General features: G+C 38.7%; 9 protein-coding genes, 1 non-coding gene and 1 pseudogene across 18 annotated transcripts in view; 8 read left to right on the top strand and 3 right to left on the bottom strand.

Moving 5' to 3' along the window:
- The first annotated feature begins 65,718 nt into the window (after positions 1 to 65,718).
- On the top strand, positions 65,719 to 65,883 carry LOC116486936. Its single transcript, XR_004253038.1, has one exon. It is a non-coding gene; the product is annotated as a U1 spliceosomal RNA (small nuclear RNA).
- An 81,153-nt stretch (positions 65,884 to 147,036) lies between these two features.
- Positions 147,037 to 788,833, top strand: CTNND2 (catenin delta 2). 7 transcript variants are annotated; one of them, XM_032182072.1, is made up of 24 exons: positions 147,040 to 147,246; positions 267,220 to 267,353; positions 395,395 to 395,507; positions 483,902 to 483,936; positions 484,417 to 484,533; positions 505,790 to 505,864; positions 506,814 to 506,986; positions 515,588 to 515,720; positions 536,022 to 536,216; positions 554,341 to 554,593; positions 622,316 to 622,448; positions 642,909 to 643,122; positions 658,782 to 658,965; positions 698,526 to 698,643; positions 702,631 to 702,816; positions 708,462 to 708,635; positions 719,088 to 719,238; positions 748,875 to 749,085; positions 752,438 to 752,522; positions 758,510 to 758,635; positions 773,856 to 773,982; positions 778,170 to 778,301; positions 785,480 to 785,553; positions 788,405 to 788,833. In XM_032182072.1, the coding sequence occupies exons 2-24, from the start codon at positions 267,225 to 267,227 to the stop codon at positions 788,663 to 788,665; spliced, it is 3,399 nt and encodes a 1,132-aa protein (XP_032037963.1). In that variant the 5' UTR covers positions 147,040 to 147,246; positions 267,220 to 267,224; the 3' UTR covers positions 788,666 to 788,833. The 7 variants fall into 7 exon arrangements, with proteins under 7 accessions (XP_032037964.1, XP_032037969.1, XP_032037963.1 ...); XM_032182073.1 differs by lacking the exon at positions 505,790 to 505,864 and having other exon boundaries at positions 147,037 to 147,246; XM_032182074.1 differs by lacking the exon at positions 758,510 to 758,635 and having other exon boundaries at positions 147,041 to 147,246.
- A 91,693-nt stretch (positions 788,834 to 880,526) lies between these two features.
- On the top strand, positions 880,527 to 925,955 carry DAP (death associated protein). The gene is made up of 4 exons (XM_032180957.1): positions 880,527 to 880,655; positions 886,729 to 886,825; positions 921,561 to 921,603; positions 923,313 to 925,955. Exons 1-4 carry the CDS (start codon positions 880,601 to 880,603, stop codon positions 923,430 to 923,432), a joined length of 315 nt encoding a protein of 104 aa, XP_032036848.1. The 5' UTR covers positions 880,527 to 880,600; the 3' UTR covers positions 923,433 to 925,955.
- A 14,931-nt stretch (positions 925,956 to 940,886) lies between these two features.
- Positions 940,887 to 980,429, bottom strand: ANKRD33B (ankyrin repeat domain 33B). The gene is made up of 4 exons (XM_032181099.1): positions 980,001 to 980,429; positions 953,625 to 953,754; positions 948,326 to 948,466; positions 940,887 to 943,203 (listed from the first exon to the last, which is right to left on the bottom strand). The coding sequence occupies exons 1-4, from the start codon at positions 980,427 to 980,429 to the stop codon at positions 942,353 to 942,355; spliced, it is 1,551 nt and encodes a 516-aa protein (XP_032036990.1). The 3' UTR covers positions 940,887 to 942,352.
- Positions 980,430 to 1,014,106: 33,677 nt separating this feature from the next.
- SNRNP48 (small nuclear ribonucleoprotein U11/U12 subunit 48) lies at positions 1,014,107 to 1,021,959 on the top strand. Of its 2 annotated transcripts, none has more exons than XM_032183197.1 (9): positions 1,014,107 to 1,014,245; positions 1,014,355 to 1,014,468; positions 1,014,665 to 1,014,725; positions 1,015,541 to 1,015,615; positions 1,017,155 to 1,017,343; positions 1,018,264 to 1,018,385; positions 1,018,765 to 1,018,880; positions 1,021,368 to 1,021,532; positions 1,021,662 to 1,021,959. In XM_032183197.1, the coding sequence occupies exons 1-9, from the start codon at positions 1,014,210 to 1,014,212 to the stop codon at positions 1,021,699 to 1,021,701; spliced, it is 918 nt and encodes a 305-aa protein (XP_032039088.1). In that variant the 5' UTR covers positions 1,014,107 to 1,014,209; the 3' UTR covers positions 1,021,702 to 1,021,959. The 2 variants fall into 2 exon arrangements, with proteins under 2 accessions (XP_032039088.1, XP_032039089.1); XM_032183198.1 differs by having other exon boundaries at positions 1,021,371 to 1,021,532.
- A 79-nt stretch (positions 1,021,960 to 1,022,038) lies between these two features.
- On the bottom strand, positions 1,022,039 to 1,030,059 carry ROPN1L (rhophilin associated tail protein 1 like). The gene is made up of 6 exons (XM_032183200.1): positions 1,030,011 to 1,030,059; positions 1,029,012 to 1,029,169; positions 1,026,185 to 1,026,308; positions 1,025,845 to 1,026,006; positions 1,023,328 to 1,023,503; positions 1,022,039 to 1,022,451 (listed from the first exon to the last, which is right to left on the bottom strand). The coding sequence occupies exons 2-6, from the start codon at positions 1,029,140 to 1,029,142 to the stop codon at positions 1,022,388 to 1,022,390; spliced, it is 657 nt and encodes a 218-aa protein (XP_032039091.1). The 5' UTR covers positions 1,029,143 to 1,029,169; positions 1,030,011 to 1,030,059; the 3' UTR covers positions 1,022,039 to 1,022,387.
- Positions 1,030,060 to 1,044,871: 14,812 nt separating this feature from the next.
- On the bottom strand, positions 1,044,872 to 1,091,964 carry MARCHF6 (membrane associated ring-CH-type finger 6). Of its 2 annotated transcripts, none has more exons than XM_032183365.1 (26): positions 1,091,909 to 1,091,964; positions 1,087,988 to 1,088,084; positions 1,087,036 to 1,087,109; positions 1,078,200 to 1,078,343; positions 1,076,651 to 1,076,723; positions 1,074,478 to 1,074,646; positions 1,073,730 to 1,073,922; positions 1,073,361 to 1,073,422; positions 1,070,817 to 1,070,849; positions 1,069,356 to 1,069,407; positions 1,066,311 to 1,066,369; positions 1,064,333 to 1,064,413; positions 1,063,836 to 1,063,904; positions 1,063,637 to 1,063,711; positions 1,062,684 to 1,062,818; positions 1,062,110 to 1,062,229; positions 1,059,853 to 1,059,953; positions 1,059,267 to 1,059,404; positions 1,057,484 to 1,057,685; positions 1,055,616 to 1,055,685; positions 1,054,253 to 1,054,434; positions 1,052,990 to 1,053,124; positions 1,052,558 to 1,052,647; positions 1,051,002 to 1,051,134; positions 1,049,896 to 1,050,031; positions 1,044,872 to 1,047,146 (listed from the first exon to the last, which is right to left on the bottom strand). In XM_032183365.1, the coding sequence occupies exons 1-26, from the start codon at positions 1,091,925 to 1,091,927 to the stop codon at positions 1,047,056 to 1,047,058; spliced, it is 2,733 nt and encodes a 910-aa protein (XP_032039256.1). In that variant the 5' UTR covers positions 1,091,928 to 1,091,964; the 3' UTR covers positions 1,044,872 to 1,047,055. The 2 variants fall into 2 exon arrangements, with proteins under 2 accessions (XP_032039256.1, XP_032039255.1); XM_032183364.1 differs by having other exon boundaries at positions 1,087,988 to 1,088,087; positions 1,091,909 to 1,091,963.
- Positions 1,091,241 to 1,114,308, top strand: LOC116486856 (carboxymethylenebutenolidase homolog). Its single transcript, XM_032183367.1, has 7 exons — positions 1,091,241 to 1,091,300; positions 1,105,716 to 1,105,886; positions 1,109,056 to 1,109,269; positions 1,109,904 to 1,110,011; positions 1,111,789 to 1,111,931; positions 1,112,353 to 1,112,444; positions 1,113,933 to 1,114,308. The coding sequence occupies exons 3-7, from the start codon at positions 1,109,064 to 1,109,066 to the stop codon at positions 1,114,110 to 1,114,112; spliced, it is 729 nt and encodes a 242-aa protein (XP_032039258.1). The 5' UTR covers positions 1,091,241 to 1,091,300; positions 1,105,716 to 1,105,886; positions 1,109,056 to 1,109,063; the 3' UTR covers positions 1,114,113 to 1,114,308.
- A 1,349-nt stretch (positions 1,114,309 to 1,115,657) lies between these two features.
- LOC116485607 lies at positions 1,115,658 to 1,125,380 on the top strand (annotated as a pseudogene).
- Positions 1,125,381 to 1,126,479: 1,099 nt separating this feature from the next.
- On the top strand, positions 1,126,480 to 1,134,054 carry LOC116486404 (carboxymethylenebutenolidase homolog). The gene is made up of 6 exons (XM_032182606.1): positions 1,126,480 to 1,126,528; positions 1,130,390 to 1,130,617; positions 1,131,393 to 1,131,500; positions 1,132,624 to 1,132,766; positions 1,133,458 to 1,133,549; positions 1,133,875 to 1,134,054. Exons 2-6 carry the CDS (start codon positions 1,130,403 to 1,130,405, stop codon positions 1,134,052 to 1,134,054), a joined length of 738 nt encoding a protein of 245 aa, XP_032038497.1. The 5' UTR covers positions 1,126,480 to 1,126,528; positions 1,130,390 to 1,130,402.
- Positions 1,134,055 to 1,146,932: 12,878 nt separating this feature from the next.
- Positions 1,146,933 to 1,153,433, top strand: part of LOC116485608 (serine/threonine-protein kinase SBK2-like) — a 12,610-nt gene continuing 6,109 nt past the window's right edge. The window contains 4 exon segments of the mRNA XM_032181100.1: positions 1,146,933 to 1,146,953; positions 1,149,820 to 1,149,843; positions 1,149,846 to 1,149,931; positions 1,149,933 to 1,149,999. Coding sequence (XP_032036991.1) covers positions 1,146,933 to 1,146,953; positions 1,149,820 to 1,149,843; positions 1,149,846 to 1,149,931; positions 1,149,933 to 1,149,999 — 198 coding nt within the window.

Here is a 1,153,433-nt window from a genome sequence, read left to right on the forward strand (position 1 = left end):
GCCAATTAATATACTTAGATTTCCTTCTCACACAGAATAATGTATGAGAAGAAAAACTAGAAAGCATTACTGCATTTGAAGACCTTTCTGGCTCTCACCAAAGACCTTTTTTAAAGATCAGTTTTTGTACAACAGTATTTTTTTAGATCAAATACCACCATCAGCTACATAAGCTTTCCAGAAGGGCTAGGGCTGGTAAATTACCATAGTAAATGACTGTATCAAGAGCTGTTTGATGGAAATTCAACAACTTCTTTATGTTATGCAACACTGAGTTAAAGACACATTCTAACTGAATGCAAACTTGGACTCCAGTACTGGTGTTCAATCATAGTTTTTCATATTGTAATTTTTTTGTTTTATTTCTGAGAGTCTTAAGCGGCTGGCTTCAGGAAGATCAGGAACAGCTCAGTGCAGAGTTGATCTTGCATAGTATTTAGTACTGTCTCCCGTATTAAATTAGCATATTTCACAGACTATACCCCAGGAAAGAGTAACTTGAAAAATACAGGCTATGATTTCTTGTTTTACATATATGCCACCCTTGTTACTTTTAGTTTCCTGTAAAATAAAATAATAATAATAATAGTATTTAAAAACAATAAAAAAAAAAAAAAACAACTCTGGTAAGTAAATAGAAGATATGCTAAGACAAGAGGAAATGTAGTGGGTTTATGTGGCAAGGTTTTGGTAGCAGGGGGTTATAGGGGTGGCTTCTGTGAGAAGGATCTAGAAGCTGCCCCATGTTTGGTAAGGGCCCCACTGCTCACCAGAGCCAAGCCAATATATGATGTTGTTTGCGCCTCTGTGAGAGTATATTTAACACAGCGGGGAAATAAAAAAAAAAAAAAAAAAAAAAACGCTGCACCAAACAGCAGCTGGGAGAGTGAGACAACCTTGCAGGCACCAAGGTCAGTGAAGAATGAGGGGGAGAGGTGCTACAAGAGCCAGAGCAGAAGTCCCCTGCGGCCTGTGGTGAGGACCATGGTGAAGCAGGATGTCCCCCTGCAGCCCGTGGAAGAGACCATCGTGGAGCAGGTGGACCTGCACTGACGGAGGCTGTGGCCTGTGGAGGACCCCCACCAGAGCAGATTCCAGGCCAGAGCTGTAGCCCATGGAGAGGAGACCACACAGGAGCAGGTGACCTGGCAGGAGCTGCTGCCCGTGGGGGGCCCAGGTTGGAGCAGTTTGCTCCTGAGAGATGGACCCCATGGTACGGACCCATATCTGGAGCAGTTCTTGAAGAGCTTCTGCATGTGGGAAACCCACGTCGGATCTGCATCCCATGGGAGGGACCCCACAACACAGGGGATGAAAGTGACCAAGAAAAAGCAGCGGAGAAAAAACGTTATAGACTGACCATAACCCCTGTTCCCCCATTCCTCTGCACCGCTCAGGGGGAGGAGGTGAAAGAGGGTGGATGGGGGGAAGGTGCTTTTGTTTTTTTTCCATTGTTTCTCCCTTCTCTAACTTGTTAGTAATAAGCAATAAATCTTACTATCTCCCTATGCTAAGTCTGTTTTGCCTGTCGCAATAATTACTGTACAATCTCCCTGTCCTTATCTCAACCCTTGAGCCCTTTTCATCGTATTTTCTCCCCGTTCCTCTTTGAGGAGGGGGAGTGAGAGAGCGATTGTGGTAGAGCTCGGCCACCCGCCTGAGTAAAACCATCACAGGCAAGAATAAGAACTGTTTTCATAATGTTCTAAGTTTACTTAAATGCATTTTTCTCTGAAATATTTTGAACATCCTGCAAACTGAATACTTTTATCCAGAGCTATTGTTTTTCCAACACACAGATTGCAATGTTTGTCATACAGCAAATAAAGACATTTTTGTCTGTGATCAGGCTTGATTTTCTCCAACTTTTCCTTGGAAAGGTAATAAAAAATTAATAGTTTGCTCCTTTTCACTGCTATAACTTATGTGGCTCTCATTTAGGACAGAGTTGTTTTGAGATTCCTGTACCACATTCAAACTCAGATGTTCTACTGAAGAACATCTGTGGAATTTCTACAGTTTTCTGATACTGTCACAAAAATTAGTTTAACTAAGATGGGGCTATGAACTACATGTATGTCACTGCAAGCACCAATAATCCTTAGAAAGAAAAGAAAAAAAAATCAAACATTCAGGGACTTCTCTGAACTGATATAGAATTCAGATAGTATTAAATTAAAAGCTAAAGTCATTTGTTGATTCAGGGAAATTATAGACATGTGATTACTCCTTAGTATGTAGGGTCTCTGACTGTATCAGAGGCAACCATGTTTTTATCAATCAGCATCTTCTTGAAGGTAAAGTCTGAAAACACAGAATAATGCATGATGTAAGGGACGTCAGGAGGTCATATATTCCAAAACTAAGGACTATTTGAACAAAATTCTGTGCTGGGGTTTCACTATTTTTCTTGACATTTCAAGAGTTCCACATGAAATTTCAGGAAAACTCACAATTTAAAGTTACTTACTTTCTAATATCTAATTTTAGATTAGATATTATGAAGCAATTATCTACCGTGTGTAGTGAGGCACTGGAACAGGTTGCCCAGAGAAGTTGTGGATACCCCATCCCTGGAGGTGTTCAAGGCTAGAATGGACGAAGCCCTGGGCAACCCGATAAAGTAGGTGGCATCCCTGCCCATGGCAGGGGGTTTGGAACTAGATACCTTCCAACCTATACCATTCTATGATTCTTTTCTTCCATGCGGTCTGGTTTTCTTCCATGTGATCTTCCATGTGTCATATATAATGTTAACTTTTAAAAGTGTAAAATCAGCTGGATATTTCTTGCTGAAAAAAGGATGTTAAAAAATTCCAGTCTTTTGGGAAGTTTCTCATATATCTATGGTCATGCTCGATGAAATCTGATGTTTATTCACTAGATAGAAAATTAGAATGTAATTGTACTCTTTCATTTTTGTGCCCAGTGTTCTCCAATATTTGATGATTCTAGTAGCTGTTCATTTTTTAAAATTCATTTATATTTTCCTTGGAAGATCTTATTTCAAACTTTTAAATGTTTTTAATTCTTACAAATAATATGAAAGATGTACTCAGGAAAAAAAAACAAAAACAAAAACAAAAACAAAAACAAACAAACAAACAAAAAAAACAAACAAAAAAAAACATAGACATTGCCTACTTTAAAAATAAATAATATTAAGGGAACTTTGCAGTACAGAGATCCGCATATATACCTTACTAAAGGACAGCCACTGCTGAGAGCCTAAAAAAAATACAAAATTAATTTAGATGTATGGAAGTAACGTTGTGCAACTAACATTAATATTTGTTTTCATATACTCTTTTCATAATCAGTGATACTGCACAGCTTCTCCTTTGTTAATATATTGGTTATCCTTCAAACAGGGGAGCAACAGCTACTGAGTTACTTATAGAGTTTGTTCAACTTCCTTTTTCAGGTTTGCTTCTTTCAGTTCTAACCTAAGACAAACCTGGAGCTATTAAGAACCTTATTGTTGTTGTTTTTGTTGTTTTTGTTGTTTTGTTTTGTTTTGTTTTTTTTCCTTTCTGTATCTACTCCCAAAGATCTTCTGGGGAAAAACTAAATAAATAATTAAATAAATGAATAAATAAATAAAATATGAGCTTCATAATAATGCCTAGGCCATAAAAGATGTCAAAGATTTCCTCAAACTCAGGTCTGGTGAGAAAGGGCAAGTTACATTCCCAAGTTAAATACAGGCAAGCTTCCAGAAGGATACAGTGTGAGCAAAAATTTATCTAAAGGAGGGATCAAAAGCATAGGAGAAGAGAAGATAATTTAAAATCTCAGGCTAACCTACTTCTTTACCTCTACTATTATTATCACCATGGAGCATCTCTGTAATGACTGAGATAAACATTTGATTGATATGTGTAGGATCCATAGGGTTTTGATGGCAAAATGACAGTAAGAAAAAAAAAATGGAGTCTGATGGGCTGTGGGATTATTATTATTATTTTTTTTAAATATTAAATTACAGGATGGGTAGAGAAGGATTATGGAAAAGGAGCCCTGAGCTATGAGAATATTAGTGCACCAGACAGTGGCCTTGTACATCACTGTGCTCCATGTGAGCTAATAGACACTGAAGCTCCCCACAAAACATATTATTTTCCAGTGAAGATGTCTGGCAGCAGCACAGTTTGTCTCAGAGCTCAGTGATGTAATGACATAACAGTGATGAAGCAAGACAGTACAGCTTTGCACTGCTATTCTTCTCTTGGATAGTAAGAAGCAGTTGCAGACATATTTTGCAAACCAAGTCAGCAATCATCCACTGCTATTTCCACTTTGTTCTCCATTGTCAGACCCTTCTATAAGTGCTGTCTCACTTTGCAGACCCTTCAGCAAATGGCATCTAAAAAGTAACTCACATGTTGCTTTTTTACTTTTCCTGACTTATATGTACATTGCCAACCCAGTACAGAATGCCTTTTCCTAACATAAATATAAATTCAGAAGGAATCATATACACAAACATACAAAATAATCTGATTCATGCAGTCACTTCTTATTTATTAAAATAAGAAGTTATTTCAGTCTGTTTTACCATAATGACTGTAGCATTTTTATTGGCATTTGCATCCTGAGTTACCATAAATTTGGGTCACTTCTACAAACAACTAATAGGTTGTTCAGGTATTGCGTGAAAAAAAAAATGCAAATTTTTGAATAAAACTTTCAAATCATTGTTTCACACAAAATTTCCTTGCTGTGGATTTAGAACTCGATGAAAATCTCTAGCTGAAATGCATAAAACTTTAGCTACATAATAACAGCTCTGAGTTCAAAAAGTATGGAAGTCTTTTTGTGTGTTTGTTTTGTTGTTGTTGTTGTTTTGTAATAAGAAAAAGATAGGAGTTTCCCTTAGGAACTGAGGAAATGGCTGAAGGTAAGAAAATGAAACTTTGGTGGAAGAGGATCAGATAAGGGACTACATAAGCAAACCTGGCATATATAAATACATAAACCCTGTTCTAATGCACTCACAAATGTTAAGGGAGCTGTCTGAAGTCTTTGAGAGGCCACTACTGGTAATCTTGAATGATCATTGCTACTGAGAGAAGAGCCTGAGGACTGGAGGAAAGCAAATGTCACTCCTGTTTTCAGGAAGGGTATGAAGGAGGACCCAGGAAAGTAGAGGCCAGTCAGCTTCACCTCGATCTCTGGCAATGTGATGGAGCAGCTAATCCCAGAAACTATTTTTCAAGCACACGAAGGACTACAAAATCATTAGGAGGAGTGAGAATTTATTCATCAAGGGAAAGCAATGCATGACTAACTTGATAACCTTCTATGATGACATTACTGGCTTGGTAGATGAGCAGTGGATATCATCTATCTAGACAGTAAGGTTTTCAACAGTCTCCCATAAGATCCTCATAGAGAAGCTGATGAAATATGGGCTGGATCAGCAGAGGTAGGGTGAGAACTGGCTGCTTGGCCAGGTCGAGTGGGTGGTGATCAGTGGCATGAAGTTTAGTTGGAGACCACTAATTAGTGGTGTATCCTAGGGGTCTGATCCTGTTTAATATCTTTATTAATAATCTGGATGAAGGACAGACTGTACCCTCAGCAAGTCTGCAGGAATGGCTGATATACCAGTCAACACTATACCAGTGTTGACATTCAGAGGGGCCTTAACAGACTGGAGAGATGGGTTTGCAGGAACCTTGTGAAGTTCAACAAGGCAAAGGGCAGTCCTGCACCTGGAGAGAAACAACTACATGCTATGGGCCTTGCAGCTGGAAAGTGGCTTGGCAGAAAAGGACCTGGGGTTTCTGACAGACACTAAGTTTACCCTGAGCCATCAATGACCACTTGCAGCAAAGAGGGTTGATGGTATCCTGGGCTGCCATCAGGTCAAGGGAAGTGATCCTTTCCCTCTACTCATCATTGCTGAGGCCATACCTGGAGAGTTGTATCTTGTTCTAGGCTCCCTGTCACAAGAAGGTTATAATACTGCTGGAAAGAGTTCAGTAAAGAGACATAAAGATGATGAAGAGACTGGAGAACCTCTCTCATGAGGAAAGGCTGAGAGAGATGGGACTGTTCAGCCTGGACAAGAGAAGGCTCAGGGGAGATCTTATCAATGTATAGGGTGTAAAGAAGAGGGAATAAGGTTCTTTTCATTGGTGCACATTGACAGGACAAGAGCCAATGGGTGCAAACTGAAACACAGGAAGTTAAGCCTGAATATCAGGAAACACTTTTACGTAAGGGTGACTGAAAAAAAGGCACAGCTTATCTAGAGAGGCTTTGGAGTCTCCCTCCTTGGAGTTATTGAAAAGTTTCCTGCTCTGGGTGGCATGGAGGTTTGACCACATATCTCCTAAGGTCTCTCCTGCCTTGGCCAATCCGTGATCCTTTGATTCTGTGACTGTTTTCTTGATTACATTCATTTAATTCCAATATTTTTCTTGGCATTCAATAGCAATTCTAGGAAGTAATAGATGCAGATAATCAAGTCAGAATATAGAGACTCCTTTTGTTACCTGAAACCTGTCCAAGGCTTTCTACATTAGGAGTGTCATTTCTAATGCATCTTGCTGCATGGCTCAATGGCACCTTGTAATCCTTTTTGTTTCAGGTCTGTGCCATCCATATGAGCATGTCATCTAATACAAACCCTGAAATTTGGATTGAATGAGTGCAATTCTGAATGGCACCTGCAATATTTATATGGAAGGTAGTTTTCGTGTTCTGTTTATTATCCTTTAACTTTTAGATTTTTAATTGCTTATTATCAACAAAATATGACAGCAATAACTGAAGACTTTAAAAGCTTTGAACAGGTATTTAAAAGTTCCATCTAGCATAATTTGCAACTGTTTTTAGAATTCTTAAAAATACTCTTAGTCTAGGGCAAGCCCAAGCAAGTTTGATTGACTTTGTAAGTTGTGTCTCATCTCAGACAATAAAAATCAGTATTAGTAATTTCAGTGTTCTGCTAACCTATCTGGCAGAAAGCAGAATTTCCATGTTTGAGTTCTCTAGAAGCAGTTATGACACTCTGCTATGATGCTGCTTGAGCAGAGGCGATGCATGAACTATAGCCATCAAAATGGATGAAATTAAGTTTATTTCTTTGCTGCTTTACTTTCTAATATATCTATGTATTTAAGTGGTATGCAAGGAAACAGATTCTCCTGATCCAAACACTGTTTTTAATGTTTTGTACATTACCAGAAAATTTCATTTCCCTACAGTGATAATTAGTACAAGTTACAGGGTAAACTTCATCTTATGTTGAGTAAACAATTCTTGGAGTAAACATCTGTTCATGCAATTATAAGTAAATGGGGTAGATGTTTGATACTGAGCTTTTCATTTTTTTGCTTTTTTTCCTCCTGATTCCAGAGATCATAGCAATTAGCAGTTAGGATCTTCCTTATGCTATTCCATTACTAAACAGTAATATTCTGGATGTACTAGAGGGAAATAAAGATTCAGAAATTAACTGGAAGACTGACTATTTACTTGAGGACAACTTTTTTTTTAACACTAAAACATGATTTATGCTGTTTCAAAAATACAAGGTTATTTTCTCCTATCAATTACAATCCTGAAAAATCCATCAGTGCGACAGTGGATGGTAAAGTTTATAGTCTTTAAACCTGTTTTACCTTTTCAAGGCTTGTCAGTAAGTCACAGGGAACAGCTGTATGCCTCTAAACCTTTCCCATTCTATAATATTCTCACTCCTCAGGGACTCCCTGCTTCCATTCCAGATGTATATTTAGACCCATGAAAAGTCAGAGATGTAGAGAGGTTAACACAACAAAAGCAGGTATGGAGACCTGGAGAGAAACATGATTTCAGTCTGTGATGCAGCAGTGATTAACAGAAAATATTCCTTTCACAATGCAATGTTAGAATGAGAAATAGTTTGTCTTGACTGAAAATCCCCTTGAAAACACGTTATCTCTTTCCACCCCACCCTGAATACTTATGAAGTTTTCTGGATCTTCAGTGGTAGATATAATAGCTATATACTCCAATATAACCAACAGCAAAGTACTTCTTGGTATTCTAGCTGGGAATATATTTGAGAAATGGGTCTTGTCCTAGATGATTTATTTGTTTATTCATTTATTTTTAGATTGAGTGTGAAAGAGAAATATACCGTGCTAAATGTGTGAAATGTGTTCTATGGGGAGTATTTCAAGAAATGACCAAACTTACGGAAATTTAGAACTGAAAATATAGACTAGTGGTTCCTGAGCTTTGGCTTGGGGACAAAGTTGCTTACAACATCTTTTGATGTTGTTAAAAGCCGTTGGAAATTAGGTTGAGGAATAGACTCTTTATGCTGTGAGATGTGTTTACACTTCAGTTCTCTTTTTTTGTTTTAAAGCAAGCCAGTGGGCTGACCTGGTCACTGGTAAATGGTGTACATTTCCACTCAAGTCAATGATGTTACAATCATATGGAATTTTCGTTATGTTGTTCAACCTCTGTGCAGTCATATACCTTGCTATGTCTTTGCACCAGGAGTTGCTATGGAAAATGGATATTCTGGAAACTATCTTACAGTGGGTAACATGGGGAAATCATTTTGTCCATTGCTTCTTATTTCATTGATTCTGTTCTTGCTGTGTGAACTATGAGTCTACTCTGAAAGAGCACAAGACAAGACTGGGATATTAACATCTAGCTGCTTTTATGACTGAAGGTCAGATGTTTACCAGCCAACAGGAATACTAACAAGGTTGGCAGTTGGTACTCCCTGCTCAGTACCAGGACTATTGTGTGGCTTGTGGCTGAAATGAATCTCTATATTGAAATAGAGCTTTTTACACCAGAGCAATTAATTTTGGCTATTGCATTGCTCTCTGTACTGTGGAGGATAGGTGTGACCTGCCTTTCTAGCATGTCACTCCCCCTGTCAGCATCTTGTATTCCACCTGGCCTATTTTGGGTGTAGCACCATGAAGTCCACGAGATACCAGTGACAGTAAAATTCTGGGTTTCTGCATACATGGTTGAACACAGATTTCTTCTAAGGATTTTTTTTTTTGTCTGTCTGTTTTCTTCAGATGCAATAATAGACTTTTTTGGGGCCAAGTTTGTTCCAAGTAATGAAAGAGTTGTGATGCACTACGTTGCTGTGATAAGTGCTGTCAAATAGCCAGGGAAGGAAGGTAAGAAAAATCAACACACCAACCCTGGAATGTGGTGTCTTGTTCAATTTATTTTCTTAGACACCTGGTTTCAATGTTAACCCAAAGTGCAGACTGTCATAATATTCCTCACAGTACCATTGTGGACCATGTGTTGTAAACTGACACTTTTTCAGATCAAGTTTTGGGTCAGCTCATTACAGTATCCCTACATCAGACAAACTTTTCCTGGCCATTGGTTGTTATCTTTGACCTTCATTCTACTAGCTTTAATTTCCTTTAAATGGCACTATCCTATGTGTCTGTCAGAAGTTACTCAACCATGTTTCTCCATGTGTTCCTACTGGGAAATTCTCCAGGCAACAACTCTTCTTCCAGCACAATCAGACCAGAAATTCATTTATTCCAGTCCCCAGGTTATCCTTCTGTGCTCCTAGGATTGGGATTACAACATCATTTTTTTCTTGAGTAGCAGCTGTAAGGAGTAATAAAATGCACTGCAGGACTAAATACCAGGAAGGTTGTTTCCCAGCATGCAAGACTTGAGTTTTTATAGCTGCTTAAAGCCTTGGGCTCACTAAGTTACAAGAAATTTTGGAAGAAAGCATTGCATGGCTCAGGTAGCAAAGGAATGTTGGAGTATGCAGGCTGTTTGTCGTTTATATTCTGTGGATAGTAGTGTAGAAACCAGTGTATCCTCTCATACATGATTATATTATTATATTTTTAATGTGCTAGGAAAGTGGGACGTTGTGTGATTTCCTTTCCTATCATGTGGTGCACACAATATGGGTCATCAGGTAATAACATACTCAGTAACTCAGGTACCATTCCTCAGTACACTTTCCAATGGCCCAGCTGACATTGGAAAATGCTTAACCAGCTAACCAATGTTGTTGTAAAATCACAGAAGAGATACAGGAAGATCAAAGAAGTGAAACAGAATTATCAACAGGAAAAGAGGGCATACTACACAGCACATGGTTTTAATAAGTTATGCTACATTTTTCAGCAACAAAGGTACAGATATTTCAGAGAACCATTGGGATTTCTCAAAAAGTATATATTATTATTTCAGTAAAACTTAGAATCATAGAATATTCCAAGTTGGAAGGGACACACAAAGGTCATTGAGTCCAACTCCTGTCTCCACACGGCACCACCCAAAAATCAAACCATATGTCTGATAGTTTTGTTCAAATGTTTCTTGAACTCCAGCGGGATTGGTGCCTGGGGAGTATGTTCCAGTGCCTGACCACCCTCTCAGTGAAGGACGTTTCCCTAATATACAGCCTGACCCTCCCCTGTCCCAGCTCCATGCCATTCACTTAGGTCCTATTGCTGGTCACCAAACAGCAGAGCTCAGCACTTGCCCCTCCTCTCCCTCGTGAGGGAGCTGCAGGCCGCTATGAGGCTTCCCTCAGCCTGCTCTGCTCAGGGCTGAACAAACCAAGGGACTTCAGCCATTCCTCATCTGTGTCCCCCTCTAGATACTTCACCATATTTGTAACCCTCCTCGAAAGTACACAAATGCCAAATGAGTTAATTGGTGCTGTAGTCTGTGGTAAATGGATTTCCCATACTACAAGATACAGTTAAAACATTATTAGGATTTTTATAAAATAGTAAAATGAGAAAGTATGACTGGCTAAATGGATTGTCTAAACAAAATTGTATTTAATGCAGAACATCATTCATTGAGCTTTACACATAAAGGTAGGCATAATCACTGATATCTGGCGGTCAATTTCAAAGAATGAATGAATCATAGTAGTCTGTGGAGACAGCATATGGGGGGTAATCTTTCTCCTGGAAAAGAAAGGTCACTACAACTCTTCAATGACAAAAGTAACAGAACAACACAGTGATGTGTGGCTGGAGGTGGTTTTAACTAGGTGATCTACAAGGTGACCAGCAAAACGACCTGAGGTAATGGCATGAAACTTCATCAGGGAAGGTTCACATTATGTATTAGGAAAAGGCTCTTCACCAAGAGGGTGATCAGGCACTGGAACAAGCTCCCTAGGGAAGTGGTCATGGCACCAAGCCTGTCAGAGTTCAGGAAGCATTTGGACAAAACTCTCAGAAATATGGTATGACTTTTGGGGGGTGCTGTGTAGAGCCGGGAGTGGGACTCGATGTTCCTTGTGGGTCCCTTCCAACTCGGGATATTCTATGATTCTACAATACAAGGTCTCCATGAAATCAAACACTCAGCAAGTATCTAGTGAGACAGGTAATATAAAACAATGACCCTTGCAAAAGTTGAGAGCAGAGCATGTTTTGGGGGGCTGCTTATATTATATATAATATAAGAGTGATAGTACTGGAATGACTTTAAAAAGGAAAAAAAATAAAATAAAATAAAAATAAAAATAAAAATAAAAATAAACTATTTGAAGCTATCATGCCTTCTAATCCAAAGTGTTTCATATTTGCTTAGAGTAAGGAAATATTGTAGTTGTTTTCCAACCTTGTTAAACATGCCAGCGTACAGAGATACACTGTAAATGCTAATGCTGGCAAGAAGCTCTGGCAGTAGCTTCAAGCCGATTTGGCACTACCTGTTTTGATGATGTTCAGCCTTCTGCATGCTTAATGTCTGCATAAATGTGTGAGAAGTACCCTCTTTAAGGAACCATGACTCCCTTGAGTCCCCCACATTCCCTAAGCATTCCCAACTGAGCTGTTTCATATCCATACAGCGGAGAAGCAGCTTTCTTTCAGATAAGACTGTAGAATATAACTGGAATTCTGGAAAGCGGAATCTTTCAACCTGGTGTAGACACTATCCCAGCTGTCAAACCAAAACAATGACGAAACAATACAGAATTTTGAAGAGTTCTGATGCTCATCCAGAAACCATGGCAGCTGGGTTATCAGTAAAACACAGCAACAGAATTACCTTATACAGTACTTCACTGTACTTGGTGTAAGGCCATGAATATCTGTTATGAAACAAACCCCATATTTTGCCAGTAGCAAATACCTTCTTTGAAGTTTCTGCAAAAATAGAGACTTAGTCTGACAACAGTTGGCAAGTTGCCGTCTTATCTCATAATACCTGCAGCTAAAATTAAGAGGATTGCAATTTCCAATTTTAGTGACATAGTGGACATTTTGGAGGGAAGGATAACTGTAGACTCTGGGAAACTCATCTAACATAAATAATAGTAAAATTGCTATGAAATTAGAAATACCTTAACACTTAAGTGACAATAATTGAGACAAATTCCTCTACACTCTGTATTTCCTCCAGACCACAGAAAAGCTAAATGGACAAAATTGAGAGGAATCCTAGTATATACACCTCTGTAAAGGGCGAATGAAAGTTCCTCATAATTTTTATTATTATTATCATCATCATCATCATCATCATCATTGTCATCATCATCATTATTTTAAACTTTGAAGCAGGAAAGTAAAGTTTCTTAAGTGCCAGATACACATGATTTTCTACAGGCCTTATTTGCTTTTACTCAAGCTCACTTCTCATGAATGAATGTGGCTTTGTCTGAAGGACAGCCACGAGATCCTCTGTTGAATGAATTTTCCTTAGTATTTTTCAAATCTTTGAAATCCAATAAAGCTGTTTGAAACACTACATGCATTGTCTGGACAGCCTTCATTTTTCTCCTTTTAGCAGTTGATTTTGTAGTAGATGACTTTATGCACTACTACCATTGATACATTTGTCAATGTATTTTGGCTGCAAGAAGCAGGAACCACTGTAAGTGAATAGCCAGTTCTACTTGAAAAAAACATAATATGCTCCATTACCCAAACTGATATATTCCACTTCAATATTCAAAATCCATGATCTGAGAGTATTTACTGGAATGGTGAAACTCTTCATCCCGCCTTCCTGTATAACTGAATTTTTGCATTTCAAATTTATTGCAATGAATGGTTATGAGAATTCTTTCCAGTGGCAGAAATATTTATCATACTTGCAAAACCTGAAAGTCTGTTGGAATTAAACAGTTTTCAGTAGAAGCTCTGGGATATTAATGAAGATGATTTTAAATCCAGTGCTCCCTTAAAAACATTAATTGCTTAGATTTCCATAATATCACAGACCTCAGATGGTTGTTGTTACAATACAGAATCATCTGGGCATTTAAATTATGTAACTTTTACTATACAGAAGAGTTTATTTTAACTATAGCAATCAGAAGAATGTTATATATAATGTGTTAAAAAATTCTGTGCAAGTCTCTCTCTTCCCCTGCAGCTGCATATTTTTGTCATTACAGTTGAATACAACCAAATTTGTAGAGCAAAGTATTAGCTCATGATCTTATTAGCTCATGATCTTACTGAAAAAAAAAAAAAAAAAAAAAAAACACCACCACAACAACAACAACAAAAAACAGAACTACCTTATTATATGTTATCAGACAAAACAGTAGTTATTAGACATAGTAGTTGGACAGAGAAAAAAAAATAGATAAATAAATAAAGCCAGAGGTAACTAGAAGCACATAAGAATTGGATGAAATCTGTATGGATAGGAAATGAAAACTTTACTTTGAGTAAAAAAATTGACACTGGATGTTACAGATTGAAGTCGATCAACCATTTCACATGTTCTTTATGAACTGATATGGCCAGAAAGTGCAATAAAAAGGGTAAAAGCCTTTTGGGAATGTATTGAAATTTAACATTTTCATCCCAAGTAGCTTATTATGCCACTTTCAAAACTTAAGTCTTAGTTTTCTAAATTATTCAGAATAGTTACCTACTAACTTAACCATGTACTACATGTTAATGTATGTTATATATATTAGCTTAAATTAAATATTAAGTAAATAAAATTATTGAACATATTAACTTAAATAATTTTTCAGTTATTATACAGTTACAGTATATAAGTTAAAACAAGTGAAAAAAAAATACCATTTTCAGAATTCTTTCTTACAAGAACAAATCCATGTTTAAAAATTATGGAATTTATATCACAATAAAGTTTTTCTCTTCTTTCCTCTTTTCATTGAACTTTTTCTGAAATTATTTAATTACAGTGCTCTGCATAAGGTTTGACATGTCTCTATCATTTTCTTACCATTCAGGAAAATAAAATGTTCTGACAACAAACCATATATTCCTTAAGGGTCTATTTAAAATACATCCGATAGTCATGGAGAAATTCATATTAAATTTAAATCACTATTTTATGTACGCACTGTAAGAAATTTAATTTTAGAGATAATATTATGTTACTGAATTCCAAAATAAAATGCAACCAGCTTTGACAACAGTTGCGTAAGAGTCACTTCCAAGTTATATTGATTATGTGTGACCCTTTGTATTATTTATTGGACAATGCACGTGGGCAGACAGAAAAACTGAATATCTTTGAAGGCACCTTTACTTTTAGAGTTTTTTTAAGCCTCAGCAAGCTCTATTAAACTCCTCTGAATGGGGAGGATTAGGGATTTCTGAACCAAAGGACTTATTTTAAACATACCATAATAGCATGCTGGAAGGCTTAGTTTCGAACAATTGTAATAGAGTTTGAAAGGTCTCCATGTCAGGTTTCTGCTTAGGAGAGTGTGCATACAATTCAGGTGATTTTGCAGTCTATCAAAGGATGCTGTAGAAGTTCCCGCTCTCACAAAATGACACCGGAATTACACAGCTTATCTCTTTTTGTTCTGAGTTCCTAAAAACACTGAAAAGTGCAACTAAAAGCTTTTACAGTCTGCCTTTGTACCTCGTTGGGACATGTATCTATGTGTATGGCCCTTGCTGCTGATTCCTCTTAGACTCCAGTCTTTCTCTGTTAAGAATGGACATCACTATACTTCAGATCCATCAATGCAATCCAATATTCCAGTACCTTTTTTGGTCCATGGGACATAAAATATGACAGACAGCTGCACTAATTCTGTTGCTTTTTTGATCCTCTGGTTATTAAGAAGTACATTTTTCTCCCTTCTCTGTCACCATTACCCCTTCCCTAAGGTTCCTTACATACTTAGATTCTCAAAGAACAAACTGCCTACAAAGTAAGCAAGCAAGCTTGCTTGGAAAGGAATTTCTCAGTCAATAATGTTTGAGTTCTGAAGCAGTTATGAGGTTCCCATTAGGCTGCTTCTATGAGAAGAGACACGGTTAGTGTCAATCTAGAGGAACTAAATACACGGCTGTAGCTTAGAAAGAGTAATTTCAGGGTTTGATGGTTTGAGGGTTTCATTCTTCTTTGTTCATAAAAGTACCCACTACTCAAAACAAAGGAATGTTCTCATTCAAAAATACAGCTTATGTCACAACACAAAAGGGGCTGAAAATCAGAACTGGGTCTGAAATACATCACTTTGACCATACAGCAAATTTAGTTAACTGTTTGGTGCAACACAATCTTCATTCCATCTGCTCCTTCAAACTTGTAGATGTATTTCACATTCCCTGTTTAAATTGTAATTTTTAAAGATCATGGTATAGTCAGAGGTGCTCAAAAATGAAAGACAGCTAAGCATTTTCCAAATAATAAACACAGGGTCCTTGGTGACTAAGAGTGAGAAAACATGTGTTGAAAGGATTGTTCTGTTATCAAATAGCCTATATTCTTAAAATTGTATGTTGCATATAAGATATAAGTCTTTGTAAAGATTATATTTATATGATAAAGAATGCACTCTTTTCAGGCTAGAGATACTACTTAGATTTGATTTTAACATCAGAATAGGAATGTTTGTTGAAATATCATGTGAAACCCACTGGTGAAAAGTAGGTTAACTATATATTTTAAATAATCTAGTATTAAAATGCTAAAACTCAGATTATCAATGCATTTTTTCTTTCAAATTACTTATGTCACTTATTCATGTTAGTGCTGTATAAGTCATTATATAATTTTGTGCTTAAACAAACAGCAGGCGATAAAGAAACACAAAATGGAAAGATTAAACCTCTTGCTGTCATCATTAAGTGCCGGTTTGCTTTTACTTTTGGTGAATCATGAATATTTTCCTCACTAGTGAGGACTACTAAAGGTGTGTATGCAACTTGTTTCAAATTGTTCTTACAAAGTCTACAGCCCATAAACTCCAGAAACAGATGTCAGATTTAAATATACTTGGTTATTATCTTGAATGAAAACAAAAGCTTTACTGAGACATAGAAAACTTATTCATCTAGACATCAGTGGAACTTATGTTTACATTTTGTCAGAATAAATATCTAACCAATAAGATGTGAGGGTAAATATTAGGTTGCTGTACATCATCACTGATCTTTGCATTCTCTTAGGGAAATGCTGAGCCCACTGAACGATTTAGTTGTTTATACTAACTTAATGCTAGCCCAAAATCTGACTTCAAAGATGCCTGAAGGTGAATTCAATGTATGCAATGTGGAGGTATTATATATAAACATCACAGAATTCAACATACTTGATAATGGGTAAAGAATGAAATTTTAAGAAGTTTTCTTGATTTAGGATGCTCCATCAGTTTCAAATGCATTGGAAAAGTCCTCCAAGATCATCTGGTCCAACCATCTCATACCACCAATATCACCCACTAAAACATGTCCCTAAGCACTATGTCCAACCTAATGTCCAACCTGAGGCCATTCCCTCTAGTAATCTGCTCCCCACACCTTCCTTTCAGGTAGTTGTAGAGAGCAATAAGGTCTCCCTGAGCCTCCTCTTCTCCAGACTAAACAACCCCAGCTCCTCAGCCACTCCTCATACGACTTGCAAATATGTGTTATTTAGGAAAGTGTATGATGAAAAGCTTACTTAGGTAGGCATGTCAAAACCTTAGCTGAACAGAAGACAAAAATTCAAGCTCTTTAAAATTTTAAAATCTTTAGAATTTAAAAGTTTGACATGCTATACAACAGTTCTGTGACAACTTTGAATCAACGTATGGCAGTGCTGAACTAAAAGTGGTCTCACTCTCATCCCCCTCCCTACTCCTTCATTTCTTTTCAGCTGCATGCTTTCTTCCTCTCTTTTGCTGGTGAAACTGTTTTTCAGCCAGCAACTTGCATCAGGGAATTTCTCCACTTCTGCTAAAGCTTTGCTATACTGCAGCAAAGAATCTCATTCACCTGGCCAGCAAGAGGTGAGAAGATTTGCTCATGAATGCTACATACCTTTCCTATTAAAGCACTCACACAGAGGGAGAGCCTGAGCTTTGCTCCTCTTCCCAGGCACCTGATGTACTGGATCCAGTGAGTGGTTTAACTCATGTTTGCCAGAGACCTGGCAAAGTAAGAACACAATCTTACTTGACTTAAGAAAATTCTCTTAATGAATCAATTTGTTAGTAGCAGTCTCTATTTTATTCACAATTTGAGCCATTAGAGCTTTTGTTTTGAATATAAACCCAAACCATGAGACAGGACCTTTACTTTACCATAAGTCAGCTAAAAACATGGTTAATGGTGTGGAATAAAATGTGAAACATGTTGTGTATTGAGAGAAAGAAAGAAAGAAAGAAAGAAAAAGAAAAAAGAAAGAAAGAAAGAAAAGAAAGAAAGAAAGAAAGAAAGAAAGAAGAAAGAAAGAAAGAAAGAAAGAGAAAGAAAGAAAGAAAGAAAGAAAGAAGAAAGAAAGAAAGAAAGAAAAAGAAAAAGAAAGAAAAGAAAGAAAGAAGAAAGAGAAAGAAAGAAAGAAAGAAAGAAAGAAAGAAAAGATTCCTTCTTCTGTTATTTTAATAATACTTCAGCCCCAATAGATTTTTCTTAAATTTAAAAATAAGTTTATTTTCTATTTAGGTTAAAGCCAAATATTTTTAATATCTTTTGTGATGTGAATGTATTTATTACACTTTGTTGATGACTAAAGAAATAGAAAATAAATGGCCTACATACAATGGCCTACATTACAGAGGCCTACAAGTTCCCAACTTAACTGCAGCAGAACCTGAGAGAAATATGTACATTTGAATGTACATATTCAAATATGTATATTTGAAACTCTACAGCTTTTCTGGTAAACAAAATTAATGTTTCTGAGGTGCCCAGCTTCTTCAAGTAAGATTACTTGTACTGCATGTATTCTAAATAACCACAGAAGGTTAACACTTGTAGAATCCCTGAGTAAAGGCTTCCTTTGTGTTTGTTTGTTTTGTTTGTTTGTTTTTTTACTTCAATTTTTAAATTAGATATTCAATTTAGATATCTATTCATTAGTAGAGTATAATAGGTAATGGAAGATGCAAATCTTTTTTGGTGTTATGTAAATAATGAAAAAATGATTTCCCTGCCATTGGTATATTTTTGATGAGTAGACTAAGGTAGTTTTCTTTACATTAATGTTTATTTATTGATTTATTTATTTATTTTTAAGAAGGCATTGAATAAGAAGGCATATTTCAATGAGACTGCAAAAGGTGATATGGAAATCTAGTTTTGTTTCACCTCAGTAGCAAAAGATACCTTTGCAGTGACAAATGTAGTGCAGAAAGCAAAGCCAGGCATTGTGCCAGTTTTACAAGAAGTACACAAAAGGTTTGTTGTCCTGTTCCATCGGTTTTCACTCTAGGCAAAATATTTTTGCTAAGCACTATACATTACAGTTGAGAAGGAAAACATAAACAAACAAAACAGGAGGCTAAAGAGTAAACTTTAACGTGATTTATTTTCTTTGTTATATAACTACAGCAAGTCTCTGAAGCATCTGAAGCATAACAGTCTCATTGAAATGACTGCACAAATAAGCAGGCTAGCAGAGAGAACATACTGGGTCCATATTGCTTTTTTTCACTGAAATATCCCAAAAGGGGATCTCAAAATGAAGAAAGGATAAGACATCTAAGTTTTCTTTACAGTACTCTTCTCTTATCTTGATCTTGTATTTTACTACACAGTACTGACAGTAGGATACAGCACAACCCATCTAAAAAAAAGATCCAGAATTTTGCCAAGTCTTACATTTTTTAATGCTGTTTTTTATCCATGATAAGAGAGACATAGGCTCCCTGAGCTCTGTTGAAGGTAGTCTCTGTAGTTCACATAGCTGCAGTTAATGAGGACAGTCTCACTGGGCAACTGATTTCTTTCTATTCTTCATATTTTACAATGCTCTAAGGGGTAAGATGACCCTTTCTCATCCCTGGTAGAACATAACTGTCTTTCTCCCTGTCACTAGCTACACAGAACATAAAATTATTTATAAATAATGTTTAATTCCAGGAGCACTTCAGAATTACCTGTGTTATAATGTTTTGTTCCAGGAGCACTCCAAAATTGCCTAGGCTTTAAGAAATGGACAAACATTTATCTCTTTGTTTGAATTTCTGATCCTTTCTAAAATGCCATATTCTTCAAATTCTTTCCATAATTGCTAGGTTTCTGTGAGTTTCCAGATCTGCTGCTCATTAGATTCTCACCACCAACACAAATGACAAAAATGTTTTTACTGCCACATGGAGGTTCTGTGGTATTTGCATTTTGTATCTACCTCAATTCAAGAAATCCCTCATTGTGTGTAACTGGCTGAGCTGTGGAAAACTCATATCCTAGGTTTAGTTATAAAAGATACAGCAATCACAGATATTGGTGCGCCTGCGCATGTATTACTGGAAGTATAACACCATTTCTGTTATCATTGCTTTTATGCAGAACTGATAAGAATTTAAACTGGATAGTACGGATGTGGTTTGATTGAGGGCAAGGAAGGGTGTACTGCTAGTTTTTATTGTTGTTACTTCTTTGTTTTATATTGCCAAAACTAGGTAAATACTTTGGCTCAAAATAGTTGAGAATACATAAGTGCACATAGAATTTCCATATATTTTCCCAAACCTTCAGATTCTATGGAAGTCCTGTTATTTGGGAATCTTATGGGCGTTTCTCTTTGATTACTTTTTTCTTTCTTTCTTTCTTGAAGTAGCTGGTCAAGGCTCTGTTTTTCTGGAAAAAGTTAATGATGTATGTTGTCCATGAAACAAACTCCTATATTTTTCTGCCAACCCAACATGAGACCTGTAATGCAATAAGGTACCTGTTGAGTCCAATATGATCTCATGGATTTGTATGAAACTCATTTACCTGAAATATTAATTTCAAGAAACTTTTTGCTTCAGTCTAATGAGTTATTTTGTCCAAATCTTGTTTTACAGATGTAAAGGATATTTTGCATCCAAATGTTTATTTTAATAGTATTAACCTCCTAATGTGTCTGATTTTTCAGTGTTAGCCTATGCAAGTTGGTGGTCCCTGCTAAATGATATATTTTTATAACTGAATAAAATGGCTAGTGTATTCTTTCTCTGTTTCCTATTGATGCTATCTTTTTTTTTTTTTCCTGCACAGAGAGCCAAATACACAGAAAAAATAAATTAAATAAATATATATATATATATATATATTATATTATATATCTGAGATAGCTGTTTAATGACTGACTACACAAAGTACATGATGGATTTCAAACCTTGATTTGAGATATTTTGTCACAGTATACCGAGAACACTTATTTTATTTGGATTAATGCTAGTTTAAGTTTAATGTGCTATTAACTTCTGTTTGTCCCTGGATACAGACAGACAAGCCAAGAAAAGGAGCACTTCTAAAATGAAGATGAAGCTGACTGTAGTAAGGCATATGAAAAGATCTGCAGTCAACAGTGTCTCTCTTTCAACCTCAACATTGAATGTAATGAGGAGCAGAGGGAGAGAAGAACAAAGTAGACACCTGCTGTTTCACTCAGCAGGCAGCAATGGGTAGGTGTCCAAGCTAGGTTTTAACCATTGAGAACTTAAAACTGTAGCCACAACAACCTCCATGGTGGCTAATTCTCCACTCTGAAGCAGACACTCTTTTTCCCATTGTAACACAGCAGATGGCTTAGGGAAGAAGTGAATAGTTGGTGATTCCCAGATTGAATTTGCTGACATTCACTTGGTATGCTTTGGTTAAAAATGGCACACAGGGCTGGTGATTAAAAGTGCCTCTTCTGAGTCATTCTTTCACATGGTACAATTTAAGTGAGCTAGGTAATGTATAAATAAATGCCTTGATGTTATCAAAAATTACATATGATCTTCTGCTCCACAATAGTTTGTTCTTTACGCAGTCTGTGTGCCCTGACCACAGGAGGCTATCTGAAAGCTACACTTGAAGGTAATATTTATGAAATTGATTTCTTTCCTGATTCCCACTAAGTAACCATATATAAAACTCAAGCAAAATTTGATTTACTTTTCAGTTTTTACAGAGACTTTGCTTAAGGTAAATTTCATTGTGATTTAACAACCCAAATACGTAAGTAGGAAATACATCTGGACCCAGAAATAACTGACTGAATTTCCTCTTCCCTGGTAGCAAAAATGTACTTTGAGAACTATGAAAGTAGTGTTACTTTGGAATAACAGCTAAGAGATACATAGCTGAAGTAGATCCAGAGGACATTTGCCAGGAAAATACACATGCTTCTCAGTTTGTACATTTTGAGCACCTTAAGTACTTGGCAAAATGCTCATAAAACAGAGCAGACAACATTCCAGATCCAAAATAAGAACTTTAAAGAAGACTGATTAATTTGTCATTCAAGCTTGTACTACATAATTGTATTTTCTCTTTACTATTTGATTAAAGAAATCAGTAAGCCATTTCAGCATTAGAATCATTAATAATACATGTATGTATGCTGTTTCTGGTGGAAACTTAATACTTCCTTCCATACAGACAGTGATACAATCACTTAGCTGATGGGAAATGACACTTTTCTCTTTTGACTCTGGTCTAAAGCAAAGCAACTTTGTCATGGACAGCTCACTGGGTGAAAGGGGCTGAGTCATCTCTGCAGATAGCCAGAAAAAAGAAGTCTCCTTCCACAAGTTCACTCCATTATGAAAGATTTATGCCACAGTTTTTTGCAGTCAACCGGAAAAAAATAAATAGGGGAAATAATTAATTCAAGACAAATAAGGAGATTTTAGCCAATGCAGAGGCCTATGACACCAATAAATTATAAATGGACTAATCAGGGTATAATTAGCATAAGCTTTACTATAATTATTAAGCTATTAAATACTATAATTAACAGCAGCATGCATTTATAACACTGAGATGGCATAGTCAGACACAATTTTTCTTAAGTGTGTGAATCACAAAATCACCAAAGAGGCAGAAAAAAGATAGGTTTATTTGCATATAAAAGGCATCCAGATAACTAAAGCTGCCAGACAAAGAGCAAGATAAGCACATGGGACTGTAAATGGGCAGGTCATCCTTCCACATAGACAAGAATGACTGGCAAGACAAAGAGAACAAGATACAATGTATGGGAGTGAAGGAAGGCTTTCCCAGTGCCTGCAATGGGAGGAGATAGTAGCATAAAAATATCAAGCACACAAGAGAGGAGAATTGGAGAACTGGAGGAAATGAAGGAAGATAAGCCCTCCTAATTTCTGACTTCTCTTTTTTGATGAACTCTCAAGCCTAATTGCTGGGACTTCTGCAACTAAGAACCATGAAGGCCCACACTCTAGTTCTAACTATATTGCATTTGCTCCATGGTATTATACATTTACAGCTAATTTAGAATATGGCTGTTAAAGTCAAATATTTTTGCATGTGTTAATGAGGATTAATATTAAAATCTGGAGTACAGCAAGAGTGAACAATCTGAATAAATGTTTAGTTTTCTAGTGGCCTGATTTACCACTCCTCTAAACCATTGTTTCACAGTGATGTAATAACATATATATATGTATATATATCATACACATACACGTTTATATAATTCATATATACACATATGTTCAGTGGCAATGAGGTTTTGTACCATAATAATAATTTTCCATAATAAGATCATTTATGCTTAAGATACAGAGCTGTGTGTTAATATTTGATATAGATATAGCACCATTTGCAAAGAACTTCCAAGTTCTTGCTAAACTTGCAACATCTAATTTTTAAATTACACACTGATTTAAATAACACAGTGGAATTTAAACCACAAAAGTATTACAGCTCCTCACCTGGAAAATGTAACTGAACTGTACTAATAATTTTTTCTGTAAGAGCACACAGAGAAGGCCTGATTGCCTCTGCCTATCCTTCACACCACTGTCAGAACACTCCCTTCTGCACCAGACAGGCTTCAAAGCAGGTATCTCATGGATCTCAGGAGCATTCCCCTAATTTACTTTCATTTTTATTCAGTAATTACTTAATGCAAATTGCAAAAGCAAGTTGCCTCATAATTACATTACAGACACAGGCTCTCATGACCTTTCTTATTCTGTCTGACACCATGAATCCTGAAAGGCCTTTCATACTCCTTCCTCAGTAGCAGAGCACCTACAATTATGAAGCAGGCAGACTATTCAGACCTCTCAGGAACCACAGGCAACATTTTGGAGAAGTGTGAGCTCAAACCCACTCAGACTTAGGTGAGAATAAGCCCTTTGGCAAGTGCTGTGGTATTTTTTTTCCAGCAATGTTAAAGGAGTTGTTACACATTTAGTGAGAGACCTACATGTATTTGTGGGTTTGTGACAAATGTATTCTGGTTCTATTCTTGGTCCAGGGCCTCGTTGGTCCACCATCTGCTGTCCCATGTGAAAAAGAGAGGACATTTCCTGTCAGGTGACAAACCATCCTCAGCAAGCAATGTGCAGAATGAGGAAAGTTAACACAGTGAAGTTTTAAGGCAAGCAGAAGCACAGCTGGGGACTGGTAGTTTTGGATATGGTATCTAAATCATGGTTTAGACGTGTTTTATTTTAACTCCATCCAAGGTGATTTGTTAAATTGCTTTCACTATGGAGAAAGAGGGATGCATGCTTTGCCACAGGGTAGCCTAGGATTTACACTCCTTTATCAATCCTTCATCATGCAAATAGTTACACGTAAGATAAACTGTTATTTACATGAGTAAAAATTTTTGAAAATGAGACCTGAACAGAATCAGCTTGCAATGAATTATATTATTTACTGAGGTAAATTCATCTTGTAAGTTTTTGTGGTTGGTTGGTTTTGTATTAAAGAGCATGAAACACATAAAACCATCAAGATGTAAAAATAAATCATTATTCAGAGCAATCATAAAACTGAGTCTCTGCCCTACACAGACCTTAAACAAAACTTCATTGACTAACTACTGTTTTCTAGTATGCTAAAATATAGATGGATTTTACTTGCATTTCAATACAAGTATTAAGAATTTGTCCATCTGGTTGAGGCATTCTAGTTTCTGTTTTCTGTTTCTATTCCATCATCAAGATTGCCACAGAAATGTTTTTAAGCTGCATAGCAATAGACACAAAAAACATATCACTTCATTTAGATTTGGGGCATGAAGTAGTAGTTGCTAGGTTAAAGGTTGGACTAGATGATCTTAGAGGTCTTTTCCAACTAAAAGGTTTTATGATTCTGTGATTCTATAAGTATCTTACAGGAATTTGAGAGATTAAAGCAGTTTTTAAAATTGCTATTTACAGTGCAGAGAATTTTAAATTTGGATCTAGGATTCTAGTGAAAGCCTTCAGAAGTCAGGGATTTATAAATCTTATTTAGAGCTTCAATTGAGATGTGCACACACCTTGACCGCTTTCTATTACCAATAAAGCTTTCCAACTCATGTTTTTATAAAAGCTTAATGATGTTGTAAGCCTCCCAAAATAAACATAAAAAATAATAATAATTAAAAACCAACAACAACAACAACAAAAAACTACATTCTATGAAATCACCAAAACAGAGAACTAAAATGATCAAATGATGTAGTGATTATTATCACTACAGTACCAATAGAGTGAAATGTGTCCTTAGCAGTAATCTTTTTAGTGAGAAGGTTAAGAGCACTCACTGATTTGTGATATCAGAATAAAATTTCAGACAATCATTATATCATTTTTTAAATAACCATATGATTATTTGCCTAACTTTAAAGTCAACAGTTCCTTAGAAACTTAGATCCTGATCTTACAACCATCTTACAAATGCATCTTTCCTTAGAATTGCCCATCAGATTGGATTTCATTGTATCTTAAAGGTTTGTCTTAAGCATATAAGAAAGTACAGCAGACTGGGATCCATACTTATAAAGAGCAATACTCAGTGAAAGCATCAAAACTGCTTTAAAGAATGAACACACTAGACATGGCATTAGGCTGAAGCCCAATCCTCCTTGATGTGCTGTCTGGAAAAATTACTAACAGGAAAATCAGATCTCTAGTGTTCTGATAGGAATCTGTCCTGCTTTTACTCATTAGCACAGGCTTGATTCAGAGATGTCTCACGTCTTGTCTGCATGCTTTGGCAGAAGCTGATTAATCACAACACCAATTTCATGGAGGTCTGTTCTCTCTCCTGTGTTGTCTTTGCTCTGGGAGTGCCCATAGCAGACGCTTGGGGGAAGAGTAGCCACTGTAGGGGGAACATAACTACTGGGGTACAAACATCTCCTGTCAACTGAGGGAAAAGTAGTATGTAGCTAACTAACTTTGCCTAGAGAGCAACGATAAGGAGGCAGGCTGTGGCAAGACAATATAGAAAAATAGCTCCTAGTGGGCCTTGAGGCTGAGGAGGAAGGGATACCCCCCATATACATTGTATGTCTCATGAAGAATTTGGGATGATGACTGCCTACTGTGTTACCCTTGGTCTTGCTCTTTCAGAAATGTGGTCACCTATTGATGATGTAGTAACCACAAGGATATTCCAAGAGTTAGCATAACTCTTGGCAAATAAAAGCAAATAAAAGGATATTTGGAAGATTTTTTTTTTATGTAACAGTTTAGGGATACTATTTTTAAATGAGGTTTTACTGTATTAATTTGGCTTATACGTGTCAGTAGTATTGTAACTAGTTTAATGATAAATAACTGATATGTTTTCATTGGACTATCAAGATTTTAAGTAGACTTGCAATGAATCCTGGCTTCATACTGGCCTGTTTCCCTTTGACAGCAAAATGATTTGAGTATAATGAAAGTATTTCCATCATTTCTACTGCCTGAGTGAATACCATACTTAAATAAATTAATGTTGAACCTAATCAGATTTTAACAAACTAACCAACAGAAGAAATTTAGGTAGGACATTCTGCTGGTTATAAAGGGTTTGCAATTGGATTCTCTCAGGAAACTAGACTGAGCTGTTGCAGTAGATCATGTCACTGGTAAGAATGGTAGTACTCAATGAATGGGCAGAAATGAGTAAACAAGATGGTAGAGATCAGTTGGCTTGAGAGTACTACAGTGAAACAATCAGCTGTACAAGAACTTGCCTCATAACCCCATCTTCCTGGTGTTCCAAAACTATTACGCTCTTATGGGTCTGCAAAACAAAGGAATGCCTAAAAGTGAGAATACCTAAAGCTAAGGTGTTCACAATCACCATCTAAAGACAGCAGTAGAAGTATACACTGCAAGTAGAAGTATATCACCCTGCCAGAGGCGAAGACAACCATCTGCCATCATGAAATACCACCCTTAAGAAGAAGGCGGCCTTCTGAGTGTGAACCTTCAAGAATGATGGCTTGGTCATTCCAAGTCTCCTAATGTTGCATCTCACCTTTAGTGACAATGCATCCTTATGGAGGAGATCTGACTTATTACATGACACTGATATTTTGTTGAGGTATAAAGATGTTTTTTTCTATTATCTTTAAACCAAGAAGAGTCAGTTCAAACTCATATTTACATATAACTTTAAAACAGCACAGGAACTGAAGAGAAGGATCTGAAATCTTGCTGTACAACCAAAAAAACTTGGCTAATGAATGTCACAGAGAACTGGTGAAACAAATCAATAGAACTGGAAGGCTGGTAACAAAGAAATAGTATATTCAGGAAGCATGAACAGGAAAAGAAAGAAAACCAATATTACACTGTAGATCAAGAACACTTTGAAGTCACTCTCTGAAACTGAGAAAGAGGTGAGGCAAATTTGTTGCATTTCTCTGGGTGAAGATAAAAGGAGAAAGAACAAAAGAAATGTCCTTATCAGAAAGTAGCAGTAGATGAAGTTTTTGATCACACAACAGCAGCAACCAAAGGATGACAGCAATAAGACACTAAGTACCTAATTATTTGCTGGAAAACAGTATGTAGGGCACAGTCCTACAAAACGTATGGAGGGCAACTTTGGGTAGGGTAAGTTAGAGAGGTTCAGTTGTGCAGAGAATGTTAAAATTCATCCTGGTATACTAAGTATTATATCTAAAGATCATATCTAAACTCTCCGTAATCGTTAAGGAGATTTTTTTCAGGAAGTTTATCTTCCCAAAGGAAACTTTATCAATAGAAGAAGGAGTATATGAAGACATAGACTTATTGCTTTCACTTCTTTTTTTTTCCTTTTTTTTTTTCTTTTTTTTTTTTTTCGAATCGAATAATCATTTTATAAGCAACTGAATGACAACAGCAGTAGAGAACACATATGATTTCTGATTGTTGCATTTGTTAAGAACAAACTATTTCCAAAAAATGCACTTTCTTTTTAACAAGATAACTGGCCTAGCAAATAAGCATAAAGCAGTACATGTGATATATTTTAACCTTAGTAAATTTTCTGTTACTGGCCTACCTGACATATATAACATTGGGAAGACCAGGTTAGATACTATGGCCATAAGCAAATTCCTGACTCAGTGGAACTACTTTCAGTACTACTTCTACTATTTCTTTTCAATAATAATTATTCACTGATTAGCTGGGAAGATATTTCAGGTGGATAACTGCAGGGATCCAGCCTGGGTCAACTTCTAGTAAATATATTCATTAATGGCTTGAAAGAAGGAATCGAGAAGATATGTATAACAATATAGAAAATTCCAGTCTAAGAGGAATCACTAGCTTAGAGAACAAGATGAGAATTCAAAATGCATTCAATAAGAGGGGAAAAAATGGTATGATACTCACAAGATGCAAATAAATAAAAAGCAACAAGTGCTCTGCTAGTAAGTAGACATTAGACAATCCATCAGAGAGGTAATATTCTGCTCTGTGGCAGGCAGTGAGCTTTATGGATTTCTGCACACAAGGACCTCTGTAATGCAAACAGCAAGAACACGTCCCCCTGCCAGTGAGGAGACAACCTTGCCAGTGCCCTCAGTGCCAATCCCAGCTGCAGTGACTGTGAACCCTTAGCAAAATCAAATACAGGAAGTAAAAATTAAAAACTTTTTATTGATTTGGGTATATTAAAAGATCACCTCTCCAGTAGAAGAAACTAGTAAGTTCATTTGGTAAATTTCTATGTGTTTTTGAGTTGTAAGGTCTCACTCTTCTTTTTCAGGGCTGGCTCCAACCGGGGGGGGGGGGGGGGGGGGGGGGTCTTTAAATTATAATAGAGTTCCTCTCACTATGCAAGGACAATGTGTATTTTTCTCTTATGGTGTGAGATCTTAAGGAGGACATATTTCAAGGCTGCTCTTTGGCTGAAAGAGTGTGTCTTTCAGTGTCACAGTAGAGCCATGTTTGGACTCTGGGGTCTGACTATAACTTTTGAATGCAAAGCAGAAATACATGGATATATAACAGCATATTTGCAGCTTTCATACTTTTCCCCTGCAATGGACTGTTTGTTTTGTCTAACACCACTGTATAGGATTGCTCAGAGTTGAAACTCCATCCCTTTTATCTGGAAAGAAAGTCCCAAGCCTAAAACAATGACCCCCCAAAATCTCAAATCTTAGGAAATAGAGTATCTGTTTCATTTCCACTTCCATTAAAGTAAGTTACAAAGCCAGCTCATTCACGTGGCTATCCTTCACTTTTTTTTTTTTTTTTTTTTTTTTTTTTTTTGCTAGAGATAAAATAACTCTCTTCATTAACAAAGTGGTTAAGAATGTAGCATTTGACAGCTACCAAACCCAGACTCTCAGTACAGTAGAACGATGAGCAGAAAGTATGTGCCTGTTGCAGACACAAATGTTTCTCTTTATGTCTGCTCTTTACCACTTACAGAAAGGCATGGGCTGAAAAAAAATCAATAATTAAAAAATAATAATAATTAAAAAAAAAAGGCTATAGAGTAGTGGGAGGCTGGAGAAAGCCCCAAAAGACTGGAGTTTATGGGTATGAAATTCTTTTTCTCTTAAACACAGCCAAGTAAGATCCAAATTACTGGTTTGCTATTAGCTGTTTAGCTATTTAGCTAGTTAACTAAATATAGTTGCGACATCTCTTACACACATGCTCCTGTATTACTTCAGTGTCTGATCTGCACTGAAGAGAGTACACAGTAGCACAGTTGTATGCATCTTTCTGAAGAGACAACGAACAGAGCAACTGAAGTTTCTCACTTTTTCATTAACTGTTGCATAACACATTTTCTTGCTGATAAGATCTTGGCTGCCAAAGAAAATAGTCAATTTGACTTAAGACTAGAGCTGTGTAATTACAGATTTGAGTTCACTGTTAATGATAACACACCACCAGAGTCTCCAGAGTACCCTTGGTCTCATAAAACAGACAGAAATACCAATTTAGATCCTTTAAATCCCAGATGCAATAGCTGGCCTGGGACAGGCCAGTGGGGAGATCACCATTAGATCACTGCTGGTTTTTATTAATACCTATTAGCTCGTATGGCCTGCTGATTGCCACAGACCTCTGCCTTGTGGTGTTAAAATTAAGTTTACAGTAAGAATCTTAAATTCTTTTTAGTGTGTCAGACATTTCCTTTTCCTTTCTTTCCTTCTCATTTCAATCCATTAGTATTCACACTAGATTATAAGAGATAGAGAGGTCATTCCTACTAACAGGAAACCATATTTCTCTACAGAATTTAGCGTGATACTCTACACAGTTGGATATTGTTCATTACTCTTTCTATCTGCGAAAACAGCTTTTTTGGAGGTGATTTCTTCTGTGAGGAAGTAAGAGATTCACATGGTCATAATCATTCCCTTACATCATTTCCTTTATGAATAAGATCCCTGTCACAATTTATCACGGGTTCTACCTAAGGTGAATAACTGACTTAGTACTAATCAAGTCTGATGGAATTAGGACATTAAACTTCTTTTCATTTGCACTAGTTTTACCATTCCAAGATAAAGTCATTTATTTATTTATTTATTATTTATTCTGTATAGGCTCGATCTCCAGGCTCATTGCAATTTCTAAATTGTTTTCTGTGTATCTGATACTGAAAAGACTTGTACAAAAATTGGACTTATGTGCAGTGAGAAAGCAATATAGATATTGTGTTTATTAGAACAGAAATAAGACACTTAAGATTTTCTCATTCTGCTTGGACTGGGTGATTAGATAATTTATGTCCAATAAGTTCCATGAACTTAGCAGATAAGGTCAACAGGGCAAAACAAAGCTTGCTAAAGAGGTATGTACTGAAAAGGCATGTACATGCCTTGTAAAGAGGCATGGCATGTATCTGCCATGCAAGAAAGTTTTTTAAGTAAGGAACACAAGTAAAATTCTTTGGATTTGCCTAAAATGCAGTAATAAGCAACTGTAAGAAAAGAACCTGATGTAGTCAATAACTTCACAGTAAGCTGCTCTCTGTCAGTTGCACAAGTCTCTTTTATTTATTTATTTATTTATTTATTTATTTATTTTAAATCTAAACTTCTGCTTTGGCTAACAGTTTGTAGTCTAGTTTTCCTTTGTTGGTAAAGGATAACACTTGATTAAGGGTATTAGATATCAAGCAGGAATAACCTCTAACTGAAAAAGGAGTTCATAGAATCATAGACTAGTTTAGGTTAAGGATCATTTAGTTCCAACACTCCTGCAATGGGCAGGGATGCCACCCATTAGATCAGGTTTCTCAGGGCCCCATCCGATGTGTCCTTGAACACCTGCAGGGATGGGGCATCCACAGCTTCTCTGGACAACCTGTTCTAGTGCCTCACTACCCTCTGAGTAAAGAATTTCTTCCCTATATCTAGGGAAGATTACACATTGGTAGGATTCACTCTATCTTAAATTCAAGGCAAGAAGTCTTGACTTTGAGCCATCAGTTCTTAAATCCTGAAGTAAAGCTGCAGTTAGAAGCTTAACCATAATAACTCTGGAGTAGGCGTATCTTTGAACTCAAGATTTATTATGACAGGCATGGTTTTATTATGTAATGAGCTCCTACAAAGAGGAACATAATGAAAATGGGAAGTGTTTCATAGTGTGAAGTGTTCTTTGCTTTTTCCATTATAATGACAGTTTTAAAAAATCTTAGTATTTTATACATGTCCGTATGAAGACAATATTAGTTTTTGTGAGTAGAGCTAAACTGAGTTTTAAATCAGAAATTTGTTCTGCTGATCTAGGAAAAAAGTTGAAAACCAAACTCCTTTCTGAGCACACTCCTTAACAATCTGGAAATCACAACTGTTGAAAACATTTGTATTTCAGTATAGCTTAGCTACTAGCTCATGCTTTGCATAATATGTGCAAGTTATACTCCTTTTTGAATTTCTGTTTCTCTGACTTCATTACATTCCTAGAAATATATTTGATTTCATAGTAAAGAACAGTTTTCTCACTACAAAAGATGCAGTACATCAAGATAATGACAGCTACAAGAATAAGTCATCACATTCTCTCAGCACATAATACATCCATCACAATGCGATTTTCATCTGTACAATTCTTTGTTTCTTCTCTAAAAGCACAGGACAGAGTCGTAAACCCTACTTTCAGCAAGTGCTGATGGAGAAGTTGGTATGTGGAAGAAGTGGCAGGTTTGAACATTAAACAGTCTTGCTATTTTCTTTTTATATTTAAAAAGTTAAACCTGATTTAAATGTTTGATTTTTTTTCCAGTTTGCTACAGCTTAACTGTAGGAATATTTAATGAGCTTTTGCTGACTTTCTATCTTTTTTTTGTTTGTTTGTTTACTTCTTTGATTACTTTCCTATTTCTTGTAAAACTTTCTTTTTTACTCATTATTTTCCACCATTCAATATTATGCATTTCACTTTGTCTTATTTTTATTTGTCAGAAAATTTGAAAATATCAAGCTGTAGTTGAAAGACTTGTATAAATAGGCGGAACCTAATGCTGCAGTTAAATAGAATGACTTCAACTGGACTTCATTTGGAGTGAAATCAATCATTCTGACACCATGAAAATCCTCACGCTTTTCCCATTTTTTTTTTCCAAAGATGTTCTTCTGTTTTCACAGCTGCTGTTAATTGCGCTATTGCTTTCCATTCACATCAAATTTTCCTTCTTTACACGCCGGATATAAGCTACATTTTTACCTTTATTCACACATTAGGTTTCATTGATTCATGCCAAAATTTAACCTTCCTAGATTTTGTATTTATACCTGAATTTTTCTTTTTGAATTAATAGCATGTTACTCTAACTTCTGACTTTTTAAGCTGTCTGTTGCCAAAACAAAAAACTGTGCATTTGCATAACACATTTATATGATGAGTATTTGATGTAACTGATGAAATTGATATTTGCATACACTTTATTCATATATTGTATTAGTATTTCATACACTGATGGCTGCCATTGTCCCCACAATTGTTTATAAATTTATAGTTTTCATAACATAAAACCAATCAGCAGCTTTATTATGCTTTGCAAAATAAATTCCAAAGGAATAGTGTCCTCTGCTTTTTAGATGTTTGAATGCTTGAGGTCAGCCTTGATTATATCCCATGTGCAAAAAGAATTTCAGGCCCACATATGAGAAAAAACAGGGATGAAACACCTGCTCATCAGATGCCCCCCTGCAATGTGTGCATTTAATAATTTAAAAAGCAGTTTAATAGTTACATAGTTTAGAAGTTAAATTCAACAGGGACCCATTCTCCCTGCTAACAAAATTCCCTGAGTAACATAGTTTCAATGGCTGGTTACTCTAGGCTCTCACTACCTTCAAACTTGCATACTTAGTTAAACCGAAGAAACCAGGAGAGGTCCTGAAGTGTAAACTGTTTCTTTGCATCCCTAGCACATTCATTTCATAAACCATCAAACATAGGAAAGCTATCACAAAACAACGCTTTGCTATTGAGAAGAAGTATATAATATGTTTGGAAAGAGAAACAAACCATTCTGAATGGCATCGGTATTGGTCTGTAATTCCGTTCTGTGCCAAGCCTTGAAAACAGCAGTGAGAACTGGTAAGGCAAACTTTGTACTTTGCATGACTCAGTGTGTTGACTGTCCCAGAAAATACCTGTCAAAGCACTTGTCCTTCCCAGTGTCCCTTAAAATAGACATATCCTACAGACACAAAGAATTGAAAACACTACACCATAATAATAAAGGTCCCATAAGTCAGTGATCAAGATAGGAAAGAGTAATCGTTAACCATTTAAGAAATACCAGATGGGAAGTTTAAATTCCTCATGCCTGTCTCAGAGTCTACCTAGAGCTCTCAGTCTTTTTGTCAAATGCACATATTAAAATCTCTCTTTGAAGCACAAAATGCTGAGAACATTTATACAAAAAGAATTAACAGAATGTGGTAGAATGGTTTTGATAAATGATGTGTATGAAAGCTAGGTGCCATAAAGCTGCTGGGAGCTTCAGGTACTGATGCTACAAAGATGATGGTTCCCCTTTCTAAGATCCACTGATGTGATGGATTGGGGCCAGCTGACAGCCAAAAAACCCATCCAGCTGCTTGCTCACTCCCAGCAGGACTGGGGAGAAAACGTGAAGAACAGGAATGAGAAAACCTCACAGAATGAACTAAAGACAGGGAGACTACTTACCAACTGCTACTGCAGGCAGAATAGACTCACCTTGGAGAAAAGTAATTTATTGCCAAAGGAATTTAAATATTAGTAATTACTAATTGGGGTAGTAGGAAATAAAAAGATAAACATTAAAATGGCAACCTTTTCTTCCCCCTTTCCAACTGCCATCTTTCACACCCACCTCCTCCCCTCCCAACCCTTCTTATCACCACAATTCACACCCAGTCCATTCAGTAAGGAAATGAACCAAAGGTGTGGACTATGGTCAGTATGTGGTGCTTTCTTTCTGCTGCCTCCCTTCTTCTCACACTTTTCCTCTGTTCCACATCGAGGATCTCTGCTCTCATGCCTGGAGCCACTCCTGCCCTCCTCCTCCTCAAACCTGAGGTGCCAGATGGGGTTGTTTCTCCCCTTTTCTTTCTCCTGGCTGCTGGGCACCATTTTACCCTCCCTTCCCCAGGCTGTCCCTGAAGCGAGGCACCACCATCTTGGCTGCTGGGCCCAGCCGTGCCCTTGCAGTGGGGCGTTGAGGCCAGCTGGAACTGTCTGGGGCCCGCAAGGGGCAGTTCCAGCATTGCTCCACGCAGCAAACTATGCAGGTGCCCCACTCCTAATGCCAAAACCTGCCACCTACACCTCATATAACCAGTAACAGATCGTTTTTCTCTTAGCATTTACAACCTACTTAGGGGACAGTATTCTATTCTTCAGGTGAGAAACCTAGAGTCTGTGCCTCTAGGCCTGATTTGTCTCAAGTCAAATCTCCAGATCAGTAAAATTCAAGATTTAAAATTCATGGTGTAATAGGAGAGAAAGAAAAACAACAACAACAACAACAACACCTTATTTGGAAAAACAGCAGGGAATTCTTATACCTACTTACAGACAATTTTCAGTTATGGATACCATATTGCAGTGCATCTGGGTAGAATACTGATGCTGAAAGACAATGTTGAGGGAACCTCATGAAGACATTCACATACCTTAACTGCTTACAGTTTCAGAAACCCAGCTATGCAGCTTTATGTTCTAAGGCCAAACTGTGTTTGGGCTGCAACAAATTTATGTTGCTGTTATGTTGCAGTAAACCATAAGCCCCAACCTGCAAATACACCAGGAACATTTTAGCTTTCACTTTCAACTTTCCACTGTGACTTCAGACTCTTCATTCAAATTATATACCATTTAAGGGACATACCATAAATCTGGGATTCTGCTTTTCCTATCTGTTATATCTGGAATAATCTATTTGTCTTTCTTTGCAATCAGTATAGATCTGCAGTAGCTTCATCTTCCTACAATTCTTCATGGCATATGGTTCTTATCAGAAGGATCACTGAAAAGAGGAAACACTTAACAAAGACAAACCCTTTTGCTGTTGAATTATCTATTTCCAAGCTCAACTTAGATGTCCTAAGGGAAAAACATTGAAGATCATGCAGCTCACTTGGTCCTCCTTTTTTCTCACAACAAAGCTTCCTTTCTGTAAAATGGTTCTTGAAAACTTCAAAGGGACTGTTTTATATACCTGTTTTGAAATATCAGAGGGGCAGCAGAGATGTCTGACACACTCCTACTCCATAACTCTTCATAGGTACAGGAGGGCTAAAGTACACAATTAGCTTTGTCCTAAGTATCTCTTCATAATTGTTGCATGTATGGTTAAGTAGAGTTAGATTTTTATCCATATTGTTTCCATTCTCTCTCTATATATATATTAATTTATTTTTTTTTTTTTTGGAACTGACACCTCCTTTACCTCACAAATTCAAATGTTTTATAAGATCTTCTAACCGTTCACAACAATCAAACACCTCTTGTTGAGTAGGGATTTCCTGGAAGCTGATCACTGGCTGAAGGAGTATTATTAGTGTTCCATATTTTCAATATGTGCTTGCCAATATTCTTATTTTCCTCTTAGTGCTTTCTCTCTACTCTTCTTTTTGTTTTGCTTTGTCAATTCCCTTTTTCTTCCTTACACTTTCACTTTATGGTCTGGCATCCTGCTGCTGACCTCTGCATTAGCCAAAGACATCCCTTCTTTCACAAAGTGCACAACAAAAGATTATTGGAGAAGGATATATAGATATATGATACATATGATACAATATATTGGAGAAAGATATATAGATATATAGAATATTTGGGATACATGTCCCTTGTGATGATAATAGATGAGTCTTGGAATGCTTATACTGATCATGTGCAGAGCCTGAATGAAAACTACTCAACTAGGCTACAAGATGGAACAAGATCAAGGCACCCATCACAGGATCATGGCTTATCTTCAACACTGTTCTGTACAGTAATACTTTTCTTCTACATCTTTTGCATTGCCATGTTTTTCTCCTAAATTTGTAACTTTCTGTTCAGCTTCTTCTCAAATTCTTCTTAGCTCTGTCCTTTACTTGTTGTGTCCTGTCCTATGCTATTTCAATTTCTACCCAAATCTTTCATTTTTTGCTCCTAAATTCAAATTTAAGTCAGCTGTTTTTCACACCACGTCACAAACAGCAAAATAATCTTTTTTACTCACTAGTATGTGCTGCCAAAAATGTGAAGCTTTAATTTTAGAATACCTTATTTTATAATATTCCACTAGTAGTGATACTGTTGGGTGAATTGCATGGGTTCTTTTTAAGGTTTTGCCAATGGAAGGCTGTTTTAAACCACTTTATTTTTATAATAAAACCAGATAAGTGCAACATAATGTATTTTCTTTGTGAATGGACCTTAGTGAGTTTTTTTTTCTTTTTTTGTTTTCTTTTGTCAGTGAGTCTCATGATCACATTCTGGATTGATTACTGGGTTCAGGAGCGGATAGGCTGTTATAGTACTTTGTGGGAGGGAAAAAAAAAAAAGTTTTGAATTCCTAAAATACAGGATTATTCTTTCCACATTACATATTTTTCCTCATACCCCTACCACCATCAGATTACTAAATTCATATAAATGTTAAAATTGGTTGCTAAACAACATGTAGGAATCAATTCTGAATGTGTGCAGGTGGCTCCTCAGGGGGCTTTTAGGAAGCAAAAGATCACTTTCACAGTCAATCAGTTAGAAGATGAAGAAAGTAGTCTTGCATGATTAATGTTTGATATTTTGTTAGGACAGCTTCAGTTGATGGGGTGGTATTTAGTTTGGACCTAGCCTAGGTGAACTGACTTGTGAGGCCACACAGTACAACCAAAAAAAAAAAAAAAAAGTAATATGAGTAATATATATACCGAAAGATTTATGAAAGATTTACTGTAATAGGAGAGGAAATCTTTAGAAAGATAGATATATATACTACAGGTCCCTTGTGCTAATACAGTTACAAAAATTGCACATATGAAAAGCAATCATATTGAAAAATACTGAAAATTCCAAGAGTAACAAGAAAAAAATATATATAGTATAGTTAAAGTGCTATAGAGTAACAATTCTGTAAAGTATTGCCATTGATATGACTAAATAGCTCCAAAATTAAGTAATGCAAGTAAGGAAATATTTATATGTTCTGAAGAATTCATTAGGAAAAAAAAAAAAAAAAAAAAAAAAAGCAGGAAGGATGTCTAGAGAAAGCTTTTAATTGAAATTTGATAATGAACATTAAAATTTGGATGCACGAACTAGAATGTGGGTGTATAAGGATGTATAAGGCAACATAAAAAAGCACAAGACAGACAGCGTTGAGATCTGATTTGTCACACCATCGAGCCTTAAAATTAAGGACAGACATTGTTGGTACTATATCATAGTCTATAACTTAGCAAAATCAATCACAATAGCAAGACACAGGATGTAGCACAGCAATTAATGTTTACTGGATGAGGTGTCTTTTAAGCTGCTCTTTCTTAGACCCCCTGTGTCTGCTGGGAGCAGTGTCGTTAGGTCAAAACAAGAGCAACATTTAGGCAGGACACGATGGACAGGAAGGGAGAAAGGTCAGTGTGCAGCTGTTATCACCTGCAGCTCACTGTCTCCTGCAGCCATTGTCTCCTGCATCCTTGCATGTTAATTGCCTGGCAGGTTCTTCAGAATCCACTAAATTATGAAAATGACATCGACCAAGCTTCCAAGCTGGAAGATATCAATTTACCCAAAAAGTTTTTGAAGTGGATCCAACAGTAGCAGGACAGTTGAGGCTTTCCTGCCTCCCTGTGTGGTTCAGGGGACATCTGCACTTTGACAGGCAAGGAAGGATGAGCAGTCTTGCCCTGGGCAAGGTAACTGCTTTGCTCACAGGCACAAGTTACAAGGTACAGAAGTTGTGAGTTAGACACTCATGAATTACTGAAGTGATGAGTTAGTGAAGTCACATTAGACTAGCCTATACAAAGGAGGCTGAACCCTTTTTTGATGTTTGTTTTCTTTATTTATGAGCTCATGGATTAAAGTTTAATTTAAAGAGTACATGTTCCTGTAAATTTGAGAGAATCAAACAGACCATGACACTTCCCCTAGCGCTTATTGTACTTGCTACAGTCCCAGACCATTCATTTGAAAGAAGTATCTATTTTTCAGGCTATAACTGCCAATTTTAGAAATTTAAAGTCCTATTTTCTTTTTTGCCTCCCTGGCTAGGACTAACTGTTTAAAGTATTCCTGCTGGAGGAGATAAGATTTGGACAGTGTTGCTTTAAAATAATTTTCACTTGCATGGTTTCACCATAAGGATGTGCTTTTACTGGCTCCCAACATTTTCCAGGCTTTTAAGGAGTATTCTCTAGTTCAGCAGTTTCCTTTTGGGCTTGTTGCTGACTGAATCCTCAGCTCTCTGTGTATCATTTATAGTACTAATTCAGTATGAAGTTTTTGGTATTATATGATCATAAAGCATCTGTCACACGGGGTATTGATTTCTCAAACACAAGAAGATTAAAAAATGAGAATTTACTCAGGTTCCTTGTAAATTGTACCAACTCTATTATTCTGCATTTAAATAATGTATCAGTAAAGAAAGCTTCTGTATCGAAGTAGGCCATTCACCTCCTTTTACAAATTTCATTTTGTGAAATGTGTTAATGTTATCTTTCTGAATTCCTTTATTTATAAGTGAAATCACCTCTTGAAATTTTACAAAAGACAACAACAACAAAAAATGCATTTCTTGTAGCAGCCATTTCTGAACTAGCAATTGGTTTCTCTTCTATATGTAGGGATTGGGGTTTTATTTAGGCAGCAACAGTAAACCACAGCTAAAACTAGATAATTCTACTGTCAAATGCTTATTCAATGCTATTTCTGTTCTGTGATAATAAAATAAAATTGATAATAGCAAGTATTGCATCCTACTGAGGATACCTAAGAGATTTTTAAATAACTGCGAATTCAGCCACAATAATCCTGTAAGGTACTACACACTTAACAGAAGACAGTTCCAGCATGTCATAGTGCATATTTGAACCAGAGCCAAATATGATAATTATTTATAGCTGATGAATATGAATTTCCTTCAATCTATAAAGTTTTTTTACTTGATTTGTATTTCTCATTTAAGATCAATTTAGAAACTTTTTCTTTTATTGTTTTGCTTTGTTTGTTTGTTTGTTTCCCCTGGTAGTACTGTTGTAAATAACATATCATAGAAAGGGTCACATACTTATTCTGACCTTAAGAGTTGATCAGACTATTATTTTTTTTCTATCAAATCATATAACTGTATAATTTTATCTCCATTTTAATCAGTTTAATATCAAAAATTTTACAGTCCATACCTGCAAATAAATAACAGAAGGTCTTTCAGAGAGTGAGGTAGCAAAAACTTGCCAAGCTCCCAAAATTTTAAAAATAAATTGATAAGCACCTCCCTTCCTCTCTCTATCACAGCAACCTTTTCTTTTGTACTCACCAAAAATCCAAGCAATATTTTTTTTTTTAATCTGAGCTTCAAATCTAGATTAAATTAAATGCACTTAGCAATGAAAATTCATTCCCAGTTTGACCTCTAATACACAGAGTTCTATCAATGTTCAGTAATAATATAAGGAAAAAGGATACCTGTGACAGTATCAGCAATATGATTAAATGACTGAACTGTCCTAATTTAGCTGTAAGCAAGTGCTTTCCCTGAATAATTAATGTTCAAACAGAAGTAAACACAAATACAAAAACAAGGAAGTGTGTGTGACATGATTGCAAATGATATTTTTAGGAATTACTTTTCTTGTTAGCATTTACCTATATAAAGCAAAAGCTCAAGTAAATATCTAGGTCTGCTAGTTAACAAGACTGAGCTACAAATACAATAGCTGTTCTAGCATCTTTGCTGTCTGCAGCTTTTTCCTAAGCTCTCTTTTTTGTTTGTTTTTTTGATTGTTTGGTGTGCTTTGATTTTGGTTTGGTTTGTTTTTCCTTCTTTTAATAGTTCTGGATGAGACAAGCAAGACAGAGCTTTTCTGTGGAATCCGTAGATACATGTAATTCACTAAGGTGCACAACCAAACAAAGGAATTTAGCAAGACATTGGCTGATAAGTGTGCTTTTCTATAAGTTGATTAGAATTTTATTAATTGTCATAGTTTAGAATCATGCTGGTTTATGTCTCACCTAATTATTTCTTAGAAGTTTTTGTTTGTTTGTTTGTTTTTGTTTTTTACTAGAAATGGTATTGAAGGATAAAGTATTCTCCCATACTTCGCATTTATTATTATAGTGGTATGTCACAGCCCATTCCAATGTACAGATTTCTGCTTCATCCACATCTTTGCCAGCAACAATACAACCAGTGGTGAATCTGCATGGCTATTTTTTTATTCTTATCTTTATTTTTATATTGTGTGTGACAAATAAACCAGTTTCCTTATTTTGTAAGAAATTGCAGGAGTTACACAATGGCAGTACAACATGAGGATTTATTAATGATGGATTATGTGCATCACTAGCTGAGAACATCAGCAGCGAATATGACATTACAGGACATGTTAGTGAGATGACAAAAGAATTTAGTTACCCATACTTGTCAATATGCAAGTCAAAAAAAAAAATCAGATATTTTTTTTCAAAGCCCTGTTGAGTTGTTGTAAATCTCAGGAAAAAGAAAATTTTTCATAGATATGTACCTGAATTCATAATTTGTATGTTCATTTGACACTTCAGAAACCTTTTCTCATAGAGGTTCCACAGTTACTGAACTACACTGTATGCATAGTGAAACACTTCAGGTACACATGGCTGAACAGCTCAGGATCTATATCATATTTAAGTATGAATGAATGACTAAATATGAAAGGGCAAATACATGAAAGCTAAGTAGTTCCTCATGCAGAAAATGGTGATAATGACTCCCTTTTCTAAGTGTAGAACAAAGACTAACAATTCATTTGTGTTTGGTCTCTGACCAAATAGACCTTGTATTAGCCATACAATGGCACAGATCCCATAAGATTGCTGTGGAAATATCTCCAGAACCAGAGAACCAGAATAGCTATATACTTGCAGTACTCTTGTAGAAAATAAGTGTAGGCTTGTATTTTCACTTAGGGGAAATATTTGAATTTAAATAATCTGCATGCACATGAGTGGCATTAGTAACATTAGGGGAGGGGTGGGAAGGGAAGGGGCAAGAAGGGAAGGGGCGAGAAGGGGCGGAAAGGGGAGAGGATGGGAGGGGAGGGGAGGGAAAGGGAGGGGAGGGGAGGGGAGGGGAGGGGAGGGGAGGGGAGGGGAGGGGAGGGGAGGGGAGGGGAGGGGAGGGGAGGGGGAGGGGGGGGGAGGGGAGGGGGGGGAGGGGGGGGGAGGGGGAGGGGGGGGGAGGGGGGGGGGCCAGGCCAGGCCAGGCCATCACTGGACTTAATGAAAGGAAGCAATCGGAAGGTGAGCCAAATACTTCTTCATTTGCAATAAACAAATATGTCCACAGAGTAAGGTTGTTTCATGTCTTGCTGCCCAGCTCAGCAATAAGAGTGAATCAAATGTTGTCAATTCACTTAGTTTTTATGGTTTTAATACTTGTCCATTATTGTCAACCACAACTCCCTGGCTAGTGCCAGAGTTATCCTTCATATATGAAGAGACTGGTACATTATGTCCAACATTAATGTGGGCATGAGAGCTATCTTTTTCGTTTTTGATATATTTCAACTACTTTAGATATCTATTTTGCCCTCATGTGAAATGAGGTGAATTTAGCTTTCTGCTCTCTAGTTACTTCTATTTTTCTTTTCTTTTTTTTTTTTTTTTTTTTTTTTTCATTTGTGACTGGGGCATTAAAGCACTGAATGGGCTCCTCATTTTATTTTTATGTAAGAATATAAATACATACTGCACCTGGGTCTCCTGGATGCACTGTTCAATGAAATGTTCAAGTGTTGTATTTTTTATATGACATTCAATTTTGTAAGCTAAGCAGTAGTGTAAAGTGTTCTGAAGGTCTGCTTGTTTTCAAAGATAATTGTAAATGTTCCTGAGACTTTTAAGAATTTTGATTTATCACATTAACATCTTTACTGGGCAGTTTATATTAAATTTATTAATGGAATATTCTGAGATAATGCAATTAATTGCTTGTGACAGAAGGATCATAAAGACAACGTTAGTGTTTGTGTTATGATGAAATGACAGCTTTCACTTCAGTGTATGTAGATTTCTACAAATTATAGTGTCACCTTTGCTTTGCTGTCAAAGTTTTTCCATTTGAAAAACATGTCCAGTTACCTCTGCAGCTCAGTAGAACAAGCATAATATTTTGGTTTCTGACAAAGGCAATAGAAAAATGCTATCTTCAACTTGCCACTTAAACATCTTTCTTTTTGCTTTGCTGGACACTTGTACATATGGAAAACAAGCCAACTATCAAAGTGGAGAAGAAAAAAATGCAAAAGTATTTACAGAGGTTATCCAGTGTAGTCAGCATAAACTAGTAAGACTATCCAGAAGTGAGCAGGGTGGAAGCTAATTTAAGATTGGGTGGAGATTAATGGGATTCAAAATGGCAAAACAGATGAAGGGTCTAGCTGAGCTGAAAATGGCTGGGGAAATGTTAGTCTCTATAGGGTTCCCAATATACTTTGCCTTTCTTCAATTCAAGTCTTCAGAAACAGTCTGTTAAAGAGAGAGCAGGGAAAGCAAAATGACTCAGGAACACCATGCCTAATTCCAAGTTGCAGGGGAGACTTCAGTATGTTGTTTCTGTTTGTGTTAAGTCACTTTTCAGGTGATCGAATTCCTGGTTCTTTGCCTTGTTTCTGCTCAGACATCCCTGGAAAGTACAATAATATCTGTAAGTGAATCTCCTTGCAAAACTCTGAATTTTGCCTATAAAGATAATAAGCAATTTACTCATTTGAGGAGGAAGCTCATATCTGATACTTTAATGAGGATATATGTTCAGTCATGTCAAGTGTTTCAACTGGTCAGTACAGAAGATGGAAGTTCTTTCTCACACCACAGACTGCTATTAAGACACAGTCTTTGTTTACTTTTATTTTTTTGTCTCCTGTATCTTGTGTGAACATGAAGTAATTCTATACCATGAAAACAACATTGTCCCTGGGGACAGGGATGGGGACAGGCCAAGGGCATGAGAGAGTTAGATGGTAGGTCTGAAAGACCCACAGACTGGAAACACTCTTCCCAAGGAGAGGAGATGGAAGGGGCAGCCATCAGCTGCAAATGCCTCTGAGTCAGCCCGAGCCCTGGCAGCCAAACCCAAGGCAAAAGAATGTGCTCAGGGCCCTGACACTTAATACAGTGCTACACAGCATCATGGAAAAGGCAACAGGAGCTGGGTCCAGTTCTTCACTGTATCAAAACAATGTCAGCAAACTCCTACTGCTGCTGACAGTACTGCCTCTCTCCTTTAAAAAAAAAAAAGAATGAAGAATTTCATTTTGCTTTCTGGTTCTAGGAATCTTTATTTTTATTTATTTTTATTTTTATTTTGTTTTTCTTCTTATTTTTTGCTCGTTTGATTTCAAAATCCGTTTTATTGGTGCTTATTTAATTATGTATTTTTGTTTGCTACCCTTGCAATGAACTTCTGAATTTGTATCCACAAGTTGTATAATAGGCTGATGAATGTCTTTCATTTCTTTGGAATATTTTCAAATACTATTTTCTGTAAACTTTAATGCTGAGCTTCCTTGTTCTGTAAGTATATTTGCCAGAATGAAATAAAAAAAAAAAAAAAATGTCTTGGATGATTGATATAATATTTTTAACCTCTAGAGCATTACAATCCTGATTCTCTATAAAGGAATGATTTGACAGTGGAGGGTGGAGAAAGAGGATGAGCTTTCCAACTCTGTTGTAAAAATCCTCTTTTATCTGTAAGAGGTATTCTTTCCCATAAAGGACTCTTTCTTCATAGATTTTTAAACAAAGTGCATATCTGTCCTCTGTCAAAGCAGATATAAAATCATTAGAATATAAGGAAGGAGATTCTTCCACTTCATTATTAATATCACAGACTAAGTTGAAAACATAACAATCATGAAGTTCAGTAACAAGTGTAGGGATATAGAACCTCAAAATAAATGAGTTGTGATTATGATAACAGCAATTTCATAATAAAATTGAGCTGGGCCCAATATCTGTGTCTTTGGCAGCTCTAGAGGACAAAGTTTGCTTCTTCTTTAGCTTGGAATGCTTCTGACACATTGCTATAAATGCGATACTCCACTGGGTTTAAATGAATTTAGCTTCAGTAGGGCTTCACTTTTTAATGTAATGGTACTCAAAGATCTGGTAAATCATTACCAAAACTTGCTACAAAATCTCTAACACAATGGTAAAGATGTCATGTTGTTCTAGGTGGAAATATGTAAACCAAAACTATAGAAAAAAGAGATTGGATAAATGTGCTACAGGCTATTCATCATTTCTTGTATTAAGTCTGCAGTTAAAATAACACTATAATAAAATAATGTTCTTTATTTATAACCAATGTGTTAAGGTAGCCATCAGTAGATAATAGTGTAGGTTGTCTAAGAAATAAATTATTGAAAAAATAATGTTTATTTGTACATAATATTTCTATTCTTATATGCTTTAACTTTACTTTTGTTGTTGTTGTTGTTGTTGTCTTTGCCCGGAAACCTGGTCTATGAAATTCTCTCCTCTCTGTTGTATGTATAAAGAAACAAAATGTTCTTTTCTTTGAACCCATTAATCTTCTTTTGGCCTAGACCACTTTTGTTGTGGCCAATACAGGCTTTGAAACAAAAATTATAGGCAAGCTTTTAAACCTTGTTCTTGGCTTCTATTTTAGCTGCTTCTTTTATCATTCAAAAACATTTAAATGGATTTAATCTTATGCTTGTAGTTCCAGCATTTAATTTCCCATTTCCTATTTCCTTTTTTTTTTTTTTTTTTTTTTTTTTTATGTCATTGTTTTGCCAATCGCTTTGCAGAAAAACTGGCTTATTGCTAAAGTTTCACTCCATCCCTACTTATACATTACAAAGAGACAGTTACTTACAAAGAACACCCACATCACAAGTGTCTTTGAAGATGGCTTAGAAAGAAGAGGAGAAGGTGTGAGAGAGGATATAAATGTGTATGTAGCTGTATAATTAAGAAGTCATAGGAGATTAGAAACTGATTAGGAAAGGCAAGGGAGAATACAGAGCAGTACAATTTGGATAAAATGTATTGTCTAGCTACTCCTCTCCTTATTTGTATTCAACATATGGAGGCCCAGAGAAAATATTATCATCTCTCTAATGAGCTGTTAACACTAGCTGGTATACCAATGAATAGAAAATAACATCTCTGTAACATTCGGGGTGAATTACACTGCACTATGTGTTAACACATATATGCATGTATGTGTATATGTACATACATACATATATGTATACATATTTATCTATATGTAGATAGACAGATAGACAGACATAAATATGTATTCATATACAAAGAAACGTGGCCAGCAGGTTGAGGGAGGTGATTCTCTCCCTCTACTCTGCTCTCGTGAGACCCCACCTTGAGCACTGCATTCAGCTCTGGGGCCCCCAGCACAAGAACATGGACCTGTTGGAGTGCATACAAAGAGAGCCACATCAAGGGGCTGGAGTGCCTCTCCTATGAAGACAGGTTGAGGGAGTTGGGGATGTTCAGCCTGGAGAAGAGAAGGCCTTCCAGGACCTTAAGGGGGTCCGCAGGAAAGCTGGGGAGGGACTCTTTTTCAGAAAGTATAATGATAGGACAAGGAGTAATGGCTTTAAACTGAAAAAGGGTAGATTTAGATTGGATACTAGGAAGAAATTATTTACTGTGAGGTTGTTGAGGCATTGGAACAGATTGCCCAGAGAAGCTGTAGATGCTCCATTCCTGGAAGTGTTTAAGGCCATGTTGGACAGGGTTTTGAGCAACCTGGTCTGGTGGCAGGTGTCCCTCCCAATGGGATGAGGGACAATAAAACTACAAGGCAATAAAACTACATGGAGGGGCACATAGAAATCAGTGTAGGAGAAGCTACAGGAGTATGTGGCCTTGTAAGAAGAAAAGTTGGAATTCAGACTTGCTCCTTGTAGTCAAGCAGTAGTACCACAAGGAGCTGGTTACAAGAACTGAAAGACAGAATTAGATGTGAGATAAGCAGGATATTGGCTAAATTTTTATGGGTTTAATAGCTGAATGAAATCTTTAAAATGCTTAATAGAGTTATGCACTTGTAGAGAAAAATATGATAGACAACTGGCATTCATGGGAGAAGAAGGTGGTAAGTGACCACATAAGTTGTAATGGCTGGAGGGAGGATTTCACAGAACTATTGGAATATTAAAAGTTCCCCACTGCATGCATGGCAAACTCAAAGACTTAGACACAGCCCTGACGTCAAAAATGCTGACAAAGAGTTTTTGCCAATTAATACATATTTAAACAACTTAGACAGGATTTTCAAATAAAGTTGTTTCTTTCATTCATTTTGGACTTGTACAGATCGGTTACTTGTATACCTGTGAATTGTATAAATGTGCAGGTAAGATTATACAAGTGTACAGGCCTGAAGAACCTATGAAAGTAATCTGGATAATTCATTTGAGTCTTTCAGAGACATGAACAAAGATTGTCATCCCAGTTTCTCAGCTACTCTGTAACTTTCAGCAGAAGTAAAACTCTTGCTTTTGAGATTATAAATGAAGTGAGTTTTAACTGCCTGTAAAGCCACAATTTCTGGCACAAAAGCTGTTAAGGTTTTAAGGAATGACACTCTGTGAAGCCATTTAAAAGAATCTTGGAATGTCACAGAATAATCAAACATCATGATAGAGCATACTGCCGTTGCTGTTTTTTAAAAGAAAATACTTTCAACTGAATTCCCAGCACCACTTTCTGGCACATCCTGCATGCTCTTTTGGGTCTCTGGTTCAATCAATTTTCTCCAGCGCAGTGAGGCTGGGAGGGCTTCAAGCTGGTATGATTATAGTTATGTGGCTAAGTCAACTGAAGCAAATAAAAGTTCATGGAATTTCTGTCTTGTTTAAACAAAGCTTAATTTCATGAAAGAAGCAGATGGCCATGATTTACAGACAAAGTTGGAAAGACAGAGAGGGAAGAGGAATTAGACTGCATATAGACATAATTGTAATTGTCTAGCTTTGAAGGCCTCACAAATTATCTACTTGTTCTGTACTTCATTTGCAAAGAAAGGATTTACAAATCTACTTATTTATTTTAGGATTTATTGGGATGATTTGTAAGTTAATCACAGGAATTACATATAGGAGGTAAGATTTATAAACCTTGGGGAGGATTATAAAGTATGAAGTAGGATTAGTAAGTCTATTGTATGGTATGTAAATATATTTCCAGACTTCTAAAGCTATTACATATGTTAGCTGAATCATATATTTAAATGAATAAGGCCTAAATCAAAACTGGGTAAAATACCATTTTTTTAGCTAGTGGCAACATAAGTTGATACTAAGTCTAAAAAAGGAATAGTAAGAAATAAAATTTATAGAATTAAGACAATATGGAGTATATTTTAGCAGTATAAGTGTATGGAAGGAAGAAGAGGCAGTACAACAGTAGGGACTTCCCAGAAGTAGTCACTGTCCAGCCAGAGAAAGTAGCAGTCTAAAAAATGTATTGAGTTGTCACAGACATGATGGCAAGAGAAAATATTAGATGATAACTGAATAGATCCAGGGAAGTATACATACAGTGTTTTGACTAAGTTGATTAGAATATCCAATTCTGGTGACAATTAAAAACAAAAAGGAAGTTACACTGCTAGTCTGAAAACAAACTTACCTTCCTTCCTCTGTAACTTTTGTTAGGATCTCTTCCCTTTTTTTCCTCCTCCTTAAGTGTTAGAACACGGGAAAGTTGGCTTGGTGAGCAGCTGGCACCAAGCCATTTAAGCCTAAGGAACTGATTTCACCTTCCAGATGGGCAAAATAACCTGTAATGATAGCATGAACAATTTAAGATTTTTAGTAACACAGCTTTATAGAAAGAAAAAAAAAAAAAAAAAAGAAAGAAAAAAGAAAAAACAAACAAACAAACAAACACACATACATTAACACAAAAGTGAGAGCTCTGTGGTAACTTGCAATCATTCTGTACAAGGTGCCACAACATAGCAGTTACACTCGGACTTAAAATTCAAAAGAAGAACAAGTGGCAGCATTATGAGAACAATCTGAGCTATTCGCATCTCACCATGAAAGTGTCTGAAATCTTCCTTGGCTGCCACTCAGATTGCATTTGCCAACTTGTAACAAGTTACTCAGTTTTGCTCTGTGTTTGTAAATACTCTACAGAATTTATTTTTATTCCATTACAAAATGTATTTTTATTCTGTTTCTAAATAGCCACATTATGTGAAGTCAAAGCAAAACTGAGACAGAAAGACATTTAAAGGAAGAAAGCAGAGGAGGAGGGCCTTTCTTATGTAGAAAGCTTAATGGTAGGACTTATAAACTCCATAATTAAATGAAAAGTATTGTCCATTTAGACTCCCACATGCAAAAAAGCTTAACCAAAGTTTTTGCATTAAACACATTAAACACATTATTTTGCATTAAACACATTAAAGTTAGGTGTTCAGCTCCATCCATATTTCATTAATTCAAAAAGAAAAATCTCAGGAAGAAGTGAAATTTTCTTGTATTTTAATAATGACTTTTGCACCATTTCTGATTTTTCTAAATTACTGTTGTAGTTGTCTCTCTGACTAAACAGACTATGATCATCTTCTAATTCCCGATCGTACTTCTGTGACCAGAACAGGACACGTTTCTAATATTTTTTATTCTGTGCTAAAGCTTACTTGTTAAAATGTTAACTTTCACTCCAGAAGTCCCTAACTCACACTCTCAGCCTTCAATGATTTCTACTCTGAGGCTATGTGTTTGCATAATGTGTTCATAGTTTGCACTATGTGTTTATCTTGTTTTTATTTTATTTTATTTTTTTCCTTTGCCTCTGTTTTTGATGACTCTCGGAGACAGACTATTTGGCTAGACAGATGCTTGGTCTGACCTCAGATAGTTATTCTCATCTATTTTTTAAGATTCTCACTGTTGGCTGTTTGTTTGCATTAGCCCCGACAAGTGCTTTTCACCACTATAATACAGTGTGAAAAACAATGTGTAAAATTAATCGTTAGCCAGACTGACAGGTTTACCTCTATATACCTCTATCTTTTGACTCTTTTTAACTCTTGAGGATGAGGTGTTATGAGATGAATACAGCTCCTTCCTTGCATTAAGGGAACAACTTAGTGAATTCAAGTAATGGACTCAATCACTTTTCTGCAAATCCATTCAATGGTCAGAGAGCAAATGGAGGAACAGTTCTTCCTTTAAATCACTTATAAGTTTTAAGATTCAAGGAAAAGTAGAAGTTGATCTTGAAGTTCCACAATGAACTTGCAGAGTAAAAGATAGGGGGAAATATTGTTCCTAACTAACAAGTAATTTCTGACTCAAGATAATTGAAACTGAAGGCTTAAAATGCCAATTTTGTAATTAAATTTAATAATTATTTATTCTTAAAAAAAAAAAAAAAAAAAAAAAAAGTGCAAGCAAAACAGAAAGAATGAAGGAACAAAAAATGCTTGAAACCAAAAGCCAAGCTGAGCTAACTTTTAAGTATAAACTAGGATGAAAGGTTAAAATTGTGATTCCTGATAGATATTTGCCTTCCCTCACTTTCCTACATAGCTCTTTGTGTAGTGCAGAGTGATGTATCTGAGAAGTATCATGTGACCCCACCCCAGTAATCTGGAATATTAAATTCTGCTTCATATTGCCATTTCGCAATAAACCATCCTGCAGCTTCAATATTTTCCTGTAGATGCAAATACCTTAAATTATTTCCATCATGTATCTTGCAACTCTGAAGTCCAGGAAGACCATCAGCAACCTCCATCCAGCAATAACCAGGCCAAAGCTCTTCCACAGTAAAAGCCCCACCACAAGGTGTTGATCTGATGGATGGGCCCACTTCTGCTCAAGTTTTTCTTCCTCACTGGCTGGGAAGACCTCACTAGTACCTATTCTTAAGTTGCAGATCTGGAGGTGAAACGGGAACTATTAGCCAAAAGCTGACAGCATTCTTTGTCTTGACAGGCTGCCTCTACGTCCACTGACCATGACTTCTGGTTCCTTTATTGCTTTGTATGGATCAAGCTCTCATCTCTGACAATTTTGTATCCAGTCAATCTCCTCCTGATGGTGTATGGCCTGTTTACCCCTTCCTTCAGGTTCATCACTGGGTGTCTTGGTGCCACAGTGTGTATCTTCTATAAGAGAGACCCTCAGCACCAGGGAAAGGCCCCAGACATTCCCCAAAGTCCCACAAGTAGGCAGTGGCATTCCTGTTGTGGAGCTCTGTTAGGGGTGAGACCCCCAAAGCACAAAGGAATTTGTACAGTACCTACAAAATATACCACTAAGCATTACAGCTAATTTTCCTATTTAAGCAGTTTTTGAGATGTCTGTCTTTGACACTCTTCTAACACAATCTAGAACTGACCAATTGTGGTTTAACCTGGCCGGCAGCTAAACACCACACAGCCGTTTGCTCACTCGCCCCCTCCTTCTCTGGGATGGGGGAGAGAAACAGGAAAGTGAAGCCTGTGAGCTGAGATAAAGACAATTTATTAAGACAGGAAAATAATAATAATAATAACAATAATGATGATAATAGTATTGCTAATAATAATGTGTACAAAACAAGTGATGCACAATGCAATTGCTCACCACCTGCTGACCAATGCCCAGCCTATCCCCAAGCAGCCAGTCCCCCCATCCCAGCTAGCCACCCCTATCTATTGTTTAGCATGACATCAGATGGTATAGAATACCCCTTTGGCCAGTTTGGGTCAGCTGTCCTGGGTCTGTCTCCTCCCAGCTCCTGCTGCACCCCCAGCCTACCTGCTGGCAGTACAGAGTAAGAAGCTGAAAAGTCCTTGGGTTGGTGTAAGCACTGCTCTGCAACAATTAAAACGTCAGCATGTTATCAGCACTCTTCTCATTCTAATCCAAAACATAGCACCCTACCAGCTACTAGGAGGAAAATTAACTCTGTCCTAACTGAAACCAGGACACCAATTTAAATAGCCATGTCTGTGCTATGCTCAACATTACTTCTGCCAACATACCACAGCAAAAAAAAAAAAAAAAAAAAAAAAAAAAAAAAAAAAAAACTAAGAAAACTGAGGTTCCAGACCTTAATTACTCACAATTGTATTTGTATTGATTTACTGAATTTACATTGTTCATGAACTCTTGTTGCAAGGATTACACTGTTTGTGATCTTTACCTTTTTCCTGACACTTACAAAGCAAACATTTATCTGAAAATCAAGAATGCATGTTTAAATTATGGTTGCAATCTTACAAAGTACACCTGTTATCCTCTCAATGGATCAGTTAAACCACTGATAGACTTTGGAAATTAGTTGCAAAAGGGAAATGGCTGTTATTTGAAGTAAAGTGAAACGTGAAATGTGGGAATGAAAACCTAAAAGTAAACAGCATGAAATATACTGTATGAACACGTGTCAAACTTATGCAGCTTTGTATTTGGATTAGCTAGTCTATTGATAGTAGTAAGCTATTTTTTTTTTTTTTTTCATGTCTTGTTTTCTTACCACCCAACAATGACAGTTCTTTCATCTGAACAATAAGGAGAGGCAGCCTTGTAAAGCACTAGCAGTAAAATCATAAACCATAACACAAGAATTGAAACTAAGAGGGTAAGAGAAAAGACCAAATGACCTAGGGTGAGAACAGCCATACCATCTCTTCTTAACAGATGCTTCTCCTTTCCTTTCTTAAAAATTCCTCACAACAGTCATTCCACACATTTCTCACAAAATTCGCCAATGTCTTAACATGTTTAACTTCAGAGGTTTTCTTTAGATCTAATAAAAATCCTATTTCCTCCTGCAGTTAAAGGTCGGTGCTATTTTCTACATTTTCTTTACAGTGAAAAGGGGCAACATTTTGGGAATGTTGGGGAAACAAAGTTTGTTTCCTTCCTCTGTGTGGCAACAAAGTACATTCAAAAGACATCACTCTGTGCAGAACTGGAAAATAAAATGGAAAAGACTCCATGAAAATAAGAATTTCAGTGTTAGGTCCCTTTGTTACATTTCAAACAGTAAAATAAAGAAGTTTATTCCGTGGTACCTTTTATGCAAGTCATTTTTCAATTTTTTCAGTTGAGAAACACTTTTCAGTATGTTAAATTTATTTGCTTTACAGTAAGTTTACTAAACCATTTTTAAGTATTTTTTTTTGATAGTGACCCTTTTCCACAAAACTGTTTGCTGACTTTTCCCCCAAAGTATTGTTATTTATTATTGAATTAAAATTAATTTAGTAATAGCTATCTATTAAAACAGCCTGGTGGCTATTCTTCATGATTTTGTACTTACTGTTTTTAATGATTTCATTGGGTCTGGGAGAGATGGAGTTAATTTTATTCATACCAGTCCCCATTGTTCTGCATTTTGGATTTGTGATTAAAACATTGTTTATAACAAAACAGTGCTTTGGCTATTGCTGAGCACTGTTTGCACAGCATTGAGGTTATCTTTTTCCTATTCTGCCCCCCACAGTGAGTAGAAATTGAAAGAAATTTTAGCTGACCTAAACTAACCAAAAGAACATTCCTTACCATGTGACATCATGCTCAGCAATAACACCTTGAGGAAAACAGAAGAAGGGGTGACACATTCGTGGTTATGTCATTTGTCTTTCCAAGTAACCTTTACATATAATGAAGTCCTGTGTTTTTAGTAATATTGAATGGCATATTTTTATTTTTTGCTTTTTCCCATTATTCTTTCCCCCACACTTCAAGTGCTATTACTGGGCAATTTAGAAATAAAAGAAGTGACATAATATACTTCATTCAGTGTGCTAGGTTCCCTCATGGTAGCTAGTGAAACTAGGCAATCAATATGCACCAGAACAAATACACGCAATTAGTAGTAAAGACATGCACCTGCCATTGAAGGGACGCTTCTCAAAAATCACCCTATTGACTCACCAGCATGCTTATTATGGAAAAGCCTAGAAATCCATCTCCCTCTTTGAGATTCCTCTTCAAGGTCCTTCACTGGGGCTCCCAATATAAAAATGGGGAAATGGCCTCAAGTTCCACCAGGGGAGGTTTATCTTGGATGTTAGGAGAAATATCTGAATTTACTGAAAGAGTTATACAACATTGGAACTGGCTGCCCAGGGAAGTGTTTGAGTCACCATCCCTGGATGTATTCAGAAAAGGTGTAGATTTAGAATTTAGTATCATGGTTGAGTGGTGGACTTGTCAGTACCAGGTTAAAGGTTGGACTAGATGATCTTAGAGGTCTTTTCCAACCTGAATGATTCTATGATTCTGTAATTCTGTAACTTTTACTGAGGATCTTTAAACTTCCCTCTACCTTGGGAAGGAGGCATATGTCCATTCAGTGAGCAGTCAGCAAAGCCCATCATTTTAACCTCTCAGTTACATTATCACGCCACTTTCCTGATGTGCTTTCCTTTACAGTCATCTACACTGAATTTAGGCTGACATTGTATTGCCTCTCAATTTTCCTTCTGCAATTTTTTTCAGGAAAGCCTCACATTTCATATCTCAACTAACCTGGTACCATTAGCAGATGTTTTTTTCCTCTATTTTTACTCTCTTCATGGGTATGTGAGACTATGCTAACTAGCATAGTTCATAGAATCATAGAATCGTTAAGGTTGGAAAAGGCCTCAAAGATCATCTGGTCCAATCATCCCCTTACAATCAGTATCACCCAATAAACTATGTCCTTAAGCATGATGTCCAACCTTTACTTAAACATTCCTAGGGACAAAGACTCCACTACCTCCCTGGACAACCTGTTTCAATGCCTATCCACTCTTTCTGAAAACTCTCCAGATTTCCAACCTAATACACACACACACACACCCCTCTATTTGAGGCCATTCCCTCTGGTCCTATCACTAGTTACCTGTGAGAAGAGGCCGACCCTCAGCTCTCCACACCTTCCTTTCAGGTAGTTGTAGAGAGCAATGAGGTCTCCCCTGAGCCTCCTCTTCTCCAGACTAAACAACCCCAGTTTCCTCAGACACTTCTCACAGGACTTGTGTCCAGGCCCTTCGCCAGCTTCATAGTCCTTCTCTGGACACACTCCAGGGCCTCAGTGGCCTTCTTGTACTGAGGGGACCAAAACTGAACACAGTACTCGAGTTGCAGCCTCACCAGAGCAGAGTACAGGGGAGAAGATCACCTCCCTTGTCCTGCTGGCTACACTATTCCTGATACAAGCCAGGATGCCATTGGCCTTCTTGGCCCTGTGGGCACACTGCTGGCTCATGTTCAGGCAAGTATTGACCAACACCCCCAGATCTTTTCCTTTGCACAGCTTTCCAGCCACTCTGCCCCAAGCCTGTAGCATTGCATGGGGTTGTTGTGACCAAAGTGCAGGACCCAACACTTAGCTATATTGAACCTCACCCCATTGGCCTCTGCCAACCCATCCTGTCCAGGTCATGCAGGGTCTTCCTACCCTCCGACAGGTCAAAACTTCTCCCCAACCTGGTGTCATCTGCAAACATATTGAGGGTGTACTTGATTCCATCATCCAAATTATCAACAAAGATAGTAAAGAGGATGGTCTCCAAAACCACTCATAACTGGTTGCCAGCTGGATTTAACTTCATTCACTACCACTTTTTGGACCCATCCATCCATCCAGTTTTTAACCCAGCAAAGGCTGTACCTGTTTAAGCCATGGGCTGCAGCTTCTCCAGAATACTGTGGGAGACCATGTCAAAGGCTTTGCTGAAGTCTGGGTAGACTACATCAACGTCCTTTCCCTCATCTACCAGACAGGTCACCTGGTCATAGAAGAAGATGAGGCTGGTCAGGCAGGACTTGCCTTTCATGAACCCATGCTGACTGGGCCTGATCCCCAGGTTGTCCCATACATGCTGTGTGATTACATTCAAGTTGACCTGTTCCATCACCTTTCCTGGCATGGAGGTCAGGCTGACAGGCAGAATTCCACTGCTGATTACTCTCCATTCTGAGAGCTGAATATTTCATTTAATTTCCTGTCTGCTGCTTTAGAAATAATTCTTGAACACACAAGTAGCTTTTCTCTTACTTCCTTCTTTCACATATTTACTTTCTTTGAAGGTCTTGCATGAAGGATTTTGCCAAAGCTTTTTTCTGAAAATTGTTTGAATTAAGACTCAAGGACTGTCTGGAGTATAGGCACCTAATAGTGTTCTTTCTACTATTAGTAGTTACATTATAAAATGAGAAAGCAGACTAGGATTTAAGACTAGCAACAATAAGTCACTGAAAAATACCAGTAATTAGGAACATATACTTGGCAGCCTGATGTAAAAACTTGCCCCTCAAGTACTAAGTTTCATAGTTCTACTGAATATCTAAAACCACAGATTCATTATAGATATTGGTTTTACAGCCTGTTGTAATCTTTTCCCCCTCCCCCACTTCTCTACATTGCAGAGACTAGAAACTACTTGTCTCTCTCCTTCCCTTAGGAGACTGATACCTTATCAGCTCTCAGAAATGGATTTTTTGAGAAATGGAAGTCACCTCCCAAAAATTCTTTCCACTTCACAGGTACTAGCTGCCTTATCTTTTGGAAATAGTCTAACTGATACATATCTAACTAAACTTCAATCACTTCTTCCAAATTTGCTTCTAGTTTTGGAGTTTGTTCCTTCTGTTCACTGACCTGAAGAAAGATTAGAGTGCCAGAAATCCTGTTTTTTTTTGTGTGTGTGCCTGAAAACCTTGTCTGACTTTCTGTAGCTATGGCAGTGGATGTAATAAAAGAAATGTTACTGCCACTTGTAAACTTTGTCTAACCTGCATCCTTAGATTGTCATTGCTGTAGTAACACTACCATTATATACAGGTTATCAGTTTAATTTGTTCAGCCAGAAGAAAACAAAGCTATCTTGTTTCTCCTTTAACTCAGAGATCATATACAGGATTACACAATAGAAAATCTTTTTCCTGAGCTCATAAATTCTGGAAAACTCTATGTGAAGAAATTCACCTTTTTATCTTCCATTTCCTTTATTTTTGTACAGATTTGTAGTCCTGTAATGCAGGTCTTTGTTATCGTTTTGCATATTAAATCAATTAATGTAATAATAAACATATGAGAAAAAGAATTTTAAAAAGTCTTTTTTTTTTTTTTTTTTTTTTTTTAACAAACCTTCAATAAAAAGCTCATTTTCTAGGTAAATATTAATACACCTTTTATATATATGTATATGCACTTTATATATTTATTTACATATATGTATATATAAAGTATATACACTTTATATTTTTTAATATTAATACACATTAATATTTTCCCTTTATTATGCCAGCAAAATAAATAATAATAATAGCAAAAATTAAAGCTCAATACTTTTAATAAACCTAAAATTCTCAGTGAAACCCATATGAGGTTCGGATAGCCAAGAACTGTAGGAAGACTAGAATCTGGCATTGTCAAAGGCATATGTCAGTGCATGGTGATCCTAATAAGTGTCACTGCTCTTGAGTTACATCTGCAACTCCCAATATACTGAATTGTAATTTCATTTTTAAAAAATCTCAAAAAAACAGTAATGGATTTTCAGCCGTTCCTTATGCTGTAGTTCTCACATATTCTGCATGATTAAAAAAGAATGGGAGACTCTCTTAATCTTTTTCATGACAGTAAGGTATGAGATGGACTCTGAATCTAATGAGCTAAGTTCTTATGGGATTATAAAATGTTTAATAATTGGTTTCACATTTATTTTGCAATAAGCTATTCTCTTTAGGAATGCCTATTTGCTCTACACAAGTTACTAAAAAAGACTTAGAACCTTGTCTGTATTTAAAACATTGTTGAGAGAGATAACAAAAAAATACTAGGAAAAAAATACAGCTACATACAATTTAATACTTTATTTAGTATCCCATTAATATGGTGTTCATCAGAAATCAGCAGGAAGAATCATCTCCAAAAACTGCAGCAAAATTACTGAATCTAATTACTGCACATAGCACACTGCCTGTCAGCTTTTACAGTGTACTCAGCTACCTTTGGGGTAAAAGAGCTATAGCATAAAAAAGGAATAGCTCAAATCTCAAACGCTTATCTCTTGATAAATGCAAATGTTTTTTTCTATGGATGAATTGAGTATGAACACCAGATGCTTTTATGCACACATTTCCTACATTTTTAATTTTGAGGCAAAGTACAATATAAGACAAGAAATGCTTTGTTTCCAGCATGTTGAAATCTCACATCTGATTTTCAAAAAATAGCAGTAAAATTTTTAGACAATTAAATATATTCAATTTTTCTAATAGAATCATAGAATCATTAAGGTTGGAAAAGACCTCAAAGATCATCTGGTCCAATCATCCCCTTACCATCAGTATCACCCAATAAACCATATCCTTAAGCACAACGTCCAACCTTTACTTAACCACCCCCAGGAACAGTGACTCGACTACCTCCCTGGAAAACCCATTCCAATGCATGACTACTCTTTCTGAAAAGAAATGTCTCCACTTTTCCAACCTAACACACATACAAACACACACACACACACACCGCTACTTGACCCAGCATTTAGCCATGTTGAGTCTCCTAATACTTAGGGAAAAAATAAAAATTAAAATTAAAAATAAATAAATAAATAAATAAAACACTAAGGCCAACATGACAGAATTTTCAAAATAACTTTAACACCTGACATTAATATTTTTTGCAATCTGGCTATTTCTTTGGACCCCTTCAACTGTTTTAAAAAGCTGCCCATTCATATATGCAATTTCTGTCTCTTGGGGGTTCAGAACCAAAGATAGGCCTGACTGAAATTTAGTACAGTTGAGCAGAATCTTAGTTGCTTCTGAACCAAGGGAATTCATCTCCAGCACTTTAGAGTTAACATCAGAATTTCATTCCCCTGTCAGAGGCAGGACTAATTTTCTCAAGATTTTGTGAGACATTAAGAGATACTAATTTTAGCTGATGTCGGATTCCTATTAATTTCTGACTTTCTAGGATAATGTTAAGACATTATTGACTCTGAAGAATTATTTGTCTGCATACCATGTTGTGTACTGCAGCACTTATTACATACAAGAGAATTTGAGGAGTAGTAATAGCCTGATATGTATAGGACCTCAAAATTAGTGACATCCTTGCACGGAATTAAAAACAGCATATTTGTCATATTACCCTAAGCCTCCATTGATATTTCCAAATGATTTAAAAATATAAAACCACCCAAGCAATAATTTTTAAATGCCTAGCTGTCTTGCTAATGTCTGCATTAAATTCACAGCAACAGATTTTACATTGTCTTCCATACTTAAACATTGCACATACAACCATTAAAACATAACTTTTCCCCCATTTAAAATACACTCCAAAAATCTGTAAGACTTAACTGGAATTTAACATTTTCACTCTTCTTTATGATTACCATGTGTTTTCCTTATATTTCTACTTGTATGAGTGTTTATGTAAGGTGAGAAACCTTGAAATTTTAAGATTGTTATAATTACAAACTTTCAATAATATAACAGGATATAAGATAAAAGCCACTTGAAGCTCTTTATAGCCTGAGGGACTATGTTGATTCCTTTCTGCACTCATTTCTCAGAGTATTAAAAATGCATTATTGGGAGTGCTCAGATAACTGCTTGCATGTCTATTTATTCAACTCTAAAATTGTTTATGTTAGAATTATGGACTTGGTTTTCTATTCAGACAGTTAGTTAGTTTGTCTGCTTGCTGAGTCTTGAAGCTATTTTAGTTCAAATTATATTAGAGAATCACATACAAAAGGATTCTTTGTTCACAGCCTATCCTACAAAATAGAGAGGGTTTCAGAGGCATCCATAGCTCCAGGGCCCAGTAAATTAGGTCTTGACTAGAAAAATAAAAGTGATAAAAATCGTCATATGTAAGAGAGTGGATTGGATGTGCTGTATTCCACTAAGAGCAAGGAAAGAATATTCTAAGTTGAAAGTGTGTTTAATTTACATACTTTTTTTTTCAAAACAAACAAACAAACAAAAATAACTACTAACTACAAAACACATGTTCTTAAATAATAGGATCAAAGATTTTAAAAGTCTGTTTTATACTTTTTCTGTGGCCTACTTTCCCATGACCAAAATGAGAGAAGGAGGAGAGAAGGAAGACAGACTAGAAACCTCCATAAAATTTACATTGTCCTGGTGGCTATCCATTTTTGTACAGATATGAAAAATGTTAAGGAGAGTGGCTCCAGAGCATCTAAATTTTGCAGCACCCTTAGCATTACTGATATATGCTTATTGTTGTACAGCAGTACATTCAGAAAACAGGATGCATTTGCAGAGAGTTTTCCAGAGTACAATGGTTTTTCTCTGTTCTTTCTCTGCTTCTATCCTTTTACAGAAGGCTGAAAATTAATTTCCAGTGAATATATCTGTTGAAGCAATCACTGAAAAATAACCTTAGATGGTCAGTGCCATGAAAATCCTGGTATCATCAAAATGTTACCTTTTGACCATTGTTTTTTAAAGCATCATAACTGATATCCTTTTAAATGTTATTTACAGAGTGGAACATATTTTGTTTGTGTCCTGTAGATGTCTTACTAGCTGTGTCATTTTCCCTAATACTTATATTTAGCTAGATGATACATACAAAGAAAAATAAAGTAATAAAATTAGTTTTATATACAGTTTTGACAGTTTGTTTTACATGGAACATTACTCTTCTGTTTTAGTAGATGCTGTATACAGTGGATTGTTGTTAGCAAAGTTCATTAACCCTTAATATTGCAGTGAGAAATAGGATGTAGTTTTAGTCACATCTACGTAGTACTGTTTGTAAATTCTACATTGTTTTAGAGGTATCTCCTTCAGATTTGCATTTTACATTTGTTCAGAGTTAATTTGCATGTAGGAGACTGTAGACATACAATTTTTTTAATTCCAGTAAATAATATTTAAATTTCTACTTTCTTCTATTCATTATTCCCACGGGTAAGAATCTATTTTAAGTTATATTTCAGGGCTCATTACAAAGGCATTCTGTTTAGAACACCTTGAAGTTCTTTAAAAGATCAGATCTCTGCATTTGATTTATATATTTGCAAAAAAGGAAGTAGGAATTAAGTCTTACTAGAAATATTGAAAAAATAATACTGTACTGAAAATATATCAGGTGCAGGCAGGATGAGAGAGGTGACTCTTCCCCGCCTGCTCTTGTGAGATACCACCTAGAGCACTGTATTCAGCTCTGGGGCCCTCAGCATGAGAAGGACATGGAAGTATTAAAGTCCAGAGGAGGGCCATGAGGATGATCAAAGGGCTGGAGCACCTCTCTCCTAGGAAGAGAAGCTGAGGGAGTTGGGATTGTTTAGCCTGGAGAAAAGAAGGCTTCAGGGAGACTTACAGTGGCCTTCCAGTGCCTAAAGGGGGCCTAGAGGTAAGCTGTGGAGGCACTCTGTCAGGGTCCTAGTGATAGGACAAGGAGTAATGGTTTTAAACCAAAAGAGGGTAGATTTAAATTAGATATAAGGAAGAAAGTCTTTACTATGAATGTGATGAGGCACTGGAAAAGGTTGCCTGGAGAAGTTGCAGATGCTCTATCCATGTAAGTATTCAAAGCCAGATTGGACGAAGCATTGAGCTGCCTGGTCTAGTGGGAGGTGTCCCTGCCCATGGCAGAGGGGGTGGAATTAGATGATCTTTAAAGTCCCATTCAACACAAACTATTCCATAATTCTATGATTCTATGAGCTAGAGGCTGTAACACAGCACCCATATTTAAAACAAGGTAAATGAAAATGTGAATCTTAAACTATTTAGTTGTACTAGTTAAATGATTACAGTGTGCATATGTAAAGATGACAGTACAAGCATAAATTTACTGAGGCCCAATTTCCTTCTTTGCCAGAATAGAATAACTAGCTTATTGGGTGGAAGGAATGACAACTAGGAATATTCTTCATTTCAGTAATATTTTGATGGGATGCTATCATTTTAAATTCTTATATGTGATTAGAATTTTATTCTAATAATAGAGAAATATATTCTAGAAGAATCTGTGATGAAGTATATGAACTATTAGTTACAAAAATTGCTAAGTAATTATCAAGCATTCATTTTTGTTGTTTGGGCCATACGTATACCTAAAGGTTCTGAGTACCTTGACTAGCCTCATCTGGGATCTCCACCCAGGCAGCCTCTTACCAAGAGATGGATGTAAGCTCAGAACTTTTGCCTTGATCCTTGCCTGATCTCCAGAGTGTGAATGCTGTGCTCTACCACTTACCTTATTGTTTTGACTTGACTTTGGACCTGTCTTGTAACTGCAAACATGTCTAGTGGCTGCTGGACTGTGGTTGACTATAGTTACCTTCACTGGACCTGCTCTGTTCACCCTGCACCGGTACTGTGGGACTGTGCTCCATGTCAGTGAAGTCTCCCTTGTCCTCCCAAACTCATGCCATTTGCTCTCTGATGATCAAAAATAAAAATAAAACACTGAAAGAGGCTGCCCAGAGAAGCTGTGAAGTTTCCAGTGTTAAAAGTTGCCCAGACTGAACTGGAAAAAAAAAAAACAGAAACAGGTAGCCTGGTTTGATATCACAGCTAACCCTCCTTTGGGGGTTTAGACAAGAAGCATTGTGATGTCCTAACCAATCAGAGTTATACTATGAACATATGACCAGCAGCTTTACATATCATTAGTGTTGTGGTTTAACCCAGCTAAGCACCACATAGCCATTCACTGATTCTCTCTCCCTTCTCCCTCTCTGGTATGGGGAAGAGAATCAGAAAAATGAATCCTTTGGGTTGAGATAAAGACAGTTTATTAGGACAGAAAATAAATGAAAATAATAATAATGTTTATAGTACTACTAATAATAATGTGCACAGAACAAGCGATGCACAATGCTGACCTCCAGCTGACTAATGCCCAGCCTATCCCCAAGCAGCCAGTCCCACCATCCCAGCCAGCCACCCCATATTAATTATTCAGCATGATGTCAGATAGTATGGAATACCCCTTTGGCCAGTTTGGGATCTGTCTTTGATCTGTCTCCTCTCAGCTCCTGCTGCACCCCCAGCTTGCCCACTGGCAGGACGGAGCAAAAAGCTGAAGAGTCCCTGGCTTAGTGTAAACACTGCTCTGCAACAATTAAAACATCAACATGTTATCAACATTATTCTCATCCTAAATCCAAAACACAGCACCATATGAGCTACCAGGAGGACAATTAACTCTATCCTAGCTGACACCAGGACATTGTTTAGCTGAGTTACACTAAACCTGGTCAAGGATTCCCCCCTGTTATTAAAAAAAAAAAAAAAAAAAAAAAAAAAAGGACTTCAACACACTCTTCTGTTTGGGCTTTCTCATTCATACTCATGCTTTACTCTCTTCCTTTCTTTTTTGGTCACTGCTGCTAAGAAAAAACTTTCAAAAAGACTTTCTCTATCAAAAGTAAAAATAGACCATTATAGACCATTTCTTTATACAGCTGCTTAACCTGCTTTTGACTTAAATGGAATTTTGATCAAAAATAATATGTATTGGATATGTCTCACATCTGTTCAGAGGGGGAAATCATTTTGGTGGGAGAAGGATATAATTCATGTTTCTTTCCTCACACTAAGGAAGCCCTTACTAATATGATATAGTGAATTATCAGAGTTGCATTAAATAATATATTAGAAATGAATTGATGATAGACTCTTATGACTCTGGGATTCCACAGTTCCAGAGGTGATCTCTGTGGCATCATGAACTGGAAGTGCATGCAAACTATGTTACAGTGACTGTAACAAGTTAATTTATTATATGTTTCTCTAGGATGAAGGCCCATTCTGTGATGACCTCCTGGTCTGCTTCTCCAAAATGTCAGTGAATTGGACGATAAGAATTTAGAGAAAACATGTTGTAGTACTTCCATATTCCTTCTGTGTGTGGTGACAATTTGATCAAACCTGCCAAAAAATAAAACTTGACTTGGAAATATATGAGTTGTTTATGTTCCAGGCATAACTATTCAAATTTGGCCAATTCTATAATTGAAATGGTCTCATCTGATCAGAGAGAAAAAAAATGCTCTAGCAAGGTGTAATTTTCCAGTTTTATTTCTCTTTTTACTATAATGTCTTATGCTTACATTTTGTGATCAAACTAATAATTGCAAGTAAATACAGGTAGCAATAAAAAAAAAAAAAAAAAGATAATAAGATATCAAATATATCTGTTTCCTCCTCAAAATTCATCCTTTCTCATTGAGAAAAATGAAGTTAAATTTAGCCTCATTTTTAGAAAAATGTCAGAATATTTTTAGTTGTTTAGAATTCTTCTCAGTAGAAGTTCGACTGTTACCAAAACAAATAGTGTTTTGTTTTGTTTTTTGTTTGTTTCTTGCTTAGATCTTATTTTTCAAAATAATTAAGTAATGTATCTATATCAATATGTACCTAATCCATATCTATATGATACTTCCTTAAGTAAGGCAGTAGATTTTCCTAAAATTTCCAACACCTAATGTTCTTGAAAAGCGAATCTCAAGGATGAAAAAAAGAAAGTTAAACAGTTCTAAATGTTTATACTGTGCATAATAATTTGTGCTGGGAATTGTAAATTAACTCTTGATAGAGTAGACGTGCAGAAAAGTATCATAATTCCATTTCTGACTCTTGTGAAAATTTGTCACTACTTGCTAGAATTGCCAATTTTTACTACCATCATGATTACATTGAAATAATCTCTCATTAGGCCTCCTGGCATTCATTATTCTCAGTGTATCATGTTCAAGTTGTGGCTCTCTAAGCTTTTGTCATGGCCATGACATAACTATTATGATTTAGAGGGTACAGACACTTCTGAATATAATGCTTGGTGGCTTTCACATGTTTTCATTACTAAATATTTGGAAGACTTTGATTGAACAAGATGGGTAAGTTTGACATGTTTATTGATACACATCAGATGTAATGATCTTGACCTTCAGATTCATAACTAAGATTTCTTTCAGATGCCAGATTTTTTCTTTATCAAACTTAGCTACTGTGACTGTGTGGATTTGCAGATGTTTCAATCCATTTGACCTTTTGATCAGAGAGGATAATTGTGCAGTAGAATGCTTCTATTTTAGTTTTTAAGGTACTGTAAAAAAAATATGCAAAAGATATATGACTTTCATGTATTTTAGGAACTTACAAAACTGAAGCTTCTAATTCTTCTCTTCCTAAAGACAGCTATTATAGCTAGTAGGTGTACAGTTCAAATTAAGGTGATCTTAATGCCATATATAACAATCTGCACAATATTTTCACATTTTCTATTACATTCAAAGATAAATACAATTCAAAGATAAATTCTTAAATGAATTATTTAAAAATATTTAAAGTAGCAAAAGCAATGAAAATCTATTATGAAATTGAAAAAACACTCAGGAAACTCAGGAAGCAGGTAACTAACAGTTAGTCAGTTAGTTAACAGTTAACAGTTAGTTAAATTGGGAGCTTAAAATTTTTCCCACAAAAATTTTTGATTGATTTTTTTCAGAAAAATTGAAATGTGGAATTAAATTGAGATGTGGTAAGATAGTCTTTGAAATGTCCAGACAGGTATCTAGTTGAAGGAACATTAAATAACATACAGTATAGAATAACATACAGTATAGAATACTATTATAGATTAATACATCATTATTTTGTTTCTTATAGTTGCCACCTATTACCTATATATCACAAAAATATTAAGAAACAGCACTGTTTTTAAGCAGTGAAAAGTTACTGGTCCTTAGAGGAATTCACTTAGAGGATCATAGTTCTCTTGTAATATGAAATTATCAGATATGTATAAATGTTTGGAAAGATTTTTCATTAGTTTAACAAACATGCCTGAAACTAACAAGTTATAATTAATTAATTTTTAATAAACTCATATAATTCTTAATAATAAATAAAAAAATTACAATGTACAGCAAAGCAACTGCTTTATAAAACTTAACAGATATGTGCATGCAATAAAGTGTTTTCAAAATCATGTGCAAAATCAACTGTGCCCATTCTCTGTCACCTGCACAGAAGTGTTTCCTGATGTTAGAAGGAACCTCCTCTGTTCTAGTCTGTGCCCATTGCCTCCTGTCCTGGCACTGGGCACCACCATAAAGAGCTTGGCTCCATCCTCTTTGCATCCTCTCTTCAGGTATTTATATAAATGGATGAGATCCCACCTCAGCCTTCTCTTCTCCAGACTGAACAATCTCATTTCTCTCAGCCTTTCCTCATAGGAAAGATGCACCAGACACTTGATCATCTTTGTGGCCCTACATTGGACTCTCTCCAGTATGGAGACACAGAAACTGGAGACACTACTCCAGGTACAGCCTCACCAAAGCTGAATAGACTATTAGTAAGTTATAAACAAATTAGTAATTATTACTAGTAATTATACTATACTAGTAATTATACTATAAATGCTATGTATATAAAGTATAAGTATAATAATAAAGTATAATAAGTATATAAATACTTACCTGGCACAGAAACACCATGATCAGGCAGGTGGTTTTCCTAGGGTAAGGATCATCCCCTGCATTCCGGGTGTGCTGAGCCCTGTGATTTTCCCAAATGCAGGAAACTCCACTGCATAATTTGTGTTAGCTGGGGACTGCATTAGGTTACAAAGCTGGTGAAGGGCCTGGAACACAAGTCCTATAAGGAGTGGCTGAGGGAACTGGGATTGTTTAGCCTGGAGAAGAGGAGGCTCAGGGGAGACCTTATTGCTCTCTACAACCACCTGAAAGGAAGGTGTGGGGAGCTGAGGGTCGGCCTCTTCTCACGGAAAACTAGTGACATGACTAGAGGGAATGGCCTCATATTGCATCAGGGGAGGTTTAGGTTGGAAGTTAGGAGACATTTATTCTCAGAAGAGTAGGCATGCATTGGAACGCATTGTCCAGGGAGGGGGTAGAGTCACCATCCCTGGGGATGGTTGAGGACCTGGTGCTTAGGGACATGGTTTATTGGGTGACATTGGTGGTAGGGAGATGGTTGGACCAGATGATCTTTGAGATCTTTTCCAACCTTAATAATTCTATGATTCTATTATTTATTAGTAAATTATATCCCTTTTTGTGTGTGTGATGCTCTCCACTGCATGCCTGAAATACTGTATCTAAAGCTAGCTGTTCTGTAAGTGTAACATAAATATTACTTCAAATTAAAAAAAAAAAAAAAGTAAAATAAAAAAAATAAAGTTTATTTGTTTAGCTTATGTCTAAGTTGTATATGCACTTCAAAAGCACTGAAAATAAGTAACTGCTGGATCTCTTTTGAAAATACAAATATGCATGCTAATAATGATTGCAAGTTTCCTGCAAGAATCATGGAGTTTAGGATGTCTAAAAAAACTTTTAACTCCATAAAGTTACCCTTACTGAGCACTGATCGATATAATGCCTTTTGATAGAAAGTCAAACATCAACATTTTTAAGAAAAAGTAAAACTTAAAAGAAATAGAAGCAAGATCATGCAATAAATTTAAAAAGAATTGCAAGTTAAAAATCCTTGCACAATTTTTACTTCTGCACTTTAGGGCACATACTATAATTTTCCACAGGATTATTATATGTATAGTCACATTTATGGATACAAAATTGCTAGAAAAGCTCATCATCCTGATGTGGTTGTATTTTTTGCTGCTGTGTTGACCAAGTTATTTTTATCATCATGCGTCATCTGTTTCCCAGGCTCATCAGAGCATATTCACCTCAAAAAAAGTTATCTGCCATTCTACTGACATGGGAATTGCTGATACACTTCATTGTTCATGCCCTCCTCCTCTTTTTGTGATATTTTACACTAAAGATCTTAATTTCTAAGGCATTGAAGCACTTTGTGATGCACTGTGTGTCAGTATGTCCCTTTCTAGATGAGATATTTATTAAATGGCTCACTGTAATCACAGCTGGATGGATCTGATGGGTCAGGAGATCTTTTTGAGTGCTATAGTCCTAAAAGTAAATGTAATTACATAAGGTGGGAAGTAGCAAAAGATATTTAATTACTAAATCACATAACCTATTATTCATGAAGACAGTGATGCATCATGAATAAGGCAGTGGAGCACATTGCTTTTATCCTCTCTTTTCAGTAAGCAAGGGCATCTGCATCATTCCTCTGTAGGCTGTTTATCCCGTCAATGGGGATTGCTCTCATGAATGTAGTACAAATGAGATTTTTACTTACTCTTCGGAACAAGACTGTGCTCTAAAATACATTGCCATACTTGTTGAAGCAAACATTTACATTCTTCTTAAGCACTTTTTTTTTTTCTGAAACTGATGTTTTAGGTTTATTAAAAGGCATCCTCTTCTGATGTTTTTTTGTTTGTTTGTTTGTTTGTTTGTTTGTTTTTGTTTTGTTTTGTTTTGTTTTGTTTTCATTCAGGCTATCTCCACTGTGCTGGGGTTACAGGCTGATGACTGTCTTGGCCTGGAGTTAAGCTAGTTCAATTGGACATGGAAAACTACTGGACCTGAGAAACTCCTGTACATAATAACATGGATGCACAAGAAACCAAAAAAATGTTACAGAAGTGCTATGAGGGATAGGTGGATTTCACAGGTGGTTCAGGTGCAGATATGCAAGAAACAGTCAGACTTCACAAAAGAAGAGTACAGAAGGCTTTTGGGAAGAAGCATCTTTCAAGGCTTAGGAAATCTTGGAAGCCATATCAGCAATACCATATGTGTTGAAATCACAGGCATAACAGTATCAGAAATATCAGAAATATCAAATTCAGGTACAGATGTACCAAAAAAGGACTGGGGAGGGGGAGGGGGCGAGAGGGTGTTTATTTGTTAGGGGATAGGCTAGTAGAAAGGAAATAAATAAATAAATAAATAAATACATAGGAGAGGAAAAGGGAATAGAAAGTATCAGCAGAGAATGTGATTGGAGCTATCTAGGTAGACTAGCCAGGCCATCTTGGTGCTTGATTACCATAGCTGGGCATGATGGCAAAGCAGAACCATTGTTCTTACCCCAGAAAATATTTTGAGCCTGCCTCTATCCTTAGGTGAACTTAGGTAGTCCAGCTGCCTTCACATACTATCAAGAGAATGCCCAGGATGGACAGATCAAGCCTCCTAGTGTGAACTTACCAGGACCCCTTCTGGGCCTCATGGTACCAGCACCTTCTCCACAGCTTCCCAGAACACTGCCAGCCTGACTGTAAGAGATACATGATTAAAAGCCTGGAACAAAATATGGGGGAGAAGTATTATCATGTGGCCTTAGAGTAGTTTCAGATGGGCACTTTTGCAAGTAAGAAGATACTAACATTGGGTCAGCTCCTAGAGAGCCAGAATGGGAAGATGGGAAATCTACTTGATATTATGTATTTAAACCTGTCTTCAAATCCTTTCTGGTAGTTTGCAATCCAAGCACAATGAAAAATTTTCAGACTTCACAAAGAAGTTTCTAAACAATGTCACTGAGTTTCAGACAATCGATTCATTATTTTCAAGAAGGATTTATTGAAAGCACTAGTCTATTTTACAGTAGTCTATACATTGGACAGATCCACAGATTTGAGATGAGATCTTTTATTTCTTATTCCTTGCAGTCTCCTCTTCTGCCTAACAAAAGTATTAAAATGAGCATGAAGCTTTTCTCTCTTGATAGTCTTTTAAGGGTTTATCCAAATGTCAATGGTTCAGTAATGAATGAATGAATGAACATAATGAATGAAATGGTTCACTAGAGAAGACATACAGTAACAAACCATTAAAAAAAAAAAAAAAAAAAAAAAAAAAAAAGATAGAAGGTGAAAATGTATTAAAATATCTTTTTTTTGAAGATGAAGTTAAAACAAACAAGAGCTAATATTATGTAAGTGTATTGAAAATACAAGCTTACAAATTCTAAACATTATAAATGGTTCATTCCAGTAAACTATGGTTGAGGCAAATGCTTAAAAAGAATTGTCTCATCTGTCCACTAATGAAAGCAAACATCAAGGTAAATTAGATTTTTTTGTGTGTTTTCCAGTGTAATGGCCAAATGCAGCTGGGTTGCTTTTAATCTGACTGCTCTGAAAGCATTGCAAGTAACGTAGTTGGATGCAAGCAGGACTCATGTAGCTGGTGTCTAGCCTGAAGTCAGTGGAGCGTGTCTGTCCTTCTCCAGGGCCAGATGTCAAAACAGGAAAACATTTTGTGAACAGGTGAAGGTAAAATGCAATAATCTGTTCTCAGGGTAGCAGTATCAGGGACAGGGACATGGCATGATTTCTGAAGTGAGGAATATTTTTACTTAGATATCATACTCCACTTTCCAGTGCCAACTCTAAGTATCCTTTTCCACGGAGTCCTTTATGGTTGCCTGAGTATGAAATGAATATAGTCATTTTTCAGCAGTCTCATTCGGTTTCATGATGATCTGGATAACACACCTAATTAATTAACTTCAGAAATAAGGTATAATTCACTGAGTAATTATTTAATTTCTGCCCACACAAACTGACTTTAGCTAACATCGTACATGTTTTCCTACAAAGTTAGCTGTGCTTCAGATAAACAATATTCACTTATGCACTGCACGGCTTTTTTGTTTCCCTTCCTACACATATTGAAATAGAGTTTAAATAGTATTGGATCAATCTTCACAGAATACATCTGGTAGAACGGGCATGTAAGTACACAGCATATAAATAATATGGAGACAATTCTGTCAAATACAGGTTGATACCTTTGCTGCATATATTGGAGAAGATGATTACAGTGATTTAATTAATACATGAAATCATTTCTTTGCACCTATTCTGTTACATTTCCTTTTTTAACACTGACACTTAAAATTTATACTGTACATTTTAGCAGGGTTTCTTTGGAACAATAGGATGTAATAGAGCAGAACACGATGAAAACAACTGTGCTACCTCTACCATTTACAAACAGTGAAACCTTTACAAATGCTATTCTAATTACATGACCAAGGGACCTTTATGTATTTTCAATATTGCTGCCTGAATTGGAAAGCAATCATTCGTAGTAGTAATCAATCTGCTTCAATGCTTCCTTATGTTTCTAGCTTCTCATAACAAGAATCTTCTTCTTTTATAATGCGAGAAAAAATTAAACTTTTCTCTATTTGCTTTGTAAATACTGTCTTTACTTGGAACATAGGTACCAAATACTGATATTGATACCAATATCAGTGTTTGGAGATATATAAAAACTTCACTTATCATTTCTTATTCGGTTTTGTTTGGCTGCTTGCTGAGGAATGGATTGTCTTTTTTTCTTTTTTTCCCTGAGCCTATTTTTAAGAAACAAATTTATGTCGTCTTTTCAAAGGAAAAAACTTATGTCATGATCTCTCCCTGGACTGATGTGCTAACTCTTCTACTTGTGCTGGTAAACAAAACACATATACATGGAAATTTTTTTTTCCAATGTTCTTTGGTTGTCCCAGTGAGAAGACTGTAAAATACATTTTTATCTTCTTCTTCCCTTTTCTTTCCAATTTATTTTGTCTCATAATATATATCAGTCTTTCAAAGACAGAACATTTTGCAAGGCAAAGATATGCCATCAGCAGATTAACAAGGATTATTATATATATATGAAAAAAAATTAAAAAGTGTGTATGTCTTACATGTAAATGCATGATTTATATCAAGAGTTACAGTAAAATTCTAGAGAGTCTATTACTTTACCTTTCACTGACGTGAGCATAACATAGTATTCAGCTCTTCACTGGGGTTTGTTTGTGAATAGAACTGTAGAATTTCAAGATTTTTTATTTACTGCTGAATGTTTGTTTTATTTGGTATTTTCCCACAAGTAAATAGTCTCCAGAAGTTAATCATACCTTGGGTTTCAGCTCTAATTAGGATAATTTAGAAAAATCTAAAGCATCAGTGTGCCCCACTGGAGTAAAAACATTCTTCCAGATGAACTTCTCCTAAAGGTTTTCTAGCAGAATACTAACAAGAGAGTATTAGGATATCTGGGGAGTATTTTCTCTGTGTCAGATGGAATAACGAGTCAGAAAAAAGGTTACTTTAGGGAAAAATGTGTCTCAACTTTTCACACAGCATGCTGTTGCCAATTAGCATTCCCATTCTTCTCCAGTATTGTCAAGAGATTTTTTCAAACCTACTGTCAGTAGGTTTTCAAATGTATTAGAAAAGTAGAATAAAACTTTCACATGTATATACTGAATTGATTTATTCAAAATTTTCACAATTTATCTGTTCTAATCTCCTTAATTATTTTGTCATCTCTTTTGAATTCTAAATTTATTTATGCAAAGTTTCATGATAAAATGTGTTAATCTATAAGTTTCCACTTTTTTTTTTTTTCTCTTTGATAAACCAATTTAATTCAGAGCATATATGCTTACAAAGCCCTAACTCCAGAATGGCGACACTAGCTAACATCTCGGAACTCGCAAGTTCTGTGTGCTAAGAAGCCTGAAACATCCCTTGTTTTGCCAACAGAAAATATGCTTGCACTAAACATTCCTGAAATAACTGAGAAAGGAGAGGACAGCAGTGGGAATAATTTTTTTTTTTTCAAAAATCAAGTTAATTACTTTTTTAAAACCTTCAAATTTTCAAATGAATTCAATAAACTTGATACCTTTTATTGGTTTTAACTATTGAAAATACAGGTAAAAGTGTATCTAAGTTTAATACTAACTGCATCTTAAATCACAAGTTTTCAACTTGACCATCCATAGGCATTTAGAAGAAAAAAAAATCCAGAAGGTGCCAGATGTTTTAAAGAGATCTTTATATTTAAAACAAATAAAAGTTTCTAAGCACAGCTTTGGTAACAAAAAGTCTGTACTTGTGTAAACATATATTTTTTTTGTTGATAAAACATTATATATTTCAATTGAGACAAAAAGATGGGGAACTGTACATGAAATTGTAAATCTAATTTCCCTTGTCCGTATTTAATGTTAAAAATATTTTTTTAAAAAATGTAGTTTTCTAAATACTTTAGCTAGAACAGGTTGAAAAAAACAATTAACAGAACAGCTTGCTTCTTGAATTAGATAAAGTCACTATGCTTTTGATACCTTCCTCCAGTCTAAGCCACTTCCATGAAGAACTGAAATAGAGAGAGCTAATGAATCTTGAAAAAAATAATTTTGATAATTATGTAAAATATGTTAGTACAGTTCCTTAACATGTTGGATGATTACTCTCATAGGATTCTACTGGGATGCTGTGTTGCTTTGACCTCAAATATAGCAATTACCCTCTTTCTTACTTTTTTCTTTCTGGTAATTGATTAGATGAGAAAACGGATATTTCTTTGATTGCTATCAGCCATGGATCTCAGAACGTAATTCCAAACACAGGGGAATAAATGGAAGGTAGCATTATCATTTATTGGCCAAAGGGGACGAGGGGATGGGAGTGTAAATAAATAAATAAATAAATGTTTATTTAGAATAAGGATATAAGATCTAAGATATAAAGATATAAACTCTAAGCTATTTCAGAAATAAATGAATAATTCAATCATTCTTTGGAGGTTTCTGCTTTGTTTCTGAGATGTAAAGGTAGTCTCAAGTACAAGGTTAATCTTGGTGCTTAAGTAAAGGTCAGTGAGATGGATCCAATTCTAAATCAGTGAATGTAAACCACTGATCCCAATGTTCTTTAGCTGGCTTCATTGCATTTGAAGTTGACAAACAGAACAGTATTTGTATACCACATTACAATTTTCTGATCATTATGGTTGCTATGGAAACTTAGCTCAATTTTTATCAATATGAACTCAAATAATTGAATTGTGGTTAAGCACAGTAGGAGACATAAGAGCTCGCACCACATCCTTATATTTCAAAGCAAGCAACTATGCATGCCAGAACTGGACCTTAGGGTACACCCATTGCTTGCATCAAGGTACAGCTGAACAGGAGTAAAGGCTAAAAAGGTGATGAATCTCAGTTGGTACATGCTATCAGTGAAGTACTGTGATGCCTTCTTTTGCCCTCTGTGCTTCACTGCAGGGTGAAAATCATACTTCTGAAGCCTTGTGATTTGCTGTAGGTACCCAGATACAGCTGCACTGTTAACCATTGTTCCATCTCAGTTACAGCCTTGCCCCTAAATGTAATGTTGACTGAATGTAATTTTGTGAGATTTAATTTACATAATTAGCTCTAATTATCAAATAAGTAAGTGCATAAATTCAATGTAAAAGAAATAAAAGAAATGTTAAACATTTCTAATATTTTGTATCTGTGAAAATGCACAACTTTTCAAGCTAGATGTAGAAGAATCCAGTGGAGTTAATTAATGATTTAGAACTGAATATAATCAGGAAAGAGTAATATCACTAACAATTAAAAAGCTTTTGGTTCTGCAGTAGTAGAATATGTTGTAAAGTTTCTCAAAGGAGCACAATAAAGACAAGAGATTATGATGTATTTGCCTTGGGATGATAATGTTTCCAGGTACAAAGGAATGAATACTTCAATACACAGCTCAGCTGTAGTACAGTGTTCAGTTATGGTCTTCTTACTTACAAAGGGAAACAACATATAAGGAGTAGACTCAGAAAGAGACAGTGTGAATCACTCAATGATATCTCCCTACATTTATGAAGAGTAAAAATGTATCAGTTTCAAACACAACAATGGATACCAGAAAAAGAAAAAAAAAAAAAGAAAAAAAAAAAAAAAAAGGAGAGAAGAAAAGTCAGAAAATGGTAAATTCCTTTTTTTTTTTTTTTTTTTTTTTTTGGGGGGGGGGAGACCAAAAAGGTGCAGTTAATCTGGCACTACTGTATGTAATTCACTGGAATAATTCCTATAATTCCTTGCCACAGAATGGCTCTGGGACTAAGTTTTTTGTAGAAAGCGGTGATGTTTCCATGCTTGGTGAGTACTCATAATTAAATTTTAGGCAGAATTCTGAAGTTGAAAGTTTGCAAACTGACTCTTCAGGACCAAAGGTGCATTTATCAAATGCCAGTTTTTCCAGACTTTTTTTTCTATATATTTCACACTGGTCAATACCAAACACAGCTTTACTAGATTACAGTTGGTGGTATAGTTAATTAGTAATAGTTTACAACCACTTCTCTAATTAACTCCTTTACTATCATCTCAAATCACAAAAATCCCTATGGTACTGTAATTATGTATTAAATTAATCTTCAACGATCACATGAAGAAAATAGATAAAAGAACACAGACAACATGATAGCATAAAACCTTTATTCTTAGGAAACCAGGATAAAAATAAACTCACATTATTATAACACCCAATAGACCTTCAGAGTTGCTCACAAGAAAGCTTCCATAATTACAGTACTATATTCCTAGGGCTGTTTGAAGATATATAATGGTTGTAACTGTTATTCTTGTCTGACTACGGGTAAAATTGCTGCATGTCACTCATACCTAATGGCTGTTTACCAATTATTATTGTTAAATATATGCTACAAACTGACAGTCACTGGAAGAAAATGAAGGGCAAGACAAAGCAAAAATCTCAGTATTCATTTAGGGACGTCTTCACTGAGATCTGTTGGTACACAACTCCAGTTTATTCAGCTGGGAACACGATGAGCCCTTATAAACTGTATAGGTGCAGTTCGACCCAAAAGAACTGAACCCTTGCAGGAAAGCTCTCATAAGAAAAGTCACTTGAAAATATTTAATGACATAGTCTTTTGAGAATCAAGCAAATACTTGATTCTGAAGTACATCAGGAAAGTTGAACCCTTTCTGGTCATTTAATGGAATACGAAACGTCATTAAAATAAACTACACTGCTCAAATTAATTTATTTACAGTCTGAAGTTGCTTACTTCAATGACTTCAATTTTTAAAATTCATCTTTGCTGCATTCTAATTGTTATTTTCGGTAAACAGATTGGCACTTATATAAAGTCAAAATAACATTTTCCTGTAAAAATAACCCATTCCAGTGGCATTATCAAGGTTATAATGTATGCAGCATTCAACAGAGTGAGTCACCTTTCTGGAAAGTTCTACATACTTGATTTAATTGTTTGCTATGAGAGATGAAAGCCCTGAGACAGCTCACCCAAATATGGATTTGTCTAGTGTTCTTGTAAAGGAACAGAAACCTCTACTGGAAGTTCAAATCTAAACTGAGTTGATGCATCACTCTCATGAACATTACAATTTGGGTCCCCAAACATTAAAGTTTGCATTACTGTGTCTTAATCCTGAACTGTATGTTTTTGATTAAATACTGATTATTGATTATTGAGTTTTCAATCTCATATTTTCAGTAGGCATACCCATAACATACAAAAGCACCAGGTCCTGTTCTTCTTTATGTTTAACAAGAGACTCCTACTGTCATCAGGTGTACATGCCTGAGGTTTATGATCTGTTTTCTTTTGTCTTGCAATTGTCAAGCTTAGAAAAACTGAGCTGTGAGGACATTAGTGGAAAGAAAAAGAAGAAAAAAAAAAAAAAGAGGAGAGGAGAGGAGAGGAGAGGAGAGGAGAGGAGAGGAGAGGAGAGGAGAGGAGAGGAGAGGAGAGGAGAGGAGAGGAGAGGAGAGGAGAGGAGAGGAGAGGAGAGGAGAATAAAAAGAAAGAAAAAGAAATAGTTAATCTAGTTAATCAAGTTCTCCATTTGCTTAAAATAGCATCAACCATTCTTATGTATTGATTTTATATTTTTTGCTGCTGTTGTTGTTTTTCATTCTTTTTAGTCCTGGAGCATGTCTGTTAGATTCAAAACTAAATTCTCTATCTTCTCTCAAAGAACCTGGTATATTGGCATTGCAACCTTACCTCTGTATAATGTTCTGTCTGTATCATCATATAGTGCTTTAGTTTCTCGCATAACAAATGACCAACAAACCAAAATATAGAACAAAGTTCTTTTACATCAGTGAAGAAGCCTTATTGTACCATAATTGATCCTCTGGGCAAAATCTAAAAATGATACAATATAGTTCAGTTGAACTGACATTTGAAACCAGACTTTAAAATTTGTCATTACATTGGTGTGCCTGATTACAGAGGAATTATATGTATTCTTGCATCTCACAACAACTTACACAGTTCAGATAGACTTTCTGAATGAGACTACTACTGCAAGAAAACAAGAGAGGAGATGCCACACCAGAAGTGGAGCAATTTTTCATGACTGCTTGTTTATCTATTTATTTATTTTAAATCGTATTTATTGCTTGTATGCATCCATTTGCTTCAATGGCATCTCAATGTTTTGTTTCTCTTAAAAGACCTTGGAGGGGAGATTTTCTTTTTGATGAAAGGCTGTTGAGAGCTTAGTGTTTTCATATCTTAAACCATTCCATGCTGAAAATATATGCCCTTTCCATCGCATGCCAGAAAGAAGACAATAAAACTGCCATAGTGAAATAGACTGCCAGGTAAGTAACTGTTTTCTAGTTCTTTAAGACAACTTGTAAAAAGAAAATGGGCAGTTTTTTATAACTGCAGTTGAAAGGCTTGATGTATTTATCTTGAAACCTGGAGGAATTTTTATATCATCAGTAAGTTCTGACCTATTGATCTGCCTTCCATCCGGTGACACCATTTATACTCATGCAGAGCACAATCAATGGTATAGAAAAACCATATTTTTCCCATATTACAGTGATATTTTAAGCGACAGCACAGTCAAGGGAGATGGCTTCGATAATAAAAAATAAAAATATGTATTTAAATAAGAAAAGTGTTTTGGGGTTTAATAGCCTGACCATATTGATTATTTACCAGGGTTATTTGCCATACTTTACTGTCAGAGGAGTTGTCATCTCATCTCTGCAAAAGCTCCCCCCACCCTTTTTTTCAATTAACTATTTTCAGTTGGATAAGCAAACAAGCATTCTTAGGGTTTAGTATGATTTTGTGAGTTACAGTTTCCTATCCCAGGGTTCTGGTAACTTTCTGCCCCATGTCCTCTGGTTTTTGGGGATCCGATAAGCTAAATGTTTTTCAAACATATGAAAAATTCCCATTTTTTTCCCCTAGTCTAAGTAGTATATACAATCATGTCCCAAACAAAAGACATTTCTAGACTCTGTGTTAGCCCCAGACTTGCAGAAAGCGTAAGGGAAAATAAGACACTCTTGTGTGATGCTCCAACAATGAATGGAAGCATTTTGAGAATGATAGGTTAAGATGTTGATCTCAGGCAACAACTTCTGCTCGGTGCTGCAGAGGAACATGAAAATAAATAAATAAATAAACAAAATAAAAAACCCAGTGTCTAAGCCAGTCTGAGCTGGAAGAAAATTCCTTATTCACTCCAAACCCAGCAATTAAAATTCCTCAGAGCATGTGTCATGGGGTAAAGTTTACCTGAAAGTACTGCTCAGATACATGAGATCTGACATATACACAGCTCTAACTGTCTAGATTAATCCAGTATACATTGGAAAATAAAAAAAGGACAGATAAACTTCAGTATTACGGTTGGCAATTTCACACCTTTGTAACCTGTTAGGGGGCAGGAGACTACACTGTGGTAGAAATACAGGTTAAAAATAAAAAATGCTAACTGATTTTCCATGTAAGGAAATTATTATTATTATTATTATTATTATTATTATTATTATTATTATTATTATTAATTATTATATTATATTATATAGAAGAAGAAGAAGAAGAAGAAGAAGAAGAAGAAGAAGAAGAAGAAGAAGAAGAAGAAGAAGAAGAAGAAGAAGAAGAAGAAGAAGAAGAATTATTAAGAATAAGAATAAGAATAAGAATATCAGCCTTACCTAATCTAATTTGGAAAGCAATACATAGTGAAAACAATAATCCCTTGGGGAGGAGCTGGGGGGCAAGGGGACAAAAGGAATGCTGTACATAGAAGTCTGACACTGTGAAGAAGACCAAGCCCAAGGTGGAACAGCTACACATTGGGGTCAGGCTACCAGCAAAGACTTGGACATGTTGATAAATTAGAAGATCATGTTTACACAGATCTGTGGTGCAGGTCACAGCTGAACTGGAGGGCCCTGAAAATTGTGAGTGAGAAGGCTGAGGGTGCTGTAGAATAGAGATCTCAGAACAGAAATTATTAGACATCTGCTAGACCTTATTTATTAAAATTAAGTTTATATGTCACTGAATAGTGTGGCTCTACTCATGTCCACCCGATTCAAATTCCCTCCATAGCAGCATATGACATACCATTTGCTAATCACAGAATCACAGAACTATAGGGGTTGGAAGGGACCTCGAAAGATCATTGGGTGTGATCTTAATATGGTGCTGTCTCTTCTGGGGTTCTGTGGCTTCATAGATCTGTTACTTCAGAGGAAGAGGGGAGAAAAAATAAACAGATTTTTAAAAAGTCCTGTTTCTGCAGTTATTTTCTATTTTCACAGACACTCCCATCAAAATCTTGTGTGTTATTCCCCTAAAAAAGTATCTGTGTTTGTCATCAAATATCAAGAAATAATAATAAGCCTTGAATTGCCTGTGTAGATGACATGAATGCAGCAATTCTGTATTATTCTTCTAATTATAGCCCACAGTATACACGTGTGGTTTTAACCATTTGTTGATGGGAGTTTGCAGCTCTCTGCTGAGGCACAGTGACTTCAAGCAACTCCAGAGAGGTTGTGCCTGTCAACACAGTGCCCCACCTCTCTTATTTTCTCCACTTTAAGAGCAAAGTCAGAAAAACTGCCAAGGAGTTCATCTCACACAAAGTAGCTTGATTCCCTCTGGATCCTAAAGCAATCAGCATCAAGTGGTGAAATTCTGCACTCCCCCCCTTCCCCCCAGTAAAAAAAAAAAAAAAAAAATAAGATAACTCAGATACAAAATGTACACCTTAAAAGTCAGGAAGAAAGAGAAAAGGATTGTAATAGTATATCTGATATTGTTCTAGCAGATGCTCTTTGGGAATTGTAAATTCCCTGTAAACTTCACAGAAAGAAGAGTTGAAAGACTATTCATCTGAAACCAGTGAATGAAGAAAAGCACAGCTGGAAGAGTGAAAAAGAAAAGCATTCACTGTACAGCATCAATAAATGTATTAACTCTTTGAAAGGAAAATAGCAGATGTTGTTGGTATTGTACTTCACACTGCACAAAGACAATTAAGGGAGGTGGGGCTGCTGAAAGCTTTGCAGAGGCCTAAATTAGGAAACAAAACTATTTTGGTTTTAATCGAAGGCCAGGCCAAGGCTTAAGCCACTGGGGACAATTCCTGCAAAAATGCACAAAAACAAGACACTCCTTATTCCAAAAGTGTTTGGTTTTATTTTGTGTTTCTAGGCTGGTTTTAGTCCTTTTGTCATTAAAAAAGAGTTGGAGCTACATGTAACAGCAAAATAAACATTTTTTGCCACAAAATAAACCTCATAAATAAGCACAATTTTATCTGGAAAAAAAAAAAAAAAAGGAAAAACAGTGATTTACCAGGTGTGATAAATATATTTAAATAACTGAAGAAAGCCTATGAATAATGTCTTGTGCATTACTGAATTGATCATTAAGCCAGAAACCTTCAGTGTCATCCAAATGAAAATGTCAGAATGTGTTTTCAGACTAATAAAGTGATTCTGACTTCTTTTGGATTAAAGAAAACAGGTACTAACATAGAGATCTTAATAATATTTACTTTAAAATGTATCTGGAAGAGTTTCCTAGAGTATGCATGGTCATGTTACCTTCTGCTGTGTGGGGAAAAAAATAAAAATAAATTTAAAAAAAAAAAAAAGTGACAAAAGTGTAAGGATCATTGGAATGCTTTGAAAATACCTGAAAAAAAAAAAAATACAGATTTATTTAAGAAAGATACAAGTATCTTTCTTAAGATACAATTACTTACAATTTCTTAAGATACAATTACTTACAATTTTAAGTAAGAAAGCTTGAAATGGTTATATCTTTTATCTCTCTGCATTTAAAAGCTCACCCTTTGGAAAGGTATTGGAACATTAATACTATGAAAATAGGAAGATGAGAATCACAGAATGGTTAAGGTTGGAAAGGACCTCTGGAGGTCATCTGATTGAACCCCCCTGCTCAAGCAGGGACGCCTACAGCAGGGACATGTCCAGACAGCTTTTGAAGACCTCTAAGGAGGAAGACTCCACAATGTCTCTGGACAACTGCTATGGTTTAACCCATCCAGCAGCTAAGCACTACTCAGCCATTCACTCACCCTCCTCCCCTCCCACTATGGGATGGGGGAGAAAATCAGAAAAAAAAAATGAAAGCCTGTGGGTTGAAATAAAGACAGTTTATTAGGACAAAAAAGAAAGGATGATTAATAACAATAATAACAATAATGACAATAATAACAATAATAACAATAATAACAACAATAATAACAATAATAATATGTACGAAACAAGTGATGCAGAATGCAATTGCTGACCTCTGGTTGACCAATGCCCAGCCTATCCCTAAGCAGCCGGTCCCCCCACCCTGGAGAGCCACCCCAATTGTTCAGCATGATGTCAGATGGTATGGAATACTCCTTTGGCCAGTTTGGGTCAGCTGTCCTGGATCTGTCTGCTCCCAGCTCCTACAGCAACCCCAGCCTGCCCACTGGCCGGGCAGTGTGAGAAGCCAGAAAGTCACTGGCTTAGTGTAAGCACTGCTCTGCAACAATTAAAACATCAGCATATCAACATTTTCCTCATCATAAATAGCCAACACAGCACCCTACTAGCTACTAGAAGGAAAATTAATGCTATCCTAGCTGAAACCAGGACAAAAACTGGTGCTGGTGCTCTATCACCTGCACAGAAGTGTTTCCTGATAATCAGAGGGAACTTCCTGTGTTCCAGTTTGTGGCCATTGCCTCCCGTCCTGGCACTGGGCACCACCATAAAGAGCCTTGCTCTGTCCTCTTTGCATTTTCTCTTCAGGTACATGTATATACATGGATGAGATCCCACCTGAGCCTTCTCTTCTCCAGACTGACTAGTCCCAGCTCTCTCATAAGAGAGATGCTCCAGGGCCTTGCTGATTTTGGTGGCTCTCCACTGGACTCCTTCCAGTATTTCTGCATGAACTACAGGAACTGTACATGACATGAGGCCCTAGAGTAAACCAGGAAGAGTTCTTCCATTATAATCAACGTTTAGATCCTGATATATTTTAATATAGTACGATTTGGAGTAAACTAAGTAGCTCATAATGATCTAAGGTCTTTTAATTTCACACTCCAATTTTACTTTGCCATAAATTTAGGCTTACCAGCTTCAATATAATGATCAGAACTGAAGTAAACTTCAAAATTTCAATTCCTTTGTTTATTTTCAGAAATAAAATTGAGAATTTTAGTATACTTCAGCCATATATCCTAACTGATGCTAAGATCTATTATTTCTGTTTTAAAGACTTTTAATTCCTGGGATATAGTAGAACCTGAGTACAAGGAATCTATTATCATATTCTCAACTTTAGTGGAGATTTATTTGAATCTATTTTGGACTGAATTCACAATGACTGACTAAGTTTATACATTCTGTTGATAGATATAAATGGCAATTATCAAGGCTCAAATAGAAGCTTTTCCCTGTATAATGACAACATCTCTCACAATGCTGATTATCTTCTCAGAAGCAACAGTTCAGGGAAAGAGTTGGGGACAAGATGACTATATGATGAACACATTAGCCAATAACATGATCCCATTTCATTATCTTCCCTCTGGGTGATTGATAATTTCCTCTTGTTCTGGTTCAGTGTGAACTTAAGCAGAGCAGAGTAGCAGACAAGATGCAGTGTCTTTCCACATCTATTTTTTTTTTTTTTTATAATTTTATAATTTTATTTTTTTTTACAATTTTGGGACTGTTTTTTACCTCTGGCACTTGCATGTCATTGTCTTATGCTTGTTTGAAAAAAAAAAACAATACTTACTGTTTTTTTCATGAATAGTTTTCTTCAGTTTGGTTGTTGGATATTTTTTTTAATATTCCTATTAAATCAATGTGTTGTTCAGGATGTGCCAAACAATTTCATAATTGTCACAAAGTAGTATATAAAATAATGTCTTTTAATCTGCATCTGGTCATCTTTAAAAGGTTTTTGACCAGTGGTGTTTAGTTAGATCTCATCTAAACTGCATAGACAAGACAATACTTACTGTTTTTTTCATGAATAGTTTTCTTCAGTTTGGTTGTTGGATATTTTTTTTAATATTCCTATTAAATCAATGTGTTGTTCAGGATGTGCCAAACAATTTCATAATTGTCACAAAGTAGTATATAAAATAATGTCTTTTAATCTGCATCTGGTCATCTTTAAAAGGTTTTTGACCAGTGGTGTTTAGTTAGATCTCATCTAAACCGCATAGACAAGACAACTGAAAGACAAGTTAATTTACAACAACAGCTTTACTAAGCTAAACTTCAATAGCTGCTTCTAGTCCCCTTAATCCTTGCTCAGGAAGATAACTATGATTGTCCATATCCAAGAACTGGATGACGACTAGGTTTTAAGATTAACGTGATTATGTTCCAGACCCCTTGTCTGCTTGCTATGTTATGAAAATGTTGAAATTTAAAATGTGAATTAGACTCTTCTCCAATTAGCTATTTCAGGAAATTATAGTAACTGGAAATAGAGATTGGAAGAGTGCTTTAAGCCAAGACAGAAACTTTTTAAAACTAAAAGTAGTTTAAAATTAAAAGGAATTGGATGAACCAAGAAATGAATACATTTTGATTATGCAGTTGTGTCCAGCGTTATCTTGGGAAATATGGTTTCCACATAAATGTATCTGGGGCTTGAAGTTTTCCTAACGCCCTTCTCTGTGTATTCCCTACTGTTTGGTAAGCGCTGAGGTCACACTGCAGACAGCAGCACGTCCTCTCCCCACTACTTAGCTGTCTGGTTTCACAACATGTCTAGGAACAGAATGGCTTGGACACAACTGCGCCTATGACCGAGTTCATTCAAGCTGGTGGACAAGGCAAAAGCTCTGGACAAGCGAAGGGGAGGGATGGATGGACATACAATATGATCATTTTAATCTCATTTCTCTAAGAATCCTTGCTGAGAAAACAAAACAAAACAGAATGGAACAGAACAGAACAAAACAGAACAGAACAGAACAAATGAAGCAAGCAGCTCGCTTGCTGGAGACATTGTCTGGGAAACAGTGAAAACACTTGCAGACAAAAAACGACAGAGAGCGGCCGTGGTGGAACTCGGCTGCCCACCCGATTCAGACCACCGCAGTTGCAAAGGACTGGAAAAGTGTTCTGTAGAAACAAGATGTTTAACAAGGAAGTGCATAGTTTCCTTATTAAGGCTTCCTGGATAATTGGGGTTATTTCATATGCCCAGCTCGGAGGAAGAGAATTGTTGATTTCACCTTCTTTTTTCTTACACGGAAATAAAAGGTGAACTGCTCTACAAGTACGGGCAACGTATCAGAATCAAGCTCTTTTTGTCTGTAATCCCTTCTCAAGGAAAAGATTGATCACACACCTTCCACAGATGTAGGGGAGCAGGGAATAATGTTTGAACTACTCTAATTAAAGTCAGTTTGGGCATAGTGGTACTTCTCTAGCTGTTTCTGAGACATACGCATTAGCAACAGAGAGTGTTGTGCCGTCATTGTGAGGCGCCTGTGGTGATGACTTCAGAAACAGAACTGAATTATGTCACCACAGCACTTTGGGAGCAGCTGCCTCTGTGCACGTTTAGCTGGGAGGGAAGAGAAGGGTGCTGGATGTGATGAAACCATGTGAGGATTTGTGGATCTCACCTTGAGGTGCACAGAGACGGCCCATGCCCTTCTGTAAGTGTTTTGATGCTTGCCTGAGGAAAACAATGCGGTTTTGTTGTGAATGCTTCATTTTAGTATTCTGTAGTTTGTGTCAAGTCCTTACAGAAGCATCAAGTTTGGTACTTTGCTCAATGATGGAGCTGCACAGAGCGAGAACAGACCCAATGTACGGGTGAGGGCCTCTGCACGTTCTCTTCTTCCTACAGACGATCAACAAATAAGGGTAGACAGAGAAGAGTGTGCTGTGGTCCTCCCATAGACCGCAAGTACTAAAGCATAAACAAGAGGCTTAAGAGTACCCCTGTCACGTTCAAATTCAGGACAGCAATGGACTTCATCACAGGGGCTGGCCTGACGACTAGTGTCTCAGGCTGTGGTGTATGAAGATGCACTCCATCTGCTTTCAGGGTAGCAATCGCAGTGGGCAAGCTGCCTGACATTAACATTTTTCATTTCATTTTTCACCAGAGTTTTGCTGGTTTCCCACGATTCATTCTTGGTCTAGGAAAAAAAAAAAAAAAAAAAGTGAATTCGGATCAAAATAAAAGGATTTCCTTTCCATTAGTTACGTGTTCTTAACTTGACAGATTTGATTATCGACTCAGAAGGCAAATATCTGGCCAGACTGCAAGACCTGTGCTCGCAGCATGGGACAGCTCTCGTAAAGGTGATTCAGGGTAGCTTCTGGAAAACAAGACATCAGATCTCCAAAACAGCTTTCTTTGTGCTAATGTAGGAAGGGCGAGCAAGAGTAAAGGTAAGAGTCCAGATACCGTAAGAAGCGGAAGGTGTGAAGGAAACTTCCTTCTGGCTGATACAGCTCCATATCTAGTTGTCAAGTATGAAGAGAGCAGTGCTAAGTTTCTTGGGGAGAGGAAAACAAAGAGACTGGGAGATTGTACAAAGAAAAAAATGGGATTAGCTATTTCAGGAAATCATAGTAACTGGAAATAGAGATTGGAAGAGTGCTTTAAGCCAAGACAGAAACTTTTTAAAACTAAAACCTAGCAGTTGGGTGAACCAAGAAATGAATACATTTTGATTATGCAGTTGTGTCCAGCGTTATCTTGGGAAATATGGTTTCCACATAAATGTATCTGGGGCTTGAAGTTTTCCTAACGCCCTTCTCTGTGTATTCCCTACTGTTTGGTAAGCGCTGAGGTCACACTGCAGACAGCAGCACGTCCTCTCCCCACTACTTAGCTGTCTGGTTTCACAACATGTCTAGGAACAGAATGGCTTGGACACAACTGCGCCTATGACCGAGTTCATTCAAGCTGGTGGACAAGGTAAAAGCGCTGGACAAGCAAAAGGGAGGGAGGGAGGGATGGATGGACATACAATATGATCACTTTAATCTCATTTCTCTAAGAACCCTTGCTGAGAAAACAAAACAAAACAGAACGGAACAGAACAAATGAAGCAAGCAGCTCGCTTGCTGGAGACATTGTCTGGGAAACAGTGAAAACACTTGCAGACAAAAAACATACCAAAGGACTAACTCTTTGAGCTTAATTCTACTCCAACAGCATAACCTCAAACTCCTGTTTCTGTTCGTAACAGGCTGGTACAGTAACATGTCACATTTGATGACTTTGCAGCATAGATGTCAGGAATGCAGCTTGGGATCACCTCCTTCTACTTAGAGTTCAGTTTGAAGGGATGAGCAAGTAATTTTTCTTGGGTTGACGGAAATCTAAAGTCTGTTTTCTAACACTCTTACAGACACTTCTCTGTCCATCGGCCTGTCCTGCCAACTCTGGTGTGAGTGTGAAGTTGTGGCAAGAGGGATTTCCCAGTCCTATTTGACCTGGTGGACACCAGCTTTCCTAGGAAATTGCTGATGTTGCTGAGGAGGCAGCAGTATCAAAGCCCTTGTTGATGAAGGTACAACAAGCTGGGGAGGCTTTGGCATTTCTGCACAATGCTGCTCCCTGATTGTCACTCAAGACTCAGATGCTGAAAGAAGCAAAGCAAGCTAGAGGAAAACTGTAAGTCCTGGTAATTTTCTTTCTTTTTATTTTTTCATTCTTCACTTGTAAGAAAATCTAAGTCTTTAAACCGTTTGTTTGAAAACACAGCTTAATGGAAATGCTCATGGGTGTGCTCCTTCACCTTGTTTGGAACCTGCTTAACCTCGCTTCAGCTATAGGACACCTATGCTCGAATTTATGCTTCCCATGATAAAGCGGTGTTCTTTCGGTATTCTCTTCTGTGATGGTTGCAGGTGAGGTTGAAAAGAGTTGTCAGTACGATTCTTCGTTTCCTTTGCAGTATCCAAAACTCCGTATTACAGCGGATCTTCTCCTCTGATCTGAAAAGCTTCACAGGCCAAAAGAGAATTGAGATGATGAAGGAAATAGAGAATGCTGACCAGTATTTCCAATTACCACCCGTAAGTTTTGTGAAAGAATCCGGTGCATTTCTGTAGTGGTAGAAAGTTAGTAAAATCATGATCGTGCACTTGAAGGCAAGCAACGCTATAAAAATGAAGAATGCAAGGCCCTGGTTAAGGACAATCTTCAGGCTGCTTCTAGATCAACAGCTCATTTGGTTCTTCCACAACCTCATCTCCACTTGCTTAGAAGTTGTGAAGGTCGGAAGCACACTCCGTCTTTTTCATCCCCTCTGTGTATCTTTTCCCTGACAGCAACTTCTGTCTTGGCTCTTCACATCCAGCCAGAGCAGTTTCTTTGCCTCCGCAACCTGCAGGCTGTCCTCTCGTGTGTACCTCTGGTGGACTGAGGGTAATGCTTGTAACGCACACAGATGCTGTATTCACTAGGACTTTTAGAAAAGAGAGCAAGAAGCTAACCTGCGCAGCAGTTTCTTAGGTTTCTGTATATCTATCCATCTATCTCTCTGCGTATAGATTTCATTACTTATTTACTTGTTTAAAGATCCTTTAAATACAGTAGATACTTTAAGAAAGCTTACTTGTTCTTCTCCTTTACTTGCTTTTAACGTTTACTTTTCTAACCAATCCTTAATGTTACAACATTGGATTTATTTAGTTCTCAGTCCTTAGAAGTTCTCAGAGCACATCAGGGATTTCTCTATTTCTCAATCTTTCCATCTGCATTGAGACCTCTTATCTGAATTTAGGTATTAGGTGAAGAAGAACACTGAAACCAGCTGAAGCCGTATTGGACACATGCTTCTGCTAGGAAGTAATTCAGAGTGATTCCACGGTGTACTTTAGACAGGTTTGCTCTGGTCCTCTGGACTCAGCATCCCCAAGGGATATTTCAAAGCTCTCTGAAGGACCTGTCATTATCTCTGACACTGCAGCCTCCATTAGGAACGGCTACATATTCCTTGCCCTTGTGGAAAGGAACTACTCAGTTAGCTCTTTCTAACCCAAATCTCTTTGTTGTCTTCTATTGACAGATACCACCCGGCTAGCCAAGCTAAACCATTGAAAAGGGAAGGAGTGGGACTACTTCAAAACGCTGCTGCTGCTTCTAAGCAGAACTGCGCTGTAGGTGGGGACACAGCAAGAGGACACGTCCAGGCCACGGTGGAACTGAAAGGCACCTGTCTGAGCCACAGAACGAAGTCAGCGATTCCCAGTTGGAGACTGTTGCTCACCTCCTGACACAGCAGCTGGAGCGCTTCTGGTTGCTGCTGATGGGTTCCCGTGAATCAGCCAGGGATAGGAGCTACGAGAACGGCTGAAGCGATTTGAAGCTACCTGAAAGAAAGAAGAGAGGAGAGAAGAAGACAAGAGGGGAGGGAAGGGGAGGGAATAAAGGGAAGGGAGGGGAGGGGAGGGGATTGGAGGGGAGGGGAGGGGATTGGAGGGAGGGGAGGGGATTGGAGGGAGGGGAGGGGATTGGAGGGAGGGGAGGGGAGGGGATTGGAGGGAGGGGAGGGGATTGGAGGGGAGGGATTTGGAGGGGAGGGGAGGGCAGGGGCAGATAGTGTAGGGGAGGTTAGGGGAGGGTAGGGTAGGATAGGGTAGTGTAGCATAGCGTAGTGTAGCGTAGCGTAGTAGAGGGGAGGGGAGCGTAGGAGAGTATAGGGTAGTGTAGGGGAGCAGAATTTAGGGGAGTGTAGGGTAGGATAGGGGAGGGGAGCGTACGGGAGCATAGGGGAGGGGAGCATAGGGTAATGTAGGGTAGTGTAGCGGAGTGTAGGGTAGTATAGGAGAGGGGATTATAGGGGTGTGCAGGGTAGTATAGGGGAGTGTAGGGTAGTATAGGGGAGGGGATTATAGGGGTGTGCAGGGTAGTATAGGGGAGGGGAGTGTAGGGGAGTGTAGGGTAGTATAGGGGAGGGGAGTGTAGGGTAGTATAGGGGAGGGGAGTGTAGGGGTGTGTAGGGTAGTATAGGGGAGGGGTGTGTAACAGAGTGTAGGGACAGGGAGCATAGGGGAGGGGAGCATAGGGTAATGTAGGGTAGTGTAGCGAAGGGGAGTGTAAGGTAGAATAGGGGAGGGGAGTGTAGGGGAGTGTAGGGTAGTATAGGGGAGGGGAGTGTAGGGGTGTGTAGGGTAGTATAGGGGAGGGGAGTGTAACAGAGTGTAGCGACAGGGAGCATAGGGGAGGGGAGTGGAGGGAAGGGAAAAGAGGGGATGGGAGGGGTGGGGAGTGCTACCATAAATAAAATTGCCAAATACATGACATTTTGGATCTGGAGCCAAATATTTGTGTTGCTGAAGGGACGCAAGACACAGACTCCTGATGGCTCTCGAACAGGAGGCGTTTATTGCCCTTTTTCACTACTACATGTCCTCTCCCCGTAGCCCCACGTGCTGTCCACGCGCCCAAATCCCAGTTGGTCAGAGACCCTCAGACACGCGCCTGGAGCCAGCCAGCAATTGCCCACTGCCCAAAGGTCCTCTTTAACACTGTAGCCAATTCTTGATCTCAGCCTTGCTCAAGGTTTTGTTTCTACCGCTTGTTTCCTCATTACCTCTAATTCAGGGACCTGCGAAACAGCGCGAAGCCACCTGAAAATTCCCTCCCCACGCATTGCCATTCATTCCACAACCTGATTTATCGCTGCCATCCACGCATTGCACAGTGCCATGAAAGGTTTGGCGTGCACAGAGGTGGCTGAGGATTTTCAGAAATAACTTTCCTTAAGAACTGCATCAAGACTTTTGCTGGAAGGCAAAAGATCGGGTGATTGATTAACATAGGGATGGCAGCTGAGCAAGGGAAGCATTTTCAAAACTTCCAAATATTTCCTGTCTACAGAACTACAACTCCTCTGCTGTCTGGTTAGGAGTTTCTGTCACCTGCTTAGGAAGCAGAAGCAGTAAAATGGGATTTAGAGGATCCAGCTGAAGCGTCAGTGCAAGTTAGAGGAAACCATCAATGTACGGGGTTTGAAGAGAGTTTGACCGGTTTTCCAAGGAACATGTACGAGTGCTGCATATATATGTATATAAATATCGATACACCTGGCTTGTATCAGACATAGAGTGGCCATCAGGACTAGGGAAGCGGTTGTCCCTCTGTGCTCGGCTCTGGTGAGGCCGCACCTCGAGCACTGTGTTCAGCGAAGACCTCGAGGTGCTGGAGCGTGTCCGGAGAAGGGCTCTGAAGCTTGTTAAGGGTTTAGAGAACAAGTCTGGTGAGGAGTGGCTGAGGGAGCTGGGGTCATTCAGCCTGGAGAAAAGGAGGCTCAGGGGAGACCTTCCTGTGCTCTACAGTAAGCTTAAAGGAGGCTCCAGAGAGGTGGGGATCGTTCTCTTCTCCCAAGCCCCAAGTGACAAGACAAGAACAAAAACCCTTAAGTTGTACCAGGGGAGGTTTTGGTTGGTTATTACGAAAAATTTCTTCACCAAAAGACTTGCTCTGGTGGGTTTACGTGGAAAGGTTTTGGTAGCAGGGGGACTGCAGGGATGGCCTCTGTGAGCAGAGCCCAGCAGCTGCCCCATGTTAGATAAGGGCTCCACTGCTGGCCAGAGCCAATAAAAAAATAACAAAGAAAAGCTGCTTCACAGGGAGAAAGAGAGGAGAAGCAGCCCTGCAGCCCCCCCAGGTGAGTGCAGCAGGAGGGCAGGGTCGCTCCAGGCAGGCAGCAGCAGTTCCCCTGTGGGCTGTGCAGGGAGAGGCCCCTGGTGGAGCAGGCTGTCCCCCATGGAGCAGATCTCCACGCTGCAGCCCCCCCGTGGGTGGAGGAGTCCCCGGTGGAGCAGGTGGATGTGGCCTGGAGGAGGCTGCAGTCCATGGAGAGCCCCCGCAGGAGCAGGCCCCGGGCCGGAGCTGCAGCCCATGGAGAGGAGCCCACGCAGGAGCAGGAGGTCTGGTGGGAGCTGCCGCCCAGCTATGGGGGGACCCATGCTGGAGCAGTTTGCTCCTGGGGGATGGATGGATGGACCCCGTGGGACGGAGTTGTGTGGGAGCAGTGCTTGAGGAGCTGCTGCCTGTGGGTAGCCCGTGTGGGATCAGCTGGGGAAGGACGGCATCCCGTGGGAGGAACCCCACGGGGAGCAGGGGCAGGGAGGGACCGTGAGGGAGCATCAGAGATGAAGCATCAAGGACTGACCACAGCCCCCATTCCTTGTTCCCCTGTGCCTCCTGGGGGGAGGACGTGGAGAAGGACGGATAGTGGGAAATTTTTTGCAGTTTGTTTTCTTTGTTTCTCACTGCTCTAACTTGTCAGTAATAGGCAAGGAATTTTATTAATCTTCCAACACTGAGTGTGTTTTGCCCATCATGATAATTGTTGAGTGATCGCCCTGTCCTTATCTTATTACCCTTGAGCCCTTTTCATCATATTTTCTACCCCTTTTCCTTTGAGGAGGAGGAGTGAGAGAGTGGTTGTGGTGGAGCTTAGCCGCCCAGCTGAGTAAAGCCACCACACCTTCTTCTTTATGCTCTGTCAAAAGGATTTACCTCACTAGTGCAAGGCATAGGAAAAGGGTGAGCTGTAAGAAAGGTGGCCTCCCAAAGTTGGGCCACACCCATGCAAGCACACACACACATACACACACCACTATATCTAACAGGACATGAAGAAAGGAATCAGGAAGCATATGTTCTGTGCCCACTCACAATACAAGGCAATGGCCTTCTCCCATTACTTAAATGATGAGATAGGGGCCTGGAAATCCTTCCATCCATATCTGTCTTGAAAGGAAGAAGGAGGGAGGTAGTTCCAAAAATGCACCTCCATGAAGCAGGTTAAAAGTTTCTGGCCAGCTCCCCTTTTAGTTCCTGGAAAGAACATCTCCTCCACCTTTGGAGCCAGGGCTGCCCAGTCTCATCTAACGGCAGAGAGTAACTATAGCCAGAGAAAAAGAAGGAAGGAGTGTGACCAGCAGGGTTCAAAGGGGAACACAGAGCCTGCTAAAACTACTGAGGAGTACCCAGCAGAACAGGGCAACATCCCTGACATCTTAGAGTCTCAGACCAACCATGCCACATGGAAGCTCTGTAAGGCAAGAGAAGGCTGTAATTGCAAGAAGGTAAATGTGCTAGGAATAGGTAGCAGAGGGGCTGGGATGGAAAATACGGGCCATATGTGCTCTGAATGCAAACAGTGCGGAGTATGTGGCCTGCACAACAGCTACCATCACCTGTGTTGAAGAGGCTTTTTTCCCTCTTGCCTGTCTGATTTTCAATGCTGTGGTAGTACCTGTTTCTGATTGCACCAAAACAGACATTCGTATGTTGTAAGATACAGTTAGGCATTATTTTGGACAGCATTTGGCAGCTCCTGGAAAACAAACAAACAAACAAAAAAGGGTTTTAAACCTAGATACAAAATGAAGCTAGTTGTATTTTCAAAGGGAAAAATGCTGAAATGTTTTTCGTTTTATATTTGAAAAACATCTTATCAGAGTGTACCAGTGGTTAATTTTCCTAACATTTATGTCTGTAGCACAAAGGGATGATAAAAAATTGGGAAAGGTAAAAACAATCAAAGATTGTTAGATAGACCATATGGTGAGGGCAGACCTTGAAGAACAATAAAGTCATCATCTTCTGGCCTTTAATGTTTATTTGTTTTCCTGTTAGTTTGTAATGTGTCCTGTGGCAACATTATAAATCTTCTTTGTGTGTAATAACTCTTATTGCTTTTTTTCTTGCAATTACAAAAGGTGTTTTATGTTTATCAACCATTCCAGACAACACAAAACCTATCTATTATATATCTGTAGCAGTAAAAAGATTGAGTGTATCAGTGCCTCATATAGTGTGATACATAAAATCATACATTAATAAAGGCTTTTGACAATCTCCATCTGCTTGATCTTCACACTTCCCCCTCCGCTTTTTTAAGAGATAAAGTCTTGAAATATTTTAGCATTTCCCCTAACTCATCTAGTCCGCCAATTTTTGTGAAGATCGGAAAATCTCAGCTTATGAGTCACATAGTCCTATGACCAGAGCAGAGAACAGTGTTTTTGTTGGGGTCACGAGTGTTCCTTCTGTGTCTCTGGAAAACATGCTGAAAATATTCTGGAGGACTTCTGAATTTGAGGATGAGTTGCTGCAAAGAGTTGACTGCAGGGTCATGGAAAGCTGTGGAAAGTGTGATTACATGTACTGAGATGTAAAGCGAAAAAAGATTGAGAAGCTCTTGAATAGAATATCCAGTTATAAGGCTCCACTTGTGCTGAAAATAGAATTACCATTTCACTGCTACAAGCATAAAATATCAGGTCATTTTTTCTTGAGGTAGCTTGTTAATGTCCATCCTAGCAGTTAAAGCACAGCAATTCTCTCTTCACACTTGTAGCCTTTTTTAATATAAATAAGGTCAAAAAAAATTAAAAGAAAGTATCTAAATTGATATTTTTGTCACTATATTTAGAACCCTTATTTAGAAACCACATTTCCTAGTTACACTGTCCCCCAGTTCAGAATTAAAGTCAGAATTTACCACATTAAAAATAGAGAAAATGGGAAGTATGAATCCATAGGCTGAAAATGATTATGTTTTCCTGTGTTCTAACTCTTGTTTTTTTCTGCATATTATTTACTGCTCTCCTGTAAGCACAAGCATTAGGCTACAGTCTCATGCTCTCAGTGAGTTTAATGTAGAGGAAATATATTTAAGATTCATAGAGGCAAAAAAAATATTAAAACTATATATTTTGATATGTGAGGAAATGGCATTGAGATTAAACATATCTCAAGAATTATCATGTAATACTGTAAAATACTTAAAACAATTCAACTCTTTTCTTGTACTTTTTTTTTTTTTTTTTTTTTTCATTTGATTAAAATAGCATTAATCTTGTATTTGGAAAGATGAAAAAACAGTAACCTGAAGTGTTTCACATCAAGTCGTAAGCAACAATTTAGCCTAGTTCCAACTTTTCTTCTTCGTAAAGATGTAATCTCATCTTCCACACAGAAAAACAAAACAAAACAAAACAAAATAAAACAAAACAAAAACAACACTCCAATTATTATACACTACTCTGCTCTTATAGTTGATGCCATACATGTCAAAATTTTTATTAATTTTAATTTTTATAGATCCTAATTTTGACATATTTTAGAAAGGGGAAATGTATTTAAATGATTAATAATATAAGTCTTAGAAAGTAACTATCTGTAGAATAAATGTATTAGGAAGTTCTTCTTATTTACTCAAATTGAAATTTCACAATGTAACATGCCACTTCTTAAGAGTGTCAATGCTAAGTAGCACCAAACTAAGCATTTGTCCTCTATTTATGAAGGAAGATCAAGCAGAAAATTTTAATTTTGTTAATATCCAGAAGGAAGAACCATTACCCTAAAACTGTAACCTACAGTTGAGTCAACAAAGCAGCTTAACAAAACATTTACTAGCAGACTATGTGTTCATGTTAGAGTAAGAAGCATTTTTTTCCTAAAATGTAAGCTTTGGACAAAGCCCAAAGCAGTATGGTCTGTTAAATTCATTGAGAATGAATTTGGGACTACATGGTCTCCCAAAGTTCTTTCCTAACTGAATAATCCTGTGGGTCTATGACCTCAATCTGTTTTTTAAGATGTTTATTTACAACCAAAAATCTAGCCATGAGTGTGGTAAAGTATTGTGGATCAAAACCTAGGAGCCTATAGTATTAACTGCTTTTGTCATGTTAGCTGAGTCCAACAGCAGCTTCTGGACCAGATGTGACTTATGGGATGATTCTGGCTGACTGCTGCTTACCTGGAGAAGAGTGAGCAACAGTTCAAGAAATCAATGCTGTCTAAGCATCCAAACACCCTCATTTGTATTTCAGTTTTCCTTCTTCTGTATAGCAGTTTCTCTCTCTTTTAATATGATCTTGTAAGATTTCTTTTGTTCTCAGGCTGCGGATTGCTTCGATATATTCTGCTCGGTCAAATTTCATTTACATGTTCTTCTACTTCAGGCTCATTTAAATTCTTTTATTCTTTAATGACTGAAAAAAAAATAATCTTAAAAAATATAGATTCCTATAATGCTGAAATATGGATTTTCTGTGCTAAACTATTGGACTGTATTCTGCTAGTGAAGCTAACATCCATTTTCCATGTAATGGATGTTCATCACTGGGGATGATCAAACTGCATTTTTTTTTTTTCTTAATTAATGTGTTCTACCACCTGTATTAAGCCACAAGAAATTTTCATGGTAGCATAATCATTTCACCAAAAGACAACCAAACCATCTAAGTGGCTCTCCCAACTGCTTTTGTTCATAATCCACCTGGATATTCCTCACTAATGAAAAGAAATAAAGAAAGACCTTGCATTGTTTTGGCAGGCTCTTCAGTGAGAGTAAATGGATGTGACAGCACATCAAAGGGACACTGCTTCTGTTGTCCTTGACACTTCTACCATCATGCACAGGGACTTTACTTTCCCAATGTGCTCATAATTATTTCTTTGCCTCTCATCTCTGCAGGTATCATTTTTCATTACCCTGAAAAAGGCCTCATACCCATATTTTTCCTTCCAGGCCTTTCCCAACAGATGGCACGGGATAACAGGTTGTTTTCCTTAGCCTCCTTCAGACAAAGCAAATTTGCCTCTCCAACGCTTTCCTCCCATTTTCTTGTAATTCCTAATTCCAGTGTTTAAGTGTTTATCAGAGGGTCCCATTTGTACTAGCATTCCTGAAAGAGCTTAGAGTATGAAGAAGAATACTGTTATAGGAGTATTCCTAATTTATCTGAAATTATTCACAGACTGATAAGCATATACAGATATGTGTGTGCATGTTTCTGCATGCATACACCCTGTATATGTCTGTGTATTTTGCATGTAAAGAAAATAGAATTTCCTTTCTTGTAGGAACTGCAATACTTCAAACTTCTTGAAAGTGGAGAAAACAGAAATATAAACAATTTTCTGTTGATAATAAACAATATGTAACAAAATAAACAATACTTTTTAGTTTATGAATGTTACCTTTTGTTCAGAAGTCTTACCTGCAACAAGACAGCCCCTGTCCTCCTAACTGCAAAACTCCTCTTCCTTATTAGAATCATAGAATCATAGAATATCCTGAGTTGGAAGGGACCCTTAAGGATCATCAAGTCCAACTCTTGACACCGCACAGGTCTACCCAAAAGTTCAGACCATGTGCCTAAGTTCACAGTCCAATCTCTTCTTAAATTCAGACAGGCTCGGTGCAGTGACCACTTCCCTGGGGAGCCTGTTCCAGTGTGCAACCACCCTCTCTGTGAAGAACCCCCTCCTAACGTCCAGCCTAAATTTCCCCTGCCTCAGCTTAACCCCGTTCCCGCGGGTCCTGTCACTAGTGTTAATGGAGAAAAGGTCTCCTGCCTCTTGACAACCCCTTACGAGGAAGTTGTAGACTGTGATGAGGTCTCCCCTCAGCCTCCTCTTCTCCAGGCTGAACAGGCCCAGTGACCTCAGCCGTTCCTCGTACGTCTTCCCCTCAAGGCCTTTCACCATCTTCGTAGCCCTCCTCTGGACACTTTCCAACAGTTTCATGTCCTTTTTATACTGTGGTGCCCAGAACTGCACACAGTACTCGAGGTGAGGCCTCGAGTACTGTGTGCATATTGTTAAGCTATAACAAAGACAAGGAACAAAAACAGTAGCTATCACAGTAGAGTTTTTCTAGGTTGTTTCTGTCAGCTCCCTCTGTATGTTTTCCAGTCTAAGAAGGCCTCTGTAGCATATTTCTGAAGGTATAATTTGAAATGCTACAAACACAAACACTACATAAATCTCTTTTGTGTTTAATCAGTTTTACGTTCATCTGAACTGTCCATTATAACATTAATTTGAGCCAGAATGATAAGTTTGAGGATTGCTATCCATGAATGAGTATATTCCTATAGTGCTGTCATGAGAGTGCACTGCTGAATCAAAGACCAGAATTCTTGTGGAAAATCAATATGTTGTTTAATATGAACTGAAATATCACCTTGTCTTCCATTTATGTGAACCTCAATGCTCTTTGGAGATTACTTTGCACAACTTTTATTTCAGAGTACGATGAAAAATTAATTCAAATTGGCTAAGCATTGTTAGGAGCCAAAATGTGGTTGAAGAATTTTATATATAGCAAGTAATAATGACAGGAAACTCATGGTATGAGAGTAGTTTGTCATACTGCAGACAATGATTTGACTTATTTTCAATTTACTTAAATCATTTAACTCGATCATAATTTGCAAGTACTGTGTACAGAACAATAGGGTAAAAATCAAACTTAGAGCTAACATATGACACTGAATATGGAGTTGGAGCTGTTTCTTGCTATTAAAGAATATAATACGGTTTGAACATTAGAGGCTGAAAACGTAAAAACTTTTTAATTAAGTAATTTTCATGATGGTTTAACAACATTAAGAAATGAAACTTTCATGGCCAGTTTGTATTTGCATTTTACAGTAAGACATGATTTCAGGAATATGAAACCAAATTGCCTCATAACATGAGTTTCAGAATAGAAATGTATTAGCAACTAAATATATCAGTGTCAGATGGTAAGGAAATATTGCACCTCCAGATTGTTAAAGGTCCAATAATCAATAGATTCTATCAATATAATCAATCAATGCTATTTCACTGTGATGAATGACGATTAAACAACTGGCTAATGGGACCCAACTTCAACAAAAAGCAATCTGTCAGAAAGCAGATATGTTTATTTAAATTCTGATTAACATAGGATATAAATAGTTTTGTCTCCTAAGGAGAAGACACACATAATATTCAATAAATAAAATATAGATACTACAATCAATGTATTAATATAAATTGATGTGCCATATTATACTGGGTGATTTTAAAAAAATAGACATGACATTTACGCAGTGATGCATCAGACTCAAAACTTTTAAACTTTAGCTGTGAAAATATAATTGAATACTTAAATTGTCATATGCCCTGGGATGAATTCTGTCCAAGTTAAAACCATAAGAATAAATGGTTCAATGGGGTAAGACTGTGACAAGAAATAGTGTAAAGACCTTGTCCTGAGAAGTGCATGATAATGCAAAAGAAAGGTGGGATAACTTCAATTATGCATTTAATAGGCAGTTGGGAGCGTGTCTAAGGAACAGAGGTTTGTAAATAATTCATGGAAAAATCACCTAAGCATTAACAAAATTATATAATTTCAGAATAATTTCACTTTAAGTTGTATTTATGCTGAGATCCCACTATAAAGTGAAGAGGCATTTTTGATATACCTTGGTAACCTTATCTAGTGAAAAACTGGGAAGCTCGATATCCTAAACTGTTATTTAAACAAGATTTGTAAAAGCCTTACTGTTTCATACTATTCGTATAAAGGTAGATCTACAATGTGTAGCTCTCCATAACTCATCCACCCCTATATCAAATTAAAATTTATCTGAAGCTGTTTTAGGGATATTTTTAGATAACATATTTCAGTTACATTCTCTATCACTAGTCATGAGGGAAGCCTAGTGTCTGTTGTTCACTGACACAGAAAAATGTGTTTATTCTGAGCAGCATTCATCAGTCATCAACAACTGTTTTGGCAAGGAAAACAAGGGCAAAAACCTTTTCAGAAATTGGCAAAAGTGGATTAGACAACAGCTGCTTGCAGTACGAATGCTGACCTTTGTCTCTGTGTAGTGGTCTGATGTCCTCTTATTTCTCACCTAAGACTCTGTTCTCTCCTCACTGCCACAGTCCATAAAGAGTGGTTTGTTCAGTGGCATGATTTAGCAGTTCTGAAGTCATATTGGATTTCTCAGTTATAAATGAGCTTCTGCACCACTACCTTTTATTCTAAAATGATAAATAAGCCTAATGAATTACCAACATTTATATTGCTATTCCATTATAACATTGTATCAGATGGGTTTTGGTAATGTTAATAGTAAATTGGTTTTAAGTAGCAATATCTCTACTTTCTTACAATTTCACAGAAACTAGGAAATACAAGTTAAAATAAGAAATATTGATTAAAAAATACCACCAACAATAAAAAACAAAAACAAAAAGCAAGAGTCAAATCTGGTTGCAAAACTGAAAACTATGGCTAAAAGCCATCAATGTCCTTTTTTTTTTTTTTTTTAATGTAAGAATCTATTACTATGATCAGAGGGCTGGAGCACCTCTCCTATGAAGAAAGGTTGAGGCAACTGGGCTTGTTTAGCATGGAGGAGAGAAGGCTATGGGGAGACCTCATTGCAGCCTTCTGGTACTTGAAGGGAGCGAATAAACAGGAGGGGGAACACGTGTTTACATGTGTTGGTAGTGATAGGACAAAGGGGAATGGTTCTAAACTAAGACAGGGGAGATTTAGTTTGGAAATTTGGAGAAAGTTTTTCACTCGGAAAGTGGTAAGGCACTGGAACGGGTTGCCCAGGGAGCTTGTGGATGACCCATCCCTATAGGCATTCAAGGCCAGGCTTGATGCAACTCTGGGCAGCCTGCTCTAGTGGTTAGCAACCCTGCCCAGAGCAGGGGGGTTGAAAATAGATGACATTTAAGGTCCTTTTTAACCCAGGCCACTCTATGATTCTATGATTAATTAAAATCTAATGTTGTCATATGAACATATGTCATGGAGAAAAAAAAAAATCTATTTCTGTCTTCAGTTCTTTGACAGGCAGTCATTCTCCTACTTTTTAAGAAAACAAAACCATACAGGGAAATAATGAAATCATAATGGTAGGAGAAGTATGATTTTTGGCTTGCTTTTTAGCATCCATGGCTGGTGCTCAGTTATAGTAGCTTCTATCACCAAAGTCTTTCTTCTGGATTCTTGGAAGATAAGAGGGAAGAGGACAGCCTCACATTAATCAGGAAGGGGTCTTTGCTAACTTTATAATTCGCTAATTTAGTAATATTCTTGGAGAAGTAAAAAAAAAAAAATGTTAGTGGCCTTCTCTATGTTTGGATTCCGTGTCCACTTGTTCCTCTCAAACTGCCTTTTTAAAGACCATAAAAAAGGCAGAAATTAAGGGTATTGAACAGACTACATTTCCAACACACCAATTTTGTTTCATTCATTTCTGTGATGCTTTTGTTTACCAAAGGTGGCTTCATTGCAGTCTTTTTATGGTGTCCATGGTCTGGTATTACTTGTTTTTAGATGTTTTCTCTCTCTTTTCTCTCTCGTTTGTACTTTTTCCCATCTGTTTAAGTTGTTAGGAGTTATGGAACACTTTATAAACTTTCACTGACTTTGCAGAACTTCAGCTAACAACTGGGATAGACCTCACGAACCTCAGTTATTACAGTTGTCAGAAATAGATCCGTTATTTTCTCAGTGTAAAGCTGATTCAATACTACTGTTAACAAAATTGAAAAAAATGAAAGCACTTGCTGCTACATCTCTGGGCTTGACATTTCTAAATAATCTTAGAGATTCCCTTGTCATTTCCACGGTTGCTCAAGGGCCCAGACTCTGGGAAGCTTAGTCAGGAAATTATTCCATTATGCAGGAGACTGAAATACTACAAGGGGTGAATAAGGGTCAAATCTGGACCAAAAGGAGCTTCTCATAAAAAGTGAAGATAGTTCATTGTATTTGTGGTATTGAATAAATATAAAACTTAATATTATATCTCATGAACCTAAACTTCTGTATTCGTTGATGACTAAACTCTTGAGTTAGAAATAGAACTTTAGGGAAACTCTAAAGTAATGCCTGACACTGTAAGTTTGTTAGGACTTAGCTAGATAATGGCCTCATCCCTTTTGGAAACAGAACTTCCTATGATTCATTGGCTTAGTCAGCATGTTGCTTCAGCAGAGAATCCCAGAGCACAAGCAGGTTGTTTGAAAATACTTATTACAGTTTGTGTGAGAGTCGACCAAGATACAAAAGAGAGGAAACACAGTTGTTATTTTTCTTGTGCTTGATCATAAAGTCTAGAAAGGCAAAATTTGCAGAAAAGTCAGTTTAAAAACTCATTAAGTCTTGCCTGACTAAGGCCTGTACAGTTAGCTCCATAATTGCTTAAATTGTCAGTTAAAGGAGACAACTAATTCTGAGATGTATTGCCTGACAAACAAGAGCTATGTAGAAGTAAAGAGACTTTTAAGGACTCTGTTCTGACAGAAATGGAGGCAGCCAGGGACAGGAATGTAAAAAAAAAAAAAAAAAAAAAGTAAGGTGAATTATGTCAAAGAGAGAACTGAAAACAGAATACTTGGGAAATAAATAAAAAACTCGTAGAAACATCACAAATCTGTGTAAGTTTTTGCTAGTGGGGACAGCTGTTAGAGAACTGACAGTCCTGAAGCCAAAGCAGAACTGGAGAATGGAAAACAGACTGCCTGACAGACAGAAGAAGAATAAAATGTGGATATAAGGAAAAATAATCTGATGGGAACAAATTCATGTCTACTAATTGGTATTATCTACTAATTGGTATTATCAAGGACAAATATTGCCAGTGAAAGGGCTTAAGTATGACTGAGCTAGACATTAAAAGGAGCAGAGGTCCTAGATTAATTTACTAGTCAAATTAATTTTGTGGGAGAATTGAAAAAAAATTAGCACCTCTGCAGAAACACTTGAAATACTCTCTAGATTCCAAGAATTGTAGTTTGCAGTTCTTAGGATTATAAATAAGTATTTGTGTTTGTTTACTTACCAGTTTTTTAATTTCCTACATATACATGATAGAAAAATTGTTAGTTAGAATAGCAAAATCACTGATTTGAGGTATATAAAGGTATTTAGGGAGGTCAGACTGGAAAGATCTGTATATTGAAAGCTTCGTAAAGGAAACATACACAGGCTACTTTGTTTTTGTACAAGGAAAATCACAAGGAAATTTCTGTAGGGGAGGCTATAAATGCAGCTGGATAGCTAGGCAGCTCAAACAGGATACTAAGAAATATATGGAAACTTGTACGGTTAAAACAAACAAAAAACAAAACCAAAACAAACCAAACAACAACAACAAGATACCTTGATCCTCAAGGAATCTTGTGAAAGAGATATTCCTTCTAATCTTCAGGGATGTATCTTTCCTAAGAAATACAATAATTAACCAAGTTCATCCTAATCAGTGAAGAAAGACTCAAATTTACTCTAGGTATAGTTCAAGCCTGAAGTAGTATTCTGCCTTTGTTTTCAGAAAGTCATTGCTGAATATGTGACAGGAATAAGAAGGCTCTGAGAATGTGGAAACTAACACATCTGAAATGACAGGAAAAACTGAGGATGTCTGTAATGGGTGGACTGTGTGATGGGATGGATTACCTCCAGTTTTCATCTTGCTTACTACAGAAATATGGGAAATCACAAATGAGTCTGGTAACAATGATTTCTTCTAAAAGTCCAGTGTTTGTATGCATGGAAACTTGTTCATGAAGTAGTAACTTTTCAGTAGGTAAAAGTTATCTAGACAGCTTCAGATAAATTACTTTGACCTCTGCAGTGTGCAAAACTTGGAATATATTGCCAAATAAAAAGTAATTAAGCCTAGAGAGGCAAATAGAAATTGATCTAAAATGAAAGGTCTTGCAAGTAAGAACTTTCTTCTATAAATGAAAGTTTCATGAAAAAGAAATGACACTGGAGGAGAAAAGCTTGAGTTCATAAAGATGTATTCAATTATCAGTGTGATGTGACCAAGAGAAAGGAAATAAAACTGAGGATATCAGAAGAATTTGTAGAATCATTAATGCGGGACCTTAGAAAATTATCATGAGTACTACATATATAGTGATCATCCACTTTCTAGAAGACCAAATTAGTATGAGAAGGAATACAGAGACTGTTCAGAGAAAGGGTAGATTTTTCTGTGAACAGTGACTAACAGAATACATGTATGTAGTAGTCTAACTAGATACTGAAGGAGACACTTTTGATTTCTCTGGGAGAGACCTTCACTTCCCTCTCTACTTTTCTAGAGGAAAAACTGTAAAGATGAACTAAAGCTGAAAGATAATATTGGCACACACACACACACAAAATCTAGGTTAGAACTAAGAAGGTATTTTTAACAAAATGAGACTCTGAACCATACTTCCAGTAGGAACTAGGGTGAAAAAACTCAACAGTTTTCAAAGTAGAATTCGCCTACTTTATGAAAGTATTCAACCCAACTTCTTGGCAGAGTTGAGGACTCCTTTTTTTTTTTTTTTTTTTTTTTTTGATATTTTTATAACCTGCTTTTTTCCTTTACCAGCAAATCATCTTTTTGATTTACTATCCAATTGAAATGGTCAAATATGGTGAGGTATTGCTTGCAATATTCATCCTTTTCATCTTATCACTAGCATTAGTTTATTTATCACTACTACTTATTTAAAGTTTCTATCTGAAATGTGATACTGGACACTATTAGATCTAGGGTGCTGTTCTGTCTAGATAAATTTGAAATGTTTATTCCCATGCTTCTCTATTCTTATTTGTAGAAGAAGCCTTTTAAAACTTTAAAACACTAATTTGAACAATGGGAGAGGAACAAACCCTCTGATAGTCACAGGTATATGACCTTCATGAATCAATTCATAAATAACTTCAAATACCTATTTTTATTCCAGTTGTCAGATTGTAGTGAAAGTTCACCAAAGTGTTAACTGAGTACATAAGTTTAAATAGGTCCCTGTTATATTTTAGAAAATGAAATGAGAGGGTACATAAATTGTTGAAGAGGTCATAATTTAGTGACAAGATGTAAATAACAAACATCTCTGGCAATATTAACATGTGTATATGACTACTATATATATGTATAAAATACTGACTGATATAAGTGTTTATAGGTATAGATATTAGCCTACTGACATGTATGCTAATTCTTTTGCTGAAGTGTGACATCAGGACTCACACATTTGTCTTAAAGATCCTTGTCTTAAAGATAGTCATAGAGAAAGGTCCATTCCAAGTTGGGATATTCTATGATTCTATGAAACTTCTTTTGGATCTAAGAATAAGAAAGGATTTCAAGGATCTTTTAGTCCAATGCCTGTCTCTGCATAGCACCACCCAAAAATCAAGCCATATGTCTGAGAGTTTTGTTCGAATGCTTCTTGAACTCCGTCAGGCTCGGTGCCATGACCTGAGAAGCCTGTTCCAGTGCCTGACCACCCTTTCAGGGAAGATCCTTTTCCTGATATTCAGCCTGAACCTCCCCAATGCAGCTTCTTAAGTCAGATGAGTTTTTAACCCAGGATACATTGAGATATGTATCTTTAGCTGCTCCAGGAGATAAATTCATGTAATGACAACCTTTAGGAAAGCTTTGAATATCTTTCAAGATGACTAAAGTACTAATGGAAACTTCCTGATCATACATGGAAACACAGTGCACTGCAAACAAGAAGAAGCACTTATAGAAACAGTTTTTGCACCATACAAGTGCCAGCATTTTATTTTATTTTATTTTATTTTATTTTATTTTATTTTATTTTATTTTATTTTATTTTATTTTATTTTAATTTTGGTGACTGTCCCTATCTGACTTAGATAGCTGGCTGGGATGTTTCATCTTTTATTAGGGAAAAATCTCTTTTAGTACCTTGAATAACCTCTCCATACAATCTCCACAGATGTGCCTTAATGATACCGTCTGGCTTGCAATAATTCAGTTTTCAAAGCCTCAATTTTGATTTAACAGTTGCTAATAATAGAATAGTCTCTATGCTATATTAAATACTTTTTCTACTGTTTCCCTTTTTTTACCATGTTGCATACTGGGGTGGTAAATTTTAATTTAACACATTTATCCATAATGAAGTATGGCATAAAGCCCCCAAACAGAGAGACATATCTATAAACATTTAGATAATATTTGCAAAGTACTTTGAAATGTGTTTTGCTAACTCCATGCTACATATCATCAACCTGAAATAATTAAATCATAAATAACTGGTATTCTTGTAATACTGCTTCACATTATGTACCCTGGCAAATTGTCAAAGAACAAGGTTGATTTCAGCTCTTCACCAAAGCATGGCAACTACCATTCAGCAGGAAATTGTTATATTTTTCACCAACAGGTGGTACTCTGAATTTCTATATTCCTTAAAATATTTATACTGCAATATATGGCTGGTGGATCTTACTCTTAGGAAGTACTTTAAGTAGTTACTTAGGAATTCAGTTTTTTTGTTAGGAACCTTAAACGAATGTGTACTCTTTAGTGAAGAAAAATTGCCCGTATATATAATGATTCTGAAAATTTAACTTATTTGTTAACATTTTGTGTTAGCCAAAATATTTTTTTTATATACTGTGAATTTCAGGTAGGTACTTTATCAGCAGCTAGCCATGATTAGGCATCAGTATATAATTTTTAATGTCTCCTCTTTTCCTCAGGCAATCACAACAATTCATTGTATATTTTGTGCCAGATTCATATAAATTCTGAGCCCTCCCTACTTTATTCAATTACAAAGTACCTACTGCCTGAAAATATCCAGATATTAAAAACTAGAAGAATATATTGTAGCTCAACTCAAAGCTCACAGTTCACACTCTTATTAAGTGCAACATACAGTGGGAAATAACAAGCAAAAAAGTAGGAGACAGAATATTGAGTAAAGGGTACAAGTAAGAATAAGCTGAATCTTAGTTTTGATATAAATTGACAGCAGAGAAAAAACATTCTGAATAATGATTTTCTGGAAAATGTCCGCTGTTTTATGTTACAAATTATGGAGGATTTGGAAATGCCAACAGTAATAAAATTATGCATGTACTGATAGTTTTATGCTGACAGATCAGTCATGAGTAAAAATCAAAACAAAACAACAACAAAAAAAATTAAATGGACCTTATCCAAAATAAAAAATCTTATAATTTGGGAAAGGAAATCATATTGTTTACTACATTTAAATTTAAAAGTTATTATGCTGCCTTGTTTCCATAGAATTGAGGATTAGAAAGTCAAATAGCTTGTTTATTGATTTCTGCTTCCACAGATTTTTGGAATTCAGGACCAGACAATCATTTATAGTCATAGAATGGTAAAGTTTACATCTTTTTTCCAGTCCTTCAGGCCACAGAGCAGCTTTTGGCTGAAGGTACCTCATATTTTAGAAGTGAAAAGACCGGGATGGAGAGAAATGAAGGAAAAAATAAATCACACTTTCTAGCGTTACAGTTTTGGTTTATTGCTACATTTAAAGACTATACCATATTTTATAAGTCATCATGTCATTGAGTAAATGATCAAACATGACTCTCAGTAGTTTTCTGTTTGTGAGACTTATTTTACTTCAGAAAGTCTTGGTGATTCATGGATTCTATCATAAATTTTAATGTACAAAATATATTTGTGCAAGAAATTTCTTTTTTAAGATTATTATGGTCATAATACTCTTGTTGAGCTATGCAATAATTATGATGCAACCTACAGCTTCACCATTAGCTCAAGTAGAAGAGCTTTCTGCCTTTGAATTCACAGGTTGTGGGTTCTCTTTTCAATGTACGTGTACTCACTGGCACTTGAATGCTTGTGCCTAAGGTTGCACGACAATAATTATAATAAAAATGTTATAATTATAAATAAAAATGTTAATACTTCCTTTCACTTCTTTTATGTCAGAAAGGGAATTTAGTTAACGCTAGAGCTATATTAACCTTTCAGAGATTAAAAATTAGAGGTAGTTAAATGTTCTTTTGGGGGCGATTTTACTAAGTCAGGGAATCAGGCTATATCTGCTCTATGCTTTTGTTTATTGAAGAACTTAGCAAAAGTTTGGGGCAATTTGTGGCAACTTTTTATGTTTCTAATGCAGTCATCATAAACTTAAACGTTAGACACTTTTACTACCTGAAGCATCTTCCCACAAAGCAGTTTAGGAAAGTGCAGTCTTGAAAAAAGGTCACTTTAAAATGTGTTTTATTTTGTTATCGAGCCATTCTTTTTCATGTTTGATTTTTTTTTTTTTTTTTGGGGGGGGGGGGAAATATGTTTGTATCTCTAAAAACAATAAGGAAACAACTGTAAAAAAATAAACATGATATAACACAACATTGATACTTCAATGAGCAAGGGAAAATATTAGATCACCTTTCTCTCATTGTTTCCTCTGTCCAAAATTTCTTTTCCTTCAGCAGGGTACAGATCAAAAAAAAATTACAGCTAGGTGTAGTCTGGCTCATTGATCTGAAGACATAGAGGGAGAAGAAATGGGTATTATTAGAGTGTACCTCACTGATCACTACTTTTAGCCATACAAGGAGCCAAACAAGGTAGTTAACTTTCCGTAAATTAGATGACTGCTTAGAAACCCTTTAGTTCTTTTCAGCACAGCTACTATGTTTTCTGCTAACATGTACACATTTTTCAGAGTTGTATCTGTACTATGCTCCATATAACAGACTATCCACTTGGAAATCACATGGTTAGCTGAATTTTTCCCTTGTTTAAAGTTTCCTGTTGCTATCTGCATTGCCAGATTTCATGAAGATACTGCAATTTTCAAGCTATTACTTGGTTTCTGATCTCTCAGTCTAAGCTGGCAGGCATCTAGCTTAACTGATGTTGCACAGAGGGAGATTTTCAAAGACAAACAGTAGCTGGGAATCAAGATTCCTTGCAACAGCGAAACCGTCATATCTAATTTCATGAATATCACGTGGAGGGCTTTAAAAAGAAAAGGAAAAGCACGCTTCAGTAGGGTGGTGACATCTAAATATCTCAGGTCCTGAATGAACTGGACAACAGAGGGTAAACTGAATCAGGGAAAGCACTGCTCTGATTATTTTTTCTTTTTCCCTTTTTCTTTTTCTCTTTCTTTTTCTCTTTCTCTTTCTCTTTCTTTTTCTTTTTCTTTTTCTTTTTCTTTTTCTTTTTCTTTTTCTTTTTCTTTTTCTTTTTCTTTTTCTTTCTCTTTTTCTTTCTCTTTCTCTTTCTCTTTTTCTTCTCTTTCTTTTTTTTTTTTTTTTTTTTTTTTTTTGTTGTGGTGGAAATATCCATCTAGTTTAGAACTTTTTGCTGAAATTACTTAATAGTTCCAATATTTTCCAGAAAATATGGAAAATTATCCATCAAAAAATACATGATAGCTTACTTCAATATTGGCTATGGTCTTTGAAAATATCTTAGATAGTTATAAGGGAAAAGAGGCAAATGTAATTATTGTAGTTATCAGCATGTTTGTACTAGATTGTCAGAATAATGTATCTTTAAAAAATAAATCACAGAATCACAGAATTTCTAGGTTGGAAGAGACCTCAAGATCATCGAGTCCAACCTCTGACCTAACGCTAACAGTCCCCACTAAACCATATCCCTAAGCTCTACATCTAAACATCTTTTGAAGACTTCCAGGGATGGTGACTCCACCACTTCCCTGGGCAGCCTGTTCCAATGCCTAACAACCCTTTCAGTAAAGAAGTTCTTCCTAACATCTAACCTAAAACTCCCCTGGCGCAACTTAAGCCCATTCCCCCTCATCCTGTCACCAGGCACGTGGGAGAACAGGCCAACCCCCACCTCGCTACAGCCTCCCTTGAGGTACCTATAGAGAGCGATAAGGTCGCCCCTGAGCCTTCTCCAGGCTGAACAAGCCCAGCTCCTCGTAGGACTTGTTCTCCAGGCCCCTCACCAGCTTTGTCGCCCTTCTCTGCACCCGCTCAAGCACTTCAATGTCCTTCTTGTAGCGAGGGGCCCAAAACTGAACACAGTACTCGAGGTGCGGCCTCACCAGAGCTGAGTACAGGGGGACGATCACCTCCCTAGCCCTGCTGGTCACACTGTTTCTGATACAAGTGATTTCTCATAGAAGAAATCTAATCCAGCGAATGTCATTGATCTAAGTTAAGCATACATGACTCCTATACAATTATAAAATAAGGTGGAAATTACAGAAATTGCCAGCCAATTGTGAAGCTGGTAAAAAAATGACTAAAGGAAGAGTTTAACATATGTCAGAAAGCAGGGTCTCTTGACAACACCATAGGAACTGTTCCTTTTTAATAGATGTAGTAATGCATCTATTAGAACACCAGGTAAGTAGTTAGCAGGTACTAAGCCACCAGGTAAGGAGTAGTTCATTTAATTGGGGAAAACAGGAAGCTGGAGCACTAAATGAGGAAGCAGCAGGAACAGAGTGATGTTAAACAATGAAAAGTCAGACACTGGAGGAGATTGAAACAACTGCTACAGACTTCTCAGTTGTCCAAATGGAAACCAAACAGGAGAAAAGGAATCTGTGGGTATGGTCAACTGGAGAAGGCCATTGAGCTGGCAGCACAATGTGTAAGAAGAGCTAATGGCAAAGCAGAGAAGCAGAGTTTGTCTGACAGACAGGCAGAGTTACCAGAACTGCTCTTTGAGACATTGGCAGGACTTCATCTCGAGTACCATATACAGCTTAGACTAGCCTTTGTACAGAAACAGAAATCTGAGCTGAAGACAGAAGGTAGTTCACAAAATAAATTAAGGGAGCAGAGTGTCTGTCTTAAGAAGTGAGATTAAGTGATTCTCTTCTTTAGCTTAGGTAAACAGAGTATGAGGCAGATGTCAGCACAGGTACCTGAGCTTTGACAGTTCTCAGCCTCTTGCAGTCCTTGTGGTGGTTATAATTACAGATTTCCATCTTCTATTAGCAATTGTATGATTACTAGATTATTCATAGCTTTCTGCAGACTACTCTTTTCTGTGAAACTTTCTGAACCTAATTATTCTGTTGCATAGCTGCTATGTTATAAGGGGGCAGTTGACCACTGAGGTGGTTCTTTCCAAATTTGTTTAAAATGTCAGGCAGTGCTTAGATAGGTGACAAAGTTTTTGACACATCATGAATTTCTTGTAGTTCGTGAGTCACACTGATGAGATTGCACAGCTTTGTTTTATAATAGCAAAAGAGCTGGTGTTCTTATAAATTTTTCATTGATAACAGTGGGGAATCATTAGAAATATTTATTTTAAATGGCTTTTCAGTATCTTGTAAGAAAAGTTATGTGCCTAATACTCCAAAGACTTCCAGTATTACAGTTTTATGATATTATATGAATATGAAATACCTTTATTGTACAATGTGGATCACTTCTGTAATACAAAGTATAACACCAGAGAAAAATAACCAAGTCACTGGAAAATTTTTGAGCAACTACCAATAGAGTAAATGCAAAGTCCCACAAAAAAAAAAAAAAAAAAAAAAAAAAAAAAGTGGTGGTGGAATTATTTAAAGTTCTGTAGTATTTAGGTATTTATACCTGTAGTTTCACATCTCTGCTACTTCAGCTCCTTGTTTTGATACCCTGAACAATTTGGATTTTTTTTTTTCCATACCAGATATTCTTGTTTCCATTATACTATCCCCACCTTTCTTACTTGATTGCATTATCGTCTCTTAATATTTAGGTGTACTTCATTATTTTTCTCCTGAATTTCATGTCAGTCTGCAGTACACTGTTTTTACCCATTTTGTTAGCTTCTCACTTTATGGCAAAAGAAAATGTGTCATTTTCTTTGTCTTTGCAAGATATAGGTCTAGCATAAGTTGTTGGTCTTTTTTAAATCTTTGAACTGCCAAGATGTAGTTCTATAATAACCATTTTTCTTTGTGCATGCTTTGTTGTTACTCCTATTCTTCATTTCTGTAACACTGTTTAATCATCCTAGGAAGTCTGTAGCCAGGCAGGGTTTTTTTGTTTGTTTGTGTTTGTTCCTCTCCACCCCCCCCCCAAAAAAAAAAAAAAAAAAAAAAAAAAAAAAAAGTACCAGGTTATGTCATTAACTGGGACACAATGGAATTCTGCATCCTCTTCAAGTTCATGTTCCTTAACTCATCATCTTAGGAAACCTTGCTAGAAATTTTCCAGTATTTCTTACAGTTTATTTTTCTGAAAATCCAAATCCATTGAACTCCTGACTTACTAATAGGAAATTTCCTGTCACTTCATCAAGATTTTTTGTCACTAAAAATAAAAGTAGGATCAATTTTTTTTATAACTTCTATTACATAAAGGAATATGGTGTTTATTAACATAACAAGGAATATGGTATCTGGTGTATCCATTTTTCTAGGTTTGGGAAATTAAACTTATATAATAAAGTTATAATATAATCCTTCCATCTTCACTGCTAATTATTCGTCTTACAATCTTATAAATTATTCTAGTCATCTCAAGACTCAGTCCTCCTTATCAGACCCCACATGGTAATTTTCACCACGTCTGTTTGTTTCACCAAAAAGACTTGTTTTGTTCAAGCCTTTTTGAGTTTTGTTTCAACACTTTACAATCATCAATTTAACCAAACTGTCCTTCTGCCTTTAGTTTCATTTATGTCTTTACAGAATAGCTATGTCCTATATTTTAATCATGATTTGTGCCACTGATCACTCTATTCCTGTAACATCCTTCTTCATGTCTTGCATGGAAGTTTGTTCCTCCATTTTGCTACCCAGACTTTTGATTTTTCTGAATCAGAATTTAAAAAAAAAAAAAAAAAAAGCAATATTAGTATTTACGGCTAAAAATCATCCTATTTATGCACTAGCTCATCCTTTCTCCAACATGTCTAATGTGTTTTCCTTTTTGTTTTGTTGCATCTTTATAAACTTTAGCGCTGCTCCTCTTTACATATATATATGGAGATTAGGCATAACTTTCAATTTTCTCACCTAATGCCCTAATCCCAAGCTTGTTTTGCTGTCATCTCAAGCTTGTTTTACTAGTCTCAACCCATCACCTGGGTTGAGACTGTATCTGAAGAGAAACAAGTCTGTGATAACTTCCAGGTAGTCAAACATACACAGCCTGATAGCATCACTTTGTGAACAACCTGCTAATCTTCAGAATCTTATTCTATTTCCATCCTACTTCTCTAGAGAGGAAGATCATCCCATTGAGGACTCAATTATTTGAAAAATCTCTTACCTCTTTTAATTTGATTGACTTGCTGAAGACCTCCACATCTCACAAAATGCTCCCATACATTTTATCAGTGGAAAGACCAATTGAATAAAGTAGGGTTCTATATAGGCATAGGATTTTGATATGCTGATGTGGAGATCTGCTGCCTGATCCTTTGTCCTGTCTTGGCTTCTTGAAGAACAGCAAACAACAAACAAACAACAAACCTGGCAAGATCATGGAGCAGATCTTCCTGGAAACTATACTAAGGTGCATGGAAAATAAGGAGGTGATTGACAACAGCCAATATGGCTTCACTAAGGGTAGATTGTGCCTGACAAATCTGATGGCCATCTGCAACAGCAATGGTGGATAGGAGAAGGGCAACTGACATCATGTATTTGTGCAAAGCATTTGACATGGTCCCACATGATATCCTTGTCTCTAAATCAGAGAGACAGAGATTTGACAAATGGACCGCTTAGTGGATAAGGAATTGTCTGGATATTCACACTCAAAGAGCTGCAGTCAACAGCTCAATGTCCAAGTGGATATCAGTAACGAGCAGTGTTCCTCAGGGGTCGGTATTGGGACTGCCATTGTTAAACATCTTTGCTGGTGACATGGACAGTGAGACTGAGTGACACAGCAAGTTTGCCAATGACACCAAGCTGTGTGGTGCAGTTGATGTGCTGAAGGGAAGGAATGCCATCCAGAGGGACCTGGACATGGAAGTATTAGCGTAAGTTCAGAGAAGGGCCATGAGGATGATCCAAAGGACTTGTCTCCTATGAAGACATGTTGAAGGGAAGTGGGACTATTCATCCTGGAGAAGAGAAGGCTCCAGGGAGACTTTATAGCACCCTTCTAGTACCTAAATGGGGCCTACAGGAAAGCTGGGGAGGGACACTTTGTCAGGGAGTGTATTGATAGGACAAGGAATAATGGTTTTAAACCAAAAGAGGGTAGATTTAGATTAGATATAAGGAGGAAAGTCTTTACTATGAGTGGTGAGGCACTGGAACAGGTTGCCCAGAGAAGCTGTGGATGCCCCATCTCTGGAAGTGTTTAAGGCCAGGTTGAACACTGAGCAACCTGGTCTGGTGGGAGGTGTCCCTGTTCATGATATGGGGTGACCTTAGATGATTTTTAAGGTCACTGCCAACCCAAACCATTCAGCAATTCTATGATTCTAAGTACTTTTTTTCTCAACATTACTTATTTAGGACTATCATTGCAATGTAAGGCAAGGTGCAAGTGCATGAAATAGACCACTCCTCATAAAGAGTGATATGAGACCAAAAAAAAAAAATGTAAACAAAACATTAAAAATCACATTATTTTTTCCTTATGTTGATTTCAATTTATTTATTTATTTATTTATTTATTTATTTATTATTGTTATTATTTTACTTAGTTGAGGCTGTTTACCTATATGTTTATTAAAAATCAACCTCAAATTCTTACAAAGTCCTGATTTTGCAGTGGCCAAAGGTAACCTAATTTTTAATTTATTAAAATAATTAGTATCAATATGTACTCATTGATCTATCTAATCTGTCTGCCCTAACACTGAACTCAGGTCTCTTTCTCCCTACATTTGTATCTCCTTTGCCACTGCTTCATTCCTAAAATTCACTCCTCTCTGCTTCTTTCCATCTCCATCTCCTATCTGTTTCTGCTGCTGTTTATTCTCATATAAATCCATTGACTTATTTGACCCCTGCTTTGTTCCACCATCTCCAGTGTAGTCCCAACATGTTTTGCTCTTCCCTCATAAGCTCTCAGAATTCATCAGTTTTCAGTTTGCATCCAGAAGGAATCTAGTGCTCACAACAAACATCTGAAAGCATTAAAAAGGAAGGAACACTTCATTATTTTGCCACTCTCCAAATTAAAAACAGCTTGCAGTGTTATAATCACTGAAATTTTATAATTGACTCATCTAAGTAAGAGATGCTGAACTCTAATGTCATTCTCCTTTAGGATGCACATTCTGTGGTACATTAATCTTGTGGGTCCTTGAGAACTCCAGACTATACATAAGGAGGGGTAAAAGTTAATTATTCAGCAACCTAAAAATACTTCTAACAACTGAAGGATAGGAAAATAAATTTTATGTAATTCATTATAGTTTTCTTTAACAACAAAGATTTTGCCTGTATTAGAAAGACAGAAGAGAATTAAAGTGACAAGAAACTATCACCATATAATAATTTATATAACTAATAAATAAGTGTATGACTAAACAAAGATACAAGAGTAGAGAAGATCATAATAAACTGCAAAATGACATATTCTAAATAAAATGTACATGAAATCTAAAGCACATAGCATACATACAGTGAAAAAAAGAAAGCTAATAAAATTATCAGTTTACATAAAGCTAATATAAAGCAGGGAGTGAAATTGATGTTTTTATTAAAGGAATCCTATGCCAGCCAGTGAAGAAAAGAGATAAGATAGAAAATAAATTGTTCAATTTACTGGGAATATCATATAGAGGCAGAGGAATTGTGTAGTTTGATTTTCAGTTTCCTCCATTTTCAGTTGGGGTTTTCAGTTATTGAAAGAAGGTGCTGAAATCAGTTCAGTTTGTCAAACAAATTTTTGCATACTTAAGCCCCGTACGGTTTACATTTAAAAAAATCAACAACACAGGAACTATGTCTCCTTTAAAAGCTATATTCTGTTTGCGTATAGCTGCACATTCATTGATGATATTTATTATAAAACATTTTAAAATAGAGTTTGTCAATGACTCTTTAGTTATCTGTATTATTCCTGCATAACTACTATTTGAAAAGTAGAAGGAATTAAAAAGAAACTCCACATTCGGGAACTGAGTAAATTTTCCCTTCTTTTTCATTTTAAAAATAATATTTGTCACTATTTCTGCTGCTCTTCAACTGGGATTGCTGTAAACAATATGTGTGTCCTTGTAAGTGCACATACATCCACAGTTTGCTTAACATAAGATAGCTGTATAATTGAAAATACCAACATTGCCATTGAATCTAGAAATCTGAAGCCTTCTGTTCTGCGTATGCATATCCAGTCCTTGCCTTATATATACACATGAAAAAATGCAACAGGCACTCTGTGCTGAAACTTGCAACTCCTGATAGCCTGCTGTGTCTGTCACCTCCTGTCTCATTTCACAGCACTTCTCCCTAGAGTGTGTAAATTAAACATTTAAACAATTAAACAATTTTTTGTTCTGTTCTCCTATTTCCACAGAGGAAAAAGGGTTCTTGAAGCAGGACAAAGGCAGCAGAAAGAGTGAGAAGAATGAGCATCACAGATAAAAACAGGTGAAAAATTAAGTTCAAGAAATCACATCATTGTCTAGGGTGAGAAAACATGGAAAAAGGTGCAGTTAATCACAGTGCGTGACTGGTTACAAATAACCTGCAAGCAATTTAGAAGGAATCTGTTATCTTTTGCAGGTGATGTCTAACAGTCTGATGTGACAGCGGAGGCTAACCCGTTGAAGTATGGAGCAGACTTTCAGACAAAATTACAGATTACAAACTAATCTCTGTCCTTTCCATGAAAGATAATTTTGTGGCAGAATCCTGGCCATCACCTTGATGCACGTCCTTGATGCACGTAAGGAGAATGAACTGGAATGGAGGAGGCAGGAGCTGGGACTGGCAAGCAAATGAGGAAGCCAGAGTGATGTGGTGGGGATGGAATGAAAATCCCAGACAGCCAAGTTCTTCCCAGGGCTTTCAGACAATGCACACTCCCTTCTCTCCCTCCCTTCAGCATGACACCCACAGCTGCACCTGGCCAAACAAAATCACATGTTGTGCATTTGATGAGCCAGTCTTGGTGGCTACACTGTGAAGCAAGGAACACACAGCATATGTTCTATTATCTTAGGACTGGTGTCATGTTAAATTTTTAATGACTTTCTTTTTAAAGGCTCAAAATAATCACTTGGCATGTGATCAGTGCTGGTGCTCACAGCCAAAAGTTTTATAACTGGTATTTTATGTATTTAGGTTTATTGAATAGATTTTTTTTCACTCCTGTTTTCCCCTGAATCATAGAATTCTATGATTCTTCTGTAAGAAACAGGGAGTTATTTAGGTACCTGAATATAATAGGTTCCTGTGCTATTTTAGCACAGGGTGGCATGTTTAGCTTACCGTTGCTATTATAGAAGAAAATCAGACCCTGTTCTTATACCTGTCTGTCCCACGCATATACCTCAGGGCACAGTAAGCACACAATGTTTATACTCACTGTGTTTAAACATCTAGTTACCTATGTCTAGGATAGGCTAAGATCATCTGTTAAATCTCACAGTACTTTGTCAAACAAAATGTGGATTTATTCAATGTTAATTTTGCCTGTCAAGAAGCAGAATTTTGATGATTGGGTTTCTCCTAGAATGTAGAACCTACTGGTAATACAGTTCCTTTGCAAAAACGTATATATACACAAGTATACCCATTTCACCCAGAGGTGACATCCAACATGGTTAGTCTACTGTGAAATAAGGAAGACCAATATCCTTTACAGGTCATGTAAATGTCAGGCTCAGCAGTTCCTTCTGTAATGAAATATACTGGGATGGATTTACTGCTCCAGTGGGATACTTCTGCAACGCTCAACTAGTGCAAAATAATCTACTACCAGTGGTATATCTGCAGATAACCCAGAATGGGAGATGCTCAACTTGCCCAGTGCTGATATTGCAGGGTGCTTTCCCTCTTTTCTGTTCCAGAATTCATGTAAGAATACCTTAGGGTTTATAGAATTTTAAAAAAAAAAAAAATCTGTCTCTTATGGAGCTGTGTCCCTTGTGCCTCTGCCATACAAGGCAGCATGGACCAAGTTTGTCCCTCTGCTGGGTAAGTCCCATATGATGCAGAGTATGCTTGTGCAGATTTTTTGACTATTTTTTGACTAGTCTGGGCATACTATACAAAGCAAAACAGTCCTCTGGTCCAACTAAAAACAGAACATGGAATAAGATGAGCAACTTGGCTGCAGTTTTCTTTTGCTACTAGCTTTCATTTCTTAATGTGATTTTAATTTTCTAAAAAGTTTGATTTGTTTTCTCCCTAATATCTTTTCATTTTCAGAAAAGGAATCTTCTCCCTTCAAGAGTTGTATTTTTACAATTCTCTCTGCTTCTTTATTTTATAGATACTGCCCAATCTGGCTTTTAAGATGTTGATCAATGAAATAATTCAACTGAATTTTCTCATGTCAGCACTTGCTTTCTGGCATTTCATAATCTCTTCATTCAGAATGTCACAATCTAATCAGTGTGTTTGCTGTGCAGAAGTAATAAAAATGTCTGTCTCTTCAATTTTATTCTTGGAAGTACTGACTCAAAGTTGTTACCTTTTCCAAGTGACATCTCTTTGTTGAGTCCAAGCAGTTTCAAAGCATTATCTGAGAAGAGGAACATACATTTGATGGAATTACAAGTTGGTGGGAAGGAACGGGCAGGTAACAAATTAATGAGCAATACATATCCATTCTTACTGTGAAATGAAAAATATCCATGAGAGAGGGCTTCTAATCTCATTACCTTAGTTCAGCTCAAAAACTGCAATGCTGGGTTTTACTGTGAAATTTCAGACTCTGCAGATCACAATATTCTAGCTTCTGAAGCTTGTAAATATTAGTACAACATTTTCCATTTATTTAGTGGACATTGAATGAACCCAGAAGCATCAGTTTGACCATCCAATCTAGCACATGCTTCATTCTCTACAGTCCCAAAGAAAGTGGGTTGCCCAACATAGTAGGGGAATGTGGAGAACTTGCCCATGTTTCTGTATTTTACTACTAGAAAGCTGAGGTGTATTGAGCTGCCCACCATTGCTAGTCACCTAGCAAAGCTTCTTTTACTTCAGGAGCTACACAGCCATGGGATTTCCTCAGTGCTGGGTAGAAAATGTGAAGGCATTGATAATGCTGCTCAGACTCTATTTGCACTCTGGGAGGTTTTCACCTGGGATGTACTATGCAGCATCTCATCTTTCAGCTTCAATCCTTCCCTATGCTGTTGTAATTTCTGCAGACTAGCTAAAGCCTGACACAGCTGTAAGTTGGTTGCAAGACTCATTTCCGTAGTTTTGCAGAGAATGAAACATAAATAGAGTTGCTATTGCTTCTCTTCCACATACCCCTGCCAAGTTTCACCAGTTTCAGCTTTACTTTGCCAAGAAAAGGATGAACTTAATCCTCTGTTTGTAAAATACAGCTAAATACAGCATTGGCAAAACAACTTGAAAACATGTACTTTTTGAAAGACCTTTTCTTCCATTAGGAGACATGCCATTTTGAACACTCTTTTGATGCAGCAGCTAAAGATAAGCAGGCCACAGGAAATGACTGAAAAGAGCTCATCACTGCATCTGCTAGTTCAAGGGAACACTGTACATAAAAGGGAGATGTGTATTGAAAGTTTTGGTGTAAAGCCGAATGGCTGTTAGATTTCAGAAATAGTTTTGTAAGGCTCCCAAGCAGTATTATTATGTGAATTAATTACTTAAAGAGGAAAATTCATTAACATGATAGCATAAAGAGTGTTTGCAGGGCAAAACAAACAAATTTATTTGTTCTATGTCAAGAAAATTGTTGCTACCTGGTTACTGGGTCTAGGTATGCTCTCTTCAGAAAGTTTTTTTGAGGTCTGATAGTATATTATGGAACAGTGTTATAGATGTTAGATATTGAAATAACTATACAGGCAGTGTAATGGGAACATGGATGACAGAACCTTATGGCAAGCTCTTATGGACCTTGATGTAGAATTGACTGGATCACATTTCAAAAATAACTTTTGAAGTATGTATTAATTTTTACCTTCCATTTTCTCTTCACTCAGGTTGTGATTGAAATAATTTCCTCAGTATATCTTCAAATGCTTTTATTTGCCATTTTTAGTAAATGTTCAATATTATAATTTCAAGATGGACTGAAATTTCCTTAATTTACTTTCCCAGTGTGTTCTGAGATAGACATTTAAAATCAGTGGTGGAGGCATTTTGAGGAAAATAATAATTTGTTGAATGTTTGTAAAGAATAGCCATAGTGTGATGTGAAAAGAGATCAGTTATCATTAAAAACAATGCTTGAAAGAGGATGCAAAAATGAGGATTAGGCAGTTATTTCCTCCTGCCCTTATTATAGGAACATATAACAAAGTTTTGCTAAGTGTCGTTTTCTTCAGAGGCCAAATTACAATCTGATATCATAGACATCTTTGCTAATTTTTAAGTTATATGCTCTTTTCCATTGCTTAGAACGTCTGAAAACCTATGCTCTTTTTCTGAAGACATAACAATCATAATACATTATCTCTACTTATGTATTTTATGCTTAACACATTAAAGGGATATAATTTTGTGCCTTTCATTAGACTCATTCTACATGACTATGAATCTGAAATTAATTCTGCTATTTTATTCAGTTTGGACAAATACAACATAACCGTGACTCCACACATTACTTTTCAATCTTTTACTGTAATTCCTTTTAGATATCACCTTTATTTTTTTCTGCATCCACATATAAAAGGAGGAGGAATTGGTTAGTTGAGAAAACAAAAGATTAAAATACTGTTTAGTAAAAAAGTTTTTGCTTTGGAGACAGTGATGCTTTTATGTTCTAAAAAGATCTTATAATGCAGACAAATATGTTGGGGTAAGGCTTTCTGCTATGTCACATGGGCTTAGCCATTTGACTTCAGACCTCTTCCATCAGAGATTCTCCTGTTTCTTCATGTTAACCTGGAACTCTAGGGCTAGGAATCCTAAAGCTGAGTTTTAACATGAATGAAAGATTCACATGGAGGATGAAGTAATGCCAAACTTCATGTAAGTCCTGAGAACCAATGTTGTTGACGTTGAAATTAGTGGTTAAGAGTACCATGCTTGCTTTTCATTGACTAATGAATAGCATGTATTATTTGACTTGGTTTTAAAACGTCTAAGTACATTCATAAAAACTCTACTCATTCTGATCCCGGAAGTTTTTTGTTTTGTTTTGTTTTTCTTTTTTTGTTCTTCTTTTTTTTTTTTTTTTTCTAACAGATGTAGAAAACACCTGTGTATTTCCAACAGAGAGGATTAAAAGCAACTTCCTATCCAACATACTTAGATATATGGGAATATTAAGAAGGAAAAAGATACCTGGTTACTCTGGAGTGATCAGACAAGAGGAGCCATAGACAAAGTATCATAAGAGAAACAAACTTAGATGACAAGACTTTTTTTTTATTTTTTATTTTTCATAGACTCTCAAATGTGAGAATTACAGGACTCCCCAGTTACCAGTAGATTATTTATCAGTTCATTTTTTTTAATTTACCTATTCACTTTTGGGGGTTCATTTTTCTTACAAATTTAATATATATATATACACACATTATATATATATATAATATAATATTTAATAACAATTATAATATATTTAAAATTATTAAACATAATTTAAATATATTAAAATATATTGAAATTATTAAAATTATATATATTAAAATTATAGTGTGTTATTATAATATATATTATATATATATATATATTGTGTGTATATATATATATATTTCTCTTTATATCTGTGTTCTCCATGCCCTTGTCTCATAAACACACAAAGGATCTACCTAAGTAGAAATACTGTTCACAGTTCTGCACTGATTATACCAGGGCATCTTTCCTTCTGCCCCTATTTATCTGTCGTCTTTGTGTTTTATTGTTTTGTAACGAGAATGTGTTTTGTCACATTCATGAATTGCAGATCAGTTTCTTATGAACTGGCAGGACTGATAGCAGTAGTTTTTCTTCTCAGCAGTCTATAATTCTACTTCTTTCTCATTGTTTGTCATTTATGTTTCTGCCTTATCTGTTTCTTTCTCCCCGTAGATGGGGAAAGCTGCCTGGAATACTAGTTGGCAATTACATTCTGCAGATGATTTCTGTAAATTGGTCTACTTTTCAAACACTTAAAAGCAAATTTATTTTAGCTGAGAGGAGATCAACTTAAGAAAAGGAAGAATAAAAGTATGCCTCATTTGCATGGTTGAATATACAGGCCCCAGATTAGACAGCATAAATACTATTTATATATATGCTAGATAATGCTCACCAGCTTTGTTCCTGAAAATTATTTTTTAACACTCCTATTCTTTCAAAGCATATTCTTTTAGATAATATATATATTTAAATATAGTTGTTGTCTGTGTGTTTGATATGCACTTAGTAATCTCATTTTTCCTCAAATTTAGCCTCAGTATGATAATATATGTCAAGAACAACTGAATTTAGTCATTGATAAATCTGAGAAAGGTTAGGCAAAAATGAGCACTTTAGGAAGTATTATTTGGAATGGTACCCTGTGTTTCATCCTAAAGAAACAAAAAAGTGTTGTGTTACAAACTAATATAATCATCACTTTACAGATCACTGAAATATAGCCACAGATGAGTGGAGTAAAATTAGGAGGGAAATAAAAAGTATCTAATTGAAATGATAGTGATATTTTCAACAATCACTGTCACCAATACATGTGTTGGATACTTTGGATCTTTTGAGGGTAAAATTAAGAATTCTGTTTTAAGTCCATTGAGAAGCTAAAAACTCATCAACATAATGCATTAAAGATCCACATTCTTATATCTTTAGAAATTGCTACAACTGCTTCTTGGGTTTCAAAATGGTAACATGTCATTTTTCCCTTTGGTCAGAAGACTCATCCCTCATCCCTCTTGAGCAAGCCTCCCTCCTAGCTAGAAGAACTGATCCCTCAGCTGTACTGACACAAGGATCAGACTCCACAATGCTCATCAGCTTTCATGACTGATCCACGGCAAAGATGACAGTCTGTTAGAATAGAAAGACTTTGACGGTCATCAAAATTAAAATGCTTATAATGTCAATGCCTTGGTTTGTAGATATTGCTGTTAGGTGTTGTTGTATCTTGCACAGGTTTCCTGCCTGCTTAGACACCAGTTGCTGTGAGGCAGCATATATTTCAGGAAGACTGAAATGGCACAGAGGTAAATCAGTGTTAGTTTAACCAATGCAGAGCACCATGGTGCCACAATTTAAACTCTTTCTGCAACCTGTCTGAAAAAGAGTTGAGCTCTTGAATGAGACACAAACACACAATGTGTGAAAGAAAATTTACTGTTGAACTTACAGAGTAGGGAGATTACACCCATGGGAGATAAAAGACTTCTGAACGTGTTTTTGTGTCAATATCTCTATCTAACTTCCTGACTTCTTGCCTTACAAATGCAAAAATGCCCAAGATCTCCATCCCTGATGCATACAGGAGTGAAGCAGTAAATGAGCATATTCATAACAAGACTAAAACGGAAAATTAAAAAAACTATGGGATGGAAAAGAAGAAAAAGATGAAGGACATATTACTTGGTTAACTTATATTAAATTGGCAGGGAATTTGAATTCCCCAACACATATTGATCTTTGATCAGTGTCTTTATAACACTAAATCTTATACAAGATAATAAGTGTTCAATTTACGCAATGCTTTCTGGTCAAGTAACATTTTCTGAATATGTGAGACATCTTTCCGAATTTGAATCACAATATTACTCCTGGATTTTTTACTTTCTATAAATGCAAAGTCTTTATTACATATTTATTTTATTATTTTATGTTATTTTTTAAATTTAAGCAGTGAGACGATTGCTAGTAGATACAAGAGTTGAGAGAAATGCTGTAAATCACTTTTCTCTGGTCATAGTGCAGGTTAGCAGCGGATTTGAAAAAAGACTGTTCTCCAAAGCCCATGCCTTTGCTCTTCTTTCACTCTGTCTACTCAGACAACTTGTACATTATGATGACAAGCACACCAGGTACTGACATACTGTAACATACATATTTGTTATTTTAAGTGTAATTATTCTCTCCTTTTAGAATTAAAATTTTGTAATATTCAGATATATTTGCTACATAAAATATCTAAAATAATGAGACCATTATAAAAAACATACTTCTAGAAACTCTAAGCAACTTAAATAAGCAGGCATTCAGCTTTTGCTAATAACAGTAGTCAACTGAAATAAATGTAAAGAGCATGAGCATCAGAGGAATTACTCTTTGACATTGAAATTCCAAGCCAGGAAAAGGACTAGGGAACCCTTTATTTCTGAAACTATAATATCACTTAATAATTTTCCTTAATATCTGAGACTATCAAAAATTGTTCAATACATAATAACTTGTTTGGAAAAAAATACATTAAATGACTTAGAATGAACAATATCATATTCCTATAGCTTAAAATTTTAAATTTTAAAAGTTTTCCTTAGTTCAGCCTTTTGTATAGTGTATTCTGAATTTGATGGATTGTCTCGGTTGATTAAGCCATTACTCATATATATTGTCCTAAATAACTTAGTAAAGTTGACAAACTTTTTTACCTCACTGCTTAGCTAATGACAAGATTGCTAATGACAAAGTTAAAAATCACTGAGTCAAGTGCAAATCTCTAAGAGATTATTCTGGCAGTCTTCCTCCATTGTACAATTTCTATGACTTTTCTCTCTCTTAATGAGTAACTTATTCATCCATTTTAGTCCCCTTTTCCAAAGTCATCTTTATCTCTTTTAGGACCCTTGGTTGTAGACATTTTTCAATGCCTTTTCAAAATCAAGGTGCACAATATTGTTCTGATTGCTCTAGTCAGGAGGTTTGCTGACTACTTCAGAGAACTGTATATTTGTGAGAAGTGGTATCCACTTGCTAAGTCATGTCGCTCTTCCCTGATAGTTCGTATTTATTCAGGTGCACATTAATTCAAATGTTCAGAGAGTTTCAACTACTTAACTGCAGCTACAACTGCAGACATTGACAGGTCAGTCTTTGGATTCCCCTCAATACAGCATTCTGAAATAATGGTGCCACACTGGTCACGTGTCAGTCCTCTGCCTCTACAGTGTGACTGAGGGAGAGACCTGCCTCATCCTCAAGTCTTCCTAGAGTCCAAAGGGAAAATACCAATCAGATGTGCAGATTTTTTACTTTCATATTACCTATCACTTCAATAACTTCTTCTTTTGCTGATGGTTGGATGTATCCTACTATGTGCCCACAGGGGGGAAAAAAAAAAAAAAAAAAAAAAAAAAAAAAAGTTCAGCTCAAAAATACCTTAAGTTACACATGTTGAGCAGAGATATAAATGATTTACTTTTCTTCTCTGCTATGGCTTCCTCTCCTATGTATGCTCTTTTCATGCCTTGATTCATTTTATTATTTTTTTTGTTTTTTTTTTTATATCTGCACCCTGTTTTGCAAACTCTTTCTTTGGTGCTGCCATTTTGCATTTTTACATATAACCAACACATTAGTGATTATTTTTCTTTCTAATATCCAAATTTCAACATAACTTAAGGTTCTTAATGAATTGCCTTGACTAATGATACCCCCTAGCTAACAGAATTTTCTCAAGTCTTTGCTGACAGGTTGTATTCCTTGGTGAAGCCATATGGTAGTATTAGATACTCGCTCTGCCACTGGGAATGATTAATCTCTTTAACCTTTTTCTAACAACTTTTCTCATTTATATGTGATTTCTTTTCTTAAATCAATCAGCGGTAGACCTTTTGATTTAGTAGCTTCAGGATTTTGGAATATAAGTGTCTTATGTTTATTCCTTATGCAGTGACTTGTAATGACATCATTTGAACAAATTTCTGCACAATGGCCTGGGCCAAACCTTTAAGAGTCTAGATATTTAATCCTAGAATCATCAACAGATGTGATGTTTACCTAGACTACAAGGGAACAGAAGCTTCACATTACTATTGTGTCTTTTATATTTCCTTTCAAATTTCAAAATATCCTTTAGTATTGTGATGCCACTGTCAACGTCATAGTCAGTTGAACTAATACAATCCCAAAAGTTTTCTTTTTTCTTTCTTTTTTTTTTTTTTAATTTGTTTTGCTTTGTTTCCTGATTGTGGTGGTTTCACCCTGATAGCCAAATAATATCAAGCAATACACTGCTCCTTCATTCCCCTTCCAAAAAAAAAAAAAAAAAAAAGAAAGAAAAAAGAAAAGTAAAAGGCCTGGGAGACAGGGAGATTGGTCACCAGTTACTATCACAGCCAAAACAAACTCACTGTAGGGAGAGTAATATAATTTATTCCCTGTTGCTAGCAAACTAAGGAAGGGAGAAACTAAGAGCAAACAACAACAAAAAATAACCTTTCCTCCATCCATCCTTCCCCTGAGCAGTGGAGTAGAACAGGGAATGGGGGCTGCGGTCAGTCCCTGACGCTTCATCTCTGCTCTGCCTTCACAGTCACTCTCTGCCCCTGCTCCCCATGGGGTCCCTCCCATGGGATGCCGTCCTTCCCGAACTGAGCCTGCGGGGGATGCCCACAGGCAGCAGCTCCTCAAGCACTACTCCCACACGGCTCCGTCCCATGGGGTCCATCCATCCATCCCCCAGGAGCAAACTGCTCCAGCACGGGTCCCCCACAGCTGGGCGGCAGCTCCCACCAGACCTCCTGCTCCTGCGTGGGCTCCTCTCCACGGGCTGCAGCTCTGGCCTGGGGCCTGCTCCTGCGGGGGCTCTCCATGGGCTGCAGCCTCCTCCAGGCCACATCCACCTGCTCCACCGGGGGCTCCTCCACCCACGGGGGGGCTGCAGCATGGAGATCTGCTCCATGGGGGACCCATGGGCTGCAGGGGGACAGCCTGCTCCACCGGGGTCCTCTCCCTGCACAGCCCACAGGGGAACTGCTGCTGCCTGCCTGGAGCGACCCTGCCCTCCTGCTGCACTCACCTGGGGGGGCTGCAGGGCTGCTTCTCCTCTCTTTCTCCCTGTGAAGCAGCTTTTTTTTGTTATTTTTTTTTCTCCTTTCTTAAATATGCTCTCACAGAGGAACAAACGACATAGTTTCTTGGCTTGGCTCTGGCAAGCAGTGGAGCCCTTATCTAACATGGGGCAGCTGCTGGGCTCTGCTCACAGAGGCCATCCCTGCAGTCCCCCTGCTACCAAAACCTTTCCACGTAAACCCACCAGAGCAAGTCTTTTGGTGAAGAAATTTTTCGTAATAACCAACTGAAACCTCCCCTGGTACAACTTAAGGGTTTTTGTTCTTGTCTTGTCACTTGGGGCTTGGGAGAAGAGAACGATCCCCACCTCTCTGGAGCCTCCTTTAAGCTTACTGTAGAGCACAGGAAGGTCTCCCTGAGCCTCCTTTTCTCCAGGCTGAACGACCCCAGCTCCCTCAGCCGCTCCTCACCAGACTTGTTCTCTAAACCCTTAACAAGCTTCAGAGCCCTTCTCCGGACACGCTCCAGCACCTCGAGGTCTTCGCTGAACACAGTGCTCGAGGCGCGGCCTCACCAGAGCCGAGCACAGAGGGACAACCGCTTCCCTAGTCCTGATGGCCACTCTATGTCTGATACAAGCCAGGTGTATCGATATTTATATACATATATATGCAGCACTAGTACATGTTCCTTGGAAAACCGGTCAAACTCTCTTCAAACCCCGTACATTGATGGTTTCCTCTAACTTGCACTGACGCTTCAGCTGGATCCTCTAAATCCCATTTTACTGCTTCTGCTTCCTAAGCAGGTGACAGAAACTCCTAACCAGACAGCAGAGGAGTTGTAGTTCTGTAGACAGGAAATATTTGGAAGTTTTGAAAATGCTTCCCTTGCTCAGCTGCCATCCCTATGTTAATCAATCACCCGATCTTTTGCCTTCCAGCAAAAGTCTTGATGCAGTTCTTAAGGAAAGTTATTTCTGAAAATCCTCAGCCACCTCTGTGCACGCCAAACCTTTCATGGCACTGTGCAATGCGTGGATGGCAGTGATAAATCAGGTTGTGGAATGAATGGCAACGCGTGGGGAGGGAATTTTCAGGTGGCTTCGCGCTGTTTCGCAGGTCCCTGAATTAGAGGTAATGAGGAAGCAAGCGGTAGAAACAAAACCTTGAGCAAGGCTGAGATCAAGAATTGGCTACAGTGTTAAAGAGGACCTTTGGGCAGTGGGCAATTGCTGGCTGGCTCCAGGCGCGTGTCTGAGGGTCTCTGACCAACTGGGATTTGGGCGCGTGGACAGCACGTGGGGCTACGGGGAGAGGACATGTAGTAGTGAAAAAGGGCAATAAACGCCTCCTGTTCGAGAGCCATCAGGAGTCTGTGTCTTGCGTCCCTTCAGCAACACAAATATTTAGCTCCAGATCCAAAATGTCATGTATTTGGCAATTTTATTTATGGTAGCACTCCCCACCCCTCCCATCCCCTCTTTTCCCTTCCCTCCACTCCCCTCCCCTATGCTCCCTGTCCCTACATTCTGTTACACTCCCCTCCCCTATACTACCCTACACTCCCCTACACTCCCCTCCCCTATACTACCCTACACACCCCTATAATCCCCTCCCCTATACTACCTTACACTCCCCTTCGCTACACTACCCTACATTACCCTATGCTCCCCTCCCCTATGCTCCCTGTCCCTACACTCTGTTACACTCCCCTCCCCTATACTACCCTACACACCCCTACACTCCCCTCCCCTATACTACCCTACACTCCCCTCCCCTATACTACCCTGCACACCCCTATAATCCCCTCCCCTATACTACCCTACACTCCCCTTCGCTACACTACCCTACATTACCCTATGCTCCCCTCCCCTATGCTCCCGTACGCTCCCCTCCCCTATCCTACCCTACACTCCCCTAAATTCTGCTCCCCTACACTACCCTATACTCTCCTACGCTCCCCTCCCATCTACTACGCTACGCTACGCTACACTACGCTATGCTACACTACGCTATGCTACACTACCCTATCCTACCCTCCCCTAACCTCCCCTACACTATCTCCCTCTCCCCTCCCCTCCCCTCCAATCCCCTCCCCTCCAATCTCCTCCCCTCCCCTCCCTCCAATCCCCTCCCCTCCCCTCCCCTCCCTCCAATCCCCTCCCCTCCCTCCAATCCCCTCCCCTCCCCTCCCCTCCAATCCCCTCCAATCCCCTCCCCTCCCCTCCCTTCCCTTTATTCCCTCCCCTTCCCTCCCCTCTTGTCTTCTTCTCTCCTCTCTTCTTTCTTTCAGGTAGCTTCAAATCGCTTCAGCCGTTCTCGTAGCTCCTATCCCTGGCTGATTCACGGGAACCCATCAGCAGCAACCAGAAGCGCTCCAGCTGCTGTGTCAGGAGGTGAGCAACAGTCTCCAACTGGGAATCGCTGACTTCGTTCTGTGGCTCAGACAGGTGCCTTTCAGTTCCACCGTGGCCTGGACGTGTCCTCTTGCTGTGTCCCCACCTACAGCGCAGTTCTGCTTAGAAGCAGCAGCAGCGTTTTGAAGTAGTCCCACTCCTTCCCTTTTCAATGGTTTAGCTTGGCTAGCCGGGTGGTATCTGTCAATAGAAGACAACAAAGAGATTTGGGTTAGAAAGAGCTAACTGAGTAGTTCCTTTCCACAAGGGCAAGGAATATGTAGCCGTTCCTAATGGAGGCTGCAGTGTCAGAGATAATGACAGGTCCTTCAGAGAGCTTTGAAATATCCCTTGGGGATGCTGAGTCCAGAGGACCAGAGCAAACCTGTCTAAAGTACACCGTGGAATCACTCTGAATTACTTCCTAGCAGAAGCATGTGTCCAATACGGCTTCAGCTGGTTTCAGTGTTCTTCTTCACCTAATACCTAAATTCAGATAAGAGGTCTCAATGCAGATGGAAAGATTGAGAAATAGAGAAATCCCTGATGTGCTCTGAGAACTTCTAAGGACTGAGAACTAAATAAATCCAATGTTGTAACATTAAGGATTGGTTAGAAAAGTAAACGTTAAAAGCAAGTAAAGGAGAAGAACAAGTAAGCTTTCTTAAAGTATCTACTGTATTTAAAGGATCTTTAAACAAGTAAATAAGTAATGAAATCTATACGCAGAGAGATAGATGGATAGATATACAGAAACCTAAGAAACTGCTGCGCAGGTTAGCTTCTTGCTCTCTTTTCTAAAAGTCCTAGTGAATACAGCATCTGTGTGCGTTACAAGCATTACCCTCAGTCCACCAGAGGTACACACGAGAGGACAGCCTGCAGGTTGCGGAGGCAAAGAAACTGCTCTGGCTGGATGTGAAGAGCCAAGACAGAAGTTGCTGTCAGGGAAAAGATACACAGAGGGGATGAAAAAGACGGAGTGTGCTTCCGACCTTCACAACTTCTAAGCAAGTGGAGATGAGGTTGTGGAAGAACCAAATGAGCTGTTGATCTAGAAGCAGCCTGAAGATTGTCCTTAACCAGGGCCTTGCATTCTTCATTTTTATAGCGTTGCTTGCCTTCAAGTGCACGATCATGATTTTACTAACTTTCTACCACTACAGAAATGCACCGGATTCTTTCACAAAACTTACGGGTGGTAATTGGAAATACTGGTCAGCATTCTCTATTTCCTTCATCATCTCAATTCTCTTTTGGCCTGTGAAGCTTTTCAGATCAGAGGAGAAGATCCGCTGTAATACGGAGTTTTGGATACTGCAAAGGAAACGAAGAATCGTACTGACAACTCTTTTCAACCTCACCTGCAACCATCACAGAAGAGAATACCGAAAGAACACCGCTTTATCATGGGAAGCATAAATTCGAGCATAGGTGTCCTATAGCTGAAGCGAGGTTAAGCAGGTTCCAAACAAGGTGAAGGAGCACACCCATGAGCATTTCCATTAAGCTGTGTTTTCAAACAAACGGTTTAAAGACTTAGATTTTCTTACAAGTGAAGAATGAAAAAATAAAAAGAAAGAAAATTACCAGGACTTACAGTTTTCCTCTAGCTTGCTTTGCTTCTTTCAGCATCTGAGTCTTGAGTGACAATCAGGGAGCAGCATTGTGCAGAAATGCCAAAGCCTCCCCAGCTTGTTGTACCTTCATCAACAAGGGCTTTGATACTGCTGCCTCCTCAGCAACATCAGCAATTTCCTAGGAAAGCTGGTGTCCACCAGGTCAAATAGGACTGGGAAATCCCTCTTGCCACAACTTCACACTCACACCAGAGTTGGCAGGACAGGCCGATGGACAGAGAAGTGTCTGTAAGAGTGTTAGAAAACAGACTTTAGATTTCCGTCAACCCAAGAAAAATTACTTGCTCATCCCTTCAAACTGAACTCTAAGTAGAAGGAGGTGATCCCAAGCTGCATTCCTGACATCTATGCTGCAAAGTCATCAAATGTGACATGTTACTGTACCAGCCTGTTACGAACAGAAACAGGAGTTTGAGGTTATGCTGTTGGAGTAGAATTAAGCTCAAAGAGTTAGTCCTTTGGTATGTTTTTTGTCTGCAAGTGTTTTCACTGTTTCCCAGACAATGTCTCCAGCAAGCGAGCTGCTTGCTTCATTTGTTCTGTTCCGTTCTGTTTTGTTTTGTTTTCTCAGCAAGGGTTCTTAGAGAAATGAGATTAAAGTGATCATATTGTATGTCCATCCATCCCACCCACCCACCCATTTTCTTTTCCAGCGCTTTTACCTTGTCCACCAGCTTGAATGAACTCGGTCATAGGCGCAGTTGTGTCCAAGCCATTCTGTTCCTAGACATGTTGTGAAACCAGACAGCTAAGTAGTGGGGAGAGGACGTGCTGCTGTCTGCAGTGTGACCTCAGCGCTTACCAAACAGTAGGGAATACACAGAGAAGGGCGTTAGGAAAACTTCAAGCCCCAGATACATTTATGTGGAAACCATATTTCCCAAGATAACGCTGGACACAACTGCATAATCAAAATGTATTCATTTCTTGGTTCACCCAACTGCTAGGTTTTAGTTTTAAAAAGTTTCTGTCTTGGCTTAAAGCACTCTTCCAATCTCTATTTCCAGTTACTATGATTTCCTGAAATAGCTAATCCCATTTTTTTCTTTGTACAATCTCCCAGTCTCTTTGTTTTCCTCTCCCCAAGAAACTTAGCACTGCTCTCTTCATACTTGACAACTAGATATGGAGCTGTATCAGCCAGAAGGAAGTTTCCTTCACACCTTCCGCTTCTTACGGTATCTGGACTCTTACCTTTACTCTTGCTCGCCCTTCCTACATTAGCACAAAGAAAGCTGTTTTGGAGATCTGATGTCTTGTTTTCCAGAAGCTACCCTGAATCACCTTTACGAGAGCTGTCCCATGCTGCGAGCACAGGTCTTGCAGTCTGGCCAGATATTTGCCTTCTGAGTCGATAATCAAATCTGTCAAGTTAAGAACACGTAACTAATGGAAAGGAAATCCTTTTATTTTGATCCGAATTCACTTTTTTTTTTTTTTTTTTTCCTAGACCAAGAATGAATCGTGGGAAACCAGCAAAACTCTGGTGAAAAATGAAATGAAAAATGTTAATGTCAGGCAGCTTGCCCACTGCGATTGCTACCCTGAAAGCAGATGGAGTGCATCTTCATACACCACAGCCTGAGACACTAGTCGTCAGGCCAGCCCCTGTGATGAAGTCCATTGCTGTCCTGAATTTGAACGTGACAGGGGTACTCTTAAGCCTCTTGTTTATGCTTTAGTACTTGCGGTCTATGGGAGGACCACAGCACACTCTTCTCTGTCTACCCTTATTTGTTGATCGTCTGTAGGAAGAAGAGAACGTGCAGAGGCCCTCACCCGTACATTGGGTCTGTTCTCGCTCTGTGCAGCTCCATCATTGAGCAAAGTACCAAACTTGATGCTTCTGTAAGGACTTGACACAAACTACAGAATACTAAAATGAAGCATTCACAACAAAACCGCATTGTTTTCCTCAGGCAAGCATCAAAACACTTACAGAAGGGCATGGGCCGTCTCTGTGCACCTCAAGGTGAGATCCACAAATCCTCACATGGTTTCATCACATCCAGCACCCTTCTCTTCCCTCCCAGCTAAACGTGCACAGAGGCAGCTGCTCCCAAAGTGCTGTGGTGACATAATTCAGTTCTGTTTCTGAAGTCATCACCACAGGCGCCTCACAATGACGGCACAACACTCTCTGTTGCTAATGCGTATGTCTCAGAAACAGCTAGAGAAGTACCACTATGCCCAAACTGACTTTAATTAGAGTAGTTCAAACATTATTCCCTGCTCCCCTACATCTGTGGAAGGTGTGTGATCAATCTTTTCCTTGAGAAGGGATTACAGACAAAAAGAGCTTGATTCTGATACGTTGCCCGTACTTGTAGAGCAGTTCACCTTTTATTTCCGTGTAAGAAAAAAGAAGGTGAAATCAACAATTCTCTTCCTCCGAGCTGGGCATATGAAATAACCCCAATTATCCAGGAAGCCTTAATAAGGAAACTATGCACTTCCTTGTTAAACATCTTGTTTCTTCGGAACACTTTTCCAGTCCTTTGCAACTGCGGTGGTCTGAATCGGGTGGGCAGCCGAGTTCCACCACGGCCGCTCTCTCACTCCCCCTCCTCAAAGGGAAAGGGGGAGAAAATACGATGCAAAGGGCTCAAGGGCTGAGATAAGGATGGGGAGATAGCTCAACAATTATCGTGACGGGCAAAGCAGACTCAGCATAGGGAGATAGTAAGAGTTATTGCCTACTACCAACAAACTAGACACGTGAGAAACAAAGGAAAGAAACCCAAAACGTCTTCTCCCCATCTGCCCTCTTCCACCTCCTCCTCCTGAGCAGCGCAGGGAAACAGGGGACTGAGGGCTGCGGTCAGTCCCTGAAGCTTTGTCTCCGCTGCTCCTTCTCGGTCCCTCCCTGCCCCTGCTCCCCGTGGGGTCCCTCCCACGGCATGCCGTCCTTCCCCAGCTGATCCCACACGGGCTGCCCACAGGCAGCAGCTCCTCAAGCACTGCTCCCACACGGCTCCGTCCCACGGGGTCCATCCATCCATCCCCCAGGAGCAAACTGCTCCAGCACGGGTCCCCCACAGCTGGGCGGCAGCTCCCACCAGACCTCCTGCTCCTGCGTGGGCTCCTCTCCACGGGCTGCAGCTCCGGCCTGGGGCCTGCTCCTGCGGGGGCTCTCCATGGGCTGCAGCCTCCTCCAGGCCACATCCACCTGCTCCACCGGGGGCTCCTCCACCCACGGGGGGGCTGCAGCATGGAGATCTGCTCCATGGGGGACCCATGGTCTGCAGGGGTACAGCCTGCTCCACCAGGGGCCTCTCCCTGCACAGCCCACAGGGGAACTGCTGCTGCCTGCCTGGAGCGACCCTGCCCTCCTGCTGCACTCACCTGGGGGGGCTGCAGGGCTGATTCTCACTCCTCTCTCCCAGCATCTGTAGCATCGCAGATTTTTTTCCTTTCTTCTGTCTGCTCTCCCAGAAGCCCAGGCAGCATAGCTCCCTGACTAGGCCATGGCCAGTATCAGGTCCCTTTTGGAGCTGGCTGAAGCTGGCTCTGATCTGACATGGGGCAGCTGCTGGGCTCTGCTCTCAGAAACCACCCCTTTAGCCCCTTGCTACCAAAGCCTTGCCACATGAACCTAACAGAGACTGGAATACAATATGGCAGACAACATAGCCACTACAAAAACCCAGGAGCACCACTTCTGCTGAATTTCCTGAAGGCAGACCAGTGAGTAGCTAGTGGTTAGTTTTCTCTGCAAGTTCGAGTGTATAACTAAGAAACATTAGAAATTAAATCTGTCCTTTTTTACTCTTAGACAATGCTTCTGGATGCTATATAAAGCTAAGCTTTGCAAATTTGAAATACATATTAAAATTCCAGTAATATAAGGTTTCTTCGTGTTCTTCTGAGCATGAAGAAAGCTTCATGAAGAGTGGTCTAGAGCTTGATAGAGAGCTGCTTTGTGCACTGACATGTTCTCCTGAAACAGTAAGGAAGTTCACACAAATAACTCAGGTGAGGCCAACAGGACAAGAATGCTATTACAGACCTTGAGACTAAAGATATAGTAAAAAATTGTTGGATCTAACCAAATGGTGTAGTATTATTGCAATTTCAGCGTGGAGCTCAGGACAAGGAGGTATGAATCCTCTCACCTGACCACATCACAGAAAAAATGGGAGGTCATTTGTGTCCTGGAAGCCTTTCTTCTCAGATAAAATGTGTCAATTCTACACAACCTGAGACATGATCGAGACATGCCTTCATGCATGTAGGAAAGCATAAACTTAAGATCTTTCATTTCCCTTACCTTGTATGTTATTTCCTAGATTTTGTTGTTGTTTTGGTTTTGTGGAGGGAAAAGCAATGTTTTTCCAAAATTAATAGAATATATTATAAATGACAAAGGCCCAAGATTCTGTGCCTTGCCAGATGTCATTTACTGTGTAAACACTGGGACTATTTAATACTTTCAGCATAGGGGAATCCACTGTTGTCCAGCAAAACTGAATTCTGCAATGTTAATTATAATAATTTGTATAGGCTGCAGTGACAGCTTCTAATAAGAGAACAGCTGATCTGCTGTAGATGCATCAGTTGCCAGACTGAGTCAACTTTCCAGCTATGATGAGCTGATGACTCCTGCTTGTGTGCATGTGTGTGTAAGTAACCAAAACAAAAACAGTCAGAAACACTTACAAATGGAAATGTCAGCATTGTTCGTATCTGCAAACTGCTGCTCATGTAGTGACTCTGTTGGTAATCTGTGAGGTGTTTCTAGGTCTTGTCAAATGCTAGCTAGTATAATTGACTAGTATTAGCACTGTTTGCAAAACAGAATTAATGAACTAGTTGTAGGGTTATAAAAAAGCCTTTCTAAAAAGAGATAATAGACAAAAAATGGGTTAGCTCTCTCCTATACAAGTTTATTTTATTAATATTAAAATATTTAATTGATAAACCCAAAAAATTCTAGTGAATCTGCATGCTATGTAAATAAGATGTATGGCTGATTAAGAAAAAGCCAACTAACTCTATTTTAGTAGCTATGTGTATGCTTCTGATTTATTTATTTTTTAATCCATCTTTTGTACTTTTGTTTAGGTTCACCTATTCCAAAAGGATTTCAAATTACTCTGACTTTTAAGCCAGAGTCATATTTTCACACAGTCTTACGGTGTACTGAAGAGGAAGGATAAGAAGCAATTGATTCAACTAATGAATTCTTCAGTTACTTCAAATAAAAGAAGAATCCAGGAAGTGAAGACTGAATTAGATTGCTAAGGATGAATGCAGAATAACAAAGGCAAGGATGTGGAAACAAATGACCAAGGCATAAACCCCATGAAAATAAAGACATATTACAATAACAAATGCATAGCATGCTAGCAGAGTAGAAAAAATAGTAGCTTGTTATCTAAAAGAGGAGAAAATTACCATGATCTAGGAAAACCCATGTGCTTCTTGCCCTTTTTGAATCTTGCCTCCCGCAAATTCTCCATCCACTAGTATTGGACTAGCATGATAGATCAATTCACAATAGTGGGAAAAGATCTCAGCCTAGAGCAACAAGAAAACAAGTGTGAATGTACATGTATGTAGACAAGGTAATTGTTTTGTGATCAGCTGCCCACAATAATTTTCCTTCTAAAAATACTTATGAAACTGGCTGAAATAAACACAGTCACTAGCTCTTATTTTTGAAAATTCATAGAGAAAAGAGGCAGCCTAAATGCAGACTAACCCTAAGAATGATAAAGCACAAGAGCATGGGGATTTTGCACATTATTTGGCTTCATTGTGAACATATGAAGTAACATTGATACAAATAAATAAACCGTTTTCAAGTAGTGAAGATACTGAAAGATTACAAGATTAATAGCAGCTAATGTGGATTTGTAAAAAAATTAAACATGTCAACTCAATATAATTTTATTCTGCAGAGAGGTAATGAGACTTGTGGATAGAATGGAAAAACAGGAACAGTAGAAACATATTTCATATCATGACACTAATATAACTTCTAATGATGTCCTGCATGATACTCTGATAAGCAGGTTAGGGAGATGTGATCTAAATGTAATTTATTATAGAACAATCTGGATAAAATCTCCAACAGTGTAGGTGTAAATCTTGTTGGAAAACCATTATCAGAAGGATAGCTATCAATGAATTAACTGCCCACAGTAGAAGAGGTCTGATCAGAATCCATTTTTACTTAAACCTTGTCATTAATGAATTTGATACTGATATAGAAAGCAAGCTTATTAAATGCACAGATGATGGAAAACCAGGTGAGGATGCTAGTATGTTGAAACATAACGTTACAATTCAAAATGACTTTGACAAATTGCAGAAATAACCTGACAAAACAACAAGTTTAGCAGTGAAAAATGCAGTGTGCAGTTGTGCAAGTAAAAGGTGAAAAGCAACCTGTTAGAAATGAGTCCTATGGGAAGAGATAAACAATGTGAGCATGAAAAGGCTACTCTCAGAGGATTGCTACTGAAAGACAGAACACTTCTAACCCATCCATGTGGCTATGATGTACACCTGCTATCTAGTACTGTTCTACATATACCAGGAAAGTCTGAGAAAATGCACTATCAACTGCAGGTTGAAACTGAATATTTTAAGCAAAATAAGACCTAATTTGCAATATTTACTTGAATTTAAACATGCAGGGAAAAGGATGAGATCTACTCTATGGAAAAATGATCCCAGAAGGTGTCAGAATAGCTATCAGGACAATAATAATTAGCTGGATTTTGAAAATATGTGAGAGAAACATACATTCTAAAATGTTGTCTCCAGACTCAAGTAGACCTGATGGATATCTTGATCTCTCAAATTTTTAGCACTTTGAGCTCCAGTCCCCCAAAACCATGGTTCAATCAAAATTATGATTGCCTCACAGTAAGGGAACAGCTTAGGTCTGTGTCACACAAAGACACAAAGGAAAGAGCAAACTGATTCAGGGAAGGAATGGAACATCTTGACAAATAGTGACCTGACTTTCTAGAGCAGGTCAAAAATTTTCACTCAAGATTGAGACAAAATTGTTCTAATTTTTTTTTTTTTTTTTTTTTTTTTTTTTTTCCCCTTCACATAATGGTGTGTGTTCATCAAGTATTCTCTTCTTGTAGAAAAAAAAAAAAAAAGTGAAAACTGAGCTTTTCAATAATTTCAGTTTCACAGCTGAAGAACATGATGTGAAATGAAGTCTTATGTGCAACTTCTCACATAAGGTACTACAGCAGTGAAATTGCCAAGAAACAGCTAAAGAAGATACTCTGGGAAACAGAGTGTTGCAGCTAAAATATTCTGGTTTTGATTTTTTTTTTTTCTTGAATACTCAGATCTCTGTGCAGAACACTCTTTACTCTCTTGGTTTCTATTGTAGAAAAGCTGCCAAAACAACTTCAAAGGCTTTAAAGATTATGGGGTATTTTAAAAGCACATAGTACTGATGTCTGTCTTGATTATTCATGTTAAGTTATGATATAATGCAAATGGCTAGTTATTTGTTGTTACCTGTTTTTCTTTTTTCTTTTAATAGAGCTGTTTTCTTTTAAGAGCTGTTTTTCTTTTAATATCAGTGCATGTCTTCTACCAGTAAAATACCATGTAAAAATCAAAATCTATTTCTGTAGTTGCTGCTCTCTTCAGAGTCTGCAAAATGTACATTGTATTGCTTAGAATACTGCATGTTGCTATCCTCAGAATCTTTTTAATAAATGTCCCAAAGAAAGAGGAGTGGCTTTATTTTCTGGTTATGGATCAATTTTCTTTAGCAGTTGAGCTCTAGTTGCCCAAACATTGGAGAATATTAATAAATACTGCAAGGATATGGAGAACATAAAAGCTATGTGAATTGTAGATACCTTACTGTAATGTAAGGATATTTCCTGAGAATATCTGGTTAATGGCTATCCTGCATAAAAACAAAAGGAGACAGAAAGTAATAAATCCCACCAAGGCACACAGACCCTAAGGGCAAGAGATAACAGAGACAATAGTAAAGATCAGATCTCCTGGGTTGATTATTAGTGAAACACAACTGAATGAATCACTAAAGGTCTTGGAAAGGTTCACTCAGCTTTTCCTAACTGATAACAAGGGTTGGGGATGGTAAACAAAAGTATCATGGGTGTCAGGAAAGCAAACTTATTCTGAGTGTCTTGAAGGGGCTTATGGGAATGTGTGAAACTTAATACAGGATGTTTAGGAGAGGAACCAAGTCAGAAAAAGGCTTAAAACCCTTCTTGTCTGGCTGAGCTCTGCACATGATCATTGCAGTCCATACTACTTTCATGAGCCCTGTTCCTAACCCTTTTCTGTGTGACCTTGCTCTCTGTGTGAAGGTAGGTGGAAGTAACTCACTAGAAAACTTCAGGCTGGACTACACAGTAAATTGGAGGAGCTCAGAATCTGGAAAGACCTAAATCTGGAGCTGGGTTAAATGGGACATGGTTTTGCAGGTGGATCCTGGGCAGACCCATCTGATCTAGGGACTTGTGAATGTAGGAGCAACTATGAACAGTGAAGATATGTGAATGTCCACCAGCAAACTGATCATCTGGACAGTGGGAACAGGTCTGGACTGTGTTGTTCATTCCTGCATGAATACTTTCAGTGCTTATGCAGGTGCCAGCAAAGGCACTGCATGTTACATCCATCTGTGTGGCCAGGCATGTGTGTTCTGTGGCAGTGTGTATATTGGGAAGGCACAGCAAGCCTGGCTACTGAATGATCCTATGAACTGGAATCAAAAACAGACTGGGTAGGAGAAACCCCTTAAACTTCACTGGGCCTTAAACTTCACTGGATTTGGCAACCCTTCATACATACCCAGGAATCCCACAAGTAATAGCTGTATTATAACTTCTGTTCAAGTGTGGTGAGGAGGAGTGGGAAGAAGCAACTCTTTCTAGTTCCCAGATGAATAATCTTGCATTCTCACCTTGTAATTACTTTTACAATTACAATTAATTTATCTTATTTCCATTAAGCCACTGTAGATTACTTACAGACAATGGACTGAATTATTGTCATGGGAGAAGAGAGCCAAGTCTAACTGTATTGCTAAGAAGTCATAGTTTGCAACATCTGCTTAAGGAAAATTGCAATGCTGGGATGCACAGAGGAGGAGAACAGAGTCCCTAAGAATAAACATGAAAGTCTTTGTAATCTTTTAGGATAAAGGAGTCAGTAGGGTACTGGAAATGAAATTTGACCTAAAAGTAACAAGTCTATACAGAGGTCAGTAGCACAGACAAAAACAGTTTGAAGGATGACAAAGGCAGGTGAGGTAGACAGTAACAGTGAAAATGATGATGATGGATCTACACAGAGAGGAAGTCAAGAGTAAAGAAGGCACCTGTGATAAAGAGCCTTCTCTATTAGTTCTGTAAGGCTAATAAAGCTCTACTCATCTGAAAGAGTAGTCAAGCTCTTGTAATGGTCATGAATATGACATTTTGGTCATTCTCCACAATAAAATATCTGCAAATTTCAGTATATGGTTGTGAATCTCTTCCTGTAACATCATGTTTCTTTCTAGTTACGCAGAAGAGGGAAGGCTGAGACCACCTGACAAAACAGTGGAAGAGAAGACTACCACAATGACAGCCATAGTCCGCGCAGTCTGCTTTTCATTGCATATCACATTGCGGTGGCTGTTTTACTTACCCACTCTGGAGTATGCTGTCTATATTAAGGCATTTTTTATTGTATCCTACATAATTATATGTTGCCCATTTTCCAAAGACCTCAATCTAGTCCACTAGTAAGTGTGATATCCCCATTTTTTAAAGTAAAAAGCAGAAAATTGTTGTACAGCAGTTAGCACGGACTCAGTGAACATCCATAACAGAGCATCCTGACCCTCGGTCATCTGTTCTAATGGCTGCATCATACATATATACAGCACAACATACTGATGGTCTGCTATCCCTACTGCTATAAAAATCTTGAAATTGTTAATAGATATATTAGAGTTACAGATAACATTTCTTGTAAAGGAGAGTAGCAATAAGATACCAAAAGAACAAATCACTAAACAGCTGATGAAATATCCTGTACATATTAAAATATTTTTCTTCACCATAATACAGTGACCATTACTTTTACACATGAAACAGAAGTGTTAAATAAAATTTATATATTGTTCAAATTATTATTTGCTATTCTTAATACTTATGAGCATATGTATTGTTTAAAGAGGAATTATTTTTTCTTTTGAGCTCTGTGTATGATAACAAAACCTGTAGCTTTTCAAAACTTTATTTTAGCCACTCATGTCACTAAAAGGACATGACAGAAAGATGATATCATTCACATTATGGACTTTTGTCTCAATAGATTTATTTATTTATTTCAAGAAATGGAGACACAGCTCCACAAACTGAAGGTCTATTTTAAACTTAAAATTCACAATTATGTATAAAGATGTATATATATGTATATATGTCTATACTGTGTCACACAATAGCTCAATGTAGTAGATTAAATTGGCAGCCCTCTTGTCACTGCAAAAAAATAAGAGGAACAAGAGTACAAAGATGGATAGTTGCTCACCAACACTTTTCTGCAGAAGATATTCAAACTTCCAAAAGCACAGTACTACTCTCTGCTGCTTTATATCAGCTGAAAAATCTGCCAGGCTTCACAAAATAACATAAACATAATCAAAGGTCACTAATATGATTTCCTGAATCAATGTCCTAGAGTGAAATAAATAAATAAAAATTGCCATCTGAACTCTGTGTCAATGGTAACTTATTTTAGGGTCCCAGTTGAGATGGGAAATGTCGAAGATTTTTTTGTACCTCGGTTAAAAGGTTTTACCAGTTTAAAGGTATTCTTGCTGTTGAGTTTATCAAAGCTGTCACAGCATACTTTTAACTTCTCTCCAAAAGGGCTGATTCTGGTACTGACCCTGTTTCTTTTGAAATCTACAGTTGCTTTGTGTGGTCATTGTAGAAGTAAGAAATCCAAAATCCAGACAAAAACAATGGCCAAATAAATTTAATGTAGATAAATTTTTAATAAGGCCTTGATTAAAAAAAAAAAAAAGAAAAAAAAAAAAAAAAAAGAAAGAGAGAGAGAGAGAAATGTTACAGTAGGATCCAGCAACAGCTTATTATGTGCCCTCTTAGTACTTATATTACTTAATTTCTTTTGACTTTTTTTTTTTCTCTTCTTGCATGAAAGGTATCACAGAATCACAGAATCAGATAGGCTCTAAGAGACCTCCAAGATCACCAAGTCCAACATCTGACGTAACACTAACCAGTCCTCCACTAAACCATATCACTAAGATCTACATCTAAACGTCTTTTAAAGACCTCCAGGGATGGTGACTCAACCACATCCCTGGGCAGCCCATTCCAATGCCTAACAACTCGTTTCAGTAAAGAAGTTTTTCTTAATATCCAACCTAAACCTCCCCTAGTGCAACTTTAGCCCATTCCCCCTCATCCTGTCACCAGGCACGTGGGAGAATAGACCAACCCCCACCTCACTACAAAATTAATCTTTTTCTTTTTAATTGAAGCAGTTGGTACTGATAAAGTATGTTTTTCTATTTTTCACTAGGTTGAAAATAACACAAGGTGGCCAGGTCTGCAGCAATATAGAGATTTAAATAACAGGATTAGACCAAAATAAGCAGTTACTTTTTCTGCTGAAAAAGCATAGGATAAGAAACTCATGTTTCCCTTCCCTTTCTCTTCCCTGAGATCAAAAGAGCAGAAGCAGAATAGAAGGAGGAAAAAAATCCTGCTCCGTGTGCTCCCCTTGTTTTCTTGATGTATTTAAAAGTAGTGCTGAAAGCTATCTTCAATACAGGTAACAAGTTGGACAAATTATAACTTTTTAAATGTTATTTATTTCAACTTGTCATTATTTTAATTTTTACAACAATATTGTTAAAACCTAATTTCTCAGGTAGAAAATCATAATGCTGAAAACTCTCTTAAGGAAAATTCAGTGTTCTACTTTTCATCCATAAGCATGTAATTGCCTACTCATCCATTTTACTCTTTGGTAAATGGCCATTTAAACTGCAGCAATTAATGCTCCTTCCTTGCTAAAATAATTCTTTCTAAAAAAAGTTAGTTCATGGAAGTGAGATTAAGACTGAAAAATCTATGGGATGATGACAAACATATCTCTCCACTACAGATCACATACAATACTACAGACATCCAGTTATGCAGGAGAACCTGTAGCAAAAAGTGTAAGACTAGCTAACCTGCATGAAGAAGACAGTTTGACACACTCCAAAATTTTCCTGAGACAAATGAATACTGGGGTTTCACCAAAGGAATTCTCAGGTCAAAGCAGGAAAAAATAGGCCTCTGTAGTGCATTCAGCTCTGGGGCCCCCAGCACAACAAGGACATAGGAGTATTAGAGCAAGTCCAGAGGAGGGCCACGAAGATGGTCAAAGGGCTGGAGCACCTCTCTTATGAAGACAGGATGAGGGAGTTGGGGTTGTTCAGCCTGAAGAAGAGAAGGCTCCAGGAAGAGCTCATTTCAGCCTTCCAGTAACTAAAGGGGCTCTACAGGAAAGCTGGAGAGGGACTGTCAGGGAAAGTCATGACAGGGCAAGGGGAAATTTCTTTAAATGAAAAGAGGATATGTTTAGATTAGATATAAGGAACAAATTCTTTACTACGAGGGTGGAGCACTGGCACAGGTTGCCCAGAGAACCTGTGGATGCCCCAGGCAAGGTTAGATGAGGCTTTGAGCACCTGGTCTAGTGGAGGTACCCCTCTGCCTATGGCAGGGGGGTTGGAATTAGGTGATCTTTAAGGTCTCTTCCAACCCAAACTATTCTATGATATGATTCTTTGATCTGTTTCAGAACTACAAAGTACAGAAGAGCTCAGCTGAGGAAAGAGATGAAAATAAGCACTTTTGTTTCTTGACACACTTGGCTGAAGCATCCTTTGTTCCAACAGGGAATATCTTCATTACTCACCAGTACAGTGCAAAGACTGGAAAACAGGTTGAGTTTTTTGACATCTGTTAAGGTTGCAGGACTCTATGCCCGCATTGCATCTACATCATCAATAAAGTCCACGGTAGTTGCTGGGCCTCAGTATGTATAGGGCATGTTAGAGCACCTTGGGTACATGTTGTAATCAGTGCCCTCCAGAATTACACATATCTGTGGGGCAACCACTTTGAATACATCAAATGCATAAGTGAGAAACTCTGGTACAGACATAAATATTATCAAGAGTTCTCCTGTACACTAAAACAATAATGCGCACGTAATGTAAGAAGACTAAACGAAAAGCTGTGAGGAGCAAGGAAGTTCTTGCAAGAAATACTTGCTAACCTGTAGACCTTCAGTGGTTTGTTTTTTCACAAAGACTGCTAGTGTAACTACTAAATGAACTTGAGGGTATGGATCTGTACAGGCATCATATGAGATGTGAGTTTTCTGCACACCGGGAAAACAGATTAACAGTCTCTGGGAACATAAACCATGCTGGATGGAAAAAGCAGAAGTGTGTGACTTTTGGAGAGTGCTGTTCATGGAGTTAACAGACAATTAAATTTAGCTTCATCTTTCCTGCTACTGATTAAATACATTAGAGAATAAATTAGGAAATACACTACATAATCGCAAGATATGCCAAAACATTCACTTCTCTTCCAGGGTAAGTAATATCTCAGTCTTCACTGAAGTCTAAATAGTTGCTGAATCTACTGTTTCCTTGAACTGTGACAGTATTTCCCGTCATAGAAAAATATGAACTAAAACTCACACATAACTGGATTAAATAAAAGCAAAAGCAGTATAATGATATTTCAGTAACTGCTATTCAAATAGAATCTGAATCTGTGGCAAGATTTCTACTTGGCCTTTTGCAGCATAGTCTCTACTTTTGAGATGGACTTATTCAATGCACTATGTGAACAGGTACCGTGTAAAGGAAAAAAGAATCTGAGAGTTACAATGCAGTTTTTTAAGTGTTAAACCTTAATCCTAAATGCTTTTGCAGCTCTAAGTGTATTAAGGAATACATTCTGAGAATAGCTTGGCATTTTAATTGACACTAATAGGGATAAACATGTTTTGAACTATTAAAACTAGACTTTAATTTTCAGCTGAGTTGACATCGCACTGCTCGTAAAACTGGTTCGTGGGAAGATAGATTGAGATTACTTTCTTTCACGAGATTAGGGTTTAGAAATTGTTTCAGAACATTCAGGTATTTGTATAACCTGTGCTCGTATAGGATATGAATCTTTAACAGTGAACTCTGTTTTTACCAGAACCTGGAAACCACAACTGTTACGTTACACTGAATTTTGTTTGAACTTCTGGCCTTCCATCTTCTGAAGAACAACTTACCAACAGTTTTTTAAGATAATTATACATAAAATCCTCAAACTCTCTTTAATTCATGTGCTTAATTGATAGAAATAATCAGTCACAATTTCTCTTCTCCCCTTAAGTGTTTTTTTTAGTATGTTTTTTCTTGGAGTTGTGTGAAATCCCAACTGTCCCATTAGTCAGGACTTCTTAGATAAAGTTTTGTTATTAAATAATTATTATTGAATAACATGGCTAATTATCTCTAACTGGGGCGGAAAACAGTGGTTTTTTAAACCTTTTTTATCATTTTACGTAAAGATCTGATATACTGAAAATGTCAAATTGCTTAGGTGATTAATGGAAGCTATTAGCTTCCATTAAGCTAATTCTTAAAATGATTTTTTAAAGTCCAGCAGATCCAAAAATAAAAATATAAAAAAGACTTTAATCCATCTGTTTTAATAGAAATTTTGTTCATAACTGTCTATTTGATTATCCCTGGATGAAGCTGGGACTTCAGTCAGGTCTCAGGAAACTGAGAGCTGTCTTCAGTACATACAATCCAACTTTTCCAATGCAAATATAAGTTCCTTTATAAAATCTGCAGGTACCGCAAAATCAATTGTATCTTCCTATTGCCAGTCAAGCTTAGCACTTCAACAGTAATTTACTCATAACCAGACTGAGTCAAAACCAGCTGTGTCTCAGAATAGAAAATACCCTGTAGTTCTTTCAAATACTACTGTTAAAAAATATTTCCATAGGATCAGGGCACAAGCTTATGCAAATGCAATCATGTAAACCTTCTCTTGTCATCTTTTTGTTTTATAGGAAGCTATTCTCATTCCAGGATTTACATGTACTTTGCTGTCAAGTAAGCAATTGTGTATATAATACCACACAACAATTTAGGAAAAATGGAAAACACAAATAATGTTACCATAATCCACTGTTGACTTGACTTATTAAAGATAATATCATAGTCAAATAGGAGAGAAGAAATTTGAATCAGCTGTTTAAATTCACTCCCACTTTGTTTTCATTAGGACACCATACTATAAGTCTCGAAAAACACATTCTTTCTTATCTGAAATGTTTATTTCAATGGATGCTTTCCATTTCTTTAAATAATTCCACCTTTAAATGATTTTTAGAAAGTGATAAAACAGTGATAAAAATAACTTCTTTAAAGTGTTAGTCTTAACTTGAAAAACTAGTTATGCTTAGATGATTTTTCAGTTGATTAAAAAGGGCGCACACAAAAAAAAAAAAAAAAAAACAAAAAAAAAAAAAAACAGCAACCTGTTTTCCTGATTTTATTCCACTCTTGCTAATGATTGCCTAATCTAGGTAACAGGTGAAAATAATCAATGACAGCTAGCTATAGTAACTCACAGCCTTTGAGACTAAGCTTAAACAATTTTTTTTGTTGTTATTGTTCAGGTGGGAAACTGTCTGAAAAAAAAAAATCTATTACTAGATTTAAATCTATTCATGTTACTACATTTTTTACATTTTTAAACTAAAAGTTTTACTTGCCATTATTTTAACCCAATAGAAACCCAAGGCCTCAAGGACCTTTGAAATTATTACAGGCATGTATAAATGACAAAGACTTTTTACAACGCCTGTGTATGAAAATCTTTGCTTTGATATGATCATCATTTCCTTTACTTTTTCCTTCTTTTTTTAAGGAAAAAAAAAAAAAAAAAAAAAGTTAACCAAGAATTAGGTCATATACACCATTCCCAAGGCACAGACCAAGTAACCCTGAGGCTTATTGCTTCCACCTGAGAAGGCTAGGATTGACCAAAAAAGCAAACAGCCTCCACCTGTCTGGGCTTTTGGCTTGTCCAAACAAGAGGCTTAGTCACTGGGTGAGAAGTAGGCAGACAGTAGCTACAATGGAGGGGGCTGTACCTTCTAAAAGTTGGTCCTACCCCTTTTAACCTTCATTATCTCCCTAGTGCTCTCCCTTACCCTTCCTCCACAGCAGACATAACTGGAGCAGCAATGCACTTCTGGAGATCTGGTTTGGTTACCTTGTCCAAGACCAAGCCCCTTCTCTGACCTCCCCATGGGGGATGAGGCATGGAAACCTTTAAAGGTGATGCAAGAAAACTCTGGGGAGGGAATCAGCAGGTGAAGGAGTAGCTCTGTGAATCCTGTTTTAAGGTGAGTGCTCTGTCATGGCAGATAGCGATGGGGAACCAGGCAATCTGAGAGAAAAGGGGGTGTCTTCAGGCACCTCTCAGATTCTTCCAAAACCCTTCTGCCTCCAGCCTTCCCCTACAGAGGGTCCTCATTGCTGTGTGTTTCTCCCCTCTCTTCTGTTCCTGTGGTGTATCCTTGATTAAATGAAAATAAGTGTACTTATTATGATGCCTGGTAAATGAGCTGACCTCAAGGCAGGAAGGCAGGGCGCACAAAAGCCTGGTTTTAATCCTTCTCCAGGTAAAAAGACAATAGTAAAAAAAAAAAAAAAAAAAAAAAAAAAAAAAAAGGGAATTTATATAATGAAAAAAAAAAAAAAAAAAAGGGTGAGTAAGCGCAGAGAACGAGTATTTCTACCGCGGGACGCGGCACGAAGGGAACAAGGGGTCTTGTAGCCGCCTCGGGGGGGATAACATCGCTCAGGGCCCAGCGAGGAGCAGGTTTTTGGCTGTCGGGCAGGGCTGGGGAGAGCTGTGGAGGCACCGGGCGGGAGGTGGCAGCAGGGAGTCGCTGTGCGAGCTGGCGGTGGCGCTCCTCGGCGCCTGCCTGCGGGATGCTCGGGCGACGCCGCAGGTGTTAGCGCAGCCCCGGGGGTGCTGCAAACGGCCTCCTGAAGCCATGGCGCTGTCACAACACTCCAGGTCTCCCCCCTGCCCCACCCAGAGGGCCCCTCACCCCCGGGGAAGATGATGTTTACAGCCTTGCCAAACCGGCCGCGGCTCCTGGGGCTGAACGGCAGAGGGTAGGCGTTGCCCCCCAACGTGTGTCCCCAAGCACAGCGGTCGCCCCGATGTGCAAGGTGATGGTGAGAGTCCCATAACAGCATCCCCGCCGCCTGCCTCGGGGGCTCCGCACGGTCGGGTAACGGGCCCGGTGGCACGGCAACTTGCAGGTGAAACCCCATTTCAGTAGCTTTTCCCGCAAGTTTCTCAGCAAAGGGTTAAGCGCCGGTGTGAGTAAACACGACTCCCACATCCCTGACCCTCTTCGCTCGCAAAGAGACTCCTGGTAGGTTTTTCTACCCGAGGATTCCTAAGGATGCAGAGCGAAAACTGACGGAGAAACGAGCTGGGGCGTTTAAAAAAAAAATAAAATAAAAATCCTGCCTCCTCTCCGCTTTTACCCTTTGTGCCGGCGGGCCTCAAGTTTTACCCACCCCACCCGGCCGGGTTGCAGTCTCCCACCCCACCTCCGCGCCCCTTGCCCAGCTCCAACAGCACCGGGGGGGCCCGGGCGCGGCCCCGCCCGCTCGGCCGCGCTCCTGCTGCCGGGGAGGGGAGCGGGGAAGGGGGGCGGGAGGCGGGAGGGAGGGGCGAGGGCGGGAGCGAGCGGCGGCGGCAGATGCTGCGGCGGAGCCCGGCTCTCCTTCGGCCACAGCCCGTGGCCGGTGCGCCCGCCAGGCGCGCTGCGCTACGGCGCCGCCGCGCAGCCCTCGCCAGCCCCAGCAGCACCAGGAGAAGCAGCGGCAGCAGCAGCAGTACCAGGAGTAGCAGTACCAGCAGCAGCACCACCAGCAGTCCTGCGCCTTGCCCCGCGGGGCGGTGGGGGCCGAGCCCCGCCGCTGTCCTGCGGCGGAGCCCCCCGGAGCCGGCTGGGCGCGCTCACGGGGGCGCACCGGGGAGGGGGGGGATGAAGCCGAAGGTGCTGCAGCTGGGCAAGGTCAGGACCTTGCGGTGAAGACCGGGGCCGTCGCTCGCCCCCCCTCCCCCCCTTTTTTTTCCTTTTCTATCCTTGGACTGAGGATTTGCTGTTGGGTTTTGGAGGCTGCTCGGGAGGAAGCAGGGGGAAGCGGCGCCGATCGGTGAGTACGGCAGGCACAGTAATGGTGCCAGGTCCTCCCCTCCTTCGTCTTCCTCCCTCTGCGCGGTTATTTCTTCTCGGTGCGGGCTCCTGCGCTGCTCCCCTCGGTGAGGCAGCCGGGCTGGGCTGGGCTGCGTTTGTGCCTTCAGCGGAGAGGTGACAAAGTGCCTTATTTCCCCTCGTTCCTCCCAGCCCTTTCCTCCCTTTCTTCATACGCTGCCCGTCGCTTATGTAGGGCATCCGCGGCACCGTGCCTCCCGACGCCCTGCACTAATGCACTCGTTACGGCAGCGGGCTGGGGGAGAGCGGCAGAAGCAGCAGCAGGAGGATGAGGAGGAGGAAGGCTCCCGGGGACCCGCGGGCGGGGGCAGCGCCCGGCCCTGCGCGGAGCCCGCTCGGGAGGTGCCGCCGCGATGGGCCTGGGGCGGCTGCGGGTGTCCGTGTGTCTGTCCGTCTGGGTGGCCGTGTGTCTCCTGAGCAGTGGTGGGGATGATGGAGAGGAGGGGGGTTCTCCTTTGAAGCCGGCGTGCCCGAAATCCTGCGCTCGAGGAGCGGGCGGAGGGGGTGGGGAAGGAAGCCGCGCTGTGCAGCGCGATGCTCCGTTGATCTATATTTAATGGCTGAAAGGAAAGGCGCTTTGCTTTTCTTTACCCTTACCTTACTCTTATTCTGGTGTGTAATGTGCTCGCATCGATCGGGCGAAGCGTGGCTTCAGCTGAATCAAGTCACCACAGAGGAGGTGCAGCAGCGGCGCAGGCAGTGCGTGTCGTACACAAATTCATCTGGCCGGGCATCTCAGAGAAAAAAAATATATGGAAAAACCCCGAGGAGAAATCATTTTAGAAACCATGTTAAATTTCCCCTGGAGGGACTCGAGGCATGGATATGTGAAAGACTAGAATACAGTGTCTTGTTGTGCTCAGACATTTTCTTTCTCACAGTTTAAGTGGTAGCGTGTGCTTTGTTCTGATTCAGGGTGGCACGATTAAGCATTATAGGGGAATAGCTGACACTTCTAGAAAAATAGGTTGAAATGCAGAGGCCCTTCATTAAACAGCCAGCTCTTAACTTTATTGGCTGCAGTGGCTGATATTTGTGCACCTAAAACCGTGTATGCCTGGTAATACCTACTGGTAGTAACACGATTAAAGTAAAAACTTCACGTTGCAGGCTTTTTCGCAGTCTGTATGTAGGTAGTCTGTATGTAAAGTGAAAATATGAAACCTCCCAAACTGTAGTTTGTAGCTCTGTGTGGAGATGTACAGCTGTACCTCAAGGTATTGGGAGGACTACCTGGGATTGCGTGGAGTTTATGTAAGTCTGTTGTGGGCTTTTGCTAAACCAAGAGAAGGAAGAATATCTGTGTCATCCTGTCTTTAAGGATGTGTTCATCCTGTCTTGAAAAATGAGCTGATAAAGTTATCTAACTCCCATAGGCCAGCCTGATGTTTTCCAAGCAGCTCAGTTAGTTGGTCAGCGTAGAAATGACGTGGCACGAAGGGAGTGAAGTGCGGGGCTGCAGGGAAAGCTGCTGCAGGCTCTACCTGTGGGCCTCAGACCCCAACAGCCCCAGAGCTTCTGTGAACCACTTTGCATAACTTACTTGGATGCAACCCTGACCCTAAAACTAAACCACCAAGGAAGGGTGTGATAAATAAGCAGGGCTCGTGCGTTCTGTGATCAATTGCATCCCGATTGTGCTGTTCAGAGATGGTTTTTGCAGGCTGTTATATAAGAGAAGCTTTGAGGAGGGGGGGGAGGAAGAGTAGAGAACTGTGCTGTGTATACGCACCAAAGGAAATACCTCTCAAAGCTGCCAGTAGGAAGCAAAGTATTTATTTCTGAATGCCAATTGCATGGCTCTTTGTGGACTGCAAGAAAGATGCTTTTGGGAGGGAACTCCAGCTACTGTGCTTGAGTTCAGTTTGTCAGGTACATTAGCTCATGTTGAGCAGTGATAGATAGCTCATCAGTGGTACTAGCTTTTGACTTCTGTTATGTGTTGTTTTCTTTTAAGTATGCTCCCAAAATAATTTTGTCCTCACATAATGAACTCTGACAGACAGCTGCACAAAATAGAAATAGTATCAACTAAAAAAAAAGTGTTTGCATAATTCTTATTTGCATAATTTACCTTTGCTGATGGATGGTATCAATTTAATGGCTGTGATTTGGTGTAATGTGTTTGTTTCTCAAGATGTGTAAAATCAACTTATGCTACAAAGGAAGTGGTGGAACAGCTTATTTTAAGGGTTTTAAGAAATATGCTTTTAAGTAGGTCTGTAGATCGGCATGTAAATGGAGCAGATAACAAAATCAGCAGAACCCATGAGTGTTAAATTTTGCACTAAATTTCAGATACATTTTCTATTTCATGGTTCAGTGTGATACGATTTTTAGAGCCTATCACTTGTGAAAATTCCAGCATATCTTTGTTAGGATTTCAGACATACTTTTCAACAATTCCTAGAAGCAACTGTTTTCAAGACTGTCAGCAAGATAAGGAAAACACATTTATTATGGCACTATTTTCTTAAATAAGAACCTGTAGTTTTGATTCTTATTGATTGCACTTGTAGGTTGTGAAGTTTGCTATTTCTGGTTACAGCTTGCTTTGACAAAAATTAAGTGGATTGCTTCTCTCATTTTTGAAGATCTCAGTAAGATCTTAGCACAGGATGTGTTTTGGTTGATTATTTAACTGCACAATATTAAATTTAGTAGTTTGATTATGCACAACATTAGTAATTGTAAGAGAGGCAGGATTTTTAAATATAATGTGTTTATTTTTTTTTTAATGACAGAATGACTCTCAAATAGCACTAAAATGCTTTTGCTTCTGAAAGAGAGGTTGACTTTTCTGACAAGTCAATATGCCTGCAAAAACATTGTTTTTCTGCCTTCTTTTTTAAGGGAGAATGTGATGGTAAAATGTTGAGCTTAGTGTATCTTATCTCAATATAAGTTCTCTGAGTAGGACAGCTATGCTCGTGTATTGCAAACCACGCAATCCTTTGGTTCGTGGCACTTCAGTAGTTAGGTTTACTTGGAAGGAGGCCTGAACGGAGAGTGACACTGAAATAATTTCTTATGTTATGTTCTTTGGGATGCGCTGACTTGGTGTTGTGAATGGGTTGTAAGAGCAGATTGCCTGACCAGATTCTCTGACAGTATTGTGGACATTATAAATATAAAGGAAATGTGGTATCTGTTTACATAGAAAATGATAGCTATGTTAATAGATTTTCTTTTTTCTTGTATGAGTTACTTGTTTGGTGTAAAACTAGGAAATGGGGAAACATTATCTACGACAGCAAGTATTTAATATTTGTTTAAATTGTTCTTGGCAAGAAAACTTCTAGTGCATCATATTGGCTCTTAATCTGCCTGTTCTGCTTTACAAAATTCAATTATAGTAATAAGCAATAACTTCAGGAGACATAAAGTGCAGAAGAGTATGTATTATCTTGTCCTTTAGTCACTCCCTATTTTGCTTAAGTTTTTGTTTTGTTTTTTTTTTTTTTTTTGGGGGGGGGGAGGGAGGGAAGTCTTCTAATGAAATTTTAAAACTTTATATTTCTCAAACCTACTAAGAATGCAGTAACCTCCTTAAAATCTCCATATATAATAACAATATTTGGTGTTACATTTGGTTGTTTTACTGCATTCACCATTATAGTTTCACAGTATAACAAACTATTATTTTTCACCTGTTTTCATTCATTTTTTGGGAGCCAGAAATATGCAGAGTCCACATCAAGTAGTAATATAAATTTAAAACATCTGAGAGCCAAAGGGGCTTTTCATCTAATGTTCTCTAGGGGAAGATTTTGCATTTTTTTTCTCTCCCCACCCCTTTTTTCTTACCAAGTTTGCAGTTGACTTCATCTCCTGAAATCTTCACAATACAGTACTTTTTGTCAACAGAACTTCTTTTGGAAACTGACAGTAAAACTTACTTTTGTCTGCTTAGTATATATGGACTCCCTTTTCAGCTGTAGGTACATTCTTCTGTCCTAACACAGTCAAGTATTGTTCAATTGAGCAACACCAGAATATACCTATAAGGCTGAATTCTTGAAGGGAACCAATGAAATTAGGCATGTAGCATAAACAGGAATTTTGACGAGCTTCTTAATACTTTTAAACATGCTGGATGAGACTTTTACATATTTGTTTATCTCATGTTAATTTCATTTAAATCGCTAAAATGTTTGGGGAAATAATAGGAAATAAGTTTCAGTGTGGCAGTGGAGAATTGTTTTACCTTCTAGCACCACTAGAATTACTTAAATTTGTAATCTGTGTCCTAGAAGGGCATGTATTTCATATTAAAACCAGCAAGCAGTAAGGAAGATTGACTGGCAAGATTCTCGGGGGGTGGCTTGAGGCTCTATATGCTACATTTTGAGGAATGTATTATCTTTTAAATCCTGTTTCCCTATAGAGTGCTACTTCCACAATATTTGAAGATGGATATCTACAAAACACCGTACTGTGTGTTGAATATGGAACATGTGAACCTTACAATTTTTGTTTATATTTTTCCAACAAAATACTGGAACTTGAGAACGTACATGTTACTGGCTTGCTAGCAGACTTTTTGTCGGTGGTGTTGATTTCCTTTTATATACACTTAAATGATTTTATATTTATCTGAGTTTAACTCATACCAATGAGTGCTGGTCTCTGAAAACAATGTGCACAATCATAGAATCATAGCAAGGTCTGGCATTCTGGTATCTTCTCCTAATGTTGTACCTGTCTGGGCAGTCATCAGATTTCTTCATTCATGAACATGCACTTTCTCAGAAAGTAGGTTGTCGTAAAAGTCAAACTTGCACATTTAAAAATAATCATCCTTCTTCCTAAGAGGTTGACTGTTACCTTACTTGTTTGGCATGGGGAAAGGCAAAAGCTTTTTTTTTGCATGAAAAATGGCATGACATTGAATATGGAGATGTCTGAAAAAAAGACTGACCCAGAAGGCTGGGTCAGAGAACAGTTATCTAAGGAAACAACAGCTTAAATGTTTCAGCAATGTAAATGGCTCAAGGTTAGAGAAATACAGAAAGGAAAGCCTGTCTGGGCAAGCCTTGTTGCTGTCTTTATGCCAGAATTTTCAGAGAAATAGAGCTTTTTAAATAAGCAGATACCTGAAGGCATTTTTGAAATCATCTCTGTCTCACTTACATTTCTTACAACAGCTAAACTTCACTGCAGCTTTTGAACATGCTTAATGGCATCATCTTATTTCAGAATGGTTTGGTACCTTTGAGAGGGAGATTGCATGGTCTGGAAGCTGAAGTTTCTTGAGGTGTGGGAATTGGACTCCTAAACAGTATAAGTGCTAGAATGGGTCCACAAAATTGATCATGTGGTGCATTCTTGCAAATCAGTCTGTCATTCTATGAGCGTTTTTAAAAATTGTCAAATATGATTAATCATTTTGTTAAATTGTCTGAATATTTCTGATGAAGTAACTGTTCAGGGTATCCTGACTTTCAGTTCAGTGTCTAATCTTGTCTGACCAACTCTGCTTGCAAAAGTAGTAAATAGAATGAACAAGCTTTGGATATTAAAAAAATAAATAAATAAATGGGGGGGGGGAAGCTTGTGCTGTAGTGAAGCAAGTTGACAGTAGTTGACGAATCATTATTCTTGCCATTCTTGCTGCAAATATTTCTGAAGCTTGAGTTACAAATAGCATGTGGCTTTATGTATGGATTTCTACTGCAATGCTGAAGTATGTTATCTGGCAGTGCATGGAAAAACTTGTATATGCGAAAGCATGTCTCTTCTGTGTCAGTGTCAATAATATAGAAGGCCAAAATACTTTCTCAGAATGATCATTATGAAGAAACAACTAAAGATGCTTGACATTTGGTTTCTTTGTTTATGTCATTAAATAAGTTTTATGGCATTTAAGCTAAACAGAAAGATTTAGAGTAGCAGTGTTGGAAGCCTTGCTTAGGGATCACCAAATTAATTCCCAAGTGCTTCTCTGCTATGTCTCTTTTTTTCTTTTTCCTTTTTTAAAGTGAAGTTTGGTTTGCTCTGGGAAAAACAGCATTTGTAAAATGGCACACACCTCATTAAGGATTGACTAGTACACATGCTTTTATTTTACTAATGACATATAGCATGCTATAATTGAATGCTATTTTAGATATGTAGTGTCATTTCCTCTTTTTTTTACCTGCATAAATACAATGATCCTATAAAGATTTTTATGGGATCAGAAATATGTATTTTTGGATGAAAGTCTGACAAGCTTGGCAAGAACAAGTACGCTATTGCGCAAAGCCTCAAGGGTCTTGGTGGACTCTGACATCATCACTTCAAAGAAGGATGAGCAGGTTGAACATAATTAGAAACATGCATGTCTAATCGAAGAGTAAGTTTAGAATCGCAGATTTTTAAAAAGTGGCATTAGAAGCACTCATCATACAAAAAAATCTTTCATATAAATGGCAGCATTGAACAGAGGCCATCAAGTATTTAAGAAGTTTAGTGCACTATTCTATAAAGCAACTGTTTAATACACTGAGGTAAATAAGTGTTTAAAATGTGCCATTACATTTCATGCAGTAAAAACAAATACTGAAGCACGCATTTCTGGTCAAATTAGGGAAGTTCGTTAGCTCCTATGTGCTTCCTCTGGGATACTACCCACTTAATTCTCAGTGCTGACTGTTATAATGAGCTATCAGAGGATGGATAATACTCCTCATTTCAAAAAGAAACAAGTGCTTCCTTATATTCTCTGTCACTTCAGGCCTGCCTGGGTCTGTGCAGCAGCTACACTCTGTGGATGGAATGTGGGAGTACGATGTGAAAACAACACTTACATCTCTTTGCCTTTCTGAGATTGAGTTTTGATCAGTTGTCCTAAATGCTCCCTCTCTGTAAATACCTTTTAATTAGTTTATAGGATTAAATTCTTACTTTTCTGTCTCTGTCTGGGAGGTACAGTGTGTGTGTAAGTTTCACTGCTTTTTTGTCCCCAGACAATTTGAAGAGACATAAATTTTTGGTGGTAAATAATAAATATTTTTTTTTTCTAGTTCTTTTGCATTAGTAAGTTCTTTTGCATTAGTATAAAAAGCTTTAAACTGAGAAGACTTAGAGTGGTAAAACCAAAATTCTATACTCTGATCATGTTTTATGCCTTTGTTTTAGTTTTGAATGGCTAAAGCTTTGCACAGTTAGATTAAGTAAGGCAATTTAACTTGATTTCCAGAGTAAGATTCATTTTATTATTTTTTTAATATTTTTTTTTTTACTCTTGGATAAGTGCAACATCAATGTTTGAGGAATATAGTATATCTGGCACTTAATACTAGCTAAATGCCAGATAATCTTGACCTTCTGTCAGAACTTTGGTATATTGTATATTTCAGATCTGGCATCTCTGACCTGAAGCTGCAGGTGCTATTGGAAAGTGTACTGGGCAAAGTCACATCAAAGAACCTGATTTTCCTTTTTGTGTGTGTAGAACTACCTATATTTTTGAAGGTGCTGTATAGTATAAGGGTGGAGGTCCCTTTATAGGGTCTTATGGCCAAAGGCAGACCCTGGTTGCTCTCTCAGCAGAAGGGCACTTAAACCAGAACCTTGTCTCAGCTGGCCTATGAGGAACAGGGGTTTCCTCTACAGTGTTTCTCTGTGCACTGGAGTCTTCAGGCTGGCATGGCTGATGGATTGTTCTTTGAGGCTCTCTCAGCATTGTCTCCCCTCTAAAAATATCCAGCAGGGAGCTGCTTGGCTTTTGATCAGCAGTGATGACAATATTTCAGGTCCCCGAATGACAGATTGGTGGAGGTCTATTGACAGAGCAGACTGGGAGCAGTGATGTTTGTCAAGTAGCCAAAGAATCTCTGCAATATAAATGGCTTTTGCATTTTTCCCTGTGTCACAAAAAAAAAAAAAAAAAAAAAAAAATGGTGGGGGAAGGAAGGTGAGGACAGAGAGGCTGAAAGTCAAAGTCATGCTTGCTGTACTGTCAGTGAAGTAAAAAGATGATGATTCAGTCCTTTAACATAGATAGTTGAGCCAATCTGATGATTTCTAGTAAACATCTTTAGAAATGTTTTCCAGAGTGTTTATTCGCAAAAATATACAAGTTATAACAGGACATTTGTGCAGATACTCCAAACCAAAACAGTTCAAACATGCTTAAGATCTGTGTGCATCAACACTACTTATATGCTATAAGCAAGTATGAAACTAGCTGCACCTGCATCAAATATTGAAATCCCTTTTGCATCTTTATTACATATCATGTGTACTAAGCTCCAAAGCTGTGCAATTTTGTTTCTCCCCCAAGAAAAAAACAATAATATTCTTATTGAATTAGGTAACAGAATTTCAACAGATTCAATGGGAGATCTATGCTTTACAAGATGAAGCTCTGTCAGAAATATTTTTCCTTCTTTAATTTTTTCACCAACTTGACTCTTCCATAACTCTGTAATATCATGTTTGTGATGATGTAAGGGTTTTTGTTTGATTTAAAGAAAATCACAGGTATTTGCAGTGGCATCATAAAACAGGCAGAATGAGTAATCTCAGTACTAGTTCATAATTTTTCTTATAGTTCATTATTTATAAGTCTTGCCATACTGGGTCAAATGATCATCTTCCAACTTTGACTAATGTGTAAGAGTTCTAGGAGGGGGATGATGATGGAGGTGTGGGAAGGAGAAAGAAAGAAAAAATCATTGGTAGCTTGTTTAACTAATTCACTTGACAGAGATATTCTTCCCCACCTCCAGAACGGTCAGGTTCTGAAAGTGCAAGGCTTGTTTACCCAATGTTGTAGAGTGCTTGTCAATAAACTGTATTACTTTCTAGAAAGTAATACAAAGACCTTTAAAACAAGTAACTAAATATATGGAAATGTGTTCTTGTAGGGAATAGTTACATTTATTAATAGCGTTTAAATACCTACATTTTTCAAATACTTTTCAAATAAATCTTTATTTAAATATGGTCTTTTGGTTCTACTGTGGGTTTAATCACTACCATATATTGACAAGTAGCTGAAAACGATTTGCTTTTTTCACCTGGTTTTATTTGTCTAATTTGTCTGCTGTGCAGTAGTCATATTTTTGGTTAATAAATGAGAATGAGTGGCTGGTGTGAAAAGCCTGAGTTGACCATAAAGGATGGTACTAGTAGAAAAGTGAAGCTGTACTTGAAACTGGAGTAAGAGGGAGAATGGAAAGGAGTAGTGATTGCTCTTGAGGTTACAGAGTTAAAAGTGCAGATCTTTGAATAACTGTTCTACATACCTGTTGATCCCCTTTCTGAAATGCATTAGTCCTACACTGTAGATTGTAAGGGTACAGGTGAATCCTTACTATAGTCTCTTGAGCTGTTTCTCTGGAGATGTATGTGCTCTGTTTCTTCCCTGATGCACATTCAAGGTGATTTTAGTTTGTTCTTTTGGGTTCTACTCTTCTTTCATACTTGCCTACCTATCCACCAAAACCATGTGCTAGTAAACTTGTTAATACAGGTTAGGATGTTGTCACCTTCCAAAGAACTTGTCAGCGTTTGCATTGAAAGTAGGATTAATGAGTTTCACACTTCAATGATGTGGTTTAGTCTTCAGATCTGGAATAAGCTATGATACAGGTTCAGCTTTTTTCTGTTCATCTGAAGATAGTACTGCAAGCTTTGGGTATTCAGAATACATTCAGAAATATTGAGTTTTTTGTATGTCTGTTGAATGCACTTATAAATGTGGAATATTGTTACTTGAATAAAGCTTTCAAATAAAAAGATGAGAGAAAATTGAACTCCTTAAATTTCCCTTCTTATCACTAGGAAGTGTGGTAACCATCTGCAACTCAGACTAGTAAGACCTGTTCATCTGCATAGAATGCCTATATAATTTTTCTGAGTCTGAATTGAGTGATGTTTTTAAAAACAACTCTGCTTCTATGTTTTTGTAGTTATTTTAAATTTGGTTGCCTTTGTTACCCTTTTCACAGGCATATTGTGTGAATTTCCCAGAGCAAGATCTAAAACTATAGAAATGTTTAAGCTGGATCTTACTTTCTAGAAATCAGAAAGTACCTGTGAAATGCCACTAAAATAGAAGGTCTTGTTTCTTTTGTTTTTCTGAATTTGGATGTTTTCTGAATCGTGCTTTCCAGAAGTCTTTATAAATTTTATCAACTTGCACTCAATCAAGTCTAGTAAGTAGCAAGAAGAGGTTATAAGCAAGCTTTTAATAAAGACACAGTAGCTGTCTCCATTCTCTCTTTGAGAGAGAGCCATACACATTTGAGTGATTGCTGTCTGAGAATTAAAGTAACTTTTGTTTTTCATATAGATGTTCTTTAATTTTCTTTCTTTTTAAAGTGAAAATATTAGTTTTCTTACAGTGAAACAACTGAAAAAGGCTAAAACCTTATTGTATGTTGTGAATCAACTAAATTAATTAGGTAGTAGAAGAGAGGCAAATGAATAAAATCATATATCAAGGTGGTGGAATATATGTAAAGGCAGAATTGTCTATGTGGAACTGTTGTAGTATGGGCTTTCAGTGGCTGTTCTGATTCAGAAGGGAAATCAACCTCAGCAGCAGTGGAAGCTACAGCATCTCAGATGCCTGTGTAATACATCAAGAACCTTACCTGTTGGAATAGTGTGAGCTGAGACTCATTTTTGGTTTTGGATTGGCTAAAGGAGGTAATATCAGTGCAATAAATCCTCAACTACTTCAATGGAGTTTGAGGATGACTAAAATAATTCTAGTTTTGTATTCTCTTCCCTTCAATGTGCAATTTACAGCAGCTTATGTGAAAGGGTTAGGCACTTGTGATTTATTTCACAATACCAGGTTCTAGATATAAAGTATTTTTCTGAAGCACAGCTATACATCTGCATTACACAAGAACAGTCAGAGAAAGGAAGGCCAGCACAAAGCCTTTTCTTCTTTGCACATAAATCACTTTATAGAGCTTCTTTCAAAATGTGGCTTACCCTGCTGAATGCATTTATAGGACATTACACGAAGTTTCTGATGTTTTAATCTTCGTCTCTTTTTTCATATACTTGTAGAGGAGAATAACAATAAGGGGCTTGTAATTTAAGGTCTGAGTATTTCTACATCCAAAAATTTTGAAGTTTGAACCTTTTTTTTTAAATAGCATTTTTAATACTGCTTAAACAAGACATTCAAATATTAACCAAAACTTAACAAACGTATAAAGCAGTACTGCTTCTCTACTGAAAAGGTTGTTAGGCATTGGAGTAGGCTGCCCGAATTGGTTGAGACATCCCTGGAGGTCTTCAAAATACATTTAGATGTAGAGCTTAGTGATACGGTTCAGTGGAGGACTGGTTAGTGTTGGGTCAGAGGTTGGACTGGGTGATCTTGGATGTCTCTTCCAACCTAGATGATTCAGTGATTCTATAATTCTTTTTCTGTAATTCTTTTTATTTCAGATTTCCTCTTTTATATAAGACTTCTTGGTTGGTTGTCTTGAAAGAGTCATTAATGGCTTATATAAAATATTATGGAAGATCGTGTTGCCTTGTGAACTCATTGCATTTTTGCATTTCAGACATCTGGGATCGCTCCTGCTCTCAGGAGGATGTGAGCCCTACCATTGTTTAACAAATGTGTGTTATATATTAACAGTTCATCATACTACTTGGTAGAAGTAAGGTTTACAGCTGAAATTATTTTATGGTGCAAAAGGTGTTGTTAAGGGGGCTGAAGTCCCTAACTTTATATGTAGGCTAGCTTGTGGTAGGCGGCCTTGAAAATTCCTTCAGTCATCCTGCTCACAGTTCTCATTTCAAACATTTTTTTAACCATTCTACAGATGTGGAACCAAAATTTGAGTTGAAGTGTATTTACCTATTATGACTGGATTTCAGTGAGCTAAATTTTTTATGAAAACAGATCTGAAATAAACAGTTGTTGAAACTAGTTGTGAGTATCCCAGCATTTCTCACCTTGAGTGAGCTCAACAACTGAGTTAATCCCTGACTTTTTACAATCTATGACAAACAAGTCAGAAAGAAGCTTCAGCAGTATCTTTGTAGGCACAGTGGCACATAACCCATTCAGTCCAACCATGTGTTTGGAAAAATCACGTGCAGTAAATTTGTTAATGGTTCCATATATGAAGGACCATATGCAAGAATGCAGATGGAGTAACAGACTGCAATGCTAATTTATCAATCATCTAAGCAATCAAACATAGTGGTGGCTTTTTGTGTTGTACTACAGCAGTGTTTTGACAACTGAATTTAGATCGCAACCCTGTTGAACTGGTGCTGTCCAAAACATTTTTACAGATGGTCCTTGTGCTGAAGAGTTCGAAAAACGTAGCTAACACAACTGCTGAAGGGAAAACATGTATAAAAAGGTTGAAAACAGGTCAGGTACAAGCATGAAAACAGGATCCTGGTTGCTTATGTACTGTCTCCCAGAACATGCATCTCTTTTAGTTTTGCTCAAGCAAAGACTTGTCTCTTGATATACTGCTAACAGTGCATGGATGGCATAAAACTAACTTTTGATTGACTTCATGTGAAATTTTCACAAGTAACATTTTTATCATATCCAGGAGGCTTTTTTCCAAAACAAAATATCATTACTCAGCTTCCCCCTTCCCCCCAGAATGAATAGGGGGGTAGAGGAAAAGAGGAAGAATGTAAAATGTACTGATATTCTCTCATGAGAAGTTTAAAAAACTAAATGAGAACTTTCTAAGTGAGAACTTTCTTTTGTGAGAATAATGAAGCTATATAAAGCTCTCGTGCTGGTCTGTAACTGTAATGTTGTATTAATGTGGAGTGTGTAAGGAGCAGCATTAAACTCGTTTGTGAGCAAGAGTCTTATGCTATTGTTTCATCATGTGTTGAGAGAGAAGTGGAAAGACAACATCAGGTTAAGCCTTGCCTTGGTACCAGTAGTAATTTCCTTCCAATCCTCATTTTATTTTTTTAGTTTTAAGCAAAAAGAAGCAAGTGGTCTACATCAGAAAGATTGGGGCAAATGTTTGAGATTTCTATATCCTTTTTTTTTTTTTCATCAAATGGAGGTCAAGCTGATGTTGAAGTAATTAAAGATTCTGTCAGCTAAATACTTGGTATAGGTAGACCTTAGAATATTTGGACAATCTCTCAGCTTTTTTTGCTTTTGCTCTAACAAAACATAAAATGCTATTCTTTGTGTTTTTGTTTTGTTTTGTTTTGTTTGTTTGTTTGTTTTCTTAAATGCCTCCAAGGTTTTAAGATTTCCTGGAACTGTTCTTTTCTTAGATTTTCTTAGTATTTTTGTTTGTTTGTTTGTTTGTTTGTTTTTGTGTGTGTGTGTGTGAATATAAGGTTAAAACCACATAGCAGCCTGGGCTCGTTGTTTTAGCTCAGTGGATTGGAACGTAACCAGTGACTTATTTTTCCCCTTCATTAGGGTATGTCATGTGTCATGAAATACATCATCTTGTCAAAGAAATTTAAGCTAATATCAGCTTCAGTAAGGATCTGAGGTATGAGAACCCTTTTTTTTTTTTTTTTTTTTCCCCTGCAACAATAACATACGGAAGTAAACTGAAAAGATTTTGGGGGAGGAAGAAAGAATATATTTCAAGGCTAACATGGTTACTCAAAATAACTGTTTCTCCAACAAGGTAAGACAACTTTTTAAAATCAGTGTCAGAATGTTATTACAAGACAATAAAATGTAGTTTGTGTATTAGGTAGCAGCTGACTTTATCATTTAAGGTGTTTAAAATGAAGTAAATGTCTCAACAAGTCTAGATTTGACTTTGCCAGGATTGTATAATCATGTTTTTGATATGGCTGGTGAACTATATTGTTCTGGAATAACTTAGTAACATAATACACAATTAAAAATCTATTTGATGCGGTATTCGTTTTTGAAAAATCAAACTTGTCAAACTTATGAAATCCATGGGGAAAAAAAAAAAAAGTTCTGGCTTTGTAGCTGGTGCTATTTTGCCTTAAAAAAATAAAATAAGTCTTGCTGAACAAAACAGTTATGTATGGAGAAATTTAACCTTCACAACTAAGATACATTGATATACTTGTAGTCACCCTTTAAAGTATGCTCTGTTGGAATGTGTTCTGAGTTTTAGAACATCTGTCCTCTAATGTTTCTAAATGTCACTATTCTAAATACATCTTCCTAAGGTGATTATGCTTGTATACATTTATATTCTGGATGTTGCTCAAAACATTTTTTTTCTATTCATTGTTCCTCTAGGTTGTCAGATCACAATTCACAAGATGTGTAGTTAATAAATGACTTACATCGCAAAAGGGTAAATATAATAAGAATGGTAATGGTATTGCCTAAAGATATAATCTGAAGTGAAATTTCAGTTTAAAAATCATAGTTTCCAGGTGATAAGTTTGCTTACCGATAGATGCAGATATTGCAGAGTGTTATCTCCTTTATCCATTCTATCCACTAATTATTTTCTGTGCTCAGAGGATGGATAGACTTTGATTCTTTTTTTTTCCACATTTTTTCTTCTTGTAGACTGTTGCACAGTTGTGCACCCTTCCCTGACATCACTCCATTTCCTGTTCTTACATATTTTGCTCCATAATTCAGTACTTCTGTATTTTCATTTACTAGCTCACTTATTTTGTATCCTGCTTTTTGCTGAGTTAGGGCTCAGGCTGCTCTAAGTCACAGAGAAACAGAATTTACTTCTCAAATTTATGGTAACTTGATATTTTGTGGTATCACATTATTGCCCTGGACATAGATAAAGCTATCTCGGGGAGGTTCTAGTAGGGCTTTTTCGTGTATCACAGCGTGGACTTGGATCCATTCTTGCACTGTAACAGACCAAATGCTAATAGAGAGTTGGCTTCAGAATCAGCCTGTAGGCAACAGTGTATTTCTCTGTTGAGGAGTGGAGGAGTCACAGAATCACAGTTGCAGAATGGTTTAGGTTGGAAGGACAGAGATGAGCACAACTGAAAATTGCTTGGCTCTGTCTTCTTTGCACCCTCCCTTCAAATGTTTATGTTAAGCCCTCCTGAGCCTCCTCTTCTCCAGGCTGCAGTCCCAGATCTTTCAGCATCTCCTCACAGGAGGGGTGCTCCAGTCCCTTCATCATCTTGGTGGCCCTCTGTTGGACTCTTTCCAATGTGTCAGTGCTTTTCAGTATGTCCATTTGCAAAAAGACATGCAGTTAATGTACTTCATCATGTTATCTGTGCATTAAAATTTCTACTTTAGTACAAGCTTTAGGAGATTTAAAGTCTCTAATTATCTGTGAAAGGTCGTGATGATCAGGGAAGTCCCCGAGGACTTGGGGAAAACAAATGTCACTCCTGTCATCAAGAAGGGCAAGAAGGAAGATGTGGAGAACTACAGGACAGCCAGCCTCACTTCAGACCACGGGAAAGTAATGGAGCAAATCCTCCTGTAAATCATTTCCAAACACATGAAGGGCGAAGAAGGTGATTGTAAGTAATCAGCATTGATTTGTGAAAGAGATAACATGGTTGACCAGACTTATAGTCTTCTACAATGAGATGACTGTGGTGGACAAGTGGAGAGCATTTATCTCAACTTTAGTAAGGCTTTTGACAGTATCACACATCATTGTGGTAGACAAGCTTTTGAAGTATGGGTTAGATAAATTGACAGTAACGTGGACTGAAAACTGTCTGAATCACTGGGCTCAAAGAGTAATGGTAAGCAGCATGAAGTCCAGCAGGAGGCTGCTAATGGTGTACTCCAGGGATCAATACTGGATCCTTTATTGTCTAATGCTGTTGTTAATAATCTGGGTTATGGGACACATACGCTGTCAGCAAGTTCCCAGATGATTCAAAACTGTGAAGACTGGTTTATATACCAGATAACTGTGCAGCTATTCAGAGAGGTGTTGACAAGATGGAGAAATGGGCTGACAGGAACCTCATGAAGTTCTAACAAAGGCAGAAAGCCAAGCTCTGCTTGTGGGTAGGAGTAACATCTTGAGCCTCCGTCTAGGACCCAGAGGTCCTAGTGGATAAGAAGTTGAACATGAGCCAGCAGTGTGCTCTTATGGCAAAGACAACCAACAGTCTCCTGGGTTGTATTAGGAAAAGCATCATTGGGATGTGGAGGGAAGTGGTTCTTCCCTCTGCTCAGTACTGATAGGGTCACATCTGGAGAGCTGTGCCCAGTTCTGATGCAATTTTAGGTAATCCTCAACTGTTCTTTAACTTCTTCTGCTTTGGTATCTGCCAAAGAGAAATTCAGGTATTAGTGGGCTGCAACATCTATTTAACTGTTACTTGATTTCAAATGAGGAACAAAGTTTTAAACTGGGAATAGAAGCTGTTTGGGGCTAGGGAAAGGGGATCGAGTATAGGCCTGATGTGTTCCATCAGATGCTTGCTTTTGACACAGTAGGCAATTCTCATTGCTCTGTGAACTTGAGTTCCAGTGTTAGTATTCAACACTGGATGCATTAATTGTCCCAAGGATGTCATATGCATTGGTTACTGTAGGCTGTCCTGTGTGCAGGAGAAATGTCTTGGTAGATAAATAGCAAAGTAGTGTTCCAATGCTACCTGAGAACTTGGATGTAACAGTTTGTAAAGGAGCTCAAAGCTTTGCATAGTTTCTAGTAGGGCCCAAATGCCAGCAGTAAGGCTGCCTGTGGGAGCATCATTCAGCCTTGCCTAAGACCAGCTCTTCTACGTTCAAGAACTAAATTCCTGAAATTCAAAATACACGATAGCTAGAGCTGGATCCCTGAGGAGCCATCATCAAGACATTTCAAGAATCTTATTACAGTTTTCTCTGAAGCAGATACTCTGATTTTATTAGTGATTGGTCTTCATTTGGTTTTACCTGTGACTGATAGGGCAGTCTGCTTTGAATAAAGTGATGTGTATGTCTCAAATTACTCTGATAGTGAAACTGGCAAAGTGTGTTTTGTACTCACTTTCTTCTGTTGCTGCTGTGATATTCTGAACACTAATCCAAGTGGTTTTGATTTGCTTTCCTAACAAAAGTAAGTATAAATATTTTTGGCAGAACATCAGTAGTGTGAGTTAGAAAGCTTTGCATTAATGGCTTGCAGTTTCAAACTATCCTAAAAATAAACATCTCACAGTTGGAACCTACATGTTTGTGCTATCACTGATGGTAGGAAATGTCTCTTTAATATTCAGATTTTTTTTCCTTTTTTCTGTTCATAATGAAGCATCTTAAATGAGCTATTGTTTTCTTCTTTATTTTGAGGAAGTTGCTCAAAGCAGCATAACGAGTTGAAACACCCTGTATTTTCAGACTTGTAGGATAATAACAGAAAATTAATGCTTTGTTTGAGCACATTTGTCTTGGACCCGGAGAGCATGATCCACCAAGATTCAAACAGACCGTTCATCAATATATGTTCTAAGAAGTTTCATCCTAGCATCAGTTTGATCAAAAAGTCAGGAAGCATCAAGTAGTTTTGTAGTAGAAAGTCCTTTTCCCCTTTGTATTTTGTATGGACAAGGTTTGGGAGGAAGTGGTGGGCAAAATGTCTGGATGAATGTAATAGCAGATTAAATGATTAATACTGTTTTTATTCAGAGAACATTCACAACATTTAAATTACACCTTATAAGAAATAAAAATCCAACAAAATCTGTGTGATGCTAAAGGTATGGAATTTTATTTTAAAGCATTGCATAGATGGATGATCTGTTATTTTGTTCATTGTCTTTGGTTTCTTTTCTCATTACATAAGTTAAACTCTGTAGTATTAGAAACTTTCATGTGATGGAAAAGAGGTTCCTCTTGATTTCCAACAGAAGAGTAATAGTAGCAATGTGTCTTTCTAGTTTTTGATTATATAGACCCAGTAGACCTGGTCTAATTGAATGGGGCAAGCAATCTGATTACACAGATTGAAAACAGAGTTGTTCTTCTGGTGCATTGCTTTTTCACTCTAGAACAAACCTTTTCGTATCAGTCTGCATTTGTTTAAGGCTGCAGTTTTGGATCTTAAACTCCCAGATTCTGTGAAAGTTAAGTTTCTTCTGAACTGTTCCTCTGTGGGAGCAAAACCTCTAGAGGGTGCCCCAAACCTGCTTTCGGTTAAAGAACTTCCTAGGTCCTCTGGTATTGATGTCAGAAGTGCATAATTGTAGGTCAGAGTTCAGTTCCTGAAAGGTCTTCCTGCTATACCAGTAATTCATGTGCCTTAAATGACTGTTCCTTTAATGTTGGTTCAGAAGTCTTTCTACTCTGTGATGATAGTCATTTTTGAGTGTGTTTTCTTTTTATAGTAGGCAATATCTGTATGGCTGACAGGTCCGGTTTTGGATTTTTTAAACATATTTAATTTTAGTTCATAATTTCTCCATACTGGAAGAGCACACGATGTTTCTAATGTCGCATAGATCACACATTAAGATACGGTTTATTTGACCAAGACTAGATGTCTACAAGTTATATATTTACCAATTCCTTTCTCACTTGTAATCTTGCCCTAGACTGTGAGCTTCATTGCCAGGTTTGTTTAAAAAAAAAAAAAAAAAAAAAAAACAAAAAAACAGGTACTTTTAACATTGTACCTGTTTAAATATAATTTTATATATGTATATATGTGTATGTATATATATATATATATATAAATTACATATATATATATATATATATATATATATATATATAGGTTTTAATGGTAAAGACAAAAGCTTAAGGAACAGTTTCATTAAATACTTATTCCTAATTGATTTCTTGACATGAAAGCATATTTCAAGAGAAAGGAGACAAGATTTTTAAGAAACACTGCTTAATAACTGTTAAACATATGAAATATGATGAAACCTTGCCAGCTGAACTGTGTATCAACAATGTCACTGCCAATCAGCTGCAGCTACTGGTGAAGAGGGCACCATCAGAAGCACAGCTTTAGAGGGCTAGTAACTGTTCCTGCTGCACACTCTGAGGGGCTGAATTTTGCATTATTTTTTTTTGTCTCTTTCCTTAGATGCATACCAAAAATATCTGGATATGTTCATATATTCATAGTTCAAAATAAATTCGCTAGACTTAAAATGGTTGTAGGCAGTAATGACATGTATTTAAAAGTAAGATGGTATATCAAAGATGGAGTCATCACATTAAGAACCTTCTTCTCCAGCTTTTAGGGGAGTTGTAGATATTTGGAAGCTTCTGCTGTGAAATATTCTTGTTTGGGGATTTTGTATATGACCTAGGAGTATTTCCTCTCCGTTCCAGTCTGAAGGTATGGGGAATCTTTGCATGCTGGTCAACATAATCAAATCCTGTTCATATTTACTCTCAAAATCCTGTTGACATCAGTGGGACTATTTACATGACTAAAAACCATTGGGATTTTTCCTGAACTGTATTATCTCCTAACTAATTTGGTAATTTATATGTATTAACACAGCATTTATAATGTTTATGATCTGAATTCATGTTTAGTCTACAGGAATTATACTGTATATACATTAATTACATGACACCCTAAAGAGGACTTCAAGAATACTGCATAAATAACCACCTGGAAAAAAAAAATCATACTAAAAAGAGGAAAAGTCAGCATAGTCATAATTGGTGTTTCTCATTTTGAATAGAGTGCTGGGGAAAATGGTGAGAGAAGGCTAGGTAAATAAAAAGATTGTCCCAGTTAAGTATAGAGTTAAGACATGTTAGCTAGCAAGTCTTAAGAATGCAGAGATTTGCTGTTCTTTCATCTTTTGAAGAAAGAACAAAAGATTGGAAATAAAAAAAAAAAAAAAAAAATCTTTCCAATTGGATATACTGGATCCCATTAATATATTGGATTAAAATTAGTAAACTAGTTCTAAAATAGCTTGAAAATAACTTGATTTGAGTATCCTTACCCTTTACAGCAATTAGCTGAGACATTGCAAGTGTATTGAGAAGGGTCTTAAGGCTTATGATCTAGAAAATACCTGGGCAAGATGATGAAGCTTAAGTTATCCTTTTTTTCTTTTTCTCTGGGGAGGAAGGCGACTGCAGCCTGCTCCTGCCTCACTGGGAATTGATTTTGGATGGACTTTTTAATTCTGTAGCAAATAAAACAATGAGGTTTGGAGTTGGTGGTGAATATTAAACAGTTTTATTTTTTTATTTAAAAGTTAGTTTAGATTTTTTGTACTGGTTATAGTTCACCATGGAAATAAAACACTCCCAAAAGACAGCAGTCTTAGTATATTTCTTAAATGTATTTCAAATATATATGTTTATAATAATATGTTTATAGTATATTTATAATAATATGTTTAAGAATCTATCTGTAATCAGATTTGTAAACTATTGTAAATTTCAAGTTGTTTTATTTGTGGATTTCAAGTTGTTATGTGGCTTCATATACATGAATTCATTGCTAAACTGATCCATTCCAGAGAACACTTTGTTCTCAGTTGCTGACCAGTGTTCTTCAATGTACTTGTTGTATATTCTGTTTTTTTAATACGATCAGTAGAGTTTCAGTAAGTATTTTGATATTTAGCAATACCTGAATATCTAACATCTAAATACATGATACATCAAATGATATATTGTGCTTTGTTAAGAAACAAATATATTAAAAAAAATATAAACAACTAGTGTTGCAAGGCTTAAGCTCCTCCATGTATCAACAAGGTATAGGCTTGGGTAACTGTATAGGATGCAAGTTTTGAACAGCCTTAAGGTGAGGTGATATAGAGCTTTGCAATTTAAGAGTAAGCATGTCACTTCTGAAAATATAACTGCTTATCTAACTGGTTCTTGTGATGCTTCTTGTGATGCTTTCAGGAATGCTAGTTAAACTAATTTAAATAGCTACTAATTTCACAAGGTTAAGATGCTAATAATAGCATCTTAACCTTGTGAAAGCAAGGAAGGTTTTCATTGTTTTAAGGTGGTGGTGGGGAATAGGTAGTTTTTTATTCTCAAAATCCAAAAGAAATATGCATCACTTACTACAGTTGCAGTGAAAACTACAGACAGCATGTATAAAATCCAACTGTCATGGACTAGTGAGCTTTTGGTTTTGTAACAACCTGGTTAGACACCTAGAAATTAGACTTTCATTCTTGGATTTTAAGGCTTCACCTTTCCAAGCCTTATATGTCTCATATTATACCAGTAGACTTTTATTTTCTGTGGGTAGGGTATATCTAGGGTTATTTGTATCAATTTTGATGCACAGAGAGAAATGTATTAGCAATACAAAGTGAAAACTCTTGTGATTTTTTTTTTTCTGCCGTATCAATCTAGTGTTAAATCCTTATATCCTGTTAACAGGTCCTGCTGGTGCTGATTAAAATGTAATATTTATTTTTTATCTACCTAGTAGTCCATTTCCCAGTGATTTTATCTAGTTGTGATTTTTCTTGTTGTCAAGAGTTAGTCTTGTTTTTTCTCTTTTTTTTTGGGGGGGGGAGGGGTTTCAGGGGGTGACAGGTACTTAAACACCTGGTATTACCATCACATAACTGCATCATAATGTCACTTACATTTGTATGAGAATTTAACAAACCTCTACAAACAGCATTTAGATTGGCATTGGGATTCGAATCACAGACCCTGACTTATAGTAGTGAACTCTCATTTATACTCAGCCTTTGTGAAACATTAAAGATTGCTTATCATATGTATAATGTCACTTTGTGCAAAAGTGAGCTAATAGTTTTATTAATAATATGACAGTAAGATGTTTATGGAATAAGAAAATGTGTAAACAGTGTTGACAGTGTCTTAGAACAGTTAAGGTGAAGACATTTTAATTTTACTAATTTCCCACAAATGTTTCCTTTGGCAAGAAACCTTATTGGTATTTACTTTAGTAAATACTTTTCTAAAGGAAACATTGTTGGAATTTAGTAAGAACTCAATAGTTAGAAATGTTCCTTGGGAAATTATAGTACCCATAATGAATAATGGGGAGAGCCTTTCAAATGTAATTTTGTAGCTTGTAGTGTTGTTTTATTTCTTCCTAAATAGAGGAGTCACATGGTCCTTTTGAGTGCCTCTGTCCAGCTCATTCCAAGGCAGTGCACATTAGCCTTTTGATTCCTAGTTTTCTCAAAATATGGTGGCAAATACTGATTTTCATCATCTCTGAAGAGTAATGGCCAATGTAACCCAAACACCTTTAAATGATGTAGAAATTATATGTTATGTGATGATATTTGGTTTAGAGGAAGGTGATTCTTCAAAGTGTTTAATGACCAAATATATCATTTTCTGTGGTTTTAATCATTTATACTTGTAAATTGAAATGGATCAGATAATAATGAGGCTTCAGTATTTTTTTCCTGTTATAATAGTGTCATATCTCTTCAGTGATCTAGGAGTTCAGAAATAGCATATCTCATAACTGAGAAAGAAATGCACATGCAAGTAGATGATGATTCTTGTGCATATTTTTATACCTAGTTTTTTAATAGCTGCATATTTCAATGTGTGGCTAATCAGAAGACTGCATTGAAGGCAGTGCTGCTTCTGGGGTTCTAAAAAGTACATTGAGCTATTTATCAGAAGAATCAAGTTCTGAGTCACTTTTTCACTCTGGATATCTTCATCCATTCTATAAGTAGCATTCCAGTGTGTGAGTGCTCCACTTTTGCCTGGAGAGATGTGCCATTGTCTTCTGTTGCATTACAGTTACTCAGGTGCTTTTTTTGTAGGATTTTATTTTTTTTAATGGGATGCAAATACAGTCCACTCTATCTGGAGCGGAAAGGTATTGGTCTCTTAAAATAAGTTCTTTGTGGATATTTTTTGTATTATTTATGTGGGCGCACACACACACACACCTCTCTCTCTATATATATTTACATAGAACTTAAGGAACCCATAGTCATGGTCTCTTCTCTGTTGGCTCCAGTCAAAAGTGAAATCTCAAAGTCCAGAAGTAACTTTACCCAGGGAGGTTGTGGGATCTCCTTCTCTCGAGATATTCAAGGCCTGTCTGGACGCCAACATGCTCTGTGGAACCTGCTTTGGCAGGGGGATGGACCCAATGATCTCTGGAGGTCCCTTCCAACCCCTAGAATTCTGTGATTCTGTGAACTTCCACTGTTTTCTGAAGGGCTTGGTACTGTTGTACCTTGAACAGCTACCTGCTAGTCAAGAAGTCAAACTCCTGTTCTCTGTTACTTCTTGCACTATTTTCTGAGGTCTTTGGGTAAAGCATCAAAGCTTCTCTCTTAAGCAGTGGATAAATTGTGAAGCCATTTAAACAGTGTGTAGCTTTTCTTGAGCCAGTTTGTGCTGTGCCAGGAGAGATGTGGGTTTTGTGTTGCTGTTGAGCTGTATGGTCTGGCTAAGTTGTGTCTTCTGAATTGTGGAAGGACCAGCTTTGCATTGCAGTCTGGGTCTAGAACTGTCACTCTGAGGGAGAAGCCACTGTGTTGAAGATAAGGCTTTACGAAAGGGGAACTAAAGATGCTTTCTTGATTTATACAAATCATGCTTGCAAGAGCAATTGCAATGTCAGGTGAAATAAATAGCATTATGTAAGGGGTCTTGAAACAACCCCAAGCTGAAGTAATCAGGACAAGATTCAGTCCAGTTTGCTGACAGTTTGCATTCTGCATCCTTCCTTATGGTAAATCTACTAAAATTAACAGAGGAGTTAGTGGATTTAGCAATTAAATGCTGGTGTTATAAGATTAGCTTTACCTCAGATTGAAATGGTACTTTTAACAATTTTTTTTTACAAATAAAATGTGTATCTTTCAAAAATACACTTGTGAGGGTATGAAATGTTAATCTGAGGTACAAAGATTTTGTTACAAAAAAATAATCTCAAGGAATAATGTAAACTTGTGAAATTTTGACTTACAGAAAAGATGAAATTGTTTTGTAGTTAGAAATAGTGACTGTTCAGCAACAAGCATATGAGGTATGCTTGTTCATATTCATATGTTCATATTCATATTCAACTTCATATTCAACTATGAAAAATAGTTGAATTATGTTTGAGATTGTTTAATCCAATTTCTAGTTCTAAATAAACGTTAATTAATATAACATCAGTGATTTTCAGTGAAGTTCAGAAAGGCATTTTCTTGTTTTTTTTTAGCTTTGTCTAAGGAAAAACTGTTTCTGTGTTCAAAATATTTAATACTTATGTCCTTGGTGCCCCAAGACACCTAATTGCACATAAGTAATTGCTGTGTACTGTTGCAAAATCATCGCATCTGATTTTTTTTTAAAGAGGTGCTAAACCTACCTCTTATTTGAATGGATTAAAAATAGGCAATATAACTCACACACAAAAAAAATGCTCAAGAGGGAATGGAAGAACAAAAATTCAAACATGATTTGAAATGATGTTAGAACTTTGATTTCACTTTTAGAATCTGGATTACAGAAACATGCTTTCATCTGTGCATTGATAGCCATTGACTTCAAGGGGGGGAAGCTTGATAAACATGGACAGAATCAGGTCCACAAGCAGTACCATCCTTTTTTCACTTACCAAAAAATACTGTCTCTCACGTGTTTCAAACATTTTTGTCATTTTTTTGAACCTGGTTTTGATGTGGATAATTAAGATTCATTGCTTACTTAGCAAATAGGGAAAAAAAATGTTTTGGTATTTTTATTGTGCATGGCCAGATGTCACATTATCATACTGCATTATTTTTCTTTGAGATTAATAGTGCTTTGTCTCCCAGATACATGCTGAACACCTGCCAGTTTAATATCTGTCTAGGTCACTGTTCTAGAGAGCCTCTTCATTATGTGTATGCTGTAAGAACATCTCCTGTAAAATGCCTGTTTTCAATCTTATGTTGCTTCTGTTTGAGAGACACATACAGAGGGTATTGATCTGTGGAAGCACAGGAAAATTCCTTAGGTTTTCCTCTCCTTTTCTGGTAGTGAGAGGTCTTTCTGTATTTTTCAAGCCCACTTTTACAGTGGTTATGAGAGCAGAAGCCTTTTTCTGGCTTGGCCAAAACTTCTATGCCAGTGCAGATGTTGGGAGTGAGAGTAATAGATCTGTCTCTTTCACCTACCAGTCCTGTCAGAAGAACAGAGAGGTGCAAATTTCCATTGCCATCCCTTTACCCTCTATGTGGTGTTTCTGGCATTCATCTAGCTCATGAATAACTTCACTGCTTGCTTCTGATGCTCTTCACAGGGTCTTGCCAACAGCAGAGCTGTGAAGTGAGCATGGTTCGTGCTAGGTGCCATGGCTCCCCACTGGGCTCTCAGTGGCAGCACCGAGTGATAATAACACGCTCTTTTTGTTTTCACTCTGCCACCGTTTAACAAGCCTCTGTGTAACCAGGGAGATTAATTCAGCTTTCTGTCTGCTGACTTGGGACAGCATTACAGCACTCTGCATTAGGAAGCTTAGGTTTGCTGTTATGTGATGTGGTAGGATTTATTATTTTTAGGAATAATTTGGCACAGAAAAGCTGTTAGGCTTCTTAGCTTGTTTTGGGAGGCACTACCCCTTGACAAATAGCAAAGTAAAATATAAATTTAGGAACCTTTGTGCTCTGTAGTCTGATCTGTGTTAAGTGTTTTGTCTGACTTCTACCAAGAGAATGCCTGCTTTAGTGGTAGCACTGATGATAAACCCTACTCAGTTTGGGATTTAGTCAGGAAAAAGCTAGACCTGTAAATCAACCTCATTTTCTTAAATAAAGCAACATCCATTACAACATTTAAATTAAGTAGTGAGGGTGTGATTGCTGCTGCTGGTCCGCAGGAAAAGAAAAAAGCCTGTGGTCTTTGTCTCTGTTTCCCTAGCTCTGTGCTCTCTACACAAGGCCACCAGCACTATTACTGCTGGTTTAGAGGAGGCTCTCCTTTCCCAGCTTCCCAGCCTCTTTCTAAGGTTTTCAGACACATTGTGGCCACATCGTCATCTCCTGGCGTTGCAGTATATTCCCCTTCTCAGTGGGAGGAAGGGTACAAAAGAAAAAAAGACTACAGGACTTTTTTTACAGCTGTTAGTAGATGTCTTGCTGAATAGTGGCTTCATCACTTTTGCTGTGCCTTTGAAGTGCACTGTGCTGATTGACCAAAAATCGCTATTTTCTGATATTTTAAGATGTGATTTGTTTTACAACCTCTGCAGAAAATCTTCAGTTCTGTTTTTATTTTTTAATCTCTCACAAAACAGGATTCATTCAAACCAGTTCATCCATTCATCCATCTCATGTACTTGAACTATAGATGGCAAGAAAGTCTCATGAAGAGGATTTTGTTTCCCAGTGTGGCCTGTGTTTTAGTGCTGTAGTGCTTTTCTAACATTTCACTATTCCTGCCCCCATTCGGGGGCTTTAATCACAGTGTGCTCTCCTGCCATGAAAGCAGAAAATTCTCCTCTTTAGCATGAGGTTATGGAAGAAAATGCATAAAATGCTTATTCTGCAGCAGAAAATAAGATAGGATCTTACTTTCAGTGCTGTGAGATCTGCCGAGCTGTGATGCTCCTATAGGATTTAGTTCTGCTTTAGTGCTGTCAACTGAAGTCCAAAGCCCAGGTTACCTGTCCTTGGAAAAAAATGAACATTTCACTGTGGTAGATGGAGAGGAAGATGCATGTGCAGATCTGAAATGTATGGATAGATCTGCTTATCTCCTTCCATAAAATGCTTTGGAAGTTGCTGTGGAAATGCAGTGTAAGAGAGAGATTTGCTCTAGCTGATGAAACCGGCATTTGTATTTGCTATGGTGGTGTTTATTGGGTTTGTTAATTAGTTTTAATATGTGATTGAGACTGCTTCTGGTACCTACAAGTAGATAGGGACTGAAGTTGCCAAAAATCAGTTGTCATTGCAGCTGCTTCCACTTTATGAAGATATGGAGTGTATTTTTCCAGTCTCAGATGAGAGTATCTGTGATACAGGAACAGCACTTATAGATGAAAGCCAACTATTTTTTCATTTGCATCCAGTTCAGACACTGCTCAGAAGTCAGTTAAAATTAGTCAAAATTAGTTCCTAAATGTTAAATTAAAATGTGTCCTTTCATCTAATGTCATATTTATATTGAAGCTTGAGGAAGAACATGAAGTTGTATGTTACTACAGGACTTTAGAAAGCTACTGCAGCTAATTCATGGGGGAAAAAAAATAAATCCATCTGCTTGCTGTTATTTAGAAGAGTATGATGCCTCAGGTGTCTGGGTGACAGAGCCAGGCTATTTTGGTGTGCACAGTGTAAACTTGCAATGTTCAAATGTCAATGTGAATTTTCAAGTATACACTTAAATTCATTCATTCTTAGACTTCAACCTTTACTAAATTGAAATGATCTTTAACAGATATTAACTTATATTTTGGTAGGCTTGCGTATTACAAGTACTGAAAAGGAATTAAATTTTATTTTAGGGACAAACTTCTGAGATGTAGGGTTCCTAAAATTTTAACAAAGCATGTTAAACAAACCATTTTGTTCCAATAATAGATAAAATATAATGCTTCCATTATGATTTTTAACAAAAAATATATCTTTTGGAACTTTGCTCCATGCTATGTTTCTTTCTTGAACATATTTCACTGAGATCCAGATTTTCCCCTTTTCCTAAGAATTAAATTGTGTTAGTATTCTTGCGCATATATATATATATATATATATATATATATATATCCAAGCCTAACAGTTGTGCTGCAAACAACTTATAATATTTTTGGAAAGTTTTTAAGAAGGTTAAGAAAAGGTCTGTAAGGATTAATATTCATCAAAGCAGCAAGCCTATTACATGGTCCATCAATGCAGTTAGGAGACTAAGCTGAAGTCAGCAAGCAAAGGCTGGCTCTGCATTTCTGTGTTTTGCTGGGCTTTTTGCTGATGTGAGGAGCTTGGGTTTCTGCTGTAGGTGTGAAATATGCTCTTTTCATATGTTCAGCAGAAAGTCTATGGATCATACAAATCCTAACTTGATAGTATTTTGAAGGCTTATTTGAAGCACAGGCTCTGTGCTGGGCCTACTAGCTGAAGTGTATTATGCTCTAACTATGCCAGGTGTCCTTATAGTAAGAAACTTTTTTTATGTCATATTGAAGGATACAGATATTCAGTGTGAACGGTATTCTTTGTTTTTATCTCATTACAAAAAAAATAGTACGTGCTTCAAAAGAAGAGAATGAGCCTTTTGTCTTCCTTGTTGGAAAAGCCCTGTTGGTCTGTACTCTCTTCAGATAAAGTCAGCTTTTCTCTGAGCTGGTGGTCTAATCTGTGGATCACACATCCTACTGTATTAGATTACAACCAGGTTTTAGAAGTACTTTGGCTTCTGTGACTGACTTCCCCTTGCATGTCCTGTTCTACCACAAATATTGCTGAAGTGTAAAGTGGAAGAATTTTGCCACTTGGTGGAATGAATGGCAAGTGTTTGCTGATGGTGGAAGCTATTTCTGCATTTAATTCTGTAACTCAGACACATACAATGTAAATCAGACCTGTTTTCGGTATGCTGCTGTCTGTGATGAATCCAGATGCCCTTGACTCACTCGTTATGCATAAAAGTAGGATGCAAAATGTGGAGTTGAAGGAATGTGACTGTGTTGACCATGTAGTTCTGAGCTGACAAGAACTTTGATCTACATTTCCCTACACCACCTTCTGTTATCTACAGAGAAGACTGGATGACTTTGACATTAAGAAAGCATCAAATTTTACTAGGAGGAAAGACACTTGGCTTAAAACTGTAAGCGAAGGGAGTAAGACAGGAATAAAAGAGAAAAAGGACAGTATATAAACTTTTTTTTTTTAATCCAGCTTTGTCCTGGCAGGGAAAATCCTTTTTGTCAAGTTTAGCTGTCATGGCAGCAAAATAAATAGTCCTATCTAATCTGGGGGAAACCTGCTGCAGTCTCTGAATCCTTCCACCAGATCAAGCTGCTTCTGTATCAAGTTATGAGCAAAATAAAAATTAAAATTCCAGAAGATACACACCTGTTGTAAGGATTGCCAGTATGGGGTAGTAATTGGTTATTACTACATGCTAATTAACAGTGTGAGTTAGCTCAGACAAGATAATAGGAGGTAAATAAGGATGAAACTTTTTGGATGTACTGCGAAATGTTATACTTAATTTTGATCTTGGTGTTTTAGCTATTTTTTTTCCTTTGTTTCACTCTTTTCAGCTTTAATGTATTGTATCTTTTTTCCTTGTTTGCAGTTGTTCATTTCTCCTTACAGCTTTGATGAACGAAGAGTGGCTGCTCATGATTCTTAGCATCTGTAAATATTCTTTCATTGTTTAAGTTAAAAAGAGATCTAATAGAGGAGTGACTGCATATATTGTCTAATGATCTCAAATACAAGTTTGATTATGGATGTTGCTATTTACTCTGTAAATATTTAAAAATCAGAAAAAATACATCATGAGGAAAAAGTACTCTGCATATTGATGCAATCACATTATGTTTGCTTTGAACATCCAAACATTAAAGTGACTTTGAAATGGTTGATGCAATGACCAGCTTCGTCAGCTAGTATGTACATTGATTATATTCTGTTTCCATTGTGAACTTAAGAAAAAATACTGTTTATTTGCCAATGATTTTCTTTGTGTGTTTCCAGTAGGTTCCCTTGGACAATAAATCTATGAAACTCTGCAATATGGGTATCATCAAGACTTAAATTTACTCTAACTTTTTGGCATGCATTTAAATTGAAATTTATACCATCATGACTAAGGACATGTTTAACAAATGTTAAGGTATTTTAAGAGTAATTTTACTATGATCGTGAGTCATAAAGCAAATATAGAATCCTTTGAACTAGTTTGTATGTTACATGATCTGTGTACAAAATATTTTCCCTTTACTCTTTTTTCTTCAAAAGGCGAACAAACAATAGCCAAGCACAAACCAAACAATTCCTTCATAGATGTCCAAAACCTCTTCTATATGGTTTTAGGCTATAGTGAAGTATTGTCTCTTGACTTCTATTATTGAGACAAGAGTGGAAAGATGAAATATGTTGTCTTTTTTTTTAATTTTAAATTAGTATTAAATGATAGTAAAATAGGAAGCCCTGCTCTCCACCCAACCTACCACTAAATCTACCTAATGAATGATACTGGAATGGCTGTAAAACCTGAACTCTGCTGAAAAATATAAGGTGAACTGTGATTTTTGAGGTGAGGAGTGGGAAGAAAAGGTATTATCAGTCAGGGTATTTCCCATCTAGTATGGGGGGAAAACCACATTATATAAAAGATGTTTGGCTGAAGATTTTCAAGATGTTTAAGCTTGATTTTTAAAAAACAGCAACAAACAAAACACTTGTTATTGCTTATGTATTGTAACACTTAAAGTCAAATTTATAGAACTAATGAATTCAGAGTGCTGCTTCCAGTTTTGTTTTGACTGGTTTTGTGTTGCCCTCTCTCTACTTTGAGCTATGGGCAGAATTAGCTAAGATTACAAAAATGAGTATAAAGTTTAGAATTGAAGTTCAGGTAGTTTATTTCTCTGAATCTGAACTAATAGTGTATGCAATTTTACGTGAGTGTTTGAATAGAACATGCCACACATCTGAGCTGATTTCTGGTCAGATCTGCGCACCTTTAGGGAAAAATCATGAGCTTGGTTATCCTGTCTCTCAAGTCTGTATGTGCTCCTTAAAGATAGGAGGGGGGGAAAAAATGTTTACTTAGTAAACTATGGTATTTCTTGAGCATGTTGGGCTTTACTTTGTAATATTATTCATACTGTCACTATGCCTAGGGCTTGGCTAAAGCTAATGAATAAATCCATCAGCTAGCTGCACAAGGAACCAGTTCAGCTGGAAGGATGATTCTGAATTACATCAAGGAATGCTTGGAGAAGAACCAAGCTAACCAAAATACCTACATGGTTAGGCGTTGTAATTTGCAGATGGTGATAAAACACTTACTTAAGAAGCAGCAGCTTTATATTATAATGCATTGTCCTGCATTTGGCTCTTTATTCCTCTAATGTATGGTAAGAAACAAAAGCAGTTAAGAGACTGCAAGCAGTGAATGCAGCAGTAGCCAGTTTTGTGTGCAGGGGAGGAGATTGTGGAAGTGCAGCCTCTTTTTGTGCTTGGCTGATGTCTTTCTGGAATGAAATAATGGGCAATAAAATGTTGGTGAACTCTATCAGTCCTTTATCAGCCTTATAACAAAGGCTGATTAATTTATTTCTGAGCCATAAGTAATTGGTGATAAACTTGTATTTTAAAAAATAAAAAATAAAATTTGGAGGACAAAAAGGTTACCAGGCCTTAAAAACCTTTAAATACAAGAAAATGGGGCCTCAGACAGAATTAAAGGAAAAAATTTACTCTTATACATTCAGATACAAATCTAAATATAAAGGGATTTAAAATATAATCTGTTAAAGGCTACTTGTTGCATCCTCACCTAGAATGAGTATTATCTGGCCAAGAATGAGTATTATCTTTTTCCAAAAGATACTCTCCCATAGTCTACTGTCCAAGCCATGGACTTGGAAGAACCAATTCCATTAATTTAGTCAATGAAAATAAATGAATTTAGTCGGTGCATTTTAACTCCCCCTGCTCCCTCGTATGTCTAGAGAACTGCAATAGTAGTCTGAAAGTTGGTCTGAATGGGAATATATTGGTGTTGAAGCCCCAGAAGGAATAACTTGCAACAAAGTGGCTCCAGGAATGAATGGGTCTAAAATGCAGCTTTTCTGGAGACCCAGGTCAAGAGGCAAACGGCTGATCAAGGCTTGAAGGCCTTCAGGGTGGAAAAAGCCTGATTGCTGGCAGCTCCTGAAGGCTGCAGGAAACAAACCCAGAGCCCCTCTCTGGGTGCTATCCAGAGAGGGGGAGTTACCTTCACCTATAAGATTACCTACAGTGATGCTGTGATAACGTAGCAGCATTTCCCACAGGCAGACCTGTTAATGTAAGGTTATTCTTTAACTTAGGTTGTTTCTTATTTACATATTTCAGGACATTCAGAGATGCTTTGCTTTGCCAAAATAAGCTGTAGTTGTTGCTTCACGCTGCAGAAGTTTCATAGTTCTGTACAGGAGTCATGATAGTGTTGTTCTACCTTTTCCTTAAGAAGCTGTTAAAGCTTTCCAGTCCTAGAATGATGAATTATACATTCCTTTCCGTCATGCATGGTCTCAGGTAAAAGATGTGGTAGATGCACTGTTCCCCAACACTGCTGAAGGATATGCAGTGGATGTACATGTTGGCGTAGTAAAGAAATCTGAGAGATTGCCTGGATGTTCCAAGTCAGTGATAGGATTAGACTGGAATGCTTGTTTAAGTTTTGTCTGCACATAGGCAGAACAGTTTTGCACCATAGATCAGTCTGGATGAGCAGAATTAAGTAACTAGCAGGAAAAAACAAAACAACAACAAAATTTATGTGAATTATGAGTTGATTTGATATAAAGAAAATCAACTTAAAAATTCAATTCCAGACAATTCTCCAGAAGTATTAAATGTATTTTCTCCAGTAGCAAACTGATCACTTGCTAGCCCGACTCTGGTCATCTGCTCTTCTAGCTGCAGGGTTGTTGACTTGACCTGTAGGAGTATTAGTAAATGAGATCATATATAAAACCATACCCTGGAATGGGGTGGGGGAGTTGTGGGGGGAAAACCATAAAAGCTCAATATTGGTTGTATGTACTTCTTGTTTGTTGTGGTTTTGTGCTTTTTTTGTTTTGTTTGCTTTACTTATTTAGAACCAATGAAGTTTTGTTTGTTTGTTTGTTTGTTTGTTTGTTTTTTGGAAACTGGCCAACCTCCTGATGAAATTCAAAGATAGCACTGGATTGTCAATCTATTTCTTTGTTGTAAAGGCTGAAATAAACATGGAAATATGTTTACTAAATGAATTTGATAACACCTAAATTAGTGAGTAGGAAACTAGTACAAAGTATAAGCATATTGTGGAAGTGGAGGAGGGATATGTTGCTTTGTGAGCACAGCTTTTTCTTCCTGAAGTGTTTTTCCTTTATTCTAAAAACGTTAATAATCATAAAATAATTTTGGAGAAATAATTCTCCAATAATTTTGGAGAAAACAAATACAATTCTTGTGCTTGCTTTGGTCAGACACTAACAGCTTTGGCCTTTTTAATTGGGGCAGAATTGTACATATGATTTAAAATAATTGTCTTTTTGATATTTAGAATATATAAACCCTTTCTACTTGTGACATTTATGTTTATGGACACACACATTGGCATCTTTAACTCTATCTTGCTTTTGATTCTTCCATACACTATCTTCTTTCTTTTGAACGCTCCAGGAAATCATTGCTGAAGTCTGAGTAGTAGTCACATGTTCCACAGGTACTGCCTTGATAATGCCGTCTGGTTTCTGTATCTGGAGCTGAGCTCATGGCTGCTGAGTTTGGGTATACCAGGTGGCTGTGGGGGCTGAATTGTTCTCATAGTTTATGTAGAATTCTTTGCTTCTTTGTTAATATTTTATCTTTCCTGTAAACTACCTGTTTTGTGTTAGGAAGGTCTGAATATGTGATCTGCCTGCAGAGGCAGAAAGCTACAGTCGCGTCTGTGTTGCTATGTGTTATCAGAATTCTTCCGTTTGTTCTCTAATTCCATGTTAGAAAACACTGAGCTCTGTTGGGGCTTTTTTTTTTTTTTTTTTTTTTTTTTTTTTTTTTTTTTTTAATGCTACGAATGTTGAGAGCTTTAATAATCTCTCCAACCTTTTTTGCACATAATCTTTTTTTTTCCTAACACTACAAATCTGCCAAATTTTAGGTCACTTCATTCTAAAACAATCCAAATGTTTGTAAATTGCCTGAAACACAGTTGGTATTCAAAAAAAAAAAAAAAAGTAATTATCTTTTCCTTTTACTGTCTAAAATAAACAACAAATGCTAAGAATCCTCTTATTGTAATTCTTCCATTTGTCTGTTTTGAAATTATTGAAATGTCAATTTCAAGGTCTTAACTCTACAAAACTGATATCTGATGTTTAAAAATGGTGTGATATCCATGCCTTTCCATTCAAACATGTCTTTAAGAATGGTGTGTGCTCTGTGCAGCAGAATAGCAACACTGAAAAGCATGAAAATCGTCTTATTTGATGCAAACTAATTGGTCATGTAGCCAGGCTTCAGTGGGGCTTTGAACTGAATCTTAAGTGGACATGGTGACCCAACTGCTGAGATGCTAACATACAGTATATCTGTATGGGTTGCTAGGTAATATTCTTGCCTAGTCTTAAAGAAATTTAAGATTCCTATCAAAACTTTATCCTATGTAGCAGTCCTATTGCAGTAATGTGTAAGGTGTTTGAAACTTACTCTCCTTTTGAATTTTTAATTGATAATTTCCAGTTATGCAACCTCACTCTAACGTGGGAAATCTGGGAGACCAAGGCAGAAGAGATTATGCAGCCCTGATTATATTCCAAATTACAGGATTTAAATCCCCAGAACAGTCATCACAAATGGAGATGGACAAGTGGTTGCTAGAGCTCTGTTAGGTCCCTGTTTGAACAGCTCAGAAGTTAAAACAAAAAGCACTGATGCTTAGGGAAACACATCCCTCACACTACAAATGATGTGCTAGGACCAGTTCTGTCTAAGCAGTCAAATGTCTCCTTGAGCTCTGCAGATGCTGAGCAGGAGGGAGTTTGCTGTTACCAACCAAGGCCGTTAATAAAATGGTATTGTTCTTGTCGAGTACCAGAATTTAGGATAGAGTAAAAAGATGTAGTATGACTGCAGTTAATAGCATGCAACATTGTGCTGGTGTTCAGTTGCTTCAAGAACAGTATTTTTAAAAGGGTGCATAATACTACTGTCACATATGGCATGCCTGTTCCCATGTTGCAGTCATTTAAACTTGATCACAGAGAATAGTATGGACTGACTATATGTACAATCAACATTTTCCTTAGTGGGAACCAGCGCTGGGTAAACCTGTTAAGCCTAGGAAGACAAGTCAGGCAGACTTCAAAGAACATCTCTGCACTGACTTTCTGCTAGAAACAATAGAATTAACTTCATATTTCTATCATGCAGTATAGGAAAATTGAGAGGGTATTGTACTGCTAATTCATGTCAAGGCTTTTGCGTGGTATGTTCTAATTTCTTGAATATGTGGTCGTAAAAGGCATCATTTTTGTACTTCCAAATACAACAGCAGCTTTAACACAAAATCTTTTCATTCATACTTAGAAAAGGCAGCTAAGGGTTATATTCCAATCTGTTAAAGAGAAATCTCATCTTAAATGCATGAGAGTTTCACTTCAGGTGGTTGTTTTTCTTGGTTTCTTTGTATGTTTTTAATCTCCTGTGCACATGTGGTATCCAAGCAGAACTTGCTTTGTAAATCTGTATTGTCCTCCTCCATTCAATCTGAGTACTGCTGCCACTGCCTGAAACCAAACTGCTAAGATGTCTTTATAATTTCCCATTCCCATAGAGCACATCAGCCTAGATAACCCCTGGGGAAAGCAAAATGAAGAAGACTAATAATTATGCGTAAGAGCATACTGTGTGTGACTTCTCAGTGTAGCTTGCTCTTTCACAAAATGGAAACCCCTAGAAATGTGAATTATTTTTCTTTATTTATTTTATATGCTGGAGTGTATAAATTATTTTAAATACAACTTGCACAACAGTACTGAATTGTGGGTTCCTGTGATAGAACAGAACTTCATTTGTGTAATTTCTTCCTCTCTTTTTTGAAGGTGGTTTCAGTAATTCCTTTCTGCTGGTGAATTGAAAAGTTTTGGTACTAAAAATGTAAGCCACTCTTCTCTCTGTAGGATTACTGAATAATTAGGTTATGTGGTAATTTTTTCTCTATATCAACATATGCCTTCCTATGTTATGTTAAAGAAAATCTCACAATATTTATTATTTACTATTTTTTTATATTTTTACAAAACTTATTTTGTAATTTTTCTTAGTGATACTTGTACTAGCTTCATACTTCCACCATATTATGGTAAAAATTAAAAAATATTTATGCTCTTCAAAGTCCTGAAATGGCAAATAAACCTTGTCATATCAGAAGTTCTTCCTCACACTTGAGTGTAACAAATGAATAGTAAGAATCTGTTGCAGTAGCGCTAGGATGATGCTGAGTCTGCCAGCTACAGGTTCCTTTTTTTTATTAATAGGTTTGTATCTGAACATTCAAACATGTCAGTAAATTACTTAGGAAGGGAAATGTATAGTAGAAATGAGATTTCTTTTAAAAGCCTAAAATTTTAATTTTCAATTAAATTTTTATACAATAAAGATTTAACAATGTAGTTTCAATAAACTGTATTTGTCACTACTTAAGGTATTGTTTTGTGTATTTCCCCTAGCTTAGGAAATTCCTGTGAATTTGTGCTGTATTCAGATTCTACCTACTGAAATTTGGTTTTACAAATTCTTTAATGAATATTTCTTTAAAATGGATAGAACTTTTTTCCTTTAGTCTGCTAGTTGTATTGATCTTAATCTTTGCAGTCTCTTTGCTGTATCTCGTACAATAGCTCCATAAAAAAACTGAAAAGCATGGGCACATCTGGTTGAGGGGGTTGAGTGGTTCACTCTTCGTTTGCAATGCTGTGTATGGGATGATGAAACCATGGTTCTCTACCTGCTCTTCCAGAGAGGCAGTCTTGTTTCTTAGGCTTTGGCTCCCTGCCTCTACCCCTCCAGAGGAAACCTTGCTCCTTAGACTGGTATCTGTAGGTCAGAGGTATTCATAGGTTAGATTGATCATGCCAACTATGAAAAGCTGATAACTGGAGTGTTAAGTTTATCATGGACAATGGTTTGAGTTCCCAACCTAGCAAGTAACTCCAGAAATGGTATTTTACATTTGCATAGTAGGATTTGCAAAACTTTCGCAACAAATGGGTGTTTTTCAGTCCCATGTAGCAGAGCTAGGAAATATACGTTGTTGTAATATAAGTGTGTATGGCTTTAAGCATATGTGAGATATATTAACCTTTTTTATGAGCTTTTTTGGAAGAGCGTGTGAACTAAGCAAGCAGGTATTTTCTCGATTTGTCTGTTGGAGTAGGTCCCTTATAAATGGGAAGATACTTCTGAAAGGAAGGCCTTGTGGGTGCCTCTGTGCTACTGTGTTGAAGAGCTGGGGGGATTAATAACATTAGTGAATCATAGTAGTTAGTAGCAGCTCATTAATGCCAGCCTCGAGAAGTAAGCTGCATCTAAAACTTTTTTTCCTGTGATGCGAATGATCTTAAAATATTTGGACACAATTTTGCTATAAAAACATTAACTTTTAACTGGTACTATATAAAAGTGGCACACATTGCAATACAATTTTTTAAAATTAACCTTTTTTTTTTTTTTTTAAATACTGGTGACATGATGTCAAGGTTTGTGTGAAAATATTTAATCACTTGATTTTTTTCAATTAAATACTTACATTTAAATTTGCTCTCATGATTTAAAAACTAACCTGATTGTAAATATTTAAATAACTTTAGAAAAAGCAAAATGAGTAACTTCTTAATTATGAATTTTAGCTTTCAGTGAAATGTGAGAAGTATATACACAGATGATGAATTTATCAATTGATTGCTATAAACTATCTATACTGGAGGATTCAGATGGAAAGGATTTCTTTAAATCTTTCAGGTATGTGAAAAAATGTCCTTGTTTATCTGTGGGTGCTAAGCTAATGTATTTCAGAGAAATAAAGCCTTTCACTTTTGTTTTCATTCTCTGCTGTTACAGAATTCTTGTTCGTTCTCTGTCATTGCCTTATTTCATCTGCCTGCTAAATGGTGGGTTGTGTTAGTGTTTGAGCCTTTGTATTTGGGTAAATAGTCATTTTGTTTTTGTAAATGGTAGAGAGATTGACAGTCGGTGTAGCTTATTTTCTGTTCTTAAAGAGAATGATATTTTGCAGTTGTTTGTGCCTGTGTTTTGGTACTGGTTTTCTTTCTGAAGGGTTAAATAGCTTGGGTCAATTAGTTCTCTACGTTCCTGCATGTCCATGAATGAGATTCTTCCTCTCTTTGGCCAGAATCCTCTTAATGTCATTATATTGATTTCTCATGGGAGAAACAGATTTAGTTCAGACTTTACTCAAAAAGTAGAACATGAAGGTTCTCACTTTCCTCCCTTCGTCTCTGCCGTCCCTCCACCCTCCCGTGTCTATCGAAGTACTTTATGTCTTTAGTTTGAGGAAAGTACCTGCATCCTTTCCTGATGTATGATACATTCTGATGCAGGCAATAGCAAATTTAAAAAAAAAAAAAAAAAAAAAAAAAAAAAAAAAAAAAAAAAAAAACTCTGCAAAATTACAATTTTTTTTATTGCACATGCTCTCGTGTCCTGGTCAAGTCTGGGAGGCAAGTGTCCTTCCAGAGAGATCTCCTTGAGTAAAATCCACATCTCTGCAGCTTTATTTGAATATGTCTTCTCAACTTTAGTAGGTTTGCAAATCTGTTACATAACTGTGTACACCTGTATTATGAAAAATTATGAATTCTCATTCATTTATGAAATTGAGTGAGAATTGGGCATCCAATATACTCTGTATTTAACAGACCCCCCCCCCCCCTTCCATTTCATACCAGAAAACTGAGCAATTTCAAAGTAGAAGACTTGCTTGTCATTATGTGATGAAGATTTTTGCTGGAGCTGCAGAGCTATTTGAGTGTGTGCTGCAAAGTCTGAAATACTGCTGGCTGTACAGCTAGCACAAGCTGTGCTGTTTATGGGTGCTGTTCCAAGGTCTCTTCCTTCAGAAATGAGGGCACTGCCTTGGTCAAAAATCCCGTGGTTGCTACTGGTCTATTCAGTATGCCAAGTTACAGTGCCATTACGCAATCCCAACAATGAGCATCCCAGCTAATGTTCTCCAGTTAGGTAGTAGCTGTCTGGCAGACGTGGCATGGGGGATGAGAGGTTAGGTGAGCGTCTCTGTCTGTGAGAAGAGAAAGACAGTGTTGCCTTTTCTCTGAGGGACTTGTTCATGACTCTGTTTCCCTTGCTTTTCCTTCCTTGAACTTTTTCAGCTAGCTGTAAATGGTAATTTGCTTACAGAAAAGATCCTGCTGATTGCAACTGCTTTGTGTTTTTGCTGAGACCTTGTAGTTTATAGTCAGCATTTCTACTATAGTGAAATTAATGTTTTATTGCTGCTTTATGTACAGGAAGTAAATTCTGTGTCAGAGTCGCTTGTTGCTTGCCACTTCTTAAAAATATTTTTTCTCTTCAACTTACTCTGTCATTCCCTGTAAAGAATGGTGTTTGTTCTCTGCTATTGTGAATTGTGAGACTCCCCATCCTGAACCATATTTCCTTCACATTTGTTTTGCAGCAAACGTTTTAGGTTGCCTGGCATGTTCCCCAGACCAATTAACATTAAAATCTGTCAAGAGCAGTTCAAGCAAAAGAACCTAGCCTCTAACGTGTCAGACTACAGTGAGCAATTGCATCTTTTTGACAAAATTTAAGACAAGCATCTTTGCTGTTTAAATTATTATTCTATTTAATTGTGATTTTCTTTTTCCACGCTGTTTACTGTCTGTCTGGCAAATATATTCCCTAAACAGGCAATTCTTGAGTACAATCTCTATCCCAAACACTTTAGAGCCTATAATATCCCCGATCAAATACCTATCAGAGCCAGAACTAAATTTCTATGATCTTATTTTCCTCATCACATGAACAGTAGAACTGCTCCTCCATCACTGTAGGAAAAACAAGAAGGTTTGTTCCATGGTGAGACAGGGGTTTTTATGCCTGTGATTTCTCCATCTGTCCCTAATCAACAAGTTCAGTTGTTCTCCACTGGTTCGGGCATGGTTATAGAAGGTGAACTGAGAAAGTGTTTCTCTCATATTCAAATGTTGTTTAGCCATGCAGGTAAGGAGAATTGTTCATTTGTCTTTACAATAGCAATTCCTACTGTGGTAGCACCTACAAAATCCAGTCAAGACAGTATTATAAACATGTAAGAAGTACCACCTCTCCCAAAGGAATGATGTGAAATTTCTCATCAGAGGTGGGCAAGAGACGAGGAAACTGTTTTTAAAGTTCAGTAGGCTTTTTAGCTTATGATCTTGCAGTTTACCCTGGCAGCAGTTGAGCCAACAGCATCCTGGGCTGTATTAGCATGTTGATGGAACGTTTAATTCCCCTCTCTCTCAGCACTCACTGCACTTGGATTATTGTGTCCAGGTACAGACACTCCCGATCCCCCTTGCCCAGTGCAAGAGAGACATCAGTTGACTCAGACGTTTTCAGTGGAGGGCCACCAAAGTAGTCAAAGGCTGGACTTATGTGTCCTCTAAGGAGAAGGTGAGGTAATGGGGCTTCTTCAGACTAGAGAAGAAGTTTCAATGTTGAGAGAACCTAACGACAACCTTCCAATACCTATGGGGATGTAATCAAGAAGCAGAGCCAGTCTGTTTACTGAAGTGCATGGCCAGAAGATGGGAAACAACGTACGTAAACCAAGAGGCTCTGACTTGAGGGAAAAATACCGCAAGAACAAAAACCATTCACTGTGAGGATAATTAAGCATTGGAAGAGAACTTGCCTAGACAATCTCTATCTTACGAGTTTTCAAGTGCTGCCTGGCAAAGCCCTGGGCAACCTGTTCTTAATTCATTGTTGACCATGCTTGGAGCAGGAGGTGGAAGTAGGTGACCTCCTAAGGCCTTTGATACATGAATTATACTATGATTCTGTTAACCAAGGAAGACACAGAGAAGGAGTTGAAGTGAATGTCTTCAGTCAAAATTCATGGACTTCCTTGTAGGTGATCAAGCAAAAAAAAAAAAAAAATTTTTGTGAGCCAACATGTCAGATTGGAGAGATTCATCTGACCGATCACTAGAATTATGCAGTGACACAAAATTATTGTAGAGATTAAAAATGCGCACAGAATGGGAAGAATTTTCAGAGTATGGTGCAGCTTTTCTGAGGGGTGGTTGGGACCTACAGTCTAGAGAAGGGATAGCTATTATCTCTTCCATTTGCAGACAGGTGGTTATCAAATGAAGCAACCAAGGAAACGGGTTGAAAATGTGAGAGAATGGTTCTCCCCTAAAAAGGGGAGTTAAGTGATACTGCTTGTTGTGGCTGTCAATTTAAACAAAATAATAAAATAAGTATTAGTTACATCAAATCATTGTGTTAAAAAGCACATGGAAAAATAATGGAAGAAGAACGTCCATTGAGAGCTGTTAAACACAATTTTTCCACTAGAGTTGAGGAGAACATATGAGAGAACTGGTTTTGGCCACTACTGGAGACAGAAGATGAAATTCTGACTATTGAAACTACCATGTTTTGCCTCAAGAAGCAACCTATTACCTAAATGTGGGTTGTACTCAGGATTTGCCACCTTTTCAAACCTTAACTGTATGATGTCATAATCTGACAGCCTGTCAGTGATCAGTTGTTGATTGATTCATACTGATCATCTAAGACACTGAAATGATTATAAAGGCATGAAACAAACAAACAAAAAAAACTGCTTACTGGAAAAGGGCACAGGTGATTTCTATCTGGCTTCTGGTTTTGTTGATTTTCAGTGGTAGTTCAGCATTCAATTTGGCACTAAATTCCTTCATTATTGTTTCTTGCCTACGGAATTGGTATCCTGTTCTGAGCTTACTCTTCTCTCATAAACAAAATAGTCCTTCAAAGACACTCAATCTTCATGAAGATGAAAGCATATGAAGGCATATCATATATGCCTAGGTATTTAGTTCAGTAACTTCATAAAGATACTTCTATGTAATAAGATCAGAAGGAAATGTTTCAGACTGAAAAAATTAGACTACTTTATACTTCAGATAAGTTGCCAAGTACAAGCAAGTGTCTGCATACAAAGTATTCAGTGTTTAATTAATTCAAACATATTCAAGATTCATCTCCTGCTGGACAACCTGAGTAGGTAACTGAAGTCCAAATGCCATTCAAATAATCATGTCAAGAAAGTGAGCTCCTTAAATTAGCAAACTTTTTTGTCCTGTGTGGTTGGTGGCAGTTTGTAATAGCCTGTAGAAAATATCCAGTACATAATTAATGGCATGTAATTTAACATAATGTGCTTTGAATGCAGCAAGTGAGCATAGGGTATGAGGATATTGTAACAAATTTATTCACTGTAACTTTTTTCAGTGTGTGTGGGATTTTTAATTATCACAACATGTTTCAAGAACTGCAGATAGAGAACAGCTATAACAGCTTCTTCATATTTGAATAAATTAATGCTAATAGCAAATATGTGATGACTGCAAGAGAGGTAGGAGCAGAACTCTAGAAATACTAATGAACTTACAGAGCTTTATGCACTTCTTTCCACTCCTGACTCAATGTATATTAAATCTGATCTGTGGGTATGGCATCCAGCAGACTTCTCTGGAAAGCATGTGGGTGGAATGAAGAGGACAATGAAAGGGATCTATAGACCTGACTGCATCTGCCAGAAACATTTTTATAAAACAAAAACTTGAAGCAGGGAATGTATTCCATAAAAAGCATTCCAAGTGAAGATAAGCTGCTTTGGCTTATTCTTTGTTGATGTTTGACACGTGATTCCCATCTTCCCTTCTGTTCTAAAACAAATGTTAGTAGTTACCATGTTTCGCCTGTGGCTGGAAGATGGTTGTCTCCCACTGTGTCCTTTGCATTGATATATATGAGAAGAAAGTGCACGATGGCTTTAAAAAGTGATGACTTTACATTTTGGTTGGTAGTCTTTGTCCAGTTAAATGCTCACAGACCATGTTAGAAAACACTTCGAAGTCTTATCAAGATATATATCCATATGAAACATACTTAATCAAAATTTCCAGGCTTCAGCATTAATATACTATTAACATATTTATACTGATAAATAAACACCAACATTTTTACAATCAAGGCTATTGTTAGTATTATCTTTACATGGTGTGGTGAAAAGCAATGTTAATATATTAAGCCAAACAAATAACACTTGAAAAAAACAAGAGCCCATGTATATGCTGTCAAGTCAAAGATGTGATGCAATTAAGCATGTACACTCCTTAGTTCAGCTGGCTTTGGTCTTAAATACTTACTTGCTCATTTAAAGGGGGGGAGAGGGAAGGTTTTTTTTAAAAAAAAAAAAAAAAAAGCTACAAAACTAGTCAATGACAGAGGACCATCTATCAATGGATCATAAGTATGATCCATTGTATGATCACAACCTAATGAAATCTGAGTTTTATATTCAGCTAAATACAGTTATTTCATTCTGTTCACCTTACACTTTCTCCTTGAAACACCTATAGTGAAAAAAAATGTTGAAGTTTATAACATACGTCGTACCAGGTTTTAAAAAAAGGGAAGAAATTTGTATAACCATGCTGTTTCCCAAAACAGAAAGCTAAGAAATTTGTGATCAACTGTGATTAATAAGTTAGTAAACACTGTACTCATTGCTAATTTTAGCATTCTTTATGCAACTGTATTATATAGAAAGCATTTAGACTTCTTTATGCCTATTTGTTGGAGGTCTCCATACCATACACAGTTATTGTTCTTTTGTCTGCTTCTGTGCAATAAACTTTTCTTGGTGGTCCCTTACATCTATGTGTAATGACATGTAGTTCAACTTAATGATCACTCTTATTTGTGTGTGTTAGTTAGAATTGTTTTTATCAAAACGAGAGCAAAAATAAGAATTTAAGTCACTTGAAATGGTATTATGAGAATTTGTAGGAAGATTCTGAAACCATTCAGAGAAAGAAAAGGATGTATTGTGAATAATGTAATGTTTTACATGCAAAGATTCTTCCTGTTCAATGATCAAATGCTTGTTTTAAAATACACTTGAAGATAACAAAATATTCTCACCAATGGAGTTTATGAGACAGGTTGATTTGACAGGTAGCTAACATCAAATTAAGATGTGCTTAGTGATAGTTCTTACTCTGTTCTAGAATACGGGAGAAAGCACACTGAAGCAATCGCTTATGGAAGGTGATAAGTCAGTGTAATAATTCTGTATGTGCTGATTGTCAAAAGTGTGACAGGCTTCAATAATTTAGCTAAAGTCACAGTTTTGCCAGAAGAAAATCTTAATTTTTGGAGCCTGTGATGATTTTTTTAATATGTGTTTTTTGGAAAGGTGTCAGTAAAAGAAGATAAAACAGTATCTACTGGGGCACTCATTAAATACTTTCTGTTGTCCATTTAGAAATTACTTGCCAGAGGACTCTGAGGAAATCTGCTTGCATTCAAAGCTAATAGATATCAGTGAGCTTTTTTGAAGTCCTAAGATGGTGTTGGTTGCTTTTAGCAACATGGTATATGCCATTCACAAGAACATGAGGACCCTGGTTGCTACTCGCATGCCTCTGCCAGAACCTCAGCTGATTGTTGGATGTGTTTAGGGCTGTTTTGAAAGAGGAACTAACAGATTTGAAAATGGAGGTGGCGGGGTTTGAAAATCCTTTCTTTGTTACCCTTTCAATTGTTGTTTTAGGATACATACAACCACCAGCTAAAAAAAAAAAAAAAAAAAAAGTTGATTTAAAAAAAAAAAACAGCTAGACATGATCATATCTCATTCTTTAACTTTCTGATACTTCAAACTTGTGCACAAGAAAATTTGTGGTTGACAGCAAGTGGAAGCTGCCATCATATCAGGGTTTCTATTTGTTCTTTGGCTTCCACCTTAATGTCAAATTTGACTGTGAAAGCAATGACTTAAGGAGACCATTGCACGCATATGGTTTGGGGAATGCTCACAGACTGCACAATCCTTCACTTGTCTTAACAATGGAAATGTTAATCTCCGTATTCTGTAGCTCTCATCTTGATCTTGGTGGTTACTTCTCTATTGCAGTGATAAGATGCATCCTGATACGACTAACCACTACTAAAAACTGGCATCCATCTAGCTCCCTAGCTATACCTCATGAAAGAATCTAGAAAATGTTACATTTATTTAGTTACTTTTGCTTCCATTGTAGCTTTATACAATGACTTTTCTTCATATCTTTTGTTTTTTTTTTTTTTTTTTTTTTTTCCCCAGGTGTTTCTTTGTTTCAAATTTCATTAAACCATGTTTGGAGAATTGATTTTATTAACTGAAAATCTGAAAAAAAATGTCATTGGAGTTAGCAGCATGAGAAAGACTTGCAGGAACATATCTTTTTAGTAGTACTATAAAGGAAAGTCTTGGAGATTCATATTTTGAAATCTAATTGGCTTCTTACTGTTGTGTACTTTTTCTTGCTAAGCACTAGGGAAAACTCTTGGTGTGTTTTTGTTTTGTTTTGTCAGTAAATACAGCTATTCTTCAGTGGTTTCTATTACCTGGATAATTATCATCATGTATTTTCTTGTCTGCGAAACAAGCTGCTGTGGATCTTGTGTCTTAATTAGAAACTAGTATTTCTAAGCTGCCAGTTACCACGTAGGACAAGAACTGAGCTGTGGCTAAGTGATTTTTCATCTACTTGACAGATGACACACTTACAGAATAAACAGAGGGTGGGGGTATAGTTAACAAAACAGATAAAATTTCAGAAATCCTTCAGTAATTACTGTTTTTGAGCTGAGTCAAACTTCTCAGAGTCCAAGAAAAGCTGCACAATGAGTAGGGGACTTCTGCTTTTGTTCTTTTAAAGACATTGCTGAGCTATTTTTTCTAGTAATACCAGTTTGTATAGCAGTTAAAAGAATTGTTTTCTCCACCTGGAAAATAATATTTTTTTTTTTGTGAAAGAATGGAAGAGCTTAAATTTCATAGTTGGAAAGTGAATATATAATTAATACTTCCCCATTGCAACTATAATAGAAATTAAATGGTAAAACAGCACACTTTATCTGTGAAATGTAGTTGTAGAGAAAAATCTGTGCTGTAGGACTGGCAGGTTGAGCATTTATGAGAAATTTCATCCTGGTAGCCTGTTTAGTGAACAAGATGGGTATTGCTAATGAGACATAACAAGAAAAAAATAACAGTCCTAAATTCTTATAAAATATCTTAGTCCAATGAAGTTGAATTTCCCAAGAGTTTTGCTACTTACTCAAGCTTAGAGTAGGTTACATTTTTGAGAAAATGCAAAGATACATAATGTCTCTTTATCATTCTTCTGGTGGAGAATTTGTCCTAGGAGTGTCCCTTTCTTGTTTCTTGGTTCTGGGAGATGTTTTTCTTTAGCAGAGATGTGCACATAGAGACTGACAGAGTATTTTTGAGATGTACCATTGCAGCAGTGCTTGGCGTGTTTCTGCTATCTGGTGATATGTAATTGGGGTGAGGATAGGAGTCAGGATATCCTAGGAGATAGAAATGGAGACCTAAAGGGGTAACTGCTTGCTTCCCTTTCCAAGACCTGATGAAATGAAAGGAAAATTTTTTGAAACACCTACTATGTGTGAGAGGCAGAGGGGAAAAAGGAACAGAAGGGGAGAGGAAATTTTATTTTATTAAAAAAGGCCACCAAGTTTATTAAATATGTTCTCAAATCCATGAGCCACTATGTGCTTCTGACCAAGTTGCTTGCTGATTGCAAATTGTGCCCTGTGAATGCACCTAAACCCCATGCTCCAATCTTAGCCTGTCTTTAGTATTAACCTTTACAGAATTATCCCATAGGTTTGAGAATAATTTTTATAAATGGGCAGAAGCCCATAATGACCAAGAAACAAGAGGTTGATCTGTCAGTAGAAGTAAGCATATTGCACTTTTCTGCATGTATCTGTTCTGAAGGGAGATGCACAACACTGGAAGTGCTCTACTTCATGGTTAAGACAGTATTATATGGAATGTGAGCTCCAGAGTTTTAGGTGTCTGTATTTACTTTCTCCATAGGAAAAAAATAAATAAATGATTGTCTTATATGCAAACATACTGCTTTCGTATGTGTAAATTTAATTTCTTTTTATTAAAAAAGATATTTTTGGAACTGTTATCACAGAGATAAAAATACATCATTCCTATATTTCTTTTACTATTTTAAGTACTCTATTTCTTCCTATGTTAAGACAGGAGGAAAAAAAAAAAAAAAAAAATCTCTAGGCAAGATCTGTTAATGTGGAGATCCATTGTTCAGGTCAGGGAATCCTCCAGTATGGTCCCAGCATGCCAGCCCACTGCAGTCCGCAGCTGCCTGCAGTAGGTTGAGCAGGAAGAAGCTATCTGCTGCAGACCTCACTGTCTTTTCAGCTTGATTTAACTGGATAAATATCCTCCATATGACTTTCAGGATCAGGGTTTCTTTCCTCTGTTTCTGTTCTGTTTTGTGAAATATGCACTTATTTATATTAAGGACTTCCTTACTTTAATTAAATTATTCAGTGTAGCATCTCTGATAATTGTCGCCTGGGTGAATTTGAGAGTAAGAATACTTACAGTATTACAGCAGGAATTAAGAAGTAGATACAAGTAGGAGTGAGGAAAGAGAGCAAACTCTGAAGTTAACAAATTTTTAAGGCCACCACAATACTTAGAAAAGTTCAGTTGGAAGGGAAGATCATCTAGCCCAACTGCCTGACCTCTTCAGGGCTAACCAGAAGTTAAAGCATCTTATTGAGGGCATTGTCCAAATACCTCTTGAACACTGACAGGCACAGGGCATCAACCACCTCGCTAGGAAGCCTGTGCCAGTGTTTGACCACCCTCATGATAAGAGATATTTTCCTCATGTCCTGCCTGACCCTCCCCTGGCACAGCTTTGCACTGTTCCCATTCTGCCATTGGTGACCAGGGAGCAGAGACCAGCGTGTCCATCTGCACTTACTTTCCCTCCTCAGGGACTTGCAGAGAGCCACAGGGTCACCTCTCAGCCTCCCCTTCTCTAGGTGAGACAACCAAAGTGTCCTCAGCCTCTTCTCACAGGACATGCCTTCCAGCCCTTTCACCAGCTTTTTTTTTTTTGCCTTCCTCTGGATGCTTTCAAGTACATTAGTATCCCTTTTATCTTGTGGAACTCAGAAGTATACACAATATTCAAGGTGAGGCCAGAACAACACTACATGTATCAGGAAAATCACCTCTTGTGACCATCTTGTTATGCTAAGTTTAATGCAGTCATCATTTTATGTTACTCCTTCCTTAAATAATGAATTTATTCTGTGTGACCTTTGCCTGAAATAAAAATACAAAGGAGCATTGGGAACGTTAAATAGTCCTTAAATCCTAGAGTTTGCCCTTTCCCCTGGGATTTCCAGCAGCACGGCCAGGAGGCAACCGTTGTCACTATTCGTGTTATTCTCTTCAGTTCATTTACCAAGAAGGTATCAAGAGAGAGGGCTGTCACTACTGTTCTCCCCTAGCAATTTAGGGAGCGAGAGCAGCCTAGAGGAGAGATGATACAGAGCCTGTCTCCTTCAGCCATTTCTGCAGCATGGCATTGAGGGCTGCTCAATCCATGCTGTAGTGCTAGATTTATGTTAAAGGATGATAATTTGCATTTAAGGGTTCATCTTGAAAAAAATGTAAGAGGTACTTACCAGCCTGCCTCAAATTGTGTCTAAGGAAAAGGCTTTTTACTACTCTTGTAGGAAAAAATGTATTTTAAAAGAAATCCAAGCAGCTTTGAGCTTCAGTCAATTTCACCATATGCAATAGTATGTAATTATCTTCATATTGTTTCTTTGTTCTCTCACACAGGCTTGTTATTTGGTTGCAACAGTAAAGCAATATAAAGCTTGTAAATTAAATGGTGAGAAAATACAGGTTTCAGTCACAATTGTACAATACTATTTCAGAGGTTTGGGGGCCCAAAAAAGGACTCATTTTATAATGACTTGCTGTACTATTTACAATCAGTAGTATTTCTGCCTTTCTTTTATAGTAGAATAAATGTGAATCTGTGGCTGTGTTGACTGAATTAAGCTAATTATAAGATAATCCTTGTCCCAATGAACTTAATTTTATTACATCAGCGTAGTCAACTGAGATTTCAGGTGGAAAAATATCTGATGGAAACCTGACTCACCATGATGAGCAAGATCTTGTCCTGCTAATCACCTACACCTGGGAAGATACTTAGGCAGGTGGTAGAAAGCAGGGGAGGTGAAGTGAGAACTAGGGATAAAATACTTGACCTGTAACTAGGAGTCTGACTGTCTCATTCCCTTTATTTCTTGTGTTTCATTTCTTCTAGCAGAGAGGATGCTTGAGTATGGTCAGCGTTGCTACAAGCCATCATACCATATGTAGAGTGCATTCAGTTCTCAGCTGCTCCTGGCAGTTCTTTTCATTATTTGAACTTGGTGTAGGTATGTATGTGGAGGAGGACAATTTTGAAAGTGCTTCAGGATTTGTCACCTCTTCCATAAGCCTCTACCTGTTTTGTGGATATACAAATTACTGTCTTGGGAAGATGGAATTTCATGTTGTGTACTCTTTGGCGTTGGTGTGATTTGGCTGCAAGCTGTATATAGGTTAACAATGGGTGAATTTGGAAGAACTCACTGTTGTTAGGGCAGGCCTTCTGTTGCAGTATGTGAAAAAGAGTAGGTACATCTCCAGTTTAAAAACAATAAGAACTGGAAATGTTTAAGGGTAGCATTCTCTGGTGTAGCAACTTGTTAAAATTGAGGTTATTTCTGAAATTCCAAGATAGATGATTCAGTTTTGGGGTTACTGCTTGATGCTATGCAAAATATTTCCCTGAACAAATACTGATTTTTAATTTGTGTTGCTGCTGTCTACAGAAGTGGGGGAGAGAAGGGGGAAATGACCTTGTCTTACACAGCTGTAAACTGAGCATTTTCCTTGATGATGATGATTTAAATTACCTGAGATAGAGCATGTTTTCTAGAACAGTCCTCTACTTTCACAATCAAAAATACTTTTCTTGAATTTTTTTGAAACTTCTCTTTATAGTTGTATTTAGATGACCATTCAGCAGATCAAGGAAGACCAGAATTTTAATACTTGCTACTCTTTTTTTCTATTTGTAGCTAAGACCAGAGTAATTTCAGTGTGTGAATGAACAGGCTGAATAAGCAGAAGTAAATTTAACTTATTTCAATGGTAACGTTAGGTAGTGGATATGCATGTTTTTGTTCGTTAAACAGATATGAGTGAAAGAAAATCATTAGTTCATACACAGAAGGATCGGTTTGTTCACATAAACTCAATCTGTGATGCAAAGGTCAAAAATGTTAATGGTTTCTGCAGTGAGAGATTTGATAGAGATTAAAAGTTACTTATTTGGCAGGCTGATCCCACTTATGTTACTGATTTCCTGCAATACAGGAAAGAATTAGTCTTCCTAAGCAAACATGATTTACTTGATCTCTTAAATTTTGTAATTCTATAAAGGAAACTTGAAAGGATGCAAGATAGAGTATTCTGTGAAAAAAAATAAATATATATATATATGATACTGACATAAAGGTGATTTCTGAAAGTTAATTTTCAATGTTATCAGTTTTTGTTGTTCATTTCAGTACTTGTTCATTCAAAATTGTGAAAATTCATATTTTGAACTTAAGAATACTCAATAGTATACATGTACTTAAAATTGTTAATGTGCTTGAATTGTGGGCTCTGCTGTGGGTTCTTGTATGTTTGTAAACCCTGTGTTCAGCAACTCTTTCTCTTCTAAATGGCTTGCCATGTAACTGCACAGGGACTGCTTATTTTACTTAGACCTTTATCACTTACGGTTAAAGCAAGTCTTTGCAGAGTCAGCATTAAGATGTAGCAAAGTAAGCTACTGCAAAGCTGTAGAAAATAGGTCACTGCAAAGTCAGTGTACAGCTATTGGAAATAACTCTCCTGACCCCTTCCTGACCCTTATTGATTTTTGCAGTTACATCTAAAGCAGATGTATGATCGTATAAAGTGTGTTTTGGCCAGCCCTGAATCCAGAGTTGTGGTGCTGACCATGGCCTGACGATAGCCTTCCTCTGGACAGCAGCTCTAGAGGGAGTCCAGAGGCACCCTGTAAGCCAGCTGCTGGCTGAGGAGAGGGTACTCTTAGGGAGAGGGCACTTAAGAGCAAATGCAAAGAAAATGGGCCTTCAAACTGGGGATGGATAACCCGCCAGAATATGTTATCTGGTGCTCCACATCCAGGCATATGGGGACTTCTCATTAGCCAAAGTTGCTTGGTGACAGCTCAGAAAGTCACTTCTTTGCCTTGAGGTGATGAACGGACCAGGCCAATTTGGGCATACAAAAGAAAGTCAAAATTTGAAGCACATGTTGCTGGGTTTGACATTTAAAATCTTTGATTGCACTCTAAACCTTTAACTTTAAAATGCCATTGATTTTCATTAGAAGGCTTTGTAATGTACTTCAGAATTACTCTTTCTCTCTCAAAAAAAAAAAAAAAAAATCTGTTAAGGAATTATACCAATTTCCTATTTTGGACTCTTTCCAGTCTTATAAATTGGGATTTAATCTGGCTACTGGACTGAAATAGATATAGAAAGTAACAACTCATTAATAAGATCTTTTGCTTAAATATGTCTCTAACTGCAGCACTGTACAAATGTAACAGAAGAAAAATCTTGCTAATTTCTTAGTGCTCTGACTTAATATTGACAAATATTTTAATATTTCTTTTTTGAGAGAAATATATGGGGAACATTATTCTAAATTTCTGAAAGCTTGTAGAACTAAATTTGGATTTAAGCCTTATTTCCCTAAGCAAATGTAGGTTAGAGTAAGAGGATAGTCGAGCATTAATATTGTTTTTTTCCAAATATCTGTCAATGTATCCGCATGTAGTGAGTTTGATTCATCAGTTTTGAACTCTAAATTGTTTTTAGAATAATTTACTTCAAGAAATTTTCAGTTATTGTTTAAAAAAAAAAAAAAAAAAAAAAAGTGTTTCTTCCTTTATTTGTTCCTGGGAATCAAAAAGCTTGCCCAGCTGTAGCATGAAAATGAGACAGAATCCTCAATCAAACATTTCTTTAAAAACTAAGGTTACTCTAAGTAGACTGTGATATTTTTTTCATAATGTTGTAGTCACCTTTCTGCCTCCATATCTCATGGAAATACTGGGAAAAATATTTGTCTGATAACTTCTATTCAAGCTTTCTTTAAGAAGCCTGACATAAGTCTCTGTACCAGCTATTCTCTGTATGTTTTCAGATTTCATTTGGAAAGGGGCCAGTTGAAAACATTTTCTCCTCTCCGTTTTGACAAGTTTGAAAATGAGAGATTGAGACTAGTCATAGTATGTTGCTGCATAGTTGCCTGTTACAGTAATATATCTTTGGCTGATTAACATAAGCACTGCTCATTACTGTATAATCACTAATCCTTGTGTAATGAGGTGGTTGTGCTACTGTTGCTCCTATGCCTCTGTCCTCCCTGCAAAACTGTCTCTTCTTAATTTCATGGTTTTCAAGGAAGTGACCACATCATCTCTGTGGACAAGAGTTTTCTTCCTTTGCTGTAAGTCCAGGGCTCATTTGGGGGGCTCTTGAACTTAAAAATAGTGTTCAGAGTGGTTCCAGGTTTGAGACCAATAAAAGTGTTGTTTTTAATTCACTTGGACAGCCTTCACCAATCATCTTGAGAGTAAACTCTATTCTGAGGTGGACATATAGTTGACATGACATTCCTCAGGGAAATGCAGCATTTTATTGATTAAAAAGCCTATTCTTCTTTTGATGCGTCACTTCATGAGCACAGCAGTGATATGGCTTTCAGTGTTAGTCTTTGTCTGTGAGCAAAGATGTATCCCAGGACATCATGGTCAGTGCATTGATGCAGTCAGAAAGTAGAGAAGTAGCTCACTTAAGCCTGTGTTCACAATAGCTACTGTACCAGTTAGCTGTACCAGACAGCAGCAAGAGCTCCCAAAGCTTGCTTAGACAGTGGTGCTCCAGGCATGTGCTGCAGCAGCTATAGAGCTGTTGGTCATGAGCAATCAGTGCAAAATTCAGTGCCAGCTCTGGCCATGTCTTCCATGTGTTAGAAAGACTCATATGTAGATGATGATTAAATACAGAATGACCACATGGAATTTGGCTTCCTTCATCTATTTGGGCTTGATAGTCAATATGTGGGTATCTTTTCCATTGTAATTTTGCAGTTACTGTAAAAGGATCAAATATGTTACAGCAGGCATTTAGTTCATATGTTCTACAGCTCTTCCTCCTATTTTCTGACACACACACACAACCAACCAAAAAAACAAGCAACAACAGAAAAAAGCTGGACTTTCTCCTTCTGAAGTAACAAGCGCAATTAAGATGCTAAACCTAATTAGCTCCCATCCTAGATGGCTTTATCATTCTGACTTGGAACTACTGTTCTTTGAAAGGAGGATAGAAGCTTTACTTAATTAGTTCACCATTTAACCACAAATTAGCCAGTAAATTTGTAAATGAATAACTTTAAATTCCAAATTACACTTATCGAAGGAGTATTTGCATTACTTTATGCAAGTGGAATAATTACCTTAGTTAACTAGCACTCAACTGTTTTTCAGTTTATATAAATCTTTCAATTTAAACAAACAAAAAAGCAGAGTGACAAAATCTTAAGTGTTCTTTAAACCTTTAATTTAAGGTCTCATGGTCTTAACTGAAATCTTCAGAATTCTTTGCATCTCCTCCCCACCCCCAGGGAAAGCAAAAATGTCTTTATAGTAAGTGAATAAGATCATCTCTTTTCCAAGAAAAAGTCGAGATTACCCTGATTTTTTCCAAGGGGTGTGTCCTCCTAGTCCATATGTTCTAACACTGAACCTATGTAAACCTTGTGAACATTAAGTGAAGAAAATAAATCTTGCTCTTAGGAGTAATTTTTTGGCTGCACATTGCAAGTGTAGCTAGAGAATATGTATTTACAATCAGTCACTTCTGCAGGGAGAGAAAAATAAAGGGTCAGTCATAGGTCAAAAATGATATTATTTTCCAGGGATTAAAACCCAGGTAAGGGTTGTTAGGGGGGTTGGGGACTATATGCTTCAATTAAAAGAAACGAGAGAAGAAAAAGAAAAAACTTAAATGATGTGCTGATTGCAGGAGTTAATGAACATCTGTAAATGAGTTGGAAAATTTTATCTCAGTCAGAACCTCACAGTTGTCTTTATCAGGATAACTCTTTAAATGCTTTAAGAAACTCTGAATCTTTGCCTGCTTTGTATGTGCCTTTATCATGCATAAAGCTTCTACTTGACAGGTAAGTTTTGTGTGAATATGTTTTTCTTCAGCTTATTTTCCTATAGTATCAGACCCTTTGAGATCCCCAAACCATAACTGAATAATAATAATAAAAAAAATGTTTTAACAAAACGTGTAATAGTTTAGGAATATGCACTATTGGTGTTATTTGTACAGTTTAATTCCCAATTTTCATCCTTTTTTCTTATTCCTCTGCATCTCCCCACCATGCTCCAAATCACAAGGCTGGAACAGGTTATCCATCATAAAATAAAACGTTTTTCCTATGTGATTGTCTCTGAAATTCACAAAATTTATGCAAATGAGAGACTGTTTAAAAATCAAGGCCCTGAATTTTATTTATGTTAGGAGGAAGGAAAAGAAAAGGCAAGGATATATATTACTGGCACAAAAGATATTCTGTATTTATTTTATGTATGGTGAAAACAAATTTATTTTTGGTGTGAGACAAACTCAAGGCAAAATGTTTCAATACAGCCATGCACCAAAAGTATTTGTGTGAGACCCTATCAAGGTTCAGTGGAAAGTATCAGAAGGTAGTACTTAGCCTTAGGCATGGCTTTCCTTCCTGTGGGAGCTTATTGAAATTGTTTTTATCAACCTTCCTTAATACTTCTTAACTGGTAGACAGATAGGTTTACATATTTATATCACAAGGGTCAGCGTGTTAGTTTTACTGAAATGTTTTTTACAAAGAGATGTTGAACAAGCTGTATATACTAGTACATTAAGAAGAAGAAGGTGGTTCTTTTTATGTATAGGGTTTCTAAGAGGCTTGAATCTAACTGTTGATACCTGTTTCTAAGTCCTGTGTTGTGACTTCGGAGCTCAAAAGGCTACCTGCTAAGGATATGCCTAAACTGTAAAAGGTTTGTGATGTTATGGTAGCAGTGGAATAGTGCTGGCAAATCTATAGACTGAAATTTAATTTCATATTCCTGTGTGGAATTAATTATGTTGGCAAAGTGGCAATTCTGCCAGTGTAACTGCTGCTGCAGTGGGGGGGGAGTTTGTTGATTGCAGCCTGTCAGTCAGTAGGAATAACTGTGGTGGTAAATGACATTAGCATAAACATACTCTGATTTGATTTAGGAACAGTTGACATATATTCTGGTAGTGAAACAGGGTTTGGTTTGGGGAAAAGAACCTGGTGCATATCCTCTGCTACTACAATGTATATCTGGTATGATATTCAGCTGAGGTTAGTGAGGAAGATGTCAGATTATTGACCTCCTCATGCATGCTTCTACTGAGACCTCACTTAAGCAAGTTGAATTTTTATCCCAAATAAAAAAATAAGTATTCTCCCTGCTCCAGCTTGGCCACTGGTCTGTTCCATTAATAGCCATAGTGATGGCAGACTCCATGAAGTCAAATTTCAAATGTTTTGGTGCTATCAGCACTGACCTGGAGACTGCACCTAAGAAGTTACTTCAGACAGTGAATGCAAGATTAATTTCCAGTACCACCCAGAGGAGAACTCTGTTACCTGTAGCAAGTTTATTACAGATTAAGAAAGCATATGAGTGTGGAATTTAATGATAAAGACAGTATTTTGAAGTGTTGTTAATCTGAAATCCTAAATTCTTTTGTGCTGATACTGCCTTTTAATGTGAAAAGTTGTATAATGTTTGACTGTATAGTTGTATAATGTTTGGGGTACTTAATTCTAAATTGTCTTTGCTAAAAGCTATTGAATATTGAATAACCCTGACATACATGTAAAATTGTAAACTCTGTAACGGGAAAAGATGCAAGAGGAATGAAACATGGAGGAAGCCAGAAAGTGACAAGTGAAGGCTGAGACTGATAGTTTGAACCAAACAGCAGAATAGAGAAGCAACTGAGAAGTTGCCCATGCACAGTGGTGAATTCTGTTTGGGCAAAACATGCCCTGTAGTTACTTCTGCAAACCAAGGCAGGGAGAGGAAGGCTGGCTGCCACTCTCCCTGAATATGAGTGCCTCTGAGGCCAAGAACTCCTGAAAGGGGTGGCAAGGAACAGTGAGGAAATGGCAGTGTTGCTTCTGTTACTCATCTGTATTGCGGGTGGGTTCAGGCCTTGCCTCAATTTGGAGTGGCCTTGCAGCTTGCTGCAGCTGCTTGCATTGATGGTTCCTTGATAGTTTTGCTGTTGCAGAACCTCTGGAGTATGGTACGTGTGTTCTTGATGGCAGGAGCACTCCTGAAATCTTCGTGAAGGATGTGTAGGAGTGTGTAAAATTTGGCACGCGTGGTTCAGTAGAATCGGGCTTCTAAATTTTTCTTGGAATGTGTCATGTTGAATTACACTTTGCTGCAAAATTTAATGCTGCCTTGTCTGTGCTGTTTAGGCTGTAAGTAGTACAGACCCACTGAAACTAGAACAGTTTTGCTATGTAGAAGAGGTGTAAGACTTGGATAGGTAACCTGGACTCAACAGTTTAATGAAACCTGGCTACTGTAGACCAGAGTAAACAGCAACGTTGCATGTATTGATTCATTCTCCTCCGCCCCTGAAGTGTTTGAGACCTCAGGCCTCAAGTAACTTCTTAATCTGCAAAGTGCACAGCATCTCAAAAGCACTATTATTTGGTGTCTTTCCACTGCAGAGGCAAGATAGCTATCACTGCCTATCTGGTTATCAGTGCTGATTCTACTCGAGAGGTAGTCATTCCTTGAAACACACAATGTGATCCTCTCACACATACAAACAAGTGTTACTTGAGGTCTGAGTCACTCTGCCTCCAGAGGCAATTTTTGAAAATTCACCCTCAAGATGCTGTTTCCTAGAATATAGAGCCCATTCCTTTTCGCTGTTCCACCTTGTTTTTCTTTTTCATCCTTTTTGAATATGCTCACTTCTAGGGTATCTGATGTAATCAGGGCTGACAGCCAAACTGATAACAATGGTTTACGGAGATCGGGGTGGCTGTAAGGGGAAAAGGGAAGCAGATCAGTGATAGTGGGGAGTGGAATTTGCTGGAAATGTGATGGTCTGCTCTTTTTTTTTTTTTTTTTTTTTTTTTTTTTTTTTTTTTTATTATTATTATGAATATTTTGGGGAAAATGTAGTAGGAATGTAGGAGAAGCAAAATCTCAGTGTTTCAGAGCTGTAATTTTCCTGATCCTGTTGAACCCAGACTGAGCTACCTTGAGCACTAGACTGAAATGTAGTGTTTTGGAGTTTTTAATTGTATAATAAGTATGCTTTTCTGTATAATTCTGACAGATTAATCCATACATTTCTAGGATTGCGTAGGACTGAGCTTTCACACCAGACTTGTTGATTTCATACTGGCATAAGAATTTGACTACTTCAGTCAATTTACAATATCTGAGATTTGCATCAGCCAAAAAGAAAAAAATAAAATACTTCAACAGGCATTTAGACGTTATTTTACTCCACTGAGTTGCAAGTACTATACATGTAAATATTTTCAAAACTATAAAACCATATTGGGTTGATGTGAATGTGGAAAGGGTGTTCTTTAGTTTCCCTTGATTGTGTGCAAATGCTACTAGCTAATACATCATGGTGAAGAATACAGTGTATCATTTCTATGATGATATGAATATTAGCTGTTACCCATTGCATTGTAATTTGGTTTGGTGTAACTTTTGTGTGTAATTCATAATTTACAAGATACACTGACTGTAAAACTTTTCAGTTTCTTCATGTAGAGATTAAATACTGATAAATAATTGTGGCTTAGCTGAAGGTGTTCTGAATTATTGAAAATGCTTTGATTTGACTAAGGAACATATCCTTCTTTCAAAATTCCCATGTCACAGAGGTTGAGTGTGAGAGGTTCCTGACAATCCCTTCACTTTTTTTTTTCCCTGTGCAGTCAAGTAGCTTGTTATCTCTTGGTGCAACTTCTAGTAGATAAAAGCATTTGCAAATGAGAGCTTTTGTAAACAAAGTAGATAGCAGAGGTGGGAAGGGACAAGTGCTGAACTGGAAATAACTCTTTATTTCTGTAATAGGCTAGGTATCAAATTCTATGTTGATTACAGACATCTAAAAGGGTTGGACAGTGGGTGTTTACTACATAGCAAATACACCAAATAATTAAATGGATTTTTCAAAAACATATGATGGAAAAGGAAGGTAGTGATTTGACAACAAAAAAAAAATATCAGCAGCAATGAGAATAATAAATACTGATATTAAATAGTAATCCCTCTTTATTTGGACACATTAACTATCACTACTTTGTGGGGGAAAATCACAGTGAAATAACACTGTTTAAAGCTAGTAAGTGCTCTCAAATATTTTTTTTTTTTTTTTGGTACTAGCCTCTTCAAATGTTGACTCTCGAAAACTGTCAGCTTGTTATTTGAATTAGCAGAACTTTGATTTTTTTTTTTTTTTTTTTTTTTTTTTTTGTCTTGAATCTAAGGATTTTAGCTAATAAGCTGAAATGGTTCACAGTGGATTTGCTTATAGTGAAAAACAACAACAATTATATCAGGAAATACTGGGTGAGAGTGTCCTGAAACAGTTAAATCCTCGTTGTTTCCTTCTGGTTTTGAATTATCTTTTGATTATTTAAAATTTACCAGAATTAGTCTTTTAAAAATAGTGTCAGCCTTCCAAGACCTTATATGGTATGGTATCTTTCAAAACTGCTTGAAATAATTGAGGAAGGAAGGATAAAGTCCATCTTGCTTATCTCAAATGGTGAGAAATCCAATTGCACTGTATCCTGCTCTGCCAGCGAAAGTAGTTTGACTAAATTGAAGAGGGTCATAAAAAGTGAGGAATGTGACAGACTGATGAGTAGGTTGAAAATGTTTATCCTGTATATGTAGGCTTGGTCATGAAGACCATCATCAATCTATAAAGCAAATGAGATAACTTGAGAAAAATGTGAGCTGAATGTGGCATAATTTAGTCATAAGAAGTAATTTTTGAAGGGTTCTCATTTTTTTCCACAAAATCATAATGTTGGTGTTGGGTTGAATAAATGACTTTCATATTGTGTTGTCAAAGATGGTTGTTGTAAGCATTCACTATAAAAATGTGGCTCTTCTGTCCTCATTGTTTCTTTTCGCTGCCTGAATATTATTTTAGGGTACAATGAGCAATATTTTGTATGGAAATTTATCTGTTGTGAGTTTTCTCAAGAAGAGCTGGAAATGTGAGGTGGGAAGGGTGGGGACTGAGGTGGAAATGGGGACTATAAGCAGGTGGGAAAGGTTGTGCAGAACCAGAGGTGCAAACTCATAGTTATATTTTTTTTCTTTACTGCCTTCTGTTTCATAAGGATATCCCAGAATTGCCGAAGGAGACCAGCTTCCTTATTATTACAGACAATAGCTGTATACAACCCCAGATCAGAATTTAGCAGACTTGTCTGTCTGGGGGATGCACCCTTCCTCTTGCCTGGAGAGTTGGGGCGGGGGGGGGGGGTCTTCATAAGACAAACCTTTACCGTTAGTTCCTTGTATAGTGACTAGGGAAATAGCATCAGTTACTGTTAGCTTTTGTGGGAGACATGGCTCTATTAATTGTAGTTACTTGAACATTTATCTAAATCAGCTCTATCAGCTGAATGTAAGAAACTAATTTTAATTGACTGCATTTAATGCAGTGTTACCTGAAGGTGTCTACATTGCTAAATTTAAACATAAGCAAAATGACTTACATAGCCCAAGAGGAACTTCAGTGTGCTTCTTTTCTGCTCTGCTTAGCAATTACAGAGCAAATCTCTCAAGATTAGCCAGGTGCAATATTCTACTACTCACTTCTCTGTGTAGCATCAGGTATTGGCCAGTGCTGGAGGCTGCCTGCCAGATTTCAGGGAAGCAACGTGATCTGCTCTGACAAATCCTATAAGTTCTTTTGGGGTGGTATGCTCTGCTTTGAACAATGATGCATTCTCTACAGGTCGTGTTTGTAGGGTTAGTGGCAAGTCAATTTTTCTACATCCCGTTTCATAGTGATTGCATTTCCTGCCCAAAGTGTTGACTAAGAAAATTTGTTGTATGTTAACATGTAAGCATGAAGGCACTTAGAAGGATGTAAGTATTTTGCAAGAAAACAGCAAGTCTAACAAATGTGCATGTATATGGACATCCTATTTAATGGGTAAAAATCAACCAGGACTTGCTGAAAGGTGTTTGGTGTGTAGATGTGTTTGGTCTGTAGATGTGATAGTACAGGTGTCTCCTGGCTACATAACCCACTGGTGGGAAAGACTGGAAAAGATAATTGGGGACATCCTTCCATGCAGCCTGCTCCTGGGAGAGGACTGCTGTCTGTGACCAGAGCAGGGAGCCCTGCTCTGCTTGGCTGCATAATGGTTGTGACCAAGTGACTGAAACCTTGCTAGCAGTCCTAACTTCAACCTATCTTTCCTGATCTTTTTTCCTACTCAGACAATCAAAACTGGCAGCTCTGTGCACTGTTTTAGTTAGCCAGGGGTTTTGTTCTGCCTATACATCCCTTTCCCTTTATGGTGTCTGACTTCATAGGTGGCAGAAATGAGGCTGCCTTGTGATTCTCAGGGCCTGAATAAGATTGGAAAAGTCAATGAAGAGATATCTGTGCTCTTTTGCATCTTTATAAATAATAAATGTATGTACTTGCTCTTAGCGGTAGGTGTTCCGTCCATCATGACTGCTAGTTGGACTTCTCCTTTTGGCAGGTGATAAAATTCGAACATTGAACAACATGAAATGCTTAATACAATGGCTCTCCTCCCACGCTCATTTTAATTAAGTAGCCATAACTGGGATGGAAAAAGCACATTAATGCGTCTCAGAATAGTGAAAGATGTAGGTTAACGTAATAGGTGGTCTTACTGTGCAATCATTCTTAGCGCTTTCTGAAATGTTTGAACGAAGATGTTATTAAGTGACAGGCAAAAGTCTGAAGTATATTTTCTGTTGTATTTTACTGATATTTCCTTCTGCTTGGCCATATTCCAAAGCTGTATTGCCAGAGAAGGTTCTACATAGTATTTTTAATTTGTAACACATTTTGTGTAAGGATTATTTGTCTCTTTATGACCCCAGTGTTGTGGAATAATTAGTAAGTTCAGGAAAGATTTACACAGCTGCTATCACTTCTAATTTTTTGGGGGAAGGCAATATTTGGTTTTACCTGAGATACCCTTTTGCTTACACTTTTAAGCACTTCTATAAGTTTTACATTTCAGGTGACAAGATGGGCTTAGAGAGTACTCTAGTATTGTAATGTAAAAAGTTGTAACACAGCAACCTTGACTTAAATTCTGTTTTATTCATTCTTTTGCCTTTTCTTTTTTTAGTGTGTTGGGGGCATAGTATTGTCTGCCATGGAACGTAAAACCAAGTAAAAAAAAAAAAAAATGCAGTTATAATCTGGCCTTAGAAGGGAAAATGCAGAGAGGATGGAGCCAGCCTCTTTTTACTGGTGCCCATTGGCAGAACAAAAGGCAATGGGCACAAACAAAAGCACAGGAGGTTCCCTCTGAACATCAGGAAATGTTGTGCTGTGCAGTTGATGAAGCACTAGCACAGATTGCACAGAGATGTGGAGGCTCCCTCTTTGGAGATCTTCAGAAGTCATCTGAATATGGTCCTGGGCAAACAGTTCTCAGTGGCCCTGCTTGAGCAGAAGAGTTGGACAAAATTACTTCTAGAGGTCCCTACCAGCCTCAACTGATCTGATTCTTTTTCTATGTTAATCATACTTCTGAGTAGCTGAAAGTGAATCTAAACAATTGTTGTTGTTGTATTTGTTTTTATTTCGTTTGCTTATTTCTGGAGAACTGGTAGAATTAGCATCAGAACTACTACTTCATTAACTTTCTGAAACTCACTCATCTTGGGACTTTACTATGATAACAAAACCAATAAAATTATCACATCATAGTATCATAAGAAAATTGTGTTGTGTTTTGTTTATGGAACAAAAATCTAATTTTTTTCCTTTTACAAAAAGGAGGGAGTAGACCAAATGGAACAGCAGCAAAGATGACAAAATGTTTGACAATCAGCCAAATTTCTAATGAATAATGAAAGGAAAAGAAGAGAAATGATATACAATGCAGTATTGAAGGCTATCTAACTCCGGAAAAAATGGAATAGGGACTCCAGTTTTGGGGAGGACTTTGAAAACCTTTCATTATGAATGTTTTCAGGACAATGCTTCAATGTTTTCAGAACTCTATGCTCTTTCTTTCAAAGAGGATGTTAAAAGAATTGTGCATGGGGATGGTGGAGATAGAAGTAAAGAATGAAATAATATAATGGCAATTCAAGGAACTTGGAAACATAAAGGCAGCCTGGAAGATAATTACAAGATAACAGGAATGATTCTGTATTAAAGATAAAACTTCCTTTTATGTGAGGAAGATTCAAATTCTAAGTGCTGGTTGCTGATATAGCCAGCATCATCTTGTACGATTTTCTTCCTTTTTTATATCTTCTACTGTTGCATTTGGAACCTTGTAGTTTCAAAACTTTTTTCCCCAACCAAATGAATGTTAAGTCAGATATCAATTTTTGGAGGCAAAAGGCTGCATTCCATATCTTGAATCATTGCCTCCATCAGTTGCTTGCAACAGTGGGTGAGTACTACTTATGCTTGCTCTAGTTTTGTTTCCAGAATTATATTCTCAAACTCAAATGCAAACAGCATAGGAGGTGGATTTTTTTTCCTTCTCATCTCTTTCTTGCCACACCCTGCAATTGAAACCAATTGTGGTTGGCTCTACAAATAAAATAAGTTTAAGTTAGAAAAATAATTAATTCTTAATCATTATGTAATCATTACGAGTTGTCACACATGGGTGTTGGATACCTATTTTGGGTACTACCTCCAGTTTCACTGGGTCAGCACCATATTTATTTTTTTTAAAGACAAGATATGTTGAATGTGAAAATGAAAATGTGTTGTTACCTCTTAAAGGATGATATGGAATGCAATAAGCATCAGAACAATGTCTGGGACTTTGTTATTCTTGCCTGAGGCTTAACACAGAACAATATGAAAGTCTCACACTTCTAATTAGTTATTAGAAAATAACAGGTGTCAGGGTTCATCCAGTAAAGACTGTATTGAGGTAAATGCTGAGGGACGGGGAGCAGGCCAAATTGATTTGTGGGTGTTATCACAGCCCTCTGTACTGGTTTCAGATGAGATGGTTAATTTTCTTCATAATCGCTGACATGGTGCTGTGTTTTGGATTTAGGATGAGAATAATGCTTATAATACACTGTTTCAGTTGTTGCAGAGCAGAGCTCACACAGCGCCAAGGTCTTTTCAGCTTTTGGTGCTGCCCTGCCAGTGAGGAGGTGAGCCAGCCTGGCTCAATGGATTTCCCCACCATGTAGGGTCATGCTCAGCAATAACAGCTGGGATCACTGGCTGGGACCCTGGGGCACTGTTCGGGGATGGGCTGGACATTAGTGAGCAGGTAGTGAGCAATTGCATTGTACATCACTTCTTTTGGGGTGTGTATGTATTTATAACGTATTATTATCCCTCCCTTTCTGTCTTATTAAACTGTCTTTATCTCAGCCCATGATTCCCCTTCCCCTGCCACGCACACACAAAGGGTGGGGTGAGCAAACAACTGGGTGGCACTGAGCTTCCTATGGGGTTACACCACAAAACTCCTAGAAATCCTTGGAGAAGTGTGTCAGGTTTTTGGGATTCTCCTATGTCTTTCTGAGTGCAGAAAGGTTCATGGAAGATTCCAGTTGACCAGCTTCTGCCATCTACTGTGCCCTGATAGCATCACAGAAATTAAGTGTTCATGGGGACGATTTAGAACTTTTCCATTTATTGGTTAAAACTAGGGAGTGAACTAGACTGCAAGCACAAATATCTTAACATGAATAGGATCTGTTTTAAATGTTCAGAATTACCCATGAATCAACAAGTTCAAGAAAAATGTAATGCTTTGTATTTCAGAGAAATTGTTGGGGTGTTGTCTGGCACCTTTCAGAGGGTTTGACTTAGAATTTATTGTGAAAAGAAACAAAAATGTTACTAGGTACTTCTTTTTTCCTTAAAACGCACCTAAATGTAAAAAAAAAAAAAAAAAAAAAAAAAAAAAAGGCAAATAACTACAAATTTCAGTGAAGAATATCTCTCTTTAAAATTTTTATAAATCATCTATATACATTTGAGGTTTTCCTGATTTTTTTCTCTAGCCTCCAAGATGGGCATTTATGGTTGTCAACGTATGTGGTTGAGTCCAACTAAGAGAACAGATAGCTAAAGTTGGTCAGAATCTGAATTGCAATACTGTTCAAAACCACATTCTAGATAAGTAAATTATCTGAAACACCTGGATTGAATGAGGGATCCATACTTAACAAAAAGTCCCAATACTGATTGAATAAATTTCCTTCTGTTTGATGTGTAGAAAGTGTCTTCATAATCTGCTCTCTCTGATGCAGGAATTATTTTAACGTATACTTGATTGGGTAAATAACACCAAAATACTTGTTTTCAGAGTAATGGATTGTTCTGTTCATTCAGGTGGTAGGTAAGGATGGAATCTGGAATGTATTTATTGTTGCTATTGTCTCTAGTCAGTATAGTCTCAGATATATTGAGGTATGCTTGTTTAAATAGATCTTAAAAAAAAAAAAAAAAAGCCTAAATCTAGCAACAAGAAAGGCATTTTGGAGCTGCTTTTTAACCTCCCATTTATCCCTAATCTCCTGTAATCAGCAGCTCAGATCTCCTCTAGACCAGACCACTACAGAGCGTATTGCAAACGTGGAGGTAGAATAAAAATAGATTTAGATGTAATCATTTTTACTTTTTTTTTCTTTCTTGTTTATTTTTAAAATTTCGGGATTTTTTTTCTACTTCTGTTGCTCAGCCATAATCAAAATAACCTGCAATCTTATAATTCTGATATTACTGCTTAGTACAAAAGAAGGGAACTATTTACTGTATTTTTCAATTTTTTTTTTTTATATCTCAGGGGGGAAAACAAAATTGAGCTCGAGTAATAGTGTCACCCTTCACTAAGATGCATTTATTTTGCCCAAAAATAGAGAGACTTGCTTGAGCAGAGGTGGATACGTGCATTCTAGTTCCTGCAAGGGCACTGCAGACACCCTAATTGTTGTAGCTTTGGGCATAGCCTCACTTGGTCCTTGCATTGGGGCTTTTCCCATAATGCAAATTATTCTAAAAGTCTGTAAATGAAGCAGAAAGATTGGGATGCTCTGTAGCCTAGCTTTTTTTTTACTGTGTATTAAAAAAAAAAAAAAAAAAGCTTTTTTTTACTGTGTAGTAATACCATAAATGCAATCTATACTGGAAAAACCTTTTGTGGGAGACAGTGTGTCTCCCACAAAGAGGGAACTCAGCACAGTTGATGTAGTTGTCCTTACCTGAAACATTCAGGAAAATTCTGACTTAGACAATATTAATACTTCAACGTGAGATGTTTCCTGCTGTACAAACATCCTTGTTTAGCTGCTGCTGCAGATGATTAGCCTCTTTGTTAAAAATTCAGAATGGATTCAAAGTAGCTATTTAGCTATTTTTGAGGTCCAGCTCTTAATCTATAAGATATTACAATTTCTATCCTATTTATCAGTTCCCATGTAGTTATACAGATCAAGATTTTCTATAACCTACTAGGTCATTGATTATTAACTTCGAAAGTAAGTCTGTACTCCTGTGTTCACTTTCAGTGCATCTTTTTACTATGGGTATCAGAAGTTAACACATTAACGTTGTGATTGGTATTGGATTATTAACTGTCTTTTTGTTCCTATTTCAGTTCATAGCTGCTACCTGTGTTCTTTCCCATAAATAGAAAATGCCACATCTGAATATACCTGTCAGTTCTATGTTCATTTAGTGTGTGCCACAGTGACTTTCTAGATCCATTTTCTTAGCATTTCAATGGACATGAAGGCCTGTGCCCATATAGAAGAACACCAACATAAGTATTACATTCAGGCAAGGAAAATTGTCCTTCTAGGTTTCATTCCTTACTTAATATAAAATGTTATCTTGATAGACACATAATTACTCTAATTATTTTATCAATAGAGCATTTACTGTGGGTATTCTTTTTATTCACTCTACTTAGTACCTTAAGAACAGTTCTCAGTAATTTCACTTGCATGGTAAAATTAAATCTATTCAGTGGAAAATGTTAAGTGGCATTGTACTCCATGCATATAAACTCATATGGCTGTTTATAGGTTTTCTTGATTGATGTATCATATAGAACAGGTATGCTGCACTGAGATTGCTTTGCATTAGAATTGCAGGTAGGAATTTAAATCTGCATTCAGGCTTACCTCAGGCAGCCTTCACTGTGAGAGTGTGACACTATTTGTCTTGTATTTCTGGGGTTTTAAGTTATATATTATTCTTCCCTTACTGCTAATTTTATTAATTTTTACATATGTAAATACTTATGTAAATCTGACATTATTCTATTTAATGTACCCTAAATCTGTGCATATTTAAGTTGAGTAATAACACTGTTTTAAAGAGACCATGTACTTTATTTCTGTATCCTGTTTTTCCTAAAAAACAAACAAACAAACAAACAAAAACCTTTCTAAATCAAAGGAACTCCCATTTTGACAAATGATCACAGTAGAAAGAGATGGTATTAAGATCTCAGAAAATTTTACTGCATATTCCATTTTAATGGTCAGCCAAAGCAGTGGGTGCTGCACGTATTGTGAATTGATCTATTTTTCTATTTACTATATAGAAAAAATGGTGAGAGTATATGTTCCCATAACTTTACTCCCTTATGTTGTGTTTGAAATCACAGGTGACTTTAATCACATTGTTGACAGTATGTAGAGTAAAGGGAGATCTCTGCATGTCCCAAACAACCCAGGAATATCCTTTTGCCTTCACATTCTCAACTCCTGCTCCAAATGAATATCAGTATTTTCAGATGTTGGTCATTCATGCTTGACATTTTGTTTTGTTTTTAAGGCACTGGAAGGATTCTCAGAAGTTAGTTCATGTGAAGAGATCTCTAACACAGCCTGATAGTGATTTTCAGCCTCAGTAGAAAAAGATGAGGGAAGAGTGGTAACTGAGTGGTAACTGAAGTAATAAATGTTCGTAATGATAAGATGTATTTATTTATTTTACTAAGTGTAGTAGATTACCTAATGATTTTTTAAGGGGATTTAGGTCTTGATGTGTTTTCATTTTTTTTTTTTTTGTTTGTTTATTCACTTTTTCATCACGGTACACAGTTTAGCTTCTGGGGAAATGTATTTTTAGCAAAGTAGATGAGCTAATGTATTTTTGGATCATTCAGATCTTGAGATGTGATTTTGTTCTCATATATGACTGGCAGCAAGGAATCGTGCAGATAACACAACTGAAAAACAGCAGGACTCTGGTTGACTTCTTCTCAAACTGCATGCATAACTATGCAGTGTTTTTCTTGCAAGATAACTTCTAAAATGAATGTTTTCCAAGTGTTTCTTCTCTCGCCACACTTGTAGCAACTTCAGCTTTGACTGGTTGCTCTACTGGCTGTTCAGGCTGTTGGTGAAGAAGGTTCACAGTGAGTTGGACACAGCACTCACTTGTATGGGACTATCTAGCGCAGTGAAATCTCCCTGGCAAAGAATTGTCAATATGTACATCTGTCTTCCAAATTCCCTTATATGTGGCGCTTCTAAAACTTTCCATGAAGTAATCCTGTAATAGTGACTGATCAGTGTTTCAACAAGAACTTCTAAATGTGGCATTACTTTTGATCAACAAAAAGTGAGTAGCTTTTAGCTGAAGGCTAAAATGAGTATTATTTGAATCAACAAAATAATGCCAAAGAACTTGTATAAGGACAAATTAAAGATTTTTTTTTTTTTTTTTTTTTTTTTTTGTCTGAGAACAGTAACTATCATGGTACAAATATCACCACAAATAATGAATCTAGCATGGTGTAGGACTCTTTTCTGGAGAAGAAGAAATTAGCAGTGAGAACAGTCAGGCAGAGGCTGAGCAGCCTCCATCCCCAGGGGTTTGTTTTTGAGCCACAGATGGATAAATCCCTAAGCCACCTGGTGTGATCTTGTAGATGGTCCTGCTTTGGGCAGGAGGTTGGCCTGGATGACTTTGAGGTCCCTTCCAATCTCATTTAGCTCATGATTCTATGAAATTCAGACTAGACCACCGACTACTACTGAAAATGAAATAATGGTGGTGCAGTGCATATAGCTCTCTTTATCAGTTGGACCATCTACAAAACATAGAAACAGTAGTGGAACAGAAGGAAGAGGAACATGGAAAAGATTTTTAAAAAAACAAAACAAAAAAAAAAAACAAGGTGTGGTGCTTAGTGCATGAAATCTTTCATAATTGAACATTTGGATCTTTCCAGTTGCCTTGTGATATCAGGTAATTATGGCAGCCTCAAAATGTTGCTGTTGATCAGGCAACTGTGGGGAGGTTATTGGTGATTGTATTGTGAAAAAGATGTGTTAGCTGGCCAAAGGTCAAAGTGGGGCAGTGTTATGAGCTTGATTTAGAAGTAGAAATTAATTAAATACTACCTTACTGTATAAACACCTAAGCTGGTAAATGTGTATTTTTGTTGGACTATCAATGTGTGAAAGACCAACTCTTAAAAGTATCTTTTAAGAACCTTTCTTCATCTCTTCATTGACTTACTTGGCCATTACTTAGTGTTTGTTTCTAACTGTGGTATGGGCAATAGTATATCCTCTTGGAAGTCTTGGTTTTAATGTAATTAATCTGCTTTTGCAAACATGGTTAGTACTCATCTACAAGAAATGTAAATACAATGCTTCTGTACTGGAAGTATAGTTTAGTATATTGTTCTCACCATGTGTAGGGGAGCTTACCACCAGAATACCTCAGTGGGGAACACTTTTTAAATATATAATTGTTTTTGTTTTGTGTTTTTAAGTTGCTTGAATTTAGCTAAGATGCTAAAATCCTCATAATATTATGCAGGCAATTGCAGCTTGTTTTTCATAACACTGCTTGTATATTATACGTGGTTCTTTTAACAGGTGCTTTTGTGCACCTGTTAGATTTAAAAGCAATGTGTATGTCTTTTTTTTTTTTGTTAACACTTTTATCTCTAGGCAGTAGTTAACTACTGTCAGGATGGTATGACAAGGTTAATCTGTGGCTTCATAGTAGAGTATTAAAAACTGAGTAAGTGAGAGAATGAGGAAAAAAGCTGTTCAAGCTCCTACATTTTGCAGTCCTCTGAAAAACGTGTGCTGTACTTGAAACAAGGAGGAACTGAGATATATCCAGAGGAGGAAGGTAATACATCTCTAGATACTAAGAAGAGATATACTACATTCAGAGAACTTCCTGCAGAATGCTGTCCAGAAAACCAAAAGAGGAGGAAGGGCCTAGAAAATCAATAGATGCATTTTTCACTTGATATGCATAGGGTTTTCTTTACAAGATCTTCAAATACTTTTTCGTCTGTGTGCAACACTTATAGCTTACTTTTTATTAGCTATCCAATCTAACACCAAGCATTTCTCTTGTAAACAGAGAGCAGACCCAGGCTGTAGAATATTTAGAATAGTGTAAAATCTTATTTAATTCCCCTTGGCAAGAATGGCAATATGAATGAATTCTTGCAAACAAATGGTTTTCACTACTTAAATGCCTAAGGCCATCTGCATACACAATGAAGAGTTCCTAGAGTGGCTTTTTTTCTCCTTTTTTCTATTGTTGTTTTGTTTCTTTTGTTGATCACTGTTGCCATATTTTTAATGCAAATTGTTCCTAATCTTAGTATAGCATCTACAATACCCCTAGACTAGTAGAACGTAAAAGAGTGACAGGAGGCAAAAAGGACACCTTGGTTATTCCACAACCTCTAGGGGGGAACTAGGTGGTTTTTGTGAGTAAGAGGGGTGGCCTCTGAAAGACTCCCCATAGCCAGAAGGAGCTGTGCTGTTTTCTTGTCTCTTGACAGCATGGGAGATCTGCTACAGAGGTGTGGTGCATTGCATTGCCCCTTTGCCCACCTGTGCCCATGTGCTTTACTGTAGAGAGAGAGTAGTGGCAATCTGCGTACTCCCGATTTCCCTGGTGTTGTAGACTTTTATTGATCTCCTTGATATTGCATGAAATAAAGATGTCTGATTTGCAGGAGGGAAAAAAAAAAGTTTTTTTTTTGTTTGCTAACAGATGATTTTGTATTTCTGAATAGATGAAACTACCACAGAAGCTGTTCATTATTACAGAATAAATAAAACCTGCTATAGACATCTTGACATCCACTCTGAGTCTTTGCTCAGGCTTCACTTGTATCACTCAGTATTAGTTTGTGTTTGTACTTCTTAAGGACCTTTATATTTTTAGCACAATACTTACCTGCCAGAGGGTTTTCAGAATATTTTACCAGCTGAAACAGTGAGATCAATCAAGTAGGCTGAGATACTTATGCATCTGTGTGTTACACTTAGCCTCTGAAGATAAGGAGCTGCCTTTTCTGTTTGCTAAAAATATGTGGTATGATCTCTAACATGCTGTTCTTTCCAATAAATAAGAAAATAACTTCTTAAAACTTGCATCTTGAGGAAACCCTTTTCATTGATCAGGTGAGAAAATACTTGATGTTAGTGAGTTTTCTGGTGCCTATTTAAAAAAGTTAAAATGCCACTGCACTGAAAATGCAAAATGCTGCTTAAATTTGTTCTAAGATTTCTTTAAAATTATTGTTCTAAAAGCTGAATCTTTTCACATAGCATCTGAGAAGCTTTGGCTACAGCTCCCTAGCAGTTGTGGGAAAAGATTTTCAAGTTTCTCGCAAAACAAAAGAATGATTTCCTTGAAGCATATTAATAAAGGGGATTGACTTTCAGTTGGTTGCATTCCAAGTCATGTCATGAGCACTCTCTTTGGTGAGTTGAGATATATTGCAACTTTTTAAACACTTCAGGTGTTTAAAGGCAAATGGGCAGAATTGTTGAATATAGGTGCTCAGGGAGGTTGGATGAGCAAACTCTGAAATTGGCTGCGTCTGTGGATAGATACTGGATAGCGGCATAAAGATAGCTGTGCTCTTCTTCATGCCATTAAAATAATTCTTTGTGGGTTGTGACTGCAGCCATGAAATGTAAAGGTAATAAGCTACAGCTTAGCAGCTATCTCTTTTTTTTTTTTTTTTTTTTTTGTCTTCCTTCTCATTTGTTTCTGAAACTATCGTGGGCCCCCATGCTTTAAAGCCCTGAAAGCAAGGGAAGATAGAGCAACACACATTTCTCTGGATAATGCTATTATTATTGTTTCTTTTAACCTAGAGAAACCAAGTACATGGGAGCAACTAATACCTTTGGAATGCAAAAACCTTAGGTATCTGGCAAATCTGAACTAGGAAACTTGGAAAATAAAATTTTGATCCTGGATCAGATTGACTCAATGGAAGAAACAATAGATTAGATATTTATAAACTGTTAAATACAGAATAAAGGGCAACTGTTTCTTTAACCACCTACTTAGCTTTAAGTGATGAATAATTCACACTAATGAATTATACAACCTTAAAATATCTCCCAAGGTATGGGTTAGTAGGATTTGTCACTAAATTCTCTGCTCTCTCTACTCCTGCATTTCTAATTGGTTTATTTTCATGTTGTTTATTTCTGTATTTTCACATTATTTCCCTGATGTTCTGTTTCACTTGCAAACATGGTAAACAATATGAATGAACGCTTTTAGCTAATGACTCTACTTTTCAAAACTGTCAAGTTATATGAAAAAAGGCACGCGCATGGAGGATCACAGAAGCAGAAGGGCAGGTGGGGGAACCCTAATATCTCAGAGAAGGAGTCCCTTTCCTTACCCCTCTAAGGGTTGTCCCAGGAGGGACATCACCCCATGACCTGGGACTGAAACCCATCACCATGAGCTGGTGGGGACAGCTCTCTGGAGCACCCTTTGGAGCAGGTCTAGGATCACTGCCTGTGGTACGGGGCACACAATGCCTTTCATTGCTGCTGCCCCTTGTTCATTGTTGTGTGCTGAGTTCTCTCTTGTTCTGGAATCTGGCCGTTGACTGGCTTGCATCTGCTCCCATCCCTGTTTTTTTCCTCTCCACACCATACTGAATTCTAATCCCATTTTCATTGTGCTCCCACTCCATCGCACAATCCATAGGTTTAATAGCCTCAGCTGATCATCTAGGTGTTGGGAATAAATGCAGATCAGATTGTTGGGAATTCCACTCAAAATATCTTCTGCTTGTGATAGTTAATTCAGGATTGCTTTCCAAACAATTCAATATTTGTGGTGTGTGTGTGTTTTTTTTTTTTCTTTCTCTTTTCTATGTATTTATCTAGAGCATATTTATATAGCTGATTTTCTAGTAATGTGAGATAATAGATGGATCATCCTGTTTTGATAGGGTGAGGGTCTTACAATGCCATTATGTGCCATTTTGATCTTCTGAGGTTGCTGTACTCTTCTGTTCTAAAGTACTGAGATTTTAAAGCTCATTTAGTGAGCTCAGAATATGTGGTTTTGTCCTCAGTCCTCTCTTTCAGAAGTGCAGTGAAGAATTTGCACAAAAGGTTTCCATTCATATGAAAATTCAGGCAAATTGTCTATCAAGCAGAAGACCAGTTACTTAAAATGCAAAAATATCAGAAACATGTTTGTTTCTTGCCTGTTACGTGGAACATTAGAACCAAAGTTACTGGTTGTCACACTGAAGATAGTCAAGACAGCTGATTGTAATTGAAATCATACTTGTATTACATGGCAAATATGATCACTTTTAGTATACAAAAAGTATTCATTAGAAAAAAAAGTAATTCATTTCTTTCCAATTGAGTGCAATGGAAGTTTAATTTTCAGAACATTGCTTGGGGCAATGTTGTTGACATTTTCTTGAAGCTGATCTGATTAGTTCTCAGAGTTATGTTCAGAAACGCTGCTTACTATGGAAAATGTTTTTTTAAACAGTGAACCTCAAAAGAAAAAATATTTTTTCTTCTTGTGCGTTTTAGTGGTAAGGGCCACAGTTAGCTCTAATTGAGCTTGTTTTTATATGATTATGGAATCAATTCAGAATCTTAACAGAGAAGTGATATGGATTGAAACATGCTATTTTTGTGAAGGTGACCTTAAAGAATAAGTACAAAAACTTTTCAGTACAAAATTTCACTGCTCTTCTGTTGTAATTCTTATGACGTGAAGCTCAGAGTTGTCTGTGTAACATCTTCCATAAATGAAATGGCTTTTTCATCTATAGTAAAATGCTAAGGATGCATTGTATAGACACAGGGCTTGAATTAGTGAATAAATATAATGAGTGACATAATATTATTTAAAGGGCTTGCTAACATAAGTATTTTGTGTGTACTTTCATTTGGTACTGGGAAGGTTTTAGTGGTCTTACTGGATGGTAAACATTATTTTGAAGTATGGTATTCGAAACAGTGTGGCAAAACAGCTGGTAAAATTCCCAGAGCTTAAAACAAAACTTTGATTTCCAAATTTCATATGGTAGAAAACTGGTTTCTGCTAAAAGCAACGTTTTAATATCTGAATCAGAAATTGTGTTTTTGTAGAGTAAACAGCAGAGCACATTGTCTGAAGGAAGGTAATTTTCATCACCGTAGTGATTTTAGTGAATGTCTAATAGTTCAAAATATTTTGCCTGCTTCTTTAAAAATATTAAAAAAAAAAAAAAAAAAAAAAAAAAAAAAACAAAAAAAAAAAAAACCTGCAGGTATTTTTAAAAACTTAAGACTGTTTATGAGAAATATTTGCATTTTCCCTTCTATCTTCATTTGTTTTTCTTATGAGAAAGTGGGGGATCGTGGACCACTTTTTTACAGTGGAAGATTTTTTACAGTGGAAGATTTGTACAGATTACAGTAGAATAGGTTACTGTCTGCTTTAATACAGATTACTTTCTAATTAGATGATATTTTTGTGCTGACAAAGTTAATGCATCTTGTTGCCTTCATCTGTCTGTATTTTTTTGTAAAGCATAACGTTTTCATTATAAGCAAAGCACTATTTTCAGGAGACTTCAGTCTGTCCATTAAAAAGAGAATAGAAAGCCTGTTGTTTTCTTCTCCCGGGTTGGGCAAAGTGTCATGTACACTTCCAATTAAAGACACTAAGTCTTCACGTTGCAGAATAATTCTTTGTGGGGAAAAGAAGTTGCACTTGACTGGAATACACAGTGCAGTTTGCAGCACAGAACACGATCTGTCAGGATTGAGGTAGAGCTCCTTTAAAATTACTAGAATGTCTTTGGACTTGCTCTGAGATACACTCAACCTTGCACTATGCTTACTGCTAACGTAGATCTAATTGCTCATATGTTAATGCATATGTAGTAGTTAAATGTGCAAAGGGATGGCTAAAAATCTATTCTGACCCATGAAATGTTTGCAGCTTTATCATATGAAAAAAAAAAAATGTATTTTTAGCATTCAGACGCTTTGTGACAGAGGTCAGTATCTTCTTTTTTTTGTCTCCTCTCTTCTGTATTTCCCAGGCTTATAATAGGGAAAGTGAGAGGAGAAGAGAGAGAATGAATCACCCGAGGTGAATTAAACAAAGCAGTGATAGGATCCAGGTCCCTTTAGTCCCTGTCATATGACCTTTCTTATTGCTTATTCCTAAGCAAATACCATTTCAAGCAATGTTATTTTTAATTAAATAACACTAGTCCTATCTCTAAGCTTCATTAAGGTGTCATTAAGAAACTAGGGAGATGAGAAAAGGATGTCAGAGTTCCTTCAGCAGGACTATAAGTTCTGTTTATGAACCATAATGTAATTTCATATTCCAGGTTATTTAATTGTCAAAGACACTGGTTCCTGTGGACCCTTCTGAAACATAAAAATGTTTCTGCAGAATGTCCTGCTCTAAAGGTGCTTCCCAAATAAAAAATAAATACATCAGACAAAACCTCAAAACATTCCTGGGATCTGAAAATAAGAAAAGTTTTAATCGTGGGGGAAAAGTTGCTGAAATAGCTCTTGATAGCTTGGGAAAATCATAACATTATGACCGAGGTGTAGCTAGATGGAAACTAGCACTTGAGAGAATTAGAAAATACTGTTTTCAGATGCTTCCTTTTAATCCTAAAATACCATTAGGAAACTAAAGGACTGAAATTTGGTGTGATACTGTTCTTTTGTTTGGGGTTCTTTTTTAATTTGTTTCCTGTTCAGACATAATGAGGCTCATGGTTTCTCCTATCCGTGAGCAGAAGTCTAAGGCCAGTTCAGGGAACTGCATGCCTCTATGGAACATGTCTTTTACAGCAAGGGGAGGAGAAGCTGCAGTCTTGCGAGGCTGTTTAAAACCAAGCAGCTGGAAAACTGTTGACTTTTTCTTAGAAGTGAATCTGCAACACCATATGCGAGCATTTGAAAGTAGTCTTTTTAATTACATAGTGTTTTAAAAATTGCAACATATGCTTGTGTGTTAGGATGACTAATTGACGTCCACTAGGTTTTCATAATACTCACAGGAGGAGGAGCTGTGCTCCAGCATTGACTGTTTTTCCCCCCTCAAGTAATGCTAATGGAAAACTACAAGTGCTGGGAGGTAATGGCAAGGTGGGTATTAAGCAGAAATGTCAAGTTCCGTGCAGTCCCTGTGAAGTTTATAAAGGTACTAAAGCTAAAGTGTTCTCCTTAATTTCTTTTGAAATTACTTTTCCAGCTGACTTAATCATCTGTGAGGTAGAGGACAGAGGCTGTGCCCTGGAAGTGGATTGATTTGCTTTTCTTGTGCTTTGTTTCTCTCCAGAGACCAAGCACAGCAAGTGTTATCTTTGTCAGGCAGTTTTACCAATATGCCTTATCCCCGGTTGGTTTATTCCCTGTTCCTAGCGGGGACAAAACAGCTTTCATCTGCTGCTCTTCACCACATGGCCCCTCTGGAGAGACCCTTGTTCTGAGGCATTTCTCTTACATCTTTGATAACCTGGGGTCTGAGAGCTTGGCCTTGTTAGTTTCCAGCACAACTGAAATGAGCTAAGTGCCGAAGGAGAGCCTATCAGCTCAAATCCAAGCATTACCCTGGTAAACCTGATGACTTTCCAGGTACTGTTGCTGCATCCTTTAAAAAATCCAAAGCAAAACACCTCTTCTAACATTTGTTTCAGCACCGTGCTTTAGGAAGAGATGACTCAAGGCACTGCACCTTCTTTTCTTCCCCTTCGCTACCCTTAGTTATGTTTGCTCAATTTCATAGTTAGCATTATCAAAGTGACATCTTGCCCTTTGTTATTTTATCATTCATTCCGAAGATATGATGCATGTTTGTTACCTATCCAGTAAAATGTAATGAAGTGATATGAAATGCGGGATGCAACAATTTCAACCCTCCCTAAAACCGATGCTTCCAAACCAAATGTGTTCTGAGTAACAAGCATCATCCATGCGTTGGGCAGACTTGAGCAGTGTTTGACCCAGAAGCTGTGTTGTGCTTCCTGGATGCAGTCACGGGGCTCTATTCTTCCAAAAATTAGAACTGTGTGGTTTTAAAAAAGTGCAAATATGTTTTTTATGCTTTCCATGGCTTTCAGAATTTTGGGGTATTTGGATTCAGTATTCTGTATGAGGCAAATTCACGTTAAGAGTTTCACACCACCAGAGTATGGGGTGTTGTTAATGCAGATAAAGGGTGAGCTCTAAGCCTTCCATGTGATTGTGCTGGAGCTTATTCTTTTAGCAAGAGATTTCAACAGTTCCACTGCTCTCTAGGAATAAGATAGGAATGTTTAGAGACCCAGTCTGCCATACTATGTTCATAATATGAAAGTCCCATCTTTCAGGAGCCTGAAATGCCAGATCTTTGTCTGAAAACTCTTCCAATCAACATGCCATTTATTCATGAGATAGTCTTAGAATCCAGCTCAAAATGTATGCCATGGGTGAGAAACTTTTTAGGTATGGGTCTTAACTATAGTTCACTGATCTTTTTGCTACTGAAAGATTTTTACTTTCCTTTGCTCTGCTGAGAAAACCACATTTGCAGTGTTCTTTGCTTCTTCTTGTGTCACTAGCAGTGATCTGATGCCCCAGTGCCTTTTTGACAACTTCCACTGCTCTTTCTTTCAAGACCAATCTCTAAGGTTTTCATAGTCTTTTGATCCTGACAGCACATGCAAGTGGAAAGTAAACCTGCAGGCATGTTGGTTCAAGGAGAGAGGTAGCATCCAATTAACATTCCCTCCCATCTGTTTTCCTGTGGACCTGCTTTTCTTGCTGAAGAATTCACGTGTGGGTTCCGCAGCTTTGCAAGAGCGAATGGCAGCCTGTCAAGACACTGGTGAAAACGGAAAGCCAATACTGCAGTTTCCCAGCCCGCTATCTTTTTAAATTGTAGTTTCTCAGATCGGATGGCTCACTGAATGTCAAGTGAGGGGGACTCCTGGTAGTCCTTTCCTGCAGTCTCTTCCTTGCTGGGTAATGCAAAGATCTTTGCGCTTACTAAAATACGCACATTTGAATTTTTCTACTGCAGCAAGAAGCAGTCCTGCACCAAAGGATTCTCAGGATATGGATTAATTATGTAATGGGGGTTTAAAAATATATGTATATGTGTGTATATAATTATGCGTGCACATGTATGCATATATATGTGCATATATATATTTAATATGTAGAGTGATTTAAATATACAAATGTATTTGTGCATTTTTGAAGCTAAAACCTTGCATGGTGAATACACATGCTTGCCTTTCTCTGGTTATCCGCCTTTTGTCTAGGTGATCCTCGTTTTGCAACTGTTAATGTATCCAGGAACAAGCTGTACATTACAACTACATAACTGAAGTAATGAAAAAGAAGAAATGATTTCTTATTACGTTGTTCCATGTTTGAATAGATGAAAATAACATTGCCATTGCTTTCTTCTTGTATGTTAGGTGTAATTTCCCCTTAGGGTTTTCTACCATCAGAAATTCAAATGTAAGAGTGATAGCCATGCCCAGAAGACTGAGGCATTGACCTGCAGACCTATGGTGTCACAGTTTTCTCTTGTCTCACCTGCTGTTGATTTCACCTATAGTTATTTTCAGTCTAATTCTCTTAAAAGCAATACAAGATAGTGTTGCATGCATAAATATACGTGTTATAGTTATTAATAGTTATTTTTCATCTGTGGTGATGGTTTTGTTTCTCTGTCTTTAAGTATTTTCATTTCTGATGGGAAACTTGGTAACAAAGACAAGCAAATTATTTAGGATTTTAGGATTTCTTAATGCTTTGGCAGTTATAGACTTGTTATAAAATGTCTTCCACTGTTACAATGGCTTTGAAAATTAAATTTAGTATTTAATGTGAATATTTCTTCAAATATAAAAGTGAAAATCGGTTTGACCTTATACAAAAGTATAAAAAACATAATAAAGGATCTAATTTAGCTGACTGATTATACTGTCCTTATTCGTGCATGTAGTTTGATTGACTTCATTGGTGCTTCTCATATAAGTCCTTTCCAATTTTAGCTGAACAGCACCAGACAATTCATATTATTTGTTTCAAATCTTATGCCTAGGTGTTATTTAAAAACAAAACACACATGCACAAAAGCCCCACTTTTTTCTCCTTTACCATCTGAATTAATCAAAAATATCAGTGTTTAAAGTAATCACAGTCCCTGTTTCAGAAAATAATAAACAGAAACTAAGGCACGAGCATTTTATCAACATAACGTTAGCTATTCAAACTGTATTTGAAAGCTGCTCTCTTGGGATCTATGCAAGAAACAAATAGTGTGCTGCAAGTATACAAATATATATTTTATTTTTATTTTACATTTCTATATAATTAAATATAAAAAGGAATGCAAATTGTGTTCCAAGAAGACTAATGTTGTATAATAAATTGAGCAAACTAATGCGCTGATGAATGGAAGTATTCTCATCTTATTTAATCATCTAAATGGGTATAGTTTACTGAAGAGTGGAAGTACAGTTACACTAATTATTTATATGCATGTGCTTAAATTAACGTACCATGTATAATAATTTACTTGTAGTATGAACCAGAGGGGAAAAAAATGCCTTAAGGTTTCTAAAACCTGACATTGAATATACTGATCATTTCAAGAAGTTCCATATAAAATTGCTTAGTCTTTTTGTCGTGTAGTTTCCATTTAAGTCAGTGGAAGCTGTGTAGCTAAAATCACACTGAATTCATCAAAAATCTAGGGCAAGCTTAAGGGGCACTTCATCTGAGCAAAGAAATCATTGCTTTGACTGTGGCTATGTTAAGTGAGAGATGGAAGTGAATAGCTTTTAGTTTATTGCTCATTTGAAAGCTGGAGGGTAAAATGTCCTTTGTCTACCTGCCAAGCTCTTCCCCTCCCCTGCTGAAACTTACTAAAAATGCTCATTTGAAACCTGGCAGCAGCTACCTTTTGATTTCTTTCAGTAGCTTTCCCACTTTACAGCATTACATTTTTTTTCTTTTGTTCGTGTGATAAATTTGATCTATTTTTAAAACGCGCTAAGTAAAACTAACGCGTTTTGAAACAAGCATCAAAGAAAAAGTCATTTAATAATAACATGATACTTAATTCAAAATCTGATCACTCAGATGAACTCTTGAGTTGCTACGTCTTTCTCTGTTGATCACGTTAGGTTTCTTCCAGTGATTTTTTGAAGTCCTACCTTTCTGTATGTACAGTAATCACATCTTATTGCAGATGCAGTCTAAGTGTGTGTCATAATGTTGAAAAGCAGTAATTGCAGCTTGCAGCAAATTTGTGATCTGTAAGTCTGTGAATGTGACACCTTATTGTCATGTAATTAAATGAGGAAAATGAAATTATGAAGTCTACTGGTACCTTCAACAACAGTGCTTTTAGTGCATTAATTAGCTGTATACTTGCTCAGTGGCCAGCATAAAGAACAGAAAAATGTCTATTTGTTTGATAGGAGAGCATTAGACAGCACAAGTTTTTCTTAAGAAAGAAAATCATGTACTTATTGTGGTTTTGCATTTATTCTACTTTGTCTTCACACTTAATTGGGAATCTTTGAGCTCCTGACATCACTGGATGTCATGTAAGCGCTTCTTGGAGACCTTCTTGAGAGATTTCATGTTACAGAGGGAAAAAGGCAAAACAAAACGTCAAGAGTCCACTATCTTTTTCTTCAAAGCTGTGCACAAGTACTAAAGCACTTTCCGTATTCAGAAGTTCTAATGAAGTGTATAGCTAAACATAAAATCTTGCAAAGTCCTTTGACTCACTGTAATTGACAGTGCTTCCTGAGCAGCGTATAAGGTGCTGGTCTGATCTTCAGTGTCTTTCTAGGTGATGTGCTGAGCATCACCATTTATATTTTGCCCAGGAAAGTAAATGTTACTCCCATGAAGGTTAATTCAGTAGTTTTTAATAGGTTTTATGTTTGAGACAGTGACTGTTAAAGGAGTACAGTCAAGAAAGAGTTTTCCAAGAATAAGGAAGAAACTAGTTAAGTTTATTTCACTTTGTTACTGTTCTAACTAAATTCAGATATTGTTAGTGGCTGTGGAAATGAGAAGGAGGCATTGATGTTGATAAGTCCCTGTCTGGGGGAATAGACTTAAAAAGCTAGACTTTGTTTAGCAATGAGCAAATAAGCAATGAGCATTGCTTAGTGTTTGCTGTGCTGCTCTTACTTGCTTGATTTTGATAAAAATAAGGTAAAACATTCCTGGTATTTAAGGCCCTTTACTAAATTAGATATATTCTGATTACTGGACTGGTTAGATATTTAAAGCTGGCTATCTTTTGAAGTACTCTGCTTAATTTGCTTTCTTTTTATTTTCTGCAAAGCATAAGGCAGACCATTATTGTCATTTCAGCGTCCTTTTTGTCTTATTTTTTTTCCATACTCTTGTCTTTTTGTGTAGTAAAGAAATGCTAGAAAAATATGCTAGTGTAGGTAATGATGCTTCTAGATGTACTAGAGAATGAGACATTTTTGTAAATGTTGTGGTTTAACCTTGCAGGCAACTCAGCACCACCCTGCTGCTTGCTCACTCTCCCCATGTGAGGTGGGGGAGAGAATCAAGAAGGTAGAAGTGCAAGAGCTCATGGACTGAAATAAGGACAGCTCACTGGGCAGAGGAAAATCTGCACACACGAGCAAAGCAAACCAAGGAATTTGTTTGCTGCTTCCCATCAGGCAGGTGTTCAGCCACTCTGAGGAAAGCAGAACTTGTCACACACACCACCACTCTTAATATCCTCCTCCTCCTCCTTTCCCTCAGCTGCTACTTCTGAGCATGGCTCCACATGGTGTGGGACATCCCTTGGGCCAGCCTGGGCCAGCTATCCTGGCTGCCTCCCCTCCCAGCTCCCAGGGCGCCACAAGCCTCCTTGCTGGCAGGGCAGCACCAGGAGCTGGAAAGGCCTTGGCTCTGTGTGAGCTCCGCTTGCTCTGCAACAGCTAAAACATCAGTGTGTTATCACCACTCTTTTTATCTAAAATCTAGCACACAGCAATGTGTGAGCCTCTACAAAGAAAACTAACTGTGTTCCAGCCAAAACCATGATGGAACAAATGTTGGGTCTTGCTTGACATTCATGTTGATCCAATAAATTATTTTTTTGTGAATGAGGCAGGTGCTTATTTTTGCAATACAGATAAGTGCTTTAAAATGATGGTTATTTAGGAGAGTTCATTTCTTGTTTTTCTTTTTTTTTTTTTTTTTCTTCCTTCATGATTAAAGTTTTGTGGCTTCTAGACCCTGAAGTTCCCTTTCATATCTATCTCTGTGCAGTGCAAGCTTGTGTTCACAAGTCATGCATGATGGGAGGGTTTGGATTTGTGTGTAGGCTCAGAATCATGCTCAAAATGCAGTGTAAATGTAGCATAAAACTTAGCTATCGTTACAGCATGCATCTTCCATTAGTAATGACATACTTTGCTGGCAGCCAAGCCAGGAGGAAACCAGAAAGGTAGTGGATGATGAGCAGTTTTCATGAAGGCCAGACGTCTAGTTAAAAGCTGGTAGCTTGTGTTTTGTACATTTGTGTAAAGGTATTTCAGTTAATCTGCATTACAAATAAATAATAGTGATACAGAACTGAGGAAAAAAAAGGGTTAATTCCAGTAATTTCATAATCTGATAAACTCCAGTTAAGGTTGAAAAATCTTTCTTCATAATGTGACGTGTACTTCTAACTTCCATGTGAAAGATGAGACATTTTTCAGCAAAGAATGTCATCCTAGTGAACCAGTTTTTTTCATATTAGTTCACTTAAGTGTGTTCAGAGGTCTCCTTCATGAAGTGTCAAGGAGACAACAGCTTTAAGAGTTTTCCTAGCCATTATCTGTGAATGATGTGTGTACGAGGTATTTTACAGGAGTCTAGTTTACAGCATCATTGATCTGTTTCAAAGGAATTATGACTGACAAGGTACAGTACATATTTGATTTCCCTGAGCATAGCGTTTCTTGGATGACATGAAGGGTACCCAGAGCTTGGTTTTTAAATCAGTTTTTATCTAACACTTAAAAAAATCTTCGCATCTAGTTTAGCTAGTTTTCCATTTTCATTTCCCCCTAAATAGTCACTTCATATTCTTAAAAAAAAAAAAAAAAAAAAAGGTATGTGAGTGCGCATATATATATACATATATATATATTTATTTTTTTATTTATTTGTGGAGACATAATTTAACAAAACTAATTCTTTTGGAAGAGACCAGGCTTCTAATCCTTTTCAATTTATGATTATGAAAACTCTTAGTAGATAATTGGGTCTTTCTTGAAATCATTTGTGCCAGCTGCAAATCCCAAAGATACGTATCATTTGGCAAGAATTTCAGCAGCTGGCTGTTACTGAAAACACTGTGCTTGGAACCCACCAGATATTTTGTGTAGGGGTTGGAAAAGGATCTGTACTTGGTCTTTGCATTGGAGCAGCAGTGTTGCGTCGAGCTACTTATAGCTGTATAAACTGTCTGGCACTGGCCCTTGTATGTAGAAAGTGTGTTGCCAGGTGACACAGGGCAAAGGTAGAGAATGGAACGTGGGTTATATTTCTCATCTCAAATGTAACATCGTTTGTAATCAGCTGATAGAGGTTTTAAAATGAAGTCCCAGGCCAGAGCATCACAAGTCATATTTTGCTGACTTTCGTGTGTGTTAAAAACAAAAAAGTCCTCCTCCCCAACTCATACGTATCATGTAGTCTTTTCACATTTTGTCATTAGAAAAAAAGTGTAGATCAGGACTGAACAAAATCATAATCCTGTCAGCATTTTACCATCCTAAACAACAAACAGCAGACCTCTGTCAGATATTCATATCAATCATGAATGCTGTGAAGTTTCAGGGTCCTTGAATAGTATCACCAGTGATGGAGAAGATGCTTGCTTTTTTCATCTCAAAGTAGTGGAGACAGAATTGGTTTTAGCAAGCAAGGCAAAGCAAAACACGTCAGGTATAAAAGCAGTACCTGGAAGCTTTCAAAAACAATCAGTGCTTTGATACTTCCTAAGCTTTTGTTTGGGCAATGCTTTTTACAGTAAATTTAGCTGCATTTCATCATTATTCAAAATGCTTTGTTAAACATTTAGGTATGTAATATTTTAGACATGAATATAATACAGAGTTACAGGTTTGGACTACTTTTCCTTTAGTACCCTTCATAGTAACAAAACTGTTTTTATGTTCAGAAGTGATAAGCAGATTTGCAAAGTTGACTTGAAATAGTGTTGCTGTTTCTTCATTTGTCATAGAAATGTTATCTTGTTGAACAGCACCTGAGTTATTTACTAAGCAGCAGATATTGTTTAGATTAAAAACAAACAAACAAAAATCACACATCTGGTATTTCAACAGTTAAAGAGGCTGTGAATTTTGCACAGTAAGGGAAACTTAAATTCCTTTGCATTAAGATTAAGAAAAAAAAAAAATCAGATCATTTTCACTGTTGTGCTCTTTAAGTAGACAGAGTTCATTTGCATCAGCTGGTTGAACTTCATCCTTTGTTCAGCTTAGACTGGCTTGAAAATGATGTTTTGTTTTGGTTTGTTTGTTTGTTTGTTTGTTTGCTATATGTTGCCCTACCCTTCTTTTGGTAAATCTTGCAAACTTTCCTCTATTTGTAATGAGTGCTTCTGTGCAGAACATAGTCAGATTTGTCTAGGTGAAAACATTACAATCTCAAAAGGAAATATCCGTGCTGTTGGGAGAGGTAAGGTTGTCTGCTGTGGAGCCTATCCTATAAGGTTTTGTCCTGCAGAAAATGGGACACTTCCTAGTGGAATATTACCCAGTTTGTGAGAGGAAAAGAGTCCTTGGCCTTGTAAGAAAACACAAATGCCAGGTGGATCTTGCTTTGAGGTTTGGTTTAGACACATCAGAGTATGTTGTTTGCTTGGTGTTTATTTTTCTTCCCAAGCTAGCCTAGCAAGATAGCCCTCATCAAGTCATTCCTTGCCCATGAAGTGGTCACAGCACTGATCCTGCTGGAGTTCAAGAAGTGTTTGGACAATGCTCTTAGACACCTGGTCTGATATTTTTGGGTGGCCCTTTGATGACCCAGGAGTTGGACTCGATGATCCTTGTGGGTTCCTTCCAACTCGGGATATTCTATGATCTAAGCTTAGACTTCATTTCCCCAAACGCCAGCTTTGCTTTAGCTATGCCTTCAAAATAATTGTTACTTATGTTCATGTCTCTCTAAGTCAAGGTCTAGTGCATAATCTCAGTGCTTGGCAGGGTTGGTATTATTTTGGGTGCCTCACTACAAGATTTGGGCCCCTCACTGCAAAAAGGACATGGAGTTGCTTGAGTGCATACAGAGAAAAGTTAAAATAAATAAATAAATAAATAAAATAAAAAATAAAATAAAAATGGTGAATGGATGAGAAAATAGAAGTTACGAGGAGTGACTGAGGGAACTGGGGTCGTTTAGTCTCAAGAAGAGGAGACTGAGGGGAGACCACGTTGCTTTCTACAACTACCTGAAAGGAGGTCTCTTCTCAGCTGACAACCATTGCTTTTTGTGTGCGATTATTAATGTATGCTTGAAATAATTGTAAGGTGTTTCAATAGGCATCTATGTGAAGTATTATGTTTAAAGTATGTGTTAAAATGGACTTGTTCCTAATTTCTTTTACATATCAATAAGTAGTGCAAAACAGTAAAAACATAAACAGATCTTGTGTAATAATTTCACAAAATATGGAATTTAGGGGGTGCAGGACTTTTTTTTTTTTTCAATCTGTGTTCTTTATCTCTTAAGTTCTTCCTTTGTTAAAATGCAATGCAACTTGTTTTTAAGTGGGTTTTATTTTGGTTATTTGATTTGGGAATTTGTGGAACTCTGAGCATTTTCTACAGAGCTTTTGGAAAGCAATATAAGAAAAAAATCTATGCAGTACAAATCATGTATGGGGTTTTCTTTTTAAATTAAATGCATAAATTTGGAAAGATCCCTTGAGAATGAGAAAATTCAATTATCTTTTTTTTTCCAAGTATTTCTGTAACAGAAACAGCATTGTTTGCTTGGTCACAATCCCTATAAACTAACGCTATATCAATTGCGTATAAAAATACAGTAAAGGATGGTCAGGACTACGAAAGAAGTCTGAACAGGTGTTATGATAACGTACGTTGTCTGTCCCCACCTCCAACTCCTATCAACTTTTTTTAATGAAATAATATAATTAAGAAAAAAAAATCAAAACGTTTTATGTAGCATTAGCACTAAGAAAAAAGAAAAGATGTTGAGTATAGGATTAGCATGCTCAGAAAGACATCTCAAATAGCACATGTTTTTGATGAGGGGAAAGTCTTGAAGTTAGAAGTTTGACCTTTACACAGAAGTAGAAGTGAGACCCCTTAATCCATCTTCAGAATTGTCATACAAACTTCTGTAATTCTCTTATTATAAGGACTTCTGATTTCACATTTTTCACTTTATTTTACACCTACTACCTTCTGTGTGAAGGTGATCAATACGTTTGTTACTGAATTTACTTCCAGGATCACCAGACAAAACAACTTGTGCTATGAGAACTTTCTTTTTTTGGTAAGATATTAAAATACTATTGAACATGATCAACTGGCATCTTTTATCTTGTATTTTAGCTGTTCATTTAATTTTATATGTATATTCCTACATATATATATATATGTATATATATATAATTCTAAAATATTCAGCTGTCTCATGTATGAAGAACTGCTTGTTTCCAGACAGGGAAAACAGTAATGTTTTTCCCAAAAATTCTGCTGTTCTCTTAATTGACTATCTTGAAAAGGGCTGGCAAAATTCAGTGTTTTCTCATGTGATTCAGCTCTGAATGCCTTCCTTTTCCTGCTATATAGGCTGAAAAGATCTAGTGTTATATATTTTCGAGTATAATTTTATTGCAAAGTGCCAGCTGGTGAACTACTGCTAACAGTCCTTCCTGTTTCTCTTTTGCATCTTCCTTTGTTTCACTCTCATATAAGGCATCTCAGAAAGAAAACCATTCTTACTCAGTTGTGTTTCTCATGGGCAATATTGCATACTCCTTTTTCTCTTTCAATTCTCTCTATTTTTCTGGCTCTGCTGTTTCACAATAGGCTGAGCCCAGACAGTCCTTTGAAGCAACTTCCATAATAGGTGTCGTGTTATTACTGATTTAAAAAAAAAAAAAAAAAAAAAAAAAAATTGTAGATTTTATTTGGTTATTTTTTTCATCATTGCTGTCTCCAAAAGTTGTTGTGCTGCAGATGGTAGCATTCTACAGCTGGCAGAATCTGAAATGATATGCTGGGCTGGTGATGAGTGTTTTTTCAGTCCATTGTCAATGTTTTTTGTTTATCTTCCTATCTTTAGTAGTTGTTTCATAATTGATTGCTACTTTTACATTGCCATTACATTTCCTGTGATGCAGAGAGAATGAGGTATGAAATGCTGTTAGTCATCATCTGTGTGTTTTTCACAGAACGTAGCAAGGCATGCAATTCTTTATGTGGGATTTTGTGTCAATAATCTGACCCTATTTTAGTTATCCATGGGAAAAACACTAGACCTTTAATGTGAGCGATCTGTTTTTTGGAAAGGCAAGTAAACAAGGATTCATAAGTCCTATTCAGTACGGAAATCACCATTCTTGAACCGTTCACCTTTCCCCTTTTCCTTCCCTTTTATCTTAGAAAGTAACTGGGGGTGGGGGGTAAGACAGGTGGGACGGGGAGGAGGGTTACACTATCTTCTTTTAAAAACAACCACTCCCCTAAAACTTAAATATGTGAAGCAGATTTCCCTCAAATGTCCCCAGACTTGGTACCAGCAACATAAGATGCTCTCAAACCCCAAGCTGTCCCTCTAGATATATTGCATGCTTTTGTCTCTTTTGATTGCTTCCTGGAAAGCAATGCATTTTTTTCCCCTTTCTATTGTTACCTATTTATACATACATATTCTTTTTCCTTGTCAATTCAAGGGCTTATATAGGCATCAGATCAGGAAAGTCTTTGGTTTTGTGTTGATGCTTTCTTAGTGCTAGCCTGCAACTATACTGCTTAGCATGACATTTATTTTGCACTTCGTTCCAGATAGATGTAGCTCGTCTTAAAAGACTGCATTCTAGATTCAGTTTATTCCGAAGATGATGTACTTCCATTGGAGTAGTGGAAAGACCAAATGATGTGAGGTTGGAGAGGGCATTTACCAACAATTGCTAGATTTGTAAGGTGATGAAGATCTTATCAGCTGCATAGATGCCAAGAAGAGCAGGAACAGCTGGTGCCATTCTACACCCCATCTTAACTGCAACACAAGAGCAGGAACAAGAGATGGTTTCAGAAAGTAGCTGTTTCCAAAGAATGGACTGTTTAATTTTCCACCTTAAGAAAAAATCTACTAGGGGGTTAAAGTTTGGAAGTGCTTGTCTGCTTCCTAGAGGTATTGATCCAACACAGAAATCAGCACAGGTTGAAGAGTACATTGAAGATGTTGTCTTGAATTTTACCCCTATTAAACACTAGAAAAGGGGGCAAAACTCAAGGGTATCCTCTTCTCTAAGAAGGCTCTCAGAATCAATGTTTAGAGAGCTAAAGTCAGAACTAATTAGGTTGTTAGAGATAGTCTGCACTTGATTGTGTCTGTGTATGTACGCATATGAGTTGATCAACTGTACCAAGTTTAATTTTTCCTTAGAAATGCTTATAGCTACAAAATATACAATCCTACATAATTTACATACACATCTAGTAAATTAATGAATTTTCTGTATATTTTTAGATTAAAAATGCACCTACTATATGATGAATTGGAGTAAAATCACTGGGAGATCTTTTTTAAAAGCAAAACAAAACAAACTAATTATTTGAAGTAAACACATATTTGTAAAGAACTGCAGAGCTAATTTAACTTTTTAATTTATATTATTAACAACAAAAACTGGCAAGATAAGACAGATACATAGTAGTGCACTGTAAATGTTTATTTTTTAAAAAGGCATTTAAACAAATTTTCTTTTAATCTATTGCTGTTATGAAGCATAACAGCTATTGCCATGATGAGAATGAAATCTGACTGAATCCATTGCCTTTGGAAAAGTGTAACCGGGTAAATACATTATATTCCAACTCAGAATAAAATCTCTTCCTCTTAGAAAGCCGTCCTTGTGGTATTGCTAGATGGAACCATGGAGTTTGGTAATCAAAGAATGAATGTTAGCAAAGTAATTAAAGAAGAAAAAAAAAAAACAAAACACTTTGTACTAGGCTTCTGCTGTAGCAGCATTTATACAGCTGAGAACTTTTCTCTCTGTTCAGAAGACTATAGGAACAAAGAAAGTTTGAGACTTTCTTCTTTACTTCTAAGCAGTTATCAACAATAAGTACTGCAACCTTCCAAATACTTTTTTTCCCCCCAGACTTCCACAAACTCTGTGGAAGTAGTTATGAAGAAAGACGCCTGCTTCTTGTCAAACTGACTTGATTGGTTTAAATACTGTACATTTACTACATAACTGAAGTAGACTTGGGGGGAGATCACTGTCATTTTCTAATTGAACTTGGATCATAAACAGCCTGAAACAGTTTCCCTTATTTTTATACTTTTTTTTGTTTTTATGAATCAGTGATGTGTATGTGATTTCTTTCACCTCACTGTAATTCACTGGATATGCACACTTTAAACATCAGCTTAAGTGGCAAAGTCAGGGGAACAGTATGCTTGGTTCGTCACTTTATGGCACTGTATAGTGAGAAGAGAAATTGCATCTGCCCAGCTTGTTTATGCTTTTTGTGTTCTGTGAATGTGTGCTAGGTGAAAAACCAAAATCGTGCATCTTATTTAAGAGAATCCTCATTGAGATCTTGTTTCCTAAGATGCCTCCATTTATTTTGTATTGAAGTGTATGTCCTACATCAGTTACTTTTTGTGCAAGCTTGAAAAATATATGATAATATTTAAAACAATAGGATATATGAATTTTAAAGAACATAGTCTGTTCAGATTACTTTTTTTTTTTTTTTTCCTTTTGAAAGGAATGAATATGCATGTTCTCTTCCGTATGCACTTCTGGTTCAGGGTTGGACCAAAAACTGAACATTCAAGCATTCAAGATCTGGACTTCAAATTCTGTTCTTCTGCCTTCGGTCATGTTGGTATATACCTGGAGCTCCTTCATTAGAAACGCTGATTGTTTACCTAGCACCCTGCCACAGAGCACTGCTTTTGATATCTCACTAGTCCTTATTGATTCATATACATGGAGTGAGTTTCAAAAATGCCCTGTGTTGCTAGCAATACGTTACACTACTCAGTTTACTTAGGTGATAGATGTTTTTCCCTCCTCCTCAGTCACTGATAGCAGTCCTCCTGTAACATCTCAATCACCTTCCTTCTACTTTGTCAACATGGAGAGGACTTTCTCCACATGTCTTAAGCCTGTCTATTAAAAGCAGATAAACTGGACAAATGTTAACTGCAGGTGAACCGTTGGTATGTCCACTGACTTTTGTTTGTTATTGGAATGAAATGCCTTTTTAAGGGTGTCCATGTAGTTCAGTGCATGACTTTATTTTAATAGCCTGCTGTGTGCCTATCTTGTGTGTGCTCTGGTCACAGAAGTTACTATCTGGCACAGCTCAACACAGCCTGAAAAATTGCTTTCCGTATGTCCTGAGAAAGGAAACCTGATTGCTGGGAGAGTTTTTGGGTTGCTTTTAAATGCTGCTCTAATGCTATTTTCTATTTTGGCAAATTTTCTTGGAGAAAACATGTCTGTGTGTTACACATTAGTATAATACCCAAGGAACAGATATCCTTGAGAACCCAGTATGGCTGCTCTTGTTGTAAGAATGATATGTGTGGCCAGTGTGTGTTTGTAGCTAATTCTCTCCTCTGGTGTAGTTATGTGAAACAAATTATTCTTAGGTGTCGTGGTTTAACCCAGCAGGCAGCTAAACACCACGCAGCCATTCGCTCACCCTCCCCCCTCCCTCTCTGGGACGGGGGAGAGAAATGGAAAGAGAAGCCCGTGGGTTGAGATAAAGACAGTTTAATAAGACAGGAAAATAATAGTAACAAAAATAATAATAACAATAATAATAATAATAATACAATGGTGATAATAGGAAAGTAATAATAATATGTACAAACAAGTGATGCACAATGCAATTGCTCACCACCCGCTGACCGATGCCCAGCCTAACCCCGAGCAGTCCGGCCCCCTCCCCCCGGCTAGCCACCCCTATATATTGTTTAGCATGATGTCAGATGGTATGGAATACCCCTTTGGCTAGTTTGGGTCACCTGTCCTGGGTCTGTCCCCTCCCAGCTCTTACTGCACCCCCAGCCTGCCCGTTGGCAGGACAGAGCAAGAAGCTGAGATGTCCTTGGCTTGGTATAAGCACTGCTCTGCAACAATTAAAACATCGGGATGTTATCAGCACTCTTCTCATCCCAAGCCAAAACACAGCATTTCACCAGCTACCAGGAAGAAAATTAACTCTGTTCTAACTGAAACCAGGACATTAGATTATACTAAAAGGAGTGATTTCCCTGTCCTTATCTCAACCCTTGAGTCCTTTTTCATTGTATTTTCTTCCCTTAAGGACAGGGAGTGAGAGAGCAGTGTGCTGGATTTTATCTGCCCATTAGGGTGAAACCACCAGAGATGTATTCTGTTTGGGATTTTCAGTAGTTTCTTTTGTACTTTGGGCAGCAGTATTCAAGAACATCTTTCTTCATTTGTGCTTCATCACATAAATTTGAGCATATGTATCTTTTAATATTTATGATTTATATGACTACACTTACATCAACCCAGAGCTGCGGCAGAAGAAATGCACTAAAGTTTATTCTGCAAGTGAAGGGTAAGAAAACTGTACTCACTGTAAGTGCTGTTTCATAGCAGTTTAAGAAAATTATTAGTGTGTCTGCCTAAAGTGTCACAACCTCGTGTTTGGAGGTGATCCTCACCATGGCATTGTAGATGTAACAGCTTAACCAACATCCCAGTAATTTTCTTGACATCAACATCTTCAACTTGGCAGAAGCCTGCCTTACTGTGCTCTGAGTTACAGCACTGGAAAACCTTTTTTTTGTAAATATGCATAAATCAGCAGTCTAAGGCATCTGTAAAAATTGAAATAGATAGGTACCTGTTCTTTGGCAAAGGAGAACATGAGTCCACAGCTGTAAGCAAAAGCAGCAGAAGACTGTACCCTTCAGCTAAGAAAAAGGATTTATTATTTTAATTTGTACAAAATTTCAAAGTGAAATCTGACTCATTCTATTACTTCTGAGATTATGTCCAAAGGAAAACTTTGGTGTTTCTGAAAGGGAATATCGCTTGAGTTGTTGCCATTTAAATATTAAATTTGGGGACAATGTAGTTGAAACTGTTGCGGTAAAAGTCTAAATAGACTCAGATATCCCTATTGTGGAAAAAAAAAAAAATATGGAGGGAAGCTTGAGGTAAAAGCCCTTAAGAAGATTTGTTTTTCTCTGGGTTGAGTTTGAGATGGCTGTGACATACATCTGACAAACTCCTAATTAATTTGATTTGTTATAACTCTTTTTGTTAAGAACAACTCTGTACTCTAAATGTTTTTGTAATTTTAGTTGAGAAAAAATTATTGGATTTACAAAATGCAAACCTGAAAGTCAAGACAAGGGAGATCATAAAATGGACTCACGGAACTAACTAGGGACTGTAAGCCCCTAGGGTAAAAATGGACCTCTTCATGAAGCAAATTACCTGTTGTTTGCTTGTTACTGGTACAGTGAAATCACAAGAAAAAGTACAGATGTAGCTGCAGCTCAAAAATTCAAGTTTGTAAAAGACAACACAGAATCATGATGGAATAAGAAATGCACAATTAAAGATCAAAAGTAGGAAGGCATGCCTTTGTATGAGGAAAGGAGGAAGAAGAACCAACCAAACAAACAAGAAAAAAAAATAAACAAGTCAAACAAAATCACAAATACAATCCAAGAAATGACAATAGAGAAAAGAAGAAATTATTTTTGTGAAGTATAAAACAAAGAATTAGCAAATATTACTTCAGTCAAACTATAGGACACAAGTACAATTTTGTGGTAATTAAAGGCCAAAGAAGCAGAAAGTATCTCCCAGCCAAACTTGCTTACTATAGAGGTATATACAACTTTGGAAAATGCTGTTTAAATCATCTATATCCCCTCAGTATGGAAGAAAAAGGTGGATAAAGTATTTTCTTGAAATCAGTCTTAACAATAGAGGAAAGGCAACTAAATGAGCCAGAAACATGACTTGCTGTAGATTATTTGAAACATTAGTGTGTTTCACCAGATTTGCCATGCAACTCTGTGAAATTGTGAAGTGTTTCAAAAAGGTTAAATCAGGTTCAAAGCACTGCACTTAGCAGTTGTTAATTAATTTCATTGAGAAGATAGAAATTTAATATTCTTGGTAAATGAATGCATGAGAACTAGCATCAATATGTATTGTTAATAAAAGTAATGGAGGTACTCACTGAATAGTGAGTGGCAATGCTAGATGTCTACCAAACATGCCACATTCCTAAGCATTTCCTTAAGACTCAGCATAACAAGTACTTTGGAATCAAAGCAAATCCCAGAGCTTTTATGAAAGTGGATATATTCCACTGCAAGGGGGGCACAGACAAATCCCTCTTCTTCAGTGGTGTTCTGTGACATTAATGTGTGCGGATCCTTTGCACTAAAAATATGTAGGCCAGTGTGCCAAGGCCATTTCTGTGGCTTGCTGTTCCTTCTCTGATTTGTTTCTCAGTCTCTTGATTAACAGTCTAGGAAATGTTTTTCAGGTGCTGATTTTCTCAACAGCATCCTGCTTCAGATCTGACTTCAGTTGTAAGAAGCTACCTTTCAGGGCCTGTAGTTGTCACTTCTGGTGGAAATCTTCAGTTATTTATTTGTCTAATCATTCCTGCTGGCTGCCTGGCTTGGCTATCTGCTTTCAAAATGACTGGCTACTGTCATTAGTAATTTCATTATTTCTCTGTCTTGAGACAATTTGTTGACAGCACTAAGTCCAAGTCACCTCACAGCAGTAATAAGTACTGCATTACTTTAGTACGTGGTTTATTTGGTGTATGGTTTCCAAGTAGGCTTGACAAACTTCCCAGCTGGATTATTTTACAGTTCCATAATCTCTGTACTCTGTATTTAACAAAAATAAATAAATAAAAAAAATAAAAGACTTTGTAAGCACTTGCTTTAGGTTCCTGAAGTACAATTTGAGCATAAAGAAAGATATGGATTTATGTGCCATACTTTTTTTTTGTCTTGATATCTGAGGAAGAAACTAATTGTAACTGTCAACATTGTAGACTTCATTAGCTATTCTCCTGGTCTTTGCTAACTGATGTATTACACTGTATATTTCAAGTGAGCTATGCATTGTTTTCCTTGATCTCTAATAACACTGATTTCCTGACATGTTTCCCTTGGATCTAGTTGCTGTTATTTATGTAGGAGATTAGCCATTTTCTTACAGCTGTGAACGCCAATGTTTTCCGGATCATTATGTGCTATTAAATATAATGGACGGTTTAAAATCAGTGCAGAAATACAAGGTTTGAAGTTAAGATAATATATATACAAATCATAACTCTGCTTGTAACAGTCTTTTGTTACTTGGACTGGAAAAATTGTTGCTACATACAATCACATGTATACTGGTAAAGGGTGTATTTTAAAAATGTGTATGAATGGTTTTTAAATGCCTGTTTCATGCTTTGTCAGTTGATTGCAACAGAGAATTTGTCATAGTTCCTACCATTCACTGGTTAAAATAAAAGAGCATAATCATAAACTTTACGGTAAAATCTGATATCTGGGAAAGAATCTTTCTTTAGAAGAATTTTGCTCAACTTGCAATACTTTATGGTGTCCATATTTTTTCTAAGATAACCTTTCCATATTAGTTTTGTGGTCGGTATTAGAGAAGACATTCTAAAGTCAGACATCTTTTTCTAATAAACCTTTTTTTTTTTCCTGTTTGTCCTGCTAAAATTCTCTTATCTATTCAGTGCAGTCTGCCCAACCAGCTGATCTCAAGGTTTGTAGTTGTTAAGGATAAGGAAGCTCTGCCAATACAAATAAGCAAATAACAAGCATGGTAAAATACTTTTTTTTTTCTTAATGATGTCACATACAAAAAACAAACAAACAAACAAAAAAACTAATACTACTGTTTATTTTTTACATTGCAAATTATATTCATTTAAGAAAAACATGATGTTACTTGTCTTTAAATGCATTACAGAGTCTTTACATAGGCTTTTGTAAAGCTTAGCCTTATTATAAGTCTCATTGCATTTACTCATCTTTATTACATATTATCTTTGATACGTGGCTTTTGGTTATACTTGTTTTCATGCTTCAAAATACTTCTGAGTGGTAAACTTAGTTCCAGAAGAGGGAATTCATACAGTACCAGTTCCATAACTGTGTAAATCTTTGCACTATTGCCTCTTCAATAGATGATTTTTTCTTATATTGAGATGCTTGACATGTGGGCAGGAAAAGGATTTCATAGAAATGGAATAATTCAAAGCTCTGATAATAAAGCTTTTACTTTCAGTCCAGCAGATCTAGCTGAACATCATTTATTTGTTGGCAGATGCTGACAAATGTAAGTGCAGCACTGGTAGGGAGCAAGCAGCAGATTGTGCACTACTGTTGGCCCTTACGCACCTCTCTTACCACCTTGTTCTAGAGGTCAAAGGTTCACTGTATGTAGACAGAACTGTTTTCTTGCTCAATGAAAAAGGTTGCTTCCTTCATACTGGATAAGAGCTATTTCACAGGCAGAAGCTTTATAATGCAACTGCAGTGTTCAAGAGAAATGTGGAGGAGCCTGTTTTTCTGGAATCTGTTGTGTAAATTATGTGTACTGAATTATATTTGTGCTCGGGCAATTTGTTATTTTTAGTACAAATTTTCTTTGTGTAAATAGTCAAGCAAAAAACAAAAACAGACAAGGAGACACTTTGCTGAGGAAACCTTTGTCTTTACAACCATCACTTTAAATCTGTATTGTCAATAACATGCTATAATCTCTTTGTACTCCGTGCAAATAACTTTTACATTGCACATTCAGGGTAAGTAAAATGGAACTGCAAATGTTATGAATATTATTTACATTTATTTTTGCTGCAGATTTCTTGTTTTGGGGCCTTAGTTTCAAGGCATCCACTCTTAATTTGGAAAATTTGCCCAGTAGATTTAAGTTGTATACATCATCCTGCAATATATGTCTCAAAAGCAATTGCACCTAAACACAAAAGTAAAATTTTCAAAGCAAAGTTATGTAAAGGATTTGTTGTACAGGAAGAGCTCAATTTATATCCATCAAGTCAAATAGAGCTCAACAATGTGTGATTGTTCCAGCTGGTATGTTTGTCTAATGCGACAGAATAATGGTATTTTGCCTCGTAACTCCTGAACCCCAATCCTTCTGAAGAAGGCGACTTTGATTAACTCAGCATGGCTGGGGCATATGCTCCATTGCTTCCTGCCAGTAATTCTGAGTAGTTTGCTGGCCGCTTGTGACATTCTTGGGGCAGAGTATTTGGGAATCTATTCAGCTTCCATTTAGACCCTTGCAACACCTAGTATTTGTTGGCAGATCATTAATCTACTCCTATATGTTGGTTATGTTGCATGCCTAAATAGGAAAGGGAAAAAAAAAATACTTTGTCTTAACAAAATGGTAGAGTGAAAATCCTCAGTGGTTCTTTTTAAGTTACAGAGGCTTAGTAAAATAATTTAGGAAATGAAGCACAATGTTGAAACACTATTGCCCAAGTTTTCTTGAATGTACAGATGTTCTTGTTTTAAGTAACAGAGTTTTGTATAAAAACAATTTTAAATTGGTAATCTAGTAAATAATATAACAGTGGGATCTTTCAGAAATGATATTTAAATTCACTGTCAGGCTCTTAAAGAAAGGAGGGATAGCAGCGTGTGAATTTATTTCTATAGAAATCATTTTGTCCTCTTGTTCACGATAGATCAATGTGTCAGTGGCATAGTCCTGAAGTCAACATGCTTGCCAGTATCAAGTTTACTTTTTCATTTTGTTCATAATAATGTAGCTCAATTTTTACTTCATGAACTCGTGGTTTTTGTCAATTTGGTTATCAAGATTTGATTTTGGATTTGGTTTTGAGCCTTTGCAGCTTTCCGTACTTCATTGTTTAAAACTCATGTAAACTTGGAACCACTGAGGAGTTGCAGTACTCCTTTTGTTATGCACAAAGTAATTCCATATCTCCTCAGCATGCAGTCAAAATAAGGGTCTTGTTTCCATAGCAAACTCTGCAATACATTTCCTCTGAATTAGGCATGTGCTGTGAAAACAAAATTTTTCTGTGAAAAATATGTATATATTCCCCTTACTAAGCTCTTCATATGGCATTTTTCTCATTTCACTGTGTTCTAGGAATAGAGGGCTTCAATTCAGCTACCTCGGCCTCAATGCCTAATGCCTTTTGAGACATCCCTGGTACCTGAGGTTTCTGCATGGCAGATATGATGCAAGACCTACAAGAGACTCCAGGAGTCTCTGCTTGGAGTGCAGACATGATACCCAAAGGCAGTACACACCTACGGTTAGCTTTAGTGTAGTTATCTTTGAATTAGTTATGTTGAGAAGCCAAAATAAAAAATTGTGAATGGCTGTATTGGATCAGTCTGAGGGTCCATTTAGCCCACTGTCTGGTTGATAAAAATGGCCCAAACCAAATCATCGGAAAGAAAGATCTGAACAAGGCAAGTGTACATTACATATCTTTTTAGCATAGTAGCAGTCTCAGAGACTTTTAAAGAATTGTGGTTCTGTGTGTTTTCCGTGTGTTTGTTTAGTAATGAGTCTTTTTTTTTTTTTTGAAAAGACTTCAACAGTTCTGTGAATAGACAAGCAACCTCTTCCTTTTGTTGGCTTAGAATTTACTGCTTCCTCACTTCATTTGCTCTTCCAGTTTATTCTTACCTGCTATTCACCCTGCCTGTGCTACCAAGCATTTTAGAAAGCTTTCTCACTCACCCTCTCAGCTCTGTCTTTTCTGGACCAAAGAGTTCTGGTATGCTTCATCGTTCCCTACACAGACGCAATTTCATGCCTTTGGTTGTTTTTATTGTCCTTCTCTGCCTTTCCGATTCTACTGTCCCCTTTTAATGAAGAGGAACCATAGCTGCCTTGTGGTATTCAAGAGGTAGTTCAACTACAGCTATTTTGTTGCTCAGTCATTCGGTCTTGTAAGGTGCTCTGTAGTTCTCCCTAATTATCTATTTTCAGTAATACTTTCAATTTAGTATCATTAGTAAATTTCATTGCTTCCTGCAGTCCAGAAAAAGGACTAATATGGATATACTAAACACCACAGACAGCAACACAGCTTTCCCTGAGAATTAGTCATTGTTTTTGCTCCATAGGAAAAGCTTACTCTCTCTCTACTTTAAGGTAATATACCTCTTATGAAATTAGTTACTCATGGAGGGACCTTCCATCCTATGTGATACCTCTCCTGTTTACCCAAAAGCTTTAGAAGAGCTTTGACAGTGTGCTGCAATGTCCTTGTATCCAGGTTGACACTACACCACAGGTGAGTGGGCTACTGAATGCACGAAAAACTGGTTAGGTTATGAATCCAAGTACAAGTGCAGTCCTTTAGAGGGTCCGTCCTGGGCTCCTGTCTTGCTTAGTTCATGATCTGTGACTTAGAGTTGGAGATGCAAGGCATTCTCATCAAGTCTGTGGATGACAACCAATTGGAAGGTGCAGTTGAAGCACCCAGGAGACTGGCTGCCATCGAGAAGAGCCTGTACAGCCTAGAGGAGGGGGATGACAGCACCCTTATAAAACTCATAAGGACAAAAAATGTAGTCATGAGCCTGGGATGGACTGACTCAGGCCATCAGTACTGACTGGGCACAATGACTGGGGAGCAGCTCTGCTGCAGATGGCAACCTCAGTGTGAGCCAGCAGTGTGCTGTGGCAGCAAACGAGGCCAATGGCATCTTGGTGCATCTACAGGCGCACATCCAGTAGTCTGAGAGAGAAGTTTATTCAGTTCTATTCAACACTCATTAGACTGTATATTAGAATATTGTGCCCAGGACCGGGGGCACCCCAATGCAGGATAATTTTCTGAGAAAATGGGGCTTGTTCAGCCTGGAAAAGAGGATGCTTTAGGTGACCTGTCAGTAGCCTTCTCGTATCTGTGATGAGGTTACCAAGAAGACTGAGGCAGGCTCTTTTGCTGAGGTGTAGAGCTGGAGGTTGACTCATTAAGTAAAAGAGGAGATATTTTGACTTAAGGGAGGAAAGAAATGTGCACTGGGAGTGTAATTAACCATTGCAATAAGTCATCTGGACAGGTTGTAGGATCTTCATTCTTGGAGTTGAGAATTCTTTGTCCAGAACCAACTGGACAAAAGCCTTAACTTTGTCTTAATTCAGTATTGATCTGCTTTGATCAGGAACATTGCTAACATAGCTTCCTGAGGTCTGTTCTTGCCTGAAAAATTATTCCATATTACTGATTTTCATGTTATACTTGCATATTTATTCATATCCAACCTCTTAGCTGAAAAACAAATGTTTTAAAAAAGAATTATATTGTGGAGAATAAATCTGTTCTTATTGCCATTTAGCACTCACTTGACTGAGTTCTTATATTTTAATACAGACATAGGTAAAGAACAGGTAAAAATATAATTTCTGTAAGAACTCCTTGTTAGGAATCAATTCTCTGCACTGGAGTTGTATTACATCATCATCTTCTCAAAAGGTAAAAAAAAATAAAAATAAAAAAAAAAATCAATCAACTTAATTATAAATGCAGTGTACTTAGCATAATTATTTTTGTACTAAATTTGCATGCACGTATATTTCTGTTGAAAATGTATGGGGAAAAAAATTTTCCCATGCTACTTAATTATATCTGTGAAACAGAAAAGGTATAAGAAAAACTTACGTATTTACATGTCGGGACAATTTCTAGCACTGGATATTTATACTCATCTCTCTAGAAGTTCTGAATAACCTCCTGATTAGCCATCACTTTCCTGATGAGCTTATTTGTTGGTATATTTATTCCTCATCTCAGTTGCAATTCATCTTACCTAATTTTAGCTACCTGAAAATGTAGTCATTGAGTTTAAAATAGTTGTCTAAGCACTCGCTACAGGTAATAGAGATGATTCCTCTTCTCCCTAAACATGAGTCATCTTGTCTGCCTTCGAGGTTTGTGTTGTGATAGAATTAATCACTCTGCATAAGCACTTGTTTTCCCCTATGAACTAGGAAGAGAATATAGGCAGTTAGCTCTTACAGGACAACTAGTTTTATGTAATTATTTTGCAAAGCTCAACATCCAGACTAATTCTGGACTGTGCTTCTCTTTACAGACATCACTAAGTCTTGGAGGAATAGAAACAAGCACATCTAAAAAAGATTAATCTTAAATTCCCTAAGCCCATTTTAGGGCTACTGGTAGATGATGCAAATTTGCATTTCTTCTTAGTAGTCTGGAATGTATTCCAACTGGAGCCTGAAATGAAGATATGTACCTGATGCAATGCCTGTTTGGAAACATGAAGACAGTGACATAGTTGTCTATCTTTTTCTAGATGTACAGAGTGGATTGTTTGCAGAGGGGAGAGTCGTTTTTTGTTTCTTTGTTTTTGGTATGTTTGTTAAACCACCCCTTCTCTGGAGATCTCTCAGAAATTCTTACTCCAGTACTGGAGTCTAGAGGCAACCTCAAAACTGTCAACAAAATACAGTGAAGCAACACTTTGTTTTCAGTAACAGGATTTTTACAGAACTTGAGAAAACACAGAAAATATTAATACTTCCATTAAATTTAACAAATTGATTTCCTTTTATGATAAGATTGCCCATCTAGTTGATCAAGGGAAACCAGCTGATGTGATCTTTTTGGACTTCAGCAAGGCTTTTGACACAGTTTCCCATAGGATTCTACTGGACAAAATGTCCAGCATACAACTAAACAAAACCATCATATGATGGGTGAACAATTGGCTGATGAGCAGGGCTCAAAGGGTTGTGGTATCCTTTGAGGGTATGGGGCTGCATCAGGTTGGAAGATGGTCATTACTGGGGTCTGCCAAGGTTCCATTATAGTGCCAGTCCTCTTCAATGTTTTTATAAATGATTTGGATGTAGGACTAGGTGTTTTGAGCAAATTTGCTGATGACGCCAAACTTGAAGGAGTTGTAGACTCAGCTGAGGGTGGAAAAGCCTTGCAGAGAGATCTGGACAGATTGGAGAGCTGGACAATCACCAACTGCATGAAGTTTAACAAGAGCAAGTGCCAGGTTCTGCACCTGGGACAGGGCAACCCTGGCTATATGTACAGACTGCGCGACGAGATACTGGAGAGCAGCTCTGAGGAGAGGGATCTTAGGTCTGTGGTTGACAGCAAGTTGAATATGAGCCAACAGTGTACCCTGGCAGCCAGGAGGGCCAACCGTATTCTGGGATGCATGAAGCATGGCATTGCTAGTCGGTCGAGGGAGGTGATTGTCCAGCTCTACTCTGCGCTGGTCTGGCCTTGCCTTGAGTACTGTGTGCAGTTCTGGGCACCACAGTGCAAAAAGGATGTGAAACTGTTGGAGAGTGTCCAGAGGATGGCTACAAAGATGGTGAAAGGCCTAGAGGGGAAGACGTATGAGGAATGGCTAAGGTCACTTGGCCTGCTCAGCCTGGAAAAGAGGAGGCTGAGGGTAGACCTCATTGCAGTCTACTGCTTCCTCACGAGGGGGAGTGGAGGCACAGGTGCTGACTTATTCTCCTTAATCACCAGTGATATGACCCATGGGAATGGTGTCAAGCTGAGGCAGGGGAGATTTAGGCTGGACAACAGGAAGAGGTTCTTCACTGAGAGGGTGGTCACACACTGGAACAGGCTCCCCAGTGAAGTAGTCACTTCACCAAGCCTGTCTGAATTTAAGAAGCATTTGGACTGTACACTTAGTCACATGATCTAAACTTTTGGGCAGACCTGTGCGGTGCTAGGAGTTGGACTTGATGATCCTTATGGGTCCCTTTGGGACAGGTCCGATACATGGGCATGCACCCACTTCAGATTAAATCAGATGAAATCTGAAGTATTATTTATTTCAAACAGTAATTGAAAGAAAAAATCTTTCATCTAGTAGAGGACTTGAGTATACTTCATTAAAAAAAAAAAAAAAAAAAAAAAAAAAACAACTCCTGTCAATTCATAGGTACTTACAAGAGTCCAACTTGAACTCATAATAGTAAAAATGCTTATCTTTCAGCTTGGCACTGAACAACGAAAGTCATGTTGTATCGGCTCAATATATAGAATGTATTTGATTGAAGATACAGGACAGGAAACAACTGTGTTACTAAGATTTGTCATTGGAAGGCAACAGCACAATAAATATTACATCAAGAGTATTAGAATAACTGTTCTTTGGGGGTTTTATATTCAAATGTTGCTAGCAAATTTTAACACCACTAATAAAGGAAATGGATAGTCATGAATACAGCAAATGAACATCTTTTTCTAGCCTTATACAGTCTTTGTGTCTGTGTTTTCATCTGTAAATCTTGCAGATGTTGGAGACATGCAAACAATGATTTGCTGCACATTTTTAAATGCTTTTAAAATTATTTTAGAGGGTTGTTTTTTTTTTTGTTTGTTTGTTTGTTTGAGAGGGAAGGGCAAGGGGAAAAAATTCTTCGCCTTTAAGTGAACACAGAGGCTATTAACTCTAGATTGCTTCATATTTAAGTCTCTGTCAAGTGTAGGAGGGCACTTCAGAGCTATGAGTATCCACTTCTTCTCCTAGCCAGCTTTATTGCAGTTGAATTTATTTATTTTGTGCATGTTTGGACTAACCAGCTGCAAGTCTCTTCATAGTAACAAACAATTTATTCATAACATTTTTGAATAATTTATTTTGTAGTCAGAAAATAATCACATTAAATTTTGTGCTTGCTTATTTGAGAGTATGGAATTCAGTAGCAAGGTCTGAGTCTCTGTAATGTATCTCAGTATCTTATAATTGTGTATTTTGTTTTTATAATACTTTTACCTTGGAATATCTCTAAAAGACTAAATTAGCCATCAATTTTCCTTTTATTGATATTCTGCTCTATTTATGGGCTTGCTTATAGCTACTTACAGTTCCATGACAGTTCTCTATGTCTTGGACATTGTAATACATTATATATTATGTGTGTGCATGGAAGATACAAGGGTAAAACATGTGATCTTATTTGTAAGTATGTACAATATATGCATGCATGTAAATACCCTACCACATGTAGAATTGAGGAGGGAAAAGCAAAGAATATTTCAGTAAATTGAATGATAGGAGGACTTAGTAAGGCAGGGTAAGATTATGTAGTATGGAAATAGAGAGTTCTAGACAAATCTTTAATCTCTTAAATGTTTACCAATTTTAGTGCCGTGTCTGCTAGTCTTCCTTTCTGTTTAGCATGTGAAGAATGAGTGCATACGATTTCTATTCTTCATGCGTTTTCTATCACTGTTCTCATTTATATGTCTCAAAGATTCCTGATTCACAAAGGCTACATTATCAATCTTAATCAAGTACTGAGGGATGATGCACAGTTGTGGTAAACTGATAAGCTACAGAGTAAGCAGCTCTGTAGGACACACCATCCTTCTTTTTTTTTAATGCACCCTTCTTCCAGAGTAGTGGGACTGGACTCTTGCACTGCTTTCCCCTCAGGACTCTACTTGAGAGCACATCTCAGGCTGTGTCTAACATAGGCTAAGAGCTTCCTCTGTGAGGCTTTCTCTAGGAGAGGCAACAGCAGAGTCTAGGGGTCATAGGGCTAGACTGGAATTCACATTTGGCCTTTTTTCCTGAGCAGTATTATCAATCTGCAATATCCTTATCCTAATCTTTAATAGATCACTTTCTCTGCGTACGTTTTCCCTGCCATTCTTTGTTTTACCCATCTAGGCTACAAGCTTTCCAGGGCTGAGCAATGTCTTCTCTTATTTTTTGCAGTCCTTAGAGCAGTGGATCTTCAGTTGCAGTTGAAGGCTCTAGATGCTCCTTATAATACAAATAAAAATTTGTTGCTATGCCTTGTAGAATATAAACATTTCCAAGGCTTCCACTTTTTTGAGAGAAAGAGACTTCATATATACATGTATGTGTGTGTATATATATATAAATGCAAACAGAAAAAGATACTTTCCAGAAATATAATTCTTGGAAATGCCTGAACTGTTTTGAGACTGAGGGGAAGAGGGGGGCTTAATTATGACACAGCTGCTTGGATGGAGTGTTTCAGCCCAAACAGTTAGCTTGTAAAAAGTGTAAGTGGCTCAAAATAGGATCTTAAACTGAGAAGTGTTAAGCACTGCTGGCTCTGCCTGTAAGTACAAGGGAAAGCTAGAAAGAAAATTGTGAAACTTCCTTAGCAGCTTTATATTTGTGAAATAAGTGGATTCCACCAAAGCTGTTTAAAAACTATTCTCAGCAGGCTTGACTCCCTGCTGCTGCTTTCCTGGAAGCTGCGACATCTCAGGTCTGCACTGCACACCTTTCCCTTCTGTGCTGGCCCTGGTTTGGGATGCGGGCCTTCTTACCTTGTTGGAGGGGTGGGAAGGGGAGAGGTGGCACTGGAGGGAGCGGCAGCTGCCTTCTTGGCTCCCTCCCATGTTCTTGGCCTCATCCCCAGGGTCTTTTGCTACATCTCCAGCAGTGCATGCCTAAATACAATGTGGGCTTAACTTGTGCAAGCTTCTAAGATGGAGAAACTGGATTATCTGCCGTGATGTGTAATTTCACAGGATGAGCTTGTAAATAAAATCATACGTACAATTTAGATTCTATAGATACAGTAATATCCTGTAAATAAGTGTACATGTAGCTGGTTAAAACTAGGCAATGTAGGCAGCCAGCACAGACACTGGTAAACACGTATAACTGAAAGCAATTGTGTGTGTATGACTTCGCATGTGCAGTGAAATATATTGCTTGGGGTGGATGTTGCTACTGTTCCAGCAAGTTGATAGTCCAAAGGAACTCTGGCATCTTACATCAACCTCACAAATGAAAACAGAGGTCAGCATTGTTATACTGCTCTAGTTTAACCTGTATTACATGCAACAGCAGACAGCAAGGCAATTTTCAGTATTTAATCGTTGCATTAATTTGGCATTGATTCTGTTGAAAACTTGGATGATACTTCTTTTCAGATTATAATAAGAGCTAACAGTTAAAATAAGTGGATCTGCATGGAGACTGGGATAGACTAGTAGAGAAGTAGTCAGTCAAAGAAACAGAAGGAAAACAAAAAGTACTTTTGTAAGATTATAAGGCTTACAATAAATGGAAGAAGTAGGTGCTAGAGAATATGTACTGAACTAAACATTGATTCATTTTCTGTTATTGCTGATATATTTGATGTAGCAAAACAGATATAACACTGAATAGTAAAATTCTAGGGCTGATTCTAGCGCAGTTTTCACTTCTGTGCAACCATCTGGTTTAAACCTAAGTTACTGAGGGGAGAGCTGAGTTGTTTCCTATGCCTTGTTGCTATGACTGCTTCATTATTGTTTCTGATACCTTAGTGTACCTTTTTATTATGAGTCTGGTTTAAGAATCAGATTCTGTACTGACATATGGTAATCAGTAAACATCCTTGGTAAGTCCTGTCAAAGAAAACAGGCCATTAGAGAAGACAGTGCTGATGCAATATTGTAAAAGCAGGCTCTGGTTCTAGTCTTTTTAAGGAAATTACTACAAATTCACTTGCCTTGGGATACTTGTAGGTGCAATAAAGAAGTAATCATTATTAAAGGCTAATGAAATGTTGCTATACTAGTTAAATTGTTTATTGTTACTGTGAATAGAGTCCCGTGTCTTCTTTTTAGAAAAGTTTGTGTCTTTTCAGGCAACACTGACATTGAAGTAAGAAATTTGTTGGGGTTCAGATAATGCTGTGGGACCATTCATTTACAGGAGTTGCTATGGCACTTAAGTGTTTTAAAAATCACCAAATTAGTCTGTTGATTCCAAGTGAGAGATCAATTGGAGACATTTAGCTTGTGGGTTTTCTAGGCAAAATGGCTGTGGATAAGCATGGCATGATTCACATTATTCAGAAATGCAATTCAAACTGTCAGTCTGAAACCCTCACACTTAGAGCCTGCGTGCACCTGAGTCCCTGTCACTATTTGGGATGCTATATGCTGTGTTCCACTTCTTGGTTTTGTGTACACTTTGTAGTATTTCTAAATATTATAATATACATAAGATTTTATTTTATACATACCAGATCAATGCATTTGTTAAATTAACAAAACTTTGAGGTCCCTAATCTGGGAGGATCAAGACACAAGGATGAGAAATTCCAACCTGTTGGTGAAGGAAGGCAGCAATAAAAACAAAAAACAAACAAACAAAAAAAAACCACTTTGGCTCTGAGGGAGTTATGCAAAGGTTTATGTTTGTCTGTATTTTTTCCCATTGATTTTTGCTATCATTTAATGTAACTGTCTTGATGTATTGAAAACAGGAAGAGGAAAGGCATAACACAGCCAGTCTAAGTCTTGCAAGTGACGTATTCCTAGCTGATATATTTTAAGAATGTGCTCAACATATATGTTTAAAGATAACACTGTAAATTGATACCCTTTTAGTGTGACAGGCTGAAGACTGAAACTATTAGAATAATTGCAGTCTTAAATGTACACATTTTTATCCTTTTTCATCAATTACTTATATCCTGGATATCGTTTTAGCTAGAAAGAAACCAAAATAGAAGATACATACCATATAAGAATAGTTGCTCAACCAAGCAGAGTGTGTGAAGGGATTAATAATTTCAGATAGCAGTCATTTCAATTTTTTTTGACTCTCTCTAAATCACAGGACACAATGTACAAGCAGACATATAACCCTGTACTTTATGTACTTTACTGTGAATTGCTCAGCTAATGCCACAAAATCTTGCTGTAAGTTTTCAACAAACCACATTTAAAGAAGTTGTCATCACACACTCATGATTATTGTTATTTGCTGTTTTAAGTGTACTTGAGTTGAATCTGAACTTTCAAACTCATTTTGTGTATGTAAAGTAGACTTTGCAAAAAAACATGTACTAAAATGAGGATTTCTACCTCTGCTTTATGTCAGGCAGAGATGGTTTTGTATTTTTTCAGGCTTTTTTAAATGGTGTTTTCAATTCGTGTTAATAGTTGATATGTCAGAAACAATTTCTTTCAGCGTTTATTTAAATGAAAATCCAGGTTCCGTGCTCAGGAACACACAATATTTCTCTGTATGCAATTTAGGGGGAAAAAAAAAATTAGAATACTTGTCCTTTTTGTGTCTGCACCCAAAAGTGTTATTTTCTTTTCTTAGGAATATTGGATAATACTTCTTACACTGTAAAATGATGAGGTGGATCACGTAAATTACTTAGGGAAAGTATTCTGACATCTTAGATGCACACAATCACAGGAATGCTATTGAATTCTCTGGAAAAACTAGTGTGATCCTCATGAATCATATTGATTGTGTGTTCTTTGTTTTTTTTTTTGGTAGTGGGAAAAGTATTTTTTTTTCATGTTTATTTAGCTGAGACATTATTTTATTCTTTGTCCTTCCGTAAACTTGACAATTCAGCTGTACATTTCCCTCCCTCATCTTGCTACTATTTTAGGTGTTATAGTTTTATGATCAGTTATTCACACAAAATTGTGGCATGGGTTCCAAGTCCATGTATATTCTAAAACATAATTGTGCAGATAACATGTTACTTTGTCTTGTCTCAAATTTCATAGCATTATACATACCGTTGTTTACATATAGACATTTCAGGTGTCATCTGACCTAGAAGTTGTATTTTTTTTTGGTAATAAAAGGAAATTTTATTTTTCTCATAGGCTTCAACTAAAACATCTTCACGCACCACTACTGAAATGTGACTATTAACCTGTTGATTTAGTGAGAGAGGAAGAGAAGTGGACCTACTATACCAAGTACAGCATACTGCAAAGGAGCAGTACAGCTATGATTTTATAGGCAGAATTTTGGGAACACTAAAACACTCAGCTTTAAAAATATGTACAATTAAAACCCATCATTAGGAAAGTAAATGCTAGCCCACCTGTTGTATTCTATTTTTTCCACCAAAGATGAAATTGGCAAAGTATCTACCATACTGAGCTCAATCCAAGGAACATGTGAAAAGAACAATTCTCAAGAAAGCTAAAAGTGGTCAGTTAAAAGACTAATTATTTGAAGGAGGCATAGAGATGACTTGAAGAACACAGTTTTTGAGTGATGAAAAACTGGATACAACAAAAAAGCAAAAAGAGAGCCGGTATGGGTATCCAGCAAAACCACGTATTGAGATGGAGTTCCAATGTAAGAAATAGGAAGGATTTTGCACTTTGGCAGAATAAATATAAAACTATAATAACCTAATTATAAAAAGTTTAAGAGATAACAAAAGGTATTAAAAACTAATGAAAACTTCTTAATATCTGGAGCGAAAAGCTTGGCAGTGGGTGTGTAGGAGCTAATAGTTAATAGGACAGTTAGAGATCATTGCCATTTAAGACCAGATCACAGTATGGAGGCTAAATGGATTTGGATGCGAAAAGCTTTTGTCACACATCTATGGAATTGTAAAAATTTAGAAGTCTTCCCTCTTCTGTGAGATTCTGGTGCCCTGCCATAGGGTTCTCCTCTCTGCCTCTTTGGTGCTCTTGTTACTCATAGTATTAAGTATCCTTTGTTGTAGGATTGGTCAGGGAATACCTTATTGATGGTTTGTCGTTTCAAATTGTGATTTGTTGTTGCTCACGATCTGCTTGTTCCAGATGCTTCTGGATGTGTTTGCACTTTCTGATAATCAACAGGTTGATTATCTGTTTTCTTTAGCACATAAAACCTATTTTGTTTTTTGGAACAGGTGGTTGACTATATCTCATCTGCTTCTGCCACAGCAAAGAGTTGGTTAACACTTACAGGCTTATGCTAAGAGCTATCTGTCTAGGAGTAAGTCATGTTAACTGCTACAGATAGTGAAGAAAAACTAAGGTTTTTGAGGAACTCTCCATGTTGAAACCATTCTTTGTGGGGATGTCTGGGATTTCAAAATATTGTAACGAGGCTTTGAAGCCAGAAACCAAAATGAACAGGGATAAAATGCCAGGATAAGGTGATATTCACTTAAGAGTTCTAAGGTAACTCAAGAATCAAATCCCTGAATCTATAAGGGTGGTGCTGTGTAACCTCCCCTATGAGTGTTAGAGGATTTGAAAGTGCCCAGTCACACTGGAGAGATTTCAAAGGGCTGTCAGGGATGTTCATGAGCTAGAGACCACAAGTCAATGTTAGGCAATTTGTTGAAACTATGTAAAATATAATAATTAGTGGATAAATAAAAATGAAGTTCTGTGAAGCCTAGCTCTCGTGAAAGGGAAAACGTTCATCATAATTTTGCTGGAGTTCCTCAAAATTGCCTGTGTTTTCTGGTTGGTATTTACTGGATTTTCCTAAAGATTTTAATAATGTCACTTTCCTAGAGCTCTTAAAGAATCTAAGTCATGATCAGATAAGGGGAAAGCTCTTACGTGAAAAGCTGCTTAAAATATAAGAAAGAGACAATATTTGGAAGTGGTGAGTTTTCACTGTAGAGATAGCTCACCAAAGTGACATCCAGTAGTGGATGTGTGTTGTTCAACACATCCATAAATGGCTTGGAAAAGGAAGTGAATAGTGAAAGGACATAGTTGTGAAAATGATAAACTATTCAAGATTTAAAAAAAAAAAAAAAAAAAGTGGGAAAAACTGCAGAAGGATCTTGCAAAGCTGAGCTCTTGCATGCTGAAAATTTATGTGGATTAACGTAAAATGAAGCACTTATGGGGAGGAAGCAGGGTAAAACATACCAGCTTCATGTGTTAAAATGATCTCAGAATCCGTTATTTTGTTAAACAGAAGCAAGGAGGTGGGGAACAGATTGGAAAGTCTGTGAGAGAATGGATGAAGCTGGGATCAAACCAGCTTCAGGAGGAATAGTGTGAGAAAACAAGAGTGGTGTGTAATTACAAGCTTGAAAGGAAAGGTTCAGGAAGGTATGTCAAACAGACAATGCACGACATTCACAGATCTTCAGAGAAGTCTAAGTGTGTGGTGTGTGTAGTATCTCCCCTGGGTAATGTGCTAAGTGTCATAGGTCCTGCAGTAACCTCTTTTAGAAAGCTCTTTCCCTCTAATTTGCATGGTGAAAAGCTCTGGTAACCTGAGGGAGGAATCTGATGCAAGTTTTGCTGTCCATCTAAAAAGAAGAGAGCAAACGACCAGCCACAGCTCCCATCAGGAATACTGCTCAGGACTGCCAGACCACCAGACAGCTCTACCAGTATCTTGACAGCAAGATACTGTATGTGGGGAGAGAAAAGCAAAGCAGTCACTTGCCCTGCAGACACACCTTGGCTCTTCAGGAAAATACTAAGGAACTGTTTGATTGTTGTGCTTATCTTAGGCATGGGGAGGTAGATCCAGCCATCTAAAAGAGAAGGCTTCCCTACCCCAGTAAGTTGCTAGTTCAGCATGTATTATGTGACTGAGGATACTTTGTGCTCTTTCAGGAGCTCTCTGTTTAGGGGATGCAGCTGTGAAAGGAGTCCCAGAGGGACTGTGGCACCGGTTCCCTAGTGCAGTCCTGGCTGCTAGATGTCATTTGTGTCTCTGAAGGATCATCCACAGATGCACCGCACAATGCTGTATGGGGCCTGGAAGTACGCGTTCTGCTCTCTGGCTCTTATAAAAGACTGAGACGTGATGAGGTAAAGAGGATATGTGCAATTTAGTATGATATATATAAGTAAGCTCCTTAACTGGAGGAATTAGTGCAGAAGTAGATTAGTCCTGAGATTACACCAGTAACAGAACTGTCTATCCTACTTCAGGTTCAAAGCCATGGGAAACATTAAGAGTAGTCAGCATGAATCAGCTTGCAATTTAAATTTAAGTAGGTGTAGTAAACAGTCTATTTTGGCACAAAACCTTAGTGAATGACTTGCCTTAGACTTAAAGAGCTGTGCTCTTGCCTTGCTATTTCCGTTCTTTGTAATAAATGTGCCCTCAGGTGTTGCTTCCACTGACCCCATCTCTTGAACTAGGAAATATGTTTTTCTCTCATTACTGCTGGTGATGCTGGGGGGAATTACTTACTAATGGTGTGCGGAGGACTGATCCCAGCTGGCAGCTAAGCCCTCACTCAGTCAGTTGCTCACCACCACCACCAGTGGGATGGGGGAGAGAATCAGATGGTTGAAAGTGAGAAGAAAAACCAGCGGATCAAGACAGTTTAATAAATGAAAGAAAGAAAAACAAGTGATGCAGAAGCAATCACTCACCACCAGCCAGTCCCCAAGCAACAGCTGCTTTGGAGAAACTTCCTCCAGTTTTATTGCTGTGGATGCTATTATACAGTAAGGTATATACCTTTAATCAGTTCATGTCAGCTGTCCCAGGTGCATCCTCCACCAGCCCTCTTGCCCACCCTTAGCCTCCCTGCTGTGGGGGGTAGTGCAACAAACAAAGAGGTCTAGATGCTGTGTAAGCACAGTTCAGCAGGAGCTAAAACAGTGTTTTTGTCACAAACCTAAAACATAACATCACCATATGAGCTGCTCTGAAGAAAATAAACTCTATCCCAACCAGACCAAGTACCAGGTGTCACTTAGAATCATAGAATCATTAAAGCTAGAAAACACCTCCAAGATCATCTGGTCCAACCATCGCCCTACTACCAATGTCACCCACTAAACCATGTCCCTAAGCACCATGTCCAACCTTTCCTTAAACGCCCCCAGGGATGGTGACTCCACCACCTCCCTGGGCAAACCATTCCAATGCGTAACCACTCTATCTGAGGAGAAATTTCTAATTTCCAACTTGAAATTTCCAATAAATTTCCAATTTATTTCCAACTTACCGATTGGGGTGACCTGTGAATAAAAATGTTGACTGAAGAAATACAAAGTAAAAATTACATACTTTGTTAGTATTATCTTCTATTATGATGTCTAGGTCATACAAAATTTTAAGAATTTGCTATAGGAGTGTTTCTAACATTTGTTTGTAGTTGTGTTTTGTTTTGAATGCTTGAGGATATTGGCATTGTCACTAAAATAAGAACTGTTGTTCCCTCGGTAACACCAGCAAACAATATCCTCTTATGGGGTTCCACAAATAAAACAATTTTGTTTGATTTATGAATAGACTTTTCAGCAAAACTGAAATCAATTATTGTATATCCTCATGCTGAGGCCTGTAGAATGTTGGCAGTAGTATGAATTTTTATGTCTGTTTTTCTTTGTGATCATGTTGCTGACTCCAACTGTGAAATATTTTCGTAAGAATTTTAGGAGGTCTTTCAGGTCTCAAATGGTGTATGCTAACTGGAAAGGGAAAATTCTTACAGATTAAGTAGGTGGTTTCAATACCAGTGATGTGGGAACATACTTCAAGCCAGCTTGTGTTTTATCTGTCCTAATTAATCACTTAGTTGCAATGATATATTGGTAGAGACGGGGGTTGGGAACAGTTAACTGACAGAGTACTTTGTCTTCATGGGTTGAGTCTGGTCTTTAAATCTTCACACAACCAGCACTGGTGCTTACTCAAGTTTAAAAAAAAAAAAAAAAAAAAAAAAAAAAAAAAAAAAGTGATGTACAATTGGACATCTTTCTCTCTCTTTTTTTTTTTTTTTTTTTTTTTTTTTTTTCCAAAGTGCTCTGGGCTAAATGCTAAGACTTTTCTCTCATGCACTTCTTTCAATTCTTTCAAGTTATTCTGCTATAATCACTGGGCATGTTTGTTTTAGGAATTTTTGTTTGATTTTAAGGAGGAAGGCTGAATAGTAATTCAGAGTACTTGAAATTCAAATTGTTGTAAGCAAAAAATCTTAGAGAATGGAGTCTCTGCTTTTTGGAAAGCCCCTGTGATGGGCTAGCTAGAATAGGAAGAGTGCTGACTTGATCCCTCATATCCCTGGCCCCTCGTTGAGCTTAAGCCTTTACAAAGGTCTTTAAGATATTATGTTTCCTTTAACTAATCTGTTTTCCTATCTAGTAATTTCAACACAGCAGATACATGCTTTAGGATGTTGTGATAACTACTTAAGCAATCAGAAGAAATTTTCTTCTTTGAGGTATTTGACAGGGTCTGGAAGATTTTCTTATCTTCCCCTTGATTCATGGACTCAAGAGATTATCAACCTATTTTTAAGAACACTTACCCAGGCACAAATTGTATCAAACTGTCAGCAAAGATAGGACAAAATGAGCCCTCGGTAAAAGAAATCTACAGTTTCACTGACTCTGTGTGCAGAAGAAGGAAAGGCGTGTCTTTACGTGCTTCCTGTTTCCCTACCACACAGATAAAGGATTCAGTTTCATTACACGTATTATGTGACAATAAGTATTTGAACCACAATACTGAAAAGTTTGTTGCAGTGTTAGTAGATAACATATTCTGCTGCCTAGAGCCAGTGCTGTCTCAGTCTTCCATCACCTCTGTAGTTTGACATTACCAAAGGAGTGCAAGAGGGTGATCTCTCTGATGATGTTGATTCCTTGCATGTCTAAATTCTCAAGCAGTGCCACTTTCTATCTCCTCCAGTTGGGATTTTATTCTGAAAACTTACTGAAAACATCCTGGTTAGTCTAATAGTCGTGTGTATGTAATAACTAGACTAAACTAAGTCTCAAATGTTTGAATTGGCTTAACAAGTTATAATATTGGAAATGATTATTTTGTGTATTTTTTTTCTATATCTGCACCAAACAAGACTTTTGGTGTATGAATTTTGATTAATTATATATAGGTAATAATCTGCAAGAACTGTCAGGGCTATTTTATTGTGTTGTTCTGGCTCCTAATTTATATCCATTGAATTCTTTCCTTGTCAGGATGCTTCAGTGAATGCCATGAAAGTGGGTTGTTTTCATGTTCATTGATACAGTTCCAAACTTGTTGCTTCTTTTGTTTACTATAGTTGTTGAAACCTAGTGTGTCAGAGCTTTTCACAATGGTAAGTTTACACACAACATATGTTGTTCATTCACGCAGAGAGAAATAGAGGTTTCCTATTGCAATCATGCAATTATTGTGTTGAAGAACGTTGAAGTATTTAATATATTTGTTTTTAATTAAAATCAGCTAGCAACAGGATCGGCATTAGTCTTTGCTTCTGAAATCTTGATGTGAGTCACTGAAATTATAAACACTAAATTGAAGTATAGCCATAAACATACACTTTTTAGGTAAAATAAAAGTATTCAAATGTTTTCATTTTATGGTAAATCCCCATAATTTTGAAACAATAGGAAAAAAAGGCAAACTTTTATAGGAGTAATATAAATGCATATTATTAAATGGTAGTCACACTGTAATCTCTGTATACAGTATATTCCTGGTAGAGGAAAGGAAGCAAAAATTATTTCTAGATGCATAACTAGATATTGGATTCTTGTAAGTGATTGGTTCTTATCCAAGGCTACTTCAGTGTCATTTATGGTTCTCCAGATCACTTCTTTGAGCCAAATTTGATTGCTGTGCAGTAAGACAGCATGACTTACACTTTTATAATGAATACTCATACTGATTAATGATTCACCATACAGGGAAAACTCACTGGGGAGTACGTATTCCTTACTGCAATACCTTTTAATTAAGGAAACATATTTTAGATTTTCTTATTCCACTGATTTGATGCAGTTGCCAGTGTAGTGGGTAATTTGGCTTTTACCATGGATTTCCCAACACTGGAGCTTTTTTTTAAATGTATCTGTACTTTCTACCCGCAGAAGGGTGATGTAACAGTAGATTATGGAAACAAGATTAAGAAAGTGGCTTTTAAAGGAATGTCAGTCTAATATTTTAAAATATATCTTCTTTAAACAAGAATCGCTTCTTTAAACATAGTTCACAAAACAACATGAACCTATTAAAACAATTCAGTTTAAGTTGGAAAAGGAATTAAGAGATCAGTTCACAAATTATTATACTGCCTTTTCAGTTCTAGGGTGTTTCTTTCAGTATTCTACATGGATGTGCTGATTGCAGCATAGTATTTCTGTTGTGAAGGAGGAGAATAAGATCACTGAAAGGTAGATGTAGCTACACCACCTGACAGAGTGACAGCATGTCAGCAGTGAACTATGTCACCTAAGTGCTTTTACGAGCAATGTCTTCATGGTTGCTCCCAATGAGTTCCCTATTTAGCAAATCCATGCCCGGTATGATTAAAAATTGCATATAAGTACATGTACAAGATTAAGCTTTCAAATGAAACCATAGATCTGACAGTGACATTTCCATGAGCATTAATAAATAGAATAAATATTTTTTTGTTTTACCTAAGGTTTTATTTATACTATCAAATATACCTATGTACCTATTTATACCTATACAAATATGTCTACGTACCTGTGTGTACTCTGTGCCTGAGTTCAGCCTGAACAGGCTTTTGCAATTTGACCTTGGAGCGTGCAAAGTTGGGTGTATAACCTCTGAGGTGTGAAACCCTTCTATGAGGAATGGTGTCCACCATCTACCATCCATTGTCATCCCAAGGGTCACAGAAGGAATCTGGTCTTGCGATCTTTCATCTTCCAGTTCAAAACGTTATGTTACTATTGCTACTGGGCATTTGTGGAGCCCAGTCATAAAAAAAAAAAAAAAAAAAAAAAGTTGTTTCAATTTTTTTCCACATTGCTAAAATTTCCATGACGCAAACATAAGAAAGGACTTAGATGCACAAACCATCTCCTCATTTATTTTTTAATAGAATTTCATATGACTGAGAAAGGGCTACTACCAGCCCAAGAACTGTGTCCCAGAAGAATCTTAAAAACTCACTGGAAAAAGCTGTTACAGATGTTTAAAAGAAATACAAGAGAAATAATTAAAAAATAATTTTGAAATTTATATTCAGTGCTTAGTTTGAGTAAGTATTTAAAAGTTACTGAAACCTCTCTTTTCATGTGTATGTAGAAGGTAGATTTTAGAAAGATTTTTAACTCTGCTGGCTGAATTTATTCAATTTTGAAAAAGTAATTTAGAAAAAAAAAAAGTTGAAATCAGTTGCTATCCTAAAGGAGATGGATTCCTTGGCATTTAGTTACAGGTTATGGAAATGTAGTGGGTAGATACTGCAGAGTGAAGTGTTGCTGAAGTTACTGTGATGGGGGAGTTAAAGCAACCAATATATCTATGTAAGATGGGTAGTTTGTCTGATTCAGTTACACAATGAGCAGTATTTTTCTATCTGTATTCCAGACAATATAGTGGAATTCAATGACATACCTTGGTGCTATTTTTTGATGATTATCTGTTTTACCATAGTTGTTGTTTACTTCTACTTCTTATTTTGCTCAGTCCGTTTTTAATTTTTTATGCTCTCCATCACTGTACTTAATAGTGATTTAACGGGGATATTAACCTGCTGACATTTTATACAGCTGTCGTTAGGTCATGAGATGGTCACAATTGTAGCTGTTGATTGCAGGTTATATTCTTGTAGATTGTTTCCATGAGTCCAGGAAACCATGCTGTCACAAGATCAATAAATAATAAATAATCACAGAATCTCAGGATGTTTAAGTCTGGAAGAGACCTCTGAGGGTCATCTGGTCCAACCCCACTGCTCAGACAGGGACACCCAGAGCAGGTTGCCCAACACCATGTCCATCTGGCTTTTAAAGATCTCTGAGACTCCGAAGACTCTCTGGACAACCTTTTCCAGTGCTCCATCACCCACAAAGTAATGATGTGCTTCTTGGTGTTCAGATGGCACCTCTTGTGTTCCAGTTTGTGCCCATGGCCTCTTGTCCTATTACTGGGCACCACTGAAGTGTCTGGCCCCATCCTTTTCTGCACCCTCCCTTCAGGTGCTTATGTTAAGCTCTCCTCTTCTCCAGGCTAAATAGTCCCAACTCTCCTAGCCTCTCCTCAAAGAAGAGGTGCTCCAGTCTCTTGACTATCTCGGTAGCATTCATTGGACTCTTTCCAGTATGTCTAGGTCTCGTACTGGAAGCCCAGAACTGGACACTCTAGGTGCAGCCTCACCATTGCTGAGAGGAAGGATCATGCCTCTTGACCTGCTGGGGATACTTTGACTGGAATACTGTTAGCTAGTGTAGCAGCAAGGACACATTGCAGTCTCATGTTCAACTTGGTGTCCACCAGGACTCCTAGGTCTTCTTCTGCACAACTTCTTTCTAGCTAGGTGGCCCTCACCAAGTACCTGGCGTTGTTCCTCCCTTGGTGCGGGACTTAGTGTTTCTTGTGGAATTTAATCAATTTTACTGTCTAATTTTCTTGCTCAAGTCAAAAAGAGTATGTGGGGTGTGGTAGGTTGATTTTGGGTGGCAGCTAGGCCACCACCCAGTCACTGTCTCAATCCCCTTCCTCAACAGGAAATTAGATGGAAAAGCCAGTGATGTCAACCTCCATGGTGGAGAGATCTTACCAATTACTGTCATAAGCAAAACAGATTTGGCTTGGGGAAAATGAATTTAATGTATTGTCAAATAAGAGTAGGATGGTGAGAGACAAAAATCAGAATATGCTTCCCCTGGCCTTGATCAGGTGGGGCCATTGGAGCTAGCCAGAACAGGCTGGGTCCAGCATGGGGCAGCCCCGGCCTCCCCTCATGCAGCGGCCCTGTAGCCCCCTGCTGCTGCCTGGGTACCTGAAGCCCAATAGTGGGGATAAGATGTTTTTGTTTGGATGCATAGCTTTTTTTTTTTTTTTCTTTTCCTCCATAAAAACAGAGGTGAAGTTTTCAGATAATCTTAGAAAGACAGTTCTCTGTGTGTTTATGTGTGTGTGTGTGTGTTCAAACTCCAAGTAGAATTTCAGCAGTGATATTAGGTACAGGAATACATGAATTATTTATGTCTGACTTCCAGTATGTTCCCAACAGGCTAGTAGTATTTTTCCTGTTCATCTATCTATGATCATCCAAGATTTAAATTTGATTCTCTCAGGAGCATGTATATGCTCTGACTTACAGAATCTCATTTGTTTTTCTGTGACACTGGTATGAAATAGTGCTGCTGTTGTGGAAATTAAATACAACAGATTTATTTTACATTGCGGTTATTCAGCTATGGTGTATTCTGTTAGGCTTCTTAATTTTTATTTTTCTTCTACTTGCTCTATTTTTTTTTTTGTTTTTAATGCTAAGTGCCCTTGTATGTTGGTTAAAGGCTTATCATGAAACTTAATTTATGAGGAAAGATGAAAATTGGGGTGGGTTTTCTAAGAAAAGAGCCCAGAGCAGAAGGAAAGGTATGGTAGTCATCCTATATGCTAGTGATTTTTGAAGAGGACTGATGAAACAATTCAATTTGTGTCCATTATACATATGACAGGAAATATAGAACGTAAGTTGTACTAGAAAAAGCTCATAGTAAACAGTAAAGCAAGCTTTCTGTCTGAAAGGTGGGTGGAAACCTGAGACAGGCTGAGGAGGCCATGGCAGATTTCAGCAAGGGATGTTGTGAAGGGCTGTTTTAAATATTCCAGATTATTTGGGCAGAAAAAAAAAAAATCTACAGTGTTGAGGAGGTTTGGCTAGGGAACTTGGAGGTCCTTTTCAGCTGTGTCTGCTGTAATTCTTCAGTACTATCAATTTTAAGTCCCATTGAGACCCAAGAATATCCAATTTCTTATACTGAAGACCAAGCTGAATTAAAATGTGTACCTAAACAGATCAGGTGGACTAGTGCAAATGCATGCCTTTGATCCATTAAGTGTTGAGCAATGCTATTGCTGCTGATTCATATATGATTTTTTTGAACATAACTACCTTTAGTAAGTAGCTTCTCAGTTATTTTTGAAAACACATTCTCTGTTTTCTTTCTACACGGTGTTTCTCATATAAATTTGTGTAATACAAAAATGCTGAAGCACATAATATTTAAAACCTCAGCTGGATAAAGTCATGCTGAAGATTCAATGTCATTATCTAATTAAATGCAATTTGTTGCAATCTTTCCATCTCAAATACCTGTAGCAATAAACTGAACTAATGACATAGAAATTAAAAATTATTTTTTGTCCAAAAGAAGTGTGCACCCATTAAAACAACACATTACTTTTAACATCAGGCACATTGCTTGTGATTTCTCTGTTTCTAGCTAAACAGGATGTGACTTTTTTAAAATCATTTTTCAAACTCCAAATAAAAACAAACAAAATTAAACAAAAACAGAAATCCTGGAAACATGGAGTGGCTGTATATTAGCTACTGTTCAGTCCAGATGTTGAGCCTATTTGATCATTGCAATAAGCTGTACTTACAGTTTATTGTAACAGTTGGTTGTGTTACCAGATTTTTTCCCACTTAAATTGATTTTTGCAAAATTTCAAAAACTGCTTTAGCAACCTACAGTGTTCTTTGGTGGAAACAAAGTATTTACAAAAAAAAAAAAAATCTGCCTGAAAATTAAAATAATAATAAAAAGGTGGCATATGGTTTAAAAAAAAAAAAAGTTCAGGATAGAAACACACAGTGTATCACACTGATGTAATCATTCTGAGCACAGAGAAAAGGCTGTTGTCTTCTCAGTAGTGTCTTTTAAGGTCACAGAGAAGCTTCCCCATTGATCTTTGCTGTCTCTCACATATAACTTTAAATATTTTGGAGTGCTTGTGCTAGGCAAGTATTTTGTGTTGCAGGTAAAGGTCTTCCAGCAAGTCATGCAGGCTCATTTTCCCTCACCTTCCTGAAAAGCTAACAGCAGTAGAAAACCACCAGTCCTTGGTCAGCCTCATTTGACATTGCTCTTGGAGAGCGTCACAGGCCAAAACCAGTCCTGAGTCCAGGAATTTTTCTTAATTAGGTATATTGACAATTAACATAAGCTTCAAAGTATTGATTCTGGTATTGACAAGCAGAGAAGACAAAGAAGGTTAAAGGAAAATATGGAGAAGACACCTCTCTTACCCCCACCCTGGTGTCCCGTCCCAGTACTACCTGTTAAACTTGGTCTCTTAGGTGAGGTGATGGGTGAGCTCCTCCTACAGGGCTCATTCACCCTCTCCCTCCCCAAAAACCCTACTTATGTATCTGGAGCAATGATGTTACCAAAGCTAAAAATCAGTGTTTACCACTTTAGTTGATTTGCTTACAAAAAGAGAGTAATACAGAAACATGTAGCTGTTTTAATTAAAAATAATGTCTTCTGAGTCTTCTGATATATAATCTCATGCTTCAATATGTAAACTATAATCTAGCCTGAGATTTGCTCAAGAGAAAAAAAAATCAAGTGCATTTATAGTTTAAAATAAGTTATAAATTAATTATGCCTGTATTATACAACAGATGGATATATGTTCTACATTTTTCTTTAAATTAGTATTATTATTCTTAGGTGCATGTGATTTCTGCTATGTATATATATTGGCTTTCTTATAACAAAGTCATTGTTTTGTTTTTCCATAAATTGCAGAAACTATGCCTGTGCCAGACCAGCCCTCGTCTTCTGATAAGACAAGTTCTCTTAGTCCTGTGTTGAACACATCCAACGGCGATGGCTCGGAAACTGAGACGACCTCTGCCATTCTAGCTTCAGTTAAAGAACAGGTATGTAATTGCTGCATCTGCATACTGTAAGAGAATAATATGATTTAATGGTTTTACCAAGGTTCCATAGGTGGTATATGAATAATTTCATTAGCAAATGCAAATTGCAAAGAATTTGAAATATTTCTTCATGTCAGTATGCTTCCATGTACTGTCCTATGATAGATGCAATATAGTTGAACTGTTTATTTTATTCTGCACATTGACTCTTTGTGAATGGTGCTTTTGAAAAATGTCTGCTTTTCTTGTTGGCAGTCTGCATGTAGAGTTCCAGTGTGTAGGCATGGCATACAAGAACTAACACTTATTTAAAGCTACTTGTTTGTTGGTATTATAGACTTTTTAGGTAAAAACTTACAGAATATGAAGATTATTAAATTTAACATATGCTTGTTAATATTTTTATTGTATGCAAAACTCGACATGTCATTATTGTAGGGCAAAATTGGGTATAGACAGACTTTTGGCCTTGGAAAGTTAAAACCAAAACTAGTAGAAATCTTTGAAGGAAAGACTTCTTGTGTGATGCTCTGCATGATTCTAGAAAGATGAATTTGGGCATTATGTCAATTTTAGTGGGCTGATTGCCTCAGATTTTGCTTAATGTCTCTGTATATGAGGAGATGGTTGGTATTCTAGTTCATGAAAACACCTGATCATGACTACTGCCTCGTTTGCCTCATCAGAAGCAGATAGCCTCAAGAGACACATGATGGTTGCTTTTAGTCAATTTTATCTTTCTATAAGTGTCTAAGTTGTTCCTCGCGTTCTGAAGTAATGAACTTACCTGGCTAAGACATACACTGTTACTTGCATGAAATTAATACGTGAATTCAGTTTATGATATCTAGCACCATTCCAGTCATTGACCTTTTTTTTTTAAAAAAAAAAAAAAAAAAAGTGATCTTGCTCTTATTTTTTTCTTTTTGATATATATCAAGTATCTCTTTCAGGTGTTAGAGGTTATTTATATTTTCCGGTTTTTGTTTTAAAGGCAAGTGCAAGGAAGAATGGTTGCAAAGTGGAGTTTTGTCTTAGGATTTCTGGCATGCTGTTGTATTGGGTTTACTATGGTTTAAATGTTTTAATGCATGTTTTCTTCCAGGGCAGTAGTGTTACCTGTGCATGTGATTGTGTTTTAAAACCATGTAAGGCCAGTGTTTCAGCCTATGGTACTATGTTATTACCAAGAAAAGTATCTGCCTTGGGTATTGATTTTCTGATGCTGAAAGAATGTACATGGAAGTTACATGGGTAGAAGATAGACTGTGCCTGTCTGTTGGAATGTGAAACGCGGAATGGAACAGTGAGAAGTATTTTTCTGGTGATGATGCTGCTAGATGCCTAGTCATGTATTTTGCTACTGAACAACCAACAAATAAACAAAACAATCAGTGGGTGCTAGAGAGAATTGTCACCGAATCTACTGTCCAAAAAGGGTTTTAATTGGAAAAAAATTATCTAAGTTATTTCTGATTCCTGTGAACCACAGCAAAAAGGAGCCTGCAGGAAAGGAATTCTGCACTCCCTCATTTAAAACAGCCTGGACAGCTAACCTTAGGTACTACTGACTAACAAGATAATCTAGTGAAACGTTGTGGTACAGGGTATACCAGTTTGACAGGTGTTCTTTGAAGTGAACTTCCTTCTTGATAGGCGATATGTAGTCAGATCCATCTTGAAGCTGGAAGATTTTATATACTAAGCTAAAAAATGAGCCTTATTTTTTCAGGGATGTTAATTCATTCCTCAGAGTATATCGTTACTTCAGCAGTTTGACATGATTCTATGTTCAGCCACATTACTGGGAAGCCATATTACTCCAATACTATCTTTCCATGTTGTAGTAAAGGTTTGGAAAGAGCTAACTGTTTGTTTTCCATAATAGTTTATGTTTTGATAGGCTTCCATTAGTTAGTGTTTCATTGGAGGAATCCTAGGCCACTGTTCCCATGCTGCAGGCAGATGAAATGCATCATGTTAATTCAACATTAGGAGAGTTTATGAAGTCTCTAACTCTCTGCTCAGATGTCTATCCCTTGCTTTTTAGAAGAATGAATGAATGACTTGACTGCCTGGTATATGATTTTGCTTTGGTTTTGACTGTAGCCAAAAATAGACCTTAAGTTTTAGAAATACAAACACAGGCAATTTTTCAAAATTGTTGCTAGTGAAGAAAAACAGTATTGAGTTCATAATTTTTATGGTTGTGTGAATCAAATACAGAATATTTTCTTCTTTGCTGATTCTTAACTTTAAAAAGTTACATTACTTCTTAAAATTATCTTGAAACACTTGTGGGCAACTTCATATGTTATTTCTCATGATATATCTGTGTTTTTGAGTGACTGCAATGGAGTAAGCTGTGGAATTTTTGATATTGATGACTGTAATGGGTTACTTCAGCACTTTGAAGTTACTTCAGTTACTTTGAAGAAGGCAGAATATGTAAAAGAAGGCGCAGAGAAGATGTCATAGGTGCTATATTTGCTTTACTGAAATTTCCTATGTGAAACAAATACTTTATTTGGAAAATCGGAAGTTTTGCTGTGCTCCTTACTTTGTTGTATAAGACATCTTTTTAGTGTTTTAACCCTGAACTAGCACACTGAATGACATTCAAGTTTCAGACTTTTAAGAAACAATTGAAAAGAAGTGATGGATAAACAGTATGAACCCAGGTTTTGTCCCATGTTTCTAACTTTTAAAAAGTCAACAGGCACTGCTGAAGGTGAGGTCAGAATAATACCCCATATTTTTAAGAAATCACAAGATGCTAGGCAGTGAACTTCAGCTTAGGTGTTTTCAAGCTGTCCCCATAAATAAGAACTTTTGTGGGTTAAGAACATCTATGAAAGCTTTTTGTTTGTTTGTGGATATTTTTTTTTTCTGTCAGAATACTGTCTTTTAAGGAGAAAGCATCCAGCACTCTTAAAATCACTAGACAATTTCAGTTTTCCATGCTGGATAAATTGTGGTCAAATATCTGTATGAAGAAAGACTTATTCTTTATTATGATATAGTGGCAAACACATTTGGCAAAATGTTTCACAGGCTATAGAAAACATTATTAGGCCATTTCTTTTTCTGCATTGCCATCTGCTTTTATATCTGTAAATATGAGAACAATTTTTCAACAGAATGAGATGTGATTTTATAATTTCTGATAATATAAATGATACGTACAACTAGAAGAATTTTTCTTCTGCAAAAAGCATGGTATGTTTCTGGCTGGAAATTTTCATCTGTGCAAGAGACTTTTGACCCCACTTGGTGATAAAAGCTTGTGGGAAGAAAGCTGCCCCTAATGCTGTTTTGAATGTAGAAATAGCTGCTGGAGAACCTTTTGAGTAAATATGTAGTAAGGCTAATGCTTTTCGTCAAAGGCTGTGGTTGACAGTACTTTACTTCCTGGTGTACAGAAACAGTTCTCATGGAAGCTGAGGAAGAGTGTAGTGACAATGACCTAGTAGAGGCTTGTTATGGCAGATTTTTTTGTGTGTGTGTGAACATGCTTGAAGAACATGAGATAAAATAATTTCCTAAGAGCAAGAGAACTCTTGAAGAACTGACAAGAACTGACCCAGTGCAGAAATAGTATCATATATTTTCATTGTTTGTTTTTTTTTTTTTTTTTTTTGTGACTTATATTTAGTTTCTTTCACCATCTTAGTAGTAGCCTGTTCCAGAGAACAGCTCCTTTACCTTTCAGAAAACTTGTGTGAAGAGCAACTCGTGTAACATTTCATCTTTCTTTTGAATTGCTTTCAAATCAATATTTTTTTTCAGATGTTTGTCTTCCCTTCCCCTTCCAAAAAAAGCTTAAGCTCTTACACTGTTGGAATGTTTCTCAGGCCATTAAAATAAATGATTGATTAATATGTTCTTTAAATCAAATATGCTTATTTCAGAGAAAACAGGTGTCTCTGGCTTTGTGATGGTTACTGATGGCTTTTTTGATGAAAACAAGGATGAAAGAGGTTAAACCTCTCCAAGCTTTGCAAGATTTAGATATTTTTTTCTAAAGTAACTTCTGATACTTTTAAATATTTACCAATATTATCGTTAGTAAACTACCTGTTTGTCAAGAAATTCTGACTGAAACTGACCTAAAACCAAACAAAAGGTAATAGTAACTTAGCCTTGTAATGCGTGTCAGTATTAAATGAAGATATGTATGACTTATGTGAACTTGTTTATTTGGTATTAATACTTTTTGGAAATGGTTATATATGTTATGTACATTTTACGTATGTAAGTAAAACTACAGATAGAAAATGGCTCTAAAAGTTGAAAGATTTCCTTTTTTTTCTTGGTTCTGCCAGATTATTTATGCCACGTCTTTATATCATACAAGAAGTTTCAGAACAGAAATCATAAATTTAAGAGAGTGGTTGAATTCAGACTATTTTTTTCTAAGGTTTTAACCACAAAAGAGTGTTAGGAAATCGTTTAGTCTGACCAGCAGGTCACTTCATTTCATACAGCCATCCAAGTACTGAGCTGCAAATCTGATCACAGAATGACTTTTGCAGCTGTTTATCCTATTATACTGAATGCCATATTGTAATGCATAATATTCCCCAAAATAAAATCTCATTATATGAACCAATAATTAGTGTAATAACCTGAAGTATTCTGTAGCTTTTCTAAATAGCTTCAGTTATGATATATTCATGTCTTTCTTGCCCTCAAACATCAGACTCCATCTTTGTCTGTACAAGTTTTGGCATCTCTGTTTCAGACCCAGACTAATTATATTCAATTTATATATTTCTTTCACTATCTCTCCCAGTAGCACGTCAATGTATTCACATCCTTAGCTATAGAACTCACTTGTTTCCAATGGAGTTTTAAAATATTTCAGAGAGATTCCTCTTCCTTTTTGCTAACTTTTACTTTTCATTAATATATTGACTTTAGATGTTAATACAGTATAAAAGGAACTTAACTGTATAATACGTTTTGAATATCACAAGTATATATACAGTGGACACCATCTTTCTAAGGTGCTGGATGACCAACTTCCTATTGAAATTTGAAGCTGTGCGAGTACAGCTACTGCTTCCTAGATACCTCCTCAAATTGACAGCATGGCTTTTGAGATGTGCAGTTCCCACTACTGGAGTTGAGTGCAGAAGTTTTGAAGAGAGGCATCACAGTGGCTAGTGAAGAAGAAAATCATTTAATATACTTTATGCTCTGCTCTGTAGGATTCTTGAGTTCTTGATTTAATTTAGTTCTGTTTTCATAGAGCTCTGTGGATCAGCCAGATGTGTATTCATGTTGTGCTTCTTAGAAAATGGCAGTGTTACAAAAGTAAAGACCTAAACAAGTAATTCACAGAATCACAGAATTTCTAGGTTGGAAGAGACCTCAAGATCGAGTCCAACCTCTGACCTAATGCTAACAGTCCCCGCTAAACCATATCCTTAAGCTCTACATCTAAACGTCTTTTAAAGACTTCCAGGGATGGTGACTCCACCACTTCCCTGGGTAGCCTGTTCCAATGCCTAACAACCCTTTCGGTAAGGAAGTTCTTCCTAACATCCAACCTAAAACTCCCCTGGCGCAACTTAAGCCCATTCCCCCTCATCCTGTCACCAGGCACGTGGGAGAATAGACCAACCTCCACCTCGCTACAGCCTCCTTTAAGGTATCTGTAAAGAGCAATAAGGTCACCCCTGAGCCTCCTTTTCTCCAGGCTGAACAAGCCCAGCTCCCTCAGCCGCTCCTCGTAGGACTTGTTCTCCAGGCCCCTCACCAGCTTCGTCGGCCTTCTCTGCACCCGCTCAAGCATCTCGATGTCCTTCTTGTAGTGAGGGGCCCAAAACTGAACACAGTACTCGAGGTGCGGCCTCACCAGAGCCGAGTACAGGGGGACGATCACCTCCCTAGCCCTGCTGGCCACACTGTTTCTGATACAAGCCAGGATGCCATTGGCCTTCTTGGCCACCTGAGCACACTGCTGGCTTATATTCAGCCGACTATCCACCATCACTCCCAGGTCCTTCTCTGCCTGGCAGCTCTCCAACCGCTCATCTCCCAGCCTCTAGCTCTGCTTGGGGTTATTGCACCCCAGGTGCAGGACCCGGCACTTGGCCTTGTTGAACTTCATGCAGTTGACCTCAGCCCATCAGTGCAGCCTATCCAGATCCTCCTGCAGAGCCTTCCTACCCTCGAGCAGATCGACACACGCACCTAACTTGGTGTCATCTGCGAACTTACTGAGGGTGCACTCAATGCCCTCGTCCAGATCATCGATGAAGATATTAAAGAGGACCGGCCCCAGCACTGAGCCCTGGGGAACACCACTAGTGACTGGCCTCCAACTGGACTTGGCTCCATTCACCACGACTCTTTGGGCCCGGCTATCCAGCCAGTTTCTAACCCAACGAAGCGTGCGCCAGTCCACGCCAAGAGCAGCCAGTTTCTTGAGGAGAATGCTGTGGGAGACGGTGTCAAAAGCCTTGCTGAAGTCAAGGTAGACCACATCCACAGCCTTTCCCTCATCCACCCAGCGCGTCACTTTGTCATAGAAGGAGATCAGGTTTGTCAAGCAGGATCTGCCTTTCATAAACCCATGCTGACTGGGCCTGATCGCCTGCTTCCTTTTCAGAAGCCTGTATTCTGTAAGGCATCCCAAAGACACAGAAGCTGTACACAATGGAGTATAAAGAAACTAAAAATTACTTTACTGGAAAAAAGGATGGGGTGATAATCCAAAATACATATTTTGCAGATTGTTGGAGATGAGCTAGGAGTGGAAAGGCTTCTGTGAAGATTTAGTGTAATGAAGGATATTGAGATAATACAACCTCCCAGCAAGACCATCTTTGAGGAGAAGGAAGAAAACGCCAATTAGGAGAATAAAATTAGTTAAATATTATGCTATTTTAACTCAAAGTAGTGCTGAAAAATTAGTAATTCAAAGCCAAGAATTTCAGAGAAGCTGGGTAAAATACCACTTAGTGACAGCTCAGTCTAATGCTAATTTAAAGCAATATTAAAGGGCATTGTAAAGGCAAAATATTCTTTGTTATCATGCAGCCAGGATTTGAACACGCTTTTTCTGATCCCCAAGCACTTCTGCCTCAACTCATTTTTTGTCATTAGTAGAAGGATTTCAAACTTAGAATAAAGATACCCTAAGAAAGCAATATAATAATGAGCTCTGAATTGGAATTTTAATATATTACATTTGTAACAGTTTAACACTCCTGATCTTCTCTCTGATATCATTCATTGTTTTTTTTTAATCTAAAATATTTTCACATCTAAGCTCAAGTATTTTAACCATGCTAGTGGCACAGATTCTCAATCTTACCTTGAAGTCATTGTGAAGACCCAACTGAACTTGAAATGTTCAGGAGTGGCTACTGAACTTGTGCTGAATGAAGCATGTGGATTTATGCAGCCATGAGGGGAATGCTGTTGGGGAGCTAAATGACTTGAAAACAACTCTTCAGAAAGATTAGAAGGCAGCTTTGTGATAAGGAAGGTTGAGTTGTTTCGCCTCCTTTTTATTTTTATTTTTATTTTTTTTTTGGAAGGGGGAATGGTGATTGGATCAGTTTACCTCTTTTTCAAGAGCTCAGCTTTTTAGCAAGGCTGCTGTAAAAATATACTTGAAACTGTGAGTTAACTTCTTTTTGCAGTGTTTAGAATGCTTCAGAAAGTCTAAAGTAACATCTCTGTTTAAATGTGCAAAATGTGCAGGGTAGCAGGAGATTTGGGTATTCCCCACCTCTGCCCCACTTCCTTGTCTGAAAGTTGTCAAAGTCATTGTTCTGTATCTTTGATGTTCCTCTGATTTATCTATTTTTGGTATTTTTCTCCTTCTGTACTTATCAAGCAAAATCAATCTACATCAATTTTTATTTGCATGAAAAATAAGGGTTTGTAAGGCTCCTGGCTTTCAAAGCATACCTCTTCTACAGAGAAAAGAAAGTGCTGTTAAAAGACTAAACTGGGAACACTTCAGTTAGTGATTGTTTTAATTTCTTGTGTCTTCTCTGGAAATGAAGGAAAAAGAGTAAAAGCACTCTCTGGGTCCCCTGGTAACCCTTCTCCTTTAACTTACCTTGCTAGTACTTTTCAGGCTGCTTACTTTTACAACTTCAGCTTTGAAAAGATTTTTTGAAGGGGATTGAATTTTCATCATTGTTTTATTTTTTATTTTTTTGTTCCTTTTATGTCATTTTGAAAACTTGAATACTTCCATTGTGCTTTCCCATCTGTTTCTGTGTGTTCTGTCACATGATGGCATTTTTTTTACTCCTTGATGCATTTACTGCTAAATGGAACTCTATCTTTCTGTGGGTATTTTAAATCTTTTTTATTCTAAGAAAAATCAACTTTAACTGGTAGCTGAACACTACGCATATTACACTTCGAGAAAATATGTTACAATTCTGTTTATCCCCAAATGATAAAAACTAGAACCCAGCAAATGCTACGCTAAGTTTAAATGTAAAATAAATCTACACTTGAGAGTTAAGGTGCATTACTACCCAAATATGTTTTAACCTTGTCTTTTACTTATGTAGTTAAGATAATAAAACAGTTTAGAATCACATGATAAACTATTTTTAACAATGTGTAGTATGCACTTATCTTTTTTTCCTTCCTTTGTAGTGAAGATGAAGTGTATCTCTGAAATTTCTGGTGACAGAAACTTATTCTACAGTTGCCTCTGATCAGAACATTTCCTTTTGAAGGGATAAGAGGCCAGCAAAAGACTTTAACCTTTGCTAAGAATCTTCACAGCTTTTAAAAGTTCTTAATTCTTAAGTTCTCTCCCTCAAGTTTAAATTGCAGTTTTGGTGGAAGGTCACTCGCTTTCTTTCAGAGGGAGGTTTTACTTGTACAGCCTATAGTGTGTAACAGTGGAGCCACACTGGTTTTGCATGGGTTTCCTGCTATTCTTTGTACATATATTTTCCTCTTTTGTGCAAACAGCAAATCCAAATTCTAAGGCCCAGGGCAGAGTTTTTTCAGCTGTTTTTATTTTTAAAGACTTTGCTGGAAGTTTTATTTATTTTTTATTTAGGGGACAGATGAGATGAGATTATGCGTACTTAAATGGGGAAACCTGTCTTCTGGGATATCTTTTTTGTTGGTGTTGAGACCTGTCACAAGTAATACTCTCTGACCACATTCGTTTGGATATTCCACATGCAGAGGGTTTAACATATAATATCAATCTTAATTAATTTGAAGTTACTTGCAGTTGCAGAGGATTTTGATTTAGCACAGTGACACAGCAGTGCACTGCAATTACAATTTAATTAGAAGTTGCACTTATCGGAGTATAGCAATTACAGTACAGATAACAATATAAATATGAATCTTGTTATCTAGAATATGCTCACCACCATGATGCTGAGCACCCACAGACATCAGGAAGGAGTATGTGGGTTTGAAGCAGCTGAAGCTCATAGCTCTTCTCAGAGCGCTTTGCTTGGCATTGTTTGATTTTGGTACCTTGCGTAGAGCTTAGATAAATGCTCCCAGTACTGGTCCGTTCACATTGTTACAGCTGTAAGGTCTCCAGTGCCAAACCAGTGGCCCACCTCTTATCACTTTCTGCCTGCATTACACTACTTTTTTTTTTTTTTTTTTTTTTTTTTTTCCACTTCTGAGGCCACTGCTATCACATCAGGCCTGTCTCTTGTCATTGCAGTGGCATTAAATACCTTGCTGTACACAGAAGAACTGCTTAATACTGCGATCTATATATACTACGATCGTAACAAATTAGCCATTGGCACTTGCTCAATTACAAAAATTACAGCTACAGCTAAACCAAGTAAAACAAAGCAGCAGGCAGGCCAAGCAAAGTTCAGACAGAGAAAGCCTGACAAGGATCAGTCCTGAGCTCTTGTGAGCTTGGTGCCGCACCGAGCCATTTTGTTAACGTGGCTCATATGAAGCTGCCCAGCAAGCTCAGCAGTGGGGCACACATCCCTCTCTCTGAGCTCCAGGGAGAGCTGCTGTGTGAGGCCAGCAGCCACTGGGCAGTGAGGCTCTTGGGGCAGGTGGGGTGGGCTCAGCTCTGCTGGCCTGCCTCTCGTTTTGCTCTTCTGTTGCTGCTTTGTCAGCGACTAACTGTAGGTGGAATCACAGCAGGCAAAGTCACTTGCTGAGGGGTTGGCTGGGCTCTACAGCAAAGCACCTAACTGTGCTAAACACCCAGTTCTGCATTGCCGTGTTTTTGCATTGGTATGTGTTTCTGTATGTCAGGGACAAGGAGTTGTGCAAACAGTTGCAATACTTTGCTGGTGTAGCAGATTTGTCTAAAACAAAGGCACCCTACATTTCCTTCAGCTTTGAGCTGAGTTTAACTTCCTCTTCAATGGTTGTGGTCGATCACTTCATTATTCTCCCCAGGGGCTTAAGACCATGTAGCCTCTACTTATCGCTTCAGAGCACTTCTTTGCTGTGGATGTGGATTTGTGGGGGTATGTGTGGGGGGAATTCTCTGATCAGTCCCAGCCCTTTGTCCCCTTATCTTACCTATAGTGGTACAAAATCTTTCTTTCTTATATGCAGGAATTTACCTTTGTGGGTAATAATATCCTGTGACAGCAACTTCTGTCAGTGAAAAACTGCTACTGGTTATCTACTTGACAGCATACAAAGTAGTATTTCTATTTCCATTAGTATTCTCTCAATTTCTTTAGTCTGGATTGTCACGCAGTGCGTAGCTGCTTGGCTGTTTCAAAATGTGAGCTGTTCTTCTCAGGTTTCATCTGTGTTCGTTCAGTTTCCATAACTAGCTCTCCTAGAGTCCTCATAAGACTTTTTTTTTTTTTTAATGCATTTTTCACAGTTCCACGTATGTATAACTGGTACCTGTCTGCGTTGAGCCTCTCTTCCTCAGCTGTCCAGTACCCTCCAAAATAATTGCCAGGAATGACATTGTGCTGGTTAATGTGGTATTCTGTCACAATAAAACTGCGATTCATGTTGCAGTGTTATCCCTCCGTCACAAGTATCCATCCACCCCAACAGACAACAACACTGCAATTACATCTCTGGCTGTGTAATTAAGATTTAAATCAGGACTTTTGTGCAGGCTTTTTTCACGAGCCTCTTCATCTAGAAAGTCTCTTAGTTTTGGTTCACATTCATAAGCATTTTTCAACACATTTTTTCAGGGGTTAAAAAAAAAAAAAAAAAAAAAAGAATGGAAAAAATTCCTGCCTTTATCCATTCACTTCTATATATTCCATAGTCTTCATAGTTCTGCTGTTTATAGGCATACTTAAGAATGCTGTCTTGAAACTGGTAAATATCCTGCTTTCACCATTCATCTGATTCCAGCACAGCAATATATCTTGGTAAAATCCTATTTATGTTTTTAATGTATATTTACTGAAGTATATTTGTACTTCAGATGTTACAACTGGTTCCCATGGAAAGTAGCGTTTTCCTTTTTCAAAGTAGTTTGTTGGTTTTTTTTGTTGTTTTTTTAAATACTATCTCTCTTGTATGTAGTTATACCCATCTTTGTTCACTTCATTGTCAGTGTAGGTCATTATTTGAAGCTTTTGTTGACAGAGCACTTGAGGGTAACTGCATCTGATGCTATAAATGGGCCTGGTTCTTCATAGCAACTCAGCAGATTCACTTGAAAAGTCTCAGGTTCGTAAAATTTGATAAAATGGAAGGTTTACCTCTTTCTTTTGTCAACCAGTAGCATTACAGTTTCTAATGTATTGGAATATTCGAAACTTTGATATTCTAGAATTGAATCAGTCTGAATTATCATTTTGTTTGCAAGGGAAAAAATGGACCCTTCAAACTATTTTTTTTTAAACTTCTGTTTTTATTTCACAAAGCAATGCTTCTGTACAAGAACCTGCTCCAGCACAGTTTATGTTGTTCTCTTTGCTTCAGGTCACAGAAAATAAAAGGATGGTGTTCCTCTTTCTACAAGTTCTCAGTAGTGTGTGCTGTGAAAATACACGTTTCTTTCGATAAGGTTTTTTGTTTGTTTCTGACAAATTGTGGCAGGGACCAACCAAACACCCCGCATTCCTGCTGCAGTTTAAGGCAACCTTCCAATACAGCTCTATCATACTGTTCTACTGGCTGAAGGTTGTCAGTCGTGAAGAAAAAATAATGTGATAGTTTGTACTTTCTGTATGGCTACAACTTCATGAAGGGATTTAGGTGTAGCTCTGGTGAACAAGCACCTTTCTCTCTGAAGCCTTTGACTGCTACGTATGCTTCTACACATATAAAATAACCAACTTCTGATTCCTGCTTTCAGGAACTCCTGCTGGTTCTGAAACCTTATTTAAATCATGTCTGAATTCTTAAGATTAAATTAATAATGTAGGTTCATCATGCTCTTTTTATGTTCATGAATGCATTGCAAAACCAGGTATAACACTAGTAAGTAATTCTGTTTCTGGAAGAGGGACTGGATGTACCGCAGTGATGCATATTGGGTTTGAAAAACATCATAAAAGGTGTACATAACTGTGATTTTTTCCCACTGCAGTCTGTAAAGATTTGTAAGCATCCCACAGTTTATTTTCAGCACCAACATCCTCTTTGGAGGTTTTTCATGCTGAGGCTGAATGATGGACTGTAGGAAAAGGACAGTTGTCCGTAATAAATTTGATAGCCACAGAGTGAGGTTTGACATGGTGCCTGTTTGCTGATACTGAATTGGCACTGCTACTTGTGCTGTACTTTAACCCGGCAGATTCACTCTCACACACAGAAATATAAATTCACTGATAGCATATGCCACAGCAATGCCAGTGTACATGCAGAAGAGCTAAGCTAATGACTCAAATTAGTACATTTATTTCTTTAGTAGCATGTGAGTATTTGGAGGCTGGTAAGTCCATTAGGAACTTGTCATTCACCTTCAGAAAATGAACTACAGTTTATTCTGTGAGTCTGTAAGTATACATACAAATGAAAAATACTTTTTGGCAGAGTGCGACATAGGTAATGTGCAGCTGTATTCCCTTACATGGCATGAGAAATTATCCAATACTTAATGTTTTGCTAGAATGTTTGAGAGAGAATACGAGAGAAAGAGAATTATTACTATCACTTTTTTTTGATACGTTTTGCTGGTTTCTGAAGACCATATCTAGTTATGTTTTCCCGAATGCACTGGGAACAAATGGATTAAGAGGAATCTGTCTGGTTTTCTTCAGTTTCATCTGAACAGAAACCGATGTGTTCCCTTCCCCTTTTCAACCATAATAAGATTCAAGTGGAGCTTACCCTTCTGTTTTTTGTTTTTTGTTGTTTTTTTTTTTTTTCTCACTAAAATTTAGCTCCTTATTTTCTTGCATTGACAACTGTATCTGCTCCCTCTCAGCTCATCTGTGGTCTTGCAAGGAATTATTTTATGATTTCTTTCTGTAAATTTGAATGATACATAATTAATGTCCCTTGAGAATTTTTGGTTGCCTTTTCTTTGACAAGATAGGCTGTTAGCATGTAGTTATAATGCAAGATTTATAGGCATAGGTAATATAGCTTTTGAGACCAACTATTAAAGGAAAAAGACATGCAAGCTTTTCTGCTGGTCTGACTTGTACACCTGGATGCTTGACCTTGTATTTTTTTTTATTTTTGTATTTTTTTCACCATTAGGTTGTTCTAACAGCATGTATTTCTTAATACAAGCCTTCCCTGATACGAAGACATCATATAATAAATGGTGTTAGTATTTTTTCTGGCTCAGTATTTAAAATATATATATATTTTAGAAAAAAAAAAAAGTTTATTGGATACTGCATTGGTAATATACTTAAATAATATTGCAATAACTGTACTGTTTGCAGTGTATGATGACGGCCAATGGCTCCTTCGGTATGTCAGTGCATCTGCATGCAGAGAAGGAAAGTATCTTAAAAGCACATTAATTTGCATCTTCTCTGTTCGGTATTTTAGATACTTTCTTAAACTTCCTATTTTGTCAGACTAAGGTTTCAATGTGTGTCTGTTGCTGCCTTTTTTTTTTTTTTTTTTTTTTTTTTTATGATCACTAAGCTGCTTTACCTCAAAAGAGAGAACTGTGGATAGAGGTTTTACCTCATCAGTAAGCTAGGGATGAATGGGCTGACTTAAGAAAACTGTGAAGCTTCAAGTTAACATTTGAAAGGATTGAATTGATGTTGACAAAGAAGCAGCAGTTACTGAAATAAAAATAATTCTTTTTAATTTGAATATTGTTGATATATTCCTTCTTAGTTGGGTATGTTTATTCTTAGCCTCTCTTTTCTCAGTATGTGCTTGAAAGAGTCATTAAATTATGGAGACAATGTATCCTTGAAGTTGTGCTCTAGCATTGTTTTTCTTTTTTCTGTAAGTTCAATATTTGGTTTAGATATATATAAATACTACGCTATTTTCAAAATACTTCTGCTCATTACTGAAGAGCATAGTATGAAACAAATTAATTCAGTCCCATTCATTTTAATAAGTGAATTAATAAGATCAACACCAGCTGTATTCTCTTTTTTAGTGGTGTATCAATTATTTTATAGTAAGGAAAAACTCATCAGCTTTTGTTCCGTTTTTTTTCTACAAAGCTTCCAGATACTTTTCAGAACTTTGGCATACACATTCCCTATGGGATGAAAGTTTCAATGTGCAGTGCTTTGTGACAGTGATTAACAAGCCTACACCTATTCACCTTGCCTGTTCTCTTTCAGAGAATATAGATTATGATATCTAACCTTACACACATGCTGATCTAGAGGTTGAGTGCAATTGTGCTGTAGTGTGCTTCATATGCTAACTTTAATTTCTAAGTTGTTTCTGAGGAAGGAAGACTGATAAAATCAAGAAGACCAATGGCTATTTGGAGCTGAATTTTGGGGCATAAAGTAAAAGTTCTGTAAAGGAAAGAATTCTGCAACTAGGTGAGTAGTGAAAGGAAACCCAAGGAAATATATGTCCAGAGATGATCACTGGGAGCAATTTAATGATGGACAACATAAAAAAGACAGAAATTTCTCACGTTTTTAACTGTTTACAGACAAGAGAATACAACATGGAAAAGCCACACTTCGGAGGACTATTTAGAGAAAGTGGGTGTATTCGGCTTCTTAGGACTCTATGCCAAGATTAACAAGAGCTCTTTCAGGTGATATGATTGCAAGGCAGCTGTCATCTGAGAAAAAAAGAACATGACAATTGAGGAAAGTCCTGAGAATTAGGAGGAGGCTAACGCTATACCAGTGTTTACCAATGATAAAGAGAAGGATGGAGGGATCTATAGGCTGTGTCAGGTCAGTGTCAGTCCCCAGAAAGATTATAGCATGCTTCTGCTTGGCACCTGTTTCTGGACATGTGAAGAGCAAGAGGGTAAATGGAAAGAGTCAACACGGATTTCTTAAGTGCAATCAATATCTGGCTAACCTAGGCATTATCTTGCTTTCTAGGGCAATTTGAATGAGGGGGGAATAGGTGATATGCTGTAACTAGGACTTTATTAAGGCTTATGATATCTTTTCCCACATTTTTGTCAACAGTAAGCTGAGGAAGCATGGGCTGGGTATTAAGTGGGCTGAAAATTGGCTGGACTACTGGACTGAAAGGGTGTAGTAATCAATAGCTTGTCTACTTAGCAGACAGTAATAAGTGGGACTCTTAAAGGCTTGATTCTTGTGCTATTTGATTCATTAGTGACTTGGATGACAGAACTGAACAGACCATGCCCTCAGCAAATTTGTGAGTGATGCTAAATTAGGGTGATGCTTGGAAAGTTGAAGTACAGCTTCAATCTTAAAGCATCTTGAGACCCTAAGAAACCTGAGGACTGAGACAACAGGAAGCTTGTGGATTTTAAAATAAACAGATTAAAATTCTGCATCTGAGGTGGAATAACCCCATGCATCAGCCCGGGATGGGAAGCATCTGGCTGAGTAACAGTCCTGCTGAAAAATACCTTGGATCATTATGAATGTCAATCTGAATATGAGATGATATGCAATGGTGTTTTTTTAGTGCAGACAGGATTAACTGCATACTGGGCTACATTAGAAGGAAGGAGGAACATGACTCCTGGACTGAAGGAAGCTGTTACCCCTTTTGCTTGGAGCTGATAAAGCTGATTTGTGAGAGCTGTGTGTTGTTCTGGTAATCTGCAATACAAAGGAGATGGTGAGAATCTGGAAATAGTTCAGTCAGAGGATACCAAAATGGTGAGAGGCCTGGACCACATGATGTAAGAGCAGATGATAGGGAGCTGGGATTTTAGGGAGCTTGGCTGTCTGGTGAAGATGAGGCTGAGTGATGATCTTTATGTTAGCCCACAATAACTTCAAGTGGAATGACAAAGATAATGTCACCAAACTTCTCTCAGTGGTGACGTGCAGTTCAGCCAGTAGTGATAGCTATAAATGGCAGCTTGGGCAGGTCAGACTGCACACAGTAAAACTTTACTGTAGAGGCTACCATAGTATTCAAACAGGTGACCCAGAGAGGCTCTGAGCCTGAGCTTTCATGAATCAGTCATAATATGGTGTTGGAAATGATTGTATTTTTAGTGGAAGGTGAGACTAAGTAACTTACATCCAAAGTTTCTGTAGTTTTAAGATTATTAATTCAACCATAATGCACTTTTTTCCTTCAAATTCAAAAGGTACGCCTTTGTACTTAGAGTGTGGAAAATAAACTTTGAAGAAGGATAGTGTGGCTTAATAATTACACCCATTTGATTACTTTAGTTTTTAACACTTTTAAAAATAAGATTAGAGACAGAGGAAAGCTGATTATTGAAGAATAATCTCATTAATTTGTAATGTTTGTGTTAAGGGATAAGGACTTAAATAATAAATCAGCCAACAGGATTGGTGAAGGAGAAAGCTATTGAATGCAGAATGGGTTACTGGAAGATTTTGGTAAGATCTTTTTTTTTTTCTGTTTCCTGTTCTCCCATCTTTGTTGTTCTATGAAGGTTTCACTTTCTAAGCAGGTTTTAAAGGCAAAGCTATTACTTCTCAAACTTGACCTAAATAGTTAAAGGACAACAACATGGAAAAAAAATATCCTAAAGTTAATAATACAATTAAAATGTAGCCTCACATTTAAATTTGATATCCTTTATCAAACTTTATGTAACAGATCCATTTTCTTCACAATCTCTTAGTTCTTTTTTTTTTTTTTTTTCCCTTTGTGCTGGTAATATTAACTTCTTCCTAAATTTCAGACAGGTTGTTTGTATAAGTACATGAAGAGAACAGTATAGATCCCTTAGGGTAGGCAGTTCGGTTTCTGTCAGTTGACTGTATCAGATGAATAGTTGACAAAGAGTGAAATAGATACAAAAACTATGTTGTACACTTTAATGCGGTGAAGGTTACTATACCATGTCAGCTGAACACTCCCATCACGAGGATTCAGAACTCATTTGTAGATGCTCTGTATCTTCCTGTGTGACTTGAACCTCAGGTGACACAAAAAATGAAGGCAGGCAAATCAGTTATGCCTTCAGTAAGAAAATTAGTCTGTGTGTAGCATATGGGTGAATGGACTAGAAATTGGGGCAAGATATTCCTAATAAATGAAGCTGAATGACTGTTCGGGCCGCTGCTTAAGCTGGCTGCCTGAGCTGCTTGGTCTCAGCGGCACAGAGAAAGGCCAGACACTCCCTGAATGCGTGACCAGATCTGCAGGAGACAATTCTTTGCGTTAATCCTTGGCTTTAGCGAGGTATTTCCTGGTGTTTGTTCAGCTCTTTCTAAAGCTGTGGGAGAAATACAATGTAATATTTGCAGTAATGTACTTTAGGATATAGTACATTGATTGTTATCTCCATCATGCTTAAGTGGTTGCTATGAAAATAAAGATTGTTCATGTTGGAGATGGTTCTTGTTCATTTAGGGCTTATTTAGAGGAATTTTTAATGCCAGGTTAGGATTTCATGCAACACGAACAGGATTGTGACCTGTTTCTGTCTACCTTATTTGACTATTGGTAAAGTAGCTGTAAACCAATACTCGTTCCCTCCCCCCTCCATCCTACCAGGTCAAATCCTGAGAAATGCGTGGTCCTTTAAAGAAAATCCATACTTAACTGCCTTTGGTTGGCATTGTGTAGTTTACTGAGATGTTACTCACCCATACTCTTTTAGTTTTTGTGCTATTTTAATGGATTATTTTTTTCAGTTCTGTTCTGTACCTTATTGGCTCCTGTGTATTAAAACAGTGCCCAAAAAGGGGATGTAATAATAAGTTTTCTGCAAAACCTGCTGCAGCTTACATTGTCTAATGTAATAGATGTCAGTGTTTTCTTAACAGTCTCTGTTTACCGTTAAAGTTTACTTGCCTAATTTCCTTCTGTTGCATCATTGCCAATAAAATTAAAGTGTGTTTTACATTTTCTTATGCTGGTCAAGCTGTACTGTCTTCAGAGATTTTTTTTTTTAAAAAAAAACAACTTAAAATATTTTTCCAATAGTTTTACTGGTTACATCAATGAATATGTTTCCTTCTTAGAAACTGTCTAGATTTGGATTAAAGATATCATCTGGCAGTGGGGTTTTTTGTTTTGTTTTTCTCAGTGGATTATGCAGTACTGAATACATTCTAAAATAGTTGAATAAAGACTTGGAGTTTATGAAAGCAAAGATTTCAAATCAGGATGAGATTTTTAAAGCTTGTTGGTTACTGTGTATTGGTCACTTATGCACTTTTTAATTTTAGTCATAATGTAGCAGAGCAAGAATTGTCATCCATTTACCATGTCCGTGTCTTAATTTTGTTTCTTAAATGAGGTCTGCTTTATTGAATTTTGTGGAAAGAACATGTGTGTTGTGTAGAGATCACTTTTCTTTATTAGCTTTTTCTGTTTGTTTGTTTTTGTTTTTTTTTTCCCCAGCACAGCAGCATCCGTATCTATTGCTGGGACCTCTGGATGTTGTCATGCAATTTTTGAATTAGAATAATTTGATTTTCAGAATAAGCTTTAATAGACATTTATCACAATCTCTTGAAGTTGTTCTAAACAAGACTTTGTTACTTGTGTGTGCTGGGTAATGGATCGACTGGATTTTAGAGGTGTAGATTCCTCACTGGTTTAGCAGGCAGGCAGTGCCTGGGAAGGCTAATGCTCTTCTTGCACCAGTGTGCTTAGGGAGACCCGAGCTGGCTTTATGAGATCAGAGGAATTCACCATGTTTTCCAGCACTTAGTTTCAAAAGCAAAGAAACAAAAGAAATTTGTTGCTTCTAGAGCCCAGTAGGTGTGTAATGGCTTACAAAGATTGGCACTGTACCTGAATTAATAAAATTCAAAGACTCTTCTTGACCTCTCAATTTTTTGAAGTTCTATAGCTCCAAGAGTGTGTCTTGCTACCTTCTGGGATTGTTTTCTCCAAAACCTACCTTTTTTCCATGCTCTGAAGTTGCTACTGAGCATTTTTTCAACCAAGCTGTATTCAGCTTTCTGAGCTATGAAAGGTACTAAACATCTTCCAGCTACATAAATGTGTGAAGAGGAAATGGGACAAAAAGCAATACTATAAAAGGAATCATAAAGCATGTTAGTTGTCCAGTTATGGAAAATGGGAAATAATCTTATCTTTCTTTGGGTAGGAAAGTTAGTTGGAGCTCCCCACCATACCATTACAGATACTGCTGTATCTGAGAACCCCTTTCATATGCACTGTCTTGCCACAGAGCATGTGGAGAGCAGACAGACTCCTGTGGCTGTTGAACAAGCAGCTGTATTAATTTCAATAGCCCAAAGTTCAATTTTCAACCTGTTTCTGTGTAAATATAATTGGGAAAAAGGTCTAGTTCTTGAGCATAACTAACTACACTCATGTGACTATCATATTACAACTAATAAAGTTATTTGTATGAGTTATTTGCAAGTCAGATGGCTTAGAGATTTGAGTCCTGGTTTTAATTCTGAAGATTCACCTTTGAAGACTTGGAACTAGATGAAGATAATTATAATAGTGAAACCATATATAAAAGTATAAAAGCAAATTTAACATAAATGTCCAAATGTAAATTATATGGTATCAAAATCCTATGACTTTTTACATTTTTCCGTTTTTCTTTTTCCTACATCTGGAAACTTATTTCCTGCATGAAAAGGAAGTAGGCCATTGAATTTACATAATTTTACAAATAACATACTTGTAAACATTTTTATTCATAATTCATGTTATACATTATGTAGCATAGTGTGTTTGGTTTACAGAGGGGTTTTGTCTAATTTTTCCACATTTTATACTTAAGATGGGTTTCAAGATTAAGATACCTGTATCTCTGTTAGACTTGCTGGGAATTTGAAATTACTTTTTTTGTTGTTGTTGTTTTTGTTTTTTGTTTTAATACTGTTGAAATTCTGTAGAATGTGAAAAGGCTGGTCTGCAGTTGAGAAAATCTAAAATGAGAAATTCTATCAATGGCAATGTTTTGAGAATGAGCATTTTTTACCTGTCTTTTGCTAAAGAAGCACTTTTGTTCTTCTGTCTTCATAAATACTACGAAGAATTATCTGGAAGAAAATGATCAGTTAAGCATCCAGATTAATAATTTAAAACGTTAGCACTATAAATTCTACTTTAGAGTGTTATTAGTAAAATACTTGTGTATCAATAGAAAGTTAGATTGCATGTGCTTGATGACAGAAAAAGGGGTGTAACATGTAGGACAAGCTAATGTTTTGAGAATTACTTGTAGCAGGGTTAGTTCTCCTCCCTTAAGATAAAATAAAAATAGGATTAAAATCTTCAATTTTAGGCTCAGTGTTGTGAGGTTCCTAAAAGAACTGTGCAAGAAAGAATGTGAGGTTGTTTTTGTTTCTGTTTTTGTTTGTTTGTTTATTTTGTTTTCAAACAAAATACCTTCCCCACCCCCCCCCCCCCCCCCCCCCCCCAAGATGTTCAAGAAACACCTTGGCCTTAATGAAATGCTTCTCTGTTCCCTGCTGTACTCCAACCTTACAACTAAAATTGTCTTTCATGGTACCATCTTGCTCCTTGACTAATTTCCCCACAAGAAAATACTTTGATGGGATGTTCGAAAGCAGGTCATTCATTTAGATGAATGCTATAATTTTATTGCTATCTAGTCACTTTGAAGAAGGAATTCTAGACCACTTAACCAGACAATTCTGATATGATCAGAAAGTGTAATATATTTATAATGAGGATTGTAAATATTACCAACCTACTGATAGAGAAGAACTTTAGGTTGTTTATTTTGCATAAAGATTAAATTATTTTTAAGGATCATTAGATGCACTTAGTGAAAACTGCAAAGTTATTTTAGCCATGGTAGCACAATAATGTTGCCGAAGAGGGAGCAAAATGCCTTTTGTTCTCATGCATCTGCTGTCTGATCTTTCTCTGTGTTCTGAATGTTTGTATTCTGTCTTCACTACCTCCTTTACAAGCTCATTGAATTTTATTGGTTATCACTGCAAGACAAACAAAATAAAAGGAGATTCACAGCTGCAGGGGTATGAGTCTGTGTACTGCCTCATCATCCTTGCACTGATATGCAAAGAGGAAAAAAGTGGCTTGATTATAGATCTCAGGAGCTTTGCCAGAACTAATAAACAAGTGATTTTTTTCAAAACTGAAATGTGTTCAAGGTCTTAAAAACGGAAAGAAATAAAATAATAATAATTAAAGAAAAAAGCAAAGAATATTTTTTGTTCTAAACAGATGCTGAACATTCCTTTTCCTCTAAGGTCAATAAGTGTAGGCTCCCACCATCTTTTGACAATTGGACCAGCATACGGAAAGCTTCACTGATATTTCAGTTATCTTACTGAGCAGAAAGTCGTTTTCATAGTGTGTTTAAGATGGGCTTGTGTAATTGTGACAGAAATAGTTGTGGCTGAAAACTGATAATGGATATCAGAATAACACCATTTGGGTTTGTGTACATAGCGGCATATAACTTCAGCTCCAGAATGAATCTTTTTCTACTGTATGGCTAATTAATTCCAGGGTATGGCAGCAGGCATGATGGGTGGGGTGAAGGGACATCATCTGCCCATCAGGGTTATACCTGTTGAACCGCAGCTTGCAGTTCATATTTAGTGTTTGAAACTACTGAAAATTATGTTTACATTTGCCTGGAGGAAAAAAAGAAATCCTGTTCATCTGAAATTGTTTGGGATGTGTTTGTAGTTGTTTTTTTGTTTTGTTTTGTTTTGTTTTTTCCATTTCCTGTTCATACGTTTACAAAAGTGATGCCTGAAAATTTCTGGCTGGATTGCTTTGAGCTTTTTAGCAGTGATGCAGACTAATTTAACAAGTGGCACTGATCAAGTAGTGCTGTAAACAGGTGGCAGTTGGCAGTCTTTGGAGAAAGAAATTACTTCTGAGAGCTCAAAAGACATTGCACCTTACGCATGTGCAGCATGTCTGTTCCGAGTTGCATCCCAGTCTTGTTACACTAGTGGAATCACATAAGCGGAGTGTAGGCTAGGCTTGGCAAATACCTAAAGGAGGCAGGAAAAGGCAAATATATTAAAGAAGGTCATGGAACTGGGTACTTGACAGTAGGTGCCTTCCGTTATGAGGCAGGAATGGCTGAATAGTCTGTATAGACACAAAAAGACATCAGGTACTTTTATTGCAGAGCCACCAGAGGTTGAAGGTAATAAAAGACTGTCTAGGAGCAGAACAGTTGAAAGGGATGCACTGCACTGTTCAATAAGTCGTATTTTGCCTCCATTCTAAAAAAGTTTTCAAATGTAGACTTTGTCAGAAGGACATTATGAAGACTTAAAAACTTAAAATTCATTATTTTAATATTTCCTGGGGTGTTGTGTCTCTATGCTATTAAGCAATACTTTTTTTTTTTTTTTTAATATATGCTAATTTCAGTTATAAATTTAATAATTTTCTTCCTTAGCTATATATTTCCCTGTGCTGCAAAAATGTAACTATTTAAAAAACTGCTTGTTGGGGTATGACAGTGTAATGTACATTAAAAATATATATGTTAATATGCACTGTTATAATTCTACCAGCAGGACTCTTTTCCAGTTTTACTTTCATTAAAAAAAAAAAAAAAAAAAAAGAAGTGCTTATTTTAATCTGATACCATGTAAAAACAGGAAAACAGTTTTATAGGCATACACAGGTATGCACAGTAACAAGCATTAGCAAGCAAAATAATTGAAATGAGTGAGTTTCTGTGGCATACTTGTTTCAACACCATTTCTGCAGATTTTGGACAAAGTAGAATTAAATATACTTTTTGAGCATACCTTTCAAATATTTGTATTTAAGTCCCTGGAAGGCTACAAAAGATCGAATCCAATATGATCGGTTATAAACCTCCTTGTAAAGAAAGGAATTGGTAACAATTTATTATTTGTTCTTTGGTCTTTAATGGACAAGGTAATTACATTGATGTTTGTTTCTGTAGTACTTTTTTAAAATTTGAGCTGCTGGTTGTTGTTTATCCTTCCCCTTAATGTTTTCTGACAGTCTTTGAAACTAGAGGAGAGGACTGAAAAAAACTATATCTGTCATCCAAATCTTTTCAGTAATTTGTTATAAATTATTTTGGCTTTGTACATATTTATACCTTATCTGCCTAATACCAGCTTCAGTGAAACAAGCAAATATAGCAATAACAAAAGAGGCACTTCCAAATAACATCTAAATATTTTATCTTTGTTCTTAGTAAAACATGAAAATTCAAATTATATTTTCCTGATTTGGTTATTTTTTCTGTTCTTGCCTGATGTGCCTGCATACCCTCCAACTAAACCTGTCAACACCTTTAAAAATTCTTTCCCACCAGTCACATTTTAATGCAGTGAAAGCTTTCAGTTGCTAGAATCAATCTTTGTTTTTGTTAGATGAAGAAATTTCTCCACCGTAGGAGAAAAGGTTGCTTTGTTGTTCACTTTCTGCCTGTATGGGTATATAAATAAAAAATAGAAGTTTACTTAAACCTGAGAACAGCACATGCTTCACTGCTTTGTATGTGCTACCTGGGAGAAGGGAGCAAGACAGTAGGCAGGTGCTGCTGACTTGGTGTTAGACACAGCATTTCCTTCCCCCTTTCTGCAACACAGTGCAGAGTGCTGTCTCCTCTTTAGCTGACCTGTCTGCCTGCTGAGATCAGTATGTCAATATGCAGCTAGGTCTCTGGAGGATAAGGAGCACTGAAATGTTTTGAGATGACTTAATAGCTGTTATATGCCACTGGGTCTCTCAGGCGTTTGCATAGTGTGTTTCAAAGTTCACACTAACTAACTAACTAGCTGAACATTTTCTGCCATGATTTATACGTGAAAAAAAGCTGATTTCATCTTTTATTGCAAGAAATAATTCTATGTCACTGTTATACTGCATCAAATGTTAATTGGAAGACTGGCAGTGTTTTCACAGACAGTGATAAGCTATATAGTGCTTTATAGAGAGAAGAGCTTTTACTTTGGACTCGGTGTTCAGTGAAGGAAAAAAAAAAGGCAAGAAGGCCTCCTGCCTTATGTCACAGTGGTAGTAGAAACAAGACTGAAGAGAGTCAAGAAACAAGACTGAAGAGAGTCATCTTCCCCCCAAAAGGATTTTTATTAAAAATGTAAATATTCTTGCATAGGCCAACAAAAATCTTGGTATTTTATTTTGGATCACATTTATTTAATATTTCAGATTTTGAACTGAGTCATTAACATTTTCATGCTTCTTCATAAGCACATGGCATGGATATGTCTTTTTTGAAAGAAAAATAAATAAATAAATATAACGAGATTTTCTTGGAACTACCAGAGAGAAAAAAGGTAAAGGTTTCAGGAAATGTGACACCAAATGACCCAAAGGCTGCCACTTTGACCTACCTTTTGCAGTAGGCAAGGATAAAGAACGTGGGAAATCTGTTGTGTCCCTGTACAAATTTTAACATTAGGATCTCTTGATATTCTCGTGAGTTCTTCAGAAAGTATTCTGATTTACAGAGGAAATCATTATTCAGGGTTAATTACAGAATCTTAAACTAGGAAATAGTCTAAGTTTAGCTCATTCTTCTCAATATTAAAAATTCTAGATTAACTGTCTGTATTTATGATTATTTGTATACTAAATGAGCAGGTATTGTTTATTCAGTTCATTAATGGTGTGTAACTTCATTAAAATTATCTCTTTGAAGTTCAGTTGAATTTTGTCGAGGTATAAATAAACCACTTGGAGGTTCATTTAAGAGCCACAATACAGATAGGTTGTACAGATGTAAATATAGTTAAAAGTATGACTTCTCTAGATTAAGCCCAAAGGGTAAAATTATTCCTTATTTCAGTTAACACTATGAGTAATGAATGAGGAAGCATTATTAAATCTGTCAGAAATAACACTTGTTTTTCATCTTTGTAAAATAATTACAAATTCAAATAACTAAGCTCTGTATAAGAAATATTTCCTAGTCTAATTTCAAATAAATCTAAAAAAAACTTTATCTCAGTTAAAGAATTAAGCATTTTTGGTGCTAATTTTTAAAAAGTGTTTAAGTTGGCTTCAATCCTGCTTCCTATTATTTTTAATAAACATGATCTTCAGGATAGTGAGCAAAATAAAACTTTTATTTCATTTTTATCATTGATCTAATCATATCACCAGAACATTGGAAGTGGCACCAGTGCTTAAAAAAGATCATAACACCATCCATTATACTTCCAATAAAACTGATAACTCAGGCTTGTAAATTCTTGCAGTGCAGGAAGTTCGATGCGGAGTGTTGCACCCAGAAGCAGCAAGCAACGGTGCATATGTGATAGATGGCTTTGGCTTTTGGGGGGCATAAATGAGGCATTATTGCTTCCTCTTCTGTTACTATAGAATCTATTAATTTTGGAAATATTCCTTGTTTTACGGAAAGTTATATGTGTGTATTTTTTCTTCAAGCTTAATATTGGCCTAATAAATTAATATTTGGATGTGTAAATTAAGTCTAATATCCAAGTGTGGTGGGTCATATGAAACTAGCTATATTAATCATCTAGCAATCACTGAAAATCAGTAATTCATACTTGAATGTTTTAGGTAATCCAGTCTTTTTTAGTAGTAATAGTAGCAGTGTGTGGCAGCTGGGAGAACTGGATCAAACTCAAAAACGAACTCTCAAAAATTCTTTAAAATACTTAGGGGGTTACTTAAAATACAAAGGCAGTCTCCACCCATCTCTCAAATGTTGTTCCCACTCAATCCCTTTGTTTCTTTTAGAGTTTTAAAAAGTTATTTCTCATCTCTGCATTTCCCAATCCAGTTTTCATAAGATTTTAAATTGGTATTTTTATAATGTGCAAAATTTCCTTTAAACTTATCTACAAATGAGTTCTTATTTCATTCCATCCTTTCCACTTTGAGTACAATTGCAAGAGAAGTCTTTTAAGACCCTTTTAGAAATAAATTAAACCATCACTCAATAGCAAACATTCATTGCTCCTACTAGAAAATTTGGTTTAGAATGTAATTTACAATTAAACTAATATTTAACTTGCTGTCAAAGCTAAATTTAAATAACAGTCTTATTAGAAATGCTGACAGGTTGGCACAGGTACAGTTTTTAATCTACTTTTCTGGATGCTGCTGAGCTTGTGTGGAAATCTCAAACGTTGAATACAGTGTCACGAATGGCAGAATTTTACTTGGGCAGAAAATAAAAATAGCACAACTGTTAAGTTAAGGGTAGAAAAGAATTTAAAAGCTGAAAGTGGGTACCAATAGTGTAGCCAAGACTACCAGTTTGCTTCAGTTTTGTTTTATGGGGAAATGATAGATGTGAACCTGTCCAAGTTTGAGAAGCACAATAAAGAGTAGGAGGCTTTTAGAGTGTCACTAAAATGAAAGGGCTTGAATTCTTTTTAAATGAAAGTCATCTCAAAAGTGATTTGTGCTGTGTTAGATGTTTCATGCCAGTGACCCAGGCACCTGGAGGGTGCTTGGTAGTAGCAGTTGGTATGGGATTCTTCCTGAGGTAAGGGTGTGCTTGAACAGTCTTGAATACTAACTACACTTGTGTTTAAGCATACTCCAGCTCAGCTCGAGTAAATGAATAAAAGCTGTCACCAGAAATGTCCTGCAGTACAGTCCTCCCTTGCTACTAGCATAGTCCTCTGAAGGGGCATATGTAATAACATTGAATGACCCTAACGTATCACTATGTTGCGAGGAAAGCTGAGCTTTGTATTTGAACTCCTGCTTAGTAAAACATGTGAAAGCATTAAGGAGCCTTGATTTTGCAGTAGTCCATGAAGCAGTAGAATATTTTGGAGTTTGATTCACCACAACATCACAGTCAACAAGAGTGAAATTTGCATTGAGACATAAAGACTTCCTTTGCAGAAACAAATTGTTACAGAAATAACTGAATATAAAATTTATGAGAGGCAGGAAACAGACTCATGAAAACAGACAGAAAATGTAACTTTTCTTAATAAAAAGAAAAAAGAAAAAAAAAGAGGTATTATTTTTGAGCCTCCCATCACTCAAAAAGTCTGAAATTGTCTGAAATTCTGAGGGCTAAGTGCATCCAGTTGCATAGGACTCTGTCTTAAGTTACTTAAGCACCAAATAAAAAAGCTGTCTGGCAAAAGCACCAGGTGTGTAAGAATGAGTAATTGAATGTTGTTTTTGACATATAGCATTTCTGATGACAGCATAACAATAGTGAAAACTCTTTCCAGCTAATATCTATAGTCATGCCATAGTTAGAACTGATTGTAGAGAGCAGTTTACTTGCAACTCAACTTGCATATTTAATGTGAGTTGTATTACAAGAAAGCTACTTGCATTATATATGCACGTTGATATTTTGATTTGATGATTCAATTTGCAATTTTGGATTCTCCAGTCACAGTCAACTGCAGGTAACTGGAGCTCAGAGAATGCTCACCAGCACCTCATTCATAATTAATACTTCAATCCAGTGTGTACTAACCCCTGTTGAATAAACACTAAAAGTTCACAACAGATGTTTAATGCAGTTTTCCACTTAATTGATTCCCGCCTGAAAATTCATGTTATAGTAAATTTAAAATCAAATGTAATTTATTTAGTCTGGATCTTCACTCTGTAGTCCACCAAATCTCTGGAAAATCCTCATATTTTTCAGAGGCTGCCATTCTTGTTATGGAAAGTCTTTTTCAAATGGCCGTACTAACTGAATGAAATAGACATTTGGAAAAAAAAAAAAAAAAAAAAAAAAGCAATGTTTTCCAACACCTGTAGTTGTTCTTTATTAACACAGCTCATGGAGAGATTAATATATATTTTTTTTCCCTCTGGCAATAAAGACATACACATTTAATGCTTTGATACCCCATCTTTAGTAAGGATATTTTGGAGCATGGGGTTTCCTGTAAAACAGTGAGCTTCTGGTTACCAGTGAGCTTCTGGTACCTCATGGGACCATCCCGTGAGGGGAACTGGTGTCAGTGTAGCTGCCCCAGACACCTCTGGTAGCAATGGTTTGTGCCCACGCTGCCTAGGGCAGCCCAAGTGTGGTGTGGTCTGTGCAGCATAAGTGGTTTGACTGGCTCAGAGGTGGCTCCTTCCTGGCATCTGTGCTAAGTGCTGCAGTGCCCTGAGAGACAGAAGAGCTTTTGGCTCAGATGTAGCATTTGACCCGAACTGGTCCTCTGCATGTTCAGCAAGACTGTTCTTATTAATCTCCATGAACTTCTTGGGTTCCTGGTTCAGACACCTAGTCTGCTAATTAGTGCTTTGGTATAAGGCACCTTGTTGACTTGGTTTCTCTGTTGACCTTACCTGAGCAGAGCTTGGCTTTGTGGAGGGACTCTCAAGAAAGTTGATGTCTTGCTCCTGGCTGCCAGCTTTCTGTTTAAAAATGATTACCTCCATGCTGCGTGCATGGATGGATTCAGTCAAACTTGCCTACAGGAAACTGAGCTGCTTACTCTCATTCTGGTTCTAACTGTAAAGCCTGTTCATACCTGCAGAAAGAATACAGCTGGGAATCTCACCCGTGTGTCTGGTTGTTCGTGATATACCGTTGTGAAGCAGAGGAAGATTTGCGTAGCTGTAATGTATAGACACAAAGCTCAGACAGTGCTTAAACAGTTTTTGAAGGATTGTGGAAGGCAGTGCTAATAAGGAAATGTCACGTTGAAATGCAGTTTTCATTATATAGCTCATAGATTTTTAAATGCTCGTAACTTCCTCATGTCCTTTTTAGGGGGGCTGAAATTATTCCAGGCTCAGTTTCAACTTGAGGTCATCAATTTTTTAGTTTTTTTTTGTTTTTTTTTTTTTTTTAAAAAAAAAAAAGCTCTTTATTTGAAATTACAGGAGAGATGCACGGTTTTAACCGCAGCACTAAAAATATAAAGCATTTGTTTAAACTTCCCTTGTTTCATAGACTGTTTAGACCTCTGAACAGTAATCATCACATAAAGAAAACTGATGCAATAACTCTGGGCTTTTCCTTGTAAAACACTATTTTATGAGATATTAGTTCTGTAACCATTACATTGATTATAAAGGAAAGATTGCTGGAATAGCTTTTGTGAAAGCAGGCAAACCTAAAATACCAGTACAAAGCTGAAGAGTTGTGGTTCCATTAAGTTTCACCCATTTCATTCAGAAGTACTTTGTTGTAAAGAATTTACACTCAAGCAGTTAGACTTGCAATGGATACAAAATAAATTTACTCATAAATAGTGTGCTATTTTAGTCTTCCAGAAATGTGTGGTATAAAAGCAAAAGTTGTATTTATGAATAAAGCAATATTGAATATTTACAGTTGCTTCTCTAAACTATTGAAAGTTTGCTATGTATGATTGCCTTATCATAATTCTATGATATGTCTGACATACCAGAAGGCTTTCTGAATGAATTGAAGTCATCTCAGCGCTTACCTCTTTCAAGAATTTAAAAGAACAATCTACAGACACTCAAATTTTGGATTAAATCTAGAAGAATTGAAATCTTTCCTTTGCTTGGTTTTACTTCATTTTAACAGTATTTCATGAAGGTTTCTTGCTAGGAGAATGCTATATGGATTTAAACTTTCTGGTATCTTAAAATAAAATAAAATTTAAAAAAAATAAATAAATTGCCAGAAGTTTTGTCCCAGGTCATATTTTACAGTTCAGATAACAGGCAGTCTTTTCCTTAGGGATCATTAGCAGCAAGGTGGGGCCATAAGTTTAATGCTGGGTAAGTGCAAGTACTGTGTTAGATAGCATCAGGTAAACAATGGGAGGCTTTGTGTAGGCTGAAAACAGTGTTCAGTGCAAACAGATTATTTTCTTTGTCTACAGCAAGTTGTTAACTCAATGTAATGGTCTTGTAATGAAAACATGTAGGGTTAGAAGCAGTCCTTTGAGAAGGGGAGTGGTTCAGCTTGACAAGTAACTTGAATGTCAGGTTTCTAAATATTTGAGTTTCATTGAACTTGGTTTCCAAAGACCATTGATAGCATTGGCCAAATTTATGTATACATTATCCTCATAGCTTGTCATTAATATAAGATGTAATGGAAGTATTTCTTTTTAGTAGCCATGGTCATACAGCACACATATGAGACTTTCAGCCTGGGGTTGTTGACTTAGTTAGTGATAGTACATGATCACTGAGGGCTTCTCCCCATTCACTGCACTGCTGTGGGAATGGCCGAAGCTGGAATTTTGCAAGCCTAACTGCTTAATGGGATGGGTGAATGGAATCACAGTTCTGATTTCAGCCTTAACAGCTTTGGGTGCAGTAGGGAAAAGTACTTATAAGCATATAACTCCTAAATTTAAGGTGATTAACTACCCTACTCTACACCCTACTCTAGCATCCCTTTCAACATATGGGTTATTACTTTTAGCTTTTCAACCACTCCCCACCTTCTAAAGTCATTTTAGAAGCTAATAACACTTAAAACATTGACCTTTTTTCTTTTATTCCTCTTCTTGATGAGTATATTGCAAAACAGTATATTATGTGGACAGCATTTAGTATGTCAATACCATTTAGCTCAGGTTATATGCTAAATAATGCTTTTCTATTTATCATGTCTTAAGCTATTTATCCATAGTAAAAACTTAGGGTTCGTGTATTCCTCTGACCATTTCTTTCACAGAGGATTGTGATTGTAATATGAAAAAAAAAAATAAAAAATAGAAAGGTCTAGAATAGGTGTTTAGTTATTATAACATAAGAGCTTTTACTTAAGTCTTCAAGCAAAACAAAACAAACCTCAAAACCCAGTAAATAAAACAATAAAGGGAAAACAAAACAACAAAAAAAAACAATCTGTTAACCATTTTCTCTCCTTCTCCAGTATCGAACTCAAATTTGACCCAAATGTTTTAGATATTAGTAAATATGCAAATTTAATAACACTTCTAAATTCTCTTTAAATTTAATCTTGATTCTTCTAAAGATATTGAGAGGCAGAAAGTGTTTTCACCTGATGTTGGATTTTTATTATTTTTTAATTGAATGATGAATACAAGAGGTCCAGAAGGTTCAAGAGCTTATTCATCTTAGTGATCTCACTCCTCCTTTCCCAGGTAACTGTCATGACTGTTTTTAGCTCTTCGTCCTGGTCCACACTCAGAGTGCATCTTAGGGGAGACCTTCCATGCTCCGCTCACAGAAGAGCATGGATGAGTCCCAGGGCCACTCATGTCCACACAGGGCTGTTTTTCCTCAAATGTGGAAGAACAAGGGGGAGACTTCACCTTTCCAGTACACTGACAAGGAATGTGTGCCTGAGAAGGAAACAGCTGGCAGATCCAGGTCCCTTAAAAAAGAAATGAAAAGGGTTCTACATTAGTATGTCTGAGACTCTCTTTTCCCCCACCCTCTCATGAACACAAATAAGAACTGTATGCATCCTTTTTCTTTATCATTAACTTGTAGTCCACTGTCCAGCTATCATTTTTCTGTATCTGGACATCAGGCAGCTCTCAGCATGCTTGGATGAAGCCCATCAGGTCTCATATGTGAGCTGAAATCTTGGGTAATTGTTGACTTGATCCTCATTCACTCCTTGTATTTCTTCTCCTTTCCAAATTCTTCCTCTGAGTACAGAGCCTCGGGAGACCTTGTTGGTGAGGACAAGCAGAGGAGGCACCAGGTACCTCAACATGTGCCTGTATTTGCTGTAATTGAATCACCTGCCCCAGTCACCCATGTTCCCACTTTTCACTTGTTCTTTTTTCTTTTTTTTTTTACTAGTAATGTAGTTGTAGAAAGTCTTTTTGTAGTGCTCAGTGTCTGTTTGAAGTCTTATCTCTAGTTGAGTTTTGGCTTTTCCCAAGACAATCCCTACATGCCTAGGCAATGTTTTCTAACTCCCTCTTTTAGTAGCTTGTTTCTGCTTCCATCTCCTGACAGTGGAGAGAATTTTATTCCACTAATATTTAGCCTCAGTTATGTGAATGCTTACTGCATGTGTGTGAAAGCTGGCAAACTGGATATAAACTAGTAGCAGATGCAGCCTTTGGTTTTGCATGTACAAAGTAGACATTTGTATGGGGTTTCTTTCAACAGCTTCTACATAATAGGTATGATGTAAAAAGAAAAAACAGTATTAAATGCTCATGTACAGAAGATAAGATATGCATCATGTGAAACAGTCTCTGTCATCATTTACCCTTAGCATCACTAGATTGACTGGGATTTGGCCAAATTTATTTATAGATGCATTACAAAGTTGTGTTTGAAGAGTGCTTTTAGCACTCCAGCTGATAATAAAATTATTCAGAATCATAGTGTCTTTTGGAACTTACTGATGATAACTGTCTTGGAGAAAAATACATATATATATATATATATATTATTCTGCTTTCAGAACTGCTGATAAGAAGTTCTGTACATATGGGTTGTATGGATGCACAGGGAACTTTGTCTTCAGGGTAAAAGGAATTTTTTTAATATTTTGTCAGCTAAAAAGATTATAGATGCTCAAAATGCTTCAGGTGTGACATAGATTTGAAAATTTAACAAAAACTATTTCAGAAGGATAGCTACATTAGCAAACCTATGTACAAAATGTTGGAGGCATGTTTTACTTTTTGCAACTATCTTACAAGAGTTGTATATACTCTATGATCATTGCATCTTAAATATACTAACTATATTAATTAGGAAAAACACTGAAAATATCAGTTTTAATTTATAGTTGTTTTATGTAGTAACTTCTTATATCCAGTGTCTTCAACTACTGTTGCAGTAACTCATTTTTCTTAAATAAACAACTTGTTTCTATTCTAAATATTTATAGTTAGAATCTTAGTGATGCTCAATTAATATCTTGTGATATTCAGTATAATTATAATCCATATGATGATCAAATGTTTTCTGTTAATAGTCTGACAACAGAGGCAATATGTTGTTTATTTGTTATGAAATACAGATGACAATAAGTAATACCGAATATTCCAGAAGCCCTAGTTTTAGGGGAATTCTGTAGTAATGTAGTAATTTAGAAGAGTTATTCAGTGAATCAAACCAAGACCATTACATATGGTAAGATTATGCCTTATTTAGATACATGAAGTTTCAGCTATTTCCGTCTTTTCTAAAATTAAGTCAGCCATATTGTGATGTGAAAATGCACAGTTAGGGCACCCATATAACCTTAACAGCCCTCTCACAACACCCACACAACCTTAACTACTTTATTGCAGCTGCTTTTCAAACTCACAGCTCTGTTTCACTGAAGTCTTCGAGGAAGAATGTATTTGAACACAGGAATAATTCTATTTTAGTATAGCAAAGCTTATGTCAGACTTAGACATTGGATGTTACATAACTGGAAACATTTCAGCAAGTCTCTGTCATCTATAGATCATAGAAAGGTATTCTGCTTTATGCTTTTAAAGACAGATTTTTAAACCTGAATGTTGTTCTTAATCTACAGATTGCAAGGGTAGGTATCTGAGAATGCAGTTAGTGGTGATTGGGTGTCAAAGCACCAATGCTCAGTCAAACTCAGTTCACAGAATGATAGTTAAAAACTTAGCTTAAAATGTTAAATGCATGTTATACAGAAATCACCCTGAATGCTGCCTGAAAGCTCTGATGCTACTTTCTGACCAGGCAGCAGCATCATGGGGTGATGGCTTCCAGCACTGTCTGGGACAGATGACAGGAGTACTGCAGAAATAAGACAGACGTTTAAATAGGATAGATGTTGTAAAATAAAGAGCAAAGAATTTGTCCAGATGTGCCTATCAAATGTCATAGAGGTGTTAATCCAAGTAAAAGGAAGGCCTAAAGTGCAGCAGTATGGTCCTGAAAAGTTCCAAAATCCCAAATGTCACTTTTGACTCTCCTGAGCAGCCAAGTGGATGTGTCACGATCGGTCTTTATAAATAAAGACAGGTAACCTAACCCATAAACCACTACAGATAAGCAGAGATTAGCAGAAGATGAGTGTTTTGTGTGGAGATGACTTGGGAAAGTGGGCTCAAAAGTAAGGTATTTTGTAGGTATGACCTTGACATAAATATTCACTAAGGATTTGCATATCTTAGAGCTGCAGTGTGTATGCCAATATTTTTGAAGTGCACAAATCAGTTATATGTCAGACATAGAATACCTTAAAATCAGTTGATAATTGATTCATCCAAACTCTGTCATACTGTGGAGAAACTAGACCTGTTCATTCTGTGCTGTCAAGCTCTGTGCTGTTAAAAAGGCTGAAGAAACTCTTCCTATTTATGAAGCCAAAAATAATGCCAGCTTTATTTTCCTGGTGGATTTTAAAGTTTATTCATGTTGATTGATAATCCTTACATTGTGAGAATGCCGAGTGCAGGTCTGGTTTGACATCATTCCTTGTTAAATTGCTAGAGGTACATGAGAACAGAATTATATCCCACGCACATGCGCTGGGATTATCCATAAAAAGTTCTGTTCTGTCCTGCCTAAAGTGTATAATCATTTTTGATACAGGAAAGCCTATTCTATAGCAGCATGATTGTTTCAGCATGTGATATACAATCAGCTATATTGCTGATTGAAGTACAAGACTACTTTTGAAAATATTGAAAAACATGTTTGTATGACAGGTTATCTGAATATATGAAGTAAAATGTTGGCTTGTAAGTTTGGCACCTCTGTCTTAAGACACCCACATTCATATTTTAGATTCATTTTTACATGTTTCTGCTAAGACTTGTTTGGTCTACATGTAAGTGAGACTTGGACAAGAAGTTATTTGCTTTTATTTTGTAAGTTTTCTTTATGTGATTTGGCAATGAGGAAACAACTGTTATCCATAATAGTCAGAAATATCCTGGATATTTAAGGATAATATAACTACATGAATAAAAGCAAAATGAAACATTCATGTAATGAAGAACATTGTTTTTCATAAACTGAAGAAAACATGGAATTTTCAAACTTGATTTCTAAAGGTCTGTGTCTCTATGCACTGGCATATTTGCATCACGAAGATGAAGTTAGTTTGGATTATTGAATTCTGTGATAGTGGGAACTGCAAGTGCTCTGTATTTTGAAATCAAGCTATGCACTTGGTGAATGAGTCAGGATCTACAAGTCTAAATTAAGGCATCAAGCTTTAAAAATTCTGGAAGATGATAATATTGATTCTTTTCATTTGTTGTGCTTGTTCTGTAGCAACAGGCATGTTTGGATAAAACCTACTCTTCAAATCCCTCACTTACCTCTGGTCTTCTCAGGTTCATTAGCTGTATGAATACCTCTTGTAGGATATTTATTTCCTAGCTCCTCTTACAGTTTCTGGCTCCCTGCCTTGTAGCAGAGTCTTCTTATAAAGGTTATCAGCTAATATTGAAAATACTGAAAGGGGTTATGACTATCCTTGATGTGTTGAATTTTCTAGTTTATGTATTGAAAAGTTGTAAAGAACTTACAAAAAACATGATTTATGAAAAAAAAAAAAAGTTTTTTTGTACAGTAATTACATACAGATTCCACTTTCTCTTATCAGAGAATCTCCATAGCAGTATTCTGCAAATCAGATGGGGAATAAACTACATAAAACCAGGAGACATCTTTGAAGGTATTCATAGATGAGCTAAGTATCTCATTAGAAAAAATATAGCAAAATTTTCTGTAGAAGTTGTTACATTTCATGTCTTAATCCATTCATTTAAATCGGGGGGGGGAACAAAAAGAAATTTCCTATCTAAGAAATGTAATATACTCCAATTCATGGAGTATGCTAAATGTTTCTGCTGTCTCATTCTGGATGATAGCTTGATCTGGGATCTTAGCAACTATGTTTTGACCCTCTGTGGGAAGAAAGAATATTAAAATATGCCATGGAGTGGTACTGAGTAATTGTTCGGAGTAAAATCGGATTAAAGAGTAAATCCTACCTCTATAGCACTGATTGACGGACTTCCTAGTGTGGCGAAGCAAGATAAGGGCTAAGGAAGGGAAAGTGTTGTTCTATATTGCTTTTCCTCAATGGACAAGTCTTTTTTGTTTGTTTGTTTTATATGGATTAATGTAACTCATTACATCACTCCTTTCACCAGAGATTATATAGTTTTGTGGACAGAAAGGAAGACCTGTGTTCTCGGCTGGAATGTTTAAATGACCCTTTAAATGACACTTTTAGAAGTGTTACTTCTAAAACATACTGTGTTTAAGGGCTAAGACTTTAGGATGCTGAGAGACAGAATGCTAATTCCCTTTGTTCATTTCACATGAAAAAAATCCTCCAGATAAAGAGCTTCAAACTGGAAGTTCTGTGATGTAAACAGTGGATATAATATGTGTGTAGATATAATATGTCCAATGGTGATAATATTAGATATTTTTATAGGGGATATTTTTCAAGAGAGCTGCTTTGCCCTTCTTTGTGTTAAAGATCTAAAATCGTTTCGCACAATCTGTTTTTCAGAAGTCTATGTACACATCTTAGTTGCAAGTAAAACTCCAGGGTTATTTAGCTTTTTGTTTGTTTAGTTGGTTGTTTTTTTCTTTATTTGTTTTTAGAAAGGGCATGAATTACTCCAGAAATAATGTATCTATATTGTCTTGTTTTCATTTTCGTTAGTCTTGTAATCCAATTGCTTTATTAATGAATTTGCTTGGAAGCCATACTCAATACCCACTGAGTATTCTTTATATTTCATTTTATGAACTTGTAATGCTATACTTAAGACCACACTATAGTTGATATTATTTTGTGTTTTGACCTCAAAGTGCAATGTAAACTACATAATTTTTATTACTGCTGTATATTTGCATTTTACTTTGCCATCTAGGAAAATTATTATTTTAAAATTATTTGTAGATGTCTGATTTAAAAAAAATACTTTGATCTGTTTTGTCATTCAGAAAAAATGTTCTTAAGTTAATTAACTGAAAACTAGATAAATAAAGTAGCTGGTCTATGGGGTGAGTGTAAAGGAAATGGGTAAATTATTTTGATTCAATTTGTAAACTTGTGAGGGTATTAATTAAAACTATCATGCCTTGGATCTTACTGAGTTTTAAGCTTAGAATAAGCAACAATTGAAATGCTTTAATTCATTTGCCAGTAAAGGTATGTCTTTTAGGACATGACTGTTAGTGACAAGGATTGAACAAAGGTGGCAGAATCAAAATTAAACCTGATTTTCAGAGAAGAAAATACATGGGTTTTAAAGATACAGTTACTTGCTTTATTATTTATGTTATAAATAACTGCTCTTGAAAGAATGGGGTTAAAAGTAAATTTAGTTATGAAACATTAATCTTATGTTAAAAAGTACTCATTTAAACTTTCTGTGAGGTATGTTAGTTTTCTATTGATATAAATTCAAACTAATTAAAAAGACAACATGAAGCCAATGAGCAACAGATTATGATTATTATATCTTTGAAAGCTGTTCGTTTTCTCGCATGACTTCTGACCAGTTTACAGTAAAGAGGTTGTAGAAACTATTTTCTGTCCTTCCAAGGTTCTAGCTGCTTTCTGTTGAATAAATTGAGAATATGTAGTGTTGTCTACAGTCTCCTGAACAAGAGATGTGAAAGAAGCTTTTGAACTGCTTTGTGGGTCTGCACCTCAGATTTCAAAGTAACGATTAAATTCATATCCTTATTACTTCTCTAAAGATTCAGAATTTCTAACAGCAAGCTTATATATGAATAGTTTTGAAGCTGGACTGAAAAATTAATTTCCATTGCTTAGTTCACATACATTAGAAATGTTTTCTCAGTGCCCTAGGTTTGAAAACACTTGATACTTTTAACTTTGGGAATTTGAAGAGTAGTGCCTTTCTTAATTCTCCACATTTTAACTAGTTAAATTGGAACCTCATTTTTTTTTTTTCTCACTGTCTTCCTGGCAGTTTTCTTTTCTTTCTTTTTTCCCTGTGATAATGTAATTATTATGAATATTATTTTCCTGAGAGGCTCTTTAATTTAAGGAAGCATGCCAAAGACTTCAGCTTTTTGGCTTCCTAAGCAGATTCAGAAAATATCTCAATGATTTCAGAAAATTGTGTTCTCTTCCTTTATTTTGATAATTTTTGATGATTAAGATTATGATGGAGTCATACTTCAAGATAAAGTAACATAATTTGCTCAACTTAAATTGCAGTATCAGCCACAGAAAGAAATAGTAAACCTTCTGTAAATAATGACTGGCAGTTGCAGGCCCAAGAGAGTGGTATGACAAGTGAGAGATGGATATAGATTTACCACATGAGCTAAGGTGACTTTGCCTTTTATTGCACTGGTTGGTACAGCTGATGCTCTCACATCACATGGCAGTGACACATCCATTCAGCCATCCCCTCCTATAAACTGAGGCTGCAACCTCCCATGTGGGATGCTGGTACAGAAAACTGATATGCTTTTTTGTTCCTGTTTTCTCTCAGTTTAAATCCCATGCAATGGAGCTTAGTAGCTGTCAGTAGCTTCTCTCTCCTCTCTTGATACCCAAAGTTTGCAGAGTATAATTGCATGTCTGAAGTAGGAAGAGGCAATCTCTACTGTGCAAACTCCCTATATTACCAATTATTTCAACAATTAATCCTGATAACAGTTTTTCTTTCCGCTTTTGGATTATCTGTGTATCCCAAGAGGTTTTTTTTGTAATCTTCTGTTCTCTTCAGTTATAACATACTAAAAGGCAGTGAAAAAGTATGTTTTTGTCCCCAAAGCTTCCTGAAATCTTCCTTAGGTTTCACCTTCATTGTGTATCAGCGAAAAGTATACGTACATAAAAGCAACAGTTGCGTATATATTGGGCTGGCTGAATTGTAATATGAATTTACCTGTCAGAATATGAGCCGCATTTACTTATGCCACGACACAATTCATATGTCCAGAGCAGTTAATCATGAAAGGGCTCAAAGTGAGGACAGAATGCAGAATGTAACAAGATTAGCTTGGTTACTTACCAGCCAAAATCAATAAAAGAAAATCTAATTATCACTCGAACTCTGTCCTTGTCAAATCAGGTGTGAATTGAAAAGGCCAGTATCCTAAGGCACAGCATGATAAATAAAATAGCCTTAGAAACCTGTTTGAGGAAAGAAATACTACTTTTTGCATATTTGAATAACTAACGTGATGCATATCTCTGTGCATTTTGTACCTTGTAAAATAATAAACCAAACTAAGCTACAAGTTAATCCTCAGTATCAAAGCATTGTGAATGTATAATTAAGCATATATATTTATTCTCACCTAATGATACTCAAAAAAAAAAAAAAAAAAAAAGTAAGATAAAAAAAAAAAACAACCTGTGGAACTTGTATCTGGTTTTGGGGGACTTTTTTACATCTTTTTAAGTAGTTCCAGAACTACATGTACTTAAAAAGAATGCCTTATTTTCAATGGATGGCTTCTTCGTGCAAATAAATTTCTCTTTTATATTCCCATGCTGGATGGAAGATGACAAGCTTCAAACTGAAGTATAGAGGAAGCTTCTTGAGGGCAAGACACCTGAGTGGGATATAGGTATGGGTAATAATATTACCCATATTCAGTGTAACCTTGGCAATTTTTAAATTTTTTTTTGGCTGGATGCAACTGCTGGCTGTGTAGGGCTCTGTATTTTCTGTTACTCCCCAGGAGTAGTCCAATGAAACACTTTGTGAATGTAAAAGTTATGTAGTAACTTTTAATATTAAAAAAAAAAAAAAGTCTGAACATATCTGAAGTCTTCCAATAGAGTAGCCTGCTGTAGTCTTCCTGTTTTGCATCCAATATTAATGGTGTTGTACTGAGGTGCTATGGAATAGATTGGTTTTGTTTATAATAGGCAGGTAAAGGAAAATGGAAACAAAGTGCCAACCATTATCCATAGAATTTGGAGTTAATAAATCAACAAATATTGATATTGAGAAATGTAACATTTGTCTGCCTTAAGCTTTATTTGTTCAATAATGGATACATTTTTTTTTAATATATATAATTTTACAACTGGATGGAGCCTGCAAAACTGTGGAAAAAAACAACCTTAAGAAGTCTGCTTAATCTGTTCCATTTAAATTAAAGCACTTAGTGTGAGGAAAAAGTGAGTGAACTTCTCAGGAGGCATTGTTTTTTAGCTTCTTTTCTTTTGAAAGGTATGTTGTAATTCTAACAATCCAGTGATATGATTTTATCCTATGAAATTTTCTTTTCAGAAAGATCACATTTTTCTCATAGAAATGTGAAGAATTACAGTTTTTAAGGCAGTATGAGATTTTTTTCAAGCTCCATGTGGCTAGAATTTGCTCAGATTTCTTGAGAATAAGGCATCTCTTATATTCTCTTGGCTATTTCCTATCTTGCTCTTCTTTAGGTAACTTGTTACATTCTTGGATTTTAGTTCTGTTTCTCATAGTCTTTGGCTTTCTTCCGGTCTTTTATAAGCATCAGCCAGTTTAGTTCTTGAAGGTGTTTGATAGAATGGTAGATAGAATGATAGAATCCAGGCCTGCTACTCATTGAATTCCTCCATTCTTCATCAGTATTACTTCTGATTGGGTGAATTAATACTCTGAACTTTGGCATCTGTGCCTCCTATTTTACACTTCTCTCATGTGTTCTGAGTACCTCAAACTCAGCATATATGTTTCTGAATCTCACTTCATTAAAATTCATTGTTAAGTGTTATCCTGAACTTTTCTGAACATCGGTTGACACATTTGTTCAAGGTGTTGTGATTTCTGTTCCTGTGTTAGGCTTGCATCATTTGCCTCAACTAATTGTCTTAGGTACTAATTATCTTCCTAAACACTTAGATAGCATTTAATATATACCCCTTGCAAGTATAAGTTCTTCAAATCAAATGCAGATTATGCACATTGAAATCAACCTGTCACTGTTAGCCTATAAACTACAATGGGAGTCATAAATAGGGACATTGTGAGAAGTTACCAAAGCCTTTTATGTGCAAAGATAATTGCAAAAACTGACACAGAAGCAGGGTGAGAAATGGGGTGTGTTAATTTTAATAAAGATACAAGGAACGTGTGGCATCTAAGAATGTTAACACATTCAGGAAAGAGATGAATACAATTGCAAATGATTAAGTAGAATGATAGAACAAGGTAACAAAAATGCTTCAAAAGAGAAAATCATAGCTTTTCAGATCAGCGCTAAGCAAGATGTCAAATCAAAGTGGGAGGCAAAATATCTCAAGTTCACAGATTCATTAAATTCTACTTAAATTATGTAATTTTGAAAATTTTAATTCTCTATACAAAAAAAAAAAAAAAAAAAAAAAAAAGATTTGGTGGTTAACTTTCTAGCTGACTTAAATTTCAGCTGTAGGAGAGAAGGGCTTGTTAAAATGATTCAAAAATAGAAAACCTAATTCCAAGTCCCATATGGATAATCATAAAGTGCCTTGGATCCAGTATATGAAATCCAGAATTTCATGCAGAAATTCTGCATGAAAGTGAGTGTCAATTCTTGATGTCATCTTAGCAAGGCTTCTATAAACTGCTGCCAATTGAGTCCTATAGTCAAAAAAAAAAAAGGGGGGGGGGGGGGAGAAAGGCACAAGTCAAGAGTAACTGGATTGTATATTCATTATGCCAGATTAAAAGGGAAAAATATCTGGTTATATCTTACATTCCTGCTTCAGGGTCTTGTCACTTCTTAGCATTCTGCAGAATTGCTGGGAAGGTTTTTTATTTTATTTTTTTTTCCCTTTCCATGAGTCAATGTGGTAATAAATCAATAGGGGTTATTTAAATTGCATGTGGAGAATAAACAATAAATCCAAGAGCCTCCATCTTTATTACGTGTCCAAATCACAAGAGAAAATTGCTTTACTTATGATGCAATTCCTGTCACTCTGGTGAAGTACAAACCTGATTTGAAGTCTCATAAATGTGTTCAGTACCAAGTTCAAATTGTTTATATAGTAAATTAAGATTAGGGGCATTAGCTCAACCAGCTCATGCATGTCCACAGCATCCCTAGCTTCCAGTTTGCTGTTCTATGACCCCAGGTGTCCGATCTGAACTACTTCTAAGTATCATTTTGGGGAAACTGTGCTACAAAATCTCAGGGTAGGAAAGGGATTGGTTCTTCACCTAATTCTGCAACAGTTTCTAACAGAGGCAGGCGGGCTCTGTCCTGTTGCTGCGTGTAACAGAGCTTCATCACGCCTCCACAGAGGTGTAAGCAGTGACGACTACTTCAGAGCCAAATAGGGTTTTTTGTCCTTCTGCCAGTCCTGAGCCAGGCCCCCCAGGAGTTACTGCCACCCGCTTCCTTCTGCTGAGCTTCTCTGCAGAAGCATACAATATAGACTGCTTGGGTTGGAAATCTGCTTGAGCTGGAGGTGAGTGTCAGAGCTTTTTTGTACCACTGACTTCCACCAGGCAAGGGCTGGTCTGAAATTGAATCGCTGGGGAGCACAGCTTCCCTTCTAGGAAGCTTCAGAGTCCTGGTGCTTTCTGTGGCCTCTACAAGAAGGTTTGAAGTCACTTTAATTCCTAATAATGCATGTACTCTAGAGCTTGGCATCCTTTTGCTTACTGCTTCTATTTAAAGAACTGCTGTGCGGCATCATTACCATTATGTCTCTTTCTCCTCCCCAGTTTTTGCCCCTTTCTAAAGAAGAGATGGAGCAACCTGTTATCACCTGTGTGGGTGCAAAATGTTGATGCGTGTAAGCAGATGCATGAGGAGAAGGAGGTGCTGGCTCTCTGTTGCCTGCTCCCTGTATGTTCCCTGGGGTTTTATACTTGGATTTGTTCTCCTGGCTAGATGATCCTGGAAATCTTTAGGTTATTTCTGTGGCATTGCCAATAAATGCATGTTTTCTGTTCCAGTGGTTGAAGCTCAAGCAACTGAGGCAGGTAGAAGTGCTGTTGTCTTTTACTGATCTCTAAAGTGCATGGGACAGAAGGTGGAGTACACTGGATGCACAAAATATGACTGAGTGTTCTGGGAAATTCACAGCATCTGGACATTTGCGGGGGGATTGACAGGATCATACAGGAGTTGTGAGCTCAGGAAGGGCCAAAATGATAAAGCAGAAGTTATGGGAGAGAGAAGTCTGGTGAATCATATGAAGAAAAAGCTATTCTCTGAGTTTGGCAAAGTGGAGTAAGATGCCTTTAGAATATTTTGAGCCTACAGCAATGTAGAAGCCATTAGTCTCTTGTTCTCTTAACAGGTTATATTCCACAGATATTACTTCTCCTGTACTGTTATTATGGGAGGAGGAGCCAGAACTCTTCCATTTATTTTATTTTATTTTCCCAAGATTGGTATCTATAGAAATAAGATTTTCCGGTACTTTTAATTTGGTGGTTTAAATCTGGCATCTGTTACAAATATCAGGGCGGGGGGCTTCTTTGAGAACTTAAGCAGATGTCCATTTAAATATCTCTTGCAAGGACATCTCTGAAATTCTGGGTGGTATAGGAAAAAGTTCAATATCATCTTACTGCCATCTGTCTGTTAATAGTAAGTAGTAGTAGGGTTATGCAGATGCTTTCTGTGGTAAGATGTACTTTGTCTAAATAAGATTGGGTTAGATTATTTTATAAACCTTCCTGTAGTAGCCTAAGGAGCAGCTACTCAGACAGACACCCAGCAAGCTTTCTTAAATGCTTTGGTTATAGCATTTACGTCATGTCCACTACATAGCATGTAGATAGTTCAAGCGTTAGGATGCCAGCAGTGAGCTGCAGATGGTGTATTACTGAATTACAAAATAACAGTGTGAAGACAAGGACAATAATTGCGGTATTTACCTGCACAGGGGCTAGCAAGCTGTTCTTAAAAGCTAGTTGTGTGTGAGGGCAGCTTGACTGTTTTGCAAAATAAAGATTCATTTTTTGTTCACTTACTGGTAATCCAGAGGCAACTAAGAAAAATAAACCCTTTTCAGGATGGGTTAGCATGGACTAAGAGTCCAGTAAGCTGGCATAATTCCTACTTCTATACCTAGGATTACAGTGCAAGATGGTATATAAATAGTGCAGGCAAAATGAGCATCATACACAAAAAAATCATAGCCATGTATACAACATCTCAGCCTAAGATGTTAGCAGCTTTATACAGGGAAAAAAAATGTGCTTTGCTACAATTTAGTTCAGTATCTAACAGACCAAATACATTTTTTCCCTTTTTAGAAAAATGAAATGAGGATGTAGAAATATACAGATATTACAACAGAAGGTATAATTATTTGTACCCAATTTACAATTAAGTAGGAAAAGAAATATTTTTGACAAAAGATAACATCAAAGCAATTAGCTGAGAAGATAGTCTATCATATAATTTTAAAAGCATTTTGATGACTTTTTCTTATAATTTTAATCCTTTTTATCTTAAAGTTAGGTGGAAATGAATTATACAAACTCTCTTCTTAGCAGTCTATCTCTTTGAAAAATGTCTGTGGGAGAACAAACTCCCCAAGGTGCTTTTCAGGATGATGATCTATGTTAGAAAACAGTAGAAAGCCTGATCACTCTCTAGTTCTTATTTACTGCTTTTGCGGTTCTGTCTGTCTTGGTGGATGGGATTCTGCCTCAAATTCCCTCAAGTTTGCTTAAGTGACAAAATTATGCAGTCTCATTCAGTGTTAACAGGTGTACCCAAATTTTCTCTTTTTAAATAATTCATTGTGTATTGAAACTCTTTCTGTAAACAACATCTGACGGTACAGTATCCTTTCTGGTTTTTTGGTTAGAAATGTCACTCAGTCACACATTTGACTTCATAGTTTAAGCATGAATTTCATATTAAGCACATGCCCCAAATTCAGCCTTGTGCATAATGTGTTTAGCCAAGCAGATGTATATAGTATGTGCTTATGTATTGTATTTCATTGGAACCACAGTAACTAATATTTTACCCTGGATTAAAGTGTTTTGTTTTCATTTATTGTCTCAAAAATCACAATTTAAGGCATGAAGACTTGGAGAGGATGATCAATTGGATGGCATGTTAGCTGTAGCTAATGACTTTAAATGGAAGAAGCTAATTTTAAACAGTGGGAAATGAATGATGTAAAATAAAATATATTTTTCTCACTTTTTTTTTCTTGTAGTTGAAATGCTCCCCCCAAGCTACTGCAGATGGTTACAGTCTTTTTTCAAACTTTTTTTTTTTTTGTCTTGCATTTCCACAGCATTAGGCTTGGTTATTTCTGTTGAATTGCTTTAGGGAACCCGACATCAACACTCATTTGCAGTTTCCAAGTAAGATGATGCAGTATGATAGCTTGTTATCAAAAGAAGGTCATTATTTTTTCTTTAACTCTTCATGTAGGAGTTTGATAGTTAGACCTATTATCAATAAAGCCAGTACCTCATTATAGTAGGGGAAAGGCTACTGTTAGCAAAGGATTAATATTATAAGCTTTCACGGTTTATTTAGTTAGTATGTCTTTTTCTGTATTAACGTAATGCCATACAGTTTTACATACTGTTTTTCATTGTTCCTTTAAAGATTAATATAATCTGTCATTTCACATTGTTAGTTTGGTTTGTTTCATAGCATCATTAAAAACTGAGCTAGAAGAGACCTATGAGGTCATCTAGCTTTTGACTCCAAAGGCAGTATTAACTCTACAACTAAATTATTATTGCCATTAAGTAAAACATTGCTTTTGAACTCAAACTTACCCTGCCTTAAATGCTAGCTGAACAATGGATATGTGCTGCTTGAAGGGTTTGGGTTTATGTGTTGATTGAGGAAGGAATCTTCCTGAAGAGTGGAATGTTTTTTTGCCTTGTCTGAGGTGGTAGTATCAGAGAAAACCCAAAAAGGTGAAGGAAGAACAAGTAGCATTGTTAGCAGAAGGATGAGGAACGAGCTGCTCAAATAATCTTTTTGTTTGTATTTTTATGCAGCCACTCTTCAAATGTTGTGTATAAGTGTTCACAGGAACCCTACAAACAATTAGGATAGTATACCTTGGATATCATAATTCAGGGAAGGGGTTTGAGGCTAACTGGATTTTTCCCCTCTTGTTTTTCCTTCTTTTGTTAATCACATTTTGTTTCAGACGTTTAGAGTCAGTGGTGCAAAGTCCCATCCTAGAGGCTGTTGTTACTGTATTTCAGCTGTCTGTATGCACATTAGTAGTGGCATACTGTCATATCACAGACACCAGAAGTCTTAAAGTTTCTTTATATCATCTTCATGCAAGTGCTCAGTGTTTCTATGGTATGGTCATCTGTTCTCTTCTGTGCTGAATTCTTGGTGTTTATCATATGTAATAATGAAGAAAATTTCAACTTGAAAAGTTTTCTTTGTGAGGAACAATATTTGATATTTGTAATACAAGAAGAAAAACAACTATTTTTTTTTTCCATCCTAAAATCTACATTTTTTCATAATACATTCATATCACTTGCCAGACTATACATATAACTGTGCAGTATCCCTTCAGACACAGTTTTTTCTAGCTGTGTTTTGGTTTGTCCAGTTTGCATAAACCAAATCAGTTTGCACATGAGGTTGTACTTGACATTTTATAAATTGTTGTCATTGATGCACTCTGCATGTTGTCTTCTATATTTAGACTTTTCTGTAATGTTAGGTTAGTCTGTGTCATGCTTCCATTACCTGCACATTTACTTCAGTGCCTTTTTTGCTTTCTTATACAGAAAACACATAAGTGGCATAAGTCTCTGTAAATTGTCCAGATGATATTAAGGTTGGATGGTACTTCATAAGGAGTTTACTACAATCTCCTACACAAACAGGTATTTGCCCACAATTTTCCCATGGGCTGAAGGAAGGCTGATTGGCTTTGCTTATGACATTTCTTTCAGAAACCTTGAATGCAGTTCAACAAGTTTGACAGACTTGCAAAAATAGAGTTCTCACAAGTAATCTCATACCTAGTCATCGTTCACTGCTGCTAATTCCTCTCCTCCTTGAGCCCTGCCTTTAAGTATGGAGGAGGCCCGGGAGCTTCCACTGTATCCACTGGCATTTCATTACCCACCCTGCTCAGCCATGGTACTATTTTCTATCTTCCTCTCATGTTAGTCTGCAGTCATAATTTGTCAACTGGGCGGTGTTATCACCAAGATAAGCTGCTGCCCAAGAAACTTGCAGCCCTCTTGGAGAGGGTGAGTCATAAGTATTATCATATTGTTGTGCCATCAAGTCACACTTCTGATTTTCCACCAGTGGGAAGAGAGAGCCATTTATTAATGTGACAGAAGAGAGTTAAAAGTAAAAAGAGATAAATTACAGTAGGAAAAATAAAGTTTAGCAGAAGGAGATTGAAGTAGAAGGAAAGATAGGTAAAGAAGAGAAAGGATTTCAGACCAGGGATGTGTATGAGTGAAGAAGGAGCAGCAGAGTTGAAGAAAGTGTGCTCAGGTGGCCAAGAAGGCCAATGGCATCCTGACTTGTATCAGAAACAGTGTGGCCAGCAGGGCTAGGGAGGTGATCGTCCCCCTGTACTCAGCTCTGGTGAGGCCGCACCTCGAGTACTGTGTTCAGTTTTGGGCCCCTCGCTACAAGAAGGACATCGAGGTGCTTGAGCGGGTGCAGAGAAGGGCGACGAAGCTGGTGAGGGGCCTGGAGAACAAGTCCTACGAGGAGCGGCTGAGGGAGCTGGGCTTGTTCAGCCTGGAGAAGAGGAGGCTCAGGGGCGACCTTATCGCTCTCTATAGGTACCTCAAGGGAGACTGTAGCGAGGTGGGGGTTGGTCTGTTCTCCCACGTGCCTGGTGACAGGATGAGGGGGAATGGGCTTAAGTTGTGCCAGGGGAGTTTTAGGTTAGATGTAGGAAGAACTTCTTTACTGAAAGGGTTGTTAGGCATTGGAACAGGCTGCCCAGGGAAGTGGTGGAGTCACCATCCCTGGAAGTCTTCAAAAGAGGTTTAGATGTAGAGCTTAAGGATATGGTTTAGTGGGGACTGTTAGCGTTAGGTCAGAGGTTGGACTCGATGATCTTGAGGTCTCTTCCAACCTAGAAATTCTGTGATTCTGTAAAGCTTTGAGGACTTGCTGTCATTGGCAGATAGGAAGACACACGGAATTTGTCACTTCATGTGGTGGAAGGAACCTCCTGATTTTTTGTGATGGTTTAAGAACCTTTTAGTGGTGATAGTGTTGTGCATGTATGTGGTGGTGTCAGCACCACCTGAGTTTAGACCCATTGGTACCCATAACAGTTGTACAGTGTTCTGGTGCAATACTTCTAGTTTAGTTTTCCTAAGTCTGATTTGTTCACAAAACTGCTCTGAGAGCTGAGCAATTACATCGGAAATTCAGTGAAGTGAATCAGAGTATTTGGCCTGGGAAATGCACTCTTGGTCCAAATGGAATTGCTAACACATTCACAGCCTGTTTTTTTTTTTTTTTTTTTTTTTTAAAAAAAAAAGGCAGAATATTTTGCTTGTATTCCACCAGCAGAATGGGGAAATTACCTCTTGTAAACTAAGAAAACAACAACAAACCAGACTCATAACCCTCTCTGTTTAATTAAGTTTTGTAGATACTATTTTTGTTGAATGTATATTCAATTGTTTGATTCCAATGCCCTTGCATTGCCTTATTTCCTTTACTCTTGCATTGGCTGTATTGTTGCAAGTGAACTAAGCTGTTTAATGGGTTTACACAGCTTTAAATTACATTTGAATCACAGGCTCAGATCACAATATGCATGACTAAAAATCTACATTTACATAAATTTGTCATTATTTTTTTTCTTTACAGTTTGCTGTACAAACATGAAATATTTCTTTTCAGGCTTAAAAGGTTACTTCATTTACATCTGACATCTTTGTTCTGACATTTGAATTTCTCCACTTGTTTAATAAAACAAAGTGTCAGTTGTGTATAAGCGAGTCATCAAGAAAGAAAAACAGTGTTTTAAATGAGATAGTTCAAACTTGTTGAACCAAGGCTTGTTCTCACTCCTTGTAATCTTGACTTTCATTAGAATCAGGTAACTAATTTTGCTCTAAAATAAAGATTGAAGAAAAAATTGAATTAAATCAACATTCTAGCTTTCATAACTTTTCACAGTCAATGTAATTTGTTATTTTTTCTTTATACAGATTAATTCCTTCTTTGCAAAGTGTTTTCAGATAAGTACTAAATAAATACTTAATATTATAAGCATATACATATATTTGTAATTTACTCATTTAATTAACCTGTAATTTACTGCATTGACAATCAATTAAATCCTTTTTCAGCCTTTATTTATTTTCTTTTGTCCCATACCATGTGTTTTCTAACTATATTTTCATCTCAAATCCTTTTAGAAGATATGAATAAAATTAAGTTGCTCAAATATAGTATGGCTTCCCCTTCCTTTTCTGAAACTAGGCACAAAATTGGAAAATTTTACATAGTTTCAACTACAAAAGTTAAAAATAAGTACATTTATTCCAGGGCTGTACAGCTTAAAGAATAATGACCCTAATCAGTTGCAGTGAAATAAACCCGAATTGCAATATTTCATCACGATATTTGAGAAGAACACAAAAAACATCTCAGCTGGTTTGCTCTCAAGTGTTGCAAGTGAAATAGTCCTAATGATTTTTGTTCATCAGACAGGGAATAACTGGTACATAACCTATATCAGAAAATAATTTCTAAGGAATATTTTCATCTCTTCCATCTTAATTTATTTGCTTTTACTGCAGCACTCCTTAAAATTTCAGTTTTATAATATCTATCCTTAAAATTTCAGCTTTATAATATCTATCATGATGTCCTCAGCAAGACTGTAATGTAGTTTAATAGGATTGTTTTTGTTTAATTTTAACACAATATCATAGCGTTCATTTCATAGAGTTGTACAGGTGGTTTGCCATAATATTTTAAAACTCCTTCCTCTGATTCATCTTTCATATTGGTGTTTCAGACAACTTCTCATTTTCTAAAATGTGTTCTGCATTTGGTATTTGTGACCCTGCATATTACTCTTCAGGATAATTAACTTGCAGCTGAATTGGTTTGACTTTTAATGGTAGATGCCATTTGGAATGGGGATGTGTTTTCTATCAGCTATGTTTATTAAAACAGAGAGTCTCAATTATGCTGTGATATCCAGTACTTAGTATTGTAAATAATTCATAACAGTAAAAACATGTTACCTATATGGTGGGGTACATTCCTTATGAAATTGCACAAAAAGAATAGCATTTTATGCAGGTGACTAAGAGCAAAAATGGGAGACCTATCAAGATGAGTGAGAAACAAAAAAGAAATGCAAAAACTTGAATAAAAAGTGAGCAAGTTAGGTGTAAAGGTTTCTTTTCTCTGCAGTCATCTTCCAGAGTTACAAATAGGTCAGAAAACCACTATAAAAAAAAAAAAAAAAAAAAAAAAAAACATAACATTAATTATTGACAGGTAAAAAATGGAAGCAAGTCTGTTCAGAGCCCTTGGATTGTAGGTGTGGAGAGGTTAGTTTTTGGGCTCTAATTCATGATTCAGAGATGCTTTCTGCATCTGATCTGGCTAATAAAGTGATCTGTATAAATTATTGGATTATTAATTATTGGTTTGAAATGGAATAAAATGCAAGTCAGTAGGAATGACTGGTGCTGCTTCTAAATAGCTGATTTCACAGCAGAGAAAACAATTATAAGGCACATTATCTGGAAGAAAGTATTTAAACTATAAAAAAGGAAATAATTAGTAAGCAATTAATTTTCATGATCACTGGGAAATAAGGCAGTTAATGGATAGAAAATATCAGGCAGCAAAATACAATATGAAGGCAGTTTAATAACATATATGTGTGTATTTATGCTTTCATAATATAGATAAAAATGTCAAGCTATTAAGTGTAAATATAATCAGAACCAATCAGAGAGATTTAGAGAATTTAGGAGGTAAGTCTGTAATTAGCAAAGTTAAGATGACAAAAAATTGTTTTTTGAAGAATAATAGTTCATATCTGCAACATTTGTAGTCAAAAAATTATTCCCATTAGGAGGACTCTTACTAGTGTTACTGCTATTAAAATATTAAAAGAGGAAATAGAATCACTATTTAGTCAGGATTTTTAGATGATTATACTTTTTCTTGTTTTGGTTAAATTCAAAATGCATTGACAAAAGGGACAGCAATGATAGGACAGACTTTCTTAAAATACTTAATTTGGTGTTACCTCTGTATTAAGAATTCAAAATGGCATGAATTACATAAATAAATAATCGGGTATTTGATTAATTTCAAAACTCCATTAGGGGAAAAAAAAAACTGCCAAATTTATTGGTGTCTACTGAACATCAAAAAAACTTTGACTCTTCTTTTTGTAAGTTTTTTTTTTTTTTTTTTTTTTTGGTAGTGTCCCAGATGGCAACATAAATTTACTGCTTAAGATATTTGCACAACGATTACTACAACTGAAAAGGATAAGTGTTGGTAAAGGAGCAGTCATAAATGGTAAATTTACAGACAGGTTAATCAGTGTTATCTCAGGAGAGACAAAGAAAAACTCAAATGTCATATTTATACGTATACATATATTTATGTATATATTTGTATATTGCATATACAAAGATTTCAGACCACATTTAAAAATCATCAATTCTTATGCGGAAATGGCAGAGAGTCATGATGCAAGAGTTCCTTGCTAAGAGTTCCTTTCCAAGTCACTTGGAAACCAACTGAGAATATTCGGTTGGAGACCAGTAGTCATTTTAGCAGTCTTTGTTTTTAATACAACTTTTACTGAAATATCCTCATTTTCGTTTGTCAGTAGCTCAAGAAAGATGCTGATAAATCTAGGATTATTTGGAGAATGAGAATGGCCAAAGGTATAGAAAACTTTTCCTGTGGTGAGAAATTCAGAAAACTTGATTTGATTAGCTTATCAAGGAGATGAGCAAATAGAGATATATCTACCCAGGAGAAACATATGTGATAAGAGAGTTAGAGGTAAATCATCCAAACTCTAGAAATGGAGTCTGTGAAAGTTCATACTCAAGTAATGAGTCATGAATCATTAATGGAAAAGTTCATAGTTGAATAAATTAATAAATTTAAGTTAAAGAGTTAAGTAGGTAGTAATAAATTAAATAAACTTTGGTAAGCTATTGTAAGAGTTATCATGCATATACCATTAAGATTATACTACTATGTGTACTGTATTTTAAAATGAAGTTACTTAGTTCAAAGAAACCTTACAGTTTCTTTTATATTGGAAACCAAACTAGATATAGTTACTTGTTACGAAATACATTTTCAAATTCAACAAACATGAGAAATAATACTAATCAAAACTCAAATGTCACTTCTCAAAATGATTTTGAGTACACAGTAATCCTTCATAATACAAAAGAATTATGTTGAATGGTGTACAGCAGTGTGCAGTTTGTACTTTATATAAGAACTATTATACGAAGCTGGGGCAAAGATCCAACTTGCTTAGTATCCAATCTTCAAAAAGAGTCATAGGCAAGTGTCTAAAAAAAAATATAAGAAGGTAAACATGTACCACCACTTCCTCAGGATGCCTTTTCAGGATGCCCTTTACTTCCTGGACCAGAAATGGTGCTTCTGGATTTTCACTGAAAACCCATGTACATTTTCATCAGCCTACACAGCTTCACTGTGTCTTGTAAGAACCACTGTCTTATGTGGAAATAGTGACTTCTCTTCCTTTGGTGATTGCTTGGTCTTGTACTAGCAGAGAAATTCCTTATTTACTCCTTGTTAGTCATATTTTATTTTAGATATCTACTTCTATTCTACTTACTTGTTTTTCAAATAGTTGCTTACATTTTTGAGCATCCTCTTACTCATCTGATGTTATAGTCCCTCATTTTTGGTAAGATGAGGGGACCAGATCTGAATAGTAATCATGGTAACCAGGTGAGTTTTCTGACTGGTTGTCAGTGAGAAAAAACTTGGTCATCCTCTTAAAATTATTTTCTGAAAAGCTCTAATGAGGCTAAAACTTGTGACATGACCTATGGAGTTGTCTTACAGTGTGAGAACCTTTCTCTTTTGTAGAAAGGGATTCCTGCAGCCATAGTAATTTATCACAGCAACTGAAAGCTCAGAACCTCAGAAAACAAGTTTTGATGCATTCTACTCTGACATCAGGTAATTCTGATAAGGAAGATTTCATATAATTTCATTTTCAATATATATTTAGATCTTGACTAAATTCTTACCCAGTACAATGACATTATTGAAAGCACTGTGACACTGGATGACAAAAGGAATGTTACTAAAACCAATATAAGCGAAATATTTTTTTATTTGGATGCTAGCAGAAAAAAAAAAAAAGTTGTGTTTTTAAAGTGTGGATCCTGTTCTCTGTCATTTATCATTGTTGTCAGTGTACATGGCTGTATTATAAGAGAAGCACTCTATTACTCATTTTTTCCTGATTGGGACAACTTGTAAGGTTTCTCACTGTGGCAATATGGTCAGAGTAGAAAGGAAAAAAGCACTTACCACAATGATTTTGTAATGATTCAAATGAGGCTTCTAAGTTGTCGTGAGAAGTTTAGATGGAAAAAAATAAAGGAATATGTTGAAATTCCATGATAAATACAAAATACAATGTGTGCATTGAAAAGCGTGTTGAAAGTCTCATGTATATTCCAGCAGTCATGTTTGAGTCTGCTTGTCTACCTGACAGTATTATTTCTGTGCGTGGTTAAGATAATTAGAAGTGAAGAACACAAGCAAGGAAGGGTTTTGGTCATCTTTAAGTTTTATTAACAAGGACATAAGAGTGACAGTCTCCCTGAGTTCAAAGTGCCAGTCTTCTGCTAGGGTAGATGACCATGCTGTTACACAAAAGATGTTGAGACAAGTTCACAAGCTTGAAGATTTATTAGCAGGTATCTGCATCTGATGACATATCCTGACTCTTAACAGTGAAAGCTACTTCTGGGGAAAAATGAGAAAAAGAAGAGAAGAGAGGCAAAGAGAGAGAAAGGGCAAACTCTCCCATTGATCAGCTGGGAAGAGAAGCATTCATGGGAACCCAGGCAGGCGTCCTTCCCTGTGTGTCCTCTCTAGGGCAGCAGGCAACTCCCCTTATAGCATTTTCCCTCCAGTTTTACTCAGGGCCGACTCCAACTCCCAGCTGCCTGCCTCTCATAGCACGCTTAGATCGAGGGCAGCAGTACTGCACACTGCTTGGCTGTTAACCTCGCTGCTTGCTTTTCTTGCCTCACCATATGTAAACAAAGAGCTACAGTGAAGGGCTAGGAAAAGAGGAGAAAGGAAGAGTGACTGGTGGTGGTGGTTTCCTCTGAGAACTGCTGTAACAACGCTGGTGCAGTTTGCAGGTGCAAGATCATAGGGATAATAGCATGAGAGCAATTACAGGGGAACAACAGGGCAAAATACATCCACGGAGACTTTGGGATATACTCCCCTGGCCTGGGGGTGAAAAGGTACAGAGCTGTAGATAGAAGACAAAAGGGAAGCCACCAAAAGGACTGTGCAAAAATGTCCCTTGCTGTTTGTCAAGAACAGATGAGTTCATAGTATCTGCAGTACCTCCAAACCTCTAGTTTGTGTTTCACATTTTACAGTCACTTGATGCATTTGTTGATACTTCTCATTGAGTAGCGTTGTTTATGTTAGCTGCGTTAGTCGTGGACATTATGCCAGCTCTTGACTTGAGTTTGATAAACTCTATGACTTTTTTTCTTTTTTCTTTTCAATTTGGATGCAGTCATTTCTGTTTCAATATCCTTATTTCATCCGACATTCTTCATCTTTCCTAAAAAGCTGTTCTTCCTAAAAATTAAGTGCACTACTAATCTGTTTTTTTGTTCGTTTGTTTTTTTTTGTTTGTTTGTTTTTTTTAGGCCGTATCTTGATTGCCTTTAATTTAGTCTGCAACCTTACTATACAAAACCTTCTTTGTTCATTTCTGTATTTAGTCATTTTTAAGTGAAAATTAAATGTCTTTGTGGTTGCCCACTAAAGGAAGCCAACTCTTTTGAAGGATATAAAATAAACACAGAAAATGAGTTTTAAAACTAGTGACTTAATTTTATTTTGATTCAAATCAAAGAGCTGTGAACAAGAAGAAAAAGCATTCTTTGTATACCACAATCGATATTTATGCATAAAGGTGTTTGAAAGATGTAGAATGCCTAAGAGGGTACATAAAAAAAGGGCAATTTAAATAATTCTTCAGAACTTCAAATAAACATGAGTTTGGTTTTAGATTTTATAAGCTGAATTGACAATCTTGGCTAAGAGAAGTGAAAATTTTATCTTTTTATTCCACAGCAAATGGCAGAGAAGTGATAAGACTGATGTGAAAGGTTTTTGTTTTGTTTTGTGGGTGTGTAGATATCCACTACAGGGATATTTTTGTTTTTTGCATGCATAATTCACAAACCGCTGCAGGGATTCCACCAAATCCAAGCATGCCTGTAAAACAAGACAAATAAATAAACAAACACTTTTTGGTTTTGAGCCAGTGAGTACATTAAGAAGTTTACATTTCAAATGTGATAAATTGTAACAGGACCAATAAATCTTCTCAGGAATGACATTTTAACTCTGATTTTTACATAAAATTGTCTGACTACCAGAGTGGTTTTGCCCATTAAAAAAAAAAAAAAAAAAAAGAAAAAAGTGAAGTTTTAAAAATAAGACATATCAAAGATGTATTTTTTCCCTTTTGAAAATATTTGCTGTCTATTTGCAATCTTACCCCTTATATGATCCCCCAAAAAATGAAATTTGACAGAATCTGGACAATTTTTTTCATATTTATTAATATGTTTTATTGGTTTTTGTTTATTTTTTCTTTATGAATTCAGGTACTTTCAATTAGTAATAGATGAAATATAACAAGGAAGGGGATATAACCTGCATTTCAGATAGGGAGTTCTTTGTTTGTTTGTTTAACACTTTTAACACTTCCGCTGAGCTTAAGACTGATGTTTTTCACTGAAATTTGATTGCAGGTTGTTCCTTTTATCAGGTTCTCCCTGATGGATATCTGATTTTGTTTTTTTTTCCCTAGATCATGAACTCAGTGAAAACAGGTGTTTAGTTCCAACAAATCAGCCAGGAAAAAATATTTCAAGCAAACACTATACTGATTATAGTAAGCCCGCTTCATCATAAAATGTAGGTAAAGAAGGTGTATCTAGTATTTTGGAGTTTGCTTCTGGAAAAAGACAATGCAAGGAATGCATTGCTGTAATAATTGCTTTCTAAAAAGGAAGATAAAGAATCATACCAAAGAGCCTTCTTGCTGTAAGCATACCACTTCATTATATTCAGGCTAGTTGCCCAAGACAGATTTATTTGATTTAGGTATTTAAATTTGGCTGGAAAAAAAAAAATAATACTTCTATTCTTAAGGATTAGATACTATTATGAGGTTCTTGTTCATTTTTCATTATAAAATATGAGTATAATCATCAACAAATGTAACTGTAGGTGTTATAAAATAAGGCTTTAACCCATTTTGTATTTGCACTGTATGATGACATACACATTTAAACTAGTCCATTATACCTGTGTAGTAAAAAAAAAAAAAAAAAAAAAAAAAAATCATTCAAGAAGATAATTATAGGAATAATCAGAAAAATCTGGCAGGAAGCAAAAGCAGAAAAAAGAGCAGTGGTTTCCAACACTGAACACTTGGCACAAAAAAAAAAAATAATGTGGCAGTAAGACACAGATTAAGGACAAAGACAAGCAGCTTCTGTTCACCCTGTTCACACGAATGGTCTCCTAAGCACAACAGCTTAGCAGGAGCCTCTCAGTACACGCAGCAGGGTCTAGCTAGTGCCAAGAATATGCTGCCCCAGGAGCCATGCAAGGGCACTGCCAGCCTCTTGAGTTTCTCTGTAGGATGTCCTGAGTGAACCTCGAGGCAGAACACTGAGTTACAGCATGCTGCAGTGCCGGACGCGATGTGGGAGAGCATCCTCTATCCTCTGGAGCAGAATGGCACAGACAGAAAGAGTGCTTTTGTTGTTGTTGTTTTAAATAAAAGGAAATAGAACATTTCGAGGCAGGAGTGCTCACAGAGAACAGTGCAACAAAAGCCATGTGAGGGTGGTAGAGAGAGATGTGGGGGAATAATATGTGAGGGGAGAATAAGCAAGCTTTGGTGTTTGGCCTAGGACTCAGCTCCAGTGATGCCAATGCATTACCCTTCCTGGCTCTGTACTAGTTCTGAAAGAAAATGGAAAGAGTGGAGGAAAACTCAGAAGCATCTGAGAAATGGACATTTGAAAAGGGATATTTAAAAGAGCTGAATAATCCATACTGGAAACCTAAAATATCTGAAAAAGGAACAGAAATCATTGGGGCTTAGTAGAAATAAGTACACAACGTAAACATTAAAATGCAGAGAAATAAGGGAAGTGGCTGACCACTATTATTTAGTATTAATATTATAGAAATAAGTATAAAGAATGAAATGGACAATGAATAAACTGACATAGCAACTATGAAAGATAGATTTTTCTAATTGGAAGTGGAGGCTGAGAAAAAGAAAATTTAGTCACCACATACAGAGGCCTAAATGCATATTATTAAGGCTGAGGATATGAGGTGGTTTGCTATTTATATAGGATAAGTATGGTTTTATTGCAAGTGTTTTGACAGAATATTGGTTTTGGTGAAGGGATAAAATCACACAAGAAAGAGTCACACAGTTGAGGAGAAAAGGTAAAATTGTAGTAGTTCATCATAGTGACCAAATCCGTTGCTGTGGTTTGACTTTCCGTGTGGGCTCTCTCTTCTAACCGTAAAGCTGGCAGTCTGGCTTCTGCCAGCTCCCACTTACTCTACCTTCCTTCGGTTTAATGATAGTGTGATCCCCCACATGTATATCAAGGTAGATTTCTTGACATAGCAATAGACAGTTAAAAGTTGTTAGCAGTCCTGTATAGTTTTAGTGAAATGCAGCTCAGGAGAAATGTAAAAATCTCAGGCACTGAGAGGTGGTCTGAGTATGGGTTCCTCTTATTTTCTCTTCCACTTTGACATTAACCCAGATAGTTATGAGTGCTTAAAAAGTGCATATAGCGAAAATGTGTCTGAGGATTTGAGCATCTATGGAGAACACGTGCAAACTTGCATATTTTGATAGCACTGTATAGTTTCAGGTAGCATGTAAGTAACAAGTACAGAAACTCTGTGCAGGGACCTGAGAGGCAGTACAATGAGAACAGATACAGCCTTAACAAAATATATACATAATCTACAAAGATTTGCAAATAAAATTCTGCTCAACTCTCACTTGATATTATAAAGATACTTGATATCATGCTTAAGATTTCTTACAAAATTATTTAAATGGAGAGGAAAAAAAAACAAAACAGTATCCTAAGGCCCCTATTTTGAGAAAAACTTTGGAAATCTATTTTAAAAATGAAGTAGAATAACACCTAGTAAAACATTTTGATAAAGGATATCCAGCTTGAATTCAGGCAGAAGAGGTCATGCTGAACTAATCTGTTTGAGTTCTTTGAAGATATTAGTGGTAAGAAAGATAAGGAGAATTTAGAGGATGTAGCATCCTTACATTTCAAAAGAATTTGACAGGCTTTCACTCCAGAGATAAATGCCTACGGAAAGAACTCTGAAGTAGGAGGTAAATGAAGATGCCGGTAGAAAAGCATTTTAAAGCAAGGAAATGGGAATTTGTGATTTTCAGAGAAGATGAATGACATTCCCCTGATTTTTTTTTTTTTTTTTTAAATGAAATTTGTACAATAGAACCATGTTGTTATTACTTTTGAAATGGTTGAAGAAAGAGAATAAAACTCAGGATTATTAAATCAGTTGCTCAAAGCTTGAGTCATTAGGATTAAGATGTGTAAGGAACCTATTTGTGTTCACATTCAGATAATCTCTTGTTATGTGATCACACCAGAGTTTTCCAGAGCATTTGCTTTATTTAATGTTAAGTGTTTAGTATTCACTTGTCTATTCAGTAATTTGCTTTACCTTCATTCAGCCTCAGGTCTTATTAATTAAAACCACTTGACTTCTGTGTTGAAATAGATTTTTCAATTTCCTCATTGGCTTTTCCAGGACGCTTTTCAATAGCATGCATTGTACGACAATGCAAAAATACATGTTTAGTTTTTCAGTGGTGGGAAACTGGAGCACAGAAAAATTGCTGTCAAAGGTGTGTATTTATTTTGCATTACCCGTCTGAGATGCCTAGAACATGACCTTTTGTTGTACTCCATTTATACAATGTTTTATATATTCAAAGCACAGCTCCCATTTTCTTAAGATAAAGAAATGTGAGGAACTCACAACCTGTGATGACTCACTCTGAAAAGCCTTACACTTATTTAAATTCAAGTTAATTTGTATAGTAGAGCACTGTAGTGCCTGAACTATCTAGCTATCCTGTCTATTCATGCATTAAGTCTAAAGCTAAGGAATGTAAATTGCAGCTTTCTTAACAAATTGTGAAGAAAATGGTCTTAGTGATTACAGAATGTTTCCAGGATATGCCCAACACATGCCTTGAAATAGGCAGATTTTTCTTGAACTTTTTTTTCTTTTTTTTTTTCTTTTTTTTTTCTTTTTTTTTTTTTTTGAGCGGGGGATATATGTCCTAGCTTTGAATGAGTTGCTTTGTAATCTTGATAATACCATGTTATGTAGCTTTCCTCTATTTATAGATAGGAAAATTTTCCAAAGGTAAATGAAAAAGCACTTTTTAACATGGGGCAACATGCTGAAAACCACAGAGCTTGAACTATCACATCTGTTGCATGGGCTTCTGTCAGTGAAGCTGAGGAGACAACTGATAGTAATTGTAATTTTATGCATAGATCAACACTAAGAACATAGTTATTTCTTAGGTGTTTCCTGACAGATGGATAAAATACCATTTTATCCTGTTATTCAGGAATGTATCAAGTTTTCAGGATCTAGAAGGCATTATGTGCTTAGTGTGCACGTTTGTTGTGCTACGTTCCCCAGAGACTTTATTTTTCCCTTATCGCAGTACCATTTTTTCTCAAAAGCTGCTCCTAGCTGAGTTTTCTAGCCAATGGATGTCAGATACGCATAACTATTCCTCAGCCAGTATGTTTGGACTAACATTTGACAGGTATATAGCTTATTTCCCCTACTTCTATTTCCTGTTGAGTTCAATTCTAGGTCTGTTTCATTTTATCTGTCCAGCTGCAATTCTGCAGTCCACCTAAAGTATCAGGAATGATTTACAGTTATGAATATAATTAAATGAGGTAATGAAATTAAATGACTTGGGTTTTTCCTTATGTTAGCATTGTAAAACCCAAGAAATTGCAGTTGTAGACTTAGCATTTAGAGTTATTTGCTAAATACTATGACTGAAACTCCTGAGACTTGTTAGACATAGATCCCTCTCCTTGAAGGGTTACAGTTGCAGCAGGCTGACAAAATGAGCCATGATAAATACATTTTATTACAAGTAGTTCTTTTATGAACTTAAGTTTTGCACATTTGAAGGAAAAAAAAATGTGGAAGCAAACAAATAACTCTCAAGTAGATCCATTAAAGTCATTGATATTGTTTTGGTTCATCGCATTCTCCTGTTTAAGTCATTCTTTGAGAATCCTCTTTTTTGCTCCTTTTTCTTATAGTCATTATACATCCCATAAGCAGTAAAAGCATTTTTGTGCTGAGAATAAACAATACAGTCTTATTAAATTTACCATAAACGTTCTAGACACAAGCACATATTTTTGGTAACTTCGTACTATTATGTTTTGTTCACATTAATCAGACTCCACACATCTCACTGTGTAATTTTTACAGTTATTTTTCTGAGGAAAGTGAAAGAGTGAAGAACAACAAAATAACCATTAGTATCACAAAGATTTTATTTATTCATTTAAAGATAGGGAAGATCAGTTTATTTCATAATCTATATTGTGTTTCATTTTTTGTTGTCGTTTGTTTGTTTTTGGAAATACATGACATATGCTTTTGAAATTCATCATCTCCTACTAAATTAGATTGTTTTCTAGTGTTTAGAGAATGTAAAGAATTTAAGATGCCATACTTAACCATGCTTACAAATTATTTTTCCATTGCATACAGAAAAGTTGTTAGGATTTATGTCATTTTTGATTGCTCCCCCTAGAATGTGAAGACAGTGCCTTGCTTTGCTGGAGGACTATTGTCTTCTGGTATGAGGCAGACACAGTTCATAAGATGGATAAGATGTCTCATGCAGATTCTGGGAGCTGCTAAGTGAGATGCAGCACGACTTTCATCTTTGCACAGCCTTATGGCTTGCTGTCATCACTCCACTACTTCTCCTTAAAATATGTTTTAAAAAAAAAAAAAAAGTTTTTCTACTCGTAGCAGAGCCTATACAAGACAGAGTACATAGATGGTATATATATTATGTCTTTGCTGATGTCTCCTACTAATGTATTTCTCCTTCGTATTGCCAGTCACCATCTTTGGTCATTAGAAATTCTAAATATTAGAGCTTATTTGAATTGCCAGTTGAAGCATGCAGAAGAAAAATTCCATTAAAGACATTGTGACTAACATAATTTATGTAGTAGTGTTCCCTTTAAACCATTTTTTGAGCTGGTTTTCTCAAATTGAAGTTTGAAGAAAAAAAATCTTCAAATTGTTCAGAGGGAGGGTGTATCATACTTTGATCTCACAGGCTTAAAAGGAACCTTTTTGTTTCTTTCAGAGAGTTTTTTTTTTTTTAATGTGTGATGTCTTTACCTGACAGGACTTAACTGAAGTTAGTTTTTCATTAAGCCATCCAGTTGTGTGGTATGGGGAGTGGGGTGTAGCTGGGCTTTAGTTTTCTTTTCCTTCATCTTGATAGACACACGTACATTATATATGAGGAAGGATAAGAGGTTTTCTTGGTAGGAATGGCCTAAGAGAAAACTACACAAGGCAGGAAAGTAGAATTAGGAAAGGCAGTGAGTACTTTTCTGGTTTCTCTGCCAGAAGGGTGAATAACTAGTATTATTCATGCTAATTGCTCTTGGTATCAGTGTAGTCCACTTGAGTAAGAAAGGTTTTTACTTGAGGAGGACAGAGATACACCACTCAGCTTTGATCACGTCGGAGTTTTCTGTGAGATTTCAGTTCATACTCAAATGAAGCCCATAAAGAGATTTGTAAAAAATTTCTCAAAAGTCTCTAAAATCTTGTTTTATTCATTCAGGTATCTCGTAGAGAGTGGACGAAAAAAAAAAAATAGATTAAAAGGACAGATTATTTTTCTTTCTGGAAAATTCTCCTTTAAAATAGCATTCTGTTAACTGTAGTTTTAGTATCTACTACTATGAATAAGCAGGAGTATTTCCTGATCATTTCTCCTATCAGAATTTTTCAAAATTGTTCCTTGAATGTAAATACGTAATTTTTATCTAATGCTATTATTTTGCAGGGAGGACTTTGCCTTTGTGTTGTGAGGGCGTTCAAACCAGAGATTTCCTTGGATTTTAAGATTCAATGAAAAACAGAAAAACAGATGTGGGGTCTTGCTCTTGTGAGGAAGCATTAGGAATTTGAAAGGCTTGAAGATGTTGAATCTACAAAATTGTTTGTGTTTACGTTTTGGGGTTACCTCAGATGAAAAATAAAATCATTATTCTTTTCTTTTATTATATAAAAAATAAAAGTTGTTCTTCCATTGGACATACGACCAGGTACTTAAAGCATTCTTTAAGGCTGAATATATTGGTTAAGTATTACAGGAGTTCCCTGGCTGGACTTCTCACAGTGTGTTTCAGGCTTAGCTGCCAAATGTCATTTGATTTTCCAGATGCTTCAATTGTGCATCTCATTCTTTTTGTTATGCTGCTGATGTTTAAGCTACACACATGAAACTCTCGATACAGCGAGTTGTAGTTGTATGGATGTTATTGGAGAACAGTGGTCAACAACAGTTCCATCAGCCTTTTCAGAAACTCCTAGTATTACTGGTTCTAAATTTATATAAAAAGCATAAGTATACATGTAGAATGTATACATATATAATCTGCACTTTTTTTTTTTTTTTTTACTGTGATTCTGTGATTTTCCTTAATACACTATTTTATTTTCTCTAGTACCTGGCTCAAGATTGCTCTTAAAGTTACTATTATTTTGTTCTGAAAAGTCATATCTTAGCAGGATTTGCAGCAAGACTTTGTTCCTGGGAACCATTTGTGCACCTATTTGATTCAAATGCTTTTCTTCTTGTCCTTGCTAACCAGGCTAACTTATGCAAGCATGCACATTCTTCAGGAAAAGGTGGGAGTGTATGATATAGCAATTTGTGTCTGTGGTCACTGGTTAGACCATTCTGAAAACTGCAGGTCTTAAATTAATCCAATGGTTTCAGTCTCCTAAAGTCACATCTATATTTAAATACCTCTTCCTTTGCCGCCTTGTGATTTGCTGTCATGTTAGTCAAGGGAACATTCTTGATGTTTGGTCATTCTGAATTATTGCTGCATTCAAAAGCAGAGAGAATTTCCGTAATGGGATTAACTAGATATTTGCTTAAAAATCTGGAATTAAACATATGAATTAAATTTCTGTGCATATTAAGTGTCTGAGTGTACAGAAAATACCGTAGAAATTCCTTGGCAAAATTAAATCTTGGTAATTTTTTAATATTTTCATTCTCTCCATGTGTGGTATACATTATCATATATATTGGAACAGTCTTGCAAAATATTCATCTAAAAAAGCTTAAAGTGACAGTCATGTTTGGGTCCTTGAAGCTGTGTCATTAAGAGATGATCTTGAGAACTTAAGACAGTTTGCAACCTTTTTTTTGTTCTCCTTAATATTCAGTTCTGTGCTGTCACAAAGAAAAGTAGTATTTATGTTAAGTTATATAATTGTGTTAAAAGGAGTGAATGAACATTTTCAGTGACATCGTCATTTTGATGAGTCAGGCTTGACTGAAGGCTTTTTTAAGTGAGAAGATGGTGCTTTTAAGTATTTTTTTCTGTTGTACTCCTCCAGGTTGAGTCATTGCAAGCCTATTTATTTCAATAATGAACTATGTAACTGGTTTTAGAGGAGGGTTTGGGGGATTTGGTTTGTCTTGGGGAGAGAGAAGAGAGAAACAATGAGAAGTCTTGTTGCAGTCATTGGACTTTGGTTACAATTCTGGAATGCTTTCATTTTGGATGGTATTTTATTTACTATTTCACACTTTCCGGATCTAAATATTGTTCTTTTTGCTGCACCAAAAAAAAAGAAAAAAAAAAAAAGAGAGAGAGTAAAAACTAACTGATCTTTCATTGTCATTTTTCTTCAATAAAAGCAGGAAGATATCTTTGCAGAATTCAGACTGCACCTCTGTGCATTGACTCATGTGAAATGAATGTCACATCCTATATTCATTCTGGTTTGTACTTCACAATTTATTCAGGTTGTTAAAGTTCTGGAATTCATTGCTAGTCCTCTGGTTCTTCATATTATCACAGGACAAAAGGAATGACCTCTATGGGTGATTTCATTTTATTGTTGTTTTCTACATGGGTTGATGATGGCAGCCCATGGGGCTGAGACACTAAAGCTTAAACAGTAAAGCTCTCTTCAAGGATGAAGCAGTAAAAAGTGAATGTTGGCTTTTTTTTTTTTTTCTTCTTCTTCTTTTTCTTTTCAAATAAGGAAAATGGTTAGACGATGAGTTTTAGCAATGAAACTGGTGAGCTGGAAACCTTCAGTCAGGTGAGAGAGCCTTCTTCTCCAGTCAGTTTTTGGAGGTTGCTTGATAGAATATGCCTGTTTAAATAGAAACTGAGAGAGCAGAAGGAAGATTTTATTGAGTATGTCATCTTTGTGTTATAAAAGAAACTCTTCCTGAGGTTGAAAAGACTATTTGCCTCCAGGGAGCCTTTGGATAATAAGAAGGGTTTTTTATTATTATTTTATTTTTTATTTTTTTAATAGAGAAAGTCATTAGGAATACTAGAAAGGAAACTGACTTTTTTCAGCTGTCCCAGTTTTGATTTTACAAAATGATTAGCTCACTGATTGCCTGAAGCAGGAAATCAAATTATTTTTCTGTATTTCAGAAAAGCATAATGACAAAGCTTATTTCCAAATTCATTTTTAGGGAAGAATTTGATTGAATGTTATTACTTTCCCTGTGAAGGGGGAACTAAAACTAAGGTTGGTATGAACAGGCACAACAGATACTGACCCAAAGTTTAAAGAAAATTGAAAAACCTAAAAAGGCAAACTAGACAGTACTCGGTTGGCTTAAGCATCAATTCATGATAAAAGGGAAAGACTAACCAGATCTAAAAGTCAACTGAAAACAAACAAAACCAACCAACCTAACAAAAGACAACAGTTAATTCACTAAAAGCACAAAGTTGTCTTATTTTCATTGATAGAAAATAAAACATTTCAAGGCCATATGGCTGCCTTCCTCACCTTATGAATTAGCTGCTAAAATCTTCATTTGTATAGGATCCACAATCATATACCTTTGAGAGAGAAAGGGAATTGGACCTCTGGGCTAAGTGGGAGGCAGAGCGATGAGTGTGGCTTCAAAGTAAGGAGTTGTCCTGGACAACTTGTAGTTATTACAATTAGTGGACATTGATGCACTGTTCAAATGTGCAAGAAGTCATTCAGAAGTAAGAAGCAGAAACAGTTTTACAAGCTCACACACACATGGTGGTCAGCTGAATGGTAGTAGTCTGAATGGACATAAAATGCCTGGACTGTGTGTATTTCACCTTTTTCAATGATTGGTTCAAATGAAGTGCTCCTGCTCATAACCACTCACCAGCTGCATAGCAGAGGCCCTGGTCAGCTTCCCCAGTAAGTCAGAGGTTTAGTTCATTCCATGATTATGGCACCCCATTGTTATTTCAGCATTAAAGAGAATTTCATTTGACAAATTCATCCGCCTGGTGGAGAAGGACCTGGGAGTATTGGTGGATAGTCGGCTGAATATGAGCCAGCAGTGTGCTCAGGTGGCCAAGAAGACCAACAGCATCCTGGCTTGTATAAAAAGCAGTGTGGCCAGCAGGGCTAGGGAAGTGATTGTCCCCCTGTGCTCTGGTGAGGCCACACCTTGAGTACTGTGTTCAGTTTTGGGCCCCTCACTACAAGAAGGACACTGAGGTGCTCGTGAAATGGTTTAGTGGAGGACTTGTTAGTGTTAGGTCGGGGGTTGGACTCGATGATCTCGAGGTCTCTTCCAACCTAGACAATTCTTTGATTCTGTGTGAAATTAATGTCTCTATAATCTTCTTTCCAGCTGCCAGCATTTAAGGAAGGATTTTTTTGTTTGTTTATTTCTGTTATTACTTATATTGCTCATGCATATGTTTAAATGACTGAGTTTTATTTTCATGGGAAAACTTTGCCAGCTGCTAAATACTGAGGTGACTGGAATCAATGTGTTTTTTGTTTGTTTGTTTGTTTGTTTGTTTGTTTTCCCACTAGTCAGGAAGAAAAGGTTTGTTGCAATTTTTCTTACTTTTTTTTTTTTTTTTGGAACCAATGCCAGTAGTCCAAAAGTTAGTCAAAATTTACCTAAGTTATTGCCTTGTCATAGGGCATGTGTGATGGGAACCAATTTAATGTGTTTTATTTTGGGAATGGTGATCTGTTTTTCCTTTTCTTTTTTTTTTTTTCTTTTTTTTTTTTTTTTTTTTCCAGATCTATGCAGTTTATTGGCAAAAAGTGAGAAACATACAGGCAAGCCAGGGAACATGAGAGATTCCCTGCTGTGCTTAATATAAGAGCAGTTCTCACTCCACAGGGGCACTTCATTTTCTGCTAGCTAATGTCCACATGGTGGTGTGTTTTTTTGCTTTTTTTTTTTTCATTCAGTGCAGAAGATATTTTTAAAATCTGCTGCAGACCCCATTAACAATTGCAGTAAAGCGTTTGAGCTCATACTAAAAGTCAAATGTTTACTTAAGTGCTTTCTTGAATCTGAGCCTTACATGCTGACCCTGAAAATAGGGTTTCTAAATTTACACCTGCAGAAGCTAGTGTTGCAGATGGAGGTTACAATGATGTTTAGAAATAAGTGACTGATGTTACAAATAAGTCACGTGTTACAAGAATAACGAGCAAAAACACTGCTGCTTTGGCCTAATCCCTGCAATACTTCGTAATCTTACAAGGAAAGTCACTGCAACAGTCTTAAAATGGAGTAGTCTTGGATACTCCTATAGCATTTCTGTGCCACTTCTCAGGTGAAGAACAGGCTGACTGCTTCTGCAGCGTGTCATTCCTTTTCATGCACAAAGAATCATCTCCTAGTCAGTAAGAACTTAAAACATTATGTAATAATATTTATTTTCCTGGGGAGTTTTTTGAACTGGAGTATCTTGTAAACCTGGAAAAGGGAATTTCTTCCTTAAAGACCTTTTTAAGTGCATTTAATGTTACATAATAACAGTTGTAAGGGTGCTAAAACTCTTTTAAAATAGTATTTTAAAACTCTATTATCATCCTTTGGTCTGGCTTCAAGACATAGACTTGACTAGACTTGACCCAAAATTGTATTCCCTTGTGGTTATTTTTAATTCCTTTTTAAAAATAAATATTTTTTTCTCTCTGTTTTCTTAAAAAGGTTTCTGAGTGGGGTGGGAGTAGTCATTCCTTCCTAGTAAGAGAATGCTGTCAATGCAAGGAAACTGAAAACTACCAACTTGTAGATTCCCTTCATATCTTTGTGTAAGAATTCTTTCACAAATCCCTTTTAGGTAGAATTCTCTCTTCTTTTACTTGTAATTATAATATATTTTTTTCAAACACAAATCTAGTGATTTTTCTCTTGCATGCTCCTAAATTGCAGGAGCGCAGCAGTAATTAACTTCTGTGTGCGCAAAATTAGCGAATGGCGTTTTCAGTAACACCTTTTATAATTTGATTTAAGTAATAATTAATTATATCATAAAAGGTATTTCAGAAGCCTCTGGAAACCCTGCCACGTGTGTTGATTTCCTAGTACATATGATCCTACTCTTAAACGGATGGAGTGAAAATGTCATGCTTGAAATGTCTTCCTATTTGCTGTGAAGCAGTTTCTCAGCTTCTGACCAGCCACTCTATTGCCTGAAGTCCCTTTGGATTCCTGGTAATAGAAGCAGACAATATTCTTGGTCTGTTAATCATTGAGATGTCAATTCAGAATACAATTAGAAGCACTTTAGCATGCACTTAAATCCCAATAAAGTCAATTGAAACTAACTATGTGTTTAAATGCTTTGCTGCAATGAAGGCTAAAGGACTAGAGGCAGGCTGTCTGAATATTTACAGATTTTCTCTGAACTGAACAAGCCCTGTAAAAGCAGCTTCACTTCTTCCCATTTCTCCAGTTCCACTAGGAGGTTCAGCAATACAAATCTGAGTGCAAAAGCAATAAGCATTTACTTCCCTAGTAGCCTAGAACATGGAAGCTGGTATCATGGTGTCATCAGCTTGGAGTTTCCTTCTAACAAATGTATACCATGCCTCCTGGAATCTTCTAGCAAGGATAACTGATCACTTTCATGCTGCAAGAAATGATCAGAGTGTTTCTGGTCCAAGCAAGTTTTCCCTTCAGTGATAATGCAGCCTGTAATTTACAGCTAACTTCTGGATTTTTATATGACAGTGTAGATACATTGGCTGAGTAACTGACCACAGCTGGGGAGAATGAAATTTGTGTAGGGGACTCCCATTAGGTTTTCAATTTTGGAGGAATTATGGTGCTCCAGCTGTGGCAACTGACCTGTTGAAATCATTTTTGTACATGTGTAAACATATACTGTTGTCTATTTTATTTCTCCTGATGGAAAGAATGAAATAATACACAACCTAACGTATAATGAAGGAAGCTAATACAGCAAGCTAGGATTTAGCATTTCCCAAGTTATTTAGGTCTTGTTACTTAACATGAAAATGCCAAAAGTAATACTTTATCACCTAATCTTTAATGAAGTATTTCCATGATTTAAGGCTTTAATATCCCAAACTGCAACCTAACACTGAATCATAAACCTTTTAAAAGGAATCCCTTGTATATGATTTGATTATACATCAGAGGTAGTGAATATTACCTTTTTCTGAAGAATGAAGTAGAATGAATTTCATTGAAAAGAAATACTTAGTCAGTGCTGAAATCTAGCTAGATCCTTGCTTTTCTTTCTCAGCCTTGAAGATTATGCTAAAAGAGCAGAAATTATTTCCTCTGATGCTTTTTTTTTTTCTTTTTATGCCCCTCCCTGGTTGCAATGCAACTTGACCTCCAATCAGAAGCTATCAGTTTAGCAGCAGCTCACTTGAGTAAGCACAGGGATGCCATCTCCTGAGGAGTTGGTATGATTTTCTGCAACATCAGGGGTTAATTTGAGCTAATATATTTGATGTAATTTTAGACTATCTGATCTGGTTGAAATATGGCACAAGTTAAACTTCTTTGCTTTCTGATCACTTGCAAGTTGAGTGCCCTTGCAGTTCTCCACCTGAATGCTTTTAATGTAATGGATGAATATTAATGAGAATTTCTAATGAATTCAGATCAGGGTATGTGTTTGATCATTAGATTACATCTTTGGAAAACTGAAGTTAAAACAATGAGAAAGAATTTTATGTTGAAATTGGTCCTAAATTTATGTATATTGGATTAATTTCATGCTATGTTAGGAAGTTCCACAAAACAAGTATTGTTATGCTGTAGAAATGTTTTTTTTGTAAAGGATTCACTGAGATGTGTCAACAAAGTTCCTTTCTGCTTAAGTTAGTTTTATTGCAGTTGTTAATGTTCAGCTACAATTGCTTCTGGAAAGAAAATAAATAAATAAATAAAGTAACTGGATGAATTTGTAATCACATTTAAAAAGTGGATGGAAATTTGTATAGTAAACAAAATTTGGGTCCTTGCAGAAGGAAATGAAAATTTGGCTTCGTATCAGTTCCTGACATATTTATTTGCTATGTCTTACACCTTATTCCACATTAAAACTCTAGTAGTGACTTGGACTACTTGGCTAGAAAAGCAGTTACCTATGGAAATGAAGATGACAGAGTCTGTTCTTAAATAAACGTGAATAATCCTTTCAGTGGTTCAGAAAGCTGAATATACAGATGCTGTCTTATCCTGGCATAAGTTTTCTTTGTGTGTGTGTGTATATACATATATAAATGATTTTATTTTATATTTTTATATATTATTTATATATATATATAATACAATCATTCATCATTTCAAAGGATAAGATTAAGCTGCAGTTATTTTCATATTCCTTTTTCTTTATTCCTGGATTTAATTCATAGGTAATAGGTATTACAACAATTTAGGATAAACTTTCTAATTATTGCATGAAGGGAAATTAAAGTTTCATTAAATTTGCAAGACTTTTCTGGATACTTTTCAATGCAGACATTTTGTTCCACGAGGAAATAATATCTGTATTTGAAACAGTAAAAGAAACTAGGTAAGCCCACAATAGGATATATTCTAGGTGAAGTAACACTGTATGCATATCCCCTTTCTGTTTTGACAAAATTTGTCAGGCTTTTGTATCCTATTAAGTAGATTATTTTCATTGTCTTTCCTTGATTCATCTGTTGGTTTAACTATAAAGTTTTCATATTATGGTGAGGAGGGTCCAAAGCAAAGTATTCATTCTTCCAAGTGCATGGTATGTTTTTAATTTCCGTTTTTTTATTAAATGAAAGGAAGATTAAATGGGAAGATCTCTGTCATGTGACACCCCACCACTACCTCACCGCCACCACCCTTTTTTTTTTTATTTCTGCACTACAACAAAGAAGAAACAACCCAGGTTTCCCCAAGCTTCATGAAGTATTATGTCTTTCCTCTGTATCACACTATATTGTCTTCAAGTAATAGGATTGTCCTACCTGAATTCACTTAGCCAAATTCCTGCTGGAACAATTTCTAAAACAATCAATCAATCAAACAAGAAAATAAATAAAATTAATTTATTGTTAATTGAAACTGTGGCAGAGCAATACAGATTCCAAAGTTCTGCAAAAAGATGTCACAAACACAAGAAAGCAAGGATAAAGGTACAGCTTGCAATGTAAGAAATACTGCATATCTACAGATGTGCTGCCATGGTAAGGAAATATAATTCCCTAATCTTTTTAGGAAATATTGTGGGGGAAAGAGAAAAAAATGTAGTTTGCCAGGTGCCTTAAATCTTCAACTTGGTTTCTTCAGAGCTTAAGGTTTGCCGGGCACACATCTAAAATTCCCTGCCAGACATTATCTGGACTTTAGCTGTACCATCTACACTGAGTATCTCTGCAAGGTTGTCCACACCTAGGAATATGACAGCATCACAAACCAGTGGGCAACCTTCCAGAACCACTTGGATCAATACTGTTTGAATTATAAGCTGTCATTCAGTTGTCAGTTTGGCCTGAAGTGAGCTCTGAGTTACAGTACAAGTCACGTAAGCGAGGCCAGGATGACTGACACCACAGCCAACAACTTCATGGAGTTGTGAATACCTAAACCTTAGGAACGAGTACTTAAAGCTTTTTCAGTGGGACTCTCCCATTCATTGTCCATATGAACCAATGTCTCAACTTCTTTAGGAAACTACATTTCCAGGTAACTTGATTCCTGATCATTAAAAACAGGATAAAGTGCATGTAAATCTGTGTTAGAGCTTCATTAATATACATTTCTTCAGCATGAGTCTTCAAAAAATATTCTTCCTTGGTACTGGACCTTTATCGTTCCTGTCTCATCCTGCCTTGTCACGTGGATCCTATTTAAGATCCTTCTTTTCCATCCTGTTTTGTCTGCCCTTTATCCCTTTAGATGTAAAATGGGGTTTAATAAGGATCTCCACATCCTGTACAACAATATGAATGCTCAAGAAGTGTATCAAAGTGTATCAAAGTGTCATCAACCAGGGCCTAGGTGGCTTCTTCATGATGGAGAGTTGCCTCCCATGTGGCAACTGCAGTCTCCATCTTGAGCTGCATGATTCTGCTGAGAAAGGATGCTGACAGAGCCTGCTGTGAAGAGCTGCACATGCAGAAATGTGTCTTAAATCCAGGTGCAGGCAGCAGCGGGGGATGCAGACAGTGGCATCCAGCTGAGGTAGAGAAGGGCTGGTGCTAGAGCAGGTTCCTAACATGACCTGGTTTCACCTGACAGGACACCTTGGAACTAGAGAGCGATGAACTTCCAGTATGGGCTATGCGTGCCTCCATCCTCCCAGTTATACTGAACTGAATGCTGCAACCTGCCTTTCAGATGTGGTATTTTTGCCTTGGTGCTTTGGAATGTCATTTTTTGGATACATTAAAGATTGAAAACTATTTGCAATGTACTGAATGGCAGCATCCAAGCTGCATTTTGAACAGTAACAAAAAAATTCTACTACAGATTTTAAACAGTATGCCAATCTGTTGATTTGCAACAAAATGGATTTTAACTATACCACAAAACAGATCCAAAAGTTCTTGTTTTTCTCATAGATAGCAAATGTGATCTATTGTGTAATTCTTCTCCTAGCTTAGACCACAGAAAAGGCCCCAACTTTTGCTGTGTAAATTTTGCCTGAGCACTTATTTAGAATCAAATTTGAGCTTTTTCTGATTGATGAAACTAGTTACTGAAGTTATTCCCATCATAGATATATCCCAATAGCTATCACGACCAGAACTCTTTATTTCTTTTCTCTCTCCTGCTTCTGCATTTGTTACTGTCTTCAGGGTAAGTTTCAATGATGAGTAGTTGCAGCTTTCCTAAGTTAAATCAGTTCCAGCAGGAATGAGATTTGGATGCCATCATTTGTGCAGCTGTTTGTTTCTTTTCTCAAGATATGGTTTCAAGTGACCTATATCACAGCTTGGTTAGCATGACGTGGTATATCATCTATTCAGGAGGAAACTGTGTTTCATTAACTTAGCATCTTTGTTGATTGTGAACTTCATTTACTATCTTAGTAATTATTTCCCAAGAGCTACTTCACTGTTGCATGGAATTTTTTTCTGAATTAATCTGCTGAAAAAAAATTGTTCTAATTGCTTTAACATTTCAACAATCTATGCAGTGGATCCACTTTAAAAGTTCATTCAAATTTATAATTACTACCACTTCAACCAATATTCCCTATTTGGTGCACTTACAATGAGGTGGTTCTGATAAGTGTTAACATTGGTTCTGGTAAGTGTTAACATTTGTAGCATAATTGAACTGTAAGCAACTATATAGATTAAATATATATATATATATATATATATATATATATATATATATATATAATTTGTTACAGCATTTAACCTAAGATCATTTACTTGGATGCAGAATTTTTCCTTGAATTAAGATTTACCTGACAAATAATATAAACTTTTCATTTTTTTTAGTACAACAAAAATGGTTCACAGTATTTTTAAATTTTGGTTTCAGTAACCATACTTCCATGTATGTTCTACTATTTTCATTGACACAACTTTTAATTGGCTTAAACAGACTGCATTCCTTTCTGTGGCAAGAGCTCTTTTAAGAATATTCTTTGATATTTTGTCATTCTGATACATTCCTTCAATTCCCACATATGCTGGTGGGGGCTCCGCTGTGATGGAATCGTCAGAAGGCAGAATAGTCAATTCCAGCATTTTGTAATTCTTTTTTGTTTGTTTTCTCATTTTTAGCAGCTAGCTTAGTTGTTATACACATAGATTGTTTTTAGTTATTAAGTTGATCCTCTCTCTCCAATCATGCAAGACTATTGCCTCAAAATCAGTCTTACAGTCCACCTTTGCAAACAGATTTTATTCATCCTTGCACTATGCCACTGTTGTGTAGTAAAATGCGCACTGACCTTTTTCATGATGTACATAGGGAATCTGATGTATGTAAGCCCCTTCCGAGACAAAGGCACGTTTATTGTGTACTACAATAACACATATTTCAGCCAGGGAATACAAAGTAAGAAGAGAAATGTAAACCTTAATGTTGCTATGTTGACCACATAATACAAGAATATGATATGTAACAGTAAAAGTGAACATAATGTTTTATGTAAAGTTAGTTTATATAAATATGAAAAATATTCATTCTATTAATAATTATAAGTAATTTTACTCAGTTTTAATCTTTTTCCCACAAAATGCTGGATGCCTACAATTCTGTCCACTAAAGTACAAGCAAATAAACAATTGGTCTTTACCATGAGAAAAATAAGAGAAATTACATTTCTTTTCGATCCCTCCATTCCCTAGCAACAGCTTCTTCGAGCTATATTTTGGCCATCCAAAAGCAAATGAACTGTTTCACTCTTGTCCAAGCCTAATTCAATTTCAGTCTTTCATTTGTTTGTTTATCTTCATTTATTTGTTGACAGTTTCAGCAGGCGCCACTATGTGTCTGTGTCCTGAAGATTCTCACTTTTAAAGAGATTTAGATTATTAGAGTGAGATATAGTCTTGCTGTTTTAGGCTTATTCAGTAATACGTTCTTCTGTAATTTTTCCTTTAAAAGAGAAACAGTAATTTTCAACATTGTTTTCAGACCTATCTTTATTATACAACACAAGTTTAGACTTTATTTCTCACTATTTTTATTATTTTTATAGCAATGATTGTTTCTGTGAATGTTTTGCAGATCAAAACTTGGATTGTTTCTCACACATTGTAATGTACAGCATTCACATAAGGATTAATGTCTGCTCCATTTAGCTGTTTTAGTGTGAGAAATAAAATCACATTTTGTACCTGGAAGGAAGATAAATAATAGTATATTTCTAAGAAATCGTCCTAGAAAATAGGTGTGAAACAAAATCTGGCTCGCTGAAATGAAATCTGGCTCCATTGGTTTTAAGGATTCTTGGCTGTAATAGGGAGTGGCTCTACTTATGGATGTTTCATCTTGTGCATATTTGGTGGCTGCGCAGGCATGACTTAAAAAGAAAATTCCTGAGATGTGAATGTGGCAGGCTTGATGTGGTGAGGAAAGTAAGGAGGCAGACACTGAAGAGCAAAAGTACTTTGTTTTAAAGAGTGTATTAAAGTTTTTTGGTTTGGTATGTTCTAATCAGTCATTTTTATACTCTTCTGCCATCATAAGAGCAACATATTCCACATATAATATCCCAGACAGAAGTTGTCTAAGTATTTTCAAAATGTTTCATTCCTAGATGGCATAGTTCAATTTTGGTGCCATCAAATCTGGCAAATGGTGCCTCATGAGTGCTGCTGCTAGATTTATTACTCAATACTTGAGGGACTTTGAACCATAGAACCATTCTTGCTTTCAAATTAAAAATCAAAGTGTTCTTAAATTATATTGTAAATTATTGCTTAGCAGTCACAAATATAGAGGGAGAAACTAGTAACAAAATAGTAAAATATATTATTGGAGAGGTGACTTTAGCTTCCAGAAAAAATGTTGCTGCTTGATATATATGCATTCAGGAATTACTCTTCATGCTTCATTCGCTCTAAATGCCTATACTTTAAACTTCCAATTTTGTGTACTTGCTGAAGTATTGCATGATAGAGGATCGGACACATGCAGTGTCTTTGCTAAACTTCAATATTTCAGTAATAAAATAACTTCAAAATTTCAGTAATACTTTCTATACTCACAAATCGACTCAAAGCTCCCTTGATTGATTTAAAAAAAAAAAAAAATACTGTATCCTTGGGTTCTTGAAATACCTTCTACAGATAGATAGTAGTTAGTTTTGGGGAAACAACTTATTAAGAAAAACTGAAGCCATTGAAATGTCTCTTAATAAAGATAAGCCCCAACATGTGTTGACTGCATCTAGTCTTGTCTGTTGAGAGCTTTTCATACATTTCCCTAACTATCCATCAGAACAGGCTGGGCAGAATTTTTCTGTGGTGTATCACTGTTATTTCTGCAGTCCACAATTATAATGGCAAATTTATATATCGAGGTAATCAAGAGCTCAAACTCTGCTGTCTGCTCATGGCTTGGACTGGCGTATGCTTTGTTGGGTTAAAAACTGGCTGGATAGCCGGGCCCAAAGAGTCATGGTAAATGGAGTCAAATCCAGTTTGGAGGCCGGTCACTAGTGGCGTTCCCCAGGGCTCGGTACTGGGGCCAGTCTTCTTTAATATCTTTATCAGTGATCTGGATGAGGGCATTGAGTACACCCTCAGTAAGTTCGCAGATGACGCCAAGTTAGGCGTGAGTGTCGATGTGCTCGATGGTAGGAAAGCTCTGCAGGAGGATCTGGATAGGCTGGACCGATGGGCTGAGGCCAACTGCATGAAGTTCAACAAGGCCAAGTGCCGGGTCCTGCACCTGGGGCGCAATAACCCCAAGCAGAGCTAGAGGCTGGGAGAGGAATGGTTGGAGAGCTGCCAGGCAGAGAAGGACCTGGGAGTATTGGTGAATAGTCGGCTGAATATGAGCCAGCAGTGTGCTCAGGTGGCCAAAAAGGCCAACAACATCCTGGCTTGTATAAGAAGCAGTGTGACCAGCAGGGCTAGGGAAGTGATTGTCCCCCTGTACTCGGCTCTGGTGAGGATGCACCTCAAGTACTGTGTTCAGTTTTGGGCCCCTCACTACAAGAAGGACATTGAGGTGCTCAGAGAAGGCCGACGAAGCTGGTGAGGGGTCTGGAGAACAAGTCCTACGAGGAGCGGCTGAGGGAGCTGGGCTTGTTCAGCCTGGAGAAAAGGAGGCTCAGGGGTGACCTTATTGCTCTCTACAGGTACCTTAAAGGAGGCTGTAGAGAGGTGGGGATTGGTCTATTCTCCCACATGCCTGGTGACAGGATGAGGGGGAATGGGCTGAAGTTGCACCAGGGGAGTTTTAGGTTGGATCTTAGGAAGAACTTCTTTACTGAGAGGGTTGTGAGGCATTCAAATGGGCTGCCCAGGGAAGTGGTGGAGTCACCTTCCCTGGAGGTCTTTAAAAGACGTTTAGATGTTGAACTTAGTGATATGGTTTAGTGGAGGACCTGTTAATGTTAGGTCAGAGGTTGGACTCGATGATCTTGAGGTCTCTTCCAACCTAGACAATTCTGTGATTCTGTGATTCTGCAAAGGACCTGGAGGTCCTGGTGGAAACCAAATTGAATGTGAGCCAGTTGTGTACCCTATCAGCAAAGGAAGCTGATGGTATTCTGAGCTACTCAGGAATGTCACCAGCAGGGAGGGATGTGGCCCTTTCTCTCAGCACTGGTGAGGCCACACCTGAAGTGCTGGGTCCAGGTCTAAACTCCTCAGTACAAGAGAGACCTGGACATACTGGACAGAGTCCAGCGAAGGGCTGCAAAGATGATGAAGGTCCTGGAACATCTCTTCTAAGAGGAGAGGCTGAGAGAACCATGACTATTTAGCCTGAAGAAGAAGAGGCTCATGGGGGATCTGATCAATGTATATAAATACCTGAAGGGAGGGTGTGAAGGGTACAGAGCTAGGCTCTTTTCCATGGTGCCCCATGACAGGACAAGAGGCAGTGGGGACAGACTGAAACACAGGAGGTTCCCTCTGAACATCAGGAAGCACTTCTGTGCTGGGCAGGTGACCAAGCACTGTCACAGGTTGCCTAGAGATATACCGCAAAGCCTCCATCATTGGAGATCTTCAAAAGCCGTCTAGATGTGGTCCTGGGCAAGTGGCTCTTGGTGGCCTTCCTTGAGAAGGTTTTTTTTTTCTTTTACTAGATGACCTCCAGAGGTCACTGCCAACCTCAAGCATTGTGGGATTCCATGAAGGTGTCTGTTGTGCATGATTAGGGCCTGTGTATGGTATAGCCAGGCAACTTAGGGATACTTGGGATAGATACTTAGTCTTTTTTTTATGATCAGCACAATTTAGGCAGCTTACATTCCAGGCACATAAGCAAAATCATAAAGCATACTGTGAGCTCACAGCCGTGATCTGTCATGAATTCCCAACAGAAAAAGAAGGATGACTGATGAAACTATTTGAAGTCAGCCCTTTCATTGGCTCACCTGTTCTGGCAGTGTCCTTTCACTGGAGGCAGAGTGATTTTCTTGTTACGAGGGGAATTGCTGTGAGACCTCAAGAGGTGTGCTTCCAGATAGCATGCTGTCTCGAGACAGCTTTTTTAGTCAACTGGTAGAGTGACATAATCAAAAGATTATGCAGTAACAGCAAGACTGTTGATGCATGTGCACTGCCACTACTTACTTTATTCTTTTGATAAACGATTGAGCAGCACAGGCCTATGGGGACAGTGTGTATGTGTAGCAGGATGCCCAGGTCTGGTGGTGTAGATTGAGGACAGTTTGTGAGATTGCACATCCACTGTTACATGCTGCTTTTTGCAGGTGTGGCTGTAGCTCCTCTTCTCCCAGTGGTAAAATAGAGTATTTTCTTCCCACAATCTTGTAAGGATTAATTAGTTGATATTTAGAAAAAGTTTCAAAGATGAAAGTTTATAGGACAGTTAAATCTAAGACATGAGGGAGAACAATCTATTTGTGTTTTTATCTGTGTAATCTCATTGAAGTCAGAGAGCCAAATTCCTTTTCTAATCTAGGAAGTGAAATCCTGGGAAGTGAGAAACCTCTGCAGCCTGCACTTGAAAATTTGATTTAAAATCTATCTGACCATAATTTCTGAACCGTGGCAGGATGAATTAAATCAAAGTAAGGCAGCTGAATATGTGACTTCATTTTCTGTTCTGAGTACTCAGCAGCTCTCACTGAAGTCAAGAGGAAATGTGCAAAGTTCTCTTTTTTCTTTTTCTTTTTTTTTTTAATCAGGTCACTTAAACAGCTGCTTCAAGTATGGATTTAAGAAGCTAGCTTTAGTTATCTTGGCTTCTCAGAATATTAAAAAATTTAAGAAGGGCTTTCATTATATAGGGAAGTCATAATGTGCCTTCTGTGAAGACTTCATCCATAAATAAACTCTTGTAAGCAGGACTTAATATTAATATCAAATGAATAGAGTCTGCAGCTACAGCAGGTGTTTTAAAGGCAGTGAGTGGCACCAAGCAGCTAAAAAATTACAGGCATAATTCAAAGTTCAGTGAAGTCAATGGAAGAAAAAGGTGTATCTCTTTATTAAGTTCTATATTTCAGCCAGAGCTTTGCAAGTGCATATATGCCTTGAATAATTTTTAAATGGATTATCTAACAACAACATTGAAGTACTTTTTAATTCTTGAAATATGATTCTGAAAAGTTGGATTTATAAATAAAATATAGATGAAAAGAGGATTTCATTAAAATGATTAAATTGCTTGGTGATGTAGGGCTTGACTGTGGTATCTATGCAAGGCTCGTGCAAATAACAGGAATCCCAGGGGTGGGACCCTGATGCCGCAAGAGGCATTTTGTCTTAAATGTTCATCAGCAGGAATCCCACAGAGGCAGGAGATGTCTGTACAATGCTCGGGGCTTTTGTGACTGCAGAAGTAATGCACACCATGGTGCATACACAGTGGGGATTGCACAGGGAATGCTACATGGTGGTTTCTCAGCCCTTGTAGAGGCGGTCCGGAGAGGAGAGCCCTGCGCGTCTGGCTGCCAGGCCCCTCCATTAACCTCCAGATTGGTTCATTGCAGCTGTGCTGAAATGTATTCCATACACCAACTGTCAGCCTAATGTAACTTGAAATGGGCTGCTGTAATAAACCATTATCAAAGCACTTGAGGAGAATGTGAGCCTTGACCTTATCTGGATAATTATCTAATAGAGTGCACAGAGTGATCCCATTAATTGGTGTTGTCATCATCCTTTGCAGCCATGCAAGGAGCTTGGGCAGCTATCCATTCCTGGTTTGTCCTCGTCACATCAACATCTCTCTTACACTTCTTTACCTTTTGCTTTGGGTATGAATCCTCTAGAATTATTACATGAGCTTTTGGGAAGAGCATTTAAACATTGTGTTATTTAAATTGTTTGATAATTTGACTCCATTCAGGTCTTGCTGATTACTGAATTTTAGACTACTTTGTGTGGGAAATCCCTGAACACTGTAACAAGCTTAAGTGGTGGTCATCAGACTGTCAAAATGCCTGTCCACTTGGTCAAGACAAGTTTTATACCCCTTCAAGACCCACTATCAGCAGTGCGAGGCAAGAGATTCAGCTATTCCAGGACACGAAATCACACATTTTGCTTACAAAAGCAAATATTTTTGGCAATGCATTGATTAGCAGGGTTCAGCAGTACATCTATCAAAATTTGTTTTCTCTGGTTAGGTGAATGAGAGCCAAGAAAAGGACACAAACAATTTCTCATTGAGTAATTTGATTTAGCAGCTTTGAGCAACTTTTTTTTTTTTTTTTTTTTTTTTTCCTAACATGCAAAAAGGCATTTTATGCAGGAGGATCTATATGTGCAGATTAAGTCATTCTTAGCTCTGTTTTGTCTCTCTGCTGTTTTCCCTTTGCAAATTCACCTAGTGGGAAAGACACACTCCATCTTAAGTAGCAAAACACATTCACAGTCCCGCTGTGGGAACTCACATCTTCTGGGCTATAAAAAATCTCTGCCAGTGTTCATGTTTTGGTCATTGTAATATATTGAACTATAATTAAGGTAGAAAATAATTGAAACTTGATCACAAATGAAGTTTATTATCTCTGAAAGTATATCCCATAATCTGCATTGCCACAATATTTCTTTCAAAAAACACTCTCTACATACATGCTGTTTTCTGACAATATACTGGGCAATTTTTTTACAATCATAGTAATGAAATAATACTATTTTATTTTTTACCTTATCAAGGAGCCCTGTTCTAGCTTGTACTCTTGGATTTTTGGCCTTATATGCCTCTTATATTCAGGTGCCCAAAGAAAACTTCCCATTAAAGATGTTCTTTTTTTGTAATGCCCTAAGCAATTTTTTCATAACCAATCTATTATAAAAATACTACAGTCATTTCCTTGTGCTGGCAGATTTATGTCAATTGAAGTTACTTTTAGTTGGTTACTATATTTTCCTAATGAATAATTTAATTCACTATATTAATATCCTGAAATATTAGCTGTTTTTCACTTGCACCTAGTGAGAGAGAGATTTCAGCTGTGAATAGCAACTCATATTTCAGACCGAGAATGAAAACTGAATGTGCTGCAAATTTTCAGAAATTTTTGTTGGTGACAAAGGCCTTTGTTTTTTTTTCCCACATGCATGCAAGTGAAAATACAATGCAAAGATTGTCAGTCTTTCAGCAAACTAAAATTTTAAAATAAAGCAAACAAGCCCATTGTGCTGAAGCTGTGAAAATAAACTAACTGTATGTGTGAGCACTGATATAGGTCAGTTCAGCTCCTCTCCATATTCATTGTGACAGATATTGAAATAGCTGGAGGCGGAGTGGTTACTGATACACTATACTGTATTTAGACTTTTAGAAGCTACGGCGTCGAAAACAAGACCATTTGGAGCACTTAAAAGGATGTTGGTGATACAGAGGCTGAATTTCATCCTGAGAAAAGAGATAATGATTCTTATGGATCTTGGTGTTGAGACATTGTGGACAATGCAGTAGCAGATGCTTATATGAATTTCTTTTTGTTACTGTTGTTAGAACAATTTCTCTGTTGCCCAGTTCTCCACGCTTCCCTACTTAATGGGGTAGGTAAGGATAAATACATAAAAAGTGATTGGATACTGAGATATTGCTGTAGCAGAGGTCATTTAGCCCCACATAAACCATATTTCTATACTTAGAAGTTATATTTGGTAGATAATGAAATACGGACATTGCCATGCTAGGGATTGGCAAACAGAGCCTTTCCCCTTCAGAGGAGTTTCCCAGCCTGAGAAGCGTGGCGAGTACAAGCAAGTTGCATGAGGCTGCTTGTTTGGAGTAGGGAGAAGGAACTGAATGGAGATGAACACAGAGAGGGAGAAAGGCTAGACAATGAAAAGATAAAAGCATTGCGGGATACCTCATTTGGGAGGACACCTTTGTGTGGGGTACATGGAAGGAACAAGGAGGGAGTCAGGGCAGGTCTAGTCTGGCTACAAATGCACTTAACCACTTGGTTTGTTTGTTTGTTTTTCATGCATTTTTTTTCCAGGAGAAAAAGGGGTTGTGGTGGGGGGAGTTGTAAGAACTGTAGTTACTGCTACTAGACTGCATTTTTCTCTGATGGAGAATATTCATTTTTTAACGCAGCACTTACACAGGAATAAATTAATGTAAGAAAAGGACTCAATTCTTTAGTACAGGCCACTATTTTAGGAGTATTAAATAATATATGCCATTACCAGCAGAACTGGGATATTCTCAGAACTGCTTCTTGCATGGAGATGAACACTGAAGCTTAGAAACAGATACACGGACCCCTGAAACCAGGGCAATTCTTTCGACTAAACATTGAGTCCTATACCTGGGCAGACAAATTTTGCACTGCTGTAGATTTGTATCTCCTTGATAAGTAATCCAGTGGGGTTGAAAGGCTGTTCAGGTGTGTTGTAAATAAAGGGCATGTAGCAAGACCTTTCAGTTCATGCTTGTAGTTAAAGGTGAGAAAAGGGTAGATTTCACGATGACTAATTAAGTTTGGAGTTGCACTATGCCTGCAACTTAATAGCAGTTACAAGCAGTAAAGATGGGTTATGAATTGTATAATTTATTAATATAATTTTAAAGGACCGCATTCTTGGCTGTAACTCTTTCTTTATGACTATTTTGTCTAAAAGATGCTTTCAGTTTTGCTGAAGTGAGGAAAAATATTTTGTATGTGCTGTCATGTAACTCAAATAGCCAAACAAATTTGGGTTGCAGCTTTACTAAGGTGTGTATTTCATCATCATGCCCTGGCATAGACAGCTGTACTAATGGAAACTGAAGCTTTATGTGCAAGGCCAATTTTGTGGTGCACAGAGTGCTGTACCCTGAAAGTAGAATCAAATACGTTTTTCTTGTACCCATTATTAGAAACACTGCTTTAATCTTGCAGGTATTATAATCTTCATTAGCATTCTGTTACAAAATAAAACCAAGATTTAATTTTGACATTGACTTGACTTTCAGATAACTCATTTTTAGCAGCAAGTAGGTAAAATTTTTAAATGCACTTGAATAAATTTGGTATTCTGTGCTAAGTCTTATTAGAGGATTAAACTATAAGCATTATACATTTATTTTTATAAAGTTATTTTTATCAAGTTATTATTAATTGACAAAAGAAAAAAAGTAGATAAACTCAAACTACAAGAAAACGCCACTATTCAGAAGCTTCCAACCAGGAAATTATTTGTCTACTTGAATATTTTAAAAAAAAAAAAAAAAAAAAAGGAACATACTTCAACTATTTGGGTCATTGCTTTCCATAATGTGAAGATTTTTAGTTTGAAGAGGTAAGGTGTTGTACTTCATTCCTCTTTCTTTTTATTTTCTTCTTTGTCAAGATAGTGGAGTTCACACTTCTGATCCTGGTTTATTTTCCAAAGGGCAAAAATCTGGCTATGTGCAACAGGCAAATGAAGGGGCTGTTGAAGAATAAACCAGCAAAAGCACAGCACAGTGATTTAAAGATTAAACCATTGTTTTCCATATGCATCCGTGTGTATCCAAAGCTCACTGGATGCTTCATGGCAGTATTCTTTTCACTGTATGGAGTTGCAGAAGCTGTCATTTATTACCTTTTATGCTACTATGATAAAAATAACCTTCATTCCATATCTCATCTCATGTCTACTCACAGTGGTCAATGTACTGTCCTGGGAGGACAAAAAAGAAATAGTTTCCCTTCTGAAAAAAAAAAAGAAGTATGACCTGACTAGCCACAGATAGCTCAGGATAAATAAACAGAGAAGTACAGGACAGAAAATTGTAGTGACCAAGTGACAAGAACACAACTGGAAGGCTCTGTGCTTGCTGGCAGGAGGCAAGACAGGGGAAGCAGTACTGGAGCTGAAAAAGCAAATTGTAACATAGAAAAAAAGACTGGGAAGGAAACTGATTTAGCAGGAAAGGGAAACAACTTCAGATTCTTCAACATGCATTGGAGCATTTATGTGCACATGTCCTGTGAAGGAGAGTCTGATTGCTTTCTTCTCATACTACTGGATGCCATACCCAGTTGAATATTTTGTGGAGGGAGCAGCAAGCACCTCTTGCCAAACACCTGGTGTAGGTATGGGTATGGAAAATTGGGGCTGATCGGTGAGATAATTGTAACCTTGTTTAAAATTGATATAAAATTATAATAACTATTATAAATAATAACTTGCTATTGATTGCCACGTAGTTATTTTCCATTCAAAGTATATGGTTTATCCCTTTTTCTCTTTAGTCACACTTTCTTTTCTGTTCAAGCTTTAAATACTGTTAACAGGCTATATAAATCTATTGAGTTAGAAGATACTGTGTGCAACAATTTGTTTTAATTACAAAATATCACATGTTCTATTTAACGGTGTGTTTAATGAATGGCTATTTAATTAAGAGCTTTAAATCAGGTAATCAGTTTGCAGCACTGGGCAAAAAATAATCGGTTTATAACATGCAGTTGTACAATCAAAAGGAGCAATAGGTAAACCTTTTGCTGTTATTGTTTATTGGCTAATTAAATAATCTGGGCTCTAGGGTACATATAAAACAGGGAATACATGGTAGGTAGGAAGGATGCCAGAGGAGGGTACTCAACAGTGCTTGATGAAGCCATGAAAATGTTGGTAGAAGCTTGTCATGCAACTCACTGCGTACGCTATACCACATTTTGCTAAGTAAGAAAACAAAATGTCTTATACCCTTACCTATCTCTGGCAAATACAATACAACTCTAATAATGAGACATCCAAAATATTTATTATTGACTATGATATTAAAGAACATGTTAGTTAATATTTCCTTTTTGTGACAGTATTCAAATATTTTTTTTTTTCTGTTTTGCTTTCTGTTTCTAGTCCTACTACATCTTCACTGATTCCTGGTTGAATGAAGTGGATTACACATTTCAGTGAGAAAGCTTCTCTTTACATCAATGCCTGTTGTTATTGTGCCCCTCTAGCACACAAGTAACTCTTATTCTTAGGTTGAGATACCCCCTCTGTGTTAGGAGAAGGAAAAAAGGCTTTTCTATTTGCTTAGTCCTTCTACTCACTTGTATTTATCTATCTTCAACAATCTTTATGTGGAGCCTTCAGTTGTCATCCATTCAGATTTTGATAGAAGAGACTTGAAGGATAAAGGGATCCATTCTGATAACCCAGGATGCATTTTGTGGGCATGAGATTTCAAGCATAAATCATGGTATCCATCTCAAAAGCTGTGGCTGCTCAGTTGAGTCATTTTAAGAAGTCAGTCAATCTAAAAATATGAAGTGATGCGTAATCCATTACAATTCTGGGAAGTGACTCTTATATTTTATTTCCTTTATTGTTAAAAGCTTACATCTTATTTCTCAACTTGTTTTGCTTTTCCTTCAGCTAGGCCAAATAAGCTGTCTGTCAACTAAAGAGCTTTTCCTTCTCATGTACACCCTATTTATACTCCGAAGCCAAAACACTTATTAATATTTCTTAAAAGAAATCATTTAAAGTGGGGTAATTCTTAAAGGATACGACTCGATAAAATGCTCCAGAAATGCTAGTGGTTTGTAAAAAGCATTCAAGTTCAGATGAGACACCAAACCACGCGTGGTCCTAAATTGAATATGAGGAGGTTTTATGGATTTGGCTATTAGCTTTACCTTTTAGGCTTTTAGATTCCATAAAGCAAACTGAAATGTGGCATACACCACATGCATACGCATCGTGTTTTTTTTTTCTCCTGTTTAGGTGATGGCAAGTACAGCTTTTGCAATTAAACTTCAAGAACAAATTTCATAGAATCATAGAATTATGGAAATGTTTGAGTTGGAAAAAGATCACCCAGTTCCAACCCCCTGCCGTGGGCAGGGACACCTCCCACCAGACCAGGCTGCCCAAAGCCCCATCCAGCCTGTCCTTGAACACCTCCAGGGATGGGGCATCCACAGCTTCTCTGGGCAGCTTGTGCCAGTGCCTCACCATCCCACTGTCCATGTCAATGACAAAGATGTTAAACAGTGCTGGTCCCAATACTGACCCATGAGGAACACCACTCATTGTTGACCTCCACCCAGACACTGAGCTGTTGACTGCAAAAATCTGAGTGCGACCTTCCAGCCAATGCCTTACCTGCCAAGTGGTCCGTCCATCAAATCCATGTCTCCAATTTCGAGACAATAATTTCTCTTCTTCCCCATCGTAAAATAGTGAGGTTATCACAGTGAGGATACATGTGTCCAAGACTTATTCAACACGTGATACATTATAATAACATTACATATTTTAAAGTTGATTTATTTTTTTGCTGTGCTCCTCCATGGTGTAAGGGTTTTTTATTTTTTTTTCAGTTCTAGGAACAACTTCAAAGCATATTTCTTTATATCAGCCTAGCAATGTCTGCACAAAATACTGCATTTTTACAGTATGCTGAGTGAAGAGATTGTTTTTCAACTTTCATAGAAGTTTTGGATTTGATTTTGTGTCTTGTCTTTCTGCTCAGATTGCAATTTAAATTTTAACACATTCAGTGACTACTTGAGTGAATAATAAAAATGGGAAGAAGTGAAGAGGAATTGAAGTCGTGGGTTTAGGTGAATATTGTGGTTTAACCTGGCAGGCGGGTCAGCATCACCCAGACACTCACTCATTTCCCCCAGGTTGGATGGGGAGAGAATCAGAAAAGTGCAAGAGCTCATGGACTGAGATAAGGACAGTTTACAAGGTAAGGCAAGAGCCACATGTGCAAACAAAGCAAAACAAGAAATTTGCTGCTTCCATCAGCAGGCAGGTGTTCAGCTACTTCCAGGACAGCAGGGCTCATAGTGTGTAATGGTTCCATGGGAAGACAAATGCCATCACTCTGAATGTCCACCTCTTTCTCCTCCTTTCCCCCAGCTGAGCACAACTCCTTTGGCTTATTTTTTCCTTTTCTAGCCTGTTCGTCTTTTGACAGGTCTGGAGAGTTTGCCTTCTCACAGCAGTCAAGTGACATCTTGAGGCCACACAACCCATATGTGTGTGGCTACAGAAGATACAGGGCTATAGCCTTGTCCTGGATGTTCTTCCTTTCCTCCAGCTGCATCCCAGTTCTCCTGCTGTGACAGCAAAACCTTTGAGAAAGGGACCCTCAGTTATGTCTGGAAAGGCCCTGGCACTAAAATGTCTCTTTATGGATTTTTTACCCTTACTCTGCACAATGTAATGCCAATACAATATCACCGTTTGAGGCAGTATGGCCTTTGGTGTCTGTGATTAGTACACACACCACTACTTCTATGCTGTCATACTTTTTGTCCAAATTGGCTCAACATGCCCACTGATAAAGCATGCAATGCCAATTGGAAGCATCAGCATCATTAACAATATTATGTTAATTTTCTATCTTCAACTGTGAAAATAATAACCAAACAAACCTATCATTTTGAACTGCCCAAAGGAATCTGTCCCAACGTTATTCACCTTCAGAATTCAAAGTGACATGAAATATATTTGACATAAAGAAAAGTCAGTCAGGCTGAGATTAGGGTAGGACTCCAGAGATTAGTGCAGAGTTGGTACGCCTGTGTCATAAGTTTTCCTGTAATGACCCATCTAAGGTGGAGAACAACACTATTAGGGCAATAGAATGTATGAAATAAAAGAAAACTAAAAATCACCAGGTAACCAGGGAGTGCATTTTATTTTAATTTTTAAATTTATCTTCAAATAAATTGTGAAAAAATAGTTGTGAGTTGTGAAAAAATAGAGTATGACAGTACAAAAATAATTGGATGAAAACACTTTGAAAGTCTAAAAAAAAATTGAAGACCACTTTTAGGGAACCACTATAAAAATGAGATGATTTGCTTCGTATGAAGATTCAAATATATTCTGAAAGTAATTTTTTAGCTATCTTTATAAAAAAAGTGTGACTGAAGCTGTTATTCCATTGTGAATGTCAGTATTGCTAACTCACGTGTAGCACAGTGTAAAGCAAATGATGCATGAGGTACATAAGGAAATTATGTGCCCCCTCCCCTCTCCTTTTTTCTTTTTCTTTCAGATGGATTAGTTTATTCATAATGTTTTTGGTGTGCAGTGAGCTGTTAACCATAGTACCATTCAGGCTGGAAAAGACCTCTAAGATCATATAGTCCAACCCTTAATCTAGTACTGAAGTCCACCGCTATACCATGCTCCTAAGTTCTACATCTACCTTGAAGACCTCCAGGGATGGTGACTCAACCACTTCCCTGGGCAGCCTATTCCAATGCCATGCGACCCCTTCAGTAAAGACCTTTTTCCTAATATTCAACATAAACCTCCCTCATGCAGCTTGAGGCCATTTCCCCTCGTCACTAGGTGCTTGGGAGAAAAGCCCAGTCCCCACCTTGCTACAGTTTCCTTTAAGGTAATTGTAAAGTACAAAAATGTCTCTCCTGATTCCTCTTTTCTCTCAAGCTAAATAACCCCATTTCCCTCAGCTGCTCCTCATAAGACCTGTTCTCTAGACCTTTCACCAGCCTTGTTGCCCTTCTTTGGACACACTCCAGGGCCTTGATTCAGCATCGTAGTTATCACCGCTTCACCCATTCTTGTGAGGAAAAAAAAAAAAAGACGGGGTTTTATGCTATGTGAAGGAGGAAAATTTAGAAGTATGTGCTTGTGAAGATAATGCACAGAACATCCTTGCAGTTTCTTCCTACTTTCCTAAGACCTCAGTCTTTACTTTCATTCATAACTTGGAGGCAAAACAACGTGAAAAACATTTAGAGTGGGGAATGGTCATTTGCCAGGGCTCTGGTATCTAGAGCTGACCTTCTCAAACAGTTCTGTGTCTGTAGATTGCCAACCAGAGGGTCTGAAGAGGTTTTAAAATCAAAAAAGAGAGCAAGATCGAGGTATAAATATTAAATTAACCTGCATGGCGATTTTTTTTGGCATGGCACATCTACGGTAGTTTTCACAAGCACTTAATTTCTTCTAGCATGATTGATCCGATAAATACAGAGAAGCTGTACTTTTGTATTTGTTTTTGAGAGAGATAAATTAATTTTTGAGGTCAGGCCATGAGAAGGATAGAAGATGGGAAGAAAGAAGGGCTTCGCATTCTTCAGTGGATTTTGCCTTCAGAGTACATTATCTCGTGACATTGTTGGCCTGAATATTGTTTTTATTGTGATAAATTCTTTTTATTTATTTCATATATCTGGATTTCAAGTAACAAAGATTTATTTGGAAGAGAGAAGGATGTGGGTTTTAATTTGCCATCCTTTTCCACCAAGACCAAGTCTGAAACATGTACTACTGGGTAATGTAATACTCTGAAGGCTTTTTTCATTTCTCCAACCAGCAGAGTTTCTGATTGTCTATTAAAAAAAAAATAGTTCATAAAATACATTTAAAATGGACTGCACGGCAGTGCCATTTTGGTTGAATGCTGTTGCAAAACCTGTACTATGTAAGACTATTACACTGCTAAAGCCATGTAACTTTCTTTTCAAAATTAAATGTTTTTTCTCCAAACAGCCTGACAGGTTCTGTGTCACACCCTCACAGTACTAGTCTTTGTCCCAGCCATTTTGAAAATAATAAATGTATCGTGCCATATTTTTTTTTCATATGGTTTAATGAAGTTTAAAACATAGCCTGCTACTTTGCTTCATTGCCTTTATTTATTTTTATTTTTTTAAACTCTCACTTAGTTTCATTCCAAATTCCTTCTCATTGAAAGACTGAAAGTGTTAATGGTTTCATGTAACTTAGGGGGATGTGTAAGTGTATCTAACCATGGCATCTAACTGTTGAACTATGCAGACACATGACTGGCAGTAGTAAAACTGCCTGAAGCACTGAAACGATGCCCTTGTATGTTCATCTCCTAGTACTTATAGTAGGTATTGGCACCATGGGCATTTTGTGTTTCCAGAGTAAAGAATTGTTTTGGATAACAGAACAAAAATTGAATTCTATACAGAAACAGTTTAGTCCTTACTGCTCTCATATTGAAGTGGCTTTCCATAAAGTACTATATACTGTGTCTGTATTTTCACATATTTAAATACAAGTATATAAAATAATGATAGAATCAAAAGGAATTGTCATTGTTTAGGCACGTACTTCAAAATTTCTTCTGTGTATCTTCTATATTCATTTGAATTATGCTCCAAGCTGATACACAATTCTTGTTATTGTTACTTTTATCTTCACATAATTTTAAAATGTTATATTCTGGTATTTTCATTAGCCCAGTAATGCATCTCTAATCTGTTTCAGGGTTCGATAAAAACTTATTTTTTAATATATAGGGGTGGTCTAGACTTAAAGAACTTTTTCCACATTTCAAAAGTGTTGTATTGTTTCCCAGGAAAACAAACAAAAACCAACAGTATATTTTAATTTATAGTCAGATAAAAAATACTTATATATTTTATTTAAATCTACTTTTGCATGCATATATATATATATAAATATATATATATACATATAAGGCCATAATACTGTCAGGTATTAAATAGAGCTCCTTACTTACACCTAATTGCTCAATATGGCTAGCATCTACTTTGTGAATTTAATTGAATTTAATTTAATTAAAAATCTCTTCATGTTAAGAAAAATATGACGTGCCTCACATATGGCACACTACTTCCTATTTTTTTTTTTGTTTTTCTCCTGGATATTTGACTTAAGTAATTCAAATGTCTTTGTTGTAGAAGAAATTATGAAGGTATATGGGGTTTCTGCCTCCAGTGAAGTAGCAGCAGGTGACAAAACATTTAGGCTTATAAGCAAGATTCTTTGAATCTTTTATGCCACAGACATTTTTTTCTGTAATTAGGTACTCAGTAATATGCTAGGGGTTTCTTTGTTTTGTGCAAAATACTGAATTGAAAAACTACCTGGCATTTTTAAGTGTAATATAATTTATTAGATTTGTGAAGCAGCTGTCCTAATTAAAAAAGAGTATTGCATTGTAACTAGTCTTCCATGTGAATGTTATACTATTTTAAATTTAAAAGAAGGAATAGAATACTTGCCTTTAACTTAGGATGCAGGAAAATAATTAGAGGAACTCTAATAGAAAAAGTAAAAGCTGTGAGAGGCAGGGCAAAAAGACTGGAAAAGGCAGAATAACAAAAATAGCTTCTAAATGTTAGGTTGCAGAGAGTTGGAAAAAGCAAAACAAGCAAACACATTCTGCAGCTAGCCTTGTGTTCTGCTTTAAGTGCTGCCTACTGCTTTACCCAGCTTTTTGATGCATTAAGAGTAACAACTACCATGATGGGACAGAAAGGCCAGAAAATGCCTCACCCTTTCTGAATGACTTAGATTTAGTCATTCATGTTTTTCTCTATTACTACACAGTCCTTTGTGTCAGATCCCTAAGACGTTTCAAAGCCAACGATGGACTCCCCCAAATGAGAGTTGTGTGTGAATTGGTGAAGAGTTTAAGGAATAATCCTGACATCTAAGACATCATTTGTAAGTCTTAGTCTTGTTCAGTGAAAGACTGCTTATGAGGCAAGGCAACAAGCCCTCCCCCCTGAGCTTTTGGTTGTGATTTCCTGAAGTAGCACTAATAGCTAATATCCCACATGTTATGGGAGCTGGTGAAAGAGCTTTGCTAGGCTCTATGCTCTCCTTACTGACTGCTTTCAATTATGTTCCCACAGGCTCAGTAATTTTTTTTAGGCTTATGAAGTAGTGTGAATTAATCTCCATACTGACTTTATTCCAGTACTTAGTGCTGTACAGCTGGCAAAAGATTTTTCTTTTAACTGAACCTTTCCTTGTTTTCTCATTGTCTTCATTAACGTGAAGAAGCAGAAACATAGATATGATTATCAATTATGACCATCACATATTTACATCTGCTTAAGATTCAAGGTGGCTGAGAAGGCAGTTTGTTTTATTCTGAATGAGAAAAAAAAATCTTTTTCATAAAAAACACACAACTTTTTAATGGTTATAAGTCTTGCTGTATTACTACAGCTAGAAAGCTGAATCACCTACAGCTACAGGTAGTACAATGTACTGTAAATCCTAAGCAGGATTAATCCAAAAGTCAAGTATTTTAAAGATGTTTCAAGAGGCATGAGTTAAGGAAGATTATAGCCATTCTTTTTTGGAAATTTATACAGCCAGCAGAAGTACTTGTTAGGAGGCTTTGCTTTCTTTCTCTAGTAAGACATTCTGGGAAATGTGTTGCTGCCTTTCCTCGCCCACTCCCAGGTGATATTTTTAACATAGGTCAGTCCAAGCTCTTATGTGGATCAACATGCAACTTTGCATCTTCCAGTTTATAAAGATAACATGGTGTCAAGTATCTAAGTAAGTATTTAGACCAGTCCCATTAGTTATTGTAGGTCGTTTCCACTAGTGTTTGCCATCATCATCTTGAATCGGTAACAGCTACAAACATTTCACCACAAGTGCAGCTTCTCTAAAAGCCTGGATGCAGATTTTGACTTTAACACTCCCAGGCAAGGTGTAAAGGCTGACAGACAGCTCAGCATGGGTCAGGTCACATGCAGAAGCTCTTGCAAGATGTTGCCAAAAACAGAAAGGAGGCAACGAATTTATATCCCTGCATGGGAAGAGGCGACATGACCAAAATCTCTTGAAATTTGTGGAGTGGGTGAAGGAAGTAGAGTGGAGGAGTACCCTGTGCGCAGAAAAATTCTCATCCACTACGTCAATGTTACTCAGGGCTGGCGGGGCAAGTAGAGGTGGGGTGAAGGATATTTTATGCAGCGATGCGTGTTGCCTATACACAATTTCTGCACCTTTCAGACACAGAAGAGGTGCAGTGGGGCTGCTGCCCTGCCCATGTCATGGGCACCTTTGTCTGCCCAAAGGCTGCTGCTCCCCAGGGAGGGCTGACAACAGCGCTGCAGGCCCAGGCTGAGCCAAAATGGAGGCACTGGGCCTGTGGGCGCTGAGGCCATACAGTGTTGCAGCGGGCAGCGCTGTGTCTGGCTGGCAGGCCACCCTGCATTGGGGTGGTTGCGTGTAGGGGAGGGTCTAAAGGTTTTGAGGCACTGATTGCCCTGTGCTACATTTTGAAGTGTAAAGAGGTGGATAGGAAGCAAGTTAGACTGAAAGCGATGTATAGCTCTTGCTGCTGCTATTCATGCTTACCACGCTGTGAGCTACTTGCAACATAGGCTCCGACAGCATAAACAGAAAGGGCTGTAGGTGTTTTTTCACTCCAAAATATTTTTAAGTTCATTTTAGGGGCAGGAAAAGAGATAGCACAGAAGTAGAAAGAAGGGTGTGCTTGCAGATGGTTGCTGGTATTTTTGTTTTGTTTCTTGGGGGAACTGGGCCTGGCCTGAAGAGAGAGGTGAGATGGGTGAAAGGGAAGGAAAAGGTAATGAAAGAGATATTGAGAGAGGAGAATGATGGACCTGCAGAGTGAAGTTGGTGGTGTGGGAAGGATATTATCTAAATATAGCACCTGTAAGTAAGTTATTAGAGTGAAAGTATGATTGACTAGAGGATGTTTGGAAAAGTTTAAGTCTTTTAGTCACTGGCCAAATTGCTTGCTTTCTCTTGAGCATACATAACAGGTTTGTTTTTGTTTTTGTTTTTTTTTTTTTGTTTGCTTTTTGTTTTTTCTGTAAATAATTTTTAAATAGTAGTATTTGAGGCCTTGAATATCTGCTATTAAATTATGTGAGTATAGTTCCATATCTTCCTGTCCCACTAAGACATTATATCCTTAATAAAACTTGTGAACCAGGTGCACTTTGTGTTTTTCAGAGGAAATAACACCTCTGCCTCTCTCTGATCAAAAGCCTGAACTAAAATCCCAGTAGCCAAGCAGTCGTGGTTTTCCCAAATAATTCTCTGAAATCGATTTATTTTGTACCTGATAGGATTGCTCACAAAGGTTAATGAGTCTGTCACCCCCAAGGGAACGGTGGGTTCAGTCATTAATGAGTGCTTTTCTCTCTTTTCTGTTGGTATCAATGGCATAAATAGCTTTCTGAACCTTGGATTCACTCCCTGCTTTTTACCTGTTCTCCTTTTCTTCCTTAGCCTCCATGACTCCTTCTGATCAGGTTAACTTATTTTCATTTGTAGCAATCATTCATCAATTTGTTCTGAGAACTTGCACAACCAATATAGAAATCCATTAAATTTGTATAACAGATTAATCTCAACTAATAATTACTCATTAATCTTGCTGGAAATACACATTTTCTTCAGCCCATTGCCAAGCCACAAGCATGGGGAAAAAAATATGAAGTATTTAATCTGTTTTGTAAAGTTTGTTAATGACAAATTCTGGATGACAGATTGGAAAATTAGGTCCTCTGTGTTGGGGTGCATTCAGTTTTAAAAAGTGATTAACTATATGCCAAGCTGTCAAAGAAATTTTGCATGAAAAAAGAGAAGTTGTTAACATTATGTCTGTGCCCAATGATTTCATAATGTACGTTTTAAATATACATGGGGAAAAAGAAAAAGAAAAAAAAAAAAAGCAGTATGTGGACATTTTCAAAAAGTAGAGTATTGAAGCTATCAAAAGAGAAGCCTGAAATGGCTTTTTTACTCCCTCACACCCTCCTCCTGTTTTTTCCCTCATCTTTGACCTTAAAAACACTTCCATTTTCCCTCTAAAATTTTAGTTACATCTGCTTGGTAATTGAACTGAACACAGAATTTGGCTTTCCTGTAGAGCTCCTACTTATTCTTGCTTTCCTACCAAGCTGCAGCTGCATCCTGGAAGGCTCTGTTTTCCAGAGCAGCAGGATTTACTGATACAGGTAGGCCAGAGTTTAGGACGATTTTGAATTCCCATGCTTGCTTAGTAATTCGACCTGTTTTAGGACTATTTGCTTAAAGTATTATTTCTGCAGAGCTGGTAAAGTTTCTGACTAAAGGTCAAATTGATTTCTCAGCTTCTCACTGCTGTACTTACTTCTGCTGCTTCTGCATGCTGCTATGTCTACGTCTTCACTTCTGATTGATTTTCTTAATTTAAAAATTGACACACAAAGTATTTTCTAATTAAAAGCATGTTTGTCAGTACTGTCCACCTCCATCATGGATTTCCGTTACGTTTTTGATTACTAGCTCCTGATCCGTATACGCTGAGGTTTACTTGAAAACCAAAATCTTTGTTCTCCATACAGAATTTCACCTTTGTTCTCGTCTCTTACATTGTACCATGTTCTTTGGCAAAAGGCATACCTTCATTTTCAAGATCCTTTTGGAGGCAAATAGCAGGCTCATGCCACCAGGCAAGTAGAATAGGTTTATATTCAGAAAGAAAAGGAAGATAACCTGTTGTGAGCAGCAAGTCTTTATTCCTGGTCAGAGATGAATTCCCAGATAAAAGGATGTATTTCTTCTTTGCCTTGTGACACAAAGTCAGACTTTAAAAGCTTTCTGCTTGTTTGGAGTGACTGAGAGACTGAAGAAGTGACTTTGTGCAAGACTGTTATGACACATGAAGCTACAGTGTGCTTGTTCTGCAGACTCAAAATGCCCCCTTGGCTCTTGAACTCATTTTCGTTTGATAGAAAGCCCATCACAACGTTTGACTATTACAAAGCTTCAGCATCACAGGTGTTGAACTATACCTGCTGTTTGTATACATCAAACAAGGAGTAGTAAGTGGAATTAGGTTACAGACATTGTTTTGTGTTGTGGTGATAAATTATTTGCCACTGATCATCACACTAGCCATGCAGTACACCACTGTAATAATACATTTTCACGTTCCATTTGTTAGTTCTAATATTGATTTTTTTTCAATATACCCTCTTTTTTCCCCCATAGAACTTATTTTACTATTACATAAAGTAACTTCGAAGTTTCCTTTATTTGAAGAATAACTTTTAACTTAAAAAAAAAAAAAAATAGTCCTGTATTTAATGGCTAAATAGCACATATCACCCAGTCCTCTAAGATTTTAACAGTGAAGCATATCCTCTCATTAATTTGGTTTTCCATGGCTCCATATTGCTACTGTGACAAATCTGTTGTTGAGGTGAGATGTATTATGAATGCACTTGTGAAAGAAGCACCTGTCTTTTATTTCCTGTGATTGTGCAAAATACTGGTCTCCTGGAACAGCACTTCTAACAAGGGGGCATCCTCTGCTAGTGTGTAAGATCATTCATTGTGGGTACTCCTGCACCCCTTCTTTGTCAATTGTTCAGCATAATACTGCTAGTCAGGGGAAAAGAAAGCCTTTCATTGTTTGTGATGTGATGTTTCTTTTTCCATTCTAGTATTTTGAGCTAGCAGTATGTGTCAGAAAGATATGAAATGAGGCCTTGAACTCTGAATCAGCACGGATAATTAGATTTTGGTTGATAAGAAAACCTTTACTAGCACCTTTTTGATGTGAAACTAAAGTGAACAGGTAGTTTTCTTATGCCAGTGCTTGGTATTCAGCATTGCTGGGTGGATTTTTTTGATGCAGTCAACAGGCTACCGAGTCATTCTTGGAGACTTAACCAGCAGTCGTGCCTGCTGGTATGCCGTTTTTCTTCTTTTTTAACTATGAGAGGAAATATTGTTGACAAATTTCAAACTACAAACTGGTCCTATTTGTGCTTATAGTAACACAACACAATTCTGTGAATTGTAGAAATGGAATGTGTGTGTGTGTGCAAGAGAAATCCAATGATATATGATTTCTCATTATAATAAATGTTGTATGTTCTACTGGTGCCTTAGCAGATTGCACAAATTTGATTGCATATCCTTACCTTTAAAACCATATGCATGAAATACAATTAAACTGTATAGCCATGAGAAATCCAGAAAGATCGTATGAAATTTTAGTTGTAAATCTTGTTTTTCAAACATTTTCTGAACAGCATATCCAGAAAACCTTTTTCTGTAACTTGCAGAAATCACCACTATCCCAGTTAGTCGGGGTTTGAGAACAGCACTTCCATAAGCGCTAGCTCTCCATAGTAACTCTGATTGCCACCCATCTGTTACAACTGGAGTCAGACTGAGTTTTACTTCTGGGTACCAGCAAGTCATGGATGTGCCCAACCCTTTTCAAATTGTCTTGTTTTCTATTGGCTTGCTTCAATGTGGCTCCTATTCTGCAAAGTTTTTGTTGTCTGTGAAAGAACTTTCAGGAATGCTTAGCTGTTACAAAATGGTAGAGAATTTCTAGTTTTAGCAGAATATGTTCTAGTGCTTAGACATTTTCTCTTCTTTCTTAAAATCAGTGAAGTGATTGTTCCCACAGACAGTGTAACAGGGTAAGTTTTAAAGACTGCTTGCCCTATAGTATCTTTTTAAAATAATTCTGCTATTCATTAGTTTTGCAGTACATAAAGAGTGGAAGTTGGTGGAAATAAATGTTGTATATTACTTTCTATTCAGACCATGAAAAAGGCTTTCTTCTTTTTTAACGGAAGAACAAAATTCCCTATGTATACTGTTTGACTGAGCAGAGTATGCAATGCAATAGATATCGTAGGGGTCCACAGAGTCACCATACACAGTACAACACAACAACCTTGTTTGTTTTTGTTAACCTCAAATCAAAACATACATTTCAATAAAGCACCAGAAAAAATGGGACATAGGTCTGAGTCTTTGGAAAGCATCTGAAGTTTTGCAGTAATTGCAGTGTTGTTTCATGATAGCTTTAATGTCACAAAACAGAAAATGGTAGTAGAGAGAGAGGAGTGATTCTGGAGTAGTCTCTGCCTACATATGCATAGACTGTCAAGCAGAAGAACAGCTAAATGTGCCCTAGAAAGGATTTAGTAGACAGGAAACAACAACAACAAAAAAGAACAGAACTCCATATGAAATTAGTTCAGTAAATATTTATGTGGTTTTAAGTGTAGTAATCTTATTTCTGCTTTGCACAGCAATTTTTTGCATGTATGCATCCTCTTGGCTTACTAGACACATAAAGGAAAAAGCGCAAGCTAACCTTTAACTCTGGCCTTAGTATTGCTCCCTTGAAATGTTTACAGATTTAACTCTTCTTAAAAAATGTAGATTTGAATGTTGTTGGTTTCCATTCAAATTATAAAGAATGCATCTGGCTGCTACACTCTAGATGTCTGGAGATGTTGGAACTTATTCCTAAAGAATCAGTGTGAAGAAGATGGGCACGTGCATTTATGTTGATTTAAAATGAGTGTCAGTGAAGTGAATGTCAGTGTAATGATTTAGAAAGAACCATTCTTATGCTGCATAAGCAAGAGAAAAATCCTGCACACATATCTAAGCTCCAATCTCAGTATACCAACTTAAGGGCAGTGAGTATTAGTAGAAAGCCTAAAATACATTATAGAATTTCCTGCTATTTCTCCTTGTCCAAACTCTCAAAGTTTGCACATCTTCAGTCACACATCTTGAAGTCAAACATCAACAAAGCACTTAAGGATCCGACCAAATTAAACGAATTATTGTGATCCAGAAAAAAGTATGTTTTCTAACAACGTGAAGGGCTTATATAGATTTAGAATAAAAATTGCTTTCTTCCACTTTCATCAATCAGTTTTATATGAGATAGGATCCGGTTACATCAAGATTGCAATCTGTGCAAATTTCAGATATTTAACAGCCCTCTCATGATTCAGTGCCAATCCATTTTTACTCAAAATCATTGACCTCTGCAACAAGAGTGAGATCCCTCTGTATTTGATAGTCATAATAAATTTCTCTAATAAATATACTGCTAGATTGCATGCTCTGTGTACTGCTGCAATAGATGCAATGACTTTCCAGTGCCCGTTGCATTCTTTTTCCAGCAGAGCTTTTCTGAGACAGTGATGCATATTAGCACATTGAAATGAAACAGGATGGCCATTCACAATGTTTCAATGAAACAGAACGTGCTCAGACTGCTGCATAATTAATTACCCCTTGGAGATATTATTTCATGTGGAGTAGATTTTCTTCTATTAAATTGCCATTTATTTGTGACCTTTAATTTATCATAAACAATCTCCTTTCTACATCCTAGGCAGCAACAGAGAACAACAATAAATTGTTCCATTGTTCTCCTTAAGTGACACTTACAGCTTGGCAGAGTTACAAGGAAGCCAGTATGTTTGCAATTTGGGAGCTAAAATAAAGGGCTTTACAAGGTATTTTCCATCCATTGCCCCCAGCAACATTTTACATCCTCGGAATTTTAGAAATACAGTTAATTGTCGTGATTTCTCTTTCCAAAAGTTTCTGGGAGAAACAGCTGGTGGCATCCTGTTCCGTTAGTGCATTGGCCTCCTTGGGTGTTTAAAAGAAGTTCTTAATGCTAAGCCCAGGTGCCCGTCTGAGCCTGCTTAGTCACTTTCCTTTCTTCCCTCTGACCCCTTTTTGGGGGGCTTGGGGAACCCCTGTGCTCACCCCTGCCCCAGGGAGGGTGGATTTATCTGAGGGAAGGCTGGTAGAAACAGAGTCAGCGCTGGTTGTTTATTTTCTTCAGACCCTGAAATGTCGCTCTTCCTTCTCAAATGCATACCCGGTGTGCAATAGAATGAGGCAGAACTGACCTCAGCTCCACTGTGACATTTAAAGAGAAGACTACTGAAATGCACACTGAAATTTTATGACTCCCAGTCGCTAATGGTACAAGTTGTTGATTGATAGATGATGGTAGGCACTTGACCATCATGTTTCAGAAAAGGGGACTACTTTTCTACTTTGTAAGTAGAAAGTAGCTATTTCTTGAAAATCTGGATTTATTTTTTTCTTTATTTTTTAATTATTTTTTAAGGCTAAAATGCAAGTAGTCTAATCCGTCAGCCTTTTAGCTAAACATTGCCAGCAAATAATGAAGAGTATGTACTGTGATTTTATTTTATTTTTTAAGTAAAATGAGTACATTTACTTTCATTAAAAGCATCATTAAGAGAAGTGCTCATTTTGGAGTCTAAGCTGATGCAGTTTTATTCAGATGAAATATTTGAATATGAAGCTCGTATTTCTGTGAAAGAAAGGGAAGGCTGTTTTTCGTGAAAGAACCTTGTATACAAAATAATCAAATAGCTGTTATCCTCCAGCATTCAGATTGCGTAGATGTCGGCCAACTGAGATGTGCAGCGCGAAGAAGGCACTTGAGCAGGAAATCCTTGGGAGCAAGCTAAGCCTTTTCGACTTGAGCAGAATAATTGAATCGCTTACCCGCTCGCACCTCTCTCTCCAAAGACCCATAATAAGCTTTCCCAACCGCGACCGCATCCCCAGCGATCTGTCGGGAGTTTGTGGGAATCCGTCAACCATTTCTCTTGTGCCTTGGTGCCTTCTTCAGCATCTCCTGCTGCCGGGCGAGGCAGTGCAGGCCTGCAGGGATGGGTGTGAAGGGTCCTGCATGGGCAGCTGTCTCTGGGCTTGGGGCCGAGGGCAGGATGGAAGGGAGAGGCAGGTGGCCCTCGCCTTGTAGCCTCGTCTGTTGGGGTTGTGTGTGCTCATGAGGGTGTGGGCACGAGCGATGGCGAGTGCTGCTGGCTAAGTGTACAGTTAGTTGAGGGAAAATGTAGGTGATATAATTCAGTTGAATTTTATGAATTTACGATATGATTGTATGATTTATGACTCATGTGTACTTTATGAACTACGCTACGAATCAGTGATTTGAGAGAAAAGATTCATGGCTGCATGTGGCGAACTCCACCAAGTTGAAAAGCTGCAGCAAGCGCCCTGAACACGGCGTTTCACACGATGGGGACCACCCAGCCAAACCACCCAGCTTGTGGTGAACTCAGCTCCAGGCTGTGCCGCCTCGAGGGCCCGGAGGGGGCGAGCAGCACAAGGGGCACGCCGCCATTACGGGGCACGCCGCCATGATGGGGCGGGGGGCTGCCCGCAGAGGGACGGTGGGCGTGGCTCAGCGGAGCGATGGGCGTGGCTCGGCGCTGTGATGGGCGTGGCTAAGCGGGCTGGAGGGCGGGGCTCAGCGGGGTGATGAAACGCTGCCTGCACGGCGCGGCGGGGGCACGCGCGCTGTTGCCATGGCGACCTTTGTGCCTGGTTGCGCTCGGCCCAGCCGGCGGGGCGGGCGGGCGCCTCGCTGCTCCTGCTGCTCCTGCTGCTGCCGCTGCTGCCGCTGCTGCCGCTGCTGCCGCTGCTGCCCCGGGCATGCCCGGCCGTGCCCTCGCCGCGGTTCCGAGCTGGCGGCGGCGCCGTGCCCTGCAGGGTTGAAGCCGCTGCGGGCGGGCGGGCGCCGCAGGTAAGGGGCTGGGGGCGGCTTCCGGCCGGGGGGAGGCGGCGGTGGCGGGGCGGAGGGGGCGCGGGGCGTCCATTTTGGAGCCCGCTGGGGCTGGGGCTGTGGCTGTGCCGCGCTCGCCCTGCCTGTCCCGGCCGGGGGACGCTGCCAAGTTGGGCGCTCTGGACCTGTTGCTGTGCGCTTCTAGCCAATAAAAGCTGCTCAATAAACAGCGATGTGTCCAACGAGATTGATATCTCCTTCTTCTTTCTTGTCAGACTGTAATATTAAGTGGGAGTGAGTTGCGTTCCTCGTAGTTCTGTGTAACCTCGAAGTCCTGAGCGAGCTTTCCAGGCAGACCGAAGCGTAGAGGGGTCGGCTGACTCGAAACTCATTACAGAAGATTAATGAAAGCGATGCGTGGTTATGACCTGCTCAGCTCACCTGGTGCTGCTGAAGTCCCAGGGCGATGTGGCTGCCTGCTCCAGGAGCTAACTAATTTAATTTCACGTTCAAGTCAGTTGCGTGAAACACTTCAAGCAGCCTTTTCTGACACGGGTCTGCGTGTAAAGTAACAGGGCACTTACTGGCCTCACCTTCTGGCCGAGTTCAAGAAAAATACCTGAAATGCTTGAGAGAAAAACGAATCCCCCTGTGCCTAATACTTACTACAAAAAAAAGTGCACATAGCAATAGATTGGTTCTAGGTATTGACTCGAGATACTGCAAAAGTATGTTGTGGATTAATACTGTTAATTAGGGGAGTGTGATTTTTGGCTTAAATGAATAAGCATGGACCTTCCAAAAGCTCTGAATCAAACATACATTTTTAATTCTCTTTTGGTATTGCTGTGGGGGTTAGATATTGTTAGAAACAAAAAGCTTTCTAGATTAAACTAGCCTTATTGCTCAGTCTTAAGGTAAGGACTGGTTTCTGCTCTGCTCTCTCCCTGCCCTTCCCCTCTTTTTTTTTCTTTTTTTAATAGTATATTCTGGAGCATATTTTAATCCCTACAAGATGAGGGAATAATTTTATCTCAAAGAAGTTTGGTGAAACTAAATCAGCGTTTGACAGGCATTCAGTAGTGTAAATGCTTTGCCCAGTTGTTCCAAGCTAGTTCCGAGTTCAGGTTGCATACAGCTTTCTGTACATGAGAAGCGTCCCATTCTCCTCTCCCTTGCTCTGAAACGCAAAGTGTGGAGACCCCAGTCTGGTGGGATATGGGGTGGGCACTGAGGCGAACCAGCACTGGGTAGTGAGGGACTTTGCAGGGCGTGCTGACAGGAGTGAAGGACCTGACATTGCCTTAGGGTTTGGTTTCAGACTCCTTTTCTAAAATCCCCTGAGTCTGGTGTAGAAATCCAAATTGGGTGAAGTCCCTAATCGAGTGCACTCTCTGTGGAACCCAGTGCAGCTGATAAATATTTCAAGAAGCTGAAAGTTAGTGATACATTTTAAATGCATTGCTAAGCTGAGAGACTTCATGGTCCTTTGCATGCACATTTGCATTATTCATTTGTGCTTTGCAGGTAGATAATGGGTCAAATTTATCTTTAGTATTACTCCACCGATTTCTGAGTAACTGTACTAATTCAACCATATGTATATCTTGATTTTTTTTTGGAAGTTCAAGGCAAAGCTGGACTCACTTCAGTGATTTTTATTATACAGGTGGAAGTTGTTTATGTAGAAACTAATAATGTATCAGTGGCTTAGGCACTCCTTCATTAAAGTAGTCATAAGCAGAAGGTATCATTTATATTTTTTTTTTTACTTCTTTTTATGGAAAAAAGAAAACAAACAAACAAAAATGTTCAGTCTTCTAGTTGCTGCTTTAGTCTTCTATTTGTTGGACCCAAAGATAACTGACAGATATGTGATAAAACTGCTGTCTGCCTGTAGGAAAAACTCATCCTAATAACCTACTAAATTAGGTCTTGACACATTTTTTTTTTTTTGAGTATGATACTTTTATACAGTAGAAACTTGTTCCCTATTTTACATAGCTTTTTGTGCAGTGGGTCCATGATACGCTTTCTACATTTGTGTGCGTGCATGTATGTATATAAATATGTGTGTAAGCTGAATGCTTGCCAGTATCCTAATTATATTAGGGACTTCTCTCTCTTAGATAGAAGTAACAGAAAATGGAATGGCGAGCCTTGATCTAACACAAGATGTAACATGCTGCTATCAGGTTGGGTGTTCGGATGGGGGAGTAAACAGTGCATCTGATGGACGCTGCTAGCCCTACATTTGAATCTGGTGTATGAAATTGGTCATTCTTTTATTAGAGTTTTCTTGAATTTTTTTTTTTTTTATTTTTTTTTAGAGATCAGTACTGTAGGAAATAATTGGGAACATTTTAATGAGAAACTTCAAATACTTCTTTTTTGAGATTCAAAGAGGTCCTTTCAGAAGAGTGCTAGCAGCAGTTCACGCTGTTAGGAATAGCTTCTTCCAGAGGTCTCGACCTCTGGCATGAAGCTCTCAGTGTGGCCATGCCATTAATCTGCCTGTGAAAAAGCTTGCCTGATACTTAAGGTGGGCACCTCATTTTCCCAGCTTTGAACATGTGCCCTGTGTGGCTGCAGAGCTGTGAATCTGTCTCAGTCCATAGCAAATGCTACCGAACTCTGTTTTTTCAGGATCTGGAAGAAAAAGCCCTGGGAAACACAGCTGGCTGCCAGTCAGGGTAAGGCTTTCCCCGCACACCCTGCACCTCACCCTCTAAATTTGCGCTGTATGACCATGCTGCTCAGCTCAGGGCCCTGGTTGTACAGCAGAGGAGTGAAGCGGGGCAGATCAAAACTTTGGAGTGGATAGGAAAAAAGCATAAAGTATAGTTAGTATAGTGCCTGTGAATTATCCATGTTGTTTAAAACTTGTGCTTCGACCAATGCTAAAAGTTTCCTTCTTAGTGGATTGAAATATCCTGAAGCTGAACAACTTCCACAGCTGTAGAAGTTGTTGGAGATGCTAAGAGTTTGGATGCTTCTCCCTGCTGAGCTAAGAAACGCTGTAAGAGGATGAAATGAGCGTTCAGTGACAGCCGCTGCTGAAGCCTTAGGCACTGAAACAGATAACATTTGAAACAGTGAGATATAACATTAGATCCTTTGATGATGACCTGGCACTGAGGAAAATGTCACTGTGTATTGTCTTGCTGTGGCCTTCATTTCTCTGATAGTGATGAATATTGATTTTTGTCTTCATTAAAAGGAGGCTTGCATTGTTTAAATAGCATCATCAGTGAGTGTGTGTGTGGCATGTGCTAAGATAATTTGATCATGTAATAAAGATTTATATTGACTATAACCATTCTCCTAGGGTTGTACAAGTGTTGTCTAAGGATATTTGTGCCTGGAGTGGTAGCAAATCGTTCATTTGGGAACTGCGGGCAGATGTCTTTGCTTTCTAGTACATAGTTTGCTTTCTAGCTCTATGCTGTGGTGAGAGAAAGGTAGGCTGCTTGTCCAGCCCGCAGCGTGGCCCAGCAAACTGCACAGGAAACAACAGCATCCTCCTGTCAGCCTTGGTTGTGCAGTTGCTCATCTCGTACTCGTGAAACCTCTGCATCTTCATGTTTCAGTTTCCTTGTGGTAATTCTAAGGTAAAACACGGTCGAGTTAGCCTCTGTCTCTTGGTCCCCTCATTCTTTTGGTGTTGAGTGAATTTATTAGTATTATAGTTTCAGTATTTATAGGCAGTTCTATCTTGATTTCTTACCTTAGCTGACGTGGTTCCCTTTTCAATGTGTATAACTTCAACTTTTCTGAATTGCTGAAGATTACAAGCATGCTGAAGTGATGCCAAAATCTAACATTCTCTTGCATAGATATGAAAGTTCATCCATCATCAATAATATCAAAGGGGTACTTTTGGCTAAAACGTAGATAATAACATAGAAGTGAAGAGGCTATATTACATATATTTTTTTTAATAATTATTATTATTTTAGTGGCTTATCTTAAGATGGGCCAATATTTTATCACTGGCCCCAGTGATAGCACAAACCTTGTAATGTTTTTCTTTTGGACTGTCAAAGCTGTTCGTTCTCACATTTTGGTCAACAAGCAAGAAACTTATAACTTGGAAAACTTTTAAGTTCTGCAAGAGATGATAAATTGTCAATGAGTGCAGAAAAATAATTTTAAAAGATCTGATAGCAGAGGTTTAAAAAAAGATTTTTAAAGTTTTTTCTTCTGTCCTTCAAGGATGAAGTGTTATGCATCAGCGCTGCTCTGGTTTCAGAGCGGTTTTCCTTTGGCTCCACAGCTGACTCATCTGGTTTGGATGTGCTAAAAAATTCAGTGGCCACATTTCAGATGGAGTGTTGAGCATACAAATGGCTCAGTGTGAGTTTTCTAAGTTCTCTTCATGCTCGGGCTGTACTCCTTTTCTTCAGCTTGCACTGGCCAGCGACATATTTTTTTTTGTCTTTCCTAATGCTGGAAGCCATTATTTGTGCACAGCCAAATACTCCTAGGCTATGACAATTTTTAGAAAACTTTCCACGTAACTGATGCTCAGACTTACCCTGTGAGTCCTTCAAAAAAGCTTCTATCAGTTTAGTCCCTGCCATTAGCTTGGGAGGGAACTGTCCCTTGGTTCTCATGTGAAATTCAGTGCCGTTAAGGAGGAAACCTGTGGCTGCTGGGTCAAAGAATATATTTTTAATTTGTTTCCAGTGCTTTCTTTTCTAACCAAATCAGTGACTTGCGATAAAAGCCAGAACAAGTTCTCAGATGGTTTTAAAAAAAGATAATGAGATCTACTGAAGTTAGTGCAGCTTAACTGACCTGGAGAAGGTAGGTCTGTGCTGGGTTGCTTTATGGTACGCTTCCAGCTGTGGAAGAAACTTACCTGAGCTTTCAGGGGTCATAGGTCTTCTAGTGTGACGTTGTTTCAGCAAATGCACAGCTGCTTTAAGTGACTTCGGGCATACGGAATGAAATCACATATTGGTATAACCTGTGGAGGAGGAAATATCACCAGCTTTATCTACAAAAATTGCTCGAAGCTGTTCATCTAGAAAGATGTGGTTAAAAGAACAAAAAATGTATTTTGTGTATAAACTGTTAAAAAACATTTTAACTAACTCTTTCAGCATCCTAATCAAGTTTGTTTCCTTCTAAACAGTAATGAGGTTAGACATCACAGTAGAAAAGCATGGGCTCAACATTTGTAATGCTTCAAAGACTGACTTGTTTTAGTTTAATTTTTACAATGAACAGATACTTAAAAAATAATTCCCAATAAGTGATATGGTGGTGCTAGGACTAGATTAATAGTTGTTGTTTTTTTTTTTCTTCTAAATGATTAATTGAACAAGCATATAGAAAATAATATAGAGCAGTTTTATTCTAACTATTCACATCCTCGTATGTAGTATAAAACTGGTATCGAGTAGCCCTTGCATTAACCATATTTCCTTCTTTTGACTCCATTTACTTTAAGCCTGGATGCTCTGGTACTGTAATGCTAGTAATTTTCATCAGAAGTAATAGAGCTTCTGTAAGAGATGCTGTGCATTCACAATCAAAACATGAAGTGTAGTGAAATTGTAGTTACAGGGGTAGGAAATTATTTTCAGTATAACATAATGGAGTATATAGATTTTTCATTCATTTTTGTCATAGGGCTTCAACTCTGGGTGTTTCTCACATCCATTTTTAGAGCAGATCAGAATGCATCTCCAGTATCTCATTACCACAGATAGCTGCATTTACTGATGTGCAGACAATCCATGTTTTATTGTGGTGCTGGTTGTTTTGTTTTTGTTTTTCTTTTTTTAAAGACCATTGTTCTAATATTATTTCCAAGGTTAAATAGCTATTATTTTGTTAGCTTTTCAGCTATTATTTTGCTATTGCTCTAGGTACCCTATGCAATTTATTCTAATAAATATTTAAACAAGAAAAACTTTCTCTTTTAAAGTGTACCCATAACAGGGCTTTTCAAGTGCCAATGTCCCTCTTAAATAAAGTTCTGCAGTTGTTTAAAAGCACATGCACATTTATATACCGTGCAGATTTACATAAATGTAAACAATATCAAAATGAGCTCTGCATTTAAATAAGAATTTTACCTAGAACGTGCATGTAATGCTGTGTTCGTTCCACAAGTTGCCTTTGAAGACTAACATTTCACAAAACACTCTTCCTAACACTTTTGTTCACAGTACCTTTTACTTTGACAGTGTGTTATTTTCACAGTGCTTAACAGTAATTTAAAATTACATCGTTAATTTAATGTTAAATTATCATATGAACCTGTGCAGTGCGTAATAAATACTGTAGGAGCTGAATGTCATATATTGTCACTAAGTTATGGTATGTGTAGGACTTTAACTCAGGCATGCTTTCCTTCGTTCTGAGGTGCTAAGTGCTCACTTCCAGGTGGCTGGCTGGGCCAGAAGTTAACTTGCTTTGTAGTTGTAGCTCTGTGCTGGACCTGAAGATAAGTCTAGACTTCAGGGAGGGCAAAGGAGGCTAAACAATATGCAGATCCTTTAAAAGGTTCTCGGGGTCTGTTTTTTGTTCAGACTTCCAGCTCAGAGATCAATCCTTCTAACTCCAAAGGAAAGGCTGCTGCTCTTTAACAGCACGCTAACAGGAGATCGATGGTCGGAAGGAAGGAAGCAAGCAGCAAGACTTACAAATCCATCACCATATGTTGAGTGAGACCCAAAGCACCTTTCCGGTGTTCTTGTATGCATTTGGATATTAGGTTCCACTAAAGTAGGATGGATCAAGAGATTGGGAAGGAGTTCTTCTGTGCACTCAAAGAGTACGCTATCCAGAGGACTACCTGAAAACATTACCTGAAAGTTACAGGATTTCATTTCATGGATAAGCTGTTACAGCGCCTTCCTCAGACTTGCATGTTTAGGGCATCTTTGTTAGCCTGTTGTGTCAGGATCTTTAAATTTTGTCAGTTTCCCCATGTGTCAGGGAAGATTTGCATACAAACAACAGCACCTCTCCAGAGCATGTGTGCTATGTTTGTGAATTTCTCCCTTTGCAGAAAATGTCACCTGTACTGGGGTTCTGGAAACACCAATAGACCACTGAGTAAGCTATTATGTATTTATACCCTCAGCATCTGAAATGACGTGGTACATCTCAGCCTTTGAGTTGTAGTGGAAATCATGCTTGGTGATATTTAAGAGAAACAAACAGGCGGGATAATTTTGCCTAAGGTTCAGTTTGTCAACCACTTTCCTGCAGGTGCATGCTCTTAAGTGCTAGTGTTTCACAGGATAAGATGCTAGCTGCTTGAATTAGTAGCCAAATCCCATATGTTTTGGACTGTGAACTATTGTTATTGTATGTAAACAACAAAGACATCAAACAGCCATGTAATTGTAGGTGATTACCATCCAGCCCATGTTTAGGTTCAGAAATACAGCACTGACAAGGAGACCGTCGCTTGTAATCGCAACATGTGACAGCAAGTAAGGCGCGTGTGTCCAATACACCATACCAGCACAAACCTATCATCAGGGCAGCTATCATAATTATATTGGGGTTGTTTTAGGTGTTCTCATATTTGAAGTGTTTGCATAGTTGATGAGACCATCGAGGAAGTCTTGAGCAGTTGGAAGGGTGTCTCGTCTGCCAGACTGCGTGGTGGTCTTACTTGTACTGGATCTCCTGACTGTGATAGTCATCTTCTCTGGCTTATATAACTTTCAGAAACAGCATTTTCTTTGACATTACTGTCTTTTTTTTATTTTTTTTTTTAATTTTTTTTTTAATTTTAACTAGGAATAAAGCATGTCACATCAGGAGTAACCAACTGTGTCAGTGATTCTGGCAGTGCTGCACCACTTCCTTTCCTCTGTTAGGCTTTTACTCGTGTTCGCTCCTGCCATCCTACCTTGTTATGAATGAGGCTTGCTAAGTTCCTGAAGGCTGCTCTGGCTTAGGGCTGTCCTTCTCTTGCCTGATGTTATGTATTGAAGCATATGGTATGTTTTTCAATGGGAATTGCATGAGTTCATCTAAAAGCAGAAGTTATTTTTTTTTAACTGAATTCTGTGTTCTTTTTTAGTTGTTGATGTGCTTAGAAATTGCACATATGGCTATAGTAAACTTGCTCCTAGGGATAAGTGAAGACTCGTTTGCTCATAAACAGAAATGCAAATGCAAAAATTACTTTTTTTTTTTTTTTTGAGTGCAGCTTTATTTTTTCTGTAAATACATGCAGATTAAAGTGTGTCTTGTAGAGTAAACTTTTGAGTTTTCAAACATTTTTTCAAAGTAATTGAGATTTTTAAAACAAAAATTAATTCAGATATTGATCCCAACTATTAGTTTCTGGGTTGCTAGAAATAAATTCAGTATTTTGAATGTTCAAAATCTATGATATTGTTTAGACTGTCAATATCCCTTTATTCCATTTCTTTCCTGTAGTATGTTCAGAAACTTGGGGCTACTGCATTGCTTCAGCTCGGAGAGTCTGGCAGCAGTGATTATTACTGTTTCCTATTCTTACTTCTAGTTTTCAGCATCAGCATTATACTGCCCCAGAATGGAAATGAGCTTGGATAAATGTAGAGGCAAGGTGTCCAGACACTGGTTTCTGTAAATAACCTCCTTTTGTTAGTAAGTAGTACAACAGGGATGGCTGTGGCCTGCATGCAAGATAAGGCAGCCAAACAAATTGCCTGGTTGGATGTGACCTCCAAATAGACTCTGGATATATCTTTGGACAAACTCTGAATGGATTTGTTTTTAAGTCTTTTGTCCTGCCAGGGACTCCTGTCCTTACTTTTACGTTTGTATGACAGGAAACACACAGAATCTGTGTCCTAATTAATACTGGCTGTTGAAAAACAGAAATGCTGTCCATAAAATCAGTGCAACTTGTATTGGGACACAGGCATGTTACCCAAGCTGTTGCACAACCTGCTTGTGTAACTATTGTTCCTTTAAACTTTTATTTTCAGTGTTTTTGGAAAGCTTAACCAAATGGCTTTGTTTTTTATTATTTTGAAGAAATCAGCTGCAATTTTGAGATGGCACAGGGACTTGAAGTTGTCTCATTGATTTTTCCGAATGACAGAGTAAGTTTATTTAAGAAAAAATGCTATTCCCTTTAAAAATGAATAAGTCTCAGAAGGCAATTTGGAAAAATGAAATCTGTACACTGAGGGAAATGAAAGTGCTTCTGCATGTGCTCTGATTTTTACGGGAACTTTTGGGCAATAGGTTGGCCTCCTTTCCAATGGGAGCTCAGTCACTATTGATGGTCTGCACTGCCCCTACTCTTTCCAGATGCCTTTCTGTCATGACATAAAAATACTGCTACGTGTTAGGGAATTACAGTTGATTACGTATTTTTGTTATCATCTCATGCTGGTCCCTGAGGATATTTTGAAGCATGCACTAAGAGGGAACTTATAGCTGTGAAGAGCACTGACTTTTACTCTGCATTTATATATATTTTTTGTGAAGTTGAAAATTGATTTCAAAAGATCAGTTTGGCCTAGTTTACCAAAACATCTGCTGAATTCATGAACAGCTTGTCTGAGCTCAACAGCAGGAGAAGCTGTAGTCGATCAGTTCTGCCCTCTTCAGCAGGTGTAATTTCAGTTGATGGAAATTGCAATACATGGTTTCAGGGGACGTGTGGATAATGTGTCCAGATGACAGCAGCATCAACAAAGTATAGAAAAAAAACATGGGCAGATGTTTGAGATATTCTGTCTACATGGATACATGTGCTTAAATTCACTCTAATGGAGTTTATCTACTGTCACGTTGTGGTTCGCTGTGTTACGGAGAAGGATTTTATGGTAGGCTGCTAATCTTACAAAACAGTCCACCTGTTGCAGCAGCCATGTAGTGAGCGTACTGTCTCAGTTGCTGATTTTCTTTAATATTTTTTTTCTTGTCTTTCTTGTTTTTTTCCTTTCTTTCCAAACTTATTTAAACGTTAAGCTTGCTTTGTGGTTTTGGTATCTAGAAGGCTGTTGTTGTGAGAAAACAAGACTGGACACCTTGTACCTTCACAGAGAGAGAGAGAAGATAAATTACACACTTTTCAAACTTCATCCTTGGGGGAAAAAGAAAAGCCTGAAAGCCCATAGGTTTATTTAACTGAATTATTTTTGCCTTTGGTTTTCCGTTGTGTGTGTGCACCAGGAATGTAGTCAACTCTGAAATGAACAAAATAAAACTTTGGCCAAACCCAATCAATATAATATTAAAATCCTTAATTGTTTTTAATAAAATCCTTAGATCATTAAGTTATTAATCATTGTTCTTCAGGCCTGTTTAAGTATAAATTAAACTGGTGGAGAATCTAGGTGTCCTATAATCAAAAGGTCTTGTTGTCAGTCTGCAGGTATGAGTAGATTATCCTATGTCTTCCAGGCCCTTCTCTCTCCATTCCCACTACTAGAATTATAAAAATTATAAGTCATTGTGGCTTGCAAATTTAAATGCAATTTTTTTGTAAGGTTAATTCAAAATCGTATCAAACTGAGTTTTTTTTTTAAAGCAGATGTGAGCATTTAAAGGGGTTTTTATCTGTCGTTCGTTTAATGCAGCATGAAATTAACATCTGAATCGCACAGCAAAACTTCAGTAAATAAGATTCAGTATTTATTAGGAGACCTCATTATTCTACATACACTGTGATATTTTTTTAAAGTATATTTTTTTATTCTTTCTAAACTGTTCAAGACGTTTCCTGCTGGTTTTCAACAAAGCATTTTGTGTTCATGTTTGTAATTAGATCATTTACATATGGTGGTTGTCATTTAAATTTGGCACTTTGAGTAGTTACAGTGTCTTGGATCTGATTATCTAAAGCTTTCCCAGCTCTAAATATTTGAATTTATGGTTCAGAACACATAGTTCTTGTCCTTTTAACCCAGTGTTATTTCTCCCATGACTGCTTCTAAAGTTTCTTTCACCATATGTAACTTTGTAGCCTCCGTTTTATTGGGAGTTAAACTATGGAGTATTTTTCTAGGTAAAATGTTGTGAATTATCTTGACTTAAGTTCTGTATTGAGAGCAATGGGTACTATATTGCTACAGAGATTCCTGCCATCCTCTTTTTGTGAGAAACGTAGTGACGAGAATGGTAGAAAATGTGCCCAGAGTAGTAACATGCATAAAACTGCCTGTAAACTCAATAGCAGGTAAACCAAAGCATGTTTTCCTGGATTGAGAGATGCTCTGCAAGTTTGCCAAATGAAACTAAAATTCTGTTCGTAAATAAATAATTGGTACCCACTTCAACAGCCTCCAGGAGGATTCTTCCCCAGATTCTGATAATAATGAGGTTGCCGAACTCCATAATAGAAAAAGGGTTAGTTTTTCGTAGTTCCTCTTGGATGTAGAGACTGCCTTATGCATCTGGGATGAGTGATTCTGAGGGCTCTGTACTACTTCCCTGTGTTGAGCACAAACTGGAAGAAGAGGGAGGAACTGTTCTGCTGTATGGGGATATGAAGCTGCTGAATGGGAAGGGATCTGATTTATAAGAGCTAGATTTTTTTCAAAATCCCTGAAGTAGTGTTACACTTGTAGGGGGTTTTGCTCTTGGGGGAGGGGAAGGGGGGTACATAAAGTAGCTGGAGATGCTTTATTTTCTGATGTAGCTGTCAAATGCATCCCAAAACACTGTTGCAAATGGGTCTCTGCCCACTTTTTTTGAATGTATTCAAGGGAGGGAAGGCTGTATTGCTTTCTCCCTTTCTCTCTCTTTATGACTTTGCTGTGCAATGGACATGAGCCAGATAAGTGTCTCTCTCAGTCAATGCAGCCTCTTGTTTGAGGAAATGAAGTAGAGTGGAGTGAGTACAGTCAGTGCATCCCATTAAATTATTTCTTTCATTCTAATGCAAGTGACTTTGCTTTTGGAAAACATATAGACTTTGCCAGCCATGTAATAAGAAAAATCAGTCTTTACTGAATAAAAATCAAGCTTTAGGAGTGGGAAACCAACACAATAATAATACAAGTTTTGGTAGAGATGAAATTTGGCTTAAAAACCTGACTTCAGTACACTAAATATTTAGGCTTCCTTTTTATGCCAAAGATTAAATCACTTCATAAATTCCCAGCACTTGCTAAGTAATCAGTCTGATTTCACATTTTCCTCCTCAAGTGGTTACATAATCTGAAATATGCAAGGAATAGACAACAGAGCAGACCCAGCAAATTAAGCAGTCTTTCTTCTATTCTTACAGTTTAGCATTGCAAATGCCACTAGTACTTGTGTATTCTGGACTGCAGAGACTCCTCTGGAAAGGCTAGTCAATGTTTTCTGCTCCTGAGACGGTATTTCCCTTAGTAACCTTGGTAGGTCTCGTTGCAAAAACGGGGTGCGCCATTTAATCCCAGGCACCAGGACATGCTGGGGGCCAACCAGGTGGAAAGCAGCTTTGCAGAAAAGGACCAGAGGGTCCTGGTGGGTGCCAAGTTGAACATGAGCCAACAGTGTGCCCTTGCAGCAAAAAAGCCTGACGGTCTCCAGGGCTGCATTAGGAGTGCTGCCAGCAGGCTGAGGGAGGTGATTCTTCCCTTCTGCTGAAGCTGTGGTGGGGCCACAGGGCTCCCTCTGACCATCAGAAAGTGTTTCTGCCCTTTGCAGGTGACTGGCACAGGTGGTTCAGACAGGTGGTGGAGTCTGCCACCCCCTTGGAGGTCTTCAGAAACCATGCCTGTGTGGTCCTGGGCTGCCTGCTCTAAGTGGCCCTTTCTGGGCATGGGAATAGGACCAGATGACCATCAGAGGTCCCTTCCAACCTCAACCCTTCTGTGATCCTGCAAAGATTTCTGTCATGTGTGTTCAGGGCCTAGTGTGGTGCTGAGATACTGCCTTGTGGTGTCCGAGCAGGTGGCTTGCAACTGGCCAGAGTCATCTCATGTCCTCGATAGGCTGTGCAAGCGTGCGCTGCCGTTCCAGGTTCACAGCTTAAGCTAGCCAAGATCATTCAGAAATGTCAGCCTTCATCTGTACGCGTGAAGTAAGAGCAAGGGCCCAGGCACGGCCTCGGTTCGTGGCAGGAGCGGTTTTCCTCATGCTGCCATGGAGACGGTGCCTGTGTCTGTGGCACTCAGGCGCTGCCAGGTCTGGGGAGCAGGGAGCCTATGTTTCGCTGAGCCCCCGCTCCCACCACGGTCAGGGGAGGCAGATTTAAGGTGGGAGGTGACCATAGCTTGGAAACTGTGGCTGGAGATCAGTTCTTACACCCCCACACCCCTTTCTGCCATTGTATTAGCTTGAGGTGCTGAGTTTAAAATTCAGTGTGGTCTGGCTTGTTTTGTTTGTTTGGTTGGTTTGTTTTGTTTTATACTTTGCCTTACTTCAGCAACTCTGATACCAAAAAACAGTCTGTTCTGAAAAGGGAGCACGAATTCCTATCTGCTTGCTCTGTGCTCATGCCCTGGGGCTGTAACGATACACATTATATGTACCTAGTCTTGCACGGAATAGTTGGAGGTAATGATGTTGCCAGAATAAGGCTTCTGCATTCATCACGCAGGGTTAGATCCAGTTTTGATTGTTGTCTTTTGCTGTAATAATGACTTAAACTTCAGGTGACTTCTACAGCAATGTCAATGAAATACCCTGATTGCAGTTATGGAACAAGTTGATTCATTGATTTGAATTACTTTCTTCCCATTTTGATGATAAATACCAATGATTCCTATGGCATTCTTATTTTATAATTGTACTGTAGCTGTAAGGCTGGTTATCTCTGCTGTAAGGAACATCCCTGTAGAGATGCTTCTGTCCATTTTCATCTACTGACGTTTCGGTGGCAGATGACTAGTGTTAGAACCAAGAGTCTGTAATCACTGTTGTTGTGAATGCAGCTTCATTGTTTTAGTGAGGACTGATACTTCTGGAAGTGTCATTTTTATGTCTGATCTCCCAGAATCATAGCCACAGATCCACTACAGTGCATCAAATTCTTGTGTTCCATTTTCCATGGAATGAATACTGCACAGCTTTTGTTTGGCTGTTTATTAAAAACATTGTGTTATACTGGAGGAATGGTCCGGATTCCAAGTCTGGATGTTTTGTGGATAAAAATATATATATGAAAATATAAATATATATATATACGTGATTGATTATGTTTTCTGGTTTCTGTTTTGTGGCAATCGATGACCGTATGCGGAAGGAAGAGTAAGAAGAAGGAAATACATGATACTGCAATATAATAATAAAAACCTGCCTGTTTTCACATTTTGACAACCCAGTAAATTCATTGTGTGTTTAGTAAACATCAATAAACATGTCCTTTAGGTAAAGAACCACCTTCTTTCACCTGTTTCCAAGTCTGCCTCTTATTCATTTGCTATGCCCTACTTTCTGGTTTGGAAGAGCTAATGAATATGCCGTATAGGGTTTTGTAGACCTCGGTCATATCCTCCCTAAGTTGTTTCTTTTCCAGATGGAAGCACCACATCTCTGTTTTTCCTGGCAGAAAATCCATTTCATACCTTTGATCATCATTGCAGCCCTTCTCTCTGTCTTTTCAGTTCTGCCACGTCATTTCTGACATGAAAAGAGCAGAACTTCCCTTGTTCAGTGGCATAACATTGTGGTAGTAAAGCTGGTGATCAAACACTGGTGATGTGATGCTGCTGACCATAGGGCTGTTCATATGATGACAGAGGCATTGACCAAGCCAGAGCTCCTGAGGGAGGGAATGCAGACTCTTGGTAAGTGAGAGCAGGGAGGGCCTGCTGCTCTTCACTGGGCAGGGGTCAGGATAGGGGCTTCACCTCTGGGGCACATATCCTAATGGACTGTGGAGCTGGCAGGCGTAGGAACTGCATGCAGTGCAGGTAAGTTATTTTTCAGTAGGGTGACTGAGCAGGAAATAAAGAAGATTTCAGCGATGTAGCAGGGACAATATCTGAGGCCTCTGTGCAGAAAGCAGAAGATCAGAAGCAAACTTAAATAGGGGAAAGAATAGCAAAACAAGCCACCCTGGAAGCTTGAGACCTGTGGCAGCAAGGCAGCAACTCCACTCTCATTTTAAAAAAAAAAAAAAAAAAAAAAAAAAAAAAAAAAAAAAAAGCTTGAAGAACAGATGCATAGTCTTGGCAATAGAATGGAAAGATGAATACATTCCTCTGGAAGAGATAACCAGGCCAACAGCTTAACAGGTCTAAACAGTCAGGGAGAAGAAACAGTATCAGCAGCAGGAGAGTCCTTTCTGTGGGAAACTGGTGTGCATCTGGTGACTTGACACACAGTCATGGGACGCTGGCTGCTTCCATCAAGAATCCTAACGACTCATCAAGCCCAAAGACTCACTGCCCTTCCATGTGGGAACCAATAATATTGTGAAGTGTGACCTGGAAAAAGTTAAGCAAGACTGCAGTGACCTTGAGGTTGAAGTCAAGGAGACAGGTTCTCGGATTTTCTAGTCAGTTTTGCCAGGGAAGAGTGCAGGCAGAAGTGGGCTTATTATTTAGGTCAACACCTACCTGTGTGGCAGGTGTCACTGACAGTATTTCAGCTTCCATAATCAAGTGACACTCTTCAACCACTGTGAGCTACATGGGGAGAAGAGATACACTTATCAAACAGGTGCTGGGACATCTTTTCCAATTCTCTCTGACAATAAATTGGACTTGAAGCTAGGGTTAAAGAATTGGAGACAAGCAAGGCCAGAGGGGACAGTATGAAAGCACGTATGGAGCAGAGTGAGAGGGGAGGCTATGATGCGCTCCTTGGAGGCAAGGAGCAGATGGGACATCATCTCAAGTGCCTGTGCACCAATCCTCACACTCTGGAGAACAAAACAGAAGAAATGGAGTTCCTTGTATGGTCTGAGTTGCAATGTCATTGGAATTACAGGAACACAGTGGGAAAGTTTAAGTGTCTGGAGTCTTGATTTTCTTCTACAGCTGCTTCTTGAAGCACAAGAGTAGGTCTAACCTCTTAAGAAGGAAAAGGAGAAGGCATAAAAAGAAATTAGCTGGAAAGAAGTGAGCTACAGAGAGCTCAGATGGAGAAAGAAGCACTAGAGCAGTGCAAAATGGAGCAGACTCCCAAAGGATCCCCTTCACCTTGAGGATCACCTTCTGTAACTGCATCTCCCATTTTGCTTTTCCAGACTGTGAAAAGATCTTTCTAAAACTTCATGTAATCAACCTTACTGTCATACATGCTTCTGTATCATTGGCAAACATGGTCATGCTCTTGTACCCTCCTTGTTTCAAGTCAGTTGTATGTGTATTAATCAATGTTGAAAGAGAACTTCACTGGTGGACACGTTCATCTATGAGAGTTTACCCTTTATCTCCTTATCTCCTGTTTAGCTCTTTATCTCCTGTTTAAGAAAGTATTTTGCCATACAGAAGCCATCTGGATAAGTAGTTCATGTTTATCACGGTGTCCGCTAATTCTGTTCCATGCAACAGGCCCTACTAATTGGCCTGGTACAAATCAAATCTCCCTGGAAACTGGCACCAAATTCAGTGTCTTTCAGTTCTCAGGTACTGCATGAGTTTTAAGGGATGCGTGTTTTTAGTTCCTTGAGAACTCCCAAGGAAATAAACTGGACGATGAGATGGCACTGTTTATTTCATCGCTGTGTTTCATGAACCTATTCTGAAGTCATTTCAATTTCTGATAGATTCTGTCATAAAACTCCCTCAGTGAGTTCTTACCACGGGAATTTCCCATGAATTAGCACAAACCTCTCTGAAGGAATCACTTAGTTTCTCTTCAGTGAACCCTTTTGTATCCTCATCACACAGTGGCCCTACAGAGTCCCCAGGCAGCTTTTTGCTCCTGATGCATTTGAAGGAGGATTTGCTGTTAGCTTTGATGCCTTTGGATATTTGCCCCTCAAAACCATATTGTCCTGTCTTGTGGTTTTATGTTCAACCTGTCAGTATTTATGGTCACTTAGGAGGAATACGATTTCAGCTTTCAGAAGGAGACTTTTTGTTTCCGTTGACTTCCTTTGCCTTCCCGTTTCACTGTACTAACTTCTTGTTGTTGTGTCTTAAGCTTTTCTTGACTCCTGTGTTGGCCCTGCATGTGCTTCCAGTATGATGATATTAAGGATGCCATATCGTGCTACCTGTGAGGACTTAACTCTTAGCTAATGCTCAACTTTGTTTTTCTCTTTATGCGCCTTATAACTGGTCAGTTTTCTGGCTTTGGTAGGGAGGTTAGATCTGAGCACACAATGATCACTGCTAAAGAGCAACTTCTCAGCTGCAAGGTGTCAAATCATCTTTTGTGCACTGTTTGAGACTATGGCAAGAATTTGGTCTTTTCTTGTGGGCATCCTGAACACTCCCTACGCTGGGATCCAAAATCCAGTCTCTGTGTGATGTCTTGCTGTCACCCTTCCTGTGGACTGTACAAGCCATAGAGAGAGTAGAAGACTCCCAGAACTATTAATTTTGTACCCTCCTTGCTTCTCTAACCTCTTTCAAAATGTCTCTCTGTTACTAGACAGCCAGTACTGCAGATTCCATACTGTGTTTTTGTAGTGTCAACCCATACAAGTTATTTTCATTCAATTAGATAAAGACCTTACAGTCAAATTAAAGAAATTATCTTCGTCCACACTACAAGTGTTATTCTGAACTGTGTGTTCCTTTCCTTCTTGTTTTCAAACAGGTAATTTTTAGACTGTAATTTCATTATGAAAACCTTTTTACTTTGTTCAAATGATGAGCCTATTCATACCACATTAAGATCATAATGTTACCTTTTTAAAACTAACATTTTCGTTACTAATTGCTTTTCTCTTTCATAAGAAACAATATGAATCTGTTGGGAATTACCTTAATGCATGATATTTCTGCAGGGTAGCCAGAAAAGGAATGAATTGTCTAATTATTGTACTAGTTCTCATCTTTTTGTATTTTTAATGGCAGAAGTAATGAAAGAGGAAAAATTCAGAAGCATATTTTGGACTATCAAGTTTAACTGCTACTGCCATAGAATCATCTGTGAGAGAAAATGAGTAAATCTTGAGGGCTTGCAGTCCTTAAGCTCAACTTTTTAGCCAATGTTGTTTGAAAGACTCTTTCCTTTTTTCTTTACTACTTCAGAGTAGTAGATATATGTAATTTATTTGACTAATCAATGTACTCTCTGCTAGAATACTAGACTTTTGTTGTTGTTGTTTAAAAACATTATAAAATCAGATTCATTATAATTCTCTATTTGTTTGAAAGTCCAGCCACATTTAGTAAGTGTAGCAAACTTGAGTGCTGGAAGTATGCAGAAAATCAAGCTTCTGTGTTATTAGCTGGAAGAAAAGAAGAGCAAAATCTTGTAGACATTAGGTTACATACAGTAAGTTATCCTAAAAAATAACTAGCCTGTTTTGCTTTGCTATATAATTTCTGAATCTCTGACCAACATATTAATGACTAGTTCTTTAATAGCTACTCATGATAATATTCAGATCCACAATCCTGATTAATTCAAACATTCAATGATAATTGCAAATTACGCAGTCTCTTCTTGGATGTACTACACTGACAGTCTATGTATTGATTGAGAAATCAGTCTCGTACAAGACAAGTGAAAACAAGAGAGAAGATTGTTCACCTGAATAATTTCTCCACTAGAAGCAGGAGAAGAGGAAGAGACCAGACATCTCTAATTCCTTAAGACCTTCCCAGATTCCTTAATCTGGGCAGGATTTATAGTGCTTACTCTTCATCTGCATGCAATGCCGAGGATGACATGTAACTTCAAAACTCTGGAAGGAAAGACTAGTAAGAGATGTGTAAATGGAGAACTGGAGAACCCCATGAGTGAGATGCTGGAGAAGACTTTGAATTTATAAACGCTGACAAAAAGATTGCATGCAAAGAGTTGTGTGGCTTTAGTATGCACATATGTTGGTGAGTATCCTGACACCTCTGTAGGTATCACTAGCATCTCGGCATAATGCACAGCAGACTATAGATCAGAGAAGAAAGAAAAGTGGAACCTGAGTGTGTTGTCAGAATCAAAAAGTGTTCTCTCGGTGCTTTGCTGTCCACATCATTTTTAGAAGTTTCACTTCATGAAACCACATTGTTTCACTTTCTTAGCTTTTCACATCTTTAAACCATACAAATAATCTTTACATCATCATAAGCATCTTCCGGCTATAACAGGGCTACGTTGCTCTTTTCAGAACAGAAATGCCCTACAGATATTTATCAGAAGATTAAGGTAAAAGGCATCAGTCCACAGTTCTGTCTGATGTGCTAGATTTCCTGAGCATGCAAAACTGGGCTCCAAAAACTGCCACCATAAAAGGATTTTTTTAAATGTTATTATTTTCAACATAGATTTAGTAAATCTTTGACAGCAGAGGAGTAAACCAGGATTACAATTTCAGGCCAATTTAATACTGAAGAGTCAGGATCTGTTACTTAACTCCAGCCCTGTTTCTCTCACTCTCCTTGGAGAATATCCAGCGTCTCAGAGGTTTTGTTTTGCTACCACCTTGAACTTTACAATTAATAAGCCCTAAAGCAAGTCAAAGTGACTTAGAAAGTCAATTTATCTTACATCCTCTTTACATTGCTACTCCGAAAGGAGTAGTAGCCAACATATGAGATAAGAAAGCTCTTAGTAGTTCTAATCCTGTCCTAACAGTCCAAGGCTTTTGCTTACATTCCATTACTTTGGGGACTGAAGTAGTTTGCCTGAGAGGAAGTGGAATACCACAGCAATCATGGTGCATGATAAACCATTGTGTGTGTTGGCAAGGGATGCAAAAACTAGTGAGAAGGGGAAAAAAAGGGAGAGAGCTAAAAGATGGAAGCTGAATACAAAACGGGAGGAAAAATGGAATTAAAAGGGACTGGGTAATTTGTAACAAACAAAAAAAAAAAATAATTTGAATAACTTTGGTGATTGTGATAGAGAAGAAATAATGTAATTTTGCTAGGAACAGAAGTCCAGGCAATTGGGCAGTATGCCTTCAGAGAGCCAGGCTTGCCTGTAACTCAAAGAGGAACCAGGGCAGTGTGCCTGGAGAGCTGAAACATGCAACTGAATGTAATTGTGACCTCATTTGTATCAGAATCCAAAAAATAGAAAATAAAATGGGGTCTGATTTCTGTAAAAGTTTTTAAAGGCATGAAAGGGATTTCTCTAAAGTAATCTTACATGAAAAGGAAGAAATAGTGTATATTTAAACATGATCATCTAAACTTGTTCTTGACTTCATAAATAATCCGTATGAAAACCAGCATAAATTGGGAATTGCTATGCTAGTCTCCTGTAGATAAGCATGTGATTGTAAAAGCTCTCGCATAGGGTGAGTGCATGAACTAAAAAAAGGAGGTTCTAGCTGATAAAATGCTAGCACTTGTGTCAACTCGTATGTATCTTTTGTAAGCAGGATGATGATCAGAGTTTGGTAGTCATCGATCTATTCTGGGCAGGTCTCTTCTTCTAATCCATAAAACAGATTGGCACATGTCTTGGAACAGTAATTCCCAGAACTTGTCAGTTCTAGAATCCTGGAAAGTCTCCGGAGACCATCAGAGGTCTACGCCAAGCAGGACTGGCTTCAGTGTTGGATCAGATGAGCAGTTGAAAACTACAAGAATGGAAATTTAAGATTTCATAACCTGCCTAGGCAACTGCAACCTCTTCCAGAGTTTAAGCACCCTTGATGTTTTTTGTTTTTTGTTTTTTTTTTTTCTGTCTTTTTGTTTTGCAAATTCCGACTGGATATAAGGCATTATTGCAACTTGTCACTGCTGCCTTTTGTCCATTCATTTGTTACGTACCTCTAACTAGAGTCTGGTGCTGTCTTCCCTACTGTCCCCCATTAAGTAGTAAAAGTCTGTAATTAGGTCTTCAGGAGAACTTTTCTTCCCCAGCCTAAATAAATAAATAAATCATTCAGCTTCTCCTTTTTCAATATGTGCTTCAATCCTCTAACCATCTTGGTGGCCTTCTGAAGTTTTGTCTTTAAAATCTTGTGTTTCTTGTTCTTTTGGCCCCAAACCAGGGACTGTACTCAAGATGCAGCTTCAGGACTACCAAACAGAGAGGGATAATTATTTCCTTATCCTGCTGCCAGTTCTCTTGGTAGCACAGCAAAGTATATTGTTGGCCATCATCACCACAGCATTGCATTGCTGACTTGCAACTTCTTGTCCACTAGACTGCCACATCATTTTTGTGGAGATGCTGCCCTGATTATATGGGATTAGTCCAACCTTCATGCAGGACTTCTCATTTTTCTCTTTGGAACTTCGTGACATTCAGGATTTTATTTTTTTTTTCTTTCTTGAACTTCATGATGTTCCTGTTGGTCTATTTCTGCAACTTCTCAAGGTTTGTCTGAATGGCAGTCCTGCCCTTCAATATATGAATTGCTTCCTCCAAATTGATGTCACCTGGAAACTTGAAGTTTCATACAGGTACATTCATAGCTATTACCAAGACTTTTTTTTTTTTTTTTTTTTTTAATCTTAACTTTTTATGCCTCCATTAAGATCCTGAGGCATGTTTACCACAGAGTTATTGGAATTTTCCACTGCCCTGTTCATCTAATTATTGCCTTGTTCTGGGCAGTTACCCACACCCTAATTTTATTAAATGGAGAAGAATGAAATGCTTCAATGGAAAAGAGTAAGAACAGTACAAGTGAAAACACAGTCCAATAACAGAGAAAGAGAAGCTAGAATGGCTGAATGGTACCGTCTAAAGCCCAATTTTGAAGCTTCTGAACAACATTCAGTGTCAGATCGATAGGGGTGTTGCTAGTGATGTTTTTAATCACGCTTGAAAGCATCAAGACTTCCTGTTTACCTTCTAAATGCAGGGTGGGCTGTCAGGTCTCGTTCATGTCTGAATGCTATTCCAGGACTTCCAACAAGTTAAACTTTTCTAGATTTTCCTGTTTTCCACAGGAAGTAGGTACCTCGCATGCAGCTGCTCATGTGTTTCCAGTATGATATGTTAGGAAGTTTTTGTTGCCGCCACAGTGCTAATAATGGCTTAATTGGGAGTTTAGAGATGTGCAGTGTATGGAAGCATGCATGATGCCGTAGGATATGCATAGCAATATACACAGACGGCTTGTGACATTGAGGTACAACTTCTCTTGTTGAATAGATTAAAACAAGGTAGAGAGTGTTGTACATTTCCATGTCCTGTGCACCTTAGGAAGTTCTGTGTTTCCTAAGATATTTCTATAAGAGACTTCAGTCCACAAGAGCATTTCTTTTGTTTAGCTGTAACCAAGCATTCTCTATTCATCTCACCAGGGATTCCCAACCTTTCCTCAGTACTGTTATTTGTCTGTATTTGAAGATTTAAATGACTGTCAGTGTACCAATGTGGTTTTATGTAGCGTGTTTACAGTCAAAAGTGAGACAATTTTTCTCTTTTAATGTTATGGAGCTAAGATTCTTAGGAATTCAATAAATTCATAAGTCTGGTCAGCCTAAATTTAGATCAAATTCGGTTTAGATTAAAATTATTTTTTCAGCAGTTTTCTACCATCTCTGATAATTTTATTGTGCCTTTTGCTCAGCGTCATTACACATCTGTCTGTGAAAGGATTGAAGGATTACTTTTAAGATTGCAAAGGGCAGAGTAAGGCGGGATCAGCTTTAGGTATCAGTCAGATTTCTTTGGAGCTGTTTTACTGCTGCCGACATGCAAATGAGCCAGTACAAGCCACTCAGCAGATACAGATGAGAAACTTTGGGTCAGGCCTGTTCAGTTTTCTGGACCACTGTTAGACATGTGGTTTGCCTCAAGTCTTATTTACTGCTTGATGCTGTAGTGGCTGCAGAGGGTAGATGGACTACCACACTGAAAAATAAAACCTGTTTAGTTGCCCTTTATAGACTAATTAATTTTATTTTTTTTCCCCCAAAAAATGTTGATAGTGGACAATTACGACTTTTAAGCACAAATTGCTTCATGCCCTAGCAGATAGGTACTCTTTTTAGCACTTCAGAACAATTTGATAAAGTTGTCGTGAAGTTCCTCCCTTTCCAAGCTGCTCTCCTGCGTGATTTCTCTGGATTACTCCCATCATGATGTCTAATCTTTCTGTTGGCTTCACACTCCCACACTTTCTCTGTTGCTAGGTGCTAAGGACTGTCAGACTGGTCACTTCAGCTTTGCGTTGCCTTTGCATGTGCACTTTGCATTGGCATCATTGGCCTTTGCAGTCTATGAGGCTGTGTTTGACGTGGCCTTACTTAGATCAGTTTTCATGTTGCATTGTAGGTCCTGCAGTTCTTCATTCTGCGATTGTCTTGACAACAGATTTGCATGATCAGCGGGTAGGAATTTGTTTTTAAATTTGACGTTCAGATTAGCTTGGTTCCGATGAATAATAGAAGGTTGTGATGATAACACAACATGGCATGAACTGGCAAAAATGACTGTAAACAGAACAAGCAAGACAAATGATGGAGTCAGGTTCAGTGGTTATTTTTATAAAATGTAAGCAAATACTGTTTCTAGTTTCTGTCTTCTTGCACTGTGACAGCTGCTTGAAATCTAAACATATGGATTTATTCAAATATTAGTCACTCTAACTGCTTCTCATACAAAGAGGAGGAAGCTTATTAATTTTTTTCTGACAGATTCTTGATGAAAAGGAATAGCAGATTCTCCCTACTCTTATTTGAGTCCTTTTCTTCTTTCGCTCCTGAGGCATTGCTGTGGACCTGCATGTTGGACATCACATGAGGGAATACTTAACACAGTTTTTTGTTATACTGAATGTTGAAAATAAGGAATGAGGATAGTTGTGTGGGTCTGCCCCCTCACACATCCTCAGTCTCCCCACCGTTGTCTCCTTCCTTCTCTTGGTAACTTCTGATGTCACCTGATAAAAGACGATGAAGTGAGAAATGGCAGACACTGAAGCAAGCTAGTTAGGAAATTACTGATTACCTGTTCCAGCCACTTTCATGCTCTAGAAACCCAAGGATATTTTTTTCCATAAGTGATCCAGTACCTCTCTGCTTCCTGTTTAAGAAGGGTTGTACGCACAACTGTCCTTTTCCATTCATCTCTGCAGGGAAGGACTTAAATAATGTGGACAGTGAAAGCAGAAAACATGGGTTTATACGTCTCAAGAAGAGAAGTGTTCCCTCAATAAGGGACTAATAGTTTAGAGAGAAAGCCTACCGAAACCTGTAATTTTAGGGAATTTTCTAAAATAGGAATTCGTATAGTAGGACTGAAGGAGATTAGTGGAGGGTGAGTCATGAAGTGTGCTAGGAAATGAGAGGGGGAATGCTGAAGAAAAGAGAAAGGAGTAGAAAAGAACGATAAATGATGGTCGTCAAATACAGAAAGGTGTATTTTGAAGAACAGATTCATGAATAATTTGTCTTCAGAACATTTTCTTTCTTGCAGCATAAAGGTTTTAGTTAGGAAGATACAGAAATGTCTGGAAAGTAGTCAGTGGAGTGATTAACTGAAGAATACGTAGCACATAAAATACATGGTATACCATGCAGATAGCAGAAAAGGAAAAGGTGTTACAGGTGAAAAAAAAAAAAAGTGCCTTCTCTTAGGCCGTGGACAAGAACGTGTCTGGCCTACCCCAGCTGGGAAAGGAAGTGAAGGTGGACGGCTGAAGTCATTAAGCTAAGCTTCAAAGTCTGCAATGGTAGCATTGCCATGATAGAATAAAGTAACTTAAAAAGGCTGTGGAATAGACCAGCTGTTACAGCTTTTGTTTTGAAAGTAAACTATGTTATGTTTGGTTTTGTTTTATTTCATGCTATCAAAAATTCGCAGTGCTTATGTGCTTAGGTATAAGCATGCTCGTGTAGCAAATTCTATAGCACTTTGATTTTATGTTCTTCAAAACTTCAATAACATTTCTGTTACAATCCTTTCTGCAGTAAGTGTATTATTTCACCCAAATAAGGCCAGAATTTGAATAACAACTCTTGGAAAGTTGATCTACAGTCTCTTTTCAGACAAGTGATTTTATTAGGTGAGCAAGCAAACACTCTGTGTGAAGTAGGCGTATCTAAGCCAGATGATTTCTGTTAGGTGATTTTTAGTAGTGTTATCTATTAACAAAGAAAAAGACATTTTGGAGTACAACAAAAGCACATGCAGAGAATATTAACAACGATTCCTGATGCAGTATTAACATTCAGCGAGGAGTGTTAGGTCTTGGTTGCTCTTTACATCAATTTGACTCTTTTGATGGTGGTGTACCCTTGGTAGTCTTGCTTGGAGTAATGAATGCAGAATTAAGTAAGCTCTGTCAAATTAAAAAGTTAGTGGCCGCTTCAGTGTACACCAACTTTTTCTTGCTGTACATAATCTGTGTGATGGTTCCCCCTTATGTTTAGCGCAGGAGAGAAATCATTCTGTGCCAGTAACAATAGAAACAAAGGGGGGTGGCCCAGCTAAGTCAGATAGAACAGCCACCAGCCCTTCCCTTCTTCCATTTCAGCTACTGTTTCCCTACTTACAAATTTTATGGCTCCATATACTACTGGGTTCTTGGTCAAAGATTTTAGGTAGCAGAGAGGACAAAGACTTTTTGGATCCTTCCTTCTGCCCCTTTCTCCCACATGCCAAGTTCCTCAGAGGCACGTAGTTGGGTCTAAGAGCTGAGCCCAGACCATTTTCTGTGCGCCCTCTTCCATACCTCTGCAGCACGGGAAGGTCTCTTTAGAAAGAAAAGGCTGAGAAACAGAGAATGAATACATTTGTGTGGACACAAGAATAGTTTAACAAGTGGATTCAGAAAATACATCTCTTTCAGCCCTCAACAAATGCACAGAGAGGCCAGAAAACTTCTTCCTTTTACATATGAGCGTGATTTTGTGTGACTATGACCAGAATGAAAGGGCAGCAAAGTCTGGCAAAATTAAAATAAACATAATTCCCTAAAAGCGTTTCTATTTTGTATTTGATAAAAGTACTGATACCATATTTAATACGGAAATACGGCTCTGTAGGGAATAGAAAGGATTTTACTTATTTTTTCTTGTTTTATTTATCAATTTATTTATTTATTTAAGAAAATAGTCTCTTGTGTATAAAAATGTAAATTTTTTAGAAATATATTTATGAGGTCTATGGATAAACCTTGCCTGGTGGGGCTAGTCTGGCTTCCATGACAGAGTAAATAAAATACATTCATTTAGTGACAGGATTTTTAATACGGCTTTTGTCCAAAACTTTGTTTCCCTTCTGCACATCATTAAATGCTGAAATTAAACCATGTTCAGTACATAACAATATACCTTCAGTATAATTTATTTCAGTAGCCTGTACTATGATGACTGATTTTTTTTCATTTAGAAAAGCTTTAATTGCCATATGATCATCCGCAGAATTTTACATCTTTTTTTTTTTTTAACTAATAGAAATTTTCTTATGATAATATAGTTAGATCACCTTTTGAAAGACATTTTTATTCTAGTAAGAGATCTGCGTAGACTGTGAATGACTTTAATATGGCTTGAATTGTTTAAATTCCATTCCTGATAAACTATTGATTCTATGACACGTATCATTAAAGTGAATGAAGGAATGAGTAGGTGTTACCTCAAAAACTTGAATTGTGAATGTGTTAAAACAAAAAAGGTTTTCCTGTAAGATACTATACTAGCTTTTTTTTTTTTTTTTTTTTTTGCATGATTATTGTTATGTGCTGAGATACCTTATTAATCTCGAGAGAAGTTAAAATGAATGGTTTCATTTATTTTTTTCCAGGAACTGCAATTTGAGAGACTGACTCGAGAACTTGAAGCTGAACGTCAGATTGTAGCTAGCCAACTGGAGAGATGTAAGCTTGGATCAGAAACTGGAAGCATGAGCAGCATTAGGTAATGTATAAATTACTAATTCCTATGTTTGGTAATGAATTTTGCTGCTGTTATGAATTGCCATTGAAAACAAATAGCATTGATCATCTTGTAAAAAAAATACGTATACATATATCAAGGAGCATGAGATTTTAGTCATTTGGAATTTTGCATTCTGATCCACATTTTTTTTTAAAAGTCCTAGAAGAGGATGAATTTTATGTAATTGTTATCTGCTTTGTCCAGTAACAAGATACTAGTCATATTTGGAATTCATCGACTTGCTGTAGTCTGAGTGGATTAATAGAAGAACTCCTGTTTCTGTTACCTTTTTGGTGGAATTCCTATTTCCAGCTATCATTTTCAGACAGAGATTTCTGAGAGCAGAGATGTGTTTATAAGTGTGTGAATCTGTTTTATCAAAACTTCATCACTGAAAGTGTTAAAAGCTTTAGAGAGATCCTTTTACCTGCATATGTAATTAAGTTACATAAAGCTGCCAACTTGACATCAAAATGTGATAATGTCACTTTAAAAATATGTTTTTAAACACTGGCTTTCGTAAATGAGATTATTCTGATAAATTGTTTGGATGATGGCAGTTGTACAAAAGCAGGTTGAGCTCTTGGTCAGTTTGGTGTGAGGAAAGATTTGGTAGCCTTGAGCTTCTTCATAGTAGTTTGTTCTCTCAGATGAAGTTAGTAAATGAAAGATGATAGCACTTTGGTTTTAAAGACCAGGAAAAATGCTGTATGGACATATCTCCCTTTTTAATTCGTGGAAATATTAAATGTGATATCTTCTGAATACATAAGATGAAGTACAATATGCCAAGCTTAGTATTAAGTTTTGTGTGATCCAAGTAGAAAAACATATGAAAATATCTGGAATTGGAAAAAATCTGTCACTATAGGAATAAATTCAGTTTAAATAACTCAGACTGCACTTAAGTTAAATAAATTGTTTTCCATGTTAATTATGAAATAACTATTCAGTAGAATGCAACAGATGTAACAAAAATGCTGTATGTAACAGTGCCGTTAACATGGCAAAATTCAGAAGAATCTTTCAGTAATTCAACAGAAGCTGTAGATGAAGTTCATTTAGGTACAAAAATTCTTAACAATAAATCAATAATTAACTCCCTAAGAGAAAAATTTATTCTAATCTATGTGTTCTTTTTTACCAGCTACACTTATATTAGCATTAGAGAATCTGTAGTACTTTGAATTATTTAAACACAGAGTAGGTAACATTTTGCGATGTAGTACCATACTATATTTGCACTTGAGGTGCATTCCCACAGTAATTTCATTTTTACATACGGCGTGACTGCATTTCAAAAAAGCTGCCTGAACTAAGTTTGAATAATGCTATTATCTTATGACTATTCCAGTTGGTGATACGGAGGCTGGGAAATTTCTTGTTTGGAAGGAAATGTTTTTTTGTGGTGGATTTCTTTCCTGTCAGTGAAGTTAGACTTTTTAGTCATCAGTGGTGTCAAGGTCATCCATCTGTTTCTTAAGGCTCTTCAGTTGTTTGAGAAATTTAATAGTTTGACTACTAATCTCTCTGTAGAACAAACCTGGAATAATTTAGGAGACTGCATGTTTTTTAAAAAAAAGAAAATAATAATAATAATAATTGCCCTTGAAATATTTTACATAGGAGAGTTTAAAATTTCTAGCATTTCAAGTAGTTCTTAAAATGTTTTTAGTTAAAATAACATTGAAAACTTACAATTAAATAGGATTTCGTAGACTTGACATGTGATTTAAAAAGGAAATTACTAACAGTCTAGTATCGTTTGTTTTGGGTCATTGTTTTTCCCTTACATACTACATGGCCTTTTTTGTTAGTTTTAAAATATTCAAAAATTATGGAAGGGTGTAGAACAAACAAAAATATTCAATGAAATTAAATATCAATCAGGCTGATATGCTGACTTTCCAGCTGACTGGAGTCTGTAGAGTTAGACTTGCTTCAAAATACTTATTTCATAGATATAAACACCTGTGAAGCTAAGCTTTTTAGGCAGACATACCGTAAAACTAGGTGGCTAATTTTATTGAAAGTTGTAAGCATTTAAAAAATTACTCTTTTACTGATACAGTATAATTTGAAGAATTTTATGTCTTTGTTATTCAGCCAAGAGAGCAAACCCAGGAACTCTGAAGCAGGCTACACTTCCCAGAATAACCATAAAAACAAATGTCATTCATTAAGTTGTTAAATCATTTAAATGCTAACATCTTTGCTACTGAACTGGAAGTGACAATATTACAAGTTTTTGAATCATTCATTAAGAGTTCCCTAGTAGATTCCCAATTAATCCTGTCACTTCTGTAGCTATAATGATAATCTGCAGTTAACTTTTTTTTTTTTTTTTACAAGAAAATAATCAGAATTAATTTTAAAATACTGCTTGTATTTAGTATTAAAGTAAATTGATGTAAGTTACTGGGTTTGGCAAAACTTGATAATTCCTTTGAGAATAAAGATTCAGGTTCAGCAGATATTGATTCTGTCCCATGACTTTTTGTAATTAATGTTCACATTAACATTTAAAGTTTATTCACTTTCCTACTTCAATCAATTTCTTTCAAGCTAAGGAGTTCAAGTGATGAGAATAGTTCCAAAAATGTAGATTAAATCCTGAACTTTCTTAAGAGGTTTCAGTATGTGTACAGGGGAAACTGGAGATATTTGAAGTTAAAAATAATTGTGTTTTCTTATTAACTTGATAGAAATTAAAAACCCTCACAAAGCAACATTTCATACTGGGAAGATTATTTATTGACCCCATCTCTGTATCTGAACATAGTGGCAGTCTTCCTTTGAGACTGACCTCTGCTTAGGAGAAAAAGGAAGAAGACTGGGCTGATCAGAAGAATAAGTTTGTGGCTAACAAATGAATTCTGAAAGAATTTGGGATTCCCTTAATCTTTTTTCAGCCTAGTATATGGGACATCTTCTGTCCTCTGAAGCAACAGTATGGATTTTAATATCTCTATCTGTCTTCTTAGCTTGTTATTATATGTAAATAGAGTGTACTTAAGGTTTCCATTACAGTCAGTATTATAGTGATAGCACAGTTTTGGGTCTCTGTTTATCTGTGTTTAGCTTTTGCTTTTCCAATTACAGAGCTGATTGAATGTGGAAGTGTCTTATTAGAGAAAGGGAAGAAGCCCCCTTCCTCCTTCCTAGAATTTTGTTATGGGAAGTCCTGCTTTTGAAGCTTCATTCTCCAGTCTTATGTTTGCTCTCCCTGAGTACAGCTTGTGTGATTCTGCCTAGTTCCATCCTTATACTGCTACACTTCTAAGGAAAAAGAAAAAAAAATAAATAAAAAGCAAACAAAAACCTTGGGGACAAAACTATAACCAAAGTTCTGGAAAAATAAAACGTGCTTCAACCATGTAATTAAAATACATGTTGGGGTTTACTTTTATTATCTCTTTTCTTCTTCTGCTATTTTCACAACAGGTCAATAGCCAATTGCATTAGAGCACTTTTCACCCATGTGGAAAAAACTGTATAACCTTTGCTAGCAAGTATCAGTGGAGACCTACGGCTAATATAAAATCACAACAACAGCAATAAAACACTAAGGACTGTACTTACGATGGGTACCACTTGCCCTATAGCAGTTTCAAATATACTGATGGAATAAGTGTGGGCCCATAACTATGGGAGACAGTAATACTGTTCCTGTCGTGGAGGAATTACTACGCCTCTAGTGGAGCGGAATGAGTGAACAGAAACTCCAGTGAAAACAGTGAGTGCAGTTTGCCCTTCACGTTTGTATAAGTAACAGAAAGCATCTCGAACGTGACAAAGCAGGATTTAAAATTAACAAAGGACTGTTATTTCTGAAATTATACATGCTCAGCAGTACTGTGGAAGAAAGTAAGAAAAATCCCGCTCTGGATCCTTTTCTTGAAACAAGGGTTTTCATTGTTACTACTGAATAAATGAAGCCATTTTACTTTTCTGAATATGGGTTATAAAGATCCTCTTATTTTAATGTAGTTTATTCAAAAAAATAAATAAAATTAATTGATCTCTGAATGAAATGATGTGTCTGTTTTAAGCATGCTTTTTAGGCAGAACGTAAACTAAAACCAAAACTTAAAGCTCTTATTATTAAGCCTGTATAGGTAAAGACATTCTTAAAACCATCTTTAAATAAGTTGCATTTACTTTAAATTCTGTCATTTAAAGTGAAATCCTACCTCTGAGTCTCCAGTAGAAGTGACCATACATCCTTCAGTGATGCCACCATCATCATCACAGAAGGCTGTGCTGCCATTCTGCGAGACCTGGACAGGCTGGAGAGCTGGGCAGGAAGAAACCAAATGAGGTTTAACAAGAGCAAGTGTAGAGTCCTGCACCTGGGAAGGAACAACCACATGTCTCAGTACAGACGGGGAGATGACCTGCTGGAGAGGAGCTCTAAGGAGAAGGACCTGGGGGTCCTGGTGGATGACAGGTTGGCCATGAGCCAGCACTGTGCCTTGGTGGCCAAGAAGGCCAATGGGATCCTGGCGTGCATAAAAAGGAGCATGGCCGGCAGGTCAAGGGAGGTGATCCTCCCCTCTATTCTGCCCTGGTCAGGCCTCACCTGGAGTACTGTGTCCAGTTCTGGGCTTTTCAGTACAAAAAAAGACAGGGATCTCCTGGAAAGAGTCCAGCGGAGGGCCACAAAGATTATACGGCGCCTGGAGCATCTTCCCTGTGAAGAAAGGCTGAGAGACCTGGGTCTGTTCAGCCTTGAGAAGAAAAGACTGAGAGAGGGTTTTGTCAATGTTTACAAATATCTTAAGTGTAGGAGACAGAGGGATTTGGCCAACCTCTTTTCAGTGGCTTGCAGGGACAGGACAAGGGGCAGTGGCCACAAAATAGAGCACAAGAAGTTCTGCACCAACATGTGAAAGAACTTCTTCATGGTAAGGGTGATGGAGCACTGCAACAGGCTGCCCAGGAAGGTTGTGGGGTCTCCTTCTCTGGAGATATTTAAGGCCCCTGCTGTAGGAAACTTGCTTTGGCAAGAGAGTTGGACCCAATGATCTCTGGAGGTCCCTTCCAACCCCTACAATTCTGTGATTCTGTGATCTGGTAGCATCTAGATTTATTATTCACATGCCTTTTCTTATCAGGGAATAATCAACCTGGACTGATTATAATCGGCATATTTTAATACGGTAAATTTAGATTTTTTTTAATCACCTTAAAATTCACTCAAAATACCAAAAAGGATTTTTTTCTTGTTAATATTTGTTACATAGGTGGTATCAGACACAAGTATCTAAATCTAGTATGTGCAGCAGCTATCTATATTTGCAATGGTAGTCCAGCTAAACCAGCTTTCAGTGTTGTTTACTGACATATCTTGAACTACAATCTTAAAAACAACTGCACATGCACATAGCAGAGAGGTATTTATAGTGCACTTCATAGTGGAGATACCAGGAAAATTGTTCTCAGTTTTACCTCCTTGGAACTGAAATTTTATGAAGTCTTCCTGTATGTCTTAAGATTGTGCCCTAGAAACCACATTTTTAGGAACATGCTATAAGCCTGTTATTTCTGGCTGCTTTTTTCTTTTTCTTTTTCTTTTTTTTTTTTCTTTTCTGCACTTTTCTTGCACATCTAACACATGGCCCACAAGGAGCTGTGTATCCAGCTGTACTGTGAAGCTCCAGGTGGCTCAATTTTAGTCATTATAAACTTACAATATAACCTTTTTTTATCTTATCATAGATATCAGGATACAGAAAGTAATGCAAGGTAACTTTTAATACCTCAATGCAACTGCTTATAGGTATGCAGCATTGGAGTCATTGTGCAATACTGGGATATGGCTCCATACCTCAGATTGATCCTGCCTGGTGAGAAATGATTCTAGTTAGACAGGACAGATGGGTGGCATCAGTAGTTTGGATATGGAGTGACTTAATGATTTAGGTCTTACTAATACTTCACTTTTTCTGAAGATTGTCTCAGCAAGTACTAGATTCTGGAAGTGCTAAATTTCATGGTCGTATGTCTTTATAGGGACCTTGCCAGAAATATAGACAAGTGAGATACAAATATGAGTAATGAAAAAAAAAAAAATAAATCGCTAACTAAAATAGTTATTTGAGATACAATAGTTCATTTTCTCATACACCAAGGTGAAAACATACATGCTTTTTTTTCCTTTTGGTTACCGTTATTCTTACCGATGCCTTCAAAACTTCCCACAGTAAAATAAAAAAAAAAGACAGTGACAGGAAAACAATAGTTGTATAAAGCACATTATCAAAACTGTAAAGAGCATATGCTTATAAAAAACAGTTGCAAAATGAGATCTAGTAATGTTCAAATTTCTTATGATGTAACTGTTTTTCCAAGAAAACTAAAATGTATACTGCCACAATAACAGAGGTCTCTGCATGCATGCATCTCTCTAAAGGTCTCCCATTTACCAAATGGTGTTTCAGGGTGTGTTGTTAGTCTCCAGCAATCTACTCACCTATCACAGAAATCTTTGGTGACTTTAGTGGTATCGAGTTGCTACTTGGTGGATGATGATCACTGTGCTAATGTGTTTCCTCTAGGTAAAGGCTGAAACCCAGCACTTCTGAAAGTCAGCCTACTGTTTTACATGCCTAAACACAGCATTTGGGCACTTCTGGAGTCTTTGTTTAGGAATAAGAATTTTGTGAAGTAGTGAAGTTGCCAAGAAGCAGAATGGACAGATTCTGCTTAATGTGACACGTATCACAACGCACCACGTCTGATTTCCTATGTGAATTTGACGTCAATAGTTGATGTTGCTGGCTTCATGTGTAGCACCACACTTAAGAGTGTGAAAGTCAGAGGATGTGGTTTAGAAGTAAGAAAAGTGGTTAGGGAAATACGGAGGTAAGTATTTTAAATACTCTTTCATTGTTTGTTTTGCCTTGTACTTGCTCTCTCTTGATCTTTTGGCTATGAGATAGCGAAAAGATAGACTTGAACAGTGATGGACACTGTATCCCAGTAGACATTCCAGACTTGGTGAATAAGTTAGTTTGAGACCATTATTAATACATCAGACTTATGCCTGGATCATTTAGAGCAACCTGATATAACATTTGATTTTCGTATAATCCTGAATCTAGTAAAACAATTCAGTGATGGGGGAAGGCTTCTAATCTGAAAACTTGTTATTCTGAAAAGAAATTTTCAATGAATAATTGTTTATAATTTTCTTAATTTTCGAATTTAAGATTTTAGCTTTGCATGTGCTGTAGTCATGAAGAAAAAGTACATGTAACTATTACATATTTAGATGACAACATTCTTTTTCCATTTATTTCTATTCTTCAGTGGGACTGCTATTTCTATTTAGAGGTATGTTAGATATATTTTCTATTTAGAAGTGTATTCATTTTTTAAAATCTCTACAGCTGATTCAAAAGACAAAATGAAAACAATTGCCTTATAGAATTTCTTTTAATACATGGCTAGCCAAAGTATATATAATAAAGGATGTATTATAAATACCCTGCTATATGATTATGGTGGAGCTCTCATATTTGTCATAAGTATGAATTTGTCTGTACTCACTTTAAGGAAGTCCTGTATTTACTTCACTCAGAGGGTGATGAGGCCCTGGCACAGGCTGCCCAGAGAAACTGTGGATGCCCCATCCCTGGAAGTGTTCAAAGCCAAGGATGGGGCTTGGAACAACCTGGTCTGGTGGGAGGTGTCCCTGGTAGGGGGCTTGGAACTGGGTGATCTTTAAGGTCTCTTCCAACTCAAGCCATTCTATGATTTAGGAAGCCAGTGTTTTTTTGTTTGTTTGTTTGTTTGTTTGTTTGTTTTTAAATACAAAAAAAATCACAAAAAGTGAAAATTGTAAAACTTTTTGGTATTTCCATTAACTTAAATTTTTGCTTTGTACTAGTTCTCTACAATAAAGCACATTGAGAAAACAGATTCGTCCTGTTGATCTCCTACAGGGAACTAACTAGTTTCACGGATTTGTAGCAGTTAAGCTTCTGTTGCTGAAAGGCAAATTTCCAGCAAACGTCCAAGCAATTGAGTCTAGTGTGATTTTCTTTTTTTTTACAATACCTCCATATCTTTTGCAATAGTATTATAGGTCGTATCATTTCTAGACATATCTCTGAAGGCACTAACTCCAACAAGACTTTGTAAAACACCCCCTCCACAGATGCTCTCTCCCTTCTCCTGCCTGCCAAGTACTCTCCTTTTCTGCCTGAGAAATCACCTCCATGAGAGCAGTAACACAGTAACATTCAGCATTGCCAAACTTGTAACGCTGGCATGTTTATGAAATTAAGGTATCAGGTTTTATTTTAATCTCATCCACACTACTTCAGAGAAGTTATGACAATAACGATATAGATATTTTTCTCTCTAGTGCCTTAAGAAATGGTCTTTTCAGCTAAAAGCCTTTATTTGGGGCTGCCAGTTGTCACTTTGCTTCTCTCTCAATTAGCTTGTCTTTCATTATTATTTTTTTTTGTTTCACTAATACCAGGACAATTAAAAACTCAAAAAAAGCATAATGAAGACAACAGAATAAAAACCTTTTATATTTTACATGTAATCATTTACTGATAAGTAAGCCAATGAAGACGGTTCAAGAATGTATTTTCCAACTCAGTGCATTGCTAGGATGATACTGAGATGTCTGAAAACTCTTAACAATTGTTACATTCACATGTATGTCTTGTTGCAAGCCTGACACTTGAATATAGCACTAATTTGAAATATGCTTCCTAAGATCGATATTTTCATGTTTATCTTTATTGACGTAAATCTTAGTTATATCTTACAGAATCAGGATCTGTGTTTGGACCACTTATAACAAACCATTTTCTGAAAAATTTGAGCAATACCAGCTGCCATTAAGGACAGATAAGCACTGCAGTAGATTGCCTAAAGAGACTGTAAATACTATCATTTGAAGCTTAAACACATGTAGAATATCTGTCAAGAATGGCATATGGATGACACAACTATTTCTCTACAGCCCTTCGAGCTCTACTTTATATGATAGTTTGTTGGGCTCTGCTTTAATAATTTGACAATATTCTTTTTGTCCCCATCCTTACTTATCAGATATTGAAATGTTTTTGGATAGGGCTGGAGGAAGACAAGACTGAGGATAATGCTGAGGGAAAGCACCTTGTTATTGTAAAGTTATTGAATTTAGAGTATTCTTAGGGAAGTTTGATTAAACTTGTCCAGGAAAGTTGGTTTTTAATGCTTACTGCCCGTAGACCAAACATACTAGATACTATTTTATTTCTGATATCTTAGAAGTAGGTGTTTTATGGCTGAGAACAAATTCTGTAATACGGTGACATTATTTAATGGCCATGGGCAATTGCAATCAGTCACTGTAACAGAAATAAGGAAGCCAAGGTGCCTCAAAGAGTCAGTGTTGACGACAGAGACTAACTATAAGCATTATCTATCACTAATGTTGTCTACTGTTTTGTATTAAACCAAGATTTCAGTTGTCCCTTGTTTTGTCAAGCTAAGCCTTTCAGGTTAAATATTTCCTTCTCAAGATGCACATTGAGAGGCATGTTGAGGTTCTCACAGGGATTTCAAGTAATCATCATCATCATCGCTGCTCTTAGTGTTGCTCTAGACTTGTGCCACCAGCCCTGATTCTCCTTGTGTCCCCTGCCCTGGGCCTTAACCCACCTTGCCCAGGCCTGGGCCCCCACAGCAGCCCCAGGGGCCACATCAGGGCCAGGCTCCTGCTCCCTCACCCCTGCCCATCCATGCTGGAGCTGGAAGGGCGGTCTGTGTGGTGTTATCCCATCCATCCCCCAGAGTGGTCAGGGTGAGGAGGACTCTTTTCAAGCCTAATGTAAAGAAGTCAAGAAGCAGACCTCCAGGGGCCTGTGGGATCCCAGTTACTAGCGTGGGGGGGGGGAAGAGTATGCGAGGGGGAACACTTGTACATAAAGTAGGTGAGACATCTGGGAAAACCCAGATGCAGTCTAAAAAGTGAAGACTTAGATTTAATAGGCACACACATGAATCAGAGAGTCTGAGAAACGAAGAACGGGGTGGAGCTGGATGAGGAAAATGAGACTGGGGCAGAGTCTAGAGAGCAGGAGGACAAGGCAGAGATGTCATGTAACCATGTTGTGCCCTTCTTACTGTTGGAAAACCAAAGACAAAAGCTGAAAATTCCCATTCAAAACAGCTACTTGAGTTGAGATATGTGGGGTCTAATTGTTGAAAACAAATCTAATTTGCTGTTATGAGTAGTTATCACATCTGTATGTCAGTTCCTGAGATACTATCTTGTTATTAGGATCTCTGTATATCTGCAAGGCTGTACAGGGAAATGAGAAACAGCGAATACCTGACAACAATTCAAATGAATCTTTACAACGGAATTAGGCAGCAGAAGTTGATACAATAGCATTGGATTGCCTTCAGCTATTTTTACACGCAGGTAGATATTTCTCTCCATGATACACATCTTGCAGCTTATGAAACTCCATTGGTTCTGTAGACAACAGCATCCCTCCACACAATATGATTTATCCCCAAAGCAGTTTAGAAATGAAATGGTCATGAAACAGAAGTTGTATAGCAATGCATATATACCAGGGCTGAGCCAAATGCAGCCAGCTGAAAGCTTCCCAGAACTCCAAACATTTATTTTTTTGTTGTTCCACAGATGAAAACAAAGCCTATCTTGTCCCTATTCTTGAGGGAACAAATTCAATTTTGTTTCATTTCAAAGAAATATTGCAGTCAGGGACTATATTTTCTTTCCCTTCATCACCCTGACCTTCTGCTTCTCACTTTCTGAGCTTGTGTAGGTGACCTTGACTTGTCTTGACCATCCTCCTCTCCTTCTCCATTGCCGAAGTTTATATTCCACCCAGTTCACGAGCCTAAACACTTCAGTTTGCCAAAATAAAGCCTTGCACCTCCTTACTTTGACAAGTCCTGATTACCTTTCACTAATGTAGATATGGGAACAGATGCTAATAATTCCTGCCAAAAACTCTTCCAAGGTAGTTTATCTGTCCTTAGCAAATGACTACTTTTCCATTAAGCTAGGTTTATGTTTTTTTTTTTTTTTTAAGCTTGGTCATGGTTTTATTTGGAGTTGTTTTTCAATACAATCTTTTCATAAAATGGAAATTTTCAATAAAAATGTATTGGTGGAAATTACATATTTCTCATTAGACATAGTTTTCAGAAATGCACTCATGTTTACACTAGCAATTTCTGTTGCCACATTGAAAGTGGAGTCTGTATCCTATTGTTGTATTTAGCTGTAGTGTTTGCAGGAAATTTAAGACTTATAAATTCACTTTGAAAAGATTTGTCTTTGTGCGTTGTTTTTGGTTTTTGTGTGTTGTTGTTTTTTTCTTTTTTTGTGTGGTGGTGATTTTTTTTCCCTCTTGCTTTAGAAATTAACATTGTTATTATTAATAATAGGTTTCTCCTTGTTCATATGAGATAATGTGCACAGGAATTGGTCCTGATATTATTTTCCTTTTTGTTGTCTCTGCTTTTTCTGAGGAATGAGATAAACATAGATAAACATCTCAGTGGTGCTGCTATAACCATGACTGTTCTGTAAGCAGAAACTGAACTTTGCATTCCTTGACACTCAAGTATATCAAATATCAAAAGCACATAGGAGGTATTAATATATTTAGCTGGATTCCAGGAAAGAGATGAATGAGCACAGTTCGTTTCCGCAGGCGTCTCACAATTTGATAGCAACATGCTTTGAATGGCTAATGTTATATGCTCTCTAGGCACATTGCCATTTCAGCAGTTAGCTGAAGATTTTATAGATTTTAATGTGTTATACTTTAAGGGGCTTTTAAATCTCTCATGCTTTCAGCACATAGTAGATATAGTCTCAGTTACTACTAATTGTGAATAAATATTGTGCCTCCTTCTGGCTTTCCTCTACCCCTTTTATTTTTACCTCGTATCTCAACACTGCTCATCTGCCTGAACAAAGGTTTAATTAAAAATAATAGACTTTTGCACTTCAGCTCTCTACTTCCTCAATCTCTGTAGAGCACCCTACTCTCCAGGTGTAGAGACGGAAGATATAGTACAGCCTTTACATTTGTATCCTGTTATCTTGAAACAAGTAGATCAAGATTAAATTGTTGTATTTTGTTTTCAATTAAATCTTCATCACTTAGACTTCTGTGAATATAGCTGCAATAGGATAAGGATCAAATTGAGTAGAGCATGAAGTCTGCCTAATTCCAAATATCCTGTGAAAGGTGCCTTGAAGGTTTTCCACACAGCTACTGATTTTGTTGAAAATATTCATAAATGGGTCACAGGAGCCAGTGATTACCATGAAAGGAATGTCTTCGGCTTAGATAAACATATTATCTTCAAAATTTATCTGAAAAAAAAATAAGAAATCCTAGTCCTCAGATATTTGGTGGACATGTTAGGGCTTCAGTGAGGGCTTCATCCAGCTTCACTGGTTCCCTAAAGCAATGATGTTCCTAATGACATTCCTCCCCCCACAAAAACTGTCATTAGTTTCAAGACTGACTTCTGAGCAGCTTCTGTGGATTCTGATCAGTGTTCCTGCATCAGCCTCCCTGCTGAATTAGAGCAGTGGGTGCCAAACATATTGGTCATGCAGCCCTGGCAGTGTAACATCTTTAAGCAAGCACTCCCGCTACATGTATAGTTCTTTATTTATAGATTATGTGTACTATTGTACGAAGATATTTTGTACGTTACAAAGCACACCAAACTAGAAATTAGTAAAAGATGAGATAAAGATGAAGTAAACACTTTATTTAATAATATGAAAAATACTTTCTTCTTGCACTCCAGTGGGTTGTCTTGCACATCCCTGGGGAGCACAAATCCCACTTGGGAGGTGACTGGGATAGAGAAGACTGCTCATCTCACAACGGTGATAACTGCTCTGCTGAGCTGCCTGGAACCTGAAATAAGCAACCCTGCTTTAGATCAGGCCCTGCAAGAAAGGAGCCAAAGACAGCAAGTACTGTTGGCAAGGTACCTCTGCTGGATGGAGGGTGATACGTTGATGGCAGGTGATAGGGTGATGGTTGGACCAGGTGATCTTGGAGGTCTTTTCCAACCCTAATGATTCTACGATTCTGCGATTCTGTGAAAGTAAGGCGGCTGTAGGGACTAGGGGGTAACACTGGCAGACAGGCAGTCCCTTTGTCGTGGTTGTCTGAAGGCTTGCAGTATTCTTTCACAGTACAGAAAATGCAGCATTAACACTTGCACAGAAGTTCTAGTTTTGGTCTTTTTCCCCATCTGACACCACTTCCTTTCCCTGATCTCCCAGTGTAAAAGAGACGTATTAATACTTAATTTTTGATTTATGGGTTCACTGAGTGATAAACACACTGTTGCCTTTACAGTATCTGTAGTGTTGCACTGGGGTTTATTTACATGTCATTGTGTGTGATCTTGCACTCCAAAGCCAAGTTGTTGCCAGTGCTGAAATACCTTCCCGTCCATAAATTGAGGTGTACGTGGTTGGAATAACATAATGCAGTTAATCATTCCTTTTTACTTTTATGTTAATCACAAAATTTGTTCATTCCAAAAAACAGTTTGTAAGTAGCGTTTTAATCTAAACCCACTTCAATCTAATACAGCTACAGCATTTAAAGAACATTAATGTGGAACCATCAGTCTATACTGAGTCACTTCTAGTCCAAATGCTAGGCTAGTATATGTTGAACATTGCAAGCAATTTCTTTATTACACTCACAGGACTGATCCAATTATAATCAGTGCTTTGTAGTTCAGCTATCCAATTTTCCCCTTCTAGTTGATTAACAGAAAGCTCTGGCAGATCTTTGGAAATTCATGGCCAAATAATTTGTCAATGAAATGTAGTGTATGTAAATTGATAAATGTAGTTGTTGGGAGGAAATAATCATTGCAAGTTGCTGACGAGAACAGAAGACCCTATTAATAAATTGAAGTAATCACTACCTCTGCTTTATATGCTAGTCTGCTAAATATATTACATTAGAATATATTGCAATTTCCTTCCTAGGAATATGTAAATGTCAGGATATAAGTGACTTCATATATGGAAAGCTTTCACAAAAAGCTTTCTGATTTCCTCTGTCCAGTCAGTATTAATCATGTAGAATAAAATGTGCAAAAGGGGTATAGCTTATGCAGTGTATTACAGAAGTCCACCTGAAAGAGCTTCTACAGCAGCATTTATATGTCCCAGATTTTTTTTTTCTGTTTTAAAAAAAATACTTAAAGTTGGGTGTTAAAAGAGTGGTGTGTTTATTATTGGATGTTCTCTCATCCATCTCTTCTCCATTCCTGTTCTCTAGACTTTCCTCCCTCAAGTGTTTTCAATTAGTGCTGTAATTAAGAAGACAATAGCGTTTTCATTTGAAGCTAAAGACTTGCAAGACATTCACCTTCCTCAAGTCTTTATTTTTGGCTCTAATCACAAGTTCTAGAAATAGCAAATGGTTATGTGTTACCCTCCCCACCACCCTGTTGTAGTATGGCTCAGTTTTGTTCTTATGCGTGTGCCAACTTTACTAATGTGAACTTAGTCTTAGTACCTAAGAAATGAGTAATTAACCAAAAATCTTACTCAGGCATTCTGCTTTAATTTTTACATAGGTTTCCACTTAAATCACCTTTAAGAATTATTATTATTCATAGATCCATTTTGCAGAGAAAATAACAAAATACCAATAATAAATAAATATCCAGTAATGCCTGTAAATATATTTACTTTAGTGGCCCAGGAATACACAACCATTGCAAGATTCAGCTCTGTTTCTGCAGCAAGGCACTGATAATGCCGTATTTTGTTCCTTAGCAATGAATTTAGATGACAGTTTATATTGAGCTAAACTCCCCCCAACAACAAAAAGGGATATTGACGCAGTTACAATAAATGCCCTTGTTCACATTATGAAGATAATCTGTGACATGAACCCCCCTAATATTAGTGATTTAAAATAATCATGGTTTTTATTCCTTGATGAGTAAAAATTAAAGAAAGCCCTGTTAACTTGCATAATAAAACCCTTGTCAGGTTTTGATTATTTCAAGCATTTGCTGGAAATCTAGGCTATGGATGATTTTTCTTGTGTTTAAAAGAATGCTGGATATACACAGTGAAGAGATAGAATTGTGACTGGTCATTTAAAAATATATTATGGTAAATATACAGCTTTCTGCATTAGTGCTGACTTTCAGTGAAGAACAAAACCGGAGTTACCTGAGTATTTCAGCAGTAGCATGGTATTAGTTATGAGTGCAACCAGTCTGGGGTAAGTTTTTTGGATATACTATTCTTTCCCTTTATCCTGTTAGAATTTAAAGCTATATTAAGTGATGCTAAGAGGTAATATTGCTAAACAGTCTTAATCTAATCCAATGATTAAGGTAGGATTTTAAAGATTTATTTTGCCTTTTTATTTATGTTTTACATGAGTGTGTTGTTTTGATGTTACTGCTTTGTTGTTCCAAGTTCGGGTGGCTCAATTTTAGCTTGTGAAATACAATGGTTGGTATCTTTCATCAAACAAACTACGTGGAACATTTCTTGTGCGTTGCATGAAGTAAGATAGTAACACAAAGCAGACTGGTAGTGGGATGTAATGAGTTTTACTCATTACAGTAAAACAGGCAGTAAGTGAAACAGCGTTGGGAAGAGCAGGACCTTCCTGCCCCAGAGCTGCATGACAGTCACACTGACACCTTCGTGCATGACAGATCCCCAACAGGTATCCATGTGCTTTACTTCCGAGCTGCTAATTTGTTTCTTCTTCAGTGTAGTTGATGGTATAAACAAGGAGTAGTTGTAATTAGTCTGGTTTACACTTTTGTGGTATAAAACATGACTTGTTATTCTTAATATATATATTTTTGGCCTTCTTGCAATTTAATATTTTCTACTACTTCCATATATTTCTCAACATTTCATTTTTGATTTAGCTTCTTTTTATATTTATAGCTTTTTTGCTGTCCTGCCTTTTCTCTTTTACTAGTATTAGAAAAGTGTTGGTCTTTCGATGAGCAATGATCATTGCCTTGTGATTCAAGGATTTTGCCTTCCTGGAGTGTCTGATGAGGTAAATAATTTATTTCACCAGAATGATGTCATATGCTTGAATTTCAAGACCTAAGGTCTGTGAAGTCTTAACAATTGTAATTCCTCACCAATTAGTCCTCTCTGAAAAATAAGATGTGTCTGAAAGGGCAGAGGTTTTCTTTTTCTGCTGAGTGTCTCTGGTTCTCAGCGCATCTAGGAATAGGTATGGGACTTTACAACATCCCTTCCTCACCCTCTCTTTGGTCTTTTGAAGGTCTCTGCCTCTTCGCTTCTACAGTAATGATCACTTCGTGTACTTACATTTTATCATCAATTGATGATGATGAAAAAAAGCACATAGTCTCCTATGTATGCTGCTAATAATATTCAGTAATGGTTCCCAGCTTGGAATTTGGGGCTCCAAGACAAGAGGTAATAAAGTTTGGAAAAAATGACAAAGCTTTCATAGATGCTTGCACTCAGAGTGAATAAAGTACTTCCACAAAGGTCTGTCAGAAATACTACATACTATATTTCTTGATAATAGCTATAAATAGAAGATTATATGCAGACACATGCACTTATTTCAGCTGACATTTCATCTGTTTCAGTGAAATGTGGTTGCCTTCCTCCCTTAGGCTTCTTTGAATAGCTCAGTCTGAAAGTACTGCACCAATGTTGCTAAAGTTTGTAAAGTAATCTATTCAAAAACTAAATCATTAAATCCATTTCAACTGATGTTTAATTTTAGTGCAGCCAAATCTCAAAGAGGAATACTATGCAATATGACTTGTAAGCAGGCAGGAACGCTTTTAATGGAAGATACAAGTCTGTCAGCTGGTTTTTAATTCAGTGACCTCTTATTAATTTCAAAGGTATTGCTTGACTAAAGAACTTAGAAAATGACCTTTGATTTTGCCTATTTAAATTGCTAGTGGAGCTGTTGCGTCATTCTTATGAAAAAGAGCTATGGTCGTATAAATAAAGATGTTAAATGCATGGTTAATTACATTCTGTAGATATGCTTCTATATTGATTTTCACAAGGTTGCCAATACCCTCTCTGACTTAGTCTGCCATGGTTAGAGGTTAACTTCAAAAAAAAAAAAAAAAAAGACAAAAACTGGCATCACCAAAATCTTACAGCATTGGTTTGACATTGGCCTTTCTTAAAAGATGGAATTGCAAGAGAAGCCAGTATAATCACAGCTAAATTTAAACTATCTCTATGAGATTACAAGTTTTCTTTTTCGGAGACTCAGCCTTTTGAAAATCTGTAGAAATAAGATTTTTGAGAATTTCAAGGCAGAAGTTCAAGGTCAGTTTCTAGTAGCAACCAGACCATTTTTATATCAAGAAGGTCAAATCTTAATTGCTTTCCATAATGCAGTTTGTACAGAGATAAATACTGAAGTTCTGCTTCTCTGTTGAGTTGTCATGCTTCATTTCTAAAAGGTTAGGGCCTAGATGCTGTACCCTGTGGACGCAAGTTGATTTCTTTCTTTCAATTCTTTTGTGACATGGTCTCACATGCAGAGGAAGGAGAGGGAAAAACAAAAACAAAATACCCAACAGTTTATTTGCATGGAAGAAGGGATGATTTCAGGCTGAATGAAGCATTCAGTTCTGCCAAAGCCTCCATTCTCTCCTGTGGCATCAGCAGTCTGCCAAGATTGTCACACTGTGATACCTTCTTTATTTTAAGTTGGAGACTTTCTAAAGCTAGGATCTTTTCCGTCCATGGGTTTGTAATATGATAACATGAAGCCTGATGGGAAAGCTTCGCCAACTACTGCTTGGAAAAGCTTGGCTTTTTTTTGAACATAAAATTTGCAATTAAAGAAATGGGGAGGGAGAGTAGGAGTAAATGAAGGTGCAGTAGAGTTTCTTTACTTATTTGAGAGGACACTACAGTCAGCCTGACTCTTCTTATCTCTTCCACTGTCATCTTGATGGTTTTCTGGTAGCATCAGGAAGCAAGTTCCTCTTCAAGTTAGGAAAAAAGATTCAAATACACAAGAGCAAACTGACTTTTATGGGAAATGTAGCATCTAAAATGGCATTGCTTACTTTTAGAACTCAGGCCAAAATGCCTTTAAATGCCAATTTGGACTGCATGAGGTTTTCTAAAATAAAGATGATGTTTTAAAAAGAAATATGGGAAAAATCAGGGTTCAAACGAATTCACTACCTTATTAGAAGTTGTAGCAACATTAGCACTTTCAGAGTAATACTCTTACTCCTGAAATCCAATTTGTTCCAATATTGCAGCATATGCAGCTTCTCGTATTTCAGCCAAGTTCATAAGCTATAGAATAATATCAGAAATGCATTTTACATAAATAGTTGTTTGTTTTTTTTTTCTGTTTCCCCAAATCAAAATCATGCTTTTAATTAATGAAAGTAATAACAGGTGTTTCTTTAAAATGACATTGTGAGGCCTTCAGTGATTTCCACATTTCCTGTGAGACTGTAAACATAAAGTAATTAAAGCAAGCCAAAGATTCAATTGATCCAAATAATTGAGAATTATTAAAGATTGTTTTCAGTTATATTCAAAGTGATGATAATTTGCATACTACAAATTGCTCTACTTAATATGAAATGTTACAATTGAAGTGTCTTCTCGATTAAAAAATACAATCTAAGATTGTTTTATTTAAGGGGTTATAATAACAATGTCTTTCACGTGGAACTCTTTCATTACTAATACTTTGAGTTAGGACTTTTAGAAGACTCTCTTCTTGAAGTACTAGGCCATGTGGCGCTTAAGGGAAAAACCTGAGTTTCTGCTCTGGAGAGTCTGGACCCGCTGAGACTGGCTGCCTGCTGGTACAATGAGGAACAGAGCGGTCAGCCTCCTGCAGGTTTCTGTAGTCATTGCCCATGTTTACCCTGCAGGGTTGTTGTTCCCCATTGCCACTTGTCCTCCAGCTGTCCCGGCATGAAGTCCTGAGTGTCTGGGTGTAGCTCCGTTGCTTTCCATCTTGCCAAGTTTCTACCAAGTGGAAGCCAAGGTGGGCAGGGTCACGATGCACACTCATATCTCATTCTAGCATGTAGTCTGCTTGCAGTCAGTCTTGATGGTCAGGAAATACTCCTGGTCCGTTGTCTGGGGTAGATATACACCTTGTTTGTGGGATTTTGTGGGCCTCTACGTCTGCTCGTAAGTGTTAAACTAGCATTTATTACCCTGAAAATATTAAAATTTCTCCAAACTTCAAACTCTGTTAAGAACACAAACTGTTCTTTTTGTTCTTATTTCACTTATATTTGATAAATATTTGATAATTTCTTTAATCTACATTTTGCACTAGAAACCTTTAAGTTATGCTTATTCATAGAATCATGCAATGGATTGTTTTTTAATGATAAAAAAATAAAAAGAACAAAGAAAAACAGGGACAGTTACTATCCTGTATCAAGGTGCCAATCATTGGTCCCTTGCACACAGACAGGACAGCTGTGTTCTAAAGTGCAAGTCTTAGGGAAAGATGGCTTTTCAGTGGAAGCTGCTGACTGTAAATACATGGCCCTGACAGATATTTTTAGAAAGCACGTTTAAAGAAGTGTAAACCTATCAAATGAAACGTCTGGGAATTACTTAATGTGGACTATTTAAATGTTCTCTGAAAAAAAGCTTAACCAAAAAAGCCTTTCTGAATATATGCTAGTGCTTTACCTAAAGAAAATGAATATTGCCTCCTGGATAGGTGGCATTGTCAATTTTTACCAAGTGTAGCTGCCAAGTGACAATATGTTTGTTCTCTCTGAGCTTCGTACAAGATGACTGCACTTGCAGACTGACTGCCTGACTGTGAGAGTGACAAGGATACAGAACTTGCTTTTGAGTTTTCCTGTGTTGTTCTGTAAATGCATAGGCAGGTTGTGCTTGAAATGAGTGAGGTAACACATGATGGCATATGAATGCCTAGTGAATGCTTGGTGTACCTGTGGAACAATATTTTCAGATGAGTTTCTTCCTGAAAAATCCAGTTTACACGCACTACAGCTATTCTGCTAACGAAACCAACATTTAATATGGTTATTAATTGGTGATGCACTTCAAATCCTACAACTGCTTCAGACTGAAACAGTAATGTAGATGCAGCCTTAGGACGTGATTTCATGTTATGCTTAGTTTGGTCTAACTAGACAGGAGCTGAAACGAGTAATAGCCCTCATTCTCACATCACTGTCTGTGCGCCGCTTCTGCCTCCTTTTCTGAGTTTGACGTGTCACTGTAACTCACCCCTGCTTGGAGGGAAAGCTAACTCATGGAAAATGGTGAGTTTTCCTCAGATCAGCAAACTGATCGTTGTCACTGTAGAATTGCACAGTTGCTAAATTTAACTCAAGGGAAGAAGCACAAAAGCGAGGGGGGAAAGCAGGTCCATCCCCTCTGGCCTCTGCCTGCTGTTAGATTGAATTAAGTATAATGTGAAACTACACCCTGAAGGAGAAGCATGTAAGTTTATTCAGAGATTATGACTGCTGGTTGAGAATGTGTACAGCTGAGATTTCACTGTTTAAAAATGGAGTGGAATTCCTCAAATCATTCGTTTTGTGTTTTGTTTTATTTTCAGGAGAGCTTTGTTTGCAGCCGCTAATGCATGCTTTTAGTTGTTTTATGGAAATCTTTCCTGACAAATGCAGAAACATTGGATTTGGATGTCCTTATTTTCTTTGTTGGCCTTCTCAAAAGAATGGAAGGATTTCAGAATGTAAGAGCAAACTGTTATATATCAGCATGAGGTTCATAGGCAGATAAAGTATCAAATGCCGCATAAAACTTACTCTTCTAGTATCCAAAATCTTTGGGATCAGCTTTGGTATGAGGTCAATTCTCTTACAAATTTTATTTTTTGTCTACTCAGAAGATGATAAAAATGGGAATTGTGCATTGTATTTTTCTACCTATGCCTGACACAACTCCCATTCTGTTTTCTTTTCAATCCATTTTTTCTCTAAGAAAAAAAAAAAAAAAAGAAAAAAAGAAAATTGCTTAAAATACTATATTAAAACACTGCTCAGTCTATGATGGAATCTGACTCTCATGGTGGAACTACTCTCACCTCGCTTTAGAATAAACATACCAAAAGGCAAGAAAGTATTCTACTCCCTAAATACAGATTTTGCTAGAAATAATGTTACTTAATTAGAGCATGTTAGTTTTGGAAATTGAAAGTCTCCGTGCTGGTATACAGGCAGAATGAAGTAGAAGTTCTGAAATCAAGTCTCCCTTTTACATTTGTGCACAGTAAGTTGATTCTTTCTGCTTGTACATTAGCAGCTTTCAGATATTTTTTCCTGGGTCGAATGAATTCTGTACAAGCCCTCTAGGCTCCTAAGGATTTGTTTTTTGTTTTCCCCCCCAGAGATTTCTCTGCAGTATGGTTGAGATCTGCTTTCTGCTCTGAGCAGGACTTCTCCCCTCTGTGCATTTCTCCATGTCTGCCTCATCCTAGGAGCCTTTCCTCCTCTCTCTGTATAGTCGTTCTAAATCCAGAGTGCAGCAGCCAGGAAAGATAGCTAAACATGCATGTTTTTAGTGAAAATAGCAGATAACATTCATGCATTGTGTTCGACAGTACGAAGCATCCAATACAGTGTGAGGAAAGAAGCAGATACTAAGCAAGATCCTTTGGCCTTACTTATATCCTGCAATCATTGATACTGTGTTCTAGGACAATCCAAGTTTAGTATTGGGTTTGTGTCAAATGCATATAAATGTGTGGGGCAGTTAGCCTATGTTTTTAATGTACTTAGTGTTTGTTATATATCTATTATATTAAACATGCTTTGGGAAAGTGAAATCACTGATAAACATATCTGTCTTCTGAAACCTTGACTGATCTGATATTTCCATGGTTACTGTTCATGAAACTGAAATGATTTTTCCCTGAGGGAAAACACCCTTGTGAATATGTCCGGCAAGGTTGTGACAGGTTATATCAAAGTATATTAGTTTGTGTGATGGAGCTTTATGCAGGAATTACCAAGGCAGCACTTCTGAAGCATGTTTAAGGATTGTGCTAGAAAAAGCTTTAGAGTCGTCATATTTTTGGATTACAAACAAACAAATAAATAAATAAAATCCCCCTCTGTGGTCATTAGCATACACAGCATTTTATCACAAGCTAAATTTTGCTAACTTAAAGGATGACCCACATCTATTTTCAGGACTTCTTTTGGTTGCGGTCATTAAAAAAAAAAAAAAGAAAAGCAGCCTAATCATGATGAAACAAATCCAGAGTATTCCAAGAAGAAACCAACCCAAGACACGTCTCTGCTTTTATTTATTTATTTATTTTTTCTATTGTGAGAAGCGGGCAGCAAAATGTACCTGCTGTCACTGACCAGGCAAGGGATACCCACCACTACTTTCCCTACTTCCAAAATCAGGGCAATGAAACCTAGCTGGGCCTCTGAACCTTCATAGATGGTTTCCCTTTCTTCCTACCGCTGTGTGTAAATATATATATATATATAAATAAAATTGACACAGATTTTTTTTTTTTGGTCCCAAGACTGCTCCCTTTTCAGTCACAAATCTGCTATATACCTTTCTACAACTTGCTTTCAGAATATTTCCTATTCATTAAAATTGCTTCCCAAACCAGCTGAAAAAAGAACCAAGTCTGAAAAATGAAAACTGAGCCAGCTACCATTTTTATTTTCTTATTTTAGTCAGCATAGAATTACATGTGTCCCTGCAGCACAGTATAAATCAGTATCATCATTAACATTATCCTTAGGTAGGCAATTCCAGTGCTTTACCTGCTTCTCTTGAGTTGTTTTGTTCTGAGCTTCGGCTGCCCCTTGGTACAAAGCCATAGTTACAAGATCGTAGGGTTTCTTACATGCGTTGTAGAGAACATCACAGCTGAATGTGTATATGTAAATGTTAATGTAATGCATATAACCACTGCAGCTACATAATTATTTTGATTGAAGCCATTTTATCACAACATGAAAGAAAACAATTACTTTGTCAGTAATTCCAGGTATATTCCAGAATATACGTCAATGGCATAACCAAACAAAATATCTAATTAAATTATGCTGAGACTGCTGCCTCAGTTACAAAAATAAGGACATTCAAACCCTGACAGTTCCTATTTCTCATCATCCTAGCTAAGAATCACAGCAAAATAGCATGGTGTGTCAGAGGTTTGACAGCAATACTTAGATACCATATGCATCATTGAAGACGTGAATGTTATGTAAAAGGAGTGAGCCTAGTGGGAAGTGACAATATTTCTGTGATGTATGCAGTTCTGTTGATATATCTGTTACAGGGAAAACAACAGGGTCGTGGCCATTCCTGCAGTTGCAGGAGAAGTTTTGCTCAGAGGAGAAGTTTTTAAGACATTTCTCGGCCATACAGCATCATGGAAACTCTTTTGTGAAGAACTAAATGTAAGGTCACTAATGCCCAGCAGTCTTCTGGGGCTTGTGATGAAGACTTGTAGCCCAGGAATCCCATTCTTGATTTTCATGACTTCTAGACTCATATTTTCAAAAACTTCAACACTTTCTCTTATCTCTCATCAGAAGTCTCTTTCAGAGAAGAGTTTTTAAGTGGAGAACAACATTACCTGAAAGTGTGCTCTAAATTGTGTTAACTGTTCACTGCATTGTCTGTATTGTGCTGTTTTGTTTTGTTTTGTTTTCTGAGGACTGATGCACTAAAACCTGACATGCACGAGGAAGTACTGAAGTCTCAGGCCTCTTGGAGGGTCCTAAAGGAGCAAGGAGAAAAGGGGTAGTGATGCAGAGCTGTTAGCGCTCTGCAGACCTTTTCCAAAGAGAAAGAAGAGGAAGCCTGGATGTAGATCCACGAGGCTGCATCCTGGTCTTTTACTATAATGGCCAGTATAAATCAGTTTCAATGTAGTACTGAAAGTAATGACAGTCTTCTGTGTTCTTGAAGGCACATAAAAAATGCTTTGAGGGTTCCAAATCCGCTATTCTACATCTTTTCTCACTGCACAAAATTTGCTCCTGATATATATCCATTTTCTTTCTCCGCCATCATTTTTTTCCCCTTTAAAGTTGAGAAAAGAAAAATTACCAGTTTCTCAAACCTAGCTGCAGCTAGTGACTGCACCACAGTGCAAGTGTAGAGTACGGCTTAGGTGGGAGAAAGGGGTGTGGATTAATTACACTTTAATTAACAAGAGCAGGTACTGTAAGAAAACCTGTTTAAAATATGAGTAAATGCCATCGTTGCACCCCCTTGATGAATACGGAGGGGGTGGATGCAGCTGCAGGAACCCTTTTTCTGGTTCTCAGAAGGTTCTGCTCTGTGTGGAAGTTGCAAGCTTCCAAACCTCTCCTTCTGTCTTCATCTGGTTCTCCTTGTGCTATTTTTTTGAGAAAAAGGGAAGCTAGGAACTGAACAGAGCAAAACTAGAAATGAGGAGGAGGCAGAGAAATGCAAATTGATGCCTAATGGTGGGAAGCTTGAGAGCGCAGTAAGGTAAGGAGGTCAAGTTAAGAGCAGTAGAGGGTACATTGGGAATGGCTGGGCAGATGCAGGATGCCAGTAGTGTACTGAGGTCTTTGCTGGGTCAAGCACAGCAATCACGGTGGGGGGCTTCCCCTGGGGCTGTTTCCACAAGTTTTGCTGCCACAGTCTGCCTTCCCCTCCCTGCACCCTGGTAGCCACAGGCTGCCCCCACCCTGTCCCGCAGCGGGGCTGTCTGTTCCCCATGGACTGCATGGGGGTGCCAGACCCTGCCTCACACCCTCCCATAGTGAAGCCAGGTCCGGGGAGGCAGCAGGCCCCTGCCCACCAGGCTATGGCTGCCTCCGCCATGACCCCCTGTTGCCAAGGAAGGGCCTGAGGCCTGCACTGCCATCTTCCTGCTGTGCCTCTGGCCTTGTGCTGGTCGTGGAGAAAAGCACTTTCACTGGGGTGCAAGAGAAAGACTAAGAAGTTGAAGGAAAGGACAAAGATGCTGGGGTTATAATCAAGCTGAAATGAAATGTACTGTATATAGCAGAAGATGTTGGGCTTGGAGAAAAGGCAGAGGAGCCTTGTGGAGTAGGAACAACCCGCCTTCCAGAGAGGGGGTGAAGTCCATATTACCATAATGCCGTATTTATGGAGTCAGTTGTGCAATAGATAGCTTCTGTTTTACACATTATACCAGGTAGCAGTGTTTTATGCTTTATAAGTTATGGTCCTTAATAGCACAGACATGTGCTATTTGTCTATAAACACTTGTGTCATTCTGTAAACAGGATGGATCAGGTCTGAGGATGGTTCTAAAATTATTATGCAATTTAAGGTATTAATAAATATAAAAATTAATAAATGGATAGTATTACGGCAGATCATCTCAAAAGTAACTTCCTAATCATTTTATACATGTCTGTACATTTCTGTTAAAACCTCCAGTAAGCTATGGTATAATGAAAAGTGATCTTTCATATCTGCTTTTGTTACATTTTGGATATATTTGAGAGAAGTCAGTTGAATTTGGTATTCAGTCTGTGACAATAGCCCCCTGTTACTTCCTGATTGCTTTGAAGGAGTTGAAGAATTTATCATCAAAAATAATGGATGAGGATAAAGCCAAAACATGTATTCATAGGGAGATAAGCAAGTTTTGTGTTGAGGCTAGACTGCGGGGATTGTGGTTTCATTGTACTAAATGATTGGTAAAAGTAATAATAATTTTGTTTCATGTTGGTGCAGCAAAGCAAATACTTTATTTAGATGCTTGTTGACTGTCTTTCAGAAAAGATTCATTTCTCAATCCAGCCATCAACTTATCAGTGAACTAGTCTTAAAAAATATGACTAAATAACCGCAGACATTTTAGGTTCTGTGTGAAAATACCAAGTAATGTTAAGTGTCACTGACAGAGGGTTTTTTGTTTTTTGATTTTTTTTAAAGAACAAAGGTCATTGCTGTGCTTTTATAGAAGAAATCCTAGTGCATATACCACTTTCTTTTGATGGCTTGATTAATCTTGAGGATGCTTATTGTGGCAAAGTGATTCAGGGCTGAGTGCTCAAGCTCAATGCTTAAGTCTCCAAAGAGGACACATACCTGGTACACACTGTCTCTTCCTCTATCCAGACCTTTTTGCTCTGGGTATGGAAAGCACAGCCAGGCTAGTTCAGCTCTGAACCTGCAGACAAAATGTTCTATTGTGCTGCAATTGAAATTCCAAGATCAGGGGGAATGGGCCAAGAAAGGTGAAGGGGAGGGGAGTTTAACTTTAAAAGAAACAGAATTTATTGTGGCAATGTTTGGAGACACTCCCGTTCAGTGACCTGCTGCCCAAGCTCTTGAATTGTTTGCATTTTGGAGCCGAGGGGCCACCTTTCCTGGGGGCCTGCTGTGTCTTTGTTTTCAGTCAGCTGAGTTTTCTCGTTTCTTCCTTGACCATAGAAACACCAGTGTCAGTAAGGATTGGTTTCTCTGTGCTGTGTTTCACTGTAGTCACTGTTCTGTACAGTGGCAGTGGAGGAGCCACAGACTGTTCTGTGAGGGCAACACTAGAAGGAACCCTCAAAGCCATCTTAGCAGCTGCCTTCAGGGCTTTGCATCTGCCTCTGACTTGTTTTATGTATGTAGAAGAGGTGAAGAGATATATCAGAAGGGTTCAAATAGCGTATTCTGGAGGAAGAGTATGAAGGACAAATAGTTGCCTTATATTTTCTCAGATTTCACTCTTCTTCCTTTGTCAAGCCATGGTCCTAAACACTTCTTCATTCCTACCATCACTGCAGGAAATACAAGTTTTGATGCCTGTTCCAAGTATCACGGTTTGATATATGCTAAGCTGAAAATGAACAGAAGAGAAAAAATATATTCTGTCTTGTATGGGACAACTTTAAAATTGGTAACTCACAAAGACTTCAGAAAATACAGATTTTTCAAATTGTTCGCTTGTCAAATGCCAGTGTCAAGATATGGGTTATATAATCTAAAGTAAATGTTAGATCCTGCAAGGCACTGAGTGTTCTCAGTTGAGGCTGAAGATCAGGATGCCTCTAGATGATTCTTTATCTGAAAAACCTGTTCCTCTACTAAGAATTAAAAGTGATCTCAATATTGCAATTTAATGGAACAGGATTTTGGACAGTCTCTTCATCTTTTTATAATATGTTGTAGTATATATAATTTGTTTTTGTCAAAATTAGTGTGTTTTCTCAATATTGTTAAATTTCGCCCAGGATAGAGGAAGCCCTGTACAATTTTCACGTGCATGTGACTTCAGTTTTGATGTCATTTGGGTGGTGATACTGTAACTCATTGGTTATGTTCAAATTGCTGTTTAACTGGCCCAATAATAAAATTTGATCCCCAGAAGACTTTCTTTGTGATGAGGATAATCAGTGCATTGGCAGTCTGTTCCTGTCGTGCAGGATCATCCCACACCACAAACAGTTGCAGGGAGCTAAGGTTCTTTTTTGCTCAATGTCAAGCTGAAGGAGTATAAATTCTGCTTTTGAAATAACTGTTCAAGAGGTTTTACTTTGCTGCTCTGCCAGCATCCTCTACAAAGGCTGCAGTGTTTGAGTACAAAATAGTATTTCTTACCACTTAACAGGATGCTCTTGGATTCTTTTTCCAACTCAGCAGGGCTCTCACGCAGTGCCAGAGCTCCATTCTGTTCGTATCCGGCCTGTGCTCCCAGTTCCAGGATTACTGTCAGGGCCCGTGAGGGACGGCTGCTCCCTGAGGAGTGGGGATTTGGGGACCAGGGGCACTCACAAAGCCTTCACGGTAGGGGACTCGCCAGCCGGGGCCCCATCCTGCAGTTCCCAAGTAGGGCAGGTATGGAGATGGTAGCGAGCTTCAGTGAAGAGTTCAGAGCATGCAAGGTTCACTGAAGATGTTGGACAAGTTCTTGATGGTGAGGCTGGTCTGGGGTGAAGCTGGGAACAAGTCATTGAGTCGTGGCCAACATAGCTCTGGAGCTGGAGTCCAGAGACCACCAGGCAAGATCACAGTGATGAGATGGTTTACAAGTCAAGCTGGAAAGTTAGCCTGCAGGTCAGGGTCTGGATCTGGTTCAGTGGAGAACACGGCCAGGCACAGGCCCAGCTCAAATGAGTGTCCAGCACTCAGCTTAAAAAAGCCGCTCCTGCACAAAGGGTAGGGGAGCCACCGAGTCTTCTTCCAGCTTTTTGTTGAAAAGCTCTGCCAGGCTGCCCAGGGCTTCTCAGCTGGACTTCTGAGCAGAAAGCTAGACAGAAAGGCATTCAAGGCCCTGACAGTCACAGAAAAGTCTAATCTCTGTATCTCATATAATAATGACTGGAAAATATCTTCTTTTTATTTATTCTTTAACCACATTAACATTCAGGATACACCTCCAAAGACTACCTACTGGTTTATCTTCATTAACACATGAAATGGGCAAGAACTATTAAAAATAAATAAAACAACAACAACAACATAGGACAATTATTTTCATGCTTGTCCGTATTGTTTATCTGTGAATCTGTGGTATTTAATCTCTGCTCTGTACGATCTTGGAGACAGATGTTACTTGTCAACTAGCGACAACACAGGCATGAAACTGTTTCAGACTGTGCCATTTTCTTTCAAGTATTCTTTCAAGTTGTGGTAGGCAGAGGAGCTTATTCCTGCTATAGAGCAAATCTAAAGGAAATATTTTTTAAGATCTTCAGGCCCCTGGGTGTGCTTTTATCAGCAAAGGGATTCCTTTTCTTCTTACTGAAAATCACTGTCCACAGACCACCCCCCTCTTCTGTGATGTGGAAGGCAGTATGTAGGGAGGGCTAGAAAGCAAGACAGGTGATCTCTGTTGTACCTCTGTTAATCAGTTCCTTGACTCAAGTGGAGGTCGAGTCAGCACATGAAAGCTCAGTTTAAGGTAGGGACTTACCCCCCAACCCCCTTATTTACACTCCACATACCTCCAAAAAAAGGTTTCTGTAAACCATTAACAGGACCTCAAATAAGCACAAGACACACAGATACTGACCCTGGGATTAGCGCAGGTGACATCATCCGTTCATATGGTCTAAAGCAAAATACTGAAGGGAAAATTAATGCTCCCCACAGCCCCAAAACCAAAGCATGGCACTGCAGAGCAGCCACCCACCTCACCCCCTTAACAGCCACTAAGGCAATAGTCAGCTTATGAAGCCACAAACAGAAGCCAAGCTCAGAAAACCCTCTTTAATTCTATTTGAACCTATTTGGGTTATAAATTAATATGGGGAACCCATCCTCAGGCAGCCATCCCAAACACTCGGAAGACCACTAGATGCACTCACAAATTTTCATTCCAAAAGAAAAATTTCAATCTAGTTTTATGAAGAGATGCGTAGAGGGTCTGCTCTGTCTCATTCTCTACCTAAAGCATACATGCATACACACCAGAAAATGAAGGAAGACCAGCAACTTTCCTCCTCCTTCCTTCCCCATCCTTGCCTTCATCTGCTGAAGCACTTAGATCTAGAGATTTTTCCAAGAGCTGAAAATCAAAATCTGTTAGTTCTAGCCTGTAAATCCAATGCAGATAGTCACCTGTTCTCAGGTCTCCTAATGAAGATTTTGGGGGTTCTGGGCACCTTTGAACTGGCAGACTTCCCAAGGTGAAATGATATCTCTTCTAGCACTTACTGACAAGTGTGCCTTGCCTCCGGGACGTAATAGAATAGATATTTAGTGTCATGTTTGTGTAGACCTCATTACTCAAATCGAGGCAGTGCTTTATATAGGGCCTGTGGAAAGCTTCCTGTGTATAATGGGGATATTCTCCAGGGAGTCTGTAGGAACTGCTGCTTTTTTTTCCACTTCAAAGTTCCTCAGCATTTACCCCAACTAAAAGAGCCAGCTGCTATTAAGGCTTGTTTATTTTCGCATTTTCTCTGCAATTAATTAATTACATTAGTGACAGATTTCCAGTTATTCTGATAATGTCTTGGGACAAGATTGAACTTCTGTGATCAACAGGAACTCTGACAGGTGCTAGGATCTATTTACTGTAGCAGCAGCACTTAGGGATTTTCCAATATGCAAAAAGGTAACAAGAAATTGCAAAGAGTATTGCTGAGCAATGACACAGCACAAAACAGTTCAGTAAAAAGATGAAGACCTTTAAATCAAAACTGTTTATATGTACAGTGAAGACCTGAAGTGGGTGTCTCAGTAATTTGCATTTATGTATTTATTCATTCTTACCAAATTAACGATGCATTGGAAAACAGCAAGTAGGAAAAACTGGAGGTTATTTCACAGTAATAAAGGTAATTTGCAGTTATTTATATAGTACAACTTACTTTGATACTTAGTTTAATATGTACTTGTCAGAAATAAAAGTTGGATTTTATTTTTTTCCGGAGGCAGAAGAGGTCACGGAGAAACCCTGACCATAGCTGCAAAGTTGTTTTCTAGGCACTTGTTTAGAATGGTACATGGCTTGCATGTCAAGTTAAAACATTTTTGCTGCCTGATTCTTTAACCATTTCTCTTCGGTACATTTGGAAAGTTTTATATTGAAGTGCATTCAAGCAATGCTGCCAAATTCCCGGAATGTTACGGTTAATACAGGACATTTTGTTGACTTTAATTTGTTCAGTGTTTTAGCAGTTTAAGAGTTGTTAAGGGATACGCGGCCTGAATTCTTTTGTGAAAAACTCTGCAAAATCAGGAAGTGTTTGGACACCCAAATGATTCATAGCAGTAGTAGTTTGCTGTCAGGAATGACGGAACTGAAATGCATATGCAGGATAAAATCTTTCTGACAGGTCCTTTTTAAGAGACGACACCACCCCGGCACTCCATCTTCTGTTTCATCAGAACCTACCAACTCATCTTTGCTTTTGCAGCTTACTAGAGGAAAAGGCTTTGCGCCAAAAATTATGTGGCAGTTGGTCTGAAAACCATGCATCAGGAGAGAATCTGGGTGTTACTGAAGTTATCTTGCCGGTAGGAGATGTACATTGTAGGAGGCTGTGACAAGATCTTGAGTGAGATGAATAAGCCTAGTCTTCTTCCTTAAAATGAGCTCCCCAAAGGAGACAAGAAAGGCTTTTAAATGCTGAAGAAGAGGGGAAAACTGTCTTTTAAATACAGAAAATGCCAAGCAACCCGGAAAAAAACGGAACAGAAATGCAAAGTGGTTCCTCTGTGCCTTGGTACAGTGAGCGAGTCCTTCTCAACATCCCCCCTCCGGCCTTGCTGCATTTCTGCTCCATCCACTCCATCAGCCTGGCTGCTCAGCGGCTCCTCAGGCTCCACCTTATCCCCAGATGCCTCACATCTCACTGAGACCACCTGCCCCACTGCCTGATCCTCCAGCATCAGCTGCTGGTGTCGGGCCTGGGTGTCCCGGCGTGGTGGCATAGCCTTCCCTCAGGGAGCTCTGCGCTCCCCACAGGCCTCCAGCCTCAGAAGGGCACCTGGTCATAGTTTCCCTCAGCGGCCACCAAAATCCTTGGCGTGGAGCTGCTTGGGGCTTTCCAGCAAACTGCTAAATCACGGTTCAGTCTGAGGCAAAACAAAGCTGCCCTTGACTTCAGGAATAACAGGCTACAGCCTTAATTATTCTTGGATTTAAAGGCTTACTGTTAGCACTAGACAATCAAGAAGGAGCACACTTTAATGCTACTCATGGTATGGGTTTGCTGGTAACTGGCACTTTATAAAGCTATTCCTTCCTTTCAGCAGGCTACTCTTGTTTTGTGGTAATTTCACACTGCTTCTCTGTAAACGGGGGAGGAATTTTCTTAATTCCTAACAGAGGATTGAAAGGAGGGTTTCGTCAGCAGCTTGAAGCAACTCAGATCACTCTTCTTAGTGCATGCCCTCTTCGTGGTTTTGCACCAAGTTGCTGCTAGTAAGGGGCTGTACGACAAAAAACTTTCCAGTCCAGGCAAACAAGAAAAGGTGCCTTGGGCTAAGTGTTTGCTTGAGTGACTTTTCTGAATGTATCACCAGGCAGAAGGGGTTTGAAAGGCTATAAGGATTGCACCTTGGTATTTTTTTCACTAAAAAGTTGGAACTGATGTTACGTTTTGTATCTTTTGTGCTTCTTTACAAGTCGAGTAAGATGAATTTTGTCAAATACATACTCCAGTAAACATTTTGTAGAAATACCTAAAACTGCATATCCATCTAGTTCAGCTAGGGTTGGTTTGTTTCCTGTTACTTTGCAGTTTTCCTGTGAATGCTGTATCCCCATTTTGTCTGCAGATTTTCAAATTACTACCTTAGCAATATTCTTTTAGCTTGAGGAGTCCTTGAATGAATAGAGGAAAGCATTCTCTCTTGCTAGCAAAATTGATATTCTGATAGATTTTTTAAAATAAATAAATACAGGCCCTTCAATCCTGGAGTTTTTCCACTATTTTGCCTCTTGCCAATACTTCCCCTCCAACCCTCTCAAATCTTTGGAAAACAGAACTTAATAGAAAATACTTAAATGACTGTTTTAGATTCTGATGCAGAATGTTCTTTAAGTGTCACTGACTATCAAAAAATAAAGTATTGGTAAAATATTGAAGCAAATATATATGTACATATTTATCACAAATTAATTTTAAACATCTGTTTTTGAAATTGTTTTGTACACTTGGGATCTCTATGTGTTTGCTTTGTTTCTATTATCACTCCCAGTCTGCAGGTCTATATTCTAACAGTGACTGAATTATCTGATCAGTTTTTATATATTCTGAACAAGAAATATATTTAGCTTCTTAAAATGGCTCTCTTTTGGATTGATATTTTGGACTGATATTTACAGAAAACATTTTTTCCCCTTAAAACTTAGCAAAATATATTGTGATTTCCATCAGTGGCATTTAAACTATAAAATCTCCAGAGCTACATGTGTTGCCATCACCCTTGATAACACCAGGAGACAAAGCCCCCCTCACCCTCCCCTCCAAAAAAAGCATAAGATTCATTTTCCATAAAAAGATGGGTCAAATGCTACAAGTACAGAAGAATGTGCAAAGAAATGAGAACAAAATCAAATAGAAAACTGCAAGAGAAGTCTATCCAAAAATGTATCTTTGAAATTTTTGTAATTTATTTTCTTTGCTAAAGTAAGGCATTGTGTGTAAAATTTTGAGCAAAAGAGTAGATTATAAGAAAAGAGTAAAAGTAAATGGCTACTTTTCACATTTAGTTTACAATGCCTTGCTGAAGATAAAAGAATTTCATGATTCTTACTCTGAGTTGAAGAGAAATCCTATATAGCTACATAGTTGAAATCAGTCTGGAAGTGATGAATTGAAAGGGGGTTTGCTTGTTTTTATTTTGTTGTTGTTTTGTATGTATGTTTTGTTTTTATTAACTATTTCATATTGTGTAAGGAACACTTCAAGTGCAAACAATTAACTATCAATTCTATGCTGTACCTAAATCATTTAAAGAGTGGCCAGATAGAAACTTAAGGTATCAGCCCATCCCCTACAGACATAAGTTGTATTTGTAAAAAAAATCAGCTTAGATTTTGTGGTTTCTGAAACTAGACCAAAAGAAAATGGGATACAAACGTACTAAGGAAATTAACCTTTCCACCACTGTACTCATAAGTTGTGAAGCCCTTGGGCCTTGAACTTAATATCCTTTACCCAGTTTTCTCTCCTTGTCCTGCTTTATTAACAAAGAAGGTGTGGGTTTGGTTTTTTGTTTTTCAAATAAAGGTCAACTTGCCTTGTAAGGTGACAGCATCCTCTGGTCCTCTGGAATAGATTAATACTTTTTAGTTAATTAATGCTTAGGCAAATACTTCTTGATTTGAATGCTTCTACCTCAGTGATAAAGGTTGGAAGGGTGTAACAAACTTATTTTCTGCCACTTTTATTTTAACAAATTATTATCCAGGATAATATCTTAAATACCAATTGTTAACTCTGTGTTAGGTTGCATAGTCTCGTACTTTCTCTTAAGGTTGTTGAAGGTTGTTTTCTCTTAAGGATGTTGAAGTCCATTATGGAAATTAAAACAATATTGAAATCGTAGTGCAGTATAAAAGAAAGAAGTTGAGGCATTTATATTTGTTACTTTTCTTGCAACACTTTTTACCTTTACCTTTTTTTTTGTATACCTTCTTTAACTTGATGATCAGAAAGAATTTTGTATTGATTTGGGAACTTGTTAATGCTGTTCCTTACAAAATGCACTTTTTAGTTGCTTTTGTGCTTCAGTGACTAAGTCTATTTTAGTAATACTGGTCTTTTCCTCAAGGAATGTCCACACAATATCCACGGTACATGAAGTCTAGTCTATACCGCCCATGCATAGTAGGGTCAAGGCTTTTCAGAAGCACACTGCATATGCTGTAGGTCCAAAGCTCTTGGGAAACATTAGATTTTTTTGAGTAACAATCTACTCTAAATATCCAGGAATCAAGCTGAATCATCAGCTTACCCTGGAACTCTGAACTCTCTTACAGAGATGTCTTTTTCATCAGTGTTTGCAGACATATAAAAACAGGAGAAGATGTCTATTAAAACTAACTAAAATGCAAGTATTTTGGCACCCTACACCAATAGTTCATAAAGTATGAGTCACTGTTTTAATTCTAGGGCTGTAGTATTCTTCCTTGCCAGGAGAGGTTCAGGGAGGTTGTCATGCATATAATTTGTAGCATTTCATCCTTATGAGGAGTGAAGATTTTATTTATTGAATCAGATTTGCTTGTGTTTTACTACACCTTCAACAGATGACCATTTCATCTTGCCCTGTTTGTTGATATACCTTGGTCTTCACAGCAGGACGAGAACATACATATGCAGAAAAAGTATGAGGACAAAAACTTAAGAAGAAAAGAGAAAAAAAATAGAAGTTGTAGATAAAGAGATACAAAGGGCATGCAAAAAGGAAAAAGTGATTCAAGTTGCTCATCTTTTAAAGAATTTTCATCAATATATATATATACGTGTTAGTCTTGACATCAGGAGGGGGTTCTTCTCAGAGAGGGTGGTTGCACACTGGAACAGGCTCCTCAGGGAAGTGGTCACTGCACCGAGCCTGTCTGAATTTAAGAAGAGATTGGACTGTGCACTTAGTCACATGGTCTGAACTTTTGGGTAGACCTGTGCGTTGTCAAGAGTTGGACTTGATGATCCTTAAGGGTCCCTTCCAACTCAGGATATTCTATGATTCTATGATTCTATATATATTTTATTGTCCCTTTAAGTCTGTGTAAATATCCACCTGTTTAATTTTGCCAGTAGTAATTGAAATCAGTTTGGACATTGTGAAAGTACACTTCCACAATGCTAGCTGACTGATGACAAAGGTTTCAATTATGCATATTGTAGATTATGCATATTATTTTTAGTAATTTAATGACTTCAGATAAAAAGAAGAGTTTATTAAAATGCCTACTTCTAAAGAGCAAGTATTGGGAGAGTAGTTTATTTCTGTATCTCAAGTTTGAACAAATAACTAATATTTATTGATGAGTACTCCAATTATATGTTGGGCGATGGCAGGAGAAAAGCTGAGAATGAAATGACTACATTGTAACAATATAAAAATATTAAATGGTGATTCGTGTAAGTGTTCCTTTCTTTGACATTGATATGGTAAAATGAGTATGGTAGCTTCCAAAGTCACATAACTTGAGATGAGGTGCTTCTACAAAGAAGGAAGAAAAGTAGGAATGAATATGTATGCAGAATGCCTTTAGTTATGACAAACTTTTCTTTCTGTAAAGATTAACTCTGTTCATTTTACTTTTATAACTAGTGATTGACAAGAGACATTTCAGAAGTAAAATGCAACTAAAGGAGATGAATTTGAGCCTTACTATAATTCAGCAGAGAAACAGCAAGGCCCCAATTCAAGTTGCTAATAGCTCTTGTTTCAAGTTAAGCATATCTTCAAGTGCAATTTCTGCATCAGAAAGTTCCTGGTTTAACCCTGCAATTACAATCAAAGAAAATAAACTTCGAAACTCCTTCGATCATTGCTCCTAAGGCTACTGCTGACAAGTCAAAATCATCATCTTCAGCCCACATGCCTCCAGGGCAATAGTCAATTTATTTGCCAGGACTGACTTCCAGAACTGTCAGGGACTTAAGGATGAGGATTTCTTAATCCTTTTTTTTGAGATAATAAAATGATCCACAACCACTTTCTACTGTGGGCTCTCGAGAGAGGGGCAGTGTGAAGCGTGAGTGTAAACTGAACTGGGAGCAGTGGGTTTACATTGAGGAGAAAAGGAAAACCTTACATTTCTGAGGAAATTAGCTGTAATAACCTTCATAGGTGACTATTTGACTTCAGCTTGTCATTATTTTCTGTACACAGATGTTCCACTACCGCAAGCAATGTTTATTTTTTGTGATGATATTTACTATATAATCCCATTTTGTGTTTTTACTGCCTCATAAATGTCATTAGCAGTTGATATTACAAAACCTGGTCATGTTTCAGCAGGCACTGTGCCTGTTAAGGTGACAAATCAGCCACTGAAAATTACATGGAAATCTGTGGATTTCACCCAAGTTATGGCTATGTTCTCTGACAGCAGTGAATTTGGGACACTGTTCCAAAACACTGAAATATCGACATTAAATGTATCGATGTCAAAAAACACTGAAATATCGACATTAAATGTATCGATGTCAACTGAGTCTATAGTCTTCAAGTAAATCCCTCAGACAGGACTTGACCTCCTTAGGAGCCTAACCTGGATGAGTTAATCCAAACATCATCACTGATGTGTGTGTGCTCGGCATCAGACCCTGGACAGGCAGGAATTTATGTGAAAAACACACCTTGCAGCATAGCAAATGTTCTTCCTTTTGAGGATCTGAAGGACAGCCTACCAGTAACATGCGAAACTGGGTATCCAGTGTGGGCCCTCATCCTATCAAAATTTCACACCCTGTGAGGAGCACATGAAGAAAATGGTTGAAACTGTACATTATCTTATTAATTCATTAATATTTCCTCCCCATCATTTTGTCAGTATCTCGGTAGAAGTTCGGCTCTTCTTCTAGAGGACCTAAATGCATGAAACATAAATAAATAGTATGTATCATAATCTCAGCTGAGAATCTGCAATACCACGCTGTTATATCAGGGAGGAGAAGAAGGTATCCTGACAAGAAAAATGACAAAATTGTTTCAAACAATTTTGAATTCTTAAAAACTTAAATTGATGTTTGTCTGAGAAAGTCTTCTTCCATGCATCTGCTGTTATTGTGTGTGCTGAATGCAAGCAAGTCGAAACTACCTCAATCAAGAAAACTGTTAAGAACAACTCGGGAAACTTCATTTACTATCTTTTTAATGGTTCCAGAATGCGTGCGATTCCTTTCTCCGTACATGATTGCTTGTGTTTACTGAAATGTGTTCCTTGTTTCCTAGTAAAATTCTAGATTGTACACAGCTGCTGCGCTGCGGGGCACACAAATATCAGAATACACACAAGTTGATTTATTCCTTCTATTAAAGTCAGAATTCTAGGCCATTCTAAAAATGTGATTTAGTAGCAGTTCCTGCTTTCCCAAATGTCAAATTTTATCCTGTTCTATCAATTAATTTAGTTGGTACTTGTGTGCAATACTTATATCTGAATGCAAAAATATGTGCTGCTTCAGTCTTAAGGTTGGCTATCTAAAATCGGTGTGAAAAATAGAAAGGGTCCAGTGCAGGGTTGTTTCACACCTTTCTGACTTGCTGAAACTCCATTGTAGAGGTCAAAGGGAGAAAAAAAAATAGTTCTAAAGCCTGTTTCAGCATAGAGACCAATGGCATTTAAACCTCTTAGTTAACTACACGATAGAGACAGAGGCTTCTCTATCCAGAGCTATGTGTAAGGTTTGTTGTATTTCAAGTCAGATCATCACATGTGAATAATTACACCTATATTTTACTAAAAGCACAAGACATTGATAGCAAACATTGAGCCTTACCTGACTGTGTTTTTGAAATATTTCAAATGTTGCAGGGAAATTTTTCCCAAGACAAGAAGGTAATATTGTAACAGCCACTCAGATTAAGTTTATGTGGTCTCTCATGTGTTGTGAATAGTTTACCTTGCAGATAAAAACTTCTGCTATGTACACTAATGTGCACTATACTGTGGGCATTGCCTGTCAGCTTTATTTAACATCAGTCTATAGGGATGCAAAAACTAGCAATAGAAAAAAAAAAAATGCAATATTAATAGATTCAACAAAAAATTAACTGCAATGCTGATAGAGAGTAACTCAGACCAGGTCAGCTAGCAGGGCAAATGTCTAAAGGATGAGGGGAAGGCTCAGTGTAGGATGGGGAAAAATGCTTGAAGCATGGGTTTTTGCATCACTGATTTTACAAGTTGGAATGAGCTTTGCAATTTTACTTTGGTTTCACAGTTCTGAGTCTGTAGGTCAATATGGGCCTGGGTGAATACCTGTTTTTACTTTTATTTTTTTTCTTCTGAGGTGAGAGGGGGAGGTCTGTGGATGAAACATTTTGTCTTACACCAATAAAATAGCGGTCTAATAATTGCTGGGAAATTGTAAAAGGATAGAGGCTTAGTTTGTGATTTCATTTTGGGTGTGGCTGAGAGCAGTGAGCCAGAGAAATGCTTTTCTGAGGTATTCTAAAAGGCATGAGCATAGTCTTTGTCTCACTACAGCATCGATGTGTACAGAAGTTGCATCCACAATGGCCACCGTGCTTTGAGCCTAAATGAAATGGAAATACAGATCAAAAATAAAAATATGAGGAATAAGAAAAGATGTGCAATAGGAAATAGAGATGTAAAAATACTTGAAAAAAGATTGTGGTTAACATGAACAAGAACCAATTTTGAATATACGAAGTGTGTTAGGTAAATGAAAAAATTTTAAAAGAATGAAGAAAATCTTTTAGTTAAGACTTTCAAATAAATTAATATGTTGTTAGCAAATACTAAGTATACATCTCTGAAACACACTTTGAACTTTATCATGAATTAGCCTAAATGAATATTAGCAAGTCTTCTGTTTAGCTGCAGGTTTATGAAATGGCACTCTCTTGCTGCTTTAAGTGTGGTGTTTCATAATAGAGTAGGTAATACTGAGACAAGTTTTATTCTGTAATAAAATACACATTCTGATTTATGCCTGTATTTTCAAACACATCTTGTCAAATTTTCCATAATTTCACAAGTCATACCCAGCTGTTTTCATTATAGCAAAACATAGTCTAGTCTTCTATGGCATATTTTTTCAGTAGTGAATTACTTCCACTTTCTTTATCTTTGGTAAAAAACCAAAACCTTAGTATGAGTGAGAATTACATATGACAGTTGGTATAGTGAAACATACTACAGAGTGTAACAGGATTGTACATAAGGTAACCATGTGGAAGGAGTACAGCACAATGTCCCTCTTCTGCTTTTTGTGTTTTCAATGGAAGCTTCTCCAGGAATTTTCTGTTGTACTTTTGAAATAGCTGCTGCAAAATGCACATGATACAAGGTGTTGGAGCTCATTTAAATACCAATCCATCGGTGAAGTTGCGTATCGTGTGTGACAGCATGGAATTTAGATAAATGCCTTTATCCACCATGCCTTAACAAATCCTTCAAAAGGCGTGCTGCCTTGTTAATCAAATTGAGATACATTTCAGTAGGGATGGATAATGTTCTGCAGTCACACAGGATAAGAAGTTGACTTCTTTAAAGTGGATGATTGTTGTTTAACTCAGGATGTACAAAACTATGAATACAGACCTAAGAAATAACATAAACTCAGTGTATGTTCCTGGAAATGTCTCAGAACTAAATAATTAATTAAATACAATGCCTTGAAAGTCCCTTATGTTTGCTAATTCTTCTTTGTATCAGCTTAGCTTCTCAGAAGAATTACATTACTTTATTAAGGTGTGTTTGTATTAAGAAAGTAGTATTCTGATATTTATACATTGGAAATGAAAGGTAAACATGCAGTGTGTAGGTCATTTGCAGTATTTTAATCTTTTTGTGAATGTTTTTCTGTCAGGGTATCATATGTGTATTTTGTTATATTTATTTTGGAAATGGATATTCAGCCAAATGATGTGTATGTTAAAACTAAACAAAGTAGATAGCTATATAAAAGAGTGACCTATCTAACCTATTACTATCATTAATAATTAGGTAATTTAGCAAATGGATGCTGACTGCTGCAGTTTTCCATGCACCTTAGCCTGATGAGGGCAAAGGGAGGAAAAGAAGGGATGGATGAAATTAATTTCCATGTTGTGAATATCTATTGACAAACCTTTGTAGTGATCTCTGATCCTGACAGGTTGTAGAATGGAATGCAGATAAAACTTGTAACCCTGTGACCCCAGAGGTCATAGGATATATTAAAATACTCTATCAAGGAATTAATAAAACTTTTAATACCATATAATTACTCACCTATGTCAATTGGTGCCATACAACTACTTGATCTTTATTGAAGAAATATATCCCCAAACCATCTGTAATACGCCTAGAGGAAGCAAATGTTTGCAGCCATCATTTGTATTTGTCAATGTGGCATCCAAAGAAGTCAAGACACTGCACCGTCATTAAAAATGCAAATTCATTCTTATCTTTTCCAAACACTTGATAGTGGATGAGCTATGATAAGACTGGCTCTCTGCTACACAATGCATAAATCTGCAAACCGTGTCAATGCGGGATGCCTGTTGTAGGATCATTTAGGCTGATGCAAGCGGTAATGCAATTCCCCAAACCTGGACCTCTATTAAGCTGTGTACGCTCTCTCATCAGAACTGTCTAGGTCTTTCACATATTGGTAAACATAATTTCATTCACTGAAATTATTTCTGAGGTGGGTGTTATCCCAAGGTCAACCGGTGTCAAAAAAACATCGGAAGCACCTCACATGATCCAGGATGATGCATAAGTAGTAAAGGGTGCAGTTGCCACTCATGAATTTCAAAAGAGAAATGGTTTACTAGAAATTTAAGTGTTTTTAAAGAAAAAAATGTTCAGTTCAGGTCCACTACAGACAATTATTTATACACCCTTCAGAGTTTTAGAAAATTCGGAGTATTTGTATGATTACAATACCTCTGAGATAGATGCAGTTGTCATACCTCCTGGCACCTCCTAGTGTAGGATGATATAAATGAGGGTCTATTATGAGATCTTTACTCTGCATAAGTTAGTGCCTAGTAATGTTATGAACACAGTTTTAGCTGCATCTAGGAAACTGTACCTATCTGGAGATTCTTTTAATCCCTTCTGGTTAATGATTATTTCAGGAATTTATTTCTCCGTTGGCTATGTGGTCAGTCTGGTGATAGAGCTCACTTGTTGAACAGTCTTCATTCACCTACTCCTTCTGGACTAAATGTGTAAATCTATTATTTCCTGTGTTTTTAATTACATAGTGGTTTAGGTCTTATCTTTCACCTAGTATTGCCTTGACAGAACAATCTCTTAAAGAAATGGTAGCTTCAGACTCTGCAGCTAGATCCTCAGCTTCTGCTTGTACAGCTTCTTGTTACAGGTTTCTTGATGTGAGTATATCTTTTCATTATTTTCAGAGATTGTGCTACACTCTCATGTACCTGAAACAAGTGGCCACCTCATTTTCCAGTTCCTCAGCTGAAAACAGCTTTTCTTGTGTTACCTTGACTCCCAATTAATTAAGGCTGTGGGTCTACATTGGACTTACGGAAAGTTCAAGTCATGAATAAACACAGGTTTTAAGCAGTAGACTGATTTTGTCAGAATCCTTACGCTGAGACTCTTCAACCTGTTCATATGATTGCGATGTGTTTTTTAATTGTCCTCTTTGCTTTTGGTAAATGGAAGTGTCACCTCCTTGTGGTGCCTTGAGGTCTTCCTGAGTAGTCAGAGGGCTCTCCCATCAATGCTTAAGGCCTTCTTTTTATCTGAGAAATAGTTCTTTTCTGTACAGGGCATAGCAGTAAGTTGAGATAAACATTATTGAAAACTACTAACACATCTCTGTTAATTAACATAAGTGCCTTTCTGCTCTCCAAGAAGGTGTAACAGGGAAGAGAAAACAGCCCTTTAGCAATTTTCACCCTTACTGAGGAGTGTTCCATCTTGATTTCAGAGGATCTGATCAGCTGGATATAATTGTTGCACAGACACTTGTGGACAGTATGTTTGTTAAAAACGAGGCAGCTCAGAGAGAGTTTGGTCTGCTGGCTCAAACCACTCCAGGGTCTCAATCGTGTTTGCCCAAGCCTGGCTGTTCTTGGGCCGCCCAGGGAACTGAGGACTAAAGCCTTGGGTGTGCACACCGGCAGAGCCCTGGTACCCACACTGCAGTCATCGTTTCTTCATTGTTTCACAGCTACAGTGTAAGCTTCACAGATCTGGACACGTATTTTCCTGAAAGCTCACATCCTACATTAGCACTGTAGGAAAGCAGTACTAGACCTGTAGAACAAAAACATTGAAAATACATAGATATGTCAAATCATTGCTTCGTCTGTGACCAGCACTTCTTTCTCTGTCCAAGAGGATGAAGCTTCAGAGAAATGGACCTAATTCCTATTCCCTAAAATGTTTTCAGTTCCCTCCTTTGAGGTTTTCTTCTTTGGATTCCAGTTAAAAATCTTGCCTTGCTCAGATCTGCTTTTAAATGGGGCCTCAGGAGAAAATATGTCATGGGGCCAGTCTCAAAGAGGACTGTTACCTAGCTGGTAGAAAGGCTGCTTTTATCCTTATCGCAGCTGTGGATAACATAAGCTCTTAAACTTAAAGCTCATCTTTAAAGGTGGCGAGCCTGTGGAAACTTGTCTGCGAAAGGTTCCTAGCTGTGGAACATGCCTCCCGGGTATTCTAGGAAATTGAATTGACCTCAAATAGTACATTACAATGGGTTAACATAGAAAGTTAAAGAAATTTTCAATTTAGTCTTTTTTATAACAGAGTCTTTCATCCTGGAATTTCTAGGAGCACACTTTAATTTTCATCTTCATTGTAGTTGAAGGCCTCGCTCGTAAGAAATGCCAGAGAAGGGACCAGGGATAAACAGTACTAAATGTATCTTGTCTATTAGCCTTATAGAGGTGGTATGAAAGAAACTGTCAGAATTTTTATGGATTTTCCTTTTCAGTAGATGTCTCCACAGCAACTGATTTCTTTTTAAGGAAACTCTTGTAGTTAAGAGACAGTTAGGAAGAACAGCTACTACCTGGCATCATTGAGTCATGACAATGGATGATGCAGATGCTCCAGACCGTGCATGTGGACATTGGGTTTACAGAATAGTGAAGAGGTGTGTTGAATGCTGCAGGGTGTGCTGGGTGTTTGAAATAGGTACTTTTTTGAATTTCAGGAGAGAAATGCACTGCACTAAGGAGGATTTCATGAGGATAGCGTTCTCTGTCTTCTTGCATAAGTATTAATCATTTCACTAGCTAAACCTTTATTTTTGGTCACTTAATGGATGATTAAAAAAAAAAAAGTGTTAGGAAGAGTGATATTCCCTCTAAATAGAAAAATTCCCAATAAGAAAACATTACAGAAAAATGAGCTTCGGTGAAATTACTAAGTAATGCTAACTATCATCTGCTCCCAGATTGCAGCTTTGGAAGCCTTTAGAGATGGTACAAAAAAAAATTGACAGGATCAGTTGACAGGTGAATGTTACATTACCCTTTGGCACATTATCCCACCCATAAAATGGGCCTCCATGAGTGAAGCTTCGAGAAACCTTTCTCTGAGTACTTCTAGGGCACATTTCAGTATTGCCTTAATTGTTTTGGGGGAAGGAGACCCTATTATCAGAAATGCATCATTAGGGCATTACATAGTTGTACCTGTTCACATTTCTGGACTGGTGATGTCGGAATGTTTTCCTTACCAGTGTTTTATTTACAAGAAAAATATCTTTTTAGGAAATTATTATTATGAAGGTGCTATATATCAAAAGCTGTATGGGTAGTAAGCAACTGTGCAAATGGTACTATGTCTGGCATATTCTCTTATGAAAGAACAGAGCTATATGACAATAGTTCCTCGTTACATGCGCCAGTCACAATACTAAGAGTATATATTTGCACTGATGAGAATAGAGGCATCTGTTCAAAAAGTATCTAGAAAACTTGCTTCCACCTTCCTGCTGGATCTCAAATAAACTACAAGGATTAGGTATTGTAGCCTAACCAATACTTGCCAAAAGCATTGTGAAAGGCTGGAACTGTTATAAAAGTTCATAGTCAGAGAGATTATATACTAATGGAGTGTCAGTAGTACATAAGACACCGTAGTAACTACCATTCTTGGGCTTATAGTGTCAGAGAAGTGATTCATTTATGATACAAATGTTACTGAAACCAATAAAAATAATGCACTGAAAAACTAGAGAAGTAACAGTCATGCAGAAGTGATGCTTTAAAGCCTAGAGAATGTCTTCAAATATTTCAGCGGCTGCCTATTGTTATCAGCTTCCTGCTGTTAGTATAGAATGCTTACTTTTGGTTCTGTGATGATGATGCTTTATTTTATGCAAGTTATCTTTCTGCCGACTTTATATCTGGTGACTTTGTTACTACAAGGCTATGCCCTTTGGGTGCCACTTGTTAACTTAAAACCCTCATTTGCAAGGCAAATTGTTCTTGAATTTTATAGTAAAATATTGCAAAAGCATATGTCTTTAAAAGTATTTCTTGTTGTTTCTTTTTTATTTATTTTGATTATTTCTTCTAACCAACATTATTTATCTGAGTAGAAAAGCTGATTACGCTTTCCTCTTTGTGGTCATTTGGAAGTAAAATCTGTATGTGGCATCTTCCCAAGCTGATCTCTTGATACACTCTGTCATATTTATGCTTAGTCAAAATAATCTGAGCCAAGATCACTTATCATTATTATTATTATTATTGAATTTTAGGTTCGATAATATTTGAGCAGTAGGTTCAGAACGGTATGTCCCACTGAATAGTGTCCAAGGTATGTCACACTTTATCAATTCTGAAGACTGTGGATGTGTCAGTGACTCATTTTTTTTAACATAATTTTTCTTTTCTGCTCATTCAGTTCTGTAGCAAGACACAAGACACTGGGCTAGTTGTTTTTTGGAGTTGCATACAATACCAGGAAAAAACACAGTTCTTATTCACACCTCTGGCAGTTGCAACTTTATTTTATGCTTTTTGTTAGAAGCATCCACAAAGTGATGATTTGCTACCAAGACATGCCTTCCTTGTTCAAGCCAAGAGTTTGTAAATTATCAACTTTCTAGAGTCAGTCAGCTATTGAAACAAAAGACAGAACTGGCCTAGAGCATATTTTCTTTGTCATTCTCAATAAATAAGTTGTTTACTTTTAAAGGAAAACTATTGCTGAAACAGTTACATTTTGGGGGGTATCTAACTCTCCTTTAAGACTTCAGATCTTCTGTGAGGCAAATAAAGCAATGAAAATAAACCTGCATATCTGTACATAAGGCTTCTCCTTTACTGTGTAATTGTTTTGTCTTCAAACTCATGGCAACAGTGTGGGACTCCATAGTATATTTTTTACCACTTCATAAAATAAAGAATGGTTCTTGATTCAGTTGTAGCCTCTCAGGTTTTAAATGCTAAAGCATATTTTGTACCTAAAGATCCTTTTTTTTTTTTTATTAGGACATATCAAGTCAAAAACCTCAGTTGAATAGGTGAGCGTAACCATTCAGCTTTGAGTATGAGATTCTTCACATGAAGGCGATCTTTGCATCCACATCTATAAATAAGCTAGGATCTTGAAAGGAAAAAAATAGCAATTGATGACTGACTTTGTGCACCCATTATATTGCTTGAATGTATTAATATTGATGTGATATAGGACTTCCCAACAGTGAGTTAAAGAATTCAATCAGCTAAGTTTGGACTGTGTGTTAAAGTGTTTGGTTCTGTTTCCATTGCACTGGGTGCCAGAGCGTTTCTCTTCTACTTGTGTGGTACTGGGCAGTAATTGCTAACCTACTTTTGCAACTATATCCAGAATGTTTTAATTTGATCAATGGCAGGTTGTAAATTCTGCTCAGCATGGTTTCTCCCTTCTGTGTTTTGGCTTCTCTTTTTTGTACTTTTCTTGCCCTACTATGTATAAAGGGGGTCCAGTACCAGAGTGCTTCCCTGTATCACATATACCCAAACTGTAAAGAAGCTGAAGAGTCTTGCATTACCAACATATAAAGCAGTAGTAAGCTGTGACAGAGTTGTGTTGTAATTTTAAATTGTAATTGCAAAAATCGGATGTCATACTGAATCAAAGATTTGATAAGCTGATATCTCTTCCATCCTGCACCCGCACCTAAGCTATAATGGACTGTACTGCCAAATAGCTGCTGTAAAAAAGCTAGATGTGGGTATTCAATGGAAAGAATAGGTTTCGTTATTACCTTTCCACACTGTACTCCATTTAATCACTTGTGACAATTGTCCTTCATGTCCTGTGTTTTTTCCCGTTTTGCATGCAGATTAAGTACTATATCTGAAATGGAATAACCCTGTGTGACAGAACAGGCTGGGGCTGCCTGGATGGAAAGCAGCTCTGGGGACCCTCTGGAGAGCAGGTGGAACTTGAGCCAGCAGTGGCAGAATGAAAGGCAATGGACAAAAATTGCAACATGTGCATTACTGATTAGAAACGAGGAGTTTTATTTTCACCACAGGAGTGGCTGAATATGGGATCAGGTGCACAGTTTGCTTGTGGAACCTCTGTCCATGGACACCGTGAATCCTTACATGACCACAGCCCTGAGCAACCTGATCTAATTGGACCTGCTCTGAGCAGAGGCCTGTTCCAACCTTAGTTTTTCTATAGTTCCATGATAAACAAGGGTGAGTCCAGCTAAAGTAGCAGAAAATAGCTAATGAAGCACATTCATTATGTTGTTCAAGTTGAAATAACAAATACATTTTTCCTTTTCAGTAGATTATTTCAGTTAGCAACTTTTGCCTTTTGAATTCTATCAGAAGGGCAGGACCAACATCTGTGCAGTATGAAGCAAATTGATTTTTACTACTCCAGTGTAACAAGGCAACTATATATGCTGTAACATTCATGTATATATAAATAAATTTGCATATATATATATTTATACACACGTTTAAAGCACTTGTATATTCTCTTGAGCAAAAAATGCCTGAATCCTAGAAGAAATTTTCCCTGCAGAACTCGTTTACTTTTAGGCTTAGATTTTAATAGGTAACATCCTAAGTGTTGAGACCATTCCCTTCTGTCTACTCTAAATGCGTTCTTCTTCAGGAAGTAAAATTACCCCAAAGGCAAGAAGAGAGAGAGGAGAAAAAAAAAAACACTACCATCTTTATAAATGTTTACTATGCAGCCAGCAGGGAAGCAAGAGCTTCATCTGCAGGAGTAGCCCCATTTACGAAAAATATAGAATGCAACCCTTTCATATCCTGGAGTTTGGATATTGCTGAACAGTGTCATATTGTTGCATTTCTTTCTTTATTTCTTTATTTCTTTATTATTATTATTTTTAATATGTACAAAGCACAGTACATGTTTACTACAGCCAAATACAACCAAAAGATGGCAGCACTGCTTCTAATATTCTGTATGCACTATCTGTGCTAAGTGATACATCTGTCAATGATACTATTGAACCTTTCCATTCCTACATGGTCCACACTTCCACTGTTCAGTGAATAGTTCCTTCTTAATGGAAGAGCAATTAAAATTAGTGGTCTTGCTACTAGTGGAAATTGTCTTTTACCGCTGTAAATGTACATAATACTGTATCACCTCTGCAGCAGAGAAAACTCTCAGACATAGGAAACTCCAGTTAACATCTAAATGCCACATGGCTGCTTTGATTGCTGTGACTGAGAAATCTCACTTCATCATTTGCTATGCTGCCCTGCAATTATTTCTATGCCATTTTGACTCTAGAGAACAATTTTTCTCACCAGGCAAGGTTTTCTAGAAAACAGGACACTGAAATGTCCATGTCTAGTATTTTCTTTACCTTTCTTCTACCCTTCTGAAATGAACACTGATTACTTCACTTGAATCCAAAGAAACCCCCCAGGGGTACATAGCCATTAGAGAATTATTGACATTGTCAAGAGATTGTTAGCATTTATAGCATTCATCCATAGGCTGTATAGGATCACTGTTTCTGAAAGAGTAATGGGAATGTCATATCGTTATTCATGCACAAAAAAATGAATAATGCTTAGTTAACTAATTTTATTTTGTTACAGTATTTTTAAGCTTTTTTTTTCTTTTAATAAGTAGGAGACATCTGGAAAGGCTGACAGTAAAAATGAGATAATTGCAACTACAAATGAAGTGTTTGAGTATTAAATAAAATAGGTTGTGATAGTGTGAGATTTGATAATCTGCATGTCAGTGTGAGCATTTTTTTTCATATTTTACAAAGTTGCTAATGAATATATAGCTGAAGTGTCAACATTTCCCATTAGGCAGTTGACCATGTTGAAAAGCAAGATAATGTAGTTGGACCATCCTAGAATTGACATCTATTTCTAGCAAACTGACTGTCAGATCACCTCTTGCTGACATATTTCAAGATAAATAAACAACCAGCGTGCTGCTTGATATTTGAGTTTGGGGAGTTATGGCTGATTTTTTGCAACTTTACTGTTGCAAAATGATTGATTGACTACGTACTAAAATGAATGATTGACTACGTAAAACTCAGTCTGAGTGACATTATGAGAACTGCATATCCATGTTCAGCTAAGCATTCAGAAAAAAAAAAAAAAAAAAAAAAAAGTTATTGGGCCTGACTTGGTTTTTTGACTTTATTTGGCAAAATACTATGTCCAGTCTGTGCCAAAAAATGGCAATGTCATGAGAAAATGTACCTATTTCTGGCATTACTTACATAGGTTGGTCTACAAGTGGTACTACACCAGTACTGCTGAGCGTAGTAAACCATCATTATTTGAAAATAAGCACTCGGGTTTTCAATTACACAGAAAATATATAATCTGAATGATTAGCCATATTCAGGATGAGGGCTGTGGGGAGCTGGAGCCCATCCTTGTTTCAGCCTTCTTGGCCTGGGGCTGATGGCCCTGGGGCTAATATGAGGCCCTGGGCCTGGGCCTGTGCCAGGGCAGGTCTGGGATATTGGTGCTCCTCTGGTTTTGATGTGTCTGAGCAGTTCATAAATTGACCAGCTGTGGTAACAGAAGACTTCATTAGAAGCATCTAGTTGGGGGGGGGGGGGGGAGGGGAGATGCAGGTGGTTATTACAAGCATTACAATGAAATGTTTGTGCACCTTAAATATATTTTGAAAACTGAAGCAGAAAGCTAAACAAGAACCTCTGTTTCTGCAATACTGAGAAGTGGGCAACACTACAGAAGGATTATTGTGATTTAACACTCCCTGGGTATGTATGGAGAGCCTAAGGGAGTAAAATCACAGGGTTGACAGTAGGGAGGCCAAATACGATCAACCCTTGTTTCCTTCTTGACTGCCACCTGAGTCTGCATTGAAAAAGAGAGGGCCAACATTTGCAGAAAGCTGCCGCTGCACTGGAGAGATGCTGTCTTTTGCTTCAGTTTCCTCTTGATGTTTCCCTTCCCTTTTGTGAGTGCGAGGGTGCTGGCCATTAATGAAGTAACAGCCTCGGGAGGATTTGAACCTTTTGAAGGACTTCAAAGTCTAACAGGCTTTCACAGATGAAGACAACTGGGGGAACACTGAAAGTACAGAGAGGTGTTTACCTGAATGATGGTTAACAGGCCTATCTACAGGCTTGGCCAGAGACATTAATCCTGTCTGTGACTGCATTTGAAATGTGTTCAGGCCATACAGTAACAAGAGCTTTGTGACAGCAATACTGGATTTTAAATTCACCACGAAGCCTATAAGCTTTTCAGAGCTTCACTAACTTGAAAGTGGCATCTCGATTTCTCCGTAACCTTCAGAGTTCAAAGCATTCCACTATGAATAATACAGATCTTGGTATAAACCAAAGCAGAGAAAATATAACAGTTAAGCAGAGAAAATAATAACAGTTAAGGCCTCGGTCATTATTTTAACACAGTATGTATTTATAACAGGTTTATCCACTATTGCTAACTATGCAGAAAATGTGGACACTTTTAGTAAATAAGGATGTATTTAAGCAACTTAATTGGCAAATGGCTTGAAAAAAAGGACCTGAAAGCACAAAATTGATCAAATAAAGATCAGTGAAAGGTACAACAAAATAGTTTGTGTTCACTGGTGGAAAAGTAACCAGTGAAACAACATCCTGAATAATCTTTAATGGGACCTGAAGTGTGTCCAACAAACCAATAAAATCCTTCACAACGGAGGTGTGCAGTCATGCAATAAAGGAATTTAAATAACATTTCAAAAAGTGTTACAAATGTAACAGTAAAAAGTAATCTTAACTTGGATTTGGATTAAAAAGAAACTATTCTTTGTTGACAGAGATTCTGCAAATTTAATTGCAGATGAAGAAAAAGCAAATTTTAGTAAGGGCACATTATAAATATGGCAGGACAAAGTGTGCTAAACGTTTTGGCCTCCTTATAGGTAGTAGGATTCAATTCTAATATCCATGCTTCCCCTCAAAATTTATAAAACCTTGCAGAATTATATTTGAGCAAAATAGTTGTCTTTTGCATTTTTCTCTTACTGATATGAGATGAAGGAATGTCAAATACAGCATATGAAAGCAATTAGTCAAAACGAGAGATTTAAAGTGAGAACATTCTAGCCTTAAAAAAGAAGTGTTTTAATTTTCCTAAATATTCAGAGTAGTAGTTTGCAAATAAATGTTAAATATCGGTAAAATTAGAAGAAATAAGACCACTTTCTCTGCATGTGCAAAAAATAAGCCTAGAAGAAGAAAATATTGTATATAGTGGCAGTCTAACAGTCTTGAAGAAAACACTTGAAAACACATACAGTAGAGAACTTCTACATGGCATATCCTTCCGAAGAAAGAAGCAGTAGATTCAAGGGATGGCATTAAAAGTTGTTTCAGATGGGAACATCTTTAACCTAAAGAAATCTCTGGCAAGAAAGAATGGATCTTATCTTACTGACTGCAGAATTGGAATAAGTTGGGTCACTAGCACTTGCTGCTATGCTGTTTGAGAAGGACCTGCCTCTGTAACACTGCTAGTGCCTGGGGGTGTTTTATCTGACACCAGAGAATTTCTTGCCAAGGACGTCTATGCTTGAGAGACAGAATGACGGAGAGTTGTGAAACTTCGTCAGCGTGTCGCTGAGGGAGCTTCCCAAGTAGGATAGGATCAAATCTTGGATTCAGAGTGCTCACGACTCACAGACAGGCTGCACAATTAAATCGAGCAGTAGGCTTTAGGCAGGGTAAAAGGTAAAAAGACTTCAAGCTTTGAGTCTGTGTGTTTCATTTATTAATACGTATTTGAATATAGTTACTGAATATAGTTGGCATCTTATAGGGTAGGAGTTGAGAAAGGGTTCTTAAAAGGGATCTTAAAAGTGCTAAGCAGTACAGTGTTTTGTATCCTTGTCATTAAGAAAAACTTAAGGCCTTTAGTTTGCAGAAACCCTTCCAAATTTGTACAATCTTTGTGAAACAGAAATCAAGATAAGGTATGTCTCACAATCAAACGGCAGGACCAAGTCCAGACTTAAGCAAGTCTTCATTTTAAAAATTGAAAATGAAGGCCTATCTTCCTAAGAAGTATATCTTCGTCAAAGCAAACATAATAAAACTGCAGCAAAATCAGTAATGCAAACCTTTCATGTACAAGTAAAAGAAATTGAATTCTAAATTAATGGCCCTTTCTCAGTGGTCTGAATCATAGGATGACGTATATGTACAAGAAAAAACTACTCTATTCAAATATTAGGCCACAACAAATCTGTGTTGTTTAGTTTCCATCTTAGAAAGCATATTTACCCAGATTATGTGGGCTGCATACAAAAAGTAGTTTCACAATAGGGAGCAAAAAACCTCCTTCGGGCTTTTTTTTATGTCAGTAACAATAACCTCAGGGCTGCAGTTGTCTAAGTGGCTACGTTTATAATTTGTTATTTAAATTCTCTGGTTTTCTGTAGCTGGCTTAGCAGGTGACCTCGGATTTAAATTCTGTGGAGCAGGGACCATACATTTCTATGTGCGTGAACAGTGGGGATTTGATCTTGGCTGGAGCTGCAGGGTATGACTGTGATGTAAATGTCAAATCATAATAGAGTAAGCTCAGGCAATTTCTCTCAGAAATAAAACTTGCTGCTCTCAAATGTCACCAGGCTAAAGAAACTTCAGCATAAACTGATACTGAAATCAGTGGAAAATACATTTATCCAAAATGTAACTTAAATATGAGTTCTTTAATTGTAGGGCATATTAAAATTGTATTAATCCAGTTATGCTGTATTCTTCAATCTAGCAGGAGTATGGCACTTGAGAGGAAGAAGCCTGATGGATGCTTACAGAATTACCATACTTTCCTTTTGTCTCTTGAGCCTTCTTTGCAATTTTTGGCCAGGCATATTTTGAAAATAAATTAAGTTTTAAAAATGTAAATGGATATATAAAAGAGTAACACCTCTGAACATAATCTTATGTGTTAAATGAACCGTATTGCACACTATCCTTTTAGAAATCAAGTTCTCAAAATTTGGCTTCCAAATCGTCAGTGTTATTTTTGATTCATTCGTCCTCCACTGCAAGTTCCAAAAAAAAGTGCATCACCTTTATGGAGAACAATAATAAGTTGGAAGGATTTCATCAGTTCTTTGAACTCTTTAGAGCTACTTACCCAGAATCGGTAATAGCTAAAAAACATAAATCTTAATAGTCTAATCTCAATGAGTGAATTGAAAGAACTCTGTATGTAGGATCTTGGTTACTTTTCTTGCCGGCAGCCTTTTAGTCCTGGAGTATACCTTTCATTTGTAGGCAATTTAATTTGTTGCTGTAGTTGGAAGAAATCACCAACCTCTCTTATGAAGATCTAGGGCTTATTTTCAGAAAAATAAGAGTTTAAATGTGAATTATATTTGAGCTATGAAGGAAAAAATGCATACTATATAAAGAACATAAGTACTTGAGATGATGTAAGTTTATGTTCTTTTGTTTTCTGCAGTAATTTTACAGTTACTCTTCTCATATAGTGTCCCATAAATGGTTAATGTCTGAATTTAATAGCAAATACTTACATGAAAATTAGATACTGTGAATTTGGAATCACAGATACAAAGTCCACTTATCTCATTTAAATAGCTGCCATGCTTAAAGGGAAAGAATTGAAAGAAAAATATGGGTCACAAGGTCTTAACGAATGCAATCAGAAGAAGAAAAAAAAAAGTGTTACATGATCTTTATGTAAAGTATTGCATATTTTGAGAAGTTTTATCATTGACTTAACTGAAAGAAAGTTGAGGTCACTGGTACAGCTGAGACGTGGTGGTTTCAAGGGCTAAAAGTGTACACCACAAAAGATATTTTTCTCTATATATTTTATACCTCCTTTTCCTGGTCTTAAAGAGGGTGAAGTTGGTTGAGTAGGCACTTTTTTGGATTCACCAGTGGCAATACTTTGTGAGCGTTGCTGTTGCTCAGTAGAACCATAATCTCTGACCATGGACAAGCTGGATCAGGACTTGATCGGTTTGCCCCCATTGTATTTGCTCCATAAACCTTTGTGAGAAAAGGGAGAAGATAACAGCATGAAGCACATCTGATCAAAGTTAAAGCTACTATATAGTTCTGTCTACTTCTTTCTAGCTCAGAAGAAAATTTATTTCAGTAGATATGAGTTAACACTGTGTGGTGTGTAGTGTCTTATGTCTACCCTGAGTCAGGTGTAAAGCTATAGCAAAGAGAAAAAATAACTGAATGTTAGCATCTTTTTTGTTATTACTGTTGCATCTAGCAATGTTTTCCTGGTATATTTATTACAGATTGTAGCTTGTAGAGTCATAATAGGAATGAAAAACATACAGGTACATATTTACATGCATTTATATTACTAAGATAAAAGCCAACAACAAGTTTTGAAGATCTCAGCTGTATAAAATACAAGAGATGCTTGTATAGCCATCACATATAATTCATCTCCTTATTATAGGGAAAAAAAGTGTAGACCACAGTGTAGGACATGTGTCCACAGCCAACTAATTCTGCAAAAATACTGTATTATTTTTGAATCTCAAACTCCTAAGCTATTTTTTATCCTCACCTGGCTTTCAAATTGACAAAGCAGCTGCCAGAGGTTCTCCTGCATTGCATTCATCTTCAGTTTCACTGAGGGATGCAGGAAATGCTGACCTGCATAAAGTTGTGTTTGTTCAATAAGTTATGTTTGTGGCTTGGAGTAATAGGAAGGTTCTGCGAGGAGAGCCTGGAACAAAGAGGCAATCCAAGGCAGAAATAAGGAGTCATAAAGGAGTAAATGACAGGCTAAAAATGCGTTTGCAACACAGTATGTCTATATAAAGATGCAAGCTATGTCTATGGCAGATAGAAGATGGATAACGAAACACTACAATCCATCTAAGGAATGAACTGGTCAAAGATTTGAGACCTTAGCTGAATCTGAAGGGCTCTGCATATTTTCCCAAACCTGTGAAAGTTGCAGCCTGTAACTACCCTTTAACTCTGAGAGCTTTTTCAGGCCATCTTACCAAATGAGTGGCCTTGCAGGTGCATGTACTAGTGTGACAATGCGAGGTATAACCCTGCTTGTGTTGCTGTACACAGCTTCCATTCCCTTGCTGCTCTGGAAAAATGACAAAAGGAAAAACAAAAACAAGCAAAAATCACATTATTTAACTTTCGCTGGTTTTAGGCTCTCAAAAGGAAATTTCTTTTTTGTCTCATATTGCTTTAGCTGAACTAGTTCTCTGATGTTATGATTTCCACTTCTTAATTTTACCTAATTAAGTGGAGGGAACAAGGGAGGTATGCTCAGAGAAGCATTATTGATCTGTATTGTTGATCTGCACTTAAGGACACTGGAGTCAAATCTTTCATCTGGTCACCAATACTAATGCTACCTGAAAGACTTATTAGTACCAGGGTTATCAGGTTGGTTAAAATGAAACAATGAAATAAAATGAAATAAAATGAAACAGTTAATTTTAAATAAATTTCAAGCTAGAAATTTATGTGAAGATGAGGAAAGAGAATCAGAAAGCTTACAGAAAGGGGAAAGATGCCTAGAAATTATTTAATTATTTAAGACAATTTTAAGAATTGAATTGATTAAGTAGATAATTGAGAAAATGAGTATCATTGTCTCTGTAATGGGACTATCAGGATATCCTGCAAGTTTCAATATCCACAATTTGTTATACAGTGGAAAAAGATGTTCTCTCCTTCCCATAATTTATATTCAAACAGGGAAAGAAACATTTTAAAACAACTTTTTGAAAAGGTGTGGGATACATGAGAAGTCCTATTGATTGTACTAGTTGGTGATACAAATAATATGTTGATTTGAGTGAAATAATTGTTAAACTCAATCAGTTTAATACTAGTAGAGTTGCTTACCGGATGGTCTAATTACTATTAGTGGTATGATTACTAGTCACTTCCTCAGAGTATTGTATTCCAGCATGTCCAAGCTATTTGTTAACTCAGTGACCAATGTGCTTTCTTTTTTTGATCCAGTACGTTTCTTTCAGTAGATGCAAAATCCTATGTGGAGGTAAGAGGTGATATTCAGATATTTTTTCCCTTTTGGCAAATATATCACAGCTTATAATAGTAGTAATCATGATCAGTGATGTATCAATCACTGATGATCAGTAATTGTAATTGTGGTTAGTGGTATACTTAGTTCCCAAAATAAAATGTTACTGTGTCAGAAAATTACAGACAAGTATTCTTACTGCAGTAAACAAGTGGAGTGTATTTACCCCCCTCTAGCTTCCCTCAAGATTAATGCATTTCATCCTCAAGCTACTTTAGTTCAGGGACTCAAACAATGTGCCATAAGTATTTTTTTTTTTTCCTTTGGCTTTTACATATTTAAATGTGATGTAGTCTTAAATCTTGATTTACTTCCTAGCATCAGTACCTCTTCCCAATCAATTAACATGGGAACTCCTGCATTCCTAATCTGCATTTTCTGTAAACAGTTTTCTGTTCAGTCTAAAAAGCTAATGAAAGATTTGAGGCTTTGGCCTGATTTATTTGCCTTAGAATTTTACTATTTAATTTCTATTCTAATGGCTGAAATGTTAAATAATGTCAAGCTCTCTGTTATATTTCTGTTCTGATGTGAAAGCTCCATCAGTGAAGTCATTCGATCAACAGTTAAAGTTCTCCTGGCAATTTTGACATTCATTTACTGGGAGTGCTGCCAGAAACATGGGAACTTCTGAAGAAGAGGTGGTGGTGCGGTGTAGGTGCCCTACAAAGGGGGTTGTGTGCCACCTGTAATGGCTGTTGTAATAAGTTACCTCTCCTCTTAAAGTGTGCCTTGCTTGAAATCAGAAAAAATAGGCATTGCACTAGTCTCTGGATGGTTTATAGCCTGAAGTTTATTGTCATAAGGTCCAGTCTCCTGCTGGTCTTACGTGTGAATCTTCATATCTCTTTTCTCCCCAAAGAAATGACTGCAAGCAATATTCACTCACTTTGGGTATGATGTCTTAGGCTTTCTGAAGTACTTCTGTTTTCTGTCCTCACTTACAGGGTACTTTTTACTTAGCCAGGTACATCATTTAAAATCATTTTCTTCTCACACCCAGTACTCTTCTGGCAGAGCTGTAGTCAGCAGGACTCGTAGGTAGCAGAATGCAGTATTCATCTCAGCAAGGCCTTAAAAAGGCTGTGGAACCTAAATGCTCTTTTTTTCCCCTCCCTCTGTAATTTTGAACACGTTTCAAATTGATGTCACCTTGTCTGGAGCTTAAACATGATCTGAATTTCACTGATTGTAAGCTGGCCCCCGCGGCTTCATGTTTCATACATGCGCTTCCAACAATTATTCTCCAAACCATGCTTCTTGCAGCTCTTTTGCATTCTCAGCTTGTGTTCCTTTCCTTACCATTATTTCCCAGGCTGTGACTCATGTTAATGCTATGATGGAAATGTCAGGCTAATTATCTGTGAGAATAAGTAATAGTTTGGAAAAGCAGAGGGGAAAACAGCTACACCACGGCAAAAGACCTTAATGGGGAAAGGTTTGCCAACTCTGCATTGCTGAAGTGAGTGGCATTCTGCCATGGTTTAAGGCAACCATTGAACCATGTCGGTAAAATGTACAAAGGAAGGTGTTTGTGGCTCCTTGTTTTTGCTCCTAGAAGCAGCAGTATGCCTACAATCGGGATAGGAATCTCCACTCCAGGAACAATAAAACAGGTTGAGAGTGAGCACTGCATGTTCCTGTTCATGCCTGTAGATGTCCCTTGCGTTAATAGAAAAGACTGTAGCATAGCAAATGTTGCAAAATCTATTCTGCTAAATGATTTTCTGGTGGAAGGTTAATTTGCTTCTCTAACAAAAATACTGTGGTGGCTTAAGGTGTAGTTGTCACCTGCTTAAGGGAGCATCTTTGGGTAAGTCAAGAAATGAGAGGTTTAGATCTGCTGTGCGTGAATGCTGTCCCTTTAGAGCCAGAAGAGGCTCCATCAGCTCTAATTTTCTGCTTCTTCAGTCCTTTCAGCAGAAGATGACTGAATAAATACTGAAAGGAGTTCAGGAGAGCAGTGACTTTCTGGGAAAAGGAGGTACAAGAATAGTAGGTAACTCTCTTGTTAGAAGGGAGAGGAACAAAAGCATTGACAATAAATATTAACCCAACTTTCTGTCTGTGTTTTTTTTTGGACAGAAATAATAATTAGAAACTTTTTTTTTTTTTTTTTTTTATGTAAGCCTTTCATGTTTTTATTGTGATAAATTGTGAACTTGCTTATTGATATGAATCAAGTTGGCATTATTGGAATATTAACGCAAGTCAGGTTCAACAGTCTTGCCCCATGATACTAGAAATAGAGCTATAGCTACAAAATAGAAATAATTGGAGGAAAAATGCTTGTTTCTCAATTCACTGTAATAGTTAATTTTAACACCCAGAATATTTTATTATTAATTTATTGTGTAGGAAGGTACATTTTTCAGGTATTGACAATAGTGGAAGAAATCCCATCTCCCACATACAGTATAATATTCCAACTCCCTTGCATCAGTCTGCTTTGTATGTCCATGAGAAGTAGGATGGCCCAGTTATATCCCATTACAATTAAAGTGTTTAAATGTAAAGCAAAGTGGTACAACTACTGCGTTTGTATTGTGGTTTTAATTCCTGGAAGATTTGGTACAGAAACTTCTTGTTGTCTGCAGTTAGTTAAAAATAGTGCTAACGTACAGCTGGGCAATTACCAAAACAAAACAAAACAAAATATTTCTTCTTCCAAGTCTCTTGGAAATTACAGGTGTATTCCTATTGTATTTTGACTTCTCTGATTTTATTTTATTATTATTTTCTTTAAATTTCCATCTTTCACCACAGCCTTTGTATAAATTCATTTTAATACTTTCTGGGTATGCACAAGTTTATAATCTTAACTTTCCTACCTGTTTATCTGGAACGCATCTGTAGTAACTTTTAATTTTTATATAAAACATAGAAGAAGTGACAGCAGCATTAGTAATTGCTTTAACCATTGTATTATGTGAGATTGGGATAATATTGCAAAGCATCCTTTTGACAGAAATATTGTAACTTAGCATAAGGTGAATGTATAGTACAAAGCACTAAATGGGAATCAAATGTTGATTATATGCATTTAAACACCTGTAATTACAAATGCATTCAACAAGAGACTTGAAAATTCAGTGCGCTTTTTAAGCCTACTTTTCAAGTGCAGAGCCTTTGGATATTTGTATGCCAAGGACTGAAACCACAATACATCTTCTTTGTGCATTTATGCTTCAGGAAAAAAAAAAAAAATCTTGTTTGTCTACCAATGGTGAAAAAATTCTTTAGTCTTTTTTTGAATGGCAAAGTTTCTAAGGTTTTAAATATAAGTAGCATTGTTAATGCAGTAGAAAATGAAGTAAAAGTGACACAGCATCTGTCTGTAAAGAAATTTTAGATAGAAAAAGAATGTGTTATCCAAAATGAATGTAATAGTACTGAAATACTGATTCAAAATAATCAAGGCAAATGCATTGCTTGGTTCTCCCCAAAATTTCATTTAATATAACTAGATGACTTACTCTGATGTCTGAACATTGCAATCACATGCACTCACGTTAAAACAATAAGAAGCTGATGCAAGAGCTGTTGTCATGATGGGAAAATACACAGGTCTGAGACAAAACGTGTGCTTCCTAATTATGTAGTGGTCACAAACTTGGGTGCAATGTTGAATAAGTTCTAGTGTAAAGCAAAAGAAGTTTTGTCTCTTTTTCCATTTTGCTTCCAGAAATACTGCTAAGGGACGAACTGTTACTTTTGTTCTGTCTAGCTGTCATGGACTTACCTGTCTTGTTTTCCTGTGCTGGATAGTTGTGCATGCATCTCATTTGACATCTACTAGCTGATGATCAAATCCTACAACTTCAATAAAATCTTTGAGGATGAGTGGCATTTTAGCATAGTAAAGATGGAGTTTCAGCTTGAAGATTTGTCATCAAATGCTTGAATGATATTAAAACAGATTCTTTGTAATTTTCAATGACTAGAAACATAAGTCCAAGTTAGAATAAGTTGTTATACTGAGAACACGTAAACAAAAAAAAATAAGGTCATCATCACCATAAAAACGTCCTACCTTTTATACAACTGTGGACAGATTTGCAGCTTTTAGTGGCTTTACATTTGTTTGCAACATGTTTTCATTGATAAAGATATGTGTATGTGAAGGTCCATAGCTCATCTCTGGCAATTTGTAGCTTGGACAAATAGAGGCATAGTACAGTGGACTGAGGAGTTGTCCATCAGACATCTCGTGACCGTCCTTGGTTAAGTTTGGAGGTGTTCTTTAGTGTGCTGAGCCCCAAAGGGTATAACTGCTGGTTACTGTGGACACAACTTGTCTAATTTGCTGTGACCATGAGGTTAAGAGTTTCTCAGTATTATCTGAAACTGTCAACATACTGAATAACTAAATTCACAGCATATTAGAATGCAGCTATAACCATCTAGCCATGTTTCAGGTCCCTCACTGCACGCTTCAGGAGATAATTCTGTATTCTTACAGTCCACTGGCCTGTATATATAACTGTGTATTAACAAAATGTATCAGATACTTTCTACCCATCTTCAAAAAGCCACCCGAAAAGGCTTTTGATGCTTGACATAGGGAATATCTAAGAACCAGATTCAAGTGTTTCCTCCCTCTGCTAGAAAAATATTTTAATGACCAGTCATATGAATTATTTTACTGAGATTTACTTTTATACCTCCTGTTATGGCTGTTCTACTGTATACAGAACTGAAGATTCATTTGAGTGGAAAGAGGTCAAGGAACATTATTCTGACAGCTGGAGAGGTACCTGTATTCCCATCTGTGCTTCCAGGACTGTTCCTGTACTGTGTTTTCAAGGACTGTGACATCCACATCTAAAATGCAAACTTTTTTTTTTTTTTTCTTTATTGCCAACCCAGTGTTTGCTAAATGTGACATCTTATGTGGGTAAACAAATAAATTAATACAAATGAAAAGATGCTTTAATTATTGTTGCTCTGATCCTAGGGGAAAAAAAAAAAAAAAAGAAAACAGTGGTTCCTTTGTTGTGGGGGGATGAGAATACAGTTTGTATATCTGAAGTTGCTGTTAGAGGCTGCTGCCTGTGTGAAGTTAGTTCAGTAAAAATGGTACATGGGGGAACATCCCCAGCCTCAGTGCAGGCTGGTTCAAGTAAAGGGAGATTTCTCAGCTCACAATGATGCCTCTTATAGAATTTGAAGTTGTCTCACAGTGAAAAATACTTATCTTCTTAAAAGAGTTGTTAGGATTTTAATGTGGTTTAAAGTAACAGGCTTTCCCTTTGAAACCTTTGTTGTTGTTGTTGTTGTTTTTTAAATCAGCAGCCATGGAGCTGCAGGTGTGGTCTTTCAACACTGCTGGCATGCTGGAGGCAACACACAGACGTCAGACTTGAGTAGTTCTGCTTTCAGAATATTTTCTCAGTAGCAGTTGTTGCCCTTGGAAGAAGTAAAAAAAAAAAAAAAAAAAAAGCAATTATAACTTAGACAAACACTTTTAATGATGTCCGGAGCAGCACAGAACTGTGCCCATTACCCACAAGTGTACTGAGCTTTGCATAGGTTGTAAGAATAAATTAATCAAGACGGTATGTTAGTTGCTCAAGAGAGCTGGTATAGAGTGAGTGCAAGGCTTATGAGGAGGAATGTTAATTGCCTTTCCCCACCTATGCCATTTTTTCTAATCTGAAAAGAGGACAAAGCAGAAAGCTAGCAGCTACTCTCAGAGGAAGAACTTCACAGAGAAGAATGCTCATGTGACAGCACACAAATCTTGAGGATGAAAAAAAAAAAATCAAAGTTTTGAAATATTAAGCACTAGCACTGGAGCCAGATGTCATAAGATTAATTATCCTTATGAATCCTGTTTTTAAGGTTTTACAAGCTGTCTGCAGTTTTTGCACAGTTAACAGTTCTAGTTCACCGCCTTCAGTCAAGTGGTTGCATGGTGTTAGCCTGATCCTACAGAAGACAATCACACATTGCAAATAAAAGACCAAATGCCTTGAAGTAGATCACTTGGAGATAAACAGTATTAAAATGGAAGCACATCTGCCAAGTATCAGCTGTCAAAGCCCTGCAGCTTTCTGAGACCAGTCAAGTATTAGAATAATCCATTGTAGTGCACTTCATCTTTAAGTCTTTGTAATCATCCAGCCAATTCAATGAGCTACATGGAAGAGCATACATATGTGTTTGTTACTATAATAATGCTTTAAGAGAAATCTGAAATAAAGGACAGACACTTAATCCGCAGGTTTGAATTTTAGCACCTGATTTGATAGTTATTTCCTGATTTCCCATTATTTCATAATTTGCAGTGGCAGCTACAAACATTTATTCATTTTTTATCTAGCTGAGTATTAAGAAAACTTGATGGAAATAGTCAAAACCTCTTATGTAAGTACAGGAAAGATGTAAATGATTCCAACATATGTATTGTTGTACTTTTGTCCTTTAAAAATGTTTGCATAAGACTCTTTGTGGAGGGATAGGACTGAGCTGTTTGCTGAGGTCAAAAGTCTAATTTTCATCTAATCTAGTTGTCAGCTCAGATATATTCTGTATTTGTGTGAGAGCTGCAGAAGTCAGATGACTTTGATGACTTCCTTGTACTGTTCTGTGGTCACTGAATAAAACTGAAGAATTCTGTACTGACTACAGAAAAGGCTGATACCGAGAACTGGAAGACTGTCACATAAAACTGAAGGACAAGTGAGTTCTTAGTGCCCCTTTTATACCTTTCCCACCTCTTAACCTCCTCCTTCATCCATTTTCATATTGAGACTTTACAGGGCAGAAACTGACCTTTGTATACACCAGGTGTAGCTTGTTTGGGCATTCATTGAGTATCATATGCTATGCAAACTGTCTTTACATATGCTACCCAAAGACCGTGTTTCAGGCTGTTGGATTTTAAAGAGGGACAAAGCTTTAGTGTAGAGGTGCAGGAGAGAAGTTGAACTATGTCTAGGCCCAGTCTGTGAAAACATTATAGATGTTGAAGACCAAAAATTTATTTTGTAAATATCAGGGGTCAAATATGTATCTTACATTTGCCTGTTGTTTTCTGGTTTCCTTCTTAATCATTAAACCTTGCACATGGATAGGCAGTGTTTTCCCTGATATGCCAATATGCACTGGGTTCAGTATTTAAAGGCTTCATGGACAGAAATTACACTTAAAGAGCCTGGGTATGACCTCTCACATCTCTAAAGCTGCTTCAATTCAGCCAGCCTGTATGGATTTGAGTAACGTGTGTTTACCTCTCCATAACTTTCAGAGAAACATACACTCTAGGTGTACAAGCATTAGGGATGGAAAGTCTATCAGTGCCCTTGGTAGTTTGTAGCCCTAGTGGTTAGCTACCTTTATGAATATTTATGCCAGATTTTCAGAAGAACAGTTTGCTGTTGTAGTGCACTCCTGTTATGCTTTCTGTACTGGAAGAAAATTCTAGTGCCTCAACTGGGAGAAATAGTGTCACATATATTGTAATCAGACAACCTCTCAATCTCCTTGATTAACTGATCAAGCTAAGCGTTTTTAATCAGACAGGTCATACAGAGGCATTTTCATCAGTTTAATTTGTATTATTCTTCACTTTTTTTCTCCAGCCCTTTTCAATGACCCCTTTTGAGTTTGATCTCTGTAAGCAATATTTAAATATCAAGAATTTTTCCCAAAGCCTTCTACCAAAACAGAATTTTCCCTAGTATTATTCATTCTCTTCTTGCATCCAAGGTTTGTATTAGCTCTTCTTGCTGCAGCATATCACCCTCACCTACCTAGATGTCAAACCATTTAACCCCTAAATCCCTCTGTCACTGTTTTTCCAAGAAACGTTATCTATTCTGTAGGAAAGATGAGGATTCCTTTAAAAAAAAAAAAATTAAAAAAAAATACTCATCTTTTGGCAGTTATGAAACACATTCTTACCTAGCAAAGTAATTGCAATCAATCTTTCTACTTGTTCCCTCATAACTAACAGTTTAGCCAATTCTACTCATCAGCAACCTTTATAAAGTGATTATAATGCTTAGTTCCAGCTCATCAATGAAAATGTTATATTTGCTAGCTATACAGAATCCCACAAACTGTCCCCATTCGCCACGAAAGATGCCAACCATTTCTCTTCATGTACTTTGATGCTGCCCAGGCCAATTTTCTGTCTGAAAATACAAAATCAAAATGGTAATGTGGAAACTGTATCCATTGTTACTTTTAAAAAATTAAGCTTTAGATCTCAGAAGGGAATTAAATTACCTTGGTAATACCTTTTCTCAGGAAAGTCTTGTTGACTGACGTTTGGGATCAGCTCTAGCCTGGCCATTGCAAGCAGACAATATCTTAATAGATCCATCAATAGCTTCAGCAAATGGAAGGATAACAAAGTGAAATGAGAAAAAAAATGGTAAAATTCTTTCAACTAGATTTGATCTGCCTGCTCTGTGTAAGGAGAGCACAGAAACAAGACTGCTGTTGTTTCTCCTCACTGTTGTGCGACTCCACAATATGATTCCAGCTGTACCAGTTGTTAATCGGGCATGATTTATTTCAGAACTTGTGCTTAGACTAGTATACTTCTTGGCTAGAATTTGCCAAAGCAGTTTTCAGTTTGAGCCAAGAGATGGTCTAATAACAAGAGAACAAGCAACGTACACAAAGCAGCCGCTGTGGTCTGAGGAGTGCTGTGATGAGCCAGGGAAAAACTCGTAACGCTTTCCTGAGTTGTACCTGACATTTGCTCTTCATTTTAGTTTCCAAGTACACATGGATGAAACATGAGTTGGGATGTAATTTTTGTTGAAGTTGTGCTAAGTATTCATGCACTGATTATGTATGTAGTTTTTAAATGTCTTACCTAGATAAAGGTTCAAATATAAAGTACTAAGGAGACTGCATAGATTAAATTTTATTGTGAAACTGAACATTTTCTAAGTGTAAATCACATGAGAGATTAACCTTGAGCTTTTCGTGAAACCCATTGAATCAGTAGGCTTTGGCAATCAGCATTTGAGATCAAGGGTAAATAAACCTGTATATGAATTACTGGAACTGTGTTCACATGCTATAACTTCATAAAATTTTGCATTGTCTATCTACGGTAAATAATTCACCATCCTTTTTTAAAGATCCTGGAATACATTAACCTGTTAATTGAATAACAGCTTTCCTGTATTAAATTTTCCTGTTTCCATTAAAAAATCCAATCTTCTCTTTTTCATTATTCAAGTTATGAAATAGTTTGGACAGTATAATATATTAGATTCTCATGTCTTGAATCAGAGCACAGCACTGAGTTGGCTTTTCAGTTGGGACAGGGCTGTTTCTGTAGCTTGTAATATTCCTGCAGGAGTGCACGGTGTTCAACATGTTGGTGACAGTATCTGGTTCAGAGGGGAAAGGAGGCCACCTCTCCTTTTTTTTAGCCACCAGACGTAATATTAGGAAACCATACTTTCTATAACACGACGCCTTTCTCATGACACAGCAGTACATTCAGCAGTTCCTACAACCTGTAATATTGTTGTTCACTGGTCAACTGAGTTAACTCAGTTAAGGATCGAGTGTAAAGGAGTTACAGACACAAGCAGGTTCTCCTTACTTGACAGCCCTGCTCAGGAGTTCAGCTAAGGATGTCGTTGGTAAGAGCCATCTGGCTTGGATTACCCCACCGTAAAAAATCTAGAGATGAGTGGGGACATAGACGTCTCCAGAAGGCTGCTGATGGGTTCCTCATCCCCCCCAAACAAATATTTGTGTGGTTTTGCCCAGTCTGGCAAGTCATAGCATATTAGATATTGTCAGGAAGAGTTGATACACTAATCTAAACAAAGGACCACAATTATGTAAATAAAGCCAAGGTCTTTTCTGTTGTTGTTGTTGTTGTTGTTGTTTTTGTTTTGTTTGTTTGTTTGTTTTCTTCTTCTTGCTTTGTTTTGTTTTGTTTCATGGAAAGTCTTTCTTCCAGCATAAAAGTAAGCAGAATCTCAGTGTTGCCAGTTTAACAGGATGAGCTCCCATTCTTCTTGTTTAGGTGAAATTGTCCAAAATGCTTAAGGAATTGGGAGTGCTTAGGTAATGCTAGTGTCAGTGGTTCTGCTCTAGCAAAAATGCAGTATGAAGGTTAAGCTATTGTGAATGGATGGTACAGTAATCATTAGCTCACCTTTCTTTCACTTTAAGGAAACACTTGTCAACGCTGGTAGAACTTGGCACATTCCCTTCAAAATTTTGATCCACCAGAGTATGTCTCATTACTTGTTCTAGGTGTTTGATTTCTCTGGCTGACAGAGAAATTCAAGACTCCCACCCTGTCCAAAGCTGTCTGTTGAAGCACTGTGAAGCAATGTGAATTCCGATACACATTTTTCATCTTAATCTTTTAATCCAGGAAGTGACACCCAATGAGAGCTGTGAGTTCTATGGAGGATATAAAATGTGATAGTTTCGTGTAATTAATATATTATATATTTTTGCAGTTGGAGCTCAAGAAACTCTAGATAGTTAATAGTGACATCCAAAAAAATATTCCACATTTTTTTCCTTTAAAATTCCTTCAAACTATGTATATTTATTCTCAACCTGATTATGCAGTTTATATTTTTTAGCTAAAAATCTATTTGGCTTTCTTGGAAAAGCAAGCGTAGTATTTTATTTATTTATTTATTTATTTATTTTCCATCGTGTTAGGTCTAGGGGTACTCATTTCATCCCTACTGTGTTTTTTTTTTTTTCTTGCAAGACTCCTAAAATCCCTGCAGTGCCTTTCTCTGTGTTTGCATAGAGTATGAAAGATGAAATAGTTATAACAGAACTAAACTGTTAGCATTTTTCCTACCTTTTGTTGGTAGAATCGATGAATATATACTGTATTAATGCTCGGTGATAGCCAAGCTCATTGCTAAACATTTATGTGCAGCTATGTATACAATGTCATAATAACTTGATGATCTTTCTCAAGGGAGAGAAACTGAGTATTTGCACTTTGGTAGCTTTATTCTGACATCTGAGTGATGCTCCTTCTACCAGCCACACTCACTGTACACCACTCACATTTCATCCTTTGTTATCTGATGTAGCTACAAAGCTGGAAATTTCCGTATACAGTATTTGCTCTAATTAATTCTGATTTTCTTAAATACAGTACAAATACACAGAAACAACAGAAGTATGTTGACTTCATAAAGAGGATATCAAGTATGGGAAAAGTTATAAAGGCTCTGAGTATACAGGTACTACTTGGTAGGCTTGCTTATTTCAGAAATATCTTCTAGGATGTCTTGCAACAGAGACAGAGAACATCTCCAGACCTGCCTTGTGCTGAGCTAAGACTGATAACGCAGGTATCTTTTAAACTATTATTATTTTTGTCTGCAGAGAAATTGAACTAAAACTATGCATTCAATTCTAACCCACAGACCAGCTAGCAGAGAAGTCAGACTTTCCATTTTGGTTTCCAATTTAGACAGTAAAATGAGATCCTTATCCCATCATCTGCCTGTGGCCTGCTGAGTACACTATAGCAACATGGCTATAAAAAATCATGTATTTTTAGGGAAGGAGCAATCAGGGTAGGTATTTATTCAGTTTTGAGATTCAGAACCTAATAATGGAATATTTTGATTGTTTTAAATAATAAGCCAATTAGTCTCATGGCTGTATTTTTTTTTTCTATTTTCTGTACTGGCATAACTCAGATGCAAAATAGATAATTTAGTAGCATCTACTGTTTCGAAGAGAGGGGAGTGTTGCTGCCACACTTCTTGTGAAAGAAAAGATTTCTAGTTGTACATACATCAGATAATGGTTATTTTAACTCAACCCAACATATGCAGAAAAAATCTACAATGTTTTTGTTTTCTGTGCATATCTCATTTGAACAGATTATTTTTTAATACTTCACCAAAATTTAGATTGTAAAAATAGTTTTTCTGTTTAGAGATTAGAATCAGCGTCATCATTTTTTTTTCTTTTTTACTTTTCAGAAAAGAAAATTGAGACCATCTGTCTATTAATTTTTCCCCAAGTTGCAACCATAACTATTTTGTAGTATCACATAGCTTCATGTTTTAAGCATTCTACTTGTATGTGTGTATTTTTGACACATCTCAAGGGTGTGCAAAAACATCTTTCCCAACTCCGTCTGGACTGAATATTAACCTATAGTTTGTGGCTTAAATCTTGTTCGTGCTTGGCCAAGGTACATCCTCAATTAAAGAAATCTTCCTAATCTGTTTTTTATACAAATCTCAATTTAAATATTTGCAGAATGCAGTTAGCACAAAATTGACATTTATCATGAGACTGTTCTTGAAATATAAGATTTACTGAGCAATTTAGATGTGGGAGGAACCCAGCTTTCATCCTGGATGCATGATGTTCTGAAAATAGAAATGGTATTTCCGATGCTTGCTTTTGATCCAGCTAAGTTGATATATGCTGGCAAGGGTTTTTGGGAGTTGCAAATGTCTCGTATTTTCAGGATGTCTTCTAAGCTTGAAATCCCAGCCCCTCTCTTCCAGCTGACCACTAGAGGATGGGGCGATCACCCTTTTGGGTTCTAAAATTTGAAAGAACCTGAGCTCCAGGACAGCATCTTTTTTTTTTTTTTTTTTTTTTTTTTTTTTCCGGGTTCTTTTTTTTTTTTTTAATATTTGCTTTTTTTTTTTTTTTTGGCAAATGTGAACCTTACTTTCTGTGTTCTGAAAAATGTGTCTATGCTGTCTTTCAAATATTTTTAAATTGAAAACAAATGATACAAAGTCTCTTTAATTAGGTCTCTGATTGGGATGGCAAACAGCTAAGGAGCAGGAAGAAGGGATTGGACTTTACTGAGGAAAAAATTAGTAGCTAAGATGGAAAATGAGAAAATGCTTTTTTGTTTGTTTGTTTTTGTTTTAGTATGTGGCTTTGCATAAATAAGACTAATTTAGTTGAGAGTGGCTTAACATTAAAGTAATAAAACAAATTTGTAACAACATATATGTATTAATAAAGGACTAGCAATTACTAAAATAACTTATTAATGATAATAATATTTTAAAACAAGATATACCATTGTATTTATAGCAAAGTTAGAGTTGTATTTCTGAAAGGCTTATAAGGATAACCCAAACGAAATTTTTCCTTGAATGCAACCTCAGTACTAGATCAAAACAGGGCTGTTTGCTGCTGAGCTGTCAGAGCATGCTGTACTTCTGCCAGTGGCATCCCTGTATCTAATGGCAGGTGTAGTTTTTAACAGAGTTTTTAACTGAGCTTTTCTCTCTGTAAGGAGTTAGTACACGTGTTGGCAGGGACCGAGAGCACTTCAGCTTCAGCCAGGGGAAAGTGTGACGGGTGGAAGTTGCAGACTTTGCAGTCAGGATCCTTGCTTCTTCGTGGCACGCTGCAGGGCACATGGGGGCATCAAAGAACTAAACCACGGCCAGGCTCAATGCCCAAAGACCAATGTCAGCAGTTATGATACCAGTGCCTTTCATCTCCACCTCAGCTTTACTGTCAGTTCCTCTCCAGTGGAGAGCCGCAATGTAGGAAGTCACAGAAAGGACAAACATTCTTTATACTTAATTTTTACTTTTCAAGTCTGTTTTGTGCCCAGGTAGGTAATTTCAGGTTTCTTACAGTAGCTGCAGCGATTAAATGGAGAGTGTAAAGTTTCATACTTTGTGTTGTACACAACCATGAAGTCACACATGAAGGTTGAAGCCGGTGATGCCTCATGGGTTTTGTTAATTTATTTTATTTTATTTTTTTTCACTTTGCAGCTGTAGCTGGGTTTTAATTCTCTTTCAGTATTTACCTGGTCTTGGTAACAATGTTTTAGGGCAATCAGGTAATCTAGAAACCTTTTGCTACTTCCTGTCTGTTCCTTTACAAAACAGGGCAGGCTATGAGACCCTTACAAAATCAGGTAGGGATCCCAGCATGCTCCATCTTTTTGGAATCCTGGCATAAAATCACGGAGTGGTTGAGGCTGGAAGGCAGCACCTCCAGAGGTGTCTAGTCCAACCTCCCTGCCCAAAGCAGGGTCAGAAAGAGCAGCTTGCTCAAGGCGCTGTCCAGTAGGGTTGGAGGATGGCAGCTCCCCAGTCTCTCTCAACCCATTCCAGTTTACTCACTCTAAAAAAGTTTTACCTTATGTTTAAATGGGAATTATTGTATTTTAATTCATGCTCATTGCCTGTTATCCTCTCACTTGCTACCACTGAAAAGAGTGTTGCTTTGCCTTCTTTATTGCCTCCCCTCAGGTATTTATACACATTGGTAAGATCCCCCTGAGCCTTCACTTCTCCAGGCTAAGCAGTCCCAGCTCTCAGTCTTTTCTCATACAGTAGAGGCTCAATTGCAAAGGTCATCTCAGTGATCCTTCACTGGGATCACTCTATTGAGTCCTGGCTCTTTTGTCCTGCGGAGCCCAGAACTGGACCTAGTACTCCCAACGTGTCTTGCCAGTGCTGAGCAGAGGGGAAGGATCACCTCCCACCGTTCATTGGTGATGCTTTTCCTAGTGCGACCCAGGATGCTGTTAGCCTTCTTTAGCACAAAGAGACATTGCTGGCTCCGTTTTCTCTTCTTGTCCAAAAGTATCTCCAGATCCTTCTCTGCAAAGCTGCTTTCCATCTGGTTAGGCCTATAGAAAGCCCACAGCCTGTGCCAATGCATGGGGGTTATTCCTGCCCAGGTGCAGGACATGGCATTCCCCCTTGTTGAACTTCAGGAGGTATTCTATTTGTCAGGCTATTTCTTTAGTCTGTTGAAGTCCCTCTGAACAGCAGCACAGCCATCTGGTCTTTCAACCACTCCTTAGAATTTTGTATCATCTGCAAACTTGCTGAAGCCGCACTCTGTCCTGTCATCTACATAATGAAATTATCACGGTCAAAATGCTCAGCTTCAGACCAGTACTAATCCATGTGATATTTTCATCTAGGCACCTTTCACGTGAGATGATGAGGAGAGGGGATAGGTGTTAGGGCACCACGTGCTGCACACAAAGAGCTGAAGAGCACTTCTTAATTTCCTATACCCTGACAAGGGGTTCCAGAGCAGCAATTTGGATCTAAAGCATACTGGACTTGGAAAGTTAGGAAAGAATAATTATGGATAACATCCATTAATGTAGGATTTTCAGGTGCAAGGTCACATTGTGTCTTTGTTTTGAGCACCAGATTTGTTAGTTTTGAGTCTGTCTTAATGATAAGGAAATAATCTTAAGGAAAGATTATAAGGTTAAATAACCTTAAGGAAAGGATAAGAAAATAACCTAAGGAAATAACCTGTTCCTGGTTTTCAGTATATGCCCCTTCAACTTCATACACATAAAGTTGTATGTGTACAACTCAATTTACTAGTATCTGAATTTGATTCTTAAGTGAAGTATGGAGCTAATTCTGTTCATTATTATTATTATTATTATTATTATGTGCATTTCTTTGGAGAAAGTTTAGGAAATACTAACATCTTGAAATTGCTGCTGAAGTGCTTAGAATGTATTCTACGTATGTCTATTTGTAATAGTACATGATTCCAGACTTCATACTTAATGGATGATTAAAACCACTAAATAACTGTCTTCCTGGTGATGTGTTATTTTTGTCAAGAATGCTAATTTATTAGTTATTCACTTAAGTAGGCTATAGTTAAATGTTTCTATAGTTTGGTTCAAGCTACAAAGGTCTTGGCAATAATCGTACTGGCAGCTGTGGATCCGTTAATCCATTTGTATAAAAAAAAAAAAAAAAAAGAATTACTCACAACCTTAAAGATATAAATTGATAAAATGGTAGAGTAGAATCTAGACCTGAAAGTCAGATGAATAGAAAAAAAAATCGTTTATGACAAGAATATTTAAAAGGTTAAATTAATTCTGAATATGATTCACTCTGTGAAGTCTGAAGTAATGGTAGCTTCATAAATAAATAAATAAATAATGATAATTTAAAACAAAACAAAACAAAAAAAAACACCACACCACCCTCTTGGCTAGTATTCTGATCTCATAGAATTACTGAAATGTTTTTCCTGCTGTAAATATGTGGAGGAGTCGCACATAGTTTTGATGAAGTCCTAGGGAAAATAGTTTTATTTTTGGTTTAGTAGCCCATGCCTTTTATTGCCAAAGTGTATGTCTGTCAGGTAGTCTGGCTGATGGTACATGTGGTGTGAATGGGATCAGCAAGGTATGCTGACTTATTTGCTCGGGAAGTAGAGAGGAGTTCCAGCTGCTAAGGCAGACAATATTATTCAACACCGTAATCAAGAGCATTTTACCCACATTCAGTTTGTCACTGAATGGGAAGGAGATGGAACTGGATTGAATTAGGTGCATTTCCAATAGTATCATGTCTTGCAGTTTCAATACAGATTATAAGGTACTCCTGAAGGCTAAAGTGGAAGTAATCCAACAGTGAAAAAGCCACTGTCAAAGAAGCCTGAGATGTCTTTCTTCTTTCTGGACACATGGTGTCCAATTACCCTGTTTCTGCATCTCAAGCACCGCCAGTCCTGTGTTGTAGGGGGCCTGTTTCACTTCCTCAATCCGGCCTTCTCTCCTGCATTGACCTATCTTTTAGATAGTTTCTAGGTCTTGTCCTGTGGGTGGAGTGTGGACAGTGCTGTCACCTCTCTCTGTCCCTGTCTCCTGCTGCTCCAGGTGGCTGTCAGGAGGGCCCCTGGAGCTGGCTGAGCTCCCTGCCTTGCCTGGGGCCTCTGGCGAAGCCCCTGAGCACCCTGCCCTGCTGCCACACAGCTCCGGGGCAGGCCAGTGCAGGCACGGCCTGTGCGGTGCTCACCCTTTGCTGAGGGAGCAGCCGGCTCTTGCAGCTCTGTCTCAGCTCTCTTCTGTGAGCTGTGACTGCATGCTGCCACAAGAAGCTATGACTCTTTCTGCTGGTGGGCACCAGGGACTTCTTCGTTTTGCTGATGGTGGCTTGTTGGAGCCTTGTGTTCCCCAGATGCACATCATTATCAGAGCATCAAAACAACTCTTGCGGTCTTGTCCTTTGATTCAAATTTACTTCTCGGTACAGTTGGCATATGTATAAACCCAAATTAATCACATACTAATGTATATCTACAAAATGCTGTCAGCAAGGCCACCCAATAAAGCCATGTCATAATTAATTCCTTCTGATAAGTAGTGACTCTTTTCCCACATAAGACAAAGGTGGTTAGATGACAAGTAACAGTGTATGCTCAAAAAAAAAAAATCTTTCTTTTGAAAGATGTTTGCATAATGTATGATTTTGCTTTTGTTCTGATACAGTTACTTAAAGAAGTGAGAATTCAGGGCAGGTGCAATCTACATCATGGTAGGGCATGGCTTTCTACAGACTCATTTTCAAGTGGGTGATGCTTTCATAAAACATTGGGGCAGATGTTTTGAACTCATTTGTGTAAACAGATAAGCTTGAGCCTTGTGGAAAATAAGTGAAAACTACATAGTCAGCAGCCCCCATGAAGCTGAATTTGCCACACACAACAACTATGTCAAATGCCTTATAGCAACTGAATAGACTGAGAAGGAATGATTTGTATTTCCTTTTTATAACCAAAACATTAGGTTATTCTTTTCTCTAATATAAGCTTGGGGCTTGAAGAAAAAAGGGAAAGAAGTCCATCTGTTGTCAGACACTTCAGATAATGCCCTGTTTGTTCCTGGCAGGTTATTCTTCTGCAGCCGTGAGAAAGGTTGCCCTGTCTGTCACATGCATGCCTTGTGTCAGAGCTCTAACGAGTGAATTGCAGTGAAGGTAGCCTTGTTGTTGAGTTTCAGTTGCTTTTCAGAGGGTGCCACATATGTCTTTTTGCCCTCTGCTCAAGAGGAGATTGAAACAATCCTTTTGTTTGAAATACTTCACTGAAAATGCAGTTCAACGCTGAGAAGATGGTTTGGATTCTTCTTCTTCTGTTCCTGGGATTCCAGATTATATTTTCACAGTTTAGAAGTAAAAAAAATAAGGGTTACATTTCCCTTCTCTTTTTCCTAAGTGTGACCTTGAAGCTTCAGGCTGGACTATAAATGCAGCCAGGTATCTCACACATAATGTAGACACAGAAGTGTCCTGCTTAGCAGGACAGAATTGGTAATGCCAAGAACACTGTACAAGCCGGCCAAGACAGATGCTTTTTCCAGGTTGCACTGGGTCTTAGTCTACAGAAGTGAAATTTATGTGTGTAATGTAAGTATTGACATACTCAAAACATACCTGCTTCATATGTTTGGAACCAAGTCTCTTAAGAAATCATCAGTTTTAGCATCATAAGTGCCACCATATTTGCACAGTAATCTACCTTCACAGAGCCACAGAAAGGCTGAGGTTGGAAGGAGACTCTGAAGATTGTCTGGTCCAAACCCCCTGCCCAAGCAGGGTCACCCGGAGTCCTTTGACCAGGACCGTGTCCAGGCAGTTTTTGAAGATCTTCAAGGAGGGAGACTCCACAACCTCTCTGGGCAACCTGTGCCAGTGCTCTGTCACCCGCACAGCAAGAAAGTGCTTCCTGGTGTTCAGACAGAACTGCCTGTGTTTCAGTTTGCCTCTTGCCTTCTTCAGCTCCTACTGAGTTGGGTAAAATCTGAACTGCTTTGGAAGAAATTAAAAAACACATGAATAGTTGAATATAAATATGTTTATTCACGGGATAAATATTGTTTGTGATTCCAGGATGATTTTTTTTTCAAGTTCTTTTTCAATGCTTTTTCAAAAAAAAAAAAAAAAAACATAATGGGAAGAAGAGATAATTGTTCTAAAAAGCAAAGCAAAACAGATTGTTTTTTTAAAAGCCTTCATGCTAAAGGTTTCCAGGAAGATGCTGCTTCTAGTATACATGCAGTCACCAGCAAACTTGCAGTTCTATCAGAAGACTATTTTTTGGGTAGCAGAGGACAGGAACAAATAGGCAGTCAAGCCACCACCTTTACAAATGCCATCTGCTTTGGGAAAAATTTTCTCATGTAGATTTAGTGGGAAGATAAGAAGGGCAAGCTTAATCCTTCTCTCCCAATACTGACAGTGTGCTCGCCTGTGTGCTTGGGGGTTTCTGGATCCCCCAGTGCTGGGGTCAGCTCTCCCTGTTACAAGGCAGGTGATGGTGCTGGCAGTCACATGGAGGTCATTTCTTGTCACAGTGTCCCCAACTCTGTGCCTTGCAGCTGCCTGGCACCTATCTGACACATAGCGTAGTCAGTCTGTGATGCAGCAGTACCTATGTTCCTGTGCAGGAGAATCATTTTTTAAATTATAAACTAATTCTTCAAAGTGCTTCTGCTATTGAAAAGCAGACTTCGTAGTGCACATGAGTTTAAGGAGACATTTTATTGTAATACAGAAACACGAAGGATGTTTGTGGCTCAGAGTGCTGCAGAAAAACAAGTTTTTGAATTTAAACTCTTAGTGAAACAATGACTTAAGGAAAAAAGAGGACTGAAAATGTTAATCATATATTAGTGTGCATCATCCAAACTTCACATGCCATTTGTCTACTAGCATTTGTTTTAGTACAAGTCTTTATAAAGAGCTGCAAGATATAAACATCGTGATAAATAGAAGATTAACTTCGGGAAATAAGTGTTAGGGAATCATTCAGATTCTTTTTAATGACTAAATTTTGTTTCAGACTTAAATATATGAAGTGGTAGATTTAATGTAAAGACAGACACAGATAAGATTCTATATGGGTCAATGCCACCTCTACGTATACATCTATGCATGTATACATATACATAGATATTCACATACATGTGTGTAAGTGAAGAGCTCTTCTTGATGATAGAGACTAGAGGCATTTCTTTTCCTTGAAGCCTGGAATGCGGAATTGAAACTAACTAGTATTTGTCATCTTGGAAGATGAAAATATGTTGTAATGTGCAGATGGAACACGTACATGTACTGTGGTGCTTATGGAAACAAATGTCTGTGTTTGAAACATAACTTTGTGGATATTCTTTCTTGGCTGTCCTGTGCTTTTCATCTTTTGAATTACAGGCAATGTTTCCATGCTGAATGAAAAATTAATGAGCATACTAGACAAAATAAAGTTTTGACTTATTGTTTTATGCATGTAGTAGTAATTACAGTAAACCTTTGTCTCCTCTTTGTCTTTCCATTTGTCTATCTGCATTATTGACGGTACATTTTGGAGTAGTTTACTAAAGACTTGTGAGTAATAGAAGTTGTATTGCTATGGTAAGTTTCATTTTGTAGATGACCATAAAGTATTTTCAGAATTCCTGTGATTTTTTCAACAACCTGTTTAAAATCCATTTCCTCATGTAAAAAAAAAAAAAAAAAAAAAAGAAAAAAAAAAAAAAAAGTATTTGTCTAAGAAGAAGGAAGAAACTCATCTGAAATTAACCCAAGAAACAATAAGTCCAGTCTTATGTGCTATCAGAAGACTGGTTTAGTACAATTCAGGTACTGATCTTGCGTCATCTTCAAACTGGATGAGTTTGCCTTAAACACTCCTGGAGAAAAGTTCATTCCAAGATCAACCCCAAGACTGATATTTGAGTAATTCTGTGTCATTTCCCTGATGCTCGACTTCACCTTAACACTACTGGTTGTCTCATCTGTCCATTTTGATGCCTTCTGTTCAAATCTTGTAATGATTCCCACTTTATTTTTAAGCTATTAATTCAGCAATGTCATCAGATTCAGCAATGTCACCAGGGTTAAATGCCTGGTAGAATTCCAAATATATTAGACCTGTATTTCCTTTTTTTACTCTCATAAAATTTTACCACCTAATTTTACCATCTGCGTGAAGCCTTAGTATGCATGTATTTGTTTTCCTCATGGCCATTACAGTTCTAATTATTAGCAAATTATTAAACTTTAATAGTCAGACTAGACTTGGGTTGTGGTTGTTTTCTTTTCCCTTGTCTTAAACAGGCACAATGCTTTGTAATGTCTGTTTAGAACATGGAGGTTATGTAGTTCATCATGGAATGTAGAGTATACCGTGTTCTTTGAACTCCCTTTACCATGATGCTTCTGTAGAACACTGTTGAAGAGGCTAGACATAATTTTTGGCTCTATCTAATTGCCTTTTTTTCCAGTCCTATCTCAACTGACAAATTGCCCTGGTTGCAGTCATTTTGGGGTTGTACTGGATTTATTTTGTTGTATTTTTAATTTATTTAATTTGCTTAACCACTAGAAATTCTTAATGTTGTTTTTCATTGGTGGGTGTTTTATTTGTAAGTTTTATTTCTATTTATAAGGTGTTTTATTTATTTATTTATTTTCCATACACATTATAGGCTTTGAAATGCAAACACATTAGGATGTGGACACAATTTCTAGCAGTTGAAGAATGGCCATACCTCCAAATCAGTGCAAGTTAGCAGGATGTTGAATGAAATGATTGGGAGTAAAATTCTGTCTCAGCTTTCAACACTGACTGTCCTTATGCTAACTTTCAAAGACTGTCCTTCCTCAAAACGACTACAAAACGCATTGCTTTCTTAGTTGTTTTTGACTACTAGCTTTAGCACATACATACTGTGAGAAATTAATTTTGTCAAGTCCAGAAGAGACTTTCTGTGTTTCTTATTCAGGGGAAAAAAATCTTTTTCCTTTTCCTTTTCTTTTTCTTTTTCTTTTTCTTTTTCTTTTTCTTTTTCTTTTTCTTTTTCTTTTTCTTTTTCTTTTTCTTTTTTTTTCTTTTTCTTTTTCTTTTTCTTTTTCCTTTTCCTTTTCCTTTTCCTTTTCTTTTTCTTTTTCTTTTTCTTTTTCTTTTTCTTTTTCTTTTTCTTTTTCCTTTTCCTTGTCTTTTTCTTTTTCTTTTTCCTTTTCTTTTTCTTTTTCTTTTTCTTTTTCTTTTTCTTTTTCTTTTTCTTTTTCTTTTTCTTTTTTCCTTTTCCTTTCTTTTCATATAAGCTCCGTTTTGCCTGTGGAAGCAGATTTTGCATTTGATTGGACTATTTCTGAGATGCACTGACTGAACAAGTAGAAAAATAAATACTTCTCAATTTTATGAGCAGCTTTTAAAGCTAGATTAAGATATTTAAAGGGAAAGGATTTGCATAGCTAAGATGATGGGATAGCACAGTAGCGAAACTCCAAAGATTCATTTTGGATAACTAGAAAAAAAGAAGGATAAATGCAAAGCTGGTTACTTCTATTTCATGTATGTATATTTTTGATGATAGAACATGTGGAGGAGCATAAGGATTGCTTAGCGGCATGAGCTGTATGAAACTTTGAAACTTGGACTCTGCCAGCCATGGGGAAGAAAGTGTTTTTTTAATGAATTGTTTTGAACAAGTATGTTAAGAAATCCGTAAGAGAGATTTGCCTACGTGGCCAAGAGTTTAATTTTACTGTTATCCAGGAATCACTTCACCAAAACAAAGGGCTTTTAAAAATTGAGTGTGATTCTCTATCTGCCAATGTAAAGCTCAGCTAGGTACTTGAGATCTGTGTTTCATTTCCCTTGTCTGCTTTTTCAGCAGAGTCAGCGGAGAAAATTAGTGCTTTTATTTAACCTACTAGAGTTAAACATTTTGCTGCATAATTATGCAGACTTTCCAGAAAGTACTAAGTGGCCCCTTGAGCAGAATGAAGATCAGTGCCCTGTCTTAACACTTCTAAGTGTTACCACATTTCTAATTTCAGATGCTTTCAGGATGCCGATAGGTAGAATTTGGTTTTATCAAACAAGCCATCTCAGCAGTTAAATTCTGCTATTGAGAACCTCTGAGATATGACCTCAGTTCCACTAGAGGTGATAGAATAACTGGTCTCTTAAATTTTTACAAGTGATAAAAGTGGCTTAGTGATAGCTAAGCCTCCTGGATTTTGGGGAGAACTCAACATGAGAACCTATAATATTCTTTATGCTACCTGTCTAGTAACCTAATGGTTACCAGACCTAATGTTATTAGGGCCAAATTTGCATTAGAAAAGTTTGTGGTAATTAGGTAACAAATAACTTTAGCCATTGGTCCCATTTACATAGGAAAAAATAATAAAAGATCAAAACCAAACTTACAGTGTAATATGAATTTCACAATTCCAGGTGTTTGTGGCAAGAAATATAGTCTTTTTGGCAGTTTAAAGGAACAATAATATGGAAATCCAGGGGTATGCTCTTGTTTTTCATGAATGAATGCCCAAAGCAGAAGAAGGAAGAGAAACAAAGTTAGAAGTCTTAGGAAAACAAATTTGCCAGCTATTAAGCTGCTGCAAAATCAGCTGCATGGTTAGAGATGCAGACAAGTTTGGTACTTGTTTCACTATGAAGGCACTGAGCATTATAGGAAAGCCAGATGGAGGAAAGAAGTGATTAGCAGAACTTCAGGGATCAACTGAGCGTTTGGCTTTTGATTTGATTGGATTTTGAATCTCATTGTTGTTACTAGTGCAGCCCTTCATGGTGTACCTGTCTGGCAGACCTTAAACTGCAAGTCAGTGAGCACAGTAGCAGAAAAGCACATCACTGAAGTTCTCTTGCTAAGTTTTAACTCAGTATTGAAATGTGTAGATTATGTACATACACCAGAATGAAAAGTTTCTATACTGAACCATACAATGAAACTTCATGTTCTGGGTCTAGAATATGTTTAAGTAGAAAGGTGGTTACATTCTTTTGTTAATGAAACAAAAAAATGGCAAAGAATTGCTCTTGTCAAATGGCAAGACAACATTACAACATTTTATGTTGTAATATTCTGCTAGGAATAAAGCCAATGCAAAATATTTTTGTTCTCAGTATTACTGGTGTGGTCTCTGGAAGATCATTTCTTCAAGCTGCTACAAGAACACCCTTTTACCCTTTAGGAATATTCTCTTTAATGCATACATAGTTAATAAAATAATATTATGTGTTTCTTACATCTGTCTTTACCAAATGTCTGCCTTATGAGTAGTATCACCTCTGTTTTATTTCTTTAGTCACTGGTAGGAAATTAATAACTGCATATTATTTTCGTAGGAAACATTCTTTTTCCCCCCTCTGAGCCTTAGGAGGGAAAAAAGCTCAGATAAAGAGACTGTATTTTTATCAGGCAAAACTACAGATCTGTCTGAAGGTTACATTTACTTTTTGTCAGCTTGCATTAATATAATTTTAGTCATTTTCAGTAATGAATGTGTGATTAAAGGTTATCCATATAGCTAAATAGCCATTATTACCATGTGCCATTTTGGATAATTTGTCGGCTTTGTATACCAGCAGACAGTTTACAAATAAGAATTTTCACTCCCATAGTTGAATTCATAAATCAATATCAATTGTTCACGGGTTGATTCAGCTGCTTAACATCCACCTAATAGTCTGAATTACCTTTACATCCATCCAACAGCTGAGGTTAGAAAGTAGTTTTCTGCTGCCTTTACATTCATCCCCTGAAATGTAAATTCAAGACCCATCATTCCTTGCGTATGTGGTTCTTGTACTGCCTGCTTCTCAAAAGGCTGTTTCTCCATTGCTCGGTGTTTCTGGTGGTCTGAGGTATTAACTCGGGCAGTTGTGTGTGTACTAAGTCATGTAACAATCATCCAGCTGCCAGAATCACCATACAATCTGTTCAATCTCAAAATTCAGACCATATATTAAGAATATTTTTTTGTTAGTTACAAGGGACTTCCAGCCTGTATTTTGGCACAGGAGTTTGCTCCTGGCCCAAGGAGCTGATAACAGGCATAAGCTGTGGGAAAGGGAACAGCAAAATAACCAGCCAAGCAAAAAGAAACATCCTGCCTCTGTGTTTTCTTCTGTAGGAGGGGAGAAGGAATGGAAAGGAAAAGAGAGGGTTGTTTAACTGGGAAGAGGAGAAAGCAAAGGGGTAGGTTTCTTGGAAGCTAATATGAAGAGGCTGTAGGGAGAGGAACTGGGAAGGGCTGTAGTGTGTGATTTCACAAAGTGACAGGCTATTTGTTTGTTGGGAGTGTTCTGCATGGAACGTGCTTTCTTCAAGGTAGAGGCTGTCTGGCTTCTGTCTGCAGCATTTCCCTGAGGAAGTGCTGAGCTCGAAATGAATCACCCCTCAAGAAACAGAGAAAACCACTTTCTTATTAGCTATCAAAGACAATACAAAACAAATAGTGTGGTTGAAATGGTCATAAAAAAAAAAAAAAAAGAAAAAAAAAAGTGTAGTCATGCTTAAAATAATTTACTTAAAGCAATGGTCAGCATGAGGCTCTTGGCTCGATGTGCATGTTAAGGATTAAGCCTTGTGTAGAAGGGTATTTTTGTGCAGTTTGATAAGAAGAGGAACTTTGTGTTACTGTCTTGCACCCTTTTTCTGAAGACATTTTTCAAACATTGGTGCAAAGGAAGGGTAACTATGGTGACATCTTTTATAATGAGCTCCTTAAAAAAATATTATTTTGCATATAGGATTGAGGTTTCATAGGAAAGATAGGGAATAGCTTCTCATGGTTGCACACAAATGAGGTATTGGCTTGAATTCTCACAGGTGAATAAAACCAAATCGTATCTAGTTCTATCACATTGTACTTGAGTGCTCTGATACCTGAATGACTGGGTAAGAGGGAGGAGGGAAAGAAGGAACCAGACCTACTTTCTTCTTTCGGGTTGTTCACTTGCCTCAAGGTGAAGGTCATTCTACCTATCCACAATTGCATTTCTGTAATTTGCAGCTTCTGATTTATTTCTCAAACACTTTCTAATACTACTCCAGGAGGAACTGTTGACTCCCTCAGGGTGGAGAGACCTTGCAGAGAGATCTTGACAAATCAGAAGGCTGAGCAATCACCAGCAACTTGAAGTTTAAGAAGAGCAAGTGCTAGATTCTGCATCTGAGAAGGGACAACCCTGGCTATACATAAAACTGGGAACAAGAGGCTGAAGGATAGCCCCATAGAAAGGGACATGGGGGTTCTGGTTGACAGCAAGTTGAATATTAGTCAACAGTGTGCCCTGGCAGCCAGAATGGCCAACCGTATCCTCATTGCAGGGTGGGGAGGGTGCATCAGTTTGAAGGGGTGCTTCAGGCACAGCATGGCTGGCTGGTCAAGGGAAGGGATTGTCCCGCTCTGTTCTGCGCTGATGTGGCCTTACTTCAAGCACTGTGTACAGTTTGGGATGTAACAGTATAGGAAATACATAAAACTGTTAGAGAGTGTCCAAAGAAAGACTAAAAAGATGGTGAAGTGTTTAGAGGGTAAGACACAGGAGCAGCAGCTGAAGCCCCCTGGTTTGTTCAGCCCCGAGCAGAGCAGGCTGAGGGGAGGCCTCATGGCAGCCTGCAGCTCCCTCACGAGGGGAGCGGAGGGGCAGGCGCTGAGCTCTGCTCTCTGGGGACAGCGACAGGACCCGAGGGGATGGCATGGAGCTGGGACAGGGGAGGGTCAGGCTGGGGGTTAGGGAAAGGTTCTGCACCCAGAGGTGGTCGGGCACTGGGACAGGCTCCCCAGGGCAGTGGGCACAGCACTGAGCCTGATGGAGTTCAAGAAACATTTGGACAGTGCTCTCAGACATATGGTTTGATTTTTGGGTGGTGCTGTGTGGAGCCAGGAGTTGGATTCGATGATCCCTGTGGGTCCCTTCCAACTCCAGCTATTCTGTGATTCTGTGGTTTAGATGCTTGTTTGGATCAGATCCAAATACCATCACTAGGGCTGAACAAATACAATAGTGTACCACTGTCTAAACTGATATCGTGTAGAGGCACGATAAATTTTTAATGTTCTCCTGTTCAGGTAGTGCAGTTTTGAAAGTGAGCTCCTTTCTTAAATAAAGATAGCCATTGAAGTAAACAGGAAGAACTAATACTATTATCTTAGCAGAAATACAGCCTTAAGCCAATTCCTACTACTTGTGTACCATCATCCTTTTTCATAATTAATTAATAAAGGGAAATTACACAAGTAATTTGATTTGATTTTAGTTTCTCTAAATAAGAACATGAGAATGGTTTTATTGATTCAGAATTAGGGTCCACCTAGCCTAGTACGTTATATCCCATACAGGCCATAAACAGACATGTAGGGAAGAATAGGGAATCATATAATACTTGTTTCCCTAATGCTGTCATTGCTTCCAAGTTTAAAATTAAGTAAAATATAACAAGTATTCACATGTATTGTCCTCTGAATTCTTCCCCTTTGAATAGCAGAGCTTCACAGGCTTCTTCTGTGAAAAAAAAATCTGTCTTCACTGTCACGCAAGTAACAAACTGCAAAACTGAAACAAAAGAAAGCTAAATGGCTTGGCAAGCTAAGTAGCATTTTGTTTCTAGGTGGCCACGTTCAATCAAAACTGCAGTAAATGTTTTTGAGGTGTGTTTTGGTATATGAGAAACGATTCCTGCAACTTAGAGGTCCAAAAATATATTGTAATTAATACTCTTATTGACCATTTCAGGAGTGAGGGTAAAAACTCCAGGGAAATGGTCTATATTACGCTCTCTCCATTCAATAGCAGCCTTGCTGCCTGCTTTGCAAATCCGTCAGCAGCACCCTGGGAAGAAAGCAAAAGTGCTTCTCCTGACTTTCAGTGCATGCTCTGTAGTTAAATAGTGCTCTTCGAAATGCAGCACATTGAATGTTAAATCCCACTTAAGTAAGAAGAAATAGCACGTTATTTTTAAGCATAATCAGTATAGGAAAAGTGGGTATAAACAGGACTGGAGCAGTTAAAAAAAAAAAAAGCTCTTAAAGGAAAGCATATCTGCACACTTCTGCAAGTGTTAAATGTAGAAGAACACATCAATCTTGGGACCTTACTGGAAATTTGTCTTTGAGTCTACTGGAAATTGGCTGTGAATATTTCACTTCGTCATTGAAGCGAAGTACAAAACACTCATAGCAGAGCCACAAAGTTCTGCTATTGATTCTGTAAAACCTAGGGAATAACAAAAAGTTGTCTGAAAAAGAAAATGGACAATCCCCTCTCCCTGTAGGAATTTGTAGCAGTGTCTTTCGAATACAGATGCGGAAATAACCACCAGAACTGTTTTCTTGCATCTTAAGCTATACTTAAACTCCATAACAGTTTTAAAAGTCACTTTGAAATTCAGAGGGTAGAAAAGGGCAGTGATCATTAAAGTACTGGTACATTCAAGAGGTGGGGTTATTTGTTTATTTATTTATTTATTTATTTCCAGTTTCCATGGTCACTGTAGACAATTGGATTAGGTTTGTTGGACCATCAAAAGGACTTGTTGATCTGATAGCAAAGTTGATGCCATATCTGGCTATGGATAGAGTGTGATTTAAAAGAGGTTACTGTGTCACATCTATAGAGGTGACTATTGCAGTTAGAAATTTTGACGTAATTTTATGCTGGGCAACCAAAAAAATAGCATACGGGGGTGACCTTTTCTATTGTAATTAAGGGGTTGGTACCTTTCCATGGGATTATTTCATGTAAAACATTAAAATTTGCTCTTGTCTCTTTTCTTTTCCAGACAGTTGATGGTAAAGACTAAGTTATCTGCAAAATATTTAATAAAATGTACTGCTGATTTAAGAGCTGCTTTGCCTTTGCTTGAGATGGAGTATTAATGTTTTTCAACCTCTTTTCCTCTTGTGAAATACCTCTGAATATTTTTTTCTACGACCTTCCACAAATGAGAACATCCAGAATAGCAATTTAAAAATCAGTGAGACAGTATCTGCCTGTAAATTCTATACAGATATGTTTTGTGGCTCCATTGCTGAAATAATTGAAAAGATCATGTGCTGATACAGCTCCTTGTAAAAATCCTTTCATAGCTGTTGTATAGTAGGGTTAGATATAATTTCATGAATTGTTTTAGGAAACAATAAAAAGAAATATTTTGCATAGCAGATAAACTGTAGCACTTTCTCAAAAACTGAATGACAACTGTAAACTGAATGACTTCACCACATAAAGAAGCACACAAACATTTCTTGGATAGTCAAAGGAATATAGCAGTGGGTGTTTGCCCTCCATGCATGTATGGGAGCTCCTTGATAAATCAAGAGATGTGCCAGAAAGAATGACTTCAGAGAAGACCTGCATCCCGTCCTACCAAGATTTAAATGTCCTTGCTACTGTGTGCTTTCGTGTGACTTGAACTGAAATCACATGTCCTGACTGAATCACATGCCCTAATGTGCATGTGACTGAGGAATTTTAGTGGGATAATGAAAGTGCATTTCCACAGCCTGCATTGTAAGTGCCATGTTAACAGTTGTGTGTGTAACCAGGGCTGCCTCTGGTCGCCGACTCAGGACCTGAACCTGACATGGATTAACTGGCTCAAGGTACTACCCCATCTCCTGGAGGTCACTGCCTTGCCATCACCTCCCAGCTCCTAGTCCTCATGAAATAGCTTGCCCTTGCTGTTCCCTGGCACCTGCATTGAAAGCAAATCCTTGGGTGTTTGCCCAGGCCTCATGGCAAAGCTGTCTGAGAATGTCTTTGGCAGTTTTTCTTCTGCCAAAGTGATCAACAGTATTCCTTACCCCTGGTTTGCCTCCCATGAGGGTTACTTTTACAAAAATATGTGAGCATGGTCCAGGAAAGTAATATTTTAGTGTCACTTCACATTCTCTTGCAAGCCACCAGAATGGCTTTTGACTCCTGTAAATTGTGGGGTAAGATGTTTGATGGTCACACATGGCTCACCTTGTTCTGAACTTTCTGTTGTTCAGAAAGTTCTGTTGGCAGTTCTGGGACAGGTCAGAGAGGTAATAATTATACTTCCTTGAATTCTCAGCTCATTAGTGTTTTATGCTATTGTTATCATAAACCATGTGAACGTACTACTAGTTAAAAACTCCCTCCTCCCTCCTCAAACTCAAAAAAAAAGTTTGGTTCACAACTTTTCAATAAAGTGCTTTGTTTTTCGCCTTCCTTGGTCCAAGCTGGTAGTTTACAAACTTACATAATGAGGGACAGGAATGTGCAGAAAAGTGGTTAATAGTGAACTTACGACCTTTCCTCTAGGAAAACTATAAAGCAGAAAGCTTTATTTTGCTGAATGTGCTGAAAAAAAATAATTAAGGAGGGAATACTTCTGTTATTTTCGTTCTGTTTTGTTTCCTTGTATTTGATGTCAGTATGCAGTCAGTGGCACTGATCTCTTGTACAGCAGAAAAACACCTAAAAGAAAAGCACAGAAAAGGGATTTTACTCACTGGAGCTGATTTGGCATACCCATGCGACAGTCTAAAGATTCCCTGCAAGCCGTGCTTGGTTGCTTCAGGCAGGAATTCTTTTCAAGCCAAAAGCAGGAAACAGATTTAAAAAAAAAAAAAAAAAAAAAAAAAAAAAAAAAAAAAAGTTAGGCTCAAAACCAAACCAAAAGCAAAGAAATACCAGGGTACCTAAATTTAAACTACATAAAATGCTAATAGGATTTTTTGAGGTAAACCTTCCATGTGTTTGTCTGCAGGACTTAGGCATTGGTTTGTAACCAGGAAGAGGTCCCATAATATGTAACTATAGGGGACTGTTTAAAAGCTCAAGAGCACAAATTTAACTAGAGTAAGCAGCACTCTTTTCATAACCTTATGTTGATATCCTTGTGGGAGCAGATAAATTTTTAATATGTTGAATCCAAAGTTAACATCAGGATGAAAAGTTTGTTGATCAATGTGTTACCTTCACTCTGTACGTTAGAGTATTTATTAAAAGACCATTGCAGTATCTGTGAGTAGGAACCCGACTAAAACTGGAAGAGCCAAAATATGGTTAAAATTAGTTGTAGTCCTTTTTTAGACCTTCTCATTTAGGTTTTCCTAAGATGAATACATTAAAAAGTTTCTGTGAAAATCAGACTGGTGACATTAACAATCACTACTGATCAGACACTAGTGATTCATTTAATGCTATCTGTACTGTGACGATAACAAACTTCCACATTTTATATGAATTTACTGCTTAAAAAGGGAATTGCTGAAAATGATAGCTCATTCTTCATGCACAGACTTCATTTGCTTTTCTCACTGACTTGGATGAGATGACGCAGTCTTCTACATCCCTGTGCTGTTGCCAGCAAGATTGAGTAGTTTGTTTTGCCAGCAAGAATGCCATCTGAGGTACTGAATTTTGTGGTGTCGTTTGGGGTGGTACCCATCACCACCTGGAATAGGGATTTTCTAGTGGGAAATAGCATATTGCTCGTTACGGATGGCCCTAATTCCAGAAAGGAAAAATGCTTTCAAGTCCCAGTGTGTCAGCTGAAGCTGTAGTTGTTCAATGATTTTGAAAACCAGGCAAAAGGAATTTCAAATTGGAAAAATTAATATTTCAAAAAGAGCCACTGTCCCTAGTCACCACCAAATGTAGTCAAGGCTACATTTGAAAAGGTAATTTAAATTAAAGTAATTTCTTCCAGTTCAGTGCCTTGCCATTATTATTTGCCTGAAGACTCTGGCTGTGTTTATCTTCAATATTATTAACTTCAATAGACTTGAATGCAAGCATTTTAGCTGAGTGTCTCATCGAAAGGATAGCTTCTTAATCTATGAATTCCCTCTCAAGTTCATCAAAATAAGCCACAGATGGTAGATATTTGGAAATTAATGATGATCTATAGATTTGAATTTGTCAGATTAACACTTCTGATGCCAGCTGGAAATTAAAATGTGCTTTTAGTACTATTTATATGTAAAGTAGGCAATTATCCTTTTTTTTTTTTTTTGTAACTATCAAATTTGATTAATAATTAACCAAGGTTATTTTCCTGTAAAAAAAGGGCTCCAAAACCAAACATTTTATTTCATTTGCATTATTCTTTTTCATGGAAAATACTATGAGCTGTACTCACATATTCATAAGAGATCCAGCATCCGCTGGAAAAAGAGAAAACAATTTGAGATTTAAAATCCATTTGCTTATTAAAAAGAGCATTTATTCTCTACATCATAAATATTTTTTTAGTTTGAACAGTTAAAAATATTTTGTCGTGTTTTTGTTTTGTTTTTCTCTATTTTTTTAACCAATAGATGCAACAGGTGACTTTGTTCTCCTCTGTCAATATCTTGTAAAAATCTACAGAATAAATTTTAATCATAATTACAAAAGTCAGTTCACTGTTACTAAAAGAATGATTTTGGCTGAGTAACTTGAGACTTTTTTGTATATTTGGCACGTGAGAAAGATCTGTAGTGAAGGATAAGCAGATCATGCGTATGAGGAAAGTGTTCTCATTGCCTAATTGAATATATCCTTCATTTTATCTGCTATAGAAAAAAAATTACCTAACCTATCCTCTTGTATGCATCCTCATTGTTTTAAAATTAAGACCTTCCATAGCTTAAGTGCTTGTACGTGGAAGTACAAACGTATCTAAATTTACTCTCTTGTGTAGGCCAATTGAATTAACTTAGCTGCACATTTGAATAATAAAAATGCACATAATGATCAGTAGAACCAGGAATCATGCCCATAAATTCATTCAGAAATCACATGTAACTGTTCACTTGAGAAAACAATTTGTAGCGTTCTCAAAAAAAAAGAAAAATCAGACAAATAGGATTCAAAAAAGTGCAAAATGTTAACATTTTTACTTTGAAATAGTGTAATTAGTATATTAAGACCAAGAGTGTGATTTCTACATGCATGTTTTAAATTATTTAGTTAAGAAGTGAAGACATTTCTGCCCTGCTGAATGAATGCTGTGCAAGTCATTCCAGAAAAAAAAGGAAAAAGTAAAATAGTACTGGATAAAATCCATTATTTATTCTTAAGTCAGTTTCTTGAGAACAGATTTAGAGCTGAATATCGGTGGCATACTACTGAATCATTTCATAAAAAAATAACACTTTTTCTTTCTTTACAGTTCAACAGAAGAGCAGTTTCACTGGCAAACACAAGGTAATGTACTTATCATTAGAGCACTACATGTATTTCCTACCAGAGCGGTCATACTTCCCAAAGAAGGTAGAGAGGAAATTAGTGTGCATTTATGCAGGGGTGGTTTTTTTGTTTGTTTATTTTGTTTTTATTGCTAGCATGTGAAAAATACAGAAAAAAAAAATGGCAGAACTTGGCAAAAGCTGTTAGGGTTAGCAAAAAGGACACCCAAAATAGTGCAATCTTTCAAGAGGGGGCATTGCTAAACACCTTTAGCTTTTTCTTAAGACGAGACCTGAGCTTTCTCAATTAGCTTTTATTAATCCAAGGCCACACTTTCAAAAGATGGCATAATTTTCCTGGACAGATTCGACCAGCCTCCTCTGAACATGTAATCTTGGTGTGTTCTCCATTCCTTCATCAGCTGTAACTGTACATGATGGCATGTAACTGGTTTTACCTTTTCCTTTCTTTCACTTTCTTGTGTTGATGTTATTACAGATGGTCAGAAGGATATAGAAGATGAGCTCACTACTGGTCTGGAGCTGGTGGACTCCTGTATTAGATCACTGCAGGAATCAGGGATACTTGATCCACAGGACTATTCAGCCAGTGAAAGTAAGTTGCTAAAAATGTGCTGTTCAGAACCCAGAAGTATTTGGAGCATTTTATTCTTTAAAACTAAAAATTGGTACATTTTCTTATAATGTTTTTCTTGATTATTTTCCGATGCTGGCAAAAGACAATGTAGTTGTGAGCAGGAAAATTGCCTCCCAGAATTTGCAATTTAATTTTTGGTTTTGTTTGTAATGGAGAGAATTTTATTGGAAGTTTGTGGGCAAAACCCCTGTGGCGTATATTTTAAGGAATATATTTTGTAGTTGCAGTATGGCTGTACTATACTATGAGGTCATGACACAAGACTTCAGCATCACCACTGCAAAAGTAACTTTCAAACAGCATAGTTTCAGTATGCAAAAATAATGTAATGGATTGTAGTGTGGCGTGTGAGTTTTTCTGATGTCACTTTTTAAACACAGCCATCAGATAGCTGGTACACCTTAACGCTGTAATTTTCAAACTGGTAAACAGACAAAACTAGTTAGGTGAACTTCTTAAGGATGATGCAGAGAATGTCAGCCGTAGCAAGAAACCTGGAGCCTTTTCTCAAAGGTTGGTGTATTGGTCATGTCACAGCTCTTCTGTTTGCAGAAGCGTGCAGTGAGTGGGTAGATCTTTTGCTGGGATCAGCAATTTCAGGCTAACCAGTAGCAAAAGGGAGTGAGGGACGTGCCACTCAATGTATTAGCAGAGCAGACATTTACAAATGTTTGTGCTCATAAGTTGCATACACTGAGACAGTTTCCCAACAGGCTAACACCTCTGTTAGAAGATGTAACCCTAGACATTGAATAAGCAGATTAATTCCCTATTTTCCGTTACTTTTTTCAGTCTCCTATCTGATACATTGTTCCATTCTGCCACAAAGCATGTGCCCTTTCCATCACTCCTACTGATGCTCCAGGCATTACCTTGACCTTTCAATTTTCTCTAGTATTCCTCTATGTCCTTCTCTCTGCTCCCTTGAGCCTTTTTTTTTGTTGTTTTGTTTTTTGTTTTGTTTTGTTTTTTTTTTCAGTCCCCTGCTGCCCAGTACTCTGTGACTGAGTCACATCTTTCAAGGTAGTTGCCCAAATTCAGCTTCCTCAAAATCAAAGGGGAAGATTTCTTCTTCCTTGGAAGGGCTAATGTGACAACTGCCTTCTGCACAGCCCCTCTAGCAATGGTGAATCGTCACCTGAAATGTCATCATCATTCCAAGTGAAAGCAAGGCATTGATTGCAAGGCAGAATTTTAACAAGTCAGAATATTTTTCAAAATTATTTTAAAAGAAGATTTGCAGTAAAATTCACAGCTGACAGTCCTGGGACGGTAGACAATTTTTCACTTTTGACATACACAAGATTTCTGGGTCAACAATGTCACCCACAGTTTCGGTAAGATGTTGTTTTATCTGAGCAAAATCTTCTGCTGAGAAATCATGATGTAACAATGTATGCCCTTATAATTTGCTCTGTTGTTTGTTTTATCCCCCTTTTTTTTATTCATTTGGGGGTGAGGAGAAACAGATTGAACGACTGACGTGATTAGGATTGTCTTCATACTGTGATTCTGTAGAAAAGTAAATCTGGGTGGATGGCAGGGAGGAGCTAGCATGGATGGGCATTTGGCAGAAACTGGATGAAGAGGTGAAAATTTAAGAAAAATGTTAGATTAGGATGAGGGCAGTAAATGGAAATAAATATGGGTAAGTGAAGAAAACTAGTACAAAAATTTCTGAGGAGTATCACCAAAAGATAAGACTCAAATAGGAATGTAGATAGGAAGGAGAATAAGGAATGTGGGCAAATGGAAAACACTGATGGAGAAGAGGAGCAATGGAGATGGACTGTGTGGGGAATGAGCAGGATAAGAACTGAGATTTGTTAAACCAGGAGGCCAGAGAGTTGGAAGCTGAATTTGGTTGGATGGTTTGTTCATGGGATCAGGAGATAGGTGCAAAGAGAGTGAACAACAGGGTGATGAGAATGACATTCAAGAAATGAAATGCTGATAGAGTTATGGACAGGACAGCAGCTGTCCCTAAGAAATACAGAGTTGGAGAGTACAGGCAGATGCATGTGCTCACAGGGGAGCAGGCTTCCCCACAGAGCTGCAAGCTTGATGATTTTCATTGTTAGGAAATATCTGTGAAGCTTTTGTCAGTGTCCAATATTCCTCTGTTCAGGCCTCCCTCATAATGAAACTACATCGCTATTTGCCATTTATGGTTGTAATTAAGAATCAGATATATATGCCAAAGCCAACAGTTGCAGCTCTGCTAATCACTCATAAATGCAATTAGGATGTCATATGCTGGAGTTCCTTTTTGGTTGGGTGGTCTTTACTCAATTTAGAATAAAACATCATGGACACATCAGACAGTTAAAATGTTACTGTGTTTGCAAAGTTAAAAGCAACAAAGTCAATGATGTCTGTACAACATAATTTGTCTTTCTTGTGACTGCATTATACAACAGTTACTATCACGTCCTGTTTTGAACATTATCCGTCCATGCCTCATTTACCCCAAAGATAAGGTTCAGACTGCACAGCATACTGAAGGGGGATTTCATCTTGAACACTTCTAACTTTTCTAAGCAATGAGTAGAATGTATTTGCTATAAACGAAAACAAAAATCTCATATTTGGCAGTTCAACATCTTACTTAAAATTGACCTTTATCTCTTTTGCATCCCAAAGTTCTGATGTCATAGCTGTGAAATCATTCACATTATCTTTTCCTGATACCTACTTTTTTTCATTAGTGGATTGTTCACAGGTGTGTTGAGAACAAACATAACTAACTAACCTATGGAAGCAGTGTCTCAAACATATGAATATATGTTTGATAATATATATATATGAATATATATATATATAATATAATATAATATAAAGGGAAATTTAAAACTTACTCTGAGATATCTCATGATATTTGTATTTCATAGGCACTTTTTGTCTTAATTCCTTCCGTCTCCAAAGAGGAAGTGAGAAAAATGTCTCAGTTTACAAGTAGAAAACACATTGTTTGTGATGCATTTGAACTAAATGTTGAATGTCACAGAGTAATCCACCAGGGCTCCATTTTTTTTCTCTGTGTTGGACAATTTGCAAGGAAGGCCTGAGGTCATGCTGTGGAGAATGAGGCAACTGCACAACAAACACTGAATAGGTTTGCACTGTGTGCAAACACTGTGTACAAGGAGGGAGAGGAAGAACGATGGTTCATAAAAGGCATCTCAGTCATCTTCTAAATTTAGAGGCCTTGAACTTGCAATATTACTTTATTTTACTTCTGCATTTTGAATGCAAAGCTGTATTTTACATCACTAGGCTGACTCTGACGAAGCATTTCTAGCCAGCCATGGCAGTTCTAGACTAGTTGAGACAGATTTTTAAAATATTCATAAGAAAGCCTGCCCAAAGATGTGACCACAGCTTCTTTTTCTGAACTGTGTGCATCCAGTGTAACAAGTCAATCTATGAGTAGCTCTATCTTTGTAGGGGATTAGTGTGTCTGTAGCCAGAATCTTTATGATTCAGTTTTACGCACTCTGACTTTCTCAGAATTATTTATAAAAAGTGGTCACATAGCAGGCACAGGCAGTTGTTATAATTCTCTAAATCTCAAATATCACATCTGCTATTCCTTTACTAGCAAATAAAAGCTGTGGACATAGGCTAACAAGACACATCACATGAAAGTGGCTTACACAGGAGGTCTGTATATAGCTAGCGGTGCTTGCTAATTATCTTTGCTGAGTGTGAATCAGCAAATAGACAAATGTACAGGTACATACGCTACATAAAACTTTTATTAATATGGGCCAAAACAAGCAGAGTGATTAATGATTAATTTTTTGAAGTAATTATTGTCAGACAAAGACATGCGGATTTATGCCTGCTATATTCTCTCAAGTTTTCTGTGGTTGTCTGTGCCTGACACAAGGCTGTATGCATCTGAGGAGTGCTCCTGCACTGTTGCCTTTCTCTTTCTTCTGTCTCTACTCAGTATAAACTGGCTTCCCAGAAACACGTGTTTCTACTTACAAATAAATAGACAAAAAGTAAGGAAACTTCCAGAACTGCGAAGAAGGCTGCAGCTGAGTTAAGTCCTAAACCTGCCTATCCTTGTCCAGCTTCCTGTACTGCACCAAATCCTCTTTGTCTTTGCATAGCTATAGATCAGTCATCGCTGTATCACTCCTGTTTACATCAAACAGGAGCTGACATGGTGTCTGACGGGAGTTCAGATCATCTTGAGTGCTTCTGGGGATGCCACCAGCAGAAGGCCAGCAGTCTACGCATACCCTCCGTCCCTGAGAGTGGCAGGTATGGGCTGCTGCTAATGGCAGTAGCCATCAGCTACTGAATGTCCCAGGGACCAGCCAGGTCCCTTGGTGTGCTGTTGTGACACTCAATCCTTCCTCCTGGTTCTTAAGTAGCTGTAACACCCCGTGTGGCAGCCCCGGGCAGACAACAGAGCTGTCTGTTCCTCTCTGAAACTATTCCTCAATCCACCGTTGTCTCCCTCTGATGGGGCCCCAAAGTACTTCTTTTGCATGGATGAAGATAAATACCAGTCACTCTGAATAGGATTGGGGGAAAGACCAGAGATGTGGAAGCCAAGTTTGGTTATACAGAAGACTCTGGGAATGGGTCACAGGGAGGGACAGCAATCCATGGTAAGTGTAGGGACTGGAATCGCTGGAGACAGAAACATGCAGGGGAGCAAGAGTTGGGCTGGGGAACAACATTCAGGAAAGAGCTAACACTAGGGATGTTTCAGTCAGACAGAAGGCACAGAAGCATTGAGTGGTGACTGTAGGTCACATTTTGTGACCTACATTTTGTGAGAACTGAGTATGCATTGTGGAGAGCATTCATTAATATTTTAGATTAGAAAGCTTGGAAAAATGGAAGGTGAGGGAAAAAAAAGGCACTTTAAACTCCCCATCACTGCCCCACTCAAATCAAGTAACTACTACAGGTCCGTTCCTTTTGCTACCTGTTCATTATGCCTCCATTTTTTTCCCTACCGTTACGTGTAAGAAGAATTGAAAAGCTGGAAAGGTTCATGGAAAGAAGGCGAGTAAACACAGATATACAACTGTGGGTGAAGAACGCTGTTTGCTGGAGAACATTTTTCATTACTGCCTGATAAGGTCACAGTCTGGCCTGCAGATAGGTGGGAAAGGTCCTGATGAACTGTCTGAGGCACTGAAATGTCCATCCTCTGTGACACAGAGGACCTGGAGGCCTCTGAGCGATCATTACGGACCAAATTGCCTTTTCCTGCCCATGTTTGAAAGTTTGCATTTTAAAGATGGGTAGTGTGAGTAAGAGTGAGATCAACGTGGAATGAGAGGAAAATTTTGGTCCTGTATTTTATACTCTTCCCTCCCAGTAGCTGCCCTCTGCCCCTGCCTCTACGGTTTGTTAGCATGCCCCATCACGGACTGCCTGATACTGGCCTAAAAATTGGTTCTGAAATAATTAGCTGAGGCAGATGGAGTCCTTACAGACCTGTACAGGTTGCAGCAGTGAGGAGAGGCAATGGTTACTTGATCTGTCATGGCATTAGCAAAATGAGGGCTAGGCAGACTACTGAGATTATTGAGCAAATCCATTGGCACTTTCTTCCTAACTTAAACCACAAGCTCAAATGTCTCCTAATCCAAAAGTGACTAATTTTAATTTAAGGTATCTATACTTTTATCTTTCATGCTATTTCCTTTGCTTCAGTCTCCACAAAATGAACCTTAGACAGGTCTTAAAAGGATTATGGAGTAAATTTATGGAGCTTTTGGTGTTTAAGTTTCTAACTGAAATGGAATCGTCTCACCAGTTATTTTTCACTTGCTTAATCACTTTATGTGGAAACCCTTCTTTTTAGCTCTCTAAATAGTTCCCGCAGACTGCAGCTACAGAGTATTTGTTGACATGAATCATAAAAATTCTTGGATCGGCGTGACATGGCTGCAATTGTCTGATATTTTTGAAATGCTACATTCTGAACTTCAGTTTATAAGTATTTGGTGTTAGAATTGCAGTTTTCCCCATCTGACACTGCCAGTACTCCAGACTTTTTTTTTCACAGTTTCTGAATATATTTTTGTTTACATCTGTGACCCTATTGCCCTATGCTCAAGATTAATTGCAGACTGATAAGGGAATAAATACAGTGTAGATTAAATAACACTCTCTTCTTGGCTATCGCCGTTTCAGAGTGCACTTGTTACATGTTAATAAAAATGCAGGCAGTTAGGGACATCTCAGCCCTTCTGGGAAAGAAAAACCATGGCTCACCATAGAGGACTTGGCCTCATGATATATGAACTCTTTTAGTCCCTTAAAACTATTTGCCCAAAATGCAGCCTGGATGAATAGTAGTACCATTTAGATGTCGCTTTTTTTTTTCCCTCTGAAGAATAAAAGATGTTACATGAACAGATATTTTTTATCCCATGAAATTATGTATAACTGTTGTATTAAACAGATGTGGTTTTCACTTAACTAAGCTGCCTAATTCTGAGGCTAAAAAGATGAGCTAAGCTCTTATTTTATTGTCTTAATTCAGTTTTGTTTCAGCAATTTTTTACAATAACAGAGATCCTCCTTACTCAGTGTGAAAGCAGATGTCCCAGTTTGAAAGAGCACTCCTTGTTCAACCTTTATGATTTTCATCTTTTATCAGCTGCTTTATTCATAGATATTGAAAATGGATTGAAACAAAAAGGCTCTATTTACACAATGAATGTGTAAAAAGATGTGTGTTTATGTGTTTTCAATCCCATAGCTCTTGCTTTGTGAAATTGCCACCTGTCAGATGGCTGACATGCTGAATGAGATGAAATTTGGCATCAGTGGACCTCACAATTTGTTGATAGATGAAGTTATTTCCATTTCATTATCTACTCTGAGTGCCTGGGTGATCCAGCTGAGTCATTCTTTGTGCACACAAAGGAGGTGTTCTCATGGGATCTCCTGATAAACATACACACTAATAACATCATGTGCTCTTTGAGTATGCTTCAGAAAAGAAAATCACCTTGGCAGTGTGCGTGCCCCTCTTTAATTTTTGGAATTGGATTTTTGGAGTAGCAGTGGCGTAAGTGTGCAACAAGGGTCACCTCACCTTTCCTCCTACTTCTCTTTCCTGTTGCATTAATGGAAACTGGGCAGTCGTCTGACTCAACAGTTCTTAGCTGCAGATAAATCAGGCCAAGTATGAGGCTTGAGGGAGTTCTGATTTATTGATAAAACATCTGACAGTATTTTAATACATTCAGAGTAAATACTTGCGGATGGACATTTTGGACGCCTCTCCTTATTCCATCCATCTCTTCTAATACAAGCCTTTTCAATATATTGGCTTCAAAACTGTGGGGTTCCCAAGTCATCTTTGCCCAATTAGTAATGAGGTATATCCTCTGAAAGGTGGACAAACACGAAAGTCTTTTGTTAAAGGGTGGTCTCACAGTTATTTGTGGCATGTTCTCACAGAAAAAGTTGCGCACAAATTGTCTGAACTGTGAATAAACTTATGTTTTTTGGAGCAGTTCTTAAATAATTAGATTTTTGAGTAACAGGGATAAGATGTTGCTTCCTTGATCCTTATCTGCCTTCCCTTTCTGACCCTAGTCACCCTAAATAGGAGCATAAAATAATCATCCTGTCATTTAACATAGTAATAGCCACTGGCCAGCAGTGAAACCAGTGCCTACAACACTGAGACCTGGTCCCTGTGGCAGTCCTCAGAGGAAGCTTAACGTCATTACAGAAGAGCTGACCACATAAAGTTGCTGTGCATTCATTGCTAAACCTTGTTAAGACGTGAGGAACTGATATTATGGAGCAAGCCCTAGACTGACCCAAGAGCCAGCTTTTACATCTCAGAATCAATGTTTACAGCCAGTGCTCCTCTGGAAATGCTCCATCAGCGACGAGCATCCTTAGCTTGGACTTCATTTTTTTATCCTCTGTCAGAGGCTGAGTTCAAAGGTGTTGAGAGTAGCTCCAGATGAAAAGATGCAGTTCAAACACCATCATTACGTACTCTATATCTTCCTTTGGTCACCTTTGCTCCTTATCACTGGTATCAGCATGGTAAGATTTGGGTAAAACAAGCATGTCTTTGCTGCTAGCATACTGCATCCAATTAAATTCATATCGGTCTTCTCATTTCAAGAGTGCAAATGACTTTTTTTTTTCCCTTTTCCTTAGTGATCACTTCCCTTATGCAGGCAGGAGAAGGCCACTGCAAAGAGTCAGACTTAGGAGCAGAGCCACATCAGGGGCTCTCACCACCAGCAATCCTGACAGCCTTTGGCATCTGTTTCATTGTCTGTGGTCTGCCATGACTTTCAGGTAGTGGGGTGTTACAGATTGTAACTCGGGTCCAGCTGATCTCACTCTGCCAAGACGCTCTGCCTGTCTTCAAGCTCACGTGTGACTGTTTCCCAGCAGGAGGCCTGGGGAAGCCTGAAGGAGCCAGCAACATTCAGGGAAGCTGCTTCTGCTTTTGCTTGTTCCTCAGGGCTGGCACAGGGGTTGCTGTGAGCACCCTCCTGTGCATGACACCAGCTGCCTAAATTTTTCTGCAGACATTTTATAGACCAGTAGGGTATCCGGGTGGATTTGCAGGCTTCTCAGGGAGAGAGTGCTAGAAGGCACTGGCAGAACTCTCCAAAGCGTGACAGTCCAGTATGTTCCTGTCCTGTTGGATCTAAATGCTGACTCCATTTTAATCTCTCTTCTAGCCTTCTCCTTTCCTGTGCTCTCTCGTCCTTTGCTATCCCATCTTTCCATAAGCTACCCATTCCTGTCTTACCAAACCTGTATGCCTATTACTTCCCTTCTTGCTTCAGTTCCATCTTTTCTTTTCCAGTTCCTTTATCTTTCTTTTCACAAATCATGAAATAAAACCTCAGTGCCCTGCCCCCAAAACCTTATTCACCCTCAGAGAAAAAAAATAAAAATAAAAACATATTTTCTGCATAAAAGTGGCCTTGTAGTCCTCATTTTTTACACCTTTATCTAACTTTACGCTAATCCACATTGCTCATTGATGTGCCATGTTGCAAGTCCGAAGGTAATACTATGACAACATTACAACAGTCATTTGTAATTTCCCTCCACTTCAGTACAGCAACCTGTTGTCTGATTTTCTGTTTCAATGCACTGTCACCTAGAACATGTCTCTTAGGGTTCCCTTATCTCAGGTTATGCCTACGTGATGAAATGGACTTTTTATGTATCAATACCATACTGAGGGAATATGACTTCGTATTGCTTCACATCTGAGCTTGCTTGTCCTGAGATGAGTGTGACTTGTACGCAGTGTCATTTCGTGCTGTGTAAGTGACTTACAACCCTTGCCTAAATAAAACAACCCTTTAAAATCTAGCTTTATTACTGTGCTTCGAAATGTGAAAGTTGAATTAACACAGGAGTAATAACAGCTGGTAAAGTATGTATGGAGGGGGAGAATGAAAATGTGGGAGCACTGAAACCAGGGAAGCAGGAGCAATTAGTAGTAGCTTCAGAGATGGAAAGGAGGTAATGATCAGCTTGTAATGATTAGCCTGTGGCAAACTGAAATCCTGCACAAGTAACCAGGTGTTCCCTCATCCACTGCAGGAAGCAGTTACTGAAACTCATTAGAAAGTGACAGTGACTTATGGTAGCATCTGTAGAAGCAGAACATGGAAAGATTTTTGGCAGCGCAGAAATACATCAGTAAATATTTTGTCTGTAGCATGGGCCAGGAAACAAGTGCACCCACATCCTCATGACAGACTGATAAAGCACTCGCCCTACTCGTGCCGTAGCGGTATGCCAGCGCCCGCGCTCTCAGCACGGTTAGAAGTGCCAAGAGCTGCACGGCTCTCTGAACTACCCACGCCAGCTCGTGAGCACGAAACCGGTCTGTAGATACAGCTGTGCAAAAGAGGTAATTGGCTTGTTGGCCTGTGTGAAATGTGCATGGAGTAGATCATCTTGGCAGGTATGGTTTTGGCCACGGAGAAGTTTTAGGCAGTATTTGTCTTCAACCCACATAGATCGGGGCATACCTTCTGTTTTATGGCTTGGGTGTTTCTGGCATATGAAAAAGTTTCTCATAAAATTTTGACCTAGTTGACTTACTTATTAGTAAACCGACTTCCAAGGCAGTGTTAAATACATTCTGAGCCAGTTCACCTCAGAAACCAAATAGCCATTTTCATTTGTGGACAGAAAAGATTCAAAATTTAAGACTATTAAAGGTCAGGGAAAAATAAAACAAAAAGAGTTCTACTTTGCACGTCATAGGAGACCTATTCTGTGCTAGTAGCTATGTTCATAGAGCAAAATACAAGATGCAATGATACCTTTTGGTATCCGATCCAGATATCTGTGAATAGTTGTGTATGCTTTGTAGTCAGAAGCTTACGTTTGTTTGTTTTTATTTTTGCTAGCAGCATAGGTTAAGTCTACCAGAAGAGATTTGTCTGATTTTTTTGATTTCTGATAATGCACTCAGCTTTCATGTGAGTCACGCTTGTGTGATGTCTGTAACCATCTGATTTTATTTCCTAGAAATAAAAAGGGAACACTTTCGTTCAATACTATCAATAGCAGCCTTAAGCTGTGGTGGGCAGAGAGGGCGATTAGGAACACTTGAAATTGACAGTTGGTCTTTTAAGGTATAAAATGCTTCCAAAAATTATGATTTAATCATACAAAAGATGTTCTTAATTTATTTGGCTTTTTTTTTCCTGTAAACCAAGCACACACTCCATTTTAAAAGTGTATATCTCTTGCAAAATGGGAGGTAGATTGACTATGAAAACATAAATTTAAAAAATTACAATTATTTATGCCAAAATTCAGTGTTACCCAAATGGAAGCGTGAGACTTCCTTCTGAGTCGGAGATTGCTGTCTGCATAGCTGCACATGCTGCATCCTCCTGCATGCAAGTTTCTTCTTGTGGTCGCCTTCAGAAACATACCTAATCCCATCCCAAAAGCCCAGTTCAGCAACTGTTCTACTGTTCTTCCATAGTCTGATCTTTTAACACGTAGGAAACTTCTGTTACACAGAATACTGTGTGACTTCTGCCACTTCTAGTATTGCATGCCACCTGTAGAGTTTCACAGAAGTAACATCACCATCAACAAATCAGGTTGTTTGTGGAAAGAAGTGGTTTATATTCCTGGTGTAATTCACATCATGTCTACTTCAGGCCACTGACAAGGTTTTGTAGGCAGAGGCTCCTCATGAGGGTGTAACATGTGCCAGCAGAAATTTTCCTGCAAAAAGAGCTCCCGATCAACCTTACACATCCCTAGACAGAAGGCTAGAGGATATTACTTTTCCTCTTTGTGTCCTCTGTAAATGCAATTGAGCTGTTATCCTGGCTGCCCATCTCTCACCCGGGCTCTTTCTATCCATTGCTCCTATAAAGCCCATCATCCTAATGGCTAATGATAAATTATGTCTTTCAGATAATATCTGATTTCAATATGTGCAGAGTTTAGCAAACGATTTCATAAAATATGATTAATCTTCCACAAAAGAAGTTGTTTAATCCTGAGGTCGGTTAAAAATTGCAGTAGTAGCTTATCCTTGATTTTAATCTAAATTTCAGGCAGTTTTTTTTCAATAAAAATCAAAGACAAGGGGAACTTCTGTATTCTGAGGTTAAATATGTTTAACCCTGTTATTGCTTGTTGCCTATCTTTAGGTCTTGATCTCTAACATCTCCAATAAATTCTCTCATCTGAAACAGAACTCCCAATTTTTTCTTACCATCAAACTTTACCAAGTATTGCTTATGAAAGAAGATTCATCTGTCTTGCATTTTGTACAAACATCTGGAGTAATACCATGTCTGGATGGATATAGAAAGTAAAACATAATGCTTTATCTGAGTAAATAACACTGAACTTAGCTTATTATTTCAGGGTTGCTTTAGGCTTTGCTATGTTGCCCTGTTCTCTGAGTCTGGGATTTCATATTCGCCACATATGGTTCCTAACTTTCAAACAACTTTTATTTTATCTCACTGGAGGTTCTGTTGCATTCATAATGTACCAACTACAAATTTTTGCCATCCATGAAGAAATTCCTCCTCTTAAAACACTTCCTTACTCAGTTCAGCTATTTCTGGTTTTCTTCTTGTCCCTCCCAGGTGCACAGTTAGTGAATTTTAACCACCGGGCAGTATGGGTTTGCAGTAACATGCTGGAGTCCCGATAGTCGGTGCTAGTGCTCATTTTCCAGCAGCCTTGATTGCAGAGCCGCTCCTGAGAGTCATTGACAGAGGAATTTCTAAATGGCTTTCTCACTTCAGGTCTTATAGTTTCCCACTACTTCTTGCGGATGGTTGTGGTGCTTTGCTGTCCCACGCAGCAGTGGTTTATTATTTCAAATCCTAACCAAAGCTTTCATTTTTTCTCTTACAATAATAGCTGAGTTTTTATCAGCATAAGCATATGATAACCAGAATGCAATGAAACCATTTTCTGTTCCCAGTTCACCTACTCTCAAAATAAAATGATCTTTGTCTTTTATTCTAGCAGTAATTAGGTTAGAAAGAGAGTTAGAAGGGATATCCTTGTATTGTTCCCTCACATAATAGTATCAGCCTAGTTTTTACATCTTTTCGCCAGATACATATCACTTATAGGCTGCTTGGATGAAAATGAGCTTAGGCTACATTTCTGAACGTATTCCACCAAATTCTATTTTCCAGTACCTAAAAATATGTTCTGTAACAACACTACAACCCTTTTCTGTATCTGTAGGTAGAACATAGCCTTCTTAGTATTGGTAGAGCATAATATTGCATATAAATTACTTTCCATTTCTGTAAAACAAGTTCATTTTCAGTGTACTTGTTCGAGAATGCTGCCTCTCATCTCAGGAGATATGCTTGTTTCATAACAAGGGAGCTAATTTAATATAGAGTTTATAACTTATTCCTTCAGTTTAGGTATGTGTATGCTTTTTTTTTCCCCTTTCTTTAAGCTTTATGCATTACTAGGCCATGGAATGCCTGTGTTACATTGCAGCTGTGACATTCTTTATTGTAATATAGAGGTACTGACATCTGTAATATTTAGTATCTCCTAGAATATAGATCTTGAAATATTTTCCTAGTACTGTCCTGAGTGTATGAGTCAGACCTGAGATATGACTAACAGCTGTCTTTAAAGTCCTTCTTTTCCTCCAGAATGATTGACCAATTGTCTTAATCGATACATTTAATTTTTTCCTCATTATTTTTTCTCATGACATCTTATGCATAGTAAGCCTCTGACTCAAGCCCATGTTGATGGCAGATTATCTTCTTCGAATTTTATATTTTCCTTTGGCCTAATTTTTCCTTTTTCTGCCTGTAATTAAGAAAACATCTTCTTTTTATGATATCCAGAAAGGTCTCCCTTCTAGTTCCCATGGCTTTCCCTACATCTGACCACTGCCTCTGTTGCTTCCATCTACATTTGTTGCAACTTCCACAGAGACTAGGAAATGGGGAAGAGAAGTCTGAGCTTAGGTGGCTGCTCCTTGTCATCCTGAGCAATCCCCTGCAGGGTTTCCCTCACCGTTCCTCCACTCAATTCCTCAGCTTTCCAGCACTGTCCGAAATTATCCCAGCAACAGAGAGTTCATTCAAAGAATGTTTCTGATGATCTCGGAAATAAACCATGCTGCAGTGGAGGGTTTTAAAACAAACAAATGGTCATATATCTCTTTGCAAAACTGGGCAACAAATACAGCCAGGCTTTCGGAGTGGTTAGCAACTACTTTGCATAACTATACACACTTAAACAAAGAAAAGTAGGTTGTAGGGTAGGAATCAATATTTCACACTGAAACTAAATGACCTAAGAGGAAGAAGGAACAGTAAACAATGACTTTTGGTATTTGAAATCCTTAATTAGGCCTATATGAACACTTAGAAGATGACTCCTCCAGCTGGAATGTGAGGCACCTCAACCTATTAACTCTGTAAATGAATGTTTAAAGGACATTAAAGGAGTTTCGCTAGTGCTTTGTTTCAACTCTTACCCAAATGAGCAAAGCAGGTTGAAGAATGTGTGAAGTGATTAATTACACTAATTAAAAACACTTTATTTACACTTACTCTATAATTTATCATTACTACTTCTGTCAGTTGATCGAAGGTGAGTGAAGTGTTGTTTATAATTGGTATGTGAGCTAATTAAATGTTCGTTCTAGCATGCTTTGGTCTATTTCCTTTGTCAATTAGAACTGGCATTGCAATAGATGATTGACCACATGGAAATGTATAACACAATAATTGTGCTCCAGTTTACTACTTAATTGGAGAGGAAATGTGCCTCAGTATTCCAACTGAGTTTAAATCTTAAGCAGAGAAAACATCCTGCTCTTTCCACTCACGTGCTAGTTTCACTGGAAACTTCACACGGAAAACTAAGTAACAAGCATGTAATTATCTCACGGAGGCTGACTAGGTATGTATTTCTGTAGTTTGTAGTTCAATTATTTTAGCCAATTCAAAAGTAATTATTACATACATTTAGACTACTGAAATAATCATGCTCTTATCTTGTATTAATATAGTACTGTATGTAACTTATCGTTATATGATAATTATTTGATCATTTAACAACTAACAGATAATGCATTATTGAATACTTATTACATGATAGCTTCTGCTCTGTAATACAAAATATTAGTCCTGTTTAATAATTTATTTTTTTTTTCTGTTGAAGATTGACTGTACAATAGCTATATTGCATGAACTAAAAATATCTCGACTTGTCATGTACAGGGAAGCTACAATTTCTAAGAATTTCCTATGTGATGTATTCCATGAGATACTGCAGTCTACCTACTAGGAAATGAGTAACTTTTCAGATGATTGACTGGCAGACAGTAGGGATAGGCTGTCATTAATACTACCACAAGGAATGATTTCTTTGGTTTCTTTTTGTGAGTTCCTCCTTCACAATAATCCCACATTCTAAATTTTGTCTATTTAGTTTTGTGAACCAGCAATGGCACTACAAGATAAGGTAAAAATATATATATATATTAAGTTATCTTAGTTTATAATAAAGTTAATCCACAGACTCCTACTACCTTACCTGGCTGTCCTGTAGATAAAAATATATCAGTACCAATACTGATTGTACCTAATTCTTATCAGCTTTTACATCACGTATGTGTTTCTAAATCCTCACTCAGGATATACTAATATTGCAAATAGCAAAATTTAATAGGCTGTGTTTCTTCCTTCCACCTCTAATCAGTGTAAAGGTAGTGCACCAGTCTCTCAGCACTTCATGTCTTCTCAGCAATTACAACAGTTAACTGCTAGAAATGCTTAACTTCTGACACAGTTAAGCTCCTTGGACTCCAAATTCCTAGTGGGTTTCTTACATGAAATACTCTTTTGCTTATGACCACTATGGGATATGATCTGGAAATCACTGCTACTGCATATTCAGCAGACAGGGACCTTCTGAAAGAAGGGAAGAGAACACGTCATGACTCACCAGCTCTGATTCCCAACCAGCTCTGATTCTAACAGCTATTAGATTGCTGATGGCTACAGTGCCTGTTTTTTATCATCTCTCACCGAAGCTCCAGTAGGCATTAATGACTATCCACTGAATCAAAATTCAGTACTGTGCTGATTAACTCTGGTCAGTCTTTTTTTTTTTTTTTTTAAATTTAATTTAATTCTTTCATTGCTTAATTTGAGCATCCTTCCTCCTAGCCCAGGACTGTGGATTGTGGCAGGCAGCTGAGCATCCAGCTTCTCTCTGTGTTTGTTTCCAAGGGTGTGAGGAAATCTGCATTCAATTGTCTTTGAATTTGGCAATGTCAGGGAGAGTTAAATCCCTCTTTTTGCAGGAGGACCAGCAGAAAGAAGCATCCCTTTAAAATGTGGAGCATGCTGATGTAGTCAGTCTGCTGATGACATGAGGTAGCCCAAACTGGAGTGAATTACTGAGATTTGATTTATGTTCAAATGAGTCTACCCATACTGCTGATGTGAGGACAGGCTGCCTCTGTTAGTGACCTTCTGCCACCCTGCCACACCGTTCTGTGACCCACCAGGGAGCTGGTTTTCGGTGCTGCTACATTGCCCGCATGTTCTAGCCAAGTGGCTGCTGCCTCTTCCCAGTGCTTCTCTCTGCCCCAGGAAGGGCATCTCCGCTGCAGAAGTTACTGATTTGACATAGCTATCAAGTCAACTGCTTTTCAGCTGAACTTCTCGCAGTCCCATGCAAAAGCTTACTTTTACAAATGGTATTCCTGATAGACTGAATCTCAACAGGAAAAAAAAAAAATGTAAAAAATGACTAGGCATACAGCATTTCAAATAATATAGCTACTCTTTCCCAGCACTGGATTTTTTAATTGACTTTATACTGTACTTTCATTTGGTACATTTTCTCTGTAAGCACGCTTTACTTTCTTACACTTAAAATATCTTAAAAACCGGTTTGACTCCTACTGAAATTGCCAGGTGTACTTCAATGGATTTGAATATAGTAGCCTTAGCCCCTGAGGATTTCTGAGTATACAAAAATGGACATTTTGGACCTTCCTTCATTGTGTAAGTGGGATTGTTCTGATGAAATGTAGGTAAAAAGTCAGTTGCACAAGTTAAACAAATTTCTGTGCTGAGCAACATGATACTGTTTAAAAGCAAACTGCACTTTTTTTCGAACAACAGAAAGCTTTTTTTATCTTGTTTTGAGTAGGCTGAAAAGTGTTGTTTGAAGAAAAGGAAATATAAGGTATGACCTAAACAGAAAAACATAGTAAAATAATTATACGGATAGAATTTTGTTGTTATGTTACCTTTTTTGTTTCCCTTACTGGTCTATAATATTTTGTTATTTCTTGGATAAGAAGTAGAACGAGAAGTTTATGTGTATTTGTTCTATGTTTTATGTGCATTTGTAACTATTTTTTTCATTGTCTTCAAATTCACTGGTAGAGCCAGAACAGTACCTGCAGGTACCGAGAAGTATCTTGTTATTCTGCTGTTCTGAAACAATTCTGTCTGTATGCAAACACACACTGTATAAGAATTACTTATTTTAAAAAGAAATCAAAATGGAAGTTTTGGTTCTTGCTCTTTTTTTTTGTTATGTGGTTGGCTTGGATTTTTTGATTCTGAATGTTGGAAGATGGAAGAGGAGGTGGTCTGAAGAAAGCAGAATGGGCAGGCAGAAGATTTGAATTCCAAAGAAAATATTGCACTTAAAAATAAAAGGACAAATGTTTTCATAATTTCTTTTTTTTTTTCTTTTTTTTTTTTTCCATTTTTGACACAGACTTAGATGATTATAATCAGGACTCTTTGTGTGACTTTGATTTCCTGTAACCAACTGTTACTATGATTTCACTGAATTAATAATAATCTTATCATTTAAGACCGCTCACTTCCTTGCTTTGGTTTTTAAATAGCTATGCTTCACCAGATTGCAGCATTGCACATTGTATTATCATCCAGAAAGAAGTACAATGGCTTGAGGTGAAATCCTGCCATGCAGCACCTTATCCTCTACAGGTAAAGGGCTCAGTAACAGCCCCAGCTGTGCCTGGTGAGGCTAATTCTGCAGCCCCACACTTCTGCAAGCTCTGTGACCAACCCTTGCCAGAAGCAGCGAGGTGCTGCACCGCTTCTCTTTCGTCAGTGGTTTGTGATGGAGTCTATTAATCAGCAGCTTATATTTATGGCTGTATACACCATACTTAATGCCATAAATCAGCTTGTTCACAGTAATGCCAGACTGCTTATTTTCTGGAGCGTGTCCAGAGAAGGGCTATGAAGCTGGTGAAGGGCCTGGAACACAAGTCTTGTGAGGAGCGGCTGAGGGAGCCGGGGGTGTTTGGTCTGGAGAAGAGGAGGCTCAGGGGAGACCTTTACAACTGCCTGAAAGGAAGGTGTGGGGAGCTAGGGGTTGGCCTCCTCTCACAGGTAACTGTGGTAGGACCAGAGGGAATGGCCTCAAGTTGTGCCTGGGAAGGTTTAGGTTGGAAATTAGGAGAAAGAGTAATCAGGCATTGGAACGGGTTTCCCAGGGAAGTGGTGACATCACTGTCCCTGGGGGTGTTCAAGGAAAGGTTGGACATGGTGCTTAGGGGCATGGGTTAGTGGGTGATAGTGGTGGTAGGGCGATGGTTGGACCAGATGATTTTGGAGTCTTTTCCAACCTTAATGATTCTGTGATTCTCAAGTACAGTGTGGCAGAAGGGCAAGTGTAGTCCTTGATGCTAATGTCCTCAATGGTGGTACTCAAAGTAGGCTAGAGTCTTGCAGGGGATCTGCTCCCCTTCCCTGTTGACCTTGAAGTAAATGTGCCAGGTACTAGCAGGTACTCCAAAGCTCTTAAACTATTAGGCTTTTAAAGTAGAAAAAATAATAACCTATAACACAACTGACTTTAAGAGCAGTGGGTAACACAAGCTAATGAAAAGGGCTTCCAAAGAAACTTTGGAAGTTTCCCTCACTCTCTGAATGGGTGACTTTTCATCTAACCCTGCCATGCCTTCTAGCACCTGGGTTTCCAGACTGTGAAGGAAATTCCATTTGCCTTCTCTGATTCCTGGAGAAGTCCTGTGCTCTCCTTCACCCCTGAGGTTTCCTTGTGGGTTGGCTCCCTGCAGTAGGAATGTCCTTCATCCTCTTCTGTTCCCTTCTTGCCTGGCCTTCTCCATGCTCCAGAAGCTTTCCCTGGCTTTAGTGCACTTTTGTTTCCCAAGCAAGGTGCACACCCAAGAGTTCCTCACTGAGCCCTGCTCCATCTTTAGAAGTTGGTCCACAGTGGTGCCTCCTGCGGCGTGATGGCTCTGATTCAGTACAAATGTGAGAGGAAATTCAGGAAACCATTTTAGTGATAATACAGGAGGAAACTGACATCCACTGAATCAGTACAAGTTTGGTGCTATCCACCACGAATAACCCACCACTAATATTCTCCCACAAGAAGAACAGGTGTTTGATTTAATGGTGAAAAAACGTATGGGAAAACAGGTAGTTACGTCCTCCCAAGCAGCAACCACACAAAATGTAGTGCAAATATTTGAAGCAGTATTATAAATACTCAGTGTCTGTTAACCTGAACCTTATGAAGCTGGAGCTGTTTTCAAGCATGTTTTAAATTGAAGATTGATATTTAATTATGTAGCATTAAGGTAACAAATGAGATTGAATTATTTCAATAGCTAACTGCTGATTTAGAGTACCTGACTGAAAATAAAGAATTTCCAGTTGCTTTAATGCTTCCAAAAACAAATGGAAAATAATTGCATACACAATTTCTTGTACTAACACAATGGAGTTGAAATTGTTGCCGGGTAGAAAGAGTAGTTTTCTGTAAAGAGCCATCAGTAAGCCTTACCATTTATTTCTGTGTACAGCAGTACACAAACAAACCACTTCTTCTCTTCTGTGTGAGCTGCAGGCTCTTCAAAGGGTTTGTTTGTGCCTTCAGATTGAAATCTCAAGAATCCTGATGGGAGATGTGATCCATCTTTTCCCTATCAACAAGATGGGACTGCTTGTAGTCACTAAATCCTAAAAAAAGGAACTCATGTTTTTTTCAAGATCACTCTGATTTCAAATGTACCATGCAGTCTCTATGCTTGTTTTAGACTTAGTTATTTGCAGGTGAGCAGACTCAATCTTTTTCTACTTTTGGTTGAGAAATGAGGGTATGTTTGAAATTTAAATATGTCTGTTTCTCTCAAATGACTTTGTAATTACTTTACTCAAATACATGTAGGTTATAGTAGCTCATTACTGCTTGTTAAGGTACAAAATAAAAACTTTTACCTAATATTTAGTGAGTTCACAGCCATGTGCTTCAAACTTTCTAACTTTTTTTTTTTTCCTTTCGTTTTCCCCATTTTGGATATATTTCTTGAAGTGCATTGAAACTTTTAGGCTAAATGGTGCAGGGAGCCCTTGTATATGATCCTAGCTGGCTACGTGCATTCCCTAGTGAGCAATAGTAATATGAAAAGAACGCTTAAAAGCCAGATGCAATGAAAATTTAAACATATTGAGTTCATAGCATGTGATAGTTTAATCATTATTTAAGCTTTAGAAATGTCATAGCATAATTACTTTAAGAATGAGTTGAAACACTTTCATGTGCAAAAATTTCTTTCTTGCTTCAACTTTTTTCCCCTCCTGGGAAAGTTATGCTTTTGTGAATTTTGTGGACTTAATTATGGCAGTTGATCGTAGGCAAATTTTCAGTGAAAATTCAAAATCTGAAAGGTTAAAAGGTTAATATAACATCTAAAATATATATTTTAAAACTATGCCTATATTTTCTTTATGATTGTTAAAGAAAACTATGAAAATATTTTTTTTTTATTAAACAACAAGATTTGCAACAAAAACAGTTAAATGGAAAATGCTTAGTAAGGGTTATCTGGGAATAGAAAGCTACCAGATACTGGCTTTTTAAGCATCCATGCAGGATTAATTCGACTTTCCTGTGCGTGTGATATTAATAACCTCTCAACATACATGAAGCCCTGCCTCCTTCTGTGCTTGTAAGGAAAATACAAGGCCCAGAACTTATTTTCTAAATTTGTCCTAGATCTGGAATATTCTGATGAATGAGATTGATTTGGCAATTGATAAACTGTCGATATGTAAAATAGCGTCAAAATCACTGTCTGCACTCAGATGTGAGTGCTTCCACTATTACACAGCCTACTGCATTTTATTTTTTTTTATATAATATGAGCCATTCAGGTTGGATTTGGGAAAATGTCAGTTATAATGAGTCTGCCATTTCTGAGAAACAAGCTGGGGAAAAAATATTTTCCATGTTAATTTTGGGGAGAAGGGGGGTTGTTTGCACATTTTTAAATGGAAATCTTTTTAATCATCCTCTTAGCAAAGACTTACAGGACACAAAATTTGGCATTTGTATTAGAGATGTATTGGGAGTTATTTCTGGTAAAATTCATTGAAATTTGACTGTCGTAAGTCTCTTTAAAATTTTTCCATGTGTGCTCCCGGAGCTAAACCAACATTATAATTTCACATCCCTTAAGGTTTGTGTCACCTGCTGTGCTCTCTTGAGCTTGTTTGTGCTAGCCAGCACGTGAAGGTATCGTCCCCGCGGAGCCACTGAAAATGCTGTGCATCGTAGCTGTTGGGGTGAAGCTAGACTGCCTTGTAACACGTGCAATGCCCCAGGCATAACCCTCGTCTTTTCTCTCCTCTTCTCTTTCGCTTGCTGGGCCCAGACACCACGGAAGAGTCAGCTAGTTCCTTGAAAACTAGGAGAGACTGCGATCAGAGATGGCATAGGGGAGGATTAGGTGGGTATTCTTTAGCGCAGCTCTTTGTGCATGGGGACAGGAGGAGGTCACCGGCAGCAGCGGTCCCGGGAAGTCCCGTCTCAGCCACGCAGACAGCGCGGTGCAGCCAGAGCCTTCCCCTGCCCCGTGCACGCTCTCACAGCCAAAATCAGGAAACCTGCTGGGTGGATGTGATCAGCTCCACTGCTAGCAAACGAACCTAATGAATATGGGAGCATGTTCGAGTTTTGTGGAGCAGCTAAATGCCTGTTGAAGGTGTCACTGTTCATACTCCCAACGCTGCACGAACCTCTCGGTTTGGCAGCCCGTCTGTGCTCTCTGCCTGTGCTGTGCTCTCCTACTGTGTGCTACTGTGATGGGAAAGACAAGATAGGCTGACAAAATAGTCATCAAAAATTCACCAAGATCAGGGTGAGCTCTACATGATGAGAGGAGCTATTAATATTTTAAAGGCTGCCATCCATCCCTACAGGCACCAAAGTATTGCATCACCGTGTGTACACTGCAGAGGAGCAGCAGTCAATAGATCTGATGTGCTGGGGCCTGGGGAAGGACAAATTAGCATTTCCCATACTGACCAACTGGGTGTAATTAAGTTAAATAAACAGGCTTATCTGGGTAAAAAAAAAAAAAAAAAAAAAAAAAAAAGGAAACTCATAAAGTATTCTGAGCTGAATACTTCTTTATCAAATCGTTTGGTTGGCTTTATTTAGGCTTGGAATTTCTTTCCCAGACAGTTTGTGACTCTTGAAGAAAGAGACATGCTCTGTAACTTGAATGACATAACACTGCTGATTGAGGGGTAAAGAGACGTTTTAATTTAGGTGACTTTTATCACTGCAAAGCCAAAACGTGGCACGCGTTTGACGCCTCCGAGGGCCGCCCCCTGCACAGCGCCTGAGTGCTCTTTCCCTGAGACTTGCTGACGGCTCCATCCCTCTCCCCACAGGGCCCAGCCTCCTGTCCCAGAGTGCTCTCCAGCTCAACGCCAAGCCCGAGGGCTCCTTCCAGTACTCGGCCAGCTACCACAGCAACCAGACCCTCGCCCTGGGCGAGACGGCAGCCGCCCCGCTCCCGGCCCGCAGCGCCCAGGCCAGAGGTGCCATCCAGAGCTACAGCCAGGTAGGTTTCCTACAGCTGCCCTGTGCTCTCCCACCCGAAATCGTGCCGGGGAACAGCAAGGAAGGAGAGCTGCTCAGTGCTCACCAGCTCTCCGGTGCCTGCCTTTTTGCCTTGCTCGAGGCATCGTGCAGCGGGGTTGAGTTACCGCCTTGATTTCTGAATAATAAATCTGAAGCGGTTTGGCTTGCATGGTAGTAAAATAATCCTGATGAGAAAGATTTACACACCGGTTTTACTTTCTTGCTTGCATATTTGGTGGTTGAATGTTTATCCATGTAAGTTTGAAAATTGTGCTGCTGGGGAGTCCCAGCGAAGGACTAGGACCTTGCTGTGTTGGTATCAGGTTATTTCAGAAAGCACTTAGGTGCCAGAGAATAAAAACAAAGTGACACTAGATGCAAAATCTGCTTGGGATGCCAAGCAGAGCCGTGTGCTGTTGCCCAAACTGATGTGTAAGAATCACTTTTTGCTTTTTCTTTGCCATTCTTTAAGTCAAAAACTTACCAGAGAGCCACATGTACACATTTGTTTCAGATACTCATGAAAACTTTCTCAGTCTCTCTTCCTGTCTGAACGATTGCCTCCATTTCTGACACATAACCCTCTCACATTTTGTGCTTTCCAGCACGACATCGAAGCCTCTCACTGGGAAGTTAAGCTTCAGTTTAGACCAAAATTTCTCAAAGTATTTATGCTTCTGCATGTAAACCAAATCTGACTGGGTTTCACTGGTCAGTTCAGGTTATTTTCTCTTTTTAGAACTTAACTGCCACGGTAAAGCAGACCATCTCAGTGTGACACTGGGACATGTTACAATTCAGGATTCTCTAGAAGTGAGCTGCATTTGAATTTCAAAGCCTTAAGTTGCTAAGAGATTTCAAGTATTATATAGTCATCGCACAGCTTGCGGGATACCAAGAGACATACTATATTCCATTCACCCAATTTGCTCAGAAAAAAAAAAAAAAAACAACAAAAAACTATTCTCCAAGCCTGAGAAACGAAATAAAACACGGTTAAATTTCATTTCAGATTGGATATGTATTTTTTTTTCTTCTGTCAAGGGTTTAAAATGAGCCCGTGCAGTGGCAAGGTCTCTGGGTTTTCCGGTGTTTACCAGAGGCCTTCCCTGATGCTCTTGGGGACTGGAGCCAGCGGGAGAGCAGGACTCCAGCAAGAAAGAAGGCAGAGGCTGTAATACCTGGTTGTAACCTGGGCAGATGTCATTAGGAGCTGTGCTTTGTGGAAAGTATTGTAGCCAAGGGTTAGCCTGAAAGGCTGGGGTGCATTCTTCAAGGAGTCTAGAGAAAGGAGTGAGACAACGGGTAAGGAACAGGTTATAAGAGCAACAGAGCAGTTGAAACAAACCAAAACAGAAGAGATGAGAGAAGAAGAAAGAACCTAAAAATAATAATAAAAAACAGTGGAAGGAGGGGAAAGTGTAAACATGCAGTTGCCTAAGGTTTTGAAATATTCATATTCTTAATAAAAATTTTCTCATAATGATGGAAAAGGATGAATTTATGAAGAGGGAGAAGAACAATGATCTAGATTTTTTTTTCATTTAAATCACACTGAACAGCCATTGCTTAGTTCTAAAAAATTATCACGAATCACCTCATTCACACAGAACTGGTTACCTCCAGTAGGGTTACTAGTAAGTTAGTAAGGTAACCTTGCACATCTTTTATTTATTTATTTCCTTATTCTGTGTTCCTCCAGCTTATATGGTAGATGTTCCTGCAAAGAAATAACTCATGGAACATAATAAATATTAGTTCACACCATTATATTTCAAAGGATGTTTGGCAACTTCAGTTAAGTTAAAATATATGTTCAAAATATTAACAAACTGCCACATAAACTATGAATTAACACCATTTAAAAACAAAACAAAACAAAACAAAACAAAACAAAAAAAAAACACACCACATAATAAAGGATGTTTCAAAGGGTTATACAAGAAAGGGAAGAGTCAGTTAAAAAGTTCTGAATATGACCTGATCCCATTGCTGATCCCACAATTAAGGGGAAAAAAGTCGATCCTTGGAATTGTTTTGCTATCCTTATTATAATTAAAATAAGCCTCATGAGTCTTAACTGCTCAGATTGTGATAGTTTCCTTTTCTGCTTGTGCGCAAGGAGTACAGCTATCTCTGAACATGACTGATAGCCCGAATGTGTGGGAAAATATGTAAATAGTCCCAAGGCCAGCTGTGACAGCAAGAACAATTTCTGAAAATGCAATTGTATAAAAACCAGGAATTAATTAGTCTTGGGATTTCCTGTATAGCGCTGCAAAGTGCAATCTAACATTTTTGTCAATTTGGAGGACTATGTTATAGATCATAGAGTTTTTCCAGTGCTTTGAGTATACTTTAGAACAAAACTTTAATCTTCTAAGTGCCATGGGAATTGAATTTCTTAGCAATGACTGCTCCTGTGGCAGGAAATTACTCTGTTTCCCAGCTGAGAACAGCTTCTCAAACGTGGTGTCCAGATCCTGATACGTGCTATATTGATCAATTACCGTTATTTGCGAAGAGTCGGTAGTGGCATGTGTTAGGAAAAGCAGCAGGTTTTGCAGATGAGTTACTCAAAGGTGAAGGCTCTGTTTGGACAACATGCAGCTTGTGAACAACTGATGGGGTTTACCGTCACAGTGAGAACAGTCAGCTTACACTGTAGATATATATAACGTATATCCTATAAAACATAGCATGTAATACAACCGGTGGGCACTGGTGTGCTCTGCCATGTGTTTGCAAGGGGAAGGGACAGGAAGTAAAACTAGTTAACATTTCTGGATGAAGATTTTTTTATCATGTATCATGATCATGTAACTTTCTCAGAGGCTAACCAGCAACCAACATAAATCACTACTGTGTTTTATCCAATGCTCCTAAAGCTTCTGGACTGAACGTGCTGGCACAGGACTTGAAAACCCCTAAAAACAAACAAAAAAAAAATTGAAAAATTATTTAACAGTTAATTTTCCAACTTGTTTTCTTCCTCCTATAGCCAAGTCGTTAAGTTCGTACTCATCAGACCACTGCGTCTCACTAGCCCTGTTTAGAGTATTTGCACATGGGCACCAGAAAGTGTTCAGTCGTCAAGAGAAAACTGTAAGTTGGCCCTTCTCAGTTAGAGTGTTTCCCCCTGCCACGAGTCAGGTGATGAGCTGCCTGTTGCTCTACCCAAACAAGATCTAAAATAAGGACTCCACTTCTGGTAGGATGTGGCAGATGATGAGCTGTTTAAAATGGGATTCTGAATATGAACGTGAGAAGTAGAGGAGGCAGATGAAATCTTGGGACAGATTACTCTTACTACTGCTACTCGCAGAGAGCAAGTCACCAGCAGAGTTTACGTTAGTGAAAAACGGGGCTGCAGGAGGCTGGTTTGATCCTACAGGAGGTAATGACTGCAGCTTGCGGCGCTGCTTTGCAACCAGAGCTTGACCATCTCTGAAGATCCTGAAATGACCTCACACAATTCTGTCTGTGTATGTGGAAGACGACGATGGCATTAGCTACATTCATCTACCTGTGACCTTTGAGATTAGGACCAGGTAGGCTGACAAGTTTTCCTAATAGTGTTGGGGTTTGTTTTGAAAACACAGTAGAGATGGCCTTGCACCAGTCATGACCTTTGTGTTGAAATTGGGAGAAATAAATAAAACACGCTACAGCTGAAGGATTCCCAGGTGTGGTCTGGCATCTGTTACCATATGAGTGCATTTGAACAATGGTAGCATCTTCCTTGTAAGGTCAGGAACTTACAAATGACAGCGAAGAAGCCTGGCAAGGGAAAGACCCTTCCATAGGTGCTGCCCAAGGACGGAAGTCTGCATCATGAAGACAAGGGAGGGATTGTTAAGCATTTTCCATGCCCTATTCCACCCTTTGTAGAAGAGAATCAATAGAGGGTTTGGACCAAAGGAGGGTGATACCTTGAGATAAGCCATATGGGAGTTTCTTTGAGTTGAAAAATAAAATAAAATAAAATAAAATAAAATAAAATAAAATAAAATAAAATAAAATAAAATAAAATAAAATAAAATAAAATAAAATAAAATAAAAATCCCTCAATAGACTGGGAAGTCTTGCAATGATTGAAAGATCACAGAACATCATTAGGATTCTGAGAGTTGGATCCTTAAAAGACAACACGGGTCTCTCAAAACCCTTGTAAGGATGATCAAGTTTGCTGCCTAAAGCTGACAGCCACCACAGATGTTCAAGCCAGAGCAGCAGTGTTTGAGCAGCCCGGAGAGATGCCTTCCACGCAACTTGAATGTCCAGTTGGAAAGTCCTTCCTAGAATCAAGAGAAAGGTCTCCTCGTAGACAACAACGTGCTGTATACGATTGTCTTCACAGTCACCAGATGTGACCGTCTTTTGGGAACCTGCCCAGGAAGCTGGGAGAAGTCTCAAGGAGATGTGCTGGTGTGCTGGGGATTGAGATGTTAAGGGCCAAGCAATCCCTGAGAGCTCCAGAGAGCTAAATGGACTGAAAACTTGCTCAAAGGTAACCCAGCATTTCAGTTTCTTCTGTTCTGTCAGGGCAGTACACAGGACATTGAGCACAACCTGCAGCTTCCTAAGGGTAACCGGTACCGTGCTGCAAATTTTCCAGCGTGTTCCTGGAAAATGTAATTTCATTTAATTCCCAAGAACTGGCTCTAAAGTCATTTTGCATCCTTATTGCTGAGACGCTGCCAGCTGCATTGACAGACGTTCTGTTCCTTCACACCTATGAAGCACAGAGGTACAGGCTCTACCAGTTTTCGCTTTTGCATTTTGGCATGCCTAGGAAAAAATTAATTTGAAGGGATTTTAGGTGATACACCAAACACATCTGCTGCACCTGCTAATACATCCATAACGGTCATTTTATTCTCTGAGACCTGGGCTGTTCAGGTTTTGCTGTTTTTACACATTGCTCTTCCCTTTGGGAGCAACCTCCAAGAATCAGCCCGCTGATGTTTCAGTAATTAGCAGCCCAAAGTTTTGCTTAAGCTGTCTAGCCATATAGGATTTTCTAGCTCCTTATCCATGAATAATTTTCAGCAGAATAAATAATGCAGCACGGTTATTTGCCCCTCTCAGTACGACTTTATGAAACAGCAGTCTTGTCTAGCAAGGTCTTCCATTTGATCTTTTTCAGCTAAAGTTCTGATTTAAATTTTCAATTTAAATTGACTTCAATAAAAGCAGAGGCGCTGAAATTTGGTGCATTAAAAGTGTGAATAATGGCAGGCAGGCAGACATCGGTTAGGCTGTTCTCTCTACTCCACCATAACCTAACTGGACACCCTCAGTAATTTTATGTATAGAGCTCTGCAGATCTTGTTTTGCCAGGATCAGTAGGAAATGATATTTTAATAAGATTAAATAAGGAAAGAAAATATTTTTCATAGCTATATTAATGTTCTTGTGCTTTTTCACGCACTTCTGCTATTAAAAAGGATACGACAGAACCCACATATTGAATCCAAAGAAGCAAAACAGGATCCTTTTCTTTGGGATACTGGAAAAACTGAAATTTCTGAGTCTTAGAATAGATATTTACAGGGCTGGAGAAAGAAAATCCTTGATTTTTTTTTCATGTCTGTGAAGTAGATTGATGAAGGAGGATATAACAACTGGAAAGCAAATTTGCTCTCAATTTATTAGTTTAAACACAGTTTCATTATCAGGTTGACAACAATAATGGATAGATGGAAAAATGATGGAACAAATACCATTGTATTTCATTCCTCCATACAAAGTGTAATGTCACATCACACGATGAACAATGACGTATGGTTGTCCTAAGCAACAGACAAGGATAAACCCAGGGAGAATCTGAAATGCATTTTGCCTCTGAAAACACGAGTGGAAAATAAGAGCACACACTTGTTCCTCTGAAAAAAGTAAGAACCTCACAACAAATTTAAGACAGGTCTGAGATTAGTCACAACTCAGAAAATACTGCATGCTAACGTTGCGTTGCAATCTGTTCATCCAAAAGTTCTCTCCTTCACACGGAGCAAATGCTTGGCTTTTTACAAAGTGCTAAGCACTGTGTTTTAATTAAGCATTTAATTCTTGTATCCTCTACTATATCTCCTTTCTTATAGCAGACCATCATGATGTGAGGGATTTTTTTTTTTTGCCTTTTTTTTTTTTTTTTGAATTAGCGCTTGCAGAATGCTTACAGCTTTATAGACTGAATATGGGATATTATTGGTTTGCTTTAAATTAATTACTGTAAGTCCTTGACATATCAAGCAGCGTAAAAGTAGATTAGAAAAAGAAATTATGTATACATGATGACAGGGCTTGCCTAGAATCCTTAAAACCAGTGACAAACTTAAGTTACCAGGGTGTTCACTACACCTTGGTAATGGTCCAAAATACTGTATTTTGTAGCAATTTTGAGTATTGCAAAGTACACTATTATGCCAGTCCATTTTAACAGTTCAAAAGGTAAAATTTGTTAATGAGAAGCAATGGATAACGTAGCTAGTTCAAACAACCTTTTGTCACGTGCAAACCTTGCTTTGTACGTGTTGTTTTAAATCTTGGCAGCCTGCTTTTGTGTTGTAGAAGGTGTTGCCACACGGTTGAAAATGAAAACTGTGCTCTTGTCAAGTGCGTTATTGGAAAACCAGCTGCAGATTAGACCTTCTCTTCTCTTTAGAGATGGTGAGAAGCTCGGAACGAAAGTAGCTTTTAAAAGTTCTCCCATATTCCCAGCGTTTGCTTTCTTCATTTTTGTAAAGCCTTTCAAATGAGCAGCTTGGAGCTGTCGGCCACGTACCAAGGCTTCAGGATGCACACACTGCGCTGTGGGACTCCTACCCCCTAGTTGCATGTCCAACCCAATGGTGGTCAGGCTCCTGGCACCTGTGGGCCCCCTGCCCGCTCAGGACTGAGGGCAAGGCTCACCTTAAATCTGTGTGTAGGGATATAGAGGGCTTGGCAGTGAGGGAAGCCTCCTGAAGCCCCTCTTTGGGAGGTTTGGGTCTGTCAGCGCTCACCGGGGTGCCGGTGGCCTCCCTGCTGCTACCTGAGCGGCTCCTCCACAGCCTTGCTTCTTGTCCATGCCTAGGGAAATACTGGGTCTTCCCCCAGGAACACCAAGCGTTCAAGATGAGGGGCGGGGCTGCAAAAGTTAAATGCAGGAGGCGAGGGACTGAACATTTTTCAGTGGGAGGAGACTGGCAGAAGTACGCCTTTCTGGCATCTATGGACCTCCTACATGCTGCGCTCCCATCACCTGCCTTGTCCTCAGCTCCTGCCCCAAATCGCCTGCTGGGTGTCCCAGCGAGAATAAGCCAAGTTTCATGCCGGGAACTCGGTGCTTTTATTTACGTGTTTTGGCTGTTGTTTTTTTGTTTTTCCTGTAGGGCGATTTTAATAAAAAAAAAGCCGCGTTTCTATTTAAACCTGAAGCAGCGCTGCTGTGGGCACCCACCGCAACTCTGAACCGAGTCGCGGAGCCCACGATTTGCATTTTAAAGGCTTTTCTGCCTCACCAAACACAGAGAGAGCTGCCTGTGTCTGAGCAAAGCACTGCTCAGGCCGATTTCAGCAGCACTGGGGGGGCTCGGAGGGAGCTGGGGTGCGGAGGAGCCAGCACCGTGCGCACCGCGAGGAGACAGATGTGAAGCCAGGCGGAATGAAGCGAGACGCGATGAAATTGAAACGGAACGATTAAAAAAAAATAATAATAACAAATAATCGAAGAAGAGTGAAATAAATAAGAAGTAAAGTAAAGAAGTATTATTTATTTAAAAAAATAAATAAATAATGAAAGGATGAAGTGAGGTGAGGCGAAGCTGTGAGCAGGTGAGGCTGTGACAGGAGCCCTGTGCCCGCCCTGTGCCCGGCGGCGGACCCCGGGCACCGTCGGGGCGCCTCCCGCTCGCCCCGCACCGGGCGCCCCCCGTGGCCCCCCCCCCGGTCCCTCTCCTCCGGGCGCCCCGCTCTGACTCCTGTCTCTGCCTTTTCCTTCCCGCAGCAGTGCCCGGGGGGCCGCGGCGCCCAGCCGGGCGGCCCGGAGCCGCCGCCGCCGCTGCCGCTGCCGCCGCCGGCCGCCGCCGCCGCCCCTGCGGCTCGGGAGCCCTTCGCGCCCAGCCTCGGCAGCGCCTTCCACCTGCCCGAGCCCCAGCACGCCGCCGCCGCCGCCGCCCGGCTCCACGCCAGCAGCGCCACGCTGCCGCCGGCGCAGCGGGTGAGCTCCCCGCGGGCCCCGCGGGCCGGCGGCTCCCCCGGCTGGCCGCCGCGGGCCGGCCCCGCTGCCGCCTCCGCTGCCGCCGCCGCTGCCGCTGCTGCTGCCGCTGCCGCTGCCGCCGCCGCCGAGGGCGCCGCCTCCGGCTCGGCGCAGCGCCTCTCCTCCTCCTCCTCCTCCTCCTCCTCCTCCCCGCGGCAGGCCCCCCGCCGCCCGGCCGAGCCCTCCGGCGCCACCGGCTCGCCCCTCGACGCCGCCACCGCCGCCGCCGCTGCCGCCGCCGCCTCCTCCTCCGCGGCCGCACCGCCGGCGGCCGCCGTCCGAGCGAGCTCCCCGCCCGCCGCCCGCTCTAACGTTTCCTCCTCCTCTCCTATCCACCAGTTAAGCTCCGCCATCGGCACTTACGCCACTCTGTCGCCCACCAAGCGGCTGGTTCACGCCGCCGACCCGTACGCCAAGCACTCCCAGGAGCTCTTCGCCACCGCCACCCTGCAGAGACCCGGCTCCCTCGCAGGTAAGCGGGGGACTGGGGGCGAGCGGGGGGCACGGCCCCTTTCCCCTTTTTCCCCCTCTTTCCCTCTTTTTTCCCCCTTTTCCCCTTTCCTTCCCCTCCCCGGCAGCGCTCCGGGCTCCCCTGGCTGCCACCACCCTCACCCCCCCCCCGGGCACGGGTGGCATTTTGGGGACCCCCAAAATGAAGCTGCCCTCCCCCCGGGTTTGCTGCCACCACGCCGCGGAGTTTGAGCAGCTCCTGCAAGTGAGGGACCCTCTGCTCAACTGAGCATCCTCCGGCGGTGGTGGTGCTGTGTTTTCTTTTTATTATTATTCTTTCTTTCTTTCTTTTTTTTTTTTTTTTTTGGGTTCGCAAAATTTCCAGTTTCATTGCTATAGTAACAGCTGCTATGCTCGCATGTTCCCTTCCCCGACATAAATAGACCGGGAGATAAATAGGATGCGCTGAGGGGGTCGGCTGCGTTTCGCAGGCAGGTACACACACAACTTTCTTGCCGGAGTTAAAGCCTCTGCTCGTCCCCTTTCGCCCATCCTTTCCCTTGCTCCAGCACTCACAGAGCTCCCCTCTCAGATGCCTAAAAATACAGGTTCGAGTGACTGATAACCAAGCACACTCTTAATTTATGTCATCCGAAGAGCTACTGATTTTTATTTATTTTTTTTTCCTATTTAAAAGGTGTGGAGCATGGGTTGGAAAACTTTCTGTTTTTAAAATCTAACACTGCTCTCAAAGTTCAGGACGTGTAAAAGGACAGCAGCACTGGGCGATGCCGCGACACAGTTTGGTCGCTCCTCTTGTCAAATATTCATTAAGCCCTTCTCAAATGACCACGTGTTGTATTTAGCAGCTATATTAGTATAACTTCTTCGCCCCGCAGTCACAGAGAAGAGACGCTGTTGACCACAGCTGTTAAGTACTGCCTTTGTAGAATAAAGCGAAAATGCAGGATTCCCGAAGACTTTATATTTTGGGGAGTTTTGCAACAGCATGCTGTAACACAGTTGTCTGAGTCTCAGTAGGCGTGGGGGGAGCTCTCAGTGTCAATGTCATGAAATGTAAACTTTGTACACCTGTGGGTATCTACCACCAGCATTCCCCTGATTCTCCTTATCTTTGTTCTAGGGAAGATGTCTTTGCTCATGGAGGTTTCTGGCAGGCACAGTCCCTGTTTCCTTCTTTTTTTTTTTTTTAGCAGTGGAATTGTGTTGTACTGTTGTTTGTTTTTTTTCTTTTGGAGGCATCTTTTGTAGCATTGCACTGTTAACCCTGCAATGTTATTTGGAGGAAAATGTGTTCATTAGGGCTTAGGGCCCATTGTAACCACCCCAAAGTGCTTCAGTGGCAGAGCAGCTGTTTGTTCAACACTGGACCCAAGTCACAACATGGGCTTGGACCATTTTAGGCTGTTTGGCCAATAGTTGTCCTACCTGGGGTTTGCTACTTCAGTTAAGAAACTGGCATTGATTCTCTTAGGCTGCTTTCGAATAAAAGCTTTTGATAGACTTCTGCGTCTTGCATGACGTCGGTACTTCCCTCCCTGCCTCTTTTTAGGATCTATCGTGAGGAGTTGCTCATGACTGATGCGTAAGGGCTGGGTGAAAGAAAAGCTGATGGATGCATGCTTTTAGGAAAAGGCTGGTGTATTTTGCGGGGATCTTAATATGAGGGGGGAATAATGATTGACTATCTGAACTTGATACTAAGTTTGCAAAACGACGCTTTTCTGAGTGTTGTGCCATTTTGAACAGACATAGTGAGCTTCCGAGTTACTGTGTCCTGTAGGGATTTGTGTTTAGCATATGCAAAATCTCAGTGTCTTATTTTATAACAAATGGAAAATCCTACAACTGAAGAGTTGGGTGATAGACATGCAGAAATAGTGTTGCCACTTAAAAATAAATAAATAAATATGTGGAAGCAGCACTGTGTTAGTAAATACTGTTGTTTTTTGATGTTTTTTTTTTTTTTTTTCTTCCCACAGTGGTGACAGGCCTTTCAAGTAGTCCTTGCAAGGATCTCTATCACATGACCCATTCTTTTGCAAAAGTTCCCCTATTGTGTACCCGCTGCCATTATTTTCCATTAACATTCTGTAGCATGTTCATTGTGGCCTGCCAACCATTCAAGCAGTTATACATCTGCTAACAGTGTTAAGTGCTTGACTAATCTTCTGGACTTTTACTGGATTCACTGAAGTCAATGGACTACTTAGAGTCTTAAAATTAATGTATGCTTTAGAGTGAGCCTGGATCAGATGTTACAGATACTACTAAGGCAATCTGCGTTCCTGTATCGTCTTTTTTTTTTTTTTTCTTTTTTATCTATAAGCAATTTTGCTTGGAACAGGTTTTGTATGTGAGCTGTGGGTATTGCATATTGTTGCAGGAGTTTTCCAATCATTGCATTAAACGTCAAACCCCTTGAGAGTGAGAGCAAGCAACTGTATGTTGAAAGGCTAATGTTCAATAAGTGGGATTTTTCCTGCTTGTTCGCTACATCCCAAGATAGTTTTTCTTTGAGGGAGGAGGAGGAGGAGGAGGAGTGGAGAATGGTTGCCACATTGCACTGATTAATGGTTTGCCTACTGTGATTAATGCAAGCTTGCATTGGTATGTATGTGTCATTGCAGGGATGATGTTACTCAAAGAAATATATATATTTTTGAATCCACAGGAAGAAAAAATAAATATTTGTAGTCATTACTGGGAATACAAATAATGCATTTGTTTTATTATTATTTTTTTTGCATGATGTTAGAAATTCCTACAGGAGCTGTCTGGTTCATGAATGCCTCTGTGTCTCAAGATGCTAACAAACAGGATGGTGTCAGTGCCAGGGCTGGGTGTCTAACAGAAAGACCTTCAGATATAACTAACATTTCTTAACGTTGTAGCTGAAAATGTTCAATACTAACACATATTGCCCAAAACTGAAACTGTGTAAGATCTAATTGAAGAGATGGCATCATGTATAATGATCGCCTATAAACTAGGTTATAAAACAACTTGAAATTATCAAAATGGCAACTTATAGACTGCATCTTGAATTTGAAGTGAGGCATGCAAAAGCATGCAGTGACTCAGTTTTAACCAAGTAACCTTAGAAACGTCCTCGGAAAGGGGTTTCAGTCGAGTTACACTCAAGCTGTTGCCACTGCCAAATGTGCACGTGTATGCATAACATGTGTGCGTGTGTACGTAGGGGTTCGTGGGACTGCACAGTCTCTGTGCTTATTCTTGGTCTAGCTGCTTCACTGCTCTGAACTGCAATTGCAGTTTTTGGCAGTAGCTTTCTGATCTGTGCTGCTGCGAAGCTTGCTCTGCTGACAGTTCACTCAGTGATACGGATCACACAGGGCAGACAGTGACAGAAACACAGGGAAACTTTCAATAGGCACAGCACTGCACAGGTGCTGGCTCCTCTGAAGCATCTCCTGCTCGAAAGAATCAGATGCACGATCCAAAGAGGATCCCTCTGAGGACCAGAGGGAGAGGAGGCAACGAAAGGGTGTTGCTGAGGTAGTTTGTGCCTCAGGTTATGTGGTGGAGGTTGCAGAGCTGCCCCTGCCTTTTCATCCATCTAAAGGAAGATGAAGGGCACATAAGACAGTGGAAAGTGATGTTAAGCATTGCTTTATTGCAAGTTGCCCTTAAAAACTAGAAGGAAAAAAAAAGTCTAAAGGCTACATCATACTCTCTCAACTGTACTGAAAAGTGAGGTTTAAGAAATGCGTATTGATGTGCATCATTTTGCATAGTGTTAGGTAGTCAGAACACTATGTGGCCGCTCTGTGTGTGATTATCACCTGTTACAAACAAGAACTGAAGCATGCCTTAGACACTCCTGATGCCACTTATTAAAACTTCAGTGCTCAGCCTCACGTTGGCAAGCAGAATCTTCTTTCAGGTCTCTGTAAAATCAGAAAGAGAAGTATGTCTGTCCTTTCTGAAGGGGGACTGTGTGCATGTGTTGTATTAGTATTACAGTAACACCGGTTTATAAAAATGTGGCATGGGTTAATATAAAAATATGCTTTTTTACTCTTTATAGCACAAAGAGTTTTAAGTTTATCAGGGTCTAAACTGGTTCCTTCTGCTCCTTCATCTGTCTTGTCTCACTCTTCTCCCTATTTGCTGGGAACCTTCCTTTGCCCTTTCTCCTTCTGTATGCTTTTCATTGCATGTGACATGTTGAACCTGCTTCCCGCTGAGATGTATGGCAGGACTGCTATTTAATGGTGAGTGTTGACAAGTTTTAGCGTTTTGGTGTGTAATCATAGGGGCACAGAACAGATCAGCTTATGTGACTGCGTATGGGATAACTGACATTACCAATAGCCTGGATTTAGATTTCCCTTCAATTGTGTGAAAATATCAAATCATCTCGATATCATTGGCTCATCGCCATCTTAACGGAAAAATATCTAGTCAAGTGTTACAAATTCTCCAGTAAATCACACAGTAAATCATGCATTTCTGTTAGAAGGGCTGAGTTACTGCTTGTGAGCATACGTGCAGCCATCCCATTCTTTCCTACCTCTACCCGGGGAACAAAAAACTCTTTTAGCAGAGTTAGTGTTAGAAGCAATGTTAGACCTAACCCGAGTCAAAATCAGCCTCTTCAAGGGCTTTAAACTATGTGCAAGTATTATTTTCTTTTAGAGTGCGTCAAAACCAAATTCCCACCAACGTTTGCAAATGCAGGCAAGACTTCACCACGTGCATCATCATTCAGCTTTTGAGCAGAGCATTCATTATAAATAGCAAAGGTGCCAGCAAAGCGTTAACCCCAAGAGCTAAGCCAAAGTGGATCTAAAACCCCACAATTAGAAGTTCCTTGTGCTTTAAAATCACTATCTTAGGTATAGGGTTGAGCTAGTAACAGTCTTCTGTGGACAAGTAAGGAAGGAAAATCTTTGTTTTTTTTTGTCTTTAAGTTAAACAATGAGACAGGCTATCAGTATGATTGATGATAACAAAAAGGACACTCACTTGTTTCCCTCAACTATTTTTCTTTTATTTTTACAGGATCTTGTATTTCTTTTATAGGGAGAACAAAATTGCTTCATTAATTCTAATCAAAATAGTTTTCTATTGATTTTTTTTTCCTAGGTTCTGTTTGTTTTTATTAGCTGGAAAATTCCTACATCTGCCTGTCAGAGCCTTTACACACGACAGCACTGTTAATGCCCTTTTGTTCTGGGACAGACAGCGCAGTCCCAGGATTTTTTTTCCCTCCTTTTATTCTTGTTTTGAGACTTTCTTTCAGACAAAAAAGCAAAACAGAAAGGTCCGAGGCATCCAGTAATATTCCAGATACTAATCAGAATCTTATAATTTGATAACCCTGTGATCCTGTTGTTTTTTTTCCTCATTGTAACCTGGAGGTTAGAAGTGCTGATGCTAGACTCTCAACCGATACAAATACACATCTCAGTGTTCACTTTGCTTGTCCTTTTCTTTGCCTCTAGTTCTACTTCCACCTTTTCCTTCAGTAGTAATTACGTTATCAATCGTTTCAATTAAAACATTTAGCGTAGTGCTCAAGTCCCCCTTGAGCAAGGTACCTGAAATGGAGAGTCTTCAGCAATAAAGCAGAAGGTGTAAGGTGGATGTCTTGGAAATATGTTGTTATTGCCACAGTTTTTGTTCCTGTGTCTTTCAAATCTAGTTTGCATGTAATTAAGAAGAGGCATAATTGACAGAACCAAGTAAAGAGGCTCCATTTACGTGGGTATGTCTTTGAGCTAAAGAACTTCAGCTTTGACTTCCTGTGTGAGTAAACACTATGGATATGTCTAAACTTGCATCCTGGCCATAACCTGTCCCTGTGCTTCCTTTTCTTGATACGGTAAATCATTTGGCTGATCTTCCTGATGGTCTTTCAGAGGGATAAGAAAATAAATGTTTCAAAATAACAAGCCCTTAGGCAAAGAAAACCAGTGTACGGTGCTGTTGAAAGGAGATCCAACCGATAGGAAATTACAACAGGTTAACTGAACGTGGGAAACTGAGTGTCAGTGGCTGTTGCTGGATTTTTAGGTGAATGCAACATCAAAGATGCTTCAGATCAGCAGTGAGGCCTTCACTGTTGCTTGTAAGCACACAGCCTGGCATGCAGTTTCTGACCTCTGGTCTTGAACTTTTGCAGTTCACCCACAATGCTGGATTCAAGTGCTGTTTGTACGCTTGCAAGCCACCTGCAGGAATTTCTTAAGCATCAGAGCAGAATTTCAACAGCCTGTGCTTGTTTACCTGCTGAAAAGAAGTACGGGAAGGACTCAGCAAAAAGCTAGCAGAGAAGAGTCAGTGTCTGTAGCAGAGAGCCGCTTCATCCAAGGATGTGGAATCCTTTTGTCATTTTTTCTTGGCTACTGAAATCCCACAAAACTATATTAAGCTGAAGAGCAGCGTTTTAGAAACCCACCTTTATGGAACTTTTGTTTAGCAGTATGAAAACTCGTTGCCGGTGTTGATGCTAATTCATACAGCCTTTTCTTGCTTATGTTCATCTGTATTATTTTTAGGTTTGAGCTTACAGGAAACAATTGGGGTCTCAGGGTCTGTGATGGGCCCAGACCTCAGAGTCTTGAGGCCAAGCTGGTGGGGCTGAGTCTTGCCTGAGCCTGTCTGTGACTACTGCTTTGTCCTGTGGGCCTGGATGGTGTCCCTGCATTGTTGGCTGCCTCTGCAGTTGTCAGGTATGCGATTTGGGCCCTCCCAAACGTCTTTGGCCTTAGGTTCATTTGCTGAGAGTAGAAAGGAGTCCTGTTAACGGGGATAGGGAGCATTAGGCAAGGGGAAGGTCTCCTTGAGCTCCAATTTCTGGTACTCAGGCTTTTGGGGTATCAGTGCAAATACTTGCTTGTGTTGTGTGGTGTAAATCAGAGTAAGTGTTGGTCTTGCTTGTGCACTGGCCCAAGGGAGCACAGGCATGAGCTGTAGCCTCCTCATGGTCTGAAATCCCATTGCGAGGCATTACACCATAGCCTGGAAATGTTCCTTGTCAAAGTTTCAATAAATAGTATCAGAAATTTTTATTTAGGTGTTGAGGGGAAGGGAAGACACACACACACACCTTCATCATTATTGTAGTGGAAAACTTTATCATTTCTGGTTATTGTAGTGCACAAATTGTCTGCAGTAGACAGAGTAGGTGAGATCTGGAAAGTCAGCTCAGATCTAGTCAGTAGGGTAACCACTCCTTTGCTGGGATATCTATCAGCTTTTGGTTATCCTCTGCACACACCAGCTTTAAAGCAGTGCAGGTGCTTGTAATCAAAAATTAAAGTGGTTAATTATGGTAGCAAGATTGCAGGCTGGGGAAATGAGGAAGGTTCCCTTCACTTAAGGGAACCTGAGTGGGAATGTGTCTGTGTTTGCTGGTGCTGAGGTGCAAAGTGTTTGCAGGGCTTGTGGGGAGTATTGTGGCTGCCAGAAGCTGCACTGGGCCAAATTCTCCCTGTGGGAGATAAGAGGCAATTTTGCTGTAATAGTGAGGTCGAACTTGAGGATCACCTGGGTATGGACTTGGAGCAGAAAGAATACTTTTTGTTTTTAATAGGAGTGGTATTAGAGAGGGCAGAGGGAGATTGTCTAATGATAATGAATTCGTGGAACTGTGCATTATCGTAAGTGGGTAGAAGCAAAAGTCAGAATTTAATATGCTGAAATCAGGAGGACCAAGTGATGACTAATCTTACAATTATAAGGCAAGGCATATGAAACTGCCAGTTGGGTGACAGGGATTTTAATAATAAGTACATCAAGTAGCAACTTGTAGTATATAAGCGAAGAATAGAGAAGTGCCATATTTTAATATGAGTAGCTAGGAATCTCAGGCAACCCTCATTTATCTGAGAAAACTTTGCAGACCCTTTTTCATATTTTCTCTCTCTCACACATTGTAGGTCTATAACTTGCCTTGTGGCCCCTTTCCCTCCCCCTCCAGCCCAGGTGTGAGCCTGTTCCTTTTATCGGATAGCCAGCTGTGCTGCTCTCAGGCAGTAAAACCTTTTGATCATAGGACTAAAGCTATCCTTGGGCTTAAACAGTATTGCCTGGGAGGAAAGCAAGGGTGGAGGAGCCCTGGCCCTCTGATGCTGGGACAGTTTCCTATGACTGGAGAGCAAAAGGAATCCTTCTTGCAGGGGCCTTCCCTGAGCCCCCCAGTTCAGCAGGGATGCAGATATATTTGAGTTTGCTCACCAGAAGGTGCCAGAAGCTCTTCAAAGGCTTTGTATTGAAGCCCTAGGAGTGTGATTTGCAGTGGAGGGTGAGTTGGATCTTTTCTGATGTTTCTGGGAGGAAGGGGAAGCAGAGAAGGTGGAGGGAGACAGCCCTGCATGTGCTGGGAGCACAGGAGAAAGGAGGGATGAAATAAAAGAACAATTACAGACCCACTAATCGCAGTGCTTTGTTATACATTACAACAAAAGCTGATTCAAAGGATAATACAAGAGAAGAAGGTGAATGGTTAACGGGGTAATTTGCGACATGAGTTCACCAAAGCCAGATTGTGTTAGAATAACCTGCTTCCTGACCCGTTCTTAGATTATATCTGATGTGGTTCTGTTTCCTACCAGAACTGTGAGTACGAATTTTCTGTAGTGCCACTTGGGAAACACTTAGTTAAGCTGGAGAAGATGGATATTCTGGCAAGAATGGAGCTGGGTGAGGACCAGGTCAAAGGAGAAGTGCCAGTGTGTCATTTTGAAAATAAAACTAGTGGAAAGGAAACATGCTACTAATAACATTCTGCAAGAAGAACTCTTTGGGCCACTTTAAAAATATTTTTTTCAATTTTTTATCTTGGCACAAAACCCAGGAATATGCAAAGGAAAACTCTGGATAATGTGGTCTTATAAAGCATTTTCTGAACAAAGGAAGATAAATCCTGCGTAGAAAGATTTTCTCAGATTGGGAGGAAAAAACAGACCTGGAGTTGAGCTGATAGCACAACTAATAGCTGGTTACAAATCAGTGATCTTTGGCTGAAAAGATGAGTGGGAAAGACCTGGGTGACCTGCTTGTCTGCAATATGTCCTAGCCACCTATCTTAGAAACACAACAGAATATTTCATGGCCTTATCATGTAACAAGCAAAATTTGGGAGTGTTAAGTATGGTAAGGACTTTATCTGGGGAACCGTGTACAACTGTGAGCCTCTCTATTCAAGAAAGACTCTTTCCAGACCTCTTCTCTTCTGAACTAATTTGTCTGAATGCTCAAGAAATTAAGAAGCCTGACTTTGTGCCTTTCCTTTTCTTTAAAACGGCTGTTAGCTTGTATAGCTGCAATTAGTAAGCAGAGGCTGTACATCAAGACTAATTAATCCTGGTAAGAATTAGTAATTTCATGAAGGATTTGCCAGCCTTTTTTCAAAGATCAGTCAAGGCCCTGCTGGCATTTGGGGAAGTAGCAGCTGACCAAAGAGGGTGTGGAGGCACAAAGTAGCACATTAGTGGAGTGTTTTTGCACAGCAGGCTTTGCTGGCAGGGCTTTGACTAACCAGCCGTGATGCGTTTGGTTTGTATTCACAATCTTTGTGGTAGCTAATGTTCTTCAGGTTTCCCTTGAAGAGTTGAAAGTGGTAGCCACGTTGAAAATAGAGTGGCTCTCGATTGCACTTTTTGATGATTGCACTTTTTTCTGGTTTCTGACCAAGCTTCAAAGCTTATTCATAAAAACTTGGTATTTCTTTCCGTCTGAAGTTGGAATTCTTGTCTGTGTAGCACCTTGAGCTGCATTTGACAAGAATCTGAAGCTAATGCTGAAAGTAACTGAACAGTCTCATTCAAAGTGGTCTAATTTGTGTCCTGCCTGGCTTAATGTCCCATCCTGAGTATCCAGGAATTACGATTTTAGCCTCAAATCTCTGCTTCTCTGAAGTGTATAATGCAAGTCGCTGCTTTTCCCCCTCTTGCAGTAAGATTCAGTCTGCTTTTGTAAAATTAGGCCAAACTTCATGCAAACGTCTTCATTTGCCAGTTGTACGATCAGAGAAGTATTGGTTTCACAGGTAAAGAAGGCGTCCATTTGATATGCAAACAGTGTTGATTTGCATTTATGAATAATCAGGAACTAACTGCAGGACAGTTCAAAATCCCTCAACTGTCTGTCACCTTTGGACTACAGTGCATCTTGGCATTCAAATGAAACCACTGTTAAAGTCCTCCTTGAAGCTGAATCCCTCCAATGGTTTGTCATGAACTATTGTAACTACTGTGAACAACTTCCTTCTTACCTTGTCTGCCTTCTTTTTGCTGGTGACTTGTCAGCATTTGTCCCTTGCAGCATTTGTCATGGCCGTTTCCTCTTAGCTTGGCCTTGGAGTTACAGGACTCTTGTAGGTTACTCCTTTCTTTTCTGTGCTTTTAGGGAAAATCTGAATCTGTGAAATTAATGACACGCTGCAAAGTCTTTTTTACTGTTTTTTTGTTGGGAGGTGAGGGAAAGGGGGGAGTGTGTCCTTTTGTCTCTTTGTTTTGAGTAAGTTCCTGGGGAAAAACAACAACAAAAATGTAACCATCCATTTCATTTTTCGTTTGCTGATTATTTTGGAAGGGTTCACAAATGATATTTTTTTCTGAGTTCTTGGAAGTTTGATTATTAAATGCTTCCTAATATTGTTTAAATGCTCTAATAATAAGCATAATGGATTAAAAGATAAATTTGAACTGTGCAGCAATTACTCCAGTTTAAACTTTGCTCAAGTCTTTAAGCCCCTCATGGTCTCAGTATCAACACTATTCCTTTTCTTCATCACTACATTCAGCATTTCTTTTATGCAGAGAAAATCTGTTAGAATTGCTGTAGATTATAATGATTTTAATAATAGGAGATTACTTGTAAGTGTTCTAACAGAGGTCTTGATATATATGTAATGGGAACAACCTGAAAACAGCTTGAATAATACTATAACAATCTGTTGAACAAAAAGCTGTAATTGTAAAAGTGGATAATCAGTGGGCTAAACTTCTTACAAGCGTAAGTAAAGAATGTAGTTAGACTGTATTCAAATTGATTATTTGTACATTTAATAAAACCTTCATGTTTTCACTCTTGTATTTTAAATGCCGTGAGTCTCACACAGATGATTGAAAACTTGATGAGTACGCAGTGTATTACAGAATACCCAGAGATTTTCTCTTTCTTGAATGAAGCATTGAAAGAAAGACAGAGATAATAGCCCCTTTTCCCCTGGAATGTCACAGATCTACACCTGGGGTCTTAGTGAATTAGCAAATGCCTGCTGAGGACGAGAAGGCTACTGGGAGGAGAAAGTGTTTAATATTCTATCAAAGGTGACTTTATTTAAAAGAACAAATGCTATCTGATGCTTTTTTCCATTCTCTTGGTGAAATGCAAGTGTTACAGATCAAAATCTCCAGAAGTTGATATTGCTCGCACATCTAATAATATGCAATCTCATTGTAAAAGGAATTACAAAAGATAAGTTGCAAACACTCTTTTTTTTTTTTTTTTTTTTTTTCTGTGAGCAACCCCCAAGTGTGGTGTCTTGGATTGCAGCTGCGTGTAGCAGAGTCTGGAACGTAATGCTTGCCAAGAACTATGTGCAATATTCAACAGAGAACAGTATTTTTTAGAAGATGCATGCATGGTTGGGATTCATTGGAACGGTTTCTTTGCATTTTCACTGTTATCAGGAAGACTACCTGCTGAAACTGAACAAGCGGAAGTGCCAGTATGATTAGATCAGAAATTCAGCAAAGGCCAATGGAGGAGTATTGTGTAGTTGGACAGAGTGGACGCTTCATTACCCCAGGGAGTTTTGTCTTCTGGTGTTACCCTTACCAAAGAGTTACACTGTGACATTTCCTTTTCAGAATCAGTCCTTTGCAAAGTGCATTCCTTAATCAGCACGTTTTATATGCCAGTTGGAGTCTTCCCTGTCTAGTTTGGTCTAAGCTCTGGGTGTCTGTCCCACTCGGTGTGTGGCGGGGAGCCAGCGCAGAAGCAGGCTCCCTGGTTTTCCTTGGTGGAGGCAGCTTTTTAGCACATCACACTGGATGCTGGAAGTGGTCTCTCACCCTACAAAGGTCCGTGAGTTTGGGGGTGTGCAGCCTGCACTGCTGTTGCTGGGATATCCGTGTCTGCCTCCGGAGGCCTGGAGCCTCAGGGAGGAAGGCAGGCCTCGCCTGGGGGTTACAGGCTCACTGTTCCTCCCCTTGGTTTGCAAAAAAATATATATTAACTGTTGTTAAATATCCCACAGAGTGTTTATTTCTGAATATTTATTCTGCATCTTACCAAGTACACTGAATGTATTGCCCCAGCACCAGCCTTATCATAGAGCTCATGGAGTGCTGCAAGCTTTTACAGTTAAAAATATGGAATTTGTAAATTTTCGTTTCTAGTTGGTGCAGAAGTCAAGCAAAACTTCACAGATCTCTTCTGACACAGAGGCTTGGTGTTGGTTTCTGGTTGTCGTGAGGCAGTGGTGAGCTCCCCAAGCAGCACAAGCCAGGCATCGCCCTAACGCTGCATGTTGAAAATGGGGTTCTGGCTGTGGAGTGCTGCCTATGCCAGTGCTTCTTTCCCCTTTCCTATGAATTTGGCCGGGCTGAGGGGGAAGGGAAGAGGCAGAGCTTAATAGAAGGGAGGGAAGAAGCACCCAATGTGATCATGCAGTTAATAATTTAAAGGGGAAAAAAAGTATATGATCCTTGTCTTTCACTTTCTGCCTTGATGAAGGCAAACTGTTGCTGTGTGGTATTGGTTGGTCTGGGGGACTTTTTGTTTTCTGTTTTCTTCAGTGACAGTTCTCTGTATCAGAAATGAAATGGGAATTATCTCCCTGAACTTGTCTGTCACATTTAATCTGCTGTTTCTTTCTGGCTATCTTTGCCTCTTATCTCTTTGCTCCCAGTCACGCTACTTTTTTTTTTTCTTTCCCACTAACAATTTATTTTTGATAAAATGTTTTAAGCAGGTGAATGCTTTTCAACAGAATGAGGACAGTGGCAGGAAAAAGAAAATGCTTGTGAGGAAACATACGTGTTTTTGTTTTCACCTAGATTTATAGTAGTGTAGAATTTAAAGCAAATTTATAGTTATTGGCTTTTTATATGGCTATTGATAACAATAACTTGGCAGCAAAAGCACATTGCATGACTAAAAAGTAAGAATTAAAAATTAAGAAAATATTTGTTTATCTGTTAAATGCACTTTAAAATGTAATTAGCTTCAACATTTGGTTTAAAAACTAGTTTAAGTGGGATAAAAATTATGCTGAGATTTCTTATAAGACATAGTAAACATATCACATTACTTTATAGCTTATTTTACTACACTTAAAAGTATATTTTTTTTTTCTTGCTACCTTTCTTTATTTTTAGCAGTGATGGGAAAAGCACTAACCCTAGGTCACGGACTGGTTTTGCGGTGTCCTTTAAGCAGCCAAAGACAATCTCTCTTGAGGAGACTTTCCTAAAACCCTTAATCTGGATAATGGACAAATTGTGTCTGGGAAATTCCAGGGTGTGAACCATGCTGCTGAATGCGACAATATCCCGGCAGTGAAACTGCTAATAGGTTTGGTGGTGCAAAGATAGTTTACAAGAAGCACCTCAGACCATTCATCATATTACAGTTTAATCTTTTAAATAGAAAGCATGAGGAAAAGCAGTCTAAGAGACCAAAAAGTGAAGCAAGTATGTCTTTCAATTTTCATGGCTTTTGTGTTTTAGCACATGAGAGATCATCACACAAAAAAATAGTATGAGCTGTGGATGCAAGAGTAACACATCCATGTTATTTGTGGACACCCAGTGTTTGACGTGAATTGAAAGGCATCATATGTAATCGATCAATTCAGTGATGGTATTATTTCCTTCTTTATTTATATGAATATGCCTGAGTCACGAACAGAGTCATGTAAGGAGAATGGAAGAAGAGCGTAAGGACAAATATTAGTTTACTTCTGAACTTCTGCTCGTTAATCTTTATTTCAACATTTGGGTAAAAAACAACCAAACAAAAACTTGAGACCCAAATCAACATATAGAGAATGTGTGCATAATACCTAACCAGATGAGAGAAAGCTAAACTCAAATTAAAAGGAGCTCGCTCCAGAGTCTATTTTGGTTCTGGTTAGCGCAGATTATTGGTATGCCGGGGGCACAAACCGATGCACCCAAGGTATGCATTAGCTGGTTCTGCCATATGGCCTGTCCTGTCTTACTGGTTAATGTAACCATCTGTCACATCCTGATGATTTGTATTCACTTTCAGCACTTGGGTTAGATTAGTTTTCTTCTGTACCTTGCTTTTCGTCACTCAGTACTGGCATAGACCTGGTTTCTGAGTGTATTTCTTGATGTAGATACAGTAACGTTTGTTGTAAGCTGTACTATCCTTTTCCGATGGTATAAGGAGAAGATGCATGTTATCAGACAAGTGCTCTGGAGAGGTTTTTACATATGTTTCTGGAGGAAAAAGGTCAGTGTTTATAGCAAAATTCCAGTTACAAATGTTTGATTTCTTTCCTCTCCTATCCCCTCGGTTCTCTCTAATTTTGCACCTGGCTTCACATCAGCTTCTTTACGCGTAACCTAGACCAGTTTAGTGTCTATAAAATAGGTCTTCTTACTTATGAGTTCAGAGCAGAAATCTCTGTTTATATCCTCTTTCTCACATGTTGCTTTTTCTGAATGAAGCCATACCTCACTTCACTTCTTTCTGTCTTCTGCAAAGCATGTGGCATGCCAAAGCCACAAAAAATGCTGCGTTTCTTCTCCTGTAGTTTCTGTGCCTGCAGTCTCATTTCTATCTCAAGGATGAGCTCGTTGCAATGTTACCGTTGTATGGGTGATTTTATTGTGTATTTTTTCACTTGTAATCTAAGAAAAACTCATTGCAAATTAAATGAGCGATGTTGTCATTACATTTGAAATGAAAAATCTATACAGGCAATTGTGGATGGTCAATCCTCTTTGTTAAGAAATCAAATCTCCTGAGTGCTTTGCCTTGTAGTGTGTTCAAAATCCGAGTTTGGTACTCAGAGCCTGAAGTAGCCAGAGAGAAAATGTGTTGAAATGAGTGGGGTTGTAACCATGTTAGATTAAATGATGTAAACACGTTGCTGATAAGTGTTCTTTCTTGTAATATAATGGATATTGAGCTTCACCCTCAGCTCATATCTCATTAGTGATGTTCCTGGATTACATGTATAAGGAAAGTGCTTAACACTACCATTGAAGACTGTTTTGGCAGATTTGAAAATGAGGGGCTGAATATTTTATCGTGTCAAATCTGGATGGTTTTCTTCAGGTTGAGCTGGTTGCTTGCATATTTCATAATTCTAAAGAGCTCTGAAAGCCTGGTGAGGAGGGCAGCGCTGTGTGCTTTGCTCTTGGAGATGTTCAGAGTATCACGAATTCATAGGGCTCTAGCAAGGCAGGGTGACTCGTTGTGCAGGCTGTCACAAGTGGCACAAATAAAAACTGTTCAGGGTTTATTAATGCATATATACGTGTCTGTGTATCCATTAATTTGAATAGTTTTAATGGCCCTAGCTTATTAAAATGAAAAATGCTGCCAGTGTGGTGGTTTACTGTATTGATCTAAACTGTCAGATTAACAGTGTCATTTAAATGTGTCTATTGTATTTATTTCCATGACGGCTTGCACAGACTCTGAATAAGCAATTAGGGATTATTTTGTGTATCTCTCTCACGTTACGCTTACCTGATTATAATATTTTCTTCTAGTGGAAAGTGAGATTTTTGTCAAAAAAAGAAAAAAAAATCCTGGAAAACAACCATATCCCCATATTACTGAACAACATGGCAATCTTCATCTAGTAGGGGTATTTTTATTTATTTATTTTTTTTTTTAAAGAATAAAGGGTGGAAATTCTCTTTGGTTCAGTAGATAGGATTGCACTTCTCCTAGCTTCTTTCTATTGCCACCCTTGGAAGAGAGCAAAACTTCTGGGAATGTGATATCTTCATTCAGTAAAACTTGTGGAAAACACTAGAGGCATCCCACTTAGTGTCAGTCTTATTTTGAAGACTTCAGAAAGCAGAGAAGACTCTTTTCCATTCTCATGGTTAATCAATTTCTGTTTAAAAAAAAATATATATATATATATATGTATATACCCTGTTTTGTTTTGTTTTTTTTTAAGACTTGTCTGCTTTGTTTCTGTTTTATCTTGCAGCTTTCCTTAGAGCCATTGAGTCTTCTCCATACTTTCCGTTGTGATGGATCTCCCGCATTGCAATTAAATATTTACTCAGTCTTTTTAGTCTTTTTTTTTTTTTTTTTTTTCAGACGAAAGATTGGACTATTTAAGGAATTAATTGTGTTTTATGCAGCCCTCAAGTAATAGTTTTCTTCTTCTCAGTGCTTCTATTTTGTTTTTTAATCTTGAAGGGAGGAAACTAAAACACTTCAGAACCATGATCATAAGAATTGTGTCTACTCTCGTGCTAAATGCCTCATCTGTAATTAACAGCTTGCAGAACTGTAGATGTAATAATGAGTTGTCTTTGGACTTGTACATAGACCTGTTTTGAACTGGCTCAGTGCCTTGTACCCTCCCGAGGGCAAAATGGTGTTGCTGTTTGGGGTGGGCTGGCCAGGGAGGGCGATGATTCTTGTGCATCATCTGCAGAGGTGCATGTGGGCTCGGTGAACATCTCTGCTTTGGTTTCAAGAAACCCAGAGTGGTGGGGTGAAAGGATGGTGCCTGGTGAAAGGAGGGTTTGGGCAAGCGCAGTTTGGGGTGAGCAATGCCTTCCTGACAGCTTTAGGTTTCGGGAAGCAACTTCTGACTGCGATGAGCCTCCTTGAGGATGAGAATGCTAATGGGCCTTGGTAATCCAGTGTTTATTACTTCCTTGTAGTATATTGATTTCTGCTTTCCTTTTCTGGACCTCTGTGAGCTGTAGACTACACAAATGCAAGATGTTTTGAAGCAAACTGTGCAGATCCACTCATAGCTTCAGGCAGTAAAGGATGTAGCTGTTTGCTACTAACCCAGGTGCTGGCAGGAGGCACGTTATGCCTGTCCCTTTCTCAGTGGCATCAATTCTCCAAGTTCACGGTCTTGGTTTTGATCAATTATCCTAACCATCTTTCCAATGCCCTCCATAGTAGCAGCAGGACATGGCAGAGAGGGGCTCACTGTAGGTAGGATGCAGCTGTCTGAAACCCATCTCACACACGCTTTTTTCTTTAATAATAATAAAAAAAAAAAGTCTTCTGTTGATTTCAATTGTAATTGCACGTTAGCTTTTCAGAAAGTTATCTATGTGATCTTTATCAGGTGTGATACAGCACCAGCAACAGACACAACTGTCTCCTCTCTCCCTATGGTTGTTGGTTAGTCATTTTAATATTTAAATAAATGTGCAATAAAATCTGTTGCTCCTAAGTTTAGACTTGAATAAATTAATGTGTAAGAATTGACAGAGCAAGAGAAAAGGCATTTTAATTGAAAGCAGAACTAGCTATTCCGGCTTTAGAAATAGCAAGTTAATAGAAACGTTTAAAATGATTGTGGTGTTCTATCTTTTTATATATTGCTTTAAACAAAATTTAAGAACTTTTAAGGGTGCTAGTATCTTGTGTTTAAGTACTGATGTCTGATTACTTGGAAATTGTGTATTAAAATTGCTTAGTGAGCCCTGTAGAAAAGTATCAGTTTCTGCCTGAAACTAATTGTGTTCAAGGGACTTGTTTTAAAAAGTGCTTATTTACTTAGAGTAGTTTTATTTTACCATTCCCTGTGAATTAACAAATGTTTAACACAAAAATTACTCAAAGAAACGTGCACAGTAAGTCGTATCAACTTCGAAGCTGCTAAGCTGGATGTCTAAGGAACAATCTCCAAGTTTGTGCGACAAGATGAAGTGTATTACAGGACTGTTACTGAAACGGGTACAAAGAGAAAAATAGTGGTATGGCTCATGTTCTGATAGCCTTAATGTTGGAGATCTGAGTGTTTATGTTTCTGAAATGAAAGTATTTTAATTATCTGTTGAAATCTTTGCCCTCCTGAAATGTAATAGGGAGACTGTGCAAGTTACGTGGGTTTTCCTGTACTGTTTGTCCTTGTCTTGTTTGCTTGAACTGTAATGTGTTCTGGGCAAGAAGTGTCTCTGGTTATACATATGTTTACTGTTTAGTACAACGATGTTCTAGTCCTAGTAGTATGTGCAGTATGCAAATAAACTGCTGTGGTGGATTTTTAAATAGACCAGCATTTAGCAGTTGCAGATTCGGGACTGTCGGTAAGAGTATGGAAGAAGCTGAAATAAGCTCACCTCACCAGAGCTATAAACATAGCATAATGTGTGACAGCAAGTTAATATTTGGGTTATACTGCCACAAAAATCAATGGGAAAAAAATCTTTCAGTTTGCTGTAAGCAAGATTATAAGGAAACCTATTGCTTCAAAGAGATTGTCCATTTTTAAATGGACAAAAGTCGTACCTATAGAAGGAGATATAATTATTCTGCAGCAAGCCTGGCTTGCTGATGCACTGTTGAACCTCTGAAATATTGCCCTCATTTTTTTCCCTATATATTTTCCCTAAATACAGATTGAACCAAGTGCACAGTGAAAGCAGCTCATGCAAAAATTTGGGCGTTATGATAATTGGCTGTATTTTAGGGCACTCTGTGGGTTGCTAGACTTTGGCAGAGCTTTTCTGAGTATCGGTCACAAATGTGCAAGGGTTAAAGAACATTTGAAAATGTGGACCAGAGAGAATTTAATTCTTTAAGAATAATATCAACTTCCTGGATAATTGCAGTCGTTCTAGGTAAAATATGTTGTTCAGGTTCTTGGCAGGTTTTCCAGTAAGGGCAACAACAGAATTAGTTGCAGTAGCGTGCTAATGGCAACTCAGTCTGAAAAATGTTTGAAGGGAAAAATATGCAAATAAGATATTCCACTTAAAACATGCATCTATGTGGAAAACTTTGCAATAAATCCTGAATATGGCACATGCTGATTAGAGAGAAGGAAATAGAAGAAATTATTCTTTTCCTCCAGACAATTTATATTAAGGTTTAAATAATTTTGTGTGTCCTTCTCATTTCTATCCTGCGTTGATATCACACATCACTTTGCTTTGTGTTTTAGAAATATTTAGTGTTTATGTAATGAAACCACTGTCAATGCAATGAATGTGGTAGAGACTTCCAGTAGGCATGCCTACATAACTTGTCTGTGAACAGCACAAGATGAGCTGGTAGAAGCCTGCATCCAGGATTTTAATCTCATAGGATTATCAGAAAGGGATGTGGTAGTTGTATCTCTGATTGCTTTTCTAAATATTTAAATAGCATGCTACCATGTTGTGGAGTAGACCCACCTTTGTCAGGTGTTGCTTGCTTAGTTTCCTACTTCTTCCCTTCAAAATGTGTAATGTTTGTATGCCTTCCCCATGACTATCCTTGGGAATCCTGAAAGCTGACCACGGAACTGAAGTGCCTGTGTTCCTAATAGGACAAAACGATGCAAGTGACAAGACTAATCACAGCTATACAAGTCTCTTTTTTAACGTCATGATAGAAAATACTATTTTTCAACTATTTCTAATAGTTGAAAAACAAAATATTTTAATTCAATTCCAGTCGATCTTGTTATTAGAGAGAGGGGGGAAAAAAAGGCATCGTATCCTTGCAATATTTTTTCCATATGGTGTGTTTAGTTTATTCATCCTCAGAGGATTTAAGTTGTAGAGTCTTAGAAATACGATTGTTTTAAACAGTTGAGGACAGAATGCTGATAAGGCTCAACCATTTTATTGTACTTCCAGTGAATCAGCAAAAAGATCAGCCTTCATACAACTACATCAGCTCATTAGCTTTTATTTCATTTGTAGATATTGAGGTATGGACATAACACTCAAAGCTAGTTCCAACTCTTTCTCTTCTCCCCCATTCCTGATTCTTCTGTGGTTGCCTTTGGACTGAAACATTCATGGATTAGGAACAGCTCCTCCTGCCCATATAACTGTGTAGGACTTTTTTAGCGGTCTTTCGTAATCCCTCTCTCTCTCTCCAATATCCATAGTTCCCTTGAAAAAAAATTAGGTTTTGGAGTAGATAACAGGCAGCTGGATGATGCGACTAAAGCAACCAGAGCTGCTGCTGCCATTGCACGCTGCTGCTTTGTATGTTGAAAACTTTTTTTGGGGGGGAAAAGGGAGTGGTGTTGTTTAATTGCTACCTTCAAGTAAAATTTTCATAAAGTCACATTCTGCATTTGCTACTCTTTTTTCCCCCTATCTCCTAAACGTCTCTTAAATGTCTCTTGCAGCTGGGTCTCGGGCATCTTACAGCAGCCAGCACAGCCACCTTGGCTCCGAGTTAAGGGCACTACAGTCTCCAGAACATCATATAGATCCTATTTACGAAGACAGAGTTTATCAGAAGCCCCCTATGAGGAGTCTCAGCCAGAGTCAGGGGGACCCTCTGCAACCAGCACACACAGGCACATATCGCACTAGTACAGGTAGGTGAATGTAACTTGCATGATTGTCTTTTTATGAGTTCTGTCTTACTCTTTAGTACTATTTCTTCTCTTTCTGATGTGCTTAACAACACACATTGTGTGCATGCCAGTCAAACAAAATACTTTACGCAGATGCAGCTATCAGCAGAACCCTAAAGGTATACACGAAATGTAGAAATGCTTAATGCTGTGTTATGTATACAGTAGGTTAAGCTAATCTAGGGAGGGAGTTTACTTACAAGGAGAGTGTTTTTTATTAATCTTGTGTACTTTATACAAGAGAAATCTGTCATCTCTGAAGAAAATGCTAGGATTTTATTTTTTTTTTTTGCTTGCAAAGATATTCTGTGTGTTGTAAAGAGACTATGAAGTTCTTTCCTCATGAAACTGAAGGACTGTTTATTTGGATTTGAGATGAATAATATGTAAATGATCTTCTTCTCTCCTACAAAGGTTCTCCTAGGTATAGGTACAGACACAAACTTGAACTATGTCACAGAGAAGAGCTGTTAGCATCACTTGATTTATCTGTAAATAGGAATGATTGTCCATGAAGTGCATTGGTGTACAAGTCCTCCTCACAGAATGTCCTCTCAACCAAGTGAAGTGCAGCTGTTTTGGAACCCGCAAATAGATCACAAATCAACAGGGATATTTCTGGTATTTAATGCACAAAATAATTAGAGTATATAAATTCAACAGCCAAAATAGCCTAAAGCAGATGTGGAAAGAACTTGCCTTAGGAATTGCAAGTATTTCTGGTGTCTTATCTTTGCTGCATTGATCAAATAGGGAAGATTCTGTCCATTCTCAAATTACTCTCGTTTTCATCAAGAAAAGGTTACATGTACTTTTTGAAGCAAGAGAGTTTGTTTTCTTATAAAACTTAATTTTCTTTTTTAAAATCTTTCCTCCAAAGGAAAATCTGGTAGTTTTGCATGGCTGAGATTTCTACTGCTTTATGAAAGTTTTGAGTGTTGAGTGTATAAGTGAAAATACTTAACTAAAAAAGATGTCACTCACAGAATTTAAATACCTGTAACAACTTCATACTTTTTGAAGAACACCACGTCCTTCCATTGGAAGAAACTAACATAGTGTATGTTTTGCATAGTCATTTTTGTATGTTTCTATGAAGAAAGGTGACTGTCCTTCCCGTGACTGGGATAAGACATCTGTCTAAATCACAGAGCAGCAGAGGCAGTGATAGTGAGTGAAGCAATGTTCATACTGAGCTTTGATCCTCACATTCCACATGTGACCTTCTATTTCTTATACTAAGCACGCTTTCCCAATCATGCCCTGAAGAGGGTTTCTTGTTTTGCTTGCAGAAGCCTGAAGTAACAGGCTGTCCTGTGGCTGTTATCTTCAGAGCACCTCCATAAGTAAGGAAACCCTATGAACATAAATCACAAGTATAGGGAATGCAACTGGTACACAGGATGTTGTGGGTAATACGTGAAGATGGATTTTCAGAAGGAAAGGGGAAGAGTTGCACGAAGATGCTGATGTGGATAGCAGAAATGGGCCCTGTGAAGGTGATTTTCATTTTTGTTGTCTTTGGGATACAGACTTGAACATTACTCTTGGCTCATTCTGACAGACTGCTCCATCAGTCCAGCTCTGCATTGCACTGATCCTCCCTCACTTGTCCCCTCTGCCCCTATCATCAGGGCATCAAAGAAAGCTAGATACATGCCAAGCTATACGGTGTATTGCTTGGTGTAGATGGATGCTGTCAGTCTTTTTGCACAACCAGCTTGAAGAGCAGTCAATACTCAGAGGGAGTCTTGGGCTCCTTCTTGTTGAGCTCTCAGTCTCCTGCCTCTACCACAAGTGCCTGTAGGAACATACTCCTTCTGCTTCATGCAGAAAAGAGAATGCAAAATTAGTTGAAAGACTTTGGACAATGTCTGATTTTTCTTCTCTTCAGCTGACATTACACATCAGAAATCAAAATTATGCTAATTATACTTGGAAGCCATCTACTTATGCTTCTTTTTTTTTGAAAAGAGAGCTCCTACTGAATTTGAAGCACATTTCTGACTCAGAATGGAAATGCTTTTTTTTTTTTTTTTTTTTTTTTTTAAAAAAAAAAAAAAGACATCACCTCTCTTCTGTGAGCTCTGAAGTAGTTACTACATTCAGGAATGTTTACAGAACTAAGGATAAAGCCTTGATCAGTTTCTCATCCTCTAGGTGAAGCAACAATCAGTGAACAGAACTCTTAAGATTTCTCTGTGGGGTATATGAAATTCACTTTATGAATTTCACAAAAATGTACTATGTACTCACTGTATTTTTGCTTGTGTGTATACTTTTGTATTTTTCATGTATTTCACTAATGAATGAAATGCATAACCATAGTTCTGCAATAAAGGCTAAGTATTGCAGGAGGTATAATAATAATATAGTAATAATAATAAATAATAGGACCTTGCAGAACATAGTCTTTTCCAGCATAATTTCAGGTAGGGGCAGAATGACTTCTTCATCACTTTGAAGCTTAAATTATGACTGGGTGTGTTCCTGTCATGGTGTCTCAGCTAAAAATAATCCTTCAAATTTAACAGCAGTAGCTGCATAGGCTTCTTTGGTTCATAGCTTTTACTAAACAATCACTTTCGGTCTTCAAAGGGTAGTGACTTCTGTCTTATAAAATGTAAACAGCCTAAACTTCTGCACTAAAACTAGCAATAAATGTGAATTCTGGTTTTGAAACGTGAATCCACAAAAGATGTAATTGGAGGGACTACTCCAACATGTGAATATCAAAATAATTTACTTACTGAATAGGAACATAACTTGTATTTGCAACTCAGCCTAATAACACTAATAATTTATGTCAAGACAGGTATGTCACTTATTTTCCTTACAAATCTAAAGACCTTGCTTTACTCATTTAAACCATGAGCTAACAAGAAGTAGAGACAAGCTTATTTGATGGGATGCTTACATGAGCACCACTGGAATTTGAAGAGTGCTATTACTAATAGATAGATTTCCTTACAGTCAGAATGGGTCACAGAATAGGCATTCTTTTGCAAGTTTGCTTAGTTTGTCAAATCAGAAGTTAGGACAAGGGATTTAGTCCTATTTAACTCAATTATTGGAATTTAACTCAAGTTAAACATGAAACAAGTCTAAGCTTGTAAAATCATGCTGTCTTGCAAGTCTGGGGCTTCTGTAACTTCCTTGAAGAGAAAGCAATTTTCCTCAGGTTCTGGACTGTTGGTGTTGACCTACAGTACAGGAATGTGGCTATGACAGTGGTATATTTGTGAGGTCAGTTGCTGTCACCCTTTGGAAGCTGACAGCACTGTGCACGCTTATAGAGACACTTGCCTCTTTAATCAAGGGTCCAATGAAAACAAGCCTTCTTCTATAAAAGGGTGTGATTGCTGGATAAAATTATGAAAAGCTTTGGAAGAGAGGGGTTCCCAGTATACTGTGAGGGATTGGTTGTAATTGGGGGCATCTGTGCTTACTCCGGACCTTCCACAAATTGGGCTTGGAGCATTATCAGTTGAAAAAAGTGATTCTTGTTAAAAGCAAGGGAGGTACTGGTGAACTGTGGATGTGTAAGAGCTAAAAACTTGCACAGTGCTCAAGCTCTGAAGAGTGTTTCTTGGTTTTAGAGGCTATAGGTGAGTATCTTTGTCCTCAACCCCACTTAAGCAGGAAGGAAGGACCGACAATTACACTGGAGGAACGAACCTGTCCTCCTCAGCCCTGTGAAGGACATGCATCTCCCTGGTTCCCAGGAGCCTTGACACCCTTGAAGAAAGCTGAAGTACTGTCTCAGGGTGCACAGACTGTCTCTGCCCCTGGCCCTTGAGGGTCACTGTGGGGAATACCCAGTGGCCCAGCTCTCATCATGGGAAATCCAGCAGCTTTGAATGGTCCTGCAGTCAGCTGGTGTTAGTATTGAGTGCTGGGTGCTCAGACCAGAAGTACAGGTACCTCTCGAAAAAGACAGGGTGTGTAAGGCAGTTGGAGCACCAGTCTGTGCTTTTCAGGGAAGTGGGAGGAAATCGTGGGAGGAGAGAGTAGGCTCTGTGGTTGAACAGGTGCGGCATAGCTGAAGTTAAAAAGGGGACTGCAAAACAAAACATCTGTTGCAAATGAAGTCAAACAGTGGAAGGATAAGCAGTCAAAATTTGCATTGCCTTTGAAGAGTGGCTTGGCACAGGAAGTGAGGGATTTACCACGTGTGGTTTATCTGTCAGGGAGCGCGTGTGCGGCAGGGACATTCCTGCAGCACTTCTTGCTACTGCTTCTGAAGCTGCCTGTCCCTGTGTGCTCCGGCAGCTGCTAGGCTGCCCTACAGCTTCTCCTCTGGCCTCTTCTCCTTCAGATCAGGCCTCCCCGAGCTTGTTCATGCTGGATCTCAGTGCCTCTACCAGCCCGAAGCTGTCTTTTGTTAAAAGCTGTGGCTCCACAAGCTGTTCTGCCTCCTGGGTGCCGTGGTGGAGGATGCTGATCAAAGAGAAGAGGCCTGTGAAATTTGTGATAGCAAGTGCCAAACAGAAACAGGGCTCCTTGTCAGCTGGGTTTCTTGTGTAGAGGGAGGCTGCAGTCAGGAGAGTGCTGTGGTGTTGATGTGGCGAGTCGGAGGGGGTGCTTTTCAGAGGGAAGAGTTATCCGTGGTAGGCTGGTCCTGTGTCTGCTGACAGCGTGTCACGCTTCAGCAGTGGTGACTGGGCAAGAATGTACTTATTACAGATGCTTTCAGTGGTCAGTACACAAGGGACACATGCAGCACAGAGCCACTTTCCTAGCTAACGTTATCTTTTGTCCGTAGAACTATTGCTCTAGTGAGGTAGGGGCGGTGTTTGCTCTTGGAGTCCAGTCTTCTCTTCTGGTGACCTTCCAGAGTGAAATGGGGCACAGACATGTGCCGGGGATCAGACATGCTGCTAGAGGCACAGCAAGAGGATCCATGCCGGTGCCTGCTGCTTCATACCTGGCTTTTGCTGTCCTGGAGGTCAGGCAGTAGCTGAGAGAAGGATTTACAAGCACGATTGGTGTTCCCTTTCTTGTCACTGAGCTGATGGCTTCCTTGCAACATGGCTGGGCTCTTTCTCCCTCCTTGTTCCATCTTACCAAGTATCTGTGGTGAAGATCAGGTCTGTTCAGGACCTAAAGGGAAGGCAGGAGAGGGAGAAGCAAAACCCCTTTTTTGCTGCCCCAGACAGGAACAGGCCTTCCAAAACTGATTGTACTGCCTTTTTTGTGAGAGTGCAGCTTGTTTTGTTGCTTCTGAGTGTGCAAATGGCCTTGAGCTCTTCTCCTTGTTTGAGTTGCACAACCAAAGCAAGGCCATACAACCCCTTCTCTTCAGGGGAGTTGCCTCCCAAGTGTATGGTTTCCACCCACCTCCATCTCTTGGTGCCAGGTCCATGTGCCATTTGTCTCAAGCCCTTGGAGTTTGCCTTCCTATACAAAACATTGCTGCAGTCCCGATCCATTCAAACTTCTTACATACACCACTTGCTGTATGTTTCTTTTACACTTTTTTTTTTTTTAATGCTGGCACAGCTTAGGCTTTCTGTGATTCCCAAAATTTATCTGTTTCTTTTAGCTCCTCTATCTCTTTCAGAAGGAGCACAGCACTACAAAGGATGTATCACTTGACCAATTTCACAAGACTGTATCAATTTCACAAGACTAAATATTTATCTTCGTATGTAATAAAGTATAGGTTATATTTGATATTTTTTTAGAAATCAGCATTATTTCAAGGTGAAGATTCTTTCTAAAATTGCAAAGCAATTTTCTATTATTTGGAAAATTGTCCACATGAAGAAAGTTGATGTCTGTATCCTATAAAACAATGATTTATTCAACTTTTAAGAACAATTAAGCCTACTTTATAGTAATCTTGTGGCATCACAAAGTGATAGCAATTTTTCTGCTGTCATAGATAAACTGTCCTTTAATCATTTTAACTATAAACTTCTAATTTATTTTTATTGCTTATGAAATAGTTTGTAACAGTATTAAGATGATATCTAAAACAAATATAAGAATGTTTCTTAAATTTTGCTTTGAGAGGTGTCTTTGATAGCAATTCACAATACCGTATAGCAACCAGCCCCTTGTAAAGTTGTTGGTTTTAGCCATTTAAAACCACTGAAGTCATATAGTATTTAAATGTGCTGGAAAAAAAACGTGGGAAACTAGCACAGAATTCTAATGTTGAAAGGGGACCATGTAAAAGTGACATTTTGGGAGTCCAATTTTAATGTCATGATGAATTCCACGTAGTGGGCTTGGTTCACAGAAAGTATTTCGACAGCTGCAAGGCCAGCAAACATAGCATCAGTTCTGGGAGTTGGACCTGGAGCTTCAGCCTTGCTCATCACCAGTGACAGGCTTCACAGAGCTGTTGATATCCCAGCCATCCCACAGCCATCTCATTCTTTTCCAGTTTGTGTTAGTATTGCTTCTCCTCATGGAATTGGATTTTAGTTAACAAGTTGTATGACTTAATTCTGTGGACTTCAGACTTGATGAGTAAAATGAATTTTTAGAGAATTAATAGAAGAACAATGTATTGTTCTTCTACAATACATGCAGTGAAGTGTCTTCAAAGTGTTACAGTGTCATTGCTGTAGTTTCACTTCACTTTCAGAATAACATCTAGCTGTTAATGAGAAGCTACCTGTTGCATGCTAATTCCTGTGCTGCAAATATTTAATCTGGAAGTAACAAGGTAACTTTAGTTTCAAAGACATTTTTCTTAATTTGGGGCTTAAAGTTGTCACTTCAGCCAAAAAAGAGCAGTGACATCAGAAACAGTTTTGACTTAACCCATTTAGATTAAACCCTTTGTCTGTTATGCTGCTTCTCAAATCCTTTTTTTTTTTTCTTTTCAGTCCTAAAGTACAACAGTTAGGTTATAAATATCAAACATCATTTACTTCTGCTTAGATTGTGTCTTTTTTCTGGCTGTGGGGCAGGTTTGTTTGTTTGGTTTGGTTTGTCTTTTGCTTTGTCACAAGATGAAGTGATATTCAGTGGCATACTGTGATGCCACAGCTGCAGATTAATTGAGAATCATGCTGGTAAATCACACGGCATGGAGATCTGGCTATAGGACATAATGTTTTCAGGGAAATTAAAAAAGAAAAATTACTCCTACCACTGCATCTCCATTAGTTTGGTAATGTTGTGATAATAGACCTGCATTCCTAACTGACATCCACTTGATGACATTGGTTTGGGGGGAGAATTATAGGAAACAGGTGGGGAACAAATCTTCAGTACGAAGTAAATTGAGCACAGTGATCTGCATAGAGGATAACAAATCACCTCAGAGCAATGGGAAGGTGTAATCCCATTTCATTTGACAGATCCTGGTTGTCTAATGTAGCCTTATCTGTGACTATATTCTTGTATATTTGTTCTAAGGCTTCTTTTCTTCCAGGTATGCTGTATGGTATCTTGTCTGAGAAAGGATTGTTTTTTGTGTTTGTTTTTTTTTTTAATTCCTATTTACAATTTGGAAGGACAATAATGAAAGACATTGCTTTGAATTTCAGTGGTCCCTGTAAAGCTGTGGACAACAGCAGTGGGAGAGGGAGCAAAGTGGCAGGAGATGAAAACTGCAGATCTACCTTTTTAATGTTAGCAATATCCCCCTTAGCGTGGTGAAGCTTTCCTCCAAATAAGGTGCTCATAGCTTTAAAGTATGAAGCCTGTGCTTAAGTTCCATTGAGGAATATCGTACCTATCTGAAGGTACGATACCCAGACTTCACTGTTGCTGAAGGTAGCCCAGACTTCACTGTTGCTCAGAATAGAAACTTGTTAAAATTGTTAGTATTCACAGCCTCCTTCCTCTGTCTCATAAACAGAGTACCTCCAGAGGTTTGTGGTATGCCCTACATATTTTCTAATTTTTCTGTTCTCTTTTTTTCAATAGTGGGATGACTTAAAGCATGTCTGAATGCATCTGAGATGTCCTTTAACTTTTGCCACCCATCGAGGTAGAAGTGTGATTATAAAATTTTGGCCATGTTTTTGAATACAGGGTACGTGCTTCCCTGAGAAATCTCACCTGCCTCTATTGAGAAAATACAGTGGCTACTCTCTGTCAGAAATTGTCTGTATATTTATCACCTGTTTACGCTATAACTGTAGCTTCAGGTAGGTTAAAGCCTGGTCACACTAGACTTCAGGAATATATTATCTCTTATTTACTTCATTGTTGTGCAGGAATAGAAGGCTGTCCTTTATGAAATAAGAAATGATTCAAACACGTTCCATAAATCTCTCTGTAAATACTTGCTGAATGAAAACACAATGCTGTGCCTGAGGTAAATACCCAGTCATGTCTTCAAGAGGGCTAATGCTTTTGTTAAAGGATCATTCTTTCTGCAGCATTGTATTTAAAGCCACTCTTTTAAAAATCACCAGCCCATTATAATTTTTAACTAAAGCTGTATTTTTATTACTTTTGTTAAGACTACCTACTTTTATAGGTAATCTTTTCCTCTCATCGTATTTCAGCATCGTGCATGTAAGGGAGGAGTTTTTACAAGTAGATAAAGGATTCAAAGACAGTTTACACTCTAACGGGTCCATCAACTTTCTAACTATCATTTGCAGAACTTAGGTTAGTATTTTTAAGATGTACTAATTGTGTGGTCTGACACTGGAATACAACTGTGACTAATTTAATAATGAATTATCTCCATATTCCAGAGTCAAAAATGTTAATTAAAATAGCTGAAGTTCATTACTCTGTCCTAAATAATGACTAATAACCATTTTATAACTTGGGATTATTGCATACTTATTAGGAAGAAGTCAAAATCTGAAGGAGAAGACAGGTTTCCACAGTGCGTGGAAATTTTTAATCTGTTGATGTGATACTGTCTTTTTTCTTTTTTTCTTTTTGTTTTTTAACATTTTATGATAATAATTGTGACTTTGGTCCGTGCCTTTGTTTTATGCTGGCTGGCTGGAAAAGAAACTTGTAACAGAGATTTCAAGAGAAAGTGAATTTGGAGGGGAAGCAGAAATTTAGTTGCTTGTCTACACCTAGTGGCACTGTCTCTTTTTTGCTTTGATCAGGTTTTATGATGGTTATGGTCATTATATTCCATGTGCACAAGGTGAAAGAAACCATGTTGTACTACAGAGGGCTAAAGTGATGGATATGTCTTCTGTTGTGCCATTGCTCAGGGTTGAATTTTATCTCCAGTGAGAAAATGGGCGTGATGAATTTTAATATCTCAAAGTCTGAAAAGGCAATTGCTTTCAAGGGCATCAGTAGTTGATATTTTCTCTTTTTAAATGCTCATGTAACAAATGAATTAAACTGCATGTTCTCCCCAAATTGAGGGGTGCAATTCAGAGAGATGAGAAGCGATCTGAGGAAAGATCTTGGCAGAATACCTTTAGCAGCCAAATTGGCATCTGATTATGACATTTATGTGGATGCACCTTTTTTTTTTTTTTTTTTTTGTGCAGAGAAGCATGTCGAAACATGCTAGAAATCTGAAAGTCTGAGAATGCAAGCTGCATGAGTTAGTGGAGATTAAAATCTGTCAGTCTTAAAATTCAGTCAGTTCCTGAAGGTGGAAAGGATTTTTTTTATATTGAAAACTTGAAAAGGTCATGGCTTCTGCCTTTCTTGATTGTAAAAAAAATAAAATAAAATAAAATAAATTAATCTGCATAAATGGTGTCCCCTCAGCAAACTACATGGATCTCAAAATGATGCTTTAGCAATATGTGCTTTTGTGATGCAGATTGTATTATTGTGATGGGCATCCCATAACTTTGGAACCTGATGGTGAAAGATGATTGAGGGGAAGGATACAGATTCTGCAAAGGTTTTGGGTGTGGGGATATGAGGTTAGGCACAGCAGTGAAGCCTTGTAACAGACCTGTCTGAGGAGGAGGCTGTATTCAAGTTTTGACTTTATCAGGTTTCAATGAAGCCTTAAAACATTGTTGCAAATAAAGATTTCATTTTTATGCACCATATTTATTAAATTGAAATACAGATCACTAAGGTACAAATTCCATTAGTATTGCTGTTACTTGAATTATTTTTGTGTCTATTTCTTCATTTTTTTGTTTAGAGGTACAAATATTCTTTCAGATGCCTTTATTCATAAAGTATGTATTCATTGCCATTGCAAACCCAAATGGAAATGGGTGATTTCAGATTGATACTCGTTGATCACATACTTGAAGCCACAAATAAAATGATTACTAATAAAGAAATGCCAAGTCTAAATTGGTGATCAAGAAAATTATTCCATATGCTAAGGGTAAAGCAGTATCAGTGTGCATCTTTCCCCAGTAGAAGGGGGAAGATTAAAAGGGGGAAAAAATAAGTATTTCAAAGGAAAAGTAAGCACAAAAGGGAAACTAAGACACAGTGTGAGAATGTTCAAACTGAAGTGCAACACTATAGACAAAAGAAGCTTTCAGAGCGACTACATATGAGTTGTTCTGTAAACTGAAGAGTAGCTCAGAAGCAGAGCACAATATTTTTTTTCCATAATACAGGAGGAATCAATGAGGAGGATCAGTTTCTAAGCAAAGGAACTTTCAGCCTTGTAACAGCTAATGTCAGATCTGAAAATGCTCTGAGAAAATAAAAATGAAAGGGTTCATCAGTGCAGTATCAGAAACGGCGTGGCCAGCAAGACCAGGGAGGTGATCATCCCTCTGTGCTGTTGAGGCCGCACCTTGAGTGCTGTGTTCAGCTTTGGGCCCCTCACAACAAGAAGGACATCGAGGCCCTGGAGCATGTCCAGAGAAGGGCTACAAAGCTGGTGCAGGGCCTGGAGCACAAGTCCTGTGAGGAGCAGCTGAGGGAGCTGGGGTTGTTTAGTCTGGAGAGGAGGAGGCTCAGGGGAGACCTTATTGCACTCTACAGCTACCTGAAAGGAAGTTGTAATGGAGTGGGGATCAGTCTCTTCTCCCAAACAGTACAACAAGAGGAAATTGCCTCATGTTGTGCCAGGAAAGGTTTAGGTTTGATATTAGGAAAAATTTCTTCACTGGAAAGGTTGTGAGGCATTGGAACAGGCTGCCCAGCGAAGTGGTTGAGTCACCATCCCTGGAGGTCTTCAAAAGACGTATAGATGTGGTGCTCAGGGATGTGGTTTGGTGGTAGGCTTGGCAGTGCTAGGTTAAAGGTTGGACTAGATGATCTTAGAGGTCTTTTCCAACCTAAATGGTTCAATGATTCTAGTAGCAATTTCACTTCTTCAGTCTTCAATGATTATAGACTTTTTTGCATTGAAACAGAATTTATTAAATATGACCATATGCAGAGCACAAATTCATTCCTTGTTTCCTTCACTGAAACCACATTCCTTGATTTTGAGGACGTAAGGAGTTGTTCTTCAGCAAAACAGTGGCATGTAAATACAGAGATGATAAGGAGATAATTTTAAGATTGTGAAATGATCACAATAGCAAATAGGTATTAATTCATCACTGGGACATACAATCACATTGAGTAGGTTTATGATACTTACTTGGCTTAGTAGTTGGCAGCTGCAAGGTTTTAACAAATTTAGTTCTTTTGGAAATATTCATTACATCTCTAATACTGTAGTGCCTAAATAGCTACCTCGGATTTTGAAGGCAGGATAGGAAACCATGAGCAAGTGAAGTTTCCTGTGATATCATCTGGAAGAGGCATGCACGTTACTTTGATAAAAAGCCTTCCTTCTTACCCTGTTGCTGAAAACATCAAATATATAAATAAAATAACCTGAATAGATACTTGCAACAGCACCTAGACACGCTAATTAAAAAAAAAAAAAAAAAAAGTGCAAGCCAGGTATAGCAAGTACCTAAGGGAACTTTAATATGCTTGTGGGTACTTTTTGCAAACTACCATTCTGTCCAGTTTCTATTTCTTTGCTTTATTTTTATATTCCCTGTATTACATGTTATGTTCCCCTAAAAGGAAAGAGCTGGTAGAGCAGAGTATAGCTATTTGCCATGCCCTAGCTGTTGAAGGCACTGAGTTGAGAGTGTTGGAGCTGACTGGAGGGAAGAAGGTTGTTGTCTCCCCTGAGGTACACAGAATATGAGCATCTGGAGATGGTTGGAGCCAGCAGAAAGAATCAGGGAAATATGAATATCTGAGTCTAAAAACTGAATCACAGAATTTCTAGGTTGGAAGAGACCTCAAGATCATCGAGTCCAACCTCTGACCTAACGCTAGCAGTCCCCACTAAACCATATCCCTAAGCTCTACATCTAAATGTCTTTTAAAGACTTCCAGGGATGGTGACTCCACCACTTCCCTGGGCAGCCCGTTCCAATGCCTAACAACCCTTTCGGTAAAGAAGTTCCTCCTAACATCCAACCTAAAACTCCCCTGGTGCAAAGTGCTAAGAGAGGGACAAAAGGTGGAGGTGATAGAGGGAAAGAGGCTTTTGCAATTGGTTCTGTGGAGTTCAATGCAATCCTGGAAGTCCTAAAAGGATGATGTGCTGAGTTGGAGAAAAGAGACTCCTGTGAGGATGCAAGGGGAAAACTTAATTACAGATTCTAATTATTTCTTTTCTGGCTGCAAATAAATATGGAATTTGGAAACTGGAATTTTGATTGCAGGATCAGCAACTAAAGAAGACAACACAGAGAAGAGAGGGATAAGATAATGGAAAACAAAAAAAATAAAAGTTGGAATAATTTGGACTGCCTTTCCTGATTAGAATACAAAATGTTACAAAGCTCCTAAGCTACAGAGGACCTCTGTGCTGTTGATATTTGTATAAGGTCCTGAGTATTTTAAATCTAAATTGGAGCTTTATATCCTGGAATCCTTTAATGCTTTTTTGGTCTTTTCTCATGTTTAAAGTATGAAATTCCTTGTGCAGTTATACTTCTCACAGAGGACATGATAGTGCTTTCATAAAATCTTAACTGTCTTAGAGGGTGTTACTAATATCGACTATAGTATTGTATTTTTTTCCCTCTTTCTCCTGACTGTGTATATCTCTAAAATCTTAAGCTTCCCATGTGGAAAAGTGATTCTTTGTTTTAACTGCTAAGCAAATTTATAACGTATATTGTCATGCATATTGAACGGTGTTAAACTTGAGTACTTGGGATTGCTGACTTGCTTCTGTTTTGCTTGGAATATTATTATTTTTAAAATACTTTTTTTGGGGGAAGGGACACCAAAAATCACCTACACTCAGTTAACGTTTAGAGATAATTGTTTGTATCCCTCAAAGCTGATGAATTCTGTTTCCTAATTTATAGAGAATACACTGTGTTATTTTTACAGTGTATCAGATGGGAAAAGTACCTGCTTTATAAATCTTTCTGTACATTTGCTACCAACAAAAGGCACTGCAATTATATCCTTTTTGAACTCATAGAGGGAAGATGGACATACTTTGCACCAAAGAATGTGATACGGTGGTCCAATTTTTTGAAAAAAAAATCAGTGTTCACATGACAGTAAGCATCAGCATTAACTTCAGGTGCAAATTAGTTCCTAAACAAATAAATAATTCCAAAGTAAGGAATTCAAAATCTATATAAAAGGTACAAGGAGAAGGTGAACATGTGAGCTGAGTACAGAGAAGAAAGTTTTACAAGGTGTTATTTATAAGTCAAACAGTAGCATCAGCCAAGTAATCTTCAGCAAGAAGGTGTAGTAAGATAAATCTCATAAACGAGTTTATCCTTTCTGAAGGTCTGATCCTATATATGTTAACTGAACGAAATTCCCTCTGACTTAGATAGTCTGAACTCCTTAACAGTTCTTACATATATTTGGTCTCCCTAAGATAGCACCACCTAAGGGTGCTGCAATACCCTTCTTGCCTAAATCAGCACATTCTTGATTTTCGGTTTTGCTTGCTTTCCTGAGATGTTACAGATTTGAAAATAACATACATAATCTATAAATGAAGTTCTGAGTTGAGTGTCTCATTAAGAGCCCATGAGAGCACCTAAATTTTCAATGTTAATATAATATGAAACTTGTATATTTTGATACTAAGCAAAAGCTGTAGGAAATGATACAGCACATAGAGGAGCCAGCCTATTTCTGCAGTTAAGAGAACTGTAATATATCAGGTCATCAGAGGATTTTTGCTATAGTTAACAAGGGCTTTTTATTGTCATGGGTGAAAATCTGTAAAAACATATTAAATATTTGTATGGTATCCTCAGTTCTCTGGGGTTATGATTTTCAGTGCTGCAGTAGCGAAGGCTGGAGACAATATGGTACTTCTAAGGCAGCAATGACTTGCCAAGCTAAAACAAAATATTAAAAGCAGTCTTTAGGTGACAAATTGAAATCTCTTTGCTGAGGCTGTAGCTCTGGGTTTGCACAGTTTGAAATGTTCACTTTGGAACTTGTTGGTGAAACCCCTTTTGCAACCCAAAATTCAAATTCTCTTCAAGCATTGTTCTTGTATTGAACTGAAGCTGAAAATAGGATGAATGCATAGGGTTTTACTGGCCTGCTTCTGAGCATGTCATTTATTGTACTCAGTGTCTGCTAATTGTGTGCGGAGCGTGGATGCTCTGGCCTTACTGTCCATGCCAGCTAGCCCCAGGTTTGTAGCATGCGGTGCCCATCCCTGCATGGAGGAGCTGTGCTTTGCAGCTGGGTCTCAGGAACCACTGGGCAAGTTACCTGAGAGTTTCTGAAACTTTTCTTTGTGTGTCATTTAACCACTGAATTTCCATGGAAGCTTTTAAAAAGTGTGGGCTGCAATAACTATTAAAAATGATGTATGGTGACTTAGGAAGAAGAAATAAGCAAGATGAAATAAGGCTTTGAGATTTTTTTTAATTTTTTTTTTATTCCTGATCTTTTGGGACAGTTGAAGACTGAAGAGTTCTCTCTAAAGAAAAGTTGAGATTGAAGGTGTCCACAGCTAGAGTCCTACCTCTTCACAGTCTGGTCACCACTTCTGGTTTTACCTTCAGAGGTATGCAGAGGCAGAATAGGCTCAGGGCAACAGTGTGGTTTGGCCACGTTCCTGCTTTGGCTGGGCCAGGTCCCAGGAAGGCTAGGCTGGCAGCTGGCACGTGTTTCCTGGGGCAGCACTTCTGCTACACCTCCTCTCTTCCCTCCCTTTCCTTGCTGGGGTGAAGCCCTGATCCTTGCCCAAGTAGCATTGCCTCTGGCCGGTGGTGAGCCAGGCCTGGTCCAGGTGTAGCTGTGTGGTTACAGCTGTATCTGACTTTGGTTTGGGATGAGACAAGTCAAATGCAAAAGTTAGGGGAACAGGTAAGTGCTTTCAATTTAAAAATATGTTAATAGGTTGCGTGATCATCTGCAAATGTAGCTGATATGTGAACGCTCTCCAGTCCACTGAATGTGTCTGCGGATTACCCTGTGCTCACTGAAGATTAAATGTCTCTGGGTAATGCAAAAGGACTTCAAAAGGACTTTGTTTTTTTTTGTTGTTGTTGGTTTTTTGTTTTTTGTTTTTTTTTTTTGATAGACATAATAGCTATGATTTTGCTGTTTAAATATCCTAAATCCAAGGGAATTCTCAATAAATGCAGTCTTTGTCGTAGACTGAAGAGCCGTGCTTTGAATAAATATGGCTGCTAAAAGAATTTACTTGAGCAACAGTAATTGCTTGGTAGCATCTTCAGTGCTACTTGAAACCGGTAGCTTTCTTCGGTTTTACTTGAAACTATTCATGTAAAAATGTCTACTAAAACCGAACTCTTTACAGTCTGTGACTCTAATCCAGTTAAATGTAGAAGCTATTCTTGAGTGATTTTTTTCTTTTCCAAATTGATCTACCATTGGCTAAACAAGCTGATATGTGGATGTGCAGCTAAATCATAGATTTGTTTCATTTTCATATTCTAACTCTGGTAGTTTTGTGTTCATTGTGATAAAATTCAAAAGGAAATAAGTCTGTTAGGAAGATAATTTGAGAAATGAATCAGAGTGACTCAAAAAGCACATAGGTGTTAGGGTGACAGCTAGTTTCGGTTCATATAAATACCTATTTTGATAAAAAGACAAACAAAATAGAAAAGTTTTTAAAGAAATTAAAAACAAACACGATTTTCATTGAACTGTCTTGCAAAGGAAAGGAAGGGAAGTAGGTTGGAATATTTCACAAAGCAATCTCCATTACAGTGAGTTCTTGTTTTCAGCATTGTTAGTGTTGGGGTTTTGTGCAATTCCCCATATGATGTTACATGTAACAGTTAACAGGATATTCTGCATATTGCTAAAACTTATAAGTATGCTGTGTCAGTGTACAATTCAGTTTTTGCTTTTTCACTTGAAATCATTTCCAGTATATTCTCTAACTTTTTTTCACTTTTTCTCATAAGGTACCAAACTTTGGGTTTGAATTGTGTATTTTCTGTTAAAAGGTGATGATGTTCTTACGTCTTCATAACATTGAGTTTGGAATGATTTGTGCATGAGATGTTTCAGTATGAATTTTCTTGAACTTGAAATGTGAAATGTTCTTGCATTTTAATTGACGCATTTTTACGAAAAGGTCTCTGTGTCTTTATTACTCATTTCTCGAGGAATTATATACTAGCAATTAAAAACAGTGCTTTTAAAATGTTGCTGAGTATTTATGTCAAGGTAATCCCTCTAATATATGTTTGTAACAAAATTTTAAGATCATACTTATTATCTTAAAGTGCTATACTTGAGAACCACAGGGAAAAAATGAAAAGGCAGAATTTGAATGTTTAATTTGTTTGAAAATTTAAGATGTTCAGGTGTTATAATTTCTGGTCTGTGCCAGCTCAGACAAAAGTGCAATAATTTTATTTTAAGCTCAATGTATTTCATCTGCTGACACTTCAAGATGAAATGCTTAAAGTCCCTTTTGTGGATATATAGTATACTGAAAAATATTTACCATCCTGAAGTGTCAATGTACTTCAGTAAGAAAGGATTGTACCATGTACTATTAATAAGAAAGGATTGGGAAATATTTTATGACAACTTGTCACTTGAATATGCAATTTTGCCTGTGCAGTTCTGTGTATGAATTTGGCCCAGCTAAAACTAATCCTTAGCCAGGCCCACTCCTGCTTGCAAAAGTGCTCTTGTGGTCTTGGGCCAAGGGGAAGTGGGAGCTATGAAGAATTTATTTGCCACTTCAAGGAATCCAAGCCAGCTTTTAATTTGTATTTGTTTCCAGGCCAAAGATCACATGGGTGTTGCTCCTCTAGCACTTACAGTGCAAAGGCATTTGCCGTTAACCAGGCCTTGGTTGAAAAATATTGTGTATTTAATAAGAATCATAAAGGTGACCACATCCTTATTACGCTGTGGCATAACAGGAAGATAATGGGCTCCAAGGGAGATTAGTGAGATTTTTGAGTCGCAAAAGCATTAAGTCAGTGTAAATCTGTAAGTAAGCCGCTCAAACCTGCTAATACAATAATCTCGAACTCAGCGCACAACCATTGCTGGCATTAAGACATCTATGTGGTCACCTCGTACGTGGCTCTTTTTCAGACTCAGGTAGCAGTAGCAGTCCTCTAAGTCTTATTCATGAATTCATGGTGAAATATGAAGAAGGAAAGTATTTAAAAAAAAAAAAAAAGTTACTGAAGTGTGCACAGTAAAAGCCAGGGCAGGCGTCTGGTTTTACCTGTTTCACCGATAGCAGGACTATCAATTTGAGCTGGCCGTGGCTGTCCATTTCCTCTGCCGTAGAGCTGTCCATGGCAATTTGGCCTCCTGAGCCTGATTTGATGTTCCTTCTGCTTCCATCCACCTCTCGAAGGACTAAAAGAGCCTCACTTGGTGGTGTTTGTAAATCCTAGTTTGACTAGTCCCATGCTTTTCTGCACTTGTTCTGTTCCAGGTTAGTGCAAGTAAAACCCCAAGTGAAAAGCACTGTTACGGTCTGTTTAGCTGATGTTAGAGTCCTTCTAGTGCAGGAGTGGCATGTCTTTTAGAAATTCATTTGACAGTTATTTACTTCAATGGTTTTGGAAATGACAATGTTCTTTGTTTGTTTGTTGTTTTTTTTTTTTTTTTTTTCTCATTCTTTTTGAACCCCTGTTTTATATGTGTGTGTTTTTTTTCCTCTGCCTAGACCTGGTTAACCATTTCTGTGAACAGGTCCTCAATTTTTTACTTTGTCCCTACTTTCCTGTCGTAGCCCCATCTTCCCCTGGTGTCGACTCCGTACCCTTACAGCGCACAGGCAGTCAACACGGCACACAGAACGCAACCGCGACCTTCCAGAGGGCCAGCTATGCTGCAGGCCCAGCCTCCAATTACGCAGACCCCTACCGACAGCTGCAGTATTGTCCTTCTGTTGAATCACCATACAGCAAATCTGGGCCAGCCATCCCACCTGAGGGGACCTTGGCTAGGTCACCTTCCATTGATAGCATTCAGAAAGATCCCAGGTGGGTGAAACCTTAATTGTCTACTATTTCTTGTTTGTGCAGAGGTTTGAAATTGCAGTTTGCTTTGTGTCTTTCCGCTACTGAATATCACCACCAAAAATACAACGAGAACAAAAAACGCCACAACCCGAAAACTGATCGTAAGTATAAAATTTTGTTTCTATACCAGTGCTGTTCTAATGCTTTGCCTTGGAAGGCTCTCATGAGCTCTTCTTTGAAACGAAGTGATAGGTGTTGTCTTGGATATGTATATTTAGCCTGCTTTCAAGTACTGGTGCTCCTCGAAGTCTTCTGAGAAGTATTTTATTTTTATTTTTTTCTGAAAATGAAAGCAGTGGTATGACTGTTTTGACTGACCATTTTGGATTGAAGTTTTAAGTCACTCCTTGGGCAGCAGTTGTTACAGTTGTTGGTTTTTCTGCTGTTAGTATTCCTAAAAGCTTCATAAAAGGATATTCTGGTACTAGGCAATGAGGCTGAGTGATGTGAAACAGCCAGTGGTCAGGTTTGTGCTTCACCCTGTGTCTTGTGCAGGCTTCTAATGCTAGTGAGTGGTAGCAGAATGTATGTGCATGTTCATTGAGATACATTCATGTGCCTAGGGAAGGTGCAAGAAGAAACTTTATAGTCTCTTCTGTAGTTTTATAGTTGGCATATGCCAAGCAGGCACACAGGTGGACAGGTTGTAGAGAGTTTTCTGTCAAATTCTTTGAATTCCATGGTAACAGTAATGAAAACGCTGACTACGATCCTTGATGCACTTGGTGATTTTCTTTAATTTTCAGATGGAAAAGAGAACAGGTATTTTTGGTAACTGAAGTTTAAGCCCATCATAAATGTTAATTTATACAAGTTTAGTTTTGTGGGTTTTTTCCCTGTGGCAGATGGTGTGAAGTATTTATTTATTGTTATATGTAATACATGACAAGAGAACCCAAAAATTTGCTCCAGCAAAAATGGTAGAGGTGTTTAACAATTTATAAAGGCTTCTCTTGCTGCATTAAGAATCCAGTATCCACAAACTGATCTCTCTACACGTTTAGCATCATAGAAGTTCTCTCTCCCTCCCCCAAAACCCCAGAGTAGATAAATATTAAGGCACATCAAAAGTATCACATCTCATGACATCCGCAGCTACTACAGAGTTCAACTTCTTGAGAAAACTTCCATCTTCAACATTTTTCATTAGCTTTTGATATTCCTCCAGAAATTTGAAAAAATATGAACCCAATTCCTCCCCATTTTCCCCTTGCCTCAGAACAAGCATTGGTAACCAGAGAGAAGTGGTCTTTTTCTGAAACCTAGATGTTGCAATACATTTGTGTTCCAGAAAATAAAAGCTCATGAAAGAGAAAAAGCTTTGCTTTGTGAATGTCTCATTTTCAAACTTAAAGAAAATTGTTTTAGGAGTGCACTAAACCAGAGGAAAAATTACTGTAATCCATATGAAATGTTCTTAAGAAATGCATGATGTTACTGAAGGCACTATTCCAAATAGACAAGAAAGACATATTTGCAGTATCTCTACAGGTGCTAGATATTATGTCTATTTAAAATAAAAGGTCACCTCTGTTTAATTGCTTTGCTATCACTTTGAAACTGATAGTCAGTTACTGTCTATGAAATGTGCTCGTAAAAGAAGATTTTCTCCTGCAGATTTTTCATTTGGCAGCTTTTTACATTCTTTCTTGTATTGTGACCATTTGTGCGTTCATGAGTATTGATTTCTGTAGGTAAAGTAGCAGCAAGTAGACATCGAGGTATAAATTGAATTTGATAAAATCTTGGAGTCATTAAATACCCTTTTGTTATGATCACAATTAAATGAATTGGGATTTTTCACAATCATTTCTACAAAAGAGGTTTGTGTTACTCTATGGATCAAATGAATGAGATTGTGCATGGTGTCCATCACTTAATTTTGCTGCCCTGCTTGTAAGTGCAGAATAATTCTTACAAAGCACTGTCAGTAATATTACTGCTGATGTTGTATCTTAGTACCCAGAAGCTATAGTCCACCTAGGCAAGCTGCTTTGTGAAACTAGTTGTGGGCCAAAGCAGTTGCTGATATTTCAAAGATTGGAAAGATTGTAAAAAATTGGCAAGTGTGCAGAAAAGAAATAAAAGTGGTCAGAAGACTGTTAATGTTGATTTCTGTGGATAGAGTACAAAATCTTGGATAAATGACAAGCACGGAAAGGAGGGGACAGATGACTTTCCAGATGCTTGAAAAAAATTTAAGGACAGAACTTTATATAGTAGCACTTAAGAGATACAATTATAGGTAGTGGTTTTAATAAGGAAAATGAGAATGTCTCAAATATAAGAACAACTTTCAGTAGCTGTGGCAAGTTTCACTGTATTGTTCAAAATGTTATCACTTACATCTTCAGGCAGAAAGAAACAAGAAACATGTTGGCTGGTAGATGGACTTGAGAAAATGATAAATCTTGAGCTTCTTTACAGAGCTGTTGCTGCCTTTGTGGTTGGTTGGTTGGTTTGTTCCTTTTAAAAAGGTCTTGTTTAGTTGTTGATGAGAGTAGCAAGCATAATTTTCAGACACGAAGCCTACCTGTCCAAACAAGCATTCACTGTCAGAGCAAAGTGCAAGACAAAAGCATATTAACTGCAGTTTTTTGAACAGCATTTGCTGTATGTCAGTCAGTTTAGGATTTAAAAAAAAAAAAAATGCCCAGAAGAGAATATACTTATCTTAACAAGCAATTATGGTTTCTAAAACTGAACGTTGTTTTCTAGACTTCAGTTCAGCTGGGATTTCCATCTGAAGTCCAAGAAAAATGGTTGGCAGGCACTGAAGTAATTGACAATTTTTTCCATTGTTTTCACTGTGTAGTTTGGATTACTAATACTGTCGTTTTACATACATGTTCTGAGCTGACATTTGGCGAATGAAATTTTAGCTCAACATCTGTTCTCCATCATCCAACTGTCATAAAATACAGTGTAATATTCATTAACTTAAACTTTAGGAAAAAACTTTCCAGAAAGTATCAGAATATTTATCAGGTTTGTGGTCGTGGATAATTTTTAAGTTAGGCAGACTGTTAGCTGGTATGAACTGACGTAGTGAAGATTACATGCATCTATACTGGCAGAGAGTCTGATGATTTGTCTTATTTAAAAAGGAAATGAGCCCTCTTTTCTTACCACCTGTCAGAAATAAAACTTATGTGTATGGAAAAAGAGAAGTCAAATATCAAAGACAATGTACAGGTTGATTCTTCAGAGCATCCTTGTATATTTACTTCAGGTCAAAAAAGGAACGGAAATATGCAGTAGAGATGTGATATAAACTGTTTCATGCCATCATTTCCTATATGAAATGTGGCATAGAGAGTGGGTGAGAGCATAACATTTTCTAACTATTGTCTTGCTTTTGTTTCTTATTAAACTGTGAATGAGAGAAGGTGTGAGTATTTTAAAGTATTGGAAATATATGCTTGCTGTATTTTCTGCCCTACATTCATTTAAGAAGGATCAATCTGTCCCTTAGTACCAACAAATTATTTAAGGTTTGTCCATCCCTAGAATTTAGGGCAGCTGGGGAGCCCTAGAAATTCAAATGTTAGTATGCAATTGTCAGTCTATGTACCTTCCAATTTCTACTCAAAAATATGTGTAAATTAAATTGCTTAATTTCTGAGTTTTTGAATTATTACAAAACCATGCGTATGTACCATTCCTGATGAATCATACCAGCTTCATAAGAGGTGAAAAACACATAATTTTCTTATATTTCAGCTAAGTATATACCAATGACATTTTGTAGTAGCAGTAGTTTTGGTTTTGAACTCCATGTGTCTGTTTTGATGGGTTGAGTTGACATGTGTCTTTCACTGTTTTGTGACTCTTCTTTATTCTTTATTCTTACCTATTTTATTTACACTCATATATACACAAATATTTTTTTCCCCTCAGAGGCAAGATGCTGGGTTACAGGAATTTTGTGAAAAATGCTCTGTGAAGGCTATCAAAATGAATTTCAGTGTTCAGATGTTCATTTGCATTATATTGATCTACACTTAACAATATTCCTTCATGGGATCCTCTTTCCCAAGATATGTATTTCAGAGCCCTTAAAACTTTTTCTTCAGGAGAAATGGTCTCATTTGGTGAACGCAGCTGCGAAGTGCAGACTGCAACAATGATTGCATTTTTTGTTTTTAGGGAAAAAGAAAGGAAAGCTAATACCAACAGTAGCAGTGAAATCATGTTGCAACTGCAGAAGTAAAAAAAAAAAAAAAAAAAAAAGTTAAATCCAACTTCTTCTCAGCAGCTCTTGCTTTAGAACTGTCTGGGCATAGGTCAACAAAGTAACGGAGCTTTCCAGGTATTGCATGATTGAGCTGTAATGCCCAGAGACGTTTCTGCTTCATTCTGTGCATTCAGAGCCCACATCCCATTCCGTTACCTCTGCTGGCTGTAATTTTCCTTCTAAGCAGAAAATAGAGGTGCTGGCTGCCTATTTTCTAAACTTTAAAATTGGCTTTCTTTCCACTTATGAAAGGAAATAAATTAGATCAGAACATTCTGTATGGACTGTAAATTTCAAAACTTATCTTGTTGGTATATTTTTCTTTTTCAGTTTTCTTTTTTTCCCAAAAATGTGCTGTTTCCAAAATGCAAGCTAGAAAGCTTTCTTTTCTGTATAAGTGGTAGAAGTAAAATAAACTCTAGTTAACTTTTGTGTTCCAGTAAAAGTGCCTATGAGATCAGCACACACAGTTTGGAACGTGGCCTGTTAAAGGGTAAATGTTTCTGCAGGAGTCTTTACCATGTATTTAATCTTGCTTTGTTCCAAGGATTGTCTCAGTGTTAATGGTGTTAGTCTGCTGTAAACCTGAATAGCAGCCAGGCAGTAGAGCAGTGTAACAAGGTAAGAAAAGTGTAAACCCGCACGTGTGGGAGCTTGGGCATCTTTGTGAGAATTTATCTGGTAGCTCCTTCAGGAAGGGTTGTCACACACAGAAACAGACTTGGGCAGAGGGAGAAGGCCTTGCTGTGATCACTGTCCCCGGGGGTGTTCAAGGAAAGGTTGGATGTGGTGTTTAGGGATGTGGTTTAGTGGGTGACATTGGTGGTAGGGGGAGTGGTTGGACCAGATGATCTTGGAGGTCTTTTCCAACCTTAATGGTTCTGTTATGATCACAAAATAGCACTTGGGCTGTCAAAGTCCAACAGGGTGTTGGTGGGTGTCTGTCCTTCCTGGTGGAATGCAGCTTGCAGTAGTTATTTATCCAAGCAAGGGTGGATCTACCCCATTCCAGGCTCAAGCCTTTACCACCAAACTATCACATCGATATCTCTGATACTGAATTAATTACATTAAAACAGTTTGGGGAGATAGAGTGTGTGTGCCTGTATTGAGAGGTGGGGTGGAGCTGGGGTACCAGGACATCTCTCTCATACCCGAGAGGTAGAAGACTGAAGGTGTATTCCTGGTGAGAATGAGACAAAACAGGGATTGCAGATGTACCTCTCCTATTCTATATATGCAATAGGCAAATCTCCTTTTCACTAAATAGTTTTCAAAGGTCTCTCTTGCCCTCCTCTGAAATTAGGAGTAAAGTGGAAGGGAAAGTTCTCCAAAGGTGGTGGTAGTGGGGAAGCCATGGGAAACATTTCTTGTGGATCTGAGCATGTGTATGTTTGGCAACATAGACTCAGTTCCAGAAACACAATGCTTCAGCTTCTGTGGTCCTGCTAACACCCTGCTAAGAATGTTGTACAGAAAATTTGTATGGACCAAGACTTGTATTGGCAGAACCAAGCAGATGCTTTTTGAGAGTGACTGTTTTGTAATGCTGTGGTTAAGTATATCTTTCCTTCAGAAAAGAAACATCTGGTTAATTTTCCCTGCGTGAAAATGGTACAGTCTCTCAGGATTTCGTGTATATTCCTCCGAGTATGAAAAAATGACCCTAAAGAGAAAATAAAATCTAAGAGTCTAAACAGGACAAAAATACACAATTCAAGACTAGCAAGTCCAGAGTGAATTGCAATTCTTCATACAGATCTTTTCTGTATAAATGGCATGAATTTTTAATTAGTCTGCAAAATGGCTTTGAGAAAAGGTGGAAGAGCTGGAAACTAAGCAGAGATCTTTCCCCTTTGTGCTTTCAGTAAATAAGGATGAAGCCTACTTATTTAAACTAGTTGAGGTGGGGTTCACCGATTATTTTATCGTCTGTTAACTTGGAATTTCAGTAGACTGATTTGGCTGGAAACCTTGGCTGGAGAAGACTTGCATTAAAAATATTTAGTTCCAGCTTAGGCATAGCACAATTAACAAGGTGCTAAGTAATCCAGTGTGGGTCAACTTGTGGTGAAGTGGAGGAGTAGCACCCAGAACTTGTAAAAAACATTCCTCTGTATGCCAACAGTTTCTCTTTCCCCTGCTTACATGAGGGTAGTTTCAAAATGACTGGGGAATCACTGGACAGAGGTGGAGTCATTCCCCAGTGCACAATATGTGATTTGGTGTGCGTGGAAGCATCATCTGCAGCTGTTTTGTGTGTGTGTGTGTTTGTTTGTTTTGTTTTGTTTTTCAGTTGAGTTTGGCCCATACTTTTTAGCAACCTCCTTTCTCTGTTTCTCTTGGAAATCCTTAGGAGAGGAAAAAAAAAAAGTGTACTCTATAAAAGTAGAGTGTACTCTACAAAAATAAAGTGTCTGTGTTTTTAGCCCATGAAGCACTAGTATCCACTTACTATTCTATATGGCTAGTACCAATTATTGACTGTGCAGGAGGCTACTCCGTTTTGTTGCCATCCTATCATCCTATTGTTTAAAATGAGATCTGATCTCATCACTAGCAAACCTGCCATACTGTAATCACAGAACATCACAATTTATGTATCACAGTAACGTGGATATTGCTGATCCATGTAGTTTGAGTAATGAGTGTGTCCTGAAGTGCTTAGAGTTCCTAACCATCATCAGAGAAGAGGTTATACGTAGCCATTTTATTTGGTAGGGTACTTACATGCTATACAAGGTATAATTTTGAGATAGAGATGATGTCTTAGTTCTTGTTTGATTTGAAAGTTTAGCTCTTACAATCTTCAACCTCCAACAGAAAGTAATTTGTTTACTTTGTGCTGGAGGGATAGAAGTGAAAGACCACTTATGTACTTATCAATGATACAGGGCATTCAGGAGGACAGTGTCAGGAGCTCCTTGTAGAGTTGATAAGTTCGGAGGAAAAAAACAATGGGAAAACAAAGACCAAGGTCTTCTCCTTTTGAGCCATTTTTTTCCCCTCAGTAATGTGTCTGCCAATTGATGAACAGCAACAAATAGCTTTTCCAGTTTCTTTCCTAATCTGTCATGTTTTAATATCTTAATTGATACAGAAAGAAGCAGGTGGACAGTGTACCTCATTCTCATACTGTCCATAGTCCATTTTTGGTTCTTGAGTGGCATCACAGCTTCTAATGGTGAATCTATGTCTCAAAGCAGTTTCTGCCTTTGTTTGCCACGCATTTTGCTCAGTATCCTGTGGCTCATTTGCAAACTTTGACAGATGCAAAATCCGTGTGGTGCCTTTCTGTGATGACAGACTGTAACAGCCAGAAAATGTTGCAAGTATATTTTCCAACCAGACGTTAAAAACACGGGGAAGAACCATGCTTTCAGGTTTTACTGGGCTCATGTAAGCTGTTACAATCTCCTGGCAAGAATAAACCACATAAGCTTCTCAGTAGTAGCTCTTGGACATCTCATCAGCCAAATGGATAATAATGATCTTCTTCTGTACAGGGATGTTCAGAGTAAGTTAAATTTGTAAGGTGCTTTGAAGTTCAAAGGGTAATCTTGATCTTTCTTTGATGGGAAATGTGATGGGAGGGAGGGAAATGCATTAGGTGGAGAAGATAAATGGGCAAAATTTTCAAGAAGCTTGCTAAAATCAAAACACATGTTCTGAAATTTTCTCCAAAAGATAAAAATAAAAACTGAAAATCATTTTCTGACACACAAATTGCTGTGCAGAGGTTGTTAGTTTCTGAAGCTGGACCGCAGTGTGATGTTGTACAGCTATTATATAAGCAGGAAACAAAAGCCAACAGATTTTGTAGCAGTTGTACAAAATAGAGAAATCCTTCACTCTCTATGACATAAGAGAATACAACCAAAATGTTTGCTCGTTTCTAGTGTAGAGGTTAGCTAAAAATGATATATGGAAAGAATGATCAGGACCATCTCTTGGTCTCTCATAAAATCTTACAGCTGTTACAAATTAAGGGCCTGACTCTAACAACCTGTTCTGTATGTAGATTAAGGCCAATCTCTGCCAGCTCACTGAAGGTCAGAGCCTAATGTGAGGCCCTGCTCCTAGCCTTTCCTTCCCTGTTGTACTGCTGTTCCTGTGGTGATCTCCATCACATTCACTTAAATCTTCCCCTTTACCCCATTTCTACTGCCCCACTCTAGGATCTCATTGAATGAGTCAAGTTCAGAGATGCATCACAAGTCTTAGCATTAAGCTAGTGGTTTCCTAGGAACCAAGAGCCACCACTGATCCCATAGAAATCCTGCAGCCATTGTTGCCAGGGAAACTCCCAGTCTCTAGACTTACTCTGAAATATTTGTTTTTTACTCTTTTTTTTCTTGTTTGTTTGTTTGTTTTTAAGCCACTGCAGCATCAGCGGGATCATTTGCTGTTTAGCTTGCCTTCCACCTCTAATAATCTGGGAAAGGGAGTCATGTTTATCATGCAACAGAGTAGAGGGAACTGGGTAGCAGAAGACCTGGAAGGAAATTGAAAGTTTTTCTACTCCAGAGGAGCACAGAAGGGGATGTCTAGATTTCCTGATTATACTAAAGGTAAACTATGGAGGCAGAAGGCACTTGTGGAGGAAGGAGGTGCTGTGCAAATTCTGTTGCAGACTAAAACAAAACAAAGTCTCTTCAGGAAACGTGCAAAAGCTGTACGGGGATCATGCTCTTCTCCCAAGCACCAAGTAGTGAGGAAAAATGGCCTCAAGTTGCACAAGGGGAGGTTTCGGTTGGATATTAGGATAAGTTTCTTTTACCGAATGGATTGCGTGGCGTTGGGATAGGCTGCCCGGGGAAGTTGTTGAGTCACTATCCTTGTTGGTCTTCAAGAAGTGTGTAGAAGCAGAACTTAGCAGCATGGTTTAGTGGTGGACTTGTCAGTAGGAGGTTAAAGGTTGGGCTAGATGGCCTTAGAGGTCTTTTCCAACCTCAGTGGTTCTGTGATTCTATGTACAAACATACGCACAGGGACACAATATAGGGACTTTTAAGTAAGTTGAAAAATAAAGTATTTTAATTTAGCTTTCAACTTTTTAACAGTAATTTCAAGTTAGCTTGATTACCCTTTTGTTCCCTACCAGGACATAACGTATGTCATATATTACGTTTTTGGAGATGAGGACTGGCTTTTTTTCTTTATGCTGTTTGGTGCTATGTTTTTCCTTAATACCTATCAGAATTGGAGTGTCTTGAATGTAAGTCTGAAAGTTTGTCCATGATAGTTGATGTGGCTAAAGGAAAGTGATTGGGTTTCTGTAAGTGCAAGTGAGAGGAATGGATGCCAACAACACAGGTACAAGATAGTTTCTCAGTCAATGAGGCCCTTACCTACATGTTGGTCAGGATTGTGTTGCTCTTCTCTTGGAGAAACTGTGCTGATCAGTCAGCCTTGTCTGTGTCTGTTCCAGCTCTTTTTACTAGGATAAAAAGTTCTTGACTCCCTTTGAATCTTGGAAATACTCAGAAACTAAATGGCCTGTTTAGCTGTTTTTTTATGTACTTTCATTGTCCTTTGAAACACTCAGGCTCCATAACTTTTTTCAAAGCAATGCCAGCTAACGTAGTGTTTGCAGTTTGCAATGTCTTTACGGAAACACCAGTATGATTTCTGTCCAGGACTTTTATGTGCCTCCTAAAACCAACAAGGTTATTTCCACAATTTGGCAGTGTGGGGTTCTGCTCTGACCAAACCTCCTAAGGTTCAATTTAACTGTGTAACAGCCCCATGTCCAGTGATTATCTCATTGCAAGAGGGAGAAAATACTCATTTGGGCCAAGAGGAGCAACCTACAGGTTTTTACATTTCTTTGGAGTCGTTAGTTTCATACTGGCTCAATTGTATGACTGCTATCCCCTTTCCAGGTCAATACTTTCAGCTTAATATTTGTGAAACTTGAGTGCCCAGTTAATTATCCACTTACTGGTGTTATCCTGAGAGTCAAAATATCTCGGCCTACTTGCAACTGATACTTTCCTGTTAATGAAGTTCATTGTAGATGAAAGAATACAATGTTTAAACTATTTTAGTCATAATTCTTGTCAAACGTTTCATGAATAAAAGCTGCTTCTTGTTCTGTGACATTATCCTGTAACCACATAGTTGTTTATATCGCAGTACTTAAGATTATGGTCTTAAAGGGGCATAAAATGGATGCTTTTTTTCCTTCCCTACAATAAGTTGGCCTTTGTGAGGGGTTACCCTTTTCGTGCCCATTTGAGTATTCTGTGTGGTTCTTTGATTTCTTCCAGTAGCTTCTAATAGGGACGACTTGACAGTTTTCTACATCAGAGTAGTTGCCAAATCTCTTGTAAAACTCTGACAGCACGCAAATTGGCGCATAGAGGATTCGTTAGCTGTTTAGACATCTGATCTTTCAGGAAAAAGTGGGAAAAGGGGTTTAATTCCTCCTGTGCCTTTTCACATCGTAATGGAGAATGAAGTTTGTTGTGGGTATCCAAATTGTAAAATCTCCGTTTAGGCAAGCCTTCTGCAGCCATGTATATATAAATTATTTTAAATTCACAAAATCCTCTCTGTGGGGTGACACCTTCATTGTCATACACTTAGTCTTCTCTAGTGGCTGTATTTTTTTTTATTTCTTTTTTTTTTTGTCAGCAGCTACATTTATTTTAATGAAACTTTATCCTAAACTGTAAAGGTTTTATCTGCAGCCACTAAGGGATAACAGATCCTGTCAGCCACTGCATTTTCTGTGGCATGTCTCCAGCACCCATCTGTTATGTCTCAGCCTCTGCACTATTTACGCACCACAACCTTCTCCCCCCCCCCAGCCAAACAAAGTGCTGCATAAAGGCTTTCTTCTAAAGGATGTGTGATTATCTATAACTTATTTTGTGTGGGTCCGGTTTTTGGGCCTGATAACTGAAAATTCAGAGCAGTTTCTTCATGCCGTGTAGGAAGAAAGGGGCTGCTTTTCCACAGAGGGGCATCCTAAGTGAAATGTCCTCGTGCTGTCGGTGGGCAAGCCTCCACTCCTTATGCACTTCTTGAAGTCAGAACGGTAACAATGCTCTTCTTTTAATCAATTTATAGCATGTTGCACTGAGTTGTGTCATCTAGAGGGAGGCAAAGTTTGAGAGGAGAGTAGCACTGCATTCACGTTTGGCTGCCCTGCCAGGGTATAACAGTGTAGGAGCTGTTGATGACTGCATGCATGTGACAGAGTTTCACAGGGCAACTCAAGAGCTGGTTCTCAAAATGCACGCTGAATTCCTCTCCACATTTTCCTTTCCAATTATTGGTGCTTGCTGATTTGGTTTTGGAGTCAGCTAGGTGGAAATACTTTCCTTGAGGGCTCTGTTTATCACCCCCTATATGCTTGTAATCATATCAGTTGTGCACATGGGTACAGTGAAAGTGAGCCTAATAGTTTCTAATCCCCAGCAGGTTTATTACTAGGCTAGACTTGCCTCATAATAATACAGCTAACAGCTTTTCAGAATAATTTGAAATGGGAATGCAGAGGCCTTATTCCTGTCCTGTTACATATTCATTGACATAAAGATCAGTCTGTTACTGAACTTACATCTTTTTCTTCTACCATTTTAAAAGAAAATAAGGTTTTGGCATAGATTTTGCTTTTATGTCATGACTTAGTTTTTAGTGAAGTGTTTTGTGTTTTGTTGTTTTGTTGTTTTTGTTTTTTTTTTAAATTAACACTATGCATAGAACTGGAGTCATCAGCTTCTGAACTGCTTTTCAAGAATCCATTATGAGGAAAACTGCTGCATTTCCACTGCTAAAAAGGAAAAAAAAAAAAAAAAAAAGTGTTTTTGGAAAGGTGAAGGGAAGAACTGGTAGAGTGCTTTTTTGTTCAGAAAAATAATTACAGGGAAAAATTCAGGAAAGCAATCTATGCATCAATCTTTCTAAAATGTATTTCAGAGTATTATTTATATTGCTTCTGTACAATTAAAAATGGAATGGATGGCAGAGGAATGATAGAGCTGGTAGGTGACAGCTGATGCATTCAAAATAGTGAAGGTAGCCCGTCACGCTTGTGTTGACAATTTCAATATAGCCTGAAGGATAATGAAGTGCACGAAAGTTTCCAGAACCATTTTAAAATAAACTATTTATGAGCTCATTTCTCTATCATTTTAAACTTCTTTGGAAAATGGAGTTCTGTGCACATGGTATTGATTTATTTCCTTGGTATCACAGGCTTCTTGGGAAAGCTCAGCCCCACAGTGCTCCCAGTTCTGCTGAGCAGCAGTATGCCAGCAATATAAGCTAAATTTTGCAGCCTTTTCAAAGAGGAAATTCCATTTACTTCGGAATGCAACTTTGAATGGAGTAAATGCAGCAATGTAAAGGAATTTTGAAATGAAAAGTTTACAGTGGGCCTTGATCAGCAGTGGTTAAAGATGCAAATTGGGATTTTTAGAGCCCTGTTATCTTTGTAGATTTCTTAGGAAAAAAAGACTTGTATGACATTTTTGGATTAAGACAAAAACTGGTGAATTTCAGGAAATTGAGTGACAATAGCTTGCAATTATGCGTTTGCCCTCAGTACAGCCAAAGGATGGGGGTTTATCAATATATGCTCCTTGACTTTGTGCAACTTCCTCTGTAGGGGGGGAAATGTTACAAACGTCAAATTTGTGAAGTACATGTAATGAGAAATACATAGATAAAACTTTCTGGGCTATTTCCTCTAAAATGCCCTTGTGGTTTCCTTCTGCCGCTGTTTAATAGCAGACGGATAAGTCTCAGCCTCTTAACAACAGCCAGTAGTAGTTCAGTTTGGTGTTTTTTTTTTTTTTGGTGGTGGTGGTCGTTTTGTTTTGTTTGTTTTGTTGTTCATTTTTTTTCTACATTTGGGCAGATAATGCTTGGGGGGGGGAATGTTTCATGGATAATAACTGTCTATGTGAGTAACTCACTCAAAAATGTTTAGATGTCAGTGTAACAAGAAATTTCTGCTGCCAACATCTTTAGCGTAAGGATTTCATTGTAATCTGGATGTCATGGATCCAGCTTTATATTTTTTAATTAAACCTATAGAGAAATATATTTCATGTTTTTCTATTAAGACTGAAGTTTGAATTCATCTCTCAGTGGTAAAAAAAAAAAAAAAAAAAAAAAAAGCAAATGGACTTTTAGTAGAGTGAGTAGTAGTTTTAATATGCTAGTGTTTGGTTTTGATTTCTAAGTTCAGAAAAATAATAATATTCTTTTGAAGTAGAAGCCAAAAATAGTATGAAAACTAACTGGAATAGATATAGGTGTTTTTGAGTTTTCTAGGAAGTCAGAGGCCTATTCATTCGGTGTTTAGAAATCTCAGAGGCAAGAGACCTGGCTGCTATCAGCTGAGCATTGTAGTACTACTAAAAAAATGTAATCCCTGACTTGAATTGTTTTACCTCAGGGAAATAAGTTTTTGGGAAAGAGAACATTGGCTTCCCCGTTCTCCCTAAACCCATGCAAACATTAAGCTTTGTAATACTGAATTCTCTTAGAATCCCAATGAAAACTAGACTGTTGTGACAATTTATGTATTCTTCTCAATATATGCAGGTGATAGTGGTAATGATGCAACTCTGGTGAGAACATGCATCTTAGATTGAAAGCTATGAAAAGTGCTAGGTGAATTACTCGCCTGTATTCCTTGTTAAGATGTAAAACAAGGGTAAATACATGGATTTGTGCTGTTTCTGTGCATCTCAGTAGCATTTAAATGGTCCAGTGGTTTCATTTCACTGTACATGATATGATTACATAAAAATGCACATCCTTGCATCAGAAAGCTTATGTTTGACTTGAAATGCAGGAAGATAGGATGAGCAAGAGAAGGTAGAAAGGAAGGCAGGGTTAAAAATAAGAACAGTTAAATTGTTTAATTACGTGCATAGATTTACCTCTATGAATCACTCAAAAGCTTTTATTCTTCTCAACAAATAATTACTAGTATCCCCAGACTGCTTTTAATATAGTGAACATTTTGCTGCTTTTTTCATAAGCATGTCTCAGTAGAAAATGCAGGATTGAGAGAGAAAGGGGTAGGTCAGCTGTGAAAGTCCGTAGGAAGGAGGCTGTGTGAAAATTGCAAAAATGTTTTTTGGAAGACGTGGACAAATATGTGCTCATGGTCGGTGTTACAAAATCATTTCCAAGAGTGCAGCAAAGGGCAGAAATGTGAAGGACCTTGGACATCTATGAAAATTCTGGAAAATGTAGCCAACTATATTCACCAGTCTCATGCTGTCATCTTGTAAAAATAAAAACTGCTATGAAAGCTGTGTTGCTAGAAAAACAACAACAAAAAAAGCATATCTTTGAAACAGGCCAGAAGCCTAAATGTTCAAGTATTAAGTCTAGTCAAGTAACTCAGGGGAAAAAAAAAAAAAGTGGTTTCTTTACCACTCCACACTTAGCACTTCCTAGGTTTTAGTCTGTGTTCATATATATGCATATGTGTGTGTGTATTTATGTGTATCTATACATATAGTATTCAGGACTTCTAGGTCAAGCACATTTTTGGCCGTTGGATGTTTCAGAAAGTGGAAGCACAAAACACAGAGACTTTTTGGTTTTTGTTTTTTTTTTACAGTAACACACTAGTAGGAATTTAAGTTTTTTGTATATATTACAAAAGCAAGTATAAACACACACTTCTGGTGAATATATCTATATATTTATTACACAGACTCCATAATCCATGTATACATGGCATAGAGCTGTATGCCCTGTGTCTGTATGTAGGTGTGGATACAGAATATGCTCAGGAGCAGCGTGTGATTTTGGTTCAGAGGCACATCAGCATCATGTTAAAAGGATGTGCTCTTTCCAGAAAGGATTTGGTTGTTCTTTCTCTTTGCTTCAGGTAGAGATGTTGCCCACATCCTTGTGTGTTCTTTGTACTAGACAGTCCAAAGAGCCTTCTCTCTCTGCTCTGAAATGATGAGCTCAGAAGCTGCAAAGTTTACATACCCAAATTCAATTGCAGCAGTTATTTTTATTGGTGCCACTGGAACTTGCTTGTTTATAAGGTGTAAACTGCACTATCATTTTATTTTAGTTTTGTCTGTGGTATCTGTCAGTGACAGACATCTCAATGAAAGGACTTGTTAATTTTCAGTGTTTTAATAGCAGGTTGGTCACAGAGAACTTCATGTTTTCAAGTACAGAGAAAGTATGGATGCTTTTGTTAAAACAAAACAAACAAACAAACAAAAGTTTTACAACACTGTATACTACCATAAATCTGATTCAGTGGTTGTAAGGGTGGAGGCCACCCCTGTCAAGCAGACTGATGTGCTGCATCATACTTCTGCGTGTAAGTTATATGAAGAACCCAAATATGCGTTAAGGTAGTGCAGTTCTAAAGTGACAAGGATTGCTTAGACTCGGTTTACATCAGCTGGTGTGAAAAGAAAGCCTGGCATCTTACTAAGGGTGTGATATTTGGAAGCTCTACCCCAATAAAACCCATATGTAAAATTGAAGTTCCCATCTTTGTTTCATGAGTGGGTTTATGATAAAAAAAAAAGAAAAAGAAAAGCAAGTAGGTTTTCAGTTTGAAGGAGGCAAGAGAATAAATAGGCTTTGGATTAGTTGTAGATGATTGGCTTCCTAGGAGATTCTGCTCTTCCTGGAAGACATACAAATGAGACCTGAACTTGCCCAAACTTTAAAGAGGAGGCTCTGTATTAATTAGTATTTTAGTCTCTCTCTGTGAGCAAATCTTTGCTTGGTAAAACAAGTTGGACGTATAGAACAGCAAAGTTGTTCTTCAGATGAGATTTAATTGTTGACACATATGGTAGTTTTTTGGGATTGTTTTTATGTTTGAATTGAATGCAGCAATTTTTTAAGAACAATCATTCCTGATTATGGTTTTACTCTTACTGTTAAAGGCTCAAATCCCCCCTTACTGAGGAGTAGTGGAATAATTTTAAATGATGGCATGCTACATCACATTAGAAGACGCTTCCTTCTTTTGGGCAGGAAGCAGACTCCCATCAAGCTTAATGGAGAATTATATTTTGCAGACTTAGAGGATAACACTTTCCATGGAAGCTTGAGAAACGAGGGAAAGTAACGAAAGCCAGTTTTCTGGTTTTCCTGAGGAGTGCTGGAGAACGTCACCCTGCAATAATACAAGCCTAACAAGAATCAAGTGAAGAATCCCCCTGGTGTGAACCTCACCTGCACGCCAAAGAATTCAGTCCCCCTGGTCCTCAGAATAGATAATTTCCTCCTGTCATGTTCGCTTGTTTGACACTTTAACAAGATGTAGTTGAGTGATCTTTAACAAGTAACTAAAAATACGTAGTAGAGTGACAGATATAAAACCAGTATGAATTAAAATGGTCAGAAGATTGACATTGAAATGTTTCTTCTAAATTTGTCAAAGGGAAAAGAAGTAGAAAAACACTCGAGCTACGGTGAAGTAGATTTACATGTGAACTCCAAGAGCAGTGTTCCTAGTGGTACATTTGCTTCCTGCTGTTGTAATCCTTGTAATCCCCAGGGGTATTTCTAGCTCCTTGGCTTCTGAATTATTCTTATTTAAGTAAGACCTGTGGGATGCTAAAGTTTGCATTTAGCATTTGGTTAAACTGTGGCATGTATGTGTCCCTGCCAAATAACACTTCCTTGGAATGGAGATTGGTGTCTGCCCTTTATTTTCCCCTTTCTTATTACTTCTAGAGCCTCTAGCAATGTGCTGCATGCCCGGGTGTACAGCTTTCTCTTCAACTCAAAAGCATTTTCTGTGCTTAGGCTGGGGATTCTGTCCCATTCCTTCACACATAAAGCTTATTTTCCCTCACAAAACAGGATGCAAATTTAGTTTTCTTGGGATAACTGCTAACTTCTCTTGTGAAAGAGGAGAAATTTGGAGCAGAATTTCATTATGGCTGCACGGAGTTCTGTGAGAAGCCAGGGGGTGAAGCCGAACTCTTGCTCACTTACATGTACGTACATGCCAGAGGCAGTGTGATGGCACCTCAGCCGCAGACCGTGAGTATGACTTCATTCCTCATCATTCAGAACAACTCATAAAGCAAATTGCAACCTAAATTTGGTAGTGGAAGAAACATGCATACTCCCTGAGGTGCGTATTCCCTGCTATACTGTGCACAGTGTGTTTCTGCTGCATCAGACTTTGGTCCCCATCTTGTTTATTATTTGACTGACTTTTCCTCACTGACAGTGTTGTAGCTGGCAGAGCCAGGAGATTTCTGGAGCAGGTCTAATGGAAAAAAAAATTATGTATTTGAGTTGGTAGATGAAGCTGTGAGTGTTGATAGTAAGCTGCTGCTTACAAATTGCTTATGGATTAGTTTAACAGTAGCAGCTTTCAGTATGTATCATGTTTCTGGGAAGCAATACTGAAAGAGATGCCTAAATTTTATTTTTCAACGTTACAGGTTGTATATCATGTAATTAAACAAAAACAAAAACAAAAAACAAACACTCATCTTAGTGAACGTGGACATAGCATATTGTTGACTAAGAGGTACACAACCGCTGATTAGAAGATGGCTACTGTTTGTTTTGTAGATTAAAAAAATATATATATTTTTTTCACGTTGATTTACTTGGTTGCTTGAGTTACCTGTGGGGGGCCTAGGAGGTGATGCCTTTTTTGTCTTCCTCCCACCACTTCAAAAATTGTAGTAAGAGCCAAATTCAGTCACAGATTTTACAGTATGCCATATGGAAAGCCATATGAAAAAATAATGTTAAAAAGGTAGGTATCAGGAATCTTCTGTCATAGAAAGCTAGTGAATATTTTCAGAATTCAAGCTGACCTGAAAGCAGTGGCTTAATGTCCCGTTTACTTGTTTTAGGATGTATCAAGCTCACTGTCTCCTTAACTTCGGAAGTCCTGCCAAAGGGTTCTGCACTTCAAAAATAATCAAAAACATGCAATCACGTCTGCCTTTCCCCACGGAAGGGCACTCACTGAGGGGTGTAAGGGTTCTCATTGGAAACAAATTAGTAAAGTTGTAGTTGATGCAAAAACGTGAATTATTTAAAATATGACATGTTCCATGTTTGCAGATTTCAAGTTATTTGAATGTGTTCTGAGATGAGTTGTCTCTGCATCTTCATTCTGAATTTACAAAACAATTTAAATATGCTAAATGATTTTGTTGTATCTGCTGATTGGAAAAAAATGAATTTGTTCTGTACTTTTTTATTTTTTTATAGTCAAAGAATATTATAGATGTATTCAGTAAGAATGCATATGCATGAATGCACATATACGTATTCAGTTACAAATATACCCTTCTACAGCTTTTTGTGACTGAAAAAAAGTTGTGCAATTGCATTTCAGTCTGCATTCTGGAACATTAAGCTGTACTTTTCAAGTACGTGAAAATTTTTTTTGTTTAATAGAATTTGAGCACAATACCTCAGCACTTTAATATACGAATTTAGAAAGTATAAAATGCTGAGAGTGGGAGGTTTCTCTGCGCTTTCACATAGGATGGCTTTCTTTTTCACAAGCTGATTTGTTCTATAATTTAAAATTTACTGTTTTGATGACAGTTTACATTTTTCAGTGAAATAGTAGCTACTAATTTGACAAGGTTTCATCTGCTGACTATTTGCCAAAGTTTTGTTCCCAGTATAATAAATAAAATGTAATAGGGAGAAGGGGGAAAACACCCAAATTGTAACTGTTTCTGGCAATCCAGTGTTCATTTCCACAGAGCCTGTCTGGGATGGGGGTGCAATAAGAAACCACTTTTAAGGTGAAGGAAAAGTTAACCCCTGCTTGCAGTCTTTTACATGGGTATTTCTTCTGATACCAAGTCAATCTCACTAATGTAAAGGCTTTGTCAGTGCCATGAGTAGCAAAGCTAGGAATAAGCTACATAATCAAAATTAGATTCTTTTTGGTTTATATCAAAAAGATGCTGAGATGGATACTTTTGCTGGTAAGTCTCTGTCAGAGTAACCTATAATGGTTGGAAGTCACTTATTTTTCACAGTACAATCCTTTGCTTTTTTTAAATTGGTTCATACCAAAGTATTTAAATGAGGTTAGTCTACCCAGCTTTTTTGAAGAAGACTAGACTGTATAAATGCATAAGTACTTCACCAGTCTTATAAGAAGAGGTCTATACATTCTACAGCCATGCAAAAATAATTGAAAATGCATGAAAATGCCTCCTTTTGTAAGTAAGAGGCGGATCAGGGAGAAAATTATTCATTTTTCAAAGTTTGCTGAATAATGCGTAAGAACACAAAGAAAATTTGGGAAGCATTTTCCCAAGGGCATAAGCCTCTTAAGAGGATGAATCCCTAAACATTTATCTTTTATGTTGGAATACTTCATTGTAACTCATCTGTGACAGGAAGTGTAATGTATGATTTACAATAAATGCTCTAAAATGTACTGGTCCACAGATATAAAACAGAATTGAAATTGCTTTCAACCTCTCTTTAAGTTCCCAGTGTGGAAGACGATGCCACTTTTCACTAAAGGTAAGCTTACAACACTGCTACTGTTGGGCAGGCAGCATAAGTAATATAATACAAATCTGAGCTTAGCAGCCTGGGTTTTGATAACAATGTGCAGAACCAAAATTGTTCTGCAAAGCAATTTGAGGAAGGAGTCTATCAGTTTCTACCTCTATGGGTAGGTGAGGCAGTTTTAGCTGAAATGTACTTTGAATTGTCAACATAAACTCTAGTTTATGCATACTCTTGAGATTACTGAATTCTCAAAATGATACTATTCTGTTAAGAAAATGTATTTGTTTTATGTGAAAGAAAGATATCTGTCTGTAAGACTTCCAGAGGATGGTATTTGAATGTATGACTGTGTTTACATAGCATATTATTCCTAGTGTGGATTGGCTCCAATTCTGCAAATTTTATCAATGTTACATTCCACTGTTGTCTTCAAAAGAAGACTGATAGCACTAAGGGAGTGATAAATATATATGCATACATCTATGTGCATGTATGCTCATCACAGAGGCAGACTTAAGCTAGAAATCCGAGAAAGAATGTGATGAAAGGACTTAGCAGTAGAACTTTGGAAAAGAAAGGGATGGGGGTCATGTGGCACCCCTCATCTTTCATTTGTACTGTCTAGTGCAGAGCTCAGCCTGCATCATGCCATAGGATGCCCATAGCACTGCTGTGCAATCCCAGCATCTGTAGATCTAGTTTGGCTTATAAAGCACAAAACCAAGTCATAATTTAGTATCTAACAGCTTTTGCCTAGGTATTTATGTTTAAACTTCACCCATGAAACAAAGCTTTGCTTTCCTGATTGCTATAAATACTAATTTTTGATACATATCACAGTCCTCTTTCCAGTACTTTGAGAGAAGTCAGATTTTTACACAGTCCCTTTCATGCATTCTTGATTGGTTTTTCTACAGACATCCTTGCATATCTGTGATCTACTTTTTTTTTTTATCGTCACTGATTGCTTCAGGCCCAGTGATATTTACCTATTCCCTTAATCCCCTTATCTGTTAATTGGAAAATTCCTCTGAAATTTCTTTAGGTAGAATTAGACATAATTTATTGTAACAGGTAGGAAGTCGTATTACTTTATACTTCTAATTAGTAATTCTCTCTAGTAGAGAAATGCATCAAGAGGAACTCTTTCTGTAACTTTTCATACTGTTTTTGGAAGTGGGATAAGGGGTTGGCTTGCAGTATCTTGTTTGGGATTTATTTTAATTACTTGAAAGTACCTTCTTGAAGCCTTTTTTGTTCGTTTGTTCTTAATTTTTAGATTGATTGACAGCATATAATTATAAACTCTCTCCTTGGCTTTTAAGGGTGCTTTACATCTCCTCGGAGGTTCAAGAACAGTGATTTTCTTATGTATGAATGAATGGGTAGTGGCTGGCCTTCCAAATTTCCATTGTTCAGCCATATGTTATTATAAGATATACTGGTGAATAAACAACTGCACTGCATATGAAAACTTGTTGCCCAGTTTTCACAGAAAACTGTTGGGTTTATGCTCTACATATGTTATTTTGACCACAGGTTAAATGCAGAAATGTAGTATAAATCTAATGGTAAAAATGCTGAACACTGACATGATTAAAAAATTGGCAGTTTTAATCGTGTTCCTGGTACAAGTTCTGATGCTAAGAAAGTTTGCTATGCAGGATGGGAATGTCAGCTCATTTGAAAAGTAGAAGCCATAATACTTAACACTAACTTGTCATATAGCACGTTGGAAATTATCCATTATAGTTGTTGAATGCTCATTTTTTCTGATACCCATATCTCTGCATAGGTGGACAAAGATGAGCTAGACTTTGAAAAACAATTTTTTTTGATCTGTTTTTTATTATATTATTAAACTGAAAATCCTCTGGGATAGCAGAGTTTATCCTGAACAACTGCTCCTTGAAGGCCATCTGGGTTTTTAGGTGATAAAAACAATTTATTGAATTTTTTTCCTAACACTGATATTCAGGAGTACAATGCAAGATCTGTATTAAAATAAACTACCCTAGGGGGCTTCCCCATCATCTGTCTGTTTTGCACCCTCCAACCTCCATATCTTTTGTGCTCTGCTTACAGACTTTGCTTATATAAAATCCAGAATGGAAAATGGTTTATGCCGATACTGAGCATTTCTTACCTCATATGGGGTACGTTTGTTTATAAATTCCAAAACATTAATTATTTTCATTATACTATACAACATGGAATTAAATAAATCTTGCAAGTTTTTAGACTGGGAGCTTAGCAAGCTATTAGCTGTGTGGCTTCTTGTTTGTTTATTGCAAAATGTTGTTGAAAACTTCGTAAGATTACCTTAGTTTTTCTAACACACTGTTCCTCACAGAATTGTTTTCTAGATTGCCTATCTTGATTACATCATTGTTAAGTAGCAACATAACTCATCAAAAATATCCTAGCCACAGAACTATCCTTCCCTTGGAAGAAATAGTTAGCGCTACAGAATGACGGATTATTCTGACGTTATCAGAGGAGACAGTTGAGCGCTGATACAGGGAAGTGAAGCTGTGTATAAGTCATTGCCATCTGGTGTGTTTCTGTGATGACTGGGCAAGGTTCAACTGGCCTGAGGTCTTTGGGCTACAGTAGTATGGTACCTCATCAGTAATTGCAATTGACATACATACCTGCTACACTGCCTGCTGTTCAGCTTTGACGTAATTATGTGACCTCCAAACTTGAATTTAAGTGCATAATGTGGAAATTGGGTGCCCCAACATCTCTTGACTTTTTACCAAGGTTGTTCCTCAGTGAGAAAGAACAAGTGTATGTGTGTACAAATACTATTCACAAATGGAACAGATTCAGCAGAGGCTCTGTGTGCTTTCTTTCAGCTGATGAGAAACATTTTAAGCATGTCTAAAGATTGGGGTGGGAGCGGGTTGGCCTAAAATGAAAGCATTATATGCTGGCTGGGTGTTTGGTATAAACTGTGGTTATCCTTTTCTGGTGTGCTATTTCAAAGCTAAAATGCTTTATCATTACTACTGTGAAGTATTTTCATTGAACTACTAAAAATGTAATAGTTCTCACTATGTTATGAGTCTAAAGTTTGTGTATGACCAAAAGCTGGGTGATTTTATGCCTTCCTATGCTTAAAAATTCTAGCAATAACTGCAATTTTTAGGTCACCGGGTGATATATATATTTTTTTTTTTTTGTAAAAGTTGGTAGGTGAGGTTGTTTATAAAAAATGAATCTTCTGCTGGACAGTATTCTAGTATTAACTGGCCTTTCTGGAGAAACAAGTAAGCTGAGGAAGGCTAGAATTTTGGCTGCTTTTGTTACAGTCTGATATTACTTCTTTGAAAACAAGCAAGGACTTCGTAATCCATCCAGATCTGAGGATCAAGTGCAAAGTTAGTACAAGAAGAAAATTAAAAATGCTGACTTGTTTACAGGGTGGTGTTAGAGAAAGATGGAGCAGCCCAGTCCTATAAACTAACTCAGATCTGGTAGACCTGTATTAGCATAATACTGTGTAACACTGCTGATAGGTTCCTTCCTGGTAACTGGCTTTAAGACATGAAGTTTTGTCTGGCTAAGCCAAGATGTCCATAAATCCAGGAAAGAATAGATGAAAACAAAGAAGGACAAGAGAAAACAACCTGAGTAGACATCAGCAACTGATGTCTCTTTCAGGATAGCACACAAGAATTACCAGCTGTCATCCATCACCTGCCCTTTGATTTAGCCTGCTTGAGATGCCTGTTGGAAACCAACCTAAGAGAAGGCCGTGAATTCCTCTGATTCTTGAGAGGTTATAGGTGGACCGTATGGTCTGTCTGATAGTCAGGCAACACTTGCTCTGCAGACTCAAAATGAGTCTACTCTTCTGTTAAAATAACGTAAGAAAGATTGCTTATTTAATTTTAACTTTTTTTTTTCTTGTCTCATACCTTACTTATCAAATCTCCATTGAGCATGCCATTGATCTGTATTCATTACCATCCTTGGATTATTTTTGTTGCTTTGTAGAAAAGAATGCTTTCCTACGCGACCTATTGATAAGTGTTTACTTTCTAGATGTTGAAATAGTTCAGCCTATAAGGCCCCGGTTGCCTGTTCTAAGCTACTATGACATGCTGAGGCCTCCTCTTACAAGACAGCCTCTCTTTCCTGCTTAACCAGTGGCAAGAGGATCAATCAGAAGAGGTGCTCTATGAGGGCTCAGGATTTGAAGCAGAGAAGCTTTGCATAATCACTCCTCAGCCTGTATACCCTCTTTCTTCTCATGGAAGATGTAGAGTCTTCATCATTACGTCGTTGTCATATCATCTACCCAAGACAGCTGCTATAGAGTCAGTGTTTTTCAGCTTAGCAGAGTCATAACTGACCAATCATTTTCTCAAGCCAGAGTCAAAAAACCTACTCAAGATCAATTTCCAGGAGATAAAAAAAAAAAAAAAAAAAAAGACTCCTAGCCAAAATTCATATGTAGGCAGTGACAGAGAAACAAAGAACATGGCATCTTTCTAGAAAATCTTTCTCTCAAGGGCCTTCAGGAAGGAATATTACTTTAAGTCTTCAGCCACTAGGAAAACTGTCAGGGCTCTAGTTCTTTTCCTTCCCTCATTTATGTGTGTGCATACACACACATAAGGAAAAGATGAGGAATGCCAAGCCTTCTAAATAGATTAATCAAAACTGAAGAAGAAGCTGTATGTCAAGACAATGGATTTAGCATCTCTCGCTGGAGCGGTGTCCTAAAGAGGTCAGCTGATGTGAGGGGTCTGATGGAATATTATCTGCATATCCACAGTGGTTTGCACCATTGGCAATTCCTTTGCTTTTCCTCTTAAGATTGCTTATAGATACTAAATATCAATATTCATAAGCTGTACCTTTTGCAGTTGCAGTTTAAGGATAACTTTCATAACTTCTTAAAGCAACGCTCGTAGGAGTCTTGCAAGAAGTTATTTTAAATCTTTTTTGCAAACTGTATCCTGAAGCTTATAATACATTGAAAAGAGACTATTACAGTATCCTCTTGCAAGAAAGATGTAAAATCCTCCTAAGAGAAGTCTTGACCATACAGCAGTTTTTAAGGATTTCGTACAGATGGATGTACTAATGGTATGTGTACAGCTAGATGGAGAGGCAGTCTTTGCAGTTTTTTTTACACTTACAGGCACGTTGCTGTTGATACAAAGACAAAAAGGAAGGAGCAGTCCTGAAGACAGCATAAGCTTGTATGGAGGGTGCTATTCTTGAAGTATTAACCCTGTTTCTCTACAGAAGGATTTGCTGATGTGCATCACTGTACTTAAGCTGTATTTGCTGTGCCTATTTCTGAAGTTTGTTTAGAATATAAGTTCTTCAGACTAGACCCTCAGTGAAACGAGAACAGAATATTTTCATACAACTTCCTTCCAGAATCTATTCTTTTCCCAGGCTTACCTCACTTTAGATAAGTTTCTGGAAATTTTTGATGTCCGCTTCAAACCATTGGTAAAGAGAAGGCAGCTGAAAAAAACACTAGATTCTAGATGTTAGGAAATATGCTGTCCACTAAGATTGTGTGTTCCCACAGTAACTTAAGGAATAGCAAATAGTGTTGGATAAAGGAGATAAAGAAGATAAAGGAGGGGGGTGAGACGCAGCTTCGTGGTCAGAAGAGTAAGACTGAATTGCCTGAAGTGTTGGCAAGCAATTGTGTAAGTAAAATTACGGTGAAAATCCTTAGATAATTACTGTCATCACTGTTCCACAGAATGCAAGTAACCAGGTAACGAGTACGCTTTTATAAATGTCATCTTGCAGGCATTCATTTGGACTGGCAGAACTTACAACTGCAGCCAAGGAAGAGCAGCATCGTGCTGTACGAGGCTTTACATTTACTAATGCCGATGCTATTAAAATCAGCTGCCACATAAGACCTGAGAGGGAAGTCAATTTAGAGAACCTTTTTAAGTCAGGAGACTGCTAATCAAACTTCACTTTAAAAGTGTGCAATTAAATATTACGCTAACTTCCCTCATTGTTTTCTGTTACAGATCTTTTATGCATCCTTTTTTTTTCTTTAATAAAGATTGCCTTTATTAGGTTTCAGATGCATATTCAAATGTGCACATACTGCATGATTTGTCTTTTATCATAGCATACAAGGGCAACTGAAATTATAAGAAAAACTACCGTGAAATAGCAGTACCCAAAGCAGTGCTGTTAAAGCAGATACATGTCCGCTGTCTACATTATGCTTTCTCTCTTTAATACTGCTGTTATGCATCCAGGAGAGTTTTGTATTTTCTTTCTCTCAGATTGCTGTTGACTTCTACCTGTGATTTTTAATGTGGTCCATCCACTTGTATCCTTCTGAAAGAGAAAGCAAAGTAACATTGGAATAACAATTCTGAGTCAGATCAAAGGGCTGTTCAGGCTGGTATTCCTTCTGTGACGGAGGCCAGTAATAAAACCCGTGGAGAAGAGGACAGAGCAAGCCTGTTGTTGTGTGGAATGTTCTTCCAGTCCCACTGCCAGGTATCATTAGCAAGGAACGCAGCAGCTTTGCACTTGGTATTCCATTATGGAATTGTTATTCCTGCATTTATCTAGTTTCGCTTTGAATACAAGTGAGCTTCAGCATCCCATCATGTGGCACGTTTCTGAGCATATATGTACCGCGTGTGAAGATTTCTGTGGAAACTTCTACTTGGTGGTTTCATTAGGTGCTCCTTAGTTCTCATACTGGAAGCAATTGTAGACAGTATATCCATATTCCCCTTCTTCATGCCACTCATTATGGTATAGATGTCTACTGCAAATCCTGTAACTCAATTTTTTTTTCCAGGTTGAGGCATTCCCCAGGTATTTAGTAGCATCTACTGTGGAGGCCATTTTATAAGTTTTAGTCCTCTGTGACAGGCTTCTCTTCCTTTTTTTTTTTTTTTTTTTTTTTTTTGTGAGGTTTACTTCATTGCTTCTGTGAGAAGAAGATGAGAATTATGCATAAAATTCAAGTTACAGGCATATATGTTAGGAAAATGATAAAGCCATCTTTGTCTTAAATGATTTTCCTAATTGTTCAAATTCATGTTGATTTCATGGATGTTTCAGAGTACTAAGGTGATACTTTCTTAGAACTTCATTAAAATCCAAGACTTTGCTTTTCTGGAAAATAGTGTGCTCCTTCACATCTTCACAAGATTTCAGTGGTTTGTGTGGTTGCGTGTGTTCATTGACTCAGTTTTTTTAGAATAGATTCTAAAATTTGACTAAGGTTTTACAGGTCTGTGGTTCCCATGCAACGCTCCTCTTTTTTTTTTTTTTTTTTTTAATTAGCATTTCCTGCGGCATTGAATTTGAGACAGCTTTGTCAGTGAGGTCCCTACAAAGAGCTTGTTGAACTTTCCCACACTGAACATGGAAATAATGAATGTCTAGTTTCTGTGCTGTCACCTTCATCTTTAGGAATGTTTTTTTTGTACTGCATTTTGGACACCTGCTCTCAGGATTGTTTTTGACTCTTGATATATATTTGAAAAAGGATTAATCATTGACTTTTATACCTCTTTGAAAATTGTTCTTGAGCTATTGTTTTGGCCACTGTTTTGATCTGCTACACTTTCTGTGTTTAACATGTTAGTTCATGATATTTTCTTTACCTTGCTTAAACAATTCCAGGTTTTCTGAAGCCTTTCTTAACCTCTGATTCTGACCTTTCCCTGCTATTTATTTATTTTTTATTTTAAATTAGTTTGCATTAGACTTCAGTATAATGTCCTAAACAGTGTTAAACCTTGGAAGAGTATAGAAACTGTTAGCTGCTCTTCTTAACCTCTTTTTAGCAAACTGCTTCATTCTAATGTTACTCCTCTCCTTGAAGGCAAACACAGCAGTAGTGATGGGGGGTATGGGGAGGATGTGTCTACAAAGATATTTAATTTCTGTATAAATTATGAGTTTTGGTAGACTTTGTTTGAAATTATGGTCTAGACCTTTTACATAAATGAGGACCAACATGGAAATTACATTCCCTACATGATTAGCAAGGACTAGCCCTTCCATGCACTAACATTGCCAATAGCTAAAAATTAACGCTGAGATCAACCTCCCCCTTTCACTGGTCTTTATTTATATCCTATTTGTATAAATAGTGCTTTTTGCTTCCACTCATCTCTGTTTTCTCTGTGCATGTCATAGCTGCTGTCACTGTTTTTGCTAGATGCCTGGTAGTACAGTCTTGACGTTGTACCTGTCCTATTTGGGCTTGGGCATACATCTGGTTCTTGTTTATAAAGTACATTACTTTTATGGAATAGTATTAATGACGTATGATGGAGTTCTTACATATTTAGTTTTCTGAAAGATAGGACTTGAGCTCTTAAATTAGAATAGTGCTTTTCAACTTTTTGCTGGTGATCACCACCGAGAAATGTACTTTGTAGGTAACAAAAGATCGATTTCCTTTAGAAGGTAGTAATTAACCTTTTAGGTTTTCATTGGTAAAGAGAAACGATGAATATGCTAATAGTTCTAATAGTTTTTCATAACTGACCACTAATTGTTCCTCGAAAAGTTCCAGAAAAAGGATAGGGAGCAATGACATGGAAATGAGGAGACAATGTTCAGGTGCTCTTCCACTACCCTTACCCTGTTACAGGAGAGAGACTTGAGGCACAATCACGTAGTCTGTCTGAGATACCAGGCGAGACTCACTCAGGTACCACTGTGCAAGGAGGCTACATTAAAGCAAGACATCAGAGAAACGTAATTGTTACCACTACCGTAAACTTTACTTAATTTGTGGTTTTTTTTTGGTCTTTTCCTAATTCATGCGGTAGCTAAGGTAAGCCGTTTCCCATGCCCTCTGGAAGAAGACAGTGAGCAAGGAGAAACTGCTTGATAGCAAAGGTGTCTGATTTGAATCATGGAGTCTATAGACTTTTTTACAGGGCAGTTAAGGGGGCTACATACTGTAAATTGTGGAGGCGTAACAGAAGATCTCAAAACCGATATAATGAGGAGCAGTTTAGCTATCTGTAAAACTTGTTTACAGTTGCCATCCTAACCATCTGTTCTCTTTCCTTGTGTTGTAGTCAATTGGGGTAGATGATATTCTGTAATAGGTGAAAGGTTTTTTTTTAAAGTATGGTTTATGTCTTCGCATATACATTTATAGAGTGCATCTTATAACAAGGCTTAGATCCCATTGGTGCTATTTAGGGATGCTACTGTAGTAACAATGATATATTGCATATGCAGTCAATGCTGTGTTTACAAAGCATTTCCAGTTAGTCGTTATGGAAATGTAAGTTGTGTCCTTTTCCCATCTGGTTGTTTTTGTACAGGCTATGGCTTATTTTTGGTGAAATAATTGTTGGTGTATCTTTTAAAAGAGCTTATCTTTACTGTTGGTGGGTAGACTTCTGTCATAACGGATCATAATGTCTCTTGACAGGAATTGCCAGCATTGTGTGGACTTCAAGATACAGCTCTGTGCTCTACCACTCTAGCTGATAGGTATTCACAGCACCAGTCTTGTATTGTATGCACGCTTGCTGGTTAATGTATGAAGACCACTGTTTTTGACATCAAGGGTCACAGCTGCTTTCTAGGTAGCAGACTAGTATTAGGAACCTAGAATAGGTGGTTAGTTCCAGGTGTGATATTGCAGCATGCTTCTTTGGAGTAATGAATGCATGGGAAACATGTGTAAAGCTTGACTGGATCTGGTTTCTGAGCTGCCTTCTAATCTACAGACTTGATTCCCCAGGCCATGTATGAGAGACCTGTGACAGCCTTTTCCCCTCTATCTTAGAGCGAGCTTCACCATGCAGGCCTGCTACTTTGACATCAGTTACGAAGACCACAGGATGACCAAAAAGGGTGAAAAATCTGATGTCATTTTTGAGAATGAAAGGTAAATTCCACTCATTGTAGGCATTAACATTAGCTGAAAAAAGCAAAGCTTTCATTTAGACCCACAGATGAAAGTTCTTCTAATATATTTTAATATATTAAATTTTAGATCTTAATATATTGCAATGGATGTCTTTACTTCCCTGCAGTATTTATTGGTATTTTTCACACTTGTATCTACCCAACACCAGTCTATCTGAGGGCCCATTCTGAGTGCAAACCTAATAGTTTATGATAGTCATTTTACAACACAGTGTTCACTTAAGAGTAATTACATCTTCTACTTTTGTTTTTGCAAAGTATTAGGAGTTTAGCATAACTCCTGTTAAAGAATGTGCTCAGTCTGGATACACAGGTCACAGCTTTCTCTGAATAGAAAGAATATGTCTGTAGAGCAAGTAATGATGATTCTGGAGTTGCATGGTCCCCTCTAAAAAAAAAAAAGAAAGAAAGAAAAACATTTCTGCCGACATAAATAACTATGTGCTGTAATGTTTAACACTGAAACTAACACAATAGTTTTTGGCATCCAGAATGAATGACTATTGTGTTTGATGCAAGACAACCCCAGCAGCTGTACTTTAAACAAAGAAACAGTAAACCTTTCTGCAGTTACAACTAGCAATGTATTGCCTTCCTTTAGGATCATAGTGTATTTTTCCCTGAGTAAAGGGCTTTTTAATTCTGTTTATAATTGCTTGACTACTATGCAAGCATAGTCTGATCATGGGAACAGATCACAGAAAGTTTCAGAAGGTGATATGTACTACGGATGGATATATTCATGCTTGCCAAGGAGCTCAGAGTATTGACATCCTTTCATGAATGTTTAGTTTTATCATTTCTAGTTGTTACTTCTGAACTACTTGTTGTTTGAAAGGATTAAAAGAATAAAGAATAAAGCCTTTTTTTTTTTTTTTTTTTTTTAAGTAGTCTTTTGGCAACTAAATGTACAGGACTGCAAATCCCTAATTAAAGTATTTTATCTCTAAGGAGCAAACCTTAAAGACAACACAGATAAGACAGGTATTACAAGGTACATGGTATAGTAGCTAGCTGACAGGTCCAGACCTGCTGGTCAGATATCAGCATTTCATAATTCATACCCTGTTCCACTACCATGTAGCTTATGGTGAAGTGGGTCGCACAGTTCTGACAGAAAAAAAAACTCTACTTGATTTAGGAAAACTATGTTGGATTCTTGCTTTCAACGTTGTTGCTGGCACAACATGGGCAGAAGCTAGACAGAGAAAAGGTCAAGATTAACTTAGAGTACTATCATAATATTTTGTCATACTTGACGTGTTCAAAGCAATTTTAATTTCCATTAACATGGAATGTGTAAAACACCTCAGTACTTTATAAGGGAATAAATAGTTAAATGGTAAATATGCTAAAACATTTTTGCAGTCTTCCATTTTAGAAGACTCTACTCCAGTTAAGGATAAATATAAATTACAATTTAGATCATTAGATACTCCTGTATCCACAGAGCCCATGTTATAGCCCCAGATGCTGAAAACCTGTAGGAATCCAAAGAAGTTTTTACTTAGAACATAGGTAGAGAAGCAGCTGAGCTTATGTGGTGGTCTGAGTTTTGAGGTACCTGCATCGATATACACTATGTTCCAGTAGTAAATCACTTGTGTAAATACTTAAGGAGGTAAATGTTCTTAGAGAAACTTAAGCATCTTTTACATATCTTGTGTTTTTTTTTCTCTGTGCATGTGAGAAAACGTAAATATCGATTACTGCTGAAGTTATTTTTGTCAATAGGCCAAAGAAACATCAAGAGAAGAAGCGCTTGTTATGACACAAAGATGTTTTAGGTTTCTTAATATCTTCATTTGCCACTCTAATCCCACTGAGCAAGTCACCTTAGTGCTATGAGTGCTTGCAATTGCACAGAGCATCGGAGTAGCTTTAGTGTTTTATGTTGTGTAATATAATTTGGTTGTTTTAAAACAAACTAAAAAGTAAGAAGAAATAAACCATGCAGTTTGTTCTGCTTTGCCCGTGGCTTAATTATAAGAACAAAATCAATGGAAGTTCTTCCCTGTTGTATCATCATCACATGAAACAATAAATGTACTTGTGAAGGTGAAACATTTGAGTTGGGAAGTACTTGGTCTCTTGGTCTTCCTTTCTCATGTTGGTAGTCCTTTCTTATGCAACTAGTCAATTTCATTTCAAGAAATTTGCTTCTGCAGAGACTGGTTAATGAGGATTTTGGGATTAGTCTGTAAATCTCTCTGAAATTAAAGGTAAATGAATATGTTTGATTAGTTTTACTTCTGTACCTTAGCAGGTCAAAAAAAAAAAAATAGAAGCATATGAGTCGTGGTTAGATAGGCCATCTATATTAAGGAAAATTTTAATTTTCTTTCTCTCAAAAAGAAAGGAAATAAATGGACTTAAAATTTAGATATCTGCTCTATTAAATAGAAAAATAGCATTATTCTTACCATGTTTACTTTTAAAGGATGAAGAGATGAGTGTGTTACTTGCATGTTGCTTTAGAAATTATGTACCACCATAGAGGAAAGAAATCAGTATTTTGTATCTCGTGGAGTAAACATTAAATTCAAAGAATCATTAAAACAGTAATAACCAATTCGGTAGAGTATTAATTATTCAGCAGTATACAAGCACCAAGACTTGATACCAATGCTTAATAATGTAATGTTAATTCTAACTAAGTGGAGAGACTTTATGTAGGCCAAAATTGAAGATGGTTATCCCAATAGTGGGTTTTGTTGTCCATTTTTTTTTGTTTCTTGTTTTGATTTTAATTACTAGCTTGGAGCTTTCTTAAAAAGAGTGTCAGGTTAGAATTGTAAAATCATTCTACTTGGAAGAGGTTTCATGAGGTACTAATTAGACCAGGTTGCCCAGGGCTTTGTCTAGGTGTTCCTTGAAAATCTCCAAGAACCTGATTCAGGGATCCTGAAGCCTGCCCTGAACAACCTCTTCTAGTGCTTAATTCCCCTCATACTGAACAATCTTTTCCTTAAATCAAGTTAGAGCCTCCCTTGTTTCAATTTATGACCACTGCATTTCCACCTTCAGCCACAGACCTCAGTGAAGGATCTACCTCATTCTTCTGGGTAACCTCCTCTTTGATGATGGAAGGCTGCTGTTAGGTTCAGCCCACACCCAACACCATCTCTTCTTCATGTTACAGAAGCTGATTTCAGTCAGCTGCTGTATAATTTTAAGCTTGTTAATGTTAAGCTACCATGTATAATTTTGATCTGTTCACTATTAAAACTTGAGGTTTATTTCAGTTTGTTGCATCACTGTCCTTTGACAAAAGCTGAGGATAAAGTGCTGACAATAAATCAGTTGATTAGTCTTCATTCTCCTTGTTTAATTTTACAAGTGAATGAGTATTAGTAAGGACAAGTCTGGATTTTTCTCAGGAGCTTGAACCAGATTTCCGGTGGTAACTGAATCTCGTACATGTTTTGTTTCTTTGTGTGAAATTCATGCTGTTGCACTGAAAAAATTGAAGACTATTTCAGTGATACTCTTCAAACTTGAGACAAATTAGAAAAATATGTCCTGTCTGGAAGAAATTAGAAGAGATATAACATAGTCTTTGCGTGTCTGTGCACCATTTGATTCTATCATGAATTCACAGTAGCTAAAATAAAAGCTCAAGCTTACAGGGAGAAAAATATAAATACTGTTTAAAGAACGTATATTAAAAAAAAGCATACATAGCAATGTGGAGGTAGACAGCAAAGCATATGGTGCCAGGAGCTTGATGCTGGGAACAGTTCCACTTTGTCTTCATTATTAATCTGGAAAGAGCACAAGCATATGCTAACTTTAATTTTCTGTTTCGTTTTGTTTCTTATAAATTGAAGAATATCGTAGTTACCCATCAGGACAGAGGACAAAGTGATTTGGCACAACTGGGGGGAGAGGGGAAGAAGGGAAGGGCAAAACAGTATTTCACTTGGAAATTACAAACTAATATAATTAGGGGGAAATGAACCAAATTTATTTAAAGATGGGGACATTCACGTAGGAAATAGTAGTATTAAAAGAGACTCTTGGGACTCCTTGCTGGCTGCAGGATGGGAACATAAAGAGCTGAATTGCAGAGCCATCAGCTCACGGAGGAAGAGAGGAGTAATAGCTCTTTCCTACAAAGACATGTTGCTGCTTCTCAGAAGAGGGGAAAACAAGTCAGATTGCGACTTAAGGAAGGCTACTAGACTCCGTGACAGTTTTGAGGGGGCACAGGATTTTTGATTATAGTTACTTGTGTTGTCAGTAATTTGTTCCTTGGGACTTAAAAGAAAAATAGTAATTAGAAAAATAATAATCAAACTTTAAGGACTGAGTTCAAACTTTGCAGGGAAAAAAAGGGGAAAAAATAAAAATAAACGCGTATGGTAGAATCTGTCACTGCTGAAAGGATGTTCCAGAAAGTTATGAGCATGGTTAATGAAGTACTTTGGACTCTAAAGTAGAGCAGTGACTACAGGCATCCTTTAAACTTGGCCATTTGGCAATCTGCAAATGGCACCTGAATCTGTTTAAAAATGTGAACAGCAGTTAACATCAAAGCAAAAAGATAAGTCACACAGCAGCTGACCAGCATGAAGCTAGCTTGTGGTGTGACTGTAGATGGTTTCCAGCAGCCCAGGATGCCAAGTCTGCTTCGTGAACTGATGCTCTTTGAGGCATCAGGTACTTGCCAGCCAGCACTGTGATGACTGAACCTGGGGAATAGGCAGAGACCAGACTTTCCCATCTGTTTGGGAGGGGCTAGATTTCAGCAACAGGTATCTTTATAGCTAATAATGTGCATCTCTTCCTTACTGCTTCCATACTGTGTGGAATAGTGAATTGGGTTTTATCGTTCAAATAAATAAATAAATAAATAAATAGATGTGACCTAATAGAATAATTTCACAGCTTAAACTGTGATCTATCTTGCTCACCTGTATCTTCATCTTTTTCTTTTGATTTTTTTTCAAACTATTTATAGATATCAGAAATAGAATAATTAATGACATTTCTACTGCATTTGGATTGTACCTGACCTTTGCTTGATATTATAGTATATACTGCTGTCTTTATTCCCTATAACATTTTGAAACTTTGCTTCTGCAGTGTATATATTGAACAAGTGCTTCTTAGAGCTTACCAACTAATGTTAACTTAATATCGTAATAAGTATGAATTCATTAAATGTTATATTGATAATAATAAGCACAGATTCAGTAAATGAAGATATAACAAAACTGTTGATACCAAATTGTTTTTTCTTTTAAACCAATCCTTCAGGGAAGTTCAGCAGCCATTGCATGCTGTGCTCCTGTTACAATTTGTTCTGAAGATTTTTTTTTTAAGAAACAGTCACTGCATATTAAGCTGGACAACTATCTACGTAGCACATACGTAAATTTCTGAGTTACTTTCTAACTTTCCACAGTGTTTGCTGTAGAGTAATATGATCATACAGTTAAGAAATTAGCTTAATTCATGATGTGTACAATTACAGGTTCACGAGTGTAGTTACCTAGGAAAACACTTCTAGATTGCAGACGTTGTCATAAATTTCTTCTGTGATTTTATTGCCACTGCATATGACTTCTGTATTGCTTAAAATCATGGAGCTGCTAGCACAGGTTGGACTCTTGCTTGGCATCTTAAAGCATGTTGCTCTGTATCTAAGTGGGGAAGAACAAACTGGAAAATGTGCTTGACTCAAAAAAAAAAAAAATAAAAAAATTATAATGCACTATAACAGCAGGTAAATAATTACTGAAAAGGCAAGCTTCATAGCATTTATTAATGAGGGTAATCCTCTTTATTTCAAAAATATAATCCAGATAATCTTGGTATTTCTCTTGGTTGCTCTTTGAGTTTTTAAGGTTAAATTAAAAAAAATCTTTTTCTCCAGTCATATTAATAAACTTACCCTAGTGCTGATTTTCATCTTCGTATTTTGGCTTTTTCTATCAGCTCTTTGATTGTCTCTCGAATGCAATGATGCCTTAAGCCAAAACTGCTCAGTCACTCAGAAAATGTTAAAACATCTGTAAGATTTTTGCCTCTTAGGATAAAAAATCACAAGCAGTTCAAGGACTGTCAGGGACCCAGTGTTCTCTTCACTATTGTTCTGAATGAATTATTGTGTCTTGGTATTTCCCTGGAATAATCAAGTCTTCTCTCCAACCAGCCTGATTAAACAGGAAATGTATAACGAGAGTTCAAGCAATGACTATCCAAGTTAGAATTGTTTTTCAGATTTCTACGTGCTGTGGTTTATTTAAAGGAAAAATAAAAACATGCTAACATACAAGATATATAGGAGACCTTGCAAATAAAGTAAATCTTAGATTTAGTTGTTTACATACTTTTAGTTTATGTCCGCATAATTATGTGAAATTAACAAAATAAAAAGAAAGTGTGACATCAAACAGGTCAAAATCATTTAAATCAGAGAGGCTTATGCAATTCTGAAACGCGTGCCAGATCAGTGCTGAGGGTTCCTGGTATTACCCAAGGTTAATTCAACTGCAGTACATGAGTTTTCATGTCTGAAGATGGTAGTTAACGATATCAATCTCTTTTCTCTCACAGCCTATTAACTGAGATTGGGGAACATCATCTTAATAGAGGTAGGGTTGAGGCCCCAAATTCTTGGTTGCTGAATGTAATCATGAAAGTTTAGTAAGTTGTTCATTCATGAAGGGTTTGGGTCCTTTCTTAAAAGTTATAGGGAGAGCATTCAATTGGGATGAACATATATTCTGAGCATATTTTGGAAGCAAGTGTTTGGGTTTCATGAAATAGTGGATATGATTTCAATAACAAGTGGTTACTACAAGATTAAAAAAAGTAGCTACACTAATATGATTGTTTACAGTCACAGCATGATGGTCAGTGGAAATTCACTTCAGTCTGCCTTTTTCTCAATTCACTGTATCAATGATCACATTTTATGTTATGCAGTCAGTAGTTAGAACAAGTTCAGTAAAAGGTTTTAAGAAGTGTCTCACTCATTTTTTATACAGCCTCAGATGGATTTAGATACTGGCTCTGGCCATACAACTGCTGAGTATGAACGAGAGATACTTTGACTACAGAATTCTTTAGGGGTCATGCAAATCTCTAAAGGAAAAGTACCAAGAGACTGAACTCCTCAGCTAGCTTATTATCCGTACAGTTTTTCCCTATTCTTTTCCCTATTCTACCTATTCTACCCTTTGTCTGTTTCCCTTTGTTTTGTTTTGCAGCAGTACTTTTTTCAGACAGTATCATAATCTTCAGCTACTGTAAATGTTGTGTAAAATTTTGATTGCTGGTTTCATAGGAAATCAGGAAACATTAATCCCTGCCTAGAGTTCCTTACTGTTCTCTGTATATCTTTACAAAACAATTATTAGAAAATGGTTTTGCTAAACTGATCACCATTCTTAATGGGATTCTCACTTGTAGTATTGCTGTCTCCTCCTACTAGGTAAAGCTTCCATTTCTTCTGATTTCAACATTTTTTGCAAGGATGTGCCAGATGCATGTTCAGATAAAGCCTTTCTAGGAATGTTACTGGGTGAGAGTGTCTTTACCTTTTGAGTCATCTGCTGATTCAGAGCCCAGGATGATGGTAGGGGAGTGCCAGCAAAGACAGAAAATCTAAAGCCCTGACTGATGCTTTTTAGTCAGTAAGAGCTTATCTGGGTTTTTTCCCTCTTTTTCTGTTAGAATATTAGCTAGCCCAAAGTCTATTCACGTCTTACACTGACATGGATAATGATGTGCTCTTAATGAGTATTTGAAGGCAGTTATTAGGTAACTGTTCTAATTCAGCTGTGACTTCATTCTTAAACCATACCATTTTATACATCTTGGTAAGTTAATGTTTATAAAGTATTTTCAGCTCTCAGAATGAAATGAGAAATGCATAAAAATTTTTAAAGTTCTCCCTTAGATTTTTGTTGACTTAGCACACTTAGAATGATTTAAATACTACCCTGCTGGTATGCTTCACCTCTCCTCAAATTGTTCTTCCATTATTGAGTCATTTTATGGGTGTGATGCACTCTGTGCTTTAGGTGCCTTCTGAATTCCCCTCTGCTATACCATAGCTGGGACAGATGTTACTATTTTATCTCTCTTTAGGTGGAATCATATCGTCTCACTATGCCTATCTTGAGCTAATGATCTGAGCCCACTCTAGAATTCTCCTCATATTCCAGCTTCGCTAACCTCTGCACATTTTCAACAAACAGATTTCAAAGGATAATTTTCAAGATGTGCTTCTGAGGTCTTTCTCATCTTCTTAGGTCCTTTGTAGCTAGCTTTTCTCAAGCTCCTGATAGCAGTACTACAGGGCTTCCCTTTTGTTGTCCTAAGGGAGGATTCACACTGCCTTTGGAGATAAAAGTGTATTTATTACCCTTTAAAGGCGTGTATTTTTATTTTAAGCAACCTTTTATTTTTTTATGTTGTCTCCTTCTCTGAAGTTGAGTGAGATTCTGGAGGACCTTTTTGCCTTCATTTTTTTACATAGGGGTGTTGAAATTAAGTCACTGTTATGGAATGGCTCTTCAGTTAAAAGAGTTCAAGCAAGCTTGCATGCCATCAAAATTCCACTTGCATGTTCTGTTATGGACTTCTGTTATGAACCGGTGGATGAAAAACTTAATATTAGCCAGCATTGTGTGCTTGCAACCCAGAAGACCAGCCTTATCCTGGGCTATATCAAAAAAGCACAGCTAGCAGGTCAGTGTCTGCTCTTATTAGACCCCATCTGGAGAACTGCATTCAGCTATAGGGTCTCCGGCATAAGAAAGATGTGGACCTGTTAGAGCAGCTCCAGAGGAAGACTGTGAACGTGATTCGAGGGCTGGAGTTCCTCTCCTGGGAAGGCTGGCTGAGAGAGTTGGGGTTACTTAGCGTAGGAGAAGAGAAAGCTCAGGGGAGATCTTATATAGCAGCCTTGCAGTACCTAAAGGGGGCCTACAGGAAAGCTTGGGAGGGGTTCTTTGTCAGGGAGCGTAGTGATAGGACAAGGGGGAATAGCTTTAGATTAAAAGAGGGTAGACCTAGGTTAGAGATTTGGAAGAAATTCTTCACTCAGAGGGTGGTGAGGCACTGGCACAGGTTTCCCAGAGAAGCTGCGGATGCCCCATCTCTGGAGGTGTTGAAGGCCAGGCCGGATGGGGCTTTGGGCAACCTGGTCTGGTGGGAAGAGTCCCTGCACATGGCAGGAGGGTCGAAACCGGATAGTCCTTAAGGTCACTCCCAACCCAAATAATCCTATGATTCTAAGACTCCTTAAGCATTGGCTGCAACCAATGGTCACTGACAATACCTAATATCTCTGTCATGCCCTGATGTGATGTTCACCCACTCTACGTAGAGGTAAGTGACGTCACTTGTTACTGTATATTTTACTGAGTTTGCAGCTTCTCTGATCTCTTCTAACATGTCTCAGACTCAGGATAATGGTCAGGGAATTCTATGCTATATTCTTCCTTTGGAATCCTGCAAGGTCGGTCCCTACAGAGATTGAGGTGGTGAATTTGGTAATTTGGTGTAACGTTGAACAGAGCTCTATCATATATCACTGCTATAGGCTGTTGTACTATTCCTGTATATCCTGTATCTTCTTTCTACATTTCCCACCAATTTTTCCTTCAAGTTCCTAAGCATGTAGATCCTTGTTTGCTGCCTTTTAGGGCTAGGCATTCTAGTTCATCTTAGTTCTTAGGCTTCCAGCATTTGTGTGGAAGCATGCGTATCACTGCTGGAATTCTGCCTCTATTTGTCTATCTGGATGTATAACAGTGGTTCTTTAAGATGGTTTATGTATCGCAGTGATTCATCTGACTGCCTAATTATCAGATGTTGCCAGATTCCCACTGGATCCAAACTTCCATTCATCTTCTCAGCTCACTTCCGTAGACTTTTCCAACAGCTCTCCTCACTCCATGCTGGGAACCACCTTGCTTCAGGAAGGGCTTCTTTCCCAGCTTCTAGTTTTGTATTTCTGGTTACATCTTCCTTCCCCCCTCCTCCTTCTTCCCAGTGCTCTCCTGAGTGAGCTTTTGTCCTTGATCTTACAAGATTCAGAGATGAGACTGAATTTTGTTGATACAAGAGGGTCAAAAGAAAAACATGTAAATATTTAATGTTGCACAAAGTAATATATTCATGTAGCGTGTTTTAAAATACCAGGAAAAAATAGGACTCTACCTTTGAAAATAGCAAGAGCATTGAACAATATGCTGTACACAAAACAGAATTCATGACGATTTTAATTTCAATGTAAAGAAGCAATTTACTTGGGGTAATTTTACTAGGGGTGTTTTTTTGTCTTTAATTATCAATTATAAACTAAAAACAAAACAAAACAAACAAACAAACAAAAACACCTCACAACTTCCCAACTATAAGGGAATCAGGCCAAAACCATCTTTGTCCTCTGAGAAATCAGGAATACTTGAGCGAGTCATGTTACAGCTTGAGGTTGTCTTGCTGCCCTTATCCACGACATACACATTGATCTACAGTCACTCCATCTTTGAGGCTGTTCTCAGAGTTGGCAGGGCTTGGGTGGGTCCATTTTCTTTGGGCCATCTCCAAATTTGCTCCCCAGGCATTTCCTGTGATCTCTCCTCAGCTCTGAAACCAGGATGATTAAATAAGTTGTTATCAAGAGCACTGGACTGTTGGTTGGGCCATGCAGCCGTGTACCCGTCTGGCATTTCCTGGATTTTTCGCAGGGACAGTTCATGACTCTCAGAAACTGCACCCTTGGCCTCGCCAGAATAGCCTTAACCACGTGAGGACAATGAACTTTTGCCCCAGTGGTCCTAACACAAACAGGCAAAGTGCGTGTGCACTCTTACCCTCTCACATGATAAAGCTCCCAAATTTAATTAAGGGGAATTCTGTGGCTTAATTCCATGACGGGCTTGAAACATCCTAAACTGTGAATAGCTATTGTGTTTCTTCGGGAGCTCACAGCTGTTTCACAGAAACTCTTCCTGAGCTTTCACCCCCGTGTTTTGTTTTCCACTACTGTGAGTACACACTTGTTTGCTTTCAGTATAACAGTGCATTATTAGTTTATCCTTTAGCTCAGAATATATTACTTGTGTTTTCAAAGATATTTTGTGTGAGGTTGAGTTTTGTATAAGAAAGGGTACATAGCTACTGAACACTGAAATATTCAGCAGCGTTCCAACAGAACAGACTTTGACATATAGATGTATAAATGACAAGAATTTTGCCAATACACAAGACATAAAGCACTGTTTCACGTACTTATCCCTATTTTATCTTGCTGTATTTATTCATTTGTAGTCTGGATGCTTTCCTAAAAAGACTATTTCAGACTTCATAAATTTCCAGCAATCATAAATCTTCTGTGACCGTTGTTTCAACGTAGTTGTCCTGATGTGTGTTTGTACTACAGAAAAACTGAACACAGATCTATAATTTTGGCATTTCTTGGCCTCCAAATTCTCTGTCTGGTAATTTAAATATTTTAGTAGTATGTTGGGGTTTTAACATATTTACGTGAAATCTGTTAGGATTTAGTTTTGCATTTCATACTGTGCCTCATGAAATGTGACTCAAATGAATTCGCATATTTTCAGTTTGAGGTTGTCATCTATTCTGAGAGCTTGTGAAAGGCATGATTATTAAAGCTGGTGTTTTAGGTTCTGGATTTTTATTTTTTATTTTTTAAATAATTTCTATATCTGATCATTCTAAATGACACATCCTTCTTAACAAAGCAGAAGAGGGAACGAGGAAGCCTAGCAGTAAAAGCCGTGCATAATTCTTGTTTAGAAGCCTTTTTCTTTGTATGTCGAGATAAAGACAAAAAAGAAAATATAAAATAATAATAATAATAAAAAATATTTACTCATCTAGCTTTTGTGTATTACTTACTTGCAAATTGATAATATGTAGAAAAAGAACAACAAAAAGTAATTATGAAGAATGATAGTGGATGGCAAATCAGATATCTTAGAGATATGGTATTAGAGCTACTGTAGTTAAAGCTAAACAGGATAACATGAGAAAAATATTCTTCCGAATTAGTCTAAAGACAAATTTAACATGAAAAAGCAAATGCTAATGACATTTTTCTATATGTATTGTGTTTGCAAGAATGTTGCTATTTCTTTGGGTATCCAAACTGTTACTGTTTTCCAGTTCATCTGAGAAACATTTGGCAAAAGAATGTAAATAATTGTGTTTATCTAAATCAAATTTTTACTCTTCAATGAAGAAGCAAATTGCAAAATCTGAAAATTATGGAGAAGCAGATCACAAAACTTTGTGGCTAGTAAAAAGAAATCTGAATTTTCTCTTTAACATAAGATTAATATTAAAATCTATAATTGCTAATGCTTTTATAACTTGACTTCTCATGATCCAGTTTGAGTTTTCCAATGAAATGACCAAAGCAGGAAAAACAAAGCCAAAGCTCAATATACTAGTAGTGAGCTGTTAGTGAACAGAGAAGTGCAGTACATCGGAAGTACATCAGTGTTTTGGAATTACACTCCAAAGCATTCCATGCTTGCACAGCTCAGTATTGACAGTGTAGCTTTTCTAAAAATCGAATACTCTTCTTCTCTCTTTTAATATTTTGTTTCAGAAACTCTTGTTGTGTTTAGTTTTTGTGCCTGTTTTTCTTTAGCTTACTCTTTTCATCATGTTATTAATATGAATTATGCATGCTGTCAGGAAAGAATAAGACAACAAGGTTTGCCAAGACGTATATGCAGGACGTGATCTGAATCTTCATAATTCCTGTAGGAGATGGAACTTGGAACGTTCAGAGCAGCTCAATCCAATTTACAAATGTTTTCCTTTCCCCTGTAATATTTATAGATTTTACGTGAAGAAGGATAGGACTAGTAAGAAGTTCTGATTCGCAGTATTTAGATTTAAAAGTTCTTCACTGACCAATCACTGGCTTAGTCTTAAGTTTTATTTCCAATTTTGCATTAAAAAAAAAAAAAAAGAAGAAAATTTTGAGTGACTGTGCTAAATTTGATCTTTTTTTTTCCTTTAACGTTTTCCTTAACATTTGCAAAGCTGTAAATGAAACCAGTGTTCTCAAATTTGGAGTTCAGTTCCCTAATCCCAGCCCATCATCCAGTAGAAATTAAGTATTTCTCAAATTATCAATGAAATTGAAAATTAGAGATGTCTCCTGATTTTGAATTTTCTTAAGGGATTTTTCTGCAACTCTAATAATTAGGCATTGAATTTTTAGAGATGGGAAGAATATGAATGCAGCATTTAAACATCATTAATCACCATGCGAATCTGTCTAGTGAATAGGTGCAAGACTGATTAATGGATCAAAGTGGTTTGACGAAGTGGTAATAAATTACAATTCTTATTTTTAAGACTTTTAAAATTCATAATAAATACAATTTTATGAATGCTAACTTGGAATTATGGCATAAATTCAAGTTCAAGCTTACGTTAAAATACTTTTTATTTGTTAAAAGCAATCAGGTTTTAGGCCTTGTCCACAACTTCATTAACTAAATGTACTAGATGCAGTGAGTATAATATAGTGTTTATATCATATCATCCGTAATAGAAGATAAACATTTTCAAACCTATTTACAGAAATGGGTCTTCATCCTTTTGGTTTGATCTTTTTTTTTTTTTTTTTTTTTTTTTGTGATGAAGACTGAAAGGGAAATCTTGGCCTGTAATGTTTTTGTGTTTCCCATTCTCATATGCTTGATTTTACAACAAAAATTTCCAGGTTTCCTTTGCTGTTTAAGAGGTGACCTACCATTCGTGTATGTCACTGAGAGAAACACCAAGCTCTGTAAGTGGTAGCTGTTAACTTTGTTGCTGCCTTAAACTATACTGCTTGCAGTCTGATTCCTGCCTTTCTTGATGTCATAACGGTATGTGCCATTTCTCGGTCCATAGCTAGCTCTTGAACTGGGAAAATATCACTTGTGATCTCATCAGTAAAAACAATGTCATCTCTGGAACCAGACATCCTGAAATCAAGATAAGCTTAGAAATAACAGGAACTTATGTGGGATCGAGAAGAACATAATACAGCAGTTTGTTGAAAACGTCCTCAGTATCACATTGCTCAAGCAGAATTTGCCAACAGTCAATTCAACCTGTGAATCACAGTGTTTGTTGCACTAGAGGAGCACGCACTTCTTCCTGAATTTCTTTGCCAGCTGCACGATTTCCATCAAAACATTTGAAGATGATGTGAAAAGTTTTCATGTTCCCTCCTCCTTTTTGAGGGAAGAGGAAATGAACTTACTGTGGGATCCATCTCAAACTGTAGTATTGGTGGCAAAAGATATGGAACTACTAAATGAGGCATAACAAATTGCCAGGACTAGGTAATGTCCATCCAAAAATAACAGCCCAACTGTAGGCTATAGTACTGTGACTTTTTCTTTTTAGCTGCGGGGAGCTGTCTAATTGTTAAAATGGGTTGGGTTGGAAGCTTAAAGATCATCTAGTCCAACCTCTCTGCCATGGTCAGAGACATCTTTCACTAAATCAGGTTGTCCAAAGCTGTATCCAACCTGACTTCAAGTGGTTCTGTGGATGGGATATCCACAACATGATGCCTGCTTTCTAAAAGGGCTTTAAAGTAGGTGTAGACAGCTCCTATCAGTATCCCATTTGTATCAAACTAATAGAAATAGTAATCAAGAATTACAGAATCATTTAGGTTAGAAAAGAGCTCCAAAATCATTGAGTCCAACCCTTAACCTAGCAAGAACGCAAATTATGACTTCAGGTGCTAAAATAATAAACTGAGATAGTAAATACACTTTTTAAAGAGAGAAAAAAAAAATGATGCCACACCAAAATCAGATGAAATCAACTTGGGTTAAGTATAAAGTGATATATGTAGAAAAAAAATCCGACCTTCACATACGCAGAGATGGGTTTTAACCTGATATGAGGCAAGGACAACAGCCTTATGAAGATAATAGTTAATTCCATTGTGGCTGTTTTGTTGTCAATAACAACCAAAAAAAGGTGGTGGTACTTGAAAAGAGTGAGATGAGGCTTTTAACAACTTTGATTTGCTTAATGAGTTCTGCAGCATTTCAAATTGTGAGCCCAGAAGTACATCCTGAATTTGGCAATGCTATCTACTACGTCTTGTTGCAGGTCTGTTTCTCTTCATCAAATCCTCCAGTATCTAGCTAAAAATTTCCAAGCAATATTCAGAGCCAGTGATGTTGGTTTTATTGAAATAACAGTGAGGTTCAGGCTGAAAAACTCGTGGACCATTTCATTATTCTGGATGTAATACAGGTTAACATTAATAGAATAAGCCATGGATTAATTTATGTATTCCATGTTCTTTTTGGATACAGAAGATAAGTCATGCATCAGGAGAATCTAGAAGTGCCTTTTCTTTCACTACTATTCTTGTCAAAACAATGGGCCTTAATTGGTGATGCAGTAAAAGGCTCTAGTCTGTATGCAATAGTTCATAAAGCTGTATTAAAAACTAATCCACTAGTAAGCAGTATCTTCTTTCTAGAGAACTTTTTTCCACGCATAAAGCAAGACCTTTTTTGTTAGCCTTAATGGCCCAGATTTACCACATCCTGTCCTTTCTTCTGTGGAGATGTTAGTCCTTATATCTGTCATCTGAGCTTTTGCTTTGCAATTCCTAGATGATGCTAACAAGTGTGCCCCAAGTAGCCTTTCAGATCACGACTGTGGTTCATCCTCTATCAACTTTCCTTTTTTATACTGTCCCAACAGCTTCAGGCTGACTTGAAACATCTAACTGATAAGTACAAGTGCATAATCCAGAGCAGTTTGACACTTAAAAATACAGAAGACTGAAGGTTATAGAAAAATCTAATTCTCTAAATAAAATATACAGTTGTACAACAAAAAGAGTAGAAATACAAAAAAAAAAAAAAATGCTAGAAAATCTGAATACTCATTCATGCTGTTTGTGGTAGAGATAAATTTTAATGCCTTCACACTCCAGAGCAGCAAAAAATCCATTAGCACGCAGATTCTCACAGTCATTGACTGTGTGGGAAGATACAGATGGTTTTTTTTTCTTCATTGCAACAATATCACTAACAGCAGGAGCCGAAACATACTATGTCATGTCAACCTGAAACAAATTAGGATTTAAGAATCTAATAAAGTTGGGATTGCTCAGTAGTGCAGTTTGCTAACAGAATGTCATTGCACACAAATGGTATGTGTTCAGAGCTGGGTAGCTCTGGCTGTTAAGACACTTGCATTTCCCTGATGATCTAGGATGCCAGCAGCAACCCCACTGCAAATTTGAGTTTGATGTGCTGATCCCAAATTTTCGTTGGCGCTGGATGATAAAAAGAGCTTTATGGCCAAACAACTGAACCGAACTAAAGTTCTACTAAGAAAAATACCTGGAAGCCTGTCAAAAACCTAAAATACATCAAGTTCAAAAGTTATTATACTGTAAGTGACTGATGCTATCTATACTACACAGATTCATATAAAAACATGTTAGTATATTCTGTGCACTACCTAGTGAAGATATATACATTTTTTATTAGTGTTATTTCATAAGGGACAACATATTTATTGTATAGTTTTTGTATATTGTTTCTGTTATAATGAAAAAGAAACCAAGAAATCTAATGGGCAGAACTCCTTATTATCAAAATTTTAAATGTTTGCATTTTTACTTCTTATATAGTCAGGGATAAGAAATACTGAAGAGTATACTTAGCTTCCTATGTAGCTATTTTATATTTGATTTGAAGCTTGTGGTCACAGCTGCATATATACAGTTTAAAAAAAAAAAAAAAAAAAAAAAAAAGATACAGAGATGTTAATGGTATATAATGACTCTCTTTAATTCATTAGTTTAGAAGAAAAAAATCACATAAGTGATTATCTTATCAATGGCAGATAGTTATATACTATATATAGTCTATACTACTCTTTAATAAACACTGAAAATGTAAGCCTATGTTATTTTTCCAAAATTGTCTGTCCTCAAATCAGTTAGTTGTTTTGTGAAGCAGGGCACGCAGCTATCTCATTCTGGCTTATAAATTGCACTTTAGGATGCTCGTGTACAAACATGGCTCTTCTGTGTAGCAGTAGTATCAGTTTGACCTCCTTCCTATTACAAAGATATTTTTTAACTGGTGTGTTTAAAAACATAAAGATTGTTATATATATTAGATGCTATCTTTTCATCCAGTGCAAAGACCTATCTGTTCTTGAATTGGCTTTGTAATATGAGGAATAGAACATATTCTGTATGTGAACTAAAATAAGTGTTTTTACAACTACCTTTCCCGTAAAATACAAAAGGTAAGTTAAATGTATCTTAGAAGAAAATGTAGATTACTAGTGTCCAGGTGAATGGTAGAGACAGCTTTTTCTTTTTGCTCTCATTTTGTTTAATGGTCAGTTTACAAGTTTGTGGTATTTTAAACAGGTTGATGATAAAGCTGTGGTGATGATGTAGTTTTTCCCATTTCTCTGACATGGGAATTTACTAGACATTTGGAGATTATCTTTTAGTATACTGATAGGTCCACAGAATTTAGCATTACTAATTGCCAGTTTTGATGTATGTGCAAAGATTGTAGAAAGAAAAGAATAAAGTGTCTGTAACTCATAAGACTTTCTGTGTATGTACACAAGGTCAATAGCTATTTAAAGGAGAAAACTTGTCTCTGCTACTTTCTTTTCTGTCACTCGAATAAAAACAGTAGAAGAACTTCTATATGGGAATTCTTTTATTTAAAGACAACCCATGCCATTTATTTTGAGACACCCTGATACTTGCAGGTCAGTTTGCTCTGAAACCAAGTCTTTACAGAAATCAAGTCATTATTTAATTTTTCTGGGCAGCCCTTTGACAAGTCCTTAGCTCCCAGCACTAGGAAATGAGTCACACATCACACTGAGAATTCTAAGGTTTTTAGGATTTATCACTTTCATTGTCAATCACTTTTGTGGTGGATGGTCTTACACTCTTCTGACATTCCATCTGAATTTCAGCAGTAGTCAACATTAAAAAAACAATTATGCAATATGGTTCAGAACATCACATAAAAATATTCATAATTCATGCATTGTTCTCTGTCTCCATTACAGCTGCAGAGGAGTTTGAATATTGATGGATTTCTAGTATCTGGAATTTTATTACAAACTTTAAAAAAGTGTCAAGATTTTTACAGGAGTCTTGAAAACCTCTACAAATGTCAGGATAGAGGGAGATGTGACATTCTGCAACTTTGGTGTTAGGTAGTGGTGGGTGCCATGTCTTTTATTTGTTTATTTATTTTTAAGAGCAGTTTAATTTCCAAGCCAATATAGAAGTCTAATTCCCACTCAGGCTCTTTCTGGTTTTCATCATGCTGCTGTTTTCCCAAAGTGGGCATCCCTCCTCCCTTTGCTAAGCAGCTAAATGTGCGTTCCTATCTATGTTCCTGTCTTCCCCAAGCTCCCAGAAGAACAGATAAGAGTATGGGGCAATCAACCTGCCACTGAGGAGCTGCTAAATAAAGTAACAGAGAACTGCTCTGTCAGAAAAGAAGTATGAAATGCCAGCTTCTTCTGTAATGAAGTGCATGTACAATCTTGTAATTCTGTAGCATGCATGAAGTAAATTGAGATTGCTTACCTATATCTGAAAGAGCTGTGACAACCCACTTACAGTGCACTATGGAACAAAGGAAGCAGATGTGGAATGACCAGGTCCCTGAGGTCCAGAAGTGTTGCAGGGTCCTTAAAGCAGGCTCTATAACGCCAGTAACTTTCCTTATGACATAAGGTCAGGCGATGAAAGGCAAGAAAATCATCTTTCCTCCCCACCTTCACCTACAGAAATGGGGAGAGACCTCTTCTTACCATAGTCCTTACTGAATGGAACGGACATCAGTCGTTTCAGTCTGACTTCACAGTCCACTCCACTCGATATAGGGAAGAAGCACGTGTATTTCAGCGATGAGAAAAATTGGTATACATCTTCCTGGAGTTAGTGAACTATAAGTTCAATCTGAGAGCAGAGAACTGAATGCGTCAAAGGAGCTGTGCACTCACCTTTTGGTGTGATTTTTGACGCTTTGGTGCCAGAAGGATAGTTTACACCTGATTTTTTTCGTATAATTAAGCTGAGAGGAAGTTTTTTTTTAAAAATACCCTTAAATAAGTTTTATTTTGTTCCTGAGCAGCTTTTTGTGACAAGATTAAAGCTGTGTGGGTAGATGAGCTCTTCTCATTGTACAAAGTGAGATCAGATAAAACTGCTCAAGCCCTATCAGCAGCTACTTCATGTTCCAGACATGATCTTGGTCCTCTCCATGCATGTTTTCCTGCAGTCGGTGTGTCTCCCAAGTGCTGGAACAGCCCTGATGTAGTCATGATCTCAGTAGACAGATGCCACTTTCCTTCCAGAGGAATGTTCCCATCTTGGCAGGTTCCTGGCTGACTTCTCACCATCCTTGGGGTTGACATGGCATGAAGTAGGCACGGAGAATAATTGAGTTGAACATTGTCTCCACAGTTTTCAAATGGGGCTTTGGACTGTTCAGATTATGCTGAATCTTTGTAGTGAACTGTGGTGTAGTTCTTTGATTTAGCACTTCTGCGTGTTGAGAACTGCCTGTCAGTTAGTCCAGTCAAACCTGGAGATCTGGGGCACTTGCCTACCCTCCAAGGAAATGGGCAGTGGGTGTATTTTAAATGCTTACAGTTCATAACTTTACCTCACAGGAAACCTTTTCAAGTAGTTTTTCCCCAGAGCCCTTACTTGGATGGGGTTGGAACTGGGTGATCTTTAATACCCTTTCCAACCCAAGCCCTTCTATGATATGTAAGATAGAAGTGCCTTGCAAAGTATATAAAGTAAAAACTAACTGTTCAGGAAGATGAGTCTTCCTTTTGACATCTCTGTATTGATGAGTCATTCATTCTTTTATCACGTTAAAAATTGGGAGCAATTTTAACTTGCTAAAATAGTCCTGAAACTTCCCTAAGCATTCAGCTGTGAGAGGCACTCAAATATTTTATTGACAGCTTGGTGAAGGAACAGGTAGACTGTTGCCTTAAGATGTCATTTTAGTAAGTCCTGTCCTCTGTGAGTACTAGTGATTGACCACTCTTGCGGCTATATGTGCTAGGTTTATATTTAATAAGGTGTAGAAATGTTGAGGGTTTTTTAGGCACGTGAAACAATTTGCTTTTTACTAAGCTACTCTTATTTTCTTTCACCACAGCTCTTGTTTAACAAATTGTTGTCAATAATCTGCCTCCTGGTGCTGGTGTTTTGTTTTGTTTTTTTGTCTTGGATTTTCACCCTCTTTAAAATCATCCAGGCCTCAGTGTCTGCTCTGCACCTCAATGGCAGCACTAGGTAATAATATTTTGACCTGGAGTTTAGTGATTTTTATGGAAAGCTATCAAAATTCTTTCAGAAGAGCCTTTCAGAAGAGCCTTTTTTATAGGTAGCAGAACGGATGTATAGAGAGATGAAATGACACAGAAAAGATAACAATACAGTTATGCCTCCCATTTCCTTGTCCCTTGCTGTGCTTACTCTGCATGATCTCTGCCTGACCTACAGCGTTTTTTTTCTTAGTTTAATTCATTGAGTTTGTGGCTGTGAGTATATTGCTTTGCTTTTATCTCATGTCTTCAAGCCATAACTCTTTATCTTATGACTCAAAGCTGCAGGATCGAAGGCTGAAACTGAATTTCTTTCTTCTGTTCTTAGTGCTCTGATGCTCTGGAAAGAGAAGGCAAATAAAAATGGGCAGAGCTAAATAACTGTCAAAGAGAAAATACAGGGCTAACAGGAGACCAGGATTTTAAAAGTGGCAAGCAATTACATGTACACTAATTTTGGGTGCATAGTTTGACAAATAGCCAAGCCCATTTTTAGTGTAGCAGCCACAATCATTAGTAGCTATTGATAATCTCAGATAATCTATCTTTTTAGATAGCTAGATTCCAAACAGATAGCCAAAATGAAATAGTTTTAGAAAAGGCAATTAAAATCTGCAGAAGGTATGACTACTTTTATTGCTTGGGAATTCTGCTCTTAGCCGTTAAAAGAAATGTTAACCCAGAAATGCTTGTTACTTGGCTTCTGAGAAGCTAGTTCTTAATTTCTGATGTGTTTTGACTCCAGCTCAAAGGGACGGCTTTAAGCAAAGGCTCAACTGCCGTTCGCTTTGTGTTGCAAACTGATGGGAGCTGCAAAACTTCAACCACAAGCAGACCTGGCTTGTGCTGATTCAGAACAGGCAATGAGATGCATGTCCTGGGTGCATCCTCCTACACAGCCCGGGGCCCAAAGGCCAAACAGGTATTACAGGTGCAGAACTAGATAGGCATGGCCTCCCTGCCTCTCTCCCCATTCCTGCTAAAGCCAGGGCTGCCTCAAAATAAAATTGCATCACGCTGGGGTGAAGGCAGAATGAGCAGCAGAGAAGCTTCCTGGGGCAGCTTCAGCTTTCCTTGTGCTTTTGAAACATCTTGAACTGGCTGTGTTTGTGTAGTCTGGAGGCACAGGTTGATGTATCATTTATATGTCTGAATAAAAATAAAAAGTTGTTTTATAACCTCATTTATGATGGATTTCCACATCTTAAATTCTAATCAAGCAGACTTTGCATAGTTGTTTGTGTTCATAGGAAAGCAATAAGGTGAAATAGGTATTGCTGATTTGTTTTTCTTCAATAACAGATTTCCTAGTTTCTGTTGCTCTGAATTTATGTTGAATTTTTAGGACATTTCCTCGCATGTTACATTTCAGCAGCAGGATTCAATGACTGATTAGTATGCTGCAATGGTTTTGGTCCTGGTCTTGCTTAATAGCACTAACCTCAAAAGAAAAAGTTAATTAGAGTGAGTAAAGTTATTAAAAGTGCCTATTTGATTTAAAAGCATAAGCCTACATTTTCAAGAGTCTTAGGCATTTTGGAAACCTTGTTAAATTAAAATCCTTTATGAGGATTTTGCCTTTAAATCACCTCGTTGATTTTGAAAATCTTAGTCAGTGCCTTTCATTGTCTTACACAATAAATGATAATCCTCCACAGGTGAAAGTATCTTTTATACCATTTGTAATTATAGAAAAGTGCAAGGACACCATCACCAACAGCATACATTTAGTCAAAATCCTTCACAAAGCCCAAGAGCATTTCAGGTAACAGTTCATTTTAAGCTTCCAGTGTTTAGAAATAGATGAAGACACAAGCAAGGTTTTTTGTTTTTTATTTTCCTTTTAGCTAACTGCAAGGAGAGGTTCTTGGCTGTTTGTGTTACATAGAGGTTACATTTCATAGCTCAGAAGCATAAATCTTACATGCACTGACACCTGCCGCGTCACAGACCTGAGCAGGAGAAGAGCGAGATGACTCAGAGGGTTGCTAAGCATTGCTTCCAAAACTTCTTGTTCGCATCAAGCACAGCAGTACTTGGATACTGCTGCCCACATACTGCTCCTTGGCCCATAGAAAATCAGTTCGGTATTGTTATCCCAAGCACCAGGGAATGAAGTGTCCATAAGAGGCCCAGGTGCTCCCAGCTGGCAACCTGATTATTAAATCCTCACCGGGAGACCAAGGACTCAGTGAGCCTGGTGGCTGGTGTGTCTTCACTTACAGTCACTCTCTTTGGTGGGAACTGACTGGCTACAATTAAGTTGGTGTAAATGATGTAAGATCATATTTTCCTTCACAGAGGCAATATTGAGAAAGCTCATATGCTGAATGGGATCAAAAGTAACCTGCCAGCAACCCTTGGTGAGAGGGATGAGATAGAGGGCAGGGCTGAAGGAGGCAGGCAGTGCTACCACATCTAGCGAGGACATCTCAAGTCCTTGAGTGTTTTGCTTATCTTCTCTGAAAACATCTTCAGATGCTTGTTATAGTGCAGATAGCATTTAATTCATATTCTGTTTTACATGTGCTATCTTGTATGATATAATAGGTGTTTAATGCAGCTATGTCTGTCTGCCTTTTTCTAGTTGTCTAGAATATCCTTGGTATTTAAGACCAACCCTTATGTCAGCTTCTTTAATAAAGAATGTGCTGCGGAAATTATGCTAATTAAGCTGGAGTGTAATTATGGGCTAGAAAGATTATTTCACAGTCAGAATTGAATTGTTGTAGATAAATGTGCATTAACTTAATAGTGTGCAGCTAATTAGTTTTGCTATTTACTCATAGAAGTAAAAAAAAAAAAGATGTAATCAGTTACACAAAACCTTCAGAAATGAAAAAATTGCAGAGCCAATGAGAAGCATACTCTCGATATCTTTTTAATTATTGCTTTGGTGAAATTTTTCTTAGTTTTTCTATCCTGAAATGACAGTGGGCACAAGTAACTAATTAACACACTTAACTTTATTTCTGCTTAAAATATATAGTGTCTGAGTAAAACGTCTGGTTTCCAGTTTGACAGTTGCACATCTGTAATTCATGTGAAAACAATTACGACATAGTGGTCTCTTGTGCTCTCCACAAAAGGTAAAATATTCTAGATCTCATTATGCAGCAAGGGAAAGTGGAGACTTTATTTGCTGTGCATATCTAACATCAGTTTTTATGGTCTTTAGCAAGCTGAAATTTGTACTTGATATGCTTTAAAGGAAGAAAGTTCTAAGCACTTATACACTAGACGTTTATTCATTAAATACCACTTTTAATAATGCAGGTGCACAGTTGTGGTAGAATACTGAAAAGCAAAGATGCCCAACTACTTTATTTTCGGAGTTCTATCTGGACCCCTGTCTGAAAGGCTGAAAGCTTCCTGCAGTCTGCCAACAACCACATAATTTTATATATTCCAAAAATCCCCATGTTTGCTTTATTTCTCAGATATACATGATTGTGAAAAGAAGGCTGCAGAATATTCTCCTTAGTGTAAATTAGTATCAGCTTCTGAGAAAGTCTTAATATATTTATTTCCTTTGTGCATGTAAATTCACATGTAGAAATTCTTTAAAAGCCACCTCTGATCATATTTCTTGCATTGGATTCCTGAGTGAAAGAGACTCCAGTAATGTGGTGTAGTAAATTAAAGCAGTGGTCAAAAAACACCATCTCAAACTGAAGTGCGGTGTGCTTCATACTTCATTTGCAGTGTAGTCTACAGAGGTTTGCAGTATGATCACCTTTCTTTATGTTCAGGCAAAAAAAAAAGTCAAAGAGGGAGATATTTTTATGAAACAGAAAAATCATTTCAATAGCCTATATAGTGATTTCTCCACTAATAAATAAATAATGCCAGATACAATATCCTCTATAATAGAACAGTTCCATAGCTTTTCCACCCTGTGTTTTAATGAAACTGGATATGAGTTTCATTTTTATCAAGTTATATCAAGAACACAAAGTCCTGAGTGAATTCGTATTTGCCATTAGATGAAAACTTTTGAAGAGCAAGTATTGACATGGACCTAAAAAAATCTCAAACTTTTCCCACTCCCATCCTCCTCTTGTGCAATCTACACAGCTGAACGTTGCTGTGTCTGAACTTGATTTTGAAATTTGCAGCTTGCTATCTTTCAAAATGATTGTCCTGAGATGACTAAAACCATAAAATTAAGCTTGTGTAAGAAATGTATCATACCATTTTGTCATCAGCTTTTATTTTCCCTTGGTCTGGTTCCTTAAGTCCTTCTTCAATATGTTGAACCTGTCTGTTCAGTCTAATGAGTATCCCTCGTTGGTTTTCAGCTCAATTTGATTTTTTTTCCTTTCCTTTTTCCCCTCTTGCCACCTGGCCAGAGGTGTCCTCACCTCAGATGCTTTACGTCATGGAATAGCATTTCTGTTTTATCTGTTTGCAGAGATCAGCAGCTGTTAAAAAGAAGAAGAAAAAAAAAAAAGAAACGATCGCTTGACTGTCATATCTGTCTTGTGCAAGTGTGCATGTGTCTTCCATAAAGCAGGTGATGATGTCCAGCCCCTGGTCTGAGTGGGCCTCAGGAGGAGAGGGAAAGAAATCAGTGGCTGTCAAGAACGGGTTCAGTGCCTGCACAGGAGGGCAGGGGTTGTTACAGCTTTCATTAGTTCAGCATCTGAGCTCACTGTTCATTTATGGGAGTGTCTTAGAGTAAAATCTAATTTCTCAAATAACAATCTAGTCAAAATCGAGTAGATATGTATAGGTTACACATGCTACAGGAATTGCACATGCTGCAGAATCAATGCTTAAGTCTTTAACCACAGTTTAAGCTACTTTAAATTATAAACATGTCAGAAGACTATTTTAGAAATAACTATGGTATCAGTTGCTTAGTTGTATGTAACCATGGTCTGTGCATGGTCACTGAAGTCTGAGGCAATTCTTTACGATAGAGCTGTAGAATGTAAATGTCGGATGTTTTTATAGTTGGAGTCAGTGCTGTCACCTGAACACGAAGGGGACAGTTTCAGGGCAGAGGGAAAGGCAACGTCTTTTAAGTTCTAAGGAGGAAATGTGGGGGAAAAAGGTTACCCAAGGTCTGGGAAAATTAAAAAAAAAAAAAAAAAACAAAAAACAACAACAACAACAACAACAACAAACTCTGAAGTGAAAAGGGGAGGATGCAATTCACAGCCTGTACTTCTTGCAGCTGGCAGAATATATGGCAGGGTATCACAAACCACCTACCATCTTTGGACAGTTAAGGTAATGGGCACTTGAATTTGGTATATCAGATGATAAGTCCCACCTAGAGCATGCTGCATGGAAATAAGTACCCTGCAACTAACATGATCTCGTTATTTTTTGTAGGTAGCTGTACTTCCCCAGGCTGAGGAAACATTTCTGATAGATTGAGGCCCATATTATCCCTTAATAAATTCTAGTTTCAAAGATATCTTTACGATATTGATTCTGATTTCTAAATGACAGATCCTTGGCAGTATTTCTCCCATTCGTTAATAAGGACAATTGCCCTGAATCAATAGCGTGATTATTTTGTGCGAAGGGTTTATTGGTGTTTCACGGCTCAGCTAGAAGCATTTCTGCAGAACAGCCTGCGGTCTTGTTCTTCTGATAAAGGATGGAAAAGTCATGACCCAGTTGTAACCTGGTATGATGGCAACTAAAAGAGGAGCTGGTTTTGCTCATTCAAAGGATGTTTTTCTGTGAGTTGCATTTTACTGAAGTGAAGCTAACAAATGTATGTATGAGCTGTCAAGCTGTCTATTTTAGGTTTACTTGAAATCTACAGCCTCCTTCTGTAATAAACTCTGTCATCCATGTAAAATCATTTTTTTCTGATTTGGCTTGGGGGGGGGGAAGGGGCTTTTTTTTTTTTTTTTTTTTTTTTAAGGTAAGACACTGTCCTTGGTCTGGTTTTGTTACTGGCAAATGGAGGGTTGTGAGATCCCCTGGTCTTCTAGGGCAGTGGTAGTCCTGTTAGCCTGGTTTGTCCATTGGTTAGCTCATTATTCTTCTGCTAGTTTTTGTACCGTTGTGGGGTGTCTCTGGGTTATCCTGTGGGCCAAACAGAGAACAAAAATGTTATCCTGCTAGATACCAAGCTAGGAACCATCCTTTCTCCTTCTACCTTCCCCTGCAAGTGCAACTTTGTTTTCTGATTTAGCAATCTGAAAAATGAGATACATACTACATTTGTTGGATGTGATTGGAACAGCTTGCTAGAAGAGGGTAAAAAAAAAAAAAAAAAAAAAAAAAAAAACACACAAAACTTCTTGGATATGTGTGATACTTATTTTTTTCATGTATAAACCTGTACTGTTGGTCAAAGGATTTTGAGATCGATTAAAATTTTCCTATGTGAGTCTGTCTTTAGCTAGAGCAATGTGTGGTGCAGCATACGGGCCACGTAGCAGATTTGCAATCAGAAATTAGGTTTGATGGCCCAGAAGGTTTCTTCTTGTCCTGCACTCCCTTGAAATGCTGTCCATATCGTCTGCATTTTTCTATTGCAGTCAGCTAACAGTGAATCAGCGTATTCAGTTCAGAGAGCTGAAAACGTGCTGAGATTTTGCAGTTGCTCTTCTAGCTTCTGCTACTTTTTTCAGTTTTCCCCTGTGAGAGAGTCATGTAAGTGCCGTCTCTGTCTACCCATGTGTGACATGAGGTGATGATATCTATGTACTGCATTAGGAGAAGTCCCAAGAATCTCTATAGAGTTTTAAAATAGATGAAAGGCATGTGACAGGAGAAGTAGCAGTAGTATTAGAGTGTCAGTACCCAGCACTGGTGGGTATTTTTCCTTCTATCCATCAGCCTTACATTTGACTAGTTTTTAACAATTTATCTCTTCTGTTATTGATCCAATGAACTCCCTAGCTCATGAGTGTCAAGTGTATTTTGCATTATGGCATTGTTTTGGTGCTTTTATGTTGAGATATATCTAGTTAGCCTGCAGGAGATCATTTTTTTCGTGCTTAATGAAAACTGAAGTAAAAGCCAAAAAGAAAAGCCTGTATTTGCCTTTTACAGGAAAGCCAAATTCAGGTTCATTTACTGTGTTGCACACCTTGCAAATTTAATGAACAGAGTTAGTGCCTCTGCTTTTCAAAAAGATTGCATAGGAGTGTAATTGTAAAAAAGACAATGAGAATATTGTTGTTTTCTAATTCATTATTGTAAATTCACATGTGCTTTTCTCTTGGCTTTCCTGACTCCATGCTTGAGTATTTGAGGGAAAATTCTGGGGCTTATCAATTTGTATGATATTTTGAATCACCTTTACGTTTTTTTTTTTTTGTTTGTTTAATACTCATCATTTGAGCATCAGAAGAATGTCTACTTTGAAGAGTTTAATGTGCTCAGAAAGACGGGGAGTGCTCTGAAGTGTTGGATAGATAAGAGTGATGCTTGGGTGTGTAGGCACAGAGAGCTGCTGCTTTGCAGTATCAAAGTAAGCCAGTAGTGCACTGGATGGAGTAACCAACCACTAGGGAAGGAGAGAACATGAAGTAGGGGTGAGCAGAGCCATGTGCTGTCACATTGGGTATCATTTTGCGTAATAACTTGATGTTAAAAACAGGCTGAAGAGGTGTTGAGTGCCCCAGCACCTTTCGGGATCTGTTGGGGTGGTTATTTCAGACAAAAAGTGGATGCTCTGAGGCTTTGAGGGAGTGTGTGCTGCTTTCCTCTCCCACAGGTGGGCATGATGTCAACTGGTGCCATTGGTGCTGGTGGGTTAATGTGAAATTGTCCTGCTGCTGGTTTAGTAGGTACAGTGGTGAAGTGCCCTCATGCATGCAGGTATATAAAACAGCTGTCTTCCTCTCTGAAGTGCTTGTCCCACTTCCCTAAGAAAACAGGGCTTTTATCAAGAGACATTTGTTCTTTGGAAATCACACGTTTCTATGTGGTCAGGCAGAGGTGGGATCCCAAAAGCTTTCCGCCCGTGTCATGGAAATGTAGAAAGGTTTAAGAAACTCTGAATGGGAATGCTAGTTCTAGAAAAAGAGACAATTTTGGTTTAATGACCTACAAATACAGAATCTGTCACACCTCTGAGAAAGGCACTAAAGCAAATGACTGTCTTGCAAAGTCCATGACAGAGCCAAGGCCAGACACCCTTAGGTCTGCCGGCTGTTCTCATCTCCCGTCTACATTTCCATCCTCCTGATCTACGAGAAGAGCATGCCCGTGTCTGTAGCAGCAGTGCTGCTGCTGAGCAAAGTTTCATAGCCTGGTGAAATCTTCCCTGTGAAATGTGAGCTCCTGTGCACAGAGAGAAGCAGATGTAAGCGGGTCTCTCAGGGAAGGGTTAATGTGGCATATTTTCACAGCTGTGATGCATTAAGCTACCGTGAAACCCTTCTGTAGTAGGGGGTCAGGGAAATGTTATGCATTTCAGGGAGAAGGAAGATAAATTAGGCAGCCTAAAGACATCTTGATAGCTTACCTAATTTGCCTTTTATTTGCTGTTGAGGCAGTCCCTGTATATGCAAATACCTGCAGAGGAAGAGATGAAACAAGATTTTCAAGACTGTTTCAGCTCAATGGCCCCCAAAAGAATAATGCAACTCTTTCTGACAAAAATAAAATAAAATAATATAAAATAACACTACAGAAACAAACCAAACAAAAAGCAAATGGCAAAAATAAAGATATCCTAAAGTACTGAAGTACCTAATTTTTATTTGCTCTCCACCCCACAGTCTAGAGGAGAGATAACATTATATGAGCAACAGCAGGGTATGGCTACCTCGGGACAGCCATCATTTTTCTTAAAAGTTCCCTCACTGAGAGTAAGGGAATTAAATAAGTAAAGATCAGTATATCAATAGTGTGAAAGATTATTTCATAGCAGTTTGTAAATATATTTCAATTTAAAAATGAAGTCAGGGTGACCTTGAACAGATAAGACTCGTACCTTTAAGAGTGATCATGCTGTTTGCAGGCAGTACCACAGAGCAGTGAATAATGCCACGTGGGCCAGTGTCACTAGATAATCTTCTCTCAACTGTAGCATCTTAAAAACCTTTTCCTCTTGAGATGTTCAAAAAATCTACAGGCCATTCAGCTCCAGATCACTTTTGTTATGTTGAAGTAGTTCTCATCTTGCCTCTTCACAAGCTCACTTCTGAAGGTTTTCTTTTTTTAAAATTTAAATCACAGGTAGTAGTGTAAAAGCAGAAGAGGGATGCCTTAGAATCCTAGAATCATTAAGGTTGGAAGAGACCTCCAAGATCATCTGGTCCAACCATCACCCTACTACCAACGTCACCCACTAAACCATGTCCCTAAGCACCAGGTCCAACCTTAAAGAGAGCACGTAAAACATACAAAGACAGAACTGTTTTAGCAATGAGCAGTAGGGTGTGCTTGCCATTGTACAAGTCAGCTATAGCCCTTTGCAGTATAGGAGACCTGGTGTTTTGAAGTGGTGGGATCGCCCTGAGACCTCAAGCTTGCAGTTCTGTTAACGACCTGGGAGAAGTTGAGCATCTCTGTCGCTGCTCTGAAGGAATTCTGTGCACCTGCCATAGCACATCCTCATCCATATCCTCATTTGCAGACACAAACACATCGTGACACCAGTCCAAAAAATCAGTGAGGGAGCTGGGGAAGTACTTCTGGATAGTTCTTCCAGGTTTGGACACATGGAAGCGTAAGACGAGGAAAATGTCAAAACCCTAGAGAATGTCAAAACCCTAGAGCAGCATCTTGAAGGTTCTTTCTGCAGATTTTCAGCAGGATTGCCAAACGTTTGTACAGCTGTTTTATATTCAGCTGTGCTAAATCTGAAATCTGGAGAAGAGATAAGCCACACACTTTAAAAAAAAAAAAAAAAAAAAAAAAAGTATATTACTGAAGTGCAGTCAAATGTTGTTGACTGCTCATGCACGATGCACTTAATATTTAAGTGGCACATTGCCAGAATGCAAAATGTTGTTTATTTTTATTTCAGTGAAATTGTCGATCCAGTAAAGTGGGTCAAGGTATGGCTGATAGAATCCTAACACGGCGTATAGAAACAGGTCACAGTATGCCCGAGTAAGTAGATCCAGCGTGTTACTCGAGTGAAAATCAGTAACTGTTGAGCCGTGCATAATTTAATAATTTTTGCCCATTCAAGTGCTGGCAAGCTCTGAGATCAGCTTTTCCATACGTAATGTGGGACTCTGCAGTGAAATGCTTGCTTCTCTTTCTGAACCCATCTGTACAAGTCTTACAGGCTTTGGGTTGTTTTTTTTGCCTGCAAATTTACAGTTGTGCACATATTTAAATAAAATAAAATAAATAAACAGGCAACCCCACAATGAAGAGGTTATTCCAGTCATTTTTCAGTGTTTCAAAGCCATTTGGCAAGCACACGGCTCGAACAGCAGCTCTCTCAAAAGTGTTAAGAACTCAGTTAGTGGAAGAAACAAATGGTGAAATTTTGTGAGATTCAAGAATGGCAGGGTTGGTGAGATGTAAACATTTACTTGGATTGTGTGATATTGGACGCATTTGCTTCTGTCATGCAAAGCCCTGCAGTTGCTCTTCCATAACCTAAGCAGGTAGGTCCATCAACTGTAGTAGAGTCATTGTGCTTTTATTTATTTATAAAGTCAGAATATAATTTCTGTTTTGTTCTCCTGCCTGTGTGCCACACAGACGGACATGGATGCACATAGGATGCAGTTTTCAGGTTGGGATAAACAATAACGTAAATGTATTTGTTTTATTAGAACTGACATTTTTATTCACAGAAGATACATCCATGCTGCCTTTTCCCTGTCCTTACTTCCATATTCAGTTTAAATTATGTTTTTTTTCTTTTCTAACTTTTTCAGTAGTTTTTGTGTGGTTTATCTTTCTTGAAAGACCGAACCAGCAGTACAGTTAGCTCTCTGCTGATACGTGTTCATTGCTGCCTTAGGGGGCTTAGGCCTAAACCTGGTGTTATTACATTTTGTGAATGTATGTTGTTCATATCAGCGTGGGGCTGAAGGGGAAGGTGATCAGTTGCTCGATGTTGCACACTCCTTCCTCCGAGTTAGACTAGAAGTCAGAGAAGGCAATATGATATGTTGAAGGGTTTTGTGCATTATCCAGGGCGAGTGGAATGGAGATTGACATCTTTTTATTCTATTCCTAGAATTGTGTCCTGAGTCTAACCAATTTTCATGCGTTACATTTTCAGAAATGCCAGTAGCAAATATAGTAGTTCTACCTCCTCTTAAATTGTAGCAGATGATTCAGACCAGGCTTACAACCTGCAATAATAAACTAAATAACTATGTGTATATGGGTGTGCTTAGATATGGAGAAGTATGCTTGAAAAAGGGAAGATATTTTAGGGAAATATTTCAAATACCATTCCCAATCAATGAAGTATAAGATGCTCGCTTTTGTTTTAGAATCAGAATTATAATAGTTCAGTGGGAAAGGGCCTACAGAGGTCATCTAGTCCATCTGCCTGACCACTTCAAGGCTAACCACAAGTTAAAGCATGTTATTATGGGTATTATCCAAATGCCTCTTGAACCAAGTGTAATACAATCCAACAGTTTGACCAACAGCCCTAGAATCACAGAGAAAAAAGAAGGAACGAGCTGTTAGATAGCTTCTTTGTGTTTCTACCACAATCCTTGTCTCTGGATGATCTTTATTATTATTATTATTATTATTATTATTTGTATTAGGTTTAACATCTTGTCGATCATGCTCTTTTTAAATGTACTATGAGAAAGTCCTTAATCTGAGAGCCCTATAGTATTGATATATTCTCTTCCAAATAGTTTTAATAGAAGTACATTTCTCCCCTTAAATGTGGGAGGTAGTTCCTTCTTTGATCTTCTTTTGACTCTTGATTAGTTTCTCTTTGTGTGTGATCCTAAACTATATATAATTTGTTTTTTCCTAGTACTACCAGAAACCTATTCTCAGAGCTCTCCTTTCACAGATGAGCTGAAAGATATTTTCAGTCTTTATTTACTGAATTTTGTAGGGGGTTAAAAAAAAAAAAAAAAAAAGTAAACAGAAGGTATATCTCTGTAGGCATAAAGTACAGCAAAAATCTTGTAGGCTGGCATTAGCAATGCCAGAAATCTAGGAAACATTATCTTTAGCACAGATTGAATTGTATTTGCCCTTGAGCACCACTTCATATATGATAACCTCTCCTTCACCAGTCTGTAAGATTGTCTCACACAAGCGTGCTTATTAAGATAGGTAGGTACCTACAGATAAGTCTGGTTTAAACATACAATTTTGTAATAAATGTATTTACAGACTGTGCATTCCCTTTCTTTGATAAGTGCTTGGTGGTAGTTCAGTCTTTGTCAAACATATGGCTCTTGGTGGCAGGCATCTTTACAGCACTGCCTTTGGGGAATGCTGCTGAGATTGGAATAGTTCTGGGTGTCAGGACTTGCCTATGCCAACTGCTTGATCAGATGTGAACGTTCTGCTCTAATAACGTAAATTAGAAATAAGAATCCAAGCTCTCATGAAATTTACTGTGACCAATGGGTAAAGAGTATACAGAGACATCACACCTGCTTCTCAAATTCTCTGTGAGGATTCTGATTGGTATCCTTAGTTACCAGCTGGACACCTATGTTATAAAAATTATTTTGTACTTTTTTGAAAACAGGTGCTCAGGTAGATATATCAGTGCTTTTGGTGTTGCTTTTCTGTGTGTCATCAGAATTTGCAGTAGCAGAAGAAAAGAATTATTGCAAAATTGGAGCAAATATTCAGGTGCTGTACATACCCTGTGCTCAACACAGCACCTTTCAGTGATCCCACATAGCCAGTGCAGTTAGCTGTGTTACTAACAATCTCACTTATGTTTGCAGTCTGCATCTCCTTTCCCTATGATGGCGGGAGCAGGAATTGGTTTCAGTGCAATAATTAGTGTCCTCATTCAGACTGGATTTCTTGGTATTGTTGTTTATACTGCTCCATTTCAGATTTATTTTATTTCGTGTCTAACTCTTAACTGATTCTCTTCAGTTGATCCCAGACAATATTCTCTAAGCAAACATACATGTAAAGCCAGCTTACATATAACTCAATGTTCCCCTTTGGGTCATCTTCCACCTCTTGACCGTAGCCTACCACAATCCGTGTCATTAGTCACCACTTCCAGCTAAAACCTTTTGAAGGATTCAAGATGAGATGGGTCTTACACTCCTAAAACACAATTTCTGTCAAAGAGACAAGGTGGAAGGAACACAGTGCCCTGGTTTGGTCAGTCCCCTCAGATAAGGGTGCTTCCTAGTAATAATGTACTTCTACAACCTGATGAACTATCTGGAGTGTATTGCAAATGCTGCTTTCCAGCCAAAGCTGCCAAGTTGTTGCACAGCTACAATTTCCTTGCGCAAAAGCCACACCAACACCAGAAGCCGTTAGCTGTCCTTAGCTGCGTAGTGTTGATATTCCCAGGGCAATGTAGGCAGTAGCAGAAGATCTTGAAAATGCATATGCTAGCTTACTGTTCATTTTTGGATCGATTGCACAGATAATTTGATAGGATTTGCAAAAATTGCATGCCATGCATCTCCTCAGATTTACTGCAGCCTTCTGGCTCCTTTCATCATCCATGTGTATCGCCTCTCTCAGATTTCATAAGCATGGGGATGTTAATAAATGACACACAGTGGTTGCTGAGGTTACCCAATAAATTTTCAAATTTTGCTTAATTCTACTATTATATTTTTACTAGGGATTGGAGCCTCTTTTGTTGCCAGCTTAACTCATTTGCATGTGGCACAATATCAGATGTTTCACGGAAATGGAGATAGATTTGATTTTCCTTATCCTTTTCCCTTCCTTTAATCAGACCCTAATCTTCATCAAGTACCGACTCTACTACTCTATCCAAACTCTTGACTTCTACAATCTACTTTCCTATCCCTTCCAGTTTTTCTCTTACTTTTTGTTTTACTCTCCATTTTAATAAGTATTTTTTGTCACGCAGATATGCCTCCAGGCCTCTGTCCAGTAGACTTCATTAAGTAGCCATCCTAACTATTCATAATTATCCTGAATTTTAAAATGTGCATACTTATTTTTTGAAGTAAATTTTGTTAATAGAGCTGCAAGCTTGCTTTTCTAAAACGTAAAATCATCTTTCCCTACCTCATTTTTTTCCCACCTAGAATAGACTGTTAAAAAACAACTGAAAAATATAAACTCCCAGAAACTAGTCCTCCCTGCCCTGAAGGCTGCTAAAATTATCGCAGTTATTCAAGCAACCTTAACTGTTGACAGAAATTTTTGTTTGTTTTATATAGCTACCATATTTCATTCAGAAACTACTAAAAATATAACAATCTTAGAGACCATCTGCTTGAAATGATAGTGCTTACCGGAGCTAAATTTTTTTAAACTTTTCTGCTTTGTTCATTCGCTCTCCTAGAACTGGTTACATGACAGTATTCTGTGTTAAAAGTTACTTTTTGGAATTAATTTTCTTCTTAAGCCCAAGGTACACACAAACATTGCCAAGAAGTATTTATCCATCACTTACTTGTCAGCTTGTCTTTTAGGAGATCAGAGGGGAAAAGTAAGCGCAGCCTTGTTTTTGTATGTAAATACCATATTAAGACTTCAGGTTCATTAGGACAATTAAGTGTGCCTTTGATTAAGGGACCTTTTCCTTTTGCCCTTTGATTGCCTCTTTTCTCCTGGATTCCAAGATAAGACAACAAAGAATCTGAGCTGGTTATCATAGTACATGGTATACTATTGCACATAATGCTGTTTGGTTTTGTGTGTGTGTATTTCTTTATTTGGTTGAGTAATACACATATTAAGGAAAAAATTTCCTTTGGGAGGCTATTTGGTGTTAGAAATTCCAACACTTTGAAGTATAGTTATTTGGTTTAAAACAACACCTTTCAAATGTTCCCACTCGTTGTCTGGTCATACAAGCTGTTTCCTTCTGGTATTTTATATCCTCTCCAAAATACCAACACCTGCACTAGGGATCTAGGAATGAGAATAAATTATACGAGGAGCTCAAATAATGAATTGCTCATCAGTAAGAGGTTTTGTTTTGTTTCATTTTTTCTTTTTATGTATAAATATTTTCTGGATGATTTCTGGTTGGTTGAGAGCCATGTATATAGGAGAGAAGTCTAGCATAGTTGAACTCCCTGTTAACATTTGTAACTACCTAGGTATCATAACTGTGAGAAAGTAAGTACAAGAGGAAGCAAACACATCAGATAACGTTGTTTGTCACTGCCCTGTGTCAATTTATGATTTGTTAATGAGTTTGTTCAGCCCATTGTTGAACAGAAATAAGTGCTTAACCAAATAACTTAACCTGTAGAGTTATAGTGAGCTAGCATATGCAGCAGATGTGGTGTTTGTCATGCCGTCATCTTCAGCTGCAAGCCCTGATCTTATTAAGGGCTAGACGTTAGCTAGTTTTCCTCTGAGAGGAACTATCTAGCAAAGTATTTGGTGCTCAGCCTGTAAACCACAGGGTTCTCTGAATCCTTCTAAGCACCAGCTCAGTTTCCGAGTCTGTTTGGTGAAGGCTACTCAAGTCTCCCAACATTGTGAGGCTGTATTTCTGTAAGAAGTGATTTGTTCTCCTCAAGAAGATACTCATTTTAAATTAGGTATTCTTCTGTGTCATTTCTGTGAACTATTTAAATCTTGTTTGTTTAATCCATAGTTATTGTCCTTATCCTACAGATGAAACTGCTTCTAACATCATTAGCTGCTTAATGTCCCAGTTTGTTCCTAACAGCTGCCAAAGTTTCTAGCCTTCCCTAATACCTCTTCATTGTTCCACATTACCAAAATATCAGTTCAGTGTTAAAGTCTTTCAGATCTATGGTCTAAAAGTCTCCCTTAGAAGCTTTCTAACAGTCTGTGTTGTCCCAAGGATTCACTGGAATAGTCCGCACGCGATTTATTATTACACTTCTATTTTCTTTGTATTAAACACTTAATGTGAAATGTAATATTTATGTCTTACCATCTAATTTGTCAGAGCAGAAGTAGCAGATGAAATTCTGGGTTTATTTTTCTACATCTATTTATATTCTAGATCTTTACATAAAGATACGACTGTAACAATAACTCAATCTGGCAAATGTTCTGGGTGAGAAAAGAACAAACAAAAGAACAAACAATACTTCTCTTTCATAGTAATCCATTATTATTGTAAAATGAGTCCTGTTTCAATTAAATGTCTTGGAGAGCTGTCATATTTGAGGCATGAGATGCCTGACTTACTTGAGACTGCAGAGCTACTGTAAGCTTTATTCAAACACAGGTGAGGGACTCAATACAGGTTCGGGGAGTCAACTCCTTCCACTTGTTTTAGCTACCTAACTTACACACCTAAATTGGGTTTGTAGTCATAATGGCTGCTCCACTGAAGAGAAACAAACCAAATAGAAATTCAGTGCTGCTTGCTCTGAATTATCCCCTGGTGTGGCTCTTGTGTGCCTCCAATGAAGACGTGAGGGGTTAGGCTTCCCAGGTGCCCCATGCAGGGATCCCAACTGAATGCTGAGGATGAGGTGGTGTCAAGTCTCCTGTTGCCTCCTACAGGGCAAGTGGGATGAATGTGGCCAAGGCCAGAGAGCCCTATTCCTGTATTACCTTCTATGTGCAGCACTAGATGGAAGATGATGAAAACTATTCATATGGCACAAAAATTAGCCCTTAGGAAGAAGGCATGTGGGAGCTGAAGTATCTCGTGCAGAGTGTCCGCATGCATGTCTGGCTTTCGGGACACAAAGCCCAAAGCCATTTTCATGACTCCTTATACCCAGAGATACAGAGGGGACAAATTACCTGCAGAGACAGGCTGATGTTAAGTTCGGCTCTGGAAGCTGCAGAATGCCTGCTGGGGCTTGTTCAGCACACTTGGGTTCGGTTGTTTCATTTGATGCTAATGGCATGTCATGCTTTGTAGGATTAAAGGACACTGCAAACACTGAGTCATTGTACTTGCCTATCTGCTCTAGGTTGGGTAGTATTAATGAAGCCTTAAAAGTAATCAATTGTGTAACTGTGTATTGTATAACTGTAATGTTTGTAAAATTATATAACAGTATATATAATATATAATACAAATTTTATAATATAACTTTAAGCATGGACCATATCTGGCAACAATAAACTGAAACACAAAATAGGTAATGACTTCCTATATGAGAGCATTTTTTTATTAAATAAAGATTGCAGTATGTAAAAAAGACTTTTTGACAAAATAACATTTCTTAGCAAACCATTTAAGAGTTCTGATTCTAGCACTCCATATTTGAATTTTAATAGAGACAGTATAATGGTGTAAGCATGGATCTTTCTGTTCTTATATTAAATTTTATATAGCCTTTTTTATTTAAGGAAGTTTAGCGCTTAGAGATGTAATTCCATAAAGTTATTTATTCTATAAATATTCTATTTATATCTTTACTCTAGCTATTCTAGCTTTAACTTTTTTTTTTTTTTTTTGGTAGTACAGTTTAGAATGAAAAAATAGCTTAATATTTGATTGAATCTTCACTTCGTAGCAGAAAATATCAAGATTTTACCTAGACATGTATTTTGTCTTTCTGGCCAAACTGTTGCCACATTTATCCTCTAACAGCAGAATTTTTGCTGAATCTTTCATGTTTGTTTTCACACAGAGAGTTTGGATGGCGAGATCCAGAGCTTCCAGAAGTTATACAGATGTTACAGCATCAATTTCCCTCAGTACAGTCCAATGCTGCAGCCTACTTACAACACCTCTGTTTTGGAGACAATAAAATAAAAGCAGAGGTAAGATCTGTAATTCTTTTATTTTCAACTGTGATGCTGTCTGCCATTTATCCCCACCATTATTTATATGTATTTTTAAGAGTTACAACAGAAATCTTGTATATGTGTCTGGACCAATTTTTTCAAGGTTTCACTTAAGTCACTTGTTACTGTTAGAGAAAGGAAGATTGCAGAAAACATTATCATCACTCATTTGGATGGCTTTTTTGGTTTTGGTTATGAGTATTTTGATTGATTGCATACCATTTAAACACTATCAGTAGTTGTTTCTAAACAGCTAGTGGTATAGTCTTGATCCCACTGAAGCATTTCGTTAGGATTTTCACAGACAGAAGATTGGACACTAAATATAAACGCACACAAAATGAGAAATAAACAAACTTACCCTGAATCAAAGCCTGCTTTAATGTACAATTGTGCGACTAGAGATTAATTTCACTGGGTTTGTAGCTTGAACTGTGATAGTTGTTCTATGATCTTGAAATTCAGTGCAGATTGTACCTAAAATGTAATTCAAAAGGCAACACAGACTTTGTTGTGTACCTGTAGCTGATCTGTACATCTTACTTGCTTGTTCCCCGTGGTTGATGGGACGAATTCAGCTTTTGGCACAAGTTAAAACAGAAAGAAGGCAGCACTGAGGGATCTGACAAACACACAGGAGTCAATTAAAATTGAATGAGTGAAGCTGTTACCAGCCCCAGCTGCCTCCCTGGCCCTCTCAAAAATACTGCTAATCAGGGACACGTGGAGTGCACATAAATCCATGCCTGTACTGGCATCCCTTAGCCTGGTATATAGAGGTGAACTGAGATCAAGATCTGCTATTACTTGTTTGTCTGAGCTGTGAAGTGATGCTGGCTTGCTAGCCCTCATTACCCTCACACTCAACACACTGCACACCACAGCAGCTTTCCCTTTGGGGCTTTTTCATGCCGGGGAAATTCCCAAGTGAGTAGGTAAGCATACTGTCTGTTGGCATTGGCAGAGCTGCACTGTGTGCATACATCACCCCAAACATCTCAGAAATAATAACAATAATAATAAAAAGTTAAAGAGAAGAAAAGAGAGCTCTGTTACAGGTACAGCTGAAAGTTTCATTACACACTCTCTACTCTTTTCTCCATCCTTAGTTCACTAATTAGCTTCTCAGTAAAGGAATTGATCAGTCACAGAGAAAAGGCAGTTAAATGATTAGAGCAATTTGTTCATTGTACAATCTGTGCTTCCTCCTGTTAGCCATAGATTGAGAGCTCTTAGGTAGCTATCACATTTGAGGGAAGAAAATGGTTTGATTTTTCTTGCTAACTATTAAGGGAAAAATCGCCTATAAGACTAGCTGTTGTCAATGTGACCCATGCTGTTAGGACATCAGCCTTTGTAAGCTTTGGACTCATGACCTGGGAGGGTGAGAGTTGTCCTGGGTCTGGCTGGGATGGAGTTAACTTTCCCTGCAGCAGCCCACACAGTGCTGTGCAGCTAGAGCAGCAGTGGTATCACACCAGTGTTGTGTCTGCTGCTGAGCAGTGCTGGCACAGCGTCAGGACTCCCTCTAACGCCCTCCAGAGCCACCAGGCTGGGGGTGGGCAAGACGTGGGGAGGGGACGTCACCAGGGCAGCTGACCTAAACCAACCAAAGGGATATTCTATACCATGTGGTGTCACACTTAGCAATAAAAGGTTTCCTTTCCCCTTTAGTTAAATTATTTTGTTTTCCATTAATAATAATTTTACCTTATTAATTTCTTCTCCTTTAGTTAAATTATCCTTATCTCAACCAGTGAATTGCTTTTTTTTTCTTTTCTTCTTCCCCTCCTTTTCTGAGGAGGGGGAGTGAGAGAGTGGCTGTGGTGGAGTTCAGCTTCCTAGCAAGGTAAAACCACCACAGAATATAGCAACATCAAACAGGCTAACACAAGGCAGCTCTCTGCAGTGCTTCTCTGAAAAAGGACAGCAGATGAGATGAGGATTTCCCACTTTATTTGCTATTATTCAGGGCTTTGATGTACTCTTCTCACTATAATAGGTAAACTGTCTTTGGAAACAAGCCAAAATCCATATTTTTTTCAACAGCTCACTGGAGAATAAATATTCATTCAAACTTCTAGTACTGTGAATTTTTTTAAGAAGACAAAAAAAATATGTATCATCGTATTTTCTAATGCTTTATGAAACTTTTCAAACTATAGCATGGAATGCTACCAAGCTATTTTATCTGTATCTATCTATCTCCCTATAGCTTTTAACCAGAAGTACATTTTGTGTTTATGCCATGATTCAGCCAAACACCTAAACATTTTGGGTGTGCTTCTTGGGATCAGGAGCTTCCCCAGGGGATAGATAGCATGCCTAAGGTCTGCTTAGGTTCTCCACTGAAAAATAATTTTTTGAGGAGCCTTTCCTGTGAGGAGATCAAAATTCTGTCAATAACGGGAATGTTATACCAGATCTCAACCCCAAAGTTGGCCAAATTCGTACTAGGCTTTTGCCCAGCCAGAACTTGAGTGGTTCTGCTAAACCTAATGGACAAAGCACGTGCTAACTCTTAAGGATGTGTCTGAATTATACAAGCTGAAAGAAGATGCTAAGTAATAGTTGTAGTTGTAGCTCTAGTTGTGCCACCCATGATGACAGGGAAATGCACCAGCTTGAATGCCAGGTGGATAGAAAAGAAGCTCCAGGACTAATTTTTATTTTCCTTGCAACCTATTTTCAAATTAGTAATTAAGAAATTGTGAAGTCCAAATGTGAGTTTGGGATTACACAGCTGAAAAATTCCTATTCTTTTGAAGCATAGAAAACTCTTTTCTTTCACCGAATACCAACATAGCAAATAACTTGGACTAAAGAAAGAAAACTGCCTTGGTGGCCTTTCAAACTCTGGAGAAAGGCCAAACATAGGAACATGTAAATTAAGAAAACTGCTGGTGTTTCATAATCCTGACAGTCAGTGAGGGAAGGCAAATTGGCTGAATTCAGTAGTTTATATAAGTGTTAATGTGTAACATAGCCTTGAACGTCATCATGCACACGCAGAGAATTAATATTACTATGCAACGATTTAGACCGTGGTAGTGTGAAATTTGAAATGCAATGTAGTTGTTAAAGTTTCAACTCTGGAAGTTACCTGACAAAAAAGTAGCATTTGTTTACTTATCGCTAACGAACATCAAATTGTCACTCTGTAATGAAAGTCTATTTTGTCATGTAGTTCTGGAAATAACCATTTTGAAATAAATTCACTATTATTTTAAGCATGATTTATGCTATATTGTCTACCAAAAAGGTGATTAATGATTTTTCATCAGAACTTTACCATTCTTTCATTCTTCCAGTTTTGTGTTTGTGTAGTGATAAACTTGTCCTACTCTTAGGAGCGTTTAGTGATATGTTATAAAATTCATCCAGATGTACATGGGAGGTCTGAAGCCTTTATATTCCTTCTGAGTAGCATAGCATCAACTAAAACTTAGGCAAATAGGAATGGAAAACAGCAGCTGAGACTATATGCATTTCTGATATGCTAACACCTTTTAGGGTTTTACTAACATGTTTTTCTGTTCTAAAATATTTTAATTTCTGTCGCTGAAGTGTGGAAAACTACCCCTTGCTCCTCTCTGTCATCGCCAAGAAAAGGAAGTAGAAATGCTCTATAGAAGACAACCTTGAAAAAGAAATTCTGTCCAAAACACCAAGTACGGCTAGGGAAAAGAACTTTTTCATCTAATCTTGATTGTGTTCTTTATGTTAGGTGTTATTTCTACCCACATGTTGATCTCAGGATTTCTTTTAAATTTGATGATATCACTCTAATTGCATCTTTATTTCTGCATAAGTGTAAAAGCCCTGCTCGTTCTTTTATGCAGCAGCTCTTTCAGACCAATGAGATCTGCAAAAGCCCTACTTTAACTCAAAAGACTTTCAGACAAAGTTGGTAACTGTTCATGTGAAGATGCTACAGGCTGGCTACAGAGCTGTTGGAAGTAATTTATTTTTTCAAGCAGACTCACACACAAAATAATAATAATAAAATAAATAAACTTTCTGGAAACTTCTGGAGTGAAATAGGTTTTAGATTTCTATTAGAATTTTCGTTTTTCTCCTTCCAGCCCTGAACATGCTAGTACTATGTAAATGTGATAAGCAGTGACACTTGGTAAATATGGTGTTGTTACTGCTTGAAGATGCTGCTGCTTTATTCAGCTCAAAACAGTTGAGTCTTTATTTAAAAGTATGATTGCAGCTGCTGGTCTCACCTGGAAGTTTTCCTCACATGCCACTTCTGAATCTCCTTAAGTATTGCTGGCTGTAAGACGATCACTACAGCTGTTGTCAGTAGCATTTCTAATTCTCTACTGGTATGCCCAGTGCTTGGTGCTTAAGTGGTGCAACAGACTAGTATTAGAGCAGAGTTGAATAACATTGATTATTTTTGCTAATATCTGATAGTTTTTCTTTTTTCAGAATAAAACAACAGTCCTAGCTGAAGATCTCGCATACGTGAAAGGGGACATAGGTAGGGAGAACGCTAAAGATTGTAAATATTCTGAGGCAGCCCATTATAGATAGGCATCATAATTCTGAAAGGCAGAATTTCAGAATGCTTTAGAGATTTATCACGTAAATTAGGCTTTCATTGATAACAGTGAAGAATGCGACTAGAATGCAAAAGGAAAGGAGGAAAGGGGTTTAGATCAGATATTTGAAGGCAAATGCAAAGCTATCAGGCAAAAGAGCACAAGAAGGGTCTTTCAGATTACATTTTGTCCTTAGGAGAGGGCTTTTACACCAACAATAGTGAGATTGTGTGCAGAGCCAGAGTAGTTAGCCCTGGATGCCAGAAAGGAACAAACATGGGATATAGGAAAAGAGCAGCATTTTAGATTAGTCAGCAGAGAACATTTCTTTAAAAGAGCACATTCTATTAAACACAGGATTCATTCTTCTACAGCAATTTTTCTTCCTGTAATGACAGCTTACTCCTTTGTATGAGGTCGCCATATAAAAGGATTGAGTTGTGCAGTTTCACACGCCAACACCATTTCACTCTCATGGAACATGGCAACCTGCCATCAGCTGCAAAGGTGTAACAGGTCACTTGGGGTTTTTGGCACCAATGACTCCCTTCTGCAAGCTAGGAAATTAATTTTAGCTATCAAAGCCATAGCACGTGGACATCCTTATCTCAGGAAAACTGTGCAAAGATGCCAAGAACACTAACTGCTGAACTGTCCTGCCTGCAGCCTTCCCTTGCATCCCTAATAAACCCTGATGCATTGGAGAGTTTCCTGTTTATCTTGTATAGTCACTTCACAGTCTTAGAAGAAAAGTACCAGTCCAGACATTACTGCATGGAGTTCAAAAAATGAGTGATTGCATGCCTAAAGTGTTCATTTTCTCTTGCTCAAAACCATGATTCACGTTCATTTTGTCATTAACTTTAAAAGTGTTTCTGCATCTTCTCCTATGAGTTCTTCAGAATATGCCCAGAACCTTTTCAACAAGGTCCCACTGTTCTTTCATATGTCATTCAGTGTGCATAGGCTATGAGTTTAGTAACTCATTTATCCTCATTATTTTTATAATGTTGCTGTTGATGTCATTTGTGAGAGCTTGATAAATATATCTTTTTCTTTCTCATTCGCTACTCTGGTAAGTGCACAGTAGCCCATTTGATTGAAATGGAAGATGAATCACAGAATCACTGAATGGTTTGGGCTGGAAGGGACCTTAAAGATCACCCAGTTCCAACCCCCTTCCATGGGCAGGGACACCTCCCACCAGACCAGGCTGCCCAAAGCCCCATCCAGCCTGGCCTTGAACACCTCCAGGGATGGGGCATCCACAGCTTCTCTGGGCAGCCTGTTCCCTCACCACCCTGATGAACATAAACAGTGTAAGAAAAACATCTTGTTGTATAATGTAAGTTAGTTCGTCATCTTCCAGGATATATTTTATTCTCTCCTATATATCTTTTACTTCGGTAGTTCATGTAATTGCATTGTTGTACTAACTTTGATATCACCCATAGTGCCACCAGACCCATGATGGTCAAGGATACTTACGTGCCTTTCTCTAGAAGGGCTTTGTCCCAGGGAGTACACAACATGTAGTTTTGGGTGATGGACAAATGGTTCATGTGGTGTGACTTCTAGGTCTGCTAGCAAACATTGTCAGAATTCATTAGTCCTTAGTATATGAAGGATCCTGTGGAGAGGTCGGAGGTACTCTCATCATCCTTGCCTTCCAATAATCTTCTTCTCCTGCCTTTCCTTTAATATCTCTTTAACTAAAGGCTGGAATTTGGCTTGTCCAGTTGTAATACTGTCAGGCTTCTATTAGAGACACAATATAAACTCCTTTAATCTCTTCCTGAAAGATGATACAGACACAGCATTTAATTTAAATGGAAGAAGTATCTCATAGGTTATACTGAAAAGTAATGAGAAATTGCAGAGACTCTAAAACATTTGCTACAAGTGCATACTTTTTCTACATGTTTCCTTGTAGACAGAGATAGAAGAGAAAGATAGGGAGAATATGAGAAAATGTCATAAATGAGATACAGATGAGGTAATCATGTATACCAGAGTATATCTGAAATAAATCAGCTTATAGTGAAAGCATATGACTGAAGTTCAAGCCCTAGGTTCATTTTTAGCTGTGTATTACCATGGGCTCTCCTGTAAAATGAGGATGGTAATTTTATTCTACTTATTTTATTTTACTATTCTCAAGGGTGATAAGTTGGCAGCAACAACCTGTCGATAAGACAACTGTGCAGTTTCAGGTTGAAAAGTTTTGTGAGGGTTTTCCCACTTGGCTTGCTTTCAAGGTACTTTTGTGAAATACCCAAATGGTGCTGAAATGCCAGATCCTTCTCTTTGATACGGACGCCTGTGAGAGCAGAGGAGTTCCCTAGCTGAGCAGCGAGTGTGTGAAAGGCTTATCCCATGCCTCTGTTTCAGTGCTTAGGTATGTCCTTCATGCATGGCAGCTTCAGGAGGTGGAAAGTTGCCCAAAGGAGGCGTCAGAGGTTTGCACTCAGTGTGGCTGGGCACAAAATCCTGGATCCTTACTGGCAGCAGGCTCTTGTATAGGGCCAAAATCCCTTTTGTTTCCCTTTCACACGGGCTGGAGGGAAGGGTGCAAGGCTGCATCCCAGTGATCCTGATCTGTCCTGTTTGCCTGGCCCAGTGGCTCCTGTGCCATTCTCTGAGTCACATTAATTTAGAGTGGGATGTAGGGACTGAAGACATATTTACCTCCGTCTTACTGGAAGACTGATAAAGCACAAGTCTGGAACATGTTGCAGCCAACTCCTCTGTTTTGTTAGGTTTTTAGAAATTACACATTTTTTTCTTCCTATGATCAAGATCTCATCACTCAGATATAGAAACTATGACTTGTCTCACCTATTTCCTTCTTTCCATATGAGAAGTTTTCTTAAAAGCAGCCTTTGCTTTTTGCTGTTGGTGGTTCTTGTTTTTTGTTAATTAGCCCCGTTTGATCCTTTCTGCAGAACTACATAACCTCTCACAAACTCTCTGCTCCCTTCCATTTTATTTATTCCAGTAGTCAGTGGTTTAAGATGTATTTCTGTGTTAAGGAAGGCAGATGTAATTGGTCTGTTTCTCCAGAGTATAACAATGATTTCTGTACTTCAAGCCCATCTCTATTGATATATGTACAGGAGAGTACAGTTTATAGCATTTTAGTGACTTTAGCACTAGTTTTAGGTGTCTGCTTTGGATGTCCCTTTGTGCTGTCTCCCTGATACCCTCATTCCTCTTTTAGTTGAACTGTGTGGATAAAAAAGAAGCACTAACTCACCCTCTGTATCACAGCCCTCTGACTGACCATTTTCCCTCTTTAATACAAAACTGAAACAGATGAGGCAGAAGTGGCTTTATTGGTCTAAACACAGTAGTCTGTGTTATTGTTCTTAAGACTGCTTATACTGATAATGGGCTTAAAATATTATTATTTAGAGTAATGATAATAAAGAATATACTTCCATTCACGAGCATTAAAGTGTTATAATTAAGTCTCTTCTAATCTAAAGTGCAATGCTGAGTTCGCTTTAGTTACTAAATAATGCTTATCAGAATATATCAATCTGTTCTTCTTGCTAATAAATTCCAGAAACATGGTTCACTGTAAAATGACAGGCCTTTTCACTCTAAGTTTTTAAAAAAGCATGAGCCCACCTTTTAGGAGGAGGGAATTAAACTGGTCATCTTACTTTCAAAAGCATTTATGAATGCATTTCTCTGATCAGTTTCACAAGTTAGTTTATGCAATACTGCTTTGTGACATTTATCCTTTCCGACAACAGAGTGCATGTCTTTGCTTTGTGCACAGTCTTTACATGCAATTAGACCAAGTATTAATGAATGTCACTGAGTGCTGTACTGCGTGTACACAACCTGTACTTTCTGTACAGAGTGGCATTTTACACTCTAGGGTACCTCAGTGGTCATTTAACCATGGTTACTCTCAATTTCATTGTCAGGATATTGTGCCGGAATTATAATAATAATTTACCATGTGCCTGGCATATTTCACTTGATACAACTGGGAAAATATTACAGTTGTTAAATAAACAAGTTAATGACAAGCCCCACCAGAGTACCATTTGGTTAAAACAGAAAATAGAAGAGTTAGGATGCAGACTGAAGGCTGCTCTGCAAAACAGTAGCAGATCAGCAAGGATCAGTTCTCGTCTTTGTTCTCCTCTGCAGTGCTAAGGACCTTGATTAATGCTTTGGCTTTGCTTTGTTCACATTTTGAAATTATTCCTTTTGCAAATCAGCCTCAACTGGGAGTAAAACATCAGTCCTGTGAAGTGACATGGTTTCAGAAATAAATAAAAGTATACGATTTCATAAATGTAATTGAAAATCTAATTGTAGTTAATTGCAGTTATTTTTTGAGTTATTGCTAGATAAGCAAAATTTAGGCACTTTGCATACTTTCTGTTTTCAGTTATTTTGCACAGTTGCATTGTTTTCATCTCTCAAAGAGGCTCGATCAAATGACTTTACAAAGTGACTGAAAACATTATTATTTTGCAAAATGATGGGCTTAATATTGAGAACATGTATCAGGATTTTTACCACTCACCCCACTTTATACTACTTTCCTGTTTCTCCCTCAACGCCACCCCATTATTCCCTCTCCAGATGAGAGTTTTGCCAGTTTTGCCCACTCTTCCCAGAAGTACCTCTGAGATATGTTTTTCTATGATGCTATTAAGTAGTCAGTTTGCCTCTGAATAAGCAACCTTGTATAAGAGAATTTTAGGCAATAAATTCAATTAGCCAGAAAATTCAGATGTGAACATCTGGTGACAATGCTTTTCATGTCATTAGGAGGAAAGAAAAAAAAACGGTATTGTGTGCAGAAGATGAATGCCTTCATGCTACGTCTTACGGCTTGCAGCAGGTGCAGAAAGAACATTGCGGTGTTCCTTAAACCTCTCTCATCGGCCTGGGAAAACTGTCCTGGTTGCATTGAAACATTTGTAAAAGCTTTATCTTTTGTATTTGAAAATACTAGGCTGTAGGAAGGAAAAGTAATGCACATTGAAAGGCAGCGTCATCTGACATAAGTAATATGGTGTTCCCACATTGTGAATGGGCACTAAATACATCTGCAGCTTTTTGAAAAAGCATAATGTTCTAGTGTACATTCCATGGATTTTTGTCCATACATAACCCTTCTGCCAATTGCCTCTCTGATTTATGAGGCCAGTGTATGAATGGAGGAGATTACTTTCCTGTTATAGAGCATACTTTTTTATTACTGTTCTCATCACGCAACAAGCCAAGGTAAGACTTCATACACACTGTATATAAATAAAGGAGATCAATATCAATATCTGTAATTTGATGCTTTCTCAAGATACCTATAGTAAAAAGGTTGGCAGCAAAATGATTTCAATAAGGTCAATGTTAGTCCTGATAGAAAAGCTACATCAAATGAAGCATCTAATGTAAAGACCATCAGATGATCATCAAAATGTTTTTAAAAATACAGAGGTGGCTGTCACTTAACTATTGAGAGCAGTTGCAGCAGAAAGCACCAGTTTCTAGAGTCACGAGGATGCCTAAGGCTCTGAGATTAAAATTACTACCTATCTATCCAGCCACTGAAAAAAAATGTTTGAAGGTACTTGAACCAAAGAGTCTAAGTAATCTTGAAGTAAACTTAAATGCTGAAGTTGGTCCTGCTGTTCTAGATTCACACAGGCATCGCTCAGAGAAGAGTTTGTTTCATGCCGCAAAGAAAATAAAAGCGTAACCAAGAGAAATAAAAGCAAGGTATAAAAATCATCCATTCAGAAGTTTGAAGCATGACAGTGCATTTTGTACTGATCATGGGCCTGATTCTTCCCTTCTCCTCATCCCAGAAAAGTACTGTTTGAACGATAAAAGGCTGCTGTTTTTAAGGCCGGTGTCTTGTACAGGCCTCGGTTCAGGCAGAAGAGGAAATACATTAGATCTGTGAGCCGTGGTTTGACAGGTTATTTGGAATATAGTAACTTTCTTAGTTTCACAAAGAAGTTTGATTTGTTCCTGCATACTTACCTGTATAAAAATTAAGGATTTATAAATCTGGATAAAAACTAAGGATTGTAATACCCATTCTGAACCTTCTTTAACAGGTCTGAGTCAGACCATTACATCTGAGCTGTTGCTGCCACTGTAGTTGCTGAAGAGCAGATGGGAAATACTGCTCACCAGTGTCACCAGCGCTGCTGGATCTGGCTGGGTACTTCCCCAGACATATTGCAGATACATGGTTAACCAAGCAAGGAACTAAAGAAAGGGACATAATTTGTACTCCAGACACAAGTGTTACAGGTTTGGGGTTGTTTTCTTGTTGTTTGAAATTGCTATTTTGCTATTCTTATGTCCAAGACAACTGAAAAATTGCCACAATTCACAGTCTTGTTTCCAAAGCCATATCATAGCAGAAACACTGAGGTAGTCTACCATAAATGAAAGTAATGCCTAATACTGTGGTACATGGCGCATCAGAAGAAAGTTGTGAGACACAGAAGAGAAAAGGAACTTGACCAAGGCAAAGGAAAAAAAAAAAAATCAAACCCATACAAGCATGTGTTTATGTATACCTAAAATTTTGTATATTGAACTGTGAGCATTATGAAGTCTATAAGATGAGAAAGAGACAGATGCTTGTGCTGATTTTCACTCTGTTTGTAATAGCAGTGTAAGTGGGGAAGTGTAAGAAAGGTTATGTAGTGCAGCTTTGTATTAGAACTCTTGAATTACACATTATAGTAGTAGTTGTGCCATAGCCTTCCTTTGTGACCTCAGGCAAATAATGTAATTTTACTTGCCCAAGTTTCTATATATCAAGAGTATTAGCAAACCTTTCTTACAAAGGGACATGTTGTGAGAATACATTAACTAGGTTTTGAGACAGTAACTATCCCCCAAATATCTTAGATAAGACAGAAAATTCTCATGTGACTGAGAGATTATTTGGAAGATAAATGTATCAGTTAAGATAATACTTTTTGTTTAAATTGCAGTAGAAAATGTCATGGGAGCAGAGGTCATCAGGTGGCAGTATGATACTTGATCTAATAACTGTTTGTAAATGTATTTTTAATCTGAGAAGTAATGGTCTGTTGTTTATTCTGTGAGGCAAACTGCCTGAGATGGATACAGCATGTCTCAAATATGTACCTTTTTCAATTTTCAATTAGAGTTGAAATGTCAGATGTTTGTCCTTACACACAAAAAAAAAAAAAGGAATTGTCTGTGGTCTTATATGTGACCGCTGTTCCATGATCGTATTTGTGTTTATGTTGAATAAATCCCACTAGTAATATGCTGAACTGAATATAGTTAATTGCCACTTCACAAATTTTCATCTGACATTATGGTTATGTTCTCTGGTACTGTTTGTTAGAGTATTTGAACTACTGACCTACTTCATTTGTCTAAAGAATCTAATTTTTTTTTTTGCAAGGAAAGTGTTGAGTTTTCTGTATCATATTTATCTTCACAAGGAATCTGGCCATAGGAGTTAACGGGATGTTCTTAGGTGAAGTATATATGTTGATTTATTTTTCCCAAGAATAAATGTAATCCTTCATACTCAAAGAGATGCTTAATTCTTTTTTAATACCAGAAAGTAAATGATCCAAACCCTTGGCATTAATCATCATTTTTCATTTAATTTCAGACAGTGGTAGATCACCGCCTGAGTAATGTCTATGACTTTTGCATCCTAAATTAATATTGCTGTTGCATTATCTATTGAATGCATGCTGCTGAACCTTCTTTAATATCGTCTTTTTCAACTGTTTCAAAACAGAGAGACCACAAATTTAAAGCAATTAATTTCAATACTTTCTGGGGGCTTTGGCTTGTTTGTATCTTGCCTAATATGTGTGTGTTTGAGTCACACACCCCCAGTGATTCAAAAGCTGAAAAGCCTGGTTAATGCAAGTCATTATTGATCTGTTCATTTTAGGAGATGCTGCTTTGGAGAGGGGGCTTGAAAATTGTCTTCCTGATACCTTCACATTCAGGCTTGGACTTTAGGTCAGCCCTGTGCCTGCAGATAGGAGTGTTGTTTGGATAATCCTATTAATACTGGATGTTTAGTTTTAGGATAGGATTCTTGCATGGGCCTACAAATTACTATTTGCAATGAGTATTGAGGTAAACTGCTTTACTGTAGGTAACTTGTACCTAGCCATAGAGTTTTCTTAGTTGTAAAAAACAAAATCATGCTAAAAGCTTGATTTTATAATAGGCATAGCCTTCCTACTGAGGGTGAAAAACAAACTGCATCACAGTATAGAATACATTAAGGCTTACTGACTGAGGAGGCAGCACTTTTTCAGGGCAATTTTAGAACATAATTTTGAGTCTCCTTCTGTCGGAACACATTTTTGTGTCTGTGTTGACCCCACATATAGATCCCAGGATCTAAAGAGGTCACTTAAGAGAAACACAGGGAAAAACAAATGTATATTTGGTAACAGAAATAAATATCCACTCCCAGATGGAAAACTTCTGAGTATGGACCCTGTGCTTTGAGTCATGTGTCACATAACCATTTCCCCAAATAACAACGTGATTTCTTCAAACACAGGAAAGAAGTTCCCCTCTTTTTCCACGTGCTGCAGTTTAGCATGTGGAGAACAGTTCTTATTCAACTTAAAGCAGAACATTGTATATGTACCAGTGGTTGAATTTAGTTAAATTATGCCTGTTGGCAGCTTTATGTCACCTTGGTGTCTGATCTAACTAGTCCTTAATGACAGTTCTGCAAAACTGTTCTTAAATGGAACCAAGATCCAAACCTTGATTTAGACTCCTTAAACAAATTAGACTTCTGAGCTAATGCAGCAATTTGCATAACATTCCACTCTATTTTAAGCTGAAATTGCTCAGCACTTTTTAAAACCTGTAGCAAATTGCTTTGCTAACGAGACTAAATCACTCTATGATGTTGCAGGTAAATTGGTCTGTAATAAATCTCATGTGTGTTTGCAATGTAAGGACTTTGCATTGTCTACCTGCTGCTCCATAGGCATTTCAAAAGAAATAGTGAAGAGGAATTGTAGTTCGAACCAATAATTTTATCTTAAGAGAATTATTGTCCTGAATATTATTCCCTTATCCTATTTTGATGAAGATTTTTCTCCCATTCAAACACATTCTAATTTTTAGGAATCAGCTTTTGGAGGGGTCTTAACAGTTACCGGTGAGGCTGCAAACTTTCCAAACCCTTCTCCAAAAAAAAAAAAAAAAAAAAAAAAAAGTGTTTTTTTTCTTAGATGAAAGTTGTTTTTAATAAGGTAAACAAATAGTAAGTAATGGAAAGTTCTCATGGAAAGGATTTCGGATTGAAATACAAAAAATAGATATGTAATAATGTTATGGATACTATATACAACTGGTCAGTGTGACCAAGCTGCTGTGTGGGCATTGGCCTCTTCGACTGGCCTGTAGCACCGGTCTGTAAGGAGGTACCAGTGTGCTAAACTGGTTATATGTAGTCAAGGAATATCTCATAAATACTGCACTGCCTGTCATTGTCAAAATGCCTTTGGCATTTGGTTCTGCCTTTCCTCATCCATGGAGCAGAATTGCTGGGAATCCATTTGTGTGTGAAATCATAAGCACTCATTTTGCTAGTTGGAAAACCACTCCCAGCATCTATATACATTAAAACCAATGATCACTATAAATTTCAACAACCAGTCTTCAAATGAATTGTGCTTTTAATTTGGGGTCTATTGAATATATACCATTATCAGTGCTAACAGTCAATTATTTTTCAATTGCTGCATATGTAACACAGTGGCATTGGAAATAATTTTACACGTTTAAACACTTACACTTTGACATGCTTTCTTAATAATGGAAATGTCACTGAATAAGTGGTGGATGAAGTGTGTTATATCAATTAAGCTGACAATTAATATATGTGAAGTCTTAAAAGGCTTGACTGTTAGATTATTATTTTTTTTTAACTTCCTTTGGATGAAGAGTTATTCAAAAGTAATTGTTAAAAAGAATATTGAAAGTGAATATTTAGCCATGAATTAATCTTTGCGTTAAGACTGTGGTGCTCATAATGGCTGAGCACTTACAATCTCCTGTTCCCAACAAGATATTATTTTAGAAACACACTTCTTTTTTTTTGGTCACCTATTCTTAATCCACCTCTGTTTCCATTATATTTTACTTTGTGAAGCATGGTAGTTAGAATTCAATACAGAAGAGGATGTTCAAGTTATATCTACTGGCAGCATTTGAACAATATCTCAGATGCCCACTTGCTAAGTATAAATAGAAGAGGAAGGGTGTTTTGATTTCTACCACAGCAATATTTTTAGGCTGTTGGAATGCTTCATTACCTAACAGTCTTTGGCTAAACTGGTTAAAATTTGAAGTTTTACTTTTCTTTCCTTTTTGTGTCTCTAGTTCTGATTTTTACAGCTTTTTAATGGATGGAAGAGGCAATTTCCATTATGCAACAATTGAAAGAGAGTCTTTTCTTTCTCTTCTTTACTGCTGGGAGGAATAGAATATTTTTTTATTTCAGCATTCATTGGAGTTCAAAACAGTAGTAATAGCAAAAACACCTAATTCCTATTTGCTTTGACTTTGCTTCTGCCATAAGCAACAGCCAAATGTGAGGGCTGTTTTTCTGATACTTTGATACATGGAAAGATGACTCACCTTTATTGTGCTCACATTTGAAAAGTTATCTCTCCTTTTAAGTAGGAGAAATAATACTTTTGATTGTAAGTCAAAGCAGGCGTTCTGCTTGAGCTGACAGTCCTGGTTATCCTCGCTTTTAGGGCAAACCTTCCTCTTCCCCAGGGAAGCAAGCCAGTAGAGTTTTCACATCCAATTGTTAGACTTTAAATAGAGAGCCTGAAGGAACAGCATGGCTTCTGTGCTGAATCAGTGACAGGTAGCATGTTTTGTCAATTAAGGTCATGGACTGTAATGCTGTTACTGCTTACACTTGACAATAATTCAGTTTCAAGCTGTGTTACGATTTGTACAAGCTTCAGCATGTATTTATCATGAAAAATAACAGGGAAATTAAGAAGGCTGCAAAATATCCTACAATACTTACACTTTTTTTTATGCTTTTCCCTTGGGGGTCTCATGTTCATAAATTGTCCTTCTGACAGCTTTTAGAGCACAGAAAGTATTCTTTGACTAGAGCACTCTCAAAAAGAGTAAAGGCAATATTTAACCAGTGTAAAACAGAGCAAGAAGATACCGAAAGCTGTAGATCCAGTCATCTTTCCCAAAGGGAGCTAAATATACCCAGGGAGAGGTCCCTCGGTATTTTTTGAATGTGGCTCTGTATTTGATCCACAGACTTCAGTATTTCTGTTGGATTCGAGTAGTGCTTGAGTGCCACATAACTACCTCCTGGCTGTAGTAGTGTTCCAAGTCATTGGGACCAAACTCCACCTGCTGCTTGGAAACGGAGCAGGACATGTTATGGCATTGCATCAAAAGGTAGACGCTTCTCCTTTAGACTAGGTTAAGGAGCCAGCTGGTGATTCCTCTCGTCAGCAAACATGTAAGGCTGAACATGTAACCCAGTTAAAATTTCAGGCATAGTGCAGTATATACTAACCTCAGTTATATACTTACCACTTAGAAAGCTCTGGTCGAACCTCTGTCGAGCCTTTGAGTGGTTTCTTTGGTCATCAGCCAGTGACCTTAGACCTGGTCTTTGGTACTGTCTCCTGTTTGCAGGGTTTGCAAATGAGAGCATGGTTTATTACCACTCCCATCTCACCTCTGTTTTTATGCTGGACAACCATTAACCAGAAGTTCTCACAAAACAGGTGTCTTTGCATTCCAAGTATCTGCATATCCTTCATGTCCTACTATTCTTTTCTTTCCACAAATCCATGTAATCTTTTATATCAAATTAGAAAAACAAGCTATCAAATAATTTATATGCTAAAATCATACAGTAATCAAGTATATCAGCATTGATTCTGACATATTGTAGTACTTTGGACATATTGTAGATCTGACATGTTGTCTGATCCTCTTGTCGGGTTAAAAAAGGGACAATATATTCAAGGGGGAATGAACTTTTATATGAGTGGCTGAGCTTAGATGTGCTGCAGAAGCAGACAGTAATTCTTCTGAATTCAGAAGTGACTGTTCAGGAATTGACCTGTGTGAGAACAGAGTTTGTCTTCTGTATTCCTTGATAACTTGGTACTATGCTGATCATGTGGTCATAGAAGGTAAGTAGGCTTTGTTATATTCTGTTTTCCTTTCCTCCAGATGTAGCAAGGCCGTAGCTACTAATGTGTCCATAAGTACTGCAGTAAGAAACCTTCTATCTGTATAGTCAGGAGAGAGGCAAAAGTACCTATCAAAATTGTCTGGAGGAGTGGGATTTGATGCCCCAGTGGTGTAAATTGCTGCTTATCCACCCATCCGAGTATTCTTGGCAAAGACATCTGGCAGTAGCTCTGTTGAGCTCACAGGAGCCATGACAGCTTAGCTCTGCAGAGAATCTGCCCAAAGAGACTCAGTAGGTCAGAATTATTCTCCTCCAGACCGCAGCTGTAACTCCATAAAGGACCTGAAGAAATAATTTAATTTTTTTCTTTGCCTCAGTTTCTGTAAGTGTGAACAGGTTCTGGTAACGTTCATCGCAGTCTCATGATTTGTGAGTAGTAGTTAAACATGCTGGAGAATATAGTATTAATCAGCTATATCATATGTGATGGAAATACAAACATGTGGTGGGACTTCTAGGAAATAATTGGCTGTTGGAAAAGCAAAAACAAAGTAACAGAGTAGTCCAGGTAGAGAACAGCATCAATAACTGAGCTCCCAGTGGTGAGGAATGAGCTCCCTTGCTGCATGCATGACATAGCTACTTTGCCAAGTATCTGAGCTTGGAAATTCAAGGGAAGTTTGCAAGATAAAGCTTGTCTTTCCCAGGTACCAGTAGGTTCCTTCTACAGTAGAATTTAAGAAAATTTGTCAGGTTAGGTGAAGTGTTATATATTATCAGTTTCATTTCTGTTGTATTACGTTTTTTTTCAAGACAGAAATGCATTTTAGATGAATATTTAATTCCCTTGCTTTTAAGAAACTATCTTTGAATCACTTCAGTCCACTGACAACTTCAGGTTTAGTCAAAGTATGAGTTGCATGAGATGAACACAACTGGGCTGTGCGTTACCATGGCTGAAAAGGGATGGTACAACTCAGAAATAGCATCTAAATGTGGCAGAAGCAGGTGTTTTCACTTTGAAAGGAGCAGAGGACAACAAAACCTGTCACTTGGCTGGTCACTAGGAGATGTAAAACGGCTTTCACCTTGGGACCAGGGCAGGGACCAGGCTCTGGTGTCCTCTGTGTCCAAGAGGAAGAGTGGGAAAACAGCACAGGCACAGCTTGCTGCCGAGCAGTGGCTGAGCCCTTTCCTGCTTCAGATACGTTATGACTTTTTGCTCTGTGGTTAGTATTTTTTCTCATTCCTATCATCATACATAATCTTTTTTTTTTTTTTTTTTTTTTTTCCAACCATGAAGCAGTTAAAACATTCATTCAACATATTGTGCTTTAAAAATATAAAACACAAAGATCAGCAGGCGGGTTTTCATTCTGTCGTTCCTGATATTACTCATCATACCAGAACAACTTGTGTTTTTTTCAATGGCATTTTTCTTCCATCAGATCTTGTCTCTTTTCAGAGGTATAAGTGTGAAGCTCAGTGGTTGGTTCACCTTTTGTAGTACTGATGCATAAATTTTTGTTTCTAGTCTGTTTCAGTAAATGTCATCTATTTTATCATGTAGGTGGCTCTTCATGTGGTTTGCTTGGTTTTGAAAATCTGGTTAAGCAAGGAAGCAAATGTATTTTAATCCAAAGATTAAATGTTGGTAAATTCTAAAAGGAAGGAAACAAACAACACCCCAGTTCCCGCTGCCCCCATCCAAACTCCTCCCAGATAGATGTGGTTATTAATGCCTGGCTTGGACAGGAGCAACTGATTCCAATGCACTATTAACAGTGGTAAAGGTGTGATCTGTGCCACAGCACATGTTCTCTTTGATCTATTTTCCTGGTTTCTGAACTGCAGGGTGTCACCATTTCTCTGAGCAGGGGAAACACAGGCTCCTAAATAGATCAGTGCAGTGTTATGCCTGCAGCTGATAGACCGTACCGATGTCCATTCCCAGCGCTGCACTCCCCGTGTGGCGCTGGCTGCCACAGCCTGTCAAGTGACTGGAGTACTGCTTGGAAGGCTGGACATGATAGAGTGACTACGTAAGGGAAGATGTTTTAGTTCATCTTTAAATAGTAGCTATCGCTTTGGTGATTAGCCCAAAGCTGTATTGTAAACGTATACACGTTATAATAATTTAATATGGTAACATCTCAGTATATCTGCTTTTTAAGTGCGAAACTGCTCTATTACTGGGTCTTTCTATTATTTATTATAGAAATAGGAATATGCCAGATAAGCTGGTAGAAGAAAAGAGAGAGCTTCTATTTGATCAGTGGGTAGCTTTGTATAGCTCAATTTTGGAATCTCAAAGTCTGAATCGTTTTTCCATTTATATTTTCAGTGAAGTTTGTGTTAGGTGTATGAAATGCCATATATCAGTTATACTTCAATATTTTGAAGTTAGCAGATAGAGTATGAATTTCTAATAAATTTTAATGTGGTTTGTTTAACCTTTTCCTTCTCTCAAGCCTCACCCTTGCAGACAAGCCCAAGAACAGTTACACAGCCAAGAACAACTACACAAAAATTTCCAAACTTTGTCATCATAAACTTTGATTCTAAAAAAGTCTCACCTTTCTCTGCAGTTTTGAAAATACTCTATAGCTGCCTCCTCTATGTTGTCTTAGGCAGAATATTAGTAGAGGTAGTAAAATGGCCAGGTAAAGTGCCTGGCTTGCTTTGAGCTTTCAACAACAACCCACGCAGTGAGAAAATTTTTGACAGATGTCTTTCTAACTCACTTGAACTTAGTACTCCTTGGATCTTAGCTACAAGTCAGTCTGGTTTCTTAAAATTAGATCCGGGTTTGATTATTGTTTTTAGAGCAGGTAGTACCAGAGTACCCTCAAGCTGGATTTGCTGCAAAATATTTTGTAATAAGTTGTTCTTGAAATTCTTGACATCCTTGATCATCTGCTTCAAATATTTTTGTTCTTCCTGTAGAATGATATTTTATATGAGATATTACATTAGAAACTTACTTCATAGGCCACCTTAGGAATGAATAAAACTTCTCTCCTACATCACGTAAGGGTAACCCTCAAACTTAATAAAATGAACTTTCCATGATTTGTCCATCATCCTTGTCTTTCTGTTTCTGCAGTCTTCCTCATTTTTGACTTTCAACTTCACTTGTAAGACTTTTTTTCCCAGTTTTGTTGGTACAACATCCTTACAGGTACTATAGTAGCTGCACACATTCCAACTAATTAAATGCAAAAGGAGGGACTCCTAATAACGTTATTGAATTGAGATTTTTTGTTTGTTTGTTTGTTTGTTTTTAATTTGCAGTAGTCTTGTGGTCTTTTCCTACAGTGCCTATTATCTTTAACTTGTGACGTGTTGCACTCTGAAGCAGATGATGTTGCTCCAGCACAAGAGAAACCCTTGCCAAGGCAAACCTTGCTGGACCATGAGAAATCTTGCTGAAGCAACACTTTTGGCTGTTTTTTTCAGAGGTTTAAATTTGTCATTGTATGGTTAAATTGCCTCTGAAAAAATGATACTAGGATTCAAATGGGTGTAACAGAGCAGCTTTGCAAGGCTGCCATCATACCTTTACTGGAGCATAGCTTGCATAAACCACACCTTAAGTAAATGGGGGTAACATATGTAATGCTGGTCTTTATTCCCTAATGTTATGGTTATCACTTTGGCCTGTTTCAGATAAGAAGACAAGGCGGAATACAATTACTGGTGGACCTATTGGACCATCGGATGACAGAAGTCCACCGTAGTGCCTGTGGAGCTTTGAGAAACTTGGTATATGGGAAGGCAAATGATGACAACAAAATTGCTCTGAAAAACTGTGGTGGTATCCCAGCATTAGTACGGTTACTCCGCAAGACTACAGATTTGGAAATCAGAGAACTGGTCACAGGTTTGCATCTTTTGATATTTTTTGTTCAAACTCTATGCAGGCCTTACAAGCACAGGTCTGTGGTGTGTGTCAGTAGCTTCATCAGTAACTTCTTGTTTCATTACCATCTTCCTTGCTGTAACAAAACACTTCAAAGACTCCTGGATGTGTGTAATGTATGAATAGCTTTATTCGATATTATGTAGTCTGTTCTCTGGGGCAGGCATGGTTTCCTGTTACAGTTCCTGATGATTTTACTCTCAGCCATGAATGCTCTTGCAGGAAATGCTCCGTGTACAGATGTGAAATTGTAGGGCAGAATCCTACCATCAGCTGCGCTCTGTTCTCCATCCAGTCTAGTGTAGGGCTGCCCATGAAGAAGTCAGAATTTACTGAATTTTCTTAGACACTGTTGATGATTTCTTTTGTATTTTATGTAGTGAGAAGGATGGTTTTGTTGTTGTTGCTTTCAAATTTTCTTGAGGCTTCGAAAGGAAAGTGGAAAAGCATGCTGGAGAGATAGACAGCATCCTCTTCTGAAGCTTTTTTTTTTTTTTTTTTTCTGAAATTTGATATCATGCTATGTGATGTATGTTAGATGTAGGATGTTCAGGTAGTGGTAAATTTTTTTGCTCACTAGAGTAAAATCCAGTATTTTTAAGGTTGTTCAAGCTTTTTCCCTTATGAAATTCAGGTTTGTTTTTTACAGAAATACAGAAATGCTTTCAAACAGTACCAATCTGGAACATTTGGAGATTCCTTCCCCTTAAACTATCCTATTTAATATGCTAAAGAGAAGATGGATGGCTTTTTTGATTTTTTTCAATTTCTGATTTCATTCTATTTGATTGCTAATTTCAATGTGGTAATTAATGCTACAAATAAAAAATCTTAACATCTTTTCATCATCCCATTTTACAATGCCTGAATTTCCATTATGATTTTCCTACTACAGTATGTGAAAAAAGTTCTCATTTCTGTCATAGAAGTGTCAGAGTACACAGCATCACCTGTGCTTCTGCAGAAATTATTTAACCTGGTGGGTCAGGCCTCATTTAGGACACAATTGATAAGATTTCCATCCTTCGGTTGGCTCCCGATTCCATCCTTGAGGGTGTCTGAATAAACTCCACGGTGCTTATTAAATGTAGATTTTTATATTTGATTTTGTTTCTTGGTTACAACACCTATCACCTTGTACTCGTTAGGCAGGATTAATGGTGCAGAGATGCTGGGTTGCACAAGCTCTGATGGTGCCTCCTGCAGAGTGACAGAATTACTGACAGATCTAATAAAGTGTAACCACTGCTTCAGATTCAACATACTTGTTTGTCTCTTGGTTATGTTGTCTATGCCCCGGCTCTAGGGAACATTCTGTTCTTTTACTCTGAGAAATAAGTGGCAAACTGCTAATGAACATCAGCAGTACACTTCAGCAGTTTCAGTAGCAGCTTCCATGTTGTCTGTAGACAGAATACATAATGTCATCAGGTCATTCAAAGAAAAGATAATAAGCTACAGTTTACATTCCTTCCATTGCACAGTATGGTGTTAAATTTTTCTGAATTCCCACAGAAAGGATGTGTGTGCTGCGTGCCCTTAAGCTGTTACTGCTGAGAAGTTTAGGTGCCGACCGTCAGTGGTAGGAGCCAGCCTGTGTGGTTAGATGCAGCTAACGGGGACAGTAAGCATCAGGAGAGCTGGACGTCCATGGAAGGCATGCAGAGAGAGGTGACTGTGAGGAATGGAATGAGAGTTGTGGGTAGCTCAGGATTTCATTCCTGGGCCAGCTTTTGTTTTGTTTTTATTTGTTTGTTTTGTTTTAATTAGTCAGTACATCCCAGAAGGCCACCGTTTCCCCTGGCTGCATCTGTGCCTTTCAGAATGCAAATCAGTAGCACTGGCTTTGAAAATGAAATCCTGATAGTGGTGGTGTTCTGCAAAGCTCCTTTCCAAAGCCATGCTCATAACTGTACCTCTCATCCTCCGTCTCTTAGAAAACAGGCTGGAACTGTGCATCATAATCAGTTCTCCTTTGCTTTTTTGTGAAGTGTTACCGTGTGACAGCTGCCCCAGTTAGATTCCTTCCCTCTGTCTTTTCTGGGGAAGGAAGGATAACTCCTGCAGCAGCTGCCTCAGTAATAAAAAATATTTAACTTGGTGGTGGGCATGAGGGAAAACAAAAATTTCTCCTGCTTCCTGTCAGCTTTCTTGATTTGAGGTGGCAGGAAGATAATTATTTCAGTAGTGCCACCATAGCCTGAAGGAAGTACTGGGAAAATAATAGCAAATGGGTATTTTAGAAGTAAACATAATACCTTGAGCCTTTCAATCCCACGTTCATTGTGCATCCTGTCTACATAAAGCTGTTCTCGTTTGTTAGTTCTGGAGAGGGCACAAAGTTCCTGCCTTAAGATGTCATATGGACTCTGCCAGCACAGCCTCTAAGTATTCCTCATGCATCTGTCCTCGGAGTGTTTCTCTTGGGTGGAGAAGTATCATTATCTCAGTTTTGCAGATGGGGAGCTGAGCCTATCAGGTCTAAATGACCTGTCCAGAAATCTGGCAAGATGAAGGTGTGAATCACTTTGAGTAGGCACTTAGCAGCGAGGGAAGAAATATGGGCAGGAAATGTTTCTAGCAGCTCAATTTATCTGAACAGTAGCGAAGCATTCACTGCCTGCTTCAAGTACCGTGAAGCACATGCCCACCAAGGTGAAAGTTATGATATTAGTTCTTCCCTCAAACATGTACATTTTCTTGCTTCTTGTTGCTTCTCCCCAAGGAGCTTAGAATTTCAATTTCCAGCTATCTCAAGACTGGTTTTGCAAGGGTACTTAAACCTGCAAACCAGCTTTCTATCCTAGTAGCTCCTTGCTTTTCAACATTGCCCTTAGCACCATGTATGGCTTCTCCCATATTTTTTTTCAGAAATTTCTTTCTGCCATAATCCCCCCCAACACTTTTCACTTCTTCATTTATCTCATTGTTCTCCTTGGTAGCAGAGGGCTTGGACAAATATTGAAAAACTTTACTAAGCTCAAATTTTTGAATTTGGCAAACTGAACCTTATTGCAGTGATACGTTTTCAAGACTTCAATTACACAGAGCAAATGGTTTCAGTACAGGCTCCCAGCTCAAAGGTTTGAGAGAACTGGGCTGCCCAACTGTGATGAAATTAAATGGTGTTAATACCCATCCAGTACTTCTTGAAATACTGAAAGGTTCCTCTTTGAGAAACGCTTCCATAGCAACTGTTTTTTTTACTAGAAGAACCTGGGTAAAGTAACTGAGGTATAACAAAAAAAAAAATGGAAATGCTATGAGGAAGTGAAATACACTGATAAAAACAGGGTTTTCATAAGGGCCTGCAGTGAGGAATCTGCAACCTCTGTCAATCTCCAGAGACTCAAGGAGAATCTGAATTGCAATGCCTTGTTTTGAGTACATCTGTAAATGAAAATCTATGTAATCTGAATGCATCACGCTTAATTTAGCTGTTTTTTCACCCAAGCCCTGTGCTTCTATATTCCACAATATCTCCTGTTCATGGGAAAAAATAAAAGCCTTTTATTTTTAAGTAATTGTATGTTAACACTTTCCTAATAAATATAAATAGACAAGAACACAGTACAAAATTAGCACAGATTCTGCAGATGGTAGAAAAATGTTATCACTTCTTAATAATGACAATGCGTAGCTGATTGTGACTAAGCTTTTCTTTCCTGAGTTAATGTTAATTATGAACACTTTCATAAAATTCTATTTTAGCATTCTTCCTATTTGGTTTACTATTAGGAAAAAAAATTAAAAAAATAAAAGAATAAAACAGAAAATAAAAATAAAATAAAATAAAAAAGTAAGATGTGGTAGCAATAATAATGCAGGAATCTGGTAACTGGTTAGCTATTTCAGATGCAATGATGTGAACTCCTATTCTCTTAATTCTGACAAACAAAAATCCATCACCAGTGGAAGAGCTGTTTCTGCTTCATGAACATTAAGCTAGCTAAATTAGAAATAGCTCCTTTTAAACAGGACTCCTCTATGGCTATATCAAAAGTTTTTGAACAGTATATACCATATTTGATTGAAAGATAAAAGTGGATGATCCACTTTTAGAAAGCACATGATGATAAAGAAATAAAGCTATAAATAATGATAGGGGAAATTATTTCTTACTTGTACTGGCAGCCAGCCTGCCGCTTATTTGGTTGACGTTAAGGTGTCAGAGATTTAACTATTGTCTAATGAAAATTAAAGAAATATGAAAATCATAATTTCACCCCTCAAAATTAAATAAGCACAAACTATGTAACACTATAAATACATACTGTATAGAAAGACACATGTAGTCCCAGTATATTTCATTCACATTTATATTCATTGAATTGAAAAACATACATTCTGTTCCTGCCAAAAATAAATATATAAAAACTTTTGTACATTATATTTCTTTCAAAGAATTACTAGTTCCCCAAGTGTTGGCATATAGTAGGGTTGGACATGCAAAATTTTCATCTACTTCATGGGTTTTGGTTTCTATTATGTGTTTATGTTGTCTCTAATTTCAGCTCTGGACAATTTGCTTTTTAGCTTGGTTTGTCACCCCATATTATGCAACATTATTATGTAGTTGTTTTATGCTGTATGTTGCATTTTTAGCATTTGCCAGATGTTTCAAATGAGGTGTTTATAAACTTACTGATACTCTGTCAGTGTTACTGAAAGCTATTATATGTTATCCTGCTTGTAACTACCTGGTTTGAGGTAACCACTGCAGTTTAAACTTCTTTGTGATTGCATACTGCTTATTAATAGGTGCATAAATTATCAGCAGGTTGGTCAGGAAACTCTGCAAGGTCTCTTTGAGGTTTGTATGTGTCTGTGCTAATCAGTGCAATAGCAAGTTAGTACCTGCAGTGATGTGTAAAGCAAGTTTAAGGGAATATTCTGTTTAAATTGACCCTTTGGCTTATCTCAGTGGAAGCTTTATTGTGATTTTTATTTTCATCTTTTAGGCAATTGTGGACTATTCTTTGGCATTTTCAACTTAATTGTACAATGTCAATTCTTCTGTTAGCAGTTCCCAAAGTCAAAGTAACACAATAGTGGCTGTTTCTTATCTGTGATGTTATTTTCTAATCAGACTTTTTGACATATTAGGCTTTTGATTTCATATATGGTAAATAATATTTAACAATATTATGGCAAAGGACTGAGTATTTAGTACTTAGGATCTTGAAGGAGTTTATCAATTTAATAATTCTCTGAAAAAGTTCCCTTGACATTAGCTCAGTTACTGGAGTGTGTAAACACAGATGTGACATATTATTGTGATGTAAACTTTCACTTAGAGGTGGCAACTATTTGTAGTCCTGTTGTACCTGGGAGATTTGATCTCAAGATGAATAAAAGGTGTTCTTTTTCACTCCCAGGAGATATTCCCACTGACTTGAGTAAAGAAAAACCAAACCCTTCTATTAGTTGTGTTGTTATAATATTTCTCACAGAATCACAGAATTTCTAGGTTGGAAGAGACCTCAAGATCATTGAGTCCAACCTCTGACCTAACGCTAGCAGTCCCCACTAAACCATATCCCTAAGCTCTACATCTAAACGTCTTTTGAAGACTTCCAGGGATGGTGACTCCACCACTTCCCTGGGCAGCCTGTTCCAATGCCTAACAACCCTTTCAGTAAAGAAGTTCTTCCTAACATCTAACCTAATATATCTCCTTGATATATTTCTAAAAATCTATTATTTCCTTTTTTGTTGTTGTTCAGGTTTATACTAGATGTGCTCTTCCAGTGTCTAATGTATTAAGTGTCCCATTTATTAATTATATTTAAATGTTGTAGTGAAGCAATGAAAGTATAAGGAAGCCTGGCCAGTGAGAGGTCTAAATAATTATCATCTCTTCATGTTTAATGTAAAAAGATAAGTAGGAAGGTATATATGTATAAGGTAGCTTTCAGAACCAAACAGAAGCTTTCAGCTTTACAGTAACTGAAAATCAGATCATGAAGATATAATATGTTTTAGGTTCACATATGTATGCTGGTTATCACAAACAGACAATTTGAAAAGTCATGCATGTGCTTAAATTGTCGTGCTGGTATAACCATGATAATACCATTGCTAGAAGGTTGACATAAATTTGGTTCACTATATGCCTAGCTAAGTTAATAAGACTGCCGAAAATAATTTTGGGCACGTAACTCTATGTAGTTAAAGAAAATGGAATCAATGAAGAAAGTTTACAAATGCCTTTTAAGATGCAGCTCTGTGAATTAGCTGCTTCTGCACCTCCAACATCCAATCACATTGTCCTGTCAATCATGGAAATTAGAAAGGGGATGTGTGGAAATAGATAACCGCTAGCATAAAACACAACTTTCAGAAGCATTTGTTTTGATTTGGGCAATAAAAGGCATTAATTCATTTCTTGTTTAGCTTCTCCTCTGCAGATATGCAAATTCCCTGTAATAACTTTAAAGAAGTTCTTAGAAGAACTTACCAAGCACAGAAGCAGGTGACTTACAAACTCTGTTTACCTTTCTTAAACTCAACAACTGCAAAGATTGTGGAAGAGAAAAATGAAATCGAAAAAACTTCTAAAATTTTCTTAAGGGTACTTTTAAATTTATTTTTTTTTTAATATTAGGTTTAGGAAAAAAATCACAGTTTTCAAATCTACTTGCTTAGCCACTTAAATTTGCTTTTATGTTTAAAAGTTAAATGCATTTTCTTCAAAAGGGAGATATGACAGGTACTATCTCTAATCTTTCCTGCTGTTTCATTAAATGGATGTAATTGTAAGTACAGTTTCCTAGCAAAATCAATTTTAAAAGTTGATTAAATCTTTTTGTACTAATTTACCTCTGATTTGGAGTTTTAAATGATATATGTTTTCAACATTAATAAAATTATTTCTGGGCTGAAAATTCATATCTGTTTATGTTGGATCAAAGCCAATGGCTGAATGAGGAATTACACAGTATAGTTTTACTCATATTTCTTTTCTTTGAGCACAGAAGCCTTTCTAGTTCACAAAGTTACCTAAATAATTTGACTCTCATTGTTTGAGACAGTTGTATACAAGATATTCTTCAACCTCCTTCTTCCCTGAGCTCTGTGAGTCAGTAAGAATTTCATATAAAATGCCAAACTCCTCCAAATCTGCAAATTTTGGGTTGCAGTAAAAGCATGAATTTCAACCCATAGCAGAAACTTTACGTATTATACTTTATGGCTCTTTCTGTTACATTTAAAAAGATACTATGAGGTGAAAGGGAAGCCAAGGATTTGTTGTATGCAGAAAAGTAATTGCTGCTACTATTTTAATAAAATTTGCATGTAACACAATTATGCAGAAGTAAAACCAGTAAAGGCCTAGATACCTGGCCTGCAGAAGTGGTGAAATGGAGAAATGATATTGTACATTACAGTACAATTCTACAGTCTGATGATGCTTAAATTTTGGATTTTTTGTCACCTACAGAAAACATTGTATTTCTAGAAATGCTGGAGAGATTTCCAAACAAATACAGGGAAGGAATTAGTGGGCACCAGTTACTGTGGCACAAAGTCCTTGTCCTGACAAGCCGTCACACACCAGGGAAGGAGAAGGCAGCGCTGCTCATATTTGTAAGTTGTTGGGAAGCTGATTTCCAGCCTGTGGGCTACAGCATCACCAACAAATTGCAGCACCGCTCAAAACACATTCCGTTTGTAGCTCATCTGTAATGGCAAATCTAAAAGTAATTTAATAAATTGCGTAATTTTGCCTCAGAAATGATGCTGTCTGATCAAATAATACTTATGCAAACAATATTGACAGTTTCAGTGGAATAATTTTCTACAAAATCTATTACAATTTGCTGTCTAATTATAAAACAGCTTTTCCCCCCTTTCTCAATAAGCTGTCACTATTTTGGCCCTGAAAATGGTGAAACCCACTGATAGGATTTGTTGTTTTCATGAAGAGTCATTCTCAACTTTTTCTGAACGATCAGATGAACTCATTCACCCCTGCTGTTACCGATTAAATATGGAAAGGGTTTTAAACAGATGCTGTCCAAAATCTTCCGCTCTGCTTTCTTAGTGACAGGCCAGGGCACTGATCTGGTGTGTCAGTTACACTCCGTGTGTCGCTGTGGGCACGGATGGAGCTGTGACACAAAACCTTCCTCAAGCTGACGGTGTCAGTCTTCTTCAAGACAAATGGGGGGAGTCACGATGACTCCACGGCTTCCTGAGGTCTCGGCTGACAGCACTGCGACGTCCACAGTGGGCAAGTCCCTCACTGCTCTGCCTCAGGGTGTGCTTGGGGCTGCTTCCACAGCTCAAGGCCCTCCTGGAGCAAAGTCAGCATCAGGGAGGCAGCAGGCCCCTGCCCACGTGGCCATGGCTGCCACTGCTGTGACCTGCACCATGGCACAGCCTGAGGCCCTGCGCCACCAGCTCCCTGCTATGCTTACTCAGTTGTCCTGAATTTACCACACCTGGTCCTAGCCCACAGCCCAAGGTGGTCGCTCATTGCCTGCCTTTCCTCTCTAGAATTGGAATAACTCAAATATGAACCAAACCAAACTTTCAAGGCACAATTGGAAATAATCATCTCTTCCTTGTTCAATCAGGGAGACGCATCTTCTATGCAATTTCTTCTGTGAAACTCATTCAGGTTATTCATACGGCAATGAAAGGGACGGAATTCATAATTTGCTTGCTAATATACTACAAGAAGCGTTTTCGTATTTACTTTTTTTTTAATTTGGTCAAATCTAAGTTTAAGATGAAATATCAAACAAGACAATCTGGAGTGATAAATAGAGGGCATCTGTTGCAGCATATGGCTTGACGTAACAGCTGCATTGAACTTCTTCAGCAAGTAGTAATCCTTCAGAAAAAATCAGCTTGGCATATAATTTTGATGCCCCTGCCTGAATGATGGAGTTTTAAAACACTTGCAGTTCAAAAGGACTTTGTAGTTTGAAAAGTTTGTGTTTGCAACACAGAAAGCTTACATTTTCTTTTTAAAATATTTTGAGATAGACAAACAAACAAGGAAAAAAGTTAACTAAATTGAGGATAAGCTGAAACATTTTGTTTTGTGATGGAATTGCTTTTTTCATTGTGGCCAAGCAAAGTTTATTTTTTATTTTAGGCCAATTTCCCTTCAATAATCTGTATTTCAATCCTGTCTCATCTTGTATATCAATTTTAAGATATGGCTTGTGTTTTTTTTGAATAAGTGTACACTGAGCTTTTCATTTTGCATGTAGCTATGACTTTATAGATAGGTCTTACTTCCTAAATGGTTCTTATGAGAAAGGACTTTAGTACCTAGAGCTTTAACTTGATGTTCATTTTCAAGTATAACACTTCTGTCTTAGTGTCTGTTACAAAACATATATTTGAATTGCGGGTATTCTAAAAAAATCTTCTGTAAAATACATGTTTAAACACTGGGAAAAAAATCTTCCCATCCATTTATGTATGGTTGTTTGATTTCCTTGTTTTCTAACAGGGGATTTGGTTGAGAATGGTATTGTCATTATGCATTAGGGTGAAATTTTGTTTGAACACGGTCTATTTTTCTGTGTTTCTCTCGTTTAGAATTAAGTGCTTTTGATTTGTTTTCTGTGTTTTATGGCAGTAATATGGGACCAGTTCAATTCCATCAGTTAGGGAAATAAATAAAAAAGCTAGAATCAGTGGTCTTTCCATAGTAAATAAATTCAACTCTTCTAGTAATTCCTCTGCTATCTGACATTAAAGCTAATACCTGTCTAACTTTGTTGTCCAATAATTCTTCCCTTACAAAGTTGGATGTCATTTTAAAGTGTACAGCAGAGAGAGAGAAGTAATGCTAGGTCAAAGTTCAGTCCTGTGACAAGTATACAGACTTCTTCAGTTAATGCAATAGCATTTGGACAGAATTTGTTCAGCAAAGTGTGTGTAAACAATAATAAAATCAGTCCTTCAGGTTTTAGTAGAAACCCATATTTAATTTTGGAATGAAAAGAGCAGTAATCAAGAAGGACAGAGGAAAAGAGCTTTTCAGAGTAAATGCTTATAATTACTGTTCAGTTAAGATCAAGCTTGTATTTGTTTGTAAATTAAAAAAAAAATAAAATCTTTATACTCTGTCCAGGAAAGTTTTTGCTTTGTAAGGCTGTGAATGGCTGCAGAAGGAAAAGAACTGAACTGCCTGCAGCTTCACTTTCTGTTCCATGGACTTGTGACTGCTTATGACTTTCTCTGAAACCCATTCTTTCTCAATTTGCACTTTTCATGGGCCATCTGATGCACAGGTACATAGAAAACCACCTTTGTGCATTTACATGCATGTACTGAATTACATGAAGGTCCTCATAAGGTAGTCATAAATTAACCAGTTAAAATACTATTTCAAGAAAATTGGTGAAGCTTCCTTCTCTGTCATGCCAATTTTGATTATTCATTTATTTATTTATTATGAAGTGCTCTTGTAAGGAGCTATGTTACGAGCTCTGAATTATTCAGGTGACAGAGTTCAAGTGGCCATTTATGTTGTTTTTTTTTCACCCGTCAAAAGTCTGTTACTTATCAATTCCTGATGGTTGAGCTAGCTGTGTAGTATTCTTGCACTTAGCATAAAGAAATGATGCAGTGGTCAATGTTTGACATCTTTTACGTACATCAGTTAAGTTTTCCTGAAGTGTAGGGTGGCTCCTGTGCTTCTTAAACACCAGTTGCATTTAAAGAGATACGCATTTCTCAGTAGGATAAATGATTTCTTCTCTGCCCTGAACTCAACAGAACTGATGTAATGCATACAGAGCCCACACCCTGCTGCCATGGAGCTGATCAGCTCTGCTGAGCAACATTACAATTACAAGGGGCTCTTGAGCATCAAAGCTGCAGTAAGAGCCAGTAAGTGACTTTTCTAGCACTTGAGAGCTTGGGGTAGAAGATGCTTTTCCTAAGGGCACCAGCAAAAGATCCCTTGCGCTTAGCTTCTCAGCAGGGTATTTAGCTCTCAGATTTCAATCTGGTTTGTTATATGCGTAACTCCCTGAAGTACCAGCATGCCTTCAGCTTATAAACAAACAGCCTGCCAAAGCTGTACTCACTGTGAGGCAGGCAGGGTCTCAACTCTACCAAATCAGACCCTGCATCAGACCATGACCAAACTATTAAACTAAGATGGAAAGAAAAGCCTGGATGAGTTGGAAGACTTAGATTTTTATTTTTCACAAAGAATATTCAATAAGCCAAGTCTTAAGTATAAGTTTAAGGCTGCCTTAAACATACCAAATAGAGAAAAATCAAAGGTCTTTTTTTTCCCAATAATACTTGTTTACTTACAGTCCTTGTAATGATTTGGTGACATACTTCTCCTACAGCAGTCAGAAATAAAATCTGTAGTGGCAGTGTGGGACGGACAATAGTTTTGGTAAAAGCTGACTTTTCCAGTTTCTTGGTTTCCATATAAGTAGTCTAAGTTGTTGTATGGGCTTTTTATACATATAAAAGTCATAATTTGAGGTGGCATTAGAGCATACATGGAATAAGTGTTTAGATTTTCCTGATTTTGCACATAGTCTCTTGCTAGGGTGATATTTTTGCATGGAATTATATTATCTCTATTTTCTTAACTTTGAGTGGAATAAGGATAGTACCTGTCTAATCAGGTCATTTTTTATATCCGTGTCTATAGATCAATATTTATGAGTACCAGTTCTGAGTAAAACACTGCCTGAAAAATCTGTTGAAGATTTTAGTCAGGTTGAGTTTGAGCTCCCCATCTAAAGACAGTGTTTTTTTTATGTTCAGACTGCTCCATTAAATTGTCTTAAAATTTTAAAAAATATTTTGCTTTGCTCCTTTCAGTTAAATGATGTTCTATATTTTGCAGTAGCTTAAATTAATTTGATTTATGCTGAAAGCAGTGCTGTTTCTAAGCTGAAGGCATAGTGGATATACACTGTCTGCTTAGCAGCAGTAATATCCCATCGGATATTACTGGACTGTATTTCTAAAAGTGTTGGTCTTGTCTTCAGTCTAGACTTTGACTTTGACTTCAATCTAGACTTCAGCTAAGAGAAAGATAAATCAAAGCTTTCCCTGGGTCTCTGTTCTCAGTTCCCTCTTCCAATGGCAACAAATTTAAATCACTTTAATTAAGATCTGTGTGTAGTTTTCCATATGAACTGTATCTGTACAGTCAAAAGATCCCAGGGGGACATACATGTTAAGGTATATATTGAATTCAATCATCTTTAAGGCCCTTTCCAACCCAAACCATTCTGTGATTCTGTGCTATATTTCTGATTTGCCGGCATACATAATTCTGCAAAGGATGGCAACAAAACAAAACTGGTAATAGGAACCCATATGATTTTGTTCTAGTGGAAGAACTAAGAATTATACTAATTTGTAACTTAAGATGAAGTTCTTCAGCTATGCATAATTTAAAAGAATTAGGGCATGATTGGTGTTACCACATTAAAGAGAGAATGAAAAAACCTGCGTAGTGGCCACTGATGCCAGTAATTGAGTTTAAACCCTTTTAGCTGTTTGTAGCAAGTTGTAAAATAGCTTTTAAAAATGTTGGTTACAACATTTTTCAAAATTTTAAAAATTTGATTGTTGTCGTCTGTGAAAGGCCTTCTTAGGAAAGATTATTTCTCTCAAGTGTGTTAAACAACCTGTTGAACCTAGTAAATGCACGTCCTTTGATAAGCTCTTCCAGAAGATTTATCTTGGTACAGCAAGATCTCCATAGCAAGCATTCCAGTAGACTCTTTTGAAGAGTCCTTCATCTGATGTCTGCAGACTGGTAATTGGTACTCAGACCCCAAATCCATCTTCCAGCTGGATTGCTTTCAGTACAAGTTTCTCATGTTTAAACTCAAAATGAGATTGCAAGATACTTTTTCTGTGGTCTTCAATTCTTTTTATGTAAGGATGAAAGCTTCAACCTTCAAATAAACATGATCAGTCTGGTGTGGCTATTTTTCACTTTCTGTGCAGCATTCAGCAGAAACTGAAGTGGCTTGCAAACAAACAGGGAGACAAAATACCTCCTTTCAATGTATTACAACCTTAAACGCAAGGAGGAGATAAGGTATGACAAACACAAGTGATGGAGTAAAGAGATGTTCAGCATTGATCTGACCAGTTCCTTATTTCCTCTCCCCTCACAAAAGTCATTCTACAGATGGTAAGCTATATTGAGTTAAATGATTAGGTTGGATTAACAACTCTTCCAATCCATATTCAGCAGGGTAGGTTCCACTATTCTCGGTGAGTCGTTGATACTCCGAGTTCAGTCCCTTCTCCTCCTATGAGCAGCTGATAGCATACAAATATTTAGGGGGCAGTCAAGGCACCTCGAGTGCTATTTCAGACTTGCTTATTGTGCTTGGAAAGCCAATTTAGTCAGGGCTTTTAGTCAGAGCAAAGTGGCAAATGATCTCTATGATTAACTTCTTACTGTAGTCTTAAAAGGGAATGTAATGCATATGGGCTGTGTTCAGTCATATGGACCAGAGATAGGTCCACATTGGGAGATGCCTCAGGTAAAAGATGTTCATGTTTTCTTCCTGCCTCTTGGAAAGTCTGGGGAAGGGATTATCTTCTTTGTCTCCACATAAATCAACTCCAGGTTCTTCTGAGCAAAAGTAATGGGAAATGAATTCCCAATTCCCTTTATAACTGTAAAGCCTTTAATTAAGGAAGGGTACAAGGAGGCACTTAAAATGCCAACCTCAGCAAGCAGCAGAGTCCACCAGCTGAGAAAATAAAATATAACTTGTCAGAATTAAATTGTTTCATCATTAATGTAGTTGGTAGCATTCAAAAACTTAAAATTAGGTAAAAGGCATTGTTGCAGCACAGAAGATTATCTTATAGTTTTAAACTGTGTGTGAGGTTCAACAACTTTGAAGACTGTCAGGCTTACCAGGCAGTGCTGTTTTGTTTAACTCTACCTTATGTTGTAATCATTTAGGAGAGCACAGAACAGCTGAATCAAGTCCGGTGATCCCTTCATTCTGTTACTGTGAAGGTTTTATTTCCAGTTAGTGAAATCAGACCCTATTTTCTGGCTCTTGAATGAACGAGTAGGTTTTTATTTGGAGCTGGCCAGTTCCTATGGAAATTTATTGAGCAAAAGCTCTTGTGTGCAGTATCAAGAGTATTTAAAGTAGAAAACATGGGAATAAAGATTAAGTTTACGTGAGTTTACTTCTGATTAGTAAGAACCTAGTGAGTAACAGATAGTACGTACATAAACATTCTTAAGCATTTTGCTAGAAAGAGCTCTTATTTTTGATTCTTCTGTATATTTTTTTTTCTGCTTCTCCAGTTTATGACTAGTTCTTGAAGCCCAAAGTGCTGTTTTGTTACCATCAAAGAACTCTTCTCTGCTTCAGATCTGAAACAGGACTTCTTCACAAAGAAGGAACACATTGCCTTGCATAAGTATTAAATCAGACCTTGGAGAGGGAAGGATTTGCATACCATTTACACCTATCTAGATAAATGTAAAATTAAAAAAAAAATAAAACAAACAAACAAACAAACATGACAACTATATTGTTTTTTATACTGAATAAACCCACAGAATACTAGGTATTTCAGGAACAGTAGATGTGCCAATGAAGCTTACCAAGAACAGGTTATAGATAAGTGAATCTCAATATCATTCTGAATGCTTTTATTCCTTTTAATACTGTATTTCTTTTCATAAAGGCATTCATAGCAGAAATCAAACAAAGATTCTTTTCCTTTTAAAGTAACGAGCGGTAAAAAAAAAAAAGAGCAGTATTCTTATTTCTGTTTGTGTTTTTTTTTTTGTTTTATCTAGCTAAAATCTGACAGTTTCGGTCTGTTTACCATATACAGATGATTTTAAGTTGGACTTTTATTGGTATGCTAAGCAAAATTTTTTATTAAAATGCAAAACTGTCTTTATATACAGTTCTGTATAAAATAATTAAAACATGAAGTTGTATAACTGAAACAGTCTTCCTGCAGAAGTAATTAATTTTAAAGGGAAACCAAAAAAAGTAGGTTGATTCCTGTTAATTATACTTCTCCTTCAACACAGAGAATGCTAAAGAAAGCCTGGAGCAAGTAGTGTTCTTGCTGCTTATATTTATAAATGTTTGAGCCCACATTCTCAGGTCTTTAGCAGTTTCCACCCACCATCACTCCCTTTGCTTTTTCATAGTGTAATTTAATGTTCATATTTGCAACCTTGGTGATTATGTATGTATGGTGATTATAATATTTTGCATTGTTGGTTCAAGACATGAAAGTGATACAGGCAAAACTGAATTTTGTCCCTCAAGGCTAGCTGTCAAGCCAGGCTACTGTTTCCATGGGAAGGAAAGTAAGAATGAGCTGAGGCCTAGCTCTGAGAAATTTCCAGTGGTTCTGTGACAATTTGTGTATTCAAGGCTGTATTCCTATCGTGAAAGTGTTCAGGTATCATTCAACCCCATTTACGATGCAGATTTTTTTTTTCTTTTGACAAGAACAGCTTCATTATGAGCACCAATAATGTGGTTTGGTTTTGCTGTTTGTTTTTGAATCTAAAACTATTAAATCTTTTTTTTTTTTTTAATATGTTAATTATTAGTCATTTGGTTTTTTGTTTGTTTGTTTTTTGTTTTTTTTTTCAGGAGTTCTCTGGAATCTATCCTCCTGTGATGCACTGAAAATGCCAATCATCCAGGATGCCCTTGCAGTGTTGACCAATGCAGTGATCATCCCTCACTCTGGATGGGAAAACTCTCCGCTCCAGGATGATCATAAAATACAACTTCATTCATCACAGGTGCTGCGCAATGCCACTGGGTGCCTAAGGTGAGTACAGCAAAACATTTGCTTTGCCTGAATCATACTGCTTTATCTTGAATTGTTTCCCATTCTTAGGCACCTGTAAAATACATAATTTTTCCATCAGCAATGAAGATGACTTTCAGTGCAGTAAACTTCAAGTCTGAAATTAATTAGAATACAAGCTTCAGGCCATTCTAAAACAATCTCTAGAAATTTGCCATTTTTCTTTTCTTAATGGCTTTGACCAATCTTCTCATCAAAGTTTGTATATTACAGATGTTTTTTTCTTTGTAGATTTTTCCTATTCCCCCAGTTGCTTAAGTGAAGCCAGTATGTTGTCACTATTACATCCAATTTAATTAAAACAAAAAGTAATTAAGATGCTTAAAAAAAGTAACATGCCTTAAAAGTTCCCGATGCCATTGGTAAAGTTCTGACAAATACATCAAGTACATTTTTTCTGCTCTGTGAAGATGAAAGTTGGAGTGGAATAAGAGATGAACCAGTTTAACATCGTGCAACCAACATACCTAAATAGATCCTTAGAAAATATGGTATGTATTTATATTTATATACCAAATGCGTATATGCAACACCAAATTACACTTACATAAACATATGCAACGTGACCTATCTATTCCTAAAAGTCACTGTAGAGACTGAAAATAGGATGAATAAGAAGAGTTTCAGTTGTGACAAAACCTTACAAAAGGATTGACTCATAGGAATTTCTGAATTCCAATCCATATTAGTGCATTTATATGCTTTAACTTATGAGACAAGTTCTCTAAGTGTTGTGTTTTTCTTTTTTTTCTACATGTATAATAGAGATTCTGTAATCTATCTCAGAGACATGTTATGAAGATTAAGTAGTTAATATTTTTATATACATCACAGGAAATTTGTTAGGTGAGTAGTATTTATCAGTGATACAATATGTATTGTATGTTGCATATAAATCAGAAACCCATCAGATAAAGGTTAATCAAAAAAACTTTATTTGATTAGGAGGCAAATAAAATATCAGTGTTTTATTATGTAAGTATGTCAAGCACCTTTTTCTCCTTGTGCTTTTCATCAAATGAACTATCTTCCTTTCAGAAATGAAATATGAAAAGTTTAAGGGAAAAACTAATAACTATTACTATTGATTGTTTATATGTAATCAGAAGATAATGAAATACAGAGGGTAATAATTTATTGAAAATATACTTGTATTTGACTTAAATACAGGTATGTATATGCATATATCAGCTATAACAGGTTGTGTGTTTGTAGCTAGGTATTTGTATCTGAGTTGTATTAATTTTGAAGAGTTTTGAAAAGAGTTTTGTTTGAAAAGAGTATAATTCTATACAAAACATTCAAGTCCCTAGAAAAAAAAAGGTTGCTCATATCACTGTGGCAGAAGTCATTCCATAAGGACTAGTCCCATGTAATACTTTTCACACTTCTGATGTTTAATCTGTCTCAGTTAACAAGCTGCCTCTGTAAGAAATGTCCTTTATAAATTTGGGCCTTCACTGTGCCCCCTCCCTAAACATGCATGTTCAGTGTTGGTCTCCCGACGCCACGATCTGTCTTCCTGTTAACTTTTCCCAACTGCTTCTCCCATCCTTGTTCCTGCAAACCTCAGTTCTTCCCACCTGGTAGTTGTTGGATTCATTGCACATTGGTCTTGAAATCTTTCTTTCTTTCTTTCTTTCTTTCTTTCTTTTCTTTTTGTGAGTGTATGTGCACGCCCATTTGCAAACTGATGTGAGCTTACTGTAGCCTGCACTCTGGGTCAGCCTGAGGACTTGTGGCCACACGAGAATGGTACGTTTGCCTGACACAGTATATTTACACTGCTTTGCAGCAAGGCTTACTACCAAGTGCTTGATGGTATGCTGTCATAGCAGAATGGCTTCTGGTCATCTCGTGCGAAATAAGCTCATATCTGCCTGCAAAAGACTGTGCATATTATACCTCCTGAATCCTTCCCAGATAGCTGCAATAATTCAAATGCCTGTCCTGAGCTGGCTGGTCTTCTTTCCTTCTAAAACCAGGCTTTTTAATACCTTTCTTATCTCAAACCCTCCTTATTTCTTAGATGCATCTTTCTCCCCTCTGTATCTGCTTCGGATATTTATTTGGCCTTCATCCATCTTCTTTAGATAATTTCATCCCACTTAGTCTGTGTGGATGCTCTTTGGCAAAGCCAGAACATTTGGAGACAGTTGAATTTGCTTTTGCTTCACACTAGTAAGAACTTTCTTGTTTACCTTTCCTCAGTTGCTGTTGAAAATCTTTCTCTCTGAATAGAATGTAAAATTTGAGGCTGTGCAAGGGACAAAAGTATTAGTTGACCTCTGAGAGGGTGCCTGGACTTCTGTGTTGTATTCATCTAAGGTAATGGGGTCATTATCTGGAGGAAACGGTGAATGTCAGAAAGAAAAGATGAGAAAGCTCAGTGTTTTACAGGAGCTGGTGAGTGTAGTGCATACTCTGTGCTGCTAGTATGCTAATTAACATTCCTTAAATACATGCCACCCCCAATAAGCTTTCACACTTGCCACTGATGACTGGATACAAGCTTCAGATTTCCATTTCAAGATACCACTGGATGGGGAAATAGTGTAAGGCAAGAAGATGTAATGGGGTTGCTGGCTGAAACATCGTGGTGTGTACGTGGTAAAGTTCATTGCTGTTTTCCATGGGAGGGTTTGTTCTAAGACTCTCATTTGGTTGTCCTCCACGATCTTTTTTTTCTCTTTTTGTTTGAGCTGGTCTGTGAAGGGATGTTGGTTAATAGCAGTTGCATCAGGATTTTCAGTGGTGGTGCTCAGTATATCATAGTAGAATGATCTTCAAACTATTTGTCAAATGTTCCTAAATCTCTAATGCTGACAGACTTTAGAGACATCAGGATGTATTTTATAAGTTTTAATGCTACCAAATATGCCAGGACTCATTTTGTTTAATCTGTGCATTTGATTTTCTGATGCATTCACTTCTGAAAGCTTAAAATAACAATTCAGAGGTGCTATAATACAAACCTTCCTATATGCAATGCCAATAAACAGTTCACAGTGCTTACAATATAGAAGACAGGTCTTTGATTTGTGTATTTCTTATTTTTATTTTTTGCTATATTAGATGAGTTATTCTTTCTACTGATTTTCCCGTTTCTCAATTTCTTGTTGAGATATATTCTTAGCTTTTTCAATTACAGAGTAGCTTATTACCTACAATTTTAGTACTCTTACCTGATTATTCATTATCATTTTAAAGCAAGTTTTTAATATGTTTTTAAAAATACTATGTAGGAACACTCCTGTCGCGCAGTGATCCAGCTGAAATCAGTATGAAATCATATGAAGACAGCAGCAAAATCAGACCTTTTTTAATGTTATTTCCTTCTTCCCTGAAAGAGGTTATTTACAAACTGCACTCTTGCATACTTTCATGATTTGATAAAAGAATAGCTTTAATACAATATTGTGATAGTTAATTTCACGTCAAATATTTTGAAATTGTTTAGATAATTCAAAGCTCTAAATACCATTTTATACCTATCTCTTGTAAACTTATTCTTAATATTCATCTTTCCAAAACTGCCAGGCCTCAATGTGACATGTATTAGAGTAATCACCCAATTTACTTGCCACCCCACTGAGATACTAGTACCTTACCTCATTAAGCTCTGTGAAAGCCTGACTTCTTTTTCCTTTTCAGGTTTCAGCTATGACTCATTTATTTGTGTTTGTGAAATACTATATCTTTGTTTTGTCGTTTCTGAGTCATTTATTTGTTCTACAGAAAATCAAGTGAAAAATGAATTTTGAGTCCCCGTTGTTTATAGGAGGTTTTATAATTCCTAATCTGAAATTTACTAATAACAGGAGACACATTGTACAATACTGTTTTAACCTGACATGTCAAGTTTACTTATTAGTAGATCCCTGTGCAAAGACCATCTGAAAAAATCTCAGAGAATATCTTTTCAAGAGTCTTCATCCTGATGTGCAATCTGGAGCCTGGAGATATTGGGGTGTTTTGTTTTGTTTTGTTTTGTTTTTTTCTCATGAATTGGAAATAAATGTAAGGCAATAGAATGTAATCTGAGCATTTTAAGGAGCTTTAAGAAAGTATTGCTTTAAAATTCTAATCCTATTTCAAGATTCAAAATCATAAAATGCTGACTTTTTCTTTCTTCCATGTTCTATTTAATTTTTCATCATACATCAAAGGTATTGGGCTGAATGTGAAAATCAGCAATATGTTAAAATAGATATCTCCCCCCATGTTAGTAAATTTGAAATTCTATAGGAGAATAACTCCAGTAGTTTTTCTTCATAAAGCCCCATACTTTTCAAATTTTACTACTTCATATTTTCAAACTTTTCAAATCTTTCAGAAAATATGTAGAATTATCTCTTTCAAATGAAAAAAAAAAAAGGTAGCAAGTTCTCAGAGTAGAAAAGCAAAGGGATAAACTGATTTTAAAATATGTATTGAATGTAACAGACTTAGTAGTATTTTCTAGACAGGTCAACTTTTAGAAGGAACAAATTACCTTTTTACAACAATTTGTGTTAACTGTGTAGCCCGAAAGCAACTCTTTTTATCTGTTTTGCAGATGAACGATTTGTTTCCCAGACATTTACAGCCATTGCATTTATCCCACAGCCTTATTTCTCCTCTTCTTCTCTAAGCATCCAGAGACTCTTGATTCATATTATTAGGAAATTCTATAATCTCTTTTGAAAACAACATTCTGCTGCATACTGATGAAGGAAAATGTGGGAACAGCATAAAATAAATAGCATGGACAGTATTATTTACCATATGTTCTGATACATATATATATAAAGAAACATATATATATATGAAACTTATTAGGATACTAAACTGATATAGTTTGTATGCACATATGTATATATGTGTATATATATATGCATATAAAAGGGCTGATTGTTGAAGCTAAAATGTGTATCTGTCTTTACTGACCAGTGCAAAGTCTGAGTATCTTCAGTTGCATATAAATGGAGCTAGCTTCTAGTAGTAGGACCAGGACCTTTGCTGATGATTTTTTTTTTCTTTTTGATTCTCCTCCTATCAACGGCATGCAGAGGTTTTCCATCATTGTATGCTGTCATGAGTATAGAGATGTTGGACTTTCCAACCCATCCAGCATCTCTCATTACTTCTTCTAAAGTCTAGGAGCTCTTCTCAAGCTGACCTTGCAGTCTTAGCATCAAGTAACAGAAAGTGCATGCTCTATTAAGAAACCTGTCAGAATCCAGGGTTAGGTTATAGTGCACAAAACTCCTCTTGACTGTGTGTTGCTATTAGCAGCCTAATCGAGGGAGGGGCTTTTACTACAGACAGATCTGGAGAAGAGTCATGGGAAAATGACAGCTACCTGGAGGCATAATGAGGCAGGGTTACATAGAGAGGTAGCTCTGCAAATCCACTCCCTTGAGTTTTCCTCCTCCTAGCCTCTTGGAGGCCTCTCTTACCCTTGAGAAGGGTATAAGCATCACTGTTCTTGTCTTTTTAATACAAAGCTAGTGTAATTAAAATCCAAGCATCATCAGATCAGCAGTTTCGATGCTAATTATCTGGCTACAAGATATTCTATATAAACATACATATTATATATATATATATACATGTATATATATATATATTCTATTCTGTATGTATAGTTATTCTGTAAATGTATTGCAGTGAAACATGTATTTTACACAGTCCATAGAGCTGCACACCATGTGTTTTAAGCCTCATTTGGTCACTGTTAGGATGTTGAATCAAGAGAATTCCTAAACATCCATTGTTAAACAGATGTGTTCTCCTGATATTTCTCTTCAGCTTGGGAGTTTTGCTATGACTTGGACTTAGAAGTAAGTGCAGATAAAAGTCTTCTCAAGAAGCTAAGGAGAAGCTTAGCTTTCGAGCCTATAATGTCCGGGCCAATGTAGTTCAATCCCTTTTCATTAAAACCTAAATTCTCATTAATCTTATATTATTTATTTGCCTGTGTCCCAGTAACAGACTAACAACAGACTGTGGAGGAACTGAAGGATTAATGTCAACTCTTTGGTATTTTGAAGAGACCAAGGATTCCTGATATATATTGTATAAATGACTACCAGATAATTTCCAATTCAATAAATACATTTAATATAAATGAAGGTACCTTGATCATGACTTCTACATATTGTATTTCTGTCCAGGATAAAGCTCAGTAGCATATTCATATGCTAAAATAGAAGTTAAAATAATGACTGTATTGCTTACTTTTAAATTTATTAGCTTAGAGGTTCCGTATTACTTGTACACAATGAATTTTGAAAAACTGTCTTTAATAAGCTTGATAATACTTTCCAAAGTATCATAGTGGAGCATAGTTCACTGCATGGAATATGGACTGAACTTCTTTTTCTTGCCTTTAAAACAAGATAGAAAGGAGCAAACTCTAAGTTGCACTTACCTAGTGGCAGGCATTTTAATCAGTGAGTAGGCTCTCAATAAAAGCCTACGTTTTAGAGGCTTTGAGTATTTCTAGACTATCACTGACTCAGCTCTGAAAATCATTTGCCATTTTGATGTTGTTGATAGTTAACTATGAATTTAAGTGTCTAACTTCAGGCACCTCAGTGTAAAAACTTGCAGACAGGCTGCTTTCATGGACTTGAAATATGCAAAGTGTATTTTTAAAAAGGCCTAAAACTTTCACTAACTCATGTATAAATGTTCGCTGCCATATTCTTCACCTTGAAAGCACAAGCCAAAACTGGAAAAGTCATAGGAAATGAATAAAGATTCAATCTAATGTGGTCCTTATAATGTGGGTGATGTTTCACCTTTTCAAGAAGGTGAAAGGCCCAATCTAGGAAAAAGTCACAAACCAATTGGAGAGGCTACAATGATGGGTGCATCCCACTTACACACAAATTTTAGGAGGTAAATTTATGCAGGGTATGAGGGAGATTATGCCTTACTGAAATCTGTGATGATTCAGAAATGTAGCTGAAATAAAAACCTTATAATTTGGGGCAGAAGAAGATTTTAGTTTCAATAGATCAGTGTCCTCTGATTACTGCTGTAATATTTTTATTCAGAAAAATACTCAAGGGAAAATTATGAACAGAATTAAATGTGTTAAATGTGTAGCTGTGTCAGATCCTTAAGCACCCCTCTTTTTCATAATGGTGCAGTTACTTGCATTCTACATATTCATGAACAAACTTATAAGGTTTATACAAGGTCATACTGTATTAATTATAGCACTGGTATTCAAATAGCACTCTGAAGTTCAATGCTGTTTCAGCATTTCTGGTAAAAGCTTTGCTTCAACCAATGAAACTGATGTTACAAGTTCCACGTGCATCTGGAAGTTCATTTTGGGCTCAAGTTTTATCAAAATCTCAACCAGAAATTTTATTTTTAAACTGTTGTGGAGTACCTTTTGTATTCTTCTTTGGTCTGAAAAACAGCACATCATAGTTTTTTTGAGACACTTTTTGCTCTGCTATATGCTTAGAAACACGTAACAGCCTATGGCAGGGTGCCTTCTTCCTCCATCATTTTATCGGGTAAGAGAACCTGGACTACTCTGACTAAATCTGCCAAATGCAGAAGGAACTCCCAATGTAATGATTTTGCACCAAGACAGCAAAAAGCGATGGTGAACCTCCATCTTCTGAGTATTATTCAAGTAATTTCTGAGCAAACAAGGAAACTCATACATTTCAATGGGACTTCATGTTTGTATACAAATTAAAAATATTGGACATATTCGTCAAAGTCTGATAATTTAGTACATAACTGAAATTTAGTTCCTGTTATTCAACTGAGATCTTTTCCAATACTCATGATGTGAGCTTTTTTAGGAAAAAAAAACAAAAACACACACTAGGTGTCATACAGTTGCAAGTATTTACATGTTCCTATGACAGGAGTATGTTCTTCCTGTAATTTACTAATACACTTGCTGGAAATTATACACGCACATCTCAAAAGAATGAATATGCCTCAGTTCTGTCGCTTTCATTTTACGATATTCTTAAGTTCAATGATGATGACAAAACTATTGACTGCTTTTTCTTATGCTAAATCGTTTATGATGTGCCCTAGCCTTGGATGAGGGATGTCGTGAATATCTCAAGTATGTTTTGAATGACTGACTATTTTCCCAGTTTTTGATCGTTTTAATTCACTTCAGGCTGAGTGCCTGCTGTTCACTAAAGCCTAATGTGAAAATTACACGTCTGCTCACATTTGCCTGGTTAGGTGGTGTTAATTTACATTTCATTCTGTCACCATTTTAACCAGTGAAGATGTCAATGTTCAGAAGAAAGTAAAGTTGTTTGCTTTGTGAAAAGGGTTAGATTGTACAGTGGAGCAAGGTTTTTGTGTTTTTCGTTGTCGTTTTTTTTGTTTGGTTGGTTTGGTTTGGTTTGGTTTGGTTTGGTTTGGTTTCCATTTCAGAACAGTATTTATTTGTGTAGTAGTGAGTGTTAAGCTTGGCAGTTTTCAGGAACCCATAATAAATTATGATCTGAATTTTGGTGGCCTGCTGACTGAATTTGAGCCGAATCCAAGTCCAGCTGACTGTAAGGGGTGTCCTCCTCTCCCCCATGGCCAGCTGCACAGCTGAGTACCACAGTGACCCAGCCATTTTCTTTTCACGAAGTCTTCAAGCCAGAGTGGCTCTGCCTGTATTGTAGAACATGTCTCCGGGCAGTCACTACAGGCAAACAGAGCTGAATAGACAGAGCTGTGCCTCAACTGTCTTGGCCAGTTGGCCAGAAACAATTTGGTTGAGAAAGAATCACAAGGCAGCAGGAGGGGCAGCAGGCCTCTGGTGTCTGCTGGAGCCACCATGTACCTCACTTGTTGCTTTGCTGACTGCTCAAAATTGCAGATGGTCCTTTTTGAATGGTTACTTTGTAAAGCTGATTTGGTCTGGCTGGCCCGGTAGAAAATACTATTTGTCTCAGCATGACAGAGAAACTGATTGTGATAATTCTCTAGCACCACTTGTGGTCATGATGACTGATTGTAGAGGATGGTGTTTCATTTACCCAAGGAAAATGAGAAACACAAGCATCCCGAGTTTATGTGCCTAGTCACAAAGAGGGTTGAGGTTCTTTGTCCCTCATCATTTGATTTCTTTATTAACCAGCCTTTCTCTTGCAGTGCTAGAGGACTTTTGAAAACACATGGCTCCACAGAGTGAAGGAAAGGGAGGGCATATTGTGCAGCTTTCCCTCGTTATTGTATGAGAGACTGCTTCAAATATGAACAAACTTCCCTTAGGGATGAGAAGATCATCTGGTCTCTTTGGTCGGTCTGAGGATTTTCAGTAGAGATATCTGTTTGAAGTGTGCTGAGCTTGTTTCATCCTTCTGGGTAAGCCAGCCAGCATCGCAAAGTAAACATTTTATCACCCTGTTTCAGAACGTATTGAGCATGTGAACTGTCTCACTTCAAGCACCAGAGTAATTAATGCCAGCAGCTCAAGTTGAGCCAGTGCTCAAGTCTTTTGCTGCAAGGCTTTCATAGCATTCCAAATTTCTGCTAGTTGGTGAGCTACTGAGAGCTCATGAGAAATATGTCACAGTAATATCCTTAGTACTAAAGCCCTAAGACCTGCAGTCTCCACTAGCCAAACTTGTAAACTTTGTTGCTGTTATGTGTTCTGGAAATATTTTCCCACAAAACCTCACGATGAAGTAAGTAAATAGAAAATAAATAAAAATAGAGCTCTTGGGAGTGTGATGAAATAGACTGCCGAGCCTGCTTAGCATACAGTCAGTCCACTCATGATGTCTGAGCTGAAGACTGAAAAGCAGAAGACCATTTCTGGATGTCATCTTTTGTGAAACTTCGCCTGGTGAGCACTGAGCTTGTATTCTTATTGACACTCCTACATCTGCATGTAAGAGTTTTAGCTCTTGATAAGATTTTTCCCTTGAGTAGAGAGGACGATCTAATAAGAACACTTTGACAAAGAAAGATGAAGTCCATTACTTGCAATTTCCCGCTTTCTGAGAGGATTTGCAAAGGGGACAATTAATTTGGAGTAAATTGAGACTTTCATAAAGATCACAGTAAAAAGCGTGTGATGCCTGTCACTAGTTCAGTTTCATCAATTGTATCAAATTTGAATATTTCTCTGGCCATGCTAAAAACTACCACGCATGTGAAGTAACAGGGCAAGTCAGGGCAAGCTGCAAGGTGATGCTGGTTCCAGCTCACTGATAAGCCCAAAGCCTTGCAGACACTGCTTGGCTTAGCAAGAGCCTTGGTCCCAGTGCAACAACAGAATGGGACAAGAGTTCTATCATGTCTTTCTTCAGCAGAGTCTGTGATAAGATTCAGGGTAATGTGGCAGGCAGAGTGGAAGACTTAGCTCTTTAAAAAGGAGTTAAACAAAGATCTTAAAGGTTTGAGAGGTTTGGTTGTGTTTGTTTGTTTGTTTTCCTTCCAATTGCATTCCTTAAATTAGTTTCATATTGTGTTTTCAAGTTCAATATTGCTGTTGAGAAAGTTTCTTTTGGAAAGAATGTAAGCATTTTATTTTATTTTTAATAATAATTATTATCCTGTAATTTAACTAAATCTGCATTAACTATATAAAAATATTTAACATCTATTGGATAGTATTTTTAGCTAGGATTGCACACTACCTACAGAGGATTACTGTGACAAAGTAGTTCTGAAGTATTCATCCTAGGGTAGCTTTTTTACTTTCACAGCTCATTTCTTTTTGTCAGGTACTCATTTATTATAGTTAGTTGGTTACAGCTTCAGCGTTTTCTCTTGAAGGACAGTAGTGTTGTGAAATACCTCCTCCTCTTCCCCTGCTGTCAGTCATCCATCTTTATGTCTGATTTACTATGCACAAAAGTGCTATAATTGAAAAGTGTTTCCAGAGAGGTAGTCATGAAAGGGCACGGTGTGAGTATAGTGCATACACAAATATAGGATTTTTTTTAATCCACTAACAAAGTAAAAATACATAATAAATAAGAAAATTAAAGAAAAAATACATTGAAATATGTGTTTAATTCCTTAGATTCAATTTATATAATTAATTTGTATTGACCTAATTATTCAGTGGACCAGTCAGCTTGATTGATTTTGATTTATATCTACTATCATTCATTGTCAGACTTCACACTAAGAAGGAGTGTCTTCTACTCTATACAAATATGAGAAAATATGCAATGTTGTATGTATTTTTGGTATAACTCATGTTATAGTTGTACAGGGGCTTGTGCTCACAACCTAGATGCATTCTGGACTGCTCATGTGAGTGTTTGCAGTCAATGGGTAGATCTAAGTCTGCCTGGCTGTGGACACATCTTGTGATCTCAGAAATATTTTTTCTGTTTTGTTACCCCACAGAAACAAGAGAGATCTCATATTTAGTTAACAAACTGGGTGAGTGTGATTGAGCATTCTTCTTATAGCTTCTGTGATGAAGAGGGCACAGCAGAGACTAATGTTTCTGCTTACCTTCACCTACAGCAGGACCAAGCAGAAACAAACATTTATGAGGTTGTACAAATACTTGCTGTGCACAAGAGAATGTTCAGCTCCTGGGACAAATTTAAGAAGGAAGACCCAGCTTTATTAACTTTCCAATAAGGTCAGAGATGTAACTAAGATGATGTCTTCTATGCTAGGCAAAAACAATGGAGCTTTTCTTATCCTACTCCCTGACACAATCACGTCAGACTTTTTCGTCAGCAGGCTACAGAGATTACCAAGAAGAGTAACTAAGCCACACAAAGGTAAAGGATCCACCAGTAAAAGAAATTGGAGGGTGGCTGCCACTGGGATAGCCTATGCTGGAAAGGGAAATTCACATGAAGGATATATTTTCCAAACTGAAATTTTACAAGATTTACAGGAATTATACATTTTTTTAATTGTTTTTAAATGTTTGAGGTATATGGTTATTATATTTTTTTAAATTTGTTTAGACTTTACTTCTAAGAGGTCTGGAAATTTTGATTAGGGAAATACCCTTCAATTACATTGTAGACAAAGTGGACTAAAAGAGTCTTCAGGCACTGAAAGAACCTCAGATTCCCCAGAATGCTGTTTTTTGTTGTTTTTGTTTTTGTATAGTTGTGGTTTTTTGGAGGAGGAGAGGGGAATAGCGAGTTGTTGTTGTTTTTTATTTTAGATTTGATTAAGAAACCTGAAAAGCTGAAGGTTAAGTAGGCAGTGTTTCCATCTGGGAGGACTTAAGGGAAATCAATCACCTTCCTTTGATTATGAAAGCAATTTCTGGCTTGTTTTATGTTGGTTGTTTAACTAGATACCAGAATTTAGTGCTGATTGTATAGAGGCATCCTACTTCAGTGTGTCAGGTTTATTTATACACAGATGACCTTTTGCAAATAAGCAGCTTGTTTTAACATTTGCTTCTCTGAACCTACGGGTACGTTAAAGACTTTGATATTATTGTTACACAGAATGAAGGTAGAATCACAGAATCATAGAATGGTTCAGGTTGTAAGGGATCTTAAAGATCACCATGCTATGTGAAGAGACACCTTTCACTAGGTCCGGTTGCTCAAAATCAAATCCGTATATATTATCATTAATTGCTAATAAAAAGATGGAGGGGCTCACCAAGCCAGTTTCCATCATTTTTCAGCAGTCCTGGCTATCAGGGGAAGTCCAAGTTGACTGGTAGCTAGAAAATGGGATGCCCATTTACAAGATGGGCTGGAAGGAGGACTCAGGGAACTACAGGCCTGTCAGTCTGACCTTGGGTGCCAGGGAAGGTGATGGAGAAGATCATCTTGAGTGCCATCACTCAGAACGTACAGGGCAACCAGGTGATCAGGCCCAGTCAACATGAATTTATGAAAGGCAGGTCCTGCTTGACTAACCTCATCTCCTTCTGTGATAAGGTGACATTTAGTGGATGAGGGAAAGGCTGTGGATGTTGCCAATTTAGACTTCAGTAAAATTTTTGAGTCCATTTCCCACAGCATTCTTCTGAAGAAACTAACTATGCATGCCTTGGACAGACATACACTTCGTTGGAAAAAGAAAGGGTTGGGTGGCCTGACCTAAAGAGTTGTTGCAAATGGAGTTAAATCCACCTGGAGACCAGTCACAAATGGTGTCCCCCAGGACACAGTACTGGGGCCAGTTCTCTTCAATGTCTTTGTCAATGATCTGGACAAGGGGATCGAGTGTACCCTCATAAGTTTGCTGAAAACACCAAGTTGGGCACAAGTGCTGATCTGCTCAAGGGTAGGAGAGCTCTGCAGAGGGATCTGGATAGGCTGTACTGATGGGCCAAGGCCAACTGTATGAGGTTCAGCAAGGCTAAGTGCTGGGTCCTGCACTTGGGGCACAACAACTCCGTGCAGTGCTACAGGCTGGAGGTTGAGTGGCTGGAAAGCTGCCCAGTGGAAAGGGACCTGGCGGTATTGGTCAGTATCGATCAAGAGCTGGTTGAATATGAGCTAGCAATGTGCTCAGGTAGCCAAGAAGGCTGACAGCAACCTGACTTGTATCAGTGTGGCCAACAGGACTAGGAAAGTTATTGTCCCCCTGTACTCAGCTCTGGTGAGGCCGCACCTTGAACACTGTGTTCAGTTTTGGGACCTTCACTACAAGAGGGACATCAAAGTGCTGGAGCAAGTCCAAAGGGCAATGAAGCTGGTGAAAAGTCTAGAGAACAAGTTTTATGAGGATCAGTTGAGGAAATTGGGGTTATTTAGCCTAGAGAAGAGGAGGCTAGGGTGACCATGTCACTCTCTACAACTACCTCAAAGGAGGTTGTAGCAGTGTGGGGCTTGGTTTCATGACCGGGCTTTTGCCAGGTTGAATAACCTGGTCTAGTGGAAGGTGCCCATGGCAGGGGGGCTGAAATTAGATTATCTTGGGTCCCTTCCAGCCCAAACCACTCAGTGATTCTGTGATTCTTCTCTCCCAAGCAACAAGTGATAGGACAAGAGGAAATGGCCTCAACTTGTGTCAGGGGAGGTTTAGGTGGGATACTAGGAAATATTTCTTCACTGGAAAGGTTACTAGGCATTGGAATAGGCTGCCCAGGGAAGTGGTTTAGTCACTATCCCTAGAGGTATTCAAAAGATGTATAGATGTGGTGCTTAGGGACATGGTTTAGTGGTAGACTTGGCAGTGCTAGGTTAATGGTTGGACTTGATGATTTTAGAGGTCTTTTCCAACCTGAATGATTTTGAGATTCTTTGTGTGGGTTTGTATGTGTTTATATAACTATATACTTCCTTTTATTGTAGCTGTCGTTGGACTGAATAAAAGCAGTTGGCAATATTTCTTTTAAGAAAATGGAAAGAGACTTCATTAGAACAAACATTTTATTCTAGAATCGTGGCTGCACATATCATGAAACACATGGAAGGCATTAACTGATTAATTATCCTCCATAATTCTCCATCATAGTTCTGTCTAGACTATATAATGCATGCAGTGTTGCTTCTGCCAGGGTTACATTTTGCTTGACCTTATTGTAGGCATACAGTATAATTACTAAATGGGGGGTAATTTATGTAAACAAATGTTAGTTTTTCATAGCATGAGCCCTATCATTATGTTTTATTGCTAGTGGATGTGTTATATAGTCAGCCATTTTTCAAGGGTTTGAGTAGATCATTATTGTAAATTATACTTGAAACTCCAAGAATTTAGAGTTTACAAAGTGAAAGTATTATAATTCCTACATATCATTATTGTTTCCTCTCCTCCGAGTTTGTCTGAACTTTAAGCTCTCGCTTTAGCGAAGCAAATATATCTTACCTTGTAAGTAAGACACACTTCAAATTATTTTCCGGTTAGTACACAGAGAATGTGGGAGATGTTACTACAAACCAGATCCTATAGTAGGTAAAAACAAGTATGTGGGAATATCTTTAATACTTTGGTAACTGTAATGTACTGGCCTTCCTCACTTAGAAGTAGTTGCCACAAACTAAAATTGACTCCTTTTCTTCTTAAAAGCCAAGTTAAACTAAGGGCTCCCATTGTTAAATCAAGTGTGGGAATGTGTTATGAAGGTAACAGTGAAACTATCCACCAGTTTCCTTCTTGGTTTCCAAAAATACCAATAATCTTTCTTTTTTCTTTCTCCTTTTTTCTTTTTTCTTTTTTTTTTTCTTTTTTCTTTTTTTTTTTTTCAATAAGAAAGACATCAATATAGTTTACAATGATATTTGAGTAGCTGGAGTTTTCCTTGGTGTAGACATGCAGTGGTTTTTGGAATGTGACTCCTGGCAAGAATCTAAGCTTATTCATTCCTTTCCTGCTTAGTCATTCATTTCACACTTATTCCTCTCTGTTGGAGGTCTGTCCTTGTGCTGTTTATTTTTGTGAAGCTCATGTGTACAGTAAAATATAAATGCTTTTGCTATATTACCAATAATAAATATTTGTTCATGCTCAAAATGTGCAGTAAGAAGAAGAGTGGTTTCCAGCAGATGCTAGTCTGGAGTTCGCTCTGCTCTTTTAATAGTTGGTGTGAAATGATTTTAGTGGCCTTGGCACAATTCCTGCTCCTGTCTCACTAAAAGCACTACTACTATCATCAGTCTTTGATACCCAGGCAGGGAACAGAAATTACATTGGCAGTGCAACTGAAAGGTTAGCTTGCAGCACTGGGTAGGTGTAGCTGCAGCAACTACACATCACCTTGTTCAGTCAACAGTACAGAACATTGCATTTCCTATATGCCTCCCATTGGCCCAGACTATAAATTCAGATTGCAATTCTCACCTGTAATAGCATACTTTCCTGTTTAACTTTGGTTGCTAACCATACCTACATATGCTTTGACCATTCTTCCTGACAACATCACCAATATCTCCATGACAGTCACAAATTCAGTGGATTTTGAAGAACTGCTTTGCTGTTGCAGGTTGTGTTTACCCAGAAAGTGTGATCTGTTCTGCTGGAGAAAGTTTTGCACCTTTTCTGTAGGGGAACACAGGATTATGGCCATCAGCACTGTTAGCATTAAAAAAAAAAAAAAAAAAAAAAGCTATATAGGTTGGATGAATCTCAGAGTAGGAAAGAGGAAATGGAGAGAGCAATGAGGGATATTAGGAGATGATGGAAGAAAGAGATGTGGCTTTGCCACTGGAACTGGAACACAGTGTAAGGAGAAGGAGAGGTTTGGTACAGAAGAACATCAGTAACTGCTTTGTGGAACCAATGTAGCAGATGGTCTGAGAGAGCAGAATGGACTAGAATGAGCATCCTAAGGAGCACATACTGAGACTTGAGTCTGAAGAAAATTGGGGGAAATCCTAACTTGTGAGAAAACCAGGATAGAACAGGCTGTAGAAATATGGCAGAGGAGATCAAGAGGAAATAGAAAGAAGAGTCTAAAGATGGACCCTAAGAATCCAGTTACTACCATTCCTTGCTATCAGTAGCTGAGAAGCCACAGTCTATGTGGATCATTATAAGACACTTTATCTATTCCAGGCATGAGTTTGTTTTAATGTCAGTTCCTGTTGGGAATGTCTGACACCTCTGCAGACCAGAGCTTTCTCTAAGGTTGCCAGGCAGAACCCTCTCTGGAGCTGTTTCATAGGAGAAGGGTGTTCACTGAGTTAATTAAATAAATAAATAAATTGGTGAGAACTTGGGAACAAACCTCCTTACAAGAAGACTGGAAATTCTGACAGAAGGCTCACTGGAATAAACAAAAAGATTCATACTGAAGCAACAAGATGCAAACTGAAGCACAAAAAGAGCATGAAGTGGAAACCAGAAAAAACAGTCAAGTTCCAGCACTTGAGGATGAAACAAGGAAGATCAAAGCCCAGCTAGATAGAGCAAACTAGGGTCACAGCAGAAGTTTTTACAGGTTTATCTATCCTAAAAGCACAAAGAAAGTGAGAGGAATGTGAGTCCACTGTTGCATGGGGAAGCAATGGACAAAAGGCAGAAGACTGAAGAACGCAACACCTTTTTTCACCTCAATCTTAACAAGTAAATTCTTTACTCAGTACTGGAGTGGCTGCATCTGCAATACTGTGTCCAGCTTCGGGTCCACTCAGTTCAACAAAGATGTTCAGAAACTGGACTTAGTGTAGGGAAGAGGCCACAAGTTTCAGATTGGGAGGTTCAAACTGGACGTTATGCTTCACCAAGAAGTCATTGCAGCACTGGAACAGAGAGGTGGTGGGATGTCTGTCTTGGATGTCTTCAAGGCTCCCTGTGCAAAGTCACTGACTTTATTTCATGTTGGTGATAGTGCTGCTTCAAGTACAGGGTGGACTGGTTATCTCCCAGCATATCTGAGGTTCTCTGAGTGATTCCAGAGTTTCTAGTCAAGCCCTCAGAAAACAAGGAAAACAGAAATTGAAAGCTCTGGAAAACAGAAATTGAAAAATCTGGAAGAGTACAAAATTCCCTTACCTCCTTTACCCGTACAGGCCATTATTTCGCTTTCTGCAGTGCTCATACTAATTTCTGACAGAGGCAAGCAGACTAACAGAAAACAATGTTCTCTGCAATGTATCTCTGATTTACACCAAATAAGGCCCTCTTGTGCAGTGCACGAGGTATGTAGTCCTATGGGGATGAAAAGTGACAGTGTAGAGAGCGTACCTTGATCATTTTGTAAAAAACAGGCAAAGGTAAGTTGCAGGAGCAAACTTAAATTTGGTGATTACTTAAGTTTTCATCAGTGCTTGACTTTGTAACCTTACTGCTCTATAAAATATTTTATAATTCATAATGATGAACTGATTAGCAATTGCAGGTATAATTACTTTCAAACGTCAGCTGAACAGCTAAAGAAAGATTTGTGTTTGGAACATCTTTTTTTAATTGCAGTTGTGTAGATTAATGAGTGTTCATTTGGTGTTTCTCTTAATTTTTGTTAAGATCAATTTTAAATCATAGAATAGTTTATGAAGTAAATAAAGTTTTGTGAATTAGTAAGTAGTGTTTTGATGGCATTTTAAATTGAAATGTGTAGTTATGCCATTGGACACATGTATAAGATGTTTATGTAAATAGACTGTTCCACACACTGCAGCATTAAGTAATCACCATGACTTTAAACACTAAGCAGATAGTTTGAACACAAGGCATGTAAGTGGAATTTAGTTTTCAAAATAAGAATCCCTCACAGAAATACAGTAACAGGAGTTCTACTTGCTGCTCTTCGCGTAAATATCATTGTGTAAATGCAGTGGCATCACTCCAGAAAACTTGTTTTTAATGAAACTAACTGTGAAATGACTGAAAACTCTGAAAATGAATTTTGAAGTGTACTGTTTGTATATTATAGCAGCATTAAGAAACACGCCAGATGTACCTGCTACTTGAGTTCAATGGCAAAACTGTCTACTCTGTGGTATTAAGTGCCCTGCTAAAGAGGGGTTTCTTGCTGCCAAGCTCCCCAGGAAGACCTCCCTCACTGATGGCACAGGAGTGGTGCCAGCCTGCACGTGGAACTGGCTGCTCTTCTCCTCGGGAGGCTGGACACTGTGATGCTATCTGTCTTTGAGGAAGGACACTGGCAGCTTATTTAGGAGGCAGCATACTGTTTTAGTTTAATGAACTACTTGTTCCCATATGTATTTTTCTTCTAATTAAATTTCATTCTTCACTAGTTTTTGCACAATGGAAAGCAAAAATACTGTGTGACAATAAAAGAGAGAGAAATGGGATTAAAAAACAATGATCAGAAAAACATTGATAAAGCAAACTTTTTGGAAGAAAAAAAGATGAATTCTTTTTTATCAGTAACTACCACTTTTTCAAATATGTATTTATAATGAAAAGAGCACAGGTAATCTTGAATTGCTGCTACAAGCTGCTGTTTATAATTTTGACATCAAGATGAAATTGTAGTCAGAACAAAAGTATTGACCATTACATGCACAGTGTCTAAAATGACATTTGCAAGTCTCTAAAATCAATTAGATCTCCCACATTGAGATCTAACTTCAAAATTCAATACAAAACTTTAATGCTATCTTTTTTTTTTTTTTTTTTTGAAAGAAGAGAGGTAGGAGAAGTTCAGTGGATTTTTAATTAGCTTATTTTCCTAATTAATGTGACTTTGGAACATACAGGTATTATTTTTCAATTTATCTCACCAATACCTCCAAAACAAACATGATGATTGCACTTTATCTTTGAAGTAGTTTCAGATTTTATGCTTCTTATGGCTGTTCTTCCTGCCTGTTCTAGCAGTCAACTCCTCTGGCACCACATATTTTTTAATTTTTCTTTTTTTTTTGCTGTCATGCTTCAGTCGGTTAACAGGGTAGATTTCTAAAGCAAGTTTAGTGTGACAGGCTGCCTGAATCTTCTGGGGCAGATAGTGCCACTCTCCAGATGGACTTTAGGTTATAAATGTGTGCACTGAAGAAGACCTAAGTGTTGTAAAGCATTTTTATATGGAGAAAGGGGAAGAGATGCATACTAGATGTCATGAGAAGATTACTGTTAAGAGGCTATATCAAAGAGCAAATGCAAATGTATGAGGTTTTGCCTCCTGATTTATAAATGTTAAACAGTTCAATGTAACTAGGCATGTTCTGACAGAAGATTTCATTGTACAGGTTCAAATTCCAGCATTCATCTACGTGAATTGCTGCAGTAGTCACAGCAGTACTGCTGGCTGGCGGAAGCGTTAGTTGGAGCAGCTCCGCACAGCAACAAAAAGTGTGGGTAAGCATTGGCAGATGAGCACAAATTCCTTGTTTTTCAACTGCCAGAATGTGTAAGAGGTGCTGCTTCAATGGAGATCCTCAGAGAGCTGGCAACATTCATGGCAATGGTGTCTCATGGCTTAGTAACATGATGCTGAGGGCAACGTTTGAGGTAAAACGTTCAGACAAGAATGCAGATATAGTTGGTGAGAAGCAGGCTTAAGGCTTCAGTTGAACCCAGGTATAGGTTACTTCTGCTTATTGTGGCTGGGCTAAACCCATATTTTAGCCAAGAGAAGTCATTAAGTTTTGTCGTAGGAACTTGCCTACACAGTGGAAGAGCAGAGAGCAAAGAGCTGCGGAATAGCTATTTCTCAGTAATTCTCCCTGTGAATACTGTCAGAATAGAGCATGCTCCGTCATGGTCTGATCCTGATAACAGAGTGGGTAAGGAAGAGGGGTTGAGTCTTAGCTGAGGACTCTGATTCCTGTACCCCATGTGGCAGGGGAGGGTGTAGGGCTGCCAGCAGTGTAGCATCCTGCAGATCCCCTCCACAGGAAGAAGACGAAAATGCAGGACTGATCTGATCCTCCAGTCTGTGTATGTATAGAGCTATAAGAACAACTGAATTTAAAAATTATATGGGTACGGCCTTGGGTTTATGGGGAAGCTGAGATTCAGAGGATCTCAGATTTAGACCAAATGCTTTGCGCTTGTGGAGGCCAATAAATTTCAGGCTAGTCCATTGAACTATGCAGGTCCTAGGGCATTCAGAATAATAGACCTTTAACCAAAAGCACTGCTCAGTCTTGAGTGGCTGTAGGAGTTGAAAGAGAAGGAAACTCATGATCAGAATAACAGATTTGAGAGGGTCAGTTTTGTACTGAATTGTTATGGGGGACAGCAGGAGCAGAGCTGCTCCTCAGCTGTTGGTGAACCGGTTGTGACATGACGGGCAATGTCCTCACCAAAAGGCACCTCGAGCAGCACAGGAACTTCTCAGGAGGATCCAGGAAGCATCAGGAGAAAGCAAAGGATCAGTCAGTCTCTAAGGATGAGTCAAGAAATCCAAAAGGAAAGCCAGAAACAGGGCTGGGGAGCAGCACTGCTACAGTGTCACTGGGGCAGGGACTGATGACCAGGCCTGGGCTGAAATGGTGTCCTGAGCCATGGGCACAGCTGTGTGAACCTGGGAGGGTAGCATGTGTGTATAATAAATGTGGTAAATTAAATAATATAGAGGTGATATATATAAAGGTGACTGTGATCATAGTAATTCCGCCATTGTGTGTTCAGCGTCTGTACGTGCATCATCTCACACAAAGGAGATGGGCAGTATCCTTTGAGGTTACATGGGCCTTCTTCTGGTCTGGGCACAGAGATAATTCAAGCACAGGAAGCTGGAACGTGGAGATGCTTTATGCATGTAGCTATTGTCTTGATGGGTTGTCGTTTTGCCACAGCCACCTGCTCAGTAAGGAAAACAAAAAAAAACAAAACAAAACAAAAAAAATCCACTAGTATTGCAGAATTTTGGGATTAGCATATTTAGTTCAGAAAGCTTTGGCAGTAGAAATCAGATAAGCTCAGAGCTTGATAAAGTTGTATTAAATAATTTGTACTCTTGTACCTAATGTAGGAAATTTTATTGTAATTCTGGGAATTGTGTTTGCGCTTACCGGAGAAAGCTGTGTTGTTGAGTAACTGACAATTAACTGAGAATGTTAAAATAATAATTACGAAATTAGAATGAGTGTTTATTCATAAAAGAACAGACACCTCTATAAGCTGTAATTATCTTTTTGCTAATTTGGTCTCTGACTAGCACACAAAGCATACAAAGGATTAAACTCTTCCCAGGCATAACAGCACCACAGGCAAAGCATTGTACCAGAGATGAGGTTTTGTGCACTGGGTGTGTTGAAAAGCAGGTCATACGGGAGCAAGTCTGATGGTGCTGAGTGTTTGTCACTCATTGTATGCTTATCTGTCAACTAAAGAATAACCACAGCTACAGAAATCCCTCATTGTAGGAATGATTACAGAGAGTTTTTGGCTCAACATTGCCACAGCATCAGCAACTTTCTATTTGAAAACAACTCTCAACTTTGCTTGTTTAGTTGTTTGGTTTGCATAATTACCTCTGCCCCTCAGCCCCCAGTTATTTTTGTTGTTGATTAATCATGGGATTTTAGAAGACAAATATGCTGTGCTCCTTGGCCCAAAGAATGCAAAGTAAAGCCCCAGTGTCAGTGACGCTTGATGGAACCAGGAAGCACAAAAGTGATCCCAAGGACAGAACATAATGATTCTGCTCTGTAAGATGCACGCAGCTCTGGCAAAGTCCATTGTTTTGGAGAATGGGGTTTTGGTCATGTCTTTTTTTGTTGTTGTTGTTGTTGTTTGGTTTGGTTTGGTTTGGTTTTGGTCCTCTTCTTTGACTCCATGCAGGCAATTTCGTTCAATTTATAGGAAGAACCAGGATGAGGCAAATATGGTAACATGCTAAATGAATACATACTATACATACTACTTGCAGATGAGAAAGTAAAATGTATGAAGGCAAGCGTAATACATTTCATGGCAAAGCAAAGGACAAAGTGGAAGAAGAGAGCCTGCTATTCATGCAAGAGTTTCATGGGCATCTTGAGGCACTGATGGGAAGTTTGAAGTTGGTGTTTAGTTTAACAGAGACCAGTGAATTGACTCAAAGAGTGTGTGATAAAATGAAAGGGGAAAAACGAAATCCCTAGTGCCAGTCCCCCAATTGATCATTATGACATACAACAAAGTTGGACATTGAGACAGAGCAGTGTAGGGTTTTGAAAGAGGTTTGTTTTGGCAGAAGAGCTAAGTTGTCAGACATCATCCCTAGGGTATAAGCCAAAGGGGCAGAGAGCATTGAAAACAGTGCTAGTAGTAAAGAGTGTTCATTGTTTTATATGGCATGGACTTGATGGGGCTAAGTAGGGTTATGGTAGAGTGATTCCCTTCTTTTTTTACAGGTTATTTCAAGCAGCAATGATGCACAATGACTCATTAGGCTGAAGGGCACGCTAGAGGGTCAGTTCTTTCATCATCTCTCAGTATGCACATAAAGCCGTTTGGAGATATGATGAAGTGACATAATCTGAGGTAGGATACACACTCTGGCAATTTCAGGTTAACTGTCGTGAAAATAGGACATAAGCGTACATACTTATTTCTTATTCTGAAGGCAAATTTAGTCCAAGTATGAGAATTATGATATATTATGCATCACATTTTATTTTTTTACAATTAGGCAATTTATTATATTGACTTTTTTTTTTACAGGTATTTAGCATAAAAAATCATAACACTGTGAGAGATGTTGTTAGTAGAAAGCATCATAGATACCTTGATGTTTTTAATGGAGTTAAAGCATAAAAATAAGAAAATTGAGGGGAGAGATTATTCTGGAATAATAAAATGCAATTTCACAAAAACAGTATCATAAAAATGAATGATATGACTAGAAAGAAATAATACGAGCGAATAATAAATGAATTTTGAGATGCCTAACTGAGTATTGTGAAGGAAATGCTGGTAATATAGAGTGAGTGGATAATAACAGTAAAATAAAAGGTAGAATTAATGAGTAGTAACTAGTCTAAACTAGGAACTAATATTAGAGAGCATTTATAAGAATTTTTAGTTTGGTAGAGCAGAAAGATCCCTCTCATGTTTGGAAAAATGCTCCAGCCTGAAAAATATCAGTCAATTCAGTCATAGCAGTTGATTCACTGAGAGCATCAGTATACACACAGATGAAAAACATTTGACTTCTACTTTTCTATGCTGTGTGGTAACTTAATTTGTTTCATTCCAAAGTGTTTCATACTTTCTAATATTCTAATGAGCATTCTGCTTGTGACAACTTCTTATCCTCTATATTAAAATTCCTAAGTAGCTGATCAGAACAAGATGAACCTAATAATCTAATGAACTGACTGGTATTGTAATTAATTGTGCTTATCTGATTAGTCAACAACCAAAGCTGATTTACCATCCTTTCTTCTCAAGGCTCTGCACTGATAATGTTTTTTCAAGACTGTAAGGAAGATGCAGGAAGGCACTTGAAACTCAGATGTGACAGAGAGATTGCTTTGTAGGTTAGGGTGAATCATCTTACTTAAGCAATCATGATCCTATTTGTTTGTTCCTGCAGGTTGATAGGATTGCTTATTGCAAGTCGTTTATTTTTTTCTGCACTTAATCTTTATTCATAGGATTTTCAAACTGTTAACTCTGCTAAATATATTTACATTGTTTATGATCTGATTTTGGTGATTATCTTTCTCACTTGATTCTAAAACCAAAGCAAAAGGACTGTATTACTTTCCAATATATTGATTTATAAGACCTGAGAAGAAGCATATTAACAGTAATGCTTTTAGATGTTTCAAACCCAAGGGCACGTGCACACAAACTTTCTGAGCTTAGGTGCTATGGAGGTATTTGAAAGGAATATGCAATATTTGGTTCAGTGACAACAGTGTCAATTTAAAAGTCAGCATAGCATATGGAAAAGTAAGCATTAGAACACAAAGAATACAATCATTTGTCAAAATAGGAACCAGAATGCACCTGTTCAGATTTGTACGACTGCAAAGTCACATCTGAATTGTCATCTAGCCCAAGGAGAATGTTAGTCTAACACAGAGTGAAAAAGTCCCATGAGATCCTGCCCCAAGATTGCCCTTGTACGTATGCTGTCGTAAGTTAATGTGTATATAATAAGCAAGCTCGCTGGTTTTGTTTGTTTGTTTGTTTGTTTTGTTTGTTTCATTTGTTTCATTTTTTTATTGTGGCTTTCATGTTTGCATAGACACACATTGATGTCAGTAGATCATCAAACTAGGAGATTTCATTTTTGCTTTCCACTGTTTTGAAATATCCATTTGTCTGGAAATGTAATTGTCTGACCAGCTGACCATAAAGTCACTAGTTTTATCCTTTATCACAGCTTTGTCTGTTAACTGTCTTGTCTTATAGAAGGAATTTGATAGCTGTGGCATGGGGGTTTTAACTGTACAAGTTTGGATGCCTTCAACTGAATTTGTGTGACTAAAACTTTAGGAGGTCCTTCAGGCCAATGGGTTCATGTGGCATAAGGACATTCTTGCACTTACCAGGCTATTTATTCACTGGATAGTCAGGTTGCCTTTTCTGTCTGGGAGGATGACTGACTTTCGTGTTTCATTTGTACATGTGAACAAAAAAGGAGGCTAAAGTAATAATATCAGCAAGATAAAGTTCTGTATTCTAGTAATTAAAACACTATTTGTCTTTTATAACAGACAATTAAGAGAATGTATAGGCAACAATTGAAATTTGCTTGAATACAAGACCCACAAATGGCTGACAAATTATAAATATATATAGAAGACTTCAAATCACTTTTTTTTTTTTTTTTGCTTCTGTGGGGTAACATAACTGTATTCTTTCAGAGAAGACCTCTTAAGTGCATGCAGCAGACCATGTTCTAAGTGTCTTTTTAAAATGGATCAGGTGATGACTCCAAAGAGAACAAACTCTCAGGACTTCTTGGGTTCATAATTCCTTGACAGAGAAAAAGAACAGGCAAGTAAACCAGTTGATTAAGAAAGAAAGTAAGGTATTCACCAAAAAAAAAATAAATCAAAAAGACATAACTCAAAATTTTTTTACAGATTTTTTGATGTGGAAGTTTTATTAAGCAAACTGCTCTGTCTGGAAATGTGTCATGCTTACTTTTAACTGTTTATTTTGTGTGATGGTCTGGCCCTTTCGTATTATTCTAGATATGAACATGACTTCTGTAGCTTGGACACTCTTGCTAGCACTGAACAATTTAGGGTAAAACCTGGCAGCAGGTCAGGAATACATTTTGGCCCCATGTTAGATTCTGAAGTTATACTTTGATCATAATCAAATCAGGCATTCCAAATATTTCTCAGAGTACAGAGAAGAGGTTTGCGTGTATCCCTGAAAATCACATGAGCTGCACTGGGAATAAGCCATGGGGAAAGAACTGTCAAAACCAAGAATTTTTGTTTTCATTTGTTAGTATTAGTTGTTCTAAAGCTAAAACAAGGTCAAATACATCACAGGATTGTGAGGAATTTCACACACCATGTGGAGATGACTAAATTTCTTTCCTCAGGTTTCGGGTAAGGAAGAAAATCTCTTTTCCCAGCTGTTGTATATGTTAAAGTTTTGGCTGAAGGAGAAGGATTTTTTTTTTTCTGTAAAAATATTACAAAATTAAAATTGTGTTAGAGCAGTAATATTTAAATGATTTTACAAAATGATCTCAGCAGTGTAAGAAGTGCTGATAAATAAACACAGTAAGAATAATAGTTTTAAACACAGTAAATCACTGTCGTTGCAGAAAGAAGTGTATTTTTATGCTTATTCTGTACTCTAAAGCATTTTGCCTGCTTCTTTCCAATTACTCTTATGAATGCAGCTGTAATGCCAAATTTTTACTGAGAATATATGAAAAATAAAAAGGGGATATTTTTCTTGTCATGGAATTATTTTTTATGGTTATTCTTGCAACTCATGCAAGACAGACTTTCCCACAGGATTAAACAAAATAAATACAGACTTCATATTTAAGTGGGGAAGAGAAGTAGACATAGAAATGATGAAGAAATAACCTGAATTTAAATACTTCAGAAATTGCTTGAACAATTAATGTAGAGGAAGGCAATTAAGAACATCAAAACAGGCCAACTTTTAAGCATTTGAAGAAAATAATCTAGAAAATAATAGGTTGAATGAGGTTAATTGAAAACCATTTATGTCTGATTAGTGCTTTTGTTCAGAATAAGATACCAAGCTGTATAGGAAAATGAAAAAAACAGGAAAGACTACTTTGCAACACTGAAGCATCTGACACAGTATTTTTGAGTTTCACAGTGAATAGAGTGGGTGGCCAAGGAAGAAGAAATTAGACCAGTATGCTTCCCCCAGCCATGTAGACATTTATCTGGGAGCTGTCGTGGAGAGCGATGCCTGTGTTTAGCAGCCTTGGTGGCTTTCTTCCCTATGAATATGTTCAGTTGCTCTTGGGTTCATGCAAAAATGAAAACCTCCAGTATCTTCTGGCAAGAAATTCCAACAAAAGCACCTCACCTAATTCTGGAACAGATAGATCACATGCAAGGAACAATGCTGCTGTACTAGCATTTGTGCTGTTCTTCTGTGTCTTGTAGCAACACCTTCATTTCTTCTAATACACACAGTGGCAGACCAGAAACCCCTCCAGACTGTCCACATCCTTTCTTCTTCCGCACTCAGCTGTGTTTATTGCTATACATGATAATATCACTTAACACAGGTTAGGAAGTGCATGGCTCTCACACCACCAGCTCCAAGCACTATTTAGAAGCTATTGCTGAAATGCTGTACACCTCCCCTTTCTTCTCCTGCTGTTGGATGGTTATTCGAATTGTCTGTTTTCTCTGGGAAACAGAATGACTCCATGGGGTTTCTTTTGCACCTAAGAGCAAGAGACCCAAATCCAGGGTTAAATTCAGGATTCTGGATTCACGAGGCCAGTGCCATTTCAGGTTCACTTCTCCTACTTAACTTCTTTGCTCTTCAAACCTCTTTCTGGCTTCCAGTCTTCCTGTAACAGATGTGATTTCTTTGGTTTTAATAACTCTTAACTAGAATTCTCTTCCATGAACTTCACTCACTTTGAGCCCATATGTACTTTTGTCAGCCGTGACTTCTTTAGGGAAGGATGTCTACAGCTCAATTTCACTCGGCTACCATTTGTTTTTTGTTTTAAACCTGCCTTGTCTGGTGCCATCTGGTGACACACAGTTTTCCAGTTGGAGTGAAAAGTTGGTTTCTATCCACCTTCTCCATGACCATAATGACTTCATAAATTTCTGTCATATTCTCCCCGACCTGTTATCTGTCTGTCTTTCAAACCAATGAGTTCTGGCTTACTAAGTAATATGTAGCCTTCCTTTGAATCTTTTCCAGTTCTGCCGTATCATTTTGAGTTGAGGGGATCAGAGTTGCATACCATAGTAAGGATGATGCTCATGGTGGTACAGTGCTGTTCTCTTCTAGTTTATGTAGCTTGCCATACATCCTTACAGCCCATTTGGCTTGTTTGCCTGCTCTTGAGTGTTGTGCTATCTTTTGATGGGGTTATCTGTTATAATCCCAAGGTTTTAGTGGTCAGTTCTGAGACCAGCATATTGTAAGCGAAATCAGGAATGTTTTAATTCATTTTATCTCATATACATCACTTTACATTTATCTATTTTAAATTTAAAGTCGTTCTGCAGCACTTCCTTGTTATCACTCATCTTATTACGCTGAATAGTAACTTAGTATCTTTATCAAATTTTCATTTCATTGTTCATCTCCTGTTCCTGATAGCTTATGAATAAATCACTCCACTGGTGACCACCTTCCATTGTGAGGACTGACCATTCATTTCCTATATTTTAACGATTATCTGTCCGTTATCTTTCAATGCCTGCTTAGTTTCATTGCAGTCCTTTTGTTAGAGATCTTGTCAAAAGTCTTTTGAAAAGTGAAATAAATATTATCAATCCATCTGTCCCTTATCTAACATGCTTATTGCCTCTGTATTGTATCTTCAGAGTTCAAAGGTGGAATTGTGAATCAGCCCCCTTTATTCCTCCTAGGACATCTTATTTATTTCTGTGCCCCTAGTTCTGTATTTGCTTATAGTTTGCTGTAGTTTACAGCATTTTTCAAAACGCTGTTGTATTTACATCTTTCCAGTGCTGAAATACCAAGGTGGCTTAAAGTGAGAGGCTGTACACCGTGGTTATGGCACAGGCAGGTGACAGTAAAGACTGTGCTTCATCATTAGGGATTCAAAGGATGACCTCCCTAAGATTTTCAAAGTGCAACTGCAGTGTATGTTCAAGCAGAAACAAAAGCTGAATTCTACCCAATACATTCTCATTTTAATTTATACAACATTGTGCTTTTCAGTGGATGAGGCAGCCATTCTAAATTCTCAGGACTGACTAGTTTATTGTGCTTCCTCATACTTAGAGGAAACAGAAAAGACTTCACTGGAAATAGAAGTCCCCTTTTTTTCATCTCTGGATTTACTGCAGTGTCCTTTACGAATTTCCACTCTCATATCCGGGTGTGAGTGAGTGACAGAGTGGTGCTTAGCTGCTGGCCAGGGCCAGCCACCACACCACACTTCTGTGCAAAAGGTCTCTGACACATTTAGAGCTCCATTTAGAGAGTTTGCTCTTTAAAGCATCTTATTAAATTCTGGGAAAGAGTCAGGTTTGAAATGTTACAGTTCAAAATGGAGAAAAATATCTTCACATTGGCATCCTTAAACTGTTCCTGTTGTGACCTTCAGAGTCTGCACCACAGCAGCTTCTTCCCAAGGGCAGTAAGTGACACTGTATTTCAGCTCTTACCAGCTGAGTGAACACCGTGGTCAAACTGAATTTCACCTCGTGCAGGTAGTGCCTTAAAAGTGGTTAAACTGCTAAGCATTAAGTGCAGTTAACCTTACGCAGTCAGATTTATGTCCAAGAAAATAAATACCAAATCTGAAATTTGCTGCAGTTTCTTTTTTTTTTTTTTCATTCTATAATTTAAAATATTTGCTGAACAAATTGTATGCAATTCCGTTTATGGTGTTTAAATAGAAGTTGCACTTCAAATGGCAACACATAGCAAAATGTGGGCAGGCAGTTTAGAAACATTTTTTGTTTATTTCAGATGTCGTTCACTGTAGCATGAACTTTTACAGAAAATATTGTATGACATAATTTTATTGTTTTGTTTTTATAGAGAAAATTCTTTTAAGATGTTTATGGCAGTGTAAGTTCTTTTTCTAGCAGGTATCTCTTCAAAACATATCAAAATAGCAAAAAAAATGATGTTAGATGTCAGTTGTTTCACAGATCACACACACTGGTCATAAAAAAAGAGTACATTTAGCCTAAGGAATAGACAGACAGGCAGAAGCACAGCAATAAAAGGTACCTGTTGAGTGCTTGACTTGGTAGGCTAATTGCTCTGATGTTTTGAAAATGAAAGGTATGGATGAATAATCAAAGCTAAATCACATTGTCATAGCATTTGATAGAAAGGTTAATAACCAAGACTGTATCCACATTAAACTGTCAGATGTTTGTCTAATTGCAAAGTATGCTTTAAAGTGAAATTAATACCTAAGAGATAAAGATCTGAAGCCAATTTTTTTGTTGATATAAATTGTTCCTGCTTCATTAATTACAGTTGAGCTATGCTAATTAGTAGTAGAGAATTTGCCTCAAAACCTGCGTTATTTCTATCCACGTGCAGGATTGATAAATGATTACTAGTCTGTAAACCAACTTTATTTATAAGAAGGCTATAATTGGTACTGAGAACATTTAACAAGAAGAATTTTTCATGGTGATACTATTGCATATCATAGTTGGATTTAGTGCAGTGGTAAAATGTCCTGCATTTTCCTGTTCTTTTCAAATGATACTGCATTGAACTGTCATTCAAATCAGGCAAAACTGCAAAGTAGATCTAAGGCAGTTACTGAAAAATCTATTTTCATTTACTAGTACGTCCAAACAATAAGCTGGTTTTGTAGTCACTAAAAGCCTACCAGTTAGAAAGTCATAGTAATGAAGATGAACCATCTTCTGTCTTTGACTTATTGGCTAGTTTAAATTTGTATGTTATCTGAGAAATAGCTGTTCTCATCAGCTAGTTTAGTTTTCGGCAGTAAGGAACTATTAAATAAATTCTTAGTGTACAAATCATGATTTAAAAAATATGTAATTTGTCTATAGGAAAACACCTTTTAATCTCTCTACTGCATGTCCAAAGGCTGCACTGAATACTTACAGATAAGTCAATGGAACTCAAGATCTACTCCATTATAAAAAGCCCTTAAAATTTCATAGTTGTCAGTGGACTGCTGCTGATTGTGAGCATACTTGACTGATGTCCTGATTGCATGGCATTGGTTGCTTCTTTTTGCTGTAAATGTTAATACATTAGACTCTAGCAACAACGAGTCTGAATGCATATAGAAACAGCTGGAAGTAAGCAGAAAAGCAGTAGCTCTTATGGAATCATCTGTGACATTGCAGACCAACATAAATAATTGTAACTGCTCGCTGCAGCTTATGATAGGACTGGGGATGCCAGCTTGCCACCAGGCCAAGGCTCTGTTACTGAAGGAGAATGCTTAGCCAGTTGGACAGAAATAAAACTAGACAGCATATAAGAGAGCACATGCAGAGGAGGCCATTATGAGGGTTGGTTGTTTTTATTATTATTGTTATTATTTTATTTTAGTATGTTTTTAAATGAATACTTTGTACATTCCAAGAAACTGAGTAGCTGAGAGAGCTGGGAGTGTTTAGAGAAGTCTCAGGGAGGACGTGAGCCATGTATATAAATACCCTACAGGAGGGTGTATAAAAGACATGGCTAGAATCTCAGTGCTAGTGAGAAATAAGCCAAAAGGCCATGAGCAAATGGATCTGGACGGGCTTGGGAGGTGGGTCTGTGCAAAGCTCATGAAGTGCAACAAGGCCAAATGCAAGGTCCTGCATCTGGCTTGGAGCAATCCCAAACACAAGTACAGCTGGATGGAGAATGGACTGAGAGCAGCTCTGAGGAGAAGGACTTGGAGGTGTTAGTTGATGAGCAGCTCAGCAGTGTGTGCTCTCAGCCCAGAAAGCCACCCATATCTTGGACTGCATCAAAAGAAGCGTGGCCAGCAGGGTAAGGGAGGTGATTCTCCCCCTCTGATCTGCTCTCATGAGACCCCACGTAGAGCCCTGTGTTCAGCTCTGGGACCCCAACACAAGAAGGACAGGGACATATTGGAGCTAGTCCAGAGGAGGGCCACAAATATGATCAAAGAGCTGGAGCACCTCTCCTCTGAAGACAGTCTGAGGGAGTTGGGGTTGTTCAGTCTGGAGAAGAGAAGGCTATGAAGAAAGACCTTAGAGCAGCCTTACGATGCCTAAAGCAGGCCTACAAGAAAGCTGGGGAGGGACTTTATCAGAGAGTATAAGGATAGGACATGGACTAATGACTTTAAACTAAAAGAGGGTAGATCTAAATTAGGTATTCAGAAGAAATTCTTCGCTCAGAGGGTGGTGAGGCTCTGGCACAGGTTGCCCAGAGAAGCTGTGGATGCCCCATCCCTGGAGGTGCTCAAGGCCAGGCTGGATGGGGCTTTGGGCAACCTGTTCTTGTGGGAGGTGTCCCTGCCCATGGCAGGGGGATTGGAACCAGGTGATCCTTAAGGTCCCTTTCAACCCAGACCATTCTGTGATCCTATGATTGTAAAACATTCAAATACAGAGAATGCCACTTAAACCTAAGAAAAATATATTTTATCATGAGGGTGGTCAAACACAGGAACAAGTTGCCCAGAGAGGTTCCAAAGTGCAACAGGTTGTCTGGAGCCACCTGCCGTAGCTGACCCTGTGTTTAGCAGGGACCATAGACTAAACAATTGCTGTGAGTGCCTCCCAATCTCAGTTATTCTGTGATTTTCATGTTCAAATTGTTTATGCTCAAATTCAGACACAGGAGGTAATCGGTGACAACTTGACAACATATGGCATGGTGCTTTTGGTATATTGCTGGAGCACAAAAGTTTACTTTGCTCTTCTACTTGTCTTGTTCGTGCATATTCATAGTCATATGTAAATACACTTTCTTTTTCTTTTAGTGTTAGCAATAACTCTAGAAGCGTGTCATCCCTCATGCTCCACACACACAAGAATAGCAGCAGGGCAGGAGCAAAGCCTGCCCCACAGTCACAGTTCCTCTTAACAACTTGGCTGCACTGGAGTCTGCTTTCATGACATACTCTGAGCAGCAGGCTGAGCACTATCTCAACCGTGGCATATTGCATCACTGATGGCTGTTCTCATGGTATTTCAACTAGATGTCTCATCCCAAAGCAATGCATAATATCCTTTGGTCCTATAGCTAGATACATTGAGGCAGCTTGTTTCTCCTGACTGCAGATGTGTCATTCTCTATGTGCTTATCCAACAGGCATCTAATGTCAGTGTCCATGTCATGTTCTGGTATGCTTTGAGTTGTCAGTGATGATGGCACGACTGGCCAAATGTTTCAGTGGGACTGCTCCTTTCAGAGTGAGCCTCTGAGCAAAACCCATGTGAAGAAGTGCTTTGAGGGTGAGCTTTAGATGTCACAAGGTCTCAGTTCTGCCAAAGAGACTTGGTGGCCAACCATCGTGTTGCAGATGGAGTATGGAACCAAGCTGTAGTATGCACTACACATTAAGCTGTGTGATAGTTTGAGGCCCTGGACAACGCCCTGGGTCATGCAACATAAAAAAGTCCCAGGTCTGCTGCCTTTGGTGGGAAGCAGTGATCACTGGGAGTGGTATCATAAAACATAGCCATTGACAAACTACTTTATAGAATAGTTGCATGCTTTAAAGGGCTATCCAAGTTGAAACAGTGAGTTCATGAGCAGGAAGTTAAGAACCCATTTCATGAATTTACCAGTGCTGATTCCATCTATGTGTCAGTTTCTGTGCCTCAGGAGAACCCACCACAGGATCAGACAACTTCCGTGATTCTTTCATAGGCATTTCTAACTCTCCAGCTCTCCCTGCTCAGCCTTTCTCTCATTCCACTGAGCCCCATGTTTCTTACGCACATGACACACAGCATGTTAGCAGGGCAATTTTCAGTACTTAAAGGTGATTGAGGCAGTCCTGCTTTCTAGCTTCCTCATTTCAGAGCAGGTCCCTTTGCAATCTTCAGTACATAGCAGAGTTCATACAGAGCACCTCACAGAGAGAGTTTCATGCAAACCTGACATCCTTGTAGTCTACTGCATGATGGCTTTTAGGACTAAAGCTCCTCCTGCAGTGCAGCAGCCTTGATAATAACAGGAATTTATGCACCAAGTACGTGTTTACAGCTGAACAGATTAGACATTCAGTGTAATATGTAGATGGGTCAGCCTGAAAAGGCTCTTCTGGGTATGATACTGAGGATGAAATTGTGCATGTGAGGGGGAGTTATTTTGGATGTTAAAATATGGGGCTTTCTAGCAGCTCAATGAATATGTGCTGAATAGCAAAATCTGCCTGCTGCCTCACTCAAAATTATTCTCAGGCATTTTTTTTCACTCAGTTGCAACTCGGTTATTCAGTATTCTCCTGAGGGGTTTTCCCGTGCTAGTATCCTCAGTGAAACATAAACTTAGTTCCTATGACATTAATGGCATTTTTTTGAGTTCTTGGTTTATATAAACTTTCCCCCCTCTCTGGGAAAACTCTCCTTTTTTTTGGCTATTATTTCGAGTAGAAGGATGGAAAAGATTGAAGCTGTTATCTTTAGTCCTTCTTACTCAAAACTTTTTGGAATGAAGCTATACTTTGGATTCATCTTAAGTTTCATACCAAAGATAACTTCAGAGTTACTCCTAAATTAGTTTATTGCCCTTTCTGTGTCTGTCCTTTCTTATGTCACATTAGTTTACAGGAAAAAATTACATATACTGAATATTAAACATGCTTTTTCTTTTTAGCAAGGGGCCATAAGAAGGACCAATTTCATCTTTGCTAAACACAGATAATTTTTTCTCAATTATTATCGTACATGACTGCAGTCAGATTCGCAGTCTGTGGAACTGTTGCTGGTACAGAAAAGGTCGAACTACTTGATGAGATCTGAGCCTGCTCAAGGAACACAGATGCCTCTGTAAAAGCTGTCTTTGCAATTTCTAGAACTACTACTGGGAGTAAGTTCAAGGTTTGCTAAGTGATCCCATATCCAGAGAGGATGACTCTCAGCACAGTGGCTTTGCAGGTGATCCTTCCATAGAACTCCATGTCCCTCTCTGGAGAGGACACGCAGGAGGGAAGGGATGCCATACAGAGGGATCTGGACAGGCTTGAGAGGTGGGCCTGTACGAACCTCATGGAGTTCGACAAGGCCACGTGCAACGCCCTGCACTTGGCTTGGAGCAATCCCGAGCACAAATACAGCTGGGTGGAGAACAGACTGAGAGCAGCCCTGAGAAAGACTCGGAGGTGTTGGCTGATGAGCAGCTCAGCTTGAGCCAGCAATGCGTGCTTGCAGCCCAGAAGCCGACCGTATCCTGGGCTGCATCAAAAGCACTGTGGCCAGCAGGGCGAGGGAGGTGATTGTTCCCCTCTGCTCTGCTCTCAGGAGACCCCACTTGTACTGTGTTCAGCTCCGAGGCCCCCAGCACAAGAAGGTCATGGATCTGTTGGAGTGAGTTCAGAGGAGGGCCACAGGGATGATCAGAGGGCTGGAGCACCTCTCCTGTGAAGACAGGAGTTGGGGTCCTTCAGCCTGGAGAAGAGAAGGCTCTGGGGAGACCTCATAGTGGCCTTCCAGTGCCTAATGGGGGCCTACAGGAAAGCTGGGGAGGGACTCTGTGTCAGGGGGTGCAGTGATAGGACAAGGGGGAATGGCTTTAAGCTAAAAGAAGGTAGATTTAGATTGAATGTTTGGAACAATTTATTTACTAATAAATTAGTAAATGTATTTACTAATTAGTAAATGTATTTACTGATTTATTTATTGGAGGCACTGGCACATGTTGCCCGGAGAAGCTGTGGATGCCCCATACCTGGAGGTGTTCAAGGCCAGGCTGGATGGGGCTTTGGGCAACCTGTTCTGGTGGGAGGTGTCCCGGCCCATGGCAGGGGCAATGGAATTTGATCTTTTAGGTCCTTTCCAACCCAAACTGTTCTATTCAATGCCTTAGTTATCTTACAGTCATCAGGATATTGTATGGAAAAGACTCTAAAGGAGAGAGAAATTGCTTAGCACCACCCATCTTCCACCACCTCAAATCTCACCAAATTCACTGAATAACTAAGGTAAGCACCAGGACTGACAGGAATCAGGTATGTGTTGTGCGGTGAATACCTCTGTACCACCCAGTTTGTATGCGTAGACCATTGGATTGACATCCCCATTGAGTATGTCTGGAGGGTCATACCTTCTGTTAGTTATCAGGCGATGACATGATAACTGTGATGCATCTTCCCATAAAACTGAAGCTGGATTATTGTAGTTCTCTTTCTATCTGCAGATTATTTGCAGAATTGCTCTGCCACTATTCAGAAAGTAGCAGAGTGATGAGCCGTGGGTCTGAGCTCTTGTTCAGACTCTCTGTTCTTGGTGTTCTTCTCTTGAGAACAAGCTGTTTACATTAGCTGGTCTTTGGAGGTCTGAGTGAGACTTTCTGATTAACCTGAGAGTTACTCTTCAGTACTTTGTATTCTTGGTATTCCTGTGTGGGTGAATTCAATTTGAGATTAATTTGACTAGTTTATGGATGTCTAAAGTGCTCCTTGTCCTAGATTCAAAATGTCAGCTTGCACCCGATAAATCTTTTCTCACATATACCCTGTGAACAGAGCTTCCACACAGAAAGAAAATATACCAGGCAATCCAGATTTTGCTGGGCTGTCTTTCTGATGGAAAACTATTTTTTTCCTGAAAACTTGTGCATTGTATCTCCATATCCTTTTAAAATCCAGAAAACATAGTTTCGCCTTTAAAGCTATTTGGAGACTGATACTGGAAAAATAGGTGTTTAGTTAGTGGGACATGTTACTGCTGGTAGACAGTACTAATGCTCCATTTGATGGTTTGCCCAGTGACCTGTAAATTCACCAGTGGCAAAGCATGTCTTACTCCCTGCTACACTGCCAGCTATGGCTTGTTTGAGTTAACAACTAGAAATAAGAAAATTAAGATGGCAGAGGGCTTTCTTTGTCAGGTTGAGTAACCTGGAACTTGTTTCTCTTGCACAGAACTTCATAGCCCAAATGTGGTCGTGGTTATGTTAGTGCCCTTCTGTGAAAGATCTCAGTTAGCAATGATTTGCAAGGTTGTTTCCTTCAACAGAGGTGAAATGGGAATAATTAGATAATACAATATATTTTTTAAATTATCAAATAATTATTTATACCTAAGTGTTCATATGAAGTTTGGATTTGTCTTGTTTTTTAAGCTATTTCAAATCTAAATAAATATGCTAGATCTTGAGAGCTGCAGTAGCTGTAAGCTGTATTCAAGAGATGGTACTGAATCTACATGGAGACTTTTAAAAAAAGGAGAAGCAGTCATGGGAATTCAGCATATCCACCTTACGATTACAGAACCAGCTGGAGCATAATGAGGAAGGATGATAAACTGTAAAAGTGAACCTGACAGCTCCTCCATACAGGGTGAAGAAGTGCATTTTCTGTGCAAGATGTGCCCCTAGTGTGTCTGTATAAAGGCTTCATATTCCTTGCTTAGCTAGAAGTGAATGAGGCAGACAGCTCGCAGCTCAGGGACTAGAAGGTTGTCTGTATCTGTATTGCTGGCTTGTTGGGGGGTTTCTGGTGAGCTTGGAGAGGAGCTGAGAGGCTTCCAGTCCAGGCAGGCTCTGGTGACATGCATTTGGCCATGCTAGAGAGAAGGAGAAATCACCTCAGTGAAAAGACCAGGGAGAATGTATCTCTCTGTTTCAACTGGCCTGTGGTTCTGAAAGCTTGCACTCAGCATATGTAACTTAAGAAAATGAAAAAGCCTGGACATGCAACAGTAATAAAAAATGCTACATCTAGTGCTGTTTAAAGGGATTCGGTAATATTTTATTTTTTTTTTAATGATACTTCCTCAGTATCCTCTTATTTTAATTTGTACAGTTACTCCATTTGCAGTATTCTTTCAGGGCTGGATACAGCTTTCTTTCTCTTCCTGTTTTTCTTTATCTTGCCAGAGGGTAGTAGAGTAGAATTTTAGATAAAAGAAGTCCACTAATCCCCTCTTCTCCTCACCACCCACCCTCCACCCCCAGTGGACTTTTCAGATCCACAGCTCTGCTTGTCCTACTTTTGCTTCCCTTCAGGAATTTCAGGCAGAGCTGCTGAAAGGGGACATTCTACTCAAAATGTACCTAAGCTAGAGTCTCCAGTACTGCAAAAGCATAGGCACTGTTTGGGGAAAGCCATACACTATAATTTTTATCTTCTGATTTCTGTCACCCAAAGGGGGAGTCAGAAGATTTCCATCACTCAAAACAGAGAGCTAATGAAAGATTTTTTTCTAGCTGATGCTTTCTGGATGACAGAAGAGAGTTTCCTCCTGAGTTAGAAGAAATCTCATCTACTGCTTCTGTAGCAGAAGAAGGGAAGAGGTGTTGGGTTCAGGGATCAGAAGAACAAGATGACATAAAACTTGCCAGAACACAGAACTTGCAAGCCATTACTGAGGGCACATTTCTGATGTGTGATGCAGGGAGAAGTGTGGAGTCTCTAGAAGAATGGAAAGCATGAATTTGTGTACTGGCAAGATAAAGGAATCAATTCTGGTTACAGCTCCTGGACTGTATGTTTTACGTGGGACTGTCTGCATACATGAAGGGAACAGTATTGAATTAATTGAGGCAGTTTGTGCGGGGGAGAGCAGGGCTGATTAGGACAGTGTGGGGTGGCAAGTATAGCTTGAAAATCACATGTGCTTAGGGAGTAGAATCAATTAGGAACCTGCATTGAAGTGGTTGAGGGATGGTCTAGTTATGAGAGTACTTGATTAGGAAAAATCTTTGGTGCTTTGTTGGAATGGTAATGCTCTTTTTTTGGATGATAAGGAGGCAGAACAGAAGTAGATAGAGCAAAGAACTGAAAGGAAACCTTAAGTTCTCTCACCTTCCTCCACCTAAAATTTATTCCCTTCTTCCAGGATTCTTATCTTCTTTCTGCCTTTGATACAAAGGCAATTTAAAGTAGAGTAAAAGAAAGAAAGTGCTTTCTTTTTTCCCAAATCAAATGTCCAATGTCCTCTTTTCCATTTCTGTACATGCAGTATTGAGTACCTAGGGCTGGTGTGAGTGCCTATCTGTTCTTGCTTTGTATAAACTTCAGGAGTGGGGAGAGGAGAGCTATGGATGAGCACCTCAGATGTCTACCCTTACTGATGGAAACCATCTGAAAAGTTTTACCCCATCCCTGAGACTGCTACTTTACCCATTTCCAATCAGAACCGCTGCACAAATTTGAATACAAGTTTTCTCAGTTTTTCTTGATGTTAACAAGTACAGATTCTATTTATATATGCACATTGATACAGAATTGTCTTTTTATATCAATATTTTGAACTTTATAACACATATTATTCAGTAAAATTTGTTTCAGTTGTGTTTCTATAAAGACGTTCAGAAAGCCCTGTGGCCCTTTCTGAGAAACACAATTATTATAAGATGAGGTTTTGAATTTTGCAGTGTAAAACAACTTGCAAATTATGATGTAAAGAGAATATTTTGGCATCCGTGTTCTCTCAGAAAGAGAGAAAAGAAAACACTCAAGTAAAATGAGAAACAAGCAATACCAGGTGTTTTATGTTATGCTTTGATAATCTTTTTCTCACAGGTTAAGAGCCCCAACTACTGGGCTCTTCAAATCCTAAGAGATGTCTTTGGCAAAACCTGTAGACTTTTCAAGGCTTGATTTATATGTACATATGCACATTTTGAAGACACTTTTTCATAAATATAAAACCATTCTTTACAAAAAAAAAAAAAAAAAAGAATAAAAAGATAAATGATCAGCTCTTCTACAAATTATAGTAAGATGAGTCTCAGCTCAGGTAGGCGCATGCTGCTTGGCCTCTTAGCCCTTTCTTGTGGAGGACCTGATGACTTCCATTTGCTCCCCTCTGTGTTACATTTCCGGAACTCATTCACAGCTGTCTTCATTATTCACAGCTCTGAACTGATGAAAGGAGAAGAAACAAATGTTTTATCTGTATGTTAATTGCAAAAATGTTTGAGGAGGGGCAGTGGGCATGGGAGCTGTGCAGGTGGTGACCTTTGCTGTTGCCTTGCAGGAATGTCAGCTCTGCTGGAGAGGAGGCCCGCAGAAGGATGAGGGAGTGTGATGGCCTGACGGATGCATTGCTGTACGTGATCCAGTCTGCTCTGGGGAGCAGTGAAATTGATAGTAAGGTTTGTCATCTTTGTCTTTTCAGAAGCAAGAAATACAGATATTCAGGGTACCTCAGGACTATATAGTGACAGTTTAAAAAAAAATGCATCACAAGGGGTGGCTTAGCAAAGAGTAGTTTAGTCCATCTTTTTCTTTTCCTTCTGTTGAGCTGTGTATTTCTGTGTGCTAAATATTGGATTTGTGTCTCGCTATGTAGCGTGTGCAGGTAATCATGTCTTCCTTTCACTTGGATTATTAACAGAAAAAATGTAATAACTGCTTTAAGAGCAAATGTCATACTCCAAGTAAATGTCCTTATATTACTCTGCCAGGGTTACCTTAAAATTGATTTCCAATACCTAGTATGAGACAGACCTAATAATAGTGTGATAGGCTTAAAAGGCAAATGAAAAAAAAAAAAAAAAAAAAGTGGACAATTAATAGGCAATTTCACAGTGGTACCAACGTGATTTCTTCTTTAAAGAGGATCAATGAATGCTTTCAGTAACTCTTTTAAGATGTATTTTTACGTCAACTTCACTTCTTTGAAAGTACTAGGATATGGACATGATTCTCCAAAGGTGAAAGGCACTGCTTAATTAAAAGGACATCAAGAACTTACAAACTGAAGGGCTGTAGTATATCAAATACATTAAAGTATTCCAGAGAAGAAGGAAAAGGCTAGCTTCAAATACTTTTTGCATTCAGTATATGGTGCTAAAGTAATTCTAATTGTTGCTTTAGGACAACCTTGGTCAAATTGCCAATCCTTAAGAATCAGAGTAGTGTGTCCTTTTACTTAGCAAAGCTTTAAAGCCTCCTGGCTTTGTATTTCTGAATGACCTTTCACAGAGTTGTCTATGAACCTCTGGTATTTTGTAGACTGGAGAGGGAAAAACCCCAGAACTTTCTGTTTGTTAGCTAAACCGAATAGGTGAAACTTGCTCAGACATCCAGGGGACAGAGGAAGGAATAACGAAAGGTTTGTAGAACGCAGTGCAGGTCTGGCAGCAAATACCCCAAACCCACCACAACTGAGTAGTCTAGGGTAGGCTTTCCATTAGCAAACCTTTAGTAGAGTAGTAATGACCGAATGAGGCTCGCCCACAAAGTAGGCACCACACTTTCAACAGTGCCCTGAGCAAACCCAGCAGCCACCTTCCTGCCCCTTAGTGCCACCTCCTGCAGAGCAGCCCAGAAATGTGGGGGTGATTTTTGCTTCATTAGCTTTGGAAAAGCTGAACTGGGAGTTGTTTCAAAGCTCTCTGATTCAGTTTGTCTATTAGAAAGAAGTTTGGGGGGCATCAGTGGAGCAGACCAGGAGGTAGATTGAGGAGTAGGGAAGAAAGCAGGTTGCTCACCATCCCACGGCTTAGCTGCTGCTCTTTCAACAGTTTCTTTGTAGGTGACCAGGCTGATTTCAAGATTGTTATACTATTAAAGGGGCTAAATAAGGAGCACAGTAAGCTCCTTGTTTTGCCTCTTATCACTAATATGCAATGCTCCCTTTATGCCCTCATTTGTAACTGTTGTGGACTTGGTAAAAACTGTAGGCTAAATCATACTGAGGAAAAAATGAGGACATGAGACAAAAATTATTCTCCCTGGCTTAGTAGTTTTAACCTCTCGTCCAGCAGGTTTTCAACTCTACGATGTAAAGCACTTGTGCAGTTAAAGAAAAAAACACCATACTGTTGCCTCTTGTCTTGCATCCTTTTCACAAAGTAGAAAGTGGTTTTAATTAAACTTAATAATTTAATAACTGGCTCTAAATCATTTTGTAATCTAGTTTCAAAAATGCTGCTGCTATAACAATTTTATAGTTCCTTTTTTTTTTTTTTTGAATTATAAATGTCATTTTCCAAATGCCATGACAACTGTGCTACTAGATAATTTTATAGTAGCGTTATTGACAAAGAACTGAATGCTGAAAAACAGGTCCCTGCTCTTGCAGACTCCAAAAGAGGGCGTGGGACTTGTAAGCACAGGCAGAATTGATAAACGATTCATGCAGGTGCAGTTAAGAGTGCATAAATCTTATCAACATTATGAACATCTTGGCAGTGGTATCTTCTAGTAAGAAAAAGCTATGATACTTAATGATGTTAAAAGTGAGTGAGTTAGGTGTGGTTACGTGACAAAGCTACTGTTCTTAATTTAATTTGATCTATTAAAGAAGAAAGGCTGCCAAACTTGTATTTCAGCCCTTTTTGATGAAGCTGAAGACTGTAGGAATGAGGAATGCAAGGTCCTTTGAAAGTTCAGAGCTATAAATCAGAAAGAAGTGAGGTCTGTCCAGCAACATGAGTAAACCAGCTTTCTTGTCTTGTATTAGTTTACCCAAATGACAAAGGTATCGGTTGCCTTCGAGGCCATGTCAGTTTCTGTTGTGAGGTAAAATTGTCCTCATGGTGGACTCAGCAAGCTGTTTTTTGGCAGAATGAGAATATGAAGAGTGAAAACTACTATTAGTAAGAATGGGAAATAAAATATCAATCCATAATCAACAAACACAAAGCTGCAATTTCAGCAAGTTACGGCTGGACAGGTGTAACTTAACAACAGTGAATAAAATTCAAATATGGAAGTGTTAAAGAAGAGTAAGAGGCAACAAACTTTTTTAAAATTTATGGTCACTATAAGGCCATAGCTTCCAGGTTGGAAGGTACTAGGAGGTTTTACATTTTTATATATATATATATATATATATATATTTTTTTTTTTTTTATATATATATTTTTTTATACGTGTTTATGTGTTTGACTGGGGATTTCAAATCAGTGCAAGTGTAATGTGAAGTTTCATTTACTCAGAAAATGATAATAATCCTGTCTGGAGAAGTCTCTTCAATACCATCTCAGAACTAATGTCATCTCAAAAACTGTGTGCCAAATGCATACCTGGCATAAGCTCATACAATACATAGAAGTAAATGAAGCTCCATCTGCTTGCCTTGCTGGTGAACATGGCAGAGTAGGATATAGCTGAAAACTCATATTCATTCTGTTCTGGGTTAATGGAGCATCAGAGCTGGGCTGTAGTGACTATCACTTTTTTTTTTTTTTTTTTTTTTTTTTTTATCTCCACAGAGCATTAGGAACTGTTGAAACAGATAAAGATAGATTTTCTTTTTTTGAAAACCATGCTCTCCCTGCCCTCAGAAATTAAGCAAGATTCTTCTTACAATGATAGTCAAAACAAATTGAACCAAGTAAATGAGTAGGCTTCAAGGAAGTCTAAAATTGAACTTGTTTTAGACTTGCAGAAATTCTGCTGAATTATCAGTGCCATCCTTTTCCTCCACTGGGTCTCAGTCCGTTTCTGGATCTTCAGCAATATCTTTTGCACAAGGCCCAATCTATTTGGGGGACAAATGAATGAAAGGCTGTTCAGAAATCATTTGCAGCCTAGCTAAAAGCAAGAGTCCTGAAATTCGTAGTCTTACTTCTCAGCCTTGGGAAACATGATTGTTAATGCTGCAAATACTTCTGAAACAGTACTCAGATCCATTTTTTTCTGGTAATTTTCATAGAATTGATGGCAGAAATAAATGTTATTTCTGGATTAAAAGCAAACACGTACAAAACTGTTGACACTTTCTGTGTAGTATTTTCTGTTCACCAGAGTGGGAATTCACTGGATTTCTCTGTGCATTCACATTCTCTTGATCACTTTTTACCTTGGCTTCTGTTTTACATAAGGCTCCAGCATGAAGTTTTGAAAGACAATAAAAAAATCATGGAAAAAATATTGCCCATATTGCTGTTTTCTCTCTTTCTCTCCATAAAAAGAGGGTGTGAGATAGTGCCAATTTTTTCTATATCTCTTAAGTAGTGGTTACTCAGGAGTAAGTTTATGAACAGATAAAAATTGTGCTAGGAAAATGTATGTGCAGAGATTAGTGATATTTTGTCTGCTTTGTATACAGGGTGAGCAAGGGAAGGATTTTAATTTTTTCTGTTTCTCTTTGTTGTATTTTTTTTTTTTCTTTTTGTCACACTTTTCAGACCGTTGAAAACTGTGTGTGCATTTTGAGGAACCTCTCATACAGGCTAGCTGCAGAAACATCTCAGGGACAGCAGATGGGAACAGATGAACTTGATGGATTACTCTGTGGCGATGCCAATGGAAAAGACACGGAGAGTTCAGGGTGCTGGGGGAAGAAGAAGAAGAAAAAGAAATCACAAGATCAGGTAATGAAAGTTACTTGCGATTGCATTGCAAGTAGCTGAAATGCCTGTCATGAAAATATTAATAATTTATGCACTGTATTAGAAATAAAGTACATAGGGCATAATATGCAAAACTGTTGCCTTTGTTAATTAGCTGAGAGCTCACAGCAGAGTGTGGTTCTGCAGTAATGAAAATAAATATATTTGCTTAACAGAGCTCCGTGTTACATGTTGGCACCTGGAAACTGTAGTCATGTGTATACTGTGAATGGAATAAGTACTGTAAACTTCTCAGTCAATTAAAGGAAACTATTAATGATTAAAAGTTAGTCTTAACATTCAGATGTAACCTGCATCCATAGCCATGTGTGTAGAGTCCTTGGTACAGACAAACATTGGGCTTATAATAAGAATTATAGAATCAGAAATCATCTAAGTTGAAAAAGACCTTCAAGATCAAGTCTAATCATCAACCTGACCTCACTAAAACATGTCCCTTCAAGCCATGTCTACACATTTCTTGAACACCTCTAGGGGACTCCACCACCCCCCAGGCAGCCCATTCCAGTGCTTGACCAATTCAGATATATGTATTTGTTTCAAAGTTAGTCTCATACTCTGCCTTTGCATTTTAAGAGGAAACTATACAGGACTGAATCAAGTGATGTGAGTGAATGTTGTACATGTTTTGACATAATTAATGTTGTTAGTGAAGATTGAGAATTATGGTCTTTAATTTTCTCAAGTTATTTGAGGTACAGTTGGTTTTTGGTTTAGGTGCATTGAAAGTGTGTTTATTTCATTACTTTCCCATTCTGATGGAAAAACTGGGGAATGCTGGCAATGATATTACAGACCTTGTTTTATCACACTAAATAGCAATGAGAATGGCTGCTGATTTGTGAAATTTTTCCAGTGACCTGTGATGGCAGCAGGTAGTTCTCCATCTCTTACTAGACCTACTCCTTTCCGTTACTGCTTATTTCTCGTTCAGATTGCTCAAAGGCAATATTCATTTGAGCAAGCAATTAGGCAAACAGGGTACTTGAATAAATGATATAAACAATTATTGAAAATATTCCAGATTTCATAAAGGCAAAATCTATTAATGTGGAAGAGTTGTAGGAACATTAACAAGCTAAGATTCAGGTGCTGAAAAATGCAGTGGCCATGACTAGTAAGATTTTAATTTCACCTGTTCTTGTAGTTAAACACTGCAGTCATTAGATAGCCGGCATTTATTATGGCCTTTTGGGGGAATTCCTGTGTTAGGCTGCAATGAAATTAGAGTGCCAAATCAAACTAAGTTCATCCCATAAACCAGTCATCATCCCTGTTCCTGAATTAAGAGTTCCCACAAACTACACTTGCAGTTATCTAAAGTGCAGAAAGAAAAATAGCATGTCTGGATATGAATGGGTCGTACTGTAACACACCTGTCTTTCTTTTGTCACTTAACTTCAGATTTCTGCTCTTTACAGCACTGGCCAGTGCATCTCTTGGACAACAGTTTCCCAAAGAGATTGTTGGACTGACATGCCTAGGGACAGCTGGCATAGACTTCCACAGTCACTAGGATATGCAGAATGAGAAATCATTGTCCTGTTTGTTTAAAAGTCTTTGGAATTTCAAAAAATGCTTTTGGTGAGGACTGTTAAATTGCTGATACAAATTTTTATTTTATTTTTTTTTAATGCGGATACAAAGAGCATAGCTACAGCATTATAAGAGTATCTTAAATGCCTAGGATCACTGGAGAAAGTTTTTAGACATTAATGGATTTTGTTTGGTTGTGGTTCGTTTTTTTTTTTTCCCTAGATATTCTTGTTTTAATAGTCATATTTTGTATAGGAAAATGTCTATGTTTAATAAATGAAAATGAAATCACTTGTTTTGTTATCAGAGGTAAAAGACATTTATATTTTGATACTCTTTAATAACACCTCCTAATTTACATTTTTAGTGGGGAAAAAATAGAGAACACTGAACTCTTACACAGTTGAAACCTTTCCAGTTATTCAGTATAATCCTGCGATAAACATATTTTTTTATTAAAAGAGAAATAATGTGATAGATAATTGGTTGTGTGGCACGGAGAAGCACCTCAGTGAGTGATCTTTTGCTCCTCTCAAAGTTCCTTAGTAATGTGAAAACTTGAAAAACTTATTAGAGTACTCTTACTCTCAAAAGTCTTTAAGTTCTTAAAGATTTTTATATTCAGCTTTTTATTCTTCTTGACTTTCATCTCTTCTTTGCACCAGTTTCAGGAAATGAGAGATTCGTATCTTACCCACATAACGAACAGTTTGTCAGCTTCAGCCACAATATATGTGGGTAATTTCAGCTGAAGCAGGGAAGCCTGAAAAGAATACTTGTTTATGACTTGCTTCCTCCTTAGCATAAGCTAGGAAGAGTAATTGAATATAGTTGTCTTCTTTTTCAGAGGTGCCTACTACATCCATAGCCTATCTCAAATAGACCTTATTGATCATTCCTGATGGTCTGCAACAACACAGTAACTGTCCCAGTAATTCACTGGTTAGAGTCATTTAACACACTGCCTCGGCTCATTAATATTGAGCAAGGTGAACTACAGAGCAACTTCTGCCACGTCTTAGCCACTGTTTGAGAAAATGTATTGTTATATCGTTTTGGGGAAATTGCCTTTTTTGACTTGGGAAGTTGATGTTTATATCTATAGAAAAGAAAATAAATGGGTGAAGATCAGGAGAATTTCTTTAGCGGTAACTTCTTTTCTGACCTGTGTTAGTCCCACATGCCTCGTGTCTCAGGTGAGGCGCTGGTCTCATCTAGGAGGAAGATGCCAGAAGCCATTAAGCCCTTCCGTGAGTTTAGATGAGATCACACATGCAGGAGGAAAGAGCTAAGCGTGGAAATAGGGAGAGCATGAAAGGTCACGGGTGTTTTTGCCCTCTGCCTCCCAGAAAGGATCAGAACCTGGCTACAGGAGCATCTTTTTTTGTGACCCTTTGTTGCATGACCCTTAAGAGGCTACCACAGGCGCAGTACGCATGCTGTGCATGATTAGGAGTTAACCCCTGCCTGTGCATGCCACTCAGCTGCTCCTGGCACACACATACCAAGTCTGAAGAACAGTGCAGGAGGCTTAAGCAGTGCTTCACCGCCTTTACTACACCCTTGCCACATGTGCATGTGAGGTACCAAACCCTTCGTCACCCCTCCAGTGACTCTGAGGCATCACAGAGTTGAGAAAAGGTCTCCCACAGACATTTTCCTTCGTAGTTGGTGATAAATTTATGTGATTATGCACTAAAAGTGAGTAGCAAGAACAGCAGGGAAATGCAGTAATCTGTCACACATTTTTTAAAAATACTTTCTCATTACTGGGAAGAATGGCAAAACCGTGTTAAATATTAATTTATCTGCAATTATGATTCCTAGTGCGTTATATGTACCAATACAGCGTGACCACATATACAGCTCTATTCACATCAGCTGATTTTCACTGATTTTCAGCAGTCCTTGGGATTGTATGAGTGTAAATACTTGAGTTTGTTGTGTTTTTTTTTTTTTAATTATATCCCCACATGTGCACAAAAAGTATATTGGATAGATCTGATACATTTGATACATGATAGGTACTTTGTCCCTGAAATTGTATAATAATCACCCTGTGCAAACTGTGTTCAGTTGTATAATGCATCTGTGATACATGCAAATTGGAATGAGATGGATGAAGACCTGAACTTGTGCCCTCAGACATCGCAAGTCAATCATTAGTGGACTTACTAAGCCCAGATTTGGTGTGAAGTCAGATTTGATCTCGAAGACATGTTTTTCATTTGTTTTCCAAAAAGTTCTGACAGTGCAAATGATTGAACTCCAAGAGTTAAAATAAGAAGCAGGTTTTTATGTATTTTTTATGAGCTGGCAAGAGGACGTTTCTGGCAAGAATGGTGATTTATGTGGACTAAATTGGAGAACAGTGTCATATACAGTGAAATGAACCTATTGGTTTAAAGGCAGAAATGAATTGAAAAAAAATCTTAGAACAGCCCTATAACACCATTTTTTTAAAGTGACTTTTTTGTTCCAGAAGGCAGTTTTCCTCTTGTTTCCCAGCCACAGCTGGGTATTGCTGTGCCAATTCTCTTAAACTATTGTAACTTTTGGCCAGTGCAGTGAATTTTATATCAGAGCAACTTTCTGGTTTTGAGTAATAGCTCGTGTGTTAAACAGTCCCACTAGCTTTCCATTTTGGTGTTTGTTTTACTTTAATTCAGAAAAAAAATAAAAAAGTATTCTTGATTCTCAGAAGTAATCTAGCAAAATCTTGTTGCGATTGATTAAGATATGTTAACTGTTACTGGATAAGGCTTCATTGTCCTTTAGATTATACATAGATTTCTAAAATTAGCTTAAATAAAATTATAGTTTATACTTCTTGAAAATGAGAGAATCTAGGTCTTTCCCAGTGTGAGTACTGTTGTTGTTATGAATCACAACTGATTAAATCAACTAGGAAAATTAACAGTTGCAAATCGACACGAGAAATTAATTTGCCTGTGCTAACTTTGTATGTCTAGTAGATATTTAATGTTCTGATACATATTTTTTATCTACATAATCACAGTGGGCATTAAAAGCTTTATTTTGTACCACAACATGAAATCTGTACATGTCAGAGGTGCTATAAAAAAGACTGTATTAAAAAGTCAAGGCTTGGTTTTAGTAGGGGTATTAAGACTGCAAATTTTCTAAATCCATTTATCAGTGCAAAGCAAAGTAAAATACACATTTACTGCATATGTAGATAAAAATCATGTATTTAAAATATCATTAAAAATGTATTCCACAAATTACTTTTGTTTAGAAAAATAAAAATGGTCCTTGAATTTCCTTCTTTTAAGATGTTTCATGCTTAAGTGCAAGTTTTGTGCATTCCAGTAGAAAGGTAAATCAGTGTTCTTCTAGAATAAGGTTTCTCTTTCCAGTAGGAGTAGCTTTTATGCAATATCCAGCTTGTTGTCCAGGTTTTAATATCGACTATTTTGGATATCAGGCTAGGATCATTTTCATGACAAAACACTGTATTTGGTGGGAGGAAGAGTGTATTTATGTGAGAGTTGGTCCTACCAAACAAATCAGAATCTAAAACCTGAAGGGTTGCCTGATGCTATGGCCAAATGCACGCAGAACACATGCAGGCATTCAGAAGTTACATGGCTGGGGAAGATTTACACCTCAGCCATGCTTGGGCCTGTCAAGGGATGGCATGCTCATGCCCTTGAATGATTTAGTTTTCTAGAGTTGTTAGTTTTTCCCTCTCATGAAAAGAGAGATTGCAGAGAACTGATCCGATCTCTTCCTGTGCAAGTTCTAGATTTACCTCTTAATACACTTATGTTCAGTCATTTTCTGTTCCCAACCAAACAAATAAATGTCAGCTAGCTATGTCACTGTGATTTTTGCCAATGCTACAGCTCTTCTGTAAAGAGTGTTCTGTAGGAAATTTCGTTTCCCTATGAAGAACCATCACATGAAATGCTAAAATTGAGAGTGTTTGCTTGTGTGCGTGCAGATGCCTACATGCACACACATACAAGGTGTTATAGCTTCAACTGAGACAGTTCTCAAGTATGTCACTGTTTCTTGCTGACAATCTGATTTCTATTTTCCCACAGTGGGATGGAGTAGGACCTCTCCCAGACTGTGCAGAACCACCCAAAGGAATCCAGATGCTGTGGCACCCTTCAATAGTCAAACCCTACCTCACACTTCTTTCTGAGTGCTCAAATCCAGACACGCTGGAGGGGGCAGCAGGGGCACTGCAGAACTTGGCTGCTGGGAGTTGGAAGGTAGGAATATTGACCTGATAAGTTTTTCTTTTTAATTCAGAACTTTCTACAAATGACAGCAAATTGTTGGTATAAGTTTATCTGAGTGCTCCTGATAGTGGAATAACTCTCTGTTTTCACAGAACTATCTGCAGTCAAAGCTGAGATAGTATTTTAAGTCTTCTGAATTGATACAGATAATCATATCATAGGAAAAGTCAGCACACAGCAGTGAAAATCACATTGGTCAAGTATGAAAAATTGCTGCTGAAAAACAATATCCAAATGTGGAGATGCAACATCTTTATGAATCTGTAGTGGCAGAACCATGAAAAATGAGTCAAAAATATCACCAGTGACAATCAGATGAAACCATATTGTTTTGTCACTGCAGAAACTGGTTGACATTTTGTTTCCTATGAGAAAGTAGGCAGGAACATAACAAGATATAAATTAAATGATGCCAACACGAATAATTTCATCATCTACTTTTTTAAAATATTAAGAAATTATTAACATATGCCAACAGAATGAGTAAACGTGTACAATTAGCAAGAAAATGCTTAGTCAAAGCACTATGTTCCAGCGAATTCTACTTTTCAGTTGTAATCTAATGATCCATTTTTCCCTCTCCAATTATTTCTGGTGTACTGAGGAAAAAAAATAAGAATTCATTTACTAGATTTAGAAAATATTCCTGGATTTAAAATAAATTGGTAAAATCAGAGATAACAGATGAGCTTGTGTCGTGGTTTAACCCGGCCGGCAGCTAAACACCACGCAGCCGTTCGCTCACCCTCCCCCTCCCTCTCTGGGACGGCTTGATTTACTTTTTAGGGCAATTTCTTCATCCCTTTTCTGATGTCAAACTGATTTGATTGGGTGAAAGTACTATCTATCTAATCCTGTTGTATAAAGGTAATGCATTGGTTTACTCTCCATGGGAAGTTTTCATATTTACAATGAACATATACATGTATGTATAGGGAAATGCAGTTACGAAAGTTAGGTCTTAGAAGATGTCCTGTTTGGTTTTAAGCATGTGGTCATTCGTATGTGAAGTGTGTATAAGTACCAATTTCAGTAAGTATTAATTTCGAAATATTAGACCTGAGGCTAATGAATGTCATTTTTTTCCCATACAATTTTATTGGAAGTTGAGTTGGCACATTCAGCAGATCTTTAGAGGCTGATTGTGTTTTTTTTGAGTACTGCATTCCACCAAACTTATAAAATTCATTTGACTGTTGCATTCTATGACATGATGAAGTGAGTGAAAAGTCTCTGTCCAGTGGTTTTGCCCTACGAAGTGCTATGTATACACTGTGCCTGAAAATCATTATAATTTTATTATTCTCATATCGTAGACCACATCAGATGATTGTGTAATTCTGGCACAGAAAAGTGATAAATGTGTTTTATTCATCCGGGAATGGGTGTAGCCCCAGTCCAAATGAGAAAACAATGCATTCATATTTGCCAGCACTAATAGGAGTGCTAAAATCCAAGCAGTGCCCTCTCTCCCATTTCTAATAAATCTGTATCTGTCGTCCTTTAGTTCACAGATGTGTACAGTGAACTAGAGAGGAAGAAGAGCTCCGCAGAGCTCTTGGACAAGTGATATGGTGGAATAACTGATTTGAACTTTTAATACTATTCATGCTGATACCATGGAAAAAGCTTGGTTGTTCTCTTGTTGCTCTATTTTTCTAAAGATTCACCAATTTCATTACAAGTGATGTGCAGACACAGAATGAATATCCTTAATTTCACATGTCATACCAGCCATTTTTGTGAGGGGAATAATCCTCTTTGGGGATTACATAAGCATTGATGTTTCCACCTTTTGACCTCTCTTTTCCACTGCTGCAGTCTTCTGGATATAAAATGACTGGAATAAAAGATAGAAAAATCTTAAGAGGTTATTCCTAAGGGAGATTTTCTTTCTTCTTTTCTTTTTCTTTTTGTTGAGCTCCTGCAAGAAATTATGTTTGTATAAAGAATGGGAAAATGGGAAATGATTTTTTTTTTCTTGAACTTTATCAAGAAGTACTTTCTAATAAAGCAAAAGAGGAAAAGAGCAAACTGTATTATAACAGATGAAGTTGCAATTAATAATAAATAGCAATTGTGGTGGTATTTTCCCCCCCCAAATAACATAATCTTAATGCCAGAAGAATTCCAGAGTATATGAGGTAGCCAGTGCACCAGGCACTCATACACTTCCAAAGATACAGTCTGGTCTGGAAAAAAAAAATCCAGTGCAGTTCATATACATGTATTTGTATGGTTCTTTTCTAGCAGTTCCACCCTTCTTGTTCCTGTGGTATAAAGCTGACTAAATCCCCTTTGGTAACAGAGAGGTAACACTTTTAACACAGGCAGTGCTTAATCAATGTCATTATGAAGGGAAAGTGAGCAGATAAAAGGAAGCCTCAAATAATTACAAAAAAAAAAAAAAAAAAGTCTAAGGGATTTAGATAAATGTCTTCCACCAGAATTAACAGATGATGTGTGTCTAAATCCCCTAGACTACTTTTCAAAGTTTCAGACACAGAAGCAGCAGTACATAGCTCTAAGGATTAACAGATGAAAAGGGCTGAAAGTGTTTTTATTTCGGGGAATACAGTTTTTCATTGATCCATACACGTAAAATCAACATATGCACATAATAAATCTTAATCTCTAGTACATTTTTAGCACTGTTTCACTTGCAGGAATTCCTTCTAAAGCCAAGCACTATAAAAAAAAAAAAAAAAGTGCTAAATAAATGTATTTGCATAAAACTATTCTGTGAAGATAAAACACTTTGGGCCAATGTTTTGCCATAATATTACCCGAAGTTCTGCCATGTATTGCCCACTTGTAGAGTAAATTTGATTTTTTTGATATGACTAATACAATATTTGGTCCCTACAGTTATTATCAGAACCCAAGCAATCTGTAATGAATCAAAAAAGGAGCATAATGGTGACAAATACATTAAGCAGTCGAAATGTAAGTTTACCAATAAAACATGATTCTGACCTGAGGTGAGAGAAAGGATATTTTCAGTGCAAGAATTTAACTTGGGAAAGATGATGTCTGTATATCTTGATTTTGACACATATTCTGGTTCTGAAGAATAGATTGACAGTTTACACAGAAAGCAGGATTTTGGAGTAGAGGCTGTTTCAGGTGAATATGGAAGTTCCTTCATGTTGCTTTACTGCACCGGGCATAATTACACAGGGAGGACACAGGTATTTGAATCTGGTGGAAAGAAATCCATTACTTTCATGGAAAATGACATGCATATGCTGTATGATGATAATGGTGGATTTCTGGAGACTCATTGCTTTCCAAAAAGTTCTCCCCCATCAAATCATAACCAGGGTAATCTCACAGTATCCTGAACTTCCTGCAGGCACAAGGAATGGCACATTAAAAGGAGAGGCATTGATTTTAGTTGTTTTCTTTCATTTCCACTGTTACTTTTTTTTTTTCCAGAAGTAGACTTTATCTAATTGTATTTATTACACTTCCAATTATACTTAATTTGAACTTGTATTCTAAGGCTGCTTACAACAGTGAAATAATAAAAACCTAAGCAAATACATTTCTCATCAAACTTAGTGACAGTTTTCCCTGAGCAAATAAGGTTTGGGGTAGCCTTTTGAAGTGGTGGAGACTCTTTACCTCCCATTAGGTATCCACTTCGATTGGGAGCTCTGTTAGCTTTCCTTACCGTTTAATTAGGGTGTTGTCAAGTTTGTGGAGTATCCACAAATAGAAACAGGAGGTTCACTGACTCACCCTGCTACATTCCAAAGACACCTGTCTACTCATTAAGAAATTTCTGTCACTGTAACACTTCAGACTTGAAGTCCTTTCTGCAACCTCATATCGTTTATTTTAATACTTTGGATATCAAAAAATTATGAGGTATAACATTACAAGACTTATCCTGTAAAAGGAAATCTCCAGTTATTTTTATGTACAGTCTGGCATCAGTACGTTTCCTTGGATGGTGGGAATAAAAGAAGAGGCAAGTTCTTGTTAGTTTTCACCTTGGTCAATAGGCTATTAATGCATTCTATCTACTGAGCATGTAAAAAGTTATGTTCAAAATGTCCTGCAGTTAACAATGTCAAGAATCCAAGGTTATGTCCTTTCTGAACAACATTTTGCTCTCAGAAAGAAAGGAGAGATATTGAGATATCTGTATATTTTTATGTTTAGCTATATATGTCTGACAGCTAAATTTAGGCTGCTGTCAGTTTATCTGCCAGAGAAATTTTTGTTGCTGTGAACTCGTCACCTGCAATGTTATTTGCTCTCTTACTTACAATTAAAAATACAGTGTTGTCACCACAAGTATAATGTCCTTAGTTTTGGTAAACCCCTAAAACCTCATTTCTTCATTCACATGACCCTGTTTTGTTTTAATGTGCTACTATAACTTGTAAAGGTAATGCATAAACACTTCCTGCATCTGCTTTAATGGCAGGATGGCTGGCTTCATTTTCCTAAGCAACCATTAGTCTCTTGAGCTCTGTAACACTAGGAACAAGTGCTTCTCTGTTTAAGTCTTGCAAGAGTATGAAGACAGAACATTCCTCGGGTTCTTTCTGCCTCCTGTAGTGCTCTTTGGTTAGACAACAGAATGTCCCTGCCTTTGATCCCCAACAGGTACAAAACCCATGTGAATGGGGTTTCTGGGTCGACGGCCTGATCTCTTGAGATAGCTAGATGAGATACCAGTCTTTGTTCCTTAGGCAAACAACTACATTTATTTTCTTAATTCCATCCTGGAGAAATCTGAGTCTCCAGGGAGTAAGAGCTCTATTAAGTAAATTATTAGATAAAGAAACTGAAAACATAAAAGGGACTGATTCAGTCAGAAGGTCAGTGCAGCGACTTCAAAGAGTAGAAAGAAAAGAGTTTGGAGCGCCTTGCCATCCAAACACTTGCAGATAATGAATAATTATTGTCTAAAATAGCAGACATCAAGGTTATCAATCTTCCTCTTATCAGGCAAGGCCATATTGTGGGTTTCTTGCCAGGCTTTTCTGGTGACTAATTATTTACATGTTAATCCTTCAGAGTTTCATCAGGCTGTGCCAGGAGGATATTTTTTGGATTCCAGTGAAAAGACTTTCTTTTCTTTTCTGCAAAGTATTAGTATTATGAACTCTTATATGACCGGATGGAGAAGACCACTTACAACACACCAGCAAATCCACAAAGACAAACTTTTTAAGGAATCAATGCATTAATCTAGCAGGAATTCTTACCTGGCTGGAATCTCCTGCATAGATTAGGCTGCAGGAATTAGTACAGAGAAGCCTATTAGCCCTGTAGGAAAGATAATGATATTGAAGGGCCAAGAAGATATTCAAGAAACAAGACCTGCTGCTGGAAACAGCAGTATCATTGACATCGTGGGGAGATCAACATGGGTATCAGTTTGTTGAATGGGAGCACAGCCTAGTAATGCGAGTGCAGTATATAAGTATACGCAGTCAATTTTCTTCCCATGATATGCATCACTTTTGTCCTGAAGCCTTTCTTTTATAATGATAGTAGGTGCGACACTTAGAAAAGTCATTGTAATTGCTCTTAGATCATTTTGAATACAAATTACCCACTTGTACTGCAGAATCAAGAAAGACAAGGTGCAAAGACAGCTCCTTCTGAACTTCATCTTTCTCAAACACTTGAGAAAGATGTCTTGAAGACATTGAAGATGTCTTCTGTTAACAGCATTTAAGTTTTCCTTTATTTATTTATTTGTGTATTTTTACCCACCCTATTATACATTTCTCTCTAAGGTCTAAGGTCCTGGAGCAAGAGGAAAGTAACCAGTTAATACATCACAGCAAATTCTGTCTCTAATCTTCCTGGTTCTGTTGGTAATTTGGTTTGCTCCATCACACCTACTGCCCTGATTTGGCTTTCGTTTTGTGTTTTTTGTCTCTCCAGTTCCCCTTAACACTTAGTATCTCTACAGAGTCTCTGCATCACAGTGTTGACCTGTAGCAATACAATGCTGATTCTAGTCAAAACTGGAGTATATGATGTTGAAATGTTCTGAAGGTATTCAGATAATGCTGATGTCAGTGGCAGGAAAGTGAATCCATCCAAAATATCAAGTCTATTCAATTGTTGGCATTCCTTGGGGGTTTTTGTTTGTTTGTTTGACTGGTTTGGTTTGGTTTCTTTTTTTGTTTTCATTTTGTGCTAGGCATTTGTTCACTTTAGTTTGTTCTCCTCTGTCAGTGATTTACAGGAGAATATAGAAAACTATGTAAAACACTAGAAGGAGTTAACTTGTTAAATGCTTTCAAAATTTTCTTTAAAAGAGAAATAAGTTTGATACAGATGAATTACTCTTTTGTTGAATTTTAACCTGATGTAATCTTAATCCCTACAGGCATTCAGCTTTGGAAAGAGTCCTTTATAATAATAACAGTGGCAAACTAAGAAATAATTTTCCAGATTACTGTATTTTTCTTCTTAATTACCGTGACAAAAATAAAAGAGAAACTACTAATGAAAGTAGACGTAGCGGAGCACTAGATTCCTTCAAAGTGATGTATAGTAGTTATGCTGTCCGAATTCAATTATCGGTAAAGACTATTCGTGCACAGATTGTGGCTCCTGTGCTTGTCTCTGATAATTTAGCTGCAATCTGATGCAGCAATAATGATTTTGTTTGTTTCCTTGTTCCATCTGAAGTGTGCGCCATTCCCATAGGAGTTCTTTCTCTTTACAAACTGAACAGTTATTTGATCATTGACACCGCTGCTGATTTGTGGAGTAACAGTATGATTAAGTATATTGGCAGAGTGCCTCACTTACCAATAGGCAACAAACCCTTTGTCTCTTTTCTTTTTTATGATTTTTCATCTCTTTCTTTTATACTCCACTGAGCTCATATTAGCAGCTGACCTGCAATGTGGAAATGTAGGAATGTTCATGATGGCTTTAGGCAAACAAAAGAATTATCACTATACGCAAGAGTGAATCAATTTTTCCATTCTCTGAGAGAATAAAATAGCAGTTTTGAGGCATCTCAATTTGAGTATTCCTGAAATACACAGAGCACAGCATAATTGCTTGCAGAGACTTGTCCTAATTGGCAGTTTAAGGGAAGAGACACAGACAGTTCCTACCACTTGCGAAATGGAAAGTTCTCCGGAGACTGTTGAAACAATTAATAGACATTTCTGACTTTCTGCCTAAGGTGCTTCACTTGAAACAGAGCCAAAATGATAGCGATTTGCCATGAGAAGCCTGTGAACTTTTCCAAAGCAGATGGCATTCTCACCACTCTTTTCCACTTTCAGAAAAGGGAGCTGGGGGGGGAAGAGGAGTGTGTAGGGGAGAGGAGTGATTTCACGCATTCTTTTCTGTCTTTCGCCTATTGTTTTATTTATGTGTTTGCATATGTGCATCTGTAAAACATTATAGCTGGAAGTTTCCCCGTATGAAAACTTGGAAGCTGTATTATTGACTTTTATGATCAAATTAATTGGTACATTACATATACTGAAGACTTGAATGTCATTTATTCAGTGAAGTGATATATATATTCTTTTTTTTTCATACTGAATTATTTCAGTATTATTCCTACAACATCTTTTGCTCTCTCCAAGGTTAAAGAATATATATTCTTAATTTATTTCCTAACTCCACCTGTTTCTTTTAGATTTTTGTTTTGAAATAGATAATGAAAATGCAACAACCAAGAAGTCTGTTGTAAGCCTGTCTTTCATAAAACAAGTGCCTGTGTTTTCCCTTGGTAGCTAAAAAGTTCAAAGGAAAGCGTTCACAGAGGTTTTAATATGGAGGTTATAATACAGTGAAAGTTCAATAAAATCATTTTAGATCCTCTCTGGTATGGAGCAGACATAAATAATTAAAAACAAACAAACAAACCAACAAAAAAACAACAAACCACCCCACTGATTCCTCATGTAATCCACTGAAAACTCTAAATCTGGGATGTACTTCTACAATGAACAGCAGCATCTCTCAATATGCTGCCTGCTAGCTTGAACTCACTCCTCAACCAGACAGGCTCACTATATTCTCAAGACAACTTCACTGCAAGCTTGAACTCTCACGCTGGCAGTCCTCATATAATCGCAGCAGATACACTGGCAACCTTCCCTGGGAGAAGCATAGAAAACACAGGGATGGGAGTTTTTAAGTGCAAAGAGTTATTGCTTTGGGTACACCCAGCTGCAGGTGACAGCATATTTAACTGGCAGGTATATGCATGGTTACTAAAAAAGGAAACTCAAAAAGATTACTTTGGGTAAAAGAAAGATATTTTTCTTTCAGCAGATACTTTAATCACTGATCCTTAAGATTTTGTTTTGTTTTATATCTCATGATCCCATACACTGGTTCTGGAGAAGTTGGTGCAGAAGCATAGATAGATCATAGATAAGATCAGTCCAGAATCCTGCTACCATTTGTTTATATTCTCTTACCTTAGAGCTATTCTTTGCTTTGCTGCAGAAAATGATGGCACATTTACATTTTAGACGTATTACATTATTGTGCTCAATGATGTTGAGAATCCTACATCCCATTTACCTGACTTGAAAGCTTATTGTAACCATTATCCCTGTTGTCTACAGCAAAGTCCAGCCAGATAGTTTTTGGTATGCATCTTTACTACAGAGGAGAAATAATAAAATAATATTCTTTAAATGCTGTTTTCTTATCCTTTTTCCCAATTTCCCCCGAGTCACATTACCTGAAATGAATTTGTACTCCAAATATCGCAACATTGCAGCCTTTGCCTGTCCCTATTTCTGCCGTTATTATCATAAATTCATTTTGTTTTGCCGCTCAGGGGCACCTGTCTATAGTATAAACAGATACGAGCTTTTTAAAATGAGCACCTGAACTGTGATAAGTAGAAGCCATATACAGAGGTTATGCATGATGTGCTGGTAGTGAGCGTGCTTTCCTTTTTCTAATACTTCATGTCATGGAATTGCTTTTTACTTTTTCTGTTTCTGGAAGAACACTACTGTGATCTAAATGTTCATTAAGGTGCGAGGTAACTGTTCTTTAAGGTTTTGTCAAAAGAGAAAGGTCACCATTATCTGAAAATGCTAAGGCATCTGAGTTTCTGAAATATTTGAAACATTTCAAAGTCCAAGGGGTTCCAGAACTTTGCCTTCACCTTCCCGGTGTGAAGGCATGATAAGCATCCATGCCATAAAATGCTGAAAGGAGGAAAAAGCTCTGCTTCAGTAAATTCCTTCCAAATATCAGTACAAGGAATGTGAATTAGGACTGTATAAAAAATCAAGAGAAGAGTTCAAAATACTGGAAGTAGTGCATGCCTGGTAGATGGCCCGTTTCAAAGTAGACTGTGCTAGGTCAACCTGCACATCCTGTAGGTGTCAGATTTGGCAATAACCATGGATTTTAAAAACACAACATCACAGTTTTCATCATGTTTGCATTTTTCTAGCTTCTGGAGCTAACAGTAGAATGAAGAAGTGGATAGTATAGCTAATGTTTCGTTCCTTCAGATGCTGGGAACCCCAGGTTGTACAGCCATGAATGGACCTCCTGTTCAGTGCATGGCACACTGTGCAGACCCCATCCACGAAGAGGTTCACTGGCATGATAGTATTTAGAGCTCTTAGGGGATTTTCATAGAAGTAAACAACTCTGTCCATCACTTCCACTGTCAAAAAAAAAAAAAAGGGTGGGGTGGGTATTCATGTAAGAACATGTTGCTTCACTTTAAGATAAAGACAAAGACATGTCAGTGGTGTCATCGGGTGCCACGTGGAAGGTGCATACAAGTTCCTCTGTTATGACTAGCTGCTGAGTTTATCCTATAGGCAAGTGGTGTGTGCAGCATGGCACTGCACTGGCCTGCACCTGCTCAGGTCAACTGGTATGTGAATTACTAACTCCTTGATGTACAGTGCTGTTCCAGTTAGGTGGAAGGTGTCAAAAATCAAATGTATAGTTGTCTCTTTTTTTTTTTTCTTGAACAAGTTGGCAATCACAAGAGAAATTATAAAATCATTTTCCAGATTTTTTAACTGATTAATTCTTATGATCACAGCAATGAAATTCTCATACATCTTGAACTTTAGTAGTATATATTTTGTAATACAAATGTTGTTGTTTTAGCAGCGAACAAACAACATTAGATGTTGTATAGCAAATGCTGATGCAAAGCAAGTTTTCCAAAGGCTTGGGCTGTAAAATGTAACCAGGTGTGCTAGAATTCAAGTCAATTCATCAATTAATTTCTCTGCCACCATGAAAAATTAGTGTGGATTTCCAAATCAAGTATTTGCCTGGCATCATAAACGCAATTATTTCCTCTCTTTTGAGTTTACATCCACATGCTTCTGTTACGCCTTACTCTGTAACCTCAGATGCCTTGCTATCTTGGATGCATTTCTCACTTTCTTCTTCATGTTCTCCCATGTGTCTTTACAGTGGTCAGTGTATATCCGTGCTGCTGTCCGCAAAGAAAAAGGACTGCCAATCCTGGTAGAACTGCTTCGAATAGACAATGACCGGGTGGTGTGTGCAGTAGCTACAGCTTTACGAAACATGGCCTTAGATGTCAGAAATAAGGAGTTAATAGGTATGTTCTTTCCAATCTGTCTCTATTTTCTGTACTTTTTTTTTTTTTTTTTTTTTTTTTTTACCTTACGGCAGGATAAGCAAAATGAAAGCAATTATTCTCACATTTCTAACATAATTTCTTTAATTCTTTTTCTAATGTGTTATATTCACATTTTATGTGACAGCTTAATGCTATATTGCAAGGAATTGTTAAATTAATTAAACATCATGCAACACTTTATGATTTGTCATACTGTAATCTCCAGAAGAAGAATAATGGCTTTGTTCTGCTTTAGCACTTCATTCATAGGCTGACAGTAGCACTTGCAATTTCCAGATCAAGAATATGAGCAGAGCAGCCACCCCGATCCTCAGATTCTCTATTGCAAGTAATATTATGAATCATGGACTTTAAAGATGTTTCCAGGAATTTACTGGGCATATTAGTATCTCCAGCAAGAGAACTGGGAGATACTTAATTTTCAAACATGTGCAGTATAGGAAGAAAACAATTTACATATTTACATAAATCATTGCTGTTTCTGAATTCTGATAGTATGGTAAGCAGTCTTCTTGAGTTTTCTGTTTTTTTTATCATTATTATTTTTATTATTATTAATATTATTATTTTGTTTATCTGTGTTGTTGTTTTGGCTTAGTTTTAGCTGAAATTCATTCAAATGCTATGAATCATCGAAATTCTATTTTCATGTTCAGTCTTTGAAAAATAATCACTTTATTGGGCTTGAATTACTTCAACAGTTCGTGACAAAATTATTTCTACTTCCACTGTACATTAAGGGTATATTTTTCTTCATTTTTGCTAGCTACTTAATTTGTTATCATTACAGCATACTTATCCTCCTCTGCCTTTAATTACAGAATTCCACAAATAGAAACTTTGATCATAATGCTTTATTATTTATATTCAGTGCTATCTCAGGGTTAGTGCTTCATTACAGCAGTGCTCTGCAACTTGTTAAAACAAGGCAATCACTCTCCTGACATATTTTACAAACTAGTGACAACTTCACTGACAAAATGTTGTAAAGCAAATAGAGGTAGAGACTGGTGAATAGTGTAAACCTGCTAGGCTTACCCAGGAATTGAACTCAAGACTGATGCTTTCTTCGCATGCCAGAGCACCGTACTTGGTCAGCTTTTGCTCATGTTACAGTTGATAAAATTGGCATGAAATTAGAGTTGTTTGATGTATTGTTTTCAGCCTTCAGGAAGCAAGATACTGCAAGTGTGGGTGTTTGCTTTTTTTTGTGTGTGTGTGTGTGTTTGTTTTTTTCTGTTGTTTTTTTTTTTTTAGAAATTTTAAAGTAGAAATCATTGCTGAAGCCAGTATATCAGTCCATCTAATCTGGGTGAATAACTGATGATCTTTTTATTTTGTCTCATGATCCCACCTCCACTTTCAGTCTTCAGCATGTCATAGTCTATTCAACATCTTAGTCCTTTTCTTATGGGACTTTCTCTATAGGGTTCACAAACCACATTCACTTTTTTTTTTCTGTAATCTCTTATTTACTTATTGACAATGCACAAAATATTTAATAGTCAAATTTACTGAGTGTAAACATGGTTTGTAATGCTATGAATTAGGCTTTGGTTAGCTTTCCTATACTGTGATTTTCATTTTATAATTGAATTTTTTTTTATTTCCTTTCTGAATATTCAAATTTCATTTAGGAATGTAAAGCTAAGCATGTGAAAATAGAGCTGCCTTTTAATATGACATGCCATACAAAATACTCGTCAAATTATGGATAATAAGATTGCATAGCTTCCGAATGTTAATGTTTTATGGAATATTCAGAGAACATGTGATGTAAACAAAGAAGAATTTTAAAAAGACAGAAAAAGTCTGTTGACAATAATCACCTAATAGTTTTATTTATCTTGCCAGATGGTTATGACTGCAGTGCTGCTCAGAGTTAAATTATTTGTGGGGTGATTCTGGGGAATTGTACTTTATAATTACAAAACACATTTGTTGCAGTTTAGAAAAAAATGCAAACATGCCAATACAATAGGGAAGGTATGACTATAGTTCCTGAACCATTTGAGCTATGATCTTTGTATGTTTATTTCTTTGGCTTTTTTCACTGCACTTCAAAGTAACAGTAATAATGGTCACTATTTCTCTTGTTCACGATTATTTTATAGTGAATTGGTCACATCATAGATCTGATTTTCATAAATGCTGAACATCTGCAGTTGTCAAGGATTTCAACTCATTGTAAGCAGTCTGGTTCTGTGAATATTGAAATTCCACATGTTCTGAGATACCTTCACTGTTGCTATGGAAAGGAGGGCTCAAGGAACGCTTGTTAGCGTTCATCACATGAGCTCTTTCTAACTAAGTAGAATCAGCATCCTGTTTATCGTGCCTCTTTGAAGTTTCAGTTTGTGCATCATATTCTTGTGGTGACAAACTCTACCTCACAGACTGTGATTTTCACCTTAGGATAACCTTTTTTAAAGGTTAATTGTCCATCTGTATACACAGTAAAGATTCTGTAGGTATAATCGCATTTCTTTTCAGTGGTGCTGTGGTTCCATTCCCAGCTGACAAAATTTTACTGATATAGGCCACAAAATGTGATATTTCTTTCTGCTGCTGCCAAGCAGCCCATAAATCAGTGTTGAGGCATCTGGCAAACATATCAGAAAGATTGCTAAAATTCAGACTCACCTGTACCAAACTACAAAACAAACAAAACGACCACAAATTTCTTTCTAGACGTTGTAGAATTTACCAATCTATTTTGGTTTTGTCACAAATCTATCAGGTGTGTTGTTATATTGAGAAAGTTTGGGGCCAGCTTTCTCTTAAACTTTTTCTCAGCCATCCCCATATAGCATTTTGTTGTTGTTTGTTTGTTTGTTTTATAGTGATTTTTTCTTCCTGGGTTTCATTTAGGACCTGCTCTCTGTCCTTAAAACGACCCTCATTTTTCTCCTTCTCCATCAGTTCTACATTGTGCCATGTGCTCTCTAGTTGAAGGTTCAGACAGTGGGCAAATTCATCTTTCTCCTCACCAAAATTAAACCACACTGAGATGAAGACATAGTAAGCTCAGCCTATCTTGTACTGATACTAGGTAATCCAGCACCTGTTTTTCCCTCCTTGGGCATACTGCCCAGTCATTTTCAGGTCATATTCATTTTCCACTTGCATTTCAGGACCATCATCTGTACAAAATAGCAGCTGTTCTATGTTGCTTCTCAAAAGTGTGCCCCATGGGAAGGCTCATCAATGTTGTCTCTCTCCCAGCAGTGCCACGGCTGAGGGAAGTAGTGCTGTGGGCCTTGGGGATGTATGACAGTTGATATTGCCTGTTGTATTCTTTCAGTGCACGGTTTTGTGCTTCAGGTCTTTCTGTCAGCTTGTCCTTATCCTGACAGTGATTTCCAATGTGATTCTGGGCCAATGGTGATTGAGAGAAATATCGTACTATTATTTCAACAGCCCCACTCATGCAATTTCTGTGGCCACTTGGGCTATATTTTTGTGGTTAAATAAAAGATATTTTAAGAAACCAAAAGTATTTTGGTCACTCACCCTTGAAAAAAAAGGAGGACAATTCCACCTAATGCTTTTTGTTGACTTACTGACCTATGCAGGAGCTATATATCCTTATATATCTCTTCATTTACAGTATGTGGAGAAGCCATGTATCTGTTCAGGTCTCTAGATTCTAGTGAGGGGATAAATTAAAGTGCTGCAGTAATTAAGACATCACTTTTGTGGATATCATTGCAAAAGCATTATTCAAATAAGTGAAGTTAGTGCTAAAAGTTCAGTTGCATTCACAAAGTTTTGAATCAAGTCTTGAGACAGGGCATGCAAAGGAGGGTTATTTTTTAATAATTGTTCCGGGCTATAAGGTGTCAGTACTGAATTATTCTCAATTCCCACTCATCTGTTGGTGATACAGTTAGTTATAAAGATAGTGTATCAATTAAATTGTTGCTCAGCTTGTGTTGGAACCTGCTTAGTCTTGCTAGGTGTCTAAAAGTTTTGTATCCCATGTAATATACATGAAATAGATTCCCTTACAGTTGGCAGACAAAGAGAAACTCTCAGAAAGTGATTGAACTAATATGATAAAATGGATCTCACCCTGTATTACTGCCCCGCCACTGTGAGAAATTAAAAAAAAAGGGGAATGTGTAAATTACCGCTGAGCCATCTCATGAGCAGTGTATATGTATTTGAGTGTCTGAAGAAGACAGTGTTTGGTAGAAAGTTTTATTGCTAAATCAGAGAAAGTTTGGTTGAAATATGTATCAAGAGTTCACAACTCTAATGAATTGTTAGACTCATAGAATAATTCAGGTTAGAAGGAACTTCAGGAGGTCATCCAGCCCAGCCTCGTACTCAGAGCAGGGTCAGGTACGTTATTTCAAAGTGTGATATTGATTCACATTTGGAAAGATTTGCTTTCAGCTGCTGGCTGAAAACATGTCAAAAACAAGCATTTGCATTCTAACAGCAGAATGTGACTTGTGGAGCATAAATAGCTATGTGGGTTCCTACTATCCTAGAACATGGCCACTTTTCAATACCATAACTTTGTTACTGTCTCAGTAATAAATCCAAGTGGAGATGGTATTTACTTTTTTAGTTACAAGAACAAAAGCTATAAAAATTCTAAGTGCTAGTAATGTATATTGATAGAGAATACAGTGATGGACTGGAAGGTGATTATATAAAATATGCGGTTTTCATCTCACTTAGAGTGTATACACACAGCTTTCTTTCCTTTTTAAATGTGAACACTTTTGAATTTGTCACATATACATCTGCAAGAATCTGAGTCACTGATTTTTTATTGAATTTTTAATTGACTTATAAAGCAGCTTAGTCACTGAAATGTTAAATTGACGTAAATTCACAATGCATAAGATGCCAGAAGATGTTAATCACAAACTGTAGACATTTTTTCAGAAGTTGAAGAAAGAATATATACCGCTATTTGTTCAATGTGTGTTCTTCTTTATTGCACTTCATTTTCTATGTTTAGTAGTTGAGCTGTGCAAAACATATATTACAATAAACAGATACCTGAATTAAAAGATGTTGTCGTCAAGAAGTTGATTTAGCAAATGGAAAAGATGGTCATGCATTAATAGCTCATGTTCCTTACTTTGTATCAATGAAGAGAAGAATATTATTAAACACATAATTTAGCTTTGTAGTTTTATAACACCTCTATGGCAAAGTTTAGACTCCCTGTTTTCTAACGTTGTATACATAAGTTAGCTGAGAACTTAAACTGACAGAAGTTTAAATGTTAAATATTTTTCCATTACAGTGTAAAAGCTTTCTGTCAAGGAGATTTTGACATTTCATGTGCCTTCAGCCACTTGTGCATTGCCGTTTGCTCTGTTTTATCTCAAATATATTTCTGGCAAGCAGACCAGAAGGTTATAGAGGATAGGAAAGGTTTCCTTCCTCAGTCATTTCTTATTAAACAGCATTCTCAAGTGAAGAGATTTAGGGAGAAAAACAGGGTTGGTAAAACTGAATTCTCATTTTTAAGATCAAAGTCACAATCAGGCATTTTTAAGACTACATTAAGTCTCCTTTACATCTGAACATCCCTATAGCATAAGTATGGCAGTATGGATTTGGATCAGTTTCCCTCTACCATGAACCACATAAAAATGTGCTGTTTAAGCTAGTTAGGTAGGTTTCTGCTATAGACTGCAGAGAGAAAACAGCACATCTAGGTGTTCGCCCCAGTCACCTTTGTCACCATGAGTCTTGGATCTTAGGGTGAAGCGAATCCTGGGTGAGAACCTAGAGCAGTAGCCAGGGACTTGATGACTAGCGTTTGGGAGACTGAAGATGAGCAGGTAGAATCTTAAGAAATTCTTTTGATAAGCAGAATAAGTTGTTTTGCTTGCCTTTAATTAGCTTAGGTTTTACAAGGACAATTAGTGAAAAAGCACTGCAATTTTTCATTACCACTCAAAGCAACAGAAAGAACTGAATACAGGCTCAGGTCTAGCATATGAGAGAATACCACTTTCAGAGATGGGGTTTTTATTGTAATCGCATAGTCAAAGAAACACACAGCATTTCTTCTCTATAAAATAAGATCAAGATGCTTCACAATACTAACCATATAACACAGCCCCAGGTCAGCCTTTCTTTCCTCATAGTAGAATACACTGCAGAAATGCCTAGAAAATATATTGGCATCTATATTTGGCATTTATATCTTAAATGCCAAAGTCTCAAGAGAGTCATCTGCAATATTGCAACAGGAAAACCTAGATTCAGTTTGACTGCCAAAAGAAAAACAACAAAAACAAACATAAAAACTAACTAAATAAATAAGCAGACAACTGATGTACCTTCTCACCTCTCTGATGTGCATTTCACACATAAGAAAGTGCCCCAACCTGTACGTTACGTTTTGAGATGATAAACAATTTCAGTTTGGTTCTGGTTTTCTGCACACGGTATAAAGCAATTAAATTGAACTGTATACACTTCTCACTCAGAAAATTGACATTTCAAACAATTCAGTATTAATTTTCATGTCTGTTTCTCAGTGTGTTCGTGCTGAGAAGTGCTACTTATCTTTTGGAAATTCAGAGTTCTGATCTAAAAAGTGCATGTAGTTCAGTTGCATATTGCATTAAACATGCAACAGTAGAAATGCAAATGTCTTAAACTGCCAAAGTAATTTTAAAAGTACCTTTAAATCCACAAGGAATTACTCCATATCTGCAAAGCAGTTTTAAAAATTGAAGTTTTGTGGCAGATGTACATTAACAGGTAAGTGTATCAAAACAGATGTTTCCAGCCTGTTGTGTATCATCTTCAATTCATGGAACAGTAAGTTAATTTTATTCTACATAAGATGCAAAATACCTTTCTCTCCTGGAATTGTTATCAATTTAAGCCATTTTCAAATGATAAAAATTACATACATGTCATTTTTTACTAAAAGCACATTTCCTTGAAGAAACTAGAACTCTTATCCTTCCCATGACACATCAATGAAAGAGTAAAATACGGCAAATTATCATTTGATAGAGTAAATTTAAAATTCTTCTTGCATGTGAAGACTTTAGGAATGGGTCTAGGGCACTGTAGTTTCAAAGAATGTTGAACATGGAGCTGAGAAAGGAAAAAAGCTAGCACGGGTGTAAAATACCTGTGGGTATGCAACAAAGATGTTCGTTATCATCTGTTAGCTAAACATTTGGACCATAAAATGTCTGATTTTCCAAGGGCAATATGACAAAGATAAAAGAATCAGAGAGTAGTTTTTCAAGGAATGCCAGATTAGGAAGTAGTGCTGATACCTGCATTCTTATAGCTGGTGTTTTATCCGAATCTCAATGTAGTTAAACTGAATTTAGTTTTTCTTTTCCATTCCTGACCATTAACGTTCCTAGTTGTTATTAGTAGCCCCAGTCTACAAAGAATGTGACTGGATTTCTCTGATGGGTTATATGTATTCCTTCCCAAAATATGGGAGCTCCTTGTGCTCATTTACTCTGTGACGGTTGTAAAGAGTCAGCTTAGTCTCATACTTGTTGGTTTCTGCATGGCATCTTCAGATGACACTGTTTTGCTTACAGAATAATTGTTTTTCATGAAGTACTTTGATGTAGGATTTGGGTGCTTGTAAAAACTGAGGCATAGACCAGTTGTTTACATCATTTATTCTGTGTTGTGTTTTGGTTTTTTTTGTTTTTTTTTTGTTTTTTTTTACTGTTAAAGGCTCTTGTTTCAGATATTATTATTAAAACTTCAAATATCCTTCTGATTACAGAAAGCAGAACAATAGTCAATAGCAGCAGCTTTTGCAAATAAATTCTTGCATATCTTACCTACCTTTATAGTGTACCTTTTTAGGTGTGCGTAGTATCTCTGAACATGCTGTCCTGGATGGCTGGAAGTAGCGCCAGTGTGTTAGCTTTCTGCTCCTTTTGGGGTTCTTCTGTTGAATACTAGTTGAATAGGTCTCAGATTAATCAGCTGGAAACCCTACTTCACAAGCAATTAAAAAAAAATAATAATCCAAGTCTGTTGTTTCATGCATATAACTGCTGGGATGGAATAGCAACAGTTTTGTAATACACAGTGACAAAATACTAAAAGGGTAACAAATCCTAATCATCTGATATAAGTGAGGAAATAATCAATTTGCTGAGGGGCCTTATTATCATAATTCCATAAGGTAAGGCTGTGATTCTGGTACTTAATATCTAGATGGGCTCAATTAAACAAAATAAAGAAATTTAGTTTTCCTCCCAAGGAAAGCCTAGAGAACCCTCAGAATCATCTTCAAAGCCCCATTGATCTCTGCATGGCATCTCTATGAAATTATTTGAAATCTGGTATTACTGATATCATCTTTAGTATTACGTTTTTCATTTTCCTTTTGCTTCCTCTTGTGGCTGCATTATGCAAGAGATTGTGCAAACATGAAAAAGATACAATGACTACCCCCTAGAGTTAGCAATTTTTATATATATAATGTATAATACTTTATAATGATAGATTAGACTTCAGCAATTGATCTAAGAAAGCATTACTATTTAAATCCATGCTTTTGGTGTAGAAATATAGTATGCATAATGCAATTTGAAGGATTGCATTATGACAAAAGAATACAGTACTTTGTTAAAGCTTATAATTGAAGTCTTTTTTTTTTTTTTTTTTTTTTAAGAAACCAAATAATTGAATATTTTAGATGTGATCCCTCCAGTACTCCAGATTGAAAACTTTGAACAAGCTTGACACAGAACCACCTCCAAAGAGACCAATTTGAGAATTTTCAGGAGAAAATGGAGACCTGCCCTATAGAAAGAAAAGGAAATAAAATCTGCCTTGTCACTGGTAGGGCTGTTTTGTAAACCCTGATGAATATGCAGGGAAGGCATCAACAATGAAGGTCAAAATTTACATTTCTTTATAGGCAGCCTTACCTACTAACAGGCTGCGTTAAATATACCGAGAAATTTGTGTGGATACTAGCTGAAATGATTTGAGTAAGCAAATTCTGCTTGTAGTTATATTTCATGAAATTAAGGAAAATGTTTTAAAATACACTCTTTATATTGGTTGAAAGAGTCATAAAACTTCAAGATGAACCTCTTCTTTACACTATCCCATTAAGTAGTTGCAGTAAGTAAGATCTCTCCTTAACCTTCATAGTGCCAGCAAATGCTGTTCTTGCATGCCATGTGTTCCAGCCCCTTGAGTATCTTTGTGGTGCTCCACTAGACTTGCTCCACTGTTGCAGTGTTTACCACATACAGGGGAGACCAAAACTGGGTGCAATACTTTTCATGCAAGCTAGAGGAAGAATCATCTGAGTCTAGATGAAGAATCATTTTTGTGGCTAAACTCCACCACATACAGCCTAGGATGTGGTCAGCCTTTGCTGCCAGGGCATATTTTTGACTCATATTCAAATATGAATTCATATTCAAATATGAATATGAGTCAAAAATCCACTAGCATCCACTAGCACCCCTAGGTTTTGGGTTTCTTTTGAAAACCTGCACTCCAACCAGTTGTCCCACAACCTGTACTGATGCGTGTGGTTATTTCCTCCCACGTGCAGGACTTGCCTGTTAACTCTGAGGTTGTTCAGCTGAGTAGCAGCCCTGTCCTCCGGTATTTTGTCTGTTCCAGTATATTGACTATTCCTCGCAACATTTTTTTGTCCACAGGCTTTCTGAGAATGCTTTCTATTCTATCATTCAGGTTGTTAATGAGGATGTTAAACAGTATTGCCCCCACTATCAACACCTGTGGGACACCACTAGTAACCACCTGCCAGTTGGATTTTTCACTGCTGATAACCACCTTTTGAGGCCAGCAGTCAAGCCAGTTTTCCACCCACCATACCATCCACTTATCTGATCAAAGTGTCACCAGTTTGGCTGTAAGGATACTATAGTGAGTAAGAAGTGGGTAAGCTGATGTGTTGATTACTTCAAGCCATGCAGAGTAAACTCTGTAATTCCAAAATTAGAAGTGGATAAACACAATTTCAATGTGTTTAACCTCAGTGACATCATTGCATATATTTAAATTACTTCAGTGTCACCAAATTTCAAACCACAATTTCAGTGGCACAAAATATGAGGACCATGGTCAGATCATATTATTCCTGTTGTGGAATTAAGGCAGTAATAGGATAATTGTCATTAAATCCACTTAAACGCAGGAGTTTGCTTCCTTTACGAGAGAGGGAATTATAGTTCAAAATGTTGTGGTTTTAGTGAGGCACTACCTTGCTAATTTAAAAAGGCAAATACTGTGGAATGTTTAACGTTGTCTTTTGGTTATTTTAAAATCAATAGAAATAAATGTAGTTGCGTTAATGTTCAGTAGTAGTAATCTCTTCAGTAGTAATTAGTCTTAGTAATCACGTGTAGTCTAATAGATTCTGACCTGATCTGATAAATAGCTCAATTGTGTAACAATAACATGAATTTAAAATTGTTGCAGATAAATTGGAAAAAATGGTGGTTGTAGGCAATGTGGTCACAAACACTAATACGTACAAAGGCATTTTCATTCTCTTCTCTCCTTTATTGTAATTTTCTTCAACTTCAGCAGTGTATATCATCTGCAAAATTACCCCCATATTAAATGGCATAGAGTACCTTTAAATTAATTGTTATATAAATGAATACATACACACAAAATTATGTTTGTAAGAATGTATGTAGTTCTACCTGCACCAAAGAGGAAGGGACAGTGTGCTGCGGGGTACACATGCATATGGAAAGGTATTCCATTTATCTTTAAAAAACGCATATTATGTCACGTGATTGCAACAACCAAACTAAAATCTTGTAGCTGTCAGCTTAATATTCTTCTTGTGGAAGCTAAAAGGAATTTTTCATTCGTGACAAACAGGATTCAACTCACAGTAACAAAGCAGCATTATTGAGAAGTGAGTAGGTCTGAAAGGGTGCTAATTATCATAACATTTTAAAGCAATGCTGAGACCTACTGTAAATCCAGAGTTAAGTATGAGAGCAGGAGAAGTAAAAGTACAACTTAGTTTTACAGTGTAGAGTTTTTAGGTGCATGGTGGTGCATTAAGAACTGAATTTCAATTTTCAGTCATGACATAGGCTCTAAGCGGACTATTATAAAGGGACTAATAGTCAATTTTGGAAAATGGAGTTGGATGCCAGTTAAGTCATTTTTGTTCCTTTGAAAATGTTGCACTTTCGTCACTAAGCAAAGCTAATAGGAAAATAAAATCATATTAAACTATTACATAAAGAGAGTTCCTTTTTTAATAGTGGAATTTCCGTTCTCACTCTAAAGTTATAGGTTCTTAGATGATTGAGTTAGCATGTTTAGAAAATTTATTTCCCAAATCTGAGACACCATAACTCACCCTGAGGCAGTCCATGGCAGAAGGTATTCCTGCTCCTAGCCTCCCTCCAGCCTCTCATTAACACATCGTGTCTACACTCAAACTACTTGTGTTAGTCAGTGCTGCCTGACTTATTGGTCAAAATGAGCTGAGTGAGCAAAAAATGACTTTTCTTTTGCAGACAAACTCTTCTTAAACAGAACAAAGTCAAACAACTCACAAGAGTAGCTGACAGGAGGGTTGGAAAACTCTGCTTGGCCCAGTTGCGCTTGTGAGGCTCAAAATGGGGTCATTATCTGATATACTTTCCACTTGCACACTGGATGTCCCCCCACACCCTGAAGGTTGCTTTAATTTGTTAGAATGCAACCACTATGAGCCTTACCATAGTATTGCTGCACCAGTGTAAACAGTTATGTGGCTAAAAAAAAAATAAATGTTTTGGTAATTCCCTTCTGTTTTTTCTTAAAAATTACAATAAAAAAACAGATAAGCTGCATGCAACAGCCAGACAAAACCAGACTGCTTTGGAATACAATGATATCAGATAGGTTGACATGGCTACATGTATAATTTCCCTATGTAGGTATTAAATCTTCAGGAGTTAAAGGTGTTATCCCCTCTTGTACAATACTATACTGCCAATGTCTAAATCAAGCCCCGAAGAAAAGGGCATGTCTCCTTCTCTCCTGTGAGCCACTAACAATCTGAAATAGGGAGTTCATCATGAGCAAAGCCTCTGAGATGAGGGTTCTGAGGATGGATTTTTGTGCATTATCCACTGTAGTTAAATCCATTCTTCTGCCTTGAGATTGAATATGTATGTGCCTTACATGGAAGAGCTCAGCCTCTTCGTAGGAATACTGAAATTCATCTCATTCGCTTGTAGCCCTATTTAAGCATCTTTCATTCTCAGGGACTTCTCTGATAAGCTACCCTCAGCTTACAGAAACTTCAAAGCCGAAGCAAAGTTATTAAAAAGAGAAAGAAAAAAGAACTGCACCTTTAGTTAAAGCTTCAAACAAGGCAAAAAATGATTAAGTGTCAGAGTTTAGCTTATTTGTAACCCTTCCCACATTTTTACAGAAATCAAATGTCTCTTTCTTCACCCTTATTTATTATAAAATGTACTTTAAAGTATAAGACATCAGTAGCTATTAGCCTGGCAGTATTAATAAGACTGCAATTAGGAGCCCTATGGCTAGAGATTTGTTGTATATTTGCCACTGAAGTAAACAAACTAAGAGAATTAAATGGTTTAGAAGGCAAATGTTGCAAAATCAATCATGTCTGGTAGTTGGAAGTGTTAATTTGTTCTCTAGGTTTGTTCAGTTATTCCTGAGCAAAGGAACTGTTACGTTTTAGATGGCTTCTTGATAGCTCAGGTCACTGGCATGAGTTGTATTCGTTTCCTTAACTGTGAATGAATAATCACAAGTCTGTCATTGTCAGGGATGGTAAAGTGCAGAAAGTGTCTAGAGATCATCAGCTAAAAGGCATTCTAAAACAGCAAGTCATAACTACAAACGGATGGGAGTACTTGCAAACATGGTGGTGCTAATCTGTAAACTAGGACACCATGAACAACACAGAATATTCTTTAGTACCAGTCTTGGCGTATAGCCTAGATTAAATTGCAGAGTGAGCCCAGGAGAAAGCATCCAAGGTGAGCTACTCACACACTAATCTTGCTGCAAAGGGCAGTGCCCTGTGTATTGTGCCCCTTGGAGTGTACATAACTCTTGCAGGGTAGGCAGGCGAGTCAGAGCAGGCCCTTCTGTCAGGGACCTGGAAGCCAGGTTTGTCCAGTCACTTGAAGGCTGTGATCAAAGAGGAAGGATATTGTCTGGATTATGAAGAGTACTGGAAGGAGATAAGATGTCCATGCTTTCTGCTTCTCCTGATCCTGAAGGAAAGGAAGCAGACAACATGAGGGGGTAAGGAAAGAAAGATGGTGATAAAATGAACTTGGGGAATTGTGGGGTTTGAAAATGTAGCGAAAACTGAGATTCAAAGACCTGGATCATGTGCCTTAGGTTGTTGAACCTGCCATGTCTCTTATCTCACTTGCTTCTCTTCTTGGACCTCTGAGTGGTTTATTCCTTTTGCAAACAAGGAATACTTTTTGTAAAAAAAAAGGAATTCCTTTTGAATACAAGGAATACTTTTGCAAGTGGACCCATTCACTTGGCTTCCAGATAACTGCTCAATTTTCTCCCTGAACTGTCTCTGTCCACCATCACCAGCTACAATGTCTTCACATCAGTCCCCACATTTTGCTTTTTTTTTTTTTTTCCTAGTCTGGCCCAAATTCTTCCTGTTTTTCCTTTGACACTGCGATCACATGGCACTTCATGTCTTTTCCACTGCATCTCTCTTCTCTGCTTATCTTGTACCTAAGAATGTCTGCTTAAACTGGGTTGCTTCCAAGACTCCAGCTACTGGACCTAAGAGGTCCAATACTTCATCTGAATATTTTTAAAGGCCAGAAAATGGAAGCTTGCAAGTGTAGTTCAGAAACCACAAAAAGTACAAACTGAACCATTTATTTAAAATCTTTTGATTTGGATACGGTGCACAATTCTCTTTCTTCAAGTTCTTTAAGTAGACCATTTGAAGACCCAATTCAGAACATAGAATGGGGTCGTATATTTGGGGACTCGGCTTCTTCTGTCTTCTCTTGATGATCTGCAGCCTCTAGTGGAAACCTCTGCCATATGTCTATTCATTCATGAAGACAGTCAGTAAGGGTGATGCAACTTACATTACCTTTTTTACAGATTGACGAGGTAGAGTAGCTGAATGTATTATTTAATCTAAGATACCAGCAGTTAATTTGGTCTGTATTCCTAGACATTCTTCTTGCTTTCATTTGGACTTACTCATGTGGGTCTGTATCTTCCCAGAAGTTCAGCATTCACACTGGTTGTGGTACTCCTCCACAGGGCTCTGCACAAAGGAAAATGTTACCTATATGTTCTGCCAGCTGTAGCTGTTCATAGACTCCTGCATAGCTGTCTTTCACAGCAACTGATGTTACAATGCCTGCCTGTCTATCTTGTGATCCTTTCAGAGTTCCTGATCCTTTCCACAGAATTATTTCTCCATAGGTTATGCTTTGTTCTGTATTTCTGCAGATAATCATCTCCTGTGTTTAATATTCTCCATTTGCCTTTAAAGAATTCTGTCTTCCTAAATCAAAATAACTGAATTCTAAACCAGTCCTCAAACATTTTTTCCAGCCCCTGTCCTCTCTTTCACCATCTATACTACTGACTGTGATACTGGATAGATATAGGCCCAGGATAGAAGATGGTCTGCAGAGTTTTTCATACATTTTTGACAGAATCCATTTGCTACATGCTTCTATTTTAATGACAAACAACTGATAACTCTTCTGAGTAGCAGGATCCAAACATTTTTCATCTCATTTGCAGCAATTGCTGTTAGCTTTCTCATGAGAATGTGATGTGACACTACTCTTGTAGGTGCTACTAGTGTCAACAGAAGTGAAATCCACAGGCTGTCCTCCATGAGGCTATCTGCTATAGAATATGTCTCTTACCTACGAAATGCACAAACATACTGTATTTTTCTGCTGCTTTTACATTTCAATAGGTGCAAAGCACCAGCAGTTTAAAAAATAAATAAAAAATTATAAGGCACATCATGTTACTGCTGTTGTGATTTTGAATAGTCTGTTCTTTGTTTCTGAGTTTTTTTTTTGTTTGTTTGTTTTTTCTTCATTCCTGCAGGCTGTACACCTGCAAGAATAACTTCATGAGAGTAAACTGCAGCTGCTCTAGCACTGTGTTCCTTCCAGGGACGTTATGCCCACTTTTCTCCCAGATTACAAAATGTTTGATAGTTAGCATCAAATTTCAACTGCTATGACAGGAGAAAATAAGCATAGGGTTTTTTGGACTAGCTAAAACACTGAATAATTTAAAATCTTAATGTACTAGTGGTTTCTGCTGAAGAAAGATTTAGGTCTAATGGACACTTGTGACTCCACAGTAGTATGTGTGTTTATCAATACATAGAAACCATTCTTACTTTCCACCACAGTTCTATAAATAAATACATACTTTCTGGTTTGTATTAGCTAATCTTTCCACTCACACTCACTTTATTCATTCATTTCCCAGAATATGTTTACATCAGAAAGAATTCAGTCCATTGTGTCTTTATGTATGAAAAATTCTCCTTAAATGTTGTACTGGAAGAAGAGACTAAACATACATGTGCACACATGAAGAGAGGTATTCATCATATGTAAATATTTATTTCATTAGGAATATTAGCCTTTTCAGAAGGAGAGCAACAAAAGGACATCCGGTCCTTTTGCTATGTCCTATGTCAATTATATCAGATAAAATACGTGTTTTACTTTAACAGTCTCCACCTATTAATATGCAGCTTTGTGTTTTATGTTTTTGCATTACATTGGTTTGAACAAGGGAGCCAGACTACACAATCTCCAGGTGTCCTTTCCAACCTCAATTATTCTGATTCTAGATATAATCATGAAATGTACTTGATATTAATATAAACATTTTTTCAGGTGTTTGGGGATCTAAAACCAAATACTTCCATGAATTACAAGGAGAGCATTATTTAACTCAATCTCTGAAAGGAAAGATAATTCCAGGACAAAGAGAACTTGAACATAAGTGACAGATTTATCTACTTTAATTTGTTTTCAGAAGAGGATTTCATAGCTTAGAAGCGGGACGGGTTCCAAGATAGTCTCAGGGATGTTTACTTTTAATATTTGAAATAAATATGTACTAAGGACGTATTTCAAACATTTTCAAAGATAAGAATATGCATGTCAATGAATCCGAAAGCTAAGAAATATCCAATATAATTGGTAAGAGTGTGCTTTATATTAATGATTTTAAAAGATAATCTGTTCGGCGTAGTTTTTCTGCTATGAATTTGATACAACATTACAGCAAATATTTTTGTATTGCTGATTATATCTGATAAGGAGCTCATATTTAAAGGAATGCATGGCTGCATAATATTGCTGTTACTGCATTTCACTCAAAAGCTGATAGTATTTTTGCCATGTATATGGTCATGTTATGCCAATAAAAACATTCTTTCCTTTCCTCTTTTTTTTTTTTTTTGTTTTTGTTTTACAAAATTGTCATTTATCTGAGTGGAATTTTTAGAAGCCATTTTTTAATGGCTCTTATGATATTTAAGAGACATTGAGTTTAGTGATGCCGTTTAAATATTTAGCATAATTGTCAAATGGAAGACCAGTGCCTTGCATCAGATCCATCACTATCCTTCAGCTGCTTTACACTGGATTTAGTTCGTAAGCAGGAATTTTTGTTGAGTATTTCAGCTAAGTCAAGTAATCTGGGAACCAGATTGTACCACAGAAATAACATGGCTAACAGGAGCAAAAACTTCAATTTTCTTACACAGTGAAAACTAATGTTTCAGACAGTGATAAATGAAGCCTCACCTCACTGCTCCTGCTCAGCTTTAGGAGAGCAAGATCATGCCAAAAAAAGTATGACGTATTTTTGGCAATTATCAACACTTCTTGTGGCAATTAATTTTCTTCTTCTACCACATTTTTCATTATTGTGTTTTTGTTATGGGTTTGGACTTAAGCTTTGTGGTATTGCAGTCAGGGAACAGAATTGGGGTATAAGGTAGGAGTAGGGCTAAGAGTTGTAAATTAGTCTTGGGGTTAGTGGTGAGGGTTAGGATACGAACAAATGTGGTCTCACAGTCACTATTGTGACTACACTGCCGTCACCTTAACTGCCAAGAAAAATCTGAATAAATCTATGACTCAGCCATGAGCCCCAACATGAAAAAAGGCCAACAGCCTCCTGGGCTGCATGAGAAGCGTTGCCAGCAGGTGGAAGGAGGTGATCCTTCCCCTCTACTCAACACTGGTGAGGCCACACGTGGAGTGCAGGGTCCAGGCCTGCATCTCCCAGAACAAGAGAGACATGGACATACTGGAGAGTCCAACAAGGAGCTGTGGAGATGAAGGGCCTGGAACATCTCTCCTGTGAGGAAGAGCTGAGACATGGGACTGTTCAACTTGGAAAAAAAGAGATTCGGGGGGATCTCATCAATGTATATAGTACACCTGATGGGAGGGTGTAAAATGGGCAAAGCCAAACACTTTTTTGTGATGCCCACTGACAGGACAAGCGGTCATAGGTACAATTTCAAATACAGCAAATTCCATCAGAATATAAAAAAAATGCCAACCTGACCTTGCTCTGAGTAGAGGAATTGGACTAGATAGCCTCCAGGGACCCTGCCAACCTTTAAGTGTTCTGTGATTCCGGGGTTTGTATGGAAATGATTTTCACTGAGTTTTGTTTCATTTTTCTACCAGAAGCATCAGTGTCCACAGCCAAGTATGACTAAGCTAGGCACCTCATTCATGCAACTCTGTTTTATAGACTTAGCCCTTTGGGGAACAGCAATGGAGTTGGACTAGTCTTTCTGACATAAGGAACATAGTCATTTAATTAATCAGTGAATGACGCTGGTAATTTATAGCTGTCCTTGCATGTTATTCAAGATACAGGCTCTGAATTTCCTTTTCTTCTCAAAATCTTGAGAAATCTTCAGCAATCCCAAGAAGGAGAATAACCTCCTAGACCAAGTTTGCAGATTTTGCAGTATAAGGCAGTAATTCAGCTCAGTGTACCAAAAGAATGTATAGGGTTATCACTCAGAGTTCACTCATTCTTTGATGTAACGTGAGAAAAATAAATCGCCTCATGACTTATTCCTCTTAGGAGAAAAGTTACAGGACCTGTTAGATTGTGTGCTACTCACGGTGCTCTTAGAGCAATATGTTTTATACATTATTTGGATTTCATAACTCAGGGTTATTCTAGCAAATAATCAGAGTGCTAATTTTAATTAGAAGAAAATGCATATGATTAGCATGAGTATATGCAAAGTCATATATTTGTGTGCAAAATTTCTGAAGGTGACACTGCTTGAGGGTTGCTCTCACAGAAGGAACATTATATTATGCAATTGTAATTCATCATTTGCAGTGGAGCAGTCTATCAAGAAGAAATAGTTTGCCTTTGGGAATGTTGCCCTCTGAATCTCCACTGGTTAGGAGGTCTGCATTGCATCTGAATTCTCGCCTGTTCTAACTGAAAGCATTTATTTTTCTTCTGAGTTCTTCTATTTGTTGTTATTGTTTAGTCTTTTCTAGCTCCTCAAACCTGAACTCCCATCCTTTCCCTGCAGTATGGATTGTAGTTTATATTCAGCCATCTGTCACTGGAGAGGCTGCTGAGTACATGTAAATCTTTCACTCTGACTCCCCTGATGTCTTTCAGAGCACTCTGATTGTTTTGGATAGGGCACATGGAGTTAGGGAGCCAGATGGTCTCTGGCAAATTCTTCTTTTCCCCCAAGTCTGGAGAGAGGACACAACTACTTTTGGAAGACTTGCCTAATTGCCCTTTTCTTTTTGGAAGAAGCAGAAATCAGCCAAGGTTGCAGAGGTTTGGGAGGATAACTTGGAGGATATAAGTGGTTGTGGGCTTTGCCTTAAGCAGATCTCCATCCAGCTTGATCTCCAAGAATGCACAGATGGAAGGTAAGGTATGGCCTTGCCCTGTAGGCAGCTGCATCTCTTCCTTCCATGTGTTACTCAAATGAAAGTGAGCAGCTGTGACTCAGGTTAAAAAGAGCAGTAACTTAGTGACATCGAGCAGACTCACAGGATGTCTGGAGCTGAGGTTTCTCCAGGGGCCACAAGAGAAAATACTTGATCACCAGCTCACCTGAAGGAGCCATCTGAAGCTGTTACCTTGAAACGAACAGCAGTAGCACAGCCCACAGACAAGTAAGATTGTCACCCCTCTGGCTCCTGCCTCCTGAGGAAGCACAAGCAGGACTGTGCTCTGGTAGAGCTGTACTCCAGCAGAGGAGCCTGGCCTGGGATTCATTTGTCACAAGTTCTTCAAACACAGCTATTAATGACCTGCACAACTAGGAAGAGCTGAGGATGCTTTTTTTTCCTTTTTTTTTTCTTTTATTTTTTCTTTTTTTCCCATGTGAAATGTAGAAATTGGTCCTGTCATAGTCCAAACAAAATATAATATAATATGAACTAGATAAGGAAGGCTATCAGATTCATTTTCGTCCTTACCATGAGAACACAGAGTTTAATTCTACAGCATTCTTTCTTGCGTATCTGCTGTATTGAGTCTTTAACATGTAGTAGTTTCAAGTGAATTAACATATAAAACTACAATATAATTTACAGTTTTCAAATTGCTGAGTTCTAAAGAACACAAAGCAGCCTGTCAAGAACAGGATTACACTGAGTCAGAACATTATTATTATCTGCAAATTGAGTTGACCTCTACAAAATACCTAGCAAAAGCGAATACCTGTCCACTTTCTACATGACCCCATTTCTAATAAATGTATCTGTAACTTTATTACTATGGCAGACCTTTCTATGGTCTGCTTTAGTTACATTAAGTAGCAGTTCAACACACAAACAATGTGGCTACATGAAGTCTTTGCTAACAATTTTAAAATTGCAAAACAAAAGCAAATACTTCAGTAGATCGTACTCTTTCGTGGATATAAATTATGTTTGAAGCTTTTTAAAATATTTTTTAAACAGTTAGGACTTCTCCTCTTGACAGTTTTTACGTGTTCTTTTTCTTTTCCTTTCTGCCCTTCTCCCAGACATTTACATCTGTGAAGGTAGCATTAACTAGGGTTTTCTCATTAAGTAAAAATTATTGTATTGTGCACACTAAAGTAATATGAAATATTGATATGTATTCTAGGTGTTGTTATTTTGCCTCCATACAGATTAATTATCTTAACTGCTCCAGGTAGAATTTTCTTTGTGATTATTTAAGAAGTGTTTGAACATTGCAGTAATTAAGGAATATATGGACATTGCGATATGACCTGGAGTGGTTTTGTTATTTGTTTGAAGAATTATTTTCAAAAAACACTATCATTTTACAAAGATATATATATTTATTGAGCTAACATGTTTTCATCTACACGTTGTATTTAATTTTTAATGCCAGAATATATCACGAGGTTTCATTTTGTTTTTATTTCTGTTACTGTTTTCACATAAATCTCTAAACAGTGGAAGAATTTCTGTACATATCACCATGACATATAGTATCTGCATATAAAGGCACGCAAAAGTAATATAAATGTAATGTAATGTAAAAAGTCTTTCAGACTTTTTGGACAGATTTTTTCATGAGTTCCAAGTAATATTCTAGAACAAGTGAAGAAGAAGAAAAATAGCAGCAAATACTATTATAGCTGTTCCTGCATGAAATGTTAAAGCAGAGCAAAATCTAGGTGAAATTCACCCTGGTTACATTGGTCTCCTGTCAGAATCTTTGTCTGTTTTGTGCACAAAGTAAAAACAAAAGTAGAAAAGCTGCTGCTTTATGAATCCAGTTTAATAACTTCTGACATTGGTAGACAGGCTCATTAATTTCAATGGGTGGTGGATCAGGGCATAGATCTTGAAACCTAAACTTATTTTTCCAAAAATAGATTACATTCTTACTTCTTCATTATGGCCTAATTTAAAGTCCCCTGAAACAGACTATTAAAAAAGTATTATCCTATCTCAGAAAATAATACAGATAAAACTGAAATTCCACTCAACACTCACATGGCACTTTTCCTCTTCAAAGGACTAGAAATACTGATTAATCATAACATTAATTAAACAACTACTTTTTTACTTTTTTTTTTTTTTTTTCAAATTCAGCCTTTCAAAAGCTGTATTCTCAGCAGGGAGCAGGGAAGAGGATAGCAAGGGGCTAAAACCAGCTCAAGTAATCAGAAAACTTAGCCTGCAGCAATTAACTGAAGAATCACTCCTCTGCAGAATCTTTTTTAACTTGGGCTAGTGGAAAGATGAAAAGAAAGATGACAGTGCAATCTAAACAAGAGAAATAAATCTGTTGGTGTGTAAAGGAGCAAATTAATTATCTATATTTGCCCTACCTGGGTCAAAAGGTTGGCAAACAACTCCTTGCCTTGCCTTTTTGAGTTTGCAGGCCTGACAAGAAATGCAAACAAAATGAATTAAGACAAATTACTTGAGTGATTGTCCACATGGACTCCATTCATTCAGGATATAAAAGTCCAGCATACCCAAGCAATGAAATTCCTTGCATCCAAGAACAATGAATTCCGTGTCTGTCATTTCTGTTCCTATTCAACTGGTAAAGCTAAGACTGTAAGGAAGATGGCCAAAGCTACATGCAAATCTTTTCTTTTTCTTTTTTTTTTTTTGTGTCCAGGAGAGGGGGAACAACAACAAAAGCAGCAATATCTATGAGTTTGTGACAGTTTACCGTAAAAAACGCTGTTTCCTTTGCTGCTTAAGTTAACAAATAGAAGCTTCTTGGTGGAGATTTTTTCTCCTTCTGTAGTTGTTTGACATATCAGGTCAACATGTAATTAAGCAGGACAAGCTAGACTTGAACTGACTCATTTTTATAGTCTCGGTGTGGGTGAGACAGTCAACAAATTACCCTACACATCTTCCCAAATTCATCTTCCAAAACCAGGCTGCAAGTCAGAGAACACACCTAGAGCTGGAATGCCCGTGTATGATGGTTTGTTTGCTGGTAAGGTCACCTCTCCAGCACAAGGGTGAGGAGAGACAGGCTGCTTAGCTGTCTTTCACAACACCAAAGAGTAGCAGGTAAAGGAAGGTATTGGGCATGAAAAAAAATAATCAGGATATAGCTCAGCATCAAGCTGGAGGTGGTTTAAACCAATATGAGGAGAGAATGGAAAAGCCTGGCAGACAGGGTAGATGCAGAGATATACACTTAAATATCAACTATGCAAGAGACAGCAAAGGAACAGGAAAGCTTAGTGGTTAAGAACCAAAGGGCTGAGGAGTACAGTTCAAGTAAGAAAAATATCAGTCATGTAATAGAGGGGAGAAGGGGCAGCCCTGAAAAGGTGAGTTGAAAGCAAGAAAAATGATCAGCCAGAGGGAGGCAAGAAATACATGAAATAGAAAAGTTAGGTTTCTGGTAACAGGGAAGCTAAAGGAGAAAGGTGGCTGGGTTAAAATGCTGCAACATGAAAGAAAATCTATCAAGGATCATGGATCTAAGAAAGCAATTTGTTGAAAAGCTGTGATTGCATTGCACCCCGTTGTGATTTCCCATGGCATGTTCAGGGTGAAATTACCACAATGCCTCTCTTTTTTCTTTGTCCGGTGCTACTGGCTTCTATACATACTTCTCTTCCATCCTTCTTATGGCTGTGCTCTTTGTCATTCCTAGTTCTCTTCATGCCATACCTTTCCCTTGGAAAAGGTAGAACCAGCATCGCTAATCTTTTTTTAAAAAAAAGATAAAAGCTTCTATATTGGTTACTCTGTTAGGTATTTGATTCTTTTACAAGCAAATCTCAATTGCCATTGCCAACACAGATATTGGTGGTTCATGTGCTTTCATCACTCTATGACAGTTTGAGGGTTTCTTGCCTGAAACTATCAAAGATTAATGTTCCTGCTCCCTGTAGGGCTTTATATGCTATACTACCTATGGCTGAATTTATTCTTGATGAAAAGACACTAAAAAAAGAAAACCAATGAATGGTACAATGCGTCAGGAAGGGTATTGTTCCTCTTTGTTGTGGGCCATCCTGAATATGTCTTATATCTTGAAATCTTGCCGCCTGTCATCAGAAGTGGTGGAAAAGTGAAAAGTGTGTATCATGCTTCTGAGGGGAAGAGAGAATCTGAGACCTCCACCTGATCTTTTGTTCCGTCTCAGCAGCCGTGAGCAAAGTGCACCTGGGTTCTTGGTGGCACAGGAGGAGGGTGTGTGTGTGTGTAATGTTTTTTATTCTTTCTGTCTTCCCCAAAAATAATTTATTTCCACAGAGTTTTGAAATAACTTCAGATAAACTTGCAAGGAGGTGAAATTCAGCATTGTACTCTAGCTCAAAGCACCTTTTATCCCAACTTAATTGGCAGGCCAAGCTTAATATGAAGCAGCTAAAGCAGTGGCTCTGGCCCATGCATGTCTGGGGTGCTCACTCAAACCATTCTAAGTGCCTGATCCTGTAGCACTTAAATCATCACTACGTCCTTTAAAAATGATGGAACAAAGATTTTATTTATTTTTGTTTTTGTTTTTGTTTTTTGTTTTGTTTTGTTTTCTTGATAGGGATAATTGCAGTACTATAATCAATTAGCTTTAAGAAGTTAAATGCCTTAATATGCATTTGCTCTGGAGTGCCAGAGATTACAAATACTTGTGTGCATTCCTAACATAAGATGGTAGAACTTGAGTACCTAAAAAGCATTTCTGACCAAGCATTAGGAGTGAGATTCGAGAGAGCCTAAAGATAAGCATTAAACATTAAAGACAGTAGAGTATCCTACCTTGTCTCTAGCTGCCCTTCCAGAAGGCTGTTAATCTTCTGTAGGTCTACTCATTCTGTGCAGACATCTCAGGTGTCCAGGGGCACCTGAAATCACATTAGCTCTCTGTATTTGGACTCATAAATTTCCCCCAGCTTGCCTGAAGATGGTTTTAGCTTTCCTTTTATGCCTTAGTCCAAAAACGATCCAAATACCTCAGTTCTCTGACACTTGCTAGAAGTGATGGGGCCCATGCTTTTTGGGTTCATGCTTTTCAGTCTCGCTGCTCAGGACTTTTTCCACTTCCCTCATCCAATAGCACTTCATGCACAGCAGTAATAGGAAGAAGAATTACCCTTCATCTTCAGGATTTGCTTCCTCTTCTGTCCCACAAATTACTACATATGTTTGGCCCTAAGGCCCCCTCTGCCAGCATTTCTTATCTCTTAACTTAGCTTGCCTTTAGAGTCTTGATATTTTTCCCCTAAATGTTTCCCTGGCAGTAGAAAATCTGCCTATGAAAACCAATAAACCTTTGTCCTCTTAAATCATGTGTGATTTCACTGCTGCTCTGGTGCCTACAAAATCCCTTTTACTGGCAATCTGAGCCCAGAGTTTGCTACACATCGTACTGACCATCATCATTTCTGTGTGGGCTCTTCCTGCCTGCTTGGTTTGCGACACCTCCCTCTTGCACCTCACTATATTCGAGATCTCCACTGTTCAGGACAGGGACAAGATTCATCTGGAACTCTAGGCACTTTCAGGGCTACACTAATTCAGGTAATGACAGTATCTGACAAGAGAAAGCATAGTATGCAGATGAACTATTTATCAAACACAGTAGTGGTATTTTTGCCACTGCTATCATGTGATGGATACACTCTAATTTATTAGAATGTCAGTCGAATACACAGATTCATGATCAGAATTTGTTCCATAATAATTAAATAGACTGTTTGGGCACATTTATTAAATATTGATTGAAAGTAACAATAAAACCTCTCCCAATAATCTTTCCAAAAAGGCTGTGAAATACCGAGCCTGAATAATCTTAAAAATGGATGTGGATGATGAAAATGCACAAAAGCATGAATATCTGGAAATTGAAATAGTGTACATGTTAGAACTGAGAGAACAAAATTTTCTATATTGCAGCATTCCAATACTGTAGTTCTGGGATAGGGTATGTGTAGCATTGCAGTGCTACAATTAACTGCAATTAAAGGTTGGACTAGATGATCTTAGAGGTATTTTCCAACCTGAATGATTCTATGATTCAATAAAATATGGTGCCATTTTGCTGAGTTTTATTATCTAGCTACAGGGTGTGAATTCATGGGAAACTTTGAGGGGGGAAAAATCATGATGTATTACTTATATTAGAGCAGGCTCTACCTCTACGACAGGGTTCTTAGTTTGAATTAATATGTTTGAGGTTTCTTGTGTTTTCAATATATTAATTTTCCTAGTCTCGTTCTCTCAAACCAGGAACCATGCCACAACTATATAAGGAATACGCCAATGTGTCAAAGTCATTTTGCAGAGATGAGTGAAATGGAAATGAAGTCAGTGGGGTTACATCAGCAGTGAATTTGTCTCAAGGAGCAGTAGGGAAATAGTTCCAGAAGTGGAACCTTTTCTACAATAATTTTGCTCTTGTTAAATCTACCAGAAGAATAGTTACTTCTACTGATTTTCTCTGTAGGCAAAATCCTTCTCAGGACAGCTATCAGTCTGATCATATGAAGAGAAAATTTCCTGAATTAAGAAATAGATGCATGTACTAAGGTGCTAATGAGACCTTATATGCAAAGGAAGTACGTTAAATCTGTATTGCTGGTGTGTTTAGTAAGCAAACGTTACCATTTTACATCGCAGTATATGCTCCAGAAAGAATCCTGCTCTCCATATAAAACAGTGACTGGAGTTTTATCTTAGAAAAATAACTTGAAAGTTTGTAGTGTCAGATAAACGCTCTCCCAAACTCCTATGAAGCAATCCCTTTCCTGTGGCAGTGCCCTCAAATTATGTCTGTTTAATATTTTCTTTCTTTCTTTTACAAGTGAAATGGAACAAATAAGCATGATTTCTTTTTCCCTTGTCAAGCTAGTGATTAAGTTTAATCATGTTATGCAAATCCTCTTTAAAAGTACTGAATCTATTTTGGGTCTTATAATGTGTAATGTTGCTCAAATTAAAAAAAAAAAAATCAATTTATTTGTAGAGCAAAGCCGTTCTATATGAATCCTGACAAAAATTAACAATGCCATTTGTTTTTAATACCATTCTCACACACATCTTCCTCTCTTCCCCAGGACCGTCATGAGTTCCCACTCCTTCAGCTCAGGGAAGTTTCTTGAGCCACAGGTTGAATTCCCCAGTCCTCCTCCTGGTAGAGCTAGACAAAACTTTGCAGACATTATAAGGCTAGTGTCCATCACACATTTAAGTTGGGTTTCAAAAACTGTTCTTAGTGTTGAAAAAGAATTCCAAATTCAAGCACTGCAAATGTAATGTGCAGTAATGCCAAAGTCAAGGCTTACAGTTGTTGTCAGCTGTGTTGGGCTGATATAGCTGTAGCTTTGCTTTCATTAGCTTTGCTCAACATTTGCACCACTCTAAACTAGCATAGGATTTCTTTTATAGGTAATGCTAAAAAACTTGAGTTTGCTACAAGCCTCTTTTAAAGCAGCAGGAACATAACTGAAATAAAAAAAGGTAACTGATAAATGGAGAAAAAAAAAAATATGTGAATGTTGCACAGTAATTTTTTAATTAACTAGATCTATAGTTTTAGAAAACACACTTGAAATGCAACAAGTTACTGTGGAATATTTTCTACAGTGTTAAGTCCTTAACTTTCACTTTACACGATGTAACTGTATTAGAGCAAAGGTGCTGCTTTTTCAATATAAGTTCAGAGGCTTTGAATTAAATTTAATTAATTACATGTTTTGTATGGCTAAGGCTTTTTTTTTTTGTCCCACGTATTTTCAAACAGTTAACAGTTACACTTGTTAATAGATTTTAAGACCATGTGAATAGTGCCTTTATAGATCGACCTTAAAACACAGCCACTTCCCTGACCTTCTATCTGTTTTGCCACCATTTTCTGGTGAGTGTATGGAAGGACAGTTTGAGCAGTGATTTCTGTTCTTGAAGTCAGTTGCTTTACCTGGACATGCGAGCAGCTCTGTTGGAGATGGAAACACTAGAGCTGCTCAGAATAAGGGACGCTGTACTGTCCCACTGTCACACATTAACTACAGAAAGCCTGGTCTGCTGGTTTGATGTAGCTAATACTGATTTGGTCTTCTCAGGGCAAAGTTAATTGTGTGCATGGCAGAAATATTAGAGCTGTTGAGCAGTAACACGTCCAGAATGCTTATACCATGTTTGATTGTTTATTTTAGATTTCCTACTGATTTTTTCCTGACAGCTTCAAAGCCTTAATTTATTGTAAGGAGAAACTTGTGTGTCTAGGCATGTGTACCGGTATGAATGTTGCTGTCTGGGATACAAGGCCAGTTCCAGGGAGAAATCTTCTTGCAGCAACCATCCAGCTTTTCTTATACCCAGTGCTAAGGGACACAGTTGTTGGCTGCTAATGGGATTACTGTGCAGTTCTGCCAGGGGACTCAGGCTGCAATATACTCCTGCACTTTACAGGAGAAAGGAAGATGGGTCCCTTCTGGGAAGGTATAACTGTGTAAAGCAGGGAGTCTCACTGATGTACTGGCCGGGGGTAGACTCTGCATTTAAAAGAGTAACAGCTACAATAAATCATAGTTTTGGTTTGTTGTGGGGTTTTTGAATGTTTATTTGGTTTTGTTTGTTTATTTTTATATGCAAGCTTGATTTAATATATGTTGCAGACTGAAGTAATCACCAAGAGCAATAAACAACTATTAATGTATTCATGCTACATACAACAAACAGATGCAGATGTAAATAGCATTACAGGCTGTTCTTGAACAGTATTTCTTATATTTGTAGGGCAAAAAAAGAATTGCAGTTTGCTCAAACAAACTATTCCTGAAAGAGAAATTGGTGTTAACACCTGTACTGCATCTGATACTAACATAGTATTCCTGAAAAGCTAATAGTGCAAACGACTGATTAAGTACTAAATGCAAAGAAATAAAAATATCTGAGAACAAGATTTGTATCTGAATTGCAGCACACTCACTGGTAAGATTCAAATCCCACTGCACACATTTTGTTGGTGATGTTATGATTTTATAATGCTTTTGCATGATATAAAGTGAGTAGTTTCTAAGATTTCACATTACCACAGAAATCAACTTGATAGCCTCTAAGTTTAACATTACAGTACAAGGATTTTGGTTTTCATCTCTACTATGAATATCGTTTGAAATGACTAGCTATATTTCTTCTACAGCAGGCAAAATTGTGAGAAAATAAAAATATAGTATTTGACAGGTAAAAGATGTGATTTACCTCTTACCTCTGTTTTCAAATATGGACACACAATGGAATTCATGACTTCAGAATTAAGTACTCATATATACTAATTTATCAGAACTTTTAAAAGTTATCCAAAAAATCTGATTAAATTATCATATTATATACAATAATCATACCTGATTATGTCGTTCATAAAACATGATGTAGATTAGATTACTAATTACATTTATTTTTCCCAATTTTCCTGTCTTTTCCATCCTGAATGATGTACTCTTATGATGATTGCTATATGCAAATTCCTAGCACAGCTGCACTGAAGGTGACTCAGAGTTGTTTCACTGACCTCAGCTGCAACTTCATCAGGCTCTCACCCTCTCCGTTCTTGTTTTCAACACGATGAAAGACTGAGCTGCCATTTTCCCACAACAGTAACATCCTAGCAGTGCATGAGGCACTTCATAAAGCTGTGCTGGAGCGTTCTGCTGCCAGTGTCAACCCTGCCCTACCTTCATACATCCATATAAATAAATCCTCAGAAGCTTCTCATCTGTCATTTTCTCAAGCACTATATGACTTTCAGGTGCAATTTTAAGAAAATAATCTGTGTTCATTTAAACATGAAGAAGTTGGAGTAATCAGCAGTATTTCTTTTCTGTGTCTTCAGTTTAGCATGACCATCTTAAAAATGTATTGCTCCTTTCATTTTGGAATTTTAAGTTCTGGAAGCTAGTGTCACATAAAATAGCTCCTTACTAAATATCAGACAGGAATATATGTCAGGAAGGCACCCTTTGTGATCAGTACCATGCATGCAACTAAGGACGTGTGGAAAACCAGTGTCATCTCTGCACTATGGTTGGTGCAGTGTGGCATTGTATAACTGGTAAAGTCATAGGAACACCAATAAACATAGTTAAATTGCTGCACATAGTATAGAATTGACCTTGTACAGTGAAACTGGCCCTTCAGAGAAGGCTTCTTCTCAAACAACAATTTCATTGGCTTTGCATTCACTGTAGCATTTTTAAGAACTGACGCACATTTTATTTATAATTAGTTGTGTGATGAGTGCTGTGGTGGGAGATGAGGACTTGACAAGCTCTGTAAGTTACGGTGTTCAGGTTGTCTTTATACATATACTTAGTCTTTATTATCGTTGTTTCATTCTCATAAGGACATGATGTAGCCCATATCTGAAGTCTCCAACTCATGCAATATGGAAATATTAACAGAGGCCCTAAGGTGTGAAATGCTTGAACATGCAATTGTAAAAATGTGGCTTGCTCCAAAACAGTATCAGTAGCCAATTAGATTACATGCAATGATGAAAATGGTGCTAATACAGTCTTGCATGTTTTCCCTGTACCGTCACCCTTTTTTACTGTATCTACTGAATTCTCCCTTCGTTTTCTTTCAACAAAGGCAAGTATGCCATGAGGGATCTGGTCCACCGACTGCCAGGCGCTAACAACAGCAACAGCTCAGCAAGCAAGGCCATGTCTGATGACACCGTTACTGCCATTTGCTGCACTCTGCATGAAGTCATCACTAAAAACATGGAGAATGCCAAGGCCTTACGAGACGCAGGCGGCATTGAGAAACTGGTTGGCATATCTAAGAGTAAAGGAGACAAGTATGTTTTGCAAATCATCTTGCACCTTTTCTAACATCTCCAGTAGTTCTAACTAGTCCTTAATGTGTTTGCCTCCTCTGTGCAATCGTGAGTTGAATACTTTAGTTTCATCAAAAATCATGTACCCAGTGTGAAGGGTGACAAGAAACAATGACAACAGCAAAAGTCTCTGCTGTGGTTTATTTTTGATGTACCATCAGCAGGTATGTGCAGTGTAAGGAGGACTAATTATCTCCAGTAACTGCTACCTCAAAGCACTTCCAGAAGATCCTGCTAAATATTAGGGACCAGAGCTGTCAGACTGTGCTCTGCAGAAGGGGTGACATGCAGGTAGAGGGATCCTGTGAAAGGAAGGGACATCACCATAGTTCTCTTACTGCTCCTCTTGCTCTGAGCCTGAAGACTATATAGTCACTGTCCCTCTTCACAGCATCCTTTTCCCAGCCACCACCAGCTTGCTGGTCGGGTGGGCTGTAGTAGAAAAATAGATCCATGGATTTTGTCAACACCTTGCTTCTGAGAGAGCATTAGGATAACTAACTGCAGGCTACTTGGCGAGGCACCAAAACATGCAAAGTCTTACACGACTGTGACATTGTCAGAGCAGCTATGGTTTCATCTTGTCTGTTTTCCTATGTACGCACTCTTCATGAAGATTTCACTCTTTATCCTTCTTTTGCCTAAAACAGATAGCCTGGTTCTCATATTTGTCAACCCGCAGAAGTATAGTGCAATGGGACTATGGCAGTTTGAAAACAAAAAGCCTTCACTGTAGTGTACAAAACCTCCCATCAGTCCAGTCCACCTGCTCGAAGCTGTCATCACACAGCCTACTGCAGCATCAGAGCTCTAAAAGAGCCCCACAAAGCCAGGCCACAACCTGAAGGAAAGATTTATGCACCCTACATTTGGTATGAGAACTTATGCTCTCCTATGTGATCAGAGCATTGCCAATATAATCACATTTCTTTTCCTCTATTGTCACTCTTTCTTTTCATACCAAATTCATTACTGAAACATTCTCACATGCTAATTGTAAAAGGTAAAAAGCAGTAGCATAACAAAGTATTTGATTCAAGTTGTGGGAGCTCCCCATGCTCTGCTGATCTATTTACATTTGCATTATTTATTATTACTATATCTATTTAGATTTTTGATTTATTTTTGACAGATCAAGTGTATAGATTGCAAGCAGGTTCATATCCATTTCTCTTAAGTTGAATGTGTCTCTCCTCAAAATAATACATTTGTCTACCTGTTCATTATCTGGTATAGATTATTAATACCTGTTAAGTCTGGGATTTTCGAAGTATCATGGGCAGTTTTAGGAGGATCTAATGGTATAGTTCTCTGTTAAGTATCACTCATACCTTTGAAAGACATGTCTATGTTGACTGAAAGCCCAGGTAGTTTTGAATAATTCTAAAATGCCCTCCAAAATTGTGATATTTATCCCTCATTTAAAGTACTTTGAGTTGCATTATTACTGTTACATGTTACACAGTTACAGAACAAGAAAGCCTGTCAACTCACAGCTATAATCATGCTCATCTTAAGTGAAAGTTTCATTTTTTCAGCTTTCAGAAATGTTTGGTATTTTGCACCATTGCTTTAGTTTGCTTTCTTACAGGTAACTCATTGTTTAAAAAACAGAATTGCTAGTTGTTGGACTGGTAGCAAATTCTGGTATCCTCAGTTTAATACAGTAAAACACTTCAGCATGGATTTTTCTTGTCTAGGATGAAGAACCTGTACCTGCAAGTGCAGGATACTGGTCTGGCCATGCATCCTGGTGGCATTGTAGGACACAAATGTACAAGTGCCAGAAGTGCTGGACTGGCCCCATTAGCCTTTGGAATACACCCAGGGCTTTAGTATGCTCCCAGCATGAGACAGCATGAGCAGAACGGTGTTCATAAGGTCATATTGGCCAAACTCAGGTCTTCACCTAGCTCCTGTTTCTCCTCAGTACTTGCAGTATGGTTGGCACATTTATTTTCCTGGCTACTCCATGCTACCAGCACCCCACTAGCCAGTACAGCTGGGAGTATAATAAAAACAATTATGCTTGAAAGTGTTTATCAAATTCCTATTTATTCACCGATTACCCATATATTGCTGTACTCTGGGTGGGAAATGGGGCGGGGAGGAAATCCACCAAATAAGCATTGTGTTACCAGCTTTACTGTCAGCCTCCCATTGTCCCATCTCAAGGGTCACAGTGCACCAGAGCCTCACCCTTAAGAAGGCTTGCTGCCCAAACCAGTAACAAATGCTGCACGTTTTCAGGTTTTCTCTTTGGTTTTGCAGTCCTTTTACCTTTTCTGAGGAAAATATGAATCTCCTCAACGTCAGCCCCAAACCCCATCAATCTTCACTTCAGAATTTGGCCTTTGCAAGGTTTTCTAGCTGCCTTATATGTACTAGTGGTACAGCAAGAGAGCTTAAGTACACAGTGTATGCTCCCTGCATGGGCTGTATTATCCTCCTGGTCCCCTTCTTTGCAACCCTTCTTCACTGAGCTGAGTACACTCAAATGTTGCTGTTGTTTCCTTTTTTTTTTTTTTTTTAAATTACACATCCCAAGAAGAGTATATGACTCTAATGACTCTAACTGATTCAAACAGTAGCTTAGAGCCTCTTTTAAAACCTTTTTGAAGAGGAAGATCGCATGAAGTTATGCATGGTTTTTAACATGACATACATTAGATTTCCCTCATGAATAGCATGGTGTGTGCAAGATACAAATCCTAACTGGGAATCCTGATGAAATTTGCCATAACTTTTTATAAACAGTTGCATTTCTGCATCTTGACTGCTCTGCAGCTTCAAACGCGGTGCTCATCACCCATCTAGTGTTTTTTCTGGCCGCTGCTGAGAGATGCTTAATGCTTTGGGCACACTGTCATGACTTAAGTTTGGCCATTTATAGAAGAAAAAACTCTGGCTCTAAATTCTTCTCCTCTGTACCAAAATTGTAACCAGGACATCTTAGATGTATATAATGCCAGTTGGTTCCTCAACAGTTTTCATGTTGCTACCTCTCCCATTCCTCTAATTATGCTCTCAGCATGAATCCTTGTTCTCAGTGTGCTGATCAACACACATTTTCCTCCTCACTGAATAATTAGTACTGTAGAAATAATGTGTATTGCCCTTGCTTAAAAACACATTGCTCTCCAAGATACCAACATAAGATCTTAGGGTACACTGATAACACAACTTTAATTGTGGGTTTAAATCCATAGCAATGCACTTGAAAATTTGGATAAATGGAGTCTGGCACTTAACAGTCTCTTTCTCACCCTTTTTCTCTCTCTCTCTCTTTCTTTTTAATATATGTATGTAACAGGCATTCGCCAAAAGTGGTGAAAGCAGCATCTCAGGTCCTCAATAGTATGTGGCAGTACAGAGACCTGAGAAGTCTCTACAAGAAGGTAAGGCTTGGGTTTGTGTTTTTTTCCAGAATTGTCATCTTTCACATGGTTACCTGAATCTGGGGGCTGAGAGACTTTAGACCAAAACTTTTATATGAACTGGAAATTCACCTAGAGTTTAAAATTCCAGAGACTTGGAGATGTGTTTTTTTTCCCCGTTTTTAATTTTAACATAGAAATGCCTTTAAAAAAAATGTGTGGTGGTGAAAAGAAGCTGAGAATTTGATTTTCAAAGAATTCATGCAGAAAATGCTGGATCCGGCAGCTCTGGAGAGCGAAGTCCTCTGCATGCTGAACAAACCTGTGCAAGCTCTCCTGCTGTATCTTTCCTTGTTACACCTCCCCACAGTGCCCTGAGGAGGTTACCAGATTTCCAGCCCTTCGGCTCCCAAATTTCCTCATGAGATTGCCAACAAGAGTATCTGAAGGAGTGGTGCTTAGGTACTTACGGAGCTTGACTGAAACTTGGTGGCTTCATCACTTCCAATCAGCTGGTAGACAGTAGCACCATATACTTAGTTTTCAGACAGCCTGTAGAGAGCACCATATGATTCCCACCAGCCCGCTAACCTTTTAAAAATGGATTGCAATGCTGGTGATGATCCTTTGAAACAATTTCTTGTAGCTTTTTTTTTTTTTTTTTAAGTGTCTGCTTAGTAAATGACAAAAGTATGGTTACAGTGTGACTATATTGACAGTGCAACTATCAGCCTGCAGACTTAGTTCTCAAAAGTCTTCTTACTATGTGGATTTTCAAGCCTGATCTAACTGATACTTGTAATCTCAGCAAAGAGAGCTAAGGCTTCATCTGGAAGAAAAGTTCAGGTCCTGGTTAAGACTCAGATGTAAGTGAGGGAAGGTTCACGGAGGTGTAGTCCACGCTATGTATGTTTTGCACAAGGAAATCACTTAGCTATGTGAAATTTATGCACCAAATCTCAAACTGGCTGATGCTGATCTTCTGCTTGAAATGCTGTTTGTCTGCATGCCTCATCTCTGACTTGTGTCAGTCTGGGGAGCACGGAAGACACTTACTGAGTCACTCCCACTGTTCACTTCCATTAGTTTCAGTCACCCTTGGTGCCCCAGGGATACCATATGTGATGGCATTTCAAGTAATGACTGGTACTCAGTTGTCCCATTGAGAGGTGGAAGTAAACATGAGCTAAAGTAGGCTTTTCTTGAGGTAAAGCAGTCACACACTTGAGGTGTGCATAGCCTGACTTCTGGGCATGTGGGTGGCTGCATTGTAGAGGATGAACTTTACCACACCATAATCTCTTAGAGGTTTGTATGATGTCTGGCTCATTTTTTGCCTTCTGGCTTTATGCTGTGTATGTAAAAGCACTTTCGGGGGTTGCTCCATGCATGAGATAATCTATATGCTGTATGGCCTTAGAGTATACTGCTACCTGAAGGACATTCTGTTGGCTGCCAATGCGAATTTGCCAAGTAATGTACTTATATGCCAGGCATGCTTGGGTACTAAATACCTTGCATGCTTAGAAGAACATTTTCTGAGGCCATAAGTATAAACTTGTGGTGTGGAAAATAGGGTAGGCTAGCCTTTGAGGTAGGTTACAGGATATTCTTAGCATAAAGTCCGACTGTATATACTTTCAGGAAGTAATTTAAAAATCACTGGATTAGCTAATTTCTATAGACTTAACAAAATCTTGAAGTTCAGTCTCTGCAATATTCCTATTTGTTAATAAGTCCTTACATATGCTGTCAAGCATTATATAAATAGTTTCTTGTATTCAAAGTGTTCAGATAGTTAATTTAAGATTCTTCTGTGTGTTGAAAGATGTGCTAATCTTTACAAAGTCATAATATTTATTAAATTTGCCTATAGTAGGCCGATTGTTTTGCTGGATGTCTGTGTGTCATGACTGGTGGGAAAATAGTGTTTTTGTAACTGGAAAATTACAAAAGTTTACATTGTACTAGGAATCAGCTAGTTATGCAATATAAGCATAGCTGGTCAATAGAATCTTTATTTTGTCCTACTAAAATACTTACGCTAGTAAAAATGAGTGACCATACAGCTGGCAGCATATGATCAGCACTTTGCCGTATCTTGCAGTTGCACAGCCTTTTTGAAGTGCAGGAAAATCCCAGTGCCTAATCATCAGCAATTTCTTCCTATGTGTTGAAGTATCTATACAATTACTTTCAAAGAATTGGTGGCATATAGAGGCACAATTTAGTACTGTGATAGAAGCAAATTACAACTATCACATCGCATGTAAGAAAAAGCAACAGCACTTACCGTACTGTTTGAGAAACAGTGTAGCCAAATAGTTTGAATTGTGGTATGTTTTTGAGCTATATGTTTACAGTAGAGTAAATTAGGAGAGGTAGAAAGAATAAGAGCATTATCTTTTGTATTAATGGAGAAAGAAGGTGATGTATGTTTACTGCTAATACAGTAGTAGTTGATAGATTTAGTCCAACTATATGACTGCATCAGTAAAAACATCAAAACACCAAGCCCCACCCCATTGTGGGTAAGCAGCTTCTACCAAGATGACATTGTATGCCTGTATGGTGAAATCTAAATTGAACAGCCTCTAAGGAAGCTGTCAAGTTTGGCTGTTGCATACAAAATAGACAAAATTGACAGATTTCAGGGTGCCAGCTTCAGTTATATTGCTGAAAAGCATACTTGTGTGCACAGATTTTATTGTGCTGCTCGGTGTCTGACCAAATTGCCTGTTTCTCTGGGCAATTCAAAGCCAAAAACTGCAAAACTTGCAGCAACTGCAGTGACTCAATTAACTTTATTGACCAAATCAAACAATATGCCCTGTCTCAAGGTGCTAGTGTATTTGGCTCAGAATACAAAGAATATCTTTAGAGAAGATACTCTAGGTTTTTTACCCTGAAAAATGCAAAACGCTTCCACAAATCAGTGAGACAGAAGGCACAGAATATTAAAACTGGTAAACCAAGTTAAGCAAGGGATTTAAGTGTTTCTGGAAAGAGTTTCAGGCTAGTTCCTATGCTGTGTTTGAACAGAAAGGCAAAGCAGGTGGACAGACAAACCCTGCCAGTAACACAACTTCTATCATCGAGAGCTCAGAGATCTGGCACCCAGGAACTCCTCTGCAGTGGGCTGATCCTGCACTCAATGAAAGCAATGAGAAGCCCCTATTCATTTCCTAGGAAATTTCCTAAGGCCTCAAAAGCAAGATCTGGAACTTTTGCAGCTAACTGAACCTCCCTGGGGCGACAGCTTAACTAGTCTGCAGCACCCGTTGTGTTCTGGGCTTCCCAAGATTTTGTAAAACAAGGACTGAAGGTGTGTGGGTTGCTTTTGTTCAGCTGTTTGCCGGATCAGGAACATCGTGTCCATTTATTAATTGCTAATGTAAGAGGAGTTGCACTTCTCTTTAAACTGTTGTCTTCTTTTCTCAAATAGCTCTTTGTTCACTAAAAAGCTTGCTCAGGTGGAAGCTGTAGCTTTTCTGGATCAGGAGAGTGATGGGTAGATTTCCCACAGCTGGAGCTGCGGTCTCAGTTTCTACTAGGAAAGCTCTAAGTCACCATAACTTACGCACCGTGTTTGCAGAGCTGTGTCATGCTGACAGCTTCTATCCAGTGCACTAGGATTTCCAGTTAATACCTATGGATTGGCTTTAATGGGACGCATAGACTTATTAGGCTGGGCTGGCATGGAGAAGATACAAAAGGTAAATAGTCAGCATTCAGATCTGTGAGAGAGGACGCAGTGTTCACCATCCAGCGTCGGCTTGCGCTTTGGGAAAAAAAGAGAGTATCACTCTCTAGTATAGTTAATTTGGCACTAACTTAAGATAGTCCAAAAAGAAAAAGTTGTAAAAAGTGTAAGTGTTTTCAGTCCTGAAAAGACAGAACAAGAGGAAGCAATGAATTCAGTCTTGAAGTGAAGGAGGTGCCAGATGTCTTGCAGGTGCTTCATCATGGTGGAGTTCTCAAGAAATAGTTTAGTTTGCTGAGCAGCAGCTGAAACAGAAATCTAATCTGAAAACTTCCCATGTAGAGGAAAGCATGGTTCAATCCCAAGTAAGCAGTATTTAGATGATTCAGTGTGGTTAATTTCTAAATACCACAAAAGCTTAGCAAGTAACAAAGAAGTGATCATTGCAGTTTTTCATCAGTAGATGAAATATTTTCTTCCAAAGAGTGACTTTAATGTCATGTCATTTTCAAACTTTGTTCTCTACAAGCAAGACTTAACATTTTCCTAATTGATCATTTATTTAATCTGTGTCTGTTTTTAGGGGTCCATCCCTTAACATTTAAAATCTGGTTTTCAAAAGTTCTTAATGGTCACACAGCCCACAGCTAGAGTGGATCAATGTCTCAGCACTTAATGTAAGATGGGTGGGGTAGCTGCCCCTTGGGACACCCCTCTTCTTGAATTATCTGGGTAGCCTGTACAGTCAGTGAGAGAAGTAAGCACAGCTTGGTCTCTTGAGAGAGGTCCTGAACCACTTATGGCTGGGCACCCAAGCAAGGCAAAAGGAGCAACTGTGGTGATTCTTTAAAGGCCGCTATTTCCAAGTGAGGAACACCAGACCTTGCTCCAATCTTTAGTGTGCTTAGCTGGCTGAAGATGTGGGGATGCGCTGGAAAACCCAGATGTGACTATAGAAGAGCAGATTTCCATTAGCTGCGGACGGTAGACTATTTATCTCAATATTCAAGAAAATAACCAACTATTCTTAAACACAGATAGCTTGTTAAATTGCATGAGGAAATTTGAGCAAAAGGGTTGTGCAAAAAGGGAAACTAAATGAGTTTAACATGAAAGAAAATTTATTAGCCTAAAACAAGCTTCAATTAGCTTTAAATGTGTGTAATATTAAAAAGCTGAAGGAACTGTCAGGAAGAATATGTTTTCTATTAATTGGTTTGCTTTGCCTAACCACTTAGGCTTGAACAAAATATCTGTTTACATTCTTTCATTATATTTACATTTACTCTGTCTTCCAAAATTTAAGCAGAGATCACAAAGACTTTGTAGAAATGATTTTTCTTTTCCATTTATTATCATAGGTTTCTGTTCTGCATGGAATAATAGAAATGCTTGTCCTATTCAGCTACTATATGAAAAAAATACATCCAATTACTTGAAACTAGGAGGCTGTTAAAGGTGGTTGTCCTTCAGTGTGTACTATGCCATTTACAGCAGGAAGAGTATTGTGATAGGCATTTAATGAAGTCAGAGTAATCACTCTGAAGATGGCCTTGTCTGTCATTGGCTGGAAAAGATATTTAGAATTGCCTGAAGCCTTAAAAGCTGTTAAGCCAGTCCGGATCTAGAAGACACACTTTTCATGTGACTTTCAGAATAATAAACCGATGACTCTGTGAGAAGGTCCTTTATTGCTAAATGTTCCATGAAAATTGCCAGCAATAAACTTCAAAACTCTAGGCAAGGGGTTTTAAAAACTAAAGTCCTTTATTAAAATACACCTATTCACCCTTTAAAAGTATTAATTGCATCATGCTATCTTGTAGACTTGGAACACTTCATTTAGATTTTCTTCTGGCAAGGTTATCACCAGTCAGACATCCCCACAAAAGATGCTGTCTTTAGGCAAAATTTGTCTGGTGAAAAGGTCTGTGCAGAACTTAAACCCTACATTAAGGTCTAAGTTTCAAATCCAGAACATCAAAGTTCCTCAAAAGAGTGGCTTGACTTGAAGGAACTAACTGTTGGTGTTCTCAAATTGTTCATGTGCATATGTATTTTCCTGTACTGATCTTTCAGTGGGACTTAATGTATTTCTATAAAATCAAGAAGGCCTTTTCCAGATGAGTGTATCACCCTTTTAGGGGAAGGGTGGATTAACTTAAGGTAAATCCCCGCACACACTGTAATATAAAACTGGATTATCTTTACAGAGAAGGCATTGTCTAGAGCCCATTTTTATATTAACTATGAAATGCAAGTACCTGATTAATAAATGATTGACTGATTGATTGATTTATGGCAGTGGGCGGCCCCAAGCTTCACTGTGGCTGAGGACAGAGGATTTTCACCAACCCACCACTCTGGGTCATGGCACGCTCAGCATACTCTCTCCCAGAGCCGAGAAACCAGAATCTATTCCCCAACCCAGGTATTCCGGCTGTCAGCTGACCAGTGTTGAATTGTTATGTTTAATGCATACTGAGATTTGTACCCAAAAGCATTCTACAGACGATGTTTGAATCAAAAGTAGAAAAACCTACTAGAGAATACATTTTTAAATTATACATTTTAATATAATGAACTCTGTAGTTTCTAGACTGAAAACTGCTCACTTCACTGAAGGAGCAATCTGATTCATTTCAGCAGTGTGTCTAAGATAGGCAGAGTTTTGCTTTCAGGACAACATATACCAGAGAGGAACAAGTGGAGTCCATTCAGTTTTGTTTCAGTCATCCAATCATTTATGTAACTAATTTTTTGTCAGAACCTTTCAAACAGAAAGGCAGATATTGATAACCATTGCGTTGCAATAGCAGATTAAATTTATCAAAAACTTTGCTTTCTTTTTTTCTGGCCTGATGGCATCTTTAAGAGAAAAGCAGTAGCTAGGTATTTCAGTAAGAGGATTCTAGGTGAACTAGTATAGCTACTGGGAAATCAGTGTATCCAATAGCCAATGAAATTCTTAAAGTACTAATTTTCAAATTCTCTGTTAATAAAGAAAAAGGAAGAGTTCCTTCAGCCTAAAGTGCAATGAGAATTAGCACAACTGGGCATTTTTAGTAGTGGTATTATTTAAGTTAGATACTAAAATTCCATTTCCTTAATCCAGTATAGCCTTTTCTTTTTCTCCCAATATTTTTTTGCATGAAGTATGATTATGTGGCATTACTTCAAGAACAAAATAGTATCTTATATATATGTGTGACATTTAAGTAAATCTATGTAGAAACCTATGTATATATATGTATATATTACTTCTAATAAAATATTTAGAGAAAATAGGAATTTGCATGTTTTTGCTGGTAACACAGGACACAGTGGTTATGCTATTTCTTTTGGTTTATTTTTCCACTACTAAATTTACCTGGAAGAGAGAAGACATCAGAGAAGATCTCGTTGTAATACCTCAGGCATAAATATCTATCAAGGTTAGGGTAAATCCTTTAATCTCTATGTTACAGGAATACGATTTTTTAAAATGCCCAGCATTTCATCATGCTGTGTGACATCCCTTTATTATGTTGATCAGGAATTAAGCAAATTCCTAAATTGATATTAAATAAAGGAAATGTGAAACATTCATGTGGAATTAACTTATTCATGCATTTTAAAAGCATCATCTGAGTAATTCTGGGAAATACAGACCCTATAAATAATATAGCAAAAGAAATTATAGTCTTCAAATACATATTTCCTATTTCAGTCTGTCTTACATAAAAAGATGTTACTTTTAAATGAACATTTTAAATGTGGCTTTTTATCAAATGACAATTCAGTTAAATAATTATGAAATTGTTATTGGTTTGAATACCAGAGAAAAATTGGTATTATTGATTTTTGTGTTTGTGATTTGAATTATTATTAATTCTACATTTCATGCTGTATATTAGCCTCCAGTGTTCATGTAAGGTAGGTTTTCCCTTCCCAACACATGTGCAAATATGAAGTATTTCTTCATTAAAGTGAAGATACATTTCCTATTTCACAGACAATAGCAAGTAGTAGCTGCAGGCCAAAGAATTACCTGTTAATCTTTTCAGTCTTTCTTAGAGACAAAAGACACTTTAGTGGAATGGTATGTTAGTCTGGAATTTTCTTTTTCTTTTTAGCTTGATACAATTTTTTTTCGCCATGATTAGAACTAGGCTGCATCACCACACCTTATAAACTTAACGTTTGACTTAACTCCTCTTTTGATTGCATATGCCTTCCCAGGGATTGATTTTCTAAGAGTCATTCAAAACTGTCAAGTAAATTTTAGCATTTGTGTATTTTTCATTGCTGATTTCCTGCTTAAGTAATATATCGTTTGTCTCTACAATAGCAGTTTACAAAATTTCTAAAATTTAGCAAGATCGTTCAGTCTAAAGGGGAAATTGTTCAGATAAATTGAGCTGAGCTATACAAGTAAAAACTTAGGGATATGCAAAAGTATTCACTTGTAAAAATGGTATATAAACTGTTCTTGTATTGGGGAAAAAAAAAGAGAGAGAGAGAAAAGGAAGGAGATTCTCAGCATCTAGCATAACAGAAATACAGTAAGTCTTTTCACCTAGCTGTTTTATCATGATTTGGCAAATTTTTAAGAACAGTTTAGAAAAAAAGATGGCATGTATGTAGCTGAAGTATTATAAGATGTGAAGTCAAACTGAATATTATTCAGATTTTATTTTAATGCCAAGAATTGTCATTTCACTTATGCAGTCAAGCAGATAATTTTTGATTTTGATAATATTTGATTTTCCTGACTTAGCCAACGTATCAAGTAATATTTTTCTGAGTTCTTTTTACCCCTTTGGAATTCTTAACAATACCAGAAAAAAGAGAAGGGACTGCTATTACACTGTTACAATTTTTTTTTGTATTTTACATGGCCTAAAGTTACTGTTACCTTTGACAATATATGAAATACCCCATTTATTAGTATATAGGTAAAGAGTACTGTGACTAGGACAAAGCTCAGCATTAGCTGAATAACAAAAGGGAAACATATTCTAGCCTAGTTCTGTGCTGAATTCTACTTCCAGCCTTTACATACGTACAAAGAGGGCAAAAAGTCTTTCAGAATCCAAAATGCTAACAGTATTACATATACGATGATGACAACACATGATGGAGTATCAAAACTTGTGTTTCTGTTTCAGTCTTTAGAGGTATATATTTTCAAATGTCTTATGCTTCTGAATTCCATCATATTTACTGTATAATAGACTTCATTTATTTTTATAATTTTGTATTTGTTAAATTCTCTGTGATATTCCTCTCAAATGTTTGTTTCCAATGCATTATCATGTACCATTGCTTTAGTCGTGTTTCACTTATTTCAGTATTTGTTTCTTTGTAAAGCATTTTACATTTACTACTGTATTTTAAAAGTTAGCAATGAGATACAGTCTATACTCAATTGAATATTCAATACTGATGATAGTATTTTCATGAAAACCATCCTGCGTAGCTAAAGCCAAACTTTGCCTGTCCTTATATTGTTTTGGTAGAGGCTCTTTTACTAAATGGTATTCAGAAAAATTAAATGTGATTACTAAGATCAGTTAAAGCAAAGTTAATCATCCCACTCCTCGCAAATACACAGGTATCTGTGCAACTACATATCTGATATGTGCTGGTAAATATCTGTATGTGCATATATCTGTGTACTTGAACATGTGTACATGTATGTAAAATGTACTCACAACACAGCATGGACTTAGAAGATGCTGCCTTTAAGCATGATGTTTGAACAGAGAGACTGGGAATTCCTAAAAGAATAAACCTTGATGGTTTGAGCTGTGAACTTAGAAAATACCTGCAGCTGTGCTTGACTGTGGCTTTTCCCAGGAGGGCCTTAAAGGCACGTTAGTGCTTTCCTTTAACATTAGCATTGTAACAAGTCTGCTTCAAAAAGCAGATTCAGAAGTGGCTGCACTAAATTATCGGTAAGAGGTGTGTAGAACCTGACAGCATTCTCATCCCAAACCTGCTGGTCTCAAGAGGTGCTAAACAAATCAGGAAAGAATCAAAGTTTTTCCAAACCATTCACTAGATTGAACCATACATGTATGTGATGCCAAAGCATTCTCAGCACTGATAGTGTATCTCTTGGTAAGCTCTAGCTTACTTTTGTGGGAACCACTAGGCATTTTTCACTTGAAAACCCAATTCCATTTTTAGATGACTAAGTATAGATTTTAAAGACAGAAATTTAAACTTATGGTTGTGTAAAGTCTGTCTCTCTAAGGTACTCCACCTTTTGAACTTTGCTGAAGTAAAGAACATTTAAAATGCAACCCAGGAGTGAGTATGTTTGACTTAGAGCCTTCTTTCTGAAGGGAATTATATAACTGAAGTTTCTTAAATATCCTTAGGGTAAGGGAGTCTGAAGAGGTATGCAGAAGTGGAAGCTCACAGCTACAGAATTTTTCCCCTCAAAAGCACAGTTTCTCAGAATAAGACTAGGTTTTAATACTTGAATACAAAACAAGAAAATTATATGCATATCCTTTTGGACTGGGAACATTCCCACTCCACTTAAATAATGTATTAAAATTTTAAATATATATTTAAATAATACCAGTTAGTGGCAAACAAAACTAAGCTCAGTTCAGATGTTCAATACTGGAAAGTCCTTTCTGTAGTTAAAAACATTGTCTTGTAATGATATATGCTAGGGTAAACCATTTTTATTCATGTCAATCTTTATCCCAAAAACTCACTCAAGGAACACTTCTACCTTTCACAGTTAAATATCATCCTTAATTTACTTAATTTAGTCAATTTTTGCATATCTAGGTTCAGACAGAGATAAAAGCACATGCATGCAATTATGGGCAATAAATTCAGTTTTTCCCAGAAAACTTGAACCAATACGTCAGAGAGCTGCTTATAGTTTTGCAAAGGAATCAAATCAGCAGAGCTTTTCCTGATAATGGAATATGCAAGCACAAGAGAGGGGATGGAAATTAAATTGCATTCATTATTATGGTTCTCAAAGAGTATTTTCTTTTCATAGGTAAACAGTCAATCTGTGATGGTATGACACGTAGCACTGGTCATCTTTTGCTGGTGCTCCTGTGTGATGCTGTACTTATGCTATCAAAATCCTAGGTCTTATGGGTTCTGTAAGAGATTAAAAGTGTTTGTTTAATGTGGCTAGAACATGTAAATTCAATCAGAGTTTGATGAAATTTTAAGCTCAGAGTTTGATGAAATATTAAGCTGGTAGGGTGATATCCTATTCTCAATTCTCTTATTTTCTGACCTAATAATGAGTGGTGAAAAAATATCTGGAAGTCCTTCCTGTTTATTTCCTCTTATCTTCCTAAAATGGCTAACAGAATACCAAAATGACCAAAACATGTCTGCCAATATAGACTCTGAGAAAGAACCCTTGTATTTTGAAAGGTGTCTCTTTTCTAGTACCCGTGCTTTGTTCTGAGCTGTTTTACTTTATTTACTAGATGATATAGTTCATCTTGATAAAAGAGCTATAGCTTCTTCTTCCCACAAGAAGGAGAAATGAAAAGTCTCACTGACAGTTTCTAAATGGTTTTTATTACTTGCAGTTTTACAAAGTGCTTATAAAGTTGTGTTTCCTCCATAGAGATACAGGCTTTGGTGCAATAGTATATTCTGATTTGATGTAACAGTACTAAAGGTCTTATTTACTGAACGGAAAACTCTTAGTGGTATTTCAGTAAAATACAAATGCAGGTCTCTTTCTTAATGTCTGTGTATGTTCGTTAACTGCATGTTTGAAGATGAATGTCCTTAAAACTGAGGCAGCTTAATAACAGTCACTCAGATCTCTAACTCTCTAATTTAAGCATATTTTTGCAAGATCTTTTGAAAGGAAACCAAGGACATCAGGGGTTTATCTAGTGATTTTATCTGAAGGGTCACCGATTCCTTGTTTGTCAGACAGCTACACTTTTGAACAAAGTGATTCCCAGTGCTGCTCCTTAGGAGGCACAAAACCCTAAGGGGTCTTGGTCACAATCATTGTAGGTAATCCTACCATTTTCATAAGAACCAGCTGTGCAAATTTTGTTCTGATGATGATTTTATCATCGTTTGTGTTCACAGGTATAACAGGAAGGTTGTATTTGGTTGATCTATGATTTGATACATACAAAATAAGTAAGGTGTGTTGGATGTTTTTTTGGTTGGGTTGTCCCTGGCAAAACCTAGAGATTGCATTTATAGGGCATAAGCATGTTAAGAGAGCTTAACATTACTGGGATTAAAATAACAAAACAAGTCAAAAATTATTGTAAACACTTTCTTGGACAGTTTTCTTTGTGCATATGAGATAGAAGCAAAAACAGTTCTTTGTGATTTTTATAATTTAAATTGTAGAACATGCCTGATGCAGGGCAAAATAGAAAAGGAGCAGAAGTTCTAGCTGAAGGGCCAGATACTGCATCATTTCCTGTGAAATATATTTGAATAATTTTATTTCTGTATAAGAGGCAAAGTGATACTTTGAAAAATGAATTTATTTCATTTTATTGCAGTGTTTTGAAAGGTTTATTATTTGGCTGCATATAAGCTGAGCGAAATGAATAATGAACTCTGCTGTATCTGAAATCTTGTCCTTGATGCTTTGCCTCACGTACAGTTCCCTTTTCTTACAGCTATTTTATTCATCAGATTAGGTCTTGTCATCTTTGCAACTCACAAAACAGGAAATCAATAATTAATTATGGATAGGTAAAGCAATGCCTCAGTGACTTCCTGAACCCCCCAGAGCTGCGCTGTATAAAACAACCAGGGATAGTTATCTAGCTGTTTTTCACTTGGCTAGATTTGGCAAGCAATTAACGTATCTCTCCCTTATAGTTTGGCTCTCCACTGCTAAAATCAAGGGATGAGATCTAACGTTACGGTAGGAGATGTGATTAGAAGATGATAATGCTACCAACAAAACATTTGGGGAAAAAAAAAATAAACTGGACAAGGCTATCTAAGGTACTTTAAAAGAAAAAATGGGTGGTGCTCTCCAAAGTACCTCAGGCTTTGCAATGACAAGTGAAAATCAGGGAGAGAAAATGTTGTAGATGAGTTTGGTGTGGAAGGCTGACAATCGGGGAAAAATGGCTCTGCTCGCAGGGCCGCTGAGGTGGCAGCTGGGAGGTTTGTGTCTCGTGTAGCAAAGGAGTCTAACTGCTGATTGTGAAAATGGCACTTTAAAGACCCTACAGAAAACTTAATAATCCTCATTCAGCGCCAGGCAGTTCTGTTGTGGTAAATGATTGTCTGGCTGGGAGCTTTTTTAGCCTCATGCTGCCCTGAATGGATATTCCTCTTACAACTTCATAAGAAATTGAAGTTTCTCTGTGTCTGCAATGCAGATGTTGTCATGTATAAGTAAAACACATTTGTACATTTAAATTTGGAGTAAAAAGGAAAGAAATCCTGAAGTCAAGCCCACTGCATATGGTAAGAGGGGACTGATGTGGTATGCGTCCTAAGCACAGCCACACAGACCTGGCCAGGGAGTCCCTCAGTGAGTAGGCATCGAGGGCTGAAAGCCACCAGGAGGAGTGGCCGATCTGCTGGCAGCTCTGCCACCCAGCTGGCTTGCTCCTTCACCTCCCAGCTCAGCCACCCTTGCTCTTCGTATTCACTCGAGGGATTGCACTGCTCCTGAAATGCCCTCAGTGGGATCCCTGCCCACTTCCCTCAGTTACGCTGGGACAAGGGAGGGTTGGGAGGCCTTCATCCCAAGCTCAAGCAGCTTCAGGTGTCTTCCTCCCAGCATAACGTGTTGTCAGCAAGTCAGCATAGCACCATCATCAGAAGGCATGGAAAGCAAACTCTATTGTCCTTTGACCACTTCCAGTTATTACAACTATATGGTACAAGTGGTTGTACTGTGAGCAACTTTATCCAAATAATTATAATATTGTTAGCTCCACCAAACCTGTGTAATATCTCTGTTTTAAGTAACTTTCTGGCTTTCATAAGCTGTGTTATTAAGACCCGTGTCCTGGGGTGCATCAAGCACGGCATCGCTAGTAGGTCAAGGGAGGTGATTGTCCCGCTCTACTCTGCGCTGGTGCGGCCTCACCTCGAGTACTGTGTGCAGTTCTGGGCACCACAGTATAAAAAGGACATGAAACTGTTGGAAAGTGTCCAGAGGAGGGCTACGAAGATGGTGAAAGGCCTTGAGGGGAAGACGTACGAGGAACGGCTGAGGTCACTGGGCCTGTTCAGCCTGGAGAAGAGGAGGCTGAGGGGAGACCTCATCACAGTCTACAACTTCCTCGTAAGGGGTTGTCAAGAGGCAGGAGACCTTTTCTCCATTAACACTAGTGACAGGACCCGCGGGAACGGGGTTAATCTGAGGCAGGGGAAATTTAGGCTGGACGTCAGGAGGGGGTTCTTCACAGAGAGGGTGGTTGCACACTGGAACAGGCTCCCCAGGGAAGTGGTCACTGCACCGAGCCTGTCTGAATTTAAGAAGAGATTGGACTGTGAACTTAGGCACATGGTCTGAACTTTTGGGTAGACCTGTGCGGTGTCGAGAGTTGGACTTGATGATCCTTAAGGGTCCCTTCCAACTCAGGATATTCTATGATTCTATGATTCTATGACTATATACACAAATACTAAAACCCTCAAATTAATGTGAGCTTGGATAATCCATGTCTTTATTTCATGTATTTGTGGATTTTGAGGGCATGGCTCATAACTATTTGGGAGAGGAGGGGAAACAGGAGAACTAGAGTCAGCAGTCCTATGTCTGTTGAAGTTAGTGAAATTACTCCAGATTTCCACCTGCAGGCTTAATGCAGAATCAGTTTGAAGGATCTAACTCAGAAGCACGCAACTAGTGTGTAAACTGGGACAATGCCAGGATCTTCCAGGCACAATCCCTACCCCTCTGTTCAACAACATATCTTATGTTGTTATCTTATATCATCTTAACATGTCTTGAGTTCCCATTTTGGAAGTAAAAGACGAAACCCTTGGAGTATAAATGTCAAATTCCTCTTTATAAGTGTTTGTAACTTAGCTGATGGCATTAATAAATAAATAAATAAATAGTCAAATAAATAGATTAATTCAGAATACATTATGAAGCAGATCAGTGGCCAGGAATTCCCTACTGTTTTTGAGTTTTCCTTTAAAAAAAAAAAAAAAAAAAAAAAAAAAAAAAAAAAAAAGTAAATCTAGAAAGGACAATCTTCTCAAGAATTGTGTACTGGTAGTAGGAATTGGCATTGTAAATTTAAACCCCAGAATTGAACACCTTTATTTTTTAACATATATGGTCTATCTAGAATTAGTTGGTTGGTTTGTTTGTTTGTTTCAGGAGTGTTTCCAGCATCAGGGACATTTTTAATTCTGTTGAAATCCCTCTTTCAAAGTAAACACACTTCGAGTACAAAGGCAGGGGCCTTTGTAGAGAACAGCCATCTCTCCTGTCCTTCAGCCGCTGACATTTCCTTGCCAGCCACTTTACTAGCACACACAGTGCAGTCCTGCTAGGGAGCTGAAAATTCATGTGTGTTCGCGGTGGTGGTTTGGGTCTGCTGGAGTGGTGCCAGTGGGGAGAGAGAAGCCAGACTCGCTGTCTCAGTAGCAATATTGATGGAGCAGCCTCCTGAGGAGCCCTGGGAAATGTATTCGTTCTTCTTTCTGCCCCCCCTATTGGAACAAAACTATGTGATCCCAGGTTGTAAAGCCTAATGATAAATTTGATGGTTGCTAAACATTTATATTTATGTCAAAAATCCCACTCAGGAGCTTAGTTAGATACATGTGTGGATCACCCCAGCCTTGTTATCATTTCCCATTTCTCACCACAGTCAAGTGACGCACATAACTTTCATATGTCGAGGTACATAGATAATTTGATACAGTTCTGATTTCAGTTACGTCTTAGTGTCGTGACAACACATTCCAGTGAAGAATTGCCCAAACCTGTGTAAGTCTGATGTGCCTTGACTTAGTTCACATCAGATTTATCTTTTACTGTAGACAGTGTCATGCTGGAGCACACCAGTCAGAAAGTTTCATGTAACCTGACAGCAGGGCCTGAGCTCGTGAAAAAGGCAAAACCAGCAGCTCCTGCAGCAATTTCTGGATGAGTTTCAAAGCAAGTTCATCCAATGTTATGTATTTTCTTACAGACACCTTGCCTTATTGCACTATTGTCCACTTGTGGTGGGTCTAGTTACTGTTTCCTGCAAGTGGTTGCCTCTTAAACTTTTACATTTCTACAGCTTATTACCACAAGCAATTATTATTACAATTAATATACTGGAACCAGTAAAATGCCAGCTTACAGGTAGGAAGAAGGACAAAACAGGTCTGGTCCTGTATGCTCTAAGTCAATGGGCTGTTAAATCAAACGTGAGCAGGATCAGGCCTGAGGCAAGAAGTAGCATGGTGGGGAGTTGGCAAACTGAAAAGGGGGGGGGACACATCTTCTGTAGTTTCTAGGAGTTTGGCTGTTTCATTATCAGAGTTGTTGCATCATTTTTGTTTCTTTTCCCTAGTGAGATTTTTCTGCTTTTGAGGACCTGCCAAGGATGTTAGGACCTCAGTGGTTAGGAGTCACTCAGGGCAGAAAATGCTCTTCAGAATGGAAGGGTATTTCTCTGTTTGCAGCAATAGTAGTTTTTCTACGCCACTGGTTACTTTCAAGTCAGTGTCATCATACCAGCTGATCAGCATAATCCACCAGAGGGTAGGGTTTCTTTTATTTTTTCTGCATGGCAGTTTGCATCTGAGCTGATGTGGGATTTCTTTCTGAGCAGATGCCACGAGGTCATCCATGCTGGCCGTATCTGTCCCCAGCCACTCCATTTTTTGTCCCTTAGCCACACCATTTTGTCTTACCCCTCTCACCTCCCGGGTCTGTGAATTCTTCAGGCAGGAGCTCTTTCCCTGTTGTGTCTCTGTGTGTCACTTCCAATCAGGTTTTAATTTCATTCAGTCCTCTTGGTGTTACTGTACTACAAATGAGAGAAATAGCGTGTATGGTATCACCCACCTCAGGAGGACACCACCTGAAGTCAAGGACTCTGCTACCACAGAGCTATGGAAATTTGAACACATTTGGAAATTGTGTTCACACAAAAAATTTGAGCACAATATGGAAATTTCAAACAGAATAGAAAACTACTCTCTCTTTTCTCTTACATTTTAAACATGAAAAAGAATAATGGAGAAAACCCAAATTATCTTTTTATAAGATAAAATACCTAGGTAATAATAGGTATTTGGCACAGTAAGCTTAGTCACCCTGACTAAATCATTATTTCATATGGGCCTGAAGAAAATTATTTTCAAAATGAGTCTGAGTTGAGCAGGGAGACCAAGGACCTATTGACTCCTTAAGCCCAGTAAGAGGTGTTCAGTGAGACTACAATATCACACTTACTTTCTGCAGTGATCCAACCTCCACCCCAATTCCTACATTATAATCCCTACAGCTTTCCAAGGAGCATGTGATCAGAAACACATCATCGCAGATTGAGCTTTAACACATACCCTTTAACATCTGACTTAACAGAGTGCAATTGAGGGAAAATGCATATATTCGTTATAGCCAAAATATAGAGAAAAGCCCAACAGAAGATATTTTGGAAGAGATGGTAGGAACACAGGATGATATTTCTGTGCTCTGGTTGTTCTGTGCCTTCCTGTAGTGTGCAGTTGCTACCTATTAATTAATTGCTGCCAGTTAACAAATGCCATCCATTCTGTAACAGAACTACATTGAATTTCTTTTCAATCTGTCAGGTCCTTTTGTCTCCCTCTTCCTCTCCTAGATCATGTTTGTGGCTGGTAAATTGGCTTCTGAAATGCAGTCTCACACACTTGGCTGTTGAGTTAGCTTTTGTCTCTGCAGGACACTTATATACTGTACCTTTAAGTACCCAAATCAATTTAATTAAATTTCATTACAGGCACTAGAGCTGAAACAAACTAATGAAAGCAGCCATCACGTCAGGTGGTATTTATCTCGGCATTAAATTGAAAATACTCCCTTTAGGCTCTTAAAAATTAGTTTCAATATTTAACACTAATAGCTTTTGGAATTGTTGATGGGGATAGTTTTAATGAATTTGTTACAAACTGTTTACCTTTCCAAAGAAAGGAACTTTTTTCTTCTAACAGAGGAGAGCTAAAGACAGATCACTTAAAATTATTAACGTTTTGAAATACTATGGCATCTGTGAGCTGGCCATAATGCTCTTGAGAAACACCATGAAGTTGTTCATACAGTGACAGTAATATGCCTTGTTTAGTCAAAAGCAATGCCAAGTCGCAGCAATATTCATGCTAAAGTTCACTCTTGGCCCAACTTATTGAGTTGATCATGCTTGCAAACTTGAAAGTTATATAGCACATTTTATTTGAAGACTTTACAACAGACGTTACCCTCAGCAAAGAGAAAAGTTAAGATTTGCAGGGAGAAGAGGGGCAAAAAATCTGCCACAGAGAAGAATGCCATTGCTAGCATCCTAGCTGCAACTGGATTTCATTCCCTAATGGGTGAGGTACCTTGCAATGCTCTTGGTGAGGAAGCAATGCTGACAAAGTATCTGTTAATACTCCACAGAACAGAACTGGTGCCACACACAGTTTCTCTGCAGTCTGTAGGACCACGCACATTACAGGGATTTCATCCACTTCCCATCAGAATAGTGGGTCTAGATGTTAATGTGAACAATACAGAGAGAGGAGGGAGTAGGGAATGGGAGAAAATTTAGACTTAGGGGAAGGTTTGGGTCACTATTTTTCTGAATTAAAATAAAAATAAACTATTTAAGCTACTCACATGCTAAGTTCACACTGTAAGTTTGTAGAAGTTTATGTCAATTCATGGAGCACAATCATGCCTCCTACATTCATTTTCTAACTCTAGTTGTCACAGCTTGTACAATTCCAGTTTCTAATGTGGACAGGATCTAGAAAATCCAAACTTGTACTCTAGCTTTAATAATTCATAATTCATAGCGTTACTAAGCATTCATCTTCTAATGGATAATTTGAAAAAAGATTTATCTGGAAAAGATGGAAGATAGTAACAAGGGCTTTGTACACCTCCTTTCACCAGGGGCTGACCTTTCTGTAAAGAGTTTTTCCTGAATTTCTTGATGGTTCCCTTTGCAAACAATCCCAGAGTCTCACTTGAGCAGCTCAGGCTTTGCTGAGGTACTGGAACAGGTACAAAATCTCCAGCACACTCCGCAGGCTCAGTCCCTTGATCGTCTCGATCAAAGGATGCATCAGGGAGTGCTATGCCTCTGCTGTGACCCACATGCCAGGGAGTTATTTGTGGGAAACAAAAGTGCAAAAGGACAGTGTGCATGGCCATGTGTGCATCCAGATACATGGAGCTGGAAGTATTTCAGAGTTGCACTGCCTCAGCATGGCAGGTATCTTCTTCTCTTGCAGGTAGATGGGAATAAATAGCCTTTTCTGTTTCAGCAAAGGAGTCTGCTTAAAAGAACTAAATGGTTAGCAAAATGTAACACAGTGAATTATAGAGGTCACCTTTCTTAAAAGAACTTCAGACCCTGGAGAATGAGAAAGAGGGGAACCATTTTTCCTCAGCAGGATAAAGGCACGGGCTTCTTATGTTTGTGGCTTCATTTGTATAGTAGAAAAAATACCATGGAAGTTAAATAACACAAAAGTATTTTACTTACAGTTTTGATGCTTGGATAAGATGATTAGATGTAAGCTGTTAATTATAAGCCATCAGTTCTTTTTAAAAACCTATATGCATGTATTGAGAGGTTTCTAATAATTTCCAATTTGATTCAGCATTAAGTAGTTAGGGGGTTACAGATGTTTTTGTTAGCGCTCTTATCCTCCCTCCACGTTGGAGGACAATGCTTGTGTAAAAGTGGCTTGTTGGAAATGAAAGATTAGATACAGAAATTTTTGGCTTAAGCAGTATTAAAGATTAGCTGTTTCTTTTTCAAGAATTCTTACTATCTTATATTGATTAACCGGTTTTCTTCCTCATAATTTCTTACATGACTGTCATGAAATACAAGATGCAGTTCATTAACATGACTGACCCCCGTGGACATATGCTCACTACCTATTTTAGGGAAAATAATGATCCCACTAGAAAAGCCATGGCCCATATCTCTCTCCTCCATTTTTTTCTGTTAAACTCATGACTGAGATATACCCGTGTTTACACAAATGCATTATGTAAGGAGTACAGACGTTCAGAATCTGTAGCTAGGTGTCAAGTCTGTCTCTCCTAATATACTTACAACATTTCCCTCTGCACCAAATGTAAGTGCCTTCTTTCTTCCTGCTGTTTTCAAAAGAGAAGCCTGTTACACTCTTGCTGAGTTCCATTTCATAGAAGTTTAGTGGAAAGGAAGCATTGAAGCCATCCCCTACTGCAGCTCAGAGTGCCTGGTGCCTGTGGAGGGCACAAAGCTGGAGAGATGGCTTGTGCCAAGGCAGAGGTGGGAGAGGGTGGGCGTCACAGCTGGATGTCAGGAGCAGCCTATGGTGGAAATATCCTTTTCAGCCCCAAAGCAGAGTTGTTTTTCTGTAAGCAAGAGTGAAATTCCAGCTTTTTGTTGTTGTTGTTGTTGGCAATATTATATAATGTTTTTGTTTTTTATCCAGCACAGTATTTCACTGCAACTTTTTGTTTAGTGCCATGCCAGGTGCTTGCCTCAGTTTCCACTGAGCACAACAGAAAGTAGGCATTTTTAGACTGTATCTTGAGTGTTAGACTGGGCAAACTCAATTTGTTTTACAGAGTTAGATTTAACATTAAACAGTGATGAAGGTGGTTAAAACCTGTAAATACTTCAAGACATCTGGAATATTGTGGTTTCTAAGGGCACTAGCTAAAGTCAATTTATGTTCTCACAATACTTTCAAAATATTATTTTTAGTTTCCATTTTAAAATGTAAAGTTCATAATTATTGGGTGTGACGTTGTATACAAGAACGAAATGTGAAACTCCCTTTTTATTTCGAAAATGGCAGTTTCTAACATTTTTATTACTTTGTTTCTTTTCTTAAAATGCATCACTATTACCACAGTCTTAAATACAAGACATACAATTTCTTTCTGTGCATCTTGGAGAAAAATGCAATGAGGAAAATGAATAGATTCTTTTTCACTCAGTTTGAACAAATAGGCACTTAATGTACTTTACTAGACTGCAGATACCCAAGTAGTTACATTAATTTTGATAATCCTGCAGCTTCACCATCTACTTCCTCCATTTCCTAATAAGACAGAAATGATTTAAAGCAAAACCTTGTGAAAACAGGCAGTTTCATGACTTGGAATATTTTCAGATCATTTAGAATGTGAAACTAGAGGCAAGGAAAAAGACAGAACTATTAAACAAATAACTTAAAACATTGTTCAGTGTTTTCATAATATGAATCTTTCCGAAATATGTTACTTTACAGAACTTTCTGCATTTTGATTGTTCTGGTGTTTCAGTACAGTCAGCAAATCAAATCCTGCACCAGTAAGAGTATTTGCCACCCAGTGGCAGGAAAAAGATAGTAGTCTACTTGTATATAAGTAGTTTAAAAAAAAAAAAAAAAAAGTAGAGGAGAATACTCTCTACTTAATGCCAAGAACTGTATGGCGAATTTGCTGACTGCTGTCACAATGTTTGATGTTGCAGGATGGATGGTCACAGTATCACTTTGTAGCCTCATCTTCAACAATAGAAAGGGATCGGCAAAGACCATACTCTTCATCACGCACGCCCTCCATCTCTCCCGTGCGCATGTCTCCTAACAACCGCTCAGGTAAGTGCAGGCTTCCAGGGCTGAAGTAAAGACAGAAATAATCCATCACTGTCATTTTTCTCTGTTAAGCAATGTCACTGGCATGCAGATCTGTTAAGAATGATGAAAGCCTACAAAATGCATTATTTACTCTTACCTGAACTATCTATTCAAGGTAGGAATTACCTTTACTTTTTTCTTGCATGACAATGTGCCAACTTCTACAGCAGAAAGAATATTACTTAACTTTTTCTTATGAATTACTATGCAGCGTTTTCCTGATTGAGATTAATCTCAGGTTGATTATTGATAGCATGAGGAAACTCTGCTACTCTATTTGCTAGTCATGACAACCATTAAGCTGTTTATGACTGCTCTGTACACTTGGCAGAATTTGAAAGATCCACATGATTTATGTCAGCTTTTATTCTGATTATATGTGAATGTGTGTATGTGTATATAAGTGTACATACACATGCATATGCAAGCTTAATAAAAGGTTGACTACAGGTCTTCATGTAATATTGATGACAAATTTAGACCAGCTATCATTAATTCTGTACAATCCCTGCAATGAATTAGTGTAAGTATGGCAACTTACACCTCCGTGTTAATTTACTTTTCTGTTCAGAAATCTGAGCATTTTTTCATCATCTTATTCTAAGGTAAAACATATCTTGGTTAGATAAAACCATTCTCAGTGAAATTCCTTTAAGGTAAACAGAGTAAAACAATTTTACTACTTGCTCAATCAAATGCTGCCATTCCATAGGTATACTAAGAATTTAGAATTAAAATAGGCCAAACCAATTATTGCCATCAGCATCATGCAGTAGATGGATTTTTACGAAAATAGTTTTAAGTATCTATTAGTGGTGTCTTAGTCCTGCAGAGCAACCACTGAGGAAATTTGAAGTGTCCAGAAGTACAGCCCAGTGAGAGCTGCTATTGACTGTCATTACACAAGTCGGTTTGCAAGGAATTCCTTTTTTTTTTCTTTGCCTTTTTTGTTCAAAATCTCATTTTGACAAGTGCAAGGCACTTGAAATGTCTGGCCCTGAGACCTTAGTTCTATCTCTGCCCAGGACTATCTCCTCACTTCTGATGCTTATAGAACACACTTCAAAAAATATTTCTTATGAATCTTACTGCTCTGAGGAGTCATCTGAAGGCTAGCAAAGGACAAACATAGTGGCTGTTTCTGAAGGAAGAGGAGCCCATGTGATTACAGAGCAGTCAGCTCAGATTCATGTTCTAGAAAACTGTTGGAGAAAGTAATCACAATCTAAATACCTCAGAGATTATAGGAACATAAATGCTGCTTAGGAGTATCTACTTCTACGTTGTAGTACAAGTTACTGTCTGGTAGTACCCATATCAAATCCAAGCATTGATTCAATAGGATTTCTTCTTATAATTCCACCTGAATTTCTTCCACAGCATAGTCACAAGGCTTTGTGGAAAGGAATAGCCAGTAAATGAAATCTACAATAATCGGTGAAACTACTTCACGTGTGATTTTTATAGGCAAGCTAGGGCAAGTTTGCAAACAGTCCAGAAAACATGGCAACACAAAACAGACTGAAAACCATTCTTAAAGAATAGGTGTGATGCTTTGCTAAATGGAAGCCTGCTTTCCTTGGAGGTTTGTCTTGAGTCCAGGACTCTGCAATGTTTTTCATAATGACCCTGGTAATACACAAAGGGTGCCAGTTAACTTGGCAGGTGACGTAAACCTGGGAAAGGGTCACCTACCCTGGAGGGCATCGTTAGAATTCAGAGTTGTCCTGAGACATTGGAGATAACTGCCCAAAGGGAAACAAAGATCCAATCATTTACAAATAAGTTCTAAGGGGAATATCTAGCTAGATGAAAGTGCATTAGAAATGATTTAGGGGGTTTTGTCAGCTGCAAACATAAATCAGGAAATGGAGAAATTGGGATATGAGGACACACTGAATGGGCTGTAATTGTTTAACTCAAAGAACAGAGACAAGATGAGGGCAGCGAGAAGAGGTACACACCAAGTCTTCAAACATGTAACAGGCAGCTGCAAAGAGGCATGGTGTGAACTTTCTCTACTTTCATAGCAGACGAATTAAAATATTGAGCAGCAAGGAGTCAGATTAGCTAGACATTGAACATTTTCTAATGGTAGGAAAACAAAACACAGTAATAAACTGCTTGGAGCAGTTATGTGGTCTCTGTCATCAGAGATCTGTAGTTGTAGACAAAAGTCTGTCAAGAATTATTTTGGTATAGTGCATCCTACCTTGGGGTAAATGTTTGAAGTAAATGAACCCATAATGTCCCATCCATCTCGAGGACTTGGTGATACAGTACTTGTAAGTAGTGTAGAAAGCTCTGTCTATTTTGTGTACTTTAAGAATAAGAGGAGAAAGTCTTGATGTTACTTCTCAATATGTCGACTACTCGATCTATCTCTGCTTCCAATAAAAACTCTGGAGGAAGGCAATTCTGGATTTTAACACTTGCCAAAAGGCAATTGTTCTAACATGAGAGGAAAGGTATAATTTCTACAGGGAACAGAGAGAGATGGTTTTGTTCTTATCAGTCAGTTGTATTCAAAACACTGGAATACTTCAAAGTGTTACCAGAGTACGTGAAACAAAATGCATCCAAGTGTTAGTTACCTTTTCAAGGTATGCATTCTGTTTTGTCCCCTGTGGGAGTCAAGTCCCCATTAGATGATATGGTAACTTAATGTCACGTTTCTTCATATCTTCATGTTTGCTGCCTTTATCATCTTTAGAATTACATCAGTATTGACAAGCAACTTAAAAGCAATCCCCAGTTTTAATACCTCCATAATAAGAGCTATCTGTCCCATATTTGCTCTGTAAATTCAGAGGCTAGGGCCAGCAGAACCAATTTGAACAGAATTCAGCATCACTGTGCAAGGAAGGCTTCCCTGCTCCTTAACTAAAAATTATAACATTGTTTAGAGATGCTGGAAGACATTTCTTATTTATTTATGTATGTATGTATTTATTTATTTATGTATTTATTTTTAAATGACATTGCTATTGCTTTGGAGACTATTATAACATATATTGAATGTCTGGGTGGCAGCTGGGGAAGGTGTGGAAATACGCACCAGCAGTCTATCTATTTTTCTACCACTATGCCTTTACTAGGCTCTGGGATGCTCACCTTGTACTCCCTCCCCTCCCATTCCCTCCACAACAGGGAAACCACATGGTATCTCCCAACACCTAAATCAGTGAAGTCAGTTCACTTGCAATCCATTATTTTTGTCCCTGCTTTTTTCCCCTTTTCCTGTCTAAGCATCACAAGCTGTGAGTCTTTGTGATCAGCGCCACCCTCACATTCTCCAGTGCATTAAAATCACATACAAACCTGGCACTACAAGTCACCTGGCACTTCCCTGCTTTTAGCTGTAGCAAGAGTTTCAGTTAGCCTCTTTCTTACTGACTGACAGTCAGTCTTATTCACTCAGAGTCAATTGTGGAACAATCGTATGAGCCAATTTTTTCCATAACATTCCCCCCCAACCTCCTTCTTTCAGCAGTCTCAGCTTCTAAACACTTGCAGAGTTTCCCAGCACATGATGAAAGAAATAGTGTTTTAATGTCAACTGTTCCTACATAGATAGTGACAGAGAAATTATTAGACTTACCTTTAAGTGTTAGGGATTCTTTCCTACATGTTTTCTATGAAAAAAATATCTTTCTTTTCTTCCCATTCCCTTTAGAACTATTTCATGGGCTTGTTTATCTTCAACAGAGAAGGGAGGAATCCATTTTATAAGGGCTTTTCTCCTTTTATATTTTTTTTCTACTCAGTTGAAAGTTAATTAATTGACCATTTTGAGAAGAAAAGCAAAAGTACATATACCAGAAAGTTTTGACACATTAGAGTCTGAAAAGCTAAAAGGGAAAAAAAAAACTATTATTACTGTACTTTTTCTTAATGATCACCTTAGATGATGGGTGTAAGTAAAAAAAAAAGGTGAAAATGATATTTGGAGTTAATAATCGTATTAAAACATTTGTAGTGTATTTGAAATAACAGCACGTTTTCTTTTCTTTCATAACATGGAGGTGTTTCTTCAAACAGCTTGACATTAATCTGCTAGCAAATACATACATTACTAAAATGTTTACTTTAAACAGTACATTCAGTGATATGTGGCGAGAAAAAATAAATCCATTTTTATGATCTAGCAAGTGCCCCAGCCTCACCCCGGGAAATGATCAGCCTAAAAGAAAGGAAAACAGACTATGAATCAACTGGAACAAACGCCACTTACCATGGAAATAAGGGAGAACACACTTCTAGGAAAGACACCATGACAGGTGAGATTATAATTACATAGCATATGTAAAAATCAGCTGTGATAGACGGCTGATTTTATAGGGTTGTCTGAGTTTATTGTAATGTAGAACAGAGTTAACTTGCTTTGGCTGATTCCAAAGTTTTAGCAACCTTGAGAAATACAACTGAAGAAGTATTTGATCTTAATGATACAATGCTTTGCAAAAATGACTTGTGAAGACTGTGATTTTTTATAACAGAAAAGGCTTTAAAAACACTTGTACACTTCTTTTTAATTGTGTTTTCTTTTCAGAAGGAAGTGGGTAAATCCACCTTATATTAATTAGTGCTGTTTCTGTAAGCATGACAATGGTTTAGCACTTGTGGTGATCCCTAATGTCTGTCTTTTGCTGGGATTGGCTTTCTGGGACCAGTTAGATGTTTTTACATGTCACCTATTCCTAGGAGATTCAGCAGCAGTTTGTAAAGTCTGTCCCTGTTTCTTTCCTAGCTAGGGTGATTCAAATGCACAAAATGTTCGTGGTGTGTGTTACGGCATCTATTGCAGGTTTTAGTGAAGGCCTCTCTCTCCTAGTGAGCTCATTAACTTGTTAGCATTTCAGTAATTACAAAATGTTGACTCTTGTCTAGTACAGCATCTCTTCTTTAATTCTCTGCAAAATCACTGTTGCACAGACTTCCATAACCTTTGTTGTTGAGCATTTTATTATATTTACACAGCGATGAGCATCATGGTGTCTTCTCCACCAAACGTTACCTTGGTGCAAGTAAAAAATTCCAGCGAGGAGTCATTCTGCACTTTCTGCCTGTTACCTTTTCCCCCTCCCCCTGCGTAGGTTTTGCTCAGAGAATGCCAGAATGGGTGGTCCTAAGCTCACAGGGACACAAGTACTGTGCTGATTAGTGTCAAGCCCTCCATGCTACAGTGTCTGCTTTCAAGACATGATATGACTCATACAGCTTCTTCTTTGCTACACACCGTTGTGTAATCAAAATCTAAAGGCCAGGCTTTGAACTTGTGTCAAAATGCAAAACAGAACATTAATTAGCAAGACAGTAAAAGTCAGAGGAAGAGAAATGACAGTCAAGAACATACGGAAACCACAGAAATGATGAGTGTCTTGAATCGCCTCTGCAGGATACTACATGGAATTGCAGAAAGTTCTGTCAAGGTACTGTATTTAATGTATCTATAACATTTTGTGTGTTTCGTAGTTACTACACAAAACACTACTATAAACACTTCAGTGGTCATTACTTGTGTAATTGTGAGGACAAGACTTAATTTTTTTTTCATTGCTTTTTCAAGGATCCGGGTAGAGGGTAGAGGGAATCTAAGGAGTAAGAACAGCAGCTGAAAAGGCAGAAGCATTAGTATTTCATTTTAGCTCTGTCTGCAAATTAGATAACCAGATTATATTAGAATGTTTTCAAGAAAGGGTTTTTGCATGGAAATTCTGTGCTTCCTTGCAGATAGTAACTTATTCTTTCATGTCTCTTCCTACTTCAAAACATTATTGATTTCTTTTTCCCCAACCCTTTTCATTTTGTCCTTTACTGTAGTACTTACGTTCTCCTTTATTTCCTTTCTCTTTCTATATAATTTTAGGAGCCTGAGGTCTGTACTTCCCCAGCAACCTTTGCTCTACTTTGATTTTTGCATCCTGTTTTCCTTTAATATGTGTTTGTATTTTATCTGTTCTTATTGATCTTTTGGGTTGGCTCTTAATAAGAAAACTCAAGGCTCTCAGCATCATGCTTGACTATCCATTATTTTTCAGTTACTGAGCTCAGTGAGGAGTATCAAAAACAAATTGAAAAGTTCTATAATATTTCAAAATCTTGTATAGACATTGTATGAATGGATATGGAATTAACAAATCACTTGCTCTCTCTTTCAGATAGATCACCAAATCTCTGCTTGTTTGGTCTGGGCTCAAATTAAGCACTATTTTAAGAACAGAAGAAAATAACAGAAGGAGACCTGCTTTTCAACATTGGACATGAAATTTGTATAATGTATCTGTAGTTAATTAAACAATAAATATTTCATTAAAGAACAATATAAAATACAGTATTTGTGGTTTTAATTGTGAGGCATTTTGGCTTTACTTCTCTAGTCTAATGCAAGTTCATGTAGCAAGTTTATTCTAATGCCTGTATTTCATTTTGTGCATCAAATAATGCATTGCAGCTCATACATCCACAGAGCCTATGGGACTTAGATAAATGTTTTTTCAAGTTCCACCTGGCGTATACATATTTTGAGCTGCTCCTGTGTTTTGTGCCAAGCTGATGTATTACACAAAGCTTTCCTTGACTTATGGATTTACAGAGACTGTAGAGCTACAGATGTAGTCCCAATTTATCCACACCTGTCTCCATGCTCTTCTCCAAAGCTCTTCTCAGTTTATAGTTCAAAAATTTTATGACCTCTTGGCTGGGACTGAAATGAAGGTTTTTTGATGGATTTTTGAAGTAGAAATGTTGGCTTCTTGCCATTGTGGAGAGTTGTCAGGAAACCTCTGGGAAAAAATGGAGAATCTATGAAGTAAACAGTTTGGCTGAAAATGATAACTTATATTGATTTCACAAGGACAGCTAAAAAATAGAGGAATAATATCAAAGTTCTCATTGCCCTCTTCACTTTGCAGGTTTATGATGCCTTGTATATTTACAATCCATCTTCTCTTTTCTGTAGAAAATAATAACCAATAATAAAATTTTATCACCTAAAGTATATTTTTAAGACAAAAACTATTATAGTCCTTTAAAAAAAACACAGGAACTGTAAATGAATGTGATAACGTTATTTATGCCTTGGTGCTCTCCTTTAGAACAAAGAAGATAAGCTTACTGTATACTATCATGGGACTCTACTGCAAAGTTTCTTTCACTTTATTAAATCCCTTACTGAACTAATATGTGCATCACAGTCTGCCTCCTGTATCTTCACTTCCACCAGCAGAAACTCCTGATTAGTTTATTCTTTTGCTTATCAGTAATCTATCATCTGTATTTTTCTCATTTCAGCTTACTTATAAGTCCCTGCACTGTCTAAACACAAACAGCCACAGTCTGTTATAGTAGATAGAGATGCTTGGGTTACTTGAACTTATTACTACTTTAAGAAACCACAGTACACTGTAATCTTTGTCGTGCCCTTTCACCACACGAGAAGGTGGTGGTGGTAATGACAGGCAATGATCTCTGTTAGATGATATTTGTGAGGCACAGAAGCATTTGCCTTTACTGTCTTGAAATAAATTTTAGAAAATTGGGTCCTGCTGATGGCAGTAAAAAAAGCAGGCTATGCAATCCTGGCAGAGGATAACTAGCTGCCCAGTTGATCTTTCCTTTCTTACTATCAGTCTGTGTTTGTGAGTGTAAAAGGTTAGTACCTTATTATTTGAAAGTGTCTGTAAATCTGTTCTGAATGAATACTTTTAGGAACTGAAAGTTGAATGTTAAACCATGAGCCAAGTGACTGAGGTATACGGGGAGGGCTTTGGTCAATGATAACTTTGTCACATAAACCATTGACTGACGTAATTTTCAAAGTTGTCATCAGCTGTGAAGACTTCTGTGGGAAGCTATTTTTTTTTAAATCAATATCACCTTTAAAACTGAATGAAGAAAATAAAAAAATAAGGCATTTTTCTCTGTTTTTTATACAACGCAACCACCGAGTGCTGCAGGTTGATCATAGTACTCACTTTAGAACCATCACAATTTTTTCCAGTAAGATGTACCTCTCAGTACTATCTTGTACTGATGTTTATATGGCGCTGATGTTTATATGCTGCATAAAATACACACGCCCACACTCATCAATTCTGGAATCGTTTCATCTGCAGTGAAAATTCTTACATCTCTGTAAGGAAGCATGGCTGCTGGAAAATCTCCATCTCCTGCTCCTTGTACCCCTTTCCCTTCTCCTGCCACATCTTAAAAAATAAGATCATTTCATTAATTCTCTCTGATAATTTTACCATGATGACACCCATCCATGTAACATCAATTATCAGTTACTAATCACCCCAATACCTGGCTCATTCTCTCCCTTCTTTCTTTTATATTTGCCCCCTGCTTTTGGACAGCAAGAGTCAGCTGCTCACTGAGGCATGGCAGAGGGGGAATGGAGTTCCCAGGAGTGCTGCCTGCGTGCTCAGAAGCAGGTACTGGAGTGGGGTGGCATGCGTTACTGGCAGCTACATTGCTCGACTTACATTTCCTCCAGAAACAGAATTATGTCAGCCTCGCAGCTAGACAAAGCCAAGATTTCTTGTCTGTGAACTCTTGGCATTCATTTCCAAGCATTTAATGTGTCATTGTATTCCCTTTTATCGCATTACAAAAAGAATACCACAGTTTGCTTGCATTTTGAATTTGTGGATTTGCATTCATGTGACTGCAGTGAAATCAGCAGTGCAGACCTTGCAGCTATTTTTATACACAGACTACCCATTTTTTTCCATCGCAGAATCTGTGATCTGTGAGACTGCAAGTCTTCAATCTAGCATGTGACAAATACAACATATTTCACAGTACTGTGTTGGACAGATATGCACCAACTCTGAACTGTTTCTGTTTTTTAATAATCATAGCTGTTAGGGGCATACAGGATCCTAGTGCCCTTTTATTTACCTGTAAAAAGATGGAACGGTCATGATACTCCTTGAAGTCTTTCTGATTGCCTGTGGGAATACTATGTAAATTAGCATGTTACCAATCTACTATTTTTCATCAGATTCTCCATAAAACCCTCAGGTGTTGCGCCTCTTCTTTTCCTGACAGCAAACAATTATGAATAGTATTGTCCTCTCCAGATCAAATATTTTCAGTCCTGCCTGCCTGAAAACTTGCATGCATGAAGCTTAAGTCTTGCTTGAGATTTATCTGCATGAAACGAAAATGGTTACAAGAAGCCCTTCCCTGTTAATGAGAGTCCAACACACTGAGTATCGCTTCCATTTTGTTCAAGCCAGCTTCTTGTAGCACTCCATGGAGCAAGCAAAGAATTCATAAAGCCAGCATAAAAAAAATTGGTATCACAGAAGGGTCTGGCACTGGCACTGCTGAGAGCCACGCAGGCATAAGGAGCACCGTAGACAGTAATGCTGATGCAGGCTCCTCTAATACCAAATGCTGTCTTCAGAAGGGCGAGTTTCAAACACTAGAGCAGAGGATGCAGCTGTAATTCATAAAAAACACCAAAATAACTGTCAAGTCTCACACATCAATCAAGCTTGGTGACAAAATGCAGCCTGAACAGAGAGAACCTTTGTAGATCAACCCTTCAGTGCTAACATCTATGGCAATAAGATAAACAATAAACTACTCAAGCAGGCATCACTACCATCTGTTACCACCTGATGGCACACATGCAAAATTGAGAGTACCTCCCACCAAAAAGACCAACCGTTGTCTGTTACCAGAGCTCATTTACTTCCCACTTTCACAGAAAGGATCCCTTTGCACTACTCAGAGACCTGTGGGGCTCTGCAACATTTCCTACACAGAACTGTCATTGTCTTAGAAACTGCATCCAGCACATGAAGAACCAAGAGGTTTTTTCACCCCTATTAGCTCATGGTCATCAAGTGAAAAAAAATGTGTTGTTTTTCTTCCCCCCAGTTGTTAAATCTCATCACCTGACTATATAAGCCCTGTCTTCATCCTGTTTCAAGACCATAGTGGAGAACTTCAAGAGCACCACCTGAGATCTGTAAAGTGACAACAGGAGACCGTGCATCAAGCTCTGTCAAAAATTGTACCTTCAGCACGATACCTGTGGCAGATGCGAAGATCAGAATTGGCATTTCACAGTCGACTTTGATGATCAACCATTCCATTCTTTCTTTTTTCCACAGAGGGTGTAGTAGCTGGGGGAAGAAGGATGGAGGCAGTTCTGCCTGCTGGGGTCCATGCTAGCAGGTTGCAAAGGGAAGAAGGAGTGGTTACTTCTTCAGTAACGGTGTCTCTTAGTGACGTGACTAGCATGGGTCCCACAGCCAGCTTTCAGCTCTGCTGCTCAGTCCTTGCCCTCAAAGTTTTGAGTTGCGAAGGTACTAAAAGCATCTTTTGGTGCCTCCGGGCTTTATACCATTGCACAGAGACCTGAGAGAAGTTGAATGGGCAACGTGTTTCAGTTCCTGTGGGGACTCTGATTCACAGCTACTTCTAAAATTCTCTTTCAGGCATATGCTCTTATAATGATAGTCATGATTATATCATCAAAACATTGGTTCAAATATCTGGGAAGTTAATAACACGTATCCAGTAAGAATATTGTGCAGCAGCCACACATCTTTCCTTCGTATTATTCATATTATTTCAAATAAGAGAAATGCATGCAATGTTTCTGGTTCTACCAGCAGGCTGAGCTTCAGCCAGATACCCAAATCAGGATCATGAGTTCATCAGTAAAGGCTAAAGCCTTGAAGGAAAAACCCTTGCCTTTCTTTTTTTTTTTTGGGGGGGGAGCAGGATGGGCAATATATTTTTTGCAAAGCAGTATGATGATGTTGTCTTTTTCCTTAGAGTTACTTCTGATTTCAAACTCTTAGCTCAATTTTTCCATGTGTTTTCGTAGTAGGACATCTGAAAAGAAAGTGACAGTGGTTTATGGATTTGAGACTATCTTGGCCAGATCTCTTTGGTGTAACTGCGTATTACATTTTTGCATAACTCATTTTTTCAGTTGTATTTAATCAGTTTTCCCAAGAATGAGTTCACAATATAGCAAAAGCACTGTAGGATAAGATTTGGTATAACATCATTCAACTGACCTGAAAGGAGATAAATATTTCTTAATTTCATTACTTGCAACTGCTACCTGTTTAGCCTATGTGTGATACAAAATCATATGTATAATCTGGAATATATTACTGAATGCTAGCTGTATATGAAATTATTTTGTTGATTTATGTGTGAAGTGCAGAAGACTGGTATGAACATGACATAGTGCCTGTAACCATTAATAAGTGTACACCATGTACGTGCATGTACTACAAATCAAAGATTAAGACTATTTAGTGAGAGGGAGAGAAAATGGAAGATTGCAAACACTTTTAAAAATGTTTGTGCATGCGAAATGGGCACTATGTAAGTATTAAACAAAGCCTTAACAATTCATTTTGAGACCAAAGAGGTATGTTTGGTAAAACTGCTTTTCCTTCCTCTTTTCTCTCTCCAGCTCAGAGCACTGGCATCTCAACTTTGTACAGAAATTCTTACGGTGCACCTGCTGAAGATATCAAACATAACCAGGTAAGCGGGAAGACTAAAATGTTACTGTTCTAGATGGCAAGACACCAATGTCACATTTTCAAATGGAAACTACCAAAAATATCACAAGGATAAAAAAATCTAGATAGAAGAAATGAATCATCTGCTTGACCAACTGCTAGCAATTCCACTGGCTGCAGGCAAATTATATTCTTTATGCTAATGCAAAATTTCAGCCCAAGTTTCAAAAATGGGTTTCCAATGGATTATGACAGCATATGCGCAAAATTAGCTAAAGTATTAAGGCTGGTAACTCTTAATGAAATCAAGACAGGCTTGAGACCTGAATGCCTTTAAAGTTCTGGGTTTGTGATGCATAGTCTAAAAGCCAAACTAACATAATGGGCACTTCTGCTTTGTCAAATACCTCGTGATGTCCCATGCCAGTGAACTTGGCGAAGCCCCTTCACATCTCATTACTTGGGTGTATCCATCATGACGTTCAGCATTACTGCTGGCACCGCATGAGTCAGAGGCTTAGTCGTTCTGGAAGAAACTCAAGTATTGAGCAGGCTTGGAAAAGGCACTTCCCTCTATCTCTTAGAGAGGCATATGCACTGTACTTATGTGTATACACTTATGTACTTATGTGTGTACTTATGCCCTCAGGTTTGTCATTTTGCCACTCCACAACTAATGTGTATACATCCAAACCATTCAGTCAGGAACGTTGAGCTTCTAAAATGCCCTGTCCCTGAAAACCAGAAAGCAAAAAGTATGTCTGGAAAAGTAGGGCATTTGAAAAGCGTAACTGGCAGCATGGGTGCCAAGCTAACACAACCTCACAGAAAGAGAAAAAGAGCTATCACAATATTGACATGTATTTCATTCATATGGCCATATATTTCCAGTACAGTATTTCCTCAGTCCCTAGAAAACATTTTCTGCAGTCATAGGCTTTTGTTTCATTTTTATACCTAATGCTACTTTACACTTAATTACCACAATTCCTTAATGTTTTCATAGCTTCCTTATGCAATGTGCAAAAGTTGCAGCATTTTTCAAATAGAGATATAAGGCCAAAAAACATTTCAGACAAGCATTTTAAATGATTGCTAACATCAGACAAGTAAAGGAATATTTAGTAGAATTGATAAAAAAAAGTTTCCCCGAAAATTTTTACTAGATTACCTGAAATTTCAGTTTCAATGAATGATATTTCAGTTTCAATCCACAAACTTATAGTGAGGAGAGTTTCTGATATTCTGTGCCCCCGTTTTCCCTTTATTGGTTTTGCTCCTAAGACAGGATTTCGTGCGGTGTACCATATCCTTTGTTTGTGTGAGCCACTTTAGTGCATGGAGGTGTTTCTGCTTTTATTGCCTTTAAAGAGATAAAGGCCTTCTAACCAACACAGTACTTAGAGGAAGTAAGGGTATATTTTAACAGCTGCTGCAATGTAGCTTCAGTCATGAATGAACTAATCTGATTTTTGGAGTGAGAGCCCAAAAAAGAGTGCTTTTCCACCTTTTCCCACTTGGCTGTCTCAATGAAATGTCAAGTTTACGATTGACCCATCAGAAATAATGTGTTTAACCAGCAAAATTAAAAAGTACTAACTCAGTCCACTATTTTCTACTCAAAAAATCAACCAGCTCTATCTTTTTGGCTTATGAATACATTATTTAGTATAGAATTTTTCTTCTGTGTCCAAAATGAAGCACCTTTGTTTGAACACGTGGAGTGAGATGAAATAGAAATCTTCAGGAGGTTGTTATGCTTCCTGTTGCCATTCTAATATTGTGCCCAGTGTTGTAAGATCACTTGAGGGACTGTTAAAGGCAGTGGACACTGACTGCCTTTTGCATTCTATGCATAGAGTCCAATACAGACACTTTCAAAGAATATTGTAGAATCATGGTATCCAGCAGTGCCACTGTTCCTCTCTTCTTGAAGGAGCTTTACGAGCTTGTGCATAGTCAGCAGGTTCTGCAGAAACTCTTCTAACACTGATGTTGGAGCATCGATATTCCCAGTGGTGGCTCATTGGAAAAGACACCATCTGAAGACTGGAAGTCTGTGTCATTTTGCAGTCACAAAGACACTTAGTAAATGCTTATAAACTTCAGATTTTCATTAAGCCCCAAGTATAAAAGCAGAGTCTCACTAGGGCTGTCTGAAAAAAACTTTATGGATTACTTAGGTTAGAGGACTGCATGAGATTTTTTTTTCTGTGTATCATAAATACTTCAACCTCAAGGCAACTTGCTGGAACATTGCAACAACACAAGATTGTCAACGTGAAGCGCTGAGGCAGTGGTAAGAAATTGGTTCAACTTAACAGCAGCAGAAGAACACATTTCAGGGCACTTAGTTTGAAATGTTCTCATGTCAGTGCCCCAAAGACTATTACTTGGTTCTTAACGATATGCTGCTACTCAATCTCACCTGTGGCACAGGAAGCTGCAAAATGTTTAACATCTTTGGAGTGTGTATCGCTTCCAGTCAGATTCTTCAAGGCTGAGTTTTGGCCAACAATGTTTGCATTGTAGAGCTGTGAAGTAGTCAGAAAGCCATATATACAGATTATATTTACTAAAGTTACTGTGAGCTACACTGCTCAGATCCAGATCTGAATTACTTTTGAAATAAAGCAGCAGCATCTGTTAGCAGCAGTAATATAAAATAATAAATGAAAATGTAAAGAATGTACTGACAAGGCAGAGCTGTGGAATTAATTGACTACCAAGCACTGCTTTGGGGCAGAGGTTAAGACAATGCACAACTTTCTATTTCCAGCATGACAAACAGAATGAGATTTGCTCCTTCTTCCCTCTTGTTGCCTACAACAACATCTTGCATCTAACAACCTGCGGGCGTTGCTATCTTTCAGGTTTCAACACAGCCAGTTCCACAGGAGCCCAGCAGAAAAGATTACGAACCATATCAGCCGTTTCAGAATTCAACCAGAAACTATGATGAGTCCTTCTTTGAGGACCAAGTGCATCATCGCCCACCTGCAAGTGAATACAACATGCACCTGGGACTAAAGTCAACTGGCAACTACGTCGACTTCTATTCAGCTGCTCGTCCCTATAGTGAACTTAACTATGAAACAAGCCACTATCCAGCCTCTCCCGACTCCTGGGTTTGAGACTTGGGCAGATACAAAAGCTCCAGGAACTGTGCATGTGCATGCATACCACAAGACATTTTTTTTCCTGCAAATTTAGTTTGTTAAAGCCTGTTCCGTAGGAAGGCCCAGATAACCAGTAAGGAAAAAAAATAAGAGATTTTTTTTAGAAGGCTAAAAGAAATGAAAGCTAAACCTGGGAGTAATTAGAAAGAAATATATATATATATACACATATATATATTTTACGTGTGGGACAACTTTACTGTTGGCCTGTAGAGTCTAAAGTTCGGTGCTGTGTGTTGAATGTGGCTGAAGGAAGTAGGGAGAACATGACAGTGGATGTGGGTTAAGAGTTAAGCACAAGTAACTGAGCAGCGTACATACTTTATGGGGAACAGCTTCTCACACTTTGTTTAATATCCTCATTCATTGTGAATCTAGGCTTCAAGTTGCATTTGGGGTTTCCTCTGTACAGCAAGATGTTTCTTGCCTTTTGTTAATGCATTGTTGTAAAGTATTTGATGTACATTACAGATAAAAAAAACAAGTGCATTGTGTATATTACACCAATGCCACAGTGTTTCTTCATCTATGGTTCTAAATATTGCTTCAATTTCAAATTTTGAAAGATGTATGAATTTCCAGTTTTTTGTTTTCTTCTCCCCGGTGCGTTTTAAAAAAAAAAAAGAAAAAAGAAAAAAAAGAAAAAAAAAAAAAAGGAATATTTAGCAGTATTGTTCGTTCTGATATGTGAATTTGTTTGTGGCAACTAAAAAAAAAGGCATTCAGCAGTTTCTGACAATTAACATTCATCATTCCACACTCCTTGTCAACAAAGTGCTTTTTCACTGCCTAAAATTTTAGATGTAGATATTTGAAATAGATTTTTTTCATTTATACCAGTTTTCTTTATGATGATACAGTGTTAAAAGAAAATAAATTACAATTGATCTGTCATCCATATTTGCTAAGAATGTCTATTTCCAGGAATCTATCATACAAATATACATTCTTACTCGTGTGTGTCCACGTATGCATAGTATTCTGTGTGTGTGTGTATGTGTTTGAGCGTGTGCGTTTGTGTGGTGTAAGACCTATTTTCATCCAGTGTTTTCCTTGTTCAAATTTCAGTTTTTGTTTGATTTTTTTTTATTTATTTTTTTTTTTAACAGTGGAAACTCCAGTATGTGCTTTCTCTTACTCACTTTATTAACCATTGATAGTAATTCAAAATTGTTAGGCCACATACTCACAAAGGAAGGGGTTGTAGGATGTTTTTCAATGAGTCCTTCACCCTTAGGTGCCATTTCCTTTAAAATAGCATCTCTTGATCTTTTCTTGGGGAAAGAAATTTCATTACTCTCCAGCCACCAACCAGCAAGCACTCAAGGAAGAGAGTTTGATCTTGCCATCTCCCTGAGGGAATGGAAAACAAAGACCCAACAGACTAAAGTCTGAAGTCTCCTAACTCTTCAGGCTACAGAAGGGTCCAACTCCTGAACCATTTGGACAATCATTTATTTTAACCCATACCAAAAAGAAAACCCAACACCCAAAATGCATTCCTCAAATATGAAAGATACTGGCCATTTCTGTGCATTTAAAATAAAACCCTAAAAAATAAAAAATTAAAAAAAAAAAAAAAGAAAAAAAAAGTAAGCAACAGAATTAAAGAACAAACAAACAAACAAACAAACAAAAGGAAAGGAAACTAGGCTAAGAGACCAGAAGAGCTAGCATACTAATCTTAGCTCTTGGGAACTTAAAAAAAAAATAAATAATCATCATCTAGCATTTCTTTGATTCAGCCAAGAGTTTGGCATACAGTTTCCACAGAATAAGATCCAACACAAAAGGAGTAGTTGTAAATTGCTTAAATTACAATTAAGGAATTTGTTTTAGGTTGCAAACATTTCTGTGATTAGTCATTGTAATAGTCTCAACATCACCTGGCACACTTCTGGCTGTGTGCGGGGGAAGAAGTCTCTTGCAAATCATTGCCTGCTCTGTAGGATGCAGACCGAGTAGTTCATGCAGGCAGGTGTTGTGATGTAGAATTGGTTTTTGGTAATCTAGGACTATAGTTTAATCTTTTTGGCAGCTTTTCCCGGTGTACGATATGTAACCTTATCTGCTCTTTGTAGTAAACGGGGAAAAAATCGCATGCAAAAAAATTTTTAAATCGTTTAAAAAAGGGTGGGTGGGAGGGGCACAGTGGGCCAGATGTATAGTGAGGTAGATGAAAATATTATTCATAGTTTTGGACACAGGTTGTTTATATTTTATTTATTACATTGATTTTAATAAGTGACATTTGCAGTGCTCTTTTGAACAAAGCACATTTTCAGTATAAAAACTTTTTTTTAATAAAGAATGTCACTCGCAACTTGAAGTTCTTCTTGCCTGCCTAATAACCACCAGATTTGTGCAGTTCTTCAGATGCAGGATTGCAAAAAGGCCGAAGGGACCCATGGTTCTGTTTAAAGTCCTTTAGACAGAACGTTACTGTAAACTGGATTATATTTCCATTCTTCAAACTACTTAAATGCCATATTGCCCCCTTGCAGCTCCTCTTAGAAATTAGTTAGAGTCAAACGTTGACCATTGCTCAAGTGAGACATTTTGGACTGATGAAGTGGCATAAAATACCTTTTGTCTATAGTTTGTGTTCTTTCGTTTCCATTCTTCTGTAGTGGCAAGTGCTCCAACTAATAATGTTCACTCTTGCTGTACTGAGTTTTGAGAAGTGTGGAATTACCTGGCTTCTTTTCCAGGCTTGAAAATCCAACACTGCTGCCATACTGAATGGGATACTTATGATGCATTCTTTTTAATACTGAGGAAAGTATCATTGCCTATTGCTGTTCCCTTCATTCTTGTACTAGATCACACACAGAAATAGAGGAGAAACAAAACTGTTCCAAAAAATGTATAAAATGCAATTGATGTACTGTAAAATGTCGGATTTTTCTTTTTCTTTTCCTTTTTTTTTTCTTTTTAACAAGCTTCGCATTAGAATCTTGATCAGTTGTGTAGACCTATATAAATCTCACTGTTTTATTAAATGCTGTTTATGGTCTGGAAGGAATGGTTAACCTATCTCAAGATTAACAAATTTGCACTAACATGAGCAATATTGATTTGAAAAAAAAAAAAAAAAAAAAAAAAAAAAAGTGAATTCAATATTTAAAAGATAAACTATGATTTTAAAGGTATATTAACACTGAAAGTACATTTTGACAAATAACATATTTAAGCCCAAAATATAAATGGTTATGTCAAATAACACAAAAAGAGCTATAACAATATAGATTGAGAAAAAATGTGTTTCACTGTACATGTTGCTAACATGTACAAAGACAAACTCATATTGACATATTTTCTATTAATAAATCCTACTGTATTGTGGAGAATTGTTGGTCATAGTGCAATATGTTTAAACTCAGAAGTGGACTCCATAGGTTGATTCCTAGCTTCACACAGCCAACAACCCCCTGCAGTTCCCTTATTTTAACTGTTAATTGGATATTAATCATCTCTCAAGTCATTCCTGCCCCTTTACCCCCAATCAGGTTTATGAGCACAACTTTAAACAGCAAGGGAAGGGGAAATGTATTTTTGAGAACAGTACCAACACCCAATTCACCCCTAAGTAAGGCTGAAAGAGCTGAAAAGCCTCAAGGCTGGTGTCACTGGATGGGAGCACACTAAAAATTGCACCAATGTTAAGTAGACTATGGCCAAGGAACTCAGAGAAAGCCAGTAATTTATTTCTGCATGTTTGAGGAGCTTGGCTCCTCCACATGTAGCAGCTCAGGAGTGTTTACGGGGACTAGGTTGCCTAAGACTTGCAGAAGTGTCCTGCCAGGGAGACTTACAACTAAAATTAGGAATGCTGACTATTTGCTTCTACCTTGGCACAGCTTAGTCTACTGTTAAAAGTGTTGCAGGAGAGGCTTTCTCGATTCCTTTGCCTTTATTACTCACCCCCTCCTGCCAACGAGCAGAAAAAAGTCTGAGCTTAGTGCTACTGCTTGTATCGTGGGGAGTGGGAGGTGTGAAGGGAGCAACCTGGATTGGAGTGGGAAAAAAGGGGGCATAAGGGCATAAACATACAGAAACAGAGGGCTTGTACGTGCCCCTAATGACCAACAGTGGAATGGGGCCTGGCAGTATGTTGTGCACTGAGATCATCAAATATTACTGACAGGCTGATGCACTGAGGCGTTCATAGCAGCGACATGCTGCACGCAAAGCTTTGCACTAGCCAAGCGAGAGGGGACAGCAGAGGGAAGTCACAGGTCACTGCTGGGCACTTCCAGCTCTGTCCTGCGAGGCAGCAAGCCAAGCGCTGAGCACAATCGGCACAAGGGCAGCGACCCGACTGCTGGCTGCTATGAAGGACAGAGGAGGGGGATTACTCCTGATCAGAGGCTTTAAGCGAAAACAGAGGCTCGACAGCTAAAACAGAGGCAGCTCTCTGCAAATCCCTCCCCCACCACACATCCTCCATGGCGGTGCTGTCTGCCCAGCAGGTACGGGGACACTGTGCACACAGGGCACAATTCCTTCAAGGACCCAGCTGGCACAAGGCCTTTACTATCCGCATATGTGGGTCTGAACCCAAGCTAGCTGAGAAGTGGCTCCAGCCACTGGGGACTCCATTGTTTTCTCTTGAGGCCAGGTAGGGTCAGCATCTCCTAAAGAGCTGTGCTGTGCCACCTCTTTTTTTTCCAGAGGGCTCACCAGTTTTTAAATAGTGGCCTGAGGCCATTTTCAGACATTTGTTCTGAAAGTGGGAGATGTGAGTTTCCTGTCTGCCCCAGTCTAATAGGGCACACAGCACACAGCAGCCATTGACTTGCAGGGGGGCATCACCACTGCCGAGGATGTTCAGAAAAGACCAGGAGACAAGCAGTGACTGTCACCTCTGGTGATACACCTGCGTTAGGAGCACTTCCAGGATTAAGTCTGCTGAGGCCCAGGCCTGTGACCAGCTAGCACAAGCACTTCAGGTTCTTTCTCCCCAGCACTCCCCCAGTTTTTGGGTTTTTTTTTGCATGATCGTGACAGGGCCACGTCATTCAGACCTGCACACCACGGCCTGCTGCAAGGCCTGCACATGAGGCCTGGTGTTGGCCAGACATGGCCCTCTAGCAAGACACCATGCCTAAGCATTACCCTTAAAACTGATTCCCAATCAAGCCGACTTTTAGCGCTTTTAATGCAATTTTAAAAGCAGCTTCCTTCCCGTGTGGGCATTGGTATTGGTTTCCAAGAAGACAGCACATGCTAAACTGTTACAAAGCTTAAACCTTTAGCTCACTTATTAAAGCCAACAGATGTCCCTGGAAAGACTTCCAGTAACTTCAGGGAGGAATGGGCCAGGCCCAAAGAGAGAAGTGTCAAACACTTTTGGTGCAAACATCTCACAGGATGAAAGCATCAAGGACATCCCAGCCACCATGCTGAAGGTTGCAGTGCACTAGTAGACAGCAGAAGAAAAAGGCCAGTTATTTCTTAGGACTTGTCTCTCAAAATTTACTGTATAGCCTTCAGCTCTCTCTAATTTTATTTTCATGGTTTTAAGAAATTGGATAAAAAGTGACTGATTGTTGCAGTTAATTTCGGTAGCCTGATGAGTACTTTCAGAAACTGAAATACTTTATTTTTCAGACAGGAGATATGTCAAACCTAGCACTAAATCTAAGAAAGCAAAATCACAGCTGTTTGCTGATTCACCGTTTTTCACAAATTCAATTAAAGTATTAATTGATATAAAGCTTTTCATTTATATATAACCCTTATGAGAGTTGCTTTTTAAATAATTTAGTTACTGTACATGAAAGTTATGTAGGCAGAAAATGTTAATAACTAAACATATCGAGGCTGAAGAGTAAATGTGTGACAGAGAACTCAGGCTGCTGTACACAGACACGATTGATTTTTACCTCTTCTTGACATCAACCGAGAAAGAAAAAAAAAAAATAAAGAGCATGTACTATAGGAAGCTTAACATGTCACATAGCAAATATGTCACTTTGGAAAAAAAAGATTTACAACCTTTAAAAAACAACCCTTTTCTTCTAAGCTACCGTGGGTTTGAGTTTTTCTTGGGGTGGTGAGAAGAAAGGAGAATTAAAAAGCCACTTGTTTAGTAGGTAAGGATAACGATCTGCCCTGAACAAAATCTGCATGATAGCCAATTTTTAAAATAAAAACCTGGATACTTCAAATGTACATAGTCTGATAGCACGTTAAATCATGCACATTAGGCTATGCCCATGGCCTAGGCTCTCCCTCAGGGAGCACATGGGGTGTGATAAAATATTAGTCAGAAGGGAATTTCAAGTTGAAAGCCAGACACCAGGTGAATTAAAGCTGCAGTCATTAACACAGGGGAAAAGTGTAGGTTCCCTTCCCACAGCTAAGGGATGTGGTTTGTGTTTTTGTTGTTACTGTTTTTTTATTTTCATAATTAGGGTTTAGGGCAATAAAAATGTTGATGTAGCAATCTGTGGAATGTGTTGTGAGTTAAGTAAAAGGAAAAGTTATGTTAATACTTATAATTGAAAAAGACAGATTGAGACAAACTGTTATGACTTCCTAAAATTAGATGTATAAGTGTAGGTTAAGATAAAATCTGATTTAACAGCACCGTGATTTAAATACAAATAATGTAATAAGGTAGACTGTGAAGTTCCATATCTATCAGGGTAGCTGTATGTACCTTATCTAGCTAATGGCGTACATACCTACATACAAGTTTAAGATTAAAAAAGTGCTACAAGACAGGAAATTATAACGTTTTACTGTGTTTCCAATAGCACATCCAGCAATCGCGAGTTATCCCAGAAAGACTGGGACTCTTCACTCCAAGGGATTTCCTCTCTGTGCTCACTGGTGGTCCTCGCTGCCCATCGCAAGGATGCTTACAAAAGCACCACCTGAGCCCTGCAGCACGGCCAACAATATTTTTATCAGCTCTCAGCACACGGGTCTGAGTTTGGGAAGCCAAACAGGAGGTGAGCACCTTGCCATGCTGACAGAAAAACAAGATAAAATAGGGTGGTGGGGTCAGGCTGTACTGTAGAGCAGCCCTCGGCACGGCCACCCAGCAAAACGCAGAAAACCCACCCTCACCCTGGGATTAGGGGCATGCAAAACTGTTTAAAAGCGTTTTAGCTGTTGTTTTATTGGTGTGTGGCTTCTGATATAGTTTCAATACATAATCTTAGCTAAAAGGATATAGAAGATTTTTATTTTTTTTTTTTTTACAAAAGAAACAGATTGGGGCAATTTCAGCATAGGCAAACCACTGGGAACATCAGGTAATTCAGACGCTATTAACAAAGAAATGCCAGGTGCTACTCACTCTTCTGTGCCATATGGATAGATCTAGTGACTGACGAATAAAAGCGATTCTACCTGCAAAGATATCCAGAGGGGAGAAGTTGCTACAAAGGGAGATGTGCTCTATGAACATGAAGGGGAGAGAAGGAGAGACAACTGGAATGGCGAGGCCTGTAACAGGTACAGCTTGCATTAATCATTTCATTTTTGTTTGGGAGGCATTTTTGCCAAAAAAAAAAAAAAAAAAAAAAAAAAAAAGTACCCTTTTAAACAGAGAAGTTTTTGTAACTGTATGTGGGTGGATGACTGGGCCAATTAGGTGCCTGGGGCAAGAAACTGCTTTACTATAATGCAATAGCAACCAGTCCCGGGATGCAAAAGTTATACTCAAAAAAATAACAACAACAATAAAACACTCGTTTGTGATCTTTAGAGCCAACTCTAAAGTGAAGAGGCTGTTCTAGGAGTCTCCCATGTGTAAAGGACTTCGTAGGCCCTAAGTGAGATAGGACTTTGTGGCAAGGCAAAATCACAGGAATTTTTTGCAGACCTAGCTGGCAAAGCAAGGAACAACATGGGGCAGAACTGGACACTGCCTTTACCTCCTTGTTAGGTCTTTATTTTTCTCCCTTCTGCTGCTGTACTGTGGTCAGCAAGCAAGTTAAGAAATACTGCCACCAGGAACTGAAGGCAGATGAGGCCTACTGAAGGCAAACCAGTTTGATGCAATTGAAGAGACATGCAACACAAAGGTCCTGGGGCCATTTGCAGTGCTGTGTGTTGAAAGATCTCCCCTAACCCTGGAAAGGCGTGGGAAGGGATGTGGGGCACTGTGCTACAGGGGAGGCAACAGCCACAGCACAAGAGCTAAGGAGAGCCACAGAGGAGCTGGCACTTCTCCAAACTCAGGCACTGCCACTGAGATAGGCCTAGGCCGAGGTCGGGAAGGCTGTCAACCAATAATGGTATTAATGAAAATGATGATTTTTTATTAATAGCAACTTCTAAACGTTCTGACAATAACAGACTGTATTAAGCCTCAGGCCTTGTCTGGATTTGTCTGGTCTTTAACCTATTTTAGCAGTATTTGCAAAAATCGTCCTAAAAACTTCTGTAGCAGCAAATCTGTTATCCATCTTTCTGAAGCTGTCTTAGCATTTATCAGTCTTAGCTGGGGTTTTTGCTGAGTCTTGCACAACTGCCTGGTGTCAGCAGTAAGTGAGAGCAAAAGTATTCATCCAGACACAGGAGGGAGAAAGTATAACCAATTGAACAGCTGTAGACTGAGGCCTAGGCAGCAGCATCCAAGGCCAGCCAAACTGGTAAGCATTGCAGAGCGTGGCTGTGCCCACAAACCAATGAACCAGCCAGGAAGAGGATGGAAGGAGAAAAAAACCTGGTTAGCAGCAAATGTGTAAGGAAGATTACGTTTCCCCCACTGGAGGGATACCAGAAGAGGATGCTCTCTGCATGCAAGGAGCTCCAGTTCAATATTTCCCAGGCCTGGAAAGCTTAGGGAAGGAAAATTAGCTCAGTTTCAAACGTGTGTCTGTTCTTCACAAGTGTAAGATGTGCTAAAATTACATCAAGAATCAAGAGGTATTGTCAAATGGTTTGCTGTGTAGCACAGACAGGACCAAGACCTGCAAAACAGCGCGGTGTCTGTGCCCATTCCAGAACGAAAATCCACCAGAAGGTGAGTTGCTTCTTCTCCCTACCACGCCTGCAACAGTGAATTTATAGGTGAGGACTTCAAATTTTAATCATTTTAATGAGATATTGTTTCAGTCAGCTCTCAGCCGTCAAAACCACAGATGTGCTCAACTTTGGGTTTGGCTTACTTTGCTGAAAATGAAAAAATCCTTCAGCACGTGTTAATTCGGGGTCAGATCTAATAAAACAGAAAGCTTTCAGGAGGGGAGAATGCCACATGTCATTCCTTCCTGCTGGAGGATGACAGGAAAAGACTCAGTGCTCTGTGGAGCAAAAGTTTAAGGCGAGCTCAGGCGGCAGGGATCTCCAGGTGACAATAAAAGTATTGCGCTTCAGCAGGAAGCGATTTTGCTATCTTCAACCTTTCCTCTTGACCTCCATTTTCTAAAAGCAGAACGATAGGATCATTTGGCTGTGTCTGGCTGAATCTGATGCAGATTAGACAGGTGCTTTAAAATGTAGATAGAATTCACTGTGGACAGACAAGACCATATACTATTTTTCTTCTTTGTTCTCTTTATGCTGTTGTCATTATCCCCTGAAAGGATGATTGCCTCTATTTTTATGTGTTTGATAACTTATTTGCAATATTTACTTATTTAATTTCCTTCATTATTATAGAGCTATGTAGCAAAATATGGATTCTATTGATTTTTTTTTCTGGAAACAAAATATTTGTCTGCAATTTCTGTTAATTCACTGAAGACGTTTATGCGTTACAGCAATAATCAAATAGTGCATAACTGGCTTTCTATTGCTTTTCAGAAACATCAGGTGTGACGTGTGATCAATTCATATAGCCCAATAGATTCTGGAGCTGTGCGTATTGTAAAACTGTCATAATTGTCTTCACAAAAGTAAAAATGAGATCCTAAAACTGGATTTACATCAGAGGGTGCCTAAGGATCTTCATCCTGGTTAAAACTTGGTTTCAGAACTACTTTGTTCTTCTGATCAATCAAAGTCAGTAAACATCTTGTGTTGCAGGGAGCATCTCTTGTCTAGGACTTTCCAGACATGCAGGAGGCATTTAAGCATCCACTTTAAAATAAATTAAATTGAGCTTCTTTTTTTTTTTTTCTTGCTTTTTTTTTTTTTTTTAATGTTTAGAAACATAAATGTAACCTAGAGTTTTTCATAAAAGCCTTTTCTTCCTTCAGGGGCACTCTGACTAAATTCAACTTTGCTTCTGAGATTTGTTCATTAAGGAATAGTTTCTTCTCACAAAAAAACAGTGTGAGCACAGTCCATGGCTTTTGATGCCAACTGTAAGCTAGCCTAACACAGAGAAAATAATTACAGAGACCAAAATAATATATAACTTATTACAGAACTAACAAGGCAGTAGCTAGTCACTGGGTTAATAGACACATAGAAGCACAGAATGGTCTGGGTTGGAAGGGACCTTAAGGATCACCCAGTTCCAAATCTCCTGCCATGGGCAGGGACACCTCCCACTAGAGCAGGTTGCTCAAAGCCCCATCCAACCTGGCCTTAACTGCTTGAAGAGAGCATTCTGTTTAAAAGGCTTTTATCTTCCAACAGATATCTGTAAAACAACATCATTATGAGAATACATGACATGTTCTGTATCTGTAGAGCTGAGCTGGAAGAACATGGATTACTCTAAATCACTCAAAACCACAACACACAAAAAATAAGCATCACAAAGCCAATATTTGTTGGCAGTATTCAGAACAAGTCAAGGACTGAATAAGAGATGTGGACTCTTCAAATGAAAAGTCCAACTGCTAGACCTAGATTTAACCTCCTTAGTCTATAAGTAAAAGTGGTAGAATGAGCAATATGACATCTGTCTTATGAAGGATTTAACATGCTGCCTGACTGATGGCTATAATCACATCCATGTAGTCATAAACTTGAGCACTGAAGGTGTTAGAATAAAGCCCTTTGCTTCAAAAGGTGAGGTGGGAGAACCAAAGATATGCTCTAGTGTCTATCTATATATATGCTTTACATACATAGTCATACATTTCCTGTGAAAAGATGTAGAAATCTGAACATATGTACAATATAGGTTATTTGCTTATGTTTGAGTAGGTGTCTAATAAGTTATCTCTGTTTTTATTCTCAAATGCCATAGTACTTTTTTTTGTACTTTTTTTTTTTTTTTTTTTTTAATAATGACAGACATTTCAGAGAAGAGACTAAAGTTATGAACGTTCTTTCTTTGCAGTTTTCCTTGGATGGGGTTACTGACATCTGGAGGTTACTTTACCATATCTGTAGAGAAGCATCTCTTGCAAATTTACTTCCTGGTAAATCTTGTCTGAATGTAAGGTCTATAATCCGTCCTACAACTGTAACTTCACTGTAGTATTAGAACTAACCTACTAATACTGTCCTGAGTTGCTTATATGCCCCACTAGCAAAGCTCAGCCTTTTTTTCCCCAGCATGACTTTGATTGTAACAACCTGCGCTAAAATGCCCTATTCATTCCTTATAGCCTTTCATATAGCAGCTAACCTTTTGAAGATGGCTAACCAAAGTAGATTGAATTTTACATTTCATCAATTGAATTTCCAGAAATTGAGGCATACTGATTTCCCACACTGTGACTAGCCAAGACTCTTGAAAGAAGAGAGTCACACCACAGACCTGAGGTGCAATAAAAAAGCAAGAAGAAAGATATTAGAATTTAGTCAGCATGCCCTTGAAAGAAGGAAAGGCTTTTATTATTAGCTTCCTCTAAGGTCTTGTCCTCTGTTTCCTCTGAGGAGGATACCTTTCACCACCTACTGAGGCTTCAGTCTTACCAACAATCATTCTAACTCCTGCTTAAGTAAGAAAATGTTACCATTGACAACATTTACCTAATACGATATCACAAGCTGTTGCACATATCATTAAATGACATCATATCCTATGGTAGTACCCTTCATATTTTCTCACTTTTGAGTACCTTTTTTTTTGCCAGAGACAGCATACACAAATTCTCCAAACCAGCTTGCTCATTCTTATTACATGTCTGTGTGCCTTTTCTATTTGTACAAAGACCATTCCAGTAGCTACCTTTTTTATTTAAATTTCCAAGAAAATACATTCAGCAAGCTTTCCATTAACTCCATTCTTTCCTACCGTGAAACTGTCTAACACCTCTAAATTTCAGTCTCTCCAGATGCTTTCAGTAATCTATGCCAAGGCTTCATATTCTACAGCACCATTTCACTGGGTAATTTGTGCTGAGCTTAATACTTCTCCACATTTAAATATAAGCTCTGCAAAGCTTTTACAACACTTGTTTAGTACTTTCTCTGACTTAGGAAAGCAATCAAACATGCCTTCCATAACAAGTCACTTCAGCAAATGTATTGGCACTTCATCAAGATACTTTCCTCATTTTCATTTCCCTACCTGCTTTTATGACTTGCTCCTTCTAAATACAACCAATCTCATCCCAGTTGGATTTACATGATTTAATTCCTCTCTTGCGTTCTCTTCATGTTGCACTCTTGCAAAATAATCGCTCCAAGCACTGCTAATTAATTCAGCATTCATTTCCAATATACCTTATTTACCTCTAACGTAAGCAAGACTGTTTGTATCTCTTACCATTTGTTCTCGTGCCTGGATGAGCTTGCAAGTGATTTTTTTCTATCTCTTGAGTCCTCCCTTCTCTGGAGAGTTATAAAATTCACAGCTAACTCTACTTTGAGCTGACACTGCTTCTTTGGCTTCCTTTTTCTCTTGTCATTTTTTCACTGTTCATGTGATTGTACTGTCTTTCCAACTAAACAGGTTCTTTTACTTGAGTTTTTCATAAATAAGTCTACTTTATTATACAATTAAGCTCCACTTTTAGTACAGGTGACTTTTCACACAATTTTCAGAAATCTTTCTATATTTATTACCGTGTTCCCTTTACCTTAATTGTATTAAACACATCTCTGTTCTGCTGTTAAAATCACATGTAAAGCAGGCATTGCATGTATGCACTAGGATGTAGTTTTATCCATTTGGTGTGTTTGTCTCAGTGATTTTTCCAAGTTGACTTGAAAGCATAAATTCCCTTTCAAATTACACATGCTTAGGAGATGAGAGGCTTTATCTTTTGCGAAGCCATCCAAAACCTCAGTCACTACTTTCTGATCATTCTACATGTACGTAGCAATAGCTTCCTTTGCTCCAAACATCCGTAGGAATCAACACACTGCTATATGGATGAAGAATCAAGATACTACAATGCACACAGGTAAACTTACCAATCATATAACAAATCTTGTAAAATATTCAGCACTTTAAAGTTTCTAATAAAAATTTCATGGTCAGATATTTTTTTCAAAGATCTCACGTGACTTTGACAAATATGACTTTGACAATATTTTTTTTAATGTCTTCAATCAAGCAGCTGATGTCTGCAGAGTGTGTCTGTAGTAAAAACAGAGAAACTGGGTACCATGTCCTGCCTTGCTGTCCTGTGGTTTTGCTACCCAAGATGTTCTGTCTGGCTACTATACATAAAATTCAACAAGAAAGCAGATAAAAAATGGTTCGCTGAAGACTAGAGGAAAAGGTATTAATGTTTAAAAAGACTCAGCATTGCAATGAAATTTCAGTGGGACATCAGAAAGCATGTGTGCAACAGCCACTTGCAGAAAAGAGAAATGGGCTAACCTCTAACCAGGACATCTAAAGCTCTGTCATTTCACTTGAGTGTTAATTTAATTCTGTGACAAGGTTACCTTAATTAGTTGGCAGATGATACGAAGAAACCTGACAGGTAAGCATAACCTGACAGGTCTTGAATCGCTGCTGTCCCCTCTGCTTTTTTATTTTGAGGTGAATTTTGGGCTAAAATATGCATTGCCATGAGGATAAAAGTTGGCATGGTAGTTCCTTCACCAGATGTTAATTTAACTTTTAGGAGATTTTGGAGGTGTACTTGGAATATTTTAACAACAAAAACAACAACAGAAGTGCATAAAAGATTAATTTTTAAAGGACTAAAGTCAGGGTTGACGTTTTCCAGTTTTAATCAGCAAACAGAAACTGTTCAAGCCCTCACAATTTGAGAACAGTTATTTCTCTCCAAGAGGACATAGAGGTCTGGCAAAATATGAAAATGAAACAGCTTACAGGGTCAGTGAGGTGGAAATGAAATAAGAGATATTTTGGAAAAGAAAAAGATAAAAATGTTGTTTAGACCTGTTTTTATTTTTATTGTGATTTAGACAATTACAGGGTGGTAGATAACCACATTCACTGTATTATTAGGACAGCAGTACTGCTCAGTTTCAACTTGTCTTCTGGTGATTAGAACTAGGCCTTAGAAACACGACTTCTCTGATCGTTTGGGCCTGATCCTGAAGGCATTTCTGTATATGAGTACCACTGCCTATGTTCAGAGACCCACAGCTCAGTGTGGCCGTTCACAGATGCTCAGGTGCACAGGGCTGTGAACTATTTCCAGGATCAGAGCCCTAACTTCTGGCTCTGTTATCGAGTTGCATAACATGCCTCCATACCCTGAAGGTAGTACAGAGTTTCTCCAGTTTCTTCTCCCTCAGCACTGCCAGGTAAATCAGTGGAGTTTCCAGTCATAACATTTCTTCTCCCCTGAAAGTGATATTATTCACTTCCCAGAGCCTGAATGACAGACATAATATTTAGCCTCAAAAACTGTTGTATGACATCCTTGTTTCATAATGTTCTAACCTAATAGAGGGTGCAAAAAGACTGTGGAGATCTGGCCTGGAACAAGTCAGTGCACCACAGCTCTGCTGGGTGTATATCAATGTGGTGACATTTTCCTTTGTTGCTTTTATGCCGCCTTAGTTGTAATATTGGACACTGCTCAGTAAAGCAACTTGTAATTTCTCTGTTGTGAATTTTACAGCTTTCAGACTGACCAAGCAGTACTTTCTCTGACATCTGAAGTATATTATACTGAGAACAGGTAGCATCTTGATGCAAGTAGTTATTGTCTGACATTTTGAACATATTTGACCATAGAATGGAAATTTTTAATGTTGAGACCAATAAAAGATTTTGCTTCAAATTACACAAAGAATCACAGAATGTGAAGGATTGGAAGGGACCTTGAACGATCATCTAGTACAATCCCCCTGCCGGAACAGGAACACCTAAATTATGTCATTCAAGAACACATCCAGGCAGGTTTTGAATGTCACTAGAGAAGGAGACTCCACAGCTCCCCTGGGCAGCCTGTTCCAGTGCTATAATGAACAACACTAGTCCCAGTACCAACCCTTGAGTAATCCCACTGGATACAGGACTCCAACTCGACTCTGTCCCATTGACCACAACCCTCTGGCTTCTTCCCTTCAGACAGCTAACAGTCCATCTCACTACCCAATTGTCCAGACCACACTGCCTCAGTTTAGCTGTGAGGATGCTGTGGGATACGGTGTCAAAGGCTTTACTGAAATCAAGATACACCACATCCACTGCCTTTCCATCATCTATCCACCCGGTTATATCCTCATAAAAAGCTATCAGGTTGGTGACAAGCACAACTTTCCCTTGGTGAAGCCATGTTGACTGCCCCTAATGACCCTCTCATCCTTGATATGACTAGAGACAACACCAAGGAGAAGTTGTTCCATCACCTTACCAGGGATGGAGGTGAGGCTAACCAGTATATCGTTAACCGGGTCCTCCTTCTTGCCCTCTTTGAAGGCCAGAGTGACATTTGCTTTCCTCCAGTCCTCAGACACCTCTCCCATTCCCCACGACTTACCAAAGATGATGGAGAGTGGCCTAGCAATGACTTCTGCCAGCTCCCTCAGCACCTGTGGGTGCATCCCCTCAGGACCCATGGACTTATGGATGTCCAGCTTGCTTTATCAGTCCTTAACCCAGCCCTCATCAACCAAGGCAAACTCCTTTATTCTGACTTCCTCTGGGGCCACAGGGGCACAAGTCTCTTCAGGACAGCCTCTGGCATTACAGACAGGGACAAAGAAGGCATTCAGTAACTCTGCCTTCTCTTTATCTTCTGTCACCAGGGCACCCACCTTATTCATTAGTGGGCCTACATTGCCTCTACTGTTAGTTTTATCTGCAGTGTATTTGAAGAAGCTCTTCCTGTTGTCCTTGACCCCTCTCACAAGGTTCTTGACCCCTCTAAGGAGGCCTTAGCTTTCGTAGTTGCCTCCCTACATCCTCTGACAACAGCCTTATATTCCTCCCAAGTGGCTAGCCCCTCTTTCCATGATGCGTAGCCTCTCCTCTTCCACTTGAGTTTGCCCATAGTTCCCTGTTTAACCATGCAGGTCTCCTGGCTCTCTTTCCTGACTTCCTACCTGTTGGGATGCTCTGTTCTTAGGCTCAGAAGAAGCAGTCCTTGAACGCTAACCAGCTATCTTGGGCCCCTTTTCTTTCCTTTGTCCCATGGGATTGCCCCTAGCAACAAGCTTAAAAAGGCCAAAGTCAGCCCTACTGAAGTCCAGGGTTGCAGATCTGCTTGTGTTGTGGTTCCGCTCGAGTGGGCAGCCGAGCTCCACAACAGCCGCTCTCTCACGCCCCCTCCTCAAATTGGAATGGGGAGAAAATATGATGAAAAGGGCCCAAAGGTTGAGATAAGGACAAGCAGATCACGCAGTAATTATTGTAATGGGCAAAACAGACTCGGCATAGGGAGATAGTAAGATTTATTGCTTATTACTAACAAGCTAGAGAAGTGAGAAACAAAGGAAAGAAACCAAAAGCACCTTCCCCCCCCCATCCTTAATGCTGACCCAAGGAGTTCCCTCAGCCTGCCCTTGTATGCCGTGTGCCCCGGGCCCAGGCTGTCTTGAATGCCCTGGGCTGGGCACACTACACTACACACACTGCTCACACATCAGTATCTTTCCTCTACTGGGAACACCAGAAGGGGATGCAGCAGTACAGACGCAGTCACTAAATTGTCCCCAAAGAAGAAAGTGGCTCTCTGTTATTTTTTATCACTTTTTTATTTTATTTTATTTTTTATTGCTGTTTATTGCCCGGTCTTGGAAGAGCTCCTAATGAAGCTCTTATTTGTTCTTCTCTGAATAAACAGTGATGCTGCGCTCCAGCACCTCTTCCCGGCAGACAAGAAGTCTTCTGCTTCTTCAGAGGAGCAGCTGTCTCCCTAACAGCTTTGGCTGATCTGCAGCTCTTCTTTGTGCTTTGCCATGGAAAGTGCGGCTTCCTCTTCAAGCAGCCATGGGGCAGCCTTCTTGTCCTCAGACAGAGACATCGCCGGGCTCCAGGTCCCAAGGTCCACCGTGGCTCTCTGAGGGGTTCCTTCTGCCGCCCTGGTCCAGCATCCCAGAGGAAGCCAAGTCCCCTCTCGTCCACTCCTTGAGACTCCGTGCAGAAGAGATGACACCTCTGGACGAGGTGGGGGTGGGGGATAGAGGATGGGGGACAGGAAAGGGAAGGGAAGGATGGCCGTGCTATGAGGCACGGCGGCCGGGCCGTGCATACGGAGCTGGTTGGCTGCTCCTGCGGTGCCGCCGATGGATCTTGGTGGCAGGGAGCCCAGGCACATCGACCTCCATTGCCTCATCTGGAGGTGGATCCACCTCCATCAGGTCTTCATCCGGAGGTGGATCCACCTCCATGGGCTCCACAGCGCAGGGCACCGCTCCTATGCCATGGGCACCGGTCTTCATCAGAAGCATTCTCTTTGCTTTGAGGAATGAATCCTCCTGGGACCCACGCAAGCGTGGGCAGCATTTGCTCCAGGTCCTCTTTCTCCCATCCATGATGGCTGTAAGAGGGCCTGGAAGCTCAGCGAGTGGTGGGCCCTGCGCAGGGGCCTTTTATAGGGCCCAGAACAATCCGGGGGGCAGATGCCACTGTGACATCAGGAAGCCTCTGTGACGGTGGCCAAGGCATGGCCAGACGTGGCTGTGTTGGGAGAGGTGTCGGTGGCCTGAAAGACGCCCTCACAAGGCAGGAGGAGGAGGGTCGGGGGGCAGAGGGCCCCTCTCCTGGGGATGGCTCTCCCTGGCCATTTTGCCTGCCAGAGAGACAGGCTGCCCCTCAGGCACAGGGCCTGCCCTCCAGCTCCCCTCCTGTGCCCTGGCCTCCAGCCCCCTCCTCATCCTGTGCCTGGGCTCCCTGTGCCACAAGACGGTGGCAGCAGTGTTTCTGGAGGGGCAGGGCCTCCACTACCCCGCTGCCACCGACCGGGCTCCCTGAGAGTGGTGCAGCCCACCATGCTGACAGCATCTGAGAGGGGGCAAAGCACCCAGACATCCTGCAGATGGGCAAGGGAGGCATGGCCAGGCAGCGCCAGGTCAATAAAAGCTCTGCTGATGCTCAAGTGCTGTGGGACCCCTTCTCAGGGGCCATCTCCCACACCTACCCCTGCCCCCAGAGCATGAAGAGGTGCCATCGCTTGTGCCCCAAGGCATGGGGGAGGATTGGTCCTAATCTCTGCACTACTGTGCCGCCACAACACGGGCAGTCTGTGGGAGGGCTGCCAAGGTCCTCGGGGCCTGGAGGTGGAGGGGTGGTGGGGGTCAGTCTGAGGTTCACCCTTGCTCTCTTCGCTAGTGTTCAGGAGAAACCTTCTGAACGTTTTTGTGGCTTCTCTGCTTCCTTGTTCAGAGGAAGAGCTCTCCTGTCTGGCTGGAAGAATCACAAGTAGCTCCTGACTGGGAGCCTCCTGGGGCATTTCCAGGGGGAAGCTCCTGCCTGCCTAAGACACCCAGTGCACACCCTAAGACACCTAGAGGAGGGGGTCTGGGGCACTGCCGCCCGTGGGGGACCTGTGCTGGAGCAGTTTGCTCCTGGGGGATGGACCCCATGGTACGGAGCCATGTTGGAGCAGTTCTTGAAGAGAACAAACAAACAAAAGACACCGAAATCTTTAAAATTTAGTTTCTCATTCTTCGAGAACAGTATCTGCTCTCTCAAATTTTATTTGCATTTTTTATCATAGCATCTTGATATCTACTTACAGCACCTGGCTTGGAATCTATAAATAATAATCTCAGTTAAAATGCAAAATTGCCTTTTTAAGGGAAAAAAAAAAAAAAGTTCTCAACATTATAACATAGTTTTTGTTGTTGTTGTTTTTGTTTTAAATAAAACAGCCAAAAGATTTGAGCCATAACTTTGACTGTGAAGGTTAAAGATGAAATTCATAAAGACTGAGTGAAAGTAAAATTAATTAAGTGCAGACTCTTTTAAGAATTTGAGTGCAATTACGTAATCACGTCTTGTCGTTTGTGCGTGTTATATTATATACATATAGTCATAGTTTTTGCGTGTGAGCATGTATTAGCATATTTGGCATTGAAGTATTTATCTCAGCTGCTGGCTTAGCACAATTGTGGTGTAGTTAGTGATCCAATCCAATTGGACCTTTATGCGTGTTATCTCCAGATTCATAATGATGTCACAGATGGAGATTTGGTCCATCAAGATTGCAAAGATCAATACTAAAACCAGGAAATGATAGTCACAGCACCCAGACTAACCTAACATACTTGTGGTATGCCCCCATCCTGCTCCCTGGGGTCCATCGCTGTTTCATAGGAAGAAGATGCTTCCACATCCTAGTTCCCTTCCAAAACAAGAACCATGCACAGAGTCAGGGGCAAATCCACAATGAGTTTCTAAACAACAGCTAATGGGAGCAATAACAAGAGCTGGGAAGATGGACACCGCAGCACACCCCATAGCCTCTGCTTGGCAATGTAGACTGTCTTAGTTTCTCATGCTTATTTATACTCCATAATTTAAAAATCTCGATTATGGCAAGATATGTCATTTAGACCAGAGACACCACCATCTGTAAGTCTGAGCCTACTCACAACTGTTCAAACACTCCTCAACATCAATTAAGTCAATGAAGTTCTGGAGGCTCCGATATAATTGTGAGAAGACAGAAGCTTGTGCTTTCTTTTGTAGTTTTTTTTTTTTTTTTTCTACAACACTTTGCAAAAGTCTCACATCATTTGCACAGAAATAGATTTTACTAAACTTTCTGAACATATGCTTTGAAGAATTAACTACTGTGTTAATGAGAACAATTTTTATTTCTGGAAAAATAAATAAAAAAAAACCACCTTTTTTTTTAATTGAAAGATCCATGTGAACTGTTAACTGGTTGTCTCTTAATACAATCGTGTGGGAGAACTGGGGGAAGTCATTCACCATTCAACCTTACTGAATCGACCACTTCAAATGATGGAGCTTTTCCTCTTCTCATTGGAGAAGGGAAGAGTTCGGGCATTGCCATTGCTCCTCACACAAGCTCCAACAGGTCAGCTGAGCTATTGTTATTGAGCTTGTTCCTTGCTCCTCCCAGTACAGAAGCAGGAGTCCATAGGTTCATGCAGGTTTTACTCAGATTTTATGATCAATTTGTCCAAGACAAGTTTATCTCACATAAAACAATGCATAAAATATTGCCCAAATGTTCACTAATTCTGTTCCAAAGCATATGAAAAACTTCTCCAGGGCATTTTTCTTTCTTGGAAGGAGGATTATGGGATGTCTAACAAAGCTAATTAACTAAAAGACTATATTGCCACCACCACACTAATAGTGCTGGTCAATAAAATGCTTTTGAAATGCTGTTTCAAGGCTCATCACCCCATTTCAAAATATTAAATACATTGCTACACAAGTGGTTTCACAGTAGTGTTGTATAGATAGGGCAGTGATACACTGATGGTAGGACCACCAAGAGAAATCCGAGTCCTGACAAAATGTTTTTCAAATCATCTGTGGAGCTGCACCAGAATGGGAGAGGAGAGGCCAGGTCTAAGGCAGCCACGAGGGAAGCAGCCTGTGCACGCTGCTAGGAGGCAGTTGCAATTGCATCACTTCATCATTGCTCTTAATGAACACCTAACTTCATTTTAAGAATTGACTCCCTGTCTACAGGGCAAATTCATCATTCTGCCCAAGATAAACTGAGTGAGATCCATGGTGCAGAGGGGAATGTGACCAATGTGTGTAGAGGGTGGAGAAGAATTTAAAACTGCAAAGTAGCTGCATTATAGGGTGCAGGTCTGCCAGGAATGCAGAATTTCCAGGGAAAAATAATAATAATTTTGAAGTAGATATCTATATTGAAGAAGGAAATTGAGATTCTTCTTTGAGAAAGAACATGGAATAGAAAATAAAGAAGATAAATTTTGTCTTTGTCTGGCAAAATAATGTGACTAGGAGAGGTTCAGACAGGAAATTGCATGCCTATTTAAAACAAATAAATAGAAGGAAATATTAGTATTGAAATCAGTTATAACTCTCCAAAAGTGTTGTCTGGTTAATTTTTATTTTTATTTTGGAGATCTAGAATCTGCATGCATAGGTTCTTCTGCATGCATATGCACACAAACACACAGATTTATATGTAAGTGTGCATGTATAAGTGTATATAAACGTATAACTACACATCTTCAGACCTACACATAGCTGATGTCCCACTGCCAGCTCCAGAACCACTGCTTGTTTTGAGTACCAGTTGCTCTCTGCTTTAAGAATGAGGTGGGATATTGAACAGGAGATTAAGCAATTAGATCCATTATTCCAAGTAAAATGTAAATTATGTTAAACATTTAGTCAAGCCATGCTTATTGTTCCCTTTTATCTGCAGAGTATAGCAACGAATCTGACCATCAGACTTAATGATTTTTCCTTTTAACAAAAGAACAATGAGGTGAACAAAGGATACCTTAAACAGTAATTGTAATGTATTTGCTTTGCTTCCAAAATGTTCCGTTTCAGATATACCTTATCAGACAGAACAATTATGAAAAAAGAAACTCTTTATTCTGGCTATATGATAAATTTCTCAGTCTTCCAAACATTAAATATAATCCAAAGTGATGAAGTCCTTTATTTTCATTCTATTTCCAGGTTTTATTCCACTCAATCATGGAGACTGTAAACTGGAAAGTAGCTTTAGAATGAATCACTGCAGAGGAGCTCACAATATACTGCCCCAAAATTTTATCACATAAATGATTGAACCTCACTACCCTTTTACAATATCTGTGTATCACTTTTACTATCTTTTTTTATCAACACTTTGTTGAGATAGAAAACGTTTTTGAAAAGGCTACCATGATGCTAACTATGTGATTACCAAGTCAAAATCACAAGAAAAGCCTCACAATCACCTTATGGCTTCTCTGTTGGCTTGAGAGACATAAAAAAATGGTGAAGGCAGCAGAAAAAGTGTTGCACACAAATGTACTTTTAATTACTTTCTCTTCTGTTTTAAAATAAAAAACAAAGTATGCAAGTATAGTAAGAATACAGGAGGCAATGGAACACGGAAAATTTCTTATTTCTGAAATCCATTTCCATTTCAAAATCCATTTTCACTTTTATATTTTCTTTTTTCTATCATGAAATTGGACAATTGAAATCATCGTCACTGCACATAATCAACACATTATCCTCATTATGCTGTATTATGTTGTTTTCCAGTCCCCTTGCTAAGCAGCCAGTTCCCTTTAAGAGCTTTAGTTGAAAACTTGCATCTTGCATAAACATGGAACACTTGACACAGCCGTGCCTCTACAGGGCAAGGTTTTACCACAGCTTGTGTATAATAGATTATCCAGTCTGTGAATAAGCTATGAAATCTGTAGCTCAGACTTCAACAGTCGCAGAAAGCTGTGGCTGGAGTCTGTGCTGTAACGCTGAGGTGACAAGTTGAGGACGGTAGTTTCACAGGGCTTTATCAAGAGCCAAACTTCAAACGTACTAATGCAAATGCTTTTGAGCATCTGGACAAAAGAACCCCGTCTCTTGCAGCTGATTCGCAGTGCTGCAATGCTCTTGGTAGACTTCAGACCAAGGCTTTATTTAAAAATTACAACTGTTCAATGAATTATTTGCGTACATGATTGTTGCCAAATCAGTAGAGAAAAACATCATTGTAAATTTGAATGAATATTCATATGGCACAAATAAACAGTGAATACTCATCATGGCAAGCTGACAAAAATTATATGCAAGAAATGTGTTGAAAATTGTTTTGGAACAAACTCAAAATTCATAGCCTGTTGGCAAATAATTTGCTAGCAGAAAAAGAGCTACAATTGTCGTAAAATTATTTGCAGAAAATTATTTGAATACTTCACTGTTGCACTGAGTTATTTTATTTAGCCATAAGGACTTTCAGGTCTGAAATAAATTCATATGCGAAATAAACAGGTTTTAGAAAATACACTGATAAATTGTCTTTGGCTCCCACCATTTACCCTCTTACCAAGATAAATGAACAAGTCTGGTGTACAGACTCTCTTATTTAAACACCATCACATAGCCTTGGATATCATTACTGGAAATTAAAACATTAATTTTGAATTCATGTTCCAATACTGAATCCAAGCTGATCTTTCATCATCTTTCTTCTCACATCATCAGATGTGTAAGGTGGAAGTTAGGCAGGCAGCCATCCCTATCCTGGCCCAAATTTTTCACACCTTTTTGGTTCAAAAGTCATTTCAGTCACTGGAGCACATTAACACCTGGTATATTTCTAAGTCAGACTCTAACTCATGCACCAATTGTTTGGCTTTCCCATCAGCTGGCTTTTATTGCTAACATGTCCACCTTTCTTTTGTTATTGTACCTATTCCAGCACCAGTTTATTACCTACTTTATCAAAATATTTCACTCTAAATAGTCTATGCAGACAGCTGCTTTGGCAGATGCCTGCCTTGCCCAGAAAGGATTTACCTCTCTGAGACTGCACTTTTCAAAGGAGGGAGCTGAGGACATTGTTTCTGAAGACCTTTAAGTTTGTGCTTTAATTAATAACACTGATTTGTTGCTTATGTTTTTGAAATCTATAACTTTTTTTTTTTTTTTTTTCATGGAATCATAGCATCACAGAATGGTATTGGGTTGGAAGGGACCTTAAAGATCATCTAATTTCAACCCTGTCAAAGGCAGGGACACCTCCCACTGGAACAGGTTGCTCAAATCCCCATCCAACCTGGCCTTGCACAATTCCAGGGAGGGGGCATCCATAAGTTTTCTGAATCAGTGCTAAGTAGAATAGAGTAGGCAATTCCTGAATTCCTTTTTAATAAATAAATAAATAAATAAAAAGAAACGTGAACCCACAAAAAGTGGTAACAAGATGCAAATATATGAGGTTAGCCACAGCTGGAGACTCATAACTAAATTGGTGACAGTGTGTGCTTTATTATTTAAGCTACTTGCCACCATCTCCCTGAACTTCCTACCCACAGTGTCACAATGCTCCTCAAATAAGGGACTGTACTGTACACTTAACTAAGAAAAGAATTTGGAGATGTTTTTTCAAGTATCTACAGCCATCGCCTTGTCAAAATCTCTTTCTTTTATCAAGCCAATAATCTTGCAAATAAAAGCAATAGGCTGAAACACTAAACTCTGTTATAATGACTTTACTCACAAGATTTCCACAAACTCAGCAATGCTCCAGCTAATTACCACAGCCTTGCAACATGAAGATGAAGACATTGTGAGGCTGCTCAGAGAAAGATCTCTTTAGAAACGCAGTGTGGAAGGAACGAAGGAATTGAAAACCAGTCATGCAACCAACATTTTGAGCTTAATTAAAACAAGAAACATTTCTCTAAAAAAAATAAACAAAACCCAGTTATTGAGACATTAAGAACTACTTGGGGAAATATTTCCAGCTCCTAAACTAATAGCAGTTGAAATCTTATAGTTATGTGAAGAAACGGCACAGCATGGACTGCATGCTTCCTGACTTCTGCAGAATGTAGACCCTTCTGTGGATCCCCTTTTCCACCCTCTTTCTGGGTTGCAACCCCAGTACCTTTGTGCTTTCTCCATTCACAAGTGTAAGCAGTGTAGTTTGCGTTGCAATGAACCTAGGCTTTTCTGAGTTTAAAAGCTGCCTGGGGAATTGACTGCAGGAAAAGGTCCAGGCAAATCCCCTTCACATTTGCACACCATCTGGAGTCCTGTCACATGCAGTTTGGAGCATGAGCTGGTAAATGCTGAAGGGCCTGTGTCCCATTAGGCTTCAATTTACATGTCCTTGCTCCATAGGTGTCTTGGAAGCAGCACTGCTTCCCCCCAAAAAAAACATACCTGGAGGTCTCCAGCCTTTCTTTTGGACATGTACAGCTCATCCTCCATCCCTTTGCCCTGTGCTCTTGCTGAATGGTAACCGAGAGATACGCTTGCTCTCTTTCAAAGCATTGAACCCAGATCAAGAGCATTCCCAAAACTCAGTGACCTCTTCCAAGTTGCTCCTGACAAAGCCTTCTCCTTTTCTCTCAGAAGCAAATCCAACAGTAGCAGGTAAGATTAAAAAAATTGTCATCCCATAAACTTCAAGTCCTTACACTTTGCGTTGCCTGGAGGCTCATGTCTAGTCTGTGCAGCAGCCTCTGGTGAGCTGCAAAGTCACTGCTCTGACATCAGTGGGTCCTGGGCTTCAGATTTCATAACTGCTGCTGTCAATAAGATCTTCTCAAGCAAAACCAGCCACCTTTGCTCTTTTTTTTTTTTTTTTTTTTTTTGTCTTCTGGAATTTGGAGGTGGCGTTACCTCTGACTTTGAAGAATGGGTTTGTCTGGTGTGACAGTCTCATCTGCATGTGGACTGAAGCCCTAAAACACAGGTGGTGATACCTGTATGCTCTCTTGCTTTTCGTGTAGAGATAGCCCCTGCTTGTCCACCTGGATTCTGCACAGGAGCCTACAGTGGCTGATGCCTGAAAACATAGAAAAACCTCTCCTGCTGACATCTGATGGAGAGAAGTGATTAATAAAACAGATCCATGGAGCACGGCTTCTTTTAATATATGTGGGAATGCTTCCACTAAAGGAAAGAGCCATAAAGTTAAATAAACATTATAACTGCAATAATAAAAGCCTGAACTACGTGTTCCTGAGGTGGTAAGTGGTCACATCAAGTAAGCTAAGGCAGTTTGCAGCAGGATGGTGCAAAGCAGAAGGTTGCAGAAACAGGGTGGCCTGCCAAGGACGTGTATTTCTGCTGAGAGGCAGGAGTGCCTGAGGATGGAAGCTGAGAGCCAGGCTGTGAGCAGAGCAGCTCAACTGGGGTGTGTCGTGGGGCTTCGGAGGACATGAGTGCTGCAGGGGTTCTCCTGCTGGACCTGACACAGAGCCCAGGGGCTTCACAGCCCCAAAGTGTGGGCAAGAGTTTGCTGCAGGAGATGGGAAGCAACTGCTTCATGGGGCACTGCAGTGAACTGTAAATAGCTGTGGATACACTTTGGGGAATGAATATTTAGTTAATATACATCTACATCTAAATGTAATGTTTCCCATTACATTTTTCTTGCTCTTCCTTTACGCTCTGCTCTTTGTTCTAAGCCAGCTAATTCATTGCTCGCAAGTGAGGAAGATTAGGTCATTGAGCAAGTGCCAGTTTAATTTAATTTCCCCTAGCCTTTGCAAGCCAACGTTTTGTTAGGGACTTCTAAAACCTGAAGTGGGCCCTTGTTGCTGTCAGTCAAGTCCTGGCACAAGGGCTGAACACAGACACCATGAAATGAGAATGCTGCAGATGCCGTACATCCTGTGATACCAGGCATCTGCATTTACGAAACACCGCGAGGACATGTGGATCGTCTTCTTGTATTATCTAGGTATGAGCAAGTTGGATTGCACTTTGGATGCTGACTGGGGTAAGAGAGTAGGTTTACAAGATAAAGCATTTAAAGTTTAGAAATTTCTGTAATGTGTTTTCCCCGAGTAGAACAAAAGAGAGTTTCTGAAACTGCTCGGTTTTGTTCAAACTGCTCAAATTTTGCAGAAGCAGTCCTCGTTTGTTGAGGCTACAGGGAAAACAATTACTTGTCTCCCAGAAACGTCAGTAACAATTAAAGTCTCTCTAAATCAGAGTTCCAGCAAAACATTCTTTATAGCTGTAACTTCACATGGAAGTAATATTGTAGGTGAGTTTTCAGTCATTTCCTTTTAATTTAGAGATTCAGCACTCAGAATAGCTCTTGGCAACATTACTGTGCTGTAACTTCTAAAGCCCCACATCAGAGTCTCTCATAGTACAATATCCATGTTTAATAAGAGGGTCATGGAGAGGAAGAAAACCAGAACAGCAAAACATGCCTAAATCTTCAAGGCTTTATTAAGCTAGAAAGTTAAAGTTATTATTTTTTTTTTTTCTTTAAATCTCTTTTGTGCAGTGGCTTAACTTATCTTGTTAAATACTAGCATAAAGGCAACCTAGAATTAGAAAGAAAATAACAATAACGTCCTAAAACTTCCATTAATCTGGCTGTTGAAAACCTGGGTTTTCTGTCAGGGTGAAAAGTTGTAAAAATAGAGTTCATACAAAATCATGCACATTGTCACAAACTGGGGTTTCATTCCTGCTTTGTAATTATAAAATGTTTTCCAACTGTTAGATTTAGGGCTTCCCTTGTGCTACTGGAGATATTTCTCATTAGCACAGCGCTCAACTCTGGCAGCAGAGGTCCTCAAGCTGTTCTGAAATAAAAATAAAAAAATAATAATTAAAAAATCAAAGTCAACAACAACAATAAGAAATAAAAACCCACTCCATCCGTTGACAGAAAATAAAAAGAAACAGCAAAAGTTGGCGGACATGACCATCAGAGAGGTATGGACTTGAGAAAATTTGTTCAAAATAATCTGTGCAGAGAAAAACTGAACACAGCAACCTATCCTGAATTCATGATTGCCACAGTTAAGAGAGCAAGAGTAAATGTATTTTCATTTATGGAAGTTACTACTTACTTTTTAACACTTGCTCTTTAAGTTTTTGCCTTTGCAGAAAGTGACAGCAATACACTGTGAATTAATTCCCTTCTTCCACATGGACAATAGAATAATTGTGCCAGAAGACAAACAAACCAACCCGAATCATACTGTGATTAACAGATTATGCACAAAAAGAATCTCTTCCTGTCTTCGGGGATTAATAGACAAACATTTCTCTTGCTGTTACCCTATCTGGTGGGTAGGCTCAAGTATGGGCTGAACGACCTACTTAACTCCATGTCATTCACAATCATTTCCATGAATTTGGAACATGTGAAACAACTTCATTATTATTTTGTTTGTTTGTTTGCACTTGATTGATTACGGAATAAACCAAGTGTCCACTTGCTTACATTTTATAGACCGGTATTAATAAGGGATCCCCGTTATCCTTTACTGCACTTTTTATTAAGAATGTATGAAATGCCCAGAGGGTTCAGAATTAGGGTCCATTTCTTACAGAGAGCACATGACTGCCAGTTTCTGTACTGGGTACCCTGCGTGTTCTTACCAATATGTTTTCTAGAGAAGCAGAGGGTTTTGTTGGCTTTTCTGGATGCTCTTGCACGTTGAGTCAATGGTTTTGGAGAACTTTCAGCAATGTCTCCAATATCTCTTTCTTGAGTTGCAGCTCTCTGTCCTGAGCTGAAGCAATATTTCATGGCCTCTTATCGTATCTTTTCTTAATATTCTTTCTGGCAATGGTAATTTTTACTCCACTCACACAGCAGCCCAGCTCTCATATCTCCTGTGGCCCTTCACAAGCCAATCCCTTTTATTTCACTTTTGAAATTTTATTTTCCTTTTGAAACTAAGTAATAAAGTCTGACCAGGCTACTCAAGGCAAGGACAGCAAGGCATATGACATTTCTGATTTTTTTTTTTTATATTGCAGTCTTGTCTTTTTCTTTGTATAGCCTGACTTCATAATCACAACTTATATTTGTTGTATAAAATATATTTTGTTGACACACAAAGGGTATCTTAAGCAGCTTTGTCATTTTGTAGTTCAAAGATATTCACAGTTTTTGAAGAAATTTCAGCATACACAAGCTATGAGGTACTGTGTTCCTTGGGGGTTACCAAATAATAAGATTTTTGTAAGGCTTTTTGGAGTTCTTCACAAGCTTTTCTAAAATATGGAGCAACATACTGGGCTCACTTTTCTTTTCCATTCCTCTTTCGAACAAATCAAGACCTCCACCAGACCTCCAAGGACTAGCTGCAGATGGGTACATGAATTTCTACCTCTTTCTTTATTTGTAGGATTGTTTCTGTACATGCTAGCACTTCTTGCAAACACTATACCACTTACCACAACACACTCTTTTAAGCACTCAGGTGCTCTGGAACCGGTGCATGAAGGCTATGAGTGTTTCAATAAATACTGCCCCACAGAAGATCCAGCTTGGCCTAGCTACACTACGTATAACAAGAGAGACTAGGAATATGCAAAAGAGAATAGAAAAAAAATGTAAAGTGTGCCTAGCTTAACATCACTTTTTGATCTAAACAAGTAAAACACATATTTAAGGGCCATGGAGCCATAGTAGTTTTTGGAAGTAAAAATAGGGTTAAAAATTGTACAGAATATTGCCAAGAGACAGAGGGAGAGAAGAATTCATTTGAGTATTAGAAATCATGGTCTGCAGTGAACTTCAATTATTTTTTTCCAAGGAAGGCTGAAAGCAATAAAAGAACTGATAAAAGATAACTCGAAAATCGTATCAAAGATGTTTGAGCTTCTTTCTTTCTTTCTTTCTTTCTTTCTTTCTTTCTTTCTTTCTTTCTTTCTTTCTTTCTTTCTTTCTTTCTTTCTTTCTTTCTTTCTTTCTTTCTTTCTTTCTTTCTTTCTTTCTTTCTTTCTTATACCTTATAAAAGTAAAGCTTTATAATTTTAGTTATATAGGTATATTGTATATTACCTGTTTGTACACTGCATATTGTATATTATGTATTTACATATTTATTATTCGGTATCCATATATATGATTGTAAATATTTATAACATGTATTTTGTAAAAAATTAAATATATATTCAAAGTTTTTCTTGAGATCCCAGTCTTACAAGATGTTCTAAGCAAGAGAGATTTTCTACCTACTTCAGGAGACAAAGTTTTGAGGAGATCAGCTCAACCATGTACACAGCTGAATATATGATTTCAGTCAAGAGAATCAGGTTCATGATCTACACATCAAATATAGCCAAATATGGTCCTGAAAATATTTAGGACTGGTCAGCCCTCATACTCTTGCAGACTCTTGCCTGTACTCAACTAGCATGCAGAACATCACATAACTTCTAACTCGAGTTGTGTCACAAATCTCAGTGAGGAAAATCCTTCCTCTTCTAGTCTTTCCCCCATCACAAGATTTTTCTCCAAACTTGGCTTCATCTCCTCAGCTACTCTTTTGGATGATGAAGGAGTCTCCTATACTCCCTCACTGAGGATTGGTCTTAAGCTCCACTACCTACTAAAGGAAAAACTAATGCCTACCTATTACAGGGACAAAAGTTACTTTCATTGATATTTTAGATGAATTTAGGAAGCATGCATTTTTAAATCAAATTTTCTGATGAAGAAGCAAACCATGATCTGCATTTCTGAGTGAAACACAGGCCTCTTAGACCAACCACCCAGATGCACAAATCAACACTCTCAGAAGCTACGTGAATGCATGTAACTGCATCTCCTATTCACTTCCAAGTGAAAAAAGCAGAGTAAATGCTCTCAAATCCTTGAGAGTCCTCAGTTTCTGTGTCTCAGTGCTCTTCTACACATTTATCACATCTTAATTCTCAGCAAATAAATCAAGGCACTGCATATAATGTTTGTTGTCAGTGCTACAGCTCCTGTATTATTAGCTGCTTTGTAATAGCTTGTCTTGGCTAGCTTCCGGGCTGTGGACGCTCCATCATTTGTCTGGATACTGACGGGCTTCAAGGAAAGCCTTTTAGTTTGTAAGGCCTCAGACTACCATTCCCCATTTTCCTGTCACCTGGAGCAGCTCAGTAACTCTGTGAGCAGCCTCATTGGGATGTCACCTATGGGGGATGATGGAGTGGCTGACACAGGTGAAGGAATTTCAGAAGGCAGAGCATAGCCCCAGCTGTGACAGATGTCTCAAGGCACAAAATATGCCACCTTCTCTGGAGACACGTCTTTGCTGTAGATTTGGACATATGGCACAACAGATTGGTGGACAGGGAAGATGGTTAAGTTAGTCTCTGAGTTTACTGACATTAAGACTAATCATTCTTCTTGAATGATGACTAACATATTTGCAATTGAAAGGGTACAGTTCCAGGTCTGCTTTCAAGTGAAGGGTCATTGTTTTGTGATCTCTGGACAGATTGTTATAGGGGTACGTTATTGCAGGTTGCCAGTAAGCTAATGTCATTAGTGTTAAGCATGCAGCCTGGGTGATGTTTAGCATACTCTCTCTTCATCTTGCTCTCTGGTTGTAGGCCTACTTATTAGAAAGATGTCACCTTTCTGTGCTCCTGAGAAAAACAAATGAATAAAAACTAGTAAATTTTTTGAAAGTAGTGTAAATAATATTTAGGCTCTGTGTTGAAGGAAAGCTCTGAAGAATACTAAGGCCAAGAACAAGATTTAGCAATATAGATGCCAGGACATCAAGATGTGGCTGATATGTCTCTCAATTATCTCTTATTTTGCTTGTTAATAGCTTACAGTCTTATTCATGGTAAATTTTAAGACTACAGTAGTCTGGACTACGTCCAGCTATTAACAGCATCAAATGTACAGTTAAACCCAATAAGCAACATTGAACTCTTTCTTAATAATCCCAGTTTTGTGAGAACATACCTATATTTTACCACTAATACAAAACAGAAATTAATGGAACACAAGCAGTCATTAATCAACAAACAAGCAAACTAACAAAAATGAACAAAACGACAACAACAAATAGCCCCATCTCCCAGGATTCTTTACATATTTATTTATTTATTTGTCTGTTTGTTTGTTTCTCTCTGGGATACTGTCTTCTATATCTGCCTACAGAATGATCTTCTTGCTTAGAAATCAAAATCAAAAACTGCCCGCATATACTGTAGTATAGCAGTCACGACCAAGCAAAAACCCTGGCTTATGAGGAAGAGAAATTAGACACAATCTAAAAAATGCTATGAGGTACTGCCTCATGCACATATGGAATCAGACCAGCTCTGTGCCACACAGTAAGTTATACACTTCTGTAAATCTAAAGGTTATTCTCCTCATGTTAGCATCATAAAATCATAGAATGGTCTGGGTTGGAAGGGACCTTAAAGATCATCCATCTCCAACCCCCAAAGTTCATGTGGGAGTCCAGTGTGTTTGCAAAAGTGGGAGCACTTCTCCCACTGCTGCTGTGAAGTGGCTCCTACTTGCAACAGCAGCAGGCATAAAGCTATGGGTAGTTACAGGTTTATGACTAATATCATGCTGGACTGGTGAACACCAGATGGTACTTGGACGTTTTCTGATTACAGTGATTTACTAGGAGCTATGCACACATAGTACATGCAAATTGTAGATTTGAAAGGAGTGAGGGAAAAAGTGAATAAAATGTATTTATGTATTTATACAATTTGGTGCATGTTTGCTGCCATGCACGAGGGACAGAGATAAGCTGTGCACAAGTACTATAGCAGGCAGAATCCAAATGGTTCAGTGGGTTTGTAAGGCCAAATTATAGCAGCAATTTTCTTTTATCTCAAATCATGAGTACTGACTCTAGCGATCAGGTATCTGGGCTCTCACTGAAAAATTAAAAGCTACCTTTCAATATGGTGCATTGGAAACCAGAGAGCAGTGTAGAATCATTTTTTCCCAGTGTGACTGGGTATTTGAAATTGTTATGAAATGCATTTGCAGATGCAGAAGGGAATAACTGTGGAGTGTTTAGAAACAATCTAAGTCTTTAAAATACTGATCAAAGAAATGAAATAGAAGAAATACTGGAAGAGCATCCAGAGATACAGCAGTTTTTGTTATTGGGCTATTACCATTCATATACAGGAAGTATCCTACCCAGGTCCTTGGTGGATCTTGGAAAGACAGTAAGCAGGAGAACTGTCCAAACCCTCTGAACTCCCAGCAGCTCTGATTTATCAAGATCTGATTCTCTTCATACAGCCCATAAGCAGCTGACAGAGAACTCCTTAAACTGTATGGGACAGGAAAAAATGTGCCTACAGTCAGGATTTCTCCATGGATCCACATAGCAGAGAGAATGTGCGCAGTATAATATCCAGCAGTAAATGGTATATCTATTTTTCCTAATGATTAGCGACTACCTCTATAAGCTGCTGTTGGAATAACATGTTTCAAATTTGAAACTGCCTGATTAGGTTATGAATAGGCCCCATGTGGCATACTATTTGGATATCTTCATATATGCTTCTTAAAATGAAGAAGGGAGGCTTGGTGAGATTATGCTGCGCTGCCAGTAGTTTGCCCTTTGGTAGACATTACAGGGAATAATTTGCAGAGTCCACGGAGACCACATATTGCACAGTGCATGAAACAAGGAAATGGATACTTGTTAAAACAATGAGGAGAAATGTAGAGAGCTGATCTGAAAATAACAGGGATTTATTTTGCCTCAGCACTACCTATTCCAAACTGTAGGGAAGAGAAGAAGCAAAATGAAAACATTGAGGAATTAAATAACTGGGTGGGGTATGTGATGAAAAAGGGTGAAAAGCTTTGTAAAATTAAAGTCTCAGTATTATTTATAAGCCATTGGTGTTCAAACCTATATATTTGGTGTAATGACTAGAGAAAAGGGTAAGTTTAATTAACACCACTTCCCGGGATTATTAGTGATATAGGAGGAAAATATTTTTTGGTGGTATTAACAGGGCTGACTTTAGAGACAGGAGACACCAGATGACGGACTGATGTCCTCCTTGGTGGGGGCACCAGGCTGTGAGGGTGAGGGAGCCTGTTGGGAGGTTGTCTTTTCAGACACCCTGACATCAGACCAGCAGGACAGAGCAGTATACAGAAAGCCACAGTGGCCCTTCACAGCAAGTGTGGTTTTCAGAGAACCTCTCTAGTGTATTTGGGAGGATTCAGGCTCACATGCCCAAAAGCCAGGATGGAAATGTATTCAGAGCTTTTTCCTTTCCGGTTGAACTCTGCTGATGTTCCTGGAGAAGGCTTTGTGAAAAACAAAGAACTAAATACAGACACTTAGTTCATCCTCTGTGTGTAGTCTGGCCTAGCTCTCAATCCCAAAGCACTAATTCCTGGGGGCTGCTGCAGTCAAATATGTCTATGTCACCATCCTCTGTACCATTGCAAGATGCAGTAACTAAATAAACCAGAGAAGGAACACTTAAAGAAAAAATTCCCCCTTAGATATTTTATGCTCTCCAGTAAAAGGCATCCATCTATTGTTGCAGACAACCAGGTAAAACCAACTGGCAGAAAATGTAAAGACAGTTTGGGATGGATGGGAGGATTTACCCATTAAGTGTGAGGCAGGTATGTGCCTGCTGTCTTGATAGCCTCACCGAGCTTCCAGCAGGAATCTTGGCTGGAGTAATGGGTTACTGTTGTCTCCATACAAAAAGGACTTGAATAGCTACCTGAAGTTAGTGTCAAAAAGCACTTCCATTCACGCCTGTGAGTGAAAGAGCTAGGGTGAGGCATCAAGTGGCCCACTGTGATGAAGTGATTGCAGCCTGGAAAGAACAAATGGGATGCTCTGCAGGAGCATGCTGCAGTTCTGCAGAGAGGTGATTTGGCTGCTTGGAGACCAGATATAAATGTGGAATTAGTTTGAAGGACTATGTTCTGTGTGCTGTGTTGAGAATATAGTCATTTATGAATAAAGAATGACAAAACACTTCAGTTAAAAGTTTGTCTCAACATAAAGAAACAACAGAATAAAAAGTTCTAGCCACATGATGACCCTGGTGGCCCACTGGCAGGACTACTTGTGTTGATTTTCTCATGCTGAGGCTTGCTTTTGAAGAACTATAAGCAATTGTGCAAGAAATGCATTAATAGGGAGCATATTATAAAAGCTGCAAGGTCACATTATCAAGTTAGCAAGAGCCAGAGTGCCCTGGCACCTTAGCTTGTACCAATGTGTCTATGCATTTAACTACATGTGCAAATGCCTGGGAACCCAGTTTTGCATTTAACTACATGTGCAAATGCCTGGGAACCCAGTTTTCCTTTATGTGGGAAATTGCATCATTTCACACACACACAAAAAAAATAATATATATATGTATATAATGCTCTTCTGCACTGGATTGAAAACAATAAAAGTTGCTCTCCCTGGAACAGAGAAGCACCAGTGAACCACCCTGTGTTGTTTGCACCAGTTATTGGTGTTCCTTTTGGATGTGATGGGATACTGTGCAGACACTGGGATAGTAAGAGTGCTGAGATAATAAGCTTCAGACACAACATCAGTCTGGCCACATGATGTCATCATACATTATTGAACTTCTGGGTTTCTCTCAGTGCGCTGAGATTTTGTCTTTCTCAAGATTCAGCATAAGTACATTCTCACCCTTTCTGTCCATGCTTAATCATTCTGAACAAAACATTTTCCTTCAACTGACTAAAAAGACAAAAGCAATCTTTTGCATTAGGATCACTGAAACATTTGAATAGAGTATGACAAAAATGAGGGAATATCCTGAAATTGTTGTGGCAAGTTTTCCTTGTTGCATTCAAGGCTGCCCAGCCATATTAAGTCTGTAACTGGAAATGTGGCTAGGAACTTTATTTGTAATCCAAAGGCAGTGATGATTATCTCCTATACAACACCATGAGTTTTTCAGGAGGTTACCTTTAATTGACCAGGATCAAGGAAGCTCTCTACACTATGAGTTTTATATTTATACCTTTATATTAATATTTTGGGTTGTTACATCTCACCTTTAAAGTTTTTTTCATGGTGCATGTGATAGAAAGGGACAGGATTCAGCACAGGTAGTTCTTTAAGTCCTGTGTGCCTATATACACTGAAGAAAAAATACAAACAGGAAAGAAAATGTAAAAAAAAAAAGAAAAGGGGGGGGGGGGGGAACAAAAAAGGACAGGCAAAAAAAAAAAAAAAAGAGGGGAAAAAGAACAGAAAAAAAAAGCACTTGCTTAAAGGCAGCACTTGTGCTAGCTTCAAACTCAGTAGATTCTCCTTTCTTTAGAAAGTGTGACTGTCAGTAACAGCCTGCTGTTGACACTGGACAGTGGTAAAAAGCTGAAACATAGAGCTAGAATGCTGTAGCAAATAGTGCTTCTATGTTCACATCAGCAAGCAGAGCATGTAGCTGGCCTCCTTTCCTTGCCAGAGACTAGGCAATAAATGAAATTTCAAGGGTCTGATGAAAAAAAATCCCAAGGTCATTCAGCCTGAGTAAGATAAATGATAATATGCTTCACTATAAATAGCAATTCAGTGACCTGTTGTTGTAATTCTGGGTGAGTTATCAGGGATGAATTTTCAAGTATTCCCCATTAAGGATATTATCCAGCATGCTGAATTTCAGTCTGTAGTGGGTGCAGCTTTTTTTTATTCCTCAGTATTTACAGAGAGGTAGAGACGTGTCCCACCACACTGCAGCCACTTACAAGGCACCTAGTTTAACCTAGTTTCATAGGCTTCCTCTGAAAGAAGGACTCATCTTACTATTGGAGGAATGACTTCTGGAAGTGCTTATTTTATTTTCTATGAAGGGAGCTAACATGATCATCTTTAAACCAATGATCTGTCTTTTATGAAGATAGAACATAATTCCTGTGAAACGGGATTATGTTTAGTATATCCACTGTCAGTATAGTCCCTAGTCATGACCTCCCAACCCACCCTTCAGGGTTAATTTAAAAAAGAGAGAATACTTATGCTAAATATAGACATTTAAAACACAAATATTGCTAAATTCATGTGGGGAAGGAAAGGACAAGATGGTGGCAAACACCTGCCAAACAAGAAGGCGTTCAAGTGACCTTTGAAAGAATCAGTGAGTGGAGACAGCAGCGTGAGCTGGTTCTCCTTTCCTGCATCAGGAAGGTTGCAGTTGTATGAGTGGTTGTTTACAGTGTTAACTAGAAATTCAGGGAGCATTCAAGTGAAAAACAATCAAACAAACAAACAAAAAAAAAAAAACAGGCAATCTCTGGTGACCAGCAGTCTCCAAGATTTTTAAAATGTTTAAAAGAAAGATAAAATCCTAGGGTAGGATCATGATTCCAGGAGCTAAGACTTTAAAATAAAGCTTCTGAAAAACAAAACTAACAACACCTCCTCCACTCCTCCTTGTCCCCCACATCCTATCAATAGGACAGATGACAACCTTCTCAGCTGTCTTTCCATAATATAAGGGATGTCATGGCCTGACTCTTCTCTCATGATAATATACCACTATGTAATTCCACTGCAGTTGATTTTCTTTCTTCAAAAATAGGAGGGTGACTGCATTGTCAGGAATGTGGGCCTTCCTCTTCTATAGATGTCAAATTTTGCATCTCAGCTACTACAATTAATTCAGTGTGAATATTCCTATCTTTTTACAATATAATCAAGAAGAAACTGATAAACTTGGTGATTTGTTCTTTTTAGTCAGAAACTATTTGTGTAAGGCATATTCTCAATGGGGTTCTCAGTGATATTGTATGAACATGAACTTGCATTGTTTAATACTAATTTGCTGCTAAACAAAGCCTCTTCTGACTTCAGTGTGACTCATGAATTGCAAATTAATCAAATTTGGAGCTGTTTGTTTGGTCTTTAAAATGATTTAATCTAACATATCTCAATTAGAAAGTAATTTAATAACAGAGGTAAAATAACAGTTAACGCAGAAAGAGTCGTGCTCCAGCGTGAAGCAGGTTGTTTAGATCAATAGGCTTATGAAGGCAACATGCAGTCTATAAAAATGCAGTCCTACCACCCTACTCTTTCTGGATCAATAGATTCAATAAGTTCCTAATAACATGTTTCAAAAAGGCATATTGCAAAACAGTATTGACAGACATTTCTAATAATTCTGACTTGTGAAAATAAATGTTGGAATTCAATACACAATTTTAATACACAATGTATCAAAAAGTCAGTATGTGTTAAATTAATACTAATAAATATTAAAATCTGAATCACTGATGCTGGTGGAGCTACTCCAGTTTATTCCAGTTATGGCTGTATCCCTAGAAATATGAATACATTGCAGAATATGAAAAGTACTTTACAGCATGAAAATCATTCTCTGTGGAGAAGAGACTTGATAAGCAAAGTCACAAGTAATCACTCGTCTGTGCCCTAGCTCCATAAGGAAAGGGCTGCACCTGTTTAAGGAATGGGATGAAGAGGCCCTGCCACTACTGTAATGTTGGCACTGGAAGAGAAAGGAGACAAATTATAAGTTTTGGGTTTACCAGCAAGAATTGCCGGCACCTTCTAAAATGTGTGCTTTAAGTGTGTACTACAATTAGTATAGGAAAGGTAAAAATAGGAAATTTTGTAACTCGTATGTCCATATTGCAATGATTCATGCGGCTATACAAAAACCTTTAAGGTTCAGCAGGCATAACGCAGGTGTCAGTGGGTAGTCAATATAACTACTTTTTCAAGTTGTAATTTTTCATTTCTTTATTACAGAATTTGGGGTTTGCATTTATCTTTCTTCAGCTGAGAGATATAAACTTTTCTCTTTTGGTGTCCAGACAGGAACAGTTTGATGAGTCAGTCAGGCATATATCAAAGACTTCAGCAGAACATGTAGCAGATCTCTTGATATAAGACTACATTTACATAGGAAATAATCATCATCTCACCTTTATCATATCCCCTACCCACCAATCCTGGGCTATCCTCACTCTCCCTGAGTGTGAATAGTTTCTGAGCAGCAAACTGCCATCACTCAAGGGACTTCCTAGAGCAGAATTGATGTTGTCAGATTAAAAGCTGTGAGCAGGGTGTCACTACCATGATTTTGTGTAGTCACTTTTTACACACATACAGATCACCTCTTTTGTAGTGAACAAGGACTTTGAGGCACATGCATTGTGTAAATCTGCTCTGGTTTACAAAAAATGGAAAATCCCCATACTCCCATTAAGCTTTGCAGAAACTTCTCTGTAATTGTGAAGATGTATGAGAATACGTAACTGTGCATATTATTACAGTATCCATACCAACACCTCCCTAGTGTCTAAAAAGCTTTATCTGTGCTGCTCTCCAGCTGTGCAAGATGCTTGATTTTGCTTTTGTAATGTACCCACTACAGGCAGCTGAAGTGCACTCACTAAAGCTCCTTGCTATGCGGCACATTACTTTGCAGAAATGCAGAAATGCTGAGGATTAAATAGCTTCTGGAATTCCTGAAGAGGGAAATAATATGTGGCACGTCTGGCTTTGGCATTCACCCTTGGTTTATCAAAACCACAGAACAGCACACCAGAAGTCTGTCAGATCTGCTAAACCCCAAAACCAAACCAGCTCAAGACCCACTGGGGACTCTGTCCTGTGTTTGTACATGTATGCTGCCAGCTGCAGCTTTAAATCCACAGGTCTGTTTGAGGCTGTTGTTTTTTCCCCATTGTAAGTGAGTCAGGCATGACTCTTCTGCTAGAATATCCAAACCTGAATTATGATTTCAGTAATTTGCTGCTGAATTGTTCCTCTGCCCTGGGCAACATGCATATGCTCTCAAAGGCAGTGAATGAAATAAAACCATCACCAGAAGTTGTCTGCAGTCTCCCAGCTCTTCCATCTTTCCTTGAAGTAGCCGTGGGCGTCTGTTACATGGTCCTTTATTTTCCTCTCCTCTGGACTACACAAGGCCATCTTTCCCTAACTGTAGGCCCCTGGTCATCCCAGGTAGCCATCTGCTGGACTCTTCCCTGCCTCTCAGCATCCTTCTTGAAAAGGAGGAGATATGTCCTGGACATAATACTCCAAGCCCTACCAGTGTGAGCAGAGGGGAATAAAAATCTTCCTCGGCCTGCTTGCTATGCTTCTCCTAATGTGGCTTCCTAATGTAGAACACCATTTGCTTTATTTTTAAAGCAATTTTTTTTACACACCTTATTTTTAAAGGGAGCTTACTGGTAGCTCTTACTCAGCTTGGTGTCCACCTCTGCATTTCTCCTTACTGAGCTTCAGATTTCTGATGACTGTTCACAAACTGTTAGATATCCCTTTGAATTGAAGCTCTACCATTCAGAGTAAGTACCCCCCCCCCCCCCCAACACACACCAATTTAGTATTGTCCAGAAAGCTCCCAAGGGTACAAACTGATGGTGGAAAATCTTCAAAAAGTTCTGCTAGCACTTGTTCAAAACCTCGCAGTGAAAGGCTGTCAGTACCACAGTGTTATTTGACTCTCCTAAATTCATGAAAAGGCCTCCTGCTGAAATATAGTTATGAGAAAATAAAATAATAACAAAAAAAAAAAATCGTGAGTTTTTATGCTTTCATGGAATAACCTCTATCACAGAAAATCATATGGATATAGTCATTCTTATATGGACATCACATTATGTTGAACTTCAATCTTTAGAACAAACTGCACAGTCAAACATCTTCACAGTACTGTCTCCTGTAATAACTCAAACTGCAGTTTGCATTTTAATGTTTTTGGTAGTATTGAGACAGTGCAACAATTGCTATCTGCATATTAAGTGCAACAAGCAAATCTCTGCCTAGCACAGCAGTACAGCTATACATTATACAGGATTTGGCAGCTACACAATATATATCAAAAGACATATTTGTATGCGGGCAACCAACCACATAATATAGGTTAAGAAAGTGATAGGCTCCCAAGGATCTGTGGGATAATGGATTCAAATATGTACAGAAATGTCTGAGTTGAGTCCAGCATTGATTTAGTGTTCTGGAGCCATCCTGATAGACCCAAACAGTACTGGTTCTACTCACGCTGAGCACAAGCTCATCTTCTACAGGAACTTCACTTTCGGTTGGACTCTGTAGTAAACCTCAGCACAACTTCTGCTGTTTCTGCAGTCTCTCTCTCCTTCTCTCTCTCTCTCTCTCTCTCTTTCTTTCTTTCTTTTTCAGGGCAACATGCAGTAATTGACAGTATACTGCAGCTGTAAAACTATTTTACTTGCGTGTTTTTGATTTGCTGTCTCGCAGCTCCACATGAGTTGGCTTTGTAAATTTTCACAGGTTGCCCTCTGAGCTGTGTGTCTGTCACATTTATTCTGAGATGTTCTCACAGCATCTACTCCATTTGCAGACAGGCACACGATGGTTAGCTCCCTGGAAAAAGCTACCTTCTGTTCTTTTCCCGTCTGACCTACATCTGGGGTGGTTAAAGGTATGCAATTAGATAAACCATTTGGTTTTGACCTTTAACGTCATGGCAGCAATGTGATGTTTTTGTGCCTAAAGAGAAACATGTAGAATACAAGCTGTTTTACTGCTCCAAGGCAGTGCTTAAGCAATGCATGCTTTCTTGCTCCAGAAGGCACTCTGTCATTAACTACCAGCATATCATATCAAACATGTTGGTCCATACCAACAATCAAGGGAACTGAATGGATGGTGAAGCTAGACTGAAGTCTTGAGTTGCTTCATTTTCCATGTCTGGGAGGGGTAGAAAATACAGCTTTCTTTTTAAGGATTGGTGAATTTGTATAAAGTAAACACAAGCCATCACTAAGGAGAAAGAAAAAAAAAAAAAAAAAGTAACATTTAATAGTCTTTCTGTTCACAAAGACACTGTTGAAACCAAGAAATATTTTGCTGTCTGTGGAACCTCTTCAACTTCTGATATGGAGGAAATACCCTGGGACATCAAAAAATGCTTCCTAGTGCTTTCATCTTTTTTGAAAATTTCTGATGAAAAAGTGGAGGAAGGTTGAGAGCTGAGGTTTCATAGTCCCTGTGTGAAGAATTCTTACTGAAGTTATGCACTTTCACTAGCAGGGAAAAGGAAGTGGAGAGAACCTATTAAATGACGTTAAAGTGTTGGAGGGGGGTAGATTTGTATTGTAAGTCTTTTGAATTTTGTTTTCAGCTGCAGAAATTTATCTGCTGTTCAAAACAAGAATATAATTTCCTCTGGTCTCAGTGAAATCCAGAAATGATGGCAACCTGCTGTCTGCTGCTGATTTACTTCAATGGTAACTTCTAACAGCAACTCCCTTTCAGGAAAGCTACCTTTTATCTCTGAGGGGGGGAGGAAATAAGCTCATTAGCACATTTTCTTTGTACAGTAGGAATGTTCCTGTGTGTCAGTCCAGGGTGTGGGGAGACACACTGTACGGTTGCTGGGACCTCACAGTTGTCCACTTTCATTTTTCTTTCCCTTGTGATTGGGAAATAGTCTTAAAAGTGAGGCTGCAAGAGGCTCAAAAGGGCAAAATGACAGAACTAGGGCTTTGTATTCAACCTCTCAGAGTTTTATTGCATAAAAGACTTGGAGACTATTTGCTTGCTATTAGTTTGTCCTTGCTTTGCTTCTGTTCATGACATTTCCTTCAGCCTGATATCTTAATGTTCATTACCAGGCCATTTTTCTCTGAGATTCACTACCAAGTTAAACAGCCTGTATTAAAAAAGAACACTGATGTTAGTGGTGATCTAGTTAGGTGGACAGAAAGTATTCCCTAAAGGAATAAAAAAAAAAGGGCATGAGAAAGAGGGCTTCATAAAAATGGAGACTTCTGCATTTTTAATGTATGAATGTGTTCCTAAGATGGGAAAAAAGTTGTGTTTTAGTTTAGTTACATTCCCCACCCCCCAATAACCTGAGCAGGCCTGGCCTTGTGGCTTCCTTGAACTGGTGTCACGGTCATCTTAGCCCTTTCCTAGGCAATGAAGCATCAGAGTGCTTACTTTCTTTTCTCACAACGGGGTTTGTTGGGAGCTCTTTCTAACTCCATAAAGATTCTCTAGTCTGGCTGTAATTCAGTGAATTATTGGCTAAGGGGAAAATTATTAGAGCTCATCGTGACAACATTGTTCATCACATTAAACAGTGTTGCTGAGGGGGAAAAGCCATAAACTTCCAAGACAATGCACCTGTGTAGAATTAGCCAATAAATGAATAATAGACACACGGCTAAAAACATTAATGGGAAAACATATTTTTAAGAAGAACTTGATGGGTTTTTTGTTGCTATTGGTTGGGTTTTGTTTGGTTGTTTTGTTGTTTTTTTGCAGTAAGCTATATATACATCCTATGTGTGATCCTTGCAGTTAAAATCTTTGGCAGTTCAAATGCAATGCTATGTTTTGTGCTACAGGAAGCAAATGGCTCATTTTTTTCCTCTTGCATGTTGTTTGATGGTTCTCCTCCCAGTCATTTTGCCACTGACATTAGCACTACCCTAAGAAATCCTTGTGGCTGGTGATTCTTTTGTATTCCCACACAAAAAGTGGGAGCAATGTAACTACGTGCCCCAAAGGAGCTACCACCTGTGCTATTTATATGTCCTTTCTTGAAGTATAAACAACTATACCCTGCAAGTTTATAATGATTAATTTATATTTATACTACCGTAGCAGTAAAAGATATCAATATGTTACTGCAAGACCCTCAGAAATATTATGTTTGCCTTGCCATGTCTTCTGAAGTGAGAGCAGGCTGTGTGCAGATGGAAGAGGCAATCAAGCATCAAACTACATGGTTTCCTACATGTATGACACCCTCGATTCTTATATTGCAGATTTTAGGAAGTATGTGGTAAGTAAAGATGGAGACTGCAGGAAGAAAAAGAAGAGACGAGACAGTAGAATGGTGCCATGGAGAAATGTGTTTTATTCTCCAACCTCCTACTGCAGGATTCCTTCATTATTAAACTTTTCAGGGTAATTAGTTCCTTGGTACCCAAAAGCAAGCAGGGCCAGGTCTGCAGAAGTGTTGATCTCTCAGAACAGTGATTGAGAAACATTGAGGCTGTGCAATGAACTGCTGTGAGAAAGTAAGGAAGCACAGGCACTTGTTATATCCTTTGTGAGAAAATAAGGAAGAAGAAAGTGATGAAACACTTTCCTCATAGGTTTCACAGTCACTCCTGAAAGTAGAAGAATGTAAACAGAGAACTTTGTGGAAATGTCTGGAAAACAGCTGGTCTGGAAGTATCTAGGAGAAAACGGATCTTTCTGACCATCTTTCTGTCTATACCCCAGACCTCTCATGGGATCTAGTTAAGACTGAGACTTCTGTGCTGGGTGTCTCATTTCTCATCCCCATCCCCATCCTATTATATTCTGGGTGCATCCTCACTTTCTTTCACCACCCTAATTTATTTCCCATTGCTTCCTCTTGCATACTGCCTTCAATTTTCCTTTCATCTTTCTTCTGCAATGTTATTTACACTGGATTCCACACTTTTCCTCTCTCTACATCACAACTTGTATAATTTTCCTTTCATTCCTTCATTCCTCAATAGAGTAACATCTAATTCAGTAATTGTCAGATAAGTTCTGATCATTCTCTGAGTGCCCATTACATGCAGTCCCCTTACTGAGACAAATCAACCTCAATTGAGTTAAATTTTCTATTTGTTGTGTGAAAAATAGTATGCCTGATACCCAGATGTCTAACCTGAATCTTTCCTCCTGAGTTTAAACCTATTACTTTAACCCCTGCCTATTACAGACATACAGAAGAGCTTATTCACTTCCTTTCTGCAGCAACATCTCTACACATCTGAAGACTGTTACCACACATCTTCCTTGACATTATCCTCTCTAGATTAAATTACCTCAACTGACTAACTTTTCTCTGTAGGTAATGTTTGCCAGCACTCATTGTCTCTGCAGTTCTTTTTTTTTTTTTTTTTTTTCATATCCTTTTCAAAGCATGTGACCAAAACTCCTGCTGAGTCCTTAGCAATGTTGGTTGCAGCAGAATCCAGTCTTCTGAGCTATAATGCCTTCATTCTCTACCTGTATATAGATACATAAGAATATAAAATAGTTCCCAATATAGTAGGCTTAGTATTTTTTTTTTAGCAATAACATGGTAACATGACATGACAGACATGTTATTCGTGATGAAGCTTTTTTTTTTTTTTTTTCCTGCAGAATTACTACCCTGCATGTTCTTGCCCCTCCATTTATATAAAAGATTGTTCCTGCCCAAGCATATTACTGATTATGACAGAATGGTACCCTGTCTCCTTTGCAGAATATTCCTCCAATTTGACAAGATTATCAGGAATCCTAAAGTTGTTCTGTAAGGTCCTTCATAGTTTGACACCAAATGCAGATTCAGTAGTCCTACTTTCCCTTCCATTGCTTCCACTGTCCCATTTTCTATTCTCAGACTTCCTGATCCAGATCATTCATTAAAATATTAAAAAAAAACCCTCTGATTACAGATCAACCCTTGTTGGAAACCTGCTTGACATATTTTCTCCTATTTTGACAGTGAATTGTTGTTATGATACTGTCTCTTTTTCTAGAGTTTCCACCCTGTGTAAAAGTAATTCTTGTAGTAGTCTGTGCTTCTCCGACTCACTTAGAGACTGGGTAATATCTTTCTGAAGTAAAGATATATGAAATTTGTTGCTGCCTCCATATGCACAAGGCCTGTAATGCTGCCATAAAATAAAAGCAAATTAGGAAGTCCATGTTGGATATGCCACCTCACCTCATTATCTTCTAGGTGCTTATGAATAGTTTGCATGCTTATTTATTCTGCTGTTTTTCTGCAAGTGAAGTCTCTGTTACACATGTGTTAGTAGAGGTGTTTATTATATCCTTGGTAAAAGTCAGGATGTTTACTTGTATCATTAGGATATTTACACTGCAAGATCAGTGGAAACAACATTTCTGAAAGACTGTGTTAGCATTAATGCATGCTATTTCTTGCACACAGACCCACAAACACAGTGGAGAGACAACCGAAGGAAGTGGGCAGCTTTGGCAGTTGACATCTGCAGTGTCTGTGGTTTTCTGTGTGATATCCATTGCCCTATTTCAGACCCTTGTCCTGGCTGCTGCAGCCTGTGTCAGGAGAAATCCTTGGGTGGAGCAGAAGATAGTTCTTGCTTTCCCTGGGATCCACTGAGCAAGGGCAGGGAAAGTGTCAGCTCAGGGTGGGGCTGGGTGAGGAGTGGCAGGGAGCAGGTGTTCAGCAAGCGAGGAAATGGCTGAGCAAAGCAAGAAGTAGATGGACATGAAACAGCGAGAGGATGTTTGCCTGGAGAGCCAGAGGAGGTGATGTAAGTCATGTCACAACCAGGAAAGCCCTGACCAGAAGGACAGGTCTGATAGTGCCATCTCAGTGCTCCAGGTAACATCAGGCCTCACTGTCATAGCCACAAAACCTCAGCTGATAATTTTTCATCATGCCAAACCAACCTGCTCCCTCTACGTAAATTGGGCAAAATGCTCATTTCCAGTGTTCCTTGCCTGATTTTTCCAATTCACAACAGCACCTGATGACTGGCATCTGAGTATGTAATGCTGTGAGTTTGGCTAAGGAAGCTCTGGAAAGCTTCCAGTGCTTAGCAAGCTGAAGTTCCCTTTGGATTGCTCTGATCGCAGGAAGATGCACATCTGTGGCTGAAGAGGATTATGGTATGCACTACAGGTGATGTAATATTTCAATTTCCTTTGAGCTTGTGTCATGCAATCTAAACTACTTCACAGAGGAATAGAAGATCTGTATAGATAATATTTTATTTATGAATTAGGTACCTTTCCAAATTCTAAATTATCCCTTATCTTCAGGCTCCAGCTGTGACACAGATAAGCAGAACTGACTAAAGGCATAGGAAACAAGCAAAATCAAATTTTTCTCAGCCAAGGATGACAGACCAATGCCAATCTTTTGTCATTAGAAAAGAGTCCTGCTGAGTTGGGCTCACTACTCAGGGAACTGCCAGGGAGCAGAAAGCAGGGAGGTGGTAGCCGTGACTGCTTGGAGGAGCCAGGGTCCCCATCTCCATCTCACAAGTGGAGAACCTAATACCTCTGGGATTGCAGCAATGACCAGCTTTTAGGACTGATTGTAGGCACAATCAGCAATAACCTCCTTCTCCTCCTTTCTCTTCTCCTCTACTCCCACTTTTACTTCCCCAAGTCTTTAACCAGAAGGCACATATCTACTTTGCCTAGGGCCACACCAATTGTGGGTCTTTATCTAGTTGTGGTTGATTTTACAGCATCTCCATGAAGCAAGGATTTGTATAACAAGGCGAAATTCCAGGGAGCTAAGCGAGGGTGACAAAGTATGGGCCTTCAGCAATGAGCATAAAATTAAAACCTCAGTATGTCAGCAAAGAGTAGTAGATCTTTCTGATACTAATCATATATTTCCCTTCAGCGGCAGCTGAGCAAAGCTTTACTCCTGAAAAAAAAAGAAAAAAAAGAAAAAAAAAGTATATATATATATGCCAGGACGACCCTGTGCTGTGTAGAACCTCCCCAGATACTGTAGCTTCTGAAATCACAAGGTAGTTCTTCAATTATTATCACGGAGAATTTACTATTTAAAAAGGCATTTTTAAATAGGCATTTCCATTTTGAAACCTTTGGAAAATACAGCAAATTGACCAAAAAACTCCATGGAAAATTATTGCTTTCTAAGCCTTATATTTAAGAAGACATGCTCACTGATATTCTGGAATATTTTACATTTTAGGGTCATAGCATCTGAGACCATCTGTCACTATCACTTACAGCCGTGATAACTATTACATTATAGAGGATTTAGAGTTTTAAAAGGAAGGATTTAGTTCTCTCAAGAAGAAACATGGATAATGGCCCTCAAAGCAAAAAGTCTAGCAAGTTGCTAAATTCTCTTAATACGGATTTTCTGTAGGAGAAAATTTGTGTGTTGGCCTTAAGTTGCCTCGGATGTGCAGTTCTGGTCCCTGGCACTCTGTATCAGAAACAGGGCAGTGGAGAGTGAAGAAGATGATCACATTTTGGTTGCAGATTAGCTTGAAACAAGATTTGCCTAAGTCATGGGTGCTAGAGGGTTTCTCTGGGTTACTGCAGTCATGACTTCTGTGTATACTGCAGGATGTAGATTGTTCTACGTGTGCTCCCAGGCATTAGCTAGGCTACAGGAAGTAATCTTTTTGGCAGCAGCAGCCTTTGTTGATTGCAAAAAACTGCAAATGCTATGGGCTACTCCAACCAAATAGCATATTTCACCCTTTGGAGTCCTGAGAGTGCAGGAGTGCAGGCAGAGCTGGTCAGGTCTCTGTGACTTATTTAATCTCAAATAAGTCAGCTCTGGTGCTATTGAACAAGCCATTATCTCCTATGCTGAACTACTCAAACACAAGAATTCACAATATGAGAGAAAAAAAAAAAATCTCATTGTAAGATAATACTTTCTTCTAGCTTATGGAGCTTTTCGGCTTTTCCTTTTTATAATTTTGATGCTTGTGAATTACTCCAGAAACATGTAATATCTGATTTGTTCTTCTAACATAAGCCTGTCTTCATGTTCAACTTCATGGCATATACAATGTGTTAAATATCTAAATTAATGTTATCTTGCAAGATAATGTAGTGAATTATCAAACATTGCAAGAAAATATAACAAATGCATTAACAAATTATCAAATATCTACTGGACTTTCTTAACAAATAATCAAGGCTTAAACCAAAACTCATTTAGATTCTGAAGGCAAAACAATTTAGTGATTACTCAGTAGTACCTTCTCTGGTAAGACACATCACATTTTACATTAATCATGGGTGTTGTTACTAGGACAACACATACTTACTATAAGGACTTGGTTATATCATGGGCATTGCTAGCCTGTGTGAACCACATCAACGTATGATGCTATTTTCATTTTATTTTCAGGCCTAACCTGAGAAGACTAAGTCCAGTAAATAAGGAAACAGTTTAAACTTCAAACTTGTAGAGTGCTTCAGCACCTTTTTTTTTTAACACATTGGCACAATGAGGTTTTCACTGCATTTCGCAAAGCACAGTTTATATTAATGCAATAATTAGAGATTAGATAAAAAATATGCCATCATATTAGTTCCACTAAATCGCTGAGGAACAGAATGGGAAGACATTCTTCATCATTAAGTTAACTGAGGAAGAAAAGAGGATTTCACAACTGTTTTGTTCTACCTGTACAGTTTTCATCTCTTTTTTTTTTTTTTCTTAGCCTGTGTTAATTCAGAAACCTGTTTCATAGCTGGAGTCTTCAGCACAAATGGAGGCACTTAAAGTTCCTTAAAATCACACATACACACACAGATACATATGCACAGGAGAAGAGTAGGGTTGAAAGTGAAATAACTAAAATATATATATATTAATAAATAAATAATCTCAGTCTTTGTAGCACTAATAAGTTAATAAGTGGTATGTCACCAGCACGTTGGCCTTTGCGTGTCAGGGGAGATCACGCTACATTATTGGCAGACCAAGCCTGTCATGAGATAGAAGCAGACTGACTTCCCAGATTCAAGAACCAAGTCATGCAGCAGTGACTCAGAGCTGAATACAAACAAACACAGAAGGTGAGGGGGACTCTAAGGAATCTGTCACTTCACAATATCATTGTTGAAGTCTTCTCAGCATTCAGATACACCTTCTACTGCTAAGCTGGTCAACAGTTTGCAGGTCCATCACAAGAAGATCTACTAACCAGGGAACGCCTGTCTCTGTTTAGATATTTATACCCTGTTTACCGTCATGGCAGAAATTGGCATACTGTGAAATCCCTTACCTGCATCATGAATAGACCAGAAGTAAAACCTGCTTCTTTTAGAGGCCTGAATTTTTTGTTATATCCTGACTTCAGTGAATCTAACCACAGTATATGGTGATAATACAAGCAGCAGAACAGTTCTCAAATTCAGCAGGTTTCCTTAGACGATAGAAACAGAATTTATTCTACTTGTTTACAATATTCTCTATTCTTTTCCATGTATATATACTGCATTTTTTAGGTTGAAAGTTTTACTCATAATAAAAGATAATTTCTATTCTTGTTCATCAGATTACCTCATTTAAACAATTCTGTCACTGTTATTTTTTGGACAGTTAGCTTTGCTCTAAGTGAGAACTGGAAATCTAAATCACATTTCTCAAGACAGTCAGATTAGCAGGGAATTCTGAGAATCCTTCCTGAAATTTTTCTTCTAGTAGGTCTGTAACAGGGAGTTCAAACCTTAAGAATTTAGGGAATCTATATAAAATTTGTGAAATCCAGCTGGGACATTTTGCCTGAAAGTGTGGCTGTGACTTCCAAGTTGTTCCCCAAAAGCTTCAAAGCTCCTGTTTCATAGTTCTTTCCTTTCTTTACTTTGTGTGCCTAAAAGCTGCCAGGTCTCTACACTGTATCATTCTTATGTGTTTCTCTTCTGTACCCCTTTATTATCCTCTGATTTGAGCACTGAAGGATAAGCTTTACCGAGACTTGAATGTCTGGAGTTAAGTCTTTAAATAAGGAGCTTGACTTTCAAAGGCACTGGACACTTTCAGCTTCCACTGGAGTCAGTGGAGCTGCTCTGGAATTACTTCACTGTCATTCTCTAAGAAGAGTGTGGTGGCATGCACCTTGAATGCAAATTATAATGTGGTGGATGGGAAAAGAGCAAACCATCCTGCATGTTTGTGAGGTACTGACAGCAAAATGGTCTCACAAAAAAAAAAAAAAATCTAGAACATTTAGATTTCAGCCAATTAGCATAAGTAAGATGCTTGGATAGGAATTATGTTATACTTCATAAAAAATAAGTAATAATGCAAAGTTAATCTGGTCCTAAGGCTGCAGTGGGTGTATCCTGAGTCCTGATAAAGATTCTGGCAAACAAAGGCTGAATTTCTGGGGGACAGGCCAAGTTTTGAACAAAGTTAACTTGAGCCTCAGCTAATCTCAGGCTGATGCTCAGGCAAGTCTTGGCTGATGCAGAAATTCTTTTCATGACACAAAAAAGCACAGCAATGATTCTCTTTCTTTCTTTCTGCAGACAGAAAGGGCATAGCCTTTCATTTTTTGGAAAGACTTCACTCCTCTGGACCAAAGCAGCTACTTAGACTAGGTTGGAAAAAAATCCTGAACATGGGGTCTTTTCCTACATGAGAAAAGGTGAAAACCCAGACACAACCTGCTTAATGAAATCCTCATCAATTTTTGACAAAGCGAAACAAGCATCTGGATGACCGGAGAAGAAAAGAGGAACAGAAAGGAAGAGTGGAGAGTCAGGAGAGAGCTCCTCAAATGCAATAAATGAATAAGGGATGGAAAATAAAACTACATCTAGATCTTCTTTGCATTGCTATGGGACAGCTCATGAATCTCAGCTCCTGCTTGGTTTGTAATGCTCCTTGAGTCTCCTCCTTTCTGGCACAGCCTGCAAACCCTGGGTGAAAAGAAAAACTTTCATGTTAGAAAACTGGATGTGTCCCACCCATTAGTTCAGAACTTAATGCCCCCATTTAAAAGTTAGAGTGATTTTTGAAGAAGAACTTCCAGCTGAGTTTCCTCGAAGTAGATCTACTTTTGTGCGCCTAAGTCACGCTGAGAAATTACCAAAAGGTGGTAAATGGAAATAGGATTTGCCTCAAAACTGCACTACTGCACCAAAGGATTTCTTAAGAAATCAGCCTTTTGATCCAAAACACACCAGATAAATGCATTGACTAAGAGACCCAGTGATTTCCACATGAGGCTCCGCAAAGGAGAAAGGTGTCCTCCCAGAGTGAGCTGAAAGTCTTTTTCCTCAAGTTTCTGATGAGATAAAAATGTCTGATTTCCCCCTAAAGTGGTAGAACACAACTGATGGTAGCTGTCATTAAAGCAGAGTAATAAGGCACGTGCTAACTATAGCAAAGAAGGGTTGGAAACAGATTTGGCAATTAAGCAGCAGTGTGCAAGAGGGATACAGGCCTGTTCCCTGAAATATTGAAGCAAAATTTTGCTTTCTGCTTTTGTTTCCTGCTTTTGTTGAGCACCAAATGTTATAATGCAAAGAATGTCAACTCATGGAAACTAAAATTCAAATTAGACAGTGTTCACCTTTTCCTAGAAACCACTCATGGAAATCAAAAACAACGCTAATTTAGAACTGTCTGTGTAATGGTGCAGACAGCAAAGGGCACTTGTAGCTACAAACTGCCCATGTCCTAAAATGATATCACATTCAGAAGACAGGCTTACCTGTAAAGACGAAAATGCAATATACAAAGGTTTTAAGAATGTGTATGAAGGGGAGATGCAAAAATGTGTGAAAAATAACATAGTGAAATCTTTTGTGTTTAGTCTGCAGAGTAGTCTTGCACATCTCAAGACACAATCAAATTACTTTCTGTTTGTCTTTTTATGTAGTGAGGTCTTTAATACCTTCCTCTGCAGCTTGGCTACTCATTGATAGGCTTTTTAGTGCTAAAAACATGAAAATATTTTATTCATTAACTCCAGCCATTGCAGAATAGTGTCAATCCCTGCCTGCAGTCTAGACTATAGGAAAGATGTTACATCAGATCAATCATTTGGGCTTTTACCTCAAAATGTTGGGCTAAATGGGATTACTCACGGGATTACTCACAAATAAGACTATTAAAAAAAAAAATCAAAAGGTTGTCTGCATGCTAGTTTGGGAACAAAACTAAACCCACAAATTTTGAATAATGTGTAGTCCTCAGTATTCTGTCTTTGCTCTGGCAATAGACTCAAAGTTATTCACTTTTTTATTTCAGCTTTTCACACATCATTTCAACTATATTGTTAGTAATCTTACCTTTGATGCTCTTTTTAGCTGCTTACCAGCTTCAACAGCCATCTTCTGGGAATTCTGAGAGCTATCTGCAAATTATAATGCTACAGGCAGACTATTCAGAAAGAAAGCATGGTCAACAAATGTGGCATTACATTTTCTTGAAGGGGATTTTTCAATAGGTTTTGACTTAGGTTGGGCTAAACATTTCACTCTTTCCTTGTCTGGAGCCAACATTTTTATGATGAGATGCCTTAAGGAGCTGTGCTACACTGGGAAAAATATGCATGGTTCTTTGATGCAGTGGAAAAAAAAAAATGTCATGTTGACTGAGACTCATTAATAGTTCTACTTTTCAATTTTTAATAACTTTGCTGTGTGTTCTGGGAAGATGGGACGTGGGAAAGGAAAGCATCAAGGCAAAGCTAGTGGCATTGTGTTCAGCCTCTGCTTTTTCGACTAACAAGTTTGTTGTGATAAAACAATGAGAAGTTTGTACTGGGATCAGAACATCTTGGCCTCTAGTCATCTGAACACTGATGCACTAAAAATGTGTATTGAATTTACAGACTAGGTAGATAGGTACTAAAAGTATAAGGCAGATTGAAAAATATAATAAAGATGTGCTCTGATCTCAAATGGAGTTTCACTCATGCTGCAAGATTTCCAGCTAGATTTATGTGGGCAAGAGCCGCCATTAAACAAAAGCCTTATATGATCTTGACCATCAACAGGCAGAAATTTTTAAACTAGGCTACACTCCTTTTTATATGAGGACCTTCCAGTAGAGCGTGAAACAATTTGACTAACATCTGTCACAACCTTTTCTTCTCATACTCTTAAATCTTGCACAGGAGTGTCATGGAACCATCAACGAGGTAGAATACAGATTTTTTTTCAGGCTTAGGCTCTCTATATAATACATGGAGACAGAGGGATAGATGCCTAAGGGATCCATACAAGCCAGTTGGCTGGCTCTTCTAGGCGGATAGCTTACCAAACCAAAAATAAAAATAAAAAAATCTGAGATGTCTGTCTTACATTTTGTCCTCTTTAAGAGCCTGTTTGCCTTGTCCTAACATAGAGGAAGGTGCGTGGCTCCCTTCAGGCTTCTGCATCCTCTCTGCATCCTCTCCCAGGGTCAAGTGCCAAAAGCAATGTCTTACAAAATGAAGAGGACAGAAATAGATTGTATATGACAGCTCAGTTACTGAAGTGGGAGCTTCTGGTTCATCTCTCTCCTGATATAATTCTTCTGAAGCATGTTTTGACCATCAGGCTCCAGAACTCCCAAAAGCAGAAGAGGCCCTAACAAAGAGAAGCATATTGCACGGCATTGGAGATGAAAGCTGTGTAAAAGGATGTATTTTGTTACAGTAACCATCTCCTACCTTATTCGTGGGAAGAATCTGGGACATTCGTGTTCATTGTGTTGTGATAAGTTAGAAACCAACAGGCTACAGCACTCTGATGTAAAAGACTGGGGGGTAGACATCATTTCTTCTCTTACACTAGTTCCACCTCTTGTGAAACTACAAAAGAAAGAATGAACATGCCCCTAGCCTACTGATTTGGATATCTGAGGAGAAAGAAACTGCAGGTCACTATCCACATTAAAAGGAAGCAGCTGAAACTGTTATTTCTGAGTCGTGGTTGAGTGCTCCACTGAACACCTTTCCTACTTGTCCAATATTTTAAATAGTTCTTATCTCCTGTTATTAAATCCTGCACTTTGCTGCTCTTAGATAACATTCACACTCCTTTCTCTAACAAGGCTCTTTTACTAGCCTCCTGCAAACCTCTCTTTTTCTTGTAATGCTAATAGACCTTCTTTCAAACATCTGTTCCAGCTTGAATTCATCTTCCTCTAGTGTGAGAAAGCAGAAGTAAAACACTATCAACACAAACTTCTTCTCTTGCTGAAAACATTCTGAGATTTATTTATTTATTTTTATGATAGACAGTTGGGGTCTTGTATGTTTTTAAGTCCAAGTAAGACTACAACAGATACTGCAACATGCTGCATTTATAGACTTGGATGTCTTTTATCTTGGGGATCTCCAGTCATCTGTTTTATTCCTCAGTGGGTAAAGCTGCAGTGTGGTTGTGATTTGTTTCATGTATCTGCCAAGACCCTGCAAAATAAAAATATGAATTATGTTAGAGGAAGGCCAAGTATTTGTAGCAACTTTTGATAAACTCATAGTAGAAATATGCCTTTCATTAATAACTTTTTATTTCTGCTAGTTTTAACATTTTCCATAGGTTATATCTGTTATTTTTCAATTAAATTGGAAACAAAAACCAACCATCTTGCTTCTCACAGATGTTTTCTGTTACCATGTGCTTACATGTTCTGCCTGTCTTCCCCGTGTCTGCATTGATCTTTACACTTATCCTTGGCTCTTACCTTAGCTTAGTCCAGTCCTTGAAGCACTCCTCCATGTGTTTGACATTAGGGCCCTGCCAAAGTAGATACATAAATCCAACTAGAAATATTTTTAGGATACAGGAGGTACATGTGCTTCATAAACCTTCCCACAAGATAAAGCCTCATTCTAACATACTTGCATATGATTGCAAAATAAATCATTTAATAAGCAACCTCAAAAGAAGAAAAAAATCTTGCTGTTTCTTGATGTAAGAACTTTTTTTCTGAATTATCTCAGAAGAGTGCCTGGTATAAGTGGCTGGTTCTTACCATGTTGAATGGGCAGAACAAGAAATTTCACTGATTATGCACTTACTCTAAAAAAAGTTGTATGCAGATGCACTGGAAATGAGGAATGGATTTTGGACATTAATATTTATATAAACAAACAAACAAACAAGAAAATAGTTTTCAACAAAAATATAAAGAAAGAAGTAAAGATACATAGCCTTCAGCAAGCAGTAAAAATAAATGCATGTATTTGCCATTTCTGAACATTAAGGAAGATGTTGATTCCACAGAGATGTATCAAACATCTCCTTAAACCAAACACTACACTTCAGCACAAAACTAACCAGACAAGAGGTGTTCCTTGCTATTGCCACTTGTCAACATTTAAGGCACTTGGAATAGTAGTAGCTGTAGTAAGAGTATTCCTGTGTCTTGTAGTTACTGAAATGCAGAACATGGACTTGTTAGAGTGCTATTGTGCCAAATTTACGTATTAAATGTACAGAGAAATATAAAGATCATTTGAAATTGCATTTTCATTTGTCGACATCCTTTACAAGCTAGGAAATTATCCTGACAGAGCAAAGAGTTTTGCTGTTACTGAAATTCACTGCTGAGCTGCTCTCAGTATCAGTAAATATAGGGCAAAATTTCAATCACTAACGCAGTTCTTTGTCCATTTTTCTGCCCATGCTGTGTGCTGACATGGAAAGATGTGTGCTGGAAAAGGGAAGGGAAGGGAAGGGAAGGGAAGGGAAAAAGGAAAAAGGAAAGAGGAAAAAAGAAAAAGGAAGGAGGAAAAAAGAAAACAGAAAAAAAAAAGAAGAAAGAAAAAAAAAAAGAAAAAAGAAAAAAGAAAAGAGAAAAAAGAAAAAAGAAAAAAGAAAAAAAAGAAATTTTCTGTTGTGAGAACTGATGAAGATCACCTAAATGCGTATTATAAGCTAGCTCTTGCATTTAAAATCAGATCCCATGTACACTGGGTTAAAAGGGTGCTGCAGTTAAGATCTTTCGGAAATATTTCAACTACCTATAAATACTTTATAATACTATATACTTTAATACTATAAATACCTATAAAAGTAATGGAGAAAAAGTATCATTCTGAAAATAAATTCTGTTTATATGAACTTTTATTTTATTTTCCCTTAGTGAAGCATAAAAGTTCACTTGATGTTGTCAGATGCGATTATTGATCTGGGTATGACAGTATAACTTTAGCCAAACAGCTTAAGTATAACTAAAAAGTTGAGTCTTTCCTTTTCTTGCTTTTAATTTATATTTGATTTTGATGAAGGTTAGCATAGAATGGAGAATAATGTAGCGACACACTGTGAGTAAAGCACATTATCAAAGCCGAATAAAATTTTTAATGATTCCGAAGCCAGTGAGCCCTCCTACAGCAGCAGTGAACATGTGGCCATTGATCTCTCTGTACCTGGGGGGGTGGATGCATTGTGCAGATCAAGTAGAGAGTAAAAGACAAAAGATGCTAAAATTGGAGTGCTACCAATATTGAATGAAATCTGACAGGAGCATCTTTCAGAATGATTGGATAACTTGCCCTGCACACTGGAGGAGACTGACCTCCCTGGTCTTTCTTCTCTACTTTTGTCAGTTCTTGAACAATCAAAATCATATGTTCTGAAAGTTTTATCAGTGAAATTGTGTACCTTGGTTTAGAGGTAGGCTGTGGACCTACCTGAAGTCTTGTCTGATGTATGGCCCACTGTGGTAGAGAAAACATTCCTGCAAGTGTACCATAATGAAAAGAGACCCAACTTTTTCAAAAGCATTGTGAATGTCCTGGAGGATTATTTATTAATAGATATTTTTATTGCAGCTATTGAAAAGTTCAAAACTTTTTCTACATTTATTTCACAAGGAATTTGCTTGAGTAAAATACATGATGAAGGTTAAATAAAGATACGATGTGATTTTCATATGTGTAACCTGAAGCAGAGCTGGCTCAAGGCTTTGCATAAGTACAGTATTTAATGAATGCTTGAATTTTTCTGTCTGAAGAGGACACCAAAATCTATTTTGCTGTCATTATGAGGTAACAAAATATTTTTTCTACAGGAAAACTACCTTTTTGGCAAGAACAGAAGAGACTCAAGAATGACTGGAAGTGATTTGTGGATTATCTGTTGTCTAAGAAAGGAAGAACAGAAAGATTGAGCGTGAATTTTGGAGTCTAATTCCACCTTCATTATTTCTGCCCTCAGCTACTCATCCCTAAGCAGGAGAAGAGGGAGTCTGGCATTGGAAATTAAGTGCAGCCACACTAGGTTGATCCAGAAGTCCAACAATCTGTATCTTACTTGTGACAATGACCAAAACTAAAGAAAAAAAAAAAAAAAAGACCAAAATGTAAGAAAGGGGGTGAGCAGGTTGCAGCCAAGTGAATACAGTTACTGCTGTTGCTCGCAGAAGGCCAGAGGCATGTTAGGAAGATGGCAGCACAAGGCCTCAGGCCGTGCCTGGCCCTGCCTTGGTGGCAGGGGGTCATGGCAGTAGCAGCTGTGGCCCGGTGGGCAGGGGCCTTCTCCTAGCACTCCACAGTTTATGATTCAGGAGCTACCTGAGCTAGATCTGGTGGCTTGATTATCTAATCTCTTTCAATTAATTCATTTTCTTCCTGCCCGGTTACCCTTAACTCACATAAGCTCCCAGCAGGTGCATCGTGTCATGGAAGGGAGTTTGGAAAGCCAGCCAGAAGATGCATGAGGAATTGCCTCCATGTACTTGCTACCAGCTCACCTCATCTGATGCCCTACCAGTTCAGTAGTGGTCCTTCTTTGTCTGCCACCAGCTGACTTCTTTCCCCTATCCTCCAGGAGCTTTTGGCCAACATCACATCTCTCCCAGCCACCCTCTTTTAGGGCCTGCCAACTCCCTCCTGGCTTCCTTTCTCATCCTTGCAGAGAGGACTGACACAGCTGGGATCCCTCTTGCTATTTTTAGCCAGGAGCCCAAGGCTTGAGTTGTCATGGAGAATGACCTTCCCAGGTGAAACAGCATTTGCAGATTAGTGTAGTGAAGTGGGAATAATACCTGCGTTCAGGGAACCTGTGCTGAGGACAGAAACCTTGGGGCTTCTGGATGCATAAAATACCAAACGAGATATCATAAACACTGTAAAAAGTTTGCCATTTTTCCAGGATGATGTTCTCAATTCATTCCATAAATTGGATGGTGTTTTTAAGAAGCTTCTAATACAAAGGAGCAAATAATTTCACTCATGTCTTGCCAAAGCAGGATTCCAAAAATCAACTCCTGCAAAGCAGGCGGTGCAGTCACTTAGCAAAAGCAGAGACTTGATTCAGGTTTCCTGAGCCAGTGCACGGGACTGTAGAGGTGCTGTGAGCAAAAGTGAGTGGAAATCAAGAGGAATGGCAGCCACTGCTGCAGTTCGAGCAGAGCCAGACATTAAATGCACTTAGGCAGTGCCTGTTGACAGAGGCCCTCTGGCAAAATAGGTGGAGAAGTACCTGCCTAATGGGTGCTAACAGGGTTTATGCATGAGTAGGTTTTGAGACGCTCTGCCCTGTCAAAACTGAGATTTCTAAGCTTCCTCACAAATGGAAGTGCAAGTGTGATACAAATGGACAGTGAAAAATAGAAAAGAAGAAAAAAAAAAGGGTAACTTTGAGGGAGCTTTGAGAAGTTAAGAGTGAGCAGAGCACAGGTTTTTGAGGACTGCAATGCTGGCCTAAGAATCTATCGAAATATTATCCAAATGATTCTGTGGGTCTACTTGTACATATCCTTTCCCAGCTTTCATGAATAGAAGGAAAAAAGATAAATCATACTGCTGTGTAATAATGAAGACTAATTATGTATTCCTAATAGAAGTGAAGAAATAAGGGTTGCTTTTTAAGGATACAAAGACTTCAGGAAGGACATTGTGCTTTAGTAGCTGCATTAGGAAATAAAATTGTATTATTCAATTATCAGTCACATTTGTAGCCATTAGTTCCCTTGGAAACTTGTCAAAGCTTTAGAGTACAGCTGTCAGGGCAAAAACCTCAGAAAAGGAATACTTTAAAAACAATTTGCAGTTGACCTTTAAATGCTATTTTCATCAATGAAACTAGCAATGTGGAAGACTTCTCAGAATAAATTCTGTTATGTGTTACTAAAATTATATAGTATTCTGTTTTTGTTTTACTTGATACACCTAAATATATACATATATATATACATACATTATATACATACATATGTATTACATTGGGTACTTCTTTTACCAGCAGTAGGTTTCAGGAAAGTCACATTGGATTAAATTAGGGCACAAATGTTGGAAACATGGGCATTCATGTCTCTTGCTCTTGATCTAGTAAGGGTCTTTGTAAGGGTCAGATCTTACAAAGATCCAGATCTTTGTAAGGAATACTTTAAGGAATACTTACAAAGTATTATACTTAATATAAATACTGTAAGGAATACTTACAAAGATCCAGATCTTTGTAAGGGTCAAGATGAAATTTCTCCCCTAGATATTTAGTATTACATGATTGGATAGACAAATTATAGGTTTTGTTTTGTTTTGTTTTTGCTGCCCTCATCTGATGCACCAAGGACTGGCCACTGCCAGAGGCAGGATTTCAGACTTGAAGTGAAATATACTTCATATAATTTTTCAAATTCTTGATTCCTTGGCAGCAAAACCACAGTAACAGAAGAGTGAATAATCTAATCTAGTCTAATCTATCTAGTTTTACTATGCTCGCTTAAATGAATTTCATACATGGAGGAAAGATTGTCTACTAAGTTCCTTATCCAGGTTTTATATAGCACGCATATAATGCAAATATGTTTTTTATAAAGGTAAATAATGATAAGTAAAACAATGTGGATTTTTTGTTTGTTTGTTTGTTTTCCTACTTCAACAAGCAAATGAGAAACTAGATATTTTGCTGGTATTGACTCTTAATTAAAATTATTTTGTAAATTTTTATAGATTAATGTAACATGAGAGTGAGACACATTCATTGAGAGCTGTTATTTTATAACCCTAAGGAGGTTCAGTATTGTCGGGGAATCTGTATTGTCCTTAAATTTGTTCTGCTGCAGTGGCTTTAATATTGATGATGTCCTTAGGACTTCTTTCCCAACTTGTCTTACTTTCATGCGTTTTAACAGAAAAAAATACACAAAACTTTTCCAAATATATCTTTACATAAATACTAAGAAGAAAGTTTTGGTGCTTTGTACTTTAACGTAATAATCTGAATTGCCTGTTAGAACATTTATTTCAGCTTCAGTCCGAAGTATAGCTATGACTTGTCAGTTAAAGAAGAAAAAAAGTTTATTAACACTCTCTTCTAAATAGAGAATAATAGTTGCATTTTTTATAGCATCATCATTTAGTTTTGATTCTTCTATCAGTCTAATTGATACAGTGGTATTCTTCTAACCTCTGTGTAGGTGGCTTAGATATATTTAAATACATGCCATGAGGGGCACACACTGGGTAACACTGCAATGAACACAGGTTGTTCAACTCTGCTGGTATATGTGGCAAAGAGTGTTTTACGATTCACGTTTCAAAACATCCAGTAAAACATAATAAAAGTAAGGACAATAAAAGCGTAGGCACATGATGTTACCAATTTAATGACATTCATTCCTTTTATTAGTAGTAATCCCACAGATGCCTGAGGAAACACATTTGCCTATGTTAAAACAAATCCAATCTACAAACTGTTCTGACATCCATCATTAAACCATTTTATGTGAGCAGTTTATCTTACTGTATTATTAAACCATTCATTAATGTGGTAGATAAAAACTCCGTTGCACTGAGAATCTGCCATGGCATCACAGAAATCATAGAACCATAGCCTCATCAGGACAGGATTCAGAAACATGTTCAAGCACTCAGTGGTTGTCTTACACTATTCTTGCTGCCATGTGAAGTTTGCATGCTCCTTAGCATGTGTCTCTCCCACGCCTACCAGCAACCTCTGAAACAGCTGAACCAAAGATGAAGACCACTAGGAGCACTGGCAAGACCATACTAAATCCGTTTGGCTGGGAGCTGTACTGGGTTTGCTTGGTAGCAGGAGGGCTACACGGTTGCTGTACAGGCTCTCAGTAGGCAGCTGTAGGCAGCAGTCGGGTCCACCCCTGAGCCTTCTCTCCTTAATGCTGACCCAAGGAGTTCCCTCAGCCTGCCCTTGTATGCCGTGTGCCCCGGGCCCAGGCTGTCTTGAATGCCCTGGGCTGGGCACACTACACTACACACACTGCTCACACATCAGTATCTTTCCTCTACTGGGAACACCAGAAGGGGATGCAGCAGTACAGATGCAGTCACTAAATTGTCCCCAAAGAAGAAAGTGGCTCTCTGTTATTTTTTATCACTTTTTAATTTTATTTTTTATTGCTGTTTATTGAATTATTATTATTCCTAATGAAGCCCTTATTTCTTCTTCTCTGAATGAACAGTGACGCTGCGCTCCAGCACTTCTTCCCAGCAGACGTGAAGTCTTCTGCTTCTTCAGAGGAGCAGCTGTCTCCCTAACAGCTTTGATCTGCAGCTCTTCTTTGTGTTCTGCCATGGAAGGTGCGGCTTCCTCTTCAAGCAGCCATGGGGCAGCCTTCTTGTCCTCAGACAGAGACATCGCCGGGCTCCAGGTCCTAAGGTCCACCGTGGCTCTCTGAGGGGTTCCTTCTGCCACCCTGGTGCAGCATCCCAGAGGAAGCCAAGTCCCCTCTCGTCCACTCCTTGAGACTCCGTGCAGAAGAGGTGACACCTCTGGATGAGGTGGGGGTGGGGGATGGAGGATGGGAGACAGGAAAGAAGGCCACCCTGCTGGCGAGCCAGCAGGATGGCCGTCTATAGCTTCTCAGCTACTTTGAGGATCGGAGGCCAGGCCGTGCATATGGAGATGGTCGAGTGCTCCTGCGGTGCCGCCGATGGATTTTGGCGGCAGGGAGCCCGGGCATGTCAACATCCATTGCCTCATCTGGAGGTGGATCTACCTCCATCAGGTCTTCATCCTGAGGCAGATCCACCTCCATGGGCTCCACAGCACTAGCTACAGTGCAGGGCACTGCTCCTCTGCCGCGGGCACCACTACTCTTCCATCTCCTTATCACAGGCACTGGCCTCCTCCTCTTTGGCTTGAGGAATGCGTCCTCTCCGCACCCACGCAAGGGTGGGCAGCTTCCACTCCAGGCCCTCTTCCTTCCATCCATGACGGCTGTCAGAGGGCCTGGAATCTCAGCGAGTGGCGGGCCCTGCGCAGGGGCCTTTTATAGGGCCCGGAACAATCCGGGGGGCAGATGCCACTGTGACATCAGGAAGCCTCTGTGACGGTGGCCAAGGCATGGCCAGACGTGGCTGTGTTGGGAGAGGTGTCGGTGGCCTGAAAGACGCCCTCACGAGGCAGGAGGAGGAGGGTCGGGGGGCAGAGGGCCCCTCTCCTGGGGATGGCTCTCCCTGGCCATTTTGCCTGCCAGAGAGACAGGCTGCCCCTCGGGCACAGGGCCTGCCCTCCAGCTCCCCTCCTGTGCCCTGCCCTCCAGCCCCCTCCTCATCCTGTGCCTGGGCTCCCTGTGCCACAAGATGGTGGCAGCAGTGTTTCTGGAGGGGCAGGGCCTCCACTACCCCGCTGCCACCGACCGGGCTCCCTGAGAGTGGTGCAGCCCCCCATGCTGACAGCATCTGAGAGGGGGCAAAGCACCCAGACATCCTGCAGATGGGCAAGGGAGGCACGGCCAGGTGGTGCCAGGTCTCCCAGCAGTCAATAAAAGCTCTGCTGACGCTCAAGTGCTGCGGGAGCCCTTACTGTATTATTAAACCATTCATTAATGTGGTAGATAAAAACTCCGTTGCACTGAGAATCTGCCGTGGCATCACAGAAATCATAGAACCATAGCCTCATTTAGGTTGGAAAAGACTCTTAAGATCATCAAGTCCAACCATCCACCTAACTATCAAGTCTACTACTAACCAATGTGCCTGTGCGCCACATCTGCACATTTCTTAAATCCTACAGGGATGGCAACTCCACTGCTTCCCTGGGCAACCCGTCCCAATGCCTTACCACCCTTTTCTTGAAGAAATTCATCCTTATACCCATCTAAAACTCCCCCGGGGTAACTTGAGGCTGCTTCCTCACGTCCTACCATTTGTCACCTGAGAAAAGAGACTGATACCATACTCGTTTCAACCTCCTTCCAGGCCATTGTAGGGAGTGGTGAGATCTCCCTTCAGCCTCCTTCTCTCCAATGTACCCTGCTTGGAAATGATGCAGATATGCCATGACATGAAAACAATAATGTGATGTAACGTAGCATTAGGCTTTTCAACTTGTGGAATATTTCTGTTGTGCTGTTTAGAACATGTACCACAGTCAATTTCCGCTTTAAAAAAATCCGTTTTTACCAAAATTGAATCTTGGCAGTGCAGTCTATGAAATGATTACTAAAACATGACAGAACACAAAGATGAAAAACTCTTAGTGTAGCATTCACTGCACTGACTCCGTGTCATTTTAAGTTCCTGATACAGTTTTTAAATGTGCCTGGACAGCTTGAACTGTATCTCTGGTACTCAGCAAATAGCAAATGACTGTACTTAAAACACCTGAAACTGCACCAGCTTACATACAGAGTTCAGTGAGCAATGCACTTAGGCATGAAGGAGGCTGTCACCAGCCTTTTATTTCTTCAATATAATGCAGGAAAAACCTATATTTTCAAAGCTAGGCTTTACAGCTAATTTCTTATACTACTATTGCAGTGTTTAAGCACCTCCCAGCCTTCACCTCCTCTTGTAGTGTCTCTGTAAGATAGAAGAAGACACCTTGGACACTGAGATAAAACAGAATCACAGAACCAGAGCATTACTGAGTCTGGAAGGGACCTCTGAATATCATCTCGTCCAAATTCCCTGCTCAAAACAGGGTCAACTAGAGCAGTTTGCTCAAGGTCATGTCCAGTCAAGTTTTGAATATGTCCATAGATGGAGACTCTACAACTGCTCTGGGCAAACTGCTCCAATGCTCACTCACCCTCACAGTAAAAAAAAAAATACATATACATATTGACAAGATCCCTCTGATCCTTCTCTAAACTGAATAATCCCAGCTCTCTCAGCCTTCATCATATGAGAGACGCTCCCGTCCCTTTATAATCTTTATTACTTTCCACTTCACTCTTGCTTCAGTAAGTCCATGTCCTTCTTGTAGTGCAGACCAGGGGAGGACCCAGTGCTCCTGGTGGGGCCTCACCACTGCTAAGTAGAGGGAACATCACCTCCCTTGACCTGCTGGCAACACTGTTCCTGATGTAGCCCAGGGTCCTGATGGCTTTCTTTTTTTTCAAAGGCACATTACTGGCTTGTGTTCAACTTGGTGTCCACCAGGACCCCCAGGTCCTCCTCTGCCAAGCTGCTTTCCAACCAGTGCTGGTGCATGGGGTTATTCCTCTCCAGGTACAGAACATAGTATTTTCCTTTGCTGGGCTACTACTCTAAGAAACTTCCAGGTCCAAGGAACTGGGATATTTTCATGAGTAAACAATGGATTAGCAGAGCTTTGAGAAGTCAGCGTTGGGCTTTGCACCTTAGTGCCCACAGGCATGCAAGTTGCAACAAAGCCTGTGGTAGCATTTTGTTCTGCCCAGGCTAATTGGATTTGCTTGTTGCTTCAAGTTGTGCCGTAGCAGAAGACAAGACTACCTGTTATGTTACAAGGAAATACTGGAGGAAAACCAACTTGTTTCTTTGTGCTTTCCAAAACGTTAAATATAAGGTGTAAAATTAAGCCACACTGTGTATATATGAGTGTGAACATACACAGAGGGGACATACTTGACAAGCAGAGGTATTGTGGTACCAGTACTCTGAAAACTTCTGATGCATACCTTGGAAACATTTAGTTGGGATAATGTATCACTTATTTACTGGCTTTTTTAATTCTTCAAGAAATTTGACAAACTAAAGCTCTGCTCCTCCCTATCTAGGAAAAAAAAAAATAAGTAAAAAAAAAAGTAAAGGCTAAGTATATTTCAAAAAAAAAATGTTTTAAAAGCAGAAACACAATTGAGTAGTACCTGAAGAGAACAAAACCAAGGGTCTGGGGTGGTTGTTGGCTTCTGTCAAACATTTATAACTATTCCATAAAGACGCAGTCTTAAACTGCAGAAAGATTATGTAGGATCTAATATTTGTCATATTATAGTATTTGACCTATAATAATCTTAAAATTTAAACAATCCACAGTATTTATTTAAATTGATTTTTATCTTCATTACTACTTGCAGAATCCTTGGGGAACATCTCACATTTTCATTGAAAACACTGAAAATAACATCGACACATCACAGGCAACTGATTTATCACCGTCTGAGGGATAATAGTTGCAATAGTTATTGGAGGATTATTGAGTTTATCACCAGGCAGACTCGAAAGAGAAAGTTAAAGCACATCTGTAATACGACATAGAATTGTAGAGAACAATACGCGGCTTCTTATCACATCATGTGTATACTGATGTTAAAGTTAACAAATCTAATTATATTCACTTTTCTCTCTGTTTGCAAAATGTAGGGTACGCACACTATTAAAAACATATCGTCACTGTAGCAGAATTTCGCTTCTGGCAATATCATAACTCCATTTAATATCCTTAATTTAGTATTTTATGTTTAACACGCAGCTCTCTCTGGGTTAAACAGATCTTCAGGTAGACTTATTAAAATTTTGAAACTCTGCATCTGAAATGGGCTCAGATACTATAACATAAATAAGTTATTGTGCTCCATACATGCTATTACTCTGCTAATACTATCTGCAAAAACAAAGATACTTATGTGCTTATATTTTATTTGGACTTCCTGAATTTCCACAGAGTAATGCAATAAAACATGAATAACCATAAAATATATAGTAATACAAACTGAAATTTTAAATTTATATATGTTTTGTATTTTGCTAAGTCATTTTAAGTTATCTCCAACATATCAAAATTGTCTTGAACTGTAATAGCTGTGTCACCCAGTTTAATGGCAGAAAAGTAGCAGCTGCTATGGTTTTGGTTAGTAGAATTGTTAATCTTAAATCTCAGAAGAAAAAATACCACAGATTATTTATTTATTTATTCATTTATTTATTCATTTTACCCAGAGGGATTGCTGAGGGACTGAAATTTGACTAAATTGTCTCTGAGTACAAAGAAGTTTTGCTCGCATTTGAAAAAAGCAATAAAGATGAACTTGGTGTCAGGTAGCTTTGACTTCTGGTAGACTTAGTCCACTGACAACTAACCATCAGCTGTCTAACTAGATGGTTAGACTGAAGCTAGTCCTTTAACTGCAGGAGAGGGAGGAAAGTGGAACATTAAAAGTTAACCTCACAAATGACAGCTGTTGAAGCTCACATTGCAGGGGGCAGGTTCCCAGAGTTTCCTTTCTCCTGTTACATCAATTCCTACATCTAACAAAGGTAAAGCAGTCAGGAGCTGCAGGGAATCCTCCCACTGCCATGGGCCTCCTGGGGCTCCCTGCTCTCTGCGACACATTAGGTCATGCCCTGGGGCTGCACTGATGTGAGCATAGAGGTTCAGAGGGGTGTGTGGGCCACACAGCAGGGAGATAGGCTCCTTGAAGACCAAGTTGGGCTACAGGGCACTCCCCAGTGCTGCCAGGTCTTTTCCTTGTCTGGAAATCAACTGGTAAGATCCAGTTCAACTCTAATTTGTATGTGTGGGCCAGAAGTGAGACCAGATGAGATGAAGGATAGACATGGCCCTTACCACAGCACCAAAATACTGTCCACTAAAGTGCAGTAATGCCATGGATGCTTCCTCACTTAACCCCATTGCCTAAATCCCCTCTGCTCTGTCCCGGGGAGCAAATACCATGGAAGGACTGGCATGAATACAGTTGAACCCTTCCTTCAAAAAACAGTGTGGCCTGACCCATCATGATGACCCATAATGGCGAATAGTTTATGATCCTTGCTAACTCTATACTGTGTCCTGGCACTTTCTCAAAGAGTACCAGCCAGTGCTAGCAGAAACTCTTGACATTCACCAGGCAACATCCTGTGAAGCTGTGTCCTTCCCCCATTTCACTTCTTAGCCAGGGCGCAGCCCCATTTCCTGCTAATCTGGGCACGTTCACTTTGCTGAGGAGCTCTGGGTGCCTGCAGCATCAGGCTTCCAGCACAGGCTGCGCCCTTGTAGCATTTCTCCATGAAGCTGCAAAGCTGCTGGAGTGCTTAGGTTTGAGGGAGCTCTAGGCAGAGCAGAGTGGAGGATGTCTTACTCCAAGACTGGCTCAAGCACCATCAAGGCACGCTAAGCAGCATGTTAAACCACCTTCCATGCTCATGGAGATGGGTCAGCATGAGTCTGAAGGACATGATCTGTTCCTGACTTTACCTCACAGAGATAAACTCTTTCTTTCCTTATATACCAAACAGTTAGTTCATACAAAAGTTTAAAAATTTATATATAGAAATGTTTTGGAATATATAATTATAAGCATGTAAATCTATATTCATCTTACAAGCATGAGGACTTGATTTTTACAAAGTACTTTTACAAATGAAGTAAATTAAACATCACCTTGGAAATGAGCATGTAGCTACCAAAATGAGAGATCCTGTTTCTCTACTACCGAGTACACACAACCTGATTCAAACACTAATGAACACTAATGTTGTTAATCCTATTGCTACCTCACAAAGCTCCCAGTTACCCCAAGCAAAGGTTTTCATGTCTCCAACCTGAAGTGTTACTATGTTATGTACTTGGGAAAAAGTCCAAGTTCCCCTATTGTGTGTCCTTCAAAGGGAATAGTGGTTGGACGCAGTAATATACTACAGGAGCAGCACCAAAGTCTAAAGGAGATGGGCTCCATAAGTCTCAGATAAATTTAAAACCACTCCAAAAGCAACACATCAGGAGACATCTGAAATATTTTCTCTGGTCGACAGAGGCAAAAATAACTCATTGGGATTTCTGGCAGCATTTAACAGCAATGAAATGCTGGCATCAGATGGACTGCTATCCAGCATACAATAAGATGAGCTAGGCCTGTCCTGGGAAGAGACCAACACATTACTCTGCACTGAACCTCCAGTTTCAGGAGGTTGAAGGAAGTTCCATTTTCATAGTGTTGTCACATAACTTGTAGTGGAAGAGGGAGAGGGCCTGGCCTGCCTGGGACCTCTGAAGCTAATGTGCTATACTTGGAAGACTTTGTTAAATCATATGGGTATTTCAGATAAGAGGAAGCAGGATAATTATATGTAATATTTTTTGGTATCTTTATCAACAGTCATATCAGAAGAACAAGGTTTGGGCACTTCAGTTGCCATCCAAATGGTGACACAGATACCTGGAACTGGAAAATTTCAACACAGCACTACAGTTAATTGTAGTTGACAGAGCTGAAATAGTCTATAACTCTGAAGGACAGTACTGTGCTCAGACTGCATTATTCTAATTGGCAAACTACTTAAAGTCCCCATTTGGCCCTTGTTATTCTTTTTATTTGAAACCTGTAAAATCGCTATGTTATTCATCCTCACAACACTGAGTAGAGGGGTATCTAATTCTAAATTCTTAACAACTCCTTTCCATCTAATGAGCTTTTTCTGTTTCTAGAAATCAAGCTACTTAGATGTTTAAAGTTGTACTATTGTACACGGACTAATCCTTTCTTGGGAGCACACATGCACTTTACTAGGACAGGATTCAGAAACATGTTCAAGCACTCAGTGGTTGTCTTACACTATTCTTGCTGCCATGTGAAGTTTGCATGCTCCTTAGCATGTGTCTCTCCCACGCCTACCAGCAACCTCTGAAACAGCTGAACCAAAGATGAAGACCACTAGGGAGCACTGGCAAGACCATACTAAATCTGTTTGGCTGGGAGCTGTACTGGGTTTGCTTGGTAGCAGGAGGGCTACAGGGTTGCTGTACAGGCTCTCAGTAGGCAGATGTAGGCAGCAGTCGGGTCCACCCCTGAGCCTTCTCGCCTTAATGCTGACCCAAGGAGCTCCCTCAGCCTGCCCTTGTACGCCGTGTGCCCCGGGCCCGGGCTGTCTTGAATGCCCTGGGCTGGGCACACTACACTACACACACTGCTCACACATCAGTATCTTTCCTCTACTGGGAACACCAGAAGGGGATGCAGCAGTACAGACGCAGTCACTAAATTGTCCCCAAAGAAGAAAGTGGCTCTCTGTTATTTTTTATCACTTTTTAATTTTATTTTTTATTGCTGTTTATTGAATTATTATTATTCCTAATGAAGCCCTTATTTCTTCTTCTCTGTGACGCTGCGCTCCAGCACTTCTTCCCGGCAGATGAGAAGTCTTCTGCTTCTTCAGAGGAGCAGCTGTCTCCCTAACAGCTTTGGCTGATCTGCAGCTCTTCTTTGTGTTCTGCCATGGAAGGTGTGGCTTCCTCTTCAAGCAGCCATGGGGCAGCCTTCTTGTCCTCAGACAGAGACATCGCCGGGCTCCTGGTCCTAAGGTCCACCGTGGCTCTCTGAGGGGTTCCTTCTGCCGCCCTGGTGCAGCATCCCAGAGGAAGCCAAGTCCCCTCTCGTTCACTCCTTGAGACTCCGTGCAGAAGAGATGACACCTCTGGACGAGGTGGGGGTGGGGGATAGAGGATGGGGGACAGGAAAGGGAAGGGAAGGATGGCCGTGCTATGAGGCACGGCGGCCGGGCCGTGCATACGGAGCTGGTTGGCTGCTCCTGCGGTGCCGCCGATGGATCTTGGCGGCAGGGAGCCCGGGCACGTCGATCTCCATTGCCTCATCTGGAGGTGGATCCACCTCCATCAGGTCTTCATCCGGAGGCAGATCCACCTCCATGGGCTCCGCAGCATTTGCTGCACCGCAGGGCACTGCTCCTCTGCGACCGGCGCCGGCCCTCTTCCACTTCCTCACCAGAGGCAGTGGCCTCATTCTCTTCGATTTCAGGACTAAGTCCTCTTTCGACCCACCTAAGGGTGGGCAGCCTCCACTCCAGGTCCTCTTTCTTCCATCCATGATGGCTGTCAGAGGGCCTGGAATCTCAGCGAGTGGCGGGCCCTGCGCAGGGGCCTTTTATAGGGCCCGGAACAATCCGGGGGGCAGATGCCACTGTGACATCAGGAAGCCTCTGTGACGGTGGCCAAGGCATGGCCAGACGTGGCTGTGTTGGGAGAGGTGTCGGTGGCCTGAAAGACGCCCTCACGAGGCAGGAGGAGGAGGGTCGGGGGGCAGAGGGCCCCTCTCCTGGGGATGGCTCTCCCTGGCCATTTTGCCTGCCAGAGAGACAGGCTGCCCCTCGGGCACAGGGCCTGCCCTCCAGCTCCCCTCCTGTGCCCTGCCCTCCAGCCCCCTCCTCATCCTGTGCCTGGGCTCACTGTGCCACAAGATCACACAGAATCACAGAATTTTCTAGGTTGGAAGAGACCTCAAGATCATCGAGTCCAACCTCTGACCTAACGCTAACAGTCCCCACTAAACCATATCCCTAAGCTCTACATCTAAACGTCTTTTAAAGACTTCCAGGGATGGTGACTCCACCACTTCCCTGGGCAGCCTGTTCCAATGTCTAACAACCTTTTCGTTAAAGAAGTTCTTCCTAACATCTAACCTAAAACTCTCCTGTCGCAACTTAAGCCCATTCCCCCTCGTCCTGTCACCAGGCACGTGGGAGAATAGACCAACCCCCACCTCGCTACAGCCTCCTTTAAGGTATCTGTAGAGAGCGATAAGGTCGCCCCTGAGCCTCCTCTTCTCCAGGCTGAACAAGCCCAGCTCCCTCAGCCGCTCCTCGTAGGACTTGTTCTCCAGGCCCCTCACCAGCTTCGTCGCCCTTCTCTGCACCCGCTCAAGCACCTCCATGTCCTTCTTGTAGCGAGGGGCCCAAAACTGAACACAGTACTTGAGGTCCGGCCTCACCAGAGCCGAGTACAGGGGGACGATCACCTCCCTAGCCCTGCTGGTCACACTGTTTCTGATACAAGCCAGGATGCCGTTGGCCTTCTTGGCCACCTGAGCACACTGCTGGCTCATATTCAGCCGACTATCCACCATCACTCCCGGGTCCTTCTCTGCCTGGCAGCTCTCCAACCATTCCTCTCCCAGCCTGTAGCTCTGCTTGGGGTTATTGCACCCCAGGTGCAGGACCCGGCACTTGGCCTTGTTGAACTTCATGCAGTTGACCTCAGCCCATCGGTGCAGCCTATCCAGATCCTCCTGCAGAGCCAGATGGTGGCAGCAGTGTTTCTGGAGGGGCAGGGCCTCCACTACCCCCCTGCCACCGACCGGGCTCCCTGAGAGTGGTGCAGCCCCCCATGCTGACAGCATCTGAGAGGGGGCAAAGCACCCAGACATCCTGCAGATGGGCAAGGGAGGCATGGCCAGGTGGTGCCAGATCTCCCAGCAGTCAATAAAAGCTCTGCTGATGCTCAAGTGCTGCGGGAGCCCTTCTCAGGGGCCATCTCCTACACCTACCCCTGCCCCCAGAGCATGAAGAGGTGCCATCGCTTGTGCCCCAAGGCATGGGGGAGGATTGGTCCTAATCTCTTCACTGCTGTGCCGCCACAACACGGGCAGTCTGTGGGAGGGCTGCCGAGGTCCTCGGGGCCTGGAGGTGGAGGGGTTGGGGGGGGGTCAGTCTGAGGTTCACCCTTGCTCTCTTCGCTAGTGTTCAGGAGAAACCTTCTCAACATTTTTGTGGCTTCTCTGCTTCCTTGTTCAGAGGAAGAGCTCTCCTGTCTGGCTGGAAGAATCACAAGTAGCTCCTGACTGGGAGCCTTCAGGGGCATTTCCAGGGGGAAGCTCCTGCCTGCCTAAGACACCCAGTGCACACCCTAAGACATCTAGAGGAGGGGGTCTGGGGCACTGCTGCCCGTGGGGGACCTGTGCTGGAGCAGTTTGCTCCTGGGGGATGGACCCCATGGTACGGAGCCATGTTGGAGCAGTTCTTGAAGAGCTGCTGCCTGTGAATCTGTTTGGGAAGGATGCCATCCCATGGGAGGGACCCCACATGGAGCAGGGGCAGAGAGTGACCACGAAGGAGCAGCAGAGACAAAGCGTCAGAGACAGACCGCAGCCTCCATTCTCCGTTCCACTGTGCTGCTCGGGAAGAGGAGGCAGAAGAGGATGGATGGGGGGAAGGTGCTTTAAGTTTCCTTTTAGCTTCCCACTGTGCTAGTCTGCTAGTGATAGACAATAAATTATATTAATCTCCCTACACTGAGTCTGTTTTGTTCATGATAATAATTGGTGGTGATCTTCCAGTCCTTATCTAAACGCTTGAGCCCTTTCCATTGCATTTTTTCTCCCTTTTTTACTTTGAGGAGGGGGTATGAGTGAAGTAGTTGTGGTGAAGTTCAGACGCATAGCAGGTAAAAACACCACACCTGCACTGTCCTTCAATGCTATTGCAGGCAACCATGCAATCTCAAACCTTTTTATATGCTGTTGTGCCATACCGTAATGCATGCAGCACATACCTTCTATTTCATTTCATTTCATTTCATTTCATTTCATTTCAGGCTGTATTAAAGCTCCCTCATTGTTTCAGACACTATGAGATGAAAGATTCAGAAGCACCCCATGGAGGAGCCTTAAGGTTAGTTGCTATGTAGTGGATGCACTCAGTACAAGCTGGGCCAGACCAGTTCTGGTCTACAGAGTTCAGGGCCACAGAATACTCTTTAGTGTTATTTAGCTTACTGGTACAGATGTAGTCATTGCAGCTGAGTAGTCAGACATATCTCTAAAAATATAATACGGATCCTTAGGTTAGGCATGCTTCGGCCAGTACAGCCAAGAGGCATGTCCCTGAAGGAACAATCTCCCTTGCTCCCTTCCACTGGGATATCTAACTGTTTAATGTTGAGAATATACTTCTAGAAAAAACAAACAAACAAACAAAACCCACATTGATGTGCATTTGAACCTTTCTCAAGCATAGGAGAAAGTGGGAACTTTGGTTTCCATTTCCTAATGAGAGCTCCCACTCAGGTGACCAGGTGACCTCAAACGTAAGAGCTATTACATCAGGCATTATGGCGCATGCACAATTCTCTTCAGAGAATTACTCTTAAGTGACTTGCTTAAGGCCATCTCAGATACCATCTTGCAGAGACCTGACTCCTAGGTACATATGCTATCTATCTGGCTGCTATTCTTTCTAATATTTTGGAATTTGTCATGCAGTATGTATCAAACTTGTACTCAAATTCTACTCTGTTCTATTTCTCATTCATTAATTTTCAATAAAGTATGAAGAGTCTGTCTCACTAAGACCAAGTGCTTTATGACAGGAATAATGGTTTCAGGACCCATCCTAAAGCCTGTCACCCATTAAAATCTTTTTTTTTTTTTTTTTTTTTTTTTTTTAAGAAAGACATATTATTTGTATCACCTAAGGACTAGTGCCATCAAAACCTAAGTCATGCCACTTGAAACTTCTGCTCAATTCACCAGATATATGACCCAAGTATCAGGACACATATATAGTAGGAAATGTCATGACAGCAAGAAAAATATGTTTGGCAAGATGTGAAGACAAAGACAGAGTATTTAGTGCAGCTTGGAATCAGGTAAGGCAATTACTATTAAGAATTTCCTGAAGTAAAATGTACTAACTAAATAACTACTTTGCTAGATAATAACTACTTAGCAAAGCAATTCAAGACCAAAAGGCCCATTTAAATTTTCACAATTTAAGTTAATTGGATACTTAATTAAGTACTGTAAAACTGGAACTATGCTAAAAATGCAGACAGTCAATGCTTTCTCTGAAGATAGGGAAGTCCCTGAAGTGCTGTAAATGTTAGTTACTGAGGGGTGATTAAGTAAGACAATTAAATATTTAAGAAAAGAAACCCTAAATAAATCAAATGTCAAAGGCATAATGAGAAATTATACAAACTAATTTTTATTGTGAAGGCTGATTTCTTGGTAAATATCACAAACTGATGAAGCTATGCATAGTAGGGATGTGTATCTTGGCTTGACCACAAGCTACTACTTATTATGACAGCCAGAAGCTATCATCAACATGGCGCCACATCCAAATAAACTTTTAGACTCAGGCAAACATGCACTATCGAGCCTGTACTTCACTTCCCAGGATGAAAGTTAAAACTGCTATCATGTCAAACCTCTGGGCAGCTTCTGCCCAGACATTCTAGTCACACAGTGAATCCTGCTGCTCTGGATACTCTTCCTGACCCTCCTAATAAAACTAACTTTTGAAAAGACTTCATGATACGCAAGGGGATGGTACATTCATTGGAACATACAGGGACTTGAATGGCAGTTTGGTTTGATCTGAATGTACATGCAGCACTTCATGAAAGAAATGTCACAGGAGCAACAGTAAAACATAGTGAGGGAAAAGACTGACTGCTCACCGCAGCTCCTGTCATCCCGGCTGTGCTAGTGAGACAACATGGAAAACACAACTGTACTTGCAGAGCTGGAAAGTTTTGTGGCCTTCTAGCTCAGAAAGGCAATCACTGTCCATCATTTTCAGAGGGGCGTTGAGCCAGATAAATTACCAATGGGCATCCTCAATCAAACCTGGTCACCAGCACAGGAGCCTCAGCCCTCCCAGAGGGAAACCAGCAGTCCCAGCCCAGAGAGCAATGGGTGACATTGGCCTGCTTATTGATGGGACATAGAAAACTGCAAACAACTAATTCAGGCAAATGAGGATAGCCAACTGTTAGATTGGACATGAGTGACCAACACAACACCACAATGTTCCAACAAAACATACAGTCAGCTACACATAGTAAAGTGAAAAATAGTGAAATTCACATAAAAGTGCAAAACTTGATGGCAAAGACTTTAGAAAAATGATAAAATACAAGGTAAGACTATACTGTTTAATGTAACTACTTGTGCAACACCTCTGTAATATTTTTGGTGTTGTTCTACTCCCTTCGACAGAGCATCCTCATCCTTCCAGCCAGAGCACCTGGAAGTTCTGCTCTCACTCAGCAAGACAAGTCATGACTTCAGTGATGCTGTGAGATATTTGGACTGCTTTAGGCACCTCTCATCGGCCTGTTGTAGGTTCAGATGGTAGGTCACATGAAGGTTTCTGAGGTAGGAAGTACACAGGAAGCAGTTCTGTGAATTCCAGTTAGAGCCTTTGCTTTGCAGCCACACTCCACACATTTGGAAAATGACTTTGTCACACCAGCTTAAGTACCTGTTTTTCAGATACAGAAGACAGATGTTTAGATATTACATTTCAGGTAATTGCTTTTCAGGTCCTTTCCTTGGAAAGTCTGCTACCAAAATCCTTGTGTGTCTTTGATGCACTTACAGATTTTCTCTGACTTACAATGGAACAGTTGCATTTAAATCAATTTAAATATTTAGCATCTGTCTTTCACAGAATGAATAGTGATGTCCCCCATACTTTCTTACGATGTACCTGCAGGAGTGCTTTTTAAGTCTCCCCTGTTGCTGTCAGTTAAACCTGAAAAAGGTGGATTATTGGTAGACAGAGTGAGGTTTTCCTCCTGATTTGTGAACTTCAGACATAATTCTTTGGTGCATGCTGCTGTACCTGACCTCTTCCTTCTTCTAAATGATATTGAAACTATTATCACTGTCTCTGTCTCCCCTTCCCTATTGTTCCCTTTTTCACAAGCTCTTTATTTTTCCTGACACTTCAATTTTCTGAGTTTCTCCTGTATATTTTCAATCCTCCCTGTGGTTCATTTCTTCTAGAGTTTTCTTAAAAGGTCTTAAGGTCCTTCCTCACAGGTTCTTCCTGCTGTAATAGAGAGAGCTCCCATGGCTCATCTAATTAGTATGGGTTGCATAAGTTTGTAGCAATATAGCCAAAATGAATGAAAATTTGTGTTAAATTACCAGAGCTCAGGGACCTTCTGACTCTTTATTAGGGTAACTGACAGTCTGAAGAAACAGCATAAATGTCTCAGTGTTGCTCACTGCACAATGCTACTTTAATCTTCAGACTTTAATCTATGCACAAGATGTCTTTTGCATTTCCATTCTGCTTTTATCCTGCAATCTCAAAGCATTTTGCAAATATTCGCTAATTTTTTGTCACTGTGTTTCTGAGAGATGAGTAAACACACACATGCATGTAGTAAAGCTGATTTACCTGAGGTGCTGAGATAGAAAGTGAAACAGCTCTGTAACAGATCCATACCAACTGTCATAGTCACGCTGCTAAGATGAATGGACCGCCAAGTGCATCTTAAAATTTTGCTAATGAGGTGTAACGCTATTAGAGAAACTATTAGAAACTACTAGAAGCTATTAGAAACTGCTACTTGAAACTATCAGAGGATGTCCAAAGGAGAGCTGCAAAGATAGTGAAGGACCTGGAGGGCAAGAGATATGAGGAGAGGCTGAGGTCCCTTGGTTTGCTCAGCCCTGAGCAGAGCAGGCTGAGGGGAGACCTCAAGGCGGCCTGCAGCTCCCTCAAGAGGGGAGTGGAGGGGCAGGCGCTGAGCTCTGCTCTCTGGGGACAGCGACAGGACCCGAGAGGATGGCATGGAGCTGGGACAGGGGAGGGTCAGGCTGGGGGTTAGGAAAAGGGTCTGCACCCAGAGGGTGGTCGGGCACCGGGACAGGCTCCCCAGGGCAGGGGTCATGGCACTGAGCCTTACAGAGTTCAAGAAGCATTTGGACAACACTCTCTGTGGGACATGATGGACACTAACTGGTAAGGAAGATCTTCCTGGCACACATCAGCTACCTCCTACTATTTTGATAATGAACAGTATTCTGTGTTGCTTATGCAGCTGAAGACAGTTTCTTTGCTTTATGCTCCCCCTCTGGCCAGCACAAGATTTACTGGGACCTGATCAGACTTTCCAGGAACCATGTAATGAAATCAGAGCAGTCAGGATTAACAGCTGTGAGTCCCAGTTTCCACTAGGTGTACTATCAGTATATGAAAACCAGATACAAAAGACTGGCCTGGGCTTTTTTTTTCCCCTCCCTCTTAATCTGGAACGTATTCAGACCTCAGAGGAATTGTTAACTTTGATATTAGCTGTTTCCCATCTGTTTCTGCTTAGGAAAACCTTGTAAAACCTGGACTGTGCCTTCTAAGGCATCTAAGTAAGAGCTTGAAATTCCACAGCAGTGAAGGAAATGCAAAATACTTGTTGAGCCACTGGAGCTCTGCAACCAGATCTAGTAGGTTTTCACAAAACAAAGGTCTGTTTCAAGCAAGGAAGTGTTATGTTACTCGAGTCAGTGGCAGAATAAGAAAACCTACCTGACTGGCTAAGATATGCATCCCCAGTCACCATCCTACATTTCTTTTTGACGGGGAAAAAAGAAAAAAAGAAAAAAGTGAGAAAAGAAAATGTAAAAATAAATAAATAAAAGAGCTGCTAAAGCAGCAAAGAATATTTCAGACATATGATCCTCTGAGCTCTCCCCAACACCATCATCTTAGGTAATGGCTTATCACGTAACATTCGCTTTATTTTCTCTTGAACGGTAGGGTATTTCCAAACTTGTGCATCCCATCTGTATCCATTTTCGCAATGACTGAACAAATGCAATTAGTCTGCAGTCAGCCATGTAATGGTCTCCTACCACTACCACTAGGTATTTTTAGTTCATGGACTCTCTTATTTATCAGCTATGCCTTTTTCCTTTCCTAGCTTACATTTATTATCAGAGTTGCTTTTATTCCTTTGCTGCCATTCTGTGTTACTGAATCGCATATGCTTGAGCCTTCCATATTTCTCTCATGGTTACCTCCATTAGTACACACAGATTGTTGAAAACGAGAACATTTTCCTGGGAAATTATTGCAAATTTTGTCCTTTATTTCTCCTCAAGTTCTGAAATTCTTAAAATTTCCTAGATCTGTAGGAAATATGTAGGCAGATGTAGACACGAAGGCAGATGTACAGTCTGCCTTCTACCCAGACTGCCTTCCACTGATTGCTGTATTTTTACAAAGATGTATGACTGCTGGAGAAGAGAAAACCCCCACATCACCCTAAACCAAGGAGTTGCATTTCCTCTCCCCACAACAGACTGTCAACGGCCCACCTACCTCGCAGCAGGAAGTTACATGGATTTTTCTAAAAAAGTGAATGGATTTCACTTATGTGCTGAGCAGAGCAGGGATAAACGTGACTTTATGCATGCTCTTCTTTGCCTATGAGTTGGCAACTCAGCAGCCTTTCAGATTTTGATTCAATCCATTAAAAACAATAACATGTCACTGAATCTTTCTTCATCTTTCAAAGTGTTAAACATGACATAGTTTAAGTTCTCTGAACTGGTCATTAGGTTTCTTCGTTACGCTAAATGCTATGTATTTCTCTGCCTGTATCAATGCTCTTGGCTTGCTTTAATGCTGCTTGTTAAATTGCACTTTCTATCTTTTGTTCCTGATTTTGTGGTCTGATTTCATGCTATGTATGTAGAATTTCCTGCTTGTTTGTTTTCCATTAAGCGGTCAGGTTTTCTTAATTCTTGCTTCTTTCCTGAAGTATTTATCTGAAAAAATAATGAATTCTCAGTTGTACCTTCTTGGCAGTGAAGTACTTTGTAACTCTTGTATCAAGTTTGTCTCTAGTGTGGACAGTGAACATACTTAAAGCCTTCTTTGAAACAGAAAAATGTCCTGATTTAATTTAAACCAGGCTTAAAAACAATTCTATTTAACTAAAGCAAATTCTTGTGTAGACTGTCTTACTTGGTATATAGCATATGTAAGTCTTTCATTGTCCTGAATTTAGAGGAAAAAGGGGAAAGAGAAGGGAAGGGAAGGGAAGGGAAGGGAAGGGAAGGGAAGGGAAGGGAAGGGAAGGGAAGGGAAGGGAAGGGAAGGGAAGGGAAGGGAAGGGAAGGGAAGGGAAGGGAAGGGAAGGGAAGGGAAGGGAAGGGAAGGGAAGGGAAGGGAAGGGAAGGGAAGGGAAGGGAAGAGCTAAAGCTTAAACAGAAATATCTGGGATATTTATTTAAAACTGCATACCTAAATAGCCTGGTGCAACTTGCTTATAGAGAAGTCTTTGAACTACACACAGTAAGATAAAAAAGTATATACAGTCCCCCAGAGCATTTTTGCTCTGTGCTGCCAGTTCCCCATCTTTTCCACACTTCCATCTCTGATCGCAAGTACAGTTTTTTAGCTGTTTCCAAAACAGAAACATGCATAAATTTCATTGCAGCTGCTGGGGACCTTACTAATCTCCAAACATTTTCTTGTGCTTACACTTGCTATTCACCAATGCCTGTTTTCCTTTTCACCCTGTGTTTTTTTTTTTTTTTTTTTTTTTTTTTTTTTTTTTTTTCTCCACACTGTCTCTGTGGACTGCACTGTCTCTAGCACATTTTTGAACATTTAGTCTACAGTATCTACCTGCAAAAATGTGGCCAAGCTTCCAGCTGGTTCAAATTTATAGGAATATCTTCAGAATATATATATATATACACACACATACATAAAAGTTGAGAAAGAACCATTAAAAGAAATATTCTGACAATGAATCGAAAATGAAATGGATTTCTACCTCTAGATTTGCCTAAGTTATATTCAGAGGCAGAATATACTGTAGAAGTTACAGAAATACAACAAGCCTGAATCTTTCATTACCTTAGAGAATAGCCAAGCTTAGCAGCAGTGATTTCATCTCCTAAGTCCAAAATCTTCAGCTGGAAATACTTCCTCTGCTTCCTTTTGAACAGGCTCAGAAATCTTTTCTGCCTTTATCTCACTTCTTTTACCAGAAATATATATATATATATAAATTACTCTGGTTTCTCAGTCAGCCTATTTCCATTAAGCATTTCAGTTTGCACCCTCAGCTCAGGTTCATGTGTGTGAAGCACTTATGCACACCTGGTTGGATGTTACTATTGTCTTTTTTTTCCCCTATGCATAGGTATATTTGCCTTTACAATTTCTTCCCTTTGATATCAGATTAGTGAGGCTACATTAATTATTCATTCCTCTAGGTGACAAAGGCTCTCTGTTCAGCAGTTGACTGGCCTGGTCCTTTAAGCTCAATAGAGGTGTTAGTTTTAGCTGTTCCGGGGAGGACAAAGGAGAAAAGATACCTCAGCAAGAGTTCAAATATTTATAACAGATCATCTTCCTACTGCTTCTCACAGTGCTGCATGCCTTTCATTTTATGAAAGTCGACATTTAAAAAATCCTTTCAGTCAGTGTGCGGCAATATTCTCGCACCCAAAGTGGCATAATTCGTAGGTTAAACATTCTAACCCCCATTCTGCTGCTTCCCTCACTCGCACCAGAAAATGTTTCTTCCACTTAGACCCCTGTCTTACAGGCTCCAGAAAGGAAAAATGCATTGTGAAACTGGGCATTGCAAGAATATTCCAGGAAATTAGTTCTAAGAATAGCTGCACCTATGGGATTAAGTCATTACCTATTTACCACAAAATCATCCTTGATTCAAGCCAGCCACCATTAAAAGGAAGAAGAATGTTGGTCTGTGGGATTTAAAATAGGTGGCTGCAAAATTATCTAATGTCAAGCTGCAAATAGGAAATGGAAAACATATGCAGATCTTTGGTCATTATTTATGTTGCCTCTAAAGTTTCTTCTTACCCATTACGATGCAGCTGAGAGACTGTCAGAAATTCACACTCTCTTGGCTGACGATCCAGACTTCAAATGGATCTTGGCTGAGAGAAGAATGTTACCCTTTGTGCTACATTCCTTTAAAATATGTTTTAAGAATGCACTCAAAATCAAATTTCTTTTCTCACATAATTTTGAACCTTCACCTCATAAGTGAAAGGTGATCCTTCACTTTGGATCTTTGTCTTGACTATTAATTGCCCTTGCCTCTTTGAAAATGATGGTTTCTCTTTGGCAGCCTAGACATAGCCAAACCATTGGTTTGAGTATTAGCAGACAGTGAATCAGCTAATTGATATGCTTTTCCTACCTGAATAAAGCCAAAATACTTCTGAAAATCAGTGTGAAGTAGTGCTTTAATCAGAAGCTTTTATTTCCTATCAGGCTTCACCCACGTTTTACACAGACATAGCAATGGACTATGCCACACCTGGCTATCAGACACAATTACAGACATGCAACCGAGCCCATGTCTGCTCCTGTCATGCTGATGTCTTCAGAGCATCCCTAGCTGATGGCTACATTTGTAGCATGGGGTTTGGATCATTTTCAGCTCACGATCCAGCTACTTGGGTTCAGTGCAGCGTGCAGATTCTCACCCAGCACCTCTCAGACATTGCAGCAGTGCCCCAGGGCCACTGGAACAGAGGTGCTCTCCAGGCACTGGCTCCCTTGGCTGGAGTTCCAGCATTTGCTGAGGAAATGCCCAAGGTAAAGCCCCATATAGCTGAGAGGACGGCAGAGATGCCCAGATGGGGTAAGAGGTATCAGCAGTAGGCCACAAAAAACACACCAACAGATGGAACAGAAGCTCTTGGGGACTACATGAGACTGCTTGGGATTTTTCTTTTTATATTTTTTATTTTTTTCCCTTGGAGGACTTGGAAGTCCTGAGATATGAGAAAAGGTAAAAGGCAGCTAGATTGTTTTCATATAAATTTCAGTTGCTGAGGGCGAGCTTGATGCTGCAAGATTGTCTTCCAAAGGATTGTCTCCAAAGGACAAACAGAGGATTATGTGAACAGAAGGCAGGCAAAACAACAGGTATTTATCTGATGTATTGGACTGAGCAGAGCAAAGAAATGGGGCGTTCTTTCCTGAACAATCTGCTGGTGGAGGGATTTCCATCACAAGCTCAGAGCTGGTAGCAATACAGAGGACTGGCTAATCTAGAAAGACAACATTTGGAACGGGAATATATGGAGGTATTTTCATTGCTGCATTGGGAAAAGATAGCAGTAGAGCAGAGGAAGGAGAAAACAGATAGCAGCAAGCACTACAGAAACAGAGGCAGGGCAAATAGCATCTTTTGAAGGATGGGCTTTTAACCTGTGATTGAGTTTAGACAGGAATTAATGGCTGACCAGGGGACAGCAGAGTGAAGTGTGGCTTGTGGCTCTTGATAATGACAGCCAGAGTGACAGATCAGCAGGTTCCAGACAATAGGTCTGCACTGACAAGTAGTGGAGAGAGGGAGAGAGGAAAGGGAAGGAGGATTTTTTCCCCAGCTTCTTAATGAAGTTCAGATTTGATGCAGAACACTGACTTTCTGACAGCTTGTAAACTTTCATGCTGCTGTGCTAGATGTAGGTTTGGAAACTAAGGCTTGGTTTGTGCCAGGGAAAAGGGCACGAAGAACAATAAGGACTAGATGAAAAGGGCAAGGAAGGAGCACTAATCCTTGTGCAGAAGGAAAAGGGAGTTTAGGGAGCCAAAAGTTTTCCACTTAATCTTTATGAACTTGAGGCTCAGTTTAAGGATGACCCATAAGAGACAATATTTCTAGCAGAGTTGTCCTTGAGGGGGAATCGGGAGTACTGTAGCAGCCAAGAATTTAAAGTCAGTGAAGGGCTGGAATGAAATGGCCTATCAAAAAATAATAAATGAGGTGGCTGCAAGGAGGATATGGGTCCCTTTACTCCTCTAGGACAGGTATTGACAAAAGGATGCGATGAATTCACAATGATCCATTCACCACCACCACCCTCCCATCCTCAGGGTGTCCATAAATGATGGTGGTGACCCTCAATTAGTTCTTTGACATACATTTTCCTTGGCCCAACAGCATCAGTCATTCTTTCCTACTGCCTTGTAACACAACTTGCAAATTGTGACACAAAATTGGTATTTCAGCTATTACCCCTTCACCATCATGATTTCAATTTGCTGGGATTCAAGATCCAGGGACAGTGTTTCTTCAAGAAAGCAATGTCAATAGGTGTCTCTGTGGCCAGTGCAGCTTCTGGTAGTTCATCAAAATGCAATATAGGCAGTGAAATGGGAAGTGGGATTTCTCTGATAGCTTACTGTCCTGAGCACTTTGATGGAAAAAGACAGTAGTACGCAACCATGTGGTGGCAGGCTGTGGTGGCAGGGAGGCAAGGAGTCCCTATGGGCTTGTGAGAGGGCAGAGGGTTTCTTTGTAGAAGCTGCCATGAAAAGGTAAACATGGCAGAAACCCACAAAAGAGCAACCTCTGCCCCAGGAGGAGCAGATGGAAATCAGAACGAGAAGGGGGGCAAGAAGGATTATTCAAACAGCTGGAGGTGTTGCTGAGGGACACTTAGATCTTAGCTTGGAAGGAGCCTGTGGTGCACTGCTGGTGGTATTACATCTTGTTCCATGTGAGGATATAGTGGGGTTGAGTAAATGTACCTGAGACAATTCATTTCAAATTCAGGACAACAGGTTGTTTTGGGAAACTAGCTCCCCAGACAGTGAAATGCTCAGGGCATTGCCTTTGCATTATGGATCCTGAATAAGGATCCATAAGGTCAAGGGAGGCAAATCTATTTTGCACCGAAGACACTGAGAGCCTACAAAAGCACATTCTGAAGAGTTTTCTAAGGTTCTTGAGGAAAGTAAATTTGGAGAAAAATGACCTCTGTGATGCTTGCAGGTTGCATGATATGGATTTCCTCATTGAGCAGGACCTGGCAACATCCCCTAGAGGTCAGTCAGTAGTTGTTCTCTGAGTACAGGGCTGATGGCTTTTATGGAAATGTGCAGGAGTCCCACCTCCATCTGGGACGGAGAGATGGTCAAACTTAGATTTCTTGGAAAAAAGCTGAGGATGCATGCCCCCTACTTATGGATGATGATAGAGTTTCAATCATTAGTCTACACAGACTTCTGCCTTCACACATGGCTATTAGTTATGCAGTAGGTGATGCACACTGAAGTGTGCCTTACCTTTCTTTTGGTGTTTTGAGAAGAGAAGAAAATGAAATGATTCCTGATATGACATTCCAACTGGTCTATCCATACCTGCTATAAATGCAACAAATATACCAAATATATCCTATTTTTATTTTTTAATATATAAACGTGTTTACACACAGTATGATGACAGATATCAGTCATCACACTATACGTCAGACTCTGCATTTAGCAGTTTACAGAATTTTCTACCAGTTTGCCACCAGATTAAACAAAAACTTTATGGAGAATTTCCTTTCAGAGGAAGCCATAATCCCAAACACCTCCCCTTCCTCTTCTCCTGAACCTTTATTGCTGATCAGAACATCATTTGGTACGGGATATCCCTTTGGTCTGTTCGGGTCAGCTGTCCCAGCTGTGTCCCCTCACAACCTCTTGCCCACCCACAGCCTACTTGCTGTGGGGGAAAGAGTGAAAAAAAAAAAAAAAGAAAAAAAAAAAAGAGAAAGCCTCCATGCTCTGCAAGCACTGCTCAGCAACAGGCAACACTGCTGTGTTAGCAACAAAGTTTTGGTCACAAATCCAAAACTGCACTATAGGGGCTGTTAGGAAGAGAACTAACACCATCCCGGCCAGACCCAGTACAAGCATGAAACAGTAAAAACCTTCTGTTTATATTTTGATAAATGCTCCACACGGGACAATTGCTAACCATAAAACTAGATTTCCATGAATAATATAGAAAATGTAATGCTAGCAACTAAATTAAATTAAGTTATGTAGTCTGGACAATTGAAAAAAAAAAAAAAAAAAGAGAGAAATAATAAAAAAATGAATTTTTGTGCAAAGAAAAATAAAATATAGATGCATACTTCAAGCATGTCTTATAACTTTTAGCTCTCAGCCAACAAATATTTTGAAAATATGCTCATTTAAACTGACACAATTCTGGAATACAACTGAAAAATAAAATAATCCTTCCAACATTGTTCAAACATTGCAGTTTCCTGCAGAGAGGTCAGAAGACATCCCAAACCTAAAGAACTGTGATACTTTGCATTCTTTTCATGTAAGAAGAAAGAGGACGAGAGAGATAACAGGAGAAAGAATGTGTTAGCCTTATACCCTTGAGCTGTGATGAAATACCAGTCTACTTACATTTAATTATGTTCATTTTATAACAAAGCATTCAGCAGAAAACATCAATAAGAATGTTGACACACTCAGACTCCTTCTAACAAGAAGGAGGTACAATTATGGATGGAAATCTGGCAGCTAGGATTCAGCTGAAAAGGGAATTTTTGCTGTTTATCAATTTGTTCTCTCTATAAGGTAGTGTTTCTAAAGGAAAATTATTGGCTAGATTTACAGCTGAGCTATGTGTTATGGCCTGTTCCAAGATTAAAAAACACTACATTACACCAGACAAAGACACATTTCGACTAAATATATACCACAAGATATAATTTGTTGTTGTCTATTACTTAATGTTCTCTGGAAGGAACATAAATAAATATTGCATGGAGTAAATACCCAAACTTTGCAATTGATAAATTTTCTGCAGAGTTAACAGAAACCTTAGGTTGACTAACAGAGATCTGAAACTAAGGCTACTCCAGGAGATAAAGTTGGGTTTTTGTTTGTTTGTTTGTTTGTTTGTTTTTAAATAGGATTATCTCATGGATGAATGAAGTGGGGTTAGATAAAGCAGGTCCTGTTACTGTGGGAAGCTGAACACCAACTTCAATCGTGTCGCTTAGGAGTAGTTGCTTGTGCTTTAGCACCAAGAGGGTCACCACATCAGGTACTAAAAGGTTGAACAGGGTTTAGGATCCTACAGTCTTAAATGGCTTCTAAGATGTGAGGTCCAGCAACCCACACTTGGATCCACACAAAATTCCCTCTGACACCAAAAACAATTTCTATGAAGGAACTGAAAGAATCTTAGGACACTAAAATTGATGAAGTTTGGTGTTATGTACCTTGGATGTGGCAGTAGTTCACAGAAGCAATCACAGTCCCCATTTCCACTGGTAGTGGTGCCTCCATGTGACTCAGAAAACCAAGAGATTGTGCACACTCACAGTTGTGCAAAAAGAAGCCTTGTCATCTACAGAGCTGGAGAAGCAAGACCCTCTAACTAGGCAACACTAATGTATCCATTATCTGTAATGATAATATATTGCAATTTTCTTTAATAGGTCCAAGACTAATGAGACTTAATGGAGAGAACTGTGCCCCAAGAGGCCTGGAGTCCATTTTCATCTCTCCCGATAGTCTGAAGTTTCCTGTCCTTCCTTCCTTCCTCCCTCCTTTCCTTCCCTTCTCCCTTGCTCTCCTCCCTCCTTCTGTCCTTCCTTCCTTTGAATCTATAAGCTGCTATATCACTCTTACATATCAGCATACTTCTGTAGTATTATCACTGTGTCCTAAAGTAGAATTGAATCGCACTGCATTGGAGCAAGCGTGAACAGTGCCATTTTATAGCACAAGGTCTATGGAAACTTACAGACATTTATTCGCTTTATTTTTCTTTATTTTCCTTCCAGCATTTCATAGTAGACACATTTATAAAAATTTCAGTGGAAAGCACCACCTTTTAGCTTAACATGAGGCTATATTGTGATAATGGTTTCCATTTGGGTTTTCTGTAAAGGCAGAATTCTCCCGTGAAGTCCAAACCAATTTCTGCTTCAGCCATACAGCACAAAAAACCCTGAAACTGGTCTTGAAAGAAAAAACACCTAGCATCAAATTATGTCACTTTAGCATGCACTGTGCCAAAAACTTAGCAGCTAGAATAATATTGTAAACAACAATGGGGAGAAGCAAATGTAAAAAAATAATACTTACATCTAAGAAAACTACTTACAGAAAAAAATAGGATTCTTATGTGAAAAAGGTATACAGGACAACTTCCTAGCTTGCTAGGAACCTCCTGAATGTGACTGGCATCTCAGGAGTAATCCATCACACCAAGAAATTGCTTTTTGTGCTGATTTTACGTTTGATAACAGTGCAGAAGCCTGAACTTTATGACAATATAATGAAAGAGTGACGATATAAGGTTGCAACATTTCTTTATGAAAATATCATTCCACATTTCTGTTGAGATAGACCTGTTGCACACACTTTAGCAGAAACATTTCCAAGAAAATTTAATAAAACACTAAGACGAAAGAGGGTTTGAGTTTTACAATCACATTATGATTCAGTTCAGTAACTTTTAACACTCACAGATTTATGTGTTTGCCCCAATGGAAACCTACTCTAGCTCCAAAGGAAAAAAAAAAAATGAATTATATAGGTTTTCCTGGAAAACTGAATTAGTAAATCCAGCTAGCAAATAAATTTGTGTTTCTTGTCAGAATAACAGTGCAGTTGGAGTAACAACATGGAATCAATCATACCATCCAGATATGGAGAAACCAGCAAACAGTGGCAAGCCAAGTGACTTAATCATTAAGACAATATAACAAAAGTCGGTACGGGAAGAGTGGAAAAATGTGTTACTCGTTGCCCCAGATTTGTTTGCTTGTTTTTTCTTTTACATAAATTGTTTCCCAGATCTGTACATTATAACAAAATCTCCTTTTTGGATGGCACGAAATCTCTGAAGAGTTCCTAGCAAACCATAGTCTTAAAAACGCACCCTTTTCTTAATGCAGAGTAGCAGTGGACAGACCTGAAATGACCATTATGGGGCTTTTGATAAAGGATTTATTTATTTCTACAGAGGAGGAAAAGTGGGAAATTTTCCCATGCTGTGACTGTATCACATTGTGAAACCATTGTTTTATTAGTGGGTGGTGACACATACAAGTGAAAATCTACAAACACAAAAGGTCAAAGTGAAGGATAAAATTCCCCCCTAAAAAATCCCTTTGGTTTATCTGCTGTTTCTTAGAAATGCTATCCTGAAAATGTCACGAAGGATTAGAACTATGTGGAGAACTGATAAAAATCATTTAGTTTCCCCGTGTTTTTTAATCTTTTAAAAATACCCAAATCTTAAAACACTGAAACAAAACAGCCCAATTTTCAAAACAAACAAACAAAAAACAAAACAAAAACAAACAAACAAACAAAAAAAAAAACAAATAATAATAATAATAATAAAAAAAACCCACAACTTTTCAGGTGAAATTGTTTTATATGCATATCAAAATCAGCTAGTTGTTTTCATTGACTTTATGCTCATCTATAAATTTGACACAAGCCTATTCTCTGAATGAGTCTTGCCCAACCCTTGGCTAAATATAGAGCAATTTATCATGCTCCCCAATGTTTGCAGCATACATGTGCTTGCGTGTTCTGGAGATGATGGTAGAATTTGGGGGTTGTAGCAAAGTATTTAGCTGCCTTTCAAGTGCTCAGTGACCCTAGATTGCATTACTGTAATTTCTCCCTGCCTTGAACCAAGAAAAGGCTTTTCTACATGTTTTAATATTTTCAGAAAGAACATAAAGCTTTGCTGCAGGCCCAAGAGGAAGCACAAAAAAAAATTGTAGCCATCTGTTAAGGACTGTGGACTAGTTTCAAAATAGACATAAATGGTGTCCTAATCATAGTTCAACAGACTGCCTATTTTTAAAACATACTGCTTACTGAACATACGTTGGGCTATCGAGCACAAAAATAAGAGCCTAGTATTATTGTCAAAAGTCTCGTGAACGGCCAAGTGCAACTGAAAATAGTTTCTATTGGCATGCTTTTGCATGCTTTCCTATCTAATCTCTTCATGTGGATTTTTTTTCTGTAAAGGGCTTTTTCTTATTTTCTTTTTCTTTATTTATTTTTTCCTTTAACTGTGGGATGGGAAGGAACATGGAAAGCTGGGTTTTTGCCTCCACCATTGCCACAAAACACATAGCTACTTTCTGCTTGTTATTTTAGCTAAAATTAATAGTGGCTGGAGAGTGTTCTTTCCTGGTTGTCCCGGTTAGCACTGTCAATGCTTGAGATGCCTGTTAGGAGCTCTTAACCGTGAACTGAAGAGCTGTGCTGTGGAACCTTTCACAAGAGTGCTCTTATTCTAAAATAAACAATCGTCTTCAAAACAGGTTAAAGCAGGAAATAAAAATATTCTAAGCAGCCTGACTTATGTACTCTTCCCTCACCATGCTTCTGCATTTTGATGCCCTGTCCTGTGAAGCTCTTGTTTACTGCTTTTCCAGTAGAAACTTGCCTTTGCTACAACCCCTGAGACACGGGTGTCAGCACCAGGTGTGGCTGGCGTGGCAGTGGAAGTTGGGCCAACTTTTTGTAAATGCTCTGCCTGTTTTCCTCACAAGTTTCCCACAGTTGTTATCCTTCGTGCCTCCTGGTAGAAATAACAGGACTGTTAGAAATGTCAGTGACTGACAGCTCCTGGCATTTTAATGTCTACCACCCACCTCTGTACTTCTTGCTTGTTGGCATCATCGGGAAGGACATTACTGCAATGCCTCGAGCAGGAGGAATGCCTGTAGCCTTAGATCTGCCAAGAAACCAAGTGCTCTGTTGCACAAAAATGAAATTTCTCTTAGAACCTTTATGTCATTTTCTCATTTGTTTGATTTTCCAAACCTCAATATATTATATATGTATGTATGTATTTATTTATTTATTTATTTTTAATTTGGATTTTTGCTTCTCTTGAAACACTTCAAATACACTAAAAAATTTAATAACTCAAAATTAAATTTTATCCTATGGCATACTGAAACCTATATAGCTCTTTTGCCAGCACAGAGACAGCTTTTGCACAGGCCCATTACTTATGCAAATGAGTAATTATACGAACACGTAAGTACAACACCACCCAAGAATCTTCAGGCTCTGGAAGGCAGCAAAGATCCTTTCCTCTCCCTTTCGGCAGCTTGATCCTTTGGGTGTTGTTCCTGCCTGACCTACCTTTGGCCTTTCCTCTCTCCCTCTGGGCTTCCCATCCTAGCCACATCCAGCCAGCCAGCTTCCCTTCACTGCACAACAAGAGGTGTTTCTGCTCTCCCACCCTGGTACTCTCCCTGCTGCCACAATTCTCATTTCACCTCTCAGCCGCCTCCTACTCAACTCTTTCTCGTCACCTCCTTGTCCACCCAGGCCAAGTCCTCCTGCACCTTGGCATCTCTGTTTCTTATCTCTATTCCCCCATGCCAGTTCTTGCACCAGGATGATTTGCTTGGCAATCCCTGCTCCCAAATCTGACGCACAGCTGCATTTGCAGGAAATGCCCTGTTCCAGCCCTGTATTTCTGACACGTACTCAGGGTGGATGTTACGTTTTAGGAGTGAAGCCGCAGCAAGCCTTTATACAAGGACTTGTATTAACAGCAACATCCAAGTGTTGGAGCGTTATGAAATGTTGGCAGCTTTCCCAACAACAGCCAAGTACAACTTTGATGCAATGCTTCCTTGCAGCGCACCCCCACACATCAAATCCTTGCACTGAAATATGAAAGTATTACTGATTCTCGGAGGAAAAAAAAATTAATGTCATAAAGCACATTTTCTTGAATTTCACTTCTATAATGTTATCCTGGTTTAAATAAAACCTGCAACAGCAAAAAATCATACTGACTGCCATAACCAGCAGAGGGAATTCCAAGCCAAGCATACCTGGGAAAACCAAGAACAACCAAACACGTAATCTTTTCATTCAAATCAAGAGGAAAGTAGACAGGGAAACATTATAATCTCCATTTAGGAGATAATTCTGTCCTAGAAAAAGAATTATAATCTGAACAGACTTTGACAGAGACTGGAAGGGGAATTGGAGTAATTTGTGTTAGGCTACAGAGAAGGTGACAACTGAAAATATAATCTGAGACTTCAAAGTGCCGTATGTGTAAGGAAATTAAATTACCCGGCAGCAAAATGCAACAACTAAGTTACAGTATTTTGATAACATTTGTTCATGCAGACTGCTAAGGATACTATGATGTGATTATACTTTGGTCTGTTGCCAAAAATCCCCTCATGCCATTACCCATTACTTATATTTTGGCAAGGGTAATATAGTAATTGCAAAAAAAGACCTGCACCACATGGCTACGTTAATTTCCCTGTGGTACACCTGGAAGGCAGTATGACTGCAGCGCTTTTGAGGGGTTCAACTTGCAGCCATTACCTGCTCAGCTTTCGGGGGCTAGATTTCCTTACGGCAAGTTGTACGAGAAAACCCAAACAGCTTGTACGGTTTACGCTTTGCTGATAATATAATTGATTTCGGCACTGTGCTCAATACCTTTCCGTGTTGTTTTGATAGTGTAACCAAAGTGTTTGAAAAAAAAAAAAAAACAGACATCTTATATGGGTGTGAATAAGCGGGGTGATTTCAAAGCAAAAGGTACGGAGATCCGAGGTGCAAGCAAGATGAGCGTTGTACACGCCACTTAACATGTGTGTGTGGTTGGCAGAAGAAGGTGAAGGTGAAGGCCTGAGCTGCCGATGAGTCGCTGAGGAGACATTTCTTCTCAGAAAGGGTGGTCGGACATTGAACGGGTTGCCCAGGGAGGCGGTGGGGTCACCGTCCCTGGGGGTGTTCAAGGCAAGGTAGGACGTGGTGCTTGGGGACACGGTTCAGTGGGTGACATTGGTGGTAGGGGGATGGCTGGACCAGGTGATCTTGGAGCTCTTTTCCAACCTTAATGATGAAATATAAAGGTGCACTGCCCTCTAAAGCAGCAGGCGCTACCCAAACGCGGTTTTCAGAGGCAGGAACCGGCTACACAAACCGCGCGCGCGCAAAAAAAATAAAAAATAATAAAAAAAATAAAATGAAACCAGCAAGGCGGCGGCTTCACAGCGCTCACTTCACGGCGCAGAGGAAGCGCTGAGCCCCGGGCCCTGCCAACACCGAGAGCCTCCAGCCCCGGGCGGGGGGTCTGGGGGCTGCGGGCTGGGTCCGGGCTCCCCCCGCTCCGTGCCCGGGGAGGCCTCGCAGGGCCGGGCCGGGCCCGGAGCCGCCCCCACGGTGCCTGGGCGCGGCCTGGCGGAGCCCCGGGGCGGCCACGTTGACAGGGGGCGGGGAGCGGGGTCGGGGCGCTGCCAGCACCGCCAGCAGCAGCACCAGCACCGCCACCACCATGTCTTCGCCCCCCAAGGAGAAAGCCGAGACGCGGGCCGGACACCCTCCTGCCGGTACTGCCGCCGCCGCCCCGCTCCTTGCTGCGCTGCGCTGCTCGCCTCCGGGGACGGGGACGGGGCTGGGAGGGGGGGGACGCAGCGGGGCTGGGCGGGCAGGGGCTGCTCCGGCAAAGCCCGAGGTGAGCAGGGGGGAGGCGAGCTGCCAGACCCTGCCCCTGCCCCTGCCTCTGCCCCTGCCCAGCCCGGCCGTGCTGGGCAGTGCTCGGGCATGGGGAGCAGCCGGGCCTGCCTCTGGGGGGGCGGCCAGCCGCAGCTCCGCAGCACGGTGTGGCCGGGCTGTGCCTTGCTGCTGCTTGGTTTTCTTCCTCTTCATCGCTGCTTTATGAAAAGGGGAACCTCAGTCCCCTGCACCGGCAGCTTTTTCCTAGTTTGCAACGTTGCCTGTTACACAGCAGTCCTCGTACCCGAACTGAATTCTGCTTCCTTCCTATAGCGACCTGAAATTCCTTTAAATAGATTTTAAAAAAGCGAGAGGTAATCGCTTTCCTGTGCGTGGCAAACACAATTCAGCAGCCGAGTTAAACTGATCCCCTGGCAAAAGCGGAGTTGTCCCCCCTTCTGCAGCCTGCCCTGTCCCAGCCTTAGCCCGTTCCTGCCCTGCTGGTGAGCTGGTTCAGGTAATTAAGGCAAATTAATTTGCCAGATGTCGATGGTTTTTGCTGCTGTAGCTCCTCAATTTCACTCACTTTCAGGTCACTTTCGGTGTGAAGAAATTATTGAGATGTTAGAGTGGTGCAGCCAGAGGACACAGCTAAACCATCGGCTGACAGGGAGGAAGGATGAATGGCATCTATATCTAGTTAGTTGCTTTGGGACCATGTTATTTATTTTGTTGTATGTTTTCAAGTTTTGTTTCAAAACCTGTGTTTTTTAAACAGGGGGAATTTCTTTTTTTAAAGGCCTAGTTCAGCCTTCACAAGCCACCTTTAGAAACAACCAGTGCACAGTGCTCAGTTGTAATTGCAGTACAATACAGGTTTTCATTGCTGCCAGAGCATTTTAGTATTTTCTTTTCCCTATTAAGACTTGCATCCACATACGAGCTGAAGACCTTTGTACCTCTTAAGGTCTGTAGCAACCCTGAGGGTATTCTGTGGGTATGCACCAATTCCGCTTTGGAAGGGGATCACCAGCCCTGTCTTTGAGGCCAGAGACAACCCATGTTTTGCAGTATCCTCAAGGCATTCCTGCAGGAGGGTGGTTTTGAACTGGTTGGCAGAAGAAAGTCCCTCTGACGTGTTGTCCTTTTAACACTTTGAGAATCCACAATAAACGTGCTGACTAATGGCAGTTTATACTTACTGCACAGGCTGAAGCTGGGTTTTAATCCTCTATCCCAAGCCGTTTTAGATCCTCGAATAATAACGTAAAGCCATATGGCAGTTTGCACAGAAGTTTTAATAAAACAGAAGTAAGGAATTCTTGAGAACAACAACAAAAAATGACTGCTTGTATACAGCTGGAATAGCACTCATAAATAAAAAGGCTAATTCCTAGCAAGGCGAAGATGCAAATGGGGGAACTCTTGACTAATGGCTCGACAGCTCTGTTTTTGCTGCATATGGTTGTTTCTGTAATTAGGGATGTATTACCCCACTGAGTATGAATCGCGTGCATAAAAGTTAGGAAAGATTTGGATCGTGAAATTGAAGCTGAATTGACAAACTCATAGTATTTCACATGTGCTGTTAGCCTTCGCTTACTGACTGCATGCAGTCTGTTAGCTTCCTCTCCACATTGATCTTTCCCATGGGGGGTGAGGGGGAAAGACAAGAAAAACACTTGAAAATAGAAAGGATAATGAAATGGAAGGAAACCTTAAGACCCCAGGTTGGCAACAGGGTACATGAAGCGGCTTTGAACTCCGTTCTGAAACTTAATAAAGCTTAAGTTGGGACCCATATATATATATTTCCATCTGTCAGTAAGATCAATGCGTCCATAATACCATGCTGACTAGGTTTGTATGGCTTGCAGTCACTCTGCAAAGGGCTGTGTAATTACGCTTTCAGCTGTTCATTTCTTCTAATAGCTACTGTGGATGAATAAAGCAAGGTGATTGTATTAATAGTTTATTTATGAAGCTTTACAATAGATTCATGGAAATGGTTACGTGCTTTTGTTCTACATTTAAAAAAATAGCTCTAAGCCAGGATTTCTATGAAATAGTGGCATATAATAACTCTTACTTCTATTCTTGTTTTGTCAGACACTAATGTATGTTCCCTTAAGCGTGTGGAAGGGCTTGTTTAAAGTTTCCCTCAATATTAGCTTTTCATGCATCTTATAATAACAGATTCTATTATATTGATATGGTTCATGAGAAATAAATTCTGTATTAATATTTAACACTACGCTGAAGGAAAACAGGGAGGTGCTAAAGGTCTTGGTTGTACTGTTGATTTCTAGCACAGTGGGTGACTTCTCTTGCACCAGGAAGTTTGCCCAGAAGGGGCTGCCTCAGGCCATGACACTGAACATCACCTACCTAAATGAGCAGCGGCCAGGCAGCGGTGGTTCTGCAGGTACCTGGTGCTGTCTCTGACTTATTTCAGGAGTAAGTCTTGGAAACTAGGAGGAAGGAAGGGGTAAGTAAAATGAGAATGATTACTGATTCCAGAGCGTCTTAAATATTAATCGATTGACGTGGTTGCTTAATGCATTTCCAATAGGGTGTCTGGCAGAGGTGTACCCTTTAGAGGAACACAGGCTGCCAGTCACAGAATAAACAAGACGCTCCTGTCTGCCCCTCAAAGCAAACAAGGCAAGCGATAGCTAATAACCAAAGCTAAGCTGTCATCCAGCAACTAGGCAAACAGACTTCTGCTGTTGCTGGTAGCTGATCCCCTCTTTATTTCTCACCTTAGGAGCTGGTGGCTTCTCGTCAGCTCCCCACACCACCTGCAGCTGCTCCCTGGGCTCCTGCCCTTGCCGGGATTCCCCTCAGTAACTGCAGCCTGAGGCCCGTCAGTTCCCATCTTCAGTGCGGGAACTGGCGTCTTCCCACCCCCAGTCCAATTGTTGACACGTTCCTGTTTTGGGCATTTATTTTTGGCAGTGTTTTGGAAGGTGATTTCTCAGTTATTTAAATCCTTTTTCCGCTCCGTGAAGGATTTGCTGTAGGAAAATCTGAGCTCATGTTCTCTTAAGAATAACGTTTAAGCAACAAAATGACTGTAGTAAGCATCTGTGAAGCTATCAGGTAAAAACCAGGCAAATAAGAAATAGATGAATCCTCTTAATCCAAGAAAATCTCACAAATGGAGCATTTTTTACTTTAGGTTGGTGCATATAATCATTTCTTCTCTGCCCAACACTGGCACGTAGCTGGGTTGAAATCTGTTGAAAACAGAAGTGATTTATGTGGCAAAGAGATGCTTTCTCTTCTGAGGCGGAGTCTTTTGAAACCAGATTGGGTATGGCTGTATTGTATCTTGGGTGGCATAGATGCACCTCAGCTCCACATACAGGATGTTTATATAAATATTTCACTTTTGTTCTCAGACATTCAGATTATTACTGTACTTGTTAGCTGGATTCTTCTTTTAGTTTCCAGATTTGCACAGTAACCCTGGGTTACTGAAGATCATTCAATTATGCACCAATGTGCTTCTAGATGACTATGTCAGTAGATATTAGTGAGGGGGAAAAAGACCCAAACCTGTTGCACTGGTCACTTGCTATCATGCCTTTTAATCGTCTGCTTATTTGTTTTTTAATCCTTCGTAACTCTATCTGCAGAAAAATCTGATGGTGTTAGCTGGATGTCCTTGCGAGTGACAAATAGCAAAAACAAGGGGTTGGTGGCCTGATGATAGATTATGTAGGCAGGGAGGGATTTTGGCCAGCTAAGTTAGTGCTAAGTCCTTGGGTGTTGTTTCCCTTAGTTCTCTGTTAGGTGGCGAAAAGCTGCAGAGTGGGAGCGTGCAGGTGTTGTCTGGAAATGCTGTTTTGTGACCTGGCAGATGGGCAATAGCATCTTCCACAAAAAAAGTGATTTTAAATTGAGCTAAGAGGAAGTGATTGTGCAATGCTTTGAGTCTATAAACTACTGCTAATAAAAAAATATTGAAGGTAAAGTAAAACAAGTGCTGCAAGTAAGGATTTTAGGATTTTTTTTGCAGATTGATGCTGTCCCATCAGATTGTAGATTAAAAATAAATCATTTCTATAGCCTTGTACTCTTTTTAGTTCAATTGATAGGTTTTCTACAGACTGCAGATGAATACTTGGATTTGTAAAAGCATAAGTGTTTAGATGTAGTTTATTTCTGTCTCAGATGTGGCATACAGTGTCAGCTATTTAGATGATCAGTCTTGCTCTTATTCTAGCTTGTGAATGTATCAAGCACTTTGATTAAGTTAAATGGAGGCATTAGAACAGGACAGCACTCGACAGAATTCAGCGTTTGCTTTTATGAGCCAACTTGAATGCATAAGGACTTTGCATCAGGAAAAAATAATAGGGATTTTTATTTTTGTGCCATCTCTGAAGTTACGTTTATTTGATACCTCATCTTTCTGCCTTTCCCTGTGCCATGTCAACCATTTCACAAATTTAAGTATTGTAGATTTTATGCTGGAGAGAATACAAAAGCGGTTAATACGTTGCGTGTTTGTTTCGTTTTGTGGTTTTTTTTTGTTTTTTTTTTTTTTTTCAATGCATGATAATGCCATAATTTTTATGGTCTACAGAAGTTGTGTTTTTTTTCCCCTCTGTTAATTGCTTGTCTTTAAGGTCCTTTATCAAATCAGAATTCTGTCTTTCACATATCACAAAGCTTAAAAATATCTTTAACAAATCCAGGGACCAAACGTGTGGTTCTTCTTGGGGCAGGTCACTTTCCCTTTGTTTCCTTCCCTGAAGCAGGCTGTGAAACCTGTGCCCGGGAGTGTCTGCTCGTCCCAGCTCTGAAAAACTAAGTTAAAAACTAAGAACTTCATCTGCTCCTAGGCTTCAGAGATTGGTATTGAGTGAGGTGCCTTAATCTCTCTGTGGCTGGGTACAAAAGGGCTGTCAGAGGTCCCAGCCTCCCCTAACCACACACAGGCAAGCTGCTTCAGCTCCTTTTCAGTCACCCACTTCTGTGCTGTGGCAGTGTGTGATGCCCGTGGCCTTTCCAGCACAAACCAGCACATCTGTAGGTGTTCTCATTGACTTTTGGCTGCCCGAGGGGTTTTCTGGCTGGTTACTCGTTGCAGTGTTGTAACTAATCCAGTTAGCTACCAAGATGCCTCATACATCCCGTGTTTCACTGTAAGCACCTATAGCAATAGCTGAAGCACACAAAACCCTGCAGTATTAAAACAGAAAGCAGGTCAAAACCATCCTGCCTGTTGCTCCACTTTGTAGCTGCAGTGTTAAAGTCTGGGTTTAGCTCCTATTTCAAATTTAAGCATCACTGTGGATAGATGACGAACATCAGTGGATTTGCTTTCGCTTCTTGTTTTGTGTCTCAGAGAGATTCTTTTGTGTTTGCATCACTTCTAAAACTAAATCATGACAAGGATCTGAAATGTGGTAATTGTTCTGCAAAATTAAAAGCTCTGTTCTAAATGCAAGTTAGCAGGCCTCCTAAGCTTTGCTTTTTACTGTGCTGTTTACAAAATATGACTATATTATAGCTGTAGTTTGTAACTTGAAATGACAAATGAGATTCCTCAGCCCTTCTTGTTTTATGAGAGTATTTAATTTTCGAGTTTGTGGACTTTTGTGTAGTGTTATGCAAGCCATCACCTTGGTTTCTTCTGATGGCTACAAGTTAACAGAGGTGGGGGGAAGAGTTAAAACAGAGTTGAGTTTTCTAAAACTGTTGAAAGTGGGTGATAAAACAAGCTTCTGCCTCTCAGGATGAGTGGAGATGGCAGATGCAGGCCTGAAGTAGCTGCTCCTTAGATTTGCCACTTCTAAACAGCTTGGGCCCCTTTCTCAAACTGTGATTATTATTAAATTACTGTGCAAAATACAGTGTGTATGAGGGGGATGTGTCACCCTTAAAAGTGTTGTTCTTTGCATACACTGGTTTGACTGAGACTTGTTGTGTCTTTCTCCATTATTTTTTTTCCAGTGAAAGCAGGGGGGATGCGGATTGTGCAGAAACACCCACACAATTCTGATGCCAAAGAAGAAAAAGATAAGGATGACCAAGACTGGGAAACCAGCAGGTGAGCATTTTGTTTTCGTGCATATGCTGCAGCTAATTTCCATCACCTTGAACGTTATCAGCAGTTTTTCCTTGCAGATAGTAAACAAATGGTACGGATGGCTGGTATCAAAATCGATTTCAAGCAGTAGCAAGTTGTATGTTCTTTTGAGATATTTGGGGAATTTAGGTATTTTTCCCTTGTCAAGCCTCCTTTATATGATTCTGTCAGGTAAGAGAAGGATAGAGGGGAAAAAAATGCAGTTAAAGAAAGACATCAACTTTCCTAAAAATCTCTGAACATCATTTCAGACTGTGCAGAAACAGTCTGGGTTCATTTGGACACAAGCATTAGACCGTCAGCCTACATATCCCACACGTGAAGTCTTCTTGCCATGTGCTAGTTGATTCCTTCTGCTGTTCAGTTCATAATCCCTCTTCTGAGTGGTATTTGATAATATGGCAGTCAAAGACAAGTAAAAATCAAGTCATTAATATTAGCCACTTTTATTTATATGGTAATTTCACTTTTGGTGCTGGAGGATACCAAGAGAGACAGCTGCTACACGGCAAATCTAAGTAGAAATGAAGGCAGGAAAGGTTCGACAAAGTAAGCTATGTGTTTATACAAAAGCTTTCTTTTTTTTTTTTTTTCTGTTTTCCTTGGCTTATTGTTTTTCTTTGTAGCCAATAATATATTTACCCCAAATCCTTATGTAGTAGCATTGCTTTGTCCTTGCAATTTGCTCAAGGCAAAAAAAAAAAAAAAAAAAGCATAGCTATTCTTGTACTTTGGTAAGTAGGCAGACTTACATAATGCTTATTTAACATCTAGAACAATGGTAAGAAAATACAGGCGTTGTGAAAATGTCTGTGAATAAAACTAATTTATTTACTACATCAGAATGTGAATAGGAAAGAAGTGACATGTTTATGTGAAAGAGAAAGTAATTTTAATTTATATATTTAAATGCAAACTAAACTTTAACCAAATTAGTCATCTTGTAATTCTGCTTAGTGGAACTTAAGTTGCAACAGAGTTTGTATTGCACTTGAGTTTTGTCCAAAGGAAGAGATTGTATTTTGTAGTTAAATTTGGGAATGCATGCTTTTAATTACGGTATGTTTTATACCTGCCATTTCTTCCTTTTTCTTGGCATGCCGGTGTTGTGTTGAGGCAATCTCATTAGGATCCAAATGAGAGGACTTTTTGTGGCTGCTCGCAGATCTAAACCTGTAGTACAGCATAGCTATCTGCTTTATTCATTTCTTCAAACAAGTTTATCACTTTCGTCTCTCAGTCAAACAGTGTAGGGAAAAGTTAAAGTTTTACCTTGATATATTTGGCTGTGCCTGGTCGGGCAAGTACTGTGGCACAGTAAAAGCAAATCTACAGAGGGAAAAGATGTACAGAAAGAAACAGTGCTGGGAACTTAATGTTCACACACATGTGTTCTGGAGATTAGTTAGCCTGGTTCTCTGCTCCAGATGCCAAATAATAGCTGGCACGTATGAGGTGTGTCCTTGGAGTTCAGCTTTCTCTGCAGCAAGTCCAGGTCAGGTGCCCCGAGATCAATCCATGATGCAAAACAGAGCACAGCCAACAGAATGATTAGGAGGGGAAGTCCATGGTCTTAAATAAAAGGTTGGCAAATACATGCCCCCTATTAATACCATAAAGCTGGTCCAGGAGCAATTTTTGTGCCTAAAGGAGAGTAGAAAGTTGAATGATTTCTGGAGCTACTTCATTAACTAGGGTATAGTTAGCTGTTGCACCTCAAAATCCATTGCATTAGCCATCCGATCGATTCATTGTCAAAATACACGCTTAGACTCTGCTTTTTACTTTGGTTTTCTTGTAGATAATCCTTTATCTGTCCCTTAGGCACTCATATGCATACAATTATTCTTGAGCATGTGTTTTAATACAAACAGCTTTGGTCTGAATTTCCTTTCTTTGATTTAAATCAAAGCTATAGGCAGAAAAAGCAAATTCCATGGGCCATAGTACATAAAGCAGTTGGCCAATTTTAAATTACATGGTTGCAGTGTGCCCTCTGCTTTCATTCTGGGAGGTGCAGTCCCTTAGAGTTTCTCTGACTGCTCATGGCGATCCATGGTGATGTTCTAAAACATTTGTATTTCTGATGCCAATGGAGAGAGGTTTATCAGCACGGGTAGAAGAAGCCACTAGCCGCCTGTTCTGGTTTCTCTGGCATCAGTGTAGCTTTTGGTCACTGCTAGCTGGTCTTTTATGTCTCCTTGCTAAGCAGAGGAGGAGAGCAGATGTTTAACTTTCTCCTGTTACATTTTCAGTCTGCCATTTTAAGACAACAATTTTAAGGTAGTATTTTTGATATGATGCAATCTGTGCTCCCTGTTGCATTCAAAGTCAAAAGAAACAGTAGACCTTCAAGCAGTTCTTACTAGGTGATACTGTCAGCTGACAACAAAAAATAATAAAACACAGTAACAATTTGTGCATGTTAAGAGGGAGGCTAAGATTGACCTAGTGATTATTTTAATCTCACTGTAGGCTTAGTTAAGGACAGAATAGTGGAAATGGCAATAAATTGCAGCAGCAGATTTCAAATTCTTTCAAAATTCCCTGGGAACTCTAAGAATGTGTCCTGTCTGAGGTTGCACATCAGCATGGGAATCTAAATAGTTGCTGAGTGAAAAAGCTTTCTCAGCTAGAGCTCATAAAAGTACCTGTTGCTTTTGAGACAGAGAACATTGTTTTTGCAGTGTTTTTGCAGAATAAGGCATTGGGTTCGTGTTCCTAGCATTGATATAAGCAAAGCTGAGACAGGTAGCTGAAGTAACTAACAGTGCAGTGACAAAGATGCCTTTAAAATAACATTCACCATGTAGATCTTAAATAATTCTTTCTTAGTTACTTAACACCTTGCAATCCAGTTACTGTAATTTACTTTGCAAAGTATTCTATTCGGTCTTGGTTTCTAAAATAAAAATGTTATGACAACCTGCCGTTTTATGGTAGGTTGACTTGTCATCGTGGCGGTTTGTGATTCCTTAAAACAATATGTGGTAAGACGATCTTATACTAATTTTAAATTCTTCCTACAAGACAATTCTCAGCCTTGAATGGTAATGGAAGTATTTTTATATGTCTGCTATAAATAAAGTTCTACTTAGAGGAATCGCTGGATCTGATTATATGGAGAAGAGCACAGTGAAGGAAGGGAAGAGGTGCATTGCTGGATTTAGGTAAACTAAAAATCACGTGTTCATGGCATCCAAAACCAGTGGCACCACTGTGGTCAGGATGTCAGCAGTGAACTTGAATGTGAGGGTGAGTGAGGTCTGTGGCCCACATGTTCTTTAGGACAACAGTGATTTTTGATCACAATGATTTTGATCAGCTTGGTTGGAGATAGTGTACTGTCTGGATGAACTTTGGTGTGATCATGTATTGTTTTTCTTGTGTTTCTGTAATTGCTTAAGACTTGCATTGACTTTTTAAAAAAAAAAAAAAAAAAAAAAAAAACTGCACCAGATATGGCTGCAGTTTTGATTGACAGTCATACTGATTACATACTGCTGGAAAGTTTTGTGCTACTGGATGAAGGTGAAACAATTAGCAGTAGGGTTATGAGTAGAAACCGTCATTTTTCAGGACTGTTTGTCATTTGGAACAAATAGGCTGCTCGTAATTCAGGACTTTATTAGAATGCATGTTTAACTGAGATTTGTAACGTCGTGCTCAGTCCTGTGCCAAAATCTGCCTGTAGCCATAATAAATACTGAAAAGCAGATAACTTGACGTAAGAATTACTCGTTCAGTTTTCGCACAACAGCTTCATTTAACTGTCACTCCAGGACCTCAGGAAGAAGAAACTATAATCATATATTGGTATCTGGATGGTTTCAGAAAAAGTAAAGCAAATCTGGCTCATTTTGTTCTGTAACAAACAGGATAAACTGCAAAGCCATTCATGACTAAAGAGTGTTTCCTTTTCTTTTGTTGTATTTCTAATACAAACTGGGGTAATTACAGGGATCTAATTACTGAATATAAATGCAGTAGTGGTATTTCAGTATACATACGTAAATTGTATGTGGTTTGTATCTTCAGCTTACCTGGAAATTGTGAATCTAGCATAACGTCTGACTTTCCCCTGAACTATGGAAAGAATAAATTATGCAGCCTGGATTTTAATTCAGTTTAGGATCTGGGTATTGGCCTTGGCTGTATTTATTGTGCAATAGAACAAGAAAAATTGAAGAGGATAATCTAGAACATGGGGACTCAAAAGCAAAACCATGCTAATGAAGCATATGGGTGACCATATGTCAGAGAGAGCCTGTCTCTGTTCTTACTCAGTTTCACAGTGAGAGAGGAATTGTTGAAGGTCCCTGTCATTCTTCAGGTCTCTCTGTTATTTAAGCCTGAATATTCTAGTTAAGCTACACATGCTTTTTTTTCTTCCAGAAGTGCAGTGGAAATCTTTTAAGTCTAGGCTGTGGCTTTATACTTTCATTCAGAAATCAATTTGTTTTTCCTTTCCCTCGCTTAGCCTTCTTGTAACTGACAAGAAGTAAGCTGCAGGCAATATTTCCATTTTTCATTTGCCACTGAAGAGTCTGCTGTCACTGAAATATTTATTTTTTTGCCATGTAGTGTCCCTTGTTATGCAAACTTCTGACAGAAAAAAAAAATATGATACAACTAAGCCATTAGAGCAGACGTGTATACTTCTTTACACCCTAAATATGGGAAGGCTGGAAATTATTTCTGTTCCTTGTTACTTCACCCTTTTCTGGTTATTTTAACTGGGGCAGGAGCTGTAGAGTCTAAGTCTTGACCCTTCAGTTTTGAAGCAGCTGCCATTCACTGTAGCCAGGAACTGGAAATGACATCTGGTGTTCAGTTCACTTGCACTGGCTTGTAGGAGGTAATTAACATCATGGGTGAAGATGTTTCAGTCCAATTTGTGCTAATATTGTCTGTGTTAGAGACAGAGATGCTTGACAGAAGGAAACCTTGAAAGTTCTAACTAAAAACAAAAGAGAGAGAGAGAATTTACAGCTTGTTAAGCACAGAAACCAGAGCCCTGTGAACGTGTAGCACTGCTGCACATGCTCAGAATGAATAGCGCATTAGTGTTTGTCTCATTTAGTTCACCAACATACACTTGAACAAACTCTATGTTCCTATATCTATAAAAACAAAACGCTGGAAAAATGGGCATTGATTTAGTGTAGCGAATATTCAAAACAATTTTTTTTTTTAAGAGGTGGAGTAGGACAGGCTCTATCATCTGCTTTAATTTTTTGAGAGGAAAATCTCTGGGTAGGTCGAGGATTGACTGGGACTCCTTTTCTGGCAACAGTGCCACCTTGTTGCCTTAAGAGGCCCCTTGTGCTACTGTGCTAGTGGAGACAGCTCTGAAGGAGTAAATTGATAGTATGTACAAGCATTAGTCATCTACATGCAGTTTCTTTTCTTTGACAGTATTCACATTTCTTTTACCACTCTTTTTCCTGATCTTTTGGGGGCCTCATTCTGTTACCTCTGCAAGCTAGGTTGGCTTGATACAAAGTTTATGTACAAAGAGTGAGTTTTCACATGGTCAAGCAAAAAACCAAAAAACTATTTAAATTAACTGTATGGGTACAGTGGATATGACTCCTGAGGATTTTATTCATGTCTTCGGTCTTTTAGCTCTGATTACTTAGGTATGGAATTTGGAGGCAGTTAGCCTTAGAGAATGAAATGTCTGGGGATAATGCAATGGAAAACGCAACCTGGCTGCAAATGCCATGCTTGCAGTTTCTGGAAAAGATGCAAGCTTCAGCAAACGTTGGGCATTATCTCCTTTTCATAAAAGAATTTGCTGTGACTTGAACTTTTTCTTTACTTGGTTAAATATTCCAAAGAGTAGAAGGAAGTTCTGCTGCAAAAAGGCTGCAAAAATCTGCAACTATAATTTTGTGATACTATTAAGCAGAGAATAGAACATCTTAGCACAGTGAGGGAAAGTAGCTTTCAACTTCTCAAAGACATCTTTCTTTTCACAAAAGATGGTACTTTATGTTGTTTTGTTTTGATCCCCCCATCCTCTTCATCTCTACTTCAGTCTTAAATTTGCTTCACAGTAAAGAGAACAGCTTCTTACACATCACATTCTTCTCCTCTCCATAAGTGGTACTGCTCTCAACATATTTTCCCACCTCCTTCTTCATTTTCATGTCTTAATCTTTTGCATAGTGCTTATGATTAACTTTATTAGGCTTGAGCATCTGTTAATCCATGCATAATTTGTTTAATTATGAAAACAAAAACAGTATTAGCAATGTTCATGCAATTGTTTCAGGACAATACCTTCTCCAGATGACAAGTCACTAGGAGAAGTAGCAAAATAATTACCATGACCTGTGTTGAACCTTATCAAGTGCATGTATGGTTATAGATTCAACTATAAATACAAAAATAGCATACATAATACTGATTTTCAAATGCAGAACTTTCGTAAAGCAAGAAAAGAGTTTGTGAATATCTCTGATTCAGTGAAAACATCTGTGCATGTTGGGAATGGAAGAGAAGCTAAACGAGATTGTGAATGAAGCATTCTCTTACAGAAAGATATGAGTTTACTGAAACACTGTTGCGTGCTTCCAGTATTTCTTGATGCTTGAAGCAGTAAGTTGATAAATCCATCAATGTAAGTGCTAGTTATGGTATTATATGGATAGCTCTTTGCATATTCACCAAGTACTGTGTGCATGTGTGAAAAGAACTAAGAAAAGATCTGATGTTTCCCCCCCTCAAAGTGAATAAGAAGATACACCATCCATCTCAGTGAGAGCAGGGTTCAGTCCCAAAGAAACATATGTTGTCTTATGAAATTAGCTAGAAAGCTGAGTTGAATTGTCAGCCAAGCTGGTATAAGAAAATGATTTTAGAAGAATGAAAGCCTGTGATTTGTATTCTGTGTGATGAAGAAAGTGAGAAAAGCTTAGTCATATGCGGGAGTAAAATGATCTGAAGGGAAGTAGTGCCTTGAGTGACATAGCTTATTTAGCACGACACTGTGTCTGTACAAAAAGTAAAATACCTTAAGCCAATAACTTTAGCAGTTATTTTGCATTGTGCTTTTCTCTTGGTTTCTTTCCAAAGTAGTGCAATACATGGAATGAAGGTCACTCTGCTAATTTGAAGGCAGAAAACAATGTTGAAAGATGTATTACATAGGCATTATAACACACAGGAATCTCCAAACCCAACAGTATAATCAAATGTTTTTCATTATGCCAACTAAGCCCAAATTGTTGTTATTTAAATATGCGGCAACTCTGGGGGCCTTTCTGAAGCTAAAGGTATGAATTTCTATGAAGAAAAAGCTGCCAAAGGACCAGATGCTATTCATTTATTTAGAATCAAAAACCTATGTTTGAAGTGAAATTGCCATGAGCTAAAAATGAGTAGGAGGTGTGACTGACACTATGTGTGCCAAGGGGGGCTCTAGTTTTTCAAGTAGCACCTTCCTCTCCCTTGTTAAGTTTCTTCTGCCTCAACTGTGTCAGGCACTGAATGCTGAAGCAATTGAGCATTAAAATAAACTTAGGATTTATCTTTAAAAAAAAAAAAACTGTCATTGGGCAAAACAGAAAGGAATTTCACTCAGCTGCTTCCAGGACACTGGTACCAGAAGCCAGAAAGGCATGAGAGAATTAAAGAAAACATTGAAAACACTTGCTGTATCATCAGAGTTTTATTTAGTCTGCTGTTGCAGTTGATAGAGCTAGCTGTTCCATTGCAGCAGATTACTTGCCAGGAAGGCGTTTGCTGCAGTAGACTTGCTGCCTTCTGACTTTATTGTAATATTTATACGATTGCAGTTTGGTCAGAGGCATCCTGTTAAACTGCAACTAGCAAAAAATACTTAAGCAAGATTCACATAAATCTTAATTCTAATGAGTTCGAGTTTCTTTGGGACTCATTCCTTAGCATGTATGCAGTACTGTAAGCCTAGGACTGCTAATGCATTGAAAGAGGAGATGCTTTCGTTGCTGTGGAGTATGACCAAATTCCAAGACATAGTCTCTAGGTTTAGATGCTGTGAGTTTTCTTTAATACAAAACAATATACAAGTTTTTTTTTTTTCTTCTTCTTAAACTTTAGGTTTGATTGCCGGTGAGTTCTTCCTTGACTTCGGTTTTGGCACATCAATACGTGGGTCAGCACCTTAACTCATCTAGGCTTTATTTAGATTTGTTTCCATTATCTTTAATCTGCAGCATAAATTTAATATTAATTCTTTCCTTCTTTTTTCAGACTACAGTCACATGCATAAGTACAGACTGAGCTTTTGTATCAGAAAAGAGAGAAGAATGAAAATGATCATTAAAGCAAAGGGAATAGGAGCCTCAATTTATACAATTTCGTTTGATTTCTTCTTTTTTAAGATAAAGGGAGGTATGAGTTGCAGTGTTGGTTGATGATTCATGATCTGCCAAACACAGCTTGATTAAAAAGAGAACAAAAAAAACCCTAACATCACGTTTTAGCTTTCGAAATATGGAAAAGGAAGGAAATGTTAGAGTAGCTGAAAAAAAAAAATTAAAAATCTTGCAGAGGTTTTGTACAGATTTGTCTGTTTTTTCAGTTGAAGACTGAGAAAACCTGATAAATATAGATGAGAAACTTAAGTATCATGTTAGTCTAACTAGCATAGTCTCTGCAAATAAATCCTGCAGTGAAGCTAGTCGGTCTTTGGATAGATGGCAAGGCATGGATGTTTTTGATCTAGAAGTTTAATTTGGTTCTGTACTCCTTCGTGTACTTTGATTTCCGTAAAGTAAACTGTTGGAATAGATGAAATGCCAGTGTATGTGAAGAAACCTTAAAAATATGCATGTGGAATACAGTTGCTGTAATTCAGTGTTTGGTACTTGATGTTCATGACTTGCTACTTGGTAATGAGCTTCTCTGCGTGTCCTCCTTAGTGCACTCCTGGTGTGATAATTCTCATTTAGGGTGCAAGTCTCTGGTGCATCTGTTGCAAGGCATTTTGAAATAATTTGGAAATGATGTTTTGGAGACAGTGTCCTCAAAGTGTTCCTATTTGATTGGCAGAGTAAACACTGACTTCTGTGGTAGCACTCGTGAACTAGTAATTACAGACAATCTTATAACTTTTCAGAACTGATGTCCGTCACTTACTCACATAGTAGTTGGGACCAGAGACACTTCTCCAACATCGTTAGAAAGTAAATCCTTTTAAGCTAGGGCAATAGAAGCATTTCCTGAGGCAAGAATTGCATTCTGAAGACGTTTGGCCTCTTACCTCTGGGAGTGCTAGCCAAGCAAGTGCTGGAAGCCTGCTTGTTATGTGGCTCGTACTGCGTGCTGGGAACCAAGCCAAAACCTCCCAGTTCAAAGTGCATACCTGGCCTGGAGCTGCCACGGTGCAGCAAGGCAGTGCCCCCAGTCCCACAGCAGGGACAGGGGGTCCTGGGGCAGCTCCCATTGCAGCCAGGTGAGGTGGTGGGTCAGGGCTGGGGTCTGCCTGGGAGCAGAGGTCAGCGAGCTGGGCCTCATGGCGGCCTGCAGCTCCCTCATGAGGGGAGCGGAGGGGCAGGCGCTGAGCTCTGCTCTCTGGGGACAGTGACAGGACCCGAGGGAATGGCATGGAGCTGGGACAGGGGAGGGTCAGGCTGGGGGTTAGGGAAAGGGTCTGCATCCAGAGAGTGATCAGGAACTAGAACAGGCTGCCCAGGGCAGTGGTCACAGCACTGAGCCTGCTGGAGTTCAAGAAACATTTGGACAGTGCTCTCAGACACATGGTCTGATTTTTGGGTGGTCTGTGTGGAGCCAGGAATTGGACTCTATGATCCTTGTAGGTCCCTTCCAACTTGGGATATTCTGTGATTATACTCAAAAATTTCACTAACAAAGGTTGTAAAAACAAAACAAACAAAAAAGTTGGTTGAAACAAATTGGTATCTTGTACCAATATTTTCAAAGTGCATTTGAAACAGCCTTCATGGGCAAAGGCTCTCCCTTTTAGAGAGCCTGATCACTGCATTATCTGTTAAGTAAACAGCTTAATGAGTGATTGTAGAGAAGATGGGGGTGGATTTTTCCCAGCAGTCCACAGTGAGAGGCAAGGATTGCAAATGGCAGCAAAGGAAAATCTGACTAGGTATTAGAGGGGGGAAAAAGATAATCTGTAATGATGATGGTGTCCAGGCCCCGAAGATGTCTGGAGATTTTCAGAATCCTTCTTGAAGGTATGCAAAAATTGACAGGTCAAGTCACAGTAATGTTGCAGCACTTGGAAGTGACCAGCCCAACCTTCTGCTGCAAGTTCCTTGCAGTCTATCCTGTAATACTATGAAATAAGAAGGACCTAACAGAAGTAGCAGTAAATCAGGTCGAGAGGTGATGTGCGATGCTTTTATTTGCCCTCTTCCATAACACAAGACAAATATCCAGTGAACATAAAAATATTGAACATGTGTCCATTCTCAGATAAGCTAGAAAGAAATGACTGAAGTTTTTTTGGTAGGTCTCCTAGCAAACTGATCTATGTGTAGAGAATTTTTTATGATCATGCATCACAGCAATGTGAGAAGCTGATAAAGATTCCTTCAAGTGCACTGTAGTCTCTGTATTGCCTCACACATGGTAACACTTCTGAGATGCTTGCAGTCTGATTACTGTCTGAAATGTTCATGTGGTACCTTGCCATCTTTGCTAGATTCCTGTCTCTGGTATGGTAGTAGGAAAAGAAAGAAAGATGGAGTTAGAAATAGTGTGCTGTGAGCAGGGTAAGACAACTGATAAAATACTTGAATCTCTCTGTTCTGTAGCAAGAGCTCTGCTTTTGTTAGAAGCTTTAACCTTTGAGCCCTAATCATGGGCTAACACAATTTTATGCTAGTTAACAGATAAAATTACTCAAATCTAGGCTGCAGCCAGAAAGCGAATCATCCTCTTCCCCTTGCATCCACCTGCAAGGAAGAGTTTCAGTGCAGAAAGATGCAGAAGTTGACTTTGTCAATAAGTTTAACAGTAGTCTGTGCAGATGTGTTGGTTCTTACTTAAGTTAATGAAGCAAATGTGGCGTTTTGGTTTTGTCTGTAAATCCTAAATAGTTTTATTCTTCAGTACCTGGCATGCAATAAATATTGCTGCTGAACTTGATATTTTTCAATGCATTGTGCTGTAAGAGTGCTCTGAGGAGGTCGTAAAAATCTGACATACTCCAAATCTGTTAAAGAGACAGATCAGCTTTGTAAGATACTCTGGAACTTCCTGTCTAAGAGAGTGTAAGGACTGAGTTGAGACAGATTATATCTACAGTTAGTACTTTAATTATGTTGTTTCCTAGTTTGGTGAAATGTCAGATGACTGGGTAGCTTTTAACTGTATTTTTAGATGTCCAAGCAAAAAAATGACAGAAGCATGTTTGAGAAATGTGATGTCATTGCAAGTGAGAGCTTTGCAGGGTTTAAAAAGACTTAAAATAGCAATATTTATAGTATCATTTATGTATCAACTGTCCTAAAAGAAAAAACAAAAACAACTTACATGTGATATAGAAGGAATACATTTCCTTATCAGATTCTTACATAATTTGCTAACTGCTGTGTGTCTGACACTTTTTCCTGAGGCAAGATGAGCCTGTGAATGAAAGGGAACACTGGCTGATGCTAAATGAAAAAGAGGAAATCTTTAAGGCTAATTTTGCTAGTATTTCTCTAAGTGTTTCTTTTCATTTAGATATGGGAAGACAGCTGTCCTTCAGTGTCCTTAATTTCTGGTAGCTAAGTGGCCACTGTCCTCGTTGTGTTACTTTGGTTCTTGTTGCTCTCTCTCCTGGAGCAGCTTTGTAGATCTCAGCTGCAAAAGCATTGAGGGCATTGATAATTGCCTTCAATGAATCTGGCTGAGGATAAACAATGAAGTATAGAGGACACTGTGTTTGTTAAGCATCAGCTCCTCAGAGTATAGTGTCATCCTCCCTTAGTAGACTAATGTAGAAGTTCTCTCTGTCATTCTATTTTTATAAATTATTAGCTGCTACACTAGTGAATTATGGGGAGCCATAAGTCTAGATTTCATGTCCCTTTCTTTAGGGATGGAGGAAGGGAAGTCTTCATTTTGTATACCACCTAAGGGTAAGTTAGAGCTTTGCTGTGTTCACGGTAAGAATTTGTGGGATGACAGGAAGAACAAAGTCACCTAGTAGGAAGAGGCTATTGCAAAAGCTGTGTGCTTGGTGAAGGAGGTATTTCGAAAGAGAAGAGATGTTTTAGTTAATTTAACACATGTTCTTTCATCAAGGAACTGCCTGTCAGGTTTAATTTGAAATGAAACTAATTGTTAGGCTGACAGCTTGATGTGCTGGGAAACTCAATACATGGGTACCAAAATTGTTTTCAGCTGTATTATCTAACTGTTGTTTGACTTAATGAGAAAGGAAGAGCTGAAACATGCATGTTTTCAGGAATGAGTGCCTATAAATTGCACTTCTGTAGAAATAATGTAAGTTTTTGTACTCTTTTCATCAAAGGCTTTAAAAACTGTTTTGTTTTGTAATCTTTGCTAACTAGCGCAAGCATAAAAATACTGCTAGTTCTGGTGACATATTAGTATGTTTAGCCCTATGTTTTTGGTCTTGTTCGTGTTTCCTTTCCTTTGGTGTATCTGGGACAGAGAACAATCTGAATTCCCTAAACTATCAAGATGTAGAACTATCAAGATGTAGAATGCATTAATTTGCATTTTTGGTCATAAGAGATTTCATTAGAATCACTTGAACTTTAAAGAACTAATTGCAAGCTTATTTTACAGTTGGAATTAAAAGGACAACAAAGCCGTTTTCTCTGATCAAACCAGAGACTGAAAAGAACTGCTTGGCAACTGGTATAGGTAAGCTTGGAACCAGCTGAATGAGTAATCAGTTTTACTGCGATCTCTTCATACGAGTGCTATTAGGCATTACCTTTTAGTCAGTCACGGAACGCACTTGGTTCTCTCCAAAATGAAAAGAATCTTGCAAAACAGTTCTGCGAGACCAACTTTGAAGTTAGAAGCACAGTGTTTTCTCAGCAAAGTAAGACTTCAGGCACCAACCTGGATTAAGTGCTGTCTTTGAAGACAGCTGCCTTTACCTTTACCACTAGTTTCTTATCTTTGCTTTGTTCCACCAGTTATTTAGTTTTCCTGAAGAAGTAATGTACATTGATCAGCTCTTGCTTTGTGATAGTGGCCACATCTGCACAACAGTACCAGAAAGATTTTAGCACAACTTGTCAAGTTAAATTGACATTTAAATAAATATATGTAGGCATTTGTTTCTTCCTGAAGAATTATTTTTTTTTTCTTCTTCTTTGCAATCTGTTAAATTTTCAGTTTAGGAGTGTTACTGGTTATTGGCAGCAGAGAAATGTGCCACTTCCTGAATTTCCACTTTGCGTCTGCAACAAGATGTAAATCAGCAGAGGATCCTGGCTGTAGAAATATGCAGGGCCTAATGTCTCCAAGCAGCGATTTATCAGAGCTTGTTAATAAGGAGAAGAATTAAAGGTCCTGAGGGGATGAGTGTCTTTCTAGGACGAAAGCAAGATTCAGGGCACTTGGAAGAAGAGATTGTAATTGTCTGAAAAGATAATGGGAAGGTGAAGCTGTTCAAGTATGAGACCTGAACTGTACTCAATAGTGCAGAGGGCCCACTAGTGAGTGAGAAGCCTGCTGAAATTTATATGGAGCTAGGTAGGAAGGGGGAAAGGAAGGAGGAGACTGAAATCAATATTCAAAGTGGAATGGCAGAAGAGATTAAACTTGAAGAACAGAAAGGAGTGCAGAGAAGCTTATTTGCTTCTAATTTTGCTACTACTATGTGGCCAGGAATTAGATGCAAAGTACTAGCAGTGTCCTTACCTCATGCAGTGCTGGCCAGTGCAGAGGATGACAGCTCATTGCTGCTATCATTTACTCTTCTGGCTGAAGTGAGAAATACTTACAGTGAATATAAGAAACTGCAGATGTTCATTGTTGTGATGGTCATTATGGTGATGTGTGATAAAACCTGTTCTCAGATTTCTCCAGTTTGTTTTTTAAAAGCACGCAGACCCCATGCAGACTTAACATCTGATGATCTGTGTGCAGTCCTTCAACCCTTGAAAAGTGATCTTCAGAAGAACAAAAGCTATCCTCCTTTTACTCACCCTGCTGCTGCAAGAGGGATTTCAGGTAGCCTGAATAATATTACTAGGTGAAACTAAGCTTAATACAAATAAATCTGTTTAACCTTCACTGAGCTTTGATTTAGCAATTTTCTTATAAAAACAGCAGGAGCTGTGAAAGACCTGTCTATTTTTTTTCAGACTATTGTTAAATGGAAGCATAAGTTGCGTTTTGGAGCTGATTACAGGTGTGTGCTGACAGCAAAGGCAATGGCGAGACTTCAAAAAATCTCTCAACTGCGGATTGCCAAGCTGGAGGGGAACAGATGAAGGCAAATAGCTGTTGATGAGATAAATAGCAGGGAACTGATTACAGTATGCTTTCATTAGCTATTATCAGCTTTGTTAAAGGTTTGTTGTTGATCACGGGAACCAAATTGCCTGGTGTAGGTTGGTTTAGGGTACTATGCTTCTAAATTTCTTGTGAACTACAGTGTGTTACTACCATGCTCCAGGCTCTGGACTATAGGATAATTCATGTTCAAGAGGACCTCAAGTCTGGACTGAAATCAGAGTCAGCTATGAAATCAGACCAGGATACTCAGGGCTATATCCAGTGTGGTCTTGAAAAGACGGAGCCCACAGAATCCCCCTGAGCAACCTGTTTCACTGCTCGACTGTCCTCAGAGCAAGTTCCTCCTTACAGCCCATGTGGACCTCTCGTTTCAATTTATGCCCATTGCCTGTTATCCTGCTACCATGCACTGCTGTTTAGAGCATGGCTCCATTTTCTTGATAGCCTCCTTGTAGGCATTGGCAGGCTATTGTTAGGTTTCCCCCAAAGCAGCTGAACAAACCCAGTTCGTTGTGCCTTTCCTCACAGGCTGAGTGGTCCAATGCCCTGGTAATCTAGGTGGCTCTACGGAGCTCACTCTACTATACTGATGTGTTACATATTTGAAGCCCAAAACTGTATACAGTATTCCAGATGTGGTCCAGTGAGTACTCAGCAGAAGGAGATAATCTCCAACGCAATCTCCCCATATTCCTCTCTGCTGGCAGGGAACACTGCTGGCGTGTTCAGTTTGCTGTTCACCAGGACAAGAAAAACACAGTATTAGATGTAAAACTTTCTGATCTCTTTTTTGGCCTTGTCACCTACAGCCTGTATTTTATCACTTAGCACTCTGTGTTAGGTTTCTCTCTGGTTTAGCTTCAGGTGTCTCTTCCTCTCTTCTGCAAATCCCAATCTGTCTTTTTTTTTTTTTTTTTTGTATTCATCTGTTCCGGCTTTTCCTGTGAAGCTCATATTTTCTGCACTTAGACCTCTTGGGATTTGTCTGTGTAAGGGTATATAATAGGGACAACACAGAAGCAATGATAATAAAGGTTAGATGGTGTTTTATGTGTTGTTCTTGGTAGATATTGCAGTCTGCTGAAATTGCAGGAAGTCCCATTTGACCTATGAAGCTTTGAGGAATCTTGTACAGGGTGAGCTGTATTCACTGTACCTGAGCAGAGGCCCAGTAAATAATTGCAAGCACAAATATTTTCAAAGCATAACTTACAAACACAGATGAAATATCTCATTAGACCATTGGAAATTTAGACAAGCTTTTGGGCTTGTGTACTTTTTTTATATTTCAAATATGAAGACTTCTGTTTCACACCTGAAAGCACCTACGCATCTTGCCTTGTCCGTGTTCTTATGCCATTGTGTGATGAATGCTATCTTCTATCACCTCAAGGACCCCTTATATTTTTTTTTGCCCTCCTCTCACAAATGCTGGAGGGAACGTTCCTGACAAGGAAGCATCAGCTGAGGCTCTCCTCTAAGCTGTGGTAATGCTCCTGCTTCTTAAAGTTCCAGTTTTCATGTGGCAGAACAACTTACCTTCCCATTGAAGCTAGTTATTCAAACAGCTGGGCTACACCCCACTTTTTTTTTTTTCTCCTGTGAGAAGAATTCTACCTGCAGAGGGTAAGTAGCCTCTTTGCTGTGTGGGAAGTCAAGTCCCGGTGGGATCTGTCTGAGTTCTGCTGTCAGTCATACATGAATATTTCAAGAAGCATCAGGTTGAATTTTTTTAAAAGTTGAGTAGTAATATGCTCTGACTTCTGTATAGCTAGAGGTGTTCCAGTGAATCACGTTATGTGAATCCAACCCTTCTGAAGTCACCTCATGTGACTTTTGGTGTGCACCTTTTTTTTTTTAACCTTCCCTTACTTGATAAATTACAAGAATTATCTATTTCTGGAAAACAATCCTTAGCCAATCTGTATGGTGTTGTTAAACTACCTTTTTTTTTTTTCTCTCAGATACCTTGTCCTGTGTGTCATTTCTCAATTTGTAGAATACGTAATGCAGAGCATGTGGGATTATCGTTCCTCTGTTGCAAGTACTTTAGTGCCTCAGAACAGTTCCTGCAATGGATAAGGATTCATTTTCACTGGGACAGACATCTTGGATGAAGTTTCTAAAACTAGAGAAAGTGAGGAGTAATGCATGAAGTTACGCTGCCAGAGTACAGAACAGGAATACACAGGAAAGTTGGATCAAGTGAATCGAGGCTGGGCCCTAGAAGGTACTTTGCTTTGTTAGGATTGGCAACTTACCTTCTTGCACTGACACGCAGCCTCGTCAGTTGTGAGAAACAAGAAATGAAATGACCTCTCAGGGCTGCCCTGTCTGTACGGTATGCTTCCCAATGTTTCCTCTGCATCCCAGTAGGAAGCAGTTTAAAACATTGCTGGGCAGAGGGTGTGTGATTTACAGGTTTGATTACTGGCACTTAGGATTGCAGAATGCCATTGGCTTCCAGTTCTTGGTAGCACAGGTGAGCATCCCATCCAGCTGTTAGCACGATCAGAAATGATTCTTGATTGAAGTGGCTAATAATTGTAGACCTTATGAAGAAGTACCTTCATAGATTTTATTGTACAGTCTGTCATTTGACCTTCTTAGAGTCTGGAGACTCATCTCAAGATTGCTGATGATTTTGAAAGTTTTCTTTGTGTTCCTTCTTGGTTTAACTTTCAGTTCTTGCGATGTTCTTTCCTCACCCTGACAGAATATCCTTCAACAAGTAGATACTGGCAGTGTTCAGTCCTGGGCTGAACCCTAGCTGTTCATCAGACTAGTGCTGGTCAATCTACGAAACATAACAAAAACACGTCTTTTAAGGCAGTCAATCCATTAAGTATCTGTGTAAAAGTATCCTAATTACACACTCCTATACTTCAGTGTGCCCCTATGTGCTTATAGCTCCTCTAAGCAAAGCAGGCTAGGATATTAGAATGCTTGAATTCTTTTAGCAGAAGCTAAGTTCATGAATGCCAGGAAAGAGAAAATTGAATGCTGTTGTGCAGATAGTGCTATGTAAAAACTGTTTTATCTAGGTAGTAATTTTAAAACCTTGTGTAAATCCCAAACTTTTGGGGGGATGCAAGTGTTCTACTGCTGAAACTTCCTATTCTGCTTTTTGTAGAGGAATGTGTATGTGCATAGTTGATCGTAAACCACAGGGAAAAGTAAATGTGTATATTATAATTTATTTGTAGTTCATTGGTTATGTTTGGTATTTATTGCAGAATAATACTATGTAATCTTTTATATGTCTCAACTTCAAAAATTCTAATTGCTCTACATGGAGCTATCTTTGGCACTTAAAAGTTTCACTTAAGTGAAAAGCTGTGAGCCAAATTCATCAAACTACATGAAAATAAAATGTTTTGAAGAAAAGATCTTATTTGTATGTACCAGTAAAGTCCATTAATCTTCAAAAAAATTTTGTTTGTAACTGGCATATCAATCCCACCCTTGCAGTTGAATTTTTGTTTTCATGAAGTACACAAGATAAACTTGCAATACAGTAAGAATTGTACTTGACTCAGAGTTGATTAAGGGTCTGGAGCACCTCTCTGATGAGGAAAGGCTGAGAGAGCCAGGACTGTTCAGGCTTGAGAAGAGAAGGCTAAAATACCTAAAGGGGGGTGTAAGAAGATGGAGCCAGGCTCTTTTCAGTGGTGCCCAGTGCCAGGATGAGAGGCAGTGGGAACAAACTGGAAGGCAAGAGAGATTCTTTCTGTATAAACACCAAGAAGGCCTTCTTTACTGTGCCATGATGGAGCACTGGCACAGGTTGCCCAGAGGGTTTGTCTTCCTCTTTGGAGATCTTCAGTAGCCACCTGGACGTGGTTTGAAACAGATGACTCCAGAGGTCCCCTGCAATTATCAGCCCTTCTGTAATTCTGTAATGGACTGCTCCGTAATTACAGCTCTGCGATTTTTTATTATTTGTGGTGTTTGTCTTCCAGATTTAGTGGTTCTTGTAGTTCTTAAAAGTCAGGGGAATCACTGAAGACAGTTTTACTTTATGAATTGTGTAAACAGTAAGTACGGTGAATAGGTTAGGAATTATTTTTTTCCGGTACTGTGAGCAGCCTTAAGAGACGTGTATCATTTTAAAGGAGTAATATAATCCAAGACAGCAATTTTAAATCAATCCAAAGTGCAGTGACCTTTAGTGAGAGTTGTCTGGGAGGAAGCACTTTCCTTTGTGCCGCTGTCTAGGAGGAGCCAACTAAGCAGCAAATGCTGGAGCCTGGATGATCTAGCAGAGTCACTTAGCTTTTTCAGGGTGAAGCTTTGTGTAGGTATTCCCGGATGTTACTAATTGTGGGTGGAGTAACTGTGGTTACTGATTCCGGTGGGACAACTGAAAGCTACTTCTTGGTTATCTCTACAAGCCCACTGGTCCAAACTGTCTGATTTGATTTCTGACCAACAGAGTGCCAGTGTGAGATAACTGTGTCTGCAAAAAACGCTCGTATGCAGTGACACACTGTATAAAATATAATCAAATATAACAGTGACATACAAAGGAAGAAAAACCCAGTGGTCTTCCAAGTGGAACATGCTGCAAATTGCCATGGGCATTTGAATCTCCAGAGATATTCTGCCCTGAGCACTGAGCAAGTGCAACAGTGTAGTGATGAGCCTGTTATCTGTAGCCTGGTGCCTGTTGGCATGGCCAGCAGAGCCTGAGCTAACAGTCAGGAAAACCACCAGGGAAGATCACGAAGTGCAGGTCAGGAACAAGGTCACGATAGCAATGGTGTTTGAGGTTTGCCTCTGATTTCTTTGTCTCTTCTGTACTTTGAAGGACTGAGCTCTCTTGGCTGTCAAGTCTGCGTTTTGCACAATGTTGCATTTCCTTATCGCAGCCAAATTGTTCATAGGAGAATATTGGTTAGATACAGAAAACCAGCTTACATAGACTAGAAGAAGCAAGACCAAGCTGTGGACAACAGGCTCTCTTGCTTTGTCTGCTTTAATCAGCGCATTCGCTCTCAACTTCTGTTGGCATTTTATCCAAGGATTATGTCAGATGTTTGCCTTTTGCTGTGCTTCTCTGACAGCGGTCATTCAGGCTACGTTCTACTGAAAATTCAGAAGCGGTTTCTTGAGTGCAAGTACCCTGCTTGAGACTCTTCATAGTTTTCAGAGATACAGTATTCCTATTTACATCAGATGGAATTGTGAACGCCTAATCTGTGTGAAAACTAGGGCAGGTTATATTCATGTAAATACCCACATTTCAAGTCAGCCTGGTTTAGATTTTTAATTGATTTTTTCCTCAAGATTACAGTACCTAAAAGAAATAGTAGTAACAGGTGATCAAGTTGCTTCCTATGCCAAGAATGTCAGTGAGACCATTAAGTGAAATCAATATGAGAATTTTTGAGCACTTGATGAGTTGATGGGAAGGTTATGTGAGACTGCTTGCCGGTGTGTGAGGTGCAGCTTTGCAGAGGCAGCTGTATAGGCTAGATCAGTGGGCTGAGTCCAATTGCGTGATATTCAGCAAGGTTAAATGCAGGATCCTGCTCTTGGGGCATAACAACCCGATGCAGTAGTATAGCAACTGGGAAACTTGCCCAGCTGAGAAGGAGCAGGGGTGCTGTTTGACAGCTGGCTGAATGTGAGCTAGCAATGTACCCAGGTGGCCCAGAAGGTGAATGGCATCCTGCTCTGTGTCAGAAATAGTGTGGCCAAGACTAGGGAAGTGATTGTCCCCTTGTCCGTGGCACTGGTGAGACTGCACCTCAAATACTGTGTTCAGTTTTGGGTCCCCATGAAGGCTACTGAGTTGCTTGAGTGTGGAAAAGAGCAATAAAGCCGGTGAAGGGAATAGAAAACGTGGCTTCTGAGGAGCAGCTGAGGGAAGTGGGGTTGTTTCTTCTGGAGAAGAGGAGGCTCAGGGGAGACGTCATTGCCCTCTACAACTACCTGAAAGGAAGTTGTATTGAGGTGAGTGTCAGTTTCTCTTCTCAGGTGACAAGTGTTAGGACTAGAGGAAATGGCCTCAAGATGTGTCAAGGGAGGTTCAGGTTGTATGTGAGGAAGAGTTTCTTCGTGGAGAGGATGGTGAAGCATTGTAGCTGGAGGTGTTTAAGAGATGTGTGGATGTGGCATGAAGGGACAAGGTTTAGTGATGGCACTTGATAGGTCAGGTTGATGATCTTGAAGGTCTTTTCCAGCATAGACGATTATGATTCTGTGATTCTGTCTAAAGAAGGACGGGAATTACACAGAGGTGTGCTTTCTTAATAATGAATGGGTCCAACTAATGTTTTCATGTAGAATTTAATGTAGAGTTTCCATTCTGCCTTGGCACCCTACTATTACTTGAAGCTTTGCAAAGCAAATGCAGATGCAAATCAGCATGACTTCTTTTACTTCTGATAATGATCACAGCTCGCTCCCCCTTTAGCACAGGCTGGGAATATCCTTCATGTCACGCATTGTGATCGCGCTGTGCCAGAACAGAACAGATTCCAAGGCTGGGTGATTGCCTGCTGTTGACACTTGCTGGCTTCCTATTTGCAAGTGCATCTTTTGGTGCTCTCTTTTGGCAGAATGAGAGTGCTCGTTGTCCCTGCATAGACTACAAAACACTTGGATCACTTCTTCGTGTGACATGAATAAAATACGTGTTTGAGGGGGAAACACGTGGAAAAGGGGGAAGAAAGTGCACAAAAATTCTAATGTTTGCTCCCTTTGTACGCTTAATAAGGTTGTAGCTGAGTTCTTTGTTTGGACCAGGCAGTAAGCCCATGGCAATATACCCATTAGTGATGCCCTGCAACATCTACAACAAAGGTTTTCATGGACAAATCAATGGCATTTTTGCAACGTATTTTCATAATCTTTCTCTACTATTTGTATTATCTACAAAACAAGGTACATTTATGGCTAATAATTCTAAGTGGCTTTGATTAGGCAGGATTTGCATTTAGAAAGGTTAACAAAAGTTAGCAAATTTAATACCATTTTAGCAGAAAGATCAGAAGCTAAGGTGTCTTTTCAGTTTATCAGTGTTCCCTGTAGTTTGTTGCTCCTATCAGGTGCCTGAAGCCATGAGAAGTTTTGATGCTGAAATTTGCAGGAGTTCAAGCAACAAAGTTTGGATACATAGAACAGCCAGAGAGGTTTTTTTAGATTAGTGTTTAAAAATGTGTTGTGAATATAAAATGAAGGATCAGAATGTGTCAAAGCTGTGTATTTTTTAAGGCCATAGTGCTTTTGCAGTAAGTAAAGAAACGTGGTTGTTTAACTTGCAGCATAAGGCTGTATTTTCCAAATGACTGAGGCTAAAGGTAGGTTGAACTTTCAGACTTCTGGCAGATAGCATTGAGCATGTGTTTATTTCCTTGTATAAAGAGGTATACTATGCTGAATATTTACTGGGCTATGTGTGCCTGGCTGTGAGGTAGGGGTTGGCTTCCCTTCCTGCATCCTTATTAACAGCTTTTGTTATTTGAACGAATCTCATTTTTGCTTCAGTCCTCCATTATCCTTGTAAGAGATCTTCACTACCAATCTGGAGGTAAGGCAGATTAATTGTTACCTTGCTCTAACTGTAGTTGCAAGGTGGTTTAATTGTATCTCACTAGGATGTTAGTTCTCGCTTCTGATATTCTGGGTTTTATTCAGTGCCCTGTTGGAGAACTCACCAGTCCTCTTGCTGTACTTCAGTGATCCTGTTGCAATGAACTGAGCTCTGTAATACCTGCCTGTTAACTGCCTCCCTGGTTATTTTTTAATGGAAGCACATCTGAGCCTGCAGGTTTCAGCCCTAGTTCTCGTAACAAGAAGTGCTTCTCTTGATGTCTCTTACTGCCCTGTTATTTAGGCCTGTCACAGGAACTTCACCTTCCACCATGTTTTAGGAAATCCTTTTCCCCATCCTTTCCCTCTTCTTGCCCCTACAGTTTACTGTTCTGTACTTACATGCCTCTTATTTAAAAAATAACAAGCAAAAATTGAGCTATCCGTTCCTTGGGAAGAATGGGCCCTCTCTTCTTACTTCTACCCACAGCACGAGTAGCGTGCTTCCTTTGTGATTTCTCTGAACAGTGGGTTGTGCTAGCATATATGTGTTGCACTGGGAAATGTTGCTGCTCTTTGTAGCAGAGCTTCATTAAAAAAAAAAAAAAGAATTCTTTTATTGCTTGAAGCTCCTTTACACTCTTTTACTTTCTACTTCCCTTGATATGTACAGCAACGTGCGAGAATTGCTGCTGTAAAATTTGTAGAAATTTCCTTCATTGCGACTGGAAGTATCTAGACAAGATCCCTCTGATAGACAAAAAAGAAATTAAACTTCAGTTTGCAGCTGGCCATTATGTTGCAGCAATAGCATTGCTGTCATCTGGGTGCCTAGGGTATGTCTCGACGGACTTCTTCTCTATAAAGATTTTAAATAAATATGACAGGAGCCCAATACCCTTCTGTCAATTTTAATGTCATAGCAGCAAGAATTCAGAGCGAGTATACTCAAGAGGTCTGTCTTCTCTTCTGAACATGCAGGTTCATAATAGGAATGCCACACTGGTTAATACAAAATTTTGCCATAAAATAGAGGATGAAAATTAGAAAATGGTTTGGCCTTTTGATAAATTAAAGGTGTTCTCTTTACAGCTGGTCATTCTGCTTTCTTAGTGGTGATAAAACTCAAAATGAATGGGTAGGTATTTGGTATGAAAAATCTGCAAACTTTTTTTTGCCAGTTGAAGGTTTATATGTATCAATTTATAAAACAATCTCAGGAAAGACTGTGAAAGGAGGATTACAAATGAATACAAAAACAAGCAGTAAAAGTGTCCGGAGTTGTTATGGCTTTTTGTTCTTTGGGTTCATAAACATAACTATCATGTTTTGACCAAAAACCTGTAGTACTTCCCCTGACTGTTTTTTTAATCCTCCATCAGAGACTTAAATTTCACTGGACCCCAGCATGTTTCTGGGGGCAGAGTCCTGCCTCACCACTTGATTTGCACCTGCCATATGGAAGGGAATCACTACAAGACCGAGAATATGTGGCCACGGACCACATATTGCAGAGGTTTTGAGCTATTTATAAGATCACATGAATTCAGAAGAGTTTACCTGAATCAGGCAGTGCATCATCTTATGCTCCAGACTGCAGCAAAATTTGGTTGCTACAAATTCCCAATCTTTTTATTTACATGTGAAGTGATTGTGCAGTAAGTTAGAGGTGTGTTTTAGGAAAGCAGCAGGTTTGGAGCAGTGTTACCCGTAGTCCTCACTCCTCTGAAAATAAACAATTTGATGATTAATTTGCCATTGTGCACAGTTAATGTGTTACCATTAAAAACAAACAAAAAGCTATTGATTTGAGAGCTAGTCTTTGGGAGCTAAGAGACAGAGGCAGCTAGAGGTTGGGGGAATAGAGAGGATGGGATCATTGCCTTCCTTGTACCCTCTACCAAAAAGTACCATTAAAAATTTCCTCTTGGTTCCTGCTCCTGCAGATGTTGATCTCCCTCTAACCACTTGCTTTTGTAGTTAAATCTAAACGGAGCTGTTTTGTACGGAATTCTTAAAATAGTCAGCATTATGCAGTAATGCTGTAAGTCCCAGGAGCCTGGAGAGTCTTAGTAGTGGGAAGGGACATAAGGAAATGTTATAGAAGCATGAACTGAAAAACAAACAAAAATATATATATATATTTTTTTGCAATTGAAATGTCTCATATTTACAAAATATTTCTTCAAAATGTGAACATTGAAAAGAATAAGCCATCAGTCACACTGCTTTATGAACTGTCCTGCACTATAGTGTTACAAATGCACACACCTGGCTGTGTGTGTGTGATGGAAGGTGCACTTACTTCAGTAATTGCTATTTCCATTTTTTTAATTGTTTGAAAACCTCATTCCGGTATCATATGTTATCCATTAATTTTCAGTGATTTACTGGGACTCCATTGCTCTGTTGACATCTGCAGAGTAAAAATGACCTACCGAATTGGTAGAGTTCTCCACCTTTAGATGTTGATGGATTTCTAGAAAAGCTATGTCCTATCTCATTAGGAAATTATTAATTAAAATGTTTGTATGTCCCAGTGCACACAGGATGACAGAAATGGCTCTTTGAAGTGTACAGGAGAATCAAGGGTTCTTCTAAAATTTATTTATTTTTTTGCTAATTTAACTTGGATTGATGCTTAGGTGCAATTTATTTTTAAAATAAATGTGCTTTACTTATGTCTGTTGTCCCTGATTTCAAAGGTAAGGAAGGTGATAACATATTAAGTCAACTCCCGTTATTATATTGTCTCTTTTAATAATATCCAGACAGTAGCCAGAGGTACTACCACTATGCAGATGTTTTGGAGAAGCCGTGTTCTTGCTGAGGACACCCCATAGCTACAATTACAGAAACATAACTTCAGACAGCGCTCTAGCAAGAAATGCGCCACCAGGTAGTGGATACGGTAAAATGAGTCATTTTTACAGTCTTTTTATTTCTGTTGTCATCTGCATGGAAACGACCAGTGTAAAATACCATTGCAAACGACTGGTATGAAGTACCAACAGTATTACCGCTGTTTAATGAATTTAAATTCAGCTGAGACTCTTGTTTTGCTTGTTTTAATTCCTCAGACCAATCTGTTTGTCCTCTAAAAGCAAAGCGAAGAAGCAGAGCTATGTATGTGTCACAGAGAAAGGTGTAATCTAAACATGTTATACTAAGTGTTTGGTAATGAATGGTAGAAACCAGTGTAGGCAAGTGGTTAGCTGCCCTCTTGCAGGTGCTATAATACTTGATTAAGGAACAGAAGCTCTGTAGCTGTTATTAATACATGCCATTCAAACAAATGTACCAGGATGTGACAGATCTAACAGACCAAACTAGAAAATTAGCAGTTGTTTTTGTTAGATTAACAGAAAAATCGCTAAAGGTATTGACATTCAGGGGTTTTTAGTTGCTTGAAGACTCCTATATCCCATTTAAATGAATGGCTACGATTACAGAACTATATTCAGATTTAACAGCACATTGATCCGTTATCCATTTGAATTGCCACAGATTTTATTATCACTTAAAAATCTGGACATTTGTTTCACAGTGAGTGAAAGTTTAACATCCAAGAACTCCTCTTGAAATCCTCAAACTGTAATGCTTTAAATCCCATTGCTATTGATTTCTTCAGGGTCATTTTGTGTGTGTTTCCTCAGTATGAAGTTCCAGTCCCACTGACATTAGTGGAAGTTCTGCAGTTGATTTTAGTAATATCAAATGTTGACCTTCTGGATTAAACCCTTAAGATAAATAAGAAGGGAAGAAACCATCTGTTCTGACTGCTCAGGTGGCTGGATGCTTCTAGACGAAAAAGGAAGATTCTGGCTGTCCTAGCACCACAGATCAGCAGCATGGGGGTAGCAGTGGTAGCAGAGGAATTAAGTGGTTGCTTCCTGCCAGGTCAATGAAAGTTGTTTTATCTGTGGAGAAATTCAGTTTCTCAAAGTTCACTTAAACAAATAGCATATAGCAATCAAATAGCAAATAAATTAAATATATTTGTTTAAATAGCATATTAAACAAATAGCATATTTGTTTAAGTGAACTTTGAGAAACTGAATCTCTTTTTGAGAGCTTTGTTCTGTGCCTTCTGTTGTATTAAAAACCTAGCTGGGCTAAGTTCATTAGTGACTAGTGTTTTTTTTGTTGCTTACTTTTTAATATTAGAAATAAGCTGTTAAATTGAAAACATTTTTTAAACTCTGTCTTCTGTTGCTTCTTTATGAGCTCTAAATACAAGAATACAGCAAGCATGATTCCTTTGCTTCCTGCGTCTGAATTAAGAGGATGTTTTTGTTCTAAGATTTGCTAGTCTCTTATTCCTATGACAAGATTCATTCCCCTTGAAATTGCACTTGCCATTGGATGGTAAGGAGGATTGTGTCAATAATGTTGGAAAGGTTTGAACTAAAGCATGTTCCTGGCCAGGCGACTTGCACAATCTTCAGCCTGGGATCTGACAGTGCAAGACATAACCTTCCAAAGCACCCTTGGTTGTGCTTGGAGCCTTCCCAGGTGTGGCATTTTGAAATGGGCAAGAATTTTGTCACGATCTCTTCTGCTGCAGGGGGAGTTGTGAACATCCACAGGAGTAACAAAAAAGCTGATTTTTGTCTGTGTTGGCATTGGAGAGACTCATGCAACAGTAAGGCGCTACTGCAGCACGGAAACTGCGCCGCATGTGTAGTGCAGAATTGGGTTAAGGAGGCTTCTTGTAATAGTGCTGTGGATGTGGGAGATGGTGTAGTATTTACATACATGAATATGCATACGTGTCTCTCTGTGTCTAGAGTGTCGTTTGGAGTAATAAGGAAAGATAATGCAATTGTTGAAAGCGATAGAGTGAAATGTGCACGTCTGCTGAATTAGTTAATGGATTGAGGCGTGTGAAGGCGAGGGTGAGGTATGGCTTCTAACAGCTGTGATTGGGACGTTCTGGGCCACTGCTGCGTGTCTCTGAGATGAACAAATTCACCAGGACAGGAGTGAGAAGCCTTCAGCCTTCTCATTAGCTTCTAACTTCTGCATCCCCTTCGTCGCACTCACATCACACATTCCTAGTGCAGTGTCAATGGCATTTTTCAAATTCTACTCCATCTTCCATCTGCTACAGATGTTGGAGGACCTGCAACAGTGCTGCAACTGAATAATGTATCTCTGATGCTGAGATGATGTAGTGCAGGGCCATAGTTGTCATATTCTCAGTGTGAAAGCGTGTTACCATCATGGGAACATATTCTGAAATGCACTTAACTGTGTGACTAGAGTGAAAAACTTGGTCCTCTCTTCCCTTGGCACCATGGTCTTTGCTGGCCAACCATTTTGCAAATGCTTGAAGTCTGCCCTTCTTAATTCCTTATTTTAGAGTTTCCTTTGAGTTATCAGCATTTAATTATTACTTGCTTTATGTCAGTTTTCGTAGCTCTCATTTTTCTTTTTAAGGGGCTACAAATGCTATGTGGGCTAATGCTGCAGTTAGATGAGGTTGAACCCTGATACACAAACCAACTGTGGACTGTTTCTAAATCCTCTGAGCCTATAGAAAAGGTGAAATACTTAAGTCTTTGTTCTGTGATCAGAAGAAGGCAAGAAAGAAATTTACTCTCTGTATAGCTTGTACAACAATGTAGATGAGAGATTGTGGATAGCAATCTCTCTTTCTTAAATAATTTTCTCCATGGCTAAAACATGCACTAAACCCAAAGATGAATGAGATTGATCTGGTGAGATTAATCAGGCCATATGCTGCGGCTAGTTGATGGTGATTATAAGAACAATGAATGTCAATCGGTTGCTATCAAATGTAATGGGCAGTGATTTCCATCTCATTAAAAGATCAGGACACACAATTTGCTTGTGTATGAATAGCCAAGCAAATAGTCATTACAATGTCCTGCTAGGGCTTTAGGCTCTTCCTATGCAGACAAATGCAAGCTTTAAGGAAGAAGAGGGTTGAGCAGAGTGGAACCTAGCTTATGGGATATATTGGGACACAAACTAAACACTTAGGGACAAGAAAATTGTTCTCTAAAAGTAGCGTGTGGCTGTGTGTGCATGTATGTGTATGCCTGGGTATCCATATATATAAATATATATGAACACATACATATACACACACTTCAGTTCATCGAGAGGAAACATTTCTTTTCCTTGTTTTAGTGTCTGCCACAACACCTGGATTTTTTCAAGGGTGTATACTTACTGTACAGAAAACTCAGAGGTTCAACAGTGCCATCCTGTGGGTGATCTTAAAGGTTTGAAAGTTATGGCAGATAAATAAATGACCTCAACAGGATAAATTAACATGGAATATCAGATACTGTACGTCCCTGCGCAATCAACTAGCATATTTCCCTCTGGTAGTCAGTCAGGCTAATTATTACTTTTCTGTCCAGAAAATTAATAACCTAAATGCATTACAGCCAATTGGAAAGTATTTCAGGCAAGCTGATGAGCAGTGTGCTTGTTAGTCTTTCTCTATTGCTGAGAAATGTGCTTTTAATCATCTCAGTGTGTTTTTAATCATCTCAGAATTTATTTTTGCAGACAATGCCAAAATTAAAAGCAACCACGTAAATTCAAATAAGCACCACTAGAAAGTAGTATCTGGACATCTTTAAAAAGGAATTAAACTAGGAATAGTTAGCTTTAATGTTTCATAACCAGAATATATGAATTTCCAAGTAACCTTGAAGATTAAGCTGGGTGGTTTGAACAACTTGCCAAAACGGTTTTAATTCTAGAAAGCCAAGGGCGAGATTAAAGTCAGAAGTTTTGTTGACTGAAGTTGGATTTCCGACTAGAGTATTTTGAGGACTTTTTGTTCATAGAGCGACTGTTTTGGTAGGCACAAGGTATAAAACCTGCTCTAATTAGGGAACAGTTGGGGGATCAAGGGGTGATTGAACATACTACTTAATGTTATTCACTTTGCTTGCCTAAGCAACTTGTTAAGGAGGCTGCATGGTGTGTTTACTTGGAAAATGAGCAAAGAAATAGAGGGCAAGCTGGTCAATAGAAGGTTATTCTCCCTTTTCAAGTCCTTGCTATATTGGGGTGTTCGAGAGGCGAGGTGCTGTCTGCATGCTGCCTTTGCCCAGCAGTGTGGGTGCGTCTCCAGTTGGCAGCAGGTCTCTGGCATTGCTCCTTCACACTCCATAGTCAGGGAGGCCAGCTACAGGTCAGTGCATGCCACTGGGTGGCTTGAGAGAGGCAAGGAAACACAAAAAATTCACCATCGCTTTTTGATAGTTAAAAATTGTGACATGGTTTGTGGTTCCTAAGTCTCTGAAAAACATGTCATGCCATTATTTCATGCATCTGTTTGCCAGGCCCCTGTAACAGCAGATGATGACGACTGGTAAGAGGACAAATAATTATTTCCCACAAAGAGGAAAAGACAAATATGAGCTACATACGTTTAGAAGATAATGCAGTTTAATGTAGTTTTAAAGCAATTACCATTTTTGTACCTATTTAAAAAAAAATAATTCTAGCCTAGCAAAAAAATGGTGTGTGTTCAGTTCTATCCTTTTTAAAGCAGGCTAGCCTGTTTAAATATTTCCATACTGGGAATCCTGAGTCTGTGCTTATACCCTGATCTACAGTACTGAAATGAATTCTGGATGAATCAGATGTATCAGGAAAATAATCTCTTGTGATATCTAATCGAAGACGGAGAAGATAATGAAATTTCCAAGTTTAACCTCTGCACGGGTGTCTCTTTGTAGTCCTTGTAATTTCAAGGTTAACTTGAGCCCCAGAATACCAGCACTTTTACAACTTTTTCATGTTTCTATACTGATGTGAATGTGTTTAAGCTGTATAAATGTCTAATTCTAGTTTTGAATCTCCTTAAACTCTTGGTCTTAATGTTACTTTATTTTCAGGAGGTTCTGCATTTAATTCTCTGGTATTTTAAAGGTGTCTGCTATTACTAGTTTTAAATGCATGTCTTTAACTTTCTGCAAGTGTTATTTTCTATGTATACTATAAAGAAGATAAATAGGAACAATATTCTCCAGCCTTGCGTATACAGAGCGCAAATAGGTCTTAGCTCTTTACTCACGTAGAAGGTTCTGCATGCCCTCTTGGTTATTTTTTCCATCTTTATTTCTGCTCTGATTCTTTTGTTATGGTGTTCCTGGACTGAATACAATATTTTATACGACATATATTGTGAGGTACTATGTTTACCATTGCTTTTTCCTGTTCTTTATTTGTTTTAGTGTGTTTTCATTTTTCCAATTGCCAGTGATTATTGAGTGCTAGCTTTGATCCATGGTTCTATTTCCTAGTTAGTTATCTCTAAATGCAGTCTTCTATTCTGAATCATGCTTTGAGTAATGCTTACCATCTTTTATCCAGATCAGGACCGCCACTCAACCAGCCACTGGAAACTGGCATCAGATCCACCCTGTCAAGTAACACGGTGCTAGGCAATCCAGGTGCTGCAAACAGGGCAGAGGCTGGGCTCCTTCCTGTGCTTTGGACCACTCTTAAAAAGTTGTGTGGTCTGTATATGTACGTAGCCTGTGCGTGTGTGTGCATACACTGCGCAGATTCAGTTAATGACTATAACAATCACTATTTACTTGGAAAACTGATTAGTTCAGTTTCTATATTTCAAATGGAATGGGATAAATAACCACCTCTGCATGTTTTCCGTGGGCTGTAGGAGATTCCACAGTAATGCCTTTGTGTTTGTCTTTACAATATTTCTGTCAGACTTGAGCTCAACCAATCCCTCTGAGGTGAAGACGTAAGATTTTAGTATTATTAATGCCTCATTTCATCTAGTTAATGATCTTTTCAAGTATTCCATTTACTTGCAATGTCAGATAAAGACCTTATTTAAGCTAAGTATTATGAAATAATGGAAATCTTTATTTTATGTGAATACAATCAGGATAAATGAATCTAGTGGAGATTCAGAAGTTAAACAGGTGCCGTTCTTAGCAGCGTCGCACATGTAAAATCAGGGTAAGTTCTTTGAGCACTGAAATCTTGACAGATGCGTTCTCTTCCTCCGTTATAATAAAACAAGTGTTCGCTCTGAAAATATTGACACACAATAAGCAGTCTGGGAAAATACACTGTTGTATTCCTGCACAACATCAGCTAAGGCTATCATTTAATGATAAACAAATGTGTGCATTAAACAGCTTTAAAACATATATTTGTAAACAAGTCCAATTTTTGTAAGAAAGTAATTTTTTTTTGCTTTCTTGCTTACTGATGCCTAAACAAAGGAATGCTGCATCTTCAAAACAACATCTGTCAAACCAATTTTCATCAGATTAAGTATATCCTCAAAGCAACCACCACGGCTTACAAAATAATAGAAATGTAGGTTGTGCTTTACATAAAACACCAATAGAATTTAAAGCACTTGACAGTGTTTTACAAATGTAGCAATAATAGCCTATGCATAGTCTCTAGTTTTGTGTCTATTTTTGGTAAGCTCTTTGGAAGGATAGCGAATGATGTTGGAATACCACAACTGCACTAGATGTCCTGGAGTGTGATTATGAAATTACGGGCCTGGCAGCTAATCTGTATCTGACAAAGCCAATGGTTTGAGAGTCTGGCAGTGGAGATTTGATTCATGCTTTAATTTCATTTTTAATGAGAGAAATCTTTTTGCAGATGATCTTCTTCACAATAAATTCAGTGAGTGATTATCCAGGTCTTTCTCTGATCAGTTGAATTCCTCATTAGTATAGGTGTATGATTATAGATGCTCCGGGCTGATTCTGGTTCAATAGATCATCTGAGATAATTGATAATATTAAAGTTTTAAAGATTTTTTCTGGGACAATGTGATTTAGTAGAAATTAGGAAAAAGATGGTGGCTCTAAGGTAGAATCATAAGGATACAGGTGCATTCAATCATTCACATTTCTGGCCAGCCTTCTGGCTTTTTCCCTGCTAAAGAATAATTAACGTATGTAAATGAGCTCAGTGGTCGGCTGGTGTTACTTCCACTGGAGTGAAGTGTTCACTTGTTGGCTTTTGTAATCCGTTAACTACAGAGGTGAAGCTTCATTGCGGCATTTATTGAGTGCAGTTGCTCAGGTCAGCCAGAAGTGAATGCAGGGTTTTCTGAGGAAAAAAAGAAAAAACAACAAAAGGCCTTTTGGATAGTAGAAGTGCTTGAGCTGGAAGTCAGGTCAGCATTCTCATTAGTTCCCATTGGCTGGAAATCTAGCACAAAGCAAGAGGAGTTCAATCAAAAAACCACAAGGAGGGCAAACAAGGGTGAAAATTGATGTCAAATCCTTTCCAAGTATGGCTGGATGTAGGTAAGTTTTTACAACTCTGGTTTCCATGTAGGTTGTTCCCCTTGTGTTCTGTGCCATCCTAAAATGTTCTGCATTAACTTTAGGCAAGTTGGCATAAGGCATTCTGGTGACTACCCCACCTGTGAGTCCTGATTACTCTCTTATTCTTAAGATAGTGCTGCTAATGACAGTCCCAGAATAAGCTGTACACAAACAAGGCTAAATACATTATTTCATGATAGAGTTCAAGGTATAGTCTTCATATACAAAGGATATAGTTCTTACCAGGAAAATGGTATTACTGATTTCTTTTCATCTCTACAGGGAGATGTCAACTACATCTGTGTTACTACCTGAAATGTAGAATTCTGACTGGCTTTTAGCATAACTTTTTATGAAAATGATCCCTATATGATCTTCAGCCTAATTCCTGAGACAAAAGAACAGACAACTAAATGAAAAATAAGTACAGAAACGTACGGTATTTTCTATCTCTGTCCAACTTTGTTGTGTACCCAGGGAACTTAGCACTTGTGAGCTCAGGCTCCTTGAATATTAACAGCATTACATTCCTAAACAGGATACCAGAATTTCTGAGAAGACTTAAAATATACAGTGGAAAAAGCTCAATTTGAAACAACCATTATGCTAGAGGTTCCTTCTGGTTTTCAATTTTGGCCAAAACAATGAAACATTTGTTTTTAAAGCAAGAAGTATGGCATGGTGGTGGTTAGACAAGCCATAGCACGTTCAGCAAATATAGGCTCTTTTCAGGAAATGTTGATTTGAATTTCATGCATCACCCAAGCATAGTGAACACTCAAAGGTCATAGTAAGAATATAAGAAAATCAATCTGATTTGAATTTCTCACAATCTAATATTGTTAATAGGGAAAGAGCAATTTGTTTGATATTGCATTGAGTATGATTAAAGCCAGATCCCATGTGTAATTAAAGAACTTGCTATGTCTTTTTTCTGTTTTTGCCATTCATTTCCTTTATACTGTCGTGGTGTTAGTTTATGAATGGAGCTGTCAGCCACCACAGTACATCTGTGTTTTCTCAGAGTTATTTCTTTGAGTTTGTTGGTCGCCATACAAGATACCTTATCTAGACTGTAATGTGCTAATTGGCTCAGTACAATCAGGGTAAAATGAAAGTATTTTGCTGTTGATCTTTGCTTGATATTAGTTTATATTAACAGAAAATAAGATTGAAGAGGTGCTAATTCAGCTAACAAAATACTCTTTCTCATTGCAGGAAATATTACTGGTACTTTGAAATGGAACTATTATAAAGCAAAACTTTTTTTCCCCCTTTTTCTAATCCTTCTACTCTTTATCACTTTTTAAAATTTCTAGGGTTGGTGAGTTTTCTTAAACATCTGGAGTGTTCAGAGACTCTAGCAATACCATGACTTAATCAGGGCTCAGGTGATATTTATTAGACCATTATATCAAGGTCTCATAGTGCGCTGCTTATCACCTTAACTTCGCATAGCATCATACCAAAAATCTTTACAAGCTTTCTATGACAGAGATTTTGTGAAGCTGCTGCTCTTGATCCTGTTGCAGACCTCCACGCGGGTGTATGGTTTTACCATATGCCACCAAAGTTGCTGAGCATATGAAATGTAGGTGCTATGGCAATGCTCACCACCATATGTGCTGGCCTGTCTGCAGTTTGGTCTTCTTGTAAAGGTTGTCAGTTCAGTAGGTCAGTGGTCCAGGGAATCTGATTCCTTGTGTTGACCAAGTGTGAGTTGAATTCTACTGTTGAGTCTGTTCCTATTGATGTGAATGGAAGTCTGCAAATCAAAAAGTGGAGCAGAGTTTGCTTTATGTTTTTTAGCATTTGTTTTATTGTGGACATAGTTCTCCTGTGTAATAGAGTAGATAAATATCTGCTTTAAAGTCTGTGATTTAAAGTATTAGGTCTTGTTTTTTCTAAGACTCGGAATCGTAATTCATTTGACTGACTTATATAAAGTTGGATTTTATTTTATTTTCCATAACAGCAGTAAGTTTAGTCTCATTGCAGTTTCCATTTTTTCTTGCAATACAAATATACTAAACCCAAAGCATACTGGAGGCAGCTCATATATAAAATTGGACGATTAATAAACCAATGGAAACAAACCAAGACTCTCAGCTTTAAGTAACAAACTAAGCTTTCAGACTAGCCTTTCACTGCTGTCTCTCAATTAACATGAAGTAAGAGCAGTCAAAACATACAGGTCTGTATCAGTGTTCTTGGCTGTAATAAGGCAAAAGTCATTGGAAGAGGAAATTTTTCTTATTTGAAACATTAATTGCCAAAAATGCCACTTTTTTTTTTTCATTGTATGTGTGACATGCTTTTGATTTTTACCTTCTAAATATTTGGTGAAAGTAATCCCTTTTTTTTTTTTTTTCCAGCCCACCTAAGCCAACAGTGTTCATCTCTGGTGTCATTGCTCGGGTAAGATTATCATTAAATTTCTTTCAGCCATAGGAAAATGATTGTAGGCTTTTCAGAATTATTACTGATCAGAACAAAATTAATCTTTTTCATTCCCCTTTCTCTTTTATTATAAAGAGCTTTATGGTTTCTACATTTGTTTCAGTCCCTTTGAGCATTCTGTCTGGGTTTTGTGTGAAATTGAAATTATTGAAATGGCTTCCACTGTTTTAATTTCAGCACTTAAAGTTTATTGGATCTTCTTTTCATATCTAAGGCAGATATTACTGCATTCCTGTCTTTAAAGGCAATTGCATGTAAACCTGCTGCTACAGTTTGACCTGTGATGAGGAGCAGCACTTCTGCCTGTGGTGGCACATGTTTGAAGACATGGAGCTACCCTATGTGCCTTGGGGTACAGGGAGTTCTAGGTGTTTGTTCCCTGACCTTTAACAACAAGCAAGACCTGGAAATCCATAAGCTTAATCATCAGTATTAACAAGCCATTAATTATCTGGTCAGTAATTCGTACCTTGTGCATAGGGTTTTTACCTTGGCTTTACATGATGGTTATCGCTAGGGTGTGTAAGGTGGTTTACATGTCTACAAACGAGTCAGAGAAGAGCTGCACTTGCATCTTCTGTTTGAGACAACAGGGTGTGAGGGGTCAGAGAGGTATGGAAAAGGCAGAACAGCATAAAGGGGAAAGAATGTAGAAAATGTTAATTCTGAGAAGAGGTGTTTGAAAATTAGAAGCAGCTTGGAGCAGAGAACAAAGTAGAAAAAATATAAAAAGCTAACCTCGTGATCAAGATAAAAATAAAATGCTGGCAGAGTAGAAGTGAAGAATTTGGAGTAGGTTGGAATGGGGTCAGGTGTGAACCAGGCAATCTGAGGTGTCTGCTTTATACAAAATATTTCTGTGTAACACTGTCACCCCATGAACCCATGGAATACAGACTGTTTTTGCCTGTGTTTGTTCCATTTTCCAAACAGAATTTGCAGTGCTGTTCTCTCCCTGTCACTGAGGACTGAGAGAAGTTGTTTCCCACTGCTTTTTGAAAACTTCATGGGACTGACCCTAGAAAAGAAAGTTCTAAGTTGGTGACATGAGGATTACATGTGAACTGATACTGTAGAACAGTAGCAAGTGAGAACTAAGACTAACAGACCTTGTTAGAAGAGCAAGTTAAACTTAAAAGCTAGGGAGCTCCAAGATTTGAGTCAAAAGTAGTTTTAGATCCTGCCTTTCTTCCTACAGAACTAGCATTTCTACAGTTGGTTTTCCTGTGCAGGTCATTTCTCAAGCTGCCTTAGATTATTTGTGAAATAGTTCCTCTTTCTTGCTGTGTTGTGAAAACCAAGTACATTGAATAGATCTGACTCTACGGAGACAGTGAAGAGTGACTTAGCACAAGCATCTATTAAATGCTGAAGTTAAAACATTATTTGTTTTTTTTTTCCCATTGGATTGCTTTAAGATACTGTGTTCTTAGGTGCTATGTATAATTGGAAGAAGCTAAATCTGTGCAGGTGAAATTTTGAACTTGTCTGAAAGAATAGCAAGATACTACGTGTACAGGGGACTTAGAGGAATATGTTGCACTGTTTTGCATCTGCTCTTTACATTAAAAAAAAAAAAAAAAAAAAAAAAACAACTTATATCCACTTGAAACGGAACACAGGGATCTAAGGTGTCTTAAATTTTTCCTGATGTGTTCTTCAAACAGGGTGATAAGGACTTCCCTCCAGCTGCAGCTCAGGTGGCTCATCAGAAACCACATCCTTCTGTGGAAAAGCTTCCTCACCCTCAACACGTCAAGCAGCATATTCACCAACCTCGCAAGTGAGCTCTCCATCAAAATCTCAGCCAAACTGCCATCAGTGAACATGTTTGAGAGAAGACAATGACACTTAACGATTTACACTATCAAATCTGTAATATTGACCCCTAAAATTATATTCTGTTTCTTCTACTTTAATTCCAAAGGGCTAATAAGAACGAAGACATTCAGTTGATATACTAGATGGAGAATTTTCCCCTTCTCTGTTTAGTATTTGTGTATCAAGGGTGGGATTTTTTGATAAGACTCTCTTACTGCCAAGACAAAACTTTAGTATGAATATGATTAATGAGCTTAAAGCTTGTACTTTTAGTTCTGGCATTACAATAGCAGATAATTATGTAGTTTTTATGCTAAATCAGTACGGAACAACCCTTTTGTACTGGTACTTTTATTATCTGGAGGGAGTTTGTGTGTGAGACAGACAGATTCCATAGATAGCTTCCTAAAATGTTAGGTGTCAGTGGCTGTGCCCTCTGATTTGAACTAGTGAAATGATAAAAGGGTCCAAATATATTCTCAATTGGACAGAAATCCAGTTGAATCCTCTTTCTACCCCTTCGCACTCGTAGTCTTGCTGAAATTCTTCAGTGCAGGCTCTGCACGTATGGAGGTCTGTGGAATGGAGAGGAAGAAGCAGTCAGAGTTACAAGTACGCTGCTGCTGTAGATGACCGATCTGTGATCTCATGGGTCCCACTGCGGCCTGTATTTTTATGAGGTGGTAATTTCTCAGTTCTAATAACAAGCTGAAGCAGTTCAGGACCTTCCTGAACTGAACTTAAAATAAACTGAAGAAAAATCTGGTTTCTTTTTTAAATTACACTTTGAGATCACTGTTGGAAGATAAGTGGTAACATCATTAAATGTGTTTAGGTTTATGACCCAACCTCTGTTGTGCATCCTTTCTTTATTGTAAGGACAATAATGGTACAAGGGAATAAAAGTTACCTTTCAGATAAAGCAATTTGATTAGGTTAGGCCACATAATCACATCTTTTCATTACACAGTTCAAAAAGAAAAAAATCACAAGCTCTATCATCTTCCTTCTACAACTCATCTCTATAAAACCCAGGAAAAATATTTTTTTAAACATTCCACCTACATTTTTAAAGTGTACTTCTGTTTTTAACTGACTATAAATACAGTGCAGGTTTTAATGCCGTGTAGGTTCATAAAACTTCTAACATCCTCAAAAACTGGGTACAGGAGCTAGCTCTGCAATCATTTACCTGCCAGCTTAGTTAAAGTTTGTCATCACTTGGTGCTTTACTAGTTCATTTATGTTTAAAAGCAAATACTAGGAAAAACAGTGAACGGGGGTTTTCAAAACAATTTTCTTTAAGATTTTCCTTAAATATCTGCAGTTTCAATAATTATTCTTTGAATAACTGATTTAAAACAACAATTCTGTGAAATACGGCCCATTTCACAAGCAAAATAACTTGCTTCATGTAGGTAAAAGGGACCTGATACGTCCATCTATTTGTAGGCTTGAAATGGAAAAGGTGTTCTACAAAGGATAGGCATGCATGCATATATTTATTCTGCACCCAGGGAGGGATGTACAATCCATGTATGCAGTCCTTATTTTCAATTTAATTAGATGACTACTTGTCTTAGAGAATGAGAACATTGGTTTTAAGAATTATTCTGTATTAGAATATGCATAATTTTTAAATATGCTTTGTTTCTGATGTCGGTACTTCTGAGGCCTTGTTCATTGCCACTCATGAGTGTCCAAGTGATTCACAAATGAGTAATTTATTCATAAAGGTAGAATTGTTGAACCTTGTGGAATATTTATGTGAGCTAATGCACTGGCAGGAACATTTGGAAGATTCAGGACAGCAAGGGGTGGCATCTCATTGGTAGTGCATGGGACTATTGATTGCACTATAGTGCATGGACCATGACTGGGAATGATGTGGATGGGATTCAGCTCTAGTTTTGTGTCTACATCTAAAGTAGTGTCTACACTCAAACTGTAGACAATAATGTAGTCAAAATAGTCAGTGTGCGTATGACGTGACCAACATTTTCAAGACAACCTGAATCACTCTCAACTCTATTAACTGTAGTGGAAAACTAAATTTACTTTGGTATAGTTGCACAGAATTTTGTGGGGCTGGATACCTCTACTCTGTGTCTAGTAACAGCAGGTACAAATGTGTGTTTCTACCTTTTGCAAGCAACACCATATTTCTAGCCTTTTATTAAAAATTGCGAATACAGGTGCTTTTGACTTACAAACTGCTCCTGGTTGTTAATGCAATATATATATACAGCATATATAGACAGTATCTGAATTTTGTCTGTGATTACTTAGATGGATATATATACGTTTGTACAATGGAGTATGACTCCCAAGATAGCTTTAGTGCCTTTTAGAGTGCAGGAATTCCTATACAGTTAGAAAATGTCTCTGTATGAAAGCATATTCTGTATTGTTGGAAGATATCCATGTTGATGCATAGGTTGCCTTACCAAAGTGTTACCTTGCTGAGAATAAAGAATCATAACTGGTGATCTGGATTGTCTACTGGTGATTATTATACTGGTGTTTATTATACTTTCTAAGTAAGTAAGTATGTCACAATAACATATTGCACAGCAGGTGTTCAGATATTAATATTAAATGATTGCAAAAGAAATTTTCTGGGACTGTCAAAGTGACAATAATGCAACAATAAAGCATGAGATTGTATATTGGGCTCATTTTTCTATAAGCACAGTGCAAATCAGGGTGGAGTTTTGTGGGTTTTATGGAATTTTAGTACAGAATGCCACAAGACTAATCAACATTTTATAGTTATTGAAAATTATTAGGAGGTTTTATGACATAGTGGATGAACTGTTTTTGAATTCTTCCAACTAGAAGGCAAGTTGCTGTCTTCCACTATGAAACTTGAGTTTCCCCACTAGGTCTTTGCCAAGGTATAGAATCTTAGACTGGTAATAAATCAGTATGGTAAAGGAAATGAGATTTAACATTTTCTGCTACTTTTCAAGTCCTAGTCTTCTTTCAGAAACGAAAATTTTATAACCAGAAGAGTTGGCAGGCTTCCTGTAATACTAGTGGTAACATTGCATTGTACGTGCCATTACACAAGTGATTCACATAAGACTTTGGATAAGTGACCACAGGGTTTTTGGAAGCTTTCTGATATTTTTGGCATCCTATATTTAGTATATGGTTAGTGTGTATATAATAAACATAAAGGATACCTCACAGTACAAATGTGATAGACTTGCTTTCTTGAGACTATTACAATATTAGCTCCTTAGCCTCAGCAGTCATGTACTACATTGTTCAAAAACTGTCTTCTTTCATTAAATTTTGGAAAAATACTTGGGCGTGACATCTGGCATGCTTGTTGATTGAGTTGTCCATAATTATTCCAAGTACCATGGCCCTGTTTTCAGCAGTTAGTAGTAATTAGAGTTTATTTACTTCTAATTTTAACAGCATGGCTTAACATTTTCTCACTGGATAGACTGAAATGGGAGTCTTAGACTCTTATCATGGTAGTATAATTATTACGTGCTCCTTGACTCTTTAATGAAAATGTTCCTAACAATCTCTTTCATACAGAGGTGAAAGGGATGGTTTGCACATATGTTTTTGTAACTTTAGAACATTATTCTGAATGCTTACAGTCTTCATAGAGGAGGAGGGTATGGATAGTATAAACCACTTGCCATGTCCCCTTCAGATTTTGGTATATCAAGTTTAAATGAGGTTGAAGTCTAGGTCAATGCTTTGACCTTTACGATTAGGATATATTCATTGCATTTGGGAAAATGTGGGTCTGTCAGTAAGGGTGCAGTTAATGTTAGAGCAGAAGGAGATGTAGCTCATTAGATGCTACGATCATGTAAAGGAGAAATCTGTGTGGGTTTTTTTGTGCACAAACCTCCATGCTCATAAGGTTGAAATGTCTTCATTGAAATGTCTTCAACACACTAGTGGTTACAGATAACATCTGCTTTATCAGTAAAAGTGGAATCCAGATTATATTGACTGTAAGAGCCTAGAGAAGAAACTGAGTCAAGCCTACAGTGGTGAATCTTCAAACTTCCTCAACAGATGGTTATAAATAACGTACATTGTCGGTGTAGCATTGGTAAGTGTTGTGCAGGATTGTGTTATGTATAATTAGTAAAGGTACTTAACTTACTATTCTATGGAATTCCTTTTTTTTTCCTGAGAATTTCTCTGACACCTCTGGCACATACAGGTTTTTCTTAAGAAGGCAGAGTCTTGTAGTTTGCTTGTTGCTGTATTCTTGGGTCGCCTTTAAGAACACATTTATTGGTTTTCCTCATCTTGCATCAGAAAAGAGACTGCATCTGGTGTATATTATTTCTGCGAATCTTCTCATAAAATGTTAACACGGGTGTGTAGATAGGAAGCCCCAGAGGAGAGGTGGAATGTGTTATATTTTACAAAGCACTCCATGAATGAAGTATGTTACAAAGACTGTTCCCTTTACTTTGAGGATGCTGATTTCAGGTGAGAACAGAATACAATCTTAAATATAATTTTATATTACTTGGAGCTGACAGGCACACATGGATGCTGCTGACTTTTTTTTTTTTTCCCCCCAAAATTCACTCCCAACCCTGCCAGGTTGGGATAACACTGAAACACAGGCGTTAAAGCCATTGCAAGCATAAATCTTGCAAGTGACCTTGAAAGGACCCCCTGTAATATAATCTCTGCCGCCCAGCTTGTATTGAAGGTATTTTTAGAAAACTCAAGTGGCTAGGGTTCTGTAGGTCACTCCCAGCTTTAAAAAAGAAAAGCATTTGTAATCCACAGTGATTTTAAGGATTATAAAAATCGTTTAGCTGTTAACGAGCTGTGAGCTCTCTCCAGCCAAGAGCAGGACACATGGATTACCTTTGTTATATTCTCACATTGTTGTGCCTAAAGCTGGTTCAGCAAAATGTGTTTTATCCTTCAGTTTGGCTGACAAGCATCAGGTTATGAAAGGGAGTAAAGTAACTTCTTACCAGTCACTTTTGGTAGATGTGTCAGGTGTCGGTGGATGTCTGAAACCATGTTCAGAAAGATACTGACGTCGCTTTTGTACACACGGAGAAGCAAATGCATTAAAAAACACAACAACTAACCTGGCTTTGGGTCTAGTAGTTAATTCAGTAGTGTTCTGTGAAAGTGCTCTTAGAAGATCACAAGAGAAAAAAACCTGAGCTTTCATCATGTTTCAGGACCAGACACTGACCATTTCCTATAGTACACAACAACCACAGTTTGCACTGCTTAATTTTGTACTAAGCATACAATTCATTGATCCATAAATCTACATGGCCTTGAATCTTTTTGCATGGGAGAGAACTTTGGATGAGGAAAATCTACAAATGCAAACAAATTTTATCAACCTTACGGTTCTTTTAACCCAAAAGATTTAAAGAAATGCGTTCTCTTTGCTGCAAGAGCCAGCACTGGGTGTACACACATGTAGGCTGTGGGATTGAGATGTATTTCAGTTGAAGTGAGACCTAATTAATATTGTAGTGTGTGTGTGTATACCTACAAAGAAAGAAAGTAGTCAGATTTAGAACCTAAGATCTAATATTTTATTCATCCCAGGTGCATTCAACAAAGAGATCAGATTTCTAGGAACGCATAGCTTGGATGAACACCTTTGACATCCTTCTTGCAGGTACCTTTTCACTGCTTTAAATCCGAGTTGCTAATAAAAAATACATTAGAAGCAGATTCCCCACCTAATCCCTACTTGCTGGGTAAAATATAATGAATAGCAAATGCAAGAGTTCTTTTTTAGGGCCTGATTTATCATCCAGAACAGAATAAACATCAGCCCACTGCTGCTGATACGACAATTGTGACAGCTGGAGGGGTCGGGAATGAAAGGCTGAAACCTTAAATAAGCCTTTCAATTCAGCCTATTATGAGGACGTTTGTTAAACACACAGCCTTGCTTTTCACCGTGCCAAATAGCTCCTAAACCGTACACACTGGAAACCTATACTTTGTAGTGTAAGAGCTCTGCTTTACATGCTAATAGCTGGTTCACCATTAGCCAATTGTTTCTAAGATAAATATTTATGGAAAGTATAGAGCGTGATCTGACTATTTATTGTGACTCCGAATGCGCCTCTCTCCTAGGTTCATGGCATTTGGTTAGTTTATAGACAGCCTTTTTCCTGGCTGTCACTGTACACGGCGAGTGTCACCCACGGATGGTTGGCCCCGTGTAAAAGGTGTGACTTTGTTCATCCGGGAGCAGGTTAAAAGGCAGAATCCTCTGCCAGCCCCCAGGTCGATGCACAACGTTAACACCAGATCTATCTTGAGAGGATTGATGATTCTTACAGATTCAGGTTTCTGTAATGCAAAATAGTATTTTTGCATCCTGTGAAGGCTACTGGTTTTTCAGAGAGGATTTTTACTTTGTATTTAGGGAGTCCTGCTTACATCAGTGATACTCTCCAAGGCCTAAAGCTAACTTCAGGTTTGTTCTGCAGGACTGGAGTGTCAAGCTAGATCTTACACGAACTAAAATATGGACCTCCAAATGTCTCTCTTTTCAGACCTCGTAAGCCTATCAACCTGAAAAATGGTGGAAGAGAAATCTTGAGGGCAGACCTTTTGCTTTATGTGCATTACTCTTGTGGAGCTCTGCAGAGGGATGTCAGTATTAGACAACTTTATTTGCTTCAGTTCTGGGGCTTGGTGGCTACTAAACCACTGCACTAATGTTGGCTTCTGGGCTTCTTGCTGACTCCCAAATGTGTTGTAAAGCCCTGGTTTCAGGGAGTGAAACAAAATTTGTCATGTAAAATAGAAGCCCAGTGTCTCATTGCCTAGGTCTCAGGATTTTGAAAACAGAGGATGGGAACTAACAGAGCTCCTTGGAGTCAGGAGCAACTGTCTATGCAATGATCCTTGCTGGAATAGCAACTTCAGAAAAAAAGATGTTTCTAATGGGGAAAAAAAAAAAAAAAAAAAAAAAAAAAAAAAGTTATTTTGGAAAAGATTGAACAACATAGTGTGGAGTAAATTAGCTTACTAGACAGGAAGCAAAATAATCACTCATATAATATGTAGGTGTATATATATTTATGTATACGTTATATAATTCGGCATTACCTGATTTTAATAATTAGGGAAAAATTCCCTGATTTTTCTATTCCTAATAAATAAGTATATGGTATATCTAAGCAGAAATGTAAGTCTTACCACAGTCATTTTTCTGGGGTATGGTAAGAAACCCAAGTTAATCTACAAAAGCAGTCCCAGGTTTATTGTTCTTCAGTTTCTTTTAACTTCAGGCTTCACTTTTTGCTTATCCTATGACCAAGCAAGACTGCAAAGCAATTGGCAAAGTACCTGCTCAGCCCAGAAATAGGTACTATTGAAAGGCTTTTAATAGTCAGAATCAAGCGGGAACTTCACTCCTGATTTATTGTCCTTTATGTTCTGAAAATAAGAATATTTCTGTGGCTGTCCATAAGGAGCTGAGATTATGGAGTGAAAAGATTAAAGCACAGCACTTCAGGAATAAGAGGCGTACCAATTACCCTGAGAAGCAATTCTAAACAGCATTAGTGACCTGGCACTAGTGCGCTGAAAGGTGTCTAAAGATGGCACTTTTGTGTTCATTATGGGCCACTGCTTTTTGCTAGCTTATGATATGCACTCATGGTAAAATGCTAGTGCTGATGTAAATAGAGAATATTACTTCGATAGCATTATAGTTCTAATGGGTAATGTAAGCTCCAAGCAATGAATATGAGCCCTGTGTATTTTCAGCTATGTTTGCTGGCATTAATACCAGTGCGGCTGAAGACTTTTTGCTTTCCATCAGCTGTGCAGCAAAACCTGTTCAAGTGTAAAAGGAGAGGCAGGCTTGTTTTCACCATGCATGCTTAACAGAAATGCTTCTTGAGAAGAAATCCTCTGTCCCCATGCAGCTTGCTGGGAGCATTTGCTGGAGTTGGCTGTGGCATCACTTCCATCTGATCAGTGCTGATTTGGGTGAGGCTTTCTTTTGCTTCACAGACTTTTCCAATAGTAACAAGGGAGATGCTGCTCTGGGCAACATCTTGCATGGCCTGTGAGGCTCAGGCAGCTCTGACAGCCCCAGCACATGGGGTGTTCCTGATGTCCAGCAGCATCCAGCCCTGCAGACACTTTGAAGGCTTGCTACTGGTGAGCTGCTGGCAGGAGGGGGGGGGGGGGGACCCAAGTGTTCGCCTCCAAACCACAGTATATGTTTAGAGTTTGCACCACACACAAAATGCATGGGTTTACCCACCACGTATGGCAATGTCTTTTGGTGATGCTTAATAAAAGCATGCACAAGTCCCTCAGTAAGCAGCGTTTACAGCAATGCCTGGAGCGTGGTACTCAGAATATGGACTCAGATTTTAAGGGATCTGAATTTCTAGCCCATTTCTGTAGAGGCTTTTGTTATCTTTCATCAAAATTGATTGCTTAACAGTAAAATGCATGTGGTCATTGTTACAATTTGATAGCGTTTGCCTGTGAAAACAGATGTGTAAAGGCCTTTAAATAGCTCCATGCCCTGCCAGCATCCCAGCATTCACTGCCTAACTCAGCAGATATTTTCTCAAGGGAAAAATGTCTGTATAATTAATGTTAGCAACAGTGCTTTTCAAGGAACCCTAGGAAAGGTGTGAGCCTCTCCTGAAAGATTGCACAGGTATAGACCTTGCTGCAGAGGTGTAGGTGCAGCTTGGTAAGCAAGAATTGCAGCTGCCCCTCCTTTCCACCATGAGGCTTTTCATGATGTTATCTTGAAATTGTGAACGGTGTCACTAGCACATTGATAAAGGAGTTTGCAGGCCACCTGAAACACCATTTCTGAGAAACAAGAGACTCCTCATGCATCTTAATGGCATTGTTGACTCTGAAAGCTGAAGCTGACAATTGGCAGCATCATTAAAATTGAAGCTGAAGGCAGGGTAAGACATACTCCATATCAAAATAAGATGTCTGATTCCTGTACTGACTGTAGCATTTCTTTTTATATTTAATTCAATAACTCCATTTAAAGCAGATGAAAAACTGCTGCATGTCCTGCATCTTGTGACAGGGGATGGGCTCAGCTGGTTGTAGTGTCCCTGGGGCCATGCTCCCCATCTCTTGCTTCATCCTCACGCACGATTCTCCCCCACTGCACAGGAAGTTTTTACAACCCCATCCACACATCATCTGCCTCAGCTATATTTATGAAAAATCTCAAAGGAGCTGAGGAAAGATGATGCTGGAATACTGCATGGCTTTTAAAAAGTGATCTTGCCCAGGCTGAGGTAATGAAATATCTCATTCTAAAGCATGTATCAATTCGTGCTCAGAGCATCTTTTACTTGTTCCACAAGCTGTATTATCAGCTAGTCAGGTTGGTTTTGGTAATTATGGCAAGATAAATATCCCTGCCCTGGTGGGATGTGGGGTGCATTCAGGCTATATGAGAGAAGGCAATGCTACTTAATGAGCTCCACCCTAGGCCTAGAAATACAAAGGTTATTGGGGTGGGTGCAAACCCACAATTGCCTGAGAAGATTCAAAGTTCATGTCCATACATTAATGTGATTTTTAAATAACCCTGGTGGAAGACAATTGCTGTTAAATTAGAATTTGGCTTCATCTCATGTGTTGCTGCAGCTGGATTGCTGCCTCCATCTGTCCCCCTCTTGTCTCTGTGCATTCTGTCACTCTACCCCCAATTGACTTAAATCCCTTCTAAGTGTCATCTCTGATGTGTCTTCTGGGCTGCCATGAGGATTGCAGAAGAGTCTAGCTAATGGGAAATGGCAACACAGGGATTTAATGTCATTTAGACTGCACAGACCTGGCTTTTGCTTTCATGACTTCATAAATCTCTTAAATAGCTCACTGGAATCCCCAGAAGTTGGAGCTATTCAAAAATGTGGTGTGTGATGGTGGTATATGAGGCAAAAATTTTTAGCCTTGCATTTCTAAGCAAAGCTTTCAGTATCTCATTTATCTGAGGAAAGCAGTTAGCGGGAAGATCAGGCCAAAGATGCTGTCAGCTTACTGTTTTTTCTGGGGAAAGCACGTGTATTTTTTATCTCATGGGTCTGAAGAAGCATGACCAATGTAGCACATGTTCCATATCCTGGGGTGATGGGCTGAGGAAGGGAAGAGACAGAGCTTTCCTACTGCATTTATAGATTTTCACCATTTCTTTTTCATGCAGGTAGGACACATCCTGAACCTGAGATGTGTTTTTTAGTGGCTAAAAATAACTGGTGCTGTCGCTCTGCTTGCAGCATACATTTACATAAAGAACTGATCGATGGTTCTGAGTAAGCTCTAAGCTTGGTGGCTCAGAGGGCAGCTGCTTGTCTGTAGGACATGTTTAAACCCCATGGCTGACTTCCCTACAAGCTGTGCTTTGTAGGAGGAGGCAGCCTTGGGAAGACCTGCAAACAGGGAATTACTATAATCGAGCCTGGATGTCACAAAAGCATGGATTAATATTTCATCATCTGCCTCCGATTGTTGTCAGGCCCACTTTGTTCCTGAGCTGGGGCTGTGATCCTCTAAAGACAGCCTTGAATTAAAGATGAAGCCAGTGTCTTACCTGATGGAAGAAGAGCAGCTATCTGAGCAGTACTGTAGCAGTGTGGCTCCTCACCCTGCACTGCAGTACTTTAAAGTCACCCAAACAATAACGCAAAGCCATAGCATGCTGCTGAGGAAGTTGCAAGCAGAAGTTGTGATCCGTGTTAATGAAAGGGAGACTGCTAATTGTCTGAGGGTAAGTAAGAGGCAATGAGCTGCAGCTGGAGGTGCCATTGACTCTGCTGTGTAGCAAAGAGCTCATGGGCTGTGGATGAGAAGCAAGGACTTTGCTGTCTTGCTGGAAAAATGAAAGCTACAAGAAAAACCCATCCCAGCTCAAGAAAGATGTAGACCTGTTAGAATATGTCCAGAGGAGGGCCACAAATTGATCAGAGGGCTGGAGCGCCTCTCCTATGGAGAAAGGCTGAGAGAGCTGGGGATGTTCAGCCTGGAGAAGAGAAGGCTCCAGGGAGACCTTAATCCACCTTTTCCATACTTAAATGGGGCTTATAAAAAAGATGGAGAGCAACTTTTTGCTTGGGAAGATAATGACAGAACAAGGGGAGATGGCTTTAAACTAAAAGAGGGGAGATTTAGATTACAGATTAGGAGGAAATTCTTCACTCAGAGGGTGGTGAGGCACAGGCACAGGCTGCCCAGAGAAGCTGTGGATGCCCCATCCCTGGAGGTGTTCAAGGCCAGGCTGGATGGGGCTCTGGGCAACCTGGTCTGGTGGGAGGTGTCCCTGCTCATGGCAGGGGGCCAGAACTGGGTGGTCTTTAAGGTCTCTTCCAGCCCAGGCTGTTCTGTGGTTCTATGAAAATGAAATGGATGGGCCCAGGGCTCAAGCCAGAGCTCAAGCAGGAAAGGAGGGTAAAGCCCTCTGCCCATGGAAGGGTAGCACTCACTTTTTTTTTTTTTTTTTTTTTTTTTTTTTTTAATAGGAACACCAATGATTTATTTAAGAAGTAACTACCACTCTGTCCAGAAACTGTATGTGTAAGCCAAGTGAGTATTAGCCTGATTTAAACCAACATAAGAGAGTGAGTGTTGCTTGTTGTACCTATTTGTTCAACTCAGCTCTTCACTTACACAAGTTCAGCTGCTATTTATTTATTTTAAATACAGACATGACCTTACTGAGGTAGCTGGTTATGTCTTTTTTGGAGAGCTGACTTGCAGTTGAAGTCCAGCATGTTAGCCTTGTTTTTGTCTGAGCACAGCAGCTAGGTCAGTCATGAAAGCCTTATGACAGCTCAATTTAAGGTTCATAAATACTCGTAGCACCACTGGTGCAGAAAGCCCCAGGGAAGCCCAGAAAGGCTCTCAGAGAGGGATGCCTCATGATGGCTGGGAAACCACATGCAAATGCTGCTCGTTGTGACCATGGATGTATTTAAAAAAAAAAAAAAAAATGTAGGCTAATCCAATCCATCATATACAGAATAAAAAATAGTTTGCAGAAGCTACAAGCAAAAAACTGATCAAGTCAAACATCCACAGAGTACTTCTTTGAATGAGTTTCTTAGCAGAAGTCGAGTTTGCAAAACAAATTTTCAAGGAAAAAAAAAAAAGCCTAAATTAATCTAGCACGGTTAGTCTGTTCAGTTCCGTTGCTCAGCAAAAGTGAGTTTCATTTCAGTTATAATGATACATTTGGGGAGCCTGAGATTATACCAGGTGGTCAAAGTGATCACTTCTAAGGCCATGGAAACTGGTCAAATCCAGAGCAGCAGCTATTTCACTGCACTTTCCTGGGAAAGCAGCCAAGCTGGTAATAAAACATGTCTATTTTCAACACAACTGCATTTGTATATTCTTTTGAAATGCTGTTTCACCTTGTGTTGGAATAGGGCTTTTAGTGGGGCAATTACTTAACCGAACCACGTATTGATTTGTGTCACATAATGAAGCAGATCATCCCAACATGACCAGCCTCTAAAAGAAACTGGCTTCAATACGGCAGCAGCAAGCATGGGGAAACCTTAGATCCGGTTGCCAGATGCAGTTGGGATGTAAATATTTTATCACCTTGAGTACAGATCCTCAGAAACACCTCAGGTGCTAACACTGCCCTGAGCAGGTCTTGGTTACTACAGCCCTGATAAAAATACCTTATGTGCACACACCGGGCAGAGAAGCTGGAGCATCTCTTGATCCACATTTACTCGTGCTCACAGCTCAATTGGTGCCTAAATGCATCCAGGATGGAGCCTTCTGGTGTGGGTTCTCCACATTTGTCTCTTCAGGGCTTGCATTCATTTTTTATTTTTCTGGGAGGAGGGCTTGTGCAAACAAACTACCACTCATGTAGGAAGCTGCTGTGGTGAGAGGGGGGAAAGGAGCCACCTGAAACCATTTCCCCAGCCTCTCCTGCTTTCCTAAGAGCAGCCCAAACCAGAAGCATTTGGCCTGCTAAATATCCACAAGCCTCTGTGTGGTTTTGTAACCACGAAAGAATGCTAACAACATTGTGAATTCAAACATGCAGAGAGAAGTGCCAAATTTTAACCTGACTAGGCAAAATTAATATGCATAAAAACTTTAATTACCCAATGAAGTATAATTTTTTCACAGAACCCCCTGCCTTTTTCCATGCAAGAGCTCCACAGTGTTCAGTGAAAAGGCAGCTGGTCTATTTTCTCTCTGTAGCCTCTGTATTATAGCCTGAATGAAAGGCTATTACAGAACAATTATTTACTGCTGGCTTTCCTACAGCGGTCACCATTAACATATTGGAGCACTCTACAACATCGCTGGGAGGTGAGAGGCCTTTTGTATGTGTATATTTTAAAAAAATTGTAAATACATATGAATATATAAATGCTAAGTATATAATTCTACTACTATATGTATTAATAATGTATGACTGTGTTACCTACAGATATTTTTATGGGTATGGTTTAATTTAATACCATGCATAATTAATATAATTTAATTACAAGGCAGGGAATTAAGGTGTTCCCTGGCATTCAGTTCACCACATTTGGGATGTCCTTATTCAGAATATTTAACATTATAAAGCATGTCTTGGTCTAAGTGTGGCTCTGGCTGATGAAATTTATGCTTAGTGGTTAGCAGCTCTACACCCAAGGCAGAGGGAGTGCACAGCTTATGAGGTTTTCCTTAAATGCTGCATTTAACTGTACTCAGGAATTCTCCAGGCAGAAGAAAATCCCTGTTCTCCAGAGCAATATGAGTTGGCCCTTCTCAACTACCAGGTGATGCTCTGTGTAACCCAGGCCTCTTTTCTAGCACTGTGACACCCTGCCGTACCTTTGGAGTTACGTATGAATGTTACACATTTTGCTTACTTGGATGACCCAAGAGTTGTGGTCAGAAACACTGCAAACATTATATCCTAATGCAATTTCCCAGTCCTTCGTGGACTTTCCAAAATGATTTTCCCTGGAAATATTTCTCCCTTGGCCTTCTGCAAGCAGAGGAAGTGGTTTGAGAGAAACATTATGTGGGGATGATAAGCATTTTTTTTAAATACCAGTTAAAATGAGCATTGCAATTATCATCATCATCATCATTATTACTATTATCCAACTCAGGATATTCTATCATTCTATTATTATTGTTGTTATGATTGTTATTATGATTTGGGTTGTGGGGGGAGACCCTAGAGAAACAGTGCTCCCAGGAAGATCAGATAAAAAGCCTGTAGAGCTCCCATGGAAAACCTGGTAGGACTGAGCTGATACAGGACTGTGTGAGTTATTCAGCTGAAGAGCTTTATTTATCAGGAACCTGTTGCCTCACAAACTATTTAAAGTTGGTTTGTGTTCATCACCTTCGGCCTCCCTATTAACATAAAGGAACGATTTTGGACTTTAAGGAGGAGCAATAGCAGAAATGTGTCTATACAGTTACTGGATGTCTCCTGCTCTGAATGAGCTGTTTTCAGGCTTTCACTGTTGGATCTATGCATGCCCTACAAACAGCCTCTCATGGCTCTGCAGGCTTCCCCTTGCCTCCTGCTCCTCTTCTTTCTCCAAAGGGCAGGCCTGGTAGCCTTGAACATCTTTAGTCCATGGAAGGACCTAAGTGTTGTTGTTTGTGAATCAAAAAGTACTGCTTGCTTGCCTCTTCGTGGTGGATGGGCAGTGTGGTAACAATGCAGGCAAGCAGTGCTGGCCACGCTGAGGTGACAACTCTTGGAACAGCAGGTGGGTTGTTAGTTTGAGTTTGTACTTATCTGAACAGATTACATTTTGGTAGACTGGATGCTCTACATTTTAACAAGGGTCCCTGATGGCCAGCCTGTTTATTTGACTCTCTTCGTTTCAAGACATTGTCAAAGGCATTTTCCCCAATCTCAGATCAAGTCTTTCATAACTCTGTGTCCAAAGGCATCGCTGGATAAAAAGCTCCAAAAGAGCATCCTGGGACATAGCAGACCCCATTCAGGCTATCAGCTCATTTGTTTCTAGCATAAATAAGAACAAGATAAATTTGTCTTGTAAAAATTTAATGTACATGTTACCAAAGGAAGAGATACCTACTGGATACGGTGGTAATTGGGTACGTTACCCATTCAATATCCATTCAAACTCTTTTTTTCATATTACTTCTAATCTGTTTATTTTCTTTTCTCCTCCCCATGTTCTGTGGGATATATACTGCAGCTACATTACATCAGAACAACTGATAACAACTGATAACTGAGGGGCTGGGGGCTTGAGGTTTTGCTTGTTTTTTTGTTTGTTTTTGTAACAGTAACTTTTGCCTCCTAATGGCTGCAGTGACATATTACTGGGTATTCATTGTTAAAATAAAAAAGAAACTTAAAACATTTCAATATCTATACCATCGCCTCTAAGAAAGTAAGTCAATGTATTTGCATATGCTGTACAAACCAATTACTCTGTGCTCAGGAAGGTGTGAAGAGGTGCTGAAAAAGGTTACTTGAAACAAGTAGAAAAGCCAGCCCTGAGAAACTTTGGAGATACTGAAGAAGGCCCATGCTGAATCCCATTTTTTTTGGGTAATATACTCCTTGGTGGACCACAGCAAACCTTTATGACTGCTTTTAACTCTTGTCTGCACAATAGCCAGAAATGGCTGGGTCAAAAAGCCAGTCTTGGTTTAGATCAGAGGAATCACAGCACCGTCAATGCTTCCCCCTTCATTGCCTCCACTACCTCTTGTCCACTCTCCTCTCTGCCCGGGGATTACCTCTGCTGGTTGTTATCTCTAATAATGTTAGCTTAGCACTTTTCATTAGTGACTGGGAATTCGGAGGTTTAATTGCACAATTTACTGTACAGAGAGTCTGCAGAACTGTCAATCCAGCTCAGCTTGCCTGGAGAGGACTGCTGGCTGCCTCTTCGGCCGCTGTCTCTGCTGAATACACTCTCCTGGTGAGTAATTAACTAAGTAATGAACAGCCTCTCTAAATGACCCAGATGGCTGCACTGGTTTGTAACTCTACCTGTGATGATCTAAAAGGAGGAAAAATGTGAGGATAATTCCCGTTTCTTGCAGATCTTTTTGCCCTACTTTACAGCTGGCACCCCTGAGCAGCTCTGCTGCTGGTGCTCGTTGGGTCTGGCCACAGCAGGCTCAGAAGCAGCGTGAGGGGACAGGCTGGGGCCTTCCTGAGCATCCAAAAAACTGCCCAGGCTCCTTTCTTTGGGGCTTTGAAGAAACACAGACACCTGTCAGAGGGTGTCACCTCTGCGTTTCACCCAATGAGATGTCATTTGGAGCTGCCAAGCTCGTGCCAGGGACCTCTCTCTCCTCCTCCACCACCTGGTAGCTGTGCCCCTGCCCCTCCCTGCTCCCCTGCACCAAGGAGTGGCAGGCGACTTCCCCACTGCTCTCTGAAGAATAAGGTCAACAGATAAGTTCAACAGCTTGTGCCTCTTTTAATGGAAACACCACGTATTTATACACATTTACACAGTGAAGTACAAAGGGTTAGAAAACAGGCTTCATTTTCAGCCCCTGTATCTAACACACCGTATGGTAATCCCTGAGAGCACCTGGTAAGTGCGTGTCCCCTGCAAGTGGTCCTGAGAGTGCAAATTCCCCTGCAGCACAGGTTGCTTTCCGACACTGAATCCGAATGCTAACTCTTAAGTACACTGGGCTGGCAGTAAGCAGAAATTAGTAGTTAAACCACTCAACATGGTGTACCACATCAAAATCCATCCTGACATCTCTGCCACCGATGGCTAAAAGGGCATCTTCTTATCCTCCAGAGAAATGACTTCAGCTTCTACCTTATATTCCAGTCACAGAAAACCCATTACAACATTAGTGCCTGTGAATTGCACAGACCTGATGCAGTTGCAGACCAAAATCCTCTTTATATTCATAGTGCTGGAGAGGTTTATTAGCAGGATGCTTATTCCATCAGCTCTGGGCTGGAGGGCTATCTGGTAAAGCAGGCTAGCCTGCACAGCTATTCCAGCAAGATGTACAAAGAACAGGATCTGTGGAAAATCCTTGTTTCATGAGTCTGCTGTAACCTCTGTGGAGACCTGACCCCAGCCCTGCTAGCTGGCAATACCTGCCTGGGCACCAGTTTGCAATCGATTGAATTTATTTCTGCCATGACATGTACAGTTTCTTTACACATTCATTGAGACTCTGGCCAGCCTTTGTGCTGTGGGAGTGAAGGGTGTAAATGTTTTCTCTGTATTTAATTGTTGGAAGAAGCTGGTCAGAGCAGCAGCTGTGGTCAGCCTGGGCTCCAGCAGAGCAACCCCATGAGGAGAGCACACCACAGCCCATTTCTTATCAAACAGGAGCAAAGCCTGAGCAAAAATATGGCCATTTACTGTAGCATCTGCTTTTTGCTTTTGAACTCCACCGTTATGAATGTGCTTTATTTATTTATTTATTTATTTATTTTTTTTTTTATTTTATTTTATTTTTAACTAAGCAGCAAGTTTAGACGATGTGTTTCCATAAGCACAATGTGCTGTTCTGGCCAACCCAACAATTTAGATCACATCTGGGTATGGGAGAATGGCTTTCACAGTCTTGAGGACAGTGTGTCCCCACATATCCAGTGGGCTTCAGGGTCTGGGACAGGATGTCTGATGTGGCAGTCTTTTACTGTGGACCGTCATGGTCCATTCCTGCTTTACCTTCAGTGCCAGGAAGTGTTTTCTTCCAGTGTTGAGAAAGGGGAGTAGTGTCCTGCCCTCTGGGGGCACCCAGGTGCATAATATCAAAGCTCACAATGAATCCGGCCATGGTTTCCAAACATCAGTGGCTGAGCTGCCTGATACTGACTGGATTTTCATAGCATATGGCTAGATTTGATAGCTCGGAAAATTGCTTGAATTTCCAGAAGGTGCATGATTATTCTGTCCTGGCTATAATGCAAAAAGGTCCTAAAGTAGACACTCACAATAAGCCTGGTGGTTTTGTTTTATTTTTAAAATAGGAATTTAAATATAAAGAAAAAAATAGCCCACCTGTGGTTCACCATCTCCCTCATTTCACAGTTAAATGCAAAGACAAAGAAATCCCTGAGACTGAAGAGGAGACAACAGATGGTGGATTCAGGGAAACTTAATGGGGGAGGCAAATGTTAGGTGACTGTGACATACAAAAATTAGTTCAGCTTCTCTGTTGCTCCAAAGAAATCAGTCCTTGCCCCTGATTTATATCTACAGAGGATGCGAATACCTCAACTATAGAAATATTTCACATACAGCCCTTTTTTAAACTCAACAAAACAATATCATTAAGAATTGTATCCATACAGACCATATAGGACTGTACAGTTTAATACCTATGCTGTCTTAAACTTTGATTACTGTATTAATATAATATAAAGTGCTTGGTATATTCAGAACAATTATAGGATTGGATTTTCACTGCCCACTGAGACTCTGTGGTGTATTTTAAACTCTTCCTTATTACTATAAAACTTTGAAATACATCTACCTATACAAGGAGAGGAAAAACATCTAGTGTCAAAAGCACAACTCCTTAATTTTGTCCATTGCAAAATGAACAAACGCAAAATATGATCCTTTCATACGTGTTGTTTTTCAAGGTGCTCCTCTGTCATTCACCTGGAACTGGAAAAAAGGAAACCATAAAAGGACGGCACCTCTTAAGCTTCCTATCAGGAGCAGACAGGTAAACTTTTCTGTTTCCCACCCCAAAGTACCTTCACGTCCATGATCAGACAAGCCGAGGCATAGCCCTTGCCCTGTTTATGCACTGTAAAGGCCATCGCTCAGTATTCCAGCTCCAGAAACAGCAGGCATGCATGATGGCACGCAGTCTGCTATCTTGCTCAGATAACAAGACTAATGGATCTCAAACCTTCCTCACTACCATTAAATCAGGTCCTGGATCTGGCAGGAGACACCTGCCTCTGTTTTTGAGCCTCTTCGGCTCTTTTCTTCTCCAGTTCCTCTGCTTTCTTCCGCTCCTCTTTTAGCTCCTTGTACCTCCATTTAGGAATCTGCAAATAGGGGTCGTCCTTAGCACTGCTCCTCCTTCTTGCCTTTTCTGGCTGGAAGGTGGGTGGAGGAGCCTTGCTGATACGGACTTTGGGGATGACAAATCCTGGTCTCACGCTGCTCCGTCTGAGCAGGTGGAGCGGCAAGAGGCTTGTTTTCCTGGTGGCTATAGTGTTCACTTGAGACACTGCAAGGCTGACGGGCTGCAGGCTGGCTCGCCGGTCCTTCTTCTTGGGGATCAATGTGATTTTGGAGTTCTGAAATAATTTCTCATAGCTGCTAACATGGTCTTTGTCCAGGGATCGGATCTCCTCGGCTCTCTGCTTCCTAAGGATTTCCTGCACAGCCAGTCTGCGTTTTCCCACAGCAGGTGGGCTTCCTGGGCACACAGTCCTGCATGACAGAGCAATGAATGGGCTGCCTAAGCTTGTGGTCACCTTCACCATGTGATCAAGGACCCCGTCTTCTTCTGGACCATGGAAAACCCGAAATGAGACAGCCGATCTCATGCACTCAGAAATCCTCTGCAAACAGGTCTTTGGCTCCGCAGCCTTGGCAAGGAGTTCCTTCATCTTTGGCCATTCTGGTTTGTATTGATCACATAACTGTTCTGGGCATGGTCTATCCATCAGCTTTTGCATGATGAAGGCAGATTCTGACCTTCCCGTAAAACAAGCCCATTCCCACGAAGTCAGCCCACGGCTTGGGTCAGTTGAGTGAACATTGGCCCCTCAAGGAAAAGAAAAACAAATACTGTTAGTTAATGAAACTTCCCATACTTCTGAGCACTTTCATATTCAATTTTTGTTTATATGTATCACTGGCAATGTAGATACCTTGAGTATATTGAAAAAGGTTTAAGCTAAAATATGAATGGGCTACAACTTTTGGTTTCTTGATGGGCTTCTCTGCCAGCGGAAGCACCATTCTCAAACAGCCAACACATAACTGACCTACACAGATCTTGGCATGAAAGAAAAGACATTCTGTCACATTGCTTTGGGAGACAGAAGTGTGCAGAGACAGAAATATCATGATAAACTATTTCTCTCAGATTGGGCTGTGGATAGAAGGCGGCACCCTAAGCAAATAAGTTGATCTTGATTTAAATGTAGTTTAAGCGAAGTTTAAAATGACTGCTACAAGAGAAAGCACTTCAAAGAGTCAAGTCTGACCCAGTCTGGAAGGAGGCAAAGAAGAGAAAGATGTAATCAAGTCAGAGAGTTCATTAGCTGTAGAGACAAGAAAGGATTGTGAGAGCTCAAAGGCAGCTGGGTTTGAAGACATTCACTACAGCAGAAGCAACAGACAAACCAATGAGGGGAGAGTGGAAAAAGGTACACAAAAACGTGTCCTTCCACTTCACTAGCCTGTTTTTGAACCCACCCTACCCAAATTTCCTATTCCTGACTCTCTCCTTTCAGGCTAGCCACTTTTCCTGTCCCCTTCTTAACACTTGCCCGTGTCTGCACTCCTTCCCACTAGAGCTGACTGGAAACATGGCAAACTATGTGGAAGATGTTTCCTTGTTGTACACATAACAGGCATGGATTTACTGAAGGAAAAGTAGTAGCTAAAGGAACTGGGTCCAAATATATGTTTTAAGGAACAGTATGCTCTGGTTGTAAACAGGCAAGAGGTGAAGACAGCTGTTTACCATTATCTTCAAGAAAAATAAGTGCCAGCTCTGATATGCTGCAGCTGTGGCACCCTGGATGAGTCCCAAACAAAAACAAGCTGTGTGAGAAAGTGCTGTGAGAAGTATCACTGGGGGCTCCCTGTCTTTGCTTGGTGGCAGCATTCAAGCTTGGACTCTCAGCTCTTGCCTGAGCTGTGTTGCAGCTGTCTCTGGTCTTGTGCCTTGCTGCTCTGGCCCCTGACTTGCAGGCTTGGCTCCTGGTCTGATCTCAGGCTTTGACCCTATGGACTTGCCTCATCACCACAGGCCTGCCTGGCAGTCACAGCAGTACAGGCTGACCGTGGTTGTTGCCACCAGACCCACCCAATTTCTTAAAGAAGCACCTTTGTTGGTGAAGCTAGAGCCTCCTCTGTGTGCCTTGCCGTCACCCTTGGCTCACCTTCCTTTGAGGTGAGGCCCACACTTGCTGATCCCTGACAGATGCGTCCCCAGGTGTTTTGGAAACTTTATGTAGGGAAACAATAGTACAGAGTATGGAAATCCTGATCTTTCAACAAAAATCAATGCTGACTTTGTAACTTGTATCACGAAATCTCTCTAAGGCGTGATTTACTACAGTGGTATTGATTTTCTGTACAAATCCAGAGGCGTTTCTAAACAAAGGTGTCACTCAACAGAACGTGTCACCTGCACAAGACATGAATAGTCTTGTCCCTTTTTAAATATTAACTAGACAGCTACAGTTTCAGCTCTCCATCTCAGACCCCCCATCAGATCCTAGTGGGTTTCCTGACGGGCAGCCAGGCCCCTTTTGCTTGGCCTTGCTGTGCCAAAGGGTCCAGGGAAAGGGAGAACTTAAAGATCAGCTCTGCGATTCCCTTCAGACAACACTCAGTGTGATTGTGGGGGCTTGAGTCCCCCTTGGTTCCCTCTGAAAGGATTGCGGTGGGCCTGGAAATGTCAAACACCACTGCATGTGCTTAAGAAGCATTGCTGGGCTTGCTCAGCAGGACAGGGGTAGAGCGGAGCAGGGCCTTTTCGGCACAGAGGCTCACACATGGTAACTCAGAAGACCTGCAAGAAGCAGGGCTTTGGGTTAGGGAGCTCTTAGCTCCAGAATATTCCTCGGACTCGGGTCCCAAGACAGCACATGGCTTAGGAATAGGCATCAGACCAAAAAGAAGAAAGCAAAACCATAGGACAGCTTTCCCAGGCGGGAGCGGAGTTTAATGACAGGGAGCGGGAGAGCTCAGAAAGACAGGCATCTGTCACCGAGCTGTTTCACACACAGTATTTAAAGCCCAGTCGCTAGATCCACTTCCACTCCAGTGGCGTTACTAAAGCAGCACTCAGTGTACACTGGAGATCGCGATGGGTCTCGCGTGGTGAGTTATGGCTGGCATTTCTGCGCTCCTGCCCGGGCTCTCTGGCTGGCTGCTGGCAGCGCTGCGGCCCTGGCTGTGCAGCAGCCTGTGACAAACTGCCCGCGAGTGAGCGGCTCGGGTCCTCTCTTACTCGCTTTGCATTCCGAAACAGCAAATCCACGTGTTTCAACAATTTGCTTTGAAAGAGCAGACATTATGGCCAAGTGTCTCAGCACACCTTCGTCGTGTAGTGATTGACCTTGGCTACCCTCCAGGAGCACAAGTTTTGGGAAGAGCAGTCACTTTGAAAATCCAGTTCCAGCCATCTGTCACACTCTGCTGCTGCCTCTGCTCCGTCTGACTGTTAAATCCTACTTAGGCAGCTGGAAAGGTGAGTTATTTTTCTTCACTGACCTCCTGCATGGCCCTAAGTAGGTGCCAGAAAACAGAGGTTTTACCCAAGCCATTAAGCAGATACTGGGGTTAAAAACTGCCTGGCTCTAACTCTTTTTTTTTCAAGACACACACCTGTTTTTGTGGCTGTACAACAGGCATAGGTTCTGCAAGAGGCCCATGGCTAATTACAGGTGTTTTCCCCCTATATTTCCAACTATTCTTACCTTTTAACATAGAATTTAACTAGAACCTGAGGGGTTGTTTTATTTGTGAAACTGATTTTTCCCCAAATCTTTCATTAATGATTTATTTCACCTTTTTCAGCAACCTAGCACTTCATTGCTGGCAGTCACTCAGTTCCCTTCAGCCCCCAACTCTGTCTAAATCCATTCTGAATAAGCTGCTCCCTCCCTACATCTCTCCAGACTATACAATGCTAGACAGTAATCGGATATTAAAAGGGGTGCAGGCAATTTGCCATATTTCCTTTGTGGCCCCAATTTTAAGCTGAAAATGTATGAACCCACAAAATACTCACTTAAACATGTAAGTAAACTGCACTATAGAAATTTGGAGTATATTAATCCTTTACTCTTTAGCCAATGTATCTATCCTCACTGTTCCTAATGAACAAACAGCCCAATATAACTTTCTGTAGGTAAACCTGATAGGAGGCTAACAAACCTATTTTCTGGCTGGCTGAAAGTTTGTTCTTCCCACTCTTCTGTTTGCTTAAGTAACATGAAAAAGAGAAGGTGGCTATCCAGATGACAGAGTCAGCAACCATATATTCAACTTTGATATTGATACTTTCTGTACAAGAAATCTAATAACTGGGACTCAGTTCTATAAAAAATTGAAAGGTTGTAAAATAGCTTCTAGTGACCAAAACAGAAGGAACAAGTTTCCATCAGATCTCCAGTGATAGTAATAGAAAGCCATGACACTGTCAGGTCAATTTGATAAATTTTAAGGTCTGGTGACTGAAGTTTCATTTTAAGTGATAACTTATAGCAGCCACTGGAAAATTCTGAACTAGCATCTGCACAAAGCAGATATTAGTCCAGAAACTGCATCTGTGTCTAGCAGTGCTCTAGCTCTAAAAGTAATTTTATAACTTTTATTCATAAAAATTCAACTCCAAAGTGACTGATCTGACTCCAAAACTTTGATTCCAGTGTAAGAAGCTAGAGGATCTTGCAGAAAATAATGTCAGTTACCATATCATTCAAGCATTTTCTGTGCCATATCAACATCTATAAACAGGATATTTTGAAAATGGATGAAAGTAATACCACTATGCTTGACAAATGCCTTCTACTTAAAACACTCAAATTATGAAGGGTTAGACTTCTGTGACAGCAAAACAGCTGAAATAAACCACCCATTCAACATCTCAGTCTACAATGAAATCGACCTGTAGGATTTTTGGTCTAAATAGCAACGATGTTCATATGTTATCTATTATCATGTCCATAAAATCAGATTTGTGCCAAATGCCTGCAATTGTAATAAAATAAAGTATACCAAAACACTTTCATACTCATGAACTAATAATTTATATATTAATAACACAACAAAAGCATCCAATATTGTGTCTAAAGGGTACTGTACAGCCCTGCCAGGGGTCTGGTACTGCTCCTGTAGGGGGTGTTGCCCCAATGTCTCTCACCCTTCCAGGTTTCCTCTCCAAGAGCTCTTCACTTCACCCTGACTACCGCTGGAAATTCAGCTGCAAAGTCTGGGGCCAATGACAAGAAACATATTTCCTGTTCCCAGATGCAAAGAGGCAAGTGGGCAGAGATGGACCTCCTCACTCTCTGTGCTGTGGTTCCTTACCTGCAGCTGGTACAGACTTGCTGGTACCATTCCTCATAAAACTTGAGACCCAACTCAGATCTGTAGAGGGGCTAGAAAGAGAAGTTTCTCCCTGTATTGCCAAATTTCCCAATTTTTTCCCATCCCTGGTGGGGTATGAACCCTGCACCCAAATCTCCCTACTCCACAGCTGGAGGGAGAGGTATAGGTCTGGCCACGAGGCCCCCTGGTGACACTACCATCACCCACCTGTGCACCATCACACCCACAGCAGCTGGCAGCAAGAGATCTGCATGTCTTTCCCAGGTGTGTCACAAATTTCATTAGCTCACCATCTACAAATCTCAGCGATCACATTCCCTGACCTGTCCTGGAGACAATAAATCTGGCACCGAGAGCACCTGGAGAGTTCACGGATGAGGGTTCACAGACAAGCAGAGCTCTCTTCCACCTGCAGCATGTGGCTTCACCTCCTGGTCTACAGTTTCATTAAAGTCTGCATCCCTTTCCAGGAAAGGCTGCACCACACCTCTCAGAAAAACACATCAAGAGGCAATTTTTGTTGTTGCTTGTGTGTGACTGTCTAGTATTTACAGGTAGATGATGAAGAAGAAGCAGCAAAGTGCTTTGCATACCTGCCAACATCAAGGCTTTCACACATTCCGTTCGTCCCTGCATTGCAGATTTCATCAGTGCTGTGAATCCGAACACGTTCCTCTTCTCAATGTCAAGCCCGGGAAAATAGTTCAGCAAGTAGTTTGTAATGGTTATGTGCCCTTTAAAGAAATGAAAAATAACAGAGAAAATCCACCACAGAATTAAGAGGCAGTCTCAAGGCAAAACCAAAAATCGATCCTGCAGGTTTGGAAACTTTAAAAATTAAGGCAATTAATGAGATCTGTTTTCCTCGTGTCCTTTTCTGATGATTGCAGTCACTAGCTTTAGCGTTAGATGGCACTGTCTTGTGGCAAGTGTTGGGATAGGAGCGTAGAAACCTGGGCTCCCATCTTCCCTCAAATTGCTCTCAGTGGGGGGTCCTCTCTGCAAATCATTCTGAGGTAAGGGAATGATTAAAGGCCAGAAGAGATTGCAAGGGGTCTCCGTTTCTTGAATCAATGGGTAGTACTGCCTGTCCCCTGGGAAAGTGGTTGCAAAGATTCAGCATTTTCACTCCTCTGGCAAATTTGAGCCTTTCCTTCACAGTGCTCCATTAAGACGCAATCACTTGTGGCGGTTCCTGCCAATACTACTAACAAACCACTACGGGCCTGATATTAGACAAAGAAATACGTTGCTTTGTATCCCACACATTTATTTTTGTCATGTGCCTCATGAGCCCAGATAACTGGTGTCAGCAAGGGTGTAGCAAGTAGTTGTAGGTGTCTCTAGCTAGATGGTGGGAAGACCAATTAAAACATCAAGCCGTTATAATTGGACTATCAGAACAGGAAAAAATATCTAGTGCCATTATGAGTCATCCAAACCAGCTTTTCCCTCACTTGTCATTCATTTTATGATGCTTTGATGCTTTATAAAATAACGCAGGCTGTCAGGCAGCTGCAACAATCACAATTTAATTACTAGGAGCTGTAAAAATATTCTCTCATCTCACTCTGCAGTCCAGCTGAATATTCTGTGATGCATGTCACTCAAATTCATCTACAAATGTAACTGAAGCAGATTATAATTCATACAGGATGATTTTTAAAGTCTGTGGTATCACACCTGGTGCAGAATTCATCAGCCATTGCTTTGTTCCAACACAGTCCTGCACTCTGGAAAGCAAGTTAAGAAAACCTTTACCAATTAATTTATTTCCTAGGTGTTGCTCTTGGTCTCCTAGAATTTGCTGGACTCTGCTACCTTGCTGCATAGCTGGAAACTGCTGAAACTTGAGCACGTGTGGAGATAGCACAGATCAGTTTAACAATGCCAGAGTCAGGGAAAATCAGGTGAAGAGCTCCCAGTTTGATGCAAATGAAACATAAAGATACAGCAAACTGAGCAAAGCAAAAGTGATCTGGGTTCATGGCAGGATCAAGTGACCCAGTCCTGCTTACTCAACACAGAGGCTTCAGCTTCACTGACTTTATGGCGTGAGACCAAATCCTGACATGATATCAGTTACTACCAGGAGAATCTTTGTTCCCGCACTGTTTTGCAGGACATGCTGTATTTTGTCTACGGACAGCGTGCTTCAGGATGGTTTTGGAACAGCTGAAATAATGTTTTTCAACCACAAAAATCAGAGACAGGAACTGAAACAAGGAGAAATAATAAAGGAAGAAGGAAGATTTTTCAGCACTTATTACATTATTAAAGATGTTCTTCGCTTTGCCAAAACCATAGCTGCATTAAGAGATGTTTTGCAAATCTAGGGTGATCCCTGAGAGTCAATCCTGAGAGGCCTTGTTCATGCAAAACTCTCCAGGGGACTACAGATGGCCTCGTATGATATGGAGAGAATAAAAAACAAAACCCAGCAATAAAACACACAAAAAAAAAAAAAAAAAAAAAAAAAAGAGAGAGAGAAAAAGAGAAATGGAAAGGGAAAGGGAAAAAAGAGGTTTGTGATTCTCAGAAGTTTCATGTCATGAGGGTTCCTGAAAACCGTTTCAGTTTCAATCTGCAGAAATCTCTGTCCTCTGAGGTTTGCTTCAAATTTCAAGTTCAAACAAATATCAAATTCAAAGCAAAACTCAGAGCTGCCAAGTTCTTGTTCAAACTGTGTCATATGCTTTTGATTTAAGGCCACAACGTTTGCTTCAGTTCTCCTGCATTTGCAGGAACCAAAAGCGCGTATCTAAATCGTAAACCAGGTGAGCCTTCAATGATTTAAAGCCTGCTCTGAAAGCTGTTTGCAGCTCTAAAATAAATGAGCGTGGCCTCAGCCAGTCTGGTCGTACTGAATTCGGATCAGGCTCCTGCTGTCTGCCAGCCTCATCTACCCCATGGCAGAACCGGCATGCTAAGGGCACAGTTCTTTGCCCTGCGAGACACATTTAGGGATCAGCACAGATGTCTGTAATAGCTTAATTCGCTTAATTGCTGCCACAAAAGAAATGCATATAATGAATACAATGCTACCTAATAATCTGTGTAATACAGGCAGAAGGATAATCTGCATAGTGAGGAAGATGCTCTGTCACAGACTGTGTGTGGTCTCTGAGCAGTGAATGCTTTCTGGGGGATAGAGGGAACCCAACCTTTTATGATCTGTGTGCTTTAGGTGGTTGTGTTCTCATGTCTTCGTTAATGAAAAGAGATTGGGTTACTTTGTGATTTTGTGTTTGAAGAGCTGCAGCCTGCCCCAAACTGGTTCTTGTATCATATAACATCTATAGTTTAAAAGGGAGCAAATAAACCCCTCTCTGTAAATACCAGTACATACCAATTATCATAGGTTGCCACTGATGTAACTACGTCCTCATGAACAGAGACTGAGAATCAGCAGATTCTAATTAATGTAATTTCCCTTCCTTTTCCCTTTTTTTTTTTTTTTTTTTTTTTTTTTTTTTTGTGACCACTTCCCTTCCTTCCTCTCTTTCCACTTCTTGTTATTCCATTCACTCATTTTCATCAATCTCCCATTTTTTCCATGCTGCCCTCGTATTGCCACGAGGTGATTTTGCGTCTGCTTTAGCACCCATTTCTGGGCACCATCCCCTGCAGGCTGCAACAAACTTTCAGCTTTGAAGGGCAAGCTCCCTTTGAGAAAGCATCCCATGTCTGTAAGAAATACTAAGGGCAAGCAAGCAGACTAAGTTTCTAAAATGGAATTGACACGTGAAGTTAAGTGCTTTGTTTGTGGTTATTTTTCTGTACTAATCAGCTTATTAAGAACCTACTGCTTTCCACTGATCCCTCCAGACTACTTTTTTTCAGGTCAGCCCATGCAGAAGACCTTCAGTTTCAGATTGGTTCTTTGAAATATGTGAATCTGAAGTCATCAAAAGCAGATGGGTATAAGGAGCTGAATTCAATTATCTTCTGAGACTTCAGCTGGTCTTTAAAATAATTCTGTTTGCTTCAATCTGCCGTCTAGGTTGGAGCAGCATGTCTAGGCAGCCATGAACCTGCATAAGCAAGTGTGGATTTTAAACTCCTCTGGCGAAAGTAAAGAGGCTTCCCTGCTGTCTCCCCACTACCTGTGCCCTCTTGTGCAGATGCAGCCCCTGAAGCCCACAGAAGAATCCCACAGGACCGTGGCCTCTTCCCACCCCAAAGCTGCTTTCTGGGGTCAGACCGTCAGTGATGGGCCAGCTGAGAAGAGCATCATAACAAAACCAGAAGTGCTCTCTGAAAACATCTGATATCATCTTGCAATTAACTGAAAGAAAGTGGGTTTGCTACTAGACTTTTCACAAGAAAAACAAACAAACAAACAAACAAACAAAACAAAACAAAAAAAAAACAGTATTTTTGTCACAAATAGCAGTGATCTCTGTGAATAATTTATTTTGCAGAAATATTAGTATTTCCATGGCCTATAGTAAAAATTGAATAAACCCACCACTAAAGGACAGATTGTACAGACTTTGCCGTCGGTTCTTTACAATACACTGCTCGGTGTTAATACTTAAGGCTCAGCAGTAATTAAGCGACATCTAGCACGCTGCAGCTCCTCTGATTGCAACGTTAACCACATGGTAATCTGTACTAATGCTACAGCAGTATCTTGTGATAATGAATGAAATAACTGGTGTCAACGCCAGAGCTGGGGATTATTGCAGGCGGGGGAAAACATCCCAGTTGTTAGGAGTTTGCCTAAGCTTCTGCTGACTGCAGTTGTTTCCAGTTGCGTTGGGAATCAATAGCAAGTGCTGGCAGACAGAGTCAGGTCAATGTCAGCCCCCCGGATTAATTCTGAGCTTATTAGCATGAGTTATAAGGGTCAGGAAGGAGTCGGTATTAATGTTAAACCTTTTATAGTCCAGATTCATGTTAGGCAGCCAAATAGAAGTAGACGAGAGTTTTGGAGACTTCTCTGCTTTCTTTAGAGAACTGCTATCCCCATGGCTTTGCCAGAAACGTGACAACTCTGATTGCTATTATTTCCTCCAGTGTTTAAGACCTGTCTCATAGTGACATCTTCAGCACTGTTCACTTTTTGGTACAACACAGAGCAAAGTTTAGTTGCTAAGTGGAAATTCTTAGTGGCAATATTACTGAGTTAAAATCAAACCCTAAGCTCTCCAATCTTGTAATGTCCACTGGCGCTGTCTGACAGAAATTTGTTTCCTCCTTCCAGCCAGAGAAGAACAGGCAGGCTCTGGGAGGGAATGCTATTTCCAATGATCTCCCAAATTCTTCATCTGTGAGAAGAAATGGTAAAACTCGGTGTGCAGTCCTTACAAAGTGCCTTTGAGGAGCACACTTGAGTGAAGGAAAGGAACCCATGGACACAGATCCAGGCAGGCCCAGGGGATAGCTTTCAGACTACAAAGGGATAGCCCCCGCGCTCAGATTTTTCCTAATCCATATGCTTCAGCGTTTTGTTACCACTTGGAAAAGAAAGCTAGAGCTTTGCTGAAAGGCTTAACATTCATTGTCGCAGTTTTAACAGAGATAATCGGCAGATTGCTTTGTGTATGTGCACTTAGAGCCGGTGCTGCTTTAGGGAGCACCCCCTGCACGTATGTGATCTGTTACACTTGCTGACAGAATATCACCATGCTGGGTGGGATAAAAGACAGCCCGGAGACAAGCTCTGCTCTCACTCCAGTCTGCATCAGGATTAACACGGCTGATGTCAATACAGCCGGTCTGTGATAGAATCAGCACTGGTCAACGCTGAGTCCTGCTGAGGCTGTATAAGAAGGGCTTTTTGCTTTTTACTATGGACTAGTTGAAGAGAAAAAAATACTGGAAATAATAGTCACATCACACGTTTCTCCTAAGACCCTGTACAAGAGGCGAGGCAAAGAACCTTACCTGCCTGTGCAGCTGTGATGAGGGCCGTGTTCCCCTCGTTGTCCTGCCAGTTCACATCAAGGTGAGGGCATTGTGATAAGGCTATTACAATATCCACATACCCCTGGTAACAGGCAACGATAAGACCATTCTGTAAGCAAAGCATAAAGAGAGAGATAGGTTTACTGGACTCAGAAAAGTTCATTGAGAAATCAGAATAGTAGTCTTAGTAGTCTGCTTTTTTTTTTTTTTTTTTTTTTTTTTTTTGGCTGAAGAACTGAACAGGTATCAGCATAACTAGTCATCAGCTCCAGGCGCAATGTTCAGATCCAAAACACTGCTTTTTATCTCTTCCCTTTGGCAAGTGACACTTGTCATTCCTCAGAAATACCTCCGAGAGTAGGTGTTATATTGTACCACTTGGAAAGTAACTGTTTGTAAGTATCGCATGCTCATACGGCTATATACTCCGTATCCAAATGAGAATAAATCAGATTTTATTGTATAATAAAATGAACCAGACAGGTAAGATGAATTCTACCCCACCTGAATATTAATCCTCTGAAAAACAAATGCTTGTTCTCTGAAGGGAAAGTGATAGGGAGGAGCCATGTGTTCGTGCTACCTGTTGCTGTCCTTAAATGTTTGGGATTTCCCATTAGAACCTGACATTTTTGATGAACACAAATAACATAAAATTGCGGTTAGAGTTCCTGTTTCATGTGCTTTATGACACCTGTAAAACTTCCAGGAGAAGCCAAGCCAGGAAGTGAGCCTTATAACTCAGCGCGGTACCTTGCTCAGCTAGCATTTCACTCCAAGGCAATGAACTGAGAGCTTCTCTAAAATGTATCAAGACACACTCGTCATTAATTACATGGAACTACAGTACGTAATCCTGATTCCTTGCTTGACCACAGGGATTAAATCCATTATCCCCAGTCGTCAGGATGACTCAGTAGCCCAGCATTTGCTTGCCTGGGGCTGATGGGTGCGGAGACGGGTGCTTGCAGATGCACCAAAGCTTCCTGCAGTCCCTCTGCATGGCCAACACGCGGCTCAGTTCTCTCCAGATCAGCACCAGCATCTGGCTATTGAAAGGACAGGAGAAGTGACACACATCTCAGCCTCTCTGGTGACCCTGCCTGCCAAAAACGCACTCATGCAGACTCACTACCAATTCACAATCACAAATGAGCAGCAGGAAATAGAATTTGATGAAAAAGAAAAGAAATGCAACAAAACAAAAACCACTAAAACCTTTATAAGTGTAAAATACTGCATGGTCCAGCTTGACTCCCTCACACTTTTTCTAAGTTGCTCTTGCCTCAATGCTCTTTTTATTTCTTTTCCCTGTGGACACTGCTGAGGCAGAGACATTCACCAAATGACCACAACTGCGGCTTCTGATCTATTACCATGATAACCAGGTATTAATATTTCAGTGTCCTGCCTCATTGTTATTCTGGATGGTCTTTTTGGTTTAGTTGGCGATCGGCTTCATTAAGATACAGAGGCAATGCCAGGTCTTTGGGATACTCACGGGCTATGTATGATATTTTGCAATTGCATCATTGGGTAAGATCATTACTTTGAAAGATTTCTTTTGTTGGGGACTGTTCAGATTCATCCAAGTTTTGCTACAATGTAATCACTCACAGCTTTAAAGAAAGAAAACTGTGTCGGTGACAACTTGGTAAGGACTAGAACATTATTTTAGTTTCTAGTAATTTCATTTTTCACCTAATGTTTGGGATATAGGTCTTTACAAGTCCAAAAACTCTGCAGATATGAAACACCATTCAATCATTCAGAAAAATGACAATGACCAATGTATCAGAAAACTCAGCATACAATAATTTGGAGACCTAAAATTCTTGACAATAAAAGGCCTAAAATTCTTGACAATAATGTTTAATGAAAAATTCTTGAAGAGACTGGTATTTACAGCAAAGTCATGTGAATTATTTAGAGTAGATATGTAGATGTTGTCTCTAAGGGAATAATGTGTTTCATGCAGTGTCTGAGATGTATTTTCACAAATATTTTAACAGAATTTTGTGTTCCAAAATTATTTACCAGATGCTAAGGAAAAAATAAAAGGCTCATTTATTGTTCTTTTAAAAAGTGAAGCAAGCAGCAAGACAAGAAAAAAATGACGAGCATTAGTTCTTTTTGCAAGCAAGCTTTGGCATTACAGTATGTAGGGACCATTTGCTGACTTTCGGTGGGCATTTCCAACAAACGGAGCATTAACGACATGCCCAATACATCCCAACATTCTGATTTCAGGAGATATGAGGCACAAATTATCTCAGAATAAATCAGTCTCATTCGCCATTTGCATTTACAAAATGAGGAGATTAGTTAGATATCAACATTTTCTAAACTCAGTTTTCCAAAGATGCTGTCAAAGACTGTCTGCTTAAGGAAAAGGAAAGACAACAGAGAGCGGAGCTTGCTGGGGGATGATATGGTGCAGCAACATGGAAAATCACTTCTCAGGCACAATCGTGAGAAATCTGAAGTGGCTCGGGTAGGAATACAACAACCCAGCATTTGACAGTGAATGACCCATGTCCTCTGGCTGAGCAGCAAGACAAGCAGTTGCCTGAGACCCTAAAACTCATTTACAGTGCCACATGCTTCCTGACACTGTCCAGGGCTGTAAAGCTGATGTGAGTTCCCCCCTGGGTCATGGCACAGTGGAGAGATGGTGTGCTGCAGGACTGCCCTCCTTGGCCTAGCACTCAGGAATGCCTTAGGTATGAAGGGAGTCACAGGAGGCTGCAGCTTTAGAATGAAATCTGTAATAAACCCTCGTATTCGCTGTTATTTCCCCAAACCTGCTTCAATAACACCATGGCAACTTGTGGTTTCAGGTTGTTCTTTTTCCCCCTTTTTTCCTCCCTGCACCCATCTCTTGCCCTGCCTGCACTGTGCTTGCTGAAAGTTACTAATACAGATTAGCCAGCACACACAATCAGTGCATCACATTTTTAACTTCCTCTACCAAATATCCACCACCATAATATGTTTTAAGCTCATTCAAAAAATCTCAATTAGTAGTTATGACTGATATGACACTGTCTTCAGCAAATGGCTTTTTGAAGCAGTCAGTAAAGCAGTAGCCTGTATCTTAGCAGACTGCAATAAAATGCGGCTGAGTGCTCAATGTTTTTCAGAAGATAAACATAAAGCAGTATAAACTAATTTTATCTAGAAAACTCTGAGCCTGAGTCATCTGCTTATCCTCACAAAAGGTATGACACTTCACCTCATTAATATTCTACTAAGGCATCAATTATTCTGCTCCACATATGAATGGTCTTAGGGCAGCTGTGAAATGGTCAGTGTGTGTGCTTTGCGAGAAGAAAGATTGATAATACCTAGGACATGGTTTAGTGGGTGACGTTGGTAGTAGAGTGATGGTTGGACCAGATGATCTTGGAGGTTTTTTACAACCTTAATAATACTATGACTCTGTGATAATAATAATGAATGACTTGAAAGAATAGCTATGGTGTGTCACACCATGCAAGCACAGTATTCCTGCTTTCCAAGGGCTGTTTTTTTGGCTGAGACCTCTTCTCTCCTGTTCAGCAGCCAGGGTTGCTGCCTGTCATTCCCCAAGACCAATGAAACATGACAGGCAAAAAATCTGCTTCAATTCTCTGTGCAGAAGAAGAGCTGAGGAGACCATAAATGCGAAAAAACATTGCTGCCTCTGGACTGTAAGAAAGGTGATTTCTTCATTAGAGGAGACTGGGGCTGCTGGCTTCCCTGGGCTGTGCAAGAGATACTATTTCATCTTCAGATATCACATGCAGACTCCATGTGACAAACAAGAAAGTATGAGCCATCCATCACATCAACTATGTTAAAATTTACTGCAGATTGTTTCACAGAAAGTGTGTGTGTGTGTGTGTGTGACATTGAGCTCAGTAAGAGTTTGGTGGTGTGTTTTTTTTGTTTGTTTGTTTGTTTTTGTTTTTGTTTTGTTTTTGTTTTTCCCAACTACAAATGATACTGCCAGGTGTGGAGGGCTCTGTATTTCTTCTGTGGAATATGTAGCACTACACAGAGCTGCCCCACAGTTTTTCTATACTTTATGACATATTTATTTTTATTTAACAAACATTTTTGTTTTGAAGTGACAGAGCAAAATTAACAGTATTTTATTTAAAATGTATAGCGAAGTAGTCAACCTGAGATAAATGACCATTTTTCCATATATTCTGCATAAAGTATTGCTAGGTTGATACTTAAATGGACAATTTCAGGCATGAGGCTACCTAAAGTTAACCAGATGTTGCAACATCTTCCTCAAGCCATGTTCAAGAAGATTCGCAATGTTGTTCTGTAACTGGAATAAATGTATTCTATAAAAATTTTCCATAGAAGCATAAACTTGAAATAGAACAAAATAGTCTTGGGAAACTTGTGATTCCTCTTAAACTGACATTTCTTCATGTGCCTTTGATTTCATGTAAGGCTTGAATAATGCTGCCACTACAAAAACAGTCTGTTTTGCTCTGTTGGCTAACGATACAGGAATGTGTCTGATTAAGTGAGACCGTGGATATCTCAGGAGACAATTTTATAAATCATATTTTATGACAAAATTACAGATGTAATGCTATTTGTAAACTAGATAATTATGGATAATAGAGATTAAAAAAAAAAAAAAAAAAAAAAGTACTAGAGGATCAATAAAGAACTCAAGCTGAGTATCAGAGCAAATCACATACCACACACAATTATTTTAGCTTTTAAAAAAATCTCTTCAGGCAACGTATTTTCCACCAAGATGTTGAAAATGAGAACAGATTATTATAGCTTTTTGCTTATTATCCCAAACAGAAATTTAGTCTGGCAGAAGATTCATTTGACACTACTCTCATCTTTTTATAAACATCGGGATAAACAACTGTCCACTTTGCTTTGCATACAGTCTGTATGGTATTAATGACAATTCTGCAAGGTTGGTTTAACAGCAATGATTAAACCAGCCTGTAATTCAATTAAATGAGATAATGATTCACTGCAATCCATAATCATATGCAGGGAGAACTATAAAAATTATGTCTAAGTTAAAAGCATATTAGACAAACTATATGGTGAGTAACAGAAAAGGAAGATCAATAAAACATAAAGGAATAAAAAGCTGTTTTTAATTTTTTTTCTTATTAATTTCTGAAAATAAAAATAATTCATAAATCTAATATTTCATGTTACACATAACCTTAAAGTGTATCTCTTTTTAATTAGATAAAGCAAAACAATCAGTCTAAGAAAGAAATCTCCCAAAATTATCTGAGAGAAATTTGGATCTCCGTTAAATACTCTGCAACTGTTTGGAGCTTGAGTTAACAGGGAAACTACACGTTTACATACTAGCGAAGAGTAAAATTTAGTGCTGAGCATCACTATTGGCTATATACTAATTTGTGTACAATGCATGAAAACTTCCCGTCCATATAAAACAACCTGAGAAACTTTTGTAAGTGGCTTGAGCTTGTAGTGTAATTGGTTTAGTTGATTATGTCAGTGGTGACTGAGATGAGGTAATTATTCAGGTCATCAGTCCCATGACAAGTGGTGTTTATGTGCTACAGAAATCCATCAGGCGCATAAGCTTCAACATTATCTGCACAAAATAATTCAGGCTGACCTTTGAGGGAAAGAACTGTTACAGCTTAGTCATATACACATTTATATTTGGAAACTGGAGGAAAAAAAATCAGGAATTTCAATGATTTTTGTCCAACCGTTGTTTGGACAAAACCCCAGACACCTGGCCTGGGGAGATGTTGCTTCCACAGAGGAAAGCAATGAGACAAAAGCAGGGAGAGTATTCCTGCACGAAGTGATGCAGCGGCATGCAAAACCCCGTGATCTGCAGAGGAACACAGCAGCCTACAGCAGCACTTTGTACCCAAAAGCAAACTTGAAGGACCCTATCCATTCCAGCAGCTGAACATGAAAGGCACAAAAATGCCACCTTTGCTTCAGGGCATTACAAACAGATTTATGTTACACTGCAAATCCTACTCCAGGAGAAACAAACACAGGCTGGTCTTCAGACAGGAAGATGACGAACCACAGTTCTCCCCCTCCATTTTGTGGGATATGTTTTATGTCACTTATGCAATAACCCCCCCTTGTATCAGTCACGCTACATGTCTTTAAGTAAACGTATAGTTTAGTGTACGTATCATCTCTGCAAAGGTCTTTACTTAACCTCGTCTAATCTAAATCTCGGTAATCGCCTCTAAGAATAGTTTCAGGAAAGTTCATTTTTGAATGAACTTGCAAAAGCTTGCATTACACAACCAATAAAACCACTTGTGTAATGAATCAAGTAAAAAGAGTGGGCAATTAAAGCCGTGTGACGTCTCTTTTTCAACAACATGTACAGCTTGAACTGGTCTCGGTGTTACTAGCAATACCAGCAGCTGGCAGAAGCCTTGGGAAGCTGCTTCTTGAGGATCTAAGGGGCATACAAGAAAAATGAACTCAATGAGATGAAAACAGGACTGCTACACAGAAAGTAGCAATCCTTTTTCCTTCTCACTCCTGCAGGAAGTTCTCGTGACCTTCCCTTGAGGCAAGCTGGTTGCGCAGGAGCCCTTCACCACACTTCATCTCCTAAGCGAGGCTCAGACATAGAGGGCCACTTCTTCTCTCAGTCTGCAAAGCACTCCTTTATCCTTGCCATCTTCTGCATGCACTTTCCCCAAATCATGCTGTGTGTAAAGGACTGGAGAGCTGCTGCAGTACAGAAGGCATTTTTTGGTTGTATAACCTGACCAACAGCCAGTGCTTGCTAGTACCTCGCCATCCTGACTGCTGTAGTGCGTGGAGCAGAAGCAGGGCCATTTTTATCCCTTTCATCCTTTTTATCATCCTCTTTGCTGCAGAAGGCCAAGAGCAGAGTGCATTCAGGAGTAGAAACAGCCCTGCATAAATAAAAAGATCTGAGGGGCACAGCTGAGTTGCAGGGGAAGTGGATCGCATTGCTAGATGTTTTGTTGTGGGGTCAGATGACACTTGATGATTATTCTTAAAACAGAAGCAATCAGAATCATGTTACTGCATGAAAAATGTTTTCTTGTAGTTTCTTCTCTGAACTCTAGCTTGAAATAAAGAACTGAAGACCTGAACACACAGATAAAAGCAAGTTGCAGGTACCACAAACTCAGGAATACTTTAACTTTTGGGCACCTGAGTTAGGAATTTTAATGTGCTTCCCTTGAAATAGATACAAGTTTATCTACATATATATATGTAGATAATTTATTTGTTCAAGATGTTAGCAGGTATACACACTCATGATAAATAAAAAAATGTTGTGAAATCAATATACAATTTTACAGTGACAGCTGGTGAGACTATATTAGAAATATACTGATCAGCCTTAAGTTCCATCAGGTAGGAGAAATGCCACTGCTGGTGACTGTAGGCTTGTGGAGCAGAACCTATAAAGATCATAAAGAAATTTATGTGGAAAGAGAGGGAACTGGGATCATTGTTATACAACTGAAAACAAAAGTTACTTTCAATGTATTAAGATCAATGCAAAATTAAGCAATGTATGTGACACGTTCACAGCAGAAGTAAACAAGGTGCAATTTTAGAAAAGGAATATGTAAGGAAACTTTAGGGAAATGGTGTTTAATAAAAATGAAATGTACTTAAAATTAATGGACAGTCCATCTAGCAGTTGCCTTAGGCTAGTTTATTTCCATTAGCCATACATTAATAGGAAGCTATCTCTGGGTTCAATACCACTGAAAACAGACCAGGATTCTGCTTCTGGGGAAAAGTTCTGCCTTCTGCTTTCGAGGGCCTGGCTGTAAAGGACAAAATATACTGTGGGGAGATGGCGGGGGAAGTAACACTATTTTGATCAGGTTACATTTCACATTTTCAGTTTATTTTGACCATTATGTTAGGTACAACTACTAAGAAGTGATGATCCCTGACAAATAATGCAACCTTACTAATCCCAGCTTTACTGTTTTATAGCACATAGTAATCAGTGTTAATACTGTCAAATTTTAGTGCTATGTTTTGGTGGTGTTGACAGTAATAATGCAGGATACATGGCAGCCAAATTTGTACATTCCTCCTTGCTGTGTCTGCTTTTCAGTGCTTGTGCTAGACACAGATCAGTCTTCTCCAGCAGTAAAGTAAGGGAAGAGAGATTTATAAGGCAGAAGCAAGAGGTCTGACTTCAGAAAACAATGTAAATGATGGACTTCATTTTAACAGGGATCCTGCCCCAGTGAATGGTGAGCTGATCTCAATTTCACATCTTTGTCTTTCACCTTCTTCCTATGCAATGTTTAGCAAGGCTTCCAAGGGCTGTAAACAGTCCTGTAAACAAGGATAAAGTATTTCTGGTTCCTAAAATGAACGGCAGGTTAGGAAGCCTTGCTCAGAACTGTTGTTTCCAACGAGTGATGGATTTAAGACAGGGCAGCACTGAACACTTCCCCCCATGAATAAGTTTGGCTGGGAGCTTTGACTGCTCCTGCCGATGCTGTGCAAAGCTGCAGGGAGCCTGGGAACCACTGAAAGTAAAACAAGATTGTCATAAGCATCAGACTTTCTATGGAAATAAGTGCATAGAAACCATTTTGGGGGATCTCTCAATTTTCAGTGACTTCAAAATATAGAGTTATAATAACTATCTTCCTAATATATCAATTACACTATTGAAGCATTTTTTTCCCCTAAAAAGGCAAAAGATCTAAGATCTAAACAAAATGAAAGACAGATCTTCTAACACCATAACCCAGACCTGATGTGACTTCAATCCAGTGTCCTCTCTCAGCACGGTAAATTTAGGAATGTGCAGAAATCAGTTTAGATCTGAACTCCATGTCTTGGGCCTTATGAATGCTACTGTTCATTTCTCTTCTGGCCTCTAAACACACACACACACATATACACACACACATCCTTTCATCCATTCACACGCATTTAAAATTAAAAAGAAGAGTTTGCACCATTTTATAAACATAATATTCATATTATATTATTATCATATTATCGTATTATCAATATGGATATTCAGAAGCAATGTGAAACACATTTTGTGCACTAACATAACTGTCACAAAATACTTCCCTTGTCTTTAAGGCTTATCATTCAGCTCTTCTTCTATGTGTTCAATAGATGCATTTTTCTTGCTGTTATGTTCTTTCAGACACACGCTGCCTCTAACCTAGATCTGTTGCAAGAGGCTACACAGTGTTTGAATGCATAGGATGTTGTTTTTTTGGGGGAGATCTCTCCAAAAATAATGATTCATAAAATCTTTGTCTGAAAACAATAACTTTAAATTTGACACTGGGTGATAAATAAATGCACAACTTTCTCCTCCCTCATAATCTATCATTGTTTCTAATCTCCCTCTCCTATAAAAAACATTTTGAAGGCCCTAGTGCAGTGCATTTTCATTGTGGAGCTCTCTGAAGAGACGCTGCCAGTGATGAGTTTGCAAGCACCCTCTTGTGGCAGTGAGCTCCTGTAGTCATATTGGGAAAGACTTCCCATGAAATTTCAATTCCTTTCCTCCAACTTCTGTAAATTCATTTGGCCTATATTTCTCTGAACCATCTCGTAGTGGAATCACACCAGACCCAAACCTTGTTAAGAAAGAGCTTGATATAAATCAGGATGATATAAATTAGGCTTGTCAGCTCTCAGCTGTCTTGCACCTTACTTGTCTTGCATGCCAGCTCCCACACAGTGTGGCTGTGGGATGCACATGTGTGTCTCAAATCAAACTTCACATAGAGGCACAGACCAATCTCCATAACGAAAACGCTTTGATGGAGGGCAAAGAAAATTGTGCTCTTGTGATTTACACTATCAAGCACTGACAACTCTGTAACATTCATGACTGGTTAGAGAGCAAGAACTCCTGCTATTAAACCATCCAGCTACTGTTCTGCTATTTAATAAATACAGTAACTGATGCATACAGCCACTGGAGTGGAAACCCAGTAAGGAACCTGTAGGTTCGGCACCACCCTAGGAGAAATGCATCTGCTTTAACAAAAGGCAGGATGGTATTTTTGAAAAATCAGAGACAAGTACTTGGCTAGATCAAGAGCACTGTTGCTACTGGCTTTCAAGCCCTAGCAAGTAGCCTTACATTTGTTTAGCACTGTGCTTAGGGAACAGGCTGGTCCACAATTATGCTTACCTGCAAGAAGCTTGGCTTGACTTTTTATTTGAGCAAACATGCGCCATGACATCGAATTCAGAAGGGACATTTTTACCTCTAGTAGCTGGCCATTTTTTGTAGATTCAATTTATTTATTTATTTTAATCTCGAAGAGGATGGCTTTTAGGCAGCTTTTCATTTATTTGTTTGTTTATTAATATACAGTCCAATTTTAAATTTCTCAGTATCTCAATAGGCTGCGTAAGGATTCATCATTCACTGCAGCTGTAATCAGTATCAATACATGAGCAAACAGCTCTATTAAGGGGAAAATTGTATTTATAGTATCCAAGTGAGACACTAGCATGAAGACCTTACCTGTCTTAAGTCAACTACAGTACTGCAGCTGGAGTTGAATAAGCCAAAGCATTACACATTTGAACTGTATGTCACTACTTAGCGTCAAGAGCTGAGTGAAGTTCTACCTGCCATTTGTGCAGTTCTTCCTCTTATCAAAGCCTGTGGCCACGCCATCCATCTCAGCTGAGTGTCTAGTTTCATGCCATAAAGGCAGGAAAGTGTCTTCTGCCTCTGTGTCTGGACCTAAGGCTCTCATCATGTTATGAGTACACCTCATTTACCTATATAATAAAGATATGTAGGGAGGGAACTGATCATTGATACATTGTTGGATTTGAAAAAAGAAGACAAAATTAACTACAAAAAAAAAAAAAAAAAAAAAAAAAGACGGAGGAGTAATTTCATATTTATATTCAAATACCTAGAATTACTAAAGATGACCTGCCTATATAAAGGACTGCTAAATCATTAATAGAGTATATCCACTTTATGGAATACTCTTTCAGTCAAACAATCCAGAAACTGTTTTTCTTCTGCTCTATAAAACTGGAAAATATTTGGGTCAGGACTCCAGGAATTCATATAAGCAACCTACCTCTTAAGGACTTGTGCCTATAAGAGAAATAGTAAACATTTAAAACACAGTATTCCAAAGAAAATTACACCTCTTGCTGAAAAGAAACCTGCTACCAAATAAATAAATAAATAAACAAACAGATAAATAAAGCAGTATACATCAAACATATCTGACAGAGTTTTTCAGAGCTGTTTGCAGTGAGCTTGACACAACAACTGAAGAATTACACTGGAGTGACACAGGGTCTTTGGGTACTTCAGGGCAGTGTTGGTATTTTTCCTGCTAGTGGCTCACTAATGAGAGCAGTATCTAGACACACTAAGGGTCTTTTGAATGATGCTCCAGGTCCTTGGAGAAAAGATTTCTGTCTTACAGAGAATTTTCAATACGCAGTCAGAAACTACACACTAAAAACAAAACAAAACCAAAACAAACAAATAAAACCAAGCAAACAAAAGAAAAATAGTTTTGCCTAGCTGGCTTCAAAGCAGCACAGAGCTTTCAAAAGAAAATAAACATAGTTTTATCCCCATGACTCACCACAAAAGCTTTCCAATCTCTCAATCTGAAGATCAGCAAATGAATACCTTTATATAAAATAACAGGATACAGAAAAATATTGGCTGGCTACCCGATGCACTCCATCTCAGTTTGTGTTAGCTATTACTGTTCACAAGAACAGTACGTTCGTCTTATTAAATCTTATAACAACGCGTTATTACATTCAGTGTTTGCCAAACATCATAGCAATTATTGGGCTCGCACTTTCATCTAACTACACATTTGGCTGCAGCCATAACTGTTCATGTCTTGAAAAAATTAGAGATTAACAAATGGGCCTGCACATCCATCAGCTCTGTGCGCTGCTTCCCAGGATTTGTACAGCAGAAGGATAGTTCCCATCGTACTGCATCGAGGTCGCACAGGCTGTCAGGGCTGATCTGTTGCTGTTAGAGAGCTCCATCTTAGCAAAACGGCTGGCAAGCGCAGAAAACTGGAAGTGTTTTTCTGCTAAAGGTATAAACAAAGGTATACCCACAACTGCTGAGATCCTGATATGGTAAATGAGGACCTCTGGTGGAAATGGATTTGGTTGCTTGGAGACGCTAGGCCATTAAACCAGTGCAGAGACGGCCTGGAAACACAATTTTCTTCATTTTTGTGGTGCCCAACTCCACAGCGCTGGACTAGGAAATGGGAACAAAGAAACACATTTTCCTTGAAGAAATATTGTAAAAATGATTCCATTAACATCTGGGCGATTTTTCTATTTCATAAAGATGGAGAGTGTGATAAAGAAACTCTCCAACAATTGGATGCCCATAGGAGGGTTAGCAGTAAACAGGAATAGTGAGAATAAAACAGTGGGATGAAGAGGTATTTCTGTGTCTGAAAGGAAGATAACATATAGAGGTGAGACTAAATATTATAGGGTGTTGGAACTAGATGATATTTAAGGTCTCTCCCAACCCAAGCCATTCCATGATTCTATTATTATAAATTTGGCATTTAGTTAGAAGTGACGCATGACATTCCTAATGTAAATTTTCAGTCCTGCAGCCTAATTATATACATTATTCTGAAGATAACAACAAAAAACAAGCAACCTAACTGACATTTCTACACTATAAATGAATAACAGTCATTTTTATAAAGTTAGCCCTCATCCTTTTAGCAATTACTCAAAGGTCACACTTGTGGACAAAGCAAATAATTTTGCAGTAGGCTGAATAAAACCAGAAGAGTGGCATTTCCAGGTTTGCTTGATGATTAAATATACCACAAGAAAGATGCTAAATGGTAAATATTTTGTTCTGCACCTGTTTAGCACTTGGCTCCTTGTCACATTGCCATAACTGAGTGTGTGGACCATTTACCATCCTCCTTCCACAGCAGACCCCTCTGAGCATCCTTGAAATGCTCTGTGTAAATCCAGCCTCCCTGATCTCCCCACAGAGCTGAGCCGGGGCACACCAACAGCACAAGGCATTGCCCCCAAGCTTGCTGTTCTGTTGGACCTCAGGACCCGTGGGAGCCACAAGCACTGTCCTTCACTGCCACCAAATCCACATCTATGCTGTTTTTTCAACCATAATCTCTGAATTTAATGCATTAAGGTCTGCATTTTCTGTTGCTTTTGGTTTTGGTGGTGATGTTTTCTGTTTCTTTTTAATTATTATTTTTCTAATGTGTGTTTTATCATCTGATGCCAAATGTCTCATTTCCTAGGACTGACTTTCCCACTTCTTTTCCAAAGAAAATAAATGTACAGCTAACACTTCCAGTCCTGAAAAGGTAAGAAGGGACGTGTACACTTTGTAGCCTTCTAAACCTCCAGACCCTGCATTTGACAGAGAACTTAAAACTCCCCACAGAAGTCCATCACTCTCGTGCCAGCACTACTGAATGAGACCCAAAAGCCCCTTCCACACCTCAGGAAGTACATGAGAGGGTATCAGCCACACAATGGCAATGACTCATACAGGAGCAGTAAACAGAAGGCAGTGTGCACCTTGCTGATTCCAAAGAAAGCACTGTTTGCAGGATATGATTGTGTCTATTTTTAAGTCAGACATGTTTTGTTGTTGTTGTTTGTTTTTCTGTTAAAAATTGTGTGCTAACTCATTATACTCAGCTGGATTACAAAGCTCAGGGAGGAAATATCAAGGTCATGCCTCTGTCAGAAAACTGACAACTTACAATTTCCTTCTCTTTTTTAAGCTCATGAACAAGCAGAATAGTTTTCACAGCTAGATTTAAAAATTACTGATTTAATAGCATTTTATCTTCCATATATCTTCATTGGTTCATAGTAAATTGTTTGTGGCACGAGGAACTTCATCAGCATGTGGCTTTCTGCATCAGAAGTCTCTGGCCTAAACAATCACTTAAGAACGAAAACACCAGTAAACTTACAGAGATTTAAAATCTTTTCAGAGACTTTATAATTAAATATCTAAGTCATTTCTAGTTTCCCTATCAAGTCTACTAAAATTTTCATTACTCTTTAGAAACATTTTGATATGGAGATAGGCTGTGAAGCTCAGTTTCCACTGGCTTTTATTTTTAATTCAACAGGAATTAAGGTGACTTAGGTCTGTGCAGCAAAACTGCACTGTGGTAAAAACAAAAGGAAAGCTTGTTCAGATCTTCTTTCACTTTCACAGATGAGAAAGGCTATTTTTTACAGAAATGAAATGAAATAGAATCAAAAAAATATGAACAAGTATGGCCATGTGGTCAAGCTTCCACCTGCAGCTCATCAGGCAAAGCATCTTTGTCACAATTTCAGAAGCTACATGTTGTTGTATTTTTTTTCTTTTCTTTCTTTGATGAGTAAAAGCTAATTTACTTAGATGGTTTACAGTTGCTAACTGAATGTTGCAGTTTCTTGTTTCAGACCTCATCTAAGGTCAGGTCATTTGGGAGTTTTATGGACAGCAAGAACAAAGTGCTAGACCTGACATATGAGAAGTAGAGAAGCAGCATCACCTTGCTAGAAACGTCCAGGCAAATTTTTCCTTTCTTATTTGAATTCAAATCCTTGGAGGGAGATCTGTTCACTGAATGCATGCAGTCCATGAAACGTACTGCAACAATCTCAAAGCTGCACATGAAAACAGCGCTGCTCCTTGGGCACCCACCTGTAGGCAGTCCTGCTGGGAGGCTCCTTGCACAGGGAGCTCTGCTCATAAATCAGCTGCACTGCCTGCCATAAGCATAAACTGGGTCAATCTAAAAGTGCTTGCAGAAGATAAAACTGCAATAGCGAGTGAAAGACATTTCACAATCCTGCATCTCAGAGAAGAACAATTTGGGTGATAAATTTTAAGAGAAAGGCTGACGTTCATTCACCATGTCTCCCTCCTTCATTCATTGTTTTCCTCCTTTTTGTTCCTGGAAACCTCATATGCCTTACTGCTTCTAAAGTGTCTCTGTTTAGCATTAAATATTTCAATTTGATTCACGTCGTATCACTAACAGGATGATTGGGAGGTAATGTATGGCAGTAAAGGCCTGCGGTATCTGCTTGTATTTTTAAAATTCAAAAGCAACTTTTTCAAAGTCTCCAGGCAGCTACATTTCTTGTAACAGGTATGACTGGTGAGGCAGCTCTTGTCCGTCACATCAAATTACCTCGCTTTCTCAGGGAGTTTTTCACATTTATGTCATGGATCCAGTGCACTTCAAGGGAACTTGTGTGGAGATGAGTGTTGTAAATGCATTGAGACACCTGAATTCAGCCAGCTGCACACAGGTTATTTTAGCTCAGGTAAGGCGCTAACACGATTATGAAGTACCTAGTTCTCAATTAGGGGTCCTATGCCACAAGCAATTATGCTCAGGAATACCTTTGCACATGGCTAACCCTGTTGTACCTTCATGAGGAAGAATATTTCTGGCTGAGAAATGCCCACAGCCCATGTGGCAGCAGGAGAAAACACCACCAATGCCAGAAGCAGCAAAACAAAGCAAAGCAAAACTGGTAGCAGCATCCTTCCCGTACAGGAGAGGCAGATGGCCAGGAAGATTCAGCCCTCCCCTAAGTCAGCGGCCAGAGGACAGCAGCTCAACATGGGCTGGTGCTGGTTTTGCTTTGCTTTTCTTCCATCCATGCCTAAAGGCACTTTTATGAGTACATGGCTGGTCTTCCCGTTTCCCAAGCAAATGGCATGCCAAGATTTTTTCGCAGGAGCTACAAATAGCAAGATACCTACTAGGTTTTCTAGAAAAATGCCAAAGACCTCCTTTTATTTTTTTCAAGCATTATGAATGTATTCAATTACTTGCCAGTTTTCCTCTTCATAAAACTAATAACAACAGCTCACGTGCCAGCCTGCCCCTCTAGTAGCAATACTGACCAAACTTCCCTCCAGGGCCTCATTTTGGGCAGTGGCGGTGGCTGGCAGGTCTCAGCATCAGTGCTTGCCTACTTAAGGGCTGTTTCAAAGACAGGCCCTCATGTACAGAGAGGCAAAAGACAAAGAAACAAAAACAAAAGCAAAAACCTAACACATATGTGAGAGGGTTTTAACATATCACCAGATCAGCCACCCAAGTATTACGGGGTCAGGCTCGAAACATTATACATCCGAAATGCATGAAGCAACAAAAGCCTGACAGTGAGTCATTCCCATTTTGAATCAGCTTGCTTTCAAATTACTCCCCATGGAATTTAACAGACATAATAGAAAATAATAGAATTGAAAAATGGGAACTATTTCCACATTGTGGGTTTTTCCCATAGTGGCTGCGATTTGAATTGCTAATTTGCTGCCAGATGTGCAACTACAGACTCTGTGACAACCATTCCCTTCATATGGTACTTAATTATTTCTTATTGTAATATTCTGGGCATGAAACAAAATTATACTTAGCCCAGGTTGGAGGGATTTTGGTTTTGTTTTTAATGGCGGAACCCTTCGAGATGAATAAATCCATATCTATGTGGCATAGCATTTTAAATAATTTAATAATATAACCTTCTGAGAGCAGCCTTATTTATGAAGGCATTAAAGGACAACTCCTGTCTCCAATAAAGCCAGTAAGAGTTCCTCATGGCTTGCACATACTCCAGAGATTTTGATTTCTATTTTAAAAACTACCAGCAGTTTTTAGTAAGTGGCATTTGTGCAGCTATATTTGACTCCACAGTACAACAGGAAGAACGCACAGAAAAATAGTTAGCCATTTGTTGAAAAGCCTGAAATAAATGACAAACTAGGAGAACCACTTGGGTCTCGTCCAAGTGCTAGATGTGTGGACACTGTTGGCCCGTTCCAGAGGGGCTGACCCTGGGCAAGGTGGACGTGAGCTGGGCTGGACACATCCTCCAGTGCCAGAGACCATCTCCTTTGGCCACGATCACACAGCCTGTGCTTATGGAATGTGTCCCTCTACATTAAAATGCTGCCAACTCTTTCCAAATCAATCTTTATTGCAAAATTAGCAGTGATTTTTACTTAATGATCACATATCACTTTTCTGTAGAGGAAGAAAATTGTGTTTTAATGAAATGTAATTTAAAATAAACCTGATATGCATTAAGCTCATCTGGCTCTAAGCAACCAACACCTGTAAAGTAATGCAAGAGTTACTATTGAATCTCTCTGAAAATGAAGTCCTACTCACATAGGACAGTACTGTGATAAATTACCTGATTTTTGCTGGTCTCTGTTGCACAGTAGTTATTACCACTATGTATAACAGGGCTTTGGTTTTTTTATCTTCCAGCATACGACTTCTTGAACAGTAGGACAGATTTTGAATGTAATAGTACCTGCTAAAATGTCTGAATAGATACAAATAGGTATTTTGATTGTATTCCTTGTTCAACATTTTTCAGTATTTATTTTCACAGTTTATATTATTCCCAAGCACATACAGAAGATCACATGACTAAAATTATTATGGAAAAAAAAAAAAAAAAAGCAATTCCTGTGCCACTTGCAAAAGAGGCACATACATATTTCAAAACCATTTTGAAATGGCTCCTGAAACCCAGAGATAAGCCAGACTGAGTGGAAAACAAACACATCTCACATATCTGAGAAGCGTACTAGCGGAAGGAAAAGCAGTAAGAGCCTCCTGCTGGGAGGGATGCCCAGCTCTTCCCTTCAACATGGCAGTGGTGACAGTGGTCCTTCAGAAGCCAAAACCCAAATCATTACTTCCAATACTACTGGGAGCAATGGACATGAAGATAACTCAAAACTAAACTCTCAGTGACTCTGAAAGATGTGGAATGAGAAACTGTTGTTACCCTCAGCCTTTACCTATATCCATTGCTCCCATGCTGTTTCATTTAGCAGAAAACTCTGAATCCAATGCCTGAGATGGAAGCATTTATTTTTCCTCTTTAGATGTCATGCCTCAAGACCAAAAACCTTAGTGTACAAGGACCCACTGGTACTTAGCTCAAAGTTAAATTCTGGAATTTTTGGACTCTTGTATCCACATCCTTTCCCAGTGTACTTGAAGCTCCTATAGCCTACTGAAACCCAACAGGACCCAGTTTTTCGGAATGAGTAGATGCTTCTTAACAGTGACATCTTGTTTAACTTCCACTTTTTTTTTTTTTTTATGAAAGATGGTATTGCCATGCACTTTGTTTCAGGTCAGGCTTGAGGTCTGAAAAGTGAGGAGGAGCACTCCTTGTCCAAAGATCTGAAATACCCTTATGGTCAAGCATTTGTGCTATCTTAGACACATAGAGAAGTGTTACTGAAAACTAAAAACTCTTATAATCTACATTAGATATCTTAGTCATTGAGGAAGGCAGAGGAATGTAGAAGAACAACGTTGCTCAGAGACAAATCACTTCCACTAGTTTACATTTTAGTATGCCAGGTATCAGTAGAGTTGCTGGAATCAAAACAAGGGGATTCTCCATGCAGTCACACATTCTTTAGATATGTCAGTGCTCACTGAAACTGAATGAATGGCTCAAAAATGAATGTTTTAATGCCACTACAAAACAGTACAGACCTCCAGCTTCATTTCATTTTGGTCTTATCCTCTTTGAAAAAAAAAAAAATCTATTAATGAAAATACACGTCACAGAAAACCTAAGGCAGCAAGAACAGCAACCGAATGCTTTGGGGAATGTGAATTTTTGTATAGTTTTGTACTAGTGGAAGATGCCCCCTACTTCTGAACTTTTGATGCTGAATTTGCAGCAGCCACACTGTCTATATCCCACATGCAAGTTCTTTAAAACACTCCTCTTAAACATCTTCATATAGTTCTTGAGCTTCAAGATTTTTGGTTGTTTTATTCCTAGAGGTGAATCATTACTGAAAGTTGATGGCCATCCCTCGAAAAACTTCCTGCCTTTTTGCTCTTTGAGAAGGACTGAACATCTCTGACATGTTTCAGGACACACAAACTCTGTCACAGATTTGATTTTATGCTGGAAGCATTAAGAAAATTTGATGCTTCCTCTGAGGTTTCTCAGTCCAAAGCGAAGTCCCTTTTAAGGCACCTTTGACACTACTAATGATCTGTGCAAGACTTTCTATGGAGCTGAAAAACAGAACTACAATACTTAAATTGAAAGGAGGCAAAACAGAACCAGGAAGAAATTATTAAGAATTGTTCGTTTCCTGCTACAAGACGATATATGACAGCTAGGATAGACAGCCAAAAGGAAAAATAACCTTCTATTTCATGTCCCAGGATGCTTCTATAGATTTCTTCTCCTTTATCAGGCTTCATTTAAAAATCTAAGTCTTTTCTGTTGGAGTCTTTAGCCCCACCATAAGCAAGGAGGAGAGCAATATCACTATCTTTTTCCATATCCTTTATTATAGGATTTAAAACAGAATTTTCTAAAGACAATTGTTCTTAATGGATTTTTCTGAGCTCCTTTTTCCCTTTGCCTCTTTCTTTCTGCCTGTTCTTTTAGACCTACTTTTTTTTTTTTTTTTTTTTTTTTCAGTTTCAGCAACAGAAGGAACTTTTGTCTGAAGATGCATAGATATCTATAATACCTATGCATTCCTTCCAAATAGCACTTTTATAATAGTAAATAGCAAACTACAAGAACTTGACATTTATCTAAATCCTGAAATTTGGAGAGCAGTTTATGCCTCAACAAAATTTCAGGGAAAGGAACTTAGGAGCATGTAAGTGAAAAAATTAGTGTCAGTATTCTTTCTAGAGTAATTCCTCCATAGTCCCCTGTCAAGAATATGAACTTGCATTTCCTAAAGGATGAGGAAATTAACAGTGTCACGTTGTGCACAGTAAAATAAACCTGAAAGGCTGTACTGGAGAAATGCAGTAAGGCTTAGTAAGGTTACATTTCTTATCCGTGTTACAGACATGTTCTACTGAAAACATTATTATAAATCTGTCATAATTATTAATGACAAATCTCCCAGAAATCAGTCTCATTAGAATACCATTACACTCTTAATGTAGCTATACTTTATTACATCTGGAGTAAACCTGTGCTCAGCTGGGTAACCAGGATCGTCACTGAGGAGCTCTGCAAGTCCAAATACTTAAGACACTGATGTGAAATACCACTTATATTGGAACAAAGGATTTTTATGACCTTTACTTCTGGGCTACTGCCCGGCTGAAATCCTCTCTCCTGTTCAATCCACTTTACAAGAAACAATTTGTCAAAATTCTTCAAGGAAACTGCTCTTCATCTGTTTTCTTTAATAGCTGCATTGCTTGAAACCAGATTAAACTTGTACAAGTTTCTCATGTTGATGACATCTTCAAATCTGAATCGATCAATTCCACTAAGTTGCTTCTGTTAGCGAATGCTGCTTTTGACACTAAGTACGAATCATGCCTTACTACCTGCTTAATGAGTGGAGGATGCAGCGGGTCTCATTATGCATTTACAGTGGTCTGACAAAGGGTTTCCATTTATTTCTAAGCACCCTCATAATCCTTATTAACTGTTCTCTTGACTCCACAGAAATAACGTTCCATGTATATATCTCTTCTACGTTATTTTAAAGGATATGTGTCTGTGCCAGATTTAGAAAGGCATTAGTCACCTAACAAGGGCAGGCAGTCATCTAACCTGCCTACACTATCCTGATGATGCCTCCAAGTGCCCATTTGTATCAGGCTGGTCCATGCTGTGATTGGTTCAACAAATTCCCTCTTAGCCTATGACTTCATATTTTCCATGGTCTATCCACTCCTTTTTGATGGCTTTGCTTGAGCTGCAAATACAATATTTGAAGGGTTCACAATTCACTTTGAGCTGTTTCTGTATTTTGCCATCTACTATTCCTTGCTTTGTTTTGCTCGCTCACTTCCTTTTTAAATATGTAAATATCCCCAGGGACTTTTTTTGGTGTATTTGGATATTTCTGTACTATTTTGAAGGATTAAATTACACTACTTTTGCCTTTAGGGTCTCTTTAAAACTAATTCCACCCTAAAAAATTCCCTTTTATGGTTTAATGTCATGATGTTAAGTTTCAATGCAATCCCTCCCATGAGAATACCTTTCATGAGAGAACACGAGGGAACTGAAACTGCCTATGGAAATATGAAAAATTTCCCACAAGCGTAGCAGATGACATATTTTTTTTATTTTTCTGACATGGGATGACTTAGACACCATGTGTCACAACAGCTGAAAGTAGTATGCGACAGAGAACTTTATCTCCCACCGCAAAATACTGCAGTCCTAATTTCTCATTTCTACAAGTTCACGTCATGTAGACAGAACAAACAACAAACAACCACGTTACATGTTACACAAGTTCTGGCACTTTTAGTGATACATGATTTTCTGGAACAGCCTTATCAAGCCCAGTACCCTCTTGCCCAGGAACTGGGAACCACTAGCTCCATGTCCCCCTCAGCCAGTCACAGTTTTAGAAGTACAGCCTTTTGGCAAAGGTAAATTCAGGTGTCATCTCCATGGAGTACTCACCGTGCATAACTGTGAAGGGTAACAGTACCTAAACTAGCTTGGAAACCTGAGGCAGTCTAGCTGTGGTGGCACAAAAGTCTGTGGGCTATTTTGCCTTGCTGAGGAGCAATCGGCAGTGCAAGACAGGGAGAAAAATAAATGTTTTATGCCTTGAATGCTGTTACAAGTCCACCGAGGAGACTAGGTGAGCAATGCCATTCTGAAACATCCTTTTACAGCCAGAAACTCGCAACCAAATCTAGGTTGCATTCTGTGAAACATCTCCATTCGATTCAGGGGGTCAGTCTCTGGTTCCCTCCTATGCACCCTATCTGCTTCAGGAGGTGTTCACAGTGCCCAGACAAGGAGAGCAATCTCCGTAAACTCTCTCAAAAGCCAGCAGAGCCACTTCAGCAGTGGCTTGAGGGGACAACAAACAGAGCACAAGCATAACAGACCCTTGAAACACCCCCTGGAGAAATCCACAGCTCTCTGTAGAGCAGAGAAGGAATGAGCAGAAACCTTCTTCCTAGTTCATGCACTGCACCATGGTGCAGACCCCCAGTGGGAAACTTCTCTCCTGCTCCTACTTCACTGGACTTATTGCCATGGCTGGCACAACCCCACATTCTCACAATCTTTTTAGGTAGGTGTCTAGACAGTACATTGCTACCTTGTTTTGCTTATTGAGTACAGCAACTTCCAGGCTTTTGAAGCATTGTTGTCTCTCCCCAGGTGTTTATTCTTTTGTTTTTTTTTTTCTACTTAACATCAGTTGCTAATGAGAGGGGAAATCAAAAGAAACTTAGATTGTAAAGAATAACAACAACCTTGGAAACTGTTTTCTTCCTTCAAAAGAAAAAGGAGAGAAATGCCAAACAAACAGATTCAAGCCTGTTTGATGACAGAGCTACAGAACTATCATGCCTCAAAGCACAACCTGCTACAGAGCAGTACAGACTAACAGCATCCTTTATGAAGCATTTATGAGAAAAATTAGCTGTGCTCCTAGATGGGTTTAAGAATATTTTCGAAAGGAGAAGTAAGAGCTCAAAAGCTGAGCCACCTATATTATTTTGTTTCACACCTTTTAAAGGGGAGCAACTAAGATCACAAATATGCAATCTCCACTGTATAATGGTGTACTTACAACATTAAGGTGTTTAATTCCAATTGGTTTCCAAGTAGTGGTTCCTGGTTATGTGTGGAGCTGGGTGAAAGACCCCTTGAATACTGACGTAAAAATGAAAAGCTGAAGACTACAACAGAACATTTTTACACATATATCAGCTCTAAAATATGGACCTTCAGCATACATAATAAAATAGATTATACAACTTTGGTAGCTGACACAAAACCTTTCTGAGGATAAGCAACAGTGATTATTTTAAATCTGTCATGGGGATGTTCTTTGCCTTCTTTTCCTCCCTTCCTTGATTGACTTCTCTGTTGTCATGGCTCTCATTTGTGGTTAGGTAATACCAAATTTTGAAATTCTTTTTTTCTGAGTATACATAATCCTTGTCTCCAGACAGGATTTAATATTATGATAAACTTATGAAATGGAAATACCTGAAATCCTGAAAATGTAGCCAGTAAGGAGAAGTCCCCACACCACCTGGTGAAAAGTCTGTCACCAGACTGTCATTATCTGGATGGTGTTTTGGTCCCACTCAGGTCAAGAGATTTCACTGGAACCAAGATTTTATCTTCTCATATATATTTGCAGAGCCCTCAATGCTGCCAGTGTGAGGCAGGTAAACACAGTAAATACTGCCAATGTGAAGCAGGTAAACACATTAAGGAATGAGAGGCAATCCTGCCTGATCTGCAATTAGTATATTATATGTTGTCATAATTGTTTTCCAAATATTTTGATATGAGACCTGCCAAGGCGAGGAAAGAGGCACCATCAAGGAGGCCTTTCAGGACTCCCCACTCAGGCAGCAGAGGATGCAGGGATGAAGCATTTCGGGAACATACACAGACAATGGTACAAACTGCTGTTCTCTTCATGGCAATGAAAATGAGACAGTCTTCAGGCTACATGTGGTGACTAATAAATTGGGTGTAGCGAAGTCTGTTTTACTGCAGGAAGGTGAATTTAATGAAAGCCTGTGCCTGACAGGTGGTTCCTGTGCGGGAGATCCTGCAGCTCAAAAACCCAGCATGGGAAAAGTCAGCTCCTGCAGAAACCCTGCAAAAAGTCACTGTTTAGACTTGGAAAATAGACTCAAAACAGACAATTGGTGTATTTCAATAAAAGGATCAAGAAAAAATATGTAAGAAGTAAGGTTACCTCTGGATCTTAGCATTTTTGGAAATAATTTCTTCCAAATCTTAAATTTACACATGGAATCACTTCAGGGTTGGGGTCAAAAATTAAAAACAAAACAATGCCAAAACTCCAGATGTTTGCTCCCAAATTCATTTTAAGATTTTAACCATTAGGAAGTTTCTTCCTCATGTTATATTTTGAGATTTAGGTTTAATTACTTTGGGAATCAAAATATGGCCTTGTCTTACTACAGTTACTTATTACACTTTTTTTTTTATTATTTTGAAAAAAATAAATGTGAAAATGCAACTGCACACTACAAACATTACAGAAGTTATCAGATCAGAGATGTGAAAATAGTCACTTTACTCAGTTGGACAGCCTTCCCTTCACCACCTCAATTCTCAAGTTTTCTTTCTCATGCCTCACACAGAAAAGAAACAACATTTCAGAAGAAATGAAAGCTCACCTTATTTGTTCCCAGTGTAAAACAACAACAACAACAACAACAAAAAAAAAAAAACAACCAACAACGTTAAAGGTGCTTTCCAATAAATGTAAGATGTAAGATAGCATTGTAAACAAACAGCATCCTGGCCAAAAAGAAGACTCTGCAAGCTAATATTGTAAATATGAGCAATTAAAAAAAAAAAAAAAAAAGGATCCAGCACAAGCAGAATATGCAGAATATGATACGTAGCTTCTTAAGTTACTTTTTGGCAGTACAAATAAGTTTTGTTTATGCGTAACGTGCGATGATTTTATATAACTTGCAAATTTAAGAGAAGCAAAAATTCCACGGGAAAAAGAAATTGCTGAGAGAAACTTAACTTTTGTCAGGTAAAATTCCCCAAGAAATGTGGCTTTTCTTTTGCAAAATAATATATATTTGCCCTGATTTTCTGAGCAGCAGTGGCTGGGGAAAGTACTGGCAGTAGATGCACAAAATCGGAAGAGAAATCTGTTTTCTTGTACATTTTATTTAAACCCAATGGAGAATGCACTGTGGTTTAACCAGGCTGCCAGCTCATGGACTGACTCCACACAGGGCCTGAAAGAGGGTCCAGGAGTCCTGCCATGGGGCCAACAGCTTCTAGCATCCCATTTTCATTAGTCCAAAGAGTCATACTGCCATGCTCTGCATTGCTGTCTTTAGGTTACTTCTGTGTGGGGTCCTATCCCCTCAGGCAGAGGGAGGATTGAATTCACATTCCCCATGTCACCAGTGAGGCTTCCAGAAGTCGCTGAATTCCAGAATTTATTTTACTTATTGGTTTTGTTGATTTTTTTTTCCCACCAAAAGTGTCCCCGAAGGGACAGCTCCAGGCATTTTGTGCCAGAACTGTCCCTACTGCCACACATTTCTCAGGCCTTGATGAACGCATGCCGATGGAGGTCAGTGGCCATGGGTGGGGCTCAGGCCCAGGCCAGCACCACATGCACAGGCCTGAGCCTCATGCATGGGATGGAGGGACCTGAGCAGGGCTTTCACGACCTGCTACAACATAGGCTTGGATCTCACGTGATACCAGCAAGGAGTGTACCTGCACTATACCTTGCCTTTGGCAGAAAAGTAGATCTAAAGCATTTCTACACTCTGCAGCTCCTTCCCGACCCCATGGCATAGTTGGCTGCCCCTTGCATGTGTTAATACAACTTGTTGCATTGGTAGCTTTTGTAGAAATAGACTGAATTGGATCGCTGAAACAGTTGTATGAGGGAACAAAAGATTCTTTGTAGGAAAAATCCTACAGGTAAATACAATTAAGACCAAAGAAAAGTCCATCTCTGAACAGGTCCCAAGCCAAATTATTGTCTTATTTGCCATGCAAAGACCTCTTAAGTTGCCAAAACCTGCAAGTCACTTGCCCAATTAAAATCACTCATGCTTTCCTTCAAAATCTTCCTGTTACAGAGTAGTCACAGACATTTTTTGGAGATTCTTCATGCAAACAGCAAGTAAATTATGCAAATTACAAATAAAAATTACTTAGTTTCGTTAGTTTCAATATAAACGGTAGAAAAACAAGTGATTGGAGTTGCTCTTGCTAATTTTCTGTGTAACTCAAGTGTCCCAGCTGCACATTCCCATAAAAGTTTTCACTTTCTGACTTAGTGAAACACCCTTCCAGCCCTGCAGTTAGCTAACTAACAGCCAAAAACCAAATCACAGAGATTGCAATGACACAAGATCCAAAAATAGGCTACAAAGCGAATAGGAGGTGAATTCCACCAAGTCTGACTGTAGAGCAGGAATTCCCCAAACTCTGCCCCCGGCGTCCTGGGAACCGAGAGCAAGCTGAAAGTTTTAGGAGAGCTGAAGAGAAATAAACACAAAGCAGAGAGGGGAAGGCAGGCTTGGAGCAGTTTTCCAGATTCTCGATGTGACAAGGGGAGGGACGGGATGGCGAAGGGGAAGCTTTGGTCCTAAAGCAGAGATCCCTAAGGGGCAGCCTTGCCCCCCAGCGGGCTGCCCACCCTGGCGGTGCGGGATTTCGGCTCCCCCACACCTCATCGTTACCCCACGGGGCTGCGGACCCAAAACCCGAGCGGCTCCCCCCCCGTGCTCCCCAAATCCCGTCCCCGGGCCGTGCCGGGCTGCTCACCCGGCGGTTGCGGTCGGTCTCCCGCACCTCCTCCTCCTCGGGGCCCTGCCGGATGAGTGCCCGGAGCACCACGGCGTTGTTGGTGCAGCAGGCTCGGAAGAGGCTCAGCGCCTCGGGGCTGCCGCCGTCGCCTTGCTCCAGGGACCAGCTGTCCTCCGCCTCGTCCTCCAGCCCCCCCGGCGGGTAGAAGGAGTCGTCCGAGGCGATGCTGCAGGTGTCGGGCAGCTCGGAGAAATCCTCGTACTCCTCGCAGTCCTCTTCTTCTTCCTCTTCCTCCTCCTCCTCCTCGTCGCCCTGCCCCTGGCCGGCAGCCCCCTCCGCCCCCTGCTCGGGGCCGCTCTCCGCCTCGGGCAGCTCCTTGCCGGAGCCCGGAGCGGGGCAGACCCGCTCCCCGGCCAGCTGCCCCCCGGCCCCCGACAGCAGCACCATGTCGACAGCCCTGTCACCGACAGCCCTGTCGCCGACACCCCTGACACCGGCACCCCGGCACGCCGTCTAGGCGTCCCGGAGCCTGGGGGGGGTCTCGTCGCCCCCTGCTCGCCGGCCGCCCCCGAGCCGGGCCATGCCGCTGAGGGGATCCCTCCGGGTCCGGGAGGGAGGGGAGAGGGGTTTGGGAGGCAGGTCTGGGGTTTAGGAAGGGCGGCGAGCAAACTCCCGGCCCGTAAGCCGATCAGCATCTCTCGGAGCAGATTGGGGCTTGGGCTTAGCGCGCTGACATCAGGGACACGTCTGGAAAGCGATTTGCTCCGGGGAGGCGCAGCAAAAAGACGGGGAGAGCCTCGGAGGAGAGGGAGCGGCGGGACCCCAGCCCCTGGGGCCGGAGGGACCCCCAGAGGCAGCCCCCGAGAGCCCCCGAGCCCGGGATGGGCTCGTCGAGGGGGGAGAGAGGCGCCCGGAGCCTGCCTCTGGCCGAGGGGCTGCCGGCCGAGGGGGGGAGGAGGGCAGTTTGCAGAGCTCTGGGTCGGAAGGGAGAGCTCACTTTACTGTGAGCAGTTCGTGAACAGAGAAAGCACAGCACCGACAGCTGAACACGTGCAGGCAGATGCCAGGCCCATAGTTTCTGTGCAAGGCATCGAGAGATTACTTGGGGAGCAATCGTGCGTGCGTACACCGAGCTGTCACAGTGCCACGGTTCCTCTGTAGCCTTTCTCCCTTTTCAAGCTCCTTATCAGCACAACTCTCTGGCAGCGAGAAGGTAGGAGAAAGCCCACGAGCCAACCAAACAGGGCGTTTGGTTTCTCCCACAGCAATTTGAAGTGAGCCTGGGGTATATGAGAAGCTTTAGCTGGTCCAGGGACGGAGTGCCTGCCTGTCTGAAAGGAGAGAAGCAAGTTTTCTGTGTGAGGTGAGACAGAGCATGAGACACGTCTCTAAAATTAAGAGTATGAATTGAAGGGAAAGCAAAGGTACGTGTAAAGGTGTCTGAGCAGTGAGTGCTTGTAATCTTGCAAGAAAACCTTGTGCAAAGCAGATGTCTCCATTGATACCAAACCCAGCAGCTTCTTGCCGATGCCCAGCTGGGGGGTTTAGCCCAGCATCTAGCAGATGGATATCTGTAATCAGAATTAGCAATAAATAGCTCCCCGATTGGCTGCCTCTGCAAAGAGGCTAAACCGGGAAGAAATGAGATTAAACTGTTTGCTCACCTCCAGACACCTCTGAGATCAGGGCTGACGTTCATTCCCAGCGATGGGCGTGCTGATGCTGCCTGTTCCCATTTAGTTCTGTGTACAGCAAGGGCCCTGCTCCCCAACACCATCACTTCTGGCTGCTCCCCAGTCACACACTTCAAACATGGCTTTAATTGCAGCACGACAGCGCTGTGGGACTGACTTTTTACTCCTGTTGCCTACCGGTTTGTGGAGTTTAAGGGCTCCATTCAGTGAACTTTTTGTTCCCTGCTCACTTAGTGTGGCCGTCAGTCTGGCCAACACAATGTGATTTCTTAGAGCACCACTTGTGTTTTGGAAGGGCTTCAATTTTCCTTGAGACCCTGCTGCTGACAGGGAACGTTTGCATTGTTCCCAGCCAGAACTTATCATAAAAGCTCGGTGCTCAGAAAGACTTCTGCCTGTAGTAACTCTGAATAGCAGAAAGGTTAAAAGAATGAATATAACAAAATGGGAACAAAAAGGTTTTGGTGAAAATTCGGCTCATCTGTAGGAACCAATTCATCAAATGTATTTGCTTTGAGTTTTATGAAATAAATGCACAAGAATAAAAGCTTTTTTTTTTTTTTAACTAAGTATATATCATCTAATTATAATAAATATGTTAATGAAGATGCAGGCAGTAAAAACTTCAAAGAGAAAAAAAAAAAAAAAAAAAAAAGCACCCTGATTTCTGTATCCACCTAGAGGGATACAGAAATTATTTCAATTTAGGAAAAAAAAAAAAGTTTGATTCTGAAAATTTGTGGATTTTTTCCTATGTTCAGAATCTAGCTTATCTGCTGATTAGTGGAGGAGAAACGACTCAGTCCATTCCCACAGCTGTAGAGACACTGTGCAGGGACCTCAGGTGAAAACATTTCTCTCATCCAAGCTCAACACTTTCACCCTTTCTCTCAAAGAGCAGTGCTATATTCCTTGAGTTCTCAAAGCAAGGAGTCAGGCTAATACTCCTAATAAAGAGAAGTGACCATGTTTCCCATTTAATTCCATTGCTTTTACAAGTGCTGTCGAGCCCATAGTTCACATTAGTTAATCTCTGTGCAGCCTGACAGTGAGCAGCGAGCTACCACAGAAGGGTGCAGGTAATTGGACATAAACCCTTGTGCAGGTCCCTGAGGTGATGCTGCAGCCATTTGTCTGCCAGCACAGAGGCTCCCACCAATGCTGGTCTGCTTGGGCATGGTTGTATATTTAAACCAGATTATGCTCAGTTTGTAAATTCCTCCAGCTTGTGCATGGCAAATGGGGTTTCTTGTCATTTGTGCTTCAGTGTGCAAATTGCATTAGAACAATGTGAAGAAAGGCCAAAAATGCCTGCACATGTTTTCAAATTATCAAAAAAGCTGTTCCTGTGGCTTTTGTAGGAGGACAGCCTCAAACATTTCATCTAGAAGAGGTACCAGTTAATGTCTATTAAGTTAAATACTGTATTTAGAAATTTTGTAGTAAAAACAAAAAAGCAAAGAAAATTAAAGATTATCTTGAAGCAATTAGCCCAACATTATCATCATTATCATCAACATCTGATCAAATTTTATTGATGGGAATTAACAAGTCAGGAGATTAAAATATCCAGAGCAGATCCCACTTGCTAGAGAGGCAGAATTTGTTTTAGTATTCACCCGACTGTGGGAAGTGTGAGGAGGAGCCTTTATAAATGTGAACCTAACAGCACTTGCTATGACCACACCATTTATAAAGTCCACCCCATTTAGAAGGAGCAGTATTGGAGCTTCAGTTTTCTTAAGTTCTGGCCAATATTTGATGAGAAATCCTGCCTGATCTGAGAAGTGACATCTGCTGAAGAGATACAGGTGGAAATTGCAAGATGTTTCCTAGAAACCAAAGCCTTGAGCTGAGTGATGAGAGTGGAGCCAGAGAATAGGAAATATTAGCAATCATCTTGCTAAATGTTAGTGTTTTCTCAGTTGCTGTTATTTTCCAGCTGGAGCTCAGTCAGAGGAAATGGTGCTTAAAGTATCTGTGGTACCAGCCTGTTGGTGTCTCTGTCCAGTTAATATAATAGAGGGGCCCAAGTGCAAAAATGTGATATTGGTTCTTTTCAATTCATTTACTAGCTATGATTGATCATAACTGGTGTTCTGCTTTTAATATGAACCTGTATTTTGTTTCTACTTGAAATCTAACACATGACTTATTCTAGAAAAAAAAAAAAAAAAAGCTTATTTCCTTAAGGAATGGTACTGGATCTATCTGCTCTCAGCTTAGCTTGTATTGAACCTTGAAAGCCATGCCCATACTGAGCTCCCTGAGGAGCTCAAACTGTTGCAGCATGCTCCTGCTAAGGCACGTTGAATATATTGTGCTGTTATGTGTTGTTCTGATGTTTTTGAAGGTGTTGGGTGGTGAAGGAGCAAGTGCAAGAGAAGGGGGGGGGATAGAGATGGATGGAGGTTCCACTCCAGCTGCTCTTTTCTAATATATGCTACTGTAGACTATGTTAATGATGAAGAAGGCCCTTGAAGCTTCCAGTAATTCTCCAGTGTGCAACTTCTATTTTCATATTTCTCGTTGCTTCTGTCTCATTGCTTCATCAGAAAACTGATGAAGAAGTATTTTTTGGGTTCATATGTTGTTTTATCAAAATATTGAGGGAAAACAGAAGTTTGTATTGTATCTCTGTCCATGGCTCTGCCACCTCTGGGGAGTGGATTAGAAAAATCTCTGCTTTAAAGTTGTTGTTGTTGTTGTTGTGGTTGTTGTTTTCTTTTTAGTTTGCATAGTCTTTCTTAAAATATTACACATTTGCACATAATGGCATTGCAACAGTCATTGTTTGATACGTCAGTTGCTGTCTTTTCTGTTGGACAACGGCTAAGGAATATTGACAGTAGAAGAGCAAAGTGTTTCTCAAATGATAAGCTTAATTTATCTTTTAATAAAATAATACTATACAATAAATAAATAAATGTATAAAAAGGACTAGGGAAAAATCCCATGTACATTCTATTCTAAGACTATAATTACTGGTTCATTTGTTGGTGTTTTTTGTTGTTGTTTTTAACTGGATTGTTAAGATTGATTGTTTGTGACTGGATTGTTGTTGTTTTAACTGGATGTAAGAGAATGTATTTGCAAACTGTTATTTTATTTTTGAAATTTGTGTAGCAGAGGACTCCCCACATATATGTGAAAACATATTACTGAATTGGGATCTAAAATTAATAAGCAATGTTATCTTTACACCGTAATCTTTTGTTCCTCCCTAGTAGGATTTCTTTCCACATACAGAGAGTAAGCTATGTAGTTGCTTCACATGTTCCTAAAATAATTCCTCTGACTTTATTGTCAAATTATGCAACCAAAAATAGGTTGTGTTGATACTGGTATGAATAAGCCTGATGATGCCACTCCATATGGACGAAATGTGTAGCACATCTACACTTGCACTTCTAAAATTTAAGATCCGTTCACTCCTCTTCTGCAGATTGACTGTGGGGGCTTAGAGCCTACCCATCCCTCAGTTTTATCTCATGAGTGACAATAATGATACATCTCTGTACTTTTGGGATGTTCAGGACACGGCATTACAGTTTGGAAGAGGTGTTTGACTTCAAGCCATGGGTACCAAGTACCAGCCAAATACCACACATATATGCCCTTCTGTCCTCACCGTTTTCTCCAGCATCAGTAAACTGTACAGAAGTCAGTACTGAATTCATTCTAATTCTGATTTTTTTTCCAGCAAACTCCTGAGAAAACCTTAATATGTGACCTAGTTTCTGTTTCATAATATTTTCTGAAATATTATGTTTTTAATCCTCTTTTTTATTTCAGTTTTGTCTAATACAAATTGGGAGCTGGAGATTGCTATCTAATGCAATGCAGAACTGGAAAAACATTGACACAAAAACAGAAAAAGAAATGATTTCACAAAGTAAAGAAATTAAAGGCAAGATCTAGAAGTTTTGCTGCCCAACTTTTTTTGTATGTACCAACTCATCTTATCAGGCACCCTCTTGTGAGAATTTGGAGTGCTTTAACATATACCTTGCATCGGGTGGCACGTTTCAGCACAGAATCTGATTTCATGTTGTGAAAGTTAATATCATTCTCATTTGGTAGGTGCTGAAATTGAATTAGAGAGTATTCAGATGCAGCAGAGCAATGCAAAATATAACTTTAAACATGCAGATGTCTTATTTTGGCACCGCTCAACTGCTTTAAATGACTCATGGTTTAAATGTCTTGTCCAAAATCATACAGCTGGGAGGATGGAAATGGCTAGAGAAATCCATCGAAATACCTAGTGTGTACCTCCACCAAGGCAACAAGTCATCATCTTGAAGCTATTTCTCCTATCAGAATGTAACAAATGCCATCCAGTAAACACTGTAAAAGGCTCTTTGTGACATCTAAGTCAAACACAGTTATTATATTCAGTGTACTGCATTGTTCTCAGACTCTTTCTTCTAGATAGTTAAATCTAAACCAGAGCACTGATAAACAAAGTTGTCTCCAGCAAGGCTGCTTGGATACAAGACTACTTTGTTGCTTCAAATTTTACTTCAGAGTCTGCACTTATAAGGTATCAAAATAATAATACCTTATATCAGAAAATGTGATTTCCTTATATGTGCCAGGAATCATGCCTCAGAGGACTTATTTTTTTTTTCTCTCTCCCACCTCTTCCTGAGATAATTGGTCTTTCTGGCATTAACTGGTGTTTCACCAGACTATGCAATCACACAATTAACTAGTGGTTTGAACTGAAAGACAGATATGCTTTAATATTCTGGCAATGTTTTATGCATGTATTTTATCAATTTAGTGAATTAGTGCCGTGGTGAAGATATGTGTGCTTTGAAAACATTTTAGAAACTCATATAATGACTGTGAGGCTATTGTTATTTTCCTATTGTGCATGTATCTGTTAGCTTTTATTGTCTCTAACAGGAAAATACTCATTTTCATCTTTACAGAGATGTGTTCTTCAATGAGATTATTTATTTAACATTTTCCTGGAATCGTTTAAATTGTCATACTGCCAGGTTAAAATAAATAGACATTTGTCTCATCTGAAAGTTCCCTTGTTTCTTGCTGTTTTCATAATGCAATTTTCACAAATCAAAAATATAATGGGAGTTGTTCAGGAGATGCTCAAGTAAAAGCTGAATATTATACCTATAGTGTACCTCCTTAGAAGCCATAACTCCCATGTGATCATCAATTATGCAATTTGAAGTACCTTTCTTACTCCGTTGTATCTCTTTTTGTCAGCACCCTTTAGCAAGAAAATACCAAACGTATTTTCATTTGCTACAGAAGAAATTAGAGAGGTAGGTCAGTAAATAACATTGACTCAGTTTCTGTGGCAAACTATGCAGTTCTGCTGGTTTCATCTCTGTTGCCTTGCGCAGCTCTCTTCCACATGGATATAGTCTATGAAAATGAAGAGCTGTTTACAGTTCAAAGCATAGTATGGGTCTTACTGGCCCTCAATACCAGGCTAGTTAACAAGTAACACCAAACTGAGACTATGATATCTCCTTCCTGTGTTGTTCTTGTTCCTTTAAAGATAAAAAAAAATACAAAATAAATAAATAAATAAATCTGTGACTGATTCAGTAAAAGAAATATATGCTTCCGCGTGGTTGTGTTTTCTTTGGACACATCCTACGAGTCCTGTGTGTTTTCCTTTTGATTGCTTCTTGCACATCCAGCAACAAGAAAGTCTTTAACTTCCTCTGTAAGAAGGCAGCGTTGAGGGATGAAATTTCCACTGTCAAGCTGCTTCACAAACAGCAATTAATAATCAGAAGACACTGAGATAGGTAAATATTGTTATCTCTGCCTTTCAGTTGGTGAAACTGAAATAAAGAGGTCAAGGTCAATGTCTTCCAATTTAAAATATATGGTTGTACTTCAACAGCTAAATGAGTGAAATGAATTGCAAATTTTTAAATCCTATGAAGTCAAAAGGACTGTGCATTCTTGGGAATCATGAAAATCTGAACTCATGTATATGCCGACAGTGGTGTAACCAAGTTAAACATTCTTGCTTTAATGATTAGGGCAATGTTAGGTCACAGTCAAAGATACCCTGAGTCTCCCTAGTTTCTGGGGTTCTGTCTTATGTTCAGCAGAAGACATCTGCACTTAAATTACCCCCTCTATTTATTTATACTTGTGTTGTACCAAGATCTTAGGAGGAGTTTTTCCTTTAAAATCTCAGTTGCTCTTGAAGCTATGTTGCACTTAGCTTTCCTCTAGTTTCCCTCACTACAGCCTGTCTCATGCTAATGAAGGAACTTGCACTCTTGCTGAAGGAAAAATGTATCATCCGTCCTGTGGGTGGCTGTGGAAAAGATGAACACACGTACTTTCCTTATGACGAGAGAAGAGGGAAGAGAGAGCATCTTGTTTTCCCAGAAGGGAGTAGCAGGGACGGGACATGGTTGGTCAAGGCATCTTTTCAGGACAGGATTGGCAGTCAATTCTCTTTTGCATCCAAAAAACCCAGTCTGAAAAGGAGCCCAGAGTATGGTGGCAAGCAGTGATACAGACCTAGAGCAGTACGGCCGATGTGTTCTTTTTGCTTACGAGCAATTTTTTAGTAAAGTCCTGACCATCTGGCACTCAAAATGCATAGCAAGAATGCATGGATTTTGTAGAACTCTTAAAGGTGTGAGGTTTACTTAACTGTAAAACACAATTGCTTTGGACTGCTTGGCCCTTTTAGCCCCCTCTCTCATGTTATGTATGTGGCCAAAACCAAGTTTTTCCCATTTTCAGCAGACATGACAGGAGTGCATTAGTATAGAAGATACAACTCAAAACAAGAGGTCTTAGCTCATCCTTCACATGCTTTCAACCACCCTCACTGTGCATTTCTCTCCCCCTAGAAGATGTGAGAGTCAAGTCAGGCTTTCCTTTTCTCCTTACCACCCAGCAATGGCATGGCCTGCCTGGGGGGACAGAGCATCCTGGGCATGCTCTGCCCAACACAAGGCCAGCTAAAAAGGGGACTTATTAGCAATACAAGCAACATAATGAAGCGTAATTGGTACAAGGGCTCAGTGCGAACTAAGTGATCTGCAAAAAGTGCCATTTCAGAATGCAAGCAGGAAGCATAAACCTTAACATTTCCTAGAAATTTCCAGGAGGGATTTTACTGAAAAAATAGTCAGAGAGAATTTGGAACTTGCTAGCAAACTGACTTTTATTTTTTTGTTGACTGGTTTATAAAACCGTTATGTTGTTTATCACCTCGCAATGTGGTTTACCAGCAGGGACTTGTATATTGAGCTGTGTTTGATTGCAAACACTGCTGAAAATGCTGTTTGGGGAACAATGGGTTACAACACAATTGAGAAAAAGAAAGACTGTTGCTAATTTTTGTTGTAAAGGTAAAAATCTTCTAATAATATTACTGAGATAGGGAAACACATTCTTGCTGTAACAAATCTGTCAGTACCACTCTAAGATTTTTCATTGTGCCACGCTGTACTGCGTGCTCTGAAGTTAAACCATAAGAGATAAGCTTTTAACAGGTTTCCCTGGGATTTCGAAACACTTATCTGATCGATTGAGAAGGACAGTTTGCCAGTTAAGAATGAAATGGCCTTTAACTTTAAAAAAAACTCCTCCCATACCTCTCTTTTGTTCTTGACTAAATTATTTTTTTTTTTTTTAATAATAATAATTAAAAAGAAACCTAATAATTTAACAATTTAGGCTTTTGCTTACCCATTTATATCTAACTCTGTAATTGTGTTACTGGGATTTAGGTTTCCTTCTAGTGGCATACGCCATGCTCTTCACCCAACTTTTGTTTACCTCTGAGTAACGAATCCCTTGACAGCTAAGGCAAATGCATTTGCAATGCTTTGAAACACCACAGAATTGCAAGAGATGAAGATCTGAGTGCTGTGAGATACACATTCAATTCACACACAGTTTCCCTATTTGAATGTTTTGCAGTGAGTTGTTTTGGACTGCAGATGCTAGGGCAGCACGGGTGCTGCCATAGGTGGTGTTCCTCCCCCTGCATGGTGGTGGGGCCACACAGCACAGGTGCTGCCGCTCCCTGCCATCCACCTCCCCTCGTTAGTGCCATGGGTGGGTTCACTTTTGGTGTGGAGGAAGGAGGACTGAGGATCTTTCTGCATGCCAATTCTGATATGTGCCTGTCGCGTTAAGGGGTGTAGCTGATTAACCGTTACGGGCCCGGTCAGATTCAGGACACTGAACCAGTCGGACATTCACCAAAAACACATTAACCGTCTGGGGGTCCAGTCAGACATTCACCAAAAACGCATTAACGGCCTGGGGGTCCGTTCAGACATTCACCAAAAACGCATTAACCATCTGGGGGTCCGTTTGGACATTCACCAAAAATGCATTAACCGCCTGGGGGTCTGGTTAGATTCAGAACACTGAACTATCACGGATAACCACCCTCACCCTCGTTGCACTCAATGAGAGTTATCACAATGCAATCAAGTATGGTTTATTACAGCAACAGATAATCAGGTTCTTTTGGATTGCCGGCGATAGTGACTGTCTGCAAAAGCAAGTTAGTATGCATGAAATACACAGGTGTTATAGGTGTTATAGATGTTATAGATGTTACAGGTGTTTCAGGTGTTTACAGGTGTTACAGGTGCGCAGCCTAGAAATAAACGCGTTAAAAGGATCAAAGACTCTATAGAGGTTTATAAGCAAGTATTCAGATCTCACCCAAAGGCGTTCCAATGGGGGGGGAAGAGAGGCTCAGCCCGTCGACTGATCCCAAGAGTCAGGAGGTCCTAAGGATGTTGTCCTCGGGATGGTATCTTCCCTGACGGTGGTATCTTCCCTAACATCCCCTTTCTCTTGGACCAATTTATATTATTTTCTATCTTTTAGGTGGAGCTTGAGTGGCTCTAGTCAAGCATATCTTAGTTATGATTGGTGTAAAGTTTTCCCGTCTCCGTTTAAAGTAATAGGCTCCGAGAAATTCAGAGCGCATGCTCAGTGAGGGGTGGTCGCACCTTGGAGGCGGGTAGCTTTTGGGATGGAGGTGTGTTTTGGTATTATAATGATATTATAATGAGCAAAAAGTACACTAGGGTACAGCATTTGTCAAAACATGACAGGTCTTTGGCTTAGGGTGGCAAAAAGTGCAGCTTTGTGCACAAGAACAATCGAGGTCCCATCTGATTACAGAGCCTAGCCGTGGTGTCTCCACTCCACTCTATGCTCCGTGCTGTTCCTTAGAGCTAGCACACCAAGTTTCCCCAGCGCGATAGCATCTAAGGCTGGGAGCCTAGGGAACGCTCAGATAAAGCAGTTATGCCCTACCCTGAAAGCCTCTTCAATGCTGTACCTTTTCCTTAAAAATGTGAATGTTAGTTTTATTTTCCTAGTTACTTCAGGCATTTACACCACAGTGCCCCACCTGAAGACTCTGAAATAGGGATTACCTGCCAGGTCCAGGTGGTGAGGGAGGCTGCTGACACAGCTAAAGGGTCCCGGGTGAGGTTTTACTGAAGGATACTTTAAAGTGCTTTGAAAAGCTTTGGGATCCATTGGTAGTACTTTGAGAATGAGATATCAGCCAGTGGGGAAGCTCCTTGTGAGCAATAGGAGTAGGCTGTGGTCCCGGGTAACCAACTTTTTCAGTTTCTAGATGTCTCATGATAATCTCTCTCTTTTTTTTTTTTTTTTTTTTTTCTTTCCTTTTCCACCAGAAGTCAGAGCTTCTGAAATTGCCAGCTTATCTGTAATGGCATTTTTAAACTAGAAAAGTAAGTAAAAGGAATAATAAGTCTGCTATTTTAAATACCTGGTGATTTTGAAGATTATGTGGTTAACTCTGTTGTTGAGTACAAGATCTTTGAAAGCTTGCATGTGGCAGTGCTTGAAACCTGTGACCTACCGTAATACATTTCCTACAAAATGATGTACAGACTGTGAGTAGCCCCCAAATTTGTGATTTGTCTGAACTAATTCTGTTGAGACTGAGGTGCAGCTTCCACTCTCTGAATGCTTGCTGATGTGAGGCAGCATCTCAATGCCTTCACAGGTTAGTCATTAATTAGTAAAAACTCTGCATAACTTAGCTGTTAGGAATCAGTGGTTTAGAAGTATACCTGGCTGATGGTTCTGATGAAGAAGATACAGGCTAGTGGTAGCTGGGTGTTCCCTCACCATATTGCCTGGCTAGAGAGCTCCCCCCTTAGAAATAATTGGCAGTCCAGCATCTACAACCCACCAAGTTCTTGGCTACTTTTCTGTGTCAGCCTTTAATTTCTGTTCCTTCACTGTATACTTTTTTGTGTGGCCTCAGGACATTGTAAAGTCAATTCACATGACCCACCTCCGTTAGTGGGGGGCAAGTTTCATTAGCTATAGATCCGTGCTGGACCTCCAAAGAGAAGTTCCTGATCGATACCAAGCCTTCCATAACAAGGTTTAGCCTCTCGGGTCCTTCTATGCTTAAGGCAGCTTAACACTTTCCCATTGCAAGGAATCCTTAAAACTTTGAGTTTCAAATGCTCAGGCAAAAATTATTGTTTTTTAGGAAGTCTGCTTTTATAAATTTGGTGGTTTTTTTGTTTGCTTGCTTTTAACCCTAATTTGTTTTGCTCTTTTCAAGGAAAAAATTGTATTCTGGCATTTTTTTAGGAACAACAAAAAGCACTTTTTTTTTTTTTTTTTTTTTTTTTTTGAAAATCAGATTTCCATAAAATTTTTAATGAAACCTTTTTCCTAAAGATACTTTCTTTCAGCCCATTACACCAAGCTGTCTAGTGGTCACTAGCTGTATGTTCCTTGTTTTCAGAGGATCTTGATTCTTTCCTTTCAAAGCTCTTGATCTGTTTTTTGAAAGTATGGAACGTTCACTGCTGCAAATGAAACATACCCATGTTATAGAGAAACAGTGAAATATAGGTGCTGTATAGTTCTTGAGGGAAAGATAGAAGCAATTAGGCATGTGTTAGGTATCCAAATATGTTTCTTTACCCTACATGCACTGAAAAAATCTGTCCTAAGCACCTCCAGCAGCAGCGTACTGTAAATCAGTGGACGTTTATGACCCATTTTTATGCTTTACCTTCTTTGAAAAAGCTTTTTTTGTATGTGACAAAACTTATTTCACAGTGAACCATTCTCTTTAAGAAGTAAGGCTTTACTTCACTTCTATTCCTTTTTTTCTCTCTCTCTTTTTTTTTTTTTTTTTTTTTTAACAATGAAAGATAAAAGTTAAGGGGAGATGGGGACTATAATAGTTTGTGCACTACCTTAGAAGAACGGAAATGTAAGAAAAAACAAATTTCTGCCAGACTCTCTCCATTTTCAGCAAACTCCTCCTTTTACTCTACCCCCTTAAAAAATGCAACTCAACCCGTTTCTAATCCCAACTCTGCATACCTAGGTTGTGCTGTGGTCCCTGTGTGAGGACGTGTGTGGGGCTCTGATGCATCAAGATGCACTGAGCAGGCTCCTACCCTCTGTACAAAGCAGCTTCTCTGGGAGGAGACCCCGTGGGTGCCTCACCCCACCAGCCCATTACACAAGCCCTCAGGAGATATCTGCGGATTAGTGGTGTGAGTTGGGTTTACGTAAGGTACCCGGCTCCCAGGCAGCATCCATCCGTCCCTTGTCGGGGGTATTGTGCTGCTCTGCAAAAGGAGGTTGGTGTGGCCATCCTCAGCTTGCATCTTCAGCACCCTGGCTGGGAAAAAATAGTGTTTTCTTGTGGTCAGAGGCAGGACAGCTGGTGCAAAGATTCACAACGGTTGAGCTCTAAAGCAGTGTGCCTGAGTGGATGAGGATTGCCTGCATCCTAGCCTGACATAAGCCTGAATTACCTCTCTCTGCAAACTTTCAGTCATAAAATTGAACACTACTAATCACCAGGCTGTCTGACCTCTTCATATTTCAGGCCGCAGAGCTAGCAGTGCCTATAACTCGCTTTGCTCAAGTTTCCATAGGAAGACTTTGCTTTCAGTTGTATGCAGTTTGTGTGAGCGCACCCAGCTGCTCAGGCTGGGGTTGTCAGAGATCTCTAAAGGCCTTTTAGAAAAAGTGCTTCTGCAAAAACAAGTTGGCATAAATTCAGGTCAGGGGAAGCTATCCCTGCATATATCACAGAGGGGTTTTGGCCTCACCCTGCCACTGGGTGTGGGCTTTAATGTTGCTGTTATTTAAGTGTCTGCACACCTCATGCCCTGTTCCCACAAGGCGTCTGCTTTTATTGCACAACTGTAAAATAAAATAGCAGTGCTGTCTTCTTGCAGTTTTTCCTCTGCTTTGTCTGTTTTGCCTCTGAGCTCTTTAGACCGGTCTCTCTTTCTTATAAACCCTGTCTGGCTTGTCTGGACCCTGGTGTTACCCCAGGAACTTGCTGTACCTTCACTTCAAAACATGTACTAATACAACATAATTGTTGGCTCTTTGATTTCACTGCTGGGCAGCATGTGAAAAGAAAAACACGTTTAGGAAGAGGAGCGCATCTCCTAGGAATGATCATTTGTTTGACCTTAATCTGTCATTGGCAAAGCTTCCAGGCTGCACTGCATTAACAGACGGATAATCGGCTCCAGCTGAAATTACTTGCACAGTTAAGTAGTTTATTTTCTCATTTTCCTACAGTGAGAGTCTCTAAGAACAGGGCTGGTGTATCAGCACCTACGTATGTGGCTGTATAAATGCATTGGGCTTGTGTGTTGGAATGCATGGGCATGGAGCAGAGGTGTTACCTGCTATTTTCCACCTTTTTGTGCAAGGAACAGAAGCTGGAGCCCAGACCTTTGTGGGTGGACAGTCTGGCAGCACTCTGTTCTGCCCTTTAGGGCCCTTTCCAAAAGACACAAGAAGGGAGGCTTTTCACAGCCTTCACTGGATCTTGGACCATCTTTTTTTTTTTTTTTTTTTTTTTTTTTTTTTTTTTTTTTCCCTTAGAATAGCTTGCAAAACTTCTCTACATTGGGCTTTTCAATTACGTTTTTGTGCCATGTAGAGAGAAAGTAATTAAAAGAGAAAATTTACCATAGCAGTAAACCTAATTAGAAAATCATAAGATTCGGAGGAAATAGGATTTAGCTGACAAAATCAGAAAACTGTAGTTTTGCATGTATACAATCTTATTGCGTATTACTTCTGCTAGCAGGTTAAGGAGAGCTCTTAACAAGAACTCTATAAAAGTGTAAATAACCCCCCCCCCCCCCCCCCAAAAAAAAAGTCCACAAAAATTATCAATGCTAATTGATAATTTAAATTATCAGAAGCTAGATACATAGCTTCTGATGAGTTTGATGTCTCTGGAAGGGAATTCCACATGCCACAACTGGATCAGATTTGCATGCCTTTTTTATCAAGGTGACCACTCCCTTAAACAATTAAAATGCTGCTAGAGCAGAATGAAGTGATGTGCAATTCCTGTCTGTATACCCATCTGAATACAAGGCAGAGGGCTATTTGTTATAAATTAACAAGTAGTATTAGCAAGTTGTGCATAAACTAAGTGGCATATCCAATAATTTTTTTAGGGAAGAACGCATTTATTTACTCAGAAGTTACAAACAAAAATTTGCATCTGACAAATAATAATATATCTGCTCAGCAGTGTAATTACAGAACTAGTATGTTTGTGGTTTGGTGGAAAACTGACATTTGGAGCTGGGTTCTCTCCTTGACATGTAGACCTGGCATCACTGTTACCAATGACACGGGGGTATTTCTAATGAAATATAATTAAAAGGCAGGTTGGGTTTGTAACTCCCATATCAAATATATTAATTCTGCTTATATTAACACCATGCAAAAGAAATGTATTTAATTATGCTTGATTCCTAACAGAATCATGGGTAAATGGCATTCAAAAGAAACTGGAAAAAAAAAAAAAAAAAGAAAGAAGAGACATTCCTCTGCCTAAAGCTTCAGGAGCTGGATAAAGAGCAATATGGTCAGATATATATCCTCTGGAGAGGTGCATGGTATTAATTTAAAAACAAACCAGAAACAAACAAACAATCCCTCCACCCCACCCCACAAAAAAAAGTTTTTAATCTTCTGTCAACTTTGTAGTGCAAAGTCCATTATTCCAGTGTAATAATTATATTCTTATAATTATTCTTCTGTGTCTGAATCAAGTAATAAATCAAGATTTGTTTTTGTTCTTTTTAGGGCAAAGAGGGGAATGACAAAAAATACTCGCAGAAACAATATGAAACCATATTTTTGCTGGACTTAAAATTCACAGGCAACATTTTCTCTTGTTCTGAGGAGTCCCTGGACTTTGCATAAATCAGCAAGCAGTGGCATTTTCCTAATGTCTCTAATGACATTTTGACCAAGAGAGTCTCAGCTGACTTCACTGCAGAACTGTGTGTGGCATATCCCGAGGGGAATTATTGCATCGCTGTGTTTGCTTGCATTACTCTTAGGCTGCCATGGCCAATAGGTGTAATTTGTTGTCCAGTGAAACAAGATCTTTCATTACCCTCTTTCTTAATGCTTAATCAAGGAATAATTCTCTGGGATATTTGCTTTATGTGGAGTAAATAAAACGTTTCCTCCTTAGCGTGGTGAAGAAACTTACCGCTGTCAAATGGAGAATGATGAAAGACGTGGTTTACACAAAGGCACTGTTCTGGGGGGGGGGATAAATAAGGGAAAATGGACACTGATCTGCTTCAGTGTTGTAGAGGCTATTATATGACAAAATGAGTGAAGAACATATTATTCCAGGCTTGTACAGAATTATGTCAGCCAAGGGGCCAGCTAAGATTGTAAAAGTCTCTTACCAGGGGAAGAAAAACACACCGAATGTTTGGTAATAACTGTGCTGTTACTCAAGCGTTGGTGATGGATTAGTCCCTGGTTAAAGTAACTGAGCTGAACCCACAGATGCCGAATTACACGGGAGGGAGGTCTGATATCCACCCCGCTGCGCTCCAGAGAGCAGCCAGTGAGTGCTTACTCTAACTCTTGTACGTCTCTGCCACAGCACCTGGGCAGATTGTGCTCTTGGGGGATAATGAGGGAGGAAACTGGCCCAACAGAGCGAGGGCAGTTGTATAAATGTGCCTACATCACTTACGGATCATTAGGACTTGTGCATCTGAACCACCTCAAGACTTCTGTGGGTCTGTGCCCAGGATATCCAGCCAGCAGGGCAGCTGTGCCAGGGCTCTGGATGTGAGCAGGGTTACCCAGTGCTGTGTTTTAAAATACCCCACTTTAATTATCATTATTAATATGTTCAATGTCTGTGTATGGCCATCTTTCTTCTGAAAAGGTCAGTCTATGCCTAAATGGAGGTGAACATTGTAGGGGCATGCTGTTACACGTTGTGTGGTGTTGTTTGGCACACCATGCCTCTAAGGTTGTGACATCTCATTTCTTCACTGCGTTAGGGCAGGGCTGTGTTAGTGCTAATATCCCAGATCAGCTTTAGTAGAGGGCTCAGCATAATGAGGTGCACCAAGGGCTGAGGGAGGTGTGTGTTTATTTTATTTTTCATTAAATAAATAAAAAGGCTTCAGTGCACAGGGCCTATGCTTTCCACACTCTGCAGAGGTTAATTATATTTTGGGGAAAAGGGAAAAATAATGTCTCTGAGTGGCATGTCCCCCAGGAGGTTAAAATATTCTCTCATTAAATTGGGTGACTGATTCCCTTGCCATTAATAGCTATTGGACCAGTTTTAGTTGGGCAATAAGGCAGTGAAAGAGGTGCTGGAACAGCTCATTAGTCCGGGGACCATGACCTATTGCTCACCTTTGCTGGCCAGAGAAGGTGGGGGAGCTGGTGAGAACGAGGGGGTGGGCTGGGAGGAACGGGAAGGCCATCCTGGCATTTCTATCAAAATCAAGGTGGCAAACCAAGTTGTCACCTGTGCTATGTTCGATTAATAAAAGATAAAGCCTTGCTGATGTTTGGGGGCAAAGGAGCAAGTTTTTTTATTTGATCAAAAAGAACGCTATCGAAGAACAAGTATGAAAAAACATGGATTTCATCAGGCTGACACCAGTGCAAAGAGAGAGAGCAAGTTTGCACTAGATTCTGATGCAGGCAGGTTGGGCCAGTGAGGGAATAAAGTACAGCACTCATTGCACTTCCTGTAAAATGTTCTTCCCTTCTTGTTTAAACCCAGCTGCCCAATTTCATTTTGAATTACACTGTCAAACAGCTCTACAGCAGCTAGTTCATAGGAAAGACAAGTCATCCCATTGCTTGAACTGCTCATCTCTCATGGCAGAACCTATTGCATAAAAAGGTGCAGTCTGCTCTAAAGCACTTAGCACATACTGAGGATAGCTGGCCTTGAGTTGTGCCCCAAACAGAAGTAAAGCAATTCTGGACTGCTGGAATAAAGTGTTCTTCCTTCCTTCTGATAAGGCAGAAGGAAGATGGACGGCTTTTGGGGAAAGCTAAGTTTCCAGTAAGTGTCCCAAAACTTGGTTAGATTTTTCTGTAAATGCAGAATCACAAAAAAATGAGATTGGACAGGTAGAACTGAAAGCATTTGGCTTACAAGATCTTAATCACTGGTGATTTGTACTGGGGGAAGTTTTTCAAAAGGCCTGTTTCCAACTAAAAAATGAAAAGTTATGTTAGATGTTTTGTAAAGTATATTTAATCACATGTTACATGTAACTAAATCTACTTGGTGATTTTCATTATCTCAGAAAAATATTTCAATAACGCTCAAAAATATTATTGAATTTATTTTAACATTATCTTTTCCTCCAACAATACCATTTTACTATATTCCTTTTTGGCTTGTATATGGTATTAAAATGTATTATTTTTAATTATTTTTAATGTATTAAATTGCAATATAAAAATACAGCTTAAAATGCCAGAATTTAGGTGTGAATCAGGAGTCCTGTTTGTTGAATAATAACTTTAGTAAGGCGTTGTCATCTGAAGATGATAGCTTGGGCTTTCAGCTGCAGGAGTAAGGTTGTAGGCCTGACCAGCAGCGAGTGGGGGTGTTCCAACAGATGATTTAACATCTTACCTTTGGACACTGGAGAAAATGGCTGTTGTGCTGTGCAGACCTCTCCTGTGGCTACAGAGCGGTCACTTTCTCTAGGCCTCATTCCTCTAGCTATAGGCACGACAATAAAAGCAATTTACAGGTGTGTTATGGGAGGACTGCATGAATGAACGCTGAAGTAGCTTTCCATGTACGTGAAGTATCTCTGGGGGTGGAAAGCAAGAAGATCTCATGGACAAGTGACTAAATTGCAAGAGAAAGTGGAAAACCTATAATCGTGTTTCTACCAACACTGTTTTTTAGAATTGGATCATTTTATTTTAATTTTAACCTCGTCATCAAACCTCCCATGATAGCCAAGAGTTTAATTGCTGCTTTAATGGACAAGCAACAACTGTTTTTTGTCAAATCCTCGTCGTATTATCTTGAAATACTATATGGGGGGAAAATAAGATATATACCCAGTAATGGTCCTTCATTTCTTGGCAGAATACCTGGAATATAAGCAGAAACAGCTTTTATAATAGAAGAACATGCCATGGGATAAGTCTTTTCCAAGCAATTACCTTCTTTCACAGAAATGCTTTCATGAGAAATAATCTGATGAAATTCTTTTGGTCAGGAGCCTATTTTTAATTAAATACCCTAAGGACAGCTCTACAAGATAAAAACATTTAGCTCGCTTGGTTTTAATGGTTGTCAGTAAACCCTCAATGATTCATGTGGTCAAATAAGCTGAATTTGTGAAAAAAAATCCTCATTCATTCCAGCCTGAACCTGTTATTGGGTAGAGGGGCTACAAAGCAAGTTAAAGGGACTCTCTCTGCTGTACAGACCTCTGGAGGGTGCCCAGAGAGAATACCCACTTGCCTTTCCCTATTGACATCTGGTTTGGGGCACTTTCAGGTAGACAACTGCTTTGATGCCATGCAGCTAGTCCTAAACTGCTGTGTCGAAACTCCCTAAAGCTTGATCTTTTCCATAGCTCTGCAGTCAAAAGAAGTCTTTTGTGCCCCAAACATAATGAGAGTTCAAGCATGCTCTCAGGAAAAGTTGGTATATTATCTCTGATCATTAGCAGCTGAGCATACTGGGGAGGGCAATCGATGGATTGATGCCTACAGCTCAAATAGAAAGGGGTCCTGAAAGCCTGTGTGTATTACACAGGCACATATATAATTCCCTTTATATTTATGTGTGGAGCTTATCCCCACAGGCTGAATGCGCAGTTGAGCCAAGACACACAGCTCACTGAGGTCCCTAGGAATGAGGGTCTGGGGATTTCTGTAAGACATTCTTCCTACGACTGCCACAGGGCTTCCTGACGGCAGGAACAGAAGTGTGTTAAGCCATACTGTGCCATTTTATATTTTGATTTCATTTCAGTGTTTTGAACACATCAGAAAAGTAAATTCGCTGAATGATACCTTGAGATAATACTCTAATGAGAACACGCTCGTTACAGGGGCAGCTGTCTGAGCCCATTAGCTGTACAGAGAGGAGAGTGCCTGAAAAACAGTCCTCAGAGCATATTAAAACCTTTGGATGATTATGGCTCCAGCTGATGGACTACCACGGAGGTGTAACCTCAGACGTGATGTGCCACAGACAGGCACAGCACCAAACGGGCAGCCACTCGGCATCAGTGGCTCGGCCTCTGCTGGAAAAGTGATGGGCTCCATCTTACAGTGTTATATGTGAGATTTTAATGAGCTCAGCAGCTGGAAGGGAGGTTTGCATTATGTGTGGCTAGCTCAGCTCACTGGCTGCATGCGCAAATCCTAAAAATAGACGTAGCCATGTTGTCGGTGGTACAGTGAATGTATTTCAGTTTGGGGCTGACACATGGGCCCAGCAGCAGCAGCAAACGGGGCCAAGTCAGGAAAATATACCTCACCCAGAAGCAAAATTGCAAGATTTATTTTGTTTTAAGTTTATGCTCCAAGAAATTTCTACAGAGAAAAGAAATAGCACGTGTGTCCTACTTTTCATTGAATATTTCTGTTGCTTACAAGTATTGATGGAATAATTTCCACTGTACATAGGAGTAATGTATTCAGTCTCACTAAGGAAACTCAAGGAACCAACAGTATGAGCTCCCCGAGATAACATAAAGTATTAATGCTCCATTTAGAAACACAGGTAAGACCTTTACACTAGCTATAAGCCCTCCTTTCCTGAAAGCTCCTTGAAAAAATAATGTCTGGATTAGGAGCCAAGAAATTCTTTATTGCACAGAAGCAAAGTTTGCAGGGCAGAAGCAGACAAACTTTGGGTGATGCTAACAAGCAATCAGCGAATCTCCACCTCTCCTTATCTTTGATATATTAAAACTATTGATATGAAGCTTCTGATTAAAGTGAGTGTTCCAGCAAGGTATTCATTAATCAAGTCAATTTGTCTTTTACTGAGCTGGAACAAATGCTCTCATCATCTGCAGTTAACACGCTTTTATTTAAAAACAGCCTGCAAGCCTTAACTTGGGCTTCAGATGAAAATATAACTAAATCCTGTAAAGGTCTGTCATAAAACCTTGTGAGTAAGGTTTTATTTCCACTATTCAGGTACGATATTTCTTTACGGGCAACCAATATTAGAGTGACTGGGACGTACCCTACAGTACTGAGATGAAAACTGCGAGTCATTATGACCAGCCATGTCCTGCAAATGGTCAGCACCAGCAGGATGGGCATCGGACCGGCTGCTTTGCTGAGCCACTGCAGCACGGCCGCGTGGCTAATGATGGATTTCCACAGCACTGAGCGTTCTTGCCGGCGCTGTTAATTTTTCCCTTGGCTCTTTCATGGGACTCTGGTTGTCTTTTAGGCGTAATACTGCCTTGCTAAAGTATGCTTAATGGTCTATAATTGCCATTTAAAGCACTTTTTTTTTTTTCTTTTCTGTAATTTTTACAATATGTGCTGGAGTAGAATACGGGGCATTGGCTTAGAAAATATGTTTATGACCAGCTCAGAAATTAATTTCTCCTGAGGGGCCTCAACACTGACCTGCTTGAAACCACAGGTTTCTCTAGAAATTAAAAGGCAGGGCTTTGCCCAGTCAGCCCTCTCACTCCATGTTGGACACAAACACCAGTGCTCACAGAGCCAGCAGCAAGGCACTTGCTCTAAACATTCGGAAAATGGTCTTTTCTCAGCAAAGTCACTTGATAGGGATCTGCTGTGGCTGATAAGGAAAGATTTATGAAAGAGGTGTTTGCTAAGGTAGAAAATGCTGTGGGATCTTCAAGCATTTTAAAACCAGAGCAGGTTCTGGAGGGCTGGGATGAGGCAGAGGCCAGCATGTGGGATGTAGAGCTGCAATTCAACCAAGAGAGTCCATGCCCCAGGAAGGAGGTTCCTGCTACACGCAAGTGTATTTTCTTGGCCGCATGCCCCCGCAGCAAGGGCTGTTGGTGGTAGATACAGGTGGGAAATGTGCAGCCATGGCAGCCTACAGCTGTGCTGTGAGCAGCCTCCTTCAGCTGCCTTTGGCAGGAGTGGCAGCATCATGCCCAGCATCCTCACAGCACAGGCAGCATCGGGGCAGCCAGCCGCAGAAGACCAGGCAAAGTGGGTTAAGGAGGTGAATCAAACAGCTCGTTAAATAATTAACCTCCCCCTAAGAAAGTGCCTTTTAATGAGAGAAGGAAGGAAGCCTGAGCTGTGTATTTTTTACAGGGATTTAGTGTTACCTATTCATGCCACAAGGCAGGATAGCGGAGGGAAACTTTTTAGTGCCTTCTGCCATCCAGCTGCTTCCTGGAGAAGTCTTGACATAAAGACAATTGTTACTAACACCATAACATGATCATCAGTAATAATGAGTAGACGTGGTAGGCCGTTACTCTGCTAGGCACAGGGCTATTATTATGCACTCTGTATAACCCCAGCTAAAAGAGGTCTCCTGTCCTAAGGGATTTAAAGCCTCGGGCTCTAGCCCTGTAAATTACAGAACACAGGTGCCGTGCCAGCACAGTCGGTTGCAGGGGAGCAGTCAGTCACAGCACTACAGCCCTCCTGGAGCCGAGCTGGAAATTGCCTGGGAGGACCCAGAGCTTGTTTGTGGACCCAGCTACTATGCTTGATCTTCTCGTAGAGCAGAGGCTGCTTTTGGTTGAGAAAGCATAATGCAGCACAGGATGACTCCGATAACTCACTGTGATCACCCAGTGAATATTGTCACGGTGAGCCTCTGTTGGTCCCTGAAGGACTCCTGAATGTGCTGTGCCTTTCCTGGAGGCTGGAAGTGGTTACAGCCACAAAGAAATGAACAACTCACCTAAGGTGCTGTAGTCGCCACCCTCTGGCTGGACAGATGGAAGCTCCTAAATCCACAGTCTTACTGCGAGCCTAAATATTGTCATTAGCAAATAACTACCATAATTTAGCCATGCCAACTTTACCACAGGAGAAATGTCTAGGAAAAGTCATGAATTTTAGTCATTCATAGCAGCTGGTGTCGATGAAGGCACGTGAATTTGTGTTCTTTTAAGCTGACAGGTAAATGGCAGTGAAAGAGGAACTTTGCTGTGTCAGTTTTGCCATGACTCTCCGGACTGTCACCACAGTTTGCTGTAGTCAATTGAGGGCTCACTCGGAGGGGACGTGGAGTCCCGGTGGGGGTGTGCTCTGCAGGGCTCTGAACTGCAGGCAGAAATAAAGCCCCAGTGCAATAGCAGTACATTTATTGCCCAGCCTGGTGGTCCAGCCCCTCGCTTCGCTGCCTGCACAGCGATTGCACAGCCAAGCCCCATATGCACCATGAACATTTTATTGTATGTTTTGGAATACAGAGCACATATGTGGAAGAGACTCACTTGCTTTTCCAGCTGCATAGTCAAACTGTGTCTGAAGTGGAAGATCAGAAAAAAAAAAAAGAAAACAAAAACAAAACAAACAAACAGTGTTGTTTTTTTGTTTGTTTGTTTGTTTGTTTGTTTATTGCTGTTGCTGTAGATAGCACCATTGAAGATGCTCCTTGTGAATCCTTGGGTCTCATCACTCAGAAGTCCACTCTGACTTCTTTTCTCAGATGTCTAAACGAGTGTGCTTGGATGGACTTCCTTCTTCAGTCCCTTCAAAAAACTTGACTGGAGTACTTGGTATTTCTGTGCTGTCAATGTCTGATGAATTCCTCCTTCCAAAACCCAAAGGAAAATTAGCAGAGTGGGTTTCCCAATTAGTTCTGAATATGCATAGATCAAGACAGAAGAAGAAAAGGAAACATGAGGAGGGAAAACAGTTAAAAAGTCTTCATTTGGGGTAGATTTTTATTTTTTTTTAATCTATTATGTATTGTAGGGGGAGTTACTGCTTTAAAGTGGGGTTAGAAGTAGCAATGCATCTCAGAAGTCTTTACTTCATTTCTCTTAACACTGGGTATCATAAGATTTCTTTAAAAATGAGCTGCTTCCAGCTAACCTAAATTGGGGCTGTGCTTTGAGGAAAGCAATTCCCCAGCAAGTGTGGGTGAAGCCTGTTGGGGGATGGCAGTTCTTCCTCCCTGTCCATCTGCCAGCTGCCTCAGCCCACAGTCTGCTCTATTCCCAGCTGGGAAATAATGAGCTTCAAAAAAAAGATAGCAAAATAGTCAAACATATTTTGAAATAGCAGAACCATTGAAACTACATTTTAGAAAAAGCCATCATATTGGCTAATGCAGCTTAACAAGAGCAAAAAATCTTTGCATTAACCTTTGCACCGCTTACAGATGGGGTAATCTATTATTCTAGGGCAGGTTTACCTTCTAACACAAACAGTGAAATGTGAAAAGCAATACATGCAGCAGTTTAAAGCCATTCCTTATAAGAAGAGGAATAAAGTATTAAGAGGAGTATGATAAGCAGTTTACCCTCTGTAGTCTTTTCAATGCAAGTGTAGGTATTATGAGACCAATCTCTGAAAACATACATCAGTTTACTTTGTATTACATGGTGATCTATTGCTTCTCAAATTATTTCTATGCATTTTTATAAATATGCATAAGAAAATACTTTTCCTCACACCAGTACTTAGCAGCAATTTGTACTGCTGTGAATATAGAAGACAGGCTCTCATGCTGAGAGCAATATTATTCTTTCCCCTATGTTCACCCTTCTCCTTAACCCCAGTTCAGCCTGGTGAGTGTGATGGCACCAAGCCTTGCCAAGTGTCATTTTTCTACCAAAATATTTCCTTTTCAGTGGGAGATAGCTGAGAGCTGCTGAGCACGTGGCTGCGTAGGAGAAGTAGACATTCGCAGCAGTGTAACTCAATAAATAACGTTGAATCTTACTCATCTGGGACAGTGGCATGAATATGCTGGTAGTGATAAAGGAGAGGAAGAACTGGAAGGAAAAAAAAAAACTAAACATGCTTGCTTTATGGGCAGTTTGGGTGTTTTTAGTCACAGCTGCAAGGGGAAGTACAGCCTGCCTGCTCCTGAAGCCCTGCCCAGCAGGGCGATCCCAGCTGGGTGAGGCTGAGCTCACGTCCTGGCTGTGCTGCCCCATCTCACTGCTGCTTTCAGCGAGCCCTCCTGCCTTTCTGGCTCCCTTCTCTGTTTGTCACGTGAGATTAATTGCAATCAGATTTGCCTTCCTGCTAGCGAGATTAGAAGGGTAAAGCCAAGCAAGTCTGTGAGGGACTCAGGAGGCACGCTTTTAGGAAACTGGCTGGTTGGTTTTGTGGATGTTCCTCTTCAGCAATGTGCAGTTGGGCAGGATCTGATCTCCCTGGACACCATTAGCCAGATCCTTCTCCACTGGGGAAGCCAAGAGCACAGCCCCATTTCCTAGTCTGTGCTGCTGCACCTTTGCATTTTTCTTACATGGTATTTTTTGGAGGTGCAGTGAAACCTTTGTGGCACTGGAACACGTGAAACACCACTGCCATCAACGCCTTTGCGGAGGAGCAGCACGGGTATCTTCCTTACTGTCTGCAAAGCCTGAAGTGTGAAATAGAGAAAGGAGAACAGACAGGGGCTTGCTATAGCTGCCTTTTTCTATCTAAAGGCTATTAATGTATTAAAAATATATTTAAGCTGTAAACAAACACATACATAAACATGGACAGGTGATTCTAGTCATTGATTTCTTTTCATGTATAACTCTTACTGCTCCAAAGTTTCTATAGGGAGATTGGAGATCTTTGGTGACTACACCTTTTTTCCCTCTCTTGGGGTTTTTCTCCTGCAGCTAGGGGTTCTCTGACCCCCTTAACATGTTCACTTATTTCACAGCACCCTCTCATAGGTCTGTTCAGTTTATGACCCACTGCAGTCCCCAGAACCTGTTCTCCAACACTTCCTAACTATTTGGTCCCAATTTGTACTCGGGAAATTGATTATTCCTGCTCAAGTGTAATGCTTTGCACTTGTCTTTACAGATTTCCATCTTATTATTTTTGCAGTCTGTTTCTCCAGTTTGTCAATTTTAAATTCAAATCCTGCCTCTGGCACATTTGAGGTAGGGAAGTAGAGCAGCGATGTGCAGTGCCGGTCACATTGCCCCTACATCATTAGGAAACTGGAAAAAAAGCGACAACGAGAAGAATTTGAGACTTCTCATGTTGTGTTGTCTCTTCTACAGCTGCAGCGGAAGGGGATCTTCATTCAACATCTGGAAGTGGAGCCTCCTGCACCATCAGGCGTAGCTGAGTCCTGTTCCTGCCCCAGTGCTCTCTGGAGGGAGATGAACACAGTGGTCAGAAACACAGAACTGTGCAGGCTGTACCCCGAAGCACTCGAATCCAGCAAAGCACTCGAGCATGGAGTGCCAGCATGTGCCTGTTCCCATTGCTGGGAAGTTACTGGAACTATAAATCGAGGCCTGCTCGAAGCTAAGCGTGCATTTGTGTGCTTTGTTGGGTCAGGGCCCCAATCAATCTTTAGATGAGGTGTGAACAGGGGAATAAAAGTAAGATTAACTGCAACTGCTTTTTTCCTACCTCCTGGTAAGACTGGAAGAGTAAGGCCATGCACGTCTTGCCTTCGGACCTATATTGGGCTGACAGGAGAAAGAGAAGCAAGGGATGAAAGTTCATTATTGGCACTTAAACAGCAATACCCACTTCTAATAACAGCAGTCACCACAAATATGCAGGATGAGGAGGTTGTACTTTTAACAGTCTTGCTTTCAGTAGAAACGTTGTCTCGTTTACAGGCAGATTGGTGTGTTTGATAATGACTCTGGCATTTAGCAGTGGCTATTTTGGCCTGTTTGCTGGGAGCCTCTAACAGCTTAGTGTGGTTGAGCTCATTTCAGAGCTTCCCTTAGCTCTGGGACCATCTGTTAACCAGATCTTTTTTTTTTTTTTTTTTTTTTTTTTTTAAATTTATTTCCTTGATTGGTTTCACACAGGCCATTTAGTTTGTTTTAAATTAGGCTTGTTTGGGGAAAATTATACTCTAATTTTCAGTTGCTTTTCCCCCCCAGTAAGTCGATGGAAAGCACCCCATGATAAAGTGCCCTGTTGAATTCCCCAGGCTGAGTGGAAAAAGAGTGTGTGAGGGGATTTTCTCTGAGGCTACAAGGCACTGCAGGTGAGCATACAGACCTGCAGAACAGGGTGATGATTGCCACCAGCCTTCGCTGCCATCCTAGGTGACCCCCAGTGTATCTCAAATTAAACAGAAGAGCTAGAAATACCAGCTTGTTTTTCTTATTCATGCTGTTGACCTTTTATGTACAATCTTGTATGCATCCATACATACGTGCGTGTACGTAAATATACACCGTTGACCTTTTAAACATAAATATAAATGGTATATGTAATTCATCAATATGCATTAGATATCTGTGTACATATTAGAAGAACAGCTGCCTCATTTCCCCGGGGGGTTTCTACTTTAATTTAAAAATCTCCAGCTTCCAGCTCGTCCAGGTCACGAGTGAGGCTGGAGAAGCACAGGGGAGACAAAGCGATATTAGAGAACTGCTCAGAGCCTCTTGAAAAAATACCTCCAGATGAACTGAGAGGCTCATCTTATTTCTGGAAATTGTTGCTGTTGTTTTTTAAATTTTGCACTCTAAGCAAGAGGCAGGGAAGGCTGAAGTGAAGGGTTGCCACTGCAGGGAAGGTTTAGGAGTGCTGGGCTGGAGGAACCTTGCCTCGCTCCCATCGTGATCGTGTCATAGCAAACAGAGCCCTCCAAAATCCGCTGGGCTTACACCACTGACACTTCACACTGAAGAGAAAATAAAGATGAAGGAGTCACTGACAGGCTCTGGTGTCCTCTGTGCGGTCTGAGACACTGTTGCAGCGGGCTAAGCTGCTGACAAGCACAGAAGTGCTCTTAAATTGAGCTGCTAATTTTCAGCAGCTTCAAGAGGAGAGGGACAGAGACAGAGAAGGAGATGGGGAAGGGGATGGGGAAGTTTTTCGGGGGGTTCTTGTGAAGTCGGGAAAGAAAACCCCCAAATAAAACAGGAAAAGGCCGCGTGAAAGACATGCTCAAGGTTTATGCTGGGAGGATCTTTACATGATGTAAAGATGCCAGACCCCTCCAGAAGCTACGGGAAGGGGTTGGTGTAACTGATTCACTACTAAAATATCTCTGGGTCTGTGCTGCTATGCAGAGGGACCCAGGCCTGATTTCTCCCACCGCTGCCTGCAGCAGGCATGAGCAGGCAGAGGGCGAGCCGGCAGGGTGTGCACTGAAGGGCAGCGCCTCGGTGAGCTGCGGGGCTTCGCTGTCGCTTGTGCAGCTCCACCTGGCGTCAGGCCGCGACAACGAGCCCAGGATCGGATCCACGGCGTGGTTTGGGTCGGAAGGGACCTCAAATAGAATATAAATATAAATACAACATAAATCCAGCCCCCTGCCACGGGCAGGGACACCTCCCCCCAGACCAGGCTGCCCAAAGCCCCATCCGGCCTGGCCTTGAGCACCTCTGGGCAGGGGGTTCCTGGCTCTTCATGGTCCCAAACACCACGCTGCTGGGGTGCAGCTCTTGTGCTGAGAGCACCTGAGAGTACGCCAGCCTCCTTCAAGGGCATCCGTAATCCATGGGGCTAATCCTCCTGCAAGGGGGGGATGCTGGTAGGAGTGCCTGCAAATCCACACCCAGCACACGAGGCTTGTTATAAAACCCGCCCGGCGCTGTGCCTGCTGCTGGCTCCTTTTTCCACAAAACTGCTGTGGGTGAGTGGAGTTTCTCCTTCTGGAGCGCTTCCTTTGAAGCGTTGCTTCAGCTTAAAAATCACGTCGCTTGCTTCGCACACCCTTCTGGAAAGAAACGGCAAAGGAAAACACCCAGGGGCAGCTACCACTGCTCACCGAGAGAATAACAAGAGGCCGCGTTTTCAGGGCGACCTCTGCAGCTGCACAAGCCTGCGGTGGCAGCAGAAGCGAGCGGCTCTGCCTGCGTGTGCCTGGCCACTGAGCATTTGCTGGAGGGTGGAAGGGCTCCAGCTGGCCGTGGAGCATGGCCGGGACCCAGCTGGCTCACCTCGCGGCTCCAGGTGCTTCACAGGTCGCAGGTGGCACGAAGGGAGGGATGCTCTCCCCCACAGAAAGCACTTCCCTGTGCCCTGCTAATAAAGGGCAGTGCAGGCGGCAAGGGGACCACGGGCTCCAGCTGATCTTTGGCAGGTGATCAGCTGGGCCAGCTCCCTGTGCTCGGGAAATAAAATAAAATCCTACCAACGCACGCCAGGCACGGGCAGCAGCAACCCAGGGACAAAGGCCTGGTGTCAAGCCATGACAGCAGCACTCAGAGCAGCAGCAGCCTGTGGCTGCAGCCCCAGGTACATGCTCAGAGGGAGGGAAACGCACCGTGCTCCTTGCTCGGGCAACACCTTTCGGGCCAAGTAACAAATTAACAAATATTTCATCCATTAGCCCTTGCTGCTGTTACTGTGGGAAATGAAGCGGAGAGGCAGTGACACGCATTTTCAGAGGTGGTTGTGTGTTGTCTGCTCTCCCCTGCCCGACTGGATGCTCAGCTCTTGCTTTTTGGGGGCGTTGAGGGCTCTCGGCCCACGTTCACCAGCAGGGAGCTGCCTCCAGGGCTGACACCTCTGCTCGGCAGAGACCGAGCTCCTGGTGGGGTGTGCTACAAAGCCTCACCTCCAGCTCCGGCTGTAAAGCCACCCCAGGAAGACTGGTGTGTGGAAATGGCAAGCAGATGGGCAAATTGTTGGGTCTCACCTCTGTGGGAGAAAAAAATCAATTAGACCTCATCTGTGTGGTTTTGGAAAGACTGCATGCCCTTCCCTCCTATCCAGCAGTGAGGACAAGCAACCCTGTGCCACAAGGGTCGCCACACTGAGAGCGTGTAGGGCACGATGCTTTATCATCGAGGGCATTAACCGAATTAACGTGCTGGAAGCAAAATTCAGGAGAAGGAGGCAGGTGAGCAACCTCAGCATTGAGCAGGCAGCAGGCATTGCCTGGCTGGAGAGCTCCTTGCAAAGCAGGAGTAGAGAAAGGGCCAAAGATCGCAGTGCAGCAGCCATGAAGGTGCGAGGGCTTATGTGGAAAAGTCCACACAGGAGCAAACCCACCCACATTAAAGCTTCAGCATGCAAAAGGAGGTTGGATTTGCTTCCACCTGCTTTCAGTGAGTTTCCAGGTCCACCATGCGAGGCTGTTTTCTGGCAGTACTCCTGCAGCAATACCTCTCGTTGTCGTGTGCAAGCACAGGTTGGCATGCAGGCTCCGTGCAAATCTGACATGCGGGGGCAACTCCAAGCTTTCAGATTCTTTATCTTTAAAGATAAGGGTCATGCCAATCTGATCCGCCGATCTAAATCTGCTGCCTCCACCGGAGATCACAGGAGACACAAAAAGAAGAATCAATAAGGCATTAGCGGGTGCTAGAGCTGCCACCTGTAAATCAATTTTGGAGTGTCCAGCGTAGTGCAGTTTGTAACATACACCTTGGGCTGTAATTGTGAACGGGGCTAAGGTAAAAAACAGCAAGCAGTACGATGCAGGAGCCAAGGACCCATAGCAGGCTCTGGGTGGTACACAGCTGAATGAATAAACCAGCTGGGCTCCCGTGGCAGAGGAAATAATGAGGCCTGAGAGCAATCTCCGACTTCTCTGCTTACCATTAGCACCTGCTCTGCCCCACACCAGGGCTGGGGGTGACCTGGAAGGGCAGCAAAGCTGGAACTCAGACAGCAAATGATGGAAATTAATCTCTGGTAACAAATCTGGCATGGGGAATTTTGAGGAGTCTGCTTATGCCGTGAAGAATATTTCTCTAATTTGATTCACGCCTGCTAGAGAAGCTCACCTCGTGTCCCTGCAGATAACAAGGTTGATCCAGCTGAGCCTGTGCTGCGGATTTGGAGCGTGGCATCTTAGCTGAAGTCTAGGAGAGCAGGGAGCAATAGCTGCACTGACCAAAAAATAAAATTCAAGTGCCTGTGTGCTTTCTCCTGACAAAATCTCTGTCTAGTTCAGTAGTTTGCTGAGTGAACCCTGGGTTATCAGCCTGGGCACCACATCTTCCCTGGAGAAAATGAGTTTTATGCCCTGGTGGAGCACATACCAGTTTCAGGACATGTTGGTGGCTGCCAGGAGAAGGCTGCTCACTCCAGGCCCTGTGCTAGCTTGCAGCTTCGCCAGATATCTTGGGGTGGGGCCCAGCACTAATCTATTCTAGTTGCAGGTCAAAAGCTGTCTTCTACCTGCCAAGCCAGCATGGGCTGCCTGGAGCTATAAGCCAGGCTGTTTCCATTTTGGCCTTTGAGTAGTCCCAAGAAGCATCTTTTCATCTTTCAGCTTGCTTTCCCTTGCTCCCTGGACCTTTCTCTTTCCAGAAACATGCAAGCACACCATGGCAAGGCCTGAAAAGCGTGTTAAAATGCTTATTTAAATTCTCTTTACCAGAAACATGTTAAAAAGAATGAATAGTTTGAGATTTCATAGGTTTTTGTTGGTGGTGGTGTTTTGTGGGTTTTGTTTGTTTGTTTGTTTTTTCCAGAAGGAACTTTTAACACAATACACCTCTAAGAATGAATCTAAGCAATAGAGGGAATGTTAAATATGAAAAGCGTGTTCTCTGCTACACTGGAAACAAATCATTTTGTTCAAGGAGCCAACATGCTTCTAAATACATATTTAAAAGGCTGCAGAGTGCCTGCAAGGTTTTGTTATCAGCGAATTAATAAAAATGCAAGCCATGGGTGAGGGATGCTCCTCCCTGTGTGATCTGTGTGAGGAAGGGTTTTGTCTCTCAGAATGAGACTCCCACCCCTGGTGCATGATCATCAGAAAGGTTTGGCCTGTATGAGCAGTATTAGAGGGTATCAGATGTGTAAGCAGCTGGATTTTCTAGCAGTATAAATTGTATCTGGAGGAGGAGGAGAGGTGGTACACTTACGGAGTTCCCCAGGAGTGCTGTACAGCCTTTATGCTGCCATAATGTATGCGCTATTTCCCTGTTGTGCCTTCTGCATATCCTGCAGTTTCAGATTGTTCTGCTGCACTGTGAGGGTATTTGGGGCCGGTTCCTGCAGTGACTTCCTCAGGAGATCAATATTGCTCAGAAAGAGCACCAGATTCCCAGCATACTCAGCACTGCAGCACTGCAAGGGGGGCAGGCTGTGTTCACGTACCCCCTTCTGGGAGGCTGTTCTGCGTGGGGAAATGCAGCTGTGTTGTTTCCTCTCTCCTCCTCAGAAGGGACCGCGGAGGCAGATATGTGTTAAACTCAATGGTGTGTTATCAGCCGTGTCGTTCAACCACAGGCTCACAAAGCTGCTGGCCTGCAGCCAGCATGGTCCTAACGTGCAGGGGAGGGTATGCCACAGGCTGGAATCAGCCACAAAAGGCTATGTAGCTGAACGTCTGTGGTGATCTCACCTCCCATTTGATGGGAAACCAATGTAAGTGTGCTGTTGCCTGTAAGGGAAAGCAGTGCTGTGAATTTTTGTGAGCTGGGAAAGTGGCTCATGGAAGCACCTTATCCCCTCATGCCCCAAAGGGACAAACGCAGCAAGAGCTACAGCAGCTTTCACAGCTGCCCTGAGGGCATCCCTGGGATGCACTGTGATTGCAGCCACTTCTCAAGGCACTGCTGAACCTAAAATCTTGTCCTCCAGTTTTTGGGAGCCCTACCCAAGGACCAGCTGGAGCATCTCCTCCCAGAGCGTTGTCACCACTTCAGCTGGCACAGGGGTGCGGGGCACTCGGTGCTGCCGCAGAGGATCCCCATGAAGCTGCACACTGACTTGCTGTGTCGTGGAGCTGCTTCACAGTATCCCGATGGACTTTTTAAAGGCCTTGGCTCACCTTTTGTCCTTGATTTTCTTGTAAACCTATTTCAGAGGCTTAATCTTAGCCCAGGCCCCACTGTGGTCTGTGCACTAGCGGCCTCGTAACTGGATTTACTGTATCACAGGAATGAAGCTTCTCTGGACTTTTTCTCCCAGAGCTCTAGAAAGGAGAACACTCACCCCAGTGGTTTGTTGCTCAGCCTTTTCATCAAATCCATACGGGCCAGAGGAAAAATGATCACAGGAGCTGTTATTTTAGGGGGGGAAAAAAGCACCCAAGGATTATTTTGAATCACACAAAATGTTCTGGTTTAACAGAGCAAATTATCTATACTGATTTCGATTTTTAAATATCATCTTATTTTGATATTATTTTTTTTTACTTATAAATTTAGTTTAATTCTTTTTTTTTTTTTTTTTTTTTTAAAAAAAAAAAAAACTGCTTTGATATTTTGTTGAACTCGACTTTTGTAATTTTGAAGAAACAGCATTTTCCAGTGGAGATGAGATGGTCAGCACCATTTTGCCCAGCTGTTCTCATTACTCTTATGACAAAATGTGCTAATGTTAGCTAGCACACCCTGCTACAGCATAGATGAAACGGCAAGGGCAGATGGGAAGTCTTCAGCTCCAAGTATTCTTTATTGTGTGAAGTCAAAGATCCTCAGGCAAACATAGCAAGAGCCAGCAAATCTCCCAGAGGGCTAAAATCCCAGCTGAGTCTCAAATTCACAGTGCAGGAGAGAAATGGCTGTAATCTGCTAAGGAAAGCAGATGTACAAGAGTCATTCTGGCAGCTACATCTGTCGTGCTTCCTCCACCCCACCCCGCCTTGTTACACTGACTCGTCTTTCGAGTCATATGCGCTTTTCTCACAGATGACAAAAATAGGCGAGCAAAAACTGTCAATCACACTAAATTTATTTCTTAGGATAGTTGTTCTTCCCTTGTTTTATGTTCCAGTTTTATTGAGTCCTCAGCATCTAAGGGAAGGCTTTTGTAATTTGGTCAAACAGCGGACAGGATTCCTGGGGGCATGTGCCAGCCCTGTGGCTCTCTCCCACGCTGTCCCTTGGGCTGTGCATGTGTGGGGATGGTGCCAAGACGAAACGCACACCCCCTCCCTCCCTGTGCCATGCAGCACCACCCTTTGGTACCCCTGCCCCCCGGCGGGGCAGGCTGAGGAGGAGCCGGGGCGGAGCGGAGCGGCGCCTCCCTCGGCCCCTTCCCTCCCTCCCTGCCCTCAGCAGCCGGGCTGAAGCCGCCTCACAAAATGGCGCCGCCCCATCTCGGGGTGCGCCCGGAGTAAAGATGGCGGCGGCGGCGGCGTCTCCTTCCCTCCCCTTCCTTGTGGCGCTCGGGGGCGATGGCGGCCGGCAGCGCCGTGTGGCTGGGCGACCTGGTAACGGCAAGAGGGCGGCGGTGGCGGTGGTGTTGGCGGTGGCGGTGGGCTCCTCGGGGGTGCGGGAGCTTGGGGTGTCCGTGGGCGCTGACCTGTGTTTGGCCGGCAGGTGGAGCGGGTGCTGTGCCCCTACGACAGCCATCACCGGGTGCCCCGGGCGTCGCTGGAGAGGCATGCGGCGTCCTGCCGCCTCCGCAAGATGGGATACTCCGACCAGGAGCAGGTGCGATGCGGCTTAAGGGGGGGTCCTGCGTTGTGGGAGGAATTGGGGAGGTAATGGGGGCTTTTATGGTGCTGCAAGTAGCCCCCATGCACGGATCCCCCCGGGGACCCCAAGTGAGGGCTGTGGGTTGGGGACGCCACGGGCGGCTCGATGAGGTAGGGCTGCTGTGCTGTGACCAAGCTGTTGTGTCCCGCAGGCTGAGATGTACGACTCCAGCTTCTTCTACGAAAACCTGAAGGTGCCCGGCGTTGCGATGGGTAAGCGGGTGGGTGGGTGTGGGGGCGCTTTGCAGCGGGGCTGAGGTCAGAAGGGGATGCTGGAGGTCGCCTGGTCCAGCGCCGTGCTCAAGCAGGGCCACCTAGAGCTGCGTGCCCAGCACAGTGTCCAAACGGCTTTTGAGCCTCTCCAAGGTGAGAGAGCCACCACAACCTCTCTGGGCAACCTGTTAACACCATCCTTGCTCCTGTGGGGTGGCCTGTGTGGAGCACCTCAGGTGTGGTGAAGCCTGTGTCCTCACACCAGTGCACTACACTACCTTGCCCATAAACTCTCCAAGACATCTTAGAAAAACTGAGTGTTTCCATCACATAGATTTATTTTGTCTTGTCACTGTGCTTTGCCTTACTTTACCTTATTCATTTAACCTCTTTCATTGTGTAATTCTGCTCTGTAGGTACCTGGGCCATTTTAATAGTAAAACAGAATCGTTTTTCTTCTTTGGTAATTTATCTAGGTTCTTCTGTACATCAAGTGCAGAAAGTGCATTAAAAAGCACTTTAATAAGGCAGAAAAACTGGCCCTAGAGTTTGGACATACAGTAACAATACAGGAGAGAGTTCCAATGTACATACACGTCTTTCCATATCCCTGTAACCCAGAAATCCTTTCCTTTTTTACCCCTCCTCCCCATAGTTCAAGTATGGGATAGAATAAAACACTTTTAGTTTAGACTCCCTTATGCATCAATAAAACTACAATGTTCTGTAAAATACCATAAACCTCATAATAGAGGTTGGGGAATAAAGACTGGCCCTACCAAGTACTTGATGTAGAAGTTCTTCTCTATCTGCAGATAAAGATCTCCAGTTTCGTATTGTTCAGCAAGCTAAAGCTCAAAGTGTGAAAGAAGGCATAGGCTACAGTGAAGGTAAGTAGAATGCAGGTATGGAGATGATTTCTTTAGCTCTCTTGTGGAATTGCTGTGCAGGATCTTTTAAAGTTAATTTTTAATATTCCTTCTTGTCTTTATTTTGGGGTGTAACAACTTTCTTTATTCAGGTCAACCAGGTAAAAGAATTTGAGTCTGTTGTACTCAGACTTCTAGTTCTCTTCAGACGCAAAACTCAAGAATTTCCTGAAGCACTAGTCCTTTCCTTCCCATCCCATTATATACACTTCGTTTTCTGCCTGTATTTTCTGGTACTGTGTTCTGCCCTGTGTGGCCCCAGCTCTTTACAAGCAGCCTCCAGACTTCTTGTTCATGGAATGGATGAGGAGGAAAGGAAAAAGGAGGACTGTGTTTTAATTTTGTTTAAGGATTAGTTGCTAAACATGAACTGTGTGCGCTTGTCCAACACTTCGTAGATCAAAAACTGAGCGATGTTCACATTAGTATTATGTTGGATTGTTTCAAGGCTCTACATAGTTATATAATAGATACACATCTACAAATACAATAATGTCCTTTGCCGATGCTCTCAGCTCATTAGTTTGTCTCGTTTTTCAGTGGGTTTTGTGACTAGTCTGTAGAGTAGGTTGACTGTGACCTATGCTTCTCCTGAAGAGAGGATAAGGCTAAGAGTAGAAAAGTAGACTAAGAGTAGAAAAGTAGGGCCACCTATAGGAGCCACTGTAAAGCTGCAGTATGTAGTTCGGAAGTTACTGCAACACCTAAAAGATGCAGCATTTTGTGCCTGTACACTTTTGGTTTGGCTAGCACATGTGCAGAAGGAAAAGTGCACTTATACTTTTCCTGACCTGACAAATAGAGCAGCGCTTGCTCAGGTATAGATTTCCACGTCGTTCTTCTTTCTCTGGCTTGGCAAAGCCTTCATCTGATTGGCACTGTTTTTTTTGGAGTGCGTCGAGTGTATTTTGCTCTGGAGAGAAGTGGTAACTCAATTTGACACGTGTATATCCAAGTAGAGAAAATAAGCCTTTTGTCACCTGGTGCACCACAAAGATATGTCAGTGAGCCACTAGATGCCAGTGTTTGCTGTGCAGTTTTCACTCCAAGTTTGCACTTCTGTGAAGATCTCACTAAAACTATACAGAGTGATTTTTATTGTGGTGTCTTGGCCTATTCTAAGATTTACTGACTTGAGATTGCTTGTTTAATTGGAAGTCTTTGTCAACAAAGACAAATGGAAAAAAAAAAAAACAACAACATAGCTGTATAATAGGACAGGAAGGCTGGTATTGATCATAAGCTGTAGGATTCTTGTAAAATCATGAGCACATAACTGTTAGGGCGCTTTTATGGGCTTCTGTGACCCTGTAAGAACAGTGCATTCTAAAAATAAAATTCCTGTGTTACCCTTTCAAGTGAAGAAGGACTTAACTCCTTACAGATGTATAAGGGGAGGATGAACATAGCATGCATGTTTATGGCATTGCTGACCTTTTCCTTTTTTTCCCTGTATAATTATGCTGTCTTACTAATAACAGTTCTCTGTTCAACTTCCAGGATCTTATTCATCACTGCCTGTAGAAGTTCCTCAAAATCATAAGCGTTACACTTGTGACCTGACTCAAGCTGACCGCCTTGCTCTTTATGATTATGTTGTTGAGGAAACAAAGAAACAGAGGTCGAAGTCACAAATCACAGAAAATGACAGCGATCTCTTTGTGGATTTAGCAGCAAAGATCACCCAAGGTTTGGAAGATGGCCTACTGCTGTTTTATTGCTCGGAGCTTTTATGTCATATAGGTAGATGACTTTTGGTGAAAGCCGACATGAATTTTGCTACTTTTATTGAGGAAAAACATACTGTTCTTCAAAGCCACAATGACAATCTGGCATCAGAAAATACTGGTCTGGTAGTCTTTGTGCTGACAGCTCTGAGAAAGCCGTGGTGTTCTTTCCTTGGCATAGATGTTATGTATATTTAATGGATAGATCTTCTGTCATAGCAACTGACTTCAGGTGTCTTAATACTGACAATTACTTGTGAAGTTTGGAACAGTATTTACTATAAGAGATGGCAAGATTAAAGATCATTTAAAATTAAAAAAAGCCTAACAAGGCAGGTTGGTGCAGTCATTCAGTTGAATTCTTGAGCATCATAGCAAGGGATATAGTGGACAAGGCCTCCTACCACTATTGAGACGTGCTGATGTGTAACTGTACCACGTGAAACTTGGTGTTATTCTGTGTTATTCTGTGACCCTGTTGTGCTTAGCAGATAGTGTTTGTTATCTATACAGGTAACTGTTCAACAGAACTTGGCTTTCTCAATCATTGTTTCTTACAGTAATACCAGCTTTGGATACATGGCTTGTGTTTTGTAGCATTTTGACCAAACTGCAACCCTGTATGTTGATTTGGGTCACTGCTGGGAGACAGATCACATAGTAACATCTGCGTGGTGTTTTTCTAGCCTTGTATAAACAGTAAGAAAGTTGGAAAGGAAGCTTGTGTTAAGTCCATAATTGCTACTAAGTATTGGAGAAACTTCAGAAACAATACAGTGTATTTTGTTTCAGACTCCTTTTACTAAATCCAGCAGACTTGCCTACCCACAGGTGCTAATGTTGTGCTAATGGCCATTTGTTTTACTTCTAATTTTTTGCTAGATGACAGTCAGAAAGGTCCAAAGTCCCATCTTGAAATTCTGGCTGAAATGCGAGACTACAAACGGCGACGGCAATCGTACAGGGCTAAGAACGTTCACATCACAAAGAAGTCTTACACTGAGGTGAGTGTCTTAAGACAAAGATATGAGTTGTTGTTTTTTTTTGTGTACTTTATATTGGTATAAACAATACACCCATTGAGAGAAGACATCTATTCTGCTTCTTGTGCTCTGCCTTAAGAATTGCAAACTATAGAGAAATCTTCTTGTTTTGGTTAGTTGAAGCAAATTACAGATAACTGAAGCATTTCTGACATTAGTAAATTTTGAATGTGAAAATGCCAACCAGATACACCAGACTGTTGTGAAATGGTGCTATTAAATTTATGCTGAAATGTTGTGGTTTTTTTTTTTTGTTTGTTTTTAAGATATATAGTATGTCATAGGCAACTACCATGGCATGCTGCTTTTCTGTTGTTTAAAATCTTTCTTTAATCTACAGGTGATTCGGGATGTGATTGGTGTACATATGGAAGAACTCAGCAGTCAGTGGCAGGAGGAGAATAGGCTAGATAATGCAGAGATGTGTGAAGGAGGAAAGACAAAATCTTCAGGAAGGTATGTCACAGATAGCAAATTCCTCATGAATGCTAAAATGTCCTTTCTGCGTGGACAGAGCAGCCTGACAGCCTGTAGTGTTATCCTGTACTGCTTTCTATATAGCACATACTGCCCTCAGCTAAGACACATGCAGTTTATTGTATGCCAATTCTGTTAAGCTGTCGCTTGAGCAGCTCTGACTATATAAAGGACAGAGAAAGAAGAATTAGTACATTTCTTTCAGGGATGAGAAGATGAGCTGAAAGTGATCCACGTGGATAGATAGTTTCTGATGGAGCTGGGGAACAAATAGTGCTTCCCTGAGTCCAAACATACACTTAATAGCTGGGAACAGAAGGATACTTGAGAATACAAGTGCAGGATTTCTTCCTATTCTGTAGCATATTCCATCATGTGGTACAGTAAAATATAATGCCTCAAAGAAAAGGCTTTCCAAGTTTACTAAATATTTGGACCTTCTTGAGTTCTTAACACAATGTTAAGAACTAACATTGTAGAAGTAAGAACTGTCCATCATTTATCAGCAGTCCTGGCGATCGGGGGAGGTCCCAGTTGACTGGCGGCTAGCAAATGTGATGCCCATCTACAAGAAGGGCCGGAGGGCAGACCCGGGAAACTACAGGCCTGTCAGTTTGACCTCAGTGCCAGGGAAGCTCATGGAGCAGATCCTCCTGAGAGTCATCATGCAGCACTTGCAGGGCAAGCAGGCGATCAGGCCCAGTCAGCATGGGTTTATGAAAGGCAGGTCCCGCTTGATGAACCTGATCTCCTTCTATGACAAAGTGACGCGCTGGGTGGATGAGGGAAAGGCTGTGGATGTGGTCTACCTTGACTTCAGCAAGGATTTTGACACCGTCTCCCGCAGCATTCTCCTCAAGAAACTGGCTGCTCTTGGCTTGGACTGGCGCACGCTTCGTTGGGTTAGAAACTGGCTGGATAGCCGGGCCCAAAGAGTCGTGGTGAATGGAGCCAAGTCCAGTTGGAGGCCAGTCACTAGTGGCGTCCCCCAGGGCTCGGTGCTGGGGCCGGTCCTCTTTAATATCTTCATCGATGATCTGGACGAGGGCATCGAGTGCACCCTCAGTAAGTTCGCAGATGACACCAAGTTAGGTGCGTGTGTCGATCTGCTTGAGGGTAGGAAAGCTCTGCAGGAGGATCTGGATAGGCTGGACCGATGGGCTGAGGTCAACTGCATGAAGTTCAACAAGGCCAAGTGCCGGGTCCTGCACCTGGGGCGCAATAACCCCAAGCAGAGCTACAGGCTGGGAGAGGAATGGTTGGAGAGCTGCCAGGCAGAGAAGGACCTGGGAGTGATGGTGGATAGTCGGCTGAATATGAGCCAGCAGTGTGCTCAGGTGGCCAAGAAGGCCAGCGGCATCCTGGCTTGTATCAGGAACAGTGTGACCAGCAGGGCTAGGGAGGTGATCGTCCCCCTGTACTCAGCTCTGGTGAGGCCGCACCTCGAGTACTGTGTTCAGTTTTGGGCCCCTCGCTACAAGAAGGACATGGAGGTGCTTGAGTGGGTGCAGAGAAGGGCGACAAAGCTGGTGAGGGGCCTGGAGAACAAGTCCTACGAGGAGCGGCTGAGGGAGCTGGGCTTGTTCAGCCTGGAGAAGAGGAGGCTCAGGGGCGACCTTATCGCTCTTTTTAGGTACCTCAAGGGAGGCTGTAGCGAGGTGGGGGTTGGCCTGTTCTCCCACGTGCCTGGTGACAGGACGAGGGGGAATGGGCTTAAGTTGAGCCAGGGGAGTTTTAGGTTAGATGTTAGGAAAAACTTCTTTACTGAAAGGGTTGTGAGGCATTGGAACAGGCTGCCCAGGGAAGTGGTGGAGTCACCATCCCTGGAAGTCTTTAAAAGACGTTTAGATGTAGAGCTTAGGGATATGGTTTAGTGGGGACTGTTAGCGTTAGGTCAGAGGTTGGATTTGATGATCTTGAAGTCTCTTCCAACCTAGAAATTCTGTGATTCTGTAATGCATTTGTCAGTGGAATTATTACCTGGTCTACTTACGCTTCTTCACTGAGATGAAACAAACTGAAAGGTGACACTTTAGGTGTTTGTTTTCAGCACTAAAGTAAAGGTGAATAAAGGAATCAGGTCAAGCTTGCGGGCTCCTCTAATGGTAGGTAGAAGCTCAGGGCAGGTGGTTAAAGACTTGGGGATTTAAAGCAAAACAGAATGAATCCCTTCCACATTCTCCTGTTTCTTAAGTAGAGATAAGACTGCAATATTAGAGCAGCTTTGAGGAGCAACGTTTGTAAGAAATGATAATTGGATTAGTTAGTTTGCTGAAATGGGTGCATATAAGGGTATTGACCCAGGACCTCTTTTGGGGGAGGTATTGCATTTTGGGGGGAGATGGAGAAGACTCATTAAGCCTCTTGTTACTAAGGCAGTATATTGCAAAAGTGATACTGAAAACAATAATGATTGCAAAGCTTCTTATTGAATAATATCAGTACCAATCAATAACTATTCTTCAGAAGGGAAGACAGACGGTCTGCTTCAGTGGACTCGCGGCAGTCTGGAGGAAGCTCTAAGGACGCTGCACGCACCAGACACAGGAGAGAGACCAGCAGGAGTCCAAGTAAAAGAAAAAGGAGTCGTGAACGAGGCAAAGACAGAGAGTCACGGAGAAAAAGAGAGAGGTGAGCTTAAATGGTGTCAGCTGACTCCTGCTTCCGAGTCAGGCAGCTGTAGCCCTTGTGTGTAAGAATTTAGTACAGAGAATAAGGTATCAATCTAACAGCATGAACACTTCTCTTTTTTCCTTTCAGGGAAGAAGACAAATATCACAGCCATAAAAGAAGGAAGTAGGACCAAGAACGTAATGATTTTGTTTGCCAGCTGTTCAAAGAATTACTTGCACAGAACATACTGCTACTTGTGTTGTGCCAGGGCCAGTAATTCTGTGAACATAATACTGGTGTTGCTTCACAGCTGTGTTCGGAGACAAAATGAAATAGTGTTCAGGGGTTGTCAGGATGGAAGCAGTGTATGCCAGAAAATGTGTAAATGTGTAAGACTAATGTATCTATTAATAAATTATGTTGATCTCTTGTCTATTTGAGTTTAGTACAGCCTCTCTCAGATTTTATTCATCTCTGTCAGACTAATTTGCAGACAAGGTAGTCAAAAGACAACCTACACCAGTTAAAAATAAAAAAATAAAATCAGTGCTGTACAGAAGGATAATGAGAAATGCACCACTTGTCACTGTCCAGTCTTCTCTACACGTAGTTTTGTCTTTATGAAGTACAGATAGAAAGATTCATTAAAAATACATTTCACTGTGTATAAACAAATGAGTCAAAGTACCACTCTCAGGATGCCTGCATCTATTTGAGAGGCAGGAAATCGATATAACCACATATTCAATTAACATCTGATAAAGGGTAATTTCAGAAAAACAAAAAAAAATCCTGGAGAAAAGAATCTTCTTGTATGCTACTTAATCCTGTTTATTTTTTCCACCCTCACCTGGTCCAGAAGGGTAGGCTTGATCAAAACAGTGTTGAAGGCTGGCTCAGAAAGTTTCTGAGCTGTACCATGCCATCTTGTTGGTCACTGGAAAGGAATAAAAACCAGATGTCTTAGAAAAGCACATATGGTAAATCCTAGCATGCAAGGCAAGATACAACTGAGGCCTATATTAACTGCAAGCAGAAGTGATTTTTACTTAGAACCATGTTTTAATAATAGCAATCTGGTATCTAATGACAAAAGTTCAGTTCATGTGTGTGCCTGTGCATTTTTGGATTCTTATGCGTGAAGTTGGTTCTGTCTTGACCGCAAAGACCCATTCCAAAAAGACTAACTCGGTATGAAAACCAAAACAGGATGAATTCAGGTGGGACTATGCACAGTCTGTCTTTTATACTCACTGAAGGCAACCAATGCCAAGACCATTCCAAGAAGGACAATTTACCATAGCTAATACTACAAAAATCGCATAGCCAAACTCTTTAAGGCCAGCTATACGTTAAATATTCCCCCCTTGAAGTACCAGGGAGAAGTAATATGGGAGAAACACAATAGAAACTTCACAGACTTCAAGTGGGAGCTCCTATTTTCTCTCTGATTTATGATCTCAACCACCACAAGAGCAGCCCATAAGACACGATAGTTCCACTACCATTAACACACAGATGATACAAAGCAGTGTGTAACTGCTTCCTAAGGGGAAAGCCACATCACCAGGCAGTAACTTCAATATTTCAGAAGTGGAAAAATAAAAATTTATCATTTAACAGCTCAAACCCTCAAGGCTGACCACTCAGAGAAAATAACTATTGACACTTTTGATCTAACCTTAGTCAGCTTTTACTCATGTAAGTATGGCTACACCCAAGAGAAGCTAGACTACGCATCTACAATTAAAGGCTTGCAGAGAGCCCAGAAGTGATGCTTATATTAAAATTGATGGCTGAATTGAATACTTACGCTTGTTCTTTAATTCCATTGAGGAACTCCTGAATTTTCTCATCCGGTATCTCTCCATCGATACTGGCCAAATAGGAGTAAAGGTAGGAGAACGTTTCGAAGGGAACGCGAGCCGCTCCACCTTCTGGGTCCTCTGTTAAAATTTCGCAGGCATGCTTCATCGAACTCAGCAAAGACTGTAGGGGGGACAGTCAAGATACGAGAGAAGAAGTATCAGAGCCATGAACATCCTTTGTACATCATGACAAAACACAGACCGTAAGCCACTGAAAATCAGTGCAGATGAAATGAAGACTTTATCATCATTACCTAGCTTTCATTATCAAATTTACAAACCAGTACAAGTTGTGAGGTGAAAACAATACTAAAGTTCAAGTAACAGACAGAAATAAAAAAATACCATAATGCTGTAATGCTTAAAGATCACACAGGGTACTCTGAGCCATACCTCCAATATGGCCAAATTGCTCTATTCTGCTACTGCAAAAACTCAGACCTTGATATACCCATCTATACACACACATTATCTCAACGGGTCTAAATGAATTTGTAGCAGCAGTTAAGACAGACAAATCCACCAAAAAAAAAAAAAAAAAAAAAAAAAGATTTTATTATATTATCAGTATATTATTATTATTATTATTTTTTAGGAATGATGGAATTCACTGTTTTCTTACTTGTATGCAAGTTCCATTTTAATAGTTAATAGAAAAAACACTGAGACCAAAAACACTTCAAGAATGTTTCAGTTAATCAAAGCCAAAAAAGGTTCAAGTTCTCTGAGCAACAAAAAACGTGCCTCAAAGTGTTAGTTCAAAGTAAGCTTAAAAAAATGCTTTATTCCATACAACGTCTATCATCCACTGCCCTATCCATACTGAGCTATATGGGGAAGTGTGGAAAAATTTGCCATGGCATTGCATTGAGTGAGAGACTGGTTTGACACTACTAAAACAAACAAACAGGGTTTTGTTAACCCAGGAAGTCATATTTTTGTTATAACTTTTTCAAAATTTACCTTTACCTTTTCATTAATAAGCCAGCAACAACTTTGTATATATATAAAAAAAAATCCCTAATAGTCAAAAAAAAAAAAAAAAAAAGCAAAATAAATGCAATGTCTATTCAACAATCTAGAATACCTGCCGGAGAAGTCTCGTTTTTATAATCCCTTAACAGTTGAAGCAGTAGCAGCTTCAGTAAAACCTCTTCCTGAAGTTTTTACTTAATGTAGCTCCTCCTACAGGAGGTCTCTCTGGGGACAGAGAAACAGCTGCTTACACGATGTGAATCTCTGCATGGCCTTCTAGCCTCAGCACTTTGCTACCACTTTATCACCATTCCTCCTCCTCCCATGCCAAGCTGCTACTCATTTCCTCACTTAACGCAGTAGATTTATTCCCACTCAATTTCCGACCTTTTAAAGGCATCTTAACAGGCTACTCGTGGTTATTTCTCAACAGGTAAGACTCAAAATACAGATCAGTTTTACAGAAAAATACTTCGGTTGACTGGTGTTATGAAGAAGTTCACACGCTTCTAGGTTAGGACTCTACTTGTCTAGTCTTGTATCTTAACTGTGACCCTACTCCAATAGGGATGCTATTTACAACTGGAGGAAATGAATGTAACAGTTTGTGAGCTTCTTCCTTTCAGGTTTAGGAAACTGAAGTTTAAGTTTTGTTATGTAGAGCCAAAATCTAATCAGTCTCTTAATATCTGAAAGGATGGACAAAGGAAGTAAATCTAGGCTGCACAGCTTCATCAGAATGATGCTCCTGTGACTGCATTTTTTTATGTTGCTTTTTTTATTGTTATTTATTTTCATTTTGTTTTTTAACAAGGGGAAGAATGCAAAATTATTCATTTTCAAAAATGAAAAAGGGAGGAGCTGGAATCAAGAAATATACAGTTCAAGTGGAGAACTAGGACTTCTGGATATCTCAACATTCAAAAATATTTTCCTCCTAGTAGCCCTTATTCCCTATTGCAGAAGCCTTTAAATATTATCCTTCAGAAGAACATCAGCTTAGTGTAAGTACTTTATAATCTATCATTCTGTTAAAATGCTCTGCTGAGATTGCATTACTGACATTAAAAGAATTAAATGCAGATTTAGTAACATTAACTGCTTCTGTGAAAATGTAATTAGCTACACAATTAGAAACTGATGTTTTAATTTCTCCCTCCAGCTCTGCTCTGTGGACTTCTGCACCGAAGCCATGAGCACCATGCCTCCATCGTCCTGTCTCTCATGAGCTAAGCTCCCCGCAGCCATGCCTGCTGTTCTACTGCCACCCTGTGAAGTGAGGACACAGCCTGCCCTTTCTGGGTTAAAAAAAGCTGTCAGAGAGCAGAAGTAAACACAGGAGCCATTTAGCCAGGTGCAGCTTGCAGATGCACACCAAGTGACACAAAAGCACCTTTACACAACCTAACCCCAAGGTCCATTTGCATTACTTATACTCATACATGACCATTAGGTGCTGGTCCTGAAGGTTCCCGTTGCGAACATACCTCACCAAGCACGCTGCACCCCAGTGCCAGGATCTTCATCCACTCCACCTCTTCATCATGGACATCCAACTGCAGGATAGCTTCCAGCTGCTCCTCGGGCAAGCACAGGTTTTTCCATTTTTCCTTCAGTTCTTCAATGCTAACCATGCCCTTAGGAGAAAGCTGTGAACAAAACCATACCACCACACTAAGAACGCTGAAAACCAGAGTGAAACTAAGAACACAAGTCCCTCCCCAAAACACATCAAGTATTTGACAGTCTCCCCAGCTGTCTACAACATTTTTTTGTCTCAGAAAACCACATTAGCATTTGTCACAATTGCCAAAGGCCGGTTTGTACCTGTTTATGCAAGACTTTAAGGAGCCCTGGGGTCAAGCCAGCATCTTCTTTCTGTTTCGCTAAAGGCATTTCCACCCTCTCCTTCACAGGAGGGGCTTCTCCTTTTGCCAGCGCTGTAAAGTACCTACATGAATGGGAACAGCAACATAGCTTAATGCGTAGGATGATTAAAAGCTACACAGAAGTAAGCGGTCTTACAGTTCTATAAACGAATCTCCACGGTCCCACACATAGGCAGCAGCGCTCAGTGAGCTCTTTGCATGCAGGATTGCTATTCTCCCCTGCCCAGGGGGTAATTCCACCGTTCCTTTTAGTGGAAACCACAGTCTTAAGACTTTACATAGTCCTTTTTATAATACTCTAATAATTCTTAAGTAACTTAACCTATTTTATGCACAATACACTCAGCCCTGCTTGGCAACGGCAGACAGCAAGTTCTTAACTTCAGAATGTGCTTGCACAACCTCACACAGACTTCTCCTATTAGACCGATGAGCATCTTACTGCTGATTTAATTAACATTCCCCCCACATGCTACCCAAAAACCCCTGGCAACACTGTTAGCACTGCAGCATTCACATAAGCATTGGTGCTATTTCTGTCCACTCTGAAATAAAATTTAGGGATAGAGCGAAAAGAGAATGAGATGCACATCCTTTTAATTATAAGGCTACCACAGCCTTTAGAGCTACCATCTCTGCCATAAGGTAGCCAACAATCTAAACTGGGAAAACAAAACAAAACAAAACAAAACAGTTTTCATTCAGGCAGTCGTGGGTCTAACTCGAGCATTTCTTCATTCTTCCTCATTCATATGTGCTGGTCATTCATGTCCATGCCATGGCTACCCCATGCTGTGCAAATACTTGCCAAAAAAGCACAGCAAACAGCACTGCAGAACCACACTCACTTAACCAAACAGAAATAAATACATTGCATGTATGTTGGTGTAACAGCTGGGCTATTTTTCGGCTGGATCAGTTTTCCCATCTGACTATTCCTATGGACAAACACTACAACACAAGGTGACACAAAGTTCCTCAAGCAATGCTGGCACCACGTATGAAACTATGGCCTGCCTCTACTTCATTTGGTTCCCAAATCCGGGCATTATTCCATCTCAGGTGCTCTCACATAAGAACGTATTCCAGAAAAAAGGGTGCACACCAGAGCTGCTGGGGGCTCCTCAGCAGCTCTGACCAAGCTGCTTCAACGTTTAACCAAGGTGTCCCACAGCCCGAGCATGGAAAGCAGCACAGCCAGGGTAGTGCGGTGCTGCCCCTGCTCAAATCAGACCCGTATTTCAGTCTCCCTAAGCAACCTGGCAGTAGCTGTTTCTGCTGATTTCTGTTTTAGCATGTTCCCTACCCATCCCTCATGAGGAGGTACACCATGCACCATGAGTATCATATTCCCGTGGTATAAAACAAGGCACTAACAGTGCACTGTTAAGATGTTCCCACTGTCTTCCTCCAACGCTGCAGTTGTAGCAATTTGGCTGCACTTCTTTTATGGACTAGCTAGACTCAAACCTAGCTTCGTTAACAGCTTTTCCTCCCTCATGGACACAGGTACAGACAGTTTTCAGTTCCTCACAATTTAGACATTCTCACAAATACCATTCGGAGCACTTCTCCACACAAGCTGTAGGACAGGTGCCATGGTTTTGGCTGGGACAGAGTTTCTTTTCTTCACAGAGCTCATACAATGCTGTTTTGATTTTAGATGAAAAGTGGTGATAACACGCTGATGGTTTAGTTGTCACAGAGCAGAGCTCACACACAGCCAAGGAATTTCCAGCTCCTGGTGCTGCCCTGCCAGCAAGGAGACTGGGGGTGCTCCAGGAGCTGGGAGGGGACACAGCCAGGACAGCTGGCCCAGGCTGGCCCAAGGGACGCCCCACACTGTGTGGGGCCATGCTCAGCAATAGCAGCTGGGGGAAAGGAGAATGAGGAGGAGGGGGATGTTCAGAGTGATGCTCTTCGTCTTCCCAAGGAGCCATTAGGTGTGATGAGCCCTACTTTATTCAGAGTGGCTGAACACCTGCCTGCCGATGGGAAGCAGAGAACAAATTCCCTGTTTTGCTTCGCTCATGTGCACAGCTTTAGCTTTACCCAGTGAACTGTCCTTAATCTCAGCCCATGAGCTCTCACACTTTTACCTTTCTGAGTCTCTCCCCAACTCCACCTGGGGAAAGGGAGTGAGAAGATGGATGATGCTGAGCTGACCACAGGGTTAAACCACGACAACAAGACAAAATGATAGCGAGCAGTTGAGGTCAAAGAAAAATAGAACTTAAAGAAGCAGAAACATCTTAAACATCTTAAACTTCACAGTGAGAAATTTATTATATGGACTAGCACCTATAAGTCAAGTCACAACTTTGTAGGACCTTTTCCTTTTTTTATTAATGTTTAAGGATTTTTTTCCTGGAAGTAAACAAAAAAGTAATCTAAGCAAGCTTAAGAATTAAATGGCTATTTCTACATTTCCTTTATATTCTGAGAATTAAGTCTCATGTGAGAGAAAAAAAAAATAGTTTGGTCTTCAGGATAGCAGTTAACAACAACAAAAAAGAGTCATTTATCTCTAATGAAAATCAAGCTATTCCACAGATATGTCAGTCCTAAATGTCAGTGAAGCAGAAAATACATCGAGTACTATACTATTTTTGAAAGGCTAACAGGTTCCATTAATACACAGAAGCATGTATGCAATACATGTTGTTTAATGTACAATTCAGCTCCCTTGTACAATAAAAAGGACCATCAAGACTTTGTGGTTCCGTATTCATAGCACTACATCATTACGAGAACACCATACTTACGCAGCTGACCACTGCAAAAGATCACGAGGTTGAGTCCTGATAGCAGCTTTGGTAAATTGCTTCAGAATATCTGGCAGCTCAGGGGGGATTTTGATCTGCTCAGCACAAAACATGGTTTCTGGAAGAGGCATGGTCTTTTCAAATTCAGTTACCAGGACCTGAAAGAAATAACAACAAAACAGCAGGTCACATATGCAGGATGAAAATAAAACACTGTCTGCATGCATGGTGGGAAAAGTATTACTACCAAAACTGCCTCCTTTCTTATTGGGACTGCTAGAGGACATAACCTTGTTAGGGTAAACAGACAAGCAATGGGAAGTCTCTACAAACCTTAATCTCGATGGTAACACCAAGCAAAAAACTGGAGCTTGGACTCCAACCATAGCTCCAGGCAGAGAACTACAACTTTTAACACCTACCTTTAGATAACTCATTTTCCTCCTCATACTTACCACCATATGCACTTGCAGAACAATGAGTTCAGACAAATCAAACCATACACAAGTGTGAAAAACACCTGTGTTGACAACTGAATACTGCTTGTCATTTCAGTACAGATTAACTTCTTAACTTAGCGTGTATAAATTTGCTTCAGTCTTCACAGCCCGCAGGAATCCCTGGTTCTGGAGACAACAGAGAAGGTCAGGAGAAAGGAGGCTTTCCCTCGGTTGAGGAGGATCGGGTTAGATACCATTTAGGCAGACGTGATACCTAGACAACCATGGGTCTGGGTGGGATGCACCCATGAGTGCTGGGGGAGCTGTAGGATGTGGCTAAGCCACTCTGCATCACCTCTGAGAGGTTGTGGAGAGGAGGGGAGGTGCCCGAGGACTGGAAGAAATCCGAGAGGGGTACAGGGTACACGGTACAGCCTCTTCGCCATTCCGGCATAGCAAGTTTGCATCGGGGGCAGACTTTTAAATACTACATTGGTCACACGCTTTCGTTTTGAGGATAAGATAGAGACTTAGCAGGAAAACCTTCAGGAAGGAATACCTGTGTGTGCTGATGTGTCCTCGGGAACCGGCCAAGGAGAAGAATCCGAATTTAATCAAAGAAAAAGCAGTTTAAAAAAAAAAATAAATAAATAAACAAGAGCGTGACCCTCTCTGCTGTAACACGCCGTTAACGCCCAAGGGTGGCAGGGCCCGCTGGGGGCCGCCAGGTCTACCCGGCTCCAGCAGGGCGCCCCACGCAGCGCTTCCCCGCGTCCTGCCTGCCCGAGGTCTCCGCGGAGGGGACGGCCCCGGGGCCGGGGGGGGCTCCGCAGCTTCACCGGCCCGGCTCACCTCGGCCGAGGCTGCCCGGGCAACGCGGCCGGTCGGCAGGGAGGGGCCGGGGCCTGGCCCCGGGCAGCAGGCGGGCCCGGAGCCGAAGGGGAGGTGCTGGGGTGGCTGCCCGGGCCGGGGGCGCCTTGCCCGGCTCCCGCCTGGGTGGGCGTCCAGCTGCTGGACGATGAAGGGCACGCGGGATCAGGATAAAGCACTCACTAGTCTCTGGGAAACAAAGAGCACGCTTTTTATTGCCTGTGTAGTCTTTTGATAAAACCTGGGTATGCTGCAGAGGCTGCTGTGGTGCTTGTACCTTGTTGGGCAGCTGAACGCTCCCGCTCCCTCCTACTCAACGGGAACGGGGGAGAAATATGGTGGGGAGGGCTCTAGGGATAAGGAGAAGGAGATTGCTCACCAAGTGTCGTTATGGGCAAACCAGACTTGGCATAGGGAGATTAATGCAATGTATTGCCTGTCACTAGCACACCAAAACACCAGAGAATATGAAAGTGAAGCAAACTAAAACCACCTTCCCCCCCATTCATCCCTCCCAAGCAGCGCAGGGGTAAGGACAATGTGGGCTGTGGTCAACCCATGACACTTTGTCTCCACTGCTCCCTCACAGTCCCTCCCTGCCCCTGCTCCCCATGGGGTCCTTCCCATGGGATGCCGTCCTTCCCGAACTGAGCCTGTGGGGGCTGCCCGCAGGTAGCAGCTCTTCAAGACCTGCTCCTACACGGCTCTGTGCCACAGGGTCCATCCATCCATCCCCCAGGAGCAAACTGCTCCAGCACAGGTCCCCCACGGGCGGCAGTGCCCCAGACCCCCTCCTCTAGGTGTCTTAGGGTGTGCACTGGGTGTCTTAGGCAGGCAGGAGCTTCCCCCTGGAAATGCCCCTGAAGGCTCCCAGTCAGGAGCTACTTGTGATTCTTCCAGCCAGACAGGAGAGCTCTTCCTCTGAACGAGAAAGCAGAGAAGCCACAAAAACGTTGAGAAGGTTTCTCCTGAACACTAGCGAAGAGAGCAAGGGTGAACCTCAGACTGACCCCCCCCCAACCCCTCCACCTCCAGGCCCCGAGGACCTCGGCAGCCCTCCCACAGACTGCCCGTGTTGTGGCGGCACAGCAGCGCAGAGACCAGGCGCTCTCCTCCCCCATGCCTCGGGGCACAAGCGATGGCACCTCTTCATGCTCTGGGGGCAGGGGTAGGTGTGGGAGATGGCCCCTGAGAAGGGCTCCCGCAGCACTTGAGCGTCAGCAGAGCTTTTACTGACTGCTGGGAGACCTGGCACCACCTGGCCATGCCTCCCTTGCCCATCTGCAGGATGTCTGGGTGCTTTGCCCCCTCTCAGATGCTGTCAGCATGGGGGGCTGCACCACTTGCAGGGAGCCCGGTCGGTGGCAGGGGGGTAGTGGAGGCCCTGCCCCTCCAGAAACACTGCTGCCATCATCTGGCTCTGCAGGAGGATCTGGATAGGCTGCACCGATGGGCTGAGGTCAACTGCATGAAGTTTAACAAGGCCAAGTGCCGGGTCCTGCACCTGGGGCGCAATAACCCCAAGCAGAGCTACAGGCTGGGAGATGAGTGGTTGGAAAGCTGCCAGGCAGAGAAGGACCTGGGAGTGATGGTTGATAGTAGGCAGAATATGAGCCAGCAGTGTGCTCAGGTGGCCAAGAAGGCCAACAGCATCCTGGCTTGCATAAGAAACAGTGTGACCAGCAGGGCTAGGGAGGTGATCGTCCCCCTGTACTCGGCTCTGGTGAGGCTGCACCTCGAGTACTGTGTTCAGTTTTGGGCCCCTCACTACAAGAAGGACATCGAGGTGCTTGAGCGGGTGCAGAGAAGGGCGACGAAGCTGGTGAGGGGCCTGGAGAACAAGTCCTACGAGGAGCGGCTGAGGGAGCTGGGCTTGTTCAGCCTGGAGAAGAGGAGGCTCAGGGGCGACCTTATCGCTCTCTACAGATACCTTAAAGGAGGCTGTAGCAAGGTGGGGGTTGGTCTATTCTCCCACGTGCCTGGTGACAGGACGAGGGGGAATGGGCTTAAGTTGTGCCAGGGGAGGTTTAGGTTAGATGTTAGGAAGAACTTCTTTAACGAAAAGGTTGTTAGACATTGGAACAGGCTGCCCAGGGAAGTGGTGGAGTCACCATCCCTGGAAGTCTTCAAAAGACGTTTAGATGTAGAGCTTAGGGATATGGTTTAGTGGGGACTGTTAGCGTTAGGTCAGAGGTTGGACTCGATGATCTTGAAGTCTCTTCCAACCTAGAAAATTCTGTGATTCTGTGTGATCTTGTGGCACAGTGAGCCCAGGCACAGGATGAGGAGGGGGCTGGAGGCCAGGGCACAGGAGGGGAGCTGGAGGGCAGGCCCTGTGCCCGAGGGGCAGCCTGTCTCTCTGGCAGGCAAAATGGCCAGGGAGAGCCATCCCCAGGAGAGGGGCCCTCTGCCCCCCGACCCTCCTCCTCCTGCCTCGTGAGGGCGTCTTTCAGGCCACCGACACCTCTCCCAACACAGCCACGTCTGGCCATGCCTTGGCCACCGTCACAGAGGCTTCCTGATGTCACAGTGGCATCTGCCCCCCGGATTGTTCCGGGCCCTATAAAAGGCCCCTGCGCAGGGCCCGCCACTTGCTGAGATTCCAGGCCCTCTGACAGCCGTCATGGATGGAAGAAAGAGGACCTGGAGTGGAGGCTGCCCACCCTTAGGTGGGTCGAAAGAGGACTCAGTCCTGAAATCGAAGAGAATGAGGCCACTGCCTCTGGTGAGGAAGTGGAAGAGGGCCGGCGCCGGTCGCAAAGGAGCAGTGCCCTGCGGTGCAGCAAATGCTGTGGAGCCCATGGAGGTGGATCTGCCTCCGGATGAAGACCTGATGGAGGTGGATCCACCTCCAGATGAGGCAATGGAGATCGACGTGCCCGGGCTCCCTGCCGCCAAGATCCATCGGCGGCACCGCAGGAGCAGCCGACCAGCTCCGTATGCACGGCCCGGCCGCCGTGCCTCATAGCACGGCCATCCTTCCCTTCCCTTTCCTTTCCGCCATCCACCATCCCCCACCCCCACCTCGTCCAGAGGTGTCATCTCTTCTGCACGGAGTCTCAAGGAGTGGACGAGAGGGGACTTGGCTTCCTCTGGGATGCTGCACCAGGGCGGCAGAAGGAACCCCTCAGAGAGCCACGGTGGACCTTGGGACCTGGAGCCCGGCAATGTCTCTGTCTTGAGGACAAGAAGGCTGCCCCATGGCTGCTTGAAGAGGAAGCCGCACCTTCCATGGCAATGCACAAAGAAGAGCTGCAGATCAAAGCTGTTAGGGAGACAGCTGCTCCTCTGAAGAAGCAGAAGACTTCTCATCTGCCAGGAAGAAGTGCTGGAGCGCAGCATCACAGAGAAGAAGAAATAAGGGCTTCATTAGGAATAATAATAATTCAATAAACAGCAATAAAAAATAAAATAAAAAAGTGATAAAAAATAACAGAGAGCCACTTTCTTCTTTGGGGACAATTTAGTGACTGAGTCTGTACTGCTGTATCCCCTTCTGGTGTTCCCAGTAGAGGAAAGATACTGATGTGTGAGCAGTGTGTGTAGTGTAGTGTGCCCAGCCCAGGGCATTCAAGACAGCCTGGGCCCGGGGCACACGGCATACAAGGGCAGGCTGAGGGAACTCCTTGGGTCAGCATTAAGGAGAGAAGGCTCAGGGGTGGACCCGACTGCTGCCTACAGCTGCCTACTGAGAGCCTGTACAGCAACCCTGTAGCCCTCCTGCTACCAAGCAAACCCAGTACAGCTCCCAGCCAAACGGATTTAGTATGGTCTTGCCAGTGCTCCCTAGTGGTCTTCATCTTTGGTTCAGCTGTTTCAGAGGTTGCTGGTAGGCGTGGGAGAGACACATGCTAAGGAGCACGCAAACTTCACATGGCAGCAAGAATAGTGTAAGACAACCACTGAGTGATTGAACATGTTTCTGAATCCTGTCCTAGTAAAGTGCATGTGTGCTCCCAAGAAAGGATTAGTCCGTGTACAATAGTACAACTTTAAACATCTAAGTAGCTTGATTTCTAGAAACAGAAAAAGCTCATTAGATGGAAAGGAGTTGTTAAGAATTTAGAATTAGATACCCCTCTACTCAGTGTTGTGAGGATGAATAACATAGCGATTTTACAGGTTTCAAATAAAAAGAATAACAAGGGCCAAATGGAGACTTTAAGTAGTTTGACAATTAGAATGATAATGCAGTCTGACCACAGTACTGTCCTTCAGAGTTATAGACTATTTCAGCTCTGTCAGGTACAATTAACTGCAATATTGTAAATTGACTATAGTGCTGTGTTGAAATTTTCCAGTTTCAGGTATCTGTGTCGTCATTTGGATGGCAACTGAAGTGCCCAAACCTTGTTCTTCTGATATGACTGTTGATAAAGATACCAAAAAATATTACATATAATTATCCTGCTTCCTCTTATCTGAAATACCCATATTATTTAACAAAGTCTTCCAAGTATAGCACATTAGCTTCAGGGGTCCCAGGCAGGCCAGGCCCTCTCCCTCTCCCACTACAAGTTATGTGACAACACTATGAAAATGGAACTTCCTTCAACCTCCTGAAACTGGAGGTTCAGTGCAGAGTAATGTGTTGGTCTCTTCCCAGGACAGGCCTAGCTCATCTTATTGTATGCTGGATAGCAGTCCATCTGATGCCAGCATTTCATTGCTGTTAAATGCTGCCAGAAATCCCAATGAGTTATTTTTGCCTCTGTCGACCAGAGAAAATATTTCAGATGTCTCCTGGTGTGTTGCTTTTGGAGTGGTTTTAAATTTATCTGAGACTTATGGAGCCCATCTCCTTTAGACTTTGGTGCTGCTCCTGTAGTATATTACTGCGTCCAACCACTATTCCCTTTGAAGGACACACAGTAGGGGAACTTGGACTTTTGCCCAACTACATAACATAGTAACACTTCAGGTTGGAAACATGAAAGCCTTTGCTTGGGGTAACTGGGAGCTTTGTGAGGTAGCAATAGGATTAACAACATCAGTGTTCACTAGTGTTTGAATCAGGTTGTGTGTACTCGGTAGTAGAGAAACAGGATCTCTCATTTTGGTAGCTACATGCTCATTTCCAAGGTGATGTTTAATTTACTTCATTTGTAAAAGTACTTTGTAAAAATCAAGTCCTCATGCTTGTAAGATGAATATAGATTTACATGCTTATAATTATATATTCCAAAACATTTCTATATATAAATTTTTAAACTTTTGTATGAACTAACTGTTTGGTATATAAGGAAAGAAAGAGTTTATCTCTGTGAGGTAAAGTCAGGAACAGATCATGTCCTTCAGACTCATGCTGACCCATCTCCATGAGCATGGAAGGTGGTTTAACATGCTGCTTAGCGTGCCTTGATGGTGCTGAGCCAGTCTTGGAGTAAGACATCCTCCACTCTGCTCTGCCTCGAGCTCCCTCAAACCTAAGCACTCCAGCAGCTTTGCAGCTTCATGGAGAAATGCTACAAGGGCGCAGCCTGTGCTGGAAGCCTGATGCTGCAGGCACCCAGAGCTCCTCAGCAAAGTGAACGTGCCCAGATTAGCAGGAAATGGGGCTGCACCCTGGCTAAGAAGTGAAATGGGGGAAGGACACAGCTTCACAGGATGTTGCCTGGTGAATGTCCAGAGTTTCTGCTAGCACTGGCTGGTACTCTTTGAGAAAGTGCCAGGACACAGTATAGAGTTAGCAAGGATCATAAACTATTCGCCATTATGGGTCATCATGATGGGTCAGGCCACACTGTTTTTTGAAGGAAGGGTTCAACTGTATTCATGCCAGTCCTTCCATGGTATTTGCTCCCCGGGACAGAGCAGAGGGGATTTAGGCAATGGGGTTAAGTGAGGAAGCATCCATGGCATTACTGCACTTTATTGGACAGTATTTTGGTGCTGTGGTAAGGGCCATGTCTATCCTTCATCTCATCTGGTCTCACTTCTGGCCCACACATACAAATTAGAGTTGAACTGGATCTTACCAGTTGATTTCCAGACAAGGAAAAGACCTGGCAGCACTGGGGAGTGCCCTGTAGCCCAACTTGGTCGACAAGGAGCCTATCTCCCTGCTGTGTGGCCCACACACCCCTCTGAACCTCTATGCTCACATCAGTGCATCCCCAGGGCATGACCTAATGTGTCGCAGAGAGCAGGGAGCCCCAGGAGGCCCATGGCAGTGGGAGGATTCCCTGCAGCTCCTGACTGCTTTACCTTTGTTAGATGTAGGAATTGATGTAACAGGAGAAAGGAAACTCTGGGAACCTGCCCCCTGCAATGTGAGCTTCAACAGCTGTCATTTGTGAGGTCAACTTTTAATGTTCCACTTTCCTCCCTCTCCTGCAGTTAAAGGACTAGCTTCAGTCTAACCATCTAGTTAGACAGCTGATGGTTAGTTGTCAGTGGACTAAGTCTACCAGAAGTCAAAGCTACCTGACACCAAGTTCATCTTTATTGCTTTTTTCAAATGCGAGCAAAACTTCTTTGTACTCAGAGACAATTTAATCAAATTTCAGTCCCTCAGCAATCCCTCTGGGTAAAATGAATAAATAAATGAATAAATAAAGAAATAATCTGTGGTATTTTTTCTTCTGAGATTTAAGATTAACAATTCTACTAACCAAAACCATAGCAGCTGCTACTTTTCTGCCATTAAACTGGGTGACACAGCTATTACAGTTCAAGACAATTTTGATATGTTGGAGATAACTTAAAATGACTTAGCAAAATACAAAACATATATAAATTTAAAATTTCAGTTTGTATTACTATATATTTTATGGTTATTCATGTTTTATTGCATTACTCTGTGGAAATTCAGGAAGTCCAAATAAAATATAAGCACAGAAGTATCTTTGTTTTTGCAGATAGTATTAGCAGAGTAATAGCATGTATGGAGCACAATAACTTATTTGTGTTATAGTATCTGAGCCCATTTCAGATGCAGAGTTTCAAAATTTTAATAAGTCTACCTGAAGATCTGTTTAACCCAGAGAGAGCTGCGTGTTAAACATAAAATACTAAATTAAGGATATTAAATGGAGTTATGATATTGCCAGAAGCGAAATTCTGCTACAGTGACGATATGTTTTTAATAGTGTGCGTACCCTACATTTTGCAAACAGAGAGAAAAGTGAATATAATTAGATTTGTTAACTTTAACATCAGTATACACATGATGTGATAAGAAGCCGCGTATTGTTCTCTACAATTCTATGTCGTATTACAGATGTGCTTTAACTTTCTCTTTCGAGTCTGCCTGGTGATAAACTCAATAATCCTCCAATAACTATTGCAACTATTATCCCTCAGACGGTGATAAATCAGTTGCCTGTGATGTGTCGATGTTATTTTCAGTGTTTTCAATGAAAATGTGAGATGTTCCCCAAGGATTCTGCAAGTAGTAATGAAGATAAAAATCAATTTAAATAAATACTGTGGATTGTTTAAATTTTAAGATTATTATAGGTCAAATACTATAATATGACAAATATTAGATCCTACATAATCTTTCTGCAGTTTAAGACTGCGTCTTTATGGAATAGTTATAAATGTTTGACAGAAGCCAACAACCACCCCAGACCCTTGGTTTTGTTCTCTTCAGGTACTACTCAATTGTGTTTCTGCTTTTAAAACATTTTTTTTTTGAAATATACTTAGCCTTTACTTTTTTTTTTACTTATTTTTTTTTTTCCTAGATAGGGAGGAGCAGAGCTTTAGTTTGTCAAATTTCTTGAAGAATTAAAAAAGCCAGTAAATAAGTGATACATTATCCCAACTAAATGTTTCCAAGGTATGCATCAGAAGTTTTCAGAGTACTGGTACCACAATACCTCTGCTTGTCAAGTATGTCCCCTCTGTGTATGTTCACACTCATATATACACAGTGTGGCTTAATTTTACACCTTATATTTAACGTTTTGGAAAGCACAAAGAAACAAGTCGGTTTTCCTCCAGTATTTCCTTGTCATATAACAGGTAGTCTTGTCTTCTGCTACGGCACAACTTGAAGTGACAAGCAAATCCAATTAGCCTGGGCAGAACAAAATGCCACCACAGGCTTTGTTGCAACTTGCATGCCTGTGGGCACTAAGGTGCAAAGCCCAACGCTGACTTCTCAAAGCTCTGCTAATCCATCGTTTACTCATGAAAATATCCCAGTTCCTCAGACCTGGAAGTTTCTTAGAGTAGTAGCCCAGCAAAGGAAAATACTATGTTCTGTACCTGGAGAGGAATAACCCCATGCACCAGCACTGGTTGGAAAGCAGCTTGGCAGAGGAGGACCTGGGGGTCCTGGTGGACACCAAGTTGAACACAAGCCAGTAATGTGCCTTTGAAAAAAAAGAAAGCCATCAGGACCCTGGGCTACATCAGGAACAGTGTTGCCAGCAGGTCAAGGGAGGTGATGTTCCCTCTACTTAGCAGTGGTGAGGCCCCACCTGGAGCACTGGGTCCTCCCCTGGTCTGCACTACAAGAAGGACATGGACTTACTGAAGCAAGAGTGAAGTGGAAAGTAATAAAGATTATAAAGGGACGGGAGCGTCTCTCATATGATGAAGGCTGAGAGAGCTGGGATTATTCAGTTTAGAGAAGGATCAGAGGGATCTTGTCAATATGTATATGTATTTTTTTTTTTACTGTGAGGGTGAGTGAGCATTGGAGCAGTTTGCCCAGAGCAGTTGTAGAGTCTCCATCTATGGACATATTCAAAACTTGACTGGACAACTGGACATGACCTTGAGCAACCTACTCTAGTTGACCCTGTTTTGAGCAGGGAATTTGGACGAGATGATATTCAGAGGTCCCTTCCAGACTCAGTAATGCTCTGGTTCTGTGATTCTGTTTTATCTCAGTGTCCAAGGTGTCTTCTTCTATCTTACAGAGACACTACAAGAGGAGGTGAAGGCTGGGAGGTGCTTAAACACTGCAATAGTAGTATAAGAAATTAGCTGTAAAGCCTAGCTTTGAAAATATAGGTTTTTCCTGCATTATATTGAAGAAATAAAAGGCTGGTGACAGCCTCCTTCATGCCTAAGTGCATTGCTCACTGAACTCTGTATGTAAGCTGGTGCAGTTTCAGGTGTTTTAAGTACAGTCATTTGCTATTTGCTGAGTACCAGAGATACAGTTCAAGCTGTCCAGGCACATTTAAAAACTGTATCAGGAACTTAAAATGACACGGAGTCAGTGCAGTGAATGCTACACTAAGAGTTTTTCATCTTTGTGTTCTGTCATGTTTTAGTAATCATTTCATAGACTGCACTGCCAAGATTCAATTTTGGTAAAAAAGGATTTTTTTAAAGCGGAAATTGACTGTGGTACATGTTCTAAACAGTACAACAGAAATATTCCACAAGTTGAAAAGCCCAATGCTACGTTACATCACATTATTGTTTTCCTGTCATGGCATATCTGCATCATTTCCAAGCAGGGTACACTGGAGAGAAGGAGGCTGAAGGGAGATCTCACCACTCCCTACAATGGCCTGGAAGGAGGTTGAAACGAGTATGGTATCAATCTCTTTTCTTAGGTGACAAATGGTAGGACGTGAGGAAGCAGCCTCAAGTTGCCCCGGTGGAGGTTTAGATGGGTATAAGGATGAATTTCTTCAAGAAAAGGGTGGTAATGCATTGGGACGGGCTGCCCAGGGAAGCAGTGGAGTTGCCATCCCTGTAGGATTTAAGAAATGTGCAGATGTGGCGCACAGGCACATTGGTTAGTAGTAGACTTGATAGTTAGGTGGATGGTTGGACTTGATGATCTTAAGAGTCTTTTCCAACCTAAAAGAGGCTATGGTTCTATGATTTCTGTGATGCCACGGCAGATTCTAAGTGCAACGGAGTTTTTATCTACCACATTAATGAACGGTTTAATAATACAGTAAGGGCTCCCGCAGCACTTGAGCGTCAGCAGAGCTTTTATTGACTGCTGGGAGACCTGGCACCACCTGGCCGTGCCTCCCTTGCACATCTGCAGGATGTCTGGGTGCTTTGCCCCCTCTCAGATGCTGTCAGCATGGGGGGCTGCACCACTCTCAGGGAGCCCGGTCGGTGGCAGGGGGGTAGTGGAGGCCCTGCCCCTCCAGAAACACTGCTGCCACCATCTTGTGGCACAGGGAGCCCAGGCACAGGATGAGGAGGGGGCTGGAGGCCAGGGCACAGGAGGGGAGCTGGAGGGCAGGCCCTGTGCCCGAGGGGCAGCCTGTCTCTCTGGCAGGCAAAATGGCCAGGGAGAGCCATCCCCAGGAGAGGGGCCCTCTGCCCCCCGACCCTCCTCCTCCTGCCTCGTGAGGGCGTCTTTCAGGCCACCGACACCTCTCCCAACACAGCCATGTCTGGCCATGCCTTGGCCACCGTCACAGAGGCTTCCTGATGTCACAGTGGCATCTGCCCCCCGGATTGTTCCGGGCCCTATAAAAGGCCCCTGCGCAGGGCCCGCCACTCGCTGAGATTCCAGGCCCTCTGACAGCTGTCATGGATGGAAGAAAGAGGACCTGGAGTGGAGGCTGCCCACCCTTAGGTGGGTCGAAAGAGGACTTAGTCCTGAAATCGAAGAGAATGAGGCCACTGCCTCTGGTGAGGAAGTGGAAGAGGGCCGGCGCCGGTCGCAAAGGAGCAGTGCCCTGCGGTGCAGCAAATGCTGTGGAGCCCATGGAGGTGGATCTGCCTCCGGATGAAGACCTGATGGAGGTGGATCCACCTCCAGATGAGGCAATGGAGATCGACGTGCCCGGGCTCCCTGCCGCCAAGATCCATCGGCGGCACCGCAGGAGCAGCCAACCAGCTCCGTATGCACGGCCCGGCCGCCGTGCCTCATAGCACGGCCATCCTTCCCTTCCCTTCCCTTTCCCCCATCCACCATCCCCCACCCCCACCTCGTCCAGAGGTGTCATCTCTTCTGCACGGAGTCTCAAGGAGTGGACGAGAGGGGACTTGGCTTCCTCTGGGATGCTGCACCAGGGTGGCAGAAGGAACCCCTCAGAGAGCCACGGTGGACCTTGGGACCTGGAGCCCGGCGATGTCTCTGTCTGAGGACAAGAAGGCTGCCCGATGGCTGCTTGAAGAGGAAGCCGCACCTTCCATGGCAGAACACAAAGAAGAGCTGCAGATCAAAGCTGTTAGGGAGACAGCTGCTCCTCTGAAGAAGCAGAAGACTTCTCGTCTGCCAGGAAGAAGTGCTGGAGCGCAGCGTCACAGAGAAGAAGAAATAAGGGCTTCATTAGGAATAATAATAATTCAATAAACAAACAGCAATAAAAAAATAAAATAAAAAAGTGATAAAAAATAACAGAGAGCCACTTTCTTCTTTGGGGACAATTTAGTGACTGTGTCTGGACTCCCACATCCCCTTCTGGTGTTCCCAGTAGAGGAAAGATACTGATGTGTGTGCAGTGTGTGTAGTGTAGTGTGCCCAGTCCAGGGCATTCAAGACAGCGTGGGCCCAGGGCACACGGCGTACAAGGGCAGGCTGAGGGAGCTCCTTGGGTCAGCATTAAGGAGAGAAGGCTCAGGGGTGGACCCGACTGCTGCCTACAGCTGCTTACTGGGAGAGTGTAGAGAAGATGAAGCCTGAGACTTCTCAGTGGAAAGGCAAACACCCCCAAGGCCACACTTGCCGATGGAGACATCCCCATGGATAAAAGGAAAAGTTTGTCCCCACAAGGGTGCTCAGACAGAAGAGGTGTCCAGATAGGCAGCACAGTCTCTGTCCTGGGGGACACCTGAACTTGAATGAACAAGGTTGGATGTTCCCAGAGGTCACCTTGCCCTTGGTATGCCACTCAGGGATCTTCAGGCAGATGTAGTCCCTAGGCTTCCCAGATAAGGAGGGGAGGCTGGTCAGCTTGTTGCTTCTTGGACCCTCTGATTTGCCTGTCCTGAAGATGGTCCCAATGCTTGCCTCTTTCTCAAGAATCTTCTGGGGTCATCCTGACCTCTCAGAGATACATGTATAAGAAAGCAGTCACTTCTGAAATAGTGAGTAAAATTAGGTTCAACAGGTAAGTAAGGGAGTGAGGCTTCAGCTTCATGGAGTCATGGTGTGATGACAGCTGCCAATGAAACAGGTCAATGTTAGGTTGTTTAAGGAAACTGAGGATTACAGAGTTTAGTCATTTGGCTGGTAGGTAAAAAAACCCTTTTGGTGAAGAAGGAAAGAGATCACAAAGACACATCATGAGGGACAGTCATACAACATTTTGAGAATCTTGGCCCTAAGTTTTAAAGGCAATTTTGGGAACAAAATAAAGCTGATAAAACTGTTATAACACAGGGTATAAATATACCCAAGTGTAGCTTCAAGTGAAGGAAGTACTTCAAATTCTTGCCTTAGACACTGAGCACTTTTACCCCTGCACTTTACCAATTACTAAATGATTTTTACAAGGAAGGGAAGTGTATCTATGGACATACTTGGTTTATAGCAGGATCACCTGATTTTATCTTCTAAATTCTTCAGCTTCTTCCTGCTTCCACCACTCCTAATCACAACTAGCCAAAGTATTCTCTATTAAAACTCCACTTCAATGCAGCAGCATGTTTAAGTTCAGCCCATTCACACTGAACTTAACTGAGACCTTTAACCGATTTTGCACATTCTTAACATGTAATGCCAGATATTCACTATCAAGGCTCCAATACAAATTCTATTCAACATAAACAAGTCTCAAGTTTTGCAGTGTTGTATTTTTGTAAGCAACAAGGAAGCTCTTCCCTTCTGGTAAAACATATTTTCCAAGAGCAGGACCCATACTTAAGACCAAGTGAGCTAATATTAATCCCATTAGTAAGGTTAACTCCCACCTTCAAACCTGATGTCAGACAACTCCAAATATGTTTAACTTCTCCTTGTACAGAAGGAAAAAAAAAATAAAGCCTATGCAGCTTTGGCACTGGACAGTAGTCAACAAGCATCAACAGCAAGCAAGCATCTAGGCATCAAAACCAATGTGTACAGCTGTGAAGTCTTGTTGCTGCTCCATCCCCCTATTATTATTGACTTCCAAGCATTGTTTATTTTGGAAAAATATTTGACCTTTGGAAATATCTTCTGAATATACCCATTATTAGGAAACTTTGATTTCAGCATCTCATTTCCCAATTGATGTTGACTTCTAAACAAAGAAATTAAAAGCACAAGCATAGCTTGTCACTGGAATAATCCCAGACTTAATACAATTCTTGTAACTTTGCAATTCTTCAGTTCCAGTTGGTCTAATTAATAACTGAGATATCAGAGGAAAAGAGAGCTAACTTACCTTGACACTGTAAAAATTAATTTATCTGCTTCTGAAGACAGCTTCTATTCCTGCATCCTAAACTTTGTTGTATTATCAAGGCTCAGTTCCCTGTTTAATGCTTTTATTACAAATTCTGCCAAGAACCCCTGTCATTGCTCGGATGATACAAAGAATTTACAACCTAGATACCAACAAATGGACAGACAGCGAAGTACAGGGCAGCAACACTATCAGCCCGCTGGACAGTGGAATCAAGAAGCTACTGTCAGCTGTAAACACAAGGTAAAGGTGTTTTTTTTATTTTTTTCTGTTTCTTTTTCCCCAGAATTCTCTGAAGAGTAACAGGGCTGCTGTGAACATTTTTATGAAGACCTTTGCTCACACACAGGGGGAAGCAAGGGACAAATGCACTCAACTGAAAAATGATGCAAGCGCTGCAATCTCTGCTGGAGCCTGCACCTCGCCGAGGAGGCAGCCGACGGAAAATAGTTACAGGTTCCAGAGGGCCCTCAGAAATGTAAACAAGTAACTTAGGCTTTACCCAGTGGAGAAGGGGTAGTCAAGAGAAAAGATGCAGAGTTCTCACTGTTTTTAATCAATATAAAACATCCTGTATAAAAACAGTCAAAGCCATGCTGCAATTAACTTCTTCGTTACGCAAGAGATGGCTATAAAGCCATCCGACAAGTCGCAGATAAAGGCTTGTAGACCTACTAACAGCATTAGACACTCAAAACCACAGAGGGGACACAATTAAGCCAGTACACATCTCCAGCCCCCCCCTTCCAGACCCAAGGTCAGCACAAATTGTGATGAAATCGCACACAGTTTCTCCCCCACTGCACGCTGTGTCACTAGCACAGATGGAAGCCACTGGTACAGAGCCTGTCAGCTGTCCTAGCAACAGCCAGTTCACTTGCATGCTTGCTATCAAGTTTCTATCCCAGAAGAGTACACAGCACAGTAAGGCAAACTATTAAAATTTAAAACAATAAAAAAAAGTTATGTCACATTTAGCTCTTGTTCTATACAGCTTTCTTCCCCCAAACACACTTAATGTAAGGAGACAGATGAGATTGTTCTTTGGAATCTTACAAGGGACAGTTTCAGAAATTTCACTCCACACCCATCATCTATAATGCAGTGCAAAACCAAACAACAGTTTCATTTGAAACCAGCTCTCATTAACAAAGAGCAAGTACAGATAACATAAACCACCATAAAATAGCTACAAGTTCACATTACAAGACTGGACCAAGTAATTATTTCTCATGCCATGATTGGTAAAATCAACAGCAATAAGGAACAGCACAAAGGCTTTTTCTTAATAAATTTTAATGTTAAGACCAGTTTGGATAAAAACACAATGTTACAAGAACTGAAAATTCTGCATGATGCACAGTAGTGCTGGCAATATTTGAGTGATAAGATCTGTTTGGAACTGTTTACAAAAGATTTGTCAAGGACAGAATTGTGGCATAACTAAGGATGGATGTTACCAGTGAATGCAATCTTGTGAAAAATACTTGTCCCACAACGTACGCCACTGTAAATATTCAAATGCAACATTTATGCACATCAAAAATATTCGGGGGTAAATACTCAATTTAGCCTTTAGGCAGCAAAGGTGAATTAGAGAGAAATATTGTGGCTATTTTTCCATGACTTCATTTCACTGGAAAAAATCCCAATAAATCACTCCAAAAGCTAGTATTTATGGGTTCAAAGCTTTCAGGAAAATAATAGTTCTGTATAACAGTAGTTTCTGTCCTTATGACCGTGACAGCCCCATCCTCCTGACACTAGGTGCTGATGCTTTCGGCTGGTGTGCTCACTGCCTTACAACAGGACAGCCCGCACACTGGGAAATGCACCACCACCACCAGAGCCTGGACCAAATTAGCGCAGAACACATCAGATCAGAGATGCAACGTTAATAAAAGGAGATGACACGCTCCAAGCACCTGCCAGATTCTCAAGTATTAATTAGATACACATACAGTTAAGTGCAGAATACTGAAGGACAACGTACCAAGTAGCAAATTTAATCATTCCATCGATTTTCAGATTACTGCAATGGATACTTGCATTTCCCCATTTAATCTAAGAAAAGTATTGCAACCTTAGCACTAGATTTGATGGTACTTAAAGCCTTGTGATACTGGTATGTATTTTCTTCAAAACATCTACATTAAAAATTACTGCAAAAGAACTCTATCTCTATATAGAAATAACACAAACTTGTTTTGGTGGCTCTTGTTTGTGTCCTTGCAAAGAAACCTAACTTTTCTTTGCCTGTTTAATAGCATATATAATAACATATATTCCCCTGCCCCAGAGGCAATCAATGGCATGTGATGCATGACTTCCTCAGGGTTACTCCCATAAAAAATTCATGCTGACCAATTCTGAAAGAATATATATATTTTTAAATGTAATTGTATAATATAAAATTCACACTGTAATTTGCAACTTAGGTAACTCACAGGAAAGAAGGAACAAAAAAAAAAAAAATTTCCAACTCTTTAATTAAAGACCAGGTCAGAATGTTGCTTATACTATGCTCTTTGTTTCTGTGCAAACACATCAGATAAGGTTCATCCCTTCTCTTGAGGTCTTGAAAAATTCTACTACTGGTAAGTGGTAAACCTATCTAATTTTTCTTGGTACCTTTAAATGCTTCCATCACCTAGCTTCAGTAAGTTTTTACTTACTGCTTCAATTCAGGAAATCCTGATTCCCAAAGCCCCAGAAAACCCCCAAACAAACAGAAAACCCAGCTGAGCCTCAACAAGTACATCTGAATTCTCAGAAAAGGACATCTTTTCTTGATTTAACAGTAACTGTACAATATTACAAACTCAGACACATGAAAAACAATCAGGCAATAGAAAATGTACAACAGCTTTGGTGTTATACAAAATAATAATAAAAAAAAAAAGACTTGACCGCAAGAGACATAGTTCATTATGTTCTCACCACAGCCACTTCACTGCTGACTGTAAGACAGCTATTTACTTCTGATATTCTCTGTGTGGCCTTTCCATCCATGAAAAATCATATGATCTTACTACAATAAGAACTGTTATGAACACCATAAAGTAAGCTCCAAATTTTATAAAAACATCTTGCCTCTTTGCACTATTGCTTTGTGGCACATTGTTTGTCAACAGAACAACAGTCCAAAATAAAGTGACAACTAGATTTAATAAATTAATATACTTTTTTTCTTTTTAAAGATGTACAATGCACATTCTTTTTAATCCAAGGTTTTAGGGTGTCAGGATACTTCTATTTACACATATACAGACCTCAGACAGCATTGATAACACCAGAACACACAGATAAGGAACAGTGCCTTAACTGCTATCTGGATGCTACAAACAGAAGCCGAAACACTGCTGAGAGTATTATTGGGAGAGATATCCAAAAACTGAAGAAAAGTCTATGAAAAAAGGACATGTAAAGGCAAAGGGAAGGTCAAGATGTTTAATATGACCATCTATTCTTGCGAAGACTGAGGTGGAGTTGTTGACGTGCCTTGTTTACCAGACTTCCGTTCGTAATTCACAAGTCGTTGCCCAACAAGGTATCTGAAATTATTAAAAAACAGCAATAATTTAACAGAAGTTACTACAATTCTGTACCATAAATCCACTCTATCTCCTTTGTTGCAGAAGGAGCTTTCTCATGTCAGTAAAAGTTATTCTACACATGACTCCCCACCCCAACAATTGCCTTCAACAGTCTTCATCTTTGCATCTTTTTTTCCTCAACTTTCAGGTATTTCACAATGGAATATATACCTATTATGGGGTTGTGTTTAGAGCCTTAACTTTGGGAGTCATACGTATCAGAAATACACAACTCAAATAAGATTTGAAATATATATAAAAGGAACGTGTTTAGTATTATTTGTAAAGCCAGTCCCTTTTGCTAGATGATACTTTTATGAACACTTTTGCAGTGTTCACCCAGATGAACAAAACATCTGTAACAACAACTCAATACAAAACGAAATGAGTGTTAATGAGGTTCTAACTCCAGTAAAGAATCTGGCACAATGCAGAACATGCATCATACGAGTACAAGAGGCTCAGCTCATATATCCAATGAAAATAGACCTTTGTTGGAAAAAAAAAAGTAAGTATCGTAAATGAAGATCTTTTACCATGGCTCAGTCCTTCTTAAAGGGAGAGAAAATATTCTCATGCTATTTCATGTCAGGGTTGGGCCTAAGGGCTGTACGATTATTTTATTAAATTCCGTTTCCACATCACATTGCCTCATCAGCTTAGCAGATTTCATCTTTCACATTATTCCTTACCTCCTCTATATCATTTCATACATCTACTTTTTGCCATATAAATTCTTTTATGTGCTTCCTATTTGTCTGTTGGTTCTATGTGTAAAAGAACCATATGCTCCCATGAATTTGCCAACTGAAACTTACTATTTCCTTTAGCACCTTTTCCCACTTCAACATAATCAAACCATGACATATTGTTTGCACGTTGGAGAACGTCACAAAATTTGTATATTCTTTTGAAATTTGTTGTGTAAAAGACGTAATTAAGCATATTTCTAGACTATAAATCTCTACAGGTTAGCATGACTATGCCTGCTTTGCGTACTGTAATCATAATCAGATCATTAACTTATGTTACACAACCTTCTTGTCTACAAGGGTGGCTACAATACTTTCCTTGATAAGTTCATTTAATATCAAAGTAATTTACACTTAGATATTTTCACAGGTTTGTAGGCTGCAAGAAAGAAACTTGCAATATTAATTCAAGTTGCAATTCAATGAGTTCTGCCTAAAATATATTAACATTTAGCTGAGAGCACATTTGTAAAAAAAATATATATATACATGCACAAATAAAGGCATGTTGGGAACAAAGATTTAAAATGCATGATAAAATTCAAGGTACTAAAATATACATTGAGCAGCCTAGGGTTTAATTTTAGTAAAAACTCTTCTAATATTTATAGATTTTATTAATTGTACATTTACACCACACACTTTTAAAGCATCAGTAACTTCAGAACGTTTAAGGTTCAAATAAGTTCATTTTAGATTTGACTCTTTTTGTAGACAGTGGAAGGCAGATCTGTTGTATGGCAACTCAGGACATGAACATGTAACACATTTATTCCTTTTTTATACAAAAAAAAAGAGCAAAACAAAACTAAGAAAGCTAGTTGCTGGGGTTTAAAACTATTTTTCCAAATAACCCCCAAAGCAGTGGAACTGCACACTGCACTAATTAGGAAGGGACATAAAATAAAATGTCTTAAGGAAAAGGCCCTATGAAGTATGTACTTGTATGTACGAGAAACATGATGGAAACAAAAGTTCTAGTACTCAACAGTTAAAAGTGAGAAAACAACATGCCTGCCGAAAAAAAAAAAAGGGACATTTAATTTCTCGTTGCTTTCAACTTCAGAAAAATGTTAAGATAAGATGCATAAAAATGTAATGTAGAAACAGAGAATGGAGTAGGTTAGTAACTTAAAAATGGAATTGTCTAGAATAGAAAAAAGTTACAGAATAATTTGATCAGTTAGTTGCACTCAAATCTAAAAAACTAAATCATACTTATACCAAAATGCTTTGGAACAGATCCTTTGTAACACCTGATGCATTACTGATCAACTTTGAGAAGGGCATGTTTTTAAATGACTGGAGAACAACAAGCATTTTAAACATGGGTAATAAGGATAACAACAAAAGCTTAGAAACTATTCAGGCTAACCAGAAAAACAATGGGAAAATAATAGTTTTTATCATGCATCTGAGTAATGCAGAGTAATAATTAGTAAAATCATCATAGAAGTGTGCAAAATTTGGTAAAGACAAACTATCCATTCACCTGAACTTTAACAGGTTAATTGGACTAACAATTAGAAAGAATAAGAAAAAACATTATGCAGAAAATGTTGAAGAAACCGTTTTATAAGCAGCAGATGGATGTAAGATTTTACTTCCAAATATGTAATAAGTTTTTACACTCACTTGCCCTTCAAGGCTTAGAGAGGAGACAGACAAGCAACCAGCATCATATGGGGTAAAAAAAAAAAAAACCAACAAACCTTCAAGTTAGACATAGGGGAGTATCTTCCATTTATAAAGAGAATTTGTTCCTTTGCTTGTCTGCCTGAAGAACAGGTAAAACACTTGCCAAGAACACTTTACTGTTAAATCTGCCTTGGAAAGTCACTTGTCTAAAAAACTTCTTAAAATCGCTTTTAGCCCTAAGACTCTAAACTCAATCTAAGGTTATCATTAAAGTGGATAAATTAAAAACCCCTAACAAAAACATACTATATACTCACTTGTCATTTTTAATATGTTCATAAAGGCGCTTGAACTGGCGGACTTGGAAGGAGAGGATTCCCATCAAAACCACCACCATGAGCAGAAAAGGGTAAATTCGACGCTGAACTAGGTTTTGCATTTCAGCAGTAACTCCTACAAAAGAAAATACAACCCTCACATAATCTGGCATTGCTGAAGGTAACATGTATTCCTGCTTCGGCTTTTTGTTATACTGTAACTTCAGTGGTAGGGCAGTGAAGTAACATGTCCACATATCCCAGATACCCAACATGACAATTGTCTGTCCTGGTCATCGTAAGCATTACAGCAGAAAGCTTTCCATTAATACAGTGAAAATCCCCAGCAAACAGTGGCCCTCATCAGCTTTTCTTCCTTATTGACTTTTGTGTACCTCGTATCAACAACAAGTTGACACTGTAGAAGTATGCATGCAAATGAGAGACTGAAGAGTAACACAGGACTTCTTGAATATCCCGTTATCATCAAAACTAACCAACAACAACAAAAAAAAAGCAGCCAGTTGATGAAAAAGCACATCTTTCTTCTAATACAACTTATTTCATTCAAGCATAAGGGGATAAGAAAGTCTGAAAAAAAATAAAATAAAAATCCATGTTTACACTTAAAAAAAAGGAAACACCTTAATACTGAATGGAAGTCTCAAACCAAAACCAGTATTTTCACTTTTCTAACCTTCCTTCAAAATGTGACAAGTCAGAAAAGATGTCCTCAGCTCAGTTATAGCTCTTAGAGAAAGAATAAAATTAAAGGTTGACTTTCAAAGGAAACTAATAAAACATCCCTTTCCCAAGCCAGCTAGATACCTACATTTCTGCAGTTAGATATTATTTAATCCCATACTTTTGATGTATTCTGCGTGTTAGGAAGCCAGTCAGAATAACATACTGAATTTCTCAAACAAACAAAAAAACCGCCAGACTTAAGATGACAGAAACCCTTAAGCATTTATATTTGCTGGCAGAATAGTGTTGGCTCTTTTGTTTGTTTAAATAACCTAGAGCTTGATGTTTTATTTCCACAGATATGTTTACCTTGCCCTACAGCATCAGAAGATAATCAGGTATTCACGATGTATACATACCTAACAAAGGTACCACCCCAGAAGCTATGATGTATGGTACACACAGGGAAAGTAACAGAACAGAGATCGCGGGTGCTGCCAGTTTACAGATTATGAATTGCAAATCAATGTTGCGAATCCCATTTGCATATACCTAAGAAGAACAAGATAGAAATAGAATGGATCAGTCAAGACAGCCACACCTTGTGGTTAAAGTAGTAAGGTTTTACACAACTTTCCTCATGAGATGCAAACGATATTCCCAACGTGAAGAAACCCATGACAGTCAGAGTTGAAGAAAAAAAAAAATGCCAATCTACACCATGAGTGTCTCAGGAAATCATTTGAATAGCTCCCTGGAGAATAACAATCTGAAATAGTGTTGGGATTTGGTTGCAGCAGTGTAAAAGACTACCCAAAAGATTATTAAACAGAACTGTGGAATGGCTGTTTTGTCTGTGACCTGGGATTGCTTTGTGCTGTTAAGTGTGCTGAAAGATCCTGTGGCTGCTAGTAAAGCAAACCTATTATATTTGGCAACGGAGGCCAAAAATAAGAAGTTCTAAAATATTCTTGGATGTATGTACTCAGTTGGGCAGACCAGAGCCTCTGCTTGTGAAGACAGCACCTCCCCAACTCCTGGGTTTCTGTAATTATGACTAGAAGCTGATGTCTGAACATGACTAATCATGGGACACGATCATTTTCAAACAGCTACCACACGGAGCTAGACAAGGGCCTCTGTCCCACAGCTTGGGTGTAATTATTTCTAAGGATGACTCAGAAGAGCACATGTATAACAAACAGGCCCAAAAAAAGCATTTGAAATGAAAGGAGCTGTGCCATGAAGCAAGAGGTACTCAGAAAATTAAGGCTACATTTCTACAGTGTGACACCTAAAATGATCAGCAAGTGGTTCAACAACTGGGACTCTGGGCTACATGTAATGAAGACAGGAACCTTTTGTACAGAGGTCAAGACTTGCACCATGGCCATTACATTTGATGCAGGGCTGAAAAGTTATTTTCCAAGAAACAAGTGAGATACATTATTGAGGCAAGTGTAGAACTTAAAGGTTGCACTCAAGGAAAAATTACTTGTGCCAAAAAGCGCAACAAGCTGTGCAACTCGTAACCACTCACACCAACTTAATCAAAGGGGAAAGGCAATACTATCTTTCAGATCTTTGTGTATGCATGAGGGAATCTCTACAGCTCCAGTGACCACAGAGATTTTGTTTTTGAGCAGTGAACATTATGTATATCCCCAATATGAACACATGTGAATTCATCTGAAGAACTGTATCTCACTTTAACAAAAACCTGATAAACTGCATATACATACACACAGCATTTTCTTGATTTTCAGTTTCTGAGGTTTATTTTTATTCTTACGTGTACCATAATGGACTTGGATTTGCAACTTAAAGGAGTTCTACAAGACTAGTTGAGTTTTACTCAGTTATTCAAATTACTTAATTGCTACAACAGTGATTTTAATTTTCTGACTCACACATTCAAAAAAACATCTGTCAAAACATACTCTACAGGTAATTCACATTGACATTTTTTTCTTACCTGTTCAATAACAGTTTTCAGCCACCACTGAGGACCCATCAGAGTTATGGCTGCAATTATTTTGGCATGCAGAACTCCAAGAGCCCAGTCCTAATTTCATAAAAATGGGTTAGTTAGCATTAATAACTTTTTAAATACCTTGATGACTGAAAAGTTTTAGAGTAACTTCTTAATATTACTTGGAAATGAAAAAAATACTTTCTATTTACAGAGGAATTTGTTTGAAAGAGGCATCATCTTTTGCCATCTCCTAAGAAAGACAGGACACTCACCCTCACTTAACATCTATAAAATACTCAACTCCCTGGAACTGGGAAAATCAGCTTCTGCTAGTAACTAGAAAATTAAAGCCTTACACTTACAGCAACAGACTAACATTAATCTGAAGTAAAGAAATGGATCAATAGCAGCAGAAGAATGAGAGCAACTGACCTGCCAGGGATAGAAGAGAGGCGTTTGATCCAAAGGAACTCTCAAAGGTGCGACAATGACCAGTTCAAACAGAAGACCAAGCAAAAGTGGAACCACACCTGCTAGCAGTATAGCCACTATTAATGTCTTCATTATCTAAAACATCCAAGACATGCAATTAGTATGTTTGTCATGATTTGTTATATTTAAATCTTCAAAACGTAACCTGAACTACGAAACCAGATAAAACTGGAGAAAAAAAAAAACACTACAGACTTCTAATTCACATATACATAGACACCCATAAAAGCAATTATAAACATAAAAGATCTGCAATAAGAATTTTTCAGGACCAGGTCCTATTCTAAGCCCTCTCCAGAAAAAGACATGACTGTACCTATTACTACCCATATAGTTTTAAACCGCAGACTTGCATTTTATCAGTAAGGAATACCATCCAATGGCATTATTACGTTGTACTTTTCCAAGACATTTACAAGGATGTAGAAGAACATACATATTTTCCAAGCATTTAGAAGAATCTTTCCAAAACTACAGATTTTTCTCCAGTTAAAACCAAATCTTACAAGTTCATCCATAATGGAATATATCTAACTTAAGCAAAAGAATTACTAACAATAACATGCCTGAATATTTGTTCATTCTAGAATTCTCTCTTAATTTACGTATGTCACCCAAAAATCAGATACAAAACTAGTATGACCTAATTAAGACGTTCAGATTAAGGAACAGGTAGAATATTACACAAGAACTATATTACGCAAGAACTCCTGAAAATAAAAGGATTTTTTCTATAAAATTCTTAATCTGAACAACACTCTGGAAGATCAGACAGATTATAAAGATCTTCCTGAAAACATGCACCAAGTTACTTTTCAGAGACATATTCATTATCTGTTATTTTACTGTTTTGTTTTGTTTGTTTGACAACATTGAGTTACTAATGAAGCAACGGTTAATCTTTCAGGTGCATGTGAAAATGTCGATATATTTGAGGACGCATCACATATGGGATAATATGCAACATACTCACTTTTACAGGAACAAAAAAAGACATGAACAAACATATATGCAAATCATGTACACTGCTTAACATTTCCAAAAGTTAGCCCATGCAATGGGAATGTAACCTGCACGAGCTTCAAAAAGGAAAATATAGTACATTACAGGGCAAAATTGGCAAGGAAAATTTGAACAATTATGTAATCTACTTTATTTTTTTTTCCCCTTGATACTTCAGTAGAAATATTTCATAAGACTCACCATCAGAGACCACTCTTTGACCTTCTGAAAAATGACTCTACGGCCCTGTGGCATCCAGGCTACTAGCACAGTCACTGCTCGGATGGTAAGCCAGCAGACATAAAGACCACAAGCAGCTGTGTACAGTTCGTGGATTTTGGCGGTGCCCGTCCAAAATGACATTAACCATCGCCCAGCAAATACTGAAAACACAAACACTTTTAAGTACTTTTGATATATTAAGGAAGGATGCCTATAACAATACTTACCAAATTCATTGCTAATTATCAATCCACAAATAGTTTTTAGCATTAAATGGTGTTTTGGTACTATACCCATAAAGCATGAACATGCAAAGCCCTACAGAAATAACCATGTAGATGATGCCGAATACATACATACGATATTTTCTTCTAAAATTTCATTACCCCAAAGATGTCACCTGACCTAGCACAAAACAAAGCACTGAATGTTGTGCTATTCAGAGCCTAAATAGCAATCTTCAGAACTTCAAAGGCAATAATGGATCACTGCATAAGCTTGAACTGAAATCTTATGGGTGATGTTTAGGCTATTTCACTGCCTCACATTGTTTATTTTTAAGGTTTACTATCAGGTTTTCTGAAGCACTCTAATGAAACGGCAAGGCACATTTGCTGTTTCATTTTTTAAATAGGGTTTCTATTCACTAATACTACCACGGAATTACTTTTATGTAATGTTATTCAAACCACTGCAAAATTTAGAACTCACACCTCAATATATTATTGACTTTAGGATCACTAATAAAAGGAGGTAAAAATGACATGGTACTATGGTAGCCAGATTTAAGAGAATTCCAACAAATTTACATGTCTTAAGTTGTTCCGAATTATTTATAACAACTCTGAAATACTTTTGACTTGGTTAAAACTGCTTCTTCATACACATTTGGAAGCAGCACATATATTATTTAAAAGTCTCCTAGTGACCTGTCGTGGCAACACTTTCAGAAATATTTAATTAAGATACTGTAGGAATCCAGGTAACAGCCTGTTTATTTTCCTTTTCTAAATGGCAAAGCAAACGCAAGGGGTATCAATTTTCTCACAATTTTACTATAAAGAGTCTCAACACTTGGAGCTCTCCCTTAAAAAATACAAAACAAAAAACGTAACTAAGTAAAGTAAATATTGATCTCTTCTCTACTGAGTTGTCATTTATGTAAAGGTACTAACTCTATCATTCAAATTCTAGGCTTCTACAATTTTATGGTGTACCTTTCAAAACGAGACATCGTTTCTCCATATTTTCTTCTTTAACTTTATGGTGTGATTTGGAAACATCTGCTATTATTGAGCATTAGTCTGCATTTTTCATCACAGTTTTACAATAACGAACTTACCTGGTAAGGTAAGGCAGATAAGACTAGCAATCAGTAACGTTATGCACATGAAAACGATCAAAAGAAATATCTGAAAGAAGAAAGAGAAAAACTATTTATAAGAAAGGAGTCTGCGAAGAACAACTTAAAATGTTAGACACAGAAAAGTACACCAGATGAACAGAAAATCTTTGGCAGCTGAACAAGTAACTGCTTAGTTATCATCATCAGTTCAACGTCAGCATCCCAAATTACTGAAAACTTATACTATGCAATGATTTAAAAGGGCGATGATTTCAGCCCATATCCTTATCCAGAAGCATCCACAAAAACAAAGCAAAACAAACAAGCAACAACAAAAAAATACAAAGGCACTTAGAGAAAGGTGGACTTTCCAAGCCTCTGGTTTAACACACCTGTTCCCCTTGAAAGTAGCATATCCACACTACAGCTGCTGTATATTAGCAGGTCACAAAAGATATGACTGCCCTCTAATTGCCTCCTTAGCAGCCAAACTAAATTCAATTAACCTGTCCATCATCCCAGCAACTTTGTATGAACTTGACTCAAACTCAAAATGTTACAAGCAATATAGTTTCTTTAAAAATAACACCATAATCTTATCTGAATCTTCAAATGTGTCTAACCAACACCTTGTGTGTATGCATCCATTTTCATCTGGACCACTTTACTGATCAGCATATCAAGAAGGGAAGAAAGGAGCAGTTGCCGTAGAAGTAAGACTGGGACCACTCCTTTCAGTAAGAACAACGTATTTATTCTAGATTAAATTGGTCTGAGTCAAAAGCATGCCTTGACTTCCTGGTAGGACTAAACAGGTATAGCAGCATCTCCTATGTGGGGGGCAAATTCATTCTGTTTCCCTAGTCCTTTCATCCCTGAGTTACTGCCTCCCACTGTTCTTTCTGCAACAGTGGGAACTGTTGTAGCTCATGCTCTCCTGCAGAGAGATATTTCAAAGAGTAAAAATAGCAGTGGAGGGAATTAAAAAAAAAAAAGCCCCGACTTAGAACAGGCACAGACTTAACTGTTGTTAAGTCCTGAAATCCTTCCAGATTTGCTTTCAGTTCTACTTAGTTGAGTCTTACAGAAAAACAAACAAACAAACAAAAAACCCCTTTCCTTTGTACACTGTTGTGAGATTTCTTTTAGCTTAAGCATTTTAAGGAAACTTCAGAGGCCAACAGTACACTGCTCTAACTTCAGCCACTATTCCCACCCTTGAGCTGTATCTGAAGCCACGGTAAATGAGCTCTCCTGAAATTTACATTTGATTAACTCAGTCAGAGATCTGGTACAACCAAAACAATTTATCTAGTTTGACTTGCATATTATTTTTGACTGTTAAGTATTTGCCAAGAAGCATCTCCTTTCTAATAGCAGACATTTAGAACTTTAAAGTAATTTAACACCTTTCTGTGTAATACAGACACAACAGAAGTTTTCCATTTAACTTTACAACAAAGGAAAGGAGTTTAGAACATGCTTCAGCTACGAGACTGGAGTACACCCTCTCGAAAGCTATGCCTTGTTACAGATTTTCCTGAGGCACCTGTTTGCTGGAGTTTATTACACCATTACTCCATTACTAATCATGAGGAAAATAAGACATGAAGTTCAATAAAATACACAATAGTAAGTGTAGCATTTATAAATAAAATAGTAATTGAAGGTCACATTATAAAGCTGAAAAAAGCTGCACGTGAGAATATAATGAAGTCTAAAACTCAAGAAGTTGCAAACTGTACAGAACACAAAACATGATCTGCCACTTGACTTCTGAGAAGGTGTGGGCCAAATCTTTAAAAAAATTAAAATCCACAGCTATTTTTCAAATGCCCTTCTCTTAATCTGTTAGATATACCTACCCTGAGTGGGAATTTTAAAGGCCTGCGATAAGGCTGGAAACCCACGGGTCCTCCTTGCTGAAGTATGGCTTGATGGGCTGCATGAAGACCCTCTCCCACAACCGGAATGGCATTGTTATTGCGAGCATGCTGGTTGTTTGGCTGCTGGTTCGCATTGTTTTCATTCTCTTCTTGGTCACCAAGTAGGTAAGAATGGAGGTCTCTGCAACAACCAAAATCTTAGTTTTGTCCTGTTTGATATGAATGAAAATCTTACAGATGCATAAATGCCATAATATATACTCTGAATGAGTACAAAACTTATAGAGGAATACTGGCAGAATCTTGAAAAAGTAAAATAAACCATTTTCTGATGAACTACTCCATGTCTTCTTAAACACAGACTATGGAAGGAAAATGCCAGTGCGGATGCAGATTAGAACAGTGGAAATACAGTCAAAGATCACTCATGTTTACTTTAAAACATAACCTGGCATTAAAGCTGTGCATATAAAAGGGAAATTGCATCAATATTCCCATTCACATAAGCAGACAGTTCAACTAAGATTTTATTTTGCTGCTACTAAGCTCTACTGGAAACAATTGCCTTCAAACCTCAACAGCACAGGGACAATACTGCTTTACCATAGACACGTTTACACTATCTTTCAAGAAGATTCCAAACCATTCAAAACCCGTTCACAACTTTTTAAGAACATCAGCCCCAGAACCAGTTTATCTATTTAAAACACATTCTATTCATATTCCCTGCATACCTCGTTAGCAAATAGATCTTGAATGTTTAGAAGTTAACTTTCCTCAGCTGCAGCAGAATTTTTATAGCAGTGAGATGCATGCAGATATTCTAATACCAGACAATGAAAGCATTTTCACAACACTGCTTGCTTTTCAATAAAACCCAAGTAAAGAATTTTAATCTTTGCTCAACTGTAATTGCTACAGAAATATTTTGCAGTTGTTCTTAGCAACTGTGATAGTGAAGAAAGCAAACCCATTTCTATCATATCTGCATTTCTCTTCTTCTGTCACGTTTAAATACTATAAAAACACTGATAAATGCATTCCAAGAGTAACTCTCCAAAATACAAACTAAGAATGTGGTGGTGACAGTTTCAGGTCCTTATGAGAAGTTGAAAAAATACACTGGACTACAATGGAGTAAGAAGTCTCTCTCATTCATTTTCTTAGAGTCTCAGACAGCTTAGACTTGGTAAGAGAATGCCAATCTACTCTGAAGTTAAATTAAAAAAAATATAGCAACAAAATCAATTTTTTCTTTCTTGACTACAACATGAATTCAAAAATCATTTCAGGTACATTAAGTCTGGCTTGCAGTCAAAATTAAAGAACCTCATTTTGTGCATTTACTCCTTTACTTCGCGTTACAAAGACACACTTATAGTTGTCTTTTGAGAGAGTGATATCTACCTTTAAAACACCTAATTTTAAGGTATCAGCGTCTTCAGCTTAATATTTAACATATTTAACAGAGTTAACAACCTGTTAGTCAGACTTTTATAATTTTACTAAGCAAGTGCTCTAATAACGTACCAAAAAATTACTGGACTAGTCCTGAGGTACAACACAGAAGGAAGTACCTACACAGGAACTTACTATACTTTTTTTTGTTGTTGTTTGTTTGTTTTTAAATCAGATATCTACCTATAAAACAACTGTTAAAGCTACTTGTTGGGATATTTCTCTCGAAAGCATGCTGCCTTCATTTGAAAAAGGGCTAAGATGGACACAAGGCTTGGAGTTGATTTTGGCTTTCTGCACTTACAGCAAATATCCAGCAGTAACAGTCCATGCTCGTACGAGGCCTTTCAACCATTGTCTTGTGTGCCCTTGCTCTAGCAAAGCTGGGAGCACCACCTGAAGCAAAAGGAGCTCTAGGGAAAGTTCACTTACTGGAGCATCACTAGAAACAACAGGAAGAGCAGGAAATCAAACACAGGCAACATTCTGTTAGTAATCTGTTACACTGAATTATACTAACAATAATATAACGATAACCTTGTCATTAAAAATAAATGCAGTTACAGCCATTCTTTTATTCATAATCAGGTATGAACATGAAAAACAAACACACTAACCTCCCTATGAAAAAGTTTAAGAGAAAGCTGTTTTGGAGGAATACAGAAAGTAAACAGTTATCATTATGGAGATAACCCCAAATGCCTGCTGTTTTTCTTAACAGCTTTTTGACAAGTTATACTGTGTATCCACATGGTTTGACGTTTTACTTTTCTAGAACAGTTTGGTTTAGCTGTGAAAACATGTCACATTAATGCTCAAAGAGCTCAAATACATTTTTCTTCTAGTTACATGGGCATTGAGAAAACATCTTTCTGAAACGAAATACGTACCTGTAGAGCATAACATTATATGGAAGAAAGTTAGGCAGAAGATACTTAATAATGCGTATAGGAAGCCAGAGCATGAGCAGTACAATTGATCCAAAGACAATCTGCAACAAGGAAGGTAACCAGTTAGTTTGAGTAGCAGATTCAACCAACCCTCTGCTGCCCACCCTGGGCTAACTGCCCATCATCCACCCAGCTGCTAGTTCATTCCCCTCTCCTGCTGGATGGGGAGAAAACAGAAGGAAGGAAAGAAGGCTTGTGGATTGAGATAACCACAATAATAGAGAGAGCAGAAGTTGCATGTCCAAGTGAAATAAAAAGAAGAATCCATTCACCGCTGCCCATCAGCAGGCATATGTTTAGCCACCTCCTGGAAAGCAGGGCACATGCTCAGGAAGACAAATGCCATAACCATGAACTCTGCCTTTCTTCCTCCTTTCCCTGCGCTTTTATTACGGAGCATAAGCCATACAGCATGGAATCTCATCCCTTTGTCAGTGTGGGTCAGCTGTTCCAGGTTTATCTCCTGCTCCTAAAACCCTACCCACACTCAGCTTACTTGCTGGAAGGTTGAGGGAACAGGGCAGAAAGGAAAGGGAAAACCCCGATTCTGTGCAAGCAGTGTTCAAGTATAGCCACGAACACTGGTGTATTATAACACTTTCAGCCACAAATCCAAACTGCAGGAGGACGTGGACTGCTCTGAAGAAACATCAACTCCACCCCAGGCAGACCAAATACACTGCATTTCGTGGTGAACACCTTTGAGCACCAAACAGGATTTTGGCTCAATAAGCACTGACAGAATAATGTTGAACAGTTCTAGTTTCTTTCCCCTTCAACACCAGGAGTATGAATTTTGGATTTCTCTCTTTTCCTAGCAGCTGGGTTTTCAAGCAACTTGTAAAAAATCAAAACTCTTTTTGAGGTTTCATTTCGTCAACTAGATGAAAGATCAAAGCATGGGGGGGGAAGAGGGAAGTATGGAAACCACACACTTTTATAAATTCCACTTCCTTAAGGAACCAAATTAAAAATTAATTATTTTTAAATACATTCTTACACAGTATACAAAAATGCCACTAGAGAATAAAAATTCAGCAAGTATTGCATACCTAATATGCAAGGAAGAAATCAAATCCTGTTTTTGGACTTAATAGTTCATGTTCTACACAAAAACCTCCTCAAAAACATTGAAAAAGAAACAACTTGGAAGGTCTGATGTTTTTTGAAATGGCAACCTGTAAACCATCACCATCCTGAGCCTCGTATTCCAGCATGAGGCCAGCAAAAGTTCTTGAATTAATTAGCTAAGCAAACCGTAAGCTGAAGTTCAAGTAACAGCCAGTTCCAATGCAGTCACAGAACGTATGTTTAAGACCTCTGGGAACAAGCAGATGCCTGCCAATATTTGTGCCACTTGCTGTGACACAATGTTTAATGGAACTAGAATATTGTGGTTATCTACAAAGGAAATATTTTTAAAGGCAAACAGGTCAACTCCTCTAATGTTCTGACAGGCTCTCTAATAGAGAGTGCTAAGATCTCTCTATGAGCTTTCACTGCTCACAGCACTTCAGGTGCATGTAATGCTGTGTGTTAAATAACTTTCCAGTACACCGGTTTTCACAGTTCGCAGGACCTTATTTTAAAGATAGCCTGAGACACTTCCCTCTATTGCCCTGCTAAGCAGACTTTACACAAACGAATTTAAAGGAAATCACAAAAAAGTTCATTGATTCCAGTATCATGGAATGGTATCTGGAAACAGACACCACTGGCTACATCAGTGCAATTCAACACAAAACTTAACCAGAAAGTTACTCTACCTTTTCTGCACTGCTTTTGGCTGAATTTAGCCAAAAATGTTTACTGCAATTACTGGGAGCATCATGAAGCAGTTAAGTGATTTACAATACCCATAATAATAAACATTTGTTGGCTGAATACACAAACATTTGCTGCAATTTTGTGTAAAGGGAAGATATTCAAGAATAATTTGTTTTGGAAGGAACCTCTAAAGTAAACTAGTCTGACCCTCTACTCAGAGCAAACCCAATTGCATCAAGATTCTCAGATCCTTATCCAGTTGAGTTTTCGTTATTTCAAAAGCTGCAAATTCTGTTGGCAACCAGTTTGAGTTTGATCACCTTCATGGTGAAAATGTTTTTCCTTAAGTATGTAGTATTGTATATGGGAGTTAAAAGTAGCAGATGAAGTTTTCTTTCCAAGTACGGAAGTTTGTAAGAAAAGTCCTTACCACTGATAATATAAACCTCCTGAGATGTCTATAAATGGGCAAGTGAATCATTTCCTGCACAGGATTAAAGTCCGGATCATTCAAATTCCTGAGAAACCATAAGACACCAGGTCTCAATACCTAAAGTGGGAAATAGAAAACAATCATCAAGGGAAAATTATCTTTGTATTTCATATCATTCATGTTACATTCTATGTAACTCTGCTACACATTAAAAAAAATAACAACAGGTGTATAAATATAACATGGTTCAACAAAATGATATAGAAAAAGAATAAGGAAAGCATTTTCATAGAGGACTAGAGAAGCAATAATTCTCTAAATTATTAACAAGCTTCGCCTTCAAGTGTTAATATTTAACAATTGAAATTTTTGAAGACTCTGTAATCTGAAAACGTTGAATACTCTGTCATAATTTTCCAGTGCAGTAGGAACTACTGCTGCCATTTTCAAACAAAACTGAAATCCACAGAGAACACAATGGCAGCAATACCCAGTTGCAAAAGATCTAACAGCTCAACATGCTAGCTTCTCTAACTAATATTGCCTAACAATTTTGTCCTTATAGACTTACCTCTCTCAGTAAAAGAATGAAGGATGCAAAATAGAAGACGTAAACCATTCCAACTAACCAGTGCAGGAACATCGTGGTACCTGGTGCAGACTGAAAGCTCAATTCTCTGTCTTTCAGGGTGGCATCAAACATTTCCTAAAAGGTAAGTAATAAACAAATATAGATAAAATTTGGCGAACTTCTACAATTAGTTATTTTGTTTATCCTAGTGCATACACACTATTTGACATTTAAATTAGATGTCTGAGTCATGCATCCATAAACAATTATAGCATTTAAATAAAAAGAATACTTATGAACATTAAGTAAATACATTAAGAACAGCAAGTGAAGATCAATTTCTGATCCATGACATACAGAGAGAAGAAAAAAGCCAACTCAAGCATTTATATACACTGCATACGTTATAAATCAGTTCCAACAGAGTAACACTGTGATGGAATAAAACAAGTAAAATTACAGTTCTACGAAGGGTAGAAGAAATTAATTTTCTCTGTTTAGAATTAATCTTTTCTGGAAAATCTTTTCAAATTTTACTAAGCTGTCCTTTTTAATTCCAAGGAAACACAGCAAGAATCTTTTTAAAAGAGATCATGTAACTATTATACCATGAAGTCATTAGCATCTCGTGCAAGACAGCTACCATAAATATTCAGTGCACCAATTTGCCTGTAAATTTATTATGACAGTGGTCTTGTAAATGCAGTAAAAATGGTTACAATCTTATTAGCTTAGTTCTACTAGGTTAACTTATGTTAGTATTATGAGTCACATAAAGGCAAACAAAATTACGTGCCTACAAGAAACCCAACCTTCTCACCCTAGAAACATTATGTTTACAAAAACGGTAAATGTGTCATCCAACTCGTATCAACAATTCTCATTAGAACTTTCTTCCTTTAAATATAAACACTTAAAAAAAAAAATAAATTATCCCATATTTCTATACCTACCAAAGAGCATATATCCAACCACCAGCCGCAGATGAGAGGAAACACACCAATTTCTACCACCACTAACAAGGAAACCTTAGGGGTGGAAAAAAAAAAAGTAAAGAACAACTCAGATTGACAGAAATTAAGAAAATTATAACATAACTTTAAATGCAAAAAAGGTGTTTTATTTGTTTTGCTACACAAAAAAAGGGATTACCTTGACAACAATGTAGCAAACTCCTAACAAACGACGTGATCGCTGGAACTTAACAAGCGCTGCCAAACCCTAAATGGTTCTGTCAAGAAAATACTGAAAAGCACTTTATAACAAGCCCAGCATTTCTTAATTTAATATAAAATATTATGTTATGTGGCTTTTACCAAAGGGGAGTGGAGGGGGGGAAGGCTTCTTCACTAGTCTTCTTGGATAGACCTTCAAAATTTACCCAGAGGCATTCAAGTATGCTTTTAACCCCCCATAATATCCTAGGATTTTGTTTCATGAAAGACGTAGAGCGGTTCTGAAGAATGCAGTTCCACTCACAACTTGAAAAAGGTCCAGGAAAACTGAAAGCTTTTCTTCTAATTTCACAGAAAAAGCAGAGCAAAACGGTGAATCAGTTGCATCTGCAACACCTCTGAGCATCCCCAAAATATCTCCAGAAAGATGACTCATGTAAAACCTGAATCAGGTAACTAACGGCAAAAGGATACATGACAAACAATTAGAGTCACTGCCAGCAGAACATATCCAACTATAGTTGTAATCAGCCCTTCAAAATGAGATGCTTGAACCTGGAGGGGGAAAAAAAAAAAAGGGAAGATTTATCAGTCTCTTAGAAGATTACATCTCTATTTTACACAATTAAGACAGAGTCCAAATCTCAACTCTTCAAGAAGAATGACAAGTTAATTTAGTTTTTACATATTTTAATTTGCTACTTTTTTGGTAGCTCCATCGAGAGTAGAAAGCGTTCCATTTACTGGAAAAGCCACATAACACTTTTCTTCACTCGTGTAACATCCTTTTTGCTGTCCCAATTTTCAAGAAGGGCAGAAAGAAGACCACAGTAATTAGAGGCCTGTCAGTCTCACTGGTAAATTTTACCAGTGCCTGGTAAACTTATGGAGAAGATTATTCTAGGAGTTACTGAAAAACACCAGGAAGACAACTATTCATTGGTAACAACCAATACAGATTCAGAAGGGGAAAGTCCTGTTTAACAAACTTAATCTCCTTTTGTAACAACGTTACCCAACTAGTTTACTAAGGGAAGGCACTTGATGGGATCTTTTTGGGTTTCAGGAAAGCTTCTGATACTGTTTCTCACAGTATCCTTCTGGACAAAAGGTCCAGCATACATCTAGACAAACACCTAATACAATGGGTGAACCATTTGCTGACAGGTCAGACTCAAAGGCTTTTAGTAAATGGGCTTACATGAAGCTGGCAGCCACTCACTAGTGCGGTTCCTCAAGGCTCCATTTTAGGGCCATATCTCTTATGTTTTTATAAGAGAGATCCTGACAAATTAGAGAGCTGGGCAATCACCAACATGAAGTGTAACGAGAGCAAGTGCTGAATTCTGCACCAGGGAAGGGACAACCATGGATATACTGGGGGACAAGTGGCTGAAGAGCAGCCCTGTGGAAAGGGATCTGGGAGTTCCAGTTGACAGCAAGTTGAATATGAGCCAGCAGTGTGCCCTGGCAGCCAGAAGGGCCAGCCGTGTCCAGGGTTGCATCAAACACAGCATTGCCAGCTAGTCAAGGAAAAGGGATTGTCCTGCACTGCTCTGTGCTGCTGCAGCCTCACCTTGACCACTGTGTGCAATTTGGGGCGCCATGGTATGAAAAAGACAAAAAACTGCTAGAAAGTGTTTAAAGGAGGGCAATGAAGATGGTGAAGGGTCTGGAGGGCAAGATGTATGAGGAGCTGCTGAGGTCCCTTGGTTTGCTCAGCCCCAAGCAGAGCAGGCTGAGGGGAGGCCTCATGGCGGCCTGCAGCTCCCTCACAAGGGGAGCGGAGGGGCAGGCGCTGAGCTCTGCTCTCTGGGGACAGCGACAGGACCCGAGGGAACGGCATGGAGCTGGGACAGGGGAGGGTCAGGCTGGGGGTTAGGGAAAGGTTCTGCACCCAGAGGGTGGTCGGGCACTGGTACAGGCTCCCCAGGGCAGTGGGCACAGCACCGAGCCCAACGGAGTTTGAGAAGCATTTGAAAAACACTCTCGGACACATGGTTGGATTTTTGTGTGGTCCTGTGTGGAGCCAGGAGTTGGACTCTGTGATCCCTGTGGGTCCCTTTCAACTTAGTATATTCTATCATTAGAATCCATATATGAAACAAAGCATTATCTTACACCTCCTCCTAGCCTTCACTAACTACCATCACCAAATGTAAAAGTTACCCACTACATACTAAAAATGTACATGAACAAGATGCTGTTAACAAAACCACAAAGAAGACCATACATGCATTTTTTGTAAAAGGAAGAAACCTCACTTGAAAGTTAAATAATAGAGTAAGTGTGAAAGAGTGAGAGAACATTTTTAAACATAGATTACAAGAAGTTGTAGACTTTCCAGGTTACAATTCGTATCACAAATAAAAGTGTAAAGATCCTACAAAAATACTGTGATTATACGAACAGTGGCAGCTTTTACATTTTGAAAGTATAAAATAGCACTTACATATTCCTCAAAGCCCAGGCCAACAATGGAGAAGTGACCAATGTGGTATGGACAAAATGCTGCATAATGTAAGCAAAAAGGAAAAAAAAAAAAAAAAAAAAAAGGCCATGAGAACTGCTAATCAGAGTCTTATTTGCAGGATGTATGGTAATTATTCCTCTGGTAATTATTCCACATTATATCAACATGGTAATTATTCCAATTCTCATCAATTTTGATAAAAAAACTCAAATAACTACACAAATATTTGTGCTATACTTCAACTATTTTATGATGTCAGGTTAGAACTCACACTGAAAGACTACAAACAATATAAACCTGCACAAACTAAGATGACAGTCTTCTTAGCTCATATTGCAGTGTGTAAATTAATTCCCTTCCCCAGTCTTACATACTAGATTGTATCATTCTCATACATACACTGCTATAGGAACCAGTACGAATATTTACTTTCCCACGCTTCCGATTCACTTTTACTGCTTTCACTTTTAGGATTATGAAAAATGAAAGCTCTGAAGATGACAAGGAGAAACAACAGTCCAGCGAAGGGATACAGAGAAACTGAGCATCTCAGGCTTTACTTCTACCCTGAATTACTGTATTAAGAACTATCACCATTCCTGAGAACTCGCTCTTGCCAGTTTTGAGGTCTCAGGAGGAATGAATTCAAACACGCAGTACTTTCACTGCTTCCGGACATCTCTGCATTTGTAACAAGATCAAACAGTCATTTTAGCTCACTCTGTGGTCTAACTAAGCTCCAAAGGACTCAAGAGTTCAAAGCTGACTTTCCTATGGGATTAGAGGGATGTAACAAGAAAGTAAAAGAGAGCCAAAAAATGCAGTTATTGCTTATTTTGCATTCATTTTTGTCTATAACCTTAATTTTTGCCTATACTGCCTTCAATGGTGACCTGAGATGTCTTTTCCAACCTAAGTGATTCTATGATAACCCACTCTGCGTACTACTGTAGACCAAACATATCCCTAAACTAAAAGCATAACGATTTTCTCTCTTCTCCTCATTTCTATACAAACCAATGTATTAAAAAACTGCAAAAAGATTTATCAGGACATGCACTACCTTCAACAACAATCAGAAACTGTTAATCTAAGGCCCTTTCAAAAAAAATAAAAAAAGACTCATCAGTTACCGGGAAGGGCAAAAATGTGAAAGATAGGCAGAGGCCTCAAATTCTTCAGTGAGAACAGGAGAAAAGTCAGATGAAAAAAAACATAACTACAACTCCTACAGACAGGAAATTCATGACTTCGAAGCCATGTGTTTTTTATTTTGAATGTTTTATGAGATTACAGTACACAGTTTATCATGTTTTCTAAAATAACTTTCTTTAAAAGAGAAGTTTTAATTGACCCTTTTTAATAGGAAACATGAAGGAATCCCTCTGAGTACTGTAACGAGCTACAGCACTTAAGAATTAACTCAAAACATAATCAACTTGAAGAGAACAACATAGGAGAACTTTTGGACCAGTAACGTTCTTTCCAAAGATCCAAATTCTTTCCCTCTGTTTTATCTACTAGTAAGTACTTCCTGTGACACTTAACTCACCACGACTGCGAAAACTAACAACTAAAGATTTGGCAATTCCAAGTTAGGCAGCATTACTTAGCGAGGAAGATACTAGAAATAGGTTTGAGACACAAATTAAATTCCCAGATCTCCGTCTCACTTGCTCTGGAAAGTCATTCACCTTCTATTCTGTTAGTCTCCAATCTGAAAAACACATCCCAAGCTACTGAAAAACCATCTATATGACAACTTCGGTGATTATTCTTATTATTCATCTGTTATTAAATTTAAATAAAAGATGTAGGTATTTCAGAGTTATCAGCTATGAAAAAGCCTAAATTTCATAGCAAATAAAAGCTTGCCAATTAATAATTAATTTTAATCTGTAGTTGTCAGAACGAAAGAACTCAAGTGTATTCCTACATTCTTGTTAGAAAAGTTATAGTTTATAGTGAATTAAAATTTATATTATGATTCTTTTTACTTTATTTTGATCTCATTTGTTTCAGTAACTTAATGCTCAAAACACTGGTTTGATATTGTGAGCTTTACTTTAAAGGGAAAATATCCTATCTACAGTATGGCTTCAGTTTTTAAAGCTCTATGTCTTTTGCCAAGAAAGACCACTTAAAAAAAAAAAAAAAAAGGCATCATAACCAACCTACTTTTATGATGGTAATTAAGAGCAAATGAAATTTTGCTTCCAGTATCTCTTCAAGACTATAAAATGACCTACCCTGCATATAAAATAATGCTGCTTCTATACAAACTTGTGTCAAATTAACAGCACAAATGAGCCTGACCACTGTATTCAGAAAGACAGTAGCAGAGGTGAATCAGGCAAAATTAAGGCACAGCGAAGGACTGTTATTCTCCAATGTCACTCGAGGTACAACATACAAACAGAACTGAAGCTGAACCACAGTCTAATGCCTCTCAGGAGGATCTCAAAAAATACACATTTCTAAATTTGTTAGCACCACCTGCCTAAAAAAATAAGTCGGACTAATTTAGTTGTATGAACTAAGTAAAGCTGTTCAGTATTTGTCTAGGACACAAAATGGAATTATATTTGACAACTTTACAGAGCCAGCTACATTCTTCCTGCCTTCTCCCTCCAGTTTCGAGCTCCAAAAATGGATTCTTGATCTAAAAAGTGATGTGCCTGTATCTAAGGAAAACTATAAAAAGAAACGTACCCAACTCTTTCCTAATTGCTCACAAATGAAATTCCATGAGGTTCCTCCTTTAATTTACCAGTATTCCAAAAATGCTATTTCCTTTGATCTAGCTGACATCATTAAATTTTTGCTAGATTTCCTATTTCAAACTAAACACTTAAAGGAATTAAATGATAATGCTAAAAGCAATGAAGATTTATTATTTGTATTCTGAGGGCATTTGTGGTTCTATTTTTAAAAGTCACAACATCTGTTTAGCTTTAAAATTAGGCTGAATTATTACTTTACAAAGAAATAACTTTTTTTAAACTAAGAGCAAATGATACTTACCAAACACAAGTATGAACAATGTATTTAAAGATACCACCCAAAAGACATGTTCCTGCAAGGAGTATGGGGGAGGAAGGGAAGAAGAAAATAGTACATAAATGTCAGTCATTTTAAAAAAAGCGACTTCACTTTCTTGTTTTTATCTAAACATATTTTAACTCTCTCTTATTACCAGAACTTGCACATCTCATGTTAGGGCAGATTATGAAAAGATCTGTGTTTTTTTTTTCATGGATACCTACCTGGATAAGAAGATTAGCATTTGGCTTTAACATTTTTATTTTTACAGAAAAATCTTTAATTTTAAAATCAATATAAATTGTTCCCTTTAAAAGCAGTTACACAAAATGTATGTGAATATTTGTTTTATAAATAAGAAAAGTTTCTTTTGAGTTTTAACAATTAGTTTGTAAAAAGAAACCTATCAACAAAACTGACAGCATTAACTCTAGAACTGACAGCACTATTAGAACTTTTAGCTAAGATGTGAACTCAGCTGTAAGTACACTGGAATTTTAATTATTACTGAGATCAATTACTAATCATGTAAGCTACTTTATTTCAAACATGAGATGTTTATTCACTAAATTATCTAGTAAATAGATTAATATTTAAGAATTCTATTTATTTCGCGCACAAAATAAAGCAAAAATTACACCGCTGGAAGACAGCAAAACTTGTTGTTCCCTTTAAAATATAAAAGGCTTCTGTTTTTAAAATAGAGATCTATCAGATGATACCTGACAAATGTAACTGTGATGAGTTAAAGTTTGTTGCCATTGACTCTGCACTCCCTTCCCTCTGAACTCAACGTTTGGTATCCCCAGCAAGCAGGTGGGATGGGCAGCAGAGACAATCTTAGAAGTAAACTGTAAGAAACTGCCCACTAGATGATATGCAATATACATAAGAGTTTGTCAAGGAGATAATCAACATGGGCTCACCAACAGACAAGTGTTAAAAAGCCAATTTTTAAGGAATGCTTTGCTCAATTTTCTTAACCAGAAAAAAAAATTGAATCAATTCAAAAGATATAATTTTCATTATGCTAATTACTGTGAAGATCTTAAACAAGATTTAATACTGATATCAATTAAAATAACATGCAACAGGGAAAAAAATCTAGGGGGTAAGAAAAAAAAGCCAACGAAGTCAAGAAACAGAACTAAATATTTTACATTTTAAAATCTGGTGTATACCAAAAAAAATAAATCACTGATGCTATTTTGTTGGTATTAAAGCAAACTAGAGAAGGCAAAATGAGGGCACTACTTCACTACTTCAATAATAACAAAGTGAAACTCCTAAAAATATACAATTTGCTTGGTCATGATATTACATGAAGATCTCCTTAAAGAATCTACATTAAATGAAAATGAGGACTTCAAATATAATATTTTTTTTTTTTTTTTTTAAGACAAGCTTGTTATAGAAATTCTTGAAATGCAAGATTTCACTTACTAAAAAAACCAGGGATCCGTCAAGCCCAAGCATCTGTGAAGATAAGAAAGTTATCTTTATACATCAGAAAAATGCAAGTAACATGTCTAATATTGGCATCAGAGAAGCCTTTTACACTCTAATTTTAAATGTCCAATAGTCAAGAGTTTTTCTATTGCTCACTCAACAAAATCCAGAGACAAATTCTTAATGATAAAGGTAGAAACTAATTTCTCATTAAATACAGTATACTTAGCTGATGAAAGGCAGTGATAACCATATAGACTATCTTAATATATATGTACCTATATATGACAAACCACCCATGTAACCACCTAATTTATAAGGCTACTTCTATCAAAGACATTATAAATACAAAAGTCTTTGTTAAATTCTGTAAGAAATTTTAGTGTTTGAACCATTTAAAAATCACCTAAACAATACACTATTAAAACAAGGAACAACTTTATTTTGCTTCCTAGTTTCAAAATATGACCTTATGTTTCACTGAGAGAAGTGGAAGAGTATTATTTTAACCTTCGATGCAAAAAGTAACTAGTAACTGGATAATGTTGCTATTCCGTATGCTACTAAATTTAGAACAGAATTGGCTAGGGAAGACAGGAAACAAATCCACCATCATTCTGCACAGCTCTTAGAGGAAGCATCCACAGAACTGCCAAAAATAGGATGTCTATTTCTCCACACTTCAAGGTTTTTCTACTATTTTAGTCCTGACACTCATATGATTACTGCTATAAAGTTCCAGGCTCAAAACTAATTTGTTCCAGGGTTTTGTGCTACAAGTTGTACATACTGTACCAAGTAAACAAAGATGCAGAGAGATTCTTGAAAATTCAGAAAGCTTGCATGTTATTTTCACAAGATGAAACAGCAGAGAAGCCTTCCCCCGCTTTTGATCTTAAATGTTAGAGATCTATTGCCTATACCAGCAATAGGATTAGAAATGGTTCCGCAGCTTTCCTAAAATTTATTTATATATTCGTGGAGACATCAAAATATTTTCCATTAGGAATATATCAACATTTCCTAGAACATAAGTTAAGTTCAAAAATAAGACTTTCCTCTTGATGTATGCAATAAAAGGCTTCAGAAACCTGAGTGTATGTATGCTCTTTTTCATTGAATACCTCTCCAAACAAGCTAAGCATCTTTCCATTAGATATATGCACAGATCACGACCTGTCCCTGACATGACTTTGACCGGGATAGAATTAGTTTTCTTCATACAGGCTTATACGATGCTGTATTTTGGATTTTTGATGAAAGTAGTGGTGATAGCAAGCTGATGGTTTTAGTTGATGCAGAGCAGTGCTTACGGAGTCAAAGAATTTTCTGCTTCTTGTGCTGCCCTGCCAGCAAGGAGGCTGGGGGTGCACATGAAGCTGGAAGGGGATGCAACCAGCACAGCTGACTCAAACTCATCAAACAGATAAATCCATACCATATGTCATGCTCAGCAATAACAGCCAACTGGAAAAAGGTGGAAGGTGGGGACATTCAGAAAGATGATTGTCTTCTCAAGAAGACATCATGCATTAATGATGAGCCTTGCTTTCCTGGGAGTGGTTGAACACCTGCCTGCTGATGGGAAACAGCAACAAATTCCTTGGTTTGCTCTGCTTGTCTGCATGGCTTTTGCTTTACCTAGTAAGCTGTCTTTATCTCAGCCCATCAGTTCGTGCACTTTCTCTATTCTCCCCCCGACTCCACCTGGGGGTTGTGAGTGAGTGGCTGTTTGGTACTTAGCTGCTTGTCCCTCGTGATGTAACTTGAATTTCTTGACCTTGTTCAAGGCAACAACTGTAACAAACAACTGTCTGCCTTGGGCACTAGTGGTAACGGTAAACGAAATGAAGCCGTTTCATCTATCTTCAGGTAGATTTTGTTGTGTGCAGTGAGCTTTGAGCTCAGATATTGATCTAAGCCACTTAGATCAATATCTGATCTAATTCTTGAGCCTCTACACTGCTGCCTGATTACAGCGTACATCTCATGTCTAACTATGGGACCTCTGATCCATAAACAAAAGAGAAGCAGTATTATATTAAAATACTCCATCATTTTTTATGAAGTATATCTGTGTTTTTCAAATACATAAATAAAGTACCTAACCAAAATTTCAGGTTTCTTTAGTAGTTTTGATGTTATCGATGCTTTCATGAATATAAAAGTATTAAACTATAATCAACAACACAACGCACTGTTCATTTGACCTAGCATCTTTAATGCGAACTGTAATTGATTTCTAAACCTCACCAAATTGAAGACTTCAGAAAGGTCTCTGCTAATAGATTTTAAGCTGTTACTGAACTACACATCAATGAAATGACTTTTTGATGTTTAAGGGGTATAGTTATATTTTATTTCTAATACAATGACCTTTTCAGGTTTGTAGAGGACTCTTACTACCAGTTTTCACACTAGAGAACAGTATCCAAATATATCCCTGATGGATTTTATTACAGAAATACTGCAAATCATTTCAAGTATAAATCAGAGAGAAATATGTAGAAATAAGTCACGGAAGTTATTCTTACTCACTCGCTCCCAAGTAAGCTCTTCTGCTGCTCGATCCCATTCCAAAGCGTTCCAGTTCATGTCATCTGAGGAGACAAGAACCATTTTTACAGCTGCCACTCACCCCAAACCAGATTCAACTACTCCATGCTATGCTTTAAATGAACAAAAGGGCTTATGTGCGTAATGTTCAACTCACGAATGCTGATAGCTTTTCAGCAAGCAAATGCTTTAATACTCAAAAGAAATATATGAAATTTGCAAAACCAAAAGGTAAATAATAAGAAGTGGGAAGTTATACAATTAGCTTCCTTGAGTTACGACAGCTTGATTTTTCAAGTTTCATTTATATTAAAAAAAATTAGAACATTACTGTTTTGAGTCACCTGTTACCTTGTGCTCCATTGTTTGCATCTGCTGCATCTTCTACTACAGCATCTTCTTCATCTTCATTATCCTCCTCTTCTTCATCTACTTGTTCTTCTTGAATTTCAGGGTTCTCGCCTACAACTGCATTCTCAGCAGCTGGGTTAGCAGGTTGATCAAGCACAGCATTTTCAACACCACCATTTGCAACAGCCTGAGCCTGCAGAAACAGGTGACTAGCACTCAGGTAAATTGATCATACTCTCTATACTTTATTTTGTATCCAGGAAAAACAAAAAGTGTAACAAATAGTATTTAGTTATTTAGGTAAGCATTGAGAAGCAACAATTTATCAATTTATCTCTTTAAAAAAAAAAAAAAAAAAAGAGAGACATTCAAGACTTCTTCACAGAAGAGCTGAGGTTGGGAGTAGCCTCTAGAGGTCATCTAGTCATCCCACCTACTTAAATCAGCTACAGCAGGTTGCTCAGTGCTGTTTACATATGGTTTTTGGTAACTCCATCACCTCTTCTAGGCAGCCTGTTTCAGCAGCAGATTGCCCTTACAGTAAAAAAGGCGTTATGTAATTCCTATTTTGATTTGTGCCTATTACTTTTTGTTCTGTCACTCAATACTACAAGATGAATCTGCCTCCATATTCTACACCCTCTGATCAAGGACCTATACAAACGAACAAGGCCCAGCCTGAGTATTTTTTATTCACATCAACATATTTCCTGAATTTATTATGAACTACTGGGCAGTTAAGTTTTACCTCATTTTGTTGACCAACACCATTGAGTGGCTGCTGCTGATTTTGTTCCAACCACTGTGGTGCTCCTCCATGGACAATCTGTTCACGTAACCAAACAAGGCTGATAAACGCACACAGAGTGCATGTCACCACAAAACAACCTTGCAGACAGTCAGCCAGTAAGTTCTCCCTGATAAAGAGAGAAAAGCAAAATAAATTTATAATTAATGTTTATTAAGACTGCACTTAGTCATTGTTAACTAACACAGATATTCCTAGTTCAAATCAACAAAAGCATACATTTGTGTGAAAAGTTGATTTTATTAGTTTATCTAGGTAAAGAAACTATGTAGATGTAATTTTATTTAGTTTTTAAAAATCTGTTCAAAGGAGGTTTCATTTAGGAAGGTTCTAAGTACCTGTATAAAAATGATCTTAAGCGCCAAGACAAACACTAATTTGAAAAACGTTGTATTTCCCTCTAGTTTGGCTTTCAAAATTAAATTACTGTTTAAACAGAAATATTCCTCAGAAACAAGTGGTGACACAAGATGAAGAGAAGTTTCAAGTGTAGCTCAGGAAAAACTATTTCCAAGGTATGCAAATGAAATACAATTGTCACTAAGTAAGCTAAATCGCTATATCAAAGTTATTCCTTCTAGATATAGAATCTGGATTCAATACAATAAAAGATCTGTCTAAATGGCAAGATGCATAATTTCATCCACTGAAACATTTTATCTGCTGAGCTATCCTAACCAAACAAATGGAACTGTTGGGTTTGCCTTTGACTCTACTTTTCAGGTAGTCTTTTACACCAGACATTTACTGTTCCACAATGCACTTTAAAAATCCTAATCTATCAAGTCGTATCTAACTGTAAAGCAGGAGAAAAACAAAGTTCAGTTAGCTAGCTGAAACTAGGCTCCAAATAATGCAATAGGTACTTAAATTGACTTAAATAACCCTCATGCCTATTCAGGGTATCCCTTCCCAATTATTTCCACCCTTGCATTACTCTTTAGCCACAGTGAATTTGCTCAGGGAACAGCCTGATGACACTAATTCATTTAAAATAAGGAAGAAATATGCTATCACTGTACTTTGCCATTCCCCTGTGAAGTATCAGCCTGACTCTCCACGCAGCCACACAAACACTTTTGCCTGCAGGACACGGTGAATACCACAGGGACCAGAAATGAAAAGATGACATGAGATGCTATGGAAATAGACTCTGTCAAAGAAATATGTGTCAAATCTTAATAGTGTGTGAAACTTTGAATCCTTTATTCTCTCCCTAAATATAGATTCCATAGGCTGTAAGAGACATGCTCAAGTGAGCATCTCTCCCGACTATCAAAAATTAATGAAATGTAACACACCCCAGTGCCTAAAAATCAAATAGCTCAACTGCAGGTAATTTAAACAAAAAAATGAGATGAATTATCTAAACAAGACAGGACATTCATTCAGCATCTGCTGAACTTGCAAGTGATTCTAATCAAACCGAGTTTCACTTCCTCAGGTTTAAGAGAATGAAAAAAAACAGATCTAAGAAAAAAACTGAAATTCTGTTGTATTGATAATTTAGTAGTTCTTTAAATTATATTGATTTAAAAAAGACAAAAGGGGACAATACTCAACAATGTATGGTGACTGAAACATTAAAATATAAATGCTAACTAAAATGCAAACAGATAAAAAACTCTATTACATGAGAAATTCAGAATAGATAAAATTCAGAATATAAAAATGGAGCAAAGCAAACAGTATACCACTGTTATACATAGTAATATATACTAACATTCTACTATGTAGCATTGGGTTTATACTGTTATAAAATCTTGTAGAAGTACTTAAAGGAGATTATTATTATTATTATTATTAATAATAATTAAACAATTTTGCCACATAAGTTTTCTTAACATCACATATAGATCTTCAAGCCACTAACCAGGACCCATTTTATAAACCCAGCTTTCCATCTCCAAAGCTATCGAGTAACAGAACTTCAAATTGAAATGATTTGTGCTGTAAAGCAGAGTGCCAAACATCCCATTATGCAAAGGGAAATGGACAGTTCCTAGTGTAAGACAATGGAAGATAAAAAGCTGGAAGAGAAGGACACTGAGGGACCATTTTCACCGTTATCTGATGAGGAAGGCAATTTGTAACAAACTGGTGAAGTACTCACGTTGACAGAATATCTAATGGCAGTGTCAGTAGTGAGCTCACAGAGCCAGTAAACAAGCACTTGTAGATACGACCTGCAAAACAGAAACACAAGCATGGTATGAAGTTGTTTCTGGTTATGACCTCATTTGGGAAGGATCACAGGTACCTTCTTTTCACCTGACTTTCTAAATAACTTGTAGCACAAGCAAAAATCTTAACTTCCGGTGTGTCAGCTGAACTCAAGACCACATACGACACATGGAACAAAGCTGTACTTGATGAGGTGACATTAAAAGAACTGCCGTGCTGTTAGACCCAGTATTCAATTAGACCTGTCTCCAACACTGGTCACATCAACAAACGCCTAAGGAAGAGTATGGAAACAGGTTAAAGGTACTTGCTCAGTATACTTCCTCAGTACATTCTCCCATGTTTCACTGCCAAAATACTTGTGCTAATTAATCCTTGTTGGATTTCTTTCCTATTGATTTGTTCAATCATATTTTGAACCTGCATACGCATTTTGTATCACGATAACGAAATGGTGAAACTCTTGGCTAGGTGTTTCAGATCACTGCTTTGTCACTTAATACTAGTTAATGTTAGCTTTTTACTGCCATTTTTCAGTCACAATCTTAAAACGAGTTTACCCATACGTATAGCCTACTTCAGAATCAGCCATGGAAAGACTTGAAAATATTTTTTGCTTTGGTCTAGAGCAGTTTGTAATCTTGTTTACTCCATGTCCAGAGAAGTTCTTTCTCTTGCACAGAAAGGACAGGCTGCAGAAACAGGATCACCTTTTTACAGCTGACCTTGGTACTGTGCTACTTTCGAACTAAGCCAGCATCAGCTACTACTAAAAGCACAGAACATACTGAGAAACTGTCTAGGGAGGTTCATTTACCGGCTTCCTGCTCTTTTGTTCAAGGGGTACTCTGTTTGTCGAGATGCCTTTCCAATCATTTCCTTCACTGAACACTATATTCCTTTTCCCTTCTTTTTCATCCTCTTGGTATTTCTACCTTGTTGAAATGTTTGTATTTGAAAAGTAAATTTCAAACTAGATATTGCAGCAACTTAAACTTCCTCCCTTTTTCTGCCAAATTCTTTTACTATCTATAGGCCTTTAGTTAATTTTTCTATGCAGTTTCACTGCTCACTTTATTTACGACTATAAAGAATTATAATGTTCATACCAACAGAAAATTTGCACTTTCATTTTTAATTGTTAGAAAAAAAAGACAGTTCTTCTTCTAGCTAAATGTTAATAAAGAGTATCAAATTAAAACTTCCATGCAGATTTAAGAGATGATAATTGAAGATGCATTTTAGGGAAACAAAAGTTTAAAAGCCCCTTTATGTATTTTGTCCTATCTCAACACCTTAAATGAATTGCAGGGCTGGCTCAAGAGTCAAATAGCTAGAATTTCTGAGTGAAAGTAAGTTGGATATGTCTTTGAACTATTTGTTGTGGGTCTTTTTTTTGGCCATACAAAATATTTCTGCAGCAAGCAACACATTCTTCTGTATATAAGAGTGTTACAAGGCAAAAAATTTATACTTACATGCAGTAAGAGGTACTACTCCCAACCATGCAAAGGCCACAAGTGTATAATGAAACCAGTATCGTATTGCTGTGCCAATACTTGTAACCAGTCCAGCAAAGATGTCTTGGATTGGAAGCCGTGAAGGCATATCTGGGGAATAAACTGCGTAGAAAAGGCACTTATGAAACAGCTTTTCCTTTAAAGAAGCATTTATGTAAAAGTCCTGCCAACTACAAAATGTTTGTACTTGACAAAAAGCCTACTGTAAGAAAAAGCATATTCTATAGATTCCCAACAGATCACTGCAAACAAATAACAAAAAACTTCACGACACATTTGTTACACTGTGTACTGAGTTCAATAGGAAAATTAATAGGTTCCAAGCTAGCTTTTAACTAAGAGTTTTCTTAGTAGCTTTATTACATCAATGGCAGAGTCTAATTATCTCAAAATAAGCTCATGCCTGCATGAAAAAGCAGATGCTGAATTCAGTAGTCCTCCAACTCAATATTACCTGAAAGAAATCTCTGTTAATTACAAATCTAGTTCAACAAAAGAGCACATGGAACAAGATAAATTACAAATTTTGCATTCTGTCAATTTATTTGTGCTAGATAATTTAGATTCCACTTGCCAACCAACAGCACAAAATCTAGCAAAGTGAAAGCACAGAAAAAAAAAAAAAAACAGGAAAAAATGAAGGCAACCAATTAACTACAGATGTTGAAATTTATGTAGAAAGGCTTTTACTTTCAATGGATATAAATTTCTAGTAAGGAACATGAGGCAAGTCTCTCAGTCTACACAGACACTTAAAATAGTAAATTTTCTCAACTTTTAAGTCAACACATATGTATTACATAAATTCCACCATATTCAAAAGCCAAGAAAAAGGGTGACAAGGTTTTTTCTTTTGCTTTCACTTTTATTACCACAGTCAGTACATAAAATGCTGCCTGATAGGTCATTAACCTTGAGCATATCTTCACTTTTATCAAATTACCTCTGATATCTCTACATGTAACTTATCCTTCCCCACATGCTATGAAAATATGAAATCATATTTTTCAGATTACAGACACTGATTACCTGAAGTTTTCATTATGCGTTAAACAATTAGAAGAAATCTACTTCTAATAACTTCATTACATTTAAATAGCTTCTACACACTAATTTGGATGCCAAGAAGTCTTAATGTACGGTATCAATATTGGACTTGAACGAAGAAGATAAACTACAGTTAAGTGTACAGACACTGCTGCCTGGATGTTTAAAGGTTATGTTAAGAACAGCTGAACTTGGAGACTTCAATATATTTAACCACTAAACTTTTTTTTAATTAAAAAAAACCTTCACATACTTTTAACCACATAAACAATGTCATTTTTTAAGAACTATAAGGGATTTTTTCCTTTCCTTCTCATACAATCCTTTGACTTAAAAGTCTGAGAAACACCGCTTCATGAAATCTACCTGCATCCCCCTTTTCTCTAATGAACATCCCTTCTACCTGCATTCTCAATCACCCTTTTACTAATCTCAGAGAGAAAGCCCCTACGTGAACAGACCTTTTTTCTCTCCAGGGATATTTCCCTGAGTTGCTGTATTGTAAAGAGAAGAAGAGAACACAGCAGAGCAGTATCAATATACCAAAGAATGTGGAGTTTGGTGCATTCCAACAATATGTGGATTGTATCTGACTGAAGTAACAGCAAAACAGTAAGACAAACAGTAACTGGTTTTAAATTTCAAAGAAAAAGAAGAGGACTAAAATATAATATGCTAGGGAAGCACAGGTGTGAGAACACAGAATAGCAATTCAAAAGTAGGGCACGTGTTTTGATGTCTGCCAATTTACAATTTGGTAGTACCATAGAAAATACTAGTTAAAGACTTGCTAGCAAACACTCAGCTCATATTGAACTAACATTCTTGGTAATTTAAGAAGTGGATGAGCAGACGTTTGTTAGGGATACTGAAAGAGCAGTTACCTGATGTGCACGTGTCACAGATTTATTATGTCACTCAGACAAAACTGAACTCAGCAGATACTCTGAAGCTTACTTTTTTTCATTTTTCAAAAAACATATTTTGATCAATTCTTTGGAACTCCAAAAGAGGCCACAACAACATATTAACTAAGCATTAATGATGTAATTGTTAGGGAGAAGTTAGAATGGCTAAACAACAAAAACAAAAAATGTGTTTTAGGAATTACTCCAAACTCATACATGACAGTCCCCTCTGTGAGTGAAGATGCCCATCCTCAGTAAAGTTCAGTAAAGCTGCAGTGGCTATAAGTGCTAGTAATTCTACAAACCAATTTTTCTAAAGGCTTTAGGATTATTACTCAGCATTCAGATAAATGCTGAATTTAGCTCCTACTCAGAGGAGACAAGCTACATTTCCCCAAATCTTAACAGTTTGGTGATTCTCGATGATGCCAGGAGCTGGGTAGGTGGGTGCAGAGAGCAGGGTTGTGTTTCTCTGCTTTGCCACACCTCAGAATATGTAAAGCTTCTGCTGCTATTTCTAGCTCATTTCAACTTCTCTTCCCCTTTGAGCCATCCAAACAGAAAGGTACAACAAACAGTAGTCCAGGAAGCTAACAAACTAAATGGTGCTTAGTCACTTCCCTATTTCCATACACGTTTGTTGAAATTATCCCTATCTAGTATTTTCATTCCTGTTTTACTGAGGGCTCTCCAAATCATGTCCACCTAATAAAGCCAGAGAAAAAGCCTACTTTCATTACTGCCTCCTAGTATCAACTTCTGCAATTCAAAAGTTTCCCAATTTTGTACCTCATGTTTGGGGGGTGTGTGTGTGCGTGTAAATCTCAGACGGATTTGTGTTAATCCTGATTCACAGAGCAAACAAAAAAAGAATGTGGGCAGCTGCTGAGTGACTACCACCCCAAATTCCACTACTTCAAAAGGACTCAAGAACCATGCTGAGAAGATAGAACTCTTCCTGCACCATTCAGGTAGGTGTAAAAATGTAAAAAATTCCTAGCACTACAGGAACCCCTGGTGTGCAAACATCTGCAGCACTGAAGTTTTCTACCAATGATTTTCACAGGCAATCACCCCTGCTTGTGTCTGTCACTTGTATGTTTTTCTCTCCACATTCCACTTCCCACCACCAGTATAAGGCCCAAGACTTTGCCCTATTTACATCCTTCATTTATCTCCTTCTCATACTTGTCCTCCCATTCCTTCCTCCATCCCTTAATTCCCATCCCAATATCTTTCCTAGAACAGTTTGAGAAGTCAATCTCCTGAGTTATTTTACCACAGTTCCTCCAGATAAAGATTTCTCTACTGGAGGACAATTGAAGCAGTATTTTTTTCTATTACAGTTCTAGCTTGCAATTCAGATTTTGGCTGAGCATGAGTTTTCACAGCTTTAGCTCAGCTTTTTTCAGCTGTCAATGCCATGGGAGAACAACCAGAAGCTTCTTGGACTCTTAGGTCACAACTGTGCACTCTAACAGCTATTTTACTTGCAGAGCTTGCAGCTATTTTACTTGCAGAGCACTAATTTTTTTTTTTCCTCCCTGCAATTCTAACATTTTCAGTAATACAAATATTAATTTTCCTTCTCCAAAACAAACAGCTCATGCCACTAATCTTATAATGGGTACTACACTGACACCAATAAAGTCGGAAAAATACAGGGCAGGCTTTAGAAATTTTCCTTCTCCTAGAAAAAAAAAAAAAAGTAGGAAGGCAGACAACGATTAGACAATGACTTTTCAGGGAAGCAAGCTATCAATAAATTTCAGCTGGCAAAAAATCCACAACAGAAAAGTGGAAAAGAATTCCCAACGCTCTAGCTTACCAAAGAGACTGATACTTTCAGAATTATTGCAGGAAGCATTCTTAGCATTCCCAATTTCCTCTGAGGCTATTTAGCAGAAGCACCACACAACTGTGTTTTGACAAACACAATAGGGGTAAATCTGCTGAATCTGAATAATTCCCAGTAAACTTACCAAGAAATAAAACAAACTAACACTTTCCATTTAACCTCTCCTTCCCAGCCTGTTCCAAGTACCAGAAGTTAATCCAAAAGAAAAACTACACTGCACACACAATTTTCCTTCCAAGGAGATACAGAAATTATTAGCCCTGATGATGTGGGCAGTACAGAAAGAAGCTCTTATCAGAGCAATGCCTAAGCAATAAAAACATATACAGGTATTCAAAAAAGACTGTTATGATGACATAAAGCGTAACAATATTATAAAAACAGTTAACCTCAAACTTCACATTTATTACCTGTATTACAAAAAAAAAAAAAAAAAGAAAAAAGGCCATGGGAAGCAGCAGCAGTACAATCCCTCCACAATCCTACTTCCACAAAGAATCATCAGCAATTCTCAACTGATACCAAAGTGACTGTCCAAGAATCTCCCTGTGTCCTAAGGGCTTACTCCCAGTGAATTAGAACAGGTTGTGCAGGTTTAAGCAAGCTACAAGCTTGTTCACCTCCCCCACTTATGGCTAGTTCTGACACAAGGTAGTAAGTGGCTGATTTGTGAAGCATGCAAACAGTTGCAGAGAACTCAGATATACGATCATAACAAGCTAATAAAGTACAACGGAGAGTTATCTGTGGTTTTCATGCTGTTGGCCAGCAGCATTCTGAAAATGCAAATCTTTCCCTAGAAGGAATTAATGATCCTGAATGTCTTTTTTTTTTTTTTTTTGCCAGTTTATATTATACCTACGGATTTCATGCCTCCTACGAGTTTCTTCCTACTACACATCATCTTACTGTTCACTGAGGGAAGCAGAGCTGCATAAAGAAAAGCAACAATCTTCAGACATATGCTGTATCCAAAAAAAAATAATAAATCACTATTTATTACGACGGCTCAAATGGTTTTAACAGTTTTATTTTTCCTCACAGCTGTCACAATGCAATTGTATCCCATTTCATTTCTCACTCTTTTCCCATCTGAGTCTGCCTATTTATCTGCCCATAACTTAAACAGATGCGTGCCCAGCATGGAAAAAAGCAGAACATCTTACTTTGCTTAGATAAAACTGTCACTTAGCATACTTCATAGAATCTCCACAGTTCAACGGTCCCCTTATGCACAGATTTCCCCATCTACCCTTACTTTTGCAAGTCATTTATATACCACCTCAATCATCCTTGTGCCCTGACCATGACAGTCTATATACATCAGAATAAAAACAGGTACGTTTTACATTCTTGAGATATACACACAGACTTTGCTCCAGACTCCCAATGCAAAATGAGAAAAACGTCACCCCTTCTCATGCAAGCCACAGCCCTAACACAATGTCTGAAATGACCAATTTCATGAGTTTCAACTGCATGTTCTTTGTGCACCCTGCAGCTGTCAGCAGATAAATCCGATACCCACGTGTAGTATTTTGTGTTTCAGAAGTTTGTTTTTCCAAACTAGAGTATCTAGATAGGTTGAGGATATGGGCTACTGTGTTAGTCTGTCCAAATGACCAGGCAAAAGAATTGTTCCATTATATCCTTCCATGAAATCTTAATTACTGTAGATAACGAGCCCAAGAAAATGGGTCACTCACTTTAGTATAATCATGTAACATTTCACAGATCATTTTGTATAAAGCTAAAGATCCAGCAGTTTAGAGCTTAATAAATGAAGTACTACAACAAACAACATGCAATTACTAAGCCATGCTCTTGCATAAGCTACTTAAGAACATGAATATACAATTACATTTTAACAATTTTGCAGAGATACCTATTTTTCTTTGTCATAGTCTATGAACCTTGAATTCTTCCACATTACGCTAGACATGTTAGTCACATCCAGAAGGTTTTAAGAGAATCTAAAGAAGTATAAAGGTTAATGGATTAATTAGAAAAACAAGCAAACAACCTTACATATTCAGTGTGGAGAATCTCAGTCTGCTACAGGACCACTCAGGAGCTCATTCTATATGATTCACAGGAATAAATAGTTCCTGAGACAGCAAACTTTGATACTAACAGTTACATGTGCTTGCAACTGTTTTCTGTTTAAATGGCTTTAAAATGGCTTTTTTTTTTTTTTAGTTTAAGTGATTTTAAACTAAAAGAGGGTAGAATTAGATTAGATATAGGTAGAAGTTCTTTACAATGAGGGTGGTGATGCCCTGGAACAGACTGCCCAGGGAAGCTGTGGATGCCCCATCCCTGGAGGTGTTCCAGGCCAGGCTGGATGGGGCTTTGGGTAACCTGGTTTGGTGGGAGGTGTCCATGGCAGGGGGTTGGAACTGGGTGATCTTTAAGGTCCCTGCCAACCCAGACCATCCTGTGATTCTCACATGTGAACAAAGGAGGGAAGCAAGAAAGAGAAAGAACAGTAACAAATTAGGATTACAACAATACAAACAAAAAACTCCAAGTGTATGCAAACCTTGAATTAGTAGCTTTCCATGCATAAATCAAAAGCTTATTTCAGATTATGATTTATAAACTGAAGAACACCTTCCCCACACAGCTTCCTTCCATTTTACCACCTTTGTATTTACTAAGCTTGAAGTGTCACATCCACCACTTATCAGCAATGCAGCTGCTTAGAAAGCAAAGGGATCAACCCATCCACATCTGTAGCTGAGTATCAGACTAGTCTACCTCTGTATTTGCATTTCTGAAGATATTTATGTTAATGTTATGTTCTACAGAAAAGAAACTGCCTCCTCATGGGAAATAGAGCTTCATTTTTCATGGATCAGTGCTTATGTATATTTAGCGTGACATCAAGAAAAGTACATCTCAGCACATCACAAAGAGGAAAGTACGTATGTGGGGAGGAAAAGAATATAAAATAGCTGCTTTTCAAAATCTCAGGAAGAAAATGTACAAGTTAAAAACAAACAAACCCCTTGGCATCATTCAAAAATACAACTATTAAAAAAATAGCTTTGGATGAACTCATAATTTGAAGAACAGCAAAAAATGAATGAATTTTAAAATATATAAACTTAAGCTTCAAAGTGTGCATTTGAAAATCAGGCCACTTGCCTACATGGCCAGACACTTTAGAGAATGACGCTATTATTCAAAAGAAAAATCAGTTCTTTGTGCCCCTTCCAAGATGCGGGCTGAACCTCCTACTTCCTTCCCTTACGAAGGCTAACAAACCCAGCAGTCCAGGTGCTAAACAAGTCCCAAGATGTTACAGAATGCAAAGATAGTGAAGGAAGTAAAGAATACACACACCGGGAATATTTTTTGAATACTCCACACACTCTCTTACACTAGCAAAGGATCATTTTTGCCAGAATGACAGCGACAGCCTCAATAAGCAAATCAAGCTGAACTAAAAGAGGACTGGTTGGTATTACTGCACAATTACATTTCCTCAACTTAGTGCCTGCCAGTTGAAGCACGGATACTGATTACACATGTGCTTATTCCACCACATGCCATGGCAAATTAACTGCTAAGTGTTTTAAACCTGGCATGGTTATAGGCCAGATCCATCTTCATTTTGGATGACAGGCATATACATCAACCACAACTCCAATTCCCTCTCTGCCTTGCCATTCTCCCTCCAGCATCTGTGACTATTTCCCAGATCCCACAAGCAGATCCAGTTTCCAAACTGCACATCCAGATTATCCTCCAAATGCAGAGGGATAACAGAGACTAAGGAAAGTGTCATTGCATGCATTTTATGTGTGAGGGAAATGATGAAACAAGACATGCTGTGTAGAGGAGCAGAGAAGTCTATGCTAGGTACCTGACATTGCACACGGTGGTAGCATGTCTAGTAGGAAAAAAAAAGCTTTTTTGTTTGTTTGTTTCTAATTTGTGCAATGTGGGAAGCCAAGAAGAAAACCACTGAGGGTGCTAAGTCTGGGGAGCAACCAGTGTGTGACACAGGAAGATAAATAAACCCTTGCTAAAGGCTAAACAGGGAGGATCCTTTTAACTGGGACCAGCTGCACTGAAAGGGAGCTTTTATTTTGACCGTACCAAACACCTAAAATACTCAAACCTCAGTATCTTTCCCGACTCAAGACTGCTTTTACAGTGCAGATACTGATCAGTCAAAAAAAAATAATTATACATTTTGCACTGTGAAGAGCCAAGTTCAGCAGTTGTGAAGAATAAAATGGCACAAATGAGCTTAATGAGAAAAATCTGTAGCATACACAAGAATCACTTTACCCGTTCAACAGTTAATAAGTTGGCAATACTAAATAATGAGCCTAGCCTGTCACAAGGCTAAAGGGCCCCGCTGAGTTCTACTACTGTTGGTCAAAATATAATTAAGAATCCTATTGGGAACTATTTAGAGATGTAGTCATTTTGATGACTAAGGTATTCAGCTGAATCTAACATAACAGGTGATGTAACACTGGGTAAACACTGTACCTTGAGTGCAATGCAAGTGGAGTAATTATTGTTTACATTATCTGTCAAAACCATTTGAAGTGAAACTGACAGAAGTCACGAAGCAGTGTTGCAGGCAGGCAGTTCAAAGGTAATGGAAAGCTGTGTTTCAAACTGGAATTTTGCTGTGATTTCACCTCAACGTTCAGAGGTCCAAATGCTCAAATTTATCAATAAAGTGAAAACATACCATCCACTGTAATGCTGACTACAGAAGAATGGGTCTGAGGCAGTTAGGAAATGTATGAAAAAAGACTTCTATTACGGCTCGCATAACATTATGAAAGCATTGTATTACTTAACCAGTCTGCAATAATAAGAGCTGCAATTCAAACAAGAATTCAGAAATTAAACAATTACTTTGGGTCTAGCATGCTGAATGAAAAGACTTCACAAATACTAAGAGAAAAAGAAATGAAGTTCTGAAGAAATAGAACCAGTGAAACATACTTACTTGGTGTGAAAGCAAATCTGTGCTTACATAATTCACAGTACTCTTTTCTGCTGTGTTTAAGCCACTGAACTAAGCTGCAACAAAAAGTCATCCCATTAATACACGCTATTGCATCTCTCTCCCCTTTTCCCTCCATTACAAAACCCACACCAATTCTCTACCCTCAAACATAAAGAATATTGGTATTAGCAAGGAGGACTTAAACTAGCATGCTTATTATGTTCATTTAGGCCACAGAAGTTTCCAAAGTGAAAAAGATGAGCTGACTGTGAGTAACAATGACATGTTTTCAGTTACTTAACTTACACAAAGAATGTACATCGTCAGTAATGTAAGTCACCGAAAAGGCCAACACCTCAGAGCATGTATCCTCACAGACACCAATCCTTAAATATTTCAAGATATGACACACATGCACACAATGAAGATTTAAAACCACTGTATTCATGAAAGAATGACTATTAAAATACAATCAAAAAGAGTGTGTGCATACGTGTGTGTGTGTGTGTTACAGACCAGAATTAGTTTTCATTTTAGCATTTCCCTAACAGACCATATACCTCAAAATTTTGTTCATTTTGGTTTTTTGGTATGAGGTCAGGTATTCGTTTTCATTCAGAATTATAAGCAGATAGAAAAAAATCTGCATACTGATTTGGCTGCTTATAGTTCCCTGCAGATGTGTGAGCAAAACTGTCATCTGAAACACATATAACTATTAGTACTTCCTTTTTGTATATAATAACTAAATTCTTTGTGAACTATAATGAGCCATCGTGTTAAAAAATAACTAACCAATCAACCTACTCTTTAAAACTAATGTGCTGCCTCTGAATTTGCTTTTCTTACTTGTTAACATGAAGGCTTAGGAGGTACCATTTTTAGAAATATGCTAATATATTTAATTTAAAAAATGAAAACAAAACAAAACAAAAAAAAAGACAGAACTTACCATTCCTGATGAATAAATTTAATACTGCCAGTACACACACATGGATGATACAGGGGTTTCTCCGGAGTTCCTTCAGACCGACAGACTCTGCATATATCTGCTGAGCAGGACATAAAGCTTATTACTCTTCTGCTTAAAGAACTCAGGTTTACCAAACAAATTATACACTACAGAAACTTTGCCATGTAGCAAGATGAAGCCAAAGTAACTTAAAGTGAAAAAGTCTGGGAGATATATTTCATCTGGTGGAAGACATGAAGACTCAGAGACAACCAGAAGAAAAAAAAACAACCAACCAACCAACCAAAAAACAAAAACACAACAGCACATTATCTCCCTATTCATCTCATTCAAAACAAAACAAACAAACAAACAAAAAAACACTGTCTTATTATATATTTAAGATTTCTAGCATATACACACCAGTATGTAGGGGTACTCTGCATAAAAACAGAAATTAATACTAGTAATATACCTGAAACACCATCTAGATTGTTAAGGATAGTCCCCCTGCATGTGGCTAGAAACTTCAAAATGGAGTAATTTTATCCGAGTTTTGAACAAGTTAAACAGAGGCTGAGCAGAAGGGATTTACCAATGATTAACAATTACTGAAGACATTTACCACTACTGAACCTTACACGCATGTTCCTTTGTGCTCTTTGATGACAGGAAAAGCAAACCAAATACAACAAATGTGAATAGGTACTTTGTAAGCTTGCTACTTCAGTTGAGTGAGGCCACCAGAAGCACATTCAGCACCACATCGGTGCTGCTACAAGCATGCACAAGGAGTACTTCCACCAGAGCTGTACCAAGCAACATCATGCTGCTGCAAACACCACAAGCCCCTGGTTTTCCCCAAGAAGCAAAGGATTCCTTTTTCTTGCAGAGGGTTCCTGCAGGTGACTGCCCACGGCAGCTCTCTCCAGCTTACAGCCAGGGTAGAGCCTCAAGCTGCTGCAGCCTCACCTTCCTCCAGCACTCCTAACAGGGCTACTTCCCCACGGCAGGTTGACAACCTGACAGGCTAGAGCAGCCTTGCAAAGGGTCTGGCCAGCACTAGGGCCAGCACCAAACATACGGGGCAGAAGGAAAACGTGGGAACCAGCAGCTACACTGGCTTAAGCTGGCGTGACATTGCTGCCTGAAGGATGCTCTTTGACACCACAGAAAGCAATTTAAAGCATATTCCCTGGCAGACCCCCAGAGCTCTCTCAACCAACCCACTCATTAATGGTCCATTGGCTTTCTCAGCAGAAACTGCTGGGAAGAACGGTGCGTTCTTTACTGAAAATAGATTAATTCTGTATTAGGGAAAGGATTTCCTTCCTCTGTTAGCTTACTGAAGTAAGTTATGCCTAAACTTTACGTTTTCAAAGGATACGAGAACTTCTAGATATTCCCACTTGTTTTGTGTTTATTTGGGTTTATCAAACAAGTAACAATCTGTACTGTTTAAGCAACACAACTTCAAATCAACAAACTCTGCGGAGGGTCAGCATGTAAAAACTATTCACCTTAAAACCCATATACTGTCACTTTCAGGGAGATTTCCAGTGTGTAACAGACACTGCTTTTCTATTTGCACACACACTTGACATCCTGTTAGTCATGTATGCGTTCAGGAAATAATGACCTTGGGTAATACAGTTCTTTCTTGGGAACATTCCTCTGCCCATCACATTTCTCTAATGAAACACTCACCACTGTAACATCCAAAACTGAAGATCAGGCTATTTAGCAAAAACATGATTTAGCTAGAAAGAAGCAGGGGCACCTGTCAACAGCAGATGCTGCTATTTGGTGCTGTCAGGCGCTACTAAGGAGCAGCTCCCACATTGGGTCCAAGGCAAAGAAGCTGCCCCTTAGGGCTGCCCCATTACTACCCTTAACTGCCTCTCTTTTCTGAACTCTTACCATCCACTCAGTTTTCTGCTAACTCTACAACACAGCTCAGTCAACCACCAATCCTACCAGAAACCAAGGGCCATCATCAGTGAATCAATATCATCATTAACAGGTTACCAACAGTCACAAAAAGTCCATTGGAAACACACAGCAGAAGCTGGGGCTCTGCCACACGATAAAGAGCCCGGCTTTCCTTTTCCTTAAGGCACAAAGTCTTTTCAGCTGCTAGTGTTTAAAGCTTTCTAATCTTGGGAAGTCTCTTTGGTTCATTGGCAAGTGCTATGAAATTCTAATAGTGGGAACTGAAGTTTGAAACCCCAGCAGAAGTCACCATGTCCCAGCAGTATTTATGGACAGTGACTGTGAAGCCTACGTACTTTCAATACTATTTTTGAGCTTTTGAGGGTAACATTGACAAGAGCATAATACTAAATGTAAGGTGTTGTATACAGTAATAATAAATGCATATACTAAATATATATATTAAAAAAAAACACACACAAAAACACATAAAAGTCTAAACTCCAAAACTCCAAGTGCAGGGCACAGCACTAAGGTTTAATTAATGAAGACAGTGCCCTAAAATGTAACTAACAACCCTGCTTTGTTCTCTCTTCCTGGTCTTGCCACCGCTCACCAGATCATGTTTTGTAGAAGCACACGCAACCAAAGGCTACCAGGTTTAAACAGCCTGCTACAAATGATCAACTACATTTTTTGGCTTAAGTCCACCAAGATGCATTTACCAACTACTGGAACAGTGGGAACTCAACCTGTCCTTGCTGAGAATCCACTTCACAGTTTGCTATAAACCAGGCTTTCTGGACGACTAGATGCCAAATACACAAAATCTCGACAGTCACTTTGTTAATTTAACCAATACATGCAATAGTGGGACTACAGAGGCTCAGGAGTTGCGGCAGTTGTAGAAGTTGATAGATTTTAAGCACACAAGTATTTTGATAAACCACCGGTTTCCACAAGTACCCAGTTTGTTTACAGCGTGACCCAATGGACGCTCTGCAAAGACACTGACTTATTTCAACCACTGTTTCCCTTTCAATTCTCTCAAGTTGGGAAATAAGTGACAGCAGATAAACAGCCCCACTGAAAATGGTGCCTCATCAGCAGACGCCAAGACGCTATCTATTCCTTGGAACTACCCGGCTACCACAACGCGTATTTATAGGTATTGCTTGGGATGGCAAGCAGCGCTCCTGTGCTGCCGAGAAGCACCGCGCAGCTCCTTTATTTGTTTGGGTTTATGATGAAGGGTCTGCGCTGCCAGCTCGAGCCGCACAGCAATGTAACGCTTGGCTTCAAGCCACGCAGTACCCCCAAACGGGAACTACGCGTTACAAACACGCCGCTGCAATCTTTCGGACAACTTTTTCAACGCGAGGTACTCATCTCTTGTAAAAGACAGAGGGAACCACCTGGGCTCCTGCATCGCTTTATATTTTGGGTTCTCCGAGCAGGCTGTAGAGCAGCTAAGCGCGGCGTTACCCTTGGCAGAAGGGAGCACTCGAGGCATCGAGGCAGGGCAGCGGGGGCCGGGGGCAGCGCCTCGCACACCCGCCAGGCTGCGGGGCCAGCCCCAGCGGGTCTCCCGGGCTCATCCCGTGCCCGGCGGCCCCTCAGGGCCCCGCTGCCGATCCGGGCCGATCCCACAGCGCCCCTCGGCCCCATACGGGCGGTGAGGGCGGCGGTTACCGCTACGGTGACGGTTACATAAGGGCAGCACCCCCCCTCCCTCCCCCCCCTCCGCCCGCCGCCATTTCGCGTCGCGCCCCCCGCAGCCACCGGGCACGGGCACGGAGCCGGGAAGGGGGGGGGGGGAGCCCCGTCAGCTCCACCCCCCCCCCCCCCACACTCGCTCGCTGCCGGTCCCGGTCCCGGTCCCGCTCCGCTCGCCCTCCTCCCGATCCCCTTCACGCCCTCCCGGCCGTGCCCGGCTGTCGGTGAGGGCGGCGGGGAGCGCTGCGGCGGAGGCGGCGGGGATCGCGGTACCTTCCTCGGCGGTCTCCATCTTGTGCGGCTGACGCAGCGCCGGCCGGCCGGGTGGCGTGACCCGCGGCGGGCGGGGCGGGGCGGGGCGGCGAGGGGAGAGCGCCCCGCTCAGCCGCCGCGGAGGGCTGGAGGACTCGGAGGGCCTGCGCTGAGCACAAAAATTCGCAGAAATAGCCCCAGATTCACCACAAATTCAAGGAAATGGGAAGGAGAGGGGTGGCTCTCCGGTAGCGTGTAGCTAAAGCGCTTCAGTACAACGCACGTACGCAGTGGAGGTCTTCCTCCTGTCCGCCCTCCGGAAAAGGCAGGGGGGAAAAACTCCCACTCAAAACTGAAAATCACTTTATTTAAAAGCTTATTTTCATCTTCTCCCATTTATGACTGAAAATCACTTTATTTTAAAAGCTCATTTTCATCCCAACAATTCATTCCACATACTAAAAAAGCACCACTGTGGTACTGTAGAAACGGCAGCGTATTCAAGTTGTCTGTGCAAGAACACTTGAAGAAGAAAAAAACACAGAAAAACCCAAACCAAACCACACCAAGACACAGGGCAGTCCAGTTTCCACCTTCACTTGTAGCTCCAACTCTATGGCTTCCAAACGTGCAAGCTTTGTTGTTGCTCACTTGGCAATAAATACAAATTAAATGTCATCTACAGGTCCCTGAATTACCATTTGCATTTAAAGACCATGGCAAAATGAGTGTGTGTAATTCTCCATAATTAACGCATGTAATTCTCCATAATTAATGTACGCAATTCTCCCAGTTTCAGGCTTTTAAGGTAGAGTGTTTTAAAATCAGATAAAAACTTTTGAAATGAGTTGCTACATGCTGCCAGGGAATAATCTTATTCCTGCTTTTATCTATCTATTCCACCATTTAAACTACCTAACATTACACTTATACCATCTGCTCAGCAGTTAGAATTAATCCCCCAAATTTGTTCTTACCCAGTGGTTCAGTATGGGCTACACAATAGTTTACTAGTAAACATGAGTTGAAGGCAGCCCATTAGAATTTAAATTTAAACAGGACAGAAAAAAATATTTTGTTGTAAATTAAATTAAATCTCTCTGAGCCTTCTGTGTGTTTTTGATGAACATATTATTAATACATGTCTATCCAGTAATATGTTGCCTGTTATTCACCTGAGCAATACATACAGGTTACCTAAATTTTAACTTTTCGTACAGAGGAAGATGTTAGGAGACTGTTATTTGCTTCTGACTGTGATCAAGGTCAAGAACTAGTGTCAACAGGCTCTGAACAAACATACCGAAAAAAAATAATCTCTGCTTCAAATAAGTTATAACCTGAGTAACAGAGGAAACGGGGAAATTTTATAGGTGGGAACCTAAGATAGTGATAGATGTAATCCCAAATCACAGAAGGTCATGGCAAAAGGAAAGACATCTTTAGAATGAGTGGGAGGAGTGGAAAAAGAATTATTTTGAACGTGGTCCTATTTTGGCAAAACACTTATGTTTTGTGACATTTAAATGCTTAGAAAATATCTTGTCTATTTTCAAATGTTCTCTGAAGAAAATATGAAATGAAAATTGAAAAATTGAAACCATGCAGCATTTGTACCATAACATTTCCATATTTTCTCCAGTTTTAAAATAACTTCATAGAAATCTGTCCCTTACGTTTTTAGAGTTGTTTTAAAGTTTGCAGTATTGAAAAAGCCAAACAGCAAAAGCTAATGCTTTTCAGTTTGCTTCAGCTGAACATTTCAAAACACATTTATTTTCTTAATCAGCTTAAAAAATAAAAATAATAATTAAAAAAAAAAAAAAGGAACTATGTCCACTATTTCTGTTTTAAATTACATCTCCAGCCACAGAAGGCTCTCATTTGGAGGTGGCAGCAGCTTAACTTCCAATGTGCTGTCCTAGTTCTTTTCCTTAGCTGTCCACCTGACTCATCACAAAAATGGGTCAGGGGGTTATAAGCAGCAAGTTACAGAAATGTGGAAAACATGGTGGATTATCTTAAAGAAAACCAAGTGGATTCTAGTTTATATTAATAAATCATCTGGAGTGAATAGGTATCTGGTTCCTGAGCAACTTACCAACCACTGTGAGGGAAATCTAGAAAGAGTCCCCATGGCAGAGGAGGTGCTGTTAAGTTAAAAGTAGATTAAGCACTCTGATATACAGCATAAAGTACATCCTACAGAAAGTTAGCATGACAAAATCAGAGATTAAAAAGTTCTGTGAACTACTAAGACACTGGGTAAAAACCATTGTCACCACGGATCTTCCTGGTGCGCTGCAGAGTCTTTTGAAGGACACATGTCCTGATGACTGGCCATTTGGCCACAATAACTCATAAAACTGCATCTACTCAGCAGGTATCTGCTGTGCCAGAGGATTCCTGACATGGAAATGGAGGAAAGTAGTCTTAGATATACTGCACATACAAAAATGTTTACAGCTACATTAGGAGGATTTGCTCAGGCTGTTGCGTTGGTGCTTGATGCTGACTTTGAAGCCTCTGTGTGAACCAATTTGTTTCCTTTCAGCTGGTGTTTGCATTGTGCTGAGCCCAGGCTATAAGTAGTAGCTACCTAAAGTATCAAAATTCCTGCATGAAAATGTGAATTTGTTTCATATTTTGCATGTATTCTATAAGATACATAGTGGTAATGCACCCAATATAAATTTAGGGATGGACGTAGTGGCCTAGCACCGTCAGACACAGCAGTTATGTAGGCTCCAGATCTGCTTATTTTAGAAAATATTTCTGAGGGGACGCTTGGCTATGAGATTTGTTTTATGGATTATTAAAAACACAACCAAGAAAGAAATGATGCTCACTACTGCTTTCAGTGAGAGATGATGATTTTCTATCAAGTAAAAAAAATTACCTAAAATGATGTTATGGGATAAATCTCTGTTGAACAGATCTGACTGAGAGAAAACGCAAGGCTGTTTATCTGTGTCTGGATTTCAAGGAGCTAGATAATACTTGGATGACTGACAGATACCCATTTCCACGTATTAAAGAGGTATTTGCAGAACTTGGTTCTTCTGAAAATCTGCAGAATGCACATCAGCAAATTGCACTGCTGAAGTGCAGAAGAGATCTTTTCACATGTATTTGTTACAGTGGATTTTCCATGTAATACAGGCCCTATCAACTTGCTTGTGATCTCCCTGTGTGGAGCTTATTACCTTGTGTGGCTTAGTGTGGAGCCGATGGCTGTTATTAACCTGCCTAGGATTCAGAGTTCTGCAGGTGCTGTTGTTCTTCAAAAGACTCTCAGCTTCAAAAAATGGCCTGTGTTTGTCTTCCAGAATACCCCATTCCTACCAAAGGGAGTATCATTTAAGGCATGTGCTTCTGTACCTTAAACACTCCCATCAGCCTTTTGTGAAATTCTTAGATAGTTTGATATTTGTGTCATTAGATTAGAACGATGATTTTTATATTTTTGTATAGTTCTCCTTGTTCCCCTTGATAATAGGGGGTGTTGTGTGAAATGTGTTACATGTCAAGTGACTGCTTAAAAGTCCTTCTGAGAATGTTGGTTTTCCTATCTTTAAAAATCTTTGAAGATACCATTACAGATGACATCAGGTAGGGTTTATCCTTAGCATTTAGCAGGAGCAATCTTATTTTGCCAGAAACCTCTTTCTTGACCTTCTGGTGTGGATGTTGTTGGAGGTTAGGCCTACCAGCCAACTTAAATTGAAGTTAAAACCACATTTAAAACCGTGAGCGTTGCCAAAATAAGAATTTGTCTATTGTGGAGAACGACCTTCGTTCTACCCACATAGTCACTATAGATAGCTTCTACAAAGACACCTGTGTTACTGCCTCTGCTTCTCCTGCACCAAGTAGGAGGGAAATATGGAAGGGCTTAGATTTCTAATGACTTGTCATTACTTTTTCTCAAACATATGTAGCAACAGGAAACGGGGTGAGGGTTGTCTTGGCCAGGGAAAAGGGAGCTGTAGTCCAAAGGTCAGACTTATTACAGGTTGATTAGTCAATGGCCTCTGTTTTATGAGGTCGTCTGATTTCTGTAGAAGCTTTCCTTTCACTGTAGTTTCCACACTGAGAATGTGACATAATAGCTAGCTTTGGTTTCTTTCCTTACGGCAATAACACATTTACTGTGTATATTGCCTTTCCTGTAGGATTGGCAAACACAGTGAAGAAACCTCTTAATGCTTTTGATGTCTAAACAGGAGAACAAAGTGCTTGTCTCAGTGAGGTAGATTTTCATTTGGATGACTGATATGGAAAATCAAACATTCAAAACTAAATTTTCTTGGCTCTTTGTGGATCAATTAAATATTTTGATTTACGAGTTTTTGAATGCAGTCATGATGTTAATGAGCCTCTGCCAGGACCTTAGCCTAAAGGAGGAGTCATCTTACAAAGATGCTGATACACACAGAAATGGCAGTGCTTGGTATTTCTTTCTCACAGACTTGTCCTCAGATGATCTGACGAATTGAGCAGTTCAGCCCAGCATCCTTGTTCAGCTCCTGAGAACGAGCTTATTTGGAAACTATCCTTTTCAAAACAGGAAAACTGGAAAACTCCCTACTTTAGTGTCTACTTTATTCCTACATCAGAAGTAGGAGTCTTTTCAAAGTCTGTTTTTTTTTTTTTTTTTTTTTTTTCATTGTTAGCTGAGGCCTGAGTACACAAATTGCTGTCAGAAACCTGTACAAGATTTTTCTAGTCGATATTCTTATATTCAGGGTGGATATGGGGTTTTCCTTCTCTTTCATCTCTTTCCTGGATCCTCAAGATCAATTCCCTTCCCTCATTATTTTCTCTATCACTGATCTTCTTCCAGGAAGGAAGAAGACATACCAGGGTCCTACAATGCAGCAGTGTGGGAACAGTCAGCAGCTATAGAGATGCAAAATATGGTAGAAAGGATTACAGTGAAGAGCATGGCCAAGAGGAGTGTAGAGAGTGGGGAGATGTGTGTATACAGGGAACTGGGAGATGAGAGGCTAGGAGAGGGTCTGGAAGAAGTCCAGAACTGGTTTTAGGGGGAAGTCCTTGATGAAAAGAAAAAGGCAAGTGTCATAGCCATCTTCAAGGCCAAGAAGTAGAGTTGAGGGAACTGCAGGTCAGTCAGCCTAACCTCAGTCCACAGTAAGGTCATGAAACAAATTTCCCTGCAAATTACTTCCAAGTCTTTGAATGACAAGACATTATTTGAGCCAGTGTGGATTTATGAAGGGTAAATCAAGTTTGACCACCCCAATTCCTTCTGTAATGAGATAACTGGACAATTTGCTTGGGGACGCGCAGGGCCCAGCCCACTGCTAAGCCAGCACAACGCAAATGGCTCCTGAGAAGATGATAGTCTGGTCATATGCTCTGCTGTTGACCTTGGCATGGTGAAAATGTAGTGAAAGCCTCATGGCTGCTGGGGCCTGCAGCACAAGGGCAGCAGGATGGTGAGGGTGCTGTGTGGGTGCCACAAGAGGGCACCTCTGTGTCAGCCCATGGAGGTGGCTTAGGGACTTGGAGTAGAAGCTGACCAGGGAGATGCCTGCAATGAGCCAACCAGGCGTGGAGCCTGGGAGCACGGTGATATGAACCAGAAAGACCTGAGGAGTCAGGGCTTCCTCCAGGAGCACCTGGGCTGAGGCCTCCACCTCTGCTCAGCTGTGGGAAGTGTCCCTTGTCACTCTGCTCTGGGTGACGTGGGGACAACCTGCCTGGAGTTTCTAGCCTTGCCCAAGGTTTCTAACCTTGGTGAGGGCTCAGGTAGGAGTGAGTCACTGTCATGCCAGTGCCAGATTTTCCACTTCACAGTGGATTTCAAGTTTAAATCTAGGAATTTCCATGCAAAATGCTACCTGGTGAAATGCTGTCTCAGCAGTGTCAAGCAGTCAAAAGTCAGGGGGAAGACTTTTGCTGCCCATAGGCAAAGAAGCACAGGACAGAGACGGGCAAGTGCAGGCACTCCAGCACTGACACAGCAAATGCTTTCATGCCAAGAGCTTGTTGTGTGGATCTGGTCGTAATGAATGAGCTCTTGTCTGGCAGCACGTCCGCACAGTCCTACTTTTCAGCATGCATGTGTGGACTGATGTGTCCTCACTAGCAGCCTTTACCTTGCAGTTACAGGAGGAAATCCAAGTAGGTCATGGGAGAAGGGATCCAGAGCTATCTATTTTGTCTGAGCAAAGACGATCTCTAAGTGTAGCTGAATTGGAAGTCTGTGCAGCAAAGAGAGCTTGCAGTTGGCTTTCTGCTTTAGATTTTGTCACTGTAGTCAAAATATGGATTTTAATAATGTATGCTTGTGTTACGTATGTTGAAGTATTTATGTTAATATATCTTCCATGATTTGATATGATTTGATATGAAATAAATGATTTTGGACCTGCAGTATACTTTGGATTGGCTTGTAAATTTTGGATGTAAGATCAATACTAGGTCATTCATCATGACCAAAATAGGGTTGAATTTACTTTGTCACTGAAAGAAACAAGAAGAAAGACTTCAAAGAAATCTTTCTGGTTTTGAAAACCCATATTTATAATATGCAGAACAACAAACCATTTCCTAAAACATAACTACAGGTCAGCGACTTTTCAATCTATTTTTCCATCACAGTTCCCCTGTGTACTATATTCCAATTGCTATATTAATCTCGGTCAACTTCTCAGAGGTATTTACTAATCTTCTGCACTTTAATATCACATGCAGTCACAGACGCTCTGTAAGATTCTTTGCCTACTCATTCTCAGTTAATTAACATGACCATACTTTAATGAAAGTTGGAAGCTGACACTTGCATGTCCATCCTAAACACTGTGTACTTACAAAATTGCCATATGTATTTATTGTTGTGCTCCATAGACAAATCAAACTCCTCCATGGAGCCCAGGGCATAAAAGTGAGCTGGGCCTCAAGAAAGTGCAGTGCATTGTAAGATGTGGGCAAAAACCGGCTTGTCTCTTCAGAGCTTCGTTTGAGCTTGGCTTCTTCTTCAGCATCTCAGTCATGTTCTTTTTAAAATCTGGATACAAGCTGAAAAACAAAACAAACCAACAACCAAAACAACAACAACAACAACAACTTTTTTATTTGTTTCCAAATTATCTCTGAAAAAAAAAGTATTTTTTCCTCTTTTAAAATTAGCATTTAATTTAAATGGAGAGGCATTTAGTACAAGAGAAAAGAAAGGTATGGTTGTGGTGAGGAGATTAGAATTGTTGGCTTTCATTTGCTCTTGGCAGATCACAAAAAGAAGAGTTCCTCAAAAAGATACCCTATCTAAAGAATATAAAGAATTCCTAACAGCCTTTGAAGCATGCAGATTCTCTGGGAGGTTTCCAGGAGTAAGCAGCAGGACTGCCAATAGTTCAGCTGACTGGAAAATGAACATAAACACATACAAAATTACTCTGAACTGTACCCAGGTGAAATGTGCAGCATCTAGTTTGCGTTTAGGGAAACCAGTGGTTTCTCAGACTTGACAAAACCTTTTTACCCCATCAAAGCAGAAAACTTAAAACAGGCTTTTTAACAAACATGTTATAAGAGCATCTTGTGTGCTAATGAAGAGTCTTAATTACAAATGCCAAGGCAGGATGCTTGTTTAATTTCTGACTTTCTATTTGCATAATTCACAAGTTCACTGAGGAATGCGCAGTTTCATTGCTGTTCTTCTGAGTCATGCCATGCTTACTGTTTGCTCTCAGCTCACATAATTTGTAGTTGTGCCTGGGAGTTTGTTTAGGTCTCAGAGCTCCTAAGTTTGAAAATACAGGCATTTATGTCTTTTCCTAGAGGAAGGAACTCATGATTTTCGCATAATATATAGAAATGGTTGTGGTAGCTAAACTATATGTTGTTGTTGTTGTTGTTTTTGATGCTGACAAGTAGAAATGAGCTGCCTATAATCTTTTTTTTTTTTTTTTTTAGGATAAATGTATATTGTCATAAGAATCCACATGACCAAAATTCAGTTTTGATGCCACTTTTGATGAAATTTTCAGGGAAGAGATCAGCAGCAGACACTGATTTCTGCTTAAAACCATAGAGGGAGTGTTGGAATAGCTAATAGTATACCTACATCTGACTGAAACAAAAGGAATGAGGCTTCTGGTTCCCACTCACATGAATATATATATATATGTATATATAAATGTGTGTATATATATATATATGTATAGGGAAGATCTCCCAGAGAAGAAAGAGGGTAACAAATAGCCGTGTGGGTATGGCAGTCCACACATGAATGAACATAGAAGAAAGAGTAGCTTAAACAAGAATTTCTGACTTAGTATATTTATGTAAATCTTCAGGGCCAGATTATGAGCATATGTCTTGTATAGAAAGTCCTGGGTCCTTCTTTCAGGACCTACACAAGACTTCCTCCCACAAAGTTATTCCTGTCTCCTTTATATCCAAGTTTCATTTCTTGAATGGACATTCAGGAAAATGCTATCTCATTAATGTTAATCTATTTCTCTCTCATGAGAGAGAGTACATGATGGCAGGGACACACAAGGAATTCCTTTTGGGGAGAAAATAGCTAATTTCCCTTTTTTCCCTCCCCCTATTTATGTAGTTAGCTAGCCCAGAGATCGTCCACACCCTGGAGAACTCATTCATTGTTTATATCCAGGCTGGTGGGAAGGTTTGCACCAGCACGAGAAGAAAGCCACTGTGGTCTGTGGCAAGCTGTGATTTCACTTGAAAACATGTATCTCAGCTCCCCAGGCAAGCCTCCAAGCAAGCCAAGAGATCAGGGGAAGCTAATATGTTGTGATGCAGACTGTTGGTCTCTTTGAAGGCAAGCAGGTGATTGGAAATTTTATGCCAGCTTGGTGGGGATGGGTTTCAGGTTGCTTTTTCTTCTCCTACTGAGCCAGGAGAACAGGCTGTAATGAACAGACGAGCTTGGCCTGATGTCTGAACCGCAGCACAAGACCAGGCTCTGGAAGGGGCCTGACGTATTGTAGCTGCTCTGTCAGGTACAGGCAAGCCACTGTGGGAAGTGGAGGAAAATCAAAAGGCCTGAGACAGGAATCTTGCAAAGGATTAAGGTGGACTTAAGCATTTTGCTTCTCAGCTTTCTGAAATCTCTTCACAGGTCTATCAGGCACCTGAGGTCCTTTTGTTTTGATCCTTTATGCCAACGTATGGTGGCATAAAGCATGTGGTGGGCTGGCTCCTCCACTGCCTGGGACCTTTCTTCTGAGACCTTCCATTCAGTATTTACTTCAGCATATGCTAAAGGAATTTTAGAAATTTATTACATTGAACTTGCATAGACTGTCAAACAGGCCCACTCTCCGCACAAACTCAACAATTTACAGGCCTGCACTGAAACGTAATTTTTTAATACTAGCCCAAAGTTCATTATTTTGCTCAAAAAGAAAAAAAAAGTAAGAACAGGTGCTCTCTGCAAATGTATTTATTAAAGTACCTTGGTTGCTCTGAATTGATTTATGTATGGTAATTATCTTGTAATGTAATTAGAAGGCCTCATACTTGCTTTCCTTTAACTTGCTGCTTTGATGTTGCATATGGGCGTCTATATTGCTCTGTGGGATACAGTCCAAAGCTGTTTGGATTATGGCCAAATTACTAATGTGGAGACAAGTTTGGAAAACAGAAGTTTTAAAGACAAGCAGTCACAGGAAGGTTTTTTTTCCTGTCATTCTGTTTTAATGTTGAAGTTTAAAACACTGATTAGTATAGTAGTTTTTTTGCCAGAATTTACCAATAACCAGTGATGGTAGCAAACTTTTACCCTTTTTTGAGCTAGGAAAAAAACCTCTGAATGTTCATCTAGAAGAAAGATGGTTTATGGGGGGTCATATGTAAGCAGAAATTTTGGGAACCTCTATGTTTCGAAAAGGATCTCCTGGAAAATCTCTCTCAATCCAATCAAACTGTTCAAGTGCACAATGGGAGTTTACAGAAAAGCCAGATTTCTACTCATGATATTTCCTTCTTCTGAAAAGTGCAGTAAAATCTACAGGCACAAGGTCCAGCTTTTAATCCAAGACATTTTGTTTATATTGAAGACCAAAATTGTGTATGTATCTCAGTGCAAACACAGCCACAATTATAGGCGAACAAAATGACCTGCTTACAGCTGATTAATCCCAGAAAGTTCCTGAAATATAAAATGAACAGTAGATGAGCTGTGCTTAAGGAGAGAACTTGTACTAAGAAAATTTAAAAAGGAGAAGGAGAAGGAGAAGGAGAAGGAGAAGGAGAAGGAGAAGGAGAAGGAGAAGGAGAAGGAAAAGGAAAAGGAAAAGGAAAAGGAAAAGGAAAAGGAAAAGGAAAAGGAAAAGGAAAAGGAAAAGGAAAAGGTCTCATTCCCTGGACCAAACTAGACCAAATACAAGTATTTTTAAATCATTGTTTGTGGGGATGATTCTACACACAAAATCCAGCTTTCAGTAATTAAATATGTGGCATTAATTCACCATTGAAGATAATAGTCCTAAAGATGAATAACTGAAAGAAAAAGAACTTCTCAGCCATCTCTGGATTTCGAATTTTAGCAGTTTTAGAGAAGAAGACAAAATGTTTGGTAAGAAAAAATAATGGACATATTGCATAAAACAAATGTGTAGGTTTTAGAGAGGGAAATGATCCTGTAATCCATTCAATTATCCATGTAATCTTAATTCTCTTGTCTTGCTCATGCATTCCTTGCAATAATGCTTCTCTGATCGTCAGTAGGAATTTTGGAGTAATTGCTTCAAAATTTACTATTTTTCCTATATATATCTGTTAATATTCATAATTATGAATATTTAGAATTATGTGCCTTGTACTGAAATTCCATTAGAAGTGCTTTTTAATAAAATGATGAGCCATTGAATAACCTAGAAACACCTGGACAGCATTAGGTAATTTTGATATGCCTCTGTGCATATCATCCACAACATTAAAATAGTTTTCATTTTATTGCAAAATTAAACTTAACACTTTTCTGTAAAGCTCACAAAATACACCCTCTGAGATCCCACAAGCTCTTTCCTCAAAAGGTAAATATTCACCATTTATGTATCTGCAGCACGGAGCCCTTCTGAGCCCTACCCCTCCATCCCTCTCATCTCTCCCTTCCTCCAAGCCTCTCCACCAGCTCCTCCGTTTGGCAGCTCCCACAAGGTGCCCTCAGCAGCAGCAACCCCACCACGAGCCCCGCCATCCCCCTTCCCTTGCCTGCAGCTTCTGCGGGCTGAAGTTGCGAGCAGAACATCACTCATTGCAGGTGCTTTGAACAGGGCTTTCACATCGTAAATATAGTGTTTGTGATGATTTCAGCTTTCTGACAACTCTGTTGCTACCAGCAGCACTCCAAACACTGTACCAGGTGAAGGTAAATGAGGCATGTTTAAGCCTGTACATTGGCCTCTCCATTGGACTCTTTCACTTCTGCACTAGATGCCAGCAGAGTACTTGCCTTTCTGGGTTTTTATGTATCACTAGTTATCTGTGAGAGCGTATCTGTCTATTTTGCCTCGGGACAGCAGGCTTGCATGTCCTAGGATCTTGTCTCTTATGTTAACACACAGGTAAAAATGCAGCTGACAGCTGTGAGGTTTTGCTTTGGGGTTTTATTCCACACCCCATTCTGTAAAACCAGGAGTATTGGTGCAAACCTTCAGGGTAAAACCAAACCAAACCAAACCAAACCAAACCAAACCAAACCAAACCAACAAAACAAGCAGCAAAAGAAGATACGCATTGTGTGCTTCAGGTGAAGGAGAAATTTGACCACTCCAACCCTCAAATATCCTTTTTTTTTTTTTTTCTTTCTTTTTTGTAAATTCCTAAAAACAGAGTTATTTACAGAACGATTAAAAAATAAATTTATAAGTTGCTTGAGACTATAGGAAATGCATGTGTACAGCGAACTCCACAACCCTGAGCCCATTACAGATATGATTCCATCCTGTGGGGAAAGAGGTGGTTTCTGCAAGTCTGGGAGATCTGAATGACGTAGGGTTTGCAGGTCAAACAATCACAGCGTGCAGGCAAAGGCATGCATTACAGCAGAGCTAGCCCTTTGCTCTCCTTTCAGCCTAGCCACCCTCAAAGAGATGCTGGGCAGAAAGACAGGATTTACAATTGCTGCAATGCTTGTTGGATCAGACACCTGGTACTGCTGGTCTATTCCTTGCACAGGGGGCTACAGCTCAGTTGGACCCAAATCCTGGGGGAGCAAAGTAGAAAGACAGTGCTTGAGTCTTGTGGATCAGACTACAGGATGCCTACCCAGCTGGGGTTAGACAAACTCAAGCCAGATGTCATTAATATCAACATACAAACCAGATCTTTTTCAGTGAAGTCTCCCCACTCCCTCCCTTGCAACACAAGCAATCTTTTTAATCGTTTCTTAAACAATCTTGATGTGCAAAGCTAATGACAGGTATGACAGGACAGAGAAAAACACCCTCTCTCTGGTCGTGACAAACCCTAATTTTGAGTTGCATGTGGCTCCCGCAGCACACAGAGGTGGGACTCGCCTTGCCTGACTGGCGATGTTCACAGCGCAGCAACCTACACCTGCAGTAGGCCATTAAACTTGGTGACAATCAGATCAGCACGTCTGGCGACATCTTGGGGGCCATCTACCTCATTCTAAAGACACCCATAGGGTGTGAATCATACCCTAGGTCGCAACGGCATCTGTGGGGGTGTAGACACCTTGCTGACATGGCCATCCTAATTGCAGATGTCTGAAGTTTGGGTGAACTGAACCCAACCACCACCACTTCTCAGATTACCCTGTGGTCACGACCACACAGAGTACAGCCCAGGATCTACAGAGCAATCGTGGGACTTGTTTGTCCCACAGTTTATCGCACACTTGGGATCAAAATTTGTTTATTGACCTTTATATGGTCATTTTCATTTAGCTCTTTTGTCTCTTTCATTTCTCTCCCCTACCCCAACACGCTCGCACACATAAATCACGTGCACACACAGAGAAAATTAAACCTACAGTAGACATCAGCCCGAGGGCTGAACTAATGTTCCTTGCATACATAGCCATTATGGAAATCGGAACGGAAAATTTCAGCGAGTCACCATCAATAACAACCGGTTCAGACTCAAATGTTTTTGACTTGTTGAAAGCAAGTCCGATCAAAAATAACCTGGAACACTTTTAGACTTGTTGAGAATACTTGTGGGTGTGGTCGTAATATGTTTCGTCTGTGTGCTGGGGAGCCTTCCATTAGTTTTTATGCTGTAAGTTTGCCAGGACATACTCGGCTTCATTCAGCACAAATTCCATTAAAGGCGTTTATCGTGGACAACAAAAGTGCGTGAATATGCTATAAGAAAATGCATCTTTGAACTTAACAGAGCCTTAGCGGATGCGCCACTAGGTGCTAGATGTGTCAATTAAAAATGCTGAGGTCCAAAGGTTCTGCAGTCTTAAATGGCCGCACCATTACGTTGCTTCATACCATTTTTGCACATACCAGTTGCTTTGTAGTGTACAGGTCTGGAAGGGAAATCTTACTGGAAAACTGAAGTCTGTTAGTAAGAAGATTCACTAGTCCTTCTTTCAACCTCTCCATGCTATTGTGTTAGGAATTACACGTCTTTAGAGATGATGAAAAAATAAGTGCAGTTTAGCATCGGTGTGCACCTTGCTTTCTAAACTCCTTAAATAATAAAAATAAATAAAAGGTGAAGTAAAAGGCAATTGATTTGGAGCCTACTGAATCCACCAAACCCTGCCTCTCTGCATGATCTGTCTCCACCCCTTCCGGTCAGGATGATTTGTGTGCTGAGCGTCTCCTCCTCGTCTCCCAATCCTCAGGGCTGCAGAAGAGTTGAAAAGCACCTGGAAACTGGATGGGCAGCAGAAGCAGCAGCTGGAGCAAAACTGCCAGCAGAACGGGTTTTCTTCTTGCTCTGTTTAGGGAAGCCTAGCTGGTATCTCACCGAACAGAGGAACCGAGCTGGGATAACGCAGAATCCTGTACTCCAGGTATGTCATGGCAAACTGGTCCACGAAGACTGAGCTGGCAGCAGAGGGAGGCTAACTGCTTGTAACTGTGTTGAGTGGGAGAAATCTGAAATTGCTAAGCAGTCAGAAACAGCTCTTTGAAAAATATGCAAAACATTCAGCAAAAACCACTCCTTTAAAGAAAGACTTTTATTTTGACTTCATTAAAAAAAAAAAAAAAGGTAAAAAAAAAAAAACAACTGCACAAAGACAAGTATTAAGGAGCAGATAAGGTAAAGATAGAGGATATCAACTTTGGGAAAAATTAGATTTTGAGTGTCTGCAGCTGCGGCATAGCAATAGGTCTGAGGGCAACCCAAACGCTTTTCCCTCTAAATGTCATCATACATTGGCACAAATAGGTAAGGGAGGTAGTACGTTCACTTGAAGCTTTAACTCTAGACTGCCTGACTTTGTGGGAGGCATCCTACTTCACAGTCTGGGGGCTTTCTGTAGGAATTACTGGCCATTATTTTATAGCCAGCAGTAGCAAGATCATGCTACAGGACCATAATCTCTTTTGCCCTTATGGTAATGAATTCCCATTCTTTCCCTTGTTTGGTCCACTGGAGCATTTAGCATTGAAATTAATTACCACTGGTGTTTAAAATGTTATCCCTGGACCCAGGAAAAAGGCAGACATGTCACATCTTGGCAGCATTAGTGCTAGGTCCTGGCAAAAAGCAAAGCAATGTGAGATCATGTGCTCCTATCCACTTTACGAGAAGTGGGGATTATCCTTAGGAATATCTTCCTCAGTTTTATCTGATTGTTTTTGAAAGAATATTAGCCTCACCTCTCAATTATGTTTTTTGTTTGTTTGTTTTTTAATGAAAACTAAGACTTGACAGGTTATAATCATGTTATTTGCTGCTCCCTACAAATGAATTAGTTTGGGTCTGTCCTGCCATCCAAGGGAGCCCACCTTTGCCTTGTGATAACACTGAATGATTCTCCTCAGTTTTTTTTATTACTTGCACAAAAGCTGGGTGGCACTGAGGAACTCAGTAAACCAAGGAAGTGAGACAAAGAAGCTATAAGGAGGCTTTCTCTAAACCAGCAAAAGGATGCCCTGAAACTCATGGATGTCTCTGCTTGTTCCCTGGTAGCAGTAGTTTCCCCTGCTCCTTGCTTTGTGCTAGTGCCCATGTCTCATCCGTGCTAGAGCTCAGTGACGAGAAGCAGGCTGTAGAGGTGAGGTTCTGCTTGCCTGGAACCAGGCTGTGGGGAAAGCAGGAAGAGGAAAAGTGCAATGGATGAAATCAGTGGCAAGAGGGAATGAGGTGAGACAGGACAGGTAGGAAATATCCTGGGTCGTTGCTTCACTACACCGTGTTGCACAGATCAAAGCGGGAGGGAACAAATAAAGCTTCTGACTAAACAGGATCCCATCAAAGACTTCTAAGCAGTTCAGGTGTGGCTGGCTATTTACTAAGGTCTTCATAGCCGGGTGCCTGGAGAAGAGCCAGCTGGCTGGGAATCAATCAAGATAGGCCAAAGAAATGATTTCTGGGAAGCTACCAAAAGATAGACAGTAGGCTCTTTCACAACTATTGCAAAGCTTAATGCCTCCTAAACACTATTTCCTTGAAGGGGACACCATAGGTTGTGCCCTTCTGAACTAAAGGTGCTAATGGGTTAAGACCGTGGCTGCCATCTCAGAAGCCAGTGGTGTTAGCTGACTTTGGGGATGCCTGTCAGTTCTTCAAGCAGGCTCTTGCACTCATTCATCTTAGGTTAAAAAAGAAAAAAAAAAAGAAGAAAAAAAAAAGATAGGAAGTACTTTTGCAAAAACAGACATCATTCAAGCATTTTCAGTCCTGTTATGGGGAACATGAGCTAGGAGACACTCTTCCACATGTTACAACATATACTTGCATGTAATGCCAAAGCAATGGAGGTTTTAGTCCTGAAGATCAGGATAATTCATGCTTCCTAATACCAACCCAGGCATTCAGATGTTGAAAATGTGGGAGAACAATTAACAAGTGTAATCAGCTCTCAGTTATCAGCAGAGGGAATTACTCACTGTGTAAGATCACCCATCTCATGGCTATCTGTGAAGCAGCTTGATTCTGGCAGTAATGTCACATCCGTCCAGTTCCTACAGCTCTGCAGCACACTTTAACATCCAGGAGCTGCTGTGGTGATAAAGCATATTTAGTCAAAGTCAGTGCTCTACCTGTCAGACCTGATGACTCCATCCCCAGGGTTAGGAGTGTATCATCTAGGTACACCGTTCTTCTGGTGGAAGAACGGTGTACCTAGATGATACATGTACTTTGGGAAGGCCGATTCTCTTGGGCATAAAGCAGCCTAAATGCATAAAAAAAAAAAAAAAAAAAAAAAAAAAAAAAAAAGTGATGCTATCATTGAACCTGTTTTAATTTAGCAAGCTGCTCCTGAAGACCTAATTGGATTTATTGTACAGATGGATTATAGTACTACTTTTAATTAGAAGATAAGATTATACTTTTTGCACAGAGTCCATTCCATGCGCCAGACACAGTCAGAACAACTTCTGACTCTAACTTCTCTGGCATTTGCTTGCTTTCTTGCAATCCCTTTCAAAGCCGTATGGGCCCAAGGCCTTGCAACCTAGTTTGGAAACCAGCACTGCAGCCAGTTGCCAGCTGTGCCCAATAGACTGGGTGCCATGGGCTGCAAGAAGCACTGGATGCTATCCTTTTCTGTAGCAGCTGAGTGCTGTGCCTACCCTCACATAATTCAGAGAAAACAGTTTGTGATTCCAGCTGAAGACACATGTGACTGCTGCAACTGGTCACTTTCTCCTACATCTGGGGAGAGTACAACATCTGAAGCTGTACCGCTTCATACCAGTGCTGAAGAGTTGCATGGGAGCAAAACAAAAGTGACATGAGACTTAGGACATTCATGAACATATTATTTGTCATTTTGTAGCTTTCTGTCCCTCTTTGCAGCTTAATTAGTTATAGACTAAGAACCATTCTGCACAGGAACATTGCTTTTGCATTATTCTACTTTCTCCTTTCAGACAAGGATGTCAATATTATTTTCAAAAAAATATTGAATTACTTTCTGCAGGTTGCATTTGCCCTTATTTGTCTTAATCTTGTATTAGCAAATTAGACTTTCTCACTCTTCTTTTTTCTTTCATTTCCCCTTCCAGGTTTCCAAATGGCGGATCCTTTCCTGTATAACACTGGAGAAAGATCTGGATATGGGTGCCTTGGACACGAAGTACAAGTTGAGCACATCAAGGCATATGTCTGTAGACCATCTTTTTTCACAGACAAAGCCGTGATTGTGATTCATGATATATTTGGATGGCAGTTCCCAGACATTAGATATATAGTTGATTTGATTGCAGGTCATGGATACATGTAAGCACCCATCTTTACTATTTTTCTGTTAAGAAATACACTGATAGATCACCAGGCCCAAAGCTAAGCATGGTATACGTTTTCCACACACATAGGGCAGCCAGACCATTTTACTCTGTGTGAACAGAAATGTTCCCGTGGCCACCAAAGCTACTGAAACTGACCAAACAGAAATGTCTCCCTGAGCAAAAAGCTAGAAGGAGGGTCATGAAGTGCCAGTGTTTGTGTTTATGTGGCAGTGCAGGTGATTAAAAGATAAGCAATAACAATGTTGGTATGCACTTTTAAGTTGTGTAAGTTTGCCATACCAGGCCTTTTGGAGTCCAAACAACAATAAGGGTTGCTTTAGCTTTTACTAGCAAAGAGCTAAATATTTGTTCATATATAATCAGGAGGGTTGCTCTATCCCTTTACTTTTGTATTGTGTCTTTTTTTTTTTTTTTTTTTAATTTCCATTGCAAGACATATACTTTTAGCTCTGCCGATTGCCAGAACAGGATGAGTAGAATATGATTCAGATGATAACCATGTAGGTGTGTACTCTGGAGTAGAAAAGACATAAGAAAACATTTAGACATCCACAGATTCACCCCACCTGGATGTGAAAGTTGACTTATTTCCATGTCTCACACAGAACCATCTGCCCAGACTTTTTCAAGGGGAAAGACCCCTGGAAAACTACTGATCACTGGCATGACTTTGCTGACTGGATGAAAGAACATGATCCTGTGAAAGTAGATAGGTAAGATGCATATTTGTGCTTGAATTTAAAAAGCATTCAGCAAACAAGGGGAATTTATATGTGTCTGAAGTGTTTAAAGTGGCACTTGACAGTGAGGCAAGATGGCTGCATGCACACAGTCATTTATTCTGGGTGGTTCTTCTGTGGTCCTCAGCACTGCCTTTAGATTTGGAACAGATCATCTGCTCCATCCATCACTCTACTTACTGTCCCCATCTCGTTTCCATGGACCCTTTTCTAACTATGTCATGCTGCCTGCACAGGCCTGTAACTGGTGTTTCACAGCCCTTCTGCTCACCAGTGCTGAGACTGCCTCAGCTCCTCAGGATAAGGAGGAAAACTCTTCCACAAGTGCTCAAGCTATCTGCCACTTGTCACTTGCTCACCTTGCTTTCTGCCTTGTAAATGATAGTAGGTGAGATAATCTCCTGAGCAGCACTAGATCAAAATTTGCAAGACTGACCCAAATCTATGAGACATATGATCAATTGCACTGGTTTTCTCTATTTGTGAAGTACAGGAACTACTTTCTGTAGATCCAAGCAGTGCCTGTAACAAAGCTTCCCTGTTTCTTCAGCATCTATTACCACAGCCTAAAACTTGAGATAATAATAGTGAGACAGTGACACCCTATTACTCAGCTATCATCTTGTACAGCACAAAGTGTTTTTCTGGCCCCTTCAAGAGGTTCCAGTGCTCGCACCCTAACTTCAATATCCCTCAGCATAGATTTTGACAGTAGAGTTGCAGAAGCTGAGACTGAATTTTTGGAAAAAACAAATGACTAATACCTATAAAAATTAATCCGACATACCCGTAACTTTCCTTGTGCCATTTCAAATAAACTATCTCTGAAAGAGCCCATCCATTCACAGTGTGCTCCTCCTGCAGGCCTAGAACATGATCTTCTGATCATATCACTCTCATACTGCTTTCTTGTCAGCCTAAGCAAACCTGTGATGACCATACTAATATGCCTAATACTTGAAAATATAGTTATTAGTATATGTGGTCTGCATTTAAAATTAATTTAAAATTCTTTAGATAATCAGAAATATAAACTATTGACACTTACGAAGTTAGTAATAAAAAATTAATTGAAAATGTGACCTGCTCTGGTCTACACTAAAAACAATTTTTATACTTTATGCATTGTATACAATACCTCACACAGTATCTTTATTTTTTATTTTTTTATTTTTTTAAACATTATAGCTGCTGACAGTTTAATTTGGAGTAGTTGCTAATTTGATATAGAATTTTTGCATGTAGGCTTGGTAAGATATTATTAATATTAACTCATGCAACAGGCATGACACACTTAAGATAAAACTTTATCTAAATAGGTGAACCCTGTAGAGATAGCACAGTGAAGCTTATCTGTTCCCACATTCCATAAAGTAAGGTGCTGTTCTTCTTGCAGATATGTCTTGGTTTTTGTTCTGTACTAAACAAAGTGATTCAATTAAAAAAAATGCTTCTTTTGAAAACAAAGGAGTGGGTCACAATTCAGGTAAGTATTTTAGTACCTACAACTGTTTATGGCTACTAAACTAGGACCACAGATGTTAACTCTCATTCAAGAATAGAAACTACTGCTTTGGTTTGCAATTTGCCTTTTTTTTTTTTTTTTTTCTTAATGTATTCTCTGTTTTAAATAATTGGGGGGTGCCGATGGAAAAAAAAAAAAAAAGTATCTCTTTTAATTTACTTCTTAAATTGTCAAATATTGATTCTGCTATAGATTCCTTAGTTCCCTTTTGTTTATATGTCTTAGGGAAGCTGATGTTGTCTTGAAGTATCTAAAGGAACAATGCGGTGCAAAGAAGATTGGTATCGTTGGGTTTTCCTGGGGTGGAATGGCAGTACACCACTTGATGCTGAGAAATCCTCAATTAGACGCTGGGGTGTCCCTCTATGGTAGTGTAGAATACATGAAAACTTACATGGGCTGACACCACTATATGTAGTTTCTAAGTCTAGTTATTGCTTTGTAATGATTTCTGTAAATACTAAACTCAAAGGTGAGTTGCAGATTTTAATTACGGTTATTTCAGCAGTATGCTATATTGATATCAATATTTAAGAATGGTGTAAAATTTAAAAAAAAAAAAAGTATTTCCTTTGGCACATAAATTTTCTAAGTATTTTTTTAGTGTTTAGAGAGTTGGAACAATATTTTCCTTTTTTTTTTTTTTTTCATCCATCAGAATAGAAGCTGTCCTGAAGTAAAAAATGTATTTAACAAGTAAACCTAAATAGAAATTTTGTCTTTGAATTTTTCTTTCATCTTGCAAGAATGTTAACCTCACTGACAGACTGTTTCTCAAACACATTACAGGAATAATTAGGGACTCTGAAGAAAGATACAACTTACTAAATCCCACATTTTTCATTTTTGGTGAGAAAGACCACACTATTTCTCATGACCAGGTAAGCTGGAAATGATTTTTATTTTTCCTTTGTTCTTCTATCCTACACAGAAACCATAGCTTGTTAGAAACTATTTTCAGATACAAAAAAACAGACAGACTAGATTGTTTTGCTTCTATTTCAACTCCCCACATATCTTGCTTAGGTTCTTCAAAACTTCCTTTTGGGGCTGAAAAATGCAGTAAAGACCAGTGATTGGTCTCAGTGGCTGGATAGAGTGTGAAATTGAGCAGGGAGATCCAACTGGTATGAATCAAACACCTTAAAGACATGGATATTACTGCCATGGATGGGAGAATGGGTAGTAAACCTAATGAACTTGGACCCAGAATGGGAAAAAACAAACAAACAAACAAACAAAAAACAGCGCTCAGAAACAGAACTTTCAGATGATGTGGATCAGTGATTAATTGCTTTTGGTACAACAAGGCAAAATGAACTCTGTCAAAAGAGTGGTTGTGAATTTATAAAAAAACAAGCTCACAACTTGTGGATCCTGTTTTGAATCCTGGATGCCAACTATATTCCTAAATAACCCCTATCATAAGCTCATCTGAAAGGTTGGATAAATACATGGATAGAAACTGAAGCACTCTTCTGTGCATACATTTTTTCTCTTTAGTGACAATGATAACATACTACCTCTGGTGTAATTACAAATTCTTCATTCACCATCCGTTTTTCTGGTTAAAGTCATCCTTCCCCTCCCCCATGGAACACAGTTTTCATGAATACACACATTACACCTTGAAACCATACCTTTTCCTCCTGAGATTTTCTCTCTCAGAGTTACCTGTGCAGTTTTTTATGAAAAAATCCTGAGTTTAATAAAAAACATCCTCAAATGGATTGTTTTCTGCACTAAGTAATAAAGGGTTGTGTGAACAAAGAAACATAAACAAGAAATATATTACATGAGGTGAAACACACAATAGGTAGAATTAAGCTTGCGGGGGTGAACATTCTTTTTATATTCTGAGTTTCTCATGGGAATAAGCACAAAAATATGTATATATATGTATGCAGGAAAATAATCATTAACACTGTATGTATACTTAACATCTGAAGATTGCACAAGAGCAATGCCTTTTTGTTGTAAACTAAAAATAAGTAACGGTTTTTTCTTAACTATCAAAATATTTTAGACTGAGAATCATTGGGATTTAGAGAATATGTTCTCTCAAGATCAGAGTTTAAAATCAGGTTACAAGCCATATTAAGTCTCTGAATATAATTGCACCTGTTCATTTACAGCAACGAGATTTGCCAACTCTTCGCAGTCACTGTTGAAGGTTCTTAGATGTACCCATACTTTTGAAAACCATTTCAGTCTTACATTCCACAGAAGGGTTTTCTCATCTATTGATCAACAAAAACCTGCTTCAAACATAACAGTGGAGAAAAGGCAAAGATGTAGGAACATGAGTAATGGCAAGTTTGGCAAACGTACAAAACCACAAGCTAACAGAAAAATGCTTTCTTTTACAGATTACCTTACTGGAGGAGAAGTTGAAACAGTACTGTAAAGTTGCATATAAAATTAAAGTTTATCCTGGACAGGTTCATGGGTTTGCACAACTGAAGCCAGAAGACATGAAACCTGATGATAAACCTTATATTGAAGAAGCTAGAAAGGACATGATTGACTGGATCAAAATGTTTATTTGACAAAAACCATGAAGTAACACTAGGCTTCACAATTAGAGATCAATTTAATTAAATTATAGAGAAGAAATCAGTCAGTTGGAAGATATTTTATTTTGAAAACTAGGAACATTTTAACTTATAGTTCTTTATTTTTTACAAGACTCACAGAAGATTGTGAGCTCAAAGTTGGACTAAAGGACTTTTAGACATTAAAAAGTTGCTTGAATTTATCTTGCTTCGTATTTGCTTCATTATTCTGCATTATGACATCAATAGTAATGAAACTGCTTATCCATTCTTCTGTCCTTGTGGGTATGACTTTTTATTTTGGCATTACTTGAGTTACAGTTTTTATTTCGGTATGAGGATTCATAGGTGCTATCATGAAAACACCCTGTTTTTGCATGCATGAAGACAATACTTTTATTATCTGAAACATATTTGTTTCAAATATACATGTATTGCTGTACTGAACAGAATTTCCCATGCATTTTCCCATTTCCCATGCATTTTCCCACCATTTCTCTGCAAACCTCAGAGGGCTGAGTGTGTCCAACAACACTACTGCAAGGCGAACACCGTGCTCAGCCCCAACCCAGAGCAGCTCTGGGGCCCTTCCTGGCCTCCCCACCCCAGATACCTGCAGCCATACCAAGTCACCAGCTTTGTCTTGTTCAGCCGAACATCTTGGCCCTGGTCCTGCAGCATTCACACTTCCCGGGGGAGAGCTCTGGGCTTTGGTGCTGCTGTCACCGTGTTCTTAGGTAGCCTCAGAAAAATCCTCCAAATATTGCAGGCTGGTGAAGACAGTGCCACACGTTAACATGGTTTTCGTAGTAAATGAGTGTGTGTGTGAGCATGATAAGACTTTTTGCTTATCAAGAAAATAAAAAACCTGAGGGAGTTGGGAAAGCAAAATACACATTCTGTGGGGAGCCCCCTCAGTTGGAGCTGATGAGCCGGGTTTTGCAGCTGTGGCATAGCACGTGTGAGACAGAGCTGCAGGTTGTGCGAGCAGCTTTTACAGAAGAGATGTAGAAACCTCCCAGTACTTTTCCCCAAACATGCTCTGTCTGAGCCATTGTGGCCAGCCCAGGGCTTCTCAAGCCCTGCTGGGGAGCCAGGCTCTCCTGCCATTCACAGCCCACAGCTGTGGATGCTGTGGCTTCTGGTGCCTGGGCTAAATTGTTACCAGGCTTGGTTGGTCCACCTTGGTGGTGATGGGTGCCTTGATTTCATTCCTGTTCATTCCTATCTGCCTGCATCTACCTTTCCCCAGTGCATGAGTACGGAGCTTGCAGGCAGTGTGTAAACTCTTCTCCAGGTCTTTGAAACCCTTAATTTGGGCAGGGTTCCCCACACCTGCAGAAAAGAGAGGATGGTTTGCCTCGAGAGAAAGGAGGAGCTTTCTTCTCATAAATTCTAGCTACCCAGCCCAGACGTAAATCTCTATTTTAGGCAAGATCTGATGCTGATCCTTATCAGAGCTAGCTTTTCAGCACTGCATTACAACCGCTGTGGTTAGCAGCTGTCACAGCCCTACTCACTCCAGGAAATGTCCACAAGATGGGGCCCTGCTCCTTCATTGTCATCGAGAGAAGTTGGTGGAGGTTCGGCTTCAACCACAGTAATAAGGCTCTGAATGGTCCCTGCCAAACACTGCAGTAATGGCGTACTACTCCCAGAGGAAACCTGGCTTACTGGTCAGCAGAAAGCTGCTGCATATTGTCTCTGTATGCAGCAAGGCACTGTAGCCTGATGGATTTTGATAAAACGTGGAATTTCACCTCCTTAGGACTCTCCAGTTTATAAGAGGGAGCTCTGGTTGTGATACACTATCTTTACACCTTGTGTTTTATTTTGCACGACTGAATGTTTATTATTTGAAAGATCATTTGAAAGATCAGCTTATCATTACACAGCAAAATCAGGTTGTCTTGGAGTATCATAAAAGCCTGATAAGCCGATGAGCTGTAAGAAGCATGATTTAAGTTGTACTCTGAGTGTGCTCTTTTTATGCTTGCTCATCGTGAGTATGATCTTTCTTCTTGTACAAACAAATGTAAATAAGAGATATGCTGGGCTTCTCAGGGAGATTTTAATCATGACAAACAGTACTAGTTCCCTCTGATAGGTTAATCTTGTAATTCTCTGTTATTTAAACTTGCTTGGCCAAATAGCTCAGTCACACTAAGATGACCCAGCAAACTGAAACACAACTGAAGGAGGACAAACCTTAGGCAACCTACATATATATTTGATGAAATAGCATCCAAAGAACAGCAGCTAGTAGGTCTGAACCTCTGCCATACAAGCACCACCAGTGCTCTGAAAGGCAGGAGTAACCCCTGCTATAGCAGACTCCTATGGAGACCACTTTTTTCCAGTTTTGTCTCTGGCACGCTTAGCACTAGAGGGCCAGGGCTTGCTGGATGAGAAGATGGGGAGTTGCCACCTTGGTAGCATGCCAAAGAGGAAGTAGCAAAAGGGCTGACAAGGTATTTTCGAGCAGTGGCAAAAACAAAGTGAGGGATGAGGGAGAAGGCACGGATTTGTTTAAAACTAGAGCTGATTTTAGTCTATTTCTGTATTGATACTGGAGCTCCAGTCTCCCCTCTGTGGGTGGGATAGCAGCACAGATGCTGTTGTGCCATGACCTCAAAATTCACAGATCAGACATAGCCAAAACTAGGTCTTATGAAAATCGTGTTATTGTTTGGTTTTATTTTTATAGGAGGCCTAAATGCATCTGATTTCTTAGGTGGAGATCAAGTCTGAGTACTTCATATGTAAAGAAGTGTTCACGTGTCTGAGGCTTTAGACACATTTGATCCGTGTTTCATGCGCAGTTTCACGATGAACTGATCTCAACTACAAGTACAAGCAGCTGATCTAAACTGCAAAAGCAGTCCGATCCCTAAACCAACAAACTCCTTCTCATTAACTTTGTGGTGGTTGAATTACACATGGGTGGAAATTATAATTCAATTAATAAAAAACTTCAATAATCCTGTTTTCCTCTAATTTTTATTTAATCATGTTTTTCTTAACAGTACTAGATAAATTCTACATTGAGAGTGGGTTGAGGAATCTGTTTTTTTTTTGTCATTGTTGTTTTGTTTTGTTTTGTTTTGTTTTTTTTCATTGTTTAACCAACATCTCTACTAATCCCTTTTGTGAACTATTTTATGTAGATTTTATAATCTACATCTATGTCAGTTTAATTAATATTTTATAGCAGGCATTCACTGCTGTTCACAGGTTATGCAGTGAACTCTGGCATGTTTCTGGCAGCAACCTCAGCAGTACAAGATGATTTTCTCCTTTCTATACATAACTCATCAGCATTCTTCAAGTCATTACATGACTAAAATCATACTTATCAATACAGCATATTTCTTTTGTTTACTAGCCTTGGAAATGCCATTATTTTTGTTTAAACACAGCTTGTATTTTGACATGTAATATTAGGGTACTTTTAAAAGAAACGGGACTTCTACTTAAATATAAATGGATTTTTGCCAGCTTACTGCTCAGATGAACTGAGCAAAGTGAGGGAAAACAGTAATCACAGTGGTAGGGGAGTTGTTCTAGGTCTGATCAGTTGTACAGCGTGCATTTGAAATCTCTTCCCATTGCTTTGCCTGAGGTTTGGGAAAGGTGCTGGAAAAGCTGCAGTTAGTCTAGTTAAACTGCACTGCATCTTCTGGAGGGTTTTTTCAGGTTGATTTGGAAGCTCTGTTCACAAACAGCACTGTGGCGAGCCGTCCCTAAGAGGGCCAGTTCTTGGTGCTGGGAACCTCTGCATGTGTCACCCCACAGCACGTTGCCCTGTGAAGACAGCACAACTGATGTAAAGAGGCAGGATTTGGGGTAATTTGTGGTGCTGTTCACTGTGCTTTCCTGTTTTGGTTTTAATACCATTTACCATGTTATTTATGTATATTTGTAGTAGAGGAATTGAAGAGGGGAGAGAATACTGGAGATATATTGTGGGTCTTTGCTGACATCTGCTAGAATTAATTAGAAAATCCAGAAGGGTATAAATGGTTAAGATACATTCCTAGCAAGCATATCTAATCATTGAAAAGCACATTTGAATTTTATTGCCAGCATGCTGGATTTCACTTTAGAAATGACACCAGCCAGATCAAGGAATATTATTCCAGTGGATTCATTTACATGGGAAGAGAGACTGTCCCTTGTTAATAAGCAAACATTGCCATTTTGATTTGTTAAGAGTGGCAACAGTATCAGGTTAAACAGCTTCCCAATATGGGCCCAAAAAAAAAAAAAAAAAGCTGTGTATGACCACCTACTGCATGGAGGAAGGGGGAGAGCAGAGGGCACCAGAAGTTAACTGGGTTTTTTAAACACAAGGTCCTACAGTGGCCTATCTCCTGTTGAAAGGAACAAGACATTAAAATGAGCTTGCGGGATTCTTCCGAGAAAATCTCTGAGGCTATAAACTGTTTGGAAACCTTTCTTCACTTGAGGAGAAATAAAGTAGCTTCTAGTTTGTCCTTTAAAATGTACAACTCTAGAAATTTAGGTATCTGTGATGTACTCATAAACAACCCTGGTGTACATCCCTATATTCTTTTTACCATTCTAGTTCAGATTACAGAGTGTGCAGAGAAACCCCTGCTGATTTACCTTCTCTGAGCTGATTTATGGGAACTTTTAGAGATGCCAGTTAATGATGAGTTCCCTGGGAAAGGGCTGTACTCAACAGGTGATACTGGGGGACCAGCAAAGTGCCTGTAAGCAACAGCAGCTTTGGATTCCCCATAAAGGAAGAGAAAGGGGACACTCACAGTGAAAACTACAAGGGAAAAGTAGTCAGACGAGCGGCTTGCTGGCAGTGGAGTCTCACAGGAGTAACAGCAAAAGACAACCAGGTGCCAGACCATGAGGAGGAGGTGGGAGACCACAAGAGAAGCATGGTTTGTTGGGAGTTCACATGGAAATGTAGCTAGCACAAGTTGGATTGCTCCAAGCAGAAAGCTAGGAATGATGGATTGATGTGGATTGACATGAGCCCTTCTTCTGAGCTTATTGCACACTATGGTTATGCTGACTGACTGGAATTCATGAATGGCAACCAAAGAGGGCCAGCACCAGGAGCTGCTTTACAAGCTGCCTAGAGCTTTACTTCTAACCTTGTGGTACAAAGTTCATTTTACTAGGGGTATGTGGGGACTGCATGAAGATTAAGACCTATAAGCTTAGTTACTGATGCAAATAAATGACATTACTGTTTGTCCTGCTTGCTTTCCTGCAGATTTACAGATAGCTAATGAATCGAGGCTTTTCCCATGTGATATTGGAGACAGATTTGACTATGAGTGTTGTGGGCAAGAAATACAAGTTGAGCACATCAAGGCATATGTCTGCAAACCACTTGCCAGCACAGTCAAAGCTGTGATTGTGATTCAAAACAAATTTGGATGGCAACTCCCAAACATGAGATACATGGCTGATATGGTCGCAGCTAATGGACACAGGTAAGAAATGTTTTCTGCAAGAAATCCCACTCTTTGTTTTCTACCATTAGAAGATAAAGGAGACAAAGGCATTTAATAAATGAAAGATAACTGTTTCCCAGGGATCCCATTGCTGCCCTGTGGGCTGTGCTGGGGAGAGCACACAGCAATATCTAAGGGTGACCTAAAGACGGCATCCTCAAGAGTCCCTGTTTGTTTCTTTCTAGTGAATGCATCACCTCTTCTGCTGGTCATGCAGCACATCTCAGGTCATCCTGAGCCAGGGTTTAGCTACTCTTGTGATGCAGGAGCTCTTTTCAGTACTGAGCGGGATCTTACTCTGTGTCTCTTTTTTCAGTCACCAAATGATGTCTGCAGTAAAGCAGTCAGTCCATCCTTTTTTTTTTTCTTTCTTTTTTTTTTTTTTTCCCTAGCTCATAAGCAAGCCCCATCATGTGCTCTGTAGTAAATAACTATTTCTTGTAGCTGCCTTTGTTTATTTTGAATGCTTTAATGGTGGATTTATGTTAAGTGGTATAATGCTGTATGCAAAATCTAAAATTGTAATCAGGACCCTCTTTGATCATTTCTCATTGAAACATTGAAAAAAACATATATATATACTTAGAAATGTTTTGTAAAGTATATAGGCATTTCTGTATAGTAGTTAACAATGGTATTTAAAAACATGACTTTCTTGAGGAAAAGAAATAAAAACAATATTTTGCTTGGGTAGAAGCTTTTTGTTGTATGAAGGGCCACAACAAGACAACCCTTAGACAAACAGTCTAAGGGTCGATGAATTTATTTAATTTTGATTTTGTTTATGTGTGTCTGTGTGCACAGAGCCATCTGCCCAGACTTTTTTTGCAGGAAAAGAAGCGTGGAAGCCTTCTGATCCAGGCTTGATGATTGGCTGAAAACTCAAGATCCCAGAAAAATAAACAAGTAAGGTGTCAGGGAACCGCATATCACATCGACTAAAATCTTTAAACCTTTAAACTCAAGGAGGGATAGTATGGATAGTACCACACAGCCATTTGGCTGTTCTTATGACAGACAACTCTCATGTCACTTCCATGAGGAAACTGGGACCACCGTGAAACAGAAGCTAGTGCTTAACACCTGTAGCAGTCCTCAAGGAACACCACTTAAACAGTGATCTGTGATCTACCCTGGTTTCCAGTTAGCCTGGAATTAACCTGGTGTTTGATTTTAACTTGTTAATATTAGGGTGTAAAGTGTGCTGCCCCTGAAGAGATCATGTCTGTTACTTGCACATGTGCAACGCTGCTCAAGCATTTATCATCGAAGACCTTCTGTCTCTAGCAAAGGTGCTCTGCTGCCTTAATAACAGAAGGCAACTGCTGGCAAGACAGTACTGTGAAGGGGCCAGACTAATTAGAAATCAAACTAATTAACTTACTGGGAGAGCAAATCTCTTTCTTGGTCTGTGGGGAGTAGCTACATTGAAGGTTGCTGGGCTTAGGTATTTGGTGAGAAGGTTATGGGAGGCATAATTGAATCACAGCCAGAGAGCTCCTGTCTCAGAGGGGTCAGTTGTTGTGGAAACTTCTTCGTTTGGAATCTGTCCTCTCTCTGCTGGAATGGGAAGGAAGGGTTGGGCTCTGCCTGGCATTTCTTACAGGCAATTTACATGTTTTAAATGTCAGCTATGGTGAAGAAAAATTTTTGGCACTTCATTTGTATATGTATATGTGGTGGTGGTGGGACAACAGATTAGGTAGTATTTGTGAGGCTGAAAATATAGTCTTGAGGTGATATAAAATAATTAACTGTTACCTCTCTCCCACTGATACTTTACTGCCTCTGCATGGTGACAGGGGCCTTCGGGGTACTTCAGGGGTAAATGGATGCTTCCAGAATACAGCATCTGGGCCAGATGTATTTCAACTGACACTATAAATCCTCAAAACATCTTCCATGTTTGTCATGTTGACTTTCCTGCAGCAAGCATCTCCGAGCTGAACTTACAGTTATTGTCAACATATTGACTGTCTAATGAATAGTGTTCTCTGGAGAGGTTGTTATTACTTTTTGTGTCTACATTTACAAAACAAAAAATCATCCAACTTTTCAGAGAGTTTTAAGCATTTTTACCTCTAAGGTAGGTGTTTAAAAAAATCAGCTGTTTTCCATCCATGTAGCTTTCCTTTGATGTATGTTATCCATGTTGTGTTTTTATTTAATTCCATTAGTTTTTTTATCTCTTTGATGATTTCAGATTAGCAAGCCATAATATTTGCCTGAAATAATAGTTTATTTAATGTGTATGAAAAAGATATAATAGCAACACAGTAGAGGGACACATGCATATTTATATTTACTTTTCAAATTTTACAATGTTGATTTTACGATGGGTGCTTAATTTGCATTTGTTTATATGTTCCAGAGAAGCTGATGTTGTCCTGAAATACCTAAATGACCAGTGTGGTGTTAAGAAATTAAGGGTCATCGTTTTTTGCTGGGGTGGTGTTGCTGCACATCACATGATGCTGACATATCCCAAATTAAGGGCTGGTGTACCTCTCCATTCAAGGATGTAATACAAGCAGGTACACATGAGTATGTGTACTGTATAGCTGAGGTACTTGATCTAGCATTGTTTCTTCAAATTAGGTTTTCAGTTGATGACATATTTTGAGCAAAGTAGGAAGGATATTATGCAAGGAAGATGGTGGTGAGGACATTTGTTCCTAGTTTCATAATGAATCGTAGGATCTGCGTCTTTGCTTCAGGTTTAGACAGACATACATGTCCTTGGGTCACCTTCCCAATTCAGTTCCCTTTTCCTGTTTACTACTGCTTTGCAACGGCATGCTGCAGGGCTAGGACTTTACTCACATACAGGAAGAGTTGTTTTTGATTTAGCTACTCCGTGTAGTTAGACAGTGGTTATTTTAGCGTCAGTTGTCCTTTTATGCTCTGCTCAAGAAGCTAGGGTAGCTAAACTGCTCTTGGCTAATGTTCTTAGAATGTAAATTTTGGGCTACTTATTAAAGCATCGACTTCCCCCGTCAGTTCAGAGTAACTCAACGTGCACAGAAAACATCTTTCAAGTCCTATGAATTCAGATATTCAATCTGTAGCTCAAGCAACTAACTAAAATAAAGTTTTAATCTAGAAGGGTGTTCTTCTAGAAGCCATGCTTACAGTAGCTTGTTAAAAAGCTCCTGACATAATGACATTTACGGGTACATGTTGCATAAGACAGGAAAACTTTTCACTGCATAAACAGAGTGCTGAATCTGAATTTCAACTTAAAAGTCAATTGACATTTTTTTTTTAATGTTTTCTAATTCTAATTTCTAATTTCTAATCAAGGATTCTGATGGTGTGTCCTATCTGATGAACCCTACATTTCTAATTTTTGCTGAAAAGATGACTTCATTCCCCTTCATCAAGTACGCAAATAACATCTGTCTTCTTTCATTTCTGTGTTCAATTTTTCCTCCTGAATTACAAGCCAGAACTCAGCCTTATTAAAAAAAAATAAGCAGAAAAATTGAGGCAGACTTAGAAGGAATTACATAACTTAGAAAAAGAATTAAAACTATATATATATATATATATATTTTTTTTTTTTCCTGAAATCTCTTTCTTTTGTGAAAGTATTTCCAGTAACCCAGGTGAAAAAGTTTTATAAAAATCCTCTTGCAGTTTTGGACTATTCAGGGAGCAATCCTTTGCTGTATGCTTTTTTTTTTTTTTTTTTTTTTTTTCTTTTTTCTTTTTTCCTATTGATTCTGGGTAATCTAGACATGATAATTTTATCAGACTTCACAGTGAAGAAAAATGTAAAAGAAAAACTTTTACATAGAAGTGTAAAGTTAGTGGATTAAATAAAGTCAAGGATATGATGAGGAACAGTGATTTAGAAGACTGTTTCTTCTTTTTATCTGCATTTGATAATTTTTTTTAAGTTAGTATAAAGCAAATGGAACAAGGTAAGCCCATGAGCAATTACCTTCGGTATAAAAGGTACACTTAAACTGCACAGAAAAACACCTGTATTGAGAATTACTATTTTTTATTTCACTTACAACATAAGCTCTTCTCCCTTGTGTGCAAATATATGTGCCTAAATGCAATTTTTGATAAAACGATCAATTTTTCTTGCTGCACACTCTACTCTAGCCAATATGCTAGGGAGATCATACTTATGAAATTGAAAAAATGTTCAATATTAATTAATTTTCTAGTACTGCAGTGAAGGAGATTTTTTAATGTGATTCTTTGTCTCATCCAGCTTTCACAAATTCTGTTCACTTTACAAATTTTCTTAGTCAAATTTGTGTGCTAAATAGAAAGATGAACTTTAAAATGATAAAATACCCACACCCTAGAAGTAACATTAAGAAATATAACACAAAGGATAGAATTAGGTCAGCTGAGGAAACATTCAGTCTGGGATTTACGAGCACTTGGTCATTCCACTCCCCAACATTACCGGCAACTACTTGCTGTGAAGCCTTAATGAGTGTCTGCACTGTGATAGTTAATAAGCCTTACGTGTGGATGTCTCCATGTATCCTGTGAAGTGAGGCCATCATGCAGGATGATGTGCTTGTTCCCATGCGTACATGTTCATAAAAGGATATCTCACATTACCTACACAAGTCCAAGTTCATAACTGGAGATCTGGTCTACAGGAATTTCCACTTGGATTTTTCACACTTGCACACATAGTCTGATGTAGAGAAAGAAAGATTTGTTAGGTAAACTGTCATGCTCATGATTGATTAGCCATAAAATAAAACACATTTAAATAAGTCTTAGTGAGATGAAAGAACACATGGTTTTCAAAGTGCTATCTGAAGTCATCAGTGACACAGAAATGGGTAGGAATAAAGAAGATGGAGGCAGACTTTTTTCATTGGTATTCAGTGAAAGGAGAAGAGGCAATGGGGACAAAGTGAAACAGGAAATTCCACTTAAACATAAGAAAAAAAATAATACTCTGAGGGTGCTTTAATATTTGAATCTGAGAGAGGTTGTGAAGTTTTCATTCTTGGAGGTATTAAAAACCCAGCTGGACAAGGCCCCGAGCTGTAGCTGACAGTAAGGGTTAGACTACATATTCCCCAAAGGTCCCTGAAAATTTGGTGTTTATATAACATTTGGAAGTGACACTAAAGTGACACGAGTTCCTAAAACTTGAAAAAAGAGATATCTTGCCCTCATTTATGTCATTCTAAACAATACATACAAATGTTTTTCAAGCTTTCCAGGCACATACACTCATAAACCACATATGATAAGCCAAATTGCATCCATTGGTGTCTGATTGAGGCTTGTTATTGAGCTTTAGTTTATTTAGTATTTTCATATGTTGTGTATGTAGGAAGTACTTTTATTGTATCCATATCTTTGTAAGTTGTTGTACCTACCTTTATATTCTAACAGATTTTCTAGACCCTTATTGCAATGGTGTTTTTTCTTTATATAATTTTTTTTTTTTTTTTTTTTTTTTTTTTTTTTTTCCATAGGGAGCTTGATTATTAGTGTCTAGCCTGCATGATAAATCAGGGAGTTGAATGATGAATAAACTAAGGACTGGCAGCATGGAATATATCTATATTAATGTAACTGTGACTCTGCTCTATATTACAGGTCACCCTACTGGAGTAGAAGCTAAAGCAAAATTGTGAAGTTGATTATCAGGTTAAAATTTATCCTGGACAAACTCATGGTTTTGTACATCACAGAAGAGGAGATGGATAAGCCTTATATTGAGGAAGGAAGAAAAGATATGATCAACTGGCTGGATAAATATATTTAATAGAAAAGCAATCAATTAATTTATAACATAATCATGTAACATATTGTGGAGATTTTTGATAGCACATTTTAGAAAATTAGGAGGGAGAGCTTGTTGAAATTAAAGAAAAAAGGAAACAATATTTTATTTTATTTTTTTTGGTCAGTAGATTCTAACTCATAATTCCATGCTATATTCTTTTGAGGTGGTTTCAGATGTCACTTAACAGTGTCGTGTCTTAATATGCTGTGAAATGGTTTACAATTCCTTGGGTTTTAGTGTAATACTTGAAATAAGTTGTACTAGTAGTAGAATAATGTTTATATGTTGTGGCCACTGTTCACCTAAGTACCACTTAAATCACAGGCCCAAAATTTAGGGACACAAATGGATTGTCTGGTGGAACTCCTTCTGAGACACTAGGTTTCTTTGACTGGTACCCTGGTGGCAGGTATTTATTTAACAAGTGACTTTATTGTGCATGTCTTTTTTCAAAATTTGGAGTCTGAGGTTATTCAAATGGGGTACTGCTTTCTCACATTACCTTTGGTCCTGTGATACTGTATAGACAGTTTCCCGACAGTTTCAGAAATCAAAAGTATAATACAAATGGCAAACGGCATTATTGTGTGGATTACAAACCATGGTTACTGCTTAAAGAAGAAATATTAAATGTTTTTGCGCAATGTATCTTGTTACGTAATTTTTCCATTGATGATACAGCAAAAATCTCTATGTTGCATCATCTCAAGATTGCATCTACCTCAACACCCAGCCTTCATTGGTGGCCATCAGTGGCTGCTTAGGGAATTTTCCTCTTACTCCACATCCTGGCAAGCAGCGGTTTTGGGTCTTTCTGTGCTGGATGTGCCTGTTGGGGCAATGTGTTGAATAGCCACTGATGGACCTACCTTCTGTGAATTTGCCAGGAGAACTCTAATTCTGGCCTGTGGCTGCTGCTGAAGTGTTGCTTTTGATAAGATACTGTCTATACCTAATGTATTAATCTACCTGTTGCCTAGGTGATACAGCTCTTATAACAATTTTTTTTTTTTTTTTTTCCCCCCAGGAGAAGATTGTTAGAGGTCTGGAAGTCTGGTGTGTCTTAATTACCTCAGTGTAAAACCTAGGTAACCCTAAATTCAGTCAAGCTCCCTTAGCATTACAAGGTAAGCTGTTGTGTAAGAGGATGATCAGGTCATATATTTAGAGAACGGCTGTCATTCATAAATGTTTAAATGGCATGTGTACTGTAAAACTAATACTGTGACTAAGCAAAAGGAAAAAAAAAAACAACTGAGATGCTGCATTTGTTAGAAGTTGAAAGGGTAAATACAAGTTACTACAAGTGTGGTCAAGTCTTCACGATAAAACTGTAACTCACTGTGTAAGATCTAGCATTGTGAGTTTATAGTACAAAGTACAATCAACTGCACATACGGAGAGTGTGAATGTTTTGAATTAAATTTTGACTTCTAATTAAAAGTTATAAGGGGAAAATCTGAATAGATTGTCAGGGAACACAGAATCAACAAGAGATTAAATTAAAACCCGTTTAATTTATAAAGTTTAATGTTAATATTAAGGTCATGGAAAATAGTCTTATATAAAGGAAAGTTTCCACAGGCACAGTACAGTCACTCAAGGAAGTGAGCATGGGGCGAAGCAATCCCAGTGAAGAGAAGTTTCTGGAAGAATTGCTGCAATTGTAATTGGAATTGTAAGCAAGTCATAGTGATAAAATTATTTAGAATATGGGCAAACAGTTTATATGTGAGGACTAAATTGCAAAACGCATCACTTTGTCAACATGGGACAAAAGTGCATTTAGTGCTATTTTTCAGATGTACCTGTGAAGAAACAGTGAACTTTCACTGCTATTTTTACATAAAGCTCTTTAAAGAATAAAACCGATTATGCAACAAAAAGAAGATCAGAAAGCCAAATGGGAGGGATACAAGGATCAGGCAGTCACTTTAATTCAAAAGGGAAAAAATATATAACATGTTCTGATAGGATAAAAATATATCAGCATTTAAAATAATTATTATAATTATATGTAGAGCAATCTACACAACTGCTGCCTTTTCAGATTTTATTTGTTCTCATGCTGAAAGAGAAAATATTTTTCCTGTGCTATGCTCTGTCTTGTATAGGGCTTTGAAACAATGTCTCTATGTCACTACCTCGCCGTGCTGATGACTTCAGATTTCTCTATTACCAATGGATAAATAGTCTAAAGAAATAAAAACACGAGCATAATGTTTGAAAGTGATACTACCCCAACCTTAAAAAACAAAGGAACACCCTTAAAAAAAAAAAAAAAAAAAAAAAGATTAAATGAATTGCTCAGCTAAGTAAACATGTTTCGTAAGAGTTAAGAAGAACTACCAATATTAATACCATTTTGTATAAGCTACAGGGAACGTTTTGTATCCACATACAGCATGACTTGTCACAGTAGCACACCCTGCTTATACTCAGAAGAAAATTAAAGGCTTAAAAAAAAAGTGAAATTCTAGCTTTGTGACTCTGTGATATGCACAGATAAAGTCAGTAAATTACGCAACTCTTATTTGAAGAAACTTGATCCTTGCACTCACCCCTTCCATTTTATGAGTTAGCACTTTCTTCGTGATCCCATTCAGTGCTTGCTGTCCTTGCTACACTCTTGTGGCTTGGGTCTGCTGTCTCACACATTGGCTGTGCTACAGGTATGTGTGTTTATTTGTTTGCTTGTTTTTGGTTTTGGTTTTAACTTTCACAGCTTTTCCTCGTGAGAAACATAAAGCAAGTGCCTGCTGAGTCTGAACTCGGTGCGTCTGGAGGACTTGCACATTATCTACATGCATTTTTGAAGAGTCCATGGTCATTTAAATGGTACCAGAGTGCTACTTTCTTCCCAAATTATTCCAGGTGGCAGTTTGGAAATCTGTTGGTTTCCTTCTCAAGATGGGGAAGACATCTCAGGAGGAGACTCAGGAGAACCTCTTGAAAGTGAAAGAGCCACAGAGCATATCTTTATATTTTTCTAGTTGTAGATTCAGGTTGCTGAAAGCTAAAGTTATTGTTTGGCCTTCAAATGCTCAAGCGCTTGCAGGTGGAGATGATAGAACAGAGAGAGTGCAGTGATGGATGTGGGCTTACAGCTCCTCCTAGAACACTATTTATTGTATATAAGGGAGGGAAAGATAAATTTTTAAGGAATAGTTCAGTAGAATCTCAGAAATTGGAAATAGTACTTGTTTCTTTAATATTCAATTGATCTTGTTATATTTTCTGATTTTAGTTAACTTTTTTTTTTTTTTTTTTTTTTTTTTTTTTTTTTTTAAGGAAAAGCAGTTATCTACTCTTTTTGATTATGCATTTAAACTAAATTTTGGCTTAAATTCTGTTGATTAATTCATTTTTCCTAGTAGACTTATTTTAAATTATGAGTCCTTTATATGAGACTACAGCATATGAAAAACACATAGGTGAGTGTGGCTTATTAAAAAAAAAAAGCAACTTGGAGGATTTGTATATATGTGTGCCTACAGTTAATACAGCTTTCAAATAAGATACGGCTTGTCTTGAAATTTTCATCTGTGAAAACCTAGCTTTGCTAACTCTTCTTGGGATATTCTGAAATGTAAATTATGTAAATACAGGACATCTTTGTTCCTGGAAATCTGTGCAAATCTCCCGTCAGTAAGGTTGATTGTTGGTTGGTTTTCCTGCAGCTGTCCCTTTAGGGCTGCAGCTATTTAAGTCATGCCAGTTCAGGGACTGTTTGGTACCTGCTTTTCCTGTTTCTCTCTGTGAGCACATTTGGTGCAGTCAATACTGAACATCCTTGCTTCTGTACTAAGCAAAGTTTTCTTAGACAGTGCTCACAGACCTTTGCACTTTGTCTGGAGGAAGTTTAGGCGAAGCTTTACCTAAATTCTCTCCACATTCTTGAATAACTTGGAGGTTCCCTGTGCATATTCAGGTAAGTTATTTGAGTCTTTTTGCAGTAATATGAAGTCAGACCACCCAGTTGGTTAATCTAAGGTCAGTGGTATAAAATCATTAACCTGAGAGTGTAAGGATCTACACCAACCTGTGTTAGCCTCTGTTGGTGGTTTTTGACCTTTGTGAATAACTTGTTTATTTTCACCTAAGCAATAGTTTGTAATAATTTAACCATACTGTTACCTTGTTCGTAAAATGTTTGGCTTAACTCGCGGATTTTTCCTTACATTCATTTTCCTTGTTTTTCTATCTTGGAGATTGAATGTATTCCTTCTCTCTCTCTCTCTCTCTTTTTTTTTTTTTTTTTTTTTTTTTTTTTTTAATATTAAAAATGTTATATTCCAACTTCCACTGATCAGTACATTTTTCTGACGCATTTTTTAAACATCCTCTTTCAAAATCTGCTATATCTGAGGCTAATGCTGGTTTAGAAAAGGGATTTCTTGACTCTGAATATGTTTGCTAAAGGAAGTTTAAACGTCCAGGAAAATACCACAATTAATCAATTAATCAGTGTTTTTGTTGTTGTTGTTGTTGTTTATTTATTTATTATTATTAGTGTATGTATATATATATATATATTTATTTTTTTTTCCAAAATGCAAGGTCCTGTATTAAGCCTTTACTGTCTATAACAAAGAATGCATTCCTGGCAGGGACACATGCATGATGTAGATTAAAAGAGCTAGCTTCATCACTATGTAATTAATTTATGACAGTTGCCTGGCTGGTTGTTCTTTACTTTTCCTGTATTATTGTAGGGCACACAAGCCCTAGTTATGTGCCAGGTCCCCGCAGAAGAGTTTATAAGATAAGCAATTTTATAAGATAATAGTTTATAAGACAACCAACAAGATTGTTACTTATAAAAAAATCCCGATATGCTGATTGACTGATGTTGCATTTTTGATCTATCAATGATTGGTAAGTGTAGTGATTCAAAAATTCAACAGTCTATGACACCTCTGTGTTTTGGTCTGTTTCAGCGTGGTGTGCTGTGATATTCACACCTGAATGTTTTCTGTTCTTCCCAGGGTGATATCACACATGGCTAACGAATTGAGGCCCTGCCCATGTGACATTGGAGACAAGTTTGACTACGGCGGCCGTGGGCAGGAAGTACAAATTGAGCACATCAGGGCTTATGTTTCCAAACCCTCTGCCAGCACAGACAAAGCTGTGATCGTGATTCATGATATATTTGGATGGCAACTCCCAAACACGAGATACATGGCTGATATGCTAACAGCCAATGGATACATGTAAGAAATCCTACTCTTTTGCAAATGCCTTCCATTTTTTTTTTTTAAATTTATTTTATTTTTGAAACCATACAAACATGAACAATTTCGTAGGCTTCATTTCCAGGCTTCTGTAAAGAATTTCCTGTTAAAGCATCATTGTTGAGCAATCCCACCATAACGAGGTAATAGACAAATAAAGAAGGAAAGGAGGAAATGGAAAAAGTCTTATTTTGCATCTTTAGTTGGGGTACTGGAATGGCTCTGTGAACATGAAACAGCTGCATCCTCCTCCCTTACATAGCACGTTCGCAAGTTCACTGCTATGGCAAAAATTCCAGGCAAGCTGAAAGTAATTCTGTGAAAGTGAACTGTACCAGCTTGTGCCAGAGAAAGAAATAAGGTCTCAGATACGTGAAAAGAGTATTGTATATCCACTTCCCTGTATTACTGGGTTAGCATTCCTTCTTGCCCGAATGTATCGACTGTGTAAATTGTAGATTTTCTTTTATTTCTAATTTAGTAGGAAACCACTAAGGTTTTTCAATTGCAGTTAAAGAGAGAAAAAAAAGACAGATTAATTAATGAATTTTAAAAAGAAAACAAATATCTGGAAGTTATGCTAACTGTATTTATCAGACAGAAAAATAATGAGGGTTGCATGTAAAATGCTTTGATGGAGATTACATTCTATGTGTACTCAACAAAATGAATTTTTTGTAATACACACAGACTTCCCTTCGATCCTTTCTCAGTGTTATTTCATGGGCATAAAATGTTTTTATTTTTCTTGCAGAGCCATCTGCCCGGATTTTTTTGTGGGACAAGAAGGGTGGAAACCTTCGAATGACTGGGCTTCTTTCGATGATTGGCTGAAAACTCGACAGGCCAGCAAAATAGACAAGTACAACTGTTGTTCATGGTCCAGCTTGTGGACGTGCTTCTTTAGTAGGAATTTTTGCATCAGTAAAGATGCAGGATTAGGTCCTAAATTATTAATGGATCAAATACAGATGGATGTCCAGAAACAAAAATTCTGTGCAGTTCAAGTGTTAAGCTTGAAGGCTGTGTGAGGAATGCTTTTTGGAGAAAAGCAGATCTTTGAACAAGAATAGAAGTGACCACTATTTACTCGTGCAGAGAGTAAAAGGGGGATCAATGACTCAAAAGAAAAGAATCAACAAAGGCTAGGGGATACAGCAAGCTTCTTCCATTTTGTTTTGATTCAATTCCTATGGGCAGGCACATCTATGAGTTTCTGTTAAGGTGCAAACACAGTCACCGAATGGGATTTAACTGGGGAACATTTGTCCTGCTCCCCATCAGATCCCAGCAACTTTAAATAATACTGTTTTGCTATTTTTCTAGCTGCTATTTTTCTAGCTGTATTTTTAACCATTTTTATCTGACCTGGCTTAATTACATAATACTGCTGTTGATTTTTAATCAACAATTTGAAACTTGCTGTCACAATTCCATGAAGTATTTGTGTCCCCTGGTAATACTTTACCTCTAGTCACATTTGTGATAATAGGATGTTCTTGACTGGATGTGTCTCTTTTAAACTTTTTTTTTTTTCCCTAATGTAAGCCTATAGGACATATTGCCACTGGTGAATTTTGTTGCTGTTTATAAAATCACTTTAGGTTCTAACTACAGTGATGTGGGAAGAGTGACTTCACATGCTTTCTCCTGTCTTCTGACCTGTGGTTTGTCCTATAATTTACACGTAGAAATGAGTAATTGTAAGCAAGTGTTGTGGGTTGACCCCAGCCAGCAGCCAAGCACACACACAGCCACTCTCTGACTCCCTGCAAGCAGGACAAGGAGAGAACAGGAGGAATAAAAGGGAGAAAACTTGTGGATTGAGATAGAGACAATTTAATAAGTGAAGGAAAGAGAAAAAACAGAAATGATGCAAAAGTTCTCTACCTTCCACAAGCAGACCAATGCCCAATCAGCCTCTGAGCCGCAGCCACTGTGGAACCAGGCTCCAGCTTTAACTCACTTTTATTTATATTTTTTAGAGAAGTTGATGTTGTCCTGAAGTATCTAAAGGAGCAGTGTGGCGTGAAGGATATTGGTGCCATTGGGTTCTGCTGGGGTGGAGCAGCAGTACAACATCTGATGCTGAAAAATCCTCATTTAAAGACGGGGGTGTCCCTCTACGGTAAGTGTCAAAGGTTTGTTATGTTGTGAGAGAACATGACCAGAGCAGGAACTATCCTAGAGGAGCATTACTGTAACGAAACTTAACGTGACATCTTATGGGGGAAGGTGATATGATTTCAGAAAATTTTCACACAATTTGTCTTTATGCACCCACATTCTTGCACAGAAACAATCCTAAACATCAGGGTTTGAGTGGCACAGCCAGGATGGCTTCTGTGCACCATAGAGTACAAGGGACACCAAGGGCCTCACCATGTCTCAGATTCCTCTTGACTGGTGACAACGAAATAGTTTCTGTACAAATCTTTCATACCTGTTAGGATCCAGCAGCTATTGTGAGGTGGGTCTTTGCCTAAGGATCTCACCTATCTCAATTTCCATAAGTCTTCAGGCAGGATGCTGCCCACTGTCTGGTTTTCAATATTTGGAAAATCTTTTTGAAATATGTGTCTGTACTCTATTCTGCTGTTAGGCTCACAGGAAAAGACATGGCCATAGTGATATTCTGCAATGTTTTGCTATCCTTCTGTCAGAATGCAGGGACCTTCACTGATAAGTCAGCTGTGTTGGGGTCTGCACAGGCAGCAGGCCACCAGGTCATGGCATTCATTGTGATTGTTTATCTTTAATAGTTGTTTAACCGCTTTAACTAACATGAATCATTTCATATGCCTTTGCTTTTTCCATAGGAGTGATCAGGTTCTTTGACGAGAGATCCACTTTGCTTCACCCCACCTTCTTCATTTTTGCTGAAAATGATCATATCATCCCACTAGAGCAAGTGAGTTTCCCATCAAAGATATTTATCTTTGTATGCTTTCCATCCTTGTTTTGTAATCTGGTATTTACTTAGGAGAAAGCAGAAAATGAATTTTCTTCCTCTTTTCTGTAGTTCTACGTAAATTTGTGTTGTTTATCCCCAAAGTTTTACAGTGACACTAAAAAATGTTTTCTGTTTCTCTTGCAAAATGCAGTTGTTATATATGTGGGAGTTGCTAGGAGGAAAGAGGCAAGAGGGGGAAAAAAAAAAAAAAGGTTGATTTGAGGTCTGTAAATACATAACGTGCTAATTCAGTATGCAGCCAAGATGATATGTTCTGTTACAGGTCACAGAGCTGGAGCAGAAGCTGAAACAAAACTGTAAAGTTGATTATAAAGTTAAAATTTACCCTGGACAGACTCATGGTTTTGTACACCGTAAAAGAGAAGATATCAATCCTCAGGATAAACCTTATATTGAGGAAGGAAGAAAGGATATGATCAACTGGCTGAATAAATACATGTAGAAGACATAAAATGTCCATAAATTAAATGATTTTTTTAAGGAAATAATAAAATAATAAAGATTATATTGACTAAAATGTACTTAAAACCAAAATATTTTGTAAAACCCTTTTGCAATAACACTACTTACATACACTTATTTTCCAAGGAGATGCATAAAAATTTTCAATCACAGAAAGCCTTAATTGTAAAAAAGATCTTTAAATTTGCACTCCCAGGCCCTGTAAATGGGCTGGGTTCATGTTGCTCCCCTGTGATGTAAGGGCAGAGGGAAGGGCTGGACAGACATTTCTGTGCTTCCTGACAGTCCTGACATGGTCCTGGACTCAGCACGTATAGAACCACTGAATGGTTTGGGTTGGAAGGGACCTTAAAGATCATTCAGTTCCACCTGCTGCCATGGGCAGGGACGCCTCCCACCAGACCAGGTTGCTCCAAGCCCCATCCAGCTTGGCCTTGTACACCTCCAGGGATGGGGCATCCACAGCTTCTCTGGGCAGCCTGTGCCAGTGCCTCACCACCCTTTGAGTGAAGAATTTCCTCCTTATATCTAATATAAACCTACCCTCTTTTAGTTTAAAGCCATTCCCCCTGGTCCTGTCACTACACTCCCTGACAGAGAGTCCTTCCCCAGCTTTTCTGTAGGGCTCCTTTAGGTACTGGGAGGCCACTGTGAGGTCTCCCTGGGTCCTTCTCTTCTCCAGGCTGAAGGACCCCAACTCCCTCAGCCTGCCTTCATAGTAGAGGTGCTCTAGCCCCTTGATCATCTTTGTGGCCCTCCTCTGGACTCACTCTAATATATCCATGTCCTTTCTCCTGTCCACATATAGGAGAAACTGGTGCATGGGAGAGACTTGCAGACACCTTTGCTCACTGGTGCATCCATGTCCCATGTGTGTGCCTATGTAGCTCTGCTGCAACGCGAGGGTTGCAATGTGTAAACCTTCCCAGAAGGCAGCAACTTGGGTATGTGGCTCAGAAAGCCACATATGAAGTGTGAATTTAGTTCCCAGATATGGATTCCTGCCCAATTTGCCAGGGTTACTACAAGAACAGACAGAGATGATGAAATGAAATACCCTACTACTATTGCCTCACATGGATTTTACATAAAAGGATCTTGATGTCTTTACTTAATGCTCACCACTTTGCTTCATGGGAGACGATCAGTAATATCTTGGCTGGCAAACCATTCCAGATTGGACAGATTTGAGCTATGTTTCTTTTTATTTATTCATTTATTTATTTAAATGTGAACAGACAGATGTCTCCGGGAACTGAGATAAGCTTTTCTAAATTTCTTCTAAGACAAGGGAATAGTGAAGCTGTGAATAGTATGGTGAGTAGTATTTTGTCAAAATTAATCATCCTTGGAGAATTCGGAGTGGCTTGCTATATGGCAGGTGTTGCATTTCATCATTTATTCATATTTGCCATCACTGGGACCATAGAAATATGGGACCTGACATAGAAAATTCAGAATTTTGCCAGTGTTAACATTTTCTTTACTAAAAATCACACACACATTAACAAAACTGGCACCTGAGAATGTTATTTATGTCTAGAAAGCACTGACATATAGGTTACAGAAATCCTTCTGCCAGCAAGGTACGTTTACAGGTCTATCCAATTCAAACAGTCTGTGCCTTTCCAATTTAATCATCTTTGGGAGGGATTCCCTGTTGGCACTGTGTATTATGTGAAAGATGAAATGTTAATCTGCTGTAATTTTATTCAAAACACCTTATATGCATTTCTACCTTTTGAGACTGCAGCATGTGACAAGAAATTTGAATAGCCAAGCTGCCAGCTCGTGCTTCCCTTGGGAGAGGGCAACCCAGGAAACTCAGAAGGTTTTTGCTTTCTGTAAATAATATGGTAGGCAAAGCTGTTTGTTAACAGCCTTGAATAACCAATATAACAGGAAAACTTGCCAAACTCTTCCTTGAGGGGAACCTGTAGTTATTGTTTTTTAACTTTGCAGGAAGAGAGAACCTAGAAGAATCCTACTCACACCTTTTCCAGGGTGAGTAGGATTTTGGCCACTGAGAAAGCGTTAAACTAAGGAAGGAAACTGTATAGGCTAAAGTGAAAGAAATCTTCTGGTGGAAAACCACAGGGATTGGGAAAAGATAGGAAAACAGAGCATAGTGGATGGAGACCAGCATTGTGAAGAGCAAGAACACTTATCATGCACACTGCTGATCATCTCCTGATCTCCAGAAGGTTGAGGTCCTTTACGTTAATGAAAATATTAGAACACAACTTGCATCTGATTCACTGGATCTTCTGCCTTCTTGGAAGTTGAATTCTGTGTCCTTGTTTCTGCTCTCTGACACAAATATTTTGATAGCATCTGATCTTTATAATCAATTTTATGTTACCCAGACTTTACTACTAGTTCTTCATTTGCTTCTGCTTCTACATACTGAGCGGTAACTCTTTTATGGATTTTTGGTATAATCTTTATAGCAACAATTTCTAATCAGCTTGATGACTCTTCCTTCAACCCTTTTATATTTTCTGTATTCCTCTCTATTAAGCTAGCCTTTACTGTTTCTTTTTACTGTGGTGCCTAAAACGGATAGTCAATATTTTATCTTAACAACTATTCTCAGCTTCTTTGGCTTCCAGGTTCTAAACAGCTGTGGGCTTTCAGTGTGCAGGTTGAATTCAGATAGGACAAAGAAATGCACTCCCCCAACACATGCACACACACAGCAGTGCCAAAACTCCCATAAAATAATGTGTGCTTACTTAGTATAAAAAAAGTACATCTTCTGGCCTTCTGGCTCTCCTTCTCCAGGCTGTATCTGCATTACTCAGCAGCAACATCTAGCTCTAGGGAACTCTGCTGCTGGGTCTCTAAGGGTTTTTTTTTTGGCTTTGCTTTCTTCAGAGTAGGCCCTAAGGAAGAAGCTCAGTGATTGCTGTGCTAGATTAGAGGGGTTTCAGCGCTGTGAGGAGCAACCAGAAGTTGAATGTGGTGGAACATGGGGAATTGATGGAAGAAGTGGCAGAGGTGACCACACCAGTAGATTTAGCTCCAGCCCATCTGAGGACCTCATTGTAATTCATTTTGGCCACATCCACAGGCATACTAAGCTTCATATTTAGGACCGTAGTTGCCTATCTAGCATAGCTTTTAACCAAACCATACTTTGCTCCTTTAACTATTGACTTTTCAATGTGTTTCATGGCAGGCAGTGAGTGGTAGCTTAGCCTCTAGTAATTTGTAGAGAGGAGACTATTTTTCAGGGAAGTATGCTTGTCACAGGGACACAAAACAATCTGGCTTAATTTCATTTAAGGTAAGGAAAAATAAAGGTAGAGCCACAGAGAGTACTTTGTTGAAGAGCTACCTGAGAAGAGTGATGGGAGTCTGGTGCCTGTCTCCTGTTTATGCCCCTAGAAATCTCCCTCGGCACACTTCGCTTATTTGCCTGTTTCTGGTCTTTGGCACTGAAGTATATCAAAGCCCAGCAAATATTAGAGCATGTAACTTCAGAAAGCAGGGAGTGGAATGGGCTAATAAAGCTCCAAAACAAAGTTCTTCTTTCAGACCATGGAGCAGATGGTGACACCTGTGGCAATATGTTTCCTTTCCTTCCTGCCACAGCTAGATCGAGAGCTGATGAGGAAATTTTGCATCTGGGCTGGTAGTTTGCCATGAATTTTAGCAGAGCTATGATAATGTTATTTGTTAAGGGGATTGGAAATTATTCCAACTGTGCTATTAAACTGTTCTTTATTTTTTATTATTATTATTTTATTTTTATTTATTACCAGGTGTTGTGCTTACAAATTGTTGAAGATTTCTTTAATGTTCATTCTTTTTTTTCCAGAATCTTTAGAAAAATTAGAGAATTACCAAAATACCTCAGCTGGGTGCCTGCCAACCACAACTAAGAAAATTGCTTTCATTAAAATAAAATAAAATAAAATAAAATAAAATAAAATAAAATAAAATAAAATAAAATAAAATAAAATAAAATATAAAATAAAATAAAAAGAGCTGAGACAAAACATTGTAGCTTCTTCTGACTCTTTTGAGGAGGGAAAGGGGAAAGAGATGCAAGGGGAAAGATGCAGGGGGGATGGGTAGTTCATATGTTGTTTATACTTGCAAACACTGTACTTTGCAGCACTCTATGATGCTGCTTTAGAGAGTCGTGAGTGGTTACAGATCTCCATGTGACTGTGACTGTCACTGTCCATGATGGTAGTGTGTAGCACTCAGCAGCCCAGGGTGGGTTAGCAGCTTCTGCTGGTTTCAGCAGAACGAGTGCTTGCTGTTGTCCCAGGTTGTCTCTGTTTTGCTCACACAGCTGGCTCAGCTCTGCCCTCACTCAGATTTTTATTTCCTGAGAGACACAGACAACCTGGATTGAAATTAAAGGAATGGACTTGTTTCTGTTGTACGCCACAGCTGAAATCTCCACAAAGCAAGGTTAGGCAGAGATCAGTTCTTGTCCAGGCGTATTCCTGTACAAAGGTCTTCTCTGTAAGTCAGGGTACTTTAAGAGCCCGAGTCTGGTTTTGCACCCTTGTGGTGAGCAAATGCAGAAATTGCTGCCAAGAGGACACAGGAGCTTCATGAGTCTTGAGACAGACATGCTGTGGCCTCAGCAGCTCTACCTGGCTGCAGACTTCTTCAGCTACCTACAGGGGCAGACCATGGAGAGGAAAAGCTGAGGGGCAGCAAACAAGAGCTGCAGCATGGGAAACTCTGAGTGATTATAAGGGAATTAATTTTCACTTTGAGAGCAGCCAGCAATGGAACAGGTGCCCAGGGAGGTGGTGGGGGTGTCCAAGGCTCACCCAGATGAGGCGCTGAGGAAGCAGTAATGTTAGCGGTGCTTTGAGTGGGCGCTTGGGTCCAGCTTTTTATTCTGTGATTCTACAAATTGCCGGGGGGGATTCAGCATCTAGGAGGTGAGATGAAAGCTTTTCTATGGTGGTTTCTGTACTTTATAGGTTGTATCTGCTTGTGTCTATAGCACAAAAATCTAGGATGTTGAAACTAAAGGGGTCAAGGTCATCTGAGGGTACTTAAAAGGACTCTAAAAATATTTCTCTGCAATAATTGAAAGGCTGCCAAGGAGAAAATAACTGTTAGTGGGGTTCCTAGCATGTCCTGGTGTAAGGACCAGTGCAAGGTGGACCTTCTGGTCCCATTTTTGTCTGTGCCAGTACTCTACTGTGTGACTTAAGCAAAGGTCTGTTATCTTTATCTGTTACTGGCTTTTCTCTCCATCACAAAGTACTTGGAGGTCACATCAGGACCTGCTAAAGAACTAAAGATTATATTGAACTTGACTATGGGAAAATGGGATGATTTCATTGCTACCCTGTATATTTTCAGATATGATAAATAGATTTATAGCGGAATATAATAAATGGTAGAATAAACATAAAACATGATAGGGGCACCCTCTGAGCTAATGCAGCTATAAATTCACGTCATTAAAATCAGTCGAGGCCAGAAGAATGAAAGTAGCAATGCCCTGCAGCAGTGTTATTTCTTGCTCCTCATTCCAGCCCACGCGTGCTGGTGTCGCTTCGCTACATAACATCGAGGCAGAGAGCAACATGTTGTGTTTGGCTTTGTCAAGGCTGTTGCAAGCAGCCATGAACTTGTTACCCTTGTAGCCTGAGCCAGGCTAAAGCTGTGCAGCCTTGTTAGCAGGGAGCTTTACTAAGAAGGTTATGTCAGCTCAAAATCATTATTCATAGCCAAAGGGCTTCCAGGTAGGACTGGGCTTGTACTACAGGGGCTGGCAACATGGCTAGAGCTGACTTAATCCTGTTTCTTGACTCTACAAAATACTGCTGAGGCCCATCCCTAGTTATCTCTCTGTACCTCACTCTCTCATTTTTCTATTTTTGCAGGCTAAATGTCTGCAAGCAACTACCTGTGGCAGGTGGCTGCAGGTGGGGCAGCAGAGGCCAGAGAGCAAAAGCAGAGATGGCACAGCTTCAGGCTCTTTCTGGTAGGACAAGGAAGAAGAAGGCAGGAGGATTCTTATGAAACTGAAACAGGCAGGGAGTGAGGAACTACCAGGCGGGACAAAGGGAGCACATGGCTGCCTAGGAAAGAGAATGGTGTGGGGGTCAGGCACTGAAGAGATCAGAGTGGTGTTGGCTGCTGAAAATCAGAGTTATGCAGAATTGAGAGGGTTTGTGCATCTCTGATAGAAGGAAGGAGCAAGGTAGGAGCACAGGAGGTAGAAGAGGAACATGTTATGATGTTTTGAAAAAAAAAAGACAAGGATCTGGAAAATAATTCAAAGGAAAAATAATAATTCAAAGAAAAAAAATGAAAAGAAAAAACATGAAAGAATGAAGTGGAACACATTTTGAATGTTAATTTCTCTCTCCCAAGCAAGCAGATAGGTTTGAAGGAAGGAACAGACATGAGAGAGAAAGGAGAAGAAATATGTGTGCACTGTATCATGCCATACTGCTAGGAGGAAGGAGGGGAAGGTCTGGCAGAGACCCCTGCAGGCTGGTGTGGTGGGGAGAAGACCTTCCATGTCTTGTTTTCCAGCTGGCTTACTGTAAACTGGTGACTACTATTCCCATGATATTTTTGATATAATGTCTGAAGTACTAATGATGAGAAGCTCAATTCACCACTCGAGAGAGGGATTAGGACTTGCATCACCATTCCAGCTTGTCACTCACCAAGTAATTAAAATCTTCTTTGAATGTAGAATTTACGGACCCCATGGGAGAGCCTCCGGCTAAGGAAATGATGCTTTGAACATGAGATCACTGAAAGAAAATAATGCATTAGCTAGAGAGCTTTCAGCTTTCCAAGCTGTGGCAGAAAGCCACTGAGCAACATTACACAGAGGCACCTAATTTGTGCTCCAGCCAGATCATAATAAATACCCTAGCTGTTTCTTCTTCTGAAGAAATAGTGAAGTGTAATTCAGAGACTCCAAGAGACGGATAGTTTTTAAAGAGATTGTATGTTTAGCATGGAAGAGGTTTTGCCATACATCTTTCCTAATGGAGGAAAATATCTACTTAATGTCCTGGTTTTATCACCAACAGCTGGTCGTGTTGACCAGTCTGGAACAGTGGCTATGGAGAAAAACACCTGGAGCCTCATCTGAGCAAATGGCTAATGCTGCTAGCAATGACGTAAGTGAACTTTTGGGAAATAAGTGAAGACTTGTTTGGAAATGGCCACGTGCCCACATGGGAAGACCAGCTTTCTGCAGTGCTGGTCCATGATCTCTGCTAGCTCAGCCACACTGCAAGGTTTTCAGCAGGAGTTGGCTGGTGCTGGACTAGACATGCACTACAGCAAGAAGCAGCAATGTCACTTCTCCCAGGAAACCAGATGCTTGGGCAATAACAAAAGCAGTTGCTTTCGTTACTCTGTTTTCCTCCAGTAATTTGGGCATTTTTGTTTTTAGAATGAATAAAAATAATTAAATTAATTAAATATTAAAAAAATAAAAATAATTAAATGTCTCTAGAAGATTCCAGGAAATAAAATGCTTTTAAAAATGAACCGTGAATTCCAGCCCTAACTACATTTTTTAAAAAATGTAATTTTATTTAATATTTTTTATTTTATTAAATAAATTACATTTATTTAAAATGTAATTTTATTTCTAAGCTTATCTTCTATCTATCTGTCTAGCTAGCTTTGGAATATTAGAGTTATTTGAGCCAAAGTGTGCTGCAGAATGAAGAGAGTATATTGTAGCTGGTCGAGTTACACTGGATCTATGGAGGTGCAAAAGAATACAATGTGAAACAGGGCCAAAAAGTCTTTTTAGCTTCCCTTTTTATATGGTTTAGATTATATATTTTGGCTTAGCATCTTAGTATGTCCACTCCTACTAGCCAAGCCTACTCAGGAGTTTTCCAAACCTGTTAGGTACATCCATTCACAGCTGTGTGTTTGCATTGCCATATGTCAGAAATACAAATATGTTACACGTACTTGTTTCACATGACAGCTTTGGTGTTCAGACCTGTACATACAAAACCAGTTTGGGGGTTCAACTAGAAACAACCAGAGCCTGAATCACTAAGAAGTTTTGAGCACTGTTTGCTGTCTTCACTACTAGTGCTGGCAGCTTTGATGCTTGGTTCTGGGCTGTCCAACTCAAGGAGACAAAACTACACATTTATTTGAAAAGTTAATCTTAATATCTGAACTTCCTCATAAGTAAGGGAAAAATCTTGCAGAAGAACCTTCCATTGCATGGTAACACCAACAAGATGACGACCTGCACATTTCAGGCCACAATAGGACAGATATGTTTATCCTGGACATGTCCTTTCTGCCTGATTCTGTGATTAGAAACTGAGGCTTAGAAGATAAAAGCCTCTCCACAAAGTGTGGGAATATTTTACCAGGTATGTGAAATTGCTGAGAGCTGTTGGAGTCACCAGTTGTGACAGGGTATAAGCAGGAGGTAAGTCAGGGTTATCCGGGAGGACTGGTTCTTTTCACCTCTGGAACAATTCCTGCTGACTTCTCTGCAGCAGCAGTTTTCTCTAGCTCGCTCAAGAGGGAGGACACTGAGCCTCCCAGGAGCGAAGCATCCATTTTCACATGGCCACAGAGGCTGAGGAAATCTCCTCCCTGGAAGGCTCAAATTAAATCTGAGTTTCCCAAGGGTTGGAGCACCACTGGGCATCCTATAGCTTGTGTTATGCCTTCAGATTGTCCCTCAGAGGGCAATTCCCTGGATGCACCATGCAAACTGGTACATCTCCAGGCACCGCAGTAGTAGACAGTGACTACATGAAGGCAAACCTCCAGGTTATCAGGAATGAGGTGCTGATGAAAATGGCCAAGACTCTTTTGCCTCATTTTTCTGTGGAGACAGACGAATTGTGGTAGCAAGGTTGCTGAAGTTGAGTTCCCTACCCTTACATGCTATCCATCCAATGACATCTCACCAGGACAAGGAATTTTTTCTGTCTCTTTTGATTCTGCTTGCATGTTTGCATGTCTTTTCCCTATTCACTTTTGTTGCAGGTCTTCAGCCATCCATGTATCTAGGTATTTGTGTTATCTCATACCAGAGATGGATCACTGGACCACGGTGACAATGAAAACTGAGATTTGTGCCCTGGGAGGTCACCAGTTCAGAAAAAATGAATACTTGAAGGGTTTAGATGTAACATTTCACATTTGTGGCAATGTCAAAGCAGCTAAGTGAATCCATATAGCTAATGAACTTTTCCATAGTTTAATATCACCCACTAGTGTCACATGGGTCCAGTTTCCACATATTATATTTTTCCATACTAATCTTGGTTTCTTGCCTCTAGCTCTTAATAGTATGACCTTGCAGATGCAGCAGCAGCCACGCTAGCTGTCATGCTTCTGGGAAAGAGACATGAGAAGCCAGCTTTTGAGAGGTGGATTTGCCAAGACATCAGGCTTCGAATACTTCTCTCAGGAAGTTTAGGAAACTTTCACCCTCCTTCCTTTTATGCATGTCTGGGTGAGAAGTCTTGGAATACAGTTGCTTCTTTCACCCATGAGCAGGAAGTGCCATGTTTGTTGGGGAGATTTCCACTCCTGATGCTGTATTTGCAGTAGATTGGTCAGAACAGACAGCTTATTTTGAAGTAAGACCAGATAGATACTTTGAATGTTAATAAGTCACCAGGACTGGATGACATTTGCTTGAAAGTCCTGAAGGAATTCAAATGTGAAATTGCAGACTGCTGGCCAAGCTGTATAAACTGTCTTTAATGTCTCTATGCCAGAGCCCTGATGGATTGCCAGTGTAACCCCCACAATAAAATATGACCAGTGAGTCTGACGTCCATCTGTGACAAGACAGTGGTGTCTAAAAGTAAGTTTGATGAGTATGTGAAAAACAGTCTGTTGAGAGAGTCAGTATGACTTCTGTAAAGGGGAATTCTGCATTACTGCCATGCTGGGTTCTGGAAGGGAGTTGATAAGCATGTGGATACTGGGGATCCAGGAGAAATAATACACTTGGACTTCCAGAAAGTCCTTGACAAGTTTCCTCATCAAAAGTCATTAAAGGAACTAAGTTGCTACAGGGTTGGACAAAAGGTCTTTTTATGGAATGAAAGATGAGCAAAGGACAAGAAGCAAAGCGTAGGGCTCACTGGCACTTTCCTGGATGGAGAAGAATGAGCAGAGAGGATAGCCCAAGGGTTGCTGCCGGGACTAGTTTTATTCAGCATCTTCAAGGATGATTTAGACAAGGGACTAAACAGTAAAGTCAAGTCTGAGGATGATACTAACTTTGTTTGGGTGGTGAAATACTGTTCTAATGGCAAGGAACTTTAGAAGATGCCCACAAAACAGAGAGGTTTGGCAGTAAACCCTCAGATGACCTTCATTATAGATAGATGTAAGGTTTAGAGAAAATAATTCAGAGAAAATAATCTAACCCATGCCTACATGATGCCAATACTCAAAACTCAAATCTACAGTTGCAAATTGTGAAGAAGATCTCAGACCTGTCATTTATTACCCTCTAAAATTGGCTCATGCAGCAGCAGCCAAAAGAAATGCTGGGCAATGTTGGTAATTAGAATTAGACAGAGGGTGCCATTTTAGTGCTGGATAAAACCTCCATGCATCCCGATCTTGAGCAGTGTGGGCTGTTCTGGTCTCCTTCAAGAAAGATGATGGAGTTAGAAAAGGTAAAGAGAAGGGCAACTACAGAGATCACGGGGATGGAATACTTGTCTGGTGAGGAATCACTGGAGAGTCTGCAGCTTGTCAGTTTGGAGTTGGTAAGGCTGAGAGAAGATATGACTGAGGTTTATAAAATCATAAAGATGGTGAATAAAGTGAATGCGGATCTGTCCTTCATGAAATTTTGCAACATGATAACTAGATGGTACACAGGGAAGTTAGTATAAGAGGAATTAAAACAAACAAGAAAAAGAATTTCTTCATACAGCACTGAGTAAACTTGTGCAACTTGATGTCACAGAAGATTGTAGAGGCCAAAGAGATCAGTGGGTTCAAAAAAGGATGAAACACATTTATGATACTACAAGAATTGGGCAGGGTTGCACCCTCTAGCTTCCATAACACAAGACTTCTAGATGCTGGATCAGGGAAACAGACTGCAGAAAGTGGCTAGGCCTGTGCTCTTAGGCATCATCTTTTACTCCTGCTATTGGTGGTAAAACACTGGGTTAGGTGGACCTTTGGTCTAATAAGGCATTTCTTACATTCTTAATTACTTTCAAGCCTGAGATATCCAAGGTTGATTCACTGTGGCTACAGTTCTTGGGAGATAATTTCCTCTTAAGACAGCAAGGTGGACCAGACTGTCTTTGTCAGAGAAGTAATCCCTTTCCCTCAACAGATTCAGAAAAGTTGGAGAAATTCCTGTTTCCCTCGGTTACTGAAGAATTGTTTTCTGAAAGACTGGCTTGCTGCCCACTGCTCTGACACCATCCTGCAGACAAAGCATTCCCAGGTGTCTCTTTACAAGAAACATCAAACAAACCAGGATGTTCCAGTTTAGGGCTAGTCTCCTTTCCATCTCCGGACACCTGTCCTGTAAGACCTCTTATCCACCTAGCAGACAAGCTCCCTCCTATCTCACCTCCTTGACCCTTCTGAAAGCTCACTCACCAGCTAATTGAATAGGAGGTATGGGAATTTTGGGGGATAAATGGTTGTGGAGTGGGGCCACAGAACTTATTGCCTTGCTAGTTTTGCCCAAGGGGTGCTGCAGCATATTAATGTCACCAAAGCATTTCATTAGTGGAATGAATGAGAACAGCTGAGACAGATCAGAATAAAAGACCCTTTAATTCTATAGCCTGGCTGTGAGACTATCCAGTGGCAAATTCCTTGTGGGAGATATAAGAGCATGGAAGTATGTAGTAAATCCCTCAAATATTCTCCTAGCCTCCAGCAGTCTGAGACAGATGTTGAATCTCTGTATTTAATAGTGCTTTTCCTCTGCAGCGTCTCTGTCCAGTTATTTTATGAAACCACATAAATGTTTATTACCCACCCTCTCCTGAGGCAAGGTGTCCACAGCTGAAGGCATGCTGCCTGGGTGGGGAAGCCTTGTGCTTGTTTTGGTCCTGCCTCTAGTGCTTGTATCTTGTCCTTTGAAGAGGCAGTAAGCAGTATTATCCTTTCATCTTATTTATTCCTTAAGTAATAACCGCAAAGTTTTATTATACCTATTTATTATATCTATTACAGTTTCTCTCCCCTGTCATCTTTTCTCCAGAGAAGAAGGCGCTGTTACAGGCAATCAGGAGCCTGTGCCACTTGATGTCTTTCAGAGCAAATTGAACAAAAATGAAGCAGGCCAGCGTGGGCACTGGGAAGCATCAACTGGCCTCGAGAGGGACCTCTCCACACTATGATGCCGTGTTGCTCCAGCCAGCACCAGAGGCCAGCTGATGTGTGTCACAAATGCACAGCTGTGAGTGCTCCCCATGCCCCTGCCACCCAAATAGAAAGCAAGTGCTCACTGCTGACACCCCACGGGGGCCATCTCTGTCTTTCTCTCCTGATATTGACGACAACCTCAGAAGAAGCCCAGGCAGTTGCTTGGCATTAGATGAGACACTGACACCAGGGATGGTGTCCCAGCAGCAGTGGTCTCCAAGGGGTGGCAGATGGTTTGCTGCTCCATGCAGATGAAGGTATAGAAATGGGGTGATGTGGCACAGCAAGGATGAGCCTTCCTCAGGGAGACACAGCATCTGTTGCTTTGCAGCCATGGCTAAAGGCAGATATGAGACCATTGCAAATTTGAAAGGCAGGCAGGCACCGTCATTTTCCCTTTCTTCAAAAGTGTCAGTGCCCTCAGGGTGCTAATGGGCATGGGTGGCCCTGCCCAGCCTCACCTGGGGCTCAGCTCACACCCTCACCATGTGGGACCAGGTGCTCCAGGTAAGCTCAGGTCTTGGCTTTTAGTCCCTGCCTGATCTCAGCTCTGCCTGGCAGTCAACAGGTTGTATCTTACATGGGTTACCAGCACTGGGACTGTCCCTGACTTGTAGATCAGCTTCTCAGCTGGACCTCGGACCTGCTTATCACCACAAATTTGCCTGAGTTCTTGCCTCAGCAGAACTTGGCTTCCATCTCTGGGCCTGTCCCACATGCCTTGCAGAGGCACTGTGGTGGGACAGCCCCTGTCCTGCCAGCCTTGGTATCTCACTCATCTCCTGGCTTCATGATGTTTAGGGACCAGCTGCCCCCTCTCTGTGCCCTGACAGAAGGTAGCTTTCCCAGCAAAGCATGGTGTCTCTGCACCACTGTCCAAGTCCCACTCTTCCCCTGCAGGCCCAGTCATTTCTCCTGTGAAGCCCCACCACAACCTTTCCTTTCCAATGATATCCCCAAGCTGACCAGACCCCGCCAACTCATCCTGCTGCGATGGCACCGTCTCACCAGGTAGGGGTGGGTGCTGTGCAATGAGCTGCCACCGGGACAGTCCCTAGGTGACAGATAAGTCACTGAACCTCAGGGAGAATGTTGATATGCACCCTGGTTGCTGGATATTGTATATTATTTTAAGCCCTGGAGGAGTGACTGGGAGACATGCTAATGAAAAATGTTAAAATACACCTTTTGTGAGTCCTCATCCCTGCAGTGAGGTTGAACAGCACCGCCTGAGCACTGCCCTGCCCCAACACTGCACTGAGGCCTTGGGATCAGCGATCACCGAAGGGAGCAGCACTGCCTCTTGCAACCACCCTGCACCCAATGCACCCAACAGTGCAGTCCCCATGCTTTGTAGCCCTGAGTGTAGTGCTGTTTCTGAGGGGAATGTGTCTGCTGGTGGACTATCTTTCTTCCCTCCTCTGTGTGTGAATGCAGGCGAGGTGGGACATTGCACCGCGCTGCCAGGAAGGCGGCCAGCAGATTCCTCAGCGATGGGGTAGCGCTGAATGACCTCAGAGCACAAGTGGTCTGTGCAGCTGGTGGACTCCTCCGAGCACCCTGCCTGTGCCGAGGAGAGCTCAGGGCCCCAGCTCCCTGTCCAGGAGGCAGCCCCCACCTTGTAGCACCCTGCAGATTGTTTTGCCTGCCTGCCTGCTGGGGCTGGAGGGGATGCAAGTGTTTGTAGTTCACAAATTTATTAATAGAAGAAGATGTGGGTAGGCAATGGGGAAAATCAAAGAGCTATTCTCACCCCAGCATCAGGCACTAAGCTGGTTCTGAAAGGTCTGAACAAAACTCAAGTACTGGTATCCTCAAGTTCATAGCTGGGACAAACTTTCAGAAAGACAAAGGCAATCTTGGTTATATTATATTTGCAGCTCTGCCTCTGTTGACTTTGTCCAATATCTTGGTGGCCAGTGGGATAAAATGTGTGCAGCATAGGTGAGATAGGTGTAGGTGTTAAACTAACGGAGGTCCTGAAATGCCCAAGTACAGGCTTAATTAGTAAGATAGCAAGCCCTAGGACCTCCAACAGCTGCTCTGTGCACAGAATAAATAAATAAAGGAAATCTATTTGCTTAAATAAAAAAACAAAACAAAACAAAACAAACAAACAAACAAAAAAAAACCACAACCAACCAACCAAAAACAAACAAACAAACAAACAACAACAACAACAAAAAAAAAACAGCTGGAAAATGAGGAAGACTGCTGTATTTAGTTCCTAGATCTGGAAGCAGGTCTGAATCAGTGACTGGAGTGAGGGAGAGAGGGACTGTGGAGTCAGGGCACTTGGGTTCCTTTCCCAGTGTTGCCCTGTAACTGTGACTTCAAGCAAGTCCTCAGGGACCCTTCTCAGTTCAACTGCTGAGTTGTGTACTCTCACCCATTCTGACCCCACACAGCCAGAAGCCATGTTCCTGGGGAGCTATGGTTACACCATACCATTTATCCCGGAGTTGATTCCTTGGATATTGGATAGGTTTCTCCTATACACTCCCACCAGCCCAACCGTAATGTTCTGCAGTAGGAGCTTTGCACGCTGAAGGCCTTTCCCAATCACCGGGGCATCCTTCAAGCACAAGTGTGAAGGGGCAGCCTTGAATGGCATGAGACCTTTAGGTCATCAGCACCACAACCTCATTCCCCACCTTCTTATCCAGAAGCACGGGGACAGCTGAAAGCCTGACTATGCTACTGCTCTTGCCCTCTATTTTCTTGCACCATCTCTGGGTGGCAGCAGACTTGCTGTTCACAGGTCTGTGATGGCAGCCCAGTGCATCTCACCTTGCTGCCCCTGTGCTGGCCAGAGCCCTGAGAGACAAGCCCTTGGGGAAACCCCTCCACCTTCAGAGAGCAGGCAGTAAGGTTCAGTCCTGTGCTGGTGACCCAGAGTACCTATGCTTATAGGTGCTGTACTGCTGTCCCATGTTAGACTGTCTTTCACCTCTGCCCCCGTGACATGACTTTGAGCCAGTTACAGTTTGTACCTAGTCTCTGATGCTCACTGGAAGAAGCAATTGAAACCAAAATGTCTCTGTCCCCTTGGTGGCCAAGAGAAAGTGCTGGTAGCCCACAGTGGCCCTCAGCCCTACAGTCACAGCCATACTCTGACTTAGCACATGGCCCCAGAGCAAGGACCATGCACCAAACGGAGGAACAGCTTTGCTCCCTCATCTGCAGGGATAGCCCAAGCTGTAGGGATGGTCTGGAAAGGGTGGATCTGCTGAAGGACCCCTGGGGCTCATGATGGCCCGGCTAGAGCAGAAACAACAACTCCACCCCGATCCCTGCGACACTTCCCCCTCCACGAAGGGGGCTGATGGATGACCCCCTTCTTCCCCCTGGGCCCCTTTTTTCCTCTCCCCAGCGGTCACCTTCAGCCCCGGGGCAGTGTGCCCCCTGGACCAGAGGCTGGGGAAGGGGCGGAGCGTCATGCTCAGCCCCGTAATGCCTGGCAGCCCCTCCGGCTGCTCGGCACAGCCCAGAGGCAGCGGAGGCGGCAGAGGAGAGGCTGTCCACGGCTGTCTGTCCTGCGCTGCTGGAGAAGGTGAGAGGCTTGGGATGGACGGAGAGGGTGTGTGGGAAGAGAGGGTGCAGTCGTGGCAGGATGACACCGACTGGGTGGGCAGGTGAAGGGGCTCAGCCAAGCACCCCTCACCAACTAGCCTCCGGCTTCGTGTGCCGGCACAATGTGGAGTGCCCCAATTCCCCATGTTTGGTGCCCAGCATGGTCTTGGTGATGGTGAGCTCCTTGGGTGTCTCTGCCCCAAAACACTGCTCTACGTACGGGGGATCGCTCAGCGGTTGTGCCTGGTGGGACGGTACGGCGGTACCAGCGTGTTGGCTGGGAGGAGAGCATGATGTGGCTTGGTCCCAGAGAGATGGCTGCTGATTTTTGACCATGGCTCTGGTTTACTGCTTCCTGGGAGACACTCATGGGGCTGTCCGTGGGGAGCCTGGTGGGTGTTTCTGCCTGAGAAGAGCACTGCGCAGTGCTGAGGAGGAGATAGCCAGGCTGTTCTCCTCGGTGAGATTAAGCACTAACTTGCGGACCTGTTATAGAAAGCAGCTCGTAAATCTATCAGTAAAAAGGCCAGAAACAGCCACTGTGCTAATATGCTCTGGTCTCTTGCCTGTACTAAACATGGTCTGCGCTAGAGTGTACCTTATAGGGAAAAAAAATCCACATTCTTGGGTTAAAAGCCCCAAAGATGGAGGAATATTCTTCCATACCATTTGATGAGCTTCTTAGGGGTAAATATCCTTCTTCATAAAATTTGCATCACATCTGAGGTCTGAAATTGCCTCATTTCAGCTTTCAGGATTTGTTATAATGACTTAGTGGGAGAGCCTCTTCAACAAATTTCTAGTACCTATGAAGGTATGTGCAGATCATAAAATCATCGAGTCACTTTCTCACTATCTATATAATAAGTGAAAAAAAAAAGGCTGCTGCCCTGGAAATTTCCTGTCAGCCCTTTTAGCATAATCATGGTTCTTTTCGTGGTTCTTCTCCGGTCTTTTTTTCAGTCAAACTGTGCACACCAGTGCTAGTCTGCTGAACTGTGGTCTCACCAGTTCCATTAAAAAGATAGCAAGCATCCGATAGCTAACTCTGTTGATCCTCAGACATCAGCTTGCCTTCCAAAATGGTTGAGGAAATTTACCCTAGAGAAACCAGGCTTTCACATTAGTAGATTTCTGACATTCCAAAGATATTAAAAAAAAAAAAAAAAAGAAGCAAAAAGCACACCATAAAAAGTGGATAAATAATAATGCAAGGCAGAGCAAACCAAAGGAATGCGTTTCTAATGAAAACACAAAGGCCATTGGTGCACAATATTCTCAGTTCCAGTGCAGAAGTCATTAGCAGGTGGCCAGCTCTGTAGAAATACAGCTTTCCTAACTCAGCTGATTTTCAGAGATTAAGTTTCACGCTGTCTCAAGGCATCTGTGTGTAGAAAACTCTCCAGAAACTAAAGTTCAGTGCAAGAGGCATATTGTCTCACAACAGGTATCTTCTTTTATTGTAACTAATAGAAATCTAGCTACCTTCTATTGTAACTAATACGAGTAAGGCTGAATGGCTGTATCTGTTTTGCTGTTGGTGGTGGTTTTGTTTGTTTGCTTGTTTTGTTCTTTTTTGGTTTAGAGTGAAGCTTATTTTTCAATTTAACATCTGTAAAATTCTCGTTTATCTCTTGTGGCTGATGTTTCGTGCATCTGATCATTTGTGGATGTTCTCCTTATCAGAGTGAATGCAAAGGTTGAATCTTCAGCATTAGTAACTCTCATACATTATTCTCTTGGACTTGTGTCTGTGTCATTGAGATGTGTATCTGTATCACTGCTGTCGATTTCTAATACAATTCTACATCTTCCAACACATTAAGGTCTACAAAGGAAGTAAGGGTATACCAGATCTATATTTCTGGGTTTACACAGCACCCATTCTATTTACAAAAATGCAGAAAGAATTTAGATCATTCTGATTACCATGACATTTAACTTTTTTCTTCTCCCAATGCCGGACTAAACTTCTGTCTTTTCTGTTCATTTATAATGATTTTTTATATGTGTGTTTGCATGTACTAGTTTTGTCAAGCAATGTATTGATTACCTGGTCCCATTTTTGTGTCATTTGCAAGCATTTTCTCATGACTTCAGTGCTTTCTTCTAGATCATTGATAAAGGTAAATGTCCTAGAACAGAGCTGGGATTTAATGAAATTAATCGTGTAGCATGAGGACATCACTAAAACATGATAATTTCCACTATACCGAGTCTTTCAAGTTTGCTTGTTCTTAAATCCATTACAAACTATGTGACTTACTGATTTTGATTAATGCCAGAATGTATTTGTACAGTTTTTTTTTAGAGAATGTTCACTGGATGGGATGTTTCCAGTAGGTGCTGTATAAACAAATATGAGGCTGAGAATGGTTCAGAACCTCTGCCAAAGATTTAGTTGTTAATGAAAAAATCCCTGCAGGTCAGGTCCTTACACAGCCTTGAAACAGAAATGTGGTGTTTTGATAACAACAGAGTCCCTGAGTGATCTGAATTACTGGATATGCTAAGTCTATTCAAGTAAAATGTGCTGCATTAAGGGCAGTGGAAAAGTATTGAGGTAGAAACAAGGCAGGCAGCACTCTGAAAGAGATATGTTGGACAGAAGGTCTTGGTTTGAGAATTAGACAGAAGGTTATTGGAAGATGTTAAACCAATAAGAAGACTTAGAGGTATCTTGATCTGACAGCATGAAGATGTTTATTAAAAACTCAAAATGTGACTACAATTTCTGGAAACATCCTACCTCTTTTTAAACTAGCTGATGTGGATATTACAGAAGCGCAGTGTGCCAGATGGTTTGGAAAGACCAAGTAAGGTGTTGGTTAAATACAGAGGCTGAGTATCAGGCTGCACCCTGCTAATTTTACTCAATCTAAGTAGATTAAATATGTCTTTATAGGCTCTAGTCATACCTCTGACCATGATGCCTATAAACCCTGCAACAGTCAGAAGAAACTTACAGAGCACTAGAAAAGTCTCTTCTCTAGATGAACAGCAGCAGGGAGGTAAACTGATATTAGGATATCACATAAATACCTAAAACTAACACTGGCTTTTATAGCTGACCACAGTTTGCCTTTGTATCAAGCCTGCATGATTTTTGGTAAGAGGTGCCTAAAATGCTGTTGTTGGTTATTTGGTTTGGGTTAATACTCCGTAGAAGGTCAGACTAAAAAATAGTCCCTACATGCTGTATGCTCAAAGATGTTTTTAATGGAGCATCTGTGATATGAGGAGATGCTGAGAAAGCTGAGGCTCTTCAGTGTGGAATAGAGATGTCTCAGAGGGGATCTTATTAATGGGCATAAATACCTTATGGGAGGCAGTGATGAAGATGGATCCAGACTCTTCTCATTAGAGCCCATTTATAGGACAAGAGACAGTGTGCACAAATTAAAACACAAGGAA

Source organism: Aythya fuligula, chromosome 2, assembly GCF_009819795.1.
Source record: "Aythya fuligula isolate bAytFul2 chromosome 2, bAytFul2.pri, whole genome shotgun sequence".
Classification (NCBI taxonomy): domain Eukaryota; kingdom Metazoa; phylum Chordata; class Aves; order Anseriformes; family Anatidae; genus Aythya; species Aythya fuligula.

Bases quoted from the DNA above. Each gene is read 5' to 3' on its own strand.
- ROPN1L (XM_032183200.1), bottom strand. From the start codon at position 1,029,142: ATGCCTCTTCCAGAAACCATGTTTTGTGCTGAGCAGATCAAAATCCCC. The intron at 1,026,007-1,026,184 runs GTACAAACCGGC...TTTTGTTCACAG, and splicing joins TTAAAGTCTTGCATAAACAG to CTTTCTCCTAAGGGCATGGT. The intron at 1,022,452-1,023,327 runs GTAAGTATTCAA...ATTCCTTTCCAG, and splicing joins AATGGAATTAAAGAACAAGC to TGACCAACAAGATGGCATGG.
- LOC116486404 (XM_032182606.1), top strand. From the start codon at position 1,130,403: ATGGCTAACGAATTGAGGCCCTGCCCATGTGACATTGGAGACAAGTTT. The intron at 1,131,501-1,132,623 runs GTACAACTGTTG...TATATTTTTTAG, and splicing joins CAGGCCAGCAAAATAGACAA to AGAAGTTGATGTTGTCCTGA. The intron at 1,132,767-1,133,457 runs GTAAGTGTCAAA...CTTTTTCCATAG, and splicing joins GACGGGGGTGTCCCTCTACG to GAGTGATCAGGTTCTTTGAC.
- DAP (XM_032180957.1), top strand. From the start codon at position 880,601: ATGTCTTCGCCCCCCAAGGAGAAAGCCGAGACGCGGGCCGGACACCCT. The intron at 880,656-886,728 runs GTACTGCCGCCG...TTTTTTTTCCAG, and splicing joins GGCCGGACACCCTCCTGCCG to TGAAAGCAGGGGGGATGCGG. The intron at 921,604-923,312 runs GTAAGATTATCA...TTCTTCAAACAG, and splicing joins TCTCTGGTGTCATTGCTCGG to GGTGATAAGGACTTCCCTCC.
- CTNND2 (XM_032182072.1), top strand. From the start codon at position 267,225: ATGCCTGTGCCAGACCAGCCCTCGTCTTCTGATAAGACAAGTTCTCTT. The intron at 749,086-752,437 runs GTATGTTTTGCA...TGTATGTAACAG, and splicing joins TCTAAGAGTAAAGGAGACAA to GCATTCGCCAAAAGTGGTGA. The intron at 752,523-758,509 runs GTAAGGCTTGGG...GATTTATGGCAG, and splicing joins TGAGAAGTCTCTACAAGAAG to TGGGCGGCCCCAAGCTTCAC.
- MARCHF6 (XM_032183364.1), bottom strand. The intron at 1,062,230-1,062,683 runs GTAAGTCTATAA...TTCCCACTTTAG, and splicing joins TCATTCTTTTACTGAGAGAG to GTATTGAGACCTGGTGTCTT. The intron at 1,050,032-1,051,001 runs GTATGTATACAT...TTTCTTTTGTAG, and splicing joins TGGGGTGGTACCTTTGTTAG to GAGTTACTGCTGAAATGCAA.
- LOC116486856 (XM_032183367.1), top strand. From the start codon at position 1,109,064: ATGGCGGATCCTTTCCTGTATAACACTGGAGAAAGATCTGGATATGGG. The intron at 1,109,270-1,109,903 runs GTAAGCACCCAT...TGTCTCACACAG, and splicing joins ATTGCAGGTCATGGATACAT to AACCATCTGCCCAGACTTTT. The intron at 1,112,445-1,113,932 runs GTAAGCTGGAAA...TTTCTTTTACAG, and splicing joins ACACTATTTCTCATGACCAG to ATTACCTTACTGGAGGAGAA.
- SNRNP48 (XM_032183197.1), top strand. From the start codon at position 1,014,210: ATGGCGGCCGGCAGCGCCGTGTGGCTGGGCGACCTG. The intron at 1,014,246-1,014,354 runs GTAACGGCAAGA...TTTGGCCGGCAG, and splicing joins CCGTGTGGCTGGGCGACCTG to GTGGAGCGGGTGCTGTGCCC. The intron at 1,018,881-1,021,367 runs GTATGTCACAGA...ACTATTCTTCAG, and splicing joins AAGACAAAATCTTCAGGAAG to AAGGGAAGACAGACGGTCTG.
- ANKRD33B (XM_032181099.1), bottom strand. From the start codon at position 980,429: ATGGTGCTGCTGTCGGGGGCCGGGGGGCAGCTGGCCGGGGAGCGGGTC. The intron at 953,755-980,000 runs GTGAGCAGCCCG...CTTTGCTTACAG, and splicing joins AGACCGACCGCAACCGCCGG to AATGGTCTTATCGTTGCCTG. The intron at 943,204-948,325 runs GTATGCAAAGCA...CTTTTCCTTGAG, and splicing joins GAAAGCCTTGATGTTGGCAG to GGGCCAATGTTCACTCAACT.